Source organism: Phyllobates terribilis, unplaced genomic scaffold, assembly GCF_046119375.1.
Source record: "Phyllobates terribilis strain yellow unplaced genomic scaffold, ASM4611937v1 Scaffold_7__3_contigs__length_470593459, whole genome shotgun sequence".
Taxonomy (NCBI): Eukaryota; Metazoa; Chordata; class Amphibia; order Anura; family Dendrobatidae; genus Phyllobates; species Phyllobates terribilis.
In genome coordinates, this window is record NW_027362767.1 from 226,074,575 (window position 1) to 227,228,007 (window position 1,153,433).

The window sequence follows — 1,153,433 nt, forward strand, 5'->3', positions numbered from 1 at the left end:
GACAGCCATATGCTGCCTGTTAGGTGTCCAATCGACCTGTATAAACGACTGGTGGTGGCAGTTAATAATCTTTCTTGAATTATCGTGGAGTTAGCGGTTATCGTACCGGGGTATATATATATATATTCCATATACGTTGGAATCAAAGGTGTATACACCATACGCTCACTGTTAGTTCTCCAATAACTGGCCTTGTAGTGGAAGCGACTCATCTGCTAATCGTCAGTCAATTCTGTAATTGTCCTGACGATAGGGGGCAGCTGAGGGCTGTTTGTGAAAAAAGTATAACAGCGTGGTGGGTTCAGCGCGACCCCCTGGCTGTGATCGATAAAGATAAGATATAAATAAGGCATATATGGAAGAGAGAGGGCTCTGGCCTGTTGCAAAATAGAGCAGTATTTGAATCAAAATTCTGGCTCAGCCGTTGAGTTTCGTCACATGCTCAGACCAAGGAATTAAGCAGCTTGTTTTCTTCAGGCAAAATGGGCCAAAAAAGAGATTTAACTGACTCTGAAAAGTCTAAAATCGTTACAGAGGGAGCTTTACTCCTGAAATTACTAATATATTGGAACATTTTGTTAAAAATCAGCAACAGGGCAGCAAAACCGTGTTCAGAAAATAAGTAGAACATTAACTGCCAAATATTTGTGAACAATCAAACGTAAAGATACCAGGAAGCCATTATCCTCCAATGCTGTCTTATTCAAGAACTGCGGCCTCCCTGGAAACCCCAGGATGACCGTCTCATGCTGCACATAACACATCTGCATCTCTGGCTGCTATGGGCATAAAAGGGGACAAACTTATGGTGTGGCCCCCATGCTCCCCTGACCTCAACCCCATTGGGAACCTCTGGAGCATCATCAAAAGGAGTGTCTATGATGGCGGGAGGCAGTTCACATCTAAGCAACAGCTCTGGGAGGATATTCTGTCCTCATGCAAAACAATTGAAGCAGAAACCATCCAAAACCTGCCAAATTCAATGGACAAGAGAGAGTTCAGAAGCTATTTTCGAACAAGGGGTCCTATGTGCAAATGTAACATCACCTAGAATAAAGTTTTGAGTTGAAAACTGTTTGATTTCAGTTTGTAATAACCTGCTAATGCCTATAATTTCAAAAATGACCATTTTTTTGTTCTTTATTAAAATGAAAAGGTTGAAAACTCTGCTGTGCATAATAATTTGGAACATGCATTTTGAGTGCAGTTTGAGTTTTTTATTTTTTTTTTTAAATATACTGTTATCATAGGCAGTTTGTACAAAAACCTTTCAATTGTACTCTAATAGTTATTTGACTGGAAAATTACAATGACTGCAATTCATATAGGTAATTTGAGAAAATATTATTTGCATAATAATTTGGAACACAGTGTAGTTGGGAAAAATTGCAGGGCCGACCCCCTATCCAGGTCGTTTCATCCATCTGATGCTGCTAATGATTTGCGTTCACATGCAATTGAACAGAAACGTCTTGTTTCTGCCATCTCTTCTTCCAGTTTCCCAACTAAGAGACGTTCTCTGGTGTCAAAGGCACTCCACTGGAAGATCTTATCCTGGGCTCATTCATCTCTCTTCTCTGGTCATCCTGGAGTTAAACATAACGCTGAACTTGTTTCCGCTTCAGTTGGACGACAAGGAGTTCATAGCATCCTGCCCTCAGTGTGCGCAATTCAAACCCTGTTGTCAAGCACCTGTTGCTCCTCTCCAGCCCCTTCCAATTCCACAAGAGCCTTATGCGAAAATCTCTATGGACTTTGTTACTGATCTTCTTAAATTGAAGGGGTTCACTACTATCTGGATTGTTGAAGATCGATTCACCAAAATGTCTCGTTTTGTGCCCTTACCAGGTCTTCCATTCACTCCACAGTTGGCTTAAGCATTTTTCAAAGAAATGTTCCGGTTCCATGGCCTTCCAGCTTGTATAGTTTCTGACTGTGGGATGCAATTTGTTTTCAGGTTCTGGAGGGCGCTCAGCCTATCATTCCCAAAGTAATGTCCAGACTGAAAGAATTAACCTGTCCATGGTACAGTATTTATGAATATTCTCCAATTTTCATCAAGATAAGTGGCCAGATCTGCTTGCTTGGGCTGAGTTCGCCCGTAACAATTCTATTTTAGAGTCTTCTGGGAGATCACCATTTGTTAAAATGTTCAGCCGAGAACCTCGTCTCCTTCTGCCCATTCCAGCTAAAAGCCTACTTTCTACTGTAAACAGTGTTTATCAGGACATCCATAACATCTGGACTGAGGTACAAGATAACTTTGGTTGCAGCTGCAGCAAGAGGTGAGAAGAGTGCTGACAGACACCGCCAACCTGTTCCCAAAATCGCTCCCGGAGATAAGATATGACTTTCCACTAAAAACATCCGATTGAAGCAAAAAACTGACACCCAAGTGTCACAAATAATTTGGAGATTCGTGGCAGCTCTGGGCATGCTGTAATTTAAATGTATTTTTTCCTTTTGGTCCAGCAAGGGTTAATCTTAGTCTCTTGCTGGCAACATTTTGAGGACCATCGGCTGATGTTGGTTGGTGCCACTTCCCACCTCCCTTTAAATAGCCACATGATCCATCAGCTGACTGCCTGTTCATTTTAAGCTGACCTCTTTGAAGGAGCCAGTCTCTGGAGAAGCTGTGGTGTTGGTTGCAGTTGCAGCGGTGAAGTTTCCTGTTGGAAAGCTAAGTGTATTTTATGTTGATATCTTCCCAATGTTCGTCTTACCTTCCTCCTGTTGTCCTATTGTAGTGGCAAGACTGGTGTCTCGCTGGCCTGCTCACTAGCCAGGTTAAGTCCAGGGCCAGCGAGGGCTTAGGTATGTGATCGCGCACGGGGGAGAAGGACCAGTCTAGGGATGATAGGGGAGCTTAGGGACAGACACGTTGGTGTCAGGAGGTGTCCCCTCGTTCCCTACCGCTAGGGCCCTCCTCCCCCCTATATCATCCCATTGCATTCGTGTGTTGTGGAGTCCGCCGGACATCTCCTTGTCGTTCCGTGACACCAAGTTCATTGGTCCATTCCAAATTATTGAGAAAATAAACCCAGTTACCTTCCGTCTTAAACTACCTCCTACTCTGAGAATCCATAATCCCTTTCATGTCCCTATTATACATCCTCAATAGGTTCTCTCCTGCGGCCAAGACTGTCCCTGCTCCCGCTTCTGACATGGAGTATGAGATCAACCAAATTCTGGACTGTAAGAAGGTTTGTGGTAATCTCCTCTACTTGATTGAAAAAGATACGGTCCTAAGACATGTTAGGTGCCAAAGATCAACTTACGTTAAATGCTCCAATGTTGCTCAGAAAATTTCATGTTAAGCATCGGCTTTCTTCCTTCTGTGCTCACCCGTACCTTGGACTTCGAGGTACAGGTGAGCCTAACAGTAAGCAAAAAGTTAAGATATATTATATAATCCTATAGATATAAGCTAGACAATAAATCTATGTAATAAAATTGTAGTTATTTTATAGGCACTGGAAAATCTCAGAACCTGACAGAATACTTGGAGACCAGAGGTAAGTGGAATTGTATCAGATCATATAACTCACTTAGGGTATGTGCAGACTATCCGGAGCCGGCTTCTGCGAAGCCGCCTCCGGCTTCCGCTCATTATGCAAATGAGCAGCACCGTTATTTTTTTTTCACATGCGGACTTTCCTCATAGATGTTAAGTCTATGGGGAAAGCACACTTGTGGACCCGCCGGAGAAATTGACATGCTGCGGTCTGGAAAGACACGCCGCATGTCAATTTCCGCGGGTGTGCCACAGAAGCATAGTGGATGGGATTTGTATAAATCCCATCCACTATGCTGTAACATCTGCTGTGTGCACATACCCTCACAGTTTCTCATCACTTATATCAGGGGTGGGGAACCTTTTTTCTTCCAAGGACCATTTGGATATTTATAATATCAGCCAAGGACCATACAATATTATTTCTTTTTCTACTTCTTTTTTTTTTTCAGAATATTTTTTTCAAATTAAAAATTAGCCTGATTTATTTGGTCAAACATTTTATTAACTGACCCCTAATGTTTTGGCTGGAGCTGCTTCTCTTTGATGAGGAATGTGATGTCAGATGGTATTGATGATGTTACTACTCACAACTGCTTTTCCACGTTAGTGTCAGTCTGGCGCACAGTAGACTCTGCGATGGTAAGTTTTGTAAAGAACTGCCTGCATCAGTAAATTCTTCTGAAAATAGATGTATATTTCAATGCACGTCTCCTCAAAGTGGCAAATCCATCACTCATCCTGTAACGTTTATAGAACTAAAGCAGTGGGAAGTCTGCTGTATACATCAGATAAGAGACACAGAGACTGCTTTATATACATCACATAGGATACACTGAGACTGCTGTATATACATCACATAGGATACACTGAGACTGCTGTATATACATCACATAGGAAATACAGACTGCTGTATATACATAACATAGGAGACACAAACTTCTGTATATATATCACATGGGAGAGACCGAGACTGCTGTGTATTCATTACATAGACACAGAGACTGCTTTATGTACATCACAGACTGCTGTGTATTCATTACATAGGAGACACAGAGACTGCTGTGTGTACATCACATAGGATACACCGAGACTCTGCTGTATTTCACATATGATACACCGAGACTGCTGTATATACATCACATAGTATACACTGAGACTGCTATATACATCACATATGAGAAGCTGAGACTGCTATATAGACATCACACAGGAGACAGCTGTGGCTGTAATTGCAATGCTCTCCAGCGGTTTCAGTATGTTTCTATGCACATTCTGGGGGACATGTAACAACCCTTGTATATGATTCCCTTCACTGGCTCACATACCCATCCTCTCTGTTCAAACTTGGGGAGTTGAACACCTGTTACTATACAGGGTGCCCGTGTCAAGGCATCCGCATTTCCTTGCGACTTCCCAGCTCAATGTTCCACCGGGAAACTAAAGTTTTGTAACAACAAAAACCATCTGGTGACCCGATCATTCCTCTCCTTGGCATTTCTCATCCAGACCAGGGGTGAATGGTCCATTACAAAGAGGAACGGTCACCACAGTAAGTAGGGACTCCAAGGCCCACTTAATGGCCAGGCACTCCTTCTCCACTACGCTATAATTCTTCTCTTCTGGGGTAAGTTTCCTACTCAAGTAGGTGACTACGAAATGTTCCTCTCCGTGCACCTCCTGCGAAAGAACTGGTCCTAAGCCTACTTCAGAGGCATCCGTTTGAACAATAAAACTGTTCCTAATATTGGGGCTGATGAGGACGGGTGTAATGAAGGAGGTTTTTTCTTTTGCCAACTCTATCAGAGTCACCTACTAGTAACCCTTGGTCAGATCGAGTGTAGTGAAATAATGGGCCTGCCCCAGTCTCTCAATCAGCCCATCTACCCGGGGCATTGGATATAGGTCAAATTTTGACACTTCATTCGATTTTCGGAAATAGTTACAAAATCGTAACGATCGGTCCGGATTTGGAATCGGTACAATGGGACTATTCACTCACTCCTGTACTCCTCAATAACTCCCAGCTGAAGCATTTGTTTTACCTCAGCTGCGATGGCTTGCCTCCGGCACACGGTACGGTTTCATTCATACCCTTACCCGAGGCTCGGTGACAATGTCATGGTGAATCACAGATGTATGGCCGGGCAGTTCCGAGAATACGTCCATATTCTGCTGGACTAATTTCTGAGCCTCCCGTCACTGCTGTTTAGAGAGAGTGTCGCTAATCTTTACCTTGTTCCCGGCCTCCTCCTGGGCCGTTGCTGGAGGGTCCACGGTCGATACGACCAGAGTCGAGTCTGTAACCATACACTCTTGGTCTTTCCATGCTTTTAACAGATTGACATGATATAGTTGCCCAGGTTTCCTTTTCCCGGGCTGATATACCTTGTAATTTACCTCCGCAACCTTTTTTCGGACTTGACATGTCCCTTGCCACTTGGCCATGAGCTTACTTTCTATGGTGGGCGCTAAAAATAATACCCCTATCCCCTTTTTTAAAGGACCTGACTTTGGCCTGTTACAGATCCGGGTGGTGGAACCTCTGTGCTGCGGTGCAAGGAGGGACCAGAGGGGCGCAAATAGATATCAACTCGGACTGACCACGGGTCAGAAGGCAGGGACTGACCGGTACAGCAGATGAGCACGGCAGGCAGGCTGACGGGTGATCCGGGTAGACGGACTGGCAGACACCACAGGTCACTGACAGGAGCCTACAGGTAGCCAAGCTGGTAGGCACGGCAGGTAACTGGTATGTTCTCTGGGTGGGCAGGCAAGCCAGGCCCATAGACAGACTGGCGCTTTGGGATCGTAGGCAGACCGTCGGGCTGGAGAGTACACTTGGCTGGCGGAGACAGGTAGTCAGGCTGGCGGACTGGACTGGTAGTCAGGCTGGCGGACTGGAAGTCAGACTAGCAGCGGGACCTGAGGGCTGAAGCAGAGGTTAGAACACAGAGCTACAACCTTGCACGGGCACCTCCATTTTGGAGGAGGTGCCTTTTATATGAGAAGTCCTCCGGCCATTGGCCAGGGACTCCTTAGAACGGCGCGCGCGGCCCCTTTAAGATGGAGGGAGAGCGCGCACGTCCTAAGCACAATGCCCGGGAAGCTGCGCGCAACGGCAGCAGCAGCAGCAGGAGAGCAGGAAGTGGGACGGCGTCTCTGCCTGTCAGGGGGCAGAGACGCCGATGCTACAGTAACCCCCCTTTTACGCCCCGTCTTTTTTAGGCCAGAAATTTTTTTTTTTAAGAAGTAGCGATGCGTGGATGTTCTCCCTGGGTTCCCAAGTTCTCTCCTCTGGGCCATACCCCTTCCAATCCACCAGAAAAAAGTTTTTTCCTCTTACCCTCTTGGTGGGCAGAATGTTCTCTACCTCATAGACGTCCTCAGCGGAGACCGGAGCTGGAGAGGTACCTGGATCGTCGGAAAAATAATTAAGGACAACCGGTTTGAGGAGAGATACGTGGAAGGAGTTGGGAATCCGTAAGGTGGCCGGGAGTTTTAACTTGTAGCCCACTGGATTGATTTGCTTGAGGACTTCAAATGGACCGATGAACCGTGGACTCAACTTATAGGAGGGTATTGTGAGACGAACATGTTTGGAGGAGAGCCAAACCTTGTCTCCCGGACGGAATTGAGGTGGGTCCAGACGTCTCTTCTCGGCATGTCTCTTCATCCGCTCGGAGGATTGAAGAAGTGTGGATCTAGTGTCCTCCCAAATGGTGGAAAATTCGCTGACCAGAGACTCTGCGGCAGGATTGTCCACTGAAGCGGAGACGGGAAACGGAATTCAGGGGTGTTGACCGTAGACCACAAAGAACGGGGACTTGGAAGAAGATTCGCTCTCATGGTTGTTATAGGAGAACTCGGCCCATGGTAGGAGCTCTACCCAATCGGTATGGTGAGCTTTGACGAAGTGCCGGAGGAAGCTGGTAAGGATCTGGTTGATACATTCCACTTGGCCATTAGACTGAGGATGATAAGCAGAGGAGAAATCCAGGGAGACATCCAGCAGCTTACACGTAGCTCTCCAGAAGCATGAAGTGAACTGGACCCCTCGATCAGACACAATGTGGGGGGGGTAGGCCGTGGAGACGAAAGATGTGATGGATGAAGTCCTTAGCTAGCACAGATGCAGACGGGAGACCAGGCAGAGGGATAAAGTGGGCCATTTTAGAAAAACGGGCAGCGACCACCCAAATGACAGTACAACCAGCAGAAACAGGGAGATCAGTACTAAAGTCCATAGTGATGTGTTGCCACGGGGCAGCAGGTACGGGAAGAGGCAGGAGACGGCCGTCTGAAAGATGTCTGGGAACTTTGTTGCAGGCACAGGATGAACAGGCCGTGACGAAGTCTACAACATCCTTGCACAGGGAAGGCCACCAGTAATGCCGGGTAATGAGCAGGAAGGTCTTCCTCTGGCCAGCATAGCCAGCTAGTTTAGATAAATGACCCCAGTGAAGAACCTTTTTACGATCCGGAACCGCTACAAACGTCTTACCGGGTGGGAGACGAGACAGGTCCAAGGGAGCCACATTCATCACTTTGGAGGGATCGATAATATGCATAGGCTCCTCCTCTTGATCGGAAGACAGGAAGGATCAGGACAAAGCATCGGCTTTAACGTTCTTGTCCGCAGGGCGGTAATGTAGGGTAAAGTTGAAACAGGCGAAGAACAAAGAGCACCGGGCCTGACGCGGATTGAGTCTTTGGGCATCTTGTAGATATGCCAGGTTTTTGTGGTAAGTGTAGATGACCACCGGGTGCAGAGGCCCCTCTAGCAGGTAATGCCACTCCAGCGCCAATTTGATGGCTAACAGTTCTCGGTCTCCTATGGAATAGTTGCACTCGGACGAGGAGAAAAGCTTGGAGAAGAAGCCGCAGGTTACCATTCTCCCGGATGGATATTTCTGGGTGAGCACCGCTCCGGCTCCGGAAGAGGAAGCATCAACCTCCAGAAAGAACTGTTTGTTGCAATCCGGACGGTGCAGCACCGGGGCAGAGGAGAAGGCTTGTTTTAAGGAGAGGAAGGCCTCCTCTGCTTCGGTTGTCCATTCCTTAGGATTTGCTCCCTTACGGGTGAGCGCAGAGATGCAAGCAGTTCGGGAAGAGAAATGTGGGATGAAGAGGCAGTAATAGTTAGCGAAGCTCAGGAATCGCTGAATCGCCTTCAACCCCTCCGGTCGGGGCCACTTTAAGACGGCAGAGACCTTCTCGGGGTCCATCCGTAGACCAGTCTTAGAGATAATATAGCCCAGGAACGGAAGAGAGGTCTGCTTGAAGAGGCATTTCTCAAATTTTACGTATAGGTGATTCTGCCTGAGCCTAAGCAGGACCTGACGAACATCCCTCCGGTGTGTGGGTAGATCCGGAGAGAAGACCAAGATATCATCCAGGTATACCACCACACATGAATATAAGAGGTCACGGAAGATGTCGTTAACTAGTTCTTGGAAGACGGCTGGAGCATTACAGAGGCCGAAGGGCATCACACGGTATTCATAGTGGCCGTCCCGGGTATTGAATGCCATCTTCCACTCGTCTTCTTGGCGGATCCGGAACAAAATATATACGCCCCATGAAGATCGAGCTTGGTGAAGATCTTCGCGCCTTTTAGGTGGTCGAACAGTTCTGAGATGAGAGGCAGGGGGTATTTATTTTTGATAGTAATCTGGTTGAGTCCCCTATAATCAATACAGGGGCGTAGTGAACCGTCTTTCTTTTTTACGAAGAAGAATCCAGCTCCAGCCGGGGAGGTAGATTTCTGGATGAATCCCCTAGCCAGATTTTCTTCGATGTACTCAGACATGGCCCGGGTTTCGGCCAGCGACAAGGGGTAGATACCCCCACGGGGTGGAGTGGCACCGGATACCAGGTCGATAGGGCAATCATATGGCCTATGAGGTGGCAGTGTCTCTGCCTCCTTCTTGTCGAAGACATCTGCATAGGACCAGTAAGGTGCCGGTAGACCAGATAAAGTCGGAGTAGACGGAGGTCGAGCCAGGCGAACCGGAACCAGGCTGGTCTCATGACAATCGTGCCCCCAACGGAGCACCTCACCGGATCGCCAATTCAGAACGGGTTCATGTCTCTGTAGCCAGGGTAGACCTAGCAAAAGGGATTGAGAGAGTCCGGATAGCACATGGAAGGAGATCCTCTCCGAGTGCAGCATTCCCACCTGAAGGGTTACTGGTTCTGTGACGAGCAAGATGTTCACTGGAACGAGTCTTCCATCCAGAGAAGTGACTGCCAATGGTTCAGCCAGAGGTTTGGTAGGAATCTGATACTTCTCTACAAGGAAACCTGGAGGTCTGAACTGAAACGTAAATTGATGTGCATGCAAAATGTAAATGCATGTTCACACTGAGAAGGGACTGAGAAATGAGATTCCCAGCAGCTCCGGAATCCAGGTGGGCGGTTTCAAAGAAGTGGTTCTCTCCACAGGAAATAGAAACAGATAAAGTCATGAATGGAGAGGATTTACTCTTGCCTAGGACGACCTCTCCGAGCGGTCCTAGACACTAGAGTTTCCCGGCTTCACCGGACAGGAACGGATCAGATGCTCCTTACTACCACAGTAGAAATAGCTCCCCTCGGCTCGGCGTGTTTCTTGGCGAGACTTGACCATCTTGGTCTGGTCGATCTGCATGGGTTCGGGCGAGCGTGCCCGAGGAGTTGCTGGTTGGGAGGCAGGTTTCTGGAAAACAGGAGCAAGACAAGGAAATCTTCTCTCCCGGGTAGTGTCCTTAGCTCGTTCCAGGAAACGGATGTCAATCCGGGTAGCTAGTGACACCAGGTCATCCAGGGTGGTAGGAATGTTCCGGCCGGCTAGCTCGTCCTTGATCCGTTCGGAAAGGCCCTCCCAGAAGGTGGATACCAGGGCCTCGTTGTTCCAGGCAAGCTCAGAAGCGAGGGTACAGAACTGTATGGCATACTGGCCCACGGTGAGACTCCCTTGGCGTAGACGGAGCAATGAGGAGGCAGTAGAAGTCCTTCGTCCGGGCTCATCGAAGACCTTCCGGAAGGCATTGAGTAAAGCCGGAAGATAGGACACCAGGGAATCCCCTATCTCCAATAGAGGGTTTAGCCATGCCAATGCTTCCCCGGTGAGGTGAGACATGATGAACACCACCTTGGCCCGGTCGGAGGGAAAATGTGCCAGTAGTTCAAAGTTGTAACATCCCTGGCGGCGTGCTTGCATGGCTTACCATCTCCCACCATGCAAGACCACAATCTTACCTATCAGGCCAGGCTGCACACTTTGCTCTAGTACCTGCTGTTTGTATGTCTCTTGTCTGCTGGCTTAGGGCGTCGGCGCTGTTGCTTCCTGATTCTTAAAGCTACAGTGTGCGCAGTCCTAATGCTTCCCCAGCCTATTGCTGTGAGTCACTGGATACTTAAACCCCCTCCACCCAGTAGGAGGTGCCTGAGCAACACTTCCTTACAGTGTGTTCTGTGCAACTGTGAGTTGCCAGGTCCTGTCCTGATTCTAGTCTGTTTCCGCCACCCTGGGGGCTGAGTACCCAGGGCCGCTACCTGTATCTCTGACTTCAAGTCTGTTTCCGCCACCCTGGGGGCTGAATACCCAGGCTCGTTCCTGTATCTTGTTCCTGGTTCAGTTCCTGTCTGAACAGTGTCCTTGCCCGTTACCTGTTTGTCTCTATGTCCGAACCTTCCCTTTTCCTGCAGTGTCTGAACCTGCACCTAACTCCTACTCATTGTCTCTGTCCTTCAGTTTGTGAGTTTTGTGTCCACTCGCTACTTCATTGTAAGTACCTTGTGTGTATCTGGTTCTGCTTGTCCCCTTTCCCTGCCTCCCTATCTACCTCCTGTGTTTTAACTATCTTCCTGTATTTTCCAGTCTGTTCCATGTGAACAGAGCCCTGTCCTGTCTGCCTGCACTTTCTGCTCTGTTCCGCTCTGCTTGCTCACCGCACCTGCGGTTTTGCTCCGCTCTGCTTGTTCACCGCCCCGCGGTTTTGCTCCGCTCTGCTTGTTCACCGCACCTGCGGTTTTGCTCTGCTCTGCTTGCTCACCGCACCTGCGGTTTTGCTCCGCTCTCCTTGCTCACCGCACCTGCGGTTTTGCTCCGCTCTCCTTGCTCACCGCACCTGTGGTTTTGCTCCGCTCCGCTTGTTCACCGCACCTGCAGTTTTGCTCCACTCCGCTTGTTCACCGCACCTGCGGTTCTGCTCTTCTCTGCTTGTTCACCGCACCTGCGGTTCCGCTCTTCTCTGCTTGTTCACCGCACCTGCGGTTTTGCTCCGCTCTGCTTGTTCACCGCACCTGTGGTTTTGCTGCGCTCTGCTTGTTCACCGCACCTGCGGTTCTGCTCCGCTCTGCTTGTTCACCGCACCTGCGGTTTTGCCCCGCTCTGTTTCTTCACCGCTCTGGCGGTTCCGCTCTGCTTGTTCACCGCACCTGCGATTTCACCCTGCTCTTTTTGTTCACCGCTCCGGCGGTTCTGCTCTGCTTGCTCACCGCACCTGCGATTTCACCCTGCTCTGTTTGTTCACCGCTCCGGCGGTTCTGCTCTGCTTGTTCACCGCTCCAGCGGTTCTGCTCTGCTTGCTCACAGCACCTGCGGTTTCACCCTGCTCTGTTTGTTCACCGCATCTGCGGTTTCGCTCTGCTCTGCTGTCCACTGCACCTGCGGCTCCGTTCCTGTGTCCCAGTCTGTACTGGTCCCTATCCTGCCTGCGTTCCTACCTGCCAGTACCCGCCGGTCTGCATACCAGCCGTGCCTGCCAGTGCCCACCTGTCTGCATGCCAGCCGTACCTGCCAGTCCCCACCTGTCTGCATACCAGCCGTGCCTGCCAATACCCACCGGTCTTCATACCAGCCGTGCCAGCCAGTACCCACCTGTCTGTATGCCAGCCTAACCTGCCTCTTCCTGCATTCCCCGGTGTGGGTCAACAACTGTGACTGGGGTCTGACCTGGAGTAGCACCTGGTCCCTCTGCTCGGTTCCTCCCTGGTTCACGGAATCGACTGAGCCGCCGTGTGACCTTGGTCGGACCGAGTTGATACTTAGTTACGCCCCTCCAGGCACTCCTCGGTTCATGGTACAGTGGGATCACTAATCACGCTCACGCCAGTCTGCCCGGGCGTGTGCGTAGCAAAAGTGCAGCGTACACTGGTTCAGAAAACCCCGACATAAGACGGGGTCAGCTCCAAAACGAGGAGGCGCAGAGAGCCGGGGTCCAGAGCTGGATGCTGTGGCACTGGTAGGCAGAGGCACCGCCGGAGCGGGTGTCGCTCGGCTCGAGGCGGACACAGGTGGGACGGACAGCGTGTCCAGGCGAGAGTTGACAGACCGCAGGTAGGTCAGGATGGTCTCCTGTTGGGATCTCTGATGAGAAACCTCCTGGTACAGGTCAGAAAGCGAAGGAGCCTGGGGGCCACCGGGTTCCATGGCCCGTGCAAACTGTTACGGATCCGGGTGGTGGAACCTCTGTGCAAGGAGGGACCAGAGGGGCGTAACTAGGTATCAACTCGGACTGACCAAGGTCGCACGGTGACTCAATCAATTCCGTGAACCAGGGAAGGACCGAGCAGAGGGACCAGGTGCTACTCTGGGCCAGTCCTTGTATGAGAGCAGATGACTCCCACGGGTCAGAAGGCAGGGACTGACCGGTACAGCAGATGAGCACGGCAGGCAGGCTGACGAGTGATCCGGGTAGACGGACTGGCAGACACCACAGGTAACTGGCAGGAGCTTCCAGGTAGGCTGGCTGGTAGGCACGGCAGGTAACTGGTACGTTCACCGGGTAGGCAGGCAAGCCTGGCCCATAGACAGACTGGCGGGTTTGGACTGTAGGCAGACCGTCGGGCTGGAGAGTGTACTTGGCTGGCGAAGACAGGTAGTCAGGCTGGCGGACTGGACTGGTAGTCAGGCTGGCGGACTGGACTGGTAGTCAGGCTGGCGGACTGGACTGGTAGTCAGGCTGGCGGACTGGACTGGTAGTCAGGCTGGCGGACTGGACTGGTAGTCAGGCTGGCAGACTGGTAGTCAGACTAGCAACGGGACCTGAGGGCTGAAGCAGAGTTTAGAACACAGAGCTGCAACCTTGCACGGGCACCTCCATTTTGGAGGAGGTGCCTTTTATATGAGAAGTCCTCCGGCCATTGGCCGGGGACTCCTTAGGACGGCGCGCGCGGCCCCTTTAAGATGGAGGGAGAGCGCGCTCCCTAAGCACAGTGCTCGGGAAGCTGCGCGCGCTGGCAGCAGCAGCAGGAGAGCAGGAAGACGCCGGGCCAGGAGCGTGGCGGTAAGGGGGACGGCATCTCTGCCTGTCAGGGGGCAGAGACTCAGATGCTACATGGCCTTTCTATTATACGCTCTGCTCTGTGCTGCCTGGGCATCCAAAAGGCATTCCTTTACTATAGGCATCACCGCCGCGATCCGGTCCTGCATACTCACAACATGCTCTATCTATGGGGAGTAGGCTCCTGTTCCCATGTTTCTTAAGCTATGTCCAGCAGACCCCGGGGATGTCAGCCGTATAATAGCTCAAATGGAGAGCACTACATTGAAGACTGCGGTACCTCTCGGACATCAAACATTAAATAGAGCAGTAACATATTCCAATCTTTCCCATCTTTGGATACCACTTTTTTTAGCATAAATTTAAGGGTTTTCTTAAATGTTTACACTAGACCATCTATCTGTGGGTGGTACTCTAACGTGGGTAACTGTTTGATCTGAAGTAGTCTACACAATTCTTTTGTCACCTTGGAAATAAAAGGAGTCCCCTGATCCATAAGGATCTCCTTAGGTGCCCAAAGGCAGAAGAACATGGCAAACAGCTCCTGGGCAATACGTTTAGCTGAGGTGTAACAAAGTGGAATTGCCTCCGGGTAACGAGTAGCATAGTCTACTACCACTAATATGTGTTGGTGGCCCCAGACTGATTTTACTATTGGCACCCCCCAATCCATAGCAATCTGCTCAAAAGGTACCTCTATAATAGGCAAAGGGACCAATGGACTATGGAAACTTGCAGTGGGTGTAGTCAGCTGAAACTCTGGGCAAGACTCAGAAAACCTCTGAACCTCAGCATAAATCCTGGGCAAAAAGAACCGTTGCAGAATACGCTCTTGCGTCTTTTTAACCCCTAGATGACCACCCAGCATGTGTTTGTGGGCCATCTTGAGTACCGCCCAATTGTACCATTGGGGCACTGACAGCTGTTCCACTACTTTGTCCCGGATTCTGTCAACCCGATATAGCAACTCCTGGTTGACCGCCATACGCGGAAAAACCACCTCTGCCCCAGGTTGCAGAGCCACCTCTTTTAGCTCTTTCACCCTTTCCTGTGCCCAGGTCAGTGTGGGATCCCAGAACTGAGCTGTCTCAAAAGTCCGCCGGGATACTTCCAGGATTGATGTGGTCTCCTCGACCTCTCCTGCCAACACCTCTGGGGGAAACCTTTTTGGTTTACACTGTTTTCCTATGAGGGTGACCCCTACAGCAGGTATCTTCGACTCAGCATCTTTGGTTTCGTGCCAAGACAGACCTTTACATTGGGAGGGTGAGTTTTACTCTCCCATAGGGAACAGAACAGGGGCAAGTCTCTTCCTAAAATAATCCCGTAATGAAGGATCTTTACTATTCCCACCACATGTTTCACGTCCCCGCATGGGAACTATCCCGTTCCTTTGTTCTTTCAAACACAGTGAGAAAGGCTTCCAGGTCATTCTCCAGACTCACCTTCCTCATCACCAACATGAACTTGTCCCGGGCCTCGCGACAGACCAGTGTCGGTGGTGGGGGTGTCTTGCAGAGCCTAAATCTGTTGTAGAATCAGTTTGTTAGTCTGCTGCTGCTGTTGCTGAAACTGCTGCTGCATATGGGAGAGGACCAGCTACTTCAGGAGTTCCTCTATCTTGTCTGTGGGCCTAAGTTGTAGCATAGCTGGCTTAATCACAGACATGGGGTTTTCTTCGGAGTATGCCTTAGTCCACACTGGCCACATTCTCCACCATATGTAAGGAGCGGCTTTCACGTCAGTACGGTAATGAGGCAGTGACCCACGCAAGTTCAACTTAAATATCTTTATTATGCCAATTTACGAAAATAAAGTCATAATTGTATCATCCTGTTCACAGCTGGATTGTCCTCATCAGTCCATTGCCTTGGGTGACTGCACCTCCATGTAACTCGTGGGTGCGGTATTGGCTTTGCTCTCTCTGACTCTGGTCTGTGTTCAGTCTCACACAGGCAGGCATATACAGACCCTCCTGCTCTGCTGCTTGAAAACTAATACTGACACACCCAACCATTACCTGAGAGTTTAAATGAAACTCATGTGCCACTTGCAAGACCCAGAGTGGAGGGAGAGATCTGTCCCACTACCTTCCTACAGATCTCTCCAAAAATAAAAGCCCATTTCAGGTTTTCCTACATCTGACTTGGTCAAATAGCTTGACATAGTCCACACTCACTTTTACTTTGCATTGTAACCACAGCTGTGGCTGTCATTATAACGCTCTCCAGCGGGTTCAGTATGTTTCTATGCACATCCTGAAGGACACGTTACGGCCCTCGTATATGATTCCAGTCACTGCCTCACAATATACATCACATAGGATATACTGAGACTGCTGTATATGTATCACATAGGATACACTGAGACTGCTGTATATGCATCACATAGGATACACTGAGACTCTACTGTATACATCACATAGGATACTCTAAGGCTGTTGTGCATACATCCCAAAGGAAACACTGTGTCTGCTGAATTCATCACAGGAAGGACCAGGACAGGAGCGGAGGTGCACTAACTCCACTCACAAAGCACATACTGGCCTGGCACTGACCAGAGTCAGAACGTAATCCAGTGTTGGGTGCGTGTGCACATACTTTAGAGAAGAATCAATGGTACAGAAGCCGAAAAAATGGGGACAGAGTCTGAAGCACTGCAGTTCACCACAAATTTGCTTGAGGGCTGAAGGAAATTACATCAGAGGTTCCCCTTCCCTGACTTAGATCAAATCCCAAATCTCATCTACAATTCAGCTTCACTTTATCTTCCATAATCCTCCGAATGTCCAGTTACACTGAATAAAGAAAGATCTTATCCTAAATATCAATTGGGAGGTTATCTCATGAAAACAAGCACTTCTGTAATTTACTGACTATTAGCATTTGCAGCCGTTCTTGTGATATTAACACTTTTCTTTTCATTGCCTAGTAGACCGATCACCGCTGCTGTCTAGTGCGTAAATACCGCGCTGCAGTGCTCTGGGATTACGGTGTAACAGCGCACTTCAGCGATTTTGGACAGTTTTAAAACAGCGCTTACAAGCTCAATAGAAAAGAGACTGTAAGCACTGCGCACGTTCTGCTGTTTAGCAGCGGTGGTCGGTCTACAAGGCAGCGAGCTGTAAAGAAAACGTAATATCTCAAGAACGGCTGAAAATTTTAATATGCAGTAAATTGCAAAATTGCTTGTATTTACAAGCGCTATCTGACCATACTCATTTACGAAGATGGAAATAACATTTTAAAAATAGGACACTTCACTTATAGTTGTGTAACTTTTGATAGTTCATTTACAAACTCGTAATCGTACATTCACTGCTCTTCCGTCAAACCAATATGTTGTATAATTTAAGGATATAGACTGCAAAAAAAAGTTATAGAAAGTGTTTCAGAAACATGTCCATCTGTAGCTGGATCTGAAGGCTTTCACTACACCATAGATAAGTTTTGCTGTCCACCGATAGTTTAAGCTGTCAGCAGCAAAGCTTTGCTCTCATAGCTATTGTCAAAAAAGATAGCTATTATTCTGGTAGGTAGATCCCTCGAGAGGCCTTTAATGGTCCCTACTAAACTATTGCCTTTAGCAAGAAAACAGTAGCTACAAGCTCCCTCATTGTCTATGTGTGGAAATGCCATATTGTGACATTAAAAAATTTTTCAGTCTCTTTTGTTTTTTTTCTTCCCAACTAAACTTACAAGGATAAGGCCTTAATCACATCAATGTTTAAAAGCGGCATCTACCCTATGAATGTATGCGATGGAAATGAGGATTGGCGGCCAAAGAAGAAGGATTAAAGTTTTATTTTAAGTAATAATTTAGTACTTTGGTATATCTATTTTTTTCCGTGTCGCAGCATGAGAATATATATGTTAAACATTTCACACTCATTTTTATGTTGATTTGGCTCCTAAATGGAACGATGACAGTAAAATATTAAACATGTGGACTCCAGCGTTGTGTTAAATATATAATTTAGGTTATTTTCAGCTGTCAGTAATTTCATAATGTAATGTGATTGTCAATAAAAATAAGAAATACATTTATGCTTGGACTAGATCACCAGAAGATTCTATAGTTGGGTCCAAAGCTGTGGCACAATAATGGGCCTCATAGAGGACCTATCAGCGGGTCAAAAGTGGCCAGTTTTTGCTTTAGTTTTATTCTCATTGCTCCCCTGAGTAATCCGTTTTTTTTTTTTAATCCGCCATACGGTTCTGGAGATAAAAGCCTTTTTATTACAGTGCTGATCTTCATGGACATTATCAAGAGGGTGTTAAGCACAGGATCTTCGGGGGGGTGTCTTTAGGCAGCTCTTCATTATTCCCTGTAAACCCCACCCCCTTGGTTAAAACCATAAAAATTAGCACTTACTAAAAAGGCCAGTATCTCTAGAACCGTATGGCCGATCACATACTGGCAACTTTGGACCAGTTGACAGATCATCTTTAAAGGTCCAGCAGAAGCACACTTTCCAATTCTCCCCAGAACACCTGGAAAGCTCCCGGAAAAAGGAAATATCTCCCCGACTCCTGCAAGAGTTAGTAAATGTTCAGTGTCCAACCAAACCTCCTGGAAATGCTGATTTGACCCCTTGTCTGGCCCAGCGTTCCAAGGAGATGGGGCCAGAGGCATTTAGGGGGCTGGAATTGTCCATGTAGTGGTCTCCAGTGGACTCAATTGACCCCAGTCTGCTACACTAACAATCATTATGGCCTGCATTACCTAAAAAAGTGCCATTCGGTTTTCTTTGGGTCCTAATCGTGCAGTCCTAATCGTGGAGTCCAAACTTGTATAATGATGCACTTATATAACAGAAAATCTTAACAAAAGCGGTATAAATAGTGAATAAAGCCTATGTATTTTCTCGTGAAAAAACAAAGAACGGAGCCGGACTATAAGTCGGTGTACGTCCAATGTAAGAGCATGTTCACACTGTGGCCATTTCACAGACAAAACCCAAGAAAAAAACAACAAAATGAGCATATACCCTACAGCAAGTAAATAGTAATATTACATGTAAATAACATAGGATACTTAGTTAACACTATTTTGATCCAAAAAGCATAAAAGCCATTCCACCACGACAAGGTGTACCCAAATGGGACAATCCTATCCTCTAGTATTAATGTTTTTTTCGTGGGCATTGTCTCATGAAAGCCTATGCAGTTTTCTATTATAGTGTAAAGGGATCCAGTAACGTACCATACCTGTAGAAAAAGACATGGACCGCACATGCAAAACCTGAATATTGATCTATTGCAAAAATTGATCAAACTGAATATCAGATTCTTAGTTTAACATTCTGGTCAGACCACGTATGAAGCCAGTCATAGTGTGTGGATATGATCGGTTACACATGCCTCTTAGTTTTTAACCATATTGGAGCTATACGGAGCTGCATACGTCCACAATCTGAGGACGCGACTGCCCAGATTGCTAATAGGGCCATACGAGCCAGTCTAAGGGGTCATACAGACATCCGTACAAGCACGGACCGCAATGCATGGACTGGCCGTGGTTCTCCTGACCCGAAACGTCACAGCTTCATGAGGCTGTGACGCTCAGGTCGGAGAGCCGCGCCCAGTCCGTGCGCCAACCGATCTGCATGAGTCCTAACGCTGCGTAACTCTGTGGCTAACCGAATGTCAGAGGTCACATCATGTGTTGGGTGTCACTCGACTAACGGTAAGTCCTGTTAGTCCTCTGCCCATGGGCTACACCGCGTGTAGACAGGGGTCAACTGTACCTTTTAGAAGGGCTCGTGCTCACAAACGATTTTCTCATACGAGTGCTATCCATGGTTTTCACGGCTAACACCTGTACCTATGATATTCTATGGGGCTGTGCGCATGTCCAATTTTTTTTCCTTGGACCAAATGGATCTGCGCCAAATTGTGGAGACATGTCCGATTTTGATCCGAGCGTTGGATCAAAATTGGCAATTCAAATCTATGGGTCCGTGAAAATAGAAATAAAAAATCGATTTTCACGGACTGACAAAATAGAGAAGGTGGAGAAACTTTGCTTTTTTCTCTCCATGTCCGAGAAAAACTGATCAAACTCCAATTGAAGTCTGATCAGAATAATCGGACCATTTTTATCACATACGGAGAAATAGGTCGTGTGAACCAAGCCTAAGAATGATACGCCATCAGGATTTTAAATGTATTTATTATATAAAAAGAATTATGATTTCCTATTTTATAAACAAGTAAATATAAAAATCACTGCAGGGGGCTACACGTGTGCTGAAAATGTCAGCATTTAATTTACAAAAGCGGCCCGTATATATAGGAGTGTGCACAGCGTATAGAAGTAAAATACATGATTTTATTTGTAACCAAGAATGAAAAACAAACACATTACAAAGACAATATAAAGAGACAAAATAGCACAAAAGACCTCTCAGCCAATACTATCTCCAGATAGGTGAACGAAAATGTACAAAGGATCCAAATAAGAGGCAATTGATGCAATGCTATAAAACTCATAAAGGATAATAATAAATATAAAGTAAATGTATAAGCTGCAATCACTAACTCTAAATATAGTGCTATGGAATAAACAAGAAATAAGCAAAATAAAATGATATCCAACCAATGAATCCATCTAGAATGCGAGAGGTCTGGCTAAACCACTAAGGCATGAGCAGGATTTTGTTATTAGTGAAATATAGAGGTGAAACTAAAATTCATAGAGGCCCACAGCAAAATGTGATGGCCCCGACCACCTATGACAGCAGCAGCATAGGTAGCAGTAATTAAAGAAAATCTGTCAGTATTATCAACCCCCCTAAGCCGTCTCTATGGGCATGTAGGTCATAGGAATCTGAATAAAATGACACCTTGATATCTGAGATCCGATGTTTTATTCCAGAGAAATCCACGTTTTTCTTAATATGTAAATGAGCTGTTAATATCTTTGGGCCGGACATAGATCTCCCTGAGACTCCACCTTCAGAACTTATTGTAAATGAAAGGAGGAGTTACCAGTGTGAAACATGGAGAGCAGACTGTCAGTCATTACATATCTCACACTGGTAACTCCTCCTTTCATTTACAAAAAGCTCTGGGGGCAGATTCTTAGGGAGATCTATATCCGGCCCATAGATCTTAACAGCTCATTTACATATTAAGAAAAATGTGGATTTCTCTGGAATAAAACATCAGATTGCAGATATCAAGGTCTCATTTTATTCCTCGCTCTATGAGCTGCATTAAATAGAACCTATCAGTTGATTCATGCTGTCTAAACCACGGACAGCATGAATCGGAGCTGGGCTGCACAATTGTAGGCAGGTATGTTTTATTCCTAAACGGTCCCGCATTTCAGAGAGGGTATAGCTTGAAGATCCGGCCGGGGACCTTATCTGGAGACGAGACTCAGCTTCAGGTCTCTTGCTAAGTACAGACATGGAGAGACTTATCAATCAACTAGGTCCGTGCGGGAAGAAGCCGTGCTGGTCTAGTCTTGTCTCTCCCTACGGTTCCTGGACAGATCTTCAAACTATATTTTCTCTGCAACGTCGAAGCATTTCAAAGAAAGACATATCTGTCTGCAATCGTGCAGCCAGGCTCTGATTCATGGCGCCATTTATTGGAAAGCAAGAATTGACTGACGTGTTCCCTTTAATGAGGCGCCATTGCGCCTATGAGCTCCTTTAAGCTGCTGATTGCTGGGGTGCCAAGAGTTGGACCCCCACCGATCTGTTATTGATGGCCGATCCCAACAAACGGCCTGAGAGGTGCTGCTGCTTGTGGAGGTTGTGGGATGCAGGTGAAGCCATAAAGATCGTCTAATTTATCATATATATAAAATATACAGTATAGATTTTGATTCCATTATTCGCTGCCCCCTTATTGCACAGTACTTCTCCCTATTAACCAGTACACAAAAATGGATTGTAATTTCCTATTCAGGGCTAAAGTAATTAACACATCACATTTCCCCTAATAATTTCAGCGATTCTATCACACCCCTTCTGCCTGTAACAAGTTATCCACATTGCATTATCACCTTTGCATTACTCATAACCCAGAAGACACAAAGAAGAATCCTGAATGTATCTTGTCTATTCTCAATGACATATCACTGAAACCTCACATTGATCAGACTGTGGAGACTGCAAATTGCATTTCAAGAATATCGCTATTGTCAAGCTATTGTGTACTCCGTGTGATGGCCGTCCTATCACAGTCTAAAGGAAGGGATGCACATCAAAGACTTCTGCGATACTTTGTAACGACTACTTGGCAGCTAGTAAATAGGTATCCATGTTATCCATAGCATACATGGCCTAGATTGTGCACTTCTATAGGAATCATCACAGATACTTTTCTGTTTCTCGTTTGGACAGGTAATGGGGGCTGCAACTTTACCCCCTTCTGGAACACATATATCGCACCCACACAGTATCAGCGCTAGAGACCACACCGTTAGGTCTCATCCACTCGTCCGATTTTTCCACGTATGACAAAAGTGGCTCAATTATTCTGATCAGAGTTCGGTCGGAGTGTCATCCCTTTTTACCGTACGTGGAGAAATAATAAAGGTTTCTCCTTTCTGACAGCCCGTTAAAATCGCACTCTGATGTCATCTGGGTGCAGTCCAGTTTTTCACGGACCCATTGACTTGCATCCAACCCTTGAATCAAAATCGGACATGTCTCCGGGAGTTTCCGCGGACCGCTCAGTCTGCAAAAAAATTGCGAACATTAGTGTTGCGCGAACGTAATCGGATAAGGCGTTATCTGAGCACGCTCGACCGAGTATCTTCGGCGTGCTCGGGAAATGTGTTTGCGTCACCGCGGTTGCATGTCTCGCGGCTGTCAGACAGCTGCAGCACATGCAGGGATTGCCTGTTTGTCGGGTTATCCCTCCATGTCTCGCAGCTATCAATCAGTCGCGGCGACGCGAACATATTTTCCGAGCACGCCGAAGATACTCAGTTAGGACTCGAGCGTGCTCCGGTAATCCCTTATCCGAGCACGTTCGCACAACACTAGCGTACAAATGAATGGCCCCATAGAATATCCCAGGTATGAGTCCTATCCGGGAAAACCACCGTTGGCACTCGTACGTGAAAATCAGAAGTCTGAATGAGCCCTTAGGCTGCGTTCACACTGCGGCTGAAAGCTGCAACAGCCGTGCGCCCCTGCGGTCTTTCCATTGTTTCCCTGCAAAATCATTTTATCCTGTGTAAGGCAGCGCTAGTCATCATAATGGGGGATACTCGCTACACCGGGTCAATTAAGGCACATAAGCAATGTCCTTCCGATAATTCACAATGCAGTTTATTATTTCGTCATAAACCGCTAATCACACAGTCCATCTTAGTATACGTCCAGCATGTTTACACCTATCACCTCCGGGAGCTTCTAAAGTGGCAGACCGGCATATTACACACATCACACTCGGGAGCCTTTCCGGCGACAGATACGTCCACTTGGCTCCCGTTTAGCCCTCGGCTAGGCAACAACATAAATGTCCATATAACGCAGCGTTTTTACCTTTAGCGGGTTTTGGCTGCTACAGTCCGTTTATTCCACCACCACTGTGGCTTTGCGGCTTTCCCAGGTGGGTGTCTCTAGCCATCGTCCCCTCGTAGGCTACTGGTATGTCTTTCCACACTTGACATCCAGCCTGTGCCTTTCAGGGTTCTGCACCAAGCCGGCTCTCCCTCAAAGGCCACTGACATCCACGCACAGGATCCAGGCTCGGCCTTTCAGGCTGCCAGGCTTCACTCTCGGCCTCCCTAGGCCTCTCACAAACAGTGTCCCACACACACGGAGCACAGGCCTCACACCGACCACACCTGTCTCAAATTACCAGGGTTTATGTATCCTGTGCACACACACACACATACTGACAGGACCTTGCTGATGTCACAGTCATGTGATCAGTCAGCTGTGTGTATAGGTCCTGTGTGCTGTCCCAGTCATGTGTACAGACCTTTACTATGCATACAGGACCTGTGTGATGTCACAGTCATGTGACCAGTCACCTGAGGGGGAAGGTATATGGTCAGGTAAAACACATCCTAGACCATTACCGTAATGCCAGCAAGCCGCTGCATTGCATCTGCAATAAAACAGATATTTTACCAGCAAGATCACGTGGTCGGATGAAATGGTCCTATATTATATTTTGCAACTGTGAGGGGTTTTTTTTAGAAGGAGAAACAATGACTGTAGACATCTTTGTGTGAGATTTAGGGAGCATTGTCGATCGATTCCAAGGTTCAGTGAAATTGATAAAACACGTGCGTGAGCTTCATCAGGCGGATCCTATGGTTGTAAGGTTTGCAGAATCAGAAATAGTTAATTAGCCGGAGCGGAGCTTGGAGGTGACCGTCATAAGTTGTTACTACAGAGGGATCAGGCAAGATGGATTTTCGAAAACCAATGTGCAGGGCCTGCTATGTCTTAAAAGGAATCTGCTACCAGATTTTTACTACCCTGTGGGAAGTATGATGGAGGGGCAGAGACCCTGACTCCAGCGATGTGTTACTTACTGGGCTGCATGTTATATTTTTTATAAAATCCCTGTTTTCTCTGCTGCAGCTCTAGCAGTTCTCTGAATGCTGAGCTCTGTAGCCCCGCCTACACCACTGATTGGCTGCTTTCTGTGTACACTGTGCATAGGCAGAAAGCTGCCAATCAGTGGTGTGGGCGGGGTTAAACAGATCTCATGAATATGGAAGACTAACTGGCAGCAGGTTTACTAGTCCTCCAGTGATAATCTTCTGCTGATGAAAGAGTGGTTTTATCAAAACTGCAAAAAACAGCCCAGTAAGTGACACATAGCTAGAATCAGGGTCTCTGTCTCTACATCATGCTTCTCTCAGATTACATAGCAAAAATAGATTCTCTTTTAATGATAAAAATAATATAGCGGTCTTTTTGGCACATTATCTACAGTAAACTACTTATAATTTTTTGTCTATTTGTACTTTTCACTTTTATCTTAATTGTTTGTTGGTTACCATGATACTTTTAATCAGGGAGGTAGCGTGATGGCGTCATGCTTTTTCCAGACCTGATATTGACGCACAAAACAGCCGTCGTCTGCACACTTTAAGCAAAAACCATGGCAAAATGCTCCAAAAAAATGTCCGGGCGTCTTTTGAGTTTTCCCATTGATTTGTGTTATACAAAGCGTCTTCCGAGCAGAAAATGCCAGAAGAATGGAAGGGTCACTATTTTTTAACCGCTTAGAGTTTTTAGAAACTTGAAGTGGTTAAAAGTGGTTGAAAAGCCTGAACATGTGCACAGCGAGTCCTTTTTTTTATTATGTCCATTCTTTTGAAAGTTTTTTAGGCAGTTACCACGGCAGAACCCGCCTGAAAAATACATTTCTGTGCATATTCCCGATACTCTTTAAACTCTGTTTGATGTTAATTTTTTTCAGGTTCAAAATCAATGTAAAAAACATCAAAGCGAACATACACTAAAGCTATGTTCACACATCTTGGTTTTTTCAGCGTTTTTTGATGCATTTTTTATGGAAATTTTCAGCTGCGTTTTGCAGTACCAGCAAAGTCTATGAGATTCCAGAATTCTTAGTTCACACATCATGGGGGTTTTTATCAGGATTTTGTGCTTTGCATGTTTTTTTGCAAAATAGAGCATGTCACTTCTTTCAGCGTTTTTCACCCATTGAAAGTAATGGGTGGTGAAAAAACGCCTAGTGTGAACATAGCTATCAGGTTTTGCTGCGTTTTTAGTGAAAATAAGCAAGTACAGTATGTGAAACACATTTATATTTGTGATTTGACCATCTTGTCTTGGTCATCTGAGATGGTAGTTTGTATTAGTACAGTTTAATTAAAATAGTGATGTATACAGTGTCTGAGATACATGTGAGATTGAAGAATACCTGTGGCCCAGGGAGGTGTGAAATTGAACAATGCCTGTGCAACTGAATGGCAAACCATAGTGTGAACGTAAATAGTGTCCTACAAACTCAATGCACTGCCAGTGTCTTGGGTAAACGATTCCTGAACAATTCACTTCCCCCCACTGTTACATTTGAAATTCTGGTTAATATGGTTTCACTTATGTCTTGCATTGGTGACCTGTGTTCATGCTTCTGTGGTGGAAGCAAAGCTGAAAAACGTACCAAAACATGCACCAAAACCTGTGTTTTTGATGCAGCTTCTTTCCTGCCAAGAGATCAGGTTTTGCTGCAGAAAAAAACTCTGAAAAAATGCAATGTGTTAACATAGCCTAAGGCTACGTTCTCATGGGCCACTGAATTTATCAGGCCAGTTGTGTCGGGCTCTTGTGTGCAGATCTGGTTCCTGCCTACACATACGTAAATCGGATTGGATTAGTACATGTTGCAATTTTTTCCATGCATCCTCATGCACTAGCTGATGAGCTAATAGGGGGCCCATGTACCGTCCATTCTACCAAATGGAGAATACCGTCATCTGAATGTGCCCTAAGGCCTGATTCACTCACCAGAGATTTTTCTCGTACACAAAAAAATAAAACAATTTTCATCAGTGTTTTGGATCAGATTTTCATGAGTGTTTGGTCCGTGTGTCAGTTTTTACCATCAGTGTTTCGTCAGTTTTTCTTGTATGTTACAAAAAAACTTCTGAAAGTTTCCAAACAAACATGACTAGGATGCAATAGTATGGCATCTGGGTGCTGTCCCAGCTTTTCCCGGAACCATAGACTTAAATCGATACATTTGATCCGATCAAAAATGGACACGTCTCCATCTATTTCTGTAGACACTCTCTCCGCAAAACAACATGGACACGTGAATATCGCCGAAGACTATACTGGGTATATGATCGATCAGTGGATGGATAGGACACGAACAGGAAAGTCGTTCTTCTGAATGAGGCGTTATCTTCCAATCTGCTCTGCAAGGCACAAAAAGAGCTTTTATTACACTCGCAGGTGCGGTGCGGTGCGGTCCGGTCCGATGGGCGTCTCTGGTCTTGATCTGGCGCCGTTCTTCTTCCCTGCTTAGTGTGGATGACACATCCTACACCATCCACACAGTGTCGTCCATCGCGCTTCTCTCTGCTATGCCGAGGGGAAGAACAAAGATCTGTAGTGCGCATGCGCCGGCTTTAACCTGCCGGTCATCGGAGTTCTTTGCCCTTTTCCCGGCACATGCGGAGTCATGTCAGTTTTCAATCTGAGTCACAGATCAAATTTTCTCACTCAACGGCTCTGTTAAAAAACTGACCAAACAATGTCCACCTTTGCCTCGTCTGATTTCTCTCCGTTTTTACTGTTTAGTGGGCAGGAGAAGCTCGGAAAACAGAAAACCAGAAGCCACCGCCAATAGTAAAATCAGACAAACGGACCAACAATGGATGACAGTCTGATCCAGCAAACGGATGAAGAGCGCTCCGTTATAGATCGTACACGAAAAGAAACATCAGTCATCTTTTTTGTTTTAAAAAAAAAAAAAAAAACGGACAGAGTTTCATCAGGGTTTTGGATCAGATCTGTGTCAGTTTTAGATTCACACGCTCAGTATTTGGTCAGTATTTTACATTGGTATTTGTAAGTCAAAACCATTAGTGGAACAATCAGAGGAAAAGTATAATAGAAACACGTCACCACTTCTGTATTTATCACCCACTCCTGGTTTTGGCTTACACATACTGATATAAAATACTGACCAAATACTGAATGTGTGAACGTGGCCCTACCATCAGTTCTTTTTTGTGTATGAGAAGTTTTCTCCTATCAAACATGACAATCAGACCGCACACGGATGCCATCATGGGCGGCACATTTTTTCACAAACCCAATGATATAAATGGGCGAGTTTGATCCCTGACTTAAGATCAGACATGTCTCTGTGTTTTGGTACAGACCACATGGCTTGCAAAGAAACCGTGACATGTGAACAGCCCCATAGACTAAAGTGGGTTAAAAACACGGATAGAACGCGTACGTAAAAACGCACCCACTTGCATGAATGGGTGACTTTAGTCTGAAAATCAGACCAAAGTTTGATGTGTTTTATTTATTTATGTGGATTATCATTTCGCAAAAAAATAAATAAAAAAAAATTTGACATGTGACTGATCCCACAGCGCACGCTGTATCAACAGGCCCCTCACTGGTCAGCACCAGTATATGTGATATGTGAATAAAGGCTGAGTAGCGAGCCCACCTTATCTTCACAGCCTAATTGCGGCACCAATGAAGAACAGCTGCCATTGATAGACATATATTGGAGGTGGAGCTGCCGTCACTACTCTTCCTGTGTATGGTATTTAGTTTAGGCTCAGGGGGGGGTGTTGAATGAAACATTTATTTTTAAGGTAGGTTCTAACTACATAATCTTCAGTAAATGAAATAGTAATGTGAGCATAGTTTGTAACAGTCATCAAGAATAAATATCATGAGAGTGTTCTAAGCAATTCCCCTGTATCATCGGTGTTTTATTGGGGCATGTAAGATATGGATAGGAGACCTGTTGAATGGTCCTTGTTTTTTTTTTTTTAAGGCCACGTTCATTGTGTGGTTAGTATTTATCAGCCAAAACCAGGAGTGGGTGATAAATACAGAAGTGGTGACGTGTTTCTATTAAACTTTTCCTCCGATTGTTCCACTCATAATCTTGGTTTAAAAGTATTGATGTAAAATACTGAATGTGTCTCTAAATTTTCTGCAATGTGTTTTTTAGGACTGGTTGCAACAGGGTAAACTAAAGCATTAAAAGCTCCAAAGTGTGAACTTGGCCATAGGGTCCTATAATCCACTGGTGGGATTTGTGAACACTTTGCTGTTACCATCATTTGTTTCTTGGGCTTCAGCTACTATTTTGTGTTTTTTGTCTGTATTGGTATATAATTGTACCTGCTGTGCAATCAGATTAAGTTTTTTTATTTGATCACTGATCTGGATAGAGGTGACTCGCAATGTTGCCAAAAAAAACACATCTGGTCACTGCTGTATTTACTTTGACCACTAATGACTTTTTTCTGTACATTGACAAATTACTGTGTAATTCTAGTTTAGAAACTCACTGCATACTTTGCTGGTGTGTGTGTTTGTGTTGTTTTTTTTTCTCTCCCCACCTGCTGTAAAAAGGGGGCTTTGGACCCCTGTATGACATTCCTAATGTAATGTGTTTTTAAATGCAGGCAGAAATAACACTGAATTATGTGTCAAGCTTGTTTCACACAGTACGTGGCTTTTTTGTTTTTGTAGCGTCTTCTGTATTTTTTTTTTTTTTTTGTATGTAAATATAAAATGTTGGGTTTTTTTTTCTTTCATGTTTCTACTACTAGAAATGAATCTGAAAACACACATTTTTCATGGAATTTAGTTATTTGCAATGTGATGAGTTTTTTTTTTTTTTTTTAAATATTGAAAGCATTTCACCACTTAACATCTTTCTTGATCAGTTTTATGTATTTAGAAGAAAGGGTAAGGCTAAAGGCTCATTCAGAAGTTCATGCAAATTGATCTGAGATCAGACCGCTATGTATAAACTGGCTGGCGGCTTTCCCAACAAAGTGTAATGGCTTCATAGAAATACATGAAGCTGTCAAGCTAATGCTGGATACCCGCAGCCAGTCCGTTCATTAGTGGTCTCCCAGAGGACACGCATCCAGTTGAAGTTTCTACTGGCATCGGCAGGCCCCCAATAGCTCAGTTGCAGCTGCAACCATGCTTGTTCCATCCCTGTGACTACCTATCACTTTCCCTAACACTAACCCCTCCCACAGTGGGCTAGTCCAAAACATTTACTCTTACCCTAATGACATAACCTAAACTACAGTCAACTATCTATCCCTATAGTACCTATCTTATACTGTACATTACTTATCACACTCTATATCACAATACATTAAAATTCACGTGACACAATATATACAAAGACACATGATGCGATTGGTGTCTTCAGAGGTAGTAACGCTGCTGCACAGTCCGCCATCCTTGCACAATATCAAAAACTGATTGTGGAAACTTTAACCTTAATCATCCTCACCATCAAGGCCTGACCTTGGATGGTTGTAAATTATTGTACTAGTTGCAACTTATACTTCAATTTTTTTCAGAAGTATATGTGCTTTTTTTTTTTTTTTTTTCTGTGTGCATATTTTATTTATTTTGCATCTCATTCACACTTTCTAAAGTTGAGACGTCTGCGCCCAATGTCCTAATATCCAAGTGCACTTATATTTTATTTTGCAGTTGACCGATTATAGTTTATGCAATTCCTATGTTATACAGTATTTAAAGAATATGCATTTCTTCAAGGAAGTTTTGCAAAATCTTATTCATTTGCCTTGTGCAGAACGGAGGAAAGCGACAAATATCAGATGTGGACGAGATTTAACACGAGCTGTTTAGTTATTTGACCTGGATAACTTAGACCTAAATACTCCCTATAAACTATCATGTGCAGTTCTGCATATTGAGTTATCAGTTGGATAAAATCTGTTTCTTTCAAGGGATTAACATCATGTAATTAAATTGTATTTTTTTTTTTTGTGGTATGACGAATTATTATTTTTTTTTTTAACACATTCTTTGCCTTAGGGGTGTTAAAAAATATTTCCTTAGCACGATAAATCTGTCCCAGTGGGACTCGAAGAAGGTTAAAGGGACAGTGTATTTCTGACTGTGTATTCCTGTGAGAGTACTGGTGCAATACTTATTTCCCAGGGTTCGCACCATCACAAGGGTTGTGAGTATAAAGCCGGCACACGGCAGTGATGTCAGTGCAGCAAGATAGACATGTCTGGTGTGTGGCCACAGAGATTTGCAAAGGAATTGCCCTGAGCTGGGATGTGGCAAGGAGCGCGCCGGTCTATAATTAGAGGCGAGAGGCTTTCTTCATTGGACCTGAACAACTGAGGACCCTCCCTAGGCGATAACCCTCCGAGCACCTAGAACACTGCCTTCAGCGGATGAGAGATTCATCCCACATGTTGTCTGACAACACAAACAATCAATCTGCTCCCCAAGAAATCTATTAAATGTGACAAACGGACAGGAGAGAAGTCAAAGAGGAAACGCAGCCTTCCCTATCATGTATTTTGTATAGGTGTTTGCTGTACATGTCATTCTGCCTTGTGCTTGTTGCCCTTTCTCCTCTGCACAAAACTGCCAGAAACATTGTTGCAAAGAAATATCATGAATGCAGAAAAGAGTTAGCAAAGCCGTTCCAGGCTGGGGCAACTTAATGGAAAAATAGATATTCTTTTTCTTGAGCTTTTCGATTAATATTGGCATGGTCTCGGTTTTCTAGGCGCTGTGTTCTTCCCTATGGTCCTAGGCATATAGTCTTAGAAGTGATCTCCTAGGCAAAGTTCTGCTGCAAACCTCCATGTTGTCCTCACCTAATAGTGAAGGAACTCGGGTGTACAATATGGACCTATAGTTCCAGGCTCATTCACATTCAGTATTTTCCTTCAGTGTTCGTATAATGAAACCAGGAGTGGAACTTAGAGAAAAACTATAATTGGCAGATTGACACTTGTTCTGGGTTTTGGAGACACTCTTGTTTTCGGCATAGAAATACTGATGTGTGAATGAAGCCTCGTGTGAAGTCTGCCTCAGGGCTCTTTCAGACATCAGTGATCAGTCCAATGCACGGACCAGCCGTGCGTCTTCTGACCCGAGAGTGACAGCTTCATATACTTCTATGAGGCTGTTACGCTCTGTTCAGGAGACGCACAGTCTGTACACTGCTATCCAAGATCAGACCGATGACCATGGATATCTTAAAGAACCTTTAAGGTCTCGTTCAGACAGTGCTTTTTTTTTTGTTTCGAAAAATTTAATTACATTTTGTTTTTTTTTTTCCCACCCGCAGCTGTTGCGGACACATGTTAGCTGTAAGAATCAGCTGACATGTGCCCGGTTCAGTGCGGGCTCAACGCCGGAGCCCCCGCTGAACCTGCCTTTCCGACCTGGTGCGCACTATTACTGACCAGGTCGGAAAGGGGTTAAAGATTTCTTAAGGATAGGTCATCAATGTTGGAAAAGTGATGGTCTAAAAGTGATTGGGAGCTGACCTGCAGTACCCAGCAATGACCACTACACATTGATTATATATTTACTGCACATCACATTCAATGTTTAAATCTGTGACCTGAGAACAGCTTTTAGAAAAAAAAGTGTGGGTGTTTTGCCAAGTATTTAAAGGACTCGGATACGGCTTTAAAGAAGGCGATTAATTTTTATTATAATTAAATGATTACAGAAAATAGGAAATAGTGTGATATTGCATACACTTTTGCATAATATAAATCACAAAGGTAAAGTACTTACACTGCACACTACACAGGAAGAAAGAAAACTTCACCAGGAACCGTGCACATCATCTGTCCGGAAAACAGATTCCTGGGATATCCACACTGTGGACCCTCATGGGCGTCCCCTCCAGTCCACAGGTGAACAGGCTTCTGTCTTAGCTGGAGTCTTCCCCAATTGATATATTGTTTAGAAGCAAACCAAGTTTGACACAAACTCTAACAAACACTATATGTCCAATATAGGATCTCTCTTCTGAGAGGCCAGCTCTTCAGATATCAATCTACAAATACGTCACCGGATGAAACGTACCGAATGTTTTACCATACTATAAACATATAATTTCTCACCAAACATGGATACCAAAACTATGCAGTACTTGGATGATAATATAAACATTGTTACTTTCCCACTGTATGTTGATGCAGGTGCTGGGGAAACTACAGAAAATGAAAAGCTGGTATAAACTAAACTATTACTGTCTAATATAACTGTTACTGTGATTTATTATCTTAAAGGGTTCTTTAAAGACAGGCTACCAATATGAATTCCTGATGGCCATTAACATCTTGGCATTATGACGCGCCCAGGGGATGGGGACGACTCGGCGCCCGGGCCTTGTTGTTGCCTGACCTTGGGGGATGTCACGGTGGTCGGCTCCCGGGCCCGTACCCTGGGGTCACTCTTTAAAAAGGAAGGGAAAAGGTTGTATGGGAAAGGGGAATGTTCGTGACGCCACCTGCGGTGTCTGGTGAGGATCACCAGCGCTGCAACAGTCCTCCGAGGCCGGTGTTCAGGCAGCTTAGTTGGTGCGGCTCCCCACAGGTGGAGCGGGGCCTCAGGGAAGCGTAGAGAGGGATGCAGAGTAGAGCATTGGCGGGTGCAGAGCCGCGGAGGAAAGAACAGACAGAGGCAGTAGTTGAAGTCATCCAAGTCTTTACTCACGGTAGTGTTTTCTCAGCTCAGAGCTTCTCTCTGCTGTCACACGGCGAGCTGCGACCGCCAGGGTGGGGTTCGGCACACTCCAGGTAGTTCAGGAGCACTTGACAGGACCCCCCTTGCTCTAGTGTGTTCCTCTCTTGTTCAACTTCTCCCGCCTTGTGTCCCCCACTGAGTCCCGTACGGGTACTGCGATGTCCCTTGTGGGTAACGTGTAGCTCCTGGACCGACTGGGTGCCCTTTTTGGTGACTGGTGGTGAGAACGTGGCGTAAGGCCGGGTCCCTCTGGATAAACCCAGATTAGGGCATACAGGTGGCGACTCCGCTCCGTCCGTATCCCCCTGTGATCCACATAAGCCTCCGGACTTTTCCGACCAGAGACATGAAGTGCAAAGTCAGATAATCGGGCACCGGTACCCCCTCTTGCAGCAGGGTCTCTCTGGCAGGGACAGAATAAGGTATGCAGGTGGCGACTCCGCTCCGTCTGCACCCCCTGAGATCCTTTCGCCTGTGGAGCCTAACTCCTCTGCTCCCCTCCTGGGCCTTCTTGGTTGGACTCTGACCGTGGCCAGAGCCGGTTATAATTCTGCCCCAATCCCCCGTCTCGAGGTCTGAGACTGGGAACCGTGGACCCTAAGCCGGCAGCAGCTTTGTGCTGACTTGCCGTCCCAAAGACCCGGTTATTAAAATGGCCTCCAGTTATATAGAATTCTAACTAAGTGCTTAAGTAAAATGCTTCCTCCACCCTCACTCACTACGTGATTCCCCCTAACTTTGGTTCCCCCCAACTCCTCCATTCAGTCCTGGGGTAGCATTATGGTGCTTAAGGCCCCCTTCAGAACTGGAGTGGTGTAGTGTTGTGTGTGGTTGGGGTCCTGTGTAGTACTCCATCCTTAACTGGGAGAGGAGATACCACACCTCATTCTGAGGTGCAGTACCCCTGTGGCGACTGAACCCTCAGGGGCGCCACAATTACAGTGAGCCATCACGTGTTTTGTTTATTGTATTTTTTTTTTTTAGCTTTAAACTTATTGGGCTACGTTCACGCTTTGCGTTTTTGCTGAGTTTTTATTATGCAAATTTTAAGCTGCGTTTTTACAGTACCAGCAAAGGCTATGAGATTTCAGAAATCCCATGCGCATAGTTTTTTTTCTTCCTGACAGAGGCTGTGCGGGCGCGATTGCTGCTGGGTGTCAGCTGATTCTAATAGCTGACACATGGTACTCTGTGCGAGGAGCGGTCACATTAACCCTCGAAATATTGTGATCAAAGTCGATCGTGGCATTTCCGGGGCAAGCAGAGGTAAGAGCACCCCTCTCACCTTGGATCGGAGACCCTGTACTGTGAGCACGGGGTCCTGATCGTTGCCATGCTGAGCCGATGTTATGACGACATCTGGGTCACCAGGCATCAGGAAGTTAGATCATGCGCAGCGCACAATCTAACTTGTGCCAGTGCAGTGCTGACAGCCTGCATAGTACAGGGATGCTGCTGCATCTGTATGCTATAAAAGCGATCAGCCTGCAAAAAAATGAAAGTCCCATAGTGGGACAAAGTGTAAAAGTGAAAGTGTCAGTGAAGAAGAAAAAAAAAAAAAAATTAAAAATATAAGAGAAAAAATAATAAAAAAATATATACTGTACTCATAAATATATATTATGAAAAAACAAAGCAAAAGTACATATTTGGTAGCTCTGCGTCCGGAACGACCTGACCTATAAAACTGTCCCACTAGTTAACCCCCTTAGCGATGCTTTATCATACCGCCAAACAAAAATGGAATAAAACGCAATCAAAAGACTAATGTAAATAAAAATGGTACCACTGAAAACGTCATCTTGTCCCGCAAGAAAACAAGCTGCAATACAGCTCCGTCAGCTGAAAAATAAGTTATAGCTCTCAGAATAAAGCGATGCAAAAAATTTTTTTCTAGAAGTTTGTGTAATTGCCAAAACATAAACTTAATAAATGTGGTACCGCTGTAATCATACTGACCCGAAGAATAAAGCTGCCTTATCAATTTTACCACACGCAGAATGGCATAAAAAAAAAAATTCCTGAATTGTTTTGTTCTGCCTCCCAAAAGTAGGAATAGAAAGCGATCAAAAAAAATGTCACTTGCTTGAAAATGGTACCAGTAAAAACGTCAACTTGTCCTGCAAAAAAACAAGCTATTACACGACTGTCGGCCGAAATATGGAAAAATTATTGTAAAAACCTAGTCTTTGGTTAAAAAACAAACAAAAAAGAAAACGTCTTTTACTGTGTGACAGCAGCCACACCTAAAAACCCGATATGAATCTGGTATCCCTGTAATCTCACCAACCAGAAGGATAAAGTCATCTAATCACTCCACACAAGGAACGGCGTAAAAAATAAACACTACAGTTAGGGCTGTGTTGGGGTTAGGGCGGTTTCAAAAGTAAAGAAAAAGAAAATACGGCGACTAGTGTTGAGCGCAAGTTCTGGCTATTTGAGTTTGCATCGGGTGCTCGGGTATGCACAGAGTATAGCCGGTGCGGGAGTGACATGCTTGAGTCTCCACCCTGCATGTTTTGCATCTGTTATGCAGCCAAAAAAAACTTGCGGGGATTGCCTGCCATGCACGACCGATTTCCCCCACATGTTTATTTTTTTTTTGGCTGTCTAATAACCGTGAAACATGCGGGCGGGGACTCGAGCATGTCACTCGAGCACCCGCGATACATGGTGCCTACCTGAGTACCGGATGCAAACTCAAGTAGCGAGCACTTGCGCTCAAGACTAACGACAACTTGTTCAATATGATGACCTAATGTTTCCAAATTCTGTGTCGTACCTCTGGGTTCAAAATGTTCACTATACCCCCTGATAAAATCCTTGAGGGGTCTAGATTCCAAAATGGTGTCACTTGTGGGGAGTTTCCACTGTTAAGGTACATCAGGGGCTCCCCAAACACGACATGGCACCTGCTAATTATTTAAGCAAATTTAACATTCAAAAAGTCAAATGGCGCTCCTTGCCTTCCGAGCCCTGCCATGCGCCCAAACAGTGGTTTTCCGCCACATATGGGGGGTGTCGGCGTGCTCAGGAGGAATTCCACAGCAAATTTTGGGGTCCATTTTTTTTCCTGTTACCCTTGCAAAAATAAAAAAAAGTTTGGTTCTTAAGTAAAATTTTTGTAAAAAAAAAAAAGTTAAATGTTCATTGTTTTTTTCCACATTACAAAAATTCCTGTGAAGCACCTGAAGGGTTAATGAGCTTGAATGTGGTTTTGAGCACCTTGAGGGGTGAGTTTTTAGAATGGTGTCACCTTTGGGTATTTTCTGCCATAAAGACCCCTCAAAGCCACTTCAAATGTGATGTGGTCCACACAAAACCTTTTTTTGTTTTTAATTTTGTTGGAAATATGAGAAATCGCTAGTTAACTTTTAATACTTAACTTTCTAAAAAAAAAAAAATAATTTAGTTCCTAAATTGTGCTGATGTAAAGTAGACATGTGGGAAATGTTATTTATTAACTATTTTTTGGGACACATCACTGATTTAAGGCCATGAAAATTCAAAGTTTGCAAATTTCCAATTTTTTTTTTCACAAACACAAGTCTTATTGAACAAATTTTACCACTTTCATGAAGTACAATATGTCACGAAAAAAACAATCTCTTAATCAGTGGGATCTGTTCCAGAGTTATTACCTCATAAAGTGACAGTGGTCAGAATTGTAAAAATTGGCCTGGTCATTAAGGTGCAAACCACCTTAGGGGGTTAAGGGGTTAAACCATAAAGCCTTGGTCTCATCACCTGAGATGGCAGTTAGGATTAGTACAGTTTAATTAAATTAGTGATGTGTAGAGTAAACATTGCTTGACAAATGTGTTAAATTGAACAATACCCAATCAACTCAAGGGCCCACCAAAGTGTGAAAGTAAAGTGTCCTACAAACTCAATTCCCTGTCAATGTCTTAAACTATTCCCACCTCCCCGTGATGTTACATTTTTAATTGTGTATTTTTTTTCATGAACTCATGTGAACTTTTTTGTTCAGAACAGTCACTATTTTTTCAGACATAATCTTTTTCCACTAAATAATTTGATCAAATAGCTCTTTTTTCCAAAATAGTTTTATGGTTTCACATGTGTCTTGCATTGGTGACCTGTGTTCATGCTTTTGTGGTGAAAGCAAAGCTGAACTTTGGAATCCTGAAAAGCATAGCGAAATCTGTTTTTTGTAAGCAGCTTCTGTACTGCCTAAAGAGAAGGTTTTGCCTACAGAAAAAAAGCAGCAAAATAAAACATGTGAACATAGTCTAAGGCTATGTGCAGGATATTTTTAAGGCTGTCAAAAACGACTTCTTTTTTAGTGGCAGTTGCTTCAGGAAACATTCCTACTTTAGGGAGTTTTTGGAGGAGTTTTTAATTTCCTGAAACTATTTTGAAAGAAGTGTCTTTTGTTTTTTGGCAAGCTCCAATAACCCCCCCCCCAACCACCCCCACAAGAGAACCTGTGTGAATATACTGTTTTACTAGCTATGCCCTTCTTTTTCTCTCTTGTATAATGGAGTGTTCACCCAAAAAAATTGTTTTACTGTCATTTAGGTTTTTGGAGTCAAAGTTTTTTAGGAGGATTTTGGAGCATTTGCGCTCAAGAACGCATTAAAAAAAAAAAACCTGAACATAAGCTGCTGCTGATTAAGCCAAGTTTATATAGTGTATGTGTTCACTTCCTCTTAAACCCCACTGGCTATTGTGCAGAGGTCTGTATTTTCATGGGTTTTCTACAGCTTATAAGTGTTATTTTTCTTTTTGAAGAAAATGTCTGAAGCACCTTCTCCAATCGATGAAGACACCTTAACTTTCACCCCAGAGGTGGGCAATACCTTCTCTGTGTGGTCTTCCATGATTCCCCTTCACAGCTCAACAGTTTGTGACAATGTCTTAGAAGCAAGCTCTGTCAAACTTCCAACAAATGCGGTCATTGGGGAAAGCACACCAAGCAAGTTTCAAGCACTCAGTACAATGGTTTCTAGAGCATTTTTTCCTGGAAAATGGAAAGGAACAGAGGCTAGTCAGGTGACCGAAACTGAAAAAGCTTCGACTTCCCAAACAGAAAAACATTCAGCTCAAAAAAGAAATCAAAGTTCTGCTATTGATACAGAGTGTCCCTTGTCCAGTAAGCAAAAACGATCACATGAAGTACAGCCAATCTCTTCGGTGGATGGGTCAAAGCAAGGAAAAAGCAGACTACCTCTACTTAGAAAACATGCTGCTTCTTATCTCACACAAGAGGGCAGGATTGGAGACCCCAGTAGAAGCCTGAACAGAGATGTCAACCATGCTAGACCTTCCATGGGGTGTGTGCCCTCCACAGAAGATATTGAACACAAAGTTGTACAACAAGAAACCCAAACTAGTGGGATGATGGACAAACTTACTGTTCCCCATTACAGTTCTGGGACAATAGATCACACTTCTCCTGGTAATTCCTGTGCTATGCCAGAGGGAAATCCACCATCTAAGGAAAGACTTGCGGCCATTGGGCGATCAGAAGAATCTGTCCCGGAGAATGCAGCGGTAACTGTGGCTGTACGCATCAGACCTCTGAATGATCGGTAAGGATAACTCTTGTTTTAATTTTAGATTTCAACCCATAGCCAGCAAACTAACCAAATTTAGCTTAGCTTTGTTTCTAGGTCACTGCACAAAATTCCCAATGTGCCGCTGGATTCCTTGTGCGCTTAATTTATGGTGAATATCTCCATACATAAAGCATGCCACAATCTTTTCGTCACTCCTGTGAAATCACATGAAAGAAAAAAAAATTGTTGCATATGGTGCAACGGTAGAGTCCTCATGTGTGGGAACCCTTTTACTTCTCCATACAAAACAAAGGATCTTTGCATTTTAAACCATTTTGGGCAAACTCTCCCAACTACATGATTGTGCCTATTGTCCAAGGAGATGGTAATTTTGTGACCGTATCTACGGGGGCCTTCAGTAGACCTCCAACTGCAATGGTGAACCATTATAATCTCATTGTGGGTGATTGGTGCTGGAACGTAATCCTTCCATCTAAATTACTCTATGAAAGATTGACCTTAGCATTTGAATGGTGTAAAAAGCCGCGATCTGAGCTCCGCACCGGTTGCTGCTGTTAGCTGGACATGCTGGCAACAAGTGAAACTCGCCTGAAATGGGACATACTGGTACATCCTATTTCGGGAAACTGTTAAAATGTCTCTTCTGTGCAAAAATATATTCTCTAAACTACTTTTTTTTTTTTTTTGTGCTTTCCTTCTGCAGAGAAATATCAAGTGGGCATAAAAGCGTTGTGTCTGTCACTGGACAAAATATATTTGTTAATCGTCCCCACAGCAATCAAAGGTTTTGCTTCCAGTATGACTTCTGCTTTTCATTCCCACAACCTGGAGACACGGAGCATTGTACTCAGGAGGAGGTTTACAGACAAGTAGCCCAGCCTCTGCTGGCCAGGGTCTTCCAAGGGTACAACGCATGCCTGTTTGCGTACGGTCAGACCGGGTCTGGGAAGTCTTACACGTAAGCGAAGGCACCATATAAAAATGTCACATCAGTATTTAATCTTGCCTGTGGCATAGATTTGTGCGTGTTTATGTATATATGGTGTGTACATGTGCATTATTGTGTACTACAGACATTTGTTTGGTTATTTAGAGTATTCAGATCCTAGGCACTCAATTAAATTAATGTAACCTTTGTACCCTGTGTCCAGGATGATGGGTTATAATACCCATGTTGGTGTAATTCCAAGGTTCTGCCAGGAGCTTTTTCACTATATCAATGTCCCAGACCAGAAAGAGGTGAGTCATGATCCTTATAAAGCAAAGGTGTCAAACTCATGACCCGTCACAAGATTTTTGTGGCCTGCAAGGTCAACACAGACATTCCGACTCTTCACTTTCCCCTTATGGAGGTGTGCGCCAGAGCTCAAAATTCATCCACTGTGCTGGTACCACCCCTTCTAAGTACTGGCTGTGTTGTATGCCAGCACATAATAGAGGGGGTAGCGCCAGACGAAGGAGCAGGTGTCATCTTTGTTGGTGGTTGGGCGTGGTCGGCTAGTGCAAACAAGTGGGCGGCTGGCGGCGGTTGGTGTAAGGGGGCGGCTGGGGGCGGTGTGGTCGACCAGCACTTTTGTGGTTCCATCTTATAGCTCCTGGCCAGTCTGTGCATTGCAGTTCATGCTCTTACAATGTTGCATAGATGTCTGCATGAGCCCTTACAATTACTGCCCTTTAAAGGCAACCATAATGCTTGTGGCCCTGGGTGAAAATGAGTTTGACACCCCTATAAAGTACATATGTAGGCCCATCTTTTGTGCAGTATTCATTGTATTAAGTGGATTGGTCACAACTTTCGTATCTTGCGTTACAGGTTAACTATAATGTAGAAATGAGCTATTTTGAAATCTACAATGAGAAAATTCATGATCTCCTTACCACCCCGAGAGACACAGGACTAAAGATAGCTGTAAGTGGATGTAGATTTAGCATTGTGGTATATTCTAGGGAATCTGTCAGCAGGTTTTTGCCATGTAATCAGATCAGCATGATGTAGGAGAAGACTCCCTGATTCCAGGCATGTCACTTACTGGATTTTCTTTCTCTTTCAAGAAAATCAGTGTTTTATCAAGAGGACTAGCTGCCTCATGGCTCCTGGTCCAACCACACCCGCATCATCCCATTGTACACAGAAAGCAGCCAATCAGTAGTGTGGGCGGGGTTATACACATCTCGGCATTCAGAGCACTGCTGGATCTGCAGCAGATAAAACAGATAGTATCACAACTGCTGCACCCAGTTAATGGAGTGACACCTCACTGGAATCGGGGGGGGGGCTTTTGTCACTACATCATGCAGATTAAAAGGAAAAAACCTGCCATGGCAAATTTACTTCTAAAGAAAGTCTGTAAACCTGAGCTTTCAATATACATTCTAGGAGAGTTGGTAACCATCAAGTGTTGTGTAATAAGTTTGTGGAGTATAACCGTAAAGTGTGCTGTGCCTCTGTCACTCATTAAACAAACAGCATCTGTGACCCAGCAAGGGGCCATTCCCCTTAGTCGGCCATAATCGTTCTGCATACTGCACTATTTTTACTGTCAAAATAAACAAAAAATGCCAATGAAGGTTGATGTGATCAAAAGTTTCCACCAGCTGCACTTCTACAACGTGTCCCTGTCAACCAGGCTCGGTGTTAGGGATTTTCCATTTTTGGGAAAACCTCTGTTCCTTGGTTGTAGTTTGTTTTAAAAACAAACTGTGCTGTATGTGACCATCCTGTGTAAAATGCTGCTTCCGGGGTCTGTTGTGACCTCAGCGCTGCAAACAATGTTTACAACGCTGCAGCCAATCAGTGAGGTCAGTGGCTCATGCTGTCTACCCAGTAAGGGCTGCTGAAGTTACTGTCCCTTATAGTTTAGTCACAAAAACCTCAAGCTGAGATATACAGTCATGGCCAAAAGTTTTGAGAATGACACCAAAATGATATTTTCACATGATGTGCTGGCCTCTGGTTTTTATTAGTGTTTGTCTGATGTTTATATCACATACAGAAATATAATTGCAATCATATTATGAGTACCAATAGGTTATATTGACAGTTAGAATGAGTTAATGCAGCAAGTCAATATTTGCAGTGTTGCCCCTTCTTCTTCAAGACCTCTGTTGTTAGAACCTTGCTTTTAGGTTTTTTCCTTTGCTGGTCACATGACCTTGTTGGCCTATTTAATCCTGCTCCGCCCTTCTGGCTTTGCTGGACTTCATTGTATATCTACTTTCTAGCTAGCCTGTGCTCTGTATCTTACTCTGTTAGTTTGCTTGGTCTACGGACCTCTATGTTCTTTATATTTTGTTTGTTCGTCTGTCTGCTACTATTTCTGTTAGGAGGTGTCCCATATTCCTCCCAGTCCTTAGTACTTGTAGGGATTCCTTCCCCACATCTATAGGTCTCCGTACAGACTAGCTTAGGACTTTAGCAGGTCTGATCGCAGGATCAGGTTCCCTGTTACATCGTAGGGATAAAGCTGAGTTCTATCGTAGGGACAGATCTCCTCTCTTTCCTTAGCTCTGGTAGCAGAACATAACAGTAAGTCCAGCCTGCAAATTCTCTAAGGAAAGATTTTTCTGTTCCATCATGGTGTCGGTTCAGGATTTGGCTCATCGCCTGCAGGGACTCTCTCTGGAGGTGGCCGAGCTCCGTCAGCACGTGAGTAACTGTCCTGGAGCACATTTCTTGGAGCCTAAGGTATGTTTGCCGGATTTATTTTTTGGTGAACATCGAGAATTTTTTTCATTTAAAAATGCTTGCTTATTGTATTTTCGTTTGAGACCCAAGTCCTCTGGGGATGAATCCCAGCGCATAGGGTTCATAATGTCACTTTTGCGCAAAGAGCCTCAGGAGTGGGCCTTTTCTTTGCAACCTAGTGATACATGCTTCAGATCTGTGGATAGTTTTTTTTCTGCTTTGGGACTATTATATGATGATCCTGACCGTGTTGCATCAGCTGAGACTGAGTTGAGACGTTTGAAACAGGGATCAGGTAATGTGGAAAAATATTGTACTCATTTCCGTCGTTGGTCTACTCAAATAGGGTGGAACGATTCTGCTCTGAAAAGTCTATTTCTTGCTGGGCTCAGTGAAAGGGTTAAAGACCTGCTAATTGCTTATCCTACACCTGAAGATTTGCAACAGGCTATGCAATTAGCTATACGGGTGGATAGGAGACTACGTGCAAGGGTTAATGAGAGCAAATCCTCTGCTATGTCAGTTTCTGGTTATGAGAATGTGTGTACTAACAGTGGTGAACCGATGGAGATTGGATCGGTGGCACCTCGCTCTCAAGAAAAAGACCGTCGATTTTCTGAAGGCTTGTGTTTCTATTGCGGAAAATCTGGTCATTTGATTAAAGGCTGTGAGCTTCGTATGAAGAAAGAAAAAAAAAATGGTCAGTCATACCCGTATTGCCTGTTTAAATTCCAAGGGTGTATTTTTAGCTGCTTCCACGATTGCTCAGGAAAAATTAATGGAATTTCGGGTGTTTGTTGATTGTGGGTCTACTCTGAATGTAATTGATGGGGGATTCTTGGAAAGACTCAATTTAAAACCCGAACCTTTATCATCCCCCATTGCTGTGGTTTCTGTGGATGGTTCCCCTTTGAAGAATATTACTCTCAAGGTCTGTGAATTTCCTCTCACTATTAATGGTGTTCACCATGAGAAATTGGATTTGGTAGTTTTGAATAACTTGCCTTCTCCAGTAATATTGGGATTGCCCTGGTTAAAATTTCACAATCCTGTACTGGATTGGTCTACCAATGAAATTAAATCCTGGAGCCATAAATGTTATGACAAGTGTTGTAACGGGCTTATTGCAGCTTTGGATAGGGGAGAATTGCCTGTTCCTATTCAGGATTTTTGGAGAGTTTTTTCTGAGAAGGAATCGCAGGTTTTGCCTCCCCATAGAGACTGATTGTTCTATTGAATTTGTCCCTGGAGCGACTCTTCCTAAAAGTCGTTTATTTAACCTTACTATTCCTGAGAGGAAGGCTTTGGAGGAATACATACAGACAAGTTTGGCCGCCGGTCACATTAGGCCCTCTAAGTCTCCTGTGGCGGTTGGATTTTTTTTTGTAAAAAAAAAAAGGACGGCGGTTTACGTCCTTGTCTGGATTTTCGTGAGATTAACAAAATTACTGTACGCAATCCTTACCCACTGCCATTGATTCCTGATCTGTTTAACCAGTTAATGGGGGCCAAGTGGTTCTCTAAAATTGACCTTAAGGGGGCATACAATCTGTTGCGCATGAAGGAGGTTGATGAATGGAAGACTGCTTTTAACACTCCTGTGGGTCATTTTGAGAATCTGGTTATGCCTTTTGGTCTTACTAATGCTCTTGCATTTTTTCAGAATCTTATTAATGATATCCTGAGACCTTTGATCGGCAAAAATGTGGTTGTGTATTTGGATGACATTTTGATTTATTCGCCGGATCTGGAGTCTCATTGGCGGAGCGTACGTGAGGTATTACAGTTGTTAATGGACAATTCGCTTTTTGCTAAGCAGGAGAAATGTGAGTTCGCTGTACAGAGAATTAGTTTTTTGGGTTACATTATCTCCAGCGAAGGTTTTGAGATGGACCCTGTGAAAGTTCAAGCTGTACAGGAATGGCCTAGGCCTATTGGTTTGAAATCGATACAGAGGTTTTTAGGTTTCGCCAATTATGACAGAAAATTCATAAAAAATGTTTCTAGTATTGTCAAACCTCTGACCGATCTCACCAGGAAAGGTGCTGATGCGGTTCAGTGGTCTTCTGAGGCCATTGAAGCTTTTGTGTATCTCAAGGAGAGATTCACCTCTGCTCCCATCCTTATGCAGCCTGATGTGACTAAGCCGTTTTTGGTTGAGGTGGATGCTTCCTCTGTGGGGGTTGGCGCAGTATTGTCTCAGGATAACGGGGATGGATTACATCCCTGTGCCTTTTTTTCAAAAAAATTTTCGGAGACTGAACTGAATTACGATATTGGTAATCGGGAATTATTGGCTATTAAACTCGCATTTGAACACTGGCGTCACTTCTTGGAAGGTGCGGAATTTCCCGTTCAGGTTCTTACGGATCATAAAAATCTGATATATCTTGATGCTGCCAAGCGCCTGAATGCCCGTCAGGCTAGGTGGGCACTGTTTTTCTCGCGGTTTAATTTCTCCGTTACTTACATCCCTGGTACTAAGAATGTTAAGGCGGATGCCTTGTCTCGCAGTTTTTCTCCCATAGTCGGTGCTGAGAAAGAGGAGAACATTTTACAAGAAGGTGTTGTGATAGCTGCTTTGGACTCCGTTTTGGAAGATGAGATTCTTAAAGCACAGGAGAATGCCCCATCTAACACTCCCCATGGGAGGTTGTTTGTGCCTGGGACCTTTAGGAGAGATTTATTTATTGAGTGTCACGAATCTCGGTTGGCAGGTCATCCCGGAATCTCTGAGACCAAGAGACTGGTGGGTCGCAGTTTTTGGTGGCCTGGATGGCAGAAGGAAGTCATTAAGTGGGTGCGTCAATGTACTATATGTGCTAGATCTAAGTCCTAACATACTCCTGCTGCGGGGTTGCTTTGTCCTTTGGAGGTTCCCAGTGCTCCTTGGACACATTTGGCTATGGACTTTATAACTGACCTTCCCCCCTCTGAGGGTTTTACTGTCATCTGGGTGGTCGTGGACCGTTTTAGCAAGATGTGTCACTTGGTTCCCTTTGTCAAACTACCCTGCGCTAAAACTCTCGCTAAGGCCTTTGTCAAGGAAATTGTCAGACATCATGGCGTTCCTACTGACATTGTTTCTGATAGGGGTCCTCAGTTCGTGGCTCGTTTTTGGCGTGCCTTTTGTGACAGGTTGGGAGTTCATTTATCGTTCTTGTCCGGATATCATCCTGAATCTAATGGCCAGACAGAAAGGAAAAACCAGGATGTTGAGCAGTTCTTGCGTTGTTTTGTGGCAGACAATCAAGAGGGGTGGTCTGAGTTTCTGCCACTTGCTGAATTTGCTCTGAACAATCATACATCTTCTTCTGCTGGTTGTTCGCCTTTTTTTTTGTTGTTCTGGGAGACATCCGTCGTTTGGGTCGTTCTCCAAGTTGGGATCTGCCGTGCCTGAGGAGGAGAATTTTTCCGGTGATTTGGAGAGAGTTTGGACGGATGTGCGTGGTAATCTTCAGGAGGCCAACAGAAAATCTAAAGACTACTTTGATAGGAAACGACAGGAGGTTTTGTTCGCTGTTGGTGACATGGTCTGGTTGTCCTCTAGGAATCTGCGGTTGAGGATTCCTTCTAAGAAATTGGGTCCCAAGTTTGTAGGGCCCTTTAAGGTGCTTCAGGTTGTCAACCAATCTGCTGTTAGGTTGGAGGTTCCTACCTCCTGGAGAATTAATCCGGTATTTCATGTCTCTCTGTTAAAAAAAAGCTGTTGTGTCGGATGGTGACGCCTCTGCCTCTGTTCCTCCGGTGGTGGAGGACGGGGAATATGAAATTTCTCGCATCCTTAACTCTAGACGGTATAGAGGTAGTTTGCAGTATCTTGTGGCCTGGAAAGGTTTCGGACCCGAGGATAACTCTTGGGTGAGGTCAGATGAGGTTTCCACGTCCAGACTTATCAGAGCGTTTCACAGGAGATTTCCTGATGAGCCTGGTCCTAGGGGATCCGGAGGATCCTCTTAGAAGGGGGGGTACTGTTAGAACCTTGCTCTTAGGTTTTTTCCTTTGCTGGTCACATGACCTTGTTGGCCTATTTAATCCTGCTCCGCCCTTCTGGCTTTGCTGGACTTCATTGTATATCTACTTTCTAGCTAGCCTGTGCTCTGTATCTTACTCTGTTAGTTTGCTTGGTCTACGGACCTCTATGTTCTTTATATTTTGTTTGTTCGTCTGTCTTCTACTATTTCTGTTAGGTGTCCCATATTCCTCCCAGTCCTTAGTACTTGTAGGGATTCCTTCCCCACATCTATAGGTCTCCGTACAGACTAGCTTAGGACTTTAGCAGGTCTGATCGCAGGATCAGGTTTCCTGTTACATCGTAGGGATTCAGCTGAGTTCTATCGTAGGGACAGATCTCTTCTCTTTCCTTAGCTCTGGTAGCAGAACATAACATCTGTAATTCTCCCTGGCATGCTCTCAATCAACTTTTGGACCAAATCCTGACTGATAGCAGTCCATTCTTGCATAATCAATGCTTGCATTTTGCCAGAATTTGTTGGTTTTTGTTTGTCCACCCGTCTCTTGATGATTGACCACAAGTTCTCAATGGGATTAAGATCTGGGGAGTTTCCAGGCCATGGACCCAAAATCTGTTTTGTTCCATGAGCCATTTAGTTATCACCTTTGCTTTATGGCAAGGTGCTCCATCATGCTGGAAAAGGCATTGTTGGGCGCCAAACTCCTCTTGGACGGTTGGGAGAAGTTGCTCTTGGAGGACATTCTGGTACCATTCTTTATTCATGGCTGTGTTTTTAGGCAAGACTGTGAGTGAGCCGATTCCCTTGGCTGAGAAGCAACCCCACACATGAATGGTTTCAGGATGCTTTACAGTTGGCATGAGACAAGACTGGTGGTAGCGCTCACCTCTTCTCCGAATAAGCTGTTTTCCAGATGTCCCAAACAATCGAAAAGGGGATTCATCAGAGAAAATGACTTTGCCCCAGTCCTCAGCAGTCCACTCCCAGTACCTTTTGCAGAATATCAGTCGGTCCCTGATGTTTTTTCTGGAGAGAAGTGGCTTCTTTGCTGCCCTCCTTGAAACCAGCCCTTGCTCAAAGAGTCTCCGCCTCACAGTGCGTGCAGAAGCACTCACACCAGCCTGCTGCCATTCCTGAGCAAGCTCGGCACTGCTGGTAGTCCGATCCAGCAGCTGTAACAGTTTTAAGATACGGTCCTGGCGCTTGCTGGTCTTTCTTGGGCGCCCTGGAGCCTTTTTGACAACAATGGAAGCTCTCTCCTTGAAGTTCTTGATGATGCGATAGATTGTTGACTGAGGTGCAATCTTTGTAGCTGCGATACTCTTCCCTGTTAGGCCATTTTTGTGCAGTGCAATGATGGCTGAACGTGTTTCTTTAGAGATAACCATGGTTAACTGAAGAGAAACAATGATACCAAGAACCAGCCTCCTTTTAAAGTGTCCAGTGATGTCATTCTTACTTAATGATGACTGATTGATCGCCAGCCCTGTCCTCATCAACACCCACACCTGTGTTAATGGATCAATCACTAAAACGATGTTAGCTGCTCCTTTTAAGGCAGGACTGCAATGATGTTGAAATGTGTTTTGGGGGTTAAAGTTCATTTTCTGGGCAAATATTGACTTTGCAAGTACAGTAATTGCTGTTAAGCTGATCACTCTTTGACATTCAGGAGTATATGCAAATTGCCATTACAAAAAATGAAGCAGTAAACTTTTGAAAAATTACTATTTGTCTGATTCTCAATACTTTTGGCCATGACTGTAGTAAAGTTAATTTTTTGGTTGCAGTGACTGTTTTTCTTTTTTTTTCTTGTCTTAGCTGAAAGTCCGCGAACACCCAACCTACGGCCCATATGTGGATGGTCTTTCAACGTAAGTCTTTCTGTATTGTCATCCTACCGGTACTAGTTTTCCTTTCAATGTGTTTTTTTTTTGGTTCGGAATTTAATATATACTGTATATTATATTATTGCATTTAGTTGCATACTAAAATTTCAGCATGTAAATATTTATTTAGTGGTAAAATGTTGTGCTGTAAGTATCCCACTGTGTTGTACTCACCAACACCAGGTCCATCACTGGGTCTCCAGTGTCCTGTTGACTGCACTGAGGCCAATCTGTGCGGATGTTGACGTCACAAGCCGCTCCAAGCTGCCAAATGCACTGATTGCCTTCAGCGCTGCAGACAATAACACACTGAAAGTAGCTGCTGAGACTCATTGTGGGACCCGGGGATGGTGAGTAAAACAGTTTGTTAAAAAGAAAAAAAAAAAAAATGCAGCTATGTAACAGGTTTTCCAAAATTTGAAAACCTTTTTATTTCGGAGACCCATAACTTTATTTTTCCATGGATGCAGCTGTGAGAACTTTATTTTTGTGTGGCAAGGTGTCTATTTATACCAATTTTATAAGACTTTTCAAAAAATACAAATATAAAGCTATCGAAAATAACCTTTTTATTGTATTTTTTGGGGTAGGTGTGGTGATCGGAAAAACATAACTTCTGCCTTTTTTTTCCTAGTTGCTATTATGGGGTAATACTTTTTTTTTTTTTTTATAGATCAGATATTTATTGATGCAGCGATGCCAAATGTGTGTTCATGACTCGCCCCCTGGGCCATAGGGTACTCTGTAGCCAGGCCGGTCCTGTATTGGGTTAGTCACGGTGGCAGTGACCCGGTCCGTGACCCAGGGCGGTCAAATAAATAAGGGTCAATTTGGGGATAAAGAAAAGGGGAATAAAGTTTGTGACACCACCCGTGAAATGTGGCTATATGGGGCCGCCGCTGCGTTTCAGATCCTCTGGAGCTGATGGTGACGCAGCAGAGTTGGTTCAGCTCTCCACAGGCAGAGCTAAGCTCCAGGGCAGTATATGATGAATTGTGGAGGTATTGTTGGTGCGGTGTAATGCAGGTGATGGCTCAACAATTATTCAAGGACACAGTGGGTTGAAGTTCTGAGGTTTTACTCACAGTTGTTAAGTTCTTCAGGTTTACAGTCACCGATGTACAACCGCCCACGTCGTCCTGTGTTCTCCGGGGTAGTGATCCAGCAAACTCTCAGGTATCTCAGGAACACATGGGCGGGACCCCGTTCTATGTACCTTTCCAGTTCGTCTCACTGCGCTGGCTCTCACACCCAGTGTCCCAAGCCAGTGGCCACGGGCCTTGTCGGGGTTCTCTATGGCCACCTTTTCGGCTATTTAGTTGTGGAATGTGACTGCAGCACCTGAAATGCTGCAGCCTCCGGTTTGCTAGCTGAGACTTTAAGTACTCCACTAGACTGGGGCTGGTCTCTTACTGCGGCCTGATCCCTCCACGTCAGTGGGAATTCGGGCGCACGGGTGGCATCCTGCACTCGCCGTGCCCCTGGGATCCTTTCTGTCTCTTTGGAGCCTTCTTCACTGCTCCTCTGTCCTCACTTTCCTCCTGGGCCTCTCTCACTAGGCCCGACTCCTCTCTTTCCTTGCTCTTCTGAGTGGAGCTCCTTCTGAGCTCCCACTCCCATCTGCCTCTCCTCTGAACAACCTCTCGACCCCTTCTAGAAGATTCCCTTTCTTATACTCCTACCCTCTTTGCTCCACTGATATTCTTCCTCCACCCACCTTCTCTACCCAGTTCCACACTCCAGCTAGGGACCAGGGACTGTGCTCTCCCTTAAGAGCAATCGCGCCCTTCCCTACTGAAGTGGAGTGTATTGGATGTGGGTGTGTGGGTCCTGGGTAGTACTCCCTCCTTAACTGAGAGTGGGGTACCACACCTCTGGGTGAGATGCAGTACCTCTGTGGCAACTGGACCCGCAGGGGTGCCACATTCACCCCTCACCCCCCATGTTTCATTGTTTACTCCTCCTTGGGGGGGGGGGGGGGGGGCTTTAGTCTTTGTCCGTTTGTACTATGTGTTAGAACCCTCCTGTTAGTTTTTGCTATCTTGTGTTTTGCGGTCATGTGACCAGCTGCCTATATATTCCATCTCCGCCCTTCTGGCTTTGCTGGACTTCAGTGTTATTTGCCTGTCTCTCTAGTCAGGTGCTTTGGTGCCTATCTCTGTCTAGTTTGCTTGGTCCTCTGGGACCTCTAGTACTTTTTGTCAGTTTGTCTTTTTGCTCTGCAACAACTTCTGTTAGGAGGTGTCCCATTTTTGTCCCAGTCCTTAGTTCTTTTAGGGACCCCTCACTTTATTCTATAGGTCTCCGTTCAGACTAGCCGAGGACGAAGGCAGGTCTGTTCACAAGGAACAGGCTGCCCGCTACATCGTAGGGATTCAGCTTAGTCTTACTGTAGGGACAGCTTTTCCCATTCTTTCCTTAGTTTGTTGCAGATCATAACACTATATAAAGCTAGAAATGAGCACCTCAATTCACAGCACCGTGGTCCAGCAGTTGGGTCAGTATCCCATTGCTGCCAGACAGGAGTCTTGCAAACCTCCTCCTACTTGCCGGCATCCCTGTTGTCTCTTCTGTCTACTGGGTCTGGAGCGATGTCAAGCACGTGTCATATCACAGTGATGTCATTGCACCTTACCAATAAATTGGAAAGGGATGCCGGTAGGGTGGATGGGGTTTGCAGGGTTCCCAAAAGACTGATAGAACATGTGGGTGTGTAACGTGCAAGGGGGTGGTAACTGTGGACGAGGTACACATTTGTTACACCATGCCTCGTTACATGAAGGTGGGGATCCGGGCTGGGTGTTTGGACTTGAGTTACAAGGCCTACGTAGGCCACGTGTAACTGATGGCGCTGGTGTGCCAGGACCAGACGTTAACCAGTTCATGAAAGGAGACCACCAGTTCTTGACAAACTAATCTTTACTAAACAGCAATTGCGTGGCAACTATGTATACACGATAGTGGGTACACAACTTCTTGCATGTGTCTTCATTAATACAGAGCATCTCAAGACAATCTCGTTACTTCTTTGGCCTCACATATTCCTGCCTCCACTGGTCTCATTTCCTTCACCACCCAGCTTAATACCACAGTAGTCCGTGAAAGTAATTTCTTCTTCCCGTAGTTCCGAGTATGAATCTCCTTAGAGGAGAGGGTTTCCCAATATGGCTGGACTCTGCTTCAAGCTCACTGACGCTTGGCGAGCTCCTGCCTGGGGCATGCACTTTCTCACATTCTACTCTGTCCTGGCCCGTTGCCTGTAAGAGCGGTAAGCTACTCCGGACCGTGCTGCAGGGCATACTTTCTCTGAATTCATCTCACTTAATCACTCTGCTCTCTTGTCAGGCCTCTGAGCTACCACTGTCCTTCGGTGTCTCTGTAATTCTCTGTTCCTCAGGATCACGCTCTGTCCCGATCTTTATCTTGCCACACAACACCCACTACATGTGGCCTTGCTGAGCTAAATGTCTGCTCTAGCTGCAAGCTAGTCCCTATCTGACTCACTGCCAGGAAGTCCTCTGATCCTGCTGCATAGCCCCTCCCTCTCTAGGCTAGTCCCAACACTTATCTAAACTTATCTGTTATACCCTACTAACTGTTGCTGGGCAGAACTCTGCTTCCTACAGTACAGTTCAAAACATTACAGTACACCACATCACCCTGACATTATACACATTACACTTTACATTGTACACAGCACTGATGTCTTCAAGGAGGAACTGGGCAATACAGTGTGGAAAATAAGTATTTGATACACTGCTGATTTGCAAGTTTTCCCACCTACAAAGAATGGAGAGGTCTGTAATTTTAACGTAGGTACACTTCACCTGTAAGAGGCAGAATCTATGAAAAAAAATCCAGAAAATAATTCTTTGATTTTTACATAATTTGCATTTTATTGCATGAAATAAGTATTTGATACAATAGAAAAATAGAACCTAATATTTGGTACAGAAACCGCTGTTTGCAATTAGGTCAGACGTTTCCTGTAATTCTTGACCAGGTTTGCACACACTGCAGCAGGGATTTTGGCCCACTCCTCCATACAGATCTTCTCCAGATCTTTCAGGTTTCAGGGCTTGTCGCTGGGTAACATTGAGTTTCCGCTTCCTCCAAAGATTTTCTATTGGGTTCAGGTCTGGAGACTGGCTAGGCCACTCCAGGACCTTGAAATGCTTCTTACAGAGCCACTCCTTAGTTTCCCTGGCTGTGTGTGTCGGGTCATTGTCATGCTGGAAGACCCAGCCACGACCCATCTTCAATGCTCTTACTGAGAGAAGGCGTTTGTTGGCCAAAATCTCACAATTCATGACCCCATCCATCCTCCCTTCCCTGCAGTTGTCCTGTCCCTTTTGCAGAAAAGCACCCCACAAAGTATGATGATTCCTCCACCATGCTTCACGGTTGGGATGGTGTCCTTGGCGTTGTACTCGCCCTTCTTCCTCCAAACACAGTGAGTGGAATTGATGCCAAAAAGTTCTGTTTTGCTCTCATCTGACCACATGACCTTCACCAATAACCATCTGGATGATCCAGAGGAGGCATGGGAAAATTTCTAATGGGCCCGGACATGTGCTGGGGTGAGGATTTTAATGCATGATTGGGTAGTGTTACTAATGGTAATGTTTGAGATTCTGGTCCCAACTCTTTTCAAGTCATTGTCCAAGTCCTCCTGTGTAGTTCTGGGTTGATTCCTGACCTTTCTCAGAATCATCCTTGCCCCATGAGGTGAGATCTTGTATGGAGCCCCAGACTGAGGAAGATTGACAGTCTTGTGTGTGTTCTCACCAAGCTGCTTGCCTATTGTCCTGTAGCCCCAGTCTTGTGCATGTCTACAATTTTGTCCCTGGTGTCCTTAGTCAGCTCTTTGGTCTTGGCCATGGTGGAGAGGTTGGAGTGTGAGTGTGTGGACAGGTATCTTTTTATATAGGTAACAAGTTCAAACAGGTGCAATAAATACAGATGATGAGTGCAGAGTAGGAGGGCTTCTTTGTTTTTCTTTAACAAGTCTGAGACAGAATTCTTGCTGGTTGGTGGGTGATCAAATACTTATTTCATGCAATAAAATGCTATTTAATTATGTAAAAATCATTCAATGTGATTTTTCTGTTTTTTATTTTTAGATTCTGTCTCACAGGTGAAGTGTACCTACGATAATAATTACAGACCTCTCCATTCTTTGTAGGTGGGGAAACTTGCAAAATCGTCAGTGTATGAAATACTTATTTTCCCCACTGTCAATCTCCTTACACGTGCAATATGGTTGTCTGAATGAGGCCTTGGAATGAATTTAAATAAATATATATAATATATATCACATTTTATTGCAAAAAATTCTTTGCTAACTTTTTCTGTTCAACAAAATGGGGTTGTTTCTGCAAGCAGTGGTGTAACAATCGTGGTCACATAGGTTGTGACTCGGCTCGTGCAGGAAGGGGGCCCGCCGACGCAAATTTCACCTGAATTTACATCCTCAGACGCACATTAAGATGAAATGTGTTGCAAGTCAGATCTGTCTGCTCACTTCACTGCCATACACTCTGCAGTGGACATCTGCTTACCCGTGACTGGAGCTGCCTGTACCGCCTACAGAAGAGGATTCTGCTCAGTGTGGAAGCGGAGGAAGGATAGAATAATCATTTTATTTCTTTTTAAAATATTCTGGAGAAGAATAAAAAAAGGCCCAGTATGGGGACATTATACCAGAATGGGGGATGTTTTACCAAGACGTGACACCAGGAAGGGGGATGTTTTATCAAGATGTGGACATAAGATGGGGGATGTGACACCAGAATCGGGGATGTTTTACCAAGATGTGGACACAAGATGGGGGATGTTTTACCAAGATGTGGACACAAGATGGGGGACATTATACCAGGAAGGGGTCCAGAATGGGAAGGGGGAGATAATTACAAGAAGTAGCAGAACAGGGAACATTACTACATGGGGGGCGAACATGTTATGTCTTTATAGGATCCAGAACGCTACAAGTCCTCATACATCTGCAGGCAGGTGGGGGCCCAGGTTCATATTTCCATCGGACCCATCTACTTACACCACGGTCTATGGGATATGCATGGATTTCTGCAAAATGAAATAGGACAATAGTGGACATTCCTGAAAAAATATCTTTATTAAATATTTCATTATACCATGTAGATCACAGCATCTTGGCCGCAACAAAGTTCTAAGATGGCCAGACCTGGGTCTTGTTTATGACCTAATTTCCCTTGCTTTGCTTTACGGTGGGTCTTGTAGAATATGGCCAGTGCATATAGATGAAGGGGATGCTGGCTCCTCACCGGAGATGATGTGCGGCAGCTGTCTCCTGATCTGTAGGAACCTTTTCAAATTTGTCAGTGTAACTTCATCTGATAATGGGTGAGATCACAGCACGGAAGGTGTGATAATTGTACGGGTGGAAGACGACATCAATCTTCTATTACAATCGCTCTCTCCTATCTTGTCAGGCCCAAGGCGCTGACTCTTGAAGATGGTTTCCTATCCCCCCCCCCCCCACCCTTCCTGCTCTGGAGCAGCACAATGTGAATGACCGCACTAGCCTTATGGCACAGAGATTAGGCGGTGTATCACAAGCATGCAGTGCCTTTTTTTTAAACCCAAATATTCTGATGGACCCTATTTAGTGTGTTGGCTGCCATTGATGTCCGTCTTGTGACCAATGTAGCCGAGCTCTGCCTACAAAACCGCAGCTTCTTTTTAGTAGCCCTATGTAAGGATGCAGTGCCACCATCCCAATGCACCGACTGCTTCTAGCAGCCAAGGGTATCGAGCACTGACTAGAGACCTACGAACATCAGTATCTAATATGTATATGGTAATGGGAACAGGTTCCACTGATCAGACACCACGTAACTTTTATTTTCCTGAGATAACTTTAAGTGTTGCAAAAAAAAAAAAGTTTTTTGACAAATTTAAAACCGGATACAAACTAAAGGAGACCCTTATTCAAGGACAATATAAGGGGCACTTGCTTTCCAATCGCCCCTCCTTTTTATAGAGCACCTCTTAAAAGGGAATCGGTCAGCAGGTTTTTGCTCTGTAATCTTATAACAGTATAATGTTGGGGTAGAGACCCTAGTTCCAGCGATGTGTCACTTACTGGGCTGCTTGCTGTAGTTTTTAATAAATACACGGTTTATCAGCAGGAGATGATCACTACAGGACTAGTAAACCTGCTCGGTAGTCCTCTATATTCATAAGCCCTCATCACTGATTGGCAGCTTTCTGCCTATGCACAGTGTACACCGAAAGCTGCCAATCAGTGGTGTTGGTGGGGTTATACACAGCTCGGCAGCAGAGAACTGGGAGGTCGTTTTTTTTTTTCACAGGATTCTTCGGAATATTTTGCGTAAGCTGGCAAATATGATGGTTTATACATCTCTGGATGCTACTTGTAACTTTTTTCAAAGAATCCTGAAAAAAAAAAACTTTACAAAGCTTACTTCTAGGTTAGTCCAAGATTTAAAAAAAAATAAATAAATAAAAAAATCAGATTTCCTCTGAAAACACAGCGCCACACTTGTCCACAGGTAGCATGTGGGATTGCAGCTCAGTCCTATTTACTTCCAAAGTGCGGATTTTTTTTTTTTCGGACACAACCTATGGATGGGAGTGGTACTATGTTTTTTATTTTTTTTTGGGGGGGGGGGGGGGACGACTGCTATGATTTGATTGTTTTGCTATCCTTTAAGATCTGTCCAGCGATCTGCTGGGATAGCCATTGTGTCGCGTAAAAAATGTTACATTAATACAATATGAAATGAATAGGCATCCATTTAATATATTGCTGAGCAGTAGGGTCTATTAGTAGGTCTCAGGTCTGGCTAATGGAGGGGGGTCCTTTTAAGGCATGTGGGCTGATATGAGACATTTGATAAATCTGCTCTTTTGTAGTAATGAACTTTAAAATCGCCCTACGGAAAGCAAATGTTTCCATGATCATAATTTGATTTATTAAAAAATTTTAATATTTTATATTTAATTTTTATGTTTAAACATACAATAAAATAGTTTAATTTTATGTTTAGTTAACTTAAGTTTTAACTATTTCTTTAGTTAATGTTTAAATATAAAAATAAAATGATAAAATTAACCAGTATAAAATTTTTTTTTTTAATGCATATAATTGAATCTAGCCGTATATTGTATTACATCAGTTTTATACTTTTTCCTGGCGCCGTTTTACTCAATCAGCGTATTCTGCTTGATAAATGCAATCCCTTCTTAACAGATGCTTCTTTTTCTCCCTTTAACACAGTTGTTTCTCTATACTTGATAAAGTTTAAAATAAACAGATCCCGGGGTGAATAACAGGCATTACAATTGGATTGGCATCTAAACTGTGGAGCAGTTGGTGCCTTGGCGCCAGGGGACAGAAAACAGCAGGTTTTTGCTGGAGGGGACATCTACGTTATTTCCCTCTTGGTCTGCTACAACTAAGCAGATGTCCTAGAATTATTATTTTACCTTCTAGTAATTTTGTCTCTTATCCTCACAGGTATGTGATTGCCTCATTCACAGATGTGCAGGTATGTGTGCTTCAGCCTGTGTCTCTTCCGCCATCTTCTGTTCAATTATGATATTGCAGCTTCACAAATTGGAACTGAAATCCTTATTTTTTTTTTTATTTTTCTTGATACAGTAACATCAGTCTAAATGTTTTATACTTTTGTCACTGGCAATGACAACCACATTTAATCCTGTTTGCCCTTTTTTTTTTTTTTTTTTTTTTTGTAAAAAAAAAAAAAAAAATTTTATGAAATACTATATAATTTACGTTGCACAAAAATAGAATAAGTGCATTACTGCTTTCCCAATGTGTGTTAACCATAAAATAACAGCGCTAAAACATATATTTTCTAAAGCGATTTTCCCCCCATACACCTTAGATAGTTGTCAGACAAATTATGGTCCAGCTGATCGTTTGGCCGGCAGCTGTCTTTGCCGTTTTTTTTAATACTCTGGTACACTCGTTCGGTTGAGTCACAACTCTGGTGGCGGCTCATCTCAAGGCGAACAAAAGTATCCTTAACTCCCCTGACAATCCTTTTGTCTTGATCACCTGTACACTTTCCTGTCAGCTAAACCCATCAATATCTGTGGGGTTAGTCTAATGTGTATGGGGGGCAGCCTTGGATATTACTGCCATATGGTGACCATATAGTGGTAGATACCGATCCTGCAGAACATGTAGAATGTCATAAATGATGACTTGCAGGTGAAGTTCTCACTAATGAGTCGTTCACTTTTCCAGTCTTCTCCATCTGGCCCAGACCGACATGACAACTTCTCCAGCCAGGACTCAACTGCAGAGATTACAACAATAACGCGTCTGACTTCTCACATTTCCAGAACAGACCCATCTGTTCCCAACCTGCACAAACTCCTCATCCTACTGATACCCCAATGCTGAGCCTCTACTGCTCTAGGTGTTATTATTACTGGACCAAAAGTAGGGAAAATGGGTGCTCTTAAGTAAAAATAGAACGGATATGCAGTTTATTGGTGAGGTTACTACAAAAAAAATTAGTAAAATCAGACCCAGAGGAATTCAGATATAAATTTCCACATTTTGGCCTGTCATAGCCTTTTTCAAGGTATCTGGAGGCTGGAGGTTCCCAGTACGTGGTAGTGCGATGCCCACCACTGTACCCCTTAAAGTAGAATGCCTCCTTTGTTCCCTCTAGATGGTAAAGTTGCCACCTAGAAAATATTACCATAAAAGTGCCCAAATTTTCCCCCCAAAAAAAGTAACAATGCTCCTGTGGCGCCCCTGAGGGTTCAGTCGCCACAGGGGTACTGCACCTCAGATTGAGGTGTGGTATCTCCTCTTCCAGGTAAGGATGGAGCATTTCTCAGGACCCCACTTCACCACTCAACACTACACCACTCCTGTCCTGTAAGGGGCATAAATGCACCTGGGTGCTGCCCCGGCCCGGGATAGAGGAGATAGGGGAGAACCATGTAGTGGGTGAGGGTGGATGACACACTTTTAGTAAACACTTATTCATTCATATTTCATTTACGGCCATCTTAAGTTCAAGGTCTTTGATTGTGGTCTTAGTCTCTGATTGTGGTCTTCTGCCAGAGTCCAGCAAAAGTCTGCAGCTGACTGAAGATACACGGTCCTCGTTGTGACTGGAGCTAGTTACCCCATCCACAGATGTCCAATCTTCTTCTGCAGGCCCCTGACATGGAAAGGCTTTTCTTACACTGGGATATATAAAATATGACTATCGCACAGTGTCTCCAAGATGGACTTAACTTTTATTCTCACAAGTAGGTTTTATAGAGAATCACACAGGCTATTTTTAGCACCCATTGTTCTCACCAGATAATACCTACAGTAGGCTCCCAGACAGCATTTATGCAACAACCCATTAATCAGCACATTGTCTGTTTGCCACTGCTAAGTGAGCACAGGAAGGTGGGGGCCAAGAGTGCTTCGGTCACATCACAGAATGTCCAACAATATGCGATCCACAATATTCACCCCACTTTATAACATTATGTCCCATTAGCTGCATAGGCACTACGACAACCCCCATGTGGCAAAGTCTTGGAGTACGGGGTTGATCCGTCACACTCGTACTCTGGCCTTGAGACGAAGAGCGGGTCAGAGTTAACCACTGTCTCTACCCGGTCAAGGTCCTGACCTAAGAAGGCCTTGGAGGAGATAGGATCCCAGGGGGATACGGACGGAGCGGAGTCGTCACCTGTATTTCTTACTCTGGCCTAGTCAGAGGGATTCCTGCTGCAAGAGGGGCGACCGCCCCCCCATATCTGACTTTGTTACTTCACGTCTCAGTCAGAAAAGCCCGGAGGCTTAGTGGATCCCAAAGGGATACGGACGGAGCGGCCTACGCCACCTGGATCTCTTACACTGCGTTTATCCAGTGGGACCCGGCCTTGCACCACGTTCGTACCACACACAGGAGAAGACTTAGTGGGAAAACTTGCCAAGGAGAGGAACACACACCAGAGGCGTCTCGACAGGTGCTCCTGATCTACCTGGGAAGTGCTGAACCCCCTTCCGGTGGCCGCAGTACGCCGTGTAGCAGAGAAGCTTTGCGGCTGAAAGTACATCTGAAAGTGAGTAAAGACCCGGATGACTTCACACACCGCCTCAGCCTGTTATTTCCTGCACGGCACTGCACCCACCATTCCTCCTCACACTGCCCTGAGGCCTGCTCCGCCTGTGGGGAGCCGTGCCATCCTAGCTGCCCCTAACATCGGCCTCAGTGGACTGTAGCAGCGCTGGTGTCCATCACCAGGAACCACAGGTGGCGTAGTCAAAATTACCACTCATCCTTGAAAGCCCAATATTTTTATGTGACGGCCCTGGGCACGGAACTGGTCCAGGCCACGACTGCCTTCCCCGCTACCCCTACACCGACCCGGCTCTGAGTAACCCCATTTCCCAGGGAGGGCTAAGGAGCGTCACACTCCCTTATACACAGTATGATGGACCCTGCTGCTGCCCTATATACTGTATGAAAGTCCCCACTCATGAGGACCCTCACAATATTAAAATAAACATACTCTCCTAACCCTGGAAAGTCCACTGGCACATCGGGAAGACTCTAGTGGACTGACACAATAAGATCATTGTGGCGGCCTACAGAATGGTGAGCAGTCATGCAGGAAGTCTGTGCGCTGATAGTTGGGGTGGCTCTTTCTCCGAGTGGTCCGATGCGCAGGGAGGCCGCACTCTGTCCCCTTTCTCCCCGGTGGCTACACTGTTTAAAAGGCTCGGATGCTGCACGCAGAGAGTATGGCAGAGGTTCAATTCAAGATTTGGTTTCTCCACACAGGGAGTGTAAATTTAAGTAACACAACAATAAAACAGTAAAATCGGATAATAAACAATTGTGGTTTAACTATAACATGGAAAGGATGAACAATACAGCGCAGTCCCAAAAGTTCAGGCTGAATAAGAGAAGGTAGATTACTGGAGGCTAGCACTTATCTGTCCTTTAGCGATAACTACGTCAGTCTTCAGACACTCACTCCGGAGGGTGTCCATCTTCTGGCGGCAGTGGGCGGTCTTGGGTCTCACCCACTGAGCCCCCAGTCCTTTTGACCACACGACAGCGGTCACGACTTCTTTTAAGAGCCGTAGCATGCTCCTCCGGCGTACAACAAACTTCGCTAGGATCACTAATCCCGGGTGCGTCCTCACCCGTAGGTCACCGTCAGATGTCTGGAAAACTGTGGTGATGCAGGTAACTGAACGATCACTTTCTGTAGGCCCGGTACAGACCGCACGCCCCTTGTTTGTGGCAAGCTGTGTCACCCGTTCGTCCGTCACCGCAGACAGGTTAGCACGTCTCTATTTCACCGAGGACAGGGCAGCACGTCTCTCTCTCGTTGTCGGCAGGTCAGACTGTTTCTCCCCAACTGCCGGTCTGCTCTCCACAACCAACTGTCTTTCACGCGAGCCCAGACACCTGACTTCCTCTGTCCCCCAGCACTGTCCAGGGAGTCCCCCGTGCACTCTTAATCCCATCCCCTGGCAACACTGGGCAGGACACCTTATATCTTTTAAACCATTTTGAGAAGACCCAACATCTGTTTCCTACCTGACTTGACTATGTGCAGTTATCTACGTGCGCCGTGAATAGATTTGGTCATTTTAATCCAATCACGGTCTCCATGACAACACTGCGTCTGAAGCAAATATTGCCATCAAAACCTGGAAGTTTTACATCAGAGATTTTGATAGTTTATCTTGATCTTATTTCGACATAAAAAAACCCCAATATAATAAATGTAATATACACTAAATAGTCTTTTCTTCCGGTAGGTCCACTCAGCCTTTAAGTCAGAATAGGGGATTTGTCATTGTCCATTTAAGATTTTGTAAGCCTGGCAAAAGGCATTACATTTAACACTTTCCTGCCCTTGGACATAGTACACCATGGGGAAGGGGGTAGGTGTACACCATGGGGAAGGGGGTAGGTGTAAGGAAGAGCTGAGCAAACTCTACACGGGACAGGTGCCGGCTGTGTGATGCATTATACAGCCAGCACCTGCCTCTAAGCACTGACTATAGCGGACTCTGATCACTGCTGTTCAGCCACTTACATGCCATTGTCAATCTCTGATAGCATGCGTTTAAGTGGTGCACCCCACCCATTTACCTACAGACTACTCTGGATGTCCTGTATGAAGCGCATGTGTTTTTTTTTTTTTTCTTATATTGCCACCATAGTTTAAAATTACCATGTACAGCAATGCTGCTAAGTATCTCAGTATATAGTACAAGCAATCAAAGGTTAAAATTCCCTCGGAATGAAAAATAAGTGAAAAGTAATAATAAAGGTTTTAAAATGATAAAATGCTTGAATAGTTCCTTAACCCATACAAAATAATAAAAAATAAATTTTAGTTAATTAACCATAAATAAACTAAAAAATACTAGACTTTTAATCTTTCAGGAACAACTCCCCACCCCCCCCCCCCCCAAAAAAAAAAAAAAAAAATAGAGCTAGAGATAATGATCTCTAAGATTGTACCAATTACAACTGTGAAAAAAAAACTCTCAACGCTCTATTGATGGATGGGGGAATGAAGTTATTGATCTCACAAAATGGCAAAACTTTTTTTTTTTAAGAACACTTTTTTTGAAGCTCCCCTAATGGTCCCTTGAAATTGTGTTTTATACCTTTTATTGGGTTAATCTGTCCCAACTCATTACACACTGCTTGCATATCCTAGAATAATGGTCGCCTATTTACTCCCAGACAATGACTCCTTTTGGAGCAAGTCTTCCTTTTATTCTGGGGAGTAATCGGGTGTTCCTTTTTACAAGCGGTGCCTCTGTTATTAATTTGTCCGGTAATTAATGGGATTACTCTGTGCATTACTCCTGAGTCCCTTTTTAGCTCTTCCGCTGAACTTCGTACTGTTCACGTTACGGCTGAATGACAGACACCAACGATGACACCTAAGTTACTAAAAATGTAGCCACAGGCATCCTTACAGCAGCGCCCCATAATGCATCGGACTGGCCGTCACATACAGCTGGAGGGGAGGAAGGAGGGTGAACTCTTTAAAAAGTTTCACTGCTAGGAGGAAAAAGCTTTTTGACAGGTCCCTGAGGCAACGATTTTAACCCTTTTGAGTACCTAGAAAAGAAAAAATGTTAACTGTATGCTCAGTAAGGTGGAGGGCTCCAATGTGAGACCACTTTCTAAAAATAAATAAAATAAACTATATAAAAAAAATGATATTGTAAAATCTAAATATAATTATTCAACGTGCAAGATGGCATGACATGTTGCCACCAAGGTTTTAAAGGGGTTGTCCACTTCTTAGATAATGATGACATCCCACTGATCAGCTGTCCTCAGCCCAGGCTGGGTGTAGAATGTGTAAGGAGCCTCAACAGCTCCACATGCTTTGTAGTGGCCATTCTCAGGTACTACTGCTGATGTGCAGCATTTGAGCGGCGCCTGTTTGGAGCTGTTGATCTCGTAACACTGTTTACAGCGCTAAGAATGGCAGGACTTGAAAAAGTTAATTGATGCTAACCTAACTTCTATACTAAGGTCATAAGGCACAATAACTTTACAAACGTGAGCTCTTAAATGTCACAGAAGTTTTGATGGCAATTCCTTGCCCTTCAAGGCATGTTCAAAATCAATTGCTGATTAGCCCAGTGCAATTCCTACATTAGAAATGAGCAGCTACAACCGATTCCTGAAGTGGGATGACATGACAACGCTCCAACACTCATAGATTGAAAACCATGAAATTGGAAGCACTCAATAGAACCAGTGTGAAGCCTATTATAAATAGACCTAGTGCTAATCCTGACAGTGAGAACATACGCAATCTCCAACTTTAATGTACTGTTAATTGTATTAAAAAAAAAAGCCATTTTTATTGGGGGAGGGGTTATGAAAGAGCATAAAATATCACATTTACATTCTTTGCCTGAAATCTGTCCCTAAATCCTGACCAAATCCAGTTTGTGAACATAAAAAATATTTGGCCATAACAAAGCAATCTGCTGAAGTCTGAAAGTATGAAGCAAGTCCTTTTGCAGAGTACTCTGCTAGATAAAGGACTTTCATTTTTAATGAAGACTTTTTGGAAACTTGCTTAACTTTTTGTGTTTAGGAGGCAAATTAACAGTAAAATCTGGTTGATGGCATTCGTAGGCCTTAACTAGTTTTAAAGTTCCCCACTGCGGGTTCACCCCCCCCTCTACTGTGGCTTCACCCCCCCTCTACCGTGGCTTCACCTCCTCCCCCCCCCTACCGTGGCTTCACCCCCCCCTACCGTGGCTTCACCTTCCCCCCCCCTCCCTCTACTGTGGCTTCACCTTCCCCCCCCCCCTCTACTGTGGCTTCACCTTTCCCCCCCCTCTACTGTGGCTTCACCTCCCCCCCGCTCTACTGTGGCTTCACCTCCCCCCCCTCTACTGTGGCTTCACCTCCCCCCCCCCTCTACTGTGGCTTCACCTTCCCCCCCCCCCCCTCTACTGTGGCTTCACCTTCCCCCCCCCTCTACTGTGGCTTCACCTTCCCCCCCCCCCCCTCTACTGTGGCTTCACCTTTTCCCCCCTCTCTACTGTGGCTTCACCTTCCACCCCCCCCTCTACTGTGGCTTTACCCTCCCCCCCCCCTCTACCGTGGCTTCACCCCCCCCCCCCACCGTGGCTTCATCTTTCTCCCACCCCCTCTACCGTGGCTTCACATGCCCCCCCCTCTACAGTGGCTTCACCTCCCCCCCCCCCCCCCACCGTGGCTTCATCTTTCTCCCACCCCCTCTACCGTGGCTTCACATGCCCCCCCCTCTACAGTGGCTTCACCTTCCCCCCCCCCCCCCCCACCGTGGCTTCATCTTTCTCCCACCCCCTCTACCGTGGCTTCACCCCCCTCCCCTATCGTGTTTAATTATATGTTAAAAATAAGAATCAGTTTGGGTCTCAACAACTGTGTGGTCTACATCTGATATATAGGTTTTTGTTTCATATTGATCCAGAAGAAAGTGAGATTAATATTTAATTTTGGGCAGTGAACTTAAGCCTTTTTTCTTATGATTATAGACTTGGCTGGAGTTGGGCAATAAACAGAGGGCTACAGCAGCGACAGGGATGAATGATAAGAGCTCCCGATCACATTCTGTTTTCACACTGTCCGTGACACAAACAATGGTAAGACGGCATGGACATATGTAAAGCATACAGGCGAAGAACAATGTGCATTTAAATTTTGCTTAAGGCAAGCTTTATCTTTTTTTTTTCTCTAGAGAGAAATTTTAGAAGGTGAAGTTCACGACCACACGAGGACCAGCAGAGTAAACCTGGTAGACTTAGCAGGGAGTGAGCGCTGCAATTCTGCACAAACCACTGGCATTAGATTAAAGGTAGGTGTAAGCTTTAAAAATTCTAGATGCAAGGGAAAGTAGAATCAGACATTTGTGGTTTTTTTTTTTTATAATCTTTTTTTTCTGCCTGTGGACACTTGGTCAGCAATAAAAAAAAAAAATAATAAAATCATCCCGCGCAGGAGACTAAAATGGGTACATGTTCTATCCGTAAAAACTACTGATAAAATGCATATTAGAAAATCTGATCTGACCTGTGAAGGGGGTCCTTGATGTGAGAATAGGTTAAACTTACTAATACACTTCTATCATGAGGACTCTCCCAATTTCAAAGCTGGTCAGCTCCACGTGTGTGTGTGTGTTCTTTTTGTTAATGAGCCACTTGAAGCGCTCCTCCCATCAGTTTTTATCCTCTTAATATGTTGCAATTTCTCATTTTGCTTTTCTACCCAGTAAATTTTTCCCTGGCGATGCAAAAAAAATGCATTTTTTTAGTGTGTGACAGCAGCCAAACATAGAAAAAAGATAAATCTGGTATCTCTGTAATCGCACCGACTTGAAGAATAAAGTTGTTTAATTATTTATACTGCACGAGGAACGGTGTAAAAAATAAATGGAACTAATTATTGACCTGCTATTTTGTTCATTCTGCCTCCCAAACATTTCTGTAATCACGTATTTCAGAGCTACACGGAAAACCAGGAGTAAGCGCTCAGCGTAGAGCACAGGATAAATGCGATCCAAAAAAGCAAGTCTCCACTCAGCTCTGTCATCTAAACGGAAATATAGGGGCTTCCACGTTACTGGTAGCACAAAGGCTCTGGAACAGTGAAATGGCTCCAAAAAAATCCAGCGACTTCTGCGCTTCCAAATCCAAATGCCCCATAGTATGCCTAAACCACATTTAGCATCCACAAGTTGGGCAGTTACAGATGCGTGTCTCCAGAAGTACAGGCACTACAATAACAGATTTGCAATTTTTGCTCAGCAAAATCCATTGCTACTTATTTATGGAAGACACCCATGGAGTCAAATTATCACTGCACCTGTAGAGAAATTCCCAGAGGGGTGTAATTTCCAAAATGGGGTCACTTCACTGCCCTATGGTATAAAATTCTGTGACACACCCATGGTGTCAACATGCTCACTGCACCCTTAAATTCATTGAGAGGTGTCGTTTTGTAAAATAAGGTCAATTATAGCAGGGGGGGTTCTACTGTTTTGGTACCTCAGGGGCTCTGCCAATGTGACATGGCACTGTCAAACAATTCCAGGAACATCTGAACTCCAATATGGCCATTCTTCCCTTCTGAGCTTTGAACTGTGCCTCAAAAGTAGTTTTTGACCACCTATGGGGTAGCAGTGTACTCGGGAGAAGTTGCGTAACAAATTGTATTGTTCATTTTCTCCTATTATCCCTTTTTGAAAATTTAAAAACCAAAGCAACATTTTAGTGGAAAAATTAATTTTACTTTGACTCAGCCCAATGTTATACAATTCTGTCAATCACCTGAGGCTTAAAATGCTCACTACATCCCTAGATGAATTCCTCCAAGAAGTGTAGTTTCCAAAATGGTATCACTTGTGGGGTTATCTGCTGTTTCGGCATGTCATGGGCTCTTCAAATGTGACATGTCATTCGCAATGTCGCAGCCAAAATTGCTCTCCAGAATTCAATTGGCGCTGCGTCCCCTTCCAAGCCCTGCCGGGCGCCCAAACATTAGTTTTACACCACATATGGGGCATCTGTGTACTCAGGAGAAATTGCACAACAAATTTCAATGGCCCATTTTCCCCCCTTAACCTTGTGAAAATGAAAAATTTGGGGCCGAATCAATACTTTTGCGGGGAAAAAATGTTCCATTTTGATTGCTCAACGTTCTAAAATTCTGTAAAGCCCCTTTTGGTTTATGGTGCTCACCACAGCTCTAAACTCCTTGAGGGATGTAGTATCCAAAATGGAATCTCGTGTGAGGGTTTTCCTCTTTTTAGGCACATCAGAAGCTCTGCAAACACGACAAAGCGTCTGCTATCTATTCCAGCCAATTTTGCACTCCAAAAGTCAAATGGTGCTCGTTCCCTTCCGAGCCTTGCCGTGCGCCCTAACAGTAGTTTTCCACTACATATTGGGTATCGACTTACTCAGGAGAGCTTGTGCAAGAAAAGGTGTCCATTTTCTCCTGTTACTCTTGTGAAAATGCCAAATTTGTGGCTAAAGCAACGTTTTTTTTGTGGGGGAAAAGTTTTTATTAAAAAAAATTTTTTTTTCTTGTATATTGCTCTTGATTCCTGTGAAGCAACTGAAGGGTTAATACACTTATTGGATGCAGTTTAAGGTGTGCAGTTTTTAAAATGGTGTCACTTTTGGGTTTTTTGGTGTCATATAGGTCCCTCAGTAATTTCAAATGTGATTGTAAATGTAAATTTTTTTTGGAAAATAAGAAATTACTGCTTAACTTTCTTAACCCTTCTAACTTCCTAACAACAAAAAAAATTGTTTAAAGGACACTGATGTAAGGTGGACATGTGGTAAATATCTAACTATTTTGTGTGATATATAATTTTTATGCCTTTAAATCAAAATTGTTAAGTTTGCAAATTGTAACAATTTTTTTATTTTTTTGTACATTTTTGCCAAAATTCTGATGTTTTCACAAACTCAAAAAAAAAAAAAAAAAAAATCTACATCTATTTTACCACTACCATAAAGTACAATGTGTCACGAAAAACATTCTAAGAAGCACAGATACATTGAAGCGTTTGAGTTAATACCTAATAAAGTGACACTGGTCAGAATTGTAAAATTTTTCTGGTCAGAAAGGTGAAAATGGGCTCGAGGTGAAGGGGTTAAACAACTTTTTATGTGGCTGAACAGCTTCACTAGAACTCAGGCCTAGATGTAGTGGGTACTTGTAAAGATCTGAGGTTGTGGGTTGTAGGTAATCACCTAGGCAGGTTAACAATGCAACAATATTTTATTGACCACAGCCATGGTAATAAAGCAATTCCAGGTAAATTGCCAAAATACAGATCTCTGTCCTGTAGTTCCACTGGCTTTGTATAAGGCCGTACTCACTGTCTCCCAACTTTTGGTTGGCCCACAGATTTTGTATCTCCAGCCAGTATAGTCTGTAGCCACAGTCCATGATCCGCTAGACGGCAGATAAGACGATGAAAGCACAGGTATCCAGTAGCAGCAGTCCTCTTAAAGTTTAAATCCAAACGACCTAATCCATAATGGTAACATGTTTATCAATCCATCCTTCCAAGTCCACGGTCTCAATCCTCTTCCTTCAATCCTTCCACACAACTCTGACTAAAACAGGTCAGAAGTGATCACCCTCCCCCTTAAGCATTTACTGTTAGCTAAAAACAATGAAGAATATTCTAGAAGCCTTCATCTGAGACTACATGTAAGACCCCCTGTGGTGACAGCTCCACTGTGTCTACAATCTACACACATAATGAGATTATTGGCTGTTGGAACAATGGTTAGATACTCCGGAGATACAGATTAGTGGAATGCTGGACATTTTACAAGTGAATCTAGTGCACATACTGACAAGTTAGCAAAACTATATATAAAACATAACAAGTAAATCACTAATAAAACACAATAATATTGACATAAATGGTGGTCCGTGCTGGAAAAGTATCAGCCTTTAAGTTGGCAGCTCCTCACATGGGTATACCCACCCAAACTTGATGACGAAACAGCCAACTCCCACCCAAATCCTTAACCTCTTTTCTGATGACCTCACGTACAAAACAATTTTGCATCACTTGTCTAAAAAATGTTAAATTCTGTGGCCGAAGCTTGTAATTTTTGCATCACTTCCATGTTGTGACAGTCTGTAAATTAAAATGTAAGCATCTTGTTCTTGGGGACTTAAGAAAAATGTAAGATTTTGGTTGGAAAAATTTATCGCATTTTTATATAGACAGCTCTCGACTGAGAACTTTGCCCCAGCGGCCTCTCTGGATAATCTGAGACTTCCATAGTTGTTCACCTAATAAATCAAGTTTTCCCTGTTGCCCAATTTTTAATTTTCTCACTAATTTAGTGAGAGTAAAACATCTGTTTTGTGTCAAACAGACGTAATTATTCTTGTATGTTCATTTACGCATTGAAGTCTAAATAATTTTGAGTATTAAAGGTGTTTTATGGGATGTACTTTTTTTCTTTTTTTTTTTTTCTTTTCATTAATCACCTTGGGCAATCCTATAACATTTTATAATATATCCCTGCTAAAAAATCCTGTATGGGTATGTGACCATCTAGAAGCTTCCAGTTTCTTCCTAGATCATGTACCGTACATACAAAATATGATCTATCCTGGCCTGAATCCACATTCAATATCTGTCACTGATAATGACACCCATGTTGAAGCCGGGAAATTTTGTACTGGGCCGTAACACTGCGCACAGTGCACACCACTAGTGCAAGGGTTGGTCGAAAATGTTTGGAGTTTACTCTAAAGTGCCAAAAAGTTTAAATGCAAGTAAAAGATAAAAAGGCAAAAAACCTGTGCATGTATATGATTAGAACAATGTAATTAGAGTTGCTAAAGTTAACTATAATCTACTAATATTTTGTGAATACCAAATAAACCGGAGTCTCGGCACAAAATGACTGTTCAAACCAAGCACAGGGGCACCCTTTGTGTTATCAAGCAGTTGAGGGCACTTTCCCACCTACTTATTGTTGGTATATGCAACAGTTGTGGACTTTTGTTTGTGTGAAGGAGGACTTTATGCTGATCTGACAGTAGATGGCGATGTTGTGTAAAGCTTCCTTGTTTACTGTATTGTAAAAAGAAAAGTCTCTCGTTTTTTTCTGTTTTCTTCTTGCTTCCTGGTGCAGTACTGTGACTGCGTTTTTTTAATTTTTTTTTTACCTCATGTTCTGAGAGGTAAAAGCTTATCCCATGTAATCTGCTCTGTGAAGTTTCTACTGCAACTGTGGGTATCCAGAAGCTGTGCAACACTTATTACCCATCTATCGACACCCCTCTACCTTGGTTGACAGCTTCGGCTTTACAGGAGGCTGTGATGGATGAAAACAAATAGGTGGGAAGGTGCCTGGTAACTGGTTACACCAAAGGTGCACTGAACAGACTCCCTTTTAAGATGTAGGAATAGTATAGATTGTGGATGGTGACAGTTGCGTTTCAGAACTTGTCCTACTGGCTAAAACACAAGACCAAACGGGGTCTCCAATGGTGAACCCAGCTACGAAGCAGTTTGTCCATCGTATGTTCCATTGATACCCAGCTGGCCACACTTTAGGGGGAGCAATAAGGGCAATAATGTCCGAGGACAAGGCACTTTTTGTTGCACTTTTTCAAGTGGCAGGACACCTTTTTCTAAGTCAATCAGCGGGCTAGTCACTACTAAGGTACTTGAATCTGACTGTCCTTTCCATCTCGGCCATCCACTAACAGATTCCTTGGATTATAAACCACCCTTCCCACTAATGTGAAGAAGTTAACGGGGTTGTCAGAGAAGTGACCTTTTTTGTTTAATGTAATTTCTGTGGTTTTTTTTTTTTTTTTTGGCGGGGGTGTATGGCTCACAGGGTAATGATGCAGGACAGACCAAAGATCCACCCCTGAGGATTCTCTAGAAGCGTATGCTTTAAAAAAAAAAAAAAAATCCTGAATATTCATAAGAACAGCGGGGAATAAAATGGCAAAATTTGGCCATTTTTGATTTGGTGATGGATCCTCGTGAAAAAACTCCTTTTTAGGCTATGTTCACACATCATTTTTTTTTTTTGCGTCAGAAATCTGCAGCAAAACGTTTGTTCAGTATTTTTCTTGCAGTTTTGCTGCGTTGTTTGATGCATTTTTTCAGCGTTTTTTCACTGTCCTTCGGTCTCCATTTATGCATGTATATAAAGTTCTGTGAAAAAAAAAACAAAAACAAAAAAACCCCATTCTATTTTGCCATCAAAAACGCTGATCCAAATTTTGCTGCGTTTTTATTTTTTTTCACCACCCATTACTTCCAATAGGTGAAAAAAAACGCTGAAAGAAGTGACATGCTCTATTTTCCAAAAAAGGCTGCAAGGCACAAAATGCGCAGCCAAAAAAATTCTGGAATCTCAGACTTTGCTGGTACTGCAATAGGCAGCTGAAAAATTAAATAGAAATCTGCAGCAAAAAAAATGCTGAAAAAAAACATGGTGTGAACATAGCCTAAAGGTGATGGACTACGACTTGTCCATAGTGCTGTTGATGTCGTGGTCTATAATTAACTCCATCCTTCTGTTTGCTATTTTAGGTATAGCAATCTAATAATCCTCACTATTTAATGACAGCGGTGTACTTTGCCATTTTTGTAATTTTTTTTTTTGCTGACATTATTTCCCTGGTCTTACAGGAAGGCGCCAGCATCAATAAGTCGCTGCTTACATTGGGCAAAGTGATATCTGCTCTAGCAGAGATGTCCGATGTCCACAAGAGAAGCTTTATCCCCTACAGAGAGTCTCTGCTCACTTGGTAAGTCATCTGCAGCCTCAGCACATGTATTCGGCACCTCGGCTTTCTGATTCTGGACAGAGGTGAAAATGCATCTTGATCCCCCTCGGGTCATTTTCCCATATGAACTGCAATAGAGCCTCCAAATGACAATGTGAAATCAGCAATTGGGTGGTCTTCTAAATATTTTTTTTTTTTTATTTATTTATTTTTTTTAAACCACGTTCACTGGATGCTAAAACTGCTATTATTCTCCAGGTCATTACGAGTTTGAAGATGCCAAACATGTATCGGTTCTTTTTTTTATTTCAGTGGTGGAAAAAAAAAAAAAAAAAAAAAAAAAGCCCTTTTTTTTTGGGATCTGGTGCTGAGCTGACAATTTAATTGATACCATTTTGGGGTAGATCCGGTGCTTATTTATTTTTTATTGAAATGCTGCGACCAAAAACACGTTATTCTGGCGTTTCGAATTTTTTTTCTCATTACGCAGTTTGTTGATCGGATTAATTATTATTTTTTTTATATTGATTGGGTTATTCTGAGCGTGGCGATACCAAATGTGTTGTTTTTTTGTTTTTTTTCGAATGGACGAAAAGAGGTGGCTTTTATACTTTTGTGTGTACAGTATAGACCAAAAGTTTGGACACACCTTCTCATTTCAAGATCTTTCTGTATTTTCATGACTATGAAAATTGTACATTCACACTGAAGGCATCAAAACTATGAATTAACACATGTGGAATTATATACTTAACAAAAAAGTGTGAAACAACTGAAAATATGTCTTATATTCTAGGTTCTTCAAAGTAGCCACTTTTTGCTTTGATGACTGCTTTGCACACTCTTGGCATTCTCTTGATGAGCTTCAAGAGGTAGTCACCGGAAATGGTTTTCACTTCACAGGTGTGCCCTGTCAGGTTTAATAAGTGGGATTTCTTGCCTTATAAATGGGGTTGGGACCATCAGTTGTGTTGTGCAGAAGTCTGGTGGATACACAGCTGATAGTCCTACTGAATAGACTGTTAGAATTTGTATTATGGCAAGAAGAAAGCGGCTAAGTAAAGAAAAACGAGTGGCCATCATTACTTTAAGAAATGAAGGTCAGTCAGTCTGAAAAATTGGGCAAACTTTGAAAGTGTCCCCAAGTGCAGTTGCAAAAACCATCAAGCGCTACAAAGAAGCTGGCTCACATGAGGACCGCCCCAAGAAAGGAAGACCAAGAGTCACCTCTGCTTCTGAGGATAAGTTTATCCGAGTCACCAGCCTCAGAAATCGCAGGTTAACAGCAGCTCAGATTAGAGACCAGGTCAATGCCACACAGAGTTCTAGCAACAGACCTATCTCTACAACAACTGTTAAGAGGAGACTTTGTGCAGCAGGCCTTCATGGTAAAATAGCTGCTAGGAAACCACTGCTAAGGACAGGCAACCAGCAGAAGAGACTTGTTTGGGCTAAAGAACACAAGGAATGGACATTAGACCAGTGGGAATCTGTGCTTTGGTCTGATGAGTCCAAATTTGAGATCTTTGGTTCCAACCACCGTGTCTTTGTGCGACGCAGAAAAGGTGAATGGATGGACTCTACATGCCTGGTTCCCACTGTGAAGCATGGAGGAGGAGGTGTGATGGTGTGGGGGGGCTTTGCTGGTGACACTGTGGGGGATTTATTCAAAATTGAAGGCATACTGAACCAGCATGGCTACCACAGCATCTTGCAGCGGCATGCTATTCCATCCGGTTTGCGTTTAGTTGGACCATTTATTTTTCAACAGGACAATGACCCCAAACACACCTCCAGGCTGTGTAAGGGCTATTTGACCAAGGAGAGTAGTGGGGTGCTACACCAGATGACCTGGCCTCCAGTCACCAGACCTGAACCCAATCGAGATGGTTTGGGCTGAGCTGGACCGCAGAGTGAAGGCAAAAGGGCCAACAAGTGCTAAGCATCTCTGAGAACTCCTTCAAGATAGTTGGAAGACCATTTCCGGTGACTACCTCTTGAAGCTCATCAAGAGAATGCCAAGAGTGTGCAAAGCAGTCATCAAAGCAAAAGGTGGCTACTTTGAAGAACCTAGAATATAAGACATATTTTCAGTTGTTTCACACTTTTTTGTTAAGTATATAATTCCACATGTGTTAATTCATAGTTTTGATGCCTTCAGTGTGAATGTACAATTTTCATAGTCATGAAAATACAGAAAGATCTTTAAATGAGAAGGTGTGTCCAAACTTTTGGTCTGTACTGTATATGTTTAAAAACTTTACTTCTTGCATGCTTCAATATTCTCCACGGGTGACTCAAAGCTGCGATTATCTGATCACCTCTGCTACACACCGGGGATGAGCAGATCACCTGTATGTAGCAGAAATGCTCACTTGCTAGGAGCGCCGACCGATAGTCAGTGCTCATAACAATCTGGCAATGACAACTGCAGGGGTCTCCTGCAGACCCCAGATTGTCATGCCAACCCATTGGCGACCCACGATCATGTGACAGGGTCGCTGATAAGCGGAGCAAACTACTTGCTTCCCGGAAGCTTCAGTTAAATGCCGCTGTCAGAGATTGACAGCGGTATGTAGCTAGTTAACAGCCGTGGTGGATCGCAATTCCACCCGCAGCTGTTGCGGGCACATGTCAGCTGTATAGATCAGCTGTCATGTTCCCGGAAAGGTGCAGGCTCAGCGCCAGAGCCCTCACTAAACGGGGTTATGACGTGTCGTACTATTATGACACACATCATAAAGAGGTTAAATCCTTCCCCAATATGGTGACTTTCCTGTTTTGTGCTTTTTGTATAGTTTTTTTTTTTTTTAATAAAATGGCAAAATTTGCTGACAGATTATATGTAATCCAAGAGCAGCATGATGTAGGGACAGAGACCCTGATTCCAGCAGTGTAATTTATTGGGCTGTGTTGCACTTTTCAATGCAATCAGTGTTTATCAGCAGGGGATTATCACTACAGGACTAGGTGTCTTGTGCCTCCTAGTCCAACCACTCCCCCAGCACTGATTAGCAGCTTTCTGTCAATATACAGTGTACACAGAAAGCTGCCACTCAGTTCTGTGGGTTGGGGTTATATACAGAAAACAGCCAATCAGTGGTGTGGGCGGGGTTATACACAGCTCAGCATTCTGAGCTCTGTTAGATCTGCAGCAGAGAAAATGGGGATTCTCGCAACTGCTGCACCTAAAAAAGTGATCTATCTCTGGAATCGGGTTCTCCGCCCTACATCATGCTGCTTTGTTAAAAAGCAAAAACCTGACAGATTCCCTTTTAATGGTGTAGAAGAAATGCAATAGGAAATACTTATATTTATATATTTTCCAGGACTTGTAATGTGTTAATTTTTTGGTCAATGTAGCTGTAATAAGGACTAGTTTTTGGCGTGGCTAGCTTTTTTTTTTTTTTTTTTTTTTTTTAATTTCTCGTTATGCTGCTTATGATTCGTGGGTAATTTTATACCTTGATAGACTGGACTCTTATCGACAATACGATGCCAAATAAATGGGATGAGAACATGTTTTTATTCACAACTTTGCTGTGATTGGCATACCTTTTACTTAAACAGGTCTCTAAAATTGGTCATCAAAGACCTAAGTCCATCAAGTTCCACCTTTAGCCCTAAATTCTCTATCGCTAGCTTATCTACACCCCAAATTGCCATTTGTTGTGAGAAAAGCATCTGGCCCTTTTACAAATGTGGTTTTACAAATGTGGTTTTAATGTGCCATTACTACCTCTTGGGCATTCCACATCTGACTGCTCTAACTGTAAAGAATCCTTTCCTATTTTGCTGCCGGAGTTGCCTTTCCCCCGCTTGTAATGAAAATTATCTGGTCCTTGGAAAAAATAAATCATGTGTCAGTCCTTTTTGAATTGACCACACAAGTAAACGAAATCATATCTGAAGCTTTTTCTTCTAAGCTAAAGAAGTCCAACTTTTCTAACCTCACTATAGGAGAGACCTTTCATCCATGTAATGATCTACTTAATAACAAACTATAACTTTCCAATATCCTTTTTAAAATGTGGAGCCCAAAACTGGATCCCATAGTTTGGATGTGCGATTAAATACTACGGTTTCATTTTTTTTCTGTTCTCCAAGGCTCCTAAAGGAGAGTTTGGGAGGAAATTCCAAGACTGCCATGATTGCTACCATCAGTCCCGCGTCTGTGCACCTGGAGGAGAGTCTTAGTACTCTACGATACGCTACTCAAGCCAGGAACATCATCAACGTGGCCAGAGTCAACGAAGACTCCAATGCTGCTCTGATTAGAGGTACGTACATTAGTTGTTTGCAAAAAAAACAAAAAAACTATAATCCTTTATCCCCGATTATCTTCAGCATCACATTTTATGTATTTTTCTGCACTTTGCACTCTTCAGAGCTAAAATCTGAGATTGAAAAACTCAAGGCCGCTCAGCAGTGTGTGCAGGGGGTCGATCACTCAGTGTACGAGGCAAGTTTACAGGAGATATGTTCTCTGAGAGAGCGTTTGTCCTCTCAAGAGAGACAGCTGACGGAGACCCAGAAGTAAGTAGAATCAATAGAATCTTTTACATTCCAAACGATTGCTTTCTCCTTTTGCTTTTTTTCTTACTTTTTTTGTTCCTTTTTTTTTTTGCTTTCTTGAGCAGTGACTGTTGTAACCATTCTTGGTTCATTTCTGGAAATTCTCCTGTTAAGTATGACGCGCCCCCTGGGCAGTGCGGGGGGAACCCGGAACCGGGCCTTGTTGGATGCTGGGGGTTGTAGTCACCGTGGCGGCGACCCGGTCCATGACCCATGGCGGTCAAACCAGTAGCAAGTCTGTGTATAGGTTTATATAGTCCGACTACGCCACCTGTGGATTGCGGTTATGGAGAACCGCCACTGCGGAGCAGTCCACTGAAGCTGGTGATATGCGCAGCAAGTGTAGTATAACTCCCCACAGGAAGAGTGTAGCTTCAGGGCAGCGCAGGTGAATGATGGTGGTGGTTGGGTACGGGAGCAGTAGTAACGACTCAGAGTCTTGGCAGTGCAGTTCAGGGCCTTTACTGATGGCAATTAAGGTCCCGCTGGGAGTACTGGCTAGCAGTGGAGGCCTGGCTGGTCTGAGAGCAAACTAAGAGTTCTGCTGGCCAGGTGAAGTTGTAGGCCTGCCGTTCTGACTGTACTCCTTCTGGCTACCCTGCTGTAGTCATGTGGTAGCCCACGTCCCTGAGTGTACCGTGTGGTGCTCACCCGTATGACTGGCGACTTGGGCCCTTGGTATTCCTCGCTCCTCTGTGGTGGTACCGGTCCCCTTCGTGTGGCTGAGCCTCCAGGCTTCCTATGGCCAGAGGACCTGAAATCCCCTGCCGTGCGGTTTCTGCTGCTGGGCGTATAATCCCCACAGCCTCGGACTCCGGTGTCCGGTTCGTGGTGTCTCCAGCCAGGACGAGCTCTAATCGCTCCCGTCCCTGGCTCTCTGCTCCTGTCTTGCCTACAGGGCTCCTTGCTTTGCTGCTCTGTCCCTGTCTCTGGAACTACTACTTAACCCCGCCCCAGATCCAGTTTATAAAGGGCAGGATCCTCCCCTTTCTGGTCTGGGGCAGGAGGTGATGTATGTAAAGCACTCCTGACCAGGAAACTCCTGCCTGCTCTCAGACATGGTATTGCTACCACTGTGGCAACCAGAGCCCCCTGTGGTGCCACAAGTACATGGCTGGGTCTGCTGTTTTTGGTCTCCCGTTATGTTTATTACTAGGTCTGCTGTTTTTGGCCCTACGGATGGTGCTATAATAATGACCTAGATTACGCTCATAATAAGGAGCATAACCACCAATAAATGTTATTTCTAGCCAAATGCATGTGGGCAATCAATTAGACTGCTCTTCCCGGTCAAAATTGACAACATCATTAACAAGTTCATATTTACCAAAGTGACTTGGATTATTTACCAAATTAGAGTAAATTTGACTATAAACGTACAGTCTTCAGGAATACTTTTCCAATTTTATTGCAATAATATAAGAAATTCTTTTAATTTGAGTACTATATTTGTAGCTTTAACGGCTCGTTCAAATAAGTGAATAATCTGTTCATTTGCACCACAGACCATACATGGAATCCTTATAACCAGTGTTCTAGTACAAATGGCCGATTTTCTGCTTTTGGGTGGGGGGGGGGGGGACACACAAATTGCCAATTCAGAGAGGAAGAGTACTTGAACTTTCATAGCATCTATTGGAATTACCCTTATACTCCAGTCAGTTACAGGACTTTTGTGAAGCCAAATCAGATCTCTTGCTTTGCACTGAGGAGGGGCAACACCCTGAAACACGAATCTGCAAAGTGAGATTCTGGTTTGGCTTTTATACAAAGTCATATGACAAGGGTCGACATTGACTTTTAAGATTGCTACTTCCAATAGGTGGCATTATGTGTGTGGGGGGGGGGGACTGCATGGGGCATTATGTGGGTAGGGGGACAGCCTGCAAGAAGTGAAATCTTCGGCATTGTACTCTCTGCCTCTCAAAGACCTGGCCCTACCAGGGTTACTGAAAAACATACTTCTTGATGTAATGGATTAGAAAGATACCAATTATGTTCAACTTTAATTTTATGAATACAAAAATTGAATTGCTAAAGTCAGATGTTTTTGGCATTTACTAACTGGAATGGTAACATTTGATTTCAGATCTTGGGAAGAAAAACTTAATCTTGCCAAATATCAAAAAATGGAAGAAGCTAAAGAACTGCAGGTACATCCAATTGTCACTCTACAGATGTTATTTCTTCTCTAGAGTTTTCTTTTTGTTTAAATTTTATTTCCTTTTTATTTTTGTTTTGAAACCAGAAAGCCGGAGTTTGCTTTAAAGTTGACAACCGGCTTCCCAACCTGGTGAATCTGAATGAGGATCCTCAACTGTCTGAAGTGCTTTTATACCTAATAAAGGAGGGTCAGACAAAAGTGGGCAAGCAGCACCCAGTTTCTGATCATGAGATCCAGCTGGCAGGTGCCCTAATTGCCATTGACCACTGGTATGTACAGGTCACTGCAATAATCCAATACTTAATTTTTTTTGTAGCTTAATAGTTGTCATGTCCCATGACTTGGAAATCGTACAGTATTCTGTTTCACTGCTATGCAAAAAAGGTTTACCCCCTTTTTTTAGAAGATTGTCCTTCCTTTCTGTAGCCTAGCTCTGATGTCAGTAATCCTCCCTTCTTCCTCAGATAGTGTCAGCCCTGTTACCTGTTCATATCTATACATCTTTTCTTTATAATCGTCTTTTTACCTACTGTAATTGTGCATATCTACAAGAATTTAGCTTTAAAATAAACCTTTGTCTGTAATCTTCATACGTGCCTCTGCAGTCGAGTCAAGCTATCTGATGAAATCTCTGTGTGAGTACTGGTACATAGATATTCATAGAAACGGTCTCTCAAGATCCCCACACTGACAGCCTAGTTATGGAGTCAGAATAATACTTGTAGAATGTTTGAATGTACAGCGTTATATATTATCTACTAACTAATGTAACGGTTTCACAGCATAAAAATCAAGACCTGGTAAAGAAATGTCTAAGTACCATTGTCTCTTCTAATGTTTATCCACAGCATCATCAATAATGAATATGGCAAAGTAACTCTGATTCCAATGCTTGGAGCTGAAACGTTTGTTAATGGAAACTTGGTTCAAGACTCGGTGGTTTTACATCATGTAAGCATTAGACTCATGCCAAAACTTGCCTGTGAGCTTAAATCTTGAGATTATGATGCTGATATTGATTATTTGTTCTTATATTTATTCATTTTTTTATTTCATTTTAACACGACCAGTCAATAGATCAATAACTTGAATGGTAGCTTAATGGGAGCCTGTCAGTCAATTCACACTGCCATACCATGGGCAGCAGGGATCTGTCTGCCTTGATTGCAGCTGTTTTTGTCCAAAATGCTCTGTGGTTTCAGCAAAAACAGTTTAAAGGGCCAGCCAGCGTCTCCCCACCCTGCTCCTGTTGACTGACTAGTCTCTTCCATTCATGTGCATTGGGAGAGACCTGTCAATCACCTGGTGCAGTGTTGGGATGAGCCAAGCAGGGGCGGCGTCCAACTAGTTTCTATTCCTGCAGTCTGGCCGGTTCATCAAACTATTAGTCAAACGCATCAGCGTTTAACTCCTTCACAAAATGTCGTGTCCTCGACTTTGATGCGGGCTCCGGCGCTGAGCCCCCTCATCTTTCCCCACGCGTGACAGCTGATTTAATCAGATTTCATTTGCCTTTAATAGCCACAGGTGGATTGGAACTCCAATTAATGACAGCGGGATTTAACACGTGCCAGCCAGCAGGAAGCGTGTCACAAATGCCAATCTTTAGCACCCCTGTCACGTGATCGGGGGGGGGGGGGGGGTTGAGTGCTGATGGGTTTTCATGACAGCTTAGGGTCTGCAGAAGACCACCATGCTTGTCATTGTGAATCTTCTATGAATGCAGGCTTGTGGCCGGCGTTCATAGATCGCAATTTTTGCTATACACAGCAGTACGTATAGCACAGGCGATCGGACGATCGCAGCTTCAAGTCTCCTGAGAGGACTAAAGTAAGAAGTGTAAAAAAGTTTTGAAAAATATAAAATCACCCCCCCCCCCTTTTGCCCCATTGAAAATTAAACGAATAAAAAAATACACATTTGGAATCTTCAGAAATGTTCGATCTATCATAATATAAAGTAAATTAATCTGGTCGGTGAACGGCGTAACGACAAAAATCAAAACAGAATTTTTTATTTTTTTTTCTTCCGCCACAACATTGAAATAACAGGCGATCAAAACATTGTATCTACCCAAAAATGATATCAATAAAAACATCAGCTTAGGGCATAAAAAATAAGCCCTCACCCAGCCCCAGATCTCGAAAAATTTGAACATTACTGGTCTTGGAAAATGGCGACACATGCAAAAACTTTTATTCATACAAAGTTTGGATTTTTTTTTTTTTTCACCACTTAAATAAAAAATAAACTAGACATGTTTGCCATCTTCGTTCTCGTACTGACCTGAAGAATCCTATTGCTAGATCAGTTTTACCATATACTGTATAGTGAACATGGTAATTAAAAATCCCAAATAACAATTGTGGAATTCCACTTTTTTTGCAATTTTACCTCACTAGGAATTTTTTTTCCCGTTTTCCAATATACTATATAATAATAATTTTTATTTATATAGCGCCAACATATTCCGCAGCACTTTACAATTAAACGGGGACATGTACAGACAATAAACTGTCTCACCTTGTATTGAATTTAACAGTTACATAAGGAGTGAGGTCCCTACTTGCAAGCTTACAATCTACAAGGAAATGGGGGGACACAATAGGTGGAAAGTGCTTGTTATTTCAGGTCTGGCAATTACTATATGGTAAAATCAATAGTGTCATTCAAAATAAAAACTCATGTTGCAAAAAACCAAGCCTCATATGGCTATATTGCTGGAAAAAAAAAAATAAATAAAAGCTCTTGGAATTTGTGGTTGCAAAAATACTAAAAAAAAATTCTCGCCTGCAAGAACAGTAAATAACAGAAGGAAAGTGTGTGTATTATAGTATGTAAAGAATTAATTTTTTTTCTTAGTGACTATCTGTAAACAGGACTGCCATTATCTGTATGTATTTAGGTTATTTGCGCACTGGTCTTAAGACGTTTGCTCTGAATTATGAGAACCTTATTTGTAACCCTGCATTGATCAGGCTAAATTCTTATGTTTTAGGGTGACAGGGTAATTCTAGGGGGAAATCATTACTTCCGGTTCAACCACCCCACACAAGTTCAGAGTAATCGCCGGACTGTGTGCTTGGAAAGCGGAGGCCAAGAACGGCTCAGGGACTTTGAATTTGCAAAGTGTGAACTCATTGATGCCCAGAGGCAGAGGTAAGGGTTGTACCCTTGCAGTCAAATTTGTTGTACCCTTGCAGTCAAATTTGTTCAAACATTTTAAATCTGGTGTTTTTAAAGCATTTAAGATAATACTGTTATAGCAGCTAAACTAATTTCTCACTCCAAAACCCTACATAGACATGGTTACAGGGGTATCTCCACTTTAATAAGTAATTGATTTGATGTGCCTTCAATTAGCAGGGATGTCAAACTCCAAAAACAGAGGGCCGAAATGAAAAACTTGGACAAAGTCTCAGGCCAACCAGTCTACAGTATAATGGACTTCAGATAGTCCTCCATACAGAATAATGGACCTCACAGAGTCCTCCATACAGAATAATGGACCTCACAGTGTCCTCCATACAGAATAATGGACCTCACAGTGTCCTCCATACAGAATAATGGACCTCACAGTGTCCTCCATACAGAATAATGGACCTCAGTGTCCTCCATACAGAATAATGGGCCTCACAGTGTCCTCCATACAGAATAATGGGCCTCACAGTGTCCTCCATACAGAATAATGGGCCACAGTGTCCTCCATACAGAATAATGGGCCTCAGTGTCCTCCATACAGAATAATGGGCCTCAGTGTCCTCCATACAGAATAATGGGCCTCAGTGTCCTCCATACAGAATAATGGGCCTCAGTGTCCTCCATACAGAATAATGGGCCTCAGTGTCCTCCATACAGAATAATGGGCCTCAGTGTCCTCCATACAGAATAATGGGCCTCAGTGTCCTCCATACAGAATAATGGGCCTCAGTGTCCTCCATACAGAATAATGGGCCTCAGTGTCCTCCATACAGAATAATGGGCCTCAGTGTCCTCCATACAGAATAATGGGCCTCACTGAGTCCTCCATACAGAATAATGGGCCTCACTGTGTCCTCCATACAGAATAATGGGCCTCACTGTGTCCTCCATACAGAATAATGGGCCTCACTGTGTCCTCCATACAGAATAATGGGCCTCACTGTGTCCTCCATACAGAATAATGGGCCTCACTGTGTCCTCCATACAGAATAATGGGCCTCACTGTGTCCTCCATACAGAATAATGGGCCTCACTGTGTCCTCCATACAGAATAATGGGCCTCACAGTGTCCTCCATACAGAATAATGGGCCTCACAGTGTCCTCCATACAGAATAATGGGCCTCACAGTGTCTTCCATACAGAATAATGGGCCTCACAGTGATCAGTCGGTTAATAAAGTATTTTGCAATTTAAGGAAATTTTACTTTTTGGCAATGGATAATTTATTGCAATATATTTGTTTTTTGTTTTTCTTTCCCCCTTCTCCCATAACGGCACCGCCTGAGAGGGTATCCGCCCATGAAGGACAGGAAACCTACTAAATAAAAGGGCGGTACCTCTCCTCTGCATCAGTTTGGTTTCCTGTCCTTGAGGGAACCCACAAGTAAGCAGTAAGCCTTGGACTTACACCCTCCAGACTTGGGTATGTGGACGAGGATGACTTCCGGGCTAGAGATGCACTGTTGGCCAGGAGGACAGCGTGTGCAGCGGCATGCAAGTGGAGACCTCTTGGTAAGTCTCCTGCTGACATGAGGTCCTGGGTCTGTGCACTCTTGGGCTTGCTGGCATGCCCTGTGCTGAGTGCGCTGGGACTTGCTGCTGGTAGCTGCGCACGTGCAAGGTGCGCTGGTGAAAGGAGTCAAGTGACGAACCTGCCGGAAAGCAATGGCTGCCCCGGTCTGTGCACGTGCAGAGCGCATGAAGGATTATCTATCGCACCCTGATGACACAGCGTGCTGGAAAGTGCACAGCACACTGGAAATGAGTCTAACCTGGTAAATCTGGGGGAAAGGCTGGACGGAAGAGGTGTAGAGTGATGTCCTTCAAACATATATAATGGGGATGGTCACAAGATGGCAATGCCTGCACTATCTTAATCTCCAGAATGGATCAGGAGCAGCAGACACCGCAGCAGCGCCACAGTCAGGGATGCAGTAGTGGCAGCAAGACCAGCCAGAGAAACCAAGCAGGTCATGAGTTCACCAACTCCAGAGGATAATTGTCGTGAATTGATCCAACCTCCATCTCCGGTACCCTAGACTGAACGACAGAGTGGCGAGTGATATTCATGAAAGTTCAGTGTCAAATAGGTCCCTTTCTCTGTTTTCTTTACTAGGAAAAGCCCATGAAGTGTAGCGCCAAGCAAAATTAAAAATAAAGAATATGCCCTGTGCGAGGATAATCTACCCAGCACATAAATGAAAAGACTCTGCCCTGGTTCAATTCTGAAGAACACCCCCCCCCCCCCCTCCCAGCTTTGCCATGGACTTATAATCCCTAATCAGAGGTTAGTCCCTTAGATCTTTGATTAAGCAGGAAAGAGGAAAAGGGGGGGGGGGTGGAAACCAAAGCGGCAGGTATCTGATTCAGATAAATCAGTAATATTAGAGGATAGGGAGGAATCTGACTCTTCTGCCTCCTCCTCTTCCTCTTCAGATAGTGATATGGGGAGTAGAATGTGTTTTCTGGCTGAAGACCTACAAATTGGTTAAAGCCGTCTGAACAACCATGGGCATATCAGATGCTAAAACCCCTAGAACAGTCCAGGACATTCTGCTCAGGGGATTGGAACAAAAGAGGCCCACATTTCCCATCAATGTGAAAATTAAAATGCTCATTGATAACAAATGGAAGAAACCTGAACAAGGGGCCACTACCATTATCAAAAAGGAGATTCCCATTTGATGAAGGAACTGACATGTGGGGTGAAACCATTAAGATTGATGTGGCAGTGCCAAAATCATCCAAAAAATGCACCCTGCCTTTTGAAGATCTGGGCACTCTTAAGGATCCCCTGGATAAAAAGCGGAAATATAGCTGACGCAGACATGGGAGTCCTCAGCGGGGGCATTGAAGCGAGCACTTGCAGCAACTTGCACGGCCAGATCAATGATTTTGGTTGCAGCAATTAGAGGATTAAGTTAAAAACAACACTCGTAGAGAGAAAATCCTGGCCAATCTCCCACTAATGCAAGGACCTGCTGCCTTCCTTGTAGATGCTTAGTCGAACTTGTTGAGATTGGCAGCCAGGTCAGCGAATCTATCGAATGTTGCCTGTAGAGCATTATGGCTCAAAAGCTGGCTGGGAGACGTCCAGTCCAAAACCAAGCTATGCTCGATCCCATGCAAAGGAGAATTTCTCTTTAAACGAGCACTTGACGATATACTGGATAAAGCGACAAAAAGAAGGGATTTCCCAGTGTGTCCATGCCGCAGTATAAAAGTTCCTTTCATAAGAGGTATATCCTAAACAAGTCCCCCAGAGAGTAGGGGAAATGGAAGGAAAGGAAGTAAAGTGGAGGCTTCATTTTGTGGCCCTTCCTCTGAGAGTAGAAAGTAATGGGCTTCCCCAGAAGGGAGGAAGACTGTCCCTCTTCCTGCTTGCCTGGGAGAAGATTACTTCCAGCATTTGGATTCTGGGAATAATACGGTCAGGACTAGAACTGGAGTTCAGGTCTGTCCCTTGGAAAACCTTCAGGATGACATCTCCCAGAGGTTTGAGGGGACAAGTAGGCCTGGAAATGGTGGTATTAAGGCTAAACAAGTTCTAACGGAGGTACCAGTGAAGGAGGAAGGGATTCTATTCTCCTCTATTCCTAAAAAAAATAAAAATAAAAAAACCCCCACAGATGGCTCCCTCAGGACCATGGTCAACCGGAAGGGGCTGAACAAATTTCTGGTTTACAGGATCTTCCAGATGGATTCCATAAAATCATCTGCCTTAAAAATGCTGTTTCCAGGATTTGTGTGCTGGACTTGAAGGACTCTTATTACTCGTATTACCACATCCCAATCCATGTGAAAGATGAACGATTCCTGAGTGGCTATATATATATTATGCAAATCAGGCATTTTCAGTACAGAGCCCTACCCTTTGGCCCATTTATGGCCCCAAGGATATTTACAAAAATCATTCAGGAAGTCGCAGCGCATCTTCGGGAACAGGATACCCTAGTAATCCTGTACTTCGACGATTTTTTGGTGGTAGGCAGGTCAGTAGAGTACTGCAATTTTCAAGTCAGAAGACAGATGTCAGACTCAGAACCAGTCTGACCAAGTAAGGATGATGAATGAAGAAATCAAGACTGGAGCGACAGAGTTCAGTCTTTCTTAGGGCTTATCTTAAACTCAAAAGAGCAGACTTTTCTTCTACCGGAAGGAAAGGAGGACAAAGTTGTGACCTTAGTCTCAGCAGCAGTCACAAAACCAGTTTTGATGAACCGAAGAAAGGCAATGTCCCTACTAGGGACAATGACTTCCTGTATTCCAGCAGTCCAGTGGGCTCAGATACACTCCAGACATTTTCAACAGGACATTCTAGAAGCAGAGAAAAGACTCAAGGTCTGTTTAGAAGGAAAGAACACTTTCCCCAGTGACTATCAATTCCATCACGTGGTGGTTGAAATTAAAGAACCTGTCACAGGGAGTCCCTTGGTCTCATCAGATCAGGGATATAATTATGACTGAGGCACGCTCGGATGGATGGGGAGCACATCTGAGAGATGGTGTTCGACCAGACTCCTCCTTGGACTAGGCAGAGTATTCTTCAAATAAAGTTGTTGGCACTAAAAATGTGGTGATAAAGCTACTTTGCCTCCTGCAATAATGTCATGTTTGCATCATGTTGGACAACATAACTACAGTTGCCTACATCAACCATCAAGGGAGCACAAGATCTCGCCCACTGATGTTGGTGACAGACTAAATCCTTCTGTTTGCAGAACAACATCAGTTAACACTCAGCTTTACACACACAAAAGGGGACGGAAAACTAAGAAGCAGACATCCTGAGTCTAAACACATTTGAGACAAGGAGAATGGGACCGAAGTCTGGCGGTATTCCAGCAGATTGTGGATCATGGTGGGGCAGCCAAAGATAGACCTGTTGGCAAACAGGTAAAACGGGAAAACAAAAAAACTTCTGCTCTCGGAATCCAAGAGAGAAACCCTATGCAGTGGATGCGCTTCGGATTCCCTGGGACTTCCACCTGGCCTACACCATCACCCCCATTAATGTTGAGGAATGTCCGAGAGGAGCAAGCAAGAATCATTCTGATTGCTCCATTCTGGCCCAAGAGATAGTGGTTTGCTTGGATAAGGATGATGTCTGAATCAGATCCATGGGTCATCCTAGATGTTCTGGATCTCCTCAGTCCGGGTCCAGTTTTCCATCCCAAGAGGTCGGGCCTGCATTTGACGGCCTGGAGTTTTGAAAGGTCCTTGTTGATCCAAAAAGGCTTCTCCCAAACTTCACTGGTTCTCTGCTTTAAGGCAGAGTATGACTGACTAGAATTAGAATTTCTCCAGAAGGATATGGAAATGGGATTGGCTACCAGCACTCTTAAGGTGCTGGTGTTGGCCCTAGGGGTCTTATATAATTATAATTTGGCGGCAGATAGGTGGATAATTAGATTCCTCAAGGCATGTGACAGATCCAGAGCGATACCTGCCCCAAGAATGCCTCCCCTTGAGCCTATAAAAGAATGAATGGTCTGGACACTCTTTTTAAAAACTGATTTTGGTGGCTCGGACTTGAGCCCGCAGAATCGGCGACATACATGTGCGATTAGTTAACCACCTGTTTACACAGGTCACTGAAGATAGGCTGGGTCTGGTCTTTAAAATAATTTGGTTTCCCAAGAGTGGCCTCCAAATTCCATAGAAGCCAAGAAATCGTTCTCCCCTTCTTCTTCTTTTTTTTTTTTTTTTAGTACTCCTAAGAATTCAGAGGAGCAGAAACTTCACACCCTAGATGTTAGACAGGTCTTGGCAGAAGATTTAGCTGTAACAAAGCAATGGAGGAAAAATTAAGCTTTGAGGCCCTTACTAACTCCTTGGAAGGACATGAACAAAGTAACGTGGGGTACCATAGCTAGATTGCTCAGGGATGCCATTAGCTTATCCTTCTCTTCCAGTAATGTCCGTTGCAGAGAACTTGAAGGCTCATTCCACCAGGGCTGTGGCAACCTCCTGGACTAAGAAGGCGCAAGTGTCTTTTGACAGGATATGTAAGGCAGGGACACAGTCCTCTCCTTCTACCTTCTATAAACATTACAGACTTTATCTGTCTTACTCTGCTGATCTATCCTTTAGGAGAAAGGTGTTACAAGTAGTGATGAGCGAGCGTGCTCGGTGCTTGCCCGAGCATCTTGACGCGCCCCCAGGGCTGTGGGGTACTCGGCAGCTGGGCCTATGGATGCTGGTGGGGGATATGTCACAGTGGCTGGCCCGGTCCGTGGCCCAGGGCGGTCAACCAAAAAGGGGGTTGTAATTTGGATGGGAAAAATAAAATAAATAGTTCGTGACGCCACCTGTGGTACCTGTTAAGGTTTACCAGCGCTGTTGCAGACCTCCAGGGGGTGATGGGATGGCAGCTGGGGTGTTTCTGCTCCCCACAGGCAGAGCGGGCCCCCGGGGCAGTGTGGAGTTTGATGGGTGGTGATGCTGGGACTTGTAGTGCAGGCGGAGTGATAGCGCAGCTGAAATAATGGACGGAGGCAGTGCGGTGCAGTCATCCGAGTCTTTACTCAGTTCTCATGTACGTTCCACTGATGCACTGCGTGGGTGCCAGCCTCCCACGTCGCGCTGCGTTCACCAGACCGGGGTTTCAGCTCTTCCTCAGGTAGGTTAAAAGCACCTAACAGAACCCCGCTTTCTGATGTTCCTCTCTAGGAAACACATTGCGTCTTGCCCTTCCAGCTGGCTTGGAGCAGTGTAGTGTTGAATGTCGGTGTTCGGGTTCCGGGCAGCACTCCCTCCTTACCTGAGAGAAGGAGATGCCACACCTCTGGGTGAGGTGCAGTACCTCTGTGGCAACTGAATCCTCAGGGGCGCCACAATCTCACTGCTCAAGATGCTCAGCGCTCACCGAGTATTTCCGGGGTTGCTCGGCGGGAGCTCGAGTCCCATCCCTGCATGTTTGGCTCTCTAAAGAGCGCCAATCAGCATGCAGGGATTGCCTGCCACTCATTGTAATGCCGCAGCCATGGTGGTTGTGGCATTACAGTGATTGGCTGGCTGCACAGCGTCATCAGGTCTAAATCAGACCTGGCGCCGCTGTGCTCGTCAGTCACTCCGGAATCAGACAGTGTAGGGAGAGGTGCTTCTGCGTCAGGGAGAGATTTGCTTGTGTATTAGGTAGTGTAGGGAGAAAAACCGTACATTACACATAACCATCTCAACAGAGAGTCCTTTTGAGGACTAACTAATCCATCTACAGAGATATCAGGCAGGCAGGGTATATAGCAGACTGCAGTGCATATAGCACAAGAGGCTCCATTCCAATTTTGCCTTCTGCTGCTCTTAGATATTTCTATACAAAGGCCCAGGTCTCAGGGGCCAGGAATACTTTTCTTTGGATCTTAATCTTCGTTATTTGCTTAAAAAGCAATCCAGAGAACACCTTTTTTTTCTGCGCCATTTGCTTGTTGACACTGCAGAATACAGCCAGGTCCTTTCCATATTACAGCGCTAGAAATCCAGCTATTTAAAACTGTGTTTTCTCCGTCACACGGATCACATATAAGTTCGCTCCAAACTCAGTCATTTGTAGTGAGTGTGGAAGATACTGTCCTCCATTTAAAATGGGCAAGGCACGTGGCAAGGGACGGAGAACTGGACGTGATGGTAATGGTGCATGCAGAAGCCGAGGACAAGGCCGTGGGCAAGCTGAAATTGTGCCACAACAAACACCCACATCTTCTCGCCTGACCTTCCTGTCCCAATTCCTAGGGGACTGCAGCACACCACCATTTAACCCAGAGCAGTGTCAAAAGGTTGTTGGTTGGATAGCGGATAATGCTTCCAGTCACTTAGCCACCACCACCACCCTGTCTTCCACATGGTCAAATCTCAGTAGCCGTGAGTCTGGACCGCATATTCCTCACCCTGATCCTCCTTCCTCCCACCATGCCGAGTGCCCAGAGACAACTGATCCCACACTTGGACACTCTGAAGAGCTGTTCACTTTAACATTTATAGATTCGGGCCTCTAGCCCGGTCCACTTGAAGCGGGGCAAGAGGAGATCGCGTGTAACGATGCCCAAATATTTGAACAGCCACGGTCACACGAAGGCGACTGTAGGAAAGTGTCTCAAGAGGTGGACGATGATGACACAATTGCCAAAAAGTCAGGAGGAGGACCAGGGTGCGGAAGTGGAAGACTAGGTGGTGGATGATATAGTAACTGACCCAACCTGGCAGGAGGACATGCAGAGCGAGGACAGCGGCACACAGGGGGTGGGAGGCAGAGCACTCCAACAGGCAGGAAGAAGCAGTGTGGTGGCTGCAGACAGAAGGCAGGCAACTGTTCCCCGTAACACCAACACGAAGGAAGTTGCCAGTACAACTGTTAGGTCTTCCCGAGTCTGGTTGTTTCTTAAAGACTCTGCTGATAACCCCAAAAAGGCCATTTGCACCACCTGCCAGGCCAGCATCAGCAGGGGTGGCAAAACGACCAGCCTGACCATCACCAGCATGATCAGGCACATGGCAGCAAAGCACCCGACTTTGTGGGCCGAACCCCAGGGTCCAGGAACAGTGTCTGCAGGTGGCACCATTGCTTCTTCCGCTGTTGTGCATGCAAGCCAATCCCCTGTCCATGGTGCATGCGAAGATGCCTCCTGCCCTGCACCTGTCTTTGCACACTCTCAAGTAGCAGCATCAGGAAGCACATCCATGTCCTTGTCCCAGCGCAGCGTTCAGTTGTCCATACCCCAGTCCTTGGAACGCAAGCGCAAAAATATGCAGCCAGCGCCCCACAGGCCACACTACTAAATTCACACATTTCACAACTGCTTGCGCTCGAAATGTTGCTTTTTGGGCTCGTGGAGATGGAAGCATTCTGCAACCTGATGGCGGCGGCCGTCCCTCGGTACTTGGTCCCCAGCTGCCACTATTTCTCCCAGTGTGCCGTCCCTGCATTACACAAGCACGTGTCCCAAAACATTAGCCGTGCCCTCAACAACGCAGTTACTGGAAAAGTCCACCTAACCACAGACACGTGCTTGTGGGCAGGGACGGTACATCTCGCTGACAGCACACTGGGTTAACATAGTGGAAGCCAGGACCCAGTTGGACCTTGGGATGGAACACGTCCTCCCTTGCGCCAAGGATTGCGGGCCCTAGGTCAATCAGGGTTGCCCGCACGGTCTACAGCTCCTGCACCTCATCCTCCTCAGCCTCCATCTCCGAAATGACCACATCAGTCACAAGCTTGAAGCAATGCTGCACTGCCTCGGCCAAGCGGCAACAGGCTGTGCTGAAGCTAATATGCTTAAGTGACAAACCGCACAATGCTGAGGAGTTGTGGACAGCTCTGAAAGAGCAGGCAGATCTGTAGCTCACATCGCTGAACCTACAGAAAGGCATGGTCGTGTGTGACAATGGCCGGACCCTGGTGGCGGTTCTGAGGCGAGGCGAGCTCATACACGTACCATGCCTGGCCCATGTGCTTAACCTCGTGGTTCAGCGGTTTCTCAAATCCTACCCGGAGCTGCCGGATCTGCTTGTTAAAGTAAGCCGCCTGTGTGCCCATTTTAGAAAGTCAGCTACAGATTCGGCCGCCCTGGCAGTGTTTCAGCAGCATTTGCAGCTTCCAGCTCAGACTGGTGTGTGATGTCCCCACATGTTGGAACTCTACACAGCAGATGTTGGGAAGGATTTGAGAGCAGAAGAGGGCCGTTGTGGAGTACCAGCATCAAAAAGGCCGTCGGTATTCAGTTCAGACTCCACACATAAGACCTCAGGAGTGGACATGGATGTCAGACATCTGTACCATTCTCCAAAACTTTGAGGACTCCACCAAGATGGTGAAAGGCGATGACTCCATAATTAGCGTCACCATCCCGCTTCTGTCTTCTGAAACTCTCTCTGCTCACAATCAAAGAGGATGCATTGCAGGTGGAGCACGATGAGATGGAGCAAGGAACCATACAGGGTGATTACACACCGAAGCCTCCTCTCATCCAAATGTGGATTGGGTGACAATGAGGAAGAGGTGGAGGAGGAAGGACAGGAGCTAGTTTCATGCACTATAGACGGTACTACCTGCTTTCATACCGTCTGTTCAGAGCGGATGGCCAGAGGATGGAGGAGGAGGAGGAGAGCATAGTCTGTCATACTCCTTGGTGAGGACACAAGTGTTACCTGTTAGCAGTCTGGCATGCATGGCTGAGTTTGTTACGGTGCCTTTCCCATGACCCTCGCGTTCTCAAAATTTTGGGTGACAGTCATTACTGGTTGGTGACACTTCTAGACCCACACTACAAGGAGAACTTTATATCTCTTATTCCTGAGGCGGACAGGTCTACAAAAATGGGGCTGTACCAGAAGGCCCTTGTTGCGGAACTATTAAAAAAATTCCCATCTGAAAACGCTGGCGGCAAAGGGCACACTTAGTTTGACAATTGAAGTTGTGTCTTTCTCGCCTGTACAACTTCAATCCAGCAGAGGCAGAGGAACACTGTCAAAGTTCTGGGAGAGTTTTCTCAGACCTTCCCATCGCACAGGCCCTGAGGCGCGGGGTACTCTCACAAGGAGTGCAAAGTTTGGGAAGATGCTGAGGGAGTACCTTGCCGACCGTACCAACGTCCTCAGTAATTACTCTGTGCCTTATAATTATTGAGTATCCAAGCTGGATATGTGGAATGAACTGGCTCTCTATGCCTTGGAGGTCCTGGCCTGCCCTGCCGCCAGCATTTTATCAAAGCAGGTTTTTAGTGCCGCTGGTGGAATTATAGCCGATAGGCGCATCCGCATGTCAACTGAAAATTCTGACTGGCTGACTCTTATAAAAATGAACAAGGGCTGGATTGGGCCAGTCTTCTCAACACCACCGAATGATAGCAGCGTAACAAACTCAAATCCAGTATCTTTTCTTGGGAGGTGTATTCCCATGCACCTTTTCACACCCACACATGGGTATACGCTTCCTGATTTTGGCCATTTGCTCTTGTCCTCCTCCTTCTCATCCTCCACCACCATATCACCAAGGTGACCGTGGTCTGTGATGCAACACCCACCTAATTTTTTTTTAAAGGGTGTTTATGATGCCCGTAAAAAAAATTTTTTATACAGTATGTTCATGTATACCCCCCCAGGGGTAAGTGTTTGTCAGCCCATACTCCTAATGCATGGGCATTACAAGTATAGGAGGCCCGCTCCTTTCTAATGGGAACATTTTTTATGAGGCCCTCCTCCACGTCTCTTCCAAGGGGCATTGAAGTGCCTCCAAATTTTTGGCAGCCCTTGCATTCCCTGCATAGGCCAACACTATGGGGAAACTCTCTCCTTTCTAATGGGAATTTTTCATTACTGTGGCCCTGCTCTGGGGTTTTTCCTAAATTTGGTCAGCCGTTGTACTCACTGCATACCCTATAACTGTATAGCAGACTCTCTCCTTTCTCATGGGAACATACTCGTTACTGTGGCCCTGCTCTGTGTGTCTTTCAGAGTCCCTCCATCATCAATGAAACAGGATGTGTCTGTGTCACACACCACATTGCCAGATAAGGTTGTAAAATGTTAAAATGAAATTTCCTGGTGAATGCATTTGCCTTAAACGTTAAAAAAAACAACAAAAAAAAACAGGATCTTTCTTTAGTATAAAGAGTCAATGTAATCATTGTTCAGCTCATGCACCTCGTCCTCCATCTCCGAAATGACCACATCAGTCACAATCTGACAGCACTGCATCACTGCCTTGGCCAAGCGGCAACAGGCTGTGCTGTAGAAAACATGCTTAATGCTTAGGTGACAAACCACCCAGCGCTGCAGAGTTGTTGAAAGCTGTAACACAGCAGCTTGATCTGTGGCTCTCACCGCTGAACATACAGCCAGGCATAGTCGTGTGTGACAATGGGTGGAACCTGGTGACGGAGAAATGACAGCTGGGGTATATACGGTTTCCCTCTATGCCAGTCCTTTCACCGAGCTGAAGAAAATGGCTGTGGTGAAATACAACTCCCACTGAGAAGCGGTTTCAGATTGAAAAACATTGAGCCCACCAGAGGATTGGATTCTGAGGGCTCACCTTTCTCCCCCGCTCAAGAGCCCCATAGCAGCTGCAAAGTTAGCGCCATCATGAACTCTCCTGATGTAGAAGCCAGGGCACACCAGAGCATTCTCTGGTGGGACCGTCCAACCCTGCCGAGAAGCAGCCCTGGCTAAGAAAAGTGTGTGGGAAGGTTCCCGGACACTCTATGGCTGCTTTTTTACTGAGGTGGAAACCCACGCAAACACAGGGAGAACATACGAAATCCTTGCAGATGTTGTCCTTGCTGAGATTTGAACCCAGGATCCCTGCGCTGTAAGGCTTCAGTGCTGACCACTGATCCAATGTGCTGCTAGTCACCCTCTGATATCGAACAGGCTGGAGAAACTTGCACCTACTGCCACTTCAGCTCCTTTGTGAGAAACTAATGTATTTGGGCAGCCACTTAGTCTACCAAATAAAATTCCTGAGAAGGAAATTTGGGAAGGCTTCGCTACTGGTACTGGGGGCAGTGCGAATACCATAGTGTCGTACCATAGTTTACTGGAAATATTCCAGGCTGGTAGGAGGCAAGCAGATTCCCACAGAAAAGTGCCAGCAGTAATGTTCAGGGACCCGCGCTTGTAGAAGGCGGAGACAACACCGGGAGAAATAGTGGCGGCTGGGGACCGAGTATGGACACGAAGCATGAGGTTGTGAAAAGCTTCCGTCTCCATGAGCCTAAAAGGCCACATTTCAAGTGAAAGCAGTTTTAGGACATCCTGGGAGAAATCACAGCTGGAGTAGATATGGGTTTCCCAAGTCCTTTCACCAAGCTAAAGAATATGACTGTGGTGAAATACAACTCAGCAAAAAAAGCTGTGGACTGGCTCCGTACGGTCCCTGGCCACATTCACTTGACCACGTGTTTGTGGGTAGGTGGTCCTTCCCAGTAAGTTCATTGGGGAGGGCACGGGTAATGTTGCCACCGCCGGCATGAGGTTATGAAAAGCTTCCGCCTCCATGAGCCTAAAAGGCCACATTTCAAGTGCAAACAGCTGTCAAAAATTTGGCAGTATAGTATTGCAGCCTGTGGGTGGGTGGGTGGCTGGCTGCATACTTGCGCTTGCATTCCAAGGAATGGGGTAGGGACAACTGAACCCTGCACTGGGACAAGGACGTGGATGGTGATTGTTGCAAGTCTGCAATGACAGGTGCATGGCGGGAGGCATCTTCGCATGCGCCAAGGATCACTTATGATGGGCACACTTTTAGGCAGTGACCTGGGAGTCAGATGCTTCCAGGGGTCTTCCCCATGCTGTTCCCATGTCTTTTCAGCAGTATATGCATGTGTCTGTTGTGTGACACACCACATGGCCAGATAAGGTTGTAAAATGTTAAAATGACATTTCCTGGTGAATGAATTTGTCTCGGTTGAAAGCAATTCAAAAGTGCAAAAAACGCATTAAAAACACTACGTGTGAACATAGGCCAAGGTGTGGAGGAGTATTTTTGTTTTTGTTTATTTTGCCTTGTATACAAGTCATTACCCTGGAAAGGATGTTCCTTAATTTCCCAGGAAAATCCATTTTGGTTTCATTTTTGTATGTTTTATTGTGAGTCCATAAAAGTGGCGTAATACTCTGACCACGTTGTTGACAGCAGCGATCTGGGAGTCAGATGCTTCCAGGGGTCTTCCCCATGCTGTCCCCATGTAATTTGAGCACTGTTCCCATCGATTTGGGCAATTTTTAGGCCCTCTCCAGACCGCTGGGGGGAGCTGTCTGAAAAATGCTCGAGTTTCCCATAGACTTGCACTGGGCTCGTTGCTTGGGTCGAGCACCCGAGTATTCCAATTTGCTCGACCCGAGCATCGAGCACCCGAGCATTAGTGCTCGCTCATCACTAGTTACAAGCTGTGATCCCTCCCTAAGGTGTTTGTTCTATAGAAATCTCTCAGGTGGTGCTTTCATGGGAGAAGGGGGAAAAAATCTTAGTTACTTACCGGTATTGGTATTTTAGAGCCCATGACAGCACCCATATATTCCCTCCCTTTTATCACTGGTTGGTGTATGGTTTTATTAATAACTATCACCAATTAAACCTTTGTCTGGAGGCCCTCTCATGCTTTGAAAACCAACTTATTTTGAGGAGAGTTACTGCACTTTTATTCACTTGGTTTCATGTTCTTGATGGGCTAATACCCTCTCTCAGGTGGTGCTGTCATGGGCTCTGTAAAATTCTGTTACCGGTAAGTAACGAAAAATTTTTTTTTTTATTCTAAAATTGCATGAAAAACCTTGCCCTGTATAGGGTGTTTGTTTAGTAGTTATGCAGAGCTTCATTTCAGTAATTGGGGTGGCTTATTTTTTGGCCAATTTCTCGTAATGAATTTTACTTTCCAGGATTGAAAATGAGATTGAAGATGCAAGGCTGCAGGCCCAGACAGAAATGATGCAAGAACTGCAAGTGGCAAAGGCGCTGGCTCAGTTGGAACTGATTGAGCAGAAAAAGCTTTATGAAGGTCACATCAAACAACTAGAGAAACAGCTGGTTTGTGAATCCAAAAATACTTAAAGATAAGTGGGTTCTTCAAACATGACCGTATAAGTGTAGCGTAGGGCGATAGCCGCGGCAAAGTTACTTGTCTTTTTAAGCCCCAGCGTGCCTCATTAAACTGTGGATCCTGGCTGGGTGTGTGGACTTGTGCTATGAGGCCCTTACGCCTGTGCAGCTGCAGATAGCCGGTGGTGTGGGCTGGCCAGGACTATGGTTTCCACAGTTCAATAAAGGAGACCGTTGTTCAAAAATAGTCTTTATTGAACGATAACTTGGCAAAGGATAAATACAAGGGATAACGGGCACAATGTCTTATGGTTGTTTCATCTACGGCATAGCATTTCTCACACTGTAGTTCTACTCCAGGGCTTTGCAGACAGTTTCATTCTACGTCACCACAACCCAGCCCAAACACCGCAGTCCTGATCAACAAGTCGCTCTACTCACTCAGCGGTTCAGTGTCCTATTTCTTCCACTACTGGCACCCTGAATTTACTGCTAGTGACCCCCACTAATCCCACAAACTCAGTCCCGTTACCTTCAGTGTTGCAAGCTTGGGGGTTCTTGACTCTGCGTCCTATCCGTGGACCCTTCTCCGCAAGGCCACAATGACTAGTTAGTCACTTTTCCTCAGGATCTCACTATCCCTGGCATGAAGTCTCTTCTTCCTATGGATCACCCCTTTGGCAGCACTACTCACTCATCACTTCTCTCCCTATACGAAGCAGTCACTTGCCCAAACACTAACCCCACCCCCTATGGGCTAGTTACAAACATTAACTATCTTACCATAATGTAACTACCTAAACTACGGTCAACTATCTATCCCTATTCTACCTATCTTATACAATATGCCTTACATCACATCCTACACTGTACATTACTTATAATACTACTACACACTGTACATAACCACGTCACAATATATACAAAGACCCTAGACCTAATACACATTACAAATAGAGATTGGTGTCAGGAACGCAACAGCACAGTCCACCATCCTTGCATAAGATCACCATACACACTAGGCGATCATTGGCATATACGGAAAATAGGCAGCTGTCTGTACTTATGGCCAACTTCCTCACCAGCTCACATCTTGTGTAGGAAAGAAAAGAGAAAAAAAACAAACACCCAAATACTGAATTATCAGCTGTCTGCTGGCTGATCTTTTGGTAATTACAAATTTACGGTAGTTGTCTGGGGGGGAAATCCAACCAAAATGTAAGTGATTATCTGTTCTACATAGTTCTCTTGTGCAAAGGAGTATAAATTAAAGCCAGTCAATTGACAAGAATAATTGCAATAATTTGATATTTATTTATTTTTTGCCTTGACATTGTAAAACTCCCTTCAAACTCCTACCAACTCAATTTATTAGTTGTGGGCAATGGGGTTACTCAGTCGGTCTTGGTAGTCACTCTATGGCAGTATAAAGTGCCCAGCAATCACTAAAGATGGTCTTATGACTTTACAGGAAGAAGAACAGACTCGAAGAAACCAAAAGGAGAAGACTTCCAGCTATAGGAGTCAACTTCCACCATTATGCTCCTCCAGCCAGGTAATATTTCTCTTGGGTGGCATAATTTCAATCTTTCAAATTAGTTTGTTTTTTAGAATTTTTTTTTTTTCCCTTCCAGTTCAGTGATATGGGCGTCAAGTCGAGCAAATTCATACAGGTCTTGGAGCTAGAGAAAGAGAGTCTGACTAAGCAAATGGAAAAAATGCAGTGCAGAGTGAAAAAAAGTATATCAGCTGAAAGTAGGTGGCAGCCGCTATTGTGTTTTTCCAACTATTTTTTTCTGGAACATGAATAGGTCCTGGCAACGGCTTATGGAGACTGTTTTGATGCACATAATGCTTCCTTGACTTGTGAAGAAATATCTAGGCCATTGTAATAGATTTAACTTTAAAGGGTTGAGATTAAACCATTGTCAAATACTTTTTTTATTTTTTTATTTATTTATTTTTTTATAAGGGTAAGTGCAAAAGACGTCTTTTAAACTCTGGCAATCCCACCGAAATTTTAATGCAGAAGATACTTTATGAAAAACATGTAATTTTTTTGAGGGTTGTTTTTCTGAGAATTTTTCAGATTGATTTGTATGCCAAAGGCTTTTTGGAGGAGTTTCCCATATTTTTTGTGAATTCTTTTTTTTCTTCTTCTCTCTTTTTTTCTTCTCTTTTTTTCTTCTTCTCTTTTTTTTCTTCTTCTCTTCTCTTTTTTTTTCCTCTTCTCTTTTTTTTTCTTCTTCTCTTTTTTTTCTTCTTCTCTTTTTTTTCTTCTTCTCTTTTTTTCTTCTTCTCTTTTTTTCTTCTTCTCTTTTTTTCTTCTTCTCTTTTTTTTATTTTTTCTTTTCTTCGTTCAGGACAGGAACAGTGGACCGCTCTGCAACTTTCCATCACTCTACAAGAAGCAAACACGATCAGCAAAAGTTTGAATAAACAGACCATATTCTCCAGGTAACATCTCCATTGTTAAAAAACAAGTTTTTTAAAAAAAAAAAAAAAAACAATTAAGGGGATGATGTCTTTAGACTTGACGTCTGGGGCTTGGGTTGGAGTTATACTCATAAATTTTTTTTTAATATTTAATTTTATTCTATTAAAAAATTTATGTATGTATTTATTCCATTCCTTTGGCGAAGTGCTAAAAAATATATCTGTTTATAGCTATTTGTATTATATCTATCTATCACCTCACCAGAGTAATGAATACAAAAAAATACCCCAAATTGTTACCAATAAAGAAATAAGCCCTGAAAAAACTCAACCACTTCTCCGCCCCATAAAAATTTACGGTAATACACATCAATAACTTTTTCCTAATTTTTATTTTTTTTTTTTAACCCAAAAATGGAAAAACCAGCAATAATAAAAAAAAAAAAATAATTTCATATTGCTGTGATTTTACAAACCCGCAGAATAAAGGTAACATGTTATGTTTGAATTGCTAAAAACAATTTACTGCAGAAAGTTATTTAAAATTTAAGAACTTCTATGTTAAAATAGTGCTATAGAACATTCCAACTCTGGCATGTGAGCTTGTTTCTTAATCCAGAATTGATGAATAAATATAGCCATGGCTTTCAAGAAGTAAGGATAAAAAAAAAAGTATATAAAAAAAAATAAAATACAGCCACCTTAAGCAGAGCGACTGTTGATTAGATTTCGAGAGATCAGAGACAATACATTGAATTTTGATTGACCTACAAGGTCTTCATATTGCCCTGCTGCTCATGTATTTGCAACATTAAAGAGACTTTTGGCACAGAATAACTGTTTAAGCCATTCGGTGCATCATGGCAGACCAAATCATTTAGGTGAGCCTTCCCACCTACGTGTTTTCCATCTATCTCCACCCTTCTCTGGCCCTATGAAGCTAGAGCTGTCAATCAAAGAGGGGGGATTGGAGACTGAGTGAAAAGCAGCAGGTGGGAAGGTGTAGTTAAAGGTTTGGCCCTGCCGTGAGGCACCCAGCGGCGGAACCTAGTTTGAACAGTGATTCTGTGCTGATAGTTCCGAAAAAGCTACTGCAATCGCAGGTCGACTGCGGTTACCACGGCTCAACCACAAATGTGTAATGGCACCCAAAAGTATGCTGAAAAATATCAAATTGTCTCATTTTCTGAATGTCATTGGATTCTAATATTTCAGGTATGATCCACCTGCTCTGAATGGAGAAGAAAAGGTTGTGTACATCAAAGTTTCCAACACAAACTTGGGTATATCTACATTGTGGAGCCTCGAAAAGTTTGAAGAAAAACTGGCAGGAATGAGAGAGCTGTACCATGTAAGCTTGCTGGGGGTTGGAGGCGCCTGCTTGGGGGTTGGAGGCGCCTGCTTGGGGGTTGGAGGCGCCTGCTTGGGGGTTGGAGGCGCCTGCTTGGGGGGTTGGAGGCGCCTGCTTGGAGTATTCTCGCATACATCATGGTACTCTTATATCTGCAGGGGTTCTTGGATAGTAGTGGTGATTACCTCTTTTATGACCCTGCTGATACATGGGAGGTAGAACTGAATCAACAATCTCCGAAAAGGCAAGTGCAATGCAATCCTTCATGCATTCAGAGGGGTTTTCTAATTTTAGAAAAATAGTCCCCAAACAGGTCCTACTAAAAAAAAAAAAAAAAAAAAACCAACCCCGCCAAGTTTCTAAAATGTAAAAACCTCGAAGTCTTAAATTCAGTTTGCTGCCTTTTATTGAAATACTCAGACCTTAAGTTGTTGGTGCCCACCCCTCCACCCGGTGCTGAAGATATGAGGGTAACGGATAAGTCATCAATATCATTTTCACGAGAACCCCATCAAGCTCTAATACTATACGGGGAAGAGACACAAGTTCAAAATACTGATAAATGGCCGCTCACATATGCTTGCACATAGATAAAACTTCTATAAGTGAAGTACTTTTGAAGTCAACTAATAGTAATTCTGAGTAATGAGCTGTATGTTACTAAAATATGCTGTAATACCCCATTATAGCCTGCAGATGGCAGCATTGTTTTTTAAGCTGTTCACGGCTGGGCTGATTCATTTTGATCCACTTTTCTATAGGCAGTAATTTCATGCGAATTCTGCCAATTTTAGTCTTATTGTAGAACCTGAAAGGACCCTGCTTGTTGGAATTTATACTCTAAAAACTTTATATAGAAGGATAAAAAAAAAACCCTCACATCTTTTAGTTTTTAATCCAATAATTTGGATGCAAAGATTTTTTTATTTTAGTAACTGTTTGCTGTGCTTGTGTGCTGTGGCTCGCTGATACTGCAGACACAATACACCTGTCACAGATGGCCATTTACTAGTGATTTGGGCAGTGCATGGAGGGCACAGTGAGGACAGTCTGTGAAGGTGAGATTACAGCTCCAGCGGCTTCACATCAGCTGCTGAACAAGAAACCCCAATACATTAAATTCCCCTTTATAGCAATAAAACCTGATAAATGCTCATTCCACATCTGCAGACACACACTGGTATGAAAATGGAAATTTCTGGATGAACAAACTTGTGTTTTGTTTTTTTTTTCATTTTACAACAGAGGAAGAAATTCACTTTCAAGACAAACATCTGGCTTGCTAATCGGAAAAGGTAATGTGGGTTCCCCTCCAGTATTCACATGTGAACGGTCCCTCTTCCCCGCCCACTAAGCATCTTTTTCTGTAGGAGTTTGTACTGTCAATCATTGTGTGGGCTGGGGAAGGGCAGGACTCTGCGGCTTTATCCTGACCGTATATAAAAGCATTTAATGAATCCGATCATAGGAGACTTTAGCTCCAAGCTCAGTGCTCCACTGTTGACTTCAGAAGCTGCAGAAAAACCTTCCAGATCTGTTCTAGATATCTAATAATTTGGATTTCTTAAATTGGAAGAAATCTGTATCATATTGTAAATCCATGAAACCTGTAACTTGCAGATTTTACAGTGCCCTAACTGCTAGTTACTCCATTCATTGTCTCCCGGCCACAGTCTTGTGGTCCGGGAGAATGAGGGACACAAATGACTCATTCTGGCGATTGATGAGGGGGACCTATCCTGATATAATCTGAATACTTAATTGACGGGTGATAATTCTTATAACTTTGGTCAAGGCTTTGTCTTGCCTGCACTTCTTAGTAGTAGAAGTCCTGCATGTTTCTGGTCATAGAGAACTGCAGATAAGGAGCCACCTGACTCTTCTAGCAGCAAGTATCTCCTAGATGAAACGATTGGCATTGTACAAACTGAAAAAGATGGTCCATATTTTGCCCCAGCTACACTTTTTTGCCTAGAGCGTACCACTAGTGATAAATTTAAAGCACCACACTGCCATTTTTTTTATTTCACCCCCGAGTGGTATCACTAATGTATGTTCCCTGACCCTAGTCTTATACTTAATAGTTGCTGCCTTCTGCTCTTCTCTGCACTGCTGCTTCAGTCCAGTTGCGCCATCTTGTGACCACAACGTCTGACTGCCTGGAAGTCAGAGGTAATGGTCACAAGCTCTCAGTGTAAGTGCTCGATCTGGTGACTTCAGGGTGGCCCAGCAAACACTGGAGCAAACTGGCAGAAGACGTCCGCTGTGAAGTATACTGGGGGCACAGTAGGAGTAGTTTTATGTCTGCAACCATTTACTCCCTGTGATGGCTAGAGATTAAAAAAAAACATCATCTTGTGAATGTCACCACTGGAAAGGGAGAGCTGGGAGACAGTCTCGGTCTCTTCAAGTTTGGGTGGAACATCGGTTCAGCAGCAAGTCGATAGCCACTAATGTTCCCCTGTTGGAAAAGTAAACCCAAAGCAACTGGTGGAGAGACATGAGATGCAGTGTCAAGGGTCTGAAAGATCAGGAGTTGTGTTTTTTTTTTTTTTTTTTTTTTTTTTAATTGTAGGACCGCTCTTTTTCACGTGTTTCTTAGAAGTATAAATATCCATGAACCTTAGTTATTTTGCGCAGAAATATAAACCTTTTTTTACGTCTCGCAGTGCACACTGATACGTTTGTTCCCAGTACGATGTTCTCTTCAGTCTGCAAGCAACTGGTTACCACTGAGGTTGAAACAATGGGCAAGGACAATCATTCTCAAGACGTGGTTCTTCATCTGCTCACTGACCTTCACCAAGTCCTAACATCGAGCAATGATGTTGTACAAGCAAATGAAGCACACGGTGAGCAAAAAAGGCATGCTGTAGGCATAGAGCTAATAATGCTGCTGAGTGCAGTTGATGCATGTAGGGAAATGATAAAATTCTGAGCCGCATGGATTCCCATTTCCATATCTGCATAGTGGAGAGCTAATGTTTCAGATCAATCCTGTGTCAAGGCATGGCAGAAGTAAATGGCACAATTGTCCTTGTCTCTTCTTCTCCTTGGCTTCCAAGAAATTTGCATTAATTGTACTTTCTGCAGCTGTTGCATTGTCCATGTTAAACAGATAGTAGATGGCACTGTGTTAATTAGAAAGTGATAATACAATAGTGTCACCTACTTGTGTTTTTCAGTTTTTTCTAAATCCTTCATGTTTGTGCTGATATTTGGTTGCTGTATGTCCCAAGTAAAATTCTTCATTCTCCCACGTCTGAGCCCTGACTGTTCTGCTGAAAGCAAAAATTTGCCACCTTTTCATCCACAGTTATCACTGACCGTCACTTTACCACTGAGTAGAGATTAGTCTCTCTAATCTGGCCATAAGCATTCGATAAATAGCGACTCCCAAATTTCAGTGGCATCATCTCTATAATCTGTAGGTCCTCCCAATTCTCTACAGTCTTTAGATGTTGGGGGAGATGAGGATCTGGCAGTTGACTTTTTACTGCCGTACCTCATTGTTCTCTAGGTGATGGCTTGGATATCTAGTGGTTGAGAACTGTTTCCAAGATCAGAAAACACTGCTTTTTCTAAAGAGGCATTTACGTTATATGATCTCTGCTCGTTAGGAGCGCTCCTTTTATGATGATTGTGCTGTCTAAACAGATTGCCGATCACCTGAAAAACGTCCAAAATGCTCTTTCGTCGGGTGATGGTTTGCCCAAAAGATCATGGTTCTTGGCAGCGCATCATCCTGCGTAAACCAGAATTGTGCTGCCGATGCCAAAAACAAGGGCAGCCTATGCCCACTGAATAATTTATTACTGATTGTTCAGTGTGCATCTGCACTATTAAACGACCGACTGATTGGTGGTTGTTTGGGGCTGTCGGTCCACTAGTGTAAATGGACTCTTAAAAATGCCGTTAGGGTATGTGCCCACGTAGCGTTTTACAAGCGTATATGCTGCAGAATTTCCGCAGCGTAAACGCTTGTGAAACGCTTGGTAATCCGCCCCCCATGGTCCCCAATGAGAATCCGCAATTTCAATGCCCATGCTGCGGATTTTTCCAGTGTTTTTGATGCGCTCAAAAATCCGCAGCATGTCCACTATTTGTGCGTTTCTGCATGCGGATTTGAGGTCCCAATGCACTAAAAAAAAACGCATGGCAAATCCGCATGTAAAAATGCTGCAAAAATGCTTGTAAAATCTGCAAGCGTTTTTGACTGCCAAGAACATGCAGAAACGCTGCAGACATTTTCTGCTTCATTTCTGCATCGTGGGCACATAGCCTTACGCCTAAAAACTGCTGCATGTCAATTTATTCTGCGACTTTTGCCCTTCTCCCTTCACAATGCAGAGTGTGAATCCATAGTGATGTTTGCAGTTAAAGTTAATTAATCTACAATGAATAAGCCCTGTGTGCATGCACCCCAAGACTAGGGTCCCACCAGCGTATTTTCTCTCATTCCAGATAATCCGGCCGATTATGCTGATGGCACGCTCTCTGATGAGGAGATGGAGAAAGTCTCCACTTTCTCCATTCTGTCAGGCCGTTGGAATCTTACTGCACTCGTATGTCATCCTCGTGCAGTAAAATAACACTGGTCCTGTGCAATCTGATATTTTGTCGAATTGCATTCAGACCAATAATTCGGTCGTCTGCACAAGCCCTGATAGTGATTTATCATTGTAGATGAGACCTAGTCAAACACATTTTCCTTGCCTAAAAAAACCCCCCGCAACCTTGAAGGTTGTTTTTTTTTTTTTTTTTTTTTTTTTTTTTTTGCTGGAAACCTTGTTTAAAGTATGAAATGTTTTCTAGCTAAGCAAAAAATGCTGTTAAAAATATTTATTAAATGGATTGACAGTTTCAGTGTAGAGGTGACCTTACAACAGTACCTTGCTTGCGCAGTAAAATAAGTTATTACATTTTATTGCAATGAGATCTTGTCCTTTGATGAAAGCGTCTGCTTTTGTGACTTTCAAAATCCCCTCCACCCTCCTTATCCCCTCTTGTATGTCTTATTGTTTCATCCCAGTGGTGGCCAGTTTTCCATCAAGGAGTATGCAAATGTTTTTGTCTTTTTTTCTTGTATTGAAGAACGCTGTGACGTGAACACCCAGCGGCATCTGATATCGGTCTCCTCTGCTTTCAACCGGATGGCTGTTTCTGTCCGGCTGATTGATGAAGCTCCCGACACCCAGGCAGTGTACCCCAAACAGCAATTAATAGCCGAAGTGAAGAAGCTGGGGGACAGTGTGGCGTTTCTCCTACATGTAGGTCTCCTCCATCCACCCCCTACCTTGTTTTCTACACAACGTTGAGTCACATCTCTGGGCAAAGTGTTTTTTTTTTTTTTTTGGTGTCCATGGCTCTGAAAGGAGTTGTGTGATGGCCAGCAATAAAACCAACAAAAAGGACATTTTTTTTTTTTTAAGAGAACGGCTCATAAATTTCACGTGCTGTGAATAAGAAAAAAAGACGGCGAGGTTTAGTTTTAACACCTTTTTAGAGATTGCAGTAATGACACAACTTTTTTCACTGTTTGAACAAAAGCAAAACTTTTTGAAAACTTAGTCTCGTATATTTTAACATACACACGCCAAACTAAACTATAAAGTACTGACACCGCCACATAATATTTTATTAATACACGTTAGCCTGGTATTTTGAACACCGCAGATAAAGTTGCAGGGCGGGCCGCCTCCTGCGGATGTCTTGTTTCATGGCAGCTATCCTTTTTTTCTTTACTCAGGGCTATGAATGTGACATTACCTCAATGCTGAAAAAATCCAAGAAACAGATTATCCAATCTGTCACCGTCATTGCCAGTTTGCTTGGTCGCCTCTCGATCACCAGGCAACCCAACATCAGTCAGTGTTTGGATGATAAATGTGACCTGGAGCAGGCGGAGGTACTGGAATAGACCCCTGTTAAATCACGGAAGTTACTTAAGTCTCTGCAACCCTTCATATCAGAACCTATGGTCCGAATAAAAAGTCACTTGCGTGTGGTGGTGTGCAATGTCCATTTTCAAAAAGGCTTTCCCAGCTATCGCCTCTATAGGGTGATGCTGTAATGATCTATTGGAATCCTCAAAAATTACAGTAACAGCTCCTGTCTTGAATAATTGTAGTTTTAGTTAAACTATGGCGCTCACTGTTGAAGTTTGGATCATGTCTGGCTTTTAATATGTGCGTAAAGGAAAGGTCTATTCTTTTTTTGGGTGCAAAATTGGTGGTTGAAGCAACTAAACTGCACTCTGTAAGCAAGATAATGTCATCTAGCTTTCAGCCGTGAGGGTAGATACACCAATATTATCAACATATCGTTACTGGCAATCGGTACAAAAATATATTTATGTAGTTTAAACGAAAACTTTTAGGCTAAGCTCACAATCCTGAATACCCACAGAGGAGGCCCCATACCAGTGATGAACTTTGAGACCCCAAAGGGGTTCCTTTTTGGTCATATGAAAAGGGCTTGAGGTGTCCAGCTAACAGTCTGTTTATCGGCGCCTCTTAACTTTTCCCCGACAGATGATGCCATGGAAAATAAGGATTCGGCTTGTCCAATTTTGGACTGTCATCCTTAAGCTCTTGAAGAACTAGGATATTTAGCCACAGACTGCTTAAACTTACAGCAGTATTCACTTATAAACCTCAGTATTAACGATATATATCAGCCAAGAGGAAAAACTTTTAAAATATAACCTTTATTAGATCCTTAAAATAATTAATTTTTTGTACCTCCAATGTCCAATATAAACGGCTCATAAACCCCTATTGCATCATAGGCAAGCTCCCTATACACTAGAGGGAGTCAGCACAAAATACTTCTAACTAGAGATGAGCGTTGTTCTACTCGAACTGTTCGCCAATCTCAAATTCAAGCTGTTTTGGGCGGTGTTCGAGCCGTTCGGCGAACACGAACAATTTGAGAAAAATTCGGCTGTTCGAGGTTATGTTCGATAACTGTTCGTGCACCAAAATCATAACTGGATTTTTTCTCAGTAATGATGAAAATTAATGTTAATACGCAGTTTGAGTGTACAGCGGGGTGGGTGGAGGGGCAGGGGATGGATCTCTGCAGGAACAATGAAGATCTCCATTTTTTTTTCTCTTTCCCACATTTGCAGTGGGGAGGTGCAATCTGTCAGCCTATCAGCAGCGCACACACGGAGCAAAGTGCTTTTTTTCACACAAGCAAGGGCATGTGTCATTGGCAGTATATGTCACATGTCCTTGCCCTATAAGACCAAGCCATTTTCCCCGTCGCCACCATTTTCTCACTGCTGCAGCTGCATGTTAGACGGCACCGCTGTTGCTGTGTGCGCTATACCTTGTTAATTTCAAGCCAATTTTCGCACAAATATACAGATAGCTTGGGAGTAGGGAATAGTTGTGATTGCAGTCCTTTTAAGGACTAGGTTACAGCATTTCCTACGACTTTTATCAGGCAGGTCTGTGCTCTTAAATAGATAGATTGTGGGAGTAAAGACTAATTGTAATTGCAGTCCTTTTCAGGACTAGGTTACATCAGTTCCTATCAGTTTTTGCCAGGCAGGTCTGTGCCAGTGCTGTGCAAGTTTTTTTCACAGCATTTGGCTGAATCTAGCAAAGCTAATCCTTTTTGGCCTATTGCAGAGTGTGTTAGTCAGTGGAGTAGCCTATCTGTGTTGCAAGATATACCACCTGTGTATAGAATACCAATTTTTTTACTGCACCTAGTGAAGTAAAATCTTTTGGGCATAGCATCATTCTATTAGTCCATCTATATTGACCTCCATCAGGTTGCAAATTGAATATAATTTTTTTCTGCATCTAGCTCTGAAAAAATATTGGGCTTCTAGCTGTGTGTGGGACTTGTTGTATTAGTCCATCTATACTGACCTCCATCAGGTTGCAAACTGCATATATTTTTTTCTGCATCTACCTCTGAAAAAATATTGGGCTTCTAGCTGTGTGTGGGACTTGTTCTATTAATCCATCTATACAGACCTCCATCAGGTTGCAAACTGAATATATTTTTATCTGCATCTAGCTCTGAAAAAATATTTGGCCTTCTAGCAGTGTGTGGGACTTTCTCTATTAGTCCATCTATACTGACCTCCATCAGGTTGCAAATTAAAAATAATTTTTATCTGCATCTAGCTCTGAAAAAATATGTGGCCTTCTAGCAGTGTGTGGGACTTTCTCTATTAGTCCATCTATACTGACCTCCAGCAGGTTGCAAATTGAATATAATTTTTTTCTGCATCTAACCCAGCCAATAGTTTTGGCCTAATACCACAGTTTGGCCACTCAGCTCTGCTCGGTTCCCATCCATTGTTTTTTTGTGCAAACAACTCCAGAGTTGTTAATTAGTTAACCACCAAAATGAGTGGAAAAAGGCCTACTGCTGGTGGAAAGGGGAATAGGCGTGTTGGGAAGGAGAAAAAAGGTTGTGTCCGTGGGGTAGGTGTTAAAGCAACAGTAACATCTGCAGAAGAAAGACCATCTTCCAGCCAAACTAAAATGTCTACTTCTTTTAGCGGACAATGTGATAAGATCCCTTTCTTACGGCCACGCCAATCGCTACAAATTCCAGATGAGGCACAAAAACAGCAGGTGCTTCAACGGATATCAAGTGCTCCTTTAAGTGGGCTCTCCTCCACATCAACTTCAACATCACAAATACTCCAGTCCTCAAAGGTGTCACCCCAATCGCACTTGCTTCCTCACAGCTCCCAAATCTCCAGCTGCCCGTCTGAGTATGAGGTAGAACAGATGGTTGAGTCTGCAGAGCTGTTTACTCATACTATAGCCTGGGAATCAGAGGTCGACTCCAGCGCTTCTGTGAATCCAGACGAGGAAATGATCTGCACTGATGCCCAGAATCTTTATGAGTCGGATCCAGGACCAGACGCAGAAGGTTCTGACCATAATGTAGACCCTCATTCCCAAACTGTAACTCCTGTTGGTGGAGACAATGAGGAAGACGATGATAAGACTCAAATACCTGATTGGAGCGACAACTTTAGTTTTTTGTCAGGGCAGGAACAGGTTGGCTCTGAGGACGACGGGTGTGATAACGCACAGGGTGATGATGATGAGGTTGGAGATCCCAATTACTGTCAACCCACAGTCAGCCAAGAGATGAGGTCAGCAGAGGAGGTGGAGGAAGATGCTAGTGACGACAAGGTCAGGTTGCGCCTTCCTGGACAGAGACGTAGTACTGGAAGCACGTCAACAACTGCATCCTCAAACACAACTCTTCCTCTCACCACAAGTCGTGGTGGCTCTTCAGGTCGCATGGGTGCTAAGCCTTGCATAGCCTGGGCATTTTTTCAGATCGATAAAGATGACCCAACTCGTGTTATCTGTAACATTTGTCAGCAAAAGCTAAGTAGAGGCCAAAAAATACATAGTTTGAGTACTTCATGCATGAACCGGCACATGGACATGAAGCATAAGTTGCAGTGGGAAGCTCAGTGTGCTACAATGCGGCCTAGTCGGCCGGGCCAACCACCGTCTGCCATATCTTGTGCATCCGCGGCCTCTTCATCCTCTGTGACTGGGGGGACAGCAGTCACACCTGTTTTGGGGCGCAGACCTGCCACCTCTTTACCCGCAACAGCCAGCGTGATTGGCAGGTCATCATTTTCTTTGGAGGTGGTAACACCAGCTGGTGTTGAGCGCTGTCCAACATCGATAGCACCACCTTTGGATCAAGGCAACCTAACATGTCCGCCTGCATCTTCCTCACAGACCGGCAGTTTGCCGGGGACACCCTTATCAACCCCGTCTAAGCACAATAGCCAGCCCTCGGTCCCTCAGATGTGGACAAGTAAAAGACCATTTCCTCCTAGCCATGAGAAAGCTAAGAGGTTGAATTTCACCATCTGCAAGTTCTTGGCTACAGAAATGCTGCCTTTCCGCCTGGTGGACACAGAGGATTTTCGAGACCTTATGTCCGTCGCAGTGCCCCAGTACCAGATGCCCAGTCGGCACTACTTCTCAAAGAAAGGTGTGCCTGCGCTCCACCAGCATGTCGCACACAACATCACCGCTTCTTTGAGAAACTCTGTGTGTGACAGGGTGCATTTCACCACAGACACTTGGACGAGTAGGCATGGACAGGGGCGTTACATGTCGCTGACTGGGCACTGGGTAACTATGGTGACAGCAGGACAAGGGGCTGCTGTCCAAGTCTTGCCGTCCCCACGAGTTGTGCGTCAATCCTCTTTATGTCAAAGTTCCTCCACTGCTTCTGCCTCCTCAACCTCCTCTCAGTCTTCCACCTGCACCCAAAGCCTGTCTGGTCATGCCACAAGCTTTCTAACTGCGCAGAAGGGATCCTGCACACCTCCTTACTATGCTGGCAGTAGGGCTCAACGTCATCAGGCGGTTTTTACATTGAAATGTCTGGGAAATGTGAGTCACACAGCTGAGGAGTTGTGGTCAGCTCTGGAGAACCAATTTCATGAATGGTTGTCTCCACTGGACCTGAAACCAGGGAAGGCCGTGTGCGACAATGCTGCAAACCTGGGTGCGGCCCTTCGCCGGGGCAATGTCACACACGTGCCTTGTATGGCTCACGTGTTGAACCTGGTTGTCCAGCAATTTTTAGCCCACTATCCCAGACTAGATGGCCTTCTGCAGAGGGCACGGTCGCTGTGTGCTCACTTCCGCCGTTCGCATCCCGCAGCTCAGCGACTTACATCTCTACAGAAGTCGTTGGGCCTGCCACTTCACCGGCTAAAATGCGATGTGCCTACCCGGTGGAATTCAACTCGGCACATGTTGCAGCGACTGTGGCAGCACCGACAAGCCCTGGTGCAATACGTTCTGACGTATAGCCTGGGCCAACGAGATCCAGAGGTGGGGCAAATCACGCTGGAGGAGTGGTCTCAGATCAGGGACCTATGCACCCTTCTGCACAGTTTTGAAATGGCGACGAAGATGTTTAGTGCTGATGATGCCATTATCAGCATGACTATTCCGGTGATTTACATGCTGGAGTACATGTTAAACAGAATTCGGAGTCAGGTGGTGGCACAAGAGGAGGTGGAGGAAGTAGAGGAGGAGGAGTTGTATGCGGAAGGGCTAACATCTGCAAGGTCCAGACGGTCGGCAGCACCAAGGCGGCAGGCATGTGAGGGTGGGGGAGATGGTTTTACCAGGGCGCATGGTAGCAGCCAAACTAGTGAGGAAGGTGCAGGAGCCCAGGAAGAAGTGGAGGACGAACTGATGGAAGACTCATCAGATGAGGGAGACCTTGATCACATTTCTGTTGTGCGAGGTTGGGGGGAGAGGACAGAGGAAGGAAGCATGATTGTTACCTCGCCACCAACACAACAGGGACTTGGTGCTCCTGGATGCGCAACACACATGAGTGCCTTCTTGCTGCACTACCTGCAACATGACCCTTCGAATTGGGAGAATTAGAAATAATCCTGACTACTGGGTTGCCACACTGTTAGATCCCCGGTACAAAAGTAAATTTGCAGAAATTATTCCTGCCATAGAAAGGGATGCACGCATGCAGGAGTATCATCAGAGACTGTTGCAGAATCTTACATGTGCTTTTCCACAAAATACCAGTGGTGCACGTAGTGAATCTCACAGTTCCAACTTGCCAACCGTGGGACCGTCAAGTGTTCAGCACTCAAACCGTAACAGAACCACAGTATCTGCTGGTAACATCAATTTTGCGGAATCATTTCACCACTTTTTTAGCCCATCCTTTGCAAGGCCACAGGAGACAAGAAGTCTGACACCTAGTCAACGCCTAGAGACGATGGTACAGGAGTATCTCCAAGTAAACATTGAAGCCACGACTGTGTCACTGGACCCTTGCTCTTTTTGGGCTTCCAATCTGGATAAATGGCTGGAGTTAGCCACTTACGCCTTGGAGATCTTGTCATGCCCCGCAGCCAGCGTTCTGTCTGAACGTGTGTTCAGCGCTGCTGGTGGTGTGCTGACAGATAAGCGCACGCGGCTCTCCACTGATAATGTAGACAGACTCACGTTCATAAAGATGAACAAATCATGGATCCGAAACGACTTTTCTACCCCTGTGTCATCCTGGGGAGAGTAAAAGCTTGATGATTGGTTAAAATCACCCTACCAACCGTTTTAAGCTTTCAAATTACTAATCATGTTTATCTGTATCTTGGCTGGAAAATAATTTGGGCTTTGTAGCAGTGTGCAGCACTGATTCTATTAGGCCATCTATAATAAGCTCCACCAGATTTAAAATTACTAATCATGTTTATTTGTATCTTGACTGGAAAATAATTTGGGCTTTGTAGCAGTGTGCAGCACTGATCCTATTAGGCCATCTATACTAAAGCTTCACCAGATTTAAAATTAATAATAATTTTTAGCTGCATCTAGCCCGGAAAATAATTTTGGGGCTCCGAGATGCGCAAGACACATAAGTGCCTTCTTGCTGCACTACCTGCAGCATGACCCTCATATTGTCAGAATTCGAAGTAATCATGACTACTGGGTTGCCACACTCTTAGATCCCCCAAACTTTTCGATCAACCTTTTCATTTTAATAAAGACCAAAAAAATGGTCATTTTTGAAATTATAAGCATTAGCAGGTTGTTAGAAACTGAAATCAAACAGTTTTCAACTCAAAACTTTATTCTAGGTGATGTTACATTTTCACATAGGACCCCTTGTTCGAAAGGAGCTTCTGAACTCTCTCGTCCATTGAATTTGTCAGGTTTTGGATGGTTTCTGCTTCAATTGTTTTGCATGAGGACAGAATACCCTCCCAGAGCTGTTGCTTAGATGTGAACTGCCTCCCGCCATCATAGACACTCCTTTTAATGATGCTCCAAAGGTTCTGAATGGGGTAGAGGTCAGGGGAGCATGGGGGTCACACCATAAGTTTGTCCCCTTTTATGCCCATATCAGCCAGAGATGCAGATGTTTTATGTGCAGCATGAGATGGTGCATTATCATGCAGAAAAATGATCTTGCTGTGAAATACACGGTTCTTCTTCTTGAACCATGGCAGGAAGTGCTGTTTGAGAAAATCCACATACATTATGGAGTTCATCTTTAGCGCCTTCAGGGATCCTAAAGGGGCCGACAATCTCTCTCCCCATGATTCCAGCCCAAAACATTACTCCACCTCCTCCTTGTTGGCGCTGTAGCCGTGTTTGCGTGGGGTGTCCATCAACCAGCCATCCTCCACTCCATCCATCTGGACCATCGAGCGCTGCACGGCACTCATCCGTGAACAAAACCGTTTTGAAATCAGTCTTCATGTAATGTTTGGCCCACTGGAGCCGTTTTTGCTTGTGTGAAGTGGATAGAGGAGGTCGACAGGATGGCGTATGCACAGCTGCAAACCTCTGAAGGACCCTGCATCTTGTTGTTCGGGGGACGTTGGAGGCACCAGCAGCTTCAAAAACTTGTCTGCTGCTATGACAAGGCTTTTTTGCCGCTGCTCTTTCAACCTGACGTAATTGCCTGTAGGAAAGAGTCCTCAATTTGCCCTTATCAGCACGCACACGTGTGTACTGTGAATCTGCTACATACTTCTTGATTGCCAAGACACTTCATCCTGATCATCGCACAATGTTGATTGTAGTCATGCCTTGACCTAAACACTCCACAATTTGTTGCTTCTCAGCAGCCGACACATCCTTTTTCTTTCCCATTTTGGCAGAAAATGTAGGCTGCTTAATAATGTGAGACAGCCTTCTTAAGTAGTCTTGCCTTTCATTGGACACACCTGCCAAACTAATTAGCACAGGTGTCTGCAATTGCTTACAGTGATATAAAGAGCCCTGACACACATCACCATCAATGAGTTTAACTGACAAACAAACAAATTCTTCCCTTATCACTCCTAAACACTTTTTGCATAATAATTTGGAACACAGTGTACATGTGCTTTTCCACAAAACACCAGTGGTTCACGTAGTGAATCTTACAGTTCTAACTTGCCAACCGTGGTCTGTATGGAGTTGTTCAATAAAGGGCCCAAAATTAAGATAACATAGATGGGAGAGGTCTCTATGAATAGGAATTCCTAAGTATTTGATACCCTGTGAGGGCCAGGCAAAGGGAAAGTTGAACTGGATGGAATCCTATATGGATTTGGGGAGGGAGACATCGAGGGCCTCAGACTTCGCTGCATTGATTTTAAAATTTGACCATGTAACAAAGTGATCTATTTCAGCCATAACAGCATGGATGGATATATGTGATTGAGTGATATATACTTGGACATCATCAGCAAATAGAGAGCACTTGTACTCGGTGCCTCCCACCTCAATCCACCTAATATTGGGGTTATGGCGAATTGATGAGAGCAGGTGCTCCGTCACTAGGATGTATAAGAGAGGGGACAGAGGACATCCCTGCCTTGTCCCATTGGTGATTGTGAAAGGTGATGAAAATGTTCTGACACGCCCCCTGGGCCTTGGGACACCCGGAGCCGGACCCTTTTTGGTGGATGCTGGTGGTTGTAGTCTCCGTGGCGGCAACCCGGTTCCGTGGCTCAGGGCGGTCAAACCAGTGGCGGAACTATTTATGTGGTTTTGATGTTTAAATGTCCGACTACGCCACCCGTGGATTGCGGTCAGAGTGAACCGCCGCTCCAGGGCAGACCGCTGAGGCTGGTGTTGTGGGTGCAGCAGAGCGTAGCATAACTCCCCACGGGAGGAGTATAGCCTCAGGGCAGTGTATGCGGAGGATGGGGGTGATGGTGCAGGGCAGCAGCAGTAACGACATGGAGTCAGTGATGCAGTCCAGGGCCTTTACTCACAGTTCTTATTATCCAGACCACGTCTGCAGGTAACGGCTGCCCACGTCGTACTGTGCTCACCAGGTGAGGGGCTCAGACAACTCCCAGATAACTTTGGAGCACTTCACAGGACCCCCTTTGTGTGTCCTTTGTCTGGCCTTTCTTACCAACCCTTCTGTCCGGCTGCCTCGGACCTCCTCTTGGTAAACTTGGCGCCAGTTTCCCTGACCCTATGTGGTGCCTTCCTAGCGGGTGTAGCGAGGGGCTGCGCCACATAAAATGTCACAGCCTCCTGTTTCTAGCTGAGGGTCGTTTCCTGCCTCCACTAGTTTCGGGGACCGGTCTCCCCCTTTGGCCTGACCCCTCCACGCAGGTGGATTCGGGCGTGCGGTGGCGACTCGCCCGTCCGCACCCCTGAGATCCCTTCGTTCCTCGTTCCTGGAGCCTTCTCCGCTCCTCTTCCTTCTTTCTCCCTCTTCCAGGCCTGGGCCTCTGTTACTAGGCCCGCCTCCGGAGCAGAGCTCATGCAGAGCCCCTGCTCCCTGCCACTTCTGCTCAGACTTCTCTGCACTGAACTAAGATGGTGCCCACCTTTTATACTCCCTTCTCAATGCACCCAGGAACTGCTTCCTCTCTGCTCCTGCACTACAGGGTTCCCCTTCCTCAGTGTTCCCTCCCCCCACTCCAGCCAGGGACAGGGACTGTCGTGCCCATCTCAGGGGCATATTGGTCGCCCTGCCCCACGGCAATGTGGTGTAATGCATGCAGGTGTCGGGTCCTGATCCACACTACATCCTTACCTGAGAGTGAGATATCACACCTCTGGGTGAGGTGCAATACCTCTGTAGCAACCGAGCCCTCAGGGTGCTACAGTTCCATTTATCTTCAGCCTAGGTGACGTATTGCGATACAGGGCCGTGATTTTGGCTATAAAAGGGTCCCCTAGACCCCTACCCCAAGCTTTTTAAGAGAATCATATATGGCGTGCCAGGAGACTCTATGGAATGCTTTCTCAGCATCCAACGAGAGTATCTAATTACAAATTTTTAACTGCATCTAGCCCAGGAAATACTTTGTGCCTAGTAGCAGGGTCTGCTAGTCAGCGGATTATCCCGGCTGTTAAGCAAGCTACACCACCTGTAGTTTGGACACTTCATTTTTTCAAAGGAAATGCTTCGGGACCACGGGATACTCAGTGAAGAGCATCAGGAGGCACCCCAAGGCATAGAGGCTCGGACTGGCAGTAGGATGCCTTGCGGTGGACAGCCGAGCTCGATCCTTATAAAAGCTTTTTAACTGCAGCAGCTTTAGTGGACGCTACTGGAGCTGGAATTACGCGGCTGCTGGCATGAGACTTGCCCTCCAATAGATCCTTGTAAATGGATTTAAAGTGTATTTATTCAAATTAGAGAGACAATTTAAATTAAAAAGCTTAGAGCTGCCTCCACCACAGGGGGGCTCGCTCGACCCACCAGCGGACAGGCACCAGTATTGGGAGAGGGGGGCTGGCCGTCAGGGTTCACCGCGGCTCTGGCACAAACCCGGCGACACGGAGGTGGCACGGGCAGGAGCGGACTGAACGTGTCGGCTTCTCACTTTTTGGATTTTAGAAGGGCATGACATGCCTATATCTGTGTCTCCCCCTCCTTTTACTCCTCCACCTCATTTCTTTTCGCATGACTATATGTACTTGTCACTTTTCCATGTGTTAGTTGTGTCTTCTGAGCAGTTTGTCAGCTTTTGGACACCTTTGAAGGTGTTTTCTATGTGTTTCTATGTGTTTTTGTTTGCCTGCCATTGGTTTTAACGGTTTTCGAAGGTGTTCGACGAACCGAACCGAACTCGAACACTACGGGGGTGGCTCAACACTACTTCTAACCTTATTAAGGACACAGTACACTATAAAACAAGACACTGTGCAACCCTCTTATACATCCTATTGGAAGGAACAAGAAATATATAATGTCAATCCCATCTGGTCCATATAAAACTTAGACATAGTGATAAAAAGCTATAAATAATATGTGTAGATCTCACCCATTCTCTTGTCCATGGGCATCCTCCAGGGTTTTTTTTTCTCCAGTTCAGTAATCTCCAAATATTCAGGATAAATCTACCCTGGTGATTGCTCCCGCCCTGACAAGGGCAGTACCCAAGTGTCAGGGCGGGAGCAATCACCAGGGGCACGACAGGGTAGATTTATCCTTAATATTTGGAGATTACTGAACTGGAGGATGCCCATGGACAAGAGAATGGGTGAGATCTACACATATTTATATTTTTTTTATCACTATGTCTAAGTTTTATATGGACCAGATGGGATTAACATTATATATTTCTGGTTCCTTCCAATGGGATGTATAAGAGGGTTGCACAGTGTCTTGTTTTAGTGTACTGTGTCCTTAAGGTTAGAAGTATTTTGTGCTGACTCCCTCTAGTGTATAGGGAGCTTGCCTATGATGCAATAGGGGTTTATGAGCTGTTTATATTGGACATTGGAGGTACAAAAAATTAATTATTTTAAGGATCTAATAAAAGTTATATTTTAAAAGTTTTTCCTCTTGGCTGATATTTATCTTGAAGAACTAGGCCACCACCAGAGGAGTCTCACAGAGAACAAAGGTTTGTTCTTGAGTATAGGGGAGTGAAGTGAGATGACTGCCGGGTGAACGATTGCCAAACTATTGCTCAGCCAATTGCTATTTAAACGAATGGGGGCTGGTGCTTTAGATTCATAGCCTTCCCATGACTCTTAGACCTATTCTCTAACCTCATGATGGATAAGTCTCTTTCCTAGAGAGGAGAAAAATCCACTCTGGTTATCCCTATCCAGTAACCAATAGTTTGGGGCTGACCAAGGCTTTATCTGATCTCTCAAAGGGCCCCATTCCACCAAAGTGGTCTTTCTCTATGGTTTTGGTTTCTATGCCCCTAGCAAAGACTAATGTGATATATTATTACTTTTTTTTTCTTTTTTTTGGTCTGATCCATAGTATTAAGAGCAAACAAATTGTCTTTTATTTGCATGTTTCCAATCTATAAAATGTGACGCATTACATGTGTTTTTTTTTTTTTAATGCATGTGGGCTAAATGTGAAAAGTGCATAAAGTTTGACATCTACATAAGGAGTAATATTTCACTTGTGTCCCATTAGTTCATCTCGCTTAACATAAAAAATAGTTTCCTAAGTGGAAGTGAAAACTTAATGATGGAGCTGATTGATTTCCTGGCCGATGAAGTTCACCGCTTAGAAGGAATGTACCAGAAAGCCTGGTTGGAGAGTTACAAGGTATTAAGAGTACTTCCTCCCCCCCCCCCCCCCCCTTACATCCCCCCCCCAAAAAAAAATAAATAAATAAATTAAAAATATTGTGTATTGGCAACAATGACATCTGTATATTTGAAGGGGTTACCTGGAAATATAATATTTCCTTTGGTTGTGGGTTTTTTTTTTTTTTTTAGAACCTCAAAATTACCTTTTAACAATTAGCGATTATTTTGTCTAAGGAAGGTGTCTTTATTGAATTACAATGGCCAGAGTATTGTTACTTGCCTAAACCTGTCCAAGAATGATAGAGGTGACTTTGAGCATGTGCAGTAAGAAGCTTGGCACCTTCCCTTGATGTGTAGGAAGATGTGCTCCCAGGGGATATTCTGTTTTAATAATGGAGATACCAGGAGTGTGAGCCAAGAGGTGGTCCAACATGCCTGTGATCTTACCTCAGCACTCCTGGTATCTTCAGTATTAGAAGAGGCTGCTCACACTGCTGTCCACCCTGTCTACCTGACGTAATACTGGAGACACCAGGAGAGCTAAGGAAAGAAGAGGCTGCTCACAATTCTGTACACCATTTCTATCTAACCTAATACTGGAGCTACCAGAAGTGCTGAGGTAATGGGCTACTCACACTGCTGTCCGCTAGAGATGAGCGAATATTTCAATATTCGGTTCAGATGACGATCATCGAATTTGCAATATTCGCCAATTTATTCGTCGAACATTGCCAAACCTTCAAATGGGCCCAAAAGCTGACAAAACACATAAAATTAGGGGCAGGCACCAGGAAAATGTCATCAGTTGACCCACAGTACAAGTATAATTAATTATTATTTATTATAGCGACATTTATTCCATGGTGCTTTACATGTGAAAAGGGGTCATTGACTGGTAAGAGTGGACCTTGCCTGCGAGGGCGCATGTTGTGATCTGCAACAAGTACTAAGGAAAGACAGGGGAAGGCTTTCCCTACAGTAAGACTAATCTGAATCCCTACGATGTAGCGGGCTGCCTGTTCCTAGTGAACGGACCCGCCTAAGTCCTAGGCTAGTCTGAACAAAGACCTATAGAATAAAGGGAAGGGTCCCTAAAAGAACTAAGGACAGGAACAAAAAAGGGACACCTCCTGAACAGAGAAAGTTGTTGCAGAACACCAAAAGATAAACTGACTAAAAGGTACTAGAGGTCCCAAAAGGACCAAGCGAACGGACAGGCACAGAAGCACCTGGCTAGCAAAACAGTCAAACACTGAAGTCCAGCACAGCCAAAAAGGCGGAGCTGGAATATAAAGGCAGATGGTCACGGGACCGCAAAACACAAGATGGGGGAAAAAAACAAACAGGAGGGTTATAACAGCGCACAAACAATGTACAAGGGATGGGTGAGGATACAGTAGGTCAGGATACAGCTGGTCATGCAGTGGTATGGTGGAGCGGTGGTTACTGCAGGTTGTAGGCTTGTCAGAAGAAGTGGGTCTTTAGCTTCCTTTTAAAGGTTTCCACAGTAGGCGACAGTCTGTGTTGGGGTACAGAGTTACACAGTATGGGAGATGCACAGGACAAATCTTATATGCTATTGTGGCAAGAAGAGATAAGAGGGAAGTAGAGAACGAGATCTTGGAAGGATGGGAGGTTGCGTGCAGGTACAGTAACTAGTACAAGGAGACTAGGTCACACGTATGGAGGAGACAGGTTTTGTATGGCTTGGTATGCCAAAGTTAGGCTTTTTAACTGGAGTCTCTGGCCAACGGGGAGCCAGCGCAGGGATTGACAGAAAGGAGAAGCTGGGGAATAGAGGGGGCGACAGGTGTATTAGTCAGCCAGCACAGTTTAGGAAAGATTGGAGGGGTGCGAGCGTGGTAGAAGGGAGGCCACAAAGCAGGTGTTTTGGTAGGTTCATGGTTGAGGAATGTGCGGATACAGGAGATATTTTGGAGTTGGAAGCAAGTGGAAAGGGAATGGATCGGACGTTTGAAGGACAGATCAGAGTGAGCTACCATTGACTTTGATGGATGGGTTAGTTGGGAGGGGGGTAATGAGATGGTGGCAAGATGATGAATTTATTTTTATCCATGTTAAGTTTTACAAATCTAGCAGAGAAGAAAGATGAAATGGCAAACATACACTTTGTGGGATTCTGGTTTGTAAGGAGGTGATATCCGGTCCAGAGAGGTAGATCTGTGTGTCATCAGCATAGAGGTGATACAGAAAGCCTCAAGACTGAAAAGGGGGAAAGCATGTGTAGTGATGTCCAAAAAATTTTTTCAGTTGATCCAGGCATGGACGAAGTAGGGTATGAGCAGAATCCAAACCCTCGTCACCAGACATTAACCTCTGGGGGTGGGCATGGATAGGTTGGAGAATGAAACCAATACACACCAGAACATTGAGAACTAAACCAGTATACAACAGGGGATGGAGAACTAGACAGCAAGTGTTGGAATCCCCAAGGCTTGCGGGAGAAACCTCTGTATCTAACACTTCCTCCAGTGTTTCTGCTTCCTCCACCTGTGCCCTCAAACTCTGCCTTAATAAGACATATGTTCCAACAGTACTGCTAGAATCCTCCCCACCTCCGTACTGCGCAGACAGGGCTCACCGCAATCGGGCAGTGTTAAAGTTAATATGCCTTGGAGATCGCAGTCATACTGCTGAAGAGTTGTGGACAGCTCTCCAGGCTGAGTTTTAGCAACGGCTGTCTCCACAGAACCTGGAGCAAGGGAAGGCCGTGTGCTATGATGGTGCAAGCCTGGTGGCGGGGCAATTTCACACACGTGCCTTTCATGGCTCGCATTCTCAACCTGATGGTACAGCAATTTCTCCGCCACTTTACCAGCCTGGATACGCTACTGCGTAAGCCACGGTCTCTGTGCTCATTTAAGACTATAAAAATAAGCAGAATCTTTAGTATAAAAACAGACTACTAGACAACAAGCTAACTCCTTCATGATAGAGGCCACCATCTCCTTAGCTTGCTGCTGGTACTTTTCGTTGGGAATGAGCTTGTCTCCAACCAGACTGGAAAATTTCCATTGAATTATGGCACTCCATGGTATTAGCGGTGCACCCAGTACCAGAAGAAAAGCCATGCACAATTTCCTTCTCAGGAATTTTATTTGGTAGACTGAGTGGCTGCCCAAATACATTAGTTTCTCACAAAGGAGCTGAAGATGCTGAGTGGCAGTAGGTGCAAGTTTCTCCAGCATGTGAGACATCCGAGAGGGCAGCACGGTGGCTCAGTGGTTATCACTGCAGCCTTGCAGCGCTGGTGTCCTGGGTTCAAATCCTACCAAGGACAACCTCTGCAAGGAGTTTATGTTCTCCCCCGTGTTTATCGGGGGTTTCCCCCGGGTTCTCACAATTTCCTCCTCAGTAAAAAAGAAAAAAAAACAGCCAAGTGTCCGGGAACCTTCACACAGACTTTTCTTAGCCAGGCCTGCTTCTCTGCAGGGTTGGACGGGCCCACTATAGAACTGGGGAATCCTCTGGTGGGCCCTGGATAGTTCATAGCGCAAACCTTGCATCTGCTTTGGGGCTCTTAAGCGGCGGAGGAAAGTCAGCCCTCAGAATCCAATCATCTGGTGGGCTCAATGTTCTTCAGTCTGACACTGCTTTTGGTGACAATTGTATTTCACCACAGCCATATTCTTTAGTTCGGTGAAAGGACTGGCATAGAGGGAAACCGTATCTAATACGGCTGACATTTCTCCCAGGAAGTCCTCTAAAACAGCTTGTTCCATAAGCAATGGCAGCCCATCCAACATCTGCTTGCACTTCTCAGTGGTGCTTCGACACACAACACACACCTTTCTCCATGCCTTGAATTTAATCACTACAGAGTTGGACAATGGCTTGATCTGCAATGCATTTGAGAAATAACGTGCATAAGCAAAGCCACGGTTTAGGCCACTGAAGGTCCTCATTAAGTGAAACTCATACAGCATTCCCACAGACTGAAAGAGGGGTATCAAGACTTCCAAGACAGCCAAGTCTTCCCTGTCCTCACCAAGAGGATGACTGTCCATGTTCACCTACTCATCCTCATTATCAACCAGTCCACGTTGGGATGAGATGAGGCTGGGCTGTGTAGCATCACCCTGTATAGTTCCTTGCACCACCTGCAATGCCTCCTCTTTAATTGTGAGCTGTGAGCATTTCAGTAGACAGAAGCGGGATGGTGATGCTAATTATGGCGTCATCGCTGCTCACCATCTTGGTGGAGTCCCCAAAGTTTTGGAGGATGGCACAGATGTCAGACATCCATGCCCACTCATCAGCTGTTGTGTGGAGGCTGACCTGAATTCCAACGGGCGTGTTGAAGCTGGTACTCAACAAATGCTCTCTGCTGCTCACAAATCCTTCCTAACATCTGCAGCGTTGGTTTCCAACATATGGTGACATAGCACAACAGTCGGTGAGCTGGAAGCTGCAAATGCTGCCGAAGCACTGCCAGGGTGGCGGAAGCTGACTGACTTTCTGAAATGGGCACACACGTGGCATGCTGTCACAAGCAGATCTGGGTAGGTTTTGAGAAACGGCTGAACCAAAGTTGAGCACATTTAGTGCTCGCTCATCACTAATGTGTACTCCTGTATGGAGAACAATATCAGCACCAAAGATGAAGAATTAAAAGAAGAGATGTAGCCTGCTTTACATACAACAGTAGTAAGACAACCAATTTCGATTTAATCATATGTACCCCTGTGTGGAGAACAATATCAGCACCAAAAATTTGAAACTGACATCTGGCCTGCTGTATGACGTTGGGAACAATGAATTATTTTTAGTGTGGATGAGGCCTGTTTAACATAGGAGATATGCTCCAATCAATTTCAAACTGACATGTCCCCTACAGTATCACCTTAGTAACAGAAGAATTTTTTTTTTCCTCTATGGCGAACCGTATTTGCACCAAAGAATTAAAAAATGAAATGTAGCCTGTTTTATATACCACGGTAGTAAGAAAACAAATTTCAATTATATTGTGTGTACCCCTGTGATGACAACCCCCACCCCCAAAGGGTTAACGTCTGGTGACGTGGGTCAGAAAGCTGCTCGGACCCAACTTTTTTTTTTTTTTTTTTCCCCTTGTATGGAGAAAAATATTTGCCCCAAAGAACTTTAAGCTGAGATTTAGTCTGCTTTGTATACCAATTTTAAGTTTATCATGTCTGTGTACCCCTGTGTGAAGAACAATATCTGCACCAAAGAATTAAAAGATGAAATATAGCCTGCTTTATATACCAAGGAGGAAAAGAAAACAATTTCTATCTTGTGTACTCCTGTGACAACAATATCTGCACCAAAGAATTAATTTAGTTAAAAAAGAAAAAAAAAAAAAGTGGAGTACAAACTGTTTTCACTGCGCTGCTGGTCAGCTACTTGGAAAGTACGTCTAAAATCCAAAGGTTCCAATAGAGGATTTTTAATTTTTTGTACTGTTACAAATTAAAATCAACGCGTTTTTGAAGTTTTCTCCAACTTAATATTAATTTGTAACAATACAAAAAATAAAAAATCCTTTATTGGAACCTTTGGATTTAAGACGTCCTTTCCACGTGATTGACCAGCAGTGCAGTGAAAACCGTTTGTACTCCACATTTTTATCTATTTTTGGTCTATTGATCCACGGTTGTACAGCAGCTGGTATAAGCATACATATTGTTGCAGATTGCAACTTGTCAAGGTGAGTGCAAGAGTTAATTTATCTGCACTATTTTAACCAGTTAAATCCCTATTTTGCGCTCATTATCTTTCTAGTGTCTTGACTTCAAAGAATTAATTTCAGTTGAGTATAACTATAATGGGGTCCTACACCTTTTCCACTACAGCCAACCCAGCAGATGGAGACACAATCAGGAGTGTTTACATTTAAAAAGAATTGCTGCCTAAGACCACCATTTCTATGGCCAACAGATTAGAGATGGTGGAGTTCAATCTCTTAGCTTTGTCATGTGTAGGAGGAAACAGTATTTTACGTGACCACAACTATGGGACCGAGGGCTGGCTGCGGCGCTGAGAGGGCGGAGTACGGTGAAGCGGACAAACTGCTAGACCGTGAGTGAGGTGCAGGTGGAGATGTTACAGAGTATTGAGAAACGTGGTGTCCTCGGTGAAGCAAACACAGCAGGCATGTCCGCTTCCGTTACAGCTGACGGGCTCTCACTCAGCCTGACTGGAGCAGGTATACAACCATAGGTTCTACGGTCGGAGACCAGGGTGACAATACTTGGCATGGTAGGAGGAGGACGAAGAAGAAGCAGATGAGGTTGATGGGGCGGCTGATGGTTGTTGAGGTCCGCATTTTATTGCAGTGAGATTGCCAGAGTAATGCATATTGATTGAGCAGCACAGTACTGTCCACTTGAACCTCAGGTATCTGAGTCTCATCAGGATCACCTCTCCCGGTGGTTGTCTGGTGACTAGGGTCAGGAACCTGCTGGGACCCTACATCGTCCTGCTCCGAATCCAAACGAAAAAATGTTGGGCATCCGTGCAGATGCTTTCCTTTTCTTCTTTACTATGTGAATATTTGGAGTAGACTTCTGATGCCCATGGTAGAGTGAGTGAACAGTTCTACAAACTTTTCCATCTGTGGTTCGCTACAGTCAGTTGGGCACTTGGACAGTTGTGACGCGGGGGATGCAAGGGTAATTGGGGTGCCACATCTGTGGACTGTACTGTGTGTGATGAGGTGGAGGAAGAACACGAGAGGCCACTTGAAGCAGCGCTTGCTATCCACTGGAGCACCTGCTCTTTCTGACCCTTATCAACAAGGTGTATCGCTGTGTGGCTGCCAAAGAACAAGAGTGGAGTAGCCCATTCAGTAACAGTTGTCAGTTGTCTTTGGATAGGACGTGACTGTGTTGGTTCACTAGTGCTTTTACTAACATTACCACCTACCCCACATATACCTTGAACACCAAGCCTATTCCCCCTTACACCACGACCTCTTTTTCCCACTCATTGCTCAGTGTGGTAGGAGCACGCTATTGGCAAAAAAAAATAGGTTTTCTACTCTGCACCAGTTCTGCACACACCTGAATTTCAGCGGCACTAAATGACAAGGTGACATGTTGCTTGCTGTATCACGTTAGTAATAGAAGAAAGTATTTTTTTGTGTGGATGACACCTGTATAACATAGCAGATAAGCTCCAAGATGTATCAAACTCGGATCTAGCCTGCTGTATCACATTAGTCACAGCAAAAAAATAGATTTTTTTTCTCTGCATGAGCTCTGCATACAGCTGAATTTCACCCCCCAAAAATGACAAGGTGGGCTAGTAGGACTTGCTTGCTGTATCACATTACCAAATGAAAAAAATAGATTTTATTAAGGGCTACTCGCACATGGAGCACAATAGAAGCAGTGCACAACAGAGTCCTAGGACATGGCCCTACTGTTTGTGTGGGCCTCAGTAATGGCACAAAAAAATTCTGCTGGAAAGTCTATTTCACAGACACTCAGGACACTAGTTATCTAAACTATCTGACTTCGAAGAAACCTCCTATCTAGCTAAAATCTCCGTATGCAGGAGAAACAGTGTTTGTGACCAGTTGCAAGCATAAAATGGCACTCACACAACATGTCTGCTCTTTATATAGAGAGGACATGTGCTTTCAGCAGCCAATGGCACAAGCCCTTGTGTCTGGACAGCGTGGATGCTTCCTGCGCCCTGATTGGCTAGCCGCGCTTTGCACACACAGAACAACAAAAGTCACAAGCACATTAGCAAGGAGCTGCTCTCAGCTTCTGTCACCTCTCCCCCTCGCTCATCATACACCAGCAGTATGCTAGCCAAAGTGTTAAACTCATTAGTTGCAACACAATTTTCCTGCACTTTTTCACCAAATGTTACCGATTTTTGGAAAAAGTTTCCATGTTTCCGATCACGAATCTGAATGTGCCGAATTTAACATTTTTTTTCTAACATATTCGCTCTTCACTACTGTCCACCATGTTTCTGACCTAATAGTGGAGATACTGGGAGTGCGGAGGTAAGAGGCTGCTTACACTGCTGTCCACCCTGTCTAATCTAACACTGCAGAAACCAAGAGAGCCGAGATAGGAAGGGGCTGCTCACTCTTCTGTCCTCCCTTTTTCTGAATGACTATACATGATATAGATTATATCTTGAGGTTACTGCAGCAGAGCTTCATGCTATACTATTTTCTACTGAACTTTCTCATAGGCACCTGTGATAACATTCTACAAGAAGCTTGTCAATGTATTAGGATTGCCTCCAGTATAATTCTGTAGTGATTACATTCCTACACAAGACTATTTCTATTGGCTAATTAGATGTATTAAAGCTACTGTAATTCTAATATTTCCAGTTAAATTTTTTTGGAAATTCAAGAGAACCCCTTTTAATTGAAAAGTAAAGTAATTTAATTAGAGGATATTTCACTAGTCTTGTCAAGCTAAAATAGCATTAATAGTGGATATCTATCATATCTGTTGGTCAGATATTAGCTGGTGAAATTTAGATTTTAATTTGTGAAGCCCAAGGGGTCAATAGCAGAGATTTGTCTCTGGGGGTGTTTACTTTTTCCCCTGCATGACGTTGACCATTTATAAGCTGGTAACTTCATGTAGAGATAGAGGGGAGAAAAAAAAACTCTCCACCCCATACGTGGTTAGATCTGGCACTTTGTGTGAGACATTAGTTCTGAGCTTATAGAATATGCAATATAATATACTAAAAAAATAACCTGTGAAAAAATTTTTTTTAGGCTCAGTGCCCACGATGCAGAAATGCTCCGGATTTTTCCTGAGCATTTCTGCATGCGGATTTTACATGTGTTTTTTCAGCCAGGGACAAGCGTTTTGCACATGCGATTTCGCATGCGTGTTAAGCGCTTTTCCAAGCGATTTTAGCATCACTTGGAAAAGTGCTTGACAACTTGGTCACACTATATAAATCCATGCAATTGGCATGGCTTTATATAGTGTGACCAAGTAATAGTTAAAAAAAAAAGAATAAAATTGTAAAAAATAATAAAAAAAAACAAACAAAAAAACATTATACTTGCCTTCCGATGGCCCCCGGGCTCCTTCAGTCTCCCCGGTGGCTCGCAGTGGTGTTAAAGGACCTTCCATGACTTCATTTAGTCATGTGACATGTCACGTGACCGCCGACATCAGCGGTTGCGTGACCTGTCACATGACTAAAGGACGTCATGGAAGGTCCTTTTACACCATCACGAGCCACTGGGGAGCTAGGACGCACTGTACAGGAGACCTGGGGCCATCAGAAGGTGAGTATGTTTATTTTTATTTTACATTATTTTTTTTTTTATACAGGTACTATTTTACCCGGGTCTGGAGGAGAGTCTCCTCTTCTCCAGACCCGGGTACCATCCACACAGTGAATCGCTTAATATCCGCATGTGTACATGTAGTCATGTGGATATTAAGCGATTCAATGCAAGTCAATTGGCGGCAATTGCGCTGCGTGTCCGCAAAACTAATGGACATGCTGTGGATTTTTCCGCAATGATAATCCGCAGCGGAAATTTCCGCAGCATGTGCTCAGCATAAGCGGATTATCATTGGGGAACATTGCAGACCTTCTACCAAGCGTTTTTTAAGTGTTTTCGTGGCGGAATTGCCCATGCGGAAACGCTTAAAAAACCGCATAGTGGGCACACATCCGTATTATATCTTTTGGAACTTGTAATATATTACATAATCTTTTTTTTTTTTTTCTGTTTCACCTTAGTTGGCAGAAGATGTAAGAAAATGTTTGCTGCCTCTTGGACAATCTTCTGAAAGTTACATTAACAGATGCAAACAATTTTGGGTAAGTAATTTTAATTATTGTAGAAGTATTCCACAGATACAAAAATTAACTGATTCATTGAAATTGTTATGAGACCAGGAAACAAGCTTCGTGATGGGATATGATCATTGGTTCTCGAGCAAAAACTCCTTGAGTGGTTTACCATTTATCCATTTCCATTTATCCATTTTTTTTTTTTTTTTTTTTTAATTTAGATGCAATTCCAATCTATAAAGTGCCAGAAGCAAGATTATACCCAGGACCTATCCATCCATTATTATTATAAAAGTGTCGCCCACTTTCTTAAAGACTTTGTTGTGCATTGGAGGGAAGTTATCACCAAATGTGTGCAATATATATCGGGTATGCTATCCTATTTTATCATTTTAATAGTTATTTTGCAAGAATATAATTGAAGAGGTGTCAGAATTCCTGTTGTCATTTTACAGTTTGACCACTAGTGGCTGTTATTGTTCACCTTAATTGTGCTGCAATCCCGCTCCTTAACACTGGAGGCTGCTGTTGTGTTCTGCAATTGCCCTTTACTAAGATGGCAGATTCAGAACCTGTGGGGACCATTTTGTTTCCTGTTTGGGCCTACTTAAAGCCACATGGATCTCACTCATTGCTTGAGTATTGTCTAGCTGTTAGCCTAGTTCCAGTCTCCAGCTCCTGAACATTCTTACCCAAAATGTTCTCGCCTATCTTCAGATTGTTTTCTACAACTCCTTTGCTATATCTAAGAACATCTACTAATGCCTGCCATTTCCTGCTCATGCTCCTTTGGCCACTGGTTTCCAGCAGTACTACGCAACATCGTAACAAGAGGAATTAAGGGATCAAAATGAATTAAAAGATTACTATCCCTAGATGGTATAGCCATCTTTTTCCTGAGGCCAAAGGAGTTTTAGAGCATTGTATTCAGTGTTGATATTTTCACCTACTACCCATTAGAGATGAGCGGTGTTCGACTAGAACTGTTCGCCAATCTCAAATTCGAGCTGTTTTGGGCGGTGTTGGAGTTGTTCGACGAACCCGAACGATTTGCAAAAAATTCGGCTGTTCGAGGTTATGTTCGATAACTGTTCGTGCACCAAAAGCGTGTCCTGCATGTCTGGTGCTATTTAGAGCACCAATCATGCAGGGATTGTCTGCCACTCACTGTAATGCCACAGCCATGGTGGTTGTGGCATTACAGTGATTGCCCAAATCGATGGGAACAGTGCCAACAGTGAAACATGAAAAGCCGGCAATTCAGCAGCGGCATACACCGGTACCCGACAATTTAGAACCGAAAGAATAGAGCTTCACACATAGATTAGATAGATATAAACATGTCAGCCACATATATACGAAGTACAGTGAAAGTGCTGCTTACTGTACTTGTCATTTAGCGTAAAGGATTTATCAAAAAAAATAATAGTGTTTTCATGCACCGTCTCTTTAAAAAAGCCGGCCGGCAATTCAGCAGCGGTACCCGACAATTTAGAATAGAAGGAATAGAGAATCACACATAGATTAGATAGATAGAAACATGTCAGTCACATATATATGAAGTACAGTGACCGTGTTGCTTACTGTACTTGTCATTTAGTGTAAAGGATTTATTAAAAAAAATAATAGTGTTTTCATGCACCGTCTCTTTAAGAAAGCCGGCCGGCAATTCAGCATCTGTACCCGACAATTTATAACAGACAGAATAGAGCTTCACACATAGATTAGATAGATAGAAACATGTCAGTCACATATATATGAAGTACAGTGATAGTGTTGGTTACTGTACTTGTCATTTAGTATTAAAATAAAGGATTTATTATTAAAAAAATTGGCGTGGGGTTCCCCTTAATTTTAGGCTCTAGCGGAGGTTAAGCAGACAGCTGGGGCAGATGTTTGAAGCCTGGGAAGGGGGTAATACCCACGGAGCTTCCCAGGCTACTAATATCAGCCCCCAGCTGAATACATAGCCTTTACTAGCTATTAAAATGGGGGACCCCCCCAAAAAAATGACGTGGGGTCCCCCCTAATTTAATAGCTAGCAAAGGCTAGGCAGACAGCTGGGGGCTGATATTAATAGCCCAGGAAGGGAGCCATGAATATTGGCCCCCTCCCAGGCTAGAAACTCCAGCCGTCAGCCGCCCCAGAAATGGCGCATTCATAGGATGCGCCAATTCTGGCACTTAGCCTCGCTCTTCCACGCTGCCCTGGTGCGGTGGCAGGGGGTAATAGGGCTGGGGTTGATGTCAGCTTATAATGCCAGCTGACATCAAGCCCAGGTTAGTAATGGAGAGGCGTCTATAAGACACCCCCATTACTAACCCCATAGTCAAAGTTAAAAAAAACACAAACACCCAGAATAAAGTCCTTTAATTGAAATAAACACACAATTCTTTATTGTTCTAAATTAAACCATACTTACAGTCACGCCCATTCCAGCTGAAGCCAACGATCTCCTGTAATAAAAATAAAATAATAAAGCAACCTCATCCTTACCTTTCCATGGTTCCCACGACAGCTTCAGCTCTGCTACATCGAGATGACAGGCTGGACCGCAGCAGAACGCCGCCATCCAGCCTGTCATCCCGCAGACACTGAGAAGAGCAGGCTTGCTTGCGCTCCACATTGTCTCTCTGTGACGGCATAAAGATGAGCCGAGGTCATGTCCAATGAACTCGGCTCACCTCATGCACGTCACTTACAGCGTGGGAGAATTCTCACGCTGAAGCGCTGAGTGCAGGAGAATTTTCCCACGCTGTCAGTGAGGTGCATGAGGTGAGCTGAGTTCATTGGACATGAGCTCACCTCATGCACGTCACTGACAGCGTGGGAGAATTCTCCTGCACTCAGCACTTCAGCGTGAGAATTTTCCCACGCTGTCAGTGACGTGCATGAGGTGAGCCGAGTTCATTGGACATAACCTCGGCTCATCTGGATGCCGTCACAGCGAGACACTGAGGAGCGCAAGCATGCCTGCTCTTCTCAGTGTCTGCGGGATGACAGGCTGGATGGCAGCGTTCTGCTGCGGTCCAGCCTGTCATCTCGATGTAGCAGAGCTGAAGCTGTCGTGGGAACCATGGAAAGGTAAGGATGAGGTTGCTTTATTATTTTTCTTTTATTGCAGGAGATCGTTGGCTTCAGCTGGAATGGGCGTGATGGTAAGTATAGTTTAATTTAGAACAATAAAGAATTGTGTGTTTATTTCAATTAAAGGACTTTATTCTGGGTGTTGTGTTTTTTTTAAATACTTTACTAGAAATTCATGGCGGTCATGTCTAATACTGGCGTGACCCCATGAATTTTGGGCTTGGGGCCAGCTGATAATACCAAGCTGGCCCTAACCCCTTTATTACCCAGTGAGCCACCGCACCAGGGCCCTGGATGAGTTGGGTACAGCGCCAGAAGATGGCGCTTCTATGAACGCGCCATTTTCCGGGGTGGCTGCGGACTGCAATTTGCAGCGGGTGGGGCCCAGAAAGCTTGGGCCTCCCTGCGCTGCAGATTCCAGCCCCCAGCTGCCTAGTTGTACCTGGCTGGACACAAATATAGTGCGAAGCCCCACTTCAATTTTTTTAAATTATTTCAGGAAATTCATGAAATAATTTAAAGAAAATTGACGTGGGGCTTCGCCCTGTTTTTGTGTCCAGCCAGGTACAACTAGGCAGCTGGGGGCTGGAATCCGCAGCGCAGGGAGGCCCAAGCTTTCTGGGCCCCACCCGCTGCAAATTGCAGTCCGCAGCCACCCCGGAAAATGGCGCGTTCATAGAAGCGCCATCTTCTGGCGCTGTACCCAACTCATCCAGGGCCCTGATGCGGTGGCTCACTGGGTAATAAAGGGGTTAGGGCCAGCTTGGCATTATCAGCTGGCCCTAAGCCCAAAATTCATGGGGTCACGCCAATATTAGACATGACCACCATGAATTTCTAGTAAAGTATTTAAAAAAACACAACACCCAGAAAAAAGTCCTTTAATTTGAAATAAAGACACAATCCTTTATTGTTCTAAATTAAACCATACTTACCATCACGCCCATTCCAGCTGAAGCCAACGATCTCCTGCAATAAAAGAAAAATAATAAAGCAACATCATCCTTACATTTCCATGGTTCCCATGACAGCTTCAGCTCTGCTACATCGAGATGACAGGCTGGACCGCAGCAGAACGCTACCATCCAGCCTGTCATCCCGCAGACACTGAGAAGCGCAGGCTTGCTTGCGCTCCACAGTGTCTCTCTGTGAGGGCATCCAGATGAGCCGAGTTAATGTCCAATGAACTCTGCTCACCTCATGCACGTCACTGACAGCGTGGGAAAATTCTCCTGCACTCAGCGCTTCAGCGTGGGAGAATTCTCACGCTGAAGCGCTGAGTGCAGGAGAATTCTCCCACGCTGTCAGTGACGTGCAGGAGGTGAGCTGAGTCATCCCGCAGACACTGAGAAGAGCAGGCTTGCTTGCGCTCCACATTGTCTCTGTGACGGCATAAAGATGAGCCGAGGTCATGTCCAATGAACTCGGCTCACCTCATGCACGTCACTTACAGCGTGGGAGAATTCTCACGCTGAAGCGCTGAGTGCAGGAGAATTCTCCCACGCTGTCAGTGACGTGCAGGAGGTGAGCTGAGTCATCCCGCAGACACTGAGAAGAGCAGGCTTGCTTGCGCTCCACATTGTCTCTCTGTGACGGCATAAAGATGAGCCGAGGTCATGTCCAATGAACTCGGCTCACCTCATGCACGTCACTTACAGCGTGGGAGAATTCTCACGCTGAAGCGCTGAGTGCAGGAGAATTTTCCCACGCTGTCAGTGAGGTGCATGAGGTGAGCTGAGTTCATTGGACATGAGCTCACCTTATGCACGTCACTGACAGCGTGGGAGAATTCTCCTGCACTCAGCGCTTCAGCGTGAGAATTTTCCCACGCTGTCAGTGACGTGCATGAGGTGCGCCGAGTTCATTGGACATGAACTCGTCTCATCTTTATGCCGTCACAGCCAGACACTGCAGAGCGCAAGCATGCCTGCGCTTCTCAGTGTCTGCGGGATGACAGGCTGGATGGCAGGATTGTGTCTTTATTTCAATTAAAGGACTTTATTCTGGGTGTTTGTGTTTTCTTTTAACTTTGACTATGGGGTTAGTAATGGGGGTGTCTTATAGACGCCTCTCCATTACTAACCTGGGCTTGATGTCAGCTGGCATTATAAGCTGACATCAACCCCAGCCCTATTACCCCCTGCCACCGCTACAGGGCAGCGTGGAAGAGCGAGGCTAAGTGCCAGAATTGGCGCATCCTATGAATGCGCCATTTCTGGGGCGGCTGACGGCTGGTGTTTCTAGCCTGGGAGAGGGCCAATATTCATGGCTCCCTTCCTGGGCTATTAATATCAGCCCCCAGCTGTCTGCCTAGCCTTTGCTAGCTATTAAATTAGGGGGGACCCCACGTCATTTTTTTTGGGGGGTCCCCCATTTTAATAGCTAGTAAAGGCTATGTATTCAGCTGGGGGCTGATATTAGTAGCCTGGGAAGCTCCGTGGGTATTACCCCCTTCCCAGGCTTCAAACATCTGCCCCAGCCGTCTGCTTAACCTCCGCTAGAGACTAAAATTAAGGGGAACCCCGCGCCAATTTTTTTAATAATAAATCCTTTATTTTAATACTAAATGACAAGTACAGTAACCAACACTATCACTGTACTTCATATATATGTGACTGACATGTTTCTATCTATCTAATCTATGCGTGAAGCTCTATTCTGTCTGTTATAAATTGTCGGGTACAGATGCTGAATTGCCGGCCGGCTTTTTTAAAGAGACAGTGCATGAAAACACTATTATATTTTTTAATAAATCCTTTACACTAAATGACAAGTACAGTAAGCAACACTGTCACTGTACTTCATATATATGTGACTGACCTGTTTCTATCTATCTAATCTATGTGTGATGCTCTATTTCTTCTTGTCTAAATTGTCGGGTACCGGTGTATGCCGCTGCTGAATTGCCGGCCGGCTTTTTTAAAGAAAGCGTCTTCTGAGCAGTTTGTCAGCTTTTGGACACCTTTGAAGGTGTTTTCTATGTGTTTCTATGTGTTTTTGTTTGCCTGCCATTGGTTTTAACGGTGTTCGACGGTGTTCTAAGGTGTTCGACGAACAGTTCGACGAACAGTTCCTCGAACATCCCGGTGTTCGACGAACCGAACCGAACCCGAACACTACGGGGGTGGCTCAACACTACTACCCATCCAGTAATATAAAGGAAGGGCCGTTATTAAAGGGATTCTCCAGCACAATCAGGTGCCTCTCACTTCCTCAACTGAGTTGAACGGTGGCGTTGACACCTGCTAAAATAGGTGCACAATTGTCCTGTTCCCTATTCTAATAATGCACGTGCACAACATCTGTCATTGTTCACCAGATAACCTCTTTAAGGCCTTAATCACACATCAGTATTTGTAACCAAAGTGGTGTAACCTATACAGAAAAATAGAGGCGTTCACATCTTTTCTTATTTCGGAGCCACTGCTTGGTTACAAATGCTGATGAAATTCGAACCAAAATTAGTTGATGTGAAGAAGCTCTAAATCCTCTGCCCACTTATGACAATGAGATGACTCTGCTGACATTGTCTCAGTCTACACAGTAAACTTGAAAATTAAATTAAGGTGTTGTAGAACTGCCTGAAGTTGTTTTTTTTTTTGTCTTTTTTATTTTTTAATAATAAAAGAGTTCCCTTGACTTCTGTAGAGAACAAGTTTAGTTTCTGTCATGGCTTCAATAAATAAGGTCTACAGTATTATAAAATATTGGCATTTTTAGGATTTGTTATCCTGAAAGAAAAAAAGTTTGGTATACTTTAGTTTTATACATTCTTTTGGAATCTTTCTTATATCTTTGGCTATGTAAGAAATGGCTTTCTAATATTAGCGAGACATTCCAGAACACAATTTGCACGAAGACTCTCAAATCTTTGTTTTATGTGATGTAGCCTTCATGTTAACTTAACCAATGATGGATCACTTGAATACATGTTTTGGTTTACAGATGGAACTATGGACTTTTTATCAATGAAGCAGGACTTGGAGGGATTTTTCAAAAGTGCTTCTCTGTCAGCCAAAGCGTTCTCCTCTTTGTGCAATGAGACTGCTGGCCACCATCAAGACTTTGACCTGTCACTGGTGATGAAGAACATTGAGGCAGCTGTCCCTGAATTGCATTCTTCAGTCGGAAATTTATTGCGGCTAATTAAGGTGCTGGGAGGTATTAATTCCGGGATGTTACACTCGACCAACAATAGGCAATTGCTTGGAGATCCTAGAGCTGACCTCGGCATTCATTTGTGGGGGAGAAGCAGAGACTCTGTAAGGGTGGCAATAGCAAAATGGAATTATGAAGCCATGCTGAGGGAAAATATGAGTTATGAAAGAAAAAAAGCACTAACTTGACCATCTTGATCATTTTGAGGATTTGTAGTCACTTAAAACCTTATAAAGTAATTATTCATGTAAGTATCTACTTTAAAACCTCAACTACTTGGAATCTTGGCTGAGTTCAGGGTCTGGACTTCTCAATTGTAATGACCTAATTTAAAATAAGTCCTAAAATGTAGAATAATGACTTAAAAAAAAAAAAAAAAAAAAATCTAGTGTTAATGTAAGAATTGCTCGATTTAAGTAATGTGTTTTTGTGATGTGTAGCATTATTTCATATTGGCTTGTGCGTGTCGTATTCCTATATCCTCTATCTCTTTATTTAAAGTGAATCTGTCATGTCGTCCCTCCCACCCTCCAAAAAAAAAGCTATTCACTTGCAGATCTAGGGTTAATTTGCAGATAAATAGCCTTTAAAATCCTGCCTGGCTGCCTTACTGGAAGAGTGGCTACAGGGAGAAAATTAACTTGTATCCTCCCTGCAGCCTCTTGCTTCCAGTCATTGGGGCGGGACAGAGAATGGTTATAGTCACTGCTCACTACACAAGAAGAGCTGCTGTAATTACTCACCACACATGGATTAATTGAAGCCTTCTCTGCCCACATGCTGCAGAGCTGACTGTCAATCAAAGTTTCCAGGGAGTGATTACAGTCAGGTCACTGTGCAGTGAGCAAGAACTATAATCTTCATTCCCTGCACCGCCCCGATGACTAGAAGCAAGCGGTGCGGGGAGGGATAGAAATTCACTTGAGCTGTTTCTTCAGTAAGCCAGATGGGCAGGATTTTAACTCTACCTGCTGATTAGCCCTATATTTTACTCGTCTGCCTCCCTTTAAATGGCCTTTCTGCTCATTGCCCTTTACAATCACTTCTTGGTTTTGTATTTGTTCTTAATAATAAAGTATATATGCTATGACTAGCTCCACCATGCACTCTTTTTTTTTTTTTTTTTTTTTTTTTTTTTCTTTTGTTGTTTTCTCAATAGCATTTGCTGGTAAATTTATAGAGCTTATAATTTACAGGGGTCTTTCACACGTGATTTTTATAGTTCTTTTTAGAATTAATTTCTCAATCAGGTGCAGCAGGCATTTGCATAAATGTTTTTTTTTTTTTTTTCCAACAGTGTCAAAGTTCTGCAAATTTGCATTCAGGTTTTCTTTTGCATGCCACTTGATTTCCTGTATCATTTGCAAAACTTCCCGCCACTTTCTACCACAATGAGACAATGAACTGGATTTTTATTTTTTTTTCACAGCATGAAAATCTCAATCCAAAATAAAAACTATCCTTAAATTGCAATATTGTTGAGCAAGCATTTCTGATTAGTCTGGAGTGCCTTCACTAAAAGGAACATTGCAGTCTTGTTCCTTGTTTCGTTTGCATTTCAAAATAGAGCTCGAATTGAATCTTACAACCATTTGAAGCTGATCTGTGAGTACTGGGTTTATTATGCTTATATGTACTTTGTGTATATATTCTTGCCTTTGTAGCTTAATCACATTATGCAGCGCTTTACATACATTGCCACCACTCGCTCTTCTTATTGGAGATCTCAATTGAAAAAGTCATATACACAAAAATTTTGGAGTTGGGAAGGAAACCAAACTAAATACTAAAAACATAAAAACTCGAAGAAGATGTTTCCTTTATACAGCCGGAACGCTGCCTATAACACAAGCTGCTGTATGTGATATATTCTATTAGAATCTTCCCGAAAAACAGACTGGATCAACCCTTAAAGAATTATTGACCCCTGCGCACCCATGACCCTCTTGATGGATGTGGGGCACTTCCCAGAATACCTTACATTTTCACATTTGCCTAGCCATCATTATTGTCATTTTTGTTTTCAAAGTTTCTCATCCTTATAATTGCCATTTTAAGGCTTTCTACACACAAACTGTAAAAATGACTGATTTGTAAGGAGGGCGAATGGTGGAACTTTCAATTATTTGCAGCCAATGGAATCTATTGTTGCTGGTTGCTTTAAAAGGAATCTGTCCATAGGATCACCCCTCCTAAGCGGTCTATATGGGTATCCAGGTCCTAGGATGCTGATTAAAGTGATACTTCGATATCTACATTCTGATGGCTTATTCCAGAGAAATCTACTCTTTCCAGGACATTTCTACTGACAGCACCACCAGGAGGTAGCCCTTTTTATCCTTGATAGGAACAGGACCACATAAGAGGTTAAATAGCCCCTGCCACAACCACCCACCAGTGTTTTTCTTGTCCCTATCAGGAACATACCAGGGATGACTGAATGTGCTCCTTAATACTCTGTTATAACTTGAGTATCATGGTGCACAGGTGTGCTCGTTACTTGGTGAGCAATGGGCAGTGCTTGAATTCAAACTTGAATCCCCGCATCTTTGGTGCTGGTTATGCAGCCAATAAGCTTGCAGGGATTGCCTGTGTCACTGTAATGCCATTGCTATCTTGGCAGTGGCCTTACTGTGAATGGCTGGCCGTCTGACATCAGATTATAAAAGCATGCAGCGCCAGGATCGGCACACTGATGCCATTGCACCGCTCTGTAACAGTTCATATTGGAGGCAGAGTGTGCTTGTCCAGGTGTCTGTGTGCACAGTATAATGATTGTGACTAGCCCAGGGGATGGGGATGACTCGGTACCCGGGCCTTTTGCCTGGCCTTTGGGGATGTCGCGGTGGTCGGCTCCCGGGCCAGTACCCTGTGGTCAGCTTTAAAAAAGGGGAATTGTATACTGGTATAATAGGTTTGTTAGTTTTATGAAAGTTCGTGACACCACCTGTGGCTTATGGTGAGAATCACCAGTGCTGCGGCAGTCCACTGAGGCCGAAGATAAGGCAGCTCGATGGTATAGCTCCCCACAGGTGGAGCTAGGCCTCAGGGCAGCGTACGGAGACGGGGGATGCAGGACAGGCGAGACCCAGCGGGGTCAGAGCAAGAACAGGGACAGACATGATAGTCACTTCAGTACCTTTTACTGATGGAAATTCGGGCACATCCCAGAGCACTGTAGGGTGAAGGGTGCATATCAGGATCCTCCCCAATGAGTGGGTTTTGGGCCTCCTGTTTCTTGCCTCTGCTTAGTAAGTTTCTGACCTGCCTGGAGCTAGGCCTAACTTTGTCTCTGTCCTGCGCTGGCTGACCTTGTGGTAGGGCCTTGTCTTGGAATACACGCTCCTCAGCTTGCGGGGCCTATGTGTCTCCCGGCTCTGTTACATATCAGCACTTTAGCGATCCTGGGACTTGTAGTCCTCCAGGGATTCCGGTTATACCTTACTGGGTCATAGAGATCCCGGTAAGCTTGGACCCGGTGTCTGGTAACTTCTTCGGGGTGAGCCGGTTAAGCTCCTCTGCCCCCTATGTACTAACTCTCCACTCGCCTTCGGCCTACTCGGGCCCTCACTAGACTATACACACGAACGGCAGCTTGCCGCGCTTCACCGATCTTATGGCGCCGGCACACCTAAAGCTCCCTATTCTGAGCTAACAACTGAGTCTGGACTGTGCTCCACTGCAGGCTGACCTCTCTCAGGCTTCTCTACTGCAGTAACTCTCTCAACAGACTTGACTAGACTGAGCTCGACTCCGTATTCAGGTCTGTACTTGCTGAACTCTCCAGAGGAACTGAACTGCCTGGCTCCACCTTCCCTATTTTTATCCCTAACGGGCTCCCTCTGCTGGTCTGAGGTGGAAGGTGGAGATCTGTGAATGTTTATGGGGGGCCTCTTTTGGAGGAATCAATCAATGCACTCTTCCAGGATCTGTGATACCAAGCGCAGCTGGGTGTCATAATTGCATACTGTACTGTTGATACTAATGCTGAAGATGAACAATCAGACTAAGAGCCCTTGTCAGGGCTAATCCTGTGCTTTGCTGTTTGTATCACATACATTCTGCATTTAGTGTAGGGAGAGTGTGTTGCAGGAGCAGGGAGAGTGGCAGAATACAGTCTGTAGACAGAGATTAGGTCCACGCAGTCCGTTGGCAAATATATAGCTGCAGCTTTTTTTTGCGGGGGCTGACACAATGGAATATATTTTGATCCATCAAGTATTGCATTCTTTGAGGTCCTTTTGTGTTCTAGAACACTCCCAAAAATTGTTAAAACATTTTCCTGAGTTCTGTTTCTCAGCCACACAGTATAATGTGGTCTGTGAACATTTCTGGGATCTCTAAAACTGAGAAAAAGCTGTTCATTTTTATTTTTAGGGTTCCATTTCTCTGTAGCCCATTAAGCACGTAGTATTGTATGGCAATGATGGCAGAATCACGCAAGACTCCTGAGGGAATGAGTGTAGGAATTTGAGCCAGAGGAAGCTGACTCAACAGCAAAGGTGGCAGAAGCCTGTGGTCCTTATCCATCCGATATCCCTGACCCACCAAGGCCTGAGCCCAGGCCACATCCTTTACCGATATGGTTCTTGCGGACTGCAGGCTGTAGAGCCAGGGTCCAGGAACTGGTGAGCGGACTGCAGGGCCTGGGCTGTTTGGAAGAGACAAGGAGGCGAACCAAGACCAGGTCTGGACAAATGCTGTAAGGCCCACTAGCCATAAGGTACTGTGAGTTGGCATTGCAGGGGGTGGTAGTTACTTGTGACCGTCAGCGGAGAAGGGGGTCCATTGAAGAGTTTGGGACCTGTCATCACATCTCATTCAACCATCGTACAGTAGAGCTGGAACACTTGCCTTGAAGGCTGCAAGAGCTGACGGCTGGAACCAGGGTCATGTTCCTCAAAATGGAGGGGCAAAATTGCTGGTATGCAGTGGGTCTGATCCCAGAAGGAAGGGAGCAAGATTGGATTTTGGCCTGGGAGAGGCTCCTCGATGCTGCTCGAGACAGGCTACCAACGCCCCCGAGAGATCGTATTGTCCTTGGAGTTCCCCACCTCTTATGCATAAGAAGCCGATGGTGCAGGTTACACAGGGGGTGGTTACCCATTTCTGTATGTCGGGGGCTCCGGCACTACCTCAAGCTGGGTCACTTACAGCCCAGGCACCTGGTAATCTGGCTCCAAGAAGCAGGTGGAGGCAGTTCCCCCAGCCCCAAGAGGAAGGAGAAGAAGCGGACACCTGAAGAGAATTACTGTATTATCCTCCTTACTACACTGCTCAAAAAAATAAAGAACACTCAAATAACACATCCTAGATCTGAATGAAATATTCTCATTGAATACTTTGTTCTGTACGAAGTTGAATGTGCTGACAACAAAATCACACACATCATCAATGGAAATCAAATTTGTTAACCAATTGAGGCCTGGATTTGCAGTCACCCCCAAAATTAAAGTGGAAAAACACACTACAGGCTGATCCAACTTTGATGTAATGTCCTTAAAACAAGTCAAAATGAGGGTCAGTATTATGTGTGGCCTCCACATGCCTGTATGACCTCCCTACAATGCCTGGGCATGCTCCTGATGAGGTTGCAGATGGTCTCCTGTGGGATCTCCTCCCAGGCCTGGACTAAAGCATCCGCCAACTCCTGGACAGTCTGTGGTGCAAGTCGTTGGTGGATGGAGCGAGACATAATGTCCCCAATTGTGCTCAATCGGATTCAGGTCTGGGGAACGGGCGGGCCAGTCCATAGCTTCAATGCCTTCATTTTGCAGGAACTGCTGACACACTCCAGCCACATGAGGTCTGGCATTGTCCTGCATTAGGAGGAACCCAGGGCCAACCGCACCAGCATATGGTCTCACAAGGGGTCTGAGGATCTGATCTCAGTACCTAATGGCAGTCAGGCAACCTCTGGCGAGCACATGGAGGGCTGTGCGACCCTCCAAAGAAATGCCACCCCACACCATTACTGACCCACTGCCAAACCGGTCATGCTGAAGGATGTTGCAGGCAGCAGATCACTCTCCATGGCGTCTCCAGACTCTGTCACATGAACCTGCTTTCATCTGTGAAGAGCACAGGAATTACTATTTGTGAATCAGCTAGTGGCAGATCTGTATGAGCAGAAACAAGATAGCAAGAATACTGACACTTTAGTGTGTTTTTACGAATCATTTGCTACAGTCTATTTGAAAAATTCTTTAATAAAAGTCAAGTTTTAGCATGTCCCTAAAGTTGCGTTTAGTTGTCACTTGTGGGCAATATGGTAATTAATATAAGTTATCCCTATGATGGTGTGAACACCTTCTGTTAGATCATGTGATAGGTCATGGGAGTAATCCTATCAAAGGGGATCATGTGTAGTGATGAGAGAGCACTAAAATGCTCGGGTCGAGCACATTGGAATACTCGGGTGCTCGACCCGAGCAACGAGCCCAATGTAAGTCTATGGGAAACTCGAGCATTTTTCAGGCAGCTCCCTCCGGCGGTCTGTAGAAAGCCTAAAAATTGCCCAAATCGATGGGAACAGTGCTCAAATGACATGGGAACAGCATGGGGAAGACCCCTGGAAGCATTTGACTCCCAGGTCACTGCTGTCAATAATGTTGTCAGAGGTATTACGCCACTTTTACTCATAATAAAACATACAAAAACTAAACCAAAATAGATTTTCCTGGGAAATATGTTAAGGAACATCCTTTCCAGGGTAATGACTTGTATATAAAGCAAAACAAATAACCAAAAACAAAAATACTGCTCCACACCTTGGGCTATGTTCACACGTAGCGTTTTTGATACATTTTTGTACTTTTGCATTGCTTTCAACCGTGACCAATGCATTCACTGGGAAATGTCATTTTAACATTTTACAACCTTATCTGGCCATGTGGTGTGTCACACATCAGACACATCCTGTTTCATTTATGAAGGAGGGATTGTGAAAGTCACAAACACTATTTTTACAGCCTTACTATTCTTAAAGGGCCAGCAGTCTGCTATGCTTTGTTGTTCCCATTACTAAAGATTGGGTCTCCTATACTGTTATTGCGTATGCAGTGAGTGGCAGGTCTGCCCAAAATTTGGACGCAACCCAATACCCCTTTGAAAATGTGGACACACCCCAATACCCCTTTGTTTTCAGGAGGCCCTCCTCTAAGTCTCTTCAATGTTCCCATTATTAGGAAGTGGGTCTCCCATTGTGTTTGCCCATGCAGTAAATGCAAGGGTTGCCCAAAATTGGGAGTCACTCCAATGCCTCTTGGAAGAGACGTGGAGGAGGGCCTCATAAAAAGAAAAATGTTCCCATTAGAAAGGAGCGGGTCTCCTATACTTGTAATGTCCATGCACTAAGTGTATGGGCTGACAAACATTTACCCCTGGTGAGTATACATGAACATACTGTATAATCTTTTTTTTTTTTTTTTTACGGGCATCATAAAGACCCTTTAAAAAAATTGTGGGTGTTTCATCACGGACCACGGTCACCCTGGTGATATGGTGGTGGTGGAGGATGAGGAGAAGGAGGACAAGCGCAAATAGCCAAAATCAGGAAGCTTATACCCATGTGTGGGTGTGAAGAGGTGCATGAGAATACATTTGGATTTGAGTTTTTGTTACGCTGCTATTATTCGGTGGTGTTGAGAAGTCTGGCCCAATTCAGCCCTTGTTCATTTTTATAAGAGTCAGCCTGTCAGCATTTTCAGTTGACAAGCGGATGCGCTTATCAGTTATAATTCCACCAGCGGCACTAAAAACCCGCTTTGATAAAACTCTAGCGGCAGGGCAGGCCAGGACCTTCAAGGCATACTGTAGAGAGCCAGTTCATTCCACGTATCCAGCTTGGCTACCCAATAATAAAGCACAGAGGAATCACGGAGGACGTTGGTACGGTCGGCAAAGTACTCCCTCAGCATCTTCCCAAACTTTGCATTCCTTGTGAGAGTACCCCGCCCCTCAGGGCCTGTGCGATGGGAGGGGCTGAGAAAATTCTCCCAGAACTTTGACAGTGTTCCCCTGTCTCTGCTGGATTGGAGTTGTCTGTCTCGCCTGTAGTCCTTGGTTGTCCAACGAACTGTGACCTCTGCCGCCAGCGTTTTCAGATGGGAATTTTTGTAATAGTTGCACAACAAGGGACTTCTGGAACTGCCCTATTTTTGTAGACCTGTCCGCCTCAGGAATAAGAGATATAAAGTTCTCCTTGTAGTGTGGGTCTAGAAATGTCACCAACCAGTAATGACTGTCACCCAAAATTTTGAGAACGCGAGGGTCATGGGAAAGGCAATGTAACAAACTCAGCCATGCGTGCCAGACTGCTAACAGGCAAGACTTCCATGTCCTCACCAAGAGGACGAGTGACTATGCTCTCCTCCTCTCTGTCCTCAGGCCATTCATGCTGAACAGACGGTATGACAGTTGTGCAAGTAGTACCGTCTATAACGCATGAAACTAGCTCTTCCCTTTCCCCCTCCCCCCTCCCCCTCCCACTCCCCCAATCCACGTTGGGATGAGATGAGGCTGGGCTGTGTAATAACCCTGTATGGTTCCTTGCTCCATCTCATCGTGCTCCGCCTGCAATGCATCCTCTTTGATTGTGAGCAGAGAGCATTTCAGAAGACAGAGAAGTGGGATGGTGACGCTAATTATGGCAAAATCGCCGCCACAGTATTTTCAGCGCAATTATGTGATCCGTGTGACTGACAGACAAATCACAGTTTTAAATAGCTGGATTTTTTGCACTGTAATATGGAAAGGACCTGGCTGTATTCTGCAGTGCCAAAAAGCAAATGGCGCAGAAAAATGGTTTTCTCTGGATTGCTTTTTAAGCAAATAATCAAGATTAAGATCCCAAAAAAAAATTATTCCTGGTCCCTGAGACCTGGGCCTATGTCTAGAAATATCTAGCAGCAGCAGACAAAACTAGAATGGAGCCTCTTGTGCTATATACCCTGCCTGCCTATATACACTGCCTGCCTGATATCTCTGCAGATGGATTAGTCCTCAGAAGGACTGTTTGTTGAGATGGATATGTGTAATATACTTCTGTTCTACCTACACTACCTAATAAACAAGCAAATCTCTCCCTGACACAGCAGCAGCTCTCCCTACACTGTCTGATTCCGTAGTGAGTGTGACGAGCATGGCAGCGCCAGGTCTGATATAGACCTGATGACGCTGTGCGGCCAACCAATCACTGTAATGCCACAATCAACATGGCTGCGGCATTACAGTGAGTGGCAGACAATCCCTGCATGTTCATTGGCTCTGTAAAGAGCGCCAAACATGCAGGGAGGGGACCCAAGCTCCCGCCGAGCAACCCCGGAAATCCTCGGCAAGCGCCGAGCATCTCGAGCAGTGAGATGCTCGGGAGAGCACTGAGCAGTAGCGAGCATGCTCCCTCATCACTAATCATGCGACATGTCACGTGAAACATCGGGTACCTGGGGTGTGGGCCATGCCTTCTAATCTGCCCTAGCTACTCTTAATCCATCCCTGGTATGGAGGGTCAATGTCTATCTCTTGTCCAAATAACCTAAGGATCCTGGACTTCCTGCAGTCAGCGTTTGACAAGGTGCTAAGACCTAGTACATTGGAGGTCCAGATATTTTGCCTTGAGCACCTTCCTTGATTATCCTCTAGTTAGTTAGCCCTGGATCTGAAGGTTTGTAAAAGCCATCCACAGGCTTGGGCCCACAGTAAAGAGATCTGTCCCTCCATCGGACTTGTCATATTTTTCAGACAAAGACGGACCTAGGTTTTAGAGGAGGAAAATAGAACAAAAATTAAAGCAAAAAATGTGGTCATGATGCACTAAGGAGGAAGGGGGTATCTGCTGCTGACACTGTTATAAGGGTAATGTCCCCTAATTCTATACTCTCACCACCCATCCTGGTATATATACAGTGGGGAAAATAAGTATTTGATACACTGCCGATTTTGAAAGTATTCCCACCTACAAAGAATGGAGAGGTCTGTAATTTATCGTAGGTCACTTCACCTGTGAGAGACAGAATCTAAAAATGAAATCCAAAAAATCACATTGTATGATTCTTGACGAATTATTAAATGTATTCATTGCATTTTATTGCATGAAATAAGTATTTGATCACCTACCAACCAGCAAGAATTCTGGCTCTCACAAACCTGTTAGTTTTTCCTTAAGAAGCCTCCTACTCTGCACTCATTACCTGTATTAATTGCACCTGTTTGAACTCGTTACCTGTATAAAAGACATACTCAATCACATTCCAACCTCTCTATCATGGCCAAGACCAAAGAGCTGTCTAAGGATACCAGCACAAGGCTGGGATGGGCTACAGGTCAATAAGCAAGTAGAATGGTGAGAAGGCAACAACTGTTGGCACCATTATTAGAAAATGGAAGAAACACAAGATGACTGTCAATCTTTCTTGGTCTGGGGCTCCATGCAAGATGTCACCCTGTGGGTTAAGGATGATTCTGAGAAGTCAGGAAACAGCCCAGAACTACATGAGAGAACCTGGTCAATGACCTGAAGAGAGCTGGGACCACAGTCTCAAACATTTCCATTTGTAACACACTACGCAGTCTTGTATTAAAATCCTGCAGGGCACGCAAGGTCCCCCTGCTCACGTCAGCTCATGTCCAGGCCCGTTTGAAGTTCGCCAATTACTATCTGATCCAGAGGAGGCATGGGAGAAGGTCATTTGGTCAGATGAGACCAAAATAGAACTTTTTGGTATCAACTCCACTCGCCATGTTTGGAGGAAGAAGAAGGATGAGTTCAACCCCACGACCAACATCCCAACCATGAAGCATGGTGGGGGGAAACATCATACTTTGGGGGTGCTTTTCTGCAAAGGGGACTGGAAGACTGCACCATATTAAAAGGAGTATGGATGGGGTCATGTATCGTGAGATTTTGGCCAACAGCCTCCTTCCCTCAGTAAGAGCATTGAAGATGGGTTGTGGCTGGGTCTTCCAGCATGACTGACTAGAAACATACAGCCGGTGCAACTAAGGAGTGGCTCTGTAAGAAGCATTTCAAGGTGCTGGAGTGGCCTAGCCAGTCTCCAGACCTGAACCCAATAGAAAATCTTTGGAAGGAGCTGAAACTCAATGTTGCCCAGTGACAGCCCCAAAACCTGAAAGATATTAAGTTCTGTTTTTCTATTGTATCAAATACTTAATTAATTTGCATTTTATTGCATTAAATATGTAAAAATCATACAATGAGATTTTCTGGATTTATTTTTAATTGTTGTTCACAGGTGAAGTGTTCCTACGTTAAAATTACAGACCACTCCATTCTTTGTAGGTGGGAAAACTTGCAAAATCGGCAGTGTATCAAATACTTATTTTCCCCACTGTATGTCCCCATCCTGGATATATGGCCCCCATTCTGGTATATATGAACCTCCCATCCTGATATACATGCCCCCCATCTTGGTATACATGGCCCCCCATCCTGGTATATATGGCCCCCATCACACTGCACACACACAAATAAACAATTCTACTCCCCTTCCCTCTGCTCCCTCGCAGCACTGCATCCTGTTCTGATGCCAACAGCTGATTTCATTGTGTAAGCAGCACATAACATCCCTGCCATGCACCCCCAAGGCTACCGGAATATTCACTGCTCCCCACGCCTGAGATTATGAAAGTGGAGAGCAATGAATATGTATTTTCTTTAATAGTGCGCACAGTGTTAGCCGCAGCCGCCGGCTCCTACAGCGGCTGGGCGAATACATTTTTCTGCTATTAAAAAAAAAAAAGAATATTCACTGCTCCCCGTGCCCATAGTCCCTCCCACCTCTAGATGCCAGTAACGCGCCCCCTGGGCCGTGGGGTACTCGGTGCCGGGCCGGTTGTTGCTAGGGGAAGATGTCACAGTGGCGGTGACCCGGTCCGTGACCCAGGGCGGTCGATCAAAAGGGGAATATATACAGGGGATGAATAGTTTTTATATATACAGTTCGTGACGCCACTTGTGGTATGCGGCTATGTGGAGCCGCCGCTGCGGAGCAGATCCTCTGGAGCTTGTATGAATGCAGCAGAGTTGGTTTAGCTCTCCACAGGTAGAGCTTAGCTCCAGGGCAGTGTAGATGTCATTGTTATGAAGTAGCACTCGTGGTGCAGTGTAGTGCAGGGAGTGATGGCGCAGCAGCAATAACTGACAGAGACTGTGGGGTGCAGTCTTCAGGGTTTTACTCACTATTTTCAGACTCCAAGTTACCAGGGCCAGAGTAACCTCCCACGTCGTCCTGTTCTTACTCAGGGAGGGGTTCAGCCAACCCTCAAGTACCTCCAGGGTACATAGCGGGACTCCCTTCTGTGTGTTCCTTCTGGCCGTCTCCCTGCACCTCACACCTAGTGTCCCAATCCAGTGACCGCGGACCTTGTCGGGCGACGTCTTCTCTGTCCCCTGGGTCCTCTATGGCTACCTTCTTGGTGATACAGATGTGGTTTGTGGCTGCAGTACCTGAAATACTACAGCCTCCGGTTTCCTAGTTGAGACTTGAAGAACTCTGCTAGTTTAGGGACCGGTCCCCTCTGTGCAACCTGACCCCTCCACCGCCTGGCTGATTCGGGCGTACGGGTGGCCTCCAGCACTGCCCGTACCACTGGGGTCCCTTCCACATTCCTGGAGCCTTTCTCCTGCTCCTCTCCTCCTCAGTCTGTCCTGGGCCTCTCCTCAGGCCCTCCTCCTGAGCAGAGCTCCTACAGAGCTCCTGCTCCCAACTCTTCCTCTCACTGAAGAACCTCTCTAGAATGTTCCACCCTCTTTTTATATCACTTCTTACTGAGCTCCCCTGATTTACTTCATCCACCCACATCCACTACATGGTTCCCCCTCACTTTGGTTCCCCCCACTCCAGCCAGGGACGGGGCTCAGCAGAGAAGCAGCGCATCTTGCCCCTCCTGATGTTCTGGAGTGGTGTAGTGTTGGATGCAGGTGTTAGGGTCCTGGGCAGCACTCCATCCTTACCTGAGAGTGAGATACCACACCTCCTGGGTGAGATGCAGTACCTCTGTGGCGACTGAACCCTCAGGGGCGCCACACCAGTGTCAGTACATAGAGGTGGGAGGAATTCTGGGCGTGAGCAGCAGTGAATGTTCATTTTCTTTAACAGTGGTCACAGTGTTACCACTGCCTCGTAACCCGAGCTGCTGCCACCCTCCATCCACTGCCAGACTGTAAATAAGTTACATCTAGACGATAAGACGCACCCCTCACTTTCCTCCAAAACTTTGGAGGAAAAAAGTGTCTTATAGTATGAAAAATATGTTAAATCTGGTCATGAATGCCCTCTTGCAGACCTTCATATGAACCTCTAGGGCAGCGAAACTCTAAGTGCTCTCTACCTGAATGCTGCTTTCCTGCCTAAAGTAGTAACAAGCTTCCATGTGAATCAGATCATCTTGCCCTCCTGTCAAAATCACAGGAGTCAGCAGGAGCTTTCTTTTAATTCATTGGATGTAAGAGCTGTTCTGCAATACATGGAGGCTACGAAAGATTGGTTAACAGATTCCAACCTCTTCACCCAATTTGGGGGGGAAAAAAATAAAGAAAAGAGGGCTTCAAGATCTACACTGGCAAGATGGATTAAATTTACAATTAACCTAGCCCATTAGTCGGAAGGAAGAACTCCTCCAGAGAACATCAGGGCTTATTCAACGAGAGCAATCTCTACTTCATGGGCTGAGCAAGAAGGGGCCTCTAAACCAAAAAAATAGCCTGGGAGGAAAGTCCTCCAGCCAATTACCCCGCTCTGAATACTTTCTTCAAAATAAAACATCGGGTCGCCGATATCAAGGTATCATTTTATAGAACTTCCTATGTCCTACATGCCCGTATAGACGGCTTAGGATGTCTGATCCTACTGACAGATTCCCTTTAAATCTAAGTGGTGTTTAAATTTTATCTTTTTTGCTTTTATTGCAATTTTGTGTGTAGGTGGAAAAAAGACTTTCACCAGAATCAGGAGTGAATGAGTCACATAACCAAAACCAAGCTGCTAGTTTAATCCGTTTTTGTAAAGCAAATGACACATAATAGCACTTGTAAAATTATTTGTCTCTTTACTACACCGTAAATACGACCTTTTTATTGAAACATTTGAGACCCCACAACTTATTGTCTACTGTGGGTGATGTCAGCTTTACAAGGGCAGGGTCACTGATGTGAACCAGACTGCCGGTCTCTTCTCTTTGCCTGCATGCTGCTCTGCAGAATGACATGAAATTTGCATCTCCACTAAGTTGCGCTGGAATCGCGGGAAGCTATATCACGCAGAGGACTGCCCGGACCCCCTACCCGGGACACATGGCCGAGACACAAGGCACTTTCACAACCTCTTTTCTGAGCTGAAGGAAATACTCGTTTCCTAATTTTTGCAGGTTTCAAGGTAAGTGTGCCATTTTCATCATATGGAAGTTCTCCGTTCTGTTTTAGCCTGGAATCACAAACGCAGTTTTTTTGGAGCCAAAGTCATTGATGGATCCAAAAAAAGTGACAATATTGCAAAGTAAATACTTGATCTCCAAAAAAAACTGTACAAAAACTGCACGGGTGCTTCCAATTGCAATAGTGTAGGTCCATTATCTACTTTATCTGAGCAAAATTATGCTTTTATCTAATGTACACTATGTTCTGTCTGCATTACGATGCCTGGAATCTATTCTGGAGGGGTGATACTTGCAAGGCATGAAAATTAGGTTGTTAGATGTATTATTTATTTTAAATTTATTATTATAGCACCATTTATTCCATGGCGCTTAACTTGTGAATAGGGATAGCAAAAACCATTACAATAATCGTGAACAATACGAGTCGGCGACCCTTACAGGGGGAGAGAGGACCCTGCCCGAGAGGGCTCACAGTCTACATTGTGTTCATCCATAAAGAGCTCTATAGAAGAGTGCATAGTGTATAAACTAGGTATATATGGAATATATTCATAGAACATCTTCATTTCGGACACCGATAAAAAGTCTGGAAAAATTTTGCAAAAATAATCAATTGTGTTCAAGCATCGGTTGCTTGGTTAAATCAGCATTTACTAATTCATCTCCTAGTGGCAAATTTGTAATCTTGTACGTTCTTTTTAAATACTTGTTTTGTTTTTTTTTAAAGGCAAATATTGTACAAGCACCATTAGATCCACAGACCTAACCCATGGTTTTCTGCTTAAACTTTGTTCACATGTCAGGGTTTTTTTTTCTTTTTTTAATTTTTATGATCCGTTTGGAATGTTCAGTTAACGGATTTTATATTTCCAAAAAAAAGGTGTCATCAGATGCAATTTTTTAAACACGGCGTTTGCCCAGAAAACTACGTTTTCAGAGAAACCTCCAGTGTTTAACGAATCCGTTCAAAATAGTACAAAAGCACAAAGCCCCTATTGTTAGAGAGCTGTATTGAAAATAGTTAAACTAAAGTTGCTATCCGTTTGCATCCTTTTTAGGCCGGGGTCACACGGCAGTCGATTCGCTCATGCGAGCTGCCACGTAGAGAAAAACACTGGTCTGAGTGCTATCCGATAAAACATCACATAGCACTTGGCTGTGTTATACAAGCTCATGTGAGTGAGCCCTTAAAGGGAATATGTCAGCAGATTATTTCTATGTAATCTGACAGCTGCATGATGTAGGGGCAGAGACCCTAATTCCAGCGATGTGTCACTTAGTTTACTGGGTGCAGCAGTTGTGATACAATCAGTTTTCTCTGCTGCAGATCTAGCAGAGCTCGAATGCTGAGCTGTGTATAACCCCGCCCACACCACTGATTGGCTGCTTTTGTGTACACTGTATCAGTGGTGGGGGGCAGGGTTGGACTAGGAGGCACGAGACACCTAGTCCTGTGGTGATAATCTCCTGCTGATTAAAACACTGATTTTATTCAAACAGCCAAGTAACTGACACATCACTGGAATGAGGGTCTCTGTCCCTACATCGTGCTGCTCTCAGATTACATGTCAAAACCTGCTGACATATTCCCTTTAAAGACATGTGAACAAATCCTTATAGGTTATATATTCCCTGTCGGATTGAAAGGATGAAAGTCAGATTATTGAAGTGATACAAATCTAATGTTTGAACAGAATACAGGCTTCTTTATCTGCCCTTTATTAACCCTTTAAAGACAGGCTTTTTTTTTGCACTTTAATTTTATTTTTCTTCCAACTTGTTCCAAGAGTGTTTTTTTTTTCTTTCCTTTAGTAATCATATCCCTATCATGGATTGTTTTGTTGTCGTTTTGATGACCCCATTAATTTTGCCATAAAATTCCTAGCGGGATAAGATTGTGGTAAAAATTAAACAATTCTGCCATAGTGTTTATGTATGTATGTATGTATGTATGTATGTATGTATGTATGTATGTATGTATGTATGTATGTATGTATGTGTGTGTGTATATATATATATTTATTTATTTTTTTTTTTGTTCATTATGTAATAAAAATTTGACATGGCAACTGGAATTTCCAGGTCTGTACAATTAGGCAATACCAAGCTTACATATTATAGTTATCTGTGGCTGAAAAAATGATTCTTTAAAGGGAATCTGTCAGCTGATTTTTGATATTTAATCAGAGAGAAGCATAATATAGGTCAAGAGATCCTGACTCCAGCGATGTGTCACTTACTAGGCTTTGTTGTAGTTAATATTTATTGGGAGGTGACCACTGCCTGACTAGGTGTCATGTGCAGGCCAGTCAGACCATTCTGTATAACCCCGCCCCCACTACTGATTGGCAGCTTGCTGACGGTGTTCATACAAAGCTGCCAATCAGTGGTGTGGGCGGGGTTATACACTGCTCTGCATTCTGTGCACTGCTACATCTACAACAGAGAGAACAGGGACTCTACCAAAACTGCACCAAGCAGCCCAGTAAGTGATACATTGCAGGTATAAGGTTCTCTGCCCCTACATCATGCAGCTTTCAGTTTACATAGCAAAATCATGGTGACTGATTTCATTTAAGAACCCCGCAACATAAATTTCTTTATTGACCCTTTCTACGACCCATAAGCGTTTTTTTTTTTTAAATCCATATATGCAGCTGGGTCATGGCTTGCTTTTCTTTTTCATCCTGTAGTTAGCATTGATACAATTCTGGGGTACTTATGACATTTTATAGGACTATAAATGTTTTCAGCCCCATGGATCCAGTGCAGGCCTCTCCAAGAGGAAGTGATGCTTGCTCCTTTTTTATGTCAAAACCCCCCCTGAAGTCTGTGATTGGCTGCAGTGATTAGAAGAGATAAATCTAATGATGCACTCTTCTAATGTACCCAACTAATCACAGGCATCAGGTGACTGTGAATTCTAAATGAAGCATCCATGCCTCCTTTTTTTTCTTTCTTTTTTTGTTTTGGACATCCCCTTTTAAATGAGAAGGTCTTGATATACCGTTGAAACCAGAAGTTTCCATCCACTATATAAAAAGACACATTTGCATGTTTTTCTCAATATCTGACATGAAATCAGAATAAACCTTTCCCGTTTTAGGTCAATTAGGATTATCATCATTTTTAATATTTGCCAAATGCCAGAATAATGAGAGAGAGAGAATGTTTTAAGGCATTTTTATTACTTACTGCAAAGTCAAAAGTTTACATACACTAAGATAACTATGCCTTTAACAATTCTTGACTGCCCATATGATGTCATGTGTTTGGAAGCTTCTGACAGATTTTTTGGCAACATCTGAAACTGGTTGCATCTGACGCACCTGTGAATGTATTTTAAGGTACACCTGAAACACACTGCTTCTTTGTGTAACATCATGCGAAAGTCTAAAAAAATCAGCCAAGATATCAGGAAGAGAATTGTGGACTTGCACAAGTCTGGCTCATCTTTGGGTACAATTTCAAGATACCTGAAGGAGCCTTGTTCATCTGTACAAACAATTATACGCAAGTACAAAAAAGATGGGAATGTCCAGCCATCATACCGCTCAGGAAGGAGACGGGTTCTGTGTCCCAGAGATGAACGTACTTTGGTCCGACATGCGCATATCAATCCAAGGACAAAAGCAAAAGACCTTGTGAAGATGATGGCAGAAGCTGGTAAGATTGTGTCAATAACCACAGTGAAATGAGTACTGTATCAACATGGGCTGAAAGGCCACTCTGCCAGGAAGACTCAATTACTCCAAAAGAAACAAAAAAGCCAGATTAATGTTTGCAAATGCACACAGGAACAAAGACCTTAATTTTTGGAGACATGTCCTGTGGTCTGATGAAACTGAAATTTAACTTTTTGGGCATAATGACCATCGTTACATTTGGAGGAATAAGCGAGAAGCTTGGAAGCCTAAGAACACCATCCCAACTGTGAAACATGGGGGTGGCAGCATCATGTTGTGGGGTTATTTTGCTGCAGGAGGGACTGGTGCACTTCACAAAATAGATGGCATCATGAGAAAAGAAGATTTTGTGGCAATACTGAAGCAACATCTCAAGACATCAGCCAGGAAGTTAAAGCTTGGGCTGAAATAAGTCTTCTAAATGGACAATGACCCAAAGCATACTGCCAAAATGGTAAGAAAGTGGCTTAAGGATAACAAAGTCAATGTTTTGGAGTGGCCATCACAAAGACCTGATCTCAATCCTATTGAAAATGTATGGGCAAAGCTGAAAAGGCTGCGAGCAAGACAACCTACAAACCTGGATCAGTTACACCAGTTTTGTCAGCAGGAATGGACCCAAATTCCCACCAACTATTGTGAGAAGCTTGTGGAAGGATATCCCAAACGTTTCACCCAAGTCATTCAGTTTAAGGGCAATGGTACCAAATACTAATGAAATGTATGGAAACTTTTGACTTTGCAGTAAGTAATTAATAAAAAAATGCCTTAAAACATTCTCTCTCTCTCATTATTCTGGCATTTGGCAAATATTAACAATTATGGTAATCCGAATTGACCTAAAATGGGAAAGGTTTATTCTGATTTCATGTCAGTATTGAGAAAAACATGCAGATGTGTCTTTTTATATTGTGTATGTAAACTTCTGGTTTCAACTGTAATTGTGGATGCTTAGCAGATTGAGCTAAAGTAAAATGTATAAAAGAATCAAGAAGACACATGAGGACTTAAAGGGGTGGGGGGGCATTGTGGAGGCTGGAAAACTACAGGTTGGAGAACACTTCCCTACAGTGGACATTCTATGCGGAGTATTCTGGTCATAAATGGTGGTCATTACTGCCCAATTTTCTTTTGTCTGGTTTGCTTCTGCTGCCTGGTCCCTGTTTGGTCATTTTGTACAACACTGGCCCTTAAGATGGGGGAGATAGGGCCATTTTCTATTTAAATAGCATTCTTTCATTTGGTTTGAATATCCCTTATAGTAAAACTTTGGTCTAACCCTGGGCAACCGCTTTAATATAACATTCTTTCAAGACCAGACCCACTTCATATATGGGTTGCGTATGGTACATCAGTTCGGCCCCATTGACGTCAATGGAGCCGGGCTTCAAATCTACCCAGCCTGTAGATGGGTTTATTGTTGGTGTTGAAAGAAACCAGACTTTATTTATTTATTTTAATCTTGGACTACCCTTTTAATCAGATTTTGAATAATTTGCATACAAGAATCCACTTTAATTCCACTGACAAGTGAAGTGCATAACATTGATCATCTTGTTACATTGGCACCTGTCGTGAGATTTACACTATATGGAGTATTGAGTCGCTTTATAGGACATCCCATCCTGAATCGATAGACCTTATGGAAAGTTTTTCTACAAGATTTTGGAGGTGTCTGTGTGAATTTTTGCTCATTTATTCAGAAGAGCATTTATCAAATCTGTTCTAGATCATCCCAGAGGTGTTGAATGGGGCTGAGGTCCGGGCTCTGTGCGGCCGCTCATGATCTTCCACGCCAAACTCACCACCATGTCTGTATGGCCCGTGTGCACTGGGCACAGTCATGGGGAACAGATAAGGGCATTCCCCAAACTGTTAACACAAAGTTGGGAGTTACAATTGTCCATAATGTCCTAGTATGCAGAAGCATGAAGATTTCCCTTTACGGGAACAAAGGGACCGCGGGGCAACCCTGAAAAAACTTTCTTGTGGTATTATCCCTTCTGCACCAAACTGTACAGGGGCACAATGCAGTCAGGGGGTAACGTCCTCCTGGAATCACCAAACCCAGACTCGTCCATCAGATGCCAGATAGAGAAGTGTGGTCCATCACTGCACAGAACATGTATCCAGTGGTGGCGGCTTTACACCACTCCATCCGACACTCGTCATTGTGCTTGGTGATGTACGGCTGCATGCAGCTGCTCGGCCATGACGCTCCCGGCGGGGGCGCAGTGTTTGTGCTGATGTTAATAACTGAGGAGGTCAGGACTCTGCAGTTATGGGGCAGCAGAGATGTGGTGACTTTTCTGTCCTCTGCTCCTCAGCACTTTGCCCCCCACTCTGTAACATTACGGGGTCTCCACTTTGTGGATGAGTTGCTGCGGTTCCTTCCACTTCTACATAATATCACTCACAGGTGATGGGGAAAGAAATGCCATGAACAGACTTTTTACCGCGGTGGCTCCTATTACTGGACAGCGCTGGTATCAGTGGCTCTTTAACACCTGCTGTTCTGTCACATGGTAGTAAAGGCAGATGGCATGGAGGGGGTGCTGGGTGTTATACACCGGGGGGCCAGATCTTATAACCTAGGGGGGGGGCAGAAGCAATACACACTGGGGCCATGGGCCTGGAGGTCACTAGGTGGGGGAGGGGTGGCTAGGGGCCGATTGTTATACACCTGTGGCCTGGTTTGATGAAAAGTGCACCCATGTCAGTTGCTTACCTGGGGAAGAGATGTCACCAGGATGCACTACAGTAAGATAACAAGTAGATGGAGGCTGTGATGCTCTCGGTCTGGGAAACCTTGGTCCTGGCATTCACGTTAATGTTCATTTTGACACTGTAACAATGCTACCCAATTGGGAGCGATATGATGTTACACAGGAACCGTTTCTTTTTAAAGTCCGGCTGGTTTATTTCAGTCCTCATAAACCACACCACAGGAAACCCAAATACAGCCCTTGTCCGGCATGAAATAAAACATAAAGCAACAAGTCCTTACACTAAGCCCACAGCCCCACTATCCGTATTCGGTCAGTAATTTTTCTCAGGAGTGGGAGCCAAAACCAGGAGTGGGTGATAAATGCAGAATTGGTGACTTGTTTCTATTATACCTTTTCTCTGATTGTTCCTGACCTGGTTTTGGCTCCCACTCCTGAGATAAAATACTGACCGAATACTGACCAAATACTGATAGTGGGGCCGTGGCCTAATAGTGGGTAACCCCCCTGGGTTAGAGTTCAGCTTTAGTCCTTTAACAAAGGCACTCAATCCAGGAGATCTGCACACCTCCACACAGAACCATATATGAAACAAACTGCTCTCAATTTACAATGTGAACCACACCCAGGAGTGGAGATATAGTGAGCAGTCGTGTCTCCCAACCCACTAGCTGCTCACAATCTGTCATGGCCGATTTTAACCAGTTTGAGTCCTATATGTACTAAAGCATTACTCCAAGTTTATGTTTAAACCAACTTTATCACTCTTACAACACATACCACCTACGTAAAAAAAATTTGATGGTAAAAATAGTTTAAAAATGTTAAAGCATTTCTCATTTCTAATGTCTCGGTGGGTCAGAAATGTCGGTGGCACAATGTAGGCCTGTACAATAATAGGCAAGTGGTGTTAATATTTTAGCTGATCAGTGCATAGAGCAATACTTAAATAAATATAATACTTGTGGAAATGGTTCCAACAAATTGGTGGGTTGTGCAGATTGTCTCACCCACAGCTAATGGTAGTATACCTGATCATGGAATTAGTTTATGCGGATGTTGGCAGGGGCTTTTCTTGGACCTGGACCATGAGCATATGGGAGACCTGGAATGGAAGCTCTTCCATATGAGAACACAAATGTATAAACGTATCTGGTAACTTTTGTAATTCTTATTTGCATAGGAATGTCTTACAAACCGCCCCCCTGGATTCCAGGGCTCAGCATTATGGTAAGCGCTGACTTAGGGAGCTTCTGCAGCTTTATTCCTGGATCCTCCAGGGTGTTCCCAAAGAGTCTTGCAGCATTAATGCATATTCCTGCCAAGTAGGTGCTCCTTAAAGTTATATGCAAGTACGAAGGAATAGTTATTTCCTTTTTCTAACAGAATTCAATATCTGCCACAAATACTGTAATGTATACAAGTCCTTAGTCGCTGTTTTCAACAAACTTTGCTTACATCAATCATACAAGCAAATAGGAGTTTTTATAATATAATTTGTCAGAATTTTTTTTCCCTCTCCTACTTATGAGCCGCTCAACTCCTCATTCACTCCCGGAGCTGGCTTGCACCACACTATAAATTGGACTAGTGCTACTTGATTCTTTTCTCGGATAGTACGGAGGCCAATGTTAAGTAAATCACAGCGTGAAATCGCACAGATACGAGAAAAAATCGGATGCCATACAGAGCCACAGTATAACATCCGAATTTTACAGATACTTTGCAATTCTGTAGCATAAGAAACTGTAAATGGTCCTGTCTCTTAATTATAACTGCTAAGTTAAAAAAAAAACAGATTGTATATGGACTGCACCTACTTGAGAAAAAAATAATCGCATTATTATGGATGAAAATTGTACCGATTTTTAATACGCTCTGGTGACCCTAGCATTGAAGACAGATTAAGTCAGTCTTGTTGTGAGCAATAGGGTTTGCTATCCGAATGAGTTTATTGAAGTCCCAGAAGAGGGGAAAGGTGAGTAGTAGATGAGAGTAGTGTTACACGCACGCCGCTAGGTTCAGATAGGGCGAGACGGGTTTCATGAATTCTTTGGAATCCTGGGGGAACCGTTACTCAGGGCAACAATAGGCTGCAGCTTTTTTCAGACACACGATAGATTCAGTTGCTGACCAGACACATCTGACAAGAAGAGTCTTTTTCAACAGTTTAACAGTGGATTTTAATCTGAAGCACGGCCAGTGCAATTCAGGGATATTACAGCGACAATCTTCATTACAGTACAGTCTATTAAAGCAGGCACAGTAACGTCAGTCTCTTCAGTAGCATAATCCAGCACAGATTAGATATCGTAGCAGCACACTTCTATGCATACACAACCACAGGCTTTTCCTTCACAAGGACTCAATAGTACACAACATTCTTTATCCTGCATGGAGATGGAGGAGGGGGAGGGTTTGATGAGGGAGAAGATCCCTATGACACGATTCATTCCAGTCCTTATCTTCCTGCCTGACAATACTCTACACTGTTAGTTCAGGAAGTCTATCTGACCTGTGTTTATCTTCCCTCCTGACCTGAATTCTGTTCCCTTGCCTTCTGTGAGTTACAGATCACACACCACCTTTCTCTTTGGCTCCGGCCAGACAGTAAACAACTTCCCCACAATCCCCTTGAGGCTCTGCTAAACACTCCCTGTCTCCTATGACTGTGTTAACCCCTCTAGTTACTGGATGCTTCTGGAGCACAACACTTCCTGTCTCCTGTGCTTGTGATACTTCTAAGTGTTGCTAGATGCTTTTGAAGCAACAGCACTACTACTGCATTTCACAGTAGCAGAGTGAAAGTATGCACCTATACTTCTGCTTAAAGGGAATGTCAGGCTTCTGCTATGTAATTGGACAGCATTATGATGTAGAAACCGAGACCCTGATTCCAGTGATGTATTACAACTGCTGCACCAATGAACTATTGGTTTTCTCTGCTGCAGATCTAGCAGAACTCTGAATGCTGAGCTCTGTATAACCCCGCCCCCACCACTGATTGGCAGCTTTCTGTGTACACTGTATATTGACAGCTGCCAATCAGTGCTGGGGGTGTGGTTGGACCAGGAGGCACAAGACACCTTGTCCTGTAGTGATAATCTCCTGCTGATAAAACACTGATTGCATTGTAACAGAAACATACAGCCTATTAAATGACACATTGCTGGAATAATGGTCTCGGACCCTATGTCTTGCTGTTCTTGGATCACATAGCTAAAACCTGTTAGGTTTTTAGGCCTTAAGAAAATGTCATCTATGTAAAGTACTTGTAATATTGAAGCCATCTATAACTTTGTCCAAGTCCATGCTTCTGTTAATAAGAAATTAATCGGCAAATAAGTCTCATGTACAGGTGGCTTGGTCCTACACTTACAGCTCTTTGGCCACTCTCCCTTTTCCCCCACTTCTCGGTGACCTGCTCCTCTGTCAGTTCTTTCAAGTGCCGTCACTCCTGGGGATAGTGCACACACAGACCAATGGTAGATGGTCTAAGCCCCTGGCACTTGTGGCTAAGTTGCATAAAAATTTGCCGATTTGATATCTATAATTGAAGAGTCAGACGGCCGTATAACTCTGATGGAGATACATGTGACAGCATGTATTTCTGTGGAGCTGTCACGCTCTGGTGGGGAGAGCTGCCGGCCAGTCCGAGCTTTGTGTTGCTACCCCTGTCAAAATTATATGGCCATGTGATTCTTTCCTAAAACTGAGGCACAGACTTGTAAAACAAAGAAATGGATGTCCTCATCATTACAAAGACTCCACATCCAGTAGATGATGCTAGTTTGGGGTCTAAACACCTGCTGACAGGTTTAGTTTAATAATGTTACCACAGTGCTGGATTCACAGCTACACTGCTCAGTATTGTTGTATAATGTCTTTGATACTTCTGAGGGTGCGCCACATAGAGAATGGAGAACAGGAATCCCTCATGTCTCTGTCTTCTGTAGCTGGGAAACATCACAGACAGGAAATGGTCCCTGTGCAAGAACAATATATGGGCCCTTTACAGTCCAATTGCTCATTGTAATGAAAAATTTCACCTGCTTTGGAGATGGAAATTGATCTCTTTACCTCTAGGGCACCTGTGTGGCTGCACACGTTGCACCAATGATATGTCCGCCCCTGGGAGATATCAAAGTAGCTAGTCTCCACACACCAGCTCAGTGGCAACTAAAAAAAATGAGCGAGAGGGGAAAACTAGTGACAGATGCAGGATAAAAGTATATAGCGGCCAAACTGTGCTCCTTATAAACACCCACAGTGTATACTAAAGAGTCACCTGAAATGACAGGCGCGCTTCCAGCTTAAATGACTGACGAATAGCCATTTGGCATCGCAGACGTGCAGGAAACGTTATAAGGCTTGTTCACATGATTGTCTATTTACAGACTTTTTTGTTTTGCAATTCTGTTTTTATGAATACTTTATATGAAACTGATCTTCCATCGTGTATTAAAACAAAAGCCATTACCTGACCCTTTCTGTTAGGCTAATGAGCCTAACGCTTATGAATCTAAAGTTGCCTCATTTACAGCAGACGCGAGTGTTAAATTGCTCAGTAACGTTGCAGAGTGATTCTGATCATCTCCATTGTAAGCCAAGAGCTCGTATTGTTTACTAGATCTTTTCTTTTGTTGCACTGGAAAGGAAAAGGCATCTGGTTGCTGGGAGATAGGAGCCATCCAGTGGAGCAGCGAGCAAGATTTATGATTAGGCGACAGACAGTGCCAGGGTTTTTTTTTTTTTTTTTTTTGTACTTTTCACAAACCACTATGTTAATTTTGCATTTTCCGCCATTCTGTCTCTGTATATATGTACGTAGGTATACTAGCGGGAGCATTACTCCCCAGATATCGCCAGATTTTGATGCAGAAATATCCAAACTGAAAATTGGTTCCATTCATTCTAAATAGTCGTTTCTGATGAATGAGACAATTGCCGAACTTTCTGCAACAAAATCTGCAGCTAACGTGTGAACAATCCCCTAAGGATTGCTTTACAGATTTGCTATGCTAAATGCAACAGAATTCTAGAGCAATTTGTGCCAGAAATTTGCACCAAGATTTAAGTCAACCCCCTTTTTTTTGTGAAACTATGCCCCTGGCTTGGTGTTTTTTTTTCATTATTTATTTTTATTTTTTTTTATTTTAAAGCCATACTCTGACATTAGTCTGACTAATAGGAACTGAAAATTGTCCAGTCTAACCCTGCATTTTCTAAAAAGAGCTGGTTCTCTTCCCCCAGTGTATTATATTATTTTTTTTTTGCTTTTTGTTTTTTTTTGTGGGTGTGGGAGGGAAAAAAACCTGCTATCCTCAGATATTTTCTGTAAGTCAATGTGGCAGTTGTTCATTCTTTTTTTTCGGTGCAGTATGCGTAACAAATAGGTGCCGGGGCTAGAATCGCACCTAGGCTTTGGATCCCATGGGGGCTCATAAGGTCCCTTTTGACCTATATGTAAAGACCAATACTATTAAAAACCTGCAATAATTGTGGGCCCTGTTGGAGTTTTGCATTGGGCCATGAGCTTCAAGTTACGCGACTGGGTCCATTCCCTCCCCTCCACCCCGTCACTTCCCAAATGCCGCCTGTTCTCGGCTTTTGCTTTTAATGCTTTTTCACATTGACCTTTTTTATTGGCAAAGAAACTACAAAACTTTTACTAGCCAAAACAAAAGGCTACAAGAAAAGTGAAGGAAACTTAAGCCGGTTCACACTGCATTCGGCAGTGCATTCACATGTCTGTCCGAGGCTTCAGATGGAAAAACAGAGTTTAGATGTGGATGAATTGGGCACAATGCTGAGATTTTTTTTCTAATGTGGAATTCAACGAATATTGTTCACAAATGGAAAACTTTCTTTTTCATGCCATGAAAAAAAAGGAGTTCTTCTGCTGAATACCCCATCACATCGGTAAAGCACATCAGTTGTTTAGTCCTGCCTAGCCTAATCGAGCCTATTCAAGCCCAATTGTGGCTTTATTTAAGACCAAGGGAAGTGATGTCAATAGAAAAAGTAGTGTTTTATAGAAACAATCAAATTACACCTAATTTTTCAATGGCCAGATTAGATACTGTGGGTAACTACTCCACTGCTAATACATGGTTCAGTGCTAAGCTGTGGGATGCCCATTACCAGTCCTCTTTTTTTTTATGGCTGGACATGTATATTCATCTTCTGTATGCCACTTCCATCCTTAAACTAAAGCCTGTGCACGCCCCACCACATTACACAGTAAAATGTTTTGGTGACCATTGATGTTCAATTGTTCGAATCTTACTAATTAGAGGCCAGCGAGGCATTGGATGGGTGGTTTGGCCACTGTCTTATCCACACGCAACAGCCTTTCCTCTTGCCCATTGTATCAGTCTTCCAACACGTATCCTCCGTTCCTCTAAAGACCTCCTTCTCTCCTCCACACTTTTACACTCCTCACCCAATCCCCTCCAGACTTCTCTCGATTATCCTCCATCCTCTGGATTTCTGTGCCTCAAATTCAGAACCTTTAGAAGGAATTTGAAAACCCATCTCTTCAAGAAAGCGTACGGCCTGAAATAACCCAACTCACTGCCACCGGAGCTGCCACAACCCCTCAACCTACTGTCTGCTCCTCACCATAACTCTGTAGACAGTAAGCCCGCGAGGGCAGGGCCCTCTCCCCTCTGTTCCAGTCTGTCATTGTTAGTCTGTATGTAACCTCTTGTCATGTACGGTACCAGGAAATCAATGGTGATATTATAATAATGATGATAATAATAATTCACCCCTTTACTTTCCACCTAATCCTACACTTTGTGAATTATTATGCAAATTGGATTTAAGTGTCATAAAGATGTAATTCTTTGTTTTTCAAATAAACTCATGGATGGTATTGCATCACTGAAATCCATTTCAAACACCTTTGATAATTAGTTTGCAAGGTGCCTAATTAAAGGGAAACTACTTAAGGACATTCCACAGTATTAAGCAGGCACAGGTTTCAAGCAATATGGGAAAGAAAGAGGATCTCTCTGCTGCCAAAAACAGTCATAGTGCAATGCCTTGGACAAGGTATAAAAACATTAGATATTTCACAAAAAGGTAAGCGCAGGCTCGGACTGGCCCACAGGGGAACAGGAGAATCCTCCGGTAGGCCACTCTGAAGGACTGCTCATGAGCAGTGCTATTACAAAATTTACAGAAATAGGTATAATCTAATCATTAAGTAGCCAACTTAATTTTACATACAAGCAAAAGTTAATTTGTGTACTAGGGTCAGGTTATTTTTGCATCTAGATGAACAGTGGGCCCTAAGAATCAAAGTTACTGGCGGGCCTTTGCCACGGTATCCGACATTGTGTAAGCGTGATCATTGTAATATGATGAGATTTGTGGCTGATGCAGATCAATCAGGTTCGTGCAGATAAAGGCATAATGAGTAAGGTTTCTGCCACTCAAATTTAAAAAAACATTACATCATTACGTCTGCTGCATCCTGCATGTACTTTGGTATTCTGACCTGGTTTTAGTAAGGCCTGTTTCTTTTCTGTGATGTTTTTTGAATTTGTGTCTTTTTGTGTGCTGCCACTCAAATTCATTGGATTAAGATAGCTGCTGCTAAAATACCAGGAAACGGGTATGTGAAGCAGAAAACAGGTATGTGAAGCTTCTGATGCCTCTGGAGTCCCGCAAACTTCAAGGTGTAGGATCTGCCAGAGGCTTGCAGTTGTACATATGTAATGCAGGTGCTGGAATGCCATGCACAGAGACACAAGACCAGAACAGTTGGGAGTTGATATCACTATATATATATATATATATATATATATATAGATATATATATATCTATATATATATATATATATATATATATATATATATATATATATATATATATATATATATATATATATATATATTCTATCTATATCTCAGCTATTCTACAAAGGGGGTTAGCAAGGGTAATAAACATGAACTTGGAATAACAATGAGAAATATTTCAGTGAATAACAGTACAGTTCTTTGCAGCAGTATGATGCACCCATTCGTAGGAGACACCACGTGAGTTCTTTCTCTTTATATGGCCCTAGCGGGGTCACCGATTCTTCCTGCTAGGCCGCAAGTCTCTTCCAGATAAAGTCTATCAGATCCCGTTTAGCCTCCCACGCACCAAACGGTCCCCCCCCACCCAAGCTGAGAACCTAATCCCAACTGTCCCCTGTACCGTAGGTGAGAGTGGTAAGTGACGGCTCTGTTCACTTGAGCAGTTCCTCCGCTGCTGCTGGCGCATCTTTTTTGTCGCGATCCTCTCTCAGCTCTTCTCGGTTTGACAATCAACAGTAGTCTCTCACGCTTGGGGGAAAGGGTTCCTGACCTCGGCTCTTGACAGGCGGCGTCGGATCCTGGGAACTTACGCAGTGTGGGGCGCAGGTCCTGACTCTGACCAACATTTGCAGGGTTCAGGGGGGCTTTTGTGAGAAGTGTGGAGCCTCTCAGGCAATGTCCAACTCTGGTGCAGCGCAGCCCTCTGGCTGAGGCCTGTCGTGCTGGGCTCTTCTGTCCCTCTGGAGCATGTCTGCTCCCCTCTGCAGCCTGGCGCCAAAACTCTCTGGCTGCAGCTTCTCCTGGGGTGCACATCTGCACCCTGTGCTCTCTGGGCGCCAAAAGCCCCTGCAATCTGGCACACAAGGCCTTTATACCCAGGAAACTCTCTGGGTCACATGATCAGGTCCAGCACACACAAGTCTCTCCCCTTGCAAATCTGCCAACAACATTTAGTTCCTGCTAGCACAATTCTTTGTTTACTTTCATTTTCAGTTTGTTCCAGCAGAGGGTGGTGTTTGCTTACAGTTACTTAGTCTCTCTTGTCCTTCTCTCTACACATAAACCTACTATTTGGCCACCTTTAAAAAGTGCTCACAAGCAGAAACTTTTGGAGTGGGCCCAGACATAAAGGTGCATCTCACAAAATTAGAATATAATCAAAAAGTTTATTTATTTCAGGTCTTCAATTCAAAAAGTGAAACTCATATTATATAGTCATTACAGAGTGATCTATTTCAAGTGTTTATTTCAGTTAATGTTGATGATTATGGCTTACAGCCAATGAAAACACAAAAGTCATTATCTCAGTAAATTAGAATAATTAACAAAAAACACCTGAAAAGGCTTCCTAAACTTTTCAAAAGGTCCCTTAGTCTGTTTCAGTAGGCTCCACAATCATGGGGAAGACTGTTGACTTGATAGATGTCTAGAAGGCAGTCATTGACACACTCCACAAGGTCCCAGAGTCTGGAGGAAGAGTGGAGAGGCCACAATCCAAGCTGCTTGAGGTGTAGTGTGAAGTTTCCACAATCAGTAATGGTTTGGGCAGCCATGTCATCTGCTGGTGTAGGTCCACTGTGTTTTATCAAGACCAAAGTCAGCGCAGCCGTCTACCAGGACATTTTACAGCACTTCATGCTTCCCTCTGCCGACAAACTTTTTGGAGATGGGAATTTCATTCTCCAGCAGGACTTGGCCCCTGTCCACACTGCCAAAAGTACCAATACCTGGTTTACACACAACAGTATCACTGTGCTTGATTGGCAGCAAACTCACCTGACCTTAACCCCATAGAGAATCTATTATAGAGAATCTATGGGGTATTGTCAAGAGGAAGAGGAGAGACCCCAGACCCAACAATGAAGACGAGCTGAAGGCTGCTATCAAAGCAACCTGGGCTTCCATAACACCTCAGCAGGGCCACAGGCTGATCGCCTCCATGCCACATTGCCGCATTGATGCAGTAATTGATGCAAAAGGAACCAAGTATTGAGGGCATTTACTGAACATACATTTCAGTAGGACATTTCAGATTTTAAAAACGTTTTTCAAACTGTTGCTATAAAGTATTCTAATTTACTGAGATAATGACTTTTGTGTTGTCATTGGCTGTAAGCCATAATCATCGACATTAACAGAAATAAACACGTAAAATAGATCCCTCTGTGTGTAATGACTCTATATAATATAGGAGTTTCACTTTTTGTGTTGAAGAACTGAAATTAACTTTTTGATATTCTAATTTTGTGAGATGAACCTGTACATGAAGTTCCATAAAAGGGAGGAAAAGGGAAAGGCAGCACTCACTGAATCTTTGTATAAAACAGTACTTTATTTCTTCAAACGGGACATCTTAGCAGTCTGCAGGATAGGAATGAAAACGTGTGGGGGAGGTATGATCCTTTTTCCTTACTTTTATCGAACTTAACGCACTTGGCTACTGCTGCACCGTTTGAATCTGGGAGTACGGCACCTGAGATAAATGGTAATTTCTGCATATTGACAACTTGATGTGGTGCCAAATTACTTCTCTGTCTTGCGAAACCTCCAGACATACAATGAAGACTAATTTTAAAACAGTCTTGTTTACTGATGAGTGCTGTGCAACTCTGGATGGTCCAGATAGATGGAGTAGTGGATGGTTGGTGGCTGGCCACTATATCCCAACAAGGCGGCGAGGTCAGCAAGAAGGTGAGGGAGTCCTACTTTGTGCCGGAATCATGGGGAGAGCTGGTAGTCCCATTGGGGTCCATGAGGGTGTGAAAATGATCTCTGCAAATTATATAGCGTTTGAAACTGACCACTTTCTTCCATGGTACAGAAATTAGCCAAAAACTCAGCTTTTGATTACATTAATGTGACTTATTAATGATGCAGATTCAACAAATGTTTGTTTTTAGTTCTTTATAACCTATAAAATGTAAAATAATTTGAGTGTTTTGCACAGTTTTTTTTTTTTTCCCCCAAAAATAAAATAAAAAAAAACCTATCATTGGCAGGTTTGCCCGATAAAATGTAATGTATACTCTAACGGTTGATTTGAGCATTATACTGACTCATCTTGCATCAACTATTTTGGAAAATCAAAGAAAAATAGCAGTTACATAATAATTTGATCCGCTGTGCAATCATGTTTTGGGGAAAAAAAAATATTTTCACCGTAATAGGGTATTTTTGCTTATGTACGGTTTGCTTGAGAATGTGAATTTAGAGTTAATATGATAAATACATTGCATTATTTTTTACTGTATAATTAAATTATTGTATGTTAAATAAAACTTGAGATAAATGAAAATGGATTTGAAATTGGCTGGTTCATTAGGGATTTCAGGTTAAAAACTTGTTTCAAAAGTACGTGGTTAAAACGTGCATTGCAAAGCATTTGCAGTTTGTGGTCAATAGTGCACGATTTTGCAGTGCAGTGATAGATGGGATGGCATAAAGACATTTGGTGCATTGAAGGTGCTCCAATTCGGCTTATATTAAAAAATATAGACATAAAACAAGAGCAGGATTGTTGTTTTTTGAGGTCTTATGGTCAAAGTTTTTGGTGGTCAAAGTTTTTGGCCTCCCAAGTAAAAGAATGGGTTAGAGACGAAGATAAAAAGACCTCTAAAGCACCCCCCCCCCCCTTTTCCCTCTGATGGGTTAGGTAACGAGCTATGACAACTGCTTCCACTAGAATTGTTACCTTTTATACCAAAAAATACCAGCAAAAGTAAAAAAGAGTGGCGTACTTTAGGGGTAAGACTGAACAGGGAATGGGCTTTCACGCTTGGATATAATTTAACATTGTTTGCAGACCATTTACACAATACTAGGGGAAAATAGTGATATTCACCCCTGACATCCTATATTTTAAATGTCAGACCCAAGGATAGTCTTGGAAGCTAATATAGCTTAACTATATTGGGAACAGTTTGGTTTCAATTAAGATGTCCAGCATTTGGTGGATACCTTAATGGAAAGTAAACCGATCACTATCATAGATAAATGGATACTTATGATTGTTTTTACGTTCATTCGGCGAATAGTTTTCAACAAAACTGATGGTTGTTCTGGTGCTGTATTCAAGCACTACTGGTGGTTCTGGTGATGTAGTCATGTAGTGATGATGGTTCTGGTGATGTAGTCATGTAGTGACGATGGTTCTGGTGCTGTATTAATCACCAGAACCATCCTTAATACAATACATGAATACAAAACCAAAATAATCATCTGAACATAAATAGAACATCAGAGCCATCAATAGTACACAAATACAGCGCCAGAACCATCATCAGTAAATAGGTCACCAGAGCCACAATCAGTAGATAAATGCTTCACTAGAACCACCATCAGTATATAAATAAATCAGCAGAACCATTATCAGTGCATGAATACAGCACAAGAATCACCATCCGTAAATAAATACAACACCAGTACCATCATCAATACATGTATTCCTCACCAGAACTACTATCAGTAATCAGTACAAGACTACATCACAAGCTTATTGCAACAATCAATTATAATGTCAAGTCAGGCCCATATACTTTAGTATTTCATGAACCTACAATTCCCAGTATGTCCTTAGAGGGAAGCTGTCATGTAAAATAACTTTGTTAACCTGCAGATATGATGGTGGTGGTGGTGTTCATCCTTCGTTGTTGAAAATGACCATGACTTCAGGGTTTACAGGAGGATCAGTAGCTGTGGGTCTGGAGGTGCCTGAGGCAAATTCCTGGCCCTGAAGGTTCATCCACATATGTGACATAAGTAACTAGATGTGGTCAGGACAGTAGATACCGCTTGTACCTTGCGCACAGATTTTTTTTTTGCCTCAGAGATTCTCCTATCTTCAGGTACACGTACTCCCATTGTGATCCTGCCTCGCCAAGCTGGACATTCCAGGGCAAGCTTTTCCCATTCATTGATGTTGACTGCCAGGTTTTTGAGAGATGCTTTAAGGCGGTCTTTGTCAGGTTAAGCAAGCAGTCGTGGTGCAGAAGAAACCTTACACAGTTCTCCGTACAGCAGTTATTTAGGCAATTGGCGGTCTGGCATTCTGACCACGTGCCCAGCCCAGCTGGCTTGGGCTTTCAGCAGGAGACGCTGCAGAGCCCAGCATGTTTCAGGATTGCTATGTCGGAGACATTGTCTTGCAATCTGATGTGGAGAAGTCTGCGGAGACAGTTCAGGTGAAAGTGATTGAGCTGTTTGGAATGCTGACTATAGACAATCCAGGTGTCACGGGTGTGTCAGAGGTGACAGTCGCCCTGCAGTTGGTTGCAGGAGATCTCTACGTTTGGCATTGCACACAGCTTCTTAGAGGCTGGCTGTCTCTAGGACCCAGCGTCTACCTCCCTCTGGTTAATTAGCTCCCTTGCCTGGGTGTATAAATGCCTGGTGTGTCTAATAGGGAGGTGCTGGCGATATTCATTACTACTTGTGAGGTTTTAGCAAGAGCAGTACATCATCCTCTCTGGAGCTTGAAGCCGTATGCGCATTTGTCTGGAGTCGTCTAAAGCTAAACATTCTCCCTCTGTTTGTCCACCCCTGTTGTCTATAGTGTATAGTGGAGATCGACTAGTGCTCATCTCCTCCCATCCCTAGGCTTAGCCATACGCCAAGGAAAGTCAGAGCGAAGCATGTGTGCGGCGATTGGTGCAGAGCCAATATAGGGACAATAGTTGAGACAGGGTGACACTAGACCAGACTAGGAGGTCTCCATTCCCCCCTGTCCCTAGTGTCTGGGCTCCCTTTCTCTCTTCCCTCTGTGTTGCACTAAGTCTTTCCCACACCTGGCGTGACACCAGGTCTCGCTGGCTTAGATAAGTGTAGTAAGGACTAGAGATGAGCGTTGTTCTACTCGAACTGTTCGCCAATCTCAAATTCGAGCTGTTTTGGGCGGTGTTCGAGCCGTTCGGCGAACACGAACGATTTGAGAAAAATTCGTCTGTTCGAGGTTATGTTAGATAACTGTTCGTGCACCAAAATCATAACTGGATTTTTTCTCAGTAATGATGAAAATTAATGTTAATACGCAGTTTGAGTGTACAGCGGGGTGAGGGGAGGGGCAGGGGATGGATCTCTGCAGGAATAATGAAGATCTCCATTTTTTTTTCTCTTTCCCGCATTTGCAGTGGGGAGGTGCAATCTGTCAGCCTATCAGCAGCGCACACACGGAGCGAAGTGCTTTTTTCACACAAGCAAGGGCATGTGTCATTGGCAGTGTATGTCACATGTCCTTGCCCTATAAGACCAAGCCATTTTCCCCGTCGCCACCATTTTCTCACTGCTGCAGCTGCGTGTTAGACGGCACCGCTGTTGCTGTGTGCGCTATACCTTGTTAATTTCAAGCCAATTTTCGCACAAATCTACAGATAGCTTGGGAGTAGGGAATAGTTGTGATTGCAGTCCTTTTAAGGACTAGGTTACAGCATTTCCTACGACTTTTATCAGGCAGGTCTGTGCTCTTAAATAGATAGGTTGTGGGAGTAAAGACTAATTGTAATTGGAGTCCTTTTCAGGACTAGGTTACATCAGTTCCTATCAGTTTTTGCCAGGCAGGTCTGTGCCAGTGCTGTGCAAGTTTTTTTCACAGCATTTGGCTGAATCTAGCAAAGCTAATCCTTTTTGGCCTATTGCAGAGTGTGTTAGTCAGTGGAGTAGCCTATCTGTGCTGCAAGATATACCACCAGTGTATAGAATACCAATTTTTTTACTGCACCTAGTGAAGTAAAATCTTTTGGGCATAGCATCATTCTATTAGTCCATCTATACTGACCTCCATCAGGTTGCAAACTGAATATATTTTTTTCTGCATCTACCTCTGAAAAAATATTGGGCTTCTAGCTGTGTGTGGGACTTGTTCTATTAATCCATCTATACAGACCTCCATCAGGTTGCAAACTGAATATAATTTTTTTCTGCATCTAGCTCTGAAAAAATATTTGGCCTTCTAGCAGTGTGTGGGACTTTCTCTATTAGTCCATCTATACTGACCTCCATCAGGTTGCAAATTAAAAATAATTTTTATCTGCATCTACCTCTGAAAAAATATTTGGGCTTCTAGCTGTGTGTGGGACTTGTTGTATTAGTCCATCTATACTGACCTCCATCAGGTTGCAAACTGAATATATTTTTTTCTGCATCTACCTCTGAAAAAATATTGGGCTTCTAGCTGTGTGTGGGACTTGTTCTATTAATCCATCTATACAGACCTCCATCAGGTTGCAAACTGAATATAATTTTTTTCTGCATCTAGCTCTGAAAAAATATTTGGCCTTCTAGCAGTGTGTGGGACTTTCTCTATTAGTCCATCTATACTGACCTCCATCAGGTTGCAAACTGAATATAATTTTTTTCTGCATCTAGCTCTGAAAAAATATTTGGCCTTCTAGCAGTGTGTGGGACTTTCTCTATTAGTCCATCTATACTGACCTCCATCAGGTTGCAAACTGAATATAATTTTTTTCTGCATCTAGCTCTGAAAAAAAATTTGGCCTTCTAGCAGTGTGTGGGACTTGTTCTATTAGTCCATCTATACTGACCTCCATCAGGTTGCAAACTGAATATTTTTTTTTATGCATCTACCTCTGAAAAAATATTTGGGCTTCTAGCTGTGTGTGGGACTTGTTCTATTAGTCCATCTATACTGACCTCCATCAGGTTGCAAATTGAATATAATTTTTTCTGCATCTAACCCAGCCAATAGTTTTGGCCTAATACCACAGTTTGGCCACTCAGCTCTGCTCGGTTCCCATCCATTGTTTTTTTGTGCAAACAACTCCAGAGTTGTGAATTAGTTAACCACCAAAATGAGTGGAAAAAGGTCTGCTGCTGGTGGAAAGGGGAATAGGCATGTTGGGAAGGGGAAAAAAGGTTGTGTCCGTGGGGTAGGTGTTAAAGCAACAGTAACATCTGCAGAAGAAAGACCATCTTCCAGCCAAACTAAAATGTCTACTTCTTTTAGCGGACAATGTGATAAGATCCCTTTCTTACGGCCACGCCAATCGCTACAAATTCCAGATGAGGCACAAAAACAGCAGGTGCTTCAACGGATATCAAGTGCTCCTTTAAGTGGGCTCTCCTCCACATCAACTTCAACATCACAAATAATCCAGTCCTCAAAGGTGTCACCCCAATCGCACTTGCTTCCTCACAGCTCCCAAATCTCCAGCTGCCCGTCTGAGTATGAGGTAGAACAGATGGTTGAGTCTGCAGAGCTGTTTACTCATACTATAGCCTGGGAATCAGAGGTCGACTCCAGCGCTTCTGTGAATCCAGACGAGGAAATGATCTGCACTGATGCCCAGAATCTTTGAGTCGGATCCAGGACCAGATTCTGAAGGTTCTGACCATAATGTAGACCCTCATTCCCAAACTGTAACTCCTGTTGGTGGAGACAATGAGGAAGATGATGATGAGACTCAAATACCTGATTGGAGCGACAACTTTAGTTTTTTGTCAGGGCAGGAACAGGTTGGCTCTGAGGACGACGGGTGTGATAACGCACAGGGTGATGATGATGAGGTTGGAGATCCCAATTACTGTCAACCCACAGTCAGCCAAGAGATGAGGTCAGCAGAGGAGGTGGAGGAAGATGCTAGTGACGACGAGGTCAGGTTGCGCCTTCCTGGACACAGACGTAGTACTGGAAGCACGTCAACAACTGCATCCTCAAACACAACTCTACCTCTCACCACAAGTCGTGGTGGCTCTTCAGGTCGCATGGGTGCTAAGCCTTGCATAGCCTGGGCATTTTTTCAGATCGATAAAGATGACCCAACTCGTGTTATCTGTAACATTTGTCAGCAAAAGCTAAGTAGAGGCCAAAAAATACATAGTTTGAGTACTTCATGCATGAACCGGCAAATGGACATGAAACATAAGTTGCAGTGGGAAGCTCAGTGTGCTACAATGCGGCCTAGCCGGCCGGACCAACCACCGTCTGCCATATCTTGTGCATCCGCGGCCTCTTCATCCTCTGTGACTGGGGGGACAGCAGTCACACCTGTTTTGGGGCGCAGACCTGCCACCTCTTTACCCGCAACAGCCAGCGTGATTGGCAGGTCATCATTTTCTTTGGAGGTGGTAACACCAGCTGGTGTTGAGCGCTGTCCGACATCGATAGCACCACCTTTGGATCAAGGCAACCTAACATGTCCGCCTGCATCTTCCTCACAGACCGGCAGTTTGCCAGGGACACCCTTATCAACCCCGTCTAAGCACAATAGCCAGCCCTCGGTCCCTCAGATGTGAACAAGTAAAAGACCATTTCCTCCTAGCCATGAGAAAGCTAAGAGGTTGAATTTCACCATCTGCAAGCTCTTGGCTACAGAAATGCTGCCTTTCCGCCTGGTGGACACAGAGGATTTTCGAGACCTTATGTCCGTCGCAGTGCCCTAGTACCAGATGCCCAGTCGGCACTACTTCTCAAAGAAAGGTGTGCCTGCGCTCCACCAGCATGTCGCACACAACATCACCGCTTCTTTGAGAAACTCTGTGTGTGACAGGGTGCATTTCACCACAGACACTTGGACGAGTAGGCATGGACAGGGGCGTTACATGTCGCTGACTGGGCACTGGGTAACTATGGTGACAGCAGGACAAGGGGCTGCTGTCCAAGTCTTGCCGTCCCCACGAGTTGTGCGTCAATCCTCTTTATGTCAAAGTTCCTCCACTGCTTCTGCCTCCTCAACCTCCTCTCGGTCTTCCACCTGCACCCAAAGCCTGTCTGGTCATGCCACAAGCTTTCTAACTGCGCAGAAGGGATCCTGCACACCTCCTTACTATGCTGGCAGTAGGGCTCAACGTCATCAGGCGGTTTTTACTTTGAAATGTCTGGGAAATGTGAGTCACACATCTGAGGAGTTGTGGTCAGCTCTGGAGAACCAATTTCATGAATGGTTGTCTCCACTGGACCTGAAACCAGGGAAGGCCGTGTGCGACAATGCTGCAAACCTGGGTGCGGCCCTTCGCCGGGGCAATGTCACTCACGTGCCTTGTATGGCTCACGTGTTGAACCTGGTTGTCCAGCAATTTTTAGCCCACTATCCCAGACTAGATGGCCTTCTGCAGAGGGCACGGTCGCTGTGTGCTCACTTCCGCCATTCGCATCCCGCAGCTCAGCGACTTACATCTCTACAGAAGTCGTTGGGCCTGCCACTTCACCGGCTAAAATGCGATGTGCCTACCCGGTGGAATTCAACTCTGCACATGTTGCAGCGACTGTGGCAGCACTGACAAGGCCTGGTGCAATACGTTCTGACGTATAGCCTGGGCCAACGAGATCCAGACGTGGGGCAAATCACGCTGGAGGAGTGGTCTCAGATCAGGGACCTATGCACCCTTCTGCATAGTTTTGAAATGGCGACGAAGATGTTTAGTGCTGACGATGCCATTATCAGCATGACTATTCCGGTGATTTACATGCTGGAGCACATGTTAAACAGAATTCGGAGTCAGGTGGTGGCACAAGAGGAGGTGGAGGAAGTAGAGGAGGAGGAGTTGTATGCGGAAGGGCTAACATCTGCAAGGTCCAGACGGTCGGCAGCACCAGGGCGGCAGGCATGTGAGGGTGGGGGAGATGGTTTTACCAGGGTGCATGGTAGCAGCCAAACTAGTGAGGAAGGTGCAGGAGCCCAGGAAGAAGTGGAGGACGAACTGATGGAAGACTCATCAGATGAGGGAGACCTTGATCACATTTCTGTTGTGCGAGGTTGGGGGGAGAGGACAGAGGAAGGAAACATGATTGTTACCTCGCCACCAACACAACAGGGACTTGGTGCTCCTGGATGCGCAACACACATGAGTGCCTTCTTGCTGCACTACCTGCAACATGACCCTCGAATTGGGAGAATTAGAAATAATCCTGACTACTGGGTTGCCACACTGTTAGATCCCCGGTACAAAAGTAAATTTGCAGAAATTATTCCTGCCATAGAAAGGGATGCACGCATGCAGGAGTATCAGCAGAGACTGTTGCAGAATCTTACATGTGCTTTTCCACAAAACACCAGTGGTGCACGTAGTGAATCTCACAGTTCCAACTTGCCAACCGTGGGACCGTCAAGTGTTCAGCACTCAAACCATAACAGAACCACAGTATCTGCTGGTAACATCAATTTTGCGCAATCATTTCACCACTTTTTTAGCCCATCCTTTGCAAGGCCACAGGAGACAAGAAGTCTGACACATAGTCAACGCCTAGAGACGATGGTACAGGAGTATCTCCAAGTAAACATTGAAGCCATGACTGTGTCACTGGACCCTTGCTCTTTTTGGGCTTCCAATCTGGATAAATGGCCGGAGCTAGCCACTTACGCCTTGGAGATCTTGTCATGCCCCGCAGCCAGCGTTCTGTCTGAACGTGTGTTCAGCGCTGCTGGTGGTGTGCTGACAGATAAGCGCACGCGGCTCTCCACTGATAATGTAGACAGACTCACGTTCATAAAGATGAACAAATCATGGATCCGAAACGACTTTTCTACCCCTTTGTCATCCTGGGGAGAGTAAAAGCTTGATGATTGGTTAAAATCACCCTACCAACCGTTTTAAGCTTTCAAATTACTAATCATGTTTATCTGTATCTTGGCTGGAAAATAATTTGGGCTTTGTAGCAGTGTGCAGCACTGATCCTATTAGGCCATCTATACTAAGCTCCACCAGATTTAAAATTAATAATAATTTTTAGCTGCATCTAGCCCGGAAAATAATTTTGGGGCTCCGAGATGCGCAAGACACATAAGTGCCTTCTTGCTGCACTACCTGCAGCATGACCCTCATATTGTCAGAATTCGAAGTAATCATGACTACTGGGTTGCCACACTCTTAGATCCCCCAAACTTTTCGATCAACCTTTTCATTTTAATAAAGACCAAAAAAATGGTCATTTTTGAAATTATAAGCATTAGCAGGTTGTTAGAAACTGAAATCAAACAGTTTTCAACTCAAAACTTTATTCTAGGTGATGTTACATTTTCACATAGGACCCCTTGTTCGAAAGGAGCTTCTGAACTCTCTCGTCCATTGAATTTGTCAGGTTTTGGATGGTTTCTGCTTCAATTGTTTTGCATGAGGACAGAATACCCTCCCAGAGCTGTTGCTTAGATGTGAACTGCCTCCCGCCATCACAGACACTCCTTTTGATGATGCTCCAGAGGTTCTGAATGGGGTAGAGGTCAGGGGAGCATGGGGGTCACACCATAAGTTTGTCCCCTTTTATGCCCATATCAGCCAGAGATGCAGATGTTTTATGTGCAGCATGAGATAGTGCATTATCATGCAAAAAAATGATCTTGCTGTGAAATACACGGTTCTTCTTCTTGAACCATGGCAGTAAGTGCTGTTTGAGAAAATCCACATACATTATGGAGTTCATCTTTAGCGCCTTCAGGGATCCTAAAGGGGCCGACAATCTCTCTCCCCATGATTCCAGCCCAAAACATTACTCCACCTCCTCCTTGTTGGCGCTGTAGCCGTGTTTGCGTGGGGTGTCCATCAACCAGCCATCCTCCACTCCATCCATCTGGACCATCGAGCGCTGCACGGCACTCATCCGTGAACAAAACAGTTTTGAAATCAGTCTTCATGTAATGTTTGGCCCACTGGAGCCGTTTCTGCTTGTGTGAAGTGGATAGAGGAGGTCGACAGGATGGCGTATGCACAGCTGCAAACCTCTGAAGGACCCTGCATCTTGTTGTTCGGGGGACGTTGGAGGCACCAGCGGCTTCAAAAACTTGTCTGCTGCTATGACAAGGCTTTTTTGCCGCTGCTCTTTTAACCTGATGTAATTGCTTGTAGGAAAGAGTCCTCAATTTGCCCTTATCAGCACGCACACATGTGTACTGTGAATCAGCTACATACTTCTTGATTGCCAAGACACTTCATCCTGATCATCGCACAATGTTGATTGTAGTCATGCCTTGACCTAAACACTCCACAATTTGTTGCTTCTCAGCAGCCGACACATCCTTTTTCTTTCCCATTTTGGCAGAAAATGTAGGCTGCTTAATAATGTGAGACAGCCTTCTTAAGTAGTCTTGCCTTTCATTGGACACACCTGCCAAACTAATTAGCACAGGTGTCTGCAATTGCTTACAGTGATATAAAGAGCCCTGACACACATCACCATGAATGAGTTTAACTGACAAACAAACAAATTCTTCCCTTATCACTCCTAAACACTTTTTGCATAATAATTTGGAACACAGTGTACATGTGCTTTTCCACAAAACACCAGTGGTTCAGGTAGTGAATCTTACAGTTCTAACTTGCCAACCGTGGTCTGTATGGAGTTGTTCAATAAAGGGCCCAAAATTAAGATAACATAGATGGGAGAGGTCTCTATGAATAGGAATTCCTAAGTATTTGATACCCTGTGAGGGCCAGGCAAAGGGAAAGTTGGACTGGATGGAATCCTATATGGATTTGGGGAGGGAGACATCGAGGGCCTCAGACTTCGCTGCATTGATTTTAAAATTTGACCATGTAACAAAGTGATCTATTTCAGCCATAACAGCATGGATGGATATATGTGATTGAGTGATATATACTAGGACATCATCAGCAAATAGAGAGCACTTGTACTCGGTGCCTCCCACCTCAATCCACCTAATATTGGGGTTATGGCGAATTGATGAGAGCAGGTGCTCCGTCACTAGGATGTATAAGAGAGGGGACAGAGAATATCCCTGCCTTGTCCCATTGGTGATTGTGAAAGGTGATGAAAATGTTCTGACGCGCCACCTGGGCCTTGGGACACCCGGAGCCGGACCCTTTTTGGTGGATGCTGGTGGTTGTAGTCTCCGTGGCGGCAACCCGGTTCCGTGGCTCAGGGCGGTCAAACCAGTGGCGGAACTATTTATGTGGTTTTGATGTTTAAATGTCCGACTACGCCACCCGTGGATTGCGGTCAGAGTGAACCGCCGCTCCAGGGCAGACCGCTGAGGCTGGTGTTGTGGGTGCAGCAGAGCGTAGCATAACTCCCCACGGGAGGAGTATAGCCTCAGGGCAGTGTATGCGGAGGATGGGGGTGATGGTGCAGGGCAGCAGCAGTAACGACACGGAGTCAGTGATGCAGTCCAGGGCCTTTACTCACAGTTCTTATTATCCAGACCACGTCTGCAGGTAACGGCTGCCCACGTCGTACTGTGCTCACCAGGTGAGGGTCTCAGACAACTCCCAGATAACTTTGGAGCGCTTCACAGGACCCCCTTTGTGTGTCCTTTGTCTGGCCTTTCTTACCAACCCTTCTGTCCGGCTGCCTCGGGCCTCCTCTTGGTAAACTTGGCGCCAGTTTCCCTGACCCTATGTGGTGCCTTCCTAGCGGGTGTAGCAAGGGGCTGCGCCACATAAAATGTCACAGCCTCCGGTTTCTAGCTGAGGGTCGTTTCCTGCCTCCACTAGTTTTGGGGACCGGTCTCCCCCTTTGGCCTGACCCCTCCACGCAGGTGGATTCGGGCGTGCGGTGGCGACTCGCCTGTCCGCACCCCTGGGATCCCTTCATTCCTCGTTCCTGGAGCCTTCTCCGCTCCTCTTCCTTCCTTCTCCCTCTTCCAGGCCTGGGCCTCTGTTACTAGGCCCGCCTCCGGAGCAGAGCTCATGCAGAGCCCCTGCTCCCTGCCACTTCTGCTCAGACTTCTCTGCACTGAACTAAGATGGTGCCCACCTTTTATACTCCCTTCTCAATGCACCCAGGAACTGCTTCCTCCCTGCTCCTGCACTACAGGGTTCCCCTTCCTCAGTGTTCCCTCCCCCCACTCCAGCCAGGGACAGGGACTGTCGTGCCCATCTCAGGGGCATATTGGTCGCCCTGCCCCACGGCAATGTGGTGTAATGCATGCAGGTGTCGGGTCCTGATCCACACTCCATCCTTACCTGAGAGTGAGATATCACACCTCTGGGTGAGGTGCAATACCTCTGTAGCAACCGAGCCCTCAGGGTAATACAGTTCCATTTATCTTCAGCCTATGTGACGTATTGCGATACAGGGCCGTGATTTGGGCTATAAAAGGGTCCCCTAGACCCCTACCTCAAGCTTTTTAAGAGAATCATATATGGCGTGCCAGGAGACTCTATGGAATGCTTTCTCAGCATCCAACGAGAGTATCTAATTACAAATTTTTAACTGTATCTAGCCCAGGAAATACTTTGTGCCTAGTAGCAGTGTCTGCTAGTCAGCGGATTATCCCGGCTGTTAAGCAAGCTACACCACCTGTAGTTTGGACACTTCATTTTTTCAAAGGAAATGCTTCGGGACCACGGGATACTCCGTGAAGAGCATCAGGAGGCACCCCAAGGCATAGGGGCTGGGACTGGCAGTAGGATGCCTTGCGGTGGACAGCCGAGCTCGATCCTTATAAAAGCTTTTTAACTGCAGCAGCTTTAGTGGACGCTACTGGAGCTGGAATTACGCGGCTGCTGGCATGAGACTTGCCCTCCAATAGATCCTTGTAAATGGATTTAAAGTGTATTCATTCAAATTAGAGAGACAATTTAAATTAAAAAGCTTAGAGCTGCCTCCACCACAGGGGGGCTCGCTCGACCCACCAGCGGACAGGCACCAGTATTGGGAGAGGGGGGCTGGCCGTCAGGGTTCACCGCGGCTCTGGCACAAACCCGGCGACACGGAGGTGGCACGGGCAGGAGCGGACTGAACGTGTCGGCTTCTCACTTTTTGGATTTTAGAAGGGCATGACATGCCTATATCTGTGTCTCCCCCTCCTTTTACTCCTCCACCTCTTTTCTTTTCGCATGACTATATGTACTTGTCACTTTTCCATGTGTTAGTTGTGTCTTCAGAGCAGTTTGTCAGCTTTTGGACACGTTTGAAGGTGTTTTTTATGTGTTTCTATGTGTTTTTGTTTGCCTGCCATTGGTTTTAACGGTGTTCGAAGGTGTTCGACGAACAGTTCGGCGAACACACGGGTGTTCGACGAACCGAACCGAACTCGAACACTACGGGGGTGGCTCAACACTAGTAAGGACCACTACACAGTAGACTTTCAGCTTAGTGGTAAGGCGGAGTCCCTTTCGTTCCCAGATGTTCTAACTCAGTCTCCCGAAGGTGATGCTGGCTTTGGCAAGTCTGTTGTTGACCTCAGTATCTATGGTCACTAAATGAGTGTGCTGCCCTGGTAGGTAAAGTTGTCTACTGCTTTGAGGTTGTGCTCCTTTACTGTAATGTGTGGCTGCTGGTATGGTTTTCCTGGAGCAGGTTGGTACTTGACTTCAATCTTTCTAGTATTGATAATGAGACCGAAGTTGTCGCTTGTGGAAAAAATCCATTTCATTCTGCATCTGCTGCTCCTGTGCTGGCATTGAGTGCGCGGTCATCAGCAAACAAGAAGTCACAGATATGTCTCATGTACCTTTGTAACAGCCTTCAGGCTTCTGGGGTTGAATGGCTTGCAGTCAGTCCTGTACCTGACATGGATTCCGTCTTCACAGTTGCTAAAGGCATCTCTCAACATGGCAGAAAATTGCATACTGAACAGGGTTGATATATAAAAATGAAAAAGTTCATCCAGCTCACCATATGAAGTGGGATTCCTCAGGGCGTGCAGGGATTGAGAGCCTGTGTTGGCAGCAGGGTGGATATACTATGAATAAGAACACACAGTTCGAAACACATCAGATAGCATGCTGTTTAGAGCATTTTTTAACATACACTTTTTTTTAATCATGGTTAAATAAATTTCAAGTTTTTAATTAATTCCCTGGATTTTGTGCTGGATAAATCTCTTTCCTGCCGTTGAACAGGGTTGAGTCGAGTACAGTCTTGTTTTATGCCGTTGGTAACTGGGAAGGCCTCCGATTTGTCGCCATCATTCAGAACCTTAATCATCAAACCATCATGGAGCTGCTGGACGATTGTGATGAACTTGCTAAGGCAGCGAGACTTTACCATGGTTTTCCACAGCCGTCTATGCTGACTGTGTCAAAAGCCTTAGTCAACTCAACAAAAGTCCCAAAAATGATGCTACGTTGCTCCTGGCACTTTTCCTGGAGTTGACACACCACAAAGACCATATCTACCTTCCCACATTCATCAGAAAAGCCAAACTGGATTTCTGGTAGTAGACCTTGCTCAAGGTGGTGGAGGAGGTGGTTGAGCAAGAGGTGAACTAGACAATCAATGGTTGTCACTTTTTTCTTGTAGATGTGGATTATGCTGTGATCTTTCAGCTGTTGCGGAACCTGTTCCTTTTTCCACATAGACTGGAATAGTTTAATCATTATTTGTATCTGGACAGGGCCTCCTGATTTACATACCTTAGCAGATATAGCATAGTTTCCTGGTACTTTGTCACAGGAGAGGTGTTTTACTGCCTTCCTGAGTTCATCATCACTGGGAAGAACATTGAGGTCCTTGTTGGTTTCTATCTGGGACAGATGAGCAATGTCCTCATCACTGATAATGGCAGAGCAATTTAAGGACACCGTTGAAGTGCTCAGCCCACCGTTCCAGAATCTGTCTCTTTCCTGTCAGCAGCTGAGTGTCACGCAAGGTGTGGGAAAGACTTAGTGCAACACAAAGGGAAGAGGGAAAGGGAGCCCAGACTCTAGGGAAAGGGGGGGGGGGGTAAGTGGAGACCTCCTAGGTTGATCTAGTGTCACCCTGTCTCCCCTAACTAGAGATGAGCAGTGTTCGACTCGAACGGTTCGCCAATCTCAAATTCGAGCTGTTTTGGGCGGTGTTCGAGCCGTTCGACGAACATGAACGATTTGAAAAAAATCCGGCTGTTCGAGGTTATGTTCGATAACTGTTCATGCACCAAAATCGTAACTGGATTTTTTCACAGTAATGCTGTTAATGTTAATACACAGTTTGAGTGTACAGTGGGCGGGGGGAGGGGCAGGGGATGGATCTCTGCAGAAAAAATGAAGATCTCCATTTTTTTTTTCTTTCTCGCATTTACAGTGGGGAGGTGCAATCTGTCAGCCTATCAGCAGCGCACACACGGAGCGAAGTGCTTTTTTTCACACAAGCAAGGGCATGTGTCATTGGCTGTGTATGTCACATGTCCTTGCCCTATAAGACCCAGCCATTTTCCACGTCGCCACCATTTTCTCACTGCTGCAGCTGAGTGTTAGGCGGCACCGCTGCTGCTGTGGGCGCTATACTTTCTAACTGTGTGAATTGCAAGCGAATTTGCTCTTAAATAGACAGATAGGTTGGGAGTAGGGACTAGTTGTAATTGCAGCCCTTTTGAGGGCTAGGTTACAGCATTTCCTAGGACTTTTTGCCAGGCAGGTCTGTTTTAGTGCTGTGCAAGTGTTTTTCACAGCATTTGGCTAAATCTAGCTAAGGAAATCCTTTTGGGCCTCTTGCAGTGTGTGTTAGTCAGTGGAGTAGCCTATCTGTGTTGCAAGCTTACACCACCTGTGTATGTAATACCAATTTTTTACTGCACCTAGCCAAGTAAAACCTTTTTGGCATAGTAGCAGTGTGTTACTCATTGTATTAGGCCATCTATACTAAGCTCCACCAGCTTTGAAATTAATAATAATTTTTAGCTGCATCTAGCCCGGAAAATAATTTTGGGCATAGTAGCAGTGTGTGGTAATCATTCTATTAGGCCATCTATACTAAGCTCCACCAGCTTTGAAATTAATAATTTTTAGCTGCATCTAGCCCGGAAAACAATTTTGGGCATAGTAGCAGTGTGTGGTAATCATTCTATTAGGCCATCTATACTAAGCTCCACCAGCTTTGAAATTAATAATAATTTTTAGCTGCATCTAGCCCAGAAAATAATTTTGGGCATAGTAGCAGTGTGTGGTACTCATTCTATTAGGCCATCTATACCAAGCTCCACCAGCTTTGAAATTAATAATAATTTTTAGCTGCATCTAGCCCGGAAAATAATTTTGGGCATAGTAGCAGTGTGTGGTACTCATTGTATTAGGCCATCTATACTAAGCTCCACCAGCTTTGAAATTAATAATAATTTTTAGCTGCATCTAGCCCGGAAAATAATTTTGGGCCTGTAGCAGTGTGTGGTACTCATTCTATTAGGCCATCTATACCAAGCTCCGCCACCTGTGTATGTAATAAAATTGTTTTACTGCTTCTAACCCAGCCAATCCTTTTGGGCTAGTACCACAGTTTGGCCACTCAGCTCTGCTTGGTTTCCATCCATCGTTTTTTGTGCAAACAACTACAGAGTTGTCAATTAGTTAACCACCAAAATGAGTGGCAAAAGGCCTGCTGCTGGTGGAAAGGGGAATAGGCGTGTTGGGAAGGGAAAAATAGGTTGTGTCCGTGGGGTAGGTGTTAAAGCAACAGTAACATCTGCAGAAGAAAGACCATCTTCCAGCCAAACTAAGATGTCTACTTCTTTTCGTGGACAATGTGATCCGATCCCTTTCTTACGGCCACGCCCATCGCTACAAATTCCAGATGAGGCACAAAAACAGCAGGTGCTTCAACGGATATCAAGTGCTCCTTTAAGTGGGCTCTCCTCCACCTCAACTTCAATATCACAAATACTCCAGTCCTCAGAGGTGTCACCCCAATCGCACTTGCTTCCTCACAGCTCCCAAGTCTCCAGCTGCCCGTCTGAGTATGGGGTAGACCAGATGGTTGAGTCTGCAGAGCTGTTTACTCATACTATAGCCTGGGAATCAGAGGTCTGCTCCAGAGTTTCTGTGAATTCAGATGAGAAAATGATCTGCACTGATGCCTAGAATCTTTGAGTCGGATCCAGGACCAGATGAAGAAGGTTCTGAGCATAATGTAGACCCTCGTTCCCAAACTGTAACTCCTGTTGGTGGAGACAATGAGGAAGATGATGATGAGACTCAAATACCTGATTGGAGCGACAACTTTAGTTTTTTGTCAGGGCAGGAAGAGGTTGGCTCTGAGGACGACGGGTGTGAGAACACACAGGGTGATGATGACGAGGTTGGAGATCCCACTTACTGTCAACCCACAGTCAGACAGTCGATGAGGTCAGCAGAGGAGGTGGAGGAGGATGCTAGTGACGATGACGTTAGGTTGCGCCTTCCTGGACAGAGACGTAGTACTGGAAGCACGTCAACAACTGCATCCTCAAACACAACTGTGCCTCTGACCACAAGTCGTGGTGGCTCTTCAGGTCGCATGGGCTCTAAGCCTTGCATAGCCTGGGCATTTTTTCAGATCGATAAGGATGACCCAACTCGTGTTATCTGTAACATTTGTCACCAAAAGCTAAGTAGAGGCCAAAAAAACAATAGTTTGAGTACTTTATGCTTGAACCGTCACATGGATATGAAGCATAAGTTGCAGTGCGAAGCTCACTGTGCTAAAATGCGGCCTAGCGGGCCGGTCCAACCACCATCTGCCCCACCTGTGTCATCCTGGGGAGACTAAAAGCTTTAGGATTTTGGAAAATCACCTCACCAACCATTTTAAGCAACTCTGGGACAATTGATGCCACTTAAGTGGTGTCTGTGCCACAATTTTTGGAAAAAATGGAGACTCTTTTTGGAGTCCCCTTGCTGTGTTTTACATGACGTTGGCATCGTCAATTCCAGGTGGGTCGGGTCTCTACACCCCCCTTTTAACTGTAAGAAAGTACATACATTATGGCTTGGGGTAACACAGATGGTTGAGTCTGAAGAGCTGTTTACTCATACTATAGCCTGGGAATCAGAGGTCTGCTGCAAAGCTTCAGCGTCTGCTAGTCATCGGAGTAGCCACCGCCTGTAGATCTAATTACAAATTTTTAACTGCATCTAGCCCAGGCAATACTTTGGGCCTAGTAGCAGTGTCTGCTAGTCAGCGGATTATCCCTGCTGTTAAGCAAGCTACACCACCTGTAGTTTGGACACTTAATTTTTTCAAAGGAAATGTTTCGGGCCCCCGGGACACTCAGTGAAGAGCATCGGGGGAGGCACCCCAAGGCACAGGGGCTGGGACTGGCGGTAGGATGCCTTGCGGTGGACCGCCAAGCTCGATCCTTATAAAAGCTTTTTAACTGCAGCAGCTTTAGTGGACGCTACTGGAGCTGGAATTACCGCAGCTGCTGGCATCAGACTTGCCCTCCAATAGATCCTTGTAAAAGGATTTAAAGTGTACTCATTCAAATTAGAGAGACAATTTAAATTACAGAGCTTAGACCTGCCTCCACCGCGGGGGGGGGGCTCGACCCACCAGCGGACAGGCACCAGTATTGGGAGAGGGGGGCTGGCCATCAGGGTCCACCACAGCTCTGGCACAAACCCGGCGACACGGAGGCTGCACGGGCAGGGACGGACTGGCCGTGTCGGCTTCTCACTTTTTGGATTTTAGAAGGGCATGACATGCCTATATCTGTGTCTCCCCCTCCTTTTACTCCTCCACCTTTTTCTTTTCGCATGACTATATTTACTTGTCACTTTTCCATGTGTTAGTTGTGTCTTCTGAGCAGTTTGTCAGGTTTTGGACACCTTTGAAGGTGTTTTCCATGTGTTTTTGTTTGCCTGCCATTGGTTTTAATGGTGCTCGACGAACAGTTCGACGAACAGTTCGATGAACAGTTCGGCGAACACACCTGTGTTCGACGAACCGAACCCGAACACTACGGGGGTGGCTCAACACTACCCCTAACGTCCCTGTATTGGCTCTTCATAAATTGCCGCACGCATACCTCGCTCTGTCTTTCCCTGGTGTTTGGCTAAGGATAGCGAAGGGAGGAGATGAGCACTAGTCGATCTCCACTAAACACTATAGATAAAAGGAAGGACAAACAGGGGGAAATTGCTTAGCTTTAGATGACTCCAGACAAATGCACATACGTCCTCAAGCTCCAGAGAGGACAAAGCACTGTTCTTGCTAAAGCCTTCACCATTAGTAATGAATATTGCTGGCACCTCCCTCTAGAACACACTAGATATTTATACACCCAGGCCAGGGAGTTAATTAGCCAAAGGAAGGTAGCCGCTGGGTCCTAGAGACAGCCTCTAAGAAGATGTCTATAATGCCAAACCTAGAGATCTCCTGCAACCAACTGCAGGGTGACTGTCTGTCACTTCTGACACACCCGTGACACTTAGTTCTGTAAACGTTGAGTAGAGATGAGGAGTTGGATGATTGGGTTCCATATACAGCCTTTAGCGCATCATAGAAGTGCTTGAGGTCATGACTGTCTGCACAACCTTGGATTTCATCAGCCTTGTTGCTAAACAAGCTGTCCTGCATCTCACATGGCTTTATCTGTACCTTTCTTTTTGTGTTGATAAAGGCATCCTTCTTGGCTACCAACATGGAGTTGTTTTGATGCGCTTTGTACTGCTGATATTTCTCTTCTAGAAGTGCCCTTATTTCTTATTTTTCATCAAACCAATCTTGGTTGCTTCGGGCTGCTGGTCTGATATGCTCCAGGGTAGTATTGTAAATTGCATCTTTAAGAATTGTGCAATGTTCTTCAACGCCAGTCTCGTCTACCTGTGGTGTGTCTGACAGTGTGCGGTCAAGGTCATTGGCAAATATCCCTGCTATTCTTCTGCTTTGCAGCTTGGAGACATTCAGTCTCTTTGTAGTTTTCTGCCCTTGGGGCCTCCTTGATGGCAGAATGCAAAGCCTGCACTTGGACACTATGAGGCAGTGGTCGTTCCAGCAGTCGACACCACACATGGCTCTCCACATGGCTCTCGTTACTCTAAAGTCCATCCTATCCCTCTTCATGGCAATGACAAAGTCAATGAGATGCCAGTGACTCGAGCGTGAGTGCATCCACAATGTCTTCTTGTGAGTGGGTAAACGGAACAGAGTGATGATGACAAGGTCATGTGTGGCACATGTCTTGAGGAGCAGAAGGCCATTACTGTTACACTTGCCAAATAGGTCTCCCAATGACTCCTTCCCAGTTTTGATAGTCTGTTCCCACTCTGGCATTAAAGTCTACGAGTACAATGAGCTTCTCTGACTGTGGGATTACTGAGAAAAGGTTGTCAAGTTCATCATATAACTTATCCTTTAATGTCAGAGAAAGAGGTTTCTTGAGGTTTCACTTTTACCATGTGTTCATTTTTTTCCAATAAAAGGTAAATTTTATACATATCCTGGTTGTATGTGCTGCTGGCTTCCCCTCTTTCTCTACCATTTGACTGTGATCACCGGGGGGTGCGGCACCCTCAGGATGAACTTCGATTGAAATACTGAGCCTGTGATATACAACGTGGTAAGCTTTCTAACCTCTCTTCCCCTCCTTCTCATCACCGTTACTTATCCTTTAAAGTTGTGTAGAGGGGAGCACCCAGGGCCGTTACCATCACGCTGTGTGCTGAAACTATTCTCTTCGCCCAATGCCCCCTCTACTATTAAGGACTGAGGCCGGAGTGTGTGCTGCATTGGAGAAAACTCTGTACTCACTGTTACACTATCCATGGGATCGGAACAGACTTCAAGCAAGGAAGGAGAAAGTAGATCTGGGTTAACAGACTCACTTTTACTGTGTAATTCTTCCATACACAGCTGCAGTATACAGATTAAGACAAGTTCTTTGGTTAGTGAAGTACTCTTGGTTATGTGCCTTCCCAGTGTTCGTTCTCTTCCTGTCCTGAGACCCAACATCATCCACTTCTGCGACCCAGCTGAGAATCTCCCCTTCAGGGATATAGAGGCCTCACCTTGAGCACCTCTGACAGGCTGTGAGCCTAGGACTGTGCCGGCGTCCAGATTCAGTCTCAAATGTGTCCTCATTCTGTTCGGATAACTTGTACTAGTAAAACACTTCTTCACTGCTGCAACTGCTAATGGAGTCTGCTTTTCTGTCTGCTCAGTCTTCATCCACACTCCGTCTCTCTCTCTCTGGTTATGGAACAGACCCTACCACAGACCTGTGCATTCGGGTCTTGAACCCAGGACTGGGGTGACCTGACACAGGCCTCCTCTAACGGCAGTCTCACTTCCCTAGTCACTCTCTGACTACTGCTCCCTACACTGTCTGTAACCCGGAAATGATTTTCTATAAAACTGCTCTAATGCTCTAACTCCTCCCAACTGGGAATTTCTCTTGTCCTGTGGGTGTAATGCTTAACTACTTCTGTACTGAACTTAACTAACTTCCTGAACTACAGTGCCCTTTCCCATTACTAACTTAAACTACGAACCCTATACTATACCTATGTCCTACACTTAACCCCTCCATTGCCCACACTTATTTACAACAGCTGTTTGAGAACATATAAAACGGGACACATCATATACACAAACACGCCCCCTCTGAAGAAGCACTTGCGAAATGGCGTCGTCGGGGTTGGTTCCCTACAAGCTCCCATCCTGTGTGAGTATGAGCCTATAATCTCTACACCTCTTTGCATACCGCTACCCAATTTCCCTACATTATTGAATCAACTTTTATTATATACACAGGGATCTTGGGACAGTTTTGTTGTTTGAAAAGTATTGCTGTACACCACCTGGTTTATGGTGACCTTGCAATTTACCCTTTTTTTCAGGCATTAGTTAGGATTAAGATGTTTCTATATGCACTGGCACTTTATATTATTCTATGATACCTAACTTTGCCATTAATTGATGTAATGGTTATATTGCACTAGATAGTGGCCCGATTCTAACGCATCCGGTATTCTAGAATAGGTATGCGGCCGACCGGGCGCAAGCAGCAGAGCGGTGTTTGCATTTGGCGCCAAAATCGCTGATTGGTCGAGGCCGGCAACCGCGACCAATCAGCAAAGCGGTGTTAAAATTTGGCGCCTATATCGCAGATTGGTCACGGCCGGCGGTCGCGACCAATTAGCAGAGCGGTATTTAAATTTGGCGCCAATAATGGTGATTGGTCACGGCCGCGACCAATCACCAGAGCGGTGTTTATAAATTTGTCGGCAATAATGCTGGTTATTCGTGACCGGTAACCGCGACCAATGAGCAGAGCGGTGTTTAAATATGGCGCCAATATCGCTGATTGGTCACGGCCGGTGGTTGCGTCTAATCAGCAGAGCGAGGTTTAAATTTGGCACCAAAATTGCTGATTGGTCGCGGCCGGTGACCGCGACCAATTAGCAGAGCATTGTTTAAATTTGGCGCCAATATCTCTGATTAGTCGCGTCTGCCGTCCGCGACCAATCAGCAGAGCGTTGTTTAAATTTTACGCCAAAATTGCTGAGTGGTCGCGGCTGTCGGTAGTGACCAATCAGCAGAGCGGTGTTTCAATTTGCCACCAAAATGCTGATTGGTCGTGGCCGGCCACCGCGACCAACAGCAGAGCGGGGTTTAAATTTGCCGCCCATATTGATGATTGGTCGGGGCCGGCGGCCGCAACCAATCAGCGTCGTATTAGTGAGGACCGGGGAGCGGCGCTGCCTGTGCGGGTACTTCTGCTGCGAGCAGCTGGGAGATGAGCGGCTGCTCGCAGCAGAAGCATCCCGACCGGCGGCGCCGCTCCTCGGTCCTCCGTTCACACTTGCCGTCGGGAGATCATAGCGCTGTTTAAATTAGGCGCCAATCTCGCTGATTGGTCGCGGTCGGCTGGAGGCCGCAACCAATATGCAGAGCGTTGTTTAAATTTGGCGCCAATCTCGCTGATTGGTCGCGGCTGGCGTCCGCGACCAATCAGCACAGCAGTGTTTAAATGTGGCGGCAAGATCGGTGATTGGTCAAGGCTGCTATTTAAATGTGGCGCCCAAATCGGTGATTGGTCGCGGGCAGCGGCCACGACCAATCAGCAGAGCGGTATTTAAGTTTAGCGCCAAGATCACTGATTGGTCGCGGGCGGAGAGCGCGACCAATCAGCGAATCGTATTGGTGAGGACCGGGGAGCGGATTCGTATTGGTGAGGACTGGGGAGCGGAATCGTATTGGTGAGGACCGGGGAGCGCCGCTGCCTGTGCGGATACTTCCGCTGCGAGAAGCCGGGACATGAGCGACTGCTCGCAGAAGAAGTATCCCGACCCGCAGCGCCGCTCCCTGGTTCTCCCTCGACACCCTAGCCGCTGATGTCCCCACAGTATCCGCATGGTGTTACAAAGGTTCGGACATTTGTGTTAAAAATCGCTGATTGGTCGCTGGCGCTGCCCGCGACCAATCACCGATTTGGGCGCCAAATTTAAATATCGGCCACGACCAATCACCGATTTTGGCGCCAGATTTAAATGGCATCCGCGACCAATCAGTACAGCGGTGTTTAACTTTTGCGGCAAGATCAGTGATTGGTCGCGGGCCAAGACCGCGGCCAATCACCGATTTGGGCGCAACATTTAAATAGCGTCCGCGACCAATCAGCACAGCGGTGTTTAAATGTGGCTTCAAGATCGGTGATTGGTCGTGGCCGATATTTAAATGTGGCAGCCAAATCGGTGATTGGTCGCGGGCAGCGCCAGCGACCAATCAGCGATTTTTAACACAAATGTCCGGACCTTTGTAACACCATGCGGATACTGTGGGGACATCAGTGGCTAGCGTGTCGAGGGAGGACCGGGGAGCGGCGCTGCGGGTCGGGATACTTCTGCTGCGAGCGCCCGCTCATGTCCCGGGTTCTCGCAGCGGAAGTATCCGCACAAGCAGCGCCGCTGACACCCATGCGCCTAGGGTGTGAAGGGAGGACCGGGGAGCGGCGCTGACATCCAATTAGTCGCGGCCGCTATTTAAATGTGCCGCACAAATCGGTGATTGATCGCGGTCTTGGCCCGTGACCAATCACTGATCTTGCCGCAAAAGTTAAACACTACTGTGCTGATTGGTCGCGGATGCTGCCCGCGACCAATCACCGATTTTGGCGCCAAATTTAAATATCGGCCACGACCAATCACCGATCTTGGCTCCACATTTAAACACCGCTGTGCTGATTGGTCGCGGACGCAATTTAAATGTGGCGCCAAAATCGGTGATTGGTCGCTCCCGGCGTCGGCGACCAATCAGCACAGCGGTGTTTAAATGTGGAGCCAAGATCGGTGATTGGTCGCGGCCGATATTTAAATGTGGCGCCCAAATCGGTGATTGGTCGCGGGCAGCGTCCGCAACCAATCAGCACAGCGTTGTTTAACTTTGGTCGCGGTCTTCGGACCCGACCAATCACTGATCTTACCGCAAAAGTTAAACAACGCTGTGCTGATTGGTCGCGGACGCAATTTAAATGTGGCGCCAAAATCGGTGATTGGTCGCTCCCGGCGTTGGCGACCAATCAGCACAGCGGTGTTTAAATGTGGAGCCAAGATCGGTGATTGGTCGCGGCCGATATTTAAATGTGGCGCCCAAATCGGTGATTGGTCGCGGGCAGCGTCCGCGACCAATCAGCACAGCGTTGTTTAACTTTGGTCGCGGTCTTCGGACCCGACTAATCACTGATCTTACCGCAAAAGTTAAACAACGCTGTGCTGATTGGTCGCGGACGCAATTTAAATGTGGCGCCAAAATCGGTGATTGGTCGCTCCCGGCGTCGGCGACCAATCAGCACAGCGGTGTTTAAATGTGGAGCCAAGATCGGTGATTGGTCGCGGCCGATATTTAAATGTGGCGCCCAGCACAGCGTTGTTTAACTTTTGCGGTAAGATCAGTGATTGGTCGGGTCCGAAGACCGCGACCAATCATCGAATTGTCTTGGTGAGGACCGGGGAGCGGCGCTGCCTGTGCGGGTACTTCCGCTGTGAGAACCCGGGACATGAGCGGGCGCACGCAGCAGAAGTATCCCGACCCGCAGCGCCGCTCCCCGGTCCTCCCTTCCGCATGGAGGTCAGCGGCGCTGGCGGTCGGGGTCCTTCCGCTGCTACCGGACGGGAGATGAGCGCCTCGCGCCGCTCATCTCCCGGCTGCATCTCCGTCCCGCAGATGGGTCCGGCGGTCAAGGTCCTTCTGCTGGTACCGGCCGGGAGATGAGCGCCTCGCGCCGGTCATCTCCCGGCTGCATCGCCGCTGAGCTCCGTCCCGCAGATGAGCCGCTAACGGCCGCCATCTTTTTTTCAGAAATCCCGCGGCGCTGATTGGCCGCTGCCGGACCAATGAGCGACGCGGGATTTTCAAGACAGACAGACAGACAGACAGACGGACGGGATAAGACTATTATATATATAGATAAGATAGGGTGCTCACTTCCAGGGTTGTACCGATATATTTATCCATTGGGCCAAGTGCAATCACCACACATTTGGGTGAGCTCAGACGTAGGGAATTTGAAGGTTCCTGCTTTTTAAAGTGTTTTTATATTCTTGCTATTTTTTATGTGTATACTTCAATAAAATATTACATTTTTAATTCACTAGCTCTATATCTTCCTTTTGAAGCTGAACCGATCTAGTGGCAGCTTTTGTGTTTCTACTTAACCCTATATGTTTTATATAAAGAACATTATACATTCACTATATTACAATACATTAACTGAGCACACTAGTGCTCATAGAACTCTGTACATTCCACATATGATAAAAGTCACAAATCAGAATGAATACTGTTTAGAGAGGGAGAGGCATGTGACAGCCCCTGTCACACCCTTACAGTTGTTTGGATTAGTCATGTTGGGAGCATAGGCAATAGTTGGCATAGTATGCTTTTTATTTGTAAGTGAGAGCTGAAGTGTCATAAGTCTGTCATTAATGCCCTCCGGAAGCTGGGCACGTTTACGAACAAGGTGAAATTTGACAGCAAGTCCCACTCCTGTAGATATGTGGTTAATCTGCAAGTTAATCGTGTCCTGAGAGTGTGCGGCTGCTGCACTGAGAGCCCTGCTGCCAGGAGAAAATTAACTTTATTCCACACGGCAGCATTTGACGTTCAGTCATAGGGGCGTTGCCGGTGAGGTCTCAGTCACCGCACAGTGCACAGAGAGCAGCGGCTATAACTGTGCCCTCTCGTCAGTGACTAACAGCAGGCTCGGCATTAGAGCTCATTAGGGACGGCTGGGGGCACGGTTATTTGCCACCCTCTATGCAATAAGCGGTGACTGAAACGGTGTCTGCATCACCCCTATGACAGAACGCTGAACACGTTATTTCATCACTACTCCTTAACAATGGTAAGGAGTAGTGATGAGCGAACGTGGTCACCACTACTCGGTACTCGCCCGAGCAACCCGGAAATACTCGCCGAGCTTGTCGAGCACCGGGGATAGGCGGGAATTTCTTGGCGTCCCCCGGACGCCAAGCCTGTGAAAAACGGGCTATACCCTGTATGCCCATAGTAGAGGTCTGATAACTCCAAAATGGTGACAGATTCCCTTTAAAAAGCAATCCAGAGTACCCCATTTTTCTGCTTCATTTGCTAGTTAGCACTGCGGAATACAGCCAGATCTGTTCCATATTTCAGCGATAAAAATCCTTTTCCATTCTGTTGCAGTGTGTCAGTCAAGCTATTCACACTAGGTGTCTGTGAAGGATAGTATTTGCAAATTACAGGCCTGCTATTTAAAACCGTGCTTTTCTCAGACATATCACCTATAACCGTGTTTCAAAATCAGCCATTTCTGCCTTCCATTTCATTGCAGTGTGTTGGTGAAGCTCTTCACACTAGGTCTCTGTGTAGAATAGTATTAGTAAATTACAGGCCTGCTATTTAAAACTGTGGTTCTCTGTCGGACATAACGCCTATAACATTGTTCCAAAATCAGCCATTTCTCGTGAACTTGGAAAATATTGTCCTCCATTTAAAATGGGCAAGGTGCATGGCAAGAGACGGGGAAGTGGACATCATGGTGATTGTGCATGCAGAGGCTGAGGACGGGGCCGTGGCAAGCTGAAATTGTGCCACAACAAATACCCACATCTTGTCGCTGGACCTTCCTGTCCCAATTATTAGGGGACCGCACTTCACCAATATTGAACCCAGAGCAGTGCTTCCAGTCACTTTGCCACCACCACCACCCTGTCTTCCACACCGTCAATTCTCAGTAGCCATGAGTCTGGACCGCATATTCCTCACCCTGATCCTCCTTCCTCCCACCATGCCGAGTGCCTGGAGACAACTGATCCCACACTTGGACACTCCGAAGAGCTGTTCACTTTTCCATTTGTAGATTCAGGCCTCTCGCCCGGCCAGCTTCAAGCGAGTCAAGAGGAGAACGCGTGTAGCGATGCCCAAATATTGGAGCAGCCACTGTCACAAGAAGTGGATGATGATGATGAGACTCAATTGCCAGAAAGTCAGGAGGAGGACCATGGTGCGGAAGTGGAAGACGAGGTGGTGGATGATATAGTAACTGACCCAACCTGGCAGGGAGACATACAGAGTGAGGACAGTAGCACACAGTTGGAGGGAGGAGCACCACAACAGGCAGGAAGAAGCAGTGTGGTGGCCACAGACACAAGGCGAGAAAGCGTTCCTCGTACGGCCAACACGACAGAAGTTGCCAGTACAACTGTTAGGACTTCCCGAGTCTGGTTGTTTTTTTTAAAGACTCTGCAGATAACTCCAAAAAGGCCATTTTCACCACCTGCCAGGCCAGCATCAGCAGGGGTAGCAAAACTAGCATACCTGACCACCAGCAGCATAATCAGGCACTTGGCAGCAAAGCACCCAACTAAGTGGGCCGAACCCCATGGTCCAGAAACAGTGTCTGGACACCACTGCTTGCTATGCACATGCCAAGATTCCTCTCACCCTGCACCTGTCATTGAACACTCTCAACTAGCACCATCAACAAGCACGTCCACATCCTTGTCCCAGCGCAGCGTTCAGTTGTCCCTAGCCCAGTCCTTGGAATGCAAGCGCAATGCCCCACAGGCTACACTACTAAATTCGCACATGTTGCCTTTTAGGCTAGTGGAGATGGAAGCTTTCCGCAACCTGATGGTGGCTGTCCCTCAGTACTTGGCCCCCAGCCACCACTATTTCTCCCGGTGTGCCGTCCCCGCATTACACGAGCACGTGTCCCACAACATTAGCCGTGCCCTCAACAACGCAGTTACTGGGAAAGTCCACCTAACCACGGACATGTGGACAAGTGCTTGTGGGCAGGGACAGTACATCTTGCTGACGGCACACTCGGTTAATATAGTGGACCCAGTCAGACTTTGGGACGGAACACGTCCTCCCGACGCCCTAGATTGCGGGCCCTGGGTCAATCAGGGTTGTCCCCACATTCTACAGCTCCTGAACCTCCACCTCCTCTTTAGCCTCCTTCGAAATGACCACATCAGTCGCAAGCTGTAAGCACTGCAGCACTGCCTCGGCCAAGTGGCAACAGGCTGTGCTGAAGCTAATATGCTTTGGTGACAAACCGCACAACACTGAAGAGTTGTGGACAGCTCTGAAACAGCAGGCAGATCTGTGGCTGACACAGCTGACCCTAGAGCCAGGCATGGTCGTTTGTGACAATGGCCAGAACCTGGTGGCGGCTCTGAGGCGAGGCGAGCTCACACACGTACCATGCCTGGCCCATGTGCTTAACCTCATGGTTCAGCAGTTTCTCAAAACCTACCCGGATCTGCTTGTTAAAGTACGCTGCCTATGTGCCCATTTTAGAAAGTCAACTACAGCTTCCGCCGCCCTTGCCGTGCTTCAGCAGCGTTTGCAGCTTGCAGCTCACCAACTGATCTGTGATGTCCCGACACATTGGAACTCTACATTGCAGATGTTGGGAATGATTTGTGAGCAGAAGAGGGCAGTTGTTGACTACCAGCATCAACAAGGCCGTCGGTATTATTCAGTTCAGACTCCACACATAAGACCTCAGGAGTGGACATGGATGTCAGACATATGTACCATCCTCCAAAACTTTGAGGACTCCACCAAGATGGTGAGCGGCGATGACACCAAAATTAGCATCACCATCCCGCTTCTCTGTCTTCTGAAATGCTCTCTGCTCACAATTAAAGAGGATGCATTGCTGGCGGAGCACGATGAGATGGAGCAAGGAACCATACAGGGTGATTCCACACAGCCCAGCCTCATCTCATCCCAACATGGATTGGGTGACAATGAGGAAGAGGAGGAGGAGGAAGAACAGGAGCTAGTTTCCTGCACTATAGACGGTACTACCTGCACAACTGTCATACCATCTGTTCAGCATGAATGGCCTGAGGACAGGGAGGAGGAGGATGAGGAGGAGAGCATAGTCAGTTGTCCTCTTGGTGAGGACACGGAAGTCTTGCCTCTTTGCAGTCTGGCACACATGGCTGCGTTTGTTACGCTGCCTTTACTGTGACCCTCGCGTTGTCTGAATTTTGGGTGACAGTCATTGCTGGTTGGTGACACTTCTAGACCCACGCTACAAGGAGAACTTTCTGTCTCTTATTCCCTTGCAGGACAGGCCTAATAAAATGGTGCAGTACGAGAAGGACCTTGTTGAGGAAATATTTAAAAAATTCCCATCTGAAAACGCTGACGGCAGGTGTCACAGTTCGTTGGACAACCAAGGAGTACAGGCAAGAGAGACAGAAATGCAATCCAGCAGAGGCAGGGGAACTCTGTCAAAGTTCTGGGACAGTTTTCTCAGACCCTGCCATCGCACAGGCCCTGAGGCGCAGGGTACTCTCCCAAGGAGGGAAAATTTCTGAAGACGGTGAAGGGAGTACCTTGCTGACCGTACCAACATCCTCCGTGATTCCTCTGTGCCTAATAATTATTGGGTATCCAAGCTTCACATGTGGCATTAACTGGCTCTCTACACCTTGGAGGTCCTGGCCTGCTCAGCCGCTAGTGTTTTGTCACAGCAGGTTTTTAGTGCCGCCGGTGGAATTATAACTGATAGGCGCATCTGCCTGTCAACTGAAAATGCTGACTCTTATTAAAATGAACAAGGGCTGGATTGGGCCAGACTTCTCAACACCACCGACTGATAGCAGCGTAACTTAAATTCAATGGTTTTTTTGGGAGGTCTAACTCTATTCCCATGCACCTCTGTCTTCACACCCAGACATGGGTATACGCTTCCTGATTTTGTCTATTAGCTCTTGTCCTCCTCCTTCTCCTCATCCTCCACATCCTCCTCAATATCACCACCATATCTACCATATCATCAAATCTATGTCTCATTGGAGTGCCTCCAAATTTTTGGAAGCCGTTGCATTCACTGCATAGGCAAAAAGTATGGGAGACCCACTTCCTAATAATGGGAACATTTGTTTTCAGGAGGCCTTCTGACCTCTACGTCTCTTGCAAGGGGCACTGGAGTTCATCCAAATTTTTGGCAGCCATTACATTCACTGCATAGGCAAACAGTATGGGAGACCCACTCCTTTTTAATGGGAACATGTCATACTTGTTAATGTAGCCCAGCTCCATGCGTCTTTAAATTGTTAGTAGGGTTTTTCCTAAATTTTGGCAGCCGTTGAACTCGCTGCATACCCTATAACTGTATAGCCGTCCTCTCCTTTCTAATGGGCACATGTCATACTCGTTACGGTGGCCCAGCTCTGAAAAATTGTTAGTGGAGTTTTTCCCAAATTTTGGCAGCCCTTGCAGTCACAGCATGGGCATTATCACTATAGGAGACACACTCATTTATAATGGGAACATTTTTTTTACTGAGAACCCTCCTCTATGTCTCTTCAAAGGGGTATTGGGGTACGTCCAAATTTTTGGCAGCCTTTGCTGTCACTGCATATGCAATAACAGTATAGGAGACCCACTCTTTAATAAAGGGAACAACAAAGCATAGCCGACTGCTGGCCCTTTAAGAATAGTAAGGCTGTAAAAATAGTGTTTGTGACTTTCATAATCCCTCCTTCATAAATGAAACAGGATGTGTCTGATGATGTCACACACCACATGGCCAGATAAGGTTGTAAAATGTTAAAATGACATTTCCCGGTGAATGCATTTGTCACAGTTGAAAGCAATGCAAAAGTGCAAAAACGCATCAAAAACGCTATGTGTGAACAAGGTGCGGAGGAGCATTTTTGTATATTTATTTTGCCTTATATACAAGTCATTATCCTGGAAAGGATGTTCCTCAACATATTTCCCAGGAAAATCCACTTTGGTTTCTTTTTTTTTCAGTTTTATTGTCTTAGAGTCTGTAAAAATACCTCTGACAAAGTTGTTGACAGCAGTCGCCTGGGAGTCAGAGATGCTTCCAGGGGTCTTCCCCATGTCATTTGAGCACTATTCCTATTGATTTGGGAAATTTTTAGGCCCTCTGCAGACCGCCGGGGGGAGCCGCCAGAAAAATGCTCGCGTTTCCCATAGACTTACATTGGGCTCGTTACTTGGACCGAGCATCCGAGTATTCCAATGTGCTCGACCTGAGCATCGAGCACCCGAGCATTTTAGTGCTCGCTCATCACTAGTAAGGCGTTATCAGTCATTATCAGACTGCGGACCATACAGGGACCACAGCACTAATAAGCCGGAGTCAGTATCACACACAAATATTTAAACCAGGTACCTTATAGGTGACATTTTCTGATAGGAGGCATCTTTCCTCTTTGTCATCCTGGCATCTAGGCAAGATGGAGAAGTTTTCACATCCACGTCCCATCTCTTCAGACTTCCTTCTTCTCAGCTCTTTTGCTACACGTCCCAACTCTGTGCTCTTAAAAATAAGTGTTATTTTTATGCAGAGGGCATTTTAATATCTGTCCATACTATGACCTAAATAAGCCTCCTATAGTTAATGGTCTCCACACTCTGCCTAAATGAGCTATAGCCCCCACATAGTAGTCTGCCTTTATCAACTGTTAGTCCCACACAGTCCGTTCCTATGAACCACGGCCTATAGCATGGCTGTATCCTCTCTACGGGTTTCCCTTACACCCTCTATATCTCCATACTGTCCCTCGGCCATGCTAAGCTCTCTCCATACTGTGCCTTTATTTCACGCTGTCCTCTCTCCATATCCATTCTGTGCCTCCTTTTCACACTATACCCTCTTTACTGTCCTCCATGTTGTACACCCACCTCACACTGTCCGCCTACACGGTATGATAGTCATCACAGCCACCCAATATACACTATGATGTCCACCACAGCACCCCATACAGTATTATGCCCCCCCCCAGTCACTGATGCAGTATAAATGGTCCCACAGCCTCTTATATACAGTATGTCCCCCACAGCACCCCACACCGTATGAAATCCACCACAGCCCCAAATATACAGTATGATGTAAACCACAGCCTCCTATACAGTATGGTCACCACAATCCCCAATATAAGGTCCCCAGCAACCCCAATACAGTATGGTATCCAGACCCCAGTATGTCCTCTATACAGTATGGTCACCACAGCCCCCTTTAGAGAAGGATGTCTCCACAGCCCACAGCCCATATAATAATATGGCGACTGATTGCAGAGGCTTCAAAGCAAGTAAGGACTGAAACCGCAGTTGGCAGTGAATCCGTCTTGGTGTTTCTATGCCCCACATCATCAATATTACTGAAGGTGTTGCCTATGCACTGTTTCATGTTGTTTGATATACTGCCTATGCGCAATAGTTGGTATTTTTTTTTGTATGCACTTACTCCCATCAGTCACCATATTATCTAGCATTGATCTGTTATACTAATAGAACCATAGCATGCCTCTTGACACACATATTTATACAATACCTTATAGTAACACCTGGTTTACAATTTTTTTTTTTTACGGTGTTTGCATATAGCCTTCAGACATATATCTTTTCGTACTGTTGTGCAAATATACTCTTAGCAATTTTTTATGATATCCAATACATTTATATTTTTTAATAGTTTCCCCAACAGCCCCCATTATAATGTCCCCCACAGTCTTCCATATAGTATGATGTCCTCAGAGACCCTATTTAGATGGCCCTCATTCATTAGAAAAATAATATAAGAATTAAAGTGCTTATATGGCGCCCCTGAGGGTTCGACCGCCACAGGGATGCTGCACTTCTCTAATGGAGTGTGGTGTTCCTCCTCTGAGGTAAGCCCGGTGCGATGGTTGTGACCTAACCTTTTGCATCCAACACCACACTTCTCCACCAGAGGGAGCTAGTATGCACTAGGTGCTGCTCCCCTGGTTACAGGGAGACTGGGGAACACAAAGTGGTAGGAACCAGTTAGTGGGTGAGGGTGGAGGACTTACCAGTAAGTTACACTTTAGATTTCATATTTAATAAAAAGCCATCTTTGATCTTGGTCTTTGGTTGTCGGTCTTGGTTGCTGTAAAACTACTGTATGTAATGTGACTCCCGCTTGGAAGTGCAGATCCTGTGTGGGCCTGCACCGGCAAGGGACACAGCCCTCGTACCCTGGCCTTGGGATGAGAGGTAGGTTGTAGACAAGGAATGTCTCAACCCGGCCAAGGACCAGGATCAAGAAGGCCCGGGAGCTTTAGAGTGTGGCTCCCCAGCAAATGGGTCCCGGGGAGGATGCAGACGGAGCGGAGTACGCCACCTGTCCTCGCCTACCTGATCTATTCAGAGGGATCCTGGCTGCAAGAGGGGTACCGGCCCCCGACACTTGACCTTGTACTCTATATCCTGGACGGGAAAGCCCGGTTAGGCCCTGAGGATCCCACCGGGCATCGCATGGAGAGGAATTGCCACCCGTGCCTTGGCCTGAGAGGAGATCAGAGGGAGACCCGGCCTATCTACACACGAACAGCCGGGAAAGGGTGAAGTCTGTAGTGCAGGAACACTCTGGTGTAGGGTCGCTACCGAACACTGGACTTCATCGGAGGTAGTCGGACCCCCGTCCCTGGTGGCCGCAGGACTCCGCGGAGAGCAGGGAGTTGTCTTCCTGCTGTCATCTCTGAGTGAGTAAAAGCCTTGGAAGTTCACCTCTATGGCCTCCAGACTGTTTATTATGCGCCATACCATGCGACGCGGTGCTCGTACTCCCCGCACTACTACCCCCTCTCTTTCCTGTTTGCCTGCCCTGAGGCCCTGCTCCGCCTGTGGGGAGCAGTGAGAACTTTGGCCGCCATGACACCGGGCCTCAGTGGACTGTAGCGGCGCTGGTGACCCTTCACGAGGCACCACAGGTGGCGTAGTTGTTAATCAGCCACTCAACCCGGACAAGCCCACACCATCTCGTTCTAATGTGACGGTCCTGAGCACAGGTCGGGCCCGGGCCATGGCTGCATCCCATCTCTCCAACAGGGCCCGACACAGAGTCCCCCAACACCCAGGGTAAAACACGGGCTTTACGAGTAGAGGCGTCACACTTATACTCGCCTAATCCAGGCTCCCCATCCAGCGCAGCCACAGTCTACACTTCTATCCTGTACAGCAGTGGACGCTGGATGGCGCAATTACGTCACTGAATTGCGTCCTCTGACAATTTCGGTGAAACAGGAGGTTGACACTATAGCTCCTCTGCCTCTGTCCCGGGTGGCGCTCACAGCAATTGTATTAGTGTCTGACAGACGCAAATACAATTGAGTGCAAAGAGAAGGCGAAAGCCGTGGCGCAGACAGAGAGGGGTGAGCAGTACTGCTCATCTGAGTGCCCACGCCCCAGCCATCACTGTGCTGAATGCCTGCAGCTGGAGGAAGGGGCCAGACGGCCGCAGACATTCAGCAATGTCACTTTTTTTCCCCCAAAGTGTGCCCCCTTCCTCAGGGAGGCAGGAGGTTGTGCCTTAGGCAGGTGCCTACCCCTCGTCCTAGCATTGGACCCAATGAATTGTCAATAGGTCTTATTGCATTGAAGAATAGCACTGTTCAAACTTAAAACTGATTGAATATCATATGGCTCTTGCATATTGATTATGGTTTCCAATCGGCTGCCTTACAACAGATCCCAACATAGCTCAACAGGCTCCATAGACCTTTTATGGTTGTCGGCAAGAATATAACTGAATAGCTTTAGTTTCATGGTATTTTTAGGCTGGGGAGGGCCCAATAACCATGGACCTTTCCAGCCTGATATCAGCTCTCAGCTGTCTGCTTTACCTTTGCTGGTTTCATAAAATAGGGGGGGGGGGGGGCACTTTATTTATTTTTTTTCATTTATTTATGTTCAGCCTAAAAAGCTATAGAATAAGTTTCCCATGAAAGGCACTAAAGGGTGCCATTTTATAATATGTAGGGGGGGTTGTGAATTATATATCTGCAGGATATCTGTCTATTCTTTATTTTCTTTGTTTTATTATTTTTAACAACTAACTTTAAGCTACATAGAGTATTATTGTATGTAAAATGTGTTAAAACTCATTGCATACGCATGTCATACGGATTGCATATGGCTGTGAGCTGAGAAAATAATCGCACACTCGCATTGCACTCATATGACAAAAGGTAAACCATACAGATTACACTCGTCCAACTTTTCAGGATGAGAATGGGACTGATTTTTTTTTTAGATATATATGCAAGTGGGAGCGGGCCCTTAGGATTTATTTTTCTCTAGCTGCTTGTTGTTGCCTCCCTTCAACTATCATATGACCCCATAGACTTATAATGGGTGTTGAATTGCCATGGAGAAGAGAGCTGCATGCTCTAATGTAAATGTGAGCATAGCCTTGTATTAAACGGTTACGACTCTGCTCCTATGTGCATTGTGGTTTCCATTAGGCAGTCGTACATCGGAGTTTAGAAGTGCCCAATGGACCCCATTAACTTATAAGTGTCGTTGTGTTGACAGCAAGATTAGTACTGCATGCTCCAAGCAAATGTGAATATAGCCTTTCACTTCTACTACCTATATATTTACAATTCTTTCTTCCTCTAGCCTTCTATGCTTTGAAAGAAAAGTGAAGATTGTCATTGAAATGCCGGTTACCAACCTGGCCTTATTCTGCAGAAGACCAGACATTCCGGCCTTGTATTGTTCACTAGATTCTGATTTCCTCTGGAGGATGACTGTGTGAATGGCAAATATATCAATTCTTTGTGAAATAAGTTTTCATTAACATTCTCCAAATTCCTGATCTCTTTATCCATGTTTTTTTTTTGTGAAGTCGAAAGATACTGTGTTTTGATCTATATTTTCTTCTCCCAAGCATGGGATCACAAGGTTTCATCTCTGCAATTGTCGACATCCTAGAGATTCTATTCAACGTCTTGATGGTAAGTTAGACATTACTATTTTAAGGGGAATAGTAAACACAATCCGTCCCCATTAACCTCTGCTAACCCTACATCTGTGGTAGCAGAACATTCCTGTTATCCTTCCCTATCCGAACTTAAACTGCGTCCCTCATGGTAGAACTTTAATTTCCCCGATAAGCTGCCACCAGAAATTTCTCTTAAACACTCAAGCTCTCCGGGATAGGTGAGACATAGCTGCCCACCAAACGTTGGCCATCTAATTTGTATGGTTGGCTCTACTAACAGAGCTCTACGGGAAAGTATGCAAATTAGTTCTGATTGATTCCTTTAGAGAACAAATTTAAAAGTTTGTAATCTCCACTAGGTGGCACTTACACAAGAGTTTCTGGGAAAGAGCTAATTTGCATATGGATTTTTTTTTTTCTAAAACCGATTTCTGTATGTGAATAGATTTTAATGACGAAATTACCATTTGTTGCACGCATTGCATTGAAGGTGTTTGTCAAAGACGACCACTAATCATGCAGACGCTATAGTACCAGCTTATAAAACCGTGTCTTGCTTTAAACCTAAAGGATAAGGACACCAAAATAAAAAAAAAACAACTATCAATGCATTTATTTTCGGAAAAAAGCATAAACATAAATTTTGGTCCATTTAGCTTCTACAACATATATGCTTCCATGTACAGTACAAATATCAAAAGACTGACCGTCACTTCCAAACAGAAAACCCGGTGTGTACAGGTAGCCATCTCCATACATAACTAATAAAGTTGCAATAGTATGTAAATATGAAATATATGAAATTTGAATTGCATTACTGCTCTAGAAAATAGGAAAAAATGAAGATGCTTACCACATAATTTGGCCAATTCATGCATGCCCAGTAGCCACGACAAGGCGATCTTCATTGCTGTGACCTATCCTAATGTGAATCCTCTCCTAGGCTGAAGCCTACATTTATATGGGTAGGTAGGATCCTGCTGTGATTAAAACCGCCACATGCTGATGGGTGGAGTGCTCGGTCAGAGAGACTATATATAAATAACAAAATACTGACCGTCACTTCCAAACAGAAAACCGGTATGTACCTACCCATATAAATATAACAACTAAATCAATTAATAAAAAACAGTTCATACACAAAAACAGTGTAAAAATAACATATCAAAAAGCATGACAAATTTTTTGTTTTTTTACTTAAACATGGATTTTTCAGCCAGAAATGTAGAAAAATATAGAAAAGAAACAAAGTACAAAGCTGAATTTGAATATTTCATTTGATTGCTTCCGTCCATCTCATTACAGGTGTGCGGTGTTTGCATCTGCTGGAATAAGCTAGAAGCAAACCAGAGCAGTGTTGCCGGTAGGTAGTTTCCCCAGTTTTCCTTCATATACTTTTGTAAGATGGTGTTTCTTGGTCGTTTTTGACATTGTACATTGTGCATATTGGAGCAGGTTTCTGAATATGATGGAGAGTAACGAAGAAGTGTTCTACCATGTTTAATGGAGTCAAATTTACACTTCAGACTAATCCCATAACCTTGTAGTAGATGGAGCACTGATAAAAATATTTATTTTGTACTTTTTAATCTGCTCTTCCGTTATCCCAAAACAATTTTATCATGTGGTCACCATATCAGTCAATAGAAATGTCTGTGCATTGCATTGATTGCACCACTGAAGTTCTCCAAAGGGGAGGACAAGCTGATATCACTGGTGATGATGATTACTGCACAGTGCCTGTCACCTTTCTAATGCAGGAGATCAGAGTTCAGCTTCCTGCCTGTGTACTTATATTATATTAGTTTATTTAGGAGAATATAGAGGAATGGCTAATTACACGGTTACGACAGCAGACACGGATGGTACTTGCTCTAGCTGCTCACGATTCTCAAGCTAGGAATCAAAATCTGAGTAGTTATTCTTATATCGGAAGCAGCTAACAGTTGATTAACTCGTCACTAGTGTTGAGCGATACCTTCCGATATCAGGAAATATCGTATCGGATTGGATCGGGCCGATACCCAAAAAGTATCGGATATCGCCGATTCCGATACCGGAAACCAATGCAAGTCAATGGGACACAAATATCAGAATGAAAATAAACCCTTTCTTTCCTTGTAGGTTAATTCTACATGAAGGAAAACAACTAAGAATAATGTAGAATGACATGAAAAGCCGGCAATTCATCAGCGGCATACACCAGTACCCGACAATTTACAACAGAAAGAATAGAGCTTCACACATAGATTAGATAGATAGAAACCTGTCAGCCACATATATATGAAGTACAGTGACAGTGTTGCTTACTGTACTTGTCATTTAGTGTAAAGGATTTATTTAAAAAAATAATAGTGTTTTCATGCACCGTCTCTTTAAAAAAGCCGGCCGGCAATTCAGCAGCGGTACCCGACAATTTATAACAGACAGAATAGAGCTTCACACATAGATTAGATAGATAGAAACATGTCAGCCACATATATATGAAGTACAGTGACAGTGTTGCTTACTGTACTTGTCATTTAGTGTAAAGGATTTATTTAAAAAAATAATAGTGTTTTCATGCACCGTCTCTTTAAAAAAGCCGGCCGGCAATTCAGCAGCGGTACCCGACAATTTATAACAGACAGAATAGAGCTTCACACATAGATTAGATAGATAGAAACATGTCAGCCACATATATATGAAGTACAGTGACAGTGTTGCTTACTGTACTTGTCATTTAGTGTAAAGGATTTATTTAAAAAAATAATAGTGTTTTCATGCACCGTCTCTTTAAAAAAGCCGGCCGGCAATTCAGCATCTGTACCCGACAATTTAGAATAGAAAGAATAGAGAATCACACATAGATTAGATAGAGAGAAACATGTCAGTCACATATATATGAAGTACAGTGACAGTGTTGATTACTGTACTTGTCATTTAGTGTTAAAATAAAGGATTTATTTTAAAAAAAATTGGCGTGGGGTTCCCCTTAATTTTAGGCTCTAGCGGAGGTTAAGCAGACAGCTGGGGCAAATGTTTGAAGCCTGGGAAGGGGGTAATACCCACAGAGCTTCCCAGGCTACTAATATCAGCCCCCAGCTGAATACATAGCCTTTACTAGCTATTAAAATGGGGGAACCCCCCCAAAAAAATAACGTGGGGTTCCCCCTAATTTAATAGCTAGCACAGGCTAGGCAGACAGCTGGGGGCTGATATTGATAGCCCAGGAAGGGTGCCATGAATATTGGCCCCCTCCCAGGCTAGAAACAGCAGCCGTCAGCCGCCCCAGAAATGGCGCATCCATAGGATGCGCCAATTCTGGCACTTAGCCTCGCTCTTCCACGCTGCCCTGGTGCGGTGGCAGGGGGTAATAGGGTTGGGGTTGATGTCAGCTTATAATGCCAGCTGACATCAAGCCCAGGTTAGTAATGGAGAGGCGTCTATAAGACACCCCCATTACTAACCCCATAGTCAAAGTTAAAAGAAAACACAAACACCCAGAATCAAGTCCTTTAATTGAAATAAAGACACAATTCTTTATTGTTCTAAATTAAACCATACTTACCATCACGCCCATTCCAGCTGAAGCCAACGATCTCCTGCAATAAAAGTAAAATAATAAAGCAACCTCATCCTTACCTTTCCATGGTTCCCACGACAGCTTCAGCTCTGCTACATCGAGATGACAGGCTGGACCGCAGCAGAACGCTGCCATCCAGCCTGTCATCCCGCAGACACTGAGAAGCGCAGGCATGCTTGCGCTCCTCAGTGTCTCTCTGTGACGTCATCCAGATGAGCCGAGTTCATGTCCAATGAACTCAGCTCACCTCATGCACGTCACTGACAGCGTGGGAAAATTCTCCTGCACTCAGCGCTTCAGCGTGAGAATTCTCCCACGCTGTCAGTGACATACATGAGGTGAGGTCATGTCCAATGAACTCAGCTCACCTCATGCACGTCACTGACAGCGTGGGAAAATTCTCACGCTGAAGTGCTGAGTGCAGGAGAATTTTCCCACGCTGTCAGTGACGTACATGAGGTGAGCTGAGTTCATTGGACATGACCTCGGCTCATCTGGATGCCGTCACAGCCAGACACTGAGGAGTGGAAGTATGCCTGCGCTTCTCAGTGTCTGCGGGATGACAGGATGGATGGCAGCATTCTGCTGCGGTCCAGCCTGTCATCTCGATGTAGCAGAGCTGAAGCTGTCGTGGGAGCCATGGAAAGGTAAGGATGATGTTGCTTTATTATTTTACTTTTATTGCAGGAGATCGTTGGCTTCAGCTGGAATGGGCGTGATGGTAAGTATAGTTTAATTTAGAACAATAAAGAATTGTGTGTTTATTTCAATTAAAGGACTTTTTTCTGGGTGTTGTGTTTTTTTAAATACTTTACTAGAAATTCATGGTGGTCATGTCTAATATTGGCATGACCCCATGAATTTCGGGCTTAGGGCCAGCTGATAATGCCAAGCTGGCCTTAACCCCTTTATTACCCAGTGAGCCACCGCACCAGGGCCCTGGATGAGTTGGGTACAGCGCCAGAAGATGGCGCTTCTATGAACGCGCCATTTTCTGGGGCGGCTGCGGACTGCAATTTGCAGCGGGGGTGGCCCAGAAAGCTTGGGTCTCCCTGCGCTGCGGATTCCAGCCCCCAGCTGCCTAGTTGTATCTGGCTGGGCACAAAAATAGTGCGAAGCCCCACGTATTTTTTTTTTTTATTATTTCATGAAATTCATGGAATAATTAAGAAAAAAAGGGCTTCCCTATATTGTTGTGTCCAACCAGGTACAAATAGGCAGCTGGTGGTTGGGGGCAGCCCGTTCCTGCCTGCTGTACCTGGCTGGACACAAATATAGTGTGAAGCCCCACGTCAATTTTTTTTAAATCATTTCAGGAAATTCATGAAATAATTAAAAAAAATTGATGTGGGGCTTCGCCCTATATTTGTGTCCAGCCAGGTACAGCAGGCAGGAACGGGCTGCCCCCAACCACCAGCTGCCTATTTGTACCTGGTTGGACACAACAATATAGGGAAGCCCTTTTTTTCTTAATTATTTCATGAATTTCATGAAATAATTAAAAAAAAAAAAATACGTGAAGCTTCTCCCTATTTTTGTGTCCAGCCAGGTACAACTAGGCAGCTGGGGGCTGGAATCTGCAGCGCAGCCAGGCCCAAGCTTTCTGGGCCCCACCCGCTGCAAATTGCAGTCCGCAGCCGCCCCGGAAAATGGCGCGTTCATAGAAGCGCCATCTTCTGGCGCTGTACCCAACTCATCCAGGGCCCTGGTGCGGTGGCTCACTGGGTAATAAAGGGGTTAAGGCCAGCTTGGCATTATCAGCTGGCCCTAAGCCCGAAATTCATGGGGTCACGCCAATATTAGACATGACCACCATGAATTTCTAGTAAAGTATTTAAAAAAAACACAAACACCCAGAAAAAAGTCCTTTAATTGAAATAAACACACAATTCTTTATTGTGTTATTAAATTAAACTATACTTACCATCACGCCCATTCCAGCTGAAGCCAACGATCTCCTGCAATAAAAGAAAAATAATAAAGCAACCTCATCCTTACCTTTCCATGGCTCCCACGACGGCTCCAGCTCTGCTACATCGAGATGACAGGCTGGACCGCAGCAGAACGCTGCCATCCAGCCTGTCATCCCGCAGACACTGAGAAGCGCAGGCATACTTCCACTCCTCAGTGTCTGGCTGTGACGGCATCCAGATGAGCCGACAATGAACTCGGCTCACCTCATGTACGTCACTGACAGCGTGGGAGAATTCTCCTGCACTCAGCGCTTCAGCGTGAGAATTTTCCCACGCTGTCAGTGACGTGCATGAGGTGATGTCATGTCCAATGAACTCGGCGCACCTCATGCACGTCACTGACAGCGTGGGAAAATTCTCACGCTGAAGCGCTGAGTGCAGGAGAATTTTCCCACGCTGTCAGTGACGTGCATGAGGTGAGCTGAGTTCATTGGACATGACCTCGGCTCATCCGGATGCCGTCACAGCGAGACACTGAGGAGCGCAAGCATGCCTGCGCTTCTCAGTGTCTGCGGGATGACAGGCTGGATGGCAGCGTTCTGCTGCGGTCCAGCCTGTCATCTCGATGTAGCAGAGCTGAAGCTGTCCTGGGAACCATGGAAAGGTAAGGATGAGGTTGCTTTATTATTTTACTTTTATTGCAGGAGATCGTTGGCTTCAGCTGGAATGGGCGTGACTGTAAGTATGGTTTAATTTAGAACAATAAAGAATTGTGTCTTTATTTCAATTAAAGGACTTTTTTCTGGGTGTTTGTGTTTTTTTTAAATACTTTACTAGAAATTCATGGTGGTCATGTCTAATATTGGCGTGACCCCATGAATTTCGGGCTTAGGGCCAGCTGATAATGCCAAGCTGGTCTTAACCCCTTTATTACCCAGTGAGCCACCGCACCAGGGCCCTGGATGAGTTGGGTACAGCGCCAGAAGATGGCGCTTCTATGAACGCGCCATTTTCCGGGGCGGCTGCGGACTGCAATTTGCAGCGGGTGGGGCCCAGAAAGCTTGGGCCTCCCTGCGCTGCGGATTCCAGCCCCCAGCTGCCTTGTTGTACCTGGCTGGACACAAAAATAGGGCGAAGCCCCACGTATTTTTTTTTTTAATTATTTCATGAAATTCATGGAATAATTAAGAAAAAAAGGGCTTCCCTATATTGTTGTGTCCGGCTAGGTACAAATATGCAGCTGGTGGTTGGGGGCAGCCCGTTCCTGCCTGCTGTACCTGACTGGACACAAGTATAGGGCGAAGCCCCACATAATTTTTTTTTAATTATTTCATGAATTTCCTGAAATAATTAAAAAAAAATTGACGTGGGGCTTTGCACTATATTTGGGTCCAGCCAGGTACAGCAGGCAGGAACGGGCTGCCCCCAACCACCAGCTGCCTATTTGTACCTGGTTGGACACAACAATATAGGGAAGCCCTTTTTTTCTTAATTATTCCATGAATTTCATGAAATAATTAAAAAAAAAAAAACGTGGAGCTTCTCCCTATTTTTGTGTCCAGCCAGGTACAACTAGGCAGCTGGGGGATGGAATCTGCAGCGCAGGGAGGCCCAAGCTTTCTGCCCCCCGCTGAAAATTGCAGTCCGCAGCCGCCCCGGAAAATGGCGCGTTCATAGAAGCTGGATGCTGTACCTGGCTGGCATACAAAAATATGGCGAAGCCCACGTCAAAAGTTTTGGGAAAAATTAATTAAAAAATAAATAATAATTTAGGGACTGCATCTTTATTAACTCCTCAAATGTCATTTAGTGTTAAAATAATGGATTTATTTTAAAAAAAAATGGCGTGGGATCCCCCATAATTTTAGTCTCTAGCGGAGGTTAAGCAGACGGCTGGGGCAGATGTTTGAAGCCTGGGAAGGGGGTAAAACCCACGGAGCTTCCCAGGCTACTAATATCAGCCCCCAGCTGAATACCTAGCCTTTACTAGCTATTAAAATGGGGGACCCCCCCCAAAAAAATGACGTGGGGTTCCCCCTATTTTAATAGCTAGCAAAGGCTAGGCAGACAGCTGGGGGCTGATATTAATAGCCCAGGAAGGGTGCCATGAATATTGGCCCCCTCCCAGGCTAGAAACACCAGTCGTCAGCCGCCCCAGAAATGGCGCATCCATAGGATGCGCCAACTCTGGCACTTAGCCTCGCTCTTCCACGCTGCCCTGGTGCGGTGGCAGGGGGTAATAGTGGTGGGGTTCATGTCAGCGCCAGCTGCCATGAAGCCCAGGTTAGTAATGATGGGCGTCTATAAGACACCCCCATTACTAACCTACAAAGTGTTAAAAAGAAAAAACACGCTACACCCAGAAAAAAATAATTTATTTGAAATAAAACACACAATTTTATTTAATTCTTAGTTTACTAAAAATAATAGTTACCTGTCCACGTTCCTGCGCTGATCTCCCATGCACAGCTGTCACATCTGGAGATGGTGACAGCTGTGCATGGCTGCTGTAAGCTCACGCTGCCGGGAACACGTCCGCTCCCGGCAGCGGGAGCCACTGACTGAGGTCACCGGAGTGCATTCAGGCAGCGCAGCTCCGGAGACCTCCTTTACGGCACTGCTGTACCGTGGGAATTTCTCACGATACAGCAGGGCCGTAAAGGAGCTAACCGGAGCAGCGCTGCCTGAACTCCGGTGAACCCTTACGGCCCCGTCATTCTAGCGGCGGCAGCGGTTCAGAGCGGTCACATTCTATGTGGCTGCTCTGAACTGGAGATCTTCGTGGGACACTCGTGGACTGCTACGGAGGGGTAAGGATAAGGTTGTGGTTTATTATTTTATATTTTATTACAGGAGATCGATGGCTTCGGGGAATTAGGTGTCTAGGTGAGTATAGGTGTCGTTTTTTATTTTTTACTTTATTTTAGGTGGCGATCGGCGGGGACAGGTAATGTATAAACTAATTTATTTTAGGTAACCACTGGCCACCAATGACATGTATTTAACATTTATTGGGGACACAGTAGGGCAATTTAAATAGCAGGATCAGTCTGATGGGAACTACTGCTCCCATCGAGCTGATCCTGCTGGCAGGAGTGGACGGGGGACAGACATAGGCCGATGGGAGTAGTAGTGTCACATCGGCCTATGTCTGCCTGCACGCACACACCCGCACAGACACCGCGCACACCCGCACAAACATCGCGCACACACCCCGCACACACACCCGCACACACACTAATCATGACGGTCTGATCGTCTGGGAGGTGAGGCTGACCTGTGCGGCCGTGGGAAAGTTCATGTGAGTTCATGCAGTCAAGCATGAACTCACATGAACCCTCTGAGGGCACCGCGGCTAATTCAAATGAACAGCTGATCGGCATCAGCTGATACCTTAGCTGTTCATTTGAAATAACCGGCGGGAAAGCGCAGCACAGAACGGGAAAGCCGGCGGTGAAGTCTTTTCACTGCCGGCTTCCCCGCCCGGGTCCTTCACTCCCCGCTCCTTGGAGCTGCGCTCCCCACCCGGTCCTAACTTACGATCGGGATGGGAGGTGGCGAGGGGAGCGGAGGATCGGGGTGGGAGGCTGCGGGGAAGCAGTATGGGGCTGTGTGATTGTTTAAAAGCCGGCGGCTTTTTACCGCCCGCCGGCTTTTAAACAATCAGGAGAATTCTCCCCCGCTGGGATGGCATTCTGATGACAGGCTGGATCTCAGCTGAGCGCTGCCATCCAACTTGTCATCCTTCACAGACACTGCAGAGCGCAGGCATTATGGGAACTTCCGATTCCGGTATCCGATATTGTAAAAGTATCGGAATTAAGTATCGGAATTCCGATACCGCGAATATCGGCCGATACCCGATATTACAGTATCGGAATGCTCAACACTACTCGTCACCAATTTGATATTGCAGACTTGACCTAATAGCGCATCAATATTATATGGCCTGACAAATCCTTTAAATGCCTTTATTTTAGGCTAAAAATAATTGCTGCGTTTTGGGTTTTTTTTTAATTTTGCTCCGTTTTTAGCTTTTAAACATTTTTTTTGTTTCCCTGTACAATGCTTGCTGCAGAATAAGAATTTACTAGTACTTAGGGTTTGTAACTGCTTTATCTGTCTTTTTCTGAGCTCCTTTGTGCTTACTTATGACCACAGACCACATTCAAGGAGAGCTGAACTTTGATGTGGTCAGAAGTTATCTATTTTTTTTTCTGAGCTGAACTCCGCTAAGAGTTACAAATACTTTTCCAGAACAAGCTCAATGATAGATTTCTAGCTAACTCATTCCGCATCCAATAATGTGCAGGGAAGCACAGAACTTGTGCAAAATTTTTTACTGAAACCAAATTGCAATTTTTTTTAGCCCAAAACACATGCATTTAAGTAACATAAAATGTAAATAGTCACTTAAGATGTCCATCCTCTTTGTTTTATTAACAGGTACAAAACACACTCTTTCAATTCTTTTATTTCCAGGATCTAAATCCTTTGATAATTTCATTGAAACCCATCACGCAGTATATGAGATTGTCAGCAAACCACATAGTTACAGAAAAGCTGAAAAATACTGCGAGTACAAATTTGCATCTCTGCTCTCTGAAACAAGAACATTGCAGGACCAAGCTGGAAATTTAGTTCAATTCCCTATTTGGCTGAAGGAGGAGAAAAAGCCAGGTAAGATCACATTGGAAGAAAACTTTTTGTCACATCATATTAATATTAGTCTGAAAGAGGTTTATACACTCAACAATGACATTGCAACAGCAACAAGAAAATAGAGTTATTACAGTTTATTTAGGGTCTTTCAAGTAGGCTGCAGGATTCTCTGGTCCAGTACGCTACTCCGGGTTCAATGGAGGCCGCCATGGATCTTGCTATCAGGGTGGGTAGATGCCTCAGGGAGAGACTAATACCTACATTGCCCTCTGTTGTTGGCCCTAGAGGGGAGGACCCACAGGTGTCGTCTGAGGAACCTATGCATTTGGGGGTACCTCCGTTCGAGCTGGGATGCCTGCGGTTCCCCGGGGAAAAGGGGCATGTTTTTTCTGTGGTCACATGGACCATTATATTAACGTCTGTGTGGTTTGTGCCAAGGCTGCTACTCCATTGCAGAAACCTCACTCCCGTGGTCGTTTGGAGGGAGACTATGAGGGTGTATAACCATATGGCGTTTTCCATTCCAGGTGAAATTGTTGTTGGAGGGAAGACGGAGACCATTCGGGTTTGTGTGGACAGTGGAGCTCAAGTCAATTCGGTGGAATATCACTTTTCTCAGACCATGGGTCTAACATCTAAGGCCCTGGCGAGTTCCATTCCAGTCTTTGCCATTGACTCTGCTCCTCTCAGGCAGAAGAGTCTGACTCATGTGATTCATGGTGTGAACTTGTGCATGGATTCTGACCATTGTGAGTCCATATCGTGTTATGTGTTTTCGGGTCTGCCTGTGCCCATTGGGTTATCCCTGGTTGAAAAAACACAACCGGGTCATTGATTGGCAGTCCAGTAGGGTAGTCATTTGGGGCAACTTTTGTGGTAAAAATTGCCTGGCTTCCACTATTTCTGCCATCCTGAGGAAACCTACCCATTCTCTGGTGGTGGGGCAGAGGTGCAAGTGTGGCACCCAGGGGATGGGGACTACTCGGCGCCCGGGCCTTAATGCCTGGCCTTGGGGGATGTCGCGGTGGTCGGCTCCCGGGCCCGTACCCTGGGGTCTCTCTTAAAAAAAAAAAAAAAAGGGGTTAAATGGAAAATGAAAGTTCGTGACGACACCTGTGGTGTCTGGTGAGGACCACCAGCGCTGCGGCAGTCCACTGAGGCCGGTGTTACGGCAGCTATGATGGGGTAGCTCCCCACAGGTGGAGCTAGGCCTCAGGGCAGCGGTGTTCGGTAAGGTGCACTATATGGCGGTGACCCAGCCGGGTCCAAGGAAAAAATGGGAGACACACTCACGTTTGGCTTCAGTACCTTTTTACTGGTGGAGTTGCGGTACCGCCCGGAGCACTGTAGGGTGAGGGGTGCACTGCAGGTCTCTCCCCAGTGAGCAGGTATAGGGCCTTCTGTATCCTTGCCGCTTGTGTAGTTTATGGCCAGTCTGAAACTAGGCCTAACTTAGTCCTTGTGTTGCGCCGGCTGACCTGGTGTTAGGGCCTTTTGCTGAAGAGCACGCTCCTGGTATGGCGGAGCCTCCGTGCCTCCTGGTCCTGTTACGTGTCAGCTCCTGGGCTATCCTGAGACCTGAAGTCTTCCAGGAAAGATCCGGTTGTTTTCCCACAGAGGGTATACTGCTCTGCAGACTCGGAGCCGGTGTCCGGTATATTTCTGGGGTGAGCTTATGAAGCTCCTCGGTCCCCGATGCTACTGTTCCACTAGCCTTCGGCCTACTCTGGGCCCTCAGTAGGCTATACACACTGGCAGTAAGCTGGCTGCCTCTTCTGCCACTCTTTAGAGCGTCGGCAACGCTCCTAGCTGTCTCTCTGAGCTGCTTGCAGCAGACTCCAAACAACTCCTCTCAGCAGAAACCTGCTAAGTCACTAACCTTCTGTGTCTCGGCAGAGACTCCTGACTGGACTCACTCCTTAGACAACTGACTGAACTTCCTCTCTTCCTGCCTCCACCCTCCTTTATATATTCACTAAAGGGCTCCCTCTGGTGGTTCTGAGGTAGGGTGGAGGTGTGTGAATGCTCTGAGGGCCTCTTGTGGAGAAAACCTGAAATGCACCCCCCTTCGGTCTGTGACTCCATGCACAGCAGGGCGTCACACAAGCAGAGAATAGGGGTGGGTCTCTTCCCATACCCCTGGTTAATGGGAGACTGCGGGGCCCCCTGGGAGGTGTGACCAGGTGAGGGTGGGAATTTGCACAAGTCATCCAGTGGGTAAGAGTTCTCGGATAAGGGGAAACTCTTCCTTAGTCGGTCCTTCAAGGGGAGATCCATCTACTCCCAGTCGTGTGTGTGGTAATAAATATCCAGGTCTGGACCTGTGTGTGATTGATCACATATGGGTGTCCACTAGGAATATCAAGTTAAGGTATTCATCAGGGTCTCAAGGTTCTTGGGAGATTGGTCCATATAGAATTTTGGCCATACTTAGCCCTACGACCTTTCAGGTGGAGTTACCCTTGGTGATACCATGCGAAAATGTTTTCCACAGGTCATTGCTTAGGCGATTAGTTGTGACTTTGAAGCCTGCGTCTCTATCACCTTCTTTAATGTATTATGACTATGGGGACCATGCGTTTGCAGAAGTGACCTCTGACAAACGAAGTGTCACTTCTGCAGGTTATTAGTCGTATAAATCCGTTTTTGAGTGTCCTGGGGCCACTCGTAGAGGAGGGTGTACTGTTACGAAGTATTAAATGATTCGTGGCGGCCCTGTCTTCTTTGCTGTTTTTTTCCCTTTGGGCTGTCAGGGGTTAATGTCCGTTTTCCTTGCCAAGCTTGATATGTTGATTGTTCTGCTGATGTGGGTGTGGCCTCTTGCTCCACCTTATAGTCTCATGCCCCTTCAGCTGATGTTGGTGTTCAGTTCATACTGCCTAACCTGGTGTGAGGAGTAGGAGTCTGTCATCTCCCCTGCAGTGTCTCCCATCGAGCACATGTAGGACGTCATTGGTCGGCAATTTCACCAGCTGCCAGTAGCTGATCTTGATGAATTGCTTACCCATGTGCATTCAGTGCAGCAGAACATTTATAATAATAATAATAATTTTTATTTATATAGCGCCAACATATTCCGCAGCACTTTACAATTAAGCGGGGACATGTACAAACAATAAATTCAATACAAGGTGAGACAGTTTAACAGTTACATCAGGAGTGAGGTCCCTGCTCGCAAGCTTACATTCTACAAGGAAATGGGGGGACACAATAGGTGGAAAGTGCTTGTTATTTCAGGTCAGGCAATTATAATAAGTCGGGATTGTCATATAAAGCTGTATGATCTGGTCATCAGCCTGTATGTTCAAGTGCAATACTCAATTACCGAGTGCAGTTATCGTGTGCATGGAGGGTGTAGAGACAGATGAACAGTAGGGAGCACATTCTGAATAGTATTTAGGAGGGAACAGGGGAAAGTTAGTTCACTGGGTATTTGAGGTGGTAGGCTTGTTTAAAGAGATGGGTTTTTAAAGCGCGCTTGAAGACATCGGGGCTAGGCATCAATCGGATCGTCTGGGGTAGAGCATTCCAGAGAACTGGTGCAGCACGAGAGTAGTCTTGGAGACGGAGGTGCGAGGTTCGGATTATGGGGAATGTTAGTCTTAGGTCATTTGTGGAACGGAGGGCACGTGTAGGACGATAGACTGAGATGAGAGAGGAGATATAAGGTGGTGCAGAACTGTGGAGAGCTTTGTGGGTGAGAGCAATGAGTTTATATTGGACCCTGTAGCGAATGGGTAACCAGTGTAATGACTGGCACAAGGTGGAGGCATCGGTGAAGCGGCTGGTCAGAAATACGACCCTGGCTGCTGCATTCAGGACAGATTGGAGAGGGGAAATTTTGGTAAGGGGGAGACCGATCAGGAGAGAGTTGCAGTAGTCCAGACGAGAGTGAATAAGAGCGACAGTAAGAGTTTTAGCAGTTTCAAAAGTGAGAAAAGATCGGATTCTGGAGATGTTTTTAAGTTACAGGTGACAAGAGCGAGTGAGTGATCGGATATAGGGAGTAAAGGAAAGGTTAGTGTCGAATATGACCCCAAGGCAGCGGGCGTGCTGCTTGGGAGTTATGGTTGAACCCTCCAAGGTAATTTCGATGTTAGGTAGAGTTAGGTTAGTAGAGGGGGGAAACACAAGAAGTTGAGTTTTGGAGAGATTCAGTTTAAGATAGAGGGAGGACATGATGCTAGACACAGCAGACAAACAATCCTTGGTATTTTGTATTAGGGTAGGGGTGATGTCAGGGGAAGAAGTGTATAATTGGGTGTCGTCAGCATAGAGGTGATACTGGAACCCAAATCTGCTGATCGTTTGTCCAATAGGGGCAGTGTATAGAGAGAAGAGGAGGGGGCCTAGGACTGAGCCCTGCGGAACCCCGATAGTAAGGGGATGAGGAGAGGAAGAGGAGCCGGCAAGAGATACAGTAAAAGAGCGGTCAGAGAGGTAGGAGGAGCAGTGACCTTTGGATTTGGCTGTTAGTAGGTCATTAGAGACTTTAGTGAGGGCAGTTTCAGTGGAGTGTAAAGAGCTGAAACCAGATTGTAGAGGGTCGAGGAGAGAGTTATCTGAGAGATAGCGGATTAGACGGGAGTGGACCAAGCGTTCCAGGAGTTTAGAGATGAAAGGAAGATTAGAGATAGGTCTGTAGTTTCTCATTTCTCATAACCTCATTGTTAGTGGCCGAGGTGTGTAAGTGCGAGGATTTCTGCACGTGGCGCTATTACTAAATACTGAATAAAATGAGGTTTTTAAAATTTTGTTTCCATTTCATAATTTGCATATTCTGTGATTTCCAAAAATACACGACTTTTCATTGTTGGTGCTACAATTTCAATGTTGAGAATTGTATTTAAAGGGACTCTAGCAGCTGGATTTCACCTCTCAAACGAATTATATGCGTATGTAGCTTTTTCAAAGACAAGTCCAGTGTCATGGAGAAAAGTAAAATGCTTACAGAGAGGAGAGCGAAGAGCTTGCACTCTATGCAGTTGACCCCATCCTTTGGAATTAGGTAACCATGGATACTCCGAAGGCTAAACAGATGTGAGGCCCTAATTCAGGAATGTGGATTAGATTTACGACCGAGATAAGTGTTTAAGAAACATAAAGATCTGGAAGTCCTTTGTGTGTTTACAAGAAATTAAGAAGGGAGTTTTGCATAAACTGCATCGATCCAATAGATAGGAAAATCATATTTTCGGAAACGTGATAAAGTGGCAAATGCAAAGCATGGTTTCAAGTCCCTGAGCGATCACCAGAATCCTGTCAATTGAATACGGACCTGATAGACAAGGCTACACCTGATTTGGTGTCTATGTAAAGATAAAATCATGATGTTGATATCGAGCACATGTGCCTCTCTGCAGCAAAGATATAGTCCATTTAGGGAATCTCATAATTTTCCCATACTGAAGCCACAGCCCAAGCCCAACCCTGTATGGAGTCATGAAGGGGAGGTGTGTGGGTGTAACATAAAAGCTAATAAAAAGCAAATGCCACTTTTGGGCGTTGTCAGTACGTGGAGGCACAGTTTACTATAGGTGCTGTCCATTTTTCCTGGAGAGCCTTCCTCCCTAAATCTGAAGCCATTGCTATGACATCAGGTTTACTAAGTTTTCTTGGTTTATCGCTTTATTTTATGTAGCTGTTTATTCTGTATAGTTTTGTCCCCTTTGTAAAATACTTTATAAAAATATACAAACACTGCCTATCGTTCTAGAGTAAATAAAAAAATTAATAGTTCTGTTCCTTTTGTTCTGTTAGCTGCACCCCGAAGCCATACGCTACCAGAACCAGAACCAGGCCTCCAGTCAGTCTGTATAAAACCCGACTGGTGGTGGCAGCTAATAGTCTTTCTTGAGTTATCGTGAAGTTAGCAGTGACCGTAGGGGGGGTGTATACTTATATTCCATGTGTTGGAATCAAGAGGTGTATATTCTATCCAGCGTTAAGGTTTTAAAATCACATTGCAAAAGGTGTAATATGTGGACCATCTGCACCATTTTCCACGGCAAAATTTTTGCTTTTTTTTTCTGTTGCGAGATGTGACATGTGGTAATGTACTCTGAGACTTGCATGTACTTACTGTTTTTTGCTTCTCCTTTTAGAGCTGCGGCCACTTACTGCTTTGGTTTTTGAGCAGAGAACAGATACAAAATATGCCAAGTTAATGGTAACCTTCCCATCTTTTCATGAAGTCACAGTTTGTGCCCATATACAGTGGGATAACACTAGCAAAGATTTTGAAACGGTCTTCTCATATGCAGTGAAGAAGTTCATCAATGAGTTTCAGCTGCGTGGGATGAGTGATGAGGATGGGTTTGTTCGGTTTGCGGTCATAATTCATGGCCAACATTCAGGGTTTTCTTCTATATTCTCTAATGATGGGCAGTGGCATCACATCTGCATAATTTGGCAAAGACGGAATGAAACAATGAGTCTATATGCGGATGGTGAATGGAAAGTCTCCTCCAAGATCTCTGCATCAGAGGACATCATCATGGGGGGCATCTTTATCATTGGACAGGATCAAGACTCTTATGGTGGGACATTTAAAGAAAAGGAATCTTTTAGTGGTAATATCACTGGTCTCAATGTTTGGGCGAAGGTTCTCAGTCGGGACCAGATACAAAGGCTGTCACTATGTCATAAGCTGGAGCAGGACATTGTATTTGGATGGAACACCCACAAACTGGAAATTGAGCCTACACTGAAAAAGCTGGTGTTGAACTCTGTCTGTTCAGGTATGAGGGAGCCTGTGGGGTTGGGGAAGTAATTATGCTTTCTAAAAGGGAATTTTAGGCAGTCTGAGTTTTCTTGTTTTCAGCTTTAGTTGCTTAACTTTTAAATACACTCCATTTTCATGATCTCTGCTTGCAGTCAGTGAATAGGAATATTCGGGGTAAAATCTTGTTCTGATTATGTTAAGCCAACACAGATACATGTTTCGTTACAAGAGTTTTGGCCGGTATTCTGAAAACATGATTTTGATGGCCTGCCTTTTAAATAGGCCATCAATGTCATATTGGAGGGGTCCCACTCCTGAATTATTGACCAACAAGCGGCTTCTCAACTGGAGTGAATAGTTTAATCTCTAAATTGGTGTGAGTATTGTGGTCTCTGAACACTTGGGCTTCATTCAACTATACCTTCACACCTGCTTCTTTTCCCTCTCTCTACTTTCCCCTCCTCTTTGATTGGCAGCTCTGGTTTCATAGGGCCAGAGAAAGGTGGAGATGGATGGAAACCAAGCAAATGGGAAGGTATACTTAAATGGTTGGTCCCGCCATGATGTACCAAGCATTGGTTTGAACAATCTTTCTGTGCTGACAGTCCCTTTAAAATATTTCTAAATCTACTCACAGGATTGCATTGCACAACCCAGCCAAAGTCCCATGCACCATCTAATTCTTTCCCAGAGAAAATACTCTTTAGTCTACCCTCTGTTACATGGTACACTATTGCAGCTCAGTCACAATCAGTAGGATGAAACTGAGCTGCAGTACCAGGTGCGGCACTTGCAGATTTGTATAGCATGCTATAAAGGTACTCTTCCCTGTATTGGCCACTGTGGTGAAAATAATTAGCTGGCAGCAGCTTCCCTGTCAGCTGAGAGACACTCAGTCATTTTAAAAGTGTGACCTTCTTCTGGCAGAGCCATTCTTATGTTGATTTGGAGCAATGCTCGGGGTCGTCATTCTAAAAGGTGAAATTTCTCTTCACCTTTTTAGGAGAGGTCTGAAGGTTTTGATTCTGCATTAATTGATATTTGGAACTGTTCATAATTCCCTCCACCTTAACTAAAGCCCTAATTCCAGCCACCGAAAAACAGCCACAAATCATAATGCTGTCTCCACCATGCTTCACCTTGGGTATGGTGTTCTTTTGGTGATGGACAATGTTGGCTTTGAAAAAAAAAACACGTTTTCCACACTTTTGCAGACTTGTTGTAGATTTGGGAAAACAAAGCTGGTTTGATTGTTTTTGTTTGTAAGAAAAGGCTTTTGTCTTGCACCCTATCCCACAGATTACACATAGGAATGATTGTTGTCATATATAATACACAACCAGTACTTGCCAGAAATTCTTTCAGATACTTTAATGTTGCTTTAGGCCTCTGTTTCCTCCCAACCTATTTTATTCTCGTCTTCTTTCAAGAATTTTTAATTGATGTCCAGTTTTAGGTAATGTCATTGTTGTGCCAAATGTAAGCGATTTCTTGATGTCGTAAGTGTTTCATGGTACATCTAATGGCTTAGAAAATTTTTAGACTCGTCTCCTGACTGATAACTTTCAACAATGAGATCCCTTTGCTGTGTTGTAAACTGTTTACAGACCATGGCTTTTGCTGTAAAATGCAACTCGGAAAGTGTCAAGAAAACCCTACTAGAACAGCTAAACCTTATATAGGGTTAATCAAAATCACTGTAAATGATGGCAAATGTATATTGACTACTATTACCGGGCGTTTACATGTAATTCACAAATTCTCAACACTACCACATCCCCAATTATAAAACAATGTTCACACTTATGCAACCAGATTATTTTACTTTTGTTGTTTTTATTTTCCCCTTCAAAATGATTTGTTTGTTTCTCAATGGATTTGTTCAGATTATGGTTGACAAAGGTGGAAAAAGTTATAAAATGATTCTTGGTATGATTTTTTTTCCCATGAAGACAATTTGGCATCTTAACAGGGGTGTCTAGACTGGTTTTAAGCCCAGTGTATGTAATATGAATTCTTTCAATGCTTCTAGTACCTTGAAGAATTTTTTGTGCTGTTTGGCTACTAAGAAAACTGCTGTAGTGTGCTGCCATTAAATCTGTCATATTAATGTGATATTTTACAGAAGATTTGCCCTTGTAATTGTTTTTTTTTCTTTTCCGGCATGTAGGAGATTCTGCAAAATGTCGAATTCTGCAAAACCGAGACGGTGACACCAACTACACAACTTGTTGGACTGAATTACCATTTGTCTGCAATCACCAAAAAGGTAAAATTATAGATTTTATAAAGGTTAGGCTATGTGCCCACGATGCAGAAATGCTCCGGATTTTTCCTTAGCGTTTCTGCATCTCCCTGGCAGAAAAAACGCATGCGGATTGTACGTGCGGATTGTACGTGCGGATTGTACATGCGGATTGTACATGCGTTTTTCCTGCCAGTGACAAGCGGAAGTGAAGCGTTCTTCACATGCATTTCCGCATGCGGGTTGACAAGCGCTTTTCAAGCGATTTTAGCATCACTTGGAAAGTGCTTGACAACTTGGTCACACTATATAAATCCATGCAACTGGCATGGATTTATATAGTGTGACCAAGTTATAGTAAAAGAATGGTAAAAAATAAAAAATAAACATTATACTCACCTTCCGATGGCCCCCGGTCTCCTCCGGTGCGTCCGGTGTGTTGGGCGGCACGCGGTGGTCTAAAAGGACCTTCCATGACGTCATTTTAGTCATGTGACAGGTCACGCAACCGTCAACATCAGCGGTCGCGTGACCTGTCACATGACAAAATGACGTCATAGAAGGTCCTTTTAGACCATCGCGAGCCGCCGGGAAGCCAGGACGCATCGCTATCGAGACCGAGGGCCATCAGAAGGTGAGCATAATGTATTTTTTTATTTTAAATTCTTTTTTTTTTTACAGGTACTATGGTACCCGGGTCTGGATGAGAGTCTCCTCTTCTCCAGACCCGGGTACCATCCGCACATTGAATCACTTAATATCCGCATGTGCACATGTAGTCATGCGGATATTAAGCGATTCAATGCAAGTCAATGGCGGCAAAAACGCTGCGATTACGCAAAATAATTCGTAATGCTGCGGATTTTTACGCAATGATAATCCGCAGCGGAAATTTCCGCAGCATGTGCACAGCACATGCGAATTGTCATTGGGGACCATAGCAGACCTTCTGCAAAGCGTTTTTTAAGCGTTTCTGCAGCGGAATTGCCGCTGTGGAAACTGTTATAAAACGCATAGTGGGCACACAGCCTTATTGTCTTTGCTGTTCAGAAGAAATACTTTAGGTTGAGCAGCTTCTTTGAAGATTGTTGATGCCTGTCCAATGTCACTGTGCAACCTGACATAAAAAAATGTCCATAATTTTTTTTTGCTTTGTTTTGAGAGATTCACTTTCCTAACCTTGCATAATTTTTTTGGATTAATTACATCCTCAAAATCTAAGAATAGTGTTTTTTTGCCTTGTAAAAATACTGTTCCTCAGATTCTAATCTAATTTTTTGATAATTCTGCAATTAATGTGGATTCAGATGATTGGATTTATTATGTTTTACATGTACCGTAAACCGTGGATTTATTTGGGTAGACAGACTGCATAGCACTTTCCCTTATCGAAATCCTTGTTTTTTTTCCCTAGAGGTCTTTAAGCAGTTTCAAAATACCAAAACGAGTCATGAACAAACTTTTGCTAACAGAATAAATATGATGGCAAACCGAAGTGTGGTGAGTTTTTGTTTTGTCATTCATTTTCCATTGTTGGTTCTAGTTTTTCAGCATTTACAGATCTAGCAGTCACCAAAATGATTAGCGACCCTCTATTGTAATGGCATGGATTGTTGTGGCATACTACAATATTACCCTTGAGGGCTTAAGGGGTCTCAATGATTTAAAAATAACTTAATATATCAGCTACAGTTTCTGAAATTACAAAACTAACACATTATGTAGCTTCAAGAATTCCTTGACACTCTCAGGAGCAGGACGCTACTAGCTCCTACTTGACTCTTGTTAGATTATTTTATGACAAGTGATGGAGAAATCTGATTTTATATATCAACGTGACAAAAAATGTAAAAACAAACATTAAAGGTTATGTCATCACGGCACAGTGGCAAGATATCCTGGAGCTATGTGGGGGGCTACTTCCCTCTACCTAAAGCAAGGGGCGCCCTAGCTATCCCTGCTTCCCAGATTACTTCTAATGGTGAAGACATCGGGGCCACATGATTTACAGATATCCTGAATCAGCCCTTCTCTGTCCCCTCCCACACCCAGGAATTGGGAAGTTGTAGTGTATAGGATTACGCAAACCAGTCTAAAAAAACAACCTTTTGCCATGACTGTAATTTTATATATATATATATATACAGTATAGACCAAAAGTTTGGACACACCTTCTCATTTAAAGATTTTTCTGAATTTTCATGACTATGAAAATTGTACATTCACACTGAAGGCATCAAAACTATGAATTAACACATGTGGAATTATATACTTAACAAAAAAGTGTGAAACAACTGAAAATATGTCTTATATTCTAGGTTCTTCAAAGTAGCCACCTTTTGCTTTGATGACTGCTTTGCACACTCTTGGCATTCTCTTGATGAGCTTCAAGAGGTAGTCACCGGTAATGGTCTTCAACAATCTTGAAGGAGTTCCCAGAGATGCTTAGCACTTGTTGGCCCTTTTGCCTTCACTCTGCGGTCCAGCTCACCCCAAACCATCTCGATTGGGTTCAGGTCTGGTGACTGTGGAGGCCAGGTCATCTGGCGTAGCACCCCATCACTCTCCTTCTTGGTCAAATAGCCCTTACACAGCCTGGAGGTGTGTTTGGGGTCATTGTCCTGTTGAAAAATAAATGATGGTCCAACTAAACGCAAACCGGATGGAATAGCATGCCGCTGCAAGATGCTGTGGTAGCCATACTGGTTCAGTATGCCTTCAATTTTGAATAAATCCCCAACAGCGTCACCAGCAAAGCACCCCCACACCATCATACCTCCTCCTCCATGCTTCACGGTGGGAACCAGGCATGTAGAGTCCATCCGTTCACCTTTTCTGCGTCGCACAAAGACACGGTGGTTGGAACCAAAGATCTCAAATTTGGACTCATCAGACCAAAGCACAGATTTCCACTGGTCTAATGTCCATTCCTTGTGTACTTTAGCCCAAACAAGTCTCTTCTGCTTGTTGCCTGTCCTTAGCAGTGGTTTCCTAGCAGCTATTTTACCTTGAAGGCCGGCTGCACAAAGTCTCCTCTTAACAGTTGTTGAAGAGATGTGTCTGCTGCTAGAACTCTATGTGGCATTGACCTGGTCTCTATTCTGCGCTGCTGTTAACCTGCGATTTCTGAGGCTGGTGACTGCGATAAACTTATTCTCAGAAGCAGAGGTGACTCTTGGTCTTCCTTTCCTGGGGCGGTCCTCATGTGAGCTAGTTTCTTTGTAGCGCTTGATGGTTTTTGCAACTGCACTTGGGGACACTTTCAAAGTTTTCCCAATTTTTCGCACTGACTGACCTTCATTTCTTAAAGTAATGATGGCCACTCATTTTTCTTTACTTAGCTGCTTTTTTTCTTGCCATAATACAAATTCTAACGGTCTATTCAGTAGGACTATCAGCTGTGTATCCACCTGACTACTGCACAACACAACTGATGGTCCCAACCCCATTTATAAGGCAAGAAATCCCACTTATTAAACCTGACAAGGCACACCTGTGAAGTGAAAACCATTTCCGGTGACTTTCTCTTGAAGCGCATCAAGAGAATGTCAAGAGTGTGCAAAGCAGTCATCAAAGCAAAAGGTGGCTACTTTGAAGAACCTAGAATATAAGACATATTTTCAGTTGTTTCACACTTTTTTGTTAAGTATATAATTCCACATGTGTTAATTCATAGTTTTGATGCCTTCAGTGTGAATGTACAATTTTCAAAGTCATGAAAATACAGAAAAATCTTTAAATGAGAAGGTGTGTCCAAACTTTTGGTCTGTACTGTTTATATCTAATATATACTTACCTTGTAATGTCTTCACATCCTGTTCTGTCCAGATGTGTCCGGATCCCAGAGTTCCAAGCGGCAGAAGTTCACTGACCGCCATATTGGGACACCCAAGTGATGGGTGTCTCACTATGGAAACCGCTGGTAGTAGCAACCTCTTGTGCGGTACCACCAGAGGAAGACTGTCACACCACACACACACGCACACGCTGTATACACTGTACGCACCACACACACACTGTATATGCCGTACGCACCACACACACACTGTATATGCCGTACGCACCACACACACACACTCTATATGCTGTATGCACCACACACATACACTCTATATGCTGTACACACCACACACACACACACTGTATATGCTGTACGCACCACACACACACACTATATACTCCGTACGCACCACACACACACTGTATACGCCGTGCGCACCACACATACTGTATACGCCGTACGCACCACACACACTGTATACGCCGTACGCACCACACACACACACTGTATACGCCGTACGCACCACACACTCTATATGCTGTACACACCACATGCACACACACTGTATACGCCGTACGCACCCCCCCCACACACACACTGTATACGCCGTACGCACCACACACACACTGTATATGCCATGCACACCACATACACACACACTGTATACGCCGTACACAACACACACACACACACTGTATACGCCATACGCAGCACATACACACACAGCGGTACCACCAGTGGAACACCATTGCGAACACGCCGTACATGCCACCGCCGGGATCAGCCGAATGATTCACTGACCGCCGCCATCTTTGTACAGGAGGAGCGCATGCGCAGTTTTAATGTGACCGCCGCTCTCTGCCTGCACAAAGATGGTGGCTGTGTGATTTACTGCGCGAGGAGACAGCTCAAATGAGAGAACACATGAGGGAAGAAGACAGCACAGGGGTGGAGAGAGAGCAGACAAGGGGGGAGAGCACATGGGGTAGACAGGTCAAAGAAGAGATCACATGAGAGGAGAAGACAGCAGATGGGGGAGAGAGACAGAGAACAGGGGGGAGACAGCTCAAACGGGACAGCACATGAGGGGAGAACAAAGCTCAGGAAGGAGAGAGACAGCAGACAAGGGGCACAGCACATGGGGTAGACAGGTCAAAGAAGAGAGCACAGACGGGAGAAGTCAGCACATGGGAGAAAGAGAGAGTGTATAGGTGGGTGAGCACATGGAGGGGAGAGATTCTCAACGCTGCAAAGCCTGCCCCCATCATGACATTACCACCCTCCCGATGCGATAGTGTGGCGCCCCTGTGGGTTCAGTCGCCACAGAGGTACTGCATCTTACCCAGAGGTGTGGTATCTCACTCTCAGGTAAGGATGGAGTACTGCCCGGGACCCAAACACCTGCATCCAACACTACACTACTCCAGAACATCAGGAGGGGCAAGATGCACTGCTGCGCTGCTGGGCCCTGACCCTGGCTGGAGTGGGGGGAACCAAGAGAGGGGGAACCATGTAGTGTGTGTGAGTGGAGGAAGAAGATCAGGGGAGCACTTGAGAAGGAGGATATAAAAAGGGGAAGCCATCTTGGGTGTGTAGTCAGTCAGTGGAGAAGAAGTGAAGAGGTCAGTCAGTCAGACAGTCTGAGAGAGAGCGTTGGGAGCTGGAGCTCTGCTCAGGGAAGAGGGCCTAGTGAGAGAGGCCCAGGACAGACTGAAGAGAGGAGAGGAGCAGAAAGGAAGACTCCAGAACAGAAAGGATCCCAGGGGCCCGGGCAGAGCGGATGCCACCCGTGCGCCCGAATCTACCAGGACGTGGAGGGATCAGGCCGCAGAGAGGGGACCGGCCCCTAAACTAGTAGAGTTCTTCAAGTCTCAGCTAGATAACCGGAGGGTGCAGCATTTCAGGTGCTGCAGCCAGCAGCCACATCTAAATCGCCGAAAAGGTGGCCATAGAGGACCCAGGGGACAGAGAAGATGTCGCCCGACAAGGTCCGTGGTCACTGGCTTGGGATACAGGGTGTGAGGCGCAGGGCAGGAGCGTGAGAGCCAGCGCAGGAAGTCGACCAGAAAAGGCACACAGAACGGGGTCCCGTTTAAGTACTCCTGAGAGACGTGAGAGTTGCTGAACCCCTCACTGAGTAGACACAGGATGACTTGGGAGATTATACACCGGTAACTGTAACCTGGAATCTTGGTAAACTGTGAGTAAAACCCTGAAGACTGCACCCCACGGTCTCTGTGAATAATTGCTTGCCCATCACCTGCCTGCACTACACTGTAACAGCAACATATATGACATCCCCACTACACTGCCCTGGAGCTAAGCTCTACCTGTGGAGAGCTAAACCAACTCTGCTGCATTAACAACAGCTCCAGAGGACCTGCACCGCAGCGGCAGCTCCACATAGCCGCATACCACAGGTGGCGTCATGAACATTTCATAAAAACTATAATCCCTTTCTTTAAACCCCCCCCCCCCTTTAATTGACCGCCCTGGATCACGGACCGGGTCACCGCCACTGTGACATCTCCCCTAGCAACGACCGGCCCGGCTACCGAGTACCCCACAGCCCAGGGGGCGCGTCAATAGCATCGGGTCTCCATCTAGTATGTATGTATGTATATATATATATGTATATATATATATGTATATATATATATATATATATATATATATATATATATATATATATATATATATATATATATATATATATATATATATATATATATATATATATATATATATATATATATATATATATATATATATATACACATACACTGCTTAAAAAATAAAGGGAACACTTAAACAACAGAATATAACTCCAAGTAAATCAAACTTCTGTGAAATCAAACTGTCCACTTAGGAAGAAACACTGATTGACAATCAATTTCACATGCTGTTGTGCAAATGGAATAGACAATAGATGGAAATTATTGGCAATTATCAAGACACCCTCAATAAAGGAGTGGTTCTGCAGGTGGGGACCACAGACCACATGTCAGTACCAATGCTTTCTGGCTGATGTTTTGGTCACTTTTGAATGTTGGTTGTGCTTTCACACTCGTGGTAGCATGAGACGGACTCTACACCCCACAGAAGTTGCTCAGGTAGTGCAGCTCATCCAGGAAGGCACATCAATGCGAACTGTGGCAAGAAGGTTTGCTGTGTCTGTCAGCGTAGTGTCCAGAGGCTGGAGGCGCTACCAGGAGACTGGCCAGTACACCAGGAGACGTGGAGGGGGCCATAGGAGGGCAACAACCCAGCAGCAGGACCGCTTCCTCCGCCTTTGTGCAAGAAGGAACAGGAGGAGCACTGCCAGAGCCCTGCAAAATGACCTCCAGCAGGCCACACATGTGCATGTGTCTGCACAAACGGTTAGAAACAGACTCCATGAGGGTGGTGTGAGGGCCCAAAGTCCACAGATGGGGGTTGTGCTCACAGCCCAACACAGTGCAGGACGCTTGCCATTTGCCACTGAACACCAGGATTGGCAAAATCGCCACTGGTGCCCTGTGCTCTTCACAGATGAAAGCAGGTTCACACTGAGCACATGTGACAGACGTGACAGAGTCTGGAGACGCCGTGGAGAGCGATCTGCTGCCTGCAACATCCTTCAGCATGACCGGTTTGGCAGTGGGTCAGTAATGGTGTGGGGTGGCATTTCTTTGGAGGGCCACACAGCCCTCCATGTGCTCGCCAGAGGTAGCCTGACTGCCATTAGTTACCGAGATGACATCCTCAGACCCCTTGTGAGAGCATGTGCTGGTGCGGTTGGCCCTGGGTTCCTCCTAATGCAGGACAATGCCAGACCTCATGTGGTTGGAGTGTGGCAGCAGTTCCTGCAAGATTAAGGCATTGAAGCTATGGAGTGGCTCGCCCGTTTCCCAGACCTGAATCCGATTGAGCACATCTGGGACATCATGTCTCGCTCCATCCACCAACGTCACGTTGCACCACAGACTGTCCAGGAGTTGGCGGATGCTTTAGTCCAGGTCTGGGAGGAGATCCCACAGGAGACCATCCGCAACCTCAACAGGAGCATGCCCAGGCTTTTTGGGAGGTCATACAGGCATGTGGAGGCCACACCTCATTTAAAGATTTTTCTGTATTTTCATGACTATGATAATTGTACATTCACACTGAAGGCATCAAAACTATGAATGAATACATGTGGAATTATATACTTAACAAAAAAGTGTGAAACAACTGAAAATATGTCTTAAATTCTAGGTTCTTCAAAGTAGCCACCTTTAGCTTTGATGGCTGCTTTGCACACTCTTGGCATTCTCTTGATGAGCTTCAAGAAGTAGTCACTGGAAATGGTCTTCCAACAATCTTGAAGGAGTTCCCAGAGATGCTTAGCACTTGTTGGCCCTTTTGCCTTCACTCTGCGGTCCAGCTCACCCCAAACCATCTTGATTGGGTTCAGGTCTGGTGAGTGTGGAGGCTAGGTCATCTGGCGTAGCACCCCATCACTCTCCCTCTTAGTCAAATAGCCCTTATACAGCCTGGAGGTGTGTTTGGGGTCATTGTCCTGTTGAAAAATAAATGATGGTCCAACTAAATGCAAACCAGATGGAATAGCATGCCGCTGCAAGATGCTGTGGTAGCCATGCTGGGTCAGTATGCCTTCAATTTTGAGTAAATCCCCAACAGTGTCACCAGCAAAGCACCCCCACACCATCACACCTCCTCCTCCATGCTTCATGGTGGGAACCAGACATGTAGAGTTCATCCGTTCACCTTTTCTGTGTCGCACAAAGACACGGTGGTTGGAACCAAAGATCTAAAATTTGGTCTCATCAGACCAAAGCACATATCTCCACTGGTCTAATGTACGTTCCTTGTGTACTTTAGCCCAAACAAGTGTCTTCTGCTTGTTGCCTGTCCTTAGCAGTGGTTTCCTAGCAGCTATATTACCATGAAGGCCTGCTTCACAAAGTCTCCTCTTAACAGTTGTTGTAGAGATTTGTCTGCTGCTAGATCTCTGTGTTGCATTGACCTGGTCTCTAATCTGAGCTGCTGTTAACCTGCGATTTCTGAGGCTGGTGACTCGGATAAACTTATCCTCAGAAGCAGAGGTGACTCTTGGTCTTCCTTTCCTGGAGCGGTCCTCAAGTGAGCCAGTTTCTTTGTAGCGCTTGATGGTTTTTGCAACTGCACTTGGAGACACTTTCAAAGTTTTCCCAATTTTTCGCACTGACTGACCTTCATTTCTTAAAGTAATGATGGCCACTCGTTTTTCTTTACTTAGCTGCTTTTTTCTTGCCATAATACAAATTCTAACAGTCTATTCAGTAGGACTATCCGCTATGTATCCACTAGACTTCTGCACAACACAACTGATGGTCCCAACCCCATTTATAAGGTAAGAAATCCCACTTATTAAACCTGACAGGGCACACCTGTGAAGTGAAAACCATTTCCGGTGACTACCTCTTGAAGCTCATCAAGAGAATGCCAAGAGTGTGCAAAGCAGTCATCAAAGCAAAAGGTGGCTACTTTGAAGAACCTAGAATATAAGACATATTTTCAGTTGTTTCACACTTTTTTTGTTAAGTATAAAATTCCACATGTGTTAATTCATAGTTTTGATGCCTTCAGTGTTAATGTACAATTTTCATAGTCATGAAAATACAGAAAAATCTTTAAATGAGGTGTGTCCAAACTTTTGGTCTGTACTGTGTGTATGTATATATATATATATATATATATATATATATATATATATATATACATATACACACACACACACACACACACACCCTGGAAATTGTTCCAGAAAATGATCACAATTACACATGTTTTCTTATACACATGTTTATTTCCTTTGTGGGTATTGGAACAACACAAAAAAAAACAAGAAAAACAAGCAAATTAAACATAATTTCACACAGAACTACAAAAATGGGCTGGACAAAATTGTTGGCACCCTGAACTTAATATGTGGTTGCACACCTTTTGGAATAAATAACTTCAATCAATCGCTTTCTATAACCATCAACGAGCTTCTGACACCTCTCAGCTGGAATCTTGGACTCTTCTTTTGCAAACTGCTCCAGTTCTCTCGTATGTGACGGCGTCTTCTCCCAACAGCAATTTCAAGATCTCTCCACAGGTGTTAAATGGGATTTAGATCCAGACTCATTGCTGCCACTTCAGAACTCTCCAGAGCTTTGTTTCCATCCATTTCTGGGGGCTTCTTGATGTATGTTAAGGGTCATTGTCCTGCTGGAAGACCCAAGACCTAGTACGCAAACCCAGCTTTCTGACACTGGGCACTACATTGTGACCCAAAATCCTTTGGTAATCTTCAGATTTCATGATGCCCTGCACACAGCCAAGTCACAGAGTGCCAGAGGCAGCAAAACAACCCCAAACCATCCTGGGTCTCCTGCCATAGCGTTTCATTTCATTCAAATGTTGATGGATCGTTTGCGGTGACACTGATGCTTCCTGAGCCTGCAGGACAGCTTGAATTTCTTTGAAGCTTGATTGGGACTGCTTATCCACCACCCAGACTATCCTGCATTGCAACCTTTTATCAATTTTTCCTTGCCGTCCACATCAAGGGAGATTAGCTGCAGTACCATGGGTTGTAAACTTCTTGATTATGTTGAGCACCGTGGACAAAGGAACATCAAGATCTCTAGAGATGGACTTGTAACCTTGAGATTGTTGATATTTTTCAACAATGTTGGTTCTCAAGTCCTCAACAGTTCTCTTCTCCTCTTTTTGTTATCCATGCTTAGTGCACTACGCACAATTTTTATTTTTATCTGGTTTCAGGTGTGATTTTCATATTGCCCACACTTATTTGCCACAGGTGAGTTCGCGTCCTAGGTCATGGGTCTTCTAGCAGAACAATGACCTCAAACTTATCGGTTGAGATTTTCATTTGTTCTGGGACTGATGGGCTAAAGCTGTAGCACCCAGTAGTCCAGTATGCCGCCAGGAGTCGGCTATGGTAACAAGGTCACATGCTGTAAATGGTGAATTCCCTTTCACTGGCTAGAGAGGAGGATGTGGTGTACGGAGCACAGAACAGTGTCAGGACATGTGTAGTAGAGCTGTGTGTGAGACTGTGGGTCTGCAAGTCTGTATGGTACTTGTGCAAGTATTGTATTTATAGTACTATGATCATTGTGGTTTGGCCCTAATGAAGTGGTTTGAAAACCTTGAAACGCATTGACAAAATAAGCCACATTCATGCTTCACCTTTGTGTGTGGTCGTATCTTTGAACCTTGGGAAGTGCAGACTCTGAATCACCATATTCCTCATTTATTGCAAAGTATATCCTTGGTGGTCCCGCTGCAGCCTTTACATGCTTCTATAGGAGTTTCGACGGTCTCAACCCCATCAGATGAGCGTACCTATAATATTTTATACCACTTGGTTATCAGATAAGTCCCTATTTGTGCCTTTTGTCTCTCCATTTTACCATTTTATTTGCTTGTAATACTAGACTGGCTGCATGTTTTAGGCAGTGAGTGTCTTTTTAATATACATGTAGCAGAGCTCTGTGTGTAATCTGTAGGCATCAGAACACTGTGTGAAATATGTAAATGGTTCTCTCCAGGAGCCAATAATTGTTTTCTGCAATTGGCCAGGCATGAGCCTCCCGTTAGGATAAATTTAAAACCCTTTAGACACTGTGGGTTGGCAGAGGTGGGGGATATGTAGTAAAGCCAGGTAGTGCTTGGTTAAATCCTAGCACTGCAGGTCTAAATTTGATGCACTTGGCTAGCTTTGACTAAGAACCAGTAAATGCATTCACCCTGCGTCAGTTTGCTGAATGTTGAGTAGAGTTTAGTGTGTTGAAGCTGGTGAGTGACCAGCCAAAATATGAGCTGTAGCTGGGATAGAGACAGACCACAGTTTTTCTCTGAATGGAGACTATACGGGTCGGCTAGGTAAGCTGAGCAGACTGGTAGGACCGTACCTCTTCTGTGTATAGAGTTTGCTTTAGAAGAAAGGACTGTAATCTCTTTGGGTGAGCCATCACTTACATATATGTGCCTGTTTGATAAAATTACTGTTATACCTTTGTTCCCAGAAGAGGCGATTTTGATTATGAATCCCTTGGAGTTTTATAAAAGCAATAAAACTGCACGTTTGGACCACGTTTAATGAAAGAAAAACCCATATTGGTCACAAAAATAACTTGAATCTGACAAAAGTAATAATAAATTAAAAATCTAAGAAAATTAACAAATGAAGGTCAGACATTGCTTTTCTGCTTCCACAAAATTTAAAAAAAAAATTAAACTGATGAAATCGGCCTGGACAGAAATGAGGGTTCTTCTTAACTTAATATTTTGTTGAACAACCTTTTGAGGCAATCACTACAATCAAACAATTCCTGTAACTGTCAATGAGACTTCTGCACCTCTCGACAGGTATTTTGGCCCACTCCTCATGAGCAAACTGTTCCAGTTGTCTCGTGTTTGAAGGTTGCCTTTTCCAGACGGCATGTTTCAGCTCTTTCCAAAGATGCTCAATAGGATTTAGGTCAGGGCTCATAGAAGCCCACTTCAGAATAGTGCAATGTTTTCCTCTTAGCCATTCTTGGGTGTTTTTAGCTGTGTGTTTTGGGTCATTATCCTGTTGCAAGACCCATGACCTGCGACTGACCCATGACCCAGCTTTCTGACACTGGGCAGCACATTTCTCTCTAGAATCCCTTAATAGTCTTGAGATTTCATTGTACCCTGCACAGATTCAAGACACCCTGTGCCAGATGCAGCAAAGCAGCCCCAGAACATAACAGAGCCTCCTCCATGTTTCACAGTAGGGACAGTGTTCTTTTCTTGATATGCTTCATTTTTCTGTCTGTGAACATAGTGCTGATGTACCTTGCCAAAAACATCCATTTTTGTTTCATCTGTCCATAGGACATTCTCCCAGAAGCTTTGTGGCTTGTCAACATGTAGTTTGGCAAATTCCAGTCTGGCTTTTTTATGATTTTTTTTTCAACAATGGTGTTCTCCTTGATCGTCTCTCATGAAGTCCACTTTGGATCAAACAACGACGGATGGTGTGATCTGACACTGATGTTCCTTGAGCTTGAAGTTCACCTTTAATCTCTTTAGAAGTTATCCTGGGCTCTTTTGTTACCATTCGTATTATCCGTCTCTTTGATTTGTCATGAATTTTCCTCCTGCGTCTACGTCCAGGGAGGTTGACTACAGTCCCATGGATCTTAAATTTCTGAATAATATGTGTAATTGTAGTCACAGGAACATCAAGCTGCTTGGAGATGGTCTTATAACCTTTACCTTTAACATGCTTGTCTATAATTTTCTTTCTAATCTCCTGAGACAACTCTTTCCTTTGCTTCCTCTGGTCCATGTTGAGTGTGGTACACACCATGTCACCAAACAGCACAGTGAGTATCTGTAGCCCTATATACAGTCCCACAGACTGATTACAAGATTGTAGACACCTGTGATGCTAATTAGTGGACACAACTTGATTTAACATGTCCCTTTTGTCACTTTATTTTCAGGGCTACCATCATTTCTGTCCAGGCCTATTTCATGAGTTTATTTTTTTTAAAAATTCTATGGAAGCAGAAAAGCAATGTCTGACTTTCATTTATTCATTTTCTTAGATTTTTAATTTATTATTACTTTTGTCAGATTGAAGTTATTTCTGTGACCATTGTGGGTTTTTCATTCATTAAACGAGGGGTACCAACAATTTTGACCATGTGTGTACGTGTGTATATACATATAGACACACAGAGAGCTATATAGATAATAGATATATAGATGTCTGTCTCGTATAGCTAGTCCTGTGTGTATTATATATTTCTGTTATTAAATTAACCTGTTACCTAGGCCAAAAATTGGCACTGAAATACAACCCTTATGAATTGCATGATAACCAATAGAGCCATGTAAATGTGGTGGATATCTGAGATAAGTATGAATGGACAATATTATCGCTAAAGTGATGGAAATTTGTATTCACTAAAAAAAGGTGCGACGCACATGTGCAGATAATAAATAATGTCGTTTCAAAAGAATATATAAAAGAAATTAGCAATACTATAAACAACCAAACGTTTGTACTTGTCTTTCCTCTAATTTAGAATATTTTGGACAAGTCACCACCAACTTTGGTCTGACGCTGATGATCATCTGGGATCCCCCTCCCAAAAAAAGGTGGTAGAGCTCAAGAGCTCTGTTGTGTTTGCTACCTCTCTACCAGATGCAGAGGTGCTAAGTTTGGCAGCTTCCACTGTGGTTGACCTGATCTGTATGTAAAGCAGGTGTCAGAATACAAAGCGCAGAGTCACAAAATGAGGGCAGTCAAATAGCTATAAATAACAATTTATATATGTATATGCAGTACAGACCAAAAGTTTGGACACACCTCATTTAAAGATTTTTCTTTATTTTCATGACTATGAAAACTGTACATTCACACTGAAGGCATCAAAACTATGAATTAACACATGTGGAATTAGATACTTAACAAAAAAGTGTGAAACAACTGAAAATATGTCTTATATTCTAGGTTCTTCAAAGTAGCCACCTTTTTGTCAGATGACCAGGCCTCCACAGTCACCAGACCTGAACCCAATCGAGATGGTTTGGGGTGAGCTGGACCGCAGAGTGAAGGCAAAAGGGCCAACAAGTGCTAAGCATCTCTGGGAACTCCTTCAAGATTGTTGGAAGACCATTTCCGGTGACTACCTCTTGAAGCTCATCAAGAGAATGCCAATAGTGTGCAAAGCAGTCATCAAAGCAAAAGGTGGCTACTTTGAAGAACCCAGAATATAAAACATATTTTCAGTTGTTTCACACTTTTTTGTTAAGTATCTAATTCCACATGTGTTAATTCATAGTTTTGATGCCTTCAGTGTGAATGTACAATTTTCATAGTCATGAAAATACAGAAAAATCTTTAAATGAGAAGGTGTGTCCAAACTTTTGGTCTGTACTGTATATTAAACAAAGCTGACAGGGATTGCAACTGGGGTTAGTAATGAGAACAATAACAAATACTTATGAAATAGCAATAAAATCCTTCTCTAAAATATTGTATCTAGCCCAAATATGGGATTAATCACTGAAGTCCATTGGTTCTGCAAATGGCCCTAGCGGGGGTCTCCGGTTATTCCCGTTAAGCCTTTAAGTCTTTTTCTGACAAAGTCAATCAGATCCCGTTTGGCTTGTTCCACCTCACCCTTCCCCCTCCCAACCTGATTCCCTAAACCCGATTGTTCCCGGTACGGTGAGGGAGCGGTTGAAGTGATGACACTCGCCGGCTTTTGCTGACGTGATCTCTCCGGCACGACTCGTTTCTATCCTTTCTTTGTCCCTTCAATCAGGACGGTTTACCACGTCATGGGTAGGAGGGTCTTGTACATTTCCTTAATGTCGTATCCAAGTCCTGGTCCTCTTCCGTAGCTGTGACACCCGAGGGAGCGCTGCGCTGAATCCCGCGCTCGTTCACCGGCAGCCACCTGTCTTGCCTTACGGGTCTCTCACCCCGGTCTCTCTCGTTGGATCCTTCAGTGCGCCTGGTCTGCGTCACGTCTCTCCCTATGTTTGGCGCCAAAATCACCTCAGGTACTGCGCGCTCGACCGTTAAATTTTGAAATCCTCTGCTGGAGGTCACCTGACCGGGTCCAGCGTCCAAACTTGAAATACTCACCAGATGGCTTTCTTTCTCCTTATTACATACATCTTGCCCTGATTCTCTGAAAGACTTTTCTCCTTCTATTACATGTACATGGATTATATGGTTTTTTTTTTTTTTTTTTAGATACCTGAAAACCCCCTTACTAGTGACATTACCCATTTTACTGCACCCGAAGCTTTGGAATGCCTTCAGGCCATTGAACGAGGTCTAGAAATGGAAGAAAGTCCTCTGGACTCAGTAGATGTTTTAGGCATCATCCAATTTTTGAAGGAAGTCTCAGATGTGAATATGCAGGACAGCAAAGAAACTCTGGAGGAACTGAGTCACCATTTCGTTCATGTCACTGGGGAACTTCTTGAGCAGCATGATCCAGAAGTTTGGTCAGAAGTTACTCCGGTAAAATAATTTTTTTCTAAGAAAATGCTGGTGTTGCTGTGACAAAAAGTTTGAACTTAATGGAAATAACTATGAGAAACATTACATTTTAGATAATCAAAGGACCAATGACCATCATTAAGACAGTGGAAAAGATGGCCTGTAACTTTGTTCAGCTTCTCTCTGATAAGAAAAAAGAAGTCTTACTACATCACAAAAACATTGGTCAGTGGATCATTTTATTAATATTTATGTATATTAAAGAGGAGTTAAACTTTGAGAAAAATGTTGATATTTCTAGCCAGTTTATTGTTTCCACCTTCTCCTTTGAGCGATTGTGGTGGTCTTAGGACCCAAACCCCACCAATCAAAAATATGAAATAGTGGCCTCAACTTATTAAAACTTTTTTATTTTCAAGTTCAGTTGTGGCACCCAACCATAAGGTGAATACACAAAGTTTATTATAGGAAGCTTATATTATGTGTCGAGGAATGGCGACATAGGGAAACATATGCCTTGTTCTTCAGTGAGGAGTGAGGTAAAAAAAATGACCCGATTATTCATTTTATGACATCATGCAACATATTATACTTTTATGCCACTGTATTTTTTACTTGTGCCCTGGCTAATGATTATTGCCATTAATTCGCATGTCGACTTTACGCATTTTCTTCTTTTCCCAAAATATTTATATATTTTTTTCTTGCTATTTTCACTTTTCCACGTAGCACAGTTGTCTAAGGCTCTCTCCCCTTATAGAGCTCAAGTGTTTATTGCTTTACCAGAAGTTAGGGTGAAAGAAACCCCCCTCCAGTTTTACAGCGATGGTGGAGGGATCATATTAACCTTGCTACTGTAATGGTGCTTTCACATTGCATTTAGGCAACCATTCAGTGGCATGGTTGGTGCTTATGTACGAACCCCCCCGCAAAACGGGAATCGGAAGTTTTCGCCAACGGGGCCAAAGACTATAATGGTGTTGAGAGAGTGAACATGCGCTCTGTCGTCCATCATTTTTGGGTGTGTACGCCTACTGGAGGTGGACACTCAGATGTAGTAGACTGCGTCTGGCTGTCTGCCTCTCGTAGGCATATATGGCCGAAAATTATGCACGGCAGAGCGCACGTTAGCTCTGCTGGCACCATCATAGTCTATAACTGCTGAACCGGTGCCTAAACGCCATGTAAAAGCACCCTAAGGGATCAAGGTGCCTTTTTAGAAAGCATGAAACTATAAATGTCAAGATTTGCTTGTTTTACTCTGACATTTATGTAACTTGACTTTTCCGTAGAAATCGCTGTGAGTCAGCTCGATCTAAAGGCGGACAGATATATTTACAAAGTACATGACACTGAAAAAGTGGATGAAATAGAAGTTCTTGGCGAGAACTTTAAAAAATGGCTAGAAGAAGGTAAGTGCTGCACTACTAGCTAGAAAAAATGCCTAAATAATAGTGATGAGCGAGCACTAAAATGCTCGGGTAGTCGTTGCTCGGGTCGAGCAATACTCGAGTGTTCGACCAGAGCATCGAGCCCAATGTAAGTCTATGGGAAACTCGAGCATTTTTCAGGCGGCTCCCCCCTGCGGTCTGCAGAGGGCCTAAAAATTGCCCAAATCGATGGGAACAGTGCTCAAATGACATGGGGATAGCATGGGGAAGACCCCTGGAAGCATCTCTGACTCCCAGATCACTGCTGTCACAACGTTGTCAGAGTATTACGCCACTTTTACGGACTCACAATAAAACATACGAAAACAAAACCAAAATGGATTTTCCTGGGAAATATATTAAGGAACATCCTTTCCAGGGTAATGACTTATATATAAGGCAAAATAAATAACCAAAGCCAAAAATACTCCTCCACACCTTGGGCTATGTTCACACGTAGCGTTTTTGATGCGTTTTTGCACTTTTGCATTGCTTTCAACAAAGACAAATGCATTCACTGGGAAATGTAATTTTAACATTTTACAACCTTATCTGGCCATGTGGTGTGTGACATATCATCAGACACATGCATGCAGTGCTGAAAAGACATGGGAACAGCATGGGGAAGACCTCTGGAAGCATTTCTGACTCCCAGGTCACTGCCTAAAAGTGTGCCCATCATAAGTGATCCTTGGCGCATGCGAAGATGCTTCCCGCCATGCACCTATCGTTGCAGACTTGCAACAATCACTGTCCACGTCCTTGTCCCAGTGCAGCATTCAGTTTCCCTACCCCATTCCTTGGAATGCAAGCGCAAGTATGTGACCAGCCCAGGGGATGGGGATGACTCGGTACCCGGGCCTTTGTCTGGCCTAGAGGATGTCGCGGTGGTCGGCTCCCGGGCCTGTACCCTGGGGTCGCTCTTTAAAAGGGTGGATATTTGTTAAATTTTATAAGAGTTCGTGATGCCACCTGTAGTTTCTGGTGAGATTCACCAGCGCTGCGCAGTCTACTGAGGCCGGTGATAAGGCAGCTCGATGGTATAGCTCCCTACAGGTGGAGCTAGGCCTTAGGGCAGCGTACGGAGAGGGGGATGCAGGACAGAGGGGACCCAGCCGGGTCAGAGCAAGAATAGGAGCACACACAAAAGTCACTTCAGTACCTTTTACTGGTGGAAATTCAGGCACATCCCGGAGCACTGTAGGGTGAAGAGTGCATATCAGAATCCTCCCCAATGAGCGGGTGTAGGGCCTCTTGTTTCTTTCCTCTGCGTAGTAAGTTTCTGACCTGCCTGGAGCTAGGCCTAACTTTGTCTCTGTTCTGCACCTGCTGACCTTGTGGTAGGGCCTTCTGTTGGAGATCACTCTCCCTATTCTTTGGGGTCTCTGTGATTCCTGACAATGGTACGTATCAGCTTTTGGTGATCCTGGGACATGTAGTTCGCCAGGGGTTCCGGTCGTTTTCTACTGGTCATGAAGATCCACGTAGACTTTTTGACCCGGTGTCCGGTGAATGCCTCGGGGTGAGCTGGTTAAGCTCCTCTGCCCCCTATGTACTAACTCTCCACTCTCCTTCGGCCCTGCTCGGGGCCCTCACTAGGCTACACACACTGCAGCCGGGACACTGCTCTTCTTCGCCGCTCTCAGAGCGTCGGCACACTCCTAGCTCTCTATCCTGAGCTCTGTGAGTTCTAGTCTGGAATCACTCTACAGACTGTACTGAACTCTTTCTGCAGGAACTGCTAGGCTCTGGCTCGACTGCACTGAGTCTTTCTGTGTCTGAGCAGGAAACTGCTGAATCACTTTCTGGGCTGCCTGGCTCCACCTTCCCTTTATATCTCCCTAATGAGCTCCCTCTGGTGGTCTGAGGTGGAAGGTGGAGGTGTGTGAATGCTTATGAGGGCCTCTTGTGGAGGAATCCATCAATGCACACTTCTAGGATCTGTGATACCAAGTGCAGCTGGGCGTCACATATGCAGCCAGCCACCCACCCACCCACAGGCTGCAATACTATACTGCCAAATTTTTGACAGCTGCTTGCACTTGAAATGTGGCCTTTTAGGCTTGTGGAGGTGGAAGCTTTTCATAACCTCATGCCGGCGGCGGCTGGGTGTCCATACTTGGTCCCCAGCCGCCACTATTTCTCCCGGTATCGTCTCCACCTTGCACAAGCACGGGTCCCAAAACATTACCCGTGCCCTCCCCAGTGCACTTACTGGGAAGGACCGCCTAACCACAAACACGTGGACAGATGAATGTGGCCAGGGACGGTATGGAGCCAGTCCACAGCTTTTTTTGCTGAGAGTTGTATTTAGCTCGGTGAAAGGACTGGCATAGAGGGAAACCATATCTACCCTGGGTGTCATTTCTCTCAGGAAGTCCTCTAATGCAGCTTGTTGCAGAAGCAATGGCAGCCCGTCCAACATCAACTCACACTTGTCGGTGGTGCTTTGACACACAAACATCTTTCTTTGTGCATTTAATTTCATGAATACAGAGTTGGACAATGGCCTGATCTGCAATGCGGTTTAAGAAATAACATACATAAGCATGTCCGATTCACATTAAAAAAGCAGCCATACAGTGTCCAGGAACCTTCCTACACACTTTTTTTTAGCCAGGACGGCTTCTCGGCATGGTTGGACGGGCCCACCAGAGAACCGGAAACACCTCCGGTGGGCCCTGGCTTCTCCTTCAGGAGAGTTCATAGTGCCGAGATGAGGCCATGATGATGACAGAGGCCACTATCTGCTTAGTTTTCTGTTACTTGGAATGCAAGCACAAGTATGCAGGCAGCCACCGACCCACCCACAGCCCGCAACACTAAACTGCCAGATTTCTGGGCAGCTGCTTGCACTTGAAATATGGCCTTTTAGGCTCGTGGAGGCGGAAGCTTTTCACAACCTCATGCCGGCGGCGGCCGGGTGTCCATACTCGGTCTCCAGCCGCCACTATTTCTCCCGGTATCGTCTTCGCCTTCCACAAGCACGGATCCCACAACATTACCCATGCCCTCCCCAGTGCACTTACTGGGAAGGACCGCCTACCCACAAACACGTGGACAGGTGAATGTGGCCAGGGACGGTATGGAGCCAGTCCACAGCTTTTTTTGCTGAGAGTTGTATTTAGCTCGGTGAAAGGACTAGCATAGAGGGAATCCGTATCTACTCCGGCTTTCATTTTTCCGTCACCAGGTTCCGCCCATTGTCACACACGACCATGCCTGGCTGTATGTTCAGCAGTGAGAGCCACAGATCAGGCTGCTGTGTTACAGCTTTCAACAACTCTGCAGCGCTGGGCGGTTTGTCAATTAAGCATTAAGCATGTTATCTTCAGCACAGCCTGTTACCGCTTGGCCAAGGCAGTGCTGTCAGCTTGTGACTGATGTGGTCATTTCGGAGATGGAGGAGGTGCAGGAGCTGAAAAATGTGATAACATTGAGGTTAAATTGGTGACGCTGTTTTTTATACTAAAGAAAGATCCTATTGTTTTGTTTTTTTTACGTTATTTTTTAAGACAAATGCATCCACCTGTAATTGTCATTTTAACATTTTACAACCTTATCTGGCAATGTGGTGTGTGACACATCATCAGACACATCCTGTTTTATTTATGATGGAGGGACTCTGAAAGTCATAAAGCCTATTTTTATAGGGCCATCCGACGGCCCTTACTATTCTTAAAAGGCCAGCAGTCGGCCTTCGCTATTGTTAGAGAGCCATCAGCCGGCTATGCTTTGTTGTTCCCATTATTAACGAGTGGGTCTCCTATACTGTTATTGCGCATCCAGTGACTGCAAGGGCTGCCAAAAATTTGGACGCAACCCAATACCCCTTTGAAGAGACATAGAGGAGGGTCTCAGTAAAAAAAATGTTCCCATTATAAAGAAGCTGGTCTCCTATAGTGGTAATGCCCATGCTGTGACTGTAAGGGCTGCCAAAATTTGGGAAAAACTAAGAATTTAAAGACACACAGAGCAGGGCCACAGTAATGACAAATTCCATTTAGAAAGGAGAGAGTCTGCTATACAGTTATAGGGTATGCAGTGAGTCCATCGGCTGACCAATTTTAGGAAAAACCCCACTAAGAATTTAAAGACACACAGAGCAGGGGCACAGTAACAAGTACGACATGTTCCCATTAGAAAGGAGAGGGTCTGCTATATAGTTATAGGGTATAAACCTGGGAGTCTGAACTGAAACATAAGGTGATGTGCATGCAAAATGTAAATGCATGTTCACATAAGGCCACTAGACAGAGAAAAACCAAAGACAAGCAAAATACCCAAATAACTGGAAGTAAATGGATAAATCGCAAGTGCATAAAAATAATTCTAAATAATAAAGGGTATTTAGTTAACATGATTTTGATCAAAATAATGTAAAAGCCATCCCGCCACGTCACGGCAACCCTTATGGGACAGTCCTAACTCTAATATTAAAACCTTACCATTTGTCAAGTGACATACATATGGATAAGGGCAGAGAGACTGAACCCTAGTATAAGCTTCTACTTCCAGTTATTTGGGTATTTTGCTTGTCTTTGTTTTTTCACAATTATAGGGTATGCAGTGAGTCCAACGGCTGACCAATTTTAGGAAAAAACTCACTAAGAATTTAAAGACACATAGAGCAGGGCCACAGTAACGACAAATTCCCATTAGAAAAGAGAGAGTCTGCTATACAGTTATAGGGTATGCAGTGAGTCTAACGGCTGACCAATTTTAGGAAAAACCCAACTAAGAATTTAAAGACACACAGAGCAGGGCCACAGTAACAAGTACGACATGTTCCCATTAGAAAGGAGAGGGTCTGCTATACAGTTATAGGGTATGCAGTGAGTCCAACGACTGACCAATTTTAGGAAAAACCCCACTAAGAATTTAAAGACACTCAGAGCAGGGACACAGTAATGACAAATTCCCATTGGAAAGGAGAGAGTCTCCCATAGTGTTGGCCTATGCAGTGAATGCAAGGGCTGCCAAAAATTTGGAGGCACTTCAATGCCCCTTGGAAGAGACGTGGAGGAGGGCCTCCTAAAAAATGTTCCCATTAGAAAGGAGTGGGCCTCCTACACTTGTAATGCCCATGCACCAAGTGTATGGGCTGACAAACATTTACCCCTGGGGGGTATACATGAACATACTGTATAAAAAATTTTTTTCACGGGCATCATAAACACTCTTTAAAAAAATTTGGTGGGTGTTGCATCACGGACCATGGTCACCCTGGTGATATGGTGGTGGAGGATGAGGAGAAGGAGGAGGACAAGAGCAAATAGAGAAAATCAGGAAGCGTATACCCATGTCTGGGTGTGAAAAGGTGCATGGGAATACACCTCCCAAGAAAAGACACTGGATGTGAGTTTGTTACCCTGCTATCATTCGGTGGTGTTGAGAAGTCTGGCCCAATCCAGCCCTTGTTCATTTTTATAAGAGTCAGCCTGTCAGCATTTTCAGTTGATAGGCGGATGCGCTTATCAGTTATAATTCCACCAGCGGCACCAAAAACCCGCTCTGATAAAACGCTGGCGGCAGGGCAGGCCAGGACCTCCAAGGCATAGAGAGCCAGTTCATTCCACGTATCCAGCTTGGATACTCAATAATTATAAGGCACAGAGCAATCACGGATGATGTTGGTACAGTCGACAAGGTACTCCCTCAGCATCTTCCAAAACTTTGCACTCCTTGTGAGAGTACCCCGCGCCTCAGGGCCTGTGCGATGGGAGAGTCTGAGAAAACTCTCCCAGAACATTGACAGTGTTTCCCTGCCTCTGCTGGACTGAAGTTGTGTCTCTCGCGCCTGTACTCCTTGGTCGTCCAACGAAGTGTGCCCTCTGCCGCCAGCGTTTTCAGATGGGAATTTTTTTAATAGTTCCGCAACAAGGGCCTTCTGGTACAGCCCCATTTTTGTAGACCTATCCGCCTCAGCAATAAGAGATATAAAGTTCTCCTTGTAGCGTGGGTCTAGAAGTGTCACCAACCAGTAATGATTGTCACCCAAAATTTTGAGAACGACAGGGTCATGGGAAAGGCAGCGTAACATAAACTCAGCCATGCGTGCCAGACTACTAACAGCATAGGCGGATTATAATGAGGTCAATCTGGGCTACCGCCCGGGGCTGCCATGGGGCCCGGGGCTCCCAGGGGCCTGTGGCCAGATTGACCTCATTATAATGTGTGACAGGAGGGCCCGGGAGTCGGAAGATGGAATCTGCTCTGTAAAACTGCTGAGTCCGGCGGCTGCAGAGGATGATTCACCAGCTGCTGACTGTGTAAGTGCAGGAGAGGAGGCTCTGCCCACCTTCTCCAGGCACCAGCAGAGCACAGAGCCAGCTTACAGCATGGCCACTGCTCTCCCTGCCCCCTACTCGGGTCTGAATGTTACTGCTCCGCTCTCCCTCTCCTGCCCTGCAATTACACCGAGAACTCTGCAGTCGGGCCCCAAGAGGAGGGGAGGCTGCCCCACAGAGAAGATGGAAGAACCTGCATCATGTACAGAAAGGGTATGTCCATGTGAAGTGTGTGTGTGTGTGTGTGTGTATATATATACGTGTATGTATGTATATGTGTGTGTATGTATCTATGTCAATGTATTTGTGGACCATCAGGGGGGCTCACTCGCTGTCGTGGCCCAGGCCGCTTCCCTGACATGGCACTTCACCTGACATGGCCGTGAGCTGTGCGGCTGTGTCTGGTATTAATGACACGGCAGGGGCGACACTGCGCCTATAATTGTGCTTGTGTATTGCCCCTGCCGCGCCATTTCTACCAGACACAACCGCACAGCGCACGGCCATGTCAGGTGAAGTGCCAGCAATCAAGCAGCACCAGAGGTCCTACACAGATGCTGTAGAAGCAGCCCAGGCCCCAACGGCGAGCGGGCCCCTCTGACGGTCCAGGGCCATGTCTGTGACATGCCAGCGGCCTTGCACTGAGACATGCCTGAGGAGCTGCTGGACAGGACAGTTTTATGTGTTTATAAGATATGTACATATGCATGTGTCTGTGCGCATGTCTGCGTACCATGCGTGTGCACTTGTGCTGGCCCGGCCGCATCACAGCTATAAGACATGGCCCTGTGCGTGGCAGTGTCTGCTAGCGTGACATTATGCAGTGTGCCCTGCACTGCTTCTTACCACCAGAGAGGAGCTGGACGACTGGAGCCGAGCAGGGGGACGGTGAGTGATGTGTCAGTGTGTGCAGATATCATTGTGTGATATGTCTGTTTATATGTATTTTTGTGTTTCAAATGTGTTTATGGCTATGTGCCCACGATGCAGAAATGCTGCATATTTTTTCCGCTTCTCCCTGGCAGGAAAAACGCATGCAGATTTTACATGCGTTTTTCCCGCCAGGTAGAAGCGTTTGTCAAGCGTTCTTCACATGCATTCCTGCATGCGGGTTATCAAGCACTTTTTCAAGCGATTTTAGCATCACTTGGAAAAGTGCTTGACCACTTGGTCACACTATATAAATCCATGCAACCGGCATATATAGTGTGACCAAGTAATAGTTAAAAAAAAGAATAAGAATGGTAAAAAATAAAAAATAAAGATTATACTTGCCTTCCGATGGCCCCCGGTCTCCTGAGCGATGCGTCCGGTGTGTTGGGCGGCTCACGGTGGTGTGAAAGGACCTTTCATGACGTCATTTAATCATGTGACAGGTCACGCAACAGCCGAAGTCAGCTGTCGTGTGACCTGTCACATGACTAAATGACGTCATGGCAGGTCCTTTCACACCACTGCGACGCATACAACAGACCGGACGTATCGCTGAGGACACCGGGGGCCATCGGAAGGTAAGTATAATCTTTATTTTTTATTTTAAATTCTTTTTTTTACAGGTACTATGGTACCCGGGTCTGGATGAGAGTCTCCTCTTCTCCAGACCCGGGTACCATCCGCACATTGAATCGCTTCATATCCACGTGTGCACATGTTCTCATGCGGATATTAAGCGATTCAATGCAAGTCAATGGCGGCAATTACGCTGCGTGTACGCAAAATTAATGGACATTTCCGCAGCATGTGCACAGCACATGCGTATTATCATTAGGGACCATGGGGCACGTATTACCAAGCGTTTTTTCAGCATTTTCGCTGCGGAAATTCCGTGGCAAAAACGCTTGAAAAGCGCACAGTGGGCACGCAGCCTATGCATGTATGTATTCGTCTTTGTATATGTCTGTATATGTTTGATTGTGTGTGTGCGGCCTCCTGCTGTATCTGGGGGGGGCACCATGCAGCCTCCTGCTGTATCTGGGGGGGGTACCGTGAGGCCTCCGGCTGTATCTGGATGGGCGCCGTGCGGCCTTCGGCTGTATCTGGGGGGGCGCCGTGCGGCTTCCGGCTGTATCTGGGGGGGCGCCAGGGGGCCTCCGGCTGTATCTGGGGGGGGTGCCGTGTGGCCTCCAGCTGTATCTGGGGGGGCGCCGTGCGGCCTCCTGCTGTGTATAGGAGGATTATGTGAAAGCTCATATTATACAGTATGAGACCCTACATGCATAGGGGGATGTCAGCATACTTAATTGTGCTCAATATTAAGTCATATACAATTAATATAAAAAATAATTATAATATATTAATATTGTGCAGAATTAATTTCACATGAACTATCACATGATCTATCAAAGGGGGATCATGTGACAAGTCACGTGATACATCAGGTGTGTGTGTGTGGGGGAGGCCCATGCCGTCTAAACTGCCCGGGGGCCTTGCTACTCTTAATCCACCCCTGACTAACAGGCAAGACTTCCGTGTCCTCACCAAGAGAATGACTAACCATGCTCTCCTCCTCCTCCTCTCTGTCCTCTGGCCATCCATGCTGAACAGACTTTATGTGACAGCTGTGCAGGTAGTACTGTCTATAGTGCATGAAACTAGCTCCTGTCCTTCCTCCTCCTCCTCTTCCTCATTGTCACCCAATCCACGTTGGGATGAGATGAGGCTTGGCTGTGTGTAATCACCTTGTATGGTTCCTTGCTCCATCTCATCGTGCTCCGCCTGCAATGCATCCTCTTTGATTGTGAGCAGAGAGCGTTTCAGAAGACAGAGAAGCGAGATGGTCACGCTAATTATGGCGTCATCGCCGCTCACCATCTTGGTGGAGTCCTCAAAGTTTTGGAGGATGGTACATATGTCTGACATCCATGTCCACTCCTGAGGTCTTATGTGTGGAGTCTGAACTGAATACAGACGGCCTTGTTGATGCTGGTACTCAACAACTGCCCTCTTCTGCTCACAAATCCTTCCCAACATCTATAGTGTAGAGTTCCAACGCGTGGGGACATCACACACCAGTCTGTGAGCCGGAAGCTGCAAACGCTGCTGAAACACGGCAAGGGCGGCGGAAGCTGTAGCTGACTTTCTAAAATGGGCACACAGGTGACGTAATTCATCAAGCAGATCCGGCAGCTCCGGGTAGGATTTGAGAAACCACGAGGTTAAGCACATGGGCCAGGCATGGTACGTGTGTGAGCTCGCCTCGCCTCAGAGCCGCCACCAGGTTCCGACTATTGTCACACACGACCATACCTGGCTGTAGGTTCAGCGGTGTGAGCCACAGATCTGCCTGCTCTTTCAGAGCTGTCCACAACTCTTCAGCATTGTGCGGTTTGTCACCTAAGCATATTAGCTTCAGCACAGCCTGTTGCTGCTTGGCCGAGGCAGTGCTGCAGTGCTTCCAGCTTGTGACTGATGTGGTCATTTCGGAGATGGAGGCTGAATAGGAGGAGGAGGCTGAGGAGGATGAGGTGCAGGAGCTGTAGACTGTGGGGCAACCCTTATTGACCTAGGGCCACGCAATCCTTGGCGTCGGGAGGACGTGTTCTGTCCCAAGGTCCGAATGGGTCCCGGCTTCCACTATGTTAACCCAGTGTGCTGTCAGCGAGATGTACCGTCCCTGCCCACAAGCACTTGTCCACGTGTCCGTGGTTAGGTGGACTTTCCCGGTAACTGCGTTGTTGAGGGCACAGCTAATGTTTTGGGACACTTGCTTGTGTAATACGGGGACGGCACACTGGGAGAAATAGTGGCGGCTGGGGACAGAGTATCGAGGGACGGCCGCCGCCATCAAGTTGCGGAATGCTTCCGTCTCCACGAGCCTAAAAGGCAACATTTCGAGCGCAAGCAGTCGTGAAATGTGAGAATTTAGTAGTGTGGCCTGTGGGGCGTTGGCTGCATATTTGCGCTTTCGTTCCAAGGATTGGGGTATGGACAACTGAACGCTGTGCTGGGACAAGGACATGGACTTGCTTCCTGATGCTGCTACTTGAGAGTGCCCAATGACAGTTGCAGGGCAGGAGGCATCTTCGCATGCACCATGGACAGGGGATTGGCCTGCATCCACAACAGCGGAAGAAGCAATGGTGCCACCTGCAGACACTGTTCCTGGACCCTGGGGTTCGGCCCACAAAGTCGGGTGCTTTGCTGCCATGTGCCTGATCATGCTGGTGGTGGTCAGGCTGGTAGTTTTGCCACCCCTGCTGATGCTCGCCTGGCAGGTGGTGCAAATGGCCTTTTTGGGGTTATCAGCAGATTCTTTTAAAAACAACCAGACTCGGGAAGACCTAACAGTTGTACTGGCAACTTCCTTCGTGTTGGTGTTACGGGGAACGGTTGCCTGCCTTCTGTCTGCGGCCACCACACTGCTTCTTCCTGTCTGTTGGGGTGCTTTGCCTCTCTCCCCCTGTGTGCTGCTGTCCCCGCTCTGCATGTCCTCCTGCCAAGTTGGGTCAGTTACTATATCATCTACCACCTGGTCTTCTACCTCCGCAACCTGGTCCTCCTCCTGACTTTCTGGCAATTGTGTCTCATCATCGTCCACCTCTTGTGACACTTTCCCACCGTCGCCTTCGTGTGACCGTGGCTGCTCAAATATTTGGGCATCGCTACACGCGATCTCCTCTTGCCCCGCTTCAGGTGGACCAGGCGAGAGGCCCGAATCTATAAATCGAAAAGTGAACAGCTCTTCAGTGTGGGATCAGTTGTCTCTGGGCACTCGACATGGTGGGAGGAAGGAGGATCCGGGTGAGGAATATGCGGTCCAGACTCACGACTACTGAGACTTTACCGTGTGGAAGACAGGATGGTGGTGGTGGTGGTGGCTAAGTGACTGGAAGCATTATCTGCTATCCAACCAACAACCTTTTGACACTGCTTTGGGTTCAATAGTGATGTACTGCGGTCCCCTAGAAATTGGGACTGGAAGGTCAGGCGAGAAGATGTGGGTGTTTGTTGTGGCACAATTTCGGCTTGCCCACGGCCTTGTCCTCAGCCTCTGCATGCACCATTACCATCACGTCCCTTGCCACGTGCCTTGCCCATTTTAAATGGAGGGCAGTATCTTCCACGCTCACTACAAATGACTGAGTTTCGAGCGAACTTATTTGTGATCCGTGTGACGGAGAAAACAGAGTTTATACCCGGCCTGTAGGTAAGTAGTTTGAACAGCAAACTGGTGTGAATTGCTTCACTGACACACTAAAGGACATTTTTAATGGAGGCCAGAAATGGCAGTATTTTCTGACAACGTATATGTGATCCGTGTGACGGAGAAAACACAGTTTTAAATAGCTGGATTTCTAGCGCTGTAATATGGAAAGGACCTGGCTGTATTCTGCAGTGCCAACAAGCAAATGGCGCAGAAAAAATGGTGTTCTCTGGATTGCTTTTTAAGCAAATAATGAGGATTAAGATCAAAAGAAAAGTATTCCTGGCCCCTGAGACCTGGGCCTTTGTATAGAAATATCTAACAGCAGCAGAAGGCAGAAATGGAAAGGAGCCTCTTGTGCTATGTGCACTGCAGTCTGCTATATACACTGCCTGCATATATACCCTGCCTGCCTGATATCTCTGCAGATGGATTAGTTAGTCCTCAGAAGGACTGTTTGTTAAGATGGATATGTGTAATTTACAGTTTTTCTCCCTACACTACCTAATACACAAGCAAATCTCTCCCTGACACAGCAGCAGCTCTCCCTACACTGTCTGATTCCGGAGTGACTGTGACGAGCATGGCGGCACCATGTCTGATATAGACCTGATGACGCTGTGCGGCCAGCCAATCACTGTAATGCCACAACCAACATGGCTACGGCATTACAGTGAGTGGCAGACAATCCCTGCATGGTCATTGGCGCTCTAAAGAGCGCCAAACATGCAGGGAGGGGACCCCAGCTCCCGCCGAGCAACCCCGGAAATATTCGGCGAGCGCCGAGCATCTCGAGCAGTGAGATGCTCGGGTGAGCACCGAGCAGTAGCAAGCATACTCGCTCATCACTACTAAATAACTATGAATGATCTAAAATCAGGATAAAAGTAAATGGACAGTAACAAAAACCTAAAAAGAAAACAATCCTAGTAGTGATGAGCGAGTATGTTTCGTTAACCCTTTCGCCAAGTATGCTCGGCCAAGCACCGAGTATTTATATCTGCTCGGTGATATGTTTGAATCACTCCCATGTGCATGATTTGCGACGGTTTGACAGCTTTAATACATGTGAGGAATGTGTAAGAAGCAGACATTTCATGTATCAAAGCTGTCAAAAAGTCACAAATCATGCACACGGGAGTGATTCAAACATATCACCGAGCACGCTATAAATACTCGGTGCTCGTCCGAGTATACTCGGCGAAAGGGTTAACAAAACATACTCGCTCATCACTAAATTCCAGTAAATTATACCAGTTTTCAAGTTAATATTTGCTGCAACCAAGTGATTGAAATTGGCCTGGTCACGAGTACAGCGTTTGTTTGCCAGTAGTTTCCTATACAAAAAATAATGAATATTCTGAGCAACCAAATTGTTAAGGAGGACCTGTCGCTTAATTAAAAAAAAAAGCCTGTGCGTTATGTGAATAATAATCCTCGATTTCCCCTGATACTTCTGCTCTACGCACTTCCGTTTTGCACTACATTGCTGAATTGCAGAGAAATTCACATTTGTTGCTTCTGGAGCGCAGTATGTGAAATCTCTGTTTGTAGTTCAAATGGCCATTTCTTCTGAGTCTTCTCTGGGGTCATATTCTTTTACCCCCTCACTTCTAGATGATGCCAATCACAGCTCCGCATGGTCTCGGACTGCTAGATCAGCTGCTGAGCTGTGATGGGCAGTGTCTGGAAGGGAGATATGAAGGCGAACAACCCCAGAGAAGACTGGGGAAAAAATGCTCTGTTGCACTACAAGCAGAGATTTCACATACTGCGCTCCGAAATCAACAAATTTGAATATCTGTACAAAGGAGTGACACAGCTCAAAATGGAAAACAGTGACAGAATCTGAGGAGCTCGGGATTTTTACAAGGTAGTTAACTCAATTTTTGTGAGCTGATGACAGATCGTCTTTAAATATTCTTAGTGTAATGGATGCCTTGGGTGGCTATGTGCAATAAGCAGAATAGGATCTGTTTTTGCCCTGATTACTGCCCATGGCGATCTCAACACTTTTTCATCAAGGCATTGTGAATGCAAAAACCCAATGAACGTTTTAAGAAAAATTGCTACATTTATTTTATTAGTAAAGCTGGAGCTCCACTGTGACATATGGATGTCCAAGAGTTGATGCAAAAGCACAGCAGTACCATGGCATGCCAACGATGTAAGATCAAGCCGGAGACCATAATTGGCACAACATTTTATATAGGACATGAGACCTTGTTTTACAGAATTTTTTAGCTTTCTTAAATATGCAAATTGTCTCTCCAGAGAGGAAGAGGGATAGAACTCTATAGCGCCACCTATTGGAAGTAGCAATCCTAAAAGTCATAATCGACCCTTTAACGAGTCTTGCAATATGACTTAGGATAAAAGCCAAACAAGAATCTCAGTTTGCAGACACTGTGTTTTGGGGTACTGCCCCTCGTCAGTTCAAAGTATGAGATCTGGTTTGGCTGGGTGAGAGGCGTCTGACTGGGATCCAAGGGGTAACGTTTCTCCTTGTGGAGAGTGACATAAAAGGGTCGATATTGACTTTTAGGATTTCTACTTCCAACAGGTGGCACTAGAGTTCTAGTCCTCTTCCTCTCTGAAGAGACAATGTCCATATTTCAAGGTTCAAGTCTCCTCACCTTGGCATGCCAGGCTTGACATGTCAGTTCCACAAGGGGAAACATTACCCCTTGGATCTTATTTTTCTTAAATGTGATGAACAGCAAGTCATTTCTTTTCCATGACATCTTTTATTACTTCAGGTCAATCTGAGGTTGCTGTGGTGAACACGTGGTCTAGTTTAAACTCCTTTCAACATGTATTTGGAGACCAGAGTCACAGATTCATTCACGGAGATGCATCTATTTCCGATGGCGGCTACAAGTGAGTGACAGATGTTTAACAACATTATCTTAGGTCATGCAATATTTGTCTCTTGTGCAACACTTTAAGCCGTGATCCAAATCCACCCGGACCCTTGCACCTGCATATGCCGCGATATCTGAAAAGTGAACATAAACCAAAAGTGTGGTAGTTTTTTTATTTTTTTTTATTACAGTTAAAAATGGCACCTTCGTTGTTTTTTTTCAGACTACTTTTGCTTTTAATGGTGAGGTACAATCACTTTTACGTGTTTTTTTCCCTACACTTGTGCACTAAAAGCACTTTTATTTACATAGAAATAAGAATAATTTAAAATAGACACATTTTAAAAGCCATATCTTTGTTGAGAGAGCAATTTTATGAAAGGAGGAGCGCCGACGAAGTGAGAGCGGATAGGGTCTGTCTCCTGCTTCATTGCTATGATGTAACAGTTTTAGGGATCAATTATCCCTAAAACTAAAATATAGGGAAAATATATATTCTTGTACCGTGTTAGCCAGTAAATAGAAAAATATTTAGATTTGAGAGTCCTCCATGGTTGATACCTTTCAATGGCTAACTGAAAAGATGGTAACAAATTGCAAGCTTTCGAGACTACTCAGGTCTCTTCATCAGGCTAGTATAACACAAAATCTGAAGAGTCACATATTTATACACAATAAGACACAAAAATAATGCAATAGGTAAGACAGGTGATGGAAAGCAGAGTTATTATGGAAGAGATAAACAGTTTTGGCTATAAATATTTTAGCAGTTAATAGATAGTGTGATGGTTTTATTGTCCTGTGACTAGGTCCAGTGTTATGATGGCCTCATAAGTCTGAGGGGCACATTCATCACCTGTCTTACCTATTGCATTATTTTTGTGTCTTATTGTGTATAAATTTGTGACTCTTCAGGTTTTGTGGTATATAAGCCTGATGAAGAGACCTGAGTAGTCTCGAAAGCTTGCAATTTGTTACCATCTTTTCGGTTAGCCATTAAAAGGTATCAACCACTGAGGACTCTCAAATCTAAATATTTTAAAACTAAAATGTCATTTTTCCCATTTATGTATATAAAAGTCTGTAAATGGCCCATACAAGCAATATGGTCAAAAGTTGTATCAGGTAAAACCTCCTGAAAACACAAGAGGGCGCTGGTTTTCCCTCCATCTGGAGAAAGAAAGGTTCAATCTCAAGAGGAGACTTCGTCATCATAAGAACTATTAATTTTGTTTCTTTAGAAGAATATAGGTACAATTTCTTTATCCTTTCCCCTCGGGTGAACTTGATAGACATGTATTTTTTTTTTTTAACTGTGCCAACTGTATAACTATCTTCCATATACGATTACTATTCCTGCATCCGCTAGAAAGAGTTAGAAAATAAAGAATATGTATTTAGTTTTACTTCATATTTTCCTCTACTTTTTATATTTTACCTTTTTGTGTTGTGTTTGTCCTATTTATCCTCAGTGAACTAAATTAGTCTCAAATTTTGTAAAAATTTTAATACAATTGGAAAGTGAAAAAAGCCTTACTTCTTTTAATATGTTAATGGGTATACATTAAAAGGTGCGAAGTGAGAAAAATAAGAAAATGTATATATACAAAAAATAAATAATAATCCAGTAAAGGGGGAAATGTGGCAAAATAACCACTACAATATCCCTGTAAGGCCCTAAATCATGAGTCCTATCTGCAAAGGTTGACACCCTAATAGGCAACACAAGGGGAGGCGCCCCCGGTCCACATCGTCTAGCCCGGAGATCCCCTATGATGACCCTAGTTAAGTGTTTTACCCTTCGACCACAAGAAACACAGACATCATAGTCTATAAGACACAAAAGAGCAGCAATCTCCTTATGTGGCAATAGATGCGTTATGTGGATAAAAGTAAAAGATGCTAAATTGATGGTGTCCAAAATACGTGTACCTTCGCAAAGAAAAAAATAGATAAATAGCCAGTCGCACAAGTATAACGGCGCATCCCTGTAACAAAGTATCCAAGTTAAAATAACTCGATATGGAGCTGACTAAACTGCATTGTAAAACAATTGGAGAAATATATCTACTTCCCATAATAGGTGTCCATAATCTTCGCTCCAACGCATTTTCCCTCCAAGATAAGGCTCATCAGGAGGCCGGGAAAGATGTACCAACGTAACTTGATGCCTGTATCATTCAGCTGAAATGCATTGCAGCGCCGAGACCCACCATGTCCCTGCACCGCAATACAAGCTGCAGCCAATCAGAGGCCGGCAGCTGACGTCTGCATGGCAGTGACGTCATGTGTTGCCCGTTGCTTGCACGCTGAAGTCAGCTGGTGGCTACAGAAGGGGACGCCGCGGTGAGTAGAATTGTTTATTTTATCTTTATTTAATGCATTAAAGAAGAGTGGCAAAAAAGGGGACATGTATACCAGGATGGGCCCAGAATGGGGGACATGTATACCAGGATGGGCCCGGGATGAGGTACATGTATATCAGGAGGCGCCCAGGATGGGGAACATGTATACCAGAATGGGCCTGGGATGGGGGACATGTATACCAGGGTGGGCCCAGCATGGGAGGACATGTATACCAGGGTGGGCCCAGCATGGGAGACATGTATACCAGGGTGGGCCCAGCATGGGGGACATGTATACCAGGATGGGCCCAGAATGAGGGACATGTATACCAGGATGGGGGACATGTATACCAGGATGGGCCCAGAATGAGGGACATGTATAGCAGGATGGGCCCAGGATGGGAGACATGTATACCAGGCTGGGCCCAGCATGGGGGGGACATGTATACCAAGGTGGGCCCAGCATGGTAGGACATGCATATCAGGGTGGGCCCAGCATGAGGGGACATGTATACCAGGGTTGGGCCCAGCATGGGGGGACATGTATACCAAGGTGGGCCCAGCATGGGGGGACATGTATACCAGGGTGGGCCCAGCATGGGAGGACATGTATACCAGGGTGGGCCCAGCATGGGAGGACATGTATACCAGGGTGGGAGACATGTATGCAAGTGTGGGCCCAGCATGGGGGGACATGTATACCAGGGTGGGCCCAGCATAGTAGGACATGCATATCAAGGTGGGCCCAGCATGGGGGGACATGTATACCAGGGTGGGCCCAGCATGGGGGGACATGTATACCAGGGTGGGCCCAGCATGGGGGAACATGTATACCAGTGTGGGCCCAGCATGGTTGGACATGTATATCAGGGTGGGCCCAGGATGGGGGACATGTATACCAGGGTGGGCCCAGCATGGGGGAACATGTATACCAGTGTGGGCCCAGCATGGTTGGACATGTATATCAGGGTGGGCCCAGGATGGGGGACATGTATACCAGGATAGGCCCAGGATGGGGGACATGTATACCAGGATGGGGGACATGTATACCAGGGTCGGCCCAGCATGGGAGGACATGTATTCCAGGGTGAGCCCAGCATGGGAGGACATGTATACCAGGGTGGACCAAGCATGGGAGTAACGCGCCCAAGGGATGGGGACTCGGCGCCCAGGCCTTGCTGTTTTGGTTTGTCGGGATGTCGCGGTGGTCGGCTCCCAGGGCCGTACCCTGGGGTCACTCTTAAAAAGCAAGGAATTAGGGGAAAAGGTGTATGGGAAAGGGAAAGTTCGTGACGCCACCCGTGGTGTCTGGTGAGACTCACCAGCGCTGCTACAGTCCTTTGAGGCTGGTGGTCAGGCAGCTTAGTTGGTGCCGCTCCCCACAGGTGGAGCAGGGCCTCAGGGCAGCGTAGGAGAAGGGATGAAGGACAGAGGGGACCCAGCCGGGTCGGAGGAAGAATAGGCACACTCACAACAGTTCACTTCAGTACCTTTACTGGTGGTGTTTCAGGCACGATCCAGGGCACTGTAGGGTGAAAGGTGCATTTCAGGACTCTCCCCAATGAGCGGGTGTGGGGCCTCCTGTTTCTTGCCTTTTCCTGATAAGTTTATGACCTGCCTGAAGCTAGGCCTAACTTGGTCTCTGTCTTGCACCTGCTGACCTGGTGGTATGGCCTTCTGTTGGAGTTTACACTCTCCGGTCTCTTGGGCTTCAGTGACTCCTGACCCTGGTATTACAGTCAGCCTTTGGTATTCCTGGGACATGTAGTTCGCCAGGGGTTCCGGTTGCTTCTGCTGGTCCTAGAGATCCTTGCAGACACGGACCCGGTGTCCGGTATATGGTTGCGGGGTGAGCTGGTTAAGCTCCTCTGCCCCCTATGTAGCTTGCTTACTCCACTTGCCTTTGGCCGCGCTCGGGGCCCTCACTAGGCTTCACTCTGGCAGTAGGCCTCGCTACTCTTCACCGCTCTTGGGCTCACTAACCTGAGCTCCCTGAGTCTGGGCTGTCTCTAGAGGGACTGGAACTTCCTCTGTCCCCTGAGAAAACTGTTCTCTAGACTGAGCTCCACTGCAGGCTGACCTCTCAGGCTCACCTACTGCAGGAACTGACTGTAACTGGACTCCTTACAGACTTCAGACCAGACTGAACTGCCTAGCTCCACCTTCCCTATTTATATCCCTAACGGGCTCCCTCTGGTGGTCTGAGGTGGAAGGTGGAGGTGTGTGTATGCTGTGAGGGCCTCTTGTGGAGGAATCCGTTCATGCACCCTTCTAGGATCTGTGGCTCCAAGCGCAGCAGGGCGCCACAGGAGGACATGTATACCAGGGTGGGCCCAGCATGGGGGTGGACATGCATACGAGGGTGGGCTCAGCATGGGGGGACATGCAGTGTATACCAGGGAGGGGCCCAGTATGGGGGGACATACAACCCTATAATTTACTATTCTGTCTGTCTGTGTAATTTATGGAGGTCTAATGCTTGGGATCCCCACCAATGAGCAGAACCTAAGTACTAGCGTGCCCTTTCGTTGCAGAAACGGACAGTACAACTCAGAAGCGTACACAGAAACTATGGGCTCCCACTGTAGAAGTCTTTCTTGGGCCCCCCACAAAAAAAACAACAAAATAATATTCAGCTGGGTCACATAAGAGCATATCTCACAAGTTTGCAACCCTTACAAAGTAATTTTGCCTCTATTGGCGCCCCTTAGTGTTCCCACGCACAAAGATATCCCTCTCATGGCCCTCATAAAGTATGATGCCATGCTATGAACTCAGGTTTTTGAAAAATGTATTGATGTAATATATACTTTAACCACTAGGGGGATTTTGCTGGCAATGCAATGACCACAAATTAAATGATTTTTTTTATGATACTGTGTTGCAAAAAGAGCAACTTTACATAAACTGGAAAAAAAAAATAGTTAAAAAAAATCCTTGTTAAATGAAACATTTTCTGTATAAATTGTATAAACAGACTATTGTAAGTGTTTTATTGATCTGTTGATCAATGTGGCACTTGAGGTGCCTTGGTGTTGCTGTAGCATTGTAAGAGAAGTGTATGTCGTTCTTATATTTCGTAGCTTTCACTGCCATCTAACAATATGGAAACTACATTCAGAAGGGCCAGAGCTGCACATTGTCACATCTCTTCAGTTGTTATTAGCTGCGATATCGATCTTATCTCTCCCCTTCTCTGCCTTTTTTGTGGCCTAGTGAAGTTCTTAAACTGTTTCTTCTATTCTTGTCCAGCTTTAGCATTCCTATCATACTTATCGTGGCATTACAAATGACGCGCCCCCTGGGCCGTGGGGTACTCAGTAACCGGGCCGGTTGAAGCTGGGGGATGTCATGGTGGCGGTGACCCGGTCCGTGACCCAGGATGGTCAATTAAAGGGAAACTAAAAGGGGAATATAGTTTTTATATATAATGTTCATGATGCCACCTGTGGTATGCGGCTATCTGGAGCCGCCGCTGCGGTGCAGATCCACTGGAGCTGATGGTGACGCAGCAGAGTTGGTTCAGCTCTCCACAGGCAGAGCTTAGCTCCAGGGCAGAAGATGGTGATTTTATAAGGTAGATGTTGCTGGTGCTGTGTCATGCAGGGCTGGTGATGGCGCAAGAATAATTCCAGGACACAGTGGGTTGCAGTCTTCATGGTTTACTCACAGTTGTTCAAGACTCCAGGTTACCAGGGCCAGTGTGTAACCTCCCACGTCATCCTGTGTCCTCCGGGGAAGGGGTTCAGCAGCTCTCAAGTCTCTCAGGACCCCATTCTATGTGCCTTCCTTGGTCATCTTCCTGCGCTGGCTCTCTCCCTCCTGCCCTGCGCCTCATAATCAGTGTCCCATGCCATTAGCCTTGGGTCTTGTCGGGCAACGTCCAATCCCCTGGACCCTATGCGGCCACCTTTTCGGCAATGTAATTGACTCGCCCAGGGGAAATGGGAATTACTCGGTTACCCGGGCCTTTAGCCTTAAGGAGGTCGCGGTGGTCGGCTCCCGGGCCCGTACCCTGGGGTCCCTCTTAAAGAAGGCGTTGATAGATGTGAAGTTTTATTAAAGAGTTCATGACGCCACCTGTGGTTTCTGGTGAGATTCACCAGCGCTGCGCAGTCCACTGAGGCCGATGATGAGGCAGCTAGATGGTATGGCTCCCCACAGGTGGAGCTAGGCCTCAGGGCAGGGTATGAATGGGGAATGGAGGACGGAGAGATTTGGCCTGGTCAGAGCAAGAACGGGGACGGACACGACAGTCACTTCAGTACCTTTTATTGATGGTAATTCAGGCACGTCCCAGAGCACTGTAGGGTGAAGGGTGCATGTCAGGATCCTCCCCAATGAGCGGGTTTTTGGGCCTCCTGTTTCTTGCTTCTGCGTAATAAGTTTCTGACCTGCCTGGAGCTAGGCCTAACTTTGTCTCGGTCCTGCGCTGGCTGACCTTGTGGTAGAGCCTTTTCTTGGATTACACGCTCCCGACTTACGGGGCCTATGTGTCTCCTGGCTCTGATACGTATCAGCACTTTAGCGATCCTGGGACTTGCAGTTCTCCAGGGATTCCGGTTATATCTTACTGGGTCATGGAGATCCCGGTAAACTTCGGACCCGGTGTCCGGTAACTGCTTCTTCGGGGTGAGCTAGTTAAGCTCCTCTGCCCCCTATGTACTTGACGCGCCCCCTGGGCCGTGTGTGCAGGCGTGTGGGTTACCCGGAGCCGGGTCTCTGGGGGTTGTAGTCTCCGTGGCGGTGACCCAAGCCAGTGGCAGTCTTTATAGGGTTTTTGTGGTTTAATGTCCGACTACGCCACCCGTGGATTGCGGTCAGGGTGTACCGCAGCTGCGAGGCAGTCCGCTGAGGCTGGTGTAGTGTGCTTAGCTAAAGATGGGATAACTCCCCACGGGAAGAGTATGGCCTCAGGGCAGGGAACGTCGATGATGGGAGTGATGGTGCACGGGCGTCCCAGTACTAGTAGTGCTGTATGCGGTGAGAAAGCAGGAACGACTCAGAGTCTTTGCAGTGCAGTTCAGGGTCTTTACTGATGATATTAAGGCAGACCCTCCCGGGAGTACTGGCTAGCATAAGGGGCCTGGTCAGTCTGTGAGCAAGCAGGAGTTCCCCTGGCCAGGTGGAGTTGTAGGCCTCCCCGTCTATCTGCACTCTTCCTTGCTACCTTGCTGTAAGCGAGTGGAAGTAACCCACGTCCCTGAGTATACCGTGTGATGCTCACCCGTATGGCTGGTGACTTGGGGCCTTCTGATAGCCTCCGCTCCTCGATGGCAGCGCTGGTCCCTTCCTTGTGACTGAGCCTCCGGGCTTCTTTGGCCAGAGGACCTGGAATCCCCTGCCGGCTGGGTTCTGCTGCTGGACTTAGAGGTTCCCACAGCCTCGGACTCCGTTGTCCGGTAGTAATCTCTTCAACCAGGACGAGCAATATATCTGCTTCCAGTCCCTGGCACTCAGCTCCTGATCCTACAGAGCTCCTAGCTGTCTCTTGCCCTGTGTCTGGAACTTCACTCCAGGCTCTGACTGACTAATCCCGCCCCAGACCCAGTTTATAAGGGCAGATTCCTCCCCTCCCAGGTCTGGACAGGAGGTGTTGCATGCTTAAGGGCTCCTGACCAAGAAACCTCCCACTTGCTCTCAGATGTAATATTTCTATTACTGTGGTAACCAGACCCCTGGGGTGCCACATACTCACTCTCAACTCGCCTTCGGCCTACTCGGGCCCTCACTAGGCTATACACACTAACGGCAGCTTGCTGCGCTTCACCGATCTTATGGCACCGGCACACCTAAAGCTCACCTCTCTGAGCTACAAGGAGTCTTGATCTGGATAAGCTCCACTGCAGGATAGCAATTGCAGGAGCTGGAACAGGCTTTTGTCCTCTGAGGTAACTCTTCTCAGACTGCACTGGACTCACTGCTAAACCAGACTGAACTAGACTCTGACTGCAACTCAACCAACTGCTGCCTGGCTCCACCTTCCCTTATATATCCCTAACGGGCTCCCTCTGGTGGTCTGAGGTGGAAGGTGGAGATGTGTGAATGGTTATGGGGGCCTCTTGTGGAGGAATCCTTCAATACACCCTTCCAGGATTTGTGATACCAAGCGCAGCTGGGCGTCACATAATTGTGGTAGTGGACAGCTGCAACTTGAAAGTACAGCAGCCTCCGGTTATCTAGCTGAGCCTGATTATTCTACACTAGTTTAGGGGCTGGTCCCCTCTGCAGTCTGATCCCTCTTCGTCTGTGTAGATTCGGGCGCATGAGTGGCTTCTGCACTCACCGTGCCCCTGGGATCCCCTCTGATTCTGGAACCTTCCCTCTGCTCCCGTCCTCTCTCTCCTGGGCCTCTTACCAGGCCCGCTCTCCTCTCTCTCCTGAGCGGAGCTCCTTCTGAGCTCCCACTCCCTACTGTTTCTCCTCTGGACTCACACACTTCTAGATGGTTCCCCTCCTTCGTATACTCCTTCTGCCTGTGCTCCCCTGATCTCCTTCCTCCACCCACACCAACTACATGGTTCCACCCTCTGGCTAGGGACCAGGGACTGTGCTCTACCTTAGGAGCAATCTCGCCCTTCCCTACTGAAGTGGAGTGTATTGGATGTGGGTGTGTGGGACCCGGGTAGTGCTCCCTACTTACCTGAGAGTGGGGTACCACACCTCTGGCTGATATTCAGTACCTCTGTGGTGACTGAACCCATAGGGGCACCACACAAATTTTTCATTAAAGGGAATCTGTCAGCAGGCTTTTACTATTTAATGTGAGAGCAGCATTATGTAGGTTCTTTAGGGATGTGTCACTAATTAAACTGTGTGCTGTAGTATCAATACAATTAGTGTTTAATCAGCAGGAGCTTATCAAAAGAGGACTAGGTGTCACGTGCTAGACAGTCAAACTAATCTGTGTAACCCCGCCCCCACCACTGATTGGCAGCTTCCTGTGTACACTGTCTGAAGTTGCCAATCAGTGATGTGGGCGGGGTTATACAAGGCTCAGAATTCCCGAGTTCTGCTACATCTACAGCAGAGAAAATAAGGATTCTATCAAAACTGCAGCAAGCAGCCCAGTAAGTGATACATCGATGGAATTGGTGTCTCTGCCCCTGCATCATGCTCCTCTTAGATTCTATAGCAAAAACATGCTGACAGATTTCCTTTGAGTGAAATAGGGGTGTTCTTAAGTTAGAAAGTTATCCCCTATCTATGGGATAGGGAATAACTTTCCACTTATTGGGGGTCTGACTGCTGGGATTTTACCGATAGTGAGAACGCCACTCCATTCATTCTTACTGGGAGTCCTGGAGATAACGGAGTGTTGTATTCAACTGATTTCCAGCACTTACATAGGAATGAATGGTGAGGCAATCCACATGATCAGTCTCAGCTCCATTTATATGGGACTTGTCAGAGTTCTCAGGATCTTAGCAGTCGATTTCCCAACGATCAGGAAGTTATCCCATATGCCATGGATATAAACTAACTTTCAAACTTGAGAAAACATTTTAAAGTCCCGCCCCTGGGACCACCGCAAACAGAGCGGGACTCCCTCTCTAGAATATGCTGAGAAGGTTAAATAAAGCATGTTTTGTTTTTTTAACAATGAAATGAGCCTGCAGGCAAAAGTTTTCTCAAACAACTTTTAAATTGACGTGCTGCAGATTTAAAATACCCTGATTATGATTATTAATTTCCACTGATTATTTTTCTTGCAGCTTGTGGATGACATGAAATCCATTGTGAAAATATCATGTAAAAGTCACTGCTTCTATTGTGACATGCTGCAGATTTTCCGCCTGCAAATCTGGATGGAAAATCCACAGCATGTATGAATTCGGTGAACTTTTAAACTTTTTTTTTTGCAAGAAAACACAAAGGCTCAAACATAGGTGGATTAAGGGTAGCCAGGGCCCAGGGTGGTTTAAAGCGCATGGGTACACAAGCGCCCGATGTGTCATCTGACATATAGTATATATGTAGATGTGTACACACATTTGTTTTCTGAATAAAGAATCCCCCACACTGCGCCTCTGAATACATGCACCCAAATTAATTTGCCCTTGTTCTGTACCCTGAATTCATTACCAGTCACCAGGGGCGTCATTAGGCGCTGGATCTTATGAGTACTGCCCCGAATCTCCAGCAATTTTTTTTTTTTTACTGAAATAAGCTTTATTGCTCAAGCAGCACTTTAACACAGACAACCTGAGGTTAGGCAGACACAGCCCTGTATGGTGTGTGGCCACATAGCTCCTCCTCTTGGCTCGTTAGTCCTCCTCTCAGGTGTCATCGGGGGGGCACAGACTGCAGTCACTGCTGCAGCCTCTGACTTCTCCCTGAAACGAATTGTCATCAGTGGTGCTTGCTTAAGGGGCTGTGTTCGTCCCCGCGTGATGTGCACTGTCCGATGTGCACAATGACAGTTCGCTCTCCGCTGTCGGCTCAGCTCAGTATTAACCAGCCGGCAACAGAGCGGTGTCGTGATACCCAGCGTGCAGGAGACCAGTGACGTGACTTGCATTGGCGGCACTGGTCTCCTGCACGCTGGGTATCGTGACACTGCTCTGTTGCTGACTCGTTACTATTGATCTGAGCTGGCGAGATAGCGCACTGTCATTGTGCACAGGGACTAGCCCAGTCCCTGAAACCTGCACCACTAGTGAAGCTTTGTTTCAGGGAGGGGGCAGAGGCTGCAGCTGCAGCAGTGACCGCAGCCTTTGCCCCCCCAATGACGCTTTGTTAGAGTATCTCAGCATGCAGTGGGGTACTCAATTAAAGTATCCATACACAGGAAGTATGGAAAAAATAGAATAGCAGTTAAATAGTGTAGTTTGGTAAGGATAGGGAATTTTTTATGCAAGTATAGTAGAAAATAGCTTAATTATGGCAATAAATAGGGATTTAGAATGAAATTTATTTTGTCTTCAGACCACTCCTTTAAAGTATTTCCTTCTCTGTATTTTGTTAATGTGTGATAAAGGGGAACCCCTGATACAAAGGACCATTGTGACTGATAAATTTGAGCTTTTTTGCCCAGTTGGGCTGTGTTTCCGGTAGCAGCATCCACTGTTAGGCTTCATTCAGACGTTTGTGATTTTTCACATGCTCAAAAAAAGGTCCGAGTGTAATCAGTGTTTTGGATCGGAGTTTTATTGGCGTTTGGTCCGTGTCAGTTTTTACTATCGATTATCTAGTATCAAAAAAATAATAAATTGCAAAGCTTCTCTAATCCAGGTTCCCTTTAATCACAGACAATTCACAAACTGCACTCTGATGCCATCCATGCAGGCGCGGACATATCATTCATTCATTGGTGCAACCTGTGCAGCTGCATCGGCGCCCAAGAGGTAATGGGGGCAACTACCACCAAAGGAGGTGGAATTGTGCATTATGATGAGCTATTAGGCTGTGTTCACACATCATGTTTTTTTCAGCGTTTTTTGATGCAGTTTTTTATGCAAATTTTCAGCTGCCTTTTGAAGTACCAGCAAAGTCTGAGAAACCAGAATTTTCTGTTCACACATCATGTTTTTTTTTTTTTTCAGGATTTTGTGCCTTGCATGTTTTTTTTGGGGGAAAATAGAGCATGTCACTTCTTTCAGCGTTTTTTCAGCTTTTTTTCACCCATAGGAAGTAATGGGTGGTGAAAAAAACACTGAAAAAATGCATAAAAAAAAGCATAAAAATTTATATCAGTGTTTTTTCAGCGTTTTTGATGCCAAAATAGAATTGGGGTTCTTTTTTTTTCATAGAGCTTTATGTACATGCATAAAAAAAGACAGTGAAAAAAATGCTGAAAAAACGCACCAAAAACGCATCAAAAAAGTGACAAAACTTCAAAGAAAAATACTGAACAAAATACCTTTTGAAGATCAGGTTTTGCTGCAGAAAACTGACGCCAAAAAAACCATGATGTGTGAACACAGCCTTAGACGGCAAAGGGCTCATTACACTAGCAGCAAAGTGAAACTCTTAAATTACATTATTCATAATTACAAATCTCTGCAAAATTCTGCAGCCAGTAGCAATAAACAATTTGCAGTTGATTTCTAATTTTACATAGAAAGACACTGCGGTTTGTGCACCAAAATCAATCACTATACACCCATCCCAAAAGATCCAGAGCTTTTCTGTGCCACTTTGCTGCATTAACTACGTAACCAGTTAAGTGCTGCCACCGGTCTGACACAACCAGATTCACACAAACCAGGAGTGTATAAAATCTCACATGGTGTCACAACTGTGGACAATGGCGTCTCCCGACCTACAAGCGCTGCGCTCCAGCTGGAAGCATGAAGAGGCATACTGCTGCCTGGGTGCATCTTCTTAAAGCAACACTCCACCATTTTTTATTTCCATTTTAACGCCAGAGTGGTGCTTCAAATGCCATTTTTAATTCTGGTGTCATCTAATGTGGCAGAGGGTCCTTTGACATCAGAGCCCGAGAGTAACCCATTAGGATGTACTTTGAAGTACTGTCTTAGAAAAACTTAACTTGTCTTATACTCACCTTTCCAGCGTCTTCATCTGTTATCGCAGCGGCTCTCGTCGGTCTCCAGCAGTTTGTACCAGTGTTTCATGGAGCAAGCGATGGTCACAACTCAATACAAGTCTATGAGAGCCTCATTCTGACCTCGTTCTGGCTCTCACAGACTTGCATTGAGATCTTGTGACATAGCTTCCGGCCAATCAGAAGCTGCGCTCGCAAGATGGCACCACGAGACCGGAGCCGAGCCGAAAAAGGTGAAGACGCCAGAAGGCGAATATACAACTGGGAGCAGGAACCTTAGCTAAACTCCAGTGCTGGCAAAAACGCCGCCTGAGTGGTGCTTTAAAATTTTGTGATGTGGCTGCAGATTTACTCCTCTCAATCCCCTCTATATACAGTTCCACTCTGCAGAACATTGCGGATCAGTTCCTGCATATACAAGCCTCCATATGAAATATTTTGCTCCTCAGCCTCAGTATACAGCCTCTATATGCAGAACATTGCTTCTCAGCCACCCATGTACAGCTTCCATATTCAGAACAGCATTCTTCAACCACTCTATAAACAGCATCTGTAGTACATCGTTCCTCAGTCTCTATATATATATATATATATATATATATAGCCTCGATATGCAGTACGGCACACCTCAGCCCCTGTATATACAGCCTCCATATGCAGTACATCATTTTGTATACAGCCTCTATATGCAGTACATTGCTCCTCAGCCCCATATACAACCTCCATATACAGCCACCATATTCAGAACAGCATTCCTCAACCCCTCTATAGACGTCAACTGCAGTACATTGTTTCTCAGCCCCTCCATATATAGCCTCCACATGCAGTACAGTGCACCTCAGTCCTTGTCTATAACCTCTATATGCAGTACATTTTTCCTGAGTCACTGTATACAGCTTCTATATGCAATACAGCAGACCTCAACCCCTGTATATATAACCTCCATATGCAGTACATTATTCCTGAATCCCTGTATACAGCCTCCATATGCAGAACATCGGTCCTCAGTTCCTGTATATATAGCCTCCTTATGCAGTACAGCACTTCTCAGCCCCTTTATATGTAAGGTGACTGAACGAGTGTAGACTGTGAACCCTCGCGGGCAGGGTCCTCGCTCCTCCTGTACCAGTCGCCGTCACATTGTAATTGTTCTTGTATGTATACCCCTTCTTCACATGTAAAGTGCCATGGAATAAATGGCGCTATAATAATAAATAATAATAATAATAATAATAACGAGGTAGTCGTGGGGAGCTGCTGCTTCTGCTCGCTCCAGCATTCTATGGACAAAATGTGTCCCCATCCCGGTGTGCTGCTGTGTGTCAGGTGCATCACACTTACTTCTTGCCTACAGGCCTCCACTGGCTACAGGATTTCCTCTTCTGGAACCTTTACAGTAATCCATCCAGGGGACACGGAATTCGTAAAAACAATCAAACTTTTACTTGACAACTTGCAGCCTTTACAATCAGGCATAAAGGATAAGGCTCAACGGGTTATGGTCTTTCCCACGGGTACCTGACATAACTTCAGCCCTGGTTCTCGATATTGGTAGAGCATCCCACTTTCTAACTTCCCTAGCACTAGGATTTCTTCTCCACCACTAGCAGTGTACCCGGATTCCATCATACTCCCCCTCTGAGAGTTTGAGTCCATCTTTCCCTGCAGCTTCGCAGAATGAGTGTGCTCAAGGGCCCCGACATCCATCTCAAGGTTCCCAGGCCGACGGACAGATTTGCACGGAAATGTCCTTTGGCAATCCACTGCCCAGAGTATTTAGGCTCACGTTGTCCCTAGCAGCCTATAACCTGAGACTACTGCTGTCACTTCTCACTACTTCTCCCAACTGAACTGTCACTTCCTGAACTTGGCACGAACTCTCATTTACCCCTCCCAAATCTGGGCTGGCCGTTCCAGTTAACCCTGTGTAGGCTAAACTTCAACCCCAGAGGGTTTTACTTTCAGAAATATACATTAACATAAAACACATTTAACCCCTTGGAGTATCAGGGAGCAAAACATTACCTGCACCACTCCTACATATATACAACCTCCATATTGCAGTATAGTTCTTCTCTTTCTCTGTATACAGCTTTTATATGTAGTACATGCTCATCAGCCGCAGTATATCCATCCTCCATATGTAGTACATCGCTCCTCAGCCCCTGAATTTATAGACTCTATGCTGGCAGACACAGACAGAATTTGGCCCCTGTGCACAGTACATGGGCCCTTTGCAGTCCAATAGCTAATCACAATGCACAGTTCCCAAAGCTTTGTAAGTGGAAATGGACACCTGACCGATTGCACCAATGATATCTCCACCCCTGAGCCTCTATATGAAGAACATGCTCCTCAAAAAGAGAAAAAAATAACTACTTTCCTTTCCATATGATCCCCCATGGCTCAGCTTGCTTCTTCAGGCTGGTGGGTACCTAGTAAAGATGCAGCCGGTATGATGGCATCATCATGCCGGCTGAATCATAGAGAAAGTGCCATGGGTATGTAGACTAGTAACTAATCTGCAAGTCTCTATTGTGGCAAAAGAAATATGAGCGCAATCTGGCCATGGGTCCCTTGGGCCCTGGGCGGTGGCACAGATTACCCTCATTATAATCCGCCCCTGGGCAGGAAGAAGCCCAAGTTCATTGGCACACCTCCAATGCACTTCTTGTCTGATTTGCATTTGACTCCTAAGTTAGATTTCTCATGACTGGCACATCTGAGCTCTACAAAAAGGTGTCATTTTTATTGGCGGACAAGCCACTGTAAAGCCATAGTACTACTTCTATTTCTAAAAAAAAAAAAAAAAAAGATTGACCCTTTTATGTCTTCCTAGTAAAAAAATAAACCCTCATGAAGCTCTCGTAATAAAGTATTTAATATTTTCTTTTTATACCAAGTGCCACAAAATAGCCAAATAGTAATCATAAAAAAAAAACTATTCATCTGATTCTGGTGCACTATTTCGCGAACTAATTGGCTGCAGCAGTCATGTAAAGGATATTGCACAAGAGAAGGCTCAGAGACCGGTGGGGAACCCAGGGAGAAGTATGGAGGGAGGTAAGCAGGTGAGTATATATATATATTTTTTTAAAACCTGTGATTTGTTTTGGTGCAAAAAAGGTACTGGACAACACTAATAATTGGTTATGGAACTGAGTATTTTGAATTTAACTACAATTTATGCTTTGTCTTCAGGCATGTGGGCACTTACCTCGGATCCTCTGTTATATCTTCAACTGTACTAGCTGGGGAGAGAGAGATGAGCACGTCCGTGCAATATTATTTGTGGCACACTGAGATACCGGTGAGTATTAAAAATCAAGTACTTTATAATATACAGATATTTGTAATAGTGGTAAGTAGGGATGAGCGGACCCGTCGAAGTTCGGGTTCGGCCGAACTTTTGTCCAGTGTTCAGTTTGGGGACACAAACGTGACCCCAAACCTGAACCCCATAGAAGCCATTGGGGACAGAAAACTTTGGTGCTGTAAAATGGCATTAGTAAGGGATAGGAGGCTGCATAAGGAAGCAAAATGGGGTAAGAGCAGGACAATTGCCCTGCAAACAAATATGGATAGAAAAATGATGGATAGATGTCCTGTAGATATTTAACATCCTGTAGATGTCACAAGCCCCCTACATATATTAAACTAGTACCCTTTAGTGCCTTTCATATGACACTAAAGGTTGTTTTTAGACTTATTTAACCTATTAAATAGATTCAAAAAAATGATGTGGGGTCCCCCCTATTTTTAATAACCAGCTAAGGGAAAGCAGACAGCTGTGAGCTGACATTAATAGGCTAGGAAGGTCCATAGATATTTGCCCTTTCCCAGCTTAATAAGTCCAGCTCTCAGCCGCCCCAGAAATGGCGCATCCATTAGATGCGCTATTTCTGGCGGTTAGCCTCGGCTCTTCCAGATTGCCCTGGTGCGTTGGCAATCAAGATAAAGGTTTTGGGGTTGATGTCAGCAGCTGATGCTGACATCAAGCCCAGGGGTTAGTAATGGAGAGGCGTCTGTCAGACACCCCCCATTATTAACCCAATAGTCAACAGAAATAAACACACACAAGTCCATTATTTAAAAAAATAAAACTCCCCAACAATTTCCCTTTCACCCATTTATTTAAATAATAAAAAATAAACTTACGCCGGTCTGCCGTAGTCCTAATCGAAGTCCTATGATGATCCCTTTCTCCAAAGTCAAGTGTATGGAGCCCCGTTCAGAGAATGAAGCTCCATAGACTGGAGTAGCAGCCGCTGCCGGGTCTCATGCTGCTCTCTGCGAGACCCGGCGACTGTTCCTTGAGGTGACGTCATTAAGGTTACCTCCGTTCACAGGCGCTGGATCTCCCGAGGACATCGCAAGAGTCGAAATGATGAGCGGTGACGTCACCTATGACCTACACACTAAACTTGTCATGAGACAGATGTAGCTATGGTCCTTTATGTTACAGTGGAGCGACACAGAAATGAAGGGAGTCCACTAATCCTATAGATAAATGGAAATACCAACAAAATCCTTTACAGTGAATGCTTTTTTTTCAGTAGCACTTGCCACTCTTCCTCCAGGAATAGAAAAAAAATATAATTAAGAAAATGTCATTAGAAATAAATTCCTACATACTTGTTTTGTCTAGAACATTAAAATGGCTGCTGTCTTGTGCCCATGAACATGTGCGATAGGAAGCTCTGCTGCTGTGACCTGATGATAGCTTGACAGTATGTGGAATCTTTAGCTCACAGCAGCCTCTCAGCATTCAGATAGACAGGATGCACAGCAATGTGAAATGGCCCCTTCTGACCTCAACACTCCTAGTATCTCCAGCATTAGAATGGATAGACATGTTGGACAGCAGAATGAGCAGCCTAATCTTACCTTAGCACCTCTAGTGTCTCAAGTATTAGTTCAGAAAGACAGGGTGGACAGAATTATCCTGCTCTTCTTACCTCAGCACCCCTGGTATCTCCAGTATTAGATCAGACAGTGTGGACAGCAGTGTAAGCAGTCTGTTCTTACCTAAGCATTCCTGTTATCTCTAGTATTAGATCAGGTGGACAGCAGTGTGAGCAGCCTCTTCTTACTTCAGCACTCTTGTTATCTCCAGTATTAGATCAAATATGCAATGTGGACAGCAGTGTGAGTGGCCTTTTTTTAACTCAGCACCCTTGGTATCTTTATTTTTAGATCAGATAGACATGGTGAACAGCAGTGTGAGCAGCTCTTCTTACCTCAGTACTCCTGGTATCTCCAGGATGAAATCAGATAAACACAGTGGAAAGCAGCGGGAGCAGCATCTTTTTACCTCAGCACTCCTAGTATCTTCAGTATTAGATCAGTAGACATGGTGGACAGCAGTGTGAGCAGCATCTTCTTACCTCAGCACCCCTAGTATCTTCAGTATTAGATCAGTAGACATGGTGGACAGCAGTGTGAGCAGCATCTTCTTACCTCAGCACCCCTAGTATCTTCAGTATTAGATCAGTAGACATGGTGAACAGCAGTGTGAGCAGCCTCTTCTTACCTCAGCATCCCTAGTATCTTCAGTACTAAATCAGTAGACATGGTGGACAGTAGTGGGATCCTGCTCTTCTTATCTTAGCACTTCTGGTATCTTCAGAATTAGCTAAGAATATCCACTGGGAGCACACCTCCCTGCAAATTAAAGGAAGTTTTTATGCCAGATTCCTTCTGTACATCGTCACAGGCTCCTGGCCTAATAACATTCTAGGACAGGTTTCTCAAAATGAAATGAGATGGCAGCCATTGTGATTCTAGAGTGACAACTTCCCTAGTCAAAATTTAATGTTATTTCTTAGTTAAAAGAAATGTGATTATAAATTAATTCCTAAATACACTCTTATTTTTTTTCATTCTCAGAGAACCATTTTAAACTGATGGAGAAGTGGTTATGGTCTTTTCCAGTGATTATTTCAGTTTGTCCCTCCTCGCATCAATCGGACTTTGTAGTTTTTGCACTAATATTATATTATTTTTTTACACTCCTGAAAGGGTGTAAAGGGATAAAGCTATAGAGCAATATTCACTTCCTTATAATTCACAAAGTTATAAAAAAAAAACCTTGTATGTGTTACAATATTAGAAATGTAGCACGAGTGTAGCTGAACCCTGGGTTTTGCCAATTTCAGGGCTTGATCAGGGGCATATCTAGCATGTTACACTTCTAAAATGAATATATGGTGGACAACTTTATTAAAGTATTTATCATAATTAAAAACATTTCAAAATCATGCTCCACATAAGACTTTACACTGTATACAATTTACTATGAAACAAAATTATAATTTTTCTGTTTAAACTGTATCTGATGTTGCTACCAAGTTTTATTCAACTTAAAAGCAATTGCTACATTGCTAAACGGCTTCTCCATATTAAAGTGTGACTATACTAAAAGCTGTCTTTTTTTTCTTCAATACTGATTGTTTTTTACAATATTTAACAGAAAGGATCGATCAAGCTCAGAACCAATCCTGTCTGTGTTTTTTGGGATTTCAGCATTGGGTAAGTGCTTTATCGAAATGTTACATATACAATATAATGGGCTTATGTCTGTGCTGAATATATTCAGGAAATAGCAGTTTACTGAAATGAGTTTGTAGAGGCTGGTAAATGTTTTCATTGAAGCCAGTAGATGGCAGAGTTTACTCGTGGCTCTTAATCCCCACGTTCTCTACACAAATCACCTGCAATATATGATGTTACACAGTGATAGGTCATAGAACAGTACACCGCGTTACACATCTTCTTTGCAGTGTGTTTCTATTTAGAGGCTTAAGGGCTTTCAGAAGTGCCTCGGGAACAAACAAGACTTTAAAGAAAAGCAACATTTTTTTTTTTTAAAAAGTGATGTAATTAGCAAACAATCTTAGCAAAAGTGATATATGCACAAACAGTTGTGTGTGTATATATGTGTGTGTATATATTACTGTGTGTATAAACTGTGAATGTGTATACCACATGCATTCAGTGAAAAACATTATATATATTCAATGTACATAGTGTGCATAAATTTGTATATATGTGCAAATACGTGCATGTGAATGCAGTTGAAATCATTACACACTGTATGTGTATATATAAGTGTGTGTATATATAAGTGTGTGTATATATATATATATATATATATATATATATATATATATATACAGTACAGACCAAAAGTTTGGACACACCTTCTCATTTAAAGATTTTTCTGTATTGTACATTCACACTGAAGGCATCAAAACTATGAATTAACACATGTGGAATTATATACTTAACAAAAAAGTGTGAAACAACTGAAAATATGTCTTATATTCTAGGTTCTTCAAAGTAGCCACCTTTTGCTTTGATGACTGCTTTGCACACTCTTGGCATTCTCTTGATGAGCTTCAAGAGGTAGTCACCGGAAATGGTCTTCCAACAATCTTGAAGGAGTTCCCAGAGATGCTTAGCACTTGTTGGCCCTTTTGCCTTCACTCTGCGGTCCAGCTCACCCCAAACCATCTCGATTGGGTTCAGGTCTGGTGACTGTGGAGGCCAGGTCATCTGGTGTAGCACCCCATCACTCTCCTTCTTGGTCAAATAGCCCTTACACAGCCTGAAGGTGTGTTTGGGGTCATTGTCCTGTTGAAAAATAAATGATGGTCCAACTAAACGCAAACCGGATGGAAAAGCATGCCACTGCAAGATGCTGTGGTAGCCATGCTGGATCAGTATGCCTTCAATTTTGAATAAATCCCCAACAGTGTCACCAGCAAAGCCCCCCCACACCATCACACCTCCTCCTCCATGCTTCACGGTGGGAACCAGGCATGTAGAGTCCACCCGTTCACCTTTTCTGCGTCGCACAAAGACACGGTGGTTGGAACCAAAGATCTCAAATTTGGACTCATGAGACCAAAGCACAGATTTCCACTGGTCTAATGTCCATTTCTTGTGTTCTTTAGCCCAAACAAGTCTCTTCTGCTTGTTGCCTGTCCTTAGCAGTGGTTTCCTAGCAGCTATTTTACCATGAAGGCCTGCTGCACAAAGTCTCCTCTTAACAGTTGTTGAAGAGATGTGTCTGCTGCTAGAACTCTGTGTGGCATTGACCTGGTCTCTAATCTGAGCTGCTGTTAACCTGCGATTTCTGAGGCTGGTGACTCGGATAAACTTATCCTCAGAAGCAGAGGTGACTCTTGGTCTTCCTTTCCTGGGGCAGTCCTCATGTGAGCCAGTTTCTTTGTAGCGCTTGATGGTTTTTGCAACTGCACTTGGGGACACTTTCAAAGTTTACCCAATTTTTTGCACTGACTGACCTTCATTTCTTAAAGTAATGATGGCCACTCGTTTTTCTTTACTTAGCTGCTTTTTTCTTGCCATAATACAAATTCTAACAGTCTATTCAGTAGGACTATCAGCTGTGTATCCACCAGACTTCTGCACAACACAACTGATGGTCCCAACCCCATTTATAAGCCAAGAAATCCCACTTATTAAACCTGACAGGGCACACCTGTGAAGTGAAGACCATTTCCGGTGACTACCTCTTGAAGGTCATCAAGAGAATGCCAAGAGTATGCAAAGCAGTCATCAAAGCAAAAGGTGGCTACTTTGAAGAACCTAGAATATGACATATTTTCAGTTGTTTCACACTTTTTTGTTAAGTATATAATTCCACATGTGTTAATTCATAGTTTTGATGCCTTCAGTGTGAATGTACAATTTTCATGGTCATGAAAATACAGAAAAATCTTTAAATGAGAAGGTGTGTCCAAACTTTTGGTCTGTACTGTATGTATATATGTATATATATATATATATATATATATATATATATGTGTATATATATATATATATATATATATATATATATATATATATACACATACATACATACATGCACACATACACACACATACATATATATACATGTGTGTATATATACATACACATATACGCATACACAAATATACACATACACACACACACATATGTATATAATCTGAACACTGTGAGTGGCAACAGAGGGTAATTGTAGCTCAGAGCACAGCTCTGAATTACAATAAAATAGTTCCCCACTCTTCGCACAGATGTAAACTTGCTAAGACACCAGATGAAGTCTGCTATACCAAAGGGCTGGAATATTTGCTGTTACATCTGTCAGAGGCCAAAGGCTCAAAAAGGCTACCTTGGACAGATTTGGCATGAGCCACTCCGTTTTGTAGATTCCAGAGAACCCCGACCACCCTTCACCTCTGTGCAGGGTTCTGATCTCGCATTGGCATCCAGTGGATTACTTCAACAGAAAGGCTGCCATCCAGAAAAGCAAACCTGAAGCAGAAAGGGTCGCCAAGGAGGGGGGTGCCATTTTCAGTTGTTTTTTTTATCTCGTAATAGATTATCTTTAATTTGTCTATGGATTTACTGGTCTCAGGGATGTCCAATTCATAGGCCGAAAAGGACCCAAAGTGAGCGTGATACTTAAGAGTGCAGAAAAATGGAGAAGTCTTAAGAGATTCTTGATACTGGTTGTTTACGGTGAATTCGGTTTGAGGCAGTTATTCCACCCAGTCAGACTAATGGTCAGAGACATAACACCGAAGAAATTGTTCGAGTGTCTGCTTGGCACATTCAGCCTGACCATTGGTCTCTGGGTGTTAAGCAGATAAGATGGACAATACTACATTGATCTGGTTACAAAATACCCTTCAGAATTTTTAAACACAGTCTCCTGTTCAGAAACTATATTTTCTAGAATGACATGTAAACACTAGTGATGAGCGAGCATGCTCGCTACTGCTCGGTGCTCGCCCAGGCATCTCACTGCTCAAGATGCTCGGCGCTCGCCGAGTATTTCCGGGTTGCTCGGGCGGGAACTCGGGTCCCCTCCCTGCATGTTTGGCGCTCTTTAGAGAGCCAATGAACATGCAGGGATTGCCTGCCATGCACTGTAATGCCATAGCCATGTTGGTTGTGGGCATTACAGTGATTGGCTGGCCGCACAGCGTTATCAGATCTATATCAGACCTGGCGCCGCCATGCTCGTCACAGTCACTCCGGATCACACAGTGTAGGGAGAGCTGCTGCTGTGTCAGGGAGAGATTTGATCGTGTATTAGGTAGTGTAGGGAGAAAAACCGTACATTACACATATCCATCTTAACAAACAGTCCTTCTGAGGACTAATCCATCTGCAGAGATATCAGGCAGGCAGGGTGTATAGGCAGGCAGTGTATATAGCAAAAATGACTGCAGTGCATATAGCACAAGAGGCTCCATTCCAATTCTGCCTTCTGCTGCTGTTAGATATTTCTATACAAAGGCCCAGGTCTCAGGGGCCAGGAATACTTTTCTTCGGAACTTAATCCTCATTATTTGCTTAAAAAGCAATCCAGAGAACACCGTTTTTCTGCGCCATTTGCTTGTTGGCACTGCAGAATACAGCCAGGTCCTTTCCATATTACAGCGCTAGAAATTCGATCAATTTAAAACTGTGTTTTCTCCGTCAAACGGATCACATATACGTTGTCAGAAAATACTGCCATTTCTGGCCTCCATTAAAAATTTCCTTCAGTGTGTCAGTGAAGCAATTCACACCAGTTTGCTGTTCAAACTACTTACCTACAGGCCAGGTATTTAAAACTCTGTTTTCTCCATCACACCGATCACATATATGTTGTCAGAAAATACTGCCATTTCTGGCCTCCATTAAAAATTTCCTTCAGTGTGTCATTGAAGCAATTCACCGCAGTTTGCTGTTCAAACTACTTACCTACTGGCCAGGTATTAAAAACTCTGTTTTCTCTATCACACGGATCACATATAAGTTTGCTCCAAACTCAGTCATTTGTAGTGAGCGTGGAAGATACTGTCCTCCATTTAAAATGGGCAAGGCACGTAGCAAGGGACGGGTAGCTGGACGTGATGGTAATGGTGCATGCAGAGGCCGAGGACAAGGCTGTGGGCAAGCCGAAATTGTGCCACAACAAACACTCACATCTTCTCGCCTGACCTTCCTATCCCAATTTCTAGGGGACCGCAGCACACCACTATTGAACCCAGAGCAGTGTCAAAAGGCTGTTTGTTGGATAGCGGATAATGCTTCCAGTCACTTAGCCACCACCACCACCACCCTGTCTTCCACACGGTCAAGTCTCAGTAGCCGTGAGTCTGGACCGCATATTCCTCACCCTGATCCTCCTTCCTCCCACCATGCCGAGTACCCAGAGACAACTGATCCCACACTTGAACCCTCTGGAGAGCTGTTCACTTTTCCATTTATAGATTTGGGCCTCTCGCCCGGTCCACTTGAAGCGGGGCAAGAGGAGATCACGTGTAGCGATGCCAAAATATTTGAGCAGCCACGGTCACACGAAGGCGATGGTGGGAAAGTGTCACAAGAGGTGGACGATGATGAGACACAATTGCCAGAAAGTCAGGAGGAGGACCAGCGTTGCGGAAGTGGAAGACAAGGTGGTGGATGATATAGTAACTGACCCAATCTGGCAGGAGGACATGCAGAGCGAGGACAGCGGCACACAGGGGGTGGGAGGCAGAGCACTCCAACAGGCAGGAAGAAGCAGTGTGGTGGCTGCAGATAGAAGGCAGGCAACCATTCCACGTAACACCAACACGAAGGAAGTTGCCAGTACAACTGTTAGGTCTTCCTGAGTCTGGTTATTTTTTAAAGACTCTGCTGATAACCCCAAAAAGGCCATTTGCACCACCTGCCAGGCCAGCATCAGCAGGGGTGGCAAAACGACCAGCCTGACCACCACCAGCATGATCAGGCACATGGCAGCAAAGCACCTGACTTTGTGGGCCAAACCCCAGTGTCCAGGAACAGTGTCTGCGGGTGGCACCATTGCTTCTTCTGCTGTTGTGCATGCAAGCCAATCCCCTGTCCATGGTGCATGCGAAGACGCCTCCTGCCCTGCACCTGTCTTTGCACACTCTCAAGTAGCAGCATCAGGAAGCACGTCCATGTCCTTGTCCCAGCGCAGCGTTCAGTTGTCCATACCCCAGTCATTGGAACGCAAGCGCAAATATGCTGCCAACGCCCCACAGGCCACACTACTAAATTCTCACATTTCACGACTGCTTGCGCTCGAAATGTTGCCTTTTAGGCTCGTGGAGACGGAAGCATTCCGCAACTTGATGGCGGTACTCGGTCCCCAGCTGCCACTATTTCTCCTGGTGTGCCGTCCCCGCATTACACAAGCACGTGTCCCAAAACATTAGCCGTGCTCTCAACAACGCAGTTACCGGTAAAGTGCACCTAACCACGGACACGTGGACAAGTGCTTCTGGGCAGGGATGGTACATCTCGCTGACGGCACACTGGGTTAACATAGTGGAAGCTGGGACCCAGTCAGACCTTGAGACGGAACACGTCCTCCCGAAGCCAAGGATTGCGGGCCCTAGGTCAATCAGGGTTGCCCCCACGGTCTACAGCTCCTGCACCTCATCCTCCTCAGCCTCCTGCTCCTCTTCAGTCTCCATCTCTGAAATGACCACATCAGTCACAAGCTGGAAGCACTGCAGCACTGCCTCGGCCAAGCGGCAACAGGCTGTTCAGAAGCTAATATGCTTAGGTGAAAAACTGCACAATGCTGAAGAATTGTGGACAGCTCTGAAAGAGCAGGCAGATCTGTGGCTCACACCGCTGAACCTACAGCCAGGCATGGTCTTGTGTGACAATGGCTGGAACCTGGTGGCGGCTCTGAGGCGAGGCGAGCTCACACACGTACCATGCCTGGCCCATGTGCTTAACCTCGTGGTTCAGCGGTTTCTCAGAACCTACCCGGAGCTGCCGGATCTGCTTGTTAAAGTACACCACCTGTGTGCCCATTTTTGGAGGCAGTCACAGCTTCCGCCACCCTTGCAGTGTTTCAGCAGCGTTTGCAGCTTCCGACTCACAGACTGGTGTGTGATGTCCCCACGCGTTGGAACTCTACACTGCAGATGTTGGGAAGGATTTGTGAGCCGAAGAGGGCAGTTGTTGAGTACCAGCATCAACAAGGCCGTCGGTATTCAGTTCAGACTCCACACATAAGACCTCAGGAGTGGACATGGATGTCAGACATATGTACCATCCTCCAAAACTTTGAGGACTCCACCAAGATGGTGAGTGGCGATAATGCCATAATTAGCGTCACCATCCCGCTTCTCGGTCTTCTGAAACGCTGTCTGCTCACAATCAAAGAGGATGCATTGCCGGCGGAGCTCGATGAGATGGAGCAAGGAACCATACAGGGTGATTACACACAGCCAAGCCTCATCTCATCCCAACGTGGATTGGGTGACAATGAGGAAGAGGAGGAGGAAGAGGAAGGACAGGAGCTAGTTTCATGCACTATAGATGGTACTACCTGCACAGCTGTCAAACAGTCTGTTCAGCGTGGATGGCCAGAGGACAGAGAGGAGGAGGAGGAGGAGAGCATGGTCAGTCATCCTCTTGGTGAGGACACGGAAGTCTTGCCTGTTAGTAGTCTGGCACGCATGGCTGAGATTATGTTACGCTGCCTTTCCCATGACCCTCGCGTTCTCAAAATTTTGGGTGACAGTCATTACTGGTTGGTGACACTTCTAGACCCATGCTACAGGGAGAACTTTATATCTCTTATTCCTGAGGCGGACAGGTCTACAAAAATGGGGCAGTACCAGAAGGCCCTTGTTGCGGAACTATTAAAAAAAATTCCCATCTGAAAACGCTGGTGGCAGAGGGCACACTTCGTAGGACAACCAAGGAGTACAGGCGAGAGAGACACAACTTCAATCCAGCAGAGGCAGGGGAACACTGTCAAAGTTCTGGGAGAGTTTTCTCAGACCCTCCAATCGCACAGGTCCTGAGGCGCGGGGTACTCTCACAAGGAGTGCAAAGTTTGGGAAGATGCTGAGGGAGGACCTTACCGACCATACCAACGTCCTCCGTGATTCCTCTGTGCCTTATAATTATTGGGTATCCAAGCTGGGTATGTGGAATGAACTGGCTCTCTATGCCTTGGAGGTCCTGGCCTGCCCTGCCGCCAGCGTTTTATCATAGCGGGTTTTTAGTGCCGCTGGTGGAATTATAACTGATAAGCGCAACCGCCTGTCAACTGAAAATGCTGACACACTGACTCTTATAAAAATGAACAAGTGCTGGATTGGGCCAGACTTCTCAACACCACCAAATGATAGTGACGTGCCCCCAGGGCCGTGGGGTACTCGGCAGCCGTGCCTCCGGTTGCCGGGGGATATCACGATGGCTGGCCCGGTCCGTGGCCCAGGGCGGTCACTGAAAAGGGGAATAGTTTATAGGGGATTTGCCATGACGCCACCTGTGGTGTCTGGTGAGGATCACCAGCGCTGCAACAGTCCTCTGAGGCAGATGTTAGGGCAGCTTGTGATGGGACGGCTCCCCACAGGTGGAGCAGGCCTCAGGGCAGTGAAGGGTGAGAGCGTGGGTTGCGCTGGGCGTTGTAGGGAACAATGGCGCCGATGAAAGAAGGGACGGAGGCAGTACAGTGCAGTCATCTGAGATTTTACTCACAATTCTTCAGATAGTCCACAGGTGCACTGTACAGGTGCAGGCCTCCCGCATCGCGCTGCGTTCAGCGGGCAGGGGTTCAATCCATCCTCAGACAGCTTGGGAATACCTGGCAGAACCCCACCTTCTTGTGTTCCTATTTTGACCGTCTTCACACTGGTCTTTCTCCCTCCTGCTCTGCGCTGCCCACTCTCATTCCTATTCGGGTACTCTGAAGTCCCTCCTGTCCGTCGGAGTTACACAGACTTGCTTGACCCTCAGGGGACTAGAATGCGGTTGCGATCCCTCTGTCTTCTGACAGATGCGGAGCGTACGGGTGCCGTCCTGCACGCACCGTAACCCCTAGGATCCTTTCTTAGAACGGAGCCTACTCCCTGCTCCCCTCCGGGGCCTCCAGACTTGGCCCTACTTGTGGAGCAGAGCTCCTAATGAGACTCTGCTCCCTGACTGTTCTTCTGAACTGTCCCGAGCTGTTCTTCTGAACTGCTCTACTCTCAACTGAACTACTGAACTGCCACCCTAAGATGGCTTCCCTATTTTATACTCCTACCAAAGTGCTCCCTCTAACTACTTCCTCCACCCACACCCACTACTGGTTCCCCCTACCTCTGGGTTCCCCCCACTCCAGCCAGGGTCAGGGCTCAGCAGCTGCGCTCTGCATGTTGCCCCTCCAGCTGACCTGGAGCTGTGTAGTGTTGGATGCAGGTGTTTGGGGTTCCGTGCAGCACTCCCTCCTTACCTGAGAGAAGGGAGACACCACACCTCTAGGTGAGGTGCAGTACCTCTGTGGCGACTGAACCCTCAGGGGCGCGACAATACACAATAGCAGCGTAACATAAACTCAAATCCAGTGTCTTTTCTTGGGAGGTGTATTCCCATGCACCTTTTCACACCCACACATGGGTATACACTTCTTGATTTTGTCTATTTGCTCTTGTCCTCCTCCTTCTCCTCATCCTCCACCACCATATCACCAGGGTGACCGTGGTTCGTGATGCAACACCCACATAATTTTTTTAAAGGGTGTTTATGATGCCTGTGAAATTTTTTTTTTATACAGTATGTTCATATAAACCCCCTCCAGGGGTAAATGTTTGTCAGCCCATATATTAGTGCATGGGCATTACAAGTATAGGAGGCCCGGTCCTTTCTAATGGGAACATTTTTTTATGAGGCCCTCCTCCACGTCTCTTCCAAGGGGCATTGAAGTGCCTCCAACACTATGGGAGACTCTCTCCTTTCTTATTGGAATTTGTCGTTACTGTGGCCCTGCTCTGTGTGTCTTTAAATTCTTAGTGGGGTTTTTCCTAAAATTGGTCAGCCGTTGGACTCACTGCATACCCTATAACTGTATAGCAGACCCTATCCTTTCTAATGGGAACATGTCGTACCTTGTTACTGTGGCCCTGCTCTGTGTGTCTTTAAATTCTTAGTGGGGTTTTTCCTAAAATTGGTCAGCCATTGGACTCGCTGCATACCCTATAACTGTATAGCAGACCCTCTCCTTTCTAATGGGAATTTGTCGTTACTGTGGCCCTGCTCTGTTTGTCTTTAAATTCTTAGTGGGGTTTTTCCTAAAATTTGTCAGCCGTTGGACTCACTGCATACCCTATAACTGTATAGCAGACTCTCTCCTTTCTAATGGGAACATGTCATACTCGTTACTGTGGCCCTGCTCTGTGTGTCTTTAAATTCATGTTTTTTTTTCCTAAAATTGGTCAGCCGTTGGACTCACTGCATACCCTATAACTGTATAGCAGACCCTCTCCTTTCTAATGGGATCATGTTGTGCTTGTTACTGTGCCCCTGCTCTGTGTGTCTTTAAATTCTTAGTGGTGTTTTTCCTAAAATTGGTCAGCCGTTGGACTCACTGCATACCCTATAACTGTATAGCAGACCCTCTCCTTTCTAATGGGAACATGTCATACTTTGTTACTGTGGCTCTGCTCTGTGTGTCTTTAAATTCTTAGTGGGGTTTTTCCTAAAATTGGTCAGCCGTTGGACTCACTGAATATGACGCGCCCCCCTGGGCCGTGGGGTACCCAGTGCCGGGCCGGTAAATGCTGGGGGATGTCACAGTGGCGGTGACCCGGTCCGTGACCCAGGGCGGTCAATAAAAAGGGGTTATTTATAGGGGATTTATAGTGTTTGTATAAAGTTTGTGACGCCACCTGTGGTATGCGGCTAGGGGAGCCGCCTCTGCAGAGCAGGTCCTCTGGAGCAGGTTGGTGGAGCAGGCGCCGGGGAGCCCAGGGGCAGGTCGGTGGAGCAGGCGCCCGGGATCGGAGGTACTGCCGGGGAGCCCAGAAGCAGGCTAGCACTCTCAGCACCCGGGACATGGAGTCTCTCCTTACCTGCTCCCGCAGCCGCGCTTGTGCCGTCCTCTGCCTCCTGGCTCCGTTCAGGTTCCTCCGGGGCTGGAGCACTGCTGGTGGAGTGCAGCGCTGGCTGCTGCCGGATCGTCAGGTTCTCCAGCAGCTCCTTTCTCCAGCCGGAGATGGCGTCCTCCTGGGCCCTCTCCATCCTCCGGCCCAGCTCTTGGATTTCCGCCTGGAGGAATTCAGTATCCTCCAGGGATAGCTCTGCCATGGCCTCCTCCAAGGTAAGAGGCCTTGCCGCCTGTTGCAGATCACGGATGGGAGCTGGCTCCTGACTCTCCATCTTGCCCTCCAGGTGCGGTCTGTCTGGACTCTTGGAGACCACACCCTGTCTCCCAGGTTTCTTTTCTCCTCTCCCCTTTCGGGGGCGGTTCCATGGCAACTTGCTGTCGGACACACTTTGGGGCGGCCCCCCCAGCTTGACAGACACATCCACATACATGGTCATTGTTGCTCGGGGCGGGCCTCGCTTTTGGCGCCATTCTGGAACCCGGCCCACGATGGGAGGCGGTTTCTGGTTGTCTTTTGGCTCGCCCATAATGGCGCCTGTTCTTCTGGGGCGGGCGCCACATTCAGTAGAAAACACAGTCCTTAGGCGCACAATACCCGGTGATAACGGGTGGGCTCAAATCCTGTTCGTGACGCCAATTATGACGCGCCCCCTGGGGCGTGACGCCACCTGTGGTATGCGGCTAGGGGAGCCGCCGCTGCGGAGCAGGTCCTCTGCAGCTGATGTTACTGCAGCAGGGATGGTGTGGCTCTCCACAGGTAGAGCTTAGCTCCAGGGCAGTGTAGATGGTATGGGTTATGCTGTGCGTTGTAGTGCAGGGTTTGATGGCGCAGCAATAATCACAGAGACAATGAAGTGCAGTCCTCTGGGTCTTTACTCACGGTTATTGCAGTCCAAGTTACAGGCCCCAAAGTTACTTCCCTCGTCATGCTGCGCTTACTCAGGGAGGGGCTAGGTCCACCCTCAGGTATCTCTAGATTAATTAGCAGGACCCCCTTCTGTGTCCTCTCTCTGGCCGTCTCCCTGCACCTCATACCTAGTGTCCCAATCCGGTACCTGTGGGCCTTGTCGGGCGACGTCTGTTCCGTCCCCTGGGTCCTATATAGCTACCTTCTTGGTGAGAGTGGCATGGACTGTTGGCTGCAGGACTTGATATACTGCAGCCTCCGGTTTCTAGTTGAGTCATAAAGTTCTCTGCTAGTTGAGGGACCGGTCCCCTTTGTGTGGCCTGACCCCTCCACCTCCCGGTAGATTTGGGCGTACGGGTGGCTTCCAGCACTGCCCGTACCCCTAGGGTCCCTTCTTCCGTTCCTGGAGCCCTTTCTGCTCCCTCTCCTCTTTCTTCATTCCTGAGCCTCTCCTCAGGCCCTCTGCCTGAGCAGAGCTCCTGCAGAGCCCTGCTCCACTCCTCTCACTGTAGACTGTTCTCTCTCTCTCCTCAGACTGAACTCACTTTCTAAGATGGCTTCCCTTTTTATACCTTCCTCTCATGTGCTCCCCTAAGCTACTTCCTCCACCCACACCCACTACATAGTTCCTGCCTCCCAGCTAGGGACCCAGGACTGTGCTCTCCCTTAGGAGCAATCTCACCCTACCCCCACTGCGGGTATGTGTTGGATGCAGGTGTTAGGGTCCTGAGCTGTACTCCTTCCATACCTGAGAGTGAGATACCACACCTCTGGTTGAGATGCAGTACCTCTGTGGCGACCAAACCCTCTTGGGCGCCACACTTATCTTATAACTGTATAGCAGACCCTCTCCTTTCTAATGGGAACATGTTGTACTTTTTACTGTGGCCCTGCTCTGTGTGTCTTTAAATTCTTAGTGGGGTTTTTCCTAAGATTGGTCAGCCGTTGGACTCACTGCATACCCTATAACTGTATAGCAGACCCTCTCCTTTCTAATGGGAACATGTCGTACCTTGTTACTGTGGCCCTGCTCCATGTGTCTTTAAATTCTTAGTGGGGTTTTTCCTAAGATTGGTCAGCCGTTGGACTCACTGCATACCCTATAACTGTATAGCAGATCCTCTCCTTTCTAATGGGAACATGTCGTACCTTGTTACTGTGGCCCTGCTCTATGTGTCTTTAAATCCTTAGTGGGGTTTTTCCTAAAATTGGTCAGCCGTTGGGCTCACTGCATACCCTATAACTGTATGGCAGACCCTCTCCTTTCTAATGGGAATCTGTCGTTACTGTTGCCCTGCTCTGTGTGTCTTTAAATTCTTAGTGGGGTATTTCCTAAAATTGGTCAGTCGTTGAACTCACTGCATACCCTATAACTGTATAGCAGACCCTTTCCTTTCTAATGGGAACATGTCGTACCTTGTTACTGTGGCCCTGCTCTATGTGTCTTTAAATTCTTAGTGGGGTTTTTCCCAAATTTTGGCTGCCCTTGCATTCACAGCATGGGCATTACCACTATAGGAGACCCGCTCTTTTATAATGGGAACATTTTTTTTACTGAGACCCTCCTCTGTCTCTTCAAAGGGGTATTGTGTTGTGTTCAAATTTTTGGCAGCCCTTGCAGTCACTACATACGCAATAACAGTATAGAAGACCCACTTGTTAATAATGGGAACAACAAAGCATAGCCGGCTGATGGCTCTTTAACAATAGCTAGGGCCGACTGCTGGCCTTTTAAGAATAGTAAGGGCCGTCTGATGTCCCTGTAAAAATAGGCTTTATGATTTTCAGAGTCCCTCCATCATAAACAAAACAGGATGTGTCTGATGATGTGTCACACACCACATTGCCAGATAAGGTTGTAAAATGTTAAAATGACATTTCCCAGTGAATACATTTGTCTTAAAAAATAACGTAAAAAAAACAAAACAATAGGATCTTTCTTTAGTATGAAAAACAGCTTCACCAATTTAACCTCAATGTAATCACATTGTTCAGCTCCTGCACCTCCTCTTCTATCTCCGAAATGATCACATCAGTCACAAGCTGACAGCACTGCAGCACTGCCTTGGCCAAGCGGCAACAGGCTGTGCTGAAGATAACATGCTTAATGCTTAATTAACAAACCGCCCAGCGCTGCAGAGTTGTTGAAAGCTGTAACACAGCAGCCTGATCTGTGGCTCTCACCGCTGAACATACAGCCAGGCATGGTCATGTGTGACAATGGGCGGAACCTGGTGACTGAGAAATGACAGCCGGGGTAGGTACGGTTTCCCTCTATGCCAGTCCTTTCACCGAGCTAAAGAATATGGCTGTGGTGAAATACAACTCCCACTGAGAAGCTGTTTCAGATTGAAAAACATTGTGCCCACCAGAGGATTTGATTCTGAGGGCTAACCTTTCTCACCCGCTCAAGAGCCCCATAGCAGCTGCAAAGTTAGCGCTATCATGAACTCTCCTGAGGTAGAAGCCAAGGCACACCAGAGGATTCTCTGGTGGGACCGTCCAACCCGGCCAAGAAGCAGTCCTGGCTAAGAAAAGTGTGTTGGAAGGTCCCCGGACACTCTATGGCTGCTTTTTTACTGAGGAGGAAACACACGCAAACACGGGGAGAACATACAAAGTCCTTGCAGATGTTGTCCTTGCTGGGATTTGAACCCAGAATCCCAGCGCTGCAAGGCTTCAGTGCTAACCACTGATCCAATGTGCTGCCATTCACCCTCTATTATATAACAGGCTGGAGAAACTTGCACCTACTGCCACTCTATCTTCAGCTCCTTTGTGAGAAAATGTATTTGGGCTGCCACTCAGTCTACCAAATAAAATTCCTGAGAAGGAAATTGGGGATGGCTTCGCTACTGGTACTGGGAGCTGTGCTAATACGATGGCGTCGTACCATAGTTTGCTGGAAATATTCCAGGCAGGTAGGAGGCAAGAAAATTCCCACAGAAAAGTACCAGCAGTAATGTTCAGGCCACATTTCAAGCGCAAGCAGCTTTAGAGGACTTCCTGGGAGATATGACACGCAGGGTAGATACGGTTTCCCTCTATGCCAGTCCTTTCACCGAGCTAAATACAACTCTCAGCAAAAAAAGTTGTGGAATGGCTCCATACCGTCCCTGGCCACATTCACCTGTCCACGTGTTTGTGGTTAGGCGGTCCTTCCCAGTAAGTGCACTGGGGAGGGCACGGGTAATGTTGTGGGACCCGTGCTTGTGTAAGGCGGAGGCGATACCGGGAAATTTAGTGGTGGCTGAGGACCGAGTATGGACACCCGGCCACCGCCGGCATGAGGTTGTGAAAAGCTTCTGCCTCCACGAGCCTAAAATACCACATTTCAAGTGCAAGCAGCTGTCAAAAATTTGGCAGTAAAGTATTGCAGCCTGTGGGTGGATGGGTGGCTGCCTGCATACTTGCGCTTGCATTCCAAGGAATGGGGTAGGGGCAACTGAACGCTGCAGTGGGACAAGGACGTGGACGGTGATTGTTGCAAGTCTGCAACGACAGGTGCATGGCGGGAGGCATCTTCGCATGCGCCAAGGTTCACTTATGATGGGCACACTTTTAGGCAGTGACCTGGGAGTCAGAGATGCTTCCAGAGGTCTTCCCCATGCTGTTCCCATGTCTTTTCAGCACTGTATGCATGTGTGTGATGAACCTGTAGCCGCCATCTTGGTAATGATAAATCATATCCAGGGATGGCCACACTTCAGCAGCCCCCACCCTTGGGACCTTCTGTTAAAACGTCAACTAGATAGTTTCCCCCCATCCAGGCTCCTGTAAGATAAGAAGCCTACTTAACACTTGAATGCTAGGAGCTTCAAAGACTTCGAGAGGAAACACAGCCAGCAGGGGGGGGTGCTTCGTCTATCTGTACCTGACCATTTGTCCCATAGGACTAGTTTCTTTGTCTGTCACAAGCATGGAGGCATAAGATATAGAAACATGAAAAGTACACGCATGTTGCGTGGGATGGGCCAATAAAAAAATATCACGGCGTCCCGGAGCCATTGCGCACACAAGCCTCCGCGGTAGACGTTTGTACGTGCTCTGGAAGCCAAGATATAGCGCGGAGCCATTCCTGAGGACCGTATGGTATCATAATTGATATCAAAAGGTCGGTTACGGCGGCCCGAATCCATGGGAACCCCTGGGGGTATCATGAGACCATCCCAGAAGAAGTTATTGGGTTCCATAGAATTTGGGCTTCTGATCGAAGTTAGACCTGAGGGTGGAGACTGAGTCAGCTGACCTCACCAGCAGTGGGCGGGACAGGGCAGGTAAGATAGCAGGACAGACAAGAGACAAGTCAGTCTTGACCCAAGAGTGGTGTGCTGAACATCTGAGCACCAGCTGAGGCCACCAAGGGGAGGAGCAGTTTGACCATGCGGTGGTAGGCCTCAGCCTGTAACAAAGAACCGTGCCTGCGATCGCAGAATCCTCTCCCTGCGTCACAAGAAAATCAAGAAACCGGTAACTGATATGCTGTGGTGATTCTGTGTGTTGTATTCCATTGTTGTATAGTTTAGCCTGACCTTATACCTGTGTATATTTAGTTGTATATCGTGTATCTAGTGTATTATTATAATCAATTACCTCAAGTAATTGTGGGCCTGCCTTTTATTCTGCATAACGAACGCACGTCCGTGTGAGCTCGGCTCAAGCCAAAAACGCTACCCAGGGTTGGTTCCTGACCCGATATAGGCCCATTCACGGACTGGGCGTATATCTAAAATAGGGACTGGTGGCAGCATACCAACTGGGGATTGGGGAAGGCTGGTAGTGACGGTCGGAGGTTCAGATATATATATTCCTGGCGCGGCCAAGGAAGATATATATACCGCCCTCACTACAGAGGGCCCCGATACCCAGTAGGTTACAGGACAGTCTCCCTGGCGACCGCTTATCCTAGGTGCAGTTCCTTGACTGACCTGAGGCTAAGAGGGCGCTAGCGAGTTGTGCTGTGTAGTGACGTTACGGTTTAGTGACGTTGAAGGGATAACACACTACCGTGTTCCCTGCGCTGGTTGCAGCTTCCTGGCACTACTTTCTCTAGGTGCAGTACCTTGACTGACCTGAGAGGTAAGGGGGCGCCAGAGAGCTGCACCCACCGGCCGGCTTTCATCACATTGGTGGCAGAGCGGTGGGATTGCAGAATAATAGTGTTGTGGGACCCCTACTCCCAGGCACTAAAGACTGCCAGTGGTAACTTCCACTGCTGGAGTCTTAAGGTCAGCCCAACGTTAGACGGTCAGGCTAAAAGTATAACAAGGTGTGTGCAAACTCAGGGTTGCAGCGGTGTCGGTTACCAAGATGGCAGACGGCACCAGGAGCAAGACCCTGCAAGAGGCTAATGCTACGGTCCGTGTGGCAGGAGGGGAGGACATTGTTACTCATGGCGAGGAGGAGTCCAGCCCGGGCACCTCAGGGAGCCAGTCCCCAGTATACGGTCCCGCAGTGGGCTGCCCACCACCTACCCAGCCCAGCCTGTCCAGATCACAAGCCCTTTTACAAGCGGCTATGGCAAGTCTCCAGTCTCATGGCGATGCCGTCTACAAAACCCTCCTGGCAGCATCAGAGAAGGCAGCGGAGGAGGAGCGTGCAGAGCGGGCTGTGGAGCGGGCTGCGGAGCGGGCTGCGGAGCGTGAAGCTGCAGAGCGCCGGGAGGCTGCGGAGCGTGAAGCTGCAGAGCGCCGGGAGGCTGCGGAGCGTGAAGCTGCAGAGCGCCGGGAGGTTGCGGAGCGTGCAGAGCGAGCTGCGGAGCGCCAGCACCAACTGGACCTGGCCCAGCGGGGGCTTCCGCTAGAGCAACCAACCCATCAGGAGACCAAGTCGTCCAAAGTCCGAGCTGAGGACTTCCCTCTACTGGAGAAGGATGGGGACCTGGACTCCTTTCTGGTGGCATTTGAACGGACCTGTCTTCAGCACCATCTGGCCCGGGATCAGTGGGCCAGATACCTGACCCCCCGTTTGAGGGGTAAGTCCCTGGATGCCTTGGGGGACTTACCTGCCGGGGAGGTACAGAACTACGACTGCATCAAGCGGGCCCTGATCCGGCAGTACAACCTCACTCCCGAGTCGTACCGCCAGAAGTTCCGGAGCCTGCTGCGTGGCCCCAAGGACACCTGGACCGATCATATGCGGGCGCTGTTGAGAGCCGCAGAGCACTGGACCTCGGGTCTAGCGCTTACTACCCGCCAGGAGGTCCAGGAACTGTTCGTCACGGAGCAGTTCTTGTGGAACTGCCCAGAGGACCTCCGACAGTTCCTCCGTGACCGAAAACCAACAGGGGCTTCTGCTACAGCCGCCCTGGCAGACGAGTATGCCAATAACAGGGCGCCTGAGCTGAAGAAGTCTGCCAGCAGCACCTGGAGAGGGGGTAAGCCCAGTCATGCCCCTGTTTCCCCGGCCCCTAGAACACAAGGGGTGTATCCCCCTGTTGCCCTCTCCAGGCAAGGACCAGACGTAAGACGTTGTCATCTATGCAACAAACCAGGACACTTTAGGGCTGAGTGTCCCCAGCGCCAAAAGACCCCATCCCAGTCCCAGAGAGCGCCCAATGTTTTGTGTGTGGGAGGGGGTGGTGGTAGGTCCCTGGACAACATCCAACCCGTCACCATAGGCCGTTCTGCGGTCATGGGACTGCGGGACACGGGCGCTGAACGAACACTGGTACGGCCTGAGGTGGTGTCCCCCCAGGACTTGGTACCAGGAAAGACTCTTTCCGTCTCCGGGGTTGGAGGCGTGGAGCCGGCACTTCCCGTTGCCATGGTGTATTTGGACTGGGGTGCCGGAAGGGGGATGCGGGAGGTGGGAGTAACGCCAAATATTCCCGCAAATGTTTTATTAGGGACCGACTTGGGGCGTCTAGTATCGCAGTATGTACCCTCTGAACCCCCAAGTTCGGCCCCCCAAGAGTGTATTGATTTGTCTGCTGCTAATGCCAACCATGTTGTATGTAGTGTGTGTCCTGCTGAGGAGGAGGGAGTGAAACCTGAGGGTAACACCTGCACAGACACAACACAAACAGGGTTAGTGAAAGCAGGTGGGGAGTGTGGGGATGCCCGCAGAGGTGCTCAGCCGGCGTGCCGTGACCTCTTGTCCTCCGGTGAGGGAGGGGGCGGGCAGGATTCTGTAGAGGGAAGCTCAGGGATGGAGAGGGGGGCAGCTACCGGCAGTGTAGGGCTCCCAGGGGTATCCAGGCTGCTGAGTATAGGCCCACTGCAGGGGGAGGAACAGGCCATGGGAGGTGGGGGTGTCCCAAGAGAGGAGCCGCCAGGTAAGACCCCAGGGCAGGAGTTCCCCACATCCGAGATGTCCAAAGGCCTAGGAAGCCTGCCTGATCGGGCGGCTTGGTCAGAAACAGAGGGGAAGCAGGCACTACCCACGGTCACAGCGGTCATAGCCGCTGTCACCAGGAGTGGGAGCGCCGGAGCCCAAGGAGCCTTGCAGAGGTCCGACGGCTTCCCCACTTCTGACCAAGTGTCTGCCGGGTCAGACAGCGGCCAGGTGACATGCCCGGAGGGGCTGACAGAGGATGTGGCAGTTTCGTCGATTCTGGCCACATCAAGTCAGGAATTTCAGGCTGCGTTGGAAGCAGACGACAGCCTGAAAGCTCTCAAGGAACAGGCGGCACAGCCTCCCATGGAGTCAGACTGCGAGCGGGTGGTCTGGGACCAGGGACGGCTGTACCGGGTAACGGTCCAGCAGGGTTCACCGGAGGCGTGGCCCAGGGACCGACAGTTAGTGGTACCCTATCCGTTCAGGGCGGAATTGTTGCGGATCGCACACGAGATTCCGATGGCCGGACACCTAGGGATCGCTAAAACCAAGGCCAGGATAGCTCAGCATTTCTACTGGCCTGGGATGGGAGCCGCGGTGGGTGCCTACTGCCGTTCGTGTGACACCTGTCAGAGGGTGGGGAAGGCGGGGCCGCGCCCCAAAGCCCCACTGGTAACTCTGCCAATCATCGAAGAGCCTTTCTCGAGGGTTGCTGTGGATCTTATTGGACCTCTGTCCACTCCCAGCCACTCCGGGAAATGCTTCATACTCACGGTAGTGGACTATGCCACCCGGTACCCGGAAGCGGTAGCTTTGTCGTCCATTCGGGCCGACAAGGTGGCTACCGCCTTACTGGAGATCTTCTCCAGAGTGGGTTTCCCCCAAGAAATGCTCACCGACCGAGGGACCCAGTTCATGTCGCGGCTGATGGAGTCCCTCTGTAAGCAAATGCAGGTGCAACATCTGGTGGCCAGCCCGTATCACCCACAGACTAATGGCCTGTGTGAGCGGTTCAATGGCACCTTAAAGCAGATGCTTAAGATGTTGGTCGACTCCCACGGGAGAGACTGGGAGCGTTACCTCCCACACCTCCTATTTGCTTACCGGGAGGTTCCGCAGGCCTCAACGGGGTTCTCCCCCTTTGAGCTCCTGTACGGGCGACGGGTACGGGGCCCCCTGGCTCTGGTGAAGGAAGCATGGGAAGGGGATTTGGCCACCCCCGAGGTGTCGGTCATCGAGTATGTCGTGCGCCACCGGGACAGGATGATGGCCTTGGCAAAGCTGGTGCAGGACAATATGGCCCAGGCCCAGGCCGACCAGAAGCGGTGGTACGACCAGAATGCTTGTGAGAGGACCTACCAGGTGGGTCAAAAGGTGTGGGTACTGGTCCCCGTACCACAGAACAAGCTTCAGGCAGCCTGGGAAGGTCCCTACTTCGTGCACCAGAAACTCAATGCCGTCACCTATCTGGTCACCCTGGATCACGCCCGTGGAAGGAGGAAGGCCTTCCACGTGAACATGATGAAGGCTCATCATGAGCGGGAAGCGACTGCCCACCCAGTGTGCAACCTTCCCGAGGAAGGAGAGGTAGAAACCCTCCTGGATCTGCTCACCCAAGCCAAGGCGGGTGGGTCCATCGAGGATGTGGGGGTTGGCCACCAGCTCACGGAGGACCAACGGTCCCAGCTGGGGACCACCCTGCACCCCTTCCGGGGGCTGTTCAGCAGCCTGCCCGGAAGGACTGAGATGGCTGTCCACGACGTGGACACTGGCGATCACCCGCCGATCCGGCGTTCAGCATATCGGGTCTCTTTCGAGGTGCAGGGAAACATGCGCCAAGAGATAGACGAGATGCTGAAGCTGGGGGTGATCCAGGCATCCAGCAGCGCGTGGGCCTCGCCTGTAGTCCTCGTACCAAAGAAGGACCGAACTACACGGTTCTGCGTGGACTACCGGGGGCTCAACGCTGTAACGGCCACCGATGCGTTCCCCATACCACGCATCGATGACCTGCTCGATCGGATGGCCGGGGCTAAGTACCTGACCATCATGGATCTGAGCCGGGGGTACTGGCAGATTCCTCTGACCCCCGCGGCAAGGGAACGCTCTGCCTTTATCACCCCTTTTGGACTGTACGAGTCCACAGTGATGCCATTCGGCATGAAGAATGCCCCTGCCACTTTTCAGCGGATGGTCAATACGCTGCTTGAGGGACTTGAAGGGTACGCGGCTGCGTACTTGGACGATATTGCAGTCTTCAGTCCCACTTGGGAGGATCACCTAGAGCACCTGCGGCAGGTGCTCGGTCGGATCCACCGGGCAGGCTTGACCATCAAGCCGGAAAAGTGCCAGCTGGGCATGAGTGAGGTCCTCTACCTGGGTCACCGGGTAGGCGGGGGGGTTCTGAAGCCAGAACCGGGGAAAGTGGATGCCATCGCATCCTGGCCCACTCCTAGGACCAAAAAGCAGGTGATGTCCTTCTTGGGGACCGCCGGGTACTATAGGAGGTTCGTCCCACACTATAGCACCCTGGCCAAGCCCCTGACGGACCTCACCAAGAAGAAGCTGCCCGTCGCAGTCGACTGGACAGTCGCCTGCGAGACAGCTTTCGGGGCACTCAAGGCCGCCCTAAGTAGCTCCCCTGTACTGCAAGCTGCCGACTTCGACCGGCCGTTTGTGGTACAGACCGACGCCAGTGACTTTGGCCTCGGTGCTGTGCTAAGTCAGGTCAACACGACAGGCCAGGAACATCCTGTCTTGTACCTGAGCAGGAAGCTACTGCCCCGGGAGGTGGCTTACTCCACGGTGGAAAAAGAATGCCTGGCAATTGTATGGGCCCTGCAGCGTCTGCAGCCCTACTTGTACGGGAGCCATTTCACCGTGGAGACGGACCACAACCCCCTCAGCTGGTTACACACGGTCTCTGGGTCGAATGGCAGGTTGCTACGCTGGAGCCTCGCTCTCCAGCAGTACCACTTCTCCATTCGCCACAGAAGAGGCCGTGACCACGGTAACGCTGACGGGTTATCCCGGCAAGGGGAGGGTGCAGAAGGACGCACGGGGGAACACAGGAATGTGCTACCCCCTCGCGCCCTCGTATAGGGGGAGGTGTGATGAACCTGTAGCCGCCATCTTGGTAATGATAAATCATATCCAGGGATGGCCACACTTCAGCAGCCCCCACCCTTGGGACCTTCTGTTAAAACGTCAACTAGATAGTTTCCCCCCATCCAGGCTCCTGTAAGATAAGAAGCCTACTTAACACTTGAATGCTAGGAGCTTCAAAGACTTCGAGAGGAAACACAGCCAGCAGGGGGGGGTGCTTCGTCTATCTGTACCTGACCATTTGTCCCATAGGACTAGTTTCTTTGTCTGTCACAAGCATGGAGGCATAAGATATAGAAACATGAAAAGTACACGCATGTTGCGTGGGATGGGCCAATAAAAAAATATCACGGCGTCCCGGAGCCATTGCGCACACAAGCCTCCGCGGTAGACGTTTGTACGTGCTCTGGAAGCCAAGATATAGCGCGGAGCCATTCCTGAGGACCGTATGGTATCATAATTGATATCAAAAGGTCGGTTACGGCGGCCCGAATCCATGGGAACCCCTGGGGGTATCATGAGACCATCCCAGAAGAAGTTATTGGGTTCCATAGAATTTGGGCTTCTGATCGAAGTTAGACCTGAGGGTGGAGACTGAGTCAGCTGACCTCACCAGCAGTGGGCGGGACAGGGCAGGTAAGATAGCAGGACAGACAAGAGACAAGTCAGTCTTGACCCAAGAGTGGTGTGCTGAACATCTGAGCACCAGCTGAGGCCACCAAGGGGAGGAGCAGTTTGACCATGCGGTGGTAGGCCTCAGCCTGTAACAAAGAACCGTGCCTGCGATCGCAGAATCCTCTCCCTGCGTCACAAGAAAATCAAGAAACCGGTAACTGATATGCTGTGGTGATTCTGTGTGTTGTATTCCATTGTTGTATAGTTTAGCCTGACCTTATACCTGTGTATATTTAGTTGTATATCGTGTATCTAGTGTATTATTATAATCAATTACCTCAAGTAATTGTGGGCCTGCCTTTTATTCTGCATAACGAACGCACGTCCGTGTGAGCTCGGCTCAAGCCAAAAACGCTACCCAGGGTTGGTTCCTGACCCGATATAGGCCCATTCACGGACTGGGCGTATATCTAAAATAGGGACTGGTGGCAGCATACCAACTGGGGATTGGGGAAGGCTGGTAGTGACGGTCGGAGGTTCAGATATATATATTCCTGGCGCGGCCAAGGAAGATATATATACCGCCCTCACTACAGAGGGCCCCGATACCCAGTAGGTTACAGGACAGTCTCCCTGGCGACCGCTTATCCTAGGTGCAGTTCCTTGACTGACCTGAGGCTAAGAGGGCGCTAGCGAGTTGTGCTGTGTAGTGACGTTACGGTTTAGTGACGTTGAAGGGATAACACACTACCGTGTTCCCTGCGCTGGTTGCAGCTTCCTGGCACTACTTTCTCTAGGTGCAGTACCTTGACTGACCTGAGAGGTAAGGGGGCGCCAGAGAGCTGCACCCACCGGCCGGCTTTCATCACATTAGAAGCAGTCCTGGCTAAGAAAAGTGTGTTGGAAGGTCCCCGGACACTCTATGGCTGCTTTTTTACTGAGGAGGAAACACACGCAAACACGGGGAGAACATACAAAGTCCTTGCAGATGTTGTCCTTGCTGGGATTTGAACCCAGAATCCCAGCGCTGCAAGGCTTCAGTGCTAACCACTGATCCAATGTGCTGCCATTCACCCTCTATTATATAACAGGCTGGAGAAACTTGCACCTACTGCCACTCTATCTTCAGCTCCTTTGTGAGAAAATGTATTTGGGCTGCCACTCAGTCTACCAAATAAAATTCCTGAGAAGGAAATTGGGGATGGCTTCGCTACTGGTACTGGGAGCTGTGCTAATACGATGGCGTCGTACCATAGTTTGCTGGAAATATTCCAGGCAGGTAGGAGGCAAGAAAATTCCCACAGAAAAGTACCAGCAGTAATGTTCAGGCCACATTTCAAGCGCAAGCAGCTTTAGAGGACTTCCTGGGAGATATGACACGCAGGGTAGATACGGTTTCCCTCTATGCCAGTCCTTTCACCGAGCTAAATACAACTCTCAGCAAAAAAAGTTGTGGAATGGCTCCATACCGTCCCTGGCCACATTCACCTGTCCACGTGTTTGTGGTTAGGCGGTCCTTCCCAGTAAGTGCACTGGGGAGGGCACGGGTAATGTTGTGGGACCCGTGCTTGTGTAAGGCGGAGGCGATACCGGGAAATTTAGTGGTGGCTGAGGACCGAGTATGGACACCCGGCCACCGCCGGCATGAGGTTGTGAAAAGCTTCTGCCTCCACGAGCCTAAAATACCACATTTCAAGTGCAAGCAGCTGTCAAAAATTTGGCAGTAAAGTATTGCAGCCTGTGGGTGGATGGGTGGCTGCCTGCATACTTGCGCTTGCATTCCAAGGAATGGGGTAGGGGCAACTGAACGCTGCAGTGGGACAAGGACGTGGACGGTGATTGTTGCAAGTCTGCAACGACAGGTGCATGGCGGGAGGCATCTTCGCATGCGCCAAGGTTCACTTATGATGGGCACACTTTTAGGCAGTGACCTGGGAGTCAGAGATGCTTCCAGAGGTCTTCCCCATGCTGTTCCCATGTCTTTTCAGCACTGTATGCATGTGTCTGATGATGTGTCACACACCACATGGCCAGATAAGGTTGTAAAATGTTAAAATGACATTTCCTGGTGAATGCATTTGTCTTGGTTGAAAGCAATTCAAAAGTGTAAAAACGCATCAAAAACGCTATGTGTGAACATAGCCCAAGTTGTGGAGGAGTATTTTTGTTTTTAGTTATTTATTTTGCCTTATATACAAGTCATTACCCTGGAAAGGATGTTTCTTAACATATTTCCCAGGAAAATCCATTTTAGTTTCGTTTTTGTATGCTTTATTGTGAATCCGTAAAAGTGGCGTAATACTCTGACCACGTTACTGACAGCAGTGATCTGGGAGTCAGAGATGCTTCCAGGGGTCTTCCCCATGCTGTTCCCTTGTCATTTGAGCACTGTTCCCATCGATTTGGCCAATTTTTAGGCCCTCTGCAGACCGCCGGGGGGAGCCGCCTGAAAAATGCTCGAGTTTCCCATAGACTTACATTGGGCTCGTTGCTCGTGTCGAGCACCCGAGTATTCCAATTTGCTCGACCCGAGCAACGAGTACCCGAGCATTTTAGTGCTCGCTCATCAGTAGTAAACACACAATGTGTTTAATTAATAATTTACTTAAGGTTTCAGAGTTGGGTGACCCAGACAGTGTGTCAAAATGACACTGTTTGCTGAACCAGTCGACCACCACCCTAGATACCAGTTTTTCCATTGGAGGATGGCAGGTCAGTAATGAAGTCCATGATGAATCCAAGGGCTTCTAGGAGTAGGTAAGGACTGGAGAAGTCCAGCAGTATGAGTTCGAGGTGCTTTAGCTCTGGAACAGATTTCACAAACAATGACCTATTCCTTACAGTCCCGAACAATGGTTGGCGGACAAAAAATCCTGGTTACCAGTCGAATTGTATTGTTAATCCCTGGGTGATGTGCGAGCACTGAATTACGGGACTCATGAAGAATTTGTAGGTGAAACTGGGAAAGAACAAATATTTTTTAGATGGAGGTATTATCTGGAGCTAAAGCTCGAAATCTACGTATCTCCTCAATAAGATCTAGAGCAACCAAGGACACAACAATACCCTCAGCTAAAATAGGGACCTGTCCTCGGATTGAGACGGACAGAATCTTCAGGAAAGACCATCAGCTGTAACATCCTTAATACTGGGTCTAAATGTTACAACAAAATTAAACCTATAAAAGAGCCCATCTAGTTTGTCTTTTGGCTGATTCAAGATAAGTAAGATTTTTGTGCTCAGTATTACCTGTAACTTTGTTTGGCACCCTCGAGGAAGTGGCAACATTCCTCGAAGGCCCACTTAATTGTCAACAATTCATGATTGCCGATATCATAGTTCTTTTTGGCAGATGAACATTTTGAGTGAGAGACTGTGTAACCTGTGACCACACCTCCCCCACTCCATATCTGAAGTATCAACCTGCACTACAAATGGATGTTCTGGGTCAGGCTGGACCAACACAGGGTCAAAAGAGAAATGCTCTTTTAATTCAGTGAAGGCACAGATGGCTCCAGGCTTCCAGTTAGCTACATCTGCCCCTTTCTGGGTAAAGGCAGCTAGTGGTTTGGCAATCTTGGAAATTTTTTTATTAAATTTATGGTAGTTGGCAATAGAGATGAGCGAACTTGTTCGTAAAACGTTCGCCAATCTCTAAGTCAGCACGAACATTGCACATTCGGATTCTCGAGCATTTTCCTCAAAATCTGCAAAATTCGACCAAAGTTCAGTAAATGATCGAGTTTCCACTAATGCTTTTGTTAGGACTTTGGCTAAGGTAGTGGTGGTCAACGATGGGTGGGGAACACGTGTTTGATAAGAGGAGGGGGTAGGGAGAGGTCAGAGGAGTGGCGGAATGATATTATTATTATTTTTTGGGCTTGTGTCATTGGCTGCCGAAGTCACATGTCCCTCTCCATATAAAAAGCGTGTGCTGAGCGTCAGTGGAGAAAATCTCTTTTAGCAAAGGATTTCATCCACTATAAATTAATGATCAAAACCTATAACTCTGCCCTTCATCTGGCCAAACAACCCTACTTCACAACCCTCATCACTTCACTATCCAACAATCCAAAACAACTTTTTGAAACCTTAAACTCCCTCTTGAGCCCTAAAGCACAGGCCCCCATCATCAATCTCAGCGGTGAGGATCTGGCCACTTATTTCCTAGAAAAAATCAACCACATCCATCAGGACATCTCAGCCCTATTTCCTCAGTGCCTGGATCCCCTTCCCTGCCGCACTAAAAGCTCACTTGCCATCTTTGAGCCTGTTACAGAAGAAGAAGTTACCCAGCTCCTTGCTTCTTCTCGGCCTACAACCTGCAACAGTGACCCTATTCCTTCACATCTCCTGCAGTCTCTCTCACTGATGGTCACCACTCACGTGACTAAAATATTTAACCTCTCTCTTTCTTCAGGTATCTTTCCCTCCTCATTTAAACATGCCATAATAACCCCTTTATTTAAAAAGCCATTCCTGGACCAGAACTGCACTGCTAACTACGGACCCATCTCTAACCTTCCTTCCATCTCTAAATTCCTGGAACTCTTGGTCCACTCACGTCTAATCCGCTATCTCTGATAACTCTCTCCTCGACCCCCTACAATCTGGTCGCTCTTCGCACTTGACTGAAATTGCCCTCACTAAAGTCTCTAATGATTTACTAACAGCTAAATCCAAAGGTCACTGCTCCCTTCTGATTCTCCTGGACCTTTCAGCAGCATTTGACACTGTGGATCACCAGCTCCTCCTCACTGCGCCCCACTCTATAGGCCTCAAGGAATCTGTTCTCTCCTGGTTCTCCTCCTACCTCTCTGACTGCTCCTTCACTGTATCTTTTGCCGGCTCCTCTTCCTCTCCTCGTCCCCTTACTATCGGGGTCCGCAGGGCTCAGTCCTAGGCCCCCTCCTCTTTTCTCTATATGCAGCCCCTATTGGACAAACAATCAGCAGATTAGGGTTCGAGTATCATCTCTATGCTGACGACACCCAATTATACCCTTCTTCCCATGACATCACCCCTACCCTATGTGGTAGGACGCCTCGCTCGGCCACTTCCGAACGTAGACTCAGGAACCCGGGTTTTCTTTGCAGGCTTTATTAACAGCATAAAGCTCTGCACTCTAGCAATATAAACATAGCCTTACTTGGCAAAACAACAAAAACAAAAGATAAACTGTAGCACAGTCCATATATGTGTGTGCGGGTCGCCCACACAGGTTACGTCCAGCCTTCAGCTCCCTCCTGAGCTATGGCTGTCCAGTCTGGAGAACTTGCCTCTCCAAAACACAACACAGAGAAAAAAAACAGGACTGAACATTTAAACGTTGCTCAGCCACACCCTGAGGTGGAGGTATGGGGAATGACATCCCTCCCATCACTATGTTATTCCCCTAAAACCACACCCTTTAAGTGAGTTAACCCACCAACATATAACATGCTGGCAGAAAGTCCATTGGTTTCAGTTCACACAGGCTAGCAACCTGTGCGACATATATCTCCCCTCATAAATCATACCAGTGACTCTGTCACACCTAATACAAAATACCAAGGATTGATTGTCTGCTGTCTCTAACATCATGTCCTCCCTCTATCTTAAACTGAATCTCTCCAAAACTGAACTTCTTGTGTTTCTCCCCTCTGCTAACCTAATGTGGCGCCCTGCTGCGCATTGGCGCCACAGAACCCAGAAGGGTGCATGGATGGACTTCTCCACAAGAGGCCCTCACTACATTCATACACCTCCACCTTCCACCTCAGACCAGCAGAGGGAGCCCGTTAGGGACATATATAGGCAGGGTGGAGCTAGGCAGCTCAGTGAGAAGTTAGTTGTTAGCTCAGACAGAAGTGAGTCTGTGAGCTGAGAGCGTGCCGACGCTCAGAGAGCGGTGAAAACGCAGCACGCCAGCTGCCAAGTAGTGAGGGCCCCGAGTGTGGTCAACGGCGAGGAGAAAAAGAGAGTGGAGCTAAGGGGACAGAGGAGCATAGTAAGCTCACCCCGTTATACAATCCAGACACTGGGTCCGAGCCTACAAGGACCCTTTACACCCAGTAGGGATAACCGGAATCCCAGGAGGACTACAAGTCCCTGGCAAACCTGAAGCTAGACACCTACAGGACCAGGAACCACGAAGGACCCGACATCCAGGGAAAGTGGTTACCAACCAGAGGTCCTACTTCTGAGCAACAGATGAAGTAAAAGCAGGACACATAGTCTAGGCTCAGTTGCAGGCTGGCCAGGAACATACACAGAGACAGACACGGATCAGGAGGCCCTATACCCACTCACTGGGGCGAAGTCAAAAAGTGCGCCCTTCACCTGGAGTACCCTGGACCGTACCTAACAACATCATCAGTAAAGGTAATGAAGCAAATCCCCTGTCTCTGTCCATTACTTCTGCTGTGCCATCGCTCCCCCTGCACCACAACGCCCAGCGCAATCTGCATCGTTTTCACTGCCCTGAGGCCTGCTTCACCTGTGGGGAGCCATTCCTTCTCAAGCTGCCCTAATACCTGCCTCAGAGGACTGTCGCAGCGCTGGTGATCCTCACCAGAGACCACAGGTAGCGTCACGACAAATCCCCTATAAATATCCCCTTTTTGCACTGACCGCCCTGGGTCACTGACAGGGCCAGCCACTATTTCTATAGCATCAACATATTCTGCAGAACTTTACATTTTAGAGGGGACTTGTACAGATAATAAAAGACATCACAAAATAACCATAATCACATAAATCAACAGATACCAGGAGGAGAGAGGGCCCTGCTCGCAAGCTTAAAATCTACGACAAATAAGGGACATGGACGTGGCCGTCAAGTTCTTGCTTTTTGCCATCTTGTTGTTTTTCTTCTTGTTTCATATTTGTATCATCTGCTGGAAATGAATGTTCACTCATAATATTACGGCGATCTGTAGCCAGAATTTTTTTTCAAAAAATCCAATTAACTGATCTAATGACCATTTGCAGTTTCACTGTACCATCTGTGTATACTCTGAAGTTGTGGTTGTAGTTGTCATCTTCATTTTTTTTTAATACATTCCACTTCACAAACTTTTTAAATTCATCCCAAAATTTGAAGAATGGGTAATTTGCTTGACTGCTGCCCTCCTTGGATGTGGTACCCTTTTACCAAACTTCCTCTCCAGATTCAAATCCTGATTCACTGTACGCCGACACCAGCATGTAACTTAGCCGGTACAGCATAGGGGGTCGGTCGGAAGGGAGAGCAGCTTGCTGTGTGGGTAGGTCTAGATTCGGCAGGCGTAGATAAAACACCCCTTGCATGGCGAAGGTAAGATAAATGGCCTCCAGAAGACACCACGGCCGCCCTGCTTCGTCAGCCAACGTGACTCGCCCCCTGGGCCGTGGGGCACGCGGGTCCGGGCGATAGGGAAACGATGGGGGTAGTAGTGGCGGCCCGGTCCCGCGGCTCAGGGTGGTCAGACCAATGGTAGTCTGCTAAGTGCTTCAGATAATGTCCGACTACGCCACCCGTGGATTGCGGTTATTAGGAACCGCCGCTGCGAGGCAGTCCGCTGGGGCTGATGACGTGTGCAGCTGAGATGGTGTGACTCCCCACGGGAAGAGTGTGGCCCCAGGGCAGTGTAGCGGATGGTGGGAGTGATGGTAGTGCGAGTCCCGGTGCTAATAGTGCTGGAGGCGCGAATGAGCACACAGACGACAAGTTACAGTCCAGGGTCTTTACTCACAGTTCGTTTGTTCCAGGTCACTTCGGCCAGCAGTGACCGCCCGAGCCGTGCTGCGTCCACCAGGTGAGGGGCTCGGTCAACTCCCAGGCAGTTCAGGAGCATGGCACAGGACCCCCTTTTATCCTTTCTCTGGCCTGCCTCACCAGTGACCCACTTTTGTCCAGCTGCCGCGGACCTGTGCGGTTAAACGTGGGCCCCGTTCCCCGCTGTCCTATATGGTGCCTTCCTAGCAGGTTTGATGAGGTGTCGCACCAATAGATGATCACGACGATCGGTCTTTGGCTGAGGGTAGTTTCTCCTCCACCAACTTGGGATCCGGTACCCTTAATCTGCCTGACCCTGCACCCTGGATTCTCGTGGGTTCTTAGGGTCCCTTCCACCTTCTTGTTCCTGAGCCCTTCTGTTTCTCTGTCTCTCCTTCTTTGCAGTTCCTTTCTGTTTCTGTTCCTTTCTCTTGGAGCTGAGATGAGCCAGAATCTCAGCTCCCCTTCACCTCCTCCTCAGCCTCTTCTCCAGGCCCACTTCTCCTTCTCCTCTCAGGCCCCGGCCTCTTCCCTAGGCCTGCCTCTGGAGCAGCACTCAGCCTGAGCTGCTGCTCCCTGTCTTCTCCTCTCCACAGAACTGAACTTCTCTTAGAGCTAAGATGGTGCCCACCTTTTATACCTCCCTCTAGCCATGAGCCCAGGTGACCAGCAACCAATGGGCTCCTTCCTACGATCAGAAACCGCCCCCTATCTGCCCCTACAGCACTGGGTGTTCCACCCCTCCCTCCCCACTCCAGCAGGGACATGGTCGGTCGTGCCTGCACTTATGTCTAGTGGGAGCACCGTTGAGCTGTCCCTCGGAAATGGGGTGTGTGTGCTGTATGCAGCTAACTGAGTCCTGGTCCACACTCCATCCTTACCTGGGAGTGGAATATCACACCTCTGGACTGAGGTGCAATACCCCTGTAGCGGCCGAACCCTCGGGGCGCTACATTCCCCCCTGGTAAAGCACAGCACGTCCTCGGGCTGGAAAAGAGCAAAAACAGATAATTACAGGACATGCAAAACTTTTTAAAACTTTTCACATTTAGAAACAGACATTACGGTTCAACTCCCTTTATGGGACACACTTTTCTTTTCACTAGACATTATAGAAAACCTTTTCAATACTTCCGGAACTCTTTTGTATAAAACATTATAGAAAACTTTCACATTACTATTTAGCAGCATATAAAATCTAAAACATTTTTAATTAAAGCACATTCTTGTATTCTTGGTTCATGGTCGCGGTGCAGCTTGCGACCAGGTGTGCATTCTTCTTAAAGTTGCAACAGTCCAGAAAATTTGCCTTGAGGTAGACGTTGCAGTCTCTTTATAAAACCAGTAGGGGGCGCTTTAAGAAGCGCAACTATATACAAGGGATTGGCCGTTCCCAGTCCTCGGCCAGTTTTGGGAAGGGAAATGGCTGCTCACAGTCCTCAGCCTGTTAGGGGATGTAGGGGATAATTTTCACACAGTCCTATATCAGTCCCAACGGGGACCACACTTCAATCTAGTAACAGTTCTCATACCCTGATGGGTAACTATATACAGGTACTTTGCTACTTACTAGTAGCGGTGTCCTCCATATGCTCCTTCTTCCTCTTGGTGATCTCCAGACCCGTCCGGGTCCTCTTGGCTCTCCTCATAGCCATAGTGCTGCAGTTCCTCCTCTGTAAGCCGATGGACATGGAGGGCGTACGGTCCTTTTGCGCCCTCGTGTTGGGTGAAGGTGACCACGTCACCAGGGTATAGGTCAGTCCCAAGGGGTGGTGGCTTCAGGACCGGGGGCGCACGTGGTTGGGAGGCGCCTGGGGAGTTCAGGCCTTGCGACCGGGCCGGTGACGCGTCTCTCTTTATGGCGCCCGGGGTCAAGGGGCGTGGCGCCGGGTGGGGCGTGGCCATGGCGCTCGCCGCTTGAGGCCTAGCTGGGAGCAGTGACGGCGCGGCAACAGGTGCGGTGAGTGGGGCTTCGGGTTCTGCGGCGGGAGGCTGGGGCAGGCTTGCGGCTGCTGGGCCTGGGGTAGTAACGTCCCCTGTACTTGCTTCGGTCTTCGTGGCTCCCTCCGTGACGCTGTCTTCGGCCTTCACTCCTCCTGCACCGTCCTCAGAGGCAGGCGCGCTGTCGGGTGCTGGCAGTGTCTCTAGCGGCTGGGACACGGCCGGCTGGGCCACCTCCTCCTTCCTCCCGGCGATGACGTCCCGCTGTGCCCGGACCATTCTCCGGTCCAGCTCCTCCAGCGCAGTCCGCATGAACTCTGGGTCTTCTTTGGGGAGTTGCGCTAGCAGCTCCGTGAAGCTGCATGGGGATTCGGCCTGCAGCAGGCCACGCGCCAGGGCGCTGGAGCTGGTTCCTGTCTCTATCTCTGGGTGCGGCCTGGTGAGACTGGTCCAGACCGCGCCCTGCCCCACAGTTTTCTTCTCTTCCCACCCCCATTGGGGGTGGTCCCGGGGCAACTTGGTGACAATCCCTTTCAGGGGAAGCCCCCCCATGTTGATGGACATCTCCACTTCTGCATTCATGACTGGTGGGGGCGGGCTCCTTCTTTGGCGCCATTCTGGGACCTGGCCCACGATGGGAGGTGGCTTCCTGCTGTCTTTTGGTGCGCACATAATGGCGTCCGCTCTGCCAGGGCGGGAAAGACGGATGAAGATGGCGGGAAACGGTCCAAGATGGCGTCTGATGGCGGGAACCGGCTCCGGATGGCGGGAAACGACTCCGGACGGCGGGAAACTTCTTTTTAAGGTACATGTGCAATTTTCTTCAGGCACGCAATACCCGCTTGTGGCGGGTTGGTCACGATCCTGCCGACTACGCCAAAGCTGACTCGCCCCCTGGGCCGTGGGGCACGCGGGTCCGGGCGATAGGGAAACGATGGGGGTAGTAGTGGCGGCCCGGTCCCGCGGCTCAGGGTGGTCAGACCAATGGTAGTCTGCTAAGTGCTTCAGATAATGTCCGACTACGCCACCCGTGGATTGCGGTTATTAGGAACCGCCGCTGCGAGGCAGTCCGCTGGGGCTGATGACGTGTGCAGCTGAGATGGTGTGACTCCCCACGGGAAGAGTGTGGCCCCAGGGCAGTGTAGCGGATGGTGGGAGTGATGGTAGTGCGAGTCCCGGTGCTAATAGTGCTGGAGGCGCGAATGAGCACACAGACGACAAGTTACAGTCCAGGGTCTTTACTCACAGTTCGTTTGTTCCAGGTCACTTCGGCCAGCAGTGACCGCCCGAGCCGTGCTGCGTCCACCAGGTGAGGGGCTCGGTCAACTCCCAGGCAGTTCAGGAGCATGGCACAGGACCCCCTTTTATCCTTTCTCTGGCCTGCCTCACCAGTGACCCACTTTTGTCCAGCTGCCGCGGACCTGTGCGGTTAAACGTGGGCCCCGTTCCCCGCTGTCCTATATGGTGCCTTCCTAGCAGGTTTGATGAGGTGTCGCACCAATAGATGATCACGACGACCGGTCTTTGGCTGAGGGTAGTTTCTCCTCCACCAACTTGGGATCCGGTACCCTTAATCTGCCTGACCCTGCACCCTGGATTCTCGTGGGTTCTTAGGGTTCCTTCCACCTTCTTGTTCCTGAGCCCTTCTGTTTCTCTGTCTCTCCTTCTTTGCAGTTCCTTTCTGTTTCTGTTCCTTTCTCTTGGAGCTGAGATGAGCCAGAATCTCAGCTCCCCTTCACCTCCTCCTCAGCCTCTTCTCCAGGCCCACTTCTCCTTCTCCTCTCAGGCCCCGGCCTCTTCCCTAGGCCTGCCTCTGGAGCAGCACTCAGCCTGAGCTGCTGCTCCCTGTCTTCTCCTCTCCACAGAACTGAACTTCTCTTAGAGCTAAGATGGTGCCCACCTTTTATACCTCCCTCTAGCCATGAGCCCAGGTGACCAGCAACCAATGGGCTCCTTCCTACGCTCAGAAACCGCCCCCTATCTGCCCCTACAGCACTGGGTGTTCCACCCCTCCCTCCCCACTCCAGCAGGGACATGGTCGGTCGTGCCTGCACTTATGTCTAGTGGGAGCACCGTTGAGCTGTCCCTCGGAAATGGGGTGTGTGTGCTGTATGCAGCTAACTGAGTCCTGGTCCACACTCCATCCTTACCTGGGAGTGGAATATCACACCTCTGGACTGAGGTGCAATACCCCTGTAGCGGCCGAACCCTCGGGGCGCTACAAACGCACCCAGGGCAATGCACAGAGTCACTCAGAAGAGGGGCAAGGGAGTAAGGCCCTATGTGGCGCCTCTGTCAGTATTAGAGCTGACTCCGCCGTGGGATCCTTTTTTGGGGGGATTTTATGTTAAGTAATTTCCCTATCCAAATTTGTTTTCAGAGCACTTGTCCTGCTCTTACCCCCATTTTGCTCACTTTTGCAGCCCCCTGGCCCTTACTATGACCATTCTCATATAGACAACGTAGTGTCTTATAGACGCCTCTCCATTATTAACCTGTGGACTTGATGTCAGCTGACATTACAAAGTTATCAACCACACAAATATTACCCCACTTGCCACCATAGCCGGGCAAGGCACCAGAATTAGTGCATCTAATAGATGCGCTTTTTTGGGGGCGGCTGCGGGCTGCTATTTTTAGTCTAGGAAGGGCCAATATCCATGGCCCCTTATCAGTCAGAGAATATCAGCCCCCAGCTGTCTGCTTTAGCTTGATTGGTTGTCAAAAATGGGGGACCCCACGCCGTTTTATTCAACTTTTTATTTAATTTATTTAAAAGAATGGCTTGGTACCTCTCTATTTTTGAAAACCAGCCAATAAAAAGCTGACAGCTGGGGGCTCTCACACAATTTCTGCTGAACATGGCAATACCCCATATGTGGCTGTACAGTACTGCTTAACCACATGGCGAGGCTCAGGAGGGAAGGAGTACTATTTGACTCTTGGAGAACAAATTATCATAGAATAGTTTGCGGGCTCCATAAACAGAGATGCTAGGTGCCAGAAGAGATTAAGTATGCCACTAGGCTTATCTAGGAACTATACAGGTTCCATGAATTCTTGGAATCAAAGAGGGAACGTTATTCAGGGCAACCATTGATTGTAGCTTCCAGAGTCATGAGATGCATTAGTTTTCAGGCACACACCATGCTGATAGGGTCCCAGATAACAGTTCAACACGGTTGTTTAATGAAGGTGCACGTCCAGCACATAAAACGAGTCTGTTTAGTAACAGGCTTTCAATAAAATTAAGATAGTCTCTTCACAGAGGCACAGTATTTACACAGCATCCTTTATCCTGCAGTGAGATGGAGGGGGGGGATTTGGTGAGGGAAATGATTCCTGTGTGACGATCCTCCCACTCTTATCTTCCTGTCAAACGATCTTATTCCCAGGTGTCAGTACAGGGTCTATTACCATAGCCCAACTTCACTCTCTACTTGAATCTTGTTAATTTCACTTGCCTGCATTTCTGTGACACTCCGATAACACATGGCTGATCCTTCCTCCTTCCGGCTGCTCCTAGACAATAAAAAACTTCCCCACAATTGCCCTGGGGCTCTGCTAACCACTTCCTGTCTTCTGTGGCTGTGTTAACCCCTCTAGTTGCTGGATGCTTTTGAAACAACAGCACCACTTCTGCCCAGGGCGACCATCATGTCATTACTGCCCTTACTGGCATATGGGGCCCAGGGAGCAAAGGGACCCTCTGCTCACCGGACCCCAGGGAACTGAACTTGCATCCTCGCTGGGACGCAGGTTCACTTTAAAGCTATTGTCGTGCGGGATTCTTCCCGCATGGCAATTTTTAACGGCCACCAGACAATCACAGCCTGGCAGCTGACGTCACGCACACGTCTCTGGTGTCAGTGTGACTGGCTGGTGTCCGTGCTTCAAATCAAGGAAGGAGTGTCACCGCTGGAGCGGCAGCAAGGTAAGGAGGAATTTTTTTTTTTTGGAGACATGGAGGGGCAGAGCTGAGACACGGAGGGGCAGAGCTGAGACACGGAGGGGCAGAGCTGAGACACGGAGGGGCAGAGCTGAGACACGGAGGGGCAGAGCTGAGACACGGAGGGGCAGAGCTGAGACACGGAGGGGCAGAGCTGAGACACGGAGGGGCAGAGCTGAGACACGGAGGGGCAGAGCTGAGACACGGAGGGGCAGAGCTGAGACACGGAGGGGCAGAGCTGAGACACGGAGGGGCAGAGCTGAGACACGGAGGGAGCAGAGCTGAGACACGGGGGTGCAGAGCTGAGACACGGGAGGCCGAGCTGAGACATGGGGGAACAGAGCTGAGACATGGAGGGGCAGAGCTGAGACATGGGGTGCAGAGCTGAGACACGGAGGGGCAGAGCTGAGACACGGAGGGGGAGAGCTGAGACATGACATGAGGGCAGGATGCAGTCACATGGGGCCCAGAATTGAGTACATATGGAAGCAGGATGTGGGACATTATTACTGTAGGGGCTAATAATGGATTTTATTACTGCTGTGATATATTTTATTTTTGAGGATACTGTTTTCAGTAAGAGGGGGTCCTGTTACTGTAAAGGGCGACACTATGTCACTTTTTTTCTTCATAGTAGTGTAGTGTAGAAGTTGGGGAAAAAGTGGGGAATGTGCTCCTGAAACTACTCTAGATAACCATGCTATTTTCTGCAGAGACGAGTCCTGTCTGGAAGAATTGGTGGCGGTCTGTGTTGTATGAACAAGAAAAGCTAAGATCAAGGACTTCATCTAGACATGTCACCGATGAGTCAGTGTGTTACCTGTACACTGACACTATACACTACAATACTATACACAGGGCGCCTGTGTATAATGTCACTGGTGATCACTGTATTACCTGTACACTTACACTATACACTGTATACTATGTGCAGAGCTCATGTGTATAATGGCATTTATGGTAATATTAGCATTGTTTTTTTTTTTTTATTAATGATCAGTATTGTAGTAGTCAGTCACTATGTCATGGTAATATGTGGTCTGGCCATGGTGTGGCGGTATCTGTTCCTTGTATGTGGTATTGTTTGGTCACTATGTGGTATGGTCATGATGCGACTGTATTTGTCCCTTGTATATGGTACTATTCGGTCACTATGTGGTTGTAATATGTGGTCTAGTCATGGTGTGGCGGTATCTGTTCCTTGTATGTGACATTATTCAGTCACTATGTGGTGGTAATATGTGGTCTGGTAATGGTGTCGCAGTATTTGTCCCTTGTATGTGGTATTATTGGTCATTTTTAAAAAATGTATGTGACACATTCCCTTAAAGGAAAATATACTTAAATGGGTATTATAAGAAATGTTTAATAGGTTAGAGTAGAGTAGGGCCCTGCCAGAAGAGTCTACCTTGTCCTGGTAGCGGCTTAAGAAATCTTTTGATCAAAACAAAAGCTGCTGGCTATGTGTGTGATCTGGTGCGCCCTCCCTGGGTGGAGGGACTGTGAAAGGTTTGAGGAATGGAGGTGGAGCTGGGGTGGAGCCTGGGGAGGAGTCTCAGGGGGGCCCGAAAATGTTGCCAGTATGGGGCCCTGAAATTCCTAGTGGCAGCCCTACTTCTGCCTGTCACACACTGATGGTAAAAACAAACACACTACCTCTATCTGAGCCATTTTTGGATATCTGGATGCTGAAGCAGATCAATGCAATCCTGGTGTAAGGAAACTTTTACACATAGCAGCAGCAGGATCCAAAACAATTCTTCACACATGGCTTAGTCCGCAGCCCCCTCCAGACAAATTGTTTTTAGAAAAACTTGCCTTTATAATGAAGATGGACTGGGTAGACGAGTCTCTTCAAGGGGAGCAAAGAGTTCAAAATTTGACATTTGGGAGACATTTTTAGAACTTTTAACTTACCACCTTCGTAAATCCTTGCAAGATAGTTTTTGACCAACCAAATGGTTTCAACAAAGGCTGCTGATGGGAGATCCTCTGAATGTGAAACCTTCGTTTTCCACTACAGATTATGTATGTGACACGGGGACACAAAGCCGTGCACCACATAATGAGATCTTCTATTACTATATTCTCTACTACTTCTCTACTACTATTTCTTTTACAATCATTAAAATTCTCCTTGATGGAAGAGAGGAGATAACATGGGTAATTGTTGTTATTGGTGCTCATTTGACGTCACTGTTAAAGTGTACTTTGTTGTCCATTAACCTATTGGGCAGTAATTTATATTACTTCATTAACTTACAGTGGTGTGAAAAAGTATTTGCCCCCTTCCTGATTTCTTATTGTTTTGCATGTTTGTCACATGTAAATGTTTCAGATCACAAAACAAATTTAAATGTTAGACAAAGATGACACAAGTAAACACAAAATGCAGTTTTTAAATGAAGGTCTATATTATTAAGGGAACAAGAAATCCAAACCTACAGGGCCCTGTGTGAAAAAGTGATTGACCCCAAACCTAATAACTGGTTGGGCCACCCTTAGCAACAACAACTGCAATCAAGCATTTGTGATGACTGGCAATGAGTCTTTTACAACGCTCTGGAGGAATTTTGGCCACTCATCTTTGCAAAATTGTTGTAATTCAGCCACATTGGAGGGTTTCCGAGCATGAACCACATTTTTAAGGTCATGCCACAACATCCCAATCGGATTAAGGTAAGGAATTCGACTAGGCCACTCCAAAGTCTTAATTTTGTTTTTCTTAATCCATTCAGAGGTGGACTTGCTGGTGTGTTTTGGATCATTGTCCTGCTGCATAGCCAAAGTGCGCTTCAGCTTAAGGTCAAGAACAGATGGCTGTACATTCTCCTTCAAGATTTTTTGGTAGACACTAAAAGAAGAATTCATTGTTCCATTACACAGCAAGTCTTCCAAGTTTTGAAGCAGCAAAACAGCCCCAGACCATCACACTACCACCACCACCATATTTTACTGTTGGTATGATGTTCTTTTTCTGAAATGCAGTGTTACTTCTATTCCAGATGTAATGGGGAATACACCTTCCAAAAAATTAAACTTTTGTCTCGTCAGTCCACAGAATATTCTCCCAAAAGTCTTGGCGATCATCAAGATATTTTCTGGCAAAACTGAGAGAAGACTTAATGTTCTTTTTGCTCAGCAGTGGTTTTTGTCTTGAATCTCTTCCATGCATACCATTTTTTCCTGTCTTTTTTATGGTGGAGTCATGAACATTGACCTTAACTGAGGCCTGCAGTTCTTTGGATGTTGTTGTGGGGTGTGTTGTTGTGTCCTCTTGGATGAGTCGTTACTGTGCTGTTGGGGTCATTTTGGTCAGCCAGCCACTCCGGGAATATTCACCACTGTTCCATGTTTTCGCCATTTGTGGATAATGGCTCTCACTGTGGTTCGCTGGAGTCCCAAAGCTTTAGATATAGTTTTATAACCTTTTCCAGACTGATAGCTCTCAATTACTTTGTTTTTCATTTGTTCCTGAATTTCTTTGGATCGCAGCATGATGTCTAGCTTTTGAGGATCTTTTGTTCTACTTCACTTTGTCAGGCAGGTCCTATTTAAGGGATTTCTTGATTGAGAAAAGAAGTGGCAGTAATCAGGCCTGTGTGTGGCTAGGGAAATTGAACTCCGCTTCCCAAAGATGTGATAAACCACAGTTAAAGGGAATCTGTCACCCCCTGGGACTTATCTGACCTCTAGTATGAGAATACATGTGATAGAAATGTAAATCTATACCTACCTGTATGACTCATATTAGAGGTATTGTTGCTGTGAAATGTCTTTTTATTCCTACAAGTTTCTGATGTGTTCCAGTCCCGGGGACTGGAAGAAATCTCCTCCTCCTGTGTGAATTACAATGCTTCCCCCCTCCCCTGCATGTCACAGTGCCTGGACTTGGCTGCTGCAACTGCACATCACAGGGCACTGTGGCATACAGGGGAGGGGAGAAACATGGTAATTCACACAGGAAGTGGGGATTTCTTCCAGGCACCGGCTCCACAACATCAGAAACTTGACTGAATAAAAAGACATTTCACAGCAACCAAACCTCTAATATGAGTCATACAGGTAGGTATAGATTCACATTTCTATCACATGTATTCCTATATTAGAGGTCAGATAAGTGCCAGGGGGTGACAGATTCCCTTTGATATATGTTTTAGGAGGGGGAGCAATCACTTTTTCACACAGGGCCCTATAGGTTTGGATTTTTTTCCCTTAATAATAAAGACTCTCATTTAAAAACTGAATTTTGTATTTACTTGTGTCATCTTTATCTAATATTCAAATTTGTTTTGTGATCTGAAACATTTAAGTATGACAAACATGCAAAAGAATAAGAAATCAGGAAGGGGGCAAACACTTTTCACTCCACTGTAAGTCAATGATGTAATATAAATTACTGTGGAATAGGTTAATGGGACAACAAAGTACACTTTAACAGTGGCGTCAAATGAGCGCCAATACCAACAATTACCCATGTTTCCTCCTCTCTCCCATCAAGTAGAATTATAATGCTTGTAAAGGAAATAGTAGTAGAGCATATAGTAGTAGAGAATATGGTAATAGAAGATCTCATTATGTGGTGTGCGGCTTTGCATCCCCGTGCCACAGACATAATCTGTAGTGGAAAACGAAGGTTTCACATTCAGAGGATCTCCCATCAGCAGCCTTTGTTGAAGCCAAGTGGTTGGTCAAAAACTATCTTGCAAGGATTTATGAAGGTGGTAAGTTAAAAGTTCTAAAAATGTCTCCCAAATGTCAAATTTTGAACTCTTTGCTCCTCTTGAAGAGACTCGTCCACCCAGTCCATCTTCATTATAAAGGCAAGTTTTTCTAAAAACAATTTGTCTGGAGGGGGCTGCGGACTAAGCCATGTGTGAAGAATTGTTTTGGATCCTGCTGCTGCTATGTGTAAAAGTTTCCTTACACCACGATTGTATTGATCTGTTTCAGCATCCAGATATCCAAAAATGGCTCAGATAGAGGCAGTGTGTTTGTTTTTACCATCAGTGTCATCATTGTTTTTCACGGATAGATAAAAAAATTACAAAGCTTATCTTATCCTTGGTAACGTTAAACCCATTTTCCTTTTACGGCAAGACCTACCATCAGCTCAGGGGGACCGCGATGGGGAGCCCCTCTGCCCCATCATATGCAAATCTCTTCAAGGCTGGTGGGAGGAGACTGTAGTGTTGCGGGAGGAAGCATGGTGGTTTCCATTTATTTTGCTGTGGTCTCGGTTTATCGATGACGTTTTCCTTCTGTGGTCAGGGTCGGTGGATGATTTCCAGAAATTTATACAGTGCCTCAATATAAATGAAATTAATATGAGGTTTACATTTGAAATAAGGGGGGATGATTTGACTTTTTTGGATTTAACGATCGGTACAGATCAGGAAGGGTTCATTACTACACGAACCTACCGAAAACCGACCGCAGCAAACAGTCTCCTCAGATGGGGGAGCCACCACCCAGGTCTACTCAAAAAGGGCATTCCCAAGGGATAGTTTTTACGTATTAGGAGAAACTGTTCCAACCAGGAGGTATTTTTATCCCAGTCTCGCGAGCTGAGGGACCACTTTAAAAGTAGGGGGTATCCTGATAAGGTTATCAAAACAGCTTACATTCATGGCAGTGGTCAGAATAGACAAAGATTGCTATATCCGATAACTAATGAGGATGATGGTAATGGTCCACCCAGAATTATTGACAGCAGGGCAAACAAGGTGTCTACAATTGTCCATAAATACTGGGGTATACTTAAGATGGACCCAGATCTCAAGGGGTTTGTTTCTGACTATCCTAGCATTACCTATAGGAAAGGACGATCCATTGGGGACCGTTTGGTCCACAGTCTCTATAAACGGCCTATTAAACAGGGGTCCTGGCTTGAACGTACCTATTGAGGCTTTATCTATCTGTATCCTGGACTTCAATATTTATGTATCATATGTTTGATCCATAACTGTGGAGTGTGATCCCTGATATACATTCACACTACTGGCCTTAGTGAGTTGCCACCATTAAGGAACACATATCTTGGTTTTGAGCAGTATGTGCCTCAGACCTCTGGTGGATGAAGGTACAGTACAGACCAAAAGTTTGGACACACCTTCTCATTTAAAGATTTTTCTGTATTTTTATAACTATGAAAATTGTACATTCACACTGAAGGCATCAAAACAATGAATTAACACATGTGGAATTATATACTTAACAAAAAAGTGTGAAACAACTGAAAATATGTCTTATATTCTAGGTTCTTCAAAGTAGTCACCTTTTGCTTTGATGACTGCTTTGCACACTCTTGGCATTCTCTTGATGAGCTTCAAGAGGTAGTCACCGGAAATGGTCTTCCAACAATCTTGAAGGAGTTCCCAGAGATGCTTAGCACTTGTGGGCCCTTTTGCCTTCACTCTGCGGTCCAGCTCACCCCAAACCATCTCGATTGGGTTCAGGTCTGGTGACTGTGGAGGCCAGGTCATCTGGCGTAGCACCCCATCACTCTCCATCTTGGTCAAATAGCCCTTACACAGCCTGGAGGTGTGTTTGAGGTCATTGTCCTGTTGAAAAATAAATGATGATCCAACTAAACGCAAACGGGATGGAATAGCATGCCGCTGCAAGATGCTGTGGTAGCCATGCTGGTTCAGTATGCCTTCAATTTTGAATAAATCCCCAACAGTGTCACCAGCAAAGCACCCTCCCACCATCACACCTCCTCCTCCATGCTTCACGGTGGGAACCAGGCATGTAGAGTCCATCAATTCACCTTTTCTGCGTCGCACAAAGACACGGTGGATGGAACCAAAGATCTCAAATTTGGACTCATCAGGCAAAAGCACAGATTTCCACTGGTCTAATGTCCATTCCTTGTGTTCTTTAGCCCAAACAAGTCTCTTCTGCTTGTTGCCTGTCCTTAGCAGTGGTTTCCTAGAAGCTATTTTACCATGAAGGCCTGCTGCACAAAGTCTCCTCTTAACAGTTATTGTAGAGATGTGTCTGCTGCTAGAACTCTGTGAGGAATTGATCTGGTCTCTAATCTGAGCTGCTGTTAACCTGCGATTTCTGAGGCTGGTAACTCAGATAAACTTATCCTCAGAAGCAGAGGTGACTCTTGGTCTTCCTTTCCTGGGGTGGTCCTCATGTGAGCCAGTTTCTTTGTAGCGCTTGATGGTTTTTGCAACTGCACTTGGGGACACTTTCAAAGTTTTCCCAATTTTTCGGACTGACTAACCTTCATTTCTTAAAGTAATGATGGCCACTCATTTTTCTTTACTTAGCTGCTTTTTTCTTGCCATAATACAAATTCTAACAGTCTATTCAGTAGGACTATCAGCTGTGTATCCACCAGACTTCTGCACAACACAACTGATGGTCCCAACCCCATTTATAAGGCAAGAAATCCCACTTATTAACCCTGACAGGGCACACCTGTGAAGTGAAAACCATTTCCGGTGACTACCTCTTGAAGCTCATCAAGAGAATGCCAAGAGTGTGCAAAGCAGTCATCAAAGCAAAAGGTGGCTACTTTGAATAACCTAGAATATAAGACATATTTTCAGTTATTTCACACTTTTTTTTTAAGTATATAATTCCACACGTGTTAATTCATAGTTTTGATGCCTTCAGTGTGAATTTACAATTTTCAAAGTCATGAAAATACAGAAAAATCTTTAAATGAGAAGGTGTGTCCAAACTTTTGGTCTGTACTGTATGTTAGACATGCGTTGCTGCACAGGGAGGGGACAATTTCTTCTGATGGTATCAATGGAGGTTTTTCGTCCAGATTAAGGAAGGAGGGGTTGATGAATTAAATCAGATTGGGTATATTAAGAGGGCTCGTGGCAGCATAAGATAGACTGCAAACCATCAGCAGGATACCTAATTACATTATCATCCCATTTTTTCTCCTGATGAAACTTGATTTACACGGGGAAACGCGTTGAGGAATGTGGAACCCCTATACTATACTGGGAAGGCAGTGTCCCTGCATATTAAGATGAGTAATTATTTATGCACTTTAACTCTATATGCACTTTATCTGAAATATCTACAACTGTAGTGGGAGGTATTGCGTCATCTGTGTATACTTCATACTATATGAACCCTTTTTTGCAAGGGAACCTGCTGTTATATCCCAGCCTGGGGAAGTTATTTATCTATATATTAGTTTGTAATTTTGGAGTACTACTATCACCTGGTGATTATACTGCTAACTGCAGCTAGTTATTAAGCATATTCACATTAACAGGTGATATGCTGAGATGAATTAGAGGATTCAGGAATCATCTTATATTGTACTGATGTCGCCTCCACCGGGGATCTTTTTTGAATCAAAATAAATGAGTAATATCTTCTAGCGGTACTCTTAGTGGCTAATCTTGCTATTATGATCTATGACTGTTATATAAGAATAGGCTTTTGTGAGAGACTCTGAATGGTTGGGTCTCTCTGGACTACATGTCGTCTTGTTAGACCTTATAGCCTATAGCTTGATGTCTTTCTATATATCCATCTGAGCTAACAGCATTTGATCATCTTTTCACAAATTTTATCTCTATTTCTATGTTATACAGTATTTGTTTGTGTGCCTTAAGGCAATATTTTAATGATATCTAGTAAAGGTTATTTTTTATGGGTTTTTTGATGTGAGATATAATTATATACCCATGAGGTTATCCTATTTCTGTACTCTAACGTTAAACCCGGACAGCACAAAAAGTGATTCATGTGTTGTACGTGTTTTTCAGGGACACATAGACTTTTATTAGCACTTTTTATCCATGATACTGGGAAAAAAAAGGACTCGTCTCTGTGATTTTTACACAAACACTCGGTCCGTTAAACACTGACATGAATAGCACAATAGATTATGAGTAAGTGTTTTTTTTCAGTGAAAAGTTACAATGAGTATAAATGTGATTGGCTAATTCAGAACACACCCACATCTCCAATTATAAAAGGGTGTACACACTTATGCACCAACATTATTTTTGTTTTGTTATTTTTATATTCCCCCTCAAAATTATTTCAGTTTATTTCTCAATGAATTTTTACAGATTATGGGTCATATTAAAAAAAAAATTAATTTACGTTTCTCTTCGGAGAAAACCTCAGGGAATACATATCTGGGATCCTGGAAACAGTCAAAGGGCTTTGATAACATTTCTAAGGAACTATGGCTGAGCATTTAATTATTAAATAGTTCCCACATAATCAAACCATTATTTTTCCAATAATTTCTTTACGCAATTGGAAAACTGATAAATGGCCAAAATGTTTAGTACAGAAGTGGACTGAATGTTGGAACCTTTAAATGTGGTGTTGTCTGTACACTTAAAGGGGTTGTCCGGTCTAGAATGACAAGTCTACCATCACTCTATGTGACTGCAGACTTGTGAATCCTCCCAGGGCATCCACTGTGCTCTGCAAGCATTCGACAGTATCTGTTCCGGGAACCGCAGTCAAGTATGTGATATGCATATTCCCGGGCAGAACCCATCTAGTGGGTACGGCCTCGCTTAATGCACTAGACAGGTTCTGGCCGGGAGTATGATTATCGCATACTTGACCGCCGTTCCCGTAGCAGACACCGGGAAATCTTCCCAGCTATGCGTTGGGAGGATTCTCAAGGTTGCAGTCACACAGAGTGACTGCAGACGTTTCATTCTAGACTGGACAACCCTTTTAAGGATCTTATTTAACTCTGTATTTGTTAGCTTATTTAAATATATTTAAATTTCTTTTTGTGGATCATCACTATGTAGAAACTATTGTTTTCTAACCAATACCCAATATTTCTTATGTGGACTGCTTGAGGTCTCAAACTTTTAATTGCAGTGTTCAATAAAACGTTATTGCCTTTTTTTCGGTCTTCCCTCAATGGTAAGATGAAAGATGGGATTGGATTAAGAATTGTACTCATGCAATATTTTAAACACATGATATATAACATACTTGAGTACCACTGATCTGCCTCTGTCCATGATCTCTATTTCATCGGTATCTACATCCTCAGGATGCGTATCAAAGAAAATATTAAAATCTATGCAGCCACTGTAGTGAATGTGCATTCACCCCACTCCCTCCTCCCCTCTCTCTTTTCCAGTAAGGATAAGAGCTGGCAATCTAGCTGACAGTTTGAGTCTCCTAGAAGTTAGACTGGTACAATGGACATAAAGGAGTAGGAAGTTAAGCTGGATAGTGAACCATCACCTAATTAGAATACATGCAGTTCCTTTTAGGACAAATGACCCCTGCAGTGTAAAAGAGGATGTCTCTTGTGTGAAAAATTTGAGTTTTAGAATAAGCAGGTAATATAGAGAGGAGAAGTCTTTTCAGTGGCTTGGACAACGATAGGGTACATGTGTTTACATATAACTAACAAAGTGGAAGCTTCTTTGTCCCCAGAAAATGCATTTTGAATTCAAGTGACACTGTGGTTGCCTGCAAGAAAAATGGTATACATTGAGCCCAGATGTATGTCTCCAAAAGAAAATTATGAATATCGAAGCTTGTGTAGATTTGATAGTGATGGGACATATAATTCAGTTTCAGGATGAATCGGGGAAGAAGATGCATGTTTTATCCTAACTGTAACCCCTGCCTATAAGCCAGGGGAATATAATAGTGGAACAGTGAGTCGTCTGCTTCTTCTTTCACCATTCATCCTGTGCATCTGAGGCTTAGCACTGCAGGCATGATGATGTCAATAGTTGATCATGCCTGCTGTGCGGAGCCTCAGTCCATAAAGTGTAGAGGGAAAATGGTGCTAGATAAGTAGTCTTCATTTATTTGTTTTGTCACCCTTTCACCCCTCTATCAAATGCTGCTAATCACAGCTTGGCAGCTGATCTGTGATTGGCAGCATGTGGAAGGGAGGGGTTAAATAACAGGCCCCCAGAACAGACTCTGAAAAAACGCCAGTTTTTCTTTACGATGTAGCTAGTGTTATCCATTTTCATTGTTTCTCTAACTGGTTCTTGGTTACTCTTCTCTTGTTGATATTTACTGTAAGCGTATAGTGTAAGAAGGAAAACTAGTTCTCTTCTTCAATTATTAGGCTAACCGGTATACTATCCCTTCATTGTTTCTGTTCCACACCAAGGGGGCAGATATACTGGATGGCCTGATAAATGAAAATTAGGAATAGGTCCAAAACACATAAAAGCCCCAAAGCTTTTCATTAACCTTTTTCTGATAACATTCCACTGCTGGTTTTGGGTTACAGATGCTGGCGAAGAATACTGACCCCTTATACTGCCACATACAATTTTTAGATATTATCTAGAGATTTAACCCTTTGGAGAGGAGAAGGGAAATGAGTGAGGAACACTAATTTCAATGAGCGACCAAGCAGACATGGGCAGATCCGAGTTGCTGATTCAAGCAATTGTTTTTTCTCACTTAAGTGCTGGCTTCACAGCCACACAGCTCAGTACTAATGGATATTTTCTTCAATGCTGCTTCTGTCTGTGTGCCACAGAGAAAGAAGAGCTTAGATGATGATTGATGTTCTTGGCTTCTCTGTTTTAGGCCAGAAAGTGGAGGAGGCTGGTCTACAGATGGGTGTCAGATCAAAAATACATTCCCTCACGCAACAAGTTGTTTTTGTAACCACACCACCAACTTTGCAGTCTTGCTACAAGTTTATGACGTTCAGGTAAAGCAAATCTCAATAAGTGACTTTTAGAAATTGTTGAAACCATCTGAGCTATCAGCGATTGCCATGTTTGAATTTTCTATTATGATATGTTCTGATGAGTAATGTGCTTCCCAACATTTACCAGCATTGTTGAATAGAGGTCATGGTCCACCACTTATCTCTACTCTTTTCTCAAGTTCACATAACCTAATAAATGTATACTTTTTATTCTAATAGGCAGAAGTTCTAACTTGCTAAAACGTATCATACGGATTGTACTGTGAATTAATGTAGTTTTTATAGCTATTTTTTTAATCTAATAACTTGGACATTCACGTAACACATTTTATTTATATGTACAGAGAAGTGAAGAAGAAGAGTGGATTCTGAGGACCTTGACTTTTATTGGATGCGGAGTATCACTAATCGCTCTTATAGTAACTTTCATTCTCTTCCTCGTTGTTGGGTAAGAACCCACTTGATGCTGTTACCACTTTAGCAACGTTATCGGCTTCATTCTTTGCAGTGCAAAGATATACGGGCATAATGTGAAAAATAAGTTTTGCAACAATATTTTTCAAACACAATGGACGTGTAAATTAATATCTCGGCTTACTAGCAAGAGTGATTACGTAAATTAGTTTATGATCCGTATATTTTACTGAACATTTTAAGACAAAGATTTGGAGTGCAAATTCAAAGAAAGCTATATACACGTAAGACGTAAGGACTATGTATTTAGAGAATGATTCAGATGTAGAGTGATGGAAAACTATTTATAAACGCATGTAGCTCTTTTAAAGACAAGTTCAGCAATACCTACCTTTACATGACCAGCTCGATCCTCTGTTACGGAGAAATCAGTGTTCGAATTGGTATGCAAATGAGGCTGAAGAGCTATGGTAGATCTGAAGCCTCTGTCACTCCAGCTCTATTCCCTTGCCTAACGCCTCCTCCTGCTTGTGACTCGCCCCCTGGGCCGTGGGGTACTCGGTGCAGGGCCAGTCGTTGCTAGGCGAGATGTCACAGTGGCGGTGACCCGGTCCGTGACCCAGGGCGGTCAGTAGAAAGGGGGATTTTATAGTTATGTACAAAGTTCGTGACGCCACCTGTGGTATGCGGCTAAAGGGAGCCGCCGCTGCGGAGCAGTCCTCTGGAGCTGATGTTAGTGCCGCAAAGCTGGTGTGGCTCTCCACAGGTAGAGCTTAGCTCCAGGGCAGTGTAGATGTTATAGGTTGTGCTGGGTGTTGTAGTGCAGGGATGATGGCGCCGATAATAATCACAGAGACAGTGGGGTGCAGTCTTCCGAGTTTACTCACAGTTGTTAAGTTCCTCAGGTTACAGGTTCCGGACTACAACCTCCCACGTCGTGCTGCGTTCACCAGGCAGGGGTTCAGCAATCCCTCAGGTAATTCAAGAGTGCCTGACAGGACCCCTTTCTATGTGCCTTCCTCAGTCGTCTTCCTGCGCTGGCTCTCGCCCTCCTGCCCTGCGCCTCACAATCAGTGTCCCAATCCGGTAGCCTTGGGTCTTGTCGGGCGACCTGCAGTCCCCAGAACCCTATGTGGCCACCTTTTCGGCGATATAATTGTGGTTGTGGCCACTGCACCTTGCAAGTACAGCAGCCTCCGGTTCCTAGCTGAGCCTTGGAGTTCTCCACTAGTTTAGGGGCCGGTCCCCTCTGCGGCTCGATCCCTCCACCGCCTGGCAGATTCGGGTGTACAGGTGGCCTCCAGCACTTCCCGTACCCCTGGGATCCCTTTTGTTCCTGGAGCCTTTCTCCTGCTCACTCTCCTCTTCCTTCAGTCTTGGTCCTCTCCTCAGGCCCGCTCTGGAGCAGAGCTCATGCAGAGCCTCTGCTCCCCTCACTTTCCTCCTCCAACACCACTCCTCACTCACTGAACTGATCTTTCAAGATGGTTCCCCCTTTTATATCACTCCCTCACAAGTTCTCCCCTGATCTAGGTCCTCCACCCACACCCACTACATGGTTTCCCCTCACTAGGTTCCCCTCCACTCCAGCCAGGGACCAGGGACTGTGCTCTCCCGTAGGAGAAATCTCGCCCTGCCCTACTGAAGTGGATGTGTTGGATGCAGGTGCTAGGGTCCCGGGCAGCACTCTATCCTTACCCGAGAGTGGGATACCACACCTCTGGGTGAGATGCAGTACCTCTGTGGCGACTGAACCCGCAGGGGCGCCACATACCCTGTTGGTAAAACACAGCACGTCCGCGGGCTGGAACAGAGTAAAAACAAGGTATTTCAGACTTTCAAAAATTTTAGAATGCATTCACATATAAGATTAATCAGCAAAACTTTTTCTTCCCTTTATGGGAGGCACTTTTTCTTGAACGTTACTGGTTACGCTTTTATCAAAACATTATAAGAATTTTTAAATAACATTTTTCTTCACATATAAAACATTTTCCAACAGGTTACAGTACGATCTACAACTGGTGTCCATTCTCTTTATCAAGGTGCTAGCTAGCAAACATGAGCATGAGGGACCCGTCCGAAAACCTTCAACATAGGCCCTGGGCGTGGCTGCAGGGCATGGATGATCCAGGTGTTGGACCACGTCTTCGGCCACGCCAACCGGGTTTTTGTTCTGAGGTCATTCGTTGTTACATAAAACCAATAAGGGGCACTTTAAGAAGTGCAATTATATACAGTGGAAAGTTTTTGGCTGCTCACAGTCCTCAGCCTACAAGTTCTGGTACCCTTACCGGGTAACTAAATGAACAAAACTTTCTGTACCTTTCCAGGTAACTATGTACAGTTCTGCAAAACAAACAGTTTAACAGTGAGGCTCCCTCGGGGGAGTAAACTCCTGATTTTTACAGGCTGACCCAGCCGGGTTTTCAGCCTGGGGCTGCGGGGTCAGGTCTCTTCTTCTTGCCACCCGGTACACCTGAAGGGCGTACCACCCGCGTTCACCCTTGTGGCGTGTAAAGGTAACGTAGTTGCCGGGTTATAGATCCCGGTCAGGATGCCCCTGTTGGAGGTGGGGTTCTTCATCCCGCCGGTTAACGAACACGTCTCTATCAGTATGGGGCTCCCTTACAGAGCCCCACCCAGCATCCAAGTCAAATTTGACCACTATCCCCTCCAGACGGGGACTGGGTGTGGTGGACTTTACCTGGCGGGCCCGGGCATTGGCCGCCATGTTTCGGGCCTCCATGTGCTCCCACCGCATCTGCCGGTTATATCGCTCCTTTTCCAACTGCAGGAGCTCTTCCCTCCAGAGGGCCTGGGTCTGCGCCTCCCTCGGGAACCCCATGAGGTCCCCTTCCCGGTCGTCCCACCGGAACTCCTCTCTTCCTGGGCAGGCGACCGGGGGGTGGAGGCATGGGCGTCATCAGAGGGAGTCCTCCCTAGTCGGCATTCCTGGCGGACCAGTCATATGTGGGGCCTCCGTATGCCCACTCAGGTTCGGGGGCTGGTGGCTCCGGTAGGGGGTCCAGGAGCAGGTCAGCTGAGCAGGCGCCCGGGTATGGGGATTCCGCCAGGGGGTCAAGGAGCGGATCGGCGGAGCAGGCCAGGTGGTATGGGGATTCCGCCAGGGGATCGCGGAGCTGGTCGGCGGAGCAGGCGCCCAGGTACAGAGATTCCGCCAGGGGCTCGAGCAGCTGGTCGGCGGAGCAGTCACCCGGTGTAGTAGACTCTGGGCTTGGGAGCAAGTCGGGAGCGTGTGCACCCGGGTATGGAGGCGCCGCCAGGGGGCCCAGGAGCAAGTCAGCGCGGTCTGCGCCCGGGACAGGGAAACTCTTCCTACCTGCTCCTGCGGCCGCTCCTGTGCTGCTCTCCTCCTCCTGGTCCTGGTTAGGCTCCGCCGGGGCTGGGGCGCTGCCGGTGGACTCCGGTGCTTGCTGCCATCTCGCTCTCATCTTTTCCAGCACCTCTCTCTTCCAGCTGGCGATGGCTGTTTGCTGGGCCTCTCCCACCCGCTGACTTAGCTCACACATTTCGGCGTGGAGGAACTCCGCGTCCTCCAGGGACAGCTTACTGATCACCTCTCCCAAGGTAAGTGGTGTCTCGTCTTGCTACAGGCCGCAAGCTGGAGTTCCAGGCTCGCCTCCTTCCATCTTGCCTGCCGGGTGTGGTCTGTCTGGTCTCTTTGAGACCACACCCTGTCTCCCAGTTTTCTTCTTTTTTCCTCTCCCCTTTCGGGGGCGGTCCCATGGCTGCTTGCTGTCGGCCACACCTGGGGGCAGCTCCCCCACCTTGATGGACACCTCCACGTTCATGGTCACTGCTGCTTAGGGCGTGCTCCATTTTTGGCGCCATTCTGGGACCCGGCCCATGATGGGAGGCGGTCTCTTGTTGTCTTTTGGTTCTCACATAATGGCGCCCGTTCTTCTGGGGCGGGTGCCACATTCAGTAGAAAACACAGTCTCTAGGTGCACAATACCCGGTGATAACGGGGGGTTCATATCCTGTTTGTGACGCCAAATATGACGTGCCCCCTGGGCCATGGGGTACTCGGTGCCGGGCCCGTCATTGCTAGGGGAGATGTCACAGTGGCGGTGACCCGGTCCGTGACCCAGGGCGGTCAGTAGAAAGGGGGATTTTATAATTTTTATGTACAAAGTTTGTGACGCCACCTGTGGTATGCGGCTAAAGGGAGCCGCCGCTGCGGAGCAGGTCCTCTGGAGCTGATGTTAGTGCATCAAAGCTTGTGTGGCTCTCCACAGGTAGAGCTTAGCTCCAGGGCAGTGTAGATGTTATAGGTTGCGCTGGGCGTTGTAGTGCAGGGGTGATGGCGCCAATAATAATCACAGAGACAGTAGGGTGCAGTCTTCCGAGTTTACTCACAGTTGTTAAGTTCCTCAGGTTACAGGTTCCGGACTACAACCTCCCACGTCATGCTGCATTCACTAGGCAGGGGTTCAGCAATCCCTCAGGTAATTCAAGAGTGCCTGACAGGACCCCTTTCTATGTGCCTTCCTCAGTCGTCTTCCTGCGCTGGCTCTCGCCCTCCTGCCCTGCGCCTCACAATCAGTGTCCCAATCCGGTAGCCTTAGGTCTTGTCGGGCGACCTGCAGTCCCCTGGACCCTATGTGGCCACCTTTTCGGCGATATAATTGTGGTTGTGGCCACTGCACCTTGCAAGTACAGCAGCCTCCGGTTCTTAGCTGAGCCTTGTAGTTCTCCACTTGTTTAGAGGCCGGTCCCCTCTGCGGCTCGATCCCTCCACCGCCTGGCAGATTCGGGCGTACAGGTGGCCTCCAGCACTTCCCGTACACCCTGGGATCCCTTCTGTTCCTGGAGCCTTAATCCTGCTCACTCTCCTCTTCCTTCAGTCCTGGTCCTCTCATCAGTCCCGCTCTGGAGCAGAGCTCTTGCAGAGCCTCTGCTCCCCTCACTTTCCTCCTCCAACACCACTCCTCACTCACTGAACTGATCTTTCAATATGGTTCCCCCTTTTATATCACTCCCTCACAAGTGCTCCCCTGATCTAGGTCCTCCACCCACACCCACTACATGGTTCCCCCTCACTAGGTTCTCCTCCACTCCAGCCAGGGACCAGGGACTGTGCTCTCCCGTAGGAGCAATCTCGCCCTGCCCTACTGAAGTGGATGTGTTGGAAGCAGGTGTTAGGGTCCCGGGCAGCACTCTATCCTTACCCGAGAGTGGGATACCACACCTCTGGGTGAGATGCAGTACCTCTGTGGCGACTGAACCCGCAGGGGCGCCACACTTGACTGACAGTTCCTTTGCCTGAGCTTCCAGACAGTCACTTATCACAGCAGTCTAATTCTGTATTTTGGACAGCCCCCACTATGACAAGAAAGCTGCTGCATTTCTACATTCCTCTGACAATAGACCAATAAACCTCAGCTGTGAATTGTGGTAGTTTGTTTTTTTCAACAAATGGTTTCTGTGTACAAAAATGCTATCATTTTTTTCTGAGCATACCGTAAACTAAACGGTTCTGTCCTCTTAAAATCTGTGAGCAGGTTTTGTTATGTAATCTGAGAGCAGCATGATGTAGAGGCTGAGACCTTGATTCCAGCGATGTATCACTTACTGGTCTTTGTTTTGTTACTTTAATAAGATTAGTGTTTTATCAGAAGGAGATTATCATTACTGGACTAGGTGCCTCGTGCCTCCTGGTCCAACCACACACCCCCATCACTGATCGGCAGCTTTCTACACAGAAAGCTGCTAATCAATGGTGTGGGCGGGGTTATACACAGCTCAGCATTCTGAGCTCTGCTAGATCTACAGCGGAGCAAACGGTGACTGTATCACAGCTGCTGCACCCAGTAAACTAAGTGATACATCGCTGGAATCAGGGTCTCTGCCCCTACATCATGTTGCTGTTGGATTACATAGCAAAAATCTGCTGAAATATTCTCTTTAACCAAAAGATGTAATAATAAGTTCTAAGAAATTTGATGCTTTTAAATTGATAGGATTGCATTTATGCTTTAAGAAGGATGATCATCAACTTTTATATATAGTCTTTGATGGCCTAAGCTGAATTGCAGCTAGTTTTTTTTTTAACTATAATTTATGCAGTTTTCATTTATTTGCATTTTACGTACTAAATAATCTTCAATTTCAGAGTTCCTAAATCGGAGAGAACAACTGTTCACAAGAATCTGATATTCGCTCTGGCTGCTGCAGAAACATTGCTCATGTTCAGCGAGATAGCGAAAAGTAATGAGGTCAGTATTGTAGCTGGTTTATGAAATAAAATCGCAGCCTAAGACAGTAGCTTTAGTTCTATACTAATATATATATTACTGTATGATGTTCTCCTACAGTCCTCCGACAGCAGTTGGAAAGTTAAAAAAGTAGGATTGATACTTTTATTGCCGCAGATAATTCATCCCTCCCGTTAAAAGACCGAAAAAATTGGCTAAACGCGGTGACGACTGGTAGATGTGAGACATTTTCTCTAGTTTTAATGAAAGATTTGTTTTTTTTTTATCATTGTTCTTCAGGAGCGTACTGCTCCCCTGCTTCCACCTTGCTTTCCAGGGGGTAGTGTGCTCCTGATGATTGACAGTTTGCACCAGCCGCTGACCTGAACTGTGCACAGTCCAATGCAACAAAGAGAAGCAGCACTGTCCATGTCCCAAGAGCAGTGGTCACTTTATTTGGTAGCTTGTTTGTGTTTCCGTGTTTGGTAGGGCATAAATTATGCATGAATATGGCAAGACCGGGCAGTAACGGGCTTCCCCTATCTAGAAAGGGGTCAGTGTCTATAGTGATCAAGACTTCATCAGGAACCTCTTTGGCAAAGCGTTTTTGTGGATCTTTCTACACTGGAGGAAGGCAGACCTGTCGAGAATAACTTTTTTTTTCTTGTATAGAAAAGAAACCTTCTGCAGAGGTCTGCTCATTCATATAACCTACTGCATGAACAAAATGATAGTTCTCATTCTGTCTTTTTGTTTTAAGTCTAAAATCATATAAAAAAGTGATATTTCTATAGTGGATCTCTGCCATTTCAATTATAGTTACCTTTTGTTAAGCTTCATGAACCTCGCCTATGCCCTTAATGGAAATATTCCTATTCTCCTGACACAATAGGCCACTTATTTTAATATGTATTATCATGAATAGTCATTTTTTTTTATTTATTAATTCCATTAACTGTATTTTAAAAATTGCTCCAAAGTTCTCATCTCCATAGTAGACGCATTTTCAAGGTTATTGTAAGGGAAATATGCATTTACTTCACGTTGGTTGTGGGCAGTTTAGGGAAGCTGATACTGTGCAATACAAGAAAGCTTATAGAAATGTGTGTGTTCGTGTGTATATATATATATATATATATATATATATATATATATATATATATATATATATTATATGCACAGTATATATAATATTATACGCACACATACTTGCATACCTACACAGGGTGGGTGAAATAAGTATTAAACACGTCACCAATTTTCGAAGTAAATATATTTCTAAAGGTGCTATTGACATGAAGTCAACAGATGTCGGTAACAACCCATCCAATGCACACAGGCAAAGAAATCATCATAGAAGTCCATAAATTAAGTTATGTGTAATAATGAGAAATGACACAGGGAAAAAGTATTGAACACGCTTACTGAAATCTATTTAATACGTCGCACAAAAGTCTTTGTTGGTGGTCTTGCTGAAATGTCCACCCTCGTTTCATCTTCATCATCCAGGTAGATAGCAGTAGATTTTTTATCAAGAATGTCTTCTACATTTTCCCATTCATCCTTCCTTCAATTATATGAAGCTTGCCAGTGCTGAAAAACAGCCCCACACCATGATGTTCCCACCTCCTTCACTGTTGGTATGGTGTTTTTGGGGTGATGTGCAGTGCCTTATGGCCTCCAAACATGGTGTGCACTATGGCCTCCTCTGACAAGACTATATTCTCTCAGTATTTCACAGGTTTGTCTAACTGACGTTTAGCAAACTGTAAATGCGTTTGAATATGTTTTTTGTTTAGCAACAGGGTCTTGTGTGGTGAGCATGCACACAGGCCATAGAGGTTGTGTGGTGAGCGTGCATACAGGCCATGGAGGTTGAGTGCATTACTTATAGTTTTATTGGAAACAATTGCACCTGCTGATTCCAGGTCTTTCTGTAGCTCTCTACATGTATTCCTTGGCTCTTGGACAACACTTCTGATAATTATTTTCACTCTTCTGTCTGAAATCTTGTGGGGAGCACCTGGTTGTGGCTGGTTTGTTGTGAAATGATGATCTTTCAACTTCCAGATTACGTCCCCAACAGTGCTCACTGGAATCTTCAGTAGTTTAGAAACTCTTTGGTAACCAATGCCATCAGTATGTTTTGCAACAATAAGGTTATGAAGTTCTTGAGACAGCTCACTGGTTTTACCCATCATGAGATTTTTCTTGTGTGGCACCTTGGTAATGAGACACCTTTTTATAGACCATCCATTGAACCATCTGATATTATTTTTCACTAAGTGTCACAATTGCTTTCTAATTACTGATAGGTTTCAGCTGTTGTAATGCCTTTCCATGGCTCTTTGCACCTTTCGTTCTTCATGTGTTCAATACTTTTTCCCTGTGTCATTTCTTATTATTACACATACATGTAGCTTAATTTATCGACATCTATGGTTTTATTTCTTTGCCTGTGTGGATATGTTCACTTCTCAAAATTAAGGGTGGTAAATCAATTTCACCTGCTTTTATAAAAATGAGCATGCAAATAGCCTTCTCAGGGAGGAAGAGGACAGAAACTCTAGTGCCACCTATTGGAAGTAGCAATCCTAAAAGTGTATATCGACCATTTTAAAGGGCCTTGCCACATGACTTAAAATAAAGAGGCCAAAACAAACTCCCCATTTGCAGACACGTGTTTTGGAGTTTTTGCCCCTCATAAGTGCAAAGCAGGAAATCAGGTATGGCTTGATGAGATGCCGCTGACAGGGTTTCTAATTGGTAAAGTCTCATGGATAAAAAGTCTATCATTGTGGAGAGTTCCAAGTTGGTGAAGGGAAGGTAGCAATCATATAAAAGTCTGTGTCAACCCTTTAAAGGGTCTGGCCACATGACTTGGGAAAAGAATCCAAACCAGAAACTCCATTTGCAGATACATGTTTTAGGGGTATAAAGGAGGGTTCACTTTTTTTTTTCTTTTTTATACACACTGACTTTTTGGGGGGGTTCTATTTTTTGGTGTCTTGCATGTGGAGCAGCACCCCCAATTGTCTATGTAGTGCCTGCTCTCATTTTGATTATATTTCACCTACTTTGGTGCAAATCAAAGTGTCAACAGGTGAGCTACAGTCATATGAAAAAGTTTGGGCACCCCTATTAATCTTAAGCTTAATGTTTTATAAAAATTGGTGTTTTTGCAACAGCTATTTCAGTTTGATATATGTAATAACTGTTGGACACAGTAATGTTTCTGCCTTGAAATGAGGTTTATTGTGCTAACAGAAAATGTGCAATCTGCATTCAAACAAAATTTGACCGGTGCATAAGTATGGGCACCCTTATCATTTTCTTGTTTTAAATACTCCTGCCTACTTTTTACTGACTTACTAAAGCACTTTTTTTGGTTTTGTAACCTCATTGAGCTTTGAACTTTATAGCCAGGTGTATGCAATCATGAGAAAAGCTACTTAAAGTGGCCACTTGCAAGTTGTTCTCCTGTTTGAATCTCCTCTGAAGAGTGGCATCATGGGCTCCTCAAAACAACTGTCAAATGATCTGAAAACAAAGATTATTCAACATAGTTGTTCAGGGGAAGGATACAAAAAGCTGTCTCAGAGATTTAACCTGTCAGTTTCCACTGTGAGGAACATAGTAAGGAAATGGAAGAACATAGGGACAGTTCTTGTTAAGGCCAGAAGTGTCAGGACAAGAAAAACATCAGAAAGGCAGAGAAGAAGAATGGTGAGATCAGTCAAGGACAATCCTCAGACCACCTCCAGAGAGCTGCAGCATCAACTTGCTGCAGATGGTGTCACTGTGCATCGGTCAACTATACAACGCACTTTGCACAAGGAGAAGCTGTATGGGAGAGTAATGCGAAAGAAGCCGTTTCTGCAAGTACGCACAAACAGAGTCGGCTGAGGTATGCAAAAGCACATTTGAAGAAGCCTATTTCTTTTTGGAAGAAGGTCCTGTGGACTGATGAAACCAAGATTGAGTTGTTTGGTCATACAAAAAGGCGTTATGCATGGTGGCAAAAAAACACAGCATTCCAAGAAAAACACTTGCTACCCACAGTAAAATTTGGTGGAGGTTCCATCATGCTTTGGGGCTGTGTGGTCAATGCCGGCACTGGGAATCTTGTTAAAGTTGAGGGACGCATGGATTCCACTCAGTATCAGCAGATTCTTGGCAATAGTGTTCAAGAATCAGTGATAAAGTTGAAGTTACGCAGTGGATGGATCTTTCAGCAAGACAATGATCCAAAACACCGCTCCAAATCTACTCAGGCATTCATGCAGAGGAACAATTACAATGTTCTGGAATGGCCATCCCAGTCCCCAGACCTGAATATCATTGAACATCTGTGGGATCATTTGAAGAGGCTGTCCATGCTCGGTGACCATCAAACTTAACAGAACTGGAATTGTTTTGTAAAGAGGAATGGTCAAAAATACCTTCATCCAGGATCCAGGAACTCATAAAAAGCTACAGGAAGCGACTAGAGGCTGTTATTTTTGCAAAAGGAGGATCTACTAAATATTAATGTCACTTTTCTGGTGAGGTGCCCATACTTATGCACCTGTCAAATTTTGTTTGAATGCAGATTGCACATTTTCTGTTAGTACAATAAACCTCATTTCAAGGCAGAAACATTACTGTATCCAACAGTTATTACATATATCAAACTGAAATAGCTGTTGCAAAAACACCAATTTTTATAAAACATTAAGCTTAAGATTAATAGGGGTGCCCAAACTTTTTCATATGACTGTAGATAGGCAAGACAACCCTCAAAAAATGGTTTTGCAGGTAGTGGCTACAGACTATTTCTCCTTATATCACCTCTCTAGTTTTGCATTTTGCTAGCTTTCTTCTCATTGCTGTTAGCATCAGACAGTACCTGCAGCCCAATCAGGTTGCACATGTAGGTCAGGTCCTCCATGATGGCACATCCATACATGCTGTCACAGGAAGATTTGCTGATCCACCAGGACATCATTAGCATGGAGCAAAGACTCAAAAGTATGGAGCAAATTCCAGGCCATGGGCCGGTACACAAACTGATCAGGGTCGCAGAAGGGCATCAACCCAACAGGAGGAGAACTGGTATCTGCTCCTTTGTGCGAGGAGGAACAGGAATAGCACTGCTAGAGCCCTATAGAATGACCTCCAGCATGGTACTTATGCGCTGGTTTCTGGCAAATTGTCAGAAACCGAGTTTTTAAGGGCGACGTGAGCCCCCAATGTCCTGTAGTGGGACCTGGGCTCACAGCCGATCACCATGCAATCAGATTGGCAAACACCTGGGAACTCCAGAATTGGCAGGTCCACGTTTGGCACCCTGTGTTATTTCCAGATGAGAGCCGGTTCACTCTGAGCGCATGTGACGGACATTAAAGAGATTGGAGATGCCATGGTGGATGTTATGCTGCTTGCAACATCCTCCGGCATGAGTGATTTGGTGGTGGGTCAGCGATGGTCTGGGGAGGTATAGCCTTAGAAGGTCACACAAACCTCCATGTGATAGCCAATGGTACCTTGAGTGAAGTTAGGTACTGGGATGGTGCAGGACAATTCCTGACCTTAGTCTGCCTGTTCCTGAATGATAAAATCCTTCATGTCATTGAATGGCCCTCAAGTTCCCCAAACCTGCATTTAATTGAGCACCTACAGTGGGTACGAAAAGTATTCAGACCCCTTTACATTTTTCACTCTTTGTTTCATTGCAGCCATTTGGTAAATTCTAAAAAGTTCATTTTTTTTTCTCATTAAAGTACACTCTGCACCCCATCTTGACTGAAAAAAAATGGAAATGTAGAAATTTTTGCAAATTTATTAAAAAAGAAAAACTGAAATATCACATGGTCATAAGTATAAAGACTCTTTGCTCAGTATTGAGTAGAAGCACCCTTTTGACCTAGTACAGTCATGAGTCTTCTTGGGAATGATGCAATTTAAAGGGGTCTGAATACTTTCCGTAACCACTGTATGGGGCATTATGGATCGATGCGCCACAGACTGTCCAGGAAACTCACAGATTCTCTTAATCAAGTCCATGAGGAGATCCCCCAGGACAACATCTACCATCATGTCAGTAGCATACCAAATAGACATTGATGGGAGTGCATACAGGCATTTGGGGGACATACACACTACATTGAGTTGCTATTTTCAAATTCATGGAAATTAGATCCTCCTGTAATTGAATTTTTTTACTTTGATTTTTGGACTGATTTGAAATCTACCCCTCAATTGGTTAATAATTTTGAGGATTCAGAGATAGTTGATGTGTAATTTTATTCTTAATGAATTATGCAATTTAGCTCCGTAAAGGTTTTCTATGTAAATCTTTTCGTTACAGTGTAATTGGTCTTTAGCAGCAGAGACTGAGACAATTTTTTTTTTGCTCTACAGTCTGTCAAACTGCATAAGGTAATACTGAAGAAACTGACTTTTAATTGAGGGCAGAAATGCCATTGGATAATGGCAAAATCATTGCATGCTGGGAAATTAAGTAATAGAAGTTCCAGCACCTATAGTTCTGGCAGAAGGATAATGAAAAGGAACCACCCACTCAAAATGAGTAGATAGAAATGAACAAAGGTTATGAATCAGGGATAATTCCTGCACTGATGAGACTGGTATATGCACCAACAGCAGTTTTACCTTGTGGGAGATGGAGTCTGCAGGACTGTCCTTTGCTGGTATATGCAACAGTTGTGGACTTCTTTGTTTGTGTGAAGGAGGACTTTATGCTGATTTGACAGTAGATGGCGATGTTGTGTAAAGTTTCCTTGTTTACTGTATTGTAAAAGAAAAAAGTCTCTCTTGTTTTTTCAGTTTTGTTCTTACTTCCTGGTGCAGTACTGTGTGACTGTGCGTTTTTTCCTTTACCTCATGTTCTGAAGCTTGTTATCCCATGTAATCTGCTCTCTGAAGTATATGCTTTAAATCAACCATACATTTAGACATCTCAACACAACGCAAAATATAACCTCAATCTCTTCTTTTGTTTTTTGCCCCTTCTATTAGGTTGCATGTGTTACGGTTACAGCTGGTCTCCATCTTTTTTATATGGCGGCCTTTGCATGGATGTTAGTGGAAGGCTTACTCTTATGGAGCAAAGTCGTTGCAGTTAACATGAGCGAGGACAAAAGAATGAAATTTTACTACATCACTGGATGGGGTGAGGTTCTTAATTTTTTTTTTTTAAATTCCATTTTATTTTAATGCTCATGTAGATTTTAGGAGGTTGTGCAGGATCTGGTAATTCCTTTTTATGGGCATTGTCTGCAGGTGAAGACAACAAGGCCAAGCGGGCTGTATATTGCATTATTAATACATGTATGTTCCTCTGCAATTATTATTCCTGTAAAACGTATTGACAAAGTATATGTATGTCTTTGACAATGATGTTAGCGGCTTCGTTCAGTGACCTTCCAACACAAAGAACCGGCATAACCACATCTGTCCTATAAAGAAAAGCTTTCAATCACAATACCTGAGCTACAGCCGTACCCTTCGTGAGTTGCTGGGTAGTTTAAACATTGGGAGTAACCAGCTAGCCAATTCTAAGTATTAATTCCTGAAGATCATTTTTTTTCTTTTTTTTTTCTTAATGCTTAGCCAAAATCCACAAGTATATACGAATAGTTTTTTTTCTACATTGACCATTAAAGGCTTCTTGTTTTCTGCAGAATGGGTTTTAGTTTTACTGAAAATGGCAAAAAAAATCTTTTATGGGGTCTGATGAAAAAAAATACAGCGATTCTGTTCTTTTTGTATTTCGGAGTTTTTTTCTAAGTCAAGCACGGAGTAGTAAAATGTTATTAACTTTTATTATGCGGGTTATATTTTATTGCTTCAAATATTTTTTTTTTTTTTCATGTTTCAGTCTCATTAGGGACTAGAACCTGCGTTTGTTAGATCACTAGTGCATTACACTGCACTACCCCTGCATTGCAGTGTATTGTCCTATATCCATACTTCAGTGCAGTCCTGCCTGTGGTAAGGTCTACATTAATTGTATACTTGCTAATAGTCCCTTGAAATGGGCCTCAAAAACCAACAACTTATTTTTCACACAAAAATTATTCAAATATATACAGATGGCTCTGTTATACCTTAACCAACTCCCATCACAGCATTGCCTTTTCTCTACCTAATAGAACGTACCGACTCCCGAAAGGATGGGAAAAGGTGGTTCATCTTCACAGTTGGATTGTAAGTGTCACGACACAGCTGTCTGGTGACCAGGGATCAGGGGCTCCTACCCTGACCTTAACACTAGGGGGTGCCCTAGCTCGCCCTATTCCCCAGGATACCTCTGAAGGTGACGATGCTGAGGCCTCCGTCTTCGCCCTAACTCCTGAGTTTGCCCTCCGCTTGTTCTCCTCCATCACCCGGGGAAGAGGGGCGCTACTGTGCACCGAAGTACACCCACTCAACAAACAAGGAAACACGGACAGGGATAAACAGAAAACTCCAGGCACACAAAATATTCTCTCACATATAACAGAGGGAAGCACCGGGGTATGTAGGTAGCAGGAATAAACCAAAATGGAGAAGGATAAGGAATAACCACGCATACAAACCAGGCAACAGTCACAAGTTATTCCTCCCAAACTCCTTCTCATAGAACTTCTCACTCTCCTTAGCCATGCAGCAAATGCTAGCTCTGACAAGGACCCCATGTTATAAAGGGAAAGGGAGTGGCTAAATGAGCTCAGCTGTGAGCACAGGGAAATCCAACATGGCCGCTTATCCCCTGTTCTGCTGGAAGAAATAAATACATTTAAAATGACGGAGAAGTGCTTCTTCTCGGAGTTGGAGCAGGAGCCATCCGACGCTGAGGTCTCCTGGCTCCAACCTGTCACGGTAACCCCATGACAGTAAACCTGCTCAGTTAACCCGTTGCATTCCATGGTCATTAGTGACCATAGCATGCAAGGAGTTTGACACAGGGATATCAATTCCTCTGTCACTCCATCAGCTCTCTGCAGCGCAATTGTAGGGAGCAGATGGTATGCTATAGCTGATGGTTGCCAGGTTTGTCATAGATATAAGCCTAATAGATTGTGCCAGAGGCATGATTTATTCAACTATATGTCAATATAACACTGACAGGCTAGATAATGCACTGTACTACATGAGTATCGCATGTTTAAGTCCCCTTGTCCCCTTGCGGAACTAGTAAATATTGTAAAAACAAAAAAAAATGTAAAATATATTTTTAATTATTTCACCCCTTACCAACATTGGACATGCTGGTCTGTTTTGGGAAGTTTTTTCCACATTTAGACAAACCAGTATGTTATGGTGATGAGACGAGCATAGGAGATGTGTTCCCAGCACAATCAATCCAGGGGCTCAACTTAACGGACAGCTGAGCTCATGTAGTAACAGTTAGGTGAACAAGTCTGTGAAATGTCTGTAGTGTCAAAATGCTCACCACACCCCTAGATGAGTTCAGTGAGGGATGTAATTTGGAAAATAGGTTCATTTTTGGGGGACTCTGCAAATGTGACATGGTGACTGCAAACCATTTCAGCAAAATCTGCACTCCAAAATAGCACTCCTTCCCTTCTGAGATCTGCAGCCTGCTCGAATAGTAGTTTCCGGACATATGTATTGCTGCAGTCAGGAGTAGTTATGTTATTAATTGTGGGATTCTTTTTCTCCTGTTGTACACTGATGAAAATGAAAAATTTGGGGCTAAAGCAACATTATAGTGTAAAAACATAATTTTTTATTCCCAAGGCCAAATTAAATTCTGTGATGTATCTATGTTTAAGATGCTCACCACAACCATAGATGAATTTCTTGAGAGGTGTAATTTCCAAAATTAGGTCACATGTGGGGGTTTCTGCCATTTTGGCACCTCAGAGGCTCTGCAAATGTGAGATGGCGCTTGCAATCTCTTCTGACAAAAATATATGCTCCAAAATTTAAAAAGCGCAAAACTGTAGTATCTAACCACATATGGGGTATCTGTATACTCAAGAAAAATTGTACAGCAAATTATGGGGTCCATTTTTTTGTTACCCTTGTGAAAATGAAAAATGTAAGGCTATAGAAACATTTACAAAAATGTTTTTTTATTCTTTCGCCAATGAGAGCACCTGAGAGAGAGCAGATCTGTCCCTAAGAACAGGAAACCCGTGATTAAAAAAGATGGAGCCTCTACGATGTGTCAGTAGTCTTCTACCTTGGAGAGGGAGCCTACACCCTGGTGCTGCCAGAGGAATCTTGTTCCATTAGCTTTTTATTGTATTCTAGGAGCAGAAGGTCCCATCTATTCTCTGACATGTGCTCTGTTGTGGTCTGGAATGACGTCTGAAGGCAGATAGTGCTCTGCTGTTTATTTCTTGTGGGTGGAGGTACAGGTATCCACAGCATTCCCAAGTTCCGAAGTCCCCACTATGACTGGGACCTGAGCACAGGAGTGCTTGTGACGCCTTCAATGTGGTGCTTTCAGCTTGGTTCATGTGTCGCTAGTATGTGGAAGGAACTGCTATGGAACATTGGCATGAGGAGAGTCAACATACTAGCTCATGCGCTCATTCTGATGATGGCAGAGGAAATAGGCAAGTGACCAAAAAAGTTTGTTCATGGTGCCTTTGGATTAGTCTTGCTTATCAAGAAGTTGATGTTGTTCTGGACCCTATAATATCTGGAGATGGGTAGAGGTCTGTAATGTCATAAAAGTATGCCGTATCAGACATTATTTGGCTGCTTGCACCAGAATGCGTTAAGTGGTCTTTTTTATGGTCACTTTTGTGTTTCCCCTAATTATCCACCCATGGATGATGCAGCTGCCTCTAGAAAGGATCATTCGGAAGATCCAAACCCTGTTGGGGTAGTTTGTTAAATTTTCAAAAATTAAGGTTATTCCCAAAAAAGTTTGGACATTTTCGAAGATTAGCCAAGAGGGAAAATAGTCTGTTTTCAAATCTCCAGGTGTCCTTAAGGAAAGTGATTTCTATTTTGAGTACTCTGACATCTTGCATACCAGCTGTACCAATGTGTCCAAAGTTATTGTCTTTCTCTTCAGGGAGAAATTCTGGCAGCTCGGCAGGAACTTCAGGGCCAATTGGAGAAGAATCTAAAAAAATATTTCAAGACTCTTCAGATTCTTCATTTCTGACTAGTAGAAAAAAACTTTTCCAAGTGCATTGCCTGGAGAAGAATGTCTATTCCTTGGATTCTTTCAGAACTGTTAGTGATGAAAAGATTGTGTATGTAGGAAAGTTTGTTTCAGATTGAGCGCGCGTTCCATAGAGCTCCTGTTAGTGGGACTGGGGAAGCGGGGGCTGATCGGATGTGTATGAGGTTAGAACAGTTCTGAGAGTTTGTGATAGATCGTGGATAGGAGGTGGAAGTGACTATAGAGATATGGTGAGGAGAATCAGGATTTAGAGATATCGCCAGCTCTGAGGAGGAACAGAGAAAGTGTTAGCAGGTGGGAGAAGGAGAGGGCATAGGGTTGTTGTCTGTGTTTGGAGACACAGGATTGAATGTTGAGGAATAGTTTTGAGGAGGAGGTGAGATGAATGGGGACGGATGGAGGGAGAGATGACCAGTTCCTTACTAGGTGTAGAGATTAGGGGGGCTAGTAGAAAGTGGAGGACTATGGGGGCGAGAGTGAAAACAAAGACAAACATTGTTTACAGTGTCCAGGTATCCAGTTTACCTTCAGTTCCCTTCAGGTTCAATTCAGGTATAATTCATATTTCTCACACTTAAGCATGGACACTTAAGGCAATGCACTGCAGACACGTCTATAGCAGACTCCTTGGTCACAACATATTTGCTACAGAATGCGTTCAGGTGTGAACCAGAGGTGAGTGGTCTGTGCTCATCTTGATCTGCTGACTAAGGCTGAGCCAGATGCACGATATTCAAGGGCCAAGTAAACAAGGTCATTAATAGGTAGTAGTAGTTAGTTGAAAATGTACCATGTGTATGCAGGAGCAGAGGAAGGGAGAAATCAGCATGGGAAAGTTGGGTCGCGTACCATGTGTATGTAGGATATAGAGAGAGGAGCGAGCTCAGGAAGGAACGGAAAGTGTATGAAAATGTCATATGTCTTAACAGAAACATCCATGAAGTTTTGCACCTGCTATCCCCTGTACATACTTCTCCCTACGTTATTCAGTAAAAGACAGTTTCATTTTGAGTGGTAGTCTCCCTCATTAAACTCTACAACATCTGGTCCTGGCCAGTCGAAATCACCGCCATCATGTGGTCTACAAGGGTGTAGCACCCCCATGTCCAAAGTCCACACACCCAGCCAGGATCCCCATCTTCATGTAGCTTGCCGGGGCATGAAATACAAGTACCTTGCCAAAGGCTACCGCCCTGCGCCATATTACATTCTCATACTTTGAAATCCGCTGATGCATTGTAGGCAGCAGCTGTACCTTTTATTGGTAGGTTTACTATCCTTGAAGGCAGGTCCCCTCTCTGGTGCTGTCATGAGTTTTGGAAAATCCACTTACCAGTAAGTGTAATTATCATCTTACATTTTTATGGCCCATTATCATAAAATTCTGTGAAGCACTTGTGGGATCAGGATTCTCACTGCACCCCTAGATAAATGACTTGATGCATGTACTTTCCAAAATGGAGTCACTTATGGGGTATTTCTATTATTTATGAATCTTTGGGAATCTGCAAATGCATTATGGTGACTGCAATCTATTTCAGTCAAATGTATGCTCCAAAAGTCAAATAGAGATCCTTCTCTTCCGAGCCCTGTTGTGTTTTCCAAAAAGTAGTTTCTAACCACATGTCTGATATCTGCATGCTCAGAAGAAATGACAAGACACATTTTGGTGTCCATTTTCTCCTGTTACCCTTGTGAAACCAAAAAAATGTAAAATGGAAACAATATTTTAGTAAAAAAAAAATTCCACTTTGCGATATTTCTTGTGACACATCTGAAGTGTTACCAAGCTATCTGAATGTGGTTTTGAATACTTTGACAACTACGGTTTTGAAAATGGGGTGTTACTTGGGGGTTTTCTGAAACACAAGCCCCTTATAGTCATTTCAAAAGTCAAAATCCTGTTTTTTCACATACTAAGTTGATCAAGCCAGTAAAAAAAACTAACTAATGTAACATCCCTGGCGGCATGCTTGCATGGCTTACCACCTCCCACCATGCAAGACCGCTATCTTACCTATCAGTCCAGGCTGCACACTTTGCTCCAGTACTTGCTGTGTGCATGTCTCTTGTCTGATTGCTTAGGGCGGCGGCGCGGTTACTGCCTGTTTCTTATAGTTACTGTGTGCGCACTCCTAATGCGTCCCCAGCCTATTGCTGTGAGTCACTGGATACTTAAACCCCCTCCACCCAGTAGGAGAGTGCCTGAGCAACACTTTCATTCAGTGTGTTCTGTGCAACAGAGTTGCCAGGTCTTGTCCTGTATCTTGTCTGTTTCCGCCACCCTGGGGGCTGTATACCCAGGCCTGTTACCTGTATCTGTGACTTCTAGTCTGTTCCGCCACCCTGGGGGCTGAGTTTCCAGGCTCGCTCCTGTACCTTGTTCCTGGTTCAGTTTCTGTCTGAACAGTGTCCTAGCCCGTTACTTGTTTGTCTCTATGTCCGTATCTTCCCTTTTCCTGCAGTGTCTGAACCTGCACCTAACTCCAACTCTTTGTCTCTGTACTTCTGTTTGTGAGTTTTGTGTCCACTCACTACTTCATTGTAAGTACCTTGTGTGTATCTGGTTCTGCTTGTACTGTTTCCCTGCCTCCGTATCTCCCTTCCGTGTTCTAACTATCTTCCTGTATTTTCCAGTCTGTTCCATGTGAACAGAGCCCTGTCCTGTCTGCCTGCACCTTCTGCTCTGTTCTGCTCTGCTTGCCCACTGCATCTGCCATTTCGCTCTGCTCTGCTTGTTCACCGCACCAGCGGTTTCGCTCTGCTGTACTTGTTTACCGCACCTGCGGTTTCGCTCTGCTCCGCTTGTTCACCGCACCGGCGGTTTCGCTCTGCTTGTTCACCGCACCTGCGGTTTTGCTCTGCTCTGCTTGTCCACCGCACCTGCGGTTTTGCTCTGCTTGTCCACCGCACCTGCGGTTTTGCTCTGCTTTGCTTGTCCACCGCACCTGCGGTTTTGCTCTGCTTGTCCACCGCACCTGCGGTTTTGCTCTGCCCTGCTTGTCCACCGCACCTGCGGTTTCGCTCTGCTCTGCTTGTCCACCGCACCTGCGGTTACGCTCTGCTCTGCTTGTCCACTGCACGGGCGGTTTCACTCTGCTCTGCTTGTCCACCGCACCGGCGGCTTCGCTCTGCTCTGTTTGTTCACTGCACTTGTGGTTTTGCTCTGCTCTGCTTGTCTATCGCACCTGCTGGTTTTGCTCTGCTCTGCTTGTCTACCATATCTGCTGGTTTTGCTCTGCTTGTCAACCGCACCTGCGGGTTTTCCTCTGCTCTGCTTGTCTACCGCACCTGCGGGTTTTGCTCTGCTTGTCTACCGCGCCTGCGGGTTTTGCTCTGCTCGTCTACCACACCTGCGGGTTTTGCTCTGCTCTGCATGTCTACCGCACCTGCGGGTTTTGCTCTGCTCTGCTTGTCTACCGCACCTGTGGGTTTTGCTCTGCTCTGCATGTCTACCACACCTGCGGGTTTTACTCTGCTCGTCTACCGCACCTGCGGGTTTTGCTCCGCTCTGCTTGTCTACCGCATCTGCGGGTTTTGCTCTGCTCTGCTTGTCTACCGCACCTGTGGCTCCGTTTCTGTATCCGAGTCGGTACTGGTCCCTATCCTGCCTGCGTTCCTACCTGCTAGTGCCCACCTGTCTGCATGCCAGCCGTGCCTGCCAGTGACCACCTGTTTGCATACCAGCCGTGCCTGCCAATACCCACCTGTTTGCATACCAGCCGTGCCTGCCAGTACCCACCTGTCTATATGCCAGTCTAACCTGCCTGTTTCTGCATTCCCCGGTGTGGGTCAACAGCTGTGACCAGGGTCTGACCTGGAGTAGCACCTGGTCCCTCTGCTCGGTTCCTCCCTGGTTCACGGAGTCGACTGAGCCACCGTGCGACCTTGGTCGGACCGGGTTGATACTTAGTTACGCCCCTCCAGGCACTCCTCGGTTCATGTTCCAGTGGGATCACTAATCATGCTCATGCCAGTCAGTCCAGGCGTGTGCGTATCAACTAAAAAGATACACATCAGGTATTACCGCATCTGTGACAAACAGTGTAAAAAAAATCATTTATCCCACCTGTTAACACAGCAAAGAAAAAAAATCTAAAAAACAACAACAGTATTGCCATTTTTGTTTAACCCAAACTCATGTAAAATGAAATAAATACATACACTGCTCAAAAAATAAAGGGAACACTTAAATAACAGAATATAACTCCAAGTGAATCAAACTTCTGTGAAATCAAACTGTCCACTTAGGAAGCAACACTGATTGACAATCAATTTCACATGCTGTTGTGCAAATGGAATAGACAATAGATGGAAATTATTGGCAATTATCAAGACACACTCAATAAAGGAGTGGTTCTGCAGGTGGAGACCACAGACCACATCTCAGTACCAATGCTTTCTGCCTGATGTTTTGGTCACTTTTGAATGTTGGTTGTGCTTTCACACTCGTGGTAGCATGATATGGACTCTACAACCCACAGAAGTTGCTCAGGTAGTGCATTCAGGATGGCACATCAATGCGAGCTGTGGCAAGATGGTTTGCTGTGTCAGTCAGCGTAGTGTCCAGAGGCTGGAGGCGCTAGCAGGAGACAGGCCAGTACACCAGGAGACGTGGAGGGGGCAGTAGGAGGGCAACAACCCAGCAGCAGGACCGCTACCTCCGCCTTTGTGCAAGAAGGAACAGGAGGAGCACTGCCAGAGCCCTGCAAAATGACCTCCAGCAGGCCACAAATGTGCATGTGTTTGCACAAACGGTTAGAAACCAACTCCATGAGGGTGGTATGTGGGCCCGACATGCACAGATGGGAGTTGTGCTCACAGCCCAACACCGTGCAGGACGCTTGGCATTTGCCACAGAACACCAGAATTGGCAAAGTCGCCACAGGTGCCCTGTGCTCTTCACAGATGAAAGCAGGTTCACACTGAGCACGTGACAGACGTGACAGAGTCTGGAGACGCCGTGGAGAGCGATCTGCTGCCTGCAACATCCTTCAGCATGACCGGTTTGGCTGTGGGTCAGTAATGGTGTGGGATGGCATTTCTTTGGAGGGCTTCACAGCCCTCCATGTGCTCGCCAGATGTAGCCTGACTGCCATTAGTTACTCAGATGAGATCCTCAGACCCCTTGTGAGACCATATGCTGGTGCGGTTGGCCCTGGGTTCCTCCTAATGCAGGACAGTGCCAGACCTCATGTGGCTGGAGTGTGTCAGCAGTTCCTGCAAGATGAAGGCATTGAAGCTATGGACTGGCCGCCCGTTCCCCAGACCTGAATCCGATTGAGCACATCTGGGACATCATGTCTCGCTCTATCCACCAACGTCACGTTGCACCACAGACTGTCCAGGAGTTGGCGGATGCTTTAGTCCAGGTTTGGGAGGAAATTCCACAGGAAACCATCCACAACCTCATCAGGAGCATGCCCAGGCGTTGTAGGGAGGTCATACAGGCACATGGAGGCCACACACAATACTGAGCCTCATCAGGAGCATGCCCAGGCATTGTAGGGAGGTCATACAGGCACGTGGAGGCCACACACAATACTGAGCCTCATTTTGACTTGTTTTAAGGACATTACATCAAAGTTGGATCAGCCTGTAGTGTGTTTTTCCACTTTTTGGGGGTGACTCTAAATCCAGGCCTCCATTGATGATTTTTGTGTGATTTTGTTGTCAGCACATTCAACTTTGTACAGAACAAAGTATTCAATGAGAATATTTCATTCATTCAGATCTAGGATGTGTTATTTGAGTGTCCCCTTTATTTTTTGAGCAGTGTATATCAAGAGTCTCATATATCCTAAATAAAATCTACAACAAATAATGAATAAAAAGTACCGTAAATAAAATTTAAAATGTGAAATAGCTGCAGAATATTTTTTTTTTTTAATTTCTTCCCATAAGACCTAACTTTTATTTACTCTTTAAGTTGTATATACCCCAACATGGTGCCCCTGGCTACTACAACTCCTCATACATAAAAAACCCACATACAAAAAAATGTAAAAAAAACAAAAAACTCTTAGAAGACAGAAATGTTTTTTTTTTTTTTTGCAATTGAGACACTTTTGTTCTTTTGGTGTTATTTTTTTATTGACACATATAACACAGTAATTGTTTATTTTTTCATCTTTTATGTTTTATTGAAAGTAGTGCAAACAAATAATTAAATAAATACAAATTTTTCAATTTTACAGTTGATGGAAAATGTAGAAAGTGGAAAACTGAAACTTCATAGCCCTAGTGCAAATTCTGTAACTCGGCACATTCTTTCTCCATGTGCCTTTCATTTGCTCCTCTCAAAGCACCACTCCAGCAGTTTTTTTTTTCACCGTTGGAGTAGTGCTGTAATTGCAAGCCCCCTGCTCCATGTCATATACTCGCCCTCCGGCGTCTTCATCTTTTTTCGGTGCCGCTTCGCTCCCGTGGCGCTATCTTGTGAGCGCAGCGTCTGAGTGGCCGGAACTCAGGTTCCATCACAAGCTCTTAATGCAAGTCTATGAGAGCCAGAACGAGGCTCTCATAAACTTGTATGGAAAAGTGACCTCCACGCAGCTCCATGAAACACTAGAGCAGACTTCAAGTCACAAACTGCAGGAGACGGACCGGAGAGCGAAAACAGATGAAAACGCCGGAAGGTGAGTTTGACGGGGACAGGGGATTTGGATTTTAAGCACCACTTCAGCGGTGAAATTAAAAAAATTCCGCTGGAGTGGTGCTTTAAAAATATACTGGACATGAACCGTATGGGAGACATTTATCAAAACTAGTTTAAAGGAAAAGTGCAGCAAGTAGAAAAATTATGGCGAGAGCGGCACTTCCAAGCGGTGATCAAAATAAAAAAATTCTTTATCCATAAAAACGGTAGACGAGGAGATTAAAACAACTGATGTATTTCTAGCGTCTTGCACACCCTTAATCATAGTATGTTAGTTTAATTACGGTAGTCTCGTTTTAAGCTAAACGGAACCAATCACAGTGAACCCATGAATGACTTATATGCTACCACAAAGGAAACATGTGCATTAAATATACATATACAAAGTATGAAATGTAACAATTCAAAATATATAAAAAAGATCGCTCATACTTAGTATCTAATTTTGGTATCCAAAAAGCTTTCCGCAGCATGAGACATTTCTGTCAGCTACCTCCTCTGGGTGGGTGAGGAACTTTTTCTATCCTAAAGAATTTTAAGTTCGTTATATCCCCATTGTGTGCAAGAATAAAATACTTAAATCGCACCAGAATACGAAACATTCTTTTTTAGAATATTTGCTAGATGTTCAGAAATGCATCGTTTTAATTTTCTAATAGTTGCAGCTATGCTACTCACTTGGGAGCAATCCGAGGTATAACAGGAACATAAATACCATCACAGGAATCTCAAATACAGCCTTTGTCTGGCAGAGAGTAAAACATAAAGCAACAAGTCCATACAATAGTGCTAGTTAGCCCACGTGGCTTAGAGTCCAGCTTCTTTGTTCTTTAGCAAAGGCACTCAATCCTGGAGATCAGCACACCTCCATACACACAGACATGTGTGAGACAAACAGCTTTCAATTTACAAAGTGAACCACACCCAGGAGTGGAGATATGGTGAGCAGCCATTTCTCTCAACTCATCAGCAGCTCACAATCAGCCTGTCATCACCGATTAACCCCTTCTAGTCCTATATGTACTAAAGCATTACTCCATGTTTATCTCCCAACCACTAGGTGTCTTAACAGTCGCCTTACATACTACAACCTATATAACGTACATTACAAAGATAACATTCAATGCAATACACCACATGGTAGGTATCACAATTGATGAACCCATCAATATAGTAATTATGGCCCTGGGGTGAAGAAAAACATTTTGTTTTATCAGCAGAAAAAACGCACATATTGCAGCGGCTTCCCACACATTTAAAATGGCCTTTTATTTTTAACCTTGTTGTCCTTTCAATAGGGCTTTGGAATAGACTAGGTGAAAACATATTGCCTAATGAAGGTCCACTTCTTGCTACATATCTACACCCTCCTGATATAATTTTTCTGGGTGACAATAAAAAAATATTTTTTTGGATAATACTTTTTATTTGATTATACTGGAGACTGAAATATGTAGAAAAGGTAATAAGTGTTGATCCCTTTTTCTATTTTTTGTGGAATATTGTCATTGTTTTTTAATAACTGATTTGTGGATTTCATTTTGACCTTTTCAAATTCAATATGAACTACTTGATCTCTATAAGTCCTCTCACGTAATCTGTCATGTACAATAGCACTTACGTCCGGAAAACTGCTATCTTCTGAGCAAATGCGTCTTGCTCGAAAAAACTCGCTGTTCGGAATGGCTTTTATGGTATGCCTCAGATGGCAGCATGTGGACTGTGGGATGGTAGTGCCAGATATACCTTTCCTATATAGGGATGTGTGAACTCGTCCCTTAGTGTTGTCACCTATAAGGAAAATATCCAAAAAGGAGATATGAATAGATGTTGAGTTGGCTGTAAAATCCAAATTGAATTGATTATTTTAATCAATGTTTGGCATATAATGCAGCATCCAAAACCACCACGCATCCTGCTTTGTCCGATTGACGGATCACTAAATTAGTATTGGAGCGGAGTTCGTTAATAGCTTTGAACTGGTTGCTAGTAAGGTTTTGATGTGTGGATGATATCATTAATTGAATATAGAGAATATTTAGGTCCCGTTCTAAAGGGGTAATACGTGGGATTTTTTATTTTAAATGTCACATCACTATCATGAATACCACCCATATTTTGATTTTCTGCTTGGAGTTATTGACACCAAACCTGTGCATTCTGTTCCTGAAAGGAGTTGGCTGTAAAATGCAAATTGAATTGATTATTAAGATATGTAATGAAATTTGGAATATCCGATAAGTTGCCACACCATACGATGAGGAGGTCGTCCACATAACGACCATACCATTTGAGGTCAATGGCAAAGAGGTTAAACTAATTAAAAATCTAATTTTCTTCCCACCAGGCCATGAATAAAGTCTTTAGTAGACCATGAAATTGTAACATCCCTGGCAGTGTGCTGGCATGGCTTACCATCTCCCACCATGCAAGACCGCCAACTTACCTATCAGTCCAGGCTGCACATTTTGCTCCATTACTTGCTGTGTGCATGTCTCTTGTCTGATTGCTTATGGCGGCGGCCCTGTTACTTCCCGATTCTTAAAGTTACAGTGTGCGCAGTCCTAATGAGTCCCCAGCCTATTGCTGTGAGTCACTGGATACTTAAACCCCCTCCACCCAGTAGGAGGTGCCTGAGCAATGCTTTCTTTCAGTGTGTTCTGTGCAACTAAGTTGCCAGGTCCTGTCCTGTATCTTGTCTGTTTCCGCCACCCTGGGGGCTGAGTACCCAGGCCCGTTACCTGTATCTGTGACTTCTAGTCTGTTTCCGCCACCCTGGGGGCTGAGTACCCAGGCTCGTTCCTGTGTCTTGTTCCAGGTTCAGTTCCTGTCTGAACTGTGTCCTAGCCCGTTACCTGTATGTCTTTATGTCCGATCCTTTCCTTTTCATGCAGTGTCTGAACCTGCACCTAACTCCAACTCGTTGTCTCTGTACTTCTGTTTGTGAGTTTTGTGTCCATTCGCTACTTCATTGCAAGTACCTTGTGTATATCTGGTTCTGCTTGTCCCGTTTCCCTGCTTCCGTATCTACCTCCTGTGTTCTAGCTATCTGCCTGTGTTTCCCAGTCTGTTCCATGTGAACAGAGCCGTGTCCTGTCTGCCTGCACCTGCGGTTCCGCTCTGATCTGCTTGTCCTCCACGCCTGCGGTTCCACTCTGCTCTGCTGTGCTTGTCCTCCGTGCCTACGGTTCTGCTCTGCTGTGCTTGTCCTCCTTGCCTGCGGTTCTGCTCTGCTTGTCCTCCGCGCCTGCGCTTCTGCTCTGCTCTGCTTGTCCTCCGTGCCTGTGGTTCTGCTCTGCTTGTCCTCTGCGCCTGCGGTTCTGCTCTGCTTGTCCTCCGCACCTGCGGCTCTGCTCTGCTTGTCCACTGCACCTGCAGCTCTGTTCTTGTATCCCAGTCTGTATTGGTCCCTATCCAGACTGCTTTCCTACCTGCCAGTACCCTCCTGACTGCATACCTGCCGTGCCTGCCAGTACCCGCCTGTCTGCATACCTGCCGTGCCTGCCAGTACCCGCCTGTCTGCATACCTGCCGTGCCTGCCAGTACCCGCCTGTCTGCATACCTGCCGTGCTTGCCAGTACCCGCCTGTCTGCATTCCTGCCGTGCTTGCCAGTACCCACCTGTCTGCATACCAGCCGTGCCTGCCAGTACCCACCTGTCTGCATACCAGCCGTGCCTGCCAGTACCCACCTGTCTGCATACCAGCCATGCCTGCCAGTACCCACCTGTCTGCATACCAGCCTAACCTACCCGTTCCTGCATTCCCCGGTGTGGGTCAACAGCTGTGACCGGGGTCTGACCTGGAGTAGCACCTGGGCCACCTCCCACGTCCCTCCTCGGACCACTGAGTCGATTAAGCCGCCGTGTGTTCGTGGTCAGATCTGGCGAGGCCCCTAGTCACGCCCCTCCAGGCACTCCTCGGTTCGTGGCCCAGTGGGACCACTAACCACGCTCACACCAGTCAGTCCGGGCGTGAGCGTAACAGAAATATGGGCATTATAGGATGATCTGTAAAAAAATAATTTTCAATGCTTCGAATCAATGATGCTCAAAGATGCACCTTCATCTAATATGATAGATAATGTATTTTTAAAAAAATATTGTAGGGTCAGACTCAATTTTTCTGTATGTACTAGTGTCATTCAGAATTAATGAAAGTTGTTTGGCATATAATGCAGCATCCGAAACCACCACGCATCCTGCTTTGTCCGATTGACGGATCACTAAATTAGTATTGGAGCGGAGTTCGTTAATAGCTTTGAACTGGTTGCTAATAAGGTTTTGATGTGTGGATGATATCATTAATTGAATATAGAGAATATTTAGGTCCCGTTCTAAAGGGGTAATGCGTGGGATTTTTTATTTTAAATGTCACATCACTATCATGAATACCACCCATATTTTGATTTTCTGCTTGGAGTTGTTGACAGCAAACCTGTGCATTCTGTTCCTGAAAGGAGTTGGCTGTAAAATGCAAATTGAATTGATTATTGTTAAGATATGTAATGAAATTTGGAATATCCGATAGTTTGCTACACCACACCTTGAGGAGGTCGTCCACATAATGACCATACCATATGAGGTCAGTGGCAAAGGGTTTAAATGGATTAAAAATCATTTTTTTCTTCTCACCATGAGTATAATGGGGATATAACAGACTAAAATTCTTTGGGATAGAAAAAAATCACTCACCCGCCCAGAGGAGGTAGCCTGCAGATACTAAAATGAGATACTAAGTATCCGAATGGTGTGAACTTTAAGAGTGATCTTTTTTTTATATATTTTGAATTGCTACATTTCATACTTTGTATATGTGTAATTAATGCACATGTTTCCTTTGTGGTAGCATATATGTCATTCATGGGTTCACTGTGATTGGTTCCGTTTAGCTTAAAACGAGACTAACGTAATCAAACTTAACATACTATGATTAAGGGGGTGCATGACGCCAGAAACGCGTCAGTTGTTTTAATCTCCTCGTCTACCATTTTTATGGATTGAAGAATAAAGAACTTTATTTTAATCAACACTTGGAAGTGCCGCTCTCTTCGTCCTTTTCCTACTGATTGTTGTTGTGCTTCACCAGCAATAGACATGGCACCATTCGGTTGATCCTCCCATGGACTCACGTGAAGCAGGCGTGGTAAGCTCCTTAACCCTTCTTCTTACAATTGTAAGGCGCAGTAGTTGCCCATCAAAATCAATTATTCATTTTCTGTAAACGTTTAGGAAAATGATTGCACAAATCTGATTGCTTCCTATAAGCCTTTATTACACTTTTTTTTCTGGTAATAATTATTTTATACTCTTTTTGTGTTGTTTACCAACTTAGACATATGGTTCTGCATCTGTAATATGCTCCTCTTATACTATAAAGCAGTATATTCAGATCACCTTTAATTATCACTTATGAAGCCAATTAATTCATTTTACGGTTGTATTTATGGTTTTATATGAAATGAACAAAAAAAAATCCTTCTGAATATTAATAGGTCTGACATCTTTTTCTACAGGTCTGCCAGTCATTATTGTAAGTGTGACCTTGGGAACCTCGTTTAATAAGTATTTGGCAGATACTCACTGCTGGCTAAATGTTCATAGCGACATTATATGGGCCTTTGTTGGACCCGTGCTCTTCATATTAACGGTATGTAAGTGTGTTTAATTATTATGCTATTTCCAGTTTATGCTTTCGACAATATAATCTGAATGTTTAGAATTTGTAATTTACCACAATGAATTTTACAGAATAAAGGAAACAACTATTGAATATCTCGATTTATATTAATTGCTTATTTTTACATTAATCTCCTTATTAGTGCTCATCCGAATATACATTTGTTCTTTATTCGAATAGAACGATTTTTAATCACCTTTTACTAAAGAACCCGTGTTCTTGTGTTTTGTTACATAAAATTTAAATGAAAAGTTTACAATGAAAGCAGAAAGTCATTAAGATAGGGAATGTCTAAAGAAGAACAAGAAAAGCATTTGTTCAAACCATTTACCAATTTTGTGCCAATTTTTATTTTTTTTTGTCTAATTTTTTTTCTCTAATTTTTATTGTATTTTTAGTTATTAGATTTCAATGAAAAGTCAATTAAAGTGAAACACTTGTTAGAAACATCTGCAGCAATAGATCAAGTATGCTTCACAGCAAGAGCAAAATGGGGTCCTTGACGTGTGATAATTCATATTCAGGAAAAGAAAAAGATTTTTGGCTTCTGGGTTACTTTTCCCTTTCCCTAAAGAAAAGCTGGCAGCCCAGCCCTTGTTTGTCAAGTAGCCCAGCCCTAGTTTGTCGGCAACCCAGCCCTAGTTTGTCGGGCAGCCCAGCCCCCTTTTGTCGGGCAGCCCAGCCCCAGTTTGTCGGGCAGCCCAGCCTTAGTTTGACCAACAGCCATCACAACCCCCCCAAAAATGCCAGTTAACTAAATTCTTATCTGTTTCAACTGCCCCATACACATTATACACATGAAAATTTAGCTCAGATGATCATGCATGTGTTTTCAAATCAGGATAGCGGAGTAAGATGTTTCCAGACAGCCCTGGTGGAAGCCTTTTTTGGGAAACAAAAGGATTGGGTGTTGTAATTTAACATTTTTTTCTTTGCCAGCACCATCTCTAAGGAACACCCATACACATACCCATACTCTCATCAAGATTTATGGGTTCAGCTGACTTTAAAATAATGTATATTGGGGGCATTTAGCGAATATTTATTCATTCATTGTGATGCACCATAAATCTGAAGGTGCTGTACATGTGTAGCACCCCGAGGGCTCGGTTGCTACAGAGGTATTGCATCTCAACCAGATGTGCGATATCTCACTCTCAGGTAAGGATGGAGTGTGGATTAGGACCCCGACACCTGCATGCATTACACCACATTTCCGGGGGACAGGGCGACCGATATGCTCCAAGTAGAGCACGACAGTCCCTGTCGCTGGCTGGAGTGGGGGGAGGGAACACCGAGGAAGGGGGAACCCTGTAGTGCAGGAGCAGGGAGAGAGCAGTTCCTGGGTGCACCTAGAGGGAGGTATAAAAGGTGGGAGCCATCTTAGGAACAGTGTTCAGTCAGAGGGAAGAAGTGACAGAGCAGGGCCTCTGTCGAGCTCTGCTCCGGAGGTGGGCCTAGCCTGTGAGGCCCTGCCAGGACTGAGAGAGAGAGAGAGAAGGAGGTGGGAGCAGAGGCTCTGCATGGGCTCTGCTCCGCAGGCAGGCTGGAGAGAGCTGCCGGAGTCTGGAGGAAGGAGAAGGAAGGAAGAGGAGCGGAGGAGGCTCCAGGAACAAGGAACGAAGGGACCCCAGGGGTGTGGACCGGCGAGTCGCCACCGCACGCCCGAATCTACCTGCGCAGAAGGGTCAGGCCAAAAGGGGGAGACCGGTCCCCGAAACTAGTGGAGGAGGGGAACTACCCTCAGCTAGAAACCGGAGGCTGTGACATTTCACGTGGCGCAGCCCCTCGCTACACCGCTAGGAAGGCACCATATAAGGTCATGGAAACTGGCGCTTAGGTTTACCAAGAGAAGGCCTGAGGCAACCGGACAGAAGCGAGGTCACTGGTGGGGTATGACAGGCCAGAGAAAGGACACACAAAGGGGGTCCTGTGAAACGCTCCAAAGTTATCTGGGAGTAGGCCGAGCCCCTCACCTGGTGAGCACAGTGCGACGCGGGAAGTTACAGCCGGCCGGAGTAACGTGGAGTAACGAACTGTGAGTAAAGATCCTGGACTGCATTACAGAGACTCTGAGTCATTATTCCCGCGCACCATCACCCCCATCATCTTCACTCACTGCCCTGAGGCTATACTTCTCCCGTGGGGAGTTATACTACACTCTGCTGCACCCACAACACCAGCCTCAGCGGTCTGCCCTGCAGTGGCGGATCACTCTGACCGCAATCCACGGGTGGCGTAGTTGGACATTTAATATCACAAAACCCTATAAATAGACTGCCATTTGGGTTGACCACCCTGAGCCACGGGACCGGGTCACCGCCACGGTGACTACAACCCCCAGCATCCCACAAAAGGCCCGGTTCCGGGTTCCCCACGTGGCCCAGGGGGCACGTCACATGCGGAAAGGGTGTACATAAATTACAAAGTGACAGACGGGTACAGTGAAAGAGGGCCCTGCCCTTGTGGGTTTACAGTCTACAAGGTTCAAAGATGAGACAGTAAATTAGGTAATTTGCAGAGTCTGTAATGAGGTGGCAGCAGGGTTATGGAAGGTTTGTAGGGTTTTTGGATTGCATTTGAAGACTTCAATAGTGGAGGACAATTTGAAGTGCTGAGGTAGTAATTTCCAGAGTAAGGCCATGTGCCCACTTAGCGTTTTTGCGGCGTATTCATGGCAGTGAAAACGCTTGTAAAACCGTCTGCCATGCAAAGCAACGTGAATTTGGATGTGCTGTGCACATGATGCGCTAATTTGCGCGCCGAATTCGCATTGCGTTGCAAAACGCAGCATGACCATTTCTACCGCGATTACGCTGCAAATTCGCAGCCATTGAGGAACATTGAAACGCAGCAAACCCGCAGGTATATGTGGATTTGCTGCGTTTCAATTAAATTCAATGGCCGTGAATTTGCAGCGTAATCGCGGTAGAAATGGTCATGCTGCGTTTTACAACTCCTCTTCATCCCGGCTACCACGCGGTAAAAAAAAGAAAAAAGTTAAAAATAAAAAAAAAAACTGTATATTCACCTCTCCGGTCTGCTCCCGGCCGCGTCCTCTCTCCTCAGCGTCTCTCGGTGTACTTGCAGGACCTGCCATGACGTCATTTAGTCAGCTGATGGTCACGCGACCACTGACGTCAGCGGTCAGGTGATGGTCGCGTGACAATCAGCTGACTAAATGACGTCACCGCAGGTCCTGCCAGTACACTGCGGGACGCTGAAGAGAGATTACGCCGCCGGGAGCAGACCGGAGAGGTGAGTATACAGGTTTTTTTTATTTGTAACTTTTTCATTCTTTTTTTTTTTTTTTTTTTTTTTTTTTTTTTTTTACTATAGATGCAGCATTTAAAGCATCTAAGTTGGTCACACAATATAAATCCATGCCGGTTGCATGGATTTATATTGTGTCTCCAACTTGTCAAGCACTTTTCCAAGTGATGCTCAAAATCGCTTGGAAAAGTGCTTGAAAAAAATGCATGCAAAAATGCATGTAAAAACGCTGAAAAAACGCTTCTTTCTGGCAGAAAAAACGCATGTAAATCTGCATGCGTTTTTTTTCTGCCAGAGAGAGGCAAAAACGCTCTGCTTCAAATCTACTACGTGGGCACATAGCCTAAGGCTGTGTGCCCACGTAGCGTTTTTCAAGCGTATATGCTGCGGAATTTCCGCAGCGTAAACGCTTGAAAAACGCATGTATATCCGCACCCCATGGTCCCCAATGGCATTCCGCAATGTCAATGCCCATGCTGCGGATTTTTCCGCAGCGTATATGCTGCAGTCAAAAATCCGCAGCGTGTTCATTAATTTTGCGGAAGCGCAGCGGAATCAATGTGTGGATGGTACCCAAGTCTGGATGAGAGGAGACTCTCATCCAGACCTGGGTACCAAAGAACCTGTAAAAAAAAGAATAAAATAAAGTTTATACTTATCTTCTGATGTTTTCCCTCCGTCGCGCTGTTGTCTGAAGGACCTGCCACGTCATTGAGTCATGTGACCCACCACATGCCTCAATGACGTCACCGCAGGTCCTGCACACAACAGCGTGAGCCGCTCAAGACTCCGGACGGGGCAGAGGATGCATCAGAAGGTGAGTATAAAGTTTATTTTTTTATTTTACCATTCTGAACAAGTTGTCAAGCACTTTTCCAAGTGATGCTTGGAGAAGTGCTTGATAACCCGCATGCGGAAATGCATGCAAAGACGCCTCACAAACGCTTCTACCTGGCGGGAAAACCGCATGTAATATCCGCATGCGATTTTCCCGCCAGGGAGAAGCGTAAAAAATATGCTTCAGGTCCGCAACGTGGGCACATAGCCTAAGGGAGAAATCTGACACAATTGTGTGGGTACCAGACAAGAGGACAACAAAGGAGATCTTCTGCAGTGGTCTAGGTGGGAGATGGTAAGGAATTGCACTTACCATTTGTGTCAAATTCTGTGCATGTTATCAGATCACCAGGGTATGTGAACTTTTGATCAGGGTCATTTGGATGTTTTTGGTTGTCATTAAGATTTACAAAGAGAAAACACAGTAGTTTGACAATAAATGGCTTCACCCAACCAATAACCATGAGTGTAGAAAAAGTTTTTTTTTGTTATCATTCATATTCTCTGAAACAAGGCCAAGAAAGGAAAAATTCTGCCGGGGTATGTAAACTTTTGAGCACAACTGTATGTGGAGATGGGCGAAAGATAATGAGTTCAGTTTTGTCCATTTGGTGCTTAAAGCCCCCGTCACACTAAGCGAGATCGCTAGCGAGATCGCTGCTGAGTCACAAGTTTTGTGACGCAACAACGACCTCAGTAGCGATCTCGCTATGTTTGACACTTAGCAGCGACCAGGCCCCTGCTGTGAGATCGCTGGTCGTGTCGGAATGGTCTGGACATTTCTTTGATCGTTGAGGCCCCGCTGGGTAGCATGCATCGGTGTGTTTGACACCTTACCAACGACCTTGTTGACGACTCAGACACAGAAACACATAGGCGTGCAATGTTATACAGATCGTTACGGGTCGCTGCATCGCTGCTGCGTCGTTGGGAAGATCTGACTGTTTGACATCTCACCAGCAACCACATAGCAACGCAGCAACGATCCGTGACAGGTCGTATCGTTGTCGGGATCGCTGTAGCATCGCTTAGTGTGACGGGGCCTTTAGAAAGCGGAAGAAGGATATAGCTGATAGACTCTCTTGATTCTGGACAGTAGAGAGGAAATGTCTGGGTCACAATGGTAGATTTCAGTATCATCAGCATAATAAAAATACTGGAATCTTTCAGGTAATTTCAGTGAATTGATGGGAATGGAAGCCAAATTGTAAGTATTCAAGGTATGTTGGATGGGAAGACAGTTCAAAATAGATGTTACCCTCATATTGAGCATAGAAGCATGGCTTCATTATAAGATGTGAATGGAAAAAAAAAAAATCGAACACTCCATTCCAACCCTTAGCTCGTCAACCCCCATGCTGTAAACAGATAATTGAAGTAGGTTATCTGATGGAGAAAAGACATGGCGAGTGTACACAAAGACATACAGCAAGAAAAATTGGTATGTATAATTAGACAGGGAGCGTATGGATAAAAAATATCATAATTTTTATTGAGTGAATACAGAACTAGACACAACATAGAAATTTAAAAGCATTTAAAAAAGCATGATGCTTCAGTAGAAACCACAAAAAAGTATCACATACTTCAGGGTATGTGACGGGTTGAGCAAGCAACATTCATTGAATATTTCTTGAACCTTTGGTGCCCTCCTTTTGTGTGTTTCTTCGAGTGTACACAAAGGAAAGGCTGTGTGGTGATATTTTGTCTCTCCAATGTAAAAAAAATCTTTCTTGGCATCAAAGTAACATATAGCTAATGATGGCAGTCGGGACGGAGCCGGATACCAGATATGAATATTGGGGTTTTTGTGACCGGTGCAGGTTCTATAGTTATGGGAGACATATTTTAGACATCATGGTGCAGTGGAAAACACTATGCATAGACTTGCATTGTGGTGTGGCCTGCCTATTAGTCCAGAATTAATATTGGCCAGATGGATAAAGTTGTATATGCCATGTTTTATATGTATAGAAAGCTAAAATCATGATCGGAAATATGGCATTAATATCTTCCACCTGGGACCTCATGGGACCTCATGGGGTCACAAGGAGGTCACAAGGGCACTGACTCGTACCAGGTAAAAGCGTATTCTGATTTACAGCCATTATTCAATGCTGGGAGACGGATCTCTCTTAAGGACTGTACCAATTTCCAAACTGAATGCTTTCCTTTGAAAGATCTGCGCCATTCATATGGCAACAGGTAACAGGTCTAGTAACTTTCTTTTATTTATCTTTTTGTAATTGTATATACTGTATTGTTTTGTCCACCTTGTAACATCTTTTGCATATTTTTATAAGCACTGCCTAAATTTTAGATTAAATATATAAAACAAATTATTTTTATTCCTCTTGCTCTATAAACCGCACCCCTGAAGACTCGTGAGGCCCCACATTACCAGTAATGGGTGTCCAATTGGCCTATAATAAGCGAATGGTGGTGGCAGCAGCTAGTTTTTTTTTTGGTTATTGCTGAGCTTAGCAGTGACCATACCAAAGTGTGTGTGAGTGTATATATGTACAGTGAAGGAAATAATTATTTGATCCCTAGCTGTTTTTGTTAGTTTGCCCACTGACAAAGACATGAACAGTCTATAATTTTAAGGGTAGGTTAATTTTAACATTGAGAAATAGAATAACCCCCAAAAAATCAAGAAAATCACATTGTATAAATTAGATAAATTTATTTGCATTTTGCAGTGAGAAATAAGTATTTGATCCCCTACAAACCTTTATGAGTTCTGGCTGCTACAGACCAGTTAGACGCTCCTAATCAACTCGTTACCTGCATTAAAGACAGCAATCTTACATAGTCACCTGTATAAAAGACTCCTGTCCACAGACTCCGTCAGACTCTAACCTCTACAACATGGCCCAATATAAGTTTCTCAATCGGTACATATTAAAGATCATATATAATGCTCAGTGGCTAGCACCTATTAGTGGGAGTATTGGTTAAGTCGCTCAGCATATATAAATAATTGAAGAAAAAACACGACCATATCAACCCAAAATAATGGTAAAATGTAACTTTTATTCATAAATAATGTTAAAAGTTTATAACATAATCAGTATCAGGCACAATGCAAAAATGCACATATAATGTTGAATAACCATCTCACTGAAGGGACGATACGGTCCACATTGTATGGGGTCCGAGGCACCACAGCAAAAATATGTAGTCCCTCATATAATAGACTGATAAGGAGGATCTCCAAATGACCACAGTACAGTGTCCATAATAGTACCCATATAGTAGTGCATACAACAAATATATATATATAAATAGTTTTAAACACAATGCAGTACCTCATAGGGGACCCATAACCTATACTATCAAGGTGCCATGTGTCAGCGGCTAAGGTATTCGTTCACCATATATATCTAATGTCAAGTGGAGGACACTAATAATGGCCACTATTGCACCTAAATCAGTCAGGGTATGACAAATAGAGTAGCTCAGAAGTGGGACTATGTTATCAGGGTGCGTTCCTGGCAAACATAATAATAGGTAAGTAATAAGCAAGTAATTCACTATGTAAAGGAAAATTACCTGGGCCAGGGGCTGTGCTGTCAGGGTACCCTCACGTGGGCCGCGCGTCCACCCCAACGCGCTTTTTGGCGTTGCCATCTTCAAGGGGCGTACCTCTACAACATGGGCAAGACTTAAGAGCTTTCTAAGGATGTCAGGGACAAGATCATAGACCTGCAAAAAGCTGGAATGGGCTACAAAACCATAAGTAAGACGCTGGATGAGAAGGAGACAACTGTTGGTGCAATAGTAAGAAAATGGAAGAAATACAAAATGACTGTCAATCGACATCGATCTGGGGCACCATGCAAAATCTCACCTCGTGGGGTATCCTTGATCATGAGGAAGGTGAGAGATCAGCCTAAAACTACACTGGGGGAACTTGTTAATCTCCAGGCAGTTGGGACCACAGTCACCAAGAAAACCATTGGTAACACATTATGCCTTTAAGGTTTAAAATCCTGAAGTGCCCGCAAGGTCCCCCTGCTCAAGAAGGCACATGTGCAGGCCCATCTTTGCCAATGAAAACCTGGGTGATTCTGTGAGTTATTGGGAGAAGGTGCTGTGGTCAGATGAGACAAAAATTGAGCTCTTTGGCATTAACTCAACTAGCCGTGTTTGGAGGAAGAGAAATGCTGCCTATGACCCAAAGAACACCATCCCCACTGTCAAGCATGGAGGTGGAAACATTATGTTTTGGGTTTGTTTCTCTGCTAAGGGCACAGGACTACTTCACTGCATCAATGGGAGAATGGATGGAGCCATGTATCATAAAATCCTGAGCAACAACCTCCTTCCCTCCGCCAGGACATTAAAAATGGGTCGTGGCTGGGTCTTCCAGCAAGACAATGACCCAAAACATACAGCCAAGGCAACAAAGGAGTGGCTCAAAAAGAAGCACAGTAAGGTCATGGAGTGGCCTAGCCAGTCTCCAGTCCTTAATCTCATAGAAAACTTAAGGAGGGAGTTGAAGCTCTGAGTTGACAAGCGACAGCATCAAAATCTGAATGATTTAGAGATGATCTGCAAAGAGGAGTGGATCAAAACTCCTCCTGACATGTGCGCAACCCTCATCATCAACTACAAAAAACGTCTGACTGCTGTGCTTGCCAACAAATATTAAATGTTGTTTGCCAGAGGGATCAAATACTTATTTCTCACTGCAAAATGCAAAAAAATGTATCTAATTTATACAATGTGATTTTCTTGAATTTTTGGGGATATTCCATCTCGCAATGTTAAAATTAACCTACCCTTAAAATTATAGACTGTTGAAGAAAGGGGCTGGAAGCAAGGGAAGCTGGATGGAAGCCCCACATGACTGGGATGGGCTACAAGGGTGGAATTTTTGAGATAAAGGATCAGGATTGGGTATTAGAGCTGAGGGGTGGGCAGTTGGTGGTGGGAGGGTGAGTATATCAAGAAAAAAGTGCGGGAAATTAGTCAGTCCGGCAGGGAAGTTACAGGAGAAAGTTCAAAAAAAAAAAAAAAAAAAAAATTTTAATATCCGCTCACCCATTGTTCTGAACACTGACCGGGCGTAATGGAGACCGTGGAATCTCTGTTTAGCAGACTGTGGGATGCGGCTCGATCCAGGCGTGGAGGGTGGCTGGAGGCACAGCTTTAAGGGTTGCTGCATGGCTCATCCGAGGAATCGGCGGGGGGGTCAGGAAGGAGGGCAAGGAGAACGCGGCCCCCCAAGAGGCTTTTGCCAGAGACTCCCACGTGCTGCAGACGCAGGCTGCGGAGCCCCTCATGGGACCCTGAGCCAGGTGAGCCCGGCGGCGGAACCCCCCTGCCGCTGCGCCCGCCGCTGCAGGAATCCGCCCAGCCGGCCTGTGGGCGCTTCCGTCAGCGGATCGCTAGCAGGGTCTGGACCGAGGGCCCCACAGGAAGTGCGGCCTGCTCCGGCGGCACGCCGCAGTAATAGAGCCTGGGCCGCGCCGGAAGCAAGGCCCGCACTAGAGCCGCGTCACCAGTCAGGGGGCGTGGCTTCGCCGGAAGTTTGGCCCGCGTCACTTCCTGTGCACGTTACCGGGCCGGACAGCGATGACGCTGGCCCCCGCAACCAGGGCCAGCAGCGGTTCACGGCGGCGGACGGCCGTGATATAAAATAAATAAATAAAATAAATAAAGGGGCCAGGAGGAGCAGCAGCGTGGCAGGCACACCTGGCGATGCACCAGTCGGGGTGCCTGCCAGTCAAATCGACAGTGGAGGACAGTATGGCGTTTTAAGGGCAGGCAGCGGCAGTTTGTAGACCTGTTGCCTGGCCCCAGTCACCGGAGTCACAGTAGCAGAGCAGCGGGCAGCAGCATGGAGCTGCCTGGCAGCCCCCCCACAGATCAGCACGGACTGGGCTGGGGGGCCCAGGTCCAGAGGTCGTGCTGGATCACTGACGGCAGGAAGGATCGGTGCAGAAACGTGCAGCGGACGAGCTGCGGGGGCATCAGTACGTGCTCAGGTCCCCCCTGGTGACGAGGAGGCCAGGGGCGCGGGCCTTGAGCAACAGCGAGAGGGAGGATCGGAATACGGAGAGGATCAGGACGACCCAAGGAATCGGCAGGACTCAGGACGTATGGCTGGCGGGGACACAGCACCTGCGCAGCTCCGTGAGTATGCGTCTATGTATGTTTTGTCACCCACGGGGTCTGTAGCGGATGCGGTAGGGGATAGGCAGTTGGCAGTGCCCTGTGGTGTAAATGTTAGGGGGAGACGTGGTTAGATGTCGTGGGGCTCAGGGATAATTTGGCAAACATGTCACAAATTCTGGCTAGTTTAGGCACTGGTGGAGCCAGTGAGGCAGGGTTATCTCCGATGGGGGTTTGGTACCCGGTCGACCTGTGGCGTCGCAGGTGGGGAGTGAATCGGCAAGGGCGGCGGTGTGTGCTGAGGGGGACTTTAGGGGGTATCGGTTTCTGTACAGACAGAAAAGGATAAAGCGGATGCCGTAAAACTGGATGATAGGGTGAAAGGGGAGGTATACATGTGCTTTGAGGGGCAGCTGGGCACATTAAAAAAAAAAAAAAAAAAAAAAAGTTAAAGAAAAAATTGGGCGGGATGAATTATTAGAAATGTTTTCCCTACTTTTTCTTGAAAAGTTTAATTTGGACAAGGGAAAAAAGGACGACAGCAAAAAAGAAAAAAAAAAAAAAAAAAAAAAATGGAGGAAGAAAAGCGTAGGTGGAGGTTCACTCCTCAGACGTTTGTTACTTGGTTGCAAGCTTTTGCAATAATGGCTAGTGTCATTGGGAAAAAAGCTCCGGATAATTGCGCAGGTTTATTTTGCTACCTGGATGCTATAGGGGAGGCTCATCGTACTTAAGGGGGCCAGACATGGTTACGATAGACGAGCAATATCGGCAGAGGAAGGCAGTCCGCCCGGAGATTAGATGGGATCAAAGGACGTCGGGTTGTGGCTGAAAGTTGTGGCTCCGGTGAGGTATGGGCAGTCCTTTCACGGGAGCAGCGGTAGTGGGAACTAATCGGCAGGACACCGGGGAAGTAGCCAGGGTGCACAAAGCACTAAGAAGGAAGCGGGATCTTGCTGGCAATTTAATGATGGCCAGTGTTAGTACGGGAACTCCTGCAAATTTAAACATGTGTGCTCCCATTGCAACGGTATTTCACATGGAGCATCTAAATGCTTTAAGAAGGGTAATGGAAAAATGCCAATGGGTACCGGTCAAGGGGGTGACTCAGAAAGGGGGCCATCTCGTGAACCCTCACCGAAGTAGGTATCCAGATCAGTTGAAGGCTAAGGTCATTTCAGATGGTCTTTTTTGGAAGGTTTTAGAATTCCTCCTCCTGATCATGAGGTCCCCTTTTCTCTTAAAAATTTGATGTCGGCTTCCCTTCATCCGGAAGTGGTTAGCTTGAAACTGGCAAAGGAGGTGGAATTGGGCAGGATGGCTGGTCCGTTTCAGGATTTACCTAGCAGCAGGGTGATTGTTTCGCCGTTGGGGGTCGTGCCCAAAAAGAGGCTAATAAGTTTCGTTTGATTCAGCATTTGTCATACCCTAAGGGTTTTTTTCGGTGAATGATGCCATTGCTCAGGAATTATGTTCGGTGGAGTATTCAGTATTCGATGCGGCGGTGGGATGGGTGTGGAGATATGGGCCAGGATCATTGCTAGCTAAAACTGATATCAAATCGGTTTTTGGATTGCTGCCAGTACATCCGGATAGCTTCCCATTGTTAGGTTGTTTTTGGAAAGGGGAATACTACGTGGACAGGTGTTTGCATATGGGCTGCGCAATTACGTGTTCCCTGTTTGAAACGTTTAGTACGTTTTTGGAATGGGTGGTGAGGGACCTGGCATCAGTTCAGTCGGTCATTCATTATTTGGATGACTTTTTGTTTATAGGCCCTCCGCAATCGTTGTTGTGTAGGACTTTGTTAGGAACTATGGTGTGGGTAGCGGAGCATTTTTGGCATACCTTTGGCAGGTAATTTAAAAAAAAAAACAAAAAAAAAAACAGAGGGACCTTGCACCTTGTTAACTTTTTGGGCATCCTAATTGATACGGAGAGGATGGAGTGTCGGTTACCTGATGATAAATTGAGTTTGCTCAAGCAGGAGGTCGATAGATTCAGGAGGTTGCGTAAGGTGACGCTGAAGGAGCTACAATCCCTGTTAGGTCGTTTGAATTTCGCATGCAGCATTATGCCAATGGGCAGGATATTTTGTCGCGGGTTGGCAAGGGCGACAGCAGGAGTGCGCGCCCTCCATCATCTCATTCGTTTAAATAAGGATCACAAGGAGGATTTGAAGGTTTGGAAAATGTTTTTTGGAAAATTATAACGGCAGGTCGTTAATTCAGCACGAGTTTTTGAGCAGTCGTGATTGAGATTTTTTACAGATGCTGCAGGAGGTGCTGGTGTAAAAATTCCATCGCAGATGCCTTGTCTCGTTTTCAGTGGGATCGTTTTTTCGGGCGCTAGCACCAGAAGCAGAGGACGTGGGACAGGAATGCCCTTCGCATTTGTGGCAGCTGGTTATGGAGGAGTGGGGACGTTTAATACGAGAGTCCATTACGAGGCTGACCTGGTCCTCATACGAGGCATCGTGGGAGTATGGAAAAGTTGGATAATGCAGTGGGGTTTGGTGGAGAATGTCGGTGATAGGGAGATGGCGGTGTTCTTTCTTGTAGGCAGGGCAGCGGAGATTGGATGGTCTGTTTCAAAAGTGGGGATAAGATATGTTACAAAGTCCTTTTTAGTGTAGCAAGCACTTAGGGGCTTTAGGAGAGGAGATAAGGTGCTGGATAAAAGAAGACCGGTGACTTTTAACATCTTGGAACGTTTGGGTTTAGTGTTAGACGAAACTTGTTGTTCAGTTGTGAAGCTACATTGTTTAGGTTAGCCTTTTTCGTTAGCGTTTTTTGGTGCGCTGAGATTGTCTGAATCGGTGGCACCAAGTAGACTGGCAATTTTGGCCTGGGCGAGTGGGTTCCTAATTATGTCATGAAAATGGGGACTTTTCTTAAATAGCAGTATTTAAGAAAGGAGTTCGGGAGTTGGGCCTTCGCCCGGAGGTGTACGGGTCACATTCTTTTAGAATTGGCGCGGCGTCAGAAGCCAATTGCTTGGGCTTAGGCAAGGATGTGACAAAGCGGATAGGGAGGTGGAGTTCTGATCGTTATTTGTCCTTTGTTCGGCATTAGGTACGGGGGGCTGAGGTTGTTTTCATATTGTTAAGTATTGAATACATTGTGGTTGTTTGTTGCAGATGGTGTCCCATTGTTAGCGTGGTTTCTGGGACATTCCTTTGTCCACTGGGGGTGTTGCGAGAGGACGGGAGGCCAGACGGTAGGCAGTTGGGTTTTAGGAGAGAGAAAGTTGTGGTTCGGTGGCTCGTCTCCAGAAGCATGGTATGGAGAAGGGTGCTGCCTGAATTTCATAAGGCAGCCCGTTTGGTTCGGACGCTGGATATTTTGGTGGTGCATATGGGGGGGAATGACTTGGGGGCTCGCCCGGTCAGGGAACTGATGAAGGACATTCGATTTAATTTTTAAGGTTATGGACATCCTTTCCTGTGGTGTTGTCGGTCTGGTCTGACATTGTGCCAAAAAAAAAGTGGAGGGAGGCTAGATCTTTGAAGGGGATTAATAGGGCGAGAGTGAGGTTAAATAGAGCCATATCAGCCTTTGTGTCAAGGAACGGGGGAGTAAGCGTTCGACATTTTGAACTCGAGGCGGGAGTTGGAAATTTTTGGGCAAAGGATGGTGTACATTTGAATGACATTGATACAGATTTGTGGGCATTGGCTATACGGGAGGGGAATGAGAGGGCTTTGGCGTTTTTTTTTTTTGGGGCACTCACGAGCCTGAGGTGGTCAGGGCTTTTCGTTTGTGGCAGGGGGTGGGGTTCTTGGAGTTGGCACAGAAGTGTCGGTGGGAATAATTTGGTTAAAATTACAGCCAATTGGTTAATTGAGCGGGGTGATCTGGCATTTGGTTTTTGGGCTCTGGACGGGGTTTTACCCTGGGAGCTTTTGGTGCCCTTGAGCTGGTGATGGACGGCTGAGGGTAATATGGTGGTTCCAGTTCGGTTTAATTTATGCCAGATCTAATTTTTAACTCCAAGAACCCTCCCTTCTTATTTATTTATAACACTGTTAATGTGTTAATGTTGTTTGTTAATAAAATGGCCGCTGTGGCCAAATTTATCCAAAGAAATTACAGGTGCAGTGTTTTTATTTGTGGGAAAAGGTGAGTGCTGGAAAATGGGAGGAACAGGTTAAACGGTGGAACCCAGGTTGGCCGTACACAGTCATGTCTTTCTCAGTGTGCAAACTTACAAGAACAGCAAGGGATCAAATAATTATTTCCTTCACTACGTGTATATGTGTGTATATATATATATATATATATATATATATATATATATATATATATATATATATATATATATATATATATATATATATATATATATATATATATATATATATATATATATATATATATATATATACAGCCATGTGTTGGAATTGGATGTGTACATACTATACGCTCACAGTGAAAGCGCCCAATAATCTGCCTAGTAGTAATAACCGCTGCTGCCTCGTCGATCAATCGACAGTTAATTGTGTGATTATCCTGGTGAACTGGAGGCAGCGGAGTGCTGTTTGTGACATGCTATTTGAAGCAAATGTGGGAATATGAGGTGATGGCTTAATATTAAGGATGGGTCGGTCAAAGGATGGCTTCTTGAGAATGAGTGTTATTGTTTGATGTCTATAAGAAGGGAAGACACCAGTGGTTAGCAATAGGTCAAAGAGATGGGTTAGGACTGGGATAAACACAGTAGTGAGGTTGGGGATGAGATAGGATTTTACACTTGAAGTGCACAGGTGGGAAGGTGTGATTGGGCTTTTATGGACATGGCGATACCACATACAGTGGGGAAAATAAGTATTTGATACACTGCAGATTTTGCCAACCTACAAAGAGTGTAGAGGTCTGTAATTTTTATCGTAGGTACACTTCACCTGTGAGAGACAGAATTTAAAAATAAAAACCAGAAAATCACATTGTATGATTTTTAAATAATTAAATTGCATTTTTTTGCATGAAATAAGTATTTGATTTTCTACCAACCAGCAAGAATTCTGGCTCTCCCAGACCTGTTAGTTTTTCGTTAAGAAGCCCTCCTACTCTGCACTCATTACCTGAATTAATTGCACCTGTTTGAGTGTGTGGACAGGTGTCTTTTATACAGGTAATGATTTCAATCAATCACACTCCAACCTCTCCAGCATGGCCAAGGCCAAAGAGCTGTCTGAGGACACCAGGGACAAAATTGTAGACCTGCACAAGGCTGGGATGGGCTACAGGACAATAGGCAAGCAGCTTGATGAGAAGGCAACATCTGTTGGCACAATTATTAGAACACTAGATGACTGTCAATCTTCCTCGGTCTGGGGCTCTGTGCACGATCTCGCCTCGTGGGGTAAGGATGAATCTGATAAAGGCCAGGAATCAGCCCAGAACTAAATAGGAGGACATGGTCAATGACCTGAAGAGAGCTGGGACCACAGTTTCAAACATTACCACACATTACGCTGTCATGGGTTAAAATCCTGCAGGGCACGCAAGGTTCCCCTGCTTACACCAGCACATGTCCAGGCCCGTTTGAAGTTCAGCAATGACCATGTGGATGATCCAGAGGAGGCATGGGAGAAGTTCATGTGGTCAGATGAGACCAAAATATAACTTTTTGGTATCAACTTCACTCGCCATGTTTTGAGGAAGAAGGATGAGTACAAGCTCAAGAACACCTTCCCAACCATGAAGCATGGTGGGGAAACATCATACTTTGGGGGTGCTTTTTTGCAAAGGGGACAGGACAACTGTGGACCGTATTGAAGGGAGGATGTATGGGGTCATGTATCGCAAGATTCTGGCCAACAACCTTCTTCCCTCAGTAAGAATATTGAAGATGGGTCATGGCTGACCCATCTTCAAGCAAAATGAACATAAACCCTGCTGTAAATAAATAAAAAGCAAGTGTATTTAAATAAAATTAATTTTATTTCATTCATTCATTTTGCTTCTTGTATGTTTTTCTGATGCATGGCCATTGTGAAACATGTATTTATGTGCTGCATGTATACCAACTTTAACCAAGATCAAATTTTGTGTTTTTTTTCTTTGTATTTTTGCATTCTGTGCAAACCAGGGTGTGGCCTCCCTTCTTAGAGCTGGATAATACATTTAAAAAGCTTCCCTTGGCTGGTGTCCACAGTTCGGGACCCGGTCCTTTGTCTGCCCTTATTCACACAGAGGTCAACTTTGACATATGGTAAGGTTTTTAATATTAGACAGTGTAGGACTATCCCGAACGGGTTCACCTTGTCATGGTGGGATAGCTTTTAGACTAAATTTGATCAAAAACAGTGTTACTAAGAACCCTATTTTATTTATATGCACTTGCTTTTTATTTATTTACAGCAGGGTTTATGTTCATTTTGCTTCTTGTAGGAGTTTGTTTTTTTATTGTATCAAATACTTATTTCATGCTATGAAATGCAAATTTATTATGTAAGAATCATAAAATGTCATTTTCTGGATTTTGTTTTCAATTCTTTCTCTCACAGGTGAAATGTACCTATGATAAAAATTAAAGACCTCTCCATTCTTTGTAGGTGGGAAAACTTGCAAAATTGGTAGTATATCAAATACTTATTTTCCCCACTATATGTATTTTTTTATGGCAAAAATGGGGTGATTTGGATTTTTATATTTATTTTTCATATTTGTAAAACGTTATTTTACTTGTCACTGTATTTTATAGTCCTCTTCAGGGATTTGAACCTGCAATCGTCTGATTGCTTGCATTATATATAGCAATACTTCAGTTTTGTTATATACAGCCAAAATCATGGTCTCCTATGAGTGCTAATCACGGGCTGGCTTTCATTGGAATGCCATCATGACAGACACGGGGGTCATTAGCAGACACCTGAATGTCATGGCATCCCATCGGCACCCGAGATAGTGTTAAGGAGGTGCCAATTGAACGTTGGAACATCACATCCCCCAGGACTGTGCCATTTAACAGGTTAACAGCCAAAGGCATAGTTCAGCTGAATTAACAAAACCATTATCTGCCAGGAAAGTTGCAGGTTCCGCTCTTGAGCCCGCATCAAAGAGAGACCTAACATACAGTGGGAGAAATAAGTATTGAAGCACATCACCAATTTTCTAAATAAATGTATTTCTAAAGGAGCTATTGTCATGAAATTCTCACCAGATATTGGTAACAATCCATTCGCTCTACACAGGCAAAGAAATCACCATAGATGTCCATAAATTAAGTTGTTTAATAATGAGAAATGACACTAGGAAAAAGTATTGAACACGCTTACTGAAATTTATCTAATACTTTCTAAAACCTTGGTTAATGATGACAGCTTCATTACGCCTCCTGTATGGAGAAATTAGTCACATGCATTGCTCAGGTGTAATTTTTGCCCATTTTTCCACATAAACACTCTTCAAATCCTTGAACGCGCTTGAACATGCTTTTTGTTCAGCAATAGAGTCTTGCATGGTGAGTGTGCATACAGGACATGGAGCTTGAGCGCATTAATTATAGTTTTCTTTGAAACAATTGAACCTGCTGATTCCAGGTCTTTCTGTAGCTCTCCAGAGGTGGTCCATGGGTCTTGGACAACTTTTATGATAATTATTTTCACTCCACTGTATGGAATCTTGTGGGGAGCACCTGGTCGTGGCCGGTTTATGGTGAAACTTCCGTATTATAGCTCCAACAATGCTCACTGGAACCTTCAGTAGTTTAGAAATTCTTCTGTAATCAATGCAATCCATATGTTTTGCAACAATAAGGTTGCAAAAGTCTTGAGAAAGCTCTCTAGTTTTACCTATAATGAGATGTTTCTTGTGTGGCACCTTGGTAATGAGATACATTTTTATAGGCCATCAGTTGAACCGGCTGATATTATTTTTCACTAAGTTGCAGGATTGCTTTCTAATTATTGATAGATTTCAGCTGGTGTCATGACTTTCCATAGCTTTTTACACCTTTCTTTCTTCATGTGTTCAGCATTTTTTCCCTGTATCATTTCTCATTATTACACATAACTTAATTAATGGACATCTATGGTTTTATTTCTTTGCCTCTGTGGATTGGATTGGTTGTTAAAGACATCTGGTGAGAGTTTCATGACAATAGCAGCTTTAGAGATATATTTACGGTACTTAGAAAATTGGTGACATGTTCAATGCTTATTTCATCCGCTGTATGACGTACTTGTACGTCAAGTTAGGAAAGAATTAAAGAACAATCAGACATAGAGCAGCACTGCATCTCAATTTTCTTCCAATTGTTTATTTTTAATACTGACAGGAAAGTTATTAAAATAAAGATTGCTCTAGGAAGAAGCCGAAAGGCGAAACTTAGGGTCAGGTACAAGCCGAAGTGCCCAGTATTTGATATATTTGTATGTATTTTTAATTGTCGTATTCTTGTAAACATATTAAAACCCCAATTGGAAGCACATTTTAAATTGATGTTGCTCTATATCTGATTAAGAGAAACTCAAGGCACTGTTTATTAGACTTGAATACTTGTGGATTGTTTTATGTAAAACATAATTTTGAAGAAGGGGAATTCATGTTTTCAAACTGATTGAAGACTAATCCAAAATGCTGTGTTTTGCACTAATTATGCATTAATTATTGCAAAAGGGTATTAAAAATCACATGGAAATGCACCCTTACTGTGAGGTATCAACACGGATAGTTTATTTACCTTGTTTTATGTCAAGCTTTTTGAATAGTAAGCCCATTATAAAGAACTCTTTTGACAATCAAAGCAGTTCTCTCCCATAATAGGTGATTAAATATATGATCCAGAGAATGGGGGTCCTGTGCCCCTTGTCTGAACGGAGCAGTAGAGCCAATTCATGTGACTACTAGTGATGAGCGAGCACTAAAATGCTTGGATGCTCGTTATTCGAATCAAGCTCTTTGGACTGCTCGGGTGCTCGACTCAAGTAACAAGTATAATGGAAGTCAATGGGAAACTCAAGCATTTTACCTGCACACTCCCTAGAGGTCTGTGGGGCATTAAAATTGCTGAAATGGATGGAAAAAGTGCTTAAATGGAACAGCATGGGGGAAGATGCCTGGACGCATCTCTGACTTGCAGGTCACTGCTGGGAAAGATGTTGTCAGAGTATTACCCCACTTTTACGGACTGACAGTAAAACATACCAAACCGAAGATAAAATGGATTTTTACAGGAAAAAAAAGTTAGGAAACATTCTCTCCAGTATAATTACTTGCATACTGTATAAGGCAAATAAAAGAGAGAAAAAAAACCTGCCTCTTCCACCCCGAAGGCTATGTTCACACGTAGCATTTTTGCACTCTCATTGTTTGCATTAGTGAAAAAATGCTGCAAAAACGCTGAAAGAATTGATATGCTCCTTCTTTCAAAAATGCAGCAGTTTTCCTTTTCAGTAAGGAAAAAAAAGGAATATGGAATCGTGTGCATGAGATTTATGAAATTCTTCTCAACCCCAAAAGACGACCGCAGAGGAACATCAATTCAAATTTGTTTTTTTCTGGTTTATTTCCATGCTCCCCTTCCCAGCCCAAAAATTGTATATGGTTCACACTTTATTATTTTTGTTGTCGTCCTCCTCCTATCAACAGGGTTATCATTTGTCACTCGGTCCAAATTTTTGGAGGGCCATCAGGCGGCTCTCAGTCATACATTTTGGAGGGCCATCAGTCAAATGTTGGAGGGCCGTCAAGGGGCCCTCCATAATACATTTTGGAGGGCCATCATGTGGCCCTCATGCAGAAATTTTGGAGGGCTATTAGGCGGCCCTAGCTCATAAATTTTGGAGGGCCTCATCCTCCATCTCCGACTTGAAGTCCATATCAGTCACAAGCTGGAAGCACTGTCTCGGTGAAGCGGCAACAAGCTCTGCTGAAAGTCATTTGTTTATGTGAAAAACAGCACACCACCGCAGAGTTGTGGAAAGGTATAATAAACCAGACAGATCTGTGGCTCTCGCCGTTGAACCTACAACCAGGCATGGTCGTATGTGATAATGGTCATAACCTGGTAGCAGCTCTGAAGCTTGGCAAGCTCGCACACATACCATGCCTGGCCCATATGCTCAACTTAGTGGTTCAGTGGTTTCTGAAAACCTACCTAGCTTTGCCTGAGCTACTTATGAAGGTATGCCACTTATGTGCCCATTTCGCAAGACTGCTACAGCCGCCGCCAGTCTGGCAGTGCTGCAGCAGCACTTGCAAGTGCCAGCTCACAGACTGGTGTGCAAAGTGACCATGTGCAGCATAGGGCCGTAGTTGAATAACAGCTACAACATGCCTGTTGGTATTCCAGGCAACTGAAAATGCTGGCTGGCTGACTGTCCTCAAAATGAACAAAGCTTGGATTGGCCCAGACATCTCAACCGCAGCGGATGACAGCAGCGGAACATAAAGCCAAATTAAATGTTCCTTTTTTTCTGGTGAATTCCAATGCACCCTTTCCCACCGCAAATAAGGTATACAGTTCATGGTATATTTTTTTTCTTACCCTCCTCCTCCATCATATCTACAGGGATATCATGCAGCCCTCACTCATAGATTTTGGAAGGCCGTCTGTGGCCCTCACTCATAAATTTTAAAGCACCATCAGGCGGCCCTCACGCATAAAATTAAGAGGGCCTGCAGGTGGCCCTCGTGCAAAAATTTTGGAGGGCAGAAGGCAGCCCTCACGCTAAATTGCTGCTTACCCTGGAATGTTTTGTGGACACTGAGGCTTTCCGAAACCTCATGGTGGCGGCCATCCCCCGGTACTCAGTCCCCAGCCGCCACTTTTTTTCCCAGTGTGCCGTCTCCACCTTACACCAGCTCTTGTCCCATAACATCACCCATGCCCTGGCCAACTCAGTTACTGGTAAGGTCCACTTAATAACCGACACGTGGACAAGTGCTTGTGGACAGGGATGCTACATTTCCCTGATGGCACTGTGTGTGAGGCCGGGACCGAGTCGGACACTGGGACGGCACTCATGCTACGGTCGCCAAGGATTATGGGCCCTAGTTATATCAGGGTTTAATCCAACTCCTACACTAGTTCCTGCACTCCCTCCTCCTTCATCTCTGAATTGTCGTCTTGGAGCACCTGGTCCATATCAGTCCCAAGATGGAAGCACTACCTCGATGAAGTGGCAACAGACTCTGCTGAAACTCATTTGTTTAGTCGACAAATAGCACACTACTGCAGAGTTGTGGAAAGGTATAACAGACCAGTCAGATCTGTTGCTCTCGGAGCTGAACCTACAGCAAGACATAGTCGTGTGTGATAATGGCCATAAACTGGTGGCAGCTCTGAAGCTTGGCAAGCTCGCACACTTTTCATGCCTGGCCCATGTGCTCAACTTAGTGGTTCAGCGGATTCTGAAAACCTACCCATATTTGCGTGAGCTACTTGTGAAGTTATGCCGCGTGTGCACCCATTTCCGCAAGTCCGCTACAGCTGCCGCCGGTCTGGCAGTGCTGCAGCAATGCTTGCAAGTGCCAGCTCACAGATTGGTTACTTGTGAAGGTACGCCACATGTGCGCCCATTTCCGCAAGCCAGCTACAGCTGCCACCGGTCTGTCAGTGCTACAGTAACAATTGCAAGTACCAGCTCACAGACTGGTGTGCAACGTGACCACATGCTGGAACTCCACATTATGTATGTTGGCAAGACTTTGTGAGCAGCAGAGGGCAGTAGTTGAATACTAGGGACAACATGCCCGTCGGTGTTACGGTCAACCTCCGCACATAACTGACGTGGCTGGCATTACCCAAAGAGACACATATTTGAATTCTATATGATTCTAGCCTAAAGGTACGTCCCTGACTGGAAAGATTCGGACCCAGCAGTCCATAGGTGAGGCATACACAGCGGGTTTTGGATGCTACCATGTCCAAACCTACCAGCCTGGCCTTGAGAAGAAGACCGGAGAGGATATACAGCAGCAACAAGATACAGCAGCTACAGGAGCTGTGCCAGCTTCAACGGATTGAATACCAGGCCACCGACACTCATCTGATTTAATTCAGGAACCACAGGATGCAGAGGATGGCATGTGTGGACACAATGGATACCAGTCTGCTTTCTTCAATTGCAAGTGGAGTTTATTCGCAGGGAAGACATGGAATATGCTCTGAGGAAACTGAATGATGCAAAGTTTTGTTCTCATGAAGGTGAGTTTTGTTCTCATTCTTGTCTGTGCTTAAAGACATGCTGATGGGACTGTCTCTAATAAGTGGAGAAGTGTGATTGGGATCCTATCATGTTTGGCTAATTATGATTGGGGGAGCAATGTGACGATACTGTCACGATTGCTGCATTCTTTGTGGGATTGCTATGCTGTCCTATTGAACTGGTTCTTGCTGTGTTTTGATGGACTGCTTGGCTGTCCAATCCTGTGAGTGGCAAGTCGGACTCTCGGTGCTTTGATTGACAGCTCGGCTGTCCAATCTTTGACTGGGATTTGCAGGGCAGTCTCCAGGTGTTCAGTGTTCTGGAGATTGCCCAAGCTATTCAACTGAGCTGACTGCCCCTGTTCCCTGCCAGATGTAGTTTGTGCTTCCTGGTGAGCGTTTGCCTCATTCTGTTGTTCTGTGCTCTGGTCTTCTGCTGTCTGACCCTTTGGACCGTGTTATGACTACCTCCTTGTCTTGCCCTTTTGGCTTTCTTCTGCTCTCTATTGATATTGACCCTGGACTGTGACCTGACTTATGCATATGTCTTTTCCCTTGGTATCTACGGGCTCTCTTGGTATTGACCTCGGAACATGTGACTACCCGCCTCATGGTCAATCCGTGAGTTAGTGACTAGTGTCACAGATACAGCTTAAAATCTTAATAAGCCAGACATTTAGATTTGTTAATCCAAGAGAAGTGCTCTATTATCTTTGTGTATTTGTGTCTGGTTATTAAGAACAGACCAGTAATTGTATAACCCTGAGTGTTGAATTCTATTCCCTTGGAAACAATCAAGCTTACTATGCTAATGACCAATTGTACTAAAAGCCAGCTAGATGTGTATTTATAAGAGCCCCTGTGATACCAACTATGTAAATATATTACCTCAAACAATGATAGTTGAGCCCTGCACCTTTACCTCTTACCTGTGACTAATGACCTTTGACCTGTGGATGTGTACTTAAAAAGGACATATGCTTCTGTAGCAGAGAAACTTTAAACAGTGATGTCTGTAGTTCTGCAAGCATAATCAAGGAGCGTCAGAAAGACTTTACAAGGAGAATGAGAGACATCCTTCAAGACAGCAGATGGATTGCATGGCATTACCCAAAGAGACACACATTTGAATTCTATATGACTCTAGCCTAAGGGTACGGACCTGACTGGAAAGATTCGGATCTGCTCCATTGACCATCAGAGAGACATGGATACATTCTGGGGAGACCAGGTTGGAACGAAGAAGTCACCTGGCCCAATGGATATGTTGTTTTGGGGTTGCCAGGAGGGACCCACCGGTCGCCTGCAACCCACGGAGACATTCGGAGAAGCCAGATAGGGACCCGCTGGTCATCTGGCTCCATGGAAACTCGGAGATGCCAGTTTGGGACCCTCGGGTTTCCTCGCCTTGTACCTCGATGGACTGCTAGCTTCCTAAGCTTGCAGCTACCTCCTCTTTGTGGGGGCCCACCAGAAGTGGGGGGGCACTGGTTGAGGTAGTCGGCCCTGGAAGTCTCCAAAGTTGCAGCTATTCTATCCCAGGTGGGCGGAAAAGGAATGGTGAGACTGTGTAATGTTTTACCGTCTTTGGTATTTGCTGGGACTGTTTTTTGTGTTTATTGTCCGCTTTGTGGTTCAATAAAGTATTGCCACGCTGTTTTACCCTCACCCTGTGTTGTCTGAGTAGCATTACGCCCATGGAAGACCCTGGGTCTTCACACAAGCTGTAAGCTGGGTTTTCAAGTTCTACTTGAAAGTTCCAAATGTAGGGGATAATTGCATGTGTTCGGCCACAGAATTCTTCAAAATTTGGGGGATATTCAGGAGAAGTCTTGCAAGCAAGAAAAAGGTCTTCGGAGGGCTAGAGATTGCATGATGGGAGATTAGTTCAGAGATATATGGGGGAGACAGATTATCTATGGCTATGTACATTAGTGTTAGTAGCTTGAAGTGGAAGCTTTGTGGAATTGTGACACAATAAATGGATTTGTAGAGGGGATAGGGAAGGAGGAGTAGCAAGCACAGAAGTGTATTAGTAGAGCAGCAGAGTTAACTACAGACTAGAGAGGTGCGATGGGAGATGATGAGGTCCTAGACACCACATTGAGTTAAGGCCATCCCAGTGACGTGGGCAGTTTGGAGTAAGAGGTGGTAGTCATGCTGCCCCAGCTGCACAACAAAAGAGGGAGCAGGGTGCAAAAGCACCACGGGTGGCCCCCTAGTCAGTCTGTCGCTTGCTACTGGCCATCGTGTTGACGAACAGGAGCACACCAAAGCCAGCTCAAAGGAGATCCCTGACAATACACTGGTGGTTTGCATGCTGTGCCATCAGAGATTGAAGCGAGGCATAAATGTTCATAACTTGAGCACCACCTGCATGAAGAGGCATCTGAATGCAAAGCATGAGCTGCAGTGGAATACACACCTGAAAAAACAGGAAAGATGTGAGCCTCCTCCCTCTTCTGCTGTGGTCTCTGCCTCTTCCTCCCCCTCTCGAGCAACAGGGCCACCTGGCTCCCTGCAAAGAAAGGATGTGACAGCACCACCAGCAGTGTCACCGAGCATCTCCAGACCATCCCGTTGAAGTGTTCAGCTGAACATCCCCCAAACACTGGATTCCATATTCTACATGTGGCCTTACAAGTGATTTCTAAAGGGCTAACAATATATGTTGGGATCATGGGAACCATAGTATGTTTTTTCCCAACCTTGCGTGTCCTGCAGGATTTTAATTCATGATGGCGTAGTGTGTTACTAACGGTAATGTTTGAGACTGTGGTCCCAGCTCTCTTCAGGTCATTGACCAGGTCCTTCCATTTAGTTCTGGGCTGATTCCTTACCTTTCTCAAAATCATCCTTACTCCACGAGGCGAGTTCCTGCATGGAGCTCCAGATCGAGGAAGATTGACAGTCATCTTGCGTTTCTTCCATTTTTTTAATAATTGTGCCAACAGTTGTTGCCTTCTCACCAAGCTGCTTGCCTATTGTCCTGTATCCCATCCCAGTCTTGTGCAAATCTATAATTTTGTCCCAGGTGTCCTTACACAGCTATTTGGTCTTGGCCATGGTGGAGAGGTTGCAGTGTGATTGATTGTGTGGACAGGTGTCTTTTATACAGGTAATGAGTTCAAACAGGTGCAATAAATACATAAATACAAATACAATGGATGAGGTGGTGGCACAGAAGGAAGAGGAGGAACAGGGAACATTCACACCATCATGAGGCCAGGCATCCACACATGTCTTGGTACAGGAACCCATCCTCCAACAGCGGCAAGGTACACAAATGTCCAGCCAGGGGTCAGTTTTGGAGGATGGGGAATAAGGAGGAGAAGGATGAGGAAGAACCCCTCCCACAGCCCATCAATCAGGGTCGTGCGCGTTACTGTGTCACACCTGGCTGCAGCCGAAACTTGACGTGACTTCAGCAGATGTCAGAGCAGACTGCAGCCGGGGTCAAGTGATGCCTAGTGAGCAGTCAGCGATAGCGCCGCTCACAGGCAAGAATCACAACAGAGAGTAATTACAAAAAAAAAATATTTCCACTGTTTAAATCAATTGGGGCATTCTGTATAGTAGTGGACAACCTCAAAACAGACCACAAAACATAAGCTCAAGGGATCAAATCCATGAGCATGGTCGCTTCAACAACATGGTGGGATGGAAGAGTGTATGTCCACACGTCTATACATACTGAGTGATGGGTCTGGCCCGTTTAACTTCTGGATCTCCAAATTGGATGCATGGCCTGAGCTTGCCCTTTACTCCTTGGAGGCGCTGGACTGCTCTGCGGAAAGTGTACTATCGGAACATGTGTTTAACACAGCAGGAGGTGTGATCACAGACAGGCGCATGAACTGTCCATAGCCAACGTGGACAAACTCCCATTCATTAAAATGAACCAGGCGTGGAGCCCACAGGACTTGTCTGTACCTTTGGCTGAACATATGAGTATAACAGATGCACCCAGCCATTGTTAGATTCCACCGCAGTTTGTTTGTTCTATTTTTCATTCACAATGTTTTGTAGCCTACCCAAATTAAAAAAAAAAGCTTGTGTTTTGCAGAGTACACCCACACAGGCTGCTTTGCTGAGTATCCCCAACAGAGGCTTTTTTTCAGAAGTCTCCCACAGAGATGTGTGCAGAGTACACAGTTTTTTTCAGCACAGTATTCCCACAGGCACGGTTGCAGATTAGAAAAAATTGTTTTTACTCACAGTACTCCCACAGACAGGGTTGCAGAGTATAATTCTCTTTTAGAACCACAACTCGTACAGACACATCGGCAGAGTACAATTATTTTTTTAAGCACACTACTCGTACAGACACGTCAGCTTTTTAGCACAGTACTCCCAGAGGCAGGGTTGCAGAGTACACACACAGGCTTTTTGGCATAGTACAAACAGAGGCTTTTTTTGCTACACTACTCCCAGAGGCTTTTTTTTTTGCACACTACTCCCAAAAGTTTTTTGACACAGTACTCCCAAAGGCTTTTTGGCCACAAATAGGAAAGAGACGCCTGCATAGTAGAAATTTTTTAGACACACTACTCACAAAAAGATGGCTGTATAGTGGAAAACTTTCTTACAAACACTACTCGTATAGACACCGCAATAGAATAAAATATTTTTTTGGGCCCACAAATGGGAAAAAGATGGCTGCATAACTAGAATTTTTTTTTTAGACACACTACTCACAAAAATACATCTGCCGAGTAGAATTTTTTTTTTTGCCACACTACTCACACAGACACGGCAGCAGAGTACAGAGAACTTTTTTGGCACAGTACTCCCACAGGCGAGGTTGCAGAGTAAACACAAAGGCTTTTTGGCACAATACTCCTACAGGCAGGGTTGCAGAGTACACACAGAGGCTTAAAGGCACAGTACTCCCACAGGGCGGGGTTGCAGAGTACACACAGAGGCTTAAAGGCACATTACTCCCACAGATTTGGTTGCAGTGTAAACACAGTGGCATTTTGGCACAATTCTCCCACTCAGACACGTGCAGAATACACACTGTTCTATCGCCACATAAGGCGATTGGAGATGTAGCCGATAGGTAAGATGCTGTGAGATCTTCTTTTCCTTACCTCCATATCCAAAATGGGGAGCAGGCCGAACCAGTGTAGACTTGAATGTAGAACCACAACAAGGGTGCAATTCAAGACTTGATTTATTGAAAACCGGATACTGAACTAATATTTGATGGTACGATCCTGTAACTTTCACTGAAGCTGCTGACGTCGGTTGCTGCTCATCAGAAATTGATGACTTCGCTAGCCCAGTAAGTGGTCCCTGTCTCACAGCAGCTCTGGCTATAAAATGGCTGCGAATAGCAAGTGACCCACCAACTGCCATGTGAAGCCATGCACTGTTTGAACCAACCTAAATGGAACGAACGAGAGTGAGCAGTGAATAAATACAAATTCAGAACTCATTTCCTAAAATATGCAAAACAAACATCTGAACTGTTATGATCGACTACAAGCACTAAGGAAAGAAAGGAGATCTGTCCCTACAATAGAACTAAGCTAGATCCTTACGATGTAACGGGGAACCTGATCCTGCGATCAGACCCGCTAAAGTCCTCGGCTAGTCTGTACGAAGACCGATAGATGCAAGGGAGGGATCCCTACAAGAACTAGGGACTGGGATAAAGTTGGACACCTCCTAGCAGAAATTGTAGCAGTAAAAGACAAACACACAACATAGAACATAAAGGTCCGAAGACCTAGCTAAACTGACTGAGAAAGGTAACTAAGCACCAGGCTAGCTTAAGAGTAGAAATTACAATGAAGTCCAGCAAGGCCAGGAGGGCGGAGCAGGACTAAATAGGCAAAAAAGGTCATGTGACCAGCAAGATAGAAAAAACCTAACAGGAGAGTTCTAACAGTACCCCCTCTTCTATGAGGATCCTCCGGATCCCCTAGGCCCAGGCTTATCAGGAAACCTCTTGTGAAACGCTCTGACAAGTCTGGAAGCAGAAACATCATCCGCCCTCACCCATGAGTTATCCTCGGGTCCGAAACCCTTTCAAGCGACGAGATACTGCAAACTCCCTCTATACTGTCTAGAATTTAGGATGCGGGAAATTTCGTATTCCCCGACCTCCACCACCGGAGGAACAGTGGCAGAGGCGTCTCCATCCGACACATAAGCTCTTTTCAACAGAGAAACATGAAACACCGGATTAATCTTCCAGGAGGTAGGAACCTCCAAGCTAACAGCAGATTGGTAAACTACCTGAAGCACCTTAAAGGGCCCTACAAACTTGGGACCCAATTTTTTAGAAGGAATCCTCAACCGCAGATTCTTAGAGGACAACCAAACCATGTCACCAATAGCAAACAAAACCTCTTGCCGTTTCCTATCAAAGTACCTCTTAGATTTTTTGTTAGCCTCCTGAAGATTACCACGCACAACCGTCCAAACTCTCTCCAAATCACCGGAAAAACTCTCCTCCTCAGGCACAGCCGATACCAATTTGGAGAATGACCCAAAAGACGGATGTCTCCCAGAACAACAAAAAAAAGGCGAACAACCAGCAGAAGAGGATGTATGGTTGTTAAGAGCAAACTCAGCAAGTGGCAGAAACTCAGACCACTCCTCCTGATTGTCTGCAACAAAACAACGCAAGAACTGCTCAGCATCCTTATTCTTCCTTTCTGTCTGGCCATTAGACTCAGGATGATATCCGGATGAAAACGACAAATGAACTCCCAACCTGTCACAAAAAGCACGCCAAAAACGAGCCACGAACTGAGGTCCCCTGTCCGAAACAATGTCAGTAGGAACACCATGTAGTCTGACAATTTCCTTGACAAAGGCCTTAGCGAGTGTCTTAGCGTAGGGCAGTTTGATGAAAGGAACCAAGTGACACATCTTGCCAAGACGGTCCACGACCACCCAGATGACCGTGAAACCTTCAGAGGGGGGAAGGTCAGTAATAAAGTCCATAGCCAGATGTGTCCAAGGTGCACTAGGAACCTCCAGAGGGCAAAGCAACCCCGCTGCAGGAGTATGTGAAGACTTAGATCTAGCACACACCGTACATTGACGCACCCACTTAATGACTTCCTTCTGCCATCCAGGCCACCAAAAACTGCGACCCACAAGTCTCTTGGTCTCAGAAATTCCTGGATGACCTGCCAACCGAGACTCATGACACTCGACAAACAAATCTCTCCTAAAGGTCCTAGGCACAAACAACCTCCCATGGGGAGTGTTAGATGGGGCATTCTCCTGTGCTTTAAGAATCTCATCTTCCAAAACGGAGTCCAATGCAGCAATCACAACACCTTCTTGTAAAATGCTCTCCTCCTCAGCACCGACCATGGGAGAAAAGCTGCGAGACAAAGCATCAGCTTTAACATTCTTGGTACCCGGGATGTAAGTAACGGAAAAATTAAACCGCGAGAAAAAAAGTGCCCACCTAGCCTGACGGGCATTCAAGCGCTTGGCAGCATCAAGATAGATCAGATTTTTATGATCAGTGAAAACCTGAATGGGAAATTCAGCACCTTCCAAGAGATGACGCCAGTGTTCAAATGCGAGTTTAATAGCCAGCAATTCCCGATTACCAATATCGTAATTAAGTTCAGTCTCAGACAATTTTTTTGAAAAAAAAGCACAGGGATGTACTCCATCCTTGTTTTTCTGAGATAACACCGCACCGACCCCTACCGAAGAAACATCAACCTCAACCAAAAACGGCTTAGTCACATCAGGCTGCATAAGGATAGGGGCAGAACTGAACCTCTCCTTTAGAAACACAAAAGCTTCAATGGCCTCAGTAGTCCACTGAACCGCATTAGCACCTTTCCTGGTGAGATCGGTCAGTGGTTTGACAATAATAGAAAATTTTTTAATGAATTTTCTGTAATAATTGGCGAAACCCAAAAACCTCTGTATCCATTTCAAACCAATAGGCCTAGGCCATTCCTGCACAGCTTGAACTTTCACCGGGTCCATCTCAAAGCCCTCGCTGGAGATAATGTAGCCCAAAAAACTAATTCTCTGTACAGCGAACTCACATTTCTCCAGCTTAGCAAAAAGCGAATTGTCAATTAATAACTAATACCTCACGTACGCTCCGCCAATGAGACTCCAGATCCGGTGAATAAATCAAAATGTCATCCAAATACACAACCACATTTTTGCCGATCAAAGGTCTAAGGATGTCATTAATAAGATTCTGAAAAAATGCTGGAGCATTGGTAAGACCAAAAGGCATAACCAGATTCTCAAAATGACCCACAGGAGTGTTAAAAGCAGTCTTCCATTCATCAACCTCCTTCATGCGCAACAAATTGTATGCCCCCCGGAGATTTTAGAGAACCACTTGGCCCCCACTAACTGGTTAAACAAATCAGGAATCCATGGCAGTGGGTAAGGATTGCGTACAGTAATTTTATTAATCTCACGAAAATCCAGACAAGGACGTAAACCGCCGTCCTTTTTTTTTAACAAAAAAAAAAAACCAACAGCCACAGGAGACTTGGAAGGCCTAATGTGACCGGCGGCCAAGCTTGTCTGTATGTATTCCTCCAAAGCCTTTCTCTCAGGAATAGTAAGATTAAATAAACGACTTTTAGGAAGAGTCGCTCCAGGGACAAATTCAATGGTACAATCATAGTCTCTATGGGGAGGCAAAATTTGTGACTCCTCTTCAGAAAAAACTCTCCAAAAATCCTGAATAGGTACAGGTAATTCCCCTTTTTCCACCGCAGCAATACGTCCGTTACAACACTTGTCATAACACTTAGGGCTCCAGGACTTAATTTCATTGGTAGACCAATCCAGTACAGGATTGTGCAGTTTTAACCAGGGCAACCCCAAAACTACTGGAGAAGGCAAATTATTTAATACTACCAAATCCAAATTCTCTTGGTGAACACCATTAATAGTGAGGGGAAATTCATAAACCTTGTGAGTAACGCTCTTCAAGAGAGAGCCATCGACAGAAACCACAGCAATAGGGGATGACAAAGGTTTGGGTTTTAATTTAAGTTTTTCCAAGAATCCCCCCATCAATCACATTCAGAGTAGAACCACAATCCACAAATACCCGAAATTCAATTAATTCTTCCTGAGCAGCAGTAGTAGCAGAAAGAAATACACCCTTAGTATTTAAACAGGCTATACGGGCGTAACTGACCTTTTTTTTTTCTTTGTTCATCCGAAGCACACAGTTCTTAATAAAATGGCCAGATTTCCCGCAATAAAAGCACAAACCTTCAGAAGACCTGCGGTCTTTTTCCTGAGAGCAGGGTGCCATCGCCCCAATCTCCATCGGCTCTCCAATGTCAGTACAGACCCTCTCAAGACTCGGAGCTGACATGGCAGAGGATTTACTCTCATTAACCCTTGCACGCAGTCTCCTGTCCACCCATATAGCTAATTGCATTGCCTCCTGCAAGTTTCCAGGTGTGGGATAAGCAATCAGCAAATCCTTAACCCTTTCACCTAGCCCCGCAAGAAACAAACTTTTCAAAGCTGAATCGTTCCACCCCACCTGGGCAGACCACCGACGGAAGTGAGAACAATATTTTTCCACATTACCTGATCCCTGTCTCAAACGTCTCAATTAAGTCTCAGCTGATGAGACACGATCAGGATCATCATACAACAAACCCAAAGCAGAAAAAAAACTATCCACTGATCTAAAGCATGGATCACTAGGTTGGAGAGAAAAGGCCCATCCCTGAGGTTCTTTGCGCAAAAGTGACATTATGAACCCTATGCGCTGTGATTCATCACCAGAAGATCTGGGTCTCAAACGAAAATACAACAAACAAGCATTTTTAAAGGAAAAAAATTCTTGTTGATCACCAAAAAATAAATCAGGCAAACGTACCTTTGGCTCCACAAAATGTGCTCCAGAACAGCTACTCACGTGTTGTTGGAGCTCGGCCACCTCCAGAGAGAGTCCCTGCAGTAGTTGAGCCAAATCCTGAACCGACACAATGATGGAAACTGGAAGTCTTTCCTTAGAGATATTTTTGGGCTGGACTTACTGTTATGATCTGCTTCAAGCACTAAGGAAAGACAGGAGATCTGTCCCTACAATAGAACTAAGCTAGATCCCTACGATGTAACGGGGAACCTGATCCTGCGATCAGACCCGCTAAAGTCCTTGGCTAGTCTGTACGAAGACCTATAGATGCAAGGGAGGGATCCCTACAAGAACTAGGGACTGGGATAAAGTTGGACACCTCCTAGCAGAAATTGTAGCAGTAAAAGACAAACACACAACATAGAACATAAAGGTCCGAAGACCTAGCTAAACTGACTGAGAAAGGTAACTAAGCACCAAGCTAGCTTAAGAGTAGAAATTACAATGAAGTCCAGCAAGGCCAGGAGGGCGGAGCAGGACTAAATAGGCAAAAAAGGTCATGTGACCAGCAAGATAGAAAAAACCTAACAGGAGAGTTCTAACATGAACAGCAATTATGTCTGGGGGAACAGCACACACACAGTGGCTTTTTGGCAGAGTCTACATTCTAATTCTGTCCCTTACTCCAGTTGCATCCTGTACCTACTCTAATCAGAGCAGAATGGTAGCAGCACTCGTGATCTGGCATTTATACAGGCCAGGTTACGTACTGCGCCGGCCAATCACAGCTCAAGAAGTGCCCACAGCCTAAAAGCTTGTTGATAGGCTGCAGCGCAGCCTTTCAACAAACTTTATTAGGCATCCAAACCCGAACAGAAAACCAGACATCTTGTTAAGTCTGTGTTCAAGGTTCGGTACTGGACACCAGGTGTCTGATATGGACCTTGTACTTTACAGTTCGGGTTTGCTCATCTGTAGATACTATGGCAACATCTTAAAAGCATTTTTTTACATATATTTTCTATAGCTTATGTTTTGGATATATTTTTACCATGTATTTTTGACCATACTGCTGCAGGCATTTCAATCCCTACTTTTATACAAAGCGAGTGTTTGGCAGTGCATAAAGGTGTTTAGCTCACAATGCAGTTCACATTCTTTTGTTACTACCATTTATACTGTACATTATCTGAATATGATAATTACCGGAGGATAATACTACATTGTGTGTTTGAATGCACAAAGAGCTGGTCCATAACTGGTGGCCTTGACTCTTAAGGACGTCTTGACGCCTTTATTTATAATTGTTGTATTTCACAAAGAGCTGGCTTTTATAATGGAGATAGACTGTATATTGCTGTGGACCACAATGCAAGGTTTGAGCTGAAATCCTTCAAGATATACTGTAGACATTTATTTTCTCATATAGATGTTTTTCTAAATATGAATCCGCTTATACGTTAGTAACAAAGCCATGTGCATCATATATCCTTAGGCTGACTATAAGGCTATGTGCCCACGATGCAGAAATGCTCCGGATTTTTCCTGAGCGTTTCTGCATCTTCCTGGCAGAAAAAAACGTATGCGGATTGTACATGGGTTTTTCATGCCAGGGACAAGCGGAAGTGAAGCGTTCTTCACATGCATTTCCGCATGCGGGTGTCAAGCGCTTTCCAAGCGATTTTAGCATCACTTGGAAAGTGCTTGTCAACTTGGTCAAACTATATAAATCCATGCAAACGGCATGGATTTATATAGTGTGTCCCGAGAGAATGGTTAAAAATAAAAAAATAAACCTATACTTACCTTCTGATGGCCCCTGCAGTCTTGCTGCGCTCCTGTGCTGGCTGCCGGCAGATTGCGGTGCCCTGTACTGAAGGACCTGCCGTCACATGACTATGACATCACCGCAGGTCCTTCAGTCCTGCGCGATCTGTCGGAAAGCACAGGGAAGGAGTCCGGGGGCTGTCTGAAGGTGAATATAATCTTTATTTTTTATTTTCTTCTTTTTTTTTTACAGCTTTTAATGGTACCTGGGTGTGGATGAGACTCTCCTCTCCTCCACACCCGGGTACCATCCGCACATTAGAACGCGCCAATTACGCAAGTACAGATGCAGTCTTGCGGAATTGACGCGTTCTAATGCAAGTCAATGGCGGCGAAAATGCAGCGCTTCCACAAAATGAATGGACATGCTGCGGATTTTTGAGCGCAGCATGGGCATTGAAAGTGCGGAATTGCATTGGAGACCATAGGGGAAGGTTTACCAAACGTTTCCCAAGCGTTTACAGTGCGGAAATTCCACAGCGTAAACGCTTGAAAAACGCATCGTGGGCACACAGCCTTAAACCCATTTCTGAAAATTGATGTTTACTTCAAAAGAAAGCAGTATTTAAAGAATGACCGCATAAGGGCAGTTATAATTGATATCTGCATCTTAACACTATCTTCCTTGATTGAATAAAATGCAGATCCTCAACACTGAAGTCAATATTCTAATCTTCGACATCCCCTTTGTCATGTCCCCATCATTTGTGATATTAAAGTCGTCATTAGAGATGAGCGAACTTGTTTGGAAAACGTTCGCCAATCTCAAAGTCTGCACAAACATTGCAAATTCGGATTCGTGTTCGGATTCCCGAGCATTTTCCTCAAAATCCGCAAAAGTCGGCCAAAGTTCAGTAAATGATTGAGTTTCCACTAATGCTTTTGTTAGGACTTTGGCTAGGATAGTGGTGCAATATGATGAGCGAGGGGGGGACATGTTTGATGGGAGGGGGTGGGGGAAGGTCAGAGGCATAATTTTTTTTTTTTTATTAACTTAATGTATGGAGATTCCGGCAGCCATTCATGGCGTAGAACCCATCCAGACACAAGGGCTTGTGCCATTGGCTGCCGAAGTCACATGTCCCTCTCCATATAAACAGCGAACACGTTGTTTTGGCACCATTTTGTCAGTGTAACATTGCAGAGAGGCTGCTCCTGCTGCTACAGGATAGTGAGGTCGTTATCTAGGCAGTTGATTGTCAGTCAGCTAGTTCAGATAGGATCTTGTGTGAAATCGACCTTCCAGAATATCAATCCTTTGTGCTAATATTTTTGTCCAGCCAGGAGTCCACATTTCATTATCTAAATTCTTTGTGTTAATAGTGTGGCCCAGAAACCAAGGCCACATTTCAGCATATATAGTTGAAACCAGAAGTTTACATACACTATATAAAAAGACAAATATGTATGTTTTTCTCAATATCTGACATGAAATCAGAACAAACCTTTCCTGTTTTAGGTCAATTAAGATTACCATAACTTTTAATATTTACCAAATGCCAGAATAATGAGAGAGAGAATGTTTTAAGGCATTTTTATTACTTACTATAAAGTCAAAAGTTTGCATACACTAAGATAACTATGCCTTTAAACAATTCTGGACTGCCCATTTGATGATGTCATGTGTTTGGAAGCTTCTGATAAGTTTTTTGGCAACGTCTGAGTTAGAGACTCACCTGTCTGCAGAAATCAGCCAAGATATCACGAAGAGAATTGTGGACTTGCACAAGTCTGGCTTATCCTTGGATACAATTTCAAGATACCTGAAGGTGCCTCGTTCATCTGTACAGACCATTATACTCAAGTACAAACAAGATGGGAATGTCCAGCCATCATATCACTAAGGAAGGAGATGGGTTATGTGTCCCAGAGATGAACGTTCTTTGGTCCGACATGTGCATAACAACCCAAGGACAAAAGCAAAAGACCTTGTGAAGATGATGGCAGAAGCTGGTAAGATTGTGTCAATAACCACAGTGAAATGAGTACTGTATCAACAACAACACAGTGTCTGAAAGGCCACTCTGCCAGAAAGAAGTTATTACTCCAAAAGAAGCACAAACAAGCCAGATTAATGTTTGCAAATGCACACAGGAACAAAGACCTTAATTTTTGGAGACATATCCTGTGGTCTGATAAAACTAAAATGGAACTTTTTGGGCATAATGATCATTGTTACGTTTGGAGGAAAAAGGGAAAAGCTTGGAAGCCTAAGAACACCATCCCAACTGTGAAACACGGGGGTGGCAGCATCATGTTGTGGGGTTGTTTTGCTGGAGGGGCTGGTACACTTCACAAAATAGATGACATCATGAGAAAAGAAGATTGTGACAATACTTAAGCAACATCTCAAGACATCAGCCCGGAAGTTATAGCTTGGGTGGAAATGGGTTTTCCAAATGGACAATGACCTGAAGCATTCTGCCAAAATGGTAACAAAGTGGCTTAAGGATAACAAAGTCAGTGTTTTGGAGTGGCCATCACAAAACCATGATTTCAATCCTATTGAAAATTTATGGGCAAAGCTAAAAAAGAGGCAGGTGCGAGCAAGGCAACCTACAAACCTGGATCAGTTACACCAGTTTTGTCAGGAGGAATGGGACCAAATTCCGACCAACTATTGTGAGAAGCTTGTGGAAGGATATTCCAAATGTTTGACCCAAGTCAGTTAGTTTAAGGGCAATGGTACCAAATACTAATGAAATGTATGGAAACTTTTGACTTTGCAGTAAGTAATAAAAATGCCTTAAAACATTCTCTCTCTCTCATTATTCTGGCATTTGGCAAATATTAACAATTATGGTAATCCGAATTGACCTAAAATGGGAAAGGTTTATTCTGATTTCATGTCAGATATTGAGAAAAACATGCAGATGTGTCTTTTTATATAGTGTATGTAAACTTCTGGTTTCAACTGTAAATCTTTTGTGCTAATATTTTTGTCAAACCTAGGAGTCATTATTTCAGAAACTAAATTCTTTTTGCTGATAGCGTGGTCCAGACTCTTCCTTCCAGCCTAGGAAAGGATTTTCTCCAGTACTTGAATCCTCATTCTGATAAGATCAGGATTGAGACTGGAGTTTCTAAAAAACCCACCAGAGAGATTCATCATAACCACCACATGAGCATCTCCGCCAGAACAACAGGCATTGGAGAGAGAGGAGTTAAACCTCCTAGGAAAGAACATTTTACGGGAAGTACCACCGGAGGAAAGAGGGAAAGGCTTTTACTCCCCCCTATTCCTTGTAAAAAAAACGACGGCACATACAGGATAATAATCAATCTGAAAAGCCTAAACAAATTCTTAAACATCCCATCGTTCAAGATGGAATCAATAAAATTAACGATAAGATTGCTATTTCCCAGATGTTACATGGCCGTCCTGGATCTAAGGGACGCATATTACCATGTGCCAATACATGCGGATTTTGAAAAATTCCTCAGAGTGGCAATAACTGTACAAGGTAACTAAAAGGAATATAGAGCGCACATAGGGTCTTATCCGAGATAAAAGGAATATAAGTGAAAGATAAATCAAATTCACTCACCTATTAGGGTTGTGTAAGACACAACCACTGTACTTAGAATTGGCGGCTGCTGCAAACCCCAAAGCAATGATCCTTTGTTGGTTGAAGAGAATGGGGCGTCAAACTGCGCTGCTCGCCTGTCAGAATTACGTACCAGAGGAATCCAAGTCGATGTAATTGACTCGCCCCCTGGGCCGTGGGGCACTCGGATCGGGGCAATAGGGGAACGATGGGGGTAGTAGTGGCGACCCGGTCCGTGGCTCAGGGTGGTCAGACCAGTGGTAGTCCCTTTATAAGTTTTAAGTGATGTCCGACTACGCCACCCGTGGATTTGCGGTCATTAGGAACCGCCGCTGCAGGGCAGACCGCTGGGGCTGATGGTGGGTGCAGCTGAGGTGGTGTGACTCCCCACAGGAAGAGTGCAGCCCCAGGGCAGTGTAGTGGGAGTGATGGTGGTGAGAGTCCCATTACCGGTAGTGCTTGAGGCACGAAGGAGCACACAGACAACAAGTTACAGTCCAGGGTCTTTTACTCACTGTTCATTTGTTCCGGGTCACTTCTGTCAGCAGTGACCGCCCGAGCCGTGCTGCGTCCACCAGGTGTGGGGCTCGGTCAACTCCCAGGCAGCTCAGAAGTATGGCTCAGGACCCCCTTCAATCCTTCCTCTGGCCTGCCTCACCAGTGACCCACTTTTGTCCAGCTGCCGCGGATCTGCGCGGGTAAACGTGGGCCCCGTTCCCCGCTGTCCTTTATGGTGCCTTCCTAGCAGGTTTGATGAGGTGCTGCACCAATAAATGGTCACAGCCTCCAGTCTTTGACTGAGGGTTGTTTCTCCTCCACCAACTTGGGATCCGGTACCCTTAATCTGCCTGACCCTTCACCCGGTATTCTCGTGGGTTCTTAGGGTCCCTTCCACCTTCTTGTTCCTGAGCCCCTCTGTTCCTCTGTCTCTTCTTCTCCTCTTTTCTGTTCCTCCTTCTTCTCCTTTCTCGTGGAGCTGGGCTGAGAAGGAACCACAGCTCCCCTTCACCTCCTCTCTCTCTCCATTCTCCTCCTCGGCCTTTCTCTAGGCCCACTCTGGAGTAGAGCTCCTACAGACCCTCTATTCCCTGTCTTCTCCTCTCTCTGCACAGACTGTCTCACTGTCCTAAGATGGTGCCCACCTTTTATACCTCCCTTTAGCCATGAGCCCAGGTGACCAGCAACCAATAGGCTCCTATCTACGCTCAGGAACCAACCCCTATCTGCTCCTACATCACTGGGTATTCCTCCCCCTCCCCACTCCAGCCAGGGACATGGTCTGTCGTACCTGCATTTCTGTCTAATGGGAGTACCGTTGAGCTGTCCCTCGGAAATGGGGTGAGTGTGCTGTATGCAGCTAACTGAGCCCTGGTCCATACTCCATCCTTACCTGGGAGTGGAATACCACACCTCTGGCAGAGGTGCAATACCCCTGTAGCGGCCGAGCCCTCGGGGCGCTACATAATGATGAAATAGACTTTATTTCTACGCGTTCAATGGTGATCACACCACTTCTACGCGTTTTGTGGTGATCACACCACTTCCTCAGGACAGTCTATAGACTGTCCTGAGGAAGTGGTGTGATCACCACTAAACGCGTAGAAATAAAGTGTATTTCATCATTACATCGACTTGGATTCCTCTGGTATGTAATAATAACAGGCGAGCAGCGCAGTTTGATGCCCCATTCCCTTCACCCAACAAAGGATCAATAACTGTACAAGGAGTCATAGGCACTGTGACAGAGTCACTAGCAGGTTACTTGGGAAAGAGATGTATAGCACTGATATTGATAGCTGCAGTGATTGTCCATAGTGAAAAGTTTCCAGCACATGAGTAGGTTAAACCACCATTTTGGTCCTAGGGTGATTAAAGCACCTGTAGAAAGGGATGAACTGGAAGGATAGGAAAACACAGCCTTGCAGAGCATTTAGTGTGTGGTGAGCTGGAGGTGAGATCTCTGAGCTGTTTGTGGCACACATGCTGGAAATATGGAGATTGCAGGTCTCCTGGTGTTAATTCCTTTGCTAAAGGACATGGACGCTGAACTCTAAGCCAGGTGGGCTAAACAGCACTATTGTATGGACTTGTTATTTTATGTTTTACCTTCTGCCGGGCAAAGGCTGTATTTACATTTTCTGGTGATGTGATTTATGAGGACTGCAATAAATCAGCCGTACTTTAAACAGAAACAGTTCCTCTGACTGCCTCTTTAAGAAGCCGAGTGAGTCGATCTACTACAGCACTTTCAATACAGGGCACTCCCCTTTGGCCTAGCAGTGGCGCCCCGCGTATTTACAAAGCTGATAGCAGAGGTTATGGCCTACCTCAGGGAAAAAGACAGGCTAATTATCCCCTACCTGGATGATTTCATAATAGTCGGAAATTCATACGGTCATTGTCTGAGTCAAGTGGAACATATATGCACCATCTTGGAAAACTTAGGGTGATGTTTATGACGCGCCCAGAGGGATATGGAGGAGTCGGTACCCGGGCCTTTACCTTCTTGGGATGTCACAGCAGTCGGCTCCCGGGCCCGTACCCTGGGGTCACTCTTTAAAAGGGGTTTGTTAACAGTTTTGTCTCGTGATGCCACCTGTGGCTCCTGGTAATGGGTACCAGTGCTGCTGCAGACCTCCGGGGGTGATGGGATGGCAGCTGAGATGTTTCTGCTCCCCACAGGCGGAGTGGGCCCCCGGGGCAGGGTTGCTGGAAGGGATGCAGGTGAGAGATGGCCTGGTCGGGTCAGGGGAAATGACGGACACGCACACAGGGGATTCGCTTCAGTACCTTTACTGGTGTAAAGGCAGGTATGGTCCAGGGTACCTAGTAGGAAGGGTGCACTTCCGGACTCTCCCCAGTAAGCGGGTAGTAGGCATCCTGGTCCGTTTCTTCCTCTCTCTAAAGCTCCTGGCCAGCCTGGAACTAGGCCTAGCTTCTGTACGGTTTCACTCTCTCACCTGTCTGCTTGGTAATAGAACTTTTCTCTGGCTACCACTATCCCTGGACGCTGGGGCCTTCGTGGTTCCTAGTTCTGTAAATGATGGTAGCTTCAGGTTGACCATGGGTCTGGAATCCTCCTGGTATGCCTGTTGCCCTTTCTGGGTGTAGAGGACCCTTTAGGCACGGACCCGGTGTCCGGCTTGTGTCCTGGGGTGAGCTTTAGATGCTCCTCTGCCCCCTTAACTCCTCTCTCCTTGCATCCGGCCACACTCGGCGCCCTCAACACACAGCAGCTCACGTGCTGCTTCTTCACTGATCTAAGTGTCAGCACACTCTCTACCTAACTCCACCCTCCGTATATATATCCCTAACAGGGCTCCCTCTGGTGGTATGAGGTGGAAGGGCGGAGGTGTTTGTTATGTAATGAGGGCGTCTTGTGGAGAAGTCCGTCCATGCACCATTTTGGGTCCTGTGGTACCTGTGGGTAGCAGGGTGCCACATTTAAACCTAGAAAAATCAAGGTTACACCCACAGACTCAAATCTTTTTAGGCCTACCACTGGACACAGTTTGACAAGTGTCGCCTACCCGACCAGAAAAAGGAGAAAATAAAAGACTGATTTCAGCGGCATTAGCAAATCTGGTAATGACTCTTAGAAAATCAATGTCCCTTCTAGGTTCCCTCACCTCCTGTATCCCAGCAGTAAATTGGGCCCAGTTCCACACAAGGGAGTTGCAATGGAACTTTCTAGAAAATGAAAGTTCCCTTCAGGGATATCTAGAAGTCAAACTGATGCTCCCTCAAAGTAATACACTCGCTCCACTGGTGGTTAGGGGTGGACACGGTCCGGGAGGTAGTACCCTGGGTTCCCCATATCACCAGGGTAATCACTACAGACGCCAGCCCCAGGGGATGGGGGGGCGCATCTGGACAGCCACCTGATCCAGGTAACATGGTCGGAGATGGAAAGAATAGGCTCCTTGAACATGTGGGGACTTCATGCAGTAGAGACTGCACTAGGCAGTCTATTAACCCTCTTACAAGGCCACCACGTAAAAATACCCTCTGACAACCAAGTCACGATAGCACATATAAACCAGGAGGGAACTCGCTTAAAAACCCTAATGAAGATTGCAGGGCGGATCTTTACGCTTGCAGAGGGGAAGTTCCTGTCCTTGTCTGCTCTTCATATCAGGGAGAAGGACAACGACAGGGCAAATTTCCTGAGCCAAACCACTGTTACAGGGGGAGTGGTCACTAAACATTTCAGTATTCGATCAATTAGTGATCATTAGGCATGAGCGAACATTTCAATGTTCGATTCGGAAAAGTTTGACGAACAAATTGATATTCGCCAAATTTATTCGCCGAATGTTCATCAAACATATCTGAATTCCATAGGAGTCAATGGGAGGACCAAAAAAAATGCATAAACAGCACCTAGGAACAGGACAAAAAGCTGCCAAAACACATCAAATTAGGTGTAGACACCAGGGAAGTGCCATCAATTGACCCAGAGTACATGTACTATAATTATTATTACTGTGACAGCGACATTTATTCAGTTGCGCTTTACATGTCAAAAGGGGTCACCGACTGGTACAACAGGAGAGAGGACCCTACCTGCGAGGGCGCACTGTCACGGACGTAGTTTGTGGAACCACTGTGCCACGGACGCCAGAGAGCTTGGAGGGGCATGACTAAGCAAGCACCGAACTGTTCACTTGTGCCTCTGATGGTGAGGTTAGACTTGGCTCCCGATGAACGCCAGGTGCCACTCCAGGACAGACCAACGGACTCACTGCAGCTGGACTCAGTAGGACAGACTAGATTGTGCGGCAGGCCGAGTCTGGATCAGGCGTGCGGCAGGCCGAGTCTGGATCAGGCGTGCGGCAGGCCCGAGTCTGGATCAGGCGTGCGGCAGGCCGAGTCTGGATCAGGCGTGCGGCAGGCCGAGTCTGGATCAGGCGTGCGGCAGGCCGAGTCTGGATCAGGCGTGCGGCAGGCCGAGTCTGGATCAGGCGTGCGGCAGGCCGAGTCTGGATCAGGCGTGCGGCAGGCCGAGTCTGGATCAGGCGTGCGGCAGGCCGAGTCTGGATCAGGCGTGCGGCAGGCCGAGTCTGGATCAGGCGTGCGGCAGGCCGAGTCTGGATCAGGCGTGCGGCAGGCCGAGTCTGGATCAGGCGTTCATAGAGAACGAAGGCTGTGCTCGACCGATAAGATAGGTGCTCAGGAAAAAATAGTCTAAATATAGTAAAGATATATTCCCGGCACACATATGAAAAGGCAGAAATTTTGATGCAAATAAAAGTATGTTTATTAATATGATAGATCCTCAATAAATCAGACGATCGTTTCAATCAATTTGATTTTCATCAGGGACTGGGATCTATACAGACACAAATATAACATACATCATGCTTAATTCAACCAAAATAACAGTAATACACAGAAAAGGAGACATCCCTCACAATATACATACATAGATCATGAAATGAAAAAAAAAAAGAAAAAACAAATCAAAAGAGTACCTCAATTCAAATATATTGAATAGGATGCCAGTGTCGTGGCTCAGTAACCCGCAACTCGGGTCCTGTATATAGGAAATTATAATTAGATGTATACCCATATATGTATAGAATACAATAAGTGAGAAGAGTTACAATATATGTAAAAGGTTACATTAGATGTGTATATATATATGTACAAAAATGCAGAAAGTGACAAGAATGGATAATATATGAATAAATTACCAAATGGTATACAGAGAAATAGAATCACCCAGTAGAACACATAGAAAGATCTTCTTCCCAAAAGGATATTTGCTCAGGGAGAACCCAATATGAGGAAGAGGGGAGGAAGATCAATACCACACACATGGGATCCGTAATGCAAGGACTTTAGAATTGTTAAGTAAAAGGTAAATGCAGGGCATAGGATGACAACTGAAAAAAAATAATGCCAGTGTCAGTAGCTATGTCAAGGTATTGGCAAAAGAAATAAGAAGCGTACCACATGCCTACCTTAGGAGCCGCACCAGGTGATTCTGCTGTCGGATGTGCTGTGCCCACCACGCTGCATCGTTTAAATACACCATAACAATGACCAGAATGAATAGGGAAGTCACGTGACTTCCTGTTTCCGGTGTGTGGAACGCAGGAGTGAAGCGCAGGGACGTGCATTTGTGGATACAATTACATAGAGCAGTATGGGACAGCGTTGAAGAAAAGGAAAGGTGAGACCCCTTGTGGTGACAGCTGGTATGGCAGGGTAAAATGTTCAGATCTAAAATGGGAAAGAATATAATGTCAATAGAGCATGGGATTGAGAAAGACAGATTACAACACTGATCATTCCATGGTACTATACAGCAATGCATCAATAAAGTCATAATTCGAGACGATTGAGTAAATAAGGAGTCAAAACACGTCACGGCCGTTCAGAGTACCATGTCGTACTCTCTGTTCATACCCAAAGGTTCAAGTGTCTGTAGGGTATGAATCCAGTATGCTTCTCGTTGACGCAATTGTAGGATTCTATTACCTCCTCTCCTACTATATGGAACATGCTCTAACACCTGGAAGCGCAGCTGAGAGATGTTGTGCCCATTAGATATGAAATGATGGGGGATAGGAAGAACAGTTTGCTTACATCTAATGGTAGACTTATGTTTGGAGATGCGGTCTCGGATATGCTGGGTAGTCTCTCCAACATATCCGAGACCGCACGGACACTTAATCAAATAAACTACATATGATGACTCACAAGTAAAATATCCATGTATAGGGAAAAGTCTGCCAGTGCGTGGGTGCGAAAAATGTGTACCTTTGATGATGTGTGAACACTGAAAACAGTGTAAACATGGAAAGTTTCCTTTACGGTTTGTGGTCAAGTAGGATTGCCTTAAAGAACCAGAGAGGGAACCTATGTCAGCTCTAACAAGAGTATCTCTCAAGCTACGAGCTCTTTTGTGACATATTAGAGGTGGTGATGCAAATTCAGATATAGTAGGGTAGGCCTGTTGTAATAAGGGCCAATGTTTCCCTATGACATTAGTAATCAATTTTTGATATGGATGATATGTGGTAATGAAGAGAACACGGACAGGTTTAGAATGTGAGGATGTCCTAGTAGTTGAGTGAGGCTCACTGATGGAAAGTGGATAACCCCTGTCCAAAAATCGTTGGGTCATCTCTTGATGACGAAGAGTTCTAGTCCCTTGGTCTGAGACAATCCTGGCCACCCGCATATGTTGTGACTTAGGAAGAGCCAACTTTACATGTTTGGGATGTGCACTAGAGAAATGAAGCAGGCTGTTCCTATCAGTAGGTTTCCTATAGAGATCAAATAGGAAACTGCCAGTGGTATCAAGGCGTACAATCGTATCCAAGAAATTGATTTCGCTTTCACCAATATGCGACGTGAACCTAAGGTTGGTAGTCATTGTGTTAAGTTCAGAAAAAAAGACATTGAAGGATGTTGTATCACCCCGCCATATTAGGAATACGTCGTCTATGTACCGTTTCCAAGTTACCACATGAGTTTTGAAGGCATTATGAACATAGACGAAAGTTTCCTCGAAATGGGCCATATATATGTTTGCGTACGGAGGTGCGACATTTGACCCCATCGCGGTCCCTTTGGATTGTAGATAAAATTGGTCTCCAAATAAGAAAAAGTTCTGTCCTAAAACAATACGCAAGGCTTCTATGCAGAAGGTAGTCTGATTATGATCAAATGAACTATAATGAGCCAAGAACCACGATACGGCTTGTAAGCCTAGGTCGTGGTCAATACTAGTGTATAGGCTGTTCACATCAAGTGTGATTAGAAGACATTGATCAGATGGACATGGTACATCCTTAATCTGTTTTAAAAAAACTTACAAGCCGTATCGTGGTTCTTGGCTCATTATAGGAGTGCAGCAGGCCGAGTCTGTATCAGGAGTGCAGCAGGCAGAGTCTGTATCAGCAGTGCAGCAGGCCGAGTCTGTATCAGGAGTGCAGCAGGCCGAGTCTGTATCAGGAGTGCAGCAGGCCGAGTCTGTATCAGGGGTGCAGCAGGCCGAGTCTGTATCAGGGGTGCAGCAGGCCGAGTCTGTATCAGGGGTGCAGCAGGCCGAGTCTGTATCAGGGGTGCAGCAGGCAGAGTCTGTATCAGAAGTGCAGTGGCAGAGTCTGTATCAGAAGTGCAGTGGCAGAGTCTGTATCAGTTCAGCAGGCAGACGCCAGCAAAGTGGCATCAATTTCACTACTGCAGAAATAGTGTAAATAAGACCTACACCTCTTCCAGTACAGCCAACCCAGGAGATGGAGACCTAACCAGGAGTGTTCACATTGCCCGAAATGAGGACCTAACACCACCGAAGTGGCATCAATGTCATAAGACTACAAGTAGTTTAACGCAGACCCATACCTGTCCCACGACAGCCAACCCAGGAGATGCAGACTCAATCGGAAGTGTTTACATTTAAAAAAATAGCGCCTAAGACCACCATTTCCGTGGCCAACAGATTGGAGATGGCGGAGTTCAACCTCTTAGCTTCGTCACGTGTTGGATGAAACAATCTTTTACGTGACCACAACAGCGGGATTGAGGGCTGGCTGCAGTACTGAGAGAGGGCAGAGTAAGGTGAAACGGACAAACCGATAGACCGTGAGTGAGGTGCAGGCGGCGATGTTACGGTGGATTGAGAAATGTGTGGTGTGCTTAGAGAAACAAACACAACAGGCATGTCCGCTTCACTTACAGCTGACGGGCTGTCACTCAGCCTAACTGCAGCGCCTATACAGCTGGTTCTTTCGGACACCTGCGTAACACAAATTGGCACGGTAACAGAGGAGGAGGAAGAAGCAGCAGAGGTGTTTGGTGGGGCGGCTGATGGTTGTTTATTGAAAATCAATTTAGAGTTTATCACGTTTGTGTACCTGTTTGGGGAGAACAATATCCGCACCAAATGCTCAATTTCACTACAGTATAACTATAGAAATGCATGGAGACCAAAACCTTTTCCACTACACTCAACCCAATGGATGGAGACTAGTGATGAGCGAGCATGCTCGCTACTGCTCAGTGCTCACCCGAGCATCTCACTGCTCGAGATGCTTGGCGATCGCCGAGTATTTCCGGGTTGCTCGGGCGGGAACTCGGGTCCCCTCCCTGAATGTTTGGCGCTCTTTAGAGAGCCAATGAACATGCTGGGATTGCCTGCCATGCACTGTAATGCCGTAGCCATGTTGGTTGTGGGCATTACAGTGATTGGCTGGCCGCACAACGTCATCAGGTCTATATCAGACCTGGCGCCGCCATACTCGTCACAATCACTCCAGATCAGACAGTGTAGGGAGAGCTGCTGCTGCGTCAGGGACAGATTTGATTGTGTATTAGGTAGTGTAGGGAGAAAAACCGTACATTACCCATATCCATCTTAACAAACAGTCCTTCTGAGGACTAATCCATCTGCAGAGATATCAGGCAGGCGGTGTATACAGCAGACTGCAGTGCATATAGTACAAGAGGCTCCATTCTAATTCTGCCTTCTGCTGCTGTTAAATATTTCTATACAAAGGCCCAGGTCTCAGGAGCCAGGAATACTTTTCATTGGATCTTAATCCTCATTATTTGCTTAAAAAGCAATCCAGAGAACACCATTTTTTCTGCGCCATTTGCTTGTTGGCACTGCAGAATACAGCCAGGTCCTTTCCATATTAGAGTGCTAGAAATCCAGCTATTTAAATCTGTGTTTTCTTCGTCAAACGGATCACATATACATTGTTCAAACTACTTACCTACAGGCCAGGTATTTAAAACTCTGTTTTCTCCGTCACACGGATCACATATAAGTTTGCTCCAAACTCAGTCATTTGTAGTGAGCGTGGAAGATACTGTCCTCCATTTAAAATGGGCAAGGTACGTGGCAAGGGACGAGGAACTGGACGTGATGGTAATGGTGCATGCAGAGGCCGAGGACAAGGCAGTGTGCAAACCGAAATTGTGCCACAACAAACACCCACATCTTCTCGCCTGACCTTCCTGTCCCAATTTCTATGGGACCGCAGCACACCACTATTGAACCCAGAGCAGTGTCAAAAGGTTGTTGGTTGGATAGCGGATAATGCTTCCAGTCACTTAGCCACCACCACCACCACCCTGTCTTCCACACGGTCAAGTCTCAGTAGCTGTGACTCTGGACCGCATATTAATCACCCTGATCCTCCTTCCTCCCACCATGCCGAGAACCCAGAGACAACTGATCCCACACTTGGACACTCTGAAGAGCTGTTCACTTTTCCATTTATAGATTCGGGCCTCTCACCTGGTCCACTTGAAGCGGGGCAAGAGGAGATTGCATGTAGCGATGCCCAAATATTTGAGCAGCCATGGTTTCACGAAGTCGACGGTGGGAAAGTGTCACAAGAGGTGGACAATGATGAGACACAATTGTCAGAAAGTCAGGAGGAGGACCAGGGTGCGGAAGTGGAAGACGAGGTGGTGGATGATATAGTAACTGACCCAACCTGGCAGGAGGACATGCAGAGCGAGGACAACAGCACACAGGGGGAGGGAGGCAGAGCACCCCAACGGGCAGGAAGAAGCAGTGTGGTGGCCGCAGACAGAAGGCAGGCAACTGTTCACCGTAACACCAACATGAAGGAAGTTGCCAATGCAACTGTTAGGTCTTCCGGAGTCTGGTTGTTTTTTAAAGACTCTGCCGATAACCCCAAAAAGGCCATTTGCACCACCTGCCAGGCCAGCATCAGCAGGAGTGGCGAAACGACCAGCCTGACCACCACCAGCATGATCAGGCACATGGCAGCAAAGCACCCGACTTTGTGGGCCAAACCCCAGGGTCCAGGAACTGTGTCTGCGGGTGGCACCATTGCTTCTTCCGCTGATTACACACAGCCAAGCCTCATCTTATCCCAACGTGGATTGGGTGACGATGAGGAAGAGGAGGAGGAGGAAAAGGACAGGAGCTAGTTTCATGCACTATAGACGGTACTACCTGCACAGCTGTCATACCGTCTGTTCAGCGTGGATAGCCAGAGGACAGAGAGGAGGAGGAGGAGAGCATGGTCAGTCATCCTCTAGGTGAGGACACAGAAGTCTTGCCTGTTAGTAGTCTGGCACGCATGGCTGAGTTTGTTACGCTGACTTTCCCATAACCCTCGCATTCTCAAAATTTTGGGTGACAGTCATTACTGGTTGGTGACACTTCTAGACCCACTCTACAGGGATAACTTTATATCTCTTATTCCTGAGGCGGACAGGTGTACAAAAATGGGGCAGTACCAGAAGTCCCTTTTTGCGGAACTATTAAAAAAATTCCCATCTGAAAACGCTGGCGGCAGAGGGCACACCTCGTTGGACAACCAAGAAGTACAGGTGAGAGAGACACAACTTCAATCCAGCAGAGGCAGGGAACACTGTCAAATTTCTGGGAGAGTTTTCTCAGACCCTCCCATCGCACAGGCCCTGAGGCGCAGGGTACTCTCACAAGGAGTGCAAAGTATGGGAAGATGCTGAGGGAGTACCTTGCCGACCGTACGAACGTCCTCCGTGATTCCTCTGTGCCTTATAATTATTGGGTATCCAAGCTGGATACGTGGAATGAACTGGCTCTCTATGCCTTGGAGGTCTTGGCCTGCCCTGCCGCCAGCGTTTTATCAGAGCGGGTTTTTAGTGCCGCTGGTGGAATTATAATTGATAAGTGCATCCGCCTGTCAACTGAAAATGCTGACAGGCTGACTCTTATAAAAATGAACAAGGGCTGGATTGGGCCAGACTTCTCAACACCACCGAATGATAGCAGCGTAACATAAACTCAAATCCAGTGTCTTTTCTTGGGAGGTGTATTCCCATGGACCTTTTCACACCCACACATGGGTATACCATTCCTGATTTTGGCTATTTGCTCTTGTCCTCCTCCTTCTCCTCATCCTCCACCACCTTATCACCAGGGTGACCATGGTCCGTGATGCAACACCCACATCATTTTTTTAAAGGGTGTTTATGATGCCCGTAAAAATTTTTTTTATACAGTATGTTCATGTATACCCCCCAGGGGTAAATGTTTGTCAGCCCATAAACTTAGTGCATGGGCATTACAGGTATAGGAGGCCCACTCCTTTCTAACGGGAACATTTTTTTATGAGGCCCTCCTCCACGTCTCTTCCAAGGGTCATTGAAGTGCCTCCAAATTTTTGGCAGCCCTTGCATTCACTGCATAGGCCAACACTATGGGAGACTCTCTCCTTTCTAATGGGAATTTGTCATTACTGTGGCCCTGCTCTATGTGTCTTTAAATTCTTAGTGGGGTTTTTCCTAAAACTGGTCAGCCGTTGGACTCACTGCATACCCTATAACTGTATAGCAGACCCTCTCCTTTCTAATGGGAACATGTCGTACTTGTTACTGTGGCCCTGCTCTGTGTGTCTTTAAATTCTTAGTGGGGTTTTTCCTAAAATTGGTCAGCCGTTGGACTCACTGCCTACCCTATAACTGTATAGCAGACCCTCTCCTTTCTAATGGGAATTTGTCGTTACTGTGGCCCTGCTCTATGTGTCTTTAATTTCTTAGTGGGGTTTTTCCTAAATTTGTTCAGCCGTTGGACTCACTGCATACCCTATAACTGTATAGCAGACCCTCTCCTTTCTAATGGGAACATGTCGTTTTTGTTACTATGGCCCTGCTCCGTGTGTCTTTAAAATCTTAGTGGGGTTTTTCCCAAATTTTGGCAGCCCTTGCAGTCATAGCATGGGCTTTATCACCCTCTCCTTTATAATGGGAACATTTTTTTTACTGAGACCCTCCTCTGTGTCTCTTCAAAGGGGTATTGGGTTGCGTCCAAATTTTTGACAGCCCTTGCAGTCACTGGATACGCAATAACAGTATTAGAGACCCACTTGTTAATAATGGGAACAACAAAGCATAGCCGGCTGATGGCTCTCTAACAATAGCGAGGGCCGACTGCTGGCCTTTTAAGAATAGTAAGGGCCGTCTGATGGCCCTGTAAAAATAGGCTTTATGACTTTCAGAGTCCCTCCATCATAAATAAAACAGGATGTGTCTGATGATGTGTCACACACCACATTGCCAGATAAGGTTGTAAAATGTTAAAATTACATTTCCCGGTGAATGCATTTGTCTTGCAAAATAACGTAAGAAAAACAAAACAATAAGATCTTTCTTTAGTATAAAAAACAGCGTGACCAATTTAACCTCAATGTAATCACATTGTTCAGCTCCTGCACCTCCTCCTCCTTCTCCGAAATGACTACATCAGTCACAAGCTGACAGCACTGCAGCACTGCCTTGGCCAAGCGGCAACAGGCTGTGCTGAAGATAACATGCTTAATGCTTTATTGACAAATCGCCCAGCGCTGCAGAGTTGTTGAAAGCTGTAACACAGCAGCCTGATCTGTGGCTCTCACCGCTGAACATACAGCCAGGCATGGTCGTGTGTGACAATGGGCGGAACCTGGTGACGGAGAAATGACAGCCGGGGAAGATACGGTTTCCCTCTATGCCAGTCCTTTCACCGAGCTAAAGAATATGGCTGTGGTGAAATACAACTCCCACTGAGAAGCTGTTTCAGATTGAAAAATATTGTGCCCACGAGATGATTTGATTCTGAGGGATAACCTTTCTCACCCGCTTAAGAGCCCCATAGCAGCTGCAAAGTTAGCGCTATCATGAACTCTCCTGAGGTAGAAGCCAAGGCACACCAGAGGATTCTCTGGTGGGACTGTTCAACCCTGCCGAGAAGCAGTCCTTGCTAAGAAAAGTGTGTGGGAAGGTTCCCGGACACTCTATTTTTACTAAGGAGGAAATACATGCAAACACGGGGAGAACATACAAAGTCCTTGCAGATGTTGTCCTTGCTGGGATTTGAACCCAGGATCCCAGCGCTGCAAGGCTTCACTGATCCAATGTGCTGCCGTTCACCCTCAAATATCTAACAGGCTGGCTGGAGAAACTTGTACCTACTGCCACTCTATCTTCAGCTCCTTTGTGGGAAAATGTATTTGGGCAGCCACTCAGTGTACCAAATAAAATTCCTGAGAAGGAAATTGGGGATGGCTTCACTACTGGTACTGGGGGCAGTGCTAATACCATGGCGTTGTACCATAGTTTGCTGGAAATATTCCAGGCTGGTAGGAGGCAAGCAAATTCCCACAAAAAAGTACCAGCAGTAATGTTCAGGCCACATTTCAAGTGCAAGTGTAGCACCCTGAGGATTCGGCTGCTACAGGGGTATTGCACCTCAACCCAGAGGTGTGATATTCCACTCCCGGGTAAGGAAGGAGTGTGGAACTGAGCTCAGATAGACTGCATGCACTACATACATCCCATTCCAGAGGAGCAGGCCGACGGTACTCCCACTTAGAAATGTGCAGGTACAACCGAGCCTGTTCCTGGCTGGAGTGGGAGGGGGGTGGTACATCCCATGTAGTGTAGGGGCAGATAGGGGGAGCAGTCTGGGTAGTGATAGGAGCTCATTGGGTGCTGGTCACCTGAGCTCACACATAGAGGGATATATAAGGAGGGCACCAACTTAGATCAGGGTCAGACGCTGAGAACAAGTCAGTTGGAGAGGAGAGAGAAGGAAACAGCAGCCCTGGAGAGAGAGAGAGGAGAAAGAAAGAGAAAGACCCAGAGGGGGAAGACTGAAGGGACCCAAGAACCCAAATTAGAGCATCGGGTGAGGAGTCAGCAAGAGGGTACCGGAACCCAAGCTGGTGGGGGCAAAAACAATCCCCAGCCAGAGACCGGAGATCGTGGGCAGCGTTTGCCACGGTCACCCACCACATTCACCCTGAAGGCAAACCACATGAAGGGTCAGGGAACCCAGGGCCAAGGGTGTCCCAAAAGAAGGCCCGAGGGAGCTGGACCTAGGTGAATCACTGGTGGGGACGGCTGAAGAAAGGACAGAGGGAGAGCTCAGGGCCACGCTCCGGACTTGTTTGGGGGTTGGCCGGATCCAGGACCTGGTGGACGCAGCACGGCTCGGGTGGTCACTAACAGCTGGAGTGACCGAAACATCAGCAGTAAGTAAACTCCCTTAACTGCACAACCCGAGTCTGTCTTCATTGCCGGCTGCACCGCACCACCACAACCCCCATCCTCTGCGCCTGTCCCCTCTGAGGCTATACCCCTCCCGTTGGGGGTTATCCCACCAAGCTGCACATCCATCATCAGCCTCAGCGGACCCTGCTGCAGCGGCGGCCACAGTGACCGCATCACAACGGGTGGCGTAGTCGACACAAAAGAACTCTTATAACATCAGTAAGGACTGCCACATAACACATAGCTTGACGCCCTGGGCACGGGACCGGGTCTCAGCCGCTCGGAGACTACAACCCCCCATCTGATCCGGTGCCGGGTATTCCCCTCAAAAAGGAATATGTCCCAGGGGGCGCGTCACAAGCAGCTTTAGAGGACTTCCTGGGAGAAATGAGACGCAGGGTAGATACGGTTTCCCTCTATGCCAGTCCTTTCACCTAGCTAAATACAACTCTCAGCAAAAAAAGTTGTGGACTGGCTCTTTACCGTACCTGGCCACATTCACCTGTCCACGTGTTTGTGGTTAGGCGGTCCTTCCCAGTAAGTGCACTGGGGAGGTCACGGGTAATGTTGTGGGACCCGTGCTTGTGGAAGGCAGAGGCGATACCGGGAAATATAGTGGCGGCTGGGGACAGAGTATGGACACCCGGCCGCCGCCGGCATGAGGTTGTGAAAAGCTTCTGCCTCCACGAGCTTAAAAGGCCATATTTCAAGTGCAAAGAGCTGCCCAGAAATCTGGCAGTTTAGTGTTGCGGCCTGTGGGTTGGTGGGTGGCTGGCTGCATACTTGCACTTGCATTCCAAGTAACAGAAAACAAAGCAGATGGTGGCCTCTATCATCATCATGGCCTCACCTCGGCACTATGAACTCTCCTGAAGGAGAAGTCAGGGCCCGCCGGAGGAGTCTCTGGTTCTCTGGTGGGCCCGTTAACCCTGCCAAAAAGCAGCCCAGGCTAAGAAAAGTGTGGGGGAAGGTTCCCGGACACTCTATGGCTGCTTTTTTAATGTGGATTGGCCATGCTTATGCATGTTATTTCTCAAAAGGCATTACAGATCAGGCCATTGTCCAACTCTATATTCAAGACATTAAATGCGCAAAGAAAGATGTGTGTGTGTCAGAGCACCACCGACAAGTGCGAGTTGATGTTGGACGGGCTGCCATTGCTTCTGCAACAAGCTCAATTACAGGACTTCCTGGGAGAAATGACACGCAGGGTAGATACGGTTTCCCTCTATGCCAGTCCTTTCACCGAGCTAAATACAACTCTCAGCAAAAAAAGTTGTGGAATGGCTCCGTACCGTCCCTGGCCACATTCACCTGTCCACGTGTTTGTGGTTAGGCAGTCCTTCCCAGTACGTGCACTGTCGAGGGCACGGGTAATGTTGTGGGACCCATGCTTGTGGAAGGCGGAGGCGATACCGGGAAATATAGTGGCGGCTGGGGACAGAGTATGGACACCCGGCCGCCGCTGGCATGAGGTTATGAAAAGCTTCTGCCTCCACGAGCTTAAAACGCCACATTTCAAGTGCAAGCAGCTGTAAAAAATTTGGCAGTATAGTATTGCAGCCTGTGGGTGGGTGGGTGGCTGCCTGCATACTTGCGCTTGCATTCCGAGGAATGGGGTAGGGACAACTGAACGCTGCACTGGGACAAGGATGTGGACGGTGATTGTTGCAAGTCTGCAACAACAGGTGCATGGCGGGAGGCATCTTCGCATGTGACTCGCCCCCTGGGCCGTGGGGCACTCGGAGCCGGGCAATCGGGAAACGATGGGGGTAGTAGTGGCAACCCGGTTCCGTGGCTCAGGGTGGTCAGACCATTGGTAGTCTGCCATGCGCTCTTGGTAATGTCCGACTACGCCACCCGTGGATTGCGGTCAGTGCGAACCGCCGCTGCGAAGCAGACCGCTGGGGCTGATGGTGTATGCAGCTGGGGTAGTGTGACTCCCCACGGGAAGAGTGCTGCCCCAGGGCAGTATAGTAGAAGATGGGGGTGATGGTGTAGGGCCTCCCAGCGCCGTTAGTGCTGGAGGAACAAGGAGCACACAGACAACAGGTTGCAGTCCAGGGTCTTTACTAGAACAGGTGAACTGACCCACAAACAGGCCCGGCTAGGAGGGGAGGGGCCTGGACGTCTGAGAGCAAACGGGAAATTGGCCCTGGTCAGGGTGAGGGTGTAGGCCTACCATGCTCTCTGCGCTCCTTCTGGCTATTTCCTCCTTATAGGGTAACAGCCCACGTTCCCGAGCTCACCGTGTCTTCTCGCCCGTATGGCCTGCAACTTGGGTCCCTTTCTATTCCCGGCCTGGTACGGCTTTGCTGGTCCCTTCTGGTGTGGCGGAACCTCCGGGCTTCTTAGGCCAAGGAACATACAGTCCCCTGCGGACTGGTTATCTGCTGTAGGACATGGAATCCTCACGGCCTCAGACGCCAAAGTCTGGTAAATTGGGTTCTTTGTCTGCCAGGACAGGCGCACTTCACCTCTTGTCCCTGGCTTGTGGCTCTCCTACCGCCTCACGTCCTCTTAGGGTGCAATACAACTGTCTCTCCCTGCTCTGGGACACCTCTCAATCCAGAGACAGGTCGTCCAGTTCTCTCTAACCCTGCCCCCAGTTCCAGCTTTTATAGGGGCAGCCTGCTCCCCCTACTGGCCTGAGACAGGAGGTATTGCATGCTAATGTTCCCCTGACCAGAGAACCTCCCCCTTGCTCTCAGACACAGCTTTATTATATTTGTGGCATCCAGGCCAGGGTGACACACATGCGCCAAGGATCACTTATGATGGGCACACTTTTAGGCAGTGACCTGGGAGTCAGAGATGCTTCCAGAGGTCTTCACTGTATGCATGTATCTGATGATGTGTCACACACCACATGGCCAGATAAGGTTGTAAAATGTTAAAATTACATTTCCTGGTGAATGCATTTGTCTTGGTTGAAAGCAATTCAAAAGTGCAAAAACGCATCAAAAACGCTACGTGTGAACATAGCCCAAGTTGTGCAGGAGTGTTTTTGTTTTTGGTTATTTATTTTGCCTTATATACAAGTCATTACCCTGGAAAGGATGTTCCTTAACATATTTCCCAGGAAAATGCATTTTGGTTTCGTTTTTGTATGTTTTATTGTGAGTTCGTAAAAGTGGCGTAATACTCTGACCACGTTGCTGACAGCAGTGATCTGGGAGTCAGATGCTTCCAGGGGTCTTCCCCATTTTGTTCCCATGTCATTTGAGCATCGTTCCCATCGATTTGGGCAATTTTTAGGCCCTCTGCAGACCGCCGGGGGGAGCCGCCTGAAAAATGCTCAAGTTTCCCATAGACTTACATTGGGCTCGTTGCTCGGGTCGAGCACCCGAGTATTCCAATTTGCTCGACCCGAGCAACGAGTACTCGAGCATTTTAGTGCTCGCTCATCACTAATGGAGACCCATTCAGGATTCCCCACGTTTCCAAAAATTAGCGGCAGACGCCAGCAAAGTGTAATCAATTTCACTACAGTAGAAATAGTGTAAATGAGACCCACATCTCTTCCAGTACAGACAACCCAAGAGATGGAGACTAAACCAGGAGTGTTCACATTGCCCTAAATGAGGGCCTAACACCACCGACGTGGCATCAATTTCACTAGAGTATAAGTATTGAAAAGGAGGCCTAAACCAGTTTCTCTACAGCCAACCCAATAGACGGAGACCCAATCAGGATTCTCCATATTTCAAAAAATTAGTGGCAGACACTAGCAATGTCTAATCAATTTCACTACAGTATAAATAGTGTAAACAAGACCCACACCTCTTCCAATACAGCCAACCCAGGAGATGGAGACCTAACCAGGAGTGTTCACATTGCCCCTAAATGAGGGCTTAACACCACTGAAGTGGCATTAATGTCATCAGACTACAAGTAGTTTAATGCAGACCCAAACCTGTCCCACTACAGCCAACCCAATGGATGGAGACACAATCAGAATTCTCCACATTTCCCAAAATTAGGGCCTAAAACCTGTAGCAGCAAGCGCAGGCACAGACGCCATATCACAGACTGCCATTTCAAGAGACCAATGCAGCATACTCAAAACCACAACATCGCCTAACTCTGTCTGCAATTGGGGTGCAAAAGTCCTTGGAAATCCATGACTTTTTCATCTTGATGAAAGTTAGGCGGTCTACACTTTCAGGGGACAGCCGGGTGCGCTTATCCGTCAAGACACTACCAGGAGCTCTGAAGACACATTCAGAGAGAACGCTGGCTGCCAGGCATGATAAAACCCCCAAGGCGTGAGAGGCGAGCTCAGGCCATTCATCCATTTTTGAAGACCAAAATGTAAAAGGGTCAAAATCCTCCCTGATGGTATTCATATTAAGCTCTAGATAGTCCTCCATCATCCTCTCCAGTCATTCACCACGTGTCAGACTTGTACTCTGTTGTGCTGGTGCACAAGCTGATGCAAAAAATGTGTGAAAGGACTCCAAGAAATTGCTTCTGTCACTTACTCAGCTGCTGCTGCTAATGTTTTGGCGTTAACGAACTGACGTGCCGGAGGTTGAAAGACTACAACTGCGATGCACACTGTGTGCCTCACTGTTAACTTGGGGAAAACCTCTATTAAGGTTGCTTAAAAGCTTGTTTTGATACTCCAACATAAGCGGGTCCCTTTCCAGGGCGGGAAGCATCTGGCAACATTGACTCTTATAACGTGGATCTAACAGAGTGACAACCCAGTAGTCAGCATTATTTCAAATCCTAACTGTACCGGGATCATGTTAAACCTTCACTATTAGTGTGCCTTGTATCACCAAACCCCCTCGATCACTGTAATCCACTGTCACTTGGCATCCGCCTGTGTGACGACAGTCTGGAAATTTGAGACATTGGTATCCCTTCCGCATCCTCCTCTTCTTCTGGGGCCACCACCTCCTGCCGCAGTTTATTCAAAGTTTGCTCCAGCATGTATATGACCGGAATAGTGATGCTGATGACGGCATCGTCGGCGCTAACCAATTTAGTAGCCATTTCAAAACCGTGCTCAAGGGTGCCGAGGTCCTTAATCTGTTCCCACTCCGCAAACATGATATGCCCCAAGTCCGTACTGCGTTGCCCCAAGTTATACATCATGACATACTGCATCAGAGCTCATTGCTGCTGGCACAGTCGCTGCAACATGTGCAGAGTGGAATTTCACCGCATCGGCACATCGCAGATCAACCTGTTAACTGGCACGGACAAAGACCTCTGTATCGATGCAAGTCGATGAGATGAGGGGTGTGAATTTCGGAAGTGAGCACACAGCTTCCATTCTTTGTGAAGCAGCTCATCCAGGCCAGGATAGTGGCAGAGAAATCGCTGTACCAGCAGGTTGAGGACGTGAGCAATGCAAGGCACATGTGCGAGCTTGCCTCGGTCTAGAGCCGCTAACAGGTTTGCACTGTTATCGCACACGGCCTTCCCTGGCTCTAGGTTCAGCGGAGACAGCCATTGCTCAAACTGAGCCTGGAGAGCTGCCCACAACTCTTTACCTGTATGACTGCGATCTCCAAGGCATATTAATTTGAAGACTACCTGATTACGGTGAGCCCTGACTGCGCAGTACGGAGGTGGTGTGTATTCGCTCCGCACCCTTGGAACGGGTGTCTCATTAAGGCAGAGGTTGAGTGCGCAGGTGGAGGCCGTAGAGGAGGTGGAGGAAGCAGAAGCAGAGGAGGAAGTGGGAAATACAAAGGTTTCTTATGCAAGCCTTGGGGATTCCAAGATTTGTGGAGCAGCCCCTTCCCCGCCTGCCCCCACAGCTACCAGAGTCACTTAGTGCCCAATCTGCGAGATGTAACGCCCTTGGCCATGCTTACTCGTCCAGGTGTCTGTGGTGAAATGCAACCTGGCACACGTAGATTTAGACAAGGAATGGGTGATGTTGTCTGCGACATGCTGGTGTAGCGCAAGAACAGCTTTCTTAGAGAAGTAATAGCGACTGGCAACTGGAACTGGGGGACTGCGACGGCCATCAGTTTTCGGAGACTCTCTGCATCTACCAGGCGAAAAGGCAGTATTTCCGTGGCTAACAAATTGGAGATGGTGGAGTTCAACCTCTTAGCTTTGTCATGCGTAGGATGAAACAATCTTTTACATGACCACAACTGCGGGACTGAGGGCTGGCTAAGGTGCTGAGAGAGGGTGGAGTATGGTGAACCGGAAAAACTGGTGGAGCGTGAGTGAGGTGCAGATGTTACGGTGGATTGAGAAACATGCGGTGTCCTCGGTGAAACAAACACAGTAGGCTTGTCCGCTTCCATTACAGCTGACGGGCTGTCACTCAGCCTGACTGGAGCGGGTAAAGAACCATAGTTTCTACGATGGGAGACCTGCATGACAATACTTGGCACAGTAACAGAGGAGGAGGAGGAAGAAGCAGCAGATGCATGTGATGGGGCAGCTGATGGTTGTTGAGGTGCACTGGTCCGCATTTCAGCACGGTAAGATTCCCAGCATAAAGAATGTTGTTTGAGCATGTGAACGTTCATGCATGTAGTAGTCAAACTATTGCAGTGTTTCAATCTACTGAATTTTTTATCGCAAAGTTTGCAGATAACGTGAGTTGGCTCATCCTTTGCAGTGACAAAAAAGGCCCATGCTAGGCAACCCTTGCTGCCCCTGCGAGCTACAGACTCGTGACCGCTGCTGGCCACAGCCACGGGTGTGGCTCAGGATGCAGTGCTCCTCGTGCTTGCATCACTCCGTGTCTGCGCCGTAGAGTGAAATGTAACCTCCTAGTCTTCCTCCTCCACCTCCTCAGATGAGCTACTCAGTTGCGTGACTCTGGGTTCACACCAAGTAGGATCTTCAACCTCGTCATTATCCAATGTGTTATCCCATTCCTCGCCCTCCGAGTGACCCCTCTCCTCTTGTTGTCCTGACAGCACAGTACAGTCCGCATGAGCCTCAGGTATCTGAGTATCATCGGGATCACCACCCTCCCCTGTGGTTAGCGTCTGGTGACGAGGGTCAGGAATCTGCTCGGACCCTACTTCGTCCTGCCCCGAATCCAAGCTAAAAAAAATTTGGGCATCAGTGCTGATGCTTTCCTCCCCTTGAATCTGTGACTGTTTGGAGTACACTTCTGATGCGTATGGTGTGGAATGGGTGAAGAGTTCTACAGACTTGCCCATCTGTGGTTCGCTACAGTCAGTTGGGCAGTTGGCCAGTTGTGACACGGGGGGAAGCATGGGTAATTGGGGTGCCGCCTCTGTGGACTGTACTGCGTGTGATGTTGACGTGGAGGAAGAAGAGGAGACGCCACTGGAAGCAGAGCTTGACATCCACTGGAGCACCTGCTCTTTCTGGGCCTTATCAACAAGGTGTATCGCTGTGCGGCTGCCAAAGGAAGGGAGTGCAGTAGGCCGTCCACTAACATAAGTTTTCAGTTGTCTTTGGATTGGACCTGTTTGTGTTGGTTCACTAGTGCTTTCACCACGTACCCCATGTACACCTTGAACACCAAGCCTATTCCCCCTTCCACCATGTCTTCTCTTTTTCCCACTCATGTTGGTCAGATACAGTGGTAGGAGCATGCAATTAAGTAAAGAAAAATATTTTTTTTTCCTGTGCAATAGCTCAGCACACACCTGAATTTCAGCGACACTAAATGACAAGGTAAGATATGGTCTGCCGTATAACGTTACTAACAGACAAAAGAAATTTGTTAGTGTGCATGAGGCCAATAAAACCTTAGAGATATTCCCTAAACAATTTCAAACTGAGATGTCCCCTGCTGTATTACCTTAGGAACAGAAGACATTTTTTTTTTTGAATGTGGATGAGGCCAGTATGACATAGAATATATGCTCCAAAATATTTCAAACTCAGATCTAGCCAGCTGTATCACTTTACTCAGAGCAAAAAATATTTTTGGGTTACTCTGCATAAGCTCTGCGTCCAGCTGACTTTGACTGCCACTGACGTAGTAGCTGACTTATAGCACTGTATGACTTTTGGCACAGGAAAAAAATTTCTTTGGACTGGGCCTAGTAAGAGAAGTTTTTTTTTCTTTACTGTGAAACCAGGACAAGTTCAACGCCACTAAAATAGGATCTGCCTTTTAGCAGACTGGATCCACTTTGCCACAGTAAAAAACCTTTGATGGACTCTGCCTGCCAACCAAAAATATATATAGGTTTGACTGTGCATACAAGCTGAATTTGACCACCACTGACGTAGTAGCTGGCTTATAGCACTGTATGACTTTTGGCACAGGAAAAAAGAGACAAAAAATGTGTTTTTTTACTCTGAACGCACCTGAAGTTCAACTCCACTAAAATAGTATCTGAAACTAAAAAAAAACTTTAGTGCACACAGCTTTCAATATCACAATAGCAACAGAAAAAAAATCAGATTTTGTGCTCTGCAATAAGAAGCTCTGCAGACTGTGCAGAGTACAATTTCAACCCCACTAAATGAAAAGGTGCACTGCGCTTGCTTGATCACATTAGCAAGTGCAAAAAAAGATTCAAGGTGCTGCACCAGTGGTTACAGAGGTACGCAGGCCAGGCAGGAATTATCTACACTTTCTGACTATGACGTTCCCCCTGGGCTGTGGGGTACTCGGTAGCTGGGCCGGTCCTGTATTGGGGTAGTCACGGTGGCAGTGACCCGGTCCGTGACCCAGGGCGGTCAATTAAAGGGAAAGTAAAAGGGGAATAACGTTTTTAGAGATAATGTTCGTGACTCCACCTGTGGTATACGGCTTTATGGGGCCACCGCTGCGGTGCAGATCCACTGTAGCTGATGGTGACGCAGCAGAGTTGGTTCAGCTCTCCACAGGCAGAGCTAAGCTCCAGGGCAGTATATGAAGAATTGTGGAGGTAGATGTTGTTGGTGCGGTGTAATGCAGGTGATGGCGCTGCAATTATTCAAGGACACAGTAGGGTGCAGTCTTCAGGTTTTACTCACAGTTCTTAAGTTCTCCAAGTTACAGTCACTGGTGTGCAACTGTCCACGTCGTCCTGTGTCCTCCGGGGTAGTGATCCAGCAAACTCTCAAGTATCTCAGGAGCACTTGGACGGGACCCCGTTCTATGTACCTTTCCAGGTCGTCTCACTGCTCTGGCTCTCACACTCCTGCCCTGCGCCTCACAATCAGTGTCCCAAGCCAGTGGCCTCGGGCCTTGTCAAGTGACTTGCAATCCCCTGGACCCTATGTGGCCACCTTTTCAGCGATATAATTGTGGGTTTTGGCTGCAACACCTTGAAAATGCTGCAGCCTCCGGTTGGCTAGCTGAGCCTGGTTGTTCTCCACTGGTGTGGGGCCGGTCCCCTTCTGCAGCCTGATCCCTCCACGTAAGTGTGAATTCGGGCGCACGGGTGGCTTCCTGCACTCACCGTGCCCCTGGGATCCCCTCTGTCTCTGGAGCTTTTCCCTCTGCTCCTCTCTCCTCTCCTCACTCTCCTCCTGGGCCTCTCTTACTAGGCCCGGCTCCTCTCTCTCCTGAGCGGAGCTCCTTCTGAGCTCCCACTCCCAAATGAACTTGAACTTCTGAGCCCTTTCTAGATGTTTCTATCTGCCTTTCATACTCTTTCTGTCTGTGCTCTCCTGATCTACTTCCTCCACCCACCTCCTCTACCTAGTTTCACCTTCCAGCTAGGGACCAGGGACTGTGCTCTCCCTTAGGAGCAATCTCGCCTTTCCTTCCTGAATTGGAGTGTATTGGATGTGGGTGTGTGGGTCCCGGGTAGTACTCCATCCTTACCTGAGAGTGGGGTACCACACCTCTGGGTGAGATGCAGTACCTCTGTGGCTACTGGACCCGCAGGGGCGCCACAACTACCACACAAGCGCCTATCTATCTAGCTAATATCTCTCATTACACAGGAGAACACTGAGCTGTGTCTGTCTCCATCAGTGACATGGATATAATGGCACTGAGGGAACATGGCCGCTTTTTATATTGAGAGGACATGTGATTTCTGCAGCCAATTGCAGAAGCCCTTATGTCTGGACAGTGTAGATGCTTCCTGCACTATGATTGGCTGGCCACGCTTTCCTCAGTTAAGGTTACCGCCCACAGGAAAAAAATAAAACAAAAACAGTGATCTGACCTGTTCTAAGCTCTCCACAGCCCCAACACTCACCTGGCACATGTCACCGCTCATCATACATTTGCACTATGCTAACAAAACTGGTCAAAATGCCGTGGTTGCCCTGTATTTGAGGTCCCGCGCAAATTTGTCGAACTTTTCTGATTTTAAGAAAATTTGCTTGCCTTTGCGATCACAAATCCAAACGTGCCATATTCGTGCCGAATTTGAAACTTTAGAACATTCGCCGAACAAATTCGCTCAACACTAGTGACCATGTGGGGTTATCCGGAGATTGACCTCTTTGCAACCCGTCAGAACAGCAAGTTAAAAAAGTTCTGTTCCTGGAACCCAAGGGAAAAACCTCACATAGTGGATGCCTTCCAGGTCAAATGGGATTTCATTCTGGTATACGCATTTCTTCTGACATGTCTGATTCCAGCAGTATTGAGGAAGATCAGAGAGGATGGGGCACGGGTGGTCCTCATAGCCCCCTTTTGGCCCAATAGACCATGGTTCTTTTGGCTGAAAAACATGTCAGTCACGAATCCCTGGGTTCTAACAGAGATCCCCGACCTTCTTGCTCAAGGTCCTATATTACATCCTCAGATGAATGGGCTACACTTAACAGCCTGGAACTTGTAAGGTCATTACTAGAAAGCCAGGGATTCTCCTCAAATCTGGTTACTACCATATTAGGAAGTAGAAAGCCGATCACTATAAAAATTTTTGGAAGTCCCTGTAAAAGCCATCTTGGGCTTTCTTCAGAGAGGGCTAAAGCAAGATCTGGCGCTTAACACCATAAAAGTTCAAATTTCAACCCTAAGTGCCTTATATAACAATAATCTCGCAGAAAACAGATGGGTGGCTAGATTAGTTAAAGCATGCAGTAGAGCCAGACCAGTCCCTATTAGTGTTGAGCCACCCCCGTAGTGTTCGAGTTCGGTTCGGTTCGTCGAACACCCGTGTGTTCGCCGAACTGTTCGTCGAACACCTTCGAGCACCGTTAAAACCAATGGCAGGCAAACAAAAACACATAGAAACACATAGAAAACACCTTCAAAGGTGTCCAAAAGCTGACAAACTGCTCAGAAGACACAACTAACACATGGAAAAGTGACAAGTACATATAGTCATGCGAAAAGAAAAGAGGTGGAGGAGTAAAAGGAGGGGGAGACACAGATATAGGCATGTCATGCCCTTCTAAAATCCAAAAAGTGAGAAGCCGACACGTTCAGTCCGCTCCTGCCCGTGCCACCTCCGTGTCGCCGGGTTTGTGCCAGAGCCGCGGTGAACCCTGACGGCCAGCCCCCCTCTCCCAATACTGGTGCCTGTCCGCTGGTGGGTCGAGCGAGCCCCCCTGTGGTGGAGGCAGCTCTAAGCTTTTTAATTTAAATTGTCTCTCTAATTTGAATAAATACACTTTAAATCCATTTACAAGGATCTATTGGAGGGCAAGTCTCATGCCAGCAGCCGCGTAATTCCAGCTCCAGTAGCGTCCACTAAAGCTGCTGCAGTTAAAAAGCTTTTATAAGGATCGAGCTCGGCTGTCCACCGCAAGGCATCCTACTGCCAGTCCCAGCCCCTATGCCTTGGGGTGCCTCCTGATGCTCTTCACTGAGTATCCCGTGGTCCCGAAGCATTTCCTTTGAAAAAATTAAGTGTCCAAACTACAGGTGGTGTAGCTTGCTTAACAGCCGGGATAATCCGCTGACTAGCAGACACTGCTACTAGGCACAAAGTATTTCCTGGGCTAGATGCAGTTAAAAATTTGTAATTAGATACTCTCGTTGGATGCTGAGAAAGCATTCCATAGAGTCTCCTGGCACGCCATATATGATTCTCTTAAAAAGCTTGGGGTAGGGGTCTAGGGGACCCTTTTATAGCCAAAATCACGGCCCTGTATCGCAATACGTCACCTAGGCTGAAGATAAATGGAACTGTAGCACCCTGAGGGCTCGGTTGCTACAGAGGTATTGCACCTCACCCAGAGGTGTGATATCTCACTCTCAGGTAAGGATGTAGTGTGGATCAGGACCCGACACCTGCATGCATTACACCACATTGCCGTGGGGCAGGGCGACCAATATGCCCCTGAGATGGGCACGACAGTCCCTGTCCCTGGCTGGAGTGGGGGGAGGGAACACTGAGGAAGGGGAACCCTGTAGTGCAGGAGCAGGGAGGAAGCAGTTCCTGGGTGCATTGAGAAGGGAGTATAAAAGGTGGGCACCATCTTAGTTCAGTGCAGAGAAGTCTGAGCAGAAGTGGCAGGGAGCAGGGGCTCTGCATGAGCTCTGCTCCGGAGGCGGGCCTAGTAACAGAGGCCCAGGCCTGGAAGAGAGAGAAGGAAGGAAGAGGAGCGGAGAAGGCTCCAGGAACGAGGAACGAAGGGATCCCAGGGGTGCGGATGGGCGAGTCGCCACCGCACGCCCGAATCCACCTGCGTGGAGGGGTCAGGCCAAAGGGGGAGACCGGTCCCCGAAACTAGTGGAGGCAGGAAATGACCCTCAGCTAGAAACAGGAGGCTGTGACATTTTATGTGGCGCAGCCCCTCGCTACACCCGCTAGGAAGGCACCACATAGGGTCAGGGAAACTGGCGCCAAGTTTACCAAGAGGAGGCCCGAGGCAGCCGGACAGAAGGGTTGGTAAGAATGGCCAGACAAAGGACACACAAAGGGGGTCCTGTGAAGCGCTCCAAAGTTATCTGGGAGTTGTCTGAGCCCCTCACCTGGTGAGCACAGTACGACGTGGGCAGCCGTTACCTGCAGACGTGGTCTGGATAATAAGAACTGTGAGTAAAGGCCCTGGACTGCATCACTGACTCCGTGTCGTTACTGCTGCTGCCCTGCACCATCACCCCCATCCTCCGCATACACTGCCCTGAGGCTATACTCCTCCCGTGGGGAGTTATGCTACGCTCTGCTGCACCCACAACACCAGCCTCAGCGGTCTGCCCTGGAGCGGCGGTTCACTCTGACCGCAATCCACGGGTGGCGTAGTCGGACATTTAAACATCAAAACCACATAAATAGTTCCGCCACTGGTTTGACCGCCCTGAGCCACGGAACCGGGTCGCCGCCACGGAGACTACAACCACCAGCATCCACCAAAAAGGGACCGGCTCCGGGTGTCCCAAGGCCCAGGGGGCGCGTCAGAACATTTTCATCACCTTTTACAATCACCAATGGGACAAGGCAGGGATGTTCTCTGTCCCCTCTCTTATACATCCTAGTGACGGAGCACCTGCTCTCATCAATTCACCATAACCCCAATATTAGGTGGATTGAGGTGGGAGGCACCGAGTACAAGTGCTCTCTATTTGCTGATGATGTCCTAGTATATATCACTCAATCACATATATCCATCCATGCTGTTATGGCTGAAATAGATCACTTTGTTACATGGTCAAATTTTAAAATCAATGCAGCGAAGTCTGAGGCCCTCGATGTCTCCCTCCCCAAATCCATATAGGATTCCATCCAGTCCAACTTTCCCTTTGCCTGGCCCTCACAGGGTATCAAATACTTAGGAATTCCTATTCATAGAGACCTCTCCCATCTATGTTATCTTAATTTTGGGCCCTTTATTGAACAACTCCATACAGACCACGGTTGGCAAGTTAGAACTGTAAGATTCACTACGTGAACCACTGGTGTTTTGTGGAAAAGCACATGTACACTGTGTTCCAAATTATTATGCAAAAAGTGTTTAGGAGTGATAAGGGAAGAATTTGTTTGTTTGTCAGTTAAACTCATTGATGGTGATGTGTGTCAGGGCTCTTTATATCACTGTAAGCAATTGCAGACACCTGTGCTAATTAGTTTGGCAGGTGTGTCCAATGAAAGGCAAGACTACTTAAGAAGGCTGTCTCACATTATTAAGCAGCCTACATTTTCTGCCAAAATGGGAAAGAAAAAGGATGTGTCGGCTGCTGAGAAGCAACAAATTGTGGAGTGTTTAGGTCAAGGCATGACTACAATCAACATTATGCGATGATCAGGATGAAGTGTCTTGGCAATCAAGAAGTATGTAGCTGATTCACAGTACACACGTGTGCGTGCTGATAAGGGCAAATTGAGGACTCTTTCCTACAGGCAATTACGTCAGGTTGAAAGAGCAGCGGCAAAAAAGCCTTGTCATAGCAGCAGACAAGTTTTTGAAGCTGCTGGTGCCTCCAACGTCCCCCGAACAACAAGATGCAGGGTCCTTCAGAGGTTTGCAGCTGTGCATACGCCATCCTTTCGACCTCCTCTATCCACTTCACACAAGCAGAAACGGCTCCAGTGGGCCAAACATTACATGAAGACTGATTTCAAAACTGTTTTGTTCACGGATGAGTGCCGTGCAGCGCTCGATGGTCCAGATGGATGGAGTGGAGGATGGCTGGTTGATGGACACCCCACGCAAACACGGCTACAGCGCCAACAAGGAGGAGGTGGAGTAATGTTTTGGGCTGGAATCATGGGGAGAGAGATTGTCGGCCCCTTTAGGATCCCTGAAGGCGCTAAAGATGAACTCCATAATGTATGTGGATTTTCTCAAACAGCACTTCCTGCCATGGTTCAAGAAGAAGAACCGTGTATTTCACAGCAAGATCATTTTTTTGCATGATAATGCACCATCTCATGCTGCACATAAAACATCTGCATCTCTGGCTGATATGGGCATAAAAGGGGACAAACTTATGGTGTGACCCCCATGCTCACCTGACCTCTACCCCATTCAGAACCTTTGGAGCATCATTAAAAGGAGTGTCTATGATGGCGGGAGGCAGTTCACATCTAAGCAACAGCTCTGGGAGGGTATTCTGTCCTCATGCAAAACAATTGAAGCAGAAACCATCCAAAACCTGACAAATTCAATGGACGAGAGAGTTCAGAAGCTCCTTTCGAACAAGGGGTCCTATGTGAAAATGTAACATCACCTAGAATAAAGTTTTGTGTTGAAAACTGTTTGATTTCAGTTTCTAACAACCTGCTAATGCTTATAATTTCAAAAATGACCATTTTTTTGGTCTTTATTAAAATGAAAAGGTTGATCGAAAAGTTTGGGGGATCTAAGAGTGTGGCAACCCAGTAGTCATGATTACTTTGAATTCTGACAATTCGAGGGTCATGTTGCAGGTAGTGCAGCAAGAAGGCACTCATGTGTGTTGCGCATCCAGGAGCACCGAGTCCCTGTTGTGTTGGTGGCGAGGTAACAATCATGCTTCCTTCCTCTGTCCTCTCCCCCCAACCTCGCACAACAGAAATGTGATCAAGGTCTCCCTCATCTGATGAGTCTTCCATCAGTTCGTCCTCCACTTCTTCCTGGGCTCCTGCACCTTCCTCACTAGTTTGGCTGCTACCATGCGCCCTGGTAAAACCATCTCCCCCACCCTCACATGCCTGCCGCCTTGGTGCTGCCGACCGTCTGGACCTTGCAGATGTTAGCCCTTCCGCATACAACTCCTCCTCCTCTACTTCCTCCACCTCCTCTTGTGCCACCACCTGACTCCGAATTCTGTTTAAAATGTGCTCCAGCATGTAAATCACCGGAATAGTCATGCTGATAATGGCATCGTCAGCACTAAACATCTTCGTCGCCATTTCAAAACTGTGCAGAAGGGTGCATAGGTCCCTGATCTGAGACCACTCCTCTAGCGTGATTTGCCCCACCTCTGGATCTCGTTGGCCCAGGCTATACGTCAGAACGTATTGCACCAGGGCTTGTCGGTGCTGCCACAGTCGCTGCAACATGTGCAGAGTTGAATTCCACCGGGTAGGCACATCGCATTTTAGCCGGTGAAGTGGCAGGCCCAACGACTTCTGTAGAGATGTAAGTCGCTGAGCTGCGGGATGCGAACGGCGGAAGTGAGCACACAGCGACCGTGCCCTCTGCAGAAGGCCATCTAGTCTGGGATAGTGGGCTAAAAATTGCTGGACAACCAGGTTCAACACGTGAGCCATACAAGGCACGTGTGTGACATTGCCCCGGCGAAGGGCCGCACCCAGGTTTGCAGCATTGTCGCACACGGCCTTCCCTGGTTTCAGGTCCAGTGGAGACAACCATTCATGAAATTGGTTCTCCAGAGCTGACCACAACTCCTCAGCTGTGTGACTCACATTTCCCAGACATTTCAATGTAAAAACCGCCTGATGACGTTGAGCCCTACTGCCAGCATAGTAAGGAGGTGTGCAGGATCCCTTCTGCGCAGTTAGAAAGCTTGTGGCATGACCAGACAGGCTTTGGGTGCAGGTGGAAGACCGAGAGGAGGTTGAGGAGGCAGAAGCAGTGGAGGAACTTTGACATAAAGAGGATTGACGCACAACTCGTGGGGACGGCAAGACTTGGACAGCAGCCCCTTGTCCTGCTGTCACCATAGTTACCCAGTGCCCAGTCAGCGACATGTAACGCCCCTGTCCATGCCTACTCGTCCAAGTGTCTGTGGTGAAATGCACCCTGTCACACACAGAGTTTCTCAAAGAAGCGGTGATGTTGTGTGCGACATGCTGGTGGAGCGCAGGCACACCTTTCTTTGAGAAGTTGTGCCGACTGGGCATCTGGTACTGGGGCACTGCGACGGACATAAGGTCTCGAAAATCCTCTGTGTCCACCAGGCGGAAAGGCAGCATTTCTGTAGCCAAGAGCTTGCAGAAGGTGAAATTCAACCTCTTAGCTTTCTCATGGCTAGGAGGAAATGGTCTTTTACTTGTCCACATCTGAGGGACCGAGGGCTGGCTATTGTGCTTAGACGGGGTTGATAAGGGTGTCCCCGGCAAACTGCCGGTCTGTGAGGAAGATGCAGGCGGACATGTTAGGTTGCCTTGATCCAAAGGTGGTGCTATCGATGTCGGACAGCGCTCAACACCAGCTGGTGTTACCACCTCCAAAGAAAATGATGACCTGCCAATCACGCTGGCTGTTGCGGGTAAAGAGGTGGCAGGTCTGCGCCCCAAAACAGGTGTGACTGCTGTCCCCCCAGTCACAGAGGATGAAGAGGCCGCGGATGCACAAGATATGGCAGACGGTGGTTGGCCCGGCCGGCTAGGCCGCATTGTAGCACACTGAGCTTCCCACTGCAACTTATGCTTCATGTCCATGTGCCGGTTCATGCATGAAGTACTCAAACTATGTATTTTTTGGCCTCTACTTAGCTTTTGCTGACAAATGTTACAGATAACACGAGTTGGGTCATCTTTATCGATCTGAAAAAATGCCCAGGCTATGCAAGGCTTAGCACCCATGCGACCTGAAGAGCCACCACGACTTGTGGTGAGAGGCAGAGTTGTGTTTGAGGATGCAGTTGTTGACGTGCTTCCAGTACTACGTCTCTGTCCAGGAAGGCGCAACCTGACCTAGTCGTCACTAGCATCTTCCTCCACCTCCTCTGCTGACCTCATCTCTTGGCTGACTGTGGGTTGACAGTAAGTGGGATCTCCAACCTCATCATCATCACCCTGTGCGTTATCACACCCATCGTCCTCAGAGCCAACCTGTTCCTGCCCTGACAAAAAACTAAAGTTGTCGCTCCAATCAGGTATTTGAGTCTTATCATCGTCTTCCTCATTGTCTCCACCAACAGGAGTTACAGTTTGGGAATGAGGGTCTACATTATGGTCAGAACCTTCTGCGTCTGGTCCTGGATCCGACTCATAAAGATTCTGGGCATCAGTGCAGATCATTCCCTCGTCTGGATTCACAGAAGCGCTGGAGTCGACCTCTGATTCCCAGGCTATAGTATGAGTAAACAGCTCTGCAGACTCAACCATCTGTTCTACCTCATACTCAGACAGGCAGCTGGAGATTTGGGACCTGTGAGGAAGCAAGTGCGATTGGGGTGACACCTTTGAGGACTGGAGTATTTGTGATGTTGAAGTTGATGTGGAGGAGAGCCCACTTAAAGGAGCACTTGATATCCGTTGAAGCACCTGCTGTTTTTGTGCCTCATCTGGAATTTGTAGCGATTGGCGTGGCCGTAAGAAAGGGATCTTATCACATTGTCCGCTAAAAGAAGTAGCCATTTTAGTTTGGCTGGAAAATGGTCTTTCTTCTGCAGATGTTACTGTTGCTTTAACACCTACCCCACGGACACAACCTTTTTTCCCCTTCCCAACACGCCTATTCCCCTTTCCACCAGCAGCAGGCCTTTTTCCACTCATTTTGGTGGTTAACTAATTCACAACTCTGGAGTTGTTTGCACAAAAAAACAATGGATGGGAACCGAGCAGAGCTGAGTGGCCAAACTGTGGTACTAGGCCAAAACTATTGGCTGGGTTAGATGCAGAAAAAAATTATATTCAATTTGCAACCTGATGGAGGTCAGTATAGATGGACTAATAGAACAAGTCCCACACACAGCTAGAAGCCCAAATATTTTTTCAGAGGTAGATGCAGAAATTTTTTTTATTCAGTTTGCAACCTGATGGAGGTCTGTATAGATGGATTAATAGAACAAGTCCCACACACAGCTACAAGCCCAATATTTTTTCAGAGGTAGATGCAGAAAAAAAATATATTCAGTTTGCAACCTGATGGAGGTCAGAATAGATGGACTAATAGAGAAAGTCCCACACACTGCTAGAAGGCCAAATATTTTTTCAGAGCTAGATGCAGACAAAAAATTATTTTGAATTTGCAACCTGATGGAGGTCAGTATAGGTGGACTAATAGAACAAGTCCCACACACTGCTAGAAGGCCAAATATTTTTTCAGAGCTAGATGCAGAAAAAAATTATATTCAGTTTGCAACCTGATGGAGGTCTGTATAGATGGATTAATAGAACAAGTCCCACACACAGCTAGAAGCCCAAATATTTTTTCAGAGGTAGATGCAGATAAAAAATATTTTTAATTTGCAACCTGATGGAGGTCAGTATAGATGGACTAATAGAGAAAGTCCCACACACTGCTAGAAGGCCAAATATTTTTTTCAGAGCTAGATGCAGATAAAAATTATATTCAATTTGCAACCTGATGGAGGTCAGTATAGATGGAATAATAGAACAAGTCCCACACACTGCTAGAAGGCCAAATATTTTTTCAGAGCTAGATGCAGATAAAAATTATATTCAATTTGCAACCTGATGGAGGTCAGTATAGATGGACTAATAGAACAAGTCCCACACACAGCTAGAAGCCCAAATATTTTTTCAGAGGTACTGTAGATGCAGATAAAAATTATTTTTAATTTGCAACCTGATGGAGGTCAGTATAGATGGACTAATACAACAAGTCCCACACACAGCTAGAAGCCCAATATTTTTTCAGAGGTAGATGCAGAAAAAAATATATTCAGTTTGCAACCTGATGGAGGTCAGTATAGATGGAGTAATAGAACAAGTCCCACACACAGCTAGAAGCCCAAATATTTTTTCAGAGCTAGATGCAGATAAAAATTATTTTTAATTTGCAACCTGATGGAGGTCAGTATAGATGGACTAATAGAGAAAGTCCCACACACTGCTAGAAGGCCAAATATTTTTTCAGAGCTAGATGCAGAAAAAAATTATATTCAGTTTGCAACCTGATGGAGGTCAGTATAGATGGACTAATAGAGAAAGTCCCACACACTGCTAGAAGGCCACATATTTTTTCAGAGGTAGATGCAGAAAAAAATATATTCAGTTTGCAACCTGATGGAGGTCTGTATAGATGGATTAATAGAACAAGTCCCACACACAGCTAGAAGCCCAATATTTTTTCAGAGGTAGATGCAGAAAAAAATATATTCAGTTTGCAACCTGATGGAGGTCAGTATAGATGGACTAATACAACAAGTCCCACACACAGCTAGAAGCCCAATATTTTTTCAGAGGTAGATGCAGAAAAAAATATATTCAGTTTGCAACCTGATGGAGGTCTGTATAGATGGATTAATAGAACAAGTCCCACACACAGCTAGAAGCCCAATATTTTTTCAGAGGTAGATGCAGAAAAAAATATATTCAGTTTGCAACCTGATGGAGGTCAGTATAGATGGACTAATACAACAAGTCCCACACACAGCTAGAAGCCCAATATTTTTTCAGAGCTAGATGCAGAAAAAAATTATATTCAATTTGCAACCTGATGGAGGTCAGTATAGATGGACTAACAGAATGATGCTATGCCCAAAAGATTTTACTTCACTAGGTGCAGTAAAAAAATTGGTATTCTATACACAGGTGGTGTATCTTGCAACACAGATAGGCTACTCCACTGACTAACACACTCTGCAATAGGCCAAAAAGGATTAGCTTTGCTAGATTCAGCCAAATGCTGTGAAAAAAACTTGCACAGCACTGGCACAGACCTGCCTGGCAAAAACTGATAGGAACTGATGTAACCTAGTCCTGAAAAGGACTCCAATTACAATTAGTCTTTACTCCCACAATCTATCTATTTAAGAGCACAGACCTGCCTGATAAAAGTCGTAGGAAATGCTGTAACCTAGTCCTTAAAAGGACTGCAATCACAACTATTCCCTACTCCCAAGCTATCTGTATATTTGTGCGAAAATTGGCTTGAAATTAACAAGGTATAGCGCACACAGCAACAGCGGTGCCGTCTAACACGCAGCTGCAGCAGTGAGAAAATGGTGGCGACGGGGAAAATGGCTTGGTCTTATAGGGCAAGGACATGTGACATACACTGCCAATGACACATGCCCTTGCTTGTGTGAAAAAAAGCACTTCGCTCCGTGTGTGCGCTGCTGATAGGCTGACAGATTGCACCTCCCCACTGTAAATGCGGGAAAGAGAAAAAAAAAATGGAGATCTTCATTGTTCCTGCAGAGATCCATCCCCTGCCCCTCCCCCCACCCCGCTGTACACTCAAACTGCGTATTAACATTAATTTTCATCATTACTGAGAAAAAATCCAGTTATGATTTTGGTGCATGAACAGTTATCGAACATAACCTCGAACAGCCGAATTTTTCTCAAATTGTTCGTGTTCGCCGAACGGCTCGAACACCGCCCAAAACAGCTCGAATTTGAGATTGGCGAACAGTTCGAGTAGAACAACGCTCATCTCTAGTCCCAATAACAAGAATTCCTCATTGTGATTTAAATTTAGTGCTGAATGCTTTTAATAGTGTCACCATTTGAGCCTCTTAGTGCGGGGACCATAAAGATGCTTACCCTAAAGACGATACTTCTGGTAGCCCTAACATCAGCACGTAGGGTGAGTGACTTGCAGGCTCTGTCTGCAGCTCCACCCTTCACCTTGATATTGGAAGATAGAGTAGTTTTGAAACCTGACCCGGCCTTTTTACCTAAGGTTGTATCCAAATTTCACATGTCACAGGAGATAGCTCTACCCTCCTTCTGTCATAACCTTAAAAATAGTAAGGAGTTAAAATACCACACCTTGGATGTTAGAAGATGCCTTCTACATTATTTGACATCCACAAACTCCTGGAGAAAGAATAGGGCTCTATTTATCTCCTTTCAGGGTCCCAGAAAAGGAACAAGGGTTTCAAAAAGTATTCTATCAAGGTAAATAAGAGAAGCCATCAGGATAGCCCAGGGTTCCCCAACTCCAGTCCTCAAGGCCCACCAACAGGTCATGTTTTCAGGATTTCCTTAGTATTACACAGGTGATAATTGCATCACCTGCACAGGCAATAATTCCATCACCTGTGCAATACTAAGGAAATCCTGAAAACATGACCTGTTGGTGGGCCTTGAGGACTGGAGTTGGGGAACCCTGGGATAGCCTATGTGAGGGTGGGCAGAGCGGCTCCTGACAACCTAAAGGCCCACTCTACAAGAGCGATGGCAACATCCTGGGCAGAAAGGTCGGATGTGCCCATCGAACAAATATGTAAGGCAGCCACATGGTCATCTCCGTCCACCTTTTACAATCACTATAGACTTGACCTTTTGGCCTCCTCTGATCTCACGTTTGGGAGAAGGGTTCTACAGGCTGTGGTCCCTCCCTAAAATACATTTAATTCTCTGTAATTCTCTCATTGGTGCTGTCAGGGGTGACAGCAAAAAACATATATTACTCACCAGTAATGTGTCTTTTCGGAACTCATGACAAAACCCTTATATTCCCTCCCATTACTAAGATCATCACCTTCCGGTTGGTGGGTGTTTGAATTATTCACTTGGGTGTGAGTTATATATAGTTTTATAAGAATGGTGTACAATAACTGGGATGTCCTCTCATGCTCTGTAAAACATTGATGCGGAGAGAGGTGCCGCCCTTTTTATCTTGAAGGTTTCCTGTCCTTGAAGGCCGGATCCCCTCTCTCGTTGGTGCTGTCATGGCTTTCAAAAAAACACATTACCGGTAAGTAATATACGTGTTTTGTCCAGCCAGAAGTCCACATTTAAGAATCTAAATTCTTTTTGCTGATAGCATGGTCCATACATCAGGCCACATTTCAGCATATAAATCTTTTGTGCTAATAGTGTGATCTAGAAGCCAGACCACATTTCTGCATATAAATTTTTTTTGTGCTAATATTTTTGTCCAGCCAGGAGTCCACATTTCAGAATCTAAATTATTAGTGCTAATAGCATGGTCCAGACACCAGGCCCCATTTCAGCATATAAATCTTTTGTGCTAATATTTTTGTCCAGTCAGGAATCCACATTTAAGAATCTAAATTATTAGTGCTAATAGCATGGTCCAGACACCAGGCCACATTTCAGCATATAAATCTTTTGTACATAGTGTGGTCCTCCAGACATCCAGCCACATTTCAGGATATAAATCTTTTGTCCCAATTGTGTGGTCCAGACACCAGTCCACATTTCAGAATGTAAATCCTTTCTGCTAATAGTGTGGTCCAGACACCAGTCTACATTTCAGCATATAAATCCTTTGTGTAAATTGTGTGGTCCAGACAGGAGTCCACATTTCAGCATCTAAATCCTTTGTGTAAATTGTGTGGTCCAGACACCAGTCAACATTTCAGAATTTTAATCCTTTGTGCAAATTTTGTGGTCCAGACACCAGTCCACATTTCAGCATCTAAATATTTTATGCTAATTCTGTGGTCTAGCTACACTATCTCAGCAAATAAATACAAATTGTTAATTTAGTGACAGGTGACTGACTTACAGGTCTGAGCCTAGGGTTGTGAAACAGCTGGTTAAAAGAGGGGAAGGGTATATCCAACATGACTGGTGGAAGAGGGAATAGGCTTAGTGTTCGAGGTGTATGTGGGATAAATGGTAATGTTACTGAAAGCTCTACTGAGCAAACACCGACTCATCCTATCCAAAGACAACTGACAACTTCTGTTACTGAATAGGCTACTTGACTCCTTTTGTTTGTCAGCCGCACAGAAGGACGCCCTGGGATGATGGTCAGAAAGAGCTTATGCTTCAGTGGATGCAAGCGCTGCAACAAGTGGCCTCTCCTCCTCTTCCTCCACCTTAACATCACACACAGTACAGTCCTCATAGGTGGCACCCCGATTACCCTGGTTTCCCCCCTGCATCACAACTCTTCAACCGCCCAACTGACCAAGAGTACAAATAGTAGAATTGTGCAGCATGTATGCATGAGACAGGGCTTGGACCAGCATTTCTAGCTCAACATTGATCAGTAATAGGTGGATGAGTGACAGGTGTAGGCCTGATGCTCTGAGAGCCATGCCAAATTCAGGCAACACACATGAAGGAGACCCAACTTGGACTCCAAACATTTCCAAAAATTAGAGGCATACACCACTAAAGTGGCATCAATTTCCCCAAAGTAGAAATAGTATAATGGGGCTCTGACACCCATTCTACTACAGGTAACCCACCAGATTGAGACCCAACTTGGAGTCTCCACATTTAAAAAAATTGTTAATAACATCAACAGCTGGCACAGAAGCCATGACAAAGCTGTCACAGACTGCAATAACGCGAGATCAATGCAGCACACTAAAAACTACACCATCACCTAATCTGCCCAGTCTGCAACTGGGGTGGAAGTGTCATTGGAGATCCATGACTTGTTCATCTTGATGAAAGTTAGGTGGTCTACACTTGCAGGGGACAACTGGATGCACTTATCCGTCAGGACTCCACCAGCAGCGCTGCACGGTGGCGTACCGCCCATAGAGGCAGACCACGCGACTGCTATTGGGCCTCAGCATTCAGGGGGCCCGGAGCCGGCTGCTCTGTCCATAGACATGCCCCTCTAGATCACTGCGCTGCATGCACAGCAGAGAGGAGCTGAGCACCTGGAGCGTGGTGGTGATCATTGGAGCCTGGCTAATGGAGACAGAGGGAGCCGTCCTGGATGCAGTGGTGACACTCAGCTGACACTGCAGGGTAGCAGGGCAGCGCTGGGCTCTCCGTGCAAAATGACTCAGTCAGATGAGTTTCCACCTGCATGCTGATTGTTGGATGTGCGGGTGTTAAGGCAGGGGGAGGGGTCGTAAATAGAATTCTGCTAACTATTTACAGGTTTATGGGGAGGAGGGCTGTGATTGTGCACAAAGAGAGTCAGGAAGCCTCCTTCACACCGAGCTAGAGCTACTGTCACACTGTCCTGTGTTGGTCACTCAAAGGCTTGAGGAGGAACTTCTGGGACCAGAGGGGATTACAGCTGAACATTAATAAATTGTATAAATTACTGCTTTACACACATTTATCTGCACGGCAGCTCATGCTCTCCTAGTCAGGACTTGTAAGGGTCTGTGGGGTCTTATACTGTGATGGGGACTACTGAAAGGGGGTCATCATATGATGCGGGGGGCTTGTGGCGACCATCATATTGTGGTGGGGACTACTGTGGGGGCCAATATTATTTATTTATTTTACTCACCTTATTTTTTGGATTATAAGACACACTTTTTCCCCCCAAATTTGGGAGGAAAAAGGGTGTGCATCTTATAGTGAAAAGTTATGGTTACTTGGGGGGCGTCGTCGGATAGGGGTCCCAAACACATTAGGTTGGCGGCGGCTGCGGCAGTAGCGGGGCGATTCTTCGGCCCCGCCCTCAGAAGAAATGTCAGTGATTCAAGGCGGTGGTGGTGGAGGCGGGAGCTTGCCGAGTTCTCTAGAGATCTCAATCTGCGCATGCTCCGGCGGCCATTTTACAAAAGCACAGCGCAGGGCTATGTACAGGATAGGGAACCTCGCCCCTGTCTTCAAAAGTAGATAGCTATGTCCTTTTGTGACTGCTCCTATACACTGTGATTCCAGTTACGTTGTATATTTTTTTTTACGTGGAAGGGGGGCCCAATTTGGACTTTTGCTATGGGGCCCCATGATTTCTATGTACGCCCCTGGCGCTGCAGACACGTTCTGAGAGAACGCTGGCTGCCGTGCATGATAAAACCTCTAAGGCGTGACAGACAATCTCAAGCCACTCTTCCATTTTTGAAGACCAAAATGTAAAAGGGTACAAACCTCCCCTGATGGCATTAATATTGACGTTGAGATACTCCTGCACTATCCTCTCCAGTCGTTCATGTGTCAGACTTGTAGTCTGTTCTGCTGGTGCCCGGGTTGGTCTAAAAAATGTGTGAAACGACTCACAGAAATTGCTTCTGCCGCTTACACTGCTTCTGCTGCAAATGTTTTTGCATTGATGACTCTACGTTCCCGAGATTGGAAGTCTAGAACTGCGATGCACACTGTGTGCCTCAGTGCTGTCTTGGGAAAACCGCTCTTTAAATTGTGTACAAATGTATTTCAATACTACAGCATGCGCGCATCCCTTTCCAGGGGAGGGAAGCATCTGGCAAAATGTACTCTTGTACCATGGATCTAACATAGTGGCAACCCAGTAGTCAGCACTATTTCTAATCATAACAAATACGGGCATCATGTTGCAGATAGTGCAGCAAGAAGGCGCTCATGTATCGGGCGCTTCCATGAGATCCAAATCCATGGTGTGTTGGTGGCGGGGTAACAATTAGGCTTGCTTCCTCCATTCCCTCTCTACAACCACGGACAACAAAGCCCGCCTTGATCGCTGTAATCCACCCTCCCATGGCACCCACCTGTGCAATGATAGTGTGGAACTTAGAGACATTGTTATCCATTCCGCTTCTTCTTCTGCTTCCTGCTCTTCCTCTGGGACAACCACCTCCTCCCGCAGACTATTCAAAGTGTTCTCCAGCATGTAGATGATGAAAATAGTGATGCTGATGACTGCATCATCAGCGCTAACCTTTTAAATAGCCATTTTGAAACTGTACAGAAGGGTGCAGAGGTCTTTAATCTATGCCCACTCCCGAAACGTGATTTGCACGATGTCCGTACTACGTTGGCCCAGGTTATGCCAAATTACATACTGCATCAGGACTCGTCGCTGCTGCCACAGTTGGTGCAACATATGCAGAGTGGAATTCCACCATGTCGGCACATTGATTATCAATCGGTTAACCGGTAGGCTGAAAGATCCCTGTAGCGATGCAAATAGATGACCTGTGGGGTGCGAACAGCGGAGCTGAGCAACTGGTACTGGGAGACTGCAATGGCCATCAGTTTTCGGAAACCGTCTGTATCCACTAGGCAGAAAGGCAGCATTTCCGTGGCTAACAGATTGCAGATGGTGAAGTTCAAGCTCTTAGCTTTGGCATGTGTAGGTGTAAACAGTCTTTTACGTGACCACAACTGTGTGACCGAGGGCAGGCTGCTGTGCTGAGAGACAGTGGAGTAGGATGAACACGATAAACTGCTGGACTGTAAGTGAGGTGCAGGCGGAGATGTTCTGGTGGATTTAGAAAGATGTGGTGTGCTCGGTGAAACAAAACCAGCAGGCATGTCCACTTCCATAACCGCTGTCGGGTTCTCACTCACCCCCAGTGTAGCGGGTAAACAGTGGAGGTTCTGCGTCTGGAGACCTGTGGGAGAATACTTTCCAGGTTGACAGAGGAGGAAGAAGCAGCAGATTTGGTTGATGAGGTCGGCCAATGGTTGGCGAGGTCCGTTGGTCCGCATTTTAGTGCAATGAGATTCCCAGACACACATGTGCTGGTTCATGCATGTAGAAGTCAAATTCCTGGATTTTTTGCCTCTGCTGATGATCTGGCTTCAGAGAAAATAGAAAATATCCATCAGGAAATCAGCTCCCAGCCACCAAGTGCCGTGACTCCCATCCCTCCCCACATCCCCTTTGGCTCACTCTCCACATTTGACCCAGTCACAGAAGAAGTCTCCTGGCGTCTCTCTTCTTCTTGTCCTACTACATGTACTACTGGCCCCATTCTCTCACACCTATTCCAGTCTCTCTCTACAGTCATCACTACTCACCTAACTAAAATCTTCAATCTCTCCCTCTCTTCTGGTATCTTTCCCTCCTCCTTCAAACACTCTATTATTACTCCATTATTAAAAAAAACCCTCTTTGGACCCATCCTGCACAAATAACTACAGACCAGTCTCCAATCTCCCCTTCATCTGTAAACTCTTGGAGTGGCTTGGCTACTTCCACCTTACCCGTTACCTCTCCACTCACTCTCTTCTAGATCCATCACAGTCTGGCTTCCGTTCCCTCCATTCTACAGAAACTGCACTCATCAAAGTGACCAATGACCTTTTGACAGCAAAACGTAATGGTGACTACTCTCTGCTCATTCTTCTTGGCCTCTCTGCAGCTTTCGACCCTGTTGACCACCATCTCCTACTCTCTATGCTCCACTCAATCGGCATTAAGGACACTGCTCTCTCCTAGTTCTCCTATTTTTCTGATTGCTCCTTCAGTGTATCGTTCGCTAGCTCCACTTCTTCCCCTCTTCCTCTCGCTATTGGGGTCCATCAGGGTTCAGTCCTTGGCCCTCTTCTCTTCTCTCTCTACATGGCCACTATTGGACAGACCATCAGCAAATTTGGCTTTCAGTACCATCTTTATGCTGATGACACACAATTATGCACTTCATCCCCTGACATTACCCCTGCTGTACTACAGAACACCAGTGACTGTCCGCAATTTTCAACATCATGTCCACTCTCTATCTGAAACTCAACCTTTTCATAACTGAACTTTTTCTGCTCCCGCCATCTACTTACCTCCCTAAATCTGACATCTCCCTCTGTGTATGGCACCACAATAATACTGAGCCTGCAGGCTCGCTGTCTGGGTGTTATGTTTGACACCAATCTTTCCTTCACCTCCCACATACAATTTCTTTCCCGCTCTTGCCACTTGTACCTGAAGAACATCTCTAAAATCCGCTCCTTTCTCACCATGGAAACAACAAAAGCCCTCATTGCTGACCTGATCCACTCCCGCCTTGACTACTGTAATTCTCTATTAATTGGCCACCCCCCTCACTTGACTCTCCCCTCTCCAGTCCATCCTTACTGTATCATCCAGGGACATCTATCTGCCTAATCATTACCCGGATGCTTCCGCTCTGTGCCAGTCATTGCACTGGCTGCCCATACATTATAGGATCCAATTTAAATTGCTTGTTCTCACTCACAAAGCTCTCCACAGTGCTTCACCCCCCTATATCACCTCCCTCATTTCTGTTTATTGGCCTACCCATTCTTTACTCTCCACAAGTGACTTTCGACTAACATTCGCAATAATCCATACCTCCCACTCCTGGCTCCAAGACTTCTCCCAAGGTGCACCTATTTTTTGGAATTCTCTACCCCAAGAAATTTGGACGAACCACAACTTACACAGTTTTAGGCGCTACCTAAAAACACATCTATTTAGGGCCGCCTATCACATTCCCTAATTGAAGTCCTTTTATATATAGCCCATTCACTAGTTCTCTGAACATAATTCTCCATCAAACTCCACTTCACCCAAAAGCACTACAAATATTGGCTGGTGACTAGCTCATGCAGCCTTTATCTATCCCCCATTCCCTCAAGATGGCTGGACCATCATTGTAAATGAGCACCTGTACTTTGTGTCACCCCCTCCTCATTGTAGATTGTAAGCTCTTACCAGCAGGGTCGTCATTATTTTTGCTTTGATTATTGTATTATCTTTAGCTATGTTACTTATGACTGTTGTATATGAACCTCTGAATTGTAAAGTGCTGCGGAATATGTTGGCGCTATATAAATAAAGATTATTATTATTACTTGTCGTTTATTACAAAGTTGACAGATAAAGTGAGTTGGGTCATCCTTTGCGGTCTCAAAAAATGCCCAGGCTAGGCATCCAGTGCCACCCCTGCGAACTGCAGACCCGCGACCGCTGCTGGCCAAAGCCAGAGTTGTGGCTAAGGATGCAGTTCTTATTGTAAGGATGTAGTGTGGATCAGGACCCGACACCTGCATGCATTACACCACATTGCCGTGGGGCAGGGCGACCTATATGCCCCTGAGATGGGCACGACAGTCCCTGTCCCTGGCTGGAGTGGGGGGAGGGAACACTGAGGAAGGGGAACCCTGTAGTGCAGAAGCAGGGAGGAAGCAGTTCCTGGGTGCATTGAGAAGGGAGTATAAAAGGTGGGCACCATCTTAGTTCAGTGCAGAGAAGTCTGAGCAGAAGTGGCAGGGAGCAGGGGCTCTGCATGAGCTCTGCTCCGGAGGCGGGCCTAGTAACAGAGGCCCAGGCCTGGAAGAGGGAGAAGGAAGGAAGAGGAGCAGAGAAGGCTCCAGGAACGAGGAATGAAGGGATCCCAGGGGTGCGGACGGGCGAGTCGCCACCGCACGCCCGAATCCACCTGCGTGGAGGGGTCAGGCCAAAGGGGGAGACCGGTCCCCGAAACTAGTGGAGGCAGGAAACGACCCTCAGCTAGAAACAGGAGGCTGTGACATTTTATGTGGCGCAGCCCCTCGCTACACCCGCTAGGAAGGCACCACATAGGGTCAGGGAAACTGGCGCCAAGTTTACCAAGAGGAGGCCCGAGGCAGCCGGACAGAAGGGTTGGTAAGAAAGGCCAGACAAAGGACACACAAAGGGGGTCCTGTGAAGCGCTCCAAAGTTATCTGGGAGTTGTCTGAGCCCCTCACCTGGTGAGCACAGTATGACGTGGGCAGCCGTTACCTACAGACATGGTCTGGATAATAAGAACTGTGATTAAAGGCCCTGGACTGCATCACTGACTCCGTGTCGTTACTGCTGCTGCCCTGCACCATCACCCCCATCATCCGCATACACTGCCCTGAATCTATACTCCTCCCGTGGGGAGTTATGCTACGCTCTGCTGCACCCACAACACCAGCCTCAGCGGTCTGCCCTGGTTCACTCTGACCGCAATCCACGGGTGGCGTAGTCGGACATTTAAACATCAAAACCACATAAATAGTTCCGCCACTGGTTTGACCGCCCTGAGCCACGGAACCGGGTCGCCGCCACGGAGACTACAACCACCAGCATCCACCAAAAAGGGTCCGGCTCCGGGTGTCCCAAGGCCCAGGGGGCGCGTCAGAACATTTTCATCACCTTTTACAATCACCAATGGGACAAGGCAGGGATGTTCTCTGTCCCCTCTCTTATACATCCTAGTGACGGAGCACCTGCTCTCATCAATTCGCCATAACCCCAATATTAGGTGGATTGAGGTGGGAGGCACCGAGTACAAGTGCTCTCTATTTGCTGATGATGTCCTAGTATATATCACTCAATCACATATATCCATCCATGCTGTTATGGCTGAAATAGATCACTTTGTTACATGGTCAAATTTTAAAATCAATGCAGCGAAGTCTGAGGCCCTCGATGTCTCCCTCCCCAAATCCATATAGGATTCCATCCAGTCCAACTTTCTCTTTGCCTGGCCCTCACAGGGTATCAAATACTTAGGAATTCCTATTCATAGAGACCTCTCCCATCTATGTTATCTTAATTTTGGGCCCTTTATTGAACAACTCCATACAGACCACGGTTGGCAAGTTAGAACTGTAAGATTCACTACGTGAACCACTGGTGTTTTGTGGAAAAGCACATGTACACTGTGTTCCAAATTATTATGCAAAAAGTGTTTAGGAGTGATAAGGGAAGAATTTGTTTGTTTGTCAGTTAAACTCATTGATGGTGATGTGTGTCAGGGCTCTTTATATCACTGTAAGCAATTGCAGACACCTGTGCTAATTAGTTTGGCAGGTGTGTCCAATGAAAGGCAAGACTACTTAAGAAGGCTGTCTCACATTATTAAGCAGCCTACATTTTCTGCCAAAATGGGAAAGAAAAAGGATGTGTCGGCGGCTGAGAAGCAACAAATTGTGGAGTGTTTAGGTCAAGGCATGACTACAATCAACATTGTGCGATGATCAGGATGAAGTGTCTTGGCAATCAAGAAGTATGTAGCTGATTCACAGTACACACGTGTGCGTGCTGATAAGGGCAAATTGAGGACTCTTTCCTACAGGCAATTACGTCAGGTTGAAAGAGCAGCGGCAAAAAAGCCTTGTCATAGCAGCAGACAAGTTTTTGAAGCTGCTGGTGCCTCCAACGTCCCCCGAACAACAAGATGCAGGGTCCTTCAGAGGTTTGCAGCTGTGCATACGCCATCCTGTCGGCCTCCTCTATCCACTTCACACAAGCAGAAACGGCTCCAGTGGTCCAAACATTACATGAAGACTGGTTTCAAAACTGTTTTGTTCACGGATGAGTGCCGTGCAGCGCTCGATGGTCCAGATGGATGGAGTGGAGGATGGCTGGTTGATGGACACCCCACGCAAACACGGCTACAGCGCCAACAAGGAGGAGGTGGAGTAATGTTTTGGGCTGGAATCATGGGGAGAGAGATTGTCGGCCCCTTTAGGATCCCTGAAGGCGCTAAAGATGAACTCCATAATGTGTGTGGATTTTCTCAAACAGCACTTCCTGCCATGGTTCAAGAAGAAGAACCGTGTATTTCACAGCAAGATCATTTTTTTGCATGATAATGCACCATCTCATGCTGCACATAAAACATCTGCATCTCTGGCTGATATGGGCATAAAAGGGGACAAACTTATGGTGTGACCCCCATGCTCACCTGACCTCTACCCCATTCAGAACCTTTGGAGCATCATTAAAAGGAGTGTCTATGATGGCGGGAGGCAGTTCACATCTAAGCAACAGCTCTGGGAGGGTATTCTGTCCTCATGCAAAACAATTGAAGCAGAAACCATCCAAAACCTGACAAATTCAATGGACGAGAGAGTTCAGAAGCTCCTTTCGAACAAGGGGTCCTATGTGAAAATGTAACATCACCTAGAATAAAGTTTTGAGTTGAAAACTGTTTGATTTCAGTTTCTAACAACCTGCTAATGCTTATAATTTCAAAAATGACCATTTTTTTGGTCTTTATTAAAATGAAAAGGTTGATCGAAAAGTTTGGGGGATCTAAGAGTGTGGCAACCCAGTAGTCATGATTACTTCGAATTCTGACAATATGAGGGTCATGCTGCAGGTAGTGCAGCAAGAAGGCACTTATGTGTCTTGCGCATCTCGGAGCCCCAAAATTATTTTCCGGGCTAGATGCAGCTAAAAATTATTATTAATTTTAAATCTGGTGAAGCTTTAGTATAGATGGCCTAATAGGATCAGTGCTGCACACTGCTACAAAGCCCAAATTATTTTCCAGCCAAGATACAGATAAACATGATTAGTAATTTGAAAGCTTAAAACGGTTGGTAGGGTGATTTTAACCAATCATCAAGCTTTTACTCTCCCCAGGATGACACAGGGGTAGAAAAGTCGTTTCGGATCCATGATTTGTTCATCTTTATGAACGTGAGTCTGTCTACATTATCAGTGGAGAGCCGCGTGCGCTTATCTGTCAGCACACCACCAGCAGCGCTGAACACACGTTCAGACAGAACGCTGACTGCGGGGCATGACAAGATCTCCAAGGCGTAAGTGGCTAGCTCCGGCCATTTATCCAGATTGGAAGCCCAAAAAGAGCAAGGGTCCAGTGACACAGTCATGGCTTCAATGTTTACTTGGAGATACTCCTGTACCATCATCTCTAGGCGTTGACTATGTGTCAGACTTCTTGTCTCCTGTGGCCTTGCAAAGGATGGGCTAAAAAAGTGGTGAAATGATTCCGCAAAATTGATGTTACCAGCAGATACTGTGGTTCTGTTACGGTTTGAGTGCTGAACACTTGACGGTCCCACGGTTGGCAAGTTGGAACTGTGAGATTCACTACGTGCACCACTGGTATTTTGTGGAAAAGCACATGTAAGATTCTGCAACAGTCTCTGCTGATACTTCTGCATGCGTGCATCCCTTTCTATGGCAGGAATAATTTCTGCAAATTTACTTTTGTACCGGGGATCTAACAGTGTGGCAACCCAGTAGTCAGGATTATTTCTAATTCTCACAATTCGAGGGTCATGTTGCAGGTAGTGCAGCAAGAAGGCACTCATGTGTGTTGCGCATCCAGGAGCACCAAGTCCCTGTTGTGTTGGTGGCGAGGTAACAATCATGCTTCCTTCCTCTGTCCTCTCCCCCCAACCTCGCACAACAGAAATGTGATCAAGGTCTCCCTCATCTGATGAGTCTTCCATCAGTTCGTCCTCCACTTCTTCCTGGGCTCCTGCACCTTCCTCACTAGTTTGGCTGCTACCATGCGCCCTGGTAAAACCATCTCCCCCACCCTCACATGCCTGCCGCCTTGGTGCTGCCGACCGTCTGGACCTTGCAGATGTTAGCCCTTCCGCATACAACTCCTCCTCCTCTACTTCCTCCACCTCCTCTTGTGCCACCACCTGACTCCGAATTCTGTTTAACATGTGCTCCAGCATGTAAATCACCGGAATAGTCATGCTGATAATGGCATCGTCAGCACTAAACATCTTCGTCGCCATTTCAAAACTGTGCAGAAGGGTGCATAGGTCCCTGATCTGAGACCACTCCTCTAGCGTGATTTGCCCCACCTCTGGATCTCGTTGGCCCAGGCTATACGTCAGAACGTATTGCACCAGGGCTTGTCGGTGCTGCCACAGTCGCTGCAACATGTGCAGAGTTGAATTCCACCGGGTAGGCACATCGCATTTTAGCCGGTGAAGTGGCAGGCCCAACGACTTCTGTAGAGATGTAAGTCGCTGAGCTGCGGGATGCGAATGGCGGAAGTGAGCACACAGCGACCGTGCCCTCTGCAGAAGGCCATCTAGTCTGGGATAGTGGGCTAAAAATTGCTGGACAACCAGGTTCAACACGTGAGCCATACAAGGCACGTGTGTGACATTGCCCCGGCGAAGGGCCGCACCCAGGTTTGCAGCATTGTCGCACACGGCCTTCCCTGGTTTCAGGTCCAGTGGAGACAACCATTCATGAAATTGGTTCTCCAGAGCTGACCACAACTCCTCAGCTGTGTGACTCACATTTCCCAGACATTTCAATGTAAAAACCGCCTGATGACGTTGAGCCCTACTGCCAGCATAGTAAGGAGGTGTGCAGGATCCCTTCTGCGCAGTTAGAAAGCTTGTGGCATGACCAGACAGGCTTTGGGTGCAGGTGGAAGACCGAGAGGAGGTTGAGGAGGCAGAAGCAGTGGAGGAACTTTGACATAAAGAGGATTGACGCACAACTCGTGGGGACGGCAAGACTTGGACAGCAGCCCCTTGTCCTGCTGTCACCATAGTTACCCAGTGCCCAGTCAGCGACATGTAACGCCCCTGTCCATGCCTACTCGTCCAAGTGTCTGTGGTGAAATGCACCCTGTCACACACAGAGTTTCTCAAAGAAGCGGTGATGTTGTGTGCGACATGCTGGTGGAGCGCAGGCACACCTTTCTTTGAGAAGTAGTGCCGATTGGGCATCTGGTACTGGGGCACTGCGACGGACATAAGGTCTCGAAAATCCTCTGTGTCCACCAGGTGGAAAGGCAGCATTCTGTAGCCAAGAGCTTGCAGAAGGTGAAATTCAACCTCTTAGCTTTCTCATGGCTAGGAGGAAATGGTCTTTTACTTGTCCACATCTGAGGGACTGAGGGCTGGCTATTGTGCTTAGACGGGGTTGATAAGGGTGTCCCCGGCAAACTGCCGGTCTGTGAGGAAGATGCAGGCGGACATGTTAGGTTGCCTTGATCCAAAGGTGGTGCTATCGATGTCGGACAGCGCTCAACACCAGCTGGTGTTACCACCTCCAAAGAAAATGATGACCTGCCAATCACGCTGGCTGTTGCGGGTAAAGAGGTGGCAGGTCTGCGCCCCAAAACAGGTGTGACTGCTGTCCCCCCAGTCACAGAGGATGAAGAGGCCGCGGATGCACAAGATATGGCAGACGGTGGTTGGCCCGGCCGGCTAGGCCGCATTGTAGCACACTGAGCTTCCCACTGCAACTTATGCTTCATGTCCATGTGCCGGTTCATGCATGAAGTACTCAAACTATGTATTTTTTGGCCTCTACTTAGCTTTTGCTGACAAATGTTACAGATAACACGAGTTGGGTCATCTTTATCGATCTGAAAAAATGCCCAGGCTATGCAAGGCTTAGCACCCATGCGACCTGAAGAGCCACCACGACTTGTGGTGAGAGGCAGAGTTGTGTTTGAGGATGCAGTTGTTGACGTGCTTCCAGTACTACGTCTCTGTCCAGGAAGGCGCAACCTGACCTCGTCGTCACTAGCATCTTCCTCCACCTCCTCTGCTGACCTCATCTCTTGGCTGACTGTGGGTTGACAGTAAGTGGGATCTCCAACCTCATCATCATCACCCTGTGCGTTATCACACCCATCGTCCTCAGAGCCAACCTGTTCCTGCCCTGACAAAAAACTAAAGTTGTCGCTCCAATCAGGTATTTGAGTCTTATCATCGTCTTCCTCATTGTCTCCACCAACAGGAGTTACAGTTTGGGAATGAGGGTCTACATTATGGTCAGAACCTTCTGCGTCTGGTCCTGGATCCGACTCATAAAGATTCTGGGCATCAGTGCAGATCATTTCCTCGTCTGGATTCACAGAAGCGCTGGAGTCGACCTCTGATTCCCAGGCTATAGTATGAGTAAACAGCTCTGCAGACTCAACCATCTGTTCTACCTCATACTCAGACGGGCAGCTGGAGATTTGGGAGCTGTGAGGAAGCAAGTGCGATTGGGGTGACACCTTTGAGGACTGGAGTATTTGTGATGTTGAAGTTGATGTGGAGGAGAGCCCACTTAAAGGAGCACTTGATATCCGTTGAAGCACCTGCTGTTTTTGTGCCTCATCTGGAATTTGTAGCGATTGGCGTGGCCGTAAGAAAGGGATCTTATCACATTGTCCGCTAAAAGAAGTAGCCATTTTAGTTTGGCTGGAAGATGGTCTTTCTTCTGCAGATGTTACTGTTGCTTTAACACCTACCCCACGGACACAACCTTTTTTCCCCTTCCCAACACGCCTATTCCCCTTTCCACCAGCAGCAGGCCTTTTTCCACTCATTTTGGTGGTTAACTAATTCACAACTCTGGAGTTGTTTGCACAAAAAAACAATGGATGGGAACCGAGCAGAGCTGAGTGGCCAAACTGTGGTACTAGGCCAAAACTATTGGCTGGGTTAGATGCAGAAAAAAATTATATTCAATTTGCAACCTGATGGAGGTCAGTATAGATGGACTAATAGAACAAGTCCCACACAGAGCTAGAAGCCCAAATATTTTTTCAGAGGTAGATGCAGAAATTTTTTTTATTCAGTTTGCAACCTGATGGAGGTCTGTATAGATGGATTAATAGAACAAGTCCCACACACAGCTACAAGCCCAATATTTTTTCAGAGGTAGATACAGAAAAAAAATATATTCAGTTTGCAACCTGATGGAGGTCAGAATAGATGGACTAATAGAGAAAGTCCCACACACTGCTAGAAGGCCAAATATTTTTTCAGAGCTAGATGCAGACAAAAAATTATTTTGAATTTGCAACCTGATGGAGGTCAGTATAGGTGGACTAATAGAACAAGTCCCACACACTGCTAGAAGGCCAAATATTTTTTCAGAGCTAGATGCAGAAAAAAATTATATTCAGTTTGCAACCTGATGGAGGTCTGTATAGATGGATTAATAGAACAAGTCCCACACACAGCTAGAAGCCCAAATATTTTTTCAGAGGTAGATGCAGATAAAAATTATTTTTAATTTGCAACCTGATGGAGGTCAGTATAGATGGACTAATAGAACAAGTCCCACACACTGCTAGAAGGCCAAATATTTTTTCAGAGCTAGATGCAGATAAAAATTATATTCAATTTGCAACCTGATGGAGGTCAGTATAGATGGACTAATAGAACAAGTCCCACACACAGCTAGAAGCCCAAATATTTTTTCAGAGGTACTGTAGATGCAGATAAAAATTATTTTTAATTTGCAACCTGATGGAGGTCAGTATAGATGGACTAATACAACAAGTCCCACACACAGCTAGAAGCCCAATATTTTTTCAGAGGTAGATGCAGAAAAAAATATATTCAGTTTGCAACCTGATGGAGGTCAGTATAGATGGAGTAATAGAGCAAGTCCCACACACAGCTAGAAGCCCAAATATTTTTTCAGAGCTAGATGCAGATAAAAATTATATTCAATTTGCAACCTGATGGAGGTCAGTATAGATGGACTAATAGAGAAAGTCCCACACACTGCTAGAAGGCCAAATATTTTTTCAGAGCTAGATGCAGATAAAAATTATATTCAATTTGCAACCTGATGGAGGTCAGTATAGATGGACTAATAGAACAAGTCCCACACACAGCTAGAAGCCCAAATATTTTTTCAGAGGTACTGTAGATGCAGATAAAAATTATTTTTAATTTGCAACCTGATGGAGGTCAGTATAGATGGACTAATAGAGAAAGTCCCACACACTGCTAGAAGGCCAAATATTTTTTCAGAGCTAGATGCAGAAAAAAATTATATTCAGTTTGCAACCTGATGGAGGTCAGTATAGATGGACTAATAGAGAAAGTCCCACACACTGCTAGAAGGCCACATATTTTTTCAGAGGTAGATGCAGAAAAATATATATTCAGTTTGCAACCTGATGGAGGTCTGTATAGATGGATTAATAGAACAAGTCCCACACACAGCTAGAAGCCCAATATTTTTTCAGAGGTAGATGCAGAAAAAAATATATTCAGTTTGCAACCTGATGGAGGTCAGTATAGATGGACTAATACAACAAGTCCCACACACAGCTAGAAGCCCAATATTTTTTCAGAGGTAGATGCAGAAAAAAATATATTCAGTTTGCAACCTGATGGAGGTCAGTATAGATGGATTAATAGAACAAGTCCCACACACAGCTAGAAGCCCAATATTTTTTCAGAGGTAGATGCAGAAAAAAATATATTCAGTTTGCAACCTGATGGAGGTCAGTATAGATGGACTAATACAACAAGTCCCACACACAGCTAGAAGCCCAATATTTTTTCAGAGCTAGATGCAGAAAAAAATTATATTCAATTTGCAACCTGATGGAGGTCAGTATAGATGGACTAATAGAATGATGCTATGCCCAAAAGATTTTACTTCACTAGGTGCAGTAAAAAATTGGTATTCTATACACAGGTGGTATATCTTGCAACACAGATAGGCTACTCCACTGACTAACACACTCTGCAATAGGCCAAAAAGGATTAGCTTTGCTAGATTCAGCCAAATGCTGTGAAAAAAACTTGCACAGCACTGGCACAGACCTGCCTGGCAAAAACTGATAGGAACTGATGTAACCTAGTCCTGAAAAGGACTCCAATTACAATTAGTCTTTACTCCCACAATCTATCTATTTAAGAGCACAGACCTGCCTGATAAAAGTCGTAGGAAATGCTGTAACCTAGTCCTTAAAAGGACTGCAATCACAACTATTCCCTACTCCCAAGCTATCTGTATATTTGTGCGAAAATTGGCTTGAAATTAACAAGGTATAGCGCACACAGCAACAGCGGTGCCGTCTAACACGCAGCTGCAGCAGTGAGAAAATGGTGGCGACGGGGAAAATGGCTTGGTCTTATAGGGCAATGTGACATACACTGCCAATGACACATGCCCTTGCTTGTGTGAAAAAAAGCACTTCGCTCCGTGTGTGCGCTGCTGATAGGCTGACAGATTGCACCTCCCCACTGTAAATGCGGGAAAGAGAAAAAAAAAATGGAGATCTTCATTGTTCCTGCAGAGATCCATCCCCTGCCCCTCCACCCACCCCGCTGTACACTCAAACTGCGTATTAACATTAATTTTCATCATTACTGAGAAAAAATCCAGTTATGATTTTGGTGCACGAACAGTTATCGAACATAACCTCGAACAGCCGAATTTTTCTCAAATTGTTCGTGTTCGCCGAACGGCTCGAACACCGCCCAAAACAGCTCGAATTTGAGATTGGCGAACAGTTCGAGTAGAACAACGCTCATCTCTACTCCCTATAACAAGAATTCCTCATTGTGATTTAAATTTAGTGCTGAATGCTTTTAATAGTGTCACCATTTGAGCCTCTTAGTGCGGGGACCATAAAGATGCTTACCCTAAAGACGATACTTCTGGTAGCCCTAACATCAGCACGTAGGGTGAGTGACTTGCAGGCTCTGTCTGCAGCTCCACCCTTCACCTTGATATTGGAAGATAGAGTAGTTTTGAAACCTGACCCGGCCTTTTTACCTAAGGTTGTATCCAAATTTCACATGTCACAGGAGATAGCTCTACCCTCCTTCTGTCGTAACCTTAAAAATAGTAAGGAGTTAAAATACCACACCTTGGATGTTAGAAGATGCCTTCTACATTACTTGACATCCACAAACTCCTGGAGAAAGAATAGGGCTCTATTTATCTCCTTTCAGGGTCCCAGAAAAGGAACAAGGGTTTCAAAAAGTATTCTATCAAGGTAAATAGGCTATCCTGATGGCTTCTCTTATGTGAGGGTGGGCAGAGCGGCTCCTGACAACCTAAAGGCCCACTCTACAAGAGCGATGGCAACATCCTGGGCAGAAAGGTCGGATGTGCCCATCGAACAAATATGTAAGGCAGCCACATGGTCATCTCCGTCCACCTTTTACAATCACTATAGACTTGACCTTTTGGCCTCCTCTGATCTCACGTTTGGGAGAAGGGTTCTACAGGCTGTGGTCCCTCCCTAAAATACATTTAATTCTCTGTAATTCTCTCATTGGTGCTGTCAGGGGTGACAGAAAAAAACATATATTACTCACCAGTAATGTGTCTTTTCGGAACTCATGACAAAACCCTTATATTCCCTCCCATTACTAAGATCATCACCTTCCGGTTGGTGGGTGTTTGAATTATTCACTTGGGTGAGAGTTATATATAGTTTTATAAGAATGGTGTACACTAACTGGGATGTCCTCTCATGCTCTGTAAAACATTGATGCGGAGAGAGGTGCCGCCCTTTTTATCTTGAAGGTTTCCTGTCCTTGAAGGCCGGATCCCCTCTCTCGTTGGTGCTGTCATGGCTTTCAAAAAAACACATTACCGGTAAGTAATATACGTGTTTTGTCCAGCCAGAAGTCCACATTTAAGAATCTAAATTCTTTTTGCTGATAGCATGGTCCATACATCAGGCCACATTTCAGCATATAAATCTTTTGTGCTAATAGTGTGATCTAGAAGCCAGACCACATTTCTGCATATAAATTTTTTTTGTGCTAATATTTTTGTCCAGCCAGGAGTCCACATTTCAGAATCTAAATTATTAGTGCTAATAGCATGGTCCAGACACCAGGCCCCATTTCAGCATATAAATCTTTTGTGCTAATATTTTTGTCCAGTCAGGAATCCACATTTAAGAATCTAAATTATTAGTGCTAATAGCATGGTCCAGACACCAGGCCACATTTCAGCATATAAATCTTTTGTACATAGTGTGGTCCTCCAGACATCCAGCCACATTTCAGGATATAAATCTTTTGTCCCAATTGTGTGGTCCAGACACCAGTCCACATTTCAGAATGTAAATCCTTTCTGCTAATAGTGTGGTCCAGACACCAGTCTACATTTCAGCATATAAATCCTTTGTGTAAATTGTGTGGTCCAGACAGGAGTCCACATTTCAGCATCTAAATCCTTTGTGTAAATTGTGTGGTCCAGACACCAGTCAACATTTCAGAATTTTAATCCTTTGTGCAAATTTTGTGGTCCAGACACCAGTCCACATTTCAGCATCTAAATATTTTATGCTAATTCTGTGGTCTAGCTACACTATCTCAGCAAATAAATACAAATTGTTAATTTAGTGACAGGTGACTGACTTACAGGTCTGAGCCTAGGGTTGTGAAACAGCTGGTTAAAAGAGGGGAAGGGTATATCCAACATGACTGGTGGAAGAGGGAATAGGCTTAGTGTTCGAGGTGTATGTGGGATAAATGGTAATGTTACTGAAAGCTCTACTGAGCAAACACCGACTCATCCTATCCAAAGACAACTGACAACTTCTGTTACTGAATAGGCTACTTGACTCCTTTTGTTTGTCAGCCGCACAGAGGGACGCCCTGGGATGATGGTCAGAAAGAGCTTATGCTTCAGTGGACGCAAGCGCTGCAACAAGTGGCCTCTCCTCCTCTTCCTCCACCTTAACATCACACACAGTACAGTCCTCATAGGTGGCACCCCGATTACCCTGGTTTCCCCCCTGCATCACAACTCTTCAACCGCCCAACTGACCAAGAGTACAAATAGTAGAATTGTGCAGCATGTATGCATGAGACAGGGCTTGGACCAGCATTTCTAGCTCAACATTGATCAGTAATAGGTGGATGAGTGACAGGTGTAGGCCTGATGCTCTGAGAGCCATGCCAAATTCAGGCAACACACATGAAGGAGACCCAACTTGGACTCCAAACATTTCCAAAAATTAGAGGCATACACCACTAAAGTGGCATCAATTTCCCCAAAGTAGAAATAGTATAATGGGGCTCTGACACCCATTCTACTACAGGTAACCCACCAAATTGAGACCCAACTTGGAGTCTCCACATTTAAAAAAATTGTTAATAACATCAACAGCTGGCACAGAAGCCATGACAAAGCTGTCACAGACTGCAATAACGCGAGATCAATGCAGCACACTAAAAACTACACCATCACCTAATCTGCCCAGTCTGCAACTGGGGTGGAAGTGTCATTGGAGATCCATGACTTGTTCATCTTGATGAAAGTTAGGTGGTCTACACTTGCAGGGGACAACTGGATGCACTTATCCGTCAGGACTCCACCAGCAGCGCTGCACGGTGGCGTACCGCCCATAGAGGCAGACCACGCGACTGCTATTGGGCCTCAGCATTCAGGGGGCCCGGAGCCGGCTGCTCTGTCCATAGACATGCCCCTCTAGATCACTGCGCTGCATGCACAGCAGAGAGGAGCTGAGCACCTGGAGCGTGGTGATCATTGGAGCCTGGCTAATGGAGACAGAGGGAGCCGTCCTGGATGCAGTGGTGACACTCAGCTGACACTGCAGGGTAGCAGGGCAGCGCTGGGCTCTCCGTGCAAAATCACTCAGTCAGATGAGTTTCCACCTGCATGCTGATTGTTGGATGTGCGGGTGTTAAGGCAGGGGGAGGGGTCGTAAATAGAATTCTGCTAACTATTTACAGGTTTATGGGGAGGAGGGCTGTGATTGTGCACAAAGAGAGTCAGGAAGCCTCCTTCACACCGAGCTAGAGCTACTGTCACACTGTCCTGTGTTGGTCACCCAAAGGCTTGAGGAGGAACTTCTGGGACCAGAGGGGATTACAGCTGAACATTAATAAATTGTATAAATTACTGCTTTACACACATTTATCTGCACGGCAGCTCATGCTCTCCTAGTCAGGACTTGTAAGGGTCTGTGGGGTCTTATACTGTGATGGGGACTACTGAAAGGGGGTCATCATATGATGCGGGGGGCTTGTGGCGACCATCATATTGTGGTGGGGACTACTGTGGGGGCCAATATTATTTATTTATTTTACTCACCTTATTTTTTGGATTATAAGACACACTTTTTCCCCCCAAATTTGGGAGGAAAAAGGGTGTGCATCTTATAGTGAAAAGTTATGGTTACTTGGGGGGCGTCGTCGGATAGGGGTCCCAAACACATTAGGTTGGCGGCGGCTGCGGCAGTAGCGGGGCGATTCTTCGGCCCCGCCCTCAGAAGAAATGTCAGTGATTCAAGGCGGTGGTGGTGGAGGCGGGAGCTTGCCGAGTTCTCTAGAGATCTCAATCTGCGCATGCTCCGGCGGCCATTTTACAAAAGCACAGCGCAGGGCTATGTACAGGATAGGGAACCTCGCCCCTGTCTTCAAAAGTAGATAGCTATGTCCTTTTGTGACTGCTCCTATACACTGTGATTCCAGTTACGTTGTATATTTTTTTTTACGTGGAAGGGGGGCCCAATTTGGACTTTTGCTATGGGGCCCCATGATTTCTATGTACGCCCCTGGCGCTGCAGACACGTTCTGAGAGAACGCTGGCTGCCGTGCATGATAAAACCTCTAAGGCGTGACAGACAATCTCAAGCCACTCTTCCATTTTTGAAGACCAAAATGTAAAAGGGTACAAACCTCCCCTGATGGCATTAATATTGACGTTGAGATACTCCTGCACTATCCTCTCCAGTCGTTCATGTGTCAGACTTGTAGTCTGTTCTGCTGGTGCCCGGGTTGGTCTAAAAAATGTGTGAAACGACTCACAGAAATTGCTTTTGCCGCTTACACTGCTTCTGCTGCAAATGTTTTTGCATTGATGACTCTACGTTCCCGAGATTGGAAGTCTAGAACTGCGATGCACACTGTGTGCCTCAGTGCTGTCTTGGGAAAACCGCTCTTTAAATTGTGTACAAATGTATTTCAATACTACAGCATGCGCGCATCCCTTTCCAGGGGAGGGAAGCATCTGGCAAAATGTACTCTTGTACCATGGATCTAACATAGTGGCAACCCAGTAGTCAGCACTATTTCTAATCATAACAAATACGGGCATCATGTTGCAGATAGTGCAGCAAGAAGGCGCTCATGTATCGGGCGCTTCCATGAGATCCAAATCCATGGTGTGTTGGTGGCGGGGTAACAATTAGGCTTGCTTCCTCCATTCCCTCTCTACAACCACGGACAACAAAGCCCGCCTTGATCGCTGTAATCCACCCTCCCATGGCACCCACCTGTGCAATGATAGTGTGGAACTTAGAGACATTGTTATCCATTCCGCTTCTTCTTCTGCTTCCTGCTCTTCCTCTGGGACAACCACCTCCTCCCGCAGACTATTCAAAGTGTTCTCCAGCATGTAGATGATGAAAATAGTGATGCTGATGACTGCATCATCAGCGCTAACCTTTTAAATAGCCATTTTGAAACTGTACAGAAGGGTGCAGAGGTCTTTAATCTATGCCCACTCCCGAAACGTGATTTGCACGATGTCCGTACTACGTTGGCCCAGGTTATGCCAAATTACATACTGCATCAGGACTCGTCGCTGCTGCCACAGTTGGTGCAACATATGCAGAGTGGAATTCCACCATGTCGGCACATTGATTATCAATCGGTTAACCGGTAGGCTGAAAGATCCCTGTAGCGATGCAAATAGATGACCTGTGGGGTGCGAACAGCGGAGCTGAGCAACTGGTACTGGGAGACTGCAATGGCCATCAGTTTTCGGAAACCGTCTGTATCCACTAGGCAGAAAGGCAGCATTTCCGTGGCTAACAGATTGCAGATGGTGAAGTTCAAGCTCTTAGCTTTGGCATGTGTAGGTGTAAACAGTCTTTTACGTGACCACAACTGTGTGACCGAGGGCTGGCTGCTGTGCTGAGAGACAGTGGAGTAGGATGAACACGATAAACTGCTGGACTGTAAGTGAGGTGCAGGTGGAGATGTTCTGGTGGATTTAGAAAGATGTGGTGTGCTCGGTGAAACAAAACCAGCAGGCATGTCCACTTCCATAACCGCTGTCGGGTTCTCACTCACCCCCAGTGTAGCGGGTAAACAGTGGAGGTTCTGCGTCTGGAGACCTGTGGGAGAATACTTTCCAGGTTGACAGAGGAGGAAGAAGCAGCAGATTTGGTTGATGAGGTCGGCCAATGGTTGGCGAGGTCCGTTGGTCCGCATTTTAGTGCAATGAGATTCCCAGACACACATGTGCTGGTTCATGCATGTAGAAGTCAAATTCCTGGATTTTTTGCCTCTGCTGATGATCTGGCTTCAGAGAAAATAGAAAATATCCATCAGGAAATCAGCTCCCAGCCACCAAGTGCCGTGACTCCCATCCCTCCCCACATCCCCTTTGGCTCACTCTCCACATTTGACCCAGTCACAGAAGAAGTCTCCTGGCGTCTCTCTTCTTCTTGTCCTACTACATGTACTACTGGCCCCATTCTCTCACACCTATTCCAGTCTCTCTCTACAGTCATCACTACTCACCTAACTAAAATCTTCAATCTCTCCCTCTCTTCTGGTATCTTTCCCTCCTCCTTCAAACACTCTATTATTACTCCATTATTAAAAAAAACCCTCTTTGGACCCATCCTGCACAAATAACTACAGACCAGTCTCCAATCTCCCCTTCATCTGTAAACTCTTGGAGTGGCTTGGCTACTTCCACCTTACCCGTTACCTCTCCACTCACTCTCTTCTAGATCCATCACAGTCTGGCTTCCGTTCCCTCCATTCTACAGAAACTGCACTCATCAAAGTGACCAATGACCTTTTGACAGCAAAACGTAATGGTGACTACTCTCTGCTCATTCTTCTTGGCCTCTCTGCAGCTTTCGACCCTGTTGACCACCATCTCCTACTCTCTATGCTCCACTCAATCGGCATTAAGGACACTGCTCTCTCCTAGTTCTCCTATTTTTCTGATTGCTCCTTCAGTGTATCGTTCGCTAGCTCCACTTCTTCCCCTCTTCCTCTCGCTATTGGGGTCCATCAGGGTTCAGTCCTTGGCCCTCTTCTCTTCTCTCTCTACATGGCCACTATTGGACAGACCATCAGCAAATTTGGCTTTCAGTACCATCTTTATGCTGATGACACACAATTATGCACTTCATCCCCTGACATTACCCCTGCTGTACTACAGAACACCAGTGACTGTCCGCAATTTTCAACATCATGTCCACTCTCTATCTGAAACTCAACCTTTTCATAACTGAACTTTTTCTGCTCCCGCCATCTACTTACCTCCCTAAATCTGACATCTCCCTCTGTGTATGGCACCACAATAATACTGAGCCTGCAGGCTCGCTGTCTGGGTGTTATGTTTGACACCAATCTTTCCTTCACCTCCCACATACAATTTCTTTCCCGCTCTTGCCACTTGTACCTGAAGAACATCTCTAAAATCCGCTCCTTTCTCACCATGGAAACAACAAAAGCCCTCATTGCTGACCTGATCCACTCCCGCCTTGACTACTGTAATTCTCTATTAATTGGCCACCCCCCTCACTTGACTCTCCCCTCTCCAGTCCATCCTTACTGTATCATCCAGGGACATCTATCTGCCTAATCATTACCCGGATGCTTCCGCTCTGTGCCAGTCATTGCACTGGCTGCCCATACATTATAGGATCCAATTTAAATTGCTTGTTCTCACTCACAAAGCTCTCCACAGTGCTTCACCCCCCTATATCACCTCCCTCATTTCTGTTTATTGGCCTACCCATTCTTTACTCTCCACAAGTGACTTTCGACTAACATTCGCAATAATCCATACCTCCCACTCCTGGCTCCAAGACTTCTCCCAAGGTGCACCTATTTTTTGGAATTCTCTACCCCAAGAAATTTGGACGAACCACAACTTACACAGTTTTAGGCGCTACCTAAAAACACATCTATTTAGGGCCGCCTATCACATTCCCTAATTGAAGTCCTTTTATATATAGCCCATTCACTAGTTCTCTGAACATAATTCTCCATCAAACTCCACTTCACCCAAAAGCACTACAAATATTGGCTGGTTACTAGCTCATGCAGCCTTTATCTATCCCCCATTCCCTCAAGATGGCTGGACCATCATTGTAAATGAGCACCTGTACTTTGTGTCACCCCCTCCTCATTGTAGATTGTAAGCTCTTACCAGCAGGGTCGTCATTATTTTTGCTTTGATTATTGTATTATCTTTAGCTATGTTACTTATGACTGTTGTATATGAACCTCTGAATTGTAAAGTGCTGCGGAATATGTTGGCGCTATATAAATAAAGATTATTATTATTACTTGTCGTTTATTACAAAGTTGACAGATAAAGTGAGTTGGGTCATCCTTTGCGGTCTCAAAAAATGCCCAGGCTAGGCATCCAGTGCCACCCCTGCGAACTGCAGACCCGCGACCGCTGCTGGCCAAAGCCAGAGTTGTGGCTAAGGATGCAGTTCTTATTGTAAGGATGTAGTGTGGATCAGGACCCGACACCTGCATGCATTACACCACATTGCCGTGGGGCAGGGCGACCTATATGCCCCTGAGATGGGCACGACAGTCCCTGTCCCTGGCTGGAGTGGGGGGAGGGAACACTGAGGAAGGGGAACCCTGTAGTGCAGGAGCAGGGAGGAAGCAGTTCCTGGGTGCATTGAGAAGGGAGTATAAAAGGTGGGCACCATCTTAGTTCAGTGCAGAGAAGTCTGAGCAGAAGTGGCAGGGAGCAGGGGCTCTGCATGAGCTCTGCTCCGGAGGCGGGCCTAGTAACAGAGCCCCAGGCCTGGAAGAGGGAGAAGGAAGGAAGAGGAGCGGAGAAGGCTCCAGGAATGAGGAACGAAGGGATCCCAGGGGTGCGGACGGGCGAGTCGCCACCGCACGCCCGAATCCACCTGCGTGGAGGGGTCAGGCCAAAGGGGGAGACCGGTCCCCGAAACTAGTGGAGGCAGGAAACGACCCTCAGCTAGAAACAGGAGGCTGTGACATTTTATGTGGCGCAGCCCCTCGCTACACCCGCTAGGAAGGCACCACATAGGGTCAGGGAAACTGGCGCCAAGTTTACCAAGAGGAGGCCCGAGGCAGCCGGACAGAAGGGTTGGTAAGAAAGGCCAGACAAAGGACACACAAAGGGGGTCCTGTGAAGCGCTCCAAAGTTATCTGGGAGTTGTCTGAGCCCCTCACCTGGTGAGCACAGTACGACGTGGGCAGCCGTTACCTACAGACATGGTCTGGATAATAAGAACTGTGATTAAAGGCCCTGGACTGCATCACTGACTCCGTGTCGTTACTGCTGCTGCCCTGCACCATCACCCCCATCATCCGCATACACTGCCCTGAATCTATACTCCTCCCGTGGGGAGTTATGCTACGCTCTGCTGCACCCACAACACCAGCCTCAGCGGTCTGCCCTGGTTCACTCTGACCGCAATCCACGGGTGGCGTAGTCGGACATTTAAACATCAAAACCACATAAATAGTTCCGCCACTGGTTTGACCGCCCTGAGCCACGGAACCGGGTCGCCGCCACGGAGACTACAACCACCAGCATCCACCAAAAAGGGTCCGGCTCCGGGTGTCCCAAGGCCCAGGGGGCGCGTCAGAACATTTTCATCACCTTTTACAATCACCAATGGGACAAGGCAGGGATGTTCTCTGTCCCCTCTCTTATACATCCTAGTGACGGAGCACCTGCTCTCATCAATTCGCCATAACCCCAATATTAGGTGGATTGAGGTGGGAGGCACCGAGTACAAGTGCTCTCTATTTGCTGATGATGTCCTAGTATATATCACTCAATCACATATATCCATCCATGCTGTTATGGCTGAAATAGATCACTTTGTTACATGGTCAAATTTTAAAATCAATGCAGCGAAGTCTGAGGCCCTCGATGTCTCCCTCCCCAAATCCATATAGGATTCCATCCAGTCCAACTTTCCCTTTGCCTGGCCCTCACAGGGTATCAAATACTTAGGAATTCCTATTCATAGAGACCTCTCCCATCTATGTTATCTTAATTTTGGGCCCTTTATTGAACAACTCCATACAGACCACGGTTGGCAAGTTAGAACTGTAAGATTCACTACGTGAACCACTGGTGTTTTGTGGAAAAGCACATGTACACTGTGTTCCAAATTATTATGCAAAAAGTGTTTAGGAGTGATAAGGGAAGAATTTGTTTGTTTGTCAGTTAAACTCATTGATGGTGATGTGTGTCAGGGCTCTTTATATCACTGTAAGCAATTGCAGACACCTGTGCTAATTAGTTTGGCAGGTGTGTCCAATGAAAGGCAAGACTACTTAAGAAGGCTGTCTCACATTATTAAGCAGCCTACATTTTCTGCCAAAATGGGAAAGAAAAAGGATGTGTCGGCGGCTGAGAAGCAACAAATTGTGGAGTGTTTAGGTCAAGGCATGACTACAATCAACATTGTGCGATGATCAGGATGAAGTGTCTTGGCAATCAAGAAGTATGTAGCTGATTCACAGTACACACGTGTGCGTGCTGATAAGGGCAAATTGAGGACTCTTTCCTACAGGCAATTACGTCAGGTTGAAAGAGCAGCGGCAAAAAAGCCTTGTCATAGCAGCAGACAAGTTTTTGAAGCTGCTGGTGCCTCCAACGTCCCCCGAACAACAAGATGCAGGGTCCTTCAGAGGTTTGCAGCTGTGCATACGCCATCCTGTCGGCCTCCTCTATCCACTTCACACAAGCAGAAACGGCTCCAGTGGTCCAAACATTACATGAAGACTGGTTTCAAAACTGTTTTGTTCACGGATGAGTGCCGTGCAGCGCTCGATGGTCCAGATGGATGGAGTGGAGGATGGCTGGTTGATGGACACCCCACGCAAACACGGCTACAGCGCCAACAAGGAGGAGGTGGAGTAATGTTTTGGGCTGGAATCATGGGGAGAGAGATTGTCGGCCCCTTTAGGATCCCTGAAGGCGCTAAAGATGAACTCCATAATGTGTGTGGATTTTCTCAAACAGCACTTCCTGCCATGGTTCAAGAAGAAGAACCGTGTATTTCACAGCAAGATCATTTTTTTGCATGATAATGCACCATCTCATGCTGCACATAAAACATCTGCATCTCTGGCTGGTATGGGCATAAAAGGGGACAAACTTATGGTGTGACCCCCATGCTCACCTGACCTCTACCCCATTCAGAACCTTTGGAGCATCATTAAAAGGAGTGTCTATGATGGCGGGAGGCAGTTCACATCTAAGCAACAGCTCTGGGAGGGTATTCTGTCCTCATGCAAAACAATTGAAGCAGAAACCATCCAAAACCTGACAAATTCAATGGACGAGAGAGTTCAGAAGCTCCTTTCGAACAAGGGGTCCTATGTGAAAATGTAACATCACCTAGAATAAAGTTTTGAGTTGAAAACTGTTTGATTTCAGTTTCTAACAACCTGCTAATGCTTATAATTTCAAAAATGACCATTTTTTTGGTCTTTATTAAAATGAAAAGGTTGATCGAAAAGTTTGGGGGATCTAAGAGTGTGGCAACCCAGTAGTCATGATTACTTCGAATTCTGACAATATGAGGGTCATGCTGCAGGTAGTGCAGCAAGAAGGCACTTATGTGTCTTGCGCATCTCGGAGCCCCAAAATTATTTTCCGGGCTAGATGCAGCTAAAAATTATTATTAATTTTAAATCTGGTGAAGCTTTAGTATAGATGGCCTAATAGGATCAGTGCTGCACACTGCTACAAAGCCCAAATTATTTTCCAGCCAAGATACAGATAAACATGATTAGTAATTTGAAAGCTTAAAACGGTTGGTAGGGTGATTTTAACCAATCATCAAGCTTTTACTCTCCCCAGGATGACACAGGGGTAGAAAAGTCGTTTCGGATCCATGATTTGTTCATCTTTATGAACGTGAGTCTGTCTACATTATCAGTGGAGAGCCGCGTGCGCTTATCTGTCAGCACACCACCAGCAGCGCTGAACACACGTTCAGACAGAACGCTGACTGCGGGGCATGACAAGATCTCCAAGGCGTAAGTGGCTAGCTCCGGCCATTTATCCAGATTGGAAGCCCAAAAAGAGCAAGGGTCCAGTGACACAGTCATGGCTTCAATGTTTACTTGGAGATACTCCTGTACCATCATCTCTAGGCGTTGACTATGTGTCAGACTTCTTGTCTCCTGTGGCCTTGCAAAGGATGGGCTAAAAAAGTGGTGAAATGATTCCGCAAAATTGATGTTACCAGCAGATACTGTGGTTCTGTTACGGTTTGAGTGCTGAACACTTGACGGTCCCACGGTTGGCAAGTTGGAACTGTGAGATTCACTACGTGCACCACTGGTATTTTGTGGAAAAGCACATGTAAGATTCTGCAACAGTCTCTGCTGATACTTCTGCATGCGTGCATCCCTTTCTATGGCAGGAATAATTTCTGCAAATTTACTTTTGTACCGGGGATCTAACAGTGTGGCAACCCAGTAGTCAGGATTATTTCTAATTCTCACAATTCGAGGGTCATGTTGCAGGTAGTGCAGCAAGAAGGCACTCATGTGTGTTGCGCATCCAGGAGCACCAAGTCCCTGTTGTGTTGGTGGCGAGGTAACAATCATGCTTCCTTCCTCTGTCCTCTCCCCCCAACCTCGCACAACAGAAATGTGATCAAGGTCTCCCTCATCTGATGAGTCTTCCATCAGTTCGTCCTCCACTTCTTCCTGGGCTCCTGCACCTTCCTCACTAGTTTGGCTGCTACCATGCGCCCTGGTAAAACCATCTCCCCCACCCTCACATGCCTGCCGCCTTGGTGCTGCCGACCGTCTGGACCTTGCAGATGTTAGCCCTTCCGCATACAACTCCTCCTCCTCTACTTCCTCCACCTCCTCTTGTGCCACCACCTGACTCCGAATTCTGTTTAACATGTGCTCCAGCATGTAAATCACCGGAATAGTCATGCTGATAATGGCATCGTCAGCACTAAACATCTTCGTCGCCATTTCAAAACTGTGCAGAAGGGTGCATAGGTCCCTGATCTGAGACCACTCCTCTAGCGTGATTTGCCCCACCTCTGGATCTCGTTGGCCCAGGCTATACGTCAGAACGTATTGCACCAGGGCTTGTCGGTGCTGCCACAGTCGCTGCAACATGTGCAGAGTTGAATTCCACCGGGTAGGCACATCGCATTTTAGCCGGTGAAGTGGCAGGCCCAACGACTTCTGTAGAGATGTAAGTCGCTGAGCTGCGGGATGCGAATGGCGGAAGTGAGCACACAGCGACCGTGCCCTCTGCAGAAGGCCATCTAGTCTGGGATAGTGGGCTAAAAATTGCTGGACAACCAGGTTCAACACGTGAGCCATACAAGGCACGTGTGTGACATTGCCCCGGCGAAGGGCCGCACCCAGGTTTGCAGCATTGTCGCACACGGCCTTCCCTGGTTTCAGGTCCAGTGGAGACAACCATTCATGAAATTGGTTCTCCAGAGCTGACCACAACTCCTCAGCTGTGTGACTCACATTTCCCAGACATTTCAATGTAAAAACCGCCTGATGACGTTGAGCCCTACTGCCAGCATAGTAAGGAGGTGTGCAGGATCCCTTCTGCGCAGTTAGAAAGCTTGTGGCATGACCAGACAGGCTTTGGGTGCAGGTGGAAGACCGAGAGGAGGTTGAGGAGGCAGAAGCAGTGGAGGAACTTTGACATAAAGAGGATTGACGCACAACTCGTGGGGACGGCAAGACTTGGACAGCAGCCCCTTGTCCTGCTGTCACCATAGTTACCCAGTGCCCAGTCAGCGACATGTAACGCCCCTGTCCATGCCTACTCGTCCAAGTGTCTGTGGTGAAATGCACCCTGTCACACACAGAGTTTCTCAAAGAAGCGGTGATGTTGTGTGCGACATGCTGGTGGAGCGCAGGCACACCTTTCTTTGAGAAGTAGTGCCGACTGGGCATCTGGTACTGGGGCACTGCGACGGACATAAGGTCTCGAAAATCCTCTGTGTCCACCAGGTGGAAAGGCAGCATTCTGTAGCCAAGAGCTTGCAGAAGGTGAAATTCAACCTCTTAGCTTTCTCATGGCTAGGAGGAAATGGTCTTTTACTTGTCCACATCTGAGGGACTGAGGGCTGGCTATTGTGCTTAGACGGGGTTGATAAGGGTGTCCCCGGCAAACTGCCGGTCTGTGAGGAAGATGCAGGCGGACATGTTAGGTTGCCTTGATCCAAAGGTGGTGCTATCGATGTCGGACAGCGCTCAACACCAGCTGGTGTTACCACCTCCAAAGAAAATGATGACCTGCCAATCACGCTGGCTGTTGCGGGTAAAGAGGTGGCAGGTCTGCGCCCCAAAACAGGTGTGACTGCTGTCCCCCCAGTCACAGAGGATGAAGAGGCCGCGGATGCACAAGATATGGCAGACGGTGGTTGGCCCGGCCGGCTAGGCCGCATTGTAGCACACTGAGCTTCCCACTGCAACTTATGCTTCATGTCCATGTGCCGGTTCATGCATGAAGTACTCAAACTATGTATTTTTTGGCCTCTACTTAGCTTTTGCTGACAAATGTTACAGATAACACGAGTTGGGTCATCTTTATCGATCTGAAAAAATGCCCAGGCTATGCAAGGCTTAGCACCCATGCGACCTGAAGAGCCACCACGACTTGTGGTGAGAGGCAGAGTTGTGTTTGAGGATGCAGTTGTTGACGTGCTTCCAGTACTACGTCTCTGTCCAGGAAGGCGCAACCTGACCTCGTCGTCACTAGCATCTTCCTCCACCTCCTCTGCTGACCTCATCTCTTGGCTGACTGTGGGTTGACAGTAAGTGGGATCTCCAACCTCATCATCATCACCCTGTGCGTTATCACACCCATCGTCCTCAGAGCCAACCTGTTCCTGCCCTGACAAAAAACTAAAGTTGTCGCTCCAATCAGGTATTTGAGTCTTATCATCGTCTTCCTCATTGTCTCCACCAACAGGAGTTACAGTTTGGGAATGAGGGTCTACATTATGGTCAGAACCTTCTGCGTCTGGTCCTGGATCCGACTCATAAAGATTCTGGGCATCAGTGCAGATCATTTCCTCGTCTGGATTCACAGAAGCGCTGGAGTCGACCTCTGATTCCCAGGCTATAGTATGAGTAAACAGCTCTGCAGACTCAACCATCTGTTCTACCTCATACTCAGACGGGCAGCTGGAGATTTGGGAGCTGTGAGGAAGCAAGTGCGATTGGGGTGACACCTTTGAGGACTGGAGTATTTGTGATGTTGAAGTTGATGTGGAGGAGAGCCCACTTAAAGGAGCACTTGATATCCGTTGAAGCACCTGCTGTTTTTGTGCCTCATCTGGAATTTGTAGCGATTGGCGTGGCCGTAAGAAAGGGATCTTATCACATTGTCCGCTAAAAGAAGTAGCCATTTTAGTTTGGCTGGAAGATGGTCTTTCTTCTGCAGATGTTACTGTTGCTTTAACACCTACCCCACGGACACAACCTTTTTTCCCCTTCCCAACACGCCTATTCCCCTTTCCACCAGCAGCAGGCCTTTTTCCACTCATTTTGGTGGTTAACTAATTCACAACTCTGGAGTTGTTTGCACAAAAAAACAATGGATGGGAACCGAGCAGAGCTGAGTGGCCAAACTGTGGTACTAGGCCAAAACTATTGGCTGGGTTAGATGCAGAAAAAAATTATATTCAATTTGCAACCTGATGGAGGTCAGTATAGATGGACTAATAGAACAAGTCCCACACAGAGCTAGAAGCCCAAATATTTTTTCAGAGGTAGATGCAGAAATTTTTTTTATTCAGTTTGCAACCTGATGGAGGTCTGTATAGATGGATTAATAGAACAAGTCCCACACACAGCTACAAGCCCAATATTTTTTCAGAGGTAGATACAGAAAAAAAATATATTCAGTTTGCAACCTGATGGAGGTCAGAATAGATGGACTAATAGAGAAAGTCCCACACACTGCTAGAAGGCCAAATATTTTTTCAGAGCTAGATGCAGACAAAAAATTATTTTGAATTTGCAACCTGATGGAGGTCAGTATAGGTGGACTAATAGAACAAGTCCCACACACTGCTAGAAGGCCAAATATTTTTTCAGAGCTAGATGCAGAAAAAAATTATATTCAGTTTGCAACCTGATGGAGGTCTGTATAGATGGATTAATAGAACAAGTCCCACACACAGCTAGAAGCCCAAATATTTTTTCAGAGGTAGATGCAGATAAAAATTATTTTTAATTTGCAACCTGATGGAGGTCAGTATAGATGGACTAATAGAACAAGTCCCACACACTGCTAGAAGGCCAAATATTTTTTCAGAGCTAGATGCAGATAAAAATTATATTCAATTTGCAACCTGATGGAGGTCAGTATAGATGGACTAATAGAACAAGTCCCACACACAGCTAGAAGCCCAAATATTTTTTCAGAGGTACTGTAGATGCAGATAAAAATTATTTTTAATTTGCAACCTGATGGAGGTCAGTATAGATGGACTAATACAACAAGTCCCACACACAGCTAGAAGCCCAATATTTTTTCAGAGGTAGATGCAGAAAAAAATATATTCAGTTTGCAACCTGATGGAGGTCAGTATAGATGGAGTAATAGAACAAGTCCCACACACAGCTAGAAGCCCAAATATTTTTTCAGAGCTAGATGCAGATAAAAATTATATTCAATTTGCAACCTGATGGAGGTCAGTATAGATGGACTAATAGAGAAAGTCCCACACACTGCTAGAAGGCCAAATATTTTTTCAGAGCTAGATGCAGATAAAAATTATATTCAATTTGCAACCTGATGGAGGTCAGTATAGATGGACTAATAGAACAAGTCCCACACACAGCTAGAAGCCCAAATATTTTTTCAGAGGTACTGTAGATGCAGATAAAAATTATTTTTAATTTGCAACCTGATGGAGGTCAGTATAGATGGACTAATAGAGAAAGTCCCACACACTGCTAGAAGGCCAAATATTTTTTCAGAGCTAGATGCAGAAAAAAATTATATTCAGTTTGCAACCTGATGGAGGTCAGTATAGATGGACTAATAGAGAAAGTCCCACACACTGCTAGAAGGCCACATATTTTTTCAGAGGTAGATGCAGAAAAATATATATTCAGTTTGCAACCTGATGGAGGTCTGTATAGATGGATTAATAGAACAAGTCCCACACACAGCTAGAAGCCCAATATTTTTTCAGAGGTAGATGCAGAAAAAAATATATTCAGTTTGCAACCTGATGGAGGTCAGTATAGATGGACTAATACAACAAGTCCCACACACAGCTAGAAGCCCAATATTTTTTCAGAGGTAGATGCAGAAAAAAATATATTCAGTTTGCAACCTGATGGAGGTCAGTATAGATGGATTAATAGAACAAGTCCCACACACAGCTAGAAGCCCAATATTTTTTCAGAGGTAGATGCAGAAAAAAATATATTCAGTTTGCAACCTGATGGAGGTCAGTATAGATGGACTAATACAACAAGTCCCACACACAGCTAGAAGCCCAATATTTTTTCAGAGCTAGATGCAGAAAAAAATTATATTCAATTTGCAACCTGATGGAGGTCAGTATAGATGGACTAATAGAATGATGCTATGCCCAAAAGATTTTACTTCACTAGGTGCAGTAAAAAATTGGTATTCTATACACAGGTGGTATATCTTGCAACACAGATAGGCTACTCCACTGACTAACACACTCTGCAATAGGCCAAAAAGGATTAGCTTTGCTAGATTCAGCCAAATGCTGTGAAAAAAACTTGCACAGCACTGGCACAGACCTGCCTGGCAAAAACTGATAGGAACTGATGTAACCTAGTCCTGAAAAGGACTCCAATTACAATTAGTCTTTACTCCCACAATCTATCTATTTAAGAGCACAGACCTGCCTGATAAAAGTCGTAGGAAATGCTGTAACCTAGTCCTTAAAAGGACTGCAATCACAACTATTCCCTACTCCCAAGCTATCTGTATATTTGTGCGAAAATTGGCTTGAAATTAACAAGGTATAGCGCACACAGCAACAGCGGTGCCGTCTAACACGCAGCTGCAGCAGTGAGAAAATGGTGGCGACGGGGAAAATGGCTTGGTCTTATAGGGCAATGTGACATACACTGCCAATGACACATGCCCTTGCTTGTGTGAAAAAAAGCACTTCGCTCCGTGTGTGCGCTGCTGATAGGCTGACAGATTGCACCTCCCCACTGTAAATGCGGGAAAGAGAAAAAAAAAATGGAGATCTTCATTGTTCCTGCAGAGATCCATCCCCTGCCCCTCCACCCACCCCGCTGTACACTCAAACTGCGTATTAACATTAATTTTCATCATTACTGAGAAAAAATCCAGTTATGATTTTGGTGCACGAACAGTTATCGAACATAACCTCGAACAGCCGAATTTTTCTCAAATTGTTCGTGTTCGCCGAACGGCTCGAACACCGCCCAAAACAGCTCGAATTTGAGATTGGCGAACAGTTCGAGTAGAACAACACTCATCTCTACTCCCTATAACAAGAATTCCTCATTGTGATTTAAATTTAGTGCTGAATGCTTTTAATAGTGTCACCATTTGAGCCTCTTAGTGCGGGGACCATAAAGATGCTTACCCTAAAGACGATACTTCTGGTAGCCCTAACATCAGCACGTAGGGTGAGTGACTTGCAGGCTCTGTCTGCAGCTCCACCCTTCACCTTGATATTGGAAGATAGAGTAGTTTTGAAACCTGACCCGGCCTTTTTACCTAAGGTTGTATCCAAATTTCACATGTCACAGGAGATAGCTCTACCCTCCTTCTGTCGTAACCTTAAAAATAGTAAGGAGTTAAAATACCACACCTTGGATGTTAGAAGATGCCTTCTACATTACTTGACATCCACAAACTCCTGGAGAAAGAATAGGGCTCTATTTATCTCCTTTCAGGGTCCCAGAAAAGGAACAAGGGTTTCAAAAAGTATTCTATCAAGGTAAATAGGCTATCCTGATGGCTTCTCTTATGTGAGGGTGGGCAGAGCGGCTCCTGACAACCTAAAGGCCCACTCTACAAGAGCGATGGCAACATCCTGGGCAGAAAGGTCGGATGTGCCCATCGAACAAATATGTAAGGCAGCCACATGGTCATCTCCGTCCACCTTTTACAATCACTATAGACTTGACCTTTTGGCCTCCTCTGATCTCACGTTTGGGAGAAGGGTTCTACAGGCTGTGGTCCCTCCCTAAAATACATTTAATTCTCTGTAATTCTCTCATTGGTGCTGTCAGGGGTGACAGAAAAAAACATATATTACTCACCAGTAATGTGTCTTTTCGGAACTCATGACAAAACCCTTATATTCCCTCCCATTACTAAGATCATCACCTTCCGGTTGGTGGGTGTTTGAATTATTCACTTGGGTGAGAGTTATATATAGTTTTATAAGAATGGTGTACACTAACTGGGATGTCCTCTCATGCTCTGTAAAACATTGATGCGGAGAGAGGTGCCGCCCTTTTTATCTTGAAGGTTTCCTGTCCTTGAAGGCCGGATCCCCTCTCTCGTTGGTGCTGTCATGGCTTTCAAAAAAACACATTACCGGTAAGTAATATACGTGTTTTGTCCAGCCAGAAGTCCACATTTAAGAATCTAAATTCTTTTTGCTGATAGCATGGTCCATACATCAGGCCACATTTCAGCATATAAATCTTTTGTGCTAATAGTGTGATCTAGAAGCCAGACCACATTTCTGCATATAAATTTTTTTTGTGCTAATATTTTTGTCCAGCCAGGAGTCCACATTTCAGAATCTAAATTCTTTTTGCTAATAGCATGGTCCAGACACCAGGCCCCATTTCAGCATATAAATCTTTTGTGCTAATATTTTTGTCCAGTCAGGAATCCACATTTAAGAATCTAAATTATTAGTGCTAATAGCATGGTCCAGACACCAGGCCACATTTCAGCATATAAATCTTTTGTACATAGTGTGGTCCTCCAGACATCCAGCCACATTTCAGGATATAAATCTTTTGTCCCAATTGTGTGGTCCAGACACCAGTCCACATTTCAGAATGTAAATCCTTTCTGCTAATAGTGTGGTCCAGACACCAGTCTACATTTCAGCATATAAATCCTTTGTGTAAATTGTGTGGTCCAGACAGGAGTCCACATTTCAGCATCTAAATCCTTTGTGTAAATTGTGTGGTCCAGACACCAGTCAACATTTCAGAATTTTAATCCTTTGTGCAAATTTTGTGGTCCAGACACCAGTCCACATTTCAGCATCTAAATATTTTATGCTAATTCTGTGGTCTAGCTACACTATCTCAGCAAATAAATACAAATTGTTAATTTAGTGACAGGTGACTGACTTACAGGTCTGAGCCTAGGGTTGTGAAACAGCTGGTTAAAAGAGGGGAAGGGTATATCCAACATGACTGGTGGAAGAGGGAATAGGCTTAGTGTTCGAGGTGTATGTGGGATAAATGGTAATGTTACTGAAAGCTCTACTGAGCAAACACCGACTCATCCTATCCAAAGACAACTGACAACTTCTGTTACTGAATAGGCTACTTGACTCCTTTTGTTTGTCAGCCGCACAGAGGGACGCCCTGGGATGATGGTCAGAAAGAGCTTATGCTTCAGTGGACGCAAGCGCTGCAACAAGTGGCCTCTCCTCCTCTTCCTCCACCTTAACATCACACACAGTACAGTCCTCATAGGTGGCACCCCGATTACCCTGGTTTCCCCCCTGCATCACAACTCTTCAACCGCCCAACTGACCAAGAGTACAAATAGTAGAATTGTGCAGCATGTATGCATGAGACAGGGCTTGGACCAGCATTTCTAGCTCAACATTGATCAGTAATAGGTGGATGAGTGACAGGTGTAGGCCTGATGCTCTGAGAGCCATGCCAAATTCAGGCAACACACATGAAGGAGACCCAACTTGGACTCCAAACATTTCCAAAAATTAGAGGCATACACCACTAAAGTGGCATCAATTTCCCCAAAGTAGAAATAGTATAATGGGGCTCTGACACCCATTCTACTACAGGTAACCCACCAAATTGAGACCCAACTTGGAGTCTCCACATTTAAAAAAATTGTTAATAACATCAACAGCTGGCACAGAAGCCATGACAAAGCTGTCACAGACTGCAATAACGCGAGATCAATGCAGCACACTAAAAACTACACCATCACCTAATCTGCCCAGTCTGCAACTGGGGTGGAAGTGTCATTGGAGATCCATGACTTGTTCATCTTGATGAAAGTTAGGTGGTCTACACTTGCAGGGGACAACTGGATGCACTTATCCGTCAGGACTCCACCAGCAGCGCTGCACGGTGGCGTACCGCCCATAGAGGCAGACCACGCGACTGCTATTGGGCCTCAGCATTCAGGGGGCCCGGAGCCGGCTGCTCTGTCCATAGACATGCCCCTCTAGATCACTGCGCTGCATGCACAGCAGAGAGGAGCTGAGCACCTGGAGCGTGGTGGTGATCATTGGAGCCTGGCTAATGGAGACAGAGGGAGCCGTCCTGGATGCAGTGGTGACACTCAGCTGACACTGCAGGGTAGCAGGGCAGCGCTGGGCTCTCCGTGCAAAATCACTCAGTCAGATGAGTTTCCACCTGCATGCTGATTGTTGGATGTGCGGGTGTTAAGGCAGGGGGAGGGGTCGTAAATAGAATTCTGCTAACTATTTACAGGTTTATGGGGAGGAGGGCTGTGATTGTGCACAAAGAGAGTCAGGAAGCCTCCTTCACACCGAGCTAGAGCTACTGTCACACTGTCCTGTGTTGGTCACCCAAAGGCTTGAGGAGGAACTTCTGGGACCAGAGGGGATTACAGCTGAACATTAATAAATTGTATAAATTACTGCTTTACACACATTTATCTGCACGGCAGCTCATGCTCTCCTAGTCAGGACTTGTAAGGGTCTGTGGGGTCTTATACTGTGATGGGGACTACTGAAAGGGGGTCATCATATGATGCGGGGGGCTTGTGGCGACCATCATATTGTGGTGAGGACTACTGTGGGGGCCAATATTATTTATTTATTTTACTCACCTTATTTTTTGGATTATAAGACACACTTTTCCCCCCCAAATTTGGGAGGAAAAAGGGTGTGCATCTTATAGTGAAAAGTTATGGTTACTTGGGGGGCGTCGTCGGATAGGGGTCCCAAACACATTAGGTTGGCGGCGGCTGCGGCAGTAGCGGGGCGATTCTTTGGCCCCGCCCTCAGAAGAAATGTCAGTGATTCAAGGCGGTGGTGGTGGAGGCGGGAGCTTGCCGAGTTCTCTAGAGATTTCAATCTGCGCATGCTCCGGCGGCCATTTTACAAAAGCACAGCGCAGGGCTATGTACAGGATAGGGAACCTCGCCCCTGTCTTCAAAAGTAGATAGCTATGTCCTTTTGTGACTGCTCCTATACACTGTGATTCCAGTTACGTTGTATATTTTTTTTTACGTGGAAGGGGGGCCCAATTTGGACTTTTGCTATGGGGCCCCATGATTTCTATGTACGCCCCTGGCGCTGCAGACACGTTCTGAGAGAACGCTGGCTGCCGTGCATGATAAAACCTCTAAGGCGTGACAGACAATCTCAAGCCACTCTTCCATTTTTGAAGACCAAAATGTAAAAGGGTACAAACCTCCCCTGATGGCATTAATATTGACGTTGAGATACTCCTGCACTATCCTCTCCAGTCGTTCATGTGTCAGACTTGTAGTCTGTTCTGCTGGTGCCCGGGTTGGTCTAAAAAATGTGTGAAACGACTCACAGAAATTGCTTCTGCCACTTACACTGCTTCTGCTGCAAATGTTTTTGCATTGATGACTCTACGTTCCCGAGATTGGAAGTCTAGAACTGCGATGCACACTGTGTGCCTCAGTGCTGTCTTGGGAAAACCGCTCTTTAAATTGTGTACAAATGTATTTCAATACTCCAGCATGCGCGCATCCCTTTCCAGGGGAGGGAAGCATCTGGCAAAATGTACTCTTGTACCATGGATCTAACATAGTGGCAACCCAGTAGTCAGCACTATTTCTAATCATAACAAATACGGGCATCATGTTGCAGATAGTGCAGCAAGAAGGCGCTCATGTATCGGGCGCTTCCATGAGATCCAAATCCATGGTGTGTTGGTGGCGGGGTAACAATTAGGCTTGCTTCCTCCATTCCCTCTCTACAACCACGGACAACAAAGCCCGCCTTGATCGCTGTAATCCACCCTCCCATGGCACCCACCTGTGCAATGATAGTGTGGAACTTAGAGACATTGTTATCCATTCCGCTTCTTCTTCTGCTTCCTGCTCTTCCTCTGGGACAACCACCTCCTCCCGCAGACTATTCAAAGTGTTCTCCAGCATGTAGATGATGAAAATAGTGATGCTGATGACTGCATCATCAGCGCTAACCTTTTAAATAGCCATTTTGAAACTGTACAGAAGGGTGCAGAGGTCTTTAATCTATGCCCTGTAGCGCTGGCGTCCCTGCCCTCTGCTAGGCAGGGACGCTGCTCCCCTCACCGCTCTGCTCCGTGCCCGGCGTCCTCTCCCCGCTCTGCTGTCAGCGCGCGCTCCTGCCCGGCGTCCTCTCCCCGCTCTGCTGTCAGCGCGCGCTCCGTCCCGGCGTCCTCCTCCTGCTCTGCTCTCGGCGCGCGCTCCTTCCCGGCCCCTGTGCTTAGGGCGCGCGCGCGCGCGCTCCCCTCCTCTTAAAGGGGCCGCGCGCGCCGCCCTAAAGAGTCCCCGGCCAATGGCCGGAGGACTTCATCATATAAAAGGCACCTCCTCCAAAATGGAGGTGCCCGAGCAATGTTGTTTGCACCTGTGTCTCACCTGTGCTTCAGCCCTCAGGTCCCGTTGCCAGTTACCTGCCAGTTACCTGCCAGTTACCTGCCAGTTTCCTGCTAGTTACCTGCCTGATTCCTACCTGAATACTTGTTACCTGCCTGCCTGCCTGAGGTCCGACGGTCTGCCTTACAACTCCGGTCAGTCTGTCTAAGGACCAACTTGTCCGCTCACCTGGGAGCGCACATCAGCTACCTGCCTGCTTGCCTGAGGTCCGACGGTCTGCCTTACAACTCCGGTCAGTCTGTCTATGGACCAGCTTGCCCGCTCACCTGGGAGCGCTTCTCCGCTACCTGCCTGCTTGCCAGCCCGGAGGCTCCGTTGTCACGTGCTGTGACCACCAGCTATCTCAGAGACTCTTGCCCGCTCACCTGGGAGCGCATCTCCGTTACCTGCCTGCTTGCCTGCCCGGAGGTCCCGTTGTCACGTGCGGTGACCACCAGCTATTCCTGAGACTCTTGCCCGCTCACCTGGGAGCGCATCTCCGTTACCTGCCTGCTTGCCTGCCCGGAGGTCCCGTTGTCACGTGCGGTGACCACCAGCTATTCCTGAGACTCTTGCCCGCTCACCTGGGAGCGCTTCTCCGTTACCTACCTGCCTGCCAGCCCGGAGGTTCCGCCGTCACGTGCCGTGACCACCTGCTATTCCAGAGACTCTCGCTTGCTCACCTGGGAGCACACATCTACCATCTGCCTGCTAGCCTACCCGGAGGCTCTGCCATCACAGGTCGTACCTACCCCTTACCCAGAGACTGCCCTGATCACTTGCCGTAACTCCCTGTCCGTTCACCCAGAGACTGCCACCCGCTCCCTTACTAGGGCCGCCCCCTTGTATAGTAGCTCAGAGGTTCCGCCTCCCGGACCCGTTACAGTTTGCTCGGGCCATGGAACCCGGTGGCACCCAAGCTCCCTCGCTCTCGGACCTCTGTCTTGAACTGTCCCGTCAGAGGTCCCAACAGGAGACCATCCTGGGTCACCTGCGGAATGTTAATACTCGCCTGAACACTCTGTCTGATCCACCAACAACCTCCGCCAGTACCATGGTATCCTTTTCCGGACCCCGGCTCTCTGCACCTCCTCGCTTCGGAGGCGACTCCGTCCTGGCTCGGGGCTTCATAAATCAGTGCACCCTGCATTTTGAACTATTATCCCACCAGTTTAACTCCGACCGAGCCAAAATTGCCTTTATCATGTCCCATCTCACCGGGGAGGCCCTGGCCTGGCTAAATCCTCTATGGGAGAGAGGAGATCCCCTGGTGTCCGACTTGCCTGCCTTTCTCATGGCTTTCCGGAAAGCCTTCGACGAACCCGGACGGAGGACCTCATCCGCATCTTCTCTGCTTCGCCTCCGTCAGGGAAGCCTCACCGTGGGCCAATATGCCATACGGTTCCGTACCCTTGCCTCGGAGCTGGCCTGGGATAACGAAGCCCTGGTATCCGTCTTCTGGGAGGGTCTGTCCGGCCGTATTAAAGATGAACTTGCTGGTCGGGACATTCCTACCACTCTCGATGATCTAATAACCCTTGCCACCCGGATTGACCTACGGTTCCAGGAGCGTGCCAAAGAGGTCACCCGTGAGAGAAGGATTCCACGTCTAGCTCCTACTTTCCAGGAACCCGTCATTCCTTCCGTTTCTCCACAGGTACACTCTCCTGAGCCTATGCAGGTCGACCAGACCAAGATGGTCAAATCCCGTCAGGATTTCCGCCGTGCCGAGGGGAGCTGCTTCTACTGTGGCAGTAAGGAGCATCTGATCCGTGCCTGCCCGGAGAGGTCGGGAGAACGCCTGTATCTAGGTTCACTCAGAGGGGTCGATCTAGACAAAAATAAATCCTCTCCATCCCTGCTGTTGTCAGTCTCAATCATCTGCGGGGAGAATCGTTATTCCGAACTAGCCCAACTTGACTCTGGAGCAGCCGGAAATCTTATTTCACAGTCCCTGGTGGAGAAATTCCGCATCCCCACCAAACCTCTGGCTGTACCCTTGTCTGTTGTTGCCGTGGATGGGGGCCTCTTACCTCGCCCCATCCAATTCATCACCGAATCCATTACTCTGCAGGTGGGAATGCTGCATTCAGAGAGTATCTCCTTTCACGTTCTGCCTGGTCTCCCTCACGCCCTCTTGCTAGGTCTGCCTTGGCTCCAGAGACATGCACCCGTGCTTGACTGGCAAACCGGAGAAGTCCTTCACTGGGGACAGGCCTGTCATAAAACCTGCCTGGTTCCCGTCCATTCCGTCCGTCCCTCTCCTATCCCAGCTAATCTACCTGGACTTCCGATTCCTTATTGGTCTAGTGCTGATGTCTTTGTTAAGGAGGAGGCAGAGACATCACCACCTCATAGACCATGTGACTGCCCCATCGATCCCGCCAGAGTAATGCAGGTGGCTCCCGTGAGTCTAAATTGTCTCCCTCCTGGTAAGACGTTCGTATCAGTACCTGATCGGGAGAGAATCCTACACTGGGGTCATTCGTCTAAACTAGCTGACCACGCCGGTCGGAAAAGGACCCTCCAGCTTATTACCCGACACTACTGGTGGCCTAACCTGCACAAGGATGTTATGGACTTTGTTTCTGCCTGTGTGTCCTGCGCCCGCAACAAAGTTCCGAGACACCTGTCGGCCGGCCGCCTTCTTCCTCTGCCAGTACCTGCTGCCCCCTGGCAGCATTTAGCGATGGACCCTCCTCAATTCCGTCCTGGGGATAAAGTCTGGCTCTCGTCCAAATATGTCCGACTCAAGATCCCTTCCTATAAGTTAGGGTCTCGGTTCATCGGCCCACTGGTGGTCATCGGTCAGATCAACCCGGTAACCTATAAATTGAAACTCCCGGCCAACTTACGGATCCCTAACTCCTTCCATGTATCTCTCCTCAAACCTGTGGTACTTAACTCTTTTTCTAAGTCTACAGGTACGCCTCCTGCTCTGGTTTCTGCTGAGGACAAGTTTGAGGTAGAGAACATTCTTGCCAGCAAAAGGGTAAGAGGAAAGACCTTTTTTCTGGTAGATTGGAGGGGGTTTGGTCCTGAGGAGAGAACGTGGGAGCCCCGGGAGAACATCCATGCCCCTCTCATCCTAGCTAAATTTCTGTCTGGCCTAAAAAAGGGGGGGCCTAAAGGGGGGGGTACTGTAGCGCTGGCGTCCCTGCCCTCTGCTAGGCAGGGACGCTGCTCCCCTCACCGCTCTGCTCCGTGCCCGGCGTCCTCTCCCCGCTCTGCTGTCAGCGCGCGCTCCTGCCCGGCGTCCTCTCCCCGCTCTGCTGTCAGCGCGCGCTCCGTCCCGGCGTCCTCCTCCTGCTCTGCTCTCGGCGCGCGCTCCTTCCCGGCCCCTGTGCTTAGGGCGCGCGCGCGCGCGCTCCCCTCCTCTTAAAGGGGCCGTGCGCGCCGCCCTAAAGAGTCCCCGGCCAATGGCCGGAGGACTTCATCATATAAAAGGCACCTCCTCCAAAATGGAGGTGCCCGAGCAATGTTGTTTGCACCTGTGTCTCACCTGTGCTTCAGCCCTCAGGTCCCGTTGCCAGTTACCTGCCAGTTACCTGCCAGTTACCTGCCAGTTACCTGCCAGTTTCCTGCTAGTTACCTGCCTGATTCCTACCTGAATACTTGTTACCTGCCTGCCTGCCTGAGGTCCGACGGTCTGCCTTACAACTCCGGTCAGTCTGTCTAAGGACCAACTTGTCCGCTCACCTGGGAGCGCACATCAGCTACCTGCCTGCTTGCCTGAGGTCCGACGGTCTGCCTTACAACTCCGGTCAGTCTGTCTATGGACCAGCTTGCCCGCTCACCTGGGAGCGCTTCTCCGCTACCTGCCTGCTTGCCAGCCCGGAGGCTCCGTTGTCACGTGCTGTGACCACCAGCTATCTCAGAGACTCTTGCCCGCTCACCTGGGAGCGCATCTCCGTTACCTGCCTGCTTGCCTGCCCGGAGGTCCCGTTGTCACGTGCGGTGACCACCAGCTATTCCTGAGACTCTTGCCCGCTCACCTGGGAGCGCATCTCCGTTACCTGCCTGCTTGCCTGCCCGGAGGTCCCGTTGTCACGTGCGGTGACCACCAGCTATTCCTGAGACTCTTGCCCGCTCACCTGGGAGCGCTTCTCCGTTACCTACCTGCCTGCCAGCCCGGAGGTTCCGCCGTCACGTGCCGTGACCACCTGCTATTCCAGAGACTCTCGCTTGCTCACCTGGGAGCACACATCTACCATCTGCCTGCTAGCCTACCCGGAGGCTCTGCCATCACAGGTCGTACCTACCCCTTACCCAGAGACTGCCCTGATCACTTGCCGTAACTCCCTGTCCGTTCACCCAGAGACTGCCACCCGCTCCCTTACTAGGGCCGCCCCCTTGTATAGTAGCTCAGAGGTTCCGCCTCCCGGACCCGTTACATGCCCACTCCCGAAATGTGATTTGCACGATGTCCGTACTACGTTGGCCCAGGTTATGCCAAATTACATACTGCATCAGGACTCGTCGCTGCTGCCACAGTTGGTGCAACATATGCAGAGTGGAATTCCACCATGTCGGCACATTGATTACCAATCGGTTAACCGCTAGGCTGAAGGATCCCTGTAGCGATGCAAGTAGATGACCTGTGGGGTGCGAACAGCGGAGCTGAGCAACTGGTACTGGGAGACTGCAATGGCCATCAGTTTTCGGAAACCGTCTGTATCCACTAGGCAGAAAGGCAGCATTTCCGTGGCTAACAGATTGCAGATGGTGAAGTTCAAGCTCTTAGCTTTGGCATGTGTAGGTGTAAACAGTCTTTTACGTGACCACAACTGTGTGACCGAGGGCTGGCTGCTGTGCTGAGAGACAGTGGAGTAGGATGAACACGATAAACTGCTGGACTGTAAGTGAGGTGCAGGCGGAGATGTTCTGGTGGATTTAGAAAGATGTGGTGTGCTCGGTGAAACAAAACCAGCAGGCATGTCCACTTCCATAACCGCTGTCGGGTTCTCACTCACCCCCAGTGTAGCGGGTAAACAGTGGAGGTTCTGCGTCTGGAGACCTGTGGGAGAATACTTTCCAGGTTGACAGAGGAGGAAGAAGCAGCAGATTTGGTTGATGAGGTCGGCCAATGGTTGGCGAGGTCCGTTGGTCCGCATTTTAGTGCAATGAGATTCCCAGACACACATGTGCTGGTTCATGCATGTAGAAGTCAAATTCCTGGATTTTTTGCCTCTGCTGATGATCTGGCTTCAGAGAAAATAGAAAATATCCATCAGGAAATCAGCTCCCAGCCACCAAGTGCCGTGACTCCCATCCCTCCCCACATCCCCTTTGGCTCACTCTCCACATTTGACCCAGTCACAGAAGAAGTCTCCTGGCGTCTCTCTTCTTCTTGTCCTACTACATGTACTACTGGCCCCATTCTCTCACACCTATTCCAGTCTCTCTCTACAGTCATCACTACTCACCTAACTAAAATCTTCAATCTCTCCCTCTCTTCTGGTATCTTTCCCTCCTCCTTCAAACACTCTATTATTACTCCATTATTAAAAAAAAACCCTCTTTGGACCCATCCTGCACAAATAACTACAGACCAGTCTCCAATCTCCCCTTCATCTGTAAACTCTTGGAGTGGCTTGGCTACTTCCACCTTACCCGTTACCTCTCCACTCACTCTCTTCTAGATCCATCACAGTCTGGCTTCCGTTCCCTCCATTCTACAGAAACTGCACTCATCAAAGTGACCAATGACCTTTTGACAGCAAAACGTAATGGTGACTACTCTCTGCTCATTCTTCTTGGCCTCTCTGCAGCTTTCGACCCTGTTGACCACCATCTCCTACTCTCTATGCTCCACTCAATCGGCATTAAGGACACTGCTCTCTCCTAGTTCTCCTATTTTTCTGATTGCTCCTTCAGTGTATCGTTCGCTAGCTCCACTTCTTCCCCTCTTCCTCTCGCTATTGGGGTCCATCAGGGTTCAGTCCTTGGCCCTCTTCTCTTCTCTCTCTACATGGCCACTATTGGACAGACCATCAGCAAATTTGGCTTTCAGTACCATCTTTATGCTGATGACACACAATTATGCACTTCATCCCCTGACATTACCCCTGCTGTACTACAGAACACCAGTGACTGTCCGCAATTTTCAACATCATGTCCACTCTCTATCTGAAACTCAACCTTTTCATAACTGAACTTTTTCTGCTCCCGCCATCTACTTACCTCCCTAAATCTGACATCTCCCTCTGTGTATGGCACCACAATAATACTGAGCCTGCAGGCTCGCTGTCTGGGTGTTATGTTTGACACCAATCTTTCCTTCACCTCCCACATACAATTTCTTTCCCGCTCTTGCCACTTGTACCTGAAGAACATCTCTAAAATCCGCTCCTTTCTCACCATGGAAACAACAAAAGCCCTCATTGCTGACCTGATCCACTCCCACCTTGACTACTGTAATTCTCTATTAATTGGCCACCCCCCTCACTTGACTCTCCCCTCTCCAGTCCATCCTTACTGTATCATCCAGGGACATCTATCTGCCTAATCATTACCCGGATGCTTCCGCTCTGTGCCAGTCATTGCACTGGCTGCCCATACATTATAGGATCCAATTTAAATTGCTTGTTCTCACTCACAAAGCTCTCCACAGTGCTTCACCCCCCTATATCACCTCCCTCATTTCTGTTTATTGGCCTACCCATTCTTTACTCTCCACAAGTGACTTTCGACTAACATTCGCAATAATCCATACCTCCCACTCCTGGCTCCAAGACTTCTCCCAAGGTGCACCTATTTTTTGGAATTCTCTACCCCAAGAAATTTGGACGAACCACAACTTACACAGTTTTAGGCGCTACCTAAAAACACATCTATTTAGGGCCGCCTATCACATTCCCTAATTGAAGTCCTTTTATATATAGCCCATTCACTAGTTCTCTGAACATAATTCTCCATCAAACTCCACTTCACCCAAAAGCACTACAAATATTGGCTGGTGACTAGCTCATGCAGCCTTTATCTATCCCCCATTCCCTCAAGATGGCTGGACCATCGTTGTAAATAAGCCCCTGTACTTTGTGTCACCCCCACCTCATTGTAGATTGGAAGCTCTTACCAGCAGGGTCGTCATTATTTTTGCTTTGATTATTGTATTATCTTTAGCTATGTTACTTATGACTGTTGTATATGAACCTCTGAATTGTAAAGTGCTGCGGAATATGTTGGCGCTATATAAATAAAGATTATTATTATTACTTGTCGTTTATTACAAAGTTGACAGATAAAGTGAGTTGGGTCATCCTTTGCGGTCTCAAAAAATGCCCAGGCTAGGCATCCCGTGCCACCCCTGCGAACTGCAGACCCGCGACCGCTGCTGGCCAAAGCCAGAGTTGTGGCTAAGGATGCAGTTCTTATTGTGGCTGCATCACTTTGTGTCTGTGCGGGAAGCCACAACGTAGCCTCCTCGTCTTCTTCCTCTAATGAGCTACTCAGCTGCATGTCTCTGGGTTCACACCAAGTGGTATCTACAATCTCATCGACATCCTCCCTGTTCTCCCACTCCTCGCCCTGAGAGTCACCCTCCTCCTCTTCATGCCCTGACAGCACAGTACAGTCCAGTCCGCGTGCGCCTCACGTATGAGTCTCATCACGATCACCTCCACCCCGGGGGTTTAGCGCCTGGTGACGAGGGTCTGGATTCTGCTCGGACCCCACTTCGTCCGGCCCCGAGTCCAAATGAAAAAAATTTGGGGCTTCAGGGCAGATGCTTTCCCCCTGTGTCTTTAGTCTGTGAAGCAGACCTCTGATGCCAATGGAAAAGAATGTGTTAACAGCTCTTCAGACTCGCCCATCTGTAGTTCCCCACAGTCAGTTGGGCGTTTGGAGAGTTGTGACGTGGGGGGAAACTAGGGTAATTGGGATGCCACCTCTAAGGACTGTACTGTGTGTGATGTTGAGGTGGAGGAAGAGGAGGAGAGGCCACTTGATGCAGTGCTTTCCATCCACTGGAGCACATGCTCTTTCTGGCCCTCATCTACAAGGCGTACCGCTGTGTGGCTGCCAAAGAAATCAAGTCATACCCTGAAAAATAAACTATATGCAATTTACATAAGAAAAGGACATCATGGTTGGAAGAACAGAAGAAACAAGGCAAAGAAGACAACCTCCTACCTAGGCTTGCACAAGATTGATCTTCCTACAGATCGTTCATCCATTAAGTCGAAGTCGTCATGACTTGAGATTGAGCTGAAGACCATTAATAATAAAAAAAATATATAATCACAAATTTATATGTTAATTTAAAGATGATGATCAAATCTCCTGAAATTCAAATTTCCCTGTGACCTCCTCTCACTATCTAGATTCACTCCCAAAAAAAGGCTGCTGTATTCCCTGCCTTTGCTTTTATGTTGGCTGTGTTATACCAAGGGATGAAATAGCTGCAAGGCATATTAATGATGTCTTTCTCAGGCTGATACAATCTTAAGCATTTTATAAAATGGCAGTGGGCATTCCTGGATATTTGCGCAAAATCAGATTGCAAATTTTTCAAATTCTCCAGGTTCAGCAGTTTTCCAAAAATTACACCCACGTTCGAAACGTTTTGAATCAATATCTAATTCTTTAATAACTCTTGTAACCGGACTATCGATTATCAATGCATCTGCCTTCAGATAATTGGCTATTATTTTGGAGGAAACTATAATTTGGTTATGGTGCAAGGCTCCTTAAGAGTGAATTCCCATGCTGCAAATTTTGTTACAGAAATTTCTGCGACTCATAATTGATTCCATTCCTCTGTATAGGATTGTTTAAGGTAAACTGGAAAGTTTCAGAATTGTCCCACTGGAAATACACAATGTATGAACATGCTTCAAATGGTCGGACATTTCACTCTATTACTTGAGAAAAATTTTCATCAGCTGATGGTCACGACAAAGAAATACTTAATTCAAAAAGTAATCTGCCCAATTATATTTACAAACGATCATTTTATAAATACAGTAAGAAGAGCTACATATTACATCAGTTTTCTCTTTCCTCTCTACTTCAACATTGTGGGACAATAGTGAAAAAACAACAGGTATGTGCACACCTTAACTATTTGGTATATAAATTTCTGCATAATTTCTGCATCTCTTGGCAGGAAAAACGCAGAATAAAATACACACTTTTTTGGTGCAGATTTTTCCCTACTTATTAGTATGGGTGAAATCTGCATCACAAACTGCTGAAAGAATTGACATGCTGCAGATTTTATGCAGATTAAAGCAATTAATGCTTGAGGCTTTAGGATTCTCATTCACTTTGCTGGCATCAGGAAACCCTTCAGGTTTTGTGACAAATCTGCACAAAAAAAATGCCATAAAAAACGTGAGGCTATGTTCACACTTCACGTTTTTGCTGTTTTTTATGCAATTTAAAAGAGACTTTTTACAGTGCCAGCAAAATCTATGAGATAGCAAATATCTCACGCACACGCTTATTTTTTTTATCCTGACTGAGTTGGAAAACTGCTGCTTTTTTAAATCTACAACATGTCAATTCTTTCAGCATTTTTACAGCGTTTTTTCATCCATAGAAAGCAATGAGAGTGCAAAAATGCAGGAAAAAACTTTGTCATACAAAGTATGTTGTATCCTCACATGAGCATGGATTTTAGTATTACTACTGTTTAATTAAATTAGTGATGTGTAAAAGTAAGCAAAGCTCAACCATTTCAGTGACCGACCAAGTGTAAAAGTAATGTCATATCAATGTGTAAAAGTAAACAATGCCCAACCAATCTGTAAAAGTAAACCATGCTCTGCCAACTCAATGCCTACCAATGTGTAAAAGTAAACCATGCCCTACCAATGTGTAAAAGTACACAATGCTTGACCAATGTGTAAAAGTAAACAATGCCCTACCAACACAATGCCCTACCAATGTGTACAAGTAAACAATGCCCTATCAACACACTTTCATACCAATGTGTAAAAGTAAATAATGCCCAACCAATGTATAAAAGTAAACAATGCCCTACCAACTCAATGTTGATCAATGTGTAAAAGTAAACAATGACCTACCAATGTATAAAAGTAAACAATGCCCTACCAATGTGTAAAAGAAAACAATGAGCTACTAACTAAATGCCGACCAATGTGTAAAAGTAAACCATGCCCTACCAACTCAATGCCCTACTAATGTGTGAAAGAAAACAATGCCAGACCAACTGAATGCACTGCCAATGTGTTAGGTAAACCATGCCCGACCAATTCAGCTCTCCACGCTGTTTTTTAGACTTGCAATTGTGTATTTTTTCATGAACTCATAGAAACTTTTTTGTTCAAAATAGTCACTATTTTTTCAGACTTAAAAAACATTTCCCACCCAACATTAATTTGATCATGTGGCACTTTTTTCCAAAAATGTTTTATGGTTTCACAGACGTCTTGCATTGGTGGCTGAACACCTTGTATTGTTCATGATTGTATGGTGGAAGCAAAGCTGAACTTTGGGATTCTGAAAAATGCAGCAAGGAAAGCAGCAAAATAGCCAGCAAAACCTTTTTTGTCTGCAGCTTTTTTACTGCCAAGAGATTGTTTTGGCTGCAGAAAAAAACTGCAAAAAAGCAACTTGTGCACACAGCCTTAACGTCTTATTTCATAAGATTTTGGGTCTCCTGTCACCACCATCTGGTGATTAGCTTTACAATGTAATTTGATCCCTACCTAAAAGTAGAGTCTTTCCCCTGAAATGACCCATCACTAAGGGCTGGCTCTTATTGGAAGCTACTTAGCCCTCCTTATCGTTCCAACACATTTTCCTTCTCAATACCTGGTTTCTCAGGGTCACAAAAATTATCACAACTGATCGGCTGCTGTTAACCTTGATACGGGAAAACAGGCTATAATAATGTTGACACCATGATAGAAAATGTGTATTTTTCAACTTCATTTTGCAACAAACTGACTATGTTAAAGCTCTCTTCACTTCTATTTGAGTTCATCTGTGGGCGTTCTTGAGTATTAGGGTATGTGCACACGATGCAGAAATGAAGCAGAAAATTTCTGCATCATTTCTGCATCTCCCTGGCAGAAAAAACGCATGCAGATTGTGCATGCGTTTTTCCTGCAGAATACATGCGGATCCACATGCAGATTCACATGCGTTTCCGCATGCAGATTGACAAGCGCTTTCAAGGCGATTTTAGCATCACCTGGAAAGTGCTTGACAACTAGGTCACACTATATAAATCCATGCAAACAGCATGGATTTATATAGTGTGACCCGAGAGAGTGTATATACTTACCTCCGATGGCCCGCGCTGTCCTGCTTTACAAAGTTCCCGGCTGCCGGCAACTTTGAATTGAAAGACCTGCCGACGTCGGCGTCACGTGACCCGTCACATGACTCTGACGTCAGCGCAGGTCCTACAACTCACTGCAAGTGCCGGGAACCAAGCGGGAGCGCTGCGCGGGCCGACAGAAGGTAAGTATACATTTATTTTTTATTTTATTCTTTTTTTACAGCTTTTTTAATGGTACCTGGGTGTGGATGAGACTCTCCTCTCCTCCACACCCGGGTACCATCCGCATATTAGAACGCGCCAATAGCGCAAGTACAGATGCTGTCTTGCGGAATTAGCGCGTTCTAATGCAAGTCAATGGCGGCGAAATCGCCGCGTTTCCGCAAAATTAATTGACATGCTGCGGATTTTTGACCGCAGCGTTCACGCTGCGGAAAAATCCGCATCATGGGCACAGCACATGCGGATTTCCATTGGGTAACATTGCTGCCCTTCTACCATGCGTTTTTCATGCGTTTCCGCGGCGTTTCCGCAACTGCAAAAACGCCGCGGAAACGCATGAAATACGCATCGTGTGAACTCAGCCTTAGAGTGGCATAAGCTGGCAGCCACTTCTCTCAAGCTCAACTTTAATGACATAAATTGTAAACCGAGAACATGTTAAGTCCTCTTTGAAATGGTCCATAACTTGTAAAATTGAGTGCCCAAATTCATCACATCTTTATAGATGGTTTATTAGGTAATGACATTTTTATTATATTATTATTAAATATGATCACTTTGTATATCAATCTGCTCTAACTTTTTTTCCCCATTTTTCATCCTTACAGGTCAATACATTTGTCCTATTTCGAGTCGTAATGGTTACAGTCTCGAGTGCCCGTCGGCGTTCCAAGATGCTGACCCCCAACTGCAGCTTAGAGAAGCAGATTGGCATCCAGGTCTGGTGAGTTCACTTGAGTTCAACGAGTAGGTCCTGTTGATTGTTCTGAAGGGTTTTTGGAAACTTATGAGTAATCAGTTTTAATTATTTGAGTGAAGTAACTTTTTGAAATATTGGTGAGATCTAAGCGCTGAGCCCTACCTTAATTGTAGCATTAAGACATCAGAAGATATTGCTGGACAATTCTGTTACCTCGTAAAGCTAAGCGATATTGTTCTGTAGATTACGGAATAATCCGTACAGTATGGTATTGTATCTCGTACCAAGAAATTGGAATTTCTATCTTTGAGTAAACTTAAAGGGCTTGTCCACTAATGGACAATCCCTGCTTATTCACTTCATACAAGATAAAGACAATGTATGCTCTCCTCCCACAGTGGCACCATTCCAGTAATGTCTGCATTGCTATTCCTGGCAGGTCACTTAACTGCTGCTGCCAATCGGACGGCCACTGATTGATTGCAACTCATCAATATTCTATTAGAGGGGACGTCCGCTCTAATGAAACAGTAAACACTGCAGTTCATCTGTGGCCCTTGATTGTTGTCACACAGCACTGCAGCCAATCAGATGACCCACTGGGAATAGTAGTGCCGGCATCACTGGAACAGCATTGCTGTGGGAGGTGAGTGTGATGAACCCGTAGCCGCCATCTTGGTAATGATAAATCATATCCAGGGATGGCCACACTTCAGCAGCCCCCACCCTTGGGACCTTCTGTTAAAACGTCAACTAGATAGTTTCCCCCCATCCAGGCTCCTGTAAGATAAGAAGCCCCAGGGCCTACTTAACACTTGAATGCTAGGAGCTTCAAAGACTTCGATAGGAAACACAGCCAAACACAGCGGGGGGGGGGGGGGTGCTTCGTCCATCTGTAACTGACCATTTGTCCCATAGGACTAGTTTCTTTGTCTGTCACAAGCATGGAGGCATAAGATATAGAAACATGAATAGTACACGCATGTTGCGTGGAATGGGCCAATAAAAAAATATCACGGCGTCCCGGAGCCATTGCGCACACAAGCCTCCGCGGTAGACGTTGGTACGTGCTCTGGAAGCCAAGATATAGCGCTGAGCCATTCCTGAGGACCGTATGGTATCATAATTGATATCAAAAGGTCGGTTACGGTGGCCCGAATCCATGGGAACCCCTGGGGGTATCATGAGACCATCCCAGAAGAAGTTATTGGGTTCCATAGAATTTGGGCTTCTGATCGAAGTTAGACCTGAGGGTGGAGACTGAGCCAGCTGACCTCACCAGCAGTGGGCAGGACGGGGCAGGTAAGATAGCAGGACAGACAAGAGATAAGTCAGTCTTGACCCAAGAGTGGGGTGCTGAACATCTGAGCACCAGCTGAGGCCACCAAGGGGAGGAGCAGTTTGACCATGCGGTGGTAGGCCTCAGCCTGTAACAAAGAACCGTGCCTGCGACCGCAGAATCCTCTGCCTGCGTCACAAGAAAATCAAGAAACCGGTAACTGATATGCTGTGGTGATTCTGTGTGTTGTATTCCATTGTTGTATAGTTTAGCCTGACCTTATACCTGTGTATATTTAGTTGTATATCGTGTATCTAGTGTATTATTATAATCAATTACCTCAAGTAATTGTGGGCCTGCCTTTTATTCTGCATAACGAACGCACGTCCGTGTGAGCTTTGCTCAAGCCAAAAACGCTACCCAGGGTTGGTTCCTGACCCGATATAGGCCCATTCACGGACTGGGCGTATATCTAAAATAGGGACTGGTGGCAGCATACCAACTGGGGATTGGGGAAGGCTGGTAGTGACGGTCGGAGGTTCAGATATATATATTCCTGGCGCGGCCAAGGAAGATATATATACCGCCCTCACTACAGAGGGCCCCGATACCCAGTAGGTCACAGGACAGTCTCTCTGGTGACCGCTTATCCTAGGTGCAGTTCCTTGACTGACCTGAGGCTAAGAGGGCGCTAGCGAATTGTGCTGTGTAGTGACGTTACGGTTTAGTGACGTTGAAGGGATAACACTCTACCGTGTTCCCTGCGCTGGTTGCAGCTACCTGGCACCACTTTCTCTAGGTGCAGTACCTTAACTGACCTGAGAGGTAAGGGGGCACCAGAGAGCTGCACCCACCGGCCGGCTTTCATCACATTGGTGGCAGAGCGGTGGGATTGCAGAATAATAGTGTTGTGGGACCCCTACTCCCAGGCACTAAAGACTGCCAGTGGTAACTTCCACTGCTGGAGTCTTAAGGTCAGCCCAACGTTAGACGGTCAGGCTAAAAGTATAACAAGGTGTGTGCAAACTCAGGGTTGCAGCGGTGTCGGTTACCAAGATGGCAGACGGCACCAGGAGCAAGACCCTGCAGGAGGCTAATGCTACGGTCCGTGTGGCAGGAGGGGAGGACATTGTTACTCATGGCGAGGAGGAGTCCAGCCCGGGCACCTCAGGGAGCCAGTCCCCAGTATACGGTCCCGCAGTGGGCTGCCCACCACCTACCCAGCCCAGCCTGTCCAGATCACAAGCCCTTTTACAAGCGGCTATGGCAAGTCTCCAGTCTCATGGCGATGCCGTCTACAAAACCCTCCTGGCAGCATCAGAGAAGGCAGCGGAGGAGGAGCGCGAAGCTGCGGAGCGCCGGGAGGCTGCGGAGCGGGCTGCGGAGCGGGCTGCGGAGCGTGAAGCTGCAGAGCGCCGGGAGGCTGCGGAGCGTGCAGAGCGAGCTGCGGAGCGCCAGCACCAACTGGACCTGGCCCAGCGGGGGCTTCCGCTAGAGCAACCAACCCATCAGGAGACCAAGTCGTCCAAAGTCCGAGCTGAGGACTTCCCTCTACTGGAGAAGGATGGGGACCTGGACTCCTTTCTGGTGGCATTTGAACGGACCTGTCTTCAGCACCATCTGGCCCGGGATCAGTGGGCCAGATACCTGACCCCCCGTTTGAGGGGTAAGTCCCTGGATGCCTTGGGGGACTTACCTGCCGGGGAGGTACAGAACTACGACTGCATCAAGCGGGCTCTGATCCGGCAGTACAACCTCACTCCCGAGTTGTACCGCCAGAAGTTCCGGAGCCTGCTGCGTGGCCCCAAGGACACCTGGACCGATCATATGCGGGCGCTGTTGAGAGCCGCAGAGCACTGGACCTCGGGTCTAGCGCTTACTACCCGCCAGGAGGTCCAGGAACTGTTCGTCACGGAGCAGTTCTTGTGGAACTGCCCAGAGGACCTCCGACAGTTCCTCCGTGACCGAAAACCAACAGGGGCTTCTGCTACAGCCGCCCTGGCAGACGAGTATGCCAATAACAGGGCGCCTGAGCTGAAGAAGTCTGCCAGCAGCACCTGGAGAGGGGGTAAGCCCAGTCATGCCCCTGTTTCCCCGGCCCCTAGAACACAAGGGGTGTATCCCCCTGTTGCCCTCTCCAGGCAAGGACCAGACGTAAGACGTTGTCATCTATGCAACAAACCAGGACACTTTAGGGCTGAGTGTCCCCAGCGCCAAAAGACCCCATCCCAGTCCCAGAGAGCGCCCAATGTTTTGTGTGTGGGAGGGGGTGGTGGTAGGTCCCTGGACAACATCCAACCCGTCACCATAGGCCGTTCTGCGGTCATGGGACTGCGGGACACTGGCGCTGAACGAACACTGGTACGGCCTGAGGTGGTGTCCCCCCAGGACTTGGTACCAGGAAAGACTCTTTCCGTCTCCGGGGTTGGAGGCGTGGAGCCGGCACTTCCCGTTGCCATGGTGTATTTGGACTGGGGTGCTGGGAGGGGGATGCGGGAGGTGGGAGTAACGCCAAATATTCCCGCAAATGTTTTATTAGGGACCGACTTGGGGCGTCTAGTATCGCAGTATGTACCCTCTGAACCCCCAAGTTCGGCCCCCCAAGAGTGTATTGATTTGTCTGCTGCTAATGCCAACCATGTTGTATGTAGTGTGCGTCCTGCTGAGGAGGAGGGAGTGAAACCTGAGGGTAACACCTGCACAGACAGAACACAAACAGGGTTAGTGAAAGCAGGTGGGGAGTGTGGGGATGCCCGCAGAGGTGCTCAGCCGGCGTGCCGTGACCTCTTGTCCTCCGGTGAGGGAGGGGGCGGGCAGGATTCTGTAGAGGGAAGCTCAGGGATGGAGAGGGGGGCAGCTACCGGCAGTGTAGGGCTCCCAGGGGTATCCAGGCTGCTGAGTATAGGCCCACTGCAGGGGGAGGAACAGGCCATGGGGGGAGGGGGGTCCCAAGAGAGGAGCCGCCAGGTAAGACCCCAGGGCAGGAGTTCCCCACATCCGAGATGTCCAAAGGCCTAGGAAGCCTGCCTGATCGGGCGGCTTGGTCAGAAACAGAGGGGAAGCAGGCACTACCCACGGTCACAGCGGTCATAGCCGCTGTCACCAGGAGTGGGAGCGCCGGAGCCCAAGGAGCCTTGCAGAGGTCCGACGGCTTCCCCACTTCTGACCAAGTGTCTGCCGGGTCAGACAGCGGCCAGGTGACATGCCCGGAGGGGCTGACGGAGGATGTGGCAGTTTCGTCGATTCTGGCCACATCAAGTCAGGAATTTCAGGCTGCGTTGGAAGCAGACGACAGCCTGAAAGCTCTCAAGGAACAGGCGGCACAGCCTCCCATGGAGTCAGACTGCGAGCGTGTGGTCTGGGACCAGGGACGGCTGTACCGGGTAACGGTCCAGCAGGGTTCACCGGAGGCGTGGCCCAGGGACCGACAGTTAGTGGTGCCCTATCCGTTCAGGGCGGAATTGTTGCGGATCGCACACGAGATTCCGATGGCCGGACACCTAGGGATCGCTAAAACCAAGGCCAGGATAGCTCAGCATTTCTACTGGCCTGGGATGGGAGCCGCGGTGGGTGCCTACTGCCGTTCGTGTGACACCTGTCAGAGGGTGGGGAAGGCGGGGCCGCGCCCCAAAGCCCCACTGGTAACTCTGCCAATCATCGAAGAGCCTTTCTCGAGGGTTGCTGTGGATCTTATTGGACCTCTGTCCACTCCCAGCCACTCCGGGAAATGCTTCATTCTCACGGTAGTGGACTATGCCACCCGGTACCCGGAAGCGGTAGCTTTGTCGTCCATTCGGGCCGACAAGGTGGCTACCGCCTTACTGGAGATCTTCTCCAGAGTGGGTTTCCCCCAAGAAATGCTCACCGACCGAGGGACCCAGTTCATGTCGCGGCTGATGGAGTCCCTCTGTAAGCAAATGCAGGTGCAACATCTGGTGGCCAGCCCGTATCACCCACAGACTAATGGCCTGTGTGAGCGGTTCAATGGCACCTTAAAGCAGATGCTTAAGATGTTGGTCGACTCCCACGGGAGAGACTGGGAGCGTTACCTCCCACACCTCCTATTTGCTTACCGGGAGGTTCCGCAGGCCTCAACGGGGTTCTCCCCCTTTGAGCTCCTGTACGGGCGACGGGTACGGGGCCCCCTGGCTCTGGTGAAGGAAGCATGGGAAGGGGATTTGGCCACCCCCGAGGTGTCGGTCATCGAGTATGTCGTGCGCCACCGGGACAGGATGATGGCCTTGGCAAAGCTGGTGCAGGACAATATGGCCCAGGCCCAGGCCGACCAGAAGCGGTGGTACGACCAGAATGCTTGTGAGAGGACCTACCAGGTGGGTCAAAAGGTGTGGGTACTGGTCCCCGTACCACAGAACAAGCTTCAGGCAGCCTGGGAAGGTCCCTACTTCGTGCACCAGAAACTCAACGCCGTCACCTATCTGGTCACCCTGGATCACGCCCGTGGAAGGAGGAAGGCCTTCCACGTGAACATGATGAAGGCTCATCATGAGCGGGAAGCGACTGCCCACCCAGTGTGCAACCTTCCCGAGGAAGGAGAGGTAGAAACCCTCCTGGATCTGCTCACTCAAGCCAAGGCGGGTGGGTCCATCGAGGATGTGGGGGTTGGCCACCAGCTCACGGAGGACCAACGGTCCCAGCTGGGGACCACCCTGCACCCCTTCCGGGGGCTGTTCAGCAGCCTGCCCGGAAGGACTGAGATGGCTGTCCACGACGTGGACACTGGCGATCACCCGCCGATCCGGCGTTCAGCATATCGGGTCTCTTTCGAGGTGCAGGGAAACATGCGCCAAGAGATAGACGAGATGCTGAAGCTGGGGGTGATCCAGGCATCCAGCAGCGCGTGGGCCTCGCCTGTAGTCCTTGTACCAAAGAAGGACCGAACTACACGGTTCTGCGTGGACTACCGGGGGCTCAACGCTGTAACGGCCACCGATGCGTTCCCCATACCACGCATCGATGACCTGCTCGATTGGATGGCCGGGGCTACGTACCTGACCATCATGGATCTGAGCCGGGGGTACTGGCAGATTCCTCTGACCCCCGCGGCAAGGGAACGCTCTGCCTTTATCACCCCTTTTGGACTGTACGAGTCCACAGTGATGCCATTCGGCATGAAGAATGCCCCTGCCACTTTTCAGCGGATGGTCAATACGCTGCTTGAGGGACTTGAAGGGTACGCGGCTGCGTACTTGGACGATATTGCAGTCTTCAGTCCCACTTGGGAGGATCACCTAGAGCACCTGCGGCAGGTGCTCGGTCGGATCCACCGGGCAGGCTTGACCATCAAGCCGGAAAAGTGCCAGCTGGGCATGAGTGAGGTCCTCTACCTGGGTCACCGGGTAGGCGGGGGGGTTCTGAAGCCAGAACCTGGGAAAGTGGATGCCATCGCATCCTGGCCCACTCCTAGGACCAAAAAGCAGGTGATGTCCTTCTTGGGGACCGCCGGGTACTATAGGAGGTTCGTCCCACACTATAGCACCCTGGCCAAGCCCCTGACGGACCTCACCAAGAAGAAGCTGCCCGTCGCAGTCGACTGGACAGTCGCCTGCGAGACAGCTTTCGGGGCACTCAAAGCCGCCCTAAGTAGCTCCCCTGTACTGCAAGCTGCCGACTTCGACCGGCCGTTTGTGGTACAGACCGACGCCAGTGACTTTGGCCTCGGTGCTGTGCTAAGTCAGGTCAACACGACAGGCCAGGAACATCCTGTCTTGTACCTGAGCAGGAAGCTACTGCCCCGGGAGGTGGCTTACTCCACGGTGGAAAAAGAATGCCTTTCAATTGTATGGGCCCTGCAGCGTCTGCAGCCCTACTTGTACGGGAGCCATTTCACCGTGGAGACGGACCACAACCCCCTCAGCTGGTTACACACGGTCTCTGGGTCGAATGGCAGGTTGCTACGCTGGAGCCTCGCTCTCCAGCAGTACCACTTCTCCATTCGCCACAGAAGAGGCCGTGACCACGGTAACGCTGACGGGTTATCCCGGCAAGGGGAGGGTGCAGAAGGACGCACGGGGGAACACAGGAATGTGCTACCCCCTCGCGCCCTCGTATAGGGGGAGGTGTGATAAACCCGTAGCCGCCATCTTGGTAATGATAAATCATATCCAGGGATGGCCACACTTCAGCAGCCCCCACCCTTGGGACCTTCTGTTAAAACGTCAACTAGATAGTTTCCCCCCATCCAGGCTCCTGTAAGATAAGAAGCCCCAGGGCCTACTTAACACTTGAATGCTAGGAGCTTCAAAGACTTCGAGAGGAAACACAGCCAAACACAGCGGGGGGGGGGGGGGGGGGGGTGCTTCGTCCATCTGTAACTGACCATTTGTTCCATAGGACTAGTTTCTTTGTCTGTCACAAGCATGGAGGCATAAGATATAGAAACATGAATAGTACACGCATGTTGCGTGGAATGGGCCAATAAAAAAATATCACGGCGTCCCGGAGCCATTGCGCACACAAGCCTCCGCGGTAGACGTTGGTACGTGCTCTGGAAGCCAAGATATAGCGCTGAGCCATTCCTGAGGACCGTATGGTATCATAATTGATATCAAAAGGTCGGTTACGGTGGCCCGAATCCATGGGAACCCCTGGGGGTATCATGAGACCATCCCAGAAGAAGTTATTGGGTTCCGTAGAATTTGGGCTTCTGATCGAAGTTAGACCTGAGGGTGGAGACTGAGCCAGCTGACCTCACCAGCAATGGGCGGGACGGGGCAGGTAAGATAGCAGGACAGACAAGAGATAAGTCAGTCTTGACCCAAGAGTGGGGTGCTGAACATCTGAGCACCAGCTGAGGCCACCAAGGGGAGGAGCAGTTTGACCATGCGGTGGTAGGCCTTAGCCTGTAACAAAGAACCGTGCCTGCGACCGCAGAATCCTCTGCCTGCGTCACAAGAAAATCAAGAAACCGGTAACTGATATGCTGTGGTGATTCTGTGTGTTGTATTCCATTGTTGTATAGTTTAGCCTGACCTTATACCTGTGTATATTTAGTTGTATATCGTGTATCTAGTGTATTATTATAATCAATTACCTCAAGTAATTGTGGGCCTGCCTTTTATTCTGCATAACGAACGCACGTCCGTGTGAGCTTTGCTCAAGCCAAAAACGCTACCCAGGGTTGGTTCCTGACCCGATATAGGCCCATTCACGGACTGGGCGTATATCTAAAATAGGGACTGGTGGCAGCATACCAACTGGGGATTGGGGAAGGCTGGTAGTGACGGTCGGAGGTTCAGATATATATATTCCTGGCGCGGCCAAGGAAGATATATATACCGCCCTCACTACAGAGGGCCCCGATACCCAGTAGGTCACAGGACAGTCTCTCTGGTGACCGCTTATCCTAGGTGCAGTTCCTTGACTGACCTGAGGCTAAGAGGGCGCTAGCGAATTGTGCTGTGTAGTGACGTTACGGTTTAGTGACGTTGAAGGGATAACACTCTACCGTGTTCCCTGCGCTGGTTGCAGCTACCTGGCACCACTTTCTCTAGGTGCAGTACCTTAACTGACCTGAGAGGTAAGGGGGCGCCAGAGAGCTGCACCCACCGGCCGGCTTTCATCACAGTGAGTATACATTGTTTTCCCCTCACCCATGACAGCACACCTTGAGAGAGGGATCCGCCCCACCAAGGACAGGAAACCGTCTGAAATAAAAGGGCGGTACCTCTCCCTTACTTCAGTTGGTTTCCTGTCCTTGATGGGAACCTGTCTGAAAGAAGATGTTCATACTTACCTGGGCCTGGTCCGGCGTGGAAGAGCGGGCGCCAGCCTGTGCACCGGGTTCCAGGTTCCAGAAGCGCCCTCCACGGTTCCCTGCAGCCGTGTCCGAGCGTGCGCAGGCAGTGAGAAGGGCTCTGGCTCCCCACAGACCGCTGTGCTGTCCTCTCCCTGCCGCAGGCTCCTGGCTGGCTGCGAGCCGGGAGCGGCGTCTTCCGGGTGTGACACGCCTGATGTCACGGTGCGTTGCACGCTGGGAGAGGCGTGCCCGATGACGTTGGGGGGCGGCACCTGGATCCATCATGGTGGCGCCCTGTAAGCGCTTGCCGGCTGGCTTTTGAAATCTCGGCCGGCGGGCGTCAGGAGGGGGGAGGACACCTGAACCGGAGGAGGTTCCGGATGTGCCCTATTTTAAGTGGGGGGTTGTGCTGGTAAACGCTGCCTATACTCGTGCTTGTGGTATGGCAGCTATGGCAGACCAGGACAGCCAGGAGCAGCAGCAGCTGACCCCTCCACCTCAGCAAAGCCAGCGAAAGAAGCAGTCGGACGCCTCTCACACGGACAGCCGCTCCAGCAGGAGAAGTAAGGTGTCGGACGCTTCAGGGCCATCCAGAAGGGATTCATCTTATGTCCCGCCACAGCCTCCAAACCCCTTTTGTGACTTCAGGGGTGAGTGATCTTCGTGAATGTCACTTAATAGTAATGGAAAGTTACTATGTGCTTCATTCCTTAGGAACCTAAGAAGAGTAGCGCCAAACAAAAGCACAGGGTTTGCGCCTTATGCCAAGTCCCCCTTTCCATAGATTGGCAGAAACAGCTTTGTGCCAGCTGTATTAACCAAACCATAGCGGAGAGCACCCCGGATTTTGCTTCTAATTTGAGATCCATAATCCATACAGAGGTTCAAGATTCCCTAAAAGGCTTACTTAAGGGGAAAAAGATATCCCATAAGGATATCTCCTCCGACTATGATTCATCCTCCCAGTCGGAGGATCCATGCCTCAGTGATTCATCATCCTCCTCTTCATCAGACAGTGGTAGGCCTTGTTTCCCTATTGAGGGTACAGACAAGTTGGTCAGAGCTGTCAGATCAACCGTAGGGTTGAGGGAGGAGAAGGCAGCCAGGTCTCTGGAAGACATTATGTTCGCAAGCCTGGAGGAAAAAAAGAGACACTCCTTTCCAGTGAACCCTAAAATTCAGACCCTTATAGACTGGGAATGGAGGAAGCCTGAGAAATTGGGAGTGTTGCCCTCATCCTCTAAAAGAAGGTACCCCTTTGAGCATAGTGTCTCTGGGTCCTGGGATAAAATTCCTAAAGTTGACGGGTCTGTCGCCCGATCATCCAAAAAATCGTCACTCAGGAAGTCTAAAGGAGGCTCTAGATAACAAGGCAGACTCCTTCCTGAGTCACACCTGGGAAGCGGCGGCAGGGGGCCTGAAACCAGCAGTAGCAGGCACTTACGTTGCTAGGTCACTCATGGTGTGGCTTCAACAATTAGAAGACCATCTCAAGGGTAAAAAGATATCCAGAGATAAAATCCTTTCCAATCTACCTTTACTACAGGCAGCGTCCGCTTTCCTTGGTGACTCCTCAGCGGATTCAGTTAAACTTGCTGCCAGGTCTGCAAACTTATCTAACGTTGCCAGACGAGCCCTGTGGCTCAAGGGTTGCCCAGGAGACCTGCAGTCTAAACATAAACTATGTTCCCTTCCTTGTGATGGTAAACTCTTGTTTGGCCAAAAACTGGATGAGCTTTTGGAGAAGGCTGACGACAGGAAGAGAGGTTTTCCACGGTTCACGGGGGACACAAAAAGGTTCTACTTTCGGAGGAAAAGATTTAACCGGTGTCGCCCTCCTGGAGAAATGAAAAGATGGGAGCCCAGATCTAAAAAAGTCTCTAGTTAGATGTTTGGGGGGCCATCCTCCAGTACCATAAAATCTCACCAATGATGCAGGGCTAGAGGTTGGGGGAAGGCTTTCCCATTTTATCCCAACTTGGGAAGCCATCACTTCAAATCCCTGGGTGTTGAGTATCATAAAGAATGGCCTAAAGATACACTTCAGTCAAATCCCTCACCGATCACCCCCAGGAGGAAGTCCAGGGAGGAGCAGATAGCCCTAGATTCGGAGGTGCTAGATTTAGTCAACAGGCAGGTCCTTCACAAAGTTCCGGATTCACAAAGGGGAAGGGGATTTTATTCCCCCCTATTTGTGATAAAAAAAACAAATGGGTCCTTAAGGACCATTATCAACCTCAAAAGTCTAAATCAGCTGATAGAGAACCCGACTTTCAAGATCGAATCAGTGAACTCTGCAGTAAAACTCCTACACCACAATTGTTTCATGGCAGTTATCGACCTAAAGGATGCCTATTATCACGTCCCAATCCATCTAGACTAACAGTAGTACCTATGGGTAGCCCTATTCATCCAAGGGGAATTGAGGCATTTCCAATTTACTGCCCTACCCTTTGGACTCTCGATAGCACCGAAAGTGTTTACCAAGGTTATAGCGGAGGTGACAGCTTTTCTCCGAATCAAAAACGTGGTGATTGTTCCCTACTTAGACGACTTTCTGGTAATAGGGAAATCAGAAGACCACTGTTCCTCTCAACCTTTAGAGGTCAGGACAGCCTTACAACAGCTAGGATGGGTGATAAATATTCAAAAATCAAAACTGTCCCCCTCAAGGACTCAGATCTTTCTGGGCTTGACCCTAAATTCCCAACTCCAAGCCTGCTTCCTCCTGGAGGACAAGGTTTGCAACATAATCAGCTTGGTCTCAAGGGCCATAAAGTCTCCAGTGATGTCACTGAGATCAGAAATGTCCCTACTGGGCTCCATGATGTCCTGTCTCCCAGCAGTCAAATGGGCCCAAGGTCATATGAGGCTTCCTCAGTGGGAGGTCCTGTCAGCGCAAAAATCCCTCAACTGATATTTAGAAAGAGGACTATCTCTTTCCCTAGAGACGGTAGACTCCCTCTCATGGTGGACAAAAAGGGAGAATCTGACCTCAGGCTTGCAGTGGTCCAGACCAGTCGACCATACAATTACAAGAGATGCAAGTGGCTCCGGCTGGGGGGGTCATCTAGCAGATCTCTCGGTTCAGGGGCTCTGGCTACGTCACGAAAGAGGGACATCATCGAACCTAAAAGAGCTTTTGGCAGTAGAGAAATCCTTGATAGGCTTCCTTCCCCACATACAGGGTCGCCATGTCCAGATCAGGGCTGACAATCGGACGACAGTGGCTTATATAAATCACCAGGATGGAACAAGATCACGCTCCCTGATGGTGGTGGCAAACAGAATCCTGCAACTAGCAGAACAGCATCTCCCATCCCTCAGTGCTCTTTACATCCGGGGGGTGGAAAATTCAAAGGCAGATTTTCTCAGTCGCCACACTTTAAGACAGGAAGAGTGGGCTCTAAACCCGATAGTCTTCCAGCTGATTATCCAACTATGGGGGTCACCGGACATAGATTTGTTCGCCACCATGGCGAACATGAAGGTGGAGAGATTCTGTTCACTAGATCCAACAGAGAATCCCTTTGCTGTAGACGCTCTACAGATACCCTGGAAGTTCAGGAGGGCCTATGCTTTTCCACCGATAGCAATGATCCCGGCAGTTGTGAGGAAAATTCGGGAGGAGGGAGCAAGGATAATTCTGATAGCCCCCTTTTTGCCAAAAAGACCCTGGTTCTCCCTGCTTCATCTAATGTCGGTCTCGGATCCCTGGGTTCTGCCAGACAGGCCGGACCTTCTCATCCAGGGGCCGATGTTCCATGCAGAAGCCAAAGGTTTTCATCTGGCGGCTTGGAATTTGAGAGGATGTTTCTGAGGAATAGGGGGTTTTCACCGGGCCTAGTTTCCACCCTATTGGGTAGTAGGAAGCCCATAACAACTAAGATTTATAGCAGAATCTGGGGAAGATTCCTGGATTTTATAGACTCCCCGTTGTCGGATAAACCTCCAATTAAAGACGTCCTAGAGTTTTTACAGAAGGGACGTGACCTGGGGTTAGCTACGGGAACACTTAAAGTTCAGGTGTCCGCCCTAGGGGCAATCTATAATTGCAACCTGGCAGGAAACAGGTGGGTCTCTAGATTCATTAAATCCTGTTCCAGAGCTATGCCAGTTCGGGGTACTCAGAGTTCCTCCCTGGGACCTGAATTTGATTTTAAATGCACTCTCTGGCAACACATTTGAATCCCTGCAGGTTATCTCTCCAAAGTTCCTCACCCTCAAAACTATTCTCCTAGTGGCCCTAACATCGGCCCGTAGGGTGAGTGACCTGCAGGCCCTTTCTGTCGATCCCCCATACACACAAATTCATGATGACCGGGTCGTCCTACGTACAGATCCAGCATATCTTCCGAAAGTAGTTTCCAGATTCCACTGTAATCAAGAGATTGTGCTTCCTTCATTCTGCAGTAACCCAAAAAACCCCGGGGAGGTTAAATTCCACAATCTAGATGTTAGAAGGGCTTTACTACAGTACATAGACATGACTAGTCAGTGGAGGAAGGACCACTCCTTGTTTCTGGCCTTTCAAGGGAGTAGGAAAGGTCACGGGGTGTCAAAGAGAACTATTTCTAGGTGGCTTAGGGAGGCCATTTGTCTAGCTTACATATCTACAGGTGTTCCGGCACCGGACGGTATTAAAGCTCATTCCACCAGAGCTGTAGTGACCTCCTAGGCAGAGAGAGCAGACGTCTCAATTGACTAGATATGTAAAGCTGCTACTTGGTCTGCACCATCCACCTTCTACAAGCACTATAGGTTGGATCTATCCTCCTCTGACCTCACCTTTGGGAGAAGGGTACTTCAGGCGGTGGTCCCTCCCTAGGGTGTTCATATTCTCCAATATTCTCTCAAGGTGTGCTGTCATGGGTGAGGGGAAAACACCACGGTTACTTACCGGTAGCCGGTTTTTCCTGAACCCATGACAGCACCCGTAGTTCCCCCACCCCCCCCGTCTCTTTTTCACACCCTGGTGAGCACTTTGTTTTTGGTGATTATATATATTGTAGGTGTTGGTTATGTGTGTAACCTTTTCTGGAGGTCCTCTCAATGCTCTGTAATCAACTGAAGCGAGGGAGAGGTACCGTCCTTTTATTTCAGACGGTTTCCTGTCCTTGGTGGGGCGGATACCTCTCTCAAGGTGTGCTGTCATGGGTTCAGGAAAAACCGGCTACCAGTAAGTAACCTTGGTGTTTTTTTTCTATGGATATTTAAAGTGGTTGTCTAAGACTAATACTTTTTTAATCACTTTATGTCCAAATCTTATGTATTTTTGTTCTATATCTTGACCCTAAGTTGGTTATTCCTCAACTCTGTAATGCACACGCCCGGGCTGGGCGGCGTGTGCGTGTGATTCCACTGGACCGTGCCGGAGAGTGAATGCCTGAAGGGGCGTAACTAGGTATTCACCCGATCCGACCAGGGTCGCACGACGGCATACGACGCCAGTGCACCAAGGAGGAACCAAGCAGAGGGACCAGGTGCTACTCCAGGACAGACCCCGGACACGGCTGTTGACCCACACAGGGGAATACAGGAACAGACAGGTTAGGCTGGCACACAGACTGGTGGGTATAGGCAGGCACGACTGGTATGCAGGCAGGCGGGTATGCAGGCAGGGGGGTACAGGCAAGCACGGCTAGAGTGCAGACAGGGAGGCACTGGCAGGTAGGAACACAGGCGGGATAGGACCCAGTACACACTGGGACTCAGGAACAGAACCACAGATGTGGCGGACAAACACAGCAGAGTAAGGCCGCCCGGAGTGGTGAGCGAGAGCAGGGCAATACGAGACCGCCTAGAGCGGTGAGCGAGAGTAGAGCAGGATGAGGCCGCCTGGAGCGGTGAGCGAGAGTAGAGCAGGACGAGGCCGCCTGGAGCGGTGAGCAAGAGTAGTCAGAGCAGAGCGAGACTGCCGGAGCAGTGAGCAAGAGTAGTCAGAGCAGAGCGAGACTGCCGGAGCAGTGAGCAAAGGGTCAGAGCGGAGCAAGACTGCCGGAGCAGTGAGCAAAGGGTCAGAGCGGAGCAAGACTGCCAGAGCAGTGAGCAAAGGGTCAGAGCGGAGCGAGACTGCCGGAGCAGTGAGCAAAGGGTCAGAGCGGAGCGAGACTGCCGGAGCAGTGAGCAAAGGGTCAGAGCGGAGCGAGACTGCCGGAGCAGTGAGCAAAGGGTCAGAGCGGAGCGAGACTGCCGGAGCAGTGAGCAAAGGGTCAGAGCGGAGCGAGACTGCCGGAGCAGTGAGCAAAGGGTCAGAGCGGAGCGAGACTGCCGGAGCAGTGAGCAAAGGGTCAGAGCGGAGCGAGACTGCCGGAGCAGTGAGCAAAGGGTCAGAGCGGAGCGAGACTGCCAGAGCAGTGAGCAAAGGGTCAGAGCGGAGCGAGACTGCCGGAGCAGTAAGCAAAGGGTCAGAGCGGAGCAAGACTGCCAGAGCAGTGAGCAAAGGGTCAGAGCGGAGCAAGACTGCTGGAGCAGTGAGCTAAGGGTCAGAGAAGGCCAGAACCGCCGGAGCAGTGAGCAAAGGCAGAGCAGGCTAGAACCGCCGGAGCGGTGAGCAAGGCAGAGCAGGGGGGACAGGGCTCTGTACACACAGAACAGGCAGGAAGGGAAAGGCAGAACCAGATACCCACAGGGTACTTACAGTGAAGTAGCGAGTGGACCACAAACTCACAAACGGAAGTACAGTGACAACGAGCAGGGGTTAGGTACGAGTTCAGACTCTGCAGAAAAAGGAAAGGTACGGACATAGAGAAACAGGCTAGAAGAGTATACAGACAAGAACAGACACAGTAGCAAGATACAGGAGCGGGTCTAGGTATGCAGCCCCTAGAAGGCGGGAGGAACAGGCTAGGAGCGTGTTCAGACAGGACAGACAAGATACAGGAGCGGGTCTAGGTATGCGGCCCCTAGAAGGCGGAACGAACAGAGAGATGAGAGATGCACATGGGGGGGAGGGGAGAGATGAGAGATGCACATGGGGGGAGGGGAGAGATGAGAGATGCACATGGGGGGGAGGGGAGAGATGAGAGATGCACGGGGGGATGAGAGATGCACGGGGGGGTGAGAGATGCACGGAGGGGGATGAGAGATGCACGGGGGGTGAGCTGCACATGGGGGGGTGAGAGATGCACATGGGGGGGTTATGTTTACATAACTTTGTTGCCTTATGAAGGGCGGAGGGGGCCCCCAAAAATTTCTTGCACAGGGGCCCACTACAGTCTGTGTCCGCCCCTGGGATGAAGTAAATGCAGCTGAACAGCAGCTGTCAGGACAGCTGCCCTGTCCTGCTGCAGGGCGTGATGGGGCCTCAGTGATGCGGCTCCTGGCACAGCACATTATGTGGGGCTCCTGGCATAGCTCCTGGCGGGGACCTGGTGTACACTATATGATAAGTATGCACTAAACTCCAAATCCCTCCATTACCCCGCCCCCATATGACCAAAGCCCCGCCCACCCCACCCCCTCCTTGCTGGGCCATGGAAAAATGCTTCAAGCCGGTCCCTGGTGCAAAAAAGGTTGGGGACCACTGTTCTAGAGCATTCAGTGTTGGGTGGGCCTGGAGGTGCAAGCTCTAAAGCTGTGTTTTCATGTTAAAGGGTTTTTTCTATGAACAAAGTTCATTTTAATCAATAGATCTTGGAATAAAAATAAGCTCCACAATTGGATGTGTTTAAAAAAATGTCCCTGTGATGAGATAATCTTATAAATGTGCCCCTGCTGTGTACTGTGTAATGGCTGTGTCTGACCGTACAGGAGCATAGTCTGATCATACCACATCTCCTGGGCAGGGGAGGAAGCAAAATAGAGTATACAGACATTACAGCATGGGATAGCAAATAATTATTTCTTTGAGGTAAAACATTTTTTAAAAATAGGCAGGGAAATGCTTTATCTCACAAAAAGAATCAGCTGTGATCCCAATGCTGTAATGTCTGTATACTCTTTTGCTCCTCCCTTGCTTTGGAATTATGGTATGATCAGACTATGTCCCTATACGGTCAGACACAGCCATTACATAGTACACAGCAGGGGAACATTTATAAGATTATCTCAGCACAGGAACATTTTTTTAAACACATCCAATTGTGGAAATTATGATTATTCCAAGATGTATTGATTAAAATCAACTTTAAAATTAACTTTGTTCATGGGAAACCCCTTTAAGGAAAGCTGAACTTTGTGGTGTTTGTTCCTGATGTGGGCAGATTCCCTTAGCAACAAGGACTGTGCTATATGTTGTGTTTGTTTTTCTAATGTTGCACTGGTTTATGCAGTACTTTTAATAAACCAGTGGAAGATTTAAAGAGACAGTGTTCCTGTGTCTACCTCTATGTGCTGCTGAGTGAGCTGATCTACTACACCATCCATGTAAAGTGGGGTTGGTGTAGTTGTAGCTCATCAAGACCCCAGATTGCGTATCCCAAACTATTTCATTAGTATACTCTTAAAGGGCATATAGAAAGTGGTTATCACAATTTAACTCTTAATTAGAGATAAGTGAATCACTTTGTAGGATCCTAATCCAACGGCCACATCAGTATTCTTTGGCTGTCAGATGGGATCTCTATGAACCATCTCCTACCTGCTGGCAGGCTCCTCTCGTGATTAATCAGCCGGGTGGGACATCGTATTTAAAATGAAGGTAATCCAGCTCAATGAACCTTGAATAGGCTTTTATGCACACGGAGTACATAACAGAAGACAAGATCAGCAGTACAGCTAGAACGAATGCGACATCAACGCATTTCGGTTGACAGCCCACCTTTAGTCATGATGATCATGGAACACATTGATGACGCATTTTTTCTAGCTTTACTGCTGATCTTGTCCTCGTTGAGCTGGATTACATTCATTTTATGACTGTTCCATGCCTTGACATGGCCTTTCTGGGCTCCGAACTCTTCCTAGATGTCTCCTACGGTGAGCTGGATCTAATCTTTCTGTGACATCGTATTTGCATTATGCTGCAATGATGATGTGGTGCCAGACCAACTAATTAAAAGAGGAGGATGCTGAAAGGTAGGAGGAAATTCGTAGGACTCCCATTTGTCGACCATGGTATATTGATGTGGCCAGGTTCTGCAAAATGCATTCACTCATCTCTACTTTTAATGGTGATATTATAAGAAACATTGCCCTAAAGATGTGTTGAATGCTCTGTTTTGAGCAGATAAATGCTTGATTTAGTAAAATTTTTGACATTTAAAGGGGTTGTCCGCTGCTTGCCGACTCCAGCGGTTGCCACGTGACTGCAAGTATGTAATTTGCACAGTTGTGGTTACGTGCCAGCTGGAGTCTCATCCGCGTCTCTCCATAGAACATTGAGACTCTAGTTGGCACATTACAGCAAGCGTGCAAGTCTCATATTGGTCAAGAGAAGACCGCTAGAGCCGGCAAGTGGAGCCGAATCCTATCAGTATGTGCATTAGGCTAGAGCCGTCAAGTTGCAGCCCTAGCTGAAGATTTGGACACGTAAGCTAACATTTTAACTGAACATCTAGTACAGACCTTGCTTTGTCTTCAATTTATACATTTTCTTGTTTTATTCTACAACCTATGCTTATTAAAGTAAACAAATGCTTAATATTCATAAAAAAAAAATTCTGTTCGCAGGGCCACTGCAAAGCCCATTATTGTGCTCCTTCCAGTGTTGGGACTGACTTGGCTGTGTGGTGTTCTGGTCCACATAAGTGTAATCTGGGCATACGTTTTCATTTTCCTAAATGCATTCCAGGTATGACATTTCTGCAATGTAAATTTTTTACTCTTTAAAAAATATAACAAAAGCAAAACCAATCTGAAAACCATGTTTTATGATAATAAAATATTAATAATATGCCATATGATATGCGGTCAACTTGTACCATTCGCTTTTCCATGAGCTGTTGAGTTTCAACTTTCCAAAATTTTCACAGTGAAGCCTCTGCAAGAGAAGCCACTGCAAAATTGCCTGTCACAATGATCTCTGCACATTAGATGCTTCAGAAGAAAAAAAGATAGGGTCAGAGTCTGCTCATCGCAGCAAATGTACATGTAAATTTCCTTAAGCAACAAGTAGTAGGAGTATAAAAAAAATTCCCAGTGGCCAGTGTAAAAATTGCAAAACTTCTCATTTTAATTTTTTGTTTTTAAAGATTGATATGGGGAAAAAAAAACATTTCCTAAAAATGTTTAAAAATATATATTTAGATTTGAGAGTCCTCAGTGGTTGATACCTTTTAATGGCTAACTGAAAAGATGGTAACAACTTGCAAGCTTTCGAGACTACTCGGGTCTCTTCATCAGGCATAGTGAAAAGATGGTAACAAATTGCAAGCTTTCGAGACTACTCAGGTCTCTTCATCAGGCATAGTATCTATGCCTGATGAAGAGACCTGAGTAGTCTCGAAAGCTTGCAATTTGTTACCATCTTTTCAGTTAGCCATTAAAAGGTATCAACCACTGAGGACTCTCAAATCTAAATATTTTTCTATCTACTGGCTAACACGGTACAAGAATATATATTTTCCCTATATTAAAAATATATTTAACCTGATGTAAACAATAGGTTATTTTCTGATGACCCATTCCCCTTAAATTCTGCAAAATATGTTTTTTCTTTTTTCCCATGAGACATATTGATGACAAAATTCAGCAGCTGTGACGATCCACCATCCTCCTTAGGGTCTTACATGACGGAGGACTTGGCAGCTATTCCAAACACGAGGAGTGTAGGAGTAGCCAGGATTTCTTTTGAAGGACAGGGAGTTTATGGTTGCTCTAAATCTTAGCCTGCGTGTTTTCTAGGAAGGCTTCTACATAGTGTGGATGGAGATGTACCTCTTTCTGAGGAACAAATGATTTATTTGTCAGGAATGGATAAGGCATGCATTGTAAATCATCAGAGAGGAGGGAAGATATTCCTGAGAATGTAATTAAGAGAGGTACATGGCTCAATGTTGACCTGAATGAGTCTCTATATGTATTCTCCTACTCATTTTGATTTCCCTCTAGTTGAAAGAAACATATAGTCTGGTAATTATTTTCATATTCCGTTATATAAGAGACTACATCAAAAAGCTAAACATTTCCAAGAAATACTTTCCCAGGGATTTGTATAAATAAGATTCTTTTCACACTGTGTTGGCAGTGTGCATCTAAGGTTGTGCCAAGAGGATATTACGGTGGAAATACATTTAATGCAAATCATAGACTTAATATTTCAAAAATGTCTACTGCCTGGTGTACTTATAGTGCTGTGCAAAAGTTTTAGGCAGGTGTAAAACAAAAAAATGCTGCAAAGTAAAAATTCTTTCATAAATAGTGTTAATGGTTTATTTTTATCAATTAATAAAATCCCCAAATACATGATTAAAAGAGACTTCTAAATCAAATCAATATTTGGTGTAGCTGCCCTTTTACCTTCTAAACAGTATCAAGCCATCAGTTCTTCTAGATACACTTGTACTTGCACACAGTTTGTGAAGGAACTCAGCAGGGAAGTTGTTACAAGCATGTTGGAGAACTAACCGCCACAGATCTTCTGTAGATGTCTCTTGTGCAAATTCTTCTGTCTCTTCATCTAATCCTAGACAGACTAGATGATGTTGAGTTCATGGCTCTGTTGTCATGGGTGTGTAAGAAGTGACAGTCGCCCTGCAGTTGGTTGCAGGAGATCTCTTCGTTTGGCATTACAGACATCTTCTTAGAGGTTGTCTCTCTAGGACCCAGCGGCTACCTTCCTCTTGCTAATTAACACCCTAGCCTGGGTGTATAAGTACCTGATGTCTGCTAGAGGGAGGTGCCGGCGATACTCACATTGCCCCTTGTGAAGGCTCAGAGCAAGTGCATTAGTTCTTCCTCTCTGGAGCTATGAGGACGGGTATTCATCTCTTTGAAGTCAACTAAAAGCTAAGCTATCTTCCCTTGTTTGTTCCCCCTTGTTGTCTTTAGTTGTCAGTGGGGATCGACTAGCGCTCACCCCCTCCCTTCCCTAGCCAGGTCCAAACGCCAAGACATGGCGAGGTTCACGTGTGGCGATTGGTGAAGAACCAATATAGGGATGTTAGTGGAGACAGGGTGATATTAGATCAGCCTAGGAGGTCTCCACTACCCCCTTTCCCTAGAGTCTGGGCTCCCTTTCCCTCTTTCCTTTGTGTTGCACTAATTCTTTCCCACACCTTGTGTGACATCTGATCATCACTTCTAGGACTTCTTGTTCTTCTTTACACTGAAGATAGTTCTTAATGACATTGGCTGTATGTTTAGGGGTCATAGTCCGGCTGCACTGTAAGGAGATGGACATATAGCCCATGTTCCCCCTTGAAGAACAAGTGTAATGTATTGTGTAATGTGAATTGTGACATGCGTTATTGGTGATAATGTTGTATGTTGCCCTACTGTAGGGAAAGTTAGTGGTTGGGATTAGCCCAGAGTGGGAGGGGGAAAGGTGAAGGGAAATAGACAGTTTCCTGTCAGAACGTCAGATAAAGCCCAGTGTGCGTAGAAAGCAGACCTAAGATCTGATCTGAGCAGTGCCCCATGACGTGAGTGTCCCTAATGTGAGGGAAGACCATGACAGAAGATAGTGAGATCCGGGAAGAAGGAAGGGGAGAAGTGACCGATCGGAGACAGGTCCCAGGAAAGGACGCCTAGCAGTATGGCCCATTGGACTCAGAGAGGTAATCGGCCAAGGCGGGGCAGAATACTTGAGATTAAGAGTGCCCCTGGCGGGAGTCCAAGTAGTCAGCGACAGAGAAGTTAAGTACCGACCATACTGGCAACATAGTTCCCTTGAAGGGAAAGAAGACGCTGAACCGACGGTTGAGTAAAGGACTCTTGCAAGCTGGACTGTAGGACTGAGCTGGGTTGCAGTGAAGTAGTGAGGAAAAGTGAAGCTAGAGAACAAGTAATGAGAAAAGAGGAAGCGATTGAAACTGTGTGTGGAAAATACTCAGTTTCATGAAGGAAAAGTTCATCAAGTTGTATACCCGCTATCTTCTGTATATAATTCCCGCCAAGTTATCGTTCAGTAAAAAGTTTATTTTTGACTGGTGGTCCTTCTCATTGAACTGTAAAACACCTGCTCTTGGCCAACCAAAGTCATCGGTTACATGCGGCCTGCAAGGGCGTAGCACTCCCCAGGGGCGTAAATAGGAATCATGGGGCCCCATAGCAGAAGTTCTAATTGGGCCCCCCCCCCCAAAAAAATGTAAAAATGTAAATAATTGTCGGGGTCACAGAAGAGCAGATCTCACAACCTTCAAGCCTTTACATAGTAATTTTCCTCCTGCTGAAGTCCTAGATCCCTTTTTCATTGCCCAAAAAGTGTGGTGCCAACAAAAGTGCCCCCCAAACACGGTATGATACCCCCATGGTGAATTCCTCCACATGCGCAGTATAATGACCCTACTGTACCCCACCTCAACTCCCAGGGTAAAGTATGTGTTAGAACCTTGCTCTTAGGTTTTTTTTCCTTTGCTGGTCACATGACCTTGTTGGCCTATTTAATCCTGCTCCGCCCTTCTGGCTTTGCTGGACTTCATTGTATATCTACTTTCTAGCTAGCCTGTGCTCTGTGTCTTGCTCTGTTAGTTTGCTTGGTCTACTGACCTCTATGTTCTATATATTTTGTTTGTTCGTCTGTCTGCTACTATTTCTGTTAGGAGGTGTCCCATATTCCTCCCAGTCCTTAGTACTTGTAGGGATTCCTTCCCCACATCTATAGGTCTCCGTACAGACTAGCTTAGGACTTTAGCAGGTCTGATCGCAGGATCAGGTCCCCTGTTACATCGTAGGGATTAAGCTGAGTTCTATCGTAGGGACAGATCTCCTCTCTTTCCTTAGCTCTGGTAGCAGAACATAACAGTAAGTCCAGCCAGCAAATTCTCTAAGGAAAGATTTTTCTGTTCCATCATGGTGTCGGTTCAGGATTTGGTTCATCGCCTGCAGGGACTCTCTCTGGAGGTGGCCGAGCTCCGTCAGCACGTGAGTAACTGTCCTGGAGCACATTTCTTGGAGCCTAAGGTATGTTTGCCGGATTTATTTTTTGGTGAACACCGAGAATTTTTTTCATTTAAAAATGCTTGCTTATTGTATTTTCGTTTGAGACCTAAGTCCTCTGGGGATGAATCCCAGCGCGTAGGGTTCATAATGTCACTTTTGCGCAAAGAGCCTCAGGAGTGGGCCTTTTCTTTGCAACCTAGTGATACATGCTTCAGATCAGTGGATAGTTTTTTTTCTGCTTTGGGACTATTATATGATGATCCTGACCGTGTCGCATCAGCTGAGACTGAGTTGAGACGTTTAAAACAGGGATCAGGTAATGTGGAAAAATATTGTACTCATTTCCGTCGTTGGTCTACTCAAACAGGGTGGAACGATTCTGCTCTGAAAAGTCTATTTCTTGCTGGGCTCAGTGAAAGGGTTAAAGACCTGCTAATTGCTTATCCTACACCTGAAGATTTGCAACAGGCTATGCAATTAGCTATACGGGTGGATAGAAGACTGCGTGCAAGGGTTAATGAGAGCAAATCCTCTGCTATGTCAGTTTCTGGTTATGAGAATGTGTGTACTAACAGTGGTGAACCGATGGAGATTGGATCGGTGGCACCTCGCTCTCAAGAAAAAGACCGTCGATTTTCTGAAGGCTTGTGTTTCTATTGCGGAAAATCTGGTCATTTGATTAAAGGCTGTGAGCTTCGTATGAAGAAAGAAAAAAAAAATGGTCAGTCAAGCCCGTATTGCCTGTTTAAATTCCAAGGGTATATTTTTAGCTGCTTCCACGATTGCTCAGAAAGAATTAATGGAATTTCGGGTGTTTGTTGATTGCGGGTCTACTTTGAATGTAATTGATGGGGGATTCGTGGAAAGACTCAATTTAAAACCTGAACCTTTATCATCCCCCATTGCTGTGGTTTCTGTGGATGGTTCCCCTTTGAAGAATATTACTCTCAAGGTCTGTGAATTTCCTCTCACTATTAATGGTGTTCACCATGAGAAATTGGATTTGGTAGTGTTGAATAACTTGCCTTCTCCAGTAATATTGGGATTGCCCTGGTTAAAATTTCACAATCCTGTACTGGATTGGTCTACCAGTGAAATTAAATCCTGGAGCCATAAATGTTATGACAAGTGTTGTAACGGGCGTATTGCAGCTTTGGATAGGGGAGAATTGCCTGTTCCTATTCAGGATTTTTGGAGAGTTTTTTCTGAGAAGGATTCGCAGGTTTTGCCTCCCCATAGAGACTATGATTGTTCTATTGAATTTGTCCCTGGAGCGACTCTTCCTAAAAGTCGTTTATTTAACCTTACTATTCCTGAGAGGAAGGCTTTGGAGGAATACATACAGACAAGTTTGGCCGCCGGTCACATTAGGCCCTCTAAGTCTCCTGTGGCGGTTGGATTTTTTTTTGTAAAAAAAAAAAGGACGGCGGTTTACGTCCTTGTCTGGATTTTCGTGAGATTAACAAAATTACTGTACGCAATCCTTACCCACTGCCATTGATTCCTGATCTGTTTAACCAGTTAATGGGGGCCAAGTGGTTCTCTAAAATTGACCTTAAGGGGGCATACAATCTGTTGCGCATGAAGGAGGGTGACGAATGGAAGACTGCTTTTAACACTCCTGTGGGTCATTTTGAGAATCTGGTTATGCCTTTTGGTCTTACTAATGCTCCTGAATTTTTTCAGAATCTGATTAATGACATCCTTAGACCTTTGATCGGCAAAAATGTGGTTGTGTATTTGGATGACATTTTGATTTATTCGCCGGATCTGGAGTCTCATTGGCGGAGCGTGCGTGAGGTATTACAGTTATTAATGGACAATTCGCTTTTTGCTAAGCTGGAGAAATGTGAGTTCGCTGTACAGAGAATTAGTTTTTTGGGCTACATTATCTCCAGCAAAGGTTTTGAGATGGATCCGGTTAAGGTTCAGGCTGTGCAGGAATGGCCTAGGCCTATTGGTTTGAAATCGATACAGAGGTTTTTGGGTTTCGCCAATTACTACAGAAAATTCATAAAAAATTTTTCTAGTATTGTCAAACCTCTGACTGATCTCACCAGGAAAGGTGCTGATGCGGTTCAGTGGTCTTCTGAGGCCATTGAAGCTTTTGTGTATCTCAAGGAGAGGTTCACCTCTGCTCCCATCCTTATGCAGCCTGATGTTACTAGGCCGTTTTTGGTTGAGGTTGATGCTTCCTCTGTGGGGGTTGGCGCAGTATTGTCTCAGGATAACGGGGATGGATTACATCCCTGTGCCTTTTTTTCAAAAAAATTTTCGGAGACTGAACTGAATTACGATATTGGTAATCGGGAATTATTGGCTATTAAACTCGCATTTGAACACTGGCGCCACTTCTTGGAAGGTGCGGAATTTCCCGTTCAGGTTCTTACGGATCATAAAAATCTGATATATCTTGATGCTGCCAAGCGCCTGAATGCCCGTCAGGCTAGGTGGGCACTGTTTTTCTCGCGGTTTAATTTCTCCGTTACTTACATCCCTGGTACTAAGAATGTTAAGGCGGATGCCTTGTCTCGCAGTTTTTCTCCCATAGTCGGTGTTGAGAAAGAGGAGAACATTTTACAAGAAGGTGTTGTGATAGCTGCTTTGGACTCCGTTTTGGAAAATGAGATTCTTAAAGCACAGGAGAATGCCCCTTCTAACACTCCTCATGGGAGGTTGTTTGTGCCTGGGACCTTTAGGAGAGATTTGTTTGTTGAGTGTCACGAATCTCGGTTGGCAGGTCATCCCGGAATCTCTGAGACAAAAAGACTGGTGGGTCGCAGTTTTTGGTGGCCTGGATGGCAGAAGGAAGTCATTAAGTGGGTGCGTCAATGTACTATATGTGCTAGATCTAAGTCCTCACATACTCCTGCTGCGGGGTTGCTTTGTCCTTTGGAGGTTCCCAGTGCTCCTTGGACACATTTGGCTATGGACTTTATAACTGACCTTCCCCCCTCTGAGGGTTTTACTGTCATCTGGGTGGTCGTGGACCGTTTTAGCAAGATGTGTCACTTGGTTCCTTTCGTCAAACTGCCCTGCGCTAAAACTCTCGCTAAGGCCTTTGTCAAGGAAATTGTCAGACTTCATGGCGTTCCTACTGACATTGTTTCTGATAGGGGTCCTCAGTTCGTGGCTCGTTTTTGGCGTGCCTTTTGTGATAGGTTGGGAGTTCATTTGTCGTTCTCGTCCGGATATCATCCTGAATCTAATGGCCAGACAGAAAGGAAAAACCAGGATGTTGAGCAGTTCTTGCGTTGTTTTGTGGCAGACAATCAAGAGGGGTGGTCTGAGTTTCTGCCACTTGCTGAATTTGCTCTGAACAATCATACATCTTCTTCTGCTGGTTGTTCGCCTTTTTTTTGTTGTTCTGGGAGACATCCGTCGTTTGGGTCGTTCTCCAAGTTGGGATCTGCCGTGCCTGAGGAGGAGAATTTTTCCGGTGATTTGGAGAGAGTTTGGACGGATGTGCGTAGTAATCTTCAGGAGGCCAACAGAAAATCTAAAGACTACTTTGATAGGAAACGACAGGAGGTTTTGTTCGCTGTTGGTGACATGGTTTGGTTGTCCTCTAGGAATCTGCGGTTGAGGATTCCTTCAAAGAAATTGGGTCCCAAGTTTGTAGGGCCCTTTAAGGTGCTTCAGGTTGTCAACCAATCTGCTGTTAGGTTGGAGGTTCCTACCTCCTGGAGAATTAATCCGGTATTTCATGTCTCTCTGTTGAAAAAAGCTGTTGTATCGGATTGTGACGCCTCTGCCTCTGTTCCTCCGGTGGTGGAGGACGGGGAATATGAAATTTCTCGCATCCTTAACTCTAGACGGTATAGAGGTAGTTTGCAGTATCTTGTGGCCTGGAAAGGTTTCGGTCCCGAGGATAACTCTTGGGTGAGGTCGGATGATGTTTCCGCGTCCAGACTTATCAGAGCGTTTCACAGGAGATTTCCTGATAAGCCTGGTCCTAGGGGATCCGGAGGATCCTCTTAGAAGGGGGGGTACTGTTAGAACCTTGCTCTTAGTTTTTTTTTCCTTTGCTGGTCACATGACCCTGTTGGCCTATTTAATCCTGCTCCGCCCTTCTGGCTTTGCTGGACTTCATTGTATATCTACTTTCTAGCTAGCCTGTGCTCTGTGTCTTGCTCTGTTAGTTTGCTTGGTCTACTGACCTCTATGTTCTATATATTTTGTTTGTTCGTCTGTCTGCTACTATTTCTGTTAGGAGGTGTCCCATATTCCTCCCAGTCCTTAGTACTTGTAGGGATTCCTTCCCCACATCTATAGGTCTCCGTACAGACTAGCTTAGGACTTTAGCAGGTCTGATCGCAGGATCAGGTCCCCTGTTACATCATAGGGATTAAGCTGAGTTCTATCGTAGGGACAGATCTCCTCTCTTTCCTTAGCTCTGGTAGCAGAACATAACAGTATGATGACACCAACACAGTATGATCCCCCAACTGCCCCACACCTCTCCACACTCCATAGAGTATAATGCACTCGCCATGGTCCTCCACACAGTATAAGACACTCGCCATGGTCCTCCACTCAGTATAATGCATTCCCCCATGGTCCTATATGCAGTATAATGCAGCACCCCATAGGGTAAAATGCAGCCCCCCCACCCATAGGGTAAAGTGCAGCCCCAGTCCTCCAGTATTATCAGTACACACTGATTTAAAAATAAATACATACTTACCGCTCCTCGTTCCCAGCTGCTTCAGTCTCTGCAGCGCGTCTCTGTCATCACCTCAGCAGCTGCCAGCTCCACTGTCTGACACAGCGTGGAGCGTCATCATGCTGCTGCGTCAGACGCAGAGGAGGAATGATGGGAGAGAGAGTGTCACATGAAGCTCCCTCCTCCAGGTTTTCGTGGGCCCTGGGCGAAAGAATCTCAGTGGCCCCTTTAACACATCCAACCATTCGTGATGCACAGATACGGCAGAAAAATTATAGATATAGTGCAATGCAAAAAATGTCACTGACTTTTTACATTTCATGAGTGATATCTATTGTAAACTCTACAATAGCTCAGAAACCAGTGAATCCTCACAGCGCACAGTGCAGACCGGACAGTATAGTCCTCCATACAGTATTATGGCACCACTAAGTCCTACATACAATATTATGGGCACCACATAGTCCTCCATACAGTATTATGAGCCCCATATAATGCTCCATACAAAATACTGGATCCCATATAACGCATAATAGAGAATACTGCCTGGTCCCCATGTAATGCCCCATGTAATGCCATATGCAGGCTGGACCCCATGTAATGCCCCATGCCTCCTGGGCCCCGCACAGAGCCCCCACAAGCCCGCTGCATCCCCCCTGGGGCCCCCACAAGCCCGCAGCACCCACCCAGAGCCCCCACAAGCTTGCAGCATCCCCCCCAGAGCACCCACAAGCCCGCAGCATCTCCCCAAGGGCCCCCACAAGCCCACAGCATCCCCCCAGGGCCCCCACAAGCCCGCAGCATCCCCCCCAGGGCCCCACAAGCCCGCAGCATCCCCCCCCCAGGGCCCCACAAGCCCGCAGCATCCCCCCCCCAGAGCACCCACAAGCCCGCAGCATCCCCCCACGGGCCCCCACAAGCCCACAGCATCCCCCCACGGCCCCAGAAGCCCACAGCATCCCCCCCAGGGCCCCACAAGCATCCCCCCCAGGGCACCACAAGCCCGCAGAATCCCCCCCAGGGCCCCCACAAGCCCACAGCATTCCCCCCAGAGCACCCTCAAGCCCACAGCATCCCCCCAGGGCCCCACAAGCCCACAGCATCCCTCCCAGGGCCCCACAAGCCAGCAGCATCCCCCCCAGGGCCCCACAAGCCCACAGCATCCCCCAGGGCCCCATAGGCTTGCAGCATCCCCCCCCCCCAGAGCCCCCACAAGCCCGCAGAATCCCCCTTAGGGCCCCCACAAGCCCGCTGCATCCCCCCCCAGAGCCCTCACAAGCCCGCAGCATCCCCCCCCAGAGCCCCCACAAGCACGCATTATCCCTGCATTATTCCCCAGAGCCCCCTAAGATCTCCACAAGCATTAATTAACCCCACCAGACTGCCCTCCAGCATTAACCCCCCCAAATCACTCACTCCCAAGTATCAAGCCCCCTCACCCCAAAAACAGCAAGAAGAAAAGGCATCAAACCAGCAAATAAATAGAACAATCTCCTGTTTCTCAGCTTAGGATACTGACCTCCTCCTGCAGCTTCACCGGCAGCTCTGTCTCTGCATGAGACTCTGGCGTCTGGTGCTGTACTAGAACACGCCCCCGGAAATTACACCATATCTGGAAGGAGCCCATACATTCTAGTGTCTAGGGCACGGGAAGAGGTAAGTATTGTGCTCAGGGCCCTGCCACTTGCCTGGGTCCAGGAGTGGGACCCGATGCGGGGGTACACAGTGCAGGCGACTGCTATGGGGCCCCCCCAGCTCACGGGCCCCATAGCAGTCACGTGGCCTGCCGCCATTGGCGGGACGCCACTGGCACTCCCATATCACAAATCCATAGACCCAACCAAGATCCCAACTTTCATGTAATATGCCTGGGCACAAGAGACGAGTACCTTGCCCATGGCTAGAGCCCCGCACCACGTTACAGCAGCATAAATTGAGAATCAATCAGACACCTCCCTGATGGTATTACATGATGAATAAGCATCTGCCTGGAATTCTCAGCTCTAATGGCAACTTTAATACCCAACAATATTTTCTGAAATGCGGCCCCAGACATGCACGAACCTCCACCGTTCTTTACTGTAGTCTGCAGACAACTATTATTGTGCCAATCTCCAGACCATCAGCAAATAAACATTTTGTTACAGCCAAATATTTCAAATTTTGACTCATCAATCCAGAACACCTGCTGCCATTTTTGTGCACCCCAGTTCTTATGTTTTTGTGCCAAGTTGAATCACTTTGCTTAGTTCCCATGTTGAAGATATGGCCACATGGCTATTTGATAATTGTTCTATGAAGACCACTTTTTGCCCAACAGTAGATGGGTATAGCTGGATCCCATTGGTTGTTGCCAGTTCCGAGCTGATGTTGGCACTGCTAGACAGCTTCCCATTTCAAAGGGCAGTAAGCATGATGTGTCTTTCATCTACTGCACTAAGATTCCTTGGCCAACCACTGTTTCTTTGATCCTCACCATTGCTCAATTCTTGACACTTCGGCAAAATAGCACATCTTTAAACTGCAGTCTGCTTTGAAATTTTTACCTGGGGGAAGACCTTGCTGATGTAGTATAACTACCTCATGTCTTGTTGCTGTGCTCAGTCTTGTCATGGTGTGTGACCTGTGACATGAAACTGCTGCAAAGGTGAGGTTGTGGAAGACAGTTTGGCTGTATCTCACCCAGTTTTAAGCCTCCTACTCATTTGTTTCAGTTAATGACTTTGTTTTGACCTACATATGAAAATGATGATCATTTTCACATGTTTAGTATAATTACTCATACACGTGATTTATAATTCTACAAAATACTGGCGTTTATGTAACTTACCTAGAAGAATTGATGGTGTTCTGAAGGTGCGTCTGTCAGGTTTGTTAGTGAGATTTGCACCTTGTTTCTGGTGTGTTCATGATGCATACAACTTGAGTCTTGTGTGATAGTGACATGTGCTTCTTGTGACGGAAGTTAATGATGTGCAGTGTGCACATCTATTTTCCGGTGTCCTGTCTGGTAGTGACATGCGCATTTGTATCCAGTGAAAGACTTGCGCATTTTTTGTCAATAATAGTAGAATAACTTGGCACTCAAATAGGATAAAAAGTGATAAAGATTTATTGGCAATCCATACAGTGTAATGTTTCGGTCTTTTTTAGACCTTCATCAGAACGTAGGATCCAACGTAGGATGCAATAATAATCAGTGTAATAATTTTTCTCTTTTCTTATTCAAAGGAGTGATTTTCTTAGGGAATAGGCAAGATCATTTATATAGAAAAAGGCCAATCAAGACAGAGATATGAAAGGGATCAAGAACGAGGTCCAAGTGACGCCATCCAACAGCGTCTGGTACGCTACAGCCATATAGCGCTGCTATCGTACAGCCCATCCTCTTTTCACACGGCAATCAGGCAACCGATAAAGAGTGGTCACTTAGACCTCATTCTTGATCCCTTTCATATCTTTCGATTGGCCTTTTTCGATATAAATGATCTTGCCTATTCCCTAAGAAAATCACTCCTTTGAATAAGAAAAGACTAGAGAATCATTATTACACTGATTTATTATTATTGTATCCTACGCTGTACATTCTGATGAAGGTCTAAAAAAGACCAAAACGTTACATTGTACTTACTGCCAATAAATCTTTATCACTTTTTATCCTATTTGAGTGCCAAGTTTTTCTGCTACTATTGACTTACGAGTTCGAACCCCACATGGGCACCTTACTCTCCTACCAGGAGTGCCGTATATTTCTTCATTAATCAAAGCATTTTTTGTCAGGTGTGTTAGACAGGTGAATCCTGTGTCCGGGTGTGATAGTGAAGTGTGCATCCTGTGTCACATCGCTACATGATGTGAATGCTATGTTTTCATAATTTCATGGTTGAAATAAACCACAAGGTTATGGTCTTCAATGAAAAACCAAGTATAAAATATATTTATTGTATAGATAATTGCACTCACAAAAATGGTTAAGCAGCCGCAACTGTTGTATGTAATTTGCGCCTCCCCCGTCGGGATAAATGAAAAGCTATTTGTAAACTGACTGACAGATGATTGAGTCGATATTGAAAGGAAAGGAGTCTGAATGAAATTGAAGTTGCTGGAAATGCCTGAAAAGACGGGTGGGGTAGGCGTGCCCTTCTTTAAAGGTATTTTTAGTGGGACAATTTCAGGTATTAATGATGTGGGAACATTCACATTACACAGATGTATTGAGGAAAATAACACCAGGTAAGATAACTGATGGGTTTGGCCAACTTGGTCAGGGGAAGCTTATAAAGTTGCCTGGATGTTATGTTCTTCATAAAAGCTGGCAGTGAGAACAAATAGAGAACACCGAACAAAAAAGGTCAAAATATACAATATGGTAAAATTAAAAAACTTTAATAATAATACGGATGTGTCAATAGGTGGCACTGTAGAAACAGGCACGCATACTTTATAACAGTACACAGTGTAAAATAGAAAATACAAATAAAAATACAAGTCTCATGAATCAAAGATATATGTTATACATACCTTAGGAGATCAATGTATAAATTGCATAGCTATAAGAAAAGCGTACATCTACAATATTAGAGTGTATCTCATATGCCAATTATGCCGCACATCTGTAGCTGCTTAACAGATTATATAGGACACAATAGTCCAATGTGATTCACCACCGTACAACTATGTCTAACCAAATAAGGGGTTTAAAAGCTGGGAAAACCAGCAATATACCCCACTCATTGTTTGATCCAGTGAATAACTCACACCACATATATAAAGTGCTAGTGCAATAAATAAATAATGCAGACATACAGATAGCAGTCAAAAATCTCATAACATACCTGATTGCTCACAAGAGACAAGTATGGCGCCTGCCCCGACGCGCGTTTTGGTGTGGGCCTTCGTCAGGGGATGGCCATATAACCTATATCTTTGATTCATGAGACTAGTATTGTTATTTGTATTTTTTATTTTACACTGTGTACTGTTATAAAGTGTGTGTACCTGTTTCTACAGTGCCACCTATTGACCAATCCGTAGTATTATTAAAGGTTTTTAATTTTACTTGTAATTGTATATTTTGACCTTTTTTGTTTGGTGTTCTCTATTAGTTCTCATGTTATATTTCCGAATAGGTCCATTCTAGCCCAATATATGTGTATATGACTAGTTATATGTACTGTTGTGTATCTGTCCAGGTATCTTTTTCTCATAAAAGCTAGCAGACCTGGAGAAAATTCTGGACATTTGGGAAACTTTGGTATTTACCCTGATGTGGCCACTAGACCAGGGTTTTGCTAATCTTTTTTTGATCAGCTCATCATGATCCTAAATGGGGGTAAGTGAGGTCATTCAGGATATTTAGTCAGACCCTAAACGTCAGAAGAAATGCCAGGCATTCAGCAGGTAGAAGGAGGTTCTCAAAGCTCTGGTCCAGCAGCCACAGATTACCAATGTGGCCACAAATTACCAATGTGGCCACTAAACTGGGATTCTGCAAATGTTTGATCATCTGTAGGATCATGTAAACTTACTGAAATTTCTTTTTCCAAATCAGAAATTCTGCATAAATGAGTATCATGCTGGTGCCACATTTAACTGAAAAAGGGAAAACTTAGACATGAAAAGATTTTTTCAATTGCACCTTGCTATGATTATTCAGAAAGACATTCTCATGTTATATTTATAACCAGGGATCGACTATAATTATGGGTAAAAAATACTTTCTAAATTCATTATTATAGCAGTCAAGTGTTTAAATTATAGAATAGATGTGAAGTGAATATATCTAGTGTGGCACCCCAGGGGTCTGGTTGCCACAGTAATAGAAATATTATGTCTGAGAGCAAGTGGGAGGTTTCTCTGGTCAGGAGCCCTAAGCATGCAACACTGCCCGCCCAGACCTGGGAGGGGAGGAGTCTGCCCTTATAAACTGGGTCTGGGGCGGGATTAGGTCAGTTAGAGCTTGGAGAGGGAAAGATACAGCAAGAGCTCTGTAGGAACAGTAGCTGAAGACCAGGGGCTGGAGCTGAGCAGAGCTCTCCCTGGCTGAGGACACTACAACCGGACATCGGAGTCCGAGGCTGTGGGGACTGATATACACCCAGCAGCAGAAACCAGCCGGCAGGGGATTCCAGGTCCTCTGGCCATAGAAGCCGGAGGCTCAGTCACAAGAAAGGGACTAGCGCCGCCATCCAGGAGCGGAGGCTAACAGAAGGCCCCAAGTCACCAGCCATACGGGTGAGCACCACACGGTATACTCAGGGACGTGGGCTACTTGTAACCGCTTACAGCAAGGTAGCCAGGAAAGAGTGCAGATAGACGGGGAGGCCTACAACTCCGCCTGGCCAGGGGAGATCCTGCTTGCTCACAGACTGACCAGGCCTCTACTGCTAACCAGTACTCCCGGGAGGGTCTGCTTTATACCATCAGTAAAGACCCTGAACTGCACCACACTTCTCTGTGTTTCCTCGCCGCACCAGCACCACTAGTACTGGGACGCTCACACCATCACTCCCATCATCCACACTAGCTGCCCTGAGGCAATACTTCTCCCGTGGGGAGTTATCCCATACTCGGCTGCGCAAACACCATCAGCCTCAGCGGTCTGCAGCGCAGCGGCGGTCCCCACTGACCGCAATCCACGGGTGGCGTAGTCGGACATTTGTTATTACACTAAGACTGCCACTGGTTTGACCACCCTGAGCCACGGACCGGGTCGCCGCCACACTGAGACTACCACCCCCAGCATCCCACCAGAGGCCCGGTTCCGGGTTCCCCACGCGGCCCAGGGGGCGCGTCAACTTTGGCGTAGTCGGCAGGATTTCGTGCCCACAACCACCGGGTACTGCGTGCCTAAAAAAGACTTTTGTACTTACCTGTGGTGAAGTTTCCCGCCGTCCGGAGCCGTTTCCCGCCATCGGACGCCATCTTGGGTCGTTTCCCGCCATCTTCTGCCGTCTTCCTGCCATCCGCAGCTGCTTCCCGCCATCTTCAGGACGCCGCATGGGAAGAAGAGGGGCGTGGACGCCGAAAGCGTGCGAGATCCGAAGCTCCGCCCCACGCACTGACGCTGCGCAAGGTCCTGGAAGGGAGGAAGAGCGACGCTGACGTCATCGGAGCGCGATGCCAGGTCCTCTACCACGACGATTGACTGCGGAGCTGCGGCCTACGGAAGAAGAGCATCGCAAGGTAGGCCACGGTCCACTAGGGGGGTAGAAGGATGTCGGATACCGAGGGGAGCTCCACCGCCACACCGGCCACCAGCGCAACCGCTGCTGCGGTCATGCCATTCACCATGCACTATATCCCGGGGGCAACCTGGCTACCCCAGTACTCAGGGGAGTCACATACCCTAAGTGACTTTAGGGAAAGATTGGATAGCCTCTTCCAGGTATACCCCCTCACGGAAGAGCAAAAACTAAGCATCCTGGTGGCCCAGTCAATCGGGGCAGCCCAAAGGGAGGTAAAGTCCTGGTCACCTGGGAAGAAGAGGACTGTCAGAGAAATACTAGCCCGGCTGAAAGACACATTTGATACCCGAACCTCAGCCGAAATAAAGCTCAGATTTTACGAGTGCAAACAGCGGGCACATGAAAGTATAAGAGACTATGCTCTAAACCTACAAGAGGCCCTGAGAGCCATTAAGCAGGTTGACCCTGACAGCGTGGGAAATGAAGACAAGCTGTTGACCGAACAATTTATTGAGGGTCTATTGTGCAGTGCCCACCGAACCCAGTTGCGGGCAATGGCCTTACAGGACCCTGACCTGGACTTTGCACAGTTCAAGGACAGAGCCATCCGGGTGCTCCGAGAACCGTCACCAGGTGGCGCTGTGACCCACAAGCGCCCTGCTATCACTTATCACCAGGACACGGCGCCCTTGTCTGCAGGGCCTGTGGGAGCTGATGCGCAGGCTTTGAACAATAACCCGGCTACAGACCTGCACCATCAGGTCCAAGAGCTGACTAAGAGCGTTGCCGCGCTAACCAGAACTGTGCAGTCTTTACAGGTCTCTTCTCCAGGAAAGATCCAGCTGGCATCCGGACCGGAGGACGTCCCGTGGTGCTGACTGAGGAGGACCCCACCGGCCAGAGGAAGACCCAGCGACAGATATAACGAGGACGGACGACCCATCTGCCGCCGCTGCAATCAACCCGGACATATGGCAAGGTACTGTCATTTAAACGGGCACAACCTGGGGTAGAGGGCCAACCCCCAGGCTTAAGATCATCAGGTCCATCGAACTGGCGTGACAAATACGTAGAGGGACGTCCGGTCTTGCCTGTGGTACTGGATGGCATTCCTATGAGTGCCCTACTAGACACTGGGTCACAGGTGACTACCGTCCCGTACGTGCTCTTCAAGCGGTAATGGAATGACTCGGACATAACCCGCTATCCAGATGACGACCTAAGCATTATCGCCAGCAATGGTCAGCCCGTGCCACAGATAGGATTTAAGGAGGTGACCATCAAGGTCGGTAAAGTTGAACTGCCGGCACAAGGACTGAAAATTGTGGACATTGACCATCGCGAGAGTCACCCAAAAATAACCCTAGGTACTAACGTAATTGAAAACTGTCTTGCAGAGGTGATTCTTATTTTGCAGCAGGTTGCCAAGAACGCCAGTTCCAGCCAGCAGCGTGTGCTCCAAAAAGAGATCCGGGCACTGATGAAGTGGCAACAAGTGGAACTATCTGGTGGTGAGATAGGTAGCGTGAGAATGTGTGACCCGTTCCCTATTGCCATGCCCCCAAAAAGTGAGATGATGATTTGGTGTCGGGCAGCTATTGGTCTGAGAGGTAGAGGCTACCAAGCAATGGTAGAACCCGTCTACTCAGACAGTAGGCCCACCATTTTGACAGCACGGGGGGTGGTCGATGTACGTCATGGGAGGGTGCCTGTCCGCATCATAAATATCGGGGAGAGAGAAGTATACCTGTCCCGGTATGCCACGCTAGCCAAATTGTTCACCATAAACCAGAACTCTGTACAGGCCGTGGAACCCTTGCCTCCATCTCAACCAGAGGAAGGTAACGGCTCTAAGAAACCAATGGAGGACTGGTGTCAGCAACTGCATTTGGGTACTGACTCCACTCCCTCACACAAAAACAGGGAGTCTACCGGGTGGTTCAGGAGTACGAGAGAGTGTTTAGCAAACACCCGCTAGACTTTGGGCGAGTAAAGGGGGTAGAACATCACATCCCAACGGGAAACCATTCTCCCATAAAGGAGAGATACCGACCCGTACCCCCTGCACACGATCAGCACGCCAAGGGGATGTTAAAGGACATGAAGGAGGCTGGGGTAATTAGGGACAGCTGTAGCCCCTGGGCAGCTCCACTAGTCTTAGTGAAAAAGAAAGACAACACCATGAGAATGTGTGTAGACTACAGGAAGGTCAACTGTATCACACACAAAGATGCGTTCCCGTTACCAAGGATAGAAGAGTCCTTAGCTGCATTAAAATCGTCTAACTTCTTCTCTACTTTGGACCTCACTAGCGGGTATTGGCAGGTTCCTGTAGCAGAGGCGGACCGGGAGTAGACCGCAATCACCACCCCGATGGGTCTCAGCGAATTTAACTGTATGCCGTTCGGGCTCTGCAACGCACCAGGAACCTTCCAACGGTTGATGGAATGCTGTCTGGGACACCGGAACTTCGAGACGGTCCTATTATACCTGGACGATGTAATCGTCTATTCCAAGACCTACGAGGACCACCTGAAACACCTGGCCGAAGTGTTTGAAGCTCTGGCAAACTATGGCTTAAAGGTGAAACCCTCCAAGTGTCACCTCCTGAAACCAAAGATGGGATACCTGGGACACGTGGTGAGTGCTGACGGAGTGGCTCCCGACCCCGATAAGATCACCGTGATTAAAGACTGGCCAAGACCCTCCAGCATAAAGGAAGTGCGGCAGTTCCTCGGGTTGGTAGGCTACTACCGAAGATTCATTCCCGGTTTCACCAAAATGGCAGCCCCTATGCAGGATGTTAGAACCTTGCTCTTAGGTTTTTTTTTCCTTTGCTGGTCTCATGACCTTGTTGGCCTATTTAATCCTGCTCCGCCCTTCTGCTACTTTCTAGCTAGCCTGTGCTCTGTGTCTTGCTCTGTTAGTTTGCTTGGTCTACTGACCTCTATGTTCTATATATTTTGTTTGTTCGTCTGTCTGCTACTATTTCTGTTAGGAGGTGTCCCATATTCCTCCCAGTCCTTAGTACTTGTAGGGATTCCTTCCCCACATCTATAGGTCTCCGTACAGACTAGCTTAGGACTTTAGCAGGTCTGATCGCAGGATCAGGTCCCCTGTTACATCGTAGGGATTAAGCTGAGTTCTATCGTAGGGACAGATCTCCTCTCTTTCCTTAGCTCTGGTAGCAGAACATAACACAGGACCTCCTGATAGGTCAATCTCGGAAAGCCAAAAACCAGAAGCCGCCCTTCAGGTGGGAAAAGCTGGAAGAGGAGTCCTTCTGCCAGCTGAAGATGGCCCTCACGGGGGATGAAATCCTGGCGTACCCTGATTACAGCCAGCCCTTTATCCTCCACACGGACGCAAGCAACATCGGGCTAGGAGCCGTACTGTCCCAGATCCAGCAGGGGAGAGAACGGGTAATTGCTTACGCCAGCCGAAAACTGCGACCCACGGAAAGAAACCCTGAGAATTACAGCTCATTTAAGCTCGAGTTCCTGGCAGTGGTGTGGGCGGTAACCGAACGTTTTAAGCATTACCTTGCCTCTTCCAAGTTCACCGTGTACACGGATAACAACCCGTTGACACACCTGGACACTGCAAGGCTCGGTGCCCTGGAACAGAGATGGATGGCCCGCCTGTTCAACTATGAATTCACCATCAAATACCGGGCGGGACGCTCAAATGCCAACGCAGATGCCCTGTCTAGAATGCCAAATTTACCGGACGTAGGGGAAGATCCAGAAGATCTGGAAGAAGTCGAGCTCCCTGCGTTCCACCGTCATGGGATTACCCTGTATTCCCACCGTGTGAAGGACAGGCGCTCTGTGACGTTCAATCCCTTGCCCCACTACAGCTGGGCGGAAACGCAAGACAGTGATCCCGCAGTCTGTCTGGTGAAGGAAATGCTGACACAGGCCAATGCCCGTCTTGACCCAGACGCTCCGGAGGAGACCAAGCAACTGTGGAAGGAGAAAAGTAAGCTGTTCCTCTACAGGGAGAAGCTGTGCCGAAGAATGGTTAACTCTCGAACACATGAGTTGACCTGGCAGGTAGTGGTCCCAAGACGAGACGCGGCTATGGTGCTGGAGGCATACCACAATGGAGCAGGACATTTTGGATGGAAGAAGCTGGAGTACTTGTTGCGTGAACGGTTCTACTGGGTAGGCATGAGAGGAGCCATCGAGAGGTGGTGCAGAGACTGTGGCCCGTGCAACCTAAGAAGAAAGGACCGTGCCAGCCAGAAGACTCCCCTGCAGCCCATCATCACCAGACAGCCACTGGAACTGGTAGCCCTGGACCATGTGAAACTGGCTCCGAGCAGATCTGGGTATGTCTACGCCCTCACAATCGTAGATCACTACTCCCAGTTCCTGATGGTGGTTCCCGTCAAGGACTTAACGGCTCAAACAGCAGCTAGAGCCTTCCAGCAGCACTTCTGCCGTCCACACCGGTACCCGGAGCAAGTGTTGACAGACCAAGGACCAGCCTTCGAGGCAGAGGTCTTCCAGGAGTTCTGCAACCTGTATGGCTGCAAGAAGATAAGAACAACGCCCTATCACCCGCAAACCAACGGACTCTGCGAGAAGATGAACCAGGTGGTGATAGATCTGCTAAAAACATTGCCCCTGGAAGAACGCAGCCTGTGGCCTGAGAAACTGCCCAATCTGGTGGACCTGTACAACCACATCCTGGTAGGTTCCACCAACTGTACTCTGGCTTATCTAATGAGAGCAAGACCTGGTAAGCTGCCTATTGACCTGGATATGGGAGTCCTGACACCTGAGGACACCTCGCCAGAGGCAGACTGGGATACAGAATGGCAGCTGCAGTACCGGAAAGTACAGGAGAGCGTCGAGCGAAGTCTCTGTCAATCAAGAGAAAGGCAGGAGAGGACTTATAACCAACATGCTACCCCTGTTCCCCTGGTACCTGGAGAGCAGGTCTTGAAAAGAAAAAGGAGGTTCCATAAGTTGGACGACCAGTGGGAAAAGGATCCGTACACCGTACTGCCCTCAAGCCATAATAATCCAAAGGTGTACGTCATCAGCAAGGATGGAGGAGAGACCACAGCCACTGTCTCCAGAGACCACCTGAAAAAGTGCCCTGAGAAGTTGCAAAGCACGGATGAAGATCAGGAAGACCCTCAACCCGTAGAGGAAAAGGAGGAAATGATCAGCACCGTACTCGGAGACTTTCCCCGGTCCTGGACACAAGTAAACAATGCTATCGTGGTGCCCGTCCTCACATTTCTCCAGCCAGCCCCTCAAGTGCCTACAGAAGACCAGGTAGAGCTGGAAGAGCAGCCGGCCCAGGAGGCAGAAGAGTCCACACCAGCAGCGCAGGAGGATCAACCCTCTGCTAGTAGTGAGCCTGCCGTGCCCCTAGTGAGCCAAAGAGTGTGCAGACAGCCGCCCAGCCTACCCGCAACATGCCCTACACCCTGTAGTGCAGGACCAGTTAGTGAGCTCCGTAGGTCCACTAGAGTCACTAGAGGTCAGATGCCCGCTCGCTGGAAAATATAAACTAATGCACTGTAAATGTACCTGTTTCTTGAAAATGTTTATGGTTTTTGTTGTTGCTTGTTATTAATTATGTTTCTCAGTTACCCTGCAGATTTCTTTTGACTAACAGGTTATGGACGCTGGATAACCGGAACAGTTTTGTAGATAGTTGCACATTGTGCCTCTTGCGAAGATGGCCGCGGAAGAGAAAACCTGTCTGGCGTGGCCTCCTTGGCGTGGCCCAAAGTATTTAGCTTCAGCCTTGCAGCCACGCCCAAGGCCAACGCAAGGGGTTTGCTTTGGACACGTCCCCTACTTCGCTTAAAACTTCACCTTGGGTGATATGGACACCCGGTTGCGGACACGCCGTGACCTTTAAAGAACTAAAGCTTCTTGTAAATATGTTATTGTATTATCGTTTATACCCTTGTATTTATGTTTCTTTAAAAATGTGTTTAGTCCCGGAGTACTAAAATTTACTAGGGGGGAATGTGGCACCCCAGGGGTCTGGTTGCCACAGTAATAGAAATATTATGTCTGAGAGCAAGTGGAAGGTTTCTCTGGTCAGGAGCCCTAAGCATGCAACACTGCCCGCCCAGACCTGGGAGGGGAGGAATCTGCCCTTATAAACTGGGTCTGGGGTGGGATTAGGTCAGTTAGAGCTTGGAGAGGGAAAGATACAGCAGGAGCTCTGTAGGAACAGTAGCTGAAGACCAGGGGCTGGAGCTGAGCAGAGCTCGCCCTGGCTGAGGACACTACAACCGGACATCGGAGTCCGAGGCTGTGGGGACTGATATACACCCAGCAGCAGAAACCAGCCGGCAGGGGATTCCAGGTCCTCTGGCCATAGAAGCCTGGAGGCTCAGTCACAAGAAAGGGACCAGCGCCGCCATCCAGGAGCCGAGGCTAACAGAACGCCCCAAGTCACCAGCCATACGGGTGAGCACCACACGGTATACTCAGGGACGTGGGCTACTTGTAACCGCTTACGGCAAGGTAGCCAGGAAAGAGTGCAGATAGACGGGGAGGCCTACAACTCCGCCTGGCCAGGGGAGATCCTGCTTGCTCACAGACTGACCAGGCCTCTACTGCTAACCAGTACTCCCGGGAGGGTCTGCTTTATACCATCAGTAAAGACCCTGAACTGCACCACACGTCTCTGTGTTTCATCGCCGCACCAGCACCACTAGTACTGGGACGCTCACACCATCACTCCCATCATCCACACTAGCTGCCCTGAGGCAATACTTCTCCCGTGGGGAGTTATCCCATACTCGGCTGCCCACTGACCGCAATCCACGGGTGGCGTAGTCGGACATTTGTTATTACACTAAGACTGCCACTGGTTTGACCACCCTGAGCCACGGACCGGGTCGCCGCCACACTGAGACTACCACCCCCTGCATCCCACCAGAGGCCCGGTTCCGGGTTCCCCACGTGGCCCAGGGGGCGCGCCACTAGTATAACATGTAAAATATTGGGATTGGGTACATGTTTGAGAGTTAAGCAGGACTGTAGTTATAAATTTGCTGAGCCTGCCATGGGACGTTTGGTGAGAAGAGGTCTTGTTCTAGTGAGAGCTTGACCAACAGTCATGGAAAAGTGGTGACGAAGGCACCAAACTCCAGAACTTCTGTCTTGCATGGCGAAACACAGCTCTATTGAGTTCCATTTTCTATCTTTGGCTTGAGGCCCTCATTTTACCAAGACAGATATGTTGGTTGATACACTCTGGATTTCTGTGTGCTCCACCTGTAACACGGGTAATTTAGATGCAGTGACACAGAAACACAGAGCAGCCAATAGGGGGTTAATAAACAGGGGGGTCTTATAAGAACAAGGTCAATCTCCACGCAGGGAGCAACAAGGAAAATATGGGGGGGGAAACAAGGGAAATAGCAGGTGAAAGTCTATAACTAACAGTTCACAGTCTGACAAGATGTAGCAGAGCCGAACCGGTTGTAAACTTCAGTTTGTACACTTAGCTGGTTCTGGCTCCTCACAAGGCAGTCGCCAGCAGCTGCAGGTGATGATTTCTTCAGGCTTCCCCACCCAAACAATGCTCCGTCTTCTGGCGGCAGCGGGCGGTCTCCGGTTTTACCCCCTGATCCCCTAGTCCATAACACGGCACCTCACGTGCCTCGGCTCCATGGACCCTGCATCCCTTATCTCTATAGTTGGGCTTGACTCCTCTGGTCCACTGCACCCGACTCCTGCTCCCAGTGCTCGAGCCAAGAGCCTGGACCCTCTCACACTGTTCTCCTGCGCAGGACTCAACTCCACTTTCCCGTGCAAAACGTCCTCGTCTCTTCCTCTCTCTAGTCACACCAGGAGTCCCCCGGTCACCTGACTTCCCAGCTCTGTCTCTGTACACACCCCCAACTTCCCAGTCACATGACTCCTGTGCTCACAGTCTGTCTCCCTCCTGCAACAGGAGGTACGGCCCCGGCAGTTCCGGATACCTTGCTCTGAAAGCACTTACACCCCGGTCTTCCCCCTTACACTCTTGCTCTCCTTTAACTCGCCATTCCACGGGTGAGAGTTCCTTCATCAAACGTTCACACTCTTGGACTTCCTGAACAATACGGTGCCATATAAATTGATCTTGTTCGTAACATTGAGGAGGCACTCATGCTGTTGTCCGTTCTGACCGGCATAACTCAGTTTGACCCATGGGGTGGTGCAGGGTCACTCGGATTCCAAATCTCCGCCTGCTGGGTGGCTTCAACCGATGTTGTTCCCTCGCCACCTGCGCTGGGGACTGCAGGTAATCGAGTGCTGGGGCTCAGAGGTAGAATCAACAATTCTACTTTGTCCACATCGTGGCTTGGGGCAACTGTAACAGGACCTTCTCTAGAAGCAGGTGATTGTTCTTCATCCTTGTCATCTTTAGACAGACAGGGCCGCAGCATACTATGATGAACCACACTGGTAGGGGCTCCTTCAGTCCCCTCGGGTTGAACTTCATACACAGGTCCTTCAGCACCAATCCTGCGCTTCACTCGGTGCGGGGTCCATTCCCACTGCTTACTCAATTTGCCCCGGGGCCACCTGTCCCGAACCAACACCCGCTCCCCGGGCCTCAGAGCTGTCCCTCGAAGAGGCAATGTCTCATGATGTTTGAGTTCTTGAAACTTTTGTTGTACCAACCGTCGGAGGGTCTGCAGTCAATGCCGATGTTCCCGGACCCAGGAAGACCTCCCCGTCCGTGGTTAGTCCTCCTCGGGGTCCAGCTCTAACTCGGTGATCTCTCGCCCCTTTCGCCCGAACAGCAAGGTATAAGGAGTGAACCCCGTCGTACTATTCACTCGGTTGTTGTAGACCCACACCAGCTCGGCCACAAACTCAGGCCATCGTACCTTCTGATCTTCCTCCAACATGCGGAGCATTTGGATCAGTGTCCGATTAAAGCGTTCAGAGGCCCCATTTCCTTGAGGGTGGTAAGGAGTAGTCCGTGACTTCTCAGTCTTGTACAACCGGTGCAGCTCTTCCATCACCCGGCCTTGGAAGCAGACGCCTTGATCGGAATGGATCCTCTTTGGGCAGCCGTACACCCGAATGAAGTCTCGGCAGATGGCCTGCGCAGCTGACTCGGCGGTCTGGTCCCTGGTCGGGGTCACTACCGCAAACTTTGTGAAGTGGTCTGTCATTACCAGGCAATGTTCATACCCGAGATGCGCCGGTCCAACAGCCAACTAGTCGATCATCAGCACCTCCAAGGGGGCAGAAGTCACAATGGATTGTATGGGGACCTGCTGCTCCGGGGGCTTAACCAGCTCACAGCTCCGACATCTTCGACAAGTGTCTTCTATTGTTAATCGCAGTCGGGGATGATACACCAGCCTCTGCAACCACTGAAATGTCTTCTCTGGTCCGAAGTGAGCCCCTCGTTCATGAGCCTCCTTGGCCACTACTCCGACCAACTTCTCTGGGATCACCACTTGCCAGGTGGTCCCGAACTCTGGCAGTAGCTGCACCCGTCGGTACAGCAGCCCGTCTCGCAAACACAGTCTCTCCCATTGTCCCAGCATTTTCAGTGCTTCCGGGGACAGGGTACTTCTCTCTTCTCAACTGGGGACTTGCCGCAAAGCCACCCATTGTCGTAATTGAGCAACTTCTCTGTCAGTCTGTTGAAGTCGGATCCAGTCATCTCTTGGCCTCCCTAGCACTTGTTCTTCCGACGTCTCTCCGATCTGTCCCTGCGCCGCGGTCAGCGGTCTCACGAAACTTTGGAAGCTAGGGGTCTCATCCGCCTACAAATCTTCATCGTGGTCATGATCAGGCCTTTCATATGTCACTCTGGAGAGGGCGTCGTCGTGAGTATTCTCTGCCTTAGGCCGGTAGGCGATCTTATACCGGTACCTGGCCATGCGGGCCACCCATCACTGCTCCAGGGCTCCCAATTTTGCATTCTCCAGGTGGGCCAGCGGGTTGTTATCTGTTCTCACCAGTACTTCGGACCCGGACAAATACTCTGCAAACTTCTCGGTCATTGCCCAAACCAGAGCAGCAACTCTAATTTGAAAGAGCTATAATTATGTGGGTTCTTCTCTGAGTCGTGAAGGGAGCGACTTCCATACTCAATCTCGCGCTCTTTCCCATCCTGTGCTTGGGATAACACGGCTCTTAGACAATGTAGGCTCCCATCAGTGTAGAGTATGAATGGTTGGGAGAAATCTGCATAGGCAAGTATTGGGGCCTCGGTTAGGGCCATTTTAAGGGCACGGAAAGCCTCTTCCTGGCTGCTTCCCCACCGAATTGCCTGATTCTTGGAGCCCGCCGGCACTCCCTTTAGTAGCTCCAGCAATGGGTTGGCTATGCGGGTGAAGTTCTTCACGAATCTTCGGTAGTACCCGGCAAGTCCCAGGAAGGCCCGAATGTCCTTCATTGTCTTCGGGGTAGGCGACTCCTGTACAGCGGCCACCTTCTCACGGGTTGGCCTGACTCCTTCACCGGATACAGTATGACCGAGATATTCGATCTGTTTGCGGAACAGGTGGCACTTCTGGTGCTTCACCTTTAAGCCATGACTCTGTAGGTGACTCAGTACTTGCTCCAGTCACTGGAGGTGTTCCTCGAAGGTGGCGGCATAGACAATTATGTCGTCAAGGTAAATCAGTGTTGCCTCGAAGTTCAAATCACCCAGGCACCACTCTATCAGACGCTGGAACGTCCCAGGGGCGTTAGTCAGGCCGAAGGGCATCCGATTGAACTCAAACAGTCTCATGGGTAATATGAATGCCGTCTTCGCACGGTCATGTTTGGCCATGGGCATCTGCCAGTACCCACTGGCCAGATCCAAGGAGGAGAAGTATCTTGCCTTCCCTAAGGCCGACAGAGACTCTTCAATTCGAGGTAGTGGGTTAGAGTCCCGTACTGTACAGGCATTCAGTCTATAGTCCACACAGAACCGCAGGGTCCCATCTTTCTTCCGGACCAGGACAATCGGGGCTGCCCACGGACTCTGACTCTCCCGTATCACACCATTCTGTCACATATGGGCTAGCATCTCCTTAACCACCGGGGGTCCACTTCCGGTACCCCCTGCGAGAAGACGACTCCTTTTTTCCCCAGATCTTTTCCTGATACTCGGATCTTCATCCACACCACTCCTGCGTCCGGGATGGGTAATTGATTAGCTGCCGTGAGTCTAATTACTGGTCCCCATTCAGACCGCGCTATCTCTGGAAATCGCTGTTGGAAGTAGGCTTCATAGTAGTCACCTGGGATCCCGTATCAATCAGGCAGTGAACAGCCCGACCGCTTATTTCGGCCCAGACAGTTGGGCTGGTGGAAACCAGGTCCTTGGGACTCCCTTTTCTTCTTTCCCCTTCCTCAGGCTCCGGGTTGTGTCCCCCAAACACGGAGGCTGCTAGTTTAACGGCTGCCGCGACAGGGGCCGTCGTCGGCTAGCACAGCCCCTGGGGAAATGTCCTGTGCCTCCACACTTCCAGCAGGTCATGTTTCTGTCTGTGTAGGGCTGCCTCACTTCTCTACGGAACTCTCCTGCAGGGGGGGTCCTGAATTCAATTCTTTCCATAACTGGGGCAATCGATCTGGGTATCTCTGGTGTCGGGGCAGGGGTCTTCTTGAGACTGGACCATTCATCCCGCATCTCCTGTATCTCCTTTCGCATCTCTCGAGCCCATTCCAGTTCAGCTGCAGGCGGGGTGGGTACCTCGTTACTCCGGACCATTCCTGCCAGGGCCGTCACCCCCATCTCCTGCTCTCTCACACGTGCCTCTGCCCCCAGTTCTAGGAAAGTCAAACGTGGGTTGGCACGCAGGCGCTCCCTCAAGGCCTGCTTCAGCTGCACATCCCTGAGGCCTGCCACAAACTGGTCCCTCAAGATCACGTCAGGGGGGCCCATTCCCAAATTCCCCATGTCGTCTTTTCTAGTGATATAGGCATGCACCCTCTGTAAGGCATTAACATACTGCGTCACAGTCTCCCCCTCCTGCTGCACTTGGTGAAACAGCTGTATCCTCAGCTCTCCTACATTGGTGGGATCCCCATGCATCTCCTCCAGTATCCGCACCACTTTTTCTACAGTATCCCGGTCATGGGAAGGGCGGTACATCACGGATTGTCGGGCATCACCGTCCAGGGCCAGTAAAGCTATTTCGGCTTGCATAGCTGGGGTCATCGGATGCATCCGTAACATACTTCTAACTCTCTCAATCCAGTCCCACAGCATCATATTGTCCCTGGTGAACTTTGGGAGATTGCTGAGCATGGCCCCCAGTGGCAAGCTAGATTTAGGAGCTCCCAGGATGGGCTGCTCTGCAGTGTCTGTGTCTAACGACTGCATCCTGCCGACTACGCCAAATGTAACACGGGTACTTTAGATGCAGTGACACAGAAACACAGAGCCGCCAATACGGGGTTAATAAACAAGGGGGGTTTATAAGAACAAGGGGGCGCGTCACTAGCATAACATGTAAAATATTGGGACTGGGTACATGTTTGACAGTTAAGCAGGACTGTAGTTATAAATTTGCTGCGCCTGCCATGGGACGTTTGGTGAGAAGAGGTCTTGTTCTAGTGAGAGCTTGACCAACAGTCATGGAAAAGTGGTGACGAAGGCACCAAACTCCAGAACTTCTGTCTTGCATGGCGAAACACAGCTCTATTGAGTTCCATTTTCTATCTTTGGCTTGAGGCCCTCATTTTACCAAGACAGATATGTTGGTTGATACACTCTGGATATCTGTGTGCTCCACCTGTAACACGGGTACTTTAGATGCAGTGACACAGAAACACAGAGCAGCCAATAGGGGGTTAATAAACAGGGGGGTGTTATAAGAACAAGGTCAATCTCCATGCAGGGAGCAACAAGGAAAATATGGGGGGGGAAACAAGGGAAATAGCAGGAGAAAGTCTATAACTAACAGTTCACAGTCTGACAAGATGAAGCAGAGCCGAACCGGTTGTAAACTTCAGTTTGTACACTTAGCTGGTTCTGGCTCCTCACAAGGCAGTCGCCAGCAGCTGCAGGTGATGATTTCTTCAGGCTTCCCCACCCAAACAATGCTCCGTCTTCTGGCGGCAGCGGGCGGTCTCCGGTTTTACCCACTGAGCCCCTAGTCCATAACACGGCACTTCACGTGCCTCGGCTCCATGGACCCTGCGTCCCTTATCTCTATAGTCGGGCTTGACTCCTCCGGTCCACTGCAGCCGACTCCTGCTCCCAGTACTCGAGCCAGGAGCCTGGACCCTCTCACACTGTTCTCCTGAGCGGGACTCAGCTCCGCTTTCCCGCGCAAAACGTCCTCGTCTCTTCCTCTCTCTAGTCACACCAGGAGTCCACCGGTCACCTGACTTCCCAGCTCTGTCTCTGGACACACCCTCAACTTCCCAGTCACATGACTCCTGTGCTCGCAGTCTGTCTCCCCCCTGCAACAGGAGGTACGGCCCCGGCAGTTCCGGATCCCTTGCTCTGAAAGCACTTACACCCCGGTCTTCTCCCTTACACACCACTGAGGTCAGAGACTCCGGATGCGAAAGATACAATCTATGTACAATACCGCAGAATATGCTGGTGCTGTATAGCATTAAAGCAGGCTTTTACGTCTCGTCATTCTTTTCGATGCGCATTTCCTCTTCCATCTTCTCAGGATAAGTATAAAGTTGTGTAACGCTAAAGTTGTTTTTTTTTTCTTGCCCAATGTTTTTACAAATCGAAAAAGGTCAAAGACGCAGATGCTTAAAATTACATGAATTATAGTAGTCAAACTGCGGATAAGATAAATCCATAAAAAAAAAAAAAAAGAAAAGATGTTGTAAAAAGCATAAGCGATAAAGGGATGTTTTAAGGGAACAAAGAGAAAAGGGTTATTAATAAAACTGATGCCTGCAACAGCAATATTCGCTAAACGCTAAATTCACCAGCTGAGGCGTAGGCACAATGTCATTACATAATACAGTTTAATGTTCCATTATTCTCTGCATTGTGTGATACATTAATGGATTTTGTTCTACTTCACTTACAAGAGTGAGGTACGGTAATTCAGAGGTTATTCTGTGTAATAAAATATAAAAAGTTTAAGACTAGTTACCTGCACTTACAGCATTTTGTTGTCTTGTATTAACACCAGTCTAATTCTTCTTCAGGTTGTAATAGGAAGTGTTTTGTTAGTGTTCATTTAGAAAATATCAATGTAAGCTAATAATAATAATTTTATTTAGATAGCAGCAACATATTCTGCAGAACTTTACAATTAAGCTCCTGTGCTCCAGTGCCAAATCTGTGACAGTGCCCAGCAATTAATATGTGCCATTTATAATACTGGTGTATTCTTGTGGCAAAGGGGCCTTTGGAACTACTGCCTGTCATGGCGGTAGCCTGTATACCTCCTCAGCACCGCCCTACTCACCATGGTCATGACATGGCTCGGAGAGCTTTGCCTCTTGCAGCATTGCTGCATCTTAGAGTGGTTTCCATTTAGCATTAGAGGGGCATGGCTGGTCTCTGTAGGAATTTAACCCTGCTGTGTCCTGCAGAGATTAGGTTCCCCGACCAATCCCATGTCAGCAGGCTCTATAACTGGCAGATCTACCCACCATTCCTGGCTCAAATGTTGGTTCCTACCCCATTTGTTGATAAGTATGCTTTCTTCTGTATTCCACGTCCCATTGCCGACCTAGCTACTTCTCTCATCCTTCCTGTCCTCTCAACTCCTGATCTCAGCACTCCTATCCTACTGATCCTGGGTTGCCTGTCCCGACCTCGGATCATCTGACCACATTTAGTCTTTGCCCTTCTGTACCACGCACTTGTGCCTCTGACCCTGCGGTCAGCTGCCGCAGACCCGAGGACTGCCCTGGAGTGCTACCTGGTGACTACCTGCTGCAAAGCCTAACCTCACCATCAGAATCTTTAGAGAAAACCAAGTAGTCGCTTATGCCCCACCAGAGTAAGCCTAGCCTGTGGCGCAATGAGTACACCCCCACCAGTGTTGCACTACCTCTGTGCCACCTACTGCTGGTGCTCTTATCTACTCTAAATGGCCACTTTATTAGAGACAACTGTCTAGTTGCGCATTGGACCTCCTTAGTAGATATGAGCGAACATATTCGAAAAAACATTCGCCAATTTAAAATTCAGCACGAACGTTGCACATTCGGATTAGTGATCGGACACCCGAGCTTTTTTACTTAAAATCGGCAAAATTCGGTAAAAGTCCAGCAAATGATTGTGTTTCCACTACAATATTTTTAGCACTTTGGCTAGGATAGTTGTGCTGTATGATGAGGGGAGGAGGTGGGGAGAGGTCAGAGGAGCGGCGTGGCGTGCTTGTAATCTAATTTTTTTTTTCTTAATGTGTGCAGATTGCGGCAAGCCAATCAGGACAAAGGAACCATCAACAATGTCCAGACACAAGTTCTTGTGCCATTGGCAGCTGAAATCACATGTCCCTCTACATATAAAGAGCGGACATGTTGTTTTAGCGCCATTTTGTTAGTATAACAGCTCAGAGAGGATGCTCCTGATGCTGCTCCTGGATACTGAAAGATTTTAAATAGTTAGCTAGGCGGTTGCTTCTAAGTCAGATAGTTTAGATAGATGGGATCCTGTGTGGCTGTGAAATCGACCTTCCAGCAGATCTTTTTTTTTGTGCGGTCCAGACGGAGACAGCGGGGCACATTTTAGCATAGTAATCTGTTGTGCACTGCTTCTATTGTGTTCCATGCACGAGTACACCTTTGAAACTCTAATTTTTTCTGTTACTACCATGATACATACAGCAGGTATTGATATTTTTGGGCTCATATATTCTACTGTATGCAGAGTTCCTCCACAGTAAAAAAATAAATAAATTTTTTTCTGTTACTAATATGATACAGCAGGCCACATCTCAGTTTGAAATTTTTTTGGAGAATATATTCTATTGTATACAGGCTTCATCTACAGTAAAAAATATAATTTCTTCTGTTACTAAGGTGATACTGCCGGCAAGATCTCAGCTCGATATTTTTTGGAGCATGTATTCTATTTTATACAGGCCTCATCCACAGTAAAAAAAATCTAGTTCCTTCTGTTACTAAGGTGATACAGCAGGCCACATCTCAGTTTGAAAAGTTTTGGAGCATATATTCTATTTTATACAGACCTTGTCTGCAGAAAAAAAAATTCGAATTTTTTGTTGCTAATAGCGTGCTCCAACCACACTATCTGAAGAAAATGAGTGGGAAAAAGAGAGGTCATGGTGGAAGGGGGAATAGACTTGGTGTTCAAGGTATACTTAGGGTAGGTGGTAATGTTAGTGAAAGCACTAGTGAATCAACACCGTCACGTCCTATCCAAGGCCAACTCACAACTTCTGTTACTGGACGGGCTACTCCACTCCCTTTCTTTGGTAGCCGCACAGCGATACGCCTTGTACATGGGGTCCAGAAAAAGCATGTGCTCCAGTGGATGGCAAGCGCTGCATCAAGTGGCCTCTCCTCTTCCTCCACCTTAACATCACGCACAGTACAGTCCTCAGAGGTGGCACCCCAACTAATCTTGTTTCTCCCCGCGTCACAACTCTCCAACTGCCCAACTGACTATAGGGATCCCCAGATGGGCGAGTTTGCAGAGCTGTTCACACATTCTATGCCATGGGCATTAGAGGACTGCACCAAAGATTCACAGACTCAAGAAGAGGAAAGCATCTACACCGATGCCCAACATTTTTTTTAGGTTGGATCTGAGGCAGGACTAAGTAGGGTCAGAGCAAATCTAGACCCTCATCACCAGACATTATCCCCTGTGGGGGGAGTTGATCCTGATGAGACTCCGATATCTGAAGCGCACGCAGACTGTACTGTGCTGTCAGGGCAGGAAGAGGAGGAGGGTGACTTTAAGGATGAGGCATGGGAGAACAGATAGGTTGATGATGAGGTTGTAGATACCACTTGCTGTGAACCCAGAGGCACGCAGCTGAGTAGCTCAGCTTAGGAGGTGGAGGAGGAGGAAGACAAGGAGGTTACGTTGCGGCCTATGGCATAGACACTAAGTGATGCCACCACGACGAGCACCTGCATCCTTAGCTACAACTGTGGCTGTGGTCACCAGCGGTCGCAGGTCTTCAGCTCCCAGGGACGGCAAGGGTTGCATAGTCTCGGCCTTTTTTGAGACCGCAAAGGATGAGCCAACTCACCTTATCTGACAACTTTGCAAAAAAAGACTCCGTAGAGGGAAAAATTGCAATAATTTGACTACTACATGCATGAACCATCACACGCGCGATCAACATGCGTTACTCTGGCAATCTCACTGCGATAAATTGCGGACCAGCGGGTCTCACCAACCATCGGCCGCCCCATCAGCCTCATCTGCTGCTTCTTCCACCTCCATCACCGTGCCAAGTGTTGTCACGCAGGTCTCTCACCGTAGAACCTCCACTTGTTTACCCACTCCAATCAGGCTGAGTGAGAGCCTGTCAGCTGTAATGGAAGTGGACATGCCTGCTGTGTTTGTTTCACCTAGCACACCACATCTTTCTCAATCCACCGTAACATCTTCGCCTTCACCTCACTCACGGTCCAGCAGTTTGTTGTGTTCACCCTACTAAACCCCCTCTCAGCACGGCAGCCAGCCATCAGTCCCACAGTTGTGGTCATGTAAAAGATTGTTTCATCCTACACATGACAAAGCTAAGAGATTGAAATCCACCATCTCCAATCTGTTGGCCACAGAAATGCTGCCTTTCCGCCTGCTGGATACAGATGGTTTCCAACAGCTGATGGTTGTTACAGTCCCCTAGTACCAGTTGCCCAGTCGCCATTACTTCTCTAAGAAAGCTGTGCCTGCACTACACCAGCATGTCGCACAAATCATCACCCGTTCCTTGACTAAATCTGTCTGCCAGGGTGCATTTCACCACAAGCACCTGGATGTGTAAGCATGACCAGGGGCGTTACATCTCGCTGACTCACATCTCGCTGACTAGGCACTGGGTGACTCTGGTGGCTGTGGGGGCAAGCGGGGAAGGGGCTGCTCCACATGGAATCCCCAAGGTATGCAGGACAAACCTCTGTATTTAACACTTAATCCACTGCTTCTGCCTACTCCACCCCCTTTAGTGCCTCCACCTGCACCCTCAACCTCTGCCTTAATGAAACATGCATTCCGACAGTGCAGAGAGAATCCCCCCACCTCTGTACTGTGCAGCTAGGGCTCACCACAATCAGGCAGTGTTTAAATGAATATGCCTTGGAGATCATACAGCTCAAAAGTTCTGGACAGCTATCCAGGCTGAGTTAGAGCAATGTCTGTTTCCTCTAAAATTGGAGCCAGGGAAGGCCGTGTGCGATAACGCTGCTAACCTGGTGGCGACCCTATGCCGGGGCAACCTCACACACATGCTTTGCATGACTCACGTCCTCAACCTTGTGGTACAGCAGTTTCTTCTCCGCCACTATCCCGGCCAGTATGCATTGCTGCGGAAAGTCGCTGTGTGCTCAATTCTGCCATTCGCACCCCGCAGGTCAACAACTTGCATCGCTACAGAGGTCTTTCAGCCTACCGGTTCATATGCTATATGCCAACATGTCGCTGCTGCCACTCTGCACATGTTTCAGGGACTGTGGCAGCAGCGAGGAGCCCTGGTGCAGTGTGTCATTTTGCATAGCCTGGGCCAATGCAGTACAGATGTGGTGCAAATCACGCTTGCGGAGTGGGCACAGATGAAGGACCTCTTCACCCTTCTGCACAGTTTCAGAATGGCTACTAAGATGGTTAGTGCTGATGATTGCATCATCAGCATTACTATTCTGGTCATTCACATGCTGGAACATACTTTGAATAGTCTGTGGGAGGAGGTGGTGGTCCCAGAGGAAGAGGAGGAAGCTAAGGAAGATGCGGAAGGGATAACAATATTTCTAAGTTCCGGACTGTCGTCGCATAGGTGGGTGCCTTGAGAGGGTGGATTACAGCAATCAAGGGGTGCTCATGGTTCCAGATAAACTGTTAGTGAAGGTGCAGGAGCCGAGGAACAAATGGAGGAAGATGAGGAGGTGATGGGCGCGCATCAGTCAGGAGATGAAGAGGATAATGATCCCTTCTCTGTTGTCCATGATTGGTTGGAGGGGACGGAGGAAGCAAGCTTGAGTGTTACCCTGCCACCAACACAGACTTGGACCTCATGGAAGCGCACGATACATGGGCGCCTTCTTGCTGCACTATCTGCAACATGATGCCCGTATTGTTAGGATTAGAAATAGTGCTGAATACTGGGTTGCCACTCTGTTAGATCCACGGTGCGAGAGTAAATTTTGCAAGATTCCTCCCCCCTGGAAAGGGATGCACGCATGCAGGAGTATCGAAACACGCGTGTAAACAATCTTAAGGGTGGCTTTGCCAAGACAGCAGTGAGGTACAGAGTGTGCATCGCAGTTCTAGACTTCCAACCCCAGGAACATCGAGTCATCAGCACAAAAAAATTAGCAGCAGCAGTGTAAGTGGCAGAAGCAATTTCTGTGAGTCGTTTAACACCTTTTTTAGACCAGCTTGTGCACCAGCAGAGCAGAGTACAAGTCTGACACATAGTGAGCAACTGGAGAGGATTGTGCAAGAGTATTCTCGAACTCAATATTAATGCCACTGGGGGAGTTTGGACCCTTTTGGCATTTTGGTCTTCAAAAATGGAAGAGTGGCCTGAGCTCGCCTCTCACACCTTGGAGGTTTTGTCATGCCCAGCAGCCTTCTCTCAGAACGTGTCTTCAGCACTGCAAGTGGATAAGCACATCCGGCTGTCTCCTGAAAGTGTAGAGCGCCTAACTTTCATCAAGATGAACAAGTAATGGATCTCCAAGGACTTTTGCACCCCAGTCGCAGACTGGGCAGACTAGACAATGGTGTTGATTTTAGTGTGCTGCATTGATCTCACGTTATTGAAGTCTGTGACACCTTTGTCGTGGCTTCTGTGCCTGCTGTTGCTACTGCTGTTACTAACAATTTTTTGAAATGTGGAGACTCCAAGTTGGGTCTCCATCTGGTGGGTTGCCTGTAGTGGAAGGGGTGTCAGAGCCCCAATATGCTACTTCTACTCTGGGGAAATTGATGCCACTTTAGTAGTGTCTGCCCCTAATTTTTGGAAATGTTGGAGACTCCAAGTTGGGTCTCCTTCATGTGTGTTGCCTGTAGCAGTAGGGCTTCCAGACCGGCAGGCCTGCACTTACTTTCAGTCAACTACCTGTGTTACTATCCTTACATTTTTCGAACAATAGTAGTCTGCAAAGCTGATTTTTGTGCCACCTGAGTATGACTGAGCAGAAAAGCAGTTTGAGCTGTTCCATGAGGTATCAGAGGTCCTAGCAGAGCAGGTCTACACTGATCCCTCACCCACCTCTTAATTTGAATTTAAATTCAAAGCTGTAAATGCTGGCCCAGACCCTGATACCTCATGCATGGCCCATGGCTGACTGCTGCTGTGGCATTATAATATTTCTACTGTGGGTCAATTTGTGCCACTTTTCCTTTTGTCTGCCCCTAATTTTTGGAAATGTTTGAACTCCAAGTTGGGTCTCCTTCGTTTGTGTTGCTTTTATTTGGCAGGGCTCTCAGAGCACCAGGCCTACACCTGTCACTCATCCACCTGTTACTGATCAATGTTTAAGCTAGAAATGCTGGTCCAAGCTCTGTCCCGGGCCCTGTACCATGCATCCATGCAGCTCAAATATACTATTTGTACTCTGGGTCAATTGATGCCACTTTTCCTGATGTCTGCCCCTAATTTGAGCTGTTTTGGCAGCTTTTGGGCTCCCCTGAAGGTGTTGTCTGTGTGTTTGGTTTTGCCTCCCATTGAATTCAATGGGGTCTGGATATGTTCGACTAACTGTTCAGCGAACATCGGGAAGTTCGCCGATCCGAACCGAACATTGGAAGGTTCGCTCATCTCTAATTGTGACATGGTAGTGATACCTATGACAAGCAGCAGTACCCAACAAATCTACTGGACATCCACACAAAGTCGCATGTAGACTATACATTTTGTGAAATAGTATTGCAAAATAAAGAATATGGCAACAATGTTCAGTATAAAAAAAATTCACAATTTGCTTCAATTGGTGTCATTCCTTAATTTTTTGTAAGAAGGTGGTGAACCCATTTTTAACCATCTTACAAACCTATAGGAAATACCTAGATCTGTACAAAAAAATATATTATTGACCATACAAGACTTCAAAGGAATATGGTCTGTACATTAAAAAATCCCTTCAGTAATGATAGACAAAAAATTACTTTATCCTGTGTAGGGAATGGGAAATTCTAGAAGAAAGCAGTAGTAGAATCATGTATTGGACAAATGAAGTAGACATATTCTGGGAAGACTCGGGTCAGTTAAAAATAATGACATCTAAAAAGATTGAAAAGTAGTGTTATAGACCTCATGAACTGAAAAACCTAAGGTTCCTACGCCCAACATCAGTATGTGGCTCCCCAGAGGACAAAGCCAATTAAGAGGAACATAGTAATGAGTAACCATAATGGTCACATTGAAGATTAGAAGGCTGTGCGTTCTGTGTAAGTTTAGGATAAGTAGCCTTCTAAACTGAAATGGGTCTCTAAAGCTGCAATTTTTGTGGCGCCTTTTCATCTATCGTAGTATTTTGAAGCAAATGATGGAAACATTTTGAGAAGTCTCAGATCAATTAAAAAGAATGATCTCTAATAGGATTGAAAGATACTGAAATAGACCTCATGAACTGAAAAAAACTGAGGACCCTACCACTAACATGAGATTATGTGGCCAGAGGTCAAAGCAAACTTGGCGAAACATAGTAATGATCACATTAAACATTAGACGGCTATGGGTTCTATGAAGGTTTGGGATGCGTAGCCTTCTAAACTTGAAATGTGTCTCTAATAGTGCAGTTTTTGTGGTGCTTTTTTGTCTATCATGTAGTATTTCGAGCCAACACAAGTGTATTAAAAAAAAAGATGAAAATCTGTCATATATAACTTATTAGTTTTAGACTCATTTCTGTATTTGGCTCAAGAGACTACCCATGCGACTTCAGCCTATAAGGAAGAAAAGATGAAGTGGCATCAATGTACTGGAACTGGTAACACTAGATGAGTAAAGGCCCCCAAACATTAGATTAAAGTTGGCCAAGCCCGTTGACGTTGGCAGGAAAAGTTGACAGGCTAATGTGAATAAAGGCCTCCTGGATGGATTTTCAACTGCCGATCCTTTTGTCCCCACCAGAGAAAAGACAAGACACTTCTGGCAGCGGCTCTCTCATAGAGAACACAGAAGTGTTCGGCCAAGATTTTCTATATACGGAGTAGTTAGAAGAAAGAGTTGGCGGCAGAATGATCGTTCAGCCAATAGTTATCTGATGTGTTTAGGGACCTTTAATGGTAAAAAAAAACTGGTCATACTGGACATTCCCATTCAAAATCCCATCCTCATAAATTTGTGGCTATTTTGAAAATGTAGAAGTATTAGCACAGCTCACTATTTCATTTTTTTAAATATGTAAATTGGGTAACTTTTCTAGTTCCTTAACAAAAATCAGTAATAGCTTTGTTTTTTTTTATATTTCTTTATGTACATAATCCATGTATTCTGGGTCTAAATCATACCTTAATTTATATTTATTAAAAGTAATCTGTCAACAGGTTTTTGCTATGTAGCCTGACAGCAGCACAAGGTAGGGACAGAGACCCTGATTCCAGCGATGTGTCACTTGATTTACTGGGTGGAGCAGTTGTGATAGAATCCCTGTTTTCTCTGCTGCAGAATTAGCAGAGCTCAGAATGCTGAGCTGTTTATAACCCCACCCATATCACTGATTGTCAGATTTTTGTTTACACTGTGTATCGACAGAAAGCTGCTAATCAGTGGTGGGACTAGGAGGCACGTGACACCTAGTCCTCTCGTGATAATCACCTGCTGGTAAAAAAAACAAAGCTTATATTATTGAAACTCCAAAACACAGCCCGGTAAGTGACACATTACTGGAATCAGGGTCTCTGCCCCTACATAATGCTCTAAGATTACATAACAAAACCTGCTGACATATTCCCTTTAACCTATAAGTAATTATTGCAATAACATTTGGAAGCTTGTGAATACAATTTGATTTAAATGTAAGTCTATAAAAGAAAGTATATATTGATAAGAAAATAAGCTCATTACTTTATCCTTTTTTACAGGGGCTGTATATTTTCTTGATTTATGCCATTTATAACAGTGAGGTAAGGCAATCCCTCCGCATTAAAATGTTTATTGATAAGGGGTTGTAATTAATTAAAAAAAATGTTTTTTTTTAAATGAGTGTCTGTTTTCTCTTTTCTAGCAATTAGAATGAGAACCAGATGAAAGGTTAAAGATTAAACTACAGTTGTAAATATAGTTTTAATAGCACACCGCAACAGTCTTGCCCACATAACACCATCACAATGCCTATTTAACATAAGATTTTTTTTAGAAAAAATACAAGAAATTGGCCCTTCCACTCTGTGTCCAAGATTCTTCAATACAGTTTATTAAAATGCAAAGATAAAAACACAACATTTCAGCTGGGTCAACCTTCATCAGGTGAATAGCTCAATACTGCTGAAACGCGTTATGTTTTTATCTTTTTTTTTATCTTTGCATTTTAATAAACCATATTGAAGAATCCTGGACACAGAGTGGAAGCACCAATTTCTTGTATTTTTTCTAAAAAACATTTTTTGTTAAGTTGGAACCTCTTGAAGGACCCTCTATGGTTTAACAAGGTGGTAGCAGACCGCGAAAAAGGATTTATATGGAATACATGTTATCCTAGAGTTGTGCCTATATTCACAACCATATAAGGTGAGCAAAATCTTTAATTTGCTACCAAAAATTATATAATCTAATACTACGCTTGGAGAGTCTCCTTCTCCTTCTCTCACCCCTCCGGCACTCCCATGATGTGATCATGGGGAGCTGAGGGCAGTCATGGCAGCCGGAGGTCAAGAGATGATGACCTCTGGGTCTGCCAGCTATGGTGGCCTGTTAGACCCAGCCAGCACCAGGGTCTAACAGGCGTTCTTCCAGTGTAAAGATGCAAATTGTCTCTTCAGAGAATAAGAGTGCCACCTACAGGAAGTAGCAATCCTAGAAGTCAATAGTGACCCTTTAACGAGCCTTATCACGTGACTTAGGATAAAAAGCCAAGACCAGAAACTCAATTTGCAGACACTGTGTTTTGGGGTACTGCACCTCGTCAGTGTAAAGTGTGAGTTCTGGTTTGGCTGGATGAGAGGAGTCAGACCGGTATCTAGGGGGTGACGTGTTAAGCACGTCAGCTGAGGAGACTTTTAAAACCACAATACTCCTCTGGGAAATATGCAAATTGTCTCTTCAGAGAGGAAGAGGACTAGAACTCTAGTGCCACCTACAGGATGTAGCAATCCTAGAAGTCAATAGTGACCCTTTAACGAACCTTATCATGGATAAAAAGCCAGTGTAAAGCTGACAGGTCTCATGCATTGCAATGCATATGCATTGCAATGCATGAGACCATGGATCAGAGAAAAGTTGAAGTCCCTTAGAGGGACAAAGTAAAAAAAGTTTTAATTTTTAAAAAAAAAATATATATATATAAAAAAAAAAATCACTAAGTAAAAAAATTAAAAAACATTACACCGATAAATACGTATGTTTATGTAAAAACAAAAATAAACCAAAAAAAGTACACATACTGTACTGGGTATTGCCTAGTCCAGAACGACCCGATCTATAACATTGTCACATTAGTTAACCCTTTCAGTGAACACTGTAAAAAAAAAAGTGACAAAAAAACTATTGTTTTTCATTATACTGCCCAAAAAAAGTGGAATAAAACGCGATCAAAAAGTCGAATGTAAATAAAAATGTAATTGCTGAAAACGTTTGTTTAAGGGTATGTGCGCACGTTCAGGATTTGATTGCAGAAATTTTTGCAAGGTTTCTGCATCTCTTATCAGGAAAAAACGGTGCCGCAAAAACGCACGTTTTGCCCCGATTTTGATTAGTTTTTCTATGCATTTTTTATGCGTTTTTGTACAGCAATGAATACTTTTTGGAGCTAAATGAAGATATTTGAAAAAAGAAACGTGGGACATCGCTTTAACCCTTTGATTACCGTTGGACCTGGGGTGCATATTTTGGTTAATTTAAATGATTAAAGAATGTGTCTGTTGTATTTCAAATAAAGTGTTTTATTCTCAGTGTGTGTGTTTATTTAACTCTTTACTTACAGGTTTGTCTAGAAATGAGGGTGTCTGGTTGACACCTCTTCATCACTAAACAAAGGGTTTGGTGTCAGCGACACCTAATTCCATAAACACTAATCCCATTAGCCCTAATTCCCATTCATGTCATTTCTGGGGCAGCTGAGAGATGCTATTTTTAGCCTAGGAAGGGGCCATTAGGCCAACATGTTCACTGGCTATTAATAACAGCTCACAGCTGTTTGGTTAGCCACTACGTTCCCATGATCAGCAACTAGCAGCGCTTTGGATGCAGCGTATTTTCGCTACGTCCAAAACGCTGTGTTCTAATGCCGCACTTGTTTTGTCAGTACATGTGTATCCACCGCATGTAATGAAATTTCAGTCGGTCAAAATCTGCAGCAGAGACTAGCATCTCTGCTACAAAAGTTTACATGCTGTGGGTGAGTTTGCGTATGTGCCCATGATCAGGAAATGCTGCAGGTTTGACGCTGCGTATTTATGCAGCGTCAAATCCACAGAGGTCAGATGTTACAGCATAGTGAATGGGATTTCTAGAAATCCCATGTCCATTATGCGTGCATCTGAGGCTGCGGATCACCCACGGACACTGACATGTGATGCGTCTTTCAGGAACGCAGCATGTCAAATTAATTTGCAGAGTCGCTAGTCTCCATAACAGAAATTTGACCACTAGAATTTATTGAATGTGGTAAATCTGCATGGTTCATTGAACACTTACAAATTTACCTGAGTTCAATAGAATGCAGCAAAAATATGCTGTGTCCAAAGAGCTGCTACGTCTGGATCGTGAGCACATAGCCTAAAATTAAAAAAAATAGCACGTGCTTCCGCGTCATTTTCATAATCAGAAGATGGAAAGCCAACCACTGGAGTCTGATATCACTAGCCGGGGAAGGGGCCATTAGCCAAAAATGTTCCCTGACTATTAATAACAGCCCACAGCTGTTTGCTTAGACCTTACTGGCTAGATTACAGGGGAACCCCAGAAAAAAATTGACATACGGTCCCACTATAAAATCTAATCAGCAAAGGCTAGGCAGACAGCTTCAGGCTGATATTAATAGCCAGGGAAGGGGCCATGGATCCTGGCCCTCTCCGAGGCTATTAATATCAGCTCTTAGCGGCCCCAGAACTGGAGCATCCATAAGATGCTCCAAATCTGGCACTTAACCTCCACTCTTCCCACTTGCCCTGGTGCGGTAGCAAGTGAGGTAATAGGGTTGGGGTTCATGTCAGCCTTGTATTGGCAGCTGACATGAAGCTCAGGTAAGTAATGGAGAGACATCTATAAGACGCCCCCATTGCTAACCCCGTAGTAATGTTTTTGAAATAAAGACACGGCCAGAATAAAATGTTTTATTTTAAATACAATTCCACACAGTTTTTAAAAATAAAAAACACAGTATATCCACTTGATGCCTAATCCCCGATGTTCTTGTCTCCTGTAAGAAAACAAAAATATAAAACAACCATATCCCTCAACAGTCCACCGTGATGACATAATCCAGAGTGTCCCACGACAATCTGGGCCACTTCTACAGCAGCCACATCAGCAATCACTGATGTGACTGTTGTAGAGCACAGCACTCTATACACTGACAGGAGTGTAATCACTCCTGTTAGTATAAAAGCACTGCACTGCTGAGACTGAGATCACTGGAGTTCAATCAGCTGAAGATCAGCTGAGAGCTCTGGTGACCTCCGTTGACCTCACTTACTGCATCAGTGTTACGTGAGAAAATTCTCATGCAGCACCGGTGCCATAAGTAAGGTCACTGATCTTCAGCTGATTAACTCCAGTAACCTCAGTCACCTCAACTGCCTTATCAATTTTACCACACGTGGAACGGCACAAAAAAATCCTGAATTAAGTTTTTTCTTGTGTTCATGACACGCAAAAAACAATCCCTCACATGACTCGGTCGGCAGAAATATAGAAAAATTATAGCTCTCAAAATATGGCGATGGAAAATCTTTGTTTTTTGTATAAAAAGCATCTCTTAATGTGTGATAACAGCCAAACATAAAAACCCGATATAAATCTGGTATCGCTGTAATCGCACCGACCCGAAGAATAAAGTCATTTTATCACTTATACCGCACCAGGAACAGCGTAAAAATAAATAAAACCAATTTTTCACCTGTTGATTTGTTAATTCTGCCTCCCAAAGATCGCAGTAAGGCTCGGCTCACATTTATCCTGCGCTCTGCGCTAAGTGCTTACACTGTCATTTCTGTGTAAATCTCTGAAATACGTGATTCAGACAGAACCCCAGGTGGAAAATTCTCTGTATTGAGGCAGATGGAGGCACTGTGGACACCGTCTGATCCGGTGGTGTCCATCTTATTAAGCGTGCAAAAAAAACATGGTCGACCTCAGTTTTGTGCACCTCTGCAAAGACGGACACCACTGAACAGAGGCCAGACGGAGTCCAGAGTAACTCTGCTACCTCATTCTAGTGAATGGATTCGTCGGGGGTGTCATCTGAATCCCGTCATTTGGAGATTTAGATGGAAACCCGATGTAAGTGCTCAGCGTAGAACGCTGGATAAATGTGATCCAAAATGTTATGTAAAATGTTCCCAATAAAAGCTTCAACTTAATCCACAAAAAAAGCAAGTTCCCACTCAGGTCCGTCATCTGTTAATGGAAATATAGGGGGCTTCCATGTAACTGGTAGTTCAAAGGTTCTGGAAAAGCGCTATGCCCCCCCCCCCAGCCAAAAATAAACTAAAATAAATTTACAGAATCTGCGCTCCCACAAACCAAATGTCCCCATCCCTTTTGAGCCCCAGTGTGCCTAAACCACATTTATCGTCCACATGTTTGGCATCTCTGTAGTGATGAGAGCCCGCTTAATTTTCAGGGTGCGTGTCTTCAGAAGCACGAGCTGCATGTAATGTACTGGGCACTGCAACGTACAAGCACTACACTGGTAGATTTGCAATTTTTACTCAGCAACATCCATTGCTGCTTGTTTCTGGAAAACACCCATGAAGTCCAAATCATAACTACACCTGTAGATAAATTCCCTGAGGGGTGTAATTTCCAAAATAGGTTCACTTGAGGGTGAATTCTGTTCTTCTGGCACTTAGAGGCTCTTTAGATGGAGTCCACAAACTATTCTACGAAAATGTGTTCTTCGAGAATCAAATAGCGCTCCTTCTCTCTCAAGTCTTTGGAGTACTGTGGAATTGGCACGTTCAGCAGAAATTGTGTGACACATGTGACATTGTACCCACAAGCCATAACAGCAAAATCTGCAGTACAATATGGAGCTCCTTCCCTTCTTAGCTTTGCACTGTGCCTCAAAAGTAGTTTTCAACCACTTATGGAGCATTGGCGTACTCAGGAGAAAATTAACAGTAAAAATTTGGGGCCAAACCAACATTTTATTGGAAAAATTTGACTCCGCCCAAGTTCTACAATTCTGTGAATCGCCTGAGGATTAAAAATGCTTGCTACTCCCCTAGATGAATTCCTTGAGCTATGCAGTTTCCAAAATTAAGTCACATGTGGGGGTTTCTGCAGTTTTGGCATGCAAGGGGCTCTTCAAGTGTGACATGGTGTCTGCAATCTATTCCAGACAAAATGTCTTTCCTTCCCTACCGAGAACAAATTGCACAACAAATTGTACAGTCCATTTTCTCCTGTTATCCTTGTGAAAATTAAAAATTTGGGGCCAAAGCAACATTTTTGTGGGAAAAATTTGATTTTTTTTATTTTATTTTCACGGCTCCATATTATAAAATTCTGTGAAGCACCTGCAGGTTGAAAGTGCTCACCAGACATCTAAACCCCTAAACAGGGGTTTACATTGTTTAGGCACATCAGGGGCTCTGCAAACATGACATGGCATCCGCTAACCTATTTCAGGCAATTTTGCGTTCCAAAAGTCAAATGGTGCTCCTTCTCTTTCGAACCCTGCCGTGCCTCCAAACAGTAGTTTTACACCAGATATGGGGAATCTGTGTACTCAGGAGAAATTACACAACATATTGTATGGTCCATTTTCTCCTGTTAGCCTTGTGAAAATGAAATATTTAGCACTAAAGTTTGAATTTTTATTTTATCCTTTCACATTGCTTTAATTCATGTGAAGCACCTGAATGGTTAATAAAGTGATTTTGAATGTGATTTTGAGCACTTTGAAGGGTTAAGTTTTTAAAATTGTGTAAATTTTGGGTATTTTCTATGACATAGACCCCTCAAAATCACTTCAAATGTGATGTGGTCTTTTAAAAAAAAAATTGGTTTTATAAATCTTGTGAGAAAAATTATAAATTGCTGATAAATGTTTAACCCTTCCAACTTCCTAACAAAAAAAAAGTTTAAAAAATGATGCTGATGTCAAGTAGACATATAGGAAATGTTAACTATTTTGTGTGATTTAACTTTCTGGTTTAAGGACATAAAAATGAAAAGTTTGAAAATGACTACATTTTGCCCGAATGCTGATATTTTCCCAAATGCAAAAAATATTGACCTAAAATTACCACTAATAATAAAGTACAATATGTCACGAAAAAATAATCTCAATCATTGGGATACTTTGAAGCGTTCCAGAGTTATTGCTAGAGATGAGTGAACATGAGATGAGCACCATTTTATCAGTGTAACAGCGCAGAGAGGCTGTTCCTGCTGCTGCTCCTGGATACTGAGAGATTGAGATAGTTAGCTGGGCGGTTGCATGAAAGTCAGATAGTTTAGATAGATAGGATCCTGTGTTGGTGTGAAATCGACCTTCCTGCAGATCAATCATTTTTGCTAATAATGTGGTCTAGACAGAGACACCAGGCCACATTCAGCATAGAACTCTGTTGTGCTGATATTGTACTCCATGCAGTAGTACACATTTGAAACTCTAATTTTTTCTGTTCCTACCTTGCTACATCTGAGCTTGTAATTCTTTTGCTCTGAGATTCAGTTGTATCCAGGTCTCCACAGTAAAAAAATCGAATTTCTTCTATTACTACGGTGCTACATAAAGCACCCCACATCTCAGCTTGTACTTCTTTTGCGCTGAGTTTCTTCTGTATCCAGGTCTAGTCCACAGTAAAAAAATCTAATTTCTTTTGTTACTACCGTGATACATAAAGCAGGCCACATCTCAGCTTGTAATTCTGTTGCACTGAGATTCTGCTGTATACAGGTCTCCACAATAAAAAATATAATTTTTGGGTGCTAATAGCTCGCTCCAGCAATGCTATGTGACCAAATAAATACTGAATGGTAATTTACTGACAGGTGACTCACAGGTCTGGGCATAGGTTTGTTAAACAGCTGGTTAAAAGAGGTGAAGGGTACATCCAACATGAGTGGGAAAAAGCGAGGTCATGGTGGAAGGGGGAATAGGCTTAGGGTTCAAGGTGTACGTGGGGTAGGTGGTAATGTTAATGAAACCTCTAGTGAACTAACACCGTCACGTCCTATCCAATGAAAACTGACAACTTCTGTTACTGGGTGGGCTACTCCACTCCCTTTCTTTGGCAGCCACACAGTGGTACGCCTTATAGATGAGAGAGCCAGAAAGAGCATGTGCTTCAGTGGATGGCAAGTGCTGCATTAAGTGGCCTCTCCTCCTCTTCCTCCACCTCAACATCACACAGTACAGTCCTCAGAGGTGGCACCCCTATTAACCTTGTTTTCCCCCGTGTCACAACTCTCCAATTGCCCAACTGACTGTAGGGATCCCCAGATGGGCGAGTCTGCACTACTGTTCACACATTCTATGCCATGAGCATCAGAGGTCTGCTCCAAAGATTCACAGACTGAAGAGGAGGAAAGCATCTACACCGATGGCCAAAATTTTTTTTGCTTGGATCCGTGGCAGAACAAAGTAGGGTCCGAGCACAGAATCCTGACCCTCGTCACCAGACATTTACCCCCGGGAGGAGTTGATAATGATGAGACTCAGTTACCTAAGGCGCACGCGGGCTGTACTGTGCTGTAAGGGCAGGAAGAGGAGGAGGGTGACTTTCAGGGCAAGGTATGAGAGAACAGAGAGGATGATGATGAGGCTGTAGATACCACTTGGTGTGAACCCCGAGGCACACAGCTGAGTAGCCCAGCTGAGGCGGCAGAGGAGGAGAAAGATTAGGAGGTTACGTTGCGGCCTACAGAACAAAAATGGTGAGATGCAACTGTGGCACCCCAGGGGTCTGGTTTCCACAGTAATAGCAATATTATGTCTGAGAGCAGGTGGGAGGTCCCTTGGTCAGGAATCCTATGCATGCCACACCTCCTGCCCAGTCCTGGAAGGGGAAGGACTTCCCCTATATAAAACTGGGGCTGAGGCAGGGTTAGAGAGTTTTAGAAGGAGAGTTAAGAAGAGGAGCAGCTATAGGAAAGAAAGATCAGGAGCTCAGTGGGAGCAGTGCTACAAGGAGTCAGGGGCTGGCAGCTGTAGAGCTCGCCCTGATTGAAGAATTACCACCGGACCCGGAGTCCGAGGCTGTGGGGACTAACCCTTTCCCAGCAGCAGAAACCGACCGGCAGGGGATTTCAGGTCCTCTGGCCAAGAAACCCGAAGGCACGGTCACACGCGTGGGACCAGCACCGCCGTCGTGGAGCGGAAGCCACTAGAAGGCCCCGAGTCACCGGCCATACGGGTGAGCACCACACGGTACACTCAGGGACGTGGGCTACTTTTACCCGCCTCTAGCAAGGTAGCCAGAAGAGTACAGTTAGTTGGGGAGGCCTACAACTCCGCCTGGCCAGGGGAGATCCCATCTGCTCAAGGACTGACCAGGCCCCAATCGCTAGCCAGTACTCCGGGAGGGTCTATCTTTGTCACCAGTAAAGACCCTGAACTACACCGCATCGTCTCTGAGTGGTTCCTGCTACCCCCATCATCCACGTCGGCTGCCCTGAGGCCATACCCCTCCCGTTGGGGGTTATACCATCCACGCTGCACAATCCTACCACCGGCCTCAGCGGTCTGCCCTGCAGCGGCAGCTCCATAGCTGCATTCAACGGGTGGCGTAGTCGTCCAACATCTACTGCTAATATACTGCCACTCAGTTTGACTCCCTGGGCACGGACCGGGTCACCGCCACGAGACTACTACCCCCAACAGGCCCGGCTCCGGGTAGTCCCCGCGTGCGCAACGCTACACCAAGTAGGCCCAGGGGCGCGTCAACTTTTGGCGTAGTCGGCAGGATTTCGTGCCCGCAACCACCGGGTACTGCGTGCCTGAAAAAGACTGTTCAAACTTACCAGTGGTGAAGATTCCCGCCATCCGGCGCCATCTTCTACCTTCTTCCCGCCATCCGCGAAGTTTTCCCGCCATCCGGCGCCATCTTCTGCCTTCTTCCCGCCATCCGTGGAGTTTTCCCGCCGTTGGACGCCATCTTGAAGACGCCGCGCGGGAAGAAGAGGGGCGTGGACTCCGAAAGCGCGCGAGAACTGAAGCCCCGCCTCACGTCCGGACGTTGCGTAAGGTCCTGGAAGGAGCCCAGCAGACGCCGACGTCACAGGAGCGCGACGGAAGGTCCTCAACCCTGACGATCCACTGCGGAGCCGCGGCCTACGGAAGAGGATCATCGCAAGGTAGGCCACGGTCCACTAGGGGGGGAGAAAGATGTCGGATACGGAGGAGAGCTTCACTGCCTCAACCCCCGCCAGCGCCACCGCTGCTGCAGTCATGCCTTTCACCATGCCCTATATCCCGGGAGCAGCCTGGCTACCCCAGTAATCAGGGGAGTCACATACCCTGAATGACTTTAAAGAAAAGCCGGATAGCCTCTTCCAGGTGTACCCCCTCACAAAAGAGCAGAAAGTGAGCATCCTGGTGGCCCAACTAACCGGGGCAGCCCAAAGGGAGGTAAAGTCCTGGCCACCTGGGAGGAGGACTGTCGCAGGGATACTAACCCGGCTGAGGGACACCTTTGATACCCGCACCTCAGCCGAGATTAAGCTTAGATTCTATGTGTGCAAGCAGCGAGCACATGAGAGTATAAGGGACTATGCACTAAACCTACAAGAGGCCCTGAGAGCCATTAAGCAGACCGACCCTGACAGCGTGGGAAACGAGGACAGGCTGTTGACCGAGCAATTTATAGAGGGACTATATTGCAATGTCCACCGAACCCAGTTGCGGGCCATAGCCTTACAGGATCCTCATCTGGACTTTGCACAGTTCAAGGACAGAGCCATCCGGGTGCTCCGAGAACCGACACCGGGTGGCGTTGTGACCCACAGGCGCCCAACTACCGCTTACCACCAGGAGGCGGCGCCCTTGTCGGTAGGGCCTGTGGGAGCTGATGCGCAGGCTATGAACAATGACCCGGCTCCAGACCTGCACCATCAGGTCCAAGAGCTAGCTAAAAGCGTTGCTGCGCTAACCCGAACTGTGCAGTCTTTACAGGTTTCCACTCCAGGGAAGATCCAGCTGGCATCCGGACCGGAGGACATCCCGTGGCATCGACCAAGGAGGACCCCACCGGCCAGAGGAAGACCCAGCGACCGGTACAACGAGGACGGACAACCTATCTGCCGCTGCTGCAATCAACCCGGACATATGGCAAGGTACTGTCCTTTAAACTGGCACAACCTGGGGTAGAGGGCCAACCCCCAGGAAAAAGATCACCAGGCCCATTGAACTGGCGCGACAAATATGTGGGAGGACGTCCAGTCTTGCCTGTGGTACTGGATGGCATCCCTATGAGTGCCCTACTGGACACCGGGTCACAGGTCACCACCATCCCATACGTGCTCTTCAAGCAGTACTGGAATGACTCGGATATAACCCGCTATCCAGACGATGACTTGAGTATCATCGCCAGTAATGGTCAGCCCGTGCCACAGATCGGATTTAAAGAAATGACCATTAAAATCGGTAGAGTCGAACTGGCAGCACAGGGACTGATCATTGTAGACATTGACAAGCGCGAGAGTCACCCAAAGATAACTCTAGGAACTAATGTGATTGAAAATTGTCTTGCAGAGGTGATTTTCATTTTACAGCAGGTTGCCAAGAACGCCAGCTCCGGCCAGCAGCGAGTGCTCCAGAAAGAGATCCGGGCACTGATGCGACGGCAACAGATGGAACTCTCCGGTGGTGAGATTGGTAGCGTAAGAATGTGTGACCCTTTCCCTATTGCTATGCCCCCGAAAAGTGAAATGATGATTTGGTGCTGGGCAGCTATTGGTCTGAGAGGTAGAGATTACCAGGCCATGGTAGAACCAGTCTACTCAGACAGTAGGCCCACCATTTTGACAGCACGGGGGGTAGTTGATGTACGCCATGGGAGGGTGCCCGTTCGTATAATAAATATCGGGAAAAGGGAAGTATACCTGCCCCGGTATGCTACGCTAGCCAAATTATATACTATCAACCAAAATTCTATACAGTCTGTGGAACCCTTGCCTCCATCTCACCCGGAGGAAGGTAACGGCTCTACGAAAATAATGGAGGATTGGTGTCAGCAACTACATTTGGGTACTGACTCCACTCCCTCCCACCAGAAACAGGGAGTCTACCGGGTGGTTCGAGAGTACGAGAGAGTGTTTAGTAAACACCCGTTAGACTTCGGGCGAGTCAAGGGGGTAGAACACCACATCCCCACGGGAGACCATCCTCCCATAAAAGAGAGGTATCGACCCGTACCCCCTGCACACTACCAACACGCCAAGGGGATGCTTAGAGACATGAAGGAGGCTGGGGTAATCAGGGATAGCTGTAGCCCCTGGGCAGCTCCACTAGTCTTGGTCAAAAAGAAAGACAACACCATGAGAATGTGTGTAGATTACCGGAAAATTAACCGTATCACACACAAAGATGCGTACCCCTTACCAAGAATAGAGGAGTCTTTGGCTGCTTTAAAATCTGCTAACTTCTTCTCCACCTTGGATCTCACTAGCGGGTACTGGCAGTTTCCTGTAGCAGAGGCGGACCGGGAGAAGACCGCATTCACCACCCCGATGGGACTTAGCGAGTTTACCTGCATGCCGTTCGGACTCTGCAACGCACCAGGAACCTTCCAGCGATTGATGGAATGCTGTCTGGGACACCGAAACTTTGAGACGGTCCTGTTATACCTGGACGATGTCATCGTCTATTCCAAGACCTACGAGGACCACCTGAAACACCTGGCGGAAGTGTTCGAAGCTCTGGCAAGTTACGGCCTAAAGGTGAAACCCTCCAAGTGTCACCTCCTGAAGCCAAAGGTGCAGTACCTGGGACACGTGGTGAGTGCTGACGGAGTGGCTCCCGACCCTGATAAGATCACCGCAATTAAGGAATGGCCAAGCCCCTCCAGCGTAAAGGAAGTGAGGCAGTTCCTCGGGTTGGTAGGCTACTACCGAAGGTTCATTCCCGGTTTCACCAAAAAGGCAGCTCCTATGCAGGACCTCCTGATAGGCCAGTCCAGGAAGGCCAAGAACCAGAAGCCACCCTTCAGATGGGAGAAGCTGGAAGAAGAGTCCTTCCGCCAGCTGAAGATGGCCCTCACGGGGGATGAAATCCTGGCGTACCCTGATTATAGCCAGCCCTTTATCCTCTACACCGACGCCAGTAACATCGGGCTAGGAGCCGTACTGTCCCAGATCCAGCAGGGGAAGGAACGGGTAATTGCTTACGCCAGCCGAAAACTGCGACCCACCGAAAGAAACCCTGAGAATTACAGCTCATTTAAGCTAGAGTTCCTGGCAGTGGTGTGGGCAGTCACCGAACGCTTTAAGCACTACCTCGCTTCTTCCCGGTTCACCGTGTACACGGATAACAACCCGTTGACACACCTGGACACTGCAAGACTCGGTGCCCTAGAGCAGAGATGGATGGCCCGCTTGTCCAACTATGAGTTTACAATCAAATACCGGGCAGGACGCTCCAATACCAACGCGGACGCCCTGTCCAGGATGCCGAACCTATCGGACGTAGGGGAAGATTCAGAGGAACTGGAAGAAGTTGAACTCCCCGCGTTCCACCGTCATGGGACTATCCAGTATTCCCACCGTGTAAGGAGTAAGCAATCCGCTACGTTCAACCCATTACCTCATTACAACTGGGCGGAGACGCAAGACAGTGACCCTGCCGTCCGACTGGTAAAGGAGATGCTGACTCGGCCAGATGCACGCCTTGACCCAGACGCTCCGGAGGAAGCCAAGCAACTGTGGGCTGAGAAGAGTCGACTGTTCCTTTACAAGGGGAAGTTGTGCCGCAGAATGGTTAACTCCCGGACGCATGAACTAATCTGGCAAGTAGTGGTGCCAAGAAGAGACGCAGCTATGGTGATGGAGGCATACCACGACGGAGCTGGGCACTTCGGATGGAAGAAGCTGGAGTTCCTGCTGCGCGGGCGGTTCCATTGGGTAGGCATGAGAGGAACCATCGAGAGGTGGTGCAGAGACTGTGGCCCATGCAACCTAAGAAGGAGGGACCGTGCCAGCCAGAAGACTCCCCTGCAGTCCATCATCACCAGACAGCCGTTGGAACTGGTAGCCTTGGATCATGTAAAACTGACCCCAAGCAGAAGTGGCTACGTCTACGCGTTAACCATCGTGGATCACTACTCCCGGTTCTTGGTTGTCGTCCCCGTCAAGGACTTAACGGCTCAAACAGCAGCTAGAGCCTTCCAGCAGCACTTCTGCCGTCCGCACGGATACCCGGAGCAGGTGCTGACGGACCAGGGGCCTGCCTTTGAAGCGGAAGTCTTCCAGGAGTTCTGCACCCTGTATGGCTGCCGGAAGATAAGAACAACACCTTACCACCCGCAAACTAATGGACTTTGTGAGAAAATGAACCAGGTGGTGATAGATCTTCTGAAAACATTGCCCCTGGAAGAACGTAGTCTGTGGCCTGAAAAGCTGCCCGACCTGGTGGACCTATACAACCACATCCCTGTAGGTTCCACCAACTGTACCCCGGCTTACCTAATGAGGGCAAGACCTGGTAAGCTTCCTGTTGATCTGGAGATGGGAGTCCTGACACCCGAGGACACTTCACCAGAAGCAGACTGGGACACACAGAGGCAGCAGCAGTACCGGAAAGTACAGGAGAGCGTGGAGCGAAGTCTCTGTCAAGCTAGGGAAAGACAAGAGAAAACTTACAACCAGTATGCTCCCGCTGTTCCCCTGGTGCCCGGAGAGCAGGTCTTGAAGAGGAAAAGACGGCTCCACAAGTTGGACGACCAGTGGGAGAAGGACCCGTACACCGTACTGCCCTCAAGCCACGACAACCCAAAGATCTGTACAATCAGTAAAGATGGAGGGGAAACCACAGCCATTGTATCCCGGGATCACCTGAAGAAGTGTCCCGAACAGCTACGGAACCCTGAAGAGGAACAAGAAGACCCTCGACCCGTAGAGGAAAGGGAAGGTATGGTTAGTACTGTGCTCGGAGACTTCCCTCGGTCTTGGACTCAAGTCAATGGTGCTGTTGTGGTACCCGTCCTCACGTTCCTCCAACCAGCATCCCAAGTGCCTACGGAGACACAGGTAGAGCTGGAAGAACAGCCGGTCCAGGAGGCAGAAGACCCCACACAAGCAGACCAGGAGAATCAACCCTCTGCTTATAGTGAGCCTGCCATACCCCTAGTGAGCCAAAGAGTCCGTAGACGGCTGCCCAGTTTACCCTTGACAGCTCCTATACCCTGTAGCTCAGGACCAGTCAGCCAGCTCCGTAGGTCCACTAGGGTCACTAGAGGCCAGTTGCCCATACGGTGGAGGATCTAAATGTTCAAGCTATTTTTATTAATGTTTACCTGTTTATTGTTGCTTGTGTATAATTTTGTGTTTCTAGTTATTTGTAGGAGTCTTTGGTGGATTTACCGGGAATCCTTTTTGCATATAGTTGGAGCGTAACCCAGGATGGACTAAAAGACTGATAAGGACTCGGGGCAGGACAGACCCCTACCTGGTTACGTCTCCTTGTTTTGGTGAAATGGACACCTTTGTTTTCTTCAAAGACTGCACCCGGTTGCGGACATGCCGTGACCATCCTAATGTGTTTTTCTTTATTGTACTGTTTCTGTTTTTACTTGTTATGTTTACAAAAGTATGTTTAGTCCCGGAGTACTAAATTTCACTAGGGGGGAATGTGGCACCCCAGGGGTCTGGTTTCCACAGTAATAGCAATATTATGTCTGAGAGCAGGTGGGAGGTCTCTTGGTCAGGAATCCTATGCATGCCACACCTCCTGCCCAGTCCTGGGAGGGGAAGGACTTCCCCTATATAAAACTGGGGCTGAGGCAGGGTTAGAGAGTTTTAGAAGGAGAGTTAAGAAGAGGAGCAGCTATAGGAAAGAAAGATCAGGAGCTCAGTGGGAGCAGTGCTACAAGGAGTCAGGGGCTGGCAGCTGTAGAGCTCGCCCTGATTGAAGAATTACCACCGGACCCGGAGTCCGAGGCTGTGGGGACTAACCCTTACCCAGCAGCAGAAACCAACCGGCAGGGGATTTCAGGTCCTCTGGCCAAGAAACCCGAAGGCACGGTCACACGCGTGGGACCAGCACCGCCGTCGTGGAGCGGAAGCCACTAGAAGGCCCTGAGTCACCGGCCATACGGGTGAGCACCACACGGTACACTCAGGAACGTGGGCTACTTTTACCCGCCTCTAGCAAGGTAGCCAGAAGAGTACAGTTAGTTGGGGAGGCCTACAACTCCGCCTGGCCAGGGGAGATCTCATCTGCTCAAGGACTGACCAGGCCCCAATCGCTAGCCAGTACTCCGGGAGGGTCTATCTTTGTCACCAGTAAAGACCCTGAACTACACCGCATCGTCTCTGAGTGGTTCCTGCTACCCCCATCATCCACGTCGGCTGCCCTGAGGCCATACCCCTCCCGTTGGGGGTTATACCATCCATGCTGCACAATCCTACCACCGGCCTCAGCGGTCTGCCCTGCAGCGGCAGCTCCATAGCTGCATTCAACGGGTGGCGTAGTCGTCCAACATCTACTGCTAATATACTGCCACTCAGTTTGACTCCCTGGGCACGGACCGGGTCACCGCCACGAGACTACTACCCCCAACAGGCCCGGCTCCGGGTAGTCCCCGCGTGCGCAACGCTACACCAAGTAGGCCCAGGGGCGCGTCACAACCACAACGAGCACTGTATCCTCAACCACAACTGTGGCTGTGGCCAGCAGAGGTCGCAGGTCTGCTGCTAGCAGGGACGGCAAGGGTTGCCTAGCCTGGGCCTTTTTTGAGATCGCAAAGGAGATGAGCCAACTCACAATATCTGGCAACTTTGCAAAAAATGACTCAGTAAAGGGAAAAATTGCAAAAATTTGACTACTACATGCATGAACCGTCATATGCGCGATCAACATGCGTTAGTCTGGGAATCTTACTGAGATTAAATGCGGACCAGCGGGCCTCACCAACCATTGGCCGCCCCTTCAACTGCATCTGCTGCTTCTTCCTCCTCTGCCACCGTGGCAAGTGTTGTCACACAGGTCTCCAGCTGCAGAACCTCCACTTGTTTACCCGCTCCAATCATGCTGAGTGAAAGACAGTCAGCTCTAATGGAAGCGGACATGCCTGCTTTTTTTTTTGCTTCACCGAGCACACCACATCTTTTTCAATCCACGAAACATCTCTGCCTGCACTTCAAGCACGGTCCAGCAGTTTGTCATATTCACCCTTCTCCACCCACTCTTAGCACAGCAGCCAGCCCTCGGTCCCGCAGTTGTGGCCACGTAAAAGATTGTTTCGCTCAGCGTTGAGGAAGATGGGACCGGAGGACGACGTGGAAGCCTTCCTGTCCATCTATGAATGCACGGCAGAATGGAAAAACCTACCAGCCGGCCAGTGGGCAGAAGTGATGACTCCGTTTTTGGTCGGCGATGCCCAGAAGGCCTACTTTGACCTCAGTTGGGAGGACGCCCAGGACTACCAGAGGCTCAAAGGTGAGATCCTCGCCCGACTGGGGGTCAATACATATGTGAGGGCTCAGTGCGTACTTTCATGGACCTTTGTGGAGACCCGACCCTCCCCGTCTCCGGCTTATGACCTTCTGCAGCTGGTAAGGAGGTGGCTCCAGCCTGAGTCTTTCACTCCAGCCCAGATGGTGGAGAGGGTGGTGGTCGACCCACTGGTGAAGACTCTTCCTGCCGCTATCCAACATTGGGTGGGGCAAAGGGACCCCAACACCCTCGACCCGGTGGTAAGCCTGATCGAGCGGTACTCTGCCACTCAGGACTTTATACTGGACTCTTTCCCCTCGCGGCTGTCACGCTGGACCCTGCCAGACCAGGAACCGGGAAAGAGCCCTCTGCTGAGAACAGTCAGCAGCGTACCCGAGCTGAAGGGGAACCCCAGAGTGAGAATGGCAGTAGACCGGTTCCCTCCCATAAGGTCACAAGATCTAACAGTACCTCCGCCATTAGGTGCTGGCGGTGTCAGGGGCAGGGACACGTGGTTGCTAACTGCCCCCTGACTACACCCAGACCATCTGCTCTGCGAGTTCCGACCCCCCGGACAGTGAACCCCAACTGTGCCAGGTACTGGTTAATGGGTACCCAACGGAGGCCCTCTTAGACTCGGGGAGCCTAGTGACTTTGGTACATGAGTCACTGGAGGCAGGAGACAACTCCAGAGGATGGACAGTCGAGGTGGTGTGTATCTATGGGGACCTCCGAGAATACCCAGGTAGTGTTGTCCACGACATGTGGGGACACGAAACATGTGATGGGGGTGGTAAAAACTCTTCCCTATGGGACTGTGTTGGGAAGAGACTTATCCCTGTTCTGGACTCTGTGGGAAAACAAAAACCACTCTTCCCTGGTAAAATTTATTATGGGCACTGTACCCGAAGAACCCGAGTCAGGGGTACCTGCCGTAGGGGTGTCCAACCTAGGGACAGAGTGTAATCCTGATAGGTTTCCCCTAGAGGTGCTGGCAGGAGAGGTCGAGGAGACCTCATTGATCCCCGAGCTGGAAGTGTCCCGGGACACGTTTGGGACCGCTCAGCTACAGGATCCCACCCTGACTCGGGTGCGGAAAAGGGTGTTAGAGGTAAATGGTGTAGCTCAACAGCCCGGTGCAGATACTGTGATTCCACGCATGGTGGTCAATGGTGAGTTGCTCTATAGGGTAGACAAAATCAGGGACGAGGTCATGGAACTGTTAGTGGTACCTCAATCGTAATGTTGGGTGGTTCTGGAGATGGCACACACACACCTGCTGGGTGGACACTTAGGGGTTAAAAAGACACAAGAGCGTATCTTGCAGCGATTCTTTTGGCCGGGGATTTACGCGGAGGTTCAAAAGTACTGCAAATCCTGCCCCGAGTGTCAGCTGACCACACCCACCGCAAGCTTCCGTAGCCCATTGGTACCTCCGCCAGTGATAGAGGTACCTTTTGAACGGATTGCAATAGACTTGGTAGGGCCCATTGTAAAATCCGCTCGTGGTCACCAACATATACTTGTGGTCGTCGACTGTGCCACCTGGTACCCGGAAGCTATACCGCTACGCCACACCTCGGCGAAACTGATTGCATGGAAGCTGTTTCGCGTTGCTTTGTGCTACCTAAGGAGATCCTGACGGATCAAGGGACCCCTTTTATGTCCAAGGTGACGAGAGAACTGTGCAAACTACTAAAAATAAAACAATTGCGCACCTCGGTGTACCACCCTCAAACCGACAGGCTAGTAAATAAAGCCCTCAAGTCCATGTTATAAAAGGTGGTTTCCAGGGACGGAAGGGATTGGAACATGTTACTATCCTCATTGATGTTCGCCGTCCGTGAGGTACCCCACGCTTCCACAGGGTGCTCTCCCTTTGAGTTATTGTACGGCAGACACCCTAGGGGTCTGTTGGACGTAGCCAAAGAGACGTGAGGACAAGAGCCGACTCCACATAGGAGTATAATTGAACACGTGGCTAGTATGCAGGACCGGATCGCGGCGGTCATGCCCATCGTGAAAAAACATCTGTTAGATGCCCAGGCAGCACGGAGGCGCCCATATAATAAAAGAGCCACGGTCAGGTCTTTTAACAAGGGCGATCTGGTGGTAGTACGTGTCCCCTCAGCCAGGGGTGCATCCGGGGGAGAGGTCAGGATAAGTGATGCTCTCCCTAAACAGCAGCGACGGGAGGCTCGCTCGCTGGTGCAGCGGAATACCGACGTGTTCTCAGAGCTACTGGGTAGGACTGCAGTTCTCCAGCATGACATTGTCACCGAACCTTGGTTAAGGGTACGAATGAGACTGTACCGGGTAACCGAAGCCCAGAGGCAAACTGGCACGGCTGAGGTAAAACAAATGCTCCAGTTAGGAGTCATCGAGGAATGCGCGAGTCACCAGGCGGTTTCTGTCACTGCAAAAATTCAGTCTCTGTAGAAGTCGCAGGCAAACGCGGATGCCCTGTCCCGGGCACCCTGTATTGTGACAAATGTTCAACCCCACAAGTTTAAACAGAGGAGGGGGATATGTGAGGGAGTGACTGGGATCGTATACGAGGGACGTTATATATCCCCAGAGTGTGTACAGAGACCTATTAAATCCATTGGAGTGCATTGCAGTCACAGACACACCTGCGGCAGCAATGCAGGAATGAAGGTGAGCATTGACCTGGTCAGGCTATCTGGCTAAGGCAGATTAGTAAAACCCAGCAGGGCCTTCATTCCTTGGAGGAGGCTACAGGAAGGCAGTGGGGCGCCTCCTCCCTCCAACTCGGGTTTTCCAGTGGCTCTTACCACAGGTCCTTTAAAAAACCCTGCATTAAGGATTAGTGTTGCTGAGTGTTGGGACCTGCTAGGAACATAGCAGGAAAGCTTGGCGGGCCTATGTGTAGCTGAACCTATGCCTGGGAAGGCTCTGCACCAGTCCGGCTCTGAGCAGCCCGGCGCGGCCGTTGCCCACGGCAACCGTTGTTTATGGACTTATGTTAACCCGGCTGCGAACCAGAGGACTTTCTGTTTGCCCGTGAGTTGCTGAATAAAAGCTGCTTATGTTGGACTTGCTTGGGTCACTGCCTCAGTTACTGCATGCCTTACACCTCATAAAGTGAAAAAACTGGCCTGGTCAGGAAAGTGGGGCCCAAAGTGCTCAATTAGCGAACTGCTCTATATACAGACAGTGGCCACAGCCGGGTATAGGGGGTAGATGTGCAGTACCCAGCCGCAGCCATTATCAGCAGACTGAGCAACTGCGTAACTGTACTTCCAGCTGCCGCTGACATCAAAAACAGCTGATAGGCGGGAATGCCGGGTGTTGCACTCCCACCAATCAAACATTGATGAACTATCCTAAGGATAAGTCATCAATGTTAAAGTAATAGACAATGTCTTTAACTGTTCATACTATATACTACTATACTTTCACACACTATACATAATGTTTATGCAGAGCTTTATGGCTTTTTCTCCATCTCTTTTGCTAAATTATTATCTCTGATGTGCTCTCATTAACCAGATTCCCTACAAATCCGCTGCAGCATTCCCTGACTCAGCTTTCATACAGGCTATGATAATCCTTCCTGATTGGTTGTGCTATACCATGTAATATGATAGTTGCAAGGCATTATGGGAAAAAACATGTTTGAGATCATGTGAGCCTTCTTTAGCTAATGCAATCTTGCCTTATTTAAAATGACAGTGGGAATTGTTTTGGTGATTGGCACAAATCAAATAGCAAATTGTTCATTATAGCTGGGTACAACAACACAAATTTTATTTTCATAGTACCAATTATCTAATTTCTAGTAAGTAAACTTTGGTATTTTTTATATATTTTTAAACCCTTAAATTCCCTCTACTTCAATGGTGTTCTGGGTCCTGAGATCCCGCTCTGAGCACTCAAAAGAACTCTGAGCTGGGCAGCGCAAGAGGAAGAGGTGCACAATTCTTGCCTGGGCGTACTCGCAGAGTGGAGTGCGGATTCATTAGAAAGTTTTCTGAGTTGTGTTTGAGAGATCAGCTGTTGACCTGAACACAACAGCCTAATAGGCATTTATGATGCTGTCGGGTTAGAGTCAGGAGACCCGCTGGCAGTCCGTCATAGGAACGCAAATATCCAATGTCTGAATCCAGCCCTGCTAATATATTTCATTGATCAAAGGTGTCTGATTTTATAATATGCAATCCAGTCTTAGGTCTCTGCAACTATTCAATTACAGCTACAGTGGTGGCCAAAAGTATTGGCACCCCTGCAATTCTGTCAGATAATACTCAGTTTCTTCCTGAAAATGATTGCAATCACAAATTCTTTGGTCTTATTATCTTCATTTAATTTGCTTGCAAGGAAAAAACACAAAAGAGAATGACGCAAAAATCAAATCATTGATCATTCCAGACAAAAGTATTGGCACCCTCAGCCTAATACTTGGTTGCACAACCTTTAGCCAAAATAACTGCGAACAACCGCTTCCGGTAACCATCAATGAGTTTCTTACAATGCTCTGCTGGAATTGTAGACCATTCTTCTTTGGCAAACTGCTCCAGGTCCCTGATATTTGAAGGGTGCCTTCTCCAAACTGCCATTTTGAGATCTCTCCACAGGTGTTCTATGGGATTCAGGTCTGGACTTATTGCTGGCCACCTTAGAAGTCTCCAATGCTTTCTCTCAAACCATTTTATAGTGCTTTTGGAAGTGTGTTTTGGGTCATTGTCCTGCTGGAAGACCCATGACCTCTGAGGGAGACCCAGCTTTCTCACACTGGGCCCTACATTATGCTGCAAAATTTGTTGTTAGTCTTCAGACTTCATAATGCCATGCACACGGTCAAGCAGTCCAGTGCCAGAGGCAGCAAAGCAACCCCAAAACATCAGGAAACCTCCGCCATGTTTGACTGTAGGGACCGTGTTGTTTTCTTTGAATGCCTCTTTTTTTTTCCTGTACACTCTATGTTGATGCTTTTTCCCAAAAAGCTCTACTTTTGTCTCATCTGACCAGAGAACATGCTTCCAAAACGTTTTAGGCTTTCTCAGGTAAGTTTTGGCAAACTCCAGCCTGGCTTTTTTATGTCTCGGGGTAAGAAGTGGGGTCTTCCTGGGTATCCTACCATACAGTCCCTTTTCATTCAGACGCCGACGGATACTACGGGTTGACACTGTTGTACCCTCGGACTGCAGGGCAGCTTGAACTTGTTTGGATGTTAGTCGAAGTTCTTTATCCACCATCCGCACAATCTTGCGTTGAAATCTCTCGTTAATTTTTCTTTTCCGTCCACATCTAGGGAGGTTAGCCACAGTGCCATGGGCTTTAAACTTCTTGATGACACTGCGCACGGAAGACACAGGAACATTCAGGTCTTTGGATATGGACTTGTAGCCTTGAGATTGCTCATGCTTCCTCACAATTTGGTTTCTCAAGTCCTCAGACAGTTCTTTGGTCGTCTTTCTTTTCTCCATGCTCAATGTGGTACACACAAGGACACAGGACAGAGGTTGAGTCAACTTTAATCCATGTTAACTGGCTGCAAGTGTGATTTAATTATTGCCAACACCTGTTAGGTGCCACAGGTAAGTTACAGGTGCTGTTAATTACACGAATTAGAGAAGCATCACATGATTTTTCAAACAGTGCCAATACTTTTGTCCACCCCCTTTTTTAGGTTTGGTGTGGAATTATATCCAATTTGGCTTTAGGACAATTCTTTTTGTGTTTTTTCATTGAAGACAAATTAAATAAAGATAATCATGCCAAAGAATTTGTGATTGCAATCATTTTCAGGAAGAAACTGAGTATTATCTGACAGAATTGCAGGGGTGCCAATACTTTTGGCCACCACTGTATATATACATATATATATGTGTGTGTGTGTGTGTGTGTGTAATAAATATATACTGTGTATATATATATATATATATATATATATATATATATACCTTATTTTTCGGACTATAAGACACACTTTTTTCCTCCAAAATTTTGGAGGAAAGTAGGGGGTACGTATTATAGTCCGATATACATAAATACTGTGGCTGTGGGTGGTGGGGGATGTGGGGGAAGCGACAGTGGCGAATTAGCGGGGCACAGGAGGCAGCAGCCGCCTGCTGCAGCCTACACTGCCCACTACTAAAGAAAATGAATATTCGCTGCTCCCCACGCCCATGGGCGTGGGGAGCAGTGAAGATTAATTTTCCTTAATAACTGACACTCTGTTTCTGCTGCGTGGCTCCTGGTATGTATGGCCCCCTTCATCCCTGTATGTATGGCCCCCCCTCATGCCACATCCTGGTATGCTTCACACCCCCTATCCCCGTCACGCTTCACAGAATAAAAATAAACTTTCATACTCATCTCCTCTCTCCTCCAGTGCTGTGTCTCGCTCTGTGCCGGAATAGTCACTGCTCCTCACGCCGGGACTGCGTGTGTGGGGAGCAATGACCATTCACTCTCTCTAATAGCGCGCACACTTTAGCTGCAGCACAGCTCCTGCTGCCCTCGGCGGTCAGTGTGCCCGCTATTAAAGGCCATGAATATTCACCACTCCTATGGGTGTGGTGAATATTCATGGCCTTTAATAGCGGGCACCCTGACCGCCGAGCGCAGCAGGATAAGCGCTGTGGCTACAGCATGCACGCAATTAGGGAGAATGAATGGTCACTGCTCCCCACGCATGCAGTCCCGTCGTAGGGAGCAGTGACTATTCTGGCACAAAGCAAGACACAGCGCTGGAGGAAAGAGGAGGTGAGCATGATTGTTTATTTTTTTTCTGTGCAGTGTGACGGGGATCAGGGGGTGCCAAGCATACCTGGATGGGGGGGCCATACATACAGGGATGAAGGGGGCCATGCATAAAGGGATGGGGCATGAGGGGGGCCATACATAAATGGATGAGGCATGAGGGGGGCCATACATACAGGGATGAAGGGGGCCATACATACCAGGATGAGGGGGGCCATACAGGGATGAAGAGTGCCATACATACCAAGAAGAGGGATAAAGGTGTCATACATACCAGGAGGGGTGTGAGGGAGGCCATACATACCAGGATTAAGGGTGCAATACATACCAGGAAGAGGGAAGAGGGGGCTATACATACCAGGATGGGGGATTGGGGTGCCATGCATATCAGGATGGTGGATTGGGGTGCCATGCATATCAGGATGGGGATGAGGGCCACATATAACAGGAAGGAGGGGGCCATATATACCAGGATGGGGGATATTAACAGAATTGGGGGACAATAACCCTATAACAGTGTCAGCAGTAGACCCCCTCCCCCTTAACAGGGCATCATGACCACATTGGCTTACATTTTTTTTCTATTTTCTTTCTCTAAAACCTAGGTGCGTCTTATGGTCCGGTGTGTCTTATAGTCTCACACAGGTGCTTCTCACAAAATTAGAATATCATCAAAAAGTTAAGTGAAACTCATATATTATATAGAGTCATTACAAACAGAGTGATCTATTTCAAGTGTTTATTTCTGTTAATGTTGATGATCATGGCTTACAGCCAATGACAACACAAAAGTCATTATCTCAGTAAATTAGAATACTTTATAACAACAGCTTTAAAAATGTTTTAAAATCCGAAATGTTGTCCTACAGAGATGTATGTTCAGTAAATGCCCTCAATACTTGATCGGGCTCCTTTTGCATCGATTACTGCATCAATGCGGCGTGGCATGGAGGCGATCAGCCTGTGGCACTGCTGAGGTGTTATGGAAGCCCAGATTGGTTTGATAGCAGCCTTCAGCTCGTCTGCATTGTTGGGTCTGGTGTCTCTCATCTTCCTCTTGACAATACCCCATGGATTCTCTATGGGGTTAAGGTCAGGAGAGTTTGCTGCCAATCAATCACAGTGATACTGTTGTGTGTAAACCAGGTGTTGGTACTTTTGGCAGTGTGGACAGGGGCCAAGTCCTGCTGGAGAATGACATTTCCATCTCCAGAAAGCTTGTCGCAGAGGGAAGCATGAAGTGCTGTAAAATGTCCTGGTAGACGGCTGCGCTGACATTGGTCTTGATAAAACACAGTGGACCTCCACCAGCAGATGACATGGCTCCCCAAACCATCACTGATTGTGGAAACTTCACACTAGACCTCAAGCAGCTTGGATTGTGGCCTCTCCACTCTTCCTCCAGACTCTAGGACCTTGATTTCCAAATGAAATGCAAAATTTACTTTCATCTGAAAACAACATCTTGGACCACTGAGCATCAGTCCAGGTCTTTTCCTCCTTGGCCCAGGTAAGACGCTTCTGGCGTTGTCTATTGGTCATGAGTGGCTTGACACACGGAATGCGACACTTGTAGCCCATGTCCTGGATACGTCTGTGTATGGTGGCTCTTGAAGCAATGAATCTAGCAGCAGTCCACTCCTTGTGAATCTCCCCCAAATTTTTGAATGGCCTTTTCTTAACAATCCTTTCAAGGCTGCGGTTATCCCGGTTGCTTGTGCACCTTTTTCTACCACACTTTTTCCTTCCACTCAACTTCTTATTAATATGCTTGGATACAGCACTCTGTTAACAGCCAGGTTCTTTAGCAATGACCTTTTGTGGCTTACTCTCCTTGTGGAGTGCGTCAATGACTGCCTTCTGGACATCTGTCAAGTCAGCAGTCTTCCCCATGATTCTGGAGCCTACTGAAACAGACTAAGGGACCTTTTTAAACTCGTATGAAGCCTTTGCAGGTTTTTTTTGTTAATTATTCTAATTTACTGAGATAATGACTTTTGTGTTTTCATTGGCTGTAAGCCATAATCATCAACAGTAACAGAAATAAACACTTGAAATAGATCACTCTGTTTGTAATGACTCTATATAATATATGAGTTTCACTTTTTGTATTGAAGAACTGAAATAAATTAACTTTTTGATGATATTCTAATTTTGTGAGAAGCACCTGTATGTATAAGGTAGGCAGTGTTTATAAGAAATATACAAAGATGGTACAAAACAATACGGTGTATACAATAACATAAAAGAGAATGGATAACAAAAGAAAAGTTCAAAACCTATGTCACAGAAATGGCTTAGTGCTTAGCAGAGGGATGTACTCCTTTTCAGGAAAATGGACAGAACCAAAGCAAGCTATACCTTTCAAGACTGAAAAGATGCAAAAAAGCTAAACTCTACTATTTATTAGACAAGGTTTATGCCCACATACCTCCCCTTGGTGAGCTCATATGGGGGGCTGGTCATGGGATGTGCTAGGTCTTTTAGACGTTTATGAGATACCCAACTTTCAGCATATTTTCGCCACTAGAGGTCCCAGGAGGAAGATATTGTTGTGTTTCTTATCACGATTCTACCTTTCTTTAGAGATGAAGCATGACGTTGTTAACATTTGACCAATATTAAGTTGGAGGCGTTCAGACTGCCTTAAACGGTGATGTGAGTGAAAGCGTTATGTTCGTTCCTTTGTTACGACACTGGAAATATATCTCCCATAATATTTAATCGATGCAAACCCCAATATTCATCATTGACTTCTTGTTCAAGAGTGTCTGAGACAAGTCCTTTGAACAGAAGAAGCCCTGTACTTCTCCACCTCTGAGTATATGAATCCCAAGCTTGTTGGCTGGTTCTCATCAGATCACCTGGGGTAATTTCCTGTTCACAGCAGAAGATCCTACGTCAATGGAGGTTGAAGTATCAGCTCTTTCTCACTTCCCCAGTTATAATTAATTCCATATGTTCAATGTTTCAATATGAGGATGATATTTCCCCTCGCCATAGATGACTTTCTGGATTTTACAATTTTCTCTAAGACACCGCCCTCTTTTAGAGGTGGCTTGGGAGACTGATTTACAGATCGTCTCCCAAGCTCATTTCATGGCACAACATCCCTGGATCCCACAATACCCTCTCCTTCTTGGAATCAAAGAAGGGCTTCTCTGTGAGGTCACTCAATGCCTCAAAACTGGAATCTATGGGTAGTGCAGTCTGAAACTCTGGCTAAAGGTAGCCAAAGTGACGTTAAGGCCCTAACCTCACACAAACCCTCTGGGATCTGCTCGGGGTCAGTAGTGGGTTCTGTTATCCACCTGGATGATGAGAGTCCAGAAGGCAGCACATTACCTGCGTTCTGGGCACTCTGACTGCGAGTGGCAGAGGTTATATAGGCTATCTCCCTGGGAGATAACACTTTACAATCACCCTGACATGCTGTGGATAAAACTTTACCATCACTCTGGCAGGCTGTGGATAACACTTTCCCATCACCCTAACAACCTGTGGATAACACTTTACCAACACCCTGACAGGCTATGGGAACACTTTCCCATCATCCTGAAAGGTTGTGGATAACACTTTTTCTCACCCTGACAGGCTGTGGGACCACTTTCCCATCACCCTGAAAGGCTGTGGGTAACACACTTTTTCCTTCACCCTGACAGGCTGTGGGACACACTTTTTACCATCCTGACGGGCTATGGTTACCACTTTCCCATCATCTTGACAGGCTATGAGTTCCACTTTACCATCACCCTGACAGGCTGTGGGTTCCACTTTACCATCACCCTGACAGGCTGTGGGTTCCACTTTACCATCACCCGGACAGGCTGTGGGTAACACTTTTCCCTCACCCTGACAGACTGTGGAACACACTTTCCCACCATCCTGAGAGGCTAGGAATAAAACTTTCCCTGCCTCCCCTGATACCTAAAAAACAGTGCTAATCATGGGATAGCTACCACCGGCCATGTGACAGTCCGTCGTGACACTGGTCAGCTACACGTGACCACATTCTTTATGAATCTCCTCCCTCTCATGTCCTGACTCTGCATTGAAGCATTATAACAAAATAATGCTATCCGCCCTGGATGAAGCCGCACCTCCTACGCAAAGAACAATTCGGCATAGACGGCGACACCCCTGGCACACACCTCAAACACGTCTTCTCCAGCGGTGTTCCAGGTGTGCTGAAAGGTTGTGGAGAAAATCTAATCTGCCTGAAGATTTCCTCCATTATAAATTCATGCTGAAAACAGATAACTCTGCGCTTCACCTCTCCAAACAAACCTACTTTAACAACCTCATAATCTCACTTTCCAATAATCCTAAACGACTCTTTGACACGTTTCATTCTCTCCTCAATCAAACAGCACAGGCACCGATCACCGACCTCAGCGCAGACGATCTGGCCAATTATTTCAAAGAAAAAATTGACCATATCGACAGGAAATTTTCTCCCAATCCCCAAACGTTATGCATGCTCTCCCCCGCCACATTGTATCTTGCTCACTTTCTGATTACGAACCAGTCACGGAAGATGAAGTGATCAGGCTCCTTGCATCTTCTCGCCCTACCACCTGCACCAGTGACCCTATTCCCTCACATCTCCTTCAGTCCCTTGCTCCAGCTGTCACCACTCACCTAACTAAAATTTTCAACCTCTCCCTCTCATCTGGTATCTTTCCCTCTTCTTTTAAACCCGCCAGCATACATCCATTACTTAAAAACCATCCCTTGACCAGAACTGCACAGCCAACTACAGACCTGTTTCCAATCTTCCCTTTATCTCTAAACTCCTGGAACGCCTGGTCCATTCCCTTCTAATCCGCTATCTCTCAGACAACTCTCTTCTTGACCCTTTACAATCTGGTTTCCGCTCTTTACATTCCACTGAAACTGCCCTCACTAAAGTCTCTAATGATCTACTAACAGCTAAATCTAATGGTCACTATTCCCTGCTGATTCTCCTGGATCTCTCTGCAGCATTCGACACTGTGGATCACCAGCTCCTCCTCACTATGCTCTGCACTATTGGCCTCAAGGACACTGTTCTCTCCTGGTTCTCCTCCTATCTCTCTGACAGCTCCTTCTCTGTGTCTTTTGCCGGCTCCTCCTCCTCTCTCCTTCCCCTTACTGTTGGGGTTCCTCAAGGGTCAGTCCTAGGCCCCCTTCTTTTCTCCTTATACACTGCTCCCATTGGACAAACAATCAGCAGATTCGGTTTTCAGTACCATCTCTATGCTGATGACACCCAATTATACACCTCTGCTCCGGACATCACCCCTGCATTACTACAAAAGACCAGTGTTTGTCTTTTTGCTGTGTCTAACATTATGTCCTCCCCCTGTCTAAAACTGAATCTGTCAAAAACTGAACTAATCGTATTTCCTCCCTCCACTAACCTACCTGTGCCCGATATTGCCATTTCCGTTTGTGGCTCAACCATTACTCCCCAGCAACAAGCCTGCTGTCTTGGGGTAATTTTTGACTCAGATCTTTCCTTCACTCCTCACATCAAATCACTCGCTCGTTCATGTCATCTACACCTCAAAAACATCTCAAGAATCAGGACTTTTCTCACCTTTGGCTCGGCAAAAACTCTTACTGTAGCTCTTATTCATTCTCGTCTGGACTACTGCAACTCTCTACTTATGGGGCTCCCTCTTACTAAACTCTCCCCTCTCCAATCCGTCCTTAACGCAGCAGCCAGGATCATATTCCTCGCCAACCGCTACACCGATGCCTCTTCCCTGTGCCAGTCATTGCATTGGTTACCCATCCAAAATAGAGTTCAATTTAAACTTATCACGCTTACCCTCAAAGCGCTCCATGCTTCAGTACCCCCCTACATCTCCTCCCTTGTCTCAGTCTACTACCCTACACGTGCCCTCCGTTCTGCCAGTGACTTAAAACTAAAATCCTCCATAATCCGAACTTCCCACTCCCATCTCCAAGATTTCTCGCGTGCTGCTCCAATTCTTTGGAATGCACTACCCAGGACAGTTCAATTAATACCCACAGCTTCAAGCGGACCCTAAACACCCATTTCTTTAGACTGGCGTATCGCCTCCACACACTATCTGTCCATCCCAGTTGTCCGTCCCAGCTTTCCCCCATATTAAAATATTCTTCAATTTCAGGCTCATACCAACCATGCACATAATAGCCTCGGTCAGGACTGTATACATACTGGCAGGCGACCAGTCCATGTATTATTTATCCTGTATAGTATATCAAGGCTGCATTATACAATATATATGTACATTCTACCTTTTGTGTCTCCCCCATTTCCTCATAGACTGTAAGCTTGCGAGCAGGGCCCTCACTCCTTTCGATATGAGATATGCTTATTCTGTATTGTTTGTATAAGTCCCCCCCTAAAATTTGTAAAGTGCTGCGGAATATGTTGGCGCTATAAAAATAAAAATTATTATTATTATTATTATTATTATCCCTGTCCTTGTCCTCCCCTCATACATCAGGAGCAGTTCTAATCATGGGTATGCTACCACCGGCCGTGTCACAGTCCATTGTAACACTGGTCAGCTGCATGGGACTACTTACTTTATAACTTCATGATCCCCGTGCTTGTTCCCATCACCTTTAGCACTGATGCTGGCTCCTTTTAGGGGATCCTCAGCTACATAACCATGTCATGGTGTACAACGAAACACATTTTCATCATGCATGACATTGACATCCAAGTTAGCAACATGAAGTGCTAGGTCTTGAAGGTTTGTCAGGAACATATTGAGCGACCAACTGTCACAGATCGGTCCCCAATAAAACATTTGAGTGGAGGTTCTCGGACACTCCCACTTCCCTTAACCACCTCCCAGCAGCCAACACTAGAAAAACCTGGGTTATCAGTAAAGGTCGGCAAACACCCCCAATCCTGCGGACAGTCAGGGTCTTCCCATGGATAAGTTCTTCAGGGAATATAAATTAAGGGCAGATTAAGGTTCATTCTGCACTGGTGTCCTTGAGCACCACATTAACTGTGTCGCCCACAGTAACCGGTTGCAAATTTTCATGGGCCCTCCCAACCTCTCCATCCACAAGTAGGACTGCCATATCAGGACCCCTCGACCTCGGATGGGGAGTTCCTCTTCTGCCTTTCCAGGCAGGTGATGATAATATGTCCAGATCGGTTGCATGTATAGCACGGGCGGGAGTCAGATGTAGGCCGGGTGCTGGAAGATGGGGAGAGTCCCCCAAGGACTGGCTGGTAGGGGCATTGGGTGTTTCCTTATCCCCTTTCCAGCTGGTGATGGCTGACTTCTGCACCTCAGATGTATGGTTGGCCTGATAGGATTCAGCAATCTGTGCGGCCTCCTTTGGCTCCCATTCCATCATGACCTGTCATACCTCCACAGGGCAAAGATGAAGAAATTGGTCCTTCACCAGCAGGTCCTTCAATTCCTCAAATGTGGTAACCGATAGTCCCTAGGCCCACTGCTCAAAGTTGGTTCTGAAGCCCATTCACCACATCACCGTAGCTGTCATGATGGGTCTGGAACTTTTTTGTAAACTTCAGGAGTCAGCTGATATTTTCTTATCCGGGCCTGTTTGATGACCTCATAGTTTCCATCTTGTTCTCGATGGAGAGTGGCAAACACCTCCACAGCTTTGCCTCATAGTACTGGGGTTAAATATCGAGCCCACTGGTCACCAGTCAACTGGTACTGTCTGCAGACCTTTCCAAACGCCTTCAAAAATGATCCACATCCTTGTCCCTCACAGGAAAATGCTCGGGTTGGGGTTTAAAGGTGTTGACATTACTGGACTCACTGTTCAGTGGGGTAGATAGCTCCTTCGGGAGTCAGATTAATTCCAGCTGGTGCTCTCGCTCAGCCGTCTCTTGCTCGGCTTGTCGCATCTTTCACTTGGCAAGCTCATGCTCTCCTCTGCATTCTTGTAGCAAAAGCTGCATCCACATTTGAGGGTCACATCCTCCCAGTTGTTACAGAATGAGTGGCAAGCAAGAGTCCATTCCACTCTGGGAGCTGTTGCTGGCCCTTTCTGAGTCAGACAGTACTTGTACCAGATCCACAACTGGGCATCCTGGTGCTCCATTGGTCCCGGGCTCTGGTGTCACATCATGTTGGTGCCTAACATCATCATCAACCAAGGCACAGATAAACATTTCTTTGGTTTTGTCTGACCCATCGAGACCTTGCTCCTCACACAAACAGATCAGCACAGCTTTATCGTGCTTCTTGTAAGCAGCTGCCATCTTAGCAGTCACTCGCCAAATAAAAAAACAGAAAAACGAGAGAGGGAAGGGATGTAACTGCCGCATGCACAGTATTTTCCCAGGTATAAATAAACACAGAGTCCGATCCTCAAAACTCTGCACAGAATACTCATAGGTACTGCGCAAGTTTTTAGTGACAGGGATGATTGCTCACCTCAGATCACTAATGCTCTATGACCCCACTGCTGCCACCAATTTGTCAGGGAGAGAACACGAGAAAGATCACAGAGATCCCACCAATATGTCAGGGATAACAACAGGAGGAATCGCTCAGATCCCATTACTGCCACCAATTTGTCAGGGGACGCAACTCTACGGCCTCCAATCGTGAGGACATATACACAATTGACTGACTGACGAGGCCACGGCTGTTTTACCTACCTACCAGGCCAGTTATTGGGGCTCTCCCAATGAGCATACCGTACATGCACCTCCAATTCCAACGCATGAAATATATATATATATATTTATATATATATATATGTACAGTGGGTACGGAAAGTATTCAGGCCCCTTTAAATTTTTCACTCTTTGTTTCATTGCAGCCATTTGGTAAATTCAAAAAAAGTTCATTTTTTTTCTCATTAAAGTACACTCTGTACCCCATCTTGACTGAAAAAAAACAGAATGTAGAAATTTTTGCAAATGTATTAAAAAAGAAAAACTGAAATATCACATGCTCATAAGTATTCAGCCCCTTTGCTCAGTATTAAGTAGAAGCACCCTTTTGAGCTAGTACAGCCAAGAGTTTTCTTGGGAATGATGCAACAACTTTTTCACACCTGGATTTGGGGATCCTCTGCCATTCTTCCTTGCTGATCCTCTCCAGTTCTGTCAGGTTGGATGGTGAACATTTGTGGACTGCCATTTTCAGGTCTCTCCAGAGATGCTCAATTGGGTTTAGGTCAGGGCTCTGGCTGGGCCAGTTAAGAATGGTCACAGAGTTGTTCTAAAGCCACTCCTTTGTTATTTTAGCTTTGTGCTTAGGGTCATTGTCTTGTTGGAAGGTGAACCTTTGGCCAAGTCTGAGGTCCAAAGCACTCTGGAAGAGGTATTCATCTAGGATATCTCTGTACTTGGCTACATTCATGTTTCCTTCAATTACAACCAGTCGTCCTGTCCCTGCAGCTGAAAAACACCCCCATAGCATTATGCTGCCACCACCATGTTTCACTGTTGGGATTGTATTGGGCAGGTGATGGTTTTCTCCACACATACCGCTTAGAATTATCACCAAATAGTGCTATCTTCGTGTCATCAGACCAGAGAATCTTATTTCTCATCATCTGTGAGTCCTTCATGTGTTTTTTAGCAAACTCTATGTGGGCTTTCATATGTCTTGCACTGAGGAGAGGCTTCCGTCAGGCCACTCTGCCATAAAGGCCCAACTTGTGGAGGGCTGCAGTGATAGTTGACTTTGTGGAACTTTCTCCCATCTCCCTACTGCATCTCTGGAGCTCAGCCACAGTGATCTTGGGGTTCTTCTTTACCTCTGTCACCAAGGCTCTTCTCCCATGATTGCTCAGTTTGGCTGGACAGACAGGTTTAGGAAGACGTCTGGTGGTCCCAAACTTCTTCCATTTAAGGATTATGGAGGCCACTGTGCTCTTAGGAACCTTGAGTAATGCAGAAATTCTTTTGTAACCTTGGCCAGATCTGTGCCTTTCCACAATTCTGTCTTTGAGCTCCTTGGGCAGTTCCTTTGAGCGCATGATTCTCATTTTGTCTGACATGCACTGTGAACTGTGAGGTCTTATATAGAAAGGTGTGTGCCTTTCCAAATCAAGTCCTATTGGTTTAATTAAACACAGCTGGACTCCAATGAAGGAGTAGAACCATCTCAAGGAGGATCACAAGGAAATGGACCGCATGTGACTTAAATATGAGTGTCTGAGTAAAGGGTCTGAATACTTATGACCATGTGATATTTCAGTTTTTCTATTTTAATACATTTGCAAAAATTTCTACATTTGTTTTTTTTTAGTCAAGATGGGGTGCAGAGTGTACTTTAATGAGAAAAAAAGAACTTTTTAGAATTTACCAAATGGCTGCAATGAAACAGAGTGAAAAATTTAAAAGGATCTGAATACTCTCCGTACCCACTGTATATATGTATACCGATGCGATCACTGCCAACTCCACAATAGCAAAACGAATTACTAGCTGCCAGCAACAATCATTTATACAGGCACATTGGATACCCGTTACAGGTAGCGTATGACTTCAGGGGTGTAATCTACAGAGCAAAAGGGAATGGCGCTTTTTTATTTTATATATTTAATCCGGAAAGGTAGGCAATGTTTATAAAAAAAAAATATGTGTACAAAGATATTACAAAATGGGAACAAAACGACACGGTATATACAATCACATAACATAAAATTGATAACAAAAGAAAAAGTACTAAACCTGCGTCACAGAAATGGCTCAGAGCGTAGCAGAGGGAGGTACTCCTTTTTAGGAAAACTGTCAGAACCACAGCAAGCTGTACCTTCCAGGATTGACAAAATACAAAAACCCAAACTCTGCTGGCTTTTTATTAGATCAAGGTTACGCCCACATACCTCCTCTTGATGAACTCATATTGGATCAGTGCAAACCCCAATATTCATCACTGTCCACTGGTTCCAGAGTGTCTGAGACAAATCCTTTGAAGAGAAGAAGCCCTGTACTTCTCCACCTCTGAGTATACGAATCCTAAGCTTGTTGGCTGGTTTTCATCAGATCCCCTGGGATAATTACCTGTTCACTGCAGAAGTTCCTACTTCAATTGAGATTGAAGTGTCAGCTCTTTCTCACTTCCCCAGTTATAATTAATCCCATATGTTCAATGTGAGGGTGATATGTCCCCTCTCCGGAGATGTATTTCTGGATTTTACAATTTTCTCTAAGACACTCGCTCATTTCAACATTTAAGCTAGCCCCCTTCTCAGTCACAGTCAATGCAATGTGCTGATATAGGAAACACAATTGTGTGGAGCACCAAACAGAAGTGGACCACCTTGGTACTGGAGCGGATATCTGAAGCTTGGATGCCTTGTATAATTAATTTCATATTGAAATTACTCATACTTCATTGTAGTCTGTGTGATCTGGCATTAGTGCAGATGCTACTGTAGATGTCACCTTCCACAACATGCATTGTCTTGATGGCAACATTGCCAGACAATTGAATGTTGATGTCTTTGACCTTGTCTCTATCGCGGGTTGGTAAGTAGCTATATACTGAATTACTCTTTTATTTATAGTTATAGAGGTTGTGAGCGATCTATGTCTTATATGCATGACATTGTCAATCACTTATGTCCTATGTGTGGAAAAACAACTTATAACATGTTAGATCAGCTTACCCGTCTTCTCCAATGAATTAATTGTACTGGTACATGGAAAACAGGGCTCGCTTCCAGGCAACGATGAATTTTTCCAGAACATGTATAAAAACCTTTTAAACTTAATTTATCAAACATACATAATATGTAGCAATGATGAAGAGCTGCTTACAGATTGAAAAGCACAAGTGGAAGAGTCAATGCCAGGCACAGCTCATAAATAGCATTTTTATTTTTCAAGTGATTGAGCTGGGTGCAAACTTGTTTTTTCGCATGGCAAACTGATGGTTTTATTGATACTATTTTTTGCCCTATATGACATTTTGATCCGTTTTTATTGCATTTTTTTTATTGAAGAGTGGTGAAAAAAAAACCTTCCCCCACACACACACACACACACACACAAAAACCCCCAGCATTTCTGAAAATTTTTTTTTTTTATCCGCATGGCGTTTATAGATCAGGTTAATTAACATATTACAACAAATATTTTTATTTTTTTAAATTTATTTTGAAATAAAGAAATGGGGGTTGGTTTGAACTTCTTATATATTTTTTTTTATATAAATTTATAAAAACTTTTTTTTTTTAAGTTTATTTTTTTGGCCCCTTAGGGGACTTAAACCTGTGATTTTCTGATTGCATATACTATATACTGCAATACTAGAGTATTGTAATATATAATATAAACTTCTTTTGATGCACCCTATATAGCTGAGCATCAGAACAGTACCAAAATGGTGGCAATGGGGACTATCAGCATACTGCCTATCTACCATGGTAACCCATGGTTGTCCCATGATCACGTCACAATGCACCGATAGGAGTCGGTAAGTGCGAACAGTGGAACGCCTCTCAGTAAAATGCTGTTGTCAGAGACTGACAGCTGCTGTTAGAGAAAGATGCCGGCTATTTAATATAGCCGGTATCTGCCACTTTTACCACTTTGTTTCAGTAATCATTTATGGTCCTGGCATGCTGACCCTCAAAACTTCTGAGATGAAATGTATATAAAACAACATGTTACATGCTCGCCGCTAGGTTCAGATAGGGGCGGGACAGGTTACATGAATTCTTTGGAATCCTGGGGGAACTGTTACTCAGGGCGACCAAAGACCATGTGCTGCAGCTTCTCTCAGGCACACACGGGTATTGACCCTCAGGCACAGACACGTAAGTTGTTTCACTTGCTGACCAGACACACTTGACAAGAGTTCTCATAAATGGTACAACAGTAGCATTTAATAAGAAGCCACACAGCCAGTGCAAGTTAAGTCTTATGAGCAACAGGCTCCAGTGACAAACAGTACAGTTTCCTTAGCAGCACAGCAGTTCACAGTCTTCCCAGTATTACAGGACAGCACAGTTCTAATGCAAAGGCACATTAATGAACACAGCATTCTTTACAGCACAGTGAGATGGAGGAGGGGGGGAGGGTTTGCTGAGGGAGATGATCCCTGTGACACTATTTCTTCCAGTCCTTATCTTTCTGCTTGACAATATTCTGCACTGCTAGTTCAGGAACTCTACCTGACCTGTGCTTCGCTTCATTCCTGACTTGAATCCTTTTCACTTGCAGGGGGCTTCTGTGAGATACAGAACACACACACCACCTTTCTCTTCTGCTCCAGCCAGACAGCACACAAGTTCCCCACAGTCCCACTGAGGCTCTGCTAAAACACTCCCCTTCTGTGACCGTGTTAACCCCTCTAGTTGCTGGATGCTTCTGGAGCACAACACTTCCTGTCTCATGTGCTTGTGTTACTTCTAATAGTTGCTGAATGCTTTTAAAGCAATAGCACTACTTCTGCATGTCACAAACACATATTCTAAAACTGGAAGTACAATTTAAAAACTATGAACAATGATAATAAAATTGAAGAAGGCCTTATATTTTTATTATTATTTATTATTATAGCCCCATTTATTCCATGGCGCTTTACATGTGAAAGGGGTATACATAGCAAAAACACTTACAATAATCTTAACAGAACGAGTCAGCGACTGCTACAGGAGGAGAGAGGACCCTGCCCGCGAGGGCTCACAATCTACAAGGGATGGGTGAGGATACAGTAGGTTATGGTAGAGGAGGTCATGCAGCGGTGTGGTGGAGCGAGGGTTACTGCAGGTTGTACTTTTGTCGGAAGAGGTGGGTCTTCAGGTTCCTTTTGAAGGTTTCCATGGTAGGCGAGAGTCTGATATGTTGGGGTAGAGAGTTCCAGAGCAGGGGGGATGCACGGGAGAAGTCTTGTATGCAATTGTGAGAAGAGGAGATAAGAGGGGAGTAGAGAAGGAGATCTTGTGAGGATCGGAGGTTGCGTGTAGGTAAGTTCCAGGAGACTAGGTCACAGATGTATGGAGGAGACAGGTTGTGGATGGCTTTGTATACCATGGTTAGGGTTTTGAACTTGAGTCTCTGGGCAATGGGGAGCCGGTGAAGGGATTGACAGAGAGGAGAAGCTGGGGAATAGCAGGGGGACAGGTGGATTAGTCGGGCAGCAGAGTTTCGGATAGATTGCAGGGGTGCGAGAGTGTTAGAAGGGAGGACATAGAGCAGGAGGTTGCAGTAGTCGAGGCGGGAGATGATGAGGGCATGCACTAGTGTTTTTGCAGATTCATGGTTGAGGAATGTGCGGATCCGGGAAATACTTTTGAGTTGGAGTCGGCAGGAAGTGGAAAGGGCTTGGATATGAGGTTTGAAGGAGAGATTAGAATCCCAGGGTTACCCCGAGGCAGCAAGCTTGCGGGACTGAGGAGAGTGGGCAGCTATTGATTATGATGGATAGGTGAGATGGGGGAAAGATGATGAATTCTTATATAGGATATAAGTAGCTTGTACAAGCAATCCTATACTGGTAGCCTTCTGCAATTTTTCTTCAGACTGCGATGTGTATCTTTTTCGTTCCTTGAACTGTCTTGTTCTATTTAAAGCGCTCAGACCGCAAAAGTATGGAACAGCCTTTCCACATGGACTATCTCAGTAAGCACACCAGCCTCATGGCTGAAGTTTGCATAGTGAAATTAAGTAACAAACCTATGATAAGTTTTTGGCGAGTTTTTGATGTTGCGGATTTTCTGCACTATTACTTCAACGTGCATTTTTTCTAAAATACGCAGCTTAAAAAACTCACCAAAAACTCATAGTGGAAACGTAACCTAAACCTCTTTAAAATTTCTTAAAAATTGCTTGGTAAGATTTGGATGACACTATAATGAAAAATAAAATATTACACACAGTCTCAGTGTAGTCATTTTGCAAAGAAAAACTGCTCATTTTTCATCAGTCTTTGTCCATTTTTCATACTTTTTTGGTTCATCTGTCTGCTCTTATCAGTTGTGTGTAATCTGCTTTCCTCGTGTGCAAAAAGAAAAATAATAATGTAAGCTTCTCTTGGTATTAGTCAGTGAAAAACAGACAACACAGGGATGTAACTCGGATGGCATCCTTGCGTTGTCCAATTTTTTTATTTTTGCAGCCCCATAAAATATAATGTCATTGTGCAAAAAAACAGAAAGATGGCACATGTAGAACAAACACTTCGAAGCCAGGGTTTCACTGATACATTTAGTATTGCTAATATACAGCTCAAAGTATTCCTTTGGATCACAGCTGTAAAATAACCAAATCACATTCACATAGAGCACAAGGATAAGTAACAAAAAAAAGTTATAGTAAAAGTTCAATTACGGTATATGAAATGCTAATCTGTATAAAAGGTTTTCATGTAAATATGTTTATATACATCTAGGTAAGAAATGCCATTCAGAGAATGAAAGAGAAGAAAAAAGCATTATCATTCACGGTGAGTCACTGAATAATTGGACTTTTATTATCTGATATTATGTGCAACTGACAACTTTATAGCTGAGACCCTGCAGCTCGGAATCTGCTGAGATTAACTTCTTTCTTGCTGAATACAAAGTTACTTTCTTACTGCACGATATTGAGAAAACTGTGCTCCACAGAGGTGCCATACAGTCACATGTAAAGGGCATTAAGTGCCGCCATATGGTGCCAAAGAATGTCAAAGTTATATGTCTAGGCTTCGCATATAAAATAATAACCTTGCATGATGTGGCAATGTTGAATGGTAGGCTATTTAACAGTTCCTTAGCTTCAATATTTCTAACATGTCACTATGAGACAAGTATATCCATCAGCTGCTGTGATGAACTGATTTTGAAGAGTTAAATTGGACAAGCAATGGTGGAAATCTCACTTTAAAGTCTAAGGACATCTTTGACATGAAAAAAAAAGAAGATTCCTACATACGGTGTTACTTTATTCAATTTAAACTCCCCTGCTATGCAGTTTTCAGCATGATCCACAGTTCAGATTTTAGCATTGTGGGAATTTCTCTCCCAGTAATATAGGCTGAATGTGAGATCTCTGTGTATTAGAGCTGTCACCAGTTTTCCTTTTACAGCTCCACAAAGTCGTCTATTGTCTCCTGCCTCCTCTTGTATATCCCCAAAAATACCTTTCGCGCTGTGTGTACATCACAGAATCAATTCTGATTGGCATCCGTGTGTCCTCCACATAGCCCAGTGAAATCACACACCTGTGCAGTAGCATCACAGGCTCGCTCAGGCGCACTTTGCTTGGATGAAGAATTTCATTTCGAAAAGTGCATCAAAGGGTGGTGGTTCCCTGGATGTATATCCTTAAGGTAATACTGTCCTGCATATACACTCATACACTTATGATCATTGTATATTTTATGCATGTGGGAATTCATACTTATCATTGGTTAATCCTAGGTGGATGATTTTGGCCGTACATATGCCTGTATATATACATGTTATATATTTAAGTGAGTTATGTGTGACACATTTGACCTTGTGCCTTGTTGTTTGCCATGCTTCTCATTTTCTCAGTATATTTATTTGAATATTACATGTTATTCACTTTGCCATACTATTTAATGAGATATTTATTATTGTTTATCTATCACTGATCTTCAGAATTTAGTATACCATAGCTATATGTGTAGGATATTCACACTTTTTCCAGGTGTTGATAGAATGTTACAGTTGGAGGGGACCTCCAGGGTCCTCGTGTCCAACCCCCTGCTCAATGCAGGATTCACTAAATCATCTCAGACAGATGTCTGTTCAGCCTCTGTTTGAAGACTTCCATTGAAGGAGAACTCACCACCTCTCATGGCCGCTGATCCACTCATTGATCGCCCTCACTGTCAAAATGTTTTTTCTAATATCTAATCTGTATCTTCTCCCTTTCAGTTTCATCCCATTGCTTCTCGTGTTTCCATGTGCAAATGAGAATAAGAATGATCCCTCTACACTGTGACAGACCTTCAGATATTTGTAGAGAGCTAATAAGTCTCCTCTCTGTCTTCTTTTTTGCAAGCTAAACATTCCCAGATCCTTTAACCTTTCCTCGTAGGACATAGTTTGCAGTCCGCTCACCATCCTGGTCGCTCTTCTCTGAACTTCCTCCAATTTTTTTATGTCTTTTTTAAAATGTGGTTCCCAGAACCGGACACAGTATTCCAGATGAGGTCTGACCAAGGCGGAGTAGAGTGTGATAATTATTTAACGTGATCTAGACTCTGTGCTTCTCTTAATACATCCCAGAAATGTGTTTGCCTTTTTTTCTGCTGCATCACACTGTTGACTCATGTGCAGTCTGTGAGCTATTAGTGTGACACTCACGCTGGATGGAAGCCCTACCCTGGGAAGATGGGGTACTCGGAGACGGGTCCTGTATGGTAGATGGGGTGCAGCGGTGGCCCGGACCCGTCCCGTGCCCAGGGCCGTCACATAAAAGTAATGGGCTTACAGGGTTGAGTGGTTGCTATCGACTACGCCACCTGTGGCACCTGGTGAAGGTCTGGTGCTGCGTAATGCGGTGTAATGCAGGATAAAGAGTTCGGAGGCCATAGGGGTTAACTTTCAGGGTTTTTACTCACGATGTAGAGTACAGCTGCAAGGCTTCTCCCTGCTCCTCGCGGAGTTCTGCGGTCACCAGGAACGGGGGTCCGACAACCTCCGAGTAAGTCAAGTGTTAAATCAGGACCCCGCACCAGAGTGTTCTTAAACTTCAGACCGGGTCCTTTCCTGTCTGTGTGTGTAAATATGCCGGGTCTCCCTGTGAACTTCACTCAGAAAAAGGGTACGGGTGGCAGCTCCGCTCCTTCCGTTACCCGGTGGGATCCTCAGGGCCTGCGGGGCTTTCCCAACCAGGACTTGGAGTAGCAAGGTCGGGTGTCGGGGACCGGTACCCCTTTTGCAGCCGGAATCCCTCGGAATCCGCTCCGTCTGCATCCTCCCCGGGATCCATTTGCGGTGGAGCTACACTCCTAAGCTTCGGGCCTTCTTGGTCATGGTCCTTGACCGTTTGTTGCACTCCAGCAGCGTCCATGTCTGCTCCTGAAGGTCGCCAAACTCCAACTGCAATGGCCGCACCTTGTTGTTTTTCTTCTTCCTCCTCTTTCGGGGCGGTTCCTGGGCGGTATGCTGAGAGGCCCGCCTTCTTCCAGCCCATCTAGTTTGGCGGGCATTACCCCGCTGACAGTCTCTGATGGAAGGGGCGGTCTGCACTTTTGGCGCCATGCGGGAGCCCAGCCCACGATGGGAGGTATTAGAAGGCCATCTTTCCACAGCATTATGGCGCCTGTTCTTCTTGGGCGGGCACCATTTTAAGTGAAAATCGACAGTTCAAGGTGTAAAAGGCGCACAGTATCTGGTAGCAATGGGCAATCCCCTTCTGTTGCTGCGGGCACGCAATCCTGCCGACTACGCCAAGTTGTGACGCTCACGCTGGATGGAAGCCCTACCCTGGGAAGATGGGGTACTCGGAGACGGGTCCTGTGTGGTAGATGGGGTGCAGCCGTGGCCCAGACCCGTCCCGTGCCCAGGGCCGTCACATAAAAGTAATGTGCTTACAGGGTTGAGTGGTTGCTATCGACTACGCCACCTGTGGCACCTGGTGAAGGCCACCAGCGCTGCTGCAGTCCGCTGAGGCAGGATGTTATGGCAGCCTTCGTTGTTACTACTCCCCACAGGCAGAGCAGGGCCTCAGGGCAAAGGGACAGGATGGAGAGGGTTGTAGTCTAGGAGGTCTGGTGCTGAGCAATGCAGTGTAATGCAGAATAAAGTGTCCGGAGGCCATAGGGGTTAACTTCCAGGGTTTTTACTCATGATGTAGAGTACAGCTGCAAGGCTTCTCCCTGCTCCTCGCGGAGTTCTGCGGTCACCAGGAACAGGGGTCCGACAACCTCCGAGTAAGTCGAGTGTTAAATCAGGACCCTGCACCAGAGTGTTCCTAAACTTCAGACCGGGTCCTTTCCTGTCTGTGTGTTTAAATAGGCCGGGTCTCCCTCTGAACTTCACTCAGAAAAAGGGTACGGGTGGCAGCTCCGCTCCTTCCGTTACCCGGTGGGATCCTCAGGGCCTACCGGGCTTTCCCAACCAGGACTTGGAGTAGCAAGGTCAGGTGTCGGGGGCCGGTACCCCTTTTGCAGCTGGAATCCCTCTGAATAGATCAGCATAGCGAGGACAGGTGGCGTACACCGCTCCGACTGCATCCTCCCCGGGATCCATTTGCGGTGGAGCTACACTCCTAAGCTCCGGGCCTTCTTGGTCATGGTCCTTGACCGGGCTGAGACATTCATTATCTGCAACCTGCCCTTCGACCCAAGGCCAGGGTACGAGGGCCGTGCCTCCATCCTCTGCAGGTCCACACAGGATCCACGCTCAGGGAGGGAGGTCACAATCAAAGAACCATCAAAGAACTCAAGACTAAAAAGGACCAAAGACCAAGATAGCTGTGTATTAAATATGAATTATTAAGGGTCACTAAAATGTGAGTCCTCCACTCTCACCCACTAATTGGTTCCCCTATCTCTTGGTTCCCCAGTCTCCCAAGTGCCAGGAGGGGCAGCACCTAGTGCAATCTAGCCCCCTCTGGTGGGAGAAGTGTGGTGTTGGATGTGGAGGTTGGGTCCTGACCATCACACTGTTCTTACCTCAAAGGAGGAACACTACACTCCATTAGAGAAGTGCAGCATCCCTGTGGCAGTCGAACCCTCAGGGGCGCCACATTGGTATACCCAATTCTTTTTCACACGTGATGCTGCTTAGTTCTATTCCTCCCATCTTTCGTCTCATCTTTGCTATCTCGTTATATTTTTATGAAGTTTGCTCATGTTCTTTACTTATATTAATAAAATTATTGTATATTTTACTTGACCTGAGTAAAAGTTTTTTTCCTTATTCGAGTTGTTTATAATTATGCTTTTTGGCTTCTTTACATGGATTGTGGTTTTAGGCGTTTTGTAATTGTATATTTAGGAAACATATGAACGATTAAAAAAAAATTGTGTAGCCTTTAAATTCTTAAAAAAAAATTAAATAAATAAAGGCAAAGTGGTTAAAATGTCTTATTTAGTGATGAGAGAGCATGCTCGCTACTGCTCGGTGCTCGCCCGAGCATCTCGCTGCTCGAGTTGCTCGGCGCTCGCCGAATATTTCCAGGGTTGCTCGGCAGGAGCTCGGGTCCCCTCCCTGCATGTTTGGCGCTCTTTAGAGCACCAATCAAAATACAGGGATTGCCTGCCACTCACTGTAATGCGGTACCATGTTGGTTGTGGCATTGCAGTGATTGGCTGGCCGCACAGCATCATCAGGTCTATATCAGACCTGGCGCCGCCATGCTCGTCACAGTCACTCTGGAATCAGACAGTGTAGGGAGAGGTGCTGCTGCGTCAGGGAGAGATTTGCTTGTGTATTAGGTAGTGTAGGGAGAAAAACCGTACATTACACATATCCATCTTAACAAACAGTCCTGTTGAGGACTAAATAATCCATCTGCAGAGATATCAGGCAGGCAGTGTATATAGGCAGGCAGTGTATATAGCAGACTGCAGTGCATATAGCACAAGAGGCTCCATTCCAATACTGCCTTCTGCTGCTGTTAGATATTTCTATACAAAGGCCCAGGTCTCAGAGGCCAGGAATACTTTACTTTGGATCTTAATCCTCATTATTTGCTTAAAAAGCAATCCAGAGAACACCATTTTTCTGCACCATTTGCTTGTTGGCACTGCTGAATACAGCCAGGTCCTTTCCATATTACAGTGCTAGAAATCCAACTATTTAAAACCGTGTTTTCTCCGTCACACGGATCACATATATGTTGTCAGAAAATACTGCCATTTCTGCCCTCCATTAAAAATTTCCTTCAGTGTGTCAGTGAAGCAATTCACACCAGTTTGCTGTTCAAACTACTTACCTACAGGCCAGGTATTTAAAACTCTGTTTTCTCCGTTACACGGATCACACATAAGTTCGCTCCAAACTCAGTCATTTGTAGTGAGCGTGGAAGATACTGTCCTCCATTTAAAATGGGCAAGGCACGTGGCAAGGGACGAAGAGCTGGATGTGATGGTAATGGTGCATGCAGAGGCCGAGGACAGGGCTGTGGGCAAGCTGAAATTGTGCCACAATAAACACCCACATCTTCTCGCCTGACGTTCCAGTCCCAATTTCTAGAGGACCGCAGCACACCATTATTGAACCCAGAGCAGTGTCAAAAGAGGTTGTTGGTTGGATAGCGGATAATGCTTCCAGTCACTTAGCCACCACCACCACCCTGTCTTCCACACGGTCAAGTCTCAGTAGCCGTGCGTCTGGACCGCATATTCCTCACCCTGATCCTCCTTTCTCCCACCATGCCGAGTGCCCAGAGACAACTGATCCCACACTTGGACACTCTGAAAAGCTGTTTACTTTTCCATTTATAAATTCGGGCCACTCGCCCAGTGCACTTGAAGTGGGGCAAGAGGAGATCGCGTGTAGCGATGCCCAAATATTTGAGCAGCCACGGTCACACGAAGGCGACGGTGGGAAAGTGTCACAGGAGGTGGACGATGATGAGACACAATTGCCAGAAAGTCAGGAGGAGGACCAGGGTGTGGAAGTGGAAGACGAGGTGGTGGATGATATAGTAACTGACCCAACCTGGCAGTTGGACATGCAGAGCGAGGACAGCAGCACACATGGGGAGGGAGGCAGAGCACCCGAACAGGCAGGAAGAAGCAGTGTGGTGGCCGCAGATAGAAGCCAGGCAACCATTCCCCGTAACACCAACATGAAGGAAGTTGCCAGAACAACTGTTCGGTCTTCCCGAGTCTGGTTGTTTTTTAAAGACTCTGCCGATAACCCCAAAAAGTCCATTTGCACCACCTGCCAGGTCAGCATCAGCAGGGGTGGCAAAACAACCAGCCTGACCACCACCAGCATGATCAGGCACATGGCAGCAAAGCACCCGACTTTGTGGGCTGAACCCCAGGGTCCAGGAACAGTGCCTGCAGATGGCACCATTGCTTCTTCCACTGTTGTGCATGCAAGCCAATCCCCTGTCCATGGTGCATGCGAAGATGCCTCCTGCCCTGCACCTATCGTTGCGCACTCTCAAGTAGCAGCATCAGGAAGCACGTCCATGTCCTTGTCCCAGTGCAGCGTTCAGTTGTCCATACTCCAGTCCTTGGAACGCAAGCGCAAATATGTAGCCAAAGTCCCACAGGCCACACTACTAAATTCTCACATTTCACGACTGCTTGCGCTCGAAATGTTGCCTTTTAGGCTCGTGGAGACGGAAGCCGTCCCTCGGTACTCGGTCCCCAGCCGCCACTATTCTCCTGGTGTGCCATCCCCGCATTACACAAGCACGTGTCCCAAAACATTAGCCGTGCCCTCAACAACGCAGTTACTGGGAAAGTCCACCTAACCACGGACACGTGGACAAGTGCTTGTGGGCAGGGACGATACATCTCGCTGACGGCACACTGGATTAACATAGTGGAAGCCGGGACCCAGTTGGACCTTGGGACGGAACACGTCCTCCCGACGCCAAGGATTGCGGGCCCTAGGTCAATCAGGGTTGCCCCCACGGTCTACAGCTCCTGTGTAAGGGGGAAGACCGGGGTGTAAGTACTTTCAGAGCAAGGGATCCGGAACTGCCGGGGCAGTGCCTCTGGTTGCAGGGGGAAGACAGACTGCGAGCACAGGAGTCAGGTGACTTGGAAGCTGGGGGCGTGTCCAGAGTGAGAGCTGGGAGGTCAGGTGACCGAGAGACTGGTGACGTGGGTAGAGAGAGGAAGAGACGAGGACATTTGCGCGGGAAAGCGGAGCTGGGTCCTGCTGAGCAGAGCAGTGTGAGAGGGTCCAAGCTCCTGGCTCCAGGACTGGGAGCAAGAGCTGAGTGCAGTGGACCGGAGGAGTCAAGCTGACTAGAGAAGAGACGCAGGGTCGGTGGAGCCGGGCACGTGAGGTGCAGTGTTATGGACTAGGGGCTCAGCGGGTAAAACCGGAGACCGCCCGCTGCCGCCAGAAGATGTAGCATTGTTTTGGCGGGGAAGCCTGAAGAAATCAACACCGGCCCCAGCTGGCAACTGCCTTGTGGAGGAAAAGAGTGAGCTAAGTGTAAAAACTGTCGTTTACAACCGGTTCGACCCTGCTATATCTAGTTAAACTGTGAACTGTCAGTTAAAGACTTTTACCTGCTACTTTCCTTGTTTTCCCCCATATTTTCCCCTGATACTCCCTGCGTGGAGATTTACCCTGTTATTATAAACTTCCCCTGTTTATTAACCCTGTATTGGCTGCTCTGTGTTTCTGTGTCGCTGCATCTAAAGTCTAAAGTGTTACATTTGGAGTAGTCGGCAGGATGCAGTCGTTAGACACAGACACTGCAGAGCAGTCCATCCTGGGAGCCCCTAAATCTAGCTTGCCGCTGGGGGCCATGCTCAGCAATCTCCCAAAGTTCACCGGGGACAATATGATGCTGTGGGACTGGATTGAGAGAGTTAGGAGTATGTTACGTATGCATCCGATGACCCCAGCTATGCAAGCCGAAATAGCCTTACTGGCCCTGGACGGCGAGGCCCGACAATCCGTAATGTACCGCCCTTCCCATGACCGGGATACTGTAGAAAAAGTGGTGTGGATAGTGGAGGAGATGCATGGAGATCCCACCAATGTAGGAGAGCTGAGGATACGGCTGTTTCACCAAGTGCAGCAGGAGGGGGAGACTGTGACGCAGTATGTTAATGCCTTACAGAGGGTGCATGCCTATATCGCTAGAAAAGACGACATGGGGAATTTGGGAATGGGCCCCCCTGACGTGATCTTAAGGGACCAGTTTGTGGCAGGCCTCAGGGATGTGCAGCTTAAGCAGGCCTTGCGGGAGCGCCTGCACGCCAACCCGTGTATGACTTTTCTAGAAGTGGGGGCGGAGGCAAGTGTGAGAGAGCAGGAGATGGGGGTGACGACTCTGGCAGGGATGGTCCGGAGTAATAAGGTACCCACCCCGCCTGCAGCTGAACCCGTGATGGGCTTGAGAGATGCGAAAGGAGATACAGGAGATGCGGAATGAATGGTCCAGTCTCAAGAAGACCCCTGCCCCGACACCAGAGATACCCAGATCGATTGCTCCAGTTATGGAAAGAATTGAATACAGGACCCCCCCCTGCAGGAGAGTTCCGGAGGGGAGTGAGGCAGCCCTACACAGACAGAGACACGACCTGCTGGAAGTGTGGAGGCACAGGACATTACACTAGGGGCTGTGCAAGCCGAGGGCGGCCCCTGTCGTGGCATCCGTTAAACTAACGGGCTCCGTGTTTGGGGGACACAGCCCGGAGCCTGAGGAAGGGGAAAGAAAAAGAGGAAGTCCCAAGGACTTGGTTTCTTGGTTTCCACCAGCCCGACTGTCTGGGCCGAAATAAGCAGTCAGGCTGTTCACAGCTTGATTGACACGGGATCCCAGGTGACTACGGTGACAGAAGCCTACTTCCAACAGGGATTTCCAGAGAGAGCGCGGCCTGAATGAGGACCAGTAATTAGACTCACGGCAGCTAATCAATTACCCATCCCAGTTTCAGGGGTGGTGTGGATGAAGATCCGAGTGTGTGGAAAAGATGTGGGAAAAAAAGGAGTCGTCCTGGTCGCAGGGGGAACCGGAAGTGGACCCCCGGTGACCCTCAGAATGAATGTGCTGAAAGAGATCGGGCAAATCCTGATTAGTGAGGTGAAGGAGATTCCTCTAGACCAGTGGGATGCGCGAACCCCCCAAAGGAGGGTTTTTCAACAACTAATCCGAGCTGCCCAGGCTCAGGAGACGTCGAGTCAAGGGAAGATCCTGGGGAAAATAATAGTGCCAGCAGCTACGGTGATCACCTTACCGCCCGGACAAACTGTACTCACGTTATCCGCACGGGCCTGAACACCTCTTGAGGGGGTCAAAGTTCAGATAGAACTAACATCGATGGACAAAGTACTCCCCGGACTCTTGGTGTCTCGGACACTGGCCACCGTTCGGGGTGGCAATGTTATAGTGCAGTGTGTTAATCTGGGCGAAGATTATCTCACACTCCCTCCCAGGGCGGAAATAGCCCACATTGTGGGAATGCCAGAGAAGTTGGTGTGACCTGATGTGGTACAGCTGTCCGCTGTACGAGGAGACCCCTGGACTCTGGCGGTCACCGTGCCGCCAGAATCCCTCCGGCTAGTGCGAAGGGGGGACGAAGAATCCTAGAATGAATGCGGGCTGAATTGACGGGACTTACACCTCGACAGGTGCAGCAGGTTGATGGAGCGGTACCAGGAAGTCTTTGCTCGCCATGAGGATGATTTTGGTTGCACCGAAGCCATTACCCATGAGATTCCCACGGGGAGCGCTGCCCCAGTGCGGGAGAGATACCGATAGATACCTCCCCAGATGTATAAAGAGGTTAAGGAGATGCTAGCCCATATGTTACAGAATGGTGTAATACGGGAGAATCAGAGTCCGTGGGCAGCCCCGATTGTCCTTGTCCGGAAGAAAGATGGGACCCTGCGGTTCTATGTGGACTATAGACGACTGAATGCCTGTACAGTACGGGACTCTTACCCACTACCCCGAATTGAAGAGTCCCTGTTGGCCTTAGGGAAGGCAAGATACTTCTCCTCCTTGGATCTGGCCAGTGGGTACTGGCAGGTACCCGTGGCCCAACATGACCGTGCGAAGACGGCGTTTCTATTACCCATGGGACTGTTCGAGTTCAATCGGATGCCCTTCGGCCTGACTAACGCCCCCGGGACGTTCCAGCGTCTGATGGAGAGATGCCTGGGCGATTTAAACTTCGAGGCGACACTGATTTACCTTGACGACATAACTGTCTATGCCGCCACCTTCGAGGACCACCTCCAGCGACTGGAGCAAGTACTGAGTCGCCTACAGAGTCATGGCCTAAAGGTGAAGCCCCAGAAGTGCCACCTGTTTTGCAAACAGATCGAATATCTCGGTCATACTGTGTCCGGTGAAGGAGTCAGGCCCACCCAGGAAAAGGTGGCTGCCGTACAGCAGTGGTCTACCCCGAAGACAGTGAAGGACGTTCGGGCCTTCCTGAGACTTGCCGGGTACTACCGAAGATTCGTGAAGAACTTCCCCCGCATAGCCAACCCATTGCTGGAGCTACTTAAGGGAGTGCCGGCGGGCTCCAAGAATCAGGCGATTCGGTGGGGAAGCAGCTGGGAAGAGGCCTTCCGTGCCCTAAAAATGGCCCTGACCGAGTCCCCAATACTTGCGTATGCGGATTTCTCCCAACCCTTCATACTCCACACTGATGGGAGCCTACATGGTCTGGGAGCCGTGTTATCCCAAGTAGAGGAGGGGAAAGAGCGCGTGATTGCGTACGCCAGCCGCTCCCTTCACGACTCTGAGAGGAACCCGGATAATTATAGCTCTTTCAAATTAGAGTTGCTGGCTCTGGTTTGGGCAATGACCGAGAAGTTTGTAGAGTATTTGTCCGGGTCCGAAGTACTGGTGAAAACAGATAACAACCCGCTGGCATACCTGGAGAATGCGAAATTGGGGGCCCTGGAGCAGGGGTGGGTGGCCTGCATGGCCAGGTACCGGTATAAGATCTCCTAACGGCCTAAGGCAGAGAATACTCACGCCAACACCCTCTCCAGAGTGACATATGAACGGCCTGATCATGACCGCGATGAAGATTTGGAGGCGGATGAGACCCCTAGCTTCCGAAGTTTCGTGGGACCGCTGGCCGCGGCGCAGGGACGGATCGGAGAGACATCGGAAGAACAAGTGCTAGGGCAGCCAAGAGATGACTGGATTCGACTTCAACAGACTGACAGAGAAGTTGCTCAATTACGTCAATGGGTGGCTTTGCGGCAAGTCCCCAGTCAAGAAGAGAGGAGTACCCTGTCCCCGGGAGCACTGAAGATGCTGGGACAATGGGAGAGGCTGTGTTTGTGAGACGGGCTGCTGACGGGTGCAGCTACTGCGAGAGTTCGGGACTAGTGTTGAGCCACCCCCGTAGTGTTCGGGTTCGGTTCGGTTCGGTTCGTCGAACACCGGGATGTTCGAGGAACTGTTCGTCGAACTGTTCGTCGAACACCTTAGAACACCGTCGAACACCGTTAAAACCAATGGCAGGCAAACAAAAACACATAGAAACACATAGAAAACACCTGCAAAGGTGTCCAAAAGCTGACAAACTGCTCAGAAGACACTCTCTTTAAAAAACCCGGCCGGCAAATTCAGCAGCGGCATACACCGGTACCCGACAATTTAGACAAGAAGGAATAGAGCATCACACATAGATTAGATAGATAGAAACATGTCAGTCACACATATAAGAAGCACAGTGACAGTGTTGGTTACTGCACTTGTCATTTAGTGTAAAGGATTTATTAAAAAAAATATTAGTGTTTTCATGCACCGTCTCTTTAAAAAAGCCGGCCGGCAATTCAGCATCTGTACCCGACAATTTATAACAGACAGAATAGAGCTTCACACATAGATTAGATAGATAGAAACATGTCAGTCACATATATAAGAAGTACAGTGACAGTGTTGCTTTCTGTACTTGTCATTTAGTGTAAAGGATTTATTTAAAAAAATAATAGTGTTTTCATGCACTGTCTCTTTAAAAAAGCCGGCCGGCAATTCAGCATCTGTACCCGACAATTTATAACAGAAAGAATAGAGCATCACACATAGATTAGATAGATAGAAACATGTCAGGCACATATATAATAAGTACAGTGACAGTGTTGGTTACTGTACTTGTCATTTAGTGTTAAAATAAAGGATTTATTAAAATAAAAATTGGCGTGGGGGTCCCCCATAATTTTAGTCTCTAGCGGAGGTTAAGCAGACGGCTGGGGCAGATGTTTGGAGCCTGGGAAGGGGGTAATACCCACGGAGCTTCCCAGGCTACTAATATCAGCCCCCAGCTGAATACCTAGTCTTTACTAGCTATTAAAATGGGGGACCCCCTCAAAAAAATGACGTGGGGTCCCCCCTATTTTAATAGCTAGCAAAGGCTAGGCAGACAGCTGGGGGCTGATATTAATAGCTCAGGAAGGGTGCCATGAATATTGGCCCCCTCCCAGGCTAGAAACACCAGCCGTCAGCCGCCCCAGAAATGGCGCATCCATAGGATGCGCCAATTCTGGCACTTAGCCTCGCTCTTCCACGCTGCCCTGGTGCGGTGGCAGGGGGTAATAGGGCTGGGGTTGATGTCAGCTTATAATGCCAGCTGACATCAAGCCCAGGTTAGTAATGGAGAGGCGTCTATAAGACACCCCCATTACTAACCCCATAGTCAAAGTTAAAAAAAAACACAAACACCCAGAATAAAGTCCTTTAATTGAAATAAACACACAATTCTTTATTGTTCTAAATTAAACCATACTTACCATCACGCCCATTCCAGCTGAAGCCAACGATCTCCTGCAATAAAAGTAAAATAATAAAGCAACCTCATCCTTACCTTTCCATGGTTCCCAGGACAGCTCCAGCTCTGCTACATCGAGATGACTGACTGGACCGCAGCAGAACGCTGCCATCCAGCCTGTCATCCCGCGGACACTGAGAAGCGCAGGCATGCTTGCGCTCCTCAGTGTCTGACTGTGACGGCATCCAGATGAGCCGAGGTCATGTCCAATGAACTCGGCTCACCTCATGCACGTCACTGACAGCGTGGGAAAATTCTCACGCTGAAGTGCTGAGTGCAGGAGAATTCTCCCACGCTGTCAGTGAGGTGCATGAGGTGAGCTGAGTTCATTGGACATGAGCTCACCTCATGCACGTCACTGACAGCGTGGGAGAATTCTCCTGCACTCAGCACTTCAGCGTGAGAATTTTCCCACGCTGTCAGTGACGTGCATGAGGTGAGCCGAGTTCATTGGACATGACCTCGGCTCATCTGGATGCCGTCACAGTCAGACACTGAGGAGCGCAAGCATGCCTGCGCTTCTCAGTGTCCGCGGGATGACAGGCTGGATGGCAGCTTTCTGCTGCGGTCCAGCCAGTCATCTCGATGTAGCAGAGCTGAAGCTGTCGTGGGAACCATGGAAAGGTAAGGATGAGGTTGGTTTATTATTTTTCTTTTATTGCAGGAGATCGTTGGCTTCAGCTGGAATGGGTGTGATGGTAAGTATGGTTTAATTTAGAACAATAAAGAATTGTGTGTTTATTTCAATTAAAGGACTTTATTCTGGGTGTTGTGTTTTTTTTAAATACTTTACTAGAAATTCATGGCGGTCATGTCTAATACTGGCGTGACCCCATGAATTTTGGGCTTGGGGCCAGCTGATAATACCAACTGGCCCTAACCCCTTTATTACCCAGTGAGCCACCGCACCAGGGCCCTGGATGAGTTGGGTACAGCGCCAGAAGATGGCGCTTCTATGAACGCGCCATTTTCCGGGGTGGCTGCGGACTGCAATTTGCAGCGGGGGGGGGGCCCAGAAAGCTTGGGCCTCCCTGCGCTGCAGATTCCAGCCCCCAGCTGCCTAGTTGTACTTGGCTGGACACAAAAATAGGGCGAAGCCCCACGTATTTTTTTTTTAATTATTTCATGAAATTCATGAAATAATTAAGAAAAAAAGGCCTTCCCTATATTGTTGTGTCCGGCCAGGTACAAATAGGCAGCTGGTGGTTGGGGGCAGCCCGTTCCTGCCTGCTGTACCTGGCTGGACACAAATATAGTGCGAAGCCCCACTTCAATTTTTTTAAATTATTTCAGGAAATTCATGAAATAATTAAAAAAAAATTGACGTGGGGCTTCGCACTATATTTGTGTCCAGTCAGGTGCAGCAGGCAGGAACGGGCTGCCCCCAACCACCAGCTGCCTATTTGTACCTGGCCGGACACAACAATATAGGGAAGCCCTTTTTTTCTTAATTATTTCATGAAATAATTTAAAGAAAATTGACGTGGGGCTTCGCCCTGTTTTTGTGTCCAGCCAGGTACAACTAGGCAGCTGGGGGCTGGAATCCGCAGCGCAGGGAGGCCCAAGCTTTCTGGGCCACCCCCGCTGCAAATTGCAGTCCGCAGCCGCCCCAGAAAATGGCGCGTTCATAGAAGCGCCATCTTCTGGCGCTGTACCCAACTCATCCAGGGCCCTGATGCGGTGGCTCACTGGGTAATAAAGGGGTTAGGGCCAGCTTGGCATTATCAGCTGGCCCTAAGCCCGAAATTCATGGGGTCACGCCAGTATTAGACATGACCGCCATGAATTTCTAGTAAAGTATTTAAAAAAAACACAACACCCAGAAAAAAGTCCTTTAATTGAAATAAACACACAATTCTTTATTGTTCTAAATTAAACTATACTTACCATCACACCCATTCCAGCTGAAGCCAACGATCTCCTGAAATAAAAGAAAAATAATAAAGCAACATCATCCTTACCTTTCCATGGTTCCCATGACAGTTTCAGCTCTGCTACATCGAGATGACAGGCTGGACCGCAGCAGAACGCTGCCATCCAGCCTGTCATCCCGCAGACACTGAGAAGCGCAGGCATGCTTGCGCTCCACAGTGTCTCTCTGTGAGGGCATCCAGATGAGCCGAGTTAATGTCCAATGAACTCGGCTCACCTCATGCACGTCACTGACAGCGTGGGAAAATTCTCCTGCACTCAGCGCTTCAGCGTGGGAGAATTCTCACACTGAAGCGCTGAGTGCAGGAGAATTCTCCCACGCTGTCAGTGACGTGCAGGAGGTGAGCTGAGTTCATTGGACATGAGCTCACCTTATGCACGTCACTGACAGCGTGGGAGAATTCTCCTGCACTCACCGCTTCAGCGTGAGAATTTTCCCACGCTGTCAGTGACGTGCATGAGGTGAGCCGAGTTCATTGGACATGAACTCGGCTCATCTGGATGTCGTCACAGAGAGACGCTGAGCAGCGCAAGCAAGCCTGCGCTTCTCAGTGTCTGCGGGATGACAGGCTGGATGGCGGCGTTCTGCTGCGGTCCAGCCTGTCATCTCGATGTAGCAGAGCTGAAGCTGTCGTGGGAACCATGGAAAGGTAAGGATGAGGTTGCTTTATTATTTTTCTTTTATTGCAGGAGATCGTTGGCTTCAGCTGGAATGGGCGTGATGGTAAGTATGTTTTAATTTAGAACAATAAAGGATTGTGTCTTTATTTCAATTAAAGGACTTTATTCTGGGTGTTTGTGTTTTTTTTAACTTTGACTATGGGGTTAGTAATGGGGGTGTCTTATAGACGCCTCTCCATTACTAACCTGGGCTTGATGTCAGCTGGCATTATAAGCTGACATCAACCCCAACCCTATTACCCCCTGCCACCGCACCAGGGCAGCGTGGAAGAGCGAGGCTAAGTGCCAGAATTGGCGCATCCTATGAATGCGCCATTTCTGGGGCGGCTGACGGCTGGTGTTTCTAGCCTGGGAGGGGGCCAATATTCATGTCTCCCTTCCTGGGCTATTAATATCAGCCCCCAGCTGTCTGCCTAGCCTTTGCTAGCTATTAAATTAGGGGGGACCCCACGTCATTTTTTTGGGGGGGGTCCCCCATTTTAATAGCTAGTAAAGGCTATGTATTCAGCTGGGGGCTGATATTAGTAGCCTGGGAAGCTCCGTGGGTATTACCCCCTACCCAGGCTTCAAACATCTGCCCCAGCCGTCTGCTTAACCTCCGCTAGAGCCTAAAATTAAGGGGAACCCCACGCCAATTTTTTTAATAATAAATCCTTTATTTTAATACTAAATGACAAGTACAGTAACCAACACTATCACTGTACTTCATATATATGTGACTGACATGTTTCTATCTATCTAACCTATGTGTGAAGCTCTATTCTGTCTGTTATAAATTGTCGGGTACCGCTGCTGAATTGCCGGCCGGCTTTCTTAAAGAGACGGTGCATGAAAACACTATTATATTTTTTAATAAATCCTTTACACTAAATGACAAGTACAGTAAGCAACACTCTCACTGTACTTCATATATATGTGACTGACATGTTTCTATCTATCTAATCTATGTGTGATTCTCTATTCCTTCTATTCTAAATTGTCGGGTACAGATGCTGAATTGCCGGCCGGCTTTTTTAAAGAGACGGTGCATGAAAACACTATTATTTTTTTTAATAAATCCTTTACACTAAATGGCAAGTACAGTAATCAACACTGTCACTGTACTTCATATATATGTGACTGACATGTTTCTATCTATCTCATCTATGTGTGAAGCTCTATTCTGTCTGTTATAAATTGTCGGGTACCGCTGCTGAATTGCCGGCCGGCTTTTTTAAAGAGACAGTGCATGAAAACACTATTATTTTTTTTGATAAATCCTTTACGCTAAATGACAAGTACAGTAAGCAGCACTTTCACTGTACTTCGTATATATGTGGCTGACATGTTTATATCTATCTAATCTATGTGTGAAGCTCTATTCTTTCGGTTCTAAATTGTCGGGTACCGGTGTACGCCGCTGCTGAATTGCCGCTTTTCATGTTTCACTGTTGGCACTGTTCCCATCGATTTGGGCAATCACTGTAATGCCACAACCACCATGGCTGCGACATTACAGTGAGTGGCAGACAATCCCTGCATGATTGGTGCTCTAAATAGCGCCAGACATGCAGGACACGCTTTTGGTGCACGAACAGTTATCGAACATAACCTCGAACAGCCGAATTTTTTGCAAATCGTTCGGGTTCGTCGAACAACTCGAACACCGCCCAAAACAGCTCGAATTTGAGATTGGCGAACAGTTCTAGTCGAACACCGCTCATCTCTATTCGGGACCACCTGGCAAGTGGTGATCCCAGAGAAGTTGGTTGGAGTAGTGGCTAAGGAGGCTCATGAACAAGGGGCTCACTTCGGACCAGAGAAGACATTTCAGTGGTTGCAGAGGCTGGTGTATCATCCCCGACTGCGAGCAACAATAGAAGACACTTGTCGGAGATGTGAGCTGGTTAAGCCCCCGGAGCAGCGGGTCCCCATACAATCCATTGTGACTTCTGCCCCCTTGGAGGTGCTGATCAACTATTTGACTGTTGGACCGGCGCATCTCGGGTATGAACATTGCCTGGTAATGACAGACCACTTCACAAAGTTTGCAGTAGTGACCCCGACCAGAGACCAGACCGCTGAGTCCGCTGCGCAGGCCATCTGCCGAGATTTCATTCGGGTGTACGGCTGCCCAAAGAGGATTCATTCCGATCAAAGCGCCTGCTTCCAAGGCCGGGTGATGGAAGAGCTACACCGGTTGTACAAGATTGAGAAGTCACGGACTACTCCTTACCACCCTCAAGGAAATGGGGCCTGTGAACACTTTAATCGGACATTGATCTAAATGCTCCGCACGTTGGTGGAAGATCAGAAGGTACGGTGGCCTGAGTTTGTGGCCGAGCTGGTGTGGGTCTACAACAACCAAGTGAATAGAATGATGGGGTTCACTCCTTGTGGCTTGCTGTTCGGGCGAAAGGGGCGAGAGATTACCGAGTTAGATCTGGACCCCGAGGAGGGCTACCCACGGACGGGGGTGTCTTCCTGGGTCTGGGAACATCGGCATCGACTGCAGACCCTCCGACGGTTGGTACAACAAAAGTTTCAGGAGCTCAAACATTATGAGACATTGCCTCTTCGAGGGACAGCTCTGAAGCCCAGGGAGCGGGTGTTGGTTCAGGACAGGTGGCCCCGGGGCAAATTGAGTAGGCAGTGGGAACGGACGCCGCACCGAGTGAAGAGCAGGATTGGCCCTGAATGACCTGTGCATGAAGTTCAACACGAGGGGGCTGAAGGAGCCCCTACCAGAGTGGTTCATCGTAGTATGCTGCCTAAAGATGACGAGGATGGAGATGAATCACCTGCTTCTAGAAAGGGTCCTGTCACAGTTGCCCCAAGCCACGATGTGGACGAAGAACAGTTGTTGATTCTACCTCCGAGCCCCAGCACTCGATTACCTGCAGTCCCCAGTGCAGGCGGCGAGGGAACAACATCGGTTGAAGCCACCAGGCAGGCGGAGATTGGAAATCCGAGTGACCCTGCACCCCCCATCGGTCAGACTGAGTTACGCCGGTCAGAACGGACAACAGCAGGAGTTCCTCCTCACCGTTACGAACAAGATCAATTCATATGGTACTGTATCGTCCAGGAAGTCCAAGAATGTGAATGATTCATGAAGGAACTCTCGCCCGTGGAATGGCGATTTAAAGGAGAGAGGGAGTGTAAGGGGAAGACCGGGGTGTAAGTACTTTCTGAGCAAGGGATCCGGAACTGCCGGGGCCGTGCCTCTGGTTGCAGGGGGAAGACAGACTGCGAGCACAGGAGTCAGGTGACTGGCAAGCTGGGGGCATGTCCAGATTGAGAGCTGGGAGGTCAGGTGACCGAGAGACTGGTGACGTGGGTAGAGAGAGGAAGAGATGAGGACATTTGCGCGGCAAAGCGGAGCTGGGTCCTGCTGAGCAGAGCCGTGTGAGAGGGTCCAGGCTCAGGGTCGGTGGAGCCGTCACGTGAGGTGCAGTGTTATGGACTAGGGGCTCAGCGGGTAAAACCGGAGACCGCCCGCTGCCGCCAGAAGACAGAGCATTGTTTGGGCAGGGAAGCCTGAAGAAATCAACACCGGCCCCAGCTGGCAACTGCCTTGTGAAGGAAAAGAGTCAGCTAAGTGTAAAAACTGTCATTTACAACCGGTTCGACCCCGCTATATCTAGTTAAACCGTGAACTGTCAGTTAAAGACTTTTACCTGCTACTTTCCTTGTTTTCCCCCATATTTTTCCGTGATACTCCCTGCATGCAGATTTACCCTGTTATTATAAACTTCCCCTGTTTATAAACCCTGTATTGGCTGCTCTGTGTTTCTGTGTCGCTGCATCTAAAGTACCCGTGTTACACCTGCACTTCATCCTCCTCAGCCTCCTCTTCAGCCTTCATCTCCGAAATGACCACATCAGTCACAAGCTGGAAGCACTGCAGCACTGCCTCGGCCAAGCAGCAACAGGCTGTGTTGAAGCAAATATGCTTAGATGACAAACCGCACAATGCTGAAGAGTTGTAGACAGCTCTGAAAGAGCAGACAGATCTGTGGCTCACACCGCTGAACCTACAGCCAGGCATGGTCATGTGTGACAATGGCCGGAACCTGGTGACTGCTCTGAGGCGAGGCGAGCTCACACACGTACCATGACTGGCCCATGTGCTTTACCTCGTGGTTCAGCGGTTTCTCAAATCATACCCGGAGCTGCCGGATCTGCTTGTTAAAGTACGCCGCCTGTGTGCCCATTTTAGAAAGTCAGCTACAGCTTCCGCTGCCCTTGCTGTGTTTCAGCAGCGTTTGCAGCTTCCGGCTCACAGACTGGTGTGTGATGTCCCCACACGTTGGAACTCTACACTGCAGATGTTGGGAAGGATTTGTGAGCAGAAGAGGGCAGTTGTTGAGTACCAGCATCAACAAGGCCGTCGGTATTCAGTTCAGACTCCACACATAAGACCTCAGGAGTGGACATGGATGTCAGACATATGTACCATCCTCCAAAACTTAGAGGACTCCACCAATATGGTGAGCGGCGATGACGCCATAATTAGCGCCACCATCCTGCTTCTCTGTCTTCTGAAACGCTTTCTGCTCACAATCAAAAAGGATGCATTGCAGGCGGAGCACGATGAGATGGAGCAAGGAACCATACAGGGTGATTACACACAGCCAAGCCTCATCTCATCCCAACGTGGATTGGATGACAATGAGGAACAAGAGGAGGAGGAGGGAGGACAGGAGCTAGTTTCATGCACTATAGATGGTACTACCTGCACAGCTGTCATACCGTCTGTTCAGCGTGGATGGCCAGAGGACAGAGAGGAGGAGGAGAGCATGGTCAGTCATCCTCTTGGTGAGGACACGGAATTCTTGCCTGTTAGTAGTCTGGCACGCATGGCTGAGTTTATGTTACGCTGCCTTTCACATTCCTTGCGTTCTCAAAATTTGGGGTGACAGTCATTGCTGGTTGGTGACACTTCTAGACCCACGCTACAAGGAGAACTTTATATCTCTTATTCCTGAGGCGGACAGGTCTACAAAAATGGGGCTGTACCAAAAGGCCCTTGTTGCGGAACTATTAAAAAAATTCCCATCTGAGGGCACACTTCGTTGGACAACCAAGGAGTACAGGCGAGAGAGACAAAACTTCAATCCAGCAGAGGCAGGGGAACACTGTCAAAGTTCTGGGAGAGTTTTCTCAGACCCTCCCATCGCACAGGCCCTGAGGCGTGGGGTACTCTCACAAGGAGTGCAAAGTTTTGGAAGATGCTGAGGGAGTACCTTGCAGACCATACCAACGTCCTCTGTGATTCCTCTGTGCCTTATAATTATTGGGTATCCAAGCTGGATACGTGGAATGAACTGGCTCTCTATGCCTTGGAGGTCCTGGCCTGCCCTGCCGCCAGCGTTTTATCAGAGCGGGTTTTTAGTGCCGCTGTTGGAATTATAACTGATAAGTGCATCCGCCTGTCAACTGAAAATGCTGACAGGCTGACTCTTATAAAAATGAACAAGGACTGGATTGGGCCAGACTTCTCAACACCACTGAATGATAGCAGCGTAACATAAACTCAAATCCAGTGTCTTTTCTTGGGAGGTGTATTCCCATGCACCTTTTCACACCCAGACAAGGGTATACACTTCCTTATTTTGGCTATTTGCTTTTGTCCTCCTCCTTCTCCTCATCCTCCACCACCATATCACCAGGGTGACCGTGGTCCGTGATGCAACACACACATAATTTTTTAACTGCTTCCCGACCGCCCACTGTACATAAACGTCGACGCTGCCTGGGCTCTGTGCAGCGCCGACGTTTATGAACGGTCTGTGGTCCCGCAGCCCTCAGGACACCCAGGGTCCTGCAAGTGCTACGGTTGCGGTTCAGAGCGACAGCTCTGACAGGGGACATCATCGGGACCTGATTGGATCAGGTCCCAATGATGTTAACCCTTTGCTATCTTCTATATGCCGTGATCTATAGTGATCGCGGCATATAGAAGATAGTGAAAGGAGAGGGGGTCGTCCACTTACCTCTCCGACGGCCCCCTGATGCCTTCCAGGACCTGCAGTTGTTATGGCAGCTGGAGGTCACATGACTGCCTCCTGATCTGCCATATATGGTGTTCTGCTGAGCTCATGCTGCAGCTGAGTCCAGCAGGAGACAGACAGTGTGAAACTGTCAGCAAACTTCTCATGCAATACTATACATGTCTATTGCATTGCATGAGAACAATGATTAGAAAAATAAAAATTAATGTCCCATACAGGGACTCAGTAAATATGTAAAAAAAAGTCTAAAAAATGTTTTCAAACTGTTAAAAAAAAATCACAAAATGAATAAAAATAAATAAATAAAATATTAAACCAATAAATCTGTATATTTATGCAAGAACAAAAAGAGTACACATATTTGGTGTCGCTGCGTCTGAAACAACCCGATCTATAAAACTGTCACACTAATTAACTCCTTCTGTGCACACCGTAATAAAAATAACTAAAAAACGGAGCAAAAAACTATGCTTTTTGATCATATCGCCAAACAAAAAGTGGAAAAAAATGCTATCAAAAAGCAAAATGGAAATTAAAATGCTACTGCTGAAAACATCATCTTGTTCCGCAAAAAAAAAGCCGCCATACAGCTCCATCAGCCGAAAAATAAAAAAGTTATAGCTCTCAGAATAAAGCGATGCAAAAAAAATATTTTTTCTATAAAATTGTTTTATTGTGTAAAAGCGCCAAAACATAAAAAAATATACAGTAAGTGTAGTATCGCTGTAAACGTACTGACCCGAAGAATAACGCTGCCTTATCACTTTTACCACACGCAGAACGGCATTAAAAAAAAAACTCAAAAAACAATTCCTGAATTGTTTTTTGTTAATTTTACCTCCCAAAAAACGGAATAGAAAGCGATCAAAAAATGTCACGTGACCAAAAAATGGTACCAATAAAAATGTCAACTCGTCCCGCAAAAAACAAGCCGTCACATGACTCTGTCGGCTGAAATCTGGAAAAATTATAGCTCTCAAATTATGGCGATGCAAAAAAAAGCGTCTCTTAGTGTGTGACAGCTGTCAGTCATAAAAACCCGATATGAATCTGGTATCTCTGTAATCGCACCGACCCGAAGAACAAAGTAATCTCATCACTTATACCGCACGAGGAACGGCGTAAAAAATAAATAAAACCAATTCTTCACCTGCTACTGATTTGTTTATTATGTATCCCAAAGATCGCAGTAAGGCTCTTCTCACATTTATCCTGCGCTCTGCGCTGAGCACTTACACCAGAGTTTCCGTGTAAATCTCTGAAAATATGTGATTCAGACGGAATCCATGATGGAAGATTCCCTGTAATGAGGCAGATATAGGCCACTGTGGATGCCATCTGGCCTGTGATCCCACGGTGTCACTTATTTTAGGCGTGCATAAAAGTGCGGTTGGCCACAGTTTTGTGCACTTCTAAAAAAAAGGACACCGCTAAACAGAGGCCAGACGGAGTCCAGAGTAACTCTACTGCCTCATTATAGTGAATGGATCCTGCAGGGGTTTCATCTGAATTACATAACTTGGAAATTTAGATGGAAACCCCCATGTAAGTGCTCAGCCTAGAGCACCAAATAAATGTTACGTAAAATGTTCCCAATAAAAGCTTCAACTCGGTCCTCAAAAAAAGCTAGTCCCCAGTCAGGTTCGTCATCTGTTAAAAATATAAGGGACTTCCAAGTTACTGGTAACAGAAAGGCTCTGGAAAAGCAAAATGGCCCTTGCCCCCCAAAAGAAATTCAGAAAATTTTGTGCTCCCAAATCCAAATGCCTATTCTACAATAATTTGTTCACCAATTGTCAAATAGCGCTCCGTCCCTCCCAGATCTCGCCGTATGGCTAAGTGGTACGATACAGCCACATATGGGGTATTGCCACTTTTAGAAGAAATTGTGTGACACATTTCGGCACCATTTTAACCCATTGCCCTGTGTGAAAATGTAAAATCTGAGGGTAAAACATTTTTTTGTGGTAAAAATACAATTATATTTTCTTCACTGTCCAATGGTATAAATTTAAAAATTAAAAAATACTCACTACTTCCCTAGATGAATTCCTTGAGAGGTGTAGTTTACAAAATGGGGTCACTTGTGGGGGTTTCTGCTGTTTCGGCATGTCAGCGACTCTTCAAATGTGACATGGTGTCTGCAACCTATCCCAGCCAACATAGTGCTCCTTTCTCTTCCGAACCCTGCCGTACACCAAAGCAGTGGTTTTCCCCCACATATGGGGTATCGGCGTACTCAGGAGAAATTGCACAACAAATTTCATTGTGCAATTTCTCCTGTTACCCTTATGATAATGCAAAATTAGGGGATGAAAAACATTTTTTTGTGGGAAAAATGTGAACATTTTATTTTTACAACTCAATATTATAAACTTCTGTGAAGCACCTGGGGGTGCAAGCTGCTCACCACTAATCTAGATAAGTTCCCTAAGGGGTCTAGTTTCCAAAATGGTGTCAATTGTGGGGGGTTTCCACTGTTTAGGCACATCAGGGGCTCCCCAAATGCAACATGGCATCCGCTAATTATTCAAGCAAATTTTACATTAAAAAAGTCAAATGGCGCTCCTTCCCTTCCAAACCCTGCCGTGCGCCCAAACAGTGGTTTTCATCCACATATGGGGTATCGGCGTGTTCAGGAGAAATTGCACAACAAATTTCATGGTGCAATTTATCCTATTACCCTTATGATGATGCAAAATTAAGGGATGAAAAACGTTTTTGTGGGAAAAATGTGAAAATTTTATTTTTACAGCTCAATATTATAAACTTCTGTGAACCACCTTGGGGTTCAAGGTGCTCACCACACATCTGGATAAGTTCCCTAAGGGGTCTAGTTTCCAAAATGGTGTCACTTGTGTGGGTTTCCACTGTTTAGGCACATCAGGAGCTCTCCAAACGCAACATGGCGTCTGCTAATTATTCAAGCAAATTTTACATTCAAAAAGTCTAATGGTGCTCCTTCTCTTCCGAACCCTGCAGTGCACCCAAACAGTGGTTTTCCCTCACATATGGGATATCAGCACGCTAATGAGAAATTGCACTACAAATTGTGTATTCCATTTTTTCCTGTTACCCTTGTGAAAATAAAAAAATTGGGTCTAAAGTAACATTTTTGTGAAAAAAAGTTAAATGTTCATTGTTTTCTTCCACATTCCAAAAATTCCCATGAAACACCTGAAGGGTTAATAAAATTCTTGAATGTGGTTTTGAGCACCTTGAGGGGTGAGGTTTTTAGAATGGTGTCACTTTTGGGTATTTTCTGTCAAAAAGGCCCCTCAAAGTCACTTCAAATAAGATGTGGTCCCTAAAAAAATGTTTTTGTAAATTTTGTTGGAAAAATGAGAAATCGCTGGTTAACTTTTAACCCTTATAGCTTCCTAATAAAAAAAAAATTTTGGTTCCAAAATTGTGCTGATGTAAAGTAGACATGTGGGAAATGTTATTTATTAATAGAGATGAGCGGTGTTCGACTCGAACTGTTCGCCAATCTCAAATTCGAGCTGTTTTGGGCGGTGTTCGAGCCGTTCGGCGAACACGAACGATTTGAAAAAAATTCGGCTGTTCGAGGTTATGTTAGATAACTGTTCGTGCACCAAAATCATAACTGGATTTTTTCTCCGTAATGATGAAAATTAATGTTAATACGTAGTTTGAGTGTACAGCGGGGAGGGGAGAGGGGCACGGGATGGATCTCTGCAGGAATAATGAAGATCTCCATTTTTTTTTCTCTTTCCCGCATTTACAGTGGGGAGGTGCAATCTGTCAGCCTATCAGCAGCGCACACATGGAGCGAAGTGCTTTTTTTCACACAAGCAAGGGCATGTGTCATTGGCAGTGTATGTCACATGTCCTTGCCCTATAAGACCCAGCCATTTTCCCCGTCGCCACCATTTTCTCACTGCTGCAGCTGCGTGTTAGACGGCACCGCTGTTGCTGTGTGCGCTATACCTTGTTAATTTCAAGCCAATTTTCGCACAAATCTACAGATAGCTTGGGAGTAGGGAAGAGTTCTGATTGCAGTCCTTTTAAGGACTAGGTTACATCATTTCCTACGACTTTTATCAGGCAGGTCTGTGCTCTTAAATAGATGGGTTGGGAGTAAAGACTAATTGTAATTGCAGTCCTTTTCAGGACTAGGTTACATCAGTTCCTATCAGTTTTTGCCAGGCAGGTCTGTGCCAGTGCTGTGCAAGTTTTTTTCACAGCATTTGGCTAAATCTAGCAAAGCAAATCCTTTTTGGCCTATTGCAGAGTGTGTTAGTCAGTGGAGTAGCCTATCTGTGTTGCAAGCTACACCACCTGTGTATAGAATACCAATTTTTTTACTTCACCTAGTGAAGTAAAAACTTTTGGGCATAGCATCATTCTATTAGTCCATCTATACTAACCTCCGCCAGGTTGCAAATTCAATATAATATTTTTCTGCATCTAGCTCTGAAAAATATTTCGGCTTCTAGCAGTGTGTGGGACTTGGTCTATTAGTCCATCTATACTGACATCCATCAGGTTGCAAATTCAATATAATTTTTTTCTGCATCTAGCTCTGAAAAAATATTTGGGCTTCTAGCAGTGTGTGGGACTTGGTCTATTAGTCCATCTATACTAACCTCCACAAGGTTGCAAATTAAAAATAATTTTTATCTGCATCTAGCTCTGAAAACATATTTGGGCTTCTAGCAGTGTGTGGGACTTGGTCTATTAGTCCATCTATACTAACCTCCACCAGGTTGCAAATTAAAAATAATTTTTATCTGCATCTAGCTCTGAAAAAATATTTGGGCTTCTAGCAGTGTGTGGGACTTGATCTATTAGTCCATCTATACTAACCTCCACCAGGTTGCAAATTAAAAATATTTTTTATCTGCATCTAGCTCTGAAAAAATATTTGGGCTTCTAGCAGTGTGTGGGACTGGGTCTATTAGTCCATCTATACTGACCTCCATCAGGTTGCAAATTCAATATAATTTTTTTCTGCATCTAGCTCTGAAAAAATATTTCAGCTTGTAGCAGTGTGTGGGACTTGTTCTATTAGTCCATCTATACTGACCTACATCAGGTTGCAAATTCAGTATCATTTTTATCTTCATCTAACCCAGCCAATACTTTTGGCCTAATACCACAGTTTGGCCACTCAGCTCTGCTCGGTTCCCATCCATTGTTTTTTTGTGCAAACAACTCCAGAGTTGTGAATTAGTTAACCACCAAAATGAGTGGAAAAAGGCCTGCTGCTGGTGGAAAGGGGAATAGGCGTGTTGGGAAGGGGAAAAAAGGTTGTGTCCGTGGGATAGGTGTTAAAGCAACAGTAACATCTGCAGATGAAAGACCATCTTCCAGCCAAACTAAAATGTCTACTTCTTTTAGCGGACAATGTGATAAGATCCCTTTCTTACGGCCACGCCAATCGCTACAAATTCCAGATGAGGCACAAAAACAGCAGGTGCTTCAACGGATATCAAGTTCTCCTTTAAGTGGGCTCTCCTCCACTTCAACTTCAACATCACAAATACTCCAGTCCTCAGAGGTGTCACCCCAATCGCACTTGCTTCCTCACAGCTCCCAAATCTCCAGCTGCCCGTCTGAGTATGGGGTAGAACAGATGGTTGAGTCTGCAGAGCTGTTTACTCATACTATAGCCTGGGAATCAGAGGTCGGCTCCAGAGCTTCTGTGAATACAGACGAGGAAATGAACTGCACTGATGCCCAGAATCTTTATGAGTCCGATCCAGGACCAGACGCAGAAGGTTCTGACCATAATGTAGACCCTCATTCCCAAACTGTAACTACTGTTTGTGGAGACAATGAGGAAGACGATGATGAGACTCAAATACCTGATTGGAGCGACAACTTTAGTTTTTTGTCAGGGCAGGAACAGGTTGGCTCTGAGGACGATGGGTGTGATAACACACAGGGTGATGATGATGAGGTTGGAGATCCCACTTACTGTCAACCCACAGTCAGCCAAGAGATGAGGTCAGCAGAGGAGGTGGAGGAGGATGCTAGTAACGACGAGGTCAGGTTGCGCCTTCCTGTACAGAGACGTAGTACTGGAAGCACGTCAACAACTGCATCCTCAAACACAACTCTGCCTCTGACCACAAGTTGTGGTGGCTCTTCAGGTCGCATGGGTGCTAAGCCTTGCATAGCCTGGGCATTTTTTCAGATCGATAAAGATGACCCAACTCGTGTTATCTGTAACATTTGTCAGCAAAAGCTAAGTAGAGGCCAAAAAATACATAGTTTGAGTACTTCATGCATGAACCGGCACATGGACATGAAGCATAAGTTGCAGTGGGAAGCTCACTGTGCTACAATGCGGCCTAGCCGGCCGGGCCAACCACCGTCTGCCACATCTTGTGCATCCGCGGCCTCTTCATCCTCTGTGACTGGGGGAACAGCAGTCACACCTGTTTTGGGATGCAGACCTGCCACCTCTTTACCCGCAACAGCCAGCGTGATTGGCAGGTCATCATTTTCTTTGGAGGTGGTAACACCAGCTGGTGTTGAGCGCTGTCCGACATCGACAGCACCACCTTTGGATCAAGGAAACCTAACATGTCCGCCTGCATCTTCCTCACAGACCGGCAGTTTGCCGGGGACACCCTTATCAACCCCGTCTAAGCACAACAGCCAGCCCTCGGTCCCTCAGATGTGGACAAGTAAAAGACCATTTCCTCCTAGCCATGAGAAAGCTAAGAGGTTGAATTTCACCATCTGCAAGCTCTTGGCTACAGAAATGCTGCCTTTCCGCCTGGTGGACACAGAGGATTTTCGAGACCTTATGTCCGTCGCAGTGCCCCAGTACCAGATGCCCAGTCGGCACTACTTCTCAAAGAAAGGTGTGCCTGCGCTCCACCAGCATGTCGCACACAACATCACTGCTTCTTTGAGAAACTCTGTGTGTGACAGGGTGCATTTCACCACAGACACTTGGACGAGTAGGCATGGACAGGGGCGTTACATGTCGCTGACTGGGCACTGGGTAACTATGGTGACAGCAGGACAAGGGGCATGAGGACAGAATACCCTCCCAGAGCTGTTGCTTAGATGTGAACTGCCTCCCGCCATCATAGACACTCCTTTTAATGATGGGTTCTGAATGGGGTAGAGGTCAGGGGAGCATGGGGGTCACACCATAAGTTTGTCCCCTTTTATGCCCATATCAGCCAGAGATGCAGATGTGTTATGTGCAGCATGAGACTGTGCATTATCATGCATGAAAATGATCTTGCTGTGGAATACACGGTTCTTCTTCTTGAACCATGGCAGGAAGTGCTGTTTGAGAAACTCCACATACATTATGGAGTTCATCTTTACCCCTTCAGGGATCCTAAAGGGGCTGACAATCTCTCTCTCCATGATTCCAGCCCAAAACATTACTCCACCTCCTCCTTGTTGGCGCTGTAGCCGTGTTTGCGTGGGGTGTCCATCAACTTGCCATCCTCCACTCCATCCATCTGGACCATCGAGCGTTGCACGGCACTCATCCGTGAACAAAACTGTTTTGAAGTCAGTCTTCATGTATTGTTTGGCCCACTGGAGCCATTTCTGCTTGTGTGCAGTGGATAGATGAGGTCGACAGGATGGCTTACGCACAGCTGCAAACCTCTGAAGGACCCTGCATCTTGTTGTTCGGGGGTCGTTGGAGGCACCAGCAGCTTCAAAAACTTGTCTGCTGCTATGACCAGGCTTTTTTGCTGCTGCTCTTTTAACCTGACGTAATTGCCTGTAGGAAAGAGTCCTCAATTTGCCCTTATCAGCACGCACACGTGTGTACTGTGAATCAGCTACATACTTCTTGATTGCCAAGACACTTCATCCTGATCATCGCACAATGTTGATTGTAGTCATGCCTTGACCTAAACACTCCACAATTTGTTGCTTCTCAGCAGCCGACACATCCTTTTTCTTTTCCATTTTGGCAGAAAATGTAGGCTGCTTAATAATGTGGGACAGCTTTCTTAAGTAGTCTTGCCTTTTATTGGACACACCTGCCAAACTAATTAGCACAGGTGTCTGCAATTGCTTACAGTGATATAAAGAGCCCTGACACACATCACCATCAATGAGTTTAACTGACAAACAAACAAATTCTTCCCTTATCACTACTAAACACTTTTTGCATAATAATTTGGAACACAGTGTACATGTGCTTTTCCACAAAACACCAGTGGTTCACGTAGTGAATCTTACAGTTCTAACTTGCCAACCGTGGTCTGTATGGAGTTGTTCAATAAAGGGCCCAAAATTAAGATAACATAGATGAGAGAGGTCTCTATGAATAGGAATTCCTAAGTATTTGATACCCTGTGAGGGCCAGGCAAAGGGAAAGTTGGACTGGATGGAATCCTGTATGGATTTGGGGAGGGAGACATCGAGGGCCTCAGACTTCGCTGCATTGATTTTAAAATTTGACCATGTAACAAAGTGATCTATTTCAGCCATAACAGCAGGGATGGATATATGTGATTGAGTGATATACACTAGGACATCATCAGCAAATAGAGAGCACTTGTACTCTGTGCCTCCCACCTCAATCCACCTAATTTTGGGGTTATGGCGAATTGATGAGAGCAGGTGCTCCGTCACTAGGATGTATAAGAGAGGGGACAGAGGACATCCCTGCCTTGTCCCATTGGTGATTATGAATGGTGATGAAAATGTTCTGACGCGCCCCCTGGGCCTTGGGACACCCGGAGCCGGACCCTTTTTGGTGGATGCTGGTGGTTGTAGTCTCCGTGGCGGCGACCCGGTTCCGTGGCTCAGGGCGGTCAAACCAGTGGCGGAACTATTTATGTGGTTTTGATGTTTAAATGTCCGACTACGCCACTCGTGGATTGCGGTCAGAGTGAACCGCCGCTGCAGGCCAGACCACTGAGGCTGGTGTTGTTGGTGCAGCTGAGCGTAGTATAACTCCCCACGGAGGAGTATAGCCTCAGGGCAGTGTATGCGGAGGATGGGGGTGATGGTGCAGGGCAGCAGCAGTACCGACACGGAGTCAGTGATGCAGTCCAGGGCCTTTACTCACGGTTCTTATTATCCAGACCGCTTCTGCAGGTAACTGCTGCCCACGTCGTACTGTGCTCACCAGGTGAGGGGCTCAGACAACTCCCAGATAACTTTGGAGCGCTTCACAGGACCCCCTTTGTGTGTCCTTTGTCTGGCCTTTCTTACCAACGCTTCTGTCCGGCTGCCTCGGGCCTCCTCTTGGTAAACTTGGCGTCAATGCACCCAGGAACTGTTTCCTCCCTCCTCCTGCACTACAGGGTTCCCCTTCCTCAGTGTTCCCTCCCCCCACTCCAGCCAGGGACAGGGACTGTCGTGCCCATCTCAGGGGCATATTGGTCGCCCTGCCCCACGGCAATGTGGTGTAATGCATGCAGGTGTCCGGGTCCTGATCCACACTCCATCCTTACCTGAGAGTGAGATATCACACCTCTGGGTGAGGTGCAATACCTCTGTAGCAACCGAGCCCTCGGGGTGCTACAGTTCCATTTATCTTCAGCCTAGGTGACGTATTGCGATACAGGGCCGTGATTTTGGCTATAAAAGGGTCCCCTAGACCCCTACCCCAAGCTTTTTAAGAGAATAATATATGGCATGCCAGGAGACTCTATGGAATGCTTTCTCAGCATCCAACGAGAGTATCTAATTACAAATTTTTAACTGCATCTAGCCCAGGAAATACTTTGTGCCTAGTAGCAGTGTCTGCTAGTCAGCGGATTATCCCAGCTGTTAAGCAAGCTACACCACCTGTAGTTTGGACACTTAATTTTTTCAAAGGAAATGCTTTGGGACCCCGGGATACTCAGTGAAGAGCATCAGGAGGCACCCCAAGACATAGGGGCTGGGACTGGCGGTAGGATGCCTTGCGGTGGACCGCCGAGCTCGATCCTTATAAAAGCTTTTTAACTGCAGCAGTTTTAGTGGACGCTACTGGAGCTGGAATTACGCAGCTTCTGGCATGAGACTTGCCCTCCAATAGATCCTTGTAAAAGGATTTAAAGTGTATTCATTCAAATTAGAGAGACAATTTAAATTAAAAAGCTTAGACCTGCCTCCACCACAGGGGGCTCGCTCGACCCACCAGCGGACAGGCACCAGTATTGGGAGAGGGGGGCTGGCCGTCAGGGTCCACCACGGCTCTGGCACAAACCCGGCGACACGGAGGTGGCACGGGCAGGAACGGACTGGCTGTGTCGGCTTCTCACTTTTTGGATTTTAGAAGGGCATGACATGCCTATATCTGTGTCTCCCCCTCCTTTTACTCCTCCACCTCTCTTCTTTTCGCATGACTATATGTACTAGTCACTTTTCCATGTGTTAGTTATGTCTTCTGAGCAGTTTGTCAGCTTTTGGACACCTTTGAAGGTGTTTTCTATGTGTTTTTGTTTGCCTGCCATTGGTTTTAACGGTGTTCGACGAACCGAACCGAACTCGAACACTACGGGGTTGGCTCAACACTATTTATTAACTATTTTGTGTGACATATCTCTCTGATTTAAGGGCATGAAAATTCAAAGTTTGAAAATTGCAAAATTTTCGCCAAATTTCCGATTTTTTCACAAATAAACATAAGAGATATCAAAGAAATTTTACCACTATCATGAAGTACAACATGTCTCGGACAAAACAATCTCAGAATCAGGGGAATCCGTTGAAGCGTTCCAGAGTAATTACTTCATAAAGTGACAGTGGTCACAATTGAAAAAATTGGCCCGGTCACGAAGGCAAAAACAGGCTCTGGCGCGAAGTGGTTAAAGGGTGTTTATGATGCCCGTAAAAAAATTTTTTTATACAGTATGTTTATGTATACCCCCCAGGGGTAAATGTTTGTCAGCCCATACACTTAGTGCATGGGCATTACAAGTATAGGAGGCCCGCTCCTTTCTAATGGGAACATTTTTTTATGAGGCCCTCCTCCACGTCTCTTCCAAGGGGCACTGAAGTGCCTCCAAATTTTTGGCAGCCCTTGTATTCACTGCATTGGCCAGCATTATGGGAGACTCTCTCCTTTCTAATGGGAATTTGTCATTACTGTGGCCCTGATCTATGTGTCTTTAAATTCTTAGTGAAGTTTTTCCTAAAATTGGTCAGCCGTTGGACTCATTGCATACCCTATAACTGTATAGCAGACCCTATCCTTTCTAATGGGAACATGTCGTACTTGTTACTGTGGCCCTGCTCTGTGTGTCTTTAAATTCTTAGTGGGGTTTTTCCTAAAATTGGTCAGCAGTTGGACTCACTGCATACCCTATAACTGTATAGCAGACTCTCTCCTTTCTAAATGGAATTTGTCATTACTGTGGCCCTGGTCTATGTGTCTTTAAATTCTTAGTGGGGTTTTTCCTAAAATTGGTCAGCTGTTGGACTCACTGCATACCCTATAACTGTATAGTAGACTTTCTCCTTTCTAAATGGAATTTGTCATTACTGTGGCCCTGCTCTATGTGTCTTTAAATTCTTTCCCAAATTTTGGCAGCCCTTGCAGTCACAGCATGGGCATTACCACTATAGGAAACACGCTCCTTTATAATGGGAACATTTTTTTTACTGAGACCTTCCTCTATGTCTCTTCAAAGGGATATTGGGTTGCATCCAAATTTTTGGCAGCCCTTGCAGTCACTGGATATGCAATAACAGTATAGGAGACCCACTTGTTAATAATGGGAACAACAAAGCATAGCCGGCTGATGGCTCTCTAACAATAGCGAGGGCTGACTGCTGACCTTTTAAGAATAGTAAGGGCCGTCTGATGTCCCTATAAAAATAGCCTTTATGACTTTCAGAGTCCCTCCATCATAAATAAAACAGGATGTGTCTGATGATGTGTCACACACCACATTGCCAGATAAGGTTGTAAAATGTTAAAATGACATTTCCCGGTGAATGCATTTGTCTTAAAAAATAACGTAAAAAAAACAAAAGAATAGGATCTTTCTTTAGTATAAAAAACAGCGTCACCAATTTAACCTCAATGTAATCACATTGTTCAGCTCATGCACCTCCTCCTCCATCTCCGAAATGACCACATCATTCACAAGCTGACAGCACTGCAGCACTGCCTTGGCCAAGCGGCAACAGGCTGTGCTGAAGATAACATGCTTAATGCTTAATTGACAAACCACCCTGCGCTGCACAGTTGTTGAAAGCTCTAACACAGCAGCCTGATCTGTGGCTCTCACTGCTGAACATACAGCCAGGCATGGTCATGTGTGACAATGGGCGGAACCTGGTGACGGAGAAATGACAGCTGGAGTAGATACAGTTTCCCCCTATGCCAGTCCTTTCACCGAGCTAAATACAACTCTCGGCAAAAAAAGCTGTGGACTGGCTCTGTACCGTCCCTGGCCACATTCACCTGTCCACGTGTTTGTGGGTACGCGGTCCTTCCCAGAAAGTGCATTGGGGAGGGCACGGGTAATGTTGTAGGACCCATGCTTGTGGAAGGCGGAGACGATACCAGGAGAAATAATGGCGGCTGGGGACCGAGTATGGATACCCGGTCGCCGCCGCCATAAGATTGTGGATAGCTTCTGCCTCCACGAGCCTAAAAGGCCATATTTCAAGTGCAAGCAGCTGCCAAGAAATCTGGCAGTTTAGTGTTGCGGCCTGTGGGTGGGTGGCTGGCTGCATACTTGCGCTTGCACTCCAAGTAACAGAAAACTAAGCAGATGGTGGCCTCTATCATCATCATGGCCTCAGCTCGGCACTATGAACTCTCCTGAAGGAGAAGCCAGGGCCCACCGGAGGAGCCTCCGGTTCTCTGGTGGGCCTGTCCAACCCTGCCGAGAAGCAGCCCTGGCTAAGAAAAGTGTGGGGGAAGGTTCCCGGACACTCTATGGCTGCTTTTTTAGTGTGGATCGGACATGCTTATGCATGTTATCTCTTACACCGTATTGCAGATCAGGCCATTGTCCAACTTTGTATTCATGAAATTAAATGCGCAAAGAAAGATGTTTGTGTGTCAAAGCACCACCGACAAGTGCGAGTTGATGTTGAACGGGCTACCATTGCTTCTGCAACAAGCTGCATTAGAGAACTTCTTGGGAGAAATGACACCCAGGGTAAATACGGTTTCCCTCTATGCCAGTCCTTTCACCGAGCTAAATAGAACTCTCAGCAAAAAAAGCTGTGGACTGGCTCCGTACCGTCCCTGGCCACATTCACCTGTCCACGTGTTTCTGGTTAGGCGGTCCTTCCCAGTTAGTGCACTGGGGAGGGCACGGGTAATGTTGTGGGACCCGTCCTTGTGGAAGGCGGAGACGATACCGGGAGAAATAGTGGCTGGGGACGGAGTATGGACACCCGGCCGCCAACGGCATGAGGTTGTGAAAAGCTTCCGCCTCCTCGAGCCTAAAAGGCCATATTTCAAGCGCAAGCATCTGCCCAGAAATCTGGCAGTTTAGTGTTGCGGCCTGTGGGTGGGTGGGTGGCTGGCTGAATACCTGCGCTTGCATTCCAAGGAATGGGGGAGGGAAAACTGAACTCTACACTGGGACAAGGACATGGACGGTGATTGTTGCAAGTCTGCAACGACAGGTGCATGGCGGGAGGCATCTTCGCATGCGCCAAGGATCACTTATGATGAGCACACATTTTTAGGCAGTGACCTGGGAGTCAGAAATGCTTCCAGAGGTCTTCCCCATGCTGTTCCCATGTCTTTTCAGCACTGTATGCATGTGTCTGATGATGTGTCACACACCACATGGCCAGATAAGGTTGTAAAATGTTAAAATGACATTTCCCAGTGAATGCATTTGTCTTTGTTGAAAGCAATGCAAAAGTGCAAAAACGCATCAAAAACGCTACGTGTGAACATAGCCCAAGGTGTGGAGGAGTATTTTTGGTTTTGGTTATTTATTTTGCCTTATATACAAGTCATTACCCTGGAAAGAATGTTCCTTAATATATTTCCCTGGAAAATCCATTTTGGTTTTGTTTTTGTATGTTTTATTGTGAATCCGTAAAAGTTGCATCAGAAATGCTTCCAGGAGTCTTCCCCATGCTGTTCCCATGTCATTTGAGCACTGTTCCCATCGATTTGGGCAATTTTTAGGCCTTCTGCAGACCGCCGGGGGGAGCCGCCTGAAAAATGCTTGAGTTTCCCATAGACTTGCATTGGGCTCATTGCTCGGGTCGAGCACCCGAGTATTCCAATTTGCTTGACCCGAGCAACGAGTATTCGAGCATTTTAGTGCTCGCTCATCACTAGTCTTATTATATAGACCTTAAATAGGTTTTCTTTTTAATTTCAGAACTGTTCCCAGCCAACAAACTATATATCCAGCCCAAGAAATACCACATTGGACATTGGTAAAGCATATCTGAGCCCTCCTAAGAGCAACTTATCACATGTACCTTCAAAAATCAGCAGTAATAAGGGTAAGTGTACATAGCTGTGGATGAACCTTTATGGCAAATAGAGCTATAAGCCATAATCAACAGTCGTAATTATAAATGTGCAGTATAAATAAGGATGACAAAAATAAATGACAAAATGTTCTAACAATGTTAAAGGTTTCTCATCTAGGCAAGTCTTACAAGGATACTGAAATTGTAACTAAACAAAGTATGTATATTTGTATCTGTTTTTCAGGTCACGTGGTATCCAAACAGCCTGTTAACATTTATTCTATCTTGTCAACTGATAACGCAGTGAGTTACTATCATTAGACTAATTTTTTTTATTTGTTGCAATGAATCTCTTTTTTCTGTAAAATCTGTACTTTTATGCCCATAAATTACAAAAGTATTTTCGGAGTGATATCTTTATTGGCTAACCAGAAAAAAAATATATATATATATATGCAAGCTTTCAGAGCACAGAGGCTCCTTCTTCAGGCTATATTACAAATGAATTGATAAGACAAAAGGCACAACATTTAAGAGATATTACAGCAAGACATTTGTTCATGAGGCGTAAGGGGTGAAGTCTCCTAATGATAAGTCAAAGAGACCAAATTTAGGGTTTTTAGTTGCAAATGGCAAGTCTGTGGGAATGTTTACATCGATTTTTCTGGCTAATATGGTACCACAGTATAACTTTGTATTGTACGTTATGGTAGTGTGTAAATGTTTTAGGCAGGTGTGTAAAACATGCTACAAAATTATTTACATTTTATGTTCTTTTTTGTTCACTCACTTTGCATTTTTTTGTTATTTATAAAAATAAACTATTAACATTTCACTTTCACAGTACTGCAAGCATAATAGACCTTATTATTAATGATCATTCAGTTCCCGCACACTTTCCATTATTGTAATTTGAATTGGCCACTTTTCTAATGTAGTAGTGGGGAAGGACGTAGCCTTCCTGTGGCACTGAAAGAGTTAAAGGGGAATGTTCCCATAGTTAGATCTCTCTGAGCTGCCGTTAGGTCCAGTTAAGGGGTTAGCTGTGATGATCCAGCCAGTAGAGTAGAGGGGGAACTTAGCGCCATGATCAAGCATAGAGTGTGTATAAAGCTTGTTTCTGATATAATTCCTTGTGGGCTATAATATTGGTAACCAGCCACAAGATGCCACTGTTCCGGGCACAGTTGATAGTGCAAGACTGCTAGCAGGATTGCAGGCACATATGACAGTGAAGGGTTAATTGTGTGTGAGGAAAGCCCATAGAGGGTGGGCGCTTTAGAAAACGTGTGGTGAGTTTCCAGAAAAATCAGTGAGAGTTTGAACAGAGAACCATACAGGCAGCCTAAGTATAGTGGCTGCTAGGGCAGACGGGAGCCCCATACCCCAGACAGTAGGATCACCAGAGTGAAGATTCCCTACTCAAGAGTCCTATTAGCCAGCCGGAGAAACTCAACAGAGGTATTAAGGACCTGGGACATATTCTGTCTGCAGGCTGCAGAAGAAGCTAGGACTCAAGGCTAGGACGTGGGGAGCAATAGGATCCAGATATACTGTCACTGGTGAGGAAGATTATCTAGGGCTAGAGAATAGAGCCACAGAGATGCTTCACTTAAAGAGGGAACCAGGGCTGAAGTTGTTTCCAGTAACTGTGAGAGAGATGACAACCTGTTGGGCCTTATCCATTATATCTGCTTGTAAATATTGCACATATTCCTCTTATCCGAGTAAAGTCCCAGTTATAGCTAAGAATCTTGTGTCCTCTGAATTTATTGCTGCCCTGGTCCCAGAAGAGAAATGCCTGGAGACAGCCGCGACCGGATGGTCTGAAGTAAGTGGAGAGCACCACATATACTGCAGCACATCAGAGGGAGGACACACTTTGCCCGTAGGGTGCCATGGCGAGCAGGGGCCACAGCTCACCCCCGTCTACCTTGCTGGGGCACCTTACATATGGGGGGGGTGTCTTCAATCTTTCCTGACAGCAGATGTGGGGGATAAGAAAAGTCAAGCAGTTAGTTCGTTGGAGTGCCAGGAGTTAAAGGGGTTTTCCCAAGAACAAAGTTAATTTAAATCAGCATTTTAATCAATAGATCTTTGAATAATAATAATTTCCACAATTGGATGGGTTTAAAAAGATGTTCCTGTGCTGAGATAATCTTATAAAAGTGCCCCTACTGTGTACTGTGTACTGTGTAATGGCTGTGTCTGACCGTGCAGGACCATGGTCTGATCATACCACAGCTCCTGGGCAGGGGGGGGGGGGAGAAAAAAGAGTATACGGACATTACAGCATGGGATCACAGCTGATTATTTCTTGAGGTAAAACATTACTTAAAAACAGGCAATGAAATGTTTTGCCTCACAAAAATAATTATTTACTATCCCCTGCTGTAATGTCTCTATACTCTTTTACTTCCTCCCCTGCCCAGGAGATGTGGTATGATCAGATCATGTTCCTGTACGGTCAGACACAGCCATTACACAGTACACAGCAGGGGCACATTTATAAGATTATCTCAGCACAGGAACATTTTTTTTAAACATATCAAATTGTGGAAATTCTTTTTTATTCCAATATCTATTAATTAAAATGTCCATTGTTCGTGGGAAAACCCCTTTAATGTCCTGGAAAACTCCTTTATGGGGTTATCTAGGACTTTTTAATTATTTTACTATGGTCCTAAGAACTAATAGGCAGGTAGTTGCTACCTACCTGCCTGTTGTGCCTGGCACACATCTCAATCAGCACAGACCGCTCCTGCGGGTGATTCAATGGCTCCTGCTATCATGTTGACAGAGCAGCAGCTCCTTTTCAGCTCTGTTCTGTTGTCGGGACGGGACTGGACTGCCGACATCATGCTGACTGACAGCCGGCTCCCCGCTGCTTAACTGCGGGGAGTTGGATGTCAATCAGAATAACGTCAGCAATCACAGCCAGTACATAGAGCAGCCCGGAAGAGGAAGAACTGCTCTGCTGATGTGGAGCAGCTGAATCGCCAGGTAGAACAGGCAGGTAGTTAGCAAATTAGTTCTAAGGTCCATAGTTAAAAAAAAATAGTCCTGGAAAGACCGATTAAGATATGACATAGTCTTATATACTCCTTTAGTAGTTAAATCAGAGAAACAATTACATTAATAAAAAGCTGAGTTAATACTTTTTATCATGTATTTCGATATTTAGCATGATATTGTGTGTCGTCCTTTAGAGTGATCAGTACAAATGTGATTTATTTTGCAATTCAATTTCCAGTGAACTGATTAGGAAATACGAAAAAAACACATTTCTAGATAAAAAGTGATTAGAGGGATTTTAAACAGAGCTCCTGTTGATGATTAAATTAATCTCTTCAGATTCATTCCTGCCACCTACTGATCAGTTACTCACACTGAACATATGAAAGTGACTTAAGAGCTTAGAAAAAAGACCAATGTTTGTTAGAGTTTTCAATCTCTAAAACATAAAATTCTACCTTTTCAAATGCCAAGGACGCACTTTTTTTTTTCCTCTTGAAGATGAAGACAAAACGAAAAAGTAACTGACTTGAAAAAGCGTTATTTATTGCCATACTGCTTACAATGATTGTATTGAAAAACTAAACAAAAGCCACCGAAATGGTGAAAATAATGTCAGATGGTGTGTTTTAGAGCAGGTAAATGGAGGCAATTGTCTAACTCTCCTTTAAAGGGGTATTCTTACCTTAGACATATATGGCAGGTAAATGGCATTTAATGACATGTAGTCAACTTACTGGAGCAGAAGCAACAGGGAGAAAATGTAGTTACTTTTTCCCTGCAGCCGCTCACTTCTAGTCATTGGGGCAGTGCAGAGAGCGGTTACCGTCACTGCTCGCAATACAGTGAGAGCACCCATAATCTCTCCCTTGCATTTCATTTTCTCATTTTTTTCTAGTAAGCCAGCTCCAGGAAGTTGAAACATTATTTACCCACAGATTAACCCTATATCTGCAGGTGAATAACATTTCTGGAGGTATCATGTTCCCCTCTACTAACAAAGAAGTTAATACAACTTCAAACTTGCATGGAAACCTATCCATTAATTCTCTGGTCACGCTTATCCAGTGGTGGGTTCCCTGTTTGCATTAGTGAAACTATGCCCCCTTTGCAGACCATGGTACGTTCTGCAGACCACACCCAGTTACAAGTTCCTCCATCATCAGTACATGAATACAGCACCAGAACCACCATCAGGACATGAATATAGCACCAGAACCACCACCATAAGAATATGAATACAGCACCAGAACCATCACCATGAGTATGTGAGTACAGCACCAGAACCACCACCATCAGTATGTGAATACAGCACCAGAGCCATCATAAGTACATTAATACAGCACTAGAACCAGCATCATTACATGAATATACCACCAGAACCACCACCATCAGTATGTGAATACAGCACCAGTACCACTATCAGGATGTGAATATAGAACCAGAACAACCATCACCAGTACGTGAATATATCAGCAGAACCACCACCATCAGTACGTGAATACAGCACCAGAACCACTATCAAAATGTGCATATAGCACCAGAACAACCACGATCACTATTGGAATACAGCACCAGAACCACTACCATCAGTATGTGAATACAGCACCAGAACCATCATCAATATGTGAATACAACACTAGAACCATCACCATCAATACGTGAATACAGCACCAGAACCACCATCAGTATGTGAATACAGCACCAGAACCACCATCATAGGTATATGAATCCAAACCACTATCACCGGTACATGAATACAGCACCAGAACCACATCTCCTTATCTGAACTTGACAGCTTCATGTATGACTGAGGCTAGGGTCACACGACTGTATATTCTCTCATCTGAGAGAATATGGCCGATTATGCTAATCACACTTAGATCAGAGTGTGATCGGATTCTCTCAGATGAGGAGTAGATGAAGAAAAACATGTTTTCATCTTCTCCATTGTAGTAGTAGAGCATGGCACGCCCTCCTGTCAGCAGGTGCACAAGTGCGAGCCGTAGTATAATATCTATGAGGAACTTGGCAGTCAATTGATCTATAAAAAAGATGATTTATTTGCAATCCACAATGAACATATAAGATGTTTCGGTCTCAGTTTAGACCTTCTTCAGATATACGGATTGCCAGAGAAGAAGATAGGACTCAATGCTGAAACTCTACTATATGTTCCCTGTGGATTGTGAATAAATCATCTCTTTTCCCCTCACCCATGACAGCACCATACGAGAGAGTAGGACCCGCCCCTGTTACCAGACAGGAAGCCCTGAGCACAAAATAAAAAGGCAACTCCCACTTCCTCCTTCAAATGTGGTTTCCTGTCCTCAAGGATGTAGAAGCCTAGAGCACACGGCTGGAGCAGCCGTGAATCATGGAACATCAGTGAATCATGGAACATCAGTGAATCATGGAACACCATGCTGTGTTCTAAAGCAACCTCTAGTAAATGGCAGTGAGCAGGGACCCAGTTGGGCTCTGAAATGCTAAAATCAGTCTGGAAGAATCTACATTTAATAATTCCGTACCTACCTACGTTTGCTAGGCTATTGAGCTTCATGGCTAGGCCTAATGGCTTGTGTGTAGAGCCTCATGGCTAGGCCTCATGGCTTGTGTATAGAGCCTCATGGTTAGGCCTCATGGCTTGTGTATAGAGCCTCATGGCTAGGCCTCATGGCTAGTTCTCATTGCTTGTGTATAGAGCCTCATGGCTAGGCCTCATGGCTTGTGTATAGAGCCTCATGGCTTGTGTATAGAGCCTCATGGCTTGTGTATAGAGCCTCATGGCTTCTGTATAGATCCTCATGGCTTCTGTATAGAGCCTCATGCCTAGGCCTCATGGCTTGCGTATAGAGCCTCATGGCTAGGCCTCATGGCTTGAGTATAGAGCCTCATGGCTTGTGCATAGAGCCTCATGGCTAGGCCTCATGGCTTGCATATAGAGCCTCACGGCTAGGCCTCATGGCTTGCGTATTGCGCCTCATGGCTAGGCCTCATGGCTTGCGTATTGAGCCTCATGGCTAGGCCTCATGGCTTGCATATTGAGCGTCATGACTAGGCCTCATGGCTTGCACATTGAGCTTCATGGCTGGGCCTCATGGCTTGCACATTGAGCTGCATTGGCTGGGCCTCATCCCTTGCGCATTGGGCCGCATGGCTGGGCCTCATGCCAATTCAGGTCTGGGCTTATGTCTCATGTTGTCCTGTCTGAAGTTTTTTTCAGACCGCTTCATAGGTGCGGAAAACCCTGCCACGTTAGGTCTAGGATTTTCCTCAGCTGTCTGTCTCACGGTGGGTTGCCCGGTTAGCCAGGCAACTTGGGGCTTGTAAATCTGTTTCACTAAGGTCTCAAAGCTTCATTACCCTTTACTAGCAATATTACTGATATTGGTAAGGAGGGTTTCTGGACGATGCCCTTGGCCTGGGGTGATTCTATTAAATACAGTCCAAAGGATAACTGCTGAGTAACAGGTCCAGTCAATCCCTCATACTTGGATAGCATATTGAACTAGTCTGCATTTACCATCTATGTCCCAGTGGCCTTCTTGGTAAAGGTGTGAATAAGGGCGCTAAAAAGAATAATACCAATTTAAGTCCAGTTGATCTTCACAATCTAGGATCATTAGTAACGTAACATAGGTTGAATAAAGACCTAGGTCCATCAAGTTCAAGCTTTCTCCCCCAATTGTACTCCCTACACTAACTTACTAACTTACTGGGACTAGGCCTCACAAATGTATTACCATTTTTATAACTGCACTATTACAGTTATAATGAACCAGTTTATAATATTTTTTTTAATTCGTTTTATTTTTTTGTATTTCTAATAATAGTATTACTAAAATCCCTATACCTAAAAACTGTTGATCCAGAAGACGGCAAAACCGAGAACACATTCAGCCAATTTGCATCAGGGGGGAAAAATTACCTCTTGACCCTGAGAAAAGGCGATCAGTACTAGAAACCCATAATGTTATGTGTATGGAGGAAATCATCCAGCCTTTTTTTTGAAAGCTGTTACTGTCTGCCATCACTACCTCTTGTGGTAGGGAATTCCACAGTCTGACTGCTCTGACTGTAAAGAACCCTTTCTTATTTAGGTGCTGGAATTGCTTTTTTTCCACCCGTAATGAGTGCCCCCTGGTCCTTATTATGGTCTTTGGAGGGAATAAGTCTGTACTGATCACACATATATTTATACATGTAAATGGGATCCCTTTCTGAGGAGTCGTTTTTCTAAGCTAAACAAGCTCAACTTTTTCAACCTCTCATCATATGAGATGCCTCCATCCCTTTAGATGAACTGGCTGATAAACATCTACAGCTCAGTCCCCCCCCCTCCTGGTTGAAGGTGCAAGAGGGACATGGCTGCGTTAAGCTTAAAGAAACCACTGTAAGTCCAGCTAAAACTCCTACTTGGAGTCTTCGAATGACCTTTTGAACGTTAAGTGATTAAACTCTCTATACCCCATATCCCCCTGATAGGGAATGGTAAAAGGAGCTGCGAGTTGTACTTACCAATGGGGGGGGCTGTAAAACCAACATTTGCTCCAATCTACCCTCCTTGTTTAGAGTGATAATAAACTTGATCGTGCCAAGAGGGGCAGCACTATACCGGTCTGACCTCATAAGGGAAGTATGAGTTGGACTCACCGGTAGGGAAATTGATAAACCACCAATTGTAAGATAAACTTGATTGTGCCAAGTAAGGCAGCATTATACCGGTCGGCCTTCCTAAGGGAAGTGCGAGCTGGACTCGCCGGTATTGGAGGATGATAAACCACCAATTGCCTTAATCTATCCTCCTGGTATGGAGTGGTAAGATAAACTTGATTGTACCAAGTAAGGCAGCACTACCGGTCGGCCTTTCTAAGGGAAGTGTGAGCTGGACTCGCCGGTATTGATGGTTGATAAACCATAAATTGCCTCAATCTACCCTCCTGATTTGGAATGGTAAGATAAACTTGATTGTAATGAGTCGGGCAGCACTACCGGTCTAACCTCCTAAGGGAAGTATGAGTTGGACTCGCCAGTATGGGACTGACGAACCAGTAAATATCCCAGTCCATCCTCCTAATGGAGTTGCCCGATAGACATGATTATACCGGATCTGGTAAAATTATTTCAAGACCAGTGTATCCTCCCAGTTAGAAGTGGGGCAGATGGACTAATTGGAAATTAAGTCAATGTAGCCATATTACACAATATGTATTCTTGGGATTAAAGTCATAAACTGGTAGACTCAACTAAGTGGCGAGTTGGTTAAATATCCAGTCAGTGCGCTCTTGGAGTGATAAGACGGCAACTCTGCAATAAACCTATAAAGGAGGAACCAGTGGATGAGTTAAAATGTCCCCATACCCGTGAGACTCCTGTGGCGAAGGAGAAACATCTTTGCTAGTTAAGACGAATGCCTTCACACTGAGGTAAGTCCGTTCTGATTATTACTCAAGCACAGGATGATACGTACTTAAGGTACATGTTTAACGGGATGGGATGCTAATACCTTAGCTTAAGACCATCTGAGATTTGACCAATACCATAAGAGATCTATATCTCTTTCTGAATGAGTTGTTTCGGAAAAAAAAAAAGTTATCAGTTATCACTCGGTTTACTTAGTTTCTTTGCTTGAAAACTAATCTATTTTCCATTTGAACTATTGTCATCTAACAATTTCCATGGTTGGATTATATTAACATTAGTGATGAGCGAGCATGCTCGCTACTGCTCGGTGCTCGCCCGAGCATCTCACTGCTCGAGATGCTCGGCGCTCACCGAGTATTTCTGGGGTTGCTTGGCAGGAGCTCGGTTCCCCTCCCTGCATGTTTGCCGCGCCAATCAACATGCAGGGATTGCCTGCCACTCACTGTAATGCCGTAGCCCTGTTGGTTGTGGCATTACAGTGATTGGCTGGCCGCACAGCGTCATCAGGTCTATATCAGACCTGGCACCGCTGTGCTTGTCACAGTCACTCCGGAATCAGGCAGAGTAGGGAGAGGTACTGCTTCGTCAGGGAGAGATTTGCTTGTGTATTAGGTAGTGTAGGGAGAAAAACTGTACATTACCCATATCCATCTTAACAAACAGTCCTTTTGAGGACTAACTAATCCATCTGCAGAGATATCAGGCAGGCAGTGAAGGGAATATAGCAGACTGCAGTGCATATAGCACAAGAGGCTCCATTCCAATTCTGCCTTCTGCTGCTGTTAGATATTTCTATACAAAGGCCCATGTCTCAGGGGCCAGGAATACTTTTTTTTTGGATCTTAATCCTCATTATTTGCTTAAAAAGCAATCCAGAGAACACTGATTTTCTGCGTCATTTGCTTGTTGGCACTGCAGAATACAGCCAGGTCCTTTCCATATTACAGCGCTAGAAATCCAGCTATTTAAAATTATGTTTTCTCCGTCAAACGGATCACATATACGTTGTCAGAAAATACTGCCATTTCTGGCCTCCATTAAAAATTTCCTTCAGTGTGTCAGTGAAGCAATTCACACCAGTTTGCTGTTCAAACTACTTACCTACAGGCCAGGTATTTAAAACTCTGTTTTCTCCGTCACACGGATCACATATAAGTTCGCTCCAAATTCAGTCATTTGCAGTGAGCGTGGAAGATACTGTCCTCCATTTAAAATGGGCAAGGCACGTGGCAAGGGACGGGGAACTGGACATGATGGTGATGGTGCATGCAGAGGCCGAGGACAAGGCCGTGGGCAAGCTGAAATTGTGCCACAACAAACACCCACGTCTTCTCGCCTGACGTTCCTGTCCCAATTCCTAGGGGACCACAGCACACCACTATTGAAACCAGAGCAGTGTCAAAAGGTTGTTGGTTGGATAGCGGATAATGCTTCCAGTCACCACCACCACCCTGTCTTCCACACGGTCAAGTCTCAGTAGCCGTGAGTCTGGACCGCATATTCCTCACCCTGATCCTCCTTCCTCCTACCATGCCGAGTGCCCAGAGACAACTGATCCCACACTTTCACACTCTGAAGAGCTGTTCACTTTTCCATTTATAGATTCGGGCCTCTCACCCGGTCCACTTGAAGCGGGGCAAGAGGAGATCGCGTGTAGCGATGCCCAAATATTTGAGCAGCCATGGTCACACGAAGGTGACGGTGGGAAAGTGTCACAAGAGGTGGACGATGATGAGACACAATTGCCAGAAAGTCAGGAGGAGGACCAGGGTGCGGAAGTGGAAGACGAGGTGGTGGATGATATAGTAACTGACCCAACCTGGCAGGAGGACATGCAGAGCGAGGACAGCGGCACACAGGGAGAGGGAGGCAGAGCACCCCAACAGGCAGGAAGAAGCAGTGTGGTGGCTGCAGACAGAAGGCAGGCAACCATTCCCCGTAACACCAACACGAAGGAAGTTGCCAGTACAACTGTTAGGTCTTCCCGAGTTTGGTTGTTTTTTAAAGACTCTGCCAATAACCCCAAAAAGGCCATTTGCACACCTGCCAGGCCAGCATCAGCAGGGGTGGCAAAACGACCAGCCTGACCATCACCAGCATGATCAGGCACATGGCAGCAAAGCACCCAACTTTGTGGGCCGAACCCCAGGGTCCAGGAACAGTGCCTGCAGGTGGCACCATTGATTCTTCCGCTGTTGTGCATGCAAGCCAATCCCCTGTCCATGGTGTATGCGAAGATGCCTCCTGCCCTGTACCTGTCGTTGCGCACGCTCAAGTAGCAGCATCAGGAAGCATGTCCATGTCCTTGTCCCAGCGCAGCGTTCAGTTGTCCATACCCCAGTCCTTGGAACGCAAGCGCAAATATGCAGCCAATGCACCACAGGCCACACTACTAAATTCTCACATTTCACGATTGCTTGCACTCGAAATGTTGCCTTTTAGGCTTGTGGAGATGGAAGCATTCCGCAACCTGATGACGGCGGCCGTCCCTCGGTACTCGGTCCCCAGCCGCCACTATTTCTCCCGGTGTGCCATCCCCGCATTACACAAGCACGTGTCCCAAAACATTATCCGTGCCCTCAACAACACAGTTACCGGGAAAGTCCACATAACCACGGACACGTGGACAAGTGCTTGTGGGCAGGGAGAGAACATCTCGCTGACGGCACACTAGGTTAACATAGTGGAAGCTGGAACCCAGTCAGATCTTGGGACGGAACACGTCCTCCCGACGCCAAGGATTGCGGGCCCTAGGTCAATCAGAGTTGCTCCCATGGTCTACAGCTCCTGCACCTCCTCCTCCTCAGCCTCCTCCTCCTCTTCAGCCTTCATCTCCGAAATGACCACATCAGTCACAAGCTGGAAGCACTGCAGCACTGCCTCGGCCAAGCGGCAACAGGCTGTGCTGAAGCTAATAAGCTTAGGTGACAAACCGCACAATGCTGAAGAGTTGTGGACAGCTCTGAAAGAGCAGGCAGATCTGTGGCTCACACCGCTGAACCTACAGCCAGGCATGGTCGTGTGTGACAATGGCCAGAACCTGGTGGTGGCTCTAAGGCGAAGCAAGCTCACACACGTACCATGCCTGGCCCATGTGCTTAACCTCGTGGTTCAGCGGTTTCTCAAATCCTACCTGGAGCTTCCGGATCTGCTTGTTAAAGTACGCCGCCTGTGTGCCAATTTTAGAAAGTCAGCTACAGCTTCCGCCACCCTTGACGTGTTTCAGCAGCGTTTGTAGCTTTCGGCTCACAGACTGGTGTGTGATGTCCCCACGCGTTGAAACTCTACACTGCAGATGTTGGGAAGGATTTGTGAGCAGAAGAGGGCAGATGTTGAGTACCAGTATCAACAAGGCCGTCGGTATTCAGTTCAGACTCCACACATAAGCCCTCAGGAGTGGACATGGATGTCAGACATATGTACCATCCTCCAAAACTTTGAGGACTCCACCAAGATGGTGAGCGGCGATGACGCCATAATTATCGTCACCATCCCGCTTCTCTGTTTTTTGAAACGCTCTCTGCTCACAATCAAAGAGGATGCATTGCAGGCGTAGCACGATGAGATGGAGCAAGGAACCATACAGGGTGATTACACACAGCCAAGCCTCATCTCATCCCAACGTGGATTGGGTGACAATGAGGAAGAGGAGGAGGAAGGACAGGAGCAAGTTTCATGCACTATAGATGGTACTACCTGCACAGCTGTCATACTGTCTGTTCAGCGTGGATGGCCAGAGGACAGAGAGGAGGAGGAGGAGAGCATTGTCAGTCATCCTCTTGGTGAGGACACGGAAGTCTTGCCTGTTAGTTGTCTGGCGCGCATGGCTGAGTTTATGTTACGCTGCCTTTCCTATGGCCCTCACGTTCTCAACATTTTCGGTAACAGTCATAACTGGTTGGTGATACTTCTAGACCGATGCTACAAGGAGAACTTTATATTTCTTATTCCTGAGGCGGACAGGTCTACAAAAATGGGGCTGTACCAGAAGGCCCTTGTTGCAGAACTATTAAAAAAATTCCCATCTGAAAACGCTGGCGGCAGAGGGCACACTTCGTTGGACAACCAAGGAGTACAGGCGAGAGAGACACAACTTCAATCCAGCAGAGGCAGGGGAACACTGTCAAAGTTGTGTAAGAGTTTTCTCAGACCCTCCCATCACACAGGCCCTGAAGCGTGGGGTACTCTCACAAGGAGTGCAAAGTTTGGGAAGATGCTGAGGGAGTACCTTGCCGACCGTACCATCGTCCTCTGTGATTCCTCTTTGCCTTATAATTATTGGGTATCCAAGCTGGATACGTGGAATGAACTGGCTCTCTATGCCTTGGAGACCCTGGCCTGCCCTACCGCCAGCGTTTTATCAGAGCGGGTTTTTAGTGCCGCTGGTGGAATTATAACTGATAAGCGCATCCGCCTGTCAACTGAAAATGCTGACAGAGTGACTCTTATAAAAATGAACAAGGGCTGGATTGGGCCAGACTTCTCAACACTACCGAATGATAGCAGCATAACATAAACTCAAATCCAGTGTCTTTTCTTGGGAGGTGTATTCCCATGCACCTTTTCACACCCACACATGGGTATACCCTTCCTGATTTTGGCTATTTGCTCTTGTCCTTCTCCTTCTCCTCATCCTACACCACCATATCACCAGGGTGACCGTGGTCCGTGATGCAACACCCACATAATTTTTTTAAAGGGTATTTATGATGCCCGTAAAAAAATAATTTTATACAGTATGTTCATGTGTACCCCCCAGGGGGAAATGTTTGTCAGCCCATACACTTAGTGCATGGGCATTACAAGTATAGGAGGCCCGCTCCTTTCTAATGGGAACATTTTTTTATGAGGCCCTCCTCCACGTCTCTTCCAAGGGGCATTGAAGTGCCTCCAAATTTTGGGCAGCCCTTGCATTCACTTCATAGGCCAACACTATGGGAGACTCTCTCCTTTCTAATGGGAATTTGTCGTTACTGTGGCCCTGCTCTATGTCTCTTTAAATTGTTAGTGGGGTTTTTCTTAAAATTGGTCAGCCATTGCACTCACTGCATACCCTATAACTGTATAGCAGACCCTCTCCTTTCTTATGAGAACATGTCGTACTTGTTACTGTGGCCCTGCTCTGTGTGTCTTTAAATTCTTAATGGGGTTTTATCTAATATTGATCAGCCGTTGCACTCACTGCATACCCTATAACTGTATAGCAGATCCTCTCCTTTCTAATGGGAACATGTCGTACTTGTTACTGTGGCCCTGCTCTGTGTGTCTTTAAATTCTTAGTGTGGTTTTTCCTAAAATTGGTCAGCCTTTGGACTCACTGCATACCCTATAACTGTATAGCAGACTCTCTCCTTTCTAATGGGAATTTGTCGTTACTGTGGCCCTGCTCTATGTGTCTTTAAATTCTTAGTGGGGATTTTCCCAAATTTTGTCAGCCCTTGCAGTCACAGCATGGGCATTACCACTATAGGAGACCCTCTCCTTTATAATGGGAACATGTTTTTTACTGAGACCCTCCTCTATGTCTCTTCAAAGGAGTATTGGGTTGCTTCCAAATTTTTGGCAGCCCTTCCAGTCACTTCATACGCAATAACAGTATAGGAGACCCACTTGTTAATAATGGTAACAACAAAGCATAGCCGGCTGATGGCTCTCTAACAATAGCGAGGGATGACTGCTGGCCTTTTAAGAATAGTAAGGGCCATCTGATGGCCCTATAAAAATAATCTTTATGACTTTCAGAGTCCCTCCATCATAAATAAAACAGGATGTGTCTGATGATGTGTCACACACCACATTGCCAGATAAGGTTGTAAAATGTTAAAATGACATTTCCGGGTGAATGCATTTGTCTTAAAAAATAACGTAAAAAAAAACAAAACAATAGGATCTTTCTTTAGTATAAAAACCAGCATCACCGATTTAACCTCAATGTAATCACATTGTTCAGCTCCTGCACCTTCTCCTCCATCTCCAAAATGACCACATCAGTCACAAGCTGACAGCACTGCCTTGGCCATGCGGCAACAGGTTGTCCTGAAGATAACATGCTTAATTGACAAACCGCCCAGCGCTGCAGAGTTGTTGAAAGCTGCAACACAGCAGCCTGATCTGTGGCTCTCACTGCTGAACATACAGCCAGGCATGGTCGTGTGTGACAACGGGCGGAACCTGGTGACGGAGAAATGACACCCAGAGTAGATACGGTTTCCCTCATGCCAGTCCTTTCACCGAGCTAAATACAACTCTCAGCAAAAAAAGCTGTGGACTGTCTCCGTACCGTCCCTGGCCACATTCACCTGTCCACGTGTTTGTGGGTAGGCGATCCTTCCCAGTAAGTGCACTGGGGAGGGCACGGGTAATGTTGTGGGACCCGTGCTTGTGGAAGGCGGAGACGACACCGGGAGAAGCAGTGGCGACTGGAGACCGAGCATGAGGTTATGAAAATCTTCCGCCTCCACGATCCTAAAAGGCCGCATTTCAAGTGCAAGCAGCTGTCAAAAATTTTGCAGTACAGTATTGCAGCCTGTGCGTGGGTGGGTGGCTTGCTGCATACTTGCGCTTGCATTCCAAGGAATGGGGTAGGGACAACTGAACGCTGCACTGGGACAAGGACGTGAACGGTGATTGTTGCAAGTCTGCAATGACAGGTGCATGGCGGGAGGCATCTCCGCATGCGCCAAGGATCACTTATGATGGGCACAGTTTTAGGCAGTGACCTGGGAGTCAGAAATACTTCCAGAGGTCTTCCCCATGCTGTTCCCATGTCTTTTCAGCACTGTATGCATGTGTCTGATGATGTGTCACACACCACATGGCCAGATAAGGTTGTAAAATGTTAAAATGACATTTCCCAGTGAATGCATTTGTCTTTGTTGAAAGCAATGCAAAAGTGCACAAACACATCAAAAACGCTACGTGTGAGCATAGCCCAAGGTGTGGAGGAGTATTTTTGGTTTTGGTTATTTATTTTGCCTTATATACAAGTCATTACCCTGGAAAGGATGTTCCTTAATATATTTCCCAGGAAAATCCATTTTGTTTTTGTATGTTTTATTGTGAGTCCGTAAAAGTGGCGTAATACTCTGACAACGTTGTTGACAGCAGTGACCTGGGAGTCAGAAATGCTTCCAGGGGTCTTCCCCATGCTGTTCCCATGTCATTTGAGCACTGTTCCCATCGATTTGGGCAATTTTTAGGCCCTCTGCAGACCGCCGGGGGGAGCCACCTGAAAAATGCTCGAGTTTCCCATAGACTTAAATTGGGCTCGTTGCTCGTGTCGAGCACCCAAGTATTCCAATTTGCTCGACCCGAGCAACGAGTACCGGAGCATTTTAGTGCTCGCTCATCACTAATTAGCATCCATTTATGTAAAGCCCTCACCTTGGGAAAGAGAGTGCTTTCCGTTCACTGCTCTCCACCCCCACCCATTATCCGACGGACGATGGAAGGACCACAGACTCCGGTCTCGGGATTAACAGCCGCTTTAATTCAGCAGAACGGGGCAATATAACATGGAGGGAATACTTCACAGTTCACGTGGGTAGTCCACAGCGGATACAGTCCAGAGTTAGATTCTGGAATGGAATTGAGGTTCCGGAGCTTTAAGAACCAGCTTCTTTAGACATAGGGCTTGTAAGTATTGATGAAGAAGTTCAGTCTTTTTGTAGTTTTATGCAGGAAATAATATATAGCAAGAGAGGTTTACAGACCTGAGAGTCCTAGGGTAATTTCCCAGCTTGTCCCGGTACATGTAGAAATACATCTGGGGAAATCACATGTAGGTCCGTACAATGAGGATCCTGGATAGAAAATCCTTAGCATACTGTCTGTGGAAGATAGGGAAGAGTGCTGAGCCTTAAGGCCTGGCAGGAAATCCTGTGGTAATGGAGTCTCCCCATGTGCTCTGCTCCCTGTGGCATCTTGTGCCCTACTGGGGACTTTCCCAGCTCTGTCTGTCTAGACAAGAGACTGGAGGTACCTCCCCCTACTGAATCTTCAATTTTCATGTCAGATCTTCACTTTGCAAAGGGGATATAAATCATGCACTTTTACCAACAGATATGTTGGAGCACAGCAAATGAAAAGAGCATTTATATAATGAATGAAACATATCTGGAACAATGCCTGAAAAGTACACTGGGTATAAATGGATATACTTGAACTGCATCTAACACTCAGTAATACTGGTAGGGAGGTAGCTAAGACATGAGCTGCAGTGTACAGAGGCTACTCACTGTCCAGGGGTACTTAATGGGGCATACACAGTCTGGACCGGGTCACTACATTTAAATTGCAGAATTGATGATATTATAGGGGAATAGCGTAAATATCATCATCCCTGCATGAGCCGTGGATTGTGACTTTTCTTTTGGAATCGCTCAGATCTGTGTTATGCCCTTTCTAGTTGTATCAGCTCTTGGTACTTGGCTAGATTGTAGTAGCCAGAAACTCCCCAGGATGGAAATCTCGAACTATAAGTGTCCGTTCAGCTTAAATACATTTCTTGGGGGGACTTAACGTTACACCCTAAGGGATATAAAGTACTAAATATTTCTGCTGGTCTTTGAATCCCCATTATGGCAATCTGGGATGCTCTATTCACTCTTGATAGCATAGAGTTGGGTAGTTTTGAAAAATTCTGTTATCAGTGACCCTAGGAAAGTTTCTTACGGCCGAGATCTTGGCCTTAAGTGGGGCCTTAATTGAAAATGCCAACAATATTAAGGTAGAAACCCTAGTAAAAGCCTGGTTAAGGTTACCAGGTTCCCTGAATCGATTAACTTCTGCTTCTATTACACGCTGAGTCTTAGTTCCAGTTCTTATATACTTCAGTTGTTGGTTAGTTAATTTAATGAGAACAGAATATTTAATCAAATCTGTGAAACATATTCAACCATGCATATAAGTGAAGTCTCTAAATATAGACCTTTCTCTGGGAAATAAAGAGGAAAGAGTGTTGTAAAAATCCTTTTTACTCTTGTTGGCGCTATTGGTTAAAGCTCCAAATCAATAGATATCATTCAATTTTAATGTCTAAAACTTTCACAATCTTCCTTCTTGAATCAGTATCCGTTGAAGGAGGATATTCAGGTGTAAGATCCTGTAAGGGTACTCCCTCCCTATTGAAGGATTCCGTTGTTATTGTCTCTCGTATGGTGCTGTCATGGGCGAGGGGAAAAATGATAATTACTAGTGTTGAGCGAACATGCTCGACACTGCTCGGTACTCGCCCGAGCATCACGCTACTCGGGATGTTCGGCGAGCACCGAGCATTTCCGGGTTACTCGGGCGGGAGCTCGGGTCTCCGCCCTGCATGTTTGGCGCTCTTTACAGAGCCAATGAACATGCAGGGATTGCCAGCCAGTCACTGTAATGGCGCAGCCATGTTGTTTGTGGGCATTACAGTGATTGGCTGGCCGCACAGCGTCACCTCGAGTATTTAAAACCGGGCGCCGCCATCTTGGACACAGTCGCTCCGGATCAGACAGTGTAGGGACAGCGCTGCTGATTTAGGGAGAGATATATCCTGCAAAATAGTTAGTGTAGGGTCTGTAAAGGCTGCCAGATCAAACAAACAGTCCTTCTCAGGACTAATATCCATCCCAGGTATATCAGGCAGGCAGGCAGGCAGGCTGTATAGGAGACGCAGTGGTTATACCAGCAAACGCTGCATTACAGTCCTGTGTGCTGCTCCTGTTGCTGAAATTGCTGGACTTAGCTCCAGGTCCCGGGGGCCAGGAAAAATCCTTTTTTTTATCTAAATCCTCTTTTTTTTTTCCTCCTTCGCAATGTACAAATACCCATCTTATTAACCTTTTGGTGCCCCCCCCAAAAAAAAAAAGAAGTGTGCCTCTGATTTTTCAGACACAATTATATCTGTTGAAAATAGTCTGGTGTAGGCCAGAGAAAGTGTGGTTTTGCAGTTCTATGGGCTATTTGTATCTAAAAAAAACAGTTTGAGTGTGTCGCTCACTGTTCAGCCGCAAATATATATATATTTTAAAAAGCCTGGTATACACCAGTAAATTATTACTGTGGTTTTGATGTTCCACGGTAAAACATCTCTATTATCCTGTTTTTGGCATTTTTTGCTGTATAAAAATAATAGTGTCTCCCTGATTTTTCAGACACAAATGTATCTGTTGAAAATAGTCTGGTGTAGGCCAGAGAGACAGAAGTGTGCTTTTGCTGTTCCACGGTAAAAAATCTCTATTATCCTGCTTTTTGCATTTTTTGCTGTAAAAAAAAAAAAAAAAATGTCTCCCTGATTTTTCAGACACAAATATATCTGTTGAAAATAGTCTGGTGTAGGCCAGAGAGACAGAAGTGTGCTTTTGCTGTTCCACGGTAAAAAATCTCTATTATCCTGCTTTTTGCATTTTTTGCTGTAAAAAAAAAAAATAGTGTCTCCCTGATTTTTCAGACACAAATATATCTGTTGAAAATAGTCTGGTGTAGGCCCGAGAAATACAAGTGTGGTTTTGCAGTTCCATGGTACAAACCTCTGTATTATCCACTTTTGGGCCATTTGTATCTAAAAAAAACAGTTTGAGTGTGTCGCTCACTGTTCAGCCGCAAATATATATATATTTTAAAAAGCCTGGTATACACCAGTAAATTATTACTGTGGTTTTGATGTTCCACGGTAAAACATCTCTATTATCCTGTTTTTGGCATTTTTTGCTGTATAAAAATTTTTTGCTGTATAAAAATAATAATAGTGTCTCCCTGATTTTTCAGACACAAATATATCTGTTGAAAATAGTCTGGTGTAGGCCAGAGAGACAGAAGTGTGCTTTTGCTGTTCCACGGTAAAAAATCTCTATTATCCTGCTTTTTGCATTTTTTGCTGTAAAAAAAAAAAAAATAGTGTCTCCCTGATTTTTCAGAAACAAATATATCTGTTGAAAATAGTCTGGTGTAGGCCCGAGAAATACAAGTGTGGTTTTGCAGTTCCACGGTACAAACCTCTGTATTATCCACTTTTGGGCCATTTGTATCTAAAAAAAAACAGTTTGAGTGTGTCGCTCACTGTTCAGCCGCAAATATATATATATTTTAAAAAGCCTGGTATACACCAGTAAATTATTACTGTGGTTTTGATGTTCCACAGTAAAACATCTCTATTATCCTGTTTTTGGCATTTTTTGCTGTATAAAAATAATAATAGTGTCTCCCTGATTTTTCAGACACAAATATATCTGTTGAAAATAGTCTGGTGTAGGCCAGAGAGACAGAAGTGTGCTTTTGCTGTTCCACGGTAAAAAATCTCTATTATCCTGCTTTTTGCATTTTTTGCTGTAAAAAAAAAAAAAAAAATGTCTCCCTGATTTTTCAGACACAAATATATCTGTTGAAAATAGTCTGGTGTAGGCCCGAGAAATACAAGTGTGGTTTTGCAGTTCCACGGTACAAACCTCTGTATTATCCAGTTTTGGGCCATTTGTATCTAAAAAAACAGTTTGAGTGTGTCGCTCACTGTTCAGCCGTAAATATATATATATTTTAAAAAGCTTGGTATGCACCAGTAAATTATTACTGTGGTTTTGATGTTCTACGGTAAAACATCTCTATTATCCTGTTTTTGGCATTTTTTGCTGTATAAAAATAATAATAGTGTCTCCCTGATTTTTCAGACACAAATATATCTGTTGAAAATAGTCTGGTGTAGGCCAGAGAGCCAGAAGTGTGCTTTTGCTGTTCCACGGTAAAAAATCTCTATTATCCTGCTTTTTGCATTTTTTGCTGTAAAAAAAAAAAAAAAAAATGTCTCCCTGATTTTTCAGACACAAATATATCTGTTGAAAATAGTCTGGTGTAGGCCTGAGAAATACAAGTGTGGTTTTGCAGTTCCACGGTACAAACCTCTGTATTATCCACTTTTGGGCCATTTGTATCTAAAAAAAACAGTTTGAGTGTGTCGCTCACTGTTCAGCCGCAAATATATATATATTTTAAAAAGCCTGGTATACACCAGTAAATTATAACTGTGGTTTGCTGTTCCACGGTAAAAAATCTCTATTATTCAGGTTTTGGTATTTTTTTCCGTAAAGAAAAACAGTAGTGTCTCCTGACTGTTGTGACACAAAAATATATCTGTTGAAAATAGTCTGGTGTAGGCCCGACATCCCAGTGTGGTTTTGCAGTTCCACGGGTCAAATCGCTGTACTATCCAGTTTTGGGCCTTTGGTATCTAAAAAAAAAAAAGCAGTTTGAGTGTGTCGCTCACTGTTTAGCCGCAAATATCTCTATTTAAAAAAGTGTGGTATACCACAGTAAACAATAACTGTGGTTTTCCTCTTCCACGGTTCTAATCTACTCTTTATTACCCTTTTTCCATTGATAGTGCAAGTGTAAGCTATTTTACTTCATTTACAATGGGCAAGGTGCGTGGCAAGGGACGTGGAAGTGGACTTTCTGGTGATGGTTCGTGCAGAGGACGGGGCCGTGGCCAAGGTGCAAATGTGCCACAGCCAACAGCCACATCTTCTCGCTCCCACTTCTTGACCAAATTACTAGGGAAGCACAGAACAATACCAGTATTGAGAACTGATCAGTGTGAACAGGTTATTAATTGGATAGCAGACAATACTTCCAGTTACCTGGGCACCACCATCTCCGGTCTGTCTTCCACACGGTCAACTCTTAGTAGCCGTGAGTCTTGACAGCATACTCCTCCTCACCCTGATGCTCCTTCCTCCCACCATGCCGAGTGTCGTCAGACAGCAAGTGATCCCACAATTGGACACTCTGAAGAGCTGTTCACTGGTCCATTTCCATATTTGGGCCCCTCGCCTGATACGCTTGAAGTGGTGGAAGAGGAGATCCCATGTTGCGATGCCCAAATATTTGAACAGCCACGGCCACAGGAAGTCGACGTTGGCAATCTGTCACAAGAGGTGGACGATGACGAGACACAATTGCCAGGAAGTGAGGAGGAGGATCGTGGTGTGCAAGTGGAAGAGGAGGAGGTGGTGGATGATCTAGTAACTGACCCATTGTGGAAGGAGGACATGCAGAGTGAGGCCAGCAGCACACAGGGGGAGGGAGGCAGAGTACCCCAAAAGGCAGGAAGAAGCAGTGTGGTGGCCGCAGACAGAAGGCAGGCAACCGTTCCCCGTAACACCAACACGAGGGACGTTGCCAGTACAAGCGGTAGGTCATCCAGAGTCTGGAATTTTTTTAAAGACTCTGCTGATAACCCCAAAAAGGCCATATGTTCCACCTGCCATGCCAGCATCAGCAGGGGTGACAAAACTACCAGCCTGACCACCACCAGCATGATCAGGCACATGGCAGCAAAGCACCCGACTTTGTGGGGCGAAACCCAGGGTCCACGACCAGTGTCAGCGGGTGTCACCACTGCTTCTTCCACTGTTGTGCGTGCAATAGAACCCCCTGTTGTGTGTGCAAGGCAATCCCCTGTCCATACTGCATGTAAAGATGCCCCCTCCTCTCAGTCTTCACTTGTTATGGCAGCTTCTCAAGAAACAGCATCAACGTCCACGTCCACGTCCCACCGCAGCGTTCAATTGTCCATATCCCAGACCTTTGAACGAAAGCGGAAATTCGCAGCTAACGCCCCACAGGCCACAGTCCTAAATTCGCACATTTCACGACTGCTTGCATTGGAAATGCTGCCTTTTAGGCTGGTGGAGACGGAATCCTTCCGCAATCTTATGGCGGTGGCCGTCCCTCGGTTCTCGGTCCCCAGCCGACACTATTTTGCCCGGTGTGCCATCCCCGCACTACACAAGCACGTGTCCCAAAGCATCTGCCGTGCCCTCAACAACGCAGTTACTGGGAGAGTCCACCTGACAACGGACACGTGGACAAGTGCTTGTGGCCAGGGACGGTACATCTCTCTGACGGCACAGTGGGTAAACATACAGGAAGCCGGGACCCAGTCGGACCTTGGGACGGAACACATCCTCCCCACACCGAGGATTGCGGGCCCTATGTCAGTCAGAGTTGCCCCCACAGTGTACAGCTCCTGCGCATCCTCCTCCTCCTCCTCATGTTCAGCCTCCATCTCAGATATCACCACATCAGTTACAAGCTGGAAGCATTGAAGTACTGCCTCCGCCAAGCGGCAACAGGCTGTGCTGAAACTCATAAGCTTAGGTGATAAACCTCACACTGCTTGTGAGTTGTGGACAGCTGTGAAAGAGCAGGCAGATCTGTGGCTGAGACCGCTGAACCTACATCCCGGCATGGTCGTGTGTGACAATGGCCGTAACCTGGTGGCGGCTCTGAGGCGAGGTGAGATCACACACGTACCATGCCTGGCTCATGTGCTTAACCTCGTGGTTCAGCGGTTTCTTAAATCGTACCCCGAGTTGCCAGATCTGCTCGTCAAAGTACGCCGCCTGTCAGCTCATTTTCGCAAGTCGGCTACAGCTTCCGCCGCCCTTGCTGTGTTGCAGCAGCGTTTGCAGCTTCCGGCACACCGACTGGTGTGTGATGTCCCCACGCGTTGGAACTCTACCCTCCACATGTTGCAAAGGATTTGTGAGCAGAAGAGAGCAGTTGTGGAGTACCAGCTGCAACAAGGCCGTCGATATTCAGGTCAGACTCCACACATAAGACCTCAGGAGTGGACCTGGATGTCTGACATATGTACCATCCTGACAAACTTTGAGGAGGCCACCAAGATGGTGAGTGGCGATGACGCCATCATTAGTGTCAGCATCCCACTTGTCTGTCTTTTGCAACGCTCTCTGCAGAGAATTAAAGAGGAGGCATTGCAGCCAGAGTATGATGAGATGGATCAAGAAGCCGTAGCGGGCAATTACACACAGCCCAGTCTCATCTCATCCCAACGTGCATTGGGGGACAATGAGGGAGAGGAGGAGGAGGAAGAACAGGAGCTGCTATCATGCGTTGTAGACGGTAGTACCTGTACAAGTGTCATACCGTCAGTTCAGCGTGGGTGGCCTGAGGACAGGGGGAGGAGGAAGAGGAGGAGGAGGAGGAGAGCATGGTCAGTCGTCATCTTGGTGAGGACACGGAAATCTTGCCCGTTACCAGTCTGGCACGCATGGCTGACTTTATGTTACGCTGCCTTAACCGTGACCCTCGCATTGTCAAAATGTTGGGTGACAGTCATTACTGGTTGGTGACACTTGTAGACCCCCGCTACAAGGAGACCTTTCACTCTCTTATTCCTGAGGTGGAGAGGTCTACAAAAATGGGGCAATACCAGAAGGCCCTTGCTGCAGAACTCTTAAAAAAATTCCCATCTGAACACGCTAGCGGCAGAGGTCACAATTCGTTGCCCAACCAAGGCGTACAGGCGAGAGAGATGCAACTCCAATCCAGCAGAGGCAGGGTAACACGGTCAACGTTCTGAGACAGTTTTCTGACACCCGCCCAGCTTACAGGCCCTGAGGCGCGGGGTACTCTCACAAGGAGGGGAAAGTTTCAAAAGATGGTGAGGTAGTACCTTGCCGATCGTACCAGCGTCCTCCGTGATTCCTCTGTGCCTTTTAATTATTGGGTATCCAAGCTGGACACTTGGAATGAACTCGCTCTGTACGCCTTAGAGGTCCTGGCCTGCCCTGCCGCTAGCGTGTTATCGGAGCGTGTTTTTAGTGCCGCTGGGGGAATTATAACTGATAAGCGCACTCGCCTGTCAACTGACAATGCTGACAAGCTGACTCTTATCAAAATGAACAAGGGCTGGATTGGGCCAGACTTCTCATCACCACCAAATGACAGCAGAGTAACATAAAGTCAAATCCACTGTGTTATTTCGGGAGGTGTATTCACATGCACCGCTTCACACCCACACATGGGTGTGTTTAATCTTCTTCTCCTTATCCTCAGCCTCCACCACCACTATACCACCAGGGTGCCAGCATTGCAAGTTCCTCCGTCCTAATTTTTGGCAGCTTTTGCTGGGAAAGCATAAGCAAATACCATGGGACACCCACTCCCCAATAATGGGACTTATGTTTGTAATATGCTGTACTGCATGGCTCTTGTAAGGGGCATTGCAAGTTGCTCCGTCCTAATTTTTGGCAGCTTTTGCTGGGAAAGCATAAGCAAATACTATGGGAGACCCACTCCCAAATAATGGGACTTATGTTTGTAATATGCTGTACTGCATGGCTCTTGTAAGGGGCATTGCAAGTTGCTCCGTCCTAATTTTTGGCAGCTTTTGCTGGGAAAGCATAAGCAAATGCTATGGGAGACCCACTCCCCAAAAATGGGACTTATGTTTGTAATATGCTGTACTGCATGGCTCTTGTAAGGGGCATTGCAAGTTGCTCCGTCCTAATTTTTGGCAGCTTTTGCTGGGAAAGCATAAGCAAACACTATGGGAGACCCACTCCCCAATAATGGGACTTATGTTTGTAATATGCTGTACTGCATGGCTCTTGTAAGGGGCATTGCAAGTTGCTCCGTCCTAATTTTTGGCAGCCTTTGCTTGCAAGGCATAAGCAAATACTATGAGACACCCACTCCCCAATAATGGGACTTATGTTTGTAATATGCTGTGCTGCATGGCTCTTGTAAGGGGCATTGCAAGTTGCTCCGTCCTAATTTTTGGCAGCTTTTGCTGGGAAAGCATAAGCAAATACTATGGGAGACCCACTCCCCAATAATGGGACTCATGTTTGTAATATGCTGTACTGCATGGCTCTTGTAAGGGGCATTGCAAGTTGCTCCGTCCTAATTTTTGGCAGCTTTTGCTTGCAAGGCATAAGCAAATACTATGGGACACCCACTCCCCAATAATGGGACTTATGTTTGTAATATGCTGTACTGCATGGCTCTTGTAAGGGGCATTGCAAGTTCCCCCTTCCTAATTTTTGTCAGCTTTTGCTTGGAAGGCATAGGCAAAGACTATGGGAGACCCACTCCCCAATAATGGGAATTATTCCACTGCGACCTCCACCACTCTTCCAAGGGGCATTAAAACCGTCTTGTTAAGCTACTGTGACCTCCACGTCTCTTCCACGGGGCATTAATATTGTCTTTTTATTCCACTGTAACCTCCACCACTCTTCCAAGGGGCATTAAAACTGTCTTGTTAAACCACTCTGAACTCCACGTCTCTTCCAAGGGGCATTAAAACCATCTTGTTAAGCTACTGTGACCTCCACATCTCTTCCAAGGGGCATTAAAACTGTCTTGTTAAACCACTCTGAACTCCACGTTTCTTCTAAGCTTCATTAAAACCGTCTTGTTAAACCACTCTGAACTCCACAGCTCTTCCAAGGGGCATTGACATGTTGTTTTTAATTACCTCTAACCTCCACGACTCTTGCAATGGGCATTGCATTTCCTCCTAATTTTTGTCAGCTTTTGCTTTTCAATGCATAGGCGAACACTAAGGGAGACCCACTCCCCAATAATGGGTAGAAGGTTTTTAATACGCTGTAATCCACGTCTGTTTCAAGGGGCATTGCAGTGCCTAATAATTTTTGGAAAGCCTTCCATTCCCTGCTTAGGCCAACAGTGTACAGGAGACCCAGTTGCTATAAATGGAAAAAACGGTTTAGTTAAGGCCCTCTGACCTCCATGTCACTTCCAAGGGGCATTGGAGTGGCTCGAAATTTTTGGTAGGCATTGCATTCACTGTATGCCTTATAACTGTGTAGCTGAACCGCTTCTTTTGGTACAGAAACATATCCTACAAGACATGTGTGGTTGGCTGGCCTGATATTGATGTGAATGGTCCCTGTTCCTCCTGCTCTTTCTCCTTTGCCACTACCTCATCCATCATTTATCACCTGAAGCTTTGTTTTAACGGGAGTCATAGAACTGGGATAGTAGCAGGAAAACATCCAGAAATCCTCGAAGGAGGTAGAATATGCACCAAAACGCTGACCACCTCAGGCCTAGCTGCTACTACATACATGCGCTTGCATTCTAAGGAACAGAAAGCTAAGGAGGTGGATGGCCTCATGATCATGAATAATTTACTCGTTGTGTAGGAGGCCGACCACTGCTGCTGTCTACCTTCTGAACTTTGTGTTGAAGCCTGATTGACCCAGGACCCGCAATCCTCTATGTCTGGAGGACATGTTGCATCCCAGTGTCCAACTGTGTCCCGGCTTCCACAATATTAACCCAGTGTGAAGGCGTCAGTGAGATGGACCATTCCTGGCCACATTCACTTGTCCACGTGTTTGTGGTTAGGCTGTCCTTCCCACTAAATGCACTGGGGAGGGCACAGGTAATGTTTTGGTATGCGCGCTTCTGTATAAGGCGCACCGGGACAAATAGGGGCGGCTGGGGACCGTTTATGGACACCCGGCCACCCCCACGCGGCTGGGGACTGTGTGTGGGCACCCGGCCGCGGGGCGGCTGGGGACTGAGTATGGACACCCGGCCGCCCCCTGCTGGGGACCAAGCGTGGACACCCGGCCGCCGGGCGGCTGGGGACTGAGTATGAATACCAGGCTACCGACGCAGCCATGACGTGGTGGCCAGATTCCACCTACACATGCCTAAAAGGCCCAATTTCAAGTGCAAGCAAGCTAGCAGTATGGTATTGCAGCCTGGGGGTGGGTGGGTGGCAGGCTGCATACTTGCGCTTGTATTGCAAGTTATGGGGGAGGTACAATTGAACACTGCCCTGGGACAAGGACTTGCACGGGGATAGTTGCAAGTCTGCATCTTCTGATGCGGCAAGGATCACTTCTGATGGGCACACTTTTAGGCAGTGTCCTGGGTGTCAGAGATGCTTCCAGGGGTCTTCCCCATGCTGATCCCATGTCTTTTTAGCACTGTATGCATGTGTCACACAGCACATGGCCTGATGAGGTTGTAAAATGTTAAAATGACATTTCCCGGTGAATGCATTTGTCATGGTTGAAAGCAATACAAACGTGCAAAAACGCATAAAAAATGCTACTTGTGAACATAGCCCAAGGTGTGGAGGAGTATTTTTGTTTTTGGTTATTTATTTTACCTTATACACAAGTCTTTACCCTGGAAAGGATGTTCCTTAACCCCTTTCCGACCTGGTCAGTAATAGTACGCACCAGGTCGGGAAGGCCGGTTCAGCGGGGGCTCCGGCGGTGAGCCCGCACTGAAGCGAGCACATGTCAGCTGATTATTGGAATCGCAATCCACCCGCGGCTGTTAACATGTTAAATCTCTGACAGTGGCATTTAACTCGCGCTTCCGGGAGTCCTAAGCCCCGCCCATCAGTGACCCCGTCACGTGATCGCGGGTCACCAATGGGTGGGCATGACAACTCAGGGTCTGCAGCAGACGCCTGTGGTTGTCATGTCTCAATTGCTATGAGCGCCACCTAGTGGTCAGCGCTCATAGCAAGTGAGCATTTCTCCTGCATACAAGCGATCTGCTCATCGCTTGTATGCAGTAGAAGCAATCAGACAACTGCTGCTTCTAGTCTCCTCTGGAGACTATAGAAGCAAGCAGAAAGTGTAAAAAAAAAGTTTTTAAAAAAATAAAATAAATAAAAAATGTATAAAAGTTTAAGTCACCCCCCTTTCGCCCCATTCAAAATAAAATATATATATATATATAAAAAAAAAACCACATACACATATTTGGTATCGCCGCGTTCAGAATCGCCCGATCTATCAATATAAAAGAAGAATTAATACAATTAGTAAATGGCGTAACGAGAAAAAAATTTTAAACGCCAGAATTAAGTTTTTTTGGTCGCTACAACTTTGCAATAAAATGCAATAACGGGCGATCAAAACATCGGATCTACCCCAAAATGGTATCGATAAAAACGTCAGCCCGGCACGCAAAACATAGGCCCTCACCTGGCCCCAGATCCCGAAAAATGGAGAAGCTAAGGGTCTCGGAAAATGGCGTAATTTTTTGTTTTTTTTTTAGCAAGCTTTGGATTTTTTTTTCACCACTTAAATAAAAAAGAACCTATACATGTTTGGTGTCTATGAACTCGTAACGACCTGGAAAATAATGATGGCAGGTCAGTTTTAGCAATCTGTGAACGTGGTAAAAAAAGGACCCAAAAAACAACTGTGGAATTGCGTTTTTTTTGCAGTTTCACTGCACTTGGAATTTTTTTCCCATTTTCCAGCACACGATATGGTAAAACCAATGATGGTGTTTAAAAGTACAACTCGTCCCGCAAAAAATAAGCCCTCACATGGCCATATTGAATGAAAATTAAAAAGTTCTGGCTCTGGGAAGAAGGGGAGCAAAAAAGGAAAACACAAAAACAGAAAGACCCATGGTCGTTAAGGGGTTAACATATTTCACAGGAAAGCACTTTCACTTTCGTTTTTGAACGTTTTATTGTGAGTCTGTAAAAGTGGCTTAATACCTCTGACCACGTTGTTGACAGCAGTGACCTGGGGGTCAGAAATGCTTCCAGGGGCGATCCCCATGCTGTCCCCATGTCATTTGAGCACTGTCACTATCGTTTTGGGCACTTTTTAGGCTTTCTACAGACTGCCGGGGGAGCCGCCGCAAAAATGTTCGGGTCTCCCATAGACTAACATTGGGCTCGTTGCTCGGGTCGAGCACCCGAGTATCACAGTGAGCTCGGCCCGAGCTTCGAGCACCCGAGCATTTTAGTGCTCGCTCAACACTAATAATTACTTGTGTTGAGCGAACATGCTCGACACTGCTTGGTACTCGCCTGAGCATCACGCTACTCGGGATGTTCGGCGAGCACCGAGCATTTCCGGGTTACTCGGGCGGGAGCTCGGGTTTCCACCCTGCATGTTTGGCGCTCTTTACAGAGCCAATGAACATGCAGGGATTGCCAGCCAGTCACTGTAATGGCGCAGCCATGTTGTTTGTGGGCATTACAGTGATTGGCTGGCCGCACAGCGTCACCTCGAGTATTTAAAACCGGGCGCCGCCATCTTGGACACAGTCGCTCTGGATCAGACAGTGTAGGGACAGCGCTGCTGATTTAGGGAGCGATATATCCTGCAAAATAGTTAGTGTAGGGTCTGTAAAGGCTGCCAGATCAAACAAACAGTCCTTCTCAGGACTAATATCCATCCCAGGTATATCAGGCAGGCAGGCAGGCAGGCTGTATAGGAGACGCAGTGGTTATACCAGCAAACGCTGCATTACAGTCCTGTGTGCTGCTCCTGTTGCTGAAATTGCTGGACTTAGCTCCAGGTCCCGGGGGCCAGGAAAAATCCTTTTTTTTATCTAAATCCTCTATTTTTTTCCTCCTTCACAATTTACAAATACCCATCTTATTAACCTTTTGGTGCCCCCCCCCCCCCCCCAAAAAAAAAAGTGTGCCTCTGATTTTTCAGACTCAAATATATCTGTTGAAAATAGTCTGGTGTAGGCCAGAGAAATAGAAGTGTGGTTTTGCCGTTCTATGGGCCATTTGTATCTAAAAAAAACAGTTTGAGTGTGTCGCTCACTGTTCAGCCGCAAATATATATATATTTTAAAAAGCCTGGTATACACCAGTAAATTGTTACTGTGGTTTTGATGTTCCACGGTAAAACATCTCTATTATCCTGTTTTTGGCATTTTTTGCTGTATAAAAATAATAATAGTGTCTCCCTGATTTTTCAGACACAAATATATCTGTTGAAAATAGTCTGGTGTAGGCCAGAGAGACAGAAGTGTGCTTTTGCTGTTCCACGGTAAAAAATCTCTATTATCCTGCTTTTTGCATTTTTTGCTGTAAAAAAAAAAAAAATAGTGTCTCCCTGATTTTTCAGACACAAATATATCGGTTGAAAATAGTCTGGTGTAGGCCCGAGAAATACAAGTGTGGTTTTGCAGTTCCACGGTACAAACCTCTGTATTATCCACTTTTGGGCCATTTGTATCTAAAAAAAACAGTTTGAGTGTGTCGCTCACTGTTCAGCCGCAAATATATATATATTTTAAAAAGCCTGGTATACACCAGTAAATTGTTACTGTGGTTTTGATGTTCCACGGTAAAACATCTCTATTATCCTGTTTTTGTCATTTTTTGCTGTATAAAAATAATAATAGTGTCTCCCTGATTTTTCAGACACAAATATATCTGTTGAAAATAGTCTGGTGTAGGCCAGAGAGACAGAAGTGTGATTTTGCTGTTGCACGGTAAAAAATCTCTATTATTCAGGTTTTGGTAGTTTTTTCCGTAAAGAAAAACAGTAGTGTCTCCTGACTGTTGTGACACAAAAATATATCTGTTGAAAATAGTCTTGTGTAGGCCCGACATCCCAGTGTGGTTTCGCAGTTCCACGGGTCAAATCGCTGTACTATCCAGTTTTGGGCTTTTGGTATCTAAAAAAAAAAGCAGTTTGAGTGTGTCGCTCACTGTTCAGCCGCAAATATCTCTATTTAAAAAAGTGTGGTATACCCCAGTAAACAATAACTGTGGTTTTCCTCTTCCACGGTTCTAATCTACTCTTTATTACCCTTTTTCCATTGATAGTGCAAGTGTAAGCTATTTTACTTCATTTACAATGGGCAAGGTGCGTGGCAAGGGACCTGGAAGTGGACTTTCTGGTGATGGTTCGTGCAGAGGACGGGGCCGTGGCCAAGGTGAAAATGTGCCACAACCAACAGCCACATCTTCTCGCTCCCACTTCTTGACCGAATTACTAGGGAAGCACAGAACAACACCAGTATTGAGAACTGATCAGTGTGAACAGGTTATTAATTGGATAGCAGACAATACTTCCAGTTACATGGGCACCACCACCTCCGGTCTGTCTTCCACACGGTCAACTCTTAGTAGCCGTGAGTCTCGACCGTATACTCCTCCTCACCCTGATGCTCCTTCCTCCCACCATGCCGAGTGTCGTCAGACAGCAAGTGATACCAGACTTGGACACTCTGAAGAGCTGTTCACTGGTCCTTTTCCATATTTGGGCCCCTCGCCTGATACGCTTGAAGTGGTGGAAGAGGAGATCCCATGTTGCGATGCCCAAATATTTGAACAGCCACTGCCACAGGAAGTCGACGTTGGCAATCTGTCACAAGAGGTGGACGATGACGAGACACAATTGCCAGGAAGTGAGGAGGAGGATCGTGGTGCGCAAGTGGAAGAGGAGGAGGTGGTGGATGATCTAGTAACTGACCCAACGTGGAAGGAGGACATGCAGAGTGAGGCCAGCAGCACACAGGGGGAGGGAGGCAGAGTACCCCAACAGGCAGGAAGAAGCAGTGTGGTGGCCACAGACAGAAGGCAGGCAACCGTTCCCCGTAACACCAACACGAGGGACGTTGCCAGTACAAGCGGTAGGTCTTCCAGAGTCTGGAATTTTTTTAAAGACTCTGCTGATAACCCCAAAAAGGCCATATGTTCCACCTGCCATGCCAGGATCAGCAGGGGTGACAAAACTACCAGCCTGACCACCACCAGCATGATTAGGCACATGGCAGCAAAGCACCCGACTTTGTGGGGCGAAACCCAGGGTCCACGACCAGTGTCAGCGGGTGTCACCACTGCTTCTTCCACTGTTGTGCGTGCAATAGAACCCCCTGTTGTGTGTGCAAGGCAATCCCCTGTCCATACTGCATGTAAAGATGCCCCCTCCTCTCAGTCTTCACTTGTTATGGCAGTTTCTCAAGAAACAGCATCAACGTCCACGTCCACGTCCCACCGCAGCGTTCAATTGTCCATATCCCAGACCTTTGAACGAAAGCGGAAATTCGCAGCTAAAGCCCCTCAGGCCACAGTCCTAAATTCGCACATTTCACGACTGCTTGCATTGGAAATGATGCCTTTTAGGCTGGTGGAGACGGAATCCTTCCGCAATCTTATGGCGGTGGCCGTCCCTCGGTACTCGGTGCCCAGCCGACACTATTTTGCACGGTGTGCCATCCCCGCACTAAACAAGTACGTGTCCCAAAGCATCTGCCGTGCCCTCAACAACGCAGTTACTGGGAGAGTCCACCTGACAACGGACACGTGGACAAGTGCTTGTGGCCAGGGACGGTACATCTCTCTGACGGCACACTGGGTAAACATACAGGAAGCCGACCCAGTCGGACCTTGGGACGGAACACATCCTCCCCACACCGAGGATTGCGGGCCCTATGTCAGTCAGAGTTGCCCCCACAGTGTACAACTCCTGTGCATCCTCCTCCTCCTCCTCCTCCTCCTCATGTTCAGCCTCCATCTCAGATATCACCACATCAGTTACAAGCTGGAAGCATTGCAGTACTGCCTCCGCCAAGCGGCAACAGGCTGTGCTGAAACTCATAAGCTTAGGTGATAAACCTCACACTGCTTGTGAGTTGTGGACAGCTGTGAAAGAGCAGGTAGATCTGTGGCTGAGACCGCTGAACCTACATCCCGGCATGGTCGTGTGTGACAATGGTCGTAACCTGGTGGCGGCTCTGAGGCGAGGTGAGATCACACACGTACCATGCCTGGCTCATGTGCTTAACCTCGTGGTTCAGCGGTGTCTTAAATCGTACCCCGAGTTGCCAGATATGCTCGTGAAAGTACGCCGCCTGTCAGCTCATTTTCGCAAGTCGGCTACAGCTTCCGCCGCCCTTGCTGTGTTGCAGCAGCGTTTGCAGCTTCCGGCACACCGACTGGTGTGTGATGTCCCCACGCGTTGGAACTCTACCCTCCACATGTTGCAAAGGATTTGTGAGCAGAAGAGAGCAGTTGTGGAGTACCAGCTGCAACAAGGCCGTCGATATTCAGGTCAGACTCCACACATAAGACCTCAGGAGTGGACCTGGATGTCTGACATATGTACCATCCTGACAAACTTTGAGGAGGCCACCAAGATGGTGAGTGGCGATGACGCCATCATTAGTGTCAGCATCCCACTTGTCTGTCTTTTGCAACGCTCTCTGCAGAGAATTAAAGAGGAGGCATTGCAGCCAGAGTATGATGAGATGGATCAAGAAGCCGTAGCGGGCGATTACACACAGCCCAGCCTCATCTCATCCCAACGTGCATTGGGGACAATGAGGGAGAGGAGGAGGAGGAAGAACAGGAGCTGCTATCATGCGTTGTAGACGGTAGTACCTGTACAAGTGTCATACCGTCGGTTCAGCGTGGGTGGCCTGAGGACAGGGGGGAGGAGGAGGAGAGCATGGTCAGTCGTCATCTTGGTGAGGACATGGAAATCTTGCCCGTTACCAGTCTGGCACGCATGGCTGACTTTATGTTACGCTGCCTTAACCGTGACCCTCGCGTTGTCAAAATGTTGGGTGACAGTCATTACTGGTTGGTGACACTTGTAGACCCCCGCTACAAGGAGAACTTTCACTCTCTTATTCCTGAGGTGGAGAGGGCTACAAAAATGGGGCAATACCAGAAGGCCCTTGCTGCAGAACTCTTAAAAAAATTCCCATCTGAACACGCTAGCGGCAGAGGTCACAGTTCGTTGCCCAACCAAGGCGTACAGGCGAGAGAGATGCAACTCCAATCCAGCAGAGGCAGGGGAACACTGTCAACGTTCTGGGACAGTTTTCTGACACCCGCCCAGCTTACAGGCCCTGAGGCACGGGGTACTCTCACAAGGAGTGGAAAGTTTCAAAAGATGGTGTGGGAGTACCTTGCCGATCGTACCAGCGTCCTCCGTGATTCCTCTGTGCCTTTTCATTATTGGGTATCCAAGCTGGACACTTGGAATGAACTCGCTCTGTGCGCCTTGGAGGTCCTGGCCTGCCCTGCCGCTAGCGTGTTATCGGAGCGTGTTTTTAGTGCCGCTGGGGGAATTATAACTGATAAGCGCACTCGCCTGTCAACTGACAATGCTGACAAGCTGACCCTTATCAAAATGAACAAGGGCTGGATTGGGCCAGACTTCTCATCACCACCAAATGACAGCAGAGTAACATAAAGTCAAATCCACTGTGTTATTTCGGGAGGTGTATTCACATGCACCGCTTCACACCCACACATGGGTATACGCTTCCTCGTTTCGGCTGTTTAATCTTCTTCTCCTTATCCTCAGCCTCCACCACCACTATACCACCAGGGTGCCAGCATTGCAAGTTCCTCCGTCCTAATTTTTGGCAGCTTTTGCTGGGAAAGCATAAGCAAATACTATGGGAGACCCACTCCCCAATAATGGGACTTAGGTTTGTAATATGCTGTACTGCATGGCTCTTGTAAGGGGCATTGCAAGTTGCTCCGTCCTAATTTTTGGCAGCTTTTGCTTGCAAGGCATAAGCAAATACTATGGGACACCCACTCCCCAATAATGGGACTTATGTTTGTAATATGCTGTACTGCATGTGACGCGCCCCCTGGGCCGTGTGTACATGTGTGTGGGATACCCGGTGCCGGGTCTCTGGGGTCTGTAGTGTCCGTGGCGGTGACCCGGTCCCGTGGCTCAGGCTGGTCAAACCAGTGGCAATCTTTCTTAGGTTTTGAGGTTAATTGTCCAACTGCGCCACCCGTGGATTGCGGTCAGGGAGTACCACCGCTGCGAGGCAGACCGCTGAGGCTGGTGTTGTGTGCGCAGCATAAAATGGGATAACTCCTCTCGGGAGGAGTATAGCCTCAGGGCAGTGAGTGTGGATGATGGGGGTGATGGTGCACGAGCGCAGCAGGAACGACTCAGAGTCTTTGCAGTGCAGTTCAGGGTCTTTACTGATGATTATAAGGTAGACCCTCCCGGGAGTACTGGCTAGCATAAGAGGCCTGGTCAGTCTGTGAGCAAGCAGGAGTTCCCCTGGCCAGGTGGAGTTGTAGGCCTCCCCGTCTGTCTGCACTCTTCCTGGCTACCTTGCTGTAAGCGGGTAGAAGTAGCCCACGTCCCTGAGTGTACCGTGTAGTGCTCACCCGTATGGCTGGTGACTTGGGGCCTTCTGTTAGCCTCCGCTCCGTGACGGCGGTGCTGGTCTCTTGCTTGTGACTGAGCCTCCGGGCTTCTATGGCCAGAGGACCTGAAATCCCCTGCCGGCTGGTTTCTGCTGCTGGATATATAAGCTTCGGACTCCTGTGTCCGGTTCCTATTGTCTTCTGCCAGGGCGAGCTCTGCTCAGCTTCCAGCCCCTCGTCTTTAGCTCCTAGCTCCTACAGAGCTCCTTGCTGTTACTTTCCCTTGCTCTCACTCTGACTGACTGTTCTCTGTTCTCTGACTCACTCAACCCCACCCCAGATCCAGTTTATAAGGGCAGAATTCTCCCCTCCCAGGACTGGGGCAGGAGGATGTTGCATGTTTAAGGGATCCTGACCAGGAAACCTCCCACTTGCTCTCCGACGTAATCTCTATTACTGTGGTGACCAGACCCCTGGGGTGCCACACATGGCTCTTGTAAGGGGCATTGCAGTACCTCAAAATTTTTGGAAAGCATTCCATTCACTGCTTAGGCCAACAGTGCACAGGAAACCCAGTTGCTATAAATGGAAAAAAAGGTTTAGTTAACTCCCTCTGACCTCCATGTCATTTCCAAGGGGCATTGGAGTGCCTCGAAATTTTTGGTAGGCATTGCACTCACTGTATGCCCTATAACTGTGTAGCCGAACCACTCCTTTTGTTACAGAAACATATCCTACAAGACATATCTGGTTGACTGGCCTGATATTGATGTGAATGGTCCCTGTTCCTCCTGCTCTTTCTCCTTTACCACTACCTCATCCATCATTTATCACCTGAAGCTTTGTTTTAACGGGAGTCATAGAATTTGGATAGTAGCAGGAAAACATCCAGCAATCCTCGGAGGAGGTAGGATATGCGCCAAAACGCGGACCTCCTCAGGCCTAGCCACTACTACATACATGCGCTTGCATTACAACAAAACAAAGCAGATGCTAACTTCTATCATCCTCATCATGCTCCTCACCTTGGCACTCTCAACTCCCCTGATGGAGAAGCCAGGGCCTACCGGAGGAGTCTGATAGTCCGGTGGGCTCGGCCAATGCTGCCCTAAAGCAGGCCAGGCTAAGAAAAGTGTGGGAAAGGTTACCGGTACAAATAGGGGTGGCTGGGGACCGAGTATGGACACCCGGCCACCCCCTGGAGGCTGGGGAGCAAGCGGGGACACCCGGCCACTAGGCGGCTGGGGACTGAGTATGGATACCAGGCCGCCGACACAGCCATGGCGTGGTGGCCAGATTCCGCCTCCACATGCCTAAAAGGCCCAATTTAAAGTGCAAGCAAGCAAGCAGTATGGTATTGCAGCCTGGGGGTGGGTGGGTGGCAGGCTGCATACTTGCGCTTGCATTGCAAGGAATGGGAGAGGTACAATTGAACACTGCCCTGGGACAAGGACTTGAATGGGGATAGTTGCAAGTCTGCAACGACAGGTGCAAGGTGGGAGGCATCTTCGCATGTACCATGAACAGGGGTTTGGCATGCACACACTACAGCGGAATAGGCTCTCCTTCCCACTAAATGCACTGGGGAGGGCACAGGTAATGTTTTGGTATACGCGCTTAATCTTATGTATAAGGCACACCAGGACAAATAGGGGCGGCTGGGGACTGAGTATGGATACCTCGCTGCCGAAGCAGCCATGAGGTAGTGGCCAGCTTCGGCCTCCTCTAAACTAAAAGGCCCCATTTCAAGTGCAAGCTAGCAGTATGAATTGCAGTCTGGGGGTGGGTGGGTGGCAGGCTGCACACTTACACTTGCATTAAAAGAAAACATAGCAGATGCTAACTTCTGTCATCATCATCATGCTCCTCACCTTGGCACTCTCAACTCCACCGATGGAGAAGTCAGGGCCCACCGGAGGAGTCTGGTTCTCTGGTGGGCTCGTCCAATGCTGCCTAAAGCAGGCCTGGCTAAGAAAAGTGTGTGGGGGGATGTTCCAAGGAGAAATGGGGGCAGCTGGGGACCGTTTATGGACACCCGACTGCCCCCAGGTGGCTGGGGACCGTGTGGACACTCGGCCGCGGGGCGGCTGGGGACTGAGTATGGACACCCGGCCGCCGGGCGGCTGGGGACTGAGTATGGATTCCAGGCCGCCAACACAGCCATGACGTGGTGGCCAGATTCCGCCTCCACATGCCTGAAAGGCCCAATTTCAAGTTCAAGCAAGCCAGCAGTATGGTATTGCAGCCTGGGGGTGGGTGGGTGGCAGGCTGCATACTTGCGCTTGTATTGCAAGGAATGTGGGAGGTACAATTGAACACTGCCCTGGGACTAGAACTTGCATGGGGATAGTTGCAAGTCTGCATCTTCTGATGCGGCAAGGATCACTTCTGATGGGCACACTTTTAGACAGTGACCTGGGAGTCAGAGATGCTTCCAGGGGTCTTCCCCATGCTGCTCCCATGTCTTTTCAGCACTTTATGCATGTGTCACACAGCACATGGCCAGATAAGGTTGTAAAATGTTAAAATTACATTTCCCGGTGAATGCATTTGTCATAGTTGAAAGCAATACAAAAGTGCAAAAACGCATAAAAAATGCTACTTGTGAACATAGCCGAAGGTGTGGAGGCGTATTTTTGTTTTTGGTCATTTATTTTAACTTATACACAAGTCTTTTCCCTGGAAAGGATGTTCCTTAAGATATTTCACAGGAAAAAAGTTTCACTTTCGTTTTATTGTGAGCCTGTAAAAGTGGCTTAATACCTCTGACCACGTTGTTGACAGCAGTGACCTGGGGGTCAGAAATGCTTCCTGGGGCGATCCCCATGCTGTCCCCATGTCATTTGAGCACGGTCACTATCGTTTTGGGCACTTGTTAGGCTTTTAAAAGACTGCCGGGGGTGCCACCGCAAAAATGCTCGAGTCTCCCATAGACTAACATTGGGCTTGTTGCTCGGGGCGAGCACCCGAGTATCACGGCGAGCTCGGCCCGAGCTTCGAGCACCCGAGCATTTTAGTGCTTGCTCAACACTAATAATTACTTACCGGTAATTTGATTTTCCTGAAACCCATGACAGCACCCTAATTTTCCCTCCCTCTGGCTTTTGGTTGATAATGGTTCTTTGTCTTCTCTTCTCACAATGAAGAATGGGCTTGAGTGAATGTATAAATAAGAATGATGATGAATTGGGTGACTCTTATTTGACTCCTGGAAACCACATTGAAGGAGGAAGTGGGAGTTGTTTGTTTCTGTCCGGTAATAGGGGCGGATCCTACTCGCTCGTATGGTGCTGTCATGGGTTTCAGGAAAATCAAATTACCGGTAAGTAAGCATCATTTTTCTACATTAATTGGGTGCCAAGTTCTTCATAGATTTCTTCTCCATTATGTCAGCCCGTGAAATCGGACTAAACTCAGAAGTCATCCGAGTGCCGTCCATTGTTTTCCACAGACTCATTGACTTGCGTGGCTGAGTGCAATCTGAACATTGGATGAATCTCAGGCATGCTGCAATTATTTTCCGTAGACTGACTCAGTCCAAGGATAAAAAATTGGACATGTGTAGGACCGCATAGAATAGCATTGGTCCGAGTGCGATGTTTTGTCGGATTGCACTTGAACCAAAAATACAATCATGTGCACAAGCCCTGAGGCTGTTGAGTCTGGGTTGGAAGATCATAGGCCAGTCTGTGACTCATGGACGTGTGAATGCAGCTGAAAATGTGCAGTAGTTCCAATGACTTAAAGCACTGGCTCTTTGTCCAAACTTTAAAATCGTGGACCACAAATGCACTGCAACAGAGCCATTTGCGAAGGCAATTTTGGATCACCAACGCACTTACTTGCAAGGCTCCTATATGGTTAAGAAGACCTTAGCGCACATATGAACTGGCTTATTCTGCATTTCCTGCATTGTCTCAATATCTAATGTATATGTCAGGTGGGTGAGCTGACGTTTAAGACTCCGGAGCTGTACATGCAGATCCATTCATTTTATACTTGGAGAACACACTGCCTCACCCACTAGTGGGACCAGCATCTATTAGACATTTATTATAAATCTTTTGAATACACCATGAAAGTATAAGATGGCAATAACTCTTTAGGATGCTATGCTAGTTTGTCCTTCATAGTTTCATACTTCGAAGTAAATGCAACTAAAAGAGATTGAGCTATCATGTCAATTAACCGAACAATGTTCAATTACCCTTCTTCATTAATGTGCAATCATCAAATGCTTTCTTTAGACACATTAAAGCTTCTATCTCTATTATAAGTTAGTTTCAATTAGTTAATTAATTTCTTAATCTCCTGTTACATTCCTCTTTGATGTCTTGCCTTGACTTCCATTTATATTCAATAAAGCCATTGATTCACCACTTCATGTGAGGGACAAATCTGCGTTGAATTCTTGGGTTTTTAGATGTAAGCGCAGAGTTCTTATTACTTGTATCTCTTACAGTTTCTTGCAATTATGATTAGCTTTTTTTATGTATTCATTAGCATTTCATGTTACTCATGTGAAGTTAGCTTCATTATCTTTTACAATCATCTAAACATTACTATAAATACATATAAGATTCCTATGCCGTCTGTTATAAAGTCAATTGAAAATAAAATGTGTTTCCTGAGCATTTTGAACCTATATTTCCTGTTGCATTTTTCCTTGATATCTTGTCCATTAATCTTCTTAGAATATTTGGATACATCAGAGTTGCCATTGACTCCCCATTGTATGTCAAGTGAGCAGTGACAGATCTCTTTTTAATTCCAAGGTTTTTAGATGCAAGTGTAAAGTTCTTATTGCTCGAATCTCCAGTAATCTCTTGCAATTATTATGTTTTTTATTTTTTTATGAAAATGATGAGAAGGTGATGGTCACAGAACAGCCTAGAGGATATGAATGTCTTTGGAGGCATTATTTTTTTCAGCTACAGTGTGGAAAGTAAGTGTTTGATAAATTGCCGATTTAGCAAATTTTCCCACCAACAAAGAATGGAGAGGCCTGTAATTTTAATCGTAGGTACACTTCAAAAAACACTTCAACTATTTAAAAATCATACAATGTGATTTTCTGGTTTTTCTTTTTAGATTCTATCTCTCACAGTTGAAGTGTACCTTCAATAATAATTACAGACCTCTTCATTCTTGGGAAAACTTGCAAAATCGGCAGTGTATGAAATACTTATTTTCCCCACTGTATGTCTCCCTATGCTGGTTAGGCACTCTCCACAAGGAGAAGCTTTACCCAATAGACCCCCTGTCAGAAGACACTCATCCAGCCAAATCAGTACTCCCTCTTTGCACTGATCAGGGAAAAATACCCAAAAATATTGCAAAGCCTCTAATTACAGATGTGTATAATACTCAGAGGTCACTTATGAGTGTATTAGACTCCTTTTGAGCTTTCTTTAATCCAAACCCAGCCCTATTAATGTCCAAGTGACCTCAACCTATCTAACTAGGGAAACATGGATGGTAACTCGTGGTAACCAATAGCCTTTTTAACACCACATCACAGTATCAGACTTCTAATGTTATTTAAATCTGTCCAAAAATTATTCCTATTCATCAGACTTGCTGATGGTTTTATACATAGGTTGACCAAATGGAAAAAGCTGTGGCTTTCTCACATAGGATGGTGCAAAAATGATTCCTGCTTGGGGAGTATAAAGAGCTTTTTCCTTTGCTAAATAAAGGGGCAATAGCTTTTTCACAAGATGTCCAAAAATAATCCCTTTTTGGAGCAAAAACAGGTGTGCTGTTTTGAAAGTGAAGAAGTAATGTGTTCTCAACTAGGTGTAAAAAAGGGTATTTTTGGGGGACCACAACGTGTTTGCTATTCTCAAGATGATTAAACAGTTAAAAAGATGTATTATTAAGCCGTACATTAATGATCCCTCTCTCTAGGGAGTAGTGACAGGCTAGTTGTTTTCAAAGTGAAGAAGTAATGGCTTGTCAACAAGTCATGCAAAAGAAAAAACCTTCGTTTGGAATTTTTTCATGTTTGGCTTACAAATACTGAGCTCAAAAACTCACCAAATACTCAACTTGTGCATGAAGCCTTAAAGAGCTTTTGAGATAATTGTCCTATTACTTTTGATCCCTTTAAAAGAGTCAGATACATATTGTGGTAGATCACTCGCTCGGCTGCACACGGAGGTAGACACAGGTACGCCTTCTCTTTAAATCTTTGGTTGGTTTATTAATAGTGTGGCATAAACCAACCTTTAGTCCATAAAAATAAACACAGCCTGCTGGGCAAAGCAGGAAAACAAAGCCAAAATGGTAACGCAAAGAACACAGTCCTTGTAGTAGCAGGGATTCACCTGCTAAGAGTTCAGCAACTCCACATGGTTCAGGAGCCAACACAAGCTCCCTTCTGGAGCTTACTTCTCCAGACATTGAACACTGAATGCCTCAGCTGGCTGAGTATTTAAACTCCCACCAGACCACACCCTGAGGCAGAGAGAGATGGTGAATGGCCTCCCACCCTTCACAATGGCCATTCACAAAAAAACACTCCCTTTTACTATGGAGTTAACCCCTCTCAACAAATAACATGCTGGAGGAAACTTAATGGTTTTAGTTTACTGACTCCAACAGCCTCATGGAAATATATCTCCCCTCCAGCACTTTGCCAGTGACTTTGTCACAATATTAAAGAGCTGTGATTCCTAAACCCTTACTCCAATCATGATGTGAATACTCTCAAATGAAAGCTGAGTCTGCACTTTAAGCCCATATTGATTATGTAACTCTATCTTGAATATGCTTTGGTAAACAACTAAAATGACAAAATTTGTGTGACTGTCCAAATATTTATGGACCTAATTGTACAAGGCTGTTTTTTTAATCAATCAGCATGCAATTTAATGGGATTGTCCATTACTGAATAACCTTTTCTTAAATGCTATGGGCAGCACGGTGGCTCAGTGGTTAGCACTGCAGCCTTGCAGCACTGGGGTTATGGGTTCAAATCCCACCAAGGACAACATCTGCAAGGAGTTTGTATGTTCTCCCTGTGTTTGCGTGGGTTTCCTTCGGGTTCTCCGGTTTCCTCCCACACTCCAAAGACATACTGATAGGGAATGTAGATTGTGAGCCCCAAAGGGGACAGTGATGATATTGTCTGAATTGTAAAGCGCTGCAGAATATGTTGGCGCTATATAAATAAAAAGATTATTGTTATTATATTATTATTATGTTACCGTGCCCTATAAAAAGATAAAAGTAAAAGAAAAACTATATACTCACCCTCTAGACCTGCACCATTCCAGCAACATCTACCTGTGAGCGCTGTAGACAATCTGCAACTGCTGATGGGTTGCAGCCTTCACAGTGGCACTCAATGGAACAGTCCCATCTGAAGGAAGAATGAAGGCTATAAACAATCAGCATCTGCTAAGTAAACACAGCGCTGACATTGCTGAAACAATCCAGGTCCGGGAGGTATTTTTTTATTTTATATGTAGCATTTAAGAAGGCGATGTCCAGTGGTAGATAACCCCTTTGCCTGGTAGTTACTAGTGATGAGCGAGCGGTAAAATGCTCGGGTACTCGTTGCTCGAGTCGAGCAAATTGAAATGCTTGAGTGCTCAACCCGAGCAACGAGCCCAATGTAAGTCTATGTGAAACTCGAGCATTTTCTGGCAGCCCCCCCGGTGGTCTACAGAGGGCCTAAAAATTGCCGAAATCGATGGGAACAGAGCTCAAATGACATGGGAACAGCATGGTGAAGACCCTGTTAGGAGGGCGGTTGCAGACAACTTTATTAAAATGGAACGCAACCGATCCCGGGGTCCGCGATGCAGCCTGGTGGACTGCTGCCGAACACTTGCCGGGTGGAAAGGGAAGTAACCAACTAAAATGGTAACCCGTCCGTGTTAACTGCACACAGAACCGGGTTAAGCGGTATTCTCTATCTCCGTTAACTGCACGGAGGAAGAGCGACCGGCGATGCACCTGCAAACTATCTAAGCCCTTCGTGTTAATGCACACGGAAGGGTAAGACGGTTCGCACAATCTCCAAGAACCGCAGGGAGACGTGCGACCGTGGGAGAAGCAATAGCCCTGTCTTCGATACAGGCGCTACGCTATAGGAGTTGGCGCTAGTATAATGGTTCACACAATCTCCAAGAACCGCAGGGAGACGTGTGACCGTGGGAGAAGCAGTAGCCCTGACTTCGATACAGGCGCTACGCTATAGGAGTTGGCGCTAGTATGTGGGTGTGATTCCCACCGGGTATTCGTGCACTCAGCCGGCGTGCTACCGGACTGAGCAGACCCACTCTATATGGCTCAAGCTACCTGCCTGCATAAAGCTATGGCTCTTCGAGGAGCCCAAGAGTTAAGCGTGCACACCACAAACAACCAGCTCAAATGATCTGAGCGCGTCGCCATGTTTGTGGGCGGGCCTTTTAAAGACTAAGCCCTGCCCACCGACGCGCCATTGGTGACGTTACCCGTGGACCAATCAGGAGGTGCCAGGTCACCGGGTCAGGTGGGTGCCAACCCACCAATCATGATCCGCCAGGTCACGGACATGCTCAGTGCGGCAAATACTGGACTTAGATTCCACAAGCCCTGTCTCCCTCTGCAACCCAGGCTTAACATTGCTAGGCACAACTACCTGGGAGACAAATAGTGCTTGCGGACCAGCTAGGCGTTGGGGATGACGGCGATGCTGAGCAGCATCAGCCCCAGCTGGACTGAAATGGGAGACCACGGAAGGTCCTGACCCATTTCGAATCCAGCACCAGACTGACGCCTAACAGACCCTTGGAAGCATTTCTGACTCCCAATTCACTGCTGTCAACAATGATGTCACAGTATTACGCCACTTTTACAGACTCACAATAAAATATACAAAAACGAAACCAAAATGGATTTTCCTGGGAAAAGTATTAAGGAACATCCTTTCCAGGGTAATGACTTGCATATAAGGCAAAATAAATAACCAAAACCAAAAATACTCCTCCACACCTTGGGCTATGTTCACACATAGCATTTTTGCACTTTTGTATTGCTTTCAACGGTGAAAAATACATTCACTGGTAAATGTCATTTTAACATTTTACTACCTTATCTGGCCATGTGGTGTGTGAGACATGATCAGACACCTGTTTCATTTTTGATGGAGAGATTCTGAAAGTCGCAAAACCTTTTTTTATAAGACCATCAGGCGCCCCTTAATATTCTTAAAGGGCCAGCAGTCGGCCTTTGCTATTGTTAGAGAGCCATCAGCCGGCTATGCTTTGTTTTTCCCATTAAAAAGGAGTGGGTCTCCTATAGTGGTAATGCCCATGCAGTGACTGCAAAGGCTGCCTAAATTTGGGAAAAACTCCAATAACAATTTAAAGACACATAGAGGTGGGCCTCAGTAACGACATGTTCCCATTAAAAAGGAGAGGGTCTGCTATACAGTTATAGGGTATGCAGTGAGTACAAGGCGGCCAAAATTTGGGAAAACCCCAATAACAATTTAAAGACACATAGAGGTGGGCCTCAGTAATGACATATTCCCATTAGAAAGGAGAGGGTCTCCCATACTGTTCTTGCATATGCAGTTACAGCAATGGCTGCCAAAAATTTGGGAGATATGGTGGTAGTGAAGGAAGAGGACAAGAGCAAATAGACAAAATCAGGAAGCATATACCCATGTCTGGGTGTGAAGACAGAGGTGCATGGGAATACAGTTAGACCTCCCAAAACAAAGACACTGGATTTGAGTTTGTTATGCTGCTATCATTAGGTAGTGTTGAGAAGTCTGGCCAAATCCAGCCCTTGTTCATTTTTATAACATTCAGCCTGTCTGCATTTTCAGTTTACAGGCGGATGCGCCTATCAGTTATAATTCCCCCAGCGGCACTAAAAACCTGCTCTGACTAACCGCTAGCGGCAGGGCAGCCCAGGACTTCCATGGCGTAGAGCGCCAGTTCATGCCACGTGTCCAGCTTGGATACCCAATAATTGTAAGGCGCAGAGGAATTACGAAACACTTTGGTATGGTCGGAAAGGTACTCCTTCAGCATCTTCCCAAGCTTTTCCCTCCTTGAAAGAGTACCCCGCGCATCAGGGCCTGTGCAATGGGAGGGTCAGAAAAAACTGTCCCAGAAGTTTGACAGTGTTCCCCTGCCTCTGCTGGATTGGATTTCTGTCTCTCTCGGCTGTACTCCTTGGTTGTCCAACGCACTGTGACCTCTGCCGCTAACGTTTTCAGATGGGAATTTTTTTAATAATTCCGCAACAAGGGCCTTCTGTTACTGCCCCATTTTATTAGGTCTGTCCGCCATGGGAATAAGAGATAGAAAGTTCTCCTTTTAGCATGGGTCTAGAAGTGTCACCAACCAGTAATGATTGTCACCCGAAATTTGGACAACACGAGGGTCAAGAGAAAGGCATTGTAACATAAACTCAGCCATGTGTGCCAGACTGCTAACAGGCAAGACTTCCGTGTCCTCACCAAGAGGACGACTGACCATGCTCTCCTCTTCCTCCCTGTCCAGGTAGTACCGTCTATAGCGCAGGAAACTAGTTCCTGTTCTTCCTCCTCCTCCTCTTCCTCATTGTCACCCAATCCACGTTGGGATGAGATGAGGCTGGGTTGCGTGGAATCACCCTGTATGGTTCCTTGCTCCATCTCATCGTGCTCCGACTGCAATGCATCCTCTTTAATTGTGAGCAGCGAGTGTTTCAGAAGACAGAGAAGCGGGATGGTGATGCTAATTATGACGTCATCGCCACTCACCATCTTGGTGGAGTCATCAAAGTTTTGGAGGATGGTACATATGTCTGACATCCATGTTCACTCCTGAGGTCTTATGTGTGGAGTCTGACCTGAATACCGACGGCCATGTTGATGCTGGTAGTCAACAACTGCCCTCTTCTGCTCTATAATTCTTTCCAACATCTGCAATGTAGAGTTCCAATACATGGGGACATGGCACACCATTCGGTGAGCTGGAAGCTGCAAACACTGCTGAAGCACGGCAATGGCGGTGGAAGCTGTAGCTGACTTTCTAAAATGGACACAAGCGGCATACTTCGACAAGCATATCCTGCAGATCTAGGTAGGTTTTGAGAAACCACTGAATCACGAGGTTAAGCACATGGGTCAGGCATGGTACGTGTGTGAGCTCGCCTCGCTTCAGAGCTGCCACCTGGATCCAGCCATTGTCACACACGACCATGCCTGGCTGTAGGTTCAGCGATGTCAGCTTGGCTGAGGCAGTGCTGCGGTACTTCCAGCTTGTGACTGATGTTGTAATTTTGGAGTTGGTGGCTGAAGAGGAAGAGGTGCAGGAGCTGTAGAATGTGGGGGCAACCCTGATTGACCCAGGGCCCGCAATCCTCGGCGTCGGGAGGACGTGTTCCGTCCCAAGGTCCGACTGGGTCCCGGCTTCCACTATATTAACCCAGTGTGCTGTCAGCGAAATGTATCGTCCCTGCCCACAAGCTCTTGTCCACGTGTCCGTGGTTAGGTGAACTTTCCCAGTAACTGCGTTGTTGAGGGCATGGCTAATGTTTTGGGACACGTGCTTGTGTAATGCTGGGATGGCACACCGAGAGAAATAGTGGTGGCTGGGGACCGAGTACCGAGGGACGGTTGCTGCCATCAGGTTGCGGAAAGCTTCCGTCTCCTTGATCCTAAGAGGCAACATTTCAATCACAAGCAGTCGCGAAATGTGTGAATTTAGTAGCGTGGCCTGTGGGGTGTTGGCTGTGTTTTTGTCCTTGCGTTCCAAGGACTAGGATAGTGACCACTGAACGCTGCGCTGGGACAAGGACGTGGACATGCTTGCTGATGGTGCTAGTTGAGAGTGTGCAACGACAGGTGCAGGGCAGGAGGTATCTTTGCATGCGCCACAGACAGGGGATTGGCGTGCACGCACAACAGCGGAAGAGGCAGTGGTGTCACCCACAGACACTGTTTCTGGACTCTGGCGTTTGGCCCACCTAGTCGGGTGCTTTACTGTGTATGAGCCTGATCATGCTGGTGGTGGTCAGACTACTCGTTTTGCTACCCCTGCTGATGCTGGCCAGGCAGATGGTGCAAATGGCCTTTTTGGGGTTATCTGCATAGTCTTTAAAAAACAACCAGACTCGGGAAGACCTAATGGTTGTACTTTCAACTTCCGTCGTGTTAGTGTATCGAAGAACGCTTTCCCGCCTTGTGTCTGCAGCCACCACACTGCTTGTTCCTACCTGTTGTGGTGCTACGCCTCCCTCCCCCTGTGTGCTACTGTCCTCGCTCTGCATGTCCCCCTTCCATGTTGGGTCAATTACTATATCATCCACCACCTCGTCTTCCACTTTTGCACCCTGGTCCTCCTCCTGACTTTCTGGCAATTGTGTCTCATCTTCATCCACCTCTTGCAACAGTATTTGCACTTTCCCACCATTGCCTTTGTTTGACGGTATCTGCTCAAATATTTGGGCATCACTACACGCGTTCTCCTCTTGCCCCGCTTGAAGCTGGTTGGGCGAGAGGCTCAAATCTATAAATGTAAAAGTGAACAGCTCTTCGGAGTATCCAAGTGTGGGATCAGTTGTCTCCGGGCACTCGGCATGGTGGGAGGAAGGAGGATCAGAGTGAGGAATATGCGGTCCAGACTCACGGCTACTGAGACTTGACCGTGTGGAAGACAGGGTGGTGGTGGTGGTGGTGGCAAAGTGACTGGAAGCATTATCTGCTATCCAACCAACAACCTTTTGACACTGCTCTGTGTTCATTAGTGGTGTTCTGCGATCCACTAGTAATTTGGACAGGAAGGTCGAGCGAGAAGATGTGGGTGTTTGTTGTGGCACAATTTCAGTTTGCCCATGGCCTCGGCCTCTGCATGCACCATCATCACCATCATGTCCAGTTCCCCATCCCTTGCCATGCACCTTGCCCATTTTAAATGGAGGACAATATTTTCCACGTTCACTACAAATGGCTAGGTTTGAGCCCCAGTGATACATCTGACGGACAACCACGGTTTTAAATAGCGGGCTTGTAGTTTGCTATTCTTCACAGCGAGTACGTGTGAATAGCTTCACTGACACACTGCAACAAACTGTAAATGGAGGCCAGAAATGGCTGAATTTGGACCGCAGTTATATTTGATATGTCTGACGGACAACCACAGTTTTAAATAGCAGCCCTGTAGTTTACTAATACTATTCTTCACAGCGACCTCGTGTGAATAGCTTCACTGACACACTGCAACAAACTGTAAATGGAGGCCAGAAATGGCTGAATTTGGACCGCAGTTATATTTGATATGTCTGACGGACAACCACAGTTTTAAATAGCAGCCCTGTAGTTTACTAATACTATTCTTCACAGCGACCTCGTGTGAATAGCTTCACTGACACACTGCAACAAATTGTAAATGGAGGATGGAAATGACTGTATTTGAACCACAGTTATATGTGATAAGTCTGATGGACAACCACGATTTTAAATAGCGATCCTGTAGGTTACTATTCTTCACTGTGACCTCGTGTGAATAGCTTCACTGACACACTGCAACAAACTGTAAATGGAGGCCAATATTTTCCATGTTCACTACAAATTTCTGGATTTTTATCGCTGTAATATGGAAAAGATCTGGCTATATTCTGCAGTGCCAACAAGAAAATGGAGCAGAAAAACAGTGTACTCTGGATTGCTTTTTAGGCAAATAATCAGGATTAAGATAAAAAAAATATCTGCCCTGGCCCCTGATATTTGGGTCTATGTTTACAAATATCTGTAACAGCAGCAGCAGACAGAATGTGCAATGGACCCTCTTGTGCTGTATGCACTGCAGTCTGCCACATACGCTGCCTGCCTGTCTTGCTTTTTAAGCAAATAATCAAGATTAAGATAAAAAAGAATTAGCCCTGGCCCCTGATATCTGGGGCTATGTCTACAAATATCTGTAACAGCAGGATCAGTCAGAATCTGCAATGGACCCTCTTGTGCTGTATGCACTGCAGTCTGCCACATACCCTGCTATCACCACTGAATATATGCAACTGGACAACTGCTGAATGTTCTTTTGAGGGGAGTCTCAAACAGGATATCACAGGAGGATGGCTGTCACTTCCCTGCACTTACCACAGCTTCTGTCACCACCGTTTCCTGATGACGTCCGGAATCTTTTGATGTGGTAGAAGCCGTGAGAAGTAACTGCAGCCACACAGCTTCTTTCACTGAAAAGAGACATCATCAGGGCACGGTGATAGAAGCAGGATGAGTGACAGCAGCAACATTTCCCCCTTGCCCTATGACAATCCATATTGAAGCAATGACAGACGCTGTGGGCGGTGCTGGTGTCACTCACCCTGATTTTATCACCGCTCTCTGATGACGTCTCGTTTTAGTGAAAGAAGCTGTGTGGCCGCAGTGACAAAAGCTGCGGCGCTGCAGTCACTGTTCCCTACCTTTATCACCACCATATATTCCAGACATCATTAGGGGACAGTGGTGACAAAAGCTGTGGTATGTGACCACAGCGCAGCCCCCTGATAATGTCCTTTTTCTGGGGGGGGTGATAGAATATCAAGAAAGGGACTGCAGGGCCATCGTCCTCTGAGGTCCCATTTGCCACTCACCACAAACAAAACATCACAAGAAGTAAAGGAAAGAAATACATACAGTAACATGTAAACATTTGGGCACCCCTGGTCAAAATTATTGTTGTTGTAAACAGTTAAGCAAGTTGAAGATTAAATCATCTCTAAAAGAGTTAAAGTTAAAGATGACAGATTTCCTTTGTATTTTAGCCCAAAAAAATATACATAGTCATTTTTTACATTTTAAAAATTACAAAAAGGAAAATGGGCCAATGCAAAAGTTTCAGCACCCTTGGAGATTTGTGTGCTCCGATAACGTTGACCAAGGTTTCATACCTTAATTAGCCTGTTATGGTTATGGCTTGTTCACTATCATCGTTAGGAAAGGCCGGTGATGCAAATGTCCCAGCTTTATAAAAACCCAACCTCCTCTAACCTTGTGCCAAAAAACAAAAAACAGCAGCCATGGGTTCTTTGAAGCAGCTGCCTAGCACTGAAAATGGTGGAGGCCCACAAAGCAGAAGAAGGCTATAAGAAGATAGCAAAGCATTTTCAAGTTGCCCTTTCCTAAATTTGAAATGCAATTAAGAAATGGCAGTTAACAGGAATAGTGGAGGTCATATAAGATCTGGAAGACCAAGCAAAATTTCTGTGAGAGAGCTGCTCATAGGATTACTAGAGAGGCAAATTAGAACCCCCGCTTGACTGCAAAAGACATTCAGAAAGATTTAGCAGACTCTGGAGTTGTGGTACATTGTTCTACTGTTGAGAGACACCTGCACAAATATGGCCTGCATGGACGCGTCATCAGAAGAAAACCTTGTCAGGAAAAGAACATCTTGCCAACCTTTAAGCATGGGGGTGGACCAATCATGCTTTGGGGTTGTGTTGCAGCCAATGGCATGAGGAACATTTCACGGGTAGAGGGAAGAATGGATTCAATAAAATGTCAACATTTCAAATTCTTGATGCAAACATAACACCATCTGTAAAACAGTTGAAGTTGAAAAGAGGATGGCTTCTACAAATGGATAATGATCCTAAACACACATTAATATCCACAATAGACGACCTCAAAAGGTGCAAGCTGAAAGTTTTACAATGGCCCTCACAGTCTCCTGATCTGAACATCATTGAAAATCTGTGGGTAGACCTCAAAATAGCAGTGCATGCAAGATGTGACCCAGGAATCTCACAGAACTGGAAGAATTTTCCAAGGAAGAATGGATGAAAATCCCTCAAACAAGTACTGAAAGACTCTTGTCTGGCTACAAAAAGCATTTACAAGCTTACAAAAAGGGCTGGTACTAGGTACTAACCATGCAGAGTGCCCAAACTTTTGCATCTGCCCATTTTGCTTTATGAAATTTTTAACCCTGTTCACAATGGCAGTAATTTTGACCAGGGGTACCAGAACGTTTACATGCCACTGTATAGTGCACTCTATAGAGAATGGTAAGGAATTTTATAATAAAGTTACAAAAGTGTCTAGGGCTTAAAAATACATATTTTCAAATGCCATTTTATGTATCGCGCAACCACTTTAACATGTTAGCAGCAATAGTTGTCACCTGAGGAAAGTGTCAGTCAATGGTCCCAATTGAAAAATTGCTGGATCTAGCAGAAAAATGTAATATTTTAAAGGAGAAATTGTAATAATATGATTTCACAAGTACATAAAGCTTTTGGAAAATACTTTTTTTTTCTGTTAATATCATAGTTTTTATCCCTTTGCTATTGTTTTCCCATGCTTTATGTGAAAACAATAGAAATATAATGGCCTCTTCAATCCATTCTTGGTATAGTTTTAATTTGAAATATGAACATGTTAAATAGTTAAGTACGGAGTCAGTATTGTGTTAATTGTGGATATTTGCTTCTCGGCAAAACAATTATTCAACTGATTTACAGCTTTTGTGAAGCATTTGACCTCGTATTAATTACATAGATTGGACCATGAAAAACAGACCCATTTTCTTTCTGAAAAAAACTTGCACTCTTGCTCAAGATCTATTAAAAAGTACATAAAGCCATTTTATTGAAAAATAAAATATGTATTTATATATTTTTATTTAATTGGAAGCTGTGAAATTTGGTATCTAAAAAAAAAAGGCAGAATGGCTGAAAACAGGAAGCGCGCTGCTGCCTTCCTTCTGCTGCACTAGTATAAAGTAGCAGCGTGAATCTGATAACGGAAGAAGACAGCAAGTACCTTATTACTGTGCTAGATTAATGAGGACTGTATGTTGAGTGATATTTTCAGGGTTGATGGGAGGACCATAGTTTTACTTTATTAATATTTCACACTGCACAAGTGGCATGGTATGCAAATGCCTTTACCTAATGATTTTTTTAATTATATTTTGAAATGTCTTTATTTTTTCATTTGCATTAGAATAAAGTTTTTTCTTTTGTAACGGCCTTCGGCTTAATCTCGAGCCATGGCGGCTTGGATGGATGAACGATCTGTAGGAAGATCTATCTTGTGCAGCCTAGATAGGTCCACCAGGGTCTTGTCCGCCATTATCTTGATAGTATCGAGCCATCGGGTTGCTGGTCTTCCTCTTCGCCTTTTTCCTTCTATTTTCATACCATGATGTCCTTCTCCAATGATTTCTCTGCTCATTTGATGTGTCCAAAGTAGGCAAGTCGTAGCTTGGTGATCCTTGCTTCGAGTGACATGTCTGGCTTCATTTCTTCCAAAATTGATTTATTTGTTCTTCTTGCCATCCAATATATTTAACCCCTTTACAACCTAAAGTGGTTTGCACGTTAATGACCATGCCAATTTTTACAATTCTGACCACTGTCACTTTATGAGGTAATTACTCTGGAACGCTTCAACGGATCCCCCTGATTCTGAGATTGTTTTTTCGTGACATATTGTACTTCATGATTGTGGTAAAATTTCTTTGATATCACTTGTGTTTATTTGTGAAAAAAATGGAAATTTTGGGAAAATTTTGAAAATTTTGCAATTTTCAAAATTTTAATTTTTATGCCCTTAAATAAGAGAGATATGCCACACAAAATAGTTAATAAATAACATTTCCCACATGTCTACTTTACATCAGCACAATTTTGGAACCATATTTTTTTTATTAGGGAGCTATAAGGGTTAAAAGTTGACCAGTGATTTCTCATTTTTTCAACAAAATGTACATTTTTTTAGGGACCACATCACATTTGAAGTCACTTTGAGGGGCCTTTATGACAGAAAATACCCAAAAGTGACACCATTCTAAAAACTTCACCCCTCAAGGTGCTCAAAACCACATTCAAGAACTTTATTAACCCTTCAGGTGCTTCACAGGAATTTTTGGAATGTGGAAGAAAAAAATGAACATTTAACTTTTTTCACAAAAATGTTATTTTAGACCCAATTTTTTTTATTTTCGCAGGGGTAACAGGAAAAAATGGACCCCAAAATTTGTTGTACAATTTCCCCTGGGCACGCAGATACCCTATATGTTGGGAAAAAACACTGTTTGGGCGCAGGGTTCGGAAGGGAAGGAGCACCATTTGACTTTTTGAATGTAAAATTTGCTTGAATAATTAGTGGACGCCATGTTGCATTTGGGGAGCTCCTGATGTACCTAAACAGTGGAAACCCCCCACAAGTGACACCATTTTGGAAACTAGACCCCTCAGGGAACTTATCTAGATGTGTGGTGAGCACCTTGAAGCCCCAGGTGCTTCACAGAAGTTTATAACATTGAGCCCTAAAAATAAAATTTTCACATTTTTCCCACAAAAATGTTTTTCAGCCCCCACTTTTGCATTTTCATAAGGGTAACAGGAGAAATTGCACCATGCAATTTGTTGTGCAATTTCTCCTGAGTAAGCAGATACCCCATAAATGGGCGGAAACCACTGCTTGGGCATACGGCAGGGTTCGGAAGTGAAGGAGCACCATTTGGCTTTTTGAATGTAAAATTTGCTTGAATAATTAGCGGATGTGCCCCTGATGTGCCTACACAGTGGAAACCCCCCACAAGTGACACCATTTTGGAAACTAGACCCCTCAGGGATTTTATCAAGGGGTATAGTAAACATTTTGAACCCACAGGTACGACACAGAATTTGATAATATTAGGTCATCATATTTAATAAGTTGTCATTAGTCTTGAGCGCAAGTGCTCACTACTTAAGTTTGCATCGGGTACTCAGGTATGCACCATGTATCGTGGGTGCTCAAGTGACATGCTCGAGTCCCCGCCCACATGTTTCACGGTTGTTAGACACCCAAAAAAACATGCGAGGATGGCTCGTGCATGGCAGGCAATTCCCGCGAGTTTTTTTTGCCCGCAAAGCATATGGGGCGGAGACTCGAGCACCCGCAATACTCAATGCATACCCGAGCACCCGATGCAAAACTCAAGTAGCAAGCACTTGCGCTCAACACTAGTTGCCATATTGTCATCTTTTTTTTTTACTTTTGAAAAAAATCCCATCCCTAACCCTAGCCCAACCCTAACCGCAACCATAACCCAACTCTAGCACAACCCTAACCCTAACCCCAACCCTAACACAACCCTAACCCCAACCCTAACCCTAGCACAACCCTATCCCCAACACTAACCCCAACTCTAACCCTAGCCCAACCCTAGCCCAACCCTAGACCAACCCTAACACAACCCTAACCCTAGCACAACCCTAACCCAAACCCCTACCCTAACCCTAGCACAACCCTAACCCGAGAGTTTATTTTTTACGCTGTTCCTCGTGCTGTATAAGTGATTAGATGACCTTATTCTTCGGGTCAGTGCGACTACAGAGATACCAGAATCATATCGGGTTTTTATGATTGACAGCTGTCACACACTAAAAGACGCATTTTTTGTGAAATCTACTTTTTGCATCGCCATATTTTGAGAGCTATAATTTTTCCATATTTTGGCCGACAAAGTCATGTGATGGCTTTTTTTTTGCGGGATGAGTTGACATTTTTATTGGTGCCATTTTCAGGCACATGACATTTTTTGATCGCTTTCTATTCCGATTTTTGGGAGGCAGAATAAACAAAAACCAACAATTCAGGAATTGTTTTATTTTAATTTTTTTATTCTGTTCTGCGTGTGGTAAAATTGATAAGGTAGCTTTATTCTTCGGGTCAGTACGTTTACAGCGGTACCACATTTATATCGTTTTTCTATGTTTTGGTGCTTTTACATAATAAAAGCAATTTTATAGAAAAAAAATATTTTTTTGTATCGCTTTATTCTGAGAGCTATAACTTTTTTATTTTTCGACTGATGGAGCTGTATGGTGGCTTGTTTTTTGCGGGACGAGATGACGTTTTCAGCGGTATCATTTTTATTTATATTCGTGTTTTTGATCTCCTGTTATTTTATTTTTTGTTTGGCGGTATGATGCTAAAGCATTGTTTTTTGCTTAGTTTTTTTTTTTTTTACCGTGTTCACTGAAGGGGTTAACTAGTGTGACAATTTTATAGGTCAGGTCGTTCTGGATGCGGTGATACCAAATATGTGCACTTTTATTGTTTTTTTTTTCATGATAATATTTATTAATGGGTACATTATATTTTTATTTTTGGTGGATTCTTTTTTTTATTTTTTTTTATATTTTTACTTTTTTTTTTTTCACTTTCTGACACTTTTTTTACTTTTATACTTTTTCCCACTATGGGACTTTCACTTTTTTTTAATTTTGATCGCCTACATAGCACAGGAATGGAGCACCATCCCTGTGCTATGCCGGCTGTCAGCGCTGCACAGGGAGAAGATAGTTTGGTCATGCACTGCGCATGACCAAAATATCTTCCTGCTGTCTTTGTGACCCGGATGTTGCCATGACGACATCGGGTCATCATGGCAATGTGGCGCCCCTGAGGGTTCAGTCGCCACAGAGGTACTGCACCTCACCCAGAGGTGTGGCATCTCCTTCTCTCAGGTAAGGATGGAGTGCTGCCCGGGACCCCAACACCCACATTCAACAGTACACTACTCCAGGCCGGCTGGAAGGGCATTATGTACTTCTTTTGCTGACCCGTCCCTGGCTGGAGTGGGGGGAACCAAAAGTGAGGGGGAACCAAGTAGTGGGTGTGGGTGGAGGACGCAGAACAGGGGAGCACTTGGAGATATAGATATACAGTACAGACAAAAAAGTTTGAACATACCTTCTCATTTAAAGATTTTTCTGTATTTTCATGACTTTGAAAATTGTACATTCACACTGAAGGCATCAAAACTATGAATTAACACATGTGGAATTATATACTTAACAAAAAAGTGTGAAACAACTGAAAATATGTCTTATATTCTGGGTTCTTCAAAGTAGCCACCTTTTGCTTTGATGACTGCTTTGCACACTATTGGCATTCTCTTGATGAGCTTCAAGAGGTAGTCACCGGAAATGGTCTTCCAACAATCTTGAAGGCGTTCCCAGAGATGCTTAGCACTTGTTGGCCCTTTTGCCTTCACTCTGCGGTCCAGCTCACCCCAAACCATCTGGATTGGGTTCAGGTCTGGTGACTGTGGAGGCCAGGTCATCTGGTGTAGCACTCCATCACTCTCCTTCTTGGTCAAATAGCCCGTACACTGCCTGGAGGTTTGTTTGGGGTCATTGTCCTGTTGAAAAATAAATGATGGTCCAACTAAACGCAAACCGGATGGAATAGCATGCCGCTGCAAGATGCTGTGGTAGCCATGCTGGTTCAGTATGCCTTCAATTTTGAATAAATCCCCAACAATGTCACCAGCAAAGCACCCCCACACCATCACACCTCCTCCTCCATGCTTCACGGTGGGAACCAGGCATGTAGAGTCCATCCGTTCACCTTTTCTGTGTCGCACAAAGACACGGTGGTTGGAACCAAAGATCTCAAATTTGGACTTATCAGACCAAAGCACAGATTTCCACTGGTCTGATGTCCATTCCTTGTGTTCTTTAGCCCAAACAAGTCTCCTCTGCTTGTTGCCTGTCCTTAGCAGTGGTTTCCTAGCAGCTATTTTAACATGAAGGCCTTCTGCACAAAGTCTCCTCTCAGTAGTTGTTTTAGAGATGTGTCTTCTGCTAGAACTCTGTGTGGCATTGACCTGGTCTCTAATCTGAGCTGCTGTTAACCTGCGATTTCTGAGGCTGGTGACTCGGACAAACTTATCCTCAGAAGCAGAGGTGACTCTTGGTCTTCCTTTCCTGGGGCGGTCCTCATATGAGCCCGGGTCTTTGTAGCGCTTGATGGTTTTTGCAACTGCACTTGGGGACACATTCAAAGTTTGCCCAATTTTTCGGACTGACTAACCTTCATTTCTTAAAGTAATGATGGCCACTCGTTTTTCTTTACTTAGCTGCTTTTTTCTTGCTATAATACAAATTCTAACAGTCTATTCAGTAGGACTATCAGCTGTGTATCCACAACTGATGGACCCAACCCCATTTATAAGGCAATAAATCCCATTTATTAAACCTGACAGGGCAGACCTGTGAAGTGAAAACCATTTCTGGTGACTACCTCTTGAATCTCATCAAGAGAATGCCAAGAGTGTGCAAAGCAGTCAGCCAAGCAAAAGGTGGCTACTTTGAAAAACCTAGAATATAAGACATATTTTCAGCTGTTTCACACTTTTTTGTTAAGTATATAATTCCACATGTGTTAATTCATAGTTTTGATGCCTTCAGTGTGAATGTACAATTTTCAAAGTCATGAAAATACAGAAAAATCTTTAAATGAGAAGGTGTGTCCAAACTTCTGGTCTGTACTGTATATAGGGAAGCCATCTTGTTAGAGGGAGAATGAACGGAGAGAGAGAAAAGAGAGGACGTGAGGAGCAGAGGCTCTTCAGGAGCTCTGCCCGGGAGGCAGGCTCGGCCTGTCCTGCCCAAGACTGAGAGAGGAGTGGGAGCTAGGGAGGAAGGCTCCAGTAACAGAAGGGATGCCAGGGGGTACGGTGAGTGCAGGACGGCACCCGTACACCCGAATCTGCCAGGCGTCAGAGGGATCAGGCCGCAAGAAGGGAACCGGTCCCTGGACTAGCCGAGTTACTTTAAGTCTCAGCTAGAAAACCGGAGGCTTCTGCACTTTCAAGGTGCAGTTGCCACATTCTCACCTAAGCCGCCGAAAAGGGCACCAAGCAAGGTCGGGGAACTTCAAGTTGCCCAGAGGGATCTCAAGGTACCTGATCGAGACTTTGTGTGGTGGGGCGCAGGGCAGAAGAGACCCAGCGCGGGAAGTCGGCTAAGAAAGGAACATACAGAGAGGGGTCCCGTTAAGTGTAGTGTTGAGCCACCCGCGTAGTGTTCGAGTTCGGTTCGGTTCGTCGAACACCCGTGTGTTCGCCGTACTGTTCGTCGAACTGTTCGTCGAACACCTTCGAACACCGTTAAAACCAATGGCAGGCAAACAAAAACACATAGAAACACATAGAAAACACCTTCAAAGGTGTCCAAAAGCTGACAAACTGCTCAGAAGACATAACTAACACATGGAAAAGTGACAAGTACATATAGTCATGCGAAAAGAAAAGAGGTGGAGGAGTAAAAGGAGGGGGAGACACAGATATAGGCATGTCATGCCCTTCTAAAATCCAAAAAGTGAGAAGCCGATACGGCCAGTCCGTTCCTGCCCGTGCCACCTCCGTGTCGCCGGGTTTGTGCCAGAGCCGCGGTGGACCCTCACGGCCAGCCCCCCTCTCCCAATACTGGTGCCTGTCCGCTGGTGGGTCGAGCGAGCCCCCCTGTGGTGGACGCAGCTCTAAGCTTTTTAATTTAAATTGTCTCTCTAATTTGAATGAATACACTTTAAATCCTTTTACAAGGATCTATTGGAGGGCAAGTCTCATGCCAGCAGCCGCGTAATTCCAGCTCCAGTAGCGTCCACTAAAGCTGCTGCAGTTAAAAAGCTTTTATAAGGATGAGCTCGGCTGTCCACCGCAAGGCATCCTACCGCCAGTCCCAGCCCCTATGCCTTGGGGTGCCTCCTGATGCTCTTCACTGAGTATCCCGTGGTCCCGAAGTATTTCCTTTGAAAAAATTAAGTGTCCAAACTACAGGTGGTGTAGCTTGCTTAACAGCCGGGATAATCCGCTGACTAGCAGACACTGCTACTAGGCACAAAGTATTTCCTGGGCTAGATGCAGTTAAAAATTTGTAATTAGATACTCTCGTTGGATGCTGAGAAAGCATTCCATAGAGTCTCCTGGCACGCCATATATTATTCTCTAAAAAAGCTTGGGGTAGGGGTCTAGGGGACCCTTTTATAGCCAAAATCACGGCCCTGTATCGCAATACGTCACCTAGGCTGAAGATAGATGGAACTGTAGCACCCTGAGAGCTCGGTTGCTACAGAGCTATTGCACCTCACCCAGAGGTGTGATATCTCACTCTCAGGTAAGGATGGAGTGTGGATCAGGACCCGACACCTGCATGCATTACACCACATTGCCGTGGGGCAGGGCGACCAATATGCCCCTGAGATGGGCACGACAGTCCCTGTCCCTGGCTGGAGTGGGGGGAGGGAACACTGAGGAAGGAGAACCCTGTAGTGCAGGAGCAGGGAGGAAGCAGTTCCTGGGTGCATTGAGAAGGGAGTATAAAAGGTGGGCACCATCTTAGTTCAGTGCAGAGAAGTCTGAGCAGAAGTGACAGGGAGCAGGGGCTCTGCATGAGCTCTGCTCCGGAGGCGGCCCTAGTAACAGAGGCCCAGGCCTGGAAGAGGGAGAAGGAAGGAAGAGGAGCGGAGAAGGCTCCAATAACGAGGAACGAAGGGATACCAGGGGTGCGGACGGGTGAGTCGCCACCGCACGCCTGAATCCACCTGCGTGGAGGGGTCAGACCAAAGGGGGAGACCGTTCCCTGAAACTAGTGGAGGCGGGAAACGACCCTCAGCTAGAAACCGGAGGCTGTGACATTTTATGTGGTGCAGCCCCTCGCTACACCCGCTAGGAAGGCACCACATAGGGTCAGGGAAACTGGCGCCAAGTTTACCAAGAGGAGGCCCGAGGCAGCCGGACAGAAGCGTTGGTAACAAAGGCCAGACAAAGGACACACAAAGGGGGTCCTGTGAAGCGCTCCAAAGTTATCTGGGAGTTGTCTGAGCCCCCCACCTGGTGAGCACAGTATGACGTGGGCAGCCGTTACCTGCAGAAGTGGTCTGGATAATAAGAACTGTGAGTAAAGGCCCTGGACTGCATCACTGACTCCGTGTCGTTACTGCTGCTGCCCTGCACCATCACCCCCATCCTCCGCATACACTGCCCTGAGGCTATACTCCTCCCGTGGGGAGTTATGCTACGCTCTGCTGCACCCACAACACCAGCCTCAGCGGTCTGCCCTGCAGCGGCGGTTCACTCTGACCGCAATCCACGGGTGGCGTAGTCGGACATTTAAACATCAAAACCACATAAATAGTTCCGCCACTGGTTTGACCGCCCTGAGCCACGGAACTGGGTCGCCGCCTCGGAGACTACAACCACCAGCATCCACCAAAAAGGGTCCGGCTCCGGGTGTCCCAAGGCCCAGGGGGCGCGTCAGAACATTTTCATAACCTTTCATAATCACCAATGGGACAAGGCAGGGATGTCCTCTGTCCCCTCTCTTATACATCCTAGTGACGGAGCACCTGCTCTCATCAATTCGCCATAACCCCAAGTGCTCTCTATTTGCTGATGATGTCCTAGTATATATCACTCAATCACATATATCCATCCCTGCTGTTATGGCTGAAATAGATCACTTTGTTACATGGTCAAATTTTAAAATCAATGCAGCGAAGTCTGAGGCCCTCGATGTCTCCCTCCCCAAATCCATTCAAGATTCCATCCAGTCCAACTTTCCCTTTGCCTGGCCCTCACAGGGTATCAAATACGTAGGAATACCTATTCATAGAGACCTCTCCCGTCTATGTTATCTTAATTTTGGGCCCTTTATTGAACAACTCCATACAGACCACGGTTGGCAAGTTAGAACTGTAAGATTCACTACGTGAACCACTGGTGTTTTGTGGAAAAGCACATGTACACTGTGTTCCAAATTATTATGCAAAAAGTGTTTAGGAGTGATAAGGGAAGAATTTGTTTGTTTGTCAGTTAAACTCATTGATGGTGATGTGTGTCAGGGCTCTTTATATCACTGTAAGCAATTGCAGACACCTGTGCTAATTAGTTTGGCAGGTGTGTCCAATGAATGGCAAGACTACTTAAGAAGACTGTCCCACATTATTAAGCAGCCTACATTTTCTGCCAAAATGGGAAAGAAAAAGGATGTGTCGGCTGCTGAGAAGCAACAAATTGTGGAGTGTTTAGGTCAAGGCATGACTACAATCAACATTGTGCGATGATCAGGATGAAGTATCTTGGCAATCAAGAAGTATGTAGCTGATTCACAGTACACATGTGTGCGTGCTGATAAGGGCAAATTGAGGACTCTTTCCTACAGGCAATTACGTCAGGTTAAAAGAGCAGCGGCAAAAAAGCCTTGTCATAGCAGCAGACAAGTTTTTGAAGCTGCTGGTGCCTCCAACGTCCCCCGAACAACAAGCCGCAGGGTCCTTCAGAGGTTTGCTCCAGTGGGCCAAACATTACATGAAGACTGATTTCAAAGCTGTTTTGTTCACAGATGAGTGCCATGCAACGCTCAATGGTCCACATGGATGGAGTGGAGGATGGCTGGTTGATGGACACCCCACGCAAACACGGCTACAGCGCCAACAAGGAGGAGGTGGAGTAATGTTTTGGGCTGGAATCATGGGGAGAGAGATTGTCAGCCCCTTTAGGATCCCTGAAGGGGTAAAGATGAACTCCATAATGTATGTGGAGTTTCTCAAACAGCACTTCCTGCCATGGTTCAAGAAGAAGAACCGTGTATTCCACAGCAAGATCATTTTCATGCATGATAATGCACCGTCTCATGCTGCACATAACACATCTGCATCTCTGGCTGATATGGGCATAAAAGGGGACAAACTTATGGTGTGACCCCCATGCTCCCCTGACCTCTACCCTATTCACAACCTCTGGAGCATCATCAAAAGGAGTGTCTATGATGGCGGGAGGCAGTTCACATCTAAGCAACAGCTCTGGGAGGGTATTCTGTCCTCATGCAAAACAATTGAAGCAGAAACCATCCAAAACCTGACAAATTCAATGGACGAGAGAGTTCAGAAGCTCCTTTCGAACAAGGGGTCCTATGTGCAAATGTAACATCACCTAGAATAAAGTTTTGAGTTGAAAACTGTTTGATTTCAGTTTCTAATAACCTGCTAATGCTTATAATTTCAAAAATGACCATTTTTTGGCCTTTATTAAAATGAAAAGGTTGATCGAAGAGTGTGGGGGATCTAAGAGTGTGGCAACCCAGTAGTCAGGATTACTTCGAATTCTGACAATCTGAGGGTCATGTTGCAGGTAGTGCAGCAAGAAGGCACTTATGTGTCTTGCGCATCTCGGAGCCCCAAAATTATTTTCCTTGCTAGATGCAGCTAAAAATTATTATTAATTTTAAATCTGGTGGAGCTTAGTATAGATGGCCTAATAGAATCAGTACTGCACACTGCTACAAAGCCCAAATTATTTTCCAGCCAAGATGCAGATAAACATGATTAGTAATTTTAAATCTGGTGGAGCTTAGTATAGATGGCCTAATAGAATCAGTACTGCACACTGCTACAAAGCCCAAATAATTTTCCAGCCAAGATACAGATAAACATGATTAGTAATTTAAAAGCTTAAAACGGTTGGTGAGGTGATTTTAACCAATCATCAAGCTTTTACTCTCCCCAGGATGACACAGGGGTAGAAAAGTCATTTTGGATCCATGATTTGTTCATCTTTATGAACGTGAGTCTGTCTACATTGTAATCAGTGGAGAGCCGCGTGCGCTTATCTGTCAGCACACCACCAGCAGCGCTGAACACTCGTTCAGACAGAACGCTGGCTGCGGGGCATGACAAGATCTCCAAGGCGTAAGTGGGTAGCACCGGCCATTTATCCAGACTGGAAGCCCAAAAAGAGCAAGGGTCCAGTGACACAGTCATGGCTTCAATGTTTACTTGGAGATACTCCTGTACCATCGTCTCTAGGCGTTGACTATGTGTCAGACTTCTTGTCTCCTGTGGCCTTGCAAAGGATGGGCTAAAAAAGTGGTGAAATGATTCCGCAAAATTGATGTTACCAGCAGATACTGTGGTTCTGTTATGGTTTGAGTGCTGAACACTCGACGGTCCCACGGTTGGCAAGTTGGAACTGTGAGATTCACTACGTGCACCACTGGTGTTTTGTGGAAAAGCACATGTAAGATTCTGCAACAGTCTCTACTGATACTGTTGCATGCGTGCATCCCGTTCTATGGCAGGAATAATTTCTGCAAATTTACTTTTGTACCGGGGATCTAACAGTGTGGCAACCCAGTAGTCAGGATTATTTCTAATTCTCACAATTCGAGGGTCATGTTGCAGGTAGTGCAGCAAGAAGGCACTCATGTGTCTTGCGCATCCAGGAGCACCAAGTGTTGGTGGCGAGGTAACAATCATGCTTCCTTCCTCTGTCCTCTCCCCCCAACCTCGCACAACAGAAATGTGATCAAGGTCTCCCTCATCTGATGAGTCTTCCATCAGTTCGTCCTCCACTTCTTCCTCGGCTCCAGCACATTCCTCACTAGTTTGGCTGCTACCATGCGCCCTGGTAAAACCATCTCCCCCACCCTCACATGCCTGCCGCCTTGGTGCTGCCGACCGTCTGGACCTTGCAGATGTTAGCTCTTCCGCATACAACTCCTCCTCCTCTACTTCCTCCACCTCCTCTTGTGCCACCACCTGACTCCGAATTCTGTTTAACATGTGCTCCAGCATGTAAATCACCGGAATAGTCATGCTGATAATGGCATCGTCAGCACTAAACATCTTCGTCGCCATTTCAAAACTGTGCAGAAGGGTGCATAGGTCCCTGATCTGAGACCACTCCTCCAGCGTGATTTGCCCCACCTCAGGATCTCGTTGGCCCAGGCTATACGTCAGAACGTATTGCACCAGGGCTTGTCGGTGCTGCCACAGTCGCTGCAACATGTGCAGAGTTGAATTCCACCGGGTAGGCACATCGCATTTTAGCCGGTGAAGTGGCAGGCCTAACGACTTCTGTAGAGATGTAAGTCGCTGAGCTGCGGGATGCGAATGGCGGAAGTGAGCACACAGCGACCGTGCCCTCTGCAGAAGGCCATCTAGTCCGGGATAGTGGGCTAAAAATTGCTGGACAACCAGGTTCAACACGTGAGCCATACAAGGCACGTGTGTGACATTGCCCCGGCGAAGGGCCGCACCCAGGTTTGCAGCATTGTGACACACGGCCTTCCCTGGTTTCAGGTCCAGTGGAGACAACCATTCATGAAATTGGTTCTCCAGAGCTGACCACAACTCCTCAGCTGTGTGACTCACATTTCCCAGACATTTCAAAGTAAAAACCGCCTGATGACGTTGAGCCCTACTGCCAGCATAGTAAGGAGGTGTGCAGGATCCCTTCTGCGCAGTTAGAAAGCTTGTGGCATGACCAGACAGGCTTTGGGTGCAGGTGGGGGACCGAGAGGAGGTTGAGGAGGCAGAAGCAGTGGAGGAACTTTGAGATAAAGAGGATTGACGCACAACTCGAGGGGACGGCAAGACTTGGACAGCAGCCCCTTGTCTTGCTGTCACCATAGTTACCCAGTGCCCAGTCAGCGACATGTAACGCCCCTGTCCATGCCTACTCGTCCAAGTGTCTGTGGTGAAATGCACCCTGTCACACACAGAGTTTCTCAAAGAAGCGGTGATGTTGTGTGCGACATGCTGGTGGAGCGTAGGCACACCTTTCTTTGAGAAGTAGTGCCGACTGGGCATCTGGTACTGGGGAACTGCGACGGACATAAGGTCTCGAAAATCCTCTGTGTCCACCAGGCGGAAAGGCAGCATTTCTGTAGCCAAGAGTTTGCAGATGGTGAAATTCAACCTCTTAGCTTTCTCATGGCTAGGAGGAAATGGTCTTTTACTTGTCCACATCTGAGGGACCGAGGGCTGGCTGTTGTGCTTAGACGGGGTTGATAAGGGTGTCCCCGGCAAACTGCCGGTCTGTGAGGAAGATGCAGGCGGACATGTTAGGTTGCCTTGATCCAAAGGTGGTGATGTCGGACAGCGCTCAACACCAGCTGGTGTTACCACCTCCAAAGAAAATGATGACCTGCCAATAACGCTGGCTGTTGCGGGTAAAGAGGTGGCAGATCTGCGTCCCAAAATAGGTGTGACTGCTGTCCCCCCAGTCACAGAAGATGAAGAGGCCGCGGATGCACAAGATGTGGCAGACGGTGGTTGGCCCGGCCGGCTAGGCCGCATTGTAGCACAGTGAGCTTCCCACTGCAACTTATGCTTCATGTCCATGTGCCGGTTCATGCATGAAGTACTCAAACCATATATTTTTTGGCCTGTACTTAGCTTTTGCTGACAAATGTTACAGATAACACGAGTTGGGTCATCTTTATCGATCTGAAAAAATGCCCAGGCTATGCAAGGCTTAGCACCCATGCGACCTGAAGAGCCACCACGACTTGTGGTCAGAGGCAGAGTTGTGTTTGAGGATGCAGTTGTTGACGTGCTTCCAGTACTACGTCTCTGTCCAGGAAGGCGCAACCTGACCTCGTCGTCACTAGCATTCTCCTCCACCTCCTCTGCTGACCTCATCTCTTGGCTGACTGTGGGTTGACAGTAAGTGGGATCTCCAACCTCATCATCATCACCCTGTGTGTTATCACACCCGTCGTCCTCAGAGCCAACCTGTTCTTGCCCAGACAAAAAACTAAAGTTGTCACTCCAATCAGGTATTTGAGTCTCATCATCGTCTTCCTCATTGTCTCCACCAACAGGAGTTACAGTTTGGGAATGAGGGTCTACATTATGGTCAGAACCTTCTGCGTCTGGTCCTGGATCCGACTCATAAAGATTCTGGGCATCAGTGCAGATAATTTCCTCGTCTGGATTCACAGAAGCGCTGGAGCCGACCTCTGATTCCCAGGTTATAGTATGAGTAAACAGCTCTGCAGACTCAACCATCTGTTCTACCTCATACTCAGACGGGCAGCTGGAGATTTGGTTGCTGTGAGGAAGCAAGTGCGATTGGGGTGACACCTCTGAGGACTGGAGTATTTGTGATGTTGAAGTTGATGTGGAGGAGAGCCCACTTAAAGGAGCACTTGATATCCGTTGAAGCACCTGCTGTTTTTGTGCCTCATCTGGAATTTGTAGCGATTGGCGTGGCCGTAAGAAAGGGATCTTATCACATTGTCCGCTAAAAGAAGTAGACATTTTAGTTTGGCTGGAAGATGGTCTTTCTTCTGCAGATGTTACTGTTGCTTTAACACCTACCCCACGGACACAACCTTTTTTCCCCTTCCCAACACGCTTATTCCCCTTTCCACCAGCAACAGGCCTTTTTCCACTCATTTTGGTGGTTAAGTAATTCACAACTCTGGAGTTGTTTGCACAAAAAAACAATGGATGGGAACCGAGCAGAGCTGAGTGGCCAAACTGTGGTATTAGGCCAAAACTATTGGCTGGGTTAGATGCAGAAAAAAATTATATTCAATTTGCAACCTGATGGAGGTCAGTATAGATGGACTAATAGACCAAGTCCCACACACTGCTAGAAGCTCAAATATTTTTTTCAGAGCTAGATGCAGATAAAAAATATTTTTAATTTGCAACCTGATGGAGGTCAGTATAGATGGACTAATAGAACAAGTCCCACACACTGCTAGAAGCCCAAATATTTTTTCAGAGCTTGATGCAGAAAAAAATTATATTCAATTTGCAACCTGATGGAGGTCAGTATAGATGGACTAATAGAACAAGTCCCACACACTGCTAGAAGCCCAAATATTTTTTCAGAGCTAGATGGAGAAAAAAATTATATTCAATTTGCAACCTGATGGAGGTCAGTATAGATGGACTAATAGAATGATGCTATGCCCAAAAGGTTTCACTTGACTAGGTGCAGTAAAAAAATTGGTATTCTATACACAGGTGGTATATCTTGCAGTACAGATAGGCTACTCCACTGAAAAACACACTCTGCAATAGGCCAAAAAGGATTAGCTTTGCTAGATTTAGCCAAATACTGTAAAAAAAACTTGCACAGCACTGGCACAGACCTGCCTGGCAAAAACTGATAGGAACTGATGTAACTTAGTCCTGAAAAGGACTGCAATTACAATTAGTCTTCACTCCCAACCTATCTATTTAAGAGCACAGACCTGCCTGATAAAAGTCGTAGGAAATGCTGTAACCTAGTCCTTAAAAGGACTGCAATCACAACTATTCCCTACTCCCAAGCTATCTGTAGATTTGTGCGAAAATTGGCTTGAAATTAACAAGGTATAGCGCACACAGCAACAGCGGTGCCGTCTAACATGCAGCTGCAGCAGTGATAAAATGGTGGCGGCGGGGAAAATGGCTGGGTCTTATAGGGCAAGGACATGTGACATACACTGCCAATGACACATGCCCTTGCTTGTGTGAAAAAAAGCACTTCGCTCCGTGTGTGCGCTGCTGATAGGCTGACAGATTGCACCTCCCCACTGTAAATGCGGGAAAGAGAAAAAAAATGGAGATCTTCATTATTCCTGCAGAGATCCATCCCCTGCCCCTCCCCCCACCCCGCTGTACACTCAAACTGCGTATTAACATTAATTTTCAGCATTACTGAGAAAAAATCCAGTTATGATTTTGGTGCTTGAACAGTTATCGAACATAACCTCGAACAGCCGAATTTTTTGTCAAATCGTTCGTGTTCGCCGAACGGCTCGAACACCGCCCAAAACAGCTCGAATTTGAGATTGGCGAACAGTTCGAGTCGAACAACGCTCATCTCTAGTTAAGTGCTCTTGAGAAACTTGAGGGAGTGCTGAACCCCTGCCTGGTAAACAGAGCGCAGCGTGGGAGACTGTCAGCTGTTTAGTGCTACCTGAGGAACCTAAATAACTGTGAGTAAACTCAGATGACTGCACCCCACTGCTTCTGTCAGTTATTTCCACCGTACTATCGCTCCTGCACTACAACGCCCAGCATCACCATCTGCACCTACACTGCCCTGGAGCTGTGCTCTGCCTGTGGAGAGCCGCACCATCCCAGCTGCCTTAACATCTGCCCCAGAGGTCTGCAGCAGCGCCGGTACCCATTACCGGGAACCACAGGTGGCGTCACGAGACAAAACCATTTATCATCCCCTCAAGCAACAACCCCTTTTTAAGAGTGACCCCAGGGTACGGGCCCGGGAGCCGACTGCTGTGACATACCAAGAAGGTAAAGGGCCCGGGTACCGAGTCCCCCATATCTCCCTGGACGAGTCAGCAACATCCGGGAAGCCGCGGCAGACAACGCTGAAGGCCGGAAGAGGAGGTGAGTATTGCGATCACCTCCCCTTGCCACCACAATGCTGCGATTGACTTCGATCACAGCATTGCGGGGGTTAATGTACCGGGAGCGGTGCGGGACCGCTCCCTGAACATAGCACCGGGTGTCAGCTGTGACAATCAGCTGACACCCAGCGGCGATCGCGCCCGCACAGCTTGTGTACGGGCGCGATCGCAAAGACATATTAATACAGGTCAGGCTCTTAAAGCCCAGGTTGCAGACGCGTATTAATACGTCTTGGGCTTTAAAGGGGTTAAGGTATAGTAAATTCTAAAAAAAAAGAAGTCATTTTTGGTGATGCAGTAGATACATTTTAATTGTGCCTAGAATATTGGCTGGATAATCAGTTTGACAAACGACATATTTTGGTTTGTCTGTGTCGGTATGTATTCTGGAAATTAGCACATTTAGTTAGATAGAAACAATCTGAATTGGACATGATTTGTTCAATAGGTCCAAATGGCCGTCTACGATCATATCTACTAACCAATTTCACTATACCATAAGTCTGTTTATCCCCCTCCTTTAGCTCGTACTCTGCATGGCTTCAGGTAAAGTGATTTCTGTACATGTCTACTGGTATGAATTTTCTGTGATAATTTTTATGTATTGTATATTTCCTCAGGCTTCTCCTAATTCCCTCCTTGATGTCTACAACAATGATGGTTGTACAGCACATGGTTGTCTAATATATATATATATATATATATATATATATATTTTAAAACTTTAGCATCAGCCATGAATTGTGTAACACTATTGCCAGCTTCCCTGCATGGTTTCCCTTCCCCCTCAATGCAGGGACGCTGGCATACTCACTGCTCCGGCCCCGCGGTGTGATCCCCTTCTGCTGTCATGTCTCCTGCTTGTGCATGCCGCACTTCCTGTCAGCCTGCCATTCTTAAAGAGTCAGCGTGAAAATAGTAGTAAAATGCCCCCAGCAAATAGCTGGGAGGCGTTTAGCATAATGAGTTCACCTGCTGGATGGCTCACAGCCATAATATTGAAAGTCATCCTGTATAAAAGACTCCCTCTCCCTTAGGGAGTCGCAAAAGTAATAGCTTTCATTAGTATGTAGTCTCCCCTACTAGTGAGTTGTTAGGTCCTCTGATCCCGGTATGACCAGTGTCCTGAACCAGAACCCCTGGTCAGTTGGTATATGCAACAGATGTGGACTTCTTTGTTTGTGTGAAGGAGGACTTTATGCTGATCTGACAGTAGATGGCGATGTTGTATAAAGTTTCCTTGTTTACTGTATTGTAAAAGAAAAAAAAGTCTCTCTTGTACTTTCTGTTTTTGTTCTTACTTCCTGGTTCAGTACTGAGTGACTGTCTGTTTTTTCCTTTACCACATGTTCTGAGAAGTAAAAGCTTGTTATCCCATGTAATCTGCTCTGTGAAGTTTCTACCGCAACTGTGGGTATCCAGTAGCTGTGCAACATGGTCCTGGTGTGGCCAGTGCCTTGAACATTGTCCTCTGTCCTAATATGGCCATTCCTGTTCCCAAAGTCCCATGGTCCTGGTGTGGCCAGTGCCCTGAACATTGTTCCCTGGTCATGGTGTGGCAGTCCTGTTATTGATCAGCAATCCAACAATGTGACATTTTGGACAGATTATATAATCTTTTTCAAATATCAAATTGCAGAAGCTGATTACAATGTAGGAAAAAAGCGGAGTGAGTGGTGACATCTCATGGAGATGAGGACTAGCCTAAACATATTTAATCTTGAGGCATCCTCAGGCATCAAGGACTAGCTCCAACATGTTTCGCTTTGAGGCACCTGAGGATTCCACAATGCGAAACATGTAGGGGAAGCTATGAGTGGTTATTGTTTAGTGTGTGTGATAGGAATGCCTAATTGATATAATGACAATGCACTATAAATTAGGAAGTAGCAAATATGGAATTTTAGAGTATTTTAATAAGTTAAGTTTTAATTACGTCCGTGAACCAGGGATTCTATTTTACTGTTGGCAATTTGTAAATAGTTATTAACAATTGTAATACATCTAGATTATTAAAAAAGTTAACACAATTCCTTGCTCTGTCATAACACTTGTAATTGTTTTTCAAACTCGGATGGACATTTCATACATTGAATGGAGAACATGAGAATAATGTTAGCTATTAGCTATTAATTAATGACCTATTTTAATGTCTCCTTTCACTTCAAACATACTAATATGGTGAAGAACCCATTGACGTGCACCTGCAGCACTCGATCACTTCACAATTATTATTTCTCTGTTATATATATAATTTTTTTTTAATTCAAACAGAACATTGAATAAGTATACAAGTCAGGAAGTAAAAAACCTTGAAAATATCATTTCACTGGCAATTTTGCGAAGCCTAGCTCGTAGGCATTGACTATTATTTCATGTTATGTCATGTGCATTTAAATAAGCTGAATAATTATTTATTAATCCTTTTATGGCATACATTTTGCTTAAACATAAGACTTTCATTGAGTATGTACAATTAACAGCTGGATAATGTACCTAACATATTTGAACATTTTCTTGTTCCGTATTCAGTTAAAAAAATGATGTTTTTATTTCTACTAGAATGGATTATTGTTCCATAATGCCCTTGATAATTTTAATATAAAACAGACACCCTTGTACATCCTGAAAATATAAAAAATGTGAGATATATCATGTGAGGCTTCCACTTATGAACTCGTGAATGTGTCACAGATTATCTACCTTTATACTGGAAAATTGCTGGTAACATTACATACTGTGTATATTCATATAGCAGTGATGTATTTTTTTTTTCCAAAAAACGAGCTACACCTATCTTTGAGTTGTGTATGGTATTGCAGCTTGCCTTAAAATGAACCAGTCAAGTAATTCATGCTACCTGAACCACAGGCAACCTGAGTCAGGGCAAGTCTATCTCTTTGAAAATATTTAAGTCACACCTGCTGAGCTAGATTAACAGGTTTTTCCCTATACACACAGTTAGGTCCCAAAATATTTGAACAGTGACACATATTTGGGCCTTTTAGCCGTTTACTAAAACGTATTCAAGATGCAGTTATATAATCAATATAGGCTTAAAGCGCAGACTCTCAACTTTAATCTGAGGGTATTCACATCCTATTTGGAGTAAGGGTTTAGGAATTACAGTTCTTTAATAAGTAACTGCCTCTTTTTCAAGGGACCAAAGGTAATTGGACCATTATTTCAAAAGCTCTTTAATGGACTGCATGGGCTTTTTTACTTGTTAATCCATCATCAATTAATCAGGTACAGTGAGGAAAATAAGTATTTGATGCACTGACGCTTTTTGCAAGTTTTCCCACCTACAAAGAATGGAGAGGTCTGTAATTTTTACCGTAGGTACACTTCACCTGTGAGAGACAGAATCTAAAAATAAAAAAACAGAAAATCAGTCTGTATGATTTTGACATAATTAATTATTTGCATTTTATTTCATGAAATAAGTATTTGATACAATAGGAAAACAGAGCTTAATATTTGGTACAGAAACCTTTGTTTGCAATTACAGAGGTCAGACGTTTCCTGTAGTTCTTGACCAGGTTTGCACACACTGCAGCAGGGATTTTGGCCCACTCCTCCATACAGATCTTCTCCAGATCTTTCAGGTTTCAGGGATTGTCGCTGGGCAACATTAAGTTTTGTCTCCCTTCAAAGATTTTCTACTGGGTTCAGGTCTGGACACTAGCTAGGCCACTCCAGGACCTTGAAATCCTTCTTATGGAGCCTCTCCTTAGTTGCCCTGGCTGTGTGTTTCGGGTCATTGTCATGCTGGAAGACCCAGCCACGGCCCATCTTCAATGCTCTTACTGAGGTAAGGAGGTTGTTGGCCAAAATCTTGCTATATATTACCCCATCCATCCTCCCTTCAAAACGCTGCAGTCATTCTGTCCCTTTTGCAGAAAAGCACCCCCAAAGTATGATGCTTCCCCAAGCATGCTTCACGGTTGGAGCGGTGTTCTTTGGGTTGTGCTCATCCTTCTTCCTCCAAACACGGCGAGTGGAGTTGATGCCAAAAAGTTCTATTTTGGTCTCATCTGACCACATGACCTTCTCCTCTGCCTCTTCTGGATCATCCAGATGTTCATTGGTGAACTTCCAATGGGCCTCGACATGTGCTGGCATGAGCAGGGGGACCCTGCAGGATTTTAATCCATGACGGCATAGTGTGTTACTAACGGTAATGTTTGAGACTGTGGTCCAAGATCTCTTCAGGTCATTGACCAGGTCCTTCTGTGTAGTTCTTGGCTGATTCCTAACCTTTCTCAGAATCATCCTTACCCCACAAGGCGAGATCTTGCATGGCGCTCCAGACTTAGGAAGATTGACAGTCATCTTGTGTTTCTTCCATTTTCTAATTATTGTGTCAACAGTTGTTGCCTTCTCACCAAGCTGCTTGCCTATTGTCCTGTAGCCCATCCCAGCCTTGTGCAGGTCTACAATTTTGCCCCTGGTGGCCTTAGAAAGTTCTTTGGTCTTGGCCATGGTGGAGAAGTTGGAGTGTGATTGATTGAGTGTGTAAATAGGTGTCTTTTATACAGATAATGAGTTCAAACAAATGCAATTAATACAGGTAATGAGTGCAGAGTAGGAGGGTTTATTAAAGAAAACCTAACAGTTCTGTGAGAGCCAGAATACTTGCTGGTTGGTAGGTGATCAAATACTTAGTTCATGCAATAAAATGCAATTTAATTACTTAAAAATCATACAATGGTATTTTCTGGTGTTTATTTTTAGATTCTGTCTCTCACAGTTGAAGTGCACCTACGATAAAAATTACAGACCTTTCCATTCTTTGTAGGCGGGAAAACTTGCAAAATCAGCAGTGTATCAAATACTTATTTTCCCCTCTGTAAATGGTCTGGAGCTGATTCCAGGTGTGGCATTTTCATTTGGAAGCTGTTGCTGTGAACCCACAACATGAAGTCAAAGGAATTCTCAATGGAAGAGAAAAAGACCATCATTAAGCTGAACAAAAAATCCATTAAAGAGATAACAGAAATGTTAAGAATCACCAAATCAACAGTTTGGTACATTCTGCAAAAAAAAGACCGCACTGGTGAGATTGGGAACTCAAAAAGGCCTGGATGTCCACGGAAGACATGTGGTGGATGATCGTAGAATACGTTCCATGGTGAAGAAAAAAAACATCCACCCAACTGAAGAACACTCTACAGGAAGTTAATTGTTTCAGTATCTAAGTCTACCATAAAGGGAACGTTTCATGAGAGCAAATACAGAGGGTTCACCACAAGGTGCACACCATTAATCAGCCTTAAAAATAGAAAGGCCAGATGAGACTTTGCCAAAAAGCATCTAAAGAAGTCAGCCCAGTTCTGGAAAATTGAGATCAACCTGTACCAGAATGATGGGAAGAAGAAAGTATGTAGAAGACTTGGAACGGCTCATGAGCCAAAGCATACCACATCCTGTATAACACATGGTGGAGGCAGTGTGGTGGCATGGGCATGCATTGCTTCCAATGGCTCCGGGTCACTAGTGTTTATTGATGATGTGACTGAAGACAGAAGCAGCCAGATGAATTCTGGAGTGTACGGGTGATACTTTCTGCTCAAGTTCTACCAAATGCAGCAAGATTGATTGGACAGTGCTTCACTGTACAGGTGGACAATGACCCAAAACATACTGCGAAAGCAACCCAGGAGTTTTATAAGGCAAAGAAGTAGAATATTCTGCAATGGTCGAGTCAATCACCAGATCTCAACCTCTTCAAGAATCATTTCACTTGTTTAAGACCAAATTTAGAAAGACCCACAAACAAGTAACAACTTAAGTCAGCTGCAGTAAAGGCCGGCAAAGTATCACAAAAGAGGAAACCCACCGTTTGGTCCCAGACTTCAGGCAGTCACTGCCTGCAAAGGTTCTCTACAAAGGATTAAAAATGAAAAAGGATTATTTATGGAAAAGTTAATTTGCCCAATTACTTTTGAGCCCCTGAAATGAGAATGGTTTTGTAGAAAAATCGTTGCAATTTCTAAACATTTCACAGGATATTTTTGTTCAAACCCTTTAATTAATCCTGAAAGTTTACACTTCAATAGCATCTCAGTTGTTTCAGTTTACATCCAAAATAGTGGCATGCAGAATCAAAATCATGAAGATTTCGTCACTGTCCAAATATTTATGGACCTGACTGAAGGTGGGTTTGACAATTGTGACACAGATTCAGAAGACCCTGCCAATCAGCTGTATGCACCAGAGGGAAGTTCGAAAAATATTGCCTGCCAGTGGCATCCAAGGGGAAATAACCCTTATAATTCCTCCTTATGGTATTTGTGTTGCTTTTGTTCCTACCAGTGCATCCCCATCTTTTGACTTGTGTGTTTGTCCCATTATATGACTTACTTCTATATTGGCTCTGAGACCCATATCAGTATGGTAGGTTAGGCTGTGAATCTATCACTTGGGCACAGCCTGACTTGATGGCAACTCTTTTGGAGATCAAGATACTTGACCCTAGTTTTCAGGGTCATGCTGTTCACGAATAAAACCACTTGTTCTACTGAAACCATCTGTGCTGTTCTCAGTAGCTACATGTATGGGAGCCTTTTCACAAGTGTAGCTATTGAGAATGCGAAGGGAACTGTCAGAGCAGCACCCAGGTGTCTGTCCACATTTTCTCTTAGAGGAGTGTCCAAGGCAGGGTTCCCCCTTTCTATAATCTCCATATGCAGTAATAAAAGATATGGACACGAGTTATCTAAATGAGACAACCTTTTTAAGTATATAATAAGATAATAATCTATTAAAAGTAGCCACCGCTTACTTTTTGCCATGCCATCTCTAAAGTGTGATAGTAAAATTAGAATTTAGTGATATGTATGAATATATATATACTAGCTATTGAAACCGTTTTACGCCCGGGTGGCGAGCATTTTTATTGGTATACGGTCTCCCATGCTGGTGTGTGCTGCCCACATCCTGGTATTTGTGTTCCCCAATCCTGTTCTCCCATCCTATTATGTGCTGCCCTCATCTCTATTCTGTTGTGCATGGTGCCCCTCATCCCTATCCTGGTATGCATGGCACCCCTCACCCCCAATCCTGGTATTCATGACACCCCTCATCCCCAATCCTGGTATGCATGGTACCCTCATCCCCCAATCCTGGTATGCATGGCACCCCTCACCCCCAATCCTGGTATGCATGGCAACCTCATCCCCCAATCCTGGTATGCATGGCCCCCTCAGCCTTATTCTGGTATGCATGGGCCCCTCACTCCCATCCTGGTATGCATGGCACTCCTCATCCCTATCCTGGTATGTAAGGTACCCCTCATCCTTGTATGCATGGTACCCATCATCCCTATCCTGGTATACATGGCACCCCATCCCTTATCCTTGTATGTATGGTACCCCTCATCCCTATCCTGGTATGCATGGTTCCTCATCTGAATCCTGGTATGCATGGCACCCCTCATCCCCAATCCTGGTATGCATGGCACCCCTCATCCCCAATCCTGGTATGCATGGCACCCCTCATCCCCAATCCTGGTATGCATGGCATCCCTCATCCCCAATCCTTGTATGCATGGCACCCCTCATCCCCAATCCTGGTATACATGGCACCCCTTATCCCCAATCCTGGTATGCATGGCACCCCTCATTCCAAATATGGTATACATAGCCCCCTCATCCCAATCCTGGTATGCATGGCACCCCATCTCTCATCCTGGTATGCATGGCCCCCTCATCCCAAATTTGGTATACATGGCACCCTCATCCAAATCCTGGTATGTATGGCATCCCTCATCCCTCAATCCTAGTATATATGGTACCCAATCCCTCATCCTGGTATGCATGGCTTCCTCATCCCCCAATCCTGGTATGCATGGCACCCAATCCCTCATCCTGGTATGCATGGCTTCCTCATCCCCAATCCTGGTATGCATGGTACCCCTCATCCCCAATTCTGGTATGCATGGCACTCCTCATCCCTATCTTGGTGTGCATGGCACCCCGCATCTTTATCCTGGTATGTATGGTACCCTTCATCCTGGTATGCATGGCACCCCATCCCTCATCCTGGTGTGCATGGTACCCTGCATCCCTATTCTGGTATGCATGGTACCCCTCATCCTGGTATGCATGGCACCCCATCCCTCATCCTGGTAAGCATGGTACCCCACATCCCTATTCTGGTATGTATGGTTCCCCTCATCCTGGTATACATGGCACCCCTCATCCCAATTCTGGTATGTATGGCACCCTCATCCCCCAATACTGGTATGTATGGCCTACTCATCCCCCTATCCTGGAATGCATGGCACCCCATCCCTCATCCTGGTATGCATGGCACCCTTCATCCCTATCCTGGTATGCATGGCCCCCCACATCCCTATCCTGGTATGCATGGTACCCCTCATTCCTATCCTTGTATGCATTGCACCCCTCATCGCCAATCCTGGTATGTATGGTACCCCTCATTCCTATACTGGTATGCATGGCACCCCTCATCCCCCAATTCTGGTATGCATGGCACCCTTCACCCCCCAATCCTGGTATGTATGGCTCCCCTCATCCCCATCACGCTGCACACATACAAAAAAATAAACACTTATACTCACCTTTCTTCCCTGTGCTCCAGTGCTGTGTCCCGTTTTGCCGGAGGCCGGGGGAGGAGTGTAGTGCTGGAGTACGCGAGTGCCCATGCCGTGCTGTCTGGCGCCATTTTGCTAAAGACACACTGCAAATGTGTCTTCAGTAAAATGGCGCTGGATAACGCTATGCACATGCGCCGATTCTGGCGCCTCACTCCTGCCCCGGTCTCTGGTGAGAAGAGAGGCGCTGCGGCAACGCTCCTCCCGGTCAGGTAAGTATGTAAGTATGGCGCCGGAGATCGCAGTATGCGTAAACACTGAACGTATCTCCGGCGCCATACACTCCTCTTACCTGTAACGGCTCCATGCGTTCTTCTGTCTGAAGCCAGACTGCGCAGGCATGTCGCGCTTGCACAGTCTATAAAGGCTTCAGACAGAGGGATGCTTGTAGCATTATATTATAGATGTATTAACATATATACTGTGTATATGTGTATGTATAGTGGGGAAAATAAGTATTTGATACACTGCCGATTTTGCAAGTTTTCCCGCATACAAAGAATGGAGAGGTCTGTCATTTTTATATTAAGTACACTTGACCTGTGAGAGACAGAATCTAAAAATAAAATCCAGAAAATCACATTGTATTTTTTTTATTTATTTAATTTGCATTTTATTGCATGAAATAAGTATTTGATCACGTACCAACCAGCAAGAATTCTGGCTCTCACAGACCTAATTTAACAGAATGACTAGTGTTGAGCCACCCCCGTAGTGTTCGAGTTCGGTTCGTCGAACACCCGTGTGTTCGCCGAACTGTTCGTCGAGCTGTTCGTCGAACACCTTCGAACACCGTTAAAACCAATGGCAGGCAAACAAAAACACATAGAAACACATAGAAAACACCTTCAAAGGTGTCCAAAAGCTGACAAACTGCTCAGAAGACACAACTAACACATGGAAAAGTGACAAGTACATATAGTCATGCGAAAAGAAAAGAGGTGGAGGAGTAAAAGGAGGGGGAGACACAGATATAGGCATGTCATGCCCTTCTAAAATCCAAAAAGTGAGAAGCCGACACGTTCAGTCCGCTCCTGCCCGTGCCACCTCCGCGTCGCCGGGTTTGTGCCAGAGCCGCGGTGAACCCTGACGGCCAGCCCCCCTCTCCCAATACTGGTGCCTGCCCGCTGGTGGGTCGAGCGAGCCCCCCTGTGGTGGAGGCAGCTCTAAGCTTTTTAATTTAAATTGTCTCTCTAATTTGAATGAATACACTTTAAATCCATTTACAAGGATCTATTGGAGGGCAAGTCTCATGCCAGCAGCCACGTAATTCCAGCTCCAGTAGCGTCCACTAAAGCTGCTGCAGTTAAAAAGCTTTTATAAGGATTGAGCTCGGCTGTCCACCGCAAGGCATCCTACTGCCAGTCCCAGCCCCTATGCCTTGGGGTGCCTCCTGATGCTCTTCACTGAGTATCCCGTGGTCCCGAAGCATTTCCTTTGAAAAAATTAAGTGTCCAAACTACAGGTGGTGTAGCTTGCTTAACATCCGGGATAATCCGCTGACTAGCAGACACTGCTACTAGGCACAAAGTATTTCCTGGGCTAGATGCAGTTAAAAATTTGTAATTAGATACTCTCGTTGGATGCTGAGAAAGCATTCCATAGAGTTTCCTGGCACGCCATATATGATTCTCTTAAAAAGCTTGGGGTAGGGGTCTAGGGGACCCTTTTATAGCCAAAATCACGGCCCTGTATCGCAATACGTCACCTAGGCTGAAGATAAATGGAACTGTAGCACCCTGAGGGCTCGGTTGCTACAGAGGTATTGCACCTCACCCAGAGGTGTGATATCTCACTCTCAGGTAAGGATGTAGTGTGGATCAGGACCCAACACCTGCATGCATTACACCACATTGCCGTGGGGCAGGGCGACCAATATGCCCCTGAGATGGGCACGACAGTCCCTGTCCCTGGCTGGAGTGGGGGGAGGGAACACTGAGGAAGGGGAACCCTGTAGTGCAGGAGCAGGGAGGAAGCAGTTCCTGGGTGCATTGAGAAGGGAGTATAAAAGGTGGGCACCATCTTAGTTCAGTGCAGAGAAGTCTGAGCAGAAGTGGCAGGGAGCAGGGGCTCTGCATGAGCTCTGCTCCGGAGGCGGGTCTAGAAACAGAGGCCCAGGCCTGGAAGAGGGAGAAGGAAGGAAGAGGAGCAGAGAAGGCTCCAGGAACGAGGAACGAAGGGATCCCAGGGGTGCGGACGGGCGAGTCGCCACCGCACGCCCGAATCCACCTGCGTGGAGGGGTCAGGCCAAAGGGGGAGACCGGTCCCCGAAACTAGTGGAGGCAGGAAACGACCCTCAGCTAGAAACAGGAGGCTGTGACATTTTATGTGGCGCAGCCCCTCGCTACACCCGCTAGTAAGGCACCACATAGGGTCAGGGAAACTGGCGCCAAGTTTACCAAGAGGAGGCCCGAGGCAGCCGGACAGAAGGGTTGGTAAGAATGGCCAGACAAAGGACACACAAAGGGGGTCCTGTGAAGCGCTCCAAAGTTATCTGGGAGTTGTCTGAGCCCCTCACCTGGTGAGCACAGTACGACGTGGGCAGCCGTTACCTGCAGACGTGGTCTGGATAATAAGAACTGTGAGTAAAGGCCCTGGACTGCATCACTGACTCCGTGTCGTTACTGCTGCTGCCCTGCACCATCACCCCCATCCTCCGCATACACTGCCCTGAGGCTATACTCCTCCCGTGGGGAGTTATGCTACGCTCTGCTGCACCCACAACACCAGCCTCAGCGGTCTGCCCTGGAGCGGCGGTTCACTCTGACCGCAATCCACGGGTGGCGTAGTCGGACATTTAAACATCAAAACCACATAAATAGTTCCGCCACTGGTTTGACCGCCCTGAGCCACGGAACCGGGTCGCCGCCACGGAGACTACAACCACCAGCATCCACCAAAAAGGGTCCGGCTCCGGGTGTCCCAAGGCCCAGGGGGCGCGTCAGAACATTTTCATCACCTTTCACAATCACCAATGGGACAAGGCAGGGATGTTCTCTGTCCCCTCTCTTATACATCCTAGTGACGGAGCACCTGCTCTCATCAATTCACCATAACCCCAATATTAGGTGGATTGAGGTGGGAGGCACCGAGTACAAGTGCTCTCTATTTGCTGATGATGTCCTAGTATATATCACTCAATCACATATATCCATCCATGCTGTTATGGCTGAAATAGATCACTTTGTTACATGGTCAAATTTTAAAATCAATGCAGCGAAGTCTGAGGCCCTCGATGTCTCCCTCCCCTAATCCATATAGGATTCCATCCAGTCCAACTTTCCCTTTGCCTGGCCCTCACAGGGTATCAAATACTTAGGAATTCCTATTCATAGAGACCTCTCCCATCTATGTTATCTTAATTTTGGGCCCTTTATTGAACAACTCCATACAGACCACGGTTGGCAAGTTAGAACTGTAAGATTCACTACGTGAACCACTGGTGTTTTGTGGAAAAGCACATGTACACTGTGTTCCAAATTATTATGCAAAAAGTGTTTAGGAGTGATAAGGGAAGAATTTGTTTGTCAGTTAAACTCATTGATGGTGATGTGTGTCAGGGCTCTTTATATCACTGTAAGCAATTGCAGACACCTGTGCTAATTAGTTTGGCAGGTGTGTCCAATGAAAGGCAAGACTACTTAAGAAGGCTGTCTCACATTATTAAGCAGCCTACATTTTCTGCCAAAATGGGAAAGAAAAAGGATGTGTCGGCTGCTGAGAAGCAGCAAATTGTGGAGTGTTTAGGTCAAGGCATGACTACAATCAACATTGTGCGATGATCAGGATGAAGTATCTTGGCAATCAAGAAGTATGTAGCTGATTCACAGTACACACGTGTGCGTGCTGATAAGGGCAAATTGAGGACTCTTTCCTACAGGCAATTACGTCAGGTTGAAAGAGTGTGACACCCCAGGGGTCTGGTTGCCACAGTGATAGAGATATTATGTCTGAGAGCAGGTGGGAGGTCCTTTGGTCAGGGATCCTGTGCATGCCACACCTCCTGCCCAGTCTGGGGAGGGGAAGAACTTCCCCTGTATAAACCCGGGGCTGAGGCAGGGTGAGTCAGACAAGGAGAGTGGAGAAGAGAAGCAGCATAGGAAACAGCAGAGTTACAAGGAGTCAGGGGCTGGCAGCTACAGAGCTCGCCCTGACTAAGAAGATTCTTTACCGGACCCGGAGTCCGAGGCTGTGGGGACTAACTCCTACCCAGCAGCAGAATCCGTCGGGCAGGGGATTTCAGGTCCTCTGGCCCAGAAGCCCGAAGGCACGGTCACACGCGTGGGACCAGCACCGCCATCGTGGAGCGGAAGCCATTAGAAGGCCCCGAGTCACCAGCCATACGGGTGAGCACCACACGGTACACTCAGGGACGTGGGCTACTTACATCAGCTTCTAGCAAGGTAGCCAGAAGAGTACAGTCAGTTTGGGAGGCTTACAACTACGCCTGGCCAGGGGAGATCCCATCTGCTCAAAGACTGACCAGGCCCCGTTTGCTAGCAAGTACTCCGGGAGGGTCTGTCGTTGTTACCAGTAAAGACCCTGAACTACACCGTACCGTCTCTGAGTGGTTCCTGCTACCCCCATCATCTACGTCGGCTGCCCTGAGGCCATACCCCTCCCGTTGGGGGTTATACTATCACGCTGCACAATCCTACCACCGGCCTCAGCGGTCTGCCCTGCAGCAGCAGCTTCCTGGCTGCACTCAACGGGTGGCGTAGTCATCAACTATTTACTACTAATAGACTGCCGTCTAGTTTGACTCCCTGGGCACGGACCGGGTCACCGCCACGAGATTACAACCCTCCACGGATCCGGCTCCGGGTAAGCTCCCGCGTGCGCACAAGCAGCGCGACACAGGCCCAGGGGCGCGTCAACTTTGGCGTAGTCGGCAGGATTTCGTGCCCGCAACCACCGGGTACTGCGTGCCTGAAAAGCAAAGACTGTTCAAACTTACCAGTGGTGAAGGTTTCCCGCCATCCGCGAAGTTTTCCCGCCATCCGGCGCCATCTTCGACCTTCTTCCCGCCATCCGTGGAGTTTTCCCGCCATTGGACGCCATCTTGAGGACGCCGCGCGGGAAGAAGAGGGGCGTGGACTCCGAAAGCGCGCGAGAACTGAAGCCCCGCCTCACGTCCGGACGTTGCGTAAGGTCCTGGAAGGAGCCCAGCAGACGCCGACGTCACAGGAGCGCGACGGAAGGTCCTCAACCCTGACGATCCACTGCGGAGCCGCGGCCTACGGAAGAGGATCATCGCAAGGTAGGCCACGGTCCACTAGGGGGGAGGAAGATGTCGGATACGGAGGAGAGCTTCACTGCCTCAACCCCCGCCAGCGCTACCGCTGCTGCAGTTATGCCCTTCACCATGCCCTATATCCCGGGAGCAGCTTGGCTACCCCAGTACTCAGGGGAGTCACATACCCTGCATGACTTTAGAGAAAAGCTGGATAGCCTCTTCCAGGTGTACCCCCTCACAGAAGAGCAAAAAGTGAGCATCCTGGTGGCCCAACTAACCGGGGCAGCCAAAAGGGAAGTAAAATCCTGGCCACCTGGGAGGAAGACTGTCGCAGGGATACTAACCCGGCTGAAGGACACCTTTGATACCCGCACCTCAGCCGAGATTAAGCTTAGATTCTACGGGTGCAAGCAGCGAGCGCATGAGAGTATAAGGGACTATGCACTAAACCTACAAGAGGCCCTGAGGGCCATAAAGCAGACCGACCCTGATGGGGTGGGAAACGAGGACAGGCTGTTGACTGAACAATTTATAGAGGGTTTATATTGCAATGCCCACCGAACCCAGTTGCGGGCAATGGCCTTACAGGATCCCCATCTGGACTTTGCACAGTTCAAGGACAGAGCCATCCGGGTGCTCCGAGAACCGGCACCAGGTGGCGTTGTGACCCACAGACGCCCCACTACCACTTACTACCAGGAGGCGGCGCCCTTGTCAGCAGGGCCTGTGGGAGCTGATGCGCAGGCTTTGGACAATGACCCGGCTCCAGACCTACACCATCAGGTCCAAGAGCTAGCTAAGAGCGTTGCTGCGCTAACCCGAACTGTGCAGTCTTTACAGGTTTCCACCCCAGGGAAGATCCAGCTGGCATCCGGACCGGAGGACATCCCGTGGCGTCGACCAAGGAGGACCCCACCGGCCAGAGGAAGACCCAGTGACCGATACAGTGAGGACGGACGACCCATCTGCCGCCGCTGCAATCAACCCGGACATATGGCAAGGTACTGTTCTTTAAACGGGCACAACCTGGGGTAGAGGGCCAACCCCCAGGAAAAAGATCACCAGGCCCATCGAACTGGCGCGACAGATATGTGGGAGGACGTCCAGTCTTGCCTGTGGTACTGGATGGCATTCCCATGAGTGCCCTACTGGACACCGGGTCACAGGTCACCACCATCCCGTACGTGCTCTTCAAGCAGTACTGGAATGACTCGGATATTACCCGCTACCCCGACGACGACTTGAGTATCATCGCCAGCAATGGTCAGCCCGTGCCACAGATCGGATTTAAAGAGGTGACCATCAAAATTGGTAGAGTCGAACTGGCCGCACAGGGACTGATCATTGTAGATATCGATAAACATGAGAGTCACCCAAAAATAACTCTAGGAACTAATGTAATTGAAAATTGTCTTGCAGAGGTGATTTTCCTTTTACAGCAGGTTGCCAAGAATGCCAGCTCCGGCGAGCAGCGGGTGCTCCAGAAAGAGATCCGGGCACTGATGCAACGGCAACAAGTGGAACTCTCCGGCGGTGAGATTGGTAGCGTAAGAATGTGTGACCCTTTTCCTATTGCCATGCCCCCAAAAAGTGAAATGATGATTTGGTGCCGGGCAGCTATTGGTCTGAGAGGTAGAGATTACCAGGCAATGGTAGAACCAGTTTACTCAGACAGTAGGCCCACCATTTTGACAGCACGGGGGGTGGTCAATGTACGCCATGGGAGGGTGCCCATTCGCATAATAAATATCGGGGAGAGGGAAGTGTACCTGCCCCGGTATGCCACGCTAGCCAAATTATATACCACTAATCAAAGTTCTATACAATCTGTGGAACCCTTGCCTCCATCTCACCCGGAGGAAGGTAACGGCTCTAAGAAAGACATGGAGGACTGGTGTCAGCAACTACATTTGGGTACTGACTCCACTCCCTCACATCAGAAACAAGGAGTCTATCGGGTGGTTCAAGAGTATGAGAGAGTGTTTAGTAAACACCCGTTAGACTTCGGGCGAGTCAAGGGGGTAGAACATCGCATCCCCACGGGAGATCATCCTCCCATAAAAGAGAGGTATCGACCCGTACCCCCTGCACATTACCAACACGCCAAGGGGATGCTTAGAGATATGAAGGAGGCTGGGGTAATCCGGGATAGTTGTAGCCCCTGGGCAGCCCCATTAGTTTTAGTCAAAAAGAAAGAAAACACCATGAGGATGTGTGTAGATTACCGGAAAATCAACCGTATCACACACAAGGATGCGTACCCCTTACCAAGGATAGAGGAGTCATTGGCTGCTTTAAGATCTGCTAACTTCTTCTCTACCTTGGATCTCACTAGCGGGTACTGGCAGGTTCCTGTAGCAGAGGCGGACCGGGAGAAGACCGCATTCACCACCCCGATGGGACTTAGCGAGTTCACCTGCATGCCGTTCGGACTCTGCAACGCACCAGGAACCTTCCAACGCCTAATGGAGTGTTGTCTGGGCCACAGAAACTTCGAGACGGTCCTGTTGTACCTGGACGATGTCATCGTATATTCCAAGACATATGAGGACCACCTGAAACACCTGGCGGAAGTGTTCGAGGCTCTGGCGAGTTACGGCCTAAAGGTGAAACCCTCCAAGTGTCACCTCCTGAAACCAAAGGTGCAGTACCTGGGACACGTGGTGAGCGCTGACGGAGTGGCTCCCGACCCCGATAAGATCACCGCAATTAAGGGATGGCCAAGCCCCTCCAGCGTAAAAGAAGTGCGGCAGTTCCTCGGGTTGGTAGGCTACTACCGAAGGTTTATTCCCGGTTTCACCAAAAAGGCAGCACCTATGCAGGACCTCCTGATAGGCCAGTCCCGGAAGGCCAAGAACCAGAAGCCGCCCTTCAAATGGGAAGAGCTGGAAGAAGAGTCCTTCCGCCAGCTGAAGATGGCCCTCACGGGGGACGAAATCCTGGCGTACCCGGATTATAGCCAGCCCTTTATCCTCTACACCGACGCCAGTAACATCGGGCTAGGAGCCGTACTGTCCCAGATCCAGCAGGGGAAGGAACGAGTAATCGCCTACGCCAGCCGAAAACTGCGACCCACCGAAAGGAACCCCGAGAATTACAGCTCATTTAAGTTAGAGTTCCTGGCCGTAGTATGGGCAATCACTGAGCGCTTTAAGCATTACCTCGCTTCTTCCCGGTTCACCGTGTACACGGATAACAACCCGCTGACACACCTGGACACGGCAAGACTCGGTGCCCTGGAGCAGAGGTGGATGGCCCGTCTGTCCAACTACGAGTTCACAATTAAATACCGGGCAGGACGCTCCAATACCAACGCGGACGCCCTGTCCAGGATGCCCAACCTGCCGGACGGAGGAGAAGATCCGGAGGGACTGGAAGAAGTTGAACTCCCTGCGTTCCACCGTCATGGGACTATTCAGTATTCCCACCGGGTAAGGAGTAAGCAGGCTGCTACGTTGAACCCCTTACCCCACTACAACTGGGCGGAAACGCAAGACAGCGACCCTGCCGTCCGACTGGTGAAGGAGATGCTGACTCGGCCGGAGGCTCGCCTTGAACCAGACGCTCCGGAGGAAGCCAAACAACTATGGGCAGAGAAGAGTCGACTGTTCCTTTACAAAGGGAAGTTGTGCCGCAGAATGGTTAACTCCCGGACGCATGAATTACTCTGGCAAGTAGTGGTGCCACGAAGAGACGCAGCCATGGTGATGGAGGCATACCACGACGGAGCTGGACACTTTGGGTGGAAAAAGCTGGAGTTCCTGCTGCGCGAGCGGTTCCACTGGGTAGGCATGAGGGGAACCATCGAGAAGTGGTGCAGAGATTGTGGCCCGTGCAACCTGAGAAGGAAGGACCGAGCCAGCCAGAAGACTCCCCTGCAGTCCATCATCACCCGGCAACCGTTGGAACTGGTAGCCTTGGATCATGTAAAACTGACCCCAAGCAGAAGTGGCTACGTCTACGCGTTAACCATCGTGGATCATTACTCCCGGTTCTTGGTTGTCGTCCCCGTCAAGGACTTAACGGCTCAAACAGCAGCTAGAGCCTTCCAGCAGCACTTCTGCCGTCCACACGGGTACCCGGACCAAGTGCTGACGGACCAGGGACCTGCCTTTGAAGCGGAGGTCTTTCAGGAATTCTGCAATCTGTATGGCTGCCGGAAGATAAGGACAACACCCTACCATCCGCAGACTAATGGACTTTGTGAAAAAATGAACCAGGTGGTAATGGATCTTCTAAAAACGTTGCCCCTGGAAGAACGCAGTCTGTGGCCTGAAAAGTTGCCCGATCTGGTGGACCTATACAACCACATCCCGGTAGGTTCCACCAACTGTACCCCGGCTTACCTAATGAGGGCAAGACCTGGTAAGTTACCTGTTGACCTGGAAATGGGAGTCCTGACCCCCGAGGACACTTCACCAGAAACAGACTGGGACACAGAGAGGCAGCAGCAGTACCGGAGAGTACAGGAGAGCGTGGAGCGAAGTCTCTGTCAGGCTAGGGAAAGACAAGAGAAAACTTACAACCAGTATGCTCCCGCTGTTCCCCTGGTACCCGGAGAGCAGGTCTTGAAGAGGAAGAGACGGCTCCACAAGTTGGACGACCAGTGGGAGAAGGACCCGTACACCGTACTGCCCTCAAGCCACGAGAACCCGAAGGTCTGTACCATCAGTAAAGACGGAGGGGAAACCACAGCCATTGTATCCCGGGACCACCTGAAGAAGTGTCCCGAACAACTGAGGAACCCTGAAGAGGAACAAGAAGACCATCGACCCGTGGAAGAAAGGGAAGATATGGTTAGTACCGTGCTCGGGGACTTCCCTCAGTCTTGGACTCAAGTCAATGGTGCAGTTGTGGTACCCGTACTCACCTTCCTCCAACCATCATCCCAAGAACCTACGGAGCAACGGGTAGAGCTGGAAGAACAGCCGGTCCAGGAGGCAGAAGACTCCACACAAGCAGAACAGGAGAATCAACCCTCTGCTTATAGTGAGCCTGCCGTACCCCTAGTGAGACAAAGAGCCGGTAGACAGCTGCCCAGTTTACCCTTGACAGCTCCTACACCCTGTAGTTCAGGGCCAGACAGTCAGCTCCGTAGGTCCACTCGGGCCACTAGAGGCCAGTTACCCGCACGCTGGAGAATTTAAAGTGTATAAATTGTTTTATTTATGTTTTTCTGTGTCTTGTTGCTTGTGTATAATTTTGTGTTTCTAGTTATTTTTAGGAAACCTTGGTGGATTTACCGGGAATCCTTGTATATAGTTGGAGCGTAACCCAGGATGGACTAGAGACTGTTAAGGACTCGGGGTAGGACAGACCCCTACCTGGTTACGTCTCCCTGTGTTGGTGAAATGGACACCTTTGCTTTTCTTCAAAGACTGCATCCGGTTGCGGACACGCCGTAACCATCTTATGTGTTTTTCTTATAGTATTGTTATTGTTATACTTTGTTATGTTTTTCTAAATGTGTTTAGTCCCGGAGTACTAAATTTCACTAGGGGGGAATGTGACACCCCAGGGGTCTGGTTGCCACAGTGATAGAGATATTATGTCTGAGAGCAGGTGGGAGGTCCTTTGGTCAGGGATCCTGTGCATGCCACACCTCCTGCCCAGTCTGGGGAGGGGAAGAACTTCCCCTGTATAAACCCGGGGCTGAGGCAGGGTGAGTCAGACAAGGAGAGTGGAGAAGAGAAGCAGCATAGGAAACAGCAGAGTTACAAGGAGTCAGGGGCTGGCAGCTACAGAGCTCGCCCTGACTAAGAAGATTCTTTACCGGACCCGGAGTCCGAGGCTGTGGGGACTAACTCCTACCCAGCAGCAGAATCCGTCGGGCAGGGGATTTCAGGTCCTCTGGCCCAGAAGCCCGAAGGCACGGTCACACGCGTGGGACCAGCACCGCCATCGTGGAGCGGAAGCCATTAGAAGGCCCCGAGTCACCAGCCATACGGGTGAGCACCACACGGTACACTCAGGGACGTGGGCTACTTACATCAGCTTCTAGCAAGGTAGCCAGAAGAGTACAGTCAGTTTGGGAGGCTTACAACTACGCCTGGCCAGGGGAGATCCCATCTGCTCAAAGACTGACCAGGCCCCGTTTGCTAGCAAGTACTCCGGGAGGGTCTGTCGTTGTTACCAGTAAAGACCCTGAACTACACCGTACCGTCTCTGAGTGGTTCCTGCTACCCCCATCATCTACGTCGGCTGCCCTGAGGCCATACCCCTCCCGTTGGGGGTTATACTATCACGCTGCACAATCCTACCACCGGCCTCAGCGGTCTGCCCTGCAGCAGCAGCTTCCTGGCTGCACTCAACGGGTGGCGTAGTCATCAACTATTTACTACTAATAGACTGCCGTCTAGTTTGACTCCCTGGGCACGGACCGGGTCACCGCCACGAGATTACAACCCTCCACGGATCCGGCTCCGGGTAAGCTCCCGCGTGCGCACAAGCAGCGCGACACAGGCCCAGGGGCGCGTCAAGAGCAGCGGCAAAAAAGCCTTGTCATAGCAGCAGACAAGTTTTTGAAGCTGCTGGTGCCTCCAACGTCCCCCGAACAACAAGATGCAGGGTCCTTCAGAGGTTTGCAGCTGTGCATATGACGCGCCCCCTGGGCCAGTGCTGTTTGGGGTTACCCGGAGCCGGATCAGATGGGGGTTGTAGTCTCCGAGTGGCGGCGACCCGGTCCGTGCCCAGGGTGTCAAACTCAGTGTGTGGCAGACTTTACAGATGTTATTAGTTTTTCTTAGTGTCGACTACGCCACCCGTTGATTTGCGGTCAAAAGGCCGCCGCTGCAGCAGGGTCCGCTGAGGCTGGTGGTATATGTGCAGCTGTGGTAGTATAACCCCCAACGGGAGGGGTATAGCCTCAGGGGGTCAGGTGTAGAGGATGGTGGTAGTGGTGGTGCAGTGTGGATGGTAAGAAGACTCAGAGTCGGGCTGTGCAGTTCAGGGTTTTTACTTACTGCTGTTCTGTTGGTCACTCTGGCCTTGAGTGACCGCCCGAGCCGTGCTGCGTCCACCAGGTCCTGGACTCGGCCAACCCCCAAGCAATTCTGGAGCGTGGTCCTGAGCTCCCTTTCTGACTGTCCTCTCTACTGGCCGTTCCCACCAGGGGTCCACTTATGTCCGGCTCCCTCGGGTCTCCTGTTGGGTGAACCTTCTTTGGCTTCCCTGACCCTATGCTCGGTGTGCCTTCTTAGTGAACTTGGTGAGGGGCTGCTCCACATGTAATGTCGCAGCCTCCGGTTCTTAGTTGAGGGTAGTTTCTCTCCTCCACTAATTTGGGATCCGGTTCCCTTGCGTGCCAACCCTTCACCCTTCTGGTTGTATACTGGGTTCTTGGGGTTCCTTCTTCTCCCCCTCTGGGTCCTTCTCTTCTCCTCTCTCTCTTCTCTCTGCAGGCGCTCCTGGACCTCTCTCAGGACTGACTGACCCTCTACAGAAGACTGACCCTGATCTAAGATGGTGCCCACCTTATATACTCCCTCTATGTGTGAGCTCAGGTGACCAGCACCCAATGAGCTCCTAGCCTTACCCAGACTGCTCCCCCTATCTGCCCCTACACTACTGGGATGTTCCACCCCCCTCCCACTCCAGCCAGGGACAGACACTGTCGTACCTGCACATATACTGGTGGGAGTACCGTCGGTCTGTCCCCCGGAAATGGGATGTATGTAGTGTATGCAGCTTTCTGAGCTCAGTCCCACACTCCATCCTTACCCGGGAGTGGAATACCACACCTCTGGCTTGAGGTGTAATACCCCTGTAGCAGCCGAGTCCTCAGGGTGCTACATTCCCCCCTGGTAAATCACAGCACGTCCTCGGGCTGTAAGAGAATAAAACATCCATAAACATACAATTTTTTTTTTTTTTTTTTTTTTTTTTAACAACATAAACATATAAAACATTATATATATATTTCTGCAGCATAAAACTTTTTCATAATAAACATTCTTGTAAACTTTCTTGTTCCTCCGGCCACGGTGCAACTTGTGACCGGGTAAAGTGCGACAGTCTCTTGTAGAATAACACAGCTTTCCTATAAAACCAGTAGGGGGCGCCTTAAAAAGCGCAACTATATACAAGGGGAAATATGGCCGCTCTCAGTCCTTGGTCAGTGGGAATAGGGACACACGGGTTTCAGTTCAATTTGCTGGTCCCAACGGGGACTATATTTTAACTAGCAGCAGTAGGTAGAGGGCGCTGTTGGTACTGCGGCGCCCGGGGGTACTAGACCTTGCGACCAGGCCGGTTGTGTTTCCTGCTTTGCCGCGCTCAGGGTTGAGGCGCGTGACGTCACAGGGGTCGCGGCCGCGGCTTCTGCTTGAGGCCTTGTCTGGAGCGGTGACGATGCAGCGACGGGCACGGCAGGGGGAATTTCGGGCTCTGCGACGGGGAGCTGGGGCAGGCACGCGGTTTCTCGGCTCGGGGTAGTGACGTCCCCTTTACCTGCCTCCATCTGTTCAGCTCCCCCTTCGGCGCCGTCTCCGGCCTTCACTCCTCCTGCACCATCCTCAGAGGCGGTCTGTCTCCTCGTCTCGGGTGGCGTGCTTCGCTGGCGGGTTCTTGCCTGCAGGGCCATCTCTCGGCTCCACTCCGTCAGCGTCTCTCGCTGCACCTGGGCCATCCTCCATGCGAGGCGCTCCAGCGCGGTCTGCGCACACTCCCGGTCTCGGGGGAGCTGTGCCAGGATCTCCACTAAGCCTAGTGGGGTTGTTGCTTGCAGCAGGCTCCTGACCACAGGGTCGGTGCTGCCTGACTCTCCTTCCATCTCCGGGTACGACTTCTCCGGAGTCCTCTCCAGACTTCTTGTCTCCGGGTGCGCTCTCTCCAGACTCCTCCAGGCTGCACCCATCTTCGCTCTCTTGTTCTGTCTCCGCCCACATTGAAGGTGGTCCCGGGGCAACTTTGTGATTGTCAGTTCCAGGGGCAGTTCTCTCACGCTGATGGACATCTCTAGCATCACAGTCTCCGTTGGTGGGGGCGGTTTCCGCTTTTGGCGCCATTCCTTTACCTGGCCCACGATGGGAGGTGACCTCTTGCCACCCTCTGGCACGCCCATAATGGCGTCCGCTCTTCCAAGGCGGGAAATCTTCTGGAAATGGCGGGAATCGTCTCCCAGTGGCGGGAAACTCCGTGGATGGCGGGAAAAAGCTGCAGATGGCGGGCAACCGGCGGGAAATGATCCGTGATGGCGTCCCATGGCGGGGACCCTCTGGAACCGGCGGGAGACTTCTTCTTGAGGTAAATTTGAACTTTTCTTCAGGCACGCAGTACCCGGTGGTTGCGGGCACGAAATCCTGCCGACTACGCCAAAGTTGACGCGCCCCCTGGGCCAGTGCTGTTTGGGGATTACCCGGAGCCGGATCAGATGGGGGTTGTAGTCTCCGAGTGGCGGCGACCCGGTCCGTGCCCAGGGTGTCAAACTCAGTGTGTGGCAGTCTTTACAGATGTTATTAGTTGTTCTTAGTGTCGACTACGCCACCCGTTGATTTGCGGTCAAAAGGCCGCCGCTGCAGCAGGGTCCGCTGAGGCTGGTGGTATATGTGCAGCTGTGGTAGTATAACCCCCAACGGGAGGGGTATAGCCTCAGGGGGTCAGGTGTAGAGGATGGTGGTAGTGGTGGTGCAGTGTGGATGGTAAGAAGACTCAGAGTCGGGCTGTGCAGTTCAGGGTTTTTACTTACTGCTGTTCTGTTGGTCACTCTGGCCTTGAGTGACCGCCCGAGCCGTGCTGCGTCCACCAGGTCCTGGACTCGGCCAACCACCAAGCAATTCTGGAGCGTGGTCCTGAGCTCCCTTTCTGACTGTCCTCTCTACTGGCCGTTCCCACCAGGGGTCCACTTATGTCCGGCTCCCTCGGGTCTCCTGTTGGGTGAACCTTCTTTGGCTTCCCTGACCCTATGCTCGGTGTGCCTTCTTAGTGGACTTGGTGAGGGGCTGCTCCACATGTAATGTCGCAGCCTCCGGTTCTTAGTTGAGAGTAGTTTCTCTCCTCCACTAATTTGGGATCCGGTTCCCTTGCGTGCCAACCCTTCACCCTTCTGGTTGTATACTGGGTTCTTGGGGTTCCTTCTTCTCCCCCTCTGGGTCCTTCTCTTCTCCTCTCTCTCTTCTCTCTGCAGGCGCTCCTGGACCTCTCTCAGGACTGACTGACCCTCTACAGAAGACTGACCCTGATCTAAGATGGTGCCCACCTTATATACTCCCTCTATGTGTGAGCTCAGGTGACCAGCACCCAATGAGCTCCTAGCCTTACCCAGACTGCTCCCCCTATCTGCCCCTACACTACTGGGATGTTCCACCCCCCCTCCCACTCCAGCCAGGGACAGACACTGTCGTACCTGCACATATACTGGTGGGAGTACCGTCGGTCTGTCCCCCGGAAATGGGATGTATGTAGTGTATGCAGCTTTCTGAGCTCAGTCCCACACTCCATCCTTACCCGGGAGTGGAATACCACACCTCTGGCTTGAGGTGTAATACCCCTGTAGCAGCCGAGTCCTCAGGGTGCTACACATACGCCATCCTGTCGACCTCCTCTATCCACTTCACACAAGCAGAAACGGCTCCAGTGGGCCAAACATTACATGAAGACTGATTTCAAAACTGTTTTGTTCACGGATGAGTGCCGTGCAGCGCTCGATGGTCCAGATGGATGGAGTGGAGGATGGCTGGTTGATGGACACCCCACGCAAACACGGCTACAGCGCCAACAAGGAGGAGGTGGAGTAATGTTTTGGGCTGGAATCATGGGGAGAGAGATTGTCGGCCCCTTTAGGATCCCTGAAGGCGCTAAAGATGAACTCTATAATGTATGTGGATTTTCTCAAACAGCACTTCCTGCCATGGTTCAAGAAGAAGAACCGTGTATTTCACAGCAAGATCATTTTTCTGCATGATAATGCACCATCTCATGCTGCACATAAAACATCTGCATCTCTGGCTGATATGGGCATAAAAGGGGACAAACTTATGGTGTGACCCCCATGCTCCCCTGACCTCTACCCCATTCAGAACCTTTGGAGCATCATTAAAAGGAGTGTCTATGATGGCGGGAGGCAGTTCACATCTAAGCAACAGCTCTGGGAGGGTATTCTGTCCTCATGCAAAACAATTGAAGCAGAAACCATCCAAAACCTGACAAATTCAATGGACGAGAGAGTTCAGAAGCTCCTTTCGAACAAGGGGTCCTATGTGAAAATGTAACATCACCTAGAATAAAGTTTTGAGTTGAAAACTGTTTGATTTCAGTTTCTAACAACCTGCTAATGCTTATAATTTCAAAAATGACCATTTTTTTGGTCTTTATTAAAATGAAAAGGTTGATCGAAAAGTTTGGGGGATCTAAGAGTGTGGCAACCCAGTAGTCATGATTACTTCGAATTCTGACAATATGAGGGTCATGCTGCAGGTAGTGCAGCAAGAAGGCACTTATGTGTCTTGCGCATCTCGGAGCCCCAAAATTATTTTCCGGGCTAGATGCAGCTAAAAATTATTATTAATTTTAAATCTGGTGACGCTTTAGTATAGATGGCCTAATACGATCAGTGCTGCACACTGCTACAAAGCCCAAATTATTTTCCAGTCAAGATACAGATAAACATGATTAGTAATTTTAAATCTGGTGGAGCTTATTATAGATGACCTAATAGAATCAGTGCTGCACACTGCTACAAAGCCCAAATTATTTTCCAGCCAAGATACAGATAAACATGATTAGTAATTTGAAAGCTTAAAACGGTTGGTAGGGTGATTTTAACCAATCATCAAGCTTTTACTCTCCCCAGGATGACACAGGGGTAGAAAAGTCGTTTTGGATCCATGATTTGTTCATCTTTATGAACGTGAGTCTGTCTACATTATCAGTGGAGAGCCGCGTGCGCTTATCTGTCAGCACACCACCAGCAGCGCTGAACACACGTTCAGACAGAACTCTGGCTGCGGGGCATGACAAGATCTCCAAGGCGTAAGTGGCTAGCTCCGGCCATTTATCCAGATTGGAAGCCCAAAAAGAGCAAGGGTCCAGTGACACAGTCATGGCTTCAATGTTTACTTGGAGATACTCCTGTACCATCGTCTCTAGGCCTTGACTATGTGTCAGACTTCTTGTCTCCTGTGGCCTTGCAAAGGATGGGCTAAAAAAGTGGTGAAATGATTCCGCAAAATTGATGTTACCAGCAGATACTGTGGTTCTGTTACGGTTTGAGTGCTGAACACTTGACGGTCCCACGGTTGGCAAGTTGGAACTGTGAGATTCACTACGTGCACCACTGGTATTTTGTGGAAAAGCACATGTAAGATTCTGCAACAGTCTCTGCTGATACTCCTGCATGCGTGCATCCCTTTCTATGGCAGGAATAATTTCTGCAAATTTACTTTTGTACCGGGGATCTAACAGTGTGGCAACCCAGTAGTCAGGATTATTTCTAATTCTCACAATTCGAGGGTCATGTTGCAGGTAGTGCAGCAAGAAGGCACTCATGTGTGTTGCGCATCCAGGAGCACCAAGTCCCTGTTGTGTTGGTGGCGAGGTAACAATCATGCTTCCTTCCTCTGTCCTCTCCCCCCAACCTCGCACAACAGAAATGTGATCAAGGTCTCCCTCATCTGATGAGTCTTCCATCAGTTCGTCCTCCACTTCTTCCTGGGCTCCTGCACCTTCCTCACTAGTTTGGCTGCTACCATGCGCCCTGGTAAAACCATCTCCCCCACCCTCACATGCCTGCCGCCTTGGTGCTGCCGACCGTCTGGACCTTGCAGATGTTAGCCCTTCCGCATACAACTCCTCCTCCTCTACTTCCTCCACCTCCTCTTGTGCCACCACCTGACTCCGAATTCTGTTTAAAATGTGCTCCAGCATGTAAATCACCGGAATAGTCATGCTGATAATGGCATCGTCAGCACTAAACATCTTCGTCGCCATTTCAAAACTGTGCAGAAGGGTGCATAGGTCCCTGATCTGAGACCACTCCTCCAGCGTGATTTGCCCCACCTCTGGATCTCGTTTGCCCAGGCTATACGTCAGAACGTATTGCACCAGGGCTTGTCGGTGCTGCCACAGTCGCTGCAACATGTGCAGAATTGAATTCTACCGGGTAGGCACATCGCATTTTAGCCGGTGAAGTGGCAGGCCCAACGACTTCTGTAGAGATGTAAGTCGCTGAGCTGCGGGATGTGAACGGCGGAAGTGAGCACACAGCGACCGTGCCCTCTGCAGAAGGCCATCTAGTCTGGGATAGTGGGCTAAAAATTGCTGGACAACCAGGTTCAACACGTGAGCCATACAAGGCACGTGTGTGACATTGCCCCGGCGAAGGGCCGCACCCAGGTTTGCAGCATTGTCGCACACGGCCTTCCCTGGTTTCAGGTCCAGTGGAGACAACCATTCATGAAATTGGTTCTCCAGAGCTGACCACAACTCCTCAGCTGTGTGACTCACATTTCCCAGACATTTCAATGTAAAAACCGCCTGATGACGTTGAGCCCTACTGCCAGCATAGTAAGGAGGTGTGCAGGATCCCTTCTGCGCAGTTAGAAAGCTTGTGGCATGACCAGACAGGCTTTGAGTGCAGGTGGAAGACCGAGAGGAGGTTGAGGAGGCAGAAGCAGTAGAGGAACTTTGACATAAAGAGGATTGACGCACAACTCGTGGGGACGGCAAGACTTGGACAGCAGCCCCTTGTCCTGCTGTCACCATAGTTACCCAGTGCCCAGTCAGCGACATGTAACGCCCCTGTCCATGCCTACTCGTCCAAGTGTCTGTGGTGAAATGCACCCTGTCACACACAGAGTTTCTCAAAGAAGCAGTGATGTTGTGTGCGACATGCTGGTAGAGCGCAGGCACACCTTTCTTTGAGAAGTAGTGCCGACTGGGCATCTGGTACTGGGGCACTGCGACGGACATAAGGTCTCGAAAATCCTCTGTGTCCACCAGGCGGAAAGGCAGCATTTCTGTAGCCAAGAGCTTGCAGATGGTGAAATTCAACCTCTTAGCTTTCTCATGGCTAGGAGGAAATGGTCTTTTACTTGTCCACATCTGAGGGACCGAGGGCTGGCTATTGTGCTTAGACGGGGTTGATAAGGGTGTCCCCGGCAAACTGCCGGTCTGTGAGGAAGATGCAGGCAGACATGTTAGGTTGCCTTGATCCAAAGGTGGTGCTATCGATGTCGGACAGCGCTCAACACCAGCTGGTGTTACCACCTCCAAAGAAAATGATGACCTGCCAATCACGCTGGCTGTTGCGGGTAAAGAGGTGGCAGGTCTGCGCCCCAAAACAGGTGTGACTGCTGTCCCCCCAGTCACAGAGGATGAAGAGGCCGCGGATGCACAAGATATGGCAGACGGTGGTTGGCCCGGCCGGCTAGGCCGCATTGTAGCACACTGAGCTTCCCACTGCAACTTATGCTTCATGTCCATGTGCCGGTTCATGCATGAAGTACTCAAACTATGTATTTTTTGGCCTCTACTTAGCTTTTGCTGACAAATGTTACAGATAACACGAGTTGGGTCATCTTTATCGATCTGAAAAAATGCCCAGGCTATGCAAGGCTTAGCACCCATGCGACCTGAAGAGCCACCACGACTTGTGGTGAGAGGCAGAGTTGTGTTTGAGGATGCAGTTGTTGACGTGCTTCCAGTACTACGTCTCTGTCCAGGAAGGCGCAACCTGACCTCGTCGTCACTAGCATCTTCCTCCACCTCCTCTGCTGACCTCATCTCTTGGCTGACTGTGGGTTGACAGTAAGTGGGATCTCCAACCTCATCATCATCACCCTGTGCGTTATCACACCCGTCGTCCTCAGAGCCAACCTGTTCCTGCCCTGACAAAAAACTAAAGTTGTCGCTCCAATCAGGTATTTGAGTCTTATCATCGTCTTCCTCATTGTCTCCACCAACAGGAGTTACAGTTTGGGAATGAGGGTCTACATTATGGTCAGAACCTTCTGCGTCTGGTCCTGGATCCGACTCATAAAGATTCTGGGCATCAGTGCAGATCATTTCCTCGTCTGGATTCACAGAAGCGCTGGAGTCGACCCCTGATTCCCAGGCTATAGTATGAGTAAACAGCTCTGCAGACTCAACCATCTGTTCTACCTCATACTCAGACGGGCAGCTGGAGATTTGGGAGCTGTGAGGAAGCAAGTGCGATTGGGGTGACACCTTTGAGGACTGGAGTATTTGTGATGTTGAAGTTGATGTGGAGGAGAGCCCACTTAAAGGAGCACTTGATATCCGTTGAAGCACCTGCTGTTTTTGTGCCTCATCTGGAATTTGTAGCGATTGGCGTGGCCGTAAGAAAGGGATCTTATCACATTGTCCGCTAAAAGAAGTAGACATTTTAGTTTGGCTGGAAGATGGTCTTTCTTCTGCAGATGTTACTGTTGCTTTAACACCTACCCCACGGACACAACCTTTTTTCCCCTTCCCAACACGCCTATTCCCCTTTCCACCAGCAGCAGGCCTTTTTCCACTCATTTTGGTGGTTAACTAATTCACAACTCTGGAGTTGTTTGCACAAAAAAACAATGGATGGGAACCGAGCAGAGCTGAGTGGCCAAACTGTGGTATTAGGCCAAAACTATTGGCTGGGTTAGATGCAGAAAAAAATTATATTCAATTTGCAACCTGATGGAGGTCAGTATAGATGGACTAATAGAACAAGTCCCACACACAGCTAGAAGCCCAAATATTTTTTCAGAGGTAGATGCAGAAAAATTTTTTATTCAGTTTGCAACCTGATGGAGGTCTGTATACAGTACAGACCAAAAGTTTGGACACACCTTCTCATTTTAAGATTTTTCTGTATTTTCATGACTATGAAAATTGTACATTCACACTGAAGGCATCAAAACTATGAATTAACACATGTGGAATTATATACTTAACAAAAAAGTGTGAAACAACTGAAAATATGTCTTATATTCTAGGTTCTTCAAAGTAGCCACCTTTTGCTTTGATGACTGCTTTGCACACTCTTGGCATTCTCTTGATGAGCTTCAAGAGGTAGTCACCGGAAATGGTCTTCCAACAATCTTGAAGGAGTTCCCAGAGATGCTTAGCACTTGTTGGCCCTTTTGCCTTCACTCTGCGGTCCAGCTCACCCCAAACCATCTCGATTGGGTTCAGATCTGGTGACTGTGGAGGCCAGGTCATCTGGCGTAGCACCCCATCACTCTCCTTCTTGGTCAAATACCCCTTACACAGCCTGGAGGTGTGTTTGGGGTCATTGTCCTGTTGAAAAATAAATGATGGTCCAACTAAACGCAAACCAGATGGAATAGCATGCCGCTGCAAGATGCTGTGGTAGCCATGCTGGTTCAGTATGCCTTCAATTTTGAATAAATCCCCAACAGTGTCACCAGCAAAGCACCCCCACACCATCACACCTCCTCCTCCATGCTTCACGGTGGGAACCAGGCATGTAGAGTGCATCCGTTCACCTTTTCTGCGTCGCACAAAGACACGGTGGTTGGAACCAAAGATCTCAAATTTGGACTCATCAGAACAAAGCACAGATTTCCACTGGTCTAATGTCCATTCCTTGTGTTCTTTAGCCCAAACAAGTCTCTTCTGCTTGTTGCCTGTCCTTAGCAGTGGTTTCCTAGCAGCTATTTTACCATGAAGGCCTGCTGCACAAAGTCTCCTCTTAACAGTTGTTGTAGAGATGTGTCTGCTGCTAGAACTCTGTGTGGCATTGACCTGGTCTCTAATCTGAGCTGCTGTTAACCTGTGATTTCTGAGGCTGGTGACTCGGATAATCTTATCCTCAGAAGCAGAGGTGACTCTTGGTCTTCCTTTCCTGGGGCGGTCCTCATGTGAGCCAGTTTCTTTGTAGCGCTTGATGGTCTTTGCAACTGCACTTGGGGACACTTTCAAAGTTTTCCCAATTTTTCGCACTGACTGACCTTCATTTCTTACAGTAATGATGGCCACTCATTTTTCTTTACTTAGCTGCTTTTTTCTTGCCATAATACAAATTCTAACAGTCTATTCAGTAGGACTATCAGCTGTGTATTCACCAGACTTCTGCACAACACAACTGCTGGTCCCAACCCCATTTATAAGGCAAGAAATCCCACTTATTAAACCTGACAGGGCACACCTGTGAAGTGAAGACCATTTCCGGTGACTACCTCTTGAAGCTCATCAAGAGAATGCCAAGAGTGTGCAAAGCAGTCATCAAAGCAAAAGGTGGCTACTTTGAAGAACCTAGAATATAAGACATATTTTCAGTTGTTTCATACTTTTTTGTTAAGTATATAATTCCACATGTGGTAATTCATAGTTTTGATGCCTTCAGTGTGAATGTACAATTTACATAGTCATGAAAATACAGAAAAATCTTTAAATGAGAAGGTGTGTCCAAACTTTTGGTCTGTACTGTAGATGGATTAATAGAACAAGTCCCACACACAGCTACAAGCCCAATATTTTTTCAGAGGTAGATGCAGAAAAAAAATATATTCAGTTTGCAACCTGATGGAGGTCAGTATAGATGGACTAATAGAGAAAGTCCCACACACTGCTAGAAGGCCAAATATTTTTTCAGAGCTAGATGCAGACAAAAAATTATTTTGAATTTGCAACCTGATGGAGGTCAGTATAGGTGGACTAATAGAACAAGTCCCACACACTGCTAGAAGGCCAAATATTTTTTCAGAGCTAGATGCAGAAAAAAATTATATTCAGTTTGCAACCTGATGGAGGTCTGTATAGATGGATTAATAGAACAAGTCCCACACACAGCTAGAAGCCCAAATATTTTTTCAGAGGTAGATGCAGATAAAAATTATTTTTAATTTGCAACCTGATGGAGGTCAGTATAGATGGATTAATATAGAAAGTCCCACACACTGCTAGAAGGCCAAATATTTTTTCAGAGCTAGATGCAGATAAAAATTATTTTTAATTTGCAACCTGATGGAGGTCAGTATAGATGGACTAATAGAGAAAGTCCCACACACTGCTAGAAGGCCAAATATTTTTTCAGAGGTAGATGCAGAAAAAAATATATTCAGTTTGCAACCTGATGGAGGTCTGTATAGATGGATTAATAGAACAAGTCCCACACACAGCTAGAAGCCCAATATTTTTTCAGAGGTAGATGCAGAAAAAAATATATTCAGTTTGCAACCTGATGGAGGTCAGTATAGATGGACTAATACAACAAGTCCCACACACAGCTAGAAGCCCAATATTTTTTCAGAGGTAGATGCAGAAAAAAATATATTCAGTTTGCAACCTGATGGAGGTCAGTATAGATGGATTAATAGAACAAGTCCCACACACAGCTAGAAGCACAATATTTTTTCAGAGGTAGATGCAGAAAAAAATATATTCAGTTTGCAACCTGATGGAGGTCAGTATAGATGGACTAATACAACAAGTCCCACACACAGCTAGAAGCCCAATATTTTTTCAGAGCTAGATGCAGAAAAAAATTATATTCAATTTGCAACCTGATGGAGGTCAGTATAGATGGACTAATAGAATGATGCTATGCCCAAAAGATTTTACTTCACTAGGTGCAGTAAAAAAATTGGTATTCTATACACAGGTGGTATATCTTGCAACACAGATAGGCTACTCCACTGACTAACACACTCTGCAATAGGCCAAAAAGGATTAGCTTTGCTAGATTCAGCCAAGTGCTGTGAAAAAAACTTGCACAGCACTGGCACAGACCTGCCTGGCAAAAACTGATAGGAACTGATGTAACCTAGTCCTGAAAAGGACTCCAATTACAATTAGTCTTTACTCCCACAATCTATCTATTTAAGAGCACAGACCTGCCTGATAAAAGTCGTAGGAAATGCTGTAACCTAGTCCTTAAAAGGACTGCAATCACAACTATTCCCTACTCCCAAGCTATCTGTAGATTTGTGCGAAAATTGGCTTGAAATTAACAAGGTATAGCGCACACAGCAACAGCGGTGCCGTCTAACACGCAGCTGCAGCAGTGAGAAAATGGTGGCGACGGGGAAAATGACTTGGTCTTATAGGGCAAGGACATGTGACATACACTGCCAATGACACATGCCCTTGCTTGTGTGAAAAAAAGCACTTCGCTCCGTGTGTGCGCTGCTGATAGGCTGACAGATTGCACCTCCCCACTGTAAATGCGGGAAAGAGAAAAAAAAAATGGAGATCTTCATTGTTCCTGCAGAGATCCATCCCCTGCCCCTCCCCCCACCCCGCTGTACACTCAAACTGCGTATTAACATTAATTTTCATCATTACTGAGAAAAAATCCAGTTATGATTTTGGTGCACGAACAGTTATCGAACATAACCTCAAACAGCCGAATTTTTGTCAAATTGTTCGTGTTCGCCGAACGGCTCGAACACCGCCCAAAACAGCTCGAATTTGAGATTGGCGAACAGTTCGAGTAGAACAACGCTCATCTCTAAGAATGACACCAGACAATACATCAAAGCATAAATTATTTCACAGACTCCTATGAATGCAGAAATGTTTGTAATTGCCCCTTTTGGGTCATTACATAAGTAGCAGGTGTGGGCAATATGAATATCACACCTGAAACCAGATAAAAAGGGGAGAAGTTAACTCAATCTGTGCATTGTGTGTCTGTGTGAGCCACATTAAGAATGGAGAACAGAAAGAGGAGAAGAGAACTGTCTGAGGACTTGATAACCAAAATTGTTGAAAAATATCAACAATATCAAGGTTACAAGTCAATCTCCATAGGTTTTGATGTTCCTTTGTCATGGGTCATGTTTGAGTCATTAAAGTTGCCACAGGTGAGCATCACATGCTTGAAACAAAGTTTACCCACAATTTTGGAAAGGTGCCTACAATTTTTTCCTGCCCATTTTTGGGGTTTAGGGTGAAATTATGTCCAACTTGCCTTTTCTGTTTTTTTTTTGTGTACCAGTACACACAAAGGAAATAAATGTGTATAACAAAACGTGTAATTGCAATAATCTTCTGGGAGAAATACTTCATTTTCTAGAGCAATTTTAAGGCTGTCAACACTTTCCACCTTGTCTGTACAATAAAAATATTCAGTTCTCTGAGAAAAAAAATGCTTCAAATAAAGAATGTGTTCAGTAATGGAAGTGTTAATAGATTATTATTATGAATTTACAATATGCAAAGTGAATGAACAAAAGCAAAATCTAAATTACATCAATATTTGGTGTGACCGCCATTTGCTTTCAAAACACCATCAATTCCTCTAGCTACATTTGCACACAGTTTAAGGAACTTCGCAGGGAGGTTGTTCCAAACATCTTGGAGAACAAGCCACAGGTTGTAGGTTTGCACAAATCCTTCTGTCTCTTCATGTCATCCCACACCATCTGGATGATGTTGAGATCAGGGTCATGTGGGGGCCGGATCATCACTTCCAGGACTCCTTATCCTTCTTTATGCCGCAGATAGTTCTTAAAGACGTTGGCTGTATACTTTGGGTTAGTCCTGCTGCAGAATAAGGCTGAGTTCACACGATGCGTATTTCATGCGTTTCCGCGGCGTTTTTGCAGTTGCGTAAACGCCGCGGAAACGCATGAAAAACGCATGGTAGAAGGGAAGCAATGTTCCCCAATGGAAATCCGCATGTGCTGTGCCCATGATGCGGATTTTTCCGCAGCGTGAACGCTGCGGTCAAAAGTCCGCAGCATGTCAATTAATTTTGCGGAAACGCGGCGATTTCGCCACCATTGACTTGCATTAGAACGCGCCAATTCCGCAAGACAGCATCTGTACTTGCGCTATTGGCGCGTTCTAATATGCGGTGGTACCCGAGTGTGGAGGAGAGGAGAGTCTCATCCACACCCAGGTACCATTAAAAAAGCTGTAAAAAAAGAATAAAATAAAAAATAAACGTATTCTTACCTTCTGTCGGCCCGCGCAGCGCTCCCGCTTGGTTCCCGGCACTTGCAGTGAGTTGTAGGACCTGCGCTGACGTCAGAGTCATGTGACGGGTCACGTGACGCTGACGTCGGCAGGTCTTTCAATTCAAAGTTGCCGGCAGCCGGGAACTTTGTAAAGCAGGACAGCGCGGGCCATCGGAGGTAAGTATATACACTCTCTCGGGTCACGCTATATAAATCCATGCTGTTTGCATGGATTTATATAGTGTGACCTAGTTGTCAAGCACTTTCCAGGTGATGCTAAAATCGCCTGGAAAGTGCTTGTCAATCTGCATGCGGAAACGCATGTGAATCTGCATGTGGATCCGCATGTATTCTGCAGGAAAAACGCATGCACAATCTGCATGCGTTTTTTCTGCCAGGGAGATGCAGAAATGATGCAGAAATTTTCTGCTTCATTTCTGCATCGTGTGCACATACCCTAAATTTGGAGGAAATTACTGCATGATGGATAAATACAGGTATCTGCCTGTATTTCTCAACATTAAGGACACCAAGAAATGGATAACGTTGAGGATCGTAGACATATTAATCGGCCATGGAAACAGTCCAACAGTGCAATCTACAGTCATGGCCAAAAGTTTTGAGAATGACACCAAAATTATATTTTCACACGATCTGCTGGCCTCTGGTTTTTATTAGTGTTTGTCTGATGTTTATATCACATACAGAAATATAATTGCAATCATATTATGAGGACCAATAGGTTATATTGACAGTTAGAATGAGTTAATGCAGCAAGTCAATCTTTGCAGTGTTGCCCCTTCTTCTTCAAGACCTCTGTAATTCTCCCTGGCATGCTCTCAATCAACTTTTGGACCAAATCCTGACTGATAGCAGTCCATTCTTGCATAATCAATGCTTGCATTTTGCCAGAATTTGTTGGTTTTTGTTTGTCCACCCGTCTCTTGATGATTGACCACAAGTTCTCAATGGGATTAAGATCTGGGGAGTTTCCAGGCCATGGACCCAAAATCTCTGTTTTGTTCCATGAGCCATTTAGTTATCTCCTTTGCTTTATGGCAAGGTGCTCCATCATGCTGGAAAAGGCATTGTTGGGCGCCAAACTGCTCTTGGACGGTTGGGAGAAGTTGCTCTTGGAGGACATTCTGGTACCATTCTTTATTCATGGCTGTGTTTTTAGGCAAGACTGTGAGTGAGCCGATTCCCTTGGCTGAGAAGCAACCCCACACATGAATGGTTTCAGGATGCTTTACAGTTTGCATGAGACAAGACTGGTGGTAGCGCTCACCTCTTCTTATCCGAATAAGCTGTTTTCCAGATGTCCCAAACAATCGAAAAGGGGATTCATCAGAGAAAATGACTTTGCCCCAGTCCTCAGCAGTCCATGTTTTTTCAGGAGAGAAGTGGCTTCTTTGCTGCCCTCCTTGAAACCAGCCCTTGCTCAAAGAGTCTCCGCCTCAAAGTGCGTGCAGAAGCACTCACACCAGCCTGCTGCCATTCCTGAGCAAGCTTTTTGATAACAATGGAAGCTCTCTCCTTGAAGTTCTTGATGATGCGATAGATTGTTGACTGAGGTGTAATCTTTGTAGCTGCGATACTCTTCCTTGTTAGGCCATTTTTGTGCAGTGCAATGATGGCTGAACGTGTTTCTTTAGAGATAACCATGGTTAACTGAAGAGAAATAATGATACCAAGAACCAGCCTCCTTTTAAAGTGTCCAGTGATGTCATTCTTACTTAATCATGACTGCTTGATCGCCAGCCCTGTCCTCATCAACACCCACACCTGTGTTAATGGATCAATCACTAAAACGATGTTAGCTGCTCCTTTTAAGGCAGGACTGCAATGATGTTGAAATGTGTTTTGGGGGTTAAAGTTCATTTTCTGGGCAAATATTGACTTTGCAAGTACAGTAATTGCTGTTAAGCTGATCACTCTTTGACATTCAGGAGTATATGCAAATTGCCATTACAAAAAATGAAGCAGTAAACTTTGGAAAAATTACTATTTGTCTCATTCTCAATACTTTTGGCCATGACTGTACTGGGAACTGGCAGTAACCAGTGGAACCCAACTACACCAATCAACTGTTGAGTCAGTGAAATATTTGGCTGTCACAGAAGGCAGTTTGTTGCTGGAGAGCGACAGAATAATTAGTCTGCAGACAACAGTGAGTCATGGTTGGAGGTTCCTTGCAAGTTTGGGGCTGATTTGGGAATTTGGTCAGGATTATTGGTGACCTCAATTCTGAGAAACACAGGCAAATATTTAATCCATCACGTAATATCATCTGTGATGAATCTGATTGGCTCAAAATTCATTGTGCAGCAGGACTAGGACTCCAAAAATGTTTGCAATGTTTGGAACACATTGTGTCTTACAATTAAGGTTTCTTTTTCCTCTTTTCCTTTCTTATAGGCTGTGGAACTGACCTCCTTCAAAGCATCAGGTAAGTGGACAATATATTTGTTATATTTTAAACAACTAGACTGTAAGCATAATTGCTTTTTCACAAAACGTTTGACATGTCAGAGGCATGCCTAATTTTTGGAACTGTACTGTAATATTTTGCAACTATTTTAGATTCCTCTAAACTGTGCAATTTGTTCTCAGTTCCAACCACTGCTCCATTTACTTACATTAGAGATAACTAGGCTATTAATGCAATTTGGTGCCTTATTTGGTTAGATGACGGATGATTGGCAAAAAATAGGCCAGAGTGCAACACATCAAGGAAGCCACCTCAATGGGTACCACTGTCGGGGAGGTCACAATTTTCATATTTTTTAAAAATGTATGCAACAATATTTTTTTGTATACTAGATACCTATGGAATGCAGACGTCCCTATACTCCTAAGCTTGACTGAAAATCCTCTTGACGTATATTTGTGATTGTCACTTACAGTTTAAAACACAATGTGAAAGAAACCTAGTCCAAAGTATTGCACCTGAGCTATAAAGTAACTAGGATATGTCTAAGAACAAATTACCGTAGCTGTGATCTACAGGAAAATGGCCACCCGAGTCACCGCATGCGCACACTGGGATCTCGGTGGCCATTTTCCTGTAAATCACAGCTACAGGAAGATGGCCACGGCCACCAGAAAAGCAGCACACGCCACTCTGCCTCACCGCCTACAGCCAGACACCTTCCCCGCAGTATTTCACCTCTTCTGCTGCCGCTTGCTGGGTACCTGAGGGATGGAACGGAGGGCCCTGCTTCCTACGCTCCCGCTCCACCACCGCAACTCCTGGTACATTCAGACCATAAGACGCACCCCCCATTTTCCTCCCAAATTTGGGGGAGAAAAATTGCATTTTATGGTCCGAAAAATACGGTAAATTAAGGTGGTTGAACATTTTTAGAAATGTTATACTTGTATATAAAGTGAATGGCACAAGAAAAGTGGCACTGGCAAAGGATGGATTAGTGAGAAAGATAAAAAAAACAGACTATGGCAAAAAATGTGGGAGCTGCTAGCAGCAGTAGCGCCTCGGCTGGCACATGCTGTCCTGCAGTACTACTACCAAACGCAGGTCACAATTTGCCTTATTTTTCACCTGCAAACATATTAGTTGGGAGAAGTGGAGAGAATAATGGAATATATGGCACATCACTTTTCTCAGTAACAGCAGGATGATGTTATCTCACAGCAGCACCATCAGTTTTAGTGTTCTGTACAGTCTTCCTCCTCTTGTGCCATAACAGTTAATCATTTACATGGAGGACTTTCAATTGTGTCAACAACAACACATTTGTTCATCCCCTTAGTCCATTAATCCACAGCACCCAATTGATTTATTGGAGGAGAGGAACAGTAGGCCTTTGAACTCTGATGACTTGAACCTGGAGGAGATAAAGGACTCGATTCAAACACCTACAGTGGGGAAAATAAGTATTTAATCCACTGTCCATTTTGCAAGTTTTCCCACCTACAAAGAATGGAGAGGTCTGTAATTTTTATCATAGGTACACTTCACCTCTGAGAGACAGAATCTAAAAAAATCCATAAAATCAGATTGCATGATTTTTAAATAATTAAATTGCATTTTATTGCATGAAATAAGTATTTGATCATCTATCAGCCAGCAAGAATTCTTGCTCTCACAGACCTGTTTGTTTTTCTTTAAGAAGCCCTCCTACTCTATACACATTACCTGTATTAATTGCACCTGTTTGAACTCGTTACCTGTCCACTAATTCAATCACACTCCTACCTCTCCACCATGGCCAAGACCAAAGAGCTGTGTAAGGACACCAGGGACAAAATTATAGACCTGCAAAAGGCTTGGGATGGGCTATAGGACAATAAGACAAGCAGCTTGGTGAGAAGGTAACAACTATTGGCACAATTATTAGAGAATGGAAGAAACACAGGATGACTGTCAAAATTCCTCGGGCCATGCAAAATCTCGCCTCGTGGGGTAAGGATGATACTGAGAAAGGTCAGGAATCATCCCAGAACTACATGGGAGGACCTGATCAATGACCTGAAGAGAGCATGGACCACAGTCTCAAACATTACCGTTAGTAACACACTACATGGTCATGGATTTTAATCCTCGAGGGCACACAAGGACCCTCTGCTCACGCCAATACATGTCCAGACCCGTTAGAAGTTCGCCAATGACTATCTAAATGATCCAGAGGAGGCACGGGAGAAAGTCATGTCGTAAGATGAGACCAAATTAGAACTTTTTGGTGTTTGGAGGAAGAAGAAGGATGAGTACAACCCCAAGAACACCATCCCAACCGTGAAGCATGTTGGGGGAGACCTCATACTTTGGGGGTGCTTTTCTGCAAAGGGGACAGGACGACTGCACCATATTGAAGGGAATCTTTGGAGGGAAACTCAATGTTATACAGCGACCACCCCAAATCCTGAAAGATCTGGAGAAGATCTCTATGGAGGAGTGGGCAAAAATACCTGCTGCAGTGTGTGCAAACTTGGTCAAGAACTACAGGAAACGTTTGACCTCTGTAATTGCAAACAAAAGTTTCTGTACCAAATATTAAGTTCTGTTTTTCTATTGTATCAAATACTTATTTCATGCAATAAAATGCTAATTAGTTATGTAAAAATCATACCATGTGATTTTCTGGATTTTTTTTTAAGATTCTGTCTCTCACAATTGAACTGTACCTACTATAAAAATTACAGACCTCTCCATTTTTTGTAGGTGGGAAAACTTGCAAAATCAGCAGTGTAACAAATGCTTATTTTCCCCACTGTAGCTGACTGTGTTGCTGTCTCTGTCAGCTGTAGTGATAGGGGCACTGGCAGTTATAGTGGCACTCGGAGTGAGGGCAAATTTCGAGGTGGGAATCAGACATGGAGGCAAGGATCTGCTTCTTCTTCAGTCAGCTCTGGAGCAGGTGATTCCGCACATCATATTGGTGGAAGAGGCTCAATTGTGCCTGACTGCTCTGGTCACTGTGGTGGTGACTATTATCTGCAGGCATCTCCGCTATGGCTCTTCTCCACATTTCGAACAGACAAATCTGTGTCTGTCTGCAAGCTCATCAGCAGGAAAATTAACCATGGATGTCCAGGTGCAAATAGACCAATAATTATCGCACTCCATCTGCACATACCGTATATACTCGAGTATAAGCCAACCTGAATATAAGCGGAGGCACCTAATTTTACCTAAAAAAAATGGGAAAACTTATTGACTCGAGTATAAGCCTCGGGTGGGAAATGCAGCAGCTACTGGTAAATTTCACCATCCTGGTAAGTATTTCCCACTCATCCCCAATCCTAGTATGCATGGCCCCCTCATCCCCAATCCTGGTATGCATGGCCCTCTCATCCCCCCATTCTAGTATGCATGACCCCCTCATCCCCAATCCTGGTATGCATGGCCCCATTATCCCCAATCCTGGTATGCATGGCACATCTCATCATCAATCCTGGTTTGCATGGCTCCCCTCATCCCCAATCCTGGTATGCATGACCTCATCATCCCCAATCCTGGTATGCATGGCACCCCTCATCCCCAATCCTGGTATGCATGGCCCTCTCATCCCTAATCCTGGTATGCATGGCCCCCTCATCCCCAATCCTGGTATGCATGGCACCCCTCATCCTCAATCCTGGTATGCATGGCTCCCCTCATCCCCAATCCTGGTATGCATGACCTCATCATCCCCAATCCTGGTATGCATGGCACCCCTCATCCCCAATCCTGATATGCATGGCCCTCTCATCCCCAATTATGGTATGCATGGCCCCCTCATCCCCAATCCTGGTATGTATGGCCCCCTTATCCTGGTTTGCATGGCCCCCTATCACTGCACACATTAAAAAAAATAAACACTCATACTCACCTTTCTCCCCTCTGCTCCTGCTCTGCCTCCTGTTCTGCCAGCAGCAGCTCACCTCCGCATCTGAGCAGCGCATGATGCAACTGCCATGTGCCCTCTGAAGCCCGAAGTGAGCTGCAGGGATATTCACTTCTCTCTACGCAGGGACTATGTGCGTGGAGAAGAGTTTGTTTCCTTGTTCTTTAATGGAGTGTGCACAGTGCCAGCAGCGCCGCAGCTCCCGCTGTGGCTCAGCTATCTTGTGTGCCCGCTACTAAAGAGAATGCATATTCACCCTTCTCCACGCCCATGGAGAATAGGCATTCTCTTTTGTAGTGGGCACAGAGGATCACTGAGCTGCAGCGGTAGGTGCAGCGCTGCTGCCACTGTGTGCACGCTATTGAAGAAATTAATATTCATCCTTCTTCACTCCCATGGACGTTGAGAAGGGTGAATATTCATTCACCTTTAGCAGCGGGCACACGTAGTAGCTGCAGCAGCGGCTACTGTGTGTGCCCCGCTCCTCCGCCGAGCAACCATCCCCCACACTATCCACCACCGAACTATGTATATACTCAAGTATATACCCGAGTATAAGCCAAGGAGGACTTATTTAGCCTAAAAAATGGTCTGAAAAAGTCAGCTTATACTCAAGTATATACGGTAAATCAATATCACCTGCTCATTTGGAAAAAGCAGCTGGCCAGCAATCTGAGCAAGGCTCTAAGTTGTCTTCCTTCCCCTTTACCTCATACTTGTTTTTCTGATAACCAGGCTGCATCGCCAAGTAGTCTTTGATAGATGTTATTATCATCATCCACAACTAACGAACAGGTGTTCGCTTAGTCATCCACTTGTGTTGCTGGTGGTGTAATTGCTGCTGCATCATTTAGTGGAGTTTGCATAATTTTGAATAAACATAGAGTGTGCTCTTCCTCACTTAGTCACCATTATTTCTTGTAGAACATGGGCTGCTCTTCACTTGCCTTGGAGCTTCAAAGTCCACTGCACCATACATACCTGTAGCAGCATTATGGACAGTGATAGCACTTGTCTTTCATGGCCCACTGGGTAAATGTTTTGAATGGTAGTGATGCACTACCTCAACCAGGACGGGAGATGAAGCCTTCAAGGCTGGAAGCTGTATTTGGTTCCACTGCCAGGCAGTGGTTATCTCCTCTGCATCCACATTTTCCTCCAAATACATGAGTCAATCCCCAACAGCAACAAGGAACAGTGTTACATATGCAAGGCAAAGTACTGCTAAGTAGTTTCACAGCTTGAGAGCATGGGCAACAAAAGCCATACAGCTGACCAGTTGATGAGGTTCATGAATCAGCATATCTGACACTAAATGGATACCCATCAAGTTCAACTTGGCATTGTAATGAGCAACATCATTCTGGCTGCCTTACGTTTGAGCAAAGTAACTCATGGTCACTGCATAGTGTGTATCTTGAATTTAATTGTGCAAAATTTCATTAAGAAATAAACATGATTGAATAAGATGGTGGCCTTTGCCAGGAAAGTGTCTGGTCATTTCAATTGTTCTGATATGGTGATGCACACGCTCCAGGCTTTACAAAACAGTATGGTTTGTTTAACTGCTACCTTATTTGTGACATTGAAACATGCTGAAATTCGATGCACATGTTGGATGGTCTGTATGGGTAGTGTAAAGCGGTGATGGATTATATCAAGCAGCTGTCAAACTGTAGCTTAGGTTACAAATTACTTTGAAATCACCATTTGCAACTAATAAGGGATGCATATTGACCTACTGAAGCCTTTTGAACAGGCCACTAAATTTGGAAGTAGGGAGAACTGTGGCATTAATTATGTCATCCCCCTTTTATTTATATTTCGAAAAAACACAAGTATGCAAAAGGACATAGAAGGAGAACAGAAACTTGTCATTGCCAGCAGAGGGCTGTTGGGGATGTTCAAGGTCAGTGTTACATGCAGCAGGATGCAGAGGAGGAGCAACAACAGATGGATGTAGAGGGGAATATTAAGGAATCCCAAGGACAAGCAAGGGGCAAGGCTTACAGCCAAAGTGAAATCCATTAGAATGACGCTGGTCATGACAGCCAAAAAATAGCAGTCGGTTGCAGAAGGTGAACCAATGGAGTCCTCAGTCATGCAGGTGAGCACAGCAAGCTGTATGCTCAATTACTTGTGGGATCACAGGCCTATCATTAGCATCAAGCAAAGTGATAGCTTTTAGACCCTTGCTATAAAAGCAAACTTGGAGATTTCTTCCAGCTTTAATAAGGATGTCAAAATAGGCGCATTACCAAGATGGACTGTGCTCCCTGCTCAGTGAAGCTTTTGCTAAGCAGATGCCTGCTGACCTCATATTTGACCTGGAGACCCGTCTTTATGCAGAGCCAATGCTCCCCCACCAGTGCATGTTGTAACGGGTCTGGGAGGCGGAACCTCTGAGCTACTATACAAGGGGGCGGTCCTTGTAAGGGAGCGGGTGGCGACCAGGGAAGACGGGCAGGCAGTCACAGCAGGCGACCGGGACAGTCTCTGAGTGAACGGGCTGGAGGCCACGGCAAGTGACCGGGGCAGTCTCTGGATGAACGGGCAGGAGATCACGGCAAGTGACCGGTGCAGTCTCTGGATGAACGGGCAGGAGGTCACGGCAAGTGACCGGGGCAGTCTCTGGATGAACGGGCAGGAGGTCACGGCAAGTGACTGGGGCAGTCTCTGGATGAACGGGCAGGAGGTCACGGCAAGTGACCGGGGCAGTCTCTGGGTAAAGGGTAGGTACGACCTGTGATGGCAGAGCCTCCAGGTAGGCTAGCAGGCAAATGGTTGATGTGTGCTCCCAGGTGAGCAAGCGAGAGTCTCTGGAATGGCAGGTGGTCACAGCACGTGACGGCGGAGCCTCCAGGTAGGCTAGCAGGCAGGTAACAGGTGTGCGCTCCCAGGTGAGCGGGCAGGAGTCTCTGGAATGGCAGGTGGTCACAGCACGTGACGGCGGAGCCTCCAGGTAGGCTAGCAGGCAGGTAACAGGTGTGCGCTCCCAGGTGAGCGGGCAAGCTGGTCCATAGACAGACTGACAGGAGTTGGAGGGCAGACCGTCGGACCTCAGGCTAGCAGGCAGGTAGCAGAGGAGCGCTCCCAGGTGAGCGGGCAAGCTGGTCCTTAGACAGACTGACAGGAGTCGGTAGGCAGACCGTCGGACCTCAGGCTAGCAGGCAGGTAACAGGTGTGCGCTCCCAGGTGAGCGGGCAGGAATCAGACAGCAAACTGGCAGGAATCTGGCAGGTAACTGGCAACGGGACCTGAGGGCTGAAGCAGAGTAGTGAACAGTGCAACAACATTGCTCGGGCACCTCCATTTTGGAGGAGGTGCCTTATATATGGTGAAGTCCTCCGGCCATTGGCCGGGGACTCCTTAGGACGGCGCGCGCGGCCCCTTTAAGAGGGAGGGAGCGCGCGCGCCCTAAGCACAGTGGCCGGGAAGGAGCGCGCGCTGCCAGCAGAGCGGGAGGAGGACGCCGGGTTCGGAGCAGAGGGGTGAGGGGAACAGCGTCCCTGCCTAGCAGAGGGCAGGGACGCCGGCGCTACAGTACCCCCCCTTTAGGCCCCCCCTTTTTTAGGCCAGAGAGAAATTTAGCTAGGATGAGAGGGGCATGGATGTTCTCCCGGGGCTCCCACGTTCTCTCTTCAGGACCAAACCCCTTTCAATCTACTAGAAAAAAGGTCTTCCCTCTTACCCTTTTGGTGGCCAGAATGTTCTCTACCTCAAATTCGTTTTCAGCGGAAACCGGAGCAGGAGGCGTACCTGTAGACTTGGAAAAAGAGTTAAGTACCACAGGTTTGAGGAGAGATACATGGAAGGAGTTAGGGATCCGCAAGTTGGCCGGGAGTTTCAATTTATAGGCCACCGGGTTGATCTGACTGATGACCTCCAGAGGACCGATGAACCGAGGCCCTAACTTATAGGAAGGAATCTTGAGCCGGACATACTTGGACGAGAGCCAGACCTTATCCCCTGGACGGAATTGAGGAGGATCCAGACGTTTTTTGTCAGCATGTCTTTTCATACGCTCGGATGACAGAAGGAGTGCGGATCGGGTACTCTCCCATATGGAGGAAAATTTGTTAACAAGAGATTCCGCAGCCGGATTGTCCACCGAGGTGGAGACGGGAAATGGGATCCGAGGATGCTGACCGAAGACAACAAAAAACGGGGATTTGGAGGAAGATTCGCTCTCGTGATTGTTGTAAGAAAATTCGGCCCATGGCAGGAGATCCACCCAGTCTGAATGGTGGGCATTAACGAAGTGCCGGAGGTAACTGGTCAGGTTCTGATTGATCCGCTCCACTTGACCATTGGACTGTGGGTGGTAAGCGGAGGAGAAGTCCAGGGTGACGTCTAGCAGTTTACAAGTGGCTCTCCAGAAGCGTGAAGTGAACTGTACCCCACGATCCGACACGATGTGGAGGGGCAGGCCATGAAGACGGAAGATGTGGCGGATAAAGTCTTTAGCCAGCTCGGGTGCAGACGGGAGGCCTGGCAGGGGAACGAAATGAGCCATCTTGGAAAAGCGGTCAGCGACCACCCAAATGACCGTACAACCGGCAGAGACGGGAAGATCAGTTATAAAGTCCATTGCTATATGCTGCCAGGGGGCAGCAGGTACTGGGAGCGGAAGGAGGCGACCGGCTGGCAGATGTCTCGGAACCTTGTTGCGGGCGCAGGACACACAGGCAGAAACAAAGTCTATTACGTCCTTGTGCAGGGTAGGCCACCAGTAGTGCCGGGTAATAAGCTGGAGGGTCTTTTTCTGACCGGCGTGGCCAGCTAGTTTAGACGAGTGACCCCAGTGTAGGATCTTCTCCCGATCAGGTACTGAAACGAACGTCTTACCGGGAGGGAGACTATTTAGACTCACGGGAGCCACCTGCATTACTCTGGCGGGATCGATGATGTGTTTCGGTTCCTCCTCGAGATCAGACACCAGAAAGGATCGGGACAAGGCGTCCGCCTTGATGTTTTTGTCAGCTGGGCGAAAATGAAGAATAAAATCAAAGCGAGCAAAAAACAAGGACCACCGAGCTTGGCGCGGGTTAAGTCTCTGGGCATGCTGGAGGTAAGCCAATCTTGTGGTCAGTGTAAATTAATACCGGGTGAAGAGCCCCCTCGAGCAGGTAACGCCACTCCTCCAATGCCAGTTTGATGGCCAATAACTCTCGGTCTCCTATGGAATAGTTGCGCTCAGAAGAGGAGAAGAGTTTGGAGAAGAAGCCACAAGTTACCATTCTCCCGGAAGATGATTTTTGGGTAAGTACCGCTCCGGCTCCAGAGGAGGAGGCGTCAACCTCCAGGAAGAACTGCTTGTTGCCATCTGGGCGATGCAGCACCGGGGCGGATGAGAAGGCCTGTTTTAAGGAAAGAAAGGCCTCCTCTGCTTCGGGCGGCCACTCTCTGGGATTAGTGCCCTTACGGGTGAGCGCGGAAATTGGGGCAGTCCGGGAAGAGAAGTGCGGAATGAAGAGGCGGTAGTAGTTGGCGAAGCCCAGGAACCGCTGAATGGCCTTCAACCCCTCCGGTCGGGGCCATTTCTCGATGGCAGACAGTTTCTCTGGATCCATTCGAAGGCCGGTCTGAGAAATAATGTAGCCCAAAAACGGAAGCGAGGTCTGCTCAAAGAGGCACTTCTCATATTTAGCGAAGAGGTGATTCTGCCTGAGCCTGAGCAGGACCTGACGAACGTCTCTCCGGTGAGTCTGGAGATCCGGAGAGAAGACCAAGATGTCGTCCAGGTACACCACTACGCAGGAGTAGAGAAGGTCCCGGAAGATGTCATTGACCAACTCTTGAAAGACGGCAGGAGCGTTACAGAGACCAAAGGGCATTACCAGATATTCATAGTGGCCGTCCCGGGTGTTGAATGCCGTCTTCCATTTATCCCCTTGACGGATACGGACCATGTTGTACGCCCCACAGAGGTCCAGTTTGGTGAAGATTCTAGCCCCCCTCAGACGATCAAATAATTCTGGAATGAGCGGAAGGGGGTACTTATTCTTCACCGTGATCTGGTTAAGGCCTCTATAGTCTATACAGGGACGGAGAGAGCCGTCCTTCTTTTTTACGAAAAAGAAGCCTGCTCCCGCCGGGGAGGTAGATTTCCGGATGAATCCCCTGGCCAAATTCTCCTCAATATATTCGGACATCGACCGGGTCTCAGCAGCGGACAATGGGTAAATACGCCCACGGGGAGGCGTAGTACCGGGTAACAGGTCGATAGGACAGTCGTATGGTCTATGAGGGGGTAATGTCTCTGCCTCCTTTTTATTAAAGACATCAGCAAATGACCAATAGGGATTCGGAAGTCCAGGTAGATTAGTTGGGGTAGGAGAAGGACGGGCGGGATGAACAGGAACCAAACAAGTCTTATGACAGTCCTGTCCCCAGCGAAGGACTTCTCCGGTCTGCCAGTCAAGCACGGGTGCATGTCTCTGGAGCCAAGGTAGACCTAGTAAGAGGGCGTGAGAGAGTCCAGGCAGAACATGAAAAGAGATGCTCTCAGAATGCAGCATTCCCACCTGCAGAGTTACGGATTCGGTGATGAGTTGGATGGGACGTGGTAAGAGGCCCCCATCCACAGCAGCGACAGATAATGGTACAGCCAGAGGTTTGGTGGGGATGCGGTATTTCTCTACCAGGGCCTGTGAAATAAGATTCCCGGCCGCTCCAGAGTCAAGTTGGGCAAGTTCGAAATAACGGTTCTCCCCGCAGACGATTGAGACTGACAGCAGCAGAGATGGAGAGGATTTATTCTTGTCTAGGTCGACCTCTCTGAGCGAACCTAGACACAGGCGTTTCCCGACCTCTCCGGGCAGGTACGGATCCGGTGCTCCTTACTGCCACAGTAGAAGCAGCTCCCCTCGGCACGGCGTAAGTCCTGACGGGTTTTGACCATCTTGGTCTGGTCGACCTGCATAGGCTCAGGAGAGTGTACCTGGGGAGAAACGGAGGGAGTGACGGATTTCTGAAAAGTAGGAGCTAGACGTGGAAACCTCCTCTCACGGGTGACTTCTTTGGCACGCTCCTGGAACCGTAGGTCAATCCGGGTGGCAAGTGTTATTAGGTCATCGAGAGTGGTAGGAATGTCTCGACCGGCAAGTTCATCTTTAATACGGCCGGACAGACCCTCCCAGAAGACAGATACCAGGGCGTCGTTATCCCAGGCCAGCTCCGAGGCAAGGGTACGGAACCGTATGGCATATTGGCCCACGGTGAGACTTCCCTGACGGAGGCGTAGCAGAGATGATGCAGATGAGGTCTTCCGTCCGGGTTCGTCGAAGACCTTCCGGAAAGCCGTGAGAAAGGCAGGCAAGTCGGACACCAGGGGGTCTCCTCTCTCCCATAGAGGATTTAGCCAGGCCAGGGCCTCCCCGGTGAGATGGGACATGATGAAGGCAATTTTGGCCCGGTCGGAGTTAAACTGGTGGGACAGGAGTTCAAAGTGCAGGGTGCACTGATTTATAAAGCCCCGAGCCTGAGCGGAGTCGCCTCCGAAGCGAGGAGGTGCGGAAAGCCGGCGTCCGGGGTAGGATACCATAGTATTGGTGGGCAGCGGAGCTGCCGGATTGCGAGTCATGGCTCTGGCGGTGGTTGCTGGTGGAGCAGTCAGAGTGTCCAGGCGAGTATTGACATTCCGCAGGTGACCCAGGATGGACTCCTGTTGGGACCTCTGACGGGACAGTTCATGACACAGGTCCGAGAGTGAGGGAGCTTGGGTGCCACCGGGTTCCATGGCCCGAGCAAACTGTAACGGGTCTGGGAGGCGGAACCTCTGAGCTACTATACAAGGGGGCGGTCCTTGTAAGGGAGCGGGTGGCGACCAGGGAAGACGGGCAGGCAGTCACAGCAGGCGACCGGGACAGTCTCTGAGTGAACGGGCTGGAGGCCACGGCAAGTGACCGGGGCAGTCTCTGGATGAACGGGCAGGAGATCACGGCAAGTGACCGGGGCAGTCTCTGGATGAACGGGCAGGAGGTCACGGCAAGTGACCGGGGCAGTCTCTGGATGAACGGGCAGGAGGTCATGGCAAGTGACCGGGGCAGTCTCTGGGTAAAGGGTAGGTACGACCTGTGATGGCAGAGCCTCCAGGTAGGCTAGCAGGCAGATGGTTGATGTGTGCTCCCAGGTGAGCAAGCGAGAGTCTCTGGAATGGCAGGTGGTCACAGCACGTGACGGCGGAGCCTCCAGGTAGGCTAGCAGGCAGGTAACAGGTGTGCACTCCCAGGTGAGCGGGCAGGAGTCTCTGGAATGGCAGGTGGTCACAGCACGTGACGGCGGAGCCTCCAGGTAGGCTAGCAGGCAGGTAACAGGTGTGCATTCCCAGGTGAGCGGGCAAGCTGGTCCATAGACAGACTGACAGGAGTTGGAGGGCAGACCGTCGGACCTCAGGCTAGCAGGCAGGTAGCAGAGGAGCGCTCCCAGGTGAGCGGGCAAGCTGGTCCTTAGACAGACTGACAGGAGTCGGTAGGCAGACCGTCGGACCTCAGGCTAGCAGGCAGGTAACAGGTGTGCGCTCCCAGGTGAGCGGGCAGGAATCAGACAGCAAACTGGCAGGAATCTGGCAGGTAACTGGCAACGGGACCTGAGGGCTGAAGCAGAGTAGTGAACAGTGCAACAAAATTGCTCGGGCACCTCCATTTTGGAGGAGGTGCCTTATATATGGTGAAGTCCTCCGACCATTGGCCGGGGACTCCTTAGGATGGCGCGCGCGGCCCCCTTAAGAGGGAGGGAGCGCGCGCGCGCGCGCCCTAAGCACAGTGGCCGGGAAGGAGCGCGCGCTGCCAGCAGAGCGGGAGGAAGACGCCGGGCTCGGAGCAGAGGGGTGAGGGGAACAGCGTCCCTGCCTAGCAGAGGGCAGGGACGCCGGCGCTACACATGTGCTAAGGCTAAAACAAGTAGCTGAGGAAGCAGTGGCCGCGAATACATTATAATTGACCAAATGTTTCATCTGCCACTGTACAAACTTGGCGCACCTCAACAAACACACATACGCCCTAAACTCACATGTGTAGTTGTACCTGTACTGTGTCCGTTCTCGCACAGATAACCGGAGACCTAACCCCATGGACTTCTGGTGCAGAAGATTGGACCTGTTGCAAGAACTGGCCCATTTTGCCATGGGAATACTGTTGTATCCAGCCTCCCATGTACTGTCTGAGAGGATATTCAGCATGGCTGGTAGCTTTATAATGCCCAAGCTGACCAGATTGTCCCCCGCAAGCATGGAAAACATTACATTTGCCAAAATTAATCAGGCATGGATCAGTGCCAACTTTCATAATTCTACTGTTGATGACAATGATAAGAAAGGCCAAAGCATCTGCCCGCCCAGCCATCATTTTCTACACTGTTAAGCTGCTGCCAGTGCTGATGCCTCTGGGCCTGCCAGGAATCCCTGCATGTATATGACGCGCCCCTGGGCCTGTGTCGCGCTGCGTTGCGCACGCGGGAGCTTACCCGGAGCCGGATCTGTTGAGGGTTGTAGTCTCGTGGCGGTGACCCGGTCCGTGCCCAGGGAGTCAAACTGGACGGCAGTAGATGTGGTACGACTACGCCACCCGTTGAATGCAGCTTATGGAGCTGCCGCTGCAGGACAGTCCGCTGAGGCCGGTGGATGGATGGTGCAGCGGGGATGGTATAACCCCCAACAGGAGGGGTATGGCCTCAGGGCAGCCGACGTGGATGATGGGGGTAGCAGGAACCACTCAGAGACGGTGCGGTGTAATTCAGGGTCTTTACTGGTAACAACGATAGACCCTCCCGGAGTACTTGCTAGCGAACGGGGCCTGGTCAGTCCTTGAGCAGATGGGATCTCCCCTGGCCAGGCGGAGTTGTAGGCCTCCCAAACTGACTGTACTCTTCTGGCTACCTTGCTAGAGGCGGGTATAAGTAGCCCACGTCCCTGAGTGTACCGTGTGGTGCTCACCCGTATGGCCGGTGACTCGGGGCCTTCTAATGGCTTCCGCTCCACGATGGCGGTGCTGGTCCCACGCGTGTGACCGTGCCTTCGGGCTTCTTGGCCAGAGGACCTGAAATCCCCTGCCTGACGGATTCTGCTGCTGGGTAGGAATTAGTCCCCACAGCCTCGGACTCCGGGTCCGGTAAGAAATCTTCTCAGTCAGGGCGAGCTCTGCAGCTGCCAGCCCCTGACTCGTAGTAGTATTGCTCCCACTGAGCTTCTGCTGTTTCTTCCTATGCTGCTTCTTGTCTCTACTCTCCTTGACTCCTAACCCTGCTTCAGCCCCGGGTTTATATAGGGGAAGTTCTTCCCCTCCCAAGACTGGGCAGGAGGTGTGGTATGCACAGGATCCCTGACCAAAGGACCTCCCACCTGCTCTCAGACATAACATCTCTATCACTGTGGCAACCAGACCCCTGGGGTGTCACATTCCCCCCTAGTGAAATTTAGTACTCCGGGACTAAACATATTTTAGAAAAACATAACAAGATAAAAACAATAATAATACAATAAGAAAAACATATAAAGATGGTTACGGTATGTCCGTAACCGGGTGCAGTCTTTGAAGAAAGCAAGGTGTCCATTTCACCAAAACAGGGAGACGTAACCAGGTAGGGGTCTGTCCTACCCCGAGTCCTTAACAGTCTCTAGTCCATCCTGGGTTACGCTCCAACTATGTACAAGGATTCCCGGTAATCCACCAAGGATTCCTAAAAGTAACTGGAAACACAAAATTATACACAAGCAACAATACACAGGTAAACATAAATAAAACAATTTATACACTTCAAATCCTCCAGCGTGCGGGTAACTGGCCTCTAGTGGCCCTAGTGGACCTACGGAGCTGACTGTCTGGCCCTGAACTACAGGGTGTAGGAGCTGTCAAGGGTAAACTGGGCAGCTGTCTACCGGCTCTTTGTCTCACTAGGGGTACGGCAGGCTCACTATAAGCAGAGGGTTGATCCTCCTGTTCTGCTTGTGTGGAGTCTTCTGCCTCCTGGACCGGCTGTTCTTCCAGCTCTACCTGTTGCTCCGTAGGTGCTTGGGATGCTGGTTGGAGGAAGGTGAGTACGGGTACCACAACTGCACCATTGACTTGAGTCCAAGACCGAGGGAAGTCCCCGAGCACAGTACTAACCATATCTTCCCTTTCCTCTACAGGTCGATGGTCTTCTTGTTCCTCTTCAGGGTTCCTCAGTTGTTCGGGACACTTCTTCAGGTGGTCCCGGGATACAATAGCTGTGGTTTCCCCTCCGTCTTTACTGATGGTACAAACCTTCGGGTTCTTGTGGCTTGAGGGCAGTACGGTGTACGGGTCCTTTTCCCACTGGTCGTCCAACTTGTGGAGCCGTCTCTTCCTCTTCAAGACCTGCTCTCCGGGTACCAGGGGAACAGCGGGAGCATACTGGTTGTAAGTTTTCTCTTGTCTTTCCCTAGCCTGACAGAGACTTCGCTCCACGCTCTCCTGTACTCTCCGGTACTGCTGCTGCCTCTCGGTGTCCCAGTCTGTTTCTGGTGAAGTGTCCTCGGGTGTCAGGACTCCCATTTCCAGGTCAACAGGTAACTTACCAGGTCTTGCCCTCATTAGGTAAGCCGGGGTACAGTTGGTGGAACCTACCGGGATGTGGTTGTATAGGTCCACCAGATCGGGCAACTTCTCAGGCCACAGACTGCGTTCTTCCAGGGGCAACGTTTTTAAAAGATCCATTACCACCTGGTTCATTTTCTCACAAAGTCCATTAGTTTGCGGATGGTAGGGTGTCGTCCTTATCTTCCGGCAGCCATACAGATTGCAGAATTCCTGGAAGACCTCCGCTTCAAAGGCAGGTCCCTGGTCCGTCAGCACTTGGTTCGGGTACCCGTGTGGACGGCAAAAGTGCTGCTGGAGGGCTCTAGCTGCTGTTTGAGCCGTTAAGTCCTTGACGGGGACGACAACCAAGAACCGGGAGTAATGATCCACGATGGTTAACGCGTAGACGTAGCCACTTCTGCTTGGGGTCAGTTTTACATGATCCAAGGCTACCAGTTCCAACGGTTGCCGGGTGACGATGGACTGCAGGGGAGTCTTCTGGCTGGCACGGTCCTTCCTTCTCAGGTTGCACGGGCCACAGTCTCTGCACCACTTCTCAATGGTTCCCCTCATGCCTACCCAGTGGAATCGCTCGCGCAGCAGGAACTCCAGCTTCTTCCACCCGAAGTGTCCAGCTCCGTCGTGGTATGCCTCCATCACCATGGCTGCGTCTCTTCGTGGCACCACTACTTGCCAGAGTAGTTCATGCGTCCGGGAGTTAACCATTCTGCGGCACAACTTCCCCTTGTAAAGGAACAGTCGACTCTTCTCTGCCCATAGTTGTTTGGCTTCCTCCGGAGCGTCTGGTTCAAGGCAAGCCTCCGGGCGAGTCAGCATCTCCTTCACCAGTCGGACGGCAGGGTCGCTGTCTTGCGTTTCCGCCCAGTTGTAGTGAGGTAAGGGGTTCAACGTAGCAGCCTGCTTACTCCTTACCCGGTGGGAATACTGGATGGTCCCATGACGGTGGAACGCAGGGAGTTCAACTTCTTCCAGTCCCTCCGGATCTTCTCCTTCGTCCGGCAGGTTGGGCATCCTGGACAGGGCATCCGCGTTGGTATTGGAGCGTCCGGCCCGGTATTTGATTGTGAATTCGTAGTTGGACAGACGGGCCATCCACCTCTGCTCCAGGGCACCGAGTCTTGCCGTGTCCAGGTGTGTCAACGGGTTGTTATCCGTGTACACGGTGAACCGGGAAGAAGCGAGATAATGCTTAAAGCGCTCGGTGACTGCCCATACTACGGCCAGGAACTCTAGCTTAAATGAGCTGTAATTCTCGGGGTTCCTTTCGGTGGGTCGCAGTTTTCGGCTGGCGTAGGCGATTACTCGTTCCTTCCCCTGCTGGATCTGGGACAGTACGGCTCCTAGCCCGATGTTACTGGCGTCGGTGTAGAGGATAAAGGGCTGGCTATAATCCGGGTACGCCAGGATTTCGTCCCCCGTGAGGGCCATCTTCAGCTGGCGGAAGGACTCTTCTTCCAGCTCCTCCCATTTGAAGGGCGGCTTCTGGTTCTTGGCCTTCCGGGACTGGCCTATCAGGAGGTCCTGCATAGGTGCTGCCTTTTTGGTGAAACCGGGAATAAACCTTCGGTAGTAGCCTACCAACCCGAGGAACTGCCGCACTTCTTTTACGCTGGAGGGGCTTGGCCATTCCTTAATTGCGGTGATCTTATCAGGGTCGGGAGCCACTCCGTCAGCGCTCACCACGTGTCCCAGGTACTGCACCTTTGGTTTCAGGAGGTGACACTTGGAGGGTTTCACCTTTAGGCCGTAACTCGCCAGAGCTTCGAACACTTCCGCCAGGTGTTTCAGGTGGTCCTCATACGTCTTGGAATATACGATGACATCGTCCAGGTACAACAGGACCGTCTCGAAGTTTCTGTGGCCCAGACAACACTCCATTAGTCGTTGGAAGGTTCCTGGTGCGTTGCAGAGTCCGAATGGCATGCAGGTGAACTCGCTAAGTCCCATCGGGGTGGTGAATGCGGTCTTCTCCCGGTCCGCCTCTGCTACAGGAACCTGCCAGTACCCGCTAGTGATATCCAAGGTATAGAAGAAGTTAGCAGTTCTTAAAGCAGCCAATGACTCCTCTAACCTTGGTAAGGGGTACGCATCCTTGTGTGTGATACGGTTGATTTTCCGGTAATCTACACACATCCTCATGGTGTTGTCTTTTTTTCTGACTAAGACTAGTGGAGCTGCCCAGGGGCTACAGCTATCCCTGATCACCCCAGCCTCCTTCATGTCTCTAAGCATCCCCTTGGCGTGTTGGTAGTGGGCAGGGGGTACGGGTCGATACCTCTCTTTTATAGGAGGATGGTCTCCCGTGGGGATGTGGTGTTCTACCCCCTTGACTCGCCCGAAGTCTAACGGGTGTTTACTGAACACTCTCTCGTACTCCTGAACCACCCGATAGACTCCTTGTTTCTGGTGTGAGGGAGTGGAGTCAGTACCCAGATGTAGTTGCTGACACCAGTCCTCCATGTTTTTCTTAGAGCCGTTACCTTCCTCCGGGTGAGATGGAGGCAAGGGTTCCACAGATTGTATAGAATTTTGGTTAATGGTATATAATCTGGCTAGCGTGGCATACCGGGGCAGGTACACTTCCCTCTCCCCGATATTTATTATGCGAACGGGCACCCTCCCATGGCGTACATCAACCACCCCCCGTGCTGTCAAAATGGTGGGCCTACTGTCCGAGTAAACTGGTTTTACCATTGCCTGGTAATCTCTACCTCTCAGACCAATAGCTGCCCGGCACCAAATCATCATTTCACTTTTTGGGGGCATGGCAATAGGAAAAGGGTCACACATTCTTACGCTACCAATCTCACCGCCGGAGAGTTCCACCTGTTGCCGTCGCATCAGTGCCCGGATCTCTTTCTGGAGCACCCGCTGCTCGCCGGAGCTGGCGTTCTTGGCAACCTGCTGTAAAAGGAAAATCACCTCTGCAAGACAATTTTCAATTACATTAGTTCCTAGAGTTATGTTTGGGTGACTCTCATGTTTGTCAATATCTACAATGATCAGTCCCTGTGCTGCCAGTTCGACTCTACCGATTTTGATGGTCACCTCTTTAAATCCGATCTGTGGCACGGGCTGGCCATTGCTGGCGATGATACTCAAGTCGTTGTCAGGGTAGCGGGTAATATCCGAGTCATTCCAGTACTGCTTAAAGAGCACGTACGGGATGGTGGTGACCTGTGACCCGGTGTCCAGTAAGGCACTCATGGGAATGCCATCCAGTACCACAGGCAAGACTGGACGTCCTCCCACATATCTGTCGCGCCAGTTCGATGGGCCTGGTGATCTTTTTCCTGGGGGTTGGCCCTCTACCCCAGGTTGTGCCCGTTTAAAGAACAGTACCTTGCCATATGTCCAGGTTGATTGCAGCGGCGGCAGATGGGTCGTCCGTCCTCGCTGTATCGGTCACTGGGTCTTCCTCTGGCCGGTGGGGTCCTCCTTGGTCGACGCCACGGGATGTCCTCCGGTCCGGATGCCAGCTGGACCTTCCCTGGGGTGGAAGCCTGTAAAGACTGCACAGTTCGGGTTAGCGCAGCAACGCTCTTAGCTAGCTCTTGGACCTGATGGTGTAGGTCTGGAGCCGGGTCATTGTCCAAAGCCTGCGCATCAGCTCCCACAGGCCCTGCCGACAAGGGCGCCGCCTCCTGGTGGTAAGTGATAGCAGGGCGCTTGTGGGTCACAACGCCACCCGGTGCCGGTTCTCGGAGCACCCGGATGGCTCTGTCCTTGAACTGTGCAAAGCCCAGATGGGGATCCTGTAAGGCCATTGCCCGCAACTGGGTTCGGTGGGTATTACAATACAGTCCCTCTATAAACTGTTCGGTCAACAGCCTGTCCTCGTTTCCCACTCCATCAGGATCGGTCTGCTTAATGGCCCTCAGGTCCTCTTGTATATTTTAGTGCATAGTCCCTTATACTCTCATGCGCTCGCTGCTTGCACCCGTAGAATCTAAGCTTAATCTCGGCTGAGGTGCGGGTATCAAAGGTGTCCTTCAGCCGGGTTAGTATCCCTGCGACAGTCTTCCTCCCAGGTGGCCAGGATTTTACTTCCCTTTTGGCTGCCCCGGTTAGTTGGGCCACCAGGATGCTCACTTTTTGCTCTTCTGTGAGGGGGTACACCTGGAAGAGGCTATCCAGCTTTTCTCTAAAGTCATGCAGGGTATGTGACTCCCCTGAGTACTGGGGTAGCCAAGCTGCTCCCGGGATATAGGGCATGGTGAAGGGCATCACTGCAGCAGCGGTAGCGCTGGCGGGGGTTGAGGCAGTGAAGCTCTCCTCCGTATCCGACATCTTCCTCCCCCCTAGTGGACCGTGGCCTACCTTGCGATGATCCTCTTCCGTAGGCCGCGGCTCCGCAGTGGATCGTCAGGGTTGAGGACCTTCCGTCGCGCTCCTGTGACGTCGGCGTCTGCTGGGCTCCTTCCAGGACCTTACGCAACGTCCGGACGTGAGGCGGGGCTTCAGTTCTCGCGCGCTTTCGGAGTCCACGCCCCTCTTCTTCCCGCGCGGCGTCCTCAAGATGGCGTCCAATGGCGGGAAAACTCCACGGATGGCGGGAAGAAGGCAGAAGATGGCGCCGGATGGCGGGAATCTTCACCACAGGTAAGTTTGAAAAGTCTCTTTTTCAGGCACGCAGTACCCGGTGGTTGCGGGCACGAAATCCTGCCGACTACGCCAAAGTTGACGCGCCCCTGGGCCTGTGTCGCGCTGCGTTGCGCACGCGGGAGCTTACCCGGAGCCGGATCTGTTGAGGGTTGTAGTCTCGTGGCGGTGACCCGGTCCGTGCCCAGGGAGTCAAACTGGACGGCAGTAGATGTGGTACGACTACGCCACCCGTTGAATGCAGCTTATGGAGCTGCCGCTGCAGGACAGTCCGCTGAGGCCGGTGGATGGATGGTGCAGCGGGGATGGTATAACCCCCAACGGGAGGGGTATGGCCTCAGGGCAGCCGACGTGGATGATGGGGGTAGCAGGAACCACTCAGAGACGGTGCGGTGTAATTCAGGGTCTTTACTGGTAACAACGATAGACCCTCCCGGAGTACTTGCTAGCGAACGGGGCCTGGTCAGTCCTTGAGCAGATGGGATCTCCCCTGGCCAGGCGGAGTTGTAGGCCTCCCAAACTGACTGTACTCTTCTGGCTACCTTGCTAGAGGCGGGTATAAGTAGCCCACGTCCCTGAGTGTACCGTGTGGTGCTCACCCGTATGGCCGGTGACTCGGGGCCTTCTAATGGCTTCCACTCCACGATGGCGGTGCTGGTCCCACGCGTGTGACCGTGCCTTCGGGCTTCTTGGCCAGAGGACCTGAAATCCCCTGCCTGACGGATTCTGCTGCTGGGTAGGAATTAGTCCCCACAGCCTCGGACTCCGGGTCCGGTAAGAAATCTTCTCAGTCAGGGCGAGCTCTGCAGCTGCCAGCCCCTGACTCGTAGTAGTATTGCTCCCACTGAGCTTCTGCTGTTTCTTCCTATGCTGCTTCTTGTCTCTACTCTCCTTGACTCCTAACCCTGCTTCAGCCCCGGGTTTATATAGGGGAAGTTCTTCCCCTCCCAAGACTGGGCAGGAGGTGTGGCATGCACAGGATCCCTGACCAAAGGACCTCCCACCTGCTCTCAGACATAACATCTCTATCACTGTGGCAACCAGACCCCTGGGGTGTCACATATATATGTTATGTCTATATGTTATATCTATAATGTGCTGCCGCTCCTGGTGCTACCAGTGCTAGCTACATACAGCTAGATATCTCTTGCCTGCCCCATCCTATTCTATACTGCGCGTCTTATACCATTTCCACTGCTGGTAGATGGCCACGCAAGCTATATATCTCCTTCCTGTCCACTGTTTTTTATAGCCTTACTGTACTGTTGCCAGGGCTGCCAGTTAGTCTACACTGTGGGGTTTCTGCCACTGCCACGTCTACAGCGACTGCTGACAGACTTCCACAAACCTTTCCTATTTGATTGTTCTGTAGCAACAATGTACTGCTAAATAAAACCAATACTCTATTCAGGGTAAACAAACTTGAAAAATCTCTCATGAAAAGGAATACGTTTTACATGTTTTCTTTTAAGAAGCCATTCAAATTCAAAGTAGTGACACTGTTCCTGCTCCCTAAAAAAAAGGATAATTTTTGGAAGGCTTGGTAAAAAGTAATTGTTTCATCATTTTCCTAATAGCAAACCAGTAGCTAATCCCAAAATAATAACTTTTCCACAGCTTGTTGAGAAACTATTGTTTCTTCTCTTTTCCAACAGTGAACCTGTTGCTGATCCCAAAATGCGGATGATTTTTGGGAGGCTTGTTAAAAACGTATAGCTTTTTCATTTAACAAACATTTTGCTGTTTCTAAAACCGGCATAATTTTTGGACCACCTCTTGTCAAGAATTCTCGGCTTCTTCCTTGTATGAACACCAACAAGCTAGGCATCTGCCCCATAAGGTATTGGTTACCACCAGATACCAATCGTTTTCCCCCAGTCAGATATGTTGAGGTCATTTTGACATTTATGAGGCTCTGTTTGTGTTTGAGAGCTCTAAAGGGGTCAAGTTCACTTCCAGAAGACCTGAATGTCAAGCGCTTGAAGGCTTTGCAGTATTGCGATTTGTGGCGATATGTGCCAAATCAATGAGCTGAGAATAGAATTTTTGGGAAAAAACGTGAAGAAGTCTGTAAATTAAAATTTTAAAAGATTTGATAATTTCTAATAGTCATGTAAATTACTTATATCTCATGAGTGATTTGTCTGCTAGACAAAAATATTTCTTAAAGGGAATCTGTCAGGTCCTGTGACGCTATTAACCTGCAGATATAGAGTTAATTTTCAGGTTAATAGTTTTATAAAGGAACCCTGCTACAGTACTGAAAGAACCTGTGAGAAAATGAAGTTTTTCTCCTGGGAGCCACCACTTTCAGTCAAGTAAGCATAACTGGAGCGAATAGTGATTGCTCACAGCACTGAGAGCGGTGGCTGTTACCATACCCTGGGACTGATTGACAGCTGGCTCCGAAGTGCATCGGTACTGTGCTGGCAGTCAGTCAGTACTGGGGCGTGCTTACAGCTGTTGGTCTGCATGACTGAAAGCCGGCGGCTCCCGGGAGAAAGAAAGTTAATTTTCTCCTTGGTATCGCACTTTAAGTACTGTGGCCAAACAGCTATGCAGCACTATTAACCTGCAGATTAACCCTATATCTTCAGGTTAATGGTTATCGGACCTGACAGGCTTCCTTTAAATATGTACAGTAATAACTCAATTGTTTACCTAGGTTTAATTAAAAGGTGCCACATATTTTTTTCTGACTGCACTGTCTCATTAAGATTAAAGACTTTTCTTATATACATTAGTACCATTCTGGACTGTTTGCATTGGTATCTGAGTGACCTACTTGTTTAAACTTACATGTGTGTCCTTTGATAAAATAATTACTTACAGCAGTACCCTCGAGCCAGGAACACCTGTCGTGTAGGAGAATAAAGCTGGTGGTCTGCGCTGCCTATGTTGGACTCAAGAGACCAAAAGACGATAGGGAAATTTGACCATGCGGTTTATTCTCTACACGTTTTGACTGTGGCTCTCCTGATGAAGAAGTTGGCACAAGTTCGAAACACGTACAGAATAAACCGCATGGTCAACATTCCCTATCGTCCTTTGGTCTTTCAAGTCCAACATCAGCAGCGCAGACTACCACCCCTATTTTCCTACTATTTATTCTTGGGTCTAAGGCTGTGTTTCCCAAATCCATGCTTTCCAACAGATCATGTGTTCAGGGTTTCTTTAGTATTGCACAAGTGATGGAATTATTATCGAAGCGTCAGAAATAGCCTTGGTATCTAGAAAAGGGAATCCGGCTCGACGGATAAAATCTTCAACTATATTGATGCAGTGTTAAAATATCCTTACATTCATGTGTAGTCCATAAACTGGAACATCAATGCATTTCTGGTGCGCACCGTGCCCTTTCTTACTCCTGATGTACTAAATAAAATAGAAGTGCATTTAAATAGCGTTCAGTTCCTGTGAGCGCACACAAGACTAATGCTACGAGATCAAGGAACAAGAGAGAAGGTAATTAAAAGAGAAGAATTCCATTGCGGATTTTTCATTCAAGCGAAATACTGATACAGGGTAAAATTATTGAGCACAAAGAATTAAAGCACAATGTGAATATTAACAATACATAAAGGATAATACATGAAGAAAACACAAAAAAACTTAAGCAGGATACCAAAAATTAGTGTGCAAGATTAAGTATAAACTAATAATTAAATATTAAGTTATACTTACCCTGGTCAGCTGTGAAGATCAGCCTGCTTTTTGAATATCAGAGTTATTTGTTCCTGACCTTGGCTCATATTTCTGACTACTAGACTGTGCCTTGCTTTTATGTTTCTGAACCTGAACTCCTGGCTTTGACTTAGCAAACATCGCACAGATTCTTTGTCAGCTTACTCCACCGGCCAGCAGCCAATCCATGGTTGCAATTCAGAGCTTCTTGTTTAAGTCCAGATTTCTTTCTACTGGTTAAAGGGTGAAGGCCAGTGTTCTTATGGGACCTGCTAAATGGAGTGGCTTGTGCAAAGCCTATCCGCGGAAGCCCTAATAAGAGCTGCCAGCCTTCTACATGCACTTCTCCATGACAAATATGATATACGTGATGCCATTCATCAAGGTATACCAAGCTAAAAAACGAAGGTAATGGCTTCTGTCTATAATTGACTCATCTCATCACAACGACATATTTTACAATGAATCCAAACTGACAATGACAGACCCCTTAAAGGGGTTTTTTGGTCCAAATCGATAAGTCTGCAGTCACTCTATGTGACTTCAGACTTGTGTATCCCCCCAGTGCACGCACTGTGGGCTGCGGAGATTCGCCATTTTCTGAGCTGCAACTAGAGGGTACGTATGTGACGCGCCCCTGGGCCTGTGTCGCGCTGCGTTGCGCACGCGGGAGCTTACCCGGAGCCGGATCTGTTGAGGGTTGTAGTCTCGTGGCGGTGACCCGGTCCGTGCCCAGGGAGTCAAACTGAGCGGCGGTGTATCAGCGGTAGATGTTGGACGACTACGCCACCCGTTGAGTACAGCTAAGGAGCTGCTGCTGCAGGGCAGACCGCTGAGGCCGGTGGTAGGATTGTGCAGCGTGATAGTATAACCCCCAACGGGAGGGGTATGGCCTCAGGGCAGCCGATGTGGATGATGGGGGTAGCAGGAACCACTCGGAGACGGTACGGTGTAGTTCAGGGTCTTTACTGGTGACAAAGATAGACCCTCCCGGAGTACTGGCTAGCGATTGGGGCCTGGTCAGTCCTTGAGCAGATGGGATCTCCCCTGGCCAGGCGGAGTTGTAGGCCTCCCAAACTAACTGTACTCTTCTGGCTACCTTGCTAGAGGCGGGTATAAGTAGCCCACGTCCCTGAGTGTACCGTGTGGTGCTCACCCGTATGGCCGGTGACTCGGGGCCTTCGGGTTTCTTGGCCAGAGGACCTGGAATCCCCTGCCTGACGGATTCTGCTGCTGGGTAGGAGTTAGTCCCCACAGCCTCGGACTCCGGGTCCGGTAAGAAATCTTCTCAGTCAGGGCGAGATCTGCAGCTGCCAGCCCCTGACTCCTTGTAACACTGCTCCCACAGAGCTCCTGATGTTCTGTTCCTATATTTGCTTCTTTTCTCTGTCTCTACTTCTTCTCTACTCACTAACCCTGCCTCAGCCCTAGGTTTATATAGGGGAAGTTCTTCCCCTCCCAGGATTGGGCAGGAGGTGTGGCATGCATAGGATTCCTGACCAAGAGACCTCCCACCTGCTCTCAGACGTAATATCTCTATCACTGTGGCAACCAGACCCCTGGGGTGTCACATTCCCCCCTAGTGAAATTTAGTACTCCGGGACTAAACATATTTTAGAAAAACATAACAAGATATAACAATAACAATACAATAAAGAAACACATAAAGGTGGTCACGGCATGTCCGTAACCGGGTGCAGTCTTTGAAGAAAGCAAGGTGTCCATTTCACCAAAACAGGGAGACGTAACCAGATAGGGGTCTGTCCTGCCCCGAGTCCTTAACAGTCTTTAGTCCGTCCTGGGTTACGCTCCAACTATGTACACAGGATTCCCGGTAAATCCACCAAAGACTCCTATAAACAACTAGAAACACATAATTATACACAAGCAACAAGAAAAACAGGTAACCACAAATAAAACAATTTATACACTTCAAATCCTCCAACGTGCGGGTAACTGGCCTCTAGTGGCCCTAGTGGACCTACGGAGCTGACTGTCTGGCCCTGAACTACAGGGTGTAGGAGCTGTCAAGGGTAAATTGGGCAGCTGTCTACGGGCCCTTTGGCTCACTAGGGATATGGCAGGCTCACTGCAAGCAGAGGGTTGATCCTCCTGATCTGCTGGTGTGGGGTCTTCTGCCTCCTGGACCGGCTGTTCTTCCAGCTCTACCTGTTGCTCCGTAGGTGCTTGGGATGCTGGTTGGAGGAAGGTGAGTACGGGTACCACAACTGCACCATTGACTTGAGTCCAAGACCGAGGGAAGTCTCCGAGCACAGTACTAACCATATCTTCCCTTTCCTCTACGGGTCGATGGTCTTCTTGTTCCTCTTCAGGGTTCCGTAGCTGTTCAGGACACTTCTTCAGGTGATCCCGGGATACAATGGCTGTGGTCTCCCCTCCGTCTTTACTGATGGTACAGACCTTCGGGTTCTCGTGGCTTGAGGGCAGTACGGTGTACGGGTCCTTCTCCCACTGGTCGTCCAACTTGTGGAGCCGTCTTTTCCTCTTCAAGACCTGCTCTCCGGGCACCAGGGGAACAGCAGGAGCATACTGGTTGTAAGTTTTCTCTTGTCTCTCCCTAGCCTGACAGAGACTTCGCTCCACGCTCTCCTGTACTTTCCGGTACTGCTGCTGCCTCTCTGTGTCCCAGTCTGCTTCTGGTGAAGTGTCCTCGGGTGTCAGGACTCCCATTTCCAGGTCAACAGGTAACTTACCAGGTCTCGCCCTCATTAGGTATGCCGGGGTACAGTTGGTGGAACCTACCGGGATGTGGTTGTATAGGTCCACCAGATCGGGCAGCTTCTCAGGCCACAGACTGCGTTCTTCCAGGGGCAATGTTTTCAGAAGATCCATTACCACCTGGTTCATTTTCTCACAAAGTCCATTAGTTTGCGGATGATAGGGTGTCGTCCTTATCTTCCGGCAGCCATACAGATTGCAGAATTCCTGGAAGACCTCCGCTTCAAAGGCAGGTCCCTGGTCCGTCAGCACTTGGTCCGGGTACCCGTGTGGACGGCAGAAGTGCTGCTGGAAGGCTCTAGCTGCTGTTTGAGCCGTTAAGTCCTTGACGGGGACGACAACCAAGAACCGGGAGTAATGATCCACGATGGTTAACGCGTAGACGTAGCCACTTCTGCTTGGGGTCAGTTTTACATGATCCAAGGCTACCAGTTCCAACGGCTGCCGGGTGACGATGGACTGCAGGGGAGTCTTCTGGCTGGCACGGTCCTTCCTCCTCAGGTTGCACGGGCCACAGTCTCTGCACCACCTCTCGATGGTTCCCCTCATGCCTACCCAATGGAACCGCCCGCGCAGCAGGAACTCCAGCTTCTTCCATCCGAAATGCCCAGCTCCATCGTGGTATGCCTCCATCACCATGGCTGCGTCTCGTCGTGGCACCACTACTTGCCAGATTAGTTCATGCGTCTGGGAGTTAACCATCCTGCGGCACAACTTCCCCTTGTAAAGGAACAGTCTACTCTTTTCTGCCCACAGTTGCTTGGCTTCCTCCGGAGCGTCTGGGTCAAGGCGAGCCTCTGGCCGAGTCAGCATCTCCTTCACCAGCCGGACGGCAGGGTCACTGTCTTGCGTTTCCGCCCAGTTGTAGTGAGGTAAGGGGTTAAGCGTAGCGCCTTGCTTACTCCTTACCCGATGGGAATACTGGATAGTCCCATGACGGTGAAACGCGGGGAGTTCGACTTCTTCCAGTCCCTCTGGATCTTCTCCTACGTCCGGTAGGTTTGGCATCCTGGACAGGGCGTCCGCGTTGGTATTGGAGCGTCCTGCCCGGTATTTGATGGTGAACTCGTAGTTGGACAGGCGGTCCATCCATCTCTGCTCTAGGACACCGAGTCTTGCCGTGTCCAGGTGTGTCAACGGGTTGTTATCCGTGTACACGACGAACCGGGAAGAAGCGAGGTAGTGCTTAAAGCGTTCAGTGACTGCCCACACCACTGCCAGGAACTCTAGCTTAAATGAGCTGTAATTCTCAGGGTTTCTTTCGGTGGGTCGCAGTTTTCGGCTGGCGTAAGCGATTACTCGCTCTTTCCCCTGCTGGATCTGGGACAGCACGGCTCCTAGCCCGATGTTACTTGCGTCGGTGTAGAAGATAAAGGGCTGGCTGTAATCCGGGTACGCCAGGATTTCATCCCCCGTGAGGGCCATCTTCAGCTGGCGGAAGGACTCTTCTTCCAACTTCTCCCATCTGAAGGGCGGCTTCTGGTTCTTGGCCTTCCGGGACTGGCCTATCAGGAGGTCCTGCATAGGAGCTGCCTTTTTGGTGAAACCGGGGATGAACCTGCGGTAGTAGCCTACCAACCCGAGGAACTGCCGCACTTCCTTTACACTGGAGGGACTTGGCCATTCCTTAATTGCGGTGATCTTATCAGGGTCGGGAGCCACTCCGTCAGCGCTCACCACGTGTCCCAGGTACTGCACCTTTGGTTTCAGGAGGTGACACTTGGAGGGTTTCACCTTTAGGCCGTAGCTTGCCAGAGCTTCGAACACTTCCGCCAGGTGTTTCAGGTGGTCCTCATAAGTCTTAGAATATACGATGACATCGTCCAGGTACAACAGGACCGTCTCGAAGTTTCTGTGGCCCAGACAGCACTCCATTAATCGTTGGAAGGTTCCTGGTGCGTTGCAGAGTCCGAACGGCATACAGGTAAACTCGCTAAGTCCCATCGGGGTGGTGAATGCGGTCTTCTCCCGGTCCGCCTCTGCTACAGGAACCTGCCAGTACCCACTAGTGAGATCCAAGGTAGAGAAGAAGTTAGCAGATCTTAAAGCAGCCAAAGACTCCTCTATCCTTGGTAAGGGGTACGCATCCTTGTGTGTGATACGGTTGATTTTCCGGTAATCTACACACATCCTCATGGTGTTGTCTTTCTTTTTGACTAAGACTAGTGGAGCTGCCCAGGGGCTACAGCTATCCCTGATCACCCCAGCCTCCTTCATTTCTCAAAGCATCCCCTTGGCGTGTTGGTAGTGTGCAGGGGGTACGGGTCGATACCTCTCTTTTATGGGAGGATGGTCTCCCGTGGGGATGTGGTGTTCTACCCCCTTGACTCGCCCGAAGTCTAACGGGTGTTTACTAAACACTCTCTCGTACTCTTGAACCACCCGATAGACTCCCTGTTTCTGGTGTGAGGGAGTGGAGTCAGTACCCAAATGTAGTTGCTGACACCAGTCCTCCATTGTTTTCTTAGAGCCGTTACCTTCCTCCGGGTGAGATGGAGGCAAGGGTTCCACAGATTGTATAGCATTTTGGTTAATGGTATATAATTTGGCTAGCGTGGCATACCGGGGCAGGTACACTTCCCTCTTCCCGATATTGATTATGCGAACGGGCACCCTCCCATGGCGTACATTAACCACCCCCCGTGCTGTCAAGATGGTGGGCCTACTGTCTGAGTAAACTGGTTCTACCATTGCCTGGTAATCTCTACCTCTCAGACCAATAGCTGCCTGGCACCAAATCATCATTTCACTTTTTGGGGGCATGGCAATAGGGAAAGGGTCACACATTCTCACGCTACCAATCTCACCGCCGGAGAGTTCCACCTGTTGCCGTCGCATCAGTGCCCGGATCTCTTTTTGGAGCACTCGCTGCTCGCCGGAGCTGGCGTTCTTGGCAACCTGCTGTAAAAGGAAAATCACCTCTGCAAGACAATTTTCAATTACATTAGTTCCTAGAGTTATCTTTGGGTGACTCTCGTGTTTGTCAATGTCTACAATGATCAGTCCCTGTGCTGCCAGTTCAACTCTACCGATTTTAATGGTCACCTCTTTAAATCCAATCTGTGGCACGGGCTGACCATTGCTGGCGATGATACTCAAGTCGTCGTCAGGGTAGCGGGTGATATCCGAGTCATTCCAGTACTGCTTGAAGAGCACGTACGGGATGGTGGTGACCTGTGACCCGGTGTCCAGTAGGGCACTCATAGGAATGCCATCCAGTACCACGGGTAAGACTGGACGTCCTCCCACATATTTGTCGCGCCAGTTCGATGGGCCTGGTGATCTTTTTCCTGGGGGTTGGCCCTCTACCCCAGGTTGTGCCAGTTTAAAGGACAGTACCTTGCCATATGTCCGGGTTGATTGCAGCGGCGGCAGATGGGTCGTCCGTCCTCGTTGTATCGGTCGCTGGGTCTTCCTCTGGCCGGTGGGGTCCTCCTTGGTCGACGCCACGGGATGTCCTCCGGTCCGGATGCCAGCTGGATCTTCCCTGGAGTGGAAACCTGTAAAGACTGCACAGTTCGGGTTAGCGCAGCAACGCTTTTAGCTAGCTCTTGGACCTGATGGTGCAGGTCTGGAGCCGGGTCATTGTTCAAAGCCTGCGCATCAGCTCCCACAGGCCCTGCCGACAAGGGCGCCGCCTCCTGGTGGTAAGTGGTAGTGGGGCGTCTGGGGGTCACAACGCCACTTGGTGCCGGTTCTCGAAGCACCCGGATGGCTCTGTCCTTGAACTGTGCAAATCCCAGATGAGGGTCCTGTAAGGCCATTGCCCGCAACTGGGTTCGGTGGGCATTGCAATATAAACCCTCTATAAATTGTTCAGTCAACAGCCTGTCCTCGTCTCCCACGCCGTCAGGGTCGGTCTGCTTAATGGCTCTCAGGGCCTCTTGTAGGTTCAGGGCATAGTCCCTTATACTCTCATGTGCCCGCTGTTTGCACCCGTAGAATCTAAGCTTGATCTCGGCTGAGGTGCGGGTATCAAAGGTGTCCCTCAGCCGGGTTAGTATCCCTGCGACAGTCCTCCCCCCAGGTGGCCAGGACTTTACCTCCCTTCGGGCTGCCCCAGTTAATTGGGCCACCAGGATGCTCACTTTTTGCTCTTCTGTGAGGGGGTACACCTGGAAGAGGCTATCCAGCTTTTCTCTAAAGTCATGCAGGGTATGTGACTCCCCTGAGTACTGGGGTAGCCAGGCCGCTCCCGGGATATAGGGCATGGTGAAAGGCATGACTGCAGCAGCGGTGGCGCTGGCGGGGGTTGAGGCAGTGAAGCTCTCCTCCGTATCCGACATCCTCCTCCCCCCTAGTGGACCGTGGCCTACCTTGCGATGATCCTCTTCCGTAGGCCGCGGCTCCGCAGTAGATCGTCAGGGTTGAGGACCTTCCGTCGCGCTCCTGTGACGTCGGCGTCTGCTGGGCTCCTTCCAGGACCTTACGCGACGTCCGGACGTGAGGCGGGGCTTCAGTTCTCGCGCGCTTTCGGAGTCCACGCCCCTCTTCTTCCCGCGCGACGTCTTCAAGATGGCGTCCAACGGCGGGAAAACTCCACGGAAGGCGGGAAGAAGGCTGGAAATGGCGCCGGATGGCGGGAATCTTCACCGATGGCGGGAAGATGGCTGAAGATGGCGCCGGATGGCGGGAATCTTCACCACTGGTAAGTTTGAACAGTCTTTTTCAGGCACGCAGTACCCGGTGGTTGCGGGCACGAGATCCTGCCGACTACGCCAAAAGTTGACGCGCCCCTGGGCCTGTGTCGCGCTGCGTTGCGCACGCGGGAGCTTACCCGGAGCCGGATCTGTTGAGGGTTGTAGTCTCGTGGCGGTGACCCGGTCCGTGCCCAGGGAGTCAAACTGAGCGGCGATGTATCAGCGGTAGATGTTGGACGACTACGCCACCCGTTGAGTACAGCTAAGGAGCTGCTGCTGCAGGGCAGACCGCTGAGGCCGGTGGTAGGATTGTGCAGCGTGATAGTATAACCCCCAACGGGAGGGGTATGGCCTCAGGGCAGCCGACGTGGATGATGGGGGTAGCAGGAACCACTCGGAGACGGTACGGTGTAGTTCAGGGTCTTTACTGGTGACAAAGATAGACCCTCCCGGAGTACTGGCTAGCGATTGGGGCCTGGTCAGTCCTTGAGCAGATGGGATCTCCCCTGGCCAGGCGGAGTTGTAGGCCTCCCAAACTAACTATACTCTTCTGGCTACCTTGCTAGAGGCGGGTATAAGTAGCCCACGTCCCTGAGTGTACCGTGTGGTGCTCACCCGTATGGCCGGTGACTCGGGGCCTTCGGGTTTCTTGGCCAGAGGACCTGGAATCCCCTGCCTGACGGATTCTGCTGCTGGGTAGGAGTTAGTCCCCACAGCCTCGGACTCCGGGTCCGGTAAGAAATCTTCTCAGTCAGGGCGAGCTCTGCAGCTGCCAGCCCCTGACTCCTTGTAACACTGCTCCCACAGAGCTCCTGATGTTCTGTTCCTATATTTGCTTCTTTTCTCTGTCTCTACTTCTTCTCTACTCACTAACCCTGCCTCAGCCCTAGGTTTATATAGGGGAAGTTCTTCCCCTCCCAGGATTGGGCAGGAGGTGTGGCATGCATAGGATTCCTGACCAAGAGACCTCCCACCTGCTCTCAGACGTAATATCTCTATCACTGTGGCAACCAGACCCCTGGGGTGTCACATATGCGTTATACATACTCCCGGCCAGAGCCACTCCACTGGGTGTGGCCTCGCTCCATACACTTGTATAGAGCAAGGCCTAGTTGGGACGTGGCCGACTAGAGGGCGTGGCCTCCCTCCATACAAGTGTATGGCACGAGACCACTCCCAGTAGACGGGCTCTGGCCAGGAGTATGTATAATGCATATATAGCCTTTGGTCCCGGCTCAGAAACCAGCGAATCCTGTGCATGCGCTGGCAGGATTCATAAGTCTGCAGTCACACACAGTTGCTGCAGACTTTTCGAGTTGGACTGGACAAACCCTTTTACCCCATGGACTGTAATGGTGGGTCAGGATTCTGCTATTTTTTGATGGCTAGTATAGTGCTGGAGACTATTTTTTTTTTTTTTTGCTGTACAAAAATATCATAACGGTCAAAGGAACCCCAAGTGTGAACACAGCCAAAAATGTTGACATTTTTATTTTAAAGTTTTTGTGAATTTTTTTTTTTTTTAACTAAATTCTTCTGTATAGGACAATGTTCGTCCCTTCTCAGCATGAATGGCACACTTAAAATGACAATAAATCATATGTTCGACAAGTCTCCTGCATAAGTCAAGTTGAACTGATTTGCAGCTCTGACGCTCAATATCAGTACTGTTCTGCAACCGTTCGAACAAAAGAGGTCGCTCATTATCTATTAGAGAGGAATATTTTCCAAAATAACTTATTTAATTGCAACAATAGAATTCTTATTGAAAAGAAAACCGTAATAACTGCCCTCTTGTAACACGCAAGGGGTGATAAACACTTCTCCGAGTTCCATCAACATACAGGTAATTGTGCTGCTTCCACAAAGGGCCCACTTCTCCACCTGCTCCCCGCTCCCCCTCATTCACTGCCTGGCTCCTGCAACATGTTGCCTGCGAATACAAAAGCAAGTCGGCATAAGAAACTATTGTATCTGCAAATCCCGGGCCTTATACGTTTGGTCTTTTCTTTATTCTAGCAAAATGCTCATCACAATTTGCTCTGTGTCTTCTTCCTTCTGTCACAGTTTCTATGCTTTAGCAAATTAATGGGATGACCCAGACAAACCTTAGGATGGGGAAAAAAAAAAAGAAAAACCTTGCATTCACCGACAGCTCGGAAATAAGACTTTTTCCTAGCCGTTGCTTAAGGCAATTTAATTGTATGATTTTTTTTTCCTTCATATAATGTAACATATCATGGTATTGCCTCCTGCAGCCAATTTTTGGTTTTGAACTATAGTTTTGTTTTTTTTTTTCTCTCAATGGCCATAACTTCATTTTCCGTTGACATAGCCATAGCCACATTGGCACATGTAATTTTGAATGATACTATTTATTTTACCATAAAATGTACCGAAAAACAGAGAAAAAAAAAATCCAAATTGGATAAAATGGTGAACAAAATGCAATTCTTCCATTGTTTTTTTTTTGGAGCTTGTTTTTATAGGATTTATTGTGCATTAAAAATGACCCAGCAGAATGATTCTCCAGGTTAGAATGATTACCAAACGTGCATTTTTTTTATTATTCTTATGTAAGTGGTGAAAAAAATTCAGAAGTCTGTAAAAAAAAAAAAAAAAGTACAATGCTCAGCACAAATTAGTACACCCCAACTTAAGACCTTTAGTTTACTATCAAATCTTGGGACAACATACCGTACAAAATTACTCCACCAATGTGGTCCGTTGATTGCAAGCAAGTTTTATTTTGCACACCATAAAAAGTAATATTCGGAATAAATTCATTCAGAACATATTGCAAAAATGATTACACCCCTGTGAAGGTCTTAAAAGTAAAGCTCAAGTTTCGACTACAAAATTCTAATTAACTTTCTAATTAACAAGATTTCAACCACAGATAAGTCTAATTATTCATTAAAGAAACCCTCCTCCTCCCATCAAATTTTTCATCCTCTTAATATATTGCAGTCATCATATTATACAGCACTGTGCACTTACAATTGCTCATTTTGCCTTTCTACCCAACCATAATACAATAAGTGTACCAAGAATACTCTTTAGTCAGTATTGTACTGAGAGTATTCTCGGTACAACTATTGGAACTCCCTCTAATTTATTCCACAAGACTGATTGTCAGTCGGAGGGTTAGACCATGAGTAAGACGCAAGTCGAAACGCGTAGGTCCTGCCATTACTACCTGATTTGCACAGTGCCAATGTTATTTGGAGTTTCTTTTAAAGAGCTTAATAAATGCTACATTTTATCTTCATGGTTGAAGCCCTTTTCTCCTCTGGATCGTTTCTGCTATTGATTTTGCCTCTACCACAGCTGCTCCGAATGGTTCTGTTCATGGGTTTTGGGAAACTCCCAATGTATTACACCCAGTTTGATGAGCTGACTACTTTTTCTAGTAAAAATGGATGAGCTGAATCCTTCAAAGCTCTGTGTAGAAACAGGAGGTCAATTTTCCCTGTAAGAGTCATAAGTCACTGCAAAAGTCTATGGCCGGGGGGGTGGGGAACAGCTGGGGCAGGAATTGAAGAGAGGAATGATTTCTGCAGGGATAAGAGACTTCATATTTCTACATAGAGCTAGAGCAGAGCAAAGAGAAGAATTAGCTGGGTAGAAGAGCAAAATGAGCAATTGTGAGTACACAGTGCTATGTAGCCAGGTAGCACGGACAACTAATTTTAAGGTTCCTGGGCCTTTGCTTCAAGTAACAAAGAGACCTAGGCTTCCCACCACTAATTAGAAAAGGCACAAGAGAGGTTGGCAATGCTCTGGTCCATTGGCTATGGATCTACCAATATGGCCTGCAAATATTTTTGCTGAACTAATTACGTATACTGTACGTATAATGAATTTCTCACAAAACATCAGTCTAATGTATTTCATCCTTGGGTAAAACCAAATAATAGAACCGTCAGAAAACGCAGCTCTGTCATCTTTTATTTTTGCTCTTTATAACCTAATTTTTCTTCTATGACTACATCATACATAACATTTATGCATTGCTGAGTCTTAATGTATCAGCTAAGTACAGAAGTGAATCGCCAGCAAGTACAGCAGTTAGAGTGTAAAAAGATCCTTTATGGAAGGAAATAAATAAAATTCCACATATAGGGTTCATATCTTTTAATTCTTTTAGATTGTAGCTATAAGCTCCCTTTTAAATTCTGGTAAATGGAAGAGTATGACTGCCTAGCACTCATGAAATGGAAGAGTATACAACATGCATTTACATAAGCCGTATGCATATATATTTACATCTGTATACATGCTGCACAATGGCCTCTTGTTCACTTTTATTTATTCCCGGTTGACATTATGAAATGTTACGAGAGGATAATGTAGCGGAGTGAATAGACGGTTTGCATTAGCATAGGCTATAAAATGTTGAAGCTGTACATGCGGAGGAGAAGCAACGAGGTTTTTCAATTACAATGTGCAGCTTTATATATACAGTACAGACCAAAAGTTTGGACACACCTTCTCATTTAAAGATTTTTCTGTATTTTCATGACTATGAAAATTGTACATTCACACTGAAGGCATCAAAACTATGAATTAACACATGTGGAATTATATACTTAACAAAAAAGTGTGAAACAACTGAAAATATGTCTTATATTCTAGGTTCTTCAAAGTAGCCACCTTTTGCTTTGATGACTGCTTTGCACACTCTTGGCATTCTCTTGATGAGTTTCAAGAGGTAGTCATCGGAAATGGTCTTCCAACAATCTTGAAGGAGTTCCCAGAGATGCTTAGCACTTGTTGGCCCTTTTGCCTTCACTCTGCAGTCCAGCTCACCCCAAACCATCTCGATATGGTTCAGGTCGGGTGACTGTGGAGGCCAGGTCATCTGGCGTAGCATCTCATCACTCTCCTCCTTGGTCAAATAGCCCTTACACAGCCTGGGGGTGATGTTTGAGGTCATTGTCCTGTTGAAAAATAAATGATGGTCCAACTAAACGCAAACCGGATGGAATAGCATGCTGCTGCAAGATGCTGTGGTAGCCATGCTGGTTCAGTATGCCTACAATTTTGAATAAATCCCCAACAGAGTCACCAGCAAAGCACCCCCACACCATCACACCTCCTCCTCCATGCTTCATGGTGGGAACCAGGCATGTAGAGTCCATCCGTTCACCTTTTCTGCGTCTCACAAAGACACGGTGGTTGGAACCAAAGCACAGATTTCCACTGGTCTAATGTCCATTCCTTGTGTTCTTTAGCCCAAACAAGTCTCTTCTGTTTGTTGCCTGTCCTTAGCAGTGGTTTCCTAGCAGCTATTTTACCATGAAGGCCTGCTGCACAAAGTCTCCTCTTAACAGTTGTTGTAGAGATGTGTCCGCTGCAAGAACTCTGTGTGGCATTGACACGGTCTCTAATCTGAGCTGCTGTTAACCTGCGATTTCTGAGGCTGGTGACTCGGATAAACTTATCCTCAGAAGCAGAGGTGACTCTTGGTCTTCCTTTCCTGAGGCGGTCCTCATGTGAGCCAGTTTCTTAATAGCGCTTGATGGTTTTTGCAACTGCACTTGGGGACACTTTCAAAGTTTCCCAATTTTTCAGACTGACTCACCTTCATTTCTTAAAGTAATGATGGCCACTCGTTTTTCTTTACTTAGCTGCTTTTTACTTGCCATAATACAAATTCTAACAGTCTATTCAGTAGGACTATTAGCTGTGTATCCACCAGACTTCTGCACAACACAACTGATGGTCCCAACCCCATTTATAAGGCAATAAATCCCACTTATTAAACCTGACAGGGCACACCTGTGAAGTAAAAACCATTTCCGGTGACTACCTCTTGAAGCTCATCAAGAGAATGCCAAGAGTGTGCAAAGCAGTCATCAAAGCAAAATGTGGCTACTTTGAAGAAGCTAGAATATAAGACATATTTTCAGTTGTTTCACACTTTTTTGTTAAGTATATAATTCCACATGTGGTAATTCATAGTTTTGATGCCTTCAGTGTGAATGTACAATTTTCAAAGTCATGAAAATACAGAAAAATCTTTAAATGAGAAGGTGTGTCCAAACTTTTGGTCTGTACTGTATATATATACAGTACAGACCAAAAGTTTGGACACACCTTCTTATTTAAAGATTTTTCTGTATTGAAAGTGTCCCCAAGTGCAGTTGCAAAAACCATCAAGCGCTACAAAGAAACTGGCTCACATGAGGACCGCCCCAGGAAAGGAAGACCAAGAGTCACCTCTGCTTCTGAGGATAAGTTTATCCGAGTCACCAGCCTCAGAAATCGCAGGTTAATAGCAGCTCAGATTAGAGACCAGGTCAATGCCACACAGAGTTCTAGCAGCAGACACATCTCTTCAACAACTATTAAGAGGAGACTTTGTGCAGCAGGCCTTCATGGTAAAATAGCTGCTAGGAAACCACTGCTAAGGACAGGCAACAAGCAGAAGAGACTTGTTTGGGCTAAAGAACACAAGGAATGGACATTAGACCAGTGGAAATCTGTGCTTTGGTCTGATAAGTCCAAATTTCAGATCTTTGGTTCCAACCACCGTGTCTTTGTGAGACGCAGAAAAGGTGAACGGATGGACTCTACATGCCTGGTTCCCACCGTGAAGCATGGAGGAGGAGGTGTGATGGTGTGGGGGTGCTTCGCTGGTGACACTGTTGGGGATTTATTTAAAATTGAAGGCATACTGAACCAGCATGGCTACCACAGCATCTTGCAGCGGCATACTATTCCATCCGGTTTGCGCTTAGTTGGACCATCATTTATTTTTCAACAGGACAATGACCCCAAACACACCTCCAGGCTGTGTAAGGGCTATTTGACCAAGAAGGAGAGTGATGGGGTGCTACGCCAGTTGACCTGGCCTCCACGGTCACCCGACCTGAACCCAATCGAGATGGTTTGGGGTGAGCTGGACCGCAGAGTGAAGGCAAAAGGGCCAACAAGTGCTAAGCATCTCTGGGAACGCCTTCAAGATTGTTGGAAGACCATTTCCGGTGACTACCTCTTGAAGCTCATCAAGAGAATGCCAAGAGTGTGCAAAGCAGTCATCAAAGCAAAAGGTGGCTACTTTGAAGAACCTAGAATATAAGACATATTTTCAGTTGTTTCACACTTTTTTGTTAAGTATATAATTCCACATGTGTTAATTCATAGTTTTGATGCCATCAGTGCGAATGTACAATTTTCATAGTCATGAAAATACAGAAAAATCTTTAAATGAGAAGGTGTGTCCAAACTTTTGGTCTGTACTAGTGATGAGCGAACACTAAAATGCTCGGGTGCTCGAAGCTCAGGTCGAGCACATTGGAATACTCGGGTGCTCGACCCGAGCAACGAGCCCAATGCAAGTCTAAGGGAAACTCGAGCATTTTTCTAGCGGTCCCCCCCGGCGGTCTGCAGAAGGCCAAAAATTGCCCAAGTCGATGGGAACAGTGCTCAATTAAATGTCAGGCAGGCAGAATATATAGGCAGACAGGTAGGCAGGGTATATAGGAGGGTGCATGAAAAACATAGCAGGGCACTCAGAACACACTAGTGACCTCCGATTTTCATGCACCCGTCTCTTTAAAAAAGCTGGCCGACAATTCATCAGCAGCATACACCGGTACCCGACAATTTAGAACAGAAAGAATAGAGCATCACACATAGATTAGATAGATAGAAACATGTCAGTCACATATGTGCTACCATCCAGCCTGCCATCTCAATGCCATCCCAGTGTGGGAGAATTCTCCTGCTCAAGCGGTGACGTCATTTGCCGACACCGCATGCGCTGGAGAATTCTCCCACGCTGTCAGTGACGTGCATGAGGTGAGCTGAGTTCATTGGACATGAACTCTGCTCATCTGGATGCCGTCACAGCCAGACACTGAGGAGCTTCACTGAGGATCTTCTCAGTGTCTGCGGCATGGCAAGCTGGATGGCAGCGTTCTGCTGCCATCCAGCCTGTCATGTAACAGGAGCAGAGCTGAAGCGATCCTGGGAACCATGGAAAGGTAAGGATGAGGTTGGTTTATTATTTTACTTTTATTGCAGGAGATCGTTGTCTTCAGCTTGAATGGGCGATACGGTAAGTAGAGTTTAATTTAGAACATTAAAGTATTGTGTCTTTATTTCAATTAAAGGATTTTATTCTGGTTGTTGATGGGTTTTTTTTAGCTTTCACTATGGGGTTAGTAATGGGGGCGTCTTATAGACGCCTCTCCATTACTAACCTGGGCTTGATGTCAGCTGGCATTATAAGCTGACATCAACCCCAGCCCTATTACCCCACTGCCACCACTACAGGGCAGTGGGAAGAGCGAGGCTAAGTGCCAGAATTGGCGCATCCGATGAATGCGCCATTTCTGGGGTGGCTGATGGCTGGTGTTTATAGCCTGGGAGGGGGCCAATATTCATGGCACCCTTCCTGGGCTTTTAATATCAGCCCCCAGCTGTCTGCCTAGCCTTTGCTAACTATTAAAATAAGGGGGACCCCACATCATTTTTTTTTGGGTCCCCCATTTTAATAGCTAGTAAAGGCTAGGTATTCAGCTGGAGGCTGATATTAGTAGCCTGGGAAGCTCCGTGGGTATTACACCCTTCCCAGGCTTCAAACATCTGCCCCAGCCATCTGCTTAACCTCCGCTAGAGACTAAAATTACGGGGAATCCCACGCCAATTTTTTTTTTAATAAATCCTTTATTTTAACACTAAATGACAAGTACAGTAACCAACACTATCACTGTACTTATTATATATGTGACTGACATGTTTCTATCTATCTAATCTATGTGTGAAGCTCTATTCTGTCTGTTATAAATTGTCGGGTACCGATGTATACCGCTGATGAATTGCCGGCTTTTCATGTTTCACTGTTCATGTTTCACTGTTTACCACTGTTCCCATCGATTTGGGCAATCACTGTAATGCCACAACCACCATGGCTGTGGCATTACAGTGAGTGGCAGACAATCTCTGCATGATTGGTGCTCTAAATAGCGCCAAACATGCAGGACGGGGACCCGAGCTGTTGCGAGCATGCTCGCTCATCACTAGTCTGTACTGTATATATATATATATATATATATATATATATATATACTGTATGTGTATATAGATATTTTAGGCTATTAGGATAAGATGTTACTCTTTTGATGAATGGATTTCTAAAAAAGCAATTTTTAGACCTGGCATTTATTTAAAAGTCTGTAATTGTATTAAAGTTGATACATGTTAAAAAAACGTGTATTTATATAGTATATCAACATAAGTTCTAAATTCAATATTGAACTTGATACCTTTTGTCCTGGGGATTTTATAGACTGGAGGGACTGCCATTTACAGAGGACCTATCACTTGTTAAAAAAAAAGTTAAATACCTTGTAAAAATGTCTAAACTTCCCTGATTCTGCCCTTTTTTTTCCATTTTGCGCTGCGTCACTCTATTGCAGAGAGATTTATATTTGCTTCTTCTTGAGCTCAATATGTGAAATCTCTGCTTGCAGTCCAGAGTCTTCTCTATGGGCGTGCGCTTTCACTCCTCCCTTCTAGATGCTGCCAATCACAGCTCAGCATCTGATCTAGCAGTCTATCACATTCACATGCTGCTGAGCTGTGATTGGCAGAGTCAGGGAGGGCCAAAAGCATACGCCCCTAGAGAAGACTCTGAAGCCCAGATGGTATGCAAGCAGAGATTTCCCATACGAGGATTCAAAGGTAACAAATGTGAATATCTCTGCAATGGTTTGGTGCAGCGCAAAAATGAAAAAAGAGACCGAATCAGGGGAGTGCATAAATTCCTACAAAGATTTTAGCAAATCTACTGATTGTTGTTCAAAGCATCACATGTCTGAAATTTAATAATAAAGGACCCAGCGCTTACTATCCCATGCTACCATGTTTTTTAAAGGATGGTAGTATAGCTTAATCCTTTGGTTACCGTGTCCTTACTTTACTTCATATGGTGGTCCCAATAGCATTTTGCGAAACGGACAGAGTCTTAGTTAAGGGTACTTTTTTTTTAATTAATCTCATAACAGCCGCATGAGTCCCTTCCATAGCGCTCATGGGTTTTGCATGTCTAGTAATTTTTGTCATGCATATTTTTCCTTATCTAAGGACTCAAGTTGAAGCACAATAAATAGCCAATCATTGGATCACTGATTAAGACACAAGGTTTTTTAATGGGAAAATTATTGGGTTATTGCTAAAAGAACCAAAAATTTTATAATTTATCCATTTCTGAATTGTAAAATTAAAGGGTTATTCCCCCCTAAAAAAATGTATCCCCTTCACAATCCCATTGCAAACAAGGCTGCAGAGTCTTATTTTCAGGCATCCAGAGCCCTGATCTTTGGATTACTGGGCGTCATGGCAGTTAGACCCCCAACAATCAGTAGGTTATCACCTATCCTTTTATTTATAAGCCCTTTACTATCAAATACCTTATAGTGCCGAATTCAGGTTAGAGATTTTTCTTGTATGCCAAAAACTGATCATTATCAACCTTCATGGTCCGTGTGTCAATCTTTTTTGTATGCAACAAAAACTGATGGAATTTTACCAAACTTCTCCAAACAATTAACAATGAAAAATGGACAGCACATGGATGCTTACTGTAGGATGCAAAAGCTGTAAAAGCTGCAAAAATGTTACAAAAAAATGATTTTAAAAGGTATCAACAAAAGTCCAAAATATTGAACATATAATGTCTCTTTGTCAAATTTTCAGGGGAACTGGTCCAATGTAAGAACAGAAAGTCCATAAAGAACTCGGAATAGACAAAATAAAAAAACAAAATTAGGCCCGCTCAACCCTATCACAGTCTGAATATTGTAATGAAAAAACTCATGTTTCAATGCCGCTTGAAGAAGCTGAAAGGGCGAAACCTTGGGTCAAGCATTTATGCTTTTGCTTTCTGAATTTATTTCAAAATTTTGATCAAATTGATGTATTGAGTTGACTATCTTATGCTCTTTTGTGAGTATGCCAATTGTGTTTTAAAAACAAAATGTGTTAATGGTTTTACCCTACAGTATGCTTTGGCTACTCTGATTGATAGAAAATCATGCTGTTTATTTGGTTAAAAAAAGGCATTGAGAACAGCCGCCAAGTGTAAAGCTGTAATCAATCAGTGGTCTGTGATTTTTTTTCCATAAGGCTATGTGCACACACGTTGTGTTTTGCTGCGTATTTTGCAGCAGATTTTTATGCAAATCTTCAGCTGCATCTTGCAGTATCAGCAAAGTGTATGAAAAAACAGAATTCTCTGTTCACACATGTTGATTTTTGTTTGCTGCGTATTTTCTGCATGGTTTACGTTTTTGGAAAATACAGCATGTCACTTCTTTCAGCGTTTTTTCACCCATAGGAAGTAATGGGTGGTGAAAAAAAACGCAGCTAAATTTTTTTCAGCATTTTTCCACCCTTTTTGATGGCAAAATATGGATTCTATTTTGTGATTAACCATCTTGTCTTGGTCACTGAGATGGTTGTTTGTATTGGGAGAGTTTAAATAAATTAGTGATGTGTACAGAGTTAAACATTAGCTGACCAATGTGTGAGATTGAACAATAGTGTGAAAGCCAATAGTGTCATACAAACTCAATGCATTGCCAGTGTCTAAACTATTACTGAACAATTCACCTCCCCAACTATGCCAAAACCAGAATGATATTTTTTTTTCACAGAACTTTATGTACATGCATGACTAGAGACAGAAGGACAGTAAAAAAAACGCTGAAAAAATGCATCAAAAAACGCAGCAAAACCTGCTTTTTTGACGCAGCTGTTTTCCTGCCAGAGAAAAGTTGTCTACAGATTTGCAGCAGATTTAGCTGCAGAAAAAAAAACAACGTGTGTGAACATAGCCTTATAGTGTTAAGTGACCCTAATTTGGGTTTTTAATGATGTCACCTTTGCAGCCTGTTTAAAAAAAATACACTGTAGAAGCATCAGTGGACCTGCAGTGGGTCTGTGATTTTATTCATTTCCTCTATCGCAAGCCTATGGACATTTAAAAAATAAAAATTAAAAAAGATAAATAAAAGAAAAAACATTTAAAGTAAATGGATATGTTGAGGGTCATGTTTCAATATAGTATTTGGATATTCATACAGAATTCATGAAATACTCAAATGTGACTATTACAATGTTTTACATACAGGCTTGGACTGGCACACAGGGAAAAAGGTGAATCCCCTGGTAGGCTCCTATGCAGTAGTAAGCCATTTACCCCCCCAACATGAGCAGTAGTTGGCCCAAAATAATTGATCGTCTATGTACAGACAAAAGTAACATCTGCTCATTCATCCAACATTCTACCCAGTTTATTATCTAGCAGCAGAGGTACATTTGTGAATGAGGGTAATATAAAATTTGCATGCGGCTGAACATTAGGTCCCCAGAGTCAATGTTACTAGTTGACTTTTGCCACCCAAGTTCGATACTGCTTACATGTCATACAAAAAGTGTCCAAAATACATTGAGCACTTTCAACTTTTTTTTTCATAATATTGGCACTCCCATTTTGGGAAAAAAAACTTCAGGCACATTTCATTGATATTTTGAGTGTTGTCTCTTTTTGGATGCAAAGGAAGCAGCTGCACTTTGACCGCGGTGACAGAAGATGTCCAAAGGCTTTTTGACCGTAGAGGAGCTATAAGTGTTATGAAATGGCTGGGGAGACGAAGTACAAAATTTTGGTCTGTGGCTTTTTTTTTTAAAAAAAAAAACTATTTCCTATGTTACTACATCTTTTTATACAATTCCAGCTCTTTTAGTTTACTATCCAAAATTAATCAATTTATGTGTAAATCCTTTTGGCAACTTCACAGCCCCTTAGCTTACAAGGTTTTTGACCAATATTGAATCAGAAAATATTTTTTTTTTTAGTATTCAGAGAAATATGGTAGGACTTTTATGGATTACCTATTCTTATTTTTCCAAGAATGCAATCTCATTTCTCAATAGCCTTTACCTTCCTTCGGGGAAAAAAATGCTATCTGTGCCCTTTTATAATGAGGCATGATCTCTTAATGTTCCCTAAAAAGTCTTCAAATTAATCCTGCCATTATGTACATCTTTATAGTGAGGAGCTATGCGGATTCTTCCAAGAGAATAACTCAAATGTGCAAGCTCTAGTTAGGTCAACTCATCAGGAGACCTGATATTAATGGTATCTGGAGTTAACAATACTTTATGAATCGCGTGATTCTTCATACTTGAGATGTACACAGTTAGGTTAATACAGCCCAAGCACTCTGATTTGTAAAGTGAATAGATACACACTCGGTAAATGGATTGGTGACATTAGAAGAAATGTTTTCTGCACGACATAAATATACATTTAGTGTTGGTTGCTATGGCAGATAAAGGGAACCTATGTACAGCATTCTTTCTTCCATCTTACAATATTAATTTACTTTCGAAAAAATTCAGCAATGCACGAAATATTTCTGCAATTTAGCAAATCAATGGAGAATCGACAGGGATCTTTGTTCCTGCCCATCTCCATTGAACCCAAGTTAGGTATTGAAAGTGTTGCATTTGGTCTAATGTATAGATGCAAGTTGAAACCTTGAAATCTGTTGAATTGAGATTGATGAACGAAGAAGACCAAACTTTTGTTCATAAGGAAAGTTTTTATTCAATGCGAAAGGTCATATTGTAAACCCGGCTGTAGTTGTGTGCTAAGGGAATAATTCAATGAAGCCTATTTTACCAATATTTTATGGACATTTCCACTTATAGAGGAAGGCACTTTGATATATAAAATAGTATCAGCTATACAACACACAGACTGCTTTGAGAAGGTGGTACAATTTGTATATCCATTATTGGGACACCAGTGGTGGAATGAGAATTGTCTGGATGCAGGAGTAATGGGCCACTTACCATTGTTATTATTATTTTATACAGTAAAAAACAATAATAATTTGACATGATTAACTCCAATATTGCTGCAAATCTTAAAAACGTAAGGCACTTAGCGTTTTCTTTTTTTATGAAAGAGCACAGAAGCCATCCAACCACGTCAAGGTGTTGAGCCCATATCTACACATCCTTCTTAGACTAGGCTTTAATTGCTAGCTGTGTGCCTGGTTTTCTTTCACTTCGCAAATTCAGAAGAGGCATAGTTTGGCACATGGAGAGGTAGGATATTAGTGATGAGGATTATCTATATTTTGGTGCTCATTGACATGGTTGGATGGCTTTTGCTTTCTTTGATCAAAAAACGATAGCTAAGCATCTTATGTTTTTAACATTTACGGTAACAGTGGAGTACATGTATTCCCTGATCGCAGTGTACTGAGCTGACGCATATTATATGTAGGTATGTGATTAAAAATCATTCTGCCAAACACAATTATAGTGTGTGATTAACGGCATTTGAAAGATATCTGATAAACAACTCCATTTCGAGAAGATTAGAACAGATGAGGTAGACAAGAATATCTGTTGGTGTAAATGGTTAACTCAGATGTCTCTCGCCAGTCCAACATATGTTTCGCCATGCTTGATTGGTATCAATATTCAATGGGGGTGTCCGACACGTAGAACTCTTACCGATCAGCTCTAACGATGGCCACATGTAAACATTAAACAGTGCTGCACTAAATAGCTTCATTGGAAGTGAAGCAGCCACTGCCGAGTACTGTAGAGCAGCTCCTATTCTCTTGAAGCTTATCTTCAGTTCTCAACAATGGCTGCTACAGATTGAATGGAGCTGTGTAATGCAATTGTGAAGAGAAAATAGCATACAACAATAAGGCTTGTGTTAACAGTGCTATGGTATTGCATATGTTGAAGGAAAAAGGCGTTGTACAGCAGCATACTATAGTGCTGTTAACACAAGCCTTATTTTTGCATGCTATTTTCTCTCTGCAATCCTGTAAGATTTATGTTTTTTGTTTTTATCCTTACGTCTCATTTTTCTTTTTTCAGACTTATCTGCTCTAATTCTATATGCCCTGATCCTTGGATAACAGGACCAACTCTTTTCTCAACAAAATTCCACACGCTGTCTTTATGACTCCTTACCTCTTTTGAGACCTATTATCTATTGTGGGATGTGATGTCATACTATTATACTGGTTTCCTGCGTAATAACCCATTGAGAATCGCCATAGACTCTTATATGATACATTGTTTTTTTGACATTCCATCTATTGATCCTTTTTCATTACTAGAGATGAGCGAATCTCTGGATGTTCAGGTTCAGCAACTTTTGCCGAACAGCTATAAAAAGTTTGTGTTTGGATACCCAATCCCGAACCCGAATGGGGCCCCGAACATCCGTGGTTTCCCACGCTGTCATTTGCATGACAAAGAGGGAAACTGTGGCTCTGATTTGTTACCGCAGGTCAGAGCGCTGTGGGATCATGCTGTCAGATGTAAGTGTGAGCCCGCAGCTGTGACTGTGACTCATGGTAAAAAGCTTACCTCGGGTGTCAGGAACGACACCAGCGGGATCACACAATATCCCACCACTGCTGTCACTTTGTCAGGATTGTCAGGGATTCACGCGCACACGATCCCGATTACTCACTACGTAGCTATCGGCAAGTGAGCAGTGAGCGTGTGGCGTACACACCTCTAGATTCCAACACAGTAACTGCCAGCTTCACGATAGCCCAATTATGATTATTCGCTGCCACCACCCATCAGCTTTAAAATACAATACAGGCCTCATTGGCCACCTGCTTCTGGTAGCGTATGGTATGGCTTCAGGGGAGGGAACGATTACAGAGCAAAAGAAACAGAACTATTAAAATAGATATTTAATCCAAAAGGGAGGCAGTGTTTATGAAAAATATACAAAAGGTTTTTACAAATGGAGACAATACAGTACAGAATATACAGTTATACCAAAATAAAAGGGATTAATAGAAGAACTTACTATACAGATCGCAGATATGATTCAGTTTAGCTGGAGGGGAGGCGCTCCAATTGATTTGGCCGTTATCAAATGGGACCCCTTGCTTATAGAATATATACCTCCCGGCAATGAGTATAAATCAATCTTCAGTTGGATCTTTTATGTCGAAGGGGGGACCTGCCCACACACTCCCCTGTGATGACCTCACATGGGTTGGTCCCCGCCCTTCATGGTTTTATTAAAATATTTAATTTCTGCGATAACTTCCCCCTGGTTGATCGCAGAAGCTCGCAAGTAACACCATATTTCTTATTATGAATTTACCTTTCTCTAGAGACTACACATGTCATAGCTGCGATCTGCTATTTTGATACTTTTGCGCCACAGATGACCCGAGGGGCTCACAGATCCAAAAACATATGCGTATTGTTCCTTAGCTGACCCTGCCGCTAAAAATATGTGTCCCATTATTATCGGGAGTATAGAACTTCTGATATTCCACATTTCGTGTCGGTGCCGGCGAGACTGCAGATTTTTGTTGAGCAAATGGGGATGCCCTGGGGGTGAGAGAGATTTCTTTTGAAGCTAGGAGCTGCATCCTCCTCACCCAGGTGTATATTTATCACAGGCCTGTTCTACTAGGACTATATTCGTATTCTAATTAGAATGGACAATTGAGCTTGCCACCTGTCCTGTGTATGGTGATTTGCATAGAAGCAGCTGGCCAGAGCGTCAGCTCTTGTTCCCTTGACAAATAGTATAGAGGAGGGGGGATGAGGGGTTTGGAGAAATTCTTAATATTTTCTTTGACATCGGGTAACAGTCGTTGGCTAACGAAACTACTACTGTGGATCAGTCAATGCCTGCTGTCACTGTAAAGAGCGAGCACAGGCGCCGCTGATTGGAGGAGTAGTCTCTCATCAGCCGGCGCCTGTGCTCCAAGTAAAATAAAAAAAGGTTAAAATTAATAAGTATTCAAATAAAAAAAACAGATTATACTCACCTACACCTAATCCCTGATGTCCTTGTTCCCTGTAAAAAAATAATAAACCACCATAATACTCACTTATCCACCATAATCCAGGTAATCCAGGGTGTCCCACGGTGATCTCACTTATAAACCAGTCTCATCAGGAAACTGCCAGCACCCTCAGTGTACATTATGTGTAAAATAAAGAATTAAATGAAAAAAACAGTGTGGGCTTCCATCTATTATTCATAACCAGCAGAGGGAAAGCCGACCACTGGGGGTTGATATTACTAGCCAGGGAAAAAAGTCATTAGCCAAAGATGTTCCCTCGCTATTAATAACAGCCCGCAGCTGTTTGCTTAGCATTTACTGGCTAGATTACAGGGGGACCCCAGGAAAAAATTGACAGAGGGTCCCTCTATAAAATCTAACTAGCAAAGGCTGAACAGACAGCTGTGAGCTAATATTAATAGCCAGGTAAGGGGCCATGAATACTGACGCCCTCTGAGGCTAATAATATCAGCCCTCAATGGCCCCAGAAATGGCCCATCAATAAGATGTGTCAGTTCTGGCTCTTAACCTCGCTCTTCCCACTTGCCCTGATGCGGTGGCAAGTGGGGTAATAGGGTTGGGGTTCATGTAAGCCCTGTATTGGCAGCTGACATGAAGCCCAGGTTATTAATGGTGGGTGTCTATAACATGCCCCCATTACTAACCCCATAGTAAAATTTGTGAAATAAAGACACAGCCAGAAAAAAATCCATTATTGGAAATAAAAAAAACACACTTTTACTTTTTTATTTAAAAATAACAAACTGTTATACTCCCCTAATGCCCATTCCATTGAATCCATCATCTCCTATAAAACACAGAAGATAATAAACAACAAAAATACCCACCTAACGTCCATTCCATTGAAGCCATTGTCATCTGCAAAAAAACAAAAACAACAATATCCCTCACTTGTCCGATGTGATGAAATAATCCTCACTGTCCCATGGCGATCTCACTTAAAGAACAGTCACGTGAGCAGATGTGACTGCTCTACAGAACATCAGGCTGTAACAGCTCCTGTGTCAGTGTATAGCACTGAGCTGCTGTGAGAGATGTCACAGGAGTTCATCAGCTGATGAGCCCCGGTGACCTCACTTGCAGCACCACCGCTGCTTGACAATTTTCTCACACATCCACAGTTCAGTAAATGTGATCACCGAAGCTCATCAGCGGATGAACTCGTGTGACCTGTCTCACAGCAGCTCAGCACTATACACTGCGGGAGCGATCATGCTCCTGTCAGTGTATCGCAGGCTGCTGGATAGAGCAGTCACATCTCCCGATGTGACTGTTCTATAAGTGGGATCGCCATTGGACACTCTGGATTACGGTGGATAGGTGAGTATTATGGTGTATTTTTTATTTTTTACAGGGGACAAGAGCATCGGGGATTATACGTAGATAAGTATAATGTGTTTTTTCATTTTATTTGAATACTTAAAATTGTAACTTTCTTTTTTTACTTGGAGCAAATGCGCCGGCTGATGAGAGACTACTCCTCCCATCAGCGGCGCCTGCACTCCCTGTTTACAGTGACAGCAGGCGTCGGCTGATAGGGGTAGTAGTCTCATCAACCAACGCCTGTGACCTGCGGTAAGCTTTTTACCATGAGTCACAGTCAAAGCTGCGGGATCACGCTACATCTGACAGAGTGATCCTGCAGCGCTCTGACCTGCGGTATTAATGTTACCGCTGATCAGAGCCCCTGTTTCCTGCACTGTCATGCAGATGATACATGGGAAACCACTGATGTTCAGGCTTGGCCGAATTTTGTAGAAAATGCTCGGGAATCCGAACACGAATTCGAATATACAATGTTCGTGCTGACTTTGAGATTGGCGAACGTTTTTCAAACATGTTCGCTCACCTCTATTCATTTCAACTAAAAATAGATTGGACATTTTGTCCTTTTCTTTTGCTAATCTTGCATCTGGAACCCATTTTGTATATGCTTATGTTTGTAAAATCATTTTTTTTTATTATTAATTTTTCTTTTGCTCATTGTAGTATCTGATGAAGGTCTATTGATAGACTGAAACGTTATACAGTGGATTGCGTTTACAAGTGTAATAAAATAATTCACTGCTTGCATCAATTTTGGAGTGTCAGTTTCTTTATAGCTATTACTTTGGAGTGAAATCTAGAGATGAGCGTTGTTCTACTCGAACTGTTCGCCAATCTCAAATTCGAGCTGTTTTGGGCGGTGTTCGAGCCGTTCGGCGAACACGAACAATTTGAGAAAAATTCGGCTGTTCGAGGTTATGTTCGATAACTGTTCGTGCACCAAAATCATAACTGGATTTTTTCTCAGTAATGATGAAAATTAATGTTAATACGCAGTTTGAGTGTACAGAGGGGTGGGGGGAGGGGCAGGGGATGGATCTCTGCAGGAACAATGAAGATCTCCATTTTTTTTTCTCTTTCCCGCATTTGCAGTGGGGAGGTGCAATCTGTCAGCCTATCAGCAGCGCACACACGGAGCGAAGTGCTTTTTTTCACACAAGCAAGGGCATGTGTGATTGGCAGTGTATGTCACATGTCCTTGCCCTATAAGACCAAGCCATTTTCCCCGTCGCCACCATTTTCTCACTGCTGCAGCTGCGTGTTAGACGGCACCGCTGTTGCTGTGTGCGCTATACCTTGTTAATTTCAAGCCAATTTTCGCACAAATATACAGATAGCTTGGGAGTAGGGAATAGTTGTGATTGCAGTCCTTTTAAGGACTAGGTTACAGCATTTCCTACGACTTTTATCAGGCAGGTCTGTGCTCTTAAATAGATAGGTTGTGGGAGTAAAGACTAATTGTAATTGGAGTCCTTTTCAGGACTAGGTTACATCAGTTCCTATCAGTTTTTGCCAGGCAGGTCTGTGCCAGTGCTGTGCAAGTTTTTTTCACAGCATTTGGCTGAATCTAGCAAAGCTAATCCTTTTTGGCCTATTGCAGAGTGTGTTAGTCAGTGGAGTAGCCTATCTGTGTTGCAAGATATACCACCTGTGTATAGAATACCAATTTTTTTACTGCACCTAGTGAAGTAAAATCTTTTGGGCATAGCATCATTCTATTAGTCCATCTATACTGACCTCCATCAGGTTGCAAATTAAAACTAATTTTTATCTGCATCTACAGTACCTCTGAAAAAATATTTGGGCTTCTACCTGTGTGTGGGACTTGTTGTATTAGTCCATCTATACTGACCTCCATCAGGTTGCAAACTGAATATATTTTTTTCCTGCATCTACCTCTGAAAAAATATTGGGCTTCTAGCTGTGTGTGGGACTTGTTCTATTAATCCATCTATACTGACCTCCATCAGGTTGCAAACTGAATATAATTTTTTTCTGCATCTAGCTCTGAAAAAATATTTGGCCTTCTAGTAGTGTGTCGGACTTTCTCTATTAGTCCATCTATACTGACCTCCATCAGGTTGCAAACTGAATATAATTTTTTTCTGCATCTAGCTCTGAAAAAATATTTGGCCTTCTAGTAGTGTGTCGGACTTTCTCTATTAGTCCATCTATACTGACCTCCATCAGGTTGCAAATTAAAACTAATTTTTATCTGCATCTACAGTACCTCTGAAAAAATATTTGGGCTTCTAGCTGTGTGTGGGACTTGTTGTATTAGTCCATCTATACTGACCTCCATCAGGTTGCAAACTGAATATATTTTTTTCTGCATCTACCTCTGAAAAAATATTGGGCTTCTAGCTGTGTGTGGGACTTGTTGTATTAGTCCATCTATACTGACCTCCATCAGGTTGCAAACTGAATATATTTTTTTCTGCATCTACCTCTGAAAAAATATTGGGCTTCTAGCTGTGTGTGGGTCTTGTTCTATTAATCCATCTATACTGACCTCCATCAGGTTGCAAACTGAATATAATTTTTTTCTGCATCTAGCTCTGAAAAAATATTTGGCCTTCTAGTAGTGTGTCGGACTTTCTCTATTAGTTCATCTATACTGACCTCCATCAGGTTGCAAATTAAAACTAATTTTTATCTGCATCTACAGTACCTCTGAAAAAATATTTGGGCTTCTAGCTGTGTGTGGGACTTGTATTAGTCCATCTATACTGACCTCCATCAGGTTGCAAACTGAATATATTTTTTTCCTGCATCTACCTCTGAAAAAATATTGGGCTTCTAGCTGTGTGTGGGTCTTGTTCTATTAATCCATCTATACTGACCTCCATCAGGTTGCAAATTCAAAATAATTTTTTTCTGCATCTAACCCAGCCAATAGTTGTGGCCTAATACCACAGTTTGGCCACTCAGCTCTGCTCGGTTACCATCCATTGTTTTTTGTGCAAACAACTCCAGAGTTGTGAATTAGTTAACCACCAAAATGAGTGGAAAAAGGCCTGCTGCTGGTGGAAAGGGGAATAGGCGTGTTGGGAAGGGGAAAAAAGGTTGTGTCCGTGGGGTAGGTGTTAAAGCAACAGTAACATCTGCAGAGGAAAGACCATCTTCCAGCCAAACTAAAATGTCTACTTCTTTTAGCGGACAATGTGATAAGATCCCTTTCTTACGGCCACGCCAATCGCTACAAATTCCAGATGAGGCACAAAAACAGCAGGTGCTTCAACGGATATCAAGTGCTCCTTTAAGTGGGCTCTCCTCCACATCAACTTCAACATCACAAATACTCCAGTCCTCAAAGGTGTCACCCAAATCGCACTTGCTTCCTCACAGCTCCCAAATCTCTAGCTGCCCGTCTGAGTATGAGGTAGAACAGATGGTTGAGTCTGCAGAGCTGTTTACTCATACTATAGCCTGGGAATCAGAGGTCGACTCCAGCGCTTCTGTGAATCCAGACGAGGAAATGATCTGCACTGATGCCCAGAATCTTTATGAGTCGGATCCAGGACCAGACGCAGAAGGTTCTGACCATAATGTAGACCCTCATTCCCAAACTGTAACTCCTGTTGGTGGAGACAATGAGGAAGACGATGATAAGACTCAAATACCTGATTGGAGCGACAACTTTAGTTTTTTGTCAGGGCAGGAACAGGTTGGCTCTGAGGACGACGGGTGTGATAACGCACAGGGTGATGATGATGAGGTCGGAGATCCCACTTACTGTCAACCCACAGTCAGCCAAGAGATGAGGTCAGCAGAGGAGGTGGAGGAAGATGCTAGTGACGACGAGGTCAGGTTGCACCTTCCTGGACAGAGACGTAGTACTGGAAGCACGTCAACAACTGCATCCTCAAACACAACTCTGCCTCTCACCACAAGTCGTGGTGGCTCTTCAGGTCGCATGGGTGCTAAGCCTTGCATAGCCTGGGCATTTTTTCAGATCGATAAAGATGACCCAACTCGTGTTATCTGTAACATTTGTCAGCAAAAGCTAAGTAGAGGCCAAAAAATACATAGTTTGAGTACTTCATGCATGAACCGGCACATGGACATGAAGCATAAGTTGCAGTGGGAAGCTCAGTGTGCTACAATGCGGCCTAGCCGGCCGGGCCAACCACTGTCTGCCATATCTTGTGCATCCGCGGCCTCTTCATCCTCTGTGACTGGGGGGACAGCAGTCACACCTGTTTTGGGGCGCAGACCTGCCACCTCTTTACCCGCAACAGCCAGCGTGATTGGCAGGTCATCATTTTCTTTGGAGGTGGTAACACCAGCTGGTGTTGAGCGCTGTCCGACATCGATAGCACCACCTTTGGATCAAGGCAACCTAACATGTCCGCCTGCATCTTCCTCACAGACCGGCAGTTTGCCGGGGACACCCTTATCAACCCCGTCTAAGCACAATAGCCAGCCCTCGGTCCCTCAGATGTGGACAAGTAAAAGACCATTTCCTCCTAGCCATGAGAAAGCTAAGAGGTTGAATTTCACCATCTGCAAGCTCTTGGCTACAGAAATGCTGCCTTTCCGCCTGGTGGACACAGAGGATTTTCGAGACCTTATGTCCGTCGCAGTGCCCCAGTACCAGATGCCCAGTCGGCACTACTTCTCAAAGAAAGGTGTGCCTGCGCTCCACCAGCATGTCGCACATAACATCACCGCTTCTTTGAGAAACTCTGTGTGTGACAGGGTGCATTTCACCACAGACACTTGGACGAGTAGGCATGGACAGGGGCGTTACATGTCGCTGACTGGGCACTGGGTAACTATGGTGACAGCAGGACAAGGGGCTGCTGTCCAAGTCTTGCCGTCCCCACGAGTTGTGCGTCAATCCTCTTTATGTCAAAGTTCCTCCACTGCTTCTGCCTCCTCAACCTCCTCTCGGTCTTCCACCTGCACCCAAAGTCTGTCTGGTCATGCCACAAGCTTTCTAACTGCGCAGAAGGGATCCTGCACACCTCCTTACTATGCTGGCAGTAGGGCTCAACGTCATCAGGCGGTTTTTACATTGAAATGTCTGGGAAATGTGAGTCACACAGCTGAGGAGTTGTGGTCAGCTCTGGAGAACCAATTTCATGAATGGTTGTCTCCGCTGGACCTGAAACCAGGGAAGGCCGTGTGCGACAATGCTGCAAACCTGGGTGCGGCCCTTCGCCGGGGCAATGTCACACACGTGCCTTGTATGGCTCACGTGTTGAACCTGGTTGTCCAGCAATTTTTAGCCCACTATCCCAGACTAGATGGCCTTCTGCAGAGGGCACGGTCGCTGTGTGCTCACTTCCGCCGTTCGCATCCCGCAGCTCAGCGACTTACATCTCTACAGAAGTCGTTGGGCCTGCCACTTCACCGGCTAAAATGCGATGTGCCTACCCGGTGGAATTCAACTCTGCACATGTTGCAGCGACTGTGGCAGCACCGACAAGCCCTGGTGCAATACGTTCTGACGTATAGCCTGGGCCAACGAGATTCAGAGGTGGGGCAAATCATGCTGGAGGAGTGGTCTCAGATCAGGGACCTATGCACCCTTCTGCACAGTTTTGAAATGGCGACGAAGATGTTTAGTGCTGACGATGCCATTATCAGCATGACTATTCCGGTGATTTACATGCTGGAGCACATGTTAAACAGAATTCGGAGTCAGGTGGTGGCACAAGAGGAGGTGGAGGAAGTAGAGGAGGAGGAGTTGTATGCGGAAGGGCTAACATCTGCAAGGTCCAGACGGTCGGCAGCACCAAGGCGGCAGGCATGTGAGGGTGGGGGAGATGGTTTTACCAGGGCGCATGGTAGCAGCCAAACTAGTGAGGAAGGTGCAGGAGCCCAGGAAGAAGTGGAGGACGAACTGATGGAAGACTCATCAGATGAGGGAGACCTTGATCAAATTTCTGTTGTGCGAGGTTGGGGGGAGAGGACAGAGGAAGGAAGCATGATTGTTACCTCGCCACCAACACAACAGGGACTTGGTGCTCCTGGATGCGCAACACACATGAGTGCCTTCTTGCTGCACTACCTGCAACATGACCCTTGAATTGTGAGAATTAGAAATAATCCTGACTACTGGGTTGCCACACTGTTAGATCCCCGGTACAAAAGTAAATTTGCAGAAATTATTCCTGCCATAGAAAGGGATGCACGCATGCAGGAGTATCAGCAGAGACTGTTGCAGAATCTTACATGTGCTTTTCCACAAAATACCAGTGGTGCACGTAGTGAATCTCACAGTTCCAACTTGCCAACCGTGGGACCGTCAAGTGTTCAGCACTCAAACCGTAACAGAACCACAGTATCTGCTGGTAACATCAATTTTGCGGAATCATTTCACCACTTTTTTAGCCCATCCTTTGCAAGGCCACAGGAGACAAGAAGTCTGACACATAGTCAACGCCTAGAGACGATGGTACAGGAGTATCTCCAAGTAAACATTGAAGCCACGACTGTGTCACTGGACCCTTGCTCTTTTTGGGCTTCCAATCTGGATAAATGGCCGGAGCTAGCCACTTACGCCTTGGAGATCTTGTCATGCCCCGCAGCCAGCGTTCTGTCTGAACGTGTGTTCAGCGCTGCTGGTGGTGTGCTGACAGATAAGCGCACGCGGCTCTCCACTGATAATGTAGACAGACTCACGTTCATAAAGATGAACAAATCATGGATCCGAAACGACTTTTCTACCCCTGTGTCATCCTGGGGAGAGTAAAAGCTTGATGATTGGTTAAAATCACCCTACCAACCGTTTTAAGCTTTCAAATTACTAATCATGTTTATCTGTATCTTGACTGGAAAATAATTTGGGCGTTGTAGCAGTGTGCAGCACTGATCCTATTAGGCCATCTATACTAAAGCTTCACCAGATTTAAAATTAAAAATAATTTTTAGCTGCATCTAGCCCGGAAAATAATTTTGGGGCTCCGAGATGCGCAAGGCACATAAGTGCCTTCTTGCTGCACTACCTGCAGCATGACCCTCATATTGTCAGAATTCGAAGTAATCATGACTACTGGGTTGCCACACTCTTAGATCCCCCAAACTTTTCGATCAACCTTTTCATTTTAATAAAGACCAAAAAAATGGTCATTTTTGAAATTATAAGCATTAGCAGGTTGTTAGAAACTGAAATCAAACAGTTTTCAACTCAAAACTTTATTCTAGGTGATGTTACATTTTCACATAGGACCCCTTGTTCGAAAGGAGCTTCTGAACTCTCTCGTCCATTGAATTTGTCAGGTTTTGGATGGTTTCTGCTTCAATTGTTTTGCATGAGGACAGAATACCCTCCCAGAGCTGTTGCTTAGATGTGAACTGCCTCCCGCCATCATAGACACTCCTTTTAATGATGCTCCAAAGGTTCTGAATGGGGTAGAGGTCAGGGGAGCATGGGGGTCACACCATAAGTTTGTCCCCTTTTATGCCCATATCAGCCAGAGATGCAGATGTTTTATGTGCAGCATGAGATGGTGCATTATCATGCAGAAAAATGATCTTGCTGTGAAATACACGGTTCTTCTTCTTGAACCATGGCAGGAAGTGCTGTTTGAGAAAATCCACATACATTATGGAGTTCATCTTTAGCGCCTTCAGGGATCCTAAAGGGGCCGACAATCTCTCTCCCCATGATTCCAGCCCAAAACATTACTCCACCTCCTCCTTGTTGGCGCTGTAGCCATGTTTGCGTGGGGTGTCCATCAACCAGCCATCCTCCACTCCATCCATCTGGACCATCGAGCGCTGCACGGCACTCATCCGTGAACAAAACAGTTTTGAAATCAGTCTTCATGTAATGTTTGGCCCACTGGAGCCGTTTCTGCTTGTGTGAAGTGGATAGAGGAGGTCGACAGGATGGCGCATGCACAGCTGCAAACCTCTGAAGGACCCTGCATCTTGTTGTTCGGGGGACGTTGGAGGCACAAGCAGCTTCAAAAACTTGTCTGCTGCTATGACAAGGCTTTTTTTGCCGCTGCTCTTTCAACCTGACGTAATTGCCTGTAGGAAAGAGTCCTCAATTTGCCCTTATCAGCACGCACACGTGTGTACTGTGAATCAGCTACATACTTCTTGATTGCCAAGACACTTCATCCTGATCATCGCACAATGTTGATTGTAGTCATGCCTTGACCTAAACACTCCACAATTTGTTGCTTCTCAGCAGCCGACACATCCTTTTTCTTTCCCATTTTGGCAGAAAATGTAGGCTGCTTAATAATGTGAGAGAGCCTTCTTAAGTAGTCTTGCCTTTCATTGGACACACCTGCCAAACTAATTAGCACAGGTGTCTGCAATTGCTTACAGTGATATAAAGAGCCCTGACACACATCACCATCAATGAGTTTAACTGACAAACAAACAAATTCTTCCCTTATCACTCCTAAACACTTTTTGCATAATAATTTGGAACGCATTGTACATGTGCTTTTCCACAAAACACCAGTGGTTCACGTAGTGAATCTTACAGTTCTAACTTGCCAACCGTGGTCTGTATGGAATTGTTCAATAAAGGGCCCAAAATTAAGATAACATAGATGGGAGAGGTCTCTATGAATAGGAATTCCTAAGTATTTGATACCCTGTGAGGGCCAGGCAAAGGGAAAGTTGGACTGGATGGAATCCTATATGGATTTGGGGAGGGAGACATCGAGGGCCTCAGACTTCGCTGCATTGATTTTAAAATTTTACCATGTAACAAAGTGATCTATTTCAGCCATAACAGCATGGATGGATATATGTGATTGAGTGATATATACTAGGACATCATCAGCAAATAGAGAGCACTTGTACTCGGTGCCTCCCACCTCAATCCACCTAATATTGGGGTTATGGCGAATTGATGAGAGCAGGTGCTCCGTCACTAGGATGTATAAGAGAGGGGACAGAGGACATCACTGCCTTGTCCCATTGGTGATTGTGAAAGGTGATGAAAATGTTCTGACGCACCCCCTGGGCCTTGGGACACCCGGAGCCGGACCCTTTTTGGTGGATGCTGGTGGTTGTAGTCTTCGTGGCGGCGACCCGGTTCCGTGGCTCAGGGCGGTCAAACTAGTGGCGGAACTATTTATGTGGTTTTGATGTTTAAATGTCCGACTACGCCACCCGTGGATTGCGGTCAGAGTGAACCGCCGCTACAGGGCAGACCGCTGAGGCTGGTGTTGTGGGTGCAGCAGAGCGTAGCATAACTCCCCACGGGAGGAGTATAGCCTCAGGGCAGTGTATGCGGAGGATGGGGGTGATGGTGCAGGGCAGCAGCAGTAATGACACGGAGTCAGTGATGCAGTTCAGGGCCTTTACTCACAGTTCTTATTATCCAGACCACGTCTGCAGGTAACGGCTGCCCACGTCGTACTGTGCTCACCAGGTGAGGGGCTCAGACAACTCCCAGATAACTTTGGAGCACTTCACAGGACCCCCTTTGTGTGTCCTTTGTCTGGCCTTTCTTACCAACACTTCTGTCCGGCTGCCTCGGGCCTCCTCTTGGTAAACTTGGCGCCAGTTTCCCTGACCCTATGTGGTGCCTTCCTAGCGGGTGTAGCGAGGGGCTGCGCCACATAAAATGTCAGAGCCTCCGGTTTCTAGCTGAGGGTCGTTTCCTACCTCCACTAGTTCGGGGACCGGTCTACCCCTTTGGCCTGACCCCTCCACGCAGGTGGATTCGGGCGTGCGGTGGCGACTCGCCCGTCCACACCCCTGGGATCCCTTCATTCCTCGTTCCTGGAGCCTTCTCTGCTCCTCTTCCTTCCTTCTCCCTCTTCCAGGCCTGGGCCTCTGTTACTAGGCCCGCCTCCGGAGCAGAGCTCATGCAGAGCCCCTGCTCCCTGCCACTTCTGCTCAGACTTCTCTGCACTGAACTAAGATGGTGCCCACCTTTTATACTCCCTTCTCAATGCACCCAGGAACTGCTTCCTCCCTGCTCCTGCACTACAGGGTTCCCCTTCCTCAGTGTTCCCTCCCCCCACTCCAGCCAGGGACAGGGACTGTCGTGCCCATCTCAGGGGCATATTGGTCACCCTGCCCCACGGCAATGTGGTGTAATGCATGCAGGTGTCGGGTCCTGATCCACACTCCATCCTTGCCTGAGAGTGAGATATCACACCTCTGGGTGAGGTGCAATACGTCTGTAGCAACCGAGCCCTCAGGGTGCTACAGTTCCATTTATCTTCAGCCTAGGTGACGTATTGCGATACAGGGCTGTGATTTTGGCTATAAAAGGGTCCCCTAGACCCCTACCCCAAGCTTTTTAAGAGAATCATATATGGCGTGCCAGGAGACTCTATGGAATGCTTTCTCAGCATCCAACGAGAGTATCTAATTACAAATTTTTAACTGCATCTAGCCCAGGAAATACTTTGTGCCTAGTAGCAGTGTCTGCTAGTCAGCGGATTATCCCGGCTGTTAAGCAAGCTGCACCACCTGTAGTTTAGACACTTAATTTTTTCAAAGGAAATGCTTCGGGACCATGGGATACTTAGTGAAGAGCATCAGGAGGCACCCCAAGGCATAGGGGCTGGGACTGGCAGTAGGATGCCTTGCGGTGGACAGCCGAGCTCGATCCTTATAAAAGCTTTTTAACTGCAGCAGTTTTAGTGGACGCTACTGGAGCTGGAATTACCGCGGCTGCTGGCATGAGACTTGCCCTCCAATAGATCCTTGTAAATGGATTTAAAGTGTATTCATTCAAATTAGAGAGACAATTTAAATTAAAAAGCTTAGAGCTGCCTCCACCACAGGGGGGCTCGCTCGACCCACCAGCGGACAGGCACCAGTATTGGGAGAGGGGGGCTGGCCGTCAGGGTTCACCGCGGCTCTGGCACAAACCCGGCGACACGGAGGTGGCACGGGCAGGAGCGGACTGGCCGTGTCGGCTTCTCACTTTTTGGATTTTAGAAGGGCATGACATGCCTATATCTGTGTCTCCCCCTCCTTTTACTCCTCCACCTCTTTTATTTTCGCATGACTATATGTACTTGTCACTTTTCCATGTGTTAGTTATGTCTTCTGAGCAGTTTATCAGCTTTTGGACACCTTTGAAGGTGTTTTCTATGTGTTTCTATGTGTTTTTGTTTGCCTGCCATTGGTTTTAACGGTGTTCGAAGGTGTTCGACGAACAGTTCGACGAACAGTTCGGCGAACACACGGGTGTTCGACGAACCGAACCGAACTCGAACACTACGGGGGTGGCTCAACACTAGTGAAATCCTACCAGAGCACCAATCCCACGGAGTGCCACGCATCTTCTAGTTTCCATACTATAATATGGATAGGTCATCATTATCACGAGACTAGTGAACCCTTTAAGCATTCACTTTTAAATGAGACTGTAATTGCACTTTTTGTTTTGTCTTTTTTGATTCGATATAACAGAGGATTTAGGGTGTTTCTTTGTTACTAATTTGGACTTGATAGTAGAATCAATTTCATCATCTGGTCGGTCAGAAATCAGTCTGTGTAAACCTGGCTTAAATCTAACCTGTTCAACTGTCTGCTTTATCTTTTCAGGTTGCTGACTAATGGAAAAGAAAGAGTATTAATACAATTAAGAACCATGGTCAAGATGGAAAACCATTAAAAACTCAAGACTGGGAAAGAGAACATGTGAACTCCTGAGAATTATTGGCTTAATCAAGATGAGAAAGTGTTGACCTCATTTGTCTATAATCCTTTAAGGGTAGAGCCCTCTTCAATTAGCCAGCAGTTTATAAAAATGTGCCATAAAGAATTTGGTTCACATAATACCCCATGTTGACATTATCTTATTTTCACCAATTTTGTTGAAGACCGCAAGAATTACTAAATTGGATCAGCAATTTTTAGTAACAAGTTTTGTTTGGAACATCAATTGGTGGTTAGGCTGATCCCAGAGGAACGTGGCTGTAAGTGTTCTTCCTCTAGGAAGATGTAACCATAGGGGAAATCCAACAGTATACAGTACCTGTAGAAATTAGCGATGAGCGAACGTGCTCGGATAACGTGCTATCTGAGCATGCTCATGTGTTATCCGAGTATCTTCGCTCTGCTAATATGTTTGACTCCCTTCGGCAGCATCTTTTGCCGGGGTAGACAGCCGCTACACATGCGGGGATTGCTTAACAAACAGATATTAGCTGAGCACGCCGAAGATACTCGGATAACACACGAGCATGCTCGGATAGCACGTTATCAGAGCATGTTTGCTCATCACTAGGAGAAATCAATTATCTGTACATGTACTGTACTACATGGATGTAACTATTCCTACCGATCTAAAGCTGCTCTTCTCCCTAGCTAATAAAAGATCAAGTAGAAGAGATTTGCAGGACTCTGGACTAGTGGCCACATGGATAATTTGTGGTTGCCGAACAGGATTCCTGCAAATTGCCTCCAGTCCTAACTGCCGATATCCTCAGCTTCTTTTCCGATTAGTAGGTGGGACGTGCGTAACATCGGAACAATGATGTGGTACCTACAAATCTGATTAAACGCAGAGGATTCCGGCAGATTAATGCAGTTTGCATGGATCCCGTAGATGTTGGTTCAGGGTCAATATGCTTATTTTTATTGCTGGAAGTGGGATCCTTGCAATTATGTTTTTTTTTACCCTGTGTCTTGACATAGACGTTACAGAAATGACACTGGTTAAAAAACATGATTAGGAATTTTGTTTGTTTGACTCTATAGCATTACATCTACTCAAGCCCTTTTTATTCGCACAGTTTATTTTTATTTTTTCTGCTTCCTAAATAGTATAGTCTTCGCTAGAAAGTTTTCTACCATTTTTTGCAGCTGCAGAGTGTCTATAGGTTTGGCAAGACAGATACAAAATCAGAGCTCCTTCTGAAGGTTCTCTCCCCTCACTTCTCTCAGTGTTAGAGATAGCAGGAGGGAAGGTTGTTGCGCACAGATCTGCAGAGGAAGAGAAAATTAAAGCTCTGGGGCTGAGATAATACAAGTGTGGTGTGCAATACAGTATACTATCTCAAGTGAAGACAACAACAATCTGGAAACATACAGAAATAACATCCAGCCTATATTACAGAAAGGGACACTCCCACAAGAGAAAAATCTGAAACTTGGATATGAAACTCCTTGCATATCAGGGGGTCTGAAAAGGAAACAAAATTGAAAATTAGTTTTGGAGGAAAACAAAAAGACATTTTGCTGTTTTCCTACAACTCTATTAATTGTTTGAACTGGCTTTGTGTAATACAGTCGCTGCATATATTTAACAGTAACTCTGAGTAATTTGGGCTCTGTTTCCCAACCATTGCTAGATTGTGTACATGCTGTCTCTAGTTACCCTTTATATGGTATACATTAGTACGAGGACAAATGGCTATCACTGCTTGTCTCGAGAATAATTGGACTTGTAAATCTAGAAAGGACCAGAAGTATCTGTATTAGATGGCTGAACTGTTTTCTTTTAGACTGGTTGATGACTGGTTCACCAACTTTGGAGTTTATTCTCATACTGTATACAGAAGTGAAAAACAAAAACTGTTCTCTAAAACTGAAACTTTTTATTTCTTTTTTATGTGATGTAAATATTAAAATATCATTATAAATGCTATATTATGCCTTTACATTGTTTATAGTGTAGTGTTACCTAATTCCATCGGCCTAACCAAATTTACGTCAGAAACATATTTTTCGCCTGCCAGCTATCCAGTTTGGAGGCTGTTATAACTTTTTTTTCCACAGAAGCCTAAAAAATGGTTATTAAATGTATTTTACTAGACTCATACTTCCTGTTCTGTACAGATGCTTTTCAGCAGTTTCATTATCGCAACAGACAGGATTATAATGATAGATAACACCTCTATATATGGTAGATAACACAAGATCATTCATATTAGATGATGATTACAGCTCACCTCCTCCCTCTCTCTTCGGATCTGTTTATTACAATTTATTTCACAATTTTTTTTATACATGTCCTATTAAGAATTAGCAGTGTACATATTATATTTTTAATTTACTGTCTACGCCTTTCTTAACAAACCCTGCTGATAGATAGAGGACTGGGTTCTCAGACACCCACTGATCTTCCAAAAAAATAAATGCTCTGCAGGGCTAAAAAATAAGTCTGCCAGTCTGTACTGAACTCCGTACACGGGCTCATTAACTTTCCTTTTTTTTTTTGAGCCTTTACATGCGCTCTTAAATTAAATATAAAAACCTGCTTTAATCAATAGTTATTTTTCTAATGGCATATTCACTCTAAGTACACTATGATCAGGCATGTTGAAGTCAATCAGCCTCATCATTCTATATACTAGGTGGTTTTCTAGTGACTATTGGTGACACCAAAAAAGGGGACCAGGCACACCAGAATACATTATAAATATGTCTGTTATCCTATTTTGTAACATTTAGCTATTTTCCTAGTTTGTCTATACATTTATATACTGAGTATATACATACCTAGACCAGTATTAGGTTATTTATCCTATATAACTTAAAATGCAATTGTTCTACATAGTCCTTTTAGTAACCAACTATAAATGTCTTGCAATGTTATCTTGTTAGAGGTTTATATATGTAATTTCTCTCCAGCTCCACATATGTCTACTGTTTCCCAATGCATTTCTACTAATAAAGAGTGTAAAGTAAATACATTTGACTATTACCATGTTGTGATTACTAGTACTATGATTTCTTGATATTTTGTATATTTTCTGCATACTTTAGATCTTTTAGAAAAAAGTGACATCAGAATGTCCAAGGTACCAACAAATATCTCAGGTCTCCTATGATCCCAGTCTGAAGGCAGCACCGAATTCAGGGTAGGGTCACTGGGGTCAGCAATATATAGCTTTACGTTAGTATTGTTATAAAACAATCTAATTACTATTTGGTCCTAATTTCTGTTCTCGATTTCTTAGTGAACCTATGCTTTCATATAAATGTCACGACACTGGTGTAGGATATTTCGGGGCTAGGGGCTCCTTGCCTATTCCTAAAGCTAGGTGTGCCCTAGCTATGCCTACTCCCCGAATTACTTCTGATGGTTAAGACGCCAGGGCCACCTGCCTTGCTGAGCTCCTAAATCAACCCTTATCTGTCCCCTCCCCCATGCAGGGAAGTGGGGAATTGTAGTGTATACACAAACCAGACTAACAAGGAAAGACGTACAGGGATAAATGAAAATAGCAATCATACAAATATGACTTCAGAACAACATTTCCAATGCCTCCTCAAACACCCAACACCTCCAACTCCAGAACCAGGCAGTATGAAATTAACACTGGCAATCCCTGATTGCCAGAGGAGAGTATAGTGGCAGAGGGGAGTGGCTCACACTGAACAGCTGAGACCATCAAAGCCAGAAAGCCCCAGGAGCTCTCAACTGCATAGATTAACCCCTGCAGTGCTAGCAGAAACCTGCACTGTTTAATATGATGGTGAAATGTGTCTGATCAGTGCAGGATTACATGAAATCAAACCCCGCTGTCTTCTTGCCCCTCTCTCTCAAGGTAAACCCGTGACAGTAACTCTTTGATTAACTGCCATGTGTGTATATATTCATTTATGGCTATTATATGACTTATACCCTGCATTTTTCACCTGCTTTCCTCTCTTGAAGTACTCTCTAATTTGCAATTGACTTTGATGATGGAGACAATCTGCTATGATGTTTCCTTTACACAGCACACACAGAGAGACAGAGATTCTTGCTCTTCTTTGCTTAGGTACCACACAGTCAGAAGTAGCAGAGGTATGGAGAACATTATACAGCAATACTAAGCATTGTAACTGTGGATCCAGCACTGGGATAAACTAATTGAAACTGCAGCACAATCTGTCTCTCTGACTCTGCTTGTTTCCTCACTTTGCTCCTCTGACCTCCTCCCCCATTCCTCTCCGTAGACTTCCATAAGCTATATAAGGCTATATTGTTATGACATTTATAGTTTTCTTTTTTTCTGATCCTTTTGTCCTGTTTTGATGGACAAGAAAATGTGGTCTTCACAACTTTTTTTTTACTGTCCTAAAAAATAGCATATTAAACACACTTGCACTTCTTTTAGCCTATAGGAAATGGATTATAACAGTTGCTCATCCATGCTCATGCTTTTGACTTAACGCATCCATTTTTAAGCACAATTTATGCCCAGAAAACTAGATGCATTCAGAGAGACCACTATTAAAAACGGATCCATTCAAAAAACCGGATATCAAAGTTTCCGTTTTTAAACAGATCTGTTTAATGGGAATCTGTAAGCAGTTTTTAATATGTAATCTGAGAGCAACGTAATGTAGGGGCAGAGCCCCTGATTCCAGAGATGAACCACTTAGTTTAATTGGCTCAGTAGTTGTGATAAAATCAGTTTTCTCTTCTTCATATCTACCAGTTCACTGAATGCTGAGCTGTATATAACCCCCCGCCCACACCACTGATTGGTAGATATCGGTGTGCACTGTGCCCAGGCAGAAAGCTGCCAATCAGTGGTGGGGGCGGGGTTATACAGAGCAGTTGACTAGGAGGCACGAGACATTCAGTACTGATAATTGATATTCTCCTGTTGACAAATGACTGATTTTATTGAAACAACACTCAGCCTAATAAGGGACACATAACTGGAATCAGGGTCTCAGCTCCTACATCATGCTACTCTTGGATTACATAGCAAAAACCTGCTGACAAATTCCCTTTAAAAATGGAAAGTTTGTTTTCCACTTGTTATCCATTTTTATTCCTTTCGTTTTTATATTTTACTGGATACATTACATATGTATCCTAAACAGACATGTCAGCATAGCCTAATCTGAGACCTTAATGTGCTGCCAGTCTGTCTTACCTTAAGCAAAATGGATTTATGCTAAGTGAATGATGAGGTCAGAGGGCAAGGAGGATAGAAGAAAGTGGCTCACAAGTGGAAAAAAGATGATTATTTTTCAGATAAGATCTAATACAATATTTTTTATTATCACTGTACTACTCATTTATGCAGTTTGTTGGCAATGTGCACTGTATATGTGTTACATTGGGAGCCATTAACTAGGCCAGCATTATGCACTTAAAGCTATGTGTTACACGCACGCCGCTAGGTTCAGATAGGGGCGAGACAGGTTACATGAATTCTTTGGAATCCTGGGGGAACCGTTACTCAGGGCGACCATAGACCATGTGCTGCAGCTGCTCTCAGGCACACAGGGGTATTGCCCCTCAGGCATAGACACGTAGGTTGTTTCACTTGCTGACCAGACACACTTGACAAGAGTCCTCATAAACGGTAGAACAGTAGCATTTAATAAGAAGCCGCACAGACAGTGCAAGTAAAGTCTTATGAGCAACAGGCTCCAGTGACAAACAGTACAGTTTCCTTAGCAGCACAGCAGTTCACAGTCTTCCCAGTAGTACAGAACAGCACAGTTCTAATGCAAAGGCACATTAATGAACACAGCATTCTTTACAGCACAGTGAGATGGAGGAGGGGGAGGGTTTGCTGAGTGAGATGATCCCTGTGACACCATTTCTTCCAGTCCTTATCTTTCTTCCTGACAATACTCTGCACTGCTAGTTCAGAAACTCTACCTCATCTGTGCTTAGCTTCACTCCTGACTTGAATCCTTTTCACTTGCAGGGGTGCTTCTGTGAGATACAGAACACACACACCACCTTTCTCCTCAGCTCCAGTCAGATCATAAACAACTTCCCCACAATCCCCCTGGGGCTCTGCTAAAACACTCCCCTTCTCCTGTGACTGTGTTAACCTCTCTAGTTGCTGAATGCTTTTAAAGCAACAGCACTACTTCTGCATGTCACATATGGGATTATAGGGGCACCTGTAGGGAAGACCGTGAGTGACAGCAATTGTAACACCACAAGGGAATGTTGATCTGATGTGAACCCAATCTATAGTAATGGAGACAAGAGATCGGTAATAGTTTTAGAAGCCGTGGACCTAACAAAGCCTCCATGGCTCATTGACTTTGTCTTGAGCCTGTACACCTCTCTGTGAATGTGCTCATCCAGTAAATATAAAAGCCTGTTTTAATCAATACATCATTTTCTGATTACATATTTCCTTTAAGGAAAAATGATCAGGCATGTTGAAGTCAAACAGCCTCATTATTCCATACACAAAGGCTCTTATTATAGATTTTGTATTAGGTTCCATGAGCTTTATGCTGAGAACAGAAGTTACAAATAAGCAACTCACAAAAAGTTTGGGAATATTCTGCTTTCTGTTGAAACTTCAAGATGATCCCAAAATGCCCTCTAACCTTTTCAGGTGAACTTAATGTGACCGTCTCTAAACTTTTGAATGCACATGTCCAACTGTTCAATGCCTCAGTACTTTTTACACAACTTGCTGTTCTCTAACAAGGATCTTAATGGCAAAATTCACAACAAGTGTTTGATCTATGAATCACCCCAATGATTTTCGGGGTTCAAACAGTCCTACTCATCCTGCTGTTCACATTTTGACGTCATGAGACCAAGATGACATCTAACAATTGATGAACAGTACCCAACATTGTGAGGCTTCAAGCAGGATGTTCTCAGACGGAAGTGGCCACTGAGCTTAGATTGTCACAGAGTCATCAGCAGGGTGCAACAGAGATGGAGAGAGACTTGAAGAGTCACAGAAAGGCAGAGAAGTGGACGCCCTTTGACACATCCCATACTAATGACCGCTTTATTGTGAACAATGCCGTTTGTAACCGGATGATGAATGCTGCACAACTTCAGGCACATTTAAGAGAGGTGAGAGGCACCAAAGTGTCACATCAGACCATTCAAACCTGTTTACATCAGCGTGGTCTGCAAGCTAGATGACCTGCAAGGATACTTGACCACACCACCGGGCACAGGGAGCATCTACGCTCGATGGGGGACCAGGGGCCTCAGTGCTGTTCACTGATGAAAGTCAATTCATGCTGAAAGAAATGATGGCGGCCAATGATGTTGGAGATGTCAAGGAGAGCGCTATGCATCAGCCACTGTTGTCACCAGATGAGCCGTTGGTGGTGGTGGTGCTACAGTGTGGGCAGGTGTCTAGTCAGTACAGAACTGCCCTACACTTTGTGAATGGTACAGTGACAACCCCTACTATTGCACCTCTGCACGAACAACAAAGGCCTAATTTCATCTTAATGGATAACAAAGCTCCAGCTCATCGAGGTTGCATCATGGGGGAATAGCTGCTGGAAACTGGGGTACGTCAAATGGAGCAGCCTGCACTTTATCCAGACCTAAATCCCATAGAAAACCTATGGGATCAGCTGAGTTGCCGTGTAGAGGCTTGTAACTCTATACCCCAGAACCTCAGTGACCCGAGGGCTGCAGTTCAAGAAGAGTGGAATGCCATGCCTCAGCACAAGAGTGAGATGCCATGCCTCAGCACAAGAGTGGGATGCCATGCCTCAGCACAAGAAGAGTGGGATGCCGTGCCTCAGCACATGAAGAGTGGGATGCCGTGCCTCAGCACAAGAAGAGTGGGATGCCATGCCTCAGCACAAGGAGTGTGGGATGCCATTCCTCAGCACAAGAAGAGTGGGACGCCATGCCTCAACACAGTGAGAGTGGGACGCCATGCCTCAGCACAAGGAGAGTGGGACGCCGTGCCTCAGCACAAGGAGAGTGGGACGCCGTGCCTCAGCACAAGGAGAGTGGGACGCCGTGCCTCAGCACAAGGAGAGTGGGATGCCATGCCTCAGCACAAGGAGAGTGGGGTGCCATGCCTCAGCACAAGGAGAGTGGGGTGCCATGCCTCAGCACACGAAGAGTGGGATGCCATGCCTCAGCACAAGGAGAATGGGGTGCCATGCCTCAGCACAGGGAGAGTGGGATGTCATGCCTCAGCACAGGGAGAGTGGGATGCCATGCCTCAGCACAAGGAGAGTGGGGTGCCATGCCTCAGCACAAGGAGAATGGGGTGCCATGCCTCAGCACAAGGAGAGTGGGGTGCCATGCCTCAGCACAAGGAGAGTGGGATGCCGTGCCTCAGCACAAGAAGAGCGGGATGCCGTGCCTCAGCACAAGGAGAGCGGGATGCCATGCCTCAGCACAAGGAGAGTGGGGTGCCATGCCTCAGCACAAGGACAGTGGGACGCCATGCCTCAGAACAAGGAGAGTGGGATGCCATGCCTCAGCACAAGGAGAGTGGGGTGCCATGCCTCAGCACAAGAAGAGTGGGATGCCATGCCTCAGCACAAGGAGAATGGGGTGCCATGCCTCAGCACAAGAAGAGTGGGATGCCATGCCTCAGCACAGGAAGTGTGGGATGCCATGCCTCAGCACAGGGAGAGTGGGATGTCATGCCTCAGCACAGGGAGAGTGGGATGCCATGCCTCAGCACAAGGAGAGTGGGATGCCATGCCTCAGCACAAGGAGAGTGGGGTGCCATGCCTCAGCACAAGGAGAATGGGGTGCCATGCCTCAGCACAAGGAGAGTGGGGTGCCATGCCTCAGCACAAGGAGAGTGGGGTGCCATGCCTCAGCACAAGGAGAGTGGGATGCCATGCCTCAGCAACAGGAGAGTGGGATGCCGTGCCTCAGCACAATGAGAGTGGGATGCCGTGCCTCAGCACAAGAAGAGTGGAATGCCATGCCTCAGCACAAGAAGAGTGGGACGCCATGCCTCAGCTCAAGAAGAGTGGAATGCCGTGCCTCAGCACCAGAAGAGTGGGATGCCATGCCTCAGCACAAGAAGAGTGGGATGCCATGCATCAGCACAAGAAGAGTGGAATGCCGTGCCTCAGCACCAGAAGAGTGGGATGCCATGCCTCAGCACAAGAAGAGTGGGATGCCATGCCTCAGCACAAGAAGAGTGGGATGCCATGCCTCAGCACAGGAAGAGTGGGAAGCCATGCCTCAGCACAGGAAGAGCGGGACGCCGTGCCTCAGCAGAAGAAGAAGTGGGATGCCGTGCGTCAGCACAAGGAGAGTGGGATGCCATGCCTCAGCACAAGGAGAGTGGGATGCCATGCCTCAGCACAAGGAGAGTGGGATGCCATGCCTCAGCACAAGGAGAGTGGGATGCCATGCCTCAGCACAAGAAGAGCGGGATGCCATACCTCAGCACAAGGAGAGCGGGACGCCATGCCTCAGCACAAGAAGAATGGGACGCCATGCCTCAGCACAAGGAGAGTGGGACGCCATGCCTCAGCACAAGGAGAGTGGGACGCCATGCCTCAGCACAAGGAGAGTGGGAAGCCATGCCTCAGCAGACAATAACTCCACGTGTGAACAGCAGGAGACGTCGTTGTCGAGCTGTAATTGATGCTCAAGGCCACATGATGTAGCGCCGGCGTCCCTGCCCTCTGCTAGGCAGGGACGCTGTTCCCCTCACCTCTCTGCTCCATGCCCGGCGTCCTCCTCCCGCTCTGCTGGCAGCGCGCGCTCCTTCCCGGCCACTGTGCTTAGGGCGCGCGCGCTCTCCCTCCCTCTTAAAGGGGCCGCGCGCGCCGTCCTAAGGAGTCCCCGGCCAATGGCCGGAGGACTTCACCATATATAAGGCACCTCCTCCAAAATGGAGGTGCCCGAGCAATGTTGTTGCACTGTTCACTACTCTGCTTCAGCCCTCAGGTCCCGTTGCCAGTTACCTGCCAGATACCTGCCAGATTCCTGCCAGCTTGCTGTCTTATTCCTGCCTGATATTCTGCTACCTGCCTGCTAGCCTGAGGTCCGACGGTCTGCCTTACTACTCCTGTCAGTCTGTCTAAGGACCAGCTTGCCCGCTCACCTGGGAGCGCACATCTGCTACCTGCCTGCTAGCCTACCTGGAGGCTCTGCTGTCACGTGCTGTGACCACCTGCCTGTCCAGTGACTCCTGCCCGCTCACCTGGGAGCGCTCATCTGCTGCCTGTCTGCTAGCCTACCTGGAGGCTCTGCCGTCACGTGCTGTGACCACCTGCCTGTCCAGTGACTCCTGCCCGCTCACCTGGGAGCGCTCATCTGCTGCCTGTCTGCTAGCCTACCTGGAGGCTCTGCCGTCACGTGCTGTGACCACTCGCCTGTCCAGAGACTTCTGCCCGCTCACCTGGGAGCGCTCATCTGCCGCCTGTCTGTTGGTCTTCCTGGAGGCTCCGCCGTCACATGCTGTGACCACCCGTTTATCCAGAGACTCTCGCCTGCTCACCTGGGAGCGCTCACCTGCTACCTGCCTGCTAGCCACTTGCCGTGACCATCTGCTCGTTCACCCAGAGACTGCCCCGGTCACTTGCCGTGACCATCTGCCCGTTCATCCAGCGACTGTCCCGGTCACTTGCCGTGACCTCCTGCCCGTTCTTCTAGAGACTGTCCCGGTCACCTGCTGTGACTGCCTGCCTGGTCGCCACCCGCTCCCTTACAAGGACCGCCCCCTTGTATAGTAGCTCAGAGGTTCCGCCTCCCAGACCCGTTACAGTTTGCTCAGGCCATGGAACCCGGTGGCACCCAAGCTCCCTCGCTCTCGGACCTGTGTCATGAACTGTCCCGTCAGAGGTCCCAACAGGAGTCCATCCTGGGTCACCTGCGGAATGTCAATTCTCGCCTGGACACTCTGACTGCTCCGCCAGCAACCTCCGCCAGTGCCATGACTCGCAATCCGGCAGCTCCGCTGTCCACTAATACCATGGTATCCTACCCCGGACCCCGGCTTTCTGCACCTCCTCGCTTCGGAGGCGACTCCGCCCAGGCTCGGGGCTTCATAAATCAGTGCACCCTGCACTTTGAACTCCTGTCCCACCAGTTTAACTCCGACCGGGCCAAAATTGCCTTCATCATGTCCCATCTCACCGGGGAGGCCCTGGCCTGGCTAAATCCTCTATGGGAGAGAGGAGATCCCCTGGTGTCCGACTTGCCTGCCTTTCTCATGGCTTTCCGGAAAGTCTTCGACGAACCCGGATGGAAGACCTCATCCGCATCATCACTGCTACGCCTCCGTCAGGGAAGTCTCACCGTGGACCAATATGCCATACGGTTCCGTACCCTTGCCTCGGAGCTGGCCTGGGATAACGACGCTCTGGTATCCGTCTTCTGGGAGGGTCTGTCCGGCCGTATTAAAGATGAACTTGCCGGTCGGGACATTCCTACCACTCTCGATGACCTAATAACTCTTGCCACCCGGATTGACCTACGGTTCCAGGAGCGTGCCAAAGAGGTCACCCGTGAGAGGAGGTTTCCACGTCTAGCTCCTACTTTTCAGAAATCCGTCTATCCCCAGGTACACTCTCCTGAGCCTATGCAGGTCGACCAGACCAAGATGGTCAAAACCCGTCAGGACTTACGCCGTGCCGAGGGGAGCTGCTTCTACTGTGGCAGTAAGGAGCACCGGATCCGTGCCTGCCCGGAGAGGTCGGGAAACGCCTGTGTCTAGGTTCGCTCAGAGAGGTCGACCTAGACAAGAATAAATCCTCTCCATCTCTGCTGCTGTCAGTCTCAATTGTCTGCGGGGAGAACCGTTATTTCGAACTAGCCCAACTTGACTCTGGAGCAGCCGGGAATCTTATTTCACAGTCCCTGGTAGAGAAATACCGCATCCCCACCAAACCTCTGGCTGTACCCTTGTCTGTTGCTGCCGTGGATGGGGGTCTCTTACCACGCCCCATCCAACTCATCACCGAATCCATTACTCTGCAGGTGGGAATGCTGCATTCTGAGAGTATCTCCTTTCATGTTCTGCCTGGACTCTCTCACGCCCTCTTGCTAGGTCTACCTTGGCTCCAGAGACATGCACCCGTGCTTGACTGGCAGACCGGAGAAGTCCTTCGCTGGGGACAGGACTGCCATAAGACCTGTCTGGTTCCCGTCCATCCCGTCCGTCCTTCTCCTACCCCAGCTAATCTACCTGGACTTCCGATTCCTTATTGGTCTTATGCTGATGTCTTTAATAAAAAGGAGGCAGAGACACTACCCCCTCATAGACCATACGACTGCCCTATCGACCTGTTACCTGGTACTACTCCTCCCCGTGGGCGTATTTATCCATTATCCGCTGCTGAGACCCGGTCGATGTCCGAATATATTGAGGAGAATCTGGCCAGGGGATTCATCCGGAAATCTACCTCCCCGGCGGGAGCAGGCTTCTTTTTCGTCAAAAAGAAGGACGGCTCTCTCCGTCCCTGTATAGACTATAGAGGCCTTAACCAGATCACGGTGAAGAATAAGTACCCCCTTCCGCTCATTCCGGAGTTATTTGATCGTCTGAGGGGGGCTAGAATCTTCACCAAACTGGACCTCCGTGGGGCGTACAACCTGGTTCGTATCCGTCAGGGGGATGAATGGAAGACGGCATTCAACACCCGGGACGGCCACTATGAATATCTGGTAATGCCCTTTGGTCTCTGTAACGCTCCTGCCGTCTTTCAAGAGTTGGTCAATGACATCTTCCGGGACCTTCTCTACTCCTGCGTAGTGGTGTACCTGGACGACATCTTGGTCTTCTCTCCGGATCTCCAGACTCACCGGAGGGACGTTCGTCAGGTCCTGCTCAGGCTCAGGCAGAATCACCTCTTCGCTAAATACGAGAAGTGCCTCTTTGAGCAGACCTCGCTTCCGTTTTTGGGCTACATTATTTCTCAGACCGGCCTACGAATGGATCCAGAGAAACTGTCTGCCATCGAGAAATGGCCTCGACCGGAGGGGTTGAAGGCCATTCAGCGGTTCCTGGGCTTCGCCAACTACTACCGCCTCTTCATACCGCACTTCTCTTCCCGGACTGCCCCAATTTCCGCGCTCACCCGTAAGGGTACTAATCCCAAAGAGTGGCCGCCCGAAGCAGAGGAGGCCTTTCTTTCCTTAAAACAGGCCTTCTCTTCCGCCCCGGTGCTGCATCGCCCGGACGGCAACAAGCAGTTCTTCCTGGAAGTTGACGCCTCCTCCTCTGGAGCCGGAGTGGTACTTACTCAAAAATCATCTTCCGGGAGGATGGTAACTTGCGGCTTCTTCTCTAAACTCTTCTCCTCCTCAGAGCGCAATTATTCCATAGGAGACCGAGAGTTATTGGCCATCAAACTGGCATTGGAGGAGTGGCGTTACCTGCTCGAGGGGGCTCTTCACCCGGTAATAATTTACACTGACCACAAGAACTTGGCTTACCTCCAGCATGCCCAGAGACTTAACCCGCGCCAAGCCCGGTGGTCCTTGTTTTTTGCTCGCTTTGATTTTGTTCTTCATTTTCGCCCGGCTGACAAAAACGTCAAGGCGGACGCCTTGTCTCGATCCTTTCTGGTGTCTGATCTCGAGGAAGATCCGAAACACATCATCGATCCCGCCAGAGTAATGCAGGTGGCTCCCGTGAGTCTAAATCGTCTCCCTCCCGGAAAGACGTTCGTATCAGTACCTGATCGGGAGAAGATCCTTCACTGGGGTCACTCGTCTAAACTGGCTGGCCACGCCGGTCAGAAAAAGACCCTCCAGCTTATTACCCGGCACTACTGGTGGCCTAACCTGCACAAGGACGTAATAGACTTTGTTTCTGCCTGTGTGTCCTGCGCCCGCAACAAGGTTCCGAGACATCTGCCAGCCGGTCGCCTCCTTCCGCTTTCTGTACCTGCTGCCCCCTGGCAGCATATAGCAATGGACTTTATAACTGACCTCCCAGTCTCTGCCGGTTGTACGGTCATTTGGGTGGTCGCTGACCGCTTCTCCAAGATGGCTCATTTCGTTCCCCTGCCAGGCCTCCCGTCTGCACCCGAGCTAGCGAAAGACTTTATTCGTCACATCTTTCGTCTTCATGGCCTGCCCCTCCACATCGTGTCGGATCGTGGGGTACAGTTCACCTCACGCTTCTGGAGAGCCACTTGTAAACTGCTAGACGTCACCCTGGACTTCTCTTCCGCTTACCACCCACAGTCCAATGGTCAAGTGGAGCGGATCAATCAGAACCTGACCAGTTACCTCCGGCACTTTGTTAATGCCCATCATTCAGACTGGGTGGATCTCCTACCATGGGCCGAGTTCTCTTATAACAATCACGAGAGCGAATCCTCCTCCAAATCCCCGTTTTTTGTAGTCTTCGGTTAGCATCCTCGGATTCCTTTTCCTGTCTCCACCTCTGTGGACAACCCGGCTGCGGAATCTCTCGTTAGCAAATTTTCCTCCATTTGGGAGAGTACCCGATCCGCACTCCTTCAGTCGTCCGAACGGATGAAAAGACACGCTGACAAAAAACGCCTGGATCCTCCACAATTTCGTCCTGGAGATAAAGTCTGGCTCTCATCTAAATATGTCCGACTCAAGATACCTTCTTACAAGTTAGGGCCTCGGTTCATCGGTCCTCTGGAGGTCATCAGTCAGATCAACCCGGTGGCCTATAAATTGAAACTCCCGGCCAACTTACGGATCCCTAACTCCTTCCATGTATCTCTCCTCAAACCTGTGGTACTTAACTCTTTTTCCAAGTCTACAGGTACGCCTCCTGCTCCGGTTTCTGCTGAGGACGAGTTTGAGGTAGAGAACATTCTTGCCACCAAAAGGGTAAGAGGAAAGACCTTTTTTTTAGTAGATTGGAAGGGGTTTGGTCCTGAGGAGAGAACGTGGGAGCCCCGGGAGAACATCCATGCCCCGCTCATCCTTGCTAAATTTCTGTCTGGCCTAAAAAAGGGGGGGCCTAAAGGGGGGGGTACTGTAGCGCCGGCGTCCCTGCCCTCTGCTAGGCAGGGACGCTGTTCCCCTCACCTCTCTGCTCCGTGCCCGGCATCCTCCTCCCGCTCTGCTGGCAGCGCGCGCTCCTTCCCGGCCACTGTGCTTAGGGCGCGCGCGCGCGCTCTCCCTCCCTCTTAAAGGGGCCGCGCGCGCCGTCCTAAGGAGTCCCCGGCCAATGGCCGGAGGACTTCACCATATATAAGGTACCTCCTCCAAAATGGAGGTGCCCGAGCAATGTTGTTGCACTGTTCACTACTCTGCTTCAGCCCTCAGGTCCCGTTGCCAGTTACCTGCCAGATTCCTGCCAGCTTGCTGTCTTATTCCTGCCTGATATTCTGCTACCTGCCTGCTAGCCTGAGGTCCGACGGTCTGCCTTACTACTCCTGTCAGTCTGTCTAAGGACCAGCTTGCCCGCTCACCTGGGAGCGCACATCTGCTACCTGCCTGCTAGCCTACCTGGAGGCTCTGCCGTCATGTGCTGTGACCACCTGCCTGTCCAGTGACTCCTGCCCGCTCACCTGGGAGCGCTCATCTGCTGCCTGTCTGCTAGCCTACCTGGAGGCTCTGCCGTCACGTGCTGTGACCACCCGCCTGTCCAGAGACTTCTGCCCGCTCACCTGGGAGCGCTCATCTGCCGCCTGTCTGTTGGTCTTCCTGGAGGCTCCGCCGTCACATGCTGTGACCACCCGTTTATCCAGAGACTCTCGCCTGCTCACCTGGGAGCTCACGTCTACCATCAGCCGCCACAGGTCGTACCAACCCTTTACCCAGAGACTGCCCCGGTCACTTGCCGTGACCATTTGCCCGTTCACCCAGAGACTGCCCCGGTCACTTGCCGTGACCATCTGCCCGTTCACCCAGAGACTGCCCCGGTCACTTGCCGTGACCATCTGCCCGTTCATCCATCGACTGCCCCGGTCACTTGCCGTGACCTCCTGCCCGTTCTTCTAGAGACTGTCCCGGTCACCTGCTGTGACTGCCTGCCTGGTCGCCACCCGCTCCCTTACAAGGACCGCCCCCTTGTATAGTAGCTCAGAGGTTCCGCCTCCCAGACCCATTACACATGACAAGTTACAGAGACACTGACCTTTTTGTTGGAGTATACCACCACTGTTGTTGGCTTTTGTTTCAATAAATTGTTTGACATGAGGAAATCACCATTGCTGCTTCTACTTACATGCCCCACTTTCATGATAAAATATCACTGTAGCTGGAACTTTTTACGTTTTCCATGAATTTCACCTGAAAACCAAATATCCCTAACTTTTTTGTTAGTAGTGTATATATAATTTATACAGACTATATATCTTTTTTTTTTTTTTGAGTACCAGTATATTGCATTGGTGTTTTATTTTTTTCCTACGGTCCTATTGTGCACAATCCAGCTTTAAGGATCTTATATATTTTGTTTTGTAATATAACTTTTTCTTTATTGCTTACAATACAATGTCTTTTGAGACTTCTAATATTGTAAGAAAATTAGCCTTAGCTGTGTTTTCATTTGAATGCAACTCAAGAGATGAGCAGAGTAATCCTTTATAATAGTTTATTTGGTAGATGGAAGCCGGGAACACTGAAGTGCTCAGTATAAATGCTGTTTTTCCTGGCTACCATCAATGAAGAAAAATAGAAAAAAAAAATTCAGATAAATAAAAATAAAAGACTGATAAAGACCTTGACGAAAAACACATTTCAATAAAGAAGCATTGTAGAGTCTTTGTATGAAGAGTAAATGATTCAGCTGGATTTATGACACTCATGATCAAGAAACAATGAGCAATTCAAGTCGTCAAAAGAGTTTCAGAACGGCGGCTTTTGCAGTTTTACCATCAATCTAATCCTTTCACATGTTTATTGGTCTACATATGATACTGAGGTTCTTTGTTTTTCTAGAACAGTATATTATAATGAGAGCAGTAACTTTTGTATATGACCCACAGCATGTATATGATAATGGTATATTACGTATGTTAATTGTGTTGCATTGAGGTGCAATCTGTGTATACAGTGTTAGCAAATGTCACGGCATAAAATAGTGAATGTGCCATCAGGATAGGAAATATTGTTTTTCCATATTATGATTTCTATTAAAAATACTAATTAGAAATGTAGAAATTTTCACATGGACCACTAGGGAAATTTTAGATTCCAATTTATTTTAGGAAATACGCATGTACATTAGCAGCAATAGACATACTCTGACCCTATCATTTGTACCAAAGCATCTAATGAGCGTGTGAAAAATTTCATTGTGAAGGACAGTATGAGTCTAAAATAAACACAGTGACCAGTATGAACATTTTAAAAGTTCTATTTTATCTGTTCAATACAGATTGTGAGATAATATACAGGTGCATCTCACTAAATTAGAATATCATCAAGAAGTTAATTTATTTTAGTTCTTCAATGCAAAAAGTGAAACTCATATATTAGATAGTCATTACACACAGAGTGATCTATTTCAAGTGTTTATTTCTGTAAATGTTGATGATTATGGCTTACAGCCAATGAAAACACAAAAGTCATTATCTCAGTAATTTAAAATAATTAACAAAAAACACCTGCAAAGGCTTCCTAAGCATTTAAAAAGGTCCCTTAATCTTTTTCAGTAGGCTCCACAATCATGGGGAGGACTGCTGACTTGACAGATGTCCAGAAGGCAGTCATTGACACACTCCACAAGGTCCCAGAGTCTGGAGGAAGAGTGGAGAGGCCACAATCCAAGCTGCTGGAGGTCTAGTGTGAAGTGTCCACAATCAGTGATGGTTTGGGGAGCCATGTCATCTGCTGGTGGAGGTCCACTGTGTTTTATCAAGATCAAAGTCAGCGCAGCCGTCTACCAGAACATTTTACAGCACTTCATGCTTCCCTCTGCCGACAAGCTTTTTGGAGATGGAAATGTCATTCTCCAGCAGGACTTGGCCCCTGTCCACACGGCCAAAAGTACCAATACCTGGTTTACACACAACAGTATCACTGTGCTTGATTGGCAGCAAACTCGCCTGACCTTAACCCCATAGAGAATCTATTATAGAGAATCCATAGGGTATTGTCAAGAGGAAGAGGAGAGACCCCAGACCCAACAATGCAGACGAGCTGAAGGCTGCTATCAAAGCCACCTGGGCTTCCATAACCCCTCAGCAGGGCCACAGGCTGATCGCCTCCATGCCACATTGCCGCATTGATGCAGTAATTGATGCAAAAGGAGCCCGACCAAGTATTGAGGGCATTTACTGAACATACATTTCAGTAGGACATTTCGGATTTTAAAATAATTTTTCAAGCAGTTGTTATAAAGTATTCTAATTTACTGAAATAATGACTTTTGTGTTTTCATTGGCTGTAAGCCATAATCATCAACATTAACAGAAATAAACCCTTGAAATAGATCACTCTGTGTGTAATGACTCTATATAATATAGGAGTTTCACTTTTTGTATTGAAGAACTGAAATAAATTAACTTTTTGATGATATTGTAATTTAGTGAGATTCACCTGTATATCTATATATTCTATATACACTGTGTGCAGAATTATTAGGTAAGTTGTATTTTAGAGGATTATTTTTATTATTGATCAACAACGATGTTCTCAATCAACCCAAAAGACTCATAAATATCCAAGCTTAATATTTTTTGGAAGCTGGAGTGGGATTTTTTTAGATTTGGCTATTTTAGGAGGATATCTGTTTGTGCAGGTAACTATTACTGTGCAGAATTATTAGGCAACTGAATAAAAACCAAATATAATCCCATCTCACTTGTTTATTTTCACCAGGTAAACCAACATCAGTGCTCAAAATTTAGAAATAACCATTTCTGACATGCAAAAACAAAAAACAAAAAAATTACTGATCAATATAGCCACCTTTCTTTATGATGACACTCAGCAGCCTTCCATCCATAGATTGTCAGTTGCTTGATCTGTTTTCGATCAACATTGCGTGCAGCAGCCACCACAGCCTCCCAGACACTGTTCCCAGAGGTGTACTGTTTTCCCTCCCTGTAGATCTCACATTTTATGATGGACCACAGGTTCTCTATGGGGTTCAGATCAGGTGAACAAGGGGGCCATGTCATTATTTTTTCTTCTTTTAGACCTTTACTGGCCAGCCACACTGTGGAGTAGTTGGATGCATATGATGAAGCATTGTCCTGCATGAAAATCATGTTTTTCTTGAACAATACCGACTTCTTCCTGTACCACTGCTTGATGAAGTTGTCTTCCAGAAACTTGCAGTAGGTCTGGGAGTTGAGCTTCATTCCATCCTCAACCCGAAAAGGTCCCACAAGTTCATCTTTGATGATACCAGCCCATACCAGTACCCCACCTCCACCTTGCTGGTGTCTGAGTCGGAGTGGAGCTCTCTGCCCTTTACTGATCCAGCCTCTGGCCCATCCATCTGGCCCATCAAGAGTCACTCTCATTTCATCAGTCCATAAAACCTTTTAAAAATCAGTCTTAAGATATTTCTTGGCCCATTCTTGACGTTTTATCTTATGTTTCTTGTTGAAAGGTGGTGGTTTTTCAGCCTTCCTTACCTTGGCCGTGTCCCTGAGTATCGCACACCTTGTGCTTTTTGATACTCCAGTAACGTTGCAGCTCTGAAACATGGCAAAACTGGTGGCGAATGGCATCTTGGCCGCTTCACGCTTGATTTTCCTCAATTCATGGGCAGTTATTTTGCTCCTTTTTTGGCCAACATGCTTCTTGCGACCCTGTTGGCTATTTGCCATGAAACGCTTGATTGTTCGGTGATCACGCTTCAAAACTTTGGAAATTTCAAGACTGCTGCATCCCTCTGCAAGACATCTCACAATTTTGGACTTTTCAGAGCCCGTCAAATCTCTCTTCTGACCCATTTTGCCAAAGGAAAGGAAGTTGCCTAATAATTAAGCACACCTTATATAGGGTGTTGATGTCATTAGACAACACCCCTCCTCATTACAGAGATGCACATCACCAGATTTACTTAATTGGTAGTTGGCTCTCAAGCCTATGCAGCTTGGAGTAGGACAACATGTATGAAAAGTATCATGTGATCAATACAGTCATATGAAAAAGTTTGGGCACTCCTATTAATCTTAAGCTTAATGTTCTATAAAAATTGGTGTTTTTGCAACCGCTATTTCAGTTTGATATATGTAATAACTGTTGGATACAGTAATGTTTCTGCCTTGAAATGAGGTTCATTGTACTAACAGAAAATATGCAATCTGCATTCAAACAAAATTTGACAGGTGCATAAGTATGGGCACCTCACCAGAAAAGTGACATTAATAGTTAGTAGATCCTCCTTTTGCAAAAATAACAGCCTCTAGTCGCTTCCTGTAGCTTTTAATGAGTTCCTGGATCCTGGATGAAGGTTTTTTTGACCATTCCTCTTTACAAAACAATTCCAGTTCAGTTAAGTTTGATGGTCGCCGAGCATGGACAGCCCTCTTCAAACGATCCCACAGATGTTCAATGATATTCAGGTCTGGTGACTGGGATGGCCATTCCAGAACATTGTAATTGTTCCTCTGCATGAATGCCTGAGTAGATTTGGAGCGGTGTTTTGGATCATTGTCTTGCTGAAAGATCCATCCACTTTGTAACTTCATATTTATCACTGATTCTTGAACACTATTGTCAAGAATCTGCTGATACTGAGTGGAATCCATGCGTCCCTCAACTTTAACAAGATTCCCAGTGCCAGCATTGACCACACAGCCCCAAAGCATGATGGAACCTCCACCAAATTTTACTGTGGGTAGCAAGTGTTTTTCTTGGAATGCTGTGTTTTTTTGCCACCATGCATAACGCCTTTTTGTATGACCAAATAACTCAATCTTGATTTCATCAGTCCACAGGACCTTCTTCCAAAAAGAAATTGGCTTCTCCAAATGTGCTTTTGCATACCTCAGCCAACTCTGTTTGTGGCGTGCTTGCAGAAACGGCTTCTTTCGCATCACTCTCCCATACAGCTTCTCCTTGTGCAAAGTGCGTTGTATAGTTGACCGATGCACAGTGACACCACCTGCAGCAAGTTGATGCTGCAGCTCTCTGGAGGTGGTCTGAGGATTGTCCTTGACTGATCTCACCATTCTTCTTCTCTGCCTTTCTGATGTTTTTCTTGGCCTGCCACTTCTGGCCTTAACAAGAACTGTCCCTGTGTTCTTCCATTTCCTTACTATGTTCCTCACAGTGGAAACTGACAGGTTAAATCTCTGAGACAGCTTTTTGTATGCTTCCCCTGAACAACTATGTTGAATAATCTTTGTTTTCAGATCATTTGACAGTTGTTTTGAGGAGCACATGATGCCACTCTTCAGAGGAGATTCAAACAGGAGAACAACTTGCAAGTGGCCACTTTAAGTAGCTTTTCTCATGATTGCATACACCTGGCTATAAAGTTCAAAGCTCCATGAGGTTACAAAACCAAAAAAAGTGCTTTAGTAAGTCAGTAAAAAGTAGGTAGGAGTATTTAAAACAAGAAAATGATAAGGGTGCCCATACTTATGCACCTTTCAAATTTTGTTTGAATGCAGATTGCACATTTTCTGTTAGTACAATAAACCTCATTTCAAGGCAGAAACATTACTGTGTCCAACAGTTATTACATATATCAAACTGAAATAGCTGTTGCAAAAACACCAATTTTTATAAAACATTAAGCTTAAGATTAATAGGGGTGCCCAAACTTTTTCATATGACTGTATACTCATTTGCCTAATAATTCTGCACGCGGTGTATATATACTTTTGTGCTCAAAAGTTTACATACCCCAGCATAATTTTTCCTTTCTTGGCCTTGTTTCAGAGAATATGAATAACAAAAAAACTGTTTCTCCACTCATGGTTATTGGTTGGGTGAAGCCATTTATTGTCAATCTACTGTGTTTTCTCTTTTTAAATCTTAATGGCAACCAAAAACATCCAAATGACCCTCATCAAAAGTTCACATACCTCAGTTCTTAATACTGTGTATTGCCGCCTCTAACATCAATGACAGCTTGAAGTCTTTTGTGGTAGTTGTGGATGAGGTTCTTTACTTTCTCAGATGGTAAAGCTGCCCATTCTTCTTGGCAAAAAGCCTCCAGTTCCTGTAAATTCCTGGGCCGTCTAGCATGAACTGCGCGCTTGAGATCTCTCCAGAGTGGCTCAATGATATTGAGGTCAGGAGACTGAGATGGTCACTCCAGAACCTTCACTTTGTTCTGCTATAGCCAATGACTTGGCCTTGTGTTTTGGATCGTTGTCATGTTGGAATGTCCAAGTACGTCCCATGCGCAGCTTCCGGGCTGATGAATGCAAGTTTGCCTACAGTATTTACTGATAACGTGCAGCATTCATCTTTCCTTCATCTTTTGCCAAGTTTCCTGTGCCTTTGTAGCTCATACATCTCCAAAACATCAGCGATCCACCTCCATGCTTTTCTTTAGGAATGGTGTTCCTTTCATCATAGGCCTTGTTGACCTCTCTCCAAATGTAACGTTTATGCTTGTGGCCAAAAAGTTCAATTTTGGTCTCATCACTCCAAATTACCTTGTTCCAGAAGTTTTGAGGCTTGTCTCTGTGCTCTTTGGCGTATTGTAGGTGAGATACTTTGTGGCATTTGCGCAGTAATGGCTTTCTTCTGGCGACTCGACCATGTAGTCCATTTGTCTTCAAGAGTCTCCTTATTGTGCATCTTGAAACAGCCACACCGCTAGGTTTCAGAGAGTCCTGAATTTCAGCTGATGTTATTTGTGGGTTTTTCTTTGCATCCTGAACAATTTTTCTGGCAGTTGTGGCCGAAATTTTTGTTGGTCTACCTGACCATGGTCGGAATAAGGCTCAGCTCACGTTTATCCTGCGCTCTCCGCTAAATTCGCCAAAACCGCAATTCAGACAAAAAATCCAGATGGAGCCACTCACTTATGAGGCCGATGGAGTCCCTTTGGACTGGTCTCTGTTCCGGCGATGGCCCATCATTTTAGGGTTTTTTTTAGCTCACAAGTGTGGACGACCACATATCTGTGCACACCTAAAAAGATGAAGATCAACGGAGCAGACGTCAAACAGACTCCGAAGTGTCTCTGTCTGCCTCTTTGTGGTGGGTGGCTCCATTGGGGGTTTAGTCTGAATCGCATTTTTGTGGGATTTACACAGAAACCCCGTCGTAAGTGCTCAGCGTAGACTGGCGATCCAGTCTTATTCTGGAAGTAATCAAAAATTATGTACCCCAAAATGTTACCAATAAAACCCCTAATTTACCCAACACAAAACCAGCCGCCTCTCAGGTCCGTCATCTGTCACTGGGACTATAGGGCGTCCCACATTACTGGTAGAACAAAGACTCTGGAAAATCGAAATGGCTCCGCCTCCTCAAATGAAATCCAGTGAATTCTGTGCTCCCAAATCCAAATGCCCCTTCTTCTGAGCCCCACTATGCCTAAATCACAGTAAGCGGCCACATGTTTTGCATTATTGCAGCAGAGAGAGCACTTAATTTACGGGGTGTATGTTACCATGAGAGATGTATGGGGGCGCTACACTTTATGGGGGCACAATGTATGGGCACTAAACTGGCATATTTGGAATTCTCCAAAATAAAGCCTGGCATGGATGTTACATAATAGTCACTGCAGCAGCAGATGAATTAATTGAGAGGTGTAATTTCTACAATGGGGTCACTTTTGGGGTTTTTCTGCTGTTCTGGCACCTTAGGGGCTCCACAAATGTCACCCACAAACTATTCTACCAAAATCTATGCTCAAAAAGCCAAATAGTGCTCTTTCCTTCTCAGCCTTGATGTGTGGCCTATCAGTAATTACTGATGACATATGGGGCATCATCGCGTTTGGGAGAAATAGCATAACAAATTATGGGGTCCGTTTTCTTTTGTTATCCATTGCAAAAATTACAAATTTGGGGCTAAAACTACATTTTTGTGAAAAAAATGAAAATTTTAAGTATGATGACCTAATCTTATCAAGTTCTGTGTAGTATCTGTGGGTTCAAAATGCTCACTATACCCCTGGATAAAATCCTTGAGGGGTGTAATTTCCAAAATGGGGTAACTTGTGGGGTTTTTTCCACTGTTTAGGCACATCAGGGGCTCTACAAACGCGACATGACACCCGCAGACCATTACATCAAAGTCTGCACTCCAAACATCACTCCTTCCTTTCCAAGCCCTGCCAGCCAAACAATATTTTTTTCCCTACATATGGGGTATTTCCATACTCAGTAGCAATTGCACAACAAATTTTGGGGTCCATTTTCTCCTGTTACACTTGTGAAAATAAAAAAATTGGGGCTAAAAGTAAATTTTTGTGGAAAAAAACTAGATTTCTTAATTTAACGGCTCCACGTTATAAACTTCTGTGAAGCACCTAGCTGCCAAGGAGCTCACCACAAATCTAGATAAGTTCCCAGAGGGGTCTAATTTCCAAAATGGTGTCACTTGTGGGGGTTTCCACTGTTTAGGCACATTAGGGGCTCCCCAAACACGACATGGCGTCCACTAATTATTCAAGCAAATTTAACTTTCAAAAAGTCAAATGGTGCTCCTTCCCTTCCGAGCCCTGCCGTGCGCCCAAACAGTGGTTTTCCCCCACATATGGGGTATCGGCATGTTCAGGAGTAATTGCACAACTAATTTTGTGGTTCATTTTCTCTCGTTACCCTTGTGAAAATAAAAAAATTGGGTCTGAAGTAAACATTTTGTGAAAAAAAGTTAAATGTTCAGTTTTTACTTCCACGTTGCTTCAGTTCCTGTGAAGCACCTGAAGGGTTAATAAACTTCTTGAATGTGGTTTTGAGTTCCTTGAGGGGTGCAGTTTTTAGAATGGTGTTACTTTGGGGTATTTTCTGTCATATAGATCCCTCAAAGTCACTTCAAATGTGATGTGGTCCCTAAAAAAATGGTTTTGTAAATTTTGTTGGAAAAATGAGAAATCGCTGGTCAACTTTTAACCCTTATAACTTCCGAACAAAAAAAAATTTTTGTTCCAAAATTGTTCCAAAGTAGACATGCGGGAAATGTTATTTATTGACTATTTTGTGTGACATATCTCTCTGATTTAAGGGCATGCACTGTTTTGGTTTTTATAGGCTCTTTGTTTCAGTGCACATTCATGTTTGATGTGGTCTGTGGCCATAAATTAGTTGATTGGAGCTCAGAAAAGAGAGATAAGAGTGATAAACTCTACTTTAATAAAATCTGAACTGGCAAAATGGAAGAGGACTAGAACTATTGCGCCACCTATTGGAAGAAGCAATCCTAAATCTCAATATCGACCCTTGCTTGCCATATGACTTAGGACTTTTATCCTAAGTCACTCAAATGGCAAGGCTAGTTAAAGGGTAGATAGCAATCCTAAAAGTCAGTGCTACCAATAGGTGGCACTAGAGTTCTAGTCCTTTTCATCTCTGAAGAGGCAATTTGCATTTTTAATTTTCCAAAGGAACATTGCATTTGCCTATAAGTCTCCTTACACTGGTAGGCCAAGCATGTCACTATCCACAAGGAATAAAAGTTAACCCCGTAGGTCTAAATCTGGATGAGCTTGCTGATAGATTCTCAGTTAACTCCTTCTGTAACCAGTTCAATATAAAGGCTACATAAAGTAAATGCTGCAACATTTTTAATAAACCCCCCCAAAAATGAATGAATTTTACCCTCAAATACATGCATTTACATAAAAAAAAAGGGAGAACAATCCCGACCGCTATAATTTCAAGAAACGCTGTGAACATGACGCTGGTTCAGTTGGATTCTGTGTTAGAACTGCGAGCTCCATCCTGCAGGCCGCAGGTCTACTATCTACAAGACGTCATCGTTCCAGCGCAGGCGGTGCCGTGACGTCAGTGCATTTTGCTGCCTTTTCTGGTACATTCTGTTTGCAGGGGAGAAGACGACTTGGTCACTTGAATTGGGTGAGTATAAACTTTATTTGTGATTGGTGGCACAAAGGGGGCAATATTACTTTTGGATAGGACACTCAGTAGCCATTGCTAATTATTAAGGGCACTGATGGGATTTAAAGCCTTGAATACACACGGACGAATACCGAGGCCCCAAAAGCCTAAAGTGCCTTATTATGGCTTAAGTGTGATTTTTTTTTTTTTTGCTCTCTAGCTCGATTTCTTCAAAAGCAGCTAAAAGAAAAAAAAACATTATTGTAGGGTTTTCCAGAAAACAAGTTAGCTGTAAATAGTAATATAACTTTTTAATACAGTTTAATTAGGACAGGATTGCCCCTGTCTTATGGTAGCTACTCCATTCCAGGTCACTGCAGCATGGCTTACAGTCCTAGGGGGCTGGCTACTTATTTCATTAACATAACAAATCCCCTCCCCTGTCAGAATCAATATACACAGGGAAGGGGCAGGCTGACTACTTATTTCATTAACTAAGCCAACCCCTTTCACTCTCAGTCAACAAAGGCAGGGAAGGGGGCAGGCTGACTACCTATTTCATTAATTAAGCCAACCCCATTCACTCTTAGTCAATAAAGGCAGGGAAGGAGGCAGGCTAACTACCCATTTCATTAACTAAGCCAACCCCATTCACTCTCAGTCAATAAAGGAGGGAAGGGGGCAGGCTGACTACCTATTTCATTAATTAAGTTAACCCCCTTCACTCTTAGTCAATAAAGGCAGGGAAGGGGGCAGGCTGACTACTTATTTCAATACATCGCCATCCCACTTCACTGTCACAGTCAATAAAGGCAGGGAAGGGGACTGGCGGACTACTTATTTCAATAACTAAGCCAACCCCCTTCACTGTCACAGTCAATAAAGGCAGGAAAGGGGACTGGCTGACTACTTATTTCAAGAACTAAGCCAACCCCCTTCACTGTCACAGTCAATAAAGGCAGCAAAGGGGACTGGCTGACTACTTATTTCAATAACTAAGCCAACTCCCTTCACTGTCACAGTCAATAAAGGCAGAAAGGGGACAGGCTGACTACTTATATCTATAACTAAGCCAACCCCCTTCCCTGTCAGTCAATAAAGCCAGGCAAGAGGGCAGGCTGACTACAAATGTCAGTAGCTAAGCCAACCCCCTTCACCATCACATTACAGCCAATATATGCAGGGAAGGGGACTGGCTTAGCAAATGAAATAAGCAATCCGTCACACAATGCTCTGGTCATGTGCCTACAGATGAAGCACTGCCCTATGGCGAGAACGGGTCTGGAAGCAAAGAAGTCGGGACCCAGGATGGAGTGGCTGTGGGAGGATTGGGGCATCTTGCCTAAAACAACTATTACAAGTTTATTAGTAAGTTAAATAACTTACTATTTACAGATCTTTTTCTTTAGATTTGTTGTTAATCCTAGCATTAAACGTACAGTGCTCTACATGACGCGCCCCCTGGGCCATATTCTTTAGGGGAATACCCGGAGCCGGATCAGATGGGGGTTGTAGTCTTCCGAGTGGCTGTGACCCGGTCCGTGCCCAGGGTGTCAAACTCAGTTGTATGTGGCAGTCCTACAGATGTTATTAAGTTCTTTATTGTCGACTACGCCACCCGTTGTATTGCGGTCACAATGGCCGCCGCTGCAGCAGGGTCCGCTGAGGCTGATGGTGTTGGTGCAGCTTTTGGTAGTATAACCCCCAACGGGTGGGGTATAGCCTCAGGGGGTCAGGTGCAGAGGATGGGGGTTGTGGTGGTGCAGCATAGATGGTAATTAAAGACAGAGTCGGGTTGTGCAGTTTAGGGTATTTACTCACTGCTGATGTTCCGGTCACTCCAGCTTCAAGTGACCACCCGAGCCGTGCTGCGTCCACCAGGTCCTGGATTCAGCAAACCCCCAAACAAGTCCGGAGCGTGACCCTGAGCTCTCCTTCTGTCCTTTCCTCTGGCCGTCCCCACTAGTGATCCACCTAGGTCCAGCTCCCTCGGGCCTTCTGTTGGGAGACCCTTGGCCTTGGGTTCCCTGACCCTCCACGTGGTTTGCCTTCGGGGTGGATGTGGTGGGTGGCCGTGGCAGACGCTGCCCACGGCCTCCGGTCTCTGGCTAGGGTGTGCTTTTGCCCCCACCAGTTTGGGATCCGGTACCCTATTGCCGACTCTTCACCCGGCGATTGAATTTGGGTTCTCAGAGTCCTTTCTTTTTCCCTCTCTGGGTCTTTCCTTCTCTGCTCCACTCTCTCTCTGCAGGCTCATCTGGACCTCTGCTTCTTACTGGCTCTGACAGACTGACCCTGATCTTTGATGGTGCCCACCTTATATACTCCCTCTATGTGTGAGCTCAGGTGACCAGCACCCAATGAGCTCCTAACTTTACCCAGGCTGCTCCCCCTATCTGCCCCTACACTACTTGGGATGTACCACCCCCCTCCCACTCCAGCCAGGAACAGACTCGGTCGTACCTGCACATCTCTAAGTGGGAGTACCGTCGGCCTGTTCCTCGGAAATGGGATGTGTGTAGTGCATGCAGCCTACCGAGCTCAGGTCCACACTCCATCCTTACCCGGGAGTGGAATATCACACCTCTGGGTTGAGGTGCAATACCCCTGTAGCAGCCGAATCCTCAGGGTGCTACATACATATAGTGCCTTACAAACGAAATGCGCGTCTTGCGTAAATGCACAAATACGCTACATGTTACAGAAATCATGTTTTATTTACTGGGGTGACAATGAATTAAAGACATCTCAAACTCGACTTTCATATCTCACCAGTAAAAAAAATAAAATAAAATGTGTCTTTATTCACTAAATTCAGCATTTTTCTAAAGTTACCTTGAAGTTCTAACACCACAAAAATGCACAAATCCATTACCCAAGTATTTTGTTGTCTGTGCTGGTACAATAACTAGTACGGCATGAAAGGTTATTATTTAAAAATCCATTAGTTGCAAGAATGGCTCAAATACTACAGGAGGTGATATCACTAATCAACAATTATATTTCCTATACCACTTGTCTATTATCCATGCGTATTCTTCATCATAATATTAACTTTATTCATCTGGTATCAAATACATTTTTCAAAGCCATTGAACATTTGGTTTATCATAGAATATAAAGTCAATCGCACGACAGACTGAAATGAATGGAGGGAATTGTATTGGAATACTTTACCTACGTGAAAAATGTTTAGCTTTAATCTGGAAAAATAAAATTTGCACAAATGCAAATAAAGATCGCCACAGATGCTTTCATTTTTGCATTATTCTTCTACTTTTTTTTATGTCTCCACTGATTCTAAATCAAACAAGCTGCTTTACATAGAGCCTTTAACCCCAAATAGTCGGGCTGTTTTTTTTTTTCCTTTTTTTTGCCTTTCTGCATTATAACTTTTTTTAAAAAAAAATTTCACAGACTTGTTTTCAACAGGTGAAATTGTGTTATTTTTATTTATTCTTTATATATGTCTCATGTTTTACTCTAAACTCTTGAAATTTTATTTTTAGGCTATTATAGTCATGTGCATTCCAAATGTTAGGTGTATTTTATTGATAACTTTGTATTTTTTTTTCTTAATTTGGGTAGTGAGGAGGGATGGCAAATCATATTTATTATTCTTTTTCTTTCTCAAGTTTATATTATTCCCCCACCTTCCCCTCCCCCCCCAAAAAATACAACTTTCTGGAGCTAAATCACATTTATTTTTTTGTGTGCTGTTTTTCACTGCAGGAGTACATTCACACTAGTGTATTTTTGGTCCAAGTGCTGTCCGTGAAAAAATAATGTAAATGTTAATAACTGCTGATATAAAAAAAAAACAGTTGTCATATAGATTGCGTACTGATCACTATACAAAGGAAAAGCGTCATTTTTTTTCTGGATGAAAATCTGACATCTTTTTTATATACTTGTGCGAACCAGTGCCATCAAAAGTGGCCATTTCAGACAGCGTTCATCTAATGTGTCTGGCCTCACATACTAGTCTGCAGTCACTCTCTGTTAATCCAGACTTGTGAATCCTCACAAGCATCGGCAGCAGTGGTGCACATGACTGCAAGTATGTGATTTGCATACATGCGGTCACATACCCTCTAGTTTTTCCGTTGTGTTTATCTTTTTTTGGTATTTCATGTTCTAAAAAAGGCTGCTTTGTTTTGGATAATTCCTATTACTTAGATTTTATAAACAATTATTATTAGTGTGGTAAAGCAACAAGCTCAGCTGTATGCGGAGGTAGACACGGTACACTGTCTCTTTTAAATTTTGGGTTGATTTATTAAATGTCATAAATAACCCTGGAGTCCATAAAGTAAACACTGCCCATTTGGAAAAACAGCAAAACAAAATACAAAGATGTAGCATAGTCCGTAAATCGGCCAGGGTCCGGCCACTCAGGGTTCGGCACACACGGTTCAGCACAACACATGCGAGCTCCTCTCTGGAGCAGGTTTTTCCAAACACTGAACACACCTGAGTGTCAAGGCTGGCTTTTTAAAGCCCAGACCACTCCCTGGATTGGAGATATGGTGGATGACGTCCCGCCCTGCACTTCGTCATCCACTAAAAACATGCCCTTGTAAACATGGGCCATTAACCCTCTCTGCACCTAATGCACTCTGCACCTTCCGACACACTGCCAGTGACTTTGTCACAATAGTCATGTGTAGGGATGAGTGAGTATACTCGTTACTATTCGGTACTCACCGAATAGTACGGTACTCGGGCTACTCATTACTCCCCGAGTTTCCTTGTGATTACTCGCTAGGAGTAATGAGTAACACAGTGTCTCTGAAGGATGGCATGCTGGATGGCAGCGTTCTGCTACCATCCAGCCTGCCATCTCAATGCCATCCCAGCGTAGGAGAATTCTCCTGCTCACGCGGTGACGTCATTTGCCGGCACCGCATGCGCAGGAGAATTCTCCCACGCTGTCAGTAACGTGCATGAGGTGAGCTGAGTTCATTGGACATGAACTTGGCTCATCTGGATGCCGTCACAGCGAGACACTGAGGAGCTTCTCAGTGTCTGCGGAATGGCAAGCTGGATGGCAGCGTTCTGTTGTGATCCAGCCTGTCATGTCAATGTAGCAGAGGTGAAGCCATCCTGGGAACCATGGAAAGGTAAGGATGAGGTTGGTTTATTATTTTACTTTTATTTCAGAAGACATTGGCTTCAGCTGGAATGGGCGATATGGTAAGTAGAGTTTAATTTAGAACATTAAAGGAATGTGTGTTTATTTCAATTAAAGGATTTTATTCTGGGTGTTGGTGTTTTTATTTTACATTTGCCTTACACTATGGAGTTAGTAATGGGGGTGTCTTATAGACGCCTCTCCATTACTAACCTGGGCTTGATGTCAGCTGGCATTATAAGCTGACATCAACCCCAGCCCTATTACCCCCTGCCACCACTACAGGGCAATGGGAAGAGCGAGGCTAAGTGCCAGAATTGGCGCATCCTATGGATGAGTCATTTCTGGGGCGATGAGGGCTGGTGTTTCTAGCCTGTGAGGGGGCCAATATTCATGGCACCCTTCCTGGGCTATTAATATCAGCCCCCAGCTGTCTGCCTAGCCTTTGCTAGCTATTAAAATAGGGGGACCCCACGTCATTTTTTTTGGGGTCCCCCATTTTAATAGCTAGTAAAAGCTAGGTATTCATCTGGGGGCTGATATTAGTAGCCTGGGAAGCTCAGTGGGTATTACCCCCTTCCCAGGCTTCAAACATCTGCCCCAGCCGTCTGCTTAACCTCCGCTAGAGACTATAATTACGGGGAACCCCACGCCAATTTTTTTTAAATAAATCCTTTATTTTAACACTAAATGACAAGTACAGTAACCAACACTGTTACTGTACTTATTATATATGTGACTGACATGTTTCTATCTAACTAATCTATGTGTGATGCTCTATTCTTTCTGTTCTATATTGTCAGGTACCGGTGTATGCCGCTGATGAATTGCCGGCCGGCTTTTTTAAAGAGACGAGTGCATGAAAATCGGAGGGCACTAGTGTGTTCCAAGTGCCCTGCTATGTTTTTCATGCACCCTCCTATATACCCGGCCTGCCTGTCTGTCTATATATTCTGCCTGCCTGACGTTTAATTGAGCACTGTTCCCATCGATTTGGGCAATTTTGTACGCTCCCCGTTCCCCCACCGCCTCCCATTCCAATCCTAAGTTAGGACCGGGCAGGGAGCGAAGCACCAGGGAGTGGGGAGCATACATCAGGGAGCGGGGAGCGCAGCACCGAATGGGAAAGCAGGCGGTGAAGTCTTTTCACTGCCTCTTCCCCGCCCGGGTCCTTCGCTCCCCGCTCCCTGGTGCTACGCTCCCCGCCCGGTCCTAACTTAGGATTGGGATGGGAGGCGGCGGGGGGAGCGGAGGATCGGGATGGGAGGCTGTGGGGAAGCTAGTATGGGGCTGAGTGATTGTTTAAAAGCCGGCGGCTTTTTACCGGCGGCTTTTAAACAATCATGCACCCATTTCAGCCTTTTCCTCAGCCCCCAGACCGCTTTATAGGCTCCAGCAGACACTTACTCGGCTTACTCGCATTCCTTACATTGGACTTGCTACTCGTAACGAGTACCCGAGTATTGGGACCTACTCGTTACGAGTATAGCGAGTCCGATTATTTCACTACTCGCTCATCCCTAGTCTTGTGCGGATTATATCCATTTTTAGTGCATTTCCGCTGCAAAAACGCACAAAAACACATTTTTTTTACCTGCAGATTTTCATCATCTCATTCAAGTCTGCAATAAAAAAACACATTAACTGCAATACGAATTGACACAGTGCGGATTTTAAAAACGCACCGCAGATTAGTTTACCCATTGTGCCATTGATGATGTGAATATGTTTATCAATATGGTGCATAAACTGTGCACTTTAAAAGGTGGAAACACCCTTAAATGGGTTGTCCACTACTAGGACAACCCCTTCTTGATCTAAATGTTTGACCTCGATAAAATAAAAAAGCCTATACTCACCTCCTGTGTCGACACCCTTCCAACGATGTCGGCACTCGCGGTCCTGGGACTTTAGTGCAGTGGAATGACATGTGGTGCCCTGTGCCCAATCAGAGCTGGCGTCACGTTCCCCGCCTTTGTACTCATTAAGCATGAAGAAGAAGTCCGGACTGCAGCTGATCTCTGACTTCCTCTTCATGTTCAATTCGTACAAAGGTGGAGACAGTGACGCCAGCGCTGACTGGGCGCCGGGCTCACATGTCATAAACACACGAGAACCCTGTGGAGAGCAAGTGCCGGCATGGGAGGTGAGCAGGCCTGTGGAGTCGGAGTCGTGGAGTTGGAGTCGGAGTCGGAGCCCATTTTGGTGGAGTCGGTATAAAATGGACCGACTCAGACTCCTAAAATATATAATAAATTGGGTGCAGTAGTTCAATGCAGTTTGTGGGGAATATTTTTTTCATAAGAATTTGGGAAAGTTATGAAATGTCCTATAAATGTCTGTCCTATTCCTGATCTAAGGGTCTGGACTTTTAGCTGAGATGAATCTGTGCGACAGTAAATTTATTGCTTAAACATGAGCCGAGTATGAGGGAGTCGGAGTCGTGGAATCGGAGTCATGGAAATTGAGGAGTCGGAGGTTTGGCTTACCGACTCCACAGCCCTGGAGGTGAGTATAGGCTTTTTTATTTTATCGGGTCCAAACATTTAGATAAAGAATGATTGTCCTAGTAGTGGACATCTACCATTTCTGCCACTTTTGACAATAATTATATCTATACTTAAAAATAAATATTATTATTAATACAGTGCAAATCTATTTTCAATTGTATTTTCTGACATCAGATCAATATTGAACATCTAATTTATCTTTTAATTAAAGTACAATGTGCAATGCTATTATTGTATGTACTTTATCATGGATATAATTTATATTATGTATTATGAAATAAATGGATATATATTTATTTTATTTAGAGGACTCTTGGGCATTATATTCATTCAATCAGTCAGTCCATTAAGGCGTCTATTACATATATATCCGTCCATATGAAGAAACAAGTATTCAATTTGTATGTTTATTGCATTTTTTCGTGTATAATGTTCTAATAGATTTATTATAGCTTATTGTTAGCTTCTGATGATTCACATTAGCGTTCACGCACACACAGACTATGCCTTCAATTAACATTGTGTGACTTGTAATGAATATAATCTACAGTTGAAATTCAAAGACAAAATGCACCACATAGATGGAAATACTATTGTTTCCATCAATGCAACATTAATGGAGACCTGTCAGCTTTACTGCCTGACCTGCCTTTCTTACTAAATACTTTTACTATTCATGAAAGAGCAATTAAGGGATCTTTTGTTACATATCTGTGCTGTACCATTTCTCTGTAATTCCTTTCTAATAATTTATGAATAAATTGACAGCTGGAGATGTATCCCTTACACAGTGGCCAATCAATAATATAAATTTTCAATAAAATGTCTAAGTTTATACTAAATTACACATGAATCTTACAAGCGACGTGCCACACTCAAAATACATTGCAGAGAAAGCAATATATACAATCTTTATTATTTAAAAAAAAAATTGTGTTTTTTTTTTTTTTTAAAAGAGAAATACATGACATACTCATATATTGGGACATCAGAAGTAAAGCTCTGATCCCAAAGTAGATATATTGTCCTGCTTACCATTATTGGAACCCCTTCATTTTTTTCATAGATTATACAATCTTTAGAAATAAATGGAAGTGTACCAAAGTTATATCCTCAGGATTTTTTAATTAGTGGTCCAAAGTAATATAACAATAAAACATTGTTTTTCAACTTCCATGTTGCAATTTCAAAGAAGAAACAGAATAAACAGCATGTGCGGCAATAAAGGCACTGTTATGCACACGCCCGGGCTAAGCGGCGTGTGCGTGGGATTGGAGTGATTCCACTGGACCGTGCCGGAGAGTGAATGCCTGGAGGGGCGTGACTAAGTATTCACCCGATCCGACCAGGGTCGCACGACGGCATACGACGCCAGTGCACCAAGGAGGAACCGAGCAGAGGGACCAGGTGCTACTCCAGGACAGACCCCGGACACGGCTGTTGACCCACACAGGGGAATACAGGAACAGGCTGGTAGGCTGGCACACAGACTGGTGGGTATAGGCAGGCACGACTGGTATGCAGGCAGGCGGGTATGCAGGCAGGGGGGTAAAGGCAAGCACAGCTAGAGTGCAGACAGGGAGGCACTAGCAGGTAGGAACACAGGCGGGATAGGACCCAGTACACACCGGGACTCAGGAACAATACAGGCAGAGGGTTACAGGCAAGCACAGCTAGAGTGCAGACAAGGCTGAGCAGGGCAGGACAGGACTGCCGGAGCAGCGGGCAGAAGCAGGGCAGGACAGGACTGCCGGAGCAGCGGGCAGAAGCAGGGCAGGACAGGACTGCCAGAGCAGCGGGCAGAAGCAGGGCAGGACAGGACTCTGTTCACACGGAACAGACAGGAAGGGAAAGACAGAGCCAGACACCCACAGGGTACTTGCAGTGAAGTAGCGAGTGGACCACAAACTCACAAACGGGAGTACAGAGACAACAGGCAGGAGTTAGGTACGAGTTCAGACTCTGCAGAAAAAGGAAGGGAACGGACATAGAGGCAAAACAGGTAAAGGATAGGAGAGAGTTCAGACTGGAACTGAGTGTACGGAGGAGACCGACACTGCAGCGGGATACAGGAGCGGGTCTGGGAATACTGCCCCCAGAGAGGCGGGACGAACAGGCAAGGAGCGTGTTCAGACAGGACAGACAAGATACAGGAGCGGGTCTAGGTAATCGGCCCCTAGAAGGCGGGAGGAACAGGCTAGGAGCGTGTTCAGACAGGACAGACAAGATACACAGAAAGGACTCAGTTCAGACACGGGAACTAATACCGCAAAGCAGGAGACATACAGGACTCAGTTCAGACACGGGAGCTGATACCGCAAAGCAGGAGACATACAGGACACAGTTCAGACACGGGAGCTGATACCGCAAAGCAGGAGACATACAGGACTAAGTTCAGACAGGCCTGGAAATACAGCCTCCAGGAAAGGCAGACAAGGAAACAAAGACGGGACCTGGCACCTTCAGAATGCAAGCACACACTGAAGGAAACACTATGCACAGGCAGGGATAGAAGGGAGCTGCTGAGCTATATACCAAGTGTCAGACAGCAATAGGCTGAGGACGCACAAGGGGTGTGACCCACAGCAGGTACAAAAAGCAGGAAGTGATCGGGCGCCGCCCTTAAGCAGCAGAAACAGACACAAACAGACAGCATGGAGGGAAGCCAGAGAGACATTCTGGACAGGAGATCAAGTGCGCCCTCTTGCACAGTGGGAGATGGACCACCATGCAAGGACGCCGCCAGGTATGTTACAGTACCTCCCCCCTTACGCCCCCTCTTCTTCAGGCCTGCCAGAATCTTCTGCAGGGAATTCGAGGGCCAGTCGTTCACTGGGTTGGAGGGGGACAGAGACTTAAGGGTAATCTCTGCTTCGAGGTACATCTTGTCAAGCTCACAGGAAAAAATAGACGGGTTATCAGGTACATAATGAGGAAAAGTCACTGTCTCTTTGTTATCTGGTGGTACCCCGGAGGATTCAGGAAACAACTGGAGGTCCTCCGCCGGGTCAGAAGAGTGCAGAGGCTCAGAGAAAACAACTGCTTCAGAGTACACTAGGTCGGACTCACTGGAGGAAGCAGGCGAGGTATCGGGTACCGAGTATAGGAAAGTCTCTGTCCATTCACCACCAGGTGGCACCCCGAAGGGTTCTGAACACAACTGGAGGTCCTCCGCCTGGTCGGAGGGGTGTAGAGACTCGGGAGTAACCTCTGCTTCGGAGTACACTAGGTTGGACTCACTGGAGGAAGCAGGCGAGGTATCGGGTACCGAGTATAGGAAAGTCTCTGTCCATTCACCACCAGGTGGCACCCCGAAGGGTTCTGAACACAACTGGAGGTCCTCCGCCTGGTCGGAGGGGTGTAGAGACTCGGGAGTAACTTCTGCTTCGGAGTACACTAGGTTGGACTCACTGGACGAAGCGAGCGAGGTATCAGGTACAGAGTATAGGAGAGTCTCTGTCCTTTCGTTACCAGGTAGCACCCCGAAGGGTTCAGGAGACAACTGGAGATCCTCCGCCTGGTCGGAGGGGTGTAGAGACTCGGAGGTAACTACCACTTTGGGGTACCCATTGTCAGGCTCACAGGACGAAGCGGACAAAGTATTGAGTACCGGGTGTAGAGAAGTCTCTCTCCATTTGTCATCGAGTGGTATCCCGGAGGATTCAGGAGGCAACAGGGGATCCTCCGCCAGGTAGTAGAGGTGCACAGACTCAGAGGTAACCACAGCTTTGGAGCATCCTTGGACATGCACACCGGTTAAAGAGAGAGAAGCATCTGATGCCGGGTGCAGGAAGTTCTCCTGTGTGGAGTCTGGATGGGCAGAAGTCTCTTCGGGCAGGAGAACTGGTGCACTACCCACGCACATTACCCATTGGGGTTTCTCCGGGATACAGGGAGATGAAGCTTCAGTAGGGACTTCAAGGTTGGGGTCAGGAGGTCTCAGGGAGGACAGACCCTGGCGTGACGGCTTGCCTCTACGTCTAGCACGTCTGGACTGCCTCTTGAGGTTGAGAGAAGTATTCCGGAAAGCGTAGTCACCCTGTGAGGATTCTGGGTGGGCAGTAGTCTCATTGGGCTGGAGGACTATTGCGCTACCCACACACATTACCCATCGGGGCTGCTCCGGGATATTGGGAGGTGAAGCTTCAGCAGGAGCCTCCGGGTTAGGATCATCGAAGACCATTAGAAAGGCCACCAGGAAGGCCATTAGGTCCCGGAGGATCGGATCCTGTGTTTCATATAGGGGGTTGATCCATTCCAAGGCATCACCCGCCAGGTAAGACATCATAAAGGCCACTTTAGCCCAATCGGAAGGAAAGTAGAGAGGGTAGGCCTTAAAGTGTAGCATGCATTGCTCCACAAATGCACGACACTGTCTTGGATCCCCATAGTAACGTGGCGGATCCGCAGGAACGAGAGCTGATAGATCCATCTGGACGGTGCGTAATTTCGCCTGGAACTCAGCTAAGAGAAAAAAAATTTATTTATTTATTTTAATGCATATATTCGCTGGAAAACTTCTCAGAGGGCGAAGGCCGTGGGGCTCAACGGGAACCATGGCCTGAGCATGCTGTTATGCACACGCCCGGGCTAAGCGGCGTGTGCGTGGGATTGGAGTGATTCCACTGGACCGTGCCGGAGAGTGAATGCCTGGAGGGGCGTGACTAAGTATTCACCCGATCCGACCAGGGTCGCACGACGGCATACGACGCCAGTGCACCAAGGAGGAACCGAGCAGAGGGACCAGGTGCTACTCCAGGACAGACCCCGGACACGGCTGTTGACCCACACAGGGGAATACAGGAACAGGCTGGTAGGCTGGCACACAGACTGGTGGGTATAGGCAGGCACGACTGGTATGCAGGCAGGCGGGTATGCAGGCAGGGGGGTAAAGGCAAGCACAGCTAGAGTGCAGACAGGGAGGCACTAGCAGGTAGGAACACAGGCGGGATAGGACCCAGTACACACCGGGACTCAGGAACAATACAGGCAGAGGGTTACAGGCAAGCACAGCTAGAGTGCAGACAAGGCTGAGCAGGGCAGGACAGGACTGCCGGAGCAGCGGGCAGAAGCAGGGCAGGACAGGACTGCCGGAGCAGCGGGCAGAAGCAGGGCAGGACAGGACTGCCAGAGCAGCGGGCAGAAGCAGGGCAGGACAGGACTCTGTTCACACGGAACAGACAGGAAGGGAAAGACAGAGCCAGACACCCACAGGGTACTTGCAGTGAAGTAGCGAGTGGACCACAAACTCACAAACGGGAGTACAGAGACAACAGGCAGGAGTTAGGTACGAGTTCAGACTCTGCAGAAAAAGGAAGGGAACGGACATAGAGGCAAAACAGGTAAAGGATAGGAGAGAGTTCAGACTGGAACTGAGTGTACGGAGGAGACCGACACTGCAGCGGGATACAGGAGCGGGTCTGGGAATACTGCCCCCAGAGAGGCGGGACGAACAGGCAAGGAGCGTGTTCAGACAGGACAGACAAGATACAGGAGCGGGTCTAGGTAATCGGCCCCTAGAAGGCGGGAGGAACAGGCTAGGAGCGTGTTCAGACAGGACAGACAAGATACACAGAAAGGACTCAGTTCAGACACGGGAACTAATACCGCAAAGCAGGAGACATACAGGACTCAGTTCAGACACGGGAGCTGATACCGCAAAGCAGGAGACATACAGGACACAGTTCAGACACGGGAGCTGATACCGCAAAGCAGGAGACATACAGGACTAAGTTCAGACAGGCCTGGAAATACAGCCTCCAGGAAAGGCAGACAAGGAAACAAAGACGGGACCTGGCACCTTCAGAATGCAAGCACACACTGAAGGAAACACTATGCACAGGCAGGGATAGAAGGGAGCTGCTGAGCTATATACCAAGTGTCAGACAGCAATAGGCTGAGGACGCACAAGGGGTGTGACCCACAGCAGGTACAAAAAGCAGGAAGTGATCGGGCGCCGCCCTTAAGCAGCAGAAACAGACACAAACAGACAGCATGGAGGGAAGCCAGAGAGACATTCTGGACAGGAGATCAAGTGCGCCCTCTTGCACAGTGGGAGATGGACCACCATGCAAGGACGCCGCCAGGTATGTTACAGGCACCCTTAATTAATACTTGGTTGCACACCCTTTGGCATTGCTGACAGCCAGATACAGTCTTGAGGATTCTCTTAAAACTTAACTTTTACTTGTTATTATAAAAAAAAAATTTGTCCTCAATTGCCATAGAGCCAAGAAGCTTAACCAAAAAAGACCCTGCTAACCTCAGGACATTAAGAACTATATATAACAGACACAATAAACCCTTATTTTTATAAATGTCATATCTGTCATCATAGGCAGATTATAATGAGGGCAATCTGGGCTACCGCCCGGGGCTCCAGGGGGCCCTTGGCCGGATTTCCCTCATTATAATATGTGGGGCGCGGCGGCGCCAATGCGGCAGACACCGGCAGGCAGAGGCGGGGAGCTCCCGGACCGCTCCCCCAGCAGCGGCGTAGGGCCGCTGCTTCTTCTTCGGCCGGGCCAGCACTGAACCTGTTAACTTCCCTGTGTGCTGGCCCGGCCGCGTCACAGCTAGGAGACATGGCCCTGTGTGCGGCCGTGTCTCCTAGCATGACGTCACGCAGTGTGCGCCCTGCACTGCTGCACCAGAGAGGAGCTGGATGACGTCTGTAGCCGAGCCGGGGGATGGTGAGTGATGTGTGTGTGTGTGTGTGCACGTATGTGTGTGTGTGTCACAGTGTGCCTGTGTGTGCAGATATCATTGTGTGATGTCTGTTTATATGCATTTTTGTGTTTCAAATGTGTTTATGCGTGTATGTATATGTCTGTATATTTTGGTGTGTGTGCGTGACTGCGTGCGGCCTCCTCCCGCTGTATCTGGGGGGCGCCGTGCGGCCTCCTCTCGCTTAATCTGGGGGGCGCCGTTCGGCCGCCTCCCGCTGTGTATAGATGGCTACGTGCGGCCGCCTCCCGCTATGTATAGATGGCTACGTGCGCCCCCCTGCTGTGTATAGATGGCTACGTGTGGCCTCCTCCCGCTGTGTATAGATGGCTACGTGCGGCCTCCCGCTGTGTATAGATGGCTATGTGCGGCCTCCCGCTGTGTATAGATGGCTACGTGCGGCTTCCCGCTGTGTATAGATGGCTACGTGCGGCCTCCTGCTGTGTATAGATGGCGCTGTGCTGCCTCCTGCTGTGTATAGATGGCTACGTGTGGCCTCCCGCTGTGTATAGATGGCGCCGTGCGGCCTCCCGCTGTGTATAGATGGCGCCGTGCGGCCTCCTGCTGTGTATACATGGCGCCGTGCGGCCTCCTGCTGTGTATAGATGGCGCCGTGAGGCCTCCCGCTGTGTATATATGGCTACGTGCGGCCTCCCGCTGTGTATAGATGCCTACGTGCGGCCTCCCGCTGTGTATAGATGGCGCCGTGCTGCCTCCCACTTTGTATAGATGGGGCCGTGCTGCCTCCCGCTGTGATAGATGGCTACGTGTGGCCTCCCGCTGTGATAGATGGCGCCGTGCGGCCTCCTACTGTGTATACATGGCGCCGTGCGGCCTCCTGATGTGTATACATGGCGCCGTGCGGCCTCCTGCTGTGTATAGATGGCGCCGTGCGGCCTCCTGCTGTGTATAGATGGCGCCGTGAGGCCTCCCGGTGTGTATAGATGGCGCCGTGCGGCCACCCGGTGTGTATGGATGGCTACATGCGGCCTCCTGGTGTGTATAGGAGAATTATGTGGCAGCTCATATTGTGTGTAGGGTCTCATACTGTATAAAGGGGATGTCAGCATACTTAATTGTGCTCAATATTAAGTCATACAATTAATGTAAAAAAATGATTATAATATATTAATATTGTGCAAAATTCTAAACTGCCCGGGGCCCTTGCTACTCTTAATCCACCCCTGTCTGTCATATCTCTTCACATGTAATGTCCTGACGGTTTGATAACATACATGATAATAAACAAGTGCTCAAAAATAACAAAGAAGGAAAATATGTGGATCTCACCCATTTCACTGGTATGCATTTCTCAGGGATAGTCGTCCATGTTCATAAGTTCTTTTCCTGGACTATTCGACCCTGTCATGCCCCAGTAATGGCTCCTGCCCTTGCAAGGGCAATACCCAAGTATATCCTCAACTTAGTCCCATAAAAACCCTCTCGACGCTTTTGTTTCTCCTTTCGGACAAGTCATCAGGAGAGTATGTTAGGCATTTGGGAAGGCACGGGTATTATATAGAAAATAAGTAACTCCGTGCTTAAAAAGTGCAAAAGTGCTTAAAAACGCCAAGGGCTTCCTCACGGTGGTGAGTGTTCTCTCATAGTGGTGCAGAGTGCTGCCACCACTCTTTCCTGCAAAAATAATAGGGAGAAAACCCACACCTATACCTACACTGTTTAAATAGGCTTGTATTCCCTCTTTTTTCATTTCTCTGTCGGCGTCCCACCTCACTTCCTGCACGGGGCCTTAATCTCCATATTCAGTTACTCTGTTTATGAAGTTAAACACATTTCTCCTTTTCCTTATCCTTAAAATATGCAAATCGCCTTTCAAATAATGTGTGTTACCGCTATTTTTCTTTTTTAATCTCCATATATTAAGTAACTTGAACCAGCATCGGTAGTCATGTGCTCCATGTCATGTGATTCACACCGTGACATCATATCCGGTCACGTGGCCTACCACAGTCACATGACACCGCTACTTGCCACACCTCTCTGTAAGGTCCTCAAAGTCACGTGCTCCATGACTTTTTATAATAACAAGTAAAAGTTAAGTTTTAAGAGAATCCACAAGGCTGTATCTGGTGTTTTTTGATTCTGAGGTGTACCCTGCCGTAGGTTAAGCAAGTGGTTGATAGTTGGTTGTTGCTGACAGCCTCCAAACGTTTCTTGTAGCCATCTATAAGCTTCTTGCACTTATCAGCTGGAATTTTCTCCCACTCTTCTCACACTATAGTAAACCCCAAAGATTTTCAATGGGATTGAGGCCAGGACTAGTGATGAGCGAGCACTAAAATGCTTGGCTACTCGTTACTCGGGTCGAGCACATTGGAATGCTCAGGTGCTTGACCCGAGCAACGAGCCCAATGTAAGTCTATGGGAAACACGAGCATTTTTCAGGCGGCTCCCCCCGGCGGTCTGCAGAGGGACTAAAAATTGGCCAAATCGATGGGAAAAGTGCTCAAATGACATGGGAACTGTTAGAACCCTCCTGTTTGTTTTTTCCATCTTGTGTTTTGCTGTCACGTGACCATCTGCCTTTATATTCCAGCTCCGCCCTTTTGGCTGTGCTGGACTTCAGTGTTGTTTGACTGTTTTGCTAGCCAGGTGCTTCTGTGCCTTTCTCTGTCAGTTCGCTTGGTCCTTCTGGGACCTCTAGTTCCTTTTTGTCAGTTTATCTTTTTGTGTTCTGCAACAACTTCTCTGTGTAGGAGGTGTCCCATTTTTGTTCCAGTCCTTAGTTCTTTTAGGGACCCCTCCCCTTTATGCTTTAGGTCTTCATTCAGACTAGCTGAGGACTAAGGCGGGTCTGTTCGCAAGGGATTCAGCTTAGTCTTACTGTAGGGATAGCTTTCCCCTTTCTTTCCTTAGTACTTGTTGCAGATTATAACAGTAAGGCCATCCAAAAAAAAACTAAATGAAAGAAATTCTGTGATCAGTATGGCTTCCGTCCAAATTTTGGCTCAACGCTTGCAGGGATTGTCTCTGGAGATGGCCGAGCTCCAGCAACCTGTGAGCAGCTGTTCTGGAGCGCATTTTGTGGAACTAAAGGTAGGACTGCCTGATGTTTTCTATGGTAAACAGCAAGATTTTTTTTACTTTAAAAATGCTTGTTTGTTATATTTTTGTTTGAGACCAAGGTCCTCTGGGAATGAATCACAGCGCATTGGTTTTATTATGTCACTTTTGCGCAATGAACCACAGGGGTGGGCCTTTTCTCTCCAACCTAATGATCCATGCTTAAGGTCTGTAGAAGAATTTTTTTCTGCTATGGGTTTATTATATGACGATCCTGATCGAATCTCATCTTCTGAGGCAGAACTCAAGCATTTGAATCAGGGGTCAGGTTAAAATTATTGCACACACTTTAGAAGGTGGGCTTCAGAAGTCAAATGGAATGATCCTGCTCTGAAATGTCTATTTATTGCTGGTCTGAGTGAAAGGGTTAAGGTTTTGCTAATTGCATTCCCCGCACCTGAGACTCTGCAGGATGCCATGCAATTAGCTGTTCCTGTGGATAGGAGGCTGAGATCTAGGCCGAAAGAGGTAAAGTCTCCTGTAACGCCAGGTCCTAGTCCCCAGAAAATCTGCTCAGACTGTGGAGAACCGATGGAGGTTGGGGTGAAGTCGCTCCCCTCTCAGGAAAGAGACCAGAGGTTCGCTGAGGAATTGGGTCTTTATTGTGGTAAAGCTGACCATTTGATTAAGTATTGTAAGCTTCGTTTAAGTAAAGAACAAAAAAAGGTCAGTTACGCCCGTATAGCTTGTTTACGCTCTGCAGGAGAATTTCTTTCTGGGAGTACTACTTTGCAGGAACATTTGATTGAATTTCAGGTATTTGTGGATTGTGGTTCAACACTTAATGTGATTGATAAAGGGTTTTTGGAAAAACTTAAATTGAAATCCAAACCTTTGTCATCACCTATTTCTGTGATTGCAATTGATAGCACTCCCTTGAAATGTATTTCTCACAAGGTTGCTGCATTTCCCCTCACTATCAATGGACTTCACCAAGAAATTTTGCACTTGGTTGTATTAAATAATTTACCCTCTCCGGTGGTTCTAGGATTGCCTTGGTTAAAACTGCACAATCCTTTGCTGGACTGGTCTACTAATATGATAAAGTTTTGGAGTCTGAAGTGCTATGATAAATGTTGTAATGGTCGCATTGCGGCTGTGGAAAAAGGGGAATTACCTGTACCTGTGAAGAAATGCCGGCCGGTGAGTGCAGCTCTCTGGCGCCCACTTACCTCTCAGGTGAGTCAAAGTACTGCACCTAGAGTAAGTAGTGCCAGGAAGCTGCTACCAGCAGGGGAAAACACGGTGGTGTGTTGTCCCTTACACGTCACCAATCCGTGACGTCACGATACAGGCACAACTCTCTGGCGCCCCCTTGCCTCTCAGGTCAGTCAAGGTACTGCACCTAGAGTGAGTGGTCGCCGGAGAGGCCGTCCTGTAGCCCTCTGGGTATTTGAGGCCCTCTGCAGTGAGGGCGGTATATATATATTCCCCTGGCTGCGCCAGTAATATATATCCACATCTCCGATCGTCACTGCCAGCCTTCCTCAAATCCCCCAGATGGTATGCTGCCACCAGTTCTCGTTTGATACAAGCCCGGTCCATTAATAGACTTGCATCGGGTCAGGAACCAACCCAGTAGCGTTTCAGCCAAGTGTGTGACTCACGTGCATCCTCTGTAAGCCCTTACCCTGGGAGATGGGGGACTCGGAGTCGGGTCCTTCAATGTAGAGATGGGGTGCAGCCTTGGCCCAGACCCGACCCTTGCCCAGGGTCGTCACACTAAAAAAGAGATGGTACGGGCTTATCCAGGTTGAGTGGCTGATCTCGACTACGCCACCTGTGGCACCTGGTGAAAGCCACCAGCGCCGCTGCAGTCCGCTGAGGCATGGTATTATGGTGGCCGTCGTTGTTACTACTCCCCACAGGCGGAGCAAGGCCTCAGGGCAGAGGGACAGGATGACGGGGGTAGTAATCTAGGAGGTCTGGTGCTGCGTAGTGCGGTGTAATGCAGAATAAAGAGTCCGGAGGCCATAGGGGTTAACTTCCAGGGTTTTTACTCACATTGTAGAGTACAGCTGCAAGGCTTCTCCCTGCTCCTCGCGGAGTTCTTTGGTCACCAGAGACGAGGGTCCGACAACCTCCGACTAAGTCCAGCGTTCAATCAGGACCCCGCACCAGAGTGTTCCTAGACTGCAGACTGGGTACTTTCCTGTCTGTGTGTGTGTAGATAGGCCAGGTCTCCCTCTGAACTCCTCTCAGAAAAAGGGTATGGGTGGCAGCTCCACTCCTTCCGTTACCCGCTGGGATCCTCAGGGCCTACCGGGCTTTCCCGACCAGGACGTAGAGTAGCAAGGTCGGGTGTCGGGGGCCGGTACCCCTCTTGCAGCCAGACTCCCTCTGAGTATATCAGGTGGCCAGGACAGGTGGCGTATACCGCACCGTCTGCATCCTCCCTGGGATCTATTTGCTGTGGAGCTACACTCCTGAGCTCCGGGCCTTCTTGTTCATGGTCCTTGACCGGATTGAGACATTCATTATCTGCAACCTGCCCCTCGACCCAAGGCTAAGGTACGAGGGCCGTGTCTCCGTCCTCTGCAGGCACACACAGGATCCACGCTCAGGGAGGGAGATCACAATACAAAGACCAAGAACCAAAATGGCTTTATTATTAAATATGAAATGTAAAGTGTCACTAAAATGTGAGTCCTCCACCCTCACCCACTAAATGGCTCCCCTAGCTCTTGGTTCCCCAGTCTCCCGGTAACCAGGAGGGCAGCACCTAGTGCATTCTAGCCTCCTCTGGTGGGAGAAGTGTGGTGTTGGATGTGAAGGAAGGTGTAGCATCGGCGTCTCTGCCCCGTACTAGGCAGAGACACCGTCCCTCTCACCTCCCCGCTCCTGGCGCGGCGTCCTCCAGCGCTTATCTCCCCGCTGCTTCCGGCACGCGCTCCTTCCCCGGCAGTGTGCTTAGGGCGCGCGCGCGCTCCCCCTCTCTTAAAGGGACCGAGCGCGCCGTCCTGAGGAGTCCCCGGCCAATTGCCGGAGGACTTCCCATATTTAAGGCACCTCCTCCAAAATGGAGGTGCCCGAGCAATGTTGTTGCAAAGCCTTCACTCTGCTTCAGCCCTCAGGTCCCGTTACCAGTTACCAGCCAGTCACCTGCCAGATTCCTGCTTGTTACCTGCCAGTCACCTGCTGGATTCCTGCCTGTTACCTGCCAGTTACCTGCCAGATTCCTGCTTGATTCCTGCCTGATATCCGTTTACCTGCTTGCAAGCCTGCGGTCCAACGGTCTGCTTTCTGACACCTGTCAGTCTGTCTGTGGACCAGTCTGCCCGCTCACCTGGGAGCGCTCATCTGCTACCTGCCTGCTAGCCTACCTGGAGGCTCCGCCGTCACTTGCCGTGACCACCTGCCTGTCCAGAGACTCTTGCCTGCTCACCTGGGAGCGCTCACCTGCTACCTGCCTGCTAGCCTACCTGGAGGCTCTGCCGTCACTTGCTGTGACCACCTGCCCGTCCAGAGACTCTCGCCCGCTCACCTGGGAGCGCTCACCAGCCACCTGCCTGCTGTCCTTCTACCCAGAGACTGTCCCTGTCACTTGCCGTGAGTACCCGTCCTTTTACCCAGAGACTGTCCCTGTCACTTGCCGTGACTACCTGCCCCTCTACCCAGAGACTGTCCCTGTCACTTGCCGTGACTACCTGCCCGTCTTCCCTGGGAGCCACCCGCTTCCTTACAAGGACTGCCCCCTTGTATAGTTGCACAGAGGTTCCACCTCCCAGACCCGTTACAGAAGGGTCCTGACCATCGCACTGTTCTTACCTCAGAGGAGGAACACTACACTCCATTAGAGAAGTGCAGCATCCCTGTGGCGGTCGAACCCTCAGGGGCGCCACATTCCCCCCTGGTGAAACACAGCACGTCCGCAGGCTGCAAAAGAGTAAGACCTAGGAAAGTTTTCTTTTTATATAACAATAAACCATCTGCCCTTTATGGGAGGCACATCTTCATAAATGTTTCGAACATAATAATATAACACAAAAATACAAGAGTATAAAAATATAAAATTATAAAAGTGCTAGCATTTTCCAGAGACATTCATATGCAGACAGACGGGTTAAAGTGCAAGGACGAAGAGTCAGTTCAAAAGTGTGAGGGACCTGTCCCAAACCCCCAACGTGGGCCCTGGGGTGGCTGCAGGGCATGAAGATCCCAAGTTGGACCTCCAGGAGTGCCACTCTGACAGGTTTTTCTTCTGAGGTCTGAGGTAGAAATATATATGCGGTTTTACATAAAACCAATAAGGAGCACCTAAAGAGATGCAAACTATGTACAAGAAAGGAGTCTGTCTGCTGCAAGTCCGCAGGGACCAATGTCTCTAGAAACCGGGGATAGAAAATCAAAACTTAAACGTCAACATAATAGCTTTTAACAGGTTACAGCCGCAGGGGCTGCTTAGATCTCGGGTTCCCTCCTGGGAAAAGGCTGGTTCCTCCCGACAGAGGCTGACCGGTCCTCTGAGGCTGAGCGCGAGGGGGCATCGCTCCCGGACACCTTGTGGACATCCAGGGCGTACCACCCTCGCACCTCATGGTGGCGAGAGTACGTAACTACATCACCCGGGAAGAGGTTCCGGCCAGGGTGTCCCTTCTTCAAACGCGGCTCGACGTCCCGCCTGCTGACGAAGACATCGTCCTAGTACTGGGGACTCCTTATGAGCCCCCATCCCGCCTCATGGTGGAAGCGGACGACTTGCCCTTCCACACGGGGACTTGGACGGGTTGCCTCTTCCTGTCGGGCCCGGGACTTGGCAGCCTTGGCCCGCTCCTCGAGGCGCTCGCAGCGGACCTCCCTCTGGCGTTGCTCCCGTGTGAGTTGGAGGATCTGCTCACAGCACCGCTCACTCCTCCTCTGCGCTTCAGCCCAGGTCTCCTGGGGGAAGCCCATTAGGTCCCCCCCCTGGTTGTCTCAGGCCCACTCCTCAGCCTCCAGCCAGGTGACTGTTGGTGCGGGTAGCGGTGTCATTAGGGGTTGCTGCGGGTCCTCTGCAAGTGTGGACCAGTCCGGGTTGGGGTTGGTGGATACCCCCAGCAGCCTCAGGCGCTTCCGATTCGGGAGTTGGGCGGCAGCGCAGGTCCCCACCTATAGCTGACTCTTGCAGCTCCGGGGCAAAGACCTGCTCCCAGGTGACCAAACCGGGCAGGAGATATTCGGTCATGAGGGCCAGTATGGGAACGGTAGGCTCAGCATCCGGGGCAGGGGTAGCACACTCACCCGCCTCTGGGCCGCTCACGACCTCTGTCACCGTGTTTCCCTGAGCTTCAGCTCCTTGGCGGCAGGCCCGGATGCGCAGCAGCATTTCTTCCCGCCACGCAGCCGTCGCCGCCTCCTGGGCCTCTGCCTGTCTCCGCACAAGACCCGGGGCTTCCTGGTGGAGAAACTCTAAATCTCCCGCTGTTAGGATCTTGCCGCCTCGCTCCCCGCCGGGGGAAGGACCTGGACCGGGTTTGGAAGGCTCCGTAGGTTGCACTCCAGAAGCATCCATGTCTGCTCCCGAAGATTGCCAACCTCCGACTGCAATGGCCGCACCTTGTTGCTTTTCTTCTTCCTCCTCTTTCGGGGCAGTTCCTGGGCGGCATGCTGACAGGCCCGCCTACGTTCAGCCCATCCGGTTTGACGGGCATTACCCAGCGGACAGTCTCTGATGGAAGGGGTGGTCCACACTTTTGGCGCCAAACAGGAGCCCAGCCCACGATTGGAGTTGTCAGAAGGCCATCTTCCCACAGCATTATGGCGCCTGTTCTTCTAGGGTGGGCGCCATTTTAAGTGAAAACGACAGTCCAAGGTGTAAGGCACACAGTACCCGGTAACAATGGGTAATTCCTTCCTTTGCTGCGGGCACGCGATCCTGCCGACTACGCCAAGTCATGTGTGACTCTGATGCTCGTCCTTCTGTAAGCCCTTACCCTGGGAGATGGGGGACTCAGAGTCGGGTCCTTTGATGTAGAGATGGGGTGCAGCCGTGGCCTGGACCCGACCCATGCCCAGGGTCGTCACACTAAAACAAAAAGAGATGGTACAGGCTTATCCGGGTTGAGTGGCTGATCTCGACTAAGCCACCAGCGCCGCTGCAGTCCGCTGAGGCATGGTATTATGGTGGCCGTCGTTGTTACTACTCCCCACAGGCGGAGCAAGGCCTCAGGGCAGAGGGACAGGATGTCGGGGGTAGTAGTCTAGGAGGTCTGGTGCTGCATAGTGCGGTGTAATGCAGAATAAAGAGTCCGGAGGCCATAGGGGTTAACTTCCAGGGTTTTTACTCACATTGTAGAGTACAGCTGCAAGGCTTCTCCCTGCTCCTCGCGGAGTTCTTCGGTCACCAGAGACGAGGGTCCGACAACCTCCGACTAAGTCCAGCGTTCAATCAGGACCCCGCACCAGAGTGTTCCTAGACTGCAGACCGGGTACTTTCCTGTCTGTGTGTGTAGATAGGCCGGGTCTCCCTCTGAACTCCTCTCAGAAAAAGGGTAAGGGTGGCAGCTCCGCTCCTTCCGTTACCCGCTGGGATCCTCAGGGCCTACCGGACTTTCCCGACCAGGACGTAGAGTAACAAGGTCTGGTGTCAGAGGGCCAGTACCCCTCTTGCAGCCGGACTCCCTCTGAGTATATCAGGTGGCGTGGACAGGTGGCGTATACCGCTCCGTCTGCATCCTCCCTGGGGTCTATTTGCTGTGGAGCTACACTCCTGAGCTCTGGGCCTTCTTGGTCATGGTCCTTGACCGGGTTGAGACATTCATTATCTGCAACCTGCCCCTCGACCCAAGGCTAAGGTACGAGGGCCGTGTCTCCGTCCTCTGCAGGCCCACACAGGATCCACGCTCAGGGAGGGAGATCACAATACAAAGACCAAGAACCAAAATGACTTTATTATTAAATATGAAATTTAAAGTGTCACTAAAATGTGAGTCCTCCACCCTCACCCACTAAATGATTCCCCTAGCTCTTGGTTCCCCAGTCTCCCGGTAACCAGGAGGGCAGCACCTAGTGCATTCTAGCCCCCTCTGGTGGGAGAAGTGTGCTGTTGGATGTGAAGGAAGGGTCCTGACCATCGCACTGTTCTTACCTCAGAGGAGGAACACTACACTCCATTAGAGAAGTGCAGCATCTCTGTGGCGGTCGAACCCTCAGGGGCGCCACACAAGCGTTTCCGGACCAATGGATTTGTATATGCAGAGTAAAGGATACAGCCCACGATTAATTTATGATGTAATCGATTATAAGAATACACTAGATTACAAGGCAATACAATTAACTATACAACGGTATTTGGCCAGAATAAGAGATATAACAATTATGATTACAAAACACAGGAATAACAAATCAGTTACTGTTCTTGTGGTGCAAGGGAGGTTCTGCTATCCGACAGGTTCAAGCTTAGTTGCAGTCGTCCAGGCCTCAGTAGCACATGGCAAATGTGCTCCTCCCACTCAGAGACCTGGACCCGACGTTAGGAGTTGTTCACATCATGTCCTGGGTCAAAACTGAGGAGGTTTCTTGCTGTCGGCTATACTAAAGTCCTGTCACGCCCACTCTTGGTGATGTCAGTTTACTAAGCCCCGCCCCCCTACCAATGCCAGTTTTGGCTCCATTTGAGAAAAGTACCCATAACTTTCCCTGGGGTGATCTCATCATATCACCAGAGGTCTCGTCGTGATCCTACTCTTCTGGGGAAGCCATTGACTCTAAACATGCCTCCCCTGGGACCTTGTATATGGTTCTTCTAAATATCTAGCTTTCCAGGCCACTCATGGATTTATAAGTCCCATGATTGTGTCCGCGGGCACCTTCCCCACATGATACAGGGTCTCGCTGACTCTGTCCTGCTTGGACACAACAGAGCTGGCCCATCTATTTACCATATCAAAGAAGTTCTTGGAGACTGATCTCCTGAGGTGGGGGGCGAATTGCTCTGTTTGCCAGGGGCTGGAGAGATGTGACATGGTAGGAGCTGTGTGAGGGATTTTTAGAAATGACAATAGGGAATATCTTCAGGTATGACGTATCATACCTAAGATGGTGGCTAACTTTCATGACACCTCCCCCTATAAGATGGCGTGAGGGGGTAACACATTCCTGTGTTCTCCCATGCGTCCTTCTGCACCCTCCCCTTGCCGGGATAACCTGTCAGCGTTACCTTGGTCACGGCCTCTTCTGTGGCGAATGGAGAAGTGATACTGCTGGAGAGCGAGGCTCCAGCGTAGCAACCTTCCATTCGACCCAGAGACCGTGTGTAACCAGCTGAGGGGGTTGTGGTCCGTCTCCACGGTGAAATGGCTCCCGTACAAATAGGGCTGCAGACGCTGCAGGGCCCATACAATTGCCAGGCATTCCTTTTCCACCGTGGAATAGGCCACCCCCCGTGGCAGTAGCTTCCTGCTCAGGTACAAGACAGAATGTTCCTGGCATGTCGTGTTGACCTGACTTAGCACAGCACTGAGGCCAAAGTCACTGGTGTCGGTCTGTACCCCAAACGGCCGGTCGAAGTTGGCAGCTTGAAGTACAGGGGAGCTACTTAGGGCGGTCTTGAGTGCCCTAAAGGCTGTCTCGTAGGTAACAGTCCAGTCGACTGCGACAGGCAGCTTCTTCTTGGTGAGGTCCATCAGGGGCTTGGCCAAGGTGCTATAATGTGGAACGAACCTCCTGTAGTACCCGGCAGTCCCCAAGAAGGACAGCACCTGCTTTTTGGTCCTGGGGGTGGGCCAGGATGCAATGGCATCCACTTTTCCCGCTTCTGGCTTCAGAACACCCCCGCCTACCCGGTGACCCAGGTAGAGGACCTCACTCATGCCCAGCTGGCACTTTTCCGGCTTGATGGTCAAGCCTGCCTGGTGGATCCATCCGAGCACCTGCCGCAGGTGCTCTAGGTGATCCTCCCAGGTGGGACTGAAGACTGCAATATCGTCCAAGTACGCAGCCGTGTACCCTCCAAGTCCCTCAAGCAGCATATTGACCATCCGCTGAAAAGTGGCAGGGGCATTCCTCATGCCGAATGGCATCACCGTGGACTCGTATAGTCCAAAAGGGGTGATAAAGGCAGAGCGTTCCCTTGTTGCGGGGGTCAGGGGAATCTGCCAGTATCCCCGGCTCAGATCCATGATGGTCAGGTACTTGGCCCCAGCCATACGATCGAGCAGGTCATTGATGCGTGGTATGGGTAACGCATCGGGGACCGTCACCACGTTGAGCCCCCGGTAGTCCACGTAGAACCGCGTAGTTCGGTCCTTTTTAGGAACAAGGACTACAGGTGAGGCCCACGCGCTGTTGGATGCTTGGATCACCCCCAGCTTCAGCATCTCGTCTATCTCTTGGCGCAGGTTTTCCTGCACCTCGAAAGAGACCCGATATGCTGAACGCCGGATCGGGGGGTGATCGCCGGTGACCACGTCGTGGACAGCCATCTCAGTCCTTCCAGGCAGACTGCTGAACAGCTCCCGGAAGGAGTGCAGGGTGGCCTCCAGCTGGGACTGTTGGTCCTCCGTGAGCTGGTGGCCAACCCTCACATCCTCGATGGATCCACCCGCCTTGGTTTGGGCGAGCAGATCCAGGGGGGTTTCTACTTCTCCCTCCTCGGGAAGGTTGCACACTGGGTGGGCATACGCTTCCCGCTCATGATGAGCCTTCATCATGTTCACGTGGAAGGCCTTCCTGCTTCCACGGGCGTGGTCCAGGGTGACCAGATAGGTGACGGCTTTGAGTTTCTGGTGCATGACGTATGGACCTTCCCAGGCTGCCTGAAGCTTGTTCTGTGGTAAGGGGACCAGTACCCACACTCTTTGACCCACCTGGTAGGTCCTCTCACAAGCATTCTTGTCATACCACCGCTTCTGGTCGGCCTGGGCCATATTGTCCTGCACCAGCTTTGCCAAGGCCATCATCTTGTCCCGGTGGCGCGCGACATACTCGATGACCGACACCTCCGAGGTGGCTAAATCCCCTTCCCATGCTTCCTTCACCAGAGCCAGGGTTCCCGTACACGTCACCCGTACAGGAGTTTAAAGGGGCAGAACCCCGTTGAGGCCTGCGGAGCCTCCCGGTAAGCAAATAGCAGGTGCGGGAGAAGACATTCCCAGTCGCTCCCGTAGGAGTCGGCGAACATCTTAAGCATCTGTTTCAAGGTGCCATTGAACCGCTCACACAGGCCATTAGTCTGTGGGTGATACAGGCTGGCCACCAGGTGTTACACCTGTATCTGCCTACATAGGGACTCCATCAGCTCCGACATGAACTGGGTCCCTTGATCGGTGAGCATTTCCTGGGGAAATCCTACTCTGGAGAAAATCTCCAATAAGACGGTTGCCACTTTGTCAGCCTTAGTGGACGACAAAACTACCACTTCCGGGTACCGGGTGGCGTTAGTCTACTACAGTCAGTATGAAGCATTTCCCACGGGGGCCAGTGGGCAGGGGTCCCACGAGATCCACAGCCACCCTCGATAAAGGCTCTCCAATGATTGGCAGAGGTATCAGTGGGGCTTTGGAGCGCCGCCCCGACTTCCCCACCCTCTGACAGGTGACACACGACTTGCAGTAGGCCGTCGCCTCAGCTCCCATCCCAGGCCAGTAGAAATGCTGAGCTATCCAGACCTTGGTTTTAGCGATCCCCAGGTGTCCAGCCATCGGAATCTCGTGTGCGAGCCGCAACAATTCCGCCCTGAACGGATAGGGTACCACTAACTGTTGGTCCCTGGGCCACGCCTACGGTGAACCCTGCTGGACCGTCATCCGGTACAGCCGTCCCTGGTCCCAGACCACATGCTCACCGTCTGAGTCCTGGGGAGGCTGTGCCGCCCGCTCCTTGAGCGCTTTCAGGCTGTCGTCAGCTTCCAATGCAGCCCGAAACTCCTGACTCGATGGGGCAAGAATCGAAGAAACTGCCACATCTTCCGTCAGTACCTCTGGACATGTCTCCTGGCCGCTGTCTGACCCAGCTGCCACTTGGTCAGAAATGGGGAAGCCTTCGGACCTTTGTGAGGCTCCTTGGGCTCCGGCGCTCCCACTATGACAACTGTGACCGTGGGTAGTGCCCGCTTCCCCTCGGTTTCTGACCAAGCTGCCAGATCAGGCAGGCTTCCTAGGCCTGTCGACATCCCGGACGTGGGGAACTCCTGCTCTGGGGTCTTACCTGGCGGTTCCTCTCCTGGGACACCTCCACCCCCTATGGCTCGCTCCCCCCCCCTGCAGAGGCCCTAGACTCAGCGGCCTGGATTCTCCTGGAAGCCTTACACTGCCGGTAGCAACCTTCCTCTCCATCCCTCAGCCTCCCTCTACAGGATCCCGCCCCTCTCCTCCCTCACCGGAGAACAAGAGGTCCCTGTGCGCTGGCTGAGCACCTCTGGGGGCATCCTCACCTTCCTCACCTGCTCTCACTAACAACCCTGTTTGTGTTGTGTCTGTGTGTGGGTTACTCTCAGGTTCCACTCCCTCCTCCTCCGCAGGAGACACAATCCATACAACATTATTGGTGTTAGAAGCAGATAAATCAAGACATTCTGGGGGAGCCGAACTTGGGGGTTCAGTGGGTACATACTGCGACACTAGCCGCCACAAGTCGGTCCCTAATAAAACATTTGCGGGAATATTTGGTGTTACTCCCACCTCCCGCATCCTCCCCCAGCACCCCAATCCAAATACACCATGGCAACGGGAAGTGCCGGCTCCACGCCTCCAATCCCGGAGATGGAAAGGGTCTTTCCCAGTACAAAGTCTTGAGGGGACACCACCTCAGGCCGTACCAGGGTTCGTTCAGCGCCAGTATCCCGCAGTCCCATGACCGCAGAACGGTCTATGGTGACGGGTTGGACATTGTCCAGGGACCTACCACCACCCCCTCCCACACACAGAACATTGGGCGCTCTCTGGGACTGGGATGGGGCCCTTTGGCGCTGGGGACACTCAGCCCTAAAGTGTCCTGGCTTGTTGCAATGATGACATCTTACGTCTGTTCCTTGCCTGGAGAGGGCAACAGGGGGATACACCCCTTGTGTTCTGGGGGCTGGGGAAACAGGGGCAGGATTGGGCTTACCCCCTCTCCAGGTGCTGCTGGCAGACTTCTTCGGCTCAGGCGCCCTGTTATTTGCATACTCATTTGCCAGGGCGGCTGTAGCAGAAGCCCCCGTTGGTTTTCGGTCACGGAGGAAATGTCGGAGGTCCTCCGGGCAGTTCCACAAGAACTGCTCCGTGACGAATAGTTCCTGGACCTCCTGGCGGGTAGTAAGCACTAGACCCGAGATCCAGTGCTCTGCGGCTCTCAACAGCGCCCGCATATGATCGGTCCAGGTGTCCTTGGGGCCACGCAGCAGGCTCCGGAACTTCTGGCGGTACGACTCTGGAGTGAGGTTGTACTGCAGGATCAGGGCCCACTTGATGCTGTCGTAGTCCTGTACCTCCCCGGCAGGTAAGTCCCCCAAGGCATCCAGGGACTTACCCCTCAAACGGGGGGGGGCAGGTATCTTGCCCACTGATCCCGGGCCAGTTGGTGTTGAAGGCAGGTCCTTTCGAATGCCAACAGAATGGAGTCCAGGTCTCCATCTTTCTCCAGCAGGGGGAAGTCCTCGGCTCGGACTTTACAGGTCTTCGCCTCCTGCTGTGCTGGAGGTGCTGGAAGGAATCCACGCTGAGCCAGGTCCAGTTGATGCTTGCGCTCCGCATCTCGTTCTGCACTCTCCGCAGCTCGTTCTTCCATGAGGAGCCGAAAAGTGGCGGTGTCCCCAGACCGCTGACTGGCCAGGGCCGCTTGCAGGAGGGCATCCATGCTGGACAGGCTGTGGTGGCAGGTGGTGGGCAGTCCACTCTGGGACTGGATGCTGGGGTCTGGCTCCTTGAGGTGCTCGAGCTGAGCTCCTCCCCACCATGAGTAACATTGTCCTCCCCTGCCTGCTCACCGACCAAAGCATTGGTATTCTTCAACCTGTTCCTGGTGCCTTCCGTCATCTTGGTAACCTTGGGTCACTGACACCGCTGCAACCCTGAGTTTGCACACACCTTGTTATAATTTTACATTGACCGTCTAGTGTTGGGCTGACCTTAAGACTCCAGCAGTGGAAATTACCACTGGCAGTCTTTAGTGTCTGTGAGTAGGGATCCCACGTACACTATACTCTGCAATCCCACCGCTCTGCCACCAATGTGATGAAATGCTGGCCGGTGAGTGCAGCTCTTTGGTGCCCCCTTACCTCTCAGTTGAGTCAAGGTACTGCACCTAGATAAAGTAGTGCCAGGAAGCTGCTACCAGCGGGGGAAAACACGGTGGTGTGTTGTCCCTTACACGTCACCAATCCGTGACGCCACGATACAGGCACAACTCTCTGGCGCCCCCTTGCCTCTCAGGTCAGTCAAGGTACTGCACTTAGAGTGAGTGGTCGCCGGAGAGGCCGTCCTGTAGCCCTCTGGGTATTTGAAGCCCTCTGCAGTGAGGGCGGTATATATATATTCCCCTGGCTGTGCTAGTAATATATATCCACACCTCCGACCGTCACTGCCAGCCTTCCTCAAATCCCCCAGATGGTATGCTGCCACCAGTTCTCATTTGATACAAGCCCGGTCCATTAATAGACTTGCATCGGGTCAGGAACCAACCCAGTAGCGTTTCAGCCAAGCGTTTCCGGACCAATGGATTCGTATATGCAGAGTAAAGAATACAGCCCACGATTAATTTATGATTTAATCGATTATAAGAATACACTAGATTACAAGGCTATGCAATTAACTATACAACGGTATTTGGCCAGAATAAGAGATATAACAATTAGAATTACAAAACACAGGAATAACAACGATAAATCAGTTACCGTTCTTGTGGTGCAAGGGAGGTTCTGCTATCCCACAGGTTCAAGCTTAGTTGCAGTCGTCCAGGCCTCAGTAGCACATGGCAAATGTGCTCCTCCCACTCAGAAACCTGAACCCGACGTTAGGAGTTGTTCACATCATCTCCTGGGTCAAAACTGAGGAGGTTTCTGGCTGTTGGCTATACTAAAGTCCTGTCACGCCCACTCTTGGTGATGTCAGTTTACTAAGCCCCGCCCCCCATACCAAGGCCAGTTTTGGCTCCATTTGAGAAAAGTACCCATAACTTTCCCTGGGGTGATCTCATTGTATCACCAGAGGTCTCGTCGTGATCCTACTCTTCTGGGGAAGCCATTGACTCTAAACATGCCTCCCCTGGGACCTTGTGTAACATACCTGGCGGCGTCCTTGCATAGTGGTCCATCTCCCACTGTGCAAGAGCGCGCACTTGATCTCCTGTCCAGAATGTCTCTCTGGCTTCCCTCCATGCTGTCTGTTTGTGTCTGTTTCTGCTGCTTAAGGGCGGCGCCCGATCACTTCCTGCTTTTTGTACCTGCTGTGGGTCACACCTCTTGTGCGTCCTCAGCCTATTGCTGTCTGTCACCTGGTATATTGCTCAGCTGCGCCCATCTATCCCTGCCTGAGCATAGTGTTTCATTCAGTGTGTGCTTGCACTCTGAAGGTGCCAGGTCCCGTTCTGTGTTCTCTTGTCTGCCTATCCTGGAGGCTGTATTTCCAGGCCTGTCTGAACACGCTCCTAGCCTGTTCCTCCTGCCTTCTAGGGGCCGATTACCTAGACCTGTTCCTGTATCTTGTCTGACCTGTCTGAACACGCTCCTAGCCTGTTCCTCTCGCCTTCTAGGGGCTGATTACCTAGACCCGCTCCTGTATCTTGTCTGTCCTGTCTGAACACGCTCCTTGCCTGTTCGTCCTGCCTCTCTGGGGGCCGTATTCCCAGACCCGCTCCTGTATTCCGCTGCAGTGTCGGTCTCCTCCGTACACTCAGTTCCAGTCTGAACTCTCTCCTATCCTTTACCTGTTTTGCCTCTATGTCCGTTCCCTTCCTTTTTCTGCAGAGTCTGAACTCGTACCTAACTCCTGCTTGTTGTCTCTGTACTCCCGTTTGTGAGTTTGTGGTCCACTCGCTACTTCACTGCAAGTACCCTGTGGGTGTCTGGCTCTGCCTTTCCCTTCCTGTCTGTTCCGTGTGAACAGAGCCCTGTCCCCCCTACTCAGCCTAGCCTGCTCTGACTCCTTTGCTCACCGCTCCGGCGGTTCTAGCCTGCTCTGACTCCTTTGCTCACCGCTCCGGCGGTTCTAGCCTGCTCTGACTCCTTTGCTCACCGCTCCGGCGGTTCTAGCCTGCTCTGACTCCTTGCTCACTGCTCCGGCAGTCCTGTCCTGCCCTGCTTCTGCCCGCTGCTCCGGCAGTCCTGTCCTGCCCTGCTTCTGCCCGCTGCTCCGGCAGTCCTGTCCTGCCCTGCTTCTGCCTGCTGCTCCGGCAGTCCTGTCCTGCCCTGCTTCTGCCCGCTGCTCCGGCAGTCCTGTCCTGCCCTGCTTCTGCCCGCTGCTCCGGCAGTCCTGTCCTGCCCTGCTTCTGCCCGCTGCTCCGGCAGTCCTGTCCTGCCCTGCTTCTGCCCGCTGCTCTGGCAGTCCTGTCCTGCCCTGCTTCTGCCCGCTGCTCCGGCAGTCCTGTCCTGCCCTGCTTGTGCTCGCTGCTCCTGCAGCCCCGTCCTGCTCTGTTCTTGCCCACCGCTTCGGGCGTTCCCTCTCTGCTGTGGTTGTCTACCGCATCTGCGGTTCTGTGACCCAGTCTGTACTGGGTCTTAACCTTTCTGTGCTCCAGCCCGTCCTTTCGGCCAGTACCTCCCTGCCTGCATACTCGCCTGTATCCACCCATCTGCATACCTGCCGTGTTTGCTTATATCCACCAGTCTGTGCCAGCCTAACCTGCCTGTTCCTGAGTCCCAGTGTGTACTGGGTCCTATCCCGCCTGTGTTCCTACCTGCTAGTGCCTCCCTGTCTGCACTCTAGCTGTGCTTGCCTGTACCCCTCTACCTGTATTGTTCCTGAGTCCCAGTGTGTACTGGGTCCTATCCCGCCTGTGTTCCTACCTGCTAGTGCCTCCCTGTCTGCACTCTAGCTGCGCTTGCCTTTACCCGCCTGCCTGCATACCAGTCGTGCCTGCCTATACCCTCCAGTCTGTGCGCCAGCCTAACCAGCCTGATCCAGTAATCCCTGTGTGGGTCAACCCCCGTGTCCGGAGTTTGACCTGGAGTAGCACCTGGTCCCTCTGCCCGGTTTCTCCCTGGTGCACTGGCGTCGTATGCCGTCGTGCCATCTTGGTCGGATCGGCCAGATACTTAGTCACGCCCCTCCAGGCACTCTCTGGTTCATGGTCCAGTGGAATCACTACAATCACACGCACACGCCGCTCAGCCCGGGCGTGTGCATAACACCTTGTATATGGTTCTTCTAAATATCTAGCTTTCCAGGCCACTCATGGATTTATAAGTCCCATGATTGTGTCCGCGGGCACCTTCCCCACATGATACATTTTATTTGGGTTACCTAACTTGTATCGTGTGGTTATGAATTGATAGTATGTCTGTAGCTTTTGGTGGCCATTTTCCACAAAGAAAGCACATGGTTTCTTGGGACAATGGAGAGGTTTGCAGGCTTGCACAAATGGTTTGCTTCTGGTTTCAAGTGACATCAAGGTGTTAATTACCCCCTAGGGTCTCGCTGACTCTGTCCTGCTTGGACACAACAGAGCTGGCCCATCTATTTACCATATCAAAGAAGTTCCTGGAGACTGATCTCCAGAGGTGGGGGGCGAATTGCTCTGTTTACCAGGGGCTGGAGAGATGTGACATGGTAGGATCTGTGTGAAGGATTTTTAGAAATGACAATAGGGAATATCTTCAGGCATGACGTATCATACCTAAGATGGCGGCTAACTTTCATGACAGTACCTATTCAAGATTTTTGGAGGGTTTTTTCAAAGGAGGAGTCGCAAGTTTTACCTTCTCATTGGGATTATGATTGCGCCATTGAGTTTGTTCCTGGAGCTAGTCTTCCCAAGAGTCGCTTATTTAATCTGACTATCCCTGAAAGAAAGGCCTTGGAGGAGTACATACAGACTAGCCTGGCTGCTGGTCACATTAGACCTTCTAAGTCGCCTGTGGCAGTTGGATTTTTCTTTGTTAAAAAAAAAGGACGGGGGTTTACGTCCATGTCTGGATTTTTGTGAAATTAATAAGATTACCGTACGCAATTCCTACCCATTGCCGTTAATTCCTGACTTGTTTAACCAGTTAGTGGGGGGCCAAGTGGTTCTCTAAGATTGATCTCCGGGGGGCATACAATTTATTATAAGTGAAGGAGGGTGATGAATGGAAAACTGCTTTTAACACTCTGGTAGGTCATTTTGAGAATCTGGTGATGCCTTTTGGTCTTACCAATGCACCTGCATTTTTTCAGAACCTTATTAATGACATCCTGAGACCTTTGATAGGTAAGAATGTGGTTGTGTATTTAGATGACATTTTGATTTATTCGTCAGATCTGGAGTCCCACTGGCAGAGTGTACGTGAAGTTTTGTAGTTATTGAGTGATAATTCACTCTTTGCTAAGCTGGAGAAATGTGAGTTCGCTGTGCAGAAAATTAGTTTTTTGGGCTACATTGTCTCCAGCGAGGGCTTTGAGATGGACCCGGTGAAGGTTCAGGCTGTTCAGGAATGGCCTAGGCCTATTGGTTTGAAATCTATACATAGATTTTGGGGTTTTGCCAATTATTACAGGAAATTCATTAAGAATTTTTCTGTAATTGTTAAGCCTCTAACCGATCTCACCAGGAAAGGTGCGAATACGGTCCAGTGGGCTACTGAGGCCATTGAAGCGTTTAAGTATCTCAAAGAGAGGTTCAGTTCTGCCCCTATCCTTATGTAGCCTGATGAGACCAAGCCTTTTTAGGTCGAGGTCGATGCTTCATCGGTGGGGGTCGGAGCAGTTTTGTCTCAGGAGAACAGGGATGGAGTACATCCTTGAGCCTTCTTTTCGAAAAAAATTCCAGAAACCGAATTGAATTATGATGTTGGAAATCGGGAGTTGCTGGCTATTAAACTCAGGTTTGAACATTGGCGTCATTTTTTGGAAGGCGTTAGATTTCCTATTCATGTTTTCACAGATCATAAGAATTTGATCTATCTGGATGCTGCCAAACGCTTGAATGCCCGTCAAGCTAGGTGGGCACTTTTTTTTTCTCGGTTTCATTTTTCTGTTACCTACATCCCTGGTACTAAGAATGTTAAAGCCGATGCTTTATCTCGCAGCTTCTCTCCTACGGTCGGTGCCGAGGAGGAGGAGAGCATTTTACAGAAAGGAGTTGTGGTGGCGGCATTGGACTCCGTTTTGGAGAATGGGATCCTGAAAGCTCAAGATGATGTAACACTCCCCATGAGAGGTTGTTCGTGCCTAGAACCTTTAGGAGAGATGTGTTTGTGGAGTGTCATGAGTCTTGGTTAGCAGGTCATCTAGGAATTTCTGAGACTAAGAGACTTATCAGTCGCAGTTTTTGGTGGCCTGGATGGCAGAAAGAAGTCATCAAGTGGGTGCGTCAATGTACTGTGTGTGCTAGGTCAAAGGCTTCACATACTCCTGCTGCAGGGTTGCTTCCTACTGCGCCTTGAATGCATCTAACAATGGATTTTATTACCGATCTGCCTGTGTCCGAGGGTTTTACTGTCATCTGGGTGGTCGTAGACCGTTTTAGTAAGATGTGTCATTTGGTTCCATTCATTAAGTTTCCCTGCACCAAGACTCTCGCTAAGGCGTTTGTTAAGGAGATTGTCAAGCTTCATGGTATTCCCACGGATATTGTTTCTGATAGACTACCTCAGTTTGTGGCTCGCTTTTGCCGTCCTTTTGTGACTGGTTGGGAGTCCATTTGTCATTCTCGTCTGGGTATCATCCTGAGTCTAATGGACAGACTGAATGAAAGAACCAGGATGTAGAACAGTTTTTTCATTGTTTTGTGGTGGACAATCAAGAGGTGTGGTCTGAGTTTCTGAACCTTGCAGAATTTGCTCTTTACAATCATACATTCTTCTCAGCCGGGTGTTCTCCTTTTTTTTGTTGTACTGGGAGACATCCATCTTTTGGTTCGTTCTCCAAATTGGGGTCGGCGGTGCCGGAGGAGGAGAATTTTTCCGGTGATTTGGAGAGAGTTTGGACTAATGTACAGTACAGACCAAAAGTTTGGACACACCTTCTCATTTAAAGATTTTTCTGTATTTTCATGACTATGAAAATTGTACATTCACACTGAAGGCATCAAAACTATGAATTAACACACGTGGAATTACATACTTAACAAAAAAGTGTGAAACAACTGAAAATATGTCTTATATTCTAGGTTCTTCAAAGTAGCCACCTTTTGCTTTGATGACTGCTTTGCATACTCTTGGCATTCTCTTGATGAGCTTCAAGAGGTAGTCACCGGAAATGGTCTTCCAACAATCTTGAAGGAGTTCCCAGAGATGCTTAGCACTTGTTGGCTCTTTTGCCTTCACTCTGCGGTCCAGCTCACCCCAAACCATCTCGATTGGGTTCAGGTCTGGTGACTGTGGAGGCCAGGTCATCTGGCGTAGCACCCCATCACTCTCCTTCTTGGTCAAATAGCCCTTACACAGCCTGGAGGTGTGTTTGGGGTCATTGTCCTGTTGAAAAATAAATGATGGTCCAACTAAACGCAAACCGGATGGAATAGCATGCCGCTGCAAGATGCTGTGGTAGCCATGCTGGTTCACTATGCCTTCAATTTTCAATAAATCCCCAACAGTGTCACCAGCAAATCACCCCCACACCATCACACCTCCTCCTCCATACTTCACGGGGGGAACTAGGCATGTAGAGTCTATCCGTTCACCTTTTCTGCGTCACACAAAGACACGGTGGTTGGAACCAAAGATCTCAAATTTGGTCTCATCAGACCAAAGCACAGATTTCCACTGGTCTAATGTCCATTCCTTGTGTTCTGTAGCCCAAACCAGTCTCTTCTGCTTGTTGCCTGTACTTAGCAGTGGTTTCCTAGCAGCTATTTTACCATGAAGGCCTGCTGCACAAAGTCTCCTCTTAACAGTTGTTGAAGAGATGTGTATGCTGCTAGAACTCTGTGTGGCATTGACCTGGTCTCTAATCTGAGCTGCTGTTAACCTGCGATTTCTGAGGCTGGTGACTCGGATAAACTTATCCTCAGAAGCAGAGGTGACTCTTGGTCTTCCTTTCCTGGGGCGGTCCTCATGTGAGCCAGTTTCTTAGTAGCGCTTGATGGTTTTTGCAACTGCACTTGGGGACATTTTCAAAGTTTTCCCAATTTTTCGCACTGACTGACCTTCATTTCTTAAAGTAATGATGGCCACTCGTTTTTCTTTACCTAGCTGCTTTTTTCTTGCCATAATACAAATTCTAACAGTCTATTCAGTAGGACTATCAGCTGTGTATCTACCTGACTTCTGCACAACACAACTGATGATTCCAACCCCATTTATAAGGCAATAAATCCCACTTATTAAACCTGACAGGGCACACCTGTGAAGTGAAAACCATTTCCGGTGACTACCTCTTGAAGCTCATCAAGAGAATGCCAAGAGTGTGCAAAGCAGTCATCAAAGCAAAAGGTGGCTACTTTGAAGAACCTAGAATATAAGACATATCTTCAGTTGTTTCACACTTTTTTGTTAAGTATATAATTCCACATGTGTTAATTCATAGTTTTGATGCCTTCTGTGTGAATGTACAATTTTCATAGTCATGAAAATACAGAAAAATCTTTAAATGAGAAGGTGTGTCCAAACTTTTGGTCTGTATAGTATGTTGCAACCTTCAAGAGGCTAACAAGAAGTCCAAGAAGTATTTTGACAGGAAACGTAAGGAGTAGTGTTGAGCATTCCGATACTGAAATATCGGGTATCGGCCGATATTCGCGGTATCGGAATTCCGATACTTAATTCCGATACTTTTACAATATCGAATACCGGAATCGGAAGTTCCCATAATGCCTGCGCTCTGCAGGGTCTCTGAAGTATGACAAGCTGGATGGCAGTGCTCAGCTGAGATCCAGCCTGTCATCAGAATGCCATCCCGGCGTGGGAGAATTCTCCTGATTGTTTAAAAGCCGGCGGGCGGTAAAAAGCCGCCGGCTTTTAAACAATCACACAGCCCCATACTGCTTCCCCGCAGCCTCCCACCCCGATCCTCCGCTCCCCTCGCCACCTCCCATCCCGATCGTAAGTTAGGACCGGGCGGGGAGCGCAGCACCAAGGAGCGGGGAGCGAAGGACCCGGGCGGGGAAGCCGGCAGTGAAAAGACTTCACCGCCGGCTTTCCCGTTCTGTGCTGCGCTTTCCCGCCGGTTATTTCAAATGAACAGCTGAGGTATCAGGTGATGCCGATCAGCTGTTCATTTGAAGTAGCCGCGGTACCCTCAGAGGGTTCATGTGAGTTCATGCTTGACTGCATGAACTCACATGAACTTTCCCACGGCCGCACAGGTCAGCCTCACCTCCCAGACCCGTCATGATTGGTGTGTGTGGGTGTCTGTGCGATGTGTGCGGGTGTGCGCGATGTCTGTGCGATGTCTGCGGGTGTGTGTGCGCGGTGTCTGTGCGATGTCTGGGGGTGTGTGCGGGTGTGCGCGATGTCTGTGCGATGTCTGCGGGTGTGTGTGCGCGGTGTCTGTGCGATGTCTGGGGGTGTGTGCAGGTGTGCGCTGTGTCTGTGCGCTGTGTCTGTGCGATGTGTGCGGGGTGTCTGTGCGATGTGTGTGGGTGTGTGCGTGCAGGCAGACATAGGCCGATGTGACACTACTACTCCCATCGGCCTATGTCTGTCCCCCGTCCACTCGTGCCAGCAGGATCAGCTTGATGGGAGCAGTAGTTCCCATCAGCCTGATCCTGCTATTTAAATTGCCCTACTGTGTCCCCAATAAATGTTAAATACATGTCATTGGTGGCCAGTGGTTACCTACAATAAATTAGTTTATACATTACCTGTCCCCGCTGATCGCCACCTAAAATAAAGTAAAAAATAAAAAACTACACCTATACTCACCTAGACACCTAATTCCCCGAAGCCATCGATCTCCTGTAATAAAATATAAAATAATAAACCACAGCCTTATCCTTACCCCTCCGTAGTAGTCCACGAGTGTCCCACGATGATCTCCAGTTCAGAGCAGCCACATAGAATGTGACCGCTCTGAACCGCTGCCGCCGCTAGAATGACGGGGCCGTAAAGCAGCCCCGTCACTGCATAAGCGGGTTCGCCGGAGTTCAGGCAGCGCTGCTCCGGTCAACTCCTTTACGGCCCTGCTGTATCGTGAGAAATTCCCACGGTACAGCAGTGCCGTAAAGGAGGTCTCCGGAGCTGCGCTGACTGAATGCACTCCGGTGACCTCAGTCAGTGGCTCCCGCTGCCGGGAGCGGACGTGTTCCCGGCAGTGTGAGCTTACAGCAGCCATGCACAGCTGTCACCATCTCCAGATGTGACAGCTGTGCATGGGAGATCAGCGCAGGAACGTGGACAGGTAACTATTTTTTTTTAGTAAACTAAGAATTTAATAAAATGTTGTGTTTTATTTCAAATAAATTATTTTTTTCTGGGTGTAGTGTGTTTTTTCTTTTTAACACTTTGTAGGTTAGTAATGGGGGTGTCTTATAGACGCCCATCATTACTAACCTGGGCTTCATGGCAGCTGGCGCTGACATGAACCCCAGCCCTATTACCCCCTGCCACCGCACCAGGGCAGCGTGGAAGAGCGAGGCTAAGTGCCAGAATCGGCGCATCCTATGGATGCGCCATTTCTGGGGCGGCTGACGGCTGGTGTTTCTAGCCTGGGAGGGGGCCAATATTCATGCCACCCTTCCTGGGCTATTAATATCAGCCCCCAGCTGTCTGCCTAGCCTTTGCTAGCTATTAAATTAGGGGGGACCCCACGTCATTTTTTTGGGGGGGTCCCCCATTTTAATAGCTAGTAAAGGCTAGGTATTCAGCTGGGGGCTGATATTAGTAGTCTGGGAAGATCCGTGGGTATTACCCCCTTCCCAGGCTTCAAACATCTTCCCCAGCCTTCTGCTTAACCTCTGCTAGAGACTAAAATTATGGGGGATCCCACGCCAAATTTTTTTTTAAATAAATCCTTTATTTTAACACTAAATTACATTTGAGGAGTTAATAAAGATGCAGTCCCTAAATTATTATTTATTTTTTAATTAATTTTTCCCAAAAATTTTGACGTGGGCTTTGCCATATTTTTGTATGCCAGCCAGGTACAGCATCCAGCTTCTATGAACGCGCCATTTTCCGGGGTGGCTGCGGACTGCAATTTGCAGTGGGGGGGGGGGCCCAGAAAGCTTGGGCCTCCCTGCGCTGCGGATTCCAGCCGCCAGCTGTCTAGTTGTACCTGGCTGGACACAAAAATAGGGAGAAGCCCCACGTATTTTTTTTTTTAATTATTTCATGAAATTCATGAAATAATTTTTTAAAAAAAGGGCTTCCCTATATTGTTGTGTCCGGCCAGGTACAAATAGGCAGCTGGTGGTTGGGGGCAGCCCGTTCCTGCCTGCTGTACCTGGCTGAACACAAATATAGTGCGAAGCTCCACGTCAATTTTTTTTAATTATTTCAGGAAATTAATGAAATAATTAAAAAAAAATTGATGTGGGGCTTCGTCCTATATTTGTGTCCAGCCAGGTACAGCAGGCAGGAACGGGCTGCCCCCAACCACCAGCTGCCTATTTGTACCTGGCCGGACACAACAATATAGGGAAGCCCTTTTTTTAAAAAATTATTTCATGAAATAATTAAAAAAAAATTGACGTGGAGCTTCGCACTATATTTGTGTCCAGCCAGGTACAGCAGGCAGGAACAGGCTGCCCCCAACCACCAGCTGCCTATTTGTACCTGGCCGGACACAACAATATAGGGAAGCCCTTTTTTTCTTAATTATTTCATGAATTTCATGAAATAATTTAAAAAAAAAATACGTGGGGTTTCACCCTATTTTTGTGTCCAGCCAGGTACAACTAGGCAGCTGGGGGCTGGAATCTGCAGCGCAGGGAGGCCCAAGCTTTCTGGGCCCCACCCGCTGCAAATTGCAGTCCGCAGCCGCCCCGGAAAATGGCGCCTTCATAGAAGCGCCATCTTCTGGCGCTGTACCCAACTCATCCAGGGCCCTGGTGCGGTGGCTCACTGGGTAATAAAGGGGTTAAGGCCAGCTTGGCATTATCAGCTGGCCCTAAGCCTGAAATTCATGGGGTCACGCCAATATTAGACATGACCACCATGAATTTCTAGCAAAGTATTTAAAAAAAACACAACACCCAGAATAAAGTCCTTTAATTGAAATAAAGACACAATTCTTTATTGTTCTAAATTAAACTCTACTTACCATCACGCCCATTCCAGCTGAAGCCAACGATCTCCTGCAATAAAAGAAAAATAATAAAGCAACCTCATCCTTACCTTTCCATGGTTCCCATGACAGCTTCAGCTCTGCTACATCGAGATGACAGGCTGGACCGCAGCAGAACGCTGCCATCCAGCCTGTCATCCCGCAGACACTGAGAAGCGCAGGCATGCTTGCGCTCCTCAGTGTCTCTCTGTGACGGCATAAAGATGAGCCGAGTTCATGTCCAATGAACTCAGCTCACCTCATGCACGTCACTGAGAGCGTGGGAAAATTCTCCTGCACTCAGCACTTCAGCGTGAGAATTCTCCCACGCTGTCAGTGACGTACATGAAGTGAGCTGAGTTCATTGGACATGAGCTCACCTCATGCACGTCACTGACAGCGTGGGGAAATTCTCACGCTGAAGCGCTGAGTGCAGGAGAATTTTCCCACGCTGTCAGTGACGTGCATGAGGTGAGGTCATGTCCAATGAACTCTGCTCACCTAGCCTTTGCTAGCTATTAAAATAGGGGGGACCACACGTCATTTTTTGGGGGGGGTCCCCCATTTTAATAGCTAGTAAGGGCTAGGTATTCAGCTGGGGGCTGATATTAGTAGCCTGGGAAGCTCCGTGGGTATTACCCCCTTCCCAGGCTTCAAACATCTGCTCCAGCTGTCTGCTTAACCTCCACTAGAGACTAAAATTAAGGGGAACCCCACGCCAATTTTTTTTTAAATAAATCCTTTATTTTAACACTAAATGACAAGTACAGTAATCAACACTGTCACTGTACTTCTTATATATGTGACTGACATGTTTCTATCTATCTAATCTATGTGTGATGCTCTATTCTTTCTATTCTAAATTGTCGGGTACCGCTGCTGAATTGCCGGCCGGCTTTCTTAAAGAGACGGTGCATGAAAACACTATTATTTTTTTAAATAAATCCTTTACACTAAATGACAAGTACAGTAAGCAACACTGTCACTGTACTTCATATATATGTGACTGACATGTTTCTATCTATCTAATCTATGTGTGAAGCTCTATTCTTTCTGTTGTAAATTGTCGGGTACCGGTGTATGCGCTGATGAATTGCCGGCTTTTCGCATAATACATTCTACATTATTCTTAGTTGTTTTACTTCATGTAGAATTAACCTACAAGGAAAGAAAGGGTTTATTTTCATTCCGATATTAGTGTCCCATTGACTTGCATTGGTTTCCGGTATCGGAATCGGCGATATCCGATACTTTTTGAGTATCGGTCCGATCCAATCCGATACGATATTTCCTGATATCGGAAGGTATCGCTCAACACTAGTAAGGAGGTTTTGTTTACTGTGGGTGACATGGTTTGGTTGTCCTCAAGGAACTTGCTGTTGAGGATTCCCTCTAAAAAACTGGGTCCTAAGTTTGTGGGTCCATTTAAAGTGCTTCAGGTTATTAACCCATCTGCGGTTAGATTTGATGTCCCTACTTCCTGGAAGATTAATCCTGTGTTTCATGTTTCCTTGTTGAAAAAGGCGTATGTATCTGATAGGGACGCCACTGCCACAGAGGTGGTGTTGTTAGAACCTTCCTGTTTGTTTTTTCCAGCTTATGTTTTGCGGTCACGTGACCATCTGCCTTTATATTCCAGCTCCGCCCTTTTGGCTGTGCTGGACTTCAGTGTTGTTTGACTGTTTTGCTAGCCAGGTGCTTCTGTGCCTTTCTCTGTCAGTTCGCTTGGTCTTTCTGGGACCTCTAGTTCCTTTTTGTCAGTTTATCTTTTTGTGTTCTGCAACAACTTCTCTGTGTAGGAGGTGTCCCTTTTTTGTTCCAGTCCTTAGTTCTTTTAGGGACCCCTCCCCTTTATGCTTTAGGTCTTCGTTCAGACTAGCCGAGGACTAAGGCGGGTCTGTTCGCAGGGAACAGGCAGCCCACTACATCGTAGGTATTCAGCTTAGTCTTACTGTAGGGATAGCTATCCCCTTTCTTTCCTTAGTACTTGTTGCAGATCATAACAGGAACAGCATGGGGAAGACCCCCGGAAGCATTTCTGACTCCCAGGTCACTGCTGTCAACAACGTTGTCAGAGTATTATGCCATTTTTACGGACTCACAATAAAACATACAAAAACAAAACCAAAATGGATTTTCCTGGGAAATATGTTAAGAAACATTCTTTCCAGGGTAATGACTTGTATATAAGGCAAAATAAATAACCAAAAACAAAAATACTCCTCCACACCTTGGGCTATATTCACACGTAGCGTTTTTGATGCCTTTTTGCACTTTTGCATTGCTTTCAACCAAGACAAATGCATTCACTGGGAAATGTAATTTTAACATTTTACAACTTTATCTGGCCATGTGGTGTGTGACACATCATCAGACACATGCATACAGTGCTGAAAAGACATGAGAAAAGCATGGGGAAGACCTCTGGAAGCATTTCTGACTCCCAGGTCTCTGCCTAAAAGTGTGTCCATCATAAGTGATCCTTGGCGCATGCGAAGACTCCTCCTGCCATGCACCTGTCATTGCAGACTTGCAACAATCAACGTCCACGTCCTTGTCCCAGTGCCGTGTTCAGTTGTCCCTATACCATTCCTTGGAATGCAAGCGCAAGTACGCAGCCAGCCACCCTCCCACCCACCCACAGGCTGCAATACTATACAGCCAAATTTTTGACAGCTGCTTGCACTTGAAATGTGGCCTTTTAGGCTCATGGAGGAGGAACCTGTCCACAATCTTATGGCGGCGGCCACCGGGTTTCCATACTCGGTACCCAGCCGCCACTATTTTTCACGGTATCGTCTCCGCCTTCCACAAGCATGGGTCCCACAACATTACCCGTGCCCTCCCCAATGCACTTACTGGGAAGGACCACCTAACCACAAACACGTGGACAGGTGAATGTGGACAGGGACGGTGTGGAGCCAGTCCACAGCTTTTTTTTGCTGAGAGTTGTATTTCACCACAGCCATATTCTTTAGCTTGGTGAAGGGACTTGCATAAAAGGAAACCATATTTACTCTGGGTGTCATTTCTCCCAGGAAGTCCTCTAATGCAGCTTGTAGCAGAAGTAATGGCAACCCATCCAACATCAACTCGCACTTGACAGTGGTGCTTTGACACACAAACATCTTTCTTTGCGCATTTAATTTCATGACTACAGAGTTGAGCAATGGCCTGATCTGCAATGCGATTTGAGAAATAACATGCATAAGCACATCCAATCCACATGAAAAAAGCAGCCATAGAGTGTTCGGGAACCTTCCCCACACTTTTCTTAGCCAGGAATGCTTCGCGGCAGGGTTGGACGGACCCACCAGAAAACCAGAGAATCCTCCTGTGGGCCCTGGCTTCTCCTTCAGGAGAGTTCATAGTGCCGAGGTGAGGCCATGATGATGATAGAGGCCACCATCTGCTTAGTTTTCTGTTACTTGGAATGCAAGCGCAAGTATGCAGCCAGTCAAACAAGCCGCAATAGTAAACTGCCAGATTTCTGGGCAGCTGCTTGCACTTGAAATGTGGTCTGTTAGGCTCATGGAGGCGGAAGCTTTTCACAACCTCATGCCTCATGCCCCGTGTCCATACTCGGTCCCTAGCCGTCACTATTTCTCCCAGTGTTGTCTCTACCTTCTACAAGCGTGGGTCCCTGAACATTACTGCTTGTACTTTTCTGTAGGAATTTGCTTGCCTCCTACCAGCCTGGAATATCTCCAGTAAACTATGGTACGATGCCATGGTATTAGCACTGCACTGCCCCCAGTACCAGTAGCAAAGCCATCCCCAATTTCCTTCTCAGGAATTTTATTTGATAGACTGAGTGGCTGCCCAAATACATTAGTTTTTCACAAAGGAGCTGAAGATAGACTGGCAGTAGGTGCATCTTTCTCCAGCCTGCTAGATATTAGAGGGTGAACGGCAGCACATAGGATCAATGGTTAGCACTGAAGCCTTGCAGCGCTGGGATCTTGGGTTCAAATCCCAGCAAGGACAACATCTGAAAGGACTTTGTATGTTCTCCCCATGTTTGCGTGGGTTTCCACCTCCTTAAAAAAGCAGCCATAAAGTGTCCGGGAACCTTCCCACACACTTTTCTTAGCCAGGACTGCTTCACGGCAGGGTTGGACAGTCCCACCAGAGAATCCTCTGGTGTGCCCTGGCTTCTACATCAGGAGAGTTCATCATAGCGCTAACTTTGCAGCTGCTGTTTTTCAATCTGAAACAGCTTCTCAGTGGGAGTTGTATTTCACCACAGTTATATTCTTTAGCTCGGTAAAAGGACTGGCATAGAGGGAAACTGTATCTACTCCGGCTATCATTTCTCCGTCACCAGGTTCCGCCCATTGTCACACACGACCATGCCTGGCTATATGTTTAGCGTTGAGGGCCACAGATCAAGCTGCTGTTTTACAGCTTTCAACAACTCTGCAGAGCTGGGCGGTTTGTCACCTAAGCATTAAGCATGTTATCTTCAGCACAGCCTGTTGCCGCTTGGCCAAGGCAGTGCTGCAGTGCTTTCAGCTTGTGACTGATGTGGTCGTTTCGGAGATGGAGGAGGAGGTGCAGGAGCTGAACAATGTGATTACATTGAGGTTACATTGGCGACTCTGTTTTTTATACTAAAGAAAGATCCTACTGTTTTGTTTTTTTTTACGTTATTTTTTAAGACAAATGCATTCACCGGGAAATGTCATTTTAACATTTTACAACCTTATCTGGCAATGTGGTGTGTGACACATCATCAGACACATCCTGTTTCATTTATGATGGAGGGACTCTGAAAGTCACAAAGCCTATTTTTATAGGGCCATCAAGCGGCCCTTACTATTCTTAAAAAGCCAGCAGTCGGCCCTCGCTATTGTTATTGTTAAAGAACCATCAGCCGGCTATGCTTTGTTGTTCCCATTATTAACAAGTGGGTCTCCTATACTGTTATTGCGTATGAAATGACTGCAAGGGCTGCCAAAAATTCGGACGCAACCCAATACCCCTTTGAAGAGACATAGAGGAGGGTCTCAGTAAAAAAAATGTTCCCATTATAAAGGAGCGAGTCTCTTATAGTGGTAATGCCCATGCTGTGACTGCAAGGGCTGCCAAAATTTGAGAAATAAACCCATTAACAATTTAAAGACACATAGAGCAGGGCCACAGTAACGAGTACGACATGTTCCTATTAGAAAGGAGAGGGTCTGCTATACAGTTATAGGGTATGCAGTGAGTCCAACGGCTGACCAAATTTAGGAAAAACCCCACTAACAATTTAAAGACACATAGAGCAGGGCCACAGTAACAAAAAAATTCCCATTAGAAAGGAGAGAGTCTGCTATACAGTTATAGGGTATGCAGTGAGTCCAACAGCTGACCGATATTAGGAAAAACCCCACTAAGAATTTAAAGACACATGGAGCAGGGCCACAGTAACAACAAATTTCCATTAGAAAGGAGAGGGTCTCCCATAGTGTTGGCCTATGCTGTGAATGCAAGGGCTGCCAAAAATTGGGAGGCACTCCAATGCCCCTTGAAAGAGACTTAGAGGGCCTCATAAAAAAATGTTCCTATACTTGTAATGCCCATGCACTAAGTGTATGGGCTGACGAACATTTACCCCTGGGGGGTATTCATGAATATACTGTATCATTTTTTTTTTACGGGCATCATAAACACCCTTTACAAAAATTATGTCTGTGTTGCATCACGGACCACTGTCACCCTGGTGATATGGTGGTGGAGGATGAGGATGAGGAGAAGGAGGAGGACAAGAGCAAATAGCCAAAACCAGGAAGCATATACCCATGTGTGGGTTTGAAGAGGTGCATGGGAATACACCTCCCAAAAAAAGACACTGGATACGCTGCTATCATTCGGTGGTGTTGAGAAGTCTGGCCCAATCCAGCCCTTGTTCATTTTTATAAGAGTCAGCCTGTCAGCATTTTTAGTTGACAGGCGGATGCGCTTATCAGTTATAATTCCACCAGCGGCACTAAAAACCCACTCTGATAAAACGCTAGCGGCAGGGCAGCCCAGGACCTCCAAGGCGTAGAGAGCCAGTTCATTCCACGTATCCAGCTTGGATACGTGGAATAAGGCACAGAGGAATCACGGAGGATGTTGGTACGGTCGGGAAGATACTCTCTCAGCATCTTCCCAATCTTTGCACTCCTTGTGAGAGTACCCCGCACCTCAGGGCCTGTGTGATGGGAGGGTCTGAGAAAACTGTCCTAGATCTTTGACAGTGTTCCCCTACCTCTGCTGAATTGCATTTGTGTTTCTCTCGCCTGTACTCCTTGGTTGTCTAACGAACTGTGATCTCTGCCGTCAGCGTTTTCAGATGGGAATTTTTTTAATAGTTCCGCAACAAGGGCCTTCTGGTACTGCCCCATTTTTGTACACCTGTCCGCCTCAGGAATAAGAGATATAAAGTTTTCTTTGTAGCGTGGGTCTAGAAGTGTCACCAACCAGTAATGACTGTCACCCAAAAAAACCATAAAATAAACTCAGCCATGCGTGCCAACCTGCTAACAGGCAAGACGTCAGCGTCCTCACCAAGAGGATGACTGACCATGCTGTCCTCCTCCTCCTCTCTGTCCTCTGGCCATCCACATTGAATAGACGGTATGACAGTTGTGCAGGTAGTACCGTCTATAGCGCATGAATCTAGCTCCTGTTCTTCCTCCTCCTCCTCCTGTTCTTCATTGTCACCCAATCCACGTTGGGATGAGATGAGGCTGGGATGTGTGTAATCACCCTATATGGTTCCTTGCTCCATCTCATCGTGCTCTGCCTGCAATGCATCCTCTTTGATTGTGAGCAGAGAGCGTTTCAGAAGACAGAGAAGCGGGATGGTGATGCTAATTATGGCGTCATCGCCGCTCACCATCTTGGTGGAGTCCTCAAAGTTTTGGAGGATGGTACATATGTCTGACATCCATGTCCACTCCTGAGGTCTTTTGTGTGGAGTCTGAACTGAATAGCGACGGCCTTGCTGATGCTGGTACTCAACAACTGCCCTCTTTTGCTCACAAATCCTTCCCAATATCTGCAGTGTAGAGTTCCAACGCGTAGGGAAATCACATAGCAGAAATCACATAGCAGTCTGTGAGCCGGAAGCTGCAAACGCTGCTGAAACACGGCAAGGGCGATGGAAGCTGTAGGTGACTTTCTAAAATGGGCACATAGGTGGCGTGCTTTAACAAGCAGATCTGGCATCTCTGGGTAGGATTTGAGAATCCGCTGAATCACGAGGTTAAGCACATGGGCCAGGCATGGTACATGTGTGATCTCGCCTCACCTCAGAGCCGCCACCAGGTTCCGGCCATTGTCACACACGACCATGCCTGGCTGTGGAAGTTCGTACAGGACTATAGTGCCCTGGCCAAGCACCTGACAGACCTCACCAAGAAGAAGCTGCCGCAAGCTGTCAACTGGACAGCGGACTGTGAGCGCTCCTTCCAGGCCTTGAAAGCTGCCCTGGAGGCAACCCTCCATACGACGACTCCCGGCCGCTTGTAGTACAGACTGACGCCAGCACCTACGGACTCGGTGCGGTGCTGAGCCAACCTGACTCAGCAGGTCAGGAGCACCCTGTTCAATACCTCAGTCGGAAACTTCTGCCGAGGGAAGTGGCTTACTCTACGGTGGAGAAGGAATGCCTGGCGATCGTGTGGGCTCTGCAGCATCTGCAGCCATACATGTACGGGCGCCATTTCACCGTAGTGATGGACCACAACCCCCTCACTTGGCTATCTCGAGTAGCCGGTGAGAACGGAAGGTTGTTGCGTTGGAGCCTAGCTCTCCAACAATACAACTTTGATGTTCGGTATAAGTCCGGCCGGGCCCACGGTAACGCAGATGGGTTATCCAGGCAAGGGGAGGCAGCTGAAGTGCTTGCGGATGATGACCGACGAGGTCTTCCTCCGAACGCACTCTAAAAGGGGGAGGTGTGGTGAGGCCAGGGACTGGAAATTCATATTCCCAGTTATGAAGGTCTCAGCAGGAATGCTAGTCTGTCTGACTTCAAAGGACCCCAGGGGAAATGGTGTATTCCCCACAGTCAGGATATGACTTAATTACCATTACGTTACTATGCCGCCTCCAAAAGTCAATTACCAAAAGGATGCTATTGCCCAGGATGGCGTTCACAGGGACACGACAAATGTTTATAATGAGTAATATTGATTGTCATAGCAGCTGACCAATGTAAGGAATATGCCATGAGAGAAAGGTATAGTGCTAGGTGTGAGGGACAACATCATATATTGCACCATTAATGGGATAGTTATTTCATAGATCATAATGATAGCAGCCTGCAATATGATGTGTACTATGTATACAAGGTGAGATGTTCTGCTTGTGCTATAGGACACTGTATTGGAGGTTGGCATGCAGGATGGTCAGCAGGGGGTTGGAGGGCCATGTGTTCCCCCCTTCTTCCTGCTGCTTCCAGGTAATCAGCATTAACACAATGGGTACCTGGGCCTGCAGTCTCACCTCAGAGAGGACAAAGTATTTACTGTTATGTTCTGCTACAAGAACTAAGGAAAGATAGGAAAACTGTCCCTACAATAGGACTAAGCTGATTCCCTACGATGCAGCGGGCAACCTGTTCCTTGTGAACAGACCCGCCTTCGTCCTCAGCTAGTCTGAACGCAGACCTATAGATATAAGGGAGGGGTCCCTAAAAGTACTAAGGACTGGGACAAAATTGGACACCTCCTAGTAGAAGTTGTAGCGGAGCAAAAAGACAAACAGACAAAAATTCTTAGAGGTCTAAGGACCAAGCAAACTATAGAGATAGGTACAAAGCACCTGGCTAGATTAAGAGTCAAAGTAACACTGAAGTCCAGCAAAGCCAGAAGGGCGGAGCTGGAATAAATAGGCAGCAGGTCACGTGACCACAAAATAGAAAAAAACTAACAGGAGGGTTCTAACCCTTCAATACATCAACCCCTGGGAGCCTCCGTTCACACCAGGATGACAAGCCAGGAGAGAATTGAATACTGGTCAGCTAGGATATATACCTTTGTAGTGCAAACGCCTATTCCTGACAAGAGTATGGGGAAGCTAATTGAATCATGGCAATGAGGAATAGCTAATTGAATTACCTCTGAAGTCAGGGGAAGCTCCTGTGTTAGATCAATTACCATGCGCACCTTACAATGAGAATATTGCTGGGAAATGGATTATGAATAGTGTTGAGCGATACCTTCCGATATCGGGAAATATCGGATCGGATTGGATCGGACCGATACCGAAAAAGTATCGGATATCGCCGATTCCGATAGCGGAAACCAATGCAAGTCAATGGGACATAAATATCGGAATTAAAATAAACCCTTTCTTTCCTTGTAGGTTAATTCTACATGAAGGAAAACAACTAAGAATAATGTAGAATGTATTGGGGGAGGTGGGGGAGACAATAAAGGCATAGAGGTTTAGCCCAATCAAATGGAATAGCAGGAATTACTATTTTTTTAAGATGTTCTGAGTTACGGAAATATTAACTATGTTAAGTATTTTTATATTTTGTCAGATATTTATGTTTCACTACTTCCATGCTCTTCACCTTCTTTTTTACTTCTCCCACACTTTCTCCTTCATCATCCTCAGCATCTTTTTCATCCACTTCTTCTTCACCTTCTTCTTCTTCACCTTCTTCGTATTATTCTTTTTTTTACATTCTTCATATTCTACTTCTTCATCTTCTTCATATTCTTCTTCTTCATCATATTCTTATTTGTGACAGGCATTCCTGTAGTTGTTATCTATAAAAGGTTGGAAATTACACCTTTCGTTTTGCCCGTCACAAAAGATTCACAACAGGATTTGTCCGCGTTCAGTTTGGCCTGCAGCAGCAGGTCTTTTCCAGGGGCACCACGAGGAGGAATGGACTCACCCCCATACACTGCTTAGTCATATTCTGCTTATAATTTAGATATTATCTTTTGCTCTGAATTTTAATCTTATGCTTAATGTTCTTCCGCTTTTTGTTCTGCAGCTTCTTGTATTTCTGCTTCTTGGTTTTCTGTCTCTTGTTCTTCTGTATCTTGGTACTTGTCTTCTCTTCTTTGTCCTCTTGGTCAACTTCTTCAGGGTCATCTTCTTGGTCTTCTTCAGGGTGGTCTTCAGGGTGGTCGTCTTCCGGGTCCTCGTCTTCGGGGTCCTCGTCTTCTTCGGGTTGGTCTTCTGGGTCCTCGTCTTCGGGGTCCTCGTCTTCTTCGGGGTGGTCTTCAGGGTCCTCGTCTTCTTCGGGGTGGTCTTCAGGGTCCTCGTATTCTTCGGGGTGGTCTTCAGGGTCCTCGTCTTCAGGGTCCTCGTCTTCTTCGGGGTGGTCTTCAGGGTACTCGTCTTCAGGGTCGTCGTCTTCGGGGTCCTCGTCTTCTTCGGGTTGGTCTTCAGGGTCCTCGTCTTCAGGGTCCTCGTCAGGGAGATCCAGAGTGATTACCAAGAACCATTTCAAAAAGCTTGAACTTGGAAATGTAGCAGAAAGTACAAGAAGGCTGAGGAACTACCGAGGACCAGCTGACGGTACTGGAACCCGGATGGGTAGCAGAAGGTACAAGAGCCAATGGAACTACCGAGGACCAGCTGATGTTACTGGAACTCGGTTACTAAGCAGGAGGTACCTGTGCCAGAAAGCACTACCAAGGACCAGCAGACGTTGGTGGAACTTGGATACCGAGAAGGAGGCACCTAATCCAAAGGCACTGCCGAGAACCAGCTGACGGTACTGGAACCCGGATGGGTAGCAGAAGGTACCCATGTAAAAAAAAGTTCAAGTCCGCGAGCCGGCCGCAGTTACCAAAACCCACAGTCCTACAGGGGGTGCTTGTCCTATTGGCACTATGGAACCAGCCTTCATTGCCAGATCCCGCAGCCCACATAGGAGTCACCTAAACTGCAGGCACCATAGAGTCGGCTAACCCGACCGCAACACGACAGGACAACGCATTGGAGGCAAAGTGACGTTGACACTACCCGGAAACAGCTGGCGTGCTGGAACCAGGCTGGGCAGGAGGGAGTACCCGTGCCAAAGACACTGCCGAGAACCAGCTGACGGTACTGGAACCCGGATGGGTAGCAGAAGATACAAGAGCAAATGGAACTACCGAGGACCAGCTGACGGTACTGGAACCCGGATGGGTAGCAGAAGGTACAAGAGCCAATGGAACTACCGAGGACCAGCTGATGTTACTGGAACTCGGTTACTAAGCAGGAGGTACCTGTGCCAGAAAGCACTACCAAGGACCAGCAGACGTTGGTGGAACTTGGATACCGAGAAGGAGGCACCTAATCCAAAGGCACTGCCGAGAACCAGCTGACGGTACTGGAACCCGGATGGGTAGTAGAAGGTACAAGAGCAAATGGAACTACCGAGGACCAGCTGACGGTACTGGAACCCGGATGGGTAGCAGAAGGTACAAGAGCCAATGGAACTACCGAGGACCAGCTGATGTTACTGGAACTCGGTTACTAAGCAGGAGGTACCTGTGCCAGAAAGCACTACCAAGGACCAGCAGACGTTGGTGGAACTTGGATACCGAGAAGGAGGCACCTAATCCAAAGGCACTGCCGAGAACCAGCTGACGGTACTGGAACCCGGATGGGTAGTAGAAGGTACAAGAGCAAATGGAACTACCGAGGACCAGCTGACGATACTGGAACCCGGATGGGTAGCAGAAGGTACAAGAGCTAATGGAACTACCGAGGACCAGCTGATGTTACTGGAACTCGGTTACTAAGCAGGAGGTACCTGTGCCAGAAAGCACTACCAAGGACCAGCAGACGTTGGTGGAACTTGGATACCGAGAAGGAGGCACCTAATCCAAAGGCACTGCCGAGAACCAGCTAACGGTACTGGAACCCGGATGGGTAGCAGAAGGTACCCATGTAAAAAAAAGTTCAAGTCCGCGAGCCGGCCGCAGTTACCAAAACCCACAGTCCTACAGGGGGTGCTTGTCCTATTGGCACTATGGAACCAGCCTTCATTGCCAGATCCCGCAGCCCACATAGGAGTCACCTAAACTGCAGGCACCATAGAGTCGGCTAACCCGACCGCAACACGACAGGACAACGCATTGGAGGCAAAGTGACGTTGACACTACCCGGAAACAGCTGGCGTGCTGGAACCAGGCTGGGCAGGAGGGAGTACCCGTGCCAAAGACACTGCCGAGAACCAGCTGACGGTACTGGAACCCGGATGGGTAGCAGAAGATACAAGAGCAAATGGAACTACCGAGGACCAGCTGACGGTACTGGAACCCGGATGGGTAGCAGAAGGTACAAGAGCCAATGGAACTACCGAGGACCAGCTGATGTTACTGGAACTCGGTTACTAAGCAGGAGGTACCTGTGCCAGAAAGCACTACCAAGGACCAGCAGACGTTGATGGAACTTGGATACCGAGAAGGAGGCACCTAATCCAAAGGCACTGCCGAGAACCAGCTGATGGTACTGGAACCCGGATGGGTAGTAGAAGGTACAAGAGCAAATGGAACTACCGAGGACCAGCTGACGGTACTGGAACCCGGATGGGTAGCAGAAGGTACAAGAGCCAATGGAACTACCGAGGACCAGCTGATGTTACTGGAACTCGGTTACTAAGCAGGAGGTACCTGTGCCAGAAAGCACTACCAAGGACCAGCAGACGTTGGTGGAACTTGGATACCGAGAAGGAGGCACCTAATCCAAAGGCACTGCCGAGAACCAGCTGACGGTACTGGAACCCGGATGGGTAGCAGAAGGTACCTATGTAAAAAAAAGTTCAAGTCCGCGAGCCGGCCGCAGTTACCAAAACCCACAGTCCTACAGGGGGTGCTTGTCCTATTGGCACTATGGAACCAGCCTTCATTGCCAGATCCCGCAGCCCACATAGGAGTCACCTAAACTGCAGGCACCATAGAGTCGGCTAACCCGACCGCAACATGACAGGACAACGCATTGGAGGCAAAGTGACGTTGACACTACCCGGAAACAGCTGGCGTGCTGGAACCAGGCTGGGCAGGAGGGAGTACCCATGCCAAAGACACTGCCGAGAATCAGCTGGCTGTGCTGGAACCCAGGGTAAATAATAAAAACAGAGTGGAGTCAGAGGCCTAATTGGAGCAAGTTTTAAATAAGTAGCACAGTGAATGTGGACAGAGCAGGAGAAATTGCCGTGAACACAGCAGGGGAACAGCTGACGTTACTGAACCCCAATAACACCGCAGCAAGTGTTGACTGTGCAGACGGCACTTCTGAGCGCCAACTGGCGGTGCTGGAGCCCAGGGATAAGAATAAAAACAGAGGAGCCAGAGGTGTAATTGGAGCAACTTTAAAATGTGTAGTACAGTGGATGTGGACAAAGCAGGAGAAATTGCCGTGAACACAGCAGGGGAACAGCTGACGTTACTGAACCCCAATAACACCGCAGCAAGTGTTGACTGTGCAGACGGCACTTCCGAGCGCCAACTGGCGGTGTTGTAGCTCAGGGATAATACTGAAAACAGAGGAGCCAGAGGTGTAATTGGAGAAACTTTAAAATGTGTAGTACAGTGGATGTGGACAGAGCAGGAGAAATTGCCGTCCGCACAGCAGGGGAACAGCTGACGTTACTGAACCCCAATAACACGGCAGCAAGTGTTGACTGTGCAGACGGCACTTCCGAGCGCCAACTGGCGGTGTTGGGGCTCAGGGATAATACTGAAAACAGAGGAGCCAGAGGTGTAATTGGAGAAACTTTCAAATCTGTAGTAGTGAGAATGTGGACAGAGCAGGAGAAATTGCCGTCCGCACAGCAGGGGAACAGCTGACGTTACTGAACCCCAATAACACGGCAGCAAGTGTTGACTGTGCAGACGGCACTTCCGAGCGCCAACTGGCGGTGTTGGAGCTCAGGGATAATACTGAAAACAGAGGAGCCAGAGGTGTAATTGGAGAAACTTTCAAATCTGTAGTAGTGAGAATGTGGACAGAGCAGGAGAAATTGCCGTCCGCACAGCAGGGGAACAGCTGACGTTACTGAACCCCAATAACACGGCAGCAAGTGTTGACTGTGCAGACGGCACTTCCGAGCGCCAACTGGCGGTGTTGGAGCTCAGGGATAATACTGAAAACAGAGGAGCCAGAGGTGTAATTGGAGAAACTTTCAAATCTGTAGTAGTGAGAATGTGGACAGAGCAGGAGAAATTGCCGTCCGCATAGCAGGGGAACAGCTGACGTTACTGAACCCCAATAACACGGCAGCAAGTGTTGACTGTGCAGACGACACTTCCGAGCGCCAACTGGCGGTGTTGTAGCTCAGGGATAATACTGAAAACAGAGGAGCCAGAGGTGTAATTGGAGAAACTTTCAAATCTGTAGTAGTGAGAATGTGGACAGAGCAGGAGAAATTGCCGTCCGCACAGCAGGGGAACAGCTGACGTTACTGAACCCCAATAACACGGCAGCAAGTGTTGACTGTGCAGACGGCACTTCCGAGCGCCAACTGGCGGTGTTGGAGCTCAGGGATAATACTGAAAACAGAGGAGCCAGAGGTGTAATTGGAGAAACTTTCAAATCTGTAGTAGTGAGAATGTGGACAGAGCAGGAGAAATTGCCGTCCGCACAGCAGGGGAACAGCTGACGTTACTGAACCCCAATAACACGGCAGCAAGTGTTGACTGTGCAGACGGCACTTCCGAGCGCCAACTGGCGGTGTTGGAGCTCAGGGATAATACTGAAAACAGTGGAGCCAGAGGTGTAATTGGAGAAACTTTCAAATCTGTAGTAGTGAGAATGTGGACAGAGCAGGAGGAGAAATTGCCGTCCGCACAGCAGGGGAACAGCTGACGTTACTGAACCCCAATAACACGGCAGCAAGTGTTGACTGTGCAGACGGCACTTCCGAGCGCCAACTGGCGGTGTTGGAGCTCAGGGATTACAGTTCAGGTGGTAGAAACATGAACAGAACAGGAGACCTGGATACTGTTGCCAACCAATAATTTATTCTGAAAGAGGACTGGCAAATTCATGAGAGATCCAGGCCTTGTTCATTTTGAGAAAAGTAAGCCGGTCAACATTATCGGAGGATAGTCGCATGCGACGGTCTGTTAGTACACCACCTGCGGCACTAAAGATGCGTTCCGATAATACACTAGCAGCAGGGCAAGCTAGCACCTCCAATGCATACTGACTAAGCTCTGGCCATGTATCCAGCTTACAGACCCAAAACTTGAAGGGAGAAGAGCCGTCTGGGAGTACACTAAGAGGGCAAGACATGTAGTCTGTCACCATCTGACGGAAACGTTGCCTCCTGCTGACTGGAGCCGTCTGTGATGGTGTAGACATTTGTGGCGGCGGGGACACAAAACTTTGCCACATTTCGGCCATACTGGTCTTGCCTTGTGCTGAGGCGCTGCTTCTGCTCCCTCTTTGTGCAGAGCTTCCTCCACTGCCTCAACGCACTGAGCTGCTTTGTAAAGCACTAGCAGCACTGCTCTTGGTTGGAATGGAGAACATGATGGAATGCACCAGTGCGTCTTGGTACTCCCGCATTTTACGCTCCCGGTTCAACGGTGTTATGAGGCTTTGTAAGTTGTCCCGGTAGCGAGGATCTAGGAGGGTGGACACCCAATAATCAGCCGTGTTGAGAATGTGGGCGATGCGGCGGTCGTTTCTCAGGCACTGCAGCATGAAATCAGCCATGTGCTGCAGACTGCCAACTGGCCAAGAAACGCTGTCTCCTGCTTGAGGCGTGATCTCTGCCTGCTCTGCATCACCCCACCCTCGCTCTAGATACTGACTATTAGAGCATTGTGTACCTCCCTCCTCTGGACAGATGTCTTCCTCATCCATTGACTCCTCCTCATCCTCCTCACAAAGTGTCCCCTGCCTAGGCCTTTGTGAGGAACCACGTTGCGCAGACTGTAGAGAAGCAGATGGCATTTGTGACTCCTCATCCTCCACCTCTTCCAAAACCTCGTCCCTTAGTGCTTGCAGTGTTTTTTCAAGCAGGCAGATAAGGGGGATAGTCATGCTGACTAGTGCATCATCTGCACTCGCCATCCGCGTGGAATAATCGAAGGCACGCAAAACGTGGCAAATGTCCTTCATAGAGGCCCACTCAGTGGTGGTGAAGTGTGAACGGCGCGCACTGCAACTTGTTTGCGCCTGCTGCAGCTGGTACTCCATTACTGCTGCCTGCTGCTCACACAACCTCTCCAACATATGTAACATTGAATTCCACCTGGTGGGTAGGTCACATATGATGCGATGTTCCGGAAGACGTAATCGGCGCTGCAGAGCTGCAATGCGTGATCTTGCATTGCTGGAACGCCGCAAGTGAGCGCACTCTATGCGGACCTTGTGAAGCAGTGCATCAAGATCCGGATAGTCCCTCAAAAAACTCTGCACGACCAAGTTGAGCACATGTGCCAGACATGGGATGTGAGTGAGGTTGCCTAGGCCCAGAGCTGCCACCAGATTTCGGCCATTGTCACACACTACCATGCCTGGCTGGAGATTCGCTGGCACAAACCACACGTCGCTCTGCTGCTTGATGGCATTCCAGAGCTCCTGCACTGTGTGGCTTCGATTCCCCAAAGAAATTAATTTTAATACTGCCTGTTGACGTTTGGCCACGGCTGTGCTCATATCGGTCATCATAACAGGTAACCGTTCACGGGTCGATGTGGAGGTAGACCGTGACGGCTCCTGCAGCGCTGATTCAGAGGAACTGGAGCATGAGGAGGAGTCAATGTGTACAGACTGGATTCCTGCAATCCTTGGAGTTGGCAGAACACGTACAGCGCCACTCTCAAGATTTGTACCCGGCTCCACAACATTTACCCAATGGGCAGTGTGGGAAAGGTATCGTCCCTGTCCATGCTTACTGGTCCACGCATCGGTGGTCAGGTGGACCTTGCTACTGACGGCGTTTTGTAGCCCATGTTTAATTTTTCCCTCCACATGATGTTGCAGGGCAGGGACGGCTTGCCTGCTGAAATAAAAGCGGCTGGGCACGTTGTATTGTGGGACTGCCAATGCCATAAAGTTACGGAATGTGTCAGTCTCCACCAGCCTGAATGATAGCATTTCAAGGGCCAGTAGTTTAGCAATGCCAGCATTCAGAGCCTGTGCTCGGGGGTGGTTTGCCGAGTATGGGCGCCTTTTCTCCCATGCCTGTGCTAACGATGGCTGTAGACTGGCCTGGGAGTGTGAGGATGACTGGGAAAGTGGTGCTGTGGGTGGAATTACACTGTGTCTCTGTACAACAGTGCCAGAGATTCTTCCATGGCGATCCTGTGAGGAAGCCGAACCAGCTGTGTGTGAGCTGGAGGAAGAGGCTACAACACGAGCTGAAGAGGTGGTAGGTGGCGCTGTAGGTTGGCCTAGGTCTTCAGTGTGTTTTTGTAACTCCACCACGTGCTTGGTCCGCACATGTTTCCACATATTTGTGGTATTGAGGTTGCTGACACTTTTCCCTCTTTTCACCTTCTGATTACACAGCTTGCATTTGACAAAGCAAATGTCATCTGCAACTGTGTCAAAAAAGGACCAGGCACTGCAAGTCTTGGGAGCGCCCGCTTTGGATTTTGGAAGAGCCATGCTCCTAATGGGTGCCGAAGTGGAGGCTACAGGCAACCAAGTCTGCCCCCTCCCTCTCCCTCCTTTTTGGGCCGTTCGGGGAATCTCTTCCTCAGAGCTGCTCCCACCACCTTCCTGTCCCTCACGCCATGATGGGTCAAGGACCTCATCATCTACACCACCCTCTTCAAACAACTGCTTCTCCTGGGTAGTCTCGACAGCACAGTACGCACCAGAAAGTGGCACCTGAGTCTCATCATCAGATGCGTACTGAGGTGTGCTGCTGACCATAGGCACTGGCCCACCCGCCTCTTCAGATTCAGAGAGACAAAACGGTTGCGCATCACTGCATACTACCTCTTCTTCAAATTCTAGAATTCTGCTTGGCTGGCCCCCTCTTTCCAAGCCAAGAGATTCAGAGAACAGAAGTAGAGATGGCTCCTGTCCAGGGCTCTCTGACTGCCTGGGCAATTTGGCAGGTGGTGAAGAGACAGATGGGTGCTCTTCAGTGCTCAGGACCTGAGAGGATCTGGAACTAATTGAAGTCGATGCGTTAGCTGCCATCCATCCGACAACGGCTTCAATTTGGTCCTCGCGCAGCAGTGGGGTACGGCTAGCTCCTACAAAGCTGCGCATAAAGGACTGTTCCCTGGTAAAACTGGGGGATGCTGAGTCACTGGTGCCCGCAGCAGGCACAGAATCCCCACGTCCTCTCCCTGCAGGCACAGAATCCTCACGTCCTCTCCCTGCAGAAACTCCACGCCCACGCCCACGACCACATGCCTTACTCCCTGCCTTCTTCATCTTGGTAGACTGATAAAGATAGGCAGAAAAGTACTAAGGGCTTAGTGTGCTTATTCCTGAACAGCTGCTAACAGGTATAAGAAACACTAATTTTATAAAGTGTGGACTAGACTTTAATATGAGCTAATGTGGCCTACACAACTGTAAAGTGGAGTGTTTGGTGAACTTTATTTAGGGTTTTTTTTGTCACAAAAAGACACTGGATGTGCCTAAAGATGTAATAACGATAGTATCACAAACTTTTTGTAGCTATTACAATGTAGGAAGGTAACCTACAATGCAATAGATGAGGCTGCAAAAAATAGGCTAATACTAATCTGGCTGGGGCTGCAGGGCCCAATGCTGCAGAAAGGCTCCTCTAACTACTCCTATATAGTGTGTTTGGAACCAATTTAGCTGAATACGGATGGAACCACCACACTAATAGGAGATATCAGGAAAAATTATGAATTGGCAATAAAGGACAATGTATGAGGCAGTGACACACACTGAGTGCACTACAACCAGACGGGGTTGAAGCACACACTACAGGGTGAGCTGCACTCACACACCAGACCTTGCAGACAGCGGTGAACAGTACAGATGCAGAGCACTGTGCACTAGCGCTGCAAGACCAAAAAAATTTCTCTATCTACTCCTATATAGTGTGTTTGGAACCAATTTAGCTGAATACGGATGGAACCACCACACTAATAGGAGATATCAGGAAAAATTATGAATTGGCAAAAAAGGACAATGTATGAGGCAGTGACACACACTGAGTGCACTACAACCAGACGTGGTTGAAGCACACACTACAGGGTGAGCTGCACTCACACACCAGACCTTGCAGACAGCGGTGAACAGTACAGATGCAGAGCACTGTGCACTAGTGCTGCAAGACGGAAAAAAATTTCTCTATCTACTCCTATATAGTGTGTTTGGAACCAATTTAGCTGAATACAGATGGAACCACCACACTAATAGGAGATATCAGGAAAAATTATGAATTGGCAAAAAAGGACAATGTATGAGGCAGTGACACACACTGAGTGCACTACAACCAGACTTGGCTGAAGCACACACTACAGGGTGAGCTGCACTCACACACCAGACCTTGCAGACAGCGGTGAACAGCACCAGGAACTGTGCACTAGCGCTGCAAGGCACAGTGATTTAGAAAGTAGCTTGGGTAAAGCAGTATAGAGCAAATAGGTAGCTAAAACTGTCCCTCAGAACAGCTGCGTCCTATCCCTAACTGAATTCACAGCAGAGTGAGCTCAAAATGGCGGCGGCGGCTTTTATAGTGCATCATGACATCATTTCAGCAGCCAATCACAGCCATGCCATTAGTTAAGATGCCTACATGCCTAACAGGATGTGCCCACACTTCTTAGGATCCTCATTGGCTGAATAAAATGAAAATGGCTCATTGCATTATGGGAACTTCCGATTCCAGTATACGATATTGCAAAAGTATCGGAATTAAGTATCGGAATTCCGATACCGCGAATATCGGCCGATACCCGATATTTCAGTATCGGAATGCTCAACACTAATTATGAAATGTCTGATAGAAGGGAAGAGGAGATTACATGTAAATCGCCTATTTTCTGCCCTGCCCAAGTTACGTATAAATGTGTCCCTCTGTGAGAGAGGAGGCGTCTTCTGTTGAGGGTCACCTGTTGCTACAGATGGGCAGAAAGACATAAGGAACCTCCCTGGACCCATGACAGCACTCTTCCTGCCGTGTCCAGAGACCTTTAATGAAAGTGTGGTATATTCACTTTTATTCCTTTTAATTTTACTGTATCGCATTATTGCTTCCTTACTGTATTTGTCTGACTACTGTATATATATATCTTGTAACCGCTTGTATATATTGTACCTAGCATCACTCTTTTGAGTAAATAAATATATAAAATTTATAAACTCGCTTCACATTATCCTAAACCCGGAACTCACGGAAGTTGTGAGGAAGGATCAGGGGCACGTGGCTCCGATCGGTTTGTGACACCTAGCGTGTAGGTAACTATTTTGAACAGCAATCTGGTGTCAATTGCTTCACTGACACATTGAAAATTTTTTAATGGAGGCCAGAAATGGCAGTATTTTCAGCGCAATTATATGTGATCCGTGTGACGGACAAACCACAGTTTTAAATAGCTGGATTTTTAGCGCTGTACTATGGAAAGGACCTGGCTGTATTCTGCAGTGCCAACAAGCAAATGGCACAGAAAAACTGTGTTCTCTGGATTGCTTTTTAAGCAAATAATGAGGATTAAGATCCAAAAAAAAAGTATTCCTGGCCCCTGAGACCTGGGCCTATTTCTTGAAATATCTAACAGCAGCAGCAGACAGAACTGAAATGGAGCCTCTTGTGCTATATGCACTGCAGTCTGCTATGTACCCTGCCTGCTTGCCTATATACACTGCCTGCCTGATATCTCTGCAGATGGATTAGTCCTCAGAAGGACTGTTTGTTGAGATGGATATGTGTCTCTAATATAGTATGGTACACCTACACTAACTAGAAACAAGCAAATCTCTCCTTAGCTCAGCAGCACCTCTCCCTACACTGTCTGATTCCGGGGTGACTGTGATGAACATGGCAGCGCCTGGTCTGATATAGACCTGATGACGCTGTGCGGCCAGCCAATCACTGTAATGCCACAACCAACATGGCTATGGCATTACAGTGAGTGGCAGGCAATCCCTGCATGTTCATTGGCTCTGTAAAGAGCGCCAAACATGCAGGGAGGAGACCCGAGCTCCCGCCAAGCAACCCCGGAAATACTCAGCAAGCGCTGAGCATCTCGAGCAGTGAGATGCTCGGGCGAGCACCGAGCAGTAACGAACATGCTCGCTCATCACTAGTCAGGACTCATTGTGGGCTATTTTAAAACAGTCCATTTTTCTTTTTCCACTATTCCTGTGTATTTTTGGATGTGTGCTTTGGGTCAATGTCTTCTTGGAGGACCCATGATCTTCTACTCAAATCAAGTTTTCTTACACTGGATAGGACATTTTGCTCAAAAATCTTTGATAATTCTCTGATTTCATGAATCCTGTGATACGGTCAAGGCCTCCAGTACCAGACGCAGCAAAGCAACCCCACAGCATCATGGATCCTCCTCCATTCTTAAGGGCTCTTTCACATGTCAATATCTCCGTTATGAGTGGTGACAGCTTACACACGTTCCGGAGACCTTGACACACGCAAACCCATTCAAATGAATGGGTCTGTGCACACCTCAGTGTGTTTTCACGGACTGTGTGTCCGTGTGCTCCACACGGAGACATGTCCATTTTTTTGCAGACACACGGTCCGAAAAACGTACCACACGGATGACATCCGTGCGACACGTACCGGCGCCTGGGAATGGTGCTGTTCCCGGGAGCCGATGCTGAACTCTGCCCTCATCATGGTTCCCAGCTGGCGCTGTGATCGCTGCGCTCAGTGAGTGACAGGACACCGCTCCTGAGCTGCAGCTCCGGAGCGGCTCATTCTCCCCGGCTTCTCGGCAGCAGCGGTCGCGTAGATGACAGCGTGGGACACATAGGAGAGATGAGTATAAGGATTTTATTATTTTATTCTTATTTTTACAGATGGGGACACCAGGAGTAGACTACCACTACCCTAATCATGGTCCATGCTGATGCTGATCACAGAGCCGGCAGGGAACCATGATGAGGGCAGTGTTCAGCACCCGGCGCCTGAAGCGCTGATTCCCAGGCACCCGTCCGTGTGATCCTAATATGGCAGACTTGCCACACACGGATGCAACCCGTAAAACACACACGGACACACGGGACATGGATATCTCCGGTACCATTTTTTCCGGTACCGGAAATATCCGGACGTGTGAAACCGGCGTAACTGTTGGTAAGGTGTTCTTTTCCTTATAAGCTTCATTGCGCCGTCTGTAAACAAAGAATTGTGGTTTGTCAAGGTACTCTTTGGCAAAGATTAATCATTCCTTGTTATGTGTTTTCTTCAGCAATGGTTTCTTTCTTGGCCTTCACCCATAAAGCTCTGCTTGGATTAGTGTGCGGTGTATGGTACTTGTTGAAACCATGACCCTAGACTGTTCCAGGTTGGCCTTCAGGTCTATGAATGTTTGACGTGGTGTTTATTCCACCATTTGCAACAACCTTCGAAGACATCTCTTGTCAATTTTCCTTTTTCCCTCACGTCCAGAGAGGTTCTTGATGGTTTCATGCTTGGCAAACTTCTTAATAGCATTGCATACTGTTGAAACTGGGATACAAAGGTCTTTGGAGATGGCCTTATACTCTTTGGAAGTCTTGTGTTTGCTAATAATTGCAGTTCAGATGTCCTCAGACAGCTCCTTTGTCTTCATTATTGTGATAAAGGAACAGGGCCTACAATGTGGCTTTTTAAAACACTGAATTCATCATTCATTGGTTAATTCATGTCACATGGGTGATTTACCACAGGCGAGTCAAAATGTGTTTCCATACTGAATTAATGTAAAAGGTGCCAATACCAGTGACACGGCAAGATTTAGGTTCTTCTATTTTTCCCTCCCATTGTTTTTGTTTTAAATTATTGTTTATCATTTGCTCTTTTGTATTTAACACGAGTCTCTATACAAAAAAACTTTAATTTGATTCATTTTTTTCAGGAGATATTCCACATTATGTACTTAAACTTCATGAGTGCCAATAACGATCAGCAGGACTGTACATACAACTAAGTCTGCTTTTATAAAAAATCAAGTACAGGAGCTAACAAACGTTGCATATATAAAGACTACTATTGATATATAAAATGATTCCATGTTCAAAAATACATTGCATGTAAAGGAATATGAAACCAATATTTACTCAACCTCTAAATGGATGAATTATCCCTTTTACAAAGAATAAGGCGAAACGCGCGTCAGCCATCCATTTGGAGGTTGATACATCATATTGAGTATGGTACACTGCCTGTAGGATTGTCTAATTGATTTCTGCATATGGCAAAAAAAATATTTTATAACTCTGCAGGTAATGCTAATTCCTTTATAGCCTAGGGCGTATTAGTACGCCCTGGGCTATCACCCCCGATTCAGTGAGGGCTCCGGCGCTGAGCCCGCACTGAACCGGGCACATGTCAGCTGTTTCTTACAGCTAACATGTGCCCGCAACAGCGACAGGTGGAATCGCAATCCACCTGCAGCTGTTAACCAGTTAAATGCTGCTGTCAATCTCTGACAGCGGCATTTAACAGCGCTACGCTGGAAGCACGGCATTAGTCCTGTCCATCGGTGACCCCGTCACGTGATCGCGGGTCACCGATGGGTCAGCATGACAACCCGGGGTCTGCAGCAGACCCCTGTGGTTGTCATTTCTCGCTTGCTGTGAGCTCCACCTAGTGGTCGGCGCTCATAGCACATGAGCATTTCTACTGCATACAGAGGATCTGCCTGTCCCCTGTATGCAGCAGAAGCAATCAGAAAACTGCTGCTTCTAGTCTCCTATGGAGGCTATTGAAGCATGCAGAAAGTGTAAAAAAATGTTTTTAAAAGTATAAAAAAAATAAAAGTTTAAATCACCCACCTTTCGCTCCATTCAAAATAAAATAATAAAAAAAAAACCACATACACATATTTGGTATCGCCGCGTTCAGAATCGCTCGATCTATCAAAATAAAAAAATAATTAATTTGATCGGTAAATGGTGTAACGAGAAAAAAATTCTAAATGCCAGAATTAAATTTTTTGGTCTTTGTAACATTGCAATAAAATGCAATAACAAGCGATCAAAACATCACATCTGCCCCAAAATAGTATCAGTAAAAACATCAGCTTGTCACGCAAAAAATAAGCCCTCACCCGGCCCCAGATCCCGAAAAATGGGGACGCTACAGGTCTCAGAAAATGGCGCCTTTTTTTTTTTTTTTTTTTAGCAAACTTTGGATTTTTTTTTCAACATTTAAATAAAAAATAACCTATACATGTTTGGTGTCTACGAACTTGTAATGACCTTGAGAATCATAATTACAGGTCAATTTTAGCATTCAGTGAACGTGATAAAAAAAAAAAAACAACCGTGGAATTGCATTTTTTTTGCAATTTTACCGCACTTGGAATTTTTTTCCCGTTTTCCAGTACACGATATGGTAAAACCAGTGATGGCGTTTAAAAGTACGACTCATCCCGCCAAAAATAAGCCCTCACACGGCCATATAGACCCAAAAATAAAAAGGTTCTGGGAAGAAGGGGAGCAAAAAATGAAAACGCAAAAACGGAAAAACCCAATGTTCTTAAGGGGTTAAAGGATGACTAATTAGGCTGTGACCTATATCACCAATGCCTCGTTGACCATGCACAGCGTGCTGATGGAGCTAAGGTGTGTGCACCCAGCTACTGCACATTGCATGGAAGGCAGAGATTTGCAAAGAGGTGGCAGTGATGCTAGTTTTGCAAATTATGTTACTTACACCCACCAAGGGCGTGATAACCTCAATAGTGGGATGACTAGTTTGAGGGAAAACAATGCCCCCATGAATAGGCACCCACAAATTATTACGATAAATACCCAGCACGATTATAAAATTACTTTTTGCCATATGCAGAAATCAATCAGACAGCAATAAGGAATTATAAATAATTATCCTCATTTACAAATGTACCTCTGCTTCTATATAATAATAAACTGGGCAGTTAGTTAATCGAATGATGAGATGATGTACATATAGGAATCAATTGTATTGTGCCAACTACTGGTGATATAGGAAGTGGGTGGCTCACTCCTACACAGGGGCCTACCGGGGGATTTACCTGTTCTCCTGTGGACCAGTCCGAGTCTGGCAATAACACAGTAGAGATTATTCTGTTTCCAGTAATCAGGATGACAGGCTCTAGGGGGCAATCATTGGATGTGCTATCGCTATTCCCAGGAATAATTCATTGTATGATCTTACAAATCCTGATACAGGTGGAGAAAATACATTGTAACCTCTGTTCTCATGACATAATTACTTCTAATTAAAACAGGGCATGTACTGGTTATTACCACTTAATGTGAAAAGAAGAAGCTCAATTTACCATTGAGTTTCAATACAATAGAAGATGAGGAAGAGGATTGTGATGGTAAGTTCAAGCAAAATGACTTGGAAGAAAAATTCTTCAAATTGTCTCTTTAGGGAGGAAGAGGACTAGCACTCTAGCCCCACCTAAAGGAAGTAGCAATCCTAAAAGTCAATATCGACTCTCTAACGAGCCTTGTCACATGACTTAGGATTAACAAGTTTTATTAGAGAGTTGATATTGACTTTTAGGATTGCTACTTCCTACAGGTGGCACTAGAGTTCTAGTATTCTTCCTCCCTGAAAAGACAATTTACATATTTCCCAGAGGAGCATTGCGGCTTAGAAGTCTCCTCACTTTGGCATGTCAGGCCTGACATGTTACTCTCCGCAAGGAGAAACGTTACCCCTTGGATCCAAGAAAAATTCTTGAACCGTTAAATAATAAAATGAGTATGACGAGAGAATATTACTTACGACAAAGACACCTATATGGGACAAATCATTAATGGACCAATTATACTTGAAGGAAATCTGTCAGCAGGTTTTGCTAAGTAAGCTGAAGACAGCATGCTGTAACGCATATTCACCTGAAATGTTTTGCGGCGCAGGGGAACCGTCAGCTACCTGCACTGCAATATACGCCACTGGCCAATCAGATGTCGGCAGCTGATGTTGGCCATGGTGGGGATGCTAAAGTCAGCTGCCAGCCTCTGACTGGCCAGCAGCATGTATTATCCCAGGAAGGGCCAAGTATGGGGAACATTATAGCAGGATGGGGCAATTTATCTAAGGAAGGGGATCAGGATGGGGTGCATTATCCCAGGAAGGGGACCAGGATAGGTTACATTATTCCAGGAAGGGGACCAGGATGTGGAAATTATGCTAGGAAGGGGACCAGACTGGAGAACATTGTACTAGGATGGGGAACCAGGATGGTGCACCTTATTCCAGAAAGGGGACCAGAATAGGGCACATTATACCAGAATGGGGAACATTATCCCAGGAAGGGGACCATGATGGGGAACTTTATGTCAGGAAGGAGACCTTACACCAGGAAGGGGACCAGAATAGGGCACATTAATACCAGAATGGGGAACATTATCCCAGGAAAGGGACCAGGATGGGGGACATTGTACCAGAAAGGGGACCAGGATGAAAGACATTATACCAAAAAGGAGGCCAGGTTGGGAAATATTATCCCAGGAAGGTGCCCAGTATGGGGGATATTATTACTGGAAAGGGGTTCTTTATTATGTACATATAAGACAGAAGATTATTTCAGCTCACCCTTAGTTGGAGTTCATGCTTTATTTAATCCATTAAAAGCAGGGACTCGGATACGACCACATATAGGGAGGTGTGAGGGGAAACGGGTACATTAGACCACTGGATGCGTTTCGAGCATGATTCGTGCTCTTAGACTCAGTCTACCATCTCAGTGTACCATCCTCTCCAGTTATGTATGGAGTGGTTCCCTTATTACGTAGTGTCCTCTGTTATGTACAGTGCTGTCCTATTATTACATACTATCATGTCTTGTTATAAATAGCACCGTCCCTTACATAGCGTATTCTCGTTATTTTTGTTAATCACAGCACCCTCTCTGTACATAGAGTCCTCTCTTGTTAGATATAAAATGACTGCTGATGGAGCAGCATCTGACCAGAAGACCAGTCCATCAGCTCATCCATCAGAAAAGAAGCTTTCCCATGCTCCATCAGCCGCCATTGCATTATATATCTAACAAGAGAAGACGGTATGTAAGGAACGGTGCTGTACATAACAAGAGAGGGAACTGTGTAATAAGGAAAAGTAATATACATAATGAGGGGAGACTATGGGGCCCAAACGCATTTCATGCACAGGAGGCCCAACCTGTCAGGGTCCACCCCTGGATATGGATTTCTACTACAGATCAGTTTTCAATGTCATAATCTCATTTTCACATTGGGAGGTGCCCACTTTGATAGCCTCTACAATTTCTATTCAATTGTCAGCAATGATTATAAAAGGATTGGACATGAATAAACGTATGGCCTCAATAGAATAAAACTCTGTAAAACATTTTTTTCAAACTCTCTAATATGCTTTTTACAGCTTTCATTATAGATGGCGTGCACTTTTCTTGCAGCTTTTGCAAACTGGGATATTGATAAAACGCATTGTTTTGCTGTAAAGACAGCTATATTTTCAGCTTTTGTGTGAAGTCTTTTGCTGCTCAGATAGTTTCTGCCTTTGTTTTATCCCACCCTGGAGTTCACTGTCGAGTTCATTTAATTTATATGTCATATCTAGTGTTGAGCGAGCACTAAAATGCTCGGGTGCTCGAAGCTCGGGCCGAGCTCACAGTGATACTCGGGTGCTCGACCCGAGCAACGAGCCCAATGTTAGTGACGCGCCCCCTGGGCCTGTGTAGTGCAGGGAATACCCAGAGCCGGATCGCTTGGGGTTGTAGTCTCCGTGGCGCTGACCCGGTCCGTGCCCAGGGTGGTCAATTCAGTGGCAGTCTTAGTATTATGATAATTGTCCGACTACGCCACCCGTGGATTGCGGTCAATGGGGACCGCCGCTGCAAGGCAGACCGCTGAGGCAGGTGTTATGTGTGCAGCTAAGAATGGGATGACTCCCCACGGGAGGAGTACAGCCTCAGGGCAGCTAGTGTGGATGATGAGAGTGATGGTGTGAGCGTCCCAGTACTGATGGTGCTGGTGCGGCGATGAAACACAGAGACGTGTGGTTGCAGTTTCCAATGCTTTACTCACAGTTCTTTACTGGTTCTAGTCACCTCGGTACCGGCGGTGACTGCCCAAGCCGTGCTGCGTCCACCAGGCAAGGGGCTCGACCAACTCCCAGGCAATTCCAGAGCGTGGCACAGGGCTCCCTTCTCTTCCTTTCTCTTGCTGTCCCCACCAGTGACCCACCTTTGTCCAGCTTCCTCGGGCCTTCTCTTGGAGAAACCTATCTCCGGTTTCCCTGACCCTATGTGGTATGCTTTCCTGGTGGATGTAGTGAGGGGTCGCACCAAGTTGTGGTCACAACCTCCGGTCTTTGGCTGAGGAATTTATTGCCTCCACCAATTTGGGTTCCGGTACCCTGTTCTGCCAACCCGTCACCCGCAATCTCCTGGGCCTATGGGGTTCATTCTTCTCTCGTGTCTCTGGGCCTCTCTTAAAGTTCCTTTTCTTCTTTCCTTTCTGTTCCTTTCTGTTTCCGTTCTCTCTGGCTCCGGCCTTCACCCTAGGCCTGCCTCGTGGAGCTGGGCCCAGACTGAGCCACAGCTCCCTGTCAGCCGTCTCTGGATGAACTCCTTCTACTTCTCCTCCTCTGACTGTCTCACTGAACAGAACCTTGTTCTAAGATGGTGCCCACCTTATATACCTCCCTCTATGTGTGAGCCCAGGTGACTAGCAACCAATGGGCTCCTACCTATGCCCAGAGACCCAACCCCTATCTGCTCCTACACCACTGGGTGTACTTTCCCCTCCCCACTCCAGCCAGGGACAGATTCTGTCGTGCCTGCACTTCTGTGGGAGCACCGTTGAGCTGTCCCTCGGAAATGGGGTGTGTGTGTTGCATGCAGCTTACTGAGTCCTGGTCCACAATCCATCCTTACCCGGGAGTGGAATATCACACCTCTGGTTTGAGGTGCAATACCCCTGTAGCAGCCGAGCCCTCGGGGTGCTACATTAGTCTATGGGAGACCCGAGCATTTTTGCGGCAGCACCTCCGGCAGTCTTTTAAAAGCCTAACAAGTGCCCAAAACGATAGTGACAGTGCTCAAATGACATGGGGACAGCATGGGCATCGCCCCAGGAAGCATTTCTGACCCCCAGGTCACTGCTGTCAACAACGTGGTCAGAGGTATTAAGCCACTTTTAAGGGCTCACAATAAAACGTTCAAAAACGAAACTGAAACTGCTTTCCTGTGAAATATGTTAAGGAAGTTCTTTTCCAGGGTAAAGACTTGTGTACAAGGTAAAATAAATAACCCCCAAAAAAATACTCCTCCACACCTTGGGCTATGTTCACAAGTAGCATTTTTTATGCGTTTTTGCACTTTTGTATTGCTTTCAACCGTGACAAATGCATTCACCGAGAAATGTCATTTTAACATTTTACTACCTTATCTGGCCATGTGCTGTGTGACATATGCATACAGTGCTGAAAAGACATGGGAACAGCATGGGGAAGACCCCTGGAAGCATCTCTGATGCCCAGGTCACTGCCTAAAAGTGTGCCCATCAGAAGTCATCCTTGCCGCATCAGAAGATGCAGACTTGCAACTATCACCGTGCAAGTCCTTGTCCCAGGGCAGTGTTCAGTTGTACCTCCCCCTTTCCTTGCAATGCAAGCGCAAATATGCAGCCTGCCACCCACCCACCCCCAGGCTGCAATACCATACTGCTAGCTTGCACTTGAAATGGGGCATTTTAGTTAGGAGGAGGCTGAAGCTGGCCACTACCTCATGGCTGCTTTGGCAACGAGGTCTCCATACTAAGTCCCCAGCCGCCACTATTTGTCCCGTTAACCTTCCCCACACTTTTCTTAGCCTGGCCTGCTTTAGGGCAGCACTGGACGAGCCCACCCGAGAACCAGACTCCTCCGGTGAGCCCTGGCTTCTCCATCAGGGGAGTTGAGAGTGCCAAGGTGAGGAGCATGATGATGATAGAAGTTAGCATCTGCTTTTTTTTCTTGGAATGCAAGCGCATGTAAGTAGTAGCGGCTAGGCCTGAGGTGGTCAGCGTTTTGGCGCATATCCTACCTCCTCCGAGGATCGCTAGATGTTTTCCTGCTACTATCCCAGTTCTATGACTCCCGTTAAAACAAAGCTTCAGGTGATAAATGATGGATGAGGTGGTGGCAAAGGAGAAAGAGCAGGAGGAACAGGGACCATTCACATCAATATCAGGCCAGTCAACCACACATGTCTTGTAGGATATGTTTCTGTACCAAAAGGAGCGGTTCGGCTACACAGTTATAGGGCATACAGTGAGTGCAATGCCTACCAAAAATTTAGAGTCACTCCAATGCCCCTTGGAAGTGACATGGAGGTCAGAGGGCCTTAACTAAACCATTTTTTCCATTTATAGCAACTGGGTCTCCTGTGCACTGTTGGCCTTAGCAGTGAATGGAAGGCTTTCCAAAAATTATGAGGAACCGCAATGCCCCTTGAAACAGACGTGGATTACAGCGTACTAAAAACCTTCTACCCATTATTGGGGAGTGGGTCTCCCTTAGTGTTCGCTTATGCATTGAAAAGCAAAAGCTGACTAAAATTAGGAGGAAATGCAATGCCTGTTGGAAGAGTCGTGGAGGTCGCAGTAGCTTAACAAGATGGTTTTAATGCCCCTCGGAAGAGACGTGGAGGTCGCAGTAGCTTAAAAAGATGGTTTTAATGCCCCTCGGAAGAAACGTGGAGATCACAGTAGCTTAACAAGATGGTTTTAATGCCCCTCGGAAGAGACGTGGAGGTCGCTGTAGCTTAACAAGACGGTTTTAATGCCCCTCGGAAGAGACGTGGAGGTCACAGTAGCTTAACAAGACAGTTTTAATGCCCCTTGGAATAGTGGTGGATGTCACAGTAGCTTAACAAGATGGTTTTAATGCCCCTCGGAAGAGACGTGGAGGTCCCAGGAGCTAACAAGACGGTTTTAATGCCCCTTACAAGAGCCATACAGTACAGCATATTACAAACATAATTCCCATTATTGGGGAGTGTGTCTCCCATAGTCTTTGCCTATGTCTTCCAAGCAAAAGCTGACAAAAATTAGAAGGAAATGCAATGCCTGTTCGAAGAGGCGTGGAGGTTAGAGTTAATTAAAACAACATTTTGCAACATACCTGGCGGCGTCCTTGCATAGTGGTCCATCTCCCACTGTGCAAGAGCGCGCACTTGATCTCCAGTCCAGTCTGCTAGCCTGGCTTCCCTCCATGCTGTCTGCTTGACTCTGTTTCTGCTGCTTAAGGGCAGCGCCCGATCACTTCCTGTTTCTTGTACCTGCTGCAGACACACCACTGATGCGTCCTCAGCCTATTGCTGTCTGTCACCTGGTATTTAACCCAGCTCCTCCCAAGAAACCCTGCCTGAGCATTGTATTCTCTCAGTTGGTTTCCGGTCACTGATGTGCCAGGTCCTGTCTATGTTTCCTGCTTTGCGGTATCAGTTCCCATGTCTGAACTATATTCTAGCCTGTCGTCTTCTGCCTATCCTGGAGGCTGTATTTCCAGGCCAGTGTGAACACGCTCTTAGCCTGTTCTTTCCGCCTTCTAGGGGCCGCATACCTAGACCCATTCCTGTATCTTGCCTGTTCCTGTCTGAACACGCTCCTAGCCTTTTCGTTCCACCATCTAGGGGCCGCATACCTAGACTCGCTCCTGTATCTTGCTGCTGTGTCTGTTCTTGTCTGTATACTCTCCTAGCCTGTTACCTGTTTTTCTCTGTCTGTACCTTCCCTTTTCCTGCAGAATCTGATCCCATACCTATCTCCTACTCGTTGTCTCTGTGCTACCGTTTGTGAGTTTAGAGTCCACTCGCTACTTCATTGCCAGTATCCTGTGTATACCTGGTTCTGCCTTTCCCTTCCAGTCTGTTCCGTGTGAACAGAGCCCTGTCCCCTCTGCTCTGCCTTGCTTACCGCTCCGGCGGTTCTTGCCCGCTCTGCCCTGTCCACCACATTTGCGGTTTCGCTTTGCTCAGCCCTGTCCACCGCGTCTGCGGTTTCGCTTTGCTCAGCTCTGTCCACCGCGTCTGCGGTTTCGCTTTGCTCAGCCCTGTCCACCGCGTCTGCGGTTTCGCTTTGCTCAGCCCTGTCCACCGCGTCTGCGGTTTCGCTTTGCTCAGCCCTGTCCACCGCGTCTGCGGTTTCGCATTGCTCAGCCCTGTCCACCGCGTCTGCGGTTTCGCTTTGCTCAGCCCTGTCCACCGCGTCTGCGGTTTCGCTTTGCTCAGCCCTGTCCACCGCGTCTGCGGTTTCGCTTTGCTCAGCCCTGTCCACCGCGTCTGCGGTTTCGCTTTGCTCAGCCCTGTCCACCGCGTCTGCGGTTTCGCTTTGCTCAGCCCTGTCCACCGCGTCTGCGGTTTCGCTTTGCTCAGCCCTGTCCACCGCGTCTGCGGTTTCGCTTTGCTCAGCCCTGTCCACCGCGTCTGCGGTTTCGCTTTGCTCAGCCCTGTCCACCGCGTCTGCGGTTTCGCTTTGCTCAGCCCTGTCCACCGCGTCTGCGGTTTCATTTTGCTCAGCCCTGTCCACCGCGTCTGCGGTTTCGCTTTGCTCAGCCCTGTCCACCGCGTCTGCGGTTTCGCTTTGCTCAGCCCTGTCCACCGCGTCTGCGGTTTCGCTTTGTTCAGCCCTGTCCACCGCGTCTGCGGTTTCGCTTTGCTCAGCCCTGTCCACCGCGTCTGCGGTTTCGCTTTGCTCAGCCCTGTCCACCGCGTCTGCGGTTTCGCTTTGCTCAGCCCTGTCCACCGCGTCTGCGGTTTCGCTTTGTCAGCCCTGTCCACCGCGTCTGCGGTTTCGCTTTGCTCAGCCCTGTCCACCGCGTCTGCGGTTTCGCTTTGCTCAGCCCTGTCCACCGCGTCTGCGGTTTCGCTTTGCTCAGTCCTGTCCACCGCGTCTGCGGTTTCGCTTTACTCAGTCCTGTCCAACGCGTCTGCGGTTTCGCTTTGCTCAGCCCTGTCCACCGCGTCTGCGGTTTCGCTTTGCTCAGCCCTGTCCACCGCGTCTGCGGTTTCGCTTTGCTCAGCCCTGTCCACCGCGTCTGCGGTTTCGCTTTGCTCAGCCCTGTCCACCGCGTCTGCGGTTTCGTTTTGCTCAGCCCTGTCCACCGCGTCTGCGTTTTTGCTTTGCTCAGCCCTGTCCACCGCGTCTGCGGTTTCGCTTTGCTCAGCCCTGTCCACCGCGTCTGTGGTTTCGCTTTGCTCAGCCCTGTCCACCGCGTCTGCGGTTTCGCTTTGCTCAGCCCTGTCCACCGCGTCTGCGGTTTCGCTTTGCTCAGCCCTGTCCACCGCGTCTGCGGTTTCGCTTTGCTCAGGCCTGTCCACCGCGTCTGCGGTTTCGCTTTGCTCAGCCCTGTCCACCGCGTCTGCGGTTTCGCTTTGCTCAGCCCTGTCCACCGCGTCTGCGGTTTCGCTTTGCTCAGCCCTGTCCACCGCGTCTGCGGTTTCGCTTTGCTCAGTCCTGTCCACCGCGTCTGCGGTTTCGCTTTACTCAGTCCTGTCCAACGCGTCTGCGGTTTCGCTTTGCTCAGTCCTGTCCACCGCGTCTGCGGTTTCACTTTGCTCAGTCCTGTCCACCGCGTCTGCGGTTTCGCTTTGCTCAGCCCTGTCCACCACGTCAGCGGTTTCGCTTTGCTCAGCCCTGTCCACCGCGTCTGTGGTTTCGCTTTGCTCAGCCCTGTCCACCGCGTCTGCGGTTTTGCTCTGCTCAGGCTTGTCTACCGCGTCTGCGGTTCTGCTCTGCTCAGCCTTGTCTACCGCGTCTGCGGTTCTGCTCTGCTCAGCCTTGTCTACCGCGTCTGCTGTTCTGCTCTGCTCAGCCTTGTCTACTGCACCTGCGGTTTCGATTTACTCTGTTTACTGCATCTGCGGCTCTGAACTTGTCTCCCAGTCTGTACTGGACCCTACCCAGCCTGCGCTCTAGTCTGCCTGTTCCTGTATTCCCCGGTGTGGGTCAACAGCCGTGTCCAGAGTCTGACCTGGAGTAGACCCTGGTCCCTCTGCTCGGTTCCTCCTTGATGCACTGGCGTCGTATGCCGTCGTGCGACCTTGGTCGGATCGGGCAGATACTTAGTTACGCCCCTCCAGGCACTCTCCGGTTCATGGCACAGTGGAACCACTAAACATGCACACGCCAGTCAGTCCGGGCGTGTGCATTACAGCATGCTCAGGCCATGGTTCCTATTGAGCCCCACGGCCTTCACTCTCTGAGACTTTTTCCAGTGAATACGTGCTTCTAGAAGAAATTTATTTATTTTTTTTTTTTGCTACCAGCTGAGTTTCAGGCGAATTACGCATCCGTCCAGATGGATCTATCAGCACTTATTCCTGCGGATCCGCCACGGTACTATGGGGATCCAAGACTGAGTCGTGCATTTGTGGAGCAATGCATGCTACACTTTAAGTTCTACCCTCTTTGTTTTCCCACCGATCAGGCTAAGGTGGGATTCATGATGTCTTACCTAGCGGGTGATGCCTTGAAATGGATCACCCCCCTATGGGATGCACAGGATCCTATCGTCCTGGACATAATGGCCTTCCTGGTGGCCGTTCTAATGGTCTTCGATGACCCTCATCCGGAGGCTCCTGCTGAAGCTTCACTTCCCAATAATCTGGAGCAGCCCCGATGGGTAATGTGTGTGGGTAGCGCACTAGTTCTCCTGCCCGAAGAGACTACTGCCCACCCAGAATCCACACAGGATGACTACGCTCTCCGGAATACTTCTCCCAACCTCAAGAGGCAGTCCACACGTGCTAGGCGTAGAGGCAAGCCGTCATGCCAGGGTCTGTCCTCCCAAAGACCTCCTGACCCCAACCTTGAAGTCCCTGCTGAAGCTTCACTTCCCTGTATCCCGGAGCTGCCCCGATGGGTAATGTGCGTGGGTAGCGCACCAGTTCTCCTGCCCGAAGAGACTTCTGCCCACCTAGAATCCACACAGGAGGACTTCCTGCACCCGGTATCTGATGCTTCACCCACTTTAACCGGTGAGCCTGTCCAAGGGTACTCCGAAGCAGTGATTACCTCCGAGTCTGTGCATCTCTACTACCTGGCGGAGGACCCCCTGTTGCCTCCTGAATCCTCCGAGATACCACCTGATGACAAATGGAGAGAGACTTCCTTACACCCGGTACCCGATAATTCGTCCGCTCCGTCCTGTGAGCCTGACAATGGGTACCTCAAAGCGGTAGTTAACCCCGAGTCTCTACACCCCTCCGACCAGGCGGAGGACCTCCAGTTGTCTCCAGAACCCTTCGGGGTGCTACCTGGTAGCGAATGGACGGAGTCTTCCCTATACTCTGTGCCTGATACCTCGCCCGCTTCATCCAGTGAGTCCGACCTAGTGTACTCCGAAGCAGAAGTTATCCCTGTGTCTCTACACCCCTCCGACCAGGCGGAGGACCTCCAGTTGTCTCCTGAACCCTTCGGGGTGCTACCTGATAACGAATGGACAGGGACTCTCCTATACTAGGTACCTGATACCTCGCCCGCTTCTTCCAGCGAGTCCGACCTAGTGTACTCCGAAGCAGAGGTTACCCCCGAGTCTCTGCACTCTTCCGACCCGGCGGAGGACCCCCAGTTTTTTCCTGAATCCTCCGGGGTACCACCAGATAACAAAGAGACAGTGACTTTTCTACACCTTGTACCTGATACCTCGCCCATTTCATCCTGTGAGCTTGACAAGATGTACCCCGAAGCAGTGGTTACCCCCGAGTCTCTGCACCCCTCCAACCCGGCGGAGGACTTCCATTTGTCTCCTGAACCCTCTGGGGTGCTACCTGATAATAAGTGGAGAGAGACTTCCTTGTGTGCTGTTCCTGGTACTCCACTCGTTTCGTCTGTTGCTGAGTATGGCTGGATAGGTGGTAGCATCCTAGCTACCCAGATGAGACCAGTTTTTCCTGTGGACAGTGGTAGTGATCTCCTTGAAGTGAAGGATTGGCCCTCGAATTCCCTGCGGAACATTCTGGCAGGCTTGAAGAAGAGGGGGCATAAGGGGGGGGTACTGTAACATACCTGGCGGCGTCCTTGCATAGTGGTCCATCTCCCACTGTGCAAGAGCGCGCACTTGATCTCCAGTCCAGTCTACTAGCCTGGCTTCCCTCCATGCTGTCTGCTTGCCTCTGTTTCTGCTGCTTAAGGGCGGCGCCCGATCACTTCCTGTTTCTTGTACCTGCTGCAGACACACCCCTGATGCGTCCTAAGCCTATTGCTGTCTGTCACCTGGTATTTAACCCAGCTCCTCCCAAGAAACCCTGCCTGAGCATTGTGTTCTGTCAGTTGGTTTCCGGTCACTGATGTGCCAGGTCCTGTCTATGTTTCCTGCTTTGCGGTATCAGTTCCCATGTCTGAACTGTGTCCTGTCTGAACTATCTTCTAGCCTGTCGTCTTCTGCCTATCCTGGAGGCTGTATTTCCAGGCCAGTGTGAACACGCTCTTAGCCTGTTCTTTCCGCCTTCTAGGGGCCGCATACCTAGACCCATTCCTGTATCTTGCCTGTTCCTGTCTGAACACGCTCCTAGCCTTTTCGTTCCGCCTTCTAGGGGCCGCATACCTAGACTCGTTCCTGTATCTTGCTGCTGTGTCTGTTCTTGTCTGTATACTCTCCTAGCCTGTTACCTGTTTTTCTCTATGTCCGTACCTTCCCTTTTCCTGCAGAATCTGATCCCGTACCTATCTCCTACTCGTTGTCTCTGTACTCCCGTTTGTGAGTTTAGAGTCCACTCGCTACTTCATTGCAAGTATCCTGTGTGTACCTGGTTCTGCCTTTCCCTTCCAGTCTGTTCCGTGTGAACAGAGCCCTGTCCCCTCTGCTCTGCTTTGCTTACCGCTCCGGCGGTTCTTGCCCGCTCTGCCCTGTCCACCGCATTTGCGGTTTCGCTTTGCTCAGCCCTGTCCACCGCGTCTGCGGTTTCGCTTTGCTCTGCCCTGTCCACCGCGTCTGCGGTTTCGCTTTGCTCAGCCCTGTCCACCGCGTCTGCGGTTTCGCTTTGCTCAGCCCTGTCCACCGCGTTTGCGGTTTCGCTTTGCTCAGCCCTGTCCACCGCGTCTGCGGTTTTGCTCTGCTTAGCCTTGTCCACCGCGTCTGCGGTTCTGCTCTGCTCAGCCTTGTCTACCGCACCTGCGGTTTCGCTTTACTCTGTTTAAAGCATCTGCAGCTCTGAACTTGTCTCCCAGTCTGTACTGGACCCTACCCAGCCTGCGCTCTAGTCTGCCTGTTCCTGTATTCCCCGGTGTGGGTCAACAGCCGTGTCCGGAGTCTGACCTGTAGTAGACCCTGGTCCCTCTGCTCGGTTCCTCCCTGGTGCACTGGCGTCGTATGCCGTTGTGCGACCTTGGTCGGATCGGGCAGATACTTAGTTACGCCCCTCCAGGCACTCTCCGGTTCATGGCACAGTGGAACCACTAAACATGCACAAGCCAGTCAGTCCGGGCGTGTGCATTACACATTTCAATGCCCCTTGGAAGAACTGTGAAGTTCAGAGTGGTTTAACAAGACGCTTTTAAAGCCCCTCGGAAGAGACGTGGAGGTCGCAGTAGCTTAACAAGACAGTTTTAATGCCCCTTGGAAAAGTGGTGGAGGTCACAGTAGCTTAACAAGATGGTTTTAATACCCCTTGGAAAAGTGGTGGAGGTCCCAGTAGCTTAACAAGATGGTTTTAATGCCCCTCGGAAGAGACGTGGAGGTCACAGTAGCTTAACAAGATGGTTTTAATGCCCCTTGGAAAAGTGGTGGAGGTCCCAGTAGCTTAACAAGATGGTTTTAATGCCCCTCGGAAGAGACGTGGGGGTCCCAGTAGCTTAACAAGACAGTTTTAGTGCCCCTCGGAAGAGACGTAAAGGTCCCAGTAGCTTAACAAGACGGTTTTAATACCCCTCGGAAGAGACGTGGAGGTCACAGGAGCTTAACAAGACGGTTTTAATGCCCCTCGGAAGAGACGTGGAGGTTCGCAGTAGCTTAACAAGACGGTTTTAATGCCCCTTGGAAAAGTGGTGGAGGTCACAGTAGCTTAACAAGATGGTTTTAATGCCCCTTGGAAAAGTGGTGGAGGTCACAGTAGCTTAACAAGACGGTTTTAATGCCCCTCGGAAGAGACGAGGAGGTCGCAGTAGCTTAACAAGACGGTTTTAGTGCCCCTTGGAAAAGTGGTGGAGGTCACAGTAGCTTAACAAGACTGTTTTAATGCCCCTCGGAAGAGACGTGGAGGTCCCAGTAGCTTAACAAGACGGTTTTAATGCCCCTTGGATGAGACGTGGAGGTCCCAGTAGCTGAAGAAGACGGTTTTATTGCCCCTTACAAGAGCCATACAGTACAGCATATTACAAACATTATTCCCATTTATTGGGGAGTGGGTCTCCCATAGTCTTTGCCTATGCCTTCCAAGCAAAAGCTGCCAAAAATTAGGATGGAGGAACTTGCAATGCCCCTTACAAGAGCCATGCAGTACAGCATATTACAAATATTATTCCCATTATTGGGGAGTGGGTCTCCCATAGTCTTTGCCTATGCCTTCCAAGCAAAAGTTGACAAAAATAAGGACGGAGGAACTTTCAATAATGGCAACACTGACCACGGTCACCCTGGTGGTATAGTGGTGGTGGAGGCTGAGGATAAGGAGAAGAACATAAAACAGCCGAAATGAGGAAGCGTATACCCATGTGTGGGTGTGAAGCGGTGCATGTGAATACACCTCCTTATGTTACTCTGCTGTCATTTGGTGGTGATGAGAAGTCTGGCCCAATCCAGCCCTTGTTCATTTTGATAAGGGTCAGCTTGTCAGCATTGTCAGTTGACAGGCGAGTGCGCTTATCAGTTATAATTCCCCCAGCGGCACTAAAAACACGCTCTGATAACAAGCTAGCGGCAGGGCAGGCCAGGACCTCCAAGGCATACAGAGCGAGTTCATTCCAAGTGTCCAGCTTGGATACCCGATAATTAAAAGGCACAGTGGAATCATGGAGGACGCTGGTACGGTCGGCAAGGTACTCCCTCATCATCTTTTGAAACTTTCCACTCCTTGTGAAGTACCCCGTGCCTCAGGGTCTGTCCGAAGGGAGGGTCTGAGAAAACTGTCCCAGAACTTTGACAGTATTCCCCTGCCTCTGCTGGATTGGAGTTGCGTCTCTCTCGCATGTACGCCTTGGTTGGGCAACGAACTGTGACCTCTGCCACTAGCGTGTTCAGATGGGAATTTTTTTAACAGTTCTGCAGCAAGGGCCTTCTGGTACTGCCACATTTTTGTAGACCTCTCCACCTCAGGAATAAGAGAGTGAAAGTTCTCCTTGTAGCGGGGGTCTAAAAGTGTCACCAACCAGTAATGACTGTCACCCAACATTTTGACAATGCGAAGTTCACGGTTAAGGCAGCGTAACATAAAGTCAGCCATGCGTGCCAGACTGGTAACGGGCAAGACTTCCGTGTCCTCACCAAGATGACGACTGACCATGCTCTCCTCCTCCTCCTCCCCCCTGTCCTCAGGCCACCCACGCTGAACCGACAGTATGACAGTTGTATAGGTACTACCGTCTACAGCGCATGATACAAGCTCCTGTTCTTCCTCCTCCTCCTCCTCCTCTCCCTCATTGTCCCCAATGCACGTTGGGATGAGATGAGGCTGGCCTGTGTGTAATCGACCGCTACGGCTTCTTGATCCATCTCATCATACTCTGGCTGCAATGCCTCCTCTTTAATTCTCTGCAGAGAGCGTTGCAAAAGACAGACAAGTGGAATGCTGATGCTAATTATGGTGTCATCGCCACTCACCATCTTGGTGGACTCCTCAAAGTTTGTCAAGATGGTATATATGTCAGACATCCAGGTCCACTCCTGAGGTCTTTTGTGTGGAGTCTGACCTGAATATCGACGGCCTTGTTGCAGATGGTAGTCCACAACTGCTCTCTTCTGCTCACAAATCCTTTGCAACATGTGGAGGGTAGAGTTCCAATGTGTGGGGACATCACACACCAGTCGGTGTGACGGAAGCTGCAAACGCTGCTGCAACACTGCAAGGGCGGTGGAAGCTGTAGCCGACTTGCGAAAATGAGCTGACAGGCGGCGTATTTTGACGAGCAGATCTGGCAACTCGGGGTACTATTTAAGAAACCTCTGAACCACGAGGTTAAGCACATGAGCCAGGCATGGTACGTGTGTGATCTCGCCTAGCCTCAGAGCCGCCACCAGGTTACGGCCATTGTCACACACGACCATGCCTGGATGTAGGTTCAGCGGTGTCAGCCACAGATCTGCCTGCTCTTTCACAGCTGTCCAAAATTCACAAGCAGTGTGAGGTTTCTCACCTAAGCTTATGAGTTTCAGCACAGCCTGTTGTCGCTTGGCGGAGGCAGTACTGCAGTGCTTCCAGCTTGTAACTGATGTGGTGATATCTGAGATGGAGGCTGAACATGAGGAGAAGGAGGATGATGCGCAGGAGCTGTACACTGTGGGGGCAACTCTGACTGACATAGGGCCCACAATCCTTGGTGTGGGGAGGATGTGTTCCGTCCCAAGGTCCGACTGGGTCCCGGCTTCCACTATGTTTACCCAGTGTGCCGTCAGGGAGATGTACCTTCCCTGGCCACAAGCACTTGTCCACGTGTCCGTTGTCAGGTGGACTCTCCCAGTAACTGCGTTGTTGAGGGCACGGCAGATGTTTTGGGACACGTGCTTGTGTAGTGCGGGGATGGCACACCGGGCAAAATAGTGTCAGCTGGGGACCGAGTACCGAGGGACGGCCACCGCCATAAGGTTGCAGAAGGATTCCGTCTCCACCAGCCTAAAAGGCAGCATTTCCAACTCAAGCAGTCGTGAAATGTGCGAATTTAGGACTGTGGCCTGTGGGGTGTTAGCTGCGAATTTCCACTTTCTTTCAAAGGTCTGGGATATGAACAATTGAACGCAGCGGTGGGACGTGGACGTGGACGTTGATGCTGTTTCTTGAGAAACTGCCATAACAAGTGAAGACTGAGAGGAGGGGGCATCTTTGCATTCAGTATGGACAGGGTATTGCCTTGCACACACAACAGGGGGTTCTATTGCATGCACAACAGCGGAAGAAGCAGTGGTGACACCCGCTGACACTGGTCGTGGACCCTGGGGTTCGCCCCACAAAGTCGGGTGCTTTGCTGCCATGTGCCTGATCATGCTGGTGGCGGTCAGGCTGGTAGTTTTGTCACCCCTGCTGATGCTGGCATGGCAGGTGGTACAAACGGCCTTTTTGGGGTTATCAGCAGAGTCTTTAAAAAAATTCCAGACTCTGGAAGACCTACAGGTTGTACTGGCAACTTCCCTCGTGTTGGTGTTACGGGGAACTGTTGCCTGCCTTCTGTGTGCGGCCACCACACTGCTTCTTCCTGCCTGTTGGGGTACTCTGCCTCCCTCACCCTTTGTGCTGCTGGCCTCGCTCTGCATGTCCTCCTGCCACGTTGGGTCAGTTGGATCATCCACCACCTCCTCCTCTTCCACTTGCGCACCACGATCCTCCTCCTCACTTCCTGTCAATTGTGTCTCGTTATTGTCCACCTCTTGTGACAAATTGCCAGCGTCGACTTCCTGTGACCGTGGCTGTTCAAATATTTGGGCATTGCTACATGGGATCTCCTCTTCCACCACTTCAAGTGGAGCAGAAGAGAGGCACAAATCTGGAAATAGACCAGTGAACAGCTCTTCAGAGTGTCCAAGTGTGGGATCAGTTGCTGTCTGACGACACTCGGCATGGTGGGAGGAAGGAGCATCAGGATGAGGAGGAGTATGAGGTCGAGACTCACTTCTACTAAGATTTGACAGTGTGGAAGACAGACTGGAGGTGGTGGTGCCCAGGTAACTGGAAGAATTATCTGCTATCCAATTAATAACCTGTTCACACTGATCAGTTCGCAATACTGGTGTTGTTCTGTGCTTCCCTAGTAATTCAGTCAAGAAGTGAGAGCGAGAAGATGTGGCTGTTGGTTGTGGCACATTTTCACCTTGGCCACGGCCCCGTCCTCTGCACGCACCATCACCAGAACGTCCAGCTCCACGTCCCTTGCCACGCGCCTTGCCCATTGTAAAGGAAGTAAAATAGCTTACACTCGCACTATCAATGGAAAAAGGGTAATAAAAAGTAGATTAGAACCATGAAAGAGGAAAACCACAGTTCTATTTCTCTGGCCTACACCCGACTCTTTTAAACAGTCAAGGAGAAACTATTACTGTTTTTCTTTACGGAAAATCTACCAAAAGCTGGATAATAGAGATTTTTTACTGTGGGACGGCAAAACCACAGTTATAATTTACTGGTGTATACCAGACTCTTTTAAACAGATATATTGGTGTCTGAACAATCAGGAGACACTATTACTGTTTTTCTTTACGGCAAAAAATGCCAAAAGCAGGATAATACAGATATTTGACCCGTGGAACTGCAAAACCACAGTTCTATTTCTCGGGTCTACACCAGACTATTTTCAACAGATATATTTGTGTCTGAACAATCAGGAGACACTATTACTGTTTTTCTTTACGGCAAAAAATGCCAAAAGCAGGATAATACAGATATTTGACCCGTGGAACTGCAAAACCACAGTACTATTTCTCGGGCCTACACCAGACTATTTTCAACAGATATATTTGTGTCTGAACAATCAGGGAGACACTAATACAGTTTTTTTTTTACGGCAAAAATGCCAAAAGCAGGATAATAGAGATTTTTTACCGTGGAACAGCAAAACCACAGTTTTAATTTACTGGTGTATGCCTGACTTTTTTAAATATATATATTTGCAGCTGAACAGTGAGCGACACACTCAAACTGCTTTTTTTTTTAGATACAAATGGCCCAAAAGTGGATAATACAGAGGTTTGAACCGTGGAACTGCAAAACCACACTTCATTTTCTCTGGCCTACACGAGACTATTTTCAACAGATATATTTGTGTCTGAACTGTCACAGACACACTTTTTTTTGGGGGGTGGGCACCAAAAGGTTAATAATATGGGTATTTGTACAGTGTGAAGGAGGAAAAAAAAAAGAGGATTTAGATGAAAAAAAAGGATTTTTCCTGGCCCCCGAGACCTGGAGCTAAGTCCAGCAATTTCAGCAACAGGAGCACACAGGACTGTAATGCAGCGTTTGCTGGTATAACCACTGCTTCTCCTATACAGCCTGCCTGCCTGATATCTGGGATGGATATTAGTCCTGAGAAGGACTGTTTGTTTGATCTGGCAGCCTTTACAGACCCAACACTAACTATTTCGCAGTATATATCTCTCCCTAATTCAGCAGCGCTGTCCCTACACTGTCTGATCCCAGCCGTCTGTGTCCAAGATGGCAGCGCCCGGTTTTAAATAATCGAGGTGACGCTGTGCGGCCAGCCAATCAATGTAATGCCCACAACCAACATGGCTGCGGCATTACAGTGACTGGCTGGCAATCCCTGCATGTTCATTGGCTCTGTAAAGAGCGCCAAACATGCAGGGCGGAGACCCGAGCTCCCGCCCGAGTAACCCAGAAATGCTCGGTGCTCGCCGAACATCCCGAGTAGTGTGATGCTCGGGCGAGTACCGAGTAGTGTCGAGCATGTTCGCTCAACACTAGTCATATCAGCTAAAAATGTAAATTCTGCCTGCCACTAGGGGTCAGCACAGATGTAGGTCTATATATTATCATTAAACCCTGGAGATCAACTGCCTAGGGCAGAGCTTTGGGAGACAGAGTGGACCAGATGACTGTAGAAAAACTCAACCCCCTCCCTTGCCTCATTAGAATAAAACCAATGTCTGTTTGAGGAGTGGATTGGTGTATAGATGAGACACAGACACTGCTGCACTGAGAAGGAAGCCCTGCCTGCCTCATCCACATGTGCCAGGCAGCTAAACTGGACATAGTCAATATCAATGGATAAACAATTGAAAAATGACATTACAGCTGGGTGAAAAAATGCGGTTTAGTTGGTTTTCCAAGCCCAAATCAGATACATTCAGAAAAAAACGCATAATTAAAGAATTCAAACCCATATAGTTTTTTTTTTTTTTCAAAATAATAACCATCCCTGATGAAGCATTGGTGAAACGCTCGTCGGATGTTTGGTAGGTGAGCTTGAACATGTCCCTTATTATTATATACACTAGTTGCACTTTATATTATTCATTAAATCGGACTTCAACATTGTTGGCACCTCTGTTTGTACCTTTTTCACTCTTTCTATATTTGAACTATATATTTTTTCCCTGACTGCACCTTACTGGATTTTATGTCACATACTTTTGGAACAATCCATTACCTGTTTTTGTGACAAACATTAAGGTGTATATACAATGGATGAAGTAAGTTTTGAACACGTCACCAATTTTCTAAGTAATCATACAGGTGCATCTCACTAAATTAGAATATCATCAAAAAGTTAATTTATTTCAGTTCTTCAATACAAAAAGTGAAACTCATATATTATATAGAGTCATTACAAACAGAGTGATCTATTTCAAGGGTTTATTTCTGTAAATGTTGATGATTATGGCTTACAGCCAATGAAAACACAAAAGTCATTATCTCAGTAAATTAGAATAATTAACAAAAAAAAATCTACAAACGCTTCCTAAGCGTTTAAAAGGGTTCCTTAGTCTGTTTCAGTAGGCTCCACAATCATGGGGAAGACTGCTGACTTGACAGATGTCCAAAAGGCTGTCATTGACACACTCCACAAGGAGGGTAAGCCACAAAAGGTCATTGCTAAAGAAGCTGGCTGTTCACAGATTGCTGTATCCAAACATATTAATGGAAAGTTGAGTGGAAAAAGTGTGGTAGAAAAAGGTACACAAGCAACCGTGATAACCGCAGTCTTGAAAGGATTGTTAAGAAAAGGCCATTCAAAAATTTGGGGGACATTCACAAGTAGTGATGAGCGAACGTGCTCGCCACTACTCGGTACTCGCCCGAGCATCACGGTGCTCAACAAGCTTGGCGAGTATTTCCGGGTTGTTCGGGCAGGAGCTCGGGTCCCCGCCCTGCATGTTTGGCGCTCTTTAGATAGCCAATGAACATGCAGGAATTGCTTGCCACGCACTGTAATGCCGTAGCCATGTTGCTTGTGTGTATTACAGTGATTTGCTGGCCGCACAGCGTCATCAGGTCTATATAAGACCTGGCGCCGCTATGCTCGTCACAGTCTACCCGGAAACAGGCAGAGTAGGGAGAGCTGCTGCTGAGCTAGGGAGAGATTTGCTTGTTTATAGTTAGTAAAAGTATTCCACAGCATATCTATATATCCATCTGCACTAACAGTCCTTTTGAGGACTAATCCAGATGCATATATTCAGTGGTGATAGCAGGAGTTAGGCAGGGAGGCAGGGTATATGGCAGACTGCAGTGCATACAGCACAAGAGTGTCCACAGCACTTTCTGTCTGCTGCTGCTGCTGTGACAGATATTTGTAGACATAGCCCCAGATATCAGGAGCCAGGGATAATTTTTTTATCTTAATCCTGGTTATTGGCTTAAAAAGCAATCCAGAGTACACCATTTTTCTGCTCCATTTGCTTGTTAGCACTACAGAACACAGCCAGATCTTTTCCATATTACAGTGATAAAAATCCAGAGATTTGAACTGACCGTGGAAAATATTGGCCTCCATTTCAATTTTGTTGCAGTGTGTCGGTGAAGCAATTCACACGAGGTCGCTGTGAAGAATAGTATTAGTAAACTACAGGCCCACTATTTAATACCGTGGTTCTCCGTCAGACGTATCACATATAACTGCGTTCCAAATTCAGCCATTTGCAGTGAACGTGGAAAATATTTTCCTCCATTTAAAATGGGCAAGGTGCGTGGCAAGGGACGGGGAAGTGGAAGTGCTGATGGTGCATGCAGAGACCGAGACCTTGGCCATGGGCAAGCTGAAATTGTGCCACAACAAACACCCACATCTTGTCGTTCGACCTTCCTGTCCCAATTACTAGGGTACCGCAGAACACCACTATTGAACACAGAGCAGTGTCAAAAGGTTATGAGTTGGATAGCAGATAATGCTTCCAGTCACTTTGCCAGCACCACCACCCTGTCTTCCACACGGTCAAGTCTCAGTAGCCATGAGTCTGGACCACATATTTCTCACCCTGATCCTCCTTCCTCCCACCAGACCGAGTGCCCGGAGACAACTGATCCCACACTTGGACACTCAGAAGAGCTGTTCACTTATCCATTTAAAGATTCCGGCCTCTCGCCCGGCCAGCTTTAAGCAGGTGAAGAGAATGCGTGTAGCAATGCCCAAATATTTGAGCAGCCACGGTCACAAGAAGGCAAGGGTGGAAAGTGCAATTACTGTCGCAAGAGGTGGATGATGATGAGACAATTGCCAGAAAGTCAGGAGGAGGACCAGGGTGCGGAAGTGGAAGACGAGGTGGTTGATGATATAGTAACTGACCCAACTTGGCAGGGGGACATGCAGAGCAAGGACATCAGCAAACAGGGGGAGGGAGGTGTAGCACCACAACAGGCAGGAAGAAGCAGTGTGGTGGCCGCAGACAAAAGGTGGGAAAGTGTTCCCCGTAACGCCAACATGACGGAAGTTGTCAGTACAACTGTTAGGTCTTCCCTAGTCTGGTGGTTTTTTAAAGACTCTGGAGATAGCCCCAAAGAGGCCATTTGCACCACCTTCCAGGCCAGCATCAGCAGGGGTAGCAAAACTAGCAGCCTGACCTCCACCAGCATGATCAGGCACATGGCAGCAAAGCACCTGACTAAGTGGGCCGAAACCCAGAGTCCAGAAACAGTGTCTGCGGGTGACACCACTGCTTCTTCTGCTGTTGCGTGTGCATGCCAATCCCCTCTCTGGGGCGCATGCAAAGATGCCTCCTGCCCTGTACCTGTCGTTGCACACCCTCAACTCACACCATCAGTAAGCATGTCCTTGTCCCAGGGCAGCATTCAGCTGTCCCTACCCCAGCCCTTGGAACGCAAGTGCAAATACGCAGCCAACACCCCACAGGCCACACTACTAAATTCATACATTTTGTGAATGCTTGTGCTCGAAATGTTGACTTTTAGGCTTGTGGGGATGGAAGCTTTCCGCAACCTGATGGTGGCGGCCATCCTTCGGTACTCGGCCCCCAGCCACCACTATTTCTACCGGTGTGCCGTCCCCACATTACATGAGCTCATGTCCCACAACATTAGCCGAGCCCTCAACAACGCAGTTACTGGGAAAGTCCACCTAACCACGGACACGTGGACAAGTGCTTGTGGGCAGGGATGGTGCATCTTGGTGATGGCACACTGGGTTAATATAGTGGAAGCCGGGACCTAGTTGGACCTTGGGATGGAACACGTCCTCCCCATACCGAGGACTGCGTGCTCTGGGTCAGTCAGGGTTGCCCCCACATTGTACAGCTCCTGCATCTCCTCCTCTTTCTTCTCTTCAGCCTCCATCTCCAAAATGACCACATCAGTCACAAGCTGGAAGCACTGCAGCACTGCCTTGGCCAAGCAGCAACAAGCTGTGCTGAAGCTAATATGCTTAGGTGACAAACCGCACAATGCTGAAGAGTTGTGGACAGCTCTGAAAGAGCAGGCAGATCTGTGGTTGACATCGCTGAACCTACAGCCAGGCATGGTCGGGTGTGACAATGGCCAGAACCTGGTGGAAGTGAGGCGAGCTCACACACGAACCATGCCTGGACCATGTGCTTAACCTCCTGGTTCAGCGATTTCTCGAAACCTACACAGATCTGCCGGATCTGCTTGTCAAAGTACGTCGCGTGTGTGCCCATTTTAGAAAGTCAGCTACAGCTTTCACTGCCCTTGCCTTGCTTCAGCAGCGTTTGCAGCTTCCACCTCACCGACTGGTATACCATGTCCCCACACGTTGGAACTCTACATTGCAGATGTTGGGAAGGATTTGTGAGCAGAAGAGGGCAGTTGTTGACTACCAGCATCAACAAGGCCATCAGTATTCAGGTCAGACTCCACACATAAGCGGGGTGGACATGGATGTCAGACATCTGTACCCTTCTCCAAAACTTTGAGGACTCCACCAAGATGGTGAGTGGTCATGATGCCATAATTAGCGTCACCATCCCGCTTCTCTGTCTTCTGAAATGCTCTTTGCTCACAATTAAAGAGGATGCATTGCAGGCTGACCACGATGAGATGGAGCAAGGAACCATACAGGGTGATTACACACAGCCAGCCTCATCTCATCCCAACGTGGATTGGGTGACAATGAGGAAGAGGAGCAGGAAGAACAGGAGCTACTTTCCTGTGCTATAGATGGTACTACTTGCACAACTTTCTTACCATCTGTTCAACGTGGATGGCCAGAGGACAGGGAGGAGGAGGATGAGGAGGAGAGCATGGTCAGTCATTCTCTTGGTGAGGACACGGAAGTCTTGCCTTTTTGTAGTCTGGCACACATGGCTGATTTTATTGTAACGGGTCTGGGAGGCGGAACCTCTGAGCAACTATACAAGGGGGCGGTCCTTGTAAGGAAGCGGGTGGCTCCCGGGGAAGACGGGCAGATAGTCATGGCAAGTGACAGGGACAGTCTCTGGGTAGAAGGGCAGGTAGTCACGGCAAGTGACAGGGACAGTCTCTGAGTAGAAGGACGGGTACTCACGGCAAGTGACAGGGACAGTCTCTGGGTAGAAGGACAGTAGGCAGGTGGCTGGTGAGCGCTCCCAGGTGAGCGGGCGAGAGTCTTTGGACAGGCAGGTGGTCACGGCAAGTGACGGCAGAGCCTCCAGGTAGGCTAGCAGGCAGGTGGCTGGTGAGCGCTCCCAGGTGAGCGGGCGAGAGTCTTTAGACAGGCAGGTGGTCACGGCAAGTGACGGCAGAGCCTCCAGGTAGGCTAGCAGGCAGGTAGCAGGTGAGCGCTCCCAGGTGAGCGGGCAAGAGTCTCTGGACGGGCAGGTGGTCACGGCAAGTGACGGCAGAGCCTCCAGGTAGGCTAGCAGACAGGTAGCAGGTGAGCGCTCCCAGGTGAGCAGGCAAGAGTCTCTGGACAGGCAGGTGGTCACGGCAAGTGACGGCAGAGCCTCCAGGTAGGCTAGCAGACAGGTAGCAGGTGAGCGCTCCCAGGTGAGCAGGCAAGAGTCTCTGGACGGGCAGGTGGTCACGGCAAGTGACGGCAGAGCCTCCAGGTAGGCTAGCAGGCAGGTAGCAGGTGAGCGCTCCCAGGTGAGCGGGCAAGAGTCTCTGGACGGGCAGGTGGTCACGGCAAGTGACAGCGGAGCCTCTAGCAGGGCCGGCTCCAGGTTTTCTGGGCCCCGGGCGAAAGAGTCTCAGTGGGCCCCTTTAACACATACCACGATTCATGATGCAGAGATACGGCGGAGAAATATATATATATATATATATATATATATATAGTACAATGCAAAGATTTCACTTCTTACATTACATGATATCTATTGTAAATTCCACAATAGCTCAGAAACCGGTGAATCGCTCCACACAGAATACTGGCCCCCATATAAGGCTCCATACGGAATACTGGCCCCCATATAACGCTTCATACGGAATACTGGCCCCCATATAAGGCCCCATACGGAATACTGGCCCCCATATAAGGCCCCATACGGAATACTGGCCCCCATATAAGGCTCCATACGGAATACTGGCCCCCATATAAGGCTTCATACGGAATACTGGCCCCCATATAAGGCTCCATACAGAATACTGGCCCCCATATAAGGCTCCATACGGAATTCTGGCCCCCATATAAGGCTCCATACGGAATACTGGCCCCCATATAAGGCCCCATACGGAATACTGGCCCCCATATAAGGCCCCATACGGAATACTGGCCCCCATATAAGGCTCCATACGGAATACTGGCCCCCATATAAGGCTCCATACAGAATACTGGCCCCCATATATAATGCTCCATACAGGATACTGGTCCCCTTATAAAGCTCCATACAGGATACTGGCCCCCATATAACGCTCCATACAGGATACTGGTCCCCTTATAAAACTCCATACAGGATACTGGCCCCCATATAACGCTCCATACAGGATACCGGTCCCCTTATAACGCTCCATACAGGATACTGGCCCCCATATAATGCTGCAGGCAGGCTGTTACCCCCCACATAATGCCCCATACAGGCTGTCCCCCCTTATAATGCTCCATGCAGGCTGTTACCCCCCCCATAATGCCCCATACAGGCCCCCCCCCTTTTAATGCTCCATGCAGGCTGTTACCCCCACATAATGCCCCATACAGGCTGCCCCCCCTTATAATGCTCCATGCAGGCTGTTCCCCCCCCCCACATAATGCACTATGCAGGCTGCCCCCCCCCCTTTATAATGCCCCATACAGGCTGATCCCCACCTTATAATGCCTAACGCAGGATGTCACCCCCCCTCTTTATAATGCCCCATGCAGGATGTCACCCCCCCCCTCTTTATAATGCCCCATGCAGGATGTCACCCCCCCTCTTTATAATGCCCCATGCAGGATGTCATCCCCCCTCTTTATAATGCCCCATGCAGGATGTCACCCCCTCCCTTTATAATGCCCCATGCAGGATGTCCCCCCCTCTCTTTATAATGCCCCATGCAGGATGTCCCCCCCTCCCTTTATAATGCCCCATGCAGGCTGTTCCCCACCTTATAATGCCCCATGCAGGATGTCCCCCCCTCCCTTTATAATGCCCCATACAGGATGTCCCCCCCTCCCTTTATAATGCCCCATGCAGGATGTCCCCCCCTCTCTTTATAATGCCCCATGCAGGATGTCCCCCCCTCCCTTAATAATGCCCCATGCAGGATGTCCCCCCCTCTCTTTATAATGCCCCATGCAGGATGCCACCCCCCCTCTCTTTATAATGCTCCATGGAGGATGCCACCCTCCCCCCTTCTCTTTATACTGCCCCATGCCTCCATGCATTAAAAAAAAAAAAATCAAATACTCACCTCCCTTCTGCTCACCTGCTACCTGCTGCCCGCTGCTCGGGTCCGGACTCAAGCGTTGTCGACGTCTTCACGCTCAGCGCTCCCTGTGATGGCTCAGGGGAGGGCGCGGTGTAAAGACGTCACCGCGCCCTCTGACCTGAGACGTCACAGGGAGCGCAGAGCAGGAAGACAGCTGATCTGCGGAGGCACGGGGAGAGGTAAGTATCGGGCTGCCGGGGCCCTGAGCAAGCGGCGGAGAAGGGCGGGCGCTGACACCGCTCTCCTCCGCCCATAGCCCAGCGGGGTGCGCGACCGCCAGTGGGCCCCTCTGCCTGCTCAGGGCCCCCGGCATTTGCCCGGGTGCGCCGGGTGCTGACGCCGGCCCTGGCCTCCAGGTAGGCTAGCAGGCAGGTAGCAGATGACCGCTCCCAGGTGAGCGGGCAGGCTGGTCCATAGACAGACTGACAGGTGTCGGAAGGTAGACCGTCGGACCGCAGGCTTGCAAGCAGGTAAACGGATATCAGGCAGGTATCAAGCAGGAATCTGGCAGGTGACTGGCAGGTAACTGGTAACGGGACCTGAGGGCTGAAGCAGAATGAAGGCTTTGCAACAACATTGCTCGGGCACCTCCATTTTGGAGGAGGTGCCTTATATATGGTGAGGTCCTCCGGCCATTGGCCGGGGACTCCTTAGGACGGCGCGCGCGGACCCTTTAAGAGAGGGGGAGCGCGCGCGCCCTAAGCACCGTGGCCGGGAAGCAGCGCGCGCTGCCAGCAGAGCGGGAGGAGGACGCCGGGCACGGAGTGGAGAGGTGAGGGGAACAGCGTCCCTGCCTAGCAGGAGGCAGGGACGCCGACGCTACATTTATGTTACGCTGCCTTTCCCATGACCTTCGCATTCTCCAAATTTTGGGTGACAGTCATTACTGATTGGTGACACTTCTAGACCCACGCTACAAGGAGAACTTTCTGTCTCTTATTTGTACTCCGGACAGGCCTAATAAAATGGAGCAGCACCAGAAGGCCCTTGTTGCGGAATTATTTTAAAAAATTTCCATCTGAAAACGCTGGTGGCAGAGGTCACAGTTCGTTGGACAACCAAGGAGTACAGGCGAGAGAGACATAAATCCAATTCAGCAGAGGCAGGGGAACACTGTCAAAGTTCTGGGACAGTTTTCTCAGACCCTCCCATCGCACAGGCTCTGAGATGTGGGGTACTCTCACAAGGAAGGAAAAGTTTTGGAAGATTCTGAGGGAGTACCTTGCTGACCATACCAACATCCTCCATGATTCCTCTGTGCCTTATAATTATTGGGTATCCAAGCTGGACACGTGGCATGAACTGGCTCTCTATGCCTTGGAGGTTCTGACCTGCCCTGCTGCTAGCGTTTTGTCAGATCGAGTTTTTAGTACCACTGGTGGAATTATAACCAATAAGTGCATCTGCCTGTCAACTGAAAATGCTGACAGGCTGACTCATAAAAATGAACAAGGGCTGGATTGGGCCAGACTTCTCAACACCACCGAATGATAGCAGCGTAACATAAATTCAAATACAGTGTTTTTTTTGGGGGGGAGGTCAAACTCTATTCCTATGCACCTCAGTCTTCACACCCAGATATGGGTATACACGTTCTGATTTTGTCTATTTGCTTGGCCTCCTCCTCTTCATCCTCATCCTCCACCACCATATCACCACTATATCTACCATATCACCATATCTAAGTCTCTTGCAAGGGGTATTGGAGTTCCTCCAAATTTTTGGCAGCCGTTGCATTCACTACATAGGCAAGCAGTATGGGAGACCCACGTCCTAATAATGGGAAATTTTTTTTCAGGAGGTCCCTCCGATCTCTACGTCTCTTGCAAGGGGCATTGGAATTCCTCCAAATTTTTGGCAGCCCTTGTACTCACTGCATACCCTATAACTGGAATGCAGAACCACTCCTTTCTAGGAACATGTCGTTACTGAGGCCCACCACTGTGTCTTTAAATTGTTATTGGGGTTTTTCTAAATTTTGGCAGCCCTCGTATTCACTGCATACCCTATAACTGGATAGCAGACCCGCTCCTGTCTAATGGGAACATGTCGTTACTGTGGCCTACCTCTGTGTCTTTAAATTGTTATTGGGATTTTTCCTAAATGTTGGCAACCCTTGTACTCACTGCATACCCTATAACTGGATAGCAGACCGCTCCTTTCTAATGGGAACAAGTTGTTACTGTGGCTCACCTCTATGTGTCTTTAAATTGTTTTGGGGGTTTTTCCTAAATTTTGGCAACCCTTGTGCTCACTGCATACCCTATAACTGGACAGCAGACCCGCTCCTTTCTAATGGGAACATGTCATTACTGTTGCCCACCTCTATGTGTCTTTAAATTGTTTTTGGGGTTTTTCACAAATTTTGGCAGCTCTTGGACCCACTGCATACCCTATAACTGTATAGCAGACTCGCCCCTTTCTAATGTGAACATCTTGTTACTGTGGCCCACCTCTATGTGTCTTTAAATTATTATTGGGGTTTTTCCTAAATTTTGACAACCCTTGTACTTACTGTATACCCTATAACTGGATAGCAGACCTGCTCCTTTCTAATGGGAACATGTTGGTACTGTGGCCCACCTCTATGTGTCTTTAAATTGTTATTGTTTTTTTTTGTAAATTTTGTCAGCCCTTGTTCGCACTGCATACCCTATAACTGGATAGCAGAACCGCTCCTTTCTAGGAACATGTCGTTACTGTGGCCCACCTGTATGTGTCTATAAATTGTTATTGGGGTCTTTCCTAAATTTTGGCAGCCCTTGTACTTACTGCATACCCTATAACTGGATAGCAGACACACTCCTTTCTAATGGGAACATGTCGTTACTTTGGCCCCCCTCTATATGTCTTTAAATTGTTATTGGGGTTTTTCTTAAATTTTGTCAGCCCTTGTGCTCACTGCATACCCTATAACTGGATAGCAGAATCACTCCTTTCTAGGAACATGTCATTACTGAGGCCCACCTCTATGTGTCTTTAAATTATTATTGGTCTCCCATTTGCTTTGTGTAGTTTTATGTCTCAGGATATCGTCCCAGTTTAGTGCACTAAGATCATCTCTCAACCGTTGGAAATTTGCCTTCCTGAAGTTTAGTGTCCTTGTAACCCCTCTACTACACATCTTATTAAAGGTTACATGAAAACTTATTATTTTGTGATCACTATTACCCAAGTGACCCCCAACTCGTATATTTGATATGCGGTCTGGCCTGTTGGTTAATATTAGGTCTAGCAGTGCCCCCCTTCTTGCCGGGTCCTGAACCATTTGTGAAAGGTAATTGTCTCTCAAAGTTGTCAAAAACCTATTACCTTTGCTGGAACTACAGGTTTCTGTCCCCCAATGTATTTCAGGGTAGTTGAAGTCTCCCATAATAATGACTTCTCCTTGAGTCGCTTCTTCATCTATTTGCTTTACGAGGATATTCTCCGCTGCTTCCATTATTTTTGGAGACTTATAACAAACTCCTATAAGTAATTTATTATTTTTCCCCCTCCCCTTATCTCCACCCACAGGGACTCTACATTTTCATTAGATTCACATATATCCTCCCGCAAGATTGGTTTTAAGGATGATTGTGCATATAAACACCCCCCCCTCGCTTGTTTGTACGGTCATTTCTGAACAGACTATAGCCCTGTAAATTAACTGCCCAGTCATGGCTCTCGTCCAGCCACGTCTCAGATATCCCCACCATGTCATAATTATTTTCCAACAAAATTAATTCTAATTCCTCCATTTTGTTGGTGAGGCTTCTGGCATTAGTGTATCTCTCTGTACCTCTATTCCTTCTCACTTTATTGACTGTTCTAACCCCACCCCCAATTTCTTTATTTGTGCCCAAGTCACAGTGGTGAGGGGAATAAGGGAGGGGGTGAATATCTATGTCAGGCAAATATGGAATAACATTTTCCTGACATTAATATTTCCCTGACACTACGGTATATTTTTCAGTCCCTACTTTAATCCTATCAATTAATCTAAATTATTTTTTTTACTCTTTACAACCTGACACTAAACCTGACTCAATTCAGCAAAAACTACTGTAGTAGTTGACGATTACTACAGTATATTTTTACTGTCCCTTATCTAATTCTTTCAACTAATCTAATTTTTTTTAACTCAATTCTTTTTTCACAAAAAAAAAAAAAAATACAATCAGAGGCCGATCACTGATGTGCGTCAGTGATCAGCACTTGACGGCTGTAGGACGCACGCATGGATGTGGTATAAAAAGGGGATAAAAAAAGACAGGAAAGAAAAAAGTCCTTGCCGAAAGCAAGCATGGGTGCTAATCAGTGGTGGCACCTGATCAGCGGCTCAACAGCTGTAGGACGCATACACAGAGTGGTGCAAAGGGGGGAAGAAATAGACAAGGACAAAAAAAAGTCATGGAAAACAGTGAGCATGAGTGGGGATCAGTGATTTCCGTCACTGATCAATGCTCGTCGACTGCAGGACGCACACACGGAGGTGGTGCAAAGGGGGGGATAAACAGGGACAAAAAAAGTAGTAGAAAACAGCGAGCACGGATGATGATCAGTGATTTGCATCAATGATCAGCGCTAGGTGACTGCAGGACACACAAAAAATAAAAAAAACTGCCAAAAGTTGAGTGATTACGTACTGATCAGCGCTCAGCGGTAGGAGGAGGAAGAAGGGGGAAATAGTGGGTGAAAGGGAGGAGAGGGGGATTGGGGTAGATTAGTAAAGATCAGGAATGGATCAGGAAGTCTTCTTCCTTCTTTCAGCAGCAATAACAGTGATGGCACAGGCTTTGTGGCACCATAAGGCCGAGCATGGCACACAGAACGACACAGTGACCATCCTGTACAACTCTGCAGCTTGAATGAGGAAGTACAGGGTGGTTACTGTGGGGTCAAATTGCGTCTGTGCATTCTGATTGGTGCGTTCGACATCATCATCGATCACACCAATCAGAGCTGGCCCTAGTGACGCCGGCATTGCTAGTCTCCAGCCTATGATCGGTGCTCTTACAACACTGATCGTAGGCTGGACATCAGTGTTTCAGGCAATGTGATTGCCTGAAACACTGAAAAAGCTGTGATTAGCTGTTCAGAATTGAACAGCCAATCACAGAGATTGTAGTTGCGGGGTGACGATGACGCCATGTGCCCTGCTGTGAGAAACAGCAGGCACCATCAAGCGATCACCGTGCACTTAGTCATGGTGATCGCATGAATGACAGTATATATATACTGCATCAGTTGGGAAGTCCTTCCCGACCATGACGTATATATACTGCAAATGTCGTGAAGGGGTTAAGGCTATGTTTTCTGCATCTTTGAGCAGACAAACACTGTGATGGATCTATCACATGTTGGAAAACAACAGCACCCAATGGACCATGCTGACTGTAATGAAGTTTGTTGAGTTTCCACCATGGTTTAAGGGTGACTGGATAAACTAATAACTTAGGAAGGAAAGTGTGAGTACAGCAAGCCAGATTACAGAAATGTGGTCACTTGTTTCCAAAAACAATGCCATAATTGTCCACAGGATGTGTCCGGTATTGTAGCCTGAGAACGATTCACTTCAATGAGACTGAGTTGCAATACCAGCCACAACCTATTTACAGGTGTGGTGCTGTTTTTGGAAGACTGCACCAATATTTCTCTGGTGATTTTACACTTTTTTTAAAATATTTATTCCATATTCATCAGCACTGATATTACAAGTCTTGTATAAGACACAGAACTTTGTATTAAAATTATTTTTTGTAGGGTATGAAAAAAATTGTATGGATGTTTTTTATCCACTAATAATTAAGTGTTAATGTAATTGAATATCAGACATTATTTCAATGAATGAAATGAAATTTTGCGTATTTGCTAAATTAATTTTCCATCATAATAGTCTTAAAAATTTAATGTACATTACACAAGAGACATTGTTATGGTAATGATATTTTAATGCATGCAACGTACTTGAAATGTTGTCATTGGTTCACAGTCATTTCCAATCAATGGAAACATTAACAATAGCGCTTCATTATCTTTACAGGTTGTTGGGCACAGAACACTTCTATGTTCCAAAACACAAAAGTTTAAATGACTATAAGGTTTCTGATATCGATTACAATCTATATAAAATATGTTGAAAACCAACAGTTATGTCTCATCTTACATTATCTATTCATTGCATGGAATTAATTCAGTGTTTTACATTTCTTTTTTTCTAGTTATATATTATGTGGACAATGTGGTTTATGCTTTGCGATTTTTTCATCCTCATTCCACTATAAATATGAAGTTTAGCAGAATTGCTGACATGTCAGACCTTAAGACTAGTGATGAGCGAACACTAAAATGCTCGGGTACTCATTGCTCTGGTCGAGCAAATTGGAATGCTCGAGTGCTCGGTCTAAGTAACAAGCCCAATGTAAGTCTAGGGGAAACTCGAGCATTTTTTCGGCGGCTCCCCCCGGCGGTCTGCAAAGGGCCTAAAAAATTGCCCAAATCGAAGGGAATAGTGCTCAGATGACATGGGAACAGCATGGGGATGACCCCCTGGAAGCATTAGTGACTCCCAGGTCACTGCTGTCAACAACATTGTCAGAGGTATTACGCCATTTTTACTGACTCACAATAAAACATGCAAAAACGAAACCAAAATGGATTTCCCTGGGAAATATGTTAAAGAACATCCTTTCCAGGGTAATGACTTGTATATAAGGCAAAATAAATAACCAAAAACAAAAATGCTCCTCCACACCTTGGGCTATGTTCACACATAGAGTTTTTGATGCATTCACTGGGAAATGTCGTTTTAACATTTTACAACCTTATCTGGCCATGTGGTGTGTGACACATCATCAGACACATGCATACAGTGCTGAAAAGACATGGGAACAGCATGGGAAGACCCCTGGAAGCATCTCTGACTCCCAGGTCCTAAAAGTGTGCCCATCATAAGTGATCCTTGGCACATGCGAAAATGCCTCCCGCCATGCACCATCCATGTCATTGTCCCAGCGCAGCGTTCAGGTGTCCCTACCCCATTCCTTGGAATGCAAGCGCAAGTATGCAGCCAGCCACCCACCCACAGGTTGCAATACAATACTGCCAAATTTTTGACAGATGCTTGCCTTGAAATGTGGCTTTTTAGGCTCGTGGAGGCAGAAGCTGTCCACAACCATATGGCGGCAGCCGGGTGTCCCCAGCCGCCACTATTTCTCCCGGTGTCGTCTCCGCCTTCCACAAGCATGGGTCCCACAATATTACCTGTACCCTCCCCAATGCATTTACTGGGAAGGACAGCCTAACCACAAACACGTGGTCAAGTGAATGTGGCCAGGGACGGTACGGAGCCAGTCCACAGCTTTTTTTGCTGAGAGTTGTATTTCACCACAGCCATATTCTTTAGCTTGGTGAAAGGACTTGGGAAACTGTATCTACTCCAGCTGTCATTTCTCCCAGGAAGTCCTCTAAAGCTGCTTGCACTTGAAATGTGGCCTTTTAGGTTCATGGAGGCGGAAGCTGTCCACAACGTCATGGCGGCAGCGGCCGGGTGTTTATACTTGGTCCCCAGCCGCCACTATTTCTCCCAATGTCGTCTCCGCCTTCCACAAGCACAGGTACCACAACATGACCTGTGCCCTCCCAGTGCACTTACTGGGAAGGACAGCCTAACCACAAACACGTGGTCAAGTGAATGTGGCCAGGGACAGTACGGAGAAAGTCCACAGCTTTTTTTCTAAGAGTTGTATTTCACCACAGCCATATTCTTTAGCTTGGTGAAAGGACTTGGGAAACGTATATACTCCAGCTGTCATTTCTCCCAGGAAGTCCTCTAAAGCTGCTTGCACTTGAAATGTGGAATTTTAGGCTCATGGAGGTGGATGCTGTCCACAACCTCATGGCGGCGGCGGCCGGGTGTCCATACTTGGTCCTCAGCCGCCACTATTTCTCCCGGTGTTGTCTCTGCCTTCCACAAGCACGGGTCTCACAACATTACCACTGCCCTCCCCAGTGCACTTACTGGGAAGGATCGCCTAACCACAAACAAGTGGACAAGTGAATGTGGCCAGGGACGGTACGGAGCCAGTCCACAGCTTCTCGGTGCGTTGTATTTCACCACAGCCATATTTTTTAGCTCGGTGAAAGGACTGACTTTTGGGAAACCATATCTACTCCGACTGTCATTTCTCCGTCACCAGGTTCCACCCATTGTCGCACGCGACCATGCCTGGCTGTATGTCCAGCGGTCAGAGGCACAGATCAGGCTGCTGTGTTACAGCTTTCAACAACTCTGCAGCGGTGGGCGGTTTGTCACCTAAGCATGTTATCTGCAGCACAGCCTGTTGCCGCTTGGCCAAGGCAGTGCTGCAGTGCTTTCAGCTTGTAACTGATGTGGTCTTTCGGAGATGGAGGCCGAACTGGAGGAGGAGGAGCAGGAGCTGAACAATGTGATTACATTGAGATTACATTGGCGGCTCTGGATTTTATACTAAAGAAAGATCCTACTGTGTTTTTTTGTATTTTTTTTTACGTTATTTTTTAAGACAAATGCATTCACCGGGAAATGTCATTTTAACATTTTACAACCTTATCTGGCCATGTGGTGTGTGACACATCATCAGACACATCCTGTTTCATTTATGATGGAGGGACTCTGAAAGTCACAAAGACTATTTTTATAGGGCCATCAGGCGGCCCTTACCATTCTTAAAGGGCTAGAAGTCGGCCCACGTGATTGTTAGAGAGACATCAGCTGGCTATGCTTTGTTGTTCCCATTATTAATGAGTGGGTCTCCTATACTTTTATTGTGCATGCAGTGACTGCAAGGGCTGCCAAAAATTTGGAGACACTCCAATGCCCCTTGCAAGAGACGTAGAGGTCAGAGAGCCTCCTAAAAACAATGCTCCCATTATTAGGAAGTGGGTCTCCCATAGTGTTTGCCTATGCAGTGATGCAAGGGCTGCCAAAAATTTGGAGGCACTCCAATGCCCCTTGCAAGAGACGTAGAGGTCAGAGAGCCTCCTAAAAACAATGTTCCCATTATTAGGAAGTGGGTCTCCCATAGTGTTTGCCTATGCAGTGAAGCAACGGCTGCCAAAAATTTGGAGGCACTCCAATGCCCCTTGTAAGAGACGTAGAGGTCAGCGAGCCTCCTAAAAACAATGTTCTCATTATTAGGATGTGGGTCTCCCATAGTGTTTGCCTATGCAGTGAAGCAACGGCTGCCAAAATTTGGAGGAACTCCAATGCCCCTTGCAAGAGATGTAGATATGTTGATATGGTACATATGGTGGTTAAATGATGGTGGAGGATGAGGATGCGGAGGAGAACAAGAGCAAATAGACAAAATCAGGAAGCGTATACCCATGTCTGGGTGTGAAGACAGAGGTGAATGGGAATAGAGTTAGACCTCCCCCAAAAAAACACTGTATTTGAGTTTATGTTACTGTCACGCTGTCTCTGTGTACTGGAGGTAGGGGGCCTAAGCTGACCCTAAGCTGGGGCCCTGACTAATCCCTCTACCTGGAGGTACTGTTAAAGGTACAGAGGTCCAGGCCGCCAGCGTAACCCCTACCTCCTGAGGATCCCTGCACCTAAGTAATCTAGTCCTGAGAAGGACCCCTGATCACAACAAAAGGGGACAGGTAATAATATGCCCACACTCAGTACTTAGACGAACGAGACAGTACAAGGGTAAAACCAAAACCACCTTGCATACAAAAACTACACAACTACAACAGAGGGAACACCAACGGGAAAGGAGATAAATGATAAAGCGAGGAAGGGAAAAAATGCTCCAAATATACTTAGCTCTTAAACTCCAAATACCACGATCCGCTCTGTTAGTCTGCATGAAATGCTTTCACCGACACTTCCCCAACAGACCGGCAGGCATTTGAAGGAGTCCCACTACAGCAGCATTGATTGCAGCTGGGCGAGGCTGGACCTCGTCTAGCACAGAGAGAGAGAGAGTTAACTCCCTCAGTGCCGAAAAACACAAAGCACCAAAAGCTCAGCTGCGAGAAGTCAGGCTGTGTAATCGTGACGATCTTCGTGGCGACACACCCGTGACAGTACCCCCCCTTCTACGAGGGGCCTCCGGACCCTCTGGGCCAGGTTTATCCGGGTGAGTCGTGTGGAAGGCCCGAACTAATCGGTCTGCGTTAATATCCGATGCAGGAACCCACATCCTCTCCTCAGGACCATACCCCTTCCAATGAACCAGGTACTGAAGGGACCGGCGATTAAAGTGTGAATCGATGACCCTCGATACCTGGAACTCCAAGTTACCATTGACCACCACTGGAGGGGGAGGTAAAGGTGACGGTACCACCGGCGCCACATACCTCTTAAGCAACGATCTGTGGAACACGTTGTGAATTTTAAACGTAGGGGGGAGGTCAAGACGGAATGCCACCGGATTAATTATAGAACTGATCCTGTACGGCCCGATGAACCTGGGACCCAGTTTCCAGGAGGGAACCTTAAGTTTTATATTCCTGGTAGACAACCATACCCGATCGTTCACACTTAGGTCCGGACCAGACACTCTCCTCCTATCAGCCATACGTTTGTATCGGTTCCCCATAGTATTCAGATTCTTCAGCACCCCTCTCCATACTGAAGCGAGTGATGAGGAAAATCGTTCCTCCTCAGGAACCCCCGAAGAGCCCCCCCTACTGAAAGTACAAAACTGGGGGTGAAAACCATATGCCCCAAAAAACGGGGACTTACCAGTGGACTCGCTCCGCCTATTATTAAGAGCAAACTCTGCCAGAGGTAAGAAAGAAGCCCAGTCCTCCTGGTTCTCTGACACAAAACACCGGAGATATGTCTCCAAGCTCTGGTTCATACGTTCCGTCTGACCATTGGTCTGAGGATGAAAAGCCGATGAGAACGATAAATGCATCCCCCGCCGTGTACAAAACGCCTTCCAGAGTTTGGACACAAACTGAGACCCCCGATCTGACACCACCTCGGAGGGTACCCCGTGAAGCCTCACAATCTCCCCAATGAACACCTGCGCAAGAGTTTTAGCATTAGGAAGAGCGATAAAATGTGCCATCTTGCTGAACCTGCCACTACAACGAGTATGACCGTTTTACCCGAAGACGGAGGGAGGTCCGTAATAAAGTCCATAGACAGATGAGTCCAAGGACGCTCCGGGATCTTCAAAGGTAAGAGGGCCCCAGACGGACGGGTATGTGAGGTCTTAGAGCGCGCACAAACCCCACAGGACGCGACAAAAGTTACCACCTCCTTATGTAAGTTAGGCCACCAAAACCGACGCGAGAGGAGATCCACAGTTGCTTTACTCCCCGGGTGTCCTGCAAAAACTGAGTTATGGTGTGCCTCGATCACCTTTTGTCGCAACTGATCTGGAACAAACAGTCTCCCCGGAGGTCCAACAGGGGCGTCCCCCTGAGCCTCCAATACCTCCTCCTCAAGCTCAGAGCATACTGCCGAAACCACCACCCCCTCCTGAAGGATAGGAATCGGGTCGTCCGTATTCCCGGCCCCAGGGAAACTACGAGATAAGGCATCCGACTTTACATTTTTTGACCCAGGACAATATGTAACGACAAAATTAAACCTGGTAAAAAACAATGACCACCTAGCTTGTCTGGGATTCAGACGTTTCGCGGACTCCAGATATAGCAGGTTCTTGTGATCGATGATGACGGTGACCGGATGGACTGCCCCCTCTAAAAAATGGCGCCACTCCTCAAAAGCTAACTTAATGGCCAAGAGTTCCCTATTGCCGACATCGTAATTCCTCTCAGCGGACGACAATTTTTTAGAGAAAAAGGCGCACGGATGCCACTTACCAGGGGACGAACCTTGTGACAATACTGCTCCCACCCCTACCTCGGAAGCGTCTACCTCTACAATGAATGGCTGTGACGCATCAGGTTGAATGAGTATGGGTGCCAAGGCAAAACATTTTTTCAAGGAGGAGAATGCTTGACAAGCCTTGTCAGACCACCTAGAAAAATCCGTCCCCTTTTTAGTCATGTCTGTGAGAGGCTTAACCATGGACGAGAAATTACGAATGAACTTCCGGTAATAATTAGCAAACCCCAGGAAACGTTGTAGTGCCTTAAGATTCTCTGGCCGATTCCACTCAAGAACTGCCCGCACTTTCCCAGGGTCCATACGAAAACCGGACGCTGAAACCAGGAAGCCTAAAAACTGGAGTTCCTGTACGGCGAACACACACTTTTCCCATTTGGCATACAGTTTATTATCCCGCAAGATCTGTAACACCTGCCTAACGTGCTCCTGATGAGACACCAGATCCGGCGAGTAAATTAAGATATCATCCAGATATATGACAACAAACTGTCCCACCAGGCGGCGAAAAATGTCATTAACAAAGTGTTGGAACACCGCCGGGGCATTAGTCAGACCGAATGGCATGACAAGGTTCTCATAATGCCCCTCCGGAGTGTTAAACGCCGTCTTCCACTCATCCCCCTCCTTCATCCTAATCAGATTGTACGCCCCCCTGAGATCCAACTTAGAGAACCATTTGGCGCCCTCGATCTGATTAAAGAGATCGGGAATAAGTGGGAGCGGATACGGATCTCGGACCGTAATCCGATTAAGTTCACGGAAATCCAGGCAAGGGCGTAGGCCTCCATCTTTCTTCTTAACAAAGAAGAACCCCGCGGCCACCGGTGAAGATGAAGGTCTAATATGCCCCTTAGCCAGACTTTCTGAAATATAATCCTTCATGGCCTGCCTCTCAGGACCAGAAAGGTTATACAACCTAGCTTTAGGTAACTTGGCCTCAGGGAGCAGTTTTACAGAACAGTCATACTCGAGATGAGGAGGTAGTTCCTGACACCCTTTCTCTGAGAATACATCCTCAAAGTCCGCCAGAAATGGAGGTAAGACCCTAGGAGTAACCGCACCGATGACCGTATTCATGCAGTTTTTATTACAGAATTTACTCCATTGGCTTATCTCTCTGGATTGCCATTTAATAACCGGGTTATGCTTAGTTAACCAAGGAAGGCCCAACACTATAGGAGTGGGAAGACCCTCCAACACGTAGCAAGACAACAGTTCTTTATGTATCGCCCCCACTTGAAGTTTTACGTTATGCACAGCTTGCAAAAAACTTCCCTGACCGAGAGGCCTGGCATCGATCGAGAATATGGGGATGGGTTTAGCCAACTCACTCAAACGCATACCTTGAACCCGGGCAAACCGAGCGTCCACCAGATTAGCCCCGGCCCCACTATCCAGATGAACAGATATCCTCTCAGTTCTCGTACCCACCACCACCTCCGCCGGTACGAGAAACTGAGACGAACCTAGGGACGAAATACCTACTCCCAGATTGCCGTCCACCACACAACCTGGGATCAACAGTTTTCCGACGACTCTTCACTCTGCAAGGGACGGGATGGACACCCCCCAATAAAATGTCCCTTTCTCCCGCAGAAGAAACACCTTCCTGTCTTATGGCGCACCACCGGTCCCCTCCCCCGAAATGATGTCCCTCCTAATTGCATAGGCTCCTCTAGACTGACCAGGGGAACCACCATATGAGGGGACCTTGTAGGAGGTGGAGTCATCACAGGGGGTGGAGTTATCCCGCACCTCTCCCGAAGCCGTCTGTCAATGCGAATAGCAAGGGCCATAGCGGCTTCCAGTGACGCGGGAGAGTCATACTGTGCCAACACATCCTGTAATTTGTCGGATAAACCTTGACAAAACTGGCTCCTAAGAGCCGGGTCATTCCACTGGGTGTCAGTGGCCCACCTACGGAACTCTGAACAGAATTCCTCCGCCGGACGATCTCCCTGCCGGATCCTACGTAACTTAGATTCAGCAAGGGAGATCCGATCCGGGTCATCATATACAAGACCCAGAGCAGCAAAAAACCTATCCACTGACTGAAGAGCCGGGGAGCCCGGGGGAAGAGAGAACGCCCAAGATTGTGGGTCCCCTTGTAGGAGCGAGATGACAATTCCCACCCCTTGTTCTTCACTCCCCGATGACCGAGGCCGCAGCCGAAAGTACAACTTGCATGCCTCCCGGAAAACAAAAAACTTGTCCCGCCCCCCAGTGAACCTGTCAGGGAGAGCTACTTTAGGTTCTGGTCCGGCTTGCTCCTGAGGATACAAAACCTTGGACCTAACGTCCGCCAGCTCCATGGACAAACTCTGCAACTGCCGAGCTAGACCGGCTACTGGATCCATGGTAGCTGGAGAAAATCTAAATGGTCGGTGAAAATGTCATGCTGTCTCTGTGTACTGGAGGTAGGGGGCCTAATCTGACCCTAAGCTGGGGCCCTGACTAATCCCTCTACCTGGAGGTACTGTTAAAGGTACAGAGGTCCAGGCTGCCAGCGTAACCCCTACCTCCTGAGGATCCCTGCACCTAAGTAATCTAGTCCTGAGAAGGACCCCTGATCACAACAAAAGGGGACAGGTAATAATATGCCCACACTCAGTACTTAGACGAACGAGACATAACAAGGGTAAAACCAAAACCACCTTGCATACAAAAACTACACAACTACAACAGAGGGAACCCCAACGGGAAAGGAGATAAATGATAAAGCGAGGAAGGGAAAAAACGCTCCAAATACACTTAGCTCTTAAACTCCAAATACCACGATCCGCTCTGTTAGTCTGCATGAAATGCTTTCACCGACACTTCCCCAACAGACCGGCAGGCATTTGAAGGAGTCCCACTACAGCAGCATTGATTGCAGCTGGGCGAGGCTGGACCTCGTCTAGCACAGAGAGAGAGAGAGTTAACTCCCTCAGTGCCGAAAACCACAAAGCACCAAAAACTCAGCTGCGAGAAGTCAGGCTGTGTAATCGTGACGATCTTCGTGGCGACACACCCGTGACAGTTACGCTGCTATCATTTGGTGGTGTTGAGAAGTCTGGCCCAATCCAGTCCTTGTTCATTTTTATAAGAGTCAGCCTGTCAGCATTTTCAGTTGACAGACGCATGCGCCTATCAGTTATAATTCCACCGGCGGCACTAAAAACCCGCTCTGACAAAACGCTAGCGACAGGCCAGGTGAGGACCTCCAGGCGTAGAGAGCCAGTTCATGCCACGTGTCCAGCTTGGATACCCAAAAATTATAAGGCACAGGGGAATCACGGAGGACGTTGTTACGGTCGGCAAGGTACTCCCTCACCATCTTCCGAAACTTTGCACTCCTTGTGAGAGTACCCCCCGCCTCAGGGCCTGTGCGATGGGAGGGTCTGAAAAAACTGTGCCAGAACTTTTACAGTGTTCCCCTGCCTCTGCTGGAGGCTCTCTCGCCTTTACTCCTTGGTTGGCCAACGAACTGTGACCTCTGCCGCTAGCGTTTTCAGGTGGGAATTTTTTCACTAATTCCGCAACAAGAGCCTTCTCGTACTGCCCCATTTTATTAGGCCTGTCCTGCAAAGGAATAAGAGACATAAAGTTCTCCCTGTAGCGTGGGTCTAGAAGCGTCACCATCCAGTAATGACTGTCACCCAAAATTTGGACAACGCAAGAGTCATGGGAAAGGCAGCGTAACATAAACTCAGCCATGTGTGCCAGACTGCAAAGAGGCAAGACTTCTGTGTCCTCACCAAGAAGACGACTGACCATGTTCTCCTCCTCATCATCTTCCTCTTCCTCCTCCTCCCTGTCCTCAGGCCATCCACGCTGAACAGAGGGTATGACAGTTGTGCAGGTAGTACCGTCTATAGTGCATGAAACTAGCTCCTGTTCTTCCTCCTCCTCATTGTCACCCAATCCATGTTGGGATGAGGCTGGACTGTGTGTAATCACCCTGTATGGTTCCTTGCTCCATTTTATCGTGCTCCGCCTGCAATGCATCCTCTTTAATTGAGAGCAGAGAGCGTTTCAGAAGACAGAGAAGCGGGATGGTGACGCTAATTATGGCATCATTGCCGCTCACCATCTTGGTTGAGTCCTCAAAGTTTTGGAGGATGGTACAGATGTCTGACATCCATGTCCACTCCTGAGGTTTTATATGTGTAGTCTGACCTGAATACCGGCGGCCTTGTTGATGCAGGTAGTCAACAACTGCCCTCTTCTGCTCACAAATCCTTCCTAACATCTGCAATGTAGAGTTCCAACACGTGGGGACATCACACACCAGTCGGTGAGCCGGAAGCTGCAAATGCTGCTGGAGCACGGCAAGAGCGGCGGAAGCTGTAGCTGACTTTCTAAAATGGGCACACAGGCGGCGTACTTTGACAAGCAGATCCGACAGATCTGGGTAGGTTTTGAGAAACCACTGAACCACGAGGTTAAGCACATGGGTCAGGCATGGTACGTGTGTGAGCTCGTCTCGCCTCAGAGCCGCCACCAGGTTCCGACCATTGTCAGACACAACCATGCCTTGCTGTAGGTTCAGCGGTGTGAGCCACATATCTGCCTGCTCTTTCAGAGCTGTCCACAACTCTTCAGCATTGTTGTGTGGTTTGTCACCTAAGCATATTAGCTTCAGCACAGTCTGTTGCCGCTTGGCCGAGGCAATGCTGCAGTGCTACCAGCTTGTGACTGATGTGGTCATTTTGGAGATGGATGCTGAAGAGGAGGAGGAGGTGCAGGAGCTGTAGAATGTGGGGGCAACCCTGATTGACCCTGGGCCCGCAATCCTCAGCGTCGGGAGGACGTGTTCCGTCCCAAGGTTCAACTGGGTCCTGGCTTCCACGATGTTAACCCAGTGTGCCGTCAGCGAGATGTACCGTCCCTGCCCACAAGTACTTGTCCACATGTTCGTGGTTAGGTGGACTTTCCCAGTAACTGCATTGTTGAGGGCATGGCCAATGTTGTGGGACACGTGCTTATGTAATGTGGGGATGGCAGACCGGGAAAATAGTGGCGCCTGGGGACCGAGTACCGAGGGACGGTCTCCGCTATCAAGGTTGCAGAAAGCTTACATCTTCACGAGCCTAAAAGGCAACATTTCAAGCGCAAGCATTCGCGAAATGTGTGAATTTAGTAGTGTGTCCTGTGAGGCGTTAGCTGCGTATTGCGCTTGCGTTCCAAGGACTGGAGTAGGGACAACTGAACGCTGCATTGGGTCAAGGACATGGATGTGCTTGCTGTTGGTGCTAGTTGAGAGTGTTCAATGACAGGTGCAGGGCGGGAGGCATCTTGGCATGTGCCATGGACAGGGGATTGGCATGCACGCACAACAGCGGAACAAGCAGTGGTGTCACCCACAGACACTGTTGCTGGACCCTGGGGTTCGGCCCACTTAGTCGGGTGCTTTGCTGCCATGTGCCTGATCATGCTAGTGGTGGTCAGGCTGCTAGTTTTGCTACCCCTGCTGATGCTGGCCTGGCAGGTGGTGCAAATGGCCCTTTTAGGGTTATCGGCAGAGTCTTTAAAAAACAACCAGACTCGGTAAGACCTAACAGATGTACTGGCAACTTCTGTCGTGTTGGTGTTACGGGGAACGGTTGGCTGCCTTCTGTCTGCGGCCACCACACTGCTTGTTCTTGCCTGTTGTGGTGCTACGCCCACCCCCCCCTGTGTGCTGCTCTCCTCGCTCTGCATGTCACCTTGCCAGGTTGGGTCAGTGACTTCATCGTCCATCACCTCATCTTCCACTTCCGCATCCTGGTCCTCCTCCTGACTTTCTGGCAATTGTGTCTCATCATCATCCACCTCTTGTGACAGTTTCCCACCGTCGCCTTTGTGTGACCATGGCTGCTCAAATATTTGGGCATCGCTACATGCGATCTTCTATTGCTCCGCTTCAAGTGGACCGGTTCAATAGTAGTGTTCTGCAGTCCCCTATTAATTGGGACAGGTAGGTCGAACGACAAGATGTGGGTGTTTGTTGTGGCACAACTTTAGCTTGCCCACGGCCTCGGCCTCGTCCTCTGCATGCACCATCATCACCATCATGTCCACTTCCCCGTTCCTAGCCACGTGCCTTGCCCATTTTAAATGGAGGACAATAATTTCCACGTTCACTACAAATGGCTGGATTTGAACCGCAGTGATATGTGATACGTGTGACAGAAAACCACAGTTTTAAATAGCTTGCCTGTAGGTTACTATTTTTCTCAGCGACCTGGTGTCAATAACTTTACTAACATACTGCAACAAAATTTACATGGAGGCCAGAAATGGCTGAATTTGGAGTGAACTTATATGTGATACTTGTGACGGAAAACCACAGTTTTAAATAGCTGGCCTTTAGGTTAGTATTTTTCACAGTGACCTGGTGTCAATAACTTCACTGACACACTGCAACAAAATTTAAATGGAGGCCAATATTTTCCATGTTCATTACAAATTTCTGGATTTTTATCGCTGTAATATGGAAAGAATCTGGCTGTAGTCTGCTGTATCAACATGCAAATGGAGCAGAAAAATGGTGTTCTCTGGATTGCTTTTTAACTAAATAATCATGATTAAGATCAAAAAAATAATTGTCCCTGGCCCCCGAATCCTGGGGCTATTTGTAGAAATATCTGTAACCGCAACAGCAGACAGAACTGGAATGGAGCCTCTTGTGCTTTATTATACACTGCAGTCTGCCACATACACTGCCTGCCTGCCTAGCTCTGATATATATATATATATATATATATATATATATATATATATATATATATTGTGACAGAGTCACTGGTATTATATGCGAGGGGAGGTATGTGTCACACAGGTTGCTGGCCTTTGTGAATTGAAACCAATAGATTTTCTGCCAGCATATTATATGCTGGGGGTTACCTCTTTAAAAGGGTGTGCTTTTATGGGAATGACGTAGAGAGGGAGGGAAGTCATTCCTCATACCTCCCCTCAGGGTGTGGCTGAACAGGGTATAAGTGTTCAGTCAATTTGTTTCCTGTGTGGAGTGTGGGGTCTGGAGATTGAGGTCTCCAGGCTGCGTGTGGCTGAAACCAGAGAACAACATCGGAGGACTGGTGTTGCGGACACTTCACAGGACTATCTGCAGCTGGCAAAGGCCTTGCTGGCTAAGAGGACTCTGTTATATTTTCATCTTTTGTTTCCCCGTTAACCCCAAAAGGGACTGTTTATTTTATTGGGACGCTGCTGGAGTTTATACTGCACAATAAACCCGCAGGAAGCTTACCCAAACCGTGTGTCCTGTGTCTGCCTCCGGAGAGCCGAGGGAGTCATCTTGCCACAGTTGGTGTGAGAGTGCGAGCAAGATCCCAGGAGCACGTGTGCCTATTTTAAGAAACGGTGGATGTCCTGGGTGCAGGCCGCCACCCAGTCAGAGAAGGCTGGCAGCATGGAGGAGCTCATTAAGCACCTGGTGCAGAGCCAACAACAGATGCACCAACTGCACTTGCAGAGCCAGCAGCAGCACCAGGAGACGACCAAACTGTTGCTTCAACAGATCCAGTTGAGGCAAAAGGCGCAGCAGTAGCACCAGCAGGAGGCACAACAGCAGATACAGCTTCTGGCGGACGACATCCAAGGAAGGGCGACCGCCCCACCTCCAGGGCCGACTGATGATTCCCACGTCAGGAAGGCGGTAAGACGGGCCATACCAAAAATGACCCTCGGGGATGATGTAGAAGCATTTTTGACTGTCTTTGAGCGGGTAGCTGATCGGGAGAGACTTCCACCAGAACAGGGGGCAGAGGTTCTGGTGCCATATTTGTCTGGTGAACCCCACAAGGCATATTACGACTTTGGCACTGCAGGATGCCAAGGAATATGCCAAACTAAAGACAGAGATCTTAGCACGCCTGGGAGTGAATATGGCGGTGAGAGCCCAATGAGTCCATCACTGGGCGTATGCCAGCGACAAACCCCCTCGCTTGCAGATGTTTGACTTACTTCATCTTGTTCAGAAGTGGCTGCAACCAGAGTCCTCCACTTCGGCCCAGATGGTTGAGCGGGTAGTGATTGACAGATTTGTGCATTGCATTCCCTTCCCATACGAGTACAGACCTGGGTTGCCCAGGGCGATCCCCAGAACGCAGATGACTTCATCAGGCTGGTGGAGAGGTACCAGGGGGTTGAGAAATCCCTCGGGAAAAAGGATATAGTTACTTCTCCGTATTGAGATACCCATAAGGGGTCATGTTCACCATGGAAGGGGTCTAGAGCCACCACTGGGGGGTGTCCCACTCCCTCTGAAAGTGCCACAAGGACTGGGATTAAGGATATAGTCTGTTGGCGGTGTCACAACCCTGGACACGTAGCTGCCAGGTGTCATATGTCTCCTGAGCCCATGGACTTCAGCCTAGGCAGACGGGTCTCTTATTATGCTTACTCAGCCTGCAGTGTGGACTGTCGACCCGGCGAGGGGCCGCAGGCGTGTGCCGTATCCATCAGTAGAGTGAAAGTGCTTGGACTGTTAGACTCTGGGAGACTGGTGACCTTAATCAGAGCTACCCTTCCCCACCAGTTGATCCCGTCCAAAACTGTGGGCATTTGGTGCATCCATGGCGATGCCAAGGACTATCCAGTGGCCACAGTGACAGTGGGAACAGACTGTGGTGCCCAATCCTACGAAGTCAGGGTGGTTAAGGATCTGATACATTCCGTCATACTGGACCGTGATTTTTCTTTATTTTGGGACTTGTGGGGGAAGGGAACTGGACTAAGTAGTGTGGGCAAAAGCCAGGTTCCTGGAGAAGAACCCCTGATGAAGTCTCAGATGGATGAGTTCCCACTGTGCATCCTTGCCGGCGACGAGGGCGAGACGGTGACCGAGGAGGCCGACCTCCCTGAGTTAGATATGTACGGAGAGAACTTTGGGACTGCTCAAATTCGATACCTGACCTTAAAGGGGGCGTTTGACCAGGTTACTGTATGTCATGGGTTTGCCCAAGATCCGTGGGCCGACACGAGGTTCTCCCACTTTGCAGTGCAGGGGGAGTTGCTATATTGTGTGGCCAAACTAAGGGGCGGTGAGATAGTGGAACAGCTGTTAGTGCCAGGGCCATACAGATGGAGGGTACTAGATATGGCCCATTCACATGTTCTGGGGAGACACCTAGGGGTCGAGAAAACTCAGGAGAGGATACTGAGAAGGTTTTATTGGCCAGGGTGTTACAGAGAAATTCAGAACTATTGTAGGTCCTGCCCCATATGCCAAATAAGCGCTCCCTCTTCCCACTTTCGTAGCCCCTTAGTTTCACTACCTGTGATAGAGGTTCCCTTTGAGAAGATTGCCATGGACCTTGTGGGTCCCTTAGTTAAATCAACTCGGGGCCACCAATATATCCTGGTGGTCATGGACTATGAAACCCGGTACCCCGAAGCGGTACCCCTAAGGAACTCATCCAGTAAAAGTATAGCCCGAGAGCTGGTCCATATTTTTGCTCGAACAGGTCTGCCAAAAGAGATTCTGACAGACCAAGGAACCCCATTCATGAGCAAGGTGATGAAGGAGCTTTGCAGAGTCTTTCAGATAGCTCAGATTCGGACCACGGTTTATCATCCGCAGACGGATGGCCTAGTGGAACACTTCAAAAAGACCTTAAAGGTGATGCTCAGGAAGGTCGTTGAAAAGGATGGTCGAGACTGGGACTACCTGCTCCCATTTCTACTTTTCTCCGTCAGAGAAGTTCCTCAAGCCTCCACTGGCTTCTCTCTGTTTGAGCTCCTATATGGGCGGCATCCAAGAGGTCTTCTAGACATCGCCAAGGAAGCCTGGGAGGCCGAGGTCACGCCACACCGGAGTATCATCAAACATGTCACCCAGTTACAGGAGAGAATGTCAAAGGTGATGCCCATCGTGAAGGACATCTCCTCCAGGCACAGGAATCCCAGGCGAGAGTATATAACCAGTCAGCGAGACTTAGACAGGTCCAGCCCGGGGACCATGGTTTGGTGCTAATCCCTACCGTCAAGAGCAAGTTCCTGGCCAAATGGAAAGATCCATACGAGATGGTGGAGAAAGTCAGCGACGTTAATTATAAAGTCCACCAGCCTGGCCGAAGAAAGCCGCACCAAATATCTCATGTGAAGTTGCTCAAGCCGTGGCAGGACCGGGAACCTGTGGAAACTCTTTGCCTGGGAGCCGCACCCGAAGGCAAGGTGGAGGAGGTCACCATTGCAGAGACTCTATCACCGGTCCAGAAGCAACAGTGTCGAGAACTACTACAGCAGAATCGGGAACTGTTCTCAGAGTTGCCGGGGCATACTCAGGTGGTAGAACATGACGTGCTAACAGAGCCACACGTAAGAGTGAATCTGAAGCCGTACCAGATTCCGGAAGCATGCCTGGAGGTGATCTCGGCCGAGGTGAAGAGGATGTTAGACCTCGGGGTGATAGAGGAGTCAAAAAGTGGGTGGTCAAGCCCAAATGTCCTCGTGCCAAAACCCAATGGAGAATGGAGGCTTTGTAATGACTACCGCCGGCTGAATTAGGTTTCCAAGTGTGATGCGTACCCGATGCCCCGCATCGACGAATTCATCGAGAGGCTTGGACCAGCGAGGTACATCACCACTCTTGACCTGACGAAGGGCTACTGGCAGATCCCCATGTCCCAGACGGTCAAGGAGAAAACGGCTTTCTCGACACCTAATGGGTGTTTTCAATACATGCGGATGCCGTTCGGACTACAGGGGGCCCCAGCCACCTTCCAGAGGTCTATGGATCGGATCATAGTCCCACATAAGAAGTATGCCACAGCCTACCTTGACGACATTGTGGTCTTTAGCCCAGACTGGGCTAGTCATCTGCCTAAACTACAGGCCGTTCTGGATGCTCTGAGAAAGGTGGGATTTACTATAAATCCGAAAAAATGTGCCATTGGAAAAGAAGAGGCCAAATACTTGGGCTATGTCGTCGGGAGACGCAAGTCAAGAAAGTGGAGGCAATGGCCGCAACCGCTCTCCAAGAAGCAAGTAAGAGCGTTCCTGGGAATGGTGGGATATTACCGGCGGTTTATCCCGAATTTCACCATGGTGGCTGCACCACTGACGGATCTTCTAAAAGGCAACAAATCAACCATGGTGAAATGGACGGAAGAAACAGAGACCACCTTTCAACAGTTGAAGCTAGCACTGTGCAAGCAGCCGGTCCTGGTCGCGCCAGACTTTAAGAAAGAATTTGTGGTCCAGACGGACGCTTCAGAGGTTGGTCTAGGCGCTGTACTTTCTCAAGAGGGATGGGGAAGAGCATCCCATTCTCTATCTGAGCCGGAAGCTTTCGTCCTGCGAGAAGAACTACGCAATAGTAGAGAAAGAGTGTTTAGCCATAAAGTGGGCCATGGATACACTAAAATATTACCTACTAGGCCGGAAGTTTAAATTAGTATCAGACCATGCCCCGTTGAGATGGTTGAGGGAAAAGAGGGGAAAAAACGCCAGGGTAACTAGATGGTTCCTAGGGCTCCAAGATTTTAGCTTTCATGTGGAGCATAGGCCCGGGAAGTTACATAGGAACGTGGATGCCCTCTCTAGGATTCCCTGCCTGGTGTTGGAAGGTGCCCAAACCCCCGGCTTTGGGCAAAGGGGGGGAATATGTGACAGAGTCACTGGTATTATATGAGAGGGGAGGTATGTGTCACACAGGTTGTTGGCCTGTGTGAATTGAAACCAATAGATTTTCTGCCAGCATATTATATGCTGGGGGTTACCTCTTTAGAAGGGTGTGGTTTTATGGGAATGACATAGAGAGGGAGGGAAGTCATTCCTCAGACCTCCGCTCAGGGTGTGGCTAAACAGGGTATAAGTGTTCAGTCAGTTTGTTTCCTGTGTGGAGTGTGGGGTCTGGACATTGAGGTCTCCAGGCTGTGTGTGGCTGACACCAGAGAGCACCACCGGAAGACTCATGTTGCAGACACTTCACAGGACTATCTGCAGCTGGCAAAGGCCTTGCTGGCTAAGAGGACTCTGTTATATTTTCATCTTTTGTTTCCTCGTTAACCCTAAGAGGGACTGCTTATTTTATTGGGACGCTGCTGGAGTTTATGCTGCACAATAAACCTGCAGGAAGCTTACCCAAACCGTGTGTCCTGTGTCTGCCTCCGGAGAGCCGAGGGAGTTATCTTGCCACAATATATATATATGTTGTGAAATACCTAGACTAACAGGACATTCAATGGACCTTCTTGCTATATGCACTGCAGTATGCCACATACACTGCCTGCCTGCCTAATTCCTGCTATCACCACTGATTATATGCAGCTGGATTAGTCCTCAGAAGGACTGTTAGTACAGATGGATATTATAGATATAAGTTGTGGAATACCTATACTAACTCTAAACAAGTAAATCTCTCCCTGATGCAGTAGCACCTCTACCTACTCTGCCTGATTCTGGGGTAGACTGTGATGAGCATGGCCACGCCCAGTCTTATATACACCTGATGATGCTGTGAGGCCAGCGAATCACTGTAATGCCACAACCAACATGGCTACGGCATTACAGTGTGTGGCAGGCAATCCCTGCATGTTCATTGGCTCTCTAAAGAGCGCCAAACATGCAGGGATGGGACCCAAGCTCCCGCCCGAGCAACCAGGAAATACTCGCAGAGCGCCGAGTATCTCGAGCAGTGAGATGCTTGGGCGAGTACCGAGCTGTGGCGAGCACATTCGCTCATCACTAGTTAAGACCAGTATTAAAGAAGCACTCCTCCCATCAAAGTTTTTACCCTCTTAATATATTGCAGTCTTCATATTATATAGCACTGTGTACTTACAATTGCTCCTTTTCCCTTCTGCTCCATTAGGTCTAGGACATCACGTGATAAAAAACTGACTAGCTGAATCATTCTACGCTCTATGTACAAACAGGAGGTCAATTTTGCCTGTATGACTCATCAGTCACTGCAAAAGTCCCTGGCAGAGGGCGGGGGAGCAGCTGGGTCAGGAGATGAAGAGGGGGATGATAAATGCAGGGAAAAGAGACTTTCTGTTTCTACATAGAGCAGAGAAAAGAGAAGGATTAGCTGGGTAGAAAGGCAAAATGAGCAATTGTAAGTACACAGTGCTAAATAATATAATGATTGTAATATATTAAGAAGATAAAAACTTTGATGGGAGTGCTTCTTTAAAGAGTAACTGAACTTTTTCTGAAATTTTGTAATATTTTTTTATCCTTTCAACTAATCCAGAAAAGTCAGGTCAACCAAATCTCATGAAGTATGTAGAATAAGAAACTTTCTTTTAAGTCTCAGAAGACACTGGTTTGGAGGCTCATATATATCTTTGTCAAGCATGAGAGTGTAATAACTGTAATAGGTGCATGGGTTGCAATTTTACCCGGGCCCTGGAGTCTATGTGGGGCCCAAAAAGTCCCTTAAAACATAGGAAAAGAACATTACTACTAAAGACCTGTGACAATTGTGGGCCCCATTAGAGGGTTTCCATTGGGGCCCACGAGCTTCAAGTTATGCCACTGATGAGAGATAGTCAAACTCTGCATAAACCAATAATAATAAACTTTGTAATGCACTTTATTTTATGAGAAAAATCTGCTTTTTTGTATACTCATGAGCCACTTCTTTTCCCATTACTCTATTAAATGTACCGTTCATAGAAACATAGAAAGGTAGAGTTGGAGGGGACCTCCAGGGTCATCTGGTCCAACTCTCTGCTCAATGCAGAATTCACTAAATCATCTCAGACAAATGTCTGTCCAGCCTTTGTTTGAAGACTTCCATTGAAGGAGAACTCACCACCTCTCATGGCAGCCTGTTCCACTGATTGATCACCCTCACTGTCAAAATGTTTTTTCTAATATCTAATTCTCCCATTCAGTTTCATCCCACTGCATTTGTGCAAATGAGAATAAGGATGGTCTCTCTACAATGTGACAGCCCTTGAGATATTTGTAGACAGCTATTAAGTCTCCTCTCGGTCTTCTCTTTTGCAAGCTAAACTTTCCCAAATCCTCTAACCGTTCCTCATAGGACATTGTTTGCAGACCGGTCACCATCCTGGTAGCTCTTCTCTGCACTTGTTCCATTTTATTCATGTCTTTTTTAAAATGTGGTGCCCAGAACTGGACACAGTATTCCAGATGAGGCCTTACCAAAGAGGAGTAGATGGGGATAATTACTTCACGTGATCTATACTCTATGCTTCTGTTAATGCATCCCAGAATTGGGTTTGCCTTTTTTTGCTGCTGCATCACATTGTTGACTCATGTTCAGTCTATGATCTATTAGAATAAAAAAGTCTTTTTCACACGTGCTGTTGCTTAGCCCTATTCCTCGCATTCTGTATATGCTTTTTACATTTTTCTTGCCCAGATGTAGGACTTTGCATTTCTCCCTCTTAAATACCATTCTGTTAGTTGTTGCCCACAGTTCCAGTTTGTTTAGATCTTTTTGAATCCTCTCTCTCTCTTCTCTAGTATAAGCTATCCCTCCTAGCTTTGTGTCATCAACAAATTTAATCAGTTTACCCTTAATTCCTTCATCTAAATCATTGACAAAGATGTTGAACAACACAGGGCACTTGACAGAGCCTTGTGGTACCTCACTTGAGACGTTCTTCCAACTGGATAAGCAACCATTTATGACTTTTGGGTCCGATCACTAATAGAGTAATGAATCCACCTAACAGTTGTCTTGTCCATTCTATAGTTGGTCATTTTTTCTATAAGAATGGTATGAGATACTTTGTCAAATGCTTTGCTGAAATCAAGATATACTATGTCTACTGCGTTTCCCTGATCCGCCCAGTCAGTGATTCTGTCATAGCAGAAAATTAAGTTAGTCTGACATGACTTATAAGTTACAAACCCATGCTGGCTCTGATTAATCACTTCTTTCTCATAAAAGTACTTGCATACATGTTGTTTAATAATTTGTTCAAAGTTCTTTCCGGGTATAGGAGTAAGGCTCACAGGCCTATAGTTCCCTGGGTCCACCTTCTTCCACTTTTTGAAGATAGGGACAACATTCACTCTTCTCCAGTCTTCTGGGACGTCTTCTGTATCCAAGAATTTTCAAACATTATGGAGAGTGAATCAATAATTTCCTCTGCTATCTCCTTCAGTACCCTAGGATGTAATTCATCTGGACCTGGAGACTTGCATTAATTTATGTTAACCAAGTATTCCCTCACTATCTCTGTTTATAGATAGTGTGGATTCTTCTATTCCTTCAATAGTACAGCGAAGATCAGTTGATGTTACATTTACTTTGTGAGAGAAAACAGATGTAAAATAGGAATTTAAAAATTCGGTCTTCTCAGCATCATTTTTTACCACTTTACCATTTTCATCCTGTAAAAATCCTATAGCATCTTTGACTTTTCTTTTACTTTTGATATACCCCCAAAATCCTTTCTTATTACTTTTGACATCTCTTGCAAGCCTTAATTCATTATCAGCTTTTGCTAATCTGATATGTGCCCTGCCGGTCCTGCAGACAGCATTATATTTTTCTTTAGATATGCCTCCCTATTTCCATTTGATCATTTCTTTCTTCCTTTTTAGCATGTGTTTAAGTTCTGTGTTCATCAATCCTGGTTTCCTTAAATGCTTCCTATTCTTCCCTCTTTTAGGTATTGTTAAAAATTGTGCTTTGAGAATCTCATTTTTCCAAATTTCCCATCCTTCTTGGACATTTCTGTCGTTTAGGACATCCAGTCATTGGATCCTCTTTCTGAGTCCCTTAAAATCTGCCGTTCAGAAATCCAACCTTGAAGTCTGACTCTTCACAGGTCTTCCTTCTCTACTTAAAAATATTGGTAAAATCTGTTTTGGTCAAAACAAGATGGACTACCAACTTACTGAATGATAAATTACCTCTTCCTAATGAAGTGAAGAAGGGAGGGAAAGAGAGAGCAGCGGGAGAGGTAGAGACATAAATAGACCAATGTGGCTCCTTTCTAGTAGGTGTTTTATCTCAACCAGAGTTTGATTCACAGCTTCTCTGCTCAGTACTTTTGTATATTGTCCTCCATGCATCTGTTGCTGCTTCTTCTGAACATAAGCTACATAGAGACAGGAGAGAAGGAATCCCTTGCATCTGTGTCTATGTGTGTGTGGGAGACATCATAGCAACTAGTCTTCACCCACTAGCTCAGAGACAACTAAAAATTAGAGACAGGAAAAATGTAGAATACAAGTCAAATAATAGAACATTTTTATTCCTCATATACACACTAATTTGTGAAAAGTGACCTGAAATCACAAGAATACATAACTGGGGCATAAAATCTGCTTTTTGTGCTAAAAGATGTACTGTTTTAGTCAAAAAATCAACACAATTATTTTTCTTAGTTGGTTAATGAAGAAATATTATTTTGTTTTGTCCTTTCAAATAGACTATATACATACTCAGATTTGCAGGTTTGGGAGCACTTGGGCAGCAGTGACCATAATAAGTTTCAAAAATAATAATCATTAAAAACATTACAAAGGGAAAAAATATAAACCTTGAGCTTTAAAAAAGCGAAATTCAGTTGAGTTAGTCTAGAGCTTATTCTTGTAGATTGGGATCATGTCCTTGTAAATGGGGATCATGAAGTTACATGGAGAGTGTATATAGATAATGTATATTACAAGAATCTTTGCAATAAGTTTATACCCTCTGATAATAAAATGGCCAGGAACAAAAATACATCATTGTGGTTGAATAGCGAATACTGAGTATAATAGGACAAAAAAAAGCATTTAAAGCCTTGAAGGCTGAAGGTTCAGAAAAAGCATTTGAGGTTTTCAAGGAAATGTAAAAGTTATCAACAGAAAAAGAAATCATTGAAAATAAAACAAATTGGAATTTCTTTCAAAAATATCTAAATTCCAAAAAGAAAAAAAAAATGTGATAGGCCCTCTGACATATGACCATGGGGATAAAATTGTGAAGGACAAAAAAAAAGCTGGTCCTCCTTTAGGCACTTTTTTTTTTTTTTACAATTACGACAAACCAGTACATTTCAACTAGTCTTGAAAAACTTCTTAATAATGGAAGACAAGGAAGATTTTCTTTAACTCAGATGTGGCAAGTAGGTACATTTTTAGTATATTGATTTATTATTATAAAAAAAAACGGGGAGAAATTACCCGATTTTCACCTTTTTACAGTTTTCCATTTGACTTTACTATACTGGGGTTATAAAAGACAAACTTTCCAGGAAAGTTGCATGGTTCTATAGAAATGTAAAACTGATGAGAACCTGTCATGTAGAAAAACACTTTTAACCTGCAGATATGGGCTAAAATTGCACATTAATAGTGTTCTGAAGCTGCACGGCGCCCACACAGAGAGCCTGGCTGATGGGAAGAAATTAACTTTATTCCTCCCAGCAGTTCAGGTTTCAGTCATAGGGGTGCTGCCAGAGTGGCTTCAATCACCGCTCAGTGCATAGTGAGTGGCGGCTGTAAAAATGCCACACTGACTGACAGCCAGCTCTACTGCAGACCCGGCTGTCAGTCGGTGCCGGGGTCTGGTTACAGCCGCCGCTCACTATGCACTGAGCTGTGACCTGAACCCGTCTGAAACCTGTGGCTACCAGGAAGAATATAGTTCATTTCTTCCCAGCAGCCAGGCTCTCTGTGTGGGTGTCGGGTAGAGATGAGCGTTGTTCTACTCGAACTGTTCGCCAATCTCAAATTCGAGCTGTTTTGGGCGGTGTTCGAGCCGTTCGGCGAACACGAACAATTTGAGAAAAATTCGGCTGTTCGAGGTTATGTTCGATAACTGTTCGTGCACCAAAATCATAACTGGATTTTTTCTCAGTAATGATGAAAATTAATGTTAATACGCAGTTTGAGTGTACAGCGGGGCGGGGGGAGGGGCAGGGGATGGATCTCTGCAGGAACAATGAAGATCTCCATTTTTTTTTTCTCTTTCCCGCATTTACAGTGGGGAGGTGCAATCTGTCAGCCTATCAGCAGCGCACACACGGAGCGAAGTGCTTTTTTTCACACAAGCAAGGGCATGTGTCATTGGCAGTGTATGTCACATGTCCTTGCCCTATAAGACCAAGCCATTTTCCCCGTCGCCACCATTTTCTCACTGCTGCAGCTGCGTGTTAGACGGCACCGCTGTTGCTGTGTGCGCTATACCTTGTTAATTTCAAGCCAATTTTCGCACAAATCTACAGATAGCTTGGGAGTAGGGAATAGTTGTGATTGCAGTCCTTTTAAGGACTAGGTTACAGCATTTCCTACGACTTTTATCAGGCAGGTCTGTGCTCTTAAATAGATAGATTGTGGGAGTAAAGACTAATTGTAATTGGAGTCCTTTTCAGGACTAGGTTACATCAGTTCCTATCAGTTTTTGCCAGGCAGGTCTGTGCCAGTGCTGTGCAAGTTTTTTTCACAGCATTTGGCTGAATCTAGCAAAGCTAATCCTTTTTGGCCTATTGCAGAGTGTGTTAGTCAGTGGAGTAGCCTATCTGTGTTGCAAGATATACCACCTGTGTATAGAATACCAATTTTTTTACTGCACCTAGTGAAGTAAAATCTTTTGGGCATAGCATCATTCTATTAGTCCATCTATACTGACCTCCATCAGGTTGCAAATTGAATATAATTTTTTTCTGCATCTAGCTCTGAAAAAATATTGGGCTTCTAGCAGTGTGTGGGACTTGGTCTATTAGTCCATCTATACAGACCTCCATCAGGTTGCAAACTGAATATATTTTTTTCTGTATCTAGCTCTGAAAAAATATTGGGCTTCTAGCTGTGTGTGGGACTTGTTGTATTAGTCCATCTATACTGACCTCCATCAGGTTGCAAACTGAATATATTTTTTTCTGCATCTACCTCTGAAAAAATATGTGGCCTTCTAGCAGTGTGTGGGTCTTTCTCTATTAGTCCATCTATACTGACCTCCATCAGGTTGCAAATTGAATATAATTTTTTTCTGCATCTAACCCAGCCAATAGTTTTGGCCTAATACCACAGTTTGGCCACTCAGCTCTGCTCGGTTCCCATCCATTGTTTTTTTGTGCAAACAACTCCAGAGTTGTTAATTAGTTAACCACCAAAGTGAGTGGAAAAAGGCCTGCTGCTGGTGGAAAGGGGAATAGGCGTGTTGGGAAGGGGAAAAAAGGTTGTGTCCGTGGGGTAGGTGTTAAAGCAACAGTAACATCTGCAGAAGAAAGACCATCTTCCAGCCAAACTAAAATGTCTACTTCTTTTAGCGGACAATGTGATAAGATCCCTTTCTTACGGCCACGCCAATCGCTACAAATTCCAGATGAGGCACAAAAACAGCAGGTGCTTCAACGGATATCAAGTGCTCCTTTAAGTGGGCTCTCCTCCACATCAACTTCAACATCACAAATACTCCAGTCCTCAAAGGTGTCACCCCAATCGCACTTGCTTCCTCACAGCTCCCAAATCTCCAGCTGCCCGTCTGAGTATGAGGTAGAACAGATGGTTGAGTCTGCAGAGCTGTTTACTCATACTATAGCCTGGGAATCAGAGGTCGACTCCAGCGCTTCTGTGAATCCAGACGAGGAAATGATCTGCACTGATGCCCAGAATCTTTATGAGTCGGATCCAGGACCAGACGCAGAAGGTTCTGACCATAATGTAGACCCTCATTACCAAACTGTAACTCCTGTTGGTGGAGACAATGAGGAAGATGATGATAAGACTCAAATACCTGATTGGAGCGACAACTTTAGTTTTTTGTCAGGGCAGGAACAGGTTGGCTCTGAGGACGACGGGTGTGATAACGCACAGGGTGATGATGATGAGGTTGGAGATCCCACTTACTGTCAACCCACAGTCAGCCAAGAGATGAGGTCAGCAGAGGAGGTGGAGGAAGATGCTAGTGACGACGAGGTCAGGTTGCGCCTTCCTGGACAGAGACGTAGTACTGGAAGCACGTCAACAACTGCATCCTCAAACACAACTCTGCCTCTCACCACAAGTCGTGGTGGCTCTTCAGGTCGCATGGGTGCTAAGCCTTGCATAGCCTGGGCATTTTTTCAGATCGATAAAGATGACCCAACTCGTGTTATCTGTAACATTTGTCAGCAAAAGCTAAGTAGAGGCCAAAAAATACATAGTTTGAGTACTTCATGCATGAACCGGCACATGGACATGAAGCATAAGTTGCAGTGGGAAGCTCAGTGTGCTACAATGCGGCCTAGCCGGCCGGGCCAACCACCGTCTGCCATATCTTGTGCATCCGCGGCCTCTTCATCCTCTGTGACTGGGGGGACAGCAGTCACACCTGTTTTGGGGCGCAGACCTGCCACCTCTTTACCCGCAACAGCCAGCGTGATTGGCAGGTCATCATTTTCTTTGGAGGTGGTAACACCAGCTGGTGTTGAGCGCTGTCCGACATCGATAGCACCACCTTTGGATCAAGGCAACCTAACATGTCCGCCTGCATCTTCCTCACAGACCGGCAGTTTGCCGGGGACACCCTTATCAACCCCGTCTAAGCACAATAGCCAGCCCTCGGTCCCTCAGATGTGGACAAGTAAAAGACCATTTCCTCCTAGCCATGAGAAAGCTAAGAGGTTGAATTTCACCATCTGCAAGTTCTTGGCTACAGAAATGCTGCCTTTCCGCCTGGTGGACACAGAGGATTTTCGAGACCTTATGTCCGTCGCAGTGCCCCAGTACCAGATGCCCAGTCGGCACTACTTCTCAAAGAAAGGTGTGCCTGCGCTCCACCAGCATGTCGCACACAACATCACCGCTTCTTTGAGAAACTCTGTGTGTGACAGGGTGCATTTCACCACAGACACTTGGACGAGTAGGCATGGACAGGGGCGTTACATGTCGCTGACTGGGCACTGGGTAACTATGGTGACAGCAGGACAAGGGGCTGCTGTCCAAGTCTTGCCGTCCCCACGAGTTGTGCGTCAATCCTCTTTATGTCAAAGTTCCTCCACTGCTTCTGCCTCCTCAACCTCCTCTCGGTCTTCCACCTGCACCCAAAGCCTGTCTGGTCATGCCACAAGCTTTCTAACTGCGCAGAAGGGATCCTGCACACCTCCTTACTATGCTGGCAGTAGGGCTCAACGTCATCAGGCGGTTTTTACATTGAAATGTCTGGGAAATGTGAGTCACAGAGCTGAGGAGTTGTGGTCAGCTCTGGAGAACCAATTTCATGAATGGTTGTCTCCACTGGACCTGAAACCAGGGAAGGCTGTGTGCGACAATGCTGCAAACCTGGGTGCGGCCCTTCGCCGGGGCAATGTCACACACGTGCCTTGTATGGCTCACGTGTTGAACCTGGTTGTCCAGCAATTTTTAGCCCACTATCCCAGACTAGATTGCCTTCTGCAGTGGGCACGGTCGCTGTGTGCTCACTTTCGCCGTTCGCATCCCGCAGCTCAGCGACTTACATCTCTACAGAAGTCGTTGGGCCTGCCACTTCACCGGCTAAAATGCGATGTGCCTACCCGGTGGAATTCAACTCTGCACATGTTGCAGCGACTGTGGCAGCACCGACAAGCCCTGGTGCAATACGTTCTGACGTATAGCCTGGGCCAACGAGATCCAGAGGTGGGGCAAATCACGCTGGAGGAGTGGTCTCAGATCAGGGACCTATGCACCCTTCTGCACAGTTTTGAAATGGCGACGAAGATGTTTAGTGCTGACGATGCCATTATCAGCATGACTATTCCGGTGATTTACATGCTGGAGCACATGTTAAACAGAATTCGGAGTCAGGTGGTGGCACAAGAGGAGGTGGAGGAAGTAGAGGAGGAGGAGTTGTATGCGGAAGGGCTAACATCTGCAAGGTCCAGACGGTCGGCAGCACCAAGGCGGCAGGCATGTGAGGGTGGGGGAGATGGTTTTACCAGGGCGCATGGTAGCAGCCAAACTAGTGAGGAAGGTGCAGGAGCCCAGGAAGAAGTGGAGGATGAACTGATGGAAGACTCATCAGATGAGGGAGACCTTGATCACATTTCTGTTGTGCGAGGTTGGGGGGAGAGGACAGAGGAAGGAAGCATGATTGTTACCTCGCCACCAACACAACAGGGACTTGGTGCTCCTGGATGCGCAACACACATGAGTGCCTTCTTGCTGCACTACCTGCAACATGACCCTCGAATTGTGAGAATTAGAAATAATCCTGACTATTGGTTTGCCACACTGTTAGATCCCCGGTACAAAAGTAAATTTGCAGAAATTATTCCTGCCATAGAAAGGGATGCACGCATGCAGGAGTATCAGCAGAGACTGTTGCAGAATCTTACATGTGCTTTTCCACAAAATACCAGTGGTGCACGTAGTGAATCTCACAGTTCCAACTTGCCAACCGTGGGACAGTCAAGTGTTCAGCACTCAAACCGTAACAGAACCACAGTATCTGCTGGTAACATCAGTTTTGCGGAATCATTTCACCACTTTTTTAGCCCATCCTTTGCAAGGCCACAGGAGACAAGAAGTCTGACACATAGTCAACGCCTAGAGACGATGGTACAGGAGTATCTCCAAGTAAACATTGAAGCCACGACTGTGTCACTGGACCCTTGCTCTTTTTGGGCTTCCAATCTGGATAAATGGCCGGAGCTAGCCACTTACGCCTTGGAGATCTTGTCATGCCCCGCAGCCAGCGTTCTGTCTGAACGTGTGTTCAGCGCTGCTGGTGGTGTGCTGACAGATAAGCGCACGCGGCTCTCCACTGATAATGTAGACAGACTCACGTTCATAAAGATGAACAAATCATGGATCCGAAACGACTTTTCTACCCCTGTGTCATCCTGGGGAGAGTAAAAGCTTGATGATTGGTTAAAATCACCCTACCAACCGTTTTAAGCTTTCAAATTACTAATCATGTTTATCTGTATCTTGGCTGGAAAATAATTTGGGCTTTGTAGCAGTGTGCAGCACTGATTCTATTAGGCCATCTATAATAAGCTCCACCAGATTTAAAATTACTAATCATGTTTATCTGTATCTTGACTGGAAAATAATTTGGGCTTTGTAGCAGTGTGCAGCACTGATCCTATTAGGCCATCTATACTAAAGCTTCACCAGATTTAAAATTAATAATAATTTTTAGCTGCATCTAGCCCGGAAAATAATTTTGGGGCTCCGAGTTGCGCAAGACACATAAGTGCCTTCTTGCTGCACTACCTGCAGCATGACCCTCATGTTGTCAGAATTCGAAGTAATCATGACTACTGGGTTGCCACACTCTTAGATCCCCCAAACTTTTCGATCAACCTTTTCATTTTAATAAAGACCAAAAAAATGGTCATTTTTGAAATTATAAGCATTAGCAGGTTGTTAGAAACTGAAATCAAACAGTTTTCAACTCAAAACTTTATTCTAGGTGATATTACATTTTCACATAGGACCCCTTGTTCGAAAGGCGCTTCTGAACTCTCTCGTCCATTGAATTTGTCAGGTTTTGGATGGTTTCTGCTTCAATTGTTTTGCATGAGGACAGAATACCCTCCCAGAGCTGTTGCTTAGATGTGAACTGCCTCCCGCCATCATAGACACTCCTTTTAATGATGCTCCAAAGGTTCTGAATGGGGTAGAGGTCAGGGGAGCATGGGGGTCACACCATAAGTTTGTCCCCTTTTATGCCCATATCAGCCAGAGATGCAGATGTTTTATGTGCAGCATGAGATGGTGCATTATCATGCAGAAAAATGATCTTGCTGTGAAATACACGGTTCTTCTTCTTGAACCATGGCAGGAAGTGCTGTTTGAGAAAATCCACATACATTATGGAGTTCATCTTTAGCGCCTTCAGGGATCCTAAAGGGGCCGACAATCTCTCTCCCCATGATTCCAGCCCAAAACATTACTCCACCTCCTCCTTGTTGGCGCTGTAGCCGTGTTTGCGTGGGGTGTCCATCAACCAGCCATCCTCCACTCCATCCATCTGGACCATCGAGCGCTGCACGGCACTCATCCATGAACAAAACAGTTTTGAAATCAGTCTTCATGTAATGTTTGGCCCACTGGAGCCGTTTCTGCTTGTGTGAAGTGGATAGAGGAGGTCGACAGGATGGCGTATGCACAGCTGCAAACCTCTGAAGGACCCTGCATCTTGTTGTTCGGGGGACGTTGGAGGCACAAGCAGCTTCAAAAACTTGTCTGCTGCTATGACAAGGCTTTTTTGCGGCTGCTCTTTCAACCTGACGTAATTGCCTGTAGGAAAGAGTCCTCAATTTGCCCTTATCAGCACGCACACGTGTGTACTGTGAATCAGCTACATACTTCTTGATTGCCAAGACACTTCATCCTGATCATCGCACAATGTTGATTGTAGTCATGCCTTGACCTAAACACTCCACAATTTGTTGCTTCTCAGCAGCCGACACATCCTTTTTCTTTCCCATTTTGGCAGAAAATGTAGGCTGCTTAATAATGTGAGACAGCCTTCTTAAGTAGTCTTGCCTTTCATTGGACACACCTGCCAAACTAATTAGCACAGGTGTCTGCAATTGCTTACAGTGATATAAAGAGCCCTGACACACATCACCATCAATGAGTTTAACTGACAAACAAACAAATTCTTCCCTTATCACTCCTAAACACTTTTTGCATAATAATTTGGAACACAGTGTACATGTGCTTTTCCACAAAACACCAGTGGTTCACGTAGTGAATCTTACAGTTCTAACTTGCCAACCGTGGTCTGTATGGAGTTGTTCAATAAAGGGCCCAAAATTAAGATAACATAGATGGGAGAGGTCTCTATGAATAGGAATTCCTAAGTATTTGATACCCTGTGAGGGCCAGGCAAAGGGAAAGTTGGACTGGATGGAATCCTATATGGATTTGGGGAGGGAGAAATCGAGGGCCTCAGACTTCGCTGCATTGATTTAAAATTTGACCATGTAACAAAGTGATCTATTTCAGCCATAACAGCATGGATGGATATATGTGATTGAGTGATATATACTAGGACATCATCAGCAAATAGAGAGCACTTGTACTCGGTGCCTCCCACCTCAATCCACCTAATATTGGGGTTATGGCGAATTGATGAGAGCAGGTGCTCCGTCACTAGGATGTATAAGAAAGGGGACAGAGAACATCCCTGCCTTGTCCCATTGGTGATTGTGAAAGGTGATGAAAATGTTCTGACGCGCCCCCTGGGCCTTGGGACACCCGGAGCCGGACCCTTTTTGGTGGATGCTGGTGGTTGTAGTCTCCGTGGCAGCAACCCGGTTCCGTGGCTCAGGGCGGTCAAACCAGTGGCGGAACTATTTATGTGGTTTTGATGTTTAAATGTCCGACTACGCCACCCGTGGATTGCGGTCAGAGTGAACCGCCGCTCCAGGGCAGACCGCTGAGGCTGGTGGTGTGGGTGCAGCAGAGCGTAGCATAACTCCCCACGGGAGGAGTATAGCCTCAGGGCAGTGTATGCGGAGGATGGGGGTGATGGTGCAGGGCAGCAGCTGTAATGACACGGAGTCAGTGATGCAGTCCAGGGCCTTTACTCACAGTTCTTATTATCCAGACCACGTCTGCAGGTAACGGCTGCCCACGTCGTACTGTGCTCACCAGGTGAGGGGCTCAGACAACTCCCAGATAACTTTGGAGTGCTTCACAGGACCCCCTTTGTGTGTCCTTTGTCTGGCCTTTCTTACCAACCCTTCTGTCCGGCTGCCTCGGGCCTCCTCTTGGTAAACTTGGCGCCAGTTTCCCTGACCCTATGTGGTGCCTTCCTAGCGGGTGTAGCGAGGGGCTGCGCCACATAAAATGTCACAGCCTCCTGTTTCTAGCTGAGGGTCGTTTCCTGCCTCCACTAGTTTCGGGGACCGGTCTCCCCCTTTGGCCTGACCCCTCCACGCAGGTGGATTCGAGCGTGCGGTGGCGACTCGCCCGTCCGCACCCCTGAGATCCCTTCGTTCCTCATTCCTGGAGCCTTCTCCGCTCCTCTTCCTTCCTTCTCCCTCTTCCAGGCCTGGGCCTCTGTTACTAGGCCCGCCTCCGGAGCAGAGCTCATGCAGAGCCCCTGCTCCCTGCCACTTCTGCTCAGACTTCTCTGCACTGAACTAAGATGGTGCCCACCTTTTATACTCCCTTCTCAATGCACCCAGGAACTGCTTCCTCCCTGCTCCTGCACTACAGGGTTCCCCTTCCTCAGTGTTCCCTCCCCCCACTCCAGCCAGGGACAGGGACTGTCGTGCCCATCTCAGGGGCATATTGGTCGCCCTGCCCCACGGCAATGTGGTGTAATGCATGCAGGTGTCGGGTCCTGATCCACACTACATCCTTACCTGAGAGTGAGATATCACACCTCTGGGTGAGGTGCAATACCTCTGTAGCAACCGAGCCCTCAGGGTGCTACAGTTCCATTTATCTTCAGCCTAGGTGACGTATTGCGATACAGGGCCGTGATTTTGGCTATAAAAGGGTCCCCTAGACCCCTACCCCAAGCTTTTTAAGAGAATCATATATGGCGTGCCAGGAGACTCTATGGAATGCTTTCTCAGCATCCAACGAGAGTATCTAATTACAAATTTTTAACTGCATCTAGCCCAGGAAATACTTTGTGCCTAGTAGCAGGGTCTGCTAGTCAGCGGATTATCCCGGCTGTTAAGCAAGCTACACCACCTGTAGTTTGGACACTTCATTTTTTCAAAGGAAATGCTTCGGGACCACGGGATACTCAGTGAAGAGCATCAGGAGGCACCCCAAGGCATAGGGGCTGGGACTGGCAGTAGGATGCCTTGCGGTGGACAGCCGAGCTCGATCCTTATAAAAGCTTTTTAACTGCAGCAGCTTTAGTGGACGCTACTGGAGCTGGAATTACGCGGCTGCTGGCATGAGACTTGCCCTCCAATAGATCCTTGTAAATGGATTTCAAGTGTATTTATTCAAATTAGAGAGACAATTTAAATTAAAAAGCTTAGAGCTGCCTCCACCACAGGGGGGCTCGCTCGACCCACCAGCGGACAGGCACCAGTATTGGGAGAGGGGGGCTGGCCGTCAGGGTTCACCGCGGCTCTGGCACAAACCCGGCGACGCGGAGGTGGCACGGGCAGGAGCGGACTGAACGTGTCGGCTTCTCACTTTTTGGATTTTAGAAGGGCATGACATGCCTATATCTGTGTCTCCCCCTCCTTTTACTCCTCCACCTCTTTTCTTTTCGCATGACTATATGTACTTGTCACTTTTCCATATGTTAGTTGTGTCTTCTGAGCAGTTTGTCAGCTTTTGGACACCTTTGAAGGTGTTTTCTATGTGTTTCTATGTGTTTTTGTTTGCCTGCCATTGGTTTTAACGGTGTTCGAAGGTGTTCGACGAACAGTTCGACGAACAGTTCGGCGAACACACGGGTGTTCGACGAACCGAACCGAACTCGAACACTACGGGGGTGGCTCAACAGTAGTGTCGGGCAGCTTCAAAACACTATTAACATGCAAATTAACCCAATATCTGCAGGTTAATAGCATTTTTTTTACATGACCGGTTCCCTTTAAATGTCTTTGGTTTTTCATAGTTACATTATGGCAGGGATGTTTTTGGGATGGCAGCATCTCGTAACCATGACTGCAGATGCGCCTCCAGTGACGGGTGCCCATGTGATCGTACCCAGATTAATCTGATTGGCTATTTGTTATAAGCCTCCTGATTGGTGGGACAATTAGTGCGGTACTCGAGAGGCAGTTTTTGATAAACACTCGGTGTCCGTTCCACCACGTGCGGCTCATAATTGGGACCGCCAAAGTCATCATCACAGACTCTGGTGCCAATCATATTTATACTAATACAGTCTCTCGATGCACCCACCTATTATAGGGTGGGCGAAACACATTGAGACAGAGGCTAGACAGGGGATAGTATTCAGTTCATGCCAGCTTGAGTATAAAATTAATTCAATTTGCTCCTCTTTAGTGGTGGCATACATCCAAACAACATAAATTTCATGACATAGAGTGAAGATAGAGAAAGTAGGATAAGAACTTAATCATACAATGCTCCCAAAGGTATCATTTTATATTCATAGGCTTTATGCTATCTACAGTAGTGTAGAGTTTTCTTAAAGAGAACCTGTCATCAGGATTTTATACCCTAAACTAGTGACGTGTATATACAGTCGCTTTAATGTTGGGTAAATGCTTATGTGGCACCCCAGGGGTCTGGTTTCCACAGTAACGGCAATGTTATGTCTGAGAGCAGGTGGGAGGTCTCTTGGTCAGGGATCCTGTGCATGCCACACCTCCTGCCCAGTCCTGGGAGGGGAAGAACTTCCCCTATATAAACCTAGGGCTGAGGCAGGGTTAGGAAGTAGAGAAGAAGTAGAGACAGAGAAGCAGATATAGGAAAAGAACATCAGGAGCTCTGTGGGAGCAGTGCTACAAGGAGTCAGGGGCTGGCAGCTGCAGAGCTCGCCCTGACTGAGAAGTTATCACCGGACCCGGAGTCCGAGGCTGTGGGGACTAACTCCTATCCAGCAGCAGAAACCGACCGGCAGGGGATTGCAGGTCCTCTGGCCCAGAAACCCAAAGGCACGGTCACACGCGTGGGACCAGCACCGCCGTCGTGGAGCGGAAGCTACTAGAAGGCCCCGAGTCACCGGCCATACGGGTGAGCACCACACGGTACACTCAGGGACGTGGGCTAATTATACCCGCCTCTAGCAAGGTAGCCGGAAGAGTATCGTTAGTTTGGGAGGCCTACAACTCCGCCTGGCCAGGGGAGATCCCATCTGCTCAAGGACTGACCAGGCCCCAATCGCTAGCCAGTACTCCGGGAGGGTCTATCTTTGTCACCAGTAAAGACCCTGAACTACACCGTACCGTCTCCGAGTGGTTCCTGCTACCCCCATCATCCACGTCGGCTGCCCTGAGGCCATACCCCTCCCGTTGGGGGTTATACTATCACGCTGCACAATCCTACCACCGGCCTCAGCGGTCTGCCCTGCAGCAGCAGCTCCTTAGCTGTACTCAACGGGTGGCGTAGTCGTCCAACATCTACCGCTAATACAGCGCCACTTAGTCTGACTCCCTGGGCACGGACCGGATCACCGCCACGAGACTACAACCCTCAAGAGATCCGGCTCCGGGTAAGCTCCCGCGTGCACAACGCAGCGCGACACAGACCCAGGGGCGCGTCAACTTTTGGCGTAGTCGGCAGGATTTCGTGCCCGCAACCACCGGGTACTGCGTGCCTGAAAAAGACTGTTCAAACTTACCAGTGGTGAAGATTCCCGCCATCCGGCGCCACCTTCAGCCTTCTTCCCGCCATCGGTGAAGATTCCCGCCATCCGGCGCCATTTTCAGCCTTCTTCCCGCCTTCCGTGGAGTTTTCCCGCCGTTGGACGCCATCTTGAAGACGCCGCGCGGGAAGAAGAGGGGCGTCTCCATAAGCGCGCGAGAACTGAAGCCCCGCCTCACGTCCAGACGTCGCGTAAGGTCCTGGAAGGAGCCCAGCAGACGCTGACGTCACAGGAGCGCGACGGAAGGTCCTCAACCCTGACGATCCACTGCGGAGCCGCGGCCTACGGAAGAGGATCATCGCAAGGTAGGCCACGGTCCACTAGGGGGGAGAAGGATGTCGGATACGGAGGAGAGCTTCACCGCTTCAACCCCCGCCAGCGCCACCGCCGTTGCGGTCATGCCTTTCACCATGCCCTATATCCCGGGGGCAGCCTGGCTACCCCAGTACTCAGGGGAGTCACATACCCTGCATGACTTTAGAGAAAAGCTGGATAGCCTCTTCCAGGTGTACCCCCTCACAGAGGAGCAAAAAGTGAGCATCCTGGTGGCCCAATTAACCGGGGCAGCCCAAAGGGAGGTAAAGTCCTGGCCACCTGGGGGGAGGACTGTCGCAGGGATACTAACCCGGCTGAGGGACACCTTTGATACCCGCACCTCAGCCGAGATCAAGCTTAGATTCTACGGGTGCAAACAGCGGGCACATGAGAGTATAAGGGACTATGCCCTGAACCTACAAGAGGCCCTGAGAGCCATTAAGCAGACCGACCCTGACGGCGTGGGAGACGAGGACAGGCTGTTGACTGAACAATTTATAGAGGGTTTATATTGCAATGCCCGCCGAACCCAGTTGCGGGTAATGGCCTTACAGGACCCTCATCTGGGATTTGCACAGTTCAAGGACAGAGCCATCCGGGTGCTCCGAGAACCAGCACCAGGTGGCGTTGTGACCCACAGACGCCCCACTACCACTTACCACCAGGAGGCGGCGCCCTTGTCGGCAGGGCCTGTGGGAGCTGATGCGCAGGCTTTGAACAATGACCCGGCTCCAGACCTGCACCATCAGGTCCAAGAGCTAGCTAAAAGCGTTGCTGCGCTAACCCGAACTGTGCAGTCTTTACAGGTTTCCACTCCAGGGAAGATCCAGCTGGCATCCGGACCGGAGGACATCCCGTGGCGTCGACCAAGGAGGACCCCACCGGCCAGAGGAAGACCCAGCGACCGATACAACGAGGACGGACGACCCATCTGCCGCCGCTGCAATCAACCCGGACATATGGCAAGGTACTGTCCTTTAAACTGGCACAACCTGGGGTAGAGGGTCAACCCCCAGGAAAAAGATCACCAGGCCCATCGAACTGGCGCGACAAATATGTGGGAGGACGTCCAGTCTTACCCGTGGTACTGGATGGCATTCCTATGAGTGCCCTACTGGACACCGGGTCACAGGTCACCACCATCCCGTACGTGCTCTTCAAGCAGTACTGGAATGACTCGGATATCACCCGCTACCCTGACGACGACTTGAGTATCATCGCCAGCAATGGTCAGCCCGTGCCACAGATTGGATTTAAAGAGGTGACCATTAAAATCGGTAGAGTCGAACTGGCAGCACAGGGACTGATCATTGTAGACATTGACAAACACGAGAGTCACCCAAAGATAACTCTAGGAACTAATGTAATTGAAAATTGTCTTGCAGAGGTGATTTTCCTTTTACAGCAGGTTGCCAAGAACGCCAGCTCCGGCCAGCAGCGAGTGCTCCAGAAAGAGATCCGGGCACTGATGCGACGGCAACAGCTAGAACTCTCCGGTGGTGAGATTGGTAGCGTGCGAACGTGTGACCCTTTCCCTATTGCCATGCCCCTGAAAAGTGAAATGATGATTTGGTGCCGGGCAGCTATTGGTCTGAGAGGTAGAGATTACCAGGCAATGGTAGAACCAGTTTACTCAGACAGTAGGCCCACCATTTTGACAGCACGGGGGGTGGTCAATGTACGCCATGGGAGGGTGCCCGTTCGCATAATAAATATCGGGAAGAGGGAAGTGTACCTGCCCCGGTATGCCACGCTAGCCAAATTGTATACCATCAATCAAGATTCCATACAGTCCGTAGAACCCTTGCCTCCATCTTCCCCGGAGGAAGGTAACGGCTCTCAGAAAACAATGGAGGACTGGTGTCAGCAACTACATGTGGGTACTGACTCCACTCCCTCACACCAGAAACAGGGAGTCTATCGGGTGGTTCAAGAGTACGAGAGAGTGTTTAGTAAACACCCGTTAGACTTCGGGCGAGTCAAGGGGGTAGAACACCACATCCCCACGGTAGACCATCCTCCCATAAAAGAGAGGTATCGACCCGTACCCCCTGCACACTACCAACACGCCAAGGGGATGCTTAGAGACATGAAGGAGGCTGGGGTGATCAGGGATAGCTGTAGCCCCTGGGCAGCTCCACTAGTCTTAGTCAAAAAGAAAGACAACACCATGAGGATGTGTGTAGATTACCGGAAAATCAACCGTATCACACACAAGGATGCGTACCCCTTACCAAGGATAGAGGAGTCTTTGGCTGCTTTAAGATCTGCTAACTTCTTCTCTACCTTGGATCTCACTAGTGGGTACTGGCAGGTTCCTGTAGCAGAGGCGGACCGGGAGAAGACCGCATTCACCACCCCGATGGGACTTAGCGAGTTTACCTGCATGCCGTTCGGACTCTGCAACGCACCAGGAACCTTCCAACGATTAATGGAGTGCTGTCTGGGCCACAGAAACTTCGAGACGGTCCTGCTGTACCTGGACGATGTCATCATATATTCCAAGATGTATGAGGACCACCTGAAACACCTGGCGGAAGTGTTCGAAGCTCTGGCAAGCTACGGCCTAAAGGTGAAACCCTCCAAGTGTCACCTCCTGAAACCAAAGGTGCAGTACCTGGGACACGTGGTGAGCGCTGATGGAGTGGCTCCCGACCCTGATAAGATCACCGCAATTAAGGAATGGCCAAGTCCCTCCAGTGTAAAGGAAGTGCGGCAGTTCCTCGGGTTGGTAGGCTACTACCGAAGGTTCATACCCGGTTTCACCAAGAAGGCAGCTCCTATGCAGGACCTCCTGATAGGCCAGTCCAGGAAGGCCAAGAACCAGAAGCCACCCTTCAGATGGGAGAAGCCGGAAGAAGAGTCCTTCCGCCAGCTGAAGATGGCCCTCACGGGGGATGAAATCCTGGCGTACCCGGATTACAGCCAGCCGAAAACTGCGACCCACCGAGAGAAACCCTGAGAATTACAGCTCATTTAAGCTAGAGTTCCTGGCAGTGGTGTGGGCAGTCACCGAACGCTTTAAGCACTACCTCGCTTCCTCCCGGTTCACCGTGTACACGGATAACAACCCGTTGACACACCTGGACACAGCAAGACTCGGTGCCCTAGAGCAGAGATGGATGGCCCGTCTGTCCAACTACGAGTTCACAATCAAATACCGGGCAGGATGCTCCAATACCAATGCGGACGCCCTGTCCAGGATGCCAAACCTACCGGACGTAGGAGAAGATCCAGAGGGACTGGAAGAAGTCGAACTCCCCGCGTTCCACCGTCATGGGACTATCCAGTATTCCCACCGGGTAAGGAGTAAGCAAGCTGCTACTTTTAATCCCTTGCCTCACTACAACTGGGCGGAAACGCAAGACAGTGACCCTGCCGTCCGACTGGTGAAGGAGATGCTGACTCGGCCAGAGGCTCGCCTTGACCCAGACGCTCCGGAGGAAGCCAAGCAACTGTGGGCTGAGAAGAGTCGACTGTTCCTTTATAAGGGGAAGTTGTGCCGCCGAATGGTTAACTCCCGGACGCATGAACTAATCTGGCAAGTAGTGGTGCCACGAAGAGACGCAGCCGTGGTGATGGAGGCATACCACGACGGGGCTGGACACTTCGGATGGAAGAAGCTGGAGTTCCTGCTGCGCGGGCGGTTCCACTGGGTAGGCATGAGGGGAACCATCGAGAGGTGGTGCAGAGACTGTGGCCCGTGCAACCTAAGAAGGAAGGACCGTGCCAGCCAGAAGACTTTCCTGCAGTCCATCGTCACCCGGCAGCCGTTGGAACTGGTAGCCTTGGATCATGTAAAACTGACCCCAAGCAGAAGTGGCTACGTCTACGCACTAACCATCGTGGATCACTACTCCCGGTTCTTGGTTGTCATCCCCGTCAAGGACTTAACAGCTCGAACAGCAGCTAGAGCCTTCCAGCAGCATTTCTGCCGTCCACACGGGTACCCGGACCAAGTGTTGACAGACCAGGGACCTGCCTTTGAAGCGGAGGTCTTCCAAGAATTCTGCACTCTGTATGGCTGCCGGAAGATAAGGACGACACCCTATCATCCGCAAACTAATGGACTTTGTGAGAAAATGAACCAGGTGGTAATGGATCTCCTGAAAACGTTGCCCCTGGAAGAACGCAGTCTGTGGCCTGAGAAGCTGCCCGATCTGGTGGACCTATACAACCACATCCCGATAGGTTCCACCAACTGTACCCCGGCTTACCTAATGAGGGCGAGACCTGGTAAGTTACCTGTTGACCTGGAAATGGAAGTCCTGACACCCGAGGACACTTCACCAGAAGCAGACTGGGACACAGAGAGGCAGCAGCAGTACCGGAAAGTACAGGAGAGCGTGGAGCGAAGTCTCTGTCAGGCTAGGGAAAGACAAGAGAAACTTACAACCAGTATGCTCCCGCTGTTCCCCTGGTACCCGGAGAGCAGGTCTTGAAGAGGAAAAGACGGCTCCACAAGCTGGACGACCAATGGGAGAAGGACCCGTACACCGTACTGCCCTCAAGCCACGATAACCCGAAAGTCTGTACCATCAGTAAAGACGGAGGGGAGACCATAGCCATTGTATCCCGGGATCACCTGAAGAAGTGTCCTGAACAGCTACGGAACCCTGAAGAGGAACAAGAAGACCATCGACCCGTAGAGGAAAGGGAAGATATGGTTAGTACTGTGCTCGGAGACTTCCCTCGGTCCTGGACTCAAGTCAATGGTGCAGTTGTGGTACCCGTCCTCACGTTCCTCCAACCAGCATCCCAAGTGCCTACGGAGCAACAGGTAGAGCTGGAAGAGCAGCCGGTCCAGGAGGCAGAAGACTCCACACAAGCAGAACAGGAGGATCAACCCTCTGCTTATAGTGAGCCTGCCGTACCCCTAGTGAGCCAAAGAGCCGGTAGACAGCTGCCCAGTTTACCCTTGACAGCTCCTACACCCTGTAGTTCAGGGCTAGACAGTCAGCTCCGTAGGTCCACTAGGGCCACTAGAGGCCAGTTACCCGCACGTTGGAGGATTTGAAGTGTATAAATTGTTTTATTTGTGGTTACCTGTTTTTCTTGTTGCTTGTGTATAATTATGTGTTTCTAGTTATTTATAGGAGTCCTTGGTGGATTTACCGGGAATCCTTGTACATGGTTGGAGCGTAACCTAGGAATGGACTAAAGACTGTTAAGGACTCGGGGCAGGACAGACCCCTACCTGGTTACGTCTCCCTGTTTTGGTGAAATGGACACCTTGCTTTTCTTCAAAAACTGCACCCGGTTGCGGACACGCCGTAACCATCTTTATGTGTTTTTCTTATTGTACTATTATTGTTTATACCTTGTTATGTTTAAAAATATGTTTAGTCCCGGAGTACTAAATTTCACTAGGGGGGAATGTGGCACCCCAGGGGTCTGGTTTCCACAGTAACGGCAATGTTATGTCTGAGAGCAGGTGGGAGGTCTCTTGGTCAGGGATCCTGTGCATGCCACACCTCCTGCCCAGTCCTGGGAGGGGAAGAACTTCCCCTATATAAACCTAGGGCTGAGGCAGGGTTAGGAAGTAGAGAAGAAGTAGAGACAGAGAAGCAGATATAGGAAAAGAACATCAGGAGCTCTGTGGGAGCAGTGCTACAAGGAGTCAGGGGCTGGCAGCTGCAGAGCTCGCCCTGACTGAGAAGTTATCACCGGACCCGGAGTCCGAGGCTGTGGGGACTAACTCCTATCCAGCAGCAGAAACCGACCGGCAGGGGATTGCAGGTCCTCTGGCCCAGAAACCCGAAGGCACGGTCACACGCGTGGGACTAGCACCGCCGTCGTGGAGCGGAAGCTACTAGAAGGCCCCGAGTCACCGGCCATACGGGTGAGCACCACACGGTACACTCAGGGACGTGGGCTACTTATACCCGCCTATAGCAAGTTAGCGGGAAGAGTATCGTTAGTTTGGGAGGCCTACAACTCCGCCTGGCCAGGGGAGATCCCATCTGCTCAAGGACTGACCAGGCCCCAATCGCTAGCCAGTACTCCGGGAGGGTCTATCTTTGTCACCAGTAAAGACCCTGAACTACACCGTACCGTCTCCGAGTGGTTCCTGCTACCCCCATCATCCACGTCGGCTGCCCTGAGGCCATACCCCTCCCGTTGGGGGTTATACTATCACGCTGCACAATCCTACCACCGGCCTCAGCGGTCTGCCCTGCAGCAGCAGCTCCTTAGCTGTACTCAACGGGTGGCGTAGTCGTCCAACATCTACCGCTAATACAGCGCCACTTAGTCTGACTCCCTGGGCACGGACCGGATCACCGCCACGAGACTACAACCCTCAAGAGATCCGGCTCCGGGTAAGCTCCCGCGTGCGCAACGCAGCGCGACACAGGCCCAGGGGCGCGTCACTTACCTTTCATGTAGAAATCGGTTTTGCGTTTTTTTAGAAAGCCATAGTTGAAATTGCTTGTCTCCTGTCTCTGACTGGTCAGTGAAACATGAGTGACCCAGAGCCTGGAGGCAGGCAGTGGGCGGGGAATAGGGAAGAGAGGCAGGGGAACTATAAATGCAGGCCCCGCCCACTGCACTTGCTTTTCATTAGCATACAATTTCAACTATGGATTACTCTAAAACAGCAAAACCGATTTCTACATGAAAGGTAAGGATATAATCAGCATTAAAGAGCCTTTACTTACATGTCATTAGTTTAGGGCATAAAATCCTGATGTGAAGTTCCTTTAAAGTCTCATAGGGATCTTTGTGCTCCCTAAGGGTGTTCACCGGGGTAGAATATTCAGTGGATTTTCCACAATAAATTTATATGCCAAAAATCCTTTGCGTATTACAGTACTAACAACTTGAATTACAATTTAGCGAACGTAATCCACACAATGCAAGGAAAAAAATTTCAGCAGAAATTGAGCGATAGTGCAGATATAAAGTCCGTCACATGTCAATTTCTGCTGCGGATTTTCCTATAACAATGCAATGTCAATGTGCAGCAATTCCACAGCTGAATCAAAATCTGCATACATTAGTGAGGAATTTGCCGCAGTAGATTAGTCCTATGGGGGCATATAGTCAGGCTGCAATTGCGCCACTTATGCTCCTGCTTGGCCCTCTCAATGAACATTGTACAGTGAGTAGAAAATTTCATGCACTAAAGACAGAAAATAACAATATGGACTCATAAGTCATTTCATTTCTTTAGAACACATTTTGTACATTTGTGCAATAATGTTTTCCAGTATATTATTTTTCCTTTATGGCTGAGGCAATTATGTCATTTGACCCTATTTAATATAGTACTCCTACGCACATGCATTAACGTAGTTTTCTGTAATAACACGTAAAACATCAAAAAAAAAAAAGTACATTATAATGGAATTCATGGGGGCAAGTCTGTAATTTTTTGAATGCCATTGAAGATTTCACTATTCAGGATAGAAACTGAAATGTAACCTTTTTTTGTCATTGGTTTATAGTTTATATTGTGTATGGTTCTAAAACATTAGCTAAAAGATTTTCTTAAGTTGTCACCGTATTATGCGGCTCGATTTAACTCCTTTGCTCACTTGATGTATGGAGTGGGGGTCAGGAATATAAAATTGTCACAATATCCTAATACTTAGTCCATACAATGTAAAACAGACTGACCGACTCCAATTCTGTATCTGCCTGTATACTTAACAGTTGTCAATCATTTGTAAAAGGTGCAGGGGAAGAAGGAGAGAGTTGAGGAGTGCACTCTAAGATCATTCAAGAAATCTCAAAATGAAACAAGATATTCCAGTATTGCTAAACAAATAGCAAAGCTCAGTACAAAATACCTCCTTGGTAGCTCCAAACAAGCACCACCGTGCAGCACTAAATGCTGCCACAGCAGTACCCAATATCACATGTGAAACAAAATATCATCCCTGGAGTACCAAACAAATGCCAAAGAGCATCACAGAGTACAACCCCTGCCAAGCAAATATCATAGTTGAACACAATAGACCATCCTGAGAGCTCTAAACATATTCCACAGAGCAGTATAACATGCAGCTGCAGCAGCACCAAATACAACAGTGCTGCACTAAATACCTCCCCTAGGAGCACCAAACAAGCACCACAGTGTAGCAGAGCATACCACCCCAGCAGTGCCAAACAAACACCACAGTGTAGCAGAGCATACCACCCCAGCAGTGCCAAACAAACACCACAGTGTAGCAGAGCATACCACCCCAGCAGTGCCAAACAAACACCACAGTGTAGCAGAGCATACCACCCCAGCAGTGCCAAACAAACACCACAGTGTAGCAGAGCATACCACCCCAGCAGTGCCAAACAAATACCACAGTGCTGCACGAAATAACTCTGGAGACCAGTCGGAGAGGTGGGTCCCCAGTGCCTTCTTCCAGCCCACTTCTTGGGACTCACAGGTCTTTCCCTGTATATGCACACAGGGAGAGAGACCTGTCACTCATGGCGAGCAGGTGGGGAGGAGCTACCAGGGGCCCGCCTCTCTGACAAGTCTCCTGTGTGGCTCAGTCTTTGGCGTCTTTTAAAGTATATTTTTATCTGAAAAGCCGCAGCGTGTCAAACATATATGGCTGAATTCATGCCGCCACATACATAGTGCCTTGAAAAAGTATTCATTTATTTTTGTCTTTGTTTATATTTTTTCTCTTTTTAGAAAAAAACTAAAAAATAAAATAAAAAGTATTCATACCCCATGTACTTTTCCACATTTTTTTCACGTTACACCCACAAACTTAAATGTATTTTATTGTGATCTACCAACACAAAGTACCAAGTATTTGTGAAGTGTAAAGGAAATGATGGTAGGTTTGCTAAATATTTTAAAAGGACCACCTTTCACTGAAATTACTGCTGCAGTCTTTTGGGGTCTGTCTCTACCAGATTTGCACATCTAGAGGTGACATTTTTGCCCATTCTTCTGTGCACACTCGCTCTCGCTCAGTGAGATTGGATGAAGACATCTGTGAACAGCAATTTTCCAGTCTTGCCACAGATTCGGTGAAAACGTTTACAGGTTTTGAATACCTTTTCAAGGCATTATATCAGCTATCAGGTTCCCTTTAAACATTTGACAGTTTTTCACTTCGGAGCCATGTTTTGTAAGTTAGTTACAGGTTGGTTTAACCCCTTACCGACATATGACGTAGTGGTATGTCATATGTCAGCTCCCTGCTGAGCCTGCCTCTTTGCCGACACATGACTGCTGATTTAATCAGCCATCATGTGCCTCTAACAGCCACAGGTGGAGCGGAGCTCCGCCCACGAACGGTGACCTGTTAAATCCCGCTGTCAGGGGGGCATGTCATTCCACCCACCCATTGGCGTGCCCTGGACGTGATTGCGGAACACCAATTGGTTGTCATGACAGTCAGGGGTCTGCTGCTGATACTTTCACGCACTGTGTAGGAAAGACAAAGTGCAACATGAAGGGATGAGGGGGAAGAAGCCCAGACACTAGGGAAAGGGAGTGAAGACCCATAGGCTGATCTGATATCACCCTGTCTCCCCTACCATCCCTATATTGGTCCCACACCAATCGCCAAACAGGAAACCTAGGCCCTGTTAAACCCTAGTTGCTAGGCCATGGATAGGGACGGGGTTGGATGAGCACTGGTCAGTCCCCACTATAAACTAAAGACAAGAGGGGAGACAAACATGGGAGGGAGAACTTAGCTTGAGCAAACTTCAAAGAGATTGCACTAATGTCCTCTAAAGCACCAAAGAGGAAGTACACTCACTGCAACTCCAAGTCTTCTCAAGGGAACATGTGAATATCACCAGACCCTCCCTGCTGCAAAGTGAAACTATTTAAACACCCAGGCCAGGGTGTCAATCAGAGCAGGAGAAAGGTAGCCGCTGGGTCCTAAGGTAAGAAGGATTTAAGAAGAAGTCTGCAATGCCAAACGAATAGACCTTCTGCAGCGACTGTCTGTCACATCTGACACTCCCGTGACAGATACTCCTGTGAAAACCAGAGTTTAGCTGTATGCTGAAGCCCTTCTATGTGTAGGGCAAGCGATCAGATGTTCACAGCTTCAAGTCCCCTAACGGGACTATTAAATACAGTAAAAAGTACAAAAATAATGGTTTTAAAAATATGAAAAATTTAAAAAAAACAGGTTCAAATCACAACCCATTTTGCACCATTAAAATACAATAAAAAAAATGAATAAAAAGTGCACATATTTGGTATTGTTGAATTCGTAATAGTCTGATTATATAAAAACTAGCTATTGAGCCCGTTCTACGCCCGGGTGGTGAGCATTTTTATTGGTATATGGTCTCCATGCTGGTATTTGCTGCCCCCCTCCTGGTATATGTGCTGCCCCCATCCTGTCCCCACCATCCTATCCTGGTATGCATGGCACCCCTCATTCCCAATCCTGGTATGCATGGCACCCCTCATCCCCAATCCAGGTATGCATGGCATCCCTCATCCCCAATCCTGGTATGCATGGCACCCCTCATCCCCAATCCTGGTATGCATGGCTCCCTCATTCCTATCCTGGTATGCATGGCACTCCTCATCCCTATCCTGGTATGCATGGCACCCCTCCTCCCCAATCCTGGTATACATGGTACCCCTCATCCTGGTATGTATGGTACCCCTCATCCTGGTATACATGGCACCCCATCCCTCATCCTGGTATGCATGGCAATCCCTCATCACAATTCTGGTATGTATGGTCTCCTCATCCCAGAAACGTGCTATGCATGGCTCCCAATCCCTCATCCTGGTATGTATGGCACCCCTCATCCTTATCCTGGTATGCATGGTACCTCTCATCCCTATTCTGGTATGCATGGTACCCCACGTTCCTATCCTGGTATGTATAGTACCCCTTATCCCTATTCTGGTATGCATGGCACCCCTCACCCCCCAATCCTCGTATGCATGGTCCCCTCACCCCCCAATCCTGGTATGTGTGGTACCCCTCATCCTGATATGCATGGTCCCCTCACCCCCCAATCCTGGTATGTGTGGTACCCCTCATCCCGTAATCCTGGTATGCGTGGTCCCCTCACCCCCCAATCCTGGTATGCATGGTCCCCTCATCCCCCAATCCTGGTATGCATGGTCCCCTCACCCCCAATCCTTGTATGCGTGGCCCCCTCACCCCCAATCCTGGTATGCATGGCCCCCTCACCCCCCAATCCTGGTATGCATGGCCCCCTCACCCCCCAATCCTGGTATGCATGGCCCCCTCACCCCACAATCCTGGTATTTATGGCCCCCTCACCCCCAATCCTGGTATGCGTGGCCCCCTCACACCCCAATCCTGGTATGCATGGCCCCCTCACACCCCAATCCTGGTATGCATGGCCCCCTCACCCCCCAATCCTGGTATGTGTGGCCCCCTCACCCCCCAATCCTGGTATGTATGGCCCCCTTATCCCCCAATCCTCGTATGCATGGTACCCCTCATCCCCCAATCCTGGTATGTGTGATACCCCTCATCCTGGTATGCATGGTCCCCTCACCCCCCCAATCCTGGCATGTGTGGCCCCCTCACCCCCCAATCCTGGTATGTATGGCCCCCTTATCCTCCAATCCTGGTATGCATGGTACCCCTCACCCCCCAATCCTGGTATGTGTGGCCCCCTTATCCTCCAATCCTGGTATGCATGGCCCCCTCACCCCCAATCCTGGTATGTGTGGCCCCCTCACACCCCAATCCTGGTATGCATGGCCCCCTCACCCCCCAATCCTGGTATGTGTGGCCCCCTCACCCCCCAATCCTGGTATGTATGGCCCCCTTATCCCCCAATCCTCGTATGCATGGTACCCCTCATCCCCCAATCCTGGTATGTGTGATACCCCTCATCCTGGTATGCATGGTCCCCTCACCCCCCCAATCCTGGCATGTGTGGCCCCCTCACCCCCCAATCCTGGTATGTATGGCCCCCTTATCCTCCAATCCTGGTATGCATGGTACCCCTCACCCCCCAATCCTGGTATGTGTGGCCCCCTTATCCTCCAATCCTGGTATGCATGGTACCCCTCACCCCCAATCCTGGTATGTGTGGTACCCCTCACCCCCAAATCCTGGTATGCATGGTCCCCTCACCCCGCAATCCTGGTATGCATGTCCCCTCACCCCTCCAATCCTGGTATGATTGGCTCCCTCACCCCACAATCCTGGTATGCATGGTATCCCTCATCCTACAATCCTGGTATGCAAGGCACCCCTCATCCCCCAATCCTGGTATGCTTGGCACCCCTCATTCCCAATCCTGGTATGCATGGCACCACTCAACCCCCAATCCTGGTATGCATGGCTCCCTCACCCCACAATCCTGGTATGAATGGTCCCCTCACCCGCCAATCCTGGTATGCATGGTACCCCTCACCCCACAATTCTGGTAGGCATGGTACCCCTCATCCCCCAATTCTGGTATGCATAGTCCCCTCATCCCCCAATCCTGGTATGTGTGGCCCCCTCATCCCTTTCATGCTGTACACACATACAAAAAAAGAAACACTTATACTCACCTTTCTGCCCTGTACTCCAGCGCTGCAGTGTCCTGTTCTGCCGGAGGCTGGGGGAGGAGTGCGGTGCCGGAGCATCGCGCTGTCTGGCGCCATTTTGCTGAAGACACACTGCAAATGTGTCTTCAGTAAAATGGCGCCGGACAGCGCTATGCGCATGCACTGATTCTGACGCCTTCACTCCGCCCCCGGTCTCCGGCCAGAAGAGTGCCGCCGCGGCAATGCTCCTCCCAGTCAGGTAAGTATGTAAGTATGGCGCCGGAGATCGCGGTATGCGTTCAGTGTCTACGCATACCGCGATCTCCGGCGCCATACACTCCTCTTACCTCTAACGGCTCCATGCGGTCTTCTGTCTGGAGCCAGACTGCGCGTTGCGCATGAGCAGTCTATCGAGGTTTCAGACAGAGACAAGCATCCCCAGTTATATTATAGATATAAATTAAATGAATCTAACCATAAACAGCGTCATGAAAAAAAAATCAAAACACCAAAATTACGTTTTTTTGGCCGCCGCAATATAGCAATTCGAGGCAATCAAAACATCATATCTACCTCAAAATGATATCAGTAGAAACGTCTGCTCAGAGCACAAAAAATAAGCTTTTACACAGCACTATATCCTGAAAAATGAAAACGTTATGGGTCTCAGAAAATGGCGACACAAGAAAGTTTTTAATTTTTTTGCGAATTTCAGAAATAGTTTTTACCCCTTAAGTAAAAAAAAAAACTATGCGTGTTTGGTATCTGCGTACTCATACTGACCGGGAAAATCATATTGCCTGGTCACTTTTACTATATAGTAAACAAGGTAAATAGAAAACCCAAAAAACAATTGTGAAATTGCATTTTTTTTCCACTTTTAATGCACTTGATTTTTTTTTCCCAATTTCCAGTGCATCACATTATAAAACGAATGGTGTTATTCAAACTTACAACTTGTCCCTCAAAAAAACAAGCCCCTATGTGGTTATATTGACAGAAAAATAAAAAAGTTATTGCTTTTGGAAAAACTAAACTAAAAAAAAGAAAAAGAAGAAAATGGCCCAGTCATGAAGGGGCTAAACCCTTTTTGCAGACTAAAGAAGACAGTCTATAACACTGGTCAACAGCATTTTTGGTGCCAAAGATATTTCAACGAATTTAGGGTAACTTTGGGGTGCTGATTCTGAATATGTCATCAGTTTTGCCAGATTGGCTCTAGTTCTTGATATTTTCTGTAAAATGTGTAAAAAAAATGACGTAATTTGCTACACGCGCATTAACTTTATTGATATTGTCATGAATACTATAAATTAAACAAAGTAAATGTTGATTATAGTTTATTTTAACTAGTTTTAGAAAGTAATCTTCAAAAATGAACAAGACATGAAAGATAGGAGACATTTAATCTCTGGAAAAGCGCTTTTTATATGATTTTCTTCTATGTGAGCTTTTCGGGCAGTCACGCTGTAGATTCTGTAGATGCTGTTATCATAGGCATCTACAGCAGTAATCAGCCATCATATGTCTGTCCCATCTGCCTTGGTACCTTTCCTCCATCACCATAATATCCTGATGAAATCTCTCCCCTTGTTCTTCGCTAAAATCTCCAAGATTTTCTGGAAATCTGTCCAAGTGACTGTGAAGATAATGCAATTTAATGCTCATGTGTACACCCAGATTTCTAAATCTCAATAGCATGTTTTGTACCAGTTCTTCATAATTGTCTGCCTTTTTATTTCCCAAGAAGTTCTTCACTACCAACACAAAACTACACCATGCAGCAGCTTCCATGTCATTCATTTCCTTAGGAAAATTTGAATCTTTAATGAGTTTCCGAATTTGAGGACCATCAAAGATTCCTGCCTTCAGTTTTTCGCTACTAAGACCAGGGAAAGATCTGCAGATGTACATGAAGCAATTACCATCTTTGTCTAATGCCTTGACGAACTCCTTCATTAATCCTAACTTTATGTGAAGTGGTGGTAGAATGATTTTTTCCCTGTCCACCAAAGGTTCTTTCACTATGTTTGATGCTCCTACTGTCAAGGTGTCCCTTGGAGGCCAATTCACTTTCTCCCAGTGCTGATGTTTTGCTCTACTATCCCACATACAGATGAAGCAAGGATACTTTGTGTATCCACTTTGCTGTCCAAGTAAAAAGTTGACCATTTTTAAATCAACACATATCAGCCACGAATGTTCATGGTAGCACAGTTTCTCCAAGACCATTTTGACATTTTTGTATTGTTCTACAAGTTTAGTTGAGTGAGCTACTGGAAGAGATGCACACTGATTGCCATTGTTCAACAAAACACATTTCAAACTCCTTTTAGAACTATCTATGAAAAGCCTCCAGTCTTCAGGACGATATACTTGTAAACCCATTTGCAGCATCAGGCCAGGAATATCCTTACAATATACAAGTAGGTCATCTTCACAGAAAAATTGAAGAAGTGCTTCTTCTCTGGTCCTGTAAGATGTAATTTTAGTTCCAGGCGTCAGACAATTTTTCTCACTTAGCCTGGAAGCTAAAAGTTCGGATGCACTTTTTGAGAGGTTGAGGTCTCTTATTAGATCGTTGAGCTCTCCTTGGGTAAATTGCGTAGGTGTTCTGAAACTTCCTTCATATTCTGGTTCACTTCCAGAACTAATGCTTAGCTCCATACCCTGCATTTCATCATCATCAGGTGGGGGAAGGTCAGGTAACATGGTAAACACAGGTACAGGCACATCTTCACAATGAGGGACAGGCCTTCTTGCAGATTCCATGTTAGGATACTCCCATTTTCGTTTCTTATGCTTATTGAATCCTTGCACTTGCACTGCACAGAAATAACAGTCATCATGATGATTTTTTTGCTCTCTCCACACCATTGGAACACCAAATTTGAAGCTTTTTCTTTGTCCTTTTCTCCATTTTTGTAATAATTCGATACATGCTTTGCACACTATGTGTGGTGCCCAAAACTTGTCTTGGTCCCCAAGCATAACCCCAAAATAGGCCAAATACACTTTTTTTACGAAGTCTGTTATGTTTCTTCTATGTTTTGGCAGTGTATATTCACCACAAATGTAACAGAATGAGTCTGGATCGTTAAGGCAACTTCTTCTTGATGAGTTCATGCTTTTCACTGGAAAACAGACAACAACATAAAGTTAGTATAAAAATCAAGCTATGAACAAACTTCTAGAACACTAATTAACACAAAACTATATTGAGAACTGCTCAGTTCAAGTACTAATCTAAAGAAATTAATGAGATGACGCGTCGCATTTACCAACACGTGCTATAAATAAGATACCAAAAATCTCAAAAACTAGAGCCAATCTGGCAAAACTGATTGCATATTCAGAATCAGCACCCCAAAAATACCCCAAATTCATTAAAATATCTTTGGCACCAGAAAAAAAATATTTTTTTGTTGACCTGTGTAATGCTTTGGGTATGTCCGGGGATGCAATTAAAGGGAGGAATATATCACCGCACCACCGCTGGAGAGAGGTGCTCGAGTAGGGGCCTAACCCGTAATGTAGTAAATAACCTCGGCACTCAAAATATATGAATAAATGTGAAAATTTATTATAATCATAGTCCAATCCAAAAGAGCAGCAGACGTTTCGGCCAATCAGTGGCCTTCATCAATACAATCTATAAGTACAAATGGACACCATAGATTATAATATGAAAATGCGAAATAAAGCAAACAGTAGAGTTACATATTGATTATACGCCGGCATTGAGAACATCTATAACATAGCATAATAACAATGGGGAAGCCTCAAAAATGACACATACCAGATGTGGATTGGAGTAAGTCCAGAGGAAATAGGCAAAAAGAGTCTCTAGACGTAGAGGTCAGTCCTGTAAGAGGATGTGTGTCAGGGAGTCAGTTACAGGGCTCACAGTAATAGTTAGGGGTGCCGTATACAGTCCTATTAGGGAGTACCTGTGTTTCCTGGAAGTGGTCCTGTGATACCAACGCGGAGTCCACCGCTAGTTGTTGGAGGAGAGACCTTGTGGGTTTATAATTGCCGCTATTTATAAGCCTGAGGTGGGGGGGGGGAGGGAAGCGTGCTAGACGTCGCTAATGAGGTGGTGAGTATAGGTGGAACGCACCCAGCAATGCTGCTGTATGTGCGTGCGTTCCACGGAGAACCGGAAGTGACGTTTCCGGAAGTGACGTCACCGGATACACGCGAACCGGAAGTCAAGTGCGTTCCACACATGAGAGCTTGCGTTCCACCAGGGGAAAGAACGCAAAGGGGAGCTTGGGGAACAGATTATGAAAAGGAAGGCAGATCACTAAACAAGGTGCATTGTGCTTGAGCAGACCTATGTCCAGGTGGCAAGATGAGTCATATGGAGAAGACATCAGTAGTGCATCAGAGGTGACATCAGGGTGCATCGTGCTTGAGCAGTCCTATGTCCAGGTAGCAAGATGGGTCATATGGAGGTGACATCAGTAGAGTTACAGTGAAAATTGCTTATCTGAAATATCAATACACAGTTATTAGAAGGATATCAATGATATGTCATTAGAATATCACATAGAATGAATGTTATATCTCATCACAATGTTTCAAATAAAGGACAATAGGTCGTAGTCCCTATTGAGACCCCTGGGAGCAAGGGACTGTAACTCGTGTATCCAAAAAGCCTCCCTTTGTTTGAGAAGGCGTCTTCTCAAACAAAGGGAGGCTTTTTGGATACACGAGTTACAGTCCCTTGCTCCCAGGGGTCTCAATAGGGACTACGACCTATTGTCCTTTATTTGAAACATTGTGATGAGATATAACATTCATTCTATGTGATATTCTAATGACATATCATTGATATCCTTCTAATAACTGTGTATTGATATTTCAGATAAGCAATTTTCACTGTAACTCTACTGATGTCACCTCCATATGACCCATCTTGCTACCTGGACATAGGACTGCTCAAGCACGATGCACCCTGATGTCACCTCTGATACACTACTGATGTCTTCTCCATATGACTCATCTTGCCACCTGGACATAGGTCTGCTCAAGCACGATGCACCTTGTTTAGTGATCTGCCTTCCTTTTCATAATCTGTTCCCCAAGCTCCCCTTTGCGTTCTTTCCCCTGGTGGAACGCAAGCTCTCATGTGTGGAACGCACTTGACTTCCGGTTCGCGCGTATCCGGTGACGTCACTTCCGGAAACGTCACTTCCGGTTCTCCGTGGAACGCACGCACATACAGCAGCATTGCTGGGTGCGTTCCACCTATACTCACCACCTCATTAGCGACGTCTAGCACGCTTCCCTCCCCCCCCACCTCAGGCTTATAAATAGCGGCAATTATAAACCCACAAGGTCTCTCCTCCCACAACTAGCGGTGGACTCCGCGTTGGTATCACAGGACCACTTCCAGGAAACACAGGTACTCCCTAATAGGACTGTATACGGCACTCCTAACTATTACTGTGAGCCCTGTAACTGACTCCCTGACACACATCCTCTTACAGGACTGACCTCTACGTCTAGAGACTCTTTTTGCCTATTTCCTCTGGACTTACTCCAATCCACATCTGGTATGTGTCATTTTTGAGGCTTCCCCATTGTTATTATGCTATGTTATAGATGTTCTCAATGCCGGCGTATGATCAATATGTAACTCTACTGTTTGCTTTATTTCGCATTTTCATATTATAATCTATGGTGTCCATTTGTACTTATAGATTGTATTGATGAAGGCCACTGATTGGCCGAAACGTCTGCTGCTCTTTTGGATTGGACTATGATTATAATAAATTTTCACATTTATTCATATATTTTGAGTGCCGAGGTTATTTACTACATTACGGGTTAGGCCCCTACTCGAGCACCTCTCTCCAGCGGTGGTGCGGTGATATATTCCTCTATTTGCATTTTTACCTTTTCACCTGCACACCACTTGGGCCATGTCAGCTCCTCCCACTTTTTCATATAACGCCGAGGAAACCTCATCTATTTTGGCACAATCCCACCTCTCGAGCGATTTCCTGAAGACCGCACCCAAAGAAACCAGAGGAAGGGACCTTGAAAAGGAACGCCGCCATCTCATTAATCAGGAACTGCACTGCGCCACTCTTGTTGAATATTTGAAAACCCAGCGTATCCCTAGGGGACTCAGGGTACAATTACGACCCACCCTGTTCGCCGATAATACTGAATATACTGCTAAGTTTGAACAAATCTTGAATAAGTGCTCGTTTGATTTGATGGTATTAACTGTTGATTTCTTGAATAAGGCGATTGTTACAACGAAAGAGGACATCAGGAATATAGAAGGCCAGCTCCAGTCGTCCACCACCCCAGAAGAATATACCGGTCTACAAAATAAAATCAAAGTCAACATTGAAAACCATCAACGCGACACGGAGGCAAGGAAGAGGTCCAAATTCTCCCGAGACGCTGAAGACTACGCTCAGAATAAAGTCTACAAATGGCGAAATTACTCTTCCTCCAACAGAAATTCTTCTTATTACGACAGAACCCCCTCAGATCCCTCTACGTCAAGCTCAGAAGTGGACAGACAGGATCACCATTCTCCCTCTGCTCCTTTTTTAGGCCAACCTCGTCGAACATACAGAAGAAGACGCGGCGGGGTGGACGACGCCAGAAATATGGACTACACCCGAATCACGAGATCCAGAGCCAACCGTTGGTGGTAAATATATCATCACATACTTTGAGTGTACCACAACTGTCTGTATTGCAGAAAGGTCTGTCATTTTGTCCAACTGGTAAATATAACACATTCAAACTGGACATGGAATTGCAACGCTTTTATCGTACATTACGATTAAAAGCCCACTTTTCCAAGTCCATATTGATTTCAGATCAGATTCCAGCTGACAACCAGGCCCTTATTACGGCCGAGGAATTTGGCTTGCGTAATAAGAGTCACTACAGACCACCACAAGGCACTCATGCGCTTGAAACCTTTATTGGTTTCATTGATAGGTCTTTTAAACAACTCCGTACCGACTCTGAAAGGGGTAGACTCCATTTCCAACATAATCTTACACCGCTAGACCAGCAAGCTCTTAGGGATCTCCGGGATAATAAATCATTAATTATCAAACCAGCCGACAAGGGCGGTGCAATTGTTATCATGAACAAAACTGATTATGTCAGTGAGATAGAACGCCAGTTGGGTGACACCACTACTTACCGTCCGCTGCCATGTGACCCTACATCACATTTAACCACATTAATTCAAACAACCGTGGAGAATTATCAGAAGGCGGGAGTTATTGACTCCAAGACTAGCACATTTTTGATAAAAAAATTTCCCATTACTCCAGTTTTCTATATCCTGCCCAAAATACACAAGAATCTTCAACATCCCCCGGGCAGGCCTATAGTAGCTTCAACGGACTCATTACTCTCCCCCCTCTCAATTTTCTTAGAGAAAGTCCTCACACCGTTAACCCAACGCAGTCCGTCTTACCTTCTTGACACAGGGGCTTTCCTACAGAGCCTACGTGACACAGGACAGGTTCCATCCAACGCAATACTGGTATCTCTGGACGTTAAAGACCTTTACACCTCAATACCACATGAACATGGAATCACTGCGGTCCAACGGTTACTAGAATCCTCTCACACCAATTGCAGGGTTTCCAGTCTTTGCCTTGACCTTCTACGCATAGTTCTCACGGAGAACTTCTTTTTATTTCAAGATACCTATTACCTCCAAGTTAGGGGGACCGCAATGGGGTCCAATGTGGCCCCCCCATATTCAAATTGCTACATGGCTGCTTTCGAGCAAGATGTCATCTATCCCCATGCTTTATTTCAACAATTTTCTATCGTCTGGAAAAGGTATATAGATGACATCTTTTGCATATGGGTGGGCCCACAAGACTCTCTCATGACATTTTTTTCGGACATCAATACAGCCTGGCCCAATCTCAACTTCACATTGACCCATGACCCGGACCATGTGAGCTTCTTGGACACTAAAGTCATGAAAGACCAATATGGCAACCTCACTACTGATTTGTTCTCTAAATCCACTGATCGCAACAGCTTATTGCACTTCACTAGCAATCATCCCATGGCTATGAAACGCTCTATCCCCCAGTCTCAATTCAAAAGGGTTGAAAGAATTGTCACTGATGAAAATCTCAGACAGACAAGACTACAGGAGATGCAGGATAAATTTATCCAAAGGGGATATCCTACATCCATTTGGGACTCTAAACATCAAAAACCTAGGCGTCCCAATCCGCCTATGAGAGATCGTATCCCCTTTGTACATACTTATCACCCATATGCATACATGATCCATAAAGCCATCAGAAGACACTGGGGTATTTTGAGCACAGGCTATCCAGACATCCCCTCTTTTCAGACACCATTTTTACCGTGTTTCAAACGATCCTCAAATCTGAGAGATAGCCTGATACGGGCAGACATAGGGAGCCAGTGCTCAGGTCCAAGACAGAGGTTTCTCCAAAACCCCAGAAATGGTACTTTTCCCTGTCTACAATGTAGACAATGTAACAACGTATTACGTGGCGATACTGTTCACCACCCATTATCTGGGAAGCGGTATAAGGTCAAGGACTACTACACATGTGACACGTCATTCGTGGTCTATCTAATTAAATGTCCTTGCGGCCTCGTTTACGTTGGGGAGACCATGCAACCCATTAGAGATCGTATCTCTAAGCATAAATCTACCATTCGCTGTAAGAACCTGTTATTGCCCATTCCATTTCATTTCCATTCAGCAGGTCATCAAATTTCACAACTTAAATTCCAAATATTAGAACAGGTTTTAACACCACGCAGGGGTGGGGATCGTATACGCCTTCTCAAACAAAGGGAGGCTTTTTGGATACACGAGTTACAGTCCCTTGCTCCCTGGGGTCTCAATAGGGACTACGACCTATTGTCCTTTATTTGAAACATTGTGATGAGATATAACATTCATTCTATGTGATATTCTAATGACATATCATTGATATCCTTCTAATAACTGTGTATTGATATTTCAGATAAGCAATTTTCACTGTAACTCTACTGATGTCACCTCCATATGACCCATCTTGCTACCTGGACATAGGACTGCTCAAGCACGATGCACCCTGATGTCACCTCTGATGCACTACTGATGTCTTCTCCATATGACTCATCTTGCCACCTGGACATAGGTCTGCTCAAGCACGATGCACCTTGTTTAGTGATCTGCCTTCCTTTTCATAATCTGTTCCCCAAACTCCCCTTTGCGTTCTTTCCCCTGGTGGAACGCAAGCTCTCATGTGTGGAACGCACTTGACTTCCGGTTCGCGCGTATCCGGTGACGTCACTTCCGGAAACGTCACTTCCGGTTCTCCGTGGAACGCACGCACATACAGCAGCATTGCTGGGTGCGTTCCACCTATACTCACCACCTCATTAGCGACGTCTAGCACGCTCCCCCCCCCCCCCACCTCAGGCTTATAAATAGCGGCAATTATAAACCCACAAGGTCTCTCCTCCCACAACTAGCGGTGGACTCCGCGTTGGTATCACAGGACCACTTCCAGGAAACACAGGTACTCCCTAATAGGACTGTATACGGCACCCCTAACTATTACTGTGAGCCCTGTAACTGACTCACATCCTCTTACAGGACTGACCTCTATGTCTAGAGACTCTTTTTGCCTATTTCCTCTGGACTTACTCCAATCCACATCTGGTATGTGTCATTTTTGAGGCTTCCCCATTGTTATTATGCTATGTTATAGATGTTCTCAATGCCGGCGTATGATCAATATGTAACTCTACTGTTTGCTTTATTTCGCATTTTCATATTATAATCTATGGTGTCCATTTGTACTTATAGATTGTATTGATGAAGGCCACTGATTGGCCGAAACGTCTGCTGCTCTTTTGGATTGGACTATGATTATAATAAATTTTCACATTTATTCATATATTTTGAGTGCCGAGGTTATTTACTACATTACGGGTTAGGCCCCTACTCGAGCACCTCTCTCCAGCGGTGGTGCGGTGATATATTCCTCTATTTGCATTTTTACCTTTTCACCTGCACACCACTTGGGCCATGTCGGCTCCTCCCACTTTTTCATATAACGCCGAGGAAACCTCATCTATTTTGGCACAATCCCACCTCTCGAGCGATTTCCTGAAGACCGCACCCAAAGAAACCAGAGGAAGGGACCTTGAAAAGGAATGCCGCCATCTCATTAATCAGGAACTGCACTGCGCCACTCTTGTTGAATATTTGAAAACCCAGCCTATCCCTAGGGGACTCAGGGTACAATTACGACCCACCCTGTTCGCCGATAATACTGAATATACTGCTAAGTTTGAACAAATCTTGAATAAGTGCTCGTTTGATTTGATGGTATTAACTGTTGATTTCTTGAATAAGGCGATTGTTACAACGAAAGAGGACATCAGGAATATAGAAGGCCAGCTCCAGTCGTCCACCACCCCAGAAGAATATACCGGTCTACAAAATAAAATCAAAGTCAACATTGAAAACCATCAACGCGACACGGAGGCAAGGAAGAGGTCCAAATTCTCCCGAGACGCTGAAGACTACGCTCAGAATAAAGTCTACAAATGGCGAAATTACTCTTCCTCCAACAGAAATTCTTCTTATTACGACAGAACCCCCTCAGATCCCTCTACGTCAAGCTCAGAAGTGGACAGACAGGATCACCATTCTCCCTCTGCTCCTTTTTTAGGCCAACCTCGTCGAACATACAGAAGAAGACGCGGCGGGGCGGACGACGCCAGAAATATGGACTACACCCGAATCACGAGATCCAGAGCCAACCGTTGGTGGTAAATATATCATCACATACTTTGAGTGTACCACAACTGTCTGTATTGCAGAAAGGTCTGTCATTTTGTCCAACTGGTAAATATAACACATTCAAACTGGACATGGAATTGCAACGCTTTTATCGTACATTACGATTAAAAGCCCACTTTTCCAAGTCCATATTGATTTCAGATCAGATTCCAGCTGACAACCAGGCCCTTATTACGGCCGAGGAATTTGGCTTGCGTAATAAGAGTCACTACAGACCACCACAAGGCACTCATGCGCTTGAAACCTTTATTGGTTTCATTGATAGGTCTTTTAAACAACTCCGTACCGACTCTGAAAGGGGTAGACTCCATTTCCAACATAATCTTACACCGCTAGACCAGCAAGCTCTTAGGGATCTCCGGGATAATAAATCATTAATTATCAAACCAGCCGACAAGGGCGGTGCAATTGTTATCATGAACAAAACCGATTATGTCAGTGAGATAGAACGCCAGTTGGGTGACACCACTACTTACCGTCCGCTGCCATGTGACCCTACATCACATTTAACCACATTAATTCAAACAACCGTGGAGAATTATCAGAAGGCGGGAGTTATTGACTCCAAGACTAGCACATTTTTGATAAAAAAATTTCCCATTACTCCAGTTTTCTATATCCTGCCCAAAATACACAAGAATCTTCAACATCCCCCGGGCAGGCCTATAGTAGCTTCAACGGACTCATTACTCTCCCCCCTCTCAATTTTCTTAGAGAAAGTCCTCACACCGTTAACCCAACGCAGTCCGTCTTACCTTCTTGACACAGGGGCTTTCCTACAGAGCCTACGTGACACAGGACAGGTTCCATCCAACGCAATACTGGTATCTCTGGACGTTAAAGACCTTTACACCTCAATACCACATGAACATGGAATCACTGCGGTCCAACGGTTACTAGAATCCTCTCACACCAATTGCAGGGTTTCCAGTCTTTGCCTTGACCTTCTACGCATAGTTCTCACGGAGAACTTCTTTTTATTTCAAGATACCTATTACCTCCAAGTTAGGGGGACCGCAATGGGGTCCAATGTGGCCCCCCCATATGCAAATTGCTACATGGCTGCTTTCGAGCAAGATGTCATCTATCCCCATGCTTTATTTCAACAATTTTCTATCGTCTGGAAAAGGTATATAGATGACATCTTTTGCATATGGGTGGGCCCACAAGACTCCTTCATGACATTTTTTTCGGACATCAATACAGCCTGGCCCAATCTCAACTTCACATTGACCCATGACCCGGACCATGTGAGCTTCTTGGACACTAAAGTCATGAAAGACCAATATGGCAACCTCACTACTGATTTGTTCTCTAAATCCACTGATCGCAACAGCTTATTGCACTTCACTAGCAATCATCCCATGGCTATGAAACGCTCTATCCCCCAGTCTCAATTCAAAAGGGTTGAAAGAATTGTCACTGATGAAAATCTCAGACAGACAAGACTACAGGAGATGCAGGATAAATTTATCCAAAGGGGATATCCTACATCCATTTGGGACTCTAAACATCAAAAACCTAGGCGTCCCAATCCGCCTATGAGAGATTGTATCCCCTTTGTACATACTTATCACCCATATGCATACATGATCCATAAAGCCATCAGAAGACACTGGGGTATTTTGAGCACAGGCTATCCAGACATCCCCTCTTTTCAGACACCATTTTTACCGTGTTTCAAACGATCCTCAAATCTGAGAGATAGCCTGATACGGGCAGACATAGGGAGCCAGTGCTCAGGTCCAAGACAGAGGTTTCTCCAAAACCCCAGAAATGGTACTTTTCCCTGTCTACAATGTAGACAATGTAACAACGTATTACGTGGCGATACTGTTCACCACCCATTATCTGGGAAGCGGTATAAGGTCAAGGACTACTACACATGTGACACGTCATTCGTGGTCTATCTAATTAAATGTCCTTGCGGCCTCGTTTACGTTGGGGAGACCACGCAACCCATTAGAGATCGTATCTCTAAGCATAAATCTACCATTCGCTGTAAGAACCTGTTAATGCCCATTCCATTTCATTTCCATTCAGCAGGTCATCAAATTTCACAACTTAAATTCCAAATATTAGAACAGGTTTTAACACCACGCAGGGGTGGGGATCGTATACGCCTTCTCAAACAAAGGGAGGCTTTTTGGATACACGAGTTACAGTCCCTTGCTCCCTGGGGTCTCAATAGGGACTACGACCTATTGTCCTTTATTTGAAACATTGTGATGAGATATAACATTCATTCTATGTGATATTCTAATGACATATCATTGATATCCTTCTAATAACTGTGTATTGATATTTCAGATAAGCAATTTTCACTGTAACTCTACTGATGTCACCTCCATATGACCCATCTTGCTACCTGGACATAGGTGTCACGGGTGTGTTGCCACGAAGATCGTCACGAGTACACAGCCTGACTTCTCGCAGCTGACTTGTTGGTGCTTTGTGTTTCTCGGCAGTGAGGGAGTTAATTCTCTCTCTCTCTCTCTGGGCTAGATGAGGTCCAGTATACAGAGACAGCGTGACATTTTCACCGACCCACTTAGTTTTTCTCCAGCTACTATGGATCCAGTAGCCGGTCTAGCTCGGCAATTGCAGAGTTTGTCCATGGAGCTGGCGGACGTTAGGTCCAAGGTTTGGCATCCTCAGGAGCAAGCCGGACCAGAACCTAAAGTAGCTCTCCCTGATAGGTTCACTGGGGGGCGGGACAAGTTTTTTGTTTTCCGGGAGGCATGTAAATTGTACTTTCGGCTGCGGCCTCGGTCATCGGGGAGTGAAGAACAAAGGGTGGGAATTGTCATCTCGCTCCTACAAGGGGACCCACAATCTTGGGCGTTCTCTCTTCCCCCGGGTTCCCCGGCTCTCCAGTCAGTGGATAGGTTTTTCGCTGCCCTGGGACTCGTATATGATGACCCAGATCGGATCTCCCTTGCTGAGTCTAAGTTACGTAGGATCCAGCAGGGAGATCGTCCGGCGGAGGAATTCTGTTCGGAGTTCCGTAGGTGGGCCACGGACACCCAGTGGAATGACCCGGCTCTTAGGAGCCAGTTTTGTCATGGTTTATCCGACAAATTACAGGATGTGTTGGCACAGTATGACTCTCCCGTGTCTCTGGAGGCCGCTATGGCCCTCGCTATTCGCGTGGACAGACGGCTTCGGGAGAGGTGCGGGATAACTCTACCCCCTGTGATGACTCCACCTCCTACAAGGTCCCCTCATATGGTGGTTCCCCTGGTCAGTCCAGAGGAGCCTATGCAATTAGGAGGGACATCATTTCGGGGGAGGGGACCGGTGGTGCGCCATAAGGCAGGAAGGTGTTTCTTCTGCGGGAGAAAGGGACATTTTATTGGGGGGTGTCCATCCCGTCCCTTGCAGTGTGAAGAGTCGTCGGAAAACTGTTGATCCCAGGTTGTGTGGTGGACGGCAATCTGGGAGTAGGTATTTCGTCCCTAGGTTCGTCTCAGTTTCTCGTACCGGCGGAGGTGGTGGTGGGTACGAGAACTGAGAGGATATCTGTTCTTCTGGATAGTGGGGCCGGGGCTAATCTGGTTGATGCTCGGTTTGCCCGGGTTCAAGGTATGCGGTTGAGTGAGTTGGCTAAACCCATCCCCATATTCTCGATCGATGCCAGGCCTCTCGGGCAGGGAAGTTTTTTGCAAGTTGTGCATGACGTAAAACTTCAAGTGGGGGCAATACATAAAGAACTGTTGTCTTGCTACGTGTTGGAGGGTCTTCCCACTCCTATTGTGTTGGGCCTTCCTTGGTTAGCTAAGCATAACCCGGTTATTAATTGGCAAACCAGGGAGATAAGCCAATGGAGTAAATTCTGTAATAAAAACTGCATGAACACGGTCATTGGTGCGGTTACTCCTTGGGTCTTACCTCCATTTCTGGCGGACTTTGAGGATGTATTCTCGGAGAAAGGGTGTCAGGAACTACCTCCTCATCGCGTGTATGACTATTCTGTAAAACTGCTCCCTGAGGCCAAGTTACCTAAAGCTAGGTTGTATAACCTTTCTGGTCCTGAGAGGCAGGCCATGAAGGATTATATCTCAGAAAGTCTGGCTAAGGGGCATATTAGACCTTCATCTTCACCGGTGGCTGTGGGGTTCTTCTTTGTTAAGAAGAAAGATGGAGGCCTACGCCCTTGCCTGGATTTCCGTGAACTTAATCGGATTACGGTCCGAGATCCGTATCCGCTCCCACTTATTCCCGATCTCTTTAATCAGATCGTGGGCGCCAAATGGTTTTCTAAGTTGGATCTCAGGGGGGCGTACAATCTGATTAGGATGAAGGAGGGGGATGAGTGGAAGACGGCGTTTAACACTCCGGAGGGGCATTATGAGAACCTTGTCATGCCATTCGGTCTGACTAATGCCCCGGCGGTGTTCCAACACTTTGTTAATGACATTTTTCGCCGCTTGGTGGGACAGTTTGTTGTCATATATCTGGATGATATCCTAATTTACTCGCCGGATCTGGTGTCTCATCAGGAGCACGTTAGGCAGGTGTTACAGATCTTGCGGGATAATAAACTGTATGCCAAATGGGAAAAGTGTGTGTTCGCCGTACAGGAACTCCAGTTTTTAGGCTTCCTGGTTTCAGCGTCCGGTTTTCGTATGGACCCTGGGAAAGTGCGGGCAGTTCTTGAGTGGGATCGGCCAGAGAATCTTAAGGCACTACAACGTTTCCTGGGGTTTGCTAATTATTACCGGAAGTTCATTCGTAATTTCTCGTCCATGGTTAAGCCTCTCACTGACATGACTAAAAAGGGGACGGATTTTTCTAGGTGGTCTGACAAGGCTTGTCAAGCATTCTCCTCTTTGAAAAAATGTTTTGCCTCGGCGCCCATACTCATTCAACCTGATGCGTCTCAGCCATTCATTGTAGAGGTAGACGCTTCCGAGGTAGGGGTGGGAGCAGTATTGTCACAGGGTTCGTCCCCTGGTAAGTGGCATCCGTGCGCCTTTTTCTCTAAAAAATTGTCGTCCGCTGAGAGGAATTACGATGTCGGCAATAGGGAACTCTTGGCCATTAAGTTAGCTTTTGAGGAGTGGCGCCATTTTCTGGAGGGGGCTGTTCATCCGGTCACCGTCATCACCGATCACAAGAACCTGCTATATCTGGAGTCCGCGAAACGTCTGAATCCCAGACAAGCTAGGTGGTCATTGTTTTTTACCAGGTTTAATTTTGTCGTTACATATCGTCCTGGGTCAAAAAATGTAAAGGCGGATGCCTTATCTCGTAGTTTCCCGGGGGCCGGGAATACGGACGACCCGATTCCTATCCTTCAGGAGGGGGTGGTGGTTTCGGCAGTATGCTCTGAGCTGGAGGAGGAGGTATTGGAGGCTCAGGGGGACGCCCCTGTTGGACCTCCAGGGAGATTGTTTGTTCCAGATCAGTTGCGACAAAAGGTGATCGAGGCACACCATAACTCAGTTTTTGCAGGACACCCGGGGAGTAAAGCTACTGTGGATCTCCTCTCGCGTCGGTTTTGGTGGCCTAATTTACATAAGGAGGTGGTAACTTTTGTCGCGTCCTGTGGGGTTTGTGCGCGCTCTAAGACCTCACATACCCGTCCGTCTGGGGCCCTCTTACCTTTGAAGATTCCGGAGCGTCCTTGGACTCATCTGTCTATGGACTTTATTACGGACCTCCCTCCGTCTTCGGGTAAAACGGTCATTCTCGTTGTAGTGGACAGGTTCAGCAAGATGGCACATTTTATCGCTCTTCCGGCTCTCCCTAATGCTAAAACTCTTGCGCAGGTGTTCATTGGGGAGATTGTGAGGCTTCACGGGGTACCCTCCGAGGTGGTGTCTGATCGGGGGTCTCAGTTTGTGTCCAAGTTCTGGAAGGCGTTTTGTGCACGGCGGGGGATGCAGTTGTCATTCTCATCGGCTTTTCATCCTCAGACCAATGGTCAGACGGAACGTATGAACCAGAGCTTGGAGACATATCTCCGGTGTTTTGTGTCAGAGAACCAGGAGGACTGGGCTTCTTTCTTACCTCTGGCAGAGTTTGCTCTTAATAATAGGCGGAGCGAGTCCACTGGTAAGTCCCCGTTTTTTGGGGCATATGGTTTTCACCCCCAGTTTTGTACTTTCAGTGGGGGGGGCTCTTCGGGGGTTCCTGAGGAGGAACGATTTTCCTCATCACTCGCTTCAGTATGGAGAGGGGTGCTGAAGAATCTGAATACTATGGGGAACCGATACAAACGTATGGCTGATAGGAGGAGAGTGTCTGGTCCGGACCTAAGTGTGAACGATCGGGTATGGTTGTCTACCAGGAATATAAAACTTAAGGTTCCCTCCTGGAAACTGGGTCCCAGGTTCATCGGGCCGTACAGAATCAGTTCTATTATTAATCCGGTGGCATTCCGTCTTGACCTCCCCCCTACGTTTAAAATTCACAACGTGTTTCACAGATCATTGCTTAAGAGGTATGTGGCGCCGGTGGTACCGTCACTTTTACCTCCCCCTCCAGTGGTTGTCAATGGTAACTTGGAGTTCCAGGTATCGAGGGTCATTGATTCACGCTTTAATCGCCGGTCCCTTCAGTACCTGGTTCATTGGAAGGGGTATGGTCCTGAGGAGAGGATGTGGGTTCCTGCGTCGGATATTAACGCAGACCGATTAGTTCGGGCCTTCCACACGACTCACCCGGATAAACCTGGCCCTGAGGGTCCGGAGGCCCCTCGTAGAAGGGGGGGTACTGTCACGGGTGTGTTGCCACGAAGATCGTCACGAGTACACAGCCTGACTTCTCGCAGCTGACTTGTTGGTGCTTTGTGTTTCTCGGCAGTGAGGGAGTTAATTCTCTCTCTCTCTCTCTGGGCTAGATGAGGTCCAGTATACAGAGACAGCGTGACAATAGGACTGCTCAAGCACGATGCACCCTGATGTCACCTCTGATGCACTACTGATGTCTTCTCCATATGACTCATCTTGCCACCTGGACATAGGTCTGCTCAAGCACGATGCACCTTGTTTAGTGATCTGCCTTCCTTTTCATAATCTGTTCCCCAAACTCCCCTTTGCGTTCTTTCCCCTGGTGGAACGCAAGCTCTCATGTGTGGAACGCACTTGACTTCCGGTTCGCGCGTATCCGGTGACGTCACTTCCGGAAACGTCACTTCCGGTTCTCCGTGGAACGCACGCACATACAGCAGCATTGCTGGGTGCGTTCCACCTATACTCACCACCTCATTAGCGACGTCTAGCACGCTTCCCTCCCCCCCCCACCTCAGGCTTATAAATAGCGGCAATTATAAACCCACAAGGTCTCTCCTCCCACAACTAGCGGTGGACTCCGCGTTGGTATCACAGGACCACTTCCAGGAAACACAGGTACTCCCTAATAGGACTGTATACGGCACCCCTAACTATTACTGTGAGCCCTGTAACTGACTCCCTGACACACATCCTCTTACAGGACTGACCTCTATGTCTAGAGACTCTTTTTGCCTATTTCCTCTGGACTTACTCCAATCCACATCTGGTATGTGTCATTTTTGAGGCTTCCCCATTGTTATTATGCTATGTTATAGATGTTCTCAATGCCGGTGTATGATCAATATGTAACTCTACTGTTTGCTTTATTTCGCATTTTCATATTATAATCTATGGTGTCCATTTGTACTTATAGATTGTATTGATGAAGGCCACTGATTGGCCGAAACGTCTGCTGCTCTTTTGGATTGGACTATGATTATAATAAATTTTCACATTTATTCATATATTTTGAGTGCCGAGGTTATTTACTACATTACGGGGATGCAATTAAGAGATGGAGAGTGAATTCTTACTGTTTCCAAAGATGTATTGGGACCAAAGGTTTTAGAAGATCAGTGTTTTGGCTTATTGGCCAATCTTATATATTCTGGGTGACGCTAAGAAAATGAGGTGCATCTCACTAAATTAGAATATCATCAAAAAGTTAATTTATTTCAGTTCTTCAATACAAAAAGTGAAACTCATATATTATATAGAGTCATTACAAACAGAGTGATCTATTTCACGTGTTTATTTCTGTTAATGTTGATGATTATGGCTTACAGCCAATGAAGACACAAAAGTCATTATCTCAGTAAATTAGAATACTTTATAACAACTGCCTGAAAAATGTTTTTAAATTCTGAAATGTCCTACTGAAATGTATGTTCAGTAAATGCCCTCAATACTTGGTCGTGGCTCCTTTTGCATTAATTACTGCATCAATGCGGTGTGGCATGGAGGCGATCAGCCTGTGGCAATGCTGAGGTGCTGTACCTAAGAGCCGCTATATTGCTCATTCTGTAACTCATCCTTGGCTTTTACAATTTGAAATTAAAGTGAAGTTTTAACAAGATATATACAACCCTGGTCCTGCTGGAGACATCTTTGCTTGCTTTCTCATTACTTCAACCCTGGATAAACCATTGGTGCAATGTGTGCAGCCGTAGGAGGGAACAACAGGTAAGGGGGCCCACTTCAACATCCAACTTTTGTCACAGACACATTGTTGGACTGCAAAGGGACATTTTTGCATGGGGGGTCTCCTTTTTTTGGGTCTGCCCCTGTCCTAATGGTATGTGATTGCAAGACTTTCCTGTTGATTTTTTTCTTCTGTTTGTAAACTATTCATTCCTTATCTGGCCGACTTAGATGCTATCATAAGTCCCAATATTTTTATAGCTATGTGGGGGGGGTAAAATGGAGGGGCACCTTTTTTGCTGCTGTGAGACAGATATTGGTAAGATGATGTTTTGAATGTGTTAGAATTTCATTACAGTTTAGAAATAATCTTGATTTTGGCAACTCACTTTCCATCTTTGCTGTGTAGACTTGGACAGAGTCAGCAGAGCATGGGGGAGTTAATGACAGCTCTGTTGTGGACTCTAAACAATGTACAGGACTGTTGTGTTCCACTCCATTCATCACTTACTGTATATCCAGCCATTGGGGGAGCAAATTTCAGCTGATCCACCAATCTCCTATTGATGACATATTCCATGAGTACATCATCAATATTTCAGTCCTGAATATCCCCTTTAAATATATAGTAGTCATTTTTAAATCAAAGTAGTATCTTTTTTTTCCAGTTTCATTTATAGTGGCAAGCATATCAGAGAAATGTAAAAGCTAAAAGAAGTATGATTCATCTGGAGACACAATGGCTATTGTATCCTCCTGCTTACTGTCATAAATTCATATTCATATTACTAGAAATGCAACTAATGACACACGAATGCCCAGCAATACACACACTGAGATATCATACACGAAAAAAAAATTCTGTAATTTAAAGTAAAATTTAGATACAAAACATACAATATTACCAGCTAATGCTACACCAATCTCTTCTTCTCTTCCTTCCTTAGGGTATGCGTCAATTTGCCATGTATTTTTCTGGCAGAAAATGTAACACAGAAGCGTGTTTTTTCAGCAGCAGAAGGAAAGGAAGGGAGACACAGATTCTCTACTTCGTGGGTAGGCGGAGCCCCATAGGATAGTCACCTCAGATTGGAAAAAGATGACCGGCCCCTCCAGTATATAGGCTCCTCCTACTCCCATGTTCATCAGTCTTTTTATCTGAGGTCTCAGAGGATAGTCGCTGCTTCGGCAGCTCCTCAGAAGAGTTGTTATTTTATATCCAGCGAGTCCTGGACCCCCCCGTGGTCTAGAGGTCTCTGGGGGTCTCGGCGCTGCTGAGACCCCTGACCCTCCCCTGGCAGCTCTGTGTACCCCTTGAGGAGGTTCCCACTTATGCCTGCCGGCCCCGGGGGATACAGGGCGCTCCCTGGCGGAGGCGCACACCACACATCAGAGAGGGTCCCTGCTTGCTCCGCCATAGGGGGGAGCAAAGGGCCATGGCGCCACACATCCCTGAGGATCCCTGTGACGTTCAGCCGGGTAAGTGCTCTTTGGTCTAAAGAGTATCTTTGACGGCTACGGCAAGTGTACTGCCTGTGTGTTTCTTGTCTATTTCAGACGCTGCCTTGACTGGGGAGCAGAGACGGAGGCCAGTAATTTTTATTTTTTATTTGCGCATGCTTTTTCGTTTTTGCTTCCTGCCTTCATTGAGGCAGGAAGCTCCCTGTATTGGCGCGCGTTTTCTTGCTTTTATTGACTTGCTTCCTGCCTTCATAGAGGTAGGAAGTTTTCTGCCCTCATTTTTTGTTTGAATAAGGCGGGGGGCGTGGCCTAGCGGGGGCGTGGCCTAGCGGGGGCGTGGCTTAGCATCTCCTGGCTTCCTGCCGTCATTACTTAGGCAGGAAGCGCTTGGTTGAGCGTGCGCTGGCGGTCCCTGCTTCTCCCTCCGGCGTCCAGCGGCGCCTCCTGCTCTCTGCTCCCCGTCCGTCCACACACTCAGGAGGAGCGGTCGCCGCAGTACCCCCTCTGCCTCTGGCAGGGGTTCTTTGTCAGTGCTGTCTCTCCAGGCTACCTATTAGGAGTCCTCAGGAGCACTGCCGCTTTCTCTTCTAAAGCTATTTACTTCACTGACCTTTTAGGCTGTGTAGTATTATAGTTGCTGTGATGTTAACCCCTTCTGAAAAAGTGGAACTTTAGGGGAAACACATGGTGTTTAAGGGAGTTTCCCCCTATTGATTTTTTGCTCAGCATTTCTGGGGTAGCTCTTTTCTAAGGGTGAGCTTTAACCCTTCAGAGCCTGTCACATATATAAAATAAATAAATAAAAATATAAAAAAAAAAAAAAAGTGAGTTTTGAAAACAGGCTGTGCAGCTTTCACACTTTTTTGCCATCCTTGTTGTACATCCTGGCATCTGGTGTGGGTGGCATGTCGGATCAGGGGCCTGGGAGTGCGGATCTGTCTCCTGATCCGTTTCAGGTTCAGTCGCACGCCTCTGATACACTCAGGCCTTCTACTACATCAAGTTCAACGCTCAGTGATGTTAAGGTGGAGGCGCTCACTCGCTCCATTGATAGTCTCTCTAGTCTCCTGGGACAGTGGGTGTCAGCTAGATCACACCCAATGCCACGAGGTAAAAAGCGCCGCAAGACTATGGTGGCGTTGTCTCCCTCGCAGAGCGCATCAGAGGCTTCGGATTCACCAACAGATTCGGTTGATGAAATTTCTGAGTCCGAAGAGGAGGATCAACAGGATCGCTCTGTTTCTCTTTCTGGTCGCGTAGATGGGCTTATTAAGGACATGCGGGAAGTATTAGAGCTGTCTGAAGAGCCGACAAGACCGTCTAGGTCGGGCCGTCTGTATCAGAAGATGCGCCGTGTTCGTTCTACATTACCTGCGCATGAGGAACTTAACGAAGCGGTGGAGAAGGAGCATCAGTGTCCGGATAAACGCTTCCGAGGAACGCGTTTTTATGATGCCCTATATCCCTGTGCCAAGGAGATGGTTACTAATTGGGTTCCCTCTCCTGAGGTGGATATATCTCTGTCTCAGCTGACCAAGTCTTCCCTGCTTCCTGTTAAAGGGAGAGCCAATCTTCAGGATCCTTTGGACAGAAGATCGGAGTCAGCGGCGAAATCCATCTATGAAGCCGCGGGTCATGGTTTCCGAGCGGCCTTGGGGGCCATGTGGGCCGGTGAGGCTTCTCTGCGGTGGTTGGATCAGCTGCGTATGGCGTGGCAGGATGGGACTTCGCGTTCAGAAGTGGAAAAGCTTTTTCAGCGAATGGAAGAAGCTATGTGTTATGGCAGAGATGCAGTACTGGACACTGCTTCAATTCTGTCCAGGGCTCAGGCTTCGGCAGTCACGATTAGAAGAGCTCTGTGGCTTAAACAGTGGACCGGGGATGCAGTATCCAAACAGGGATTGCTTAGTCTGGCATATAAGGGCGGTCAGCTCTTTGGTTCAGATCTTTTGGAACTAATTGCCAAAGCTAAAGCTAAGGATGTTACTCTGCCTAGGAAAAAGGCAGTGGCATCCACAGCCGGCAGGACAGGGCCCAGCAGAGGTCTTCGGTCCTTTCGGGCCAGGGGACGATTCAGTCAGCCTTCTTGGAGATTGGGTCGTCCCTCATCCTCCGGCAGATCCGCCCAGAAATCTTGTACTCCTTGGAAGCAACGGTCCCGTCAGGACAGACGGGAGGTTGATAAAAAGTCCGCTAAGGCTGACTGACGCCAGGGATCCCCCCGAGGGCTCTCGGGTGGGAGGTCGTCTGCTACAATTCGGGTCGATCTGGGCATCCCACATAGCAGACGCCTGGGTGACACGGGTTATGTCGGCAGGCTATTTCATAGAGTTTCATTCGCTGCCTCCAGACAGGTTTCGTCTGACGGGCATTCCGTCCGTGCCAAGACTGGCTGCCGCACTGTTTCAGGAGGTCGACTCTCTCCTACAGCAGGGTGTGGTGGTTCAGGTTCCTCCGGAAGACCAGGGAAAGGGTTTTTATTCCAACCTTTTTGTGGTCCCCAAAAAGGAGGACAAGTTTCGTCCGGTGCTGGATCTCAGGGATTTGAATATTTACGTCCGGACACGGAAGTTCCGCATGGAGTCTCTCCGATCGGTGATAGCGACCCTGTCGCAGTACGATTTCTTGGTGTCCATAGACATTCGCGACGCCTATTTGCATATCCCTATCGGCAGGGCTCACCAGCGTTTCTTGCGTTTCGCTATAGGTCAAACCCATTACCAGTTTGTGGCCCTGCCTTTCGGGTTGGCCTCAGCTCCCAGGGTTTTTACAAAAATTCTGGCTCCTCTCATGGCGCTTCTTCGAAGACAGGGGGTTACGATCCTCCCTACCTGGACGACCTGTTCATAGTGTCACCCACGGCGGAGGAGGCAATAGCGGCTCGCGATCTCTCCCTTCAGTACCTGATGGACTTCGGGGGGCTGATCAATTGGAAGAAATTGTCATTGGAGCCAGCACAGTCCATTCTTTTCCTGGGGATGCAGTTAGATACTGTTCGGGCAGTTGTGTCCCTGCCTCCTGTCAAACAGACGAACCTTCGTCTTCTGGTCCAGGCTATGAGGTCGGCGCTGTCAATGTCCCTTCGGGAATGCATGCGCCTTCTGGGTCAAATGGTGGCAACTATGGAAGCAGTACCATTTGCACAATTTCATTCCCGGGATCTCCAGAGCCTTATTCTGACCCATTGGGATCGATCGCTAACTTCTCTGGATCGCTCGGTCATTATCTCCCGCAGGGTGCGAGAATCTCTTGGATGGTGGTTACGTCCGGAGACTCTATCCGTGGGGAAATCCTTCCTTCCTCCGAGATGGTCGGTGGTGACAACCGATGCCAGCCGGACAGGCTGGGGGGGAGTTTGGAACAACCTCTGGATTCAGGAAGTCTGGTCGCCAAAGGAGTCATCTCTCCAGATCAACATTTTGGAGTTGAGAGCAATATTTCTCTGCCTCCAACATTGGGCGGTCTTATTGAGCGGTCTACCGGTCCGGATCCAGTCGGACAACGCTACGGCTGTTGCGTACATCAACCACCAGGGCGGGACGAGGAGTTCCAGTCTCATGTCGGAGGTCTCTCGGATCCTGGTCTGGGCCGAGTCCAAAGTTCCAGCAATCTCTACAATTCACATTCCAGGGGTGTTGAATATCTCGGCGGACTTCCTCAGTCGCGAGCAAGTGGACCCTGGGGAATGGAGTCTCCATCCAGAAGTGTTTTCTCTGCTGTGTTCCCGTTGGGGGACTCCTCAGGTGGACTTGATGGCATCCAGGCTGAACGCCAGGGTTCCGACGTTCATGTCCAGGTACAGGGACCCGGAGGCGGTGGCGGTGGATGCTCTAGTGGCCCCGTGGGGTCAGTTCAAGCTGATCTATGCGTTTCCGCCGATATCCTTACTACCTCTGGTGATCCGACGGATCAAACTCGAAAGGGTATCAATAATTCTGATAGCACCAGACTGGCCGCGGAGGACATGGTATTCGACGCTGGTGTCTCTTCAGGCGGCACCTCCGTTTCCGCTGCCCCTTCACCCGGACTTGCTCACTCAGGGGCCCATTCGTCATCCGGACCTGAGGTCCCTTCGTTTGACGGCGTGGCTCTTGAGACCGAGATCTTGACCCGTCGCGGTTTTTCGCCCGAGGTCATTGCTACCTTGCGGGCGGCCCGGAGTCCAGCTACGTCCAGGATTTATCACAGAACTTGGGAGTCTTTCTATTCATGGTGTTCTGGATCCTCAAGAAACCCGAGGGTTTTTTCCATCCCCAACTTCTTGACCTTTCTGCAATCTAGTCTGGCCAGGGGTTTGGCAGTTAGTATGGTGCGGGGACAGGTATCTGCTCTTTCCGCACTTTTTAGGAAGGCTATTGCCTCTCGTAGGGATGTGCGCTCTTTTTTTCGAGGAGTCGCACGTCAGTTTCCGCCACGGAGGGCAGTTCTGGCTCCATGGCGGCTTAATCTAGTCCTGGAAGCCCTTCAGCATAGGCCTTTTGAGCCTATGGATTCTGCTAAACTTTCACTACTTTCTTGGAAGGTGGCCTTCTTGGTGGCAGTCACCTCTTTGAGAAGGGTATCGGAATTGGCAGCATTTTCTTGCTCACCTCCTTTTCTGGAATTTTTTCCGGATCGCGTGGTGCTTCGTACTCGGGAAGATTTTTTGCCTAAGGTAGTGTCACAATTCCACATTAATCAGGACATTGTGTTGCCTTCTTTTTGTCCAGGACCTAAGAATCCAAGGGAGCGGGCCTTGCACTCGTTGGACTTAGTGCGGGCATTGAAGTTCTATCTTACGATCACCCAAGGTTTTCGGAAGTCGGACTCTCTTTTTATAATTCCGGCAGGTCGTCGGCGTGGTCAACGTGCTTCCAAAGACACGATAGCTCGGTGGATCCGTTCAGCTATCCTGGAAGCGTACCGGCTCAAGGGCGAGCCTTGTCCGGTTAAAGTTAAAGCTCATTCCACGAGAGCCATTGGCTCATCGTGGGCTTTTCGTCAGGGGGCCTCGGCAGCGCAGCTCTGCCGGGCGGCCACCTGGCGCTCCGTTCACACCTTTACTAAGTTTTATAAGGTGGACGTAAGTGCTTCAGCCGATGCGGCCCTGGGACGTAGGGTCCTGCAGGCAGCGGTAATTTAAGTTATCCCTTTACTTAGTTTTCCGTTATTTTAGCGCGGTTTGCGCTCTTGCCTAAGTTTTGGGGTATGGAAGCTTCTGCCTCTATTTCCCACCCTTAAGTAGGTACTGCTTTAGGACGTCCCACGAAGTAGAGAATCTGTGTCTCCCTTCCTTCCCTTCTGCTGCTGAAAGCCGGATTTTGGTAAGAACTTACCTGTAAAATCCTTTTCAGCGAAGGAAGGAAGGAAGACACAGCACCCTCCCAGGGCAGAAGTGTTTTTTTGTGTTTCTAGATGCAGCGCGTCTCCTTCCTGATGTCGATCTTCTGGACTGGGTTTAGCGCTCTACGGCTCTCCTTACAGTTTCGCCAGCTCTACACAGTTGTCAGGTCCAATGGGGTATGCCTAAGACTGTGTGTTTCTATTACATAACCTGTTTTCTCTCATTTCTGAAATTTCAGAAGGGGATATGTTGTTCTGCTGGTTGGTCTGCTCTTCCTTAGCTTGTGTACGGACTGATGAACATGGGAGTAGGAGGAGCCTATATACTGGAGGGGCCGGTCGTCTTTTTCCAATCTGAGGTGACTATCCTATGGGGCTCCGCCTACCCACGAAGTAGAGAATCTGTGTCTCCCTTCCTTCCTTCGCTGAAAAGGATTTTACAGGTAAGTTCTTACCAAAATCCGGCTTTTGAATATGGGGCATTCGTATCTTGTTCCACATGATTCCCAAAACAAATTTGTCCATCTACATGGAGAAAAAAAACTTAAAAAATTGAAAAAACAGCTTTTTTTTCTACATAGAACACTAAAGGCTTGTTTTCCCAATTAAATAAAATGAACACTTATTTTAAGTCTTCAAGTGTTTTTTATGTGGATTTTGATACAGAATATGCCCAAAATTAAACTACGGTAATATATTCTTTGTGAAAATACATTTTCCCATCCTCCTTAGAAGGTGGCCAAGCGCATTACATAAACATCAGCCAAATCTGTCAATTTTGGCTGGATTAATATGCCCCAACTCTCCCCCTATTTCAGATCTTGGATGAAAAAAAGGATCTGTCATGGTGAATTATATGATATTTGATCCTTTGCGCAAAGGAGACACACCAAATACTGAAAGAAAAGATTCACATACGTTTACCAGTCCCAGACATGTGTTATTGTATAAGGAAGAGGACATGAGAGAAGAATACAATTGAAGCTGATGCCTAGCTGAGTACCATATTTCTCGGACTATAAGACGTACTGGACCATAAGACGCACCCCAAATTTTGGGGTGGAAAATAGGAAAAAAATATTTTTTATAAGATGGAGTCCGAATAGGTATCTTACCTGGGTGCGGTGGAGCGGGGGTCACAGGAGGCAGGATCCTTCAGGAAGCCGGTCCTGGTGCTGGTGGCCTGGGACTGGGGGCCTGGTGGCTGGTGCTGGGGGTTTGGGGCTTGGGTGCCTGGCACTGGTGGCCTGGGGCTGGGGGCCTGGTGGCCTGGCACTGGTGGGCTGGTGGCCTGGCACTGGTAGCTGGCCTGGTGGCTGACGCTGGGGGCCTGGGTGCCTGGTGCTGGTGGCCTGAGGCTGGGGGTCTGGTGGCTGGAGCTGGGGGCCTGGGTGCCTGGCACTGGGGGCCTGGTATCGGGGCCAGTGTCTTAATGGTGAGGCAAAGCGGCGTGAGCGGCTTCCAGTACGCGCGGCCATCTTTCTGAAGCTGTGATCTACAAGAAAATGGCCGCCAGCATGGCAGAGCGCATACGCCGGCTCCGACGGCCATTTTCCTGTAGCTCACAGCTTCAGAAAGATGGCAGTGCGCACCGGAAGCCGCTCACAGCAAGACACCGGTCCCAGTACTTGGCAAGGCCCCGGCCCCCAGGCAGATACCGGCCTGCCTCACCTCCTCCTCTTCTGCTGTTGCCGCCTGCTGCTGCTACCGTCACCGCCGCCACCTTTCTGATGGCCCTGCGATCCCACTCCACCACCCCCCATTTTCCTCCCAAATTTGGGGGAAAAAGTGCATCTTATGGTCCAAAAAATACAGTAATTGCAAGCAAACACCTCCATCTACTGGTCAAAGGCTAAAGTGGAAAAAAAGAAACAATTACAGAAGTAGGAACTTAATAGTGGGAACCCATGTTCCCACAGGAACAGTTTAAAGATGATACCAGATCAGGTCACTCCTGGGTCGCAGTGACTAATTATAAAAAGGCCTGGCCAGGCCAACAAGAGGCAGTTGGCACCAGAACCTGTACCAGGACAGGTCATATGGCTGCAAGGTGAGCTTACAGCCACCATGCCATGGAAGGGTTGGAGCGCGGTCAGATGCCGGAGAAGGCCTGAGTTGTGAGGAAGATCCATGCCATGCACTAGTATAAGTCCGTAAGCAGCACCAGTAGATGCCTGTGACTAGATCCAAACCAAGCTTGGGAGATGATCCGGCTGTAGCAGAGGACCATTCCTGTAAGCCATTACTTCCAGCGCAGATGTACGGAACAGAGTGTGGGCTGGGGCTGTGCTTCAGGGAATGGAGGCAGCCAGTGTAATGAGCACACTGTATACCCCGAGACTTGCATATCTAGGACTTGCGACCAAGCGGGAAATACCGGTGATCCCCGCTAGGTCCAGTGTAACGATCAGAGGTGTTTACAGAGACTGTGTTGGAGACGGGCTTAGTACTGAGAGTGACTACCCTTAAGTTGAGACAAAAAGGCTTTAACAGTAGTTTAACTGCTAGATAATAGTGTTGAGCCACCCCCGTAGTGTTCGAGTTCGGTTCGGTTCGTCGAACACCTGTGTGTTCGCCGAACTGTTCGTCGAACACCTTCGAACTCCGTTAAAACCAATGGCAGGCAAACAAAAACACATAGAAACACATAGAAAACACATTCAAAGGTGTCCAAAAGCTGACAAACTGCTCAGAAGACACAACTAACACATGGAAAAGTGACAAGTACATATAGTCATGCGAAAAGAAAAGAGGTGGAGGAGTAAAAGGCGAGGGAGACACAGATATAGGCATGTCATGCCCTTCTAAAATCCAAAAAGTGAGAAGCCGACACGGCCAGTCCGCTCCTGCCCGTGCCACCTCCGTGTCGCCGGGTTTGTGCCAGAGCCGCGGTGAACCCTGACGGCCAGCCCCCCTCTCCCAATACTGGTGCCTGTCCACTGGTGGGTCGAGCGAGCCCCCCTGTGGTGGAGGCAGCTTTAAGCTTTTTAATTTAAATTGTCTCTCTAATTTGAATGAATACACTTTAAATCCATTTACAAGGATCTATTGGAAGGCAAGTCTCATGCCAGCAGCCGCGTAATTCCAGCTCCAGTAGCGTCCACTAAAGCTGCTGCAGTTAAAAAGCTTTTATAAGGATCGAGCTCGGCTGTCCACCGCAAGGCATCCTACTGCCAGTCCCAGCCCCTATGCCTTGGGGTGCCTCCTGATGCTCTTCACTGAGTATCCCGTGGTCCCGAAGCATTTCCTTTGAAAAAATTAAGTGTCCAAACTACAGGTGGTGTAGCTTGCTTAACAGCCGGGATAATCCGCTGACTAGCAGACACTGCTACTAGGCACAAAGTATTTCCTGGGCTAGATGCAGTTAAAAATTTGTAATTAGATACTCTCGTTGGATGCTGAGAAAGCATTCCATATAGTCTCCTGGCACGCCATATATGATTCTCTTAAAAAGCTTGGGGTAGGGGTCTAGGGGACCCTTTTATAGCCAAAATCACGGCCCTGTATCGCAATACGTCACCTAGGCTGAAGATAAATGGAACTGTAGCACCCTGAGGGCTCGGTTGCTACAGAGGTATTGCACCTCACCCAGAGGTGTGATATCTCACTCTCAGGTAAGGATGGAGTGTGGATCAGGACCCGACACCTGCATGCATTACACCACATTGCCGTGGGGCAAGGCGACCAATATGCCCCTGAGATGGGCACGACAGTCCCTGTCCCTGGCTGGAGTGGGGGGAGGGAACACTGAGGAAGGGGAACCCTGTAGTGCAGGAGCAGGGAGGAAGCAGTTCCTGGGTGCATTGAGAAGGGAGTATAAAAGGTGGGCACCATCTTAGTTCAGTGCAGAGAAGTCTGAGCAGAAGTGACAGGGAGCAGGGGCTCTGCATGAGCTCTGATCCGGAGGCGGGCCTAGTAACAGAGGCCCAGGCCTGGAAGAGGGAGAAGGAAGGAAGAGGAGCGGAGAAGGCTCCAGGAACGAGGAACGAAGGGATCCCAGGGGTGCGGACGGGCGAGTCGCCACCGCACGCCCGAATCCACCTGCGTGGAGGGGTCAGGCCAAAGGGGGAGACCGGTCCCCGAAACTAGTGGAGGCAGGAAACGACCCTCAGCTAGAAACCGGAGGCTGTGACATTTTATGTGGCGCAGCCCCTCGCTACACCCGCTAGGAAGGCACCACATAGGGTCAGGGAAACTGGCGCCAAGTTTACCAAGAGGAGGCCCGAGGCAGCCGGACAGAAGGGTTGGTAAGAAATGCCAGACAAAGGACACACAAAGGGGGTCCTGTGAAGCGCTCCAAAGTTATCTGGGAGTTGTCTGAGCCCCTCACCTGGTGAGCACAGTACGACGTGGGCAGCCGTTACCTGCAGACGTGGTCTGGATAATAAGAACTGTGAGTACAACCACTACAACCACCAGCATCCACCAAAAAGTGTCTGGCTCCGGGTGTCCCAAGGCCCAGGGGGTGCATCAGAACATTTTCATCACCTTTCACAATCACCAATGGGACAAGGCAGGGATGTCCTCTGTCCCCTCTCTTATACATCCTAGTGACGGAGCACCTGCTCTCATCAATTCGCCATAACCCCAATATTAGGTAGATTGAGGTGGGAGGCACCGAGTACAAGTGCTCTCTATTTGCTGATGATGTCCTAGTATATATCACTCAATCACATATATCCATCCATGCTGTTATGGCTGAAATAGATCACTTTGTTACATGGTCAAATTTTAAAATCAATGCAGCGAAGTCTGAGGCCCTCGATGTCTCCCTCCCCAAATCCATAGAGGATTCCATCCAGTCCAACTTTCCCTTTGCCTGGCCCTCACAGGGTATCAAATACTTAGGAATTCCTATTCATAGAGACCTCTCCCATCTATGTTATCTTAATTTTGGGCCCTTTATTGAACAACTCCATACAGACCACGGTTGGCAAGTTAGAACTGTAAGATTCACTACGTGAACCACTGTGGAAAAGCACATGTACACTGTGTTCCAAATTATTATGCAAAAAGTGTTTAGGAGTGATAAGGGAAGAATTTGTTTGTTTGTCAGTTAAACTCATTGATGGTGATGTGTGTCAAGGCTCTTTATATCACTGTAAGCAATTGCAGACACCTGTGCTAATTAGTTTGGCAGGTGTGTCCAATGAATGGCAAGACTACTTAAGAAGACTGTCCCACATTATTAAGCAGCCTACATTTTCTGCCAAAATGGGAAAGAAAAAGGATGTGTCGGCTGCTGAGAAGCAACAAATTGTGGAGTGTTTAGGTCAAGGCATGACTACAATCAACATTGTGCGATGATCAGGATGAAGTGTCTTGGCAATCAAGAAGTATGTAGCTGATTCACAGTACACACGTGTGCGTGCTGATAAGGGCAAATTGAGGACTCTTTCCTACAGGCAATTACGTCAGGTTAAAAGAGCAGCGGCAAAAAAGCCTTGTCATAGCAGCAGACAAGTTTTTGAAGCTGCTGGTGCCTCCAACGTCCCCCGAACAACAAGATGCAGGGTCCTTCAGAGGTTTGCAGCTGTGCATACGCCATCCTGTCGACCTCCTCTATCCACTTCACACAAGCAGAAACGGCTCTAGTGGGCCAAACATTACATGAAGACTGATTTCAAAACTGTTTTTTTCACGGATGAGTGCCGTGCAACGCTCGATGGTCCAGATGGACGGAGTGGAGGATGGCTGGTTGATGGACACCCCACGCAAACACGGCTACAGCGCCAACAAGGAGGAGGTGGAGTAATGTTTTGGGCTGGAATCATGGGGAGAGAGATTGTCGGCCCCTTTAGGATCCCTGAAGGGGTAAAGATAACTCCATAATGTATTTGGAGTTTCTCAAACAGCACTTCCTGCCATGGTTCAAGAAGAAGAACCGTGTATTCCACAGCAAGATCATTTTTATGCATGATAATGCACCATCTCATGCTGCACATAAAACATCTGCATCTCTGGCTGATATGGGCATAAAAGGGGACAAACTTATGGTGTGACCCCCATGCTCCCCTGACCTCTACCCCATTCAGAACCTCTGGAGCATCATCAAAAGGAGTGTCTATGATGGCGGGAGGCAGTTCACATCTAAGCAACAGCTCTGGGAGGGTATTCTGTCCTCATGCAAAACAATTGAAGCAGAAACCATCCAAAACCTGACAAATTCAATGGACGAGAGAGTTCAGAAGCTACTTTCGAACAAGGGGTCCTATGTGAAAATGTAACATCACCTAGAATAAAGTTTTGAGCTGAAAACTGTTTGATTTCAGTTTCTAATAACCTGCTAATGCTTATAATTTCAAAAATGACCATTTTTTTGGTCTTTATTAAAATGAAAAGGTTGATCGAAAAGTTTGGGGGATCTAAGAGTGTGGCAACCCAGTAGTCAGGATTACTTCGAATTCTGACAATATGAGGGTCATGTTGCAGGTAGTGCAGCAAGAAGGCACTTATGTGTCTTGTGCATCTCGGAGCCCCAAAATTATTTTCCGGGCTAGATGCAGCTAAAAATTATTATTAATTTTAAATCTGGTGGAGCTTAGTATAGATGGCCTAATAGAATCAGTGCTGCACACTGCTACAAAGCCCAAATTATTTTCCAGCCAAGGTACAGATAAACATGATTAGTAATTTTAAATCTGGTGGAGCTTAGTATATATGGCCTAATAGAATCAGTACTGCACACTGCTACAAAGCCCAAATTATTTTCCAGCCAAGATACAGATAAACATGATTAGTAATTTGAAAGCTTAAAACGGTTGGTGAGGTGATTTTAACCAATCATCAAGCTTTTACTCTCCCCAGGATGACACAGGGGTAGAAAAGTCGTTTCGGATCCATGATTTGTTCATCTTTATGAACGTGAGTCTGTCTACATTATCAGTGGAGAGCCGCGTGCGCTTATCTGTCAGCACACCACCAGCAGCGCTGAACACACGTTCAGACAGAACGCTGGCTGCGGGGCATGACAAGATCTCCAAGGTGTAAGTGCTAGCTCCGGCCATTTATCCAGATTGGAAGCCCAAAACAAAGCAAGGGTCCAGTGACACAGTCATAGCTTCAATGTTTACTTGGAGATACTCCTGTACCATCGTCTCTAGGCGTTGACTATGTGTCAGACTTCTTGTCTCCTGTGGCCTTGCAAAGGATGGGCTAAAAAAGTGGTGAAATGATTCCGCAAAATTGATGTTACCAGCAGATACTGTGGTTCTGTTACGGTTTGAGTGCTGAACACTCGACGGTCCCACGGTTGGCAAGTTGGAACTGTGAGATTCACTAAGTGCACCACTGGTGTTTTGTGGAATAGCACATGTAAGATTCTGCAACAGTCTCTGCTGATACTCCTGCATGCGTGCATCCCTTTCTATGGCAGGAATAATTTCTGAAAATTACTTTTGTACCGGGGATCTAACAGTGTGGCAACCCAGTAGTCAGGATTATTTCTAATTCTCACAATTCGAGGGTCATGTTGCAGGTAGTGCAGCAAGAAGGCACTCATGTGTGTTGCGCATCCAGGAGCACCAAGTCCCTGTTGTGTTGGTGGCGAGGTAACAATCATGCTTCCTTCCTCTGTCCTCTCCCCCCAACCTCGCACAACAGAAATGTGATCATGATCTCCCTCATCTGATGAGTCTTCCATCAGTTCGTCCTCCACTTCTTCCTGGGCTCCTGCACCTTCCTCACTAGTTTGGCTGCTACCATGCGCCCTGGTAAAACCATCTCCCCCACCCTCACATGCCTGCCGCCTTGGTGCTGCCGACCGTCTGGACCTTGCAGATGTTAGCCCTTCCGCATACAACTCCTCCTCCTCTACTTCCTCCACCTCCTCTTGTGCCACCACCTGACTCCGAATTCTGTTTAACATGTGCTCCAGCACGTAAATCACCGGAATAGTCATGCTGATAATGGCATCGTCAGCACTAAACATCTTCGTCGCCATTTCAAAACTGTGCAGAAGGGTGCATAGGTCCCTGATCTGAGACCACTCCTCCAGCGTGATTTGCCCCACCTCTGGATCTCGTTGGCCCAGGCTATACGTCAGAACGTATTGCACCAGGGCTTCTCGGTGCTGCCACAGTCGCTACAACATGTGCAGAGTTGAATTCCACTGGGTAGGCACATCGCATTTTAGCCGGTGAAGTGGCAGGCCCAACGACTTCTGTAGAGATGTAAGTCGCTGAGCTGCGGGATGCGAACGGCGGAAGTGAGCACACAGCGACCGTGCCCTCTGCAGAAGGCCATCTAGTCCGGGATAGTGGGCTAAAAATTGCTGGACAACCAGGTTCAACACGTGAGCCATACAAGGCACGTGTGTGACATTGCCCCGGTGAAGGGCCGCACCCAGGTTTGCAGCATTGTCGCACACGGCCTTCCCTGGTTTCAGGTCCAGTGGAGACAACCATTCATGAAATTGGTTCTCCAGAGCTGACCACAACTCCTCAGCTGTGTGACTCACATTTCCCAGACATTTCAAAGTAAAAACCGCCTGATGACGTTGAGCCCTACTGCCAGCATAGTAAGGAGGTGTGCAGGATCCCTTCTGCACAGTTAGAAAGCTTGTGGCATGACCAGACAGGCTTTGGGTGCAGGTGGAGGACCGAGAGGAGGTTGAGGAGGCAGAAGCAGTGGAGGAACTTTGAGATAAAGAGGATTGACGCACAACTCGTGGGGACGGCAAGACTTGGACAGCAGCCCCTTGTCCTGCTGTCACCATAGTTACCCAGTGCCCAGTCAGCGACATGTAACGCCCCTGTCCATGCCTACTCATCCAAGTGTCTGTGGTGAAATGCACCCTGTCACACACAGAGTTTCTCAAAGAAGCGGTGATGTTGTGTGCGACATGCTGGTGGAGCGCAGGCACACCTTTCTTTGAGAAGTAGTGCCGACTGGGCATCTGGTACTGGGGCACTGTGACGGACATAAGGTCTCGAAAATCCTCTGTGTCCACCAGGCGGAAAGGCAGCATTTCTGTAGCCAAGAGCTTGCAGATGGTGAAATTCAACCTCTTAGCTTTCTCATGGCTAGGAGGAAATGGTCTTTTACTTGTCCACATCTGAGGGACCGAGGGCTGGCTATTGTGCTTAGACGGGGTTGATAAGGGTGTCCCTGGCAAACTGCCGGTCTGTGAGGAAGATGCAGGCGGACATGTTAGGTTGCCTTCATCCAAAGGTGGTGCTATCGATGTTGGACAGCGCTGAACACCAGCTGGTGTTACCACCTCCAAAGAAAATGATGACCTGCCAATCACGCTGGCTGTTGCGGGTAAAGAGGTGGCAGATCTGTGCCCCAAAACAGGTGTGACTGCTGTCCCCCCAGTCACAGAGGATGAAGAGGCCACGGATGCACAAGATATGGCAGACGGTGGTTGGCCCGGCCGGCTAGGCCGCATTGTAGCACAGTGAGCTTCCCACTGCAACTTATGCTTCATGTCCATGTGCCGGTTCATTCATGAAGTACTCAAACTATGTATTTTTTGGCCTCTACTTAGCTTTTGCTGACAAATGTTACAGATAACACGAGTTGGGTCATCTTTATCGATCTGAAAAAATGCCCAGGCTATGCAAGGCTTAGCACCCATGCGACCTGAAGAGCCACCACGACTTGTGGTGAGAGGCAAAGTTGTGTTTGAGGATGCAGTTGTTGACGTGCTTCCAGTACTACGTCTCTGTCCAGGAAGACGCAACCTGACCTCGTCGTCACTAGCATCCTCCTCCACCTCCTCTGCTGACCTCATCTCTTGGCTGACTGTGGGTTGACAGTAAGTGGGATCTCCAACCTCATCATCATCACCCTGTGCGTTTTTACACCCGTCGTCCTCAGAGCCAACCTGTTCCTGCCCTGACAAAAAACTAAAGTTGTCGCTCCAATCAGGTATTTGAGTCTCATCATCGTCTTCCTCATTGTCTCCACCAACAGGAGTTACAGTTTGGGAATGAGGGTCTACATTATGGTCAGAACCTTCTGCGTCTGGTCCTGGATCCGACTCATAAAGATTCTGGGCATCAGTGCAGATCATTTCCTCGTCTGGATTCACAGAAGCGCTGGAGTCGACCTCTGATTCCCAGGCTATAGTATGAGTAAACAGCTCTGCAGACTCAACCATCTGTTCTACCTCATACTCAGACGGGCAGCTGGAGATTTGGGAGCTGTGAGGAAGCAAGTGCGATTGGGGTGACACCTTTGAGGACTGGAGTATTTGTGATGTTGAAGTTGATGTGGAGGAGAGCCCACTTAAAGGAACACTTGATATCCGTTGAAGCACCTGCTGTTTTTGTGCCTCATCTGGAATTTGTAGCGATTGGCGTGGCCGTAAGAAAGGGATCTTATCACATTGTCCGCTAAAAGAAGTAGACATTTTAGTTTGGCTGGAAGATGGTCTTTCTTCTGCAGATGTTACTGTTGCTTTAACACCTACCCCACGGACACAACCTTTTTTCCCCTTCCCAACACGCCTATTCCCCTTTCCACCAGCAGCAGGCCTTTTTCCACTCATTTTGGTGGTTAACTAATTCACAACTCTGGAGTTGTTTGCACAAAAAAACAATGGATGGGAACCGAGCAGAGCTGAGTGGCCAAACTGTGGTATTAGGCCAAAACTATTGGCTGGGTTAGATGCAGAAAAAAATTATATTCAATTTGCAACCTGATGGAGGTCAGTATAGATGGACTAATAGAACAAGTCCCACACACAGCTAGAAGCCCAAATATTTTTTCAGAGGTAGATGCAGAAAAAAAATATATTCAGTTTGCAACCTGAAGGGGGTCAGCATAGATGGACTAATAGAGAAAGTCCCACACACTGCTAGAAGGAGAAATATTTTTTCAGAGCTAGATGCAGACAAAAAATTATTTTTAATTTGCAACCTGATGGAGGTCAGTATAGATGGACTAATAGAGAAAGTCCCACACACTGCAAGAAGGCCAAATATTTTTTCAGAGCTAGATGCAGATAAAAATTATTTTTAATTTGCAACCTGATGGAGGTCAGTATAGATGGACTAATAGAGAAAGTCCCACACACTGCTAGAAGGCCAAATATTTTTTCAGAGCTAGATGCAGAAAAAAATTATATTCAGTTTGCAACCTGATGGAGGTCAGTATAGATGGACTAATAGACCAAGTCCCACACACAGCTAGAAGCCCAAATATTTTTTCAGAGGTAGATGCAGATAAAAATTATTTTTAATTTGCAACCTGATGGAGGTCAGTATAGATGGACTAATAGAGAAAGTCCCACACACTGCTAGAAGGCCAAATATTTTTTCAGAGCTAGATGCAGACAAAAAATTATTTTGAATTTGCAACCTGATGGAGGTCAGTATAGATGGACTAATAGAACAAGTCCCACACACTGCTAGAAGGCCAAATATTTTTTCAGAGCTAGATGCAGAAAAAAATTATATTCAGTTTGCAACCTGATGGAGGTCAGTATATATGGACTAATAGACCAAGTCCCACACACTGCTATAAGCCCAAATATTTTTTCAGAGCTAGATGCAGAAAAAAATTATATTCAGTTTGCAAACTGATGGAGGTCAGTATAGATGGACTAATAGAACAAGTCCCACACACTGCTAGAAGCCCAAATATTTTTTCAGAGCTAGATGCAGAAAAAAATTATTTTCAATTTGCAACCTGATGGAGGTCAGTATAAGTGGACTAATAGAACAAGTCCCACACACTGCTAGAAGGACAAATATTTTTTCAGAGTTAGATGCAGAAAAAAATTATATTCAGTTTGCAACCTGATGGAGGTCAGTATAGATGGACTAATAGAACAAGTCCCACACACTGCTAGAAGGCCAAATATTTTTTCAGAGCTAGATGCAGACAAAAAATTATTTTGAATTTGCAACCTGATGGAGGTCAGTATAGATGGACTAATAGAACAAGTCCCACACACTGCTAGAAGGCCAAATATTTTTTCAGAGCTAGATGCAGATAAAAAATATTTTTAATTTGCAACCTGATGGAGGTCAGTATAGATGGACTAATAGAGAAAGTCCCACACACTGCTAGAAGGCCAAATATTTTTTCAGAGCTAGATGCAGACAAAAAATTATTTTGAATTTGCAACGTGATGGAGGTCAGTATAGATGGACTAATAGAACAAGTCCCACACACTGCTAGAAGGCCAAATATTTTTTCAGAGCTAGATGCAGATAAAAAATATTTTTAATTTGCAACCTGATGGAGGTCAGTATAGATGGACTAATAGAGAAAGTCCCACACACTGCTAGAAGGCCAAATATTTTTTCAGAGCTAGATGCAGAAAAAAATTATATTCAGTTTGCAACCTGATGGAGGTCAGTATAGATGGACTAATAGAACAAGTCCCACACACAGCTAGAAGCCCAAATATTTTTTCAGAGGTAGATGCAGATAAAAATTATTTTTAATTTGCAACCTGATGGAGGTCAGTATAGATGGACTAATAGAGAAAGTCCCACACACTGCTAGAAGGCCAAATATTTTTTCAGAGCTAGATGCAGAAAAAAATTATATTCAGTTTGCACCCTGATGGAGGTCAGTATAGATGGACTAATAGAACAAGTCCCACACACTGCTAGAAGGCCAAATATTTTTTCAGAGCTAGATGCAGATAAAAATTATTTTTAATTTGCAACCTGATGGAGGTCAGTATAGATGGACTAATAGAGAAAGTCCCACACACTGCTAGAAGGCCAAATATTTTTTTCAGAGCTAGATGCAGATAAAAATTATTTTTAATTTGCAACCTGATGGAGGTCAGTATAGATGGACTAATAGAGAAAGTCCCACACACTGCTAGAAGGCCAAATATTTTTTCAGAGCTAGATGCAGACAAAAAATTATTTTGAATTTGCAACGTGATGGAGGTCAGTATAGATGGACTAATAGAACAAGTCCCACACACTGCTAGAAGGCCAAATATTTTTTCAGAGCTAGATGCAGAAAAAAATTATATTCAGTTTGCAACCTGATGAAGGTCAGTATAGATGGACTATTAGAACAAGTCCCACACACTGCTAGAAGCCCAAATATTTTTTCAGAGGTAGATGCAGATAAAAATTATTTTTAATTTGCAACCTGATGGAGGTCAGTATAGATGGACTAATAGAGAAAGTCCCACACACTGCTAGAAGGCCAAATATTTTTTCAGAGCTAGATGCAGAAAAAAATTATATTCCGTTTGCAACCTGATGGAGGTCAGTATAGATGTACTAATAGAACAAGTCCCACACACTGCTAGAAGCCCAAATATTTTTTCAGAGGTAGATGCAGAAAAAAATAATATTCAGTTTGCAACCTGATGGAGGTCAGTATAGATGGACTAATAGAACAAGTCCCACACACTGCTAGAAGGCCAAATATTTTTTCAGAGCAAGATGCAGAAAAAAATTATATTCAGTTTGCAACCTGATGAAGATCAGTATAGATGGACTATTAGAACAAGTCCCACACACTGCTAGAAGCCCAAATATTTTTCCAGAGGTAGATGCAGATAAAAATTATTTTTAATTTGCAACCTGATGAAGGTCAGTATAGATGGACTAATAGAGAAAGTCCCACACACTGCTAGAAGGCCAAATATTTTTTCAGAGCTAGATGCAGAAAAAAATTATATTCCGTTTGCAACCTGATGGAGGTCAGTATAGATGGACTAATAGAACAAGTCCCACACACTGCTAGAAGCCCAAATATTTTTTCAGAGCTAGATGCAGAAAAAAATTATATTCAATTTGCAACCTGATGGAGGTCTGTATAGATGGACTAATAGAACAAGTCCCACACACTGCTAGAAGGCCAAATATTTTTTCAGAGCTAGATGCAGACAAAAAATTATTTTGAATTTGCAACCTGATGGAGGTCAGTATAGGTGGACTAATAGAACAAGTCCCACACACTGCTAGAAGCCCAAATATTTTTTCAGAGCTAGATGCAGAAAAAAATTATATTCAATTTGCAACCTGATGGAGGTCAGTAAAGATGGACTAATAGAATGATGCTATGCCCAAAAGATTTTACTTCACTAGGTGCAGTAAAAAAATTTGTATTCTATACACAGGTGGTGTATCTTGCAGCACAGATAGGCTACTCCACTGACTAACACACTCTGCAATAGGCCAAAAAGGATTAGCTTTGCTAGATTCAGCCAAATGCTGTGAAAAAAACTTGCACAGCACTGGCACAGACCTGCCTGGCAAAAACTGATAGGAACTGATGTAACCTAGTCCTGAAAAGGACTGCAATTACAATTAGTCTTTACTCCCACAACCTATCTATTTAAGAGCACAGACCTGCCTGATAAAAGTCGTAGGAAATGCTGTAACCTAGTCCTTAAAAGGACTGCAATCACAACTATTCCCTACTCCCAAGCTATCTGTAGATTTGTGCGAAAATTGGCTTGAAATTAACAAGGTATAGCGCACACAGCAACAGCGGTGCCGTCTAACACGCAGCTGCAGCAGTGAGAAAATGGTGGCGACGGGGAAAATGGCTTGGTCTTATAGGGCAAGGACATGTGACATACACTGCCAATGACACATGCCCTTGATTGTGTGAAAAAAAGCACTTCGCTCCGTGTGTGCGCTGCTGATAGGCTGACAGATTGCACCTCCCCACTGCAAATGCGGGAAAGAGAAAAAAAAATGGAGATCTTCATTATTCCTGCAGAGATCCATCTCCTGTCCCTCCCCCCGCCCCGCTGTACACTCAAACTGCGTATTAACATTAATTTTCATCATTACTGAGAAAAAATCCAGTTATGATTTTGGTGCACGAACAGTTATCGAACATAACCTCGAACAGACGAATTTTTCTCAAATCGTTCGTGTTCGCCGAACGGCTCGAACACCGACCAAAACAGCTCGAATTTGAGATTGGCGAACAGTTCGAGTCGAACAACGCTCATCTCTACTAGATAACAAGAACGCTGTATGCAATAGAACATTACATAGATATTGTATTTAGTCATATTGCTGTGTCATACTATACTGTATTGACCCTGTTACTATAACCCACCATATAATGCATACTTGTGTATATACTATATACCTTTAGGGTGGCACACAGGAATATCCCCTTCGCCACAAACGTTTGATGTAATGAACACCAAAAAAGAAAAAAGAGAAAGGAGCAACCACCTTAGTAAATGTGGACCCATGTGTTTTAATGTGTTTTTCCACAAACAAAGTTAATTTTAATCTATAGATCTTGGAATAATAATAAATTCCAGAATTTGATGTATTTAAATAAAATGTTCCTGTGCTGAGATAATCTTATAAATGTGCCCCTGCTGTGTACTGTGTAATGGCTGTGTCTGACCGTACAGGGACATGGTCTGATCATACCAGAGCTCCTGGGCGGGGGAAGCAATAGAAAGTATACAGCCCGGGATCACAATTAATTCTGTTTTTGAGGTAAAACATTTTTTTAAAGGAAACCTGTCATGTCCTGTCTACTATGTAAACTGCCCCCATTGCGTTGTTAGTGATGCAATGTGCATCACTAACATGATTTTTTCATTAAAATTGGCGCTAATATCATGTTAAAAAACACTTTATATGTTTATATCATACCTGCTCGTTTAGTCATAGGGTTGTGATTCTTCACATTTAGTCATGGTTGGCGCCGCTCACGCCATTTGAATTCTGCTCCCGGCTTGTGCTGACGTCAATATGCTGCGCTTGTAGATCTGGGAGCCACCATGCACTCTGACGAGCGGCTCTGGGAACTACACACAGCTTCACTGCGCATGCGTGGGGAGCTGCTCGTCACAGCGCATGCGCAAGGTTCAGTGAACACATATGGATTTACCTGCATTCAATAGAATGCAGCGCTTTGGACACAGCAAAAATATGTTGCGTCCAAAGCGCTGGTAAGTCCAGATCATGAGCACATAGCCTAAAATTTTAAAAATAAGCCGTGGGCTCAGCGTAATTTTCATAACCAGCAGAAAAGCCAACCACTGGGGGCTGATATTACTAGCCAGGGAACGGGCCATTAGCCAAAAATGTTCCCTGGCTATTAATAAGTGTACACAGATGTTTGTTTAGCCTTTACTGCCTAGATTACAGGGGGACCCCAGAAAAAAATTGACATATGGTCTCCCTATAAAATCTAACCAGCAAAGGCTAAATAGACAGCTGCAGGCTGATATTAATAGCCAGGGAAGGTGCCATGGATCCTGGCTCCCTTCGAGGCTAATTATAACAGCTCTCAGCGGCCCCAGAACTGGCGCATCCATAAGATGCGCCAAATCTGGCGCTTAGCCTCTGCCCCCCCACTTGCCATGGTGCAGTGGCAAGTGGGGTAATAGGGTTGGGATTCATGTCAGCCTTGTATTGGCGGCGGACATGAAGCCCAGGTTAGTAATGGAGGGTGTCTATAGGATACCCCCATTACTAACCCCGTAGTAAAGTTTTTGAAATAAAGACACGGCCAGAATAAAATCTTTTATTCAAATAAAATTCCACACAATTTTAATCTTTTATTTAAAAATAAAAAACACTGTATACTCACATAACACCTAATCCCTGAAGCCCTGGTCTCCTGTAAGAGACCAAAAATAAAAAACAACAATATCCCTCACCTGTCCACTATCATGATGTAATCCACAGTGTCCATTGACGATCCGGGTCACTTATACAGCAGGCACATCGGCAATCACTGGTGTGACTGTTGTATAAGACAGCACTGTATACACTGACATGACTGTGATCACTCCTGTCAGTGTATAGCTGAGCTGCTGGCACTGAGGTCACTGGAGTTCAAACAGCTGAAGATCAGCTAAGAGCTCTGGTGCCCTCACTTGCGGCATCGGTGCTGCGTGAGAATTTTCCCATGCAACACTGATGCAGTAAGTGAGGTCACCGGAGCTCTCTGCTGATCTTCAGCTATTTGAACTCCAGTGACCTCAGTAGCGGCAACTCAGCATTATACACTGCCGGGAGCGATCGCACTCCCGTCAGTGTATCACAGGCTGCCGGGTGATCGGATCGCCGTGGGACATCGGGAGGACAGTGGACAGGTGAATATAAGGTGTTTATTTTATTTTAACTTTTTCTTTTTTTTACACAGCGCACAGACGCCGGCTGAGGAGACTACTTCTTCCCTTAGTCACGCCTGCTCCCGCTATTGTCAGTGGGAGCGGCCGTGGTTGATGAGAGGAGTAGTCTCCCAAGGACTATTCTTTGTGCGTTTTGGCCTCATTGACTTAAACTGAGTTAGTCAAATATGCAGCAAACATCCGCAGCAAATACACAAATATTTTTATACCTGCCTTTTTGCTGTGGATTTGACTGACTCAGTTAAAGTCAATGGGTGAAAAACGCTGCAAAAACGTACAAAGAATTGACATGCTGCAGATTTAAATGCAATGACAATCCTGCCAGGAAAATTCCTGATCATGTGCACAGCACTTCAGGATGGTCATTGCATTAGCTGGCACAAGGATTACCTAGCGTTTTTGGCCCATTTCCGCGCGGAGAAAACAAACCAAAAACGCACTGTATGTACATAGTCTTACTTGTTTGTTGGGTGATTGCCGTCTGCCTTTTTAGATGGGCTGAGTCTGGAACAAGCACTCATATGAGTGCTCATTGGCCTGGTTACCTGTTTAAATGTGTAAATTTTAGGAAAATGTAGTTTAATACGTGCTTTACTAAGTCATGAAAAAGAGAATAAAGCTGGTATTGGTGAAATCTCATAAATCCCTTAGCTTCATTATCAATCTCATGCAACCTTAGGATCTTGTGGAATTGGATTTTGGCTCACCTTTAAAGGTCTGTTCACACTTGACAGAAACAGTATGCTGCAGATTATCTGGATCACAGCATAATACAGTAGATTTGAACCTTTGAGTAAGGTAAATATCTGTTATTGTATTAGGGTTCTCTCATTTCTCAAGAATTTAATAATTAACCCCTTCATAACATCTGACCTGCATATACGACGCAAGTCGGAAGCTGGTGTAAGGAGCGGGCTCAGGGGATGAACCGGCCCCATACTCAGCAGGTGATGGCTGTGTTTTATAGCCTGAACCTGTCTCTAACAATCACGGTTGGAGTGGAGCTCCACCTGCAATTGTTAACCTGTTAATTGCTGCTGTCAAACTCTTGCAGCAGCATTTAACATGCGCAGGCATAGGTTTGCGTAATTCCATGTGCCCATTGGCGCGCTCATGGCGTGATCGCGGGTTGCCGATGGCTTGCTAAGACAGCTGGGGGTCTGCTGAAGACCTCTGTGCTTGCCTTGACGGAGCTCCTTTGAAACCTTGTGTCACGTAGTAACAAGGGACTGTGGGAACCTACCTGATCCTTCAAACTAGGGGTGCCCTAATCTATCCATGTACCCCAGATTACTCCTGAAGGTGCAGATGCAGGGTTCTCGTACCTATCTATGCTCCTAACTTAACCCTTAACTGATCCGTCACCCACCCAGGAAGGTGAGGGACTGAATTGTATAGGAAAACACTAACCAGACAGACCGGATTAACAGACAGGGATGAAAGAAAACTACAATCAGACAAATACACTCACAAAACAACAGTGTGGGAAACAGAGGAGGTATCGGAAGGGGAAACCAAATGTGAGAGGACAAGGAAACACACAGAAACCAACTCCACACAGCAATCTCCAGAAAAAACTCTCCAACCGCCAGCTCCAAACACTAAACTTTCTCCTTCTCCACCAAACCAGCAAGTAGAACTATCACTGGTAACTCCCAAGTGCCAGTGGCCATCATTTATACCAGAGGGAAGTGGCCAACACAGAACAGATGAGACAATTCAGGATGGAGAGCTCCAGGAGATCAACTGAACTGATTAACCCTTGCCACAACAGCAAGGAAACCTGCACTGTTTAATAGGATGGTGAAGCAGTTCTAATAAGTGCAGGAGTTTGTGTAACCAGATGCTGCGATCTTCTGGCCCCTCTCTGTCGCAGTATCCCCGCGACACCCTGACTATTGCTGGGCTTCAAAGAGGATCGTAATTTTCACTATACATAGCGGTGCTGTGACATTCCTGTATACTGGATAAACCATTAGATCGTCACAGCTTCCAGTCCCCTAAGGGGAGCATCAAAAACAGTGAAAAATAAATAAAAAAGTTTTAAAAAAATATGAAAAAAAGCCCCATAAAAGTTCAAATCACCCGCCGTTTCCCCCATTAAAAGTAAAGATAATTAAAAAATACACATGTCGTATCGCCGCATTCAGAAAAGTCCGATCTATCAAAATATAAAAATAATCAACCCAAGCGGTAAACATCGCAAACGAAAAATAATTAAAAAGCACCAAAATTGGGGTAGTTTTTGGACACTGCAATACCACAAAAAATGCTGTAACAAGCGATCAAAATGTCACAGTTTTCCCAAAATGGTATAAATAAAAACTTTGTCTTGCCTCACATAAAATAAGCCCTCACACAGCTCCATCGGCCGAAAAATGATAATGTTACTGGTCTTGGAAAATGAAGACAAAACCCAATTTTTTTTTTAAATTTATAAACTTTAAACAGATCTTTTTTTCACCACTAAAATAATCAAAAATCTGGAACATGTTTGATATCAACGTAATTGTACTGATGATGAGAATCATATTGTAAGGTAATTTTTATCACAAAATGTACACCGTAAAAACAATTCCCAAAAAATGTCAGAATTGCGTTTTTTTCTCCCCACTTGGATTTTTTTCCCATTTTCCAGTGCACTATGTGGTAAAATGATTGTTATCATTCAAATGTAAAACTCGTCCCACAAAAAGCAAGTCATCATATGCCTATGTTGACAGAAAAATAAAAAAGTAATTGCGTTGGGATGCAAAGGAGGAAAAAACAAAAAAGGAAACTGGCCGTGTCGTAAAGAGGTTAACGGAGTTAGCCTAGTTTAGAAAATCTACTTTCACATACCTTATAATGGAATTCAGTCAGTAAAGGAAGGTTTTTGCCATCATTAAAAGAGGTTACATAACAGGCAAAACCTTGCTTTTTTCAGCTGCGTTTTCTTTCTGCAGATGTCAGCACAAAAATATGCAATCGGCTAATTATTGCTTCTTTTGCTGATTTTTTTAAAAAATTTTTTTGCTAGGTTCTTTCCTTTTTTTTCTCCTGTCGTTTTTAGGGCAGATTTGATCCAGCATTTTTGTAATGAGTTTTTTAGTTCAGGAATGCTGGGATTCTGCACTAAAAAATGCAATTGCATTTTTTACATGCATGTTTTCAGGTTCCCTATGAAACCATTTAGGGTAAAAAGCACCAGAAAAAAACAGAGTTCTTTAAACACATAGTGGGCATGAGTTTTCATGAAATCACCTCCACTTTTCTTTAAGTGTTACCTGGGGCGCAAAAAAAACCCCGCTACATGAGAAAAAGGCTAAAAGGACCTGCACCATCTTGCATTAAACAGTAATTACGGTATATGGACACTGTGTTAAGTCTCATTTAAACATGTTTTTTTCTCGTACTTGAAAAAAATGTAATGATTTTCCATCATTGTGCTGAATCAGATTTTCATCCATTTTTAGTCAGTGTTTCCATTTTATGTGGCATCCATTTTTCTTGAACAAAAAATTAAATACGTTTCCAAGCTTTTCCTTCCTATTAAATGGTAAAAGAAAAATCAGACAGCACTCAAATAACACATTGATGGCATCTGTGTGCTGTTTCTTTTTTCCATGTGTCTATGGATTTATTTGGGCGGGTTTGATTCGTTACTCGGGTAAAAAAAAAAAAATTACAATGTGGACATTGGTTTGCTTAACCCCTTAATGACCAGAGCTTTTTCCGTTTTTGCGTTTTCATTTTTTGCTCCCCTTGTTCCCAGAGCCATAACTTTTTTATTTTTTGGTCAATATACCCGTGTGAGGGCTTATTTTTTGTGGGATGAGTTGTACTTTTGATCACTGGTTTTACCATATCGTGTACTGGAAAAACTGGAAAAAAATTCCAAGTGCAAAAAAAGTGCAATTTCACAGTTGTTGGATTTTTTCACCACGTTCACTGAATGCTAAAATTGACCTGCCATTATGATTCTCCAGGTCATTACGAGTTTGTAGACCCCTAACATGTATAGGTTCTTTTTTATTTAAGTGGTGAAAATAAAAATCCAAAGTTTGATAAAAAAAAAAAAAAAAATGACGTAATTTTCCGAGAGCTGTCGCGTCCCCATTTTTTGTGATCTAGGGCCGGGTGAGGGCTTATATTTCTGCGCGCTGAGCTGACGTTTTTATTGATACAATTTTGGGGCAGATACGATGTTTTGATCGCCCGTTATTGCATTTTATTGCAATGTTGTGGCAACCAAAAAACGGAATTCTGGCGTTTAGAATTTTTTTCTCGTTACGCCGTTTACCAATTGTATCAATTCTTCTTTTATATTGATAGAGCAGGCAATTCTGAACGTGGCGATACCAAATATATGTATGTGGGTGTTTATTTTTTATTGTTTTATTTTGAATGGGGCAAAAGGGGGGTGATTTAAACTTTTATATTTCTTTAATATTTTTAAAAACTTTTTTTTTTTTTACACTTTCTGCATGCTTCAATAGTCTCCATAGGAGACTAGAAGCAGCACTTGTCTGATCCCCTATGCTACACACAGTGGATGAGCTGATCGCCTGTATGTAACAGATTTGCTCACTTGCTATGAGCGCCGACCACTGGGCGGCGCTCATAGCAAACTGGACATGACAACCGCAGCGGTCTCCTACAGACCCCGGGTTCTCATGCCAACCCATCGGTGACCCGCGATCTTGTGACGGGGTCATCGATGGGCGGGATAAGTGACACGCTTCTGGCGCGGCGCTGTTAAATGCTACTGTCAGAGATTGACAGCGGCATTTAACTAGTTAACAGCCGCGGGTGAATCGCGATTCCATCCGCGGCTGTTGCGAGCACATGACAGCTGTATAAATCAGTGCGGGCTCAGCGCCAGAGCCCGTGCTGAACCGGGGGTTACGACGTGGTGCGTACTATACCACGTCATAAAGGGGTTAAAAACACGGACATCTGAACTGCCTCATAGACTATAATTGGTACGTGTTCTATCTAAAAACAATGAACACGTATATGAAACACAGACGTCTGAATGAGGCCTAAGGCTCGGTTTTCCTACAGTGGGGCTGCAGGGAATATGAACAATTTTTGCAGGATCGGCTGGCCATGTAATGTGTTTAGGGCAGACCAGGGCAATTTGCAGCGCAGACTAGGTGGCTGCCCTCCCCCTGCGGATACTGATGAATACAGTGATGGAGAAGAGAGCAGTCGGCTCCTTCTCTCACCATGACACCTGGATTTTGGTGCAGCGGGTGCAATGAAGTCACCAAATTGTCCCTGCAGTGTGGTGCATCTGATGCGCCCCCTGGGCCGTGGGGAACTCGGTAGCCGGGCCGGTCCTGTATTGGGGTACTCCCGGTGGCAGAGACCCAGTCCATGACCCAGGGCGGTCAATTAAAGTAACAGTCAATTGGGGAATTGGGGAAATAAAGATTTGGGGATAATGTTCGTGACGCCACCCGTGGTATGGGGCTATATGGGGCCACCGCTGCGGTGCAGATCCACTGGGGCTGATGGTGATGCAGCAAAGATAATTCAGCTCTCCACGGGCAGAGCTAGGCCCCAGGGCAGTATATTAGGACTTGATGACGTAGATGTTGTTGGCAGGGACAGTGTAGTGCAGGGCAGGTGATGGCGCAGCAATTATTCAAGGACACAGTGGGGTGCAGTCTTCAGGTTTTACTCACAGTTGTTAAGTTCTTCAGGTTACAGTTACCGGTCTGTAACCACACACGTCGTCCTGTGTCCTCCGGGGAAGTGATCCAGCCAACTCTTAGATATTTTGGAAGCACTTGAACGGGACCCCTTTCTTATGTACCTTCCCAGGTCGTCTCTCTCTATGCTGGCTCTCGCCCTCCTGCCCTGCACCTCACACACAGTGTCCCGAGCCAATGGCCGTGGCCTTGTTGGGCAACGTCCTCTGAGTCCCCTTGGTCCTATATGGCCACCTTTTCAGCGAATATGTGTGGATTGTGGCTACGGCACTTGAAGATACCGCAACCTTCGGTTTGCTAGCTGAGACTTGAAGTACTCCACTAGTCTGGGGCCGGTCCTCAACTGCGACCTGATCCCTCCACGGTCAGCGTGAACTCGGGCGCACGGGTGGACTCCGCACTCTCCGTGTCCCTAGGATCCCCTCTATATCTGGAGCCTTTCCCACAGCTCCTGTCCTCTCTCCAACTCTCCTCCTGGGCCTCTCTGACTGGGCCCTACTCCTCTGCTCTCCAGAGCAGGACTGAACTCCTCAGAACTCCACTCCACAGAACTGAACTCAACTGCTCCCCTGAGCAGAACCCCTTTTAGATCTTTCCACCCTGCTTTTTATACTGCTCTTTCAGTGCTCCCCTGAACTACTTCCTCCACCCACATCCACTACATGGTTCCCTCTCTTTTGGTCCCCCCCCTTCCAGCCAGGGACAGGGCTCAGCAGTGACCAAGTGCATCTTGCCCCGCCTGCTGGTCTGGAGTGATGTAGTGTCGGATGTAGGTGTGTGGGTCCCGGGTAGTGCTCCCTCCTTACCTGAGAGTGGGGTACCACACCTCTGGCTGAGATGCAGTACCTCTGTGGCAACTGGACCCGCAGGGGCGCCACACATCAAATTTAAAATTAGACCGAAGCGACAAGGTAAGTAGTAGTGTTGAGCCACCCCCGTAGTGTTCGAGAAACACAAAGAAAACACCTTCAAAGGTGTCCAAAAGCTGACAAACTGCTCAGAAGACACAACTAACACATGGAAAAGTGACAAGTACATATAGTCATGCGAAAATAAAAGAGGTGGAGGAGGAAAAGGAGGGGGAGACACAGATATAGGCATGTCATGCCCTTCTAAAATCCAAAAAGTGAGAAGCCGACACGGCCAGTACGCTCCTGCCCGTGCCACCTCCGTGTCGCCGGGTTTGTGCCAGAGCCGCGGTGAACCCTGATGGCCAGCCCCCCTCTCCCAATACTGGTGCCTGTCCGCTGGTGGGTCGAGCGAGCCCCCCTGTGGTGGAGGCAGCTCTAAGCTTTTTAATTTAAATTGTCTCTCTAATTTGAATGAATACACTTTAAATCCATTTACAAGGATCTATTGGAGGGCAAGTCTCATGCCAGCAGCCGCGTAATTCCAGCTCCAGTAGCGTCCACTAAAGCTGCTGCAGTTAAAAAGCTTTTATAAGGATCGAGCTCGGCTGTCCACCGCAAGGCATCCTACTGCCAGTCCCAGCCCCTATGCCTTGGGGTGCCTCCTGATGCTCTTCACTGAGTATCCCATGGTCCCGAAGCATTTCCTTTGAAAAAATTAAGTGTCTAAACTACAGGTGGTGTAGCTTGCTTAACAGCCGGGATAATCCGCTGACTAGCAGACACTGCTACTAGGCACAAAGTATTTCCTGGGCTAGATGCAGTTAAAAATTTGTAATTAGATACTCTCGTTGGATGCTGAGAAAGCATTCCATAGAGTCTCCTGGCACGCTGTTATGCACACGCCCGGACTGACTGGCGTGTGCGGGTGTTGTGGTTCCACTGGACCATGGACCGGAGAGTGCCTGGAGGGGCGTGACTAAGTATCTGGCCGATCCGACCAAGGTGGCACGACGGCATACGACGCCAGTGCACCAGGGAGAAACCGGGCAGAGGGACCAGGTGCTACTCCAGGTCAAACTCCGGACACGGGGGTTGACCCACACTGGGATTACTGGAACAGGCAGGTTAGGCTGGCACAGACTGGTGGATGTAAGCAAACACGGCAGGTATGCAGATGGGTGGATACAGGCGAGTATGCAGGCAGGGAGGTACTGGCCGAAAGGACGGGCTGGAGCACAGAAAGGTTAAGACCCAGTACAGACTGGGTCACAGAACCGCAGATGCGGTAGACAACCACAGCAGAGAGGGAACGCCCGAAGCGGTGGGCAAGAACAGAGCAGGACGGGGCTGCGGGAGCAGCGAGCACAAGCAGGGCAGGACAGGACTGCCGGAGCAGCGGGCAGAAGCAGGGCAGGACAGGACTGCCGGAGCAGCGGGCAGAAGCAGGGCAGGACAGGACTGCCGGAGCAGCGGGCAGAAGCAGGGCAGGACAGGACTGCCGGAGCAGCGGGCAGAAGCAGGGCAGGACAGGACTGCCGGAGCAGCGGGCAGAAGCAGGGCAGGACAGGACTGCCGGAGCAGCGGGCAGAAGCAGGACAGGACAGGACTGCCAGAGCAGCGGGCAGAAGCAGGGCAGGACAGGACTGCCGGAGCAGCGGGCAGAAGCAGGGCAGGACAGGACTGCCGGAGCAGCGGGCAGAAGCAGGGCAGGACAGGACTGCCAGAGCAGTGAGCAAAAGGGTCAGAGCGGAGCAAGGCTGCCGGAGCAGTGAGCAAAAGGGTCAGAGCGGAGCAAGGCTGCGGAGCAGTGAGCAAAAGGGTCAGAGCAGGCTAGAACCGCCGGAGCGGTAAGCAAAGGAGTCAGAGCAGACTAGAACCGCCGGAGCGGTGAGCAAAGGAGTCAGAGCAGGCTAGAACCGCCGGAGCGGTGAGCAAAGGAGTCAGAGCAGGCTAGAACCGCCGGAGCGGTAAGCAAAGGAGTCAGAGCAGACTAGAACCGCCGGAGCGGTGAGCAAAGGAGTCAGAGCAGGCTAGAACCGCCGGAGCGGTGAGCAAAGGAGTCAGAGCAGGCTAGAACCGCCGGAGCGGTGAGCAAAGGAGTCAGAGCAGGCTAGAACCGCCGGAGCAGTGAGCAAAGGAGTCAGAGCAGGCAAGGCTGAGTAGGGGGGACAGGGCTCTGTTCACACGGAACAGACAGGAAGGGAAAGGCAGAGCCAGACACCCACAGGGTACTTGCAGAGAAGTAGCGAGTGGACCACAAACTCACAAACGGGAGTACAGAGACAACAAGCAGGAGTTAGGTACGAGTTCAGACTCTGCAGAAAAAGGAAGGGAACGGACATAGAGGCAAAACAGGTAAAGGATAGGAGAGAGTTCAGACTGGAACTGAGTGTACGGAGGAGACCGACACAGCAGCGGAATACAGGAGCGGGTCTGGGAATACGGCCCCCAGAGAGGCAGGACGAACAGGCAAGGAGCGTGTTCAGACAGGACAGACAAGATACAGGAGCGGGTCTAGGTAATCGGCCCCTAGAAGGCGGGAGGAACAGGCTAGGAGCGTGTTCAGACAGGTCAGACAAGATACAGGAACGGGTCTAGGTAATCGGCCCCTAGAAGGCAGGAGGAACAGGCTAGGAGCGTGTTCAGACAGGCCTGGAAATACAGCCTCCAGGATAGGCAGACAAGAGAACACAGAACGGGACCTGGCACCTTCAGAGTGCAAGCACACACTGAATTAAACACTATGCTCAGGCAGGAATAGATGGGAGCAGCTGAGCTATATACCAGGTGACAGACAGCAATAGGCTGAGGACGCACAAGGGGTGTGACCCACAGCAGGTACAAAAAGCAGGAAGTGATCGGGCGCCGCCCTTAAGCAGCAGAAACAGACACAAACAGACAGCATGGAGGGAAGCCAGAGAGACATTCTGGACTGGAGATCAAGTGCGCGCTCTTGCACAGTGGGAGATGGACCACCATGCAAGGACGCCGCCAGGTATGTTACAGTACCCCCCCCCTTACGCCCCCTCTTCTTCAGGCCTGCCAGAATCTTCCGCAGGGAATTCGAGGACCAGTCGTTCACTTCAAGGAGATCACTTCCACTGTCCACAGGAAAAACTGATCTCATCTGGTTAGCTAGGATGCTACCTCCTATCCAGCCATCCTCAGCAACAGACGAAACGGGTGGAGTACCAGGAACAGCACACAAGGAAGTCTCTCTCCACATATTTTCAGGTGGCACCCCAGAGGGTACAGGAGACAACTGGAAGTCCTTCACCGGGTTGGAGGGGGACAGAGACTTGGGGGTAATCTCTGCTTCGAGGTACATCTTGTCAAGCTCACAGGAAGAAATAGACGGGTTATCAGGTACATAATGAGGAAAAGTCACTGTCTCTTTGTTATCTGGTGGTACCCCGGAGGATTCAGGAAACAACTGGAGGTCCTCCGCCGGGTCAGAAGAGTGCAGAGGCTCAGAGAAAACATCTGCTTCAGAGTACACTAGGTCGGACTCACTGGACGAAGCAGGCGAGGTATCGGGTACCGAGTATAGGAAAGTCTCTGTCCATTCACCACCAGGTGGCACCCCGAAGGGTTCTGGAGACAACTGGCGGTCCTCCGCCTGGTCAGAAGGGTGTAGAGACTCACGGGTAACCTCTGCTTCAGAGTACACTAGGTTGGACTCACTGGACGAAGCGATCAAGGTATCAGGTACAGAGAAAAGGAGAGTCTCTGTCCTTTCGCTACCAGGTAGCACCCCGAAGGGTTCTGGAGACAACTGGAGGTCCTCCGCCTGGTCGGAGGGGTGTAGAGACTCGGGAGTAACCTCTGCTTCGGAGTACACTAGGTTGGACTCACTGGACGAAGCGAGCGAGGTATCAGGTACAGAGTATAGGAGAGTCTCTGTCCTTTCGCTACCAGGTAGCACCCCGAAGGGTTCTGGAGACAACTGGAGGTCCTCCGCCTGGTCGGAGGGGTGTAGAGACTCGGGGGTAACCACCACTTTGGGGTACCGATTGTCAGGCTCACAGGACGAAGCGGACAAAGTATCGAGTACCGAGTGTAGAGAAGTCTCTCTCCATTTGTCATCGAGTGGTATCCCGGAGGATTCAGGAGGCAACAGGGGGTCCTCCGCCAGGTAGTAGAGGTGCACAGACTCAGAGGTAACCACAGCTTTGGAGCATCCTTGGACATGCACACCGGTTAAAGTGGGTGAAGCATCTGATGCCGGGTGCAGGAAGTTCTCCTGTGTGGAGTCTGGATGGGCAGAAGTCTCTTCGGGCAGGAGAACCGGAGCACTACCCACGCACATTACCCGTTGGGGCTTCTCCGGGATACAGGGAGATGAAGCTTCAGTAGGGACTTCAAGGTTGGGGTCAGGAGGTCTCAGGGAGGACAGACCCTGGCGTGACGGCTTGCCTCTACGTCTAGCACGTCTGGACTGCCTCTTGAGGTTGGGAGATGTATTCCGGAAAGCGTAGTCACCCTGTGAAGATTCTGGGTGGACAGTAGTCTCATTGGGCTGGAGGACTATTGCGCTACCCACACACATTATCCATCGGGGCTGCTCCGGGATATTGGGAGGTGAAGCTTCAGCAGGAGCCTCCGGGTTAGGATCATCGAAGACCATTAGAAAGGCCACCAGGAAGGCCATTAGGTCCAGGAGGATCAGATCCTGTGTTTCATATAGGGGGTTGATCCATTCCAAGGCATCACCCGCCAGGTAAGACATAATGAATGCCACCTTAACCCGATCGGTGGGAAAACATAGAGGGTAGAACTTGAAGTGTAGCATGCATTGCTCCACAAATGCACGACTTTGTCTTGGATCCCCATAGTAACGTGGCGGATCCGCAGGAACGAGAGCAGATAGATCCATCTGGACGGGTGCGTAATTCGCCTGGAACTCAGCTGAGAAAAAAAAATAAATTTTATTTATTTATTTTTAATGCATGTATTCGCTGGAAAACTTCTCAGAGAGCGAAGGCCGTGGGGCTCAACGGGAACCATGGCCTGAGCATGCTGTTATGCACACGCCCGGACTGACTGGCGTGTGCGGGTGTTGTGGTTCCACTGGACCATGGACCGGAGAGTGCCTGGAGGGGCGTGACTAAGTATCTGGCCGATCCGACCAAGGTGGCACGACGGCATACGACGCCAGTGCACCAGGGAGAAACCGGGCAGAGGGACCAGGTGCTACTCCAGGTCAAACTCCGGACACGGGGGTTGACCCACACTGGGATTACTGGAACAGGCAGGTTAGGCTGGCACAGACTGGTGGATGTAAGCAAACACGGCAGGTATGCAGATGGGTGGATACAGGCGAGTATGCAGGCAGGGAGGTACTGGCCGAAAGGACGGGCTGGAGCACAGAAAGGTTAAGACCCAGTACAGACTGGGTCACAGAACCGCAGATGCGGTAGACAACCACAGCAGAGAGGGAACGCCCGAAGCGGTGGGCAAGAACAGAGCAGGACGGGGCTGCAGGAGCAGCGAGCACAAGCAGGGCAGGACAGGACTGCCGGAGCAGCGGGCAGAAGCAGGGCAGGACAGGACTGCCGGAGCAGCGGGCAGAAGCAGGGCAGGACAGGACTGCCGGAGCAGCGGGCAGAAGCAGGGCAGGACAGGACTGCCGGAGCAGCGGGCAGAAGCAGGGCAGGACAGGACTGCCGGAGCAGCGGGCAGAAGCAGGGCAGGACAGGACTGCCGGAGCAGCGGGCAGAAGCAGGGCAGGACAGGACTGCCGGAGCAGCGGGCAGAAGCAGGGCAGGACAGGACTGCCAGAGCAGTGAGCAAAAGGGTCAGAGCGGAGCAAGGCTGCCGGAGCAGTGAGCAAAAGGGTCAGAGCGGAGTAAGGCTGCGGAGCAGTGAGCAAAAGGGTCAGAGCAGGCTAGAACCGCCGGAGCGGTAAGCAAAGGAGTCAGAGCAGACTAGAACCGCCGGAGCGGTGAGCAAAGGAGTCAGAGCAGGCTAGAACCGCCGGAGCGGTGAGCAAAGGAGTCAGAGCAGGCTAGAACCGCCGGAGCGGTAAGCAAAGGAGTCAGAGCAGGCTAGAACCGCCGGAGCGGTGAGCAAAGGAGTCAGAGCAGGCTAGAACCGCCGGAGCGGTGAGCAAAGGAGTCAGAGCAGGCTAGAACCGCCGGAGCAGTGAGCAAAGGAGTCAGAGCAGGCAAGGCTGAGTAGGGGGGACAGGGCTCTGTTCACACGGAACAGACAGGAAGGGAAAGGCAGAGCCAGACACCCACAGGGTACTTGCAGAGAAGTAGCGAGTGGACCACAAACTCACAAACGGGAGTACAGAGACAACAAGCAGGAGTTAGGTACGAGTTCAGACTCTGCAGAAAAAGGAAGGGAACGGACATAGAGGCAAAACAGGTAAAGGATAGGAGAGAGTTCAGACTGGAACTGAGTGTACGGAGGAGACCGACACAGCAGCGGAATACAGGAGCGGGTCTGGGAATACGGCCCCCAGAGAGGCAGGACGAACAGGCAAGGAGCGTGTTCAGACAGGACAGACAAGATACAGGAGCGGGTCTAGGTAATCGGCCCCTAGAAGGCGGGAGGAACAGGCTAGGAGCGTGTTCAGACAGGTCAGACAAGATACAGGAACGGGTCTAGGTAATCGGCCCCTAGAAGGCAGGAGGAACAGGCTAGGAGCGTGTTCAGACAGGCCTGGAAATACAGCCTCCAGGATAGGCAGACAAGAGAACACAGAACGGGACCTGGCACCTTCAGTGTGCAAGCACACACTGAATTAAACACTATGCTCAGGCAGGAATAGATGGGAGCAGCTGAGCTATATACCAGGTGACAGACAGCAATAGGCTGAGGACGCACAAGGGGTGTGACCCACAGCAGGTACAAAAAGCAGGAAGTGATCGGGCGCCGCCCTTAAGCAGCAGAAACAGACACAAACAGACAGCATGGAGGGAAGCCAGAGAGACATTCTGGACTGGAGATCAAGTGCGCGCTCTTGCACAGTGGGAGATGGACCACCATGCAAGGACGCCGCCAGGTATGTTACACACGCCATATATGATTCTCTTAAAAAGCTTGGGGTAGGGGTCTAGGGGACCCTTTTATAGCCAAAATCACGGCCCTGTATCGCAATAAGTCACCTAGGCTGAAGATAAATGGAACTGTAGCACCCTGAGGGCTCGGTTGCTACAGACGTATTGCACCTCACCCAGAGGTGTGATATCTCACTCTCAGGTAAGGATGGAGTGTGGATCAGGACCCGACACCTGCATGCATTACACCACATTGCCGTGGGGCAGGGCGACCAATATGCCCCTGAGATGGGCACGACAGTCCCTGTCCCTGGCTGGAGTGGGGGGAGGGAACACTGAGGAAGGGGAACCCTGTAGTGCAGGAGCAGGGAGGAAGCAGTTCCTGGGTGCATTGAGAAGGGAGTATAAAAGGTGGGCACCATCTTAGTTCAGTGCAGAGAAGTCTGAGCAGAAGTGGCAGGGAGCAGGGGCTCTGCATGAGCTCTGCTCCGGAGGCGGGCCTAGTAACAGAGGCCCAGGCCTGGAAGAGGGAGAAGGAAGGAAGAGGAGCGGAGAAGGATCCAGGAACGAGGAATGAAGGGATCCCAGGGGTGCGGACGGGCGAGTCGCCACCGCACGCCCGAATCCACCTGCGTGGAGGGGTCAGGCCAAAGGGGGAGACCGGTCCCCGAACTAGTGGAGGCAGGAAACGACCCTCAGCTAGAAACCGGAGGCTCTGACATTTTATGTGGCGCAGCCCCTCGCTACACCCGCTAGGAAGGCACCACATAGGGTCAGGGAAACTGGCGCCAAGTTTACCAAGAGGAGGCCCGAGGCAGCCGGACAGAAGTGTTGGTAAGAAAGGCCAGACAAAGGACACACAAAGGGGGTCCTGTGAAGCGCTCCAAAGTTATCTGGGAGTTGTCTGAGCCCCTCACCTGGTGAGCACAGTACGACGTGGGCAGCCGTTACCTGCAGACGTGGTCTGGATAATAAGAACTGTGAGTAAAGGCCCTGGACTGCATCACTGACTCCGTGTCGTTACTGCTGCTGCCCTGCACCATCACCCCCATCCTCCGCATACACTGCCCTGAGGCTATACTCCTCCCGTGGGGAGTTATGCTACGCTCTGCTGCACCCACAACACCAGCCTCAGCGGTCTGCCCTGTAGCGGCGGTTCACTCTGACCGCAATCCACGGGTGGCGTAGTCGGACATTTAAACATCAAAACCACATAAATAGTTCCGCCACTGGTTTGACCGCCCTGAGCCACGGAACCGGGTCGCCGCCACGAAGACTACAACCACCAGCATCCACCAAAAAGGGTCCGGCTCCGGGTGTCCCAAGGCCCAGGGGGTGCGTCAGAACATTTTCATCACCTTTCACAATCACCAATGGGACAAGGCAGGGATGTCCTCTGTCCCCTCTCTTATACATCCTAGTGACGGAGCACCTGCTCTCATCAATTCGCCATAACCCCAATATTAGGTGGATTGAGGTGGGAGGCACCGAGTACAAGTGCTCTCTATTTGCTGATGATGTCCTAGTATATATCACTCAATCACATATATCCATCCATGCTGTTATGGCTGAAATAGATCACTTTGTTACATGGTAAAATTTTAAAATCAATGCAGCGAAGTCTGAGGCCCTCGATGTCTCCCTCCCCAAATCCATATAGGATTCCATCCAGTCCAACTTTCCCTTTGCCTGGCCCTCACAGGGTATCAAATACTTAGGAATTCCTATTCATAGAGACCTCTCCCATCTATGTTATCTTAATTTTGGGCCCTTTATTGAACAATTCCATACAGACCACGGTTGGCAAGTTAGAACTGTAAGATTCACTACGTGAACCGCTGGTGTTTTGTGGAAAAGCACATGTACACCGCGTTCCAAATTATTATGCAAAAAGTGTTTAGGAGTGATAAGGGAAGAATTTGTTTGTTTGTCAGTTAAACTCATTGATGGTGATGTGTGTCAGGGCTCTTTATATCACTGTAAGCAATTGCAGACACCTGTGCTAATTAGTTTGGCAGGTGTGTCCAATGAAAGGCAAGACTACTTAAGAAGGCTCTCTCACATTATTAAGCAGCCTACATTTTCTGCCAAAATGGGAAAGAAAAAGGATGTGTCGGCTGCTGAGAAGCAACAAATTGTGGAGTGTTTAGGTCAAGGCATGACTACAATCAACATTGTGCGATGATCAGGATGAAGTGTCTTGGCAATCAAGAAGTATGTAGCTGATTCACAGTACACACGTGTGCGTGCTGATAAGGGCAAATTGAGGACTCTTTCCTACAGGCAATTACATCAGGTTGAAAGAGCAGCGGCAAAAAAGCCTTGTCATAGCAGCAGACAAGTTTTTGAAGCTGCTTGTGAATCCAACGTCCCCCGAACAACAAGATGCAGGGTCCTTCAGAGGTTTGCAGCTGTGCATACGCCATCCTGTCGACCTCCTCTATCCACTTCACACAAGCAGAAACGGCTCCAGTGGGCCAAACATTACATGAAGACTGATTTCAAAACTGTTTTGTTCACGGATGAGTGCCGTGCAGCGCTCGATGGTCCAGATGGATGGAGTGGAGGATGGCTGGTTGATGGACACCCCACGCAAACACGGCTACAGCGCCAACAAGGAGGAGGTGGAGTAATGTTTTGGGCTGGAATCATGGGGAGAGAGATTGTCGGCCCCTTTAGGATCCCTGAAGGCGCTAAAGATGAACTCCATAATGTATGTGGATTTTCTCAAACAGCACTTCCTGCCATGGTTCAAGAAGAAGAACCGTGTATTTCACAGCAAGATCATTTTTCTGCATGATAATGCACCATCTCATGCTGCACATAAAACATCTGCATCTCTGGCTGATATGGGCATAAAAGGGGACAAACTTATGGTGTGACCCCCATGCTCCCCTGACCTCTACCCCATTCAGAACCTTTGGAGCATCATTAAAAGGAGTGTCTATGATGGCGGGAGGCAGTTCACATCTAAGCAACAGCTCTGGGAGGGTATTCTGTCCTCATGCAAAACAATTGAATCAGAAACCATCCAAAACCTGACAAATTCAATGGACGAGAGAGTTCAGAAGCTCCTTTCGAACAAGGGGTCCTATGTGAAAATGTAACATCACCTAGAATAAAGTTTTGAGTTGAAAACTGTTTGATTTCAGTTTCTAACAACCTGCTAATGCTTATAATTTCAAAAATGACCATTTTTTTGGTCTTTATTAAAATGAAAAGGTTGATCGAAAAGTTTGGGGGATCTAAGAGTGTGGCAACCCAGTAGTCATGATTACTTCGAATTCTGACAATATGAGGGTCATGCTGCAGGTAGTGCAGCAAGAAGGCACTTATGTGTCTTGCGCATCTCGGAGCCCCAAAATTATTTTCCGGGCTAGATGCAGCTAAAAATTATTTTTAATTTTAAATCTGGTGGAGCTTATTATAGATGGCCTAATAGGATCAGTGCTGCACACTGCTACAAAGCCCAAATTATTTTCCAGTCAAGATACAGATAAACATGATTAGTAATTTGAAAGCTTAAAACGTTTGGTAGGGTGATTTTAACCAATCATCAAGCTTTTACTCTCCCCAAGATGACACAGGGGTAGAAAAGTCGTTTCGGATCCATGATTTGTTCATCTTTATGAACGTGAGTCTGTCTACATTATCAGTGGAGAGCCGCGTGCGCTTATCTGTCAGCACACCACCAGCAGCGCTGAACACACGTTCAGACAGAACGCTGGCTGCGGGGCATGACAAGATCTCCAAGGCGTAAGTGGCTAGCTCCGGCCATTTATCCAGATTGGAAGCCCAAAAAGAGCAAGGGTCCAGTGACACAGTCGTGGCTTCAATGTTTACTTGGAGATACTCCTGTACCATCGTCTCTAGGCGTTGACTATGTGTCAGACTTCTTGTCTCCTGTGGCCTTGCAAAGGATGGGCTAAAAAAGTGGTGAAATGATTCCGCAAAATTGATGTTACCAGCAGATACTGTGGTTCTGTTACGGTTTGAGTGCTGAACACTTGACGGTCCCACGGTTGGCAAGTTGGAACTGTGAGATTCACTACGTGCACCACTGGCATTTTGTGGAAAAGCACATGTAAGATTCTGCAACAGTCTCTGCTGATACTCCTGCATGCGTGCATCCCTTTCTATGGCAGGAATAATTTCTGCAAATTTACTTTTGTACCGGGGATCTAACAGTGTGGCAACCCAGTAGTCAGGATTATTTCTAATTCTCACAATTCGAGGGTCATGTTGCAGGTAGTGCAGCAAGAAGGCACTCATGTGTGTTGCGCATCCAGGAGCACCAAGTCCCTGTTGTGTTGGTGGCGAGGTAACAATCATGCTTCCTTCCTCTGTCCTCTCCCCCCAACCTCGCACAACAGAAATGTGATCAAGGTCTCCCTCATCTGATGAGTCTTCCATCAGTTCGTCCTCCACTTCTTCCTGGGCTCCTGCACCTTCCTCACTAGTTTGGCTGCTACCATGCGCCCTGGTAAAACCATCTCCCCCACCCTCACATGCCTGCCGCCTTGGTGCTGCCGACCTTCTGGACCTTGCAGATGTTAGCCCTTCCGCATACAACTCCTCCTCCTCTACTTCCTCCACCTCCTCTTGTGCCACCACCTGACTCCGAATTCTGTTTAACATGTGCTCCAGCATGTAAATCACCGGAATAGTCATGCTGATAATGGCATCGTCAGCACTAAACATCTTCGTCGCCATTTCAAAACTGTGCAGAAGGGTGCATAGGTCCCTGATCTGAGACCACTCCTCCAGCGTGATTTGCCCCACCTCTGAATCTCGTTGGCCCAGGCTATACGTCAGAACGTATTGCACCAGGGCTTGTCGGTGCTGCCACAGTCGCTGCAACATGTGCAGAGTTGAATTCCACCGGGTAGGCACATCGCATTTTAGCCGGTGAAGTGGCAGGCCCAACGACTTCTGTAGAGATGTAAGTCGCTGAGCTGCGGGATGCGAACGGCGGAAGTGAGCACACAGCGACCGTGCCCTCTGCAGAAGGCCATCTAGTCTGGGATAGTGGGCTAAAAATTGCTGGACAACCAGGTTCAACACGTGAGCCATACAAGGCACGTTTGTGACATTGCCCCGGCGAAGGGCCGCACCCAGGTTTGCAGCATTGTCGCACACGGCCTTCCCTGGTTTCAGGTCCAGTGGAGACAACCATTCATGAAATTGGTTCTCCAGAGCTGACCACAACTCCTCAGCTGTGTGACTCACATTTCCCAGACATTTCAATGTAAAAACCGCCTGATGACGTTGAGCCCTACTGCCAGCATAGTAAGGAGGTGTGCAGGATCCCTTCTGCGCAGTTAGAAAGCTTGTGGCATGACCAGACAGGCTTTGGGTGCAGGTGGAAGACCGAGAGGAGGTTGAGGAGGCAGAAGCAGTGGAGGAACTTTGACATAAAGAGGATTGACGCACAACTCGTGGGGACGGCAAGACTTGGACAGCAGCCCCTTGTCCTGCTGTCACCATAGTTACCCAGTGCCCAGTCAGCGACATGTAACGCCCCTGTCCATGCCTACTCGTCCAAGTGTCTGTGGTGAAATGCACCCTGTCACACACAGAGTTTCTCAAAGAAGCGGTGATGTTGTGTGCGACATGCTGGTGGAGCGCAGGCACACCTTTCTTTGAGAAGTAGTGCCGACTGGGCATCTGGTACTGGGGCACTGCGACGGACATAAGGTCTCGAAAATCCTCTGTGTCCACCAGGCGGAAAGGCAGCATTTCTGTAGCCAAGAGCTTGCAGATGGTGAAATTCAACCTCTTAGCTTTCTCATGGCTAGGAGGAAATGGTCTTTTACTTGTCCACATCTGAGGGACCGAGGGCTGGCTATTGTGCTTAGACGGGGTTGATAAGGGTGTCCCCGGCAAACTGCCGGTCTGTGAGGAAGATGCAGGCGGACATGTTAGGTTGCCTTCATCCAAAGGTGGTGCTATCGATGTCGGACAGCGCTCAACACCAGCTGGTGTTACCACCTCCAAAGAAAATGATGACCTGCCAATCACGCTGGCTGTTGCGGGTAAAGAGGTGGCAGGTCTGCGCCCCAAAACAGGTGTGACTGCTGTCCCCCCAGTCACAGAGGATGAAGAGGCCGCGGATGCACAAGATATGGCAGACGGTGGTTGGCCCGGCCGGCTAGGCCGCATTGTAGCACACTGAGCTTCCCACTGCAACTTATGCTTCATGTCCATGTGCCGGTTCATGCATGAAGTACTCAAACTATGTATTTTTTGGCCTCTACTTAGCTTTTGCTGACAAATGTTACAGATAACACGAGTTGGGTCATCTTTATCGATCTGAAAAAATGCCCAGGCTATGCAAGGCTTAGCACCCATGCGACCTGAAGAGCCACCACGACTTGTGGTGAGAGGCAGAGTTGTGTTTGAGGATGCAGTTGTTGACGTGCTTCCAGTACTACGTCTCTGTCCAGGAAGGCGCAACCTGACCTCGTCGTCACTAGCATCTTCCTCCACCTCCTCTGCTGACCTCATCTCTTGGCTGACTGTGGGTTGACAGTAAGTGGGATCTCCGACCTCATCATCATCACCCTGTGCGTTATCACACCCGTCGTCCTCAGAGCCAACCTGTTCCTGCCCTGACAAAAAACTAAAGTTGTCGCTCCAATCAGGTATTTGAGTCTTATCATCGTCTTCCTCATTGTCTCCACCAACAGGAGTTACAGTTTGGGAATGAGGGTCTACATTATGGTCAGAACCTTCTGCGTCTGGTCCTGGATCCGACTCATAAAGATTCTGGGCATCAGTGCAGATCATTTCCTCGTCTGGATTCACAGAAGCGCTGGAGTCGACCTCTGATTCCCAGGCTATAGTATGAGTAAACAGCTCTGCAGACTCAACCATCTGTTCTACCTCATACTCAGACGGGCAGCTGGAGATTTGGGAGCTGTGAGGAAGCAAGTGCGATTTGGGTGACACCTTTGAGGACTGGAGTATTTGTGATGTTGAAGTTGATGTGGAGGAGAGCCCACTTAAAGGAGCACTTGATATCCGTTGAAGCACCTGCTGTTTTTGTGCCTCATCTGGAATTTGTAGCGATTGGCGTGGCCGTAAGAAAGGGATCTTATCACATTGTCCACTAAAAGAAGTAGACATTTTAGTTTGGCTGGAAGATGGTCTTTCTTCTGCAGATGTTACTGTTGCTTTAACACCTACCCCACGGACACAACCTTTTTTCCCCTTCCCAACACGCCTATTCCCCTTTCCACCAGCAGCAGGCCTTTTTCCACTCATTTTGGTGGTTAACTAATTCACAACTCTGGAGTTGTTTGCACAAAAAAACAATGGATGGTAACCGAGCAGAGCTGAGTGGCCAAACTGTGGTATTAGGCCAAAACTATTGGCTGGGTTAGATGCAGAAAAAAATTATTTTGAATTTGCAACCTGATGGAGGTCAGTATAGATGGACTAATAGAGAAAGTCCGACACACTACTAGAAGGCCAAATATTTTTTCAGAGGTAGATGCAGAAAAAAATATATTCAGTTTGCAACCTGATGGAGGTCAGTATAGATGGATTAATAGAACAAGACCCACACACAGCTAGAAGCCCAATATTTTTTCAGAGGTAGATGCCGAAAAAACTATATTCAGTTTGCAACCTGATGGAGGTCAGTATAGATGGACTAATAGAACAAGTCCCACACACTGCTAGAAGCCCAAATATTTTTTCAGAGGTACTGTAGATGCAGATAAAAATTAGTTTTAATTTGCAACCTGATGGAGGTCAGTATAGATGGACTAATAGAGAAAGTCCGACACACTACTAGAAGGCCAAATATTTTTTCAGAGGTAGATGCAGAAAAAAATATATTCAGTTTGCAACCTGATGGAGGTCAGTATAGATGGATTAATAGAACAAGACCCACACACAGCTAGAAGCCCAATATTTTTTCAGAGGTAGATGCAGAAAAAAATATATTCAGTTTGCAACCTGATGGAGGTCAGTATAGATGGACTAATAGAACAAGTCCCACACACTGCTAGAAGCCCAAATATTTTTTCAGAGGTACTGTAGATGCAGATAAAAATTAGTTTTAATTTGCAACCTGATGGAGGTCAGTATAGATGGACTAATAGAGAAAGTCCGACACACTACTAGAAGGCCAAATATTTTTTCAGAGGTAGATGCAGAAAAAAATATATTCAGTTTGCAACCTGATGGAGGTCAGTATAGATGGACTAATACAACAAGTCCTGCACACAGCTAGAAGCCCAAATATTTTTTCAGAGGTACTGTAGATGCAGATAAAAATTATTTTTAATTTGCAACCTGATGGAGGTCAGTATAGATGGACTTATAGAGAAAGTCCGACACACTACTAGAAGGCCAAATATTTTTTCAGAGGTAGATGCAGACAAAAATATATTCAGTTTGCAACCTGATGGAGGTCAGTATAGATGGACTAATACAACAAGTCCCACACACAGCTAGAAGCCCAAATATTTTTTCAGAGGTACTGTAGATGCAGATAAAAATTAGTTTTAATTTGCAACCTGATGGAGGTCAGTATAGATGGACTAATAGAAAAAGTCCGACACACTAATAGAAGGCCAAATATTTTTTCAGAGCTAGATGCAGAAAAAAATATATTCAGTTTGCAACCTGATGGAGGTCAGTATAGATGGACTAATACAACAAGTCCCACACACAGCTAGAAGCCCAAATATTTTTTCAGAGGTACTGTAGATGCAGATAAAAATTATTTTTAATTTGCAACCTGATGGAGGTCAGTATAGATGGACTAATAGAGAAAGTCCGACACACTACTAGAAGGCCAAATATTTTTTCAGAGGTAGATGCAGAAAAAAATATATTCAGTTTGCAACCTGATGGAGGTCAGTATAGAAGGACTAATACAACAAGTCCCACACACTGCTAGAAGCCCAAATATTTTTTCAGAGGTACTATAGATGCAGATAAAAATTAGTTTTAATTTGCAACCTGATGGAGGTCAGTATAGATGGACTAATAGAAAAAGTCCGACACACTACTAGAAGGCCAAATATTTTTTCAGAGCTAGATGCAGAAAAAAATTATATTCAGTTTGCAACCTGATGGAGGTCAGTATAGATGGACTAATAGAGAAAGTCCGACACACTACTAGAAGGCCAAATATTTTTTCAGAGCTAGATGCAGAAAAAAATTATATTCAGTTTGCAACCTGATGGAGGTCAGTATAGATGGACTAATAGAGAAAGTCCGACACACTACTAGAAGGCCAAATATTTTTTCAGAGGTAGATGCAGAAAAAAATATATTCAGTTTGCAACCTGATGGAGGTCAGTATAGATGGATTAATGGAACAAGACCCACACACAGCTAGAAGCCCAATATTTTTTCAGAGGTAGATGCAGAAAAAACTATATTCAGTTTGCAACCTGATGGAGGTCAGTATAGATGGACTAATAGAACAAGTCCCACACACTGCTAGAAGCCCAAATATTTTTTCAGAGGTACTGTAGATGCAGATAAAAAATAGTTTTAATTTGCAACCTGATGGAGGTCAGTATAGATGGACTAATAGAGAAAGTCCGACACACTACTAGAAGGCCAAATATTTTTTCAGAGGTAGATGCAGAAAAAAATATATTCAGTTTGCAACCTGATGGAGGTCAGTATAGATGGATTAATAGAACAAGACCCACACACAGCTAGAAGCCCAATATTTTTTCAGAGGTAGATGCAGAAAAAAATATATTCAGTTTGCAACCTGATGGAGGTCAGTATAGATGGACTAATAGAACAAGTCCCACACACTGCTAGAAGCCCAAATATTTTTTCAGAGGTACTGTAGATGCAGATAAAAATTAGTTTTAATTTGCAACCTGATGGAGGTCAGTATAGATGGACTAATAGAGAAAGTCCGACACACTACTAGAAGGCCAAATATTTTTTCAGAGGTAGATGCAGAAAAAAATATATTCAGTTTGCAACCTGATGGAGGTCAGTATAGATGGACTAATACAACAAGTCCTGCACACAGCTAGAAGCCCAAATATTTTTTCAGAGGTACTGTAGATGCAGATAAAAATTATTTTTAATTTGCAACCTGATGGAGGTCAGTATAGATGGACTAGTAGAGAAAGTCCGACACACTACTAGAAGGCCAAATATTTTTTCAGAGCTAGATGCAGAAAAAAATATATTCAGTTTGCAACCTGATGGAGGTCAGTATAGATGGACTAATACAACAAGTCCCACACACAGCTAGAAGCCCAAATATTTTTTCAGAGGTACTGTAGATGCAGATAAAAATTATTTTTAATTTGCAACCTGATGGAGGTCAGTATAGATGGACTAATAGAGAAAGTCCGACACACTACTAGAAGGCCAAATATTTTTTCAGAGGTAGATGCAGAAAAAAATATATTCAGTTTGCAACCTGATGGAGGTCAGTATAGATGGACTAATACAACAAGTCCCACACACTGCTAGAAGCCCAAATATTTTTTCAGAGGTACTATAGATGCAGATAAAAATTAGTTTTAATTTGCAACCTGATGGAGGTCAGTATAGATGGACTAATAGAAAAAGTCCGACACACTACTAGAAGGCCAAATATTTTTTCAGAGCTAGATGCAGAAAAAAATTATATTCAGTTTGCAACCTGATGGAGGTCAGTATAGATGGACTAATAGAGAAAGTCCGACACACTACTAGAAGGCCAAATATTTTTTCAGAGCTAGATGCAGAAAAAAATTATATTCAGTTTGCAACCTGATGGAGGTCAGTATAGATGGACTAATAGAGAAAGTCCGACACACTACTAGAAGGCCAAATATTTTTTCAGAGGTAGATGCAGAAAAAAATATATTCAGTTTGCAACCTGATGGAGGTCAGTATAGATGGATTAATGGAACAAGACCCACACACAGCTAGAAGCCCAATATTTTTTCAGAGGTAGATGCAGAAAAAACTATATTCAGTTTGCAACCTGATGGAGGTCAGTATAGATGGACTAATAGAACAAGTCCCACACACTGCTAGAAGCCCAAATATTTTTTCAGAGGTACTGTAGATGCAGATAAAAAATAGTTTTAATTTGCAACCTGATGGAGGTCAGTATAGATGGACTAATAGAGAAAGTCCGACACACTACTAGAAGGCCAAATATTTTTTCAGAGGTAGATGCAGAAAAAAATATATTCAGTTTGCAACCTGATGGAGGTCAGTATAGATGGATTAATAGAACAAGACCCACACACAGCTAGAAGCCCAATATTTTTTCAGAGGTAGATGCAGAAAAAAATATATTCAGTTTGCAACCTGATGGAGGTCAGTATAGATGGACTAATAGAACAAGTCCCACACACTGCTAGAAGCCCAAATATTTTTTCAGAGGTACTGTAGATGCAGATAAAAATTAGTTTTAATTTGCAACCTGATGGAGGTCAGTATAGATGGACTAATAGAGAAAGTCCGACACACTACTAGAAGGCCAAATATTTTTTCAGAGGTAGATGCAGAAAAAAATATATTCAGTTTGCAACCTGATGGAGGTCAGTATAGATGGACTAATACAACAACTCCCGCACACAGCTAGAAGCACAAATATTTTTTCAGAGGTACTGTAGATGCAGATAAAAATTATTTTTAATTTGCAACCTGATGGAGGTCAGTATAGATGGACTAGTAGAGAAAGTCCGACACACTACTAGAAGGCCAAATATTTTTTCAGAGCTAGATGCAGAAAAAAATATATTCAGTTTGCAACCTGATGGAGGTCAGTATAGATGGACTAATACAACAAGTCCCACACACAGCTAGAAGCCCAAATATTTTTTCAGAGGTACTGTAGATGCAGATAAAAATTATTTTTAATTTGCAACCTGATGGAGGTCAGTATAGATGGACTAATAGAGAAAGTCCGACACACTACTAGAAGGCCAAATATTTTTTCAGAGGTAGATGCAGAAAAAAATATATTCAGTTTGCAACCTGATGGAGGTCAGTATAGATGGACTAATAGAACAAGTCCCACACACTGCTAGAAGCCCAAATATTTTTTCAGAGGTACTATAGATGCAGATAAAAATTAGTTTTAATTTGCAACCTGATGGAGGTCAGTATAGATGGACTAATAGAGAAAGTCCGACACACTACTAGAAGGCCAAATATTTTTTCAGAGCTAGATGCAGAAAAAAATTATATTCAGTTTGCAACCTGATGGAGGTCAGTATAGATGGACTAATAGAGAAAGTCCGACACACTACTAGAAGGCCAAATATTTTTTCAGAGGTAGATGCAGAAAAAAATATATTCAGTTTGCAACCTGATGGAGGTCAGTATAGATGGATTAATAGAACAAGACCCACACACAGCTAGAAGCCCAATATTTTTTCAGAGGTAGATGCAGAAAAAAATATATTCAGTTTGCAACCTGATGGAGGTCAGTATAGATGGACTAATAGAACAAGTCCCACACACTGCTAGAAGCCCAAATATTTTTTCAGAGGTACTGTAGATGCAGATAAAAATTAGTTTTAATTTGCAACCTGATGGAGGTCAGTATAGATGGACTAATAGAGAAAGTCCGACACACTACTAGAAGGCCAAATATTTTTTCAGAGGTAGATGCAGAAAAAAATATATTCAGTTTGCAACCTGATGGAGGTCAGTATAGATGGACTAATACAACAAGTCCCGCACACAGCTAGAAGCCCAAATATTTTTTCAGAGGTACTGTAGATGCAGATAAAAATTATTTTTAATTTGCAACCTGATGGAGGTCAGTATAGATGGACTAGTAGAGAAAGTCCGACACACTACTAGAAGGCCAAATATTTTTTCAGAGGTAGATGCAGAAAAAAATATATTCAGTTTGCAACCTGATGGAGGTCAGTATAGATGGACTAATACAACAAGTCCCGCACACAGCTAGAAGCCCAAATATTTTTTCAGAGGTACTGTAGATGCAGATAAAAATTAGTTTTAATTTGCAACCTGATGGAGGTCAGTATAGATGGACTAATAGAGAAAGTCCGACACACTACTAGAAGGCCAAATATTTTTTCAGAGCTAGATGCAGAAAAAAATTATATTCAGTTTGCAACCTGATGGAGGTCAGTATAGATGGATTAATAGAACAAGACCCACACACAGCTAGAAGCCCAATATTTTTTCAGAGGTAGATGCAGAAAAAAATATATTCAGTTTGCAACCTGATGGAGGTCAGTATAGATGGACCAATAGAACAAGTCCCACACACTGCTAGAAGCCCAAATATTTTTTCAGAGGTACTGTAGATGCAGATAAAAATTAGTTTCAATTTGCAACCTGATGGAGGTCAGTATAGATGGACTAATAGAGAAAGTCCGACACACTACTAGAAGGCCAAATATTTTTTCAGAGGTAGATGCAGAAAAAAATATATTCAGTTTGCAACCTGATGGAGGTCAGTATAGATGGACTAATACAACAACTCCCGCACACAGCTAGAAGCCCAAATATTTTTTCAGAGGTACTGTAGATGCAGATAAAAATTATTTTTAATTTGCAACCTGATGGAGGTCAGTATAGATGGACTAGTAGAGAAAGTCCGACACACTACTAGAAGGCCAAATATTTTTTCAGAGGTAGATGCAGAAAAAAATATATTCAGTTTGCAACCTGATGGAGGTCAGTATAGATGGACTAATAGAACAAGTCCCACACACTGCTAGAAGCCCAAATATTTTTTCAGAGGTACTATAGATGCAGATAAAAATTAGTTTTAATTTGCAACCTGATGGAGGTCAGTATAGATGGACTAATAGAGAAAGTCCGACACACTACTAGAAGGCCAAATATTTTTTCAGAGCTAGATGCAGAAAAAAATTATATTCAGTTTGCAACCTGATGGAGGTCAGTATAGATGGACTAAAAGAGAAAGTCCGACACACTACTAGAAGGCCAAATATTTTTTCAGAGGTAGATGCAGAAAAAAATATATTCAGTTTGCAACCTGATGGAGGTCAGTATAGATGGATTAATAGAACAAGACCCACACACAGCTAGAAGCCAAATATTTTTTCAGAGGTAGATGCAGAAAAAAATATATTCAGTTTGCAACCTGATGGAGGTCAGTATAGATGGACTAATAGAACAAGTCCCACACACTGCTAGAAGCCCAAATATTTTTTCAGAGGTACTGTAGATGCAGATAAAAATTAGTTTTAATTTGCAACCTGATGGAGGTCAGTATAGATGGACTAATAGAGAAAGTCCGACACACTACTAGAAGGCCAAATATTTTTTCAGAGGTAGATGCAGAAAAAAATATATTCAGTTTGCAACCTGATGGAGGTCAGTATAGATGGACTAATACAACAAGTCCCGCACACAGCTAGAAGCCCAAATATTTTTTCAGAGGTACTGTAGATGCAGATAAAAATTATTTTTAATTTGCAACCTGATGGAGGTCAGTATAGATGGACTAATAGATAAAGTCCGACACACTACTAGAAGGCCAAATATTTTTTCAGAGCTAGATGCAGAAAAAAATTATATTCAGTTTGCAACCTGATGGAGGTCAGTATAGATGGATTAATAGAACAAGACGCACACACAGCTAGAAGCCCAATATTTTTTCAGAGGTAGATGCAGAAAAAAATATATTCAGTTTGCAACCTGATGGAGGTCAGTATAGATGGACTAATAGAACAAGTCCCACACACTGCTAGAAGCCCAAATATTTTTTCAGAGGTACTGTAGATGCAGATAAAAATTAGTTTTAATTTGCAACCTGATGGAGGTCAGTATAGATGGACTAATAGAGAAAGTCCGACACACTACTAGAAGGCCAAATATTTTTTCAGAGCTAGATGCAGAAAAAAATTATATTCAGTTTGCAACCTGATGGAGGTCAGTATAGATGGACTAATAGAGAAAGTCCGACACACTACTAGAAGGCCAAATATTTTTTCAGAGGTAGATGCAGAAAAAAATATATTCAGTTTGCAACCTGATGGAGGTCAGTATAGATGGATTAATAGAACAAGACCCACACACAGCTAGAAGCCCAATATTTTTTCAGAGGTAGATGCAGAAAAAACTATATTCAGTTTGCAACCTGATGGAGGTCAGTATAAATGGACTAATAGAACAAGTCCCACACACTGCTAGAAGCCCAAATATTTTTTCAGAGGTACTGTAGATGCAGATAAAAATTAGTTTTAATTTGCAACCTGATGGAGGTCAGTATAGATGGACTAATAGAGAAAGTCCGACACACTACTAGAAGGCCAAATATTTTTTCAGAGGTAGATGCAGAAAAAAATATATTCAGTTTGCAACCTGATGGAGGTCAGTATAGATGGATTAATAGAACAAGACCCACACACAGCTAGAAGCCCAATATTTTTTCAGAGGTAGATGCAGAAAAAACTATATTCAGTTTGCAACCTGATGGAGGTCAGTATAGATGGACTAATAGAACAAGTCCCACACACTGCTAGAAGCCCAAATATTTTTTCAGAGGTACTGTAGATGCAGATAAAAATTAGTTTTAATTTGCAACCTGATGGAGGTCAGTATAGATGGACTAATAGAGAAAGTCCGACACACTACTAGAAGCCCAAATATTTTTTCAGAGGTAGATGCAGAAAAAAATATATTCAGTTTGCAACCTGATGGAGGTCAGTATAGATGGACTAATACAACAAGTCCCGCACACAGCTAGAAGCCCAAATATTTTTTCAGAGGTACTGTAGATGCAGATAAAAATTAGTTTTAATTTGCAACCTGATGGAGGTCAGTATAGATGGACTAATAGAGAAAGTCTGACACACTACTAGAAGGCCAAATATTTTTTCAGAGGTAGATGCAGAAAAAAATATATTCAGTTTGCAACCTGATGGAGGTCAGTATAGATGGACTAATACAACAAGTCCCGCACACAGCTAGAAGCCCAAATATTTTTTCAGAGGTACTGTGGATGCAGATAAAAATTATTTTTAATTTGCAACCTGATGGAGGTCAGTATAGATGGACTAGTAGAGAAAGTCCGACACACTACTAGAAGGCCAAATATTTTTTCAGAGGTAGATGCAGAAAAAAATATATTCAGTTTGCAACCTGATGGAGGTCAGTATAGATGGACTAATACAACAAGTCCCGCACACAGCTAGAAGCCCAAATATTTTTTCAGAGGTACTGTAGATGCAGATAAAAATTAGTTTTAATTTGCAACCTGATGGAGGTCAGTATAGATGGACTAATAGAGAAAGTCCGACACACTACTAGAAGGCCAAATATTTTTTCAGAGCTAGATGCAGAAAAAAATTATATTCAGTTTGCAACCTGATGGAGGTCAGTATAGATGCATTAATAGAACAAGACCCACACACAGCTAGAAGCCCAATATTTTTTCAGAGGTAGATGCAGAAAAAAATATATTCAGTTTGCAACCTGATGGAGGTCAGTATAGATGGACTAATAGAACAAGTCCCACACACTGCTAGAAGCCCAAATATTTTTTCAGAGGTACTATAGATGCAGATAAAAATTAGTTTTAATTTGCAACCTGATGGAGGTCAGTATAGATGGACTAATAGAGAAAGTCCGACACACTACTAGAAGGCCAAATATTTTTTCAGAGGTACTGTAGATGCAGATAAAAATTATTTTTAATTTGCAACCTGATGGAGGTCAGTATAGATGGACTAGTAGAGAAAGTCCGACACACTACTAGAAGGCCAAATATTTTTTCAGAGCTAGATGCAGAAAAAAATATATTCAGTTTGCAACCTGATGGAGGTCAGTATAGATGGACTAATACAACAAGTCCCACACACAGCTAGAAGCCCAAATATTTTTTCAGAGGTACTGTAGATGCAGATAAAAATTATTTTTAATTTGCAACCTGATGGAGGTCAGTATAGATGGACTAATAGAGAAAGTCCGACACACTACTAGAAGGCCAAATATTTTTTCAGAGGTAGATGCAGAAAAAAATATATTCAGTTTGCAACCTGATGGAGGTCAGTATAGATGGACTAATAGAACAAGTCCCACACACTGCTAGAAGCCCAAATATTTTTTCAGAGGTACTATAGATGCAGATAAAAATTAGTTTTAATTTGCAACCTGATGGAGGTCAGTATAGATGGACTAATAGAGAAAGTCCGACACACTACTAGAAGGCCAAATATTTTTTCAGAGCTAGATGCAGAAAAAAATTATGTTCAGTTTGCAACCTGATGGAGGTCAGTATAGATGGACTAATAGAGAAAGTCCGACACACTACTAGAAGGCCAAATATTTTTTCAGAGGTAGATGCAGAAAAAAATATATTCAGTTTGCAACCTGATGGAGGTCAGTATAGATGGATTAATAGAACAAGACCCACACACAGCTAGAAGCCAAATATTTTTTCAGAGGTAGATGCAGAAAAAAATATATTCAGTTTGCAACCTGATGGAGGTCAGTATAGATGGACTAATAGAACAAGTCCCACACACTGCTAGAAGCCCAAATATTTTTTCAGAGGTACTGTAGATGCAGATAAAAATTAGTTTTAATTTGCAACCTGATGGAGGTCAGTATAGATGGACTAATAGAGAAAGTCCGACACACTACTAGAAGGCCAAATATTTTTTCAGAGGTAGATGCAGAAAAAAATATATTCAGTTTGCAACCTGATGGAGGTCAGTATAGATGGACTAATACAACAAGTCCCGCACACAGCTAGAAGCCCAAATATTTTTTCAGAGGTACTGTAGATGCAGATAAAAATTATTTTTAATTTGCAACCTGATGGAGGTCAGTATAGATGGACTAGTAGAGAAAGTCCGACACACTACTAGAAGGCCAAATATTTTTTCAGAGGTAGATGCAGAAAAAAATATATTCAGTTTGCAACCTGATGGAGGTCAGTATAGATGGACTAATACAACAAGTCCCGCACACAGCTAGAAGCCCAAATATTTTTTCAGAGGTACTGTAGATGCAGATAAAAATTAGTTTTAATTTGCAACCTGATGGAGGTCAGTATAGATGGACTAATAGAGAAAGTCCGACACACTACTAGAAGGCCAAATATTTTTTCAGAGCTAGATGCAGAAAAAAATTATATTCAGTTTGCAACCTGATGGAGGTCAGTATAGATGAATTAATAGAACAAGACCCACACACAGCTAGAAGCCCAATATTTTTTCAGAGGTAGATGCAGAAAAAAATATATTCAGTTTGCAACCTGATGGAGGTCAGTATAGATGGACTAATAGAACAAGTCCCACACACTGCTAGAAGCCCAAATATTTTTTCAGAGGTACTGTAGATGCAGATAAAAATTAGTTTTAATTTGCAACCTGATGGAGGTCAGTATAGATGGACTAATAGAGAAAGTCCGACACACTACTAGAAGGCCAAATATTTTTTCAGAGCTAGATGCAGAAAAAAATTATATTCAGTTTGCAACCTGATGGAGGTCAGTATAGATGGATTAATAGAACAAGACCCACACACAGCTAGAAGCCCAATATTTTTTCAGAGGTAGATGCAGAAAAAAATATATTCAGTTTGCAACCTGATGGAGGTCAGTATAGATGGACCAATAGAACAAGTCCCACACACTGCTAGAAGCCCAAATATTTTTTCAGAGGTACTGTAGATGCAGATAAAAATTAGTTTCAATTTGCAACCTGATGGAGGTCAGTATAGATGGACTAATAGAGAAAGTCCGACACACTACTAGAAGGCCAAATATTTTTTCAGAGGTAGATGCAGAAAAAAATATATTCAGTTTGCAACCTGATGGAGGTCAGTATAGATGGACTAATACAACAACTCCCGCACACAGCTAGAAGCCCAAATATTTTTTCAGAGGTACTGTAGATGCAGATAAAAATTATTTTTAATTTGCAACCTGATGGAGGTCAGTATAGATGGACTAGTAGAGAAAGTCCGACACACTACTAGAAGGCCAAATATTTTTTCAGAGGTAGATGCAGAAAAAAATATATTCAGTTTGCAACCTGATGGAGGTCAGTATAGATGGACTAATAGAACAAGTCCCACACACTGCTAGAAGCCCAAATATTTTTTCAGAGGTACTATAGATGCAGATAAAAATTAGTTTTAATTTGCAACCTGATGGAGGTCAGTATAGATGGACTAATAGAGAAAGTCCGACACACTACTAGAAGGCCAAATATTTTTTCAGAGGTAGATGCAGAAAAAAATATATTCAGTTTGCAACCTGATGGAGGTCAGTATAGATGGATTAATAGAACAAGACCCACACACAGCTAGAAGCCAAATATTTTTTCAGAGGTAGATGCAGAAAAAATATATTCAGTTTGCAACCTGATGGAGGTCAGTATAGATGGACTAATAGAACAAGTCCCACACACTGCTAGAAGCCCAAATATTTTTTCAGAGGTACTGTAGATGCAGATAAAAATTAGTTTTAATTTGCAACCTGATGGAGGTCAGTATAGATGGACTAATAGAGAAAGTCCGACACACTACTAGAAGGCCAAATATTTTTTCAGAGGTAGATGCAGAAAAAAATATATTCAGTTTGCAACCTGATGGAGGTCAGTATAGATGGACTAATACAACAAGTCCCGCACACAGCTAGAAGCCCAAATATTTTTTCAGAGGTACTGTAGATGCAGATAAAAATTATTTTTAATTTGCAACCTGATGGAGGTCAGTATAGATGGACTAATAGAGAAAGTCCGACACACTACTAGAAGGCCAAATATTTTTTCAGAGCTAGATGCAGAAAAAAATTATATTCAGTTTGCAACCTGATGGAGGTCAGTATAGATGGATTAATAGAACAAGACGCACACACAGCTAGAAGCCCAATATTTTTTCAGAGGTAGATGCAGAAAAAAATATATTCAGTTTGCAACCTGATGGAGGTCAGTATAGATGGACTAATAGAACAAGTCCCACACACTGCTAGAAGCCCAAATATTTTTTCAGAGGTACTGTAGATGCAGATAAAAATTAGTTTTAATTTGCAACCTGATGGAGGTCAGTATAGATGGACTAATAGAGAAAGTCCGACACACTACTAGAAGGCCAAATATTTTTTCAGAGCTAGATGCAGAAAAAAATTATATTCAGTTTGCAACCTGATGGAGGTCAGTATAGATGGACTAATAGAGAAAGTCCGACACACTACTAGAAGGCCAAATATTTTTTCAGAGGTAGATGCAGAAAAAAATATATTCAGTTTGCAACCTGATGGAGGTCAGTATAGATGGATTAATAGAACAAGACCCACACACAGCTAGAAGCCCAATATTTTTTCAGAGGTAGATGCAGAAAAAACTATATTCAGTTTGCAACCTGATGGAGGTCAGTATAAATGGACTAATAGAACAAGTCCCACACACTGCTAGAAGCCCAAATATTTTTTCAGAGGTACTGTAGATGCAGATAAAAATTAGTTTTAATTTGCAACCTGATGGAGGTCAGTATAGATGGACTAATAGAGAAAGTCCGACACACTACTAGAAGGCCAAATATTTTTTCAGAGGTAGATGCAGAAAAAAATATATTCAGTTTGCAACCTGATGGAGGTCAGTATAGATGGATTAATAGAACAAGACCCACACACAGCTAGAAGCCCAATATTTTTTCAGAGGTAGATGCAGAAAAAACTATATTCAGTTTGCAACCTGATGGAGGTCAGTATAGATGGACTAATAGAACAAGTCCCACACACTGCTAGAAGCCCAAATATTTTTTCAGAGGTACTGTAGATGCAGATAAAAATTAGTTTTAATTTGCAACCTGATGGAGGTCAGTATAGATGGACTAATAGAGAAAGTCCGACACACTACTAGAAGCCCAAATATTTTTTCAGAGGTAGATGCAGAAAAAAATATATTCAGTTTGCAACCTGATGGAGGTCAGTATAGATGGACTAATACAACAAGTCCCGCACACAGCTAGAAGCCCAAATATTTTTTCAGAGGTACTGTAGATGCAGATAAAAATTAGTTTTAATTTGCAACCTGATGGAGGTCAGTATAGATGGACTAATAGAGAAAGTCTGACACACTACTAGAAGGCCAAATATTTTTTCAGAGGTAGATGCAGAAAAAAATATATTCAGTTTGCAACCTGATGGAGGTCAGTATAGATGGACTAATACAACAAGTCCCGCACACAGCTAGAAGCCCAAATATTTTTTCAGAGGTACTGTGGATGCAGATAAAAATTATTTTTAATTTGCAACCTGATGGAGGTCAGTATAGATGGACTAGTAGAGAAAGTCCGACACACTACTAGAAGGCCAAATATTTTTTCAGAGGTAGATGCAGAAAAAAATATATTCAGTTTGCAACCTGATGGAGGTCAGTATAGATGGACTAATACAACAAGTCCCGCACACAGCTAGAAGCCCAAATATTTTTTCAGAGGTACTGTAGATGCAGATAAAAATTAGTTTTAATTTGCAACCTGATGGAGGTCAGTATAGATGGACTAATAGAGAAAGTCCGACACACTACTAGAAGGCCAAATATTTTTTCAGAGCTAGATGCAGAAAAAAATTATATTCAGTTTGCAACCTGATGGAGGTCAGTATAGATGCATTAATAGAACAAGACCCACACACAGCTAGAAGCCCAATATTTTTTCAGAGGTAGATGCAGAAAAAAATATATTCAGTTTGCAACCTGATGGAGGTCAGTATAGATGGACTAATAGAACAAGTCCCACACACTGCTAGAAGCCCAAATATTTTTTCAGAGGTACTATAGATGCAGATAAAAATTAGTTTTAATTTGCAACCTGATGGAGGTCAGTATAGATGGACTAATAGAGAAAGTCCGACACACTACTAGAAGGCCAAATATTTTTTCAGAGGTACTGTAGATGCAGATAAAAATTATTTTTAATTTGCAACCTGATGGAGGTCAGTATAGATGGACTAGTAGAGAAAGTCCGACACACTACTAGAAGGCCAAATATTTTTTCAGAGCTAGATGCAGAAAAAAATATATTCAGTTTGCAACCTGATGGAGGTCAGTATAGATGGACTAATACAACAAGTCCCACACACAGCTAGAAGCCCAAATATTTTTTCAGAGGTACTGTAGATGCAGATAAAAATTATTTTTAATTTGCAACCTGATGGAGGTCAGTATAGATGGACTAATAGAGAAAGTCCGACACACTACTAGAAGGCCAAATATTTTTTCAGAGGTAGATGCAGAAAAAAATATATTCAGTTTGCAACCTGATGGAGGTCAGTATAGATGGACTAATAGAACAAGTCCCACACACTGCTAGAAGCCCAAATATTTTTTCAGAGGTACTATAGATGCAGATAAAAATTAGTTTTAATTTGCAACCTGATGGAGGTCAGTATAGATGGACTAATAGAGAAAGTCCGACACACTACTAGAAGGCCAAATATTTTTTCAGAGCTAGATGCAGAAAAAAATTATGTTCAGTTTGCAACCTGATGGAGGTCAGTATAGATGGACTAATAGAGAAAGTCCGACACACTACTAGAAGGCCAAATATTTTTTCAGAGGTAGATGCAGAAAAAAATATATTCAGTTTGCAACCTGATGGAGGTCAGTATAGATGGATTAATAGAACAAGACCCACACACAGCTAGAAGCCAAATATTTTTTCAGAGGTAGATGCAGAAAAAAATATATTCAGTTTGCAACCTGATGGAGGTCAGTATAGATGGACTAATAGAACAAGTCCCACACACTGCTAGAAGCCCAAATATTTTTTCAGAGGTACTGTAGATGCAGATAAAAATTAGTTTTAATTTGCAACCTGATGGAGGTCAGTATAGATGGACTAATAGAGAAAGTCCGACACACTACTAGAAGGCCAAATATTTTTTCAGAGGTAGATGCAGAAAAAAATATATTCAGTTTGCAACCTGATGGAGGTCAGTATAGATGGACTAATACAACAAGTCCCGCACACAGCTAGAAGCCCAAATATTTTTTCAGAGGTACTGTAGATGCAGATAAAAATTATTTTTAATTTGCAACCTGATGGAGGTCAGTATAGATGGACTAGTAGAGAAAGTCCGACACACTACTAGAAGGCCAAATATTTTTTCAGAGGTAGATGCAGAAAAAAATATATTCAGTTTGCAACCTGATGGAGGTCAGTATAGATGGATTAATAGAACAAGACCCACACACAGCTAGAAGCCCAATATTTTTTCAGAGGTAGATGCAGAAAAAAATATATTCAGTTTGCAACCTGATGGAGGTCAGTATAGATGGACTAATAGAACAAGTCCCACACACTGCTAGAAGCCCAAATATTTTTTCAGAGGTACTGTAGATGCAGATAAAAATTAGTTTTAATTTGCAACCTGATGGAGGTCAGTATAGATGGACTAATAGAGAAAGTCCGACACACTACTAGAAGGCCAAATATTTTTTCAGAGCTAGATGCAGAAAAAAATTATATTCAGTTTGCAACCTGATGGAGGTCAGTATAGATGGACTAATAGAGAAAGTCCGACACACTACTAGAAGGCCAAATATTTTTTCAGAGGTAGATGCAGAAAAAAATATATTCAGTTTGCAACCTGATGGAGGTCAGTATAGATGGATTAATAGAACAAGACCCACACACAGCTAGAAGCCCAATATTTTTTCAGAGGTAGATGCAGAAAAAACTATATTCAGTTTGCAACCTGATGGAGGTCAGTATAGATGGACTAATAGAACAAGTCCCACACACTGCTAGAAGCCCAAATATTTTTTCAGAGGTACTGTAGATGCAGATAAAAATTAGTTTTAATTTGCAACCTGATGGAGGTCAGTATAGATGGACTAATAGAGAAAGTCCGACACACTACTAGAAGGCCAAATATTTTTTCAGAGGTAGATGCAGAAAAAAATATATTCAGTTTGCAACCTGATGGAGGTCAGTATAGATGGATTAATAGAACAAGACCCACACACAGCTAGAAGCCCAATATTTTTTCAGAGGTAGATGCAGAAAAAAATATATTCAGTTTGCAACCTGATGGAGGTCAGTATAGATGGACTAATAGAACAAGTCCCACACACTGCTAGAAGCCCAAATATTTTTTCAGAGGTACTGTAGTTGCAGATAAAAATTAGTTTTAATTTGCAACCTGATGGAGGTCAGTATAGATGGACTAATAGAGAAAGTCTGACACACTACTAGAAGGCCAAATATTTTTGCAGAGGTAGATGCAGAAAAAAATATATTCAGTTTGCAACCTGATGGAGGTCAGTATAGATGGACTAATACAACAAGTCCCGCACACAGCTAGAAGCCCAAATATTTTTTCAGAGGTACTGTGGATGCAGATAAAAATTATTTTTAATTTGCAACCTGATGGAGGTCAGTATAGATGGACTAGTAGAGAAAGTCCGACACACTACTAGAAGGCCAAATATTTTTTCAGAGGTAGATGCAGAAAAAAATATATTCAGTTTGCAACCTGATGGAGGTCAGTATAGATGGACTAATACAACAAGTCCCGCACACAGCTAGAAGCCCAAATATTTTTTCAGAGGTACTGTAGATGCAGATAAAAATTAGTTTTAATTTGCAACCTGATGGAGGTCAGTATAGATGGACTAATAGAGAAAGTCCGACACACTACTAGAAGGCCAAATATTTTTTCAGAGCTAGATGCAGAAAAAAATTATATTCAGTTTGCAACCTGATGGAGGTCAGTATAGATGCATTAATAGAACAAGACCCACACACAGCTAGAAGCCCAATATTTTTTCAGAGGTAGATGCAGAAAAAAATGTATTCAGTTTGCAACCTGATGGAGGTCAGTATAGATGGACTAATAGAACAAGTCCCACACACTGCTAGAAGCCCAAATATTTTTTCAGAGGTACTATAGATGCAGATAAAAATTAGTTTTAATTTGCAACCTGATGGAGGTCAGTATAGATGGACTAATAGAGAAAGTCCGACACACTACTAGAAGGCCAAATATTTTTTCAGAGGTACTGTAGATGCAGATAAAAATTAGTTTTAATTTGCAACCTGATGGAGGTCAGTATAGATGGACTAATAGAGAAAGTCCGACACACTACTAGAAGGCCAAATATTTTTTCAGAGCTAGATGCAGAAAAAAATTATATTCAGTTTGCAACCTGATGGAGGTCAGTATAGATGGACTAATAGAGAAAGTCCGACACACTACTAGAAGGCCAAATTTTTTTTCAGAGGTAGATGCAGAAAAAAATATATTCAGTTTGCAACCTGATGGAGGTCAGTATAGATGGATTAATAGAACAAGACCCACACACAGCTAGAAGCCCAAATATTTTTTCAGAGGTACTGTAGATGCAGATAAAAATTAGTTTTAATTTGCAACCTGATGGAGGTCAGTATAGATGGACTAATAGAGAAAGTCCGACACACTACTAGAAGGCCAAATATTTTTTCAGAGGTAGATGCAGAAAAAAATATATTCAGTTTGCAACCTGATGGAGGTCAGTATAGATGGATTAATAGAACAAGACCCACACACAGCTAGAAGCCCAATATTTTTTCAGAGGTAGATGCAGAAAAAAATATATTCAGTTTGCAACCTGATGGAGGTCAGTATAGATGGACTAATAGAACAAGTCCCACACACTGCTAGAAGCCCAAATATTTTTTTCAGAGGTACTGTAGATGCAGATAAAAATTAGTTTTAATTTGCAACCTGATGGAGGTCAGTATAGATGGACTAATAGAGAAAGTCCGACACACTACTAGAAGGCCAAATATTTTTTCAGAGGTAGATGCAGAAAAAAATATATTCAGTTTGCAACCTGATGGAGGTCAGTATAGATGGACTAATACAACAAGTCCCGCACACAGCTAGAAGCCCAAATATTTTTTCAGAGGTACTGTAGATGCAGATAAAAATTAGTTTTAATTTGCAACCTGATGGAGGTCAGTATAGATGGACTAATAGAGAAAGTCCGACACACTACTAGAAGGCCAAATATTTTTTCAGAGCTAGATGCAGAAAAAAATTATATTCAGTTTGCAACCTGATGGAGGTCAGTATAGATGGACTAATAGAGAAAGTCCGACACACTACTAGAAGGCCAAATATTTTTTCAGAGGTAGATGCAGAAAAAAATATATTCAGTTTGCAACCTGATGGAGGTCAGTATAGATGGATTAATAGAACAAGACCCACACACAGCTAGAAGCCCAATATTTTTTCAGAGGTAGATGCAGAAAAAACTATATTCAGTTTGCAACCTGATGGAGGTCAGTATAAATGGACTAATAGAACAAGTCCCACACACTGCTAGAAGCCCAAATATTTTTTCAGAGGTACTGTAGATGCAGATAAAAATTAGTTTTAATTTGCAACCTGATGGAGGTCAGTATAGATGGACTAATAGAGAAAGTCCGACACACTACTAGAAGGCCAAATATTTTTTCAGAGGTAGATGCAGAAAAAAATATATTCAGTTTGCAACCTGATGGAGGTCAGTATAGATGGATTAATAGAACAAGACCCACACACAGCTAGAAGCCCAATATTTTTTCAGAGGTAGATGCAGAAAAAACTATATTCAGTTTGCAACCTGATGGAGGTCAGTATAGATGGACTAATAGAACAAGTCCCACACACTGCTAGAAGCCCAAATATTTTTTCAGAGGTACTGTAGATGCAGATAAAAATTAGTTTTAATTTGCAACCTGATGGAGGTCAGTATAGATGGACTAATAGAGAAAGTCCGACACACTACTAGAAGCCCAAATATTTTTTCAGAGGTAGATGCAGAAAAAAATATATTCAGTTTGCAACCTGATGGAGGTCAGTATAGATGGACTAATACAACAAGTCCCGCACACAGCTAGAAGCCCAAATATTTTTTCAGAGGTACTGTAGATGCAGATAAAAATTAGTTTTAATTTGCAACCTGATGGAGGTCAGTATAGATGGACTAATAGAGAAAGTCTGACACACTACTAGAAGGCCAAATATTTTTTCAGAGGTAGATGCAGAAAAAAATATATTCAGTTTGCAACCTGATGGAGGTCAGTATAGATGGACTAATACAACAAGTCCCGCACACAGCTAGAAGCCCAAATATTTTTTCAGAGGTACTGTGGATGCAGATAAAAATTATTTTTAATTTGCAACCTGATGGAGGTCAGTATAGATGGACTAGTAGAGAAAGTCCGACACACTACTAGAAGGCCAAATATTTTTTCAGAGGTAGATGCAGAAAAAAATATATTCAGTTTGCAACCTGATGGAGGTGAGTATAGATGGACTAATACAACAAGTCCCGCACACAGCTAGAAGCCCAAATATTTTTTCAGAGGTACTGTAGATGCAGATAAAAATTAGTTTTAATTTGCAACCTGATGGAGGTCAGTATAGATGGACTAATAGAGAAAGTCCGACACACTACTAGAAGGCCAAATATTTTTTCAGAGCTAGATGCAGAAAAAAATTATATTCAGTTTGCAACCTGATGGAGGTCAGTATAGATGCATTAATAGAACAAGACCCACACACAGCTAGAAGCTCAATATTTTTTCAGAGGTAGATGCAGAAAAAAATATATTCAGTTTGCAACCTGATGGAGGTCAGTATAGATGGACTAATAGAACAAGTCCCACACACTGCTAGAAGCCCAAATATTTTTTCAGAGGTACTATAGATGCAGATAAAAATTAGTTTTAATTTGCAACCTGATGGAGGTCAGTATAGATGGACTAATAGAGAAAGTCCGACACACTACTAGAAGGCCAAATATTTTTTCAGAGGTACTGTAGATGCAGATAAAAATTATTTTTAATTTGCAACCTGATGGAGGTCAGTATAGATGGACTAGTAGAGAAAGTCCGACACACTACTAGAAGGCCAAATATTTTTTCAGAGCTAGATGCAGAAAAAAATATATTCAGTTTGCAACCTGATGGAGGTCAGTATAGATGGACTAATACAACAAGTCCCACACACAGCTAGAAGCCCAAATATTTTTTCAGAGGTACTGTAGATGCAGATAAAAATTATTTTTAATTTGCAACCTGATGGAGGTCAGTATAGATGGACTAATAGAGAAAGTCCGACACACTACTAGAAGGCCAAATATTTTTTCAGAGGTAGATGCAGAAAAAAATATATTCAGTTTGCAACCTGATGGAGGTCAGTATAGATGGACTAATAGAACAAGTCCCACACACTGCTAGAAGCCCAAATATTTTTTCAGAGGTACTATAGATGCAGATAAAAATTAGTTTTAATTTGCAACCTGATGGAGGTCAGTATAGATGGACTAATAGAGAAAGTCCGACACACTACTAGAAGGCCAAATATTTTTTCAGAGCTAGATGCAGAAAAAAATTATGTTCAGTTTGCAACCTGATGGAGGTCAGTATAGATGGACTAATAGAGAAAGTCCGACACACTACTAGAAGGCCAAATATTTTTTCAGAGGTAGATGCAGAAAAAAATATATTCAGTTTGCAACCTGATGGAGGTCAGTATAGATGGATTAATAGAACAAGACCCACACACAGCTAGAAGCCAAATATTTTTTCAGAGGTAGATGCAGAAAAAAATATATTCAGTTTGCAACCTGATGGAGGTCAGTATAGATGGACTAATAGAACAAGTCCCACACACTGCTAGAAGCCCAAATATTTTTTCAGAGGTACTGTAGATGCAGATAAAAATTAGTTTTAATTTGCAACCTGATGGAGGTCAGTATAGATGGACTAATAGAGAAAGTCCGACACACTACTAGAAGGCCAAATATTTTTTCAGAGGTAGATGCAGAAAAAAATATATTCAGTTTGCAACCTGATGGAGGTCAGTATAGATGGACTAATACAACAAGTCCCGCACACAGCTAGAAGCCCAAATATTTTTTCAGAGGTACTGTAGATGCAGATAAAAATTATTTTTAATTTGCAACCTGATGGAGGTCAGTATAGATGGACTAGTAGAGAAAGTCCGACACACTACTAGAAGGCCAAATATTTTTTCAGAGGTAGATGCAGAAAAAAATATATTCAGTTTGCAACCTGATGGAGGTCAGTATAGATGGACTAATACAACAAGTCCCGCACACAGCTAGAAGCCCAAATATTTTTTCAGAGGTACTGTAGATGCAGATAAAAATTAGTTTTAATTTGCAACCTGATGGAGGTCAGTATAGATGGACTAATAGAGAAAGTCCGACACACTACTAGAAGGCCAAATATTTTTTCAGAGCTAGATGCAGAAAAAAATTATATTCAGTTTGCAACCTGATGGAGGTCAGTATAGATGGATTAATAGAACAAGACCCACACACAGCTAGAAGCCCAATATTTTTTCAGAGGTAGATGCAGAAAAAAATATATTCAGTTTGCAACCTGATGGAGGTCAGTATAGATGGACTAATAGAACAAGTCCCACACACTGCTAGAAGCCCAAATATTTTTTCAGAGGTACTGTAGATGCAGATAAAAATTAGTTTTAATTTGCAACCTGATGGAGGTCAGTATAGATGGACTAATAGAGAAAGTCCGACACACTACTAGAAGGCCAAATATTTTTTCAGAGCTAGATGCAGAAAAAAATTATATTCAGTTTGCAACCTGATGGAGGTCAGTATAGATGGACTAATAGAGAAAGTCCGACACACTACTAGAAGGCCAAATATTTTTTCAGAGGTAGATGCAGAAAAAAATATATTCAGTTTGCAACCTGATGGAGGTCAGTATAGATGGATTAATAGAACAAGACCCACACACAGCTAGAAGCCCAATATTTTTTCAGAGGTAGATGCAGAAAAAACTATATTCAGTTTGCAACCTGATGGAGGTCAGTATAGATGGACTAATAGAACAAGTCCCACACACTGCTAGAAGCCCAAATATTTTTTCAGAGGTACTGTAGATGCAGATAAAAATTAGTTTTAATTTGCAACCTGATGGAGGTCAGTATAGATGGACTAATAGAGAAAGTCCGACACACTACTAGAAGGCCAAATATTTTTTCAGAGGTAGATGCAGAAAAAAATATATTCAGTTTGCAACCTGATGGAGGTCAGTATAGATGGATTAATAGAACAAGACCCACACACAGCTAGAAGCCCAATATTTTTTCAGAGGTAGATGCAGAAAAAAATATATTCAGTTTGCAACCTGATGGAGGTCAGTATAGATGGACTAATAGAACAAGTCCCACACACTGCTAGAAGCCCAAATATTTTTTCAGAGGTACTGTAGATGCAGATAAAAATTAGTTTTAATTTGCAACCTGATGGAGGTCAGTATAGATGGACTAATAGAGAAAGTCTGACACACTACTAGAAGGCCAAATATTTTTGCAGAGGTAGATGCAGAAAAAAATATATTCAGTTTGCAACCTGATGGAGGTCAGTATAGATGGACTAATACAACAAGTCCCGCACACAGCTAGAAGCCCAAATATTTTTTCAGAGGTACTGTGGATGCAGATAAAAATTATTTTTAATTTGCAACCTGATGGAGGTCAGTATAGATGGACTAATAGAGAAAGTCCGACACACTACTAGAAGGCCAAATTTTTTTTCAGAGGTAGATGCAGAAAAAAATATATTCAGTTTGCAACCTGATGGAGGTCAGTATAGATGGATTAATAGAACAAGACCCACACACAGCTAGAAGCCCAAATATTTTTTCAGAGGTACTGTAGATGCAGATAAAAATTAGTTTTAATTTGCAACCTGATGGAGGTCAGTATAGATGGACTAATAGAGAAAGTCCGACACACTACTAGAAGGCCAAATATTTTTTCAGAGGTAGATGCAGAAAAAAATATATTCAGTTTGCAACCTGATGGAGGTCAGTATAGATGGATTAATAGAACAAGACCCACACACAGCTAGAAGCCCAATATTTTTTCAGAGGTAGATGCAGAAAAAAATATATTCAGTTTGCAACCTGATGGAGGTCAGTATAGATGGACTAATAGAACAAGTCCCACACACTGCTAGAAGCCCAAATATTTTTTCAGAGGTACTGTAGATGCAGATAAAAATTAGTTTTAATTTGCAACCTGATGGAGGTCAGTATAGATGGACTAATAGAATGATGCTATGCCCAAAAGATTTTACTTCACTAGGTGCAGTAAAAAAATTGGTATTCTATACACAGGTGGTATATCTTGCAACACAGATAGGCTACTCCACTGACTAACACACTCTGCAATAGGCCAAAAAGGATTAGCTTTGCTAGATTCAGCCAAATGCTGTGAAAAAAACTTGCACAGCACTGGCACAGACCTGCCTGGCAAAAACTGATAGGAACTCATGTAACCTAGTCCTGAAAAGGACTGCAATTACAATTATTCTTTACTCCCACAACCGATCTATTTAAGAGCACAGACCTCCCTTATAAAAGTCGTAGGAAATGCTGTAACCTAGTCCTTAAAAGGACTGCAATCACAACTATTCCCTACTCCCAAGCTATCTGTATATTTGTGCGAAAATTGGCTTGAAATTAACAAGGTATAGCGCACACAGCAACAGCGGTGCCATCTAACACGCAGCTGCAGCAGTGAGAAAATGGTGGCGACGGGGAAAATGGCTTGGTCTTATAGGGCAAGGACATGTGACATACACTGCCAATGACACATGCCCTTGCTTGTGTGAAAAAAAGCACTTCGCTCCGTGTGTGCGCTGCTGATAGGCTGACAGATTGCACCTCCCCACTGTAAATGCGGGAAAGAGAAAAAAAAATGGAGATCTTCATTGTTCCTGCAGAGATCCATCCCCTGCCCCTCCCCCCACCCCGCTGTACACTCAAACTGCGTATTAACATTAATTTTCATCATTACTGAGAAAAAATCCAGTTATGATTTTGGTGCACGAACAGTTATCGAACATAACCTCGAACAGCCGAATTTTTCTCAAATTGTTCGTGTTCGCCGAACGGCTCGAACACCGCCCAAAACAGCTCGAATTTGAGATTGGCGAACAGTTCGAGTAGAACAACGCTCATCTCTAGTAAGTAGTACATTTTTGTTGTTATTATTGTCGTTCACTTCTGGGAGGATTCGGTGGGGGCCATCATATTGGGCGGGAGGCTGTGAAGACATCATACTGGGTTGGGTGCTTTCGGGACATCATACTATGTTTGAGAAGGTTGTGAGAACATTACAATGATTGTGGGGCCATCATACCATTCGGGGAAGCAAATACTCAAGGTAGAAGAGCTGAATAACGGCTATATATTATTCATAACAGTTTACATGATGCTAAATATCAAGGACCGTAATGGGAGGTTATACACCATATTAGCATGAATCACATAAAAGGAACGGTGTAGAAAAACTACGTCATCTTAGAATGATAAAATACATTTTATTGAAAAAAATCACAGAAAAGGTGCACACAAAATTAGCAAATTAGCCAAAAATTGGTATCACATGCCAGAGGTGGTTAAATGAATGTATGATACAATATATTTTGTATAAATAAATCATCAAAAACTAGAATAACCATATAGGAAAATCTATACGACCAGAGTTATATACAGTAGTATTCAAAATAATAACAGTGTGTTCAAAAACATGAGTTAAGCACAAAATCTTTATACTAGTTTTTATTTCCAGCATTGGGAACATTGCACACTGTTTTCCAATTCAAAACCTGAAGAGAAATGTAGATAATTTTTAACTACTTTACAGAAAATAACAAAAAATTAACTTTGGGCTGTTCTAAAAAATAGTGTCTGCATTTGTCTTTACAAACTCACAATATGTTATCTCTTTTTTAAGGATTTAGCATTCCTGTGAATCAGTAACCTAATATTTAGTTGTATACCCATAGTTTTTTAGAACTGCTTCACATCTATGTTGCATAGAGTCAACCAACTTCTGGCACCTGTCAGCTGTTATTCCAGCTCAGGATGCTTTGACTACATTCCACAATTTTTGGTATTTATTGGTTTTGTCTCAGAAATGGCATTTTTGATGTCACCCCACAAGTGTTCTATCGGATTAAGGTCCGGGGATTGGGCTGGCCACTCCATAACCTCAATTTTGTTGTACTGGAACCAAGATTTTGCTTGTTTACTGGTGTGTTTAGGGTCGTTGTCTTGTTGAAACACCCATTTCAGGAGCATCTCCTCTTCAGCGTAAGGCAACATGACCTCTTCGTGTATTTTAATATATGTAAACTGGTCCATGATCCCTGTAATGCAGTAAATAGGTCCGGCACCTTAGTAAGAGAAACGTGCCTATATCATGATGCTTGCATGACCATGCATCACTGTCTTCAGAGTGTACTGTGGCTAGAATGCAGAGTTTGGGGGTCGTCTGATGAACTGTCTGCGGCCCTGGGACTTAAAAAGAACAATTTTACTTTCATCAGTCCAGAAAATGTTTCTCCATTGCTCTTTAGGCCAGTTGATGTGTTCTTTTGCAAATTGTATCCACTTCAGTGCATGTATTTTTTTAACAGTGGGACTTTGCAGAGACTTCTTGCTAAGAGATTAGCTTCACACAGGCGTTTTCTAACTGTCACAGAACTCACAGGTAACTTGAGACTGTCTTTCGACAAATTATTTTTATTGAGATTTTACAACATTTTTAATATTTGGAGGGATACAAGGGAAGAGGGGAGGTTAATGGGGGGTAAAACCGGGAGAAAGATAGGAGAAAATAGGTGGGAAATAAACCAAACAAACAGTACAAATAAGTCACTAAGAAGTGATACTTACATAATGAAAAAGTAAACAATGCTTTATAGTACTATAATTGTTACATGAACATTCTTAAAGTATTTCTATAGAAAAAAAACATACATAGTTTAATCTAAGAACTCTTAAGTTTACGGCCTTATTGTTTACCATAAAATGACGGTAATGACTTTGAAGGAAACTCTTTATTCCAGAGATCCCATTTATTTCAGTATTGTAGGAGAGTATTATTTCTTACCGTATATGCTAGTTCAAATGAGTTATGAGTTGTAACTTTATCAATTATTTCTTCAATAGATGGGATATTGGAAGATTTCCAGTTTTAGTAGGTTCTTTGTTACTAAAAAGAGATGTAGAATAATAGATCTGAATTTAGGTGAAACATTCTCTATATTCAATTATAGTAATGCTAGATGAGGTTCCATTGGTATATCCATGTCTATTTTTTTTAAAGTGTAAAAAGTTCCTCCCAAAGTTTTTTAATTTGGGGCAGTCCCAAAATATATGATGTATATTTGATATCATCCCACATTCTCTCTAACACAGATTTGAGTAATTTCCAAATGCTTAATGTAGTCTAGAAGGTGTGTAGCACCATTTGGTTATAAGTTTGAAGAATGACTCCTGCAATGAGGCATTAATGGTTGAAGAATATGTAAGTTCAATAGCTTTTTGCACTTGAGACTGTCTTTGATCATTGGCTGAGCCTTTGCCATTCTGGCTATTCTTCGATCCATTCGAATGGTAGTCTTCCGTTTTCTTCCACGTCTCTCTGGTTTTGCTTTCCATTTTAAAGCATTGGAGATCATTTTAGCTGAACAGCCCATCATTATCTGCGCTTCTTTATAAGTTTTACCCTCGCCAATCAACTTTTTTATCAAATGTCTCAAATAACCCATATTTCTCAGGATTTCAAGGAGAAATGCATGTACAACATGTGCTGGCTTCACCCTTAAATAAGGGCCACCTGATTCACATGTGTCCCTTCATGGAATGATTGACCTTACTAACTGAGCTCCACACTGCTATTATTTTGAACACCTCTCTTTCAATTAATAATTATTTAAATACATAGACTCAAAAATATGCAGATTATGAATGCGGAGTCTGGTGAATCTACTGCACCAACTGGTAAATTGTTTGACGTGGCAAAATAATTTATACCAAAAACAGTGATTAATCTGGTTAGTCATATTGGACTGCTATTATTTTGAACACTACTGTAAGTAATAAAGTGCAATAGTATTCAGTAACCACTATAATCTGTATCCTATATGAGATGAACTTTCAATCAAGGCATAGTGTTAGAAAAACAATACCAGAGGTATATAATCGTACATGGCATGAGTAATCATATTACCAAAGCTGGAGTGTAGCACCAAGAACCTCTACGCGCGTTTCAGCGCCAGAGCCTCCGAAATGCTCGCAGGGGTTCCTGATCCTATAGATTTTCTTATATGGTTATTCTAGTTTTTGATTTACTTATACCAAAAGTATTGTATCATACATCCATTTAACCATTTCTGGCATTTGGTAACAATTTTGGGCAAATTTTGTATGCACTAGTGTTGAGCGAGCATGCTCGACACTGCTCGGTACTCGCCTGAGCATCTCACTACTCGCGATGTTCGGCGAGCACCGAGCATTTTCGAGTTACTCGGGCGGGAGCTCGGGTCTCCGCCCTGCATGTTTGGCGCTCTTTACAGAGCCAATGAACATGCAGGGATTGCCAGCCAGTCACTGTAATGCAGCAGCCATGTTGGTTGTGGGCATTACATTGATTGGCTGGCCGCACAGCGTCACCTTGAGTATTTAAAACCAGGCGCCGCCATCTTGGACACAGTCTCTCCGGATCAGACAGTGTAGGGAGAGTACTGCTGAGCTGGTGAGAGATTTATACTAGGTAGTGTAGGGTCTCTAAATCCTGCAAAATCAAACAAACAGTCCTTCTGATGACTAATATCCATCCCAGATATCAGGCAGGCTGTATAGGAGATGCAGTGGTTATACCAGCAAACACTGCACTACAGTCCTGTGTGCAGCTGCTCAAATTGCTAGACTTAGCCCCAGGTCTCAGGAGTCAGGAAAAATCTTTTTTTTTTCATCTACAGTAAATCATCTTTTTTTTTTTTTTTTCCTCAGTCAGACTGTACAAATACCCGTCTTATTAACGTTTTGGTATTCCCACCCCCCAAAAAAAAATTTGAGTGTGTCTGTGAGTGTTCAGACACAAATATATCTGATAAAAGAGTCTGGTTTCGGCCAGATAACTAGAACTGTGGTTTTGCAGTTCCACTGTTCAAATCTCTGTATTATCCACTTTTTTGCCTTTGTTCCATTAAAAAAAAACAGTTTGAGTGTCTCGCTGACTATTCAGACACAAATATATCTATTTAAAAGATTATGGTGTAGGCCAGAGAACTAGTACTATGGTTTTCCTCTCTCACGGTCCAAATATGGGTGTTATCGACCTTTTTGTCTTTTTTCCATAAAAAAAACAGTTTGAAAGTCGTGCTGACTGTTCAATTGCAAAAAGAACTTCGGCACTCCATACATGAAAATATAAGAAATATTGTATCTAGACTAATGTCACTTTGAAAAATGAAGTTTTTTTGCGCATAATTTGGCCAATTTATGTGTGCCCACCAACCATGACAAGGTCACCTTCGTATGATGGGAAACTACGCTACGCTACCACTGGATATGCCACTCTTGGGCTGTAAGGCTGTATGGACAATATGTCTCTGCTTGGGCTTTTAACCTGCAATGTATGGGCTGGTAGAGCTAGTTAAAACCACCTGTGACTGAATGGGAGGGACACATTGTCAGAAAAAAGGCTGTCAAACTTCTAATAGTGTGAACACGTACCTGCTGCAATGCTCCAGGAGCGGGATCTCAAAAATGATTAATAGAAAAAAGAGAGGGGTCGCTCACTGGTCTATTCGGGTGCTCTGAAGAAAAGAGTAATCTCAATTGCAAAAAGAACTTCGGCACTCCATTCATGAAAATATAAGAAATATTGTATCTAGACTAATGTCACTTTGAAAAATGAAGGTTTTTTGCGCATAATTTGGCCAACTTATGTGTGCCCACCAACCACGACAAGGTCACCTTCGTATGATGGGAAACTACGCTACGCTACCACTGGATATGCCACTCTTGGGCTGTATGGCTGTATGGACAATATGTCTCTGCTTGGGCTTTTAACCTACAATGTATGGGCTGGTAGAGCTAGTTAAAACCACCTGTGACTGAATGGGAGGGACACATTGTCAGAAAAAAGGCTGTCAAACTTCTAGTAGTGTAAACACGTACCTGCTGCAATGCTCCAGGAGCGGGATCCCAAAAATGATTAATAGAAAAAAGAGAGGGGTCGCTCACTGGTCTATTCGGGTGCTCTGAAGAAAAGAGTAATCTCAATTGCAAAAAGAACTTCGGCACTCCATACATGAAAATATAAGAAATATTGTATCTAGACTAATGTCACTTTGAAAAATGAAGGTTTTTTTGCGCATAATTTGGCCAATTTATGTGTGCCCACCAACCATGACAAGGTCACCTTCGTATGATGAGAAACTACGCTACGCTACCACTGGATATGCCACTCTTGGGCTGTAAGGCTGTATGGACAATATGTCTCTGCTTGGGCTTTTAACCTACAATATATGGGCTGGTAGAGCTAGTTAAAACCACCTGTGACTGAATGGGGGGGGGACACTTTGTCAGAAAAAAGGCTGTCAAACTTCTAATAGTGTGAACACGTACCTGCTGCAATGCTCCAGGAGCGGGATCCCAAAAATGATTAATAGAAAAAAGAGAGGGGTCGCTCACTGGTCTATTCGGGTGCTCTGAAGAAAAGAGTAATCTCAATTGCAAAAAGAACTTCGGCACTCCATACATGAAAATATAAGAAATATTGTATCTAGACTCATGTCACTTTGAAAAGTGAAGGTTTTTTGCGCATAATTTGGCCAATTTATGTGTGCCCACCAACCACGACAAGGTCACCTTCGTATGATGGGAAACTACGCTACGCTACCACTGGATATGCCACTCTTGGGCTGTAAGGCTGTATGGACAATATGTCTCTGCTTGGGCTTTTAACCTACAATGTATGGGCTGGTAGAGCTAGTTAAAACCACCTGTGACTGAATGGGAGGGACACATTGTCAGAAAAAAGGCTGTCAAACTTCTAATATTGTGAACACGTACCTGCTGCAAAGCTCCAGGAGCGGGATCCCAAAAATGATTAATAGAAAAAAGAGAGGGGTCGCTCACTGGTCTATTCGGGTGCTCTGAAGAAAAGAGTAATCTCAATTGCAAAAAGAACTTCGGCACTCCATACATGAAAATATAAGAAATATTGTATCTAGACTAATGTCACTTTGAAAAATGAAGTTTTTTTGCGCATAATTTGGCCAATTTATGTGTGCCCACCAACCATGACAAGGTCACCTTCGTATGATGGGAAACTACGCTACGCTACCGCTGGATATGCCACTCTTGGGCTGTAAGGCTGTATGGACAATATGTCTCTGCTTGGGCTTTTAACCTGCAATGTATGGGCTGGTAGAGCTAGTTAAAACCACCTGTGACTGAATAGGAGGGACACATTGTCAGAAAAAAGGCTGTCAAACTTCTAATAGTGTGAACACGTACCTGCTGCAATGCTCCAGGAGCGGGATCTCAAAAATGATTAATAGAAAAAAGAGAGGGGTCGCTCACTGGTCTATTCGGGTGCTCTGAAGAAAAGAGTAATCTCAATTGCAAAAAGAACTTCGGCACTCCATACATGAAAATATAAGAAATATTGTATCTAGACTAATGTCACTTTGAAAAATGAAGGTTTTTTGCGCATAATTTGGCCAATTTATGTGTGCCCACCAACCACGACAAGGTCACCTTCGTATGATGGGAAACTACGCTACGCTACCACTGGATATGCCACTCTTGGGCTGTAAGACTGTATGGACAATATGTCTCTGCTTGGGCTTTTAAACTACAATGTATGGGCTGGTAGCGTAGTTTCCCATCATACGAAGGTGACCTTGTCGTGGTTGGTGGGCACACATAAGTTGGCCAAATTATGCGCAAAAAAACTTCATTTTTCAAAATGACATTAGTCTAGATACAATATTTCTTATATTTTCATGTATGGAGTGCCGAAGTTCTTTTTGCAATTGAGATTACTCTTTTCTTCAGAGCACCCGAATAGACCAGTGAGCGACCCCTCTCTTTTTTCTATTGCTGACTGTTCAGACCCAAATATATCTGCTTAAAAGATTCTGTTGTAGACCAGAGAACTAGAACTGTGGTTTTCCTCTTCCACGGTTCAACTCTGTGTGTAATCCACTTCTTTGTTTTTTTTTCATAAAAAAAAAACAAGTTTGAGTGTCTCGCTGACTGTTCAGACACAAATATATCTATTTAAAAAAGTCTGGTAAACGCCAGGAAATTAGAACTGTGGTTTTCCTCTTCCACGGTTCAAATTTGGGTGTAATCCAACTTTTTGCCTTTTTTACATTTAAAAAAAAAAGTTTGAGTAACTCGATGACTATTCAGACTGAAATATATCTGTTTAAAAGATTCTGGTGTAAGCCAGAGAAATAGAACTGTGATTTTCCTCTTCCATGGTTCAAATCTGGGTGTGATCCACTTTTTTGCCGTTTGTACATGAAAAAAATAAGTTTAAGTGTTTCGCTGACTGTTCAGACACAAATTTATCTGTTTAAAAGATTGTGTTGTTGACCAGAGAACTAGAACTGTGGTTTTGCTCTTACATGGTTCAAATCTGGATGTAATCCACCTTTTGCCTTTTTTACATAAAAAAAAACAGTTTGAGTGTCTTGCTGACTGTTCAGACACAAATATATCTGTTTAAAAGATTCTGGTGTAGGCCAGAGAAATAGAACTGTGATTTTGCTCTTCCACGGTTCAAATCTGGGTGTTATCCACCCTTTTGCCTTTTTCCATAAAAAAAAACAGTTTGAGTGTCTCGCTGACTGTTCAGACACAAATATATCTGTTTAAAATATTGTGGTGTAAGTCACAGAACTAGAACTGTGGTTTTCCTCTTCCACGGTACAAATCTGGGTGTAATCAACTTATTTTCCTTTTTTTCATAAAAAAAAACAGTTTGAGTGTCTCGCTGACTGTTCAGACACCAATATATCTATTTTAAAAAGTCTGGTATATGCCAGGAAATTAGAACTGTGGTTTTCTCTTCCATGGTTCAAATCTGGGTGTAATCTACGTTTTTGCCTTTGTTCCATAAAAAAAACAGTTTGAGTGTGTCGCTGACTGTCAGACACAAATATATCTGTTTAAAAGATTGTGGTATAGGCAAGAGAACTAGAACTGTGGTTTTCCTCTTCCACAGTTCAAATCTGGGTGTTATCCACCTTTTTGCCATTTTTCCATAAAAAAAACAGTTGGAGTGTCTCGCTGACTGTTCAGACACAAATATATCTGTTTAAAGAGTGTGGTGTAGGCCAGAGATTGAGAACTGTGGTTTTCCCTCTTCCTCGGTTGAAATCTGGGTGTAATCCACCTTTCTGCCTTTTTTACATAAAAAAATACAGTTTGAGTGTCTTGCTGACTGTTCAGACACAAATATATCTGTTTAAAAGATTCTGGTGTAGGCCAGAGAACAAGAACTGTGGTTTTGCTCTTCCACGGTTCAAATCTGGGTGTAATTCACCTTTTTGCCTTTTTTACATTAAGAAAACAGTTTGAGTGTCTTGCTGACTGTTCAGACACAAATATATCTGTTTAAAATATTGTGGTGTAGGCCAGAGAACTAGAACTGTGGTTTTCCTCTTCCACGGTTCAAATCTGGGTGTAATCCTACTTTTTGCCCTTTTTACATTAACAAAAAACAGTTTGAGTGTCTTGCTGACTGTTCAGACACAAATATATCTGTTTAAAAGATTCTGGTGTAGGCCAGAGAAATAGAACTGTGGTTTTGCTCTTCCACAGTTCAAATCTGGGTGTTATCCACCCTTTTGCCTTTTTCCATAAAAAAAACAGTTTGAGTGTCTCGCTGACTGTTCAGACACAAATATATCTGTTTAAAATATTGTGGTGTAAGTCACAGAACTAGAACTGTGGTTTTCCTCTTCCACGGTTCAAATCTGGGTGTAATCCACCTTTTTGCCTTTTTTACATTAAAAAAACAGTTTAAGTGTCTTAGTGACTGTCCAGACACAAATATATCTATTCAAAAAAGTCTGGTATACGCCAGGAAACTAGAACTGTGGTTTTCTCTACCACGGTTCAAATCTGGGTGTAATCCACCTTTTTGCCTTTTTTACATAAAAAAAACAGTTTGAGTTTCTCGCTGACTGTTCAGACACAAATATATCTGTTTAAAAGATTCTGGTGTAGGCCAGAGAAATAGAACTGTGGTTTTGCTCTTCCACAGTTCAAATCTTGGTGTAATCCAACTTTTTGCCATTTTTACATTAAAAAAACAGTATGAGAGTCTCGCTGACTGTTCAGACACAAATATATCTATTTAAAAAAGTCTGGTATACGCCAGGAAATTAGAACTGTGGTTTTCTCTTCCACGGTTCAAATCTGGGTGTTATCCACCTGTTTTACATAAAAAAAACTGTTTGAGTGTCTCGCTGACTGTTCAGACACTAATATATCTGTTTAAAAGATTCTGTTATAGACCAGAGATCTAGAACTGTGGTTTTGCTCTTACACGGTTCAAATCTGGGTGTAATCCACCTTTTTGCCTTTTTTACGTAAAAAAAACACTTTGATTGTCTCGCTGACTGTTCAGACACAAATATATCTGTTTAAAAGATTGTGGTATAGGCAAGAGAACTAGAACTGTGGTTTAGCTTTTCCACGGTTCAAATCTGGGTGTAATCCACCTTTTTGCCTTTTTTACATTAACAAAACAGTTTAAGTGTCTTAGTGACTGTTCAGACACAAATATATCTGTTTAAAAGATTGTGGTGTAGGCCAGAGAAATAGAACTGTGGTTTTCCTCTTCCACAGTTGAAATCTGGGTGTTATCCACCTTTTTGACTATTTTCCATAAAAAAAAACAGTTTGAGTGTCTCGCTGACTGATCAGACACAAATACAGTATATTTATTAAAAAAGTCTAGCATACGCCAGGAAATTAGAACTGTGGTTTTCCTCTTCCACCGTTCAAATCTGGGTGTAATCCACCTTTTTTCCTTTGTTCCATAAAAACAAACAGTTTGAGTGTCTCACTGACTGTTCAGACACAAATATATCTGTTTAAAAGATTGTGGTATAGGCCAGAGAACTAGAACTGTGGTTTTCCTCTTCCACGGTTCAAATCTGGGTGTAATCCACCTTTTTGCCTTTTTTACATAAAAAAACAGTTTGAGTGTCTCGCTGACTGTTCAAACACCAAAATATCTATTTAAAAAAGTCTGGTATACGCCAGGAAATTAGAACTGTGGTTTTCCTCTTCCACGGTTTAAATCTGGGTGTAATCCACCTTTTTGCCTATTTTACATAAAAAAAACAGTTTGAGCGTCTCGCTGACTGTTCAGAGACAAATATATCTGTTTAAAAGATTGTAGTATAGGCCAGAGAACTAGAATTGTGGTTTTGCTCTTCCTTGGTTCAAATCTGGGTGTAATCCAACTTTTTGCCTTTTTTACATTAAAAAACAGTTTGAGTGTCTCGCTGACTGTTCAGACACAAATATATCTATTTAAAAAAGTCTAGCTTACGCCAGGAAATTAGAACTGTGGTTTTCTTCTTCCACGGTTCAAATCTGGGTGTAATCCACCTTTTTGCCTTTGTTCCATAAAAAAAACTGTTTGAGTGTCTCGCTGACTATTCAGACACAAATATATATTTTTAAAAGATTCTGATGTAGGCCAGAGAACTAGAACTATGGTTTTCTTCCACGGTTCAAATCTGGGTGTAATCCACCTTTTTGCCTTTTTTACATAAAAAACACATTTGAGTGTCTTTCTGAATGTTCAGACACAAATATTTCTGTTTAAAAGATTCTGGTGTTGGCCAGAGAACTAGAACTGTGGTTTTCCTATTCCACGGTTCAAATCTGGGTGTAATCCACCTTTTTGCCTTTTTTGCATTAAAAAAAACAGTTTGAGTGTCTTGCTGACTGTTCAGACACAAATATATCTGTTTAAAAGATTGTGGTATAGGCCAGAGAACTAGAACTGTGGTTTTCCTCTTCCACGGTTCAAATCTGGGTGTAATCCACCTTTTTGCCTTTATTACATGAAAAAAACAGTTTAAGTGTCTCGCTGACTGTTCAGACACAAATATATCTGTTTAAAAGATTCTGGTGTAGGCCAGAGAACTAGAACTGTGGTTTTTCTCTTCCACGGTTCAAATTTGGGTGTAATCCACCTTTTTGCCTTTTTTACATTAAAAAATCAGTTTAAGTGTCTTAGTGACTGTTCAGACACAAATATATCTGTTTAAAAGATTGTGGTGTAGGCCAGAGAAATAGAACTGTGGTTTTCCTCTTCCACAGTTGAAATCTGGTTGTTATCCACCTTTTTGACTTTTTTCCATAAAAAAAAACAGTTTGAGTGTCTCGCTGACTGTTCAGACACAAATATATCTGTTTAAAAGATTCTGTTGTAGACCAGAGAACTAGAACTGTGGTTTTGCTCTTACACGGTTCAAATCTGGGTGTAATCCACCCTTTTGCCTTTTTTACATAAAAAAAATTTGAGTGTCTCACTGACTGTTCAGACACAAGTATATCTATTCAAAAAAGTCTGGTATACGCCAGGAAATTAGAACTGTGGTTTTCTCTTCCACGGTTCAAATCTGGGTGTAAAACACCTTTTTGCCTTTGTTCCATAAAAAAAATAGTTTGCGTGTCTCGCTGACTGTTCAACACAAATATATCTGTTTAAAAGATTGTGGTATAGGCCAGATAACTAGAACTGTGGTTTTCCTCTTCCACGGTTAAAATCTGGGTGTAATCCACCTTTTTGCCTTTTTGCATGAAAAAAAAACAATTTGAGCGTCTCGCTGACTGTTCAGACACTGATATGTCTGTTTAAAAGATTCTGGTGTTGGCCAGAGAACTAGAACTGTGGTTTTCCTATTCCACGGTTCAAATCTGGGTGTAATCCACCTTTTTGCCTATTTTCCATTAAAAAAAACAGTTTGAGTGTCTCGCTGACTGTTCAGACACAAATATATCTATTTAAAAAAGTCTAGCATACGCCAGGAAATTAGAACTGTGGTTTTCCTCTTCCACGGTTCAAATCTGGGTGTAATCCACCTTTTTTCCTTTGTTCCATAAAAAAAAACAGTTTGAGTGTCTCGCTGACTGTTCAGACACAAATATATCTGTTTAAAAGATTGTGGTATAGGCCAGAGAACTAGAACTGTGGTTTTCCTCTTCCACGGTTCAAATCTGGGTGTAATCCACCTTTTTGCCTTTTTTACATGAAAAAAACAGTTTGAGTGTCTCGTTGACTGTTCAGACACAAATATATCTGTTTAAAAGATTCTGGTGTAGGCCAGAGAACTAGAACTGTGGTTTTGCTCTTCCACGGTTCAAATCTGGGTGTAATCCACCTTTTTGCCTTTTTTACATAAAAAAAACAGTTTAAGTGTCTTAGTGACTGTTCAGACACAAATATATCTGTTTAAAAGATTGTGGTGTAGGCCAGAGAAATAGAACTGTGGTTTTCCTCTTCCACAGTTGAAATCTGGGTGTTATCCACCTTTTTGACTTTTTTCCATAAAAAAAACAGTTTGAGTGTCTCGCTGACTGGTCAGACACAATTAAATCAGTTTAAATATTGTGGTGTAGGCCAGAGAACTAGAATTGTGGTTTTGCTCTTCCATCATTCAAATCTGGGTGTAATCCAGCTTTTTGCCATTTTTACTTTAAAAAAAACAGTTTGAGTGTCTCGCTGACTGGTCAGACACATATATATATGTTTAAAAGACTGTGGTATAGGCCAGAGAACTAGAACTGTGGTTTTCCTCTTCCACGGTTCAAATCTGGGTGTAATCCACCTTTTTGCCTTTGTTCCATTACAAAAAACAGTTTGAGTGTCTCTCTGACTGTTCAGACACCAATATATATGTGTAAAAGATTGTTGTATAGGCCACAGAACTAGAACTATGGCTTTCCTCTTCCATGGTTCAAATCTGGGTGTAATACACCTTTTTGCCTTTTTTACATAAAAAAAATCAGTTTGAGTGTCTCGCTGACTGTTCAGACACAAATATATCTGTTTAAAAAGGTCTAGCATACGCCAGGAAATTAGAACTGTTGTTTTCCTCTTCCACGGTTCAAATCTGGGTGTAATCCACCTTTTTGCCTTTGTTCCATGAAAAAAACAGTTTGAGTGTCTCGTTGACTGTTCAGACACAAATATATCTTTTAAAAGATTCTGGTGTAGGCCAGAGAACTAGAACTATGGTTTTCTTCTTCCACGGTTCAAATCTGGGTGTAATCCACCTTTTTGCCTTTTTTACATAAAAAAAAACATTTGAGTGTCTTTCTGAATGTTCAGACAGAAATATATCGGTTTAAAAGATTCTGGTGTTGGCCAGAGAAATAGAACTGTTGTTTTCCTCTTCCACGGTTCAAATCTGGGTGTAATCTACCTTTTTGCCTATTTTACATTAAAAAAACAGTTTGAGTGTCTCGCTGACTGTTCAGACACAAATATATCTTTTAAAAGATTGTAGTATAGGCCAGAGAACTAGAACTGGGGTTTTCCTCTTCCACGGTTCAAATCGGGGTGTAATCCACCTTTTTGCCTATTTTACATAAAAAAAAACAGTTTGAGTGTCTCGCTGACTGTTCAGACACAAATATATCTGTTTAAAAGATTGTAGTATAGGCCAGAAAACTAGAACTGGGGTTTTCCTCTTCCACGGTTCAAATCTGGGTGTTATCCACCTTTTTGCCTTTTTTACATGAAAAAAATCAGTTTGAGTGTCTCGCTGACTGGTCAGTCACAATTAAATCAGTTTAAATATTGTGGTGTAGGCCAGAGAACTAGAATTGTGGTTTTGCTCTTCCATGGTTCAAATCTGGGTGTAATCCAACTTTTTGCCATTTTTACATTAAAAAAAGCAGTTTGAGTGTCTCGCTGACTGTTCAGACACAAATATATCTATTTAAAAAAGTCTAGCATATGCCAGGAAATTAGAACTGTGGTTTTCTTCTTCCACGGTTCAAATCTGGGTGTAATCCACCTTTTTGCCTTTGTTCCATAAAAAAAAAACAGTTTGAGTGTCTCACTGACTCTTCAGACACAAATATATATGTTTAAAAGATTGTGGTATAGGCCAGAGAACTAGAACTGTGGTTTTCCTCTTCCACGGTTCAAATCTGGGTGTAATCCACCTTTTTGCCTTTGTTCCATATAAAAAACAGTTTGAATGTCTTGCTGACTATTCAGACACAAATATATCTGTCTAAAAGATTCTGGTGTAGGCCAGAGAACTAGAACTGTGGTTTTCCTCTTCCACGGTTCAAATCTGGGTGTAATCGACCTTTGTGCCTGTTTTACATAAAAAAAAACAAGTTTGAGTGTCTCGCTGACTGTTCAGACACAAATATATCTATTTAAAAAAGTCTAGCATACGCCAGGAACTTACAACTGTGGTTTTCCTCTTCCACGGTTCAAATCTGGGTGTAATCCACCTTTTTGCCTTTTTTACATAAAAAACACATTTGAGTGTCTTTCTGAATGTTCAGACACAAATATTTCTGTTTAAAAGATTCTGGTGTTGGCCAGAGAACTAGAACTGTGGTTTTCCTATTCCACGGTTCAAATCTGGGTGTAATCCACCTTTTTGCCTTTTTTGCATTAAAAAAAACAGTTTGAGTGTCTTGCTGACTGTTCAGACACAAATATATCTGTTTAAAATATTGTGGTATAGGCCAGAGAACTAGAACTGTGGTTTTCCTCTTCCACGGTTCAAATCTGGGTGTAATCCACCTTTTTGCCTTTATTACATGAAAAAAACAGTTTAAGTGTCTCGCTGACTGTTCAGACACAAATATATCTGTTTAAAAGATTCTGGTGTAGGCCAGAGAACTAGAACTGTGGTTTTTCTCTTCCACGGTTCAAATTTGGGTGTAATCCACCTTTTTGCCTTTTTTACATTAAAAAATCAGTTTAAGTGTCTTAGTGACTGTTCAGACACAAATATATCTGTTTAAAAGATTGTGGTGTAGGCCAGAGAAATAGAACTGTGGTTTTCCTCTTCCACAGTTGAAATCTGGTTGTTATCCACCTTTTTGACTTTTTTCCATAAAAAAAAACAGTTTGAGTGTCTCGCTGACTGTTCAGACACAAATATATCTGTTTAAAAGATTCTGTTGTAGACCAGAGAACTAGAACTGTGGTTTTGCTCTTACACGGTTCAAATCTGGGTGTAATCCACCCTTTTGCCTTTTTTACATAAAAAAAATTTGAGTGTCTCACTGACTGTTCAGACACAAGTATATCTATTCAAAAAAGTCTGGTATACGCCAGGAAATTAGAACTGTGGTTTTCTCTTCCACGGTTCAAATCTGGGTGTAAAACACCTTTTTGCCTTTGTTCCATAAAAAAAATAGTTTGCGTGTCTCGCTGACTGTTCAACACAAATATATCTGTTTAAAAGATTGTGGTATAGGCCAGATAACTAGAACTGTGGTTTTCCTCTTCCACGGTTAAAATCTGGGTGTAATCCACCTTTTTGCTTTTTTGCATGAAAAAAAAACTATTTGAGCGTCTCGCTGACTGTTCAGACACTGATATGTCTGTTTAAAAGATTCTGGTGTTGGCCAGAGAACTAGAACTGTGGTTTTCCTATTCCACGGTTCAAATCTGGGTGTAATCCACCTTTTGCCTATTTTCCATTAAAAAAAACAGCTTGAGTGTCTCGCTGACTGTTCAGACACAAATATATCTATTTAAAAAAGTCTAGCATACGCCAGGAAATTAGAACTGTGGTTTTCCTCTTCCACGGTTCAAATCTGGGTGTAATCCACCTTTTTTCCTTTGTTCCATAAAAAAAAACAGTTTGAGTGTCTCGCTGACTGTTCAGACACAAATATATCTGTTTAAAAGATTGTGGTATAGGCCAGAGAACTAGAACTGTGGTTTTCCTCTTCCACGGTTCAAATCTGGGTGTAATCCACCTTTTTGCCTTTTTTACATGAAAAAAACAGTTTGAGTGTCTCGTTGACTGTTCAGACACAAATATATCTGTTTAAAAGATTCTGGTGTAGGCCAGAGAACTAGAACTGTGGTTTTGCTCTTCCACGGTTCAAATCTGGGTGTAATCCACCTTTTTGCCTTTTTTACATAAAAAAAACAGTTTAAGTGTCTTAGTGACTGTTCAGACACAAATATATCTGTTTAAAAGATTGTGGTGTAGGCCAGAGAAATAGAACTGTGGTTTTCCTCTTCCACAGTTGAAATCTGGGTGTTATCCACCTTTTTGACTTTTTTCCATAAAAAAAACAGTTTGAGTGTCTCGCTGACTGGTCAGACACAATTAAATCAGTTTAAATATTGTGGTGTAGGCCAGAGAACTAGAATTGTGGTTTTGCTCTTCCATCATTCAAATCTGGGTGTAATCCAGCTTTTTGCCATTTTTACTTTAAAAAAAACAGTTTGAGTGTCTCGCTGACTGGTCAGACACATATATATATGTTTAAAAGACTGTGGTATAGGCCAGAGAACTAGAACTGTGGTTTTCCTCTTCCACGGTTCAAATCTGGGTGTAATCCACCTTTTTGCCTTTGTTCCATTACAAAAAACAGTTTGAGTGTCTCTCTGACTGTTCAGACACCAATATATATGTGTAAAAGATTGTTGTATAGGCCACAGAACTAGAACTATGGCTTTCCTCTTCCATGGTTCAAATCTGGGTGTAATACACCTTTTTGCCTTTTTTACATAAAAAAAATCAGTTTGAGTGTCTCGCTGACTGTTCAGACACAAATATATCTGTTTAAAAAGGTCTAGCATACGCCAGGAAATTAGAACTGTTGTTTTACTCTTCCACGGTTCAAATCTGGGTGTAATCCACCTTTTTGCCTTTGTTCCATGAAAAAAACAGTTTGAGTGTCTCGTTGACTGTTCAGACACAAATATATCTTTTAAAAGATTCTGGTGTAGGCCAGAGAACTAGAACTATGGTTTTCTTCTTCCACGGTTCAAATCTGGGTGTAATCCACCTTTTTGCCTTTTTTACATACAAAAAAACATTTGAGTGTCTTTCTGAATGTTCAGACAGAAATATATCGGTTTAAAAGATTCTGGTGTTGGCCAGAGAAATAGAACTGTTGTTTTCCTCTTCCACGGTTCAAATCTGGGTGTAATCTACCTTTTTGCCTATTTTACATTAAAAAAACAGTTTGAGTGTCTCGCTGACTGTTCAGACACAAATATATCTTTTAAAAGATTGTAGTATAGGCCAGAGAACTAGAACTGGGGTTTTCCTCTTCCACGGTTCAAATCGGGGTGTAATCCACCTTTTTGCCTATTTTACATAAAAAAAAACAGTTTGAGTGTCTCGCTGACTGTTCAGACACAAATATATCTGTTTAAAAGATTGTAGTATAGGCCAGAAAACTAGAACTGGGGTTTTCCTCTTCCACGGTTCAAATCTGGGTGTTATCCACCTTTTTGCCTTTTTTACATGAAAAAAATCAGTTTGAGTGTCTCGCTGACTGGTCAGTCACAATTAAATCAGTTTAAATATTGTGGTGTAGGCCAGAGAACTAGAATTGTGATTTTGCTCTTCCATGGTTCAAATCTGGGTGTAATCCAACTTTTTGCCATTTTTACATTAAAAAAAGCAGTTTGAGTGTCTCGCTGACTGTTCAGACACAAATATATCTATTTAAAAAAGTCTAGCATATGCCAGGAAATTAGAACTGTGGTTTTCTTCTTCCACGGTTCAAATCTGGGTGTAATCCACCTTTTTGCCTTTGTTCCATAAAAAAAAAACTGTTTGAGTGTCTCACTGACTCTTCAGACACAAATATATATGTTTAAAAGATTGTGGTATAGGCCAGAGAACTAGAACTGTGGTTTTCCTCTTCCACGGTTCAAATCTGGGTGTAATCCACCTTTTTGCCTTTGTTCCATATAAAAAACAGTTTGAATGTCTTGCTGACTATTCAGACACAAATATATCTGTCTAAAAGATTCTGGTGTAGGCCAGAGAACTAGAACTGTGGTTTTCCTCTTCCACTTTTCAAATCTGGGTGTAATCGACCTTTGTGCCTGTTTTACATAAAAAAAAACAAGTTTGAGTGTCTCGCTGACTGTTCAGACACAAATATATCTATTTAAAAAAGTCTAGCATACGCCAGGAACTTACAACTGTGGTTTTCCTCTTCCACGGTTCAAATCTGGGTGTAATCCACCTTTTTGCCTTTTTTGCATAAAAAAAACATTTGAGTGTCTTTCTGAATGTTCAGACACAAATATATCGGTTTAAAAGATTCTGGTGTTGGCCAGAGAACTAGAACTGTGGTTTTCCTATTCCACGGTTCAAATCTGGGTGTAATCCACCTTTTTGCCTATTTTACATTAAAAAAAACAGTTTGAGTGTCTTGCTGACTGTTCAGACACAAATATATCTGTTTAAAAGATTGTAGTATAGGCCAGAGAACTAGAACTGGGGTTTTCCTCTTCCACGGTTCAAATCTGGGTGTAATCCCCCTTTTTGCCTATTTTACATAAAAAAAAAACAGTTTGAGTGTCTGGCTGACTGGTCAGACACAATTAAATCAGTTTAAATATTGTCGTGTAGGCCAGAGAACTAGAATTGTGGTTTTGCTCTTCCATGATTTTAATCTGGGTGTAATCCAACTTTTTGCCCTTTTTAGATTAAAAAAAACAGTTTGAGTGTCTTGCTGACTGTTCAGACACAAATATATCTGTTTAAAAGATTCTGTTGTAGACCAGAGATCTAGAACAGTGGTTTTGCTCTAACACGGTTCAAATCTGGGTGTAATCCACCTTTTTGCCTTTTTTACTAGAGATGAGCGTTGTTCTACTCGAACTGTTCGCCAATCTCAAATTCGAGCTGTTTTGGGCGGTGTTCGAGCCGTTCGGCGAACACGAACAATTTGAGAAAAATTCGGCTGTTCGAGGTTATGTTCGATAACTTTTCGTGCACCAAAATCATAACTGGATTTTTTCTCAGTAATGATGAAAATTAATGTTAATACGCAGTTTGAGTGTACAGCGGGGTGGGGGGAGGTGCAGGGGATGGATCTCTGCAGGAACAATGAAGATCTCCATTTTTTTTTCTCTTTCCCGCATTTACAGTGGGGAGGTGCAATCTGTCAGCCTATCAGCAGCGCACACACGGAGCGAAGTGCTTTTTTTCACACAAGCAAGGGCATGTGTCATTGGCAGTGTATGTCACATGTCCTTGCCCTATAAGACCAAGCCATTTTCCCCGTCGCCACCATTTTCTCACTGCTGCAGCTGCGTGTTAGACGGCACCGCTGTTGCTGTGTGCGCTATACCTTGTTAATTTCAAGCCAATTTTCGCACAAATATACAGATAGCTTGGGAGTAGGGAATAGTTGTGATTGCAGTCCTTTTAAGGACTAGGTTACAGCATTTTCTACGACTTTTATCAGGCAGGTCTGTGCTCTTAAATTGATAGGTTGTGGGAGTAAAGACTAATTGTAATTGGAGTCCTTTTCAGGACTAGGTTACATCAGTTCCTATCAGTTTTTGCCAGGCAGGTCTGTGCCAGTGCTGTGCAAGTTTTTTTCACAGCATTTGGCTGAATCTAGCAAAGCTAATCCTTTTTGGCCTATTGCAGAGTGTGTTAGTCAGTGGAGTAGCCTATCTGTGTTGCAAGATATACCACCTGTGTATAGAATACCAATTTTTTTACTGCACCTAGTGAAGTAAAATCTTTTGGGCATAGCATCATTCTATTAGTCCATCTATACTGACCTCCATCAGGTTGCAAACTGAATCTAATTTTTTTCTGCATCTAGCTCTGAAAAAATATTTGGGCTTCTAGCAGTGTGTGGGACTTGTTCTATTAGTCCACCTATACTGACCTCCATCAGGTTGCAAACTGAATATATTTTTTTCTGCATCTACCTCTGAAAAAATATTGGCCTTCTAGCTGTGTGTGGGACTTGTTGTATTAGTCCATCTATACTGACCTCCATCAGGTTGCAAACTGAATATATTTTTTTCTGCATCTACCTCTGAAAAAATATTGGGCTTCTAGCTGTGTGTGGGTCTTGTTCTATTAATCCATCTATACAGACCTCCATCAGGTTGCAAACTGAATATAATTTTTTTCTGCATCTAGCTCTGAAAAAATATTTGGCCTTCTAGTAGTGTGTGGGACTTTCTCTGTTAGTCCATCTATACTGACCTCCATCAGGTTGCAAACTGAATATATTTTTTTCTGCATCTACCTCTGAAAAAATATTGGGCTTCTAGCTGTGTGTGGGTCTTGTTCTATTAATCCATCTATACAGACCTCCATCAGGTTGCAAACTGAATATAATTTTTTTCTGCATCTAGCTCTGAAAAAATATTTGGCCTTCTAGTAGTGTGTCGGACTTACTCTATTAGTCCATCTATACTGACCTCCATCAGGTTGCAAATTAAAAATAATTTTTATCTGCATCTACAGTACCTCTGAAAAAATATTTGGGCTTCTAGCTGTGTGTGGGACTTGTTGTATTAGTCCATCTATACTGACCTCCATCAGGTTGCAAACTGAATATATTTTTTTCTGCATCTACCTCTGAAAAAATATTGGGCTTCTAGCTGTGTGTGGGACTTGTTGTATTAGTCCATCTATACTGACCTCCATCAGGTTGCAAACTGAATATATTTTTTTCTGCATCTACCTCTGAAAAAATATTGGGCTTCTAGCTGTGTGTGGGTCTTGTTCTATTAATCCATCTATACAGACCTCCATCAGGTTGCAAACTGAATATAATTTTTTTCTGCATCTAGCTCTGAAAAAATATTTGGCCTTCTAGTAGTGTGTGGGACTTTCTCTGTTAGTCCATCTATACTGACCTTCATCAGGTTGCAAACTGAATATATTTTTTTCTGCATCTACCTCTGAAAAAATATTGGGCTTCTAGCTGTGTGTGGGTCTTGTTCTATTAATCCATCTATACTGACCTCCATCAGGTTGCAAACTGAATATAATTTTTTTCTGCATCTAGCTCTGAAAAAATATTTGGCCTTCTAGTAGTGTGTCGGACTTTCTCTATTAGTCCATCTATACTGACCTCCATCAGGTTGCAAATTAAAAATAATTTTTATCTGCATCTACAGTACCTCTGAAAAAATATTTGGGCTTCTAGCTGTGTGTGGGACTTGTTGTATTAGTCCATCTATACTGACCTCCATCAGGTTGCAAACTGAATATATTTTTTTCTGCATCTACCTCTGAAAAAATATTGGGCTTCTAGCTGTGTGTGGGTCTTGTTCTATTAATCCATCTATACAGACCTCCATCAGGTTGGAAACTGAATATAATTTTTTTCTGCATCTAGCTCTGAAAAAATATTTGGCCTTCTAGCAGTGTGTGGGACTTGTTCTATTAGTCCACCTATACTGACCTCCATCAAGTTGCAAACTGAATATATTTTTTTCTGCATCTACCTCTGAAAAAATATTGGGCTTCTAGCTGTGTGTGGGTCTTGTTCTATTAATCCATCTATACAGACCTCCATCAGGTTGGAAACTGAATATAATTTTTTTCTGCATCTAGCTCTGAAAAAATATTTGGCCTTCTAGCAGTGTGTGGGACTTGTTCTATTAGTCCACCTATACTGACCTCCATCAGGTTGCAAACTGAATATATTTTTTTCTGCATCTACCTCTGAAAAAATATTGGGCTTCTAGCTGTGTGTGGGACTTGTTGTATTAGTCCATCTATACTGACCTCCATCAGGTTGCAAACTGAATATATTTTTTTCTGCATCTACCTCTGAAAAAATATTGGGCTTCTAGCTGTTTGTGGGACTTGTTGTATTAGTCCATCTATACTGACCTCCATCAGGTTGCAAATTGAATATAATTTTTTTCTGCATCTAACCCAGCCAATAGTTTTGGCCTAATACCACAGTTTGGCCACTCAGCTCTGCTCGGTTACCATCCATTGTTTTTTTGTGCAAACAACTCCAGAGTTGTGAATTAGTTAACCACCAAAATGAGTGGAAAAAGGCCTGCTGCTGGTGGAAAGGGGAATAGGCGTGTTGGGAAGGGGAAAAAAGGTTGTGTCCGTGGGGTAGGTGTTAAAGCAACAGTAACATCTGCAGAAGAAAGACCATCTTCCAGCCAAACTAAAATGTCTACTTCTTTTAGCGGACAATGTGATAAGATCCCTTTCTTACGGCCACGCCAATCGCTACAAATTCCAGATGAGGCACAAAAACAGCAGGTACTTCAACGGATATCAAGTGCTCCTTTAAGTGGGCTCTCCTCCACATCAACTTCAACATCACAAATACTCCAGTCCTCAAAGGTGTCACCCCAATCGCACTTGCTTCCTCACAGCTCCCAAATCTCCAGCTGCCCATCTGAGTATGAGGTAGAACAGATGGTTGAGTCTGCAGAGCTGTTTACTCATACTATAGCCTGGGAATCAGAGGTCGACTCCAGCGCTTCTGTGAATCCAGACGAGGAAATGATCTGCACTGATGCCCAGAATCTTTATGAGTCGGATCCAGGACCAGGCGCAGAAGGTTCTGACCATAATGTAGACCCTCATTCCCAAACTGTAACTCCTGTTGGTGGAGACAATGAGGAAGACGATGATAAGACTCAAATCCCTGATTGGAGCGACAACTTTAGTTTTTTGTCAGGGCAGGAACAGGTTGGCTCTGAGGACGACGGGTGTGATAACGCACAGGGTGATGATGATGAGGTTGGAGATCCCACTTACTGTCAACCCACAGTCAGCCAAGAGATGAGGTCAGCAGAGGAGGTGGAGGAAGATGCTAGTGACGACGAGGTCAGGTTGCGCCTTCCTGGACAGAGACGTAGTACTGGAAGCACGTCAACAACTGCATCCTCAAACACAACTCTGCCTCTCACCACAAGTCGTGGTGGCTCTTCAGGTCGCATGGGTGCTAAGCCTTGCATAGCCTGGGCATTTTTTCAGATCGATAAAGATGACCCAACTCGTATTATCTGTAACATTTGTCAGCAAAAGCTAAGTAGAGGCCAAAAAATACATAGTTTGAGTACTTCATGCATGAACCGGCACATGGACATGAAGCATAAGTTGCAGTGGGAAGCTCAGTGTGCTACAATGCGGCCTAGCCGGCCGGGCCAACCACCGTCTGCCATATCTTGTGCATCCGCGGCCTCTTCATCCTCTGTGACTGGGGGGACACCAGTCACACCTGTTTTGGGGCGCAGACCTGCCACCTCTTTACCCGCAACAGCCAGCGTGATTGGCAGGTCATCATTTTCTTTGGAGGTGGGAACACCAGCTGGTGTTGAGCGCTGTCCGACATCGATAGCACCACCTTTGGATCAAGGCAACCTAACATGTCTGCCTGCATCTTCCTCACAGACCGGCAGTTTGCCGGGGACACCCTTATCAACCCCGTCTAAGCACAATAGCCAGCCCTCGGTCCCTCAGATGTGGACAAGTAAAAGACCATTTCCTCCTAGCCATGAGAAAGCTAAGAGGTTGAATTTCACCATCTGCAAGCTCTTGGCTACAGAAATGCTGCCTTTCCGCCTGGTGGACACAGAGGATTTTCGAGACCTTATGTCCGTCGCAGTGCCCCAGTACCAGATGCCCAGTCGGCACTACTTCTCAAAGAAAGGTGTGCCTGCGCTCCACCAGCATGTCGCACACAACATCACCGCTTCTTTGAGAAACTCTGTGTGTGACAGGGTGCATTTCACCACAGACACTTGGACGAGTAGACATGGACAGGGGCATAACATGTCGCTGACTGGGCACTGGGTAACTATGGTGACAGCAGGACAAGGGGCTGCTGTCCAAGTCTTGCCGTCCCCACGAGTTGTGCGTCAATCCTCTTTATGTCAAAGTTCCTCCACTGCTTCTGCCTCCTCAACCTCCTCTCGGTCTTCCACCTGCACCCAAAGCCTGTCTGGTCATGCCACAAGCTTTCTAACTGCGCAGAAGGGATCCTGCACACCTCCTTACTATGCTGGCAGTAGGGCTCAACGTCATCAGGCGGTTTTTACATTGAAATGTCTGGGAAATGTGAGTCACACAGCTGAGGAGTTGTGGTCAGCTCTGGAGAACCAATTTCATGAATGGTTGTCTCCACTGGACCTGAAACCAGGGAAGGCCGTGTGCGACAATGCTGCAAACCTGGGTGCGGCCCTTCGCCGGGGCAATGTCACACACGTGCCTTGTATGGCTCACGTGTTGAACCTGGTTGTCCAGCAATTTTTAGCCCACTATCCCAGACTAGATGGCCTTCTGCAGAGGGCACGGTCGCTGTGTGCTCACTTCCGCCGTTCGCATCCCGCAGCTCAGCGACTTACATCTCTACAGTGTCGTTGGGCCTGCCACTTCACCGGCTAAAATGCGATGTGCCTACCCGGTGGAATTCAACTCTGCACATGTTTCAGCGACTGTGGCAGCACCGACAAGCCCTGGTGCAATACGTTCTGACGTATAGCCTGGGCCAACGAGATTCAGAGGTGGGGCAAATCACGCTGGAGGAGTGGTCTCAGATCAGGGACCTATGCACCCTTCTGCACAGTTTTGAAATGGCGACGAAGATGTTTAGTGCTGACGATGCCATTATCAGCATGACTATTCCGGTGATTTACATGCTGGAGCACATGTTAAACAGAATTCGGAGTCAGGTGGTGGCACAAGAGGAGGTGGAGGAAGTAGAGGAGGAGGAGTTGTATGCGGAAGGGCTAACATCTGCAAGGTCCAGACGGTCGGCAGCACCAAGGCGGCAGGCATGTGAGGGTGGGGGAGATGGTTTTACCAGGGCGCATGGTAGCAGCCAAACTAGTGAGGAAGGTGCAGGAGCCCAGGAAGAAGTGGAGGACGAACTGATGGAAGACTCATCAGATGAGGGAGACCTTGATCACATTTCTGTTGTGCGAGGTTGGGGGGAGAGGACAGAGGAAGGAAGCATGATTGTTACCTCGCCACCAACACAACAGGGACTTGGTGCTCCTGGATGCGCAACACACATGAGTGCCTTCTTGCTGCACTACCTGCAACATGACCCTCGAATTGTGAGAATTAGAAATAATCCTGACTACTGGGTTGCCACACTGTTAGATCCCCGGTACAAAAGTAAATTTGCAGAAATTATTCCTGCCATAGAAAGGGATGCACGCATGCAGGAGTATCAGCAGAGACTGTTGCAGAATCTTACATGTGCTTTTCCACAAAATACCAGTGGTGCACGTAGTGAATCTCACAGTTCCAACTTGCCAACCGTGGGACCGTCAAGTGTTCAGCACTCAAACCGTAACAGAACCACAGTATCTGCTGGTAACATCAATTTTGCGGAATCATTTCACCACTTTTTTAGCCCATCCTTTGCAAGGCCACAGGAGACAAGAAGTCTGACACATAGTCAACGCCTAGAGACGATGGTACAGGAGTATCTCCAAGTAAACATTGAAGCCACGACTGTGTCACTGGACCCTTGCTCTTTTTGGGCTTCCAATCTGGATAAATGGCCGGAGCTAGCCACTTACGCCTTGGAGATCTTGTCATGCCCCGCAGCCAGCGTTCTGTCTGAACGTGTGTTCAGCGCTGCTGGTGGTGTGCTGACAGATAAGCGCACGCGGCTCTCCACTGATAATGTAGACAGACTCACGTTCATAAAGATGAACAAATCATGGATCCGAAACGACTTTTCTACCCCTGTGTCATCCTGGGGAGAGTAAAAGCTTGATGATTGGTTAAAATCACCCTACCAACCGTTTTAAGCTTTCAAATTACTAATCATGTTTATCTGTATCTTGACTGGAAAATAATTTGGGCTTTGTAGCAGTGTGCAGCACTGATCCTATTAGGCCATCTATACTAAAGCTTCACCAGATTTAAAATTAAAAATAATTTTTAGCTGCATCTAGCCCGGAAAATAATTTTGGGGCTCCGAGATGCGCAAGACACATAAGTGCCTTCTTGCTGCACTACCTGCAGCATGACCCTCATATTGTCAGAATTCGAGGTAATCATGACTACTGGGTTGCCACACTCTTAGATCCCCCAAACTTTTCGATCAACCTTTTCATTTTAATAAAGACCAAAAAAATGGTCATTTTTGAAATTATAAGCATTAGCAGGTTGTTAGAAACTGAAATCAAACAGTTTTCAACTCAAAACTTTATTCTAGGTGATGTTACATTTTCACATAGGACCCCTTGTTCGAAAGGAGCTTCTGAACTCTCTCGTCCATTGAATTTGTCAGGTTTTGGATGGTTTCTGCTTCAATTGTTTTGCATGAGGACAGAATACCCTCCCAGAGCTGTTGCTTAGATGTGAACTGCCTCCCGCCATCATAGACCCTCCTTTTAATGATGCTCCAAAGGTTCTGAATGGGGTAGAGGTCAGGGGAGCATGGGGGTCACACCATAAGTTTGTCCCCTTTTATGCCCATATCAGCCAGAGATGCAGATGTTTTATGTGCAGCATGAGATGGTGCATTATCATGCAGAAAAATGATCTTGCTGTGAAATACACGGTTCTTCTTCTTGAACCATGGCAGGAAGTGCTGTTTGAGAAAATCCACATACATTATGGAGTTCATCTTTAGCGCCTTCAGGGATCCTAAAGGGGCCGACAATCTCTCTCCCCATGATTCCAGCCCAAAACATTACTCCACCTCCTCCTTGTTGGCGCTGTAGCCGTGTTTGCGTGGGGTGTCCATCAACCAGCCATCCTCCACTCCATCCATCTGGACCATCGAGCGCTGCACGGCACTCATCCGTGAACAAAACAGTTTTGAAATCAGTCTTCATGTAATGTTTGGCCCACTGGAGCCGTTTCTGCTTGTGTGAAGTGGATAGAGGAGGTCGACAGGATGGCGTATGCACAGCTGCAAACCTCTGAAGGACCCTGCATCTTGTTGTTCGGGGGACGTTGGAGGCACAAGCAGCTTCAAAAACTTGTCTGCTGCTATGACAAGGCTTTTTTGCCGCTGCTCTTTCAACCTGACGTAATTGCCTGTAGGAAAGAGTCCTCAATTTGCCCTTATCAGCACGCACACGTGTGTACTGTGAATCAGCTACATACTTCTTGATTGCCAAGACACTTCATCCTGATCATCGCACAATGTTGATTGTAGTCATGCCTTGACCTAAACACTCCACAATTTGTTGCTTCTCAGCAGCCGACACATCCTTTTTCTTTCCCATTTTGGCAGAAAATGTAGGCTGCTTAATAATGTGAGAGAGCCTTCTTAAGTAGTCTTGCCTTTCATTGGACACACCTGCCAAACTAATTAGCACAGGTGTCTGCAATTGCTTACAGTGATATAAAGAGCCCTGACACACATCACTATCAATGAGTTTAACTGACAAACAAACAAATTCTTCCCTTATCACTCCTAAACACTTTTTGCATAATAATTTGGAACGCAGTGTACATGTGCTTTTCCACAAAACACCAGCGGTTCACGTAGTGAATCTTACAGTTCTAACTTGCCAACCGTGGTCTGTATGGAGTTGTTCAATAAAGGGCCCAAAATTAAGATAACATAGATGGGAGAGGTCTCTATGAATAGGAATTCCTAAGTATTTGATACCCTGTGAGGGACAGGCAAAGGGAAAGTTGGACTGGATGGAATCCTATATGGATTTGGGGAGGGAGACATCGAGGGCCTCAGACTTCGCTGCATTGATTTTAAAATTTGACCATGTAACAAAGTGATCTATTTCAGCCATAACAGCATGGATGGATATATGTGATTGAGTGATATATACTATATACATCAGCAAATAGAGAGCACTTGTACTCGGTGCCTCCCACCTCAATCCACCTAATATTGGGGTTATGGCGAATTGATGAGAGCAGGTGCTCCGTCACTAGGATGTATAAGAGAGGGGACAGAGGACATCCCTGCCTTGTCCCATTGGTGATTGTGAAAGGTGATGAAAATGTTCTGACGCACCCCCTGGGCCTTGGGACACCCGGAGCCGGACCCTTTTTAGTGGATGCTGGTGGTTGTAGTCTTCGTGGCGGCGACCCGGTTCCGTGGCTCAGGGCGGTCAAACCAGTGGTGGAACTATTTATGTGGTTTTGATGTTTAAATGTACGACTACGCCACCCGTGGATTGCGGTCAGAGTGAACCGCCGCTACAGGGCAGACCGCTGAGGCTGGTGTTGTGGGTGCAGCAGAGTGTAGCATAACTCCCCACGGGAGGAGTATAGCCTTAGGGCAGTGTATGCAGAGGATGGGGGTGATGGCAGCAGCAGTAACGACACGGAGTCAGTGATGCAGTTCAGGGCCTTTACTCACAGTTCTTATTATCCAGACCACGTCTGCAGGTAACGGCTGCCCACGTCGTACTGTGCTCACCAGGTGAGGGGCTCAGACAACTCCCAGATAACTTTGGAGCACTTCACAGGACCCCCTTTGTGTGTCCTTTGTCTGGCCTTTCTTACCAACACTTCTGTCCGGCTGCCTCGGGCCTCCTCTTGGTAAACTTGGCGCCAGTTTCCCTGACCCTATGTGGTGCCTTCCTAGCGGGTGTAGCGAGGGGCTGCGCCACATAAAATGTCACAGCCTCCGGTTTCTAGCTGAGGGTCGTTTCCTGCCTCCACTAGTTTCGGGGACCGGTCTCCCCCTTTGGCCTGACCCCTCCACGCAGGTGGATTCGGGCGTGCGGTGGCGACTCGCCCGTCCGCACCCCTGGGATCCCTTCATTCCTCGTTCCTGGAGCCTTCTCCGCTCCTCTTCCTTCCTTCTCCCTCTTCCAGGCCTGGGCCTCTGTTACTAGGCCCGCCTCCGGAGCAGAGCTCATGCAGAGCCCCTGCTCCCTGCCACTTCTGCTCAGACTTCTCTGCACTGAACTAAGATGGTGCCCACCTTTTATACTCCCTTCTCAATGCACCCAGGAACTGCTTCCTCCCTGCTCCTGCACTACCGGGTTCCCCTTCCTCAGTGTTCCCTCCCCCCACTCCAGCCAGGGACAGGGACTGTCGTGCCCATCTCAGGGGCATATTGGTCGCCCTGCCCCCCGGCAATGTGGTGTAATGCATGCAGGTGTCGGGTCCTGATCCACACTCCATCCTTACCTGAGAGTGAGATATCACACCTCTGGGTGAGGTGCAATACGTCTGTAGCAACCGAGCCCTCAGGGTGCTACAGTTCCATTTATCTTCAGCCTAGGTGACGTATTGTGATACAGGGCCGTGATTTTGGCTATAAAAGGGTCCCCTAGACCTCTACCCCAAGCTTTTTAAGAGAATCATATATGGCGTGCCAGGAGACTCTATGGAATGCTTTCTTAGCATCCAACGAGAGTATCTAATTACAAATTTTTAACTGCATCTAGCCCAGGAAATACTTTGTGCCTAGTAGCAGTGTTTGCTAGTCAGCGGATTATCCCGGCTGTTAAGCAAGCTACACCACCTGTAGTTTAGACACTTAATTTTTTCAAAGGAAATGCTTCGGGACCATGGGATACTTAGTGAAGAGCATCAGGAGGCACCCCAAGGCATAGGGGCTGGGACTGGCAGTAGGATGCCTTGCGGTGGACAGCCGAGCTCGATCCTTATAAAAGCTTTTTAACTGCAGCAGCTTTAGTGGACGCTACTGGAGCTGGAATTACGCGGCTGCTGGCATGAGACTTGCCCTCCAATAGATCCTTGTAAATGGATTTAAAGTGTATTCATTCAAATTAGAGAGACAATTTAAATTAAAAAGCTTAGAGCTGCCTCCACCACAGGGGGGCTCGCTCGACCCACCAGCGGACAGGCACCAGTATTGGGAGAGGGGGGCTGGCCATCAGGGTTCACCGCGGCTCTGGCACAAACCCGGCGACACGGAGGTGGCACGGGCAGGAGCGGACTGGCCGTGTCGGCTTCTCACTTTTTGGATTTTAGAAGGGCATGACATGCCTATATCTGTGTCTCCCCCTCCTTTTACTCCTCCACCTCTTTTATTTTCGCATGACTATATGTACTTGTCACTTTTCCATGTGTTAGTTATGTCTTCTGAGCAGTTTGTCAGCTTTTGGACACCTTTGAAGGTGTTTTCTATGTGTTTCTATGTGTTTTTGTTTGCCTGCCATTGGTTTTAACGGTATTCGAAGGTGTTCGACGAACAGTTCGACGAACACACGGGTGTTCGACGAACCGAACCAAACTCGAACACTACGGGGGTGGCTCAACACTATTTTTTACATAAAAAAAACACTTTGAGTGTCTCGCTGACTGTTCAGACACACATATATCTGTTTAAAAGATTGTGGTATAGGCCAGAGAACTAGAACTGTGGTTTTCCTCTTCCACTGTTCAAATCTGGGTGTAATCCACCTTTTTGCCTTTTTTACATGAAAAAACAGTTTGAGTGTCTCGCTGACTGTTCAGACACAAATATATCTGTTTAAAAGATTCTGGTGTAGGCCAGAGAACTAGAACTGTGGTTTTGCTCTTCCACGGTTCAAATCTGGGTGTAATCCACCTTTTTGCCTTTTCTACATTAACAAAACAGTTTAAGTGTCTTAGTGACTGTTCAGACACAAATATATCTGTTTAAAAGATTGTGGTGTAGGCCAGAGAAATAGAACTGTGGTTTTCCTCTTCCACAGTTGAAATCTGGGTGTTATCCACCTTTTTGACTTTTTTCCATAAAAAAAAGCAGTTTGAGTGTCTCGCTGACTGGTCAGACACAATTAAATCAGTTTAAATATTGTGGTGTAGGCCAGAGAACTAGAATTGTGGTTTTGCTCTTCCATGATTCAAATCTGGGTGTAATCCAGCTTTTTGCCATTTTTACTTTAAAAAAAACAGTTTGAGTGTCTCTCTGACTGTTCAGACACAAATATATATGTGTAAAAGATTGTTGTATAGGCCACAGAACAAGAACTATGGCTTTCTTCTTCCACGGTTCAAATCTAGGTGTAATACACCTTTTTGCCTTTTTTACATAAAAAAAATCAGTTTGAGTGTCTCGCTGACTGTTCAGACACAAATATATCTGTTTAAAAAGGTCTAGCATATGCCAGGAAATTAGAACTGTGGTTTTCCTCTTCCACTGTTCAAATCTCGGTGTAATCCACCTTTTTGCCTTTGTTCCATGAAAAAAAACAGTTTGAGTGTCTCGCTGACTGTTCAGACACAAATATATCTTCTAAAAGATTCTGGTGTAGGCCAGAGAACTAGAACTGTGGTCTTCTTCTTCCACGGTTCAAATCTGGGTGTAATCCACCTTTTTGCCTTTTTTACATAAAAAAAAACATTTGAGTGTCTTTCTGAATGTTCAGACAGAAATATATCGGTTTAAAAGATTCTGGTGTTGGCCAGAGAACTAGAACTGTTGCTTTCCTCTTCCACGGTTCAAATCTGGGAGTAATCTATCTTTTTGCCTATTTTACATTAAAAAAGCAGTTTGAGTGTCTCGCTGACTGTTCAGACACAAATACAGTATATTTATTAAAAAAGTCTAGCATACGCCAGGAAATTAGAACTGTGGTTTTCCTCTTCCACCGTTCAAATCTGGGTGTAATCCACCTTTTTGCCTTTGTTCCATAAAAAGAAACAGTTTGAGTGTCTCGCTGACTGTTCAGACACAAATATATATGTTTAAAAGATTGTCGTATAGGCCAGAGAACTAGAACTGTGGTTTTCCTCTTCCACGGTTCAAATCTGGGTGTAATCCACCTTTTTGCCTTTGTTCCATAAAAAAAAACTGTTTGAGTGTCTCGCTGACTGTTCAGACACAAATATATATGTTTAAAAGATTGTCGTATAGGCCAGAGAACTAGAACTATAGTTTTCGTCTTCCACGGTTCAAATCTGGGTGTAATCCACCTTTTTGCCTTTTTTACATAAAAAAAACAGTTTGAGTGTCTCGCTGACTGTTCAAACACCAATATATCTGTTTAAAAGATTGTAGTATAGGCCAGAAAACTAGAACTGGGGTTTTCCTCTTCCACGGTTCAAATCGGGGTGTAATCCACCTTTTTGCCTATTTTACATAAAAAAAAACAGTTTGAGTGTCTCGCTGACTGTTCAGACACAAATATATCTGTTTAAAAGATTGTAGTATAGGCCAGAAAACTAGAACTGGGGTTTTCCTCTTCCACGGTTCAAATCTGGGTGTTATCCACCTTTTTGCCTTTTTTACATGAAAAAAATCAGTTTGAGTGTCTCGCTGACTGGTCAGACACAATTAAATCAGTTTAAATATTGTGGTGTAGGCCAGAGAACTAGAATTGTGGTTTTGCTCTTCCATGGTTCAAATCTGGGTGTAATCCAACTTTTTGCCATTTTTACATTAAAAAAAGCAGTTTGAATGTCTCGCTGACTGTTCAGACACAAATATATCTATTTAAAAAAGTCTAGCATATGCCAGGAAATTAGAACTGTGGTTTTCTTCTTCCACCGTTCAAACCTGGGTGTAATCCACCTTTTTGCCTTTGTTCCATAAAAAAAAAAACAGTTTGAGTGTCTCACTGACTCTTCAGACACAAATATATATGTTTAAAAGATTGTGGTATAGGCCAGAGAACTAGAACTGTGGTTTTCCTCTTCCACGGTTCAAATCTGGGTGTAATCCACCTTTTTGCCTTTGTTCCATAAAAAAAACAGTTTGAGTGTCTTGCTGACTATTCAGACACAAATATATCTGTCTAAAAGATTCTGGTGTAGGCCAGAGAACTAGAACTGGGGTTTTCCTCTTCCACGGTTCAAATCTGGGTGTAATCCACCTTTTTGCCTTTGTTCCATAAAAAAAACAGTTTGAGTGTCTTGCTGACTATTCAGACACAAATATATCTGTCTAAAAGATTCTGGTGTAGGCCAGAGAACTAGAACTGGGGTTTTCCTCTTCCACGGTTCAAATCTGGGTGTAATCCACCTTTTTGCCTTTTTTGCATAAAAAAAACATTTGAGTGTCTTTCTGAATGTTCAGACACAAAAATATCGGTTTAAAAGATTCTGGTGTTGGCCAGAGAACTAGAACTGTGGTTTTCCTATTCCACGGTTCAAATCTGGGTGTAATCCACCTTTTTGCCTATTTTACATTAAAAAAAACAGTTTGAGTGTCTTGCTGACTGTTCAGACACAAATATATCTGTTTAAAAGATTGTAGTATAGGCCAGAGAACTAGAACTGGGGTTTTCCTCTTCCACGGTTCAAATCTGGGTGTTATCCACCTTTTTGCCTATTTTACATTAAAAAAAACAGTTTGAGTGTCTCGCTGACTGGTCAGACACAATTAAATCAGTTTAAATATTGTCGTGTAGGCCAGAGAACTAGAATTGTGGTTTTGCTCTTCCATGATTTTAATCTGGGTGTAATCCAACTTTTTGCCCTTTTTAGATTAAAAAAAACAGTTTGAGTGTCTCGCTGACTGTTCAGACACAAATATATCTGTTTAAAAGATTCTGTTGTAGACCAGAGATCTAGAACAGTGGTTTTGCTCTAACACGGTTCAAATCTGGGTGTAATCCACCTTTTTGCCTTTTTTACATAAAAAAAACACTTTGAGTGTCTCGCTGACTGTTCAGACACAAGTATATCTATTTAAAAAAGTCTAGCATACGCCAGGAAAGTAGAACTGTGGTTTTCCTCTTCCACGGTTCAAATCTGGGTGTAATCCACCTTTTTTCCTTTGTTCCATAAAAAAAAACAGTTTGAGTGTCTTGCTGACTGTTCAGACACAAATATATCTGTTTTAAAGATTCTGGTGTAGGCCAGAGAACGAGAAATGTGGTTTTCCTCTTCCACGGTTCAAATCTGTGTGTAATCCATCTTTTTGCCTTTTTTACATGAAAAAAATCAGTTTGAGTGTCTTGCTGACTGTTAAGACACAAATATATCTTTTTAAAAGATTCTGGTGTAGGCCAGAGAACTAAAACTGTGGTTTTTCTCTTCCACGGTTCAAATCTGGGTGTAATCCACCTTTTTGCCTATTTTACATAAAAAAAAACTGTTTGAGTGTCTCGCTGACTGGTCAGACACAAATAAATCTGTTTAAAAGATTCTGGTGTAGGCCAGAGAACTAGAACTGTGGTTTTGCTCTTCCACGGTTCAAATCTGGGTGTAATCCCCCTTTTTGCCTTTTTTACATTAAAAAAACAAGTTTGAGTGTCTCGCTGACTGTTCAGACAGAAATATATCTATTTAAAAAAGTCTAGCATACGCCAGGAAAGTATAACTGTGGTTTTCCTCTTCCACGGTTCAAATCTGGGTGTAATCCACCTTTTTTCCTTTGTTCCATAAAAAAAAACAGTTTGAGTGTCTGCTGACTGTTCAGACACAAATATATGTGTTTAAAAGATTCTGGTGTAGGCCAGAGAACGAGAACTGTGGTTTTCCTCTTCCATTGTTCAAATCTGGGTGTTATCCACCTTTTTGCCTTTTTTACGTAAAAAAAATCAGTTTGAGTGTCTCGCTGACTGTTCAGACACAAATATATCTGTTTAAAAGATTTTGCTGTAGGCCAGAGTAATAGAACTGTGGTTTTCCTCTTCCATTGTTCAAATCTGGGTGTAATCCACCTTTTTGCCTTTTTTACATTAAAAAAAACAGTTTGAGTGTCTCGCTGACTGTTCAGACACAAATATATCTATTTTAAAAAGTCTAGCATACGCCAGGAACTTAGAACTGTGGTTTTCCTCTTCCACGGTTCAAATCTGGGTGTAATCCACCTTTTTGCCTTTGTTCCATAAAAAAAAATAGTTTGAGTGTCTCGCTGACTGTTCAGACACAAATATATATGTGTAAAAGATTGTGGTATAGGCCAGAGAACTAGAACTATGGTTTTCCTCTTCCACGGTTGAAATCTGGGTGTAATCCACCTTTTTGCCTTTTTTACATGAAAAAAATCAGTTTGAGTGTCTTGCTGACTGTTAAGACACAAATATATCTGTTTAAAAAAGTCTAGCATACGCCAGGAAATTAGAACTGTGGTTTTCCTCTTCCACGGTTCAAATCTGGGTGTAATCCACCTTTTTGCCTTTGTTCCATAAAAAAAAACAGTTTGAGTGTCTCGCTGACTGTTCAGACACAAATATATCTTTTTAAAAGATTCTGATGTAGGCCAGAGAACTAGAAGTGTGGTTTTCTTCTTCCCCGGTTCAAATCTGGGTGTAGTCCACCTTTTTGCCTTTTTTACATAAAAAAAACATTTGAGTGTCTTTCTGAATGTTCAGACACAAATATATCGGTTTAAAAGATTCTGGTGTTGGCCAGAGAACTAGAACTGTGGTTTTCCTATTCCACGGTTCAAATCTGTGTGTAATCCACCTTTTTGCCTATTTTACTTTAAAAAAAACAGTTTGAGTGTCTCGCTGACTGTTCAGACACAAATATATCTGTTTAAAAGATTGTAGTATAGGCCAGAGAACTAGAACTGGGGTTTTCCTCTTCCACGGTTCAAATCTGGGTGTAATCCACCTTTTTGTGTATTTTACATAAAAAAAACAGTTTGAGTGTCTCGCTGACTGTTCAGACACAGATATATCTGTTTAAAAGATTGTAGTATAGCCAGAGAACTAGAACTGGGGTTTTCCTCTTCCACGGTTCAAATCTGGGTGTTATCCACCTTTTTGCCTTTTTTACATGAAAAAAATCAGTTTGAGTGTCTCGCTGACTGGTCAGACACAATTAAATCAGTTTATATATTGTCGTGTAGGCCAGAGAACTAGAATTGTGGTTTTGCTCTTCCATGGTTCTAATCTGGGTGGAATCCAACTTTTTGCCATTTTTACATTAAAAAAAACAGTTTGAGTGTCTTGCTGACTGTTCAGACACAAATATATCTGTTTAAAAGATTCTGGTGTACGCTAGAGAACTAGAACTGTGGTTTTCCTCTTCCACGGTTCAAATCTGGGTGTAGTACAACTTTTTGCCTTTTTTACGTAAAAAAAATCAGTTTCAGTGTCTCGCTGACTGTTCAGACACAAATATATCTGTTTAAAAAAGTCTAGCATACGCCAGGAAATTAGAACTGTGGTTTTCCTCTTCCACGGTTCAGATCTGGGTGTAATCCACCTTTTTGCCTTTGTTCCATAAAAAAAACAGTTTTAGTGTCTCGCTGACTGTTCAGACACAAATATATCTTTTTAAAAGATTCTGGTGTAGGCCAGAGAACTATGTTTTTCTTCTTCCACGGTTCAAATCTGGGTGTAATCCACCTTTTTGCCTTTTTTACATAAAAAAAAACATTTGAGTGTCTTTCTGAATGTTCAGACACAAATATATCGGTTTAAAGGATTCTGGTGTTGGCCAGAGAACTAGAACTGTGGTTTTCCTCTTCCACGGTTCAAATCTGGGTGTAATCCAACTTTTTGCCATTTTTATATTAAAAAAAAACAGTTTGAGTGTCTCGCTGACTGATCAGACACAAATACAGTTATATGAAAAAGTTTGGGCACCCCTATTAATCTTAAGCCTATTGTTTTATAAAAATTGGTCTTTTTGCAACAGCTATTTCAGTTTGATATATGTAATAACTGTTGAACACAGTAATGTTTCTGCCTTGAAATGAGGTTTACTGTACTAACAGAAAATGTGCAATCTGCATTCAAACAAAATTTGACAGGTGCATAAGTATGGGCACCCTTATCATTTTCTTGTTTTAAATACTCCTACCTACTTTTTACTGACTTACTCAAGCACTTTTTTTGGTTTTGTAGCCTCATTGAGCTTTGAACTTCATAGCCAGGTGTATGCAATCATGAGAAAAGCTACTTAAAGTGGCCGCTTGCAAGTTGTTCTCCTGTTTGAATCTCCTCTGAAGAGTGGCATCATGGGCTCCTCAAAACAACTGTCAAATGATCTGAAAACAAAGATTATTCAACATAGTTGTTCAGGGGAAGGATACAAAAAGCTGTCTCAGAGATTTAACCTGTCAGTTTCCACTGTGAGGAACATAGTAAGGAAATGGAAGCACACACGGACAGTTCTTGTTAAGGCCAGAAGTGGCAGGCCTAGAAAAACATCAGAAAGACAGAGAAGAAGAATGGTGAGATCAGTCAAGGACAATCCTCAGACCACCTCCAGAGAGCTGCAGCATCAACTTGCTGCAGATGGTGTCACTGTGCATCGGTCAACTATACAACGCACTTTGCACAAGGAGAAGCTGTATGGGAGAGTGATGTAAAAGAAGCCGTTTCTGCAAGCACGCCACAAACTGAGTCGGCTGAGGTATGCAAAAGCACATTTGGAGAAGCCAATTTCTTTTTGGAAGAAGGTCCTGTGGACTGATGAAACCAAGATTGAGTTGTTTGGTCATACAAAAAGGTGTTATGCATGGCGGCAAAAAAACACAGCATTCCAAGAAAAACACTTGCTACCCACAGTAAAATTTGGTGGAGGTTCCATCATGCTTTGGGGCTGTGTGGCCAATGCTGGCACCAGGAATCTTGTTAAAGTTGAGAGACGCATGGATTCCACTCAGTGTCAGCAGATTCTTGACAATAATGTTCAAGAATCAGTGATAAAGTTGAAGTTATGCAGGGGATGGATCTTTCAGCAAGACAATGATCCAAAACACAGCTCCAAATCTACTCAGGCATTCATGCAGAGGAACAATTACAATGTTCTGGAATGGTCATCCCAGTCCCCAGACCTGAATATCATTGAACATCTGTGGGATCATTTGAAGAGGGCTGTCCATGCTCGGCGACCATCAAACTTAACTGAACTGGAATTGTTTTGTAAAGAGGAATGGTCAAAAATACCTTCATCCAGGATCCAGGAACTCATTAAAAGCTACAGGGAGCGACTAGAGGCTGTTATTTTTGCAAAAGGAGGATCTACTAAATATTCATGTCACTTTTCTGGTGAGGTGCCCATACTTATGCACCTGTCAAATTTTCTTGAATGCAGATTGCACATTTTCTGTTAGTACAATAAACCTCATTTCAAGGCAGAAACATTACTGTGTCCAACAGTTATTACATATATCAAACTGAAATAGCTGTTGCAAAAACACCAATTTTTCTAAAACAATAAGCTTAAGATTAATAGGGGTGCCTAAACTTTTTCATATAACTGTATATCTATTAAAAAAGTCTAGCATACGCCAGGAAATTAGAACTGTGGTTTTCCTTTTCCACGGTTCAAATCTGGGTGTAATCCACCTTTTTCCTTTGTTCCATAAAAAAAAACAATTTGAGTGTCTCGCTGACTGTTCAGACACAAATATATGTGTTTAAAAGATTGTAGTATAGGCCAGAGAACTAGAACTGTGGTTTTCCTCTTCCACGGTTTAAATCTGGGTGTAATCCACCATTTTGCCTTTGTTCCATAAAAAAAAACAATTTGAGTGTCTTGCTGACTGTTCAGACACAAATATATCTGTTTAAAAGATTCTGGTGTACGCCAGAGAACTAGAACTGTGGTTTTCCTCTTCCACGGTTCAAATCTGGGTGTTATCGACCTTTGTGCCTGTTTTACATAAAAAAAAAACAAGTTTGAGTGTCTCGCTGACTGTTCAGACACAAATATATCTTTTTAAAAGATTCTGGTGTAGGCCAGAGAACTAGAACTATGGTTTTCTTCTTCGACGGTTCAAATCTGGGTGTTATCCACCTTTTTGCCTTTTTTACATGAAAAAAATCAGTTTGAGCGTCTCGCTGACTGGTCAGACACAATTAAATCAGTTTAAATATTGTGGTGTAGGCCAGAGAACTAGAATTGTGGTTTTGCTCTTCCATGGTTCAAATCTGGGTGTAATCCAACTTTTTGCCATTTTTAATTTAAAAAAAACAGTTTGAGTGTCTCGCTGACTGTTCAGACACAAATATATATGTTTAAAAGATTGTGGTATAGGCCAGAGAACTAGAACTGTGGTTTTCCTCTTCCACAGTTCAAATCTGGGTGTAATCCACCTTTTTGCCTTTTTTACATAAAAAAAACAGTTTGAGTGTCTCGCTGGCTGTTCAGACACCAATATATCTATTTAAAAAAGTCTGGTATATGCCAGGAAATTAGAACTGTGGTTTTCCTCTTCCACCGTTCAAATCTGTGTGTAATCCACCTTTTTGCCTTTGTTCCATAAAAAAAAAAACAGTTTTACTGTCTCGCTGACTGTTCAGACACAAATATATATGTGTAAATGATTGTGGTATAGGCCAGAGAACTAGAACTATGGTTTTCCTCTTCCACGGTTCAAATCTGGATGTAATCCACCTTTTTGCCGTTTTTACATGAAAAAAATCAGTTTGAGTGTCTTGCTGACTGTTAAGAAACAAATATATCTTTTTAAAAGATTCTGGTGTAGGCCAGAGAACTAGAACTGTGGTTTTCCTCTTCCACGGTTCAAATCTGGGTGTAATCCACCTTTTTGCCTTTGTTCCTTATAAAAAAACAGTTTGAGTGTCTTGCTGACTGTTCAGACACAAATATATCTGTTTAAAAGATTCTGGTGTACGCCAGAGAACTAGAACTGTGGTTTTCCTCTTCCACGGTTCAAATCTGGGTGTAATCGACCTTTGTGCCTGTTTTACATAAAAAAAAACAAGTTTGATTGTCTCGCTGACTGTTCAGACACAAATATATCTGTTTAAAAAAGTCTAGCATACGCCAGGAAATTAGAACTGTGGTTTTCCTCTTCCACGGTTCAAATCTGTGTGTAATCCACCTTTGTGCCTTTTTTACATAAAAAACACATTTGAGTGTCTTTCTGAATGTTCAGACACAAATATATCGGTTTAAAAGATTCTGGTGTTGGCCAGAGAACTAGAACTGTGGTTTTCCTATTCCACGGTTTAAATCTGGGTGTAATCCACCTTTTTGCCTATTTTACATAAAAAAAAACAGTTTGAGTGTTTCGCTGACTGTTCAGACACAAATATATCTGTTTAAAAGAATGTAGTATAGGCCAGAGAACTAGAACTGGGGTTTTCCTCTTCCACGGTTCAAATCTGGGTGTAATCCACCTTTTTGCCTATTTTACATAAAAAAAAAACAGTTTGAGTGTCTCGCTGACTGGTCAGACACAATTAAATCTGTTTAAAAGATTCTGGTGTAGGCCAGAGAAATAGAACTGTGGCTTTTCTCTTCCACGGTTCAAATCTGGGTGTATTCCACCTTTTTGCCTTTTTTACATGAAAAAAATCAGTTTGAGTGTCTCGCTGACTGTTCAGACACAAATATATCTGTTTAAAAAAGTTTAGCATACGCCAGGAAATCAGAACTGTGGTTTTCCTCTTCCACGGTTCAAATCTGGGTGTATTCCACCTTTTTGCCTTTTTTACATAAAAAAATCAGTTTGAGTGTCTCGCTGACTGTTCAGACACAAATATATCTGTTTAAAAAAGTCTAGCATACGCCAGGAATTTAAAACTGTGGTTTTCCTCTTCCACCGTTCAAATCTGGGTGTAATCCACCTTTTTGCCTTTGTTCCATAAAAAAAAAACAGTTTTAGTGTCTCGCTGACTGTTCAGACACAAATATATATGTGTAAAAGATTGTGGTATAGGCCAGAGAACTAGAACTATCGTTTTCCTCTTCCATGGTTCAAATCTGGGTGTAATCCACCATTTTTACATAAAAAAATCAGTTTGAGTGTCTCACTGACTGTTCAAACTCAAATATATCAATTTAAAAGATTGTAGTATAGGCCAGAGAACTAGAACTGGGGTTTTCCTCTTCCACGGTTCAAATCTGGGTGTAATCCACCTTTTTGCCTTTTTTACATAAAAAAAATCAGATTGAGTGTCTTGCTAACTGTTCAGACACAAATAAATCTGTTTAAAATATTGTGGTGTAGGCCAGAGAACTAGAACTGTGGTTTTGCTCTTCCACGGTTCAAATCTGGGTGTAATCCAACTTTTTGCCTTTTTTCCATAAAAAAACAGTTTGAGTGTCTTGCTGACTGTTCAGACACAAATATATCTGTTTAAAAGATTCTGGCGTAGGCCAGAGAAATAGAACTGTGGTTTTCCTCTTCCACAGTTCAAATCTGGGTGTAATCCACCTTTTTGCCTTTTTTACAAAAAAAAATTCAGTTTGAGTGTCTCGCTGACTGTTCAGACACAAATATATTGTAACATACCTGGCGGCGTCCTTGCATAATAGTCCATCTCCCACTGTGCAAGTGCGCGCACTTGATTTCCAGTCCAGACTGCCACTCTGGCTTCTTTCCATACTGTCTGCTTTGCTCTGCTCTGGCTACTTAGGGCGACGCCCACTGAACTTCCTGTTACTTGTAGCTGCTGCAGACACACCCCTAATGCATCCTCAGCCTATTGCTGTCTGTCACCTGGTATTTAAACCAGCTCCTCCTTGGAATCCATGCCTCAGCATCTTGTTCTGTCAGTTGGCTTCTTGTCACTGATGTGCCAGGTCCTGTCTATGTTTCCTGTCTTGCGGTATCAGTTCCCGTGTCTGAACTGTGTCCTGTCTGTGTACTCTAGCCAGCTGTCTTTCTGCCTTTCCTGGAGGCTGTAATTCCAGGCCCGTGTGATCACTCTCTTAGCCTGTTCCTTCTGCCCTCTTGGGGCCGTATACCTAGATCTGTTGTCTGTGTCTTTTCCCAGTGTCTGTTCCTGCCCTAACTTTCTCCCAGCCTGTTTCCCGTTTCTCTCTACACCCATATCTTCCCTATTTCTGCAGAATCTGAACTCGTACCAAGCTCCTGCTCGTTGTCGTTGTACTTCCGTTTGTGAGTTTGTGGTCCTCTCGCTACTTCACTGCAAGTACCCTGTGGGTATCTGGTTCTGCCTTTCCCTTCCTGTCTGTTCCGTGTGAACTGAGCCCTGTCCCCTCTGCTCTGCCGCTCCGGCGGTTTCTGCCCACTCTACTTTGCTCACTACTCTGGCAGTCTCGCTCTGCTCTGATCCTTTGCTCACTGCTTCGGCAATCTCGCTCTGCTCTGACCCTTTGCTCACTGCTCCGGCAGTCTCGCTCTCCTCTGACCCTTTGCTCACTGCTCCGGCAGTCTCGCTCTGCTCTGACCCTTTGCTCACTGATCCGGCAGTCTCGCTCTGCTCTGACCCTTTGCTCACTGCTCCGGCAGTCTCGCTCTGCTCTGACCCTTTGCTCACTGCTCCGGCAGTCTCGCTCTGCTCTTACCCTTTGCTCACTGCTCTGGCAGTCTCGCTCTGCTCTGACCCTTTGCTCACTGCTTCGGCAGTCTCGCTCTGCTCTGACCCTTTGCTCACTACTCCGGCAGTCTCGCTCTGCTCTGACCCTTTGCTCCCTGCTCTGGCAGTCTCGCTCTGCTCTGACCCTTTGCTCCCTGCTCCGGCAGTCTCGCTCTGCTCTGACCCTTTGCTCCCTGCTCCGGCAGTCTCGCTCTGCTCTGACCCTTTGCTCCCTGCTCTGGAAGTCTCTCTCTGCTCTGACCCTTTGCTCCCTGCTCCGGCAGTCCCGCTCTGCTCTGACCCTTTGCTCCCTGCTCCGGCAGTCTCGCTCTGCTCTGACCCTTTGCTCCCTGCTCCGGCAGTCCCGCTCTGCTCTGACCCTTTGCTCCCTGCTCCGGCAGTCTCGCTCTGCTCTGACCCTTTGCTCCCTGCTCCGGCAGTCTCGCTCTGCTCTGACCCTTTGCTCCCTGCTCCGGCAGTCTCACTCTGCTCTGACTCTTTGCTCCCTGCTCCGGCAGTCTCGCTCTGCTCTGACCCTTTGCTCCCTGCTCCGGCAGTCTCGCTCTGCTCTGACCCTTTGCTCCCTGCTCCGGCAGTCTCGCTCTGCTCTGACCCTTTGCTCCCTGCTCTGGCAGTCTCGCTCTGCTCTGACCCTTTGCTCCCTGCTCCAGCAGTCTCGCTCTACTCTGACCCTTTGCTCCCTGCTCTGGAAGTCTCTCTCTGCTCTGACCCTTTGCTCCCTGCTCCGGCAGTCTCGCTCTGCTCTGACCCTTTGCTCCCTGCTCCGGCAGTCTCGCTCTGCTCTGACCCTTTGCTCCCTGCTCCGGCAGTCTCGCTCTGCTCTGACCCTTTGCTCCCTGCTCCGGCAGTCTCGCTCTGCTCTAACCCTTTGCTCCCTGCTCCGGCAGTCTCACTCTGCTCTGACCCTTTGCTCCCTGCTCCGGCAGTCTCGCTCTGCTCTGACCCTTTGCTCCCTGCTCTGGCAGTCTCGCTCTGCTCTGACCCTTTGCTCCCTGCTCCGGCAGTCTCGCTCTGCTATGACCGTTTGCTCCCTGCTCTGGCAGTCTCGCTCTGCTCTGACCCTTTGCTCCCTGCTCCGGCAGTCTCGCTCTGCTCTGACCCTTTGCTCCCTGCTCCGGCAGTCTTGTCCTGCTCCACTCTCACTCGCTGCTCCGGGTGGCCTCACTCTGCTGTGTTTGTCCACCGCATCTGCGGTTCTGTTCCTGAGTCCCAGTCTGTACTGGGTCCTATCCACTCTGTGCTCCAACCTGTCGTACCTGCCAGTACCTCCCTGCCTGCATACCAGTCGTGCTTGCCTGCATCCACCCGTCTGCATACCAGCTGTGTCTGCCTATACCCACCAGTCTGTGTGCCAGCCTAACCTGCCTGTTCCTGTATTCCCCGGTGTGGGTCAACAGCCGTGTCCGGGGTCTGACTTGGAGTAGCACCTGGTCCCTCTGCTCGGTTCCTCCTTGGTGCACTGGCGTCGTATGCCGTCGTGCGACCTTGGTCGGATCGGGTGGATACTTAGTTACGCCCCTCCAGGCATTCACTCTTCGGTACGGTCCAGTGTAATCACTACATATACACGCACACGCCAGTCAGTTCGGGCGTGTGCATTACAGTATGCTCAGGCCATGGTTCCCATTGAGCCCCACGGCCTTCGCTCTCTGAGACGTTTTCCAGCGAATACGTGCATCTAGAAGAAATTTATTTTTTATTCGTTCTCCCATGACAGCACCACGAGAGAGAGGATCCGCCCATCAAGGACAGGAAACCTACAGATTAAAAAGGGCGGCACCTCTCTCTCGCCTCAGTTTAGGTTTCCTGTCCATGATGGGAGACCTCGCAGGCTTACCTGCAGAAGATGGTCTCTTGCCCCAGAGTGAGCCACAGGGCGCTGGGATGGAGCTGTCGGTCCTAGGCCTCTGGAGACGCCACGGCAGGGCTCATTGGGGCACCTCCGTGTGCGTTGCGGCAGGCGTGACATCCCCTCACGGGAGGTAGATGTCCGCCATGTGTGGAGCTGCTAGCGGACGTCCTTCCCCCCCCCCGCTGTATGAGGCAGGAGATCCGGGCTGCGCCGGCGGGGCACGTGACAGGCGCGGCCCTGTGACGTATTTCCGGTGCGCCGGGGACGTCACCGGAAGTGGGCGAAGCTCGCGCGCGCAACCAGGAAGTGCGTGCAAGCATGAGGACGTCGAAGTGTCCACGAGGAAGACAACGTCAGCTGGGCAGGCGACGGTGAGCCCACCTGGGGGAGGGGAACCACGGGGGAACAACTAACTCCCTCCTGGGTTTGTAAAAAAAAAAAAAACAGAACAACCCACACATGGTACCTGGTATGGCCAGTATAAAAGAGTCCTGGCAACATACAGAGGTGCTTCCCAGCCCATTGTTACCTTGGTAGACATGGGAGATTCGCAGGAGCAGCTTTCACCTCAGCAAGAACAACTGCTGCAGGAGCAGCCCTCTGGGGAGCCCTCACAACTGGTGGTGCAACGTCATTCCCGGTCTGGATCTAGTCATTCAGCTAGGAAGTTCACCACTAAGAGCAGAAAAAATGGTCCGGTTCAGCGTGATTCCCCGCCGGTTATGATGGATTCTTCTGCTTCTACGGTACCAGATATTCTGTGGGGTAAGTGGAATCTTCGTGGAAGTTCTACTAATAGTTTCCTCCTTTTTCTTTCTATAAACTCCTCTTTCAGAGCAAGAAATGTTCAGCTAAATCTAAACATAAAGAATGTGCCTTATGCAGCAATCCGCTCCCAGATGCATATATTAAGAAATTGTGCCAGCTGTGTATTAACAAAGTAATGACGGAGGAAACCCCGGAGTTTTCCCTGGGCCTAAAGACTTTAATTATAGAGGAAATAGGCAAGGCTTTGCAAGGCTCAGAATCTACTCATATTTCTCGGGAACCTCAGCCGGGTTCAGACTCTGACATATCTGACGTTTCCTCCTCCGCTCTCTCTTCTTCTGATAGTGAATCGGATAGACAGTGTTTTCCTCTGCAGGAGGTTGATGCCTTGGTAAAAGCTGTCCGGTCTACCATGGGCATTGTAGACATGAGGGCAAAATAATCTGTGGAATACGTAATGTTTGGTGGATTAGGTCAGAAAAAGAGAAAAGGTTTTCCCGTGAATACAAAAGTTAAAGACCTCATTGATAGAGAGTGGAAAAAACCCGACAGGAAGGGCAGTGTTCCTCCATCTTTCAAGAGGAGATACCCATTTGAGGATGCCATATGTTCCTCTTGGTCAAAAGCACCAAAGCTGGACTTTGCTGTCGCTAAAGCGGCAAAAAAGACTTCCCTCCCGTTTGATGACATGGGAGCATTAAAAGACCCCCTTGGACAGACGAGCCGATACCTTCTTAAAAGGTGCATGGGAGACAGCTGCAGGAGCACTGAGACCAGCAGTAGCAGCCACCTGCACATCTAGAGCCCTGATGGTTTGGCTGGAACAGTTAAACAGTCAGCTAAGGGATGGTGTCTCTAGGAAGGAGATTATTTCTTCCCTTCCACTGGTTCAGGGTGCAGCGGCCTTTCTTGCTGATGCGTCTGCGGACTTAGTCAGATTGGCAGCAAAGTCATCAGCTCTGTCAAATGCGGCTCAACGAGCGTTATGGATTAAATGCTGGTCTGGGGATGTACAGACAAAGTCCAGACTGTGTACAATCCCTTGCGAAGGGGAATATCTCTTTGGCCAGACTATGGAAGAATTGTTGGAGAAAGCCGGAGATCCTAAGAAGGGTTTTCCATCGGTACCTCTACCCTCCTTTAAGAGATCGTTTCGGAAAAGAAAATTCACCCGAAGAAGATTCTTCAGGGAACCGGACAAGTCCGAAGAAAGAGGTCAAAAAGGTAGAGGCCTTCTCTTTGGTTCATCTCCAAAAAATGAGCAGAAGCCAGGGAATGCACAATCAGCCCAGGTGGGAGGGAGATTGGCATTATTTTTCCCAGCTTGGGAACAGATTTCTCATAGTAATTGGATTTTGAGCCTGATTAAATATGGTCTAAAATTTCAATTTCAAGCTTTTCCTCACAAAAGATTCATGATTGTTCCCTCTAGTTCCTCCCCAGAAGGCCAGACTGCCCTCGTATCGGAAATTCAAGTCTTAATAAGGAAAAACGTCCTGATTGAGGTTCCGGATTCAGAAAAGGGTCTCGGATTCTACTCCCCGCTCTTCTTGGTCCCGAAACCGGATGGGAGTTTCAGGACAATTATAAATCTAAAATCTTTAAATAGCTTCCTTAAAGTAGACACTTTCAAAATGGAATCCTTGAAAACAGTAATAAAATTGCTTTTTCCCCACTGTTATATGAAGAACACCAATCATAAATGGGTAGTATAAATCACACCATGTGTGTAGATATAGGTATGATATGTACCTTTTATTAATTACTACCCTATATGGACTAAATGCGACTCCATCGCCAAATATAGAACTACCAGAGAAAAAAGCGAAGACCGAATCAACACTTCTATAGCAAAAAATGGTCAATATTTATTATGATACAAAGATCAGACATATACAAAGGTCAGTACAATATTATAAAAAAGGACAATAAAATCAATAACAGCCCTCTCTACATGTGACTCCACACAGGGACCCATAATATAGGTAATCCATGGCAGACCCAGATCCTATGTATTTAGTTTTATTATATAATATCTGCTATATATATATAACACACATAAGCATTAAAATGGATACTATATATGCTGATTACCCTCACTGCTGTATAGTGGAAACCAGTAGAAGTCATTTACCATATCACCCTCCTATTATCTACTATCATTGTCATGTGCGGTGCACTAGATGAATAGAGGGAACATAGATGTCCCCATTGTATGCTTACCGCAGCTCTCCAGTGTCCAAATGTAATCACCAGGGGGCAATAGCACTGTTAGGGGTCCATAATGGGGAGGCACATGTCGAGAGGGGCGTCTCTCTCGACATGTGCCTCCCCATTATGGACCCCTAACAGTGCTATTGCCCCCTGGTGATTACATTTGGACACTGGAGAGCTGCGGTAAGCATACAATGGGGACATCTATGTTCCCTCTATTCATCTAGTGCACCGCACATGACAATGATAGTAGATAATAGGAGGGTGATATGGTAAATGACTTCTACTGGTTTCCACTATACAGCAGTGAGGGTAATCAGCATATATAGTATCCATTTTAATGCTTATGTGTGTTATATATATATAGCAGATATGATATAATAAAACTAAATACATAGGATCTGGGTCTGCCATGGATTACCTATATTATGGGTCCCTGTGTGGAGTCACATGTAGAGAGGGCTGTTATTGATTTTATTGTCCTTTTTTATAATATTGTACTGACCTTTGTATATGTCTGATCTTTGTATCATAATAAATATTGACCATTTTTTGCTATAGAAGTGTTGATTCGGTCTTCGCTTTTTTCTCTGGTAGTCCCACTGTTATATGGTAGTTCTCGATCTCAAGGATGCGTATTACCATATTCCCATTCATAGTTACTATCAGAAATACCTGAGGCTGGCCATTGAAATGGAGGGGGTGGTTAAACACTTTCAGTACACTGCACTTCCCTTTGGGTTAGCAATAGCCCCGCGAATTTTCACCAAATTAATGGCAGAGGTTATGGCCCATATAAGAGAAAGAGACATTCTAATAATCCCTTACCTGGATGATCTCCTGATAGTGGGAAACTCTTTTGTTCAATGCGAGGCCCACCTTCGGGTGACCATGTCTGTCTTGGAGGGCTTGGGGTAGTTTCTAAATTTGGGAAAATCTAGATTAACTCCACTCAAAACTCCGCAGTATCTGGGGGTCATTTTAGATTCTAAAAAACAGTTATGTTATTTATCTGAAGAAAAAATTACAAGAATCCAGGGTTTGGTAAGACAGTGTATGGATAAACCCTCTATGTCACTCCGCAAAGCCATGTCGCTATTAGGGACCTTAACCTCGAGTTTTTCCGCAGTTCGTTGGTCACAATTTCATTCAAGGGCTCTTCAGTGGGATGTATTGTATAACAACTCAGTCCTAGAGGGACATTTAGACCGTGAGTTTACCCTGTGTCCTCGGGCCATACATTCCCTTCATTGGTGGTTACGACACGATAATCTTTCTAGGGGAGTCCCCTGGGAGTGTAAGCCTACGGCAGTCTTAACTACAGATGCGAGTGCTGCAGGTTGGGGAGCTCACTTCGAAGGAAACTTAGTTCAGGGGACCTGGTCAAGGAGTGAGGTACAGTTGTCATCAAATGTTAAGGAGCTTTTGGCGGTGGATTATGCGTTCAACAAGTTCCTTATATATTTACAGGGCCAGCATGTCCGTATACTCTCGGACAATCAAGTCTCGGTAGCTTATATAAATCACCAAGGGGGAACCCGCTCAAGAGATTTAATGAGGGTAGCGGACAGACTTCTTCAGAAGGCAGAAGATCATTGTCTCTCCCTTTCGGCTATTCATCTAAAAGGGAAAGAAAACGTCACAGCGGATTTCCTAAGCCGTACTTCCATAAAAGAGGGAGAATGGTCCTTGAATCCTCAAATCTTCTCCAGAACTGTGGCAATGTGGGGTCTTCCGGCAGTGGACTTATTTGCGACAAAATCCAACCGGAAGGTGACAACATTCTGTTCCCTAAACCCCAGAGAAGAACCCCTGACAGTGGACGCCTTTATGGTTCCCTGGAAATTCCCTCTGGCATATGCATTTCCTCCCATGATCCTGCTTCCAGCAGTTATAAGGAAGATCAGGGCAGACAAGGCTAGAGTAATACTCATATGCCCCTTTTGGCCCAAAAGACCGTGGTTCCCTTGTCTCCGAAAAATGTCCATATCAGATCCCTGGATCCTTCCGGAGATTCCGGACTTTCTCACTCAGGGTCCGGTTTCCCATCCTCCAGCCTCGAGTCTCCTTTTGACGGCGTGGAATTTGTGAGGGTGCTGTTAACCAACAAGGGATTCCCCACAAATGTAGTAAATACTCTCTTGTCTAGCAGAAAACCCGTTACCACCCGCATTTATGCTAGGACCTGGAGGAAGTTTTTATCATTTACTGAATTTAAACCAGAGGAGGGGCCCCCTATTGGGAAAATACTAGAGTTTCTGCAGCGGGGCTTAGAGTTGGGGCTTAAAACTATGTAATGCACACGCCCGGACTGACTGGCGTGTGCTTGTTTATGTAGTGATTCCACTGTGCCATGAACCGGAGAGTGCCTGGAGGGGCGTAACTAAGTATCTGCCCAATCCGACCAAGGTCGCACGACGGCATACGACGCCAGTGCACCAGGGAAGAACCGAGCAGAGGAACCAGGGTCTACTCCAGGTCAGACTCCGGACACGGCTGTTGACCCACACCGGGGAATATAGGGACAGGCAGACTAGAGTGCAGGCTGGGTAGGGTCCAGTACAGACTGGGAGACAAATTCGAAACCGCAGACGTGGTGGACAGGGCCGAGCAAAGCGAAACCGCAGACGCGGTGGACAGGGCCGAGCAAAGCGAAACCGCAGACGCGGTGGACAGAGCAGAGCAAAGCGAAAACCGCAGACGCGGCGGACAGAGCAGAGCAAAGCGAAAACCGCAGACGCGGCGGACAGAGCTGAGCAAAGCGAAAACCGCAGACGCGGCGGACAGAGCTGAGCAAAGCGAAAACCGCAGACGCGGCGGACAGAGCTGAGCAAAGCGAAAACCGCAGACGCGGCGGACAGAGCTGAGCAAAGCGAAAACCGCAGACGCGGCGGACAGAGCTGAGCAAAGCGAAAACCGCAGACGCGGTGGACAGAGCCGAGCAAAGCGAAAACCGCAGACGCGGTGGACAGAGCCGAGCAAAGCGAAAACCGCAGACGCGGTGGACAGAGCTGAGCAAAGCGAAAACCGCAGACGCGGTGGACAAAGCTGAGCAAAGCGAAAACCGCAGACGCGGTGGACAGAGCTGAGCAAAGCGAAAACCGCAGACGCGGTGGACAGAGCTGAGCAAAGCGAAAACCGCAGACGCGGTGGACAGAGCTGGGCAAAGCGAAAACCGCAGACGCGGTGGACAGAGCTGGGCAAAGCGAAAACCGCAGACGCGGTGGACAGAGCTGAGCAAAGCGAAAACCGCAGACGCGGTGGACAGAGCTGAGCAAAGCGAAAACCGCAGACGCGGTGGACAGAGCTGAGCAAAGCGAAAACCGCAGACACGGTGGACAGAGCTGAGCAAAGCAAAAACCGCAGACGCGGTGGACAAGGCTCTGTTCACACAGAACAGACTAGAAGGGAAAGGCAGAACCAGATACCCACAGGGTACTTGCAGAGAAGTAGCGAGTGGACCACAAACTCACAAACGGAAGTACAGTGACAACGAGCAGGAGTTAGGTACGAGTACAGACTCTGCAGAAAAAGGAAAGGAATGGACGTAGAGAAAAAACAGGTAAAAGATAGGAGAGAGTTCAGACTGGAACTGAGTGTACGGAAGAGACCGACACTGCAGCGGGATACAGGAGCGGGTCTGGGAATACGGCCCCCAGAGAGGCGGGACGAACAGGCAAGGAGCGTGTTCAGACTGGCCTGGAAATACAGCCTCCAGGAAGGCGGAACGAACAGGCAAGGAACAAGTACAGACTGCAGGTTAAGGTACACAGATAGGACACAGTACAGACATGGAAACAGATACTGCAAGACAGGTAACATAGACAGGACCTGGCATGTCAGAGACAAAAGCCAACTGACAGGGCAAGATGCTCAGGCATCAGTTAATTAGGGCAGCTGGTTTAAATACCAGGTGATAGACAGCAATAGGCTGAGGACGCACAAGGGGTGTGCCTGCAGCAGGTACAAAAAGCAGGAAGTGATCGGGCGCCGCCCTTAAGCAGCAGACACAGAAGCAAACAGACAGCATGGAGGGAAGCCAGAGAGACATCCTGGACTGGAGATCAAGTGCGCGCTCTTGCACAGTGGGAGATGGACCACTATGCAAGGACGCCGCCAGGTATGTTACACACTAGTACCTTAAAAGTACAGGTGTCGGCTTTGGGAGCTTTGTTTTCTTCCGATATTGCAGCTAATTATTGGATAGCACGATTTATGAAAGCTTCCTTTAGGTGTAGACCCATTATCAAAGCAAAATCCTCTCCCTGTGATTTAAATGTGGTCCTAGATGCCTTAACTAATCCTCCCTTCGAGCCCCTAGATTTAGCCTCCCCAAAAATTATTTTCCTTAAAACAGCCCTGTTAGTGGCCCTGACTTCAGCCAGAAGAGTGAGTGACATACAGGCTCTTTCCATATGTCCGCCATTTACTCAGATTCTGGATGATAGGATTGTATTAAAACCTGACCCAGCCTTTCTTCCAAAAGTAGTCACTCGGTTCCATAGAACTCAGGAGGTAATTCTCCCAACTTTTTGCTTTCCCCCCAAAAATCAAAAAGAAGAGAGGCTACACACTTTAGACGTGAGGAGGTGCGTACTCAAATACCTACAGATTTCATGCAGTTTTAGGAAGGATAACTCCCTATTTATATGCCATCAGGGGGCTAGAAATGGTTGTAAGGCCTCAAAGTCTACGATTGCAAGATGGATTAGAGAGGCCATATCCCTCGCCTACTCCTCAGGGAATAAGGAGGTTCCGGAGGGGTTGAGAGCTCATTCCACCAGAGCGATAGCAACCTCCTGGGCGGAGAAGACAGGGCTTTCCATCGAAGAGATATGTAAGGCTGCCACTTGGTCTTCTCCTTCTACCTTTTATAGGCATTATAGATTGGACCTGGGTGTCTCTGCTGATCTCACCTTTGGGAGAAGGGAGCTTCAAGCCGTGGTCCCTCCCTAATTTCCTTTCGTCTCTGTAATTCTCTCGTGGTGCTGTCATGGGAGAACGAATAAAGCCTTAGTTACTTACCGGTAACGGGATTTTTCGGAGACCATGACAGCACCCGTATATTCCCTCCCTTCACTGGTGTTTTGCACTCCCGTAGAGTTGGCTTTCCTTTGTTTTGTGCACCTTTGGGAGAAGTTGGTGAAAGTAATGTACTTAATGTAATGATGTGTTTATTGTAACTAACCTTGGCGGTCCTCTCATGCTCTGTTAACTAAACTGAGGCGAGAGAGAGGTGCCGCCCTTTTTAACCTGTAGGTTTCCTGTCCTTGATGGGCGGATCCTCTCTCTCGTGGTGCTGTCATGGGCTCCGAAAAATCCCATTACCGGTAAGTAACTAAGGCTTTTTTTTTGCTCCAAACTGAGTTCCAGGCTAATTACGCACCCGTCCAGATGGAGCTTTCTGCACCCGTTCCTGCGGATCCGCCACGGTACTATGGGGATCCAAGACAGAGTCGTGCATTTGTGGAGCAATGCATGCTACACTTCAAGTTCTACCCTCTTTATTTTCCCACCGATCGGGTTAAGGTGGGATTCATGATGCCTTACCTAGCGGGTGATGCCTTGAAATGGATCACCCCCCTATGGGAAGCACAGGATCCTATCGTCCTGGACCTGCAGGCCTTCCTGGTGGCCTTTCTAATGGTCTTCGATGACCCTAACCCGGAAGCCCCTGCTGAAGCTTCACTTCCCAATATCCCGGAGCAGCCCCGATGGGTAATGTGTGTGGGTAGCGCACTAGTCCTCCTGCCCGAAGAGACTACTGCCCACCCAGAATCCACACAGGATGACAAAGCTCTCCTGAATACTTCTCCCAACCTCAAGATACAGTCCAGACGTGCTAGGCGTAGAGCCAAGCCGTCACGCCAGGGTGTGTCCTCCCAAAGACCTCCTAACCTCAACCTTGAAGTCCCTCCTGAAGCTTCACTTCCCAGTATCCCGGAGCAGCCCCGATGGGTAATGTGCGTGGGTAGTGCACCAGCTCTCCTGCCCGAAGAGACTGCTGCCCACCCAGAATCCACACAGGAGGACTTCCTGCACCCTGTATCTGATACTTCACCCACTTTACCCGGTGAGCCTGTCCAACGGTACTCCGAAGCAGTGATTACCTACGAGTCTGTGCACCTCTACAACCTGGCGGAGGACCCCCTGTTGCCTCCTGAATCCTCCGGGATACCACTTGATGACAAATGGAGAGAGACTTCCCTACACCCGGTACCCGATACTACGTCCTCTCCGTCCTGTGAGCTTGACAAAGGGTACCTCAAAGTGGTAGTTACCCCCGAGTCTCTACATCCATCCGACCAGGCGGAGGACCTCCAGTGTTAGAACCTTGCTCTTAGGTTTTTTCCTTTGCTGGTCACATGACCTTGTTGGCCTATTTAATCCTGCTCCGCCCTTCTGGCTTTGCTGGACTTCATTGTATAACTACTTTCTAGCTAGCCTGTGCTCTGTATCTAACTCTGTTAGTTTGCTTGGTCTACGGACCTCTATGTTCTATATATTTTGTTTGTTCGTCTGTCTGCTACTATTTCTGTTAGGAGGTGTCCCATTTTCCTCCCAGTCCTTAGTACTTGTAGGGATTCCTTCCCCACATCTATAGGTCTCCGTACAGACTAGCTTAGGACTTTAGCAGGTCTGATCGCAGGATCAGGTTCCCTGTTACATCGTAGGGATTCAGCTGAGTTCTATAGTAGGGACAGATCTCCTCTCTTTCCTTAGCTCTGGTAGCAGAACATAACAGTAAGTCCAGCCTGCAAATTCTCTTCTAAGGAAAGATTTTTCTGTTCCATCATGGTGTCGGTTCAGGATTTGGCTCATCGCCTGCAGGGACTCTCTCTGGAGGTGGCCGAGCTCCGTCAGCACGTGAGTAACTGTCCTGGAGCACATTTCTTGGAGCCTAAGGTATGTTTGCCGGATTTATTTTTTGGTGAACACCGAGAATTTTTTTCATTTAAAAATGCTTGCTTATTGTATTTTCGCTTGAGACCCAAGTCCTCTGGGGATGAATCCCAGCGCATAGGGTTCATAATGTCACTTTTGCGCAAAGAGCCTCAGGAGTGGGCCTTTTCTTTGCAACCTAGTGATACATGCTTCAGATCAGTGGATAGTTTTTTTTCTGCTTTGGGACTATTATATGATGATCCTGACCGTGTCGCATCAGCTGAGACTGAGTTGAGACGTTTGAAACAGGGATCAGGTAATGTGGAAAAATATTGTACTCATTTCCGTCGATGGTCTACTCAAACAGGGTGGAACGATTCTGCTCTGAAAAGTCTATTTCTTGCTGGGCTCAATGAAAGGGTTAAAGACCTGCTAATTGCTTATCCTACACCTGAAGATTTGCAACAGGCTATGCAGTTAGCTATACGCGTGGATAGGAGACTGCGTGCAAGGGTTAATGAGAGCAAATCCTCTGCTATGTCAGTTTCTGGTTATGAGAATGTGTGTACTAACAGTGGTGAACCGATGGAGATTGGATCGGTGGCACCTCGCTCTCAAGAAAAAGACCGTCGATTTTCTGAAGGCTTGTGTTTCTATTGCGGAAAATCTGGTCATTTGATTAAAGGCTGTGAGCTTCGTATGAAGAAAGAAAAAAAAATGGTCAGTCATGCCCGTATTGCCTGTTTAAATTCCAAGGGTGTATTTTTAGCTGCTTCCACGATTGCTCAGGAAAAATTAATGGAATTTCGGGTGTTTGTTGATTGTGGGTCTACTCTGAATGTAATTGATGGGGGATTCTTGGAAAGACTCAATTTAAAACCCGAACCTTTATCATCCCCCATTGCTGTGGTTTCTGTGGATGGTTCCCCTTTGAAGAATATTACTGTCAAGGTCTGTGAATTTCCTCTCACTATTAATGGTGTTCACCATGAGAAATTGGATTTGGTAGTTTTGAATAACTTGCCTTCTCCAGTAATATTGGGATTGCCCTGGTTAAAATTTCACAATCCTGTACTGGATTGGTCTACCAGTGAAATTAAATCCTGGAGCCATAAATGTTATGACAAGTGTTGTAACGGGCGTATTGCAGCTTTGGATAGGGGAGAATTGCCTGTTCCTATTCAGGATTTTTGGAGAGTTTTTTCTGAGAAGGAATCGCAGGTTTTGCCTCCCCATAGAGACTATGATTGTTCTATTGAATTTGTCCCTGGAGCGACTCTTCCTAAAAGTCGTTTATTTAACCTTACTATTCCTGAGAGGAAGGCTTTGGAGGAATACATACAGACAAGTTTGGCCGCCGGTCACATTAGGCCCTCTAAGTCTCCTGTGGCGGTTGGATTTTTTTTTGTAAAAAAAAAAGGACGGCGGTTTACGTCCTTGTCTGGATTTTCGTGAGATTAACAAAATTACTGTACGCAATCCTTACCCACTGCCATTGATTCCTGATCTGTTTAACCAGTTAATGGGGGCCAAGTGGTTCTCTAAAATTGACCTTAAGGGGGCATACAATCTGTTGCGCATGAAGGAGGGTGACGAATGGAAGACTGCTTTTAACACTCCTGTGGGTCATTTTGAGAACCTGGTTATGCCTTTTGGTCTTACTAATGCTCCTGCATTTTTTCAGAATCTGATTAATGACATCCTTAGACCTTTGATCGGCAAAAATGTGGTTGTGTATTTGGATGACATTTTGATTTATTCGCCGGATCTGGAGTCTCATTGGCGGAGCGTACGTGAGGTATTACAGTTATTAATGGACAATTCGCTTTTTGCTAAGCTGGAGAAATGTGAGTTCGCTGTACAGAGAATTAGTTTTTTGGGTTACATTATCTCCAGCGAAGGTTTTGAGATGGACCCGGTTAAAGTTCAAGCTGTACAGGAATGGCCTAGGCCTATTGGTTTGAAATCGATACAGAGGTTTTTGGGTTTCGCCAATTATTACAGAAAATTCATAAAAAATTTTTCTAGTATTGTCAAACCTCTGACCGATCTCACCAGGAAAGGTGCTGATGCGGTTCAGTGGTCTTCTGAGGCCATTGAAGCTTTTGTGTATCTCAAGGAGAGGTTCACCTCTGCTCCCATCCTTATGCAGCCTGATGTGACTAAGCCGTTTTTGGTTGAGGTTGATGCTTCCTCTGTGGGGGTTGGCACAGTATTGTCTCAGGATAACGGGGATGGATTACATCCCTGTGCCTTTTTTTCAAAAAATTTTTCGGAGACTGAACTGAATTACGATATTGGTAATCGGGAATTATTGGCTATTAAACTCGCATTTGAACACTGGCGCCACTTCTTGGAAGGTGCGGAATTTCCCGTTCAGGTTCTTACGGATCATAAAAATCTGATATATCTTGATGCTGCCAAGCGCCTGAATGCCCGTCAGGCTAGGTGGGCACTGTTTTTCTCGCGGTTTAATTTCTCCGTTACTTACATCCCTGGTACTAAGAATGTTAAGGCGGATGCCTTGTCTCGCAGTTTTTCTCCCATAGTCGGTGCTGAGAAAGAGGAGAACATTTTACAAGAAGGTGTTGTGATAGCTGCTTTGGACTCCGTTTTGGAAGATGAGATTCTTAAAGCACAGGAGAATGCCCCATCTAACACTCCTCATGGGAGGTTGTTTGTGCCTGGGACCTTTAGGAGAGATTTGTTTGTTGAGTGTCACGAATCTCGGTTGGCAGGTCATCCCGGAATCTCTGAGACCAAGAGACTGGTGGGTCGCAGTTTTTGGTGGCCTGGATGGCAGAAGGAAGTCATTAAGTGGGTGCGTCAATGTACTATATGTGCTAGATCTAAGTCCTCACATACTCCTGCTGCGGGGTTGCTTTGTCCTTTGGAGGTTCCCAGTGCTCCTTGGACACATTTGGCTATGGACTTTATAACTGACCTTCCTCCCTCTGAGGGTTTTACTGTCATCTGGGTGGTCGTGGACCGTTTTAGCAAGATGTGTCACTTGGCTCCCTTCGTCAAACTGCCCTGCGCTAAAACTCTCGCTAAGGCCTTTGTCAAGGAAATTGTCAGACTTCATGGCGTTCCTACTGACATTGTTTCTGATAGGGGTCCTCAGTTCGTGGCTCGTTTTTGGCGTGCCTTTTGTGACAGGTTGGGAGTTCATTTGTCGTTCTCGTCCGGATATCATCCTGAATCTAATGGCCAGACAGAAAGGAAAAACCAGGATGTTGAGCAGTTCTTGCGTTGTTTTGTGGCAGACAATCAAGAGGGGTGGTCTGAGTTTCTGCCACTTGCTGAATTTGCTCTGAACAATCATACATCTTCTTCTGCTGGTTGTTCGCCTTTTTTTTGTTGTTCTGGGAGACATCCGTCGTTTGGGTCGTTCTCCAAGTTGGGATCTGCCGTGCCTGAGGAGGAGAACTTTTCCGGTGATTTGGAGAGAGTTTGGACGGATGTGCGTGGTAATCTTCAGGAGGCCAACAGAAAATCTAAAGACTACTTTGATAGGAAACGACAGGAGGTTTTGTTCGCTGTTGGTGACATGGTCTGGTTGTCCTCTAGGAATCTGCGGTTGAGGATTCCTTCTAAGAAATTGGGTCCCAAGTTTGTAGGGCCCTTTAAGGTGCTTCAGGTTGTCAACCAATCTGCTGTTAGGTTGGAGGTTCCTACCTCCTGGAGAATTAATCCGGTATTTCATGTCTCTCTGTTAAAAAAAGCTGTTGTTTCGGATGGTGACGCCTCTGCCTCTGTTCCTCCGGTGGTGGAGGACGGGGAATATGAAATTTCTCGCATCCTTAACTCTAGACGGTATAGAGGTAGTTTGCAGTATCTTGTGGCCTGGAAAGGTTTCGGACCCGAGGATAACTCTTGGGTGAGGTCAGATGATGTTTCCGCGTCCAGACTTATCAGAGCGTTTCACAGGAGATTTCCTGATAAGCCTGGTCCTAGGGGATCCGGAGGATCCTCTTAGAAGGGGGGGTACTGTTAGAACCTTGCTCTTAGGTTTTTTCCTTTGCTGGTCACATGACCTTGTTGGCCTATTTAATCCTGCTCCGCCCTTCTGGCTTTGCTGGACTTCATTGTATAACTACTTTCTAGCTAGCCTGTGCTCTGTATCTAACTCTGTTAGTTTGCTTGGTCTACGGACCTCTATGTTCTATATATTTTGTTTGTTCGTCTGTCTGCTACTATTTCTGTTAGGAGGTGTCCCATTTTCCTCCCAGTCCTTAGTACTTGTAGGGATTCCTTCCCCACATCTATAGGTCTCCGTACAGACTAGCTTAGGACTTTAGCAGGTCTGATCGCAGGATCAGGTTCCCTGTTACATCGTAGGGATTCAGCTGAGTTCTATCGTAGGGACAGATCTCCTCTCTTTCCTTAGCTCTGGTAGCAGAACATAACATCCAGTTGTCTCCTGAACCCTTCGGGGTGCTACCTGGTAGCGAATGGACAGAGACTTTCCTATACTCTGTACCTGATACCTCGCCCGCTTCTTCCAGTGAGTCCGACCTAGTGTACTCCGAAGCAGAGGTTACCCCCGAGTCTCGGCACCCCTCCAACCCGGTGGAGGACCCCCAGTTGTTTCCTGAATCCTCCGGGGTACCACCAGATAACAAAGAGACAGTGACTTTTCTACACCTTGTACCTGATACCTCGCCCATTTCATCCTGTGAGCTTGACAAGATGTACCCCGAAGCAGAGGTTACCCCCGAGTCTCTGTACCCCTCCAACCCGGCGGAGGACTTCCAGTTGTCTCCTGAACCCCCTGGGGTACTGCCTGAAATAAGTGGAGAGAGACTTCCTTGTGTGCTGTTCCTGGTACTCCACCTGTTTCGTCTGTTGCTGAGGATGGCTGGATAGGAGGTAGCATCCTAGCTACCCAGATGAGACCAGTTTTGTCTCTTCCTGTGGACAGTAGAAGTAATCTCCTTGAAGAGAAGGATTGGCCCTCAAATTCCCTGCGGAAGATTCTGGCAGGCCTGAAGAAGAGGGGGCGTAAGGGGGGGGTACTGTAACATACCTGGCGGCGTCCTTGCATAGTGGCCCATCTCCCACTGTGCAAGAGCACGCACTTGATTTCCAGTCCAGACTGCCACTCTGGCTTCTTTCCATGCTGTCTGCTTTGCTTTGCTCTGCTCTGGCTGCTTAGGGCGATGCCAGCTGAACTTCCTGTTTCTTGTAGCTGCTGCAGACACACCCCTAATGCGTCCTCAGCCTATTGCTGTCTGTCACCTGGTATTTAAACCAGCTCCTCCTTGGAATCCATGCCTGAGCATCTTGTTCTGTCAGTTGGCTTCTTGTCACTGATGTGCCAGGTCCTGTCTATGTTTCCTGCCTTGCAGTATCAGTTCCTGTGTCTGAACTGTGTCCTGCCTGTGTACTCTAGTCAGCTGTCTTTCTGCCTTTCCTGGAGGCTGTAATTCCAGGCCCATGTGATCACGCTCTTAGCCTGTTCCTTTAGCCCTCTTGGGGCCGCATACCTAGATCTGTTGTCTGTGTCTTTTCCCAGTGTCTGTTCCTGCCCTAACTTTCTTCCAGCCTGTTTCCCATTTCTCTCTACGCCCATATCTTCCCTTTTTCTGCAGAGTCTGAACTCGTACCTAGCTCCTGCTCATTGTCGCTGTACTTCCGTTTGTGAGTTTGTGGTCCTCTCGCTACTTCACTGCAAGTACCCTGTGGGTATCTGGTTCTGCCTTTCCCTTCCTGTCTGTTCCGTGTGAACTGAGCCCTGTCCCCTCTGCTCTGCCTTGCTCGCCGCTCTGGCGGTTTCTGCCTGCTCTGCTTTGCTCACTGCTCCAGCAGTCTCGCTCTGCTCTGACCCTTTGCTCACTGCTCTGGCAGTCTCGCACTGCTCTGACCCTTTGCTCACTGCTCCGGTAGTCTCGCTCTGCTCTGACCCTTTGCTCACTGCTCCAGAAGTCTCGCTCTGCTCTGACCCTATGCTCACTGCTCCGGCAGTCTCGCTCTGCTCTGACCCTTTGCTCCCTGCTCCGGCAGTCTCGCTCTGCTCTGACCCTTTGCTCCCTGCTCCGGCAGTCCCGCTCTGCTCTGACCCTTTGCTCACTGCTCCGGCAGTCTTGTCCTGCTCCACTCTTGCTCACCGCTCCAGGCGGTCTCGTCTTGCTCTGCTCTTGCTCGCCGCTCCGGGCGGCCTCACTCTGCTGTGTTTGTCCACCGCATCTGCGGTTCTGTTCCTGCGTCCCAGTCTGTACTGGGTCCTATCCACTCTGTGCTCCAACCTGTCGTACCTGCCAGTACCTCCCTGCCTGCATACCAGTCGTGCTTGCCTGCATCCACCCGTCAGCATACCAGCCATGTCTGCCTATACCCACCAGTCTGTGTGCCAGCCTAACCTGCCTGTTCCTGTATTCCCCGGTGTGGGTCAACAGCCGTGTCCGGGGTCCGACCTGGAGTAGCACCTGGTCCCTCTGCTCGGTTCCTCCTTGGTGCACTGGCGTCGTATGCCGTCGTGCGACCTTGGTCGGATCAGGTGGATACTTAGTTACGCCCCTCCAGGCATTCACTCTCCGGTACGGTCCAGTGGAATCACTACATATACACGCACACGCCAGTCAGTCCAGGCGTGTGGTTTACATATATCTGTTTAAAAGATTGTGGTATAGGCCAGAGAACTAGACCTGTGGTTTTCCTCTTCCACCGTTCAAATCTGGGTGTAATCCACCTTTTCGCCTTTTTCAAATAAAAAAAAAACAGTTTGAGTGTCTCGCTGACTGTTCAGACACAAATATATCTGTTTAAAAGATTGTGGTGTAGGCCAGAGAAATAGAACTGTGGTTTTCCTCTTCCACGGTTCAAATCTGGATGTAATCCACCTGTTTGCCTTTTTTACATAAAAAAAACAGTTTGAGTGTCTCGCTGCCTGTTCAGTCACAAATATATCTATTTTAAAAAGTCTGGTATACGCCAGGAAATTAGAACTGTGATCTTCCTCTTCCACTGTTCAAATCTGGGTGTAATCCACCTTTTTGCCTTTTTCAAATAAAAAAAAACAGTTTGAGTGTCTCGCTGACCAGACACAAATATATCTGTTTAAAAGATTCTGGTGTAGGCCAGAGAAATAGAACTGTGGTTTTCCTCTTCCACGGTTCAAATCAGGGTGTTATCTGTTACGGGTCCAGGTGGTGGAACCTCTGTGCCGAGGTGCAAGGAGGGACCCAGAGGGGCGTGACTAAGTATCAACCCGAACCGACCCTGGTCGGACGGCAGCTAACGACTCCGTGACCAGGGAGGATCCGGGCCGAGGGACCAGATGCTACTCTGGGGACGACCTGGTAAGAGAGCAGGTGGCTCCCATGGGTCAGATGGCTGGGACTGACCGATATGACGGATGGACACGGCAAGCAGGCAGAAGTCTCTGGTAGCTGACAGGTGGTCACGGTACGTGACGGCAGAGCAGGTAGTAGTCTCTAGGTTTACCAGGCAGGTGGTCACAGCAAGTGACGGCAGAGCCTCCAGTCAGGCTGGCAGGAAACAGGCGGGCGCTCCCAGGTGAGCAAGCAGACCGACAAGGCAGGTAACAGGCAGGTAACAGGTGAGCGCTCCAGGTGAGCAGGCTGGCAGGCTCGGCAAGAAACGGGCAGATAACAGGCTGGCAGGCAGAATGAGGAGTCAAGCTAGCAGCGGGACCTGAGGGCTGAAGCAGAGATCAGAAACTGTGCAATAACTTTGCTCGGGCACCTCCATTTTGGAGGAGGTGGCCTATATATGGGAGGACCCTCAGATATTGTCCGGGGACTCCTGAGGACGGAGCGCACGGCCCCTTTTAAGAGGGGGGAGCGCGCCCTAAGCACAGTGCCCAGGGGACTGCGCGCACAGACAGCAGGCTGAGAAGGAGAGCGGGGAGCGTGGTGAGAGGGACGGCGTCTCTGACGGCAGGAGGCAGAGACGCCGAAGCTACAGGGCTGCGCGCGCTGACAGCAGGCTGGGAAGGAGAGCGGGGAGCGGGGAGGTGAGAGGGACGGCGTCTCTGCCAGGAAGAAGGAAGAGACGCCGATGCTACATTATCCACCTTTTTGCCTTTTTTCCATAAAAAAAAGCAGTTTTAGTGTCTCGCTGACTGTTCAGATATATATATATCTGTTTAAAAGATTCTGGTGTAGGCCAGATAACTAGAACTGTGGTTTTCCTCTTCCACAGTTCCAGGCTGGGTGTTATCCACCTTTTTGCCTATTTTCCATAAAAAAAAAACAGTTTGAGTGTCTCGCTGACTGTTCAGACACATATATATCTATTTAAAAAAGTCTGGTATATTCCAGGAAATTAGAATTGTGGTTTTCCTCTTCCACGGTTCAAATCTGGGTGTAATCCACCTTTTTGCCTTTTTCTACATAAAAAAAACAGTTTGAGTGTCTTGCTGACTGTTCAGACACAAATATATCTGTTTAAAAGATTGTGGTGTAGGCTAGAGAAATAGAACTGTGGTTTTCCTCTTACACGGTTCAAATCTGGGTGTAATCTACCTTTTTGCCATTTTTACATAAATTAAAACAGTCTGAGTGTCTCGCTGACTGTTCAGACACAAATATATCTGTTTAAAAGATTGACGTGTAGGCCAGAGAAATGGAACTGTGGTTTTCCTCTTCCACGGTTCAAATCTGGGTGTAATCCATCTTTTTGCCTTTTTTACATTAAAAAAAAACAGCTTGAGTGTCTCGCTGACTGTTCAGACACAAATATATCTGTTTAAAAGATTGTTGTGTAGGCCAGAGAAATAAAACTGTGGTTTTCCTCTTCCATGGTTCAAACCGTAATTCACCTTTTTGCCTTTTATACATAAAAAAAGCAGTTTGCGCGTCTGGCTGACTGTTCAGACACAAATATATCTGTTTAAAAGATTGTGGTGTAGGCCAGAGAAATAGAACTGTGGTTTTCCTCTTGCACGGTTCAAATCTGGGTGTAATCCGCCTTTTTTACATAAAAAAAAACAGTTAGAGTGTCTCGCTGACTGTTCAGACACAAATATATCTATTTAAAAAGTCTGGTATACGACAGGAAATTAGAATGGTGGTTTTCCTCTTCCACGGTTCAAATCTGGATGTTACCCACCTTTTTGCCTTTTTTATATAAAAAAAACAGTTTGAGTGTCTCGCTGACTTTTCAGACACAAATATATTTGTTTAAAAGATCCTGGAGTAGGCCAGAGAACTAGAACTGTGGATTTGCTCTTTCACGGTTCAAATCTGGGTGTAACCCACCTTTTTGCGTTTTTTTCATAAAAAAAAACAGCTTGAGTGTCTCGCTGACTGTTCAGACACAAATATATCTATTTAAAAAAGTCTGGAATACGCCAGGAAATTAGAATTGTGGTTTTCCTCTTCCACAGTTCAAATCTGGGTGTAATCCACATTTTTGCCTTTTTTTACATAAAAAAAACAGTTTGAGTGTCTCGCTGACTGTTCAGACACAAATATATATATTTAAAAGATTCTGGTGTAGGCCAAAGAACTATAACTGTGGCTTTGATTTTTCACGGTTCAAATCTGGGTGTAATCCACCTTTTTGCCTTTTTCTACATAAAGTGTCTTGCTGACTGTTCAGACACAAATATATCTGTTTAAAAGATTGTGGAGTAGGCTAGAGAAATAGAACTGTGGTTTTCCTCTTACACGGTTCAAATCTGGGTGTTATCCACCTTTTTGCTTTTTTCCATAAAAAAAAACAGTGTCTCGCTGACTGTTCAGACACAAATATATCTGTTTAAAAGATTGTGGTGTAGGCTAGAGAACTAGAACTGTGGATGTCCTCTTCCATGGTTCAAATCTGGGAGTAATACACCTTTTTGCCTTTGTTCCATAAAAAAAAACAGTTTGAGTGTCTCGCTGACTGTTCAGACACAAATATATCTGTTTAAAAGATTGAGGTGTATGTAGCACCCTGAGGATTCGGCTGCTACAGGGGTATTACACCTCAAGCCAGAGGTGTGATATTCCACTCCCGGGTAAGGATGGAGTGTGGAACTGAGCTCAGTAGGCTGCATGCACTACATACATCCCATTTCCGGGGGACAGATCAATGGTACTCCCACTAGAGAGATGTGCAGGTACGACAGTGTCTGTCCCTGGCTGGAGTGGGAGGGGGGTGGAACATCCCAGTAGTGTAGGGGCAGATAGGGGGAGCAGTCTGGGTAGTGCTAGGAGCTCATTGGGTGCTGGTCACCTGAGCTCACACATAGAGGGAGTATATAAGGTGGGAACCATCTTAGATCAGGGTCAGTCAGTCAGTCAGTCGGTCAGTCTTTTGTAGAGTGAGTCAGAGGAAGAGAGCAGAGGAGAAGAGCAGCTCCAAGGCCCAAAGAGAGAGAGGAGAAAGAAGGACCCAGAGGGGGAGAAGCGAGAACTCCAAGAACCCAAGATTAGATCAGAGGGTGAAGAGTTGGCACAAGGGTACCGGATCCCAAGCTGGTGGAGGGCACTAATCCTTAGCCAGAGACCGGAGGTCGTGGGCAGGATCTGCCACGGCCACCCACTAAATCCACCCGGAAGGCAAACCAAGAATAGGGTCAGGGAACCCAGAGACAAGGGTTTACCAACAAGAGGCCCGAGGGAGCCGGACTTAGGTGGATCCCTGGTGGGGAAGGCCAGAGAGAAGGAACGTCAGAAAGGGAGCTCAGGATCACGCTCCAGAATTACTTGGGAGTTGGCCGAGTCCAGGACCTGGTGGACGCAGCACGGCTCGGGCGGTCACTCAAGGCCGGAGTGACCAGCATAACAGCAGTAAGTAAAGACCCTGAACTGCACAGCCCGACTCTGAGTTTCATTACCATCCTCACTGCACCTCCACAACCACCATCCTCTACACCTGACCCCCTGAGGCTATACCCCTCCCGTTGGGGGTTATACTACCTGAGCTGCACACACATCACCAGCCTCAGCGGACCCTGCTGCAGCGGCGGCCGTATTGACCGCAAATCAACGGGTGGCGTAGTCGACACAAAAGAACATCCAGTAACATCTGTAGGACTGCCACACACTGAGCTTGACACCCTGGGCACGGACCGGGTCACCGCCACTCGGAGACTACAACCCCCATCTGATCCGTCTCCGGGTATCCCCCAAACAACACTGGCCCAGGGGGCGCGTCATGTAGGCCAGAGAAATGGAACTGTGGTTTTCCTCTTCCACGGTTCAAATCTGGGTGTAATCCATCTTTTTGCCTTTTTTACATTACAAAAAAACAGCTTGAGTGTCTCGCTGACTGTTCAGACACAAATATATCTGTTTAAAAGATTGTTGTGTAGGCCAGAGAAATAGAACTGTGGTTTTCCTCTTCCATGATTCAAATCGTAATTCACCTTTTTGCCTTTTATACATAAAAAAAACAGTTTGAGTGTCTCGCTGACTGTTCAGACACAAATATATCTGTTTAAAAGATTCTGGTGTAGGACAGAGAACTAAAACTGTGGTTTTGCTCTTCAACAGTTCAAATCTGGGTGTAATCCACATTTTTGCCATTTTTACATTAAAAAAAAACAGCTGAGTGTCTCGCTGACTGTTCAGACACAAATATATCTGTTTAAAAGATTGTGGTGTAGGCCAGAGAACTAGAACTGTGGTTTTGCTCTTACACGGTTCAAATCTGGGTGTAATCCACCTTTTTGCCTTTTTTACATAAAAAAAACAGCTTGAGTGTCTCGCTGACTGTTTAGACACAAATATATCTGTTTAAAAGATTGTGGTGTAGGCCAGAGAACTAGAAGTGTGGTTTTCCTCTTCCACTGTTCAAATCTGGGTGTAATCACCTTTTTGCCTTTTATACATAGAAAAAACAGTTTGAGTGTCTCGCTGACTGTTCAGACACAAATATATCTGTTTAAAAGATTGTTGTGTAGGCCAGAGAACTAGAACTGTGGTTTTGCTCTTACACAGTTCAAATCTGAGTGAAATCCACATTTTTGCCATTTTTACATTAAAAAAAAAACAGTTTGAGTGTCTCGCTGACTGTTCAGACACAAATATATCTGTTTAAAAGATTGTGGTGTAGGCCAGAGAACTAGAACTGTGGTTTTGCTCTTACACGGTTCAAATCTGGGTGTAATCCACCTTTTTGCCAGTTTTACATAAAAAAAACAGTTTGAGTGTCTCGCTGACTGTTCAGACACAAATATATCTGTTTAAAAGATTCTGGTATAGGCCAAAGAACTAGAACTGTGGCTTTATTTTTTCGCAGTTCAAATCTGGGTGTAATCCACCTTTTTGCCTTTTTTTACATAAAAAAAACAGTTTGAGTGTCTCGCTGACTGTTCAGACACAAATATATCTGTTTAAAAGATTCTGGTGTAGGCCAGAGAAATAAAACTTTGGTTTTCCTCTTGAATGGTTCAAATCTGGGTGTAATCCCCCTTTTTACCTTTTTTACATAAAAAAAAACAGTTTGAGTGTCTCGCTAACTGTTCAGACACAAATATATCTGTTTAAAAGATTGTGGTGTAGGCTAGAGAAATAGAACTGTGGTTTTCCTCTTCCACGGTTCAAATCTGGGTGTTATCCACATTTTTGCTTTTTTCCATAAAAAAAGTGTCTCGCTGACTGTTCAGACACAAATATATCTGTTTAAAAGATTGTGGTGTAGGCTAGAGAACTAGAACTGTGGATGTCCTCTTCCATGGTTCAAATCTGGGTGTAATACACCTTTTTGCCTTTGTTCCATAAAAAAAAACAGCTTGAGTGTCTCGCTGACTGTTCAGACACAAATATATCTGTTTAAAAGATTCTGGTGTAGGCCAGAGAACTAGAACTGTGGTTTTGCTCTTACACTTTTCAAATCTGGGTGCAATCCACCTTTTTGCCTTTTTTCCTTAAAAAAAACAGTTTGAGTGTCTCGTTGACTGTTTAGACTCAAATATATCTGTTTAAAAGATTCTGGTGTAGGCCAGAGAACTAGAACTGCGGTTTTCCTCTTCCATGGTTCAAATCGGGGTGTAATCCACCTTTTTGCCTTTTTTACATAAAAAAACAGTTTGAGTGTCTCGCTGACTGTTCAGACACAAATATATCTGTTTAAAAGATTCTGGTGTAGGCCAGAGAACTAGAACTGTGGTTTTGCTCTTACACGGTTCAAATCTGGGTGTAATCCACCTTTTTGCCTTTTTTACATAAAAAAAAACAGTTTGAGTGTCTCGCTGACTGTTCAGACTCAAATATATCTGATTAAAAGATTCTGGTGTAGGCCAGAGAACTTGAACTGTGGTTTTCCTCTTCCACTGTTCAAATCTGGGTGTAATCCATCTTTTTGCTTTTTTTACATAAAAAAAATCAGTTTGAGTGTCTCGCTGACTGTTCAGACACAAATACATCTGTTTAAAAGATTCTGGTGTAGGCCAGAGAACTAGAACTGTGGTTTTACTTTTCCACTGTTCAAATCTGTGTAATCCACCTTTTTAAATTTTTTACATAAATAAAACAGTTTGAGTGTCTCGTTGACTGTTCAGACACAAATATATCTGTATAAAAGATTCTGGTGTAGGCCAGAGAAATAAAACTGTGGTTTTCCTCTTGAACGGTTCAAATCTGGGTGTAATCCCCCTTTTTGCCTTTTTTACATAAAAAAAAACAGTTTGAGTGTCTCGCTGACTGTTCAGACAGAAATATATCTGTTTAAAAGATTCTGGTGTAGGCCAGAGAAATAGATCTGTGATTTTTCTCTTCCTCGGTTCAAATCTGAGTGTTATCCACCTTTTTGCTTTTTTCCATAAAAAAAACAGTGTCTCGCTAACTGTTCAGACACAAATATATCTGTTTAAAAAATTGTGGTGTAGGCTAGAGAAATAGAACTGTGGTTTTTCTCTTCCACGGTTCAAATCTGGGTGTTATCCACATTTTTGCTTTTTCCATAAAAAAAAGTGTCTCGCTGACTGTTCAGACACAAATATATCTGTTTAAAAGATTCTGGTGTAGGCCAGAGAAATAAAACTGTGGTTTTCCTCTTGAACGGTTCAAATCTGGGTGTAATCCACCTTTTTGCCTTTTTTACATACAAAAAACAGTTTGAGTGTCTCGCTGACTGTTCAGACACAAATATATCTGTTTAAAAGATTCTGGTATAGGTCAGAGAACTAGAACTGTGGATTTCATCTTCCATGGTTCAAATATGGGTGTAATCCACCTTTTTGCATTTTTTACATAAAAAAAAAACAGTTTGAGTGTCTCGCTGACTGTTGAGACACAAATATATCTGTTTAAAAGATGCTGGTGTAGGCCAGAGAAATAGAACTGTGGTTTTCCTCTTCCACGGTTCAAATCTGGGTGTTATCCACCTTTTTGCTTTTTTCCATAAAAAAAACAGTTTGAGTGACTTGCTGACTGTTCAGACACAAATATATCTGTTTAAAAGATTCTGGTGTAGGCCAGAGAAATAGAACTGTGGTGTTCCTTTTCCACAGTTCAAATCTGGGTGTAATCCACCTTTTTGCCTTTTTTACATAAAAAAAAAACAGTGAGTGTCTCCCTGACTTTTCAGACACAAATATATCTGTTTAAAAGATTGTGGTGTAGGCCAGAGAACTAGAAGTATGGTTTTGATCTTACACGGTTCAAATCTGGGTGTAATCCACCTTTTTGCCTTTTTTACAAAAAAAAAAACAGTTTGAGTGTCTCGCTGACTGTTCAGACACAAATATATCTGTTTAAAAGATTCTGGTGTAGGCCAGAGAACTAGAACTGTGGCTTTGCTCTTTCACGGTTCAAATCTGGGTGTAATCCACCTTTTCGCATTTTTTACATAAAAAAAACAGTTTGTGTTCTCGCTGACTGTTCAGACACAAATATGTCTGTTTAAAAGATTGTGGTGTAGACCAGAGAACTAGAACTGTAGTTTTCCTCTTCTATGGTTCAAATCTTTGTGTAATCCACCTTTTTGCCTTTTTTACATAAAAAAACAGTTTGTGTTCTCGCTGACTGTTCAGAAACAAATATATCTGTTTAAAAAATTGTGGTATGGGCCAGAGAAATAAAACTGTGGTTTTCCTCTTCCACAGTTCAAATCTGGGTGTAATCCACCTTTTTGCCAATTTTACCTAAAAAAAACAGTTTGAGTGTCTCGCTCACTGTTCAGACACAAATATATCTGTTTAAAAGATTCTGATGTAGGCCAGAGAACTAGAACTGTGGCTTTGCTCTTTCACAGTTCAAATCTGGGTGTAATCCACCTTTTTGCCTTTTTAAATAAAAAAAAAAAAAACAGTTTCAGTGTCTCGCTGACTGTTCAGACAGAAATATATCTGTTTAACAGATTCTGGTGTAGGCCAGAGAACTAGAACTGTGGCTTTGCTCTTTCTCGGTTCAAATCTGGGTATAATCCACCTTTTTGAACTTTTTACATAAAAAAAAACAGTTTGAGTGTCTCACTGACTGTTCAGACACAAATATATCTGTTTAAATGATTCTGGTGTAGGCCAGAGAACTAGAACTGTGGCTTTGCTCTTTCACGGTTCAAATCTCGGTGTAATCCACCTGTTTGCCTTTTTTACATAAAAAACAACAGTTTGAGTGTCTCGCTGACTGTTCAGACACAAATATATCTGTTTAAAAGATTGCGGTGTAGGCCAGAGAACTAGAACTGTGGCTTTGCTCTTACACGGTTCAAATCTGGGTGTAATCCACCTTTTTGCCATTTTTACATAAAAAAAACCAGTTTGAGTGTCTCGCTGACTGTTCAGACACAAATATATCTGTTTAAAAAGATTCTGGTGTAGGCCAGAGAACTAGAACTGTGGTTTTGCTAATCCACGGTTCAAATCTGGGTGTAATCCACCTTTTTGCCTTTTTTTACATAAAAAAAAGAGTTTGAGTGTCTCGATCACTGTTCAGACACAAATATATCTGTTTAAAAGATTCTGGTGTAGGCCAAAGAACTAGAACTGTGGCTTTGCTTTTTCACGGTTCAAATCTGGGTGTGATCCATCAATTTGCCATTTTTTACATAAAAAAAACAGTTTGAGTGTCTCGCTGACTGTTCAGACACAAATATATCTGTTTAAAAGGTGTAGGCCAGAGAAACAGAACTCTGGTTTTCCTCTTCCACAGTTCAAATTTGGGTGTAATCCACATTTTTGCCTTTTTTACATAAAAAAAATCAGTTTGAGTGTCTCGCTGACTGTTCAGACACAAATATATCTGTTTGTTAGATTGTGGTGTTGGCCAGAGAAATAAAACTGTGGTTTTCCTCTTCCACAGTTCAAATGTGGGTGTAATCCACCTTTTTGCCTTTTTTTCATAAAAAAAATAGTTTGAGTGTCTCGCTGACTGTTCAGACACAAATATATCTGTTTAAAAGATTGTGGTGTAGGCCAGAGAACTAGAACTGTGGTTTTCCTCTTCTATGGTTCAAATCTGGGTGTAATCCACCTTTTTACATAAAAAAAAACAGTTTGAGTGTCTCGCTGACTGTTCAGACACAAATATAACTGTTTAAAAGATTCTGGTGTAGGCCAGAGAACTAGTACTGAGGTTTTGCTCTTCCACGGTTCCAATCTGGGTGTAATATACGTTTTTGCCTTTTTTCCATTAAAAAAAACAGTTTGAGTGTCTCACTGACTGTTCAGACACGAATATATCTGTTTAAAAGATTCTGGTATAGGCCAGAGAACTAGAACTGTGGTTTTCCTCTTCCATGGTTCAAATCTGGGTGTAATCCACCTTTTTGCCTTTTTTACATAAAAAAAAACAATTTGAGTGTCTCGCTGACTGTTCAGACACAAATATATCTGTTTAAAAGATTCTGGTGTAGGCCAAAGAACTAGAACTGTGGCTTTGCTTTTTCATGGTTCAAATCTGGGTGTAATCCACCTTTTTGGCTTTTTTTGCATAAAAAAAACAGTTTGAGTGTCTCGCTGACTGTTCAGACACAAATATATCTGTTTAAAAGATTCTGGTGTAGGCAAGAGAACTATAACTGTGGTTTTCCTCTTACATTGTTCAAATCGTTGTGTAATCCACCTTTTTGCCTTTTTTACGTAAACAAAAAATCAGTTTGAGTGTCTCGCTGACTGTTCAGACACAAATATATCTGTTTAAAAGATTCTGGTGTAGGCCAGTGAACTAGAACGGTGGCTTTGCTCTTACACGGTTCAAATCTAAGTGTAATCCACCTTTTTGCCTTTTTTACATAAAAAAAAAACAGTTTGAGAGTCTTGCTGACTGTTCAGACACAAATATATCTGTTTAAAAGATTCTGGTGTAGGCCAGAGAAATAGAAATGTGGTTTTGCTCTTACACGGTTCAAATCTGGGTGTATTACACCTTTTTGCCATTTTTACATAAAGAAAAAACAGTTTGAATGTCTCGCTGACTGTTCAGACACAAATATATCTGTTTAAAAGATTCTGGTGTAGGCCAGAGAACTATAACTGTGGTTTTCCTCTTACATTGTCCAAATCGGGGTGTAATCGACCTTTTTGCCTTTTTTACGTAAAAAAAAAATCAGTTTGAGTGTCTCTCTGACTGTTCAGACACAAATATATCTGTTTAAAAGATTCCGGTGTAGGCCAGTGAACTAGAACTGTGGTTTTGCTCTTACACAATTCAAATCTGAGTGTAATCCACCTTTTTGCCTTTTTTACATAAAAAAAAACAGTTTGAGTGTCTCGCTGACTGTTCAGACACAAATATATCTGTTTAAAAGATTGTAGTGTAGGCCAGAGAAATAGAAATGTGGTTTTCTTCTTCCACATTTCGAATCTGGATGTAATCCACCTTTTTGCCTTTTTTACAAAAAAAAAAACAGTTTGAGAGTCTCGCTGACTGTTCAGACACAAATATATCTGTTTAAAAGTTTATGGTGTAGGCCAGAGAACTAGAACTGTGGTATTCCTCTACCATGGTTCAAATCTGTGTGTAATCCACATTTTTGCCTTTTTTACATATAAGAAAACAGTGTGAGTGTCTCGCTGACTGTTCAGACACAAATATATCTGTTTAAAAGATTGTGGTGTGGTCCAAAGAAATAAAACTGTGGTATTCCTCTTCCACAGTTCAAATCTGGGTGTAATCCACCTTTTTGCCTTTTTTACATAAAAAAATACAGTTTGAGTGTCTCGTTGACTGTTCACACACAAATATATCTGTTTAAAAGATTCTGGTGTAGGCCAGAGAACTAGATCTGTGGTTTTCCTTTTCCACGGTTCAAATCTGGGTGTAATCCACCTTTTTGCCTTTTTTACATAAATAAAACAGTTTGAGTGTCTCGCTGACTGTTCAGACTCAAATATATATGTTTAAAAGATTCTGGTGTAGGCCAGAGAAATAGAACTGTGATTTTACTTTTCCTTGGTTCAAATCTGTGTAATCCACCTTTTTGCCTTTTTTACATAAATAAAACAGTTTGAGTGTCTCACTGACTGTTCAGACACAAATATATCTGCTTAAAAGATTCTGGTGTGGTCCAAAGAAATAAAACTGTGGTATTCCTCTTCCACAGTTCAAATCTGGGTGTAATCCACCTTTCTGCCTTTTTTACATAAAAAAACAATTTGAGTGTCTCGCTGACTGTTCAGACACAAATATATCTGTTTAACCCCTTAAGCCCCGCGGGTGGTTTGCACGTTAATGACCGGGCCAATTTTTACAATTCTGACCACTGTCACTTTATGAGGTAATTACTCTCGAACGCTTCAACGGATCCCCCTGATTCTGAGATTGTTTTTTCGTGACATATTGTACTTCATGATTGTGGAAAAATTTCTTCGATATCACTTGCGTTTATTTGTGAAAAAAACGGAAATTTGGCGAAAATTTTGAAAATTTTGCAATTTTCAAAATTTGAATTTTTAAGCCCTGAAATCAGAGCGATATGTCACACAAAAGAGTTAATAAATAACATTTCCCACATGTCTACTTTACATCAGCACAATTTTGGAACCAAAATTTTTTTTTGTTAGGGAGCTATAAGGGTTAAAAGTTGACCAGCGATTTCTCATTTTTCCAACAAAATTTACAAAACCATTTTTTTAGGGACCACATCACATTTGAAGTCACTTTGAGAGGTCTTTATGACAGAAAATACCCAAAAGTGACACCATTCTAAAAACTGCACCCCTCAAGGTGCTCAAAACCACATTCAAGAACTTTATTAACCCTTCAGGTGCTTCACAGGAATTTTTTGAATGTGGAAGAAAAAAATGAACATTTAACTTTTTTCACAAAAATGTTAATTTAGACCCAATTTTTTTTATTTTCACAGGGGTAACAAGAAAAAATGGACCCCAAAATTTGTTGTGCAATTTCCCCTGGGCACGCAGATACCCAATATTTGGGGAAAAAATACTGTTTGGGCGCACGGCAGGGCTCGGAAGGGAAGGAGCGCTATTTGACTTTTTGATTGTAAAATTTGCTTGAATAATTAGCGGACGCCATGTTGTGTTTGGAGAGCCCATGTGTGCCCAAACTTTGGAGCTCCCCCACAAGTGACCCCATTTTGGAAACTAGACCCCCCAAGGCACCTTTCTAGATGCATAGTGAGCACTTGGAACCCCCAGGTGCTTCACAAATTGATTCGTAACAATGAAAAAGTGAAAAAAAAAACCACTTTTTCATTTTTATGAATCAATTTGTGAAGCACCTGAGTGTTCCAAGTGCTCACAATGCATCTAGATAGGTGCCTTGGGGGGTCTAGTTTCCAAAATGGGGTCACTTGTGGGGGAGCTCCAATGTTTGGGCACACAGCAGCTCTCCAAACGCAACATGGTGTCGCTAACAATTTGAGCCGATTTTCCGTTAAATTTGTTAGAGGACACCATGTTGCATTTAGAGAGTCCCTGTGTGCCCAAACATTGGAGCTCCCCCACAAGTGACCCCATTTTGGAAACTAGACCCCCCAAGGCACCTATCTAGATGCATAGTGAGCACTTGGAACCCCCAGGTGCTTCACAAATTGATTCGTAACAATGAAAAAGTGAAAAAAAAAACACTTTTTCATTTGTATGAATCAATTTGTGAAGCACCTGAGGGTTCCAAGTGCTCACTATGCATCTAGATAGGTGCCTTGGGTGGTCTAGTTTCCAAAATGGGGTCACTTGTGGGGGAGCTCCAATATTTGGGCACACAGCGGCTCTCTAAATGCAACATGGTGTCCGCTAACAAATTTAACGCAAAATTGGCTCAAATTGTTAGCGACACCATGTTGCGTTTGGAGAGCTGCTGTGTGCCCAAACATTGGAGCTCCCCCACAAGTGACCCCATTTTGGAAACTAGACCCCCCAAGGCACCTATCTAGATGCATAGTGAGCACTTGGAACCCCCAGGTGCTTCACAAATTGATTCGTAACAATGAAAAAGTGAAAAAAAAAACACTTTTTCATTTTTATGAATCAATTTGTGAAGCACCTGGGGGTTCCAACTGCTCACTATGCATCTAGATAGGTGCCTTGGGGGGTCTAGTTTCCAAAATGGGGTCACTTGTGGGAGAGCTCCAATGTTTGGGCACACAGGGACTCTCTAAATGCAACATGGTATCCGCTAACAAATTGAATGGAAAATCGGCTCAAATTGTTAGCGGACACCACATTGCGTTTGGAGAGCTTCTCTGTGCCCAAACTTTGGAGCTCCCCCACAAGTGACCCCATTTTGGAAACTAGACCCCCCAAGACACCTTTCTAGATGCATAGTGAGCACTTGGAACCCCCAGGTGCTTCACAAATTGATTCGTAATAATGAAAAAGTGAAAAAAAAAACACTTTTTCATTTTTACGAATCAATTTGTGAAGCACCTAGGGGTTCCAAGTGCTCACTATGCATCTAGATAGGTGCCTTGGGGGGTCTAGTTTCCAAAATGGGGTCACTTGTGGGGGAGCTCCAATGTTTGGGCACACAGGGACTCTCTAAATGCAACATGGTATCCGCTAACAAATTGAATGGAAAATCGGCTCAAATTGTTAGCGGACGCCACATTGCGTTTGGAGAGCCCCTCTGTGCCCAAACTTTGGAGCTCCCCCACAAGTGACCCCATTTTGGAAACTAGACCCCCCAAGGCACCTTTCTAGATGCATAGTGAGCACTTGGAACCCCCAGGTGCTTCACAAATTGATTCGTAATAATGAAAAAGTGAAAAAAAAAACACTTTTTCATTTTTACGAATTAATTTGTGAAGCACCTAGGGGTTCCAAGTGCTCACTATGCATCTAGATAGGTGCCTTGGGGGGTCTAGTTTCCAAAATGGGGTCACTTGTGGAGGAGCTCCAATGTTTGGGCACACAGGGACTCTCCAAATGCAACATGATATCCGCTAACAATTTGAGCCGACAATTTGTTAGCGGATATCATGTTGCATTTGGAGAGTCCCTGTGTGCCCAAACATTGGAGCTCCCCCACAAGTGACCCCATTTTGGAAACTAGACCCCCCAAGGCACCTATCTAGATTCATAGTGAGCACTTGGAACCCCAGGTGCTTCACAAATTGATTCATAAAAATGAAAAAGTGTTTTATTTTCACTTTTTCATTTTTACGAATCAATTTGTGAAGCACCTGGGGGTTCTAAGTGCTCACTATGCATCTAGATAGGTGCCTTGGGGGGTCTAGTTTCCAAAATGGGGTCACTTGTGGGGGAGCTCCAATGTTTGGACACACAGGGGCTCTCCAAACGCAACATGGCGTCCGCTAACAATTTGAGCCGATTTTCCATTCAATTTGTTAGCGGACACCATGTCGCGTTTGGAGAGCCCGTGATGTGCCTAAACAGTGGAGCTCCCCCACAAGTGTCCCCATTTTGGAAACTATACCCCTCAAAGATTTTATTAAGGTGTATAGTGAACATTTTGAACCCAGAGGTACGGCACATTATTTGTTTACATTAGGTCATCATATTGAATAAGTTTTCATTATTCTTGAGCGCAAGTGCTCGCTACTTGAGTTTGCATCGGGTACTCAGGTATGCACCATGTACAGCGTGTGCTCGAGTGACATGCTCGAGTCCCTGCTCCGCATGTTTCACGGTTATTAGACACCCAAAAAAAAACATGCGGGGATCGCTCGTGCATGGCAGGCAATCCCCGTAAAGTTTTTTGGCCGCGAAGCATATGGGGCAGAGACTCGAGCATGTCACTCAAATACCCACGATACTAAATGCATACCAGAGCACCCGATGCAAACTCAAGTAGCGAGCACTTGCTCTCAACACTAGTCGCCATATCGTCATCTTTTTTTCTTACTTTTGAAAAAAATCCCAACCCCAGCCCTAACCCTAGCACAACCCTAGCCCCAGCACAACCCTAGCCCCAGCACAACCCTAGCCCCAGCACAACCCTAGCCCCAGCACAACCCTAGCCCCAAACCCAGCCCTAACCCTAGCCCAATCCTAACTCAAGAGTTTATTTTTGACGCCGTTCCTTGTGCGGTATAAGTGATTAGACGACTTTATTCTTCGGGTCGGTGTGATTACAGCAATGCCAGAATCATATGGGGTTTTTATGACTGACAGCTGTCACACACTAAAAGACGCATTTTTTGTAAAATCTAGTTTTTGCATCGCCATATTTTGAGAGCTATAATTTTTCCAAATTTTGGCAGACAGTCATGTGACGGCTCGTTTTTTGCGGGATGACTTGACGTTGTTATTGGTGCCATTTTCAGGCACGTGACATTTTTTGATCGCTTTCTATTCCGATTTTTGGGAGGCAGAATAAACAAAAACCAACAATTCAGGAATTGTTTTTTTTTTTTTTTTTTTTATTCTGTTCCGCGTGTGGTAAAATTGATGAGGCAGCTTTACTCTTCGGGTCAGTACGTTTACAGCGGTACCACATTTGTATAATTTTTCTATGTTTTGGCGCTTATACACAATAAAAGCTATTTTATAGAAAAAAATATTTTTTAGTATCGCTTTATTCTGAGAGCTATAACTTTTTTATTTTTCGGCTGATGGAGCTATATGGCGGCTTGTTTTTTGCGGGACGAGATGACGTTTTCAGCGGTATCATTTTTATTTATATGCGTCTTTTTGATCGCGTGTTATTCCACTTTTTGTTTGGCGGTATGGTGATAAAGCATTGTTTTTTGCTTGGTTTTTTTTTTTTTTTTTTTACCGTGTTCACTGAAGGGGTTAACTAGTGGGACAGTTTTATAGGTCAGGTTGTTCCGGACGCGGCGATACCAAATATGTGTACTTTTATTGTTTTTTTTTTATTTTTTTTATAATAATATTTATTGATGGGTACATTATATTTTTATTTTTGGTGTATTATTTTTTTTATTTTTTTATAATATTTTTGCACATTTTTTTTTTTTTTTTTTTCCACTTTCACACAGTTTATACACTTTATTACTTTGTCCCACTCTGGGACTTTCACTTTTTTTTTTCTGATCGCCTGCATGGCACAGGAATGGAGCACCATCCCTATGCCATGAAGGCTGTCAGAAGTGCACAGTGTGAAGATTGCTTGGAGATGCACTGCGCATGTCCAAGCAATCTTCCTGCTCTCTGGTGACCCGGATGTTGTCATGACGACATCGGGTCGTCATGGCAACACCCGGGAAGCCTTTGCAGACTGCGCTGGAAGCCGGAAGAGGAGGTGAGTATCGGCGATCACCTCCCCTTGCCCCCGCAATGCCGCGATCGACTTCGATCGACTTCGATCGCAGCATCGCGGGGGTTAATGTGCTGGGAGCGGTGCGTGACCGCTCCCTGCACATAGTACCGGGTGTCAGCTGTGACAATCAGCTGACACCCGGCGGCGATCGCGCCCGCACAGGCTGTGTGCGCGCGCGATCGCCATGACGTACTAATACGGGTCTGGCTCTTAAGTCCCAGGGCACAGACGCGTATTAGTACGTCAGATGTTATTAAGGGGTTAAAAGATTCTGGTGTAGGCCAGAGAACTAGATCTGTGGTTTTCCTTTTCCACGGTTCAAATCTGGGTGTAATCCACCTTTTTGCCTTTTTTACATAAATAAAACAGTTTGAGTGTCTCGCTGACTGTTCAGACACAAATATATATGTTTAAAAGATTCTGGTGTAGGCCAGAGAAATAGAACTGTGATTTTCCTTTTCCTTGGTTCAAATCTGTGTAATCCACCTTTTTGCCTTTTTTACATAAATAAAACAGTTTGAGTGTCTCGCTGACTGTTCAGACACAAATATATCTGCTTAAAAGATTCTGGTGTGGTCCAAAGAAATAAAACTGTGGTATTCCTCTTCCACAGTTCAAATCTGGGTGTAATCCACCTTTTTGCCTTTTTTACATAAAAAAACAATTTGAGTGTCTCGCTGACTGTTCAGACACAAATATATCTGTTTAAAAGATTCTGGTGTAGGCTAGAGAAATAGAACTGTGGTTTTCCTCTTCCACGGTTCAAACTTGGTGTTATCCACCTTTTTGCCTTTTTTGCATAAACAAAACAGCTTGAGTGTCTCGCTGACTGTTCAGACACAAACATATCTGTTTAAAAGATTCTGGTGTAGGCCAGAGAGATAGAACTATGGTGTTCCTTTTCCACAGTTCAAATCTGTGTAATCCACCTTTTTGCCTTTTTTACAGAAAAAAACACAGTTTGAGTGTCTCGCTGACTATTCAGACGCAAATATATCTGTTTAAAAGATTCTGGTGTAGGCCAGAGAACTAGAACTGTGGTTTTGCTCTTACACGGTTAAAATCTGGGTGTAATCCACCTTTTTGCATTTTTTACATAAAAAAAAAACAGTTTGAGTGTCTGGCTGAATGGTCTGACACAAATATATCTGTTTAAAATATTCTGGTGTAGGCTAGAGAACTAGAACTGTGGTTTTCCTCTTCCATTGTTCACATCTGGGTGTTATCCACCTTTTTGCCTTTTTTACATAAAAAAAATCAGCTTGAGTGTCTCGCTGACTGTTCAGACACAAATATATCTGTATAAAAGATTCTGGTGTAGGCCAGAGAACTAGAACTGTGGTTTTACTCTTCCACTGTTCAAATGTGGGTGTTATCCACCTTTTTGCCTTTTTTACATAAAAAAAAGTAGCTTGAGTGTCTCGCTGACTGAACAGACACAAATACATCTGTTTAAAAGATTCTGGTGTAGGCCAGAGAAATAGAATTGTGGTTCTCCTCTACCATGGTACAAATCTGGGTGTAATCCACCTTTTTGCCTTTTTTACATTAAAAACAAACAGTTTGAGTGTCTTGCTGACTGTTCAGACACAAATATATCTGTTTAAAAGATTCTGGTGTAGGCCAGAGAACTAGAACTGTGGTTTTCCTCTTTCACGGTTCAAATCTGGGTGTTATCCACCTTTTTGCCTTTTTTACATAAAAAAAAAACAGTTTGAGTGTCTCGCTGACTGTTCAGACACAAATATATCTGTTTAAAAGATTCTGGAGTAGGCCAGAGAACTAGAACTATGTTTTTGCTCTTGCACGGTTCAAATCTGGGTGTAATCCACCTTTTTTACATAAAAAAAAACAGTTTGAGTGTCTCACTGACTGTTCAGACAGAAATATATCTGTTTAAAAGATTGTGGTGTGGTCCAAAGAAATAAAACTGTGGTATTCCTCTTCCACAGTTCAAATCTGGGTGTAATCCACCTTTTTGCCTTTTTTACATGAAAAAAAACAGTTTGAGTGTCTCGCTGACTGTTCAGATAAAAATATATCTGTTTAAAAGATTCTGGGGTAGGCCAGAGAACGAAAACTATGGTTTTGCTCTTACACGGTTAAAATCTGGGTGAAATCCACCTTTTTGCATTTTTTACATAAAAAAAAACAGTTTGAGTGTGTCGCTGACTGTTCAGACACAAATATATCTGTTTAAAACATTCTGGTGTAGGCCAGAGAACTAGAATTGTGGTTTTCCTCTTCCACGGTTCAAATCTGGGTGTAATCCACCTTTTTGCCTTTTTTACATAAAAAAAAACAGTTTGAGTGTCTCGCTGACTGTTCAGACACAAATATATCTGTTTAAAAGATTCTGGTGTAGGCCTGAGAAAAAGAACTGTGGTTTTCCTCTTCCACAGTTCAAATCTGGGTGTAATCCACCTTTTTGCCTTTTTTGCATAAAAAAAACAGTTTGAGTGTCTCGCTGACTGTTCAGACACAAATATATCTGTTTAAAAGATTCTGGTGTAGGCCAGAGAACTAGAACTGTGGTTTTCCTCTTTCACGGTTCAAATCTGGGTGTTATCCACCTTTTTGCCTTTTTTCCATAAAAAAAAACCAGTTTGAGTGTCTCGCTGACTGTTCAGACACAAATATATCTGTTTAAAAGATTCTGGAGTAGGCCAGAGAACTAGAACTATGTTTTTGCTTTTGCACGGTTCAAATCTGGGTGTAATCCACCTTTTTTACATAAAAAAAAACAGTTTGAGTGTCTCACTGACTGTTCAGACAGAAATATATCTGTTTAAAAGATTGTGGTGTGGTCCAAAGAAATAAAACTGTGGTATTCCTCTTCCACAGTTCAAATCTGGGTGTAATCCACCTTTTTGCCTTTTTTACATGAAAAAAAACAGTTTGAGTGTCTCGCTGACTGTTCAGATAAAAATATATCTGTTTAAAAGATTCTGGGGTAGGCCAGAGAACGAAAACTATGGTTTTGCTCTTACACGGTTAAAATCTGGGTGTAATCCAACTTTTTGCATTTTTTACATAAAAAAAAACAGTTTGAGTGTGTCGCTGACTGTTCAGACACAAATATATCTGTTTAAAACATTCTGGTGTAGGCCAGAGAACTAGAATTGTGGTTTTCCTCTTCCACGGTTCAAATCTGGGTGTAATCCACCTTTTTGCCTTTTTTACATAAAAAAAAACAGTTTGAGTGTCTCGCTGACTGTTCAGACACAAATATATCTGTTTAAAAGATTCTGGTGTAGGCCTGAGAAAAAGAACTGTGGTTTTCCTCTTCCACAGTTCAAATCTGGGTGTAATCCACCTTTTTGCCTTTTTTGCATAAAAAAAAACAGTTTGAGTGTCTCGCTGACTGTTCAGACACAAATATATCTGTTTAAAAGATTCTGGTGTAGGCTAGAGAACGAGAACTGTGGTTTTCCTCTTCCATTGTTCAAATCTGGGTGTTATCCACCTTTTTGCCTTTTTTACATAAAAAAAAACAGTTTGAGTGTCTCGCTGACTGTTCAGACACAAATATATCTGTTTAAAAGATTCTGGTGTAGGCTAGAGAACGAGAACTGTGGTTTTTCTCTTCCATTGTTCAAATCTGGGTTTTATCCACCTTTTTGCCTTTTTTACATAAAAAAAATCAGCTTGAGTGTCTCGCTGACTGTTCAGACACAAATATATCTGTTTAAAAGATTGTGGTGTAGGCCCGAGAAATAGAACTGTGGTTTTCCTCTTCCACGGTTCAAACCTGGGTGTTATCCACCTTTTTGCCTTTTTTCCATAAAAAAAAAACAGTTTGAGTTTCGCGCTCAATTTTCCGACACAAATATATCTGTTTAAAAGATTCTGGTGTAGGCCAAAGAACTAGAACTGTGGCTTTGCTCTTTCATGGTACAAATCTGGGTGTAATCCACCTTTTTGCCTTTTTTACATAAAAAAACAGTTTGAGTGCCTCACTGACTGTTCAGACACAAATATATCTGTTTAAAAGATTCTGGTATAGGCCAAAGAACTAGAACTGTGGTTTTCCTTTTCCACGGTTCAAATCTGGGTGTAATCCACCTTTTTGACTTTTTTACATAAAAAAAAAAAGTTTGAGTGTCTCGCTGACTGATCAGACACAAATATATGTGTTTAAAAGATTCTGGTGTAGGCCAGAGAAAGAGAACTGTCGTTTTCCTCTTCCACGGTTCAAATCTGGGTGTAATCCACCTTTTTGCCTTTTTTACATTAAAAAAAACAGTTTGAGCGCCTCACTGACTGTTCAGACACAATATATCTGTTTAAAAGATTCTGGTGAAGGTCAAATAACTAGAACTGTGGCTTTGCATTTTGATGGTTCAAATCTGGGTGTAATCCACCTTTTTGCCTTTTTTACATTAAAAAAATATCGTTTGAGTGTCCCGTTGACTGTTCAGACACAAATATATCTGTTTAAAAGATTCTGGTGTAGGCCAGAGAACTAGAACTGTGGTTTTGCTCTTACACGGTTCAAATCTGGGTGTAATCCACCTTTTTGCCTTTTTTACATAAAAAAATACAGTTTGAGTGTCTCGCTGACTGTTCAGACACAAATATATCTATTTAAAAGAATCTGGTGTAGGCCAGAGAGCTAGAACTGTGGTTTTCCTCTTCCACAGTTCAAATCTGGGTGTAATCCACCTTTTTGCCTTTTTTACATAAAAAAAAAACAGTTTGAGTGTCTCGCTGACTGTTCAGACACAAATATATCTGTTGAAAAGATTCTGGTGTAGGCTAGAGAACGAGAACTGTGGTTTTCATCTTCCATTGTTCAAATCTGGGTGTTATCCACCTTTTTGCCTTTTTTACATAAAAAAAATCAGCTTGAGTGTCTCGCTGACTGTTCAGACACAAATATATCTGTTTAAAAGATTCAGGTGTAGGCCCGAGAACTAGAACGATGGTTTTGCTCTTACATGGTACAAATCTGGGTGTAATCCACCTTTTTGCCTTTTTTACATAAAAAAAACAGTTTGAGTGTCTCGCTGACTGTTCAGACACAAATATATCTGTTTAAAAGATTCTGGTGTAGGCGAGAGAACTAGAACTGTGGTTTTCCTCTTTCACGATTCAAATCTGGGTGTAATCCACCTTTTTGCCTTTTTTACATAAAAAAAAACAGTTTGAGTGCCTCACTGACTGTTCAGACACAATATATCTGTTTAAAAGATTCTGGTGTAGGCCAAATAACTAGAACTGTGGCTTTGCTTTTTCATGGTTCAAATCTGGGTGTAATCCACCTTTTTGCTTTTTTTACATTAAAAAAATACCGTTTAAGTGTCCCGTTGACTGTTCAGACACAAATATATCTGTTTAAAAGATTCTGATGTAGGCCAGAGAACAAGTACTGTGGTTTTGCTCTTACACGGTTCAAATCTGGGTGTAATCCACCTTTTTGCCTTTTTTACATAAAAAAATACAGTTTGAGTGTCTCGCTGACTGTTCAGACACAAATATATCTGTTTAAAAGAATCTGGTGTAGGCCAGAGAGCTAGAACTGTGGTTTTCCTCTTCCACAGTTCAAATCTGGGTGTAATCCACCTTTTTGCCTTTTTTACATAAAAAAAAACAGTTTGAGTGTCTCGCTGACTGTTCAGACACAAATATATCTGTTTAAAAGATTCTGATGTAGGCCAGAGAACAAGTACTGTGGTTTTGCTCTTACACGGTTCAAATCTGGGTGTAATCCACCTTTTTGCCTTTTTTACATAAAAAAAAGTAGCTTGAGTGTCTCGCTGACTGAACAGACACAAATACATCTGTTTAAAAGATTCTGGTGTAGGCCAGAGAAATAGAATTGTGGTTCTCCTCTACCATGGTACAAATCTGGGTGTAATCCACCTTTTTGCCTTTTTTACATTAAAAACAAACAGTTTGAGTGTCTCGCTGACTGTTCAGACACAAATATATCTGTTTAAAAGATTCTGGTGTAGGCCAGAGAACTAGAACTGTGGTTTTCCTCTTTCACGGTTCAAATCTGGGTGTTATCCACCTTTTTGCCTTTTTTACATAAAAAAAAAACAGTTTGAGTGTCTCGCTGACTGTTCAGACACAAATATATCTGTTTAAAAGATTCTGGAGTAGGCCAGAGAACTAGAACTATGTTTTTGCTCTTGCACGGTTCAAATCTGGGTGTAATCCACCTTTTTTACATAAAAAAAAACAGTTTGAGTGTCTCACTGACTGTTCAGACAGAAATATATCTGTTTAAAAGATTGTGGTGTGGTCCAAAGAAATAAAACTGTGGTATTCCTCTTCCATTGTTCACATCTGGGTGTAATCCACCTTTTTGCCTTTTTTACATGAAAAAAAACAGTTTGAGTGTCTCGCTGACTGTTCAGATAAAAATATATCTGTTTAAAAGATTCTGGGGTAGGCCAGAGAACGAAAACTATGGTTTTGCTCTTACACGGTTAAAATCTGGGTGTAATCCACCTTTTTGCATTTTTTACATAAAAAAAAACAGTTTGAGTGTGTCGCTGACTGTTCAGACACAAATATATCTGTTTAAAACATTCTGGTGTAGGCCAGAGAACTAGAATTGTGGTTTTCCTCTTCCACTGTTCAAATCTGGGTGTAATCCACCTTTTTGCCTTTTTTACATAAAAAAAAACAGTTTGAGTGTCTCGCTGACTGTTCAGACACAAATATATCTGTTTAAAAGATTCTGGTGTAGGCCTGAGAAAAAGAACTGTGGTTTTCCTCTTCCACAGTTCAAATCTGGGTGTAATCCACCTTTTTGCCTTTTTTGCATAAAAAAAAACAGTTTGAGTGTCTCGCTGACTGTTCAGACACAAATATATCTGTTTAAAAGATTCTGGTGTAGGCCAGAGAACTAGAACTGTGGTTTTCCTTTTTCACGGTTCAAATCTGGGTGTAATCCACCTTTTTTACATAAAAAAAAACAGTTTGAGTGTCTCACTGACTGTTCAGACAGAAATATATCTGTTTAAAAGATTGTGGTGTGGTCCAAAGAAATAAAACTGTGGTATTCCTCTTCCACAGTTCAAATCTGGGTGTAATCCACCTTTTTGCCTTTTTTACAAGAAAAAAAACAGTTTGAGTGTCTCGCTGACTGTTCAGACACAAATATATCTGTTTAAAAGATTCTGGTGTAAGCTAGAGAACGAGAACTGTGGTTTTTCTCTTCCATTGTTCAAATCTGGGTTTTATCCACCTTTTTGCCTTTTTTACATAAAAAAAATCAGCTTGAGTGTCTCGCTGACTGTTCAGACACAAATATATCTGTTTAAAAGATTGTGGTGTAGGCCCGAGAAATAGAACTGTGGTTTTCCTCTTCCACGGTTCAAACCTGGGTGTTATCCACCTTTTTGCCTTTTTTCCATAAAAAAAAAACAGTTTGAGTGTCGCGCTCAATTTTACGACACAAATATATCTGTTTAAAAGATTCTGGTGTAGGCCAAAGAACTAGAACTGTGGCTTTGCTCTTTCATGGTACAAATCTGGGTGTAATCCACCTTTTTGCCTTTTTTACATAAAAAAACAGTTTGAGTGCCTCACTGTCTGTTCAGACACAAATATATCTGTTTAAAAGATTCTGGTATAGGCCAAAGAACTAGAACTGTGGTTTTCCTTTTCCACGGTTCAAATCTGGGTGTAATCCACCTTTTTGACTTTTTTACATAAAAAAAAAAAGTTTGAGTGTCTCGCTGACTGATCAGACACAAATATATGTGTTTAAAAGATTCTGGTGTAGGCCAGAGAAAGAGAACTGTCGTTTTCCTCTTCCACGGTTCAAATCTGGATGTAATCCACCTTTTTGCCTTTTTTACATTAAAAAAAACAGTTTGAGCGCCTCACTGACTGTTCAGACACAATATATCTGTTTAAAAGATTCTGGTGAAGGCCAAATAACTAGAACTGTGGCTTTGCTTTTTGATGGTTCAAATCTGGGTGTAATCCACCTTTTTGCCTTTTTTACATTAAAAAAATATCGTTTGAGTGTCCCGTTGACTGTTCAGACACAAATATATCTGTTTAAAAGATTCTGGTGTAGGCCAGAGAACTAGAACTGTGGTTTTGCTCTTACACGGTTCAAATCTGGGTGTAATCCACCTTTTTGCCTTTTTTACATAAAAAAATACAGTTTGAGTGTCTCGCTGACTGTTAAGACACAAATATATCTATTTAAAAGAATCTGGTGTAGGCCAGAGAGCTAGAACTGTGGTTTTCCTCTTCCACAGTTCAAATCTGGGTGTAATCCACCTTTTTGCCTTTTTTACATAAAAAAAAAACAGTTTGAGTGTCTCGCTGACTGTTCAGACACAAATATATCTGTTGAAAAGATTCTGGTGTAGGCTAGAGAACGAGAACTGTGGTTTTCATCTTCCATTGTTCAAATCTGGGTGTTATCCACCTTTTTGCCTTTTTTACATAAAAAAAATCAGCTTGAGTGTCTCGCTGACTGTTCAGGCACAAATATATCTGTTTAAAAGATTCAGGTGTAGGCCCGAGAACTAGAACGATGGTTTTGCTCTTACATGGTACAAATCTGGGTGTAATCCACCTTTTTGCCTTTTTTACATAAAAAAAACAGTTTGAGTGTCTCGCTGACTGTTCAGACACAAATATATCTGTTTAAAAGATTCTGGTGTAGGCGAGAGAACTAGAACTGTGGTTTTCCTCTTTCACGATTCAAATCTGGGTGTAATCCACCTTTTTGCCTTTTTTACATAAAAAAAAACAGTTTGAGTGCCTCACTGACTGTTCAGACACAATATATCTGTTTAAAAGATTCTGGTGTAGGCCAAATAACTAGAACTGTGGCTTTGCTTTTTCATGGTTCAAATCTGGGTGTAATCCACCTTTTTGCTTTTTTTACATTAAAAAAATACCGTTTAAGTGTCCCGTTGACTGTTCAGACACAAATATATCTGTTTAAAAGATTCTGATGTAGGCCAGAGAACATGTACTGTGGTTTTGCTCTTACACGGTTCAAATCTGGGTGTAATCCACCTTTTTGCCTTTTTTACATAAAAAAATACAGTTTGAGTGTCTCGCTGACTGTTCAGACACAAATATATCTGTTTAAAAGAATCTGGTGTAGGCCAGAGAGCTAGAACTGTGGTTTTCCTCTTCCACAGTTCAAATCTGGGTGTAATCCACCTTTTTGCCTTTTTTACATAAAAAAAAACAGTTTGAGTGTCTCGCTGACTGTTCAGACACAAATATATCTGTTTAAAAGATTCTGATGTAGGCCAGAGAACAAGTACTGTGGTTTTGCTCTTACACGGTTCAAATCTGGGTGTAATCCACCTTTTTGCCTTTTTTACATAAAAAAATACCGTTTGAGTGTCCCGTTGACTGTTCAGACACAAATATATCTGTTTAAAAGATTCTGATGTAGGCCAGAGAACAAGTACTGTGATTTTGCTCTTACACGGTTCAAATCTGTGTGTAATCCACCTTTTTGCCTTTTTTACATAAAAAAAAACAGTTTGAGTGTCTCGCTGACTGTTCAGACACAAATATATCTGTTTAAAAGATTCTGGTGTAGACCAGAGAGCAAGAACTGTGGTTTTCCTCTTCCACAGTTCAAATCTGGGTGTTATCCACCTTTTTGCCTTTTTTACATAAAAAAATCAGTTTGAGTGTCTCGCTGACTGTTCAGACACAAATATAACTGTTTAAAAGATTCTGGTGTAGGCCAGAGAACTAGAACTGTGGTTTTGCTCTTACATGGTTCAAATCTGGGTGTAATCCACCTTTTTGCCTTTTTTACATAAAAAAAAAACGTTTGAGTGTCCCGTTGACTGTTCAAGCACAAATATATCTGTTTAAAAGATTCTGGTGTAGGCCAGAGAGCAAGAACTGTGGTTTTCCTCTTCCACAGTTCAAATCTGGGTGTAATCCACCTTTTTGCCTTTTTTTACATAAAAAAAACAGTTTGAGTGTCTCGTTGACTGTTCAGACACAAATATATCTGTTTAAAAGATTCTGGTGTAGGCGAGAGAACTAGAACTGTGGTTTTCCTCTTTCACGATTCAAATCTGGGTGTAATCCACCTTTTTGCCTTTTTTACATAAAAAAAAACAGTTTGAGTGCCTCACTGACTGTTCAGACAGAAATATATCTGTTTAAAAGATTGTGGTGTGGTCCAAAGAAATAAAACTGTGGTATTCCTCTTCCACAGTTCAAATCTGGGTGTAATCCACCTTTTTGCCTTTTTTACAAGAAAAAAAACAGTTTGAGTGTCTCGCTGACTGTTCAGACACAAATATATCTGTTTAAAAGATTCTGGTGTAAGCTAGAGAACGAGAACTGTGGTTTTTCTCTTCCATTGTTCAAATCTGGGTTTTATCCACCTTTTTGCCTTTTTTACATAAAAAAAATCAGCTTGAGTGTCTCGCTGACTGTTCAGACACAAATATATCTGTTTAAAAGATTGTGGTGTAGGCCTGAGAAATAGAACTGTGGTTTTCCTCTTCCACGGTTCAAACCTGGGTGTTATCCACCTTTTTGCCTTTTTTCCATAAAAAAAAAACAGTTTGAGTGTCGCGCTCAATTTTCCGACACAAATATATCTGTTTAAAAGATTCTGGTGTAGGCCAAAGAACTAGAACTGTGGCTTTGCTCTTTCATGGTACAAATCTGGGTGTAATCCACCTTTTTGCCTTTTTTACATAAAAAAACAGTTTGAGTGCCTCACTGACTGTTCAGACACAAATATATCTGTTTAAAAGATTCTGGTATAGGCCAAAGAACTAGAACTGTGGTTTTCCTTTTCCACGGTTCAAATCTGGGTGTAATCCACCTTTTTGACTTTTTTACATAAAAAAAAAAAGTTTGAGTGTCTCGCTGACTGATCAGACACAAATATATGTGTTTAAAAGATTCTGGTGTAGGCCAGAGAAAGAGAACTGTCGTTTTCCTCTTCCACGGTTCAAATCTGGGTGTAATCCACCTTTTTGCCTTTTTTACATTAAAAAAAACAGTTTGAGCGCCTCACTGACTGTTCAGACACAATATATCTGTTTAAAAGATTCTGGTGAAGGCCAAATAACTAGAACTGTGGCTTTGCTTTTTGATGGTTCAAATCTGGGTGTAATCCACCTTTTTGCCTTTTTTACATTAAAAAAATATCGTTTGAGTGTCCCGTTGACTGTTCAGACACAAATATATCTGTTTAAAAGATTCTGGTGTAGGCCAGAGAACTAGAACTGTGGCTTTGCTCTTACACGGTTCAAATCTGGGTGTAATCCACCTTTTTGCCTTTTTTACATAAAAAAATACAGTTTGAGTGTCTCGCTGACTGTTAAGACACAAATGTATCTATTTAAAAGAATCTGGTGTAGGCCAGAGAGCTAGAACTGTGGTTTTCCTCTTCCACAGTTCAAATCTGGGTGTAATCCACCTTTTTGCCTTTTTTACATAAAAAAAAAACAGTTTGAGTGTCTCGCTGACTGTTCAGACACAAATATATCTGTTGAAAAGATTCTGGTGTAGGCTAGAGAACGAGAACTGTGGTTTTCATCTTCCATTGTTCAAATCTGGGTGTTATCCACCTTTTTGCCTTTTTTACATAAAAAAAATCAGCTTGAGTGTCTCGCTGACTGTTCAGACACAAATATATCTGTTTAAAAGATTCAGGTGTAGGCCCGAGAACTAGAACGATGGTTTTGCTCTTACATGGTACAAATCTGGGTGTAATCCACCTTTTTGCCTTTTTTACATAAAAAAAACAGTTTGAGTGTCTCGCTGACTGTTCAGACACAAATATATCTGTTTAAAAGATTCTGGTGTAGGCGAGAGAACTAGAACTGTGGTTTTCCTCTTTCACGATTCAAATCTGGGTGTAATCCACCTTTTTGCCTTTTTTACATAAAAAAAAACAGTTTGAGTGCCTCACTGACTGTTCAGACACAATATATCTGTTTAAAAGATTCTGGTGTAGGCCAAATAACTAGAACTGTGGCTTTGCTTTTTCATGGTTCAAATCTGGGTGTAATCCACCTTTTTGCTTTTTTTACATTAAAAAAATACCGTTTAAGTGTCCCGTTGACTGTTCAGACACAAATATATCTGTTTAAAAGATTCTGATGTAGGCCAGAGAACATGTACTGTGGTTTTGCTCTTACACGGTTCAAATCTGGGTGTAATCCACCTTTTTGCCTTTTTTACATAAAAAAATACAGTTTGAGTGTCTCGCTGACTGTTCAGACACAAATATATCTGTTTAAAAGAATCTGGTGTAGGCCAGAGAGCTAGAACTGTGGTTTTCCTCTTCCACAGTTCAAATCTGGGTGTAATCCACCTTTTTGCCTTTTTTACATAAAAAAAAACAGTTTGAGTGTCTCGCTGACTGTTCAGACACAAATATATCTGTTTAAAAGATTCTGATGTAGGCCAGAGAACAAGTACTGTGGTTTTGCTCTTACACGGTTCAAATCTGGGTGTAATCCACCTTTTTGCCTTTTTTACATAAAAAAATACCGTTTGAGTGTCCCGTTGACTGTTCAGACACAAATATATCTGTTTAAAAGATTCTGATGTAGGCCAGAGAACAAGTACTGTGATTTTGCTCTTACACGGTTCAAATCTGGGTGTAATCCACCTTTTTGCCTTTTTTACATAAAAAAAAACAGTTTGAGTGTCTCGCTGACTGTTCAGACACAAATATATCTGTTTAAAAGATTCTGGTGTAGACCAGAGAGCAAGAACTGTGGTTTTCCTCTTCCACAGTTCAAATCTGGGTGTTATCCACCTTTTTGCCTTTTTTACATAAAAAAATCAGTTTGAGTGTCTCGCTGACTGTTCAGACACAAATATAACTGTTTAAAAGATTCTGGTGTAGGCCAGAGAACTAGAACTGTGGTTTTGCTCTTACATGGTTCAAATCTGGGTGTAATCCACCTTTTTGCCTTTTTTACATAAAAAAAAAACGTTTGAGTGTCCCGTTGACTGTTCAAGCACAAATATATCTGTTTAAAAGATTCTGGTGTAGGCCAGAGAGCAAGAACTGTGGTTTTCCTCTTCCACAGTTCAAATCTGGGTGTAATCCACCTTTTTGCCTTTTTTTACATAAAAAAAACAGTTTGAGTGTCTCGTTGACTGTTCAGACACAAATATATCTGTTTAAAAGATTCTGGTGTAGTCTAGAGAACGAGAACTGTGGTATTTCTCTTCCATTGTTCAAATCTAGGTTTTATCCACCTTTTTGCCTTTTTTACATAAAAAAAAATCAGCTTGAGTGTCTCACTGACTGATCAGACACAAATATATGTGTTTAACAGAATCTGGTGTAGGCCAGAGAAATAGAACTGTGATTTTCCTCGTCCACATTTCAAATCTGGGTGCAATCCACCTTATTGCCTTTTTTACATAAAAAAAAATACAGTTTGAGTGTCTCGTTGACTGTTCAGACACAAATATACCTGTTTAAAAGATTCTGGTGTAGGCCAGAGAACTGGAACTGTGGTTTTCCTCTTCCATGGTTCAAATCTGGGTGTAATCCACCTTTTTGCCTTTTTTACATAAAAAAAACAGTTTGAGTGTCTCGCTGAGTGTTGAGACACAAATATATCTGTTTAAAAGATTCTGGTGTAGGCCAGAGAAATAGAACTGTGGTTTTACTCTTCCACGGTTCCAATCTGGGTGTTATCCACCTTTTTGCCTTTTTTCCAGAAAAAAAAAACATTTTGAGTGTCTCGCTGACTGTTCAGACACAAATATATCTGTTTAAAAGATTCTGGTGTAGGCCAGAGAAATAGAACTGTGGTTTTCCTCTTTCACGGTTCAAATTTGGGCGTTATCCACCTTTTGCCTTTTTTACATTAAAAAAATACCGTTTGAGTGTCCCGTTGATTGTTCAGACACAAATATATCTGTTTAAAAGATTCTGGTGTAGCCCAGAGAACTAGAACTGTGGTTTTGCTCGTACTCGGTTCAAATCTGGATGTAATCCACCTTTTTGCCTTTCTTACATAAAAAAAAAACAGTTTGAGCGTCTCGCTGACTGTTCAAACACAAATATATCTGTTTAAAAGATTCTGGTGTAGGCCAGAGAACTAGAGCTGTGGTTTTCCTCTTCCACTGTTCAAATCTGGGTGTAATCCACCTTTTTGCCTTTTCTACATAAAAAAAAACATTGTGAGTGTCTCGCTGACTGTTCAGACACAAATATATCTGTTTAAAAGATTCTGGCGTAGGCCAGAGAAATAGAACTGTGGTTTTCCTATTCCACGGTTCAAATCTGTGTAATCCACCTTTTTGCCTTTTTTACATAAAAAAAAAAAAGTTTGAGTGTCTCGCAGACTGTTCAGACACAAATATATATTTTTTAAATATTCTGGTGTAGGCCAGAGAAATAGACCAGTGGTTTTCCTTTTCCACGGTTCAAATGTGAGTGTTATACACCTTTTTGCCTTTTTTACATAAAAAAAAACAGTTTGAGTGTGTCGCTGACTGTTCAGACACAAATATATCTGTTTAAAAGATTGTGGTGTAGGCCAGAGTAATAGAACTGTGGTTTTCCTTTTCCACGGTTCAAATCTGTGAAATCCACCTTTTTGCCTTTTTTAAATAAAAAAAACAGTTTAAGTGTCTTGCTGACTGTTCAGACACAAATATATCTGTTTAAAAGATTCTGGTGTAGGCCAGAGAAATAGAACTGTGGTTTTCCTCTTCCACGGTTCAAATCTGGGTGTTATCCATCTTTTTGCATTTTTTCCTTAAAAAAAAACAGTTTGAGTGTCTCGCTGACTGTTCAGACATAAATATATCTGTTTAAAAGATGGTGGTGTAGGCCAGAGAACTAGAACTGTGGTTTTGCTCTTACACGGTTCAAATCTGGGTGTAGTCCACCTTTTTGCCTTTTTTACATTAAAAAAAACAGTTTGAGAGTCTCGCTGACTGTTCAGACACAAATATATCTGTTTAAAAGATGGTGGTGTAGGCCAGAGAACTAGAACTGTGGTTTTCCTCTTCCATGGTTCAAATCTGGGTATAATCCACCTTTTTGCCTTTTGTCCATAAAAAAAAAACAGATTGAGTGTCTCGCTGACTGTTCAGACACAAATATATCTGTTTAACAGATTCTGGTGTAGGCCAGAGAAATAGAATTGTAGTTTTCCTCTTCCACGGTACAAATCTGGGTGTTATCCACCTTTTTGCCATTTTTACATGAAAAAAAAACAGTTTGAGTGTGTCGCTGACTGTTCAGACACAAATATATCTGTTTAAAAGATTGTGGTGTAGGCCAGAGTAATAGAACTGTGGTTTTCCTTTTCCACGGTTCAAATATGTGAAATCCACCTTTTTGCCTTTTTTAAATAAAAAAAACTGTTTAAGTGTCTTGCTGACTGCTCAGAAACAAATATATCTGTTTAAAAGATTCTGGTGTAGGCCAGAGAAATAAAACTGTGGTTTTCCTCTTCCACGGTTCAAATCTGGGTGTTATCCATCTTTTTGCATTTTTTCCTTAAAAAAAAACAGTTTGAGTGTCTCGCTGACTGTTCAGACATAAATATATCTGTTTAAAAGATGGTGGTGTAGGCCAGAGAACTAGAACTGTGGTTTTGCTCTTACACGGTTCAAATCTGGGTGTAGTCCACCTTTTTGCCATTTTTACATTAAAAAAAACAGTTTGAGAGTCTCGCTGACTGTTCAGACACAAATATATCTGTTTAAAAGATGGTGGTGTAGGCCAGAGAACTAGAACTGTGGTTTTCCTCTTCCATGGTTCAAATCTGGGTATAATCCAGCTTTTTGCCTTTTTTACATAAAAAAAAAACAGTTTGAGTGTTTCGCTGACTGTTCAGACACAAATATATCTGTTTAAAAGATTGTGGTGTAGGCCAGAGAACGAAAACTGTGGTTTTCATCTTCCACGTTTCAAATTTGGGTGTAATCCACCTTATTGCCATTTTTACATAAAAAAAACAGTTTGAGTGTTTCGCTGACTGTTCAGACACAAATATATCTGTTTAAAAGATTCTGGTATAGGCCAGAGATCGAGAACTGTGGTTTTGCTCTTACACGGTTCAAATCTGGGTGTAATCCACCTTTTTCCCTTTTTTACATAAAAAAAATACCGTTTGAGTGTCTCGTTGACTGTTCAGACACAAATATATCTGTTTAAAAGATTCTGGTGTAGGCCAAAGATCTAGAACTGTGACTTTGCTTTTTCATGGTTCAAATCTGGGTGTAATCCACCTTTTTGCCATTTTTACATGAAAAAAAAGTTTGAGTGTCTCGCTGACTGATCAGACACATATATCTGTTTAAAAGATTCTGGTGTAGGCCAGAGAAATAGAACTGTGGTTTTCCTCTTCCACTGTTCAAATCTTGGTGTTATCCACCTTTTTGCTTTTTCCAAAAAAAAAAAACAGTTTGAGTGTCTCGCTGACTGTTCAGACTCAAATATATCTGTTTAAAAGATTCTGGTGTAGGCCAGAGAGCAAGAACTGTGGTTTTCCTCTTCCACAGTTCAAATCTGGGTGTAATCCACCTTTTTGCCTTTTTTTACATAAAAAAAACAGTTTGAGTGTCTCGCTGACTGTTCAGACACAAATATATCTGTTTAAAAGATTCTGGTGTAGGCTAGAGAACGAGAACTGTGGTTTTCCTCTTCCATTGTTCAAATCTGGGTGTTATCCACCTTTTTGCCTTTTTTACATAAAAAAAATCGGCTTGAGTGTCTCGCTGACTGTTCAGACACAAATATATCTGTTTAAAAGATTCTGGTGTAGGCCCGAGAACTAGAACTGTGGTTTTCCTCTTTCACGATTCAAATCTGGGTGTTATCCACCTTTTTGCCTTTTTTACTTAAAAAAAATCAGCTTGAGCGTCTCGCTGACTGTTCAAGCACAAATATATCTGTTTAAAAGATTCTGGTGTAGGCCAGAGAAATAGAACTGTGGTTTTCCTCTTTCACGGTTCAAATTTGGGCGTTATCCACCTTTTGCCTTTTTTACATTAAAAAAATACCGTTTGAGTGTCCCGTTGATTGTTCAGACACAAATATATCTGTTTAAAAGATTCTGGTGTAGCCCAGAGAACTAGAACTGTGGTTTTGCTCGTACTCGGTTCAAATCTGGATGTAATCCACCTTTTTGCCTTTCTTACATAAAAAAAAAACAGTTTGAGCGTCTCGCTGACTGTTCAAACACAAATATATCTGTTTAAAAGATTCTGGTGTAGGCCAGAGAACTAGAGCTGTGGTTTTCCTCTTCCACTGTTCAAATCTGGGTGTAATCCACCTTTTTGCCTTTTCTACATAAAAAAAAACATTGTGAGTGTCTCGCTGACTGTTCAGACACAAATATATCTGTTTAAAAGATTCTGGCGTAGGCCAGAGAAATAGAACTGTGGTTTTCCTATTCCACGGTTCAAATCTGTGTAATCCACCTTTTTGCCTTTTTTACATAAAAAAAAAAAAGTTTGAGTGTCTCGCAGACTGTTCAGACACAAATATATATTTTTTAAATATTCTGGTGTAGGCCAGAGAAATAGACCAGTGGTTTTCCTTTTCCACGGTTCAAATGTGAGTGTTATACACCTTTTTGCCTTTTTTACATAAAAAAAAACAGTTTGAGTGTGTCGCTGACTGTTCAGACACAAATATATCTGTTTAAAAGATTGTGGTGTAGGCCAGAGTAATAGAACTGTGGTTTTCCTTTTCCACGGTTCAAATCTGTGAAATCCACCTTTTTGCCTTTTTTAAATAAAAAAAACAGTTTAAGTGTCTTGCTGACTGTTCAGACACAAATATATCTGTTTAAAAGATTCTGGTGTAGGCCAGAGAAATAGAACTGTGGTTTTCCTCTTCCACGGTTCAAATCTGGGTGTTATCCATCTTTTTGCATTTTTTCCTTAAAAAAAAACAGTTTGAGTGTCTCGCTGACTGTTCAGACATAAATATATCTGTTTAAAAGATGGTGGTGTAGGCCAGAGAACTAGAACTGTGGTTTTGCTCTTACACGGTTCAAATCTGGGTGTAGTCCACCTTTTTGCCTTTTTTACATTAAAAAAAACAGTTTGAGAGTCTCGCTGACTGTTCAGACACAAATATATCTGTTTAAAAGATGGTGGTGTAGGCCAGAGAACTAGAACTGTGGTTTTCCTCTTCCATGGTTCAAATCTGGGTATAATCCACCTTTTTGCCTTTTGTCCATAAAAAAAAAACAGATTGAGTGTCTCGCTGACTGTTCAGACACAAATATATCTGTTTAACAGATTCTGGTGTAGGCCAGAGAAATAGAATTGTAGTTTTCCTCTTCCACGGTACAAATCTGGGTGTTATCCACCTTTTTGCCATTTTTACATGAAAAAAAAACAGTTTGAGTGTGTCGCTGACTGTTCAGACACAAATATATCTGTTTAAAAGATTGTGGTGTAGGCCAGAGTAATAGAACTGTGGTTTTCCTTTTCCACGGTTCAAATATGTGAAATCCACCTTTTTGCCTTTTTTAAATAAAAAAAACTGTTTAAGTGTCTTGCTGACTGCTCAGAAACAAATATATCTGTTTAAAAGATTCTGGTGTAGGCCAGAGAAATAAAACTGTGGTTTTCCTCTTCCACGGTTCAAATCTGGGTGTTATCCATCTTTTTGCATTTTTTCCTTAAAAAAAAACAGTTTGAGTGTCTCGCTGACTGTTCAGACATAAATATATCTGTTTAAAAGATGGTGGTGTAGGCCAGAGAACTAGAACTGTGGTTTTGCTCTTACACGGTTCAAATCTGGGTGTAGTCCACCTTTTTGCCATTTTTACATTAAAAAAAACAGTTTGAGAGTCTCGCTGACTGTTCAGACACAAATATATCTGTTTAAAAGATGGTGGTGTAGGCCAGAGAACTAGAACTGTGGTTTTCCTCTTCCATGGTTCAAATCTGGGTATAATCCAGCTTTTTGCCTTTTTTACATAAAAAAAAAACAGTTTGAGTGTTTCGCTGACTGTTCAGACACAAATATATCTGTTTAAAAGATTGTGGTGTAGGCCAGAGAACGAAAACTGTGGTTTTCATCTTCCACGTTTCAAATTTGGGTGTAATCCACCTTATTGCCATTTTTACATAAAAAAAACAGTTTGAGTGTTTCGCTGACTGTTCAGACACAAATATATCTGTTTAAAAGATTCTGGTATAGGCCAGAGATCGAGAACTGTGGTTTTGCTCTTACACGGTTCAAATCTGGGTGTAATCCACCTTTTTCCCTTTTTTACATAAAAAAAATACCGTTTGAGTGTCTCGTTGACTGTTCAGACACAAATATATCTGTTTAAAAGATTCTGGTGTAGGCCGAAGATCTAGAACTGTGACTTTGCTTTTTCATGGTTCAAATCTGGGTGTAATCCACCTTTTTGCCATTTTTACATGAAAAAAAAGTTTGAGTGTCTCGCTGACTGATCAGACACATATATCTGTTTAAAAGATTCTGGTGTAGGCCAGAGAAATAGAACTGTGGTTTTCCTCTTCCACTGTTCAAATCTTGGTGTTATCCACCTTTTTGCTTTTTCCAAAAAAAAAAAACAGTTTGAGTGTCTCGCTGACTGTTCAGACTCAAATATATCTGTTTAAAAGATTCTGGTGTAGGCCAGAGAGCAAGAACTGTGGTTTTCCTCTTCCACAGTTCAAATCTGGGTGTAATCCACCTTTTTGCCTTTTTTTACATAAAAAAAACAGTTTGAGTGTCTCGCTGACTGTTCAGACACAAATATATCTGTTTAAAAGATTCTGGTGTAGGCTAGAGAACGAGAACTGTGGTTTTCCTCTTCCATTGTTCAAATCTGGGTGTTATCCACCTTTTTGCCTTTTTTACATAAAAAAAATCGGCTTGAGTGTCTCGCTGACTGTTCAGACACAAATATATCTGTTTAAAAGATTCTGGTGTAGGCCCGAGAACTAGAACTGTGGTTTTCCTCTTTCACGATTCAAATCTGGGTGTTATCCACCTTTTTGCCTTTTTTACTTAAAAAAAATCAGCTTGAGCGTCTCGCTGACTGTTCAAGCACAAATATATCTGTTTAAAAGATTCTGGTGTAGGCCAGAGAAATAGAACTGTGGTTTTCCTCTTTCACGGTTCAAATTTGGGCGTTATCCACCTTTTGCCTTTTTTACATTAAAAAAATACCGTTTGAGTGTCCCGTTGATTGTTCAGACACAAATATATCTGTTTAAAAGATTCTGGTGTAGCCCAGAGAACTAGAACTGTGGTTTTGCTCGTACTCGGTTCAAATCTGGATGTAATCCACCTTTTTGCCTTTCTTACATAAAAAAAAAACAGTTTGAGCGTCTCGCTGACTGTTCAAACACAAATATATCTGTTTAAAAGATTCTGGTGTAGGCCAGAGAACTAGAGCTGTGGTTTTCCTCTTCCACTGTTCAAATCTGGGTGTAATCCACCTTTTTGCCTTTTCTACATAAAAAAAAACATTGTGAGTGTCTCGCTGACTGTTCAGACACAAATATATCTGTTTAAAAGATTCTGGCGTAGGCCAGAGAAATAGAACTGTGGTTTTCCTATTCCACGGTTCAAATCTGTGTAATCCACCTTTTTGCCTTTTTTACATAAAAAAAAAAAAGTTTGAGTGTCTCGCAGACTGTTCAGACACAAATATATATTTTTTAAATATTCTGGTGTAGGCCAGAGAAATAGACCAGTGGTTTTCCTTTTCCACGGTTCAAATGTGAGTGTTATACACCTTTTTGCCTTTTTTACATAAAAAAAAACAGTTTGAGTGTGTCGCTGACTGTTCAGACACAAATATATCTGTTTAAAAGATTGTGGTGTAGGCCAGAGTAATAGAACTGTGGTTTTCCTTTTCCACGGTTCAAATCTGTGAAATCCACCTTTTTGCCTTTTTTAAATAAAAAAAACAGTTTAAGTGTCTTGCTGACTGTTCAGACACAAATATATCTGTTTAAAAGATTCTGGTGTAGGCCAGAGAAATAGAACTGTGGTTTTCCTCTTCCACGGTTCAAATCTGGGTGTTATCCATCTTTTTGCATTTTTTCCTTAAAAAAAAACAGTTTGAGTGTCTCGCTGACTGTTCAGACATAAATATATCTGTTTAAAAGATGGTGGTGTAGGCCAGAGAACTAGAACTGTGGTTTTGCTCTTACACGGTTCAAATCTGGGTGTAGTCCACCTTTTTGCCTTTTTTACATTAAAAAAAACAGTTTGAGAGTCTCGCTGACTGTTCAGACACAAATATATCTGTTTAAAAGATGGTGGTGTAGGCCAGAGAACTAGAACTGTGGTTTTCCTCTTCCATGGTTCAAATCTGGGTATAATCCACCTTTTTGCCTTTTGTCCATAAAAAAAAAACAGATTGAGTGTCTCGCTGACTGTTCAGACACAAATATATCTGTTTAACAGATTCTGGTGTAGGCCAGAGAAATAGAATTGTAGTTTTCCTCTTCCACGGTACAAATCTGGGTGTTATCCACCTTTTTGCCATTTTTACATGAAAAAAAAACAGTTTGAGTGTGTCGCTGACTGTTCAGACACAAATATATCTGTTTAAAAGATTGTGGTGTAGGCCAGAGTAATAGAACTGTGGTTTTCCTTTTCCACGGTTCAAATATGTGAAATCCACCTTTTTGCCTTTTTTAAATAAAAAAAACTGTTTAAGTGTCTTGCTGACTGCTCAGAAACAAATATATCTGTTTAAAAGATTCTGGTGTAGGCCAGAGAAATAAAACTGTGGTTTTCCTCTTCCACGGTTCAAATCTGGGTGTTATCCATCTTTTTGCATTTTTTCCTTAAAAAAAAACAGTTTGAGTGTCTCGCTGACTGTTCAGACATAAATATATCTGTTTAAAAGATGGTGGTGTAGGCCAGAGAACTAGAACTGTGGTTTTGCTCTTACACGGTTCAAATCTGGGTGTAGTCCACCTTTTTGCCATTTTTACATTAAAAAAAACAGTTTGAGAGTCTCGCTGACTGTTCAGACACAAATATATCTGTTTAAAAGATGGTGGTGTAGGCCAGAGAACTAGAACTGTGGTTTTCCTCTTCCATGGTTCAAATCTGGGTATAATCCAGCTTTTTGCCTTTTTTACATAAAAAAAAAACAGTTTGAGTGTTTCGCTGACTGTTCAGACACAAATATATCTGTTTAAAAGATTGTGGTGTAGGCCAGAGAACGAAAACTGTGGTTTTCATCTTCCACGTTTCAAATTTGGGTGTAATCCACCTTATTGCCATTTTTACATAAAAAAAACAGTTTGAGTGTTTCGCTGACTGTTCAGACACAAATATATCTGTTTAAAAGATTCTGGTATAGGCCAGAGATCGAGAACTGTGGTTTTGCTCTTACACGGTTCAAATCTGGGTGTAATCCACCTTTTTCCCTTTTTTACATAAAAAAAATACCGTTTGAGTGTCTCGTTGACTGTTCAGACACAAATATATCTGTTTAAAAGATTCTGGTGTAGGCCAAAGATCTAGAACTGTGACTTTGCTTTTTCATGGTTCAAATCTGGGTGTAATCCACCTTTTTGCCATTTTTACATGAAAAAAAAGTTTGAGTGTCTCGCTGACTGATCAGACACATATATCTGTTTAAAAGATTCTGGTGTAGGCCAGAGAAATAGAACTGTGGTTTTCCTCTTCCACTGTTCAAATCTTGGTGTTATCCACCTTTTTGCTTTTTCCAAAAAAAAAAAACAGTTTGAGTGTCTCGCTGACTGTTCAGACTCAAATATATCTGTTTAAAAGATTCTGGTGTAGGCCAGAGAGCAAGAACTGTGGTTTTCCTCTTCCACAGTTCAAATCTGGGTGTAATCCACCTTTTTGCCTTTTTTTACATAAAAAAAACAGTTTGAGTGTCTCGCTGACTGTTCAGACACAAATATATCTGTTTAAAAGATTCTGGTGTAGGCTAGAGAACGGGAACTGTGGTTTTCCTCTTCCATTGTTCAAATCTGGGTGTTATCCACCTTTTTGCCTTTTTTACATAAAAAAAATCGGCTTGAGTGTCTCGCTGACTGTTCAGACACAAATATATCTGTTTAAAAGATTCTGGTGTAGGCCCGAGAACTAGAACTGTGGTTTTCCTCTTTCACGATTCAAATCTGGGTGTTATCCACCTTTTTGCCTTTTTTACTTAAAAAAAATCAGCTTGAGCGTCTCGCTGACTGTTCAAGCACAAATATATCTGTTTAAAAGATTCTGGTGTAGGCCAGAGAAATAGAACTGTGGTTTTCCTCTTTCACGGTTCAAATTTGGGCGTTATCCACCTTTTGCCTTTTTTACATTAAAAAAATACCGTTTGAGTGTCCCGTTGATTGTTCAGACACAAATATATCTGTTTAAAAGATTCTGGTGTAGCCCAGAGAACTAGAACTGTGGTTTTGCTCGTACTCGGTTCAAATCTGGATGTAATCCACCTTTTTGCCTTTCTTACATAAAAAAAAAACAGTTTGAGCGTCTCGCTGACTGTTCAAACACAAATATATCTGTTTAAAAGATTCTGGTGTAGGCCAGAGAACTAGAGCTGTGGTTTTCCTCTTCCACTGTTCAAATCTGGGTGTAATCCACCTTTTTGCCTTTTCTACATAAAAAAAAACATTGTGAGTGTCTCGCTGACTGTTCAGACACAAATATATCTGTTTAAAAGATTCTGGCGTAGGCCAGAGAAATAGAACTGTGGTTTTCCTATTCCACGGTTCAAATCTGTGTAATCCACCTTTTTGCCTTTTTTACATAAAAAAAAAAAAGTTTGAGTGTCTCGCAGACTGTTCAGACACAAATATATATTTTTTAAATATTCTGGTGTAGGCCAGAGAAATAGACCAGTGGTTTTCCTTTTCCACGGTTCAAATGTGAGTGTTATACACCTTTTTGCCTTTTTTACATAAAAAAAAACAGTTTGAGTGTGTCGCTGACTGTTCAGACACAAATATATCTGTTTAAAAGATTGTGGTGTAGGCCAGAGTAATAGAACTGTGGTTTTCCTTTTCCACGGTTCAAATCTGTGAAATCCACCTTTTTGCCTTTTTTAAATAAAAAAAACAGTTTAAGTGTCTTGCTGACTGTTCAGACACAAATATATCTGTTTAAAAGATTCTGGTGTAGGCCAGAGAAATAGAACTGTGGTTTTCCTCTTCCACGGTTCAAATCTGGGTGTTATCCATCTTTTTGCATTTTTTCCTTAAAAAAAAACAGTTTGAGTGTCTCGCTGACTGTTCAGACATAAATATATCTGTTTAAAAGATGGTGGTGTAGGCCAGAGAACTAGAACTGTGGTTTTGCTCTTACACGGTTCAAATCTGGGTGTAGTCCACCTTTTTGCCTTTTTTACATTAAAAAAAACAGTTTGAGAGTCTCGCTGACTGTTCAGACACAAATATATCTGTTTAAAAGATGGTGGTGTAGGCCAGAGAACTAGAACTGTGGTTTTCCTCTTCCATGGTTCAAATCTGGGTATAATCCACCTTTTTGCCTTTTGTCCATAAAAAAAAAACAGATTGAGTGTCTCGCTGACTGTTCAGACACAAATATATCTGTTTAACAGATTCTGGTGTAGGCCAGAGAAATAGAATTGTAGTTTTCCTCTTCCACGGTACAAATCTGGGTGTTATCCACCTTTTTGCCATTTTTACATGAAAAAAAAACAGTTTGAGTGTGTCGCTGACTGTTCAGACACAAATATATCTGTTTAAAAGATTGTGGTGTAGGCCAGAGTAATAGAACTGTGGTTTTCCTTTTCCACGGTTCAAATATGTGAAATCCACCTTTTTGCCTTTTTTAAATAAAAAAAACTGTTTAAGTGTCTTGCTGACTGCTCAGAAACAAATATATCTGTTTAAAAGATTCTGGTGTAGGCCAGAGAAATAAAACTGTGGTTTTCCTCTTCCACGGTTCAAATCTGGGTGTTATCCATCTTTTTGCATTTTTTCCTTAAAAAAAAACAGTTTGAGTGTCTCGCTGACTGTTCAGACATAAATATATCTGTTTAAAAGATGGTGGTGTAGGCCAGAGAACTAGAACTGTGGTTTTGCTCTTACACGGTTCAAATCTGGGTGTAGTCCACCTTTTTGCCATTTTTACATTAAAAAAAACAGTTTGAGAGTCTCGCTGACTGTTCAGACACAAATATATCTGTTTAAAAGATGGTGGTGTAGGCCAGAGAACTAGAACTGTGGTTTTCCTCTTCCATGGTTCAAATCTGGGTATAATCCAGCTTTTTGCCTTTTTTACATAAAAAAAAAACAGTTTGAGTGTTTCGCTGACTGTTCAGACACAAATATATCTGTTTAAAAGATTGTGGTGTAGGCCAGAGAACGAAAACTGTGGTTTTCATCTTCCACGTTTCAAATTTGGGTGTAATCCACCTTATTGCCATTTTTACATAAAAAAAACAGTTTGAGTGTTTCGCTGACTGTTCAGACACAAATATATCTGTTTAAAAGATTCTGGTATAGGCCAGAGATCGAGAACTGTGGTTTTGCTCTTACACGGTTCAAATCTGGGTGTAATCCACCTTTTTCCCTTTTTTACATAAAAAAAATTCCGTTTGAGTGTCTCGTTGACTGTTCAGACACAAATATATCTGTTTAAAAGATTCTGGTGTAGGCCAAAGATCTAGAACTGTGACTTTGCTTTTTCATGGTTCAAATCTGGGTGTAATCCACCTTTTTGCCATTTTTACATGAAAAAAAAGTTTGAGTGTCTCGCTGACTGATCAGACACATATATCTGTTTAAAAGATTCTGGTGTAGGCCAGAGAAATAGAACTGTGGTTTTCCTCTTCCACTGTTCAAATCTTGGTGTTATCCACCTTTTTGCTTTTTCCAAAAAAAAAAACAGTTTGAGTGTCTCGCTGACTGTTCAGACTCAAATATATCTGTTTAAAAGATTCTGGTGTAGGCCAGAGAGCAAGAACTGTGGTTTTCCTCTTCCACAGTTCAAATCTGGGTGTAATCCACCTTTTTGCCTTTTTTTACATAAAAAAAACAGTTTGAGTGTCTCGCTGACTGTTCAGACACAAATATATCTGTTTAAAAGATTCTGGTGTAGGCTAGAGAACGAGAACTGTGGTTTTCCTCTTCCATTGTTCAAATCTGGGTGTTATCCACCTTTTTGCCTTTTTTACATAAAAAAAATCGGCTTGAGTGTCTCGCTGACTGTTCAGACACAAATATATCTGTTTAAAAGATTCTGGTGTAGGCCCGAGAACTAGAACTGTGGTTTTCCTCTTTCACGATTCAAATCTGGGTGTTATCCACCTTTTTGCCTTTTTTACTTAAAAAAAATCAGCTTGAGCGTCTCGCTGACTGTTCAAGCACAAATATATCTGTTTAAAAGATTCTGGTGTAGGCCAGAGAAATAGAACTGTGGTTTTCCTCTTCCACAGTTCAAATCTGGGTGTAATTCACCTTTTTGCCTTTTTTACATTAAAGAAAACAGTTTGAGTGTCTCGCTGACTGTTCAGACACAAATATATCTGTTTAAAAGATTCTGGTGTAGGCCAGAGAACTAGAACTATGGTTTTGCTCTTACACGGTACAAATCTGGGTGTTATCCACCTTTCTGCCTTTTTTCCATAAAAAAAACAGTTTCAGTGTCTCCCTGACTGTTCAGACACAAATATATCTGTTTAAAAGATTCTGGAGTAGGCCAGAGAACAAGAACTGTGGTTTTCCTCATCCATGGTTCAAATCAGGATGTAATCCACCTTTTTGCCTTTTTTACATAAAAAAACAGTTTGAGTGTCTCTCTGACTATTCAGACACAAATATATCTGTTTAAAAGATTGTGGTGTAGGCCAGAGAACTAGAACTGTGGTTTTCCTCTTCCACAATTCAAATCTGGGTGTAATCCACCTTTTTGCCTTTTTTACATAAAAAAACAGTTTGAGTGTCTCGCTGACTGTTCAGACACAAATATATCTGTTTAAAAGATTCTGGTGTAGGCTAGAGAACGAGAACTGTGGTATTTCTCTTCCATTGTTCAAATCTGGGTTTTATCCACCTTTTTGCCTTTTTTACATAAAAAAAATCAGCTTGAGTGTCTCGCTGACTGTTCAGACACAAATATATGTGTTTAAAAGATTGTGGTGTAGGCCAGAGAACTAGAACTGTGGTTTTCCTCTTTCACGGTTCAAATCTGGGTGTAAGCCATCTTTTTGCCTTTTTTACATTAAAAAAAAAAGTTTGAGTGTCTCACTGACTGATCAGACAAAAATATATGTGTTTAACAGAATCTGGTGTAGGCCAGAGAAATAGAACTGTGATTTTCCTCTTCCACATTTCAAATCTGGGTGCAATCCACCTTATTGCCTTTTTTACATAAAAAAAATACAGTTTGAGTGTCTTGTTCACTGTTCAGACACAAATATATCTGTTTAAAAGATTCTGGTGTAGGCCAGAGAACTGGAACTGTGGTTTTCCTCTTCCATGGTTCAAATCTGGGTGTAATCCACCTGTTTGCCTTTTTTACATAAAAAAAACAGTTTGAGTGTCTCGCTGAGTGTTGAGACACAAATATATCTGTTTAAAAGATTCTGGTGTAGGCCAGAGAAATAGAACTGTGGTTTTACTCTTCCACGGTTCCAATCTGGGTGTTATCCACCTTTTTGCCTTTTTTCCAGAAAAAAAAAAATTTTGAGTGTCTCGCTGACTGTTCAGACACAAATATATCTGTTTAAAAGATTCTGGTGTAGGCCAGAGAACTAGAACTGTGGTTTTGCTCTTACTCGGTTCAAATCTGGGTGTAATCCACCTTTTTGCCTTTCTTACATAAAAAAAAAAACAGTTTGAGCGTCTCGCTGACTGTTCAAACACAAATATATCTGTTTAAAAGATTCTGGTGTAGGCCAGAGAACTAGAGCTGTGGTTTTCCTCTTCCACTGTTCAAATCTGGGTGTAATCCACCTTTTTGCCTTTTTTACATAAAAAAAAACAGTTTGAGTGTCTCGCTGACTGTTCAGACACAAATATATCTGTTTAAAAGATTCTGGCATAGGTCAGAGAAATAAAACTGTGGTTTTCCTATTCCACGGTTCAAATCTGTGTAATCCACCTTTTTGCCTTTTTTACATAAAAAAAAAAAGTTTGAGTGTCTCGCAGACTGTTCAGACACAAATATATATTTTTTAAATATTCTGGTGTAGGCCAGAGAAATAGAACAGTGGTTTTCCTTTTCCACGGTTCAAATGTGAGTGTTATACACCTTTTTGCCTTTTATCCATAAAAAAAAACCAGATTGAATGTCTCGCTGTCTGTTCAGACACAAATATATCTGTTTAACAGATTCTGGTGTAGGCCAGAGAAATAGAACTGTGGTTTTCCTCTTCCACGGTTCAAATCTGGGTGTTATCCATCTTTTTGCATTTTTTCCTTAAAAAAAAACAGTTTGAGTGTCTCGCTGACTGTTCAGACATAAATATATCTGTTTAAAAGATGGTGGTGTAGGCCAGAGAACTAGAACTGTGGTTTTACTCTTACACGGTTCAAATCTGGGTGTAATCCACCTTTTTGCCTTTTTTACATTAAAAAAAACAATTTGAGAGTCTCGCTGACTGTTCAGACACAAATATATCTGTTTAAAAGATGGTGGTGTAGGCCAGAGAACTAGAACTGTGGTTTTCCTCTTCCATGGTTCAAATCTGGGTATAATCCACCTTTTTGCCTTTTATCCATAAAAAAAAACAGATTGAGTGTCTCGCTGAATGTTCAGACACAAATATATCTGTTTAACAGATTCTGATGTAGGCCAGAGAAATAGAATTGTGGTTTTCCTCTTCCACGGTACAAATCTGGGTGTTATCCACCTTTTTGCCTTTTCTACATGAAAAAAAAACAGTTTGAGTGTGTCGCTGACTGTTCAGACACAAATATATCTGTTTAAAAGATTGTGGTGTAGGCCAGAGTAATAGAACTGTGGTTTTCCTTTTCCACGGTTCAAATCTGTGAAATCCACCTTTTTGCCTTTTTTAAATAAAAAAAACAGTTTAAGTGTCTTGCTGACTGCTCAGACACAAATATATCTGTTTAAAAGATTCTGTTGTAGGCCAGAGAAATAGAACTGTGGTTTTCCTCTTCCACGGTTCAAATCTGGGTGTTATCCATCTTTTTGCATTTTTTCCTTAAAAAAAAACAGTTTGAGTGTCTCGCTGACTGTTCAGACATAAATATATCTGTTTAAAAGATGGTGGTGTAGGCCAGACAACTAGAACTGTGGTTTTGCTCTTACACGGTTCAAATCTGGGTGTAGTCCACCTTTTTGCCATTTTTACATTAAAAAAAACAGTTTGAGAGTCTCGCTGACTGTTCAGACACAAATATATCTGTTTAAAAGATGGTGGTGTAGGCCAGAGAACTAGAACTGTGGTTTTCCTCTTCCATGGTTCAAATCTATGTATAATCCACCTTTTTGCCTTTTTTACATAAAAAAAAACCAGTTTGAGTGTTTCGCTGACTGTTCAGACACAAATATATCTGTCTAAAAGATTGTGGTGTAGGCCAGAGAACGAAAACTGTTGTTTTCATCTTCCACGTTTCAAATTTGGTTGTAATCCACCTTATTGCCATTTTTACATTAAAAAAAACAGTTTGAGTGTCTCGCTGACTGTTCAGACACAAATATATCTGTTTAAAAGATTCTGGTATAGGCCAGAGATCGAGAACTGTGGTTTTGCTCTTACACGGTTCAAATCTGGGTGTAATCCACCTTTTTCCCTTTTTTACATTAAAAAAATACCGTTTCAGTGTCTCGTTGACTGTTCAGACACAAATATATCTGTTTAAAAGATTCTGGTGTAGGCCAAAGATTGAGAACTGTGACTTTGCTTTTTCATGGTTCAAATCTGGGTGTAATCCACCTTTTTGCCATTTTTACATAAAAAAAAAGTTTGAGTGTCTCGCTGACTGCTCAGACACACATATATCTGTTTAAAAGATTCTGGTGTAGGCCAGAGAAATAGAACTGTGGTTTTCCTCTTCCACTGTTCAAATCTTGGTGTTATTCACCTTTTTGCTTTTTCCATAAAAAAAAACAGTTTGAGTGTTTCGCTGACTGTTCAGACACAAATATATCTGTTTAAAAGATTCTGGTGTAGGCCAGAGAACTAGGACTGTGGTTTTGCTCTTACATGTTTCAAATCTGGGTATAATCCACCTTTTTGCCATTGTTACATAAAAAAAAAAACGTTTGAGTGTCTCGCTGACTGTTGAGACACAAATATATCTGTTTAAAAGATTGTGGTGTTGGCCAGAGAATTAGAACTCTGGTTTTCCTCTTCCACGGTTCAAATCTGGGTGTAATCCACCTTTTTCTTTTTTTTACATAAAAAAAATACCGTTTGAGTGTCTCGTTGACTGTTCAGACACAAATATATCTGTTTAAAAGATTCTGGTGTAGGCCAGAGAACGAAAACTGTGGTTGTCCTCTTCGACGTTTCAAATTTGGGTGTAATCCACCTTTTTGCCTTTTTTACATAAAAAAAAACAGTTTGAGTGTTTCGCTGACTGTTCAGACACAAATATATCTGTTTAAAAGATTCTGGTATAGGCCAGAGATCTAGAACTGTGGTTTTGCTCTTACACGGTTCAAATCTGGGTGTAATCCACCTTTTTCCCTTTTTTACATAAAAAAAATACCGTTTGAGTGTCTCGTTGACTGTTCAGACACAAATATATCTGTTTAAAAGATTCTGGTGTAGGCCAGAGAAATAGAACTGTGGTTTTCCTCTTCCACTGTTCAAATCTTGGTGTTATCCACCTTTTTGCCTTTTTTATATGAAAAAAAAAGTTTGAGTGTCTCACTGACTGATCAGACACAAATATATGTGTTTAACAGAATCTGGTGTAGGCCAGAGAAATAAAACTGTGGTTTTACTCTTCCACGGTTCAAATCTGGGTGTTATGCACCTTTTTGCCTTTTTTCCATAAAAAAAAAAACGTTTGAGTGTCTCGCTGACTGTTGAGACACAAATATATCTGTTTAAAATATTCTGGTGTAGGCCAAAGAACTAGAACTGTGGCTTTGCTTTTTCATGGTTCAAATCTGGGTGCAATGCACCTTTTTGCCTTTTTTTACATAAAAAAAAAAAAAGTTTGAGTGTCGCACTGACTGTTCAGACACAAATATATCTGTTTAAAAGATTGTGGTGTAGGCTAGAGAACTAGAACTGTGGCTATCCTCTTCAACGGTTCAAATCTCGGTGTTATACATCTTTTTCCTTTTTCCATAAAAAAAACAGTTTGAGTGTCTCGCTGACTGTTCAGACACAAATATATCTGTTTAAAAGATTGTGGTGTAGGCCAGAGAATTAGAACTCTGGTTTTCCTCTTCCACGGTTCAAATCTGGGTGTAATCCACCTTTTTGCCTTTTTTACATAAAAAAAGACAGTTTGAATGTCTCGCTGACTATTCAGGCACAAATATATCTGTTTAAAAGATTCTGGTGTAGGCTTGAGAACTAGAACTGTGGTTTTCCTCTTCCACGTTTCAAATTTGGATTTAATCCACCTTTTTGCCTTTTTTACATAAAAAAAACAGTTTGAGTGTCTCGCTGACTGTTCAGACACAAATATATCTGTTTAAAAGATTCTGGTGTAGGCCAAAGAAGTAGAACTGTGGCTTTGCTTTTTCATGGTTCAAATCTGGGTGTAATCCACCTTTTTGCCTTTTTTTACATAAAAAAAAAAAGTTTGAGTGTCTCGCTGACTGATCAGACACAAATATATCTGTTTAAAAGATTCTGGTGTAGGCCAGAGAAATAGAACTGTGGTTTTCCTCTTCCACGATTCAAATCTGGGTGTAATCCACCTTTTTGCCTTTTTTACATAAAAAAAAAAAGTTTGAGTGTCTCGCTGACTGTTCAGACACAAATATATCTGTTTAAAAGATTGCGGAGTAGGCCAGAGAAATAGAACTGTGGTTTTCCTCTTCCAAAGTTCAAACCTGGGTGTAATCCACCTTTTTGCCCTTTTTACATAAAAAAAACAGTTTAAGTGTCTCGCTGACTGTTCAGACACAAATATATCTGTTTAAAAGATTCTGTTGTAGGACAGAGAACTAGAACTGTGGTTTTCCTCTTCCATTGTTCAAATCTGGGTTTAATCCACGTTTTTGACTTTTTTGCGTTAAAAAAAATCAGTTTGAGTGTCTCGCTGACTGTTCACTCGGTCACCTCGTATAGGACACAGACTGGCAGCCTATTCTCCCATACAACCCTTGTTGGCATGCAGTAATTTCCTCCTCCTGGAGTCTGGTGGCCATATATGCCACATACTACTTATCACTGGGGACTGTAAATCAACCTCCACATTTGCTGTCAGAGATCCATCCTGAGGAATACTTACCTCCTATGGCTCCAAACTCAATTGATTCAGGCCTCTGATGAAAACCCCGGTGGGGTTGAAATGTTGGGCAAATCACTCACTGGAGAAACAATAAAAGAAATTGAGTTTAATTTAAAATTTGAGTTTTTGATCATTTATGAGTGCCAGAACCTTATCTACTCGATTATTGGAATTACGTTGTGTTCCTGGCACCTATCTCATATCGTTGAGCCTGGTCTTTAGATTTCTTCGCTGACTGTTCAGACACAAATATATCTGTTTAAAAGATTGTGGTGTAGGCCAGAGAACTAGAACTGTGGTTTTCCTCTTCCACAGTTCAAATATGGGTGTAATCCACCTTTTTGCCTTTTTTACATAAAAAAAACAGTTTGAGTGTCTCGCTGACTGTTCAGACACAAATATATCTGTTTAAAAGATTGTTGTGTAGGCCAGAGAACTAGAACTGTGGTTTTCCCTTTCCATTGTTCAAATCTGGGTGTAATCCACCTTTTTGCCATTTTTATGTAAAAAAAAATCAGTTTGAGTGTCTCCCTGACTGTTCAGACACAAATATATCTGTTTAAAAGATTCAGGTGTAGGCCAGAGTAATAGAACTGTGGTTTTCCTCTTCCACAGTTCATATCTGGGTGTTATCCACCTTTTTGCCTTTTTTGCATAAAAAAAACAGTTTGAATGTCTCGCTGACTGTTCAGACACAAATATATCTGTTTAAAAGATTCTGGTGTAGGCCAGAGAAACAGAACTGTGGTTTTCCTCGTCCACATTTCAAATCTGGGTGTAATCCACCTTTTTGCCTTTTTTACGTAAAAAAAAAAAATAGCTTGAGTGTCTCTCTGACTGTTGAGACACAAATATATCTGTTTAAAAGATTGTGGTGTAGGCCAGAGAACTAGAACTGTGGTTGTACTCTTACACGGTTCAAATCTGGGTGTAATCCACCTTTTTGCCTTTTTTACATAAAGAAAAACAGTTTGAGTGTCTCGCTGACTGTTCAGACACAAATATATCTGTTTAAAAGATTCTGGTGTAGGCCAGAGAAATAGAACTGTGGTTTTCCACTTCCATGGTTCAAATCAGGGTGTAATCCACCTTTTTGCCTTTTTTACATAAAAAAAATTGTTTCAGTGTCTCGCTGACTGTTCAGACACAAATATATCTGTTTAAAAGATTCTGGTGTAGGCCAGAGAAATAGAGCTGTGGTTTTCCTTTTCCACGGTTCAAATCTGTGTAATCCACCTTTTTGCCTTTTTTCCATAAAAAAACAGTTTGAGTGTCTCGCTGACTGTTCAGACACAAATATATATTTTTAAAATATTCTGGTGTAGGCCAGAGAACTAGAACTGTGGTTTTCTTCTACCATGGTTCAAATCTGGGTATTATCCACATTTTTGCCTTTTTTACATAAAAAAAAACAGTTTGAGTTTCTCGCTGACTGATCAGACACAAATATATCTGTTTAAAAGATTGTGGAGTAGGCCAGAGAAACAGAACTGTGGTTTTCCTCGTCCACATTTCAAATCTGGGTGTAATCCACATTTTTGCCTTTTTTACATAAAAAAAAACAGTTTGAGTTTCTCGCTGACTGTTCAGACACAAATATATCTGTTTAAAAGATTGTGGTGTAGGCCAGAGAACTAGAACTGTGGTTTTCCTCTTCCATGGTTCAAATCAGGGTGTAATCCACCCTTTTACAATTTTTACATAAAAAAAAAACAGTTTGAGTGTCTCGCTGACTACTCCGACACAAATATATCTGTTTAAAAGTTTGTGGTGTAGGCCAGGGAAATAGAACTGTGGTTTTCCTCTTCCACAGTTCAAATCTGGGTGCAATCCACCATTTTGCCTTTTTTAAATAGAAAAAACAGTTTGAGTGTCTTGCTGACTGTTCAGACACAAATATATCTGTTTATAAGATTGTGCTGTAGACCAGAGAACTAGAACTGTGGTTTTCCTCTTCAATTGTTCAAATCTGGGTGTTATCCACCTTTTTGCCTTTTTTACGTAAAAAAAATCAGTTTGAGTGTCTCGCTGACTGTTCAGACACAAATATATCTGTTTAAAAGATTTTGCTGTAGGCCAGAGTAATAGAACTGTGGTTTTCCTCTTCCACAGTTCAAATCTGGGTGTTATCCACATTTTTGCCATTTTTGCATAAAAAAAAAAACCTTTTGAGTGTCTTGTCTCGCTGACTGTTCAGACACAAATATATCTGTTTAAAAGATTGTGGTGTAGGCCAGAGAACTAGAACTGTGGTTTGTGCTCTTACCCGGTTCAAATCTGGGTGTAATCCACCCTTTTACATTTTTTACATAAAAAAAAAACAGTTTGAGTGTCTCGCTGACTACTCAGACACAAATATATCTGTTTAAAAGTTTGTGGTGTAGGCCAGAGAAATAGAACTGTGGTTTTCCTCTTCCACAGTTCAAATCTGGCTGTAATCCACCTTATTGCCTTTTTTGCGTAAAAAACAACAGTTTGAATGTCTCGCTGACTGTTCAGACACAAATATATGTGTTTAACAGAATCTGGTGTAGGCCAGAGAAATAGAACTGTGATTTTCCTCGTCCACATTTCAAATCTGGGTGTAATCCACCTTATTGCCTTTTTTACATAAAAAAAATACAGTTTGAGTGTCTCGTTGACTGTTCAGACACAAATATATCTGTTTAAAAGATTCTGGTGTAGGCCAGAGAATTAGAACTGTGGTTTTCCTCTTTCACTGTTCAAATCTGGGTGCAATCCATCTTTTTGCCTTTTTTACATTAAAAAAAAAAGTTTGAGTGTCTCACTGACTGATCAGACACAAATATATGTGTTTAACAGAATCTGGTGTAGGCCAGGAAAATAGAACTGTGATTTTCCTCGTCCACATTTGAAATCTGGGTGTAATCCACCTTATTGCCTTTTTTACATTAAAAAAATACCGTTTGAGTGTCTCGTTGACTGTTCAGACACAAATATATCTGTTTAAAAGATTCTGGTGTAGGCCAGAGAACTAGAACTGTGGTTTTCCTCTTCCATGGTTCAAATCTGGGTATAATCCACCTTTTTGCCTTTTTTACATAAAAAAAAATAGTTTGAGTGTCTCGTTGACTGTTCAGACACAAATATATCTGTTTCAAAGATTGTGGTGTAGGCCAGAGAACTACAACTCTGGTTTTCCTCTTCCACGGTTCAAATCTGGGTGTAATCCATCTTTTTCCCTTTTTTATGCAAAAAAAACAGTTTGAGTGTCTCGCTGACTGTTCAAACACAAATATGTCTGCTTAAAAGATTCTGGTGTATGCCAGGGAAATAGACTGTGGTTTTCCTCGTCCATGGTTCAAATCTGGGTGCAATCCATCTTTTTGCCTTTTTTACATAAAAAAAACAGTTTGAGTGTTTCGCTGACTGTTCAGACTCAAATATATCTGTTTAAAAGATTCTGGTGTAGGCCAGGGAACTAGAACTGTGATTTTGCTCTTGCACGGTTCTAATCAGGGTGTAATCCACTTTTTGCCTTTTTTACATAAAAAAAGACAGTTTGAGTGTCTCGTTGACTGTTCAGACACAAATATATCTGTTTAAAAGATTCTGGTGTAGGCCAGAGAACTAGAACTGTGGTTTTCCTCTTCCATGGTTCAAATCTGGGTGTAATCCACCTTTTTGCCTTTTTTACATAAAAAAAAACAGTTTGAGTGTCTCGCTGACTGTTGAGACACAAATATATCTGTTTAAAAGATTCTGGTGTAGGCCAAAGATCTAGAACTGTGACTTTGCTTTTTCATGGTTCAAATCTGGGTGTAATCCACCTTTTTGCCTTTTTTTACATAAAAAAAAAGTTTGAGTGTCTCGCTGACTGATCAGACACACATATATCTGTTTAAAAGAATCTGGTGTAGGCCAGAGAAATAGAACTGTGGTTTTACTCTTCCACGGTTCAAATCTGGGTGTTATGCACCTTTTTGCCTTTTTTCCATAAAAAAAACAGTTTGAGTGTCTCGCTCACTGTTCAGACACAAATATATCTGTTTAAAAGATTCTGGTGTAGGCCAGAGAACTAGGACTGTGGTTTTGCTCTTACATGGTTCAAATCTGGGTATAATCCACCTTTTTGCCTTTTTTACAGAAAAAAAAAACATTTGAGTGTCTCACTGACTGTTCAGACACAAATATATCTGTTTAAAAGATTCTGGTGTAGGCCAGAGAACTAGAACTGTGGTTTTCCTCTTACATGGTTCAAATCTGGGTGTAATCCACCTTTTTGCCATTTTAACATTAAAAAAAACAGTTTGAGCGTCTCGCTGACTATTGAGACACAAATATATCTGTTTAAAATATTCTGGTGTAGGCCAAAGAACTAGAACTGTGGCTTTGCTTTTTCATGGTTCAAATCTGGGTGTAATCCACCTTTTTGCCTTTTTTTACATAAAAAAAAAAAGTTTGAGTGTCTCGCTGACTGATCAGACACAAATATATCTGTTTAAAAGATTCTGGTGTAGGCCAGAGAAATAGAACTGTGGTTTTCCTCTTCCACGGTTCAAATCTGGGTGTAATCCACCTTTTTGCCTTTTTTACATAAAAAAAAAACAGTTTGAGTATCTCGCTGAATATTCAGACACAAATATATCTGTTTAAAAGATTGGGGTGTAGGCCAGAGAAATAGAACTGTGGTTTTCCTCTTCCAAAGTTCAAATCTGGGTGTAATCCACCTTTTTGCCTTTTTTACATAAAAAAAAACAGTTTGAGTGTCTCGCTGACTGTTCAGACACAAATATATCTGTTTAAAAGATTCTGATATAGGCCAGAGAACTAGAACTGTGGTTTTCCTCTTCCATTGTTCAAATCTGGGTTTCATCCACGTTTTTGCCTTTTTTGCGTTAAAAAAATCAGTTTGAGTGTCTCGCTGACTGTTCACTCGGTCACCTCGTATAGGACACAGACTGGCAGCCTATTCTCCCATACAACCCTTGTTGGCATGCAGTAATTTCCTCCTCCTGGAGTCTGGTGGCCATATATGCCACATACTACTTATCACTGGGGACTGTAAATCAACCTCCACATTTGCTGTCAGAGATCCATCCTGAGGAATACTTACCTCCTATGGCTCCAAACTCAATTGATTCAGGCCTCTGATGAAAACCCCGGTGGGGTTGAAATGTTGGGCAAATCACTCACTGGAGAAACAATAAAAGAAATTGAGTTTAATTTAAAATTTGACTTTTTGAAAATTTATGAGTGCCGGAACCTTATTTACTCGATTATTGGAATTACGTTGTATTCCTGGCACCTATCTCATATCGTTGAGTCTGGTCTTTAGATTTCTTCGCTGACTGTTCAGACACAAATATATCTGTTTAAAAGATTGTGGTGTAGGCCAGAGAACTAGAACTGTGGTTTTCCTCTTCCACAGTTCAAATATGGGTGTAATCCACCTTTTTGCCTTTTTTACATAAAAAAAACAGTTTGAGTGTCTCGCTGACTGTTCAGACACAAATATATCTGTTTAAAAGATTGTTGTGTAGGCCAGAGAACTAGAACTGTGGTATTCCTCTTTCATTGTTCAAATCTGGGTGTAATCCACCTTTTTGCCTTTTTTACGTAAAAAAAAATCAGTTTGAGTGTCTCGCTGACTGTTCAGACACAAATATATCTGTTTAAAAGATTATGGTGTAGGCCAGAGAAACAGAACTGTGGTTTTCCTCGTCCACATTTCAAATCTGGGTGTAATCCACCTTTTTGCCTTTTTTATGTAAAAAAAAAAAATAGCTTGAGTGTCTCTCTGACTGTTGAGACACAAATATATCTGTTTAAAAGATTGTGGTGTAGGCCAGAGAACTAGAACTGTGGTTGTACTCTTACACGGTTCAAATCTGGGTGTAATCCACCTTTTTGCCTTTTTTACATAAAGAAAAACAGTTTGAGTGTCTCGCTGACTGTTCAGACACAAATATATCTGTTTAAAAGATTCTGGTGTAGGCCAGAGAAATAGAACTGTGGTTTTCCACTTCCATGGTTCAAATCAGGGTGTAATCCACCTTTTTGCCTTTTTAACATAAAAAAAATTGTTTCAGTGTCTCGCTGACTGTTCAGACACAAATATATGTGTTTAAAAGATTCTGGTGTAGGCCAGAGAAATAGAGCTGTGGTTTTCCTTTTCCACGGTTCAAATCTGTGTAATCCACCTTTTTGCCTTTTTTACATAAAAAAACAGTTTGAGTGTCTCGCTGACTGTTCAGACACAAATATATATTTTTAAAATATTCTGGTGTAGGCCAGAGAACTAGAACTGTGGTTTTCTTCTACCATGGTTCAAATCTGGGTATTATCCACATTTTTGCCTTTTTTACATAAAAAAAAACAGTTTGAGTTTCTCGCTGACTGATCAGACACAAATATATCTGTTTAAAAGATTGTGGAGTAGGCCAGAGAAACAGAACTGTGGTTTTCCTCGTCCACATTTCAAATCTGGGTGCAATCCATATTTCTGCCTTTTTTACATAAAAAAAAAACCAGTTTGAGTGTCTTGTCTCGCTGACTGTTCAGACACAAATATATTTGTTTAAAAGATTGTGGTGTAGGCCAGAGAACTAGAACTGTGGTTTGTGCTCTTACACGGTTCAAATCTGGGTGTAATCCACCTTTTTGCCTTTTTTACATTAAAAAAAACAGTTTGAGTGTCCCGCTGACTGTTCAGACACAAATATATCTGTTTAAAAGATTCTGGTGTAGGCCAGAGAACTAGAACTGTGGTTTTCCTCTTCCATGGTTCAAATCAGGGTGTAATCCACCCTTTTACATTTTTTACATTAAAAAAAACAGTTTCAGTGTCTTGCTGACTACTCAGACACAAATATATCTGTTTAAAAGTTTGTGGTGTAGGCCAGGGAAATAGAACTGTGGTTTTCCTCTTCCACAGTTCAAATCTGGGTGAAATCCACCATTTTGCCTTTTTTAAATAGAAAAAACAGTTTGAGTGTCTTGCTGACTGTTCAGACACAAATATATCTGTTTATAAGATTGTGCTGTAGGCCAGAGAACTAGAACTGTGGTTTTCCTCTTCAGTTGTTCAAATCTGGGTGTTATCCACCTTTTTGCCTTTTTTATGTAAAAAAATCAGTTTGAGTGTCTCGCTGACTGTTCAGACACAAATATATCTGTTTAAAAGATTTTGCTGTAGGCCAGAGTAATAGAACTGTGGTTTTCCTCTTCTACAGTTCAAATCTGGGTGTTATCCACATTTTTGCCCTTTTTGCATAAAAAAAAAA

General features: G+C 46.0%; 2 protein-coding genes across 2 annotated transcripts; both read left to right on the plus strand.

Annotated features, from left to right (window-relative positions):
* The first annotated feature begins 38,387 nt into the window (after positions 1-38,387).
* Positions 38,388-134,451, plus strand: LOC141155469 (kinesin-like protein KIF14). The gene is made up of 29 exons (XM_073642335.1): positions 38,388-38,568; positions 39,260-39,514; positions 39,708-39,795; positions 40,370-40,465; positions 48,037-48,089; positions 56,626-56,656; positions 64,186-64,293; positions 64,389-64,505; positions 70,851-70,969; positions 75,056-75,228; positions 75,337-75,484; positions 77,613-77,676; positions 77,772-77,956; positions 78,536-78,638; positions 80,686-80,846; positions 95,266-95,413; positions 96,897-96,980; positions 97,060-97,180; positions 97,789-97,882; positions 99,077-99,212; positions 99,371-99,456; positions 100,458-100,507; positions 101,882-102,064; positions 104,307-104,482; positions 104,962-105,120; positions 117,117-117,251; positions 126,965-127,045; positions 127,240-127,387; positions 134,051-134,451. Exons 1-29 carry the CDS (start codon positions 38,450-38,452, stop codon positions 134,449-134,451), a joined length of 3,822 nt encoding a protein of 1,273 aa, XP_073498436.1. The 5' UTR covers positions 38,388-38,449.
* Positions 134,452-135,784: 1,333 nt separating this feature from the next.
* On the plus strand, positions 135,785-778,778 carry ADGRD2 (adhesion G protein-coupled receptor D2). Its single transcript, XM_073639770.1, has 26 exons — positions 135,785-135,868; positions 201,635-201,701; positions 202,994-203,051; positions 211,649-211,846; positions 217,933-218,568; positions 220,723-220,821; positions 222,212-222,297; positions 236,364-236,636; positions 236,729-236,840; positions 237,908-238,027; positions 252,238-252,358; positions 268,399-268,507; positions 271,670-271,728; positions 319,181-319,307; positions 319,652-319,755; positions 325,861-325,963; positions 332,963-333,116; positions 349,269-349,402; positions 476,609-476,724; positions 495,348-495,468; positions 534,729-534,770; positions 573,691-573,744; positions 609,572-609,698; positions 609,913-609,971; positions 714,854-714,884; positions 775,723-778,778. The coding sequence occupies exons 2-26, from the start codon at positions 201,636-201,638 to the stop codon at positions 775,728-775,730; spliced, it is 3,117 nt and encodes a 1,038-aa protein (XP_073495871.1). The 5' UTR covers positions 135,785-135,868; position 201,635; the 3' UTR covers positions 775,731-778,778.
* The last annotated feature ends 374,655 nt before the right edge of the window (positions 778,779-1,153,433 follow it).

Coding starts and splice junctions, on each gene's coding strand:
- LOC141155469 (XM_073642335.1), top strand. CDS start 38,450: ATGCCAGAGGGAAATCCACCATCTAAGGAAAGACTTGCGGCCATTGGG. Junction 48,090..56,625: donor TATGTGGATGGTCTTTCAAC/GTAAGTCTTTCT, acceptor TTATCCTCACAG/GTATGTGATTGCCTCATTCA. Junction 99,457..100,457: donor AATCAACAATCTCCGAAAAG/GCAAGTGCAATG, acceptor ATTTTACAACAG/AGGAAGAAATTCACTTTCAA.
- ADGRD2 (XM_073639770.1), top strand. CDS start 201,636: ATGGGATCACAAGGTTTCATCTCTGCAATTGTCGACATCCTAGAGATT. Junction 271,729..319,180: donor TTTTGGGATTTCAGCATTGG/GTAAGTGCTTTA, acceptor TCTCTGTTTTAG/GCCAGAAAGTGGAGGAGGCT. Junction 609,972..714,853: donor TCTTGTCAACTGATAACGCA/GTGAGTTACTAT, acceptor CCTTTCTTATAG/GCTGTGGAACTGACCTCCTT.